The 1,153,433-nt window shown below is 40.4% G+C and overlaps 9 protein-coding genes, 1 long non-coding RNA gene, 1 other non-coding gene and 1 pseudogene across 45 annotated transcripts; 6 read left to right on the top strand and 6 right to left on the bottom strand.

Moving 5' to 3' along the window:
* Positions 1-30,615: 30,615 nt before the first annotated feature.
* On the top strand, positions 30,616-249,563 carry SNTB1 (syntrophin beta 1). Its single transcript, XM_026495500.4, has 7 exons — positions 30,616-31,473; positions 126,407-126,623; positions 165,317-165,524; positions 220,350-220,489; positions 238,603-238,799; positions 243,137-243,327; positions 246,373-249,563. The coding sequence occupies exons 1-7, from the start codon at positions 30,918-30,920 to the stop codon at positions 246,463-246,465; spliced, it is 1,602 nt and encodes a 533-aa protein (XP_026351285.2). The 5' UTR covers positions 30,616-30,917; the 3' UTR covers positions 246,466-249,563.
* Positions 249,564-262,829: 13,266 nt separating this feature from the next.
* Positions 262,830-340,753, bottom strand: MTBP (MDM2 binding protein). Of its 2 annotated transcripts, none has more exons than XM_026495501.4 (22): positions 340,560-340,753; positions 339,616-339,696; positions 335,230-335,303; positions 334,986-335,134; positions 326,855-326,913; positions 324,811-324,955; positions 323,693-323,810; positions 321,016-321,150; positions 319,001-319,095; positions 318,131-318,203; positions 312,499-312,616; positions 297,961-298,134; positions 296,467-296,574; positions 288,471-288,632; positions 284,676-284,793; positions 280,232-280,387; positions 277,358-277,453; positions 270,408-270,674; positions 268,732-268,981; positions 268,033-268,146; positions 264,572-264,637; positions 262,830-264,002 (listed from the first exon to the last, which is right to left on the bottom strand). In XM_026495501.4, exons 1-22 carry the CDS (start codon positions 340,675-340,677, stop codon positions 263,964-263,966), a joined length of 2,715 nt encoding a protein of 904 aa, XP_026351286.1. In that variant the 5' UTR covers positions 340,678-340,753; the 3' UTR covers positions 262,830-263,963. The 2 variants fall into 2 exon arrangements, with proteins under 2 accessions (XP_026351286.1, XP_048068549.1); XM_048212592.2 differs by having other exon boundaries at positions 321,052-321,150.
* A 66-nt stretch (positions 340,754-340,819) lies between these two features.
* On the top strand, positions 340,820-387,159 carry MRPL13 (mitochondrial ribosomal protein L13). Its single transcript, XM_026495503.4, has 7 exons — positions 340,820-341,078; positions 344,408-344,531; positions 355,136-355,229; positions 361,385-361,445; positions 367,877-367,963; positions 373,561-373,682; positions 386,871-387,159. The coding sequence occupies exons 1-7, from the start codon at positions 341,052-341,054 to the stop codon at positions 386,890-386,892; spliced, it is 537 nt and encodes a 178-aa protein (XP_026351288.1). The 5' UTR covers positions 340,820-341,051; the 3' UTR covers positions 386,893-387,159.
* A 16,357-nt stretch (positions 387,160-403,516) lies between these two features.
* Positions 403,517-612,988, bottom strand: COL14A1 (collagen type XIV alpha 1 chain). Of its 12 annotated transcripts, none has more exons than XM_048212550.2 (48): positions 610,757-612,988; positions 595,747-595,872; positions 586,182-586,298; positions 578,440-578,583; positions 574,062-574,151; positions 551,673-551,828; positions 550,508-550,627; positions 548,532-548,696; positions 545,314-545,475; positions 540,109-540,260; positions 538,821-538,950; positions 537,909-538,054; positions 535,089-535,218; positions 533,155-533,294; positions 527,602-527,728; positions 525,650-525,789; positions 525,025-525,157; positions 523,633-523,692; positions 521,906-522,048; positions 516,558-516,687; positions 513,657-513,779; positions 510,738-510,887; positions 507,812-507,928; positions 499,668-499,814; positions 495,835-495,891; positions 494,313-494,452; positions 491,569-491,692; positions 491,221-491,364; positions 490,197-490,361; positions 489,586-489,624; positions 489,301-489,439; positions 485,102-485,244; positions 482,211-482,320; positions 478,707-478,865; positions 470,383-470,460; positions 467,175-467,261; positions 456,056-456,109; positions 452,569-452,664; positions 451,371-451,424; positions 450,764-450,817; positions 438,398-438,451; positions 437,882-437,953; positions 428,878-428,913; positions 427,784-427,850; positions 424,828-425,016; positions 407,892-407,969; positions 406,039-406,194; positions 403,517-405,211 (listed from the first exon to the last, which is right to left on the bottom strand). In XM_048212550.2, exons 2-48 carry the CDS (start codon positions 595,832-595,834, stop codon positions 405,180-405,182), a joined length of 5,337 nt encoding a protein of 1,778 aa, XP_048068507.1. In that variant the 5' UTR covers positions 595,835-595,872; positions 610,757-612,988; the 3' UTR covers positions 403,517-405,179. The 12 variants fall into 12 exon arrangements, with proteins under 12 accessions (XP_048068507.1, XP_048068506.1, XP_044238557.1 ...); XM_048212549.2 differs by having other exon boundaries at positions 521,897-522,048; positions 611,183-612,988; XM_044382622.3 differs by having other exon boundaries at positions 403,517-404,386; positions 521,897-522,048; positions 611,183-612,988.
* Positions 476,774-478,244, bottom strand: LOC125281057 (60S ribosomal protein L23a-like; annotated as a pseudogene).
* Positions 536,203-536,309, bottom strand: LOC113253084 (U6 spliceosomal RNA). Its single transcript, XR_003315225.1, has one exon. It is a non-coding gene; the product is annotated as a U6 spliceosomal RNA (small nuclear RNA).
* Positions 612,989-649,114: 36,126 nt separating the features above from the next.
* On the top strand, positions 649,115-675,353 carry LOC113252773 (uncharacterized). Of its 2 annotated transcripts, none has more exons than XR_003315013.4 (3): positions 649,115-650,050; positions 664,043-664,182; positions 673,552-675,353. It is a non-coding gene; the product is annotated as an uncharacterized LOC113252773 (long non-coding RNA). The 2 variants fall into 2 exon arrangements; XR_006409097.3 differs by having other exon boundaries at positions 649,116-649,978.
* Positions 651,874-787,937, bottom strand: DEPTOR (DEP domain containing MTOR interacting protein). Of its 4 annotated transcripts, none has more exons than XM_044382623.3 (9): positions 787,607-787,873; positions 740,418-740,596; positions 739,253-739,376; positions 716,741-716,919; positions 696,701-696,886; positions 694,337-694,471; positions 688,077-688,147; positions 685,941-686,045; positions 651,874-652,587 (listed from the first exon to the last, which is right to left on the bottom strand). In XM_044382623.3, exons 1-9 carry the CDS (start codon positions 787,726-787,728, stop codon positions 652,576-652,578), a joined length of 1,113 nt encoding a protein of 370 aa, XP_044238558.1. In that variant the 5' UTR covers positions 787,729-787,873; the 3' UTR covers positions 651,874-652,575. The 4 variants fall into 4 exon arrangements, 3 of the variants coding, with proteins under 3 accessions (XP_044238558.1, XP_026351293.1, XP_057163834.1); XM_026495508.4 differs by lacking the exon at positions 651,874-652,587 and adding an exon at positions 652,883-658,168 and having other exon boundaries at positions 787,607-787,937; XR_003315012.4 differs by lacking the exons at positions 651,874-652,587; positions 685,941-686,045 and adding an exon at positions 689,309-689,467 and having other exon boundaries at positions 787,607-787,872.
* Positions 787,938-800,495: 12,558 nt separating this feature from the next.
* DSCC1 (DNA replication and sister chromatid cohesion 1) lies at positions 800,496-817,094 on the top strand. 2 transcript variants are annotated; one of them, XM_026495515.4, is made up of 9 exons: positions 800,496-801,022; positions 803,011-803,179; positions 805,664-805,798; positions 808,207-808,297; positions 809,433-809,571; positions 810,053-810,105; positions 810,291-810,445; positions 812,966-813,114; positions 815,982-817,094. In XM_026495515.4, the coding sequence occupies exons 1-9, from the start codon at positions 800,844-800,846 to the stop codon at positions 816,088-816,090; spliced, it is 1,179 nt and encodes a 392-aa protein (XP_026351300.1). In that variant the 5' UTR covers positions 800,496-800,843; the 3' UTR covers positions 816,091-817,094. The 2 variants fall into 2 exon arrangements, with proteins under 2 accessions (XP_026351300.1, XP_044238559.1); XM_044382624.3 differs by lacking the exon at positions 812,966-813,114 and having other exon boundaries at positions 800,534-801,022.
* A 92-nt stretch (positions 817,095-817,186) lies between these two features.
* TAF2 (TATA-box binding protein associated factor 2) lies at positions 817,187-904,407 on the top strand. Of its 4 annotated transcripts, none has more exons than XM_057307848.1 (27): positions 817,187-817,838; positions 818,266-818,319; positions 826,785-826,945; positions 842,213-842,331; positions 843,617-843,758; positions 845,004-845,235; positions 847,354-847,538; positions 848,989-849,102; positions 850,231-850,330; positions 851,941-852,026; positions 854,402-854,537; positions 855,573-855,727; positions 856,408-856,522; positions 856,878-856,987; positions 858,757-858,822; positions 859,995-860,247; positions 861,638-861,778; positions 864,850-864,960; positions 869,351-869,544; positions 870,184-870,323; positions 873,100-873,169; positions 879,628-879,737; positions 888,319-888,548; positions 889,823-889,978; positions 890,464-890,569; positions 893,155-893,277; positions 902,938-904,407. In XM_057307848.1, the coding sequence occupies exons 1-27, from the start codon at positions 817,755-817,757 to the stop codon at positions 903,198-903,200; spliced, it is 3,756 nt and encodes a 1,251-aa protein (XP_057163831.1). In that variant the 5' UTR covers positions 817,187-817,754; the 3' UTR covers positions 903,201-904,407. The 4 variants fall into 4 exon arrangements, with proteins under 4 accessions (XP_057163831.1, XP_057163830.1, XP_057163832.1 ...); XM_057307847.1 differs by having other exon boundaries at positions 902,908-904,407; XM_057307849.1 differs by lacking the exon at positions 889,823-889,978 and having other exon boundaries at positions 902,908-904,407.
* Positions 904,408-947,416: 43,009 nt separating this feature from the next.
* Positions 947,417-1,054,802, top strand: ENPP2 (ectonucleotide pyrophosphatase/phosphodiesterase 2). Of its 15 annotated transcripts, none has more exons than XM_057307706.1 (27): positions 947,567-947,750; positions 976,477-976,579; positions 986,447-986,602; positions 990,194-990,319; positions 992,320-992,380; positions 994,336-994,433; positions 994,659-994,738; positions 995,752-995,871; positions 1,004,095-1,004,150; positions 1,009,163-1,009,228; positions 1,009,913-1,009,985; positions 1,014,438-1,014,593; positions 1,016,593-1,016,701; positions 1,019,740-1,019,865; positions 1,023,501-1,023,532; positions 1,024,224-1,024,351; positions 1,027,871-1,027,958; positions 1,028,125-1,028,212; positions 1,029,336-1,029,520; positions 1,031,920-1,031,971; positions 1,040,934-1,041,008; positions 1,042,312-1,042,460; positions 1,043,438-1,043,573; positions 1,044,308-1,044,385; positions 1,047,302-1,047,434; positions 1,049,511-1,049,667; positions 1,054,202-1,054,802. In XM_057307706.1, exons 1-27 carry the CDS (start codon positions 947,730-947,732, stop codon positions 1,054,370-1,054,372), a joined length of 2,823 nt encoding a protein of 940 aa, XP_057163689.1. In that variant the 5' UTR covers positions 947,567-947,729; the 3' UTR covers positions 1,054,373-1,054,802. The 15 variants fall into 15 exon arrangements, with proteins under 15 accessions (XP_048068406.1, XP_048068405.1, XP_057163693.1 ...); XM_057307707.1 differs by having other exon boundaries at positions 947,570-947,750; positions 1,042,312-1,042,448; XM_057307705.1 differs by lacking the exon at positions 947,567-947,750 and adding an exon at positions 976,047-976,261.
* Positions 1,054,803-1,125,406: 70,604 nt separating this feature from the next.
* On the bottom strand, positions 1,125,407-1,133,422 carry CCN3 (cellular communication network factor 3). Its single transcript, XM_026495522.4, has 5 exons — positions 1,132,869-1,133,422; positions 1,132,513-1,132,738; positions 1,131,166-1,131,417; positions 1,129,759-1,129,973; positions 1,125,407-1,126,919 (listed from the first exon to the last, which is right to left on the bottom strand). Exons 1-5 carry the CDS (start codon positions 1,132,938-1,132,940, stop codon positions 1,126,623-1,126,625), a joined length of 1,062 nt encoding a protein of 353 aa, XP_026351307.1. The 5' UTR covers positions 1,132,941-1,133,422; the 3' UTR covers positions 1,125,407-1,126,622.
* Between the last annotated feature and the right edge of the window lie 20,011 nt (positions 1,133,423-1,153,433).

Here is a 1,153,433-nt window from a genome sequence, read left to right as displayed (position 1 = left end):
AATTTGTTTTGCTTTCCAATCACATCTGGTAATTTTTTAAATTTTTTTTTAAAGATTTTATTTATTTATTTGAGAGAGCGAGAAAGAGCATGCGCATGAGCAGTGGAAGGGGCAAAGGGAGAGGGAGAAGCAGGCTCTGAACTGAGCCCAGAGCCCAGCTCAGGCTCAATCCCTGGACTCTAGGATCATGAGCAGAAGGCAGATGCTTAACCTACTGAGCTACCCAGTCACCCCTGGTAATTTTTTAGTTTCATTTTGTTTTTGTTTTCTAATTATATTGTGGTTACAGGAAGGAGTTAGTATACTACTACTAAACTCTGGTTTTTCACTGAGATGTGCTTTGGAGGTAAATAGATGATTAGCTTTGGCAAATGATCAATATATTTTTGCAACAAAAAAGTGCATTTGCTAATTGTGAAGTACAGAGTTTGTTATAAGTTCATTAGGTCAAGCTGGTTAGCTGTGTGTTTTTATTTATTCTGTATTTCTCCTCATTTTTATGTTGGCTTGATTCATTCATGCATGCATTCGTTTACTCAACAAATATTTATTTGATGACTACTCCTGGCTTGGCTAATGCCAATCACTACTTTAGAATCTTAAGATACAGTGAAAACAACAATAAAAAATCAAAGTTCCTGGCATTGTGAAGTTTCCTTTCCAATGAGAGAGAAGTAAGATATTTAATATCTTGATATTTTAGGGGAAAGGGAAGGTAAAAATGAAGTATATAGCATTTAGATATTGATAAGAATAATGGAAAAAGAAAGAACAGGGATACGGAGGGGTGCAAGGGTGGGAAAGGGAAGGAGGCTGGATTCTAAGTAGGATTGACAAGAAAGGCCTTACTGAGAGAAGCACATTTGAATAAAGACTCAAAGTGAGGGTGTGAGTTATGTGGATAACTGAAGTAAGAGAAATTAGCAAGTACAAAGTCCTAAAGTGGGAGATTCTGGGTATGATCAATGAACCCTAGGAGCCAGTGAAGCTATAGTGGAATAAGTAAGGGAGAAAGGAGGGGATGATGAGTTCAGCAGGAAAGGCACTGGGCTGGAAGTGGGAAGGAGATTATGTGGGGACTTTCAGCTATTTTCAGATCTTTGGCTTTTATGCTAAGTGAGATGGAAAGTTTTGGGGTTTTTTTGTTTTTGTTTTATTTTGAGATGGAAAATTATTGGAGAGATACAGAGTGATAAATATTAATATTATCATAACCAGGTCACTCAGATGCCTTTTTTTATTTTGTGGAGATAACGGGTGGGGGGCTATGGAAAGAGCAAAGGGCAGAACCAGGAAAAACAGTTGGAAGGTAATTGCAAAAAGTACTGTGGCCTGGGCCAGGAAGGTATCAGCGGAGGTGGTAAGATGAAGGTATTCTGTGTATGGCTTGAAGATGTGGCTGGCTAGACTTGCTAACAGATTAGACTTGGAGTATGAGAAGAGCAAAAAATGATTCCAAGGGAAGTTAATCTCTTCCCTCCCTGCATAACACCAAAGAGACTTTGAAAATTTTCACTTTTGCCATGCCTTTTCTTTTCATATGTTTGTTTTCCAGGATTTTACTTCCATCTTGCTTTACACCCTCCAAGTGAATCATTATTATCTTTATTGTTTTATATACGGCCACTGCCATTTAGATTTAACCACAATATTATCTGTTGGGTTTTGACTCATCTAACTTCTTGTATTATGCTCTTTCCTTCTTTCCTTCTGTATGCTACTTCCTTTTATCTGAAGTTTATTATGTCAGCTAACAATTTATTGCCTCTCAGATCCACCTTTTCCCTTCAATATTTGCTTTGTGATAACGGAAGAAATTCCGTTAAGTATTTCTTTACAGTTGAATGTGATTTTAAGCTTTTCAGTAGAGGCCTTGGAGGGGTATTATAGTAGAAAGGAGTTCTGCTGTTTCTGGATGCACTGTCAGTCAGTGACATGAATATGAGGACATTCACTGGTGATTTGTCCTAGCCACACACCCAGAACATATGGCCCCTTGGCAGTCTTGTAGTTGCAGCCTGGTCTGTGATCACTTTTCATGGTCCTTTCAACAGGGACACTGAATTCTGCCCACACTGGCACCCCAACTCCCTCTGTGTACCCTCCCGCACCCAGAGGTTTGTCTCTCATGACACTGTGGCCTGTGCCCCAGGCTTCCCACACATTCTGGCTTGCTCCTGCTCTGGAGGGCTTGTCTTTTGCAACCTTCCTGATGCTAACAGCCCTCCCGACAGGAATGACACACGATGTGCTTCAGACCTCTTCCCAACACCAGCGCCCCCATCTGCCCTGCAAATCTGCATGCCTGGCCACCTGCTGTAGCATGCCGTGGTTTGCCTCTGCACTCTGGTATGTTTAGAGGGTACTCTGTCATTTTCACTCTTCTAAATATTTCACTGCTTTTAAGATACTCTCTTCGTCTATGGTGTTTGGTAGTTTGACAGAGATGTATCTAACCCCTCTCCACCCTATTAGGTTCTTCTTGAACTTCCAAATATGAGAATCCATACCTTTCATCAAATCTAAAATATTTTCACCCATTTTCTCTTCAAACATTACTTCTTCCTAATTCTCCCTACCTTTTTCTCCTGTAATTTTATTTTATTATTATTTTTTAAAGATTTTATTTATTTATTTGACAGAGATAGAGACAGCCAGCGAGAGAGGGAACACAAGCAGGGGGAGTGGGAGACGAAGAAGCAGGCTCATAGCAAAAGAGCCTGATGTGGGGCTCGATCCCAGATCGCCGGGATCACACCCTGAGCCGAAGGCAGACGCTTAACAGCTATGCCACCCTGGCGCCCCTTCTCCTGTAATTTTATTAAACATATATTAAGCCTCTTCATTCTAACCTGCATCTCTTTAACCTCTCTTTCATATTATCTCTTTACCCCTCCATGCTGATAATTCCCTTAGATATACCTTCTACTTTCCCTAATTCTCTCTTCCAATGTATCTAATCTGGAATTTAATCCATCCATTGGGTTCCTAAATACATGACTGCAGTTTACATTTCCAGAACTTCTGTATGATTCATTTTCAATTTTTCCTATTCTTTTTTCAGTTTCTTATTCTTTTATCTTTTATTAAAGTCCTTTTGTAGTTCTGTGATCATTTTAATGCATGTAGGCTGCAGTTTCTGTACATCAGTTCTGTCATTTAAATTTCCTGCCATTTGTTGTGTCTGCTACTTCTCATGGTGAATTTTTTCCTCAATTGCTTTGTAATTTTTCATTTTAACTTTATCTTCAGAAAGGATTTCTCTGTAAAAATCCTGTGTCATAGTTGAGAATACATCCTTCAGAAGAAAAACTTGACCTTCTGAAAAATGTCAGAACCATTTTTATGTTAATTTTTCACCATGGAATTCTCAAACCATGCAGACAGTAAAAAGTACAGTCTCTTATCCAAGTGTAACAATGTCCATGGTTAAATTTATCAGAAGAAACTGTTCCCACTCAAAATCCAAGCTGATGGACAAGGTTCCTTGTCCTTGTTATCTCGCTGTGCCAATGGGCCTTTTGTGTCTAGTCTACACTTTCCCTAAAATGATAGCCCTTGAAGAGTTAGGCCTAACACAGCAGTCTCACGTACAATCCTTGTCTCAGGTGGGCTCATTTTTCTCTTGTCCCAGTGTACACACCTGACACTCTAGGTTACTAAAACTGACACCACTCACTCCAGGATGTTGACAGTTCCAACGCATCAACTCACTTTTTAATAGTTCTCTTGGTATCTTGTGTCTTCCCTTACCTATTGATAATCTAAGCAAACTATACCTTCAAAAGAATGTTGTCTGTATTTTAACCGGTATTTTGAAGTGTTTTTCCGTTCAGGTTATCAATTCTACCACACTTCCTGATATAAAAGTGTGACTATTATTTTAAAATATGGTTCCCATTGTAAAATGTAGGTTGTCCTCATTCTGACACAAGCAGTTGTAAAAAGCTGTAATACAACCAGGATTACAACTGGCAAAAGAGAAATGTAATTTTCCTATTGATCATTCTTTGTTTCCCAAAGTGCTAAAAGTTTAAGGACAGAGAACATGTTTTTATTTGAGTCTTCTGAATCATATTAATTAGTCAATGTTTTCAAAGTGCTTTTTGAGATGAAACCATTATTCATGAGGAAACCCAAGATTTTTGTTATCATGATGATGGCTCCTTTTAAAGATGCTAATTGGCCCACCTGCCATGAGAGAACAATTCCACCTTTGCATTAATGACTGAAAACAACATACCTAGGTATCCTACTTATGAATTCAGAAGTGAAGACTTCATAAGCAAAATATATATGATTTTACTGTTACCAGAGCAATGAAAATTCACTGCAACGAGAGAACATTTTGGCAATGCTGTACACCTCCTGAAAATAGAATGTTGCTTGTGTGAGAGCCACAAGAGAAAACCCATTATTCTCATTGTTTCCATATCATTGTTTCTATATATATGAGAAATATTTCCATATTTGTCAGCAGACTAGACCTTATTGAAGTTGTCCATTCTTAACACCTGCTCTATGAATATTGTTTTATGTTATTTCTATTCTGCTTCTATAGAGGAGAAAGAACTATTAAATGATATTTTCAGCATTTAAATGAAAATAACAGTAACGAATAACTAAACAGTAACATGAAAACGAAAAGGCTTTCTCAGATTCTTTTCTAACATGCAAAGAGAGAATGTTATGCTCTATATGTTATCCAAATATTCTTTAGCATTTTTTTCAAAATTATATTTTTAGCCACACTGTATTTCATTGGATATCAAATGTTTGATATGGCATTTGAACTGACTTAATTTTTTTCCCAAGGGCTAAAATGATTTTTTTAAACCTTCTCTACAGAAACGAAACTATTTGGAAGGCAACATTAATAGCCCTCTCATCTGAGAAAAGTGAGAGGGCTATAAAAATCTAGCATACAGAGCCAAGTAACACTGCAGCTCTTGTAAACCTTAAATCTAAAAATAAACTTTTTCATGACACTTGTTTGAAAAAAGAGTTGTTCTAAGAGAATATTCTAGAAATAAATTTAATCCAAATGTCTCATTTTTTAAAAATTAGTTTTGAAGTCTTTGTTCCATAATAAAACAGCCTGGTATATGAGCAATTCACTAGTTGTCAAGTAGGCATTTGGGGATCGTAGGTTAACTCTTTCTTGGACTCAGGTGGCCTGGAATGGAATGATGTACTCATTTACTAAAATAGCACCCCAAGATCAGTAGAGCTAAGGGAACACCTAAATCACTGTCAGCAACCAGATTCTATCCCAAGGTAATCTATCCGGTTCATATATAAAATGAATCCAACTGAATATTTTGAAAATCTGATATATAATGTTGATAACCTAGCTTTTAAACAAAAATCTTTTTTCTTAATTTCAAAAATTGATCCGATTGGCTTATGAGTTTTCATACTACAGAAGCGACACTGAATTTTAAGTAGCTGGGCAAAGAAACTCTCAACCATCAAAGAAGTTAATTAGATACATTTGGGGGAGCTTCAAGTATGTCTGTAATTTAAGATTTGAATGTTTACCATAACATTTTGTTTTGGGTGTTGGGTACATAAGAGGTGAGTATACATAGCCTCTGCTATCAATAATCCCAAGTCGAGCGGGAAGGCAGACATCTAAATCTGCAGTTGTAAATAATGTAATAAATAGAATGCCAAAACATGCTTCAAAATACCTTGATGGCAGAAAGGAGTGATCATTTCTACTTGGGAAGCTCAGAGAGGTCTTCCATAGGAGGTATTTGTACTACGATTGAACGCTAAGGAGGAGTTCTGTAGGTAGACAAGGGGAAAAAGGAGCATCCCAGCAGAGGTGTGAAATACGATGGTTGATTTGGAGAATTATTGATTTCAGTATGGTTGGAGCATTAAGTAAGCCCAGGAGAACAATGGGAATTGAAGTTCCAAAGACACATACCTACATATACTTACACTTTAGTATTTCAACCATTTTTTTTAAAGTGCCCAAAAATCAGATTATGTTAAGGAGGAGGATATACTTTGCAACAAATTACTACAAATTTAGTGGCTAAAACAACACACATTTATTATCTCACAGTTTGCATGGGTCAGGAGTGTAGGCATGGCATAGTGGGGTCCTCTGCTCAAGGTCTGCAAGGATACAGTCAAGATGTCTATTGGCTGTATTCTCACCTGGAGGCTTATGTGAGGAAAAATTCACTTCCAAGCTCTTTCAGGTTGTTGGAAGAACTAATTTCCCTGTGGCTTTAAGGGTGCCAGCTCTTTGTTGGCATAGCTAGGAGTCACCCTCACATCCTAGAGGCTGCCCGCAGTATGCAGCTCTCTCCTTCAGCAGTGTACAATATGGCCGTGTGCTTTTTTAAAGGTCAGTAAGACAGTGTCTCTCTCCAGCCTGCCGAAACAAAGTCTTACATAATGTAGTCTAATCAAGGTAGTGATAACCCATCACCGCTACCATATTCTATTGGTTGCAAGGAACCCATTAGTTCTTCCTACAATCAAGGGGAGGGAATGAATTCTAGAAGAGTGTGACTCATTGACAAGTCACTATAGGATGTATCCGACTCAGAGGGCTTGAAAGAAACTTTCAGTGGAATCAAATAGAAACTGAGTGTCCAAACTGTTTGATTATTATTTTCAATTCCTAATTTTCCAATGACTTGTATTATAAAATTGGAGGTAAATTCCTTTGGAAAATGACTGGTCCTAAAATATAACGTGACACATAGAAACATAGCAAATATTCTCAAATCAAAATAAAGAATGATGAACTAATAGTGCTCAAAATAGTTCCAAAAAATTCACACACTAGAAATAGCATCAATTCTGTGTTTGACATAACAAGCTAAATATCCAAAGGAAAGCAAAAATGACAATGTCACATTAGATTCCATCATCACAACCCCTCCCATGGTCCACAGTGGAGTATCCAGCACTTTGTAGAAACTATTTGGCTTCTGGAAATGATCAGCAGTAAGTGAGGTATGAAAGAAAGCAAGAGACGTAGCAATTCCAAATGCAACAGGTGACTATGTAGGGTGACTTTACTGAAAGTAGAGAGAAGAAAAATGTTTTAATTCCGTTTATTCACTCAGCAAATATCGAGCTTCTAACATGCCAGGCACTGAGGACATGATGCCAATCAAGGCAGACTTAGTCCATGTCCTCAAGGAGTTCATGCTCTGTCCTTACAATAGCCACTGACCACATGTGGTTATTGAGTACTTAACATGTGGAATTGAGATACAGGTATAAGATATTCACTAGAATTCACAGATTTGCTACCAAAAATATATAGGCTATTGTATCAGTAATTTGTATATTGATTATATTAAAATAATATTTTTGATGCATTGAATTAAATGAATATATAGAATATTATTCAAATTAATTTTATCTGTGTGGCTCACATTTGTGACTTCCATTATATTTTTATATCTTTGTATTGGACAGTCCTCTAGATTATGGGCTTCTCATTTCTGTACCTTTTGTGCCTAAGACGGTGCCTGTCACAAATTTATTCCATCCCCATCAAGAAGCAGAAAGGAAACAGAAAGGACACCTGGAACTGAGTAATATAGTAAAGGACAGTTGTTGTCAAACTATTTCTGTCTAAACACCGGTGTTCTTAGAACTAGAGAGTGGTGACCCACCAGATAAAATACAATAATGGTCTCTTCTCAGGTTTTGGGGTTGGAGGAAGTCAAATGAAATAATTTTCTTAAACTAGTATTTTTTTTGTTCATCCATTTTTCTGAAACCTTTGTTACCAGTTATTGCTTTTGTGCTGTAAAATAAATAAATAAGAAGTAGTATGATCAATGGAAAAACTGGAAACAGCCCCCATCTACCAAACAATGAGAGCTTCCCTGGAAAACAGTTTCCCTGGTCCCTCTGTGACCTTTCCAGACTTTTTCCATTTCAGTCCAGTTTGTGCTTGGTTTCTGACCTTTAGTCTCATGTCTTGTTTTGGATCCTCTCCTGCCCTTGTGGACAGAAGTCAATATTTGGTTTTGCTAGCTTTAATGTTTGATGCTATAGATGTTGATTCTGTTTTCCTCTTCTGGACTTGAGCAGGGGAATCATATTCCAGTTTCGGCCTCTTAGCCTTCCCAGCTAATTCTAAATTATACTCACAGAAACATAAGGTGTTAGACTAAGGAGACATTATTGCTTTTAGCTCTTTGCCTTAGGCAGTATGAATCATTCTGAAGCATCTAAGAAAAGAGTGTCTTCTCCCATAGTTCACTTGATACGACAGATGACATTGTCATACTCCCTTCAAGGAGAGAGAAAATTTTCTCCCCAGAAATCCATGGTGGTTAGGAGCTTTGGGAGTTATTGAGAATCTAATAAGTTACCTGTTCTTCAGATTACTTGTCAGGAGAGTGGGATGCTGAGAGATAAGATTTACATCATACAGAATGCATGAACTGAAACCTATAAGAAGTATTACTTCTCTTGTTTTCTTTAATTCAACTTAATTCTGATTCTCCTCCCAATCCTACCAGGCTGGCAGAATGGCCAATCTCAGGCATTATTGGGGTCCCCTCTCTGTCCCAGGTTTGTACCAGAATATGGGATATATAAGTAATATCTAAAATACACATACACACAGAGAGACAGAGAGAGACAGACAGACGAGGGGAGAGAGTGGGAGAGAGAGACAGAGGGAGAGAGAGAGAGGAGGTGTTTTAATCTCCAGTCTGTATGAGGACCACTGATGTCTCAGAGTCCAAGCCCATAGTAGCCCCTCTGGCGTCGGATGGTTGTTGACTTCTGTGTCACTAATGGGGTCTGGGAACTCCTCCTAAAGCTGAAAACTTTCACAATATAGGTCCCACCCTCCCTAGGCATTCATCATAGTTTTAACTTCTAAATTCGAGTCTCCTCTTAAGCGGAGGCCACAGAGCAGTATATAACATACAGATCCCTACTAGTCTGGGGACATGCAAATCCCTCCTCCTTTCCCCCTCCAGGAGAATCTCTCTCCATTTCCTTGACTTCAAAAGCCCTCACCTCTCATCTCTTCCTCTAGGATATGATCTTTTTAAATACCTACAGGATTTTTATAAAAGACAGAGTTATTGACTTCAGGTTGCTTTTACCAAGGCTCTGGCTTCTACCTGACATTGTGAAACCACAGATTTAGACAATGGCTTCTTTGTTTTTTAATATGTCTCTAGAAACGAGCATAGTACTTGGTTCAATAAACATAGATTATGTAAGAGAACGAATGAATGAATGCATGAAGAGTATTCAGTAAGATTTTTTTTAATATTTTATTTTATTTATTAGAGCACAAGCAGGGGGAGCAGCAGGCAGAGGGAGAGGGAAAAGCAGACTCCCCACTGAGCAGGGAGCCTGATGTAGGGCTCCATTCCAGGACCCTGGGATTGTGACCTGAGCCAAAGGCAGACGCTTAACCAACTGAGCCACCCAGGTGCCCCTATTTCAGTAAGATTGATATTGGCCCCGACTTTCCTAAGGTCTGCCAAATTTAAACTTTTTCGTCACTTTCTCAGGCTCCCTGCGTAAATTGGTATATCAATATGGCAACTATCCCTAAGGCAAAGAAACCGACCTTATAGTCATGGCCTGAACCTGCAATAGTGCACACACCAGACAAGCAGAATATAATCCGGGACATTTCAAACACTTTTTTTTTTTCCTAGCAAAGAGTCTGTGAGCCTATTTTCATTTCACTTCTGTATGAGGAAACTTGATGGCAAGACTGCCAAGTCCTCTACCAGTTCTGATGTAGAAAGAACCTACACATTACTTCTAGACCAATAGTCCCTGGAAAGTCAGCTTTGACTTAAAGACCAATAAGGATGAGACAAAGTGTGGGTTAGACTCTAGGGCCCTCAACATGTCTCCAGGTTCCCAGAGCTCTTTTTTTTTTTTTTTTTTTTGCTTCACCCACTAAAAAGATGATCTTTATCCATTACCATCCTTTTCTCCTTTGATCTTCCTCAGTATGAAAAATATGTTTCCCCTCTTTTTGAAGACAAGTGCCTCTGACTAGGTTTGGGATGGGTAGCAAGTGACTGCCTAGAAGGTGCCATTGGTTTACACACGGCGAGGATGAGAGAGCTCTGGAGCACAGTGAAGACAGTGAGATAACATAGAGCACTGTCACATGGGAGGCATTCATTTGGCTCTTATATACGAGCAGCTACTTGATAAGGGGCAACATTATTTACACTACTTCCTGTTTCCACAGATAGGTAGCCCCACTAGACTAATGCTCCTGGCCTCCTTCCCCACCCTCTTACTCACTCCTCTCCATGAGAGAGAAGTGATTTCTCTAACTGAGGAGTTTGGGAGAAGAGATGAGACAACCCCATTCCATAACAGCTATTGGGACAGCTCTGCTTTTGTGAGGGGTAAGAGGATGTCTTGGACCAACTGACCTTGTAATTGAATAGGTAGGTCTGCCTTATCCTAGAATTCAGTGTTAGGAAGTAACATCCTCCAACTCAACTGTGGGACCCCTTAAACTTCCAACACTACTATGTTGTGTTCATTGTGACAGCCATTGGAAATACAAATACCAATAAGTCATGGTCTCTTTACTCAAAAAATTCATGGGTCATAGTGGGGACCTGGCACATACACATAATTATAATATTATGTGGTAAGTAATGACTCAAATGAGGATTGGGTACTGTGAGAACACAGAAGAAAGATACCTAATCCAACCTGAGGGGTTCCAAGAAAGCTCAAGAAGAAAGCTGAGTCTTAAATAAGAATTAAAATTTAGCCATCAAGGAGCACCTGGGTGGCTCAGTCGTTAAGCGTCTGCCTTCGGCTCAGGTTTGAGCCGGGATTGAGCCTGGGATTGAGCCTGGGATTGAGCCCGGCATCAGGCTCCCTGCTCAGCAGGGAGTCTGCTTCTCCTTCTGCCCCTCAGCCTACTTGTGCTCTCTCTCTCATTCTGTCTCTCAAATCAACAAATAAAATCTTAAAAAGAAATTAGCCATCAAAACAATAAATAAAACAACTACCATTTATTAACAATGTGTCATGTTCTAGGTAAGTGCTTTACATGAACTATTTAATTTAATCCTCACAACAGTCTATGAAATATGTTGTTAATACTCTCATCTGAACAATGAGGATGTTGAGACTCAAAAAGCAAATTTTTTGAGCTCATACGATGCATAAGTGATGAGGATGGAGGCATGCATTTTTGGGTACTTTAAATCAGGATTCAGTGAACTTTTTCTATGAAGGCCAGATGTTACAACTACTCTCAACTCCCCTATAGAGCCGACTTAGAACATAGAGCATGCATAAATCAGTGGGTGTGGCTGTGTTCCTGTAAAACTTCATGGACACTGAAATTGAAATTTATATAATTTTCCTGTGTCTCTAAGTATTTTTCTTCTCCTAATTTTTTTTTCAACTGTTTAAAAAGGCAAAAGCCATTGTTAGCTATGTAAAAACAGGCCATATTCAAATGGATCCTGCCAGATTTGGCCCACAGGCCATGATTGCCAATCTCTGAGTTAAATCATTTTATACCCAAATTCTTCTCCGATTCTTGCTTGCAGTTTTCCCCTTTCTTTGTGATGGCTGGGACTTTAGTTGGTTTTATTTTGTCTTTATTGGTGTGAGTTATTGGATTTTCTTTGATGTTTTCTAAGGTGGAAAATAATTTTTTCGCCTTCCCAAAGTGCCAGTTAGCTGAAAGTAAGGAAGCTTGTGTGGGTGCCCGTTAGAAACCATTACAGTCTGTCTGCCCTGCTGTGACTCTGAAATATTTGGCAGAACTTTACTTCTTGTTCTTTCAGCCCATTTTGTTTTTTCCTTACTAACCTCTGGTACATCCCTCTGAGTTAAGTTCATTTCTTTATAAGTCCAGATAGGGAGGCTGATAATAAGCAGAGTGTCGACTTCAAAAAATGACCTGTCAGTTTTTGCTACATGGAGGTGTTGGGTGAGCCTTAGAACATTCCTTCTGTTTTCCAAAGATGAGGAGTTAAAGGCTCTCCTACACTGTGATTTGGAAGCCTTCTGGTAGGAAAGGCCCAAGTAACGTAAAATTGTCAAAGTTCAAGTCTGACTCTTATAAAAATTATGAAGGGATAGAACTTACTTTCTGAGCACTTCCATCCTTTCTTAGAATTTCTTATGCCTGCTCAGCATCTGCTTACCTACTTGCACTCTGAGATGCCCAGGACCCTCAAAATGTCCTTCGGTCCGCTACTTGGATCAGTCATAAGTAGAATGGTTTTTAGTCTTTTGAAACTGTTGGATGAGAACTCTTTCAGACACCCAAGAATGGATCATTTTTGGCAGAACTACTACTTGCCTCTGTAATATCCATTGTGCCTTTCTTCCTTAGTAATAGCACCCCAGATTGTTACCCAGACAAATGACTGTCTAGAAATAAAGACTAATTTTCGTAGCTTCTTTATAGCCAGGTGTGAACAAATGGATATATTTCAAACAATGATACGTACAGGAAATTGACCTTCAGCAGCTTTCGTGAAGCACACTTAGGTCTCTGGTATGCACCACTGCCATCTCTTCTTTTTGTCCCTTTGTCCTTGAAATAAGGATGCTGTGGCTGACGCTCCAATAGCCACTTTGACCATGAGTATGAAGGCCCCTACAAGGGATGGTGGGTGAAGAGCTGAAAGAAGGATTCCTGGCCCCTAATTTCCTACAGCCACCAAATTGGTTCTGGATGACCTCTGGATTTCTTGCATATGGGGGAAAGTAAGTCTTTATATTATTTAAATAATCACTTTCTTGGGTTCTTATCATTCAAAGTTCCCCTAACTTTAACTGACACAATTATCAAGTTAGCCAAACTCCTGTGGGTAGAAATATTGTCTCTCTGGCTTTTTGAGGCAGTTCAGCTCATATATCACCAGGTACCCAGTGGCTGGAAAAGGTGATCAGGGACACCTCCATGACTGTTACAGCAATTTCCTGGCTCCTACTTGTCAGTTCCAGATCAGTCCTCAGCTCAGCTTTGAATTTGGATGTCTTCCATTTTACCTAGAGACACGGGGTGGGAGAGAGGCCAAGAGCAGAAACTCAAGACTTCTCTCGCCCATACCTGCCCAACCACTTACTCCCTGCTTGTTCTGGAGTAAGTTAACCTCTTTATGCCTCAGTTCCTCATCACTACAATCGTGGGATGAGTAGTAACTACTTCATAGGATTATAAGTGAGATAATGTATGTGATGTGCTGAAGACAGTGTCTAGCACAAAGGAGTGCTAAAAGTCTGTGTTTGTTACTGTTATTATTATCATTAGGGTATTTGATGCTTTTGACTTGATGTTGACAGCACTTTATCTTCCTTGTATTGAGTTACTGTTTTTTATTTTATTCCTTTATAAGTTCATTTAAAATATGTGTCCAAATCTGCCCATATCATCCCCTCTCCCTCTTCTTAGAACAAGGGCATTTGGAGCCAATTGGAGATATTGAGGCCCAGATGCCAACTGAGTGGATGGTGTCAGAAATCAGAGGGGATTGAATTACAATGGGGGTCCCTGTGTGAGGTGGCTCGGGTATAGAAAGCCAGAGTCCTTGAACAAATGGCAAGATTCAAATACTGGAAGGACATAAATAAAAGATATCCTATTAAAAAAAAAACAACAACAAATAACAGATGATAAATTTCCAGAAAGTTTCTCAGCCTCACTTGCAATATAAATTAAAACAATAAAAGATCATTTTTCATCTCTCAGGTTCACAAAGATTTAAGAAGTTTGATAATGCCCAATCTTGAAGACATTGTAGGGACATAGTGAATTTGAATTCTGTCTCCCCATGTGATCTTTAAGCACACAGAAACATATTGTAGGGAGAAAGAAGTATATGGATACACAGATCCTTTATTTGAAAAAAAAAACTATTTTATTATTTGCTGTTTTGACTTAGTATTATTGTTTCTAAATTGAGATATCACCGACATGTAACATTGTATTAGTTTTAGGCACATAGCCTAATGATTCGATATTTGTATATATTGTGAAAGGATCACCACACTAAATTCAGTTAACATCTGTTACCTCACGCGGGTGCAGTTTTTCTTCGTGTGATGAGAACTTTTAAGATCTACTCTCTTGGCAACTTTCAAATATCCAATGCAGTATAAACTGTAGTGTCACCGTGCTGTATGTTACATCCCAGGTCTTATTTATCTTATGACTGGAAGTCTGTACCTTTTGACTTAATATTATTTTGACATCTTCAAAAATATTTGTCTAGCATTCCCAATTCATAGACACCTCAAGTATTTCCACTTTTGTACTACTATAAAAAATGCTGCAGTGGACTTCCTCTCATGGTACCTTTGTGCACTTGTGTGAGGATAGATGTCAGAAAAATTCCCGAGAACAGAATTGTTGGGTCAAAGTGTATGTGCATCATAGTGCTGAAAAGCTCTCTCAAAAGTTTGTTTTATTGCCATTTCTTCGAGGATTCTGGCTTTCTGTGTCTGAGCCACCTCACACAGGGACCCCTGCTGTATTCCAGTCTTTCTTCTGATTTCTGACACCAGCCACTCAGTCGGTGTCTGGGCTTGAGTGTCCTGGCTTCAAATGCCCTTGTTCTGAGTGGATGGGGAGGGGATCAGATGGGCAGATTTGGACACACTCATCCCGGAGAGTTAGGTGACAGAATGAAAAACTGTAGATCTTCTTTTTCTAAGTCATGCCTCTTCCATGAGGAAGAGGGATAGGTCATATAAGCTCTAGGCATCTCCAAGCTGGTGTCAGTCTTCACCCAGCTCCAGAGTCTCCAACAGCACAATGTGGCGTCATGAGAAATCATTATTCTGTAGTGAGGATGAGGCAGGAAGCCCAAACAAGTTCTTCCATGCTGCTAGCATCCTATTCCAGAATTGAATCCCTTTGGGAATGTTGAGAGGAGAGGGTTCTCCAGGTAGTAAGATCTCCCCACGCTGGGGCCACTTAGAGCCCACAAAGTTAACTCTGGCTAATACATTTTCCAGAGCTCCTGGCATCCCCTCACAGCACCAATTGCAGCAGAGGAAATATTAGAGAAAGTAGAGTCCAGAAAACTATGTTCCAATTTTTCAAATAATACAGATCAAGTAAAATACATCTGTAGATCACAGTTTGGGTAGGTACAAACTTTGAATCACTTTTTCAAGAACTTGTGCAAAGCCCTGTGTTGTGAAATAGGTATGTATATAACAGCCTTCACAGGCCTCTTAAACCTGCTTCACCATCCCCTGAGAAAAGGCATGGTTCAATCCATCCTTCCTTACTTAGGGGAGTCTCTCTTATCCCACAGATATTGCACAATCTTGCTTTTCATCCACTCCAGGGAGTACCTGAACTCAGGAAGCTGGGGCACTTGGCAAAAGCAACAAATTCCCCTTCAGAACAAAGAGGCACAATGATAAACCCAGCTCTAAGAACACACTGTGCTAACCTATAGCTCTCTTGCCAGGTAAGCCGCCTGAGCTCTGAGAGTGACTGCATCACAAAACTTAACCAGTCACCCAGCCATGACTCCTGCTTCTCCAATCAACCTGTGCCCTCCTCGCCATCACCAGGTCTGCACCCATCCATACCCACCATGTCTTTCAAGTTCTAACTCAATACTCACTTCTCTGGCCCTGCCCTTCTCTGAGGATGCCCACCTTCCACATTTTCCTGGACACTAAAGTGTTTCATCCCCACCACAGTGGGTTCCTGTGTGTATTCAGAGAGTCAGAACGACACAATGAAACTTTCCAGGACTTTGACATCTGGCAGACGTGTCGTTGAATTCCAGCTTCCGCAATAGCCAGCTATGACCTTGGACAAGTTACTTAATAGTTTCCTCCACTGTCAGATGGATAATCACAATTGCCTTGGAGAGTTGTTTCAAGGATTAAATCAGATAATACATGTAAAGTACTCAGCTCTGTTCTTGACTCATGCTATCAGACCTATTATACTTAGTGTTACCTCTCTTTCTCTAATGTCTAATGTCACATATTTAGTTTTTTAATTCAAATTGTCCATTCCTTGAAACAGAAACCAAGTCCTGTGTTTTTTAATCCTATAAAAGCATCTAACACAGGTTATTTATGGATTAATAATTGTTGCTGAACTTATTGGAATATTTACATAATATTGAGGTCAAAGGTGAGAGGGGCATGTGAATCAGGTTTAAAAGTTGATGGCCTCAAAAATTAAAAAAAGAAAAAGAAAAGTTGATGATCTCAACAGAATTAGCACAGTATCGGGGCGCCTGGGTGGCTCAGTCGTTAAGCATCTGCCTTCAGTTAAGGGTGTGATTCCCAGGGTCCTGGGATCGAGCCCCGCATCGGGCTCCTCCACTGGGAGCCTGCTTCTTCCTCTTCCACTCCCCCTGCTTGTGTTCCCTCTCTCACTGGCTGTCTCTCTCTGTCAAATGAATAAATAAATAAAATCTTAAAAAAAGAAAAAAGAATTAGCACAGTATTATATAGAGACTGAAGAAAAATGCTCAAGCTTAACTCAGAAAACCTGAGTTGTAGTAACCTTCATAAAGTCTCACAACCATGCTAAGCTTTTGTGTCCTCACCAGAAATTATGCTTAACAATATCTGACCTGCCTACCTTTCCAGGCATTTTGAGGATCCGTTGCCATCATCTTTGTGAAAACATTGTCAAACAGTAATATAATATAAAAATGAAAGACTTGAGAATGGTTGGGTAAATTCGACTTACTATGATGATCTAGGAAGAAATAGGCAGGCTGTTTCTCCTGGAAACTGTCAGACCTCTGAGCATTGTTAGAATTTGTAGCCTTGAAATGTGTGCCTCCTCTGGATAATGGAAGTTCAGACTGTACTGCCCAAGACTGCTCAGAACCAGATCTGCTTGCTCCTTAAACTCTGCCCTTGCACCTGGATTAGGCCTGTGGTGTGGCTAAAGCTAATTTCTAAAATATTAGGGGCATTTAAAGGCAACAAAGTCCAGAAATGTTCTCTGGGTTGACTACATTTACTGAGAATAGAAAGTGCAGGGAATTCTGGAACTCCTACAGATTCAAATAAACCCAAACTTCACCTCTATACAAGTCCACCCCTTTTTTTTTAATTATGTTATGTTAGTCACCATACAGTACTTAATTAGTTCCCGATGTAGTGCTCCATGTTTCATTATTTGCGCACGAGTCCCATTTTTAACACTCCTTGGTTCATGTTGTTTGGGTTTCCTTTTATTTGTTTTTGCTGCAAGTGTTTGGAATTGTTAGCTTCTTGACAACTGGGGGTTTGAAAGGAGGTAGAAAATTACTATCAGATAGCTGTTCCATGCGTTTTTTGGTAAGAACCTAATATAAAGGCATCTGGTCTGGTGTTGAACCACAGAGTAGAAAACAAAACATCTGCCATCTTATTTCTGTCAATAGTTTGGGTGTGGGTATAGGTTGAAGGAGCACATCATGAAGCAGGAGGAAGGTCAGCTGGCTAGCTTTACATTTAGTGTATGAGCAGGGATTTTTAGACCTTGAAGCTCAGAGATTTGATTCTATGAGAACATGAGATTGTATTGGAGTACTGAGGATAGAATTGCCGTATGCAAACTTCCCAGAGGCACATATAGAAGTCCAGACCTTCACTTCAGTTCCTTTCATTGGGAGATACAAAGGCATGATCTAAAGATCAAAACCAGACTGTATATGTCTTTGGTTTGCTTGTCTTTTTTCATTTGTGGGGCCAAACTACATGCAACACAATTTTAAGCCCAATTTTTTCCAGCTTAATTGAGATAAGATTGACATATAAGATTGCGTATGTTTAAGGTATGCAACATGATGATCTGATATACATCTATACTGTGAAATGATTAAGTAACCTTAGGATTACTTAACATACAGTCACTCATATAGTTGTGAGTTATCATATAGTTGCCTTAGCAACTTTCAGGTATACAATCGTGTATTGGTAACTATAGTCACCATGCTGTACATTACATCCCCAGAACTCGTTCATCGTATAACGGAAAGTTTTAACCCTTTGACCACCTTCACCCATTTTCCTCAGTGCCCCCTACACCAATGTACTCTCTGTTCCTATGAGTTCATTCTTTTAGATTTCACATATAGGAGAGATCATACAGTACTTGTCTCTCTCTGTCTGACATATTTTACTTATCATAATGCTCTCAAATTTCATCCGTGTTGTCACAAATGACATGAGTGCCTTCTTTTTTTTGGCTGCATAATATTCTACTGTATTCATATGTACCCCATATTCTTTATCCTTTCATCCCCTGACACTAAGGTTGTTTCCATATTTGGCTATTGGGAATAATGCTACAATGATCATGGGAATACAGATTATCTCTTCAAGATAGTGATCTTATTCCCTTCAAATATATACCCAGAAGTGGGATTGCTGGGTGATATGATTGTTCTATTGTTAATTTCTTGAAGAATCTCCAGACTGTATTCCATACTACGTGTACCATTTTAAACATTCCCACCGACAGGGCATGGGGGTTTCCTTTTCTCCACATCCTCACCAGCCTTTGTTAGCTCTTGTCTTCTCAATAGTAGCCATTCTAATTGGTTGAGCCAGATTTTGAGAATCATTTAAAAGTAGATTTCTTGAATGTCTTGGGAAATCAGAAGACCTGGCCCATCTGCTTTCACAGATGGCAACAGTCCCTGGATGTTGCTAAGCAGTGGTGCCCTTTCCAGGAAGTGTGTGCCCTCTAGGTTTGCACATCTGTTACCACTGATTATTACCCAACACCAGGGCCATTTATCACAGCACTTGCATGGTTTTCTTGAAATAGAGAAATATGTCTTCTATACTTACGTCTCTATCAAAATTTGGAAAATGGAATAGAAAATTAGAAGGTAGGGTATTTTAAGAAACTTGAAAAAGACCATACTTCCTTTTGGAGGTGAAGAATAACATAAGCAAGAATAAACAGAATAATATAACATAATAATGTAAATATATATAATATGTGTAAAATAATACATATATTATTTGTACTGGCACAAACTTCTCCATTCCCAACATAAAATTGCAATAACTTCAGCCTTGAAAGGATTTTAGACCTCATTGGTTACACTGGAGTTTTTGTGATAGAATCTAAGTTCACTCTAAGTAGATTCTGTTGGAAAAAAAAACAAAAAGAAGGAAGGAAGGAAGGAAGGAAGGAAGGAAGGAAGGAAGGCAAGGAAGAGGGAGGGAGCGAGGGAGGGAGGGAAGAAGGAATCTCCAATAATCCCCAAACAAATTTTTCAGCTGGTAGACTTTCTGGAAAAAAGAAAATGGCAATAAAGTTGTTTTTGCATTTGTGCAAAAATAGGACATCCTTGCTCTGATTGTAATCTAAGGCTGCTTTTACTTGGGGCATTGATGTTGGTGACACCAAGAGGAACAACCACAGTTTTTTTAACCTTTCAGAAAGCCTGTGGGACAGAGTTTAAAACACAGCAATGTTAAGGGTGCCAAAGACTCACTCTTTGGAAGAGAGGTTGATCGTTTGGAGGGCTTCCCTTTAAAAATGATTTAAAGACCTTCACTCAGAGGACTACAGATGTAAAATCAGAGATTCAGTCAAGTGAAGCCTAAAACGTGGCAAAGGGAGCAGGGTAACCTAGCGGAAGGGAGGCATGATATGGAATTTGTCAAACTTCAGTCTGAATTCCAATCCTTCCACCCCCAACTGATGTAACCTTGAGTGAGTTTCTATAGAGCTGATGTGAATATCACATGACAAAACATAAACTGGCCTTTTGTAAGTACTTTCAAATGCTGGTTCTGATTCTCTTCCGTGTTTCCTTGATATATAATAATGGCAGCTATCATGGACTGACATGCCAACTGTTTGCCAGACCAGTGATCCTTCACCTGAGTTCCAGGTTTCCTTGCTTTTAAAGTGGCTTCAGACCTTTTTTCAGCATTTTAATGCACTAGAGCAGGGGGCATTCCCTTTCTGTAAAGGGGCAGCTTAGAAATATTTTTATGTTTGTGACTATCTCTACAGTCAAAGGGCTCAGGGTCAGAGGGCTCTACATTTTCTGTCACTATTACTCAACTCTGCCTGCCACTGAGTGTGAAAGCAGCCAGAGACAATATGTGCACAAACAGGCATGGCTATATTCCAATAAAACTTAACTTACAAAAACAATCAGATGGACCAGGGGCCATAGTTTGCCAACCCTTGTACTTGACTATAAATCTTTGCATCCCATACACATTTCTTGCTGTCTGAATGCATAGTTTAAAATTTTCAGTGTGTTTTAGGAATGAGGGAGGGAGGCAAAGAGGAAGGGACAGAAGAAATAGCAAGAGACCTCAAAGTGAATTTCTATATACAATAAAAAATGGATTATCCATCTAGACCTTATTGGATTCTTGGAAAGATTGCAACAGTGAAAGTGTCTGAAAGTATTTGGGTCAGAATCAGGGAGCATTAAATCAGTTCTTTTTTCTTTCTCTACCTGCCGTTCACAATTACTAAATATTTATTGAGTACCCACTATTTCTTCAGGTTTGACTGATCTAAAACCACTGAATCCTAGGAGAAGGGAAATTTGGTTCTGGCTTTGCCTCCAAGGATGTGTGACTTTATGGATTCTCTGGCCTTAGGTTTCCACATCTGTAAAATGACACATATCTCCTCAACCTTTTTAAGAATGCTATCATATTTGCATCAGAAACCCCTTGGGAAAAAATGTACATTTCTAGATTCTACCCAAGATATCGGAATCACTTGGGATGGAGCTTAGTTTTCCTCATTATTATCCCCAACTCTATTTTGGGGGGAAAAAAAGGCAAAACAAAACAGTATTAAACCTACAAAAAAGTTGAAAGAATCATACAGTGAACCCCCATTTACCTTTCACTAGATCCACTTATTGTCATTTTCACCATATCTGCTTCATAGATCATTCTTTTGTTCTTCCTCTCTTTTTCTGTTTCTATATTTGGAATTCAGTTGATAGTTTGCCACATTTTCTTGGTAATTCCTCTCTCTCCCCATTTGAAAGTCAGTTATAGATATCATTTCACACCTAAACACATCAGTGCATATCTTCTAAGAATGAAGACATTCTGTAATGATAATGCCGTTATTGCATCCAAGGAATTCAATTAACATTGATGTGCAAATATATAGTCTATATTTAAGTGTCTTTGATTGCCACCAAAAAATGTCCTTGTATTTTTTCTTTGATGATCTAGTCCAAGATCCTTCATTTTATTTGGTTTTCATGTCTCTTTAGCTTCCTTTCATTTAGAAAATTCCATCTTACTTTTTGTCTCCCATGATTTGACATTTTGAAGAAATCCAGGCCACTCACTTTGTAGAATGCACCCCCTCTTCTGATTCTGCCTGTTTTCCCATATCTAGATATTTAGATGGAAAATTGGATCAAACATCTATATGGTACTTTGTGCACCTTTATTGGAATATATTCTAAAGACAAAGCGAATTGCAAAGAAATTTTGAACTTACTAGGTAGGTTTGTTGTTGGTATTGCTATTGGAATAGTGATAGTAACTCTGAAACAATTTCTTTCTATATTGCAGGACACAGCAAGATGAATAAATACGTTGACATTTTTGGAAACCGGATCACATGAATTGGAAGACAGAAATATGGAATAAGAAAAAGTAAGAAAGTACCTTATGGTGTTGGATTCGAATTGGAGATAAGAATACAAACTCAATTTACCTACCACCATAGTAGAGATAAGCACATCTAGTCTCCAGATCTTTGTTTTTAAAGAATATTTCATAGTAAAAGGAACCAGGGCCCCTTGAGGAATGGGTGATCCCAGGGCTAGGCAGATAAAATCCAAGTTAATCCTGGAATAGCTTGTTACGCCAGAGAACAAAAAGAAAAAAATATATATGTTTAAAGACAATGGGGATCTATCAAAAGTACATGGGAGTCAGCTTGAGGAGGCTTATCCTGGCCAAATTTGGTATATCTAAGCAGAAAACAGAATAATAATAGTAATGGAATATAGCACATTAGATAAGAATCCATCAGAGTGAAATTAAAAAACAGCAACCACAAAAAAGGCTGTGTATAGAAGAAAGATCCTCATTTCAGACGGATGTCTGCTAATAAATGTAGAAGGAATTACTGAATTCAATATCTGCTTTTTTAACATGCTCCCCAGGTGCTTCTCATTTCCTCCCAAGTTTGGGAACAAATGCTAGATATTTCCTTGAAGCTCTTTAATTCTACAACTGCTATAAAATCTTAAGCTCAGCCCCTGCCTTGGAAAAACTAATACTTAATAGAAATGTAGGAAAAATAGAAATTCTAGTCAGCCTGTTGACAATTTGTTTCCTCTAAAGTACTCCTGAAAGCATTTTCCCCACTGTTTAAAATGCCAGTCATCCGGGCTACTCCTGACACTTGCCATGCTAATCTAGCATGGTCCTAGGAGAACTACATCCTGCTTATTTCCACCACAAACCCCTTCCCCAGCAGTACAAAACATTGATACCCATGGAAACAGAAAAAGGAGGCAGCTGCCTGGGATTGTCTCCAGGCTCTGCCTTTTGCTTGCTGTAGTTTTCTTTTCCCCTTCACCAGGCAGACGAGAGCTTTCAGGCAGCAGGGCATCCTTGGAATTTAGTCCAGTGGACCCTCTATGTAAATTCAGTGCCTTGTGATACCTCAGAGGGGTTTAATTTCCATTCCAAAAGTAGGTCAGTAGCCCTTTGCTTTTGAATGTGTCTTCTGCCTCTGGGCTTCCAAGTTTTGTAATTAATTGGGGCCATTTATTTTATAGTTCTAGTATAATCATGCAGAGAAGCAATTCAAAAGTGAGCAAATAGTTATGAATTTTCTGCCCATAATCAATCTTTTCCTTTGCTCCCCACATCCAAATCGATGGCCAGATTCTAATAATTCTGCTTTCAACATTTTTCAGGCATCATCCTTTGACCTTCCATTTTCTTGCTTTCATTATCAAAGAGCCATGGCTGTTTTCTCCTTAAAATTTCTCCCTTGATCACGTTAGACTGTAGTCAAAGCAAATGACACCAAAATACCTTATCCAGGCCCTTGACTTCAGTGCCTTTAAGACACTACTTGTTGTTTGCTCTACCTTTCCTTCGAACTCAACAAATCTAAAAGGAACCCATACCACCTCTTGACCAGTTCTGCCACCGCCTTCCTGGCCACCTAAGCTTCTACTTAGTATATTATAACAGTTAAAAAGCATGAGTTTGAAATCAAACAGAACAATTAGAATGAGGCTTAAATCCCAACTTGTAAGCAGTGTGACCTTGTCGAGCTAAACATTCTCATCTGTAATATGGGGATAACATGACATATGTCAAATGGTTGCTGCCTGGAATCATGTACATGTTTTGTATGTACAGGGCCTAACATAGTGTAAAGATTTAATGAAAACTAATTATTTCATTGGCTTCTCCTCCTCTTTCTAGTTCTCTATATGGTAAATTAGTACGGTCTGTTCAATATTTCTTTAAACTATCTCTTTCATTCCCACACGAGTACAGCTTGTTATCCCTGCTTAGGTTACTGAATAATCTTTCCAAGTTGTTTTCCTGTCTTCAGTAGTCCCAAAGACTTGTGTTCTTTATGTGTGTAAGGAATCTTGCTAAGGCACTTCAGTCTTTCAACTAACCCATTCCTCATTCTGTCAACAGATTAATCTGTCCTGGGATCTGTTTTCATTGTACCTCTCCCTTGATTAGGAAGAATCAGTGGCTTCCCAGGACCTTTAGGATAAATTCCACCTATAAGGTAAATAGGCTCCAACTTATCTGTAGTGGAGAATTATAATTTGGTCTGGCGCAGTCCTCTTTTCTGCCTTATTCTAGTAAATATATCTCTTTATTTTGGTGAATTGCTTATCGTCTCCATTCCGGCCACGGGGCTTCATTGGGAGCTGTCAATCATGGTGTCTATCTTCAGCCACCAGAGTAGATTTGTGATCCAAGCTGAACCATCTTTCTCCTTTTGGGTACTTTTCTAATTGAGATGAGGGGAAAAGAGACCTTTCCTTCTTGGAAGCTGAGCTGGGTACTCTCAACCTTGGCACTGCCAGTGGCCATGGCTTGGCCTTGTGCAATCTGAAAGAATGAGGTGCGCTAGTATCAGTTCCAGCTGTACTCAAGGCTAGCCTTTCTCTTGCCCTTAGCAAATTGGCTAGTGAGCTCATGCATTTCCCATTTGGTGTTTAGTGTCGGCTGAGATTCTATCATTTGGAGCCAAGCATTCTGCCTAGTAATACTATCTTCTCACCAGATCTTGGTCTTACTTCTTTCTCAAACCCATCTAAACTGATCAACCCATGCTCAGGGAAGATAATCTATTCATGGTTTTCTTCCTGCCTTTGACCACGTTGTTCCCCCTGTTAGGAATGTTTGTTCTCTCTTATCTCATTCTCCAAAGCCTGTGCTTCCCTAAGACTCAGCTCAAAGCCTTTGCCTTTCCTGAAGCTCAGTGTGTCCTCCGTGAGGGCCAAGGAGTATTCCCTTAGCTTAACATCTGAGCTTCAGATTCCAAACCCTAAAAGTCATCCGATATTTAGTTACTAATTGGGTCATTAGTCCTTGCTATTTCCTACGTTTCCACCAAATTAGAATAAAAATTCGAAGCTCAACCAAGGTCTAGAAGTGAAGGAACTAGTTCCAAATCACAAACCCTATTTGGGGCAGAATACATTGAAGTTTCCTTAAAAATACTCATGTCTGACTGATGATAGTGGAGGAATGATTTTTAAAAGGGAAAACATGAAGCAGGAGCTTAAATTATCCAAAAATGTCTAGATTGCTAGGGGCTTGGGGGGGAAAGACAACATAATTTAAAGTAAGTGCTAGAATTTATTAAATGATGAAAAACAGAAGTCCGTAAACATTCCTTGATCTGGAGGTATTACTAAGCATCAAATATGTTGGTGTAATGTTTGAGAGCCTTCCAGAGCAGTCAACGGAGATGAGGCTCTTGACAGAGAAGGCAGTAGGGTGGGAGAGACAGTATTTGGGAACTAGCCCAAGTTTCAATTACAGTTTCAGTTAGAATAGAAGGAATGGGTGAGAAATCTGTGTAGGATAAAAGAGGATCTGTGCATAGCCATGCCGGTGGACTAAGAGTTCAGAGTAATGAGTTAACGGGGAGATTATCTAGGGAAGCACTGCTATAGTAGGAGGGAATAAATTGGGTGAGGAACAAAAATGGGCTATCAGGTTGTGAGGTAGAGTATAAGAGGAAGTTTCTCATGGGGTCAAGAGGGAATTCAGGGGGATGACTCCATAAAGGGAGTGGCGACATCATGGAAAAAAGTGAGTTCCCCTCATATACAGACCTCTGATTCCAAAGGTTCTGAAAGTAATTTAATAACTAACCTCTTTTGGAGTCTAAGGAGCAGCTTAGCAAGATCCTGAAATAGTTACTTGAACTTTCATGTCTATTTCATTTCATTATTTGAAAGATGGGTATGGAAGAAACTTTGATTTCTTATTCCTTTTGACCTTCAGACCAGGACATGCTTTATGCCTACTTAGGCCAATCGCTAAGTTCCTCGTGTGGAGGGTTCTCTTGCCTACTGGGATTTCAAAGAGCCATTTTGTTCAACGTGTCTTTAATATAAGATCTGACCTACCACACACAGTTTTTAAAAGGATCAAATGTATAATCCCTTAGGAAAAGTGCCTTAAATTTACATCATAGGTATTGAAAGACTGGTGTAAGGTTTGTTTCCGCAGTAGGTTGTTAGGGAAGGGAAGTAAAGGGGTGGAGCTCAGGAGGGGAAGCTAGAAGATAAACATCTAAGTACTTGCAGTTCTGCCCTGGGCTAGCCCCAGAAAACCCCGTGTGGCATTCCTACCACAGAGGGAGAGAGCGCAGAACTCTCACCTGACTGCCTGGCCGGCTGCGAGTCTGGGTGGTGGTCAATGTAGTTTACCAAGGACCCACCCAGAAAAGCCAGGAGCATGCAATAGAGGGTGTTTGCCAACCCTCTTCAAATTGATGATGGACCTGTTCGCCAACTGGGGCGTACCAGAGAAGAAGGAACCTGCTCAGCCTTCTTTCTGCTTGGCGCCATCCCCCAGTCTCGGTGCTTCGCCTCTCAAGTGAGAATCTCTAAGCCAGGGTTTGATTGAGCTGCTTCCAGTGGCTCTACACTCAGCACTGCAGCCGGCTCCTTCTCCCTGTGTACTCCGTGTTCATGTGTGTCTTTCTGTCTGAATGATCTTTGCATCCTAGGGTGGGCTTCCTGCTGCTTCCTCATACTTCGCAAGCATTTCACCAATCGTACTGACATCACTAGGTCTCACCTTAGGAGTTTTGCATTTCGAGTACCCCTCCTGCAAACTCACCCCCCCCCTTCTCACTCTTTCTCTTTCTCTCTCACTCTTGTTCTGCTCTCTAATTCTGCCCCCCCCATACCAAGAAGCTCTTTGTTTCTTCTTCTTCACTATTCACCGTGTACCCACTGTCCATCCTGCATATTGAACAAACCTCCCTAAAGATGCCCCACGTACTCTTTAGGAAGCAGTGCCAAAAATACAGTGATGATACTTTTCAAACCCAAATGTTGGATCATGTAAACACATGATCCAGTAGAAGATTACTCAGGAGATAATAGTAACCTTTGAAATCAAGACTGACGCTGACAATCCAAAATGTTTGGCTGTTAAAGCTCAAAGGGGACAAGGAGGAAGGTCTGTGTTGCAATCCTGGTCCAGCTTCCCTCTCTGATCTTGTGCCTACCTCTCTCTTCCTCCCACAGGCTGTCCAGCCACACTGAGCTCCTTCTGGTCCCATGAACCAGACAAGCTGGGTTCTGTCTCAGGTGCATTGCGCTGGCACGTCCTTTTCCTGGGACCTTATTCCCTAAATCTTTGCAAGACTCCCCTCTTCTTATCATCAACGGCTCACTCCGAAGTCACCTCCTCCCAAAGGCTTTCCTTAACATCGTCACCCCCGGTCTCCCTGTAGTCGCTTGCCCTGGTTACTCTTGACTCTATCACACTGCTGTAGTTTCTCTCCAGCATTTACTTCTGCAAGAAAATATCTTTATGTTTGTAGTCTTTCTCTATGTCCACTCTACCACCCATGACAATGTAAGCTCCATAAGGCACGCCTTTGCCACATTCTCTGCTCGCAGGTCACAGCCCCTAGAAGGCTGTCTGGGATACAGTAGGTGCACAACCAAACTCTGTGGGATGATTGGATGAACACACACCACTGCTTGCGCGTGTGCCCTTGGTGCTGTGGAGCTGAGGATTCTGTGACCTGCTCTTGCAAGTCCACATTCACACAAACCTCTGGAGGAAAATGCACGTCCCGCAGGAAAGGAACCCACAGAGGAGGATCCCAGTTCTGACTAGGTGGGAAATGAAAATCAAAAGTTTAGGCCAGAGGAGGAAACAGAACAGGAGACAGAGCTAAGCAAAAGAAATCTGGTTTAGGAAAAAAGGGGTCGGGGCGCCTGGGTGGCTCAGTCATTAAGCGTCTGCCTTGGGCTCAGGGCATGATCCCGGTGTTCTGGGATCGAGGCCCACATCAGGCTCCTCCACTGGGAGCCTGCTTCTTCCTCTCCCACTCCCTCTGCTTGTGTTCCCTCTCTCACTGGCTGTCTCTATCTCTGTCAAATAAATAAATAAAATCTTTAAAAAAAGAAAAAGGGGTCGGGGAACTTCAGGTATAATTTCGGGAATACGGAGTTGGACTGGTAGTCATGAGAGCCCAGTTGCAGCTTTGCCACAAACCCACTCTGTGGCCTTGGGTCCATCGTTGCTCCACTCCGAGCTTCAATGCCACACTTATAAAACGAGGAAGGGGCACCTGGGTGGCTCAGTCGGTCAGGCGTCTGCCTTCAGCTCAGGTCATGATCCCAGGGTTCTGGAATCGAGCCGCACATTGGGCTCCCTGATCAGTGGGGAGTCTGCTTCTCCCTCTCCCTCTGCCCCCACTCGTTCTCTCAATCTCTATCTCTCAAATAAATAAAATCTTTTAAAAAAATAAAATGAGGAAGCTGGAAGTCTTTTCAGTACTTTCCAGTGATCATTCTTTTTTTTTTTTTTTTTTTTAAAAAGAGACCTAGGAAGGGATAATCTAACTGCAAGTGTTAAGGAACTACAGGGCACTAGTCTCAGGTCCTGCAAAGAGCTAAGAAATGAGGTAAATAAGGTTTACCCTTGAGAATCCACGTTGCCAATGAGAGGCCAGAGATGCAGAGCTATCTGAGGAATGAGATAGGACTTCTAGGCCTGTAAGAGCACAACAGTCACTAGTTTCAATATATTAGCATGTCTACAATTTTTTAAATAAGTATCAGTGAGGCAAGGGCAGAGTGTTCTCTAACCTTGGAAAGAGGGAGAGGCTGGAGGCAGGGACGGGCGCTACCCGTTTACACTCAGGGTGCCTAGGTGCCCCCTCCCTGCAGAATGCACCCTGTAGCTAATAGGGTCCGAGTCTTGAGGAGAGTGTGTAGGACAGTGGTTCAGAGCCCAGAATCTTCATAGCTGCCTTCAGATCCCGATTGCTATCGACTCGCTGCAGGCCCCAGGCCAGTTATTAAACCTGTATCTCTATTTGTTCACCTATGAAATGGGAATGATGTTAGTGGTAAGGATCCCCAAGAATCTCTGGGAGGATTAAATTAATGTACGTAAAGCATGCAGAATAGGGGTTGTTCGTGTAATTCCACTGACAAAGCCACCTCCAGCTAATAAGCACGCCTCCGGCCTAATGATATTCAGTATTTGTCTCCCCTCCTTCTGATGCCATTTTCAACAAGCTACTTATGTCTTCCCATGTAGGTTTGCTTATACAGGAAAAAATGTGTTGATCACAGAGATTCTGAGAAATTACCATTCCAAAGCCTGTGATATGGCATATCAATAAGTTACTTGGAGTTGTGTCTGGGCCTCCCACGTTGCTTGATCACAGAGGTAAGATGCAGGCATGATGGAAATGGAGGATATCAGTTCTGATTTCTGAATCATCACACTGGGGTTCTGGTGCCTAGCTCCTCCTTAATGTTTCGGGTTGTTACATAGACACTCAGGCTCTGATTTCCCTAAAGAGTGAGAGATTCACTCCTGTGAATCCTCAGCCTCTAAAGCAGATTGCAGTCCCAACTTGTTTTCCCACCGCCCTGGGGCAGACCTCTGTGGGCTCCCTATGATCCTGTGGCTGCTGTCCCTGCAGCTGTGGGTACGTTTACATGAAAGAACATAGATCTTGAAGAAAACTGGTGGATTAAAAATGTAGAAAAGGTGGGAGCTGCAAATAGAAGCATTAATCTGGGTCTCTGCTCACCTGCATCCAGTGACTTCTCCTCAAAAGAAGTCCCAATGTTTTCATTGTCATGCCTGGAACTCCAGCTACCCTTTAGGGATTCATCTGAGTTTTGAAGCGTTGTCAAAAGTGTGGGTCATTCTGGAAGGGTTAGAGGATGTTTGGTAATGTCAATGATGATACATATCAGTGGGAATGTGTTTGATAAGATTTCTTTCCTCCGGACACCTTGCTAGGTTGGGTCTACCTTTAGGAATGAGCAGATTTGTGAGTTTTGTTTTGTTTTGATTTTGGACAGAGGGGAGAGGGGTGTACAGAGGCAGGAGATACATGAGAGACTTAAAACTCTTGGGGAGGCCCATGGCATCTGATTATGGTGGAGGGAGAACCTGAGGGGTTCAAGGACCAGGAGGACTCTGGGAGTTTCACCTGTGACACGGGTTATGTTGGCATTTCTGGATTGGCCTAGTAAAGTAACCAACAATTATCATACTGTTCCCCTGAAAAAATGCAGCCTGAGATCCAAATAAGTAACTAGTAAAGGAACTTTTCAGATACAATCAATCCATTGACACTGAGTTCTCAAATGGTGAATTTCCTATATTGGATCTTGGGAAGAAAGCGAAAGTCCCAGGAAACATTTGGTATGGCAATGGGGGGGGGGGGGATAGGTCAGAAGCATTGAGCATATTCGCTGTTAAAGCTGTAAAGACATCAGTTCCTGGGGTCTGGGGCAGACAGTGACCTGCTGAAAACCCCCACCAGCACAGACACCTCTCCAGGGATCCGGCAGAAAGATGTCCTGCATTTAAAGAGAGGAAGTTTCGGGCACTCGGGTTATGCTGACGTTTCATGCGGAGTTCTCAGGACAGCCTTCCCTTCTTGACTCTCCGAGAACCCAAGGCCTCCGTCTGAATCTACCTGAGAATCCTCGCGCAAAGGAGAGACAGGTAAGACCTCAGTAGAAGCCAAGCCTCGGTTTGAGGAAGCCAGCGTGAGGAGACCTGGATATAGATACAGCTGGGGGTTAGGACGGAGGGGCAATCCAGCGGGGGGTGTGGAAGGGAAGGGGTCAGGAGCGTAGAGTGAGGGGACCTGGGCCGGACGAGCGGTCCCAACGGAGGAGCGCTGTGGGCGCCCGCGGGGAGGCGAGGCTCTCGAGGAGAGGGCCGGGTGGGGAGGAGAGCTGGCGCGAGGAAGCTGCCCTGCGGCGCCGTGGGCTTCGGCAGCGCGGCGGCGGGGGTCTGAGCCGGCGAGAGGGAGAGAGCGCCGGAGCTGCGGCGGCTGGAACAGGTGAGCGGCCGCGGGGCGGCGACTCCCCGCCCCTCCCCGCGGGCGTGTCTCCTCCTACCCACCCTCCCGGCGCGGAGCTGCTCCGCGGCTCCCCTCGGTTTGGGCTTTTGCAACTGGCAGCTGGCTTTTTTTTTTCCCCTCCCGTGTCTGTCTCTCCTTCTTTTAGGTCGTTCCACCCCGCCCAGGATCAGGCGAGGGGGAACGGGCTGGGCTGCGGCTGCCAACTCGCGCGGAGCGCGTGTGCGAACTCCCGGAGCGGCGTCCCGCGCCCTGCCTCCTCCCTGCGGGGCGCGCGCTCCTCGCTCCCCGGGCCCGCGGCCTCCCCCGCAGCCCTTCCCCACTTTTCCCCCCTTTGGCAATCACATGGCATTTTAAGAATGCCGGAAAGATGGCGGTAGCGGCGGCGGCGGCAGCGGCGGCGGCGGGGCCGGGCGGCGGGGGAGGCGGCCGGGCGCAGCAGAGCGGGCTGCTGGAAGTTTTGGTGCGGGATCGCTGGCACAAAGTTCTGGTGAACTTGAGCGAGGACGCCCTGGTTTTGAGCTGCGAGGAGGGCGCCGCGGCGTACAACGGCATCGGGACCGCCACCAATGGCTCGTTCTGCAGGGGCGCCGGCGGCGCGCAGCCCCCGGACTCGCCCGCGGGGGTCCGCACCGCCTTCACCGACCTGCCCGAGCAGGTGCCCGAGGCCATCTCCAACCAGAAGCGCGGCGTGAAGGTGCTGAAGCAGGAGCTGGGCGGGTTGGGCATCAGCATCAAGGGGGGCAAGGAGAACAAGATGCCCATCCTCATCAGCAAGATCTTCAAGGGGCTGGCGGCGGATCAGACCCAAGCCCTGTACGTGGGCGACGCCATCCTGTCGGTGAACGGGGCAGACCTGCGGGACGCCACCCACGACGAGGCGGTGCAGGCGCTGAAGCGCGCCGGCAAGGAGGTGCTGCTGGAAGGTAAGGGGTTAACGCCGCGCGGGCCGCGCACACACCTCCTCACCCTCTCACCGCACCCTCACACTCACCCACTAGCCGGCACAGCCTAGGGCCCCGGCGTGGGGGGTGGTGGTGGCGGGGAGTTTGGACAACTTTAACCCAACTGGGGGCAACTTGTCCCTACCCGAGAGTCGCTGCAGGCTTGGACCCAGCGGGGGTGTGTGCAAAGGCTGGGCGAGCAGGGTTTCTTGAGCTACGTGGCAGATGGTTAGGGCACCGTGTCTCATTTTTACCCGCGGATAATCCGACGGTAGTGTCGGGGCCCGGGAAGTGGGACTGGAAATGAAAGGCAGCGGTCCATGCTACGGTGAGAGCTCACTGAATAATCGCAACTCTCATGGTTTTCTGCTTTGGCACCATGTTCTCCTCAGAAGCCTGGGCAATCCATTTAAAAGGGTTCAGTCCTCAAGAAGACAGGGAGGAGTGGCAGTGTTTGAACGCGAAAACCCCATCATCCTTCTGGACTTCCCTCCTCTCAGATTGGAACCCGGGCTTAAGCTGGGGAGTTGTGCCAAGGGCTGGGAAGTATGTGGCAGCTTTATGCAGAAGTTCCCTTCTGGTGCCAGGTGTTCGGCCGGTCAGTCTGGATTCCAGGCTGCTCTGGGGGGAGGGCTGGTGAGGCAGTTTTTCTGCCTGCCTTTTCCCGGGATTTTTTCTGAGTGGGGTGGAAACAGTTTTGCATTTTAAACAGTTTCCCTTGAGTGTGAAGCTTCTTGGAAAGGACTTTCTTGAGATCCTATGTGCCCAATCCCCTCATTTTTCAAGTGAATAGAATAGGTAGCCACGTTATAGTACGCTTTTGCAATTATGTGTAGAAAGGCAGTAGGGTATTAAGTGGATAATCACTCTCCTTTCCCACTACATCTGTATTTCTTACTTGGTAACTGCCTCTCTGCCCCATTGCTTGCTTTGTACATGCCTGAGTTAGAACAAATATCATGTAATTATTTATGTCTATTTACTCAGCTTTTCCCACACTGTAGATGGAGTTGCCTGGGGTCTTTTATTTAGTTATGGGTCATTTCCCTTGAGTTTAGGTGCTTAGTGATATGCATCCTGAGTGAATAAATCAATGAACCCCTAGCCACGAAAACGGAGTGTTTCAACCCAGATCTTGTAAACTGGTGGTTGATTTAAATCCTCAGTTAAGGACTTAAGTCAATTTCCTGCTCACCAGATGTGGTGCTGGTGTGTGAAACTGAGAAAGTTCAAAGTTGGGAAACTGGCTTCGTTACATGTGACAGCTGATGCAACGCTCTGGTACATCTACCTCCTGCCTAGAATACAGAGGGCTCCCCCCCACCCTGCCTTTATTTATCTAGAGGATTTGCGATGTTCTTCATATTTAATTGCTACCCTGGATCCAGAAACTGGAAGGCTATTTGCTTTGGCTTGATGATTAACATAAGTAAATAGAAAAAAGTTTTCCTGACTCAAGTGTGTGTTGGTTTGTGTGACAAGGGGCCAGTGGGATCTGGGGCAAGTGTAGTTTGGACTATAAACTGCTGGGCACCTGCTCAGCTTGCACTATTTACTATAAACTCTCCGGGGGGACAAAAGGCAGGTCATTTCTGTTTCAAGGCACTGCCCTTAATTATGTCTTTTCTTCTCCTTGGTTTCAATTTAATGAATAATGACTTAGCAAAGAGATAAAAAATATCTCTCACCCAAAAAGAGGAAGGAAAGGTGACTCCCTGCAGTTGAAAATACACTTAAAGAATCGGTTATGTGACTGTGTGAATGCAGCAACTGAAGAGTGAGTTTTGTAAAAACCTCTAATGTGACATTCTTGCTACACGTCGTCCTGTGTTGTAGGCAGGACCTCTGGGGGAAGGCCTGTGGGCCTCCTAGACATGAACCACCTGGGCTTGGGGCAGCAGTCTTATTCCCAGCCTGAGTTTTCAGATTGGCTGCAATCAAGAGAAGCAAGTAGAGGCCCCCTTCAGAACAATGGCTCTTGTTCTGAGTTGAGGTGTTGATTCTAAGTGCCGTAGGGGACATCATACACCATTAAAGCAAATATCACACATTTCCTCTTTTGTAGTTTGGAGTGGTAGATGGATTCCCAACTGAAGGGGCATATCAGAACCACCGGAAGGGCCTTTTAAAATCGCATACCTACTTGCCTGTATCCTGACTTGCAGTCTTGATTGCTGAATTTCTACAAAGGAATGGCTTTGTAGATGTAATCAGCTGGGACGAGAGGCTTAGGGAGATGTTTTAAAGATATGTTTATATGGAAAATACACGGTTGTTTTTTTGTTTTTGTTTTTTGGGTTTTTTTTTTTTTTTTTAACTTAGATTGCTTTTTTTGTTGGGGGGGGGGGGTTTGTTGGGTTTTTTTTGGTTTGTTTTTTGAGCCAGCCCCATCGCTCAAGGACAGCCAATACACACACCATTACGTGACATGCGCCCCCTGGTGGAGAATCAATACTGCTTCTGGTGGAACGCACTGAAATGAAAAGCTGAAAGGTAAGTTTCAAAGCCTGCGTTCTCATTACAGAGCCTGTCACAGACTTCTCTTCACCTCTTTGAGCCTCAGTGTCTTCTGAAAAATGGGAATAAGGGAACTTGGCTGAACATTTTTACTCTACAGGGTTGCTGTATGGAAGAGAATCTGAGAGTAAAAGAAAAAAAAAGGACATGTATCAAATAGCTACTGTGATTAGTTATGTTAGAATTACATGAAATGAAGCTGAAATTGCCCTTCCCAAGGGATAGTCCATTCCTCATACCACTAGGGTTCATATTTCTTATTTTTAGTCTACTTTTTATTATTAGTATTATGTAACGGTAATGTTACATTACATACATCTGAGGGAAGGGAATCATGACAACAGCTAACATTTCTTGAGCGGTTATATGTGCCAGGCTTTATTTGCATTTGTTCCTTACACTTTCAGTAACTGTGAGGCTAGTACTGTTGTTCCTTTTACTGATGAGGAAACAAGGTTATAGACAGTGGGTTATTTGCTTAAAGTAACACAGGGAGGAGGCTTCCAGGTCTATCTGACTTCAGAGCTCAGCCTTGTAACTTCTGGGTGAAACTGATAATCCCAGCTTCTCCTTCAACTGTGTATTTAAGCCAGTTGAAGCTTCTTCAGTTCTTGGGCTCAAGATGTCCTGCCCCACTTCTCAAATATGCAGAGTGCTTGGGTCAGCGTGGAGCAGGAAAAGCAGTTGCGTGGGTCACTCAAAAGGGAAGGACAGGAAAGCGGATTGAGTCTAAAAACCTTAATGCGCCAAGTGTCTGCCTATCAAAAGGGAGCTGCTGCCATAGTGACCCGACTTCACAATGAGGCAGGGTCTCTATCATTGAATACCTGGCCAGCAAGGAGGTTACATGGTAGTTTAAGCTGAAAATAAAGCGTTAATACACTGTGCCAATTAAGTCAGTGTTTAACCAGATATTCATTAAAGTTAAGATCAGACGTCTTCACGTTATGAACTCGTTTCCCATTTGGGGGAGTAGGAGCAGGGACCCTGCATTCAGCCATGGAGATAGTGAACCCCAGAACTCTAGGGGACACCACATACACAGAGTACAGAGTGAATGGCACACTGCGGAGCTGAGCTGGGCACAGCTGCATAAATATCCCTGGTAGTTGTGGGTCAGGGATAGGATAAGTTTGGTTGCCCTTAGATTGATAGCAGAGTAGTAATTTGGAATCTGTCAACCTTTTTGTAACTGAAACTACAATAAAATTAGTTTCTCCATAACTTTATCTAGATTGAATAGTGCAGAATGTTCTGGAAGACTCATATTGGGGTATGGAAGGTGGGGGTGGGATGGGTGGTGAACAGAATCCTATCCGGGTCCAAAAGGTATCCTGTGGAGCTGGACCAGAGGAAGTGGAAATTCAAAGGAGAAGGTCAGAGACTGTTGTTGACTGAACCCTGTCCATCAAAGCTGCTCCTCAGCACCGCTCCCAGGAATGCTTGCCTGTTGAGATCATCTAAAATGTCACTTACACAATCACTTCCTTTAGTGGTAGAAATAGGGATTGCAGGACAGGGAGATGGGGTACAAGGCAGAGGCAGTGGTTTTGTTGGCGTGAAAGCTCAGGATTGGACAACAATTTGTTTTAGAGAATCTTACATTATTTAGGATATACAAAATCTTTTTAAAAATTTTATTTATTTTTTGAGAGAGAGCACGAGTGGTGGAGAGAGGGAAAAGCAGGCTCCCCGCTGAGCAGGGAGCCCAACGTGGGCCTCGATTCCAGGACCCTGGGATCATGACCTGAGCTGAAGGCAGATGCTTAACCAGCTGAGCCACCCAGGCACCCCCCAACACACTTTTAATAACAAATCTTTCTCACACCCCTTTTATTTGTATAAAACAAATGTCACAAATAATATACCTAATAAATAAACTACCTAACTGTAGTTTAAATTTAAAAATCAACATAATGTCCTATTATTATATTATTATTAACATTAATAAAATGGAGAAATGAGTAAATTATTTTTAAAAAATTTCAACTGATAAACACATAGTACAACTACACCAGAGGACATAATGAAGGAGATAGATGCTAGTCCCTGTGCGTAAAATCACCAGCAATGAATAGCTACAACTGAAGATGGGTGGGGGTGTGGGATCTTTTGGAATCTGGAAAAATCTTGCACTATGAAAGGCTGCCTCAGATGTTTCAAGATGTCCAGCATCTCTGGCTCCTATCACTAAATGCTAGGGATATGCCCCTGCCACTCCCCTTGACCTCTAAAACGCCTCCATAAATATCTGAACTGCTACTGAGAAGGGCCATATTGACCCTCCACCCTCTTGATGAACCAGTATTCTATAAGAACGCTGATTCTGGGGGCGCCTGGGTGGTGCAGTGGGTTAAGCGTCAAACTCTTGGTTTCAGCTCAGGTTGTGATCTCAGGGTCATGACATTGAGCCCTGTGTCAGGCTCTGAGCTCAGCATGGAGTCTTCTTCAGATTCTCTCTCCCTCTCCCTCTGCCCCTCCCGCTTGTGCTCTCTTTCTCTCAAATAAAAAAATAGATCTTTTTTTTTTTTAAGATTTTATTTATTTATTTGAGAGAGAGAGTGAAAGCGAGAGTGAGAGAGAGCACAAGCAGGGAGGAGAGGGAGAAGCAGTCTCTCTGCGGGGCTGGATCCCAGGAACCTGAGATCATGACCTGAGCCGAATGCAGCCACTTAACAGCCTGGGGCACCCAGGCTCCCCAGTAAGTAGATCTTAAATGAAAAGAGTACCAGGGTTCCTGGGTGGCTCAGTCGGTTAAGCAACTGCCTTCAGCTCAGGTCATGATCCTGGAGTCCTGAGATCGAGTCCCACCTTGGGCTCCCTGCTCAGCAGGGAGTCTGCTTCTCCCTCTGAGCTTGCCCTCCTTGTGCTATCTCTCTCTCTCTCATTCTTTCTCTCTCAAATAAATAAATAATTAAAAAAACCCAAAACAACAATACTGATTCTGCTTTACCACTTTATACTGTAGTCCCCCTTATCTGGGGTTCTGCTTTCCACAGCTTCAGTTTACCATGGTTTCAGTTTCCCGAGGTTCACCACAGCCTGGAAGCAGATGATCCTTCTCTGACAAATCATCAGAAGGTCATAGTAGCCTAATGACAGCGCCCGCATTGTCCCTCTTCCTTCATCTCATCTCATAGGCATGTTATCATCTGCCATCATCACAGGAAGGGGGAGTCCAGGACTATAAGATATTTTGAGAGAGAGAAAGGCCACATTCACGGAACCTTTATGACAGTGTATTGTTATAATTGCTCTATTTTATTATTAGTTATTGTGGATGATAACTAATTTATTATTGGTGCCCAATTTATAAATTAAACCTTATCATAGGTATGTATGTATAGGAAAAAACCGTAGCATACATAGGGTTCAGTACTGCCTGTGGTTTCAGGCAGGCATCCACTGGGGGTCTTGGAAGGTATCCCCTGCCGGACCCGTTGGTGCCGAACCTTTTGCAGACTCTTTACATATGTCATAAAAGCTAACATTTATATAATACTTGCATCACTCCAGATGCTGTTCTAAGCACTTAACATGGACTAAATCACTGGATTCTCACAATAACCCAAAACTATTTACAGATGAGAAGACTAAGGCACAGATCATTGGAGTCACTTGCCAAAGAAACACAGTGAAGAAGTTCTGATGGTGGGATCCAAACACAGACCTGATTGCTTTGGATCCTCTTGAACAGCCTTATACCAGAAGCAGATTAAGGATGCATATCCCCAGTGTGTTGATTAGGAGACTGAAGCTCCAGTAGGACTGATTTGTCCTACTTAGGTGTTTTCTGCTTTCTTGTCTAGTATATTAGTTTTCTACTGCTGCTCTAACAAATTACCCAAAACCTTAGTAAATTAAAACACAAATTTGTTACCTTACAGTTTATTTTTTTTTATTTTTTATTTTTTTTTAAAGATTTTATTTATTTATTTGAAAGAGAGAGAGACAGCTAGAGAGAGAGGGAACACAAGCAGGGGGAGTGGGAGAGGAAGAAGCAGGCTTCTAGCGGAGGAGCCTGATGCGGGGCTCGATCCCAGAACGCTGGCATCACGCCCTGAGTCTAAGGCAGATGCTTAACGACTGAGCTACCCAGGCGCCCCAGCCTTACAGTTTTTTAAAGTCAGAAGTCTGATGCAGATCTCATTGAGCTAACATCAAGGTGTCCACAGTGCTGCATTCCTTTCTGGAGGCCCTAAAAGAGAATCTGTCCCCTTGCTTTTTCCAGAAGCTTCTAGAGACACTCAAATGCTTTGGCTCATGGCTCCCTTACATTTTTAAGCCTGTGGTGGCAACTTGACTGTTTCTCACATCAAAACACTCCAACCTCTATTCTGCCTCCTTCTTGTGTTTTTAAGGACTAGTGATTGCTTCAGTCATATTTAGATAATGCAGGATAATTTCCCTTTTCAAAATATATTTTAAATTATAACTTCCCTGCTTAGCAACCTTAATTCACTTTGCAACCCTCATTCCTCTTTGCCATGTGAGGTAACCTATGGTTGGGATCTGGAGACTGGGAGGTGTGCATCTTAAGGGTGACGGTAGGGACATTTTTCTGCATATTACGTTTGCTTTGCTGAAGCGGTAATGGTACAGAGTTTCCAGGTAGCTCTTCAAGAATATCTTCAACCATGGTAAACAATCCTGTCCTGTCACGTGGCAAAGGAGTTCCTCATTCATTTATTTATTTACTTGTCTAACAGGTAACTTACTGAGTGTCCTCTATGCGCCATAAACCACTGGGGCATTGCCCTTGAGAAACAATATTGCAGTGACAGACGCAGATAAGCACCATGCAGGCAGCTACAGGATGGAGTAGAAAGTGCTACATCAAGGGCATTATGGGATGCTGTGGGAGCCTCAGGCAAGGGCATCCAGCCCCTTCTTGGACAGGGCTGTGGAAGGCAAAGGTCTCAAGGCAGCCCAACCAAGAGCTTGACTATCAGCCTTAGTTCAGTGTGGCTGGGTGGGAGGAATGTGGCCTTCAGGCCTTGCTAAGGGGCAAGAATGAAAAAAAAAAAAGACCAGAGAATTGAGCAGTAACCAAAGCTTCTAGGCCTTGTTACAGAGTTAGATAGATTTCCTTCTCAGGGTGAAGGGTGATAAGCAGGGAAATGTCATGCAGAGTTTCACATGTCAAGGAGCGTGAGGTGGGCAAGGCTCTGGTGAGGTCACCAGCTTCACGTGCCCAGCCAGCAGCACCGGTGTTCAGACACTCGACCCTGAGTTATGCTTAGGCGCACCTTCCGCAGTGAGGGTTGGGTTTGTAAAAGTGGCTTCACTCACACTATGATTTTGTCACCAGGCCAACCCTCCGTGGGTGACTGGACTGGTGTAATGTAGGAAATGGAAGTGCCAGAGATGCGGTGACTGGTCCGAGGTTACCTTGTAAACGAGGGAGCTGGACATCCGATTATCTAACACCCATCAAGCTCTAACTACTGCGTACTACACGAGACATTGTGTCAAGACATTATACAGTGGACAAAAGGAAGCCTAAGAGGTATAAGGCATGGCCTCCAATTTCAGGAAGTCGACAGTTATTAAGGAAATGGGGCGTTTGAGGCTGATGGTAAAGTTCTTGACATGAGTCATACGAATGGCATGATTTTTACCTCAGCCTCTGTGGCATAGTACCCACACATGTTAGGCTCATTTTAAAATGTCTTAGGAAGGAAAAAAATAGAAGGACAGAAGGGAGGAAGAAGGAAAGGAGAGAGTGAGTGGGGGAGTAAGGGAGGGAGAAGGGAAGGAAATACAGCAAGGAAGGAAGGAAGGGAAGAGGGAAAGCAATTTGGAGACTTGGTGACATTTTCTTTTTTTTTTTTTTTTTTAAGATTTTATTTATTTATTTGACAGAGAGGCGGCCAGCGAGAGAGGGAACACAAGCAGGGGGAGTGGGAGAGGAAGAAGCAGGCTCATAGCAGAGGAGCCTGACGTGGGGCTCGATCCCAGAACGCTGGGATCACGCCCTGAGCCGAAGGCAGACGCTTAACCGCTGTGCCACCCAGGCGCCCCGGTGACCTTTTCTGATGACTCCCATCGTCCAGCACTCATGCCATTGGACTGTGGTAAAGATACACATTTCGCATCCATAATGAAAACTCTATCTGGGGCTGTAGCGAAGAATACAGAAGTCACTTCATAGACCTGGGAAGAACTTAACTTCACATAGACCAGGCTTGAAAGGCAAAAGAGGAGCCAGACATGATTTTAAAAGTTATTGGAAAATGTAATTATCCTTTTAATGTTATATTTATAACCACCTTTCCTTTGCCCCCCTGTGGCTCAGAGACCTACAAGTCTGAATATGTAAGAACACTTTCTACCTGGGGAGATGAAAACTGTCTGCTTAGATATTTTAATTGTTTCTTTTTTAAAGCTTATGTATCATCCTGAAAATTCAGACCACATTCCTTACGTGAAGGGGATCAGGACTGTCCTTCAGTGTCGTATTTCTGCCGTGGTGGGAAATGCTTTTCACGTTCCGTGGTGCGTCGCAGCACTCACCCCATGGAGTGTGTATTAAAAATAGCTCACTGCACACAGCTCCGCACTTGCGAAAGGCATCTAGCCGAAGCTACCACGGGTCTGTTTGGTGAAGGGAAATTATTCTCTGGCAGCTAGTGGCCTACTAAGAATTCTATTTCAAATGATGCATTTCAAAGCAGTTAATGTTAAAGAAAAGCCAGAATTTCCCCTGCATTTATACCAAGTGTTTTATATACCAAACCTCATTACCCACTTCACTGGCTTTGATCTGTAATAATAGCTTGCCTTTAGCTCCGGCCTGCAGATTGCTACTTCAGAGGAAATATGTAACTCACAGCACGAAGTAAATATCCTAACAGACCCAGGCAGATGAGGCCTGCTCCCAAAGTGGGATAGACAAGAGGGAGAGGTTCAGGCTCAGTAGTCATTATTACGGAAATTAAGGTGATGACCCATCCTGTGGCTCAGTGCTCTTTAAAACTACTTACTACTCCTTCCTGTGATTTGAAACATCATTCGTAGCTTGTTGATCAATGTGGGAAGAAGCTCCATCTCGAATTTGATGACTCGTGGCTAAGTTGACATACCCTGTTCCTGGCCTTGCTCTTCAAACCGGTCTTTTCCTTACAATTTTTTTCTCACAGCAGTAGCGTGCTGTGGTTTAGAGGGTGGGTCTTGGATTTGCTCAATCTGGGTTTACATTCTTGTTCTGTCTCTTTCTAGCTGTGTGAGCTTGAGCAAGTGACCTACCTACAAGCCTCAGTTTCTTAATCAGTAGGTTCATGTGAGGAGGAGAGTAATTATGGTTGGAAAGCGGTTAGCTCATTGCCTGGAACATAGTAAGCACTACATATTTCCCAACTATAAAATATGTCGTGTCACGTGCTTAGCTAAGTACTATCTACAGATAGAGGGTTCAAGCATAGAAGTGAAATGATGGGGTCAAACATATGTGATACAAAATCTTTTGGGGGACACAAAGGAGAATTTGGGATTTGCCATGTTTGGGAACTGAAGGATTCAGCTGATGGCCTGGGAGAGCTGGTTTGCCTTGTAGAGGTGAATTAGGATCCCACAAGGGTGTATGTCATTGATGATTTTTAGTAGCATCAGATGTTTTCCATCAACCCAATCACAGTGTAGGCTGCTGTGGTTGCTGGTGGGCAAATGCGAACTTTGTCTTAAAATGCTGATCTGCAGGAACATGCAGAAAAGTGTTTTGTAAAGGGAAAGTGGGCAAGTACAGATTTAACCTACACAGCAAAATTCAAAATTCTTTGAAAAATTGTCTAGTACTTACAGGAACGTGGGGTCCTTATTAGCCAAAAGAAGCCCAAATGTTTCTTTTGTTAAAAATGTGAAATGTTTATATAACTGTTACTAAGCCAGCATTATACTTTGGTTTTGAATTTTTTTATTTAATACTGTACTTCATGGAATCCAAGAGACAGCCCAGTGCAAGATAGATCATTGTTTATGTGCCCTTGAAAAAGAAAAGATACTGTTTAAGATGAGGGGGGGTGTCTAATAGGATACGGCTTAGAATTGTGATGTCAGGGGCTATCCCTTCGATACAGGCATAAGTGAAAAATAAATCCATCACACAGAAAGGGACAACAAGGGAACTCACACATCTCAGATTTGGTTTTGGAAGAAGGAAGAAAAAACTATATCTACTAAGATTTTGAATTGCAAGTTGGTTGTAATAAATACTGAGGTCTGAATGTACAGTGTCAGTGTAAGTTAAAAAAAAAATACGTAGGCAGATGATGTAAAGTGGTTTCGGATTGGGAGGGCCCCTGATGGATGATAGGAGTAGTTGTAAATTCTGTCTGCAAGAAGTCAGCTTCCATCTGGGCCTTCAGCGACGTTAAGGCACATTCCTCAAATCAGAAATGATAAAATGTGAAAAAAAAAAAAGACAGTTTGGATTGATGACATATGCTGTATAATAGTTACACAACTAGTTATTAAAATAATTTCTCTTGTAATGTTAGTAAGGTGGCACCTTGTCAGGAGATTGAAGGAAGGATCTGCAGGGGGATGAGATGAAATTCTTCTGAAATTGAACATTCCAGAGGGAGACAGGTGTGGAGTAATAAATCACATTTATATAAATAACAATAATTTATAAGTGATGTAAATGCTGTAGCAGAACTTAGGGAGTATCTGGAGCTGCTAAGGATAGCTGGCATGCAAAGGAATGCCTTACAAAAGAGGTGACTTGTACAGTAGGGTTACATAAGCAAAGTGAAATTTGAAGTATATGTAATTACTTGGCTCTTTGGGACCCTGCATTTCAAATACTTTCATCTGAAAGCTTTTCATCTGCAATAAAAATCAAGGTTAATGATTTTTCTTTTTTGGTTGCAGTATCCACATACTATCCTCTGTTCTCTACTTCATGTTTAGAATTTGTCTAAATCAAAATAATATATGCTTATAACATTCCTTTGCCTACCCTTGCCCAATACATTCTCTGTTGTCCCCCACAATGTTAGAATTTATGTTTTAATGAATAACTTAATTTAGTAATTTTTATTAAAATATATATTCCAAATATAATATGTCTGTGTACTGCTACTTCATGTATCAGTGTCAGCCATTATTGACTAAATCAGTCTGTTTTTATAAAATTGTGATACATGTCAACATTGTTCCCTTTTCCAGCCATGCAATGTTCTATGATCAGGTTTCTTGCAGTTACTAATAGCTTCTCTGTTTTTCCATTTGCTTCATTTTCATATACCTATCTAATTTTCCCCCCAAAAGCAGCACTACATTTATCAAATTTCCAGGAATAATTCTCTTCCAAATGCTCTTGTATGTCAGATCACACACCCATTCTGCTGATTTCCCCGCCCTGCCGCTTTGGACTGCTTGTCTCTTGGTCTGGGGTATGGCCACCTTCCTCAGGCTGTCCTGGGCTTTCTTCTCTGTTTTCTTGGATCTTCTGCCACCTTTACTTGTGGTTTACTCCCTAGTTTTGCTGGAGCACATTGATCAGTAGCTTCCTGAGAAAGAATGTGTGGGAGGTAAATAGGTGAAAATATCTTTAATCCGTTCTCTCGCTGGACTGATCCTTTGAGTGTAAGTCTGAATGAGCATTTTCCCTCAGCGGTTTTCAGAGTTTCTGTGAGAAGTCTTTCTACGATGAAACGTCTCATTCTCTTTCTTTTACGTGTGGCCAACTTTTTTTTTTCTGGAAATTTTTAATTCTTCTTTTTAGCACTAATATTCTGAGTTGTATCTAGTGATTGGCCTCAGTGTGGGATTTTTGTTCATCAATTTTCTAAGCCCTTGATGGGCACAGATAGGCTAAAGCTGTGGTTCCCAAACTGTGTGCCAAGGTACCGTAGGGGTGCCCCAGTGAACTCACAAGGGGACCATGGAATATTTTAAAATTTTGAGGAAAATAGCAACATCTGTTGGACACTAGGCAAACCATTAACTGGAGACTCGATAGTAGATTGCTACATTCCTTCCATGATGTCAGTATCTATGCAAAAGTGGTTTTTTGCAGTTGCTGTGATTTCAGAACAAACAAACAAAAACAAGTGCCACACAAAACAAAAAGTAGTGTTCAAAGAAATGAGGGTGGCAGTATCCAATATGATTCCAAGGTTTGAGAGGTTGTATAATGCCCAGCAGGTACTAGTTTTTAGGACGTGAAGATGTACTACATTGTTCGGATTTAACTACTTAAAACACTGAATTGGAAGATATCTCTGGGCCTAGGGGTGTCATAAAAACAGTAACTGAGACATTAGAGGTGCCATTTAATGAGTGGACTGGGACCTGTAGTCTGAATACTCTTACACTTCGGTTCTGAAACATTTTCTTGTTTTATTTCTTTGACAATTCCTCTCCTCCCTTTTCTTTGCTCTCTGTGCATGGAAATTCTCTTGGTTGGTTGTTGAACTCTCCAAATTGATACTGAGCTGAAAAATAAGCAGATTTTTGTCGTTGTCTTGTTTTTTCTCCAGTTGTCCTTCTGTGTTTATTTTTGTTCTTTTGCATGGAGAATTACTAGATTTTTATCTGCAACTCTTGTATCGATTTTTTTTATATTTCATCTGTCATATCACTAAGTTCCAAGAACCTTTTCTTATTTTCATTGTTCATTTTTTTAATAGCGTCCTCTTGTTGTTTTGTGGATGCGGCATCTTTGCTGATCTCTCTGAGCGTATTAATAGTTTTTTGAAGATTTTTTTCCACCAGTATTGACTCGGATGTCTCCAAGTTCCTTTCTCTCTGCTTTACTTTTCAGTGTGTTGTGCATATCTAATAGTTCCATCTATTTTGAGCTTTGTTCCATTTTTATATTCCCCTAGAGGCAGAAACTGAGATGAGGATCTCAGGGTAAGAAGTTTATTTGGGATATAATCCCAGGAAGTACTGGTGGTAGAGTGGGGACGGGAGATAGTAAAGGGAATGAGCCCATCAAGGCCATCAAAGCCCCACAGTAGGCCACTTGGTCACTCTGGTGCTTAGCATTTTTTCCCCCGAGGTGCAACGAAACAGATAAAACTCACCGACACTCCACTCATCATTTTGTAAGGGCTACTTTTGGGGGCATTACCTCTCTGGTACTTCTGTTTGGCATCTCTTTGAGGTCCTGAGTACTCCCCTGCCAACAAGATGCCCCCAGGCAGAGAACTGCAGGCATTGCCTGTAAGCAGCTTGCTGTGTGTAGACCAGACTGCAGAGGAGAAGTGTGTGAACGGGCTCCAGCAGCACCACATTGCCTAATTTAAAAGTGTTCAGAGGAAATCCTAGTGGAAGATGGACTGCACTCAGATCCAGACACGTTTCCATCCCAAGTCTTTCATAAAGGCTAGTTCGGGCACGATCAAGATGGAGTAAAGGTTTGCAAAGCAGAACTCTGGCTACCTGTGCCTGGTTTTTAATTTCTTTAAATGTGTGGTTAGTAGAGAGGCTTGCAGATTCAGTTAGTTGATTGCAGTTCCTATAAGTAGATTTTGCGTAAGTTAGATTAATTGAGCCGAAGGGGAGAATTGTGTTTCTCAACCTCAGTCCTATTGACATGTTTAGATAAGGACTGGGCATAAACAAAGTGGACAAACTAGGTATGTGACCTTGGCAATAGCCCTACCTGCCTAGAACTCAGTTTTCTCATGGATCACAGGGGGATGACAATGACAATAGTACTTTCTTTATAGGACTGATGTGGGAATTAAAAGAGTTAATATAGAACTCAGTACAGTATCTAGCACAAAGAGTTCAAAGTGTGTTGGCTGTGTTTGTTCTGTGTCTATTTGTCTTTCCCCACTAGACTGTGTGATTCTAAGAGAAGGGATCAGGTCTTTTCCATCTTAGAACTTTATAGAATTGAAGAGAATTGACACATTGGCAATTGTGTTGGTCATTAGCCATGTCCCTAACTTGGCAGGATTTGAGCAAAAGCAAGAAACAAACAGCTTTGGTTGGTGAGACCTATTGACTGTACAATAATGTACATGGTATTGGGTCAGCAACTGCTCAAGAATGTCTTCAGGCCATAGGCCTTTAGTATTTCAATCCCCGATCCCCGGTTGAAAGAGGGCCTAAGTTAACAAAGCCAGGTGATCCTTTCCTTTACAACTTGGAAAAGAGAATTTTGCAATGGATTTACTAGTTTTCAAGTATTTTAAAGACTAAAAATTTTTTATGTGGGTACATTTTATTTTGAGTTATAACTTATGTCACAGAATCATTATTTCTCATTCTGCCAGAAAATGTACTCTCCACAAATTTGCCTCAATAATAATGAAGTAACTAGAGACCGTGTGTTCCTGGTATGGTATGTGTATCAATCTATATCTAGCAAGGAAAAATAATTAATGTAATTTTATAACCGCTCCAAGAACTCACTTAAGTGTGTCTTCTTTGAAAAGGCCCATAAAGCCTGGAAGAATGATCTGAAAGAAGAAACTTTTTTTAAAAGATTTTATTTATTTATGAGAGAGAGAGAGCGCATAAGCGGGGGGGTGGGGAGAGGCAGGCAGAAGGAGAGGGAGAAGCAGACTCCCCTCTGAGCAGGGAGCTTGACACAGGGCTCTATCCCAGTACGCCAAGATCATGACCTGATCCGAAGGCAGACGCTTAACCAACTGAGCCACCCAGGCGTCCCAAGAAGAAACTTTTTAAAGACGGAATCTCAGACACTGATTCGTAAAATTCCATTCTCAGCTAGTTTATTTTTTTAGGCGTGTTCATATTTGTATATTTGTCTGCATCTAATGTAAAACATGCATGCAGAATACACTTCGGGACAATCAGAAGGTTCCCTGATATAGTTGTAGAGACAGAATGTACGTAAGGAAACGCATATAACAGTTTTGCCAGAGGCATGTTACAGATAGTAAATGCTAAATGTATCATGAGGGAGGGATACTGAAAGTGGGGGACAGTAGGGAAGGATTCTGCAAAGCCAGGGCAGGGCCTGAACCGGACCCAGAATAAGTTATCCTTGTCTACCACTGCCTCCTTCCAGGCTGTGCGAAGACAGTATCCTTGCCATGCAGAACAGCTTTCCTCTGTCCACTCACCAGCCCCTTCCCACCTGCGTGGAATGGAAGACCAGGCCCTGGGAGCCTCCCCCTTCCCACACCCTGCCTATCGGTTTTCCCATACAGACATGTTTTGTTGGGTTTTGGCTTCTCTCTCCTGTCTTCCTGACACTTGTACAGATCTACCCCCATTTCAGGTTGAATGTGTCCCCTCCAGATTCATACACTGAAGTGCATACCCCTAGTATCTCAGAATGTGGCATCTGGAAATAGGGTTACTGCAGATCTGATTGGTCAAGATGAGGTCACACTGGAGTAGGGGGAGCCCCCAGTCCAGTATGACTTCTGTCCTTATAACAAGGGGAAGTTTGGACACAGACACGACACACAGAGAATAGCGTAGGAACGTGAAGGCGGAGATTAGGGTGATGCCTCCATAAGCCAAGAAACTCTAAAGATTGCCAGGGAACCATCAGACGTTGGAGGAGGCCTGGAACAGACTCACTCTCCCAGAAGGAACCAACTCTGCCAACACTTTGTTTTTTTTTTGTTTTTTTTTTTTAAAGATTTTATTTATTTATTTGACAGAGATAGAGACAGCCGGCGAGAGAGGGAACACAAGCAGGAGGAGTGGGAGAGGAAGAAGCAGGCTCATAGCGGAGGAGCCTGATGTGGGGCTCGATCCCGGAACGCCAGGATCACGCCCTGAGCCGAAGGCAGGTGCCTAACCGCTGTGCCACCCAGGTGCCCCAACTCTGCCAACACGTTGACTTCAGAACTGGGAGAAAATGCTTCTGTGCCATAAGCTACCCAGTTGGTGGCACTTTGCTATAGCAGCCCTAGCAAAAAAAAAAAAAAAAAAAAAAAAAAAAAAAAAAATTACACCTCCACGGGAAGCTTTGGAATATATTTCATAAAAATTTGGCAGGGAGTTTAGGGAGTGAGCAAATAGTAATTGAGATCTAGCACAATTTTTTCTCTTTGTCAAATGTCTAATGAGACCATCTGTCTTTACTAAGTGTTCAAATAAATTTCTCTAGGTGCGTGAGTCAGCACTGAAGGGCTAGGCATTGGCAGAGGTTGTTACAGGTTGTTGCGATACATACGGTGCTGCTAAATTTTGCTCTCATGCATGTTAGCCTCGCCATAGTACTGTTACTTGGGAGCCGTTTCTCTACCTTTTGTGTGAGTAAGAACTTGATACCCATGCTCCTGAAATCATTAATCTAGTTCCCAAAGACTTCGCATGCTGGGTTACTGGGTAAAACATAGTTATTGGATACAAATCATTTTTCTAAGTAGAAATATGTCCCAAATATTGCATGGGAAATACATAGGCTAAAAAATATTTGTTGTTTAGCTGCAGGTCCAATTGAACTGGGCATCTTATGTTTCTATAAGCAAGAGCTGGCTGCCTTATTTACACAGCTTTCAAAATTGTGGCCTTGCAGCCAGCCAGGACAAAACCATGAGTCAGTGGAGAGAGACTGATTGGCCGGTGGATCATTGAAAATGGTTTTGTAAAGATAAAAGTAAACTGAGAAGCTTCTCAGAAGGCACGGCTGTGGCCTCATTCTCAGGCCCTTCTCAGAGGACAGGAGCAGCAGGATGAGGGTGTGATTCCTTCTCCAAAGACTGTGCTTCATCCCCAGGTTTAGAAGGACCAGAGTTGGAAGCAGCTGCTAAGAAATGGGGGCAAGGGGCAAGGAATAAGATGACCATAAATCCAGAATCAGCGTGGACCGAATTACTGATTAAAAACTGACAGTACCAGCATGACCTGAAGTAGTTATCATCTGAGAATTGAAGAATTGGCATCTTGATGTTTTAGCTACAAAACTAACTGTTAATAACAACTAATTGTTATTACCACCCCCCCTTTATATTTTTACCCTGCTTTCTTTCTAACACCTCAAAGTGTGTGTGTGTGTGTGTATACACACACACACACACACACACACACACGTAAGCTGCACTATATGTTGTTTGTTGGTTTCTTTTCTGTCTCCCCTGCTCACAGCTATATTCCCAATGCTTAGAGGATTGCATGGAACTCAGTGTTGCCCTCAGTAAATACTGGTTGAATGGATGAACCAACCAATAGCTTTCTTTAACCTATGGTTTTCCAGAGGACCTCCAGTTATTTTGAAAGAAGGGGTTTACCCTGTGAGCTTTCTATGGGAAAGCCTGAGAACTTTCTTCTGCTGTGAATTAACTTGGGCTTGGTGGAGCCTGAGAGCCATGGTGAGAGAAGCTAGAAGAGCAAGATCCTCTTGTCCAAAATTTCCAGCATTCCATTGGAAGTTAGTGCGTTTTATCCGGCTTCGGGACGTTGTACAGTCTAAGGGACTTCTTGTAGTTGCTCCAGCTTCTTGCTAACTGGTGCTGAAGTTGCCCTTCTTCATAGTGAACCCACCAGCTGTTTGCTCATTCTTCCAGTTTGATTCACGAAGGGAAAAGGAGACACGTGGGAAGATTTCATTTCCCGGCTCTTACCCTATTATTGTCACAAATAAACCCAGTTGCAGAATTTTTTTCTTTCCACACCCTAAAAAATTTTTTTTATCATGCTTGATCTATATTAAAAATAAGTTGAGGGGCGCCTGGGTGGCACAGCGGTTAAGCATCTGCCTTCGGCTCAGGGCATGATCCCAGCGTTCTGGGATCAAGCCCCACATCAGGCCTCTCCGCTATGAGCCTGCTTCTTCCTCTCCCACTCCCCCTGCTTGTGTTCTCTCTCTCGCTGGCTGTCTCTATCTCTGTCAAATAAATAAATAAAATCTTTAAAAAAAAAAAGTTGAAGCATGTATTTATCATTGAGAAAGACACTGTGAGGTAGTCACTGTTACAAAGGTTCTTTGAGGGGTGCCTGGTGGCTCAGTCGGTTAAGCATTTGCCTTAGGCTCAGGTCATGATCTCAGGGTCCTGGGATCGAGCTCCCCACCCCCTGCATCGAGCTCCCGGCTTAGCTGGGAGCCTGCTTCTCCCTCTCCCCTTGCCCCTCCCCCTGCTTTCTCTCTCTCTCAAATAAATACATAAAATCTTTTTTTTTTTTAAGTTCTTTCATGTGCTTCAGATAACAAATATATGAAGATGACAAAACAACTCCAGTTTTTTTCGTTGTTGTTCTTTGGCAGCAGCATTAAAATTCAGATTAAATCTTTGATTGTTAATGTGTTCTAGAATCTTGTAAATAGGATTTTTTTAAATCACCTTAGAAAAATCAGTATTTGACTAGTTAAAACAATGCAGGGTTTGAAGTTAAATAGCTGATTTGCACAACAACTTGGACTGCCCAGATCTTTATAATTCTAATTGTCAGAAGCCCAGGACTGGTGGGAAAAAAAAAAAAAAATAGAAGTTCTTGAATCAGAGTTGGTTCCTGGAGTGGAACACTTGATAGATTATGTGCTGATAGATTGTATTTGGGGACAGCGTTTTTTCACGGGCAGCCTGTGTCCTCCCTCTCAGACCCCAGCCTGCCTTAATCTTTTTAGCAGCATGATTAGAAGTGGTTGCTGCAATTGCTATGGAAAAATCCACCAGGAGGTTATCATATTTAATGTTTCGGAAAACTTCCTTTTGAAGGCGATAACAGTATTTCTTAATCAGGGTGCCGTGGGCAAGCACAGGTGTGTTGCATACCGTTAAATCACTCTGTCCTGAGGACATAGTGTTGTTCTTTGAAAGTATTTGGCTCTCCTTCTACCTTTTTCCTCCAACCCCCTCTTTATGCCAAAGAAAGCGCATTTCCCAGACTTACTCTCCACACCCAGCAAGGTATTCTTTCAGAAATCCTGAGTGGTGGTTTTTTTGTCGTTTTTTTTTTTTTTTTTAAACTCCTTCCACCCCAGTTGCTTCTCCAAGCTCACGCTGTATGTTTCTTACTCAGTTTTGGTCTGCACATACTGACTGAGGATCTCCTACATTCCAAGCATTATAGCAGATTACAGAGCTAGAAGCTTCTTAACAAAGCACCTCCCATCAAGGTGCTTACGATCCCCTGGGGGAGGAGCCCATAGAGAGACCATATTCTTCTCTTTTCTTCCATTGGAGTTTGCCTTGCGCTGAATCCGAGAGAACCATGGTATGAGAGATAGTTCAATCCTAGTAATAAAAAAGGTGGGTTGGAATTGTATTTCAGTCCATTTTGGATGGACATTCAAGATACATTCAAGATACGAGTCATAAAAGGCAGGTAATGGACAAGCAGAACCAGTTACATTTTGTAATGCCAGCTTCTTCTTCATTGTAACTGCAACATAAAACCCAAAGCTTTGGTCTGCCATCTGAACCTATTACAGTTTTAGCCTCAACCTACTTTTCTAGCTTTCCAGGTAAACATGATGCTTTAGCTAAATTCTTCTACTTCTTACCTCCTGAAAACACTGTACCATATAGGACCTGCCTCAGTACTTGGCTAGCCTCAGGCAATTAGTAAGTATTCGGAGGATGAATGAATGAGTATGAGTGTAGGTGTTTCCTTGGCCATGCTGTTTTTTCACATCATTTTGCATTTTGTGCCCAGAGAGTATTGCAATTCCAAATTCCTGCTGGAGGGGGACTCTGACTGGTGTGACCTGAGTCAGGTGTCTCTCCTTTGTCCAGAGAGCTGTGTCCAGAAAAGCAGGCCACATGGCCAAGTGCTCACTCAGCAGGGATTCTAAGCACATTCTCCAGAAAGGGTGTCATGAGTATGACTTGCCACACCCATGAATAGCTTAAGGGGCAGAGTTCACTGAGAGATTGTAGGGGTTCAAGTATGTGGAAGGGACAGTGGGGAACGAGGAGTTTGCTGATTTTTCTTCTTTGCCCTTGAAGGTGGACAGAAGTCAAAGAAATGGTGCAGAACTGGAAAGAGTTACAAAGGAAGTGGTATTTTCAAGGGAACGCCAGGCTTCCGTCAGGGCAAGTAGAAGGAAGAGGAGGAAGTGCTTGAAAAAGGATTAAAGATAAGGAGAAAGAACTTTTTTTTTAATGACAAAGCTTAATTCATTTTATTTTAGGCTTAATTACAAGTATTGACACATTTTTTTCTCATCTCATTATGATTACTTAGGCCTTTATTGAATATGCAAGACCAAGTCTAATGTATAATATTGCTTTTATTTTAAACAATGCCTTCCAGTTCTAAACAGTAATATAAATTTGAGGAAAGCAACCCCCTTTTAGGTTAGGATTTGCCAGTAATTGTTGAATGACTCAGTGAAAAGTGAGGGAATGAATGAATGAGTTAGCAAAAATAAACTAAGAGTGAGAAGTAGGTGTATTTGGAAAATTATCAGCTTTATATAATTTACTCTCATGAGAAATATTTGCTATTCTCTATGAGTTTTCTGCCGGCACTTGTTTTCAAAATTCACCCAGAAGAATTGTCCCAAGTTAGATACGTTTGCAAGAGCTCTTTAAGCTAATAAACAATTGCTTATTTCAGGAGAACTATTGATTAGACAGACTGAATAAGAGGAAATTTTTCCCCTTTTAAGTTTCCTGTGATGTGCCCTTGCTGCAAAGACCTGTAGTAGAAGATTTGACTAGAAATCAGAAGGAAACCTGTTGTCCTTGTTTTTCTTTCTGTGTGAAAAGCAAAAGGTAAATATCATGGTCAAATGAAAAAGCAAATTGGATTTTAAATTTTTATGTGTGTTTCCCCAGGTTAAGGTGCTCTGACTTCATTCAGCTGTATGGTTATAATTGACAAGACCCCCTAAACTGTGACATATCCACCTGAGGGTTGAATCTTTTAATGTAGTTAGTTATTAGGTGAATGCTTTTACGTTGTTGGATGATGACTTCATTGTATAACATCTGTTACATTTTAGCATTTTGTGTGTGTGCATAAATGTATACATACTTATTTATAATTTAAATTATTATTACTTCCTTTGATCCCAAAGCATCCTAGAGTATATATTCACTTAGACGCCATAATATTATGGTTAGCATTCTCCATTTTATTTAGTGGAGGGTTCAAAACTAGGTAATAAAAAATGAATTTCTAGCCAGTAAATCTTGTTTTCCAATTGATTTTAACTTTTAATGGGATATATTTTTAAAAAAGAATCTTTAGTAAACTCTATAAATATTTAGGGAAAAGCCTCAAGGATTTGGTCATCTCCTAGTGTTTTGGGTTGAATTATGCTCCCCCCCATTCATATGTTGAAGTCCTAACCTGCCCCTCTCCCCATACCTCAAAAGTTGACCTTATTTGGAAACTGAATTGTTACAGATGCAATTAGTTAAGAGAGGGCACACTGGAGTGGGGTGAGCCCATAATAATTATAAAATTCTTATAAGAAGGGAAATTTGGACAGATAGCCATCCCCAGAAAGAAGACCATGTGAAGGGACACAGGGAGAAGTTGGTTATCTCCCAGCCATTGAGGGAGCCCCAGAACACAGCCCTCAAAGGGAGCCAATCCTTCTGACACCTTGATTTTGGACTTCTGGTCTCCAGGATTGGGAGACAATAAATTTCTGTTGCTTCAGCTGCCCAGTTGTGATACTTCGTTAGAGCAGCTGCGACAGATTGATAGACCTGGTGACTTAGAGGTGATCATACCGGGTGCCAATGTTCCTCCTTCCCTAGATGCTGACTTTTTGGAAACCAATAACATATCCCAGCCTCTGGTACTTCTTCTCTGTAAGATACGTTTGTTTGTTTGTTTGTTTATTATTTTATTTCTTTATTTGCGAGAGAGAGAGAGAGAGAGAGTGAGAGAGCACGAGTGGGGGGAAGAGACAGACAGAGGGAGGGAGAAGCAGACTCCCCACTGAGCAGGGAGCCCGACACAGGGCTCCATCCACGACCTTGAGATCATGACCTGAGCCAAAGGCAGACGCTTAACCCACTGAGCCACCCAGGTGCCCCTTCTCTGTAACATTTGATGTCTAATAAGGCTGAGCCGTGGGGCACCTGGGTGGCACAGCGGTTAAACCGCTGCCTTTGGCTCAGGGCGTGATCCCGGTGTTGTGGGATTGAGCCCCACAACAGGCTCCTCTGCTGAGAGCCTGCTTCTTCCTCTCCCACTCCCCCTGCTTGTGTTCCCTCTCTCGCTGGCTGTCTCCCCTCTCTCGCTGGCTGTCTCTATCTCTGTCAAATAAATAAATAAAATCTTAAAAAAAAAAAAAAATAAGGCTGAGCCGTGATAGAATAATTCTCCAAGAGGGCCTATAGTATAGTCTGAAACTTCCTGAATAAGAATAAATCCATTTCCTGTTTTGGGAAATTCCTCAAAAAAGGCAGTTTGGGAGTCCATGGATAAAATACAGACCTACTAGAGTGGCTGGATTCTTGCTTTGGCTGTACTGTTTATGGCCTTAGGTACTGCACTTAACTGACCTGGGTCTCAGTCTTTTTATTAAAGGCTATTTATTAAAGTAGAAGATAATCTCTATCTTTTTGCTTTATGGTTATAAATCCAAAAATCTATATCACACAAGATGAAGTAAACGTACATGCAATAGTAACATTTAAGTGCTTTTTCTCACTTTCATATTATCCAAATAAAATGCCATTGGTTAAAAAAAGTTGCAAAGTACAGAACGTCTTGTAATGAAAAGCACAGTCTCCTTCCCCAGCCATCCCCACACTCCCCAGGTCCCAGCCCACTTCCCAGAGGAGACCACTTTTAACAGTTTCCATATTTAGCTCTTTCAGTGGTTACCACCCTAACTTAATAATATGCTTATGCTATATTTCCTTGATGATCAACTCTAGACATTATCTCTTTACTCCCCAGCACTTACTAGTTTTAAAGTTAAGAATCGCTGATTCAGCAGACATTCCTGATAGCCTGTAGGTCAGTGGGCCTCTTCAGGGCTCTTATTCTCTATGGATCTAATTTGAGAAAAGAGCTTTAGCTTCAGTCAAAGGAAAACCAGGGATGAGATGATCTCCACAGGGCGTGACACAAGATGACAAGAGTTTGGTTTAATTACTCAAGCTCAAATTGGGCCCAAGTTGTTATGTTTTTGCTCTTTTATGTTTTTCTGTCTGCATATATTTATTTTAAATGAAATAAAATAAAACACAAACTGAACTTAGAATATTCTGTTACTTTTATAAAAGGAAAAGTGTCTATCCTAAAAGCTTGAAAAGATGACAAGATGTTTAACAGATAAGATGCTTTTTCTTCAGACTTAAGTACCAACCAAACTGCTGTGAGAATATCAGTTGATGTTCATTTGTGGTATAGCTTGATTTGGTTTTGTACCTTGCCCCTTCCAGAAAATTGCAGTTAGTTATCCAAAGAGTAAGACAGGGAGCCGAGGAAACCATTACTGTTTCTTGGAAACACAGCATTTCTGTAATTCAGATTTTTCTGGAAATGCTTTAAGCAAATGACTTTGACTTGTAATTTAGAAAAACTCTTTGTTATCCACCAGGACAGTAAGATACACTTTACAAGGGTTTTCATGTTCACCCCTTGGGGTTCCTTTGAGCCCATTCAAATTTCAGCCCTTGATCCTTTTGGATGTCTACCAGCACTGGTGTTAATGGGGTCTTGGACTCAACTATTACAATTACTAGAGCCACAGATTAGTATTCAGGCATTGCCTGAAAAGGAGATGTTAAAGGATGTGTCTGCAAATGGGACACACAAATTTGGTGGGTGGAGGGTGGTGAAAAGAATGTGTTTCAGTGCTTTTTGCTACTTACCAGCCCTCTTTCTGGAAGTTCTCTTGCCTTGTTGACTTCACAATAGCAGCCTTTCCTAGTTCTTCTGTTCTGTCGCTTATCATTTTTCACTTGGTCATCCTCCCCCATTTGTCTCTAATGGGCTTTGGTAAGATTCCATCTGTAGCTGGTTCTTTTCTACTTCCATTGTTTCACCTGTCACTTATCTGCACACAGCACTCAAATCCCTTTCTCTAGCTGCTGCCTCTATCCTGAACTTGACGAAGGCCCACTGGACATTCTTGCGTGAATGACCCAGAAGTTTCTCAAACGTGGTGCCCCTAGCTCGTCCTCTTCACTTTCCTGCTCGAAATTACCTTCAGCTGGGTAACAGACTCACACTTTTCCCACTGATCCAAATCAGGAAACCGAGCGAGCCTCAGGCACTCTGTACGTGCCCATCTCTCAAACCTTTGTTCATTGTCCCCCCGCGGTTTGCAAATCCTTACACTTCCCTCTGTGCCCACTGCCCTTGTCCTAGTTGGGTCTTACATCCTATTTCTCCACTGTAGCAATGTCTTCATGGCTGTGCTATCACTCATCAGCCTCTCTAATTCTCCATTTTCAAATTTTATTTTTGGCCAGAACTATTTTACTTGATGGAAGTTGTGATCATGTCTCTGGCAGCTCAGAAATCCTTGGCGGGATCCCTAGTGACATCAGGATATAAGTGAAACTTCACAGCCTGACCTCCACCACTTTTTCATCTGTCCCCACCGGGCTTCATTCAGTATAACATGTCCAGGGCCCCAGGTGGAGCCTGGCGCACAGTAGAGGCCTGAGGAACACATAAATAATGAATAGAGGAATGATTGAATGAACACATGAATGAATGACTCAATAGGTAATAAGTACTGAGCTTGACAAACTTATGCATGTCTGATGCTGCCAGGAAAGCTACTTCCCTCCTTCTAAAGTGAAAGAAATTCTATTCAGTATGTCATTTTCTGAAGTTTTTCATGACTGTCCAGTCTCAGTGTCCTCCCAATTTGTGATTTGGGGGCATTTTATTCATGCCATAGTCATAGCAGTTAAGAGATGTCATGGTGATTTATTCTTTTTTAATTTATTTTTAAAAGATTTTATTTATTTATTTGTCAGAGAGAGAGGGCACAAGCAGGGGGAGCAGGAGGCAGAGGGAAAACAGGCTCCCCGCTGAGCAAGGTGCCCGTTGCAGTACTCGATCCCAGGATCCTGGGATCATGACCTGAGCCGAAGGCAGACACTTAACCAACTGAGCCACCCAGGCATCCCTGTCATGGTGATTTATGTGTGTGCTGGGTGCTCACAAAGACTGGGACCCCTTTATGGTAACAAAGACTCAGCCTCTAACACAAAGCCTGACACACATAGGAAATCAGTCCACGTTTGAATTCCCACCACCACCAGTTTCTTTCAGAGTCTCATTATGTTTCTCCTGACGTTCCGCGATAGCTTCTTGAGTGCTTTCCCCACCTCCATTCTCTCATCCTGAAATCTACTCTTCATGGCCCTGTTAGATTAATTTTTTTGTCCTGAAAATGGAAAAGTGTGCAAAAATGCTGGAGCACTGATGAAAATAGGGGTTGGGACTCCTGATTTGGAGGTTGTTGCCTTCTCAGAAGGAACTGGTATTTTCCCTTTTTGGATGACTCTGATCATATCTAGCAAGATAAATAGAATAAATAAATAGAATATGATTTTGCAGGAGTACCGAAGATCCTTCAATATATTTTAGCTGCTTAACCATTTCACAGAATTTGTGGTTTGAGAGTAAACAGAGTTAGTTAGGAGGCAATGTTCCAGGAAGGAGACGTATTTAAGCCTAAAATGAACTTAATAACTCTGTATTTTCCCTGCTACCGGGAGTCTTGGAAATCACCTGAGTTGTATCAAATAAATCCAGTTACTGCGGTTTGACTAGATTGTGTTCATGTGCACATAAAGTCTGGATGTGGCCAAAGCAAATGACCGTGCACTGTTCCCAGAGCTGTAGTTTGCAAAACAGCTAAATAAGTTGTCGACTTGGGAAAGGACAGCGTTCAGGGAAACATCAGTCTCACCAAAGTGTTTCTGCTACTGCTGCAAATGCCCCTGTTAATTAGAATTGCTTATTACTTCAGTTACTTGCAATAGTGCTTTGGGGGATACTGTTGCCCTTCGTATTGGGTAAATCTGTCCCTGCCACCAGTGACTGGACATCCTGGGGCATTTTTACAGGCAGCCTATTACCTGAGACCAGGCATCCCATTTTCCTGTATCCAAAGGAGATTTTTCTCCTGGGATTTTACCTTCTGTTCAAAGCCTAAACCGTTTGGGGAGGAAAAAGGTGGTCCTTAATAATGTTTGCCAGTCACCTGTGGCTTGCAAAGTACTTAATGCTTATTAACTCATTAATCCTTTCCATGAGCTCTGTGAGGAAGGTACATGTCAGGTCGTGCTTGCTTCCTTCCGAGGGCTATGAATTTGAAGCACAGATTTGCACAGGTGGGGTGGACACATCCATGGACAATACTGAGAACTGACCCTACCATTTTGAAGTGTCCGAAACCAACATTTGGCAGCTGATTCTTTTTTTTTTTTTTTCCCCTGTATCTCCAAGGAATGGCTCTCCACTCCATAGCCACCAATCAGAAATCCTCACTGGGAAAATCTAGCAGGAGACATTGGCTGGAAAATAAAACTTTGAGAGCAATAGCTACGGTTTGGGTGGAGACTAGATAACTTGTAACATTAAGACCATGCAGCATGATCTTGGGGTTTTCCCAAATCCAACATTTTTGTTGGTCTTTGAATGTCCTGTTTATCCATGGGGTAAGGGGTTGCTTAAACATCTGTTTTCTCCTAATGCAATCCTAAAGAAACATTTATGAATAAAACCCTGGCAGGTGCTCTTTCAGGGGACCTAGTCTCTGGCTTTGGGAGAGTTCTGTCCTTCCTCATCGTAAATCTGAATGGTAGAAATGTATCCCAGTTGAGGATTGGTATTGGAGGCTTATTTTTTTTTTAAAGATTTTATTTATTTATTTGACAGAGAGAGACAGCCAGCGAGAGAGGGAACAGAAGAACGGGGAGTGGGAGAGGAAGAAGCAGGCTCCTAGCGGCGAAGCCTGATGTGGGGCTCGATCCCAGAGCACCGGCATCACGCCCTGAGCCGAAAGCAGACGCTTAACGACTGCGCCACCCAGGCGCCCCGGTATTGGAGGCTTATAGCTAAAACTGAGATAGTATTTCTACTTTGTAAAAGAGTCTTATTTCTGCCCCTTAGATCTATAGATTAAAGGTGATTTCTGAGTATCTACCCAGTTATAGGGCCTGACTATAATCAACATGCTTCTCAGATAACCATATTGTCATCTTATTATTTTCCTAGTGAAGTATGCAGAGCCCAAGGACATGCAAACTGTTTATTCATCCATGTGTGCATTTTTCATTTAGCAAGTACTTCTTTATTATCCACCATGTGACAGCGATGTGCTAAGCTCCTGGTGGTACTGAAATGACCAGATTTATGAGAGAAGAGCAGGTGGGCCATTTTGCCATAGGCCTCAGATTCATAAAAGGTCTCAAACTGAGACTTTTGACATTGTTCCCAAATGAAGTTTTATTGTGGTTGTAAGTAAGAGTCATTTGTGAAATACAAGCACTTGCGAATATATGAGAGTTTGTTATTCCTGTTTTGATGTTTCTTAATTTCATAGCATATTGGGAGTTTCAGAAGTGGAAGTGACCTGGGCCCCTTACCACCTCTGAGAGTTTTCAGAAATGGATCAGCACCTTCCCTGTGTCTCATTACCCCTAGGAGAGACCAGGCGTCCTTCCCAGCCAGAGAGAAAGAAGGTAGTATGCCAGGATAAAAGAGCATCTCTTGGGAGCAGTCATGAAATATAAATGTGGGACGGCTAGAAGGGACTGGAGACAGCCTCTGGTTAATAGCCTGAAAAGGGGCAGGGCGTCCTAATGCCCCATGGGCAGTTGATGGCAAAATGAGACTAGAATGAAGGTTTCCTGATCCGATGTGCTCTTCTCTTTCCTCCATGAAAGGGAATCTCAACAGAAGATACTGTGCCTTAATCTTGCTTATGGATCACTCCCTGGGACTGACTTTAGTTTCTTTATTTCTTCTCTTTCCTTCCTTCTTTCTCTCTCTTCGCTCTCTCTCTTTTAATCGAGTACATTCTGGTTTACACTTATAGCTAGGGTCCTCTTGCTACACCACTCCATTGTTCCTACCAACAATAGAGGTTAGCCGGCATCAAAAGCAGAACGTTTGGTTTTCGTCAGAACGATATTTATGTTGCATGCTTTGATCTTGACTCTCCTGCCCGAGGCCAGAGCAGGACTTCACCACAACAGTGAACTTGAGGCCGCATGTTCTCTCTGGAGCTGGGATACGGTTAGCCTGTTGCGGAATTAATATCCCTTGGATCAAAAGCCTGCAACTGGTTTTTCTCAGTAGATCCCAGTTACATGAGGAAGAGGGGGAGGAAGAAACCCCACACAAACAAGCAACCCCATCCTCCCGGGAAAACACACGGGACAAACCAGGCCCAAGTAACTTTCTACCTGCCTCATCCTGTTCATACTAACAACTCCTTTTCTTTGGGTGTTAGACACATGCAATATGACAAAAGTTTAACTCCATGGCTTTTATCAAGTCTTCCCTGGAGTTTCATAATTATCTTGAGCTGCCTCATGGGAGCCCCACTCGATGTGCCAAAGGCTTTTCAAACTCAGCATGCCAAGACCGCACGGGCCACTTTCCCTAGAAACCTACTCTGCTTCCTCAGTTTTGTGATCTGCCACCCGGCTCCGACTAGAAACTTTGGATTCATCCTACACTGCTTTCTGTCACTCACCATGTTCTGTCAATTTAACCACCCAAATGTCTGCAAATCCAATTACTGTATCCTAGCCGCTCCGTACGCCACACGGCTGCCAGGGAGATCTGTCTAAAATGCAAATCTGATCGTGCCTTTCTCCTTAAAAAGGTCTGAGGATCCCCCAGACTCCGAGAATCACAGCCATACCCTTAAGCATGGGCTAGCCCAATGGTCCTGCACAGCCGGGCTCAGCTGACTGACGCTACCTGTTAGAACCCCCTCTGCAGCCATGCAGAATGTCTGCCCAGCCTCTCATGGCGTGTGTTCATGAATGCTTCTGCGTCTTTGCTCCTGTCAGTCACACCACCTCGAATGTTCTTTTAGAACCCGTCGCACCCGGCTCTTCCAAGACTCATCTCAACTCTCATCTCCTCGTTGGTTGGTGACTTTATCCTTTTCCCCAGACTGTGATTTACTAGGAGGAACATGGGCTTTGGAGTTAGACCAAACAGATCTTGCTGAATCTCGGTTGTCTCATCCATAACTTAGACACCGTGCCAGTGTCATAGAGCCATTGATAGGAGTGAACACAATAGCACCTGCGTCCAATAATTATTTGTTTCCTTCCCACAGCAAACTGTACAGAGCATAGTAGTTAAGAGAATATGGCCTCGAATCCAGAACATGTGGCTTTAAAGCCCGCCCCCCCCCCCCCCCCCCACTGACTGATATCGGTGACCTTGAGCAGTTACATTTGCTTGAGCAAATGACTCCTTTCAGTGTCTTCATCTGGATGGTCACAGTCCCTGCTTTGTAGAGTGTTTGGGAATATTAAATGGGATCAGTGTAAAGTTAACCGTGTTTGGTAGTAACACAGATTACAGGCAGTAATCACATAGTGGATGTTGGACGTTGTCATTTTTTCCCTGCCCTTGCCATACTGGATCATGATTCTTTCTTTATGTGGTTCTCTCCCTGTTAACTTGAGGATTCCTGAGGGAACCCGACCATCTCTTACTTATGCTTGTATCCTTAACTATTACCAAGAAACACGGAATAGGCATTCAGAAGTTGTTTCTTCAAATGGATAAAGTCAGGAGCATTTCATCTGAAGTTTTAGTTCTATCCTGTGGTTAACAACACAATCTGGGCTTCTTGTAGGCCACAGGTGCCTTCTCATATCCCTGCAAATCACCCTTTAATACTCGTTCAACAGAGGCTCCTCCAAGAAGCTTTCTCCCTATATTACCCCAAGTGCATTCAGATCTCTCCTTTAGATCGCAGTTTCTTTTGTTTTCATAGTTTTTAAAGAAAGTATTACTATTTTGCATGTGTGTCTTCTGTGGGATTGTAGACTTGTAAGTGGCGGACACTGCCTTCTTCCTTGGGCTGTGAGTGATGTGGTACCACCAACCATGGCACCCTTGTGGCTGCTTTTAATGAAAGTTGTTACTTGTCAGGTTGCCTCTATGGCAGCCCCCCCCCCCCCATCCACTTCTTTTCTTTTCTTCCCATTCCCTCCAGGGACCCCTCCAGCCTTGAATGACTATTGTTCCCTGCAGTAACCTAGAGGACTTCCATTCTTGCTCTAGAACCCAGAGTCCATCAGTTTAAGGCTTGTTTTCTCCTCTGTCCTTTCTGTGGCAGGTGCACACCAGTTTGGGTGTTCCCCACCCTTCTCATTTCAGTTCAGTTGACTCCAATGGTATTGAATGCAGGGAGAGATTTACCTGCCTCCTTTATTATAATATATATTTTAAAAAAGTGTGTCCCTAACCTCATATCTAGGCAGTCCAGAGGGTTCTTGACAGCACAAATAGAGGACAGAGATAAAACAAGTATTGAAACATTGTTACCCAACAGAATTCCCGAGAGTAGCATATTTTGAAAGATCTCTGTTAGTAGGGCAAAATTCTGTTATAAAGATGCTTAGAAAACTTGATTAAAGCTCTATGTTTGGGGTTAAGTTTCAAAGAAAAGAGGGCATGGTTTTATTTTGTTTTAAGCATGTTTTTCCATTGTTTTCAAGTCAGACCCTTGAGCTGAAAATGAGTCTTGACTGGGAAGAAGGCAGAAACCAATAAAAGTCTTCTCCAGTCCAAACCGATTGACTACTAGAAAAAAACCAAAACATAAGCATTTACATAATCTTAGTTGTATTCACTTCTTAGCGAAGAAATTTAAACACTTGTAATCTAATGGAACAGAAATTACTTCTACATTTTCCCCTAAATCCTTTTCTTTATATTTGTATGGAAACAACTTTTTCAGATACTTTTTCCTGAAGAACAATTGTTTCTCTCCTCTTCAGATAACAGAAATAATAGAGACTAGAAGAGAATACCACCCAGGGTTTCCATAAATTTTAATTCTATAAATTCTGATCTTCTTTTATCTCATTCTCTAGATTCTGAGATTCTAATTTTTGACTGGGTCTCTGGACCTTTCTCTTTTCCCAAAACCTTGTTCACCTCCCTCTGGGACAGAGCAGTTTCCTGGGGATATGGGGCTGCTGGCTCCATCCTCTTCCAGCCACAAATCCGGTGATACCATCGCTGTCAGATCTGCCCAACCTCCCCCCAGCATACCTTCTCTCAGCCTTCCACTGAGGGAACAGTCTGGAGATAGACAACGTACCGTGCCTCTTCCTGCTAGAATTCCAGGACCACAGTGCCTCCATACCTCCGCTGTCTTTCCCATCCCCCAGCCAAATGAAAACAGAGGTAACGATTGGTACCAGAAATACACTGCTTAAGAAAATAAGCCTAGTCCATTTAGACTAAACGATTCTATCGTTAAGAGTCTGTATTTTAAAGAGGAACGTCTTGCATGCAAGATTTATATGCTCCTATTTAATATTGAAGGCTAAATTGTTTTAAGGCCCGATGTTTTTCGGTAAGCACTTGACTTCAGGCAAGGAATGCCCAGTTATTAGGTACGGCTCATATCATGAAGGCCGAGATGGGTATAGGGAATGAGGTGAGGAAAGTTTAAGGAAAAGATCCAGCCATGCTGACCTCGCTTTTGGCAAAGTGAACGGTGCTTGTTTTCCTTGTTCCTTTGTGTCAGTCCCTCCATGAGGATCAGTGTTTTCTGGGAAGAAAAGCCACCAGGCCATGTGGGACTAACAGGAGAGAGTATCCCAAGAGTGATTATTGTAGAGTCAGGTGTCCACATAGTTAGAGACATTAACTGGGAGGAAGAGCTGTATCTCATGATAGAAAAGACAACCTAGGATGCCTAGAAATGTTTCCCACAAAATACAGTGGCTGATTATCACCAACCACTGATGAGCAAGAACAGCTATTGGAGGAGGGGTGCATGCCTGTCGATGTTCTAGGCCCTGCCCACCAGCAAATTGGCTATGTGAGTGGGTAAATCACATAAGACTAATAGCATCATAGATTAGGACTACATAGAGCATTCTGATAGGCGTTTTATGTGCGCTGGCTATTTGTTGTTTGTTGCTCAGGGAGACCGACTCCTGGGGTGGCTGCTGGGATCCAAGAGATGAGAGGGGGTCGCTGCCAGTCTTTTCGGTCTGGACCCAGAAACTGGCACAACAGGTCATTTCAGCCGTGTACCGAGTAAGTCACAGCAGTCCCAGAGCTCATCCACTTGAAGGAGGAAGAGAAGTCAAGCACACCTGTCAGCGGGAAAGTCAGACAGCTGCGGGCTGCCCTGCGTCAGCTGGAGGGTACCAGCACGTGGCCACTGTTCCACTGGCCCTTAAGCAGCACGACGACTGCGTCTCCCCCAGGAGACTGTGGTGCGAATGTGTGCAAGTGGGGTAACCTCAGTCCCAGGCGAGCCGTTGCTGGCTTTGCTGCTGTCGTCTATGCTGAGTTTCACACACAGGAACCACTGCCTTTCTTTCCAGCGGAGCACTTAGGTCATCAAAATGATTGTCTGGCTCTGGGGACGATCAGCAAACCAACTGAATGCGGCTGCAGTGACATAATCCAGGCCCCATCAAGATCCCGAGGCTTGGCTGGGCGGTGACCCCCTTCCCTTGAGGGATTCCAGCGGGACTCTTGGCGGTGGGACAGAGAGGCAGTATTTCTCCTTTCATTCTTCAAGACCTCATTTCCCACCTCCCAGGAAGGAGACAGGCTAGTGTCGGAAAGGACAGAAAGGTCAGCTGCAGTTACAACTGTGTTAATAATCCGGCCACTGTGCTGAAGAAGCAACAAAGCCGCTAAAAGCCTAGTACAAGCAGACAGGACTTTTAGTGAGGCATCTTGTAGGGGCTCTAGGTGTTTCATCACACCGAAGGCCCAGAATGACCCTCCGAGGAACTATGATCCCCATTTCACCGAGGCCGAGGCACAGAGATGCTCCATGATTTGCCCAAGGTCACGCAGTATTAAGTGTATGAGCCCAGGTCTGAACCAAAATAGTCTAGCTCTAGGGCCTGTTCTTAACGCCACCGCTAGAGCCTTCCAGTACCTTGTTTGTGATTGTTAGCATTTTCAAGGTCTAAATTAAACCAGGTACTACATTTAAACAGGAAGCTCTTTGTATTGTTGAGATCTATAAGCCTGGGGTGCGTCTGAACACTTTTTATACATTGTATACAGCTATAAAGTACGTTGGGGTGGGAAGGGGTTTTAGAAGCAGTTTATTCCAGCTTCCCACCCACTGCAGGGATCCCCAGAGGATCCTCATTCAGCATTGCTTGAACTTTAAGGTCAGGCGAATAAAATACTAATGGCCAGCATAAGAACTGATGCTAATAATTGCTGTAACTATGGAAACAAGCTAGATACAAAGGACAAAAAGGTTTTTGAAAGAGAAACGCACGCGCGCGCGCACACACACACACACACACACACACACACGAGTGCACATGCACAAGGTAATGACTAGCTTTGGGAACCCAAATAAATTAATTAAGGCTGGATAATGGAGGGGAGTGCATTTCTGGTAATCTATAAAACACGGTCTAACACTTTCTTGTTATTTGTTTTGATTAGATATTTACGATTTTTTTTTGTGTTTGTGAAAAAAATCTCTGTGATAACCATTCTTATAATTGAAAATAGGATGCTTGTCTTCTAAGTGGATTTAGGATAAAAAACATAGGTTATGCAGGAAAAAAATAGTGGAAAAGAAAAAGGCAGGAAACAAAAGAACACCAGCAATAAACCCCAAAGTGTATGCATTATGGTTAATACATAGGTTTACATTTTTCTCTTAAAACATAAAATATTTCGAAGTGGATTAAAAAGCAATAGGCAGTAATTTGCATTCATTGTCAATTGAATAAAAATTGTCTAGTCCATTATTGCATTGTACACTGTTTTATTAGTTAATATCTTCTTCAATTACCTTGAAGACAAACTTTATTCACTTTGGTATTGCCAGTGGATAGTTGGTATATCCTTGGTACTCAAATACGTGTGAAATGATTTAATAATAAAAAAGATAATAAGTGGGTAACAATGAAAAAACTGGCATTGAATCAGAAAGTGTTATATACAATGGTTTCACGTTGATAAATGGTACAATCAATGGTGAAGATATAATAGATTCAAAACTTTATGTGCCAAAGAGCATCGCTATAAAATATATGGAGCAAAAACTGTCAGCAATACAGAGATAAATGGGTGGTAAGAGGCTGGGCTTTGTAACCAGTCATACCTGGATTTGAATCACTGCTCTGCTGTTTATCAGCTTAGACCAATTATTTATCTTTTCTGAACCTCATTTTCATCAGTTACAAAAATAGAAGTAACCTCATTGTTGTGAGGATTAAGTAAGGGAATGTAGGTAAAATATTGGCCCATGGTAGTCAGTCTTTCCTCCCCACCAGGTCCTTTACTTTTGAAAGAGGAAGGAAGGAGGGAAGGAAGGAAGGAAGAGAGGGAGGGAGGGAAGGGGGAGGAGGGACATGTTCCCATTTTTATATTAGCCCATTACATTGTGTTATCAAACTTTTTGATCTTTGCTTGTCTAATCAGTAGGAAAAAATCAGCAAGGTTTGATTTGCATTTCACTTACTTTGAGTGAGGTTGAGTATCTTGTAGATTTAAGAGCCTTTAAATATCTTTTCCTGTTTATATTCTTTGCCCTTTTGTTTTTTTTGTTACATTGATTAACTCTGGTAGGTGTTCTTTATAGTTTAAGGAAATTAACCTCTCATTAGTTGCAAACATGTTTCCCATCTGTTTTTGGACTTTGTTTAGTGGTATTTTTTTCATTCAGTAATTTAAAATTTTTTATGTAGTCAAATTTACTAATCTCTTTTTAAATGGCATTCTGGTTTTATGTCATGTGGAAAGGGCTATCTCAGCTTAAGATAATTTTAGAAGGTCATTTTTCTCCTAATATTTGTGTGGTTCCTTTATTTAAGTTTATATCTGATCCATCTGTGATTTTATTTTGTTGAAGGTATATTGTTTTAAAATGCCCTATAAATTTTATGTACTAAAAACAAGCTGTTCTCTTTATTAATACCATACCATTTGGTGTCTAAAATAAATGTAAGGGGGGTGCCTGGGTGGCTCAGTCGGTGAAGTGTCTGACTTCTGCTCAGGTCTTGATCTCAGGGTCCTGGGATGGAGCCCTGTGTTGGGCTCCAGCCCTGTGTTGGGCTCCCTGCTCAGTGGGGAGCCTGCTTGTCCCTCTGTCTCTGTCTCTTTCTCTCTCTCTCAAATAAATAAATAAAATATTTTAAAAAATAATAAAATAAATGCAGGGAGACCAGACAGTGGGCTCCAGATATTCACCAGGTGGCTGTGGAAAAGCAGGAGTATGTGAGTTCCTTTAGGACAAAGATTCACATAACTGTGAGTTACAGGGAGGCGGAGTTCAGGTCCTCCAGGAAGAGAGAACATTTTAACAATTACAGAGTCCAACAATAGAATCTGCTTCTTTCATTGAAGATTTCTTTATGGTGGAGTAAGCTAACCATTTTTCTGAGTATTCCAGGAGCCTGCATTTCTTATGTCTACAGTCCTCTGTCTGATTTTTCAAGAAGAGCTTTTCATTTTACAATGAGCATCATTAGCAAGCAGTTCTTGGGAAATAAGTGCATATAGGAATGAGAGGTGTAAGACTCCTCATGTCTAAATATCAAAAGAAATTTTGTGGGAATCATGTACATGCTGGAGGTAGAAGTTTCTGAAATCATTCAATGTGGTGCTACGAGACTGAGCTTCAGTCCCAGCTCAGTGCCTGGCCATGTCTCTCTGAGTCTCAGTGGCCTCATCTAAAAAATAGGGTTGTTAATCTTAATTGCCACAGGGGGTTGTTGTCAGGCACTCTTGAAAGGCTAAATGCTCAGTACCTATTAGCTATTTTTATGTTTATCTTATTTAGGCAAAATTCCATTGCCTAGATCTTTTTTTTTTTTTTTTAGCAAGCATTTATTGAGTACCCGTTGTGTACTAAACAGTGTATTGGGGGGGGGGGGAGGCTGGGTGGCTCAGGTGGTTAAGCATCTGCCTTCGGCTCAGGTTATGATCTCAGGGTCCTGGGATCAAGCCCCACATCGGGGCTCCCTGCTCAGCAGGGAGTCTGCTTCTCCCTCTGCCCCTCCGCCCTACTCATGCTCTTTCTCTCTCTCAAATAAATAAATAAAATCTTTAAAAAAAAAACAAAAAAACCAACAATGTATTGGATTCTGGGGCATCAAGAAAGAAGATTAAACAAGGAATGTCCCCAAAGACCACAGTCTTAGGTTGTACAGAGGTAGGGACAAAATGTTTATAAAATTCACTATTAGATCAATAAGGCCAAAGGCACTGTACAGTCCAGTCTAAACTAGAGAAGGAATGGTGTGTATGGCAGAGTAACTTATGTTGGCAGCAAGCCTGTGAATAGATAGCAGCTGGATTGGAAAATCACCCCACCCTCCAAACCCAAACAATCCCCTTCTTTCATGCAGGTAACAAGAGATGACAGCACAGGGATCAGACCCTAATGCACAGCCTTTCATGAACCCCGTCCCTCTTTTCATCCTGATTAGGGGATAAAGGAAATGGGTTTCCTGGCTGGTCTCATCCTGGTAAACGTTTTTGCCTGCTTTGCAGAACCACTATCCTAGTTAAGTGCAATTTGCCGGACCTGCAGTGGGTTGAAAACAGCAGGGTCTTTGTCAATATAAAAGAGCCGTGGTGACAGAGAGGACATTTATAAAAACGCTGGCGTGTCTCACGTTCCCTGCCAGCTGGTGCCATTGGTGCTCTTTTATGTGACTCTTGAAATTCCCAATACTCAGCCCTTAAGGTCCAGCCAGGACATAATGAGTAATCAGATTCAGTTCAAAACGTGGTTATTGTCCCACTGAAGCTGGAAAACTTCTGAGAAGTTGAGAAAAACAGGTTGTTCTCGAAGAGATATCTGAGATATTTTTGTAAAGAATTGTTTGCGTTCTTTTCTAGCGGTTTTATTTTTATTGGGGACCAGCAGTCTGGGAGTTGAAGGTCACGTGTCTTAGTCCATTCCAGCTACTAGAACAAAATACCACAGACTAAGGTACCTTATGAATAATAGAAATTTATTTCTCACAGATCTGGAGGTTGGAAATCTAAGATCAGGCTGTCCGCTGGGTCGGTGAGGGCCCTCTTCCGGCTTTCAGGCTTCTTGTGGATCCTCACACAGTGGAAGGAGGGGCAAGTGTTCCTTCTGGGGTCTCTTTTTAAGGCACCCTCATGACCTAAGTACCTGCCAAAGGCCCCCTCTCCTATGGCCATCACCAGGGGCATTAGGATCTCAACATATGAATTTGGGAGGTCACAGTCTCACCATTGCAACATGGATAGCTGGATCCCAGCCTTTATGTGAATCCTGCATCACAGTCCGAGTTATGCTCTTGATAAAAACAAACCCTTCCACTAGGGTTTGGCTCCATGGGATGCCCTATACCTGTTCAAAATTATAAGTATAAAGATTGTACAGCAGTTTGGAAAATGTCTGCAAAGTGATGATTTTGAAAAGCCAGCTCCAGCTGCAGCTACCTTACTGTCACCACTATATAAATGGAGAAGGTCTAGGAGAGATCTCTTCAGTTAAAAATATTAGGTATGTCTAGGTAATGGAATGTGTTCAAAGATTTCTTTTCCGTTTAAAATTTTATGTGCTGTAAAAAATAATTTAAAAAATGACTTAAAATAGAAGAACTGTGGGTAAGTCTGTAGGCCGCCATTCATCCTCCCTAATGGGCATGGCCTAGGCCAGTTTTCACATATGGGCCTGAGCTTGCTATTTGCTACTATAGAGAGTGGCATGGACTGCGAGGATTTTCTTAGACTATAGCATAGGGGTGGGATAACTGTGGCCTACGGGCCAGTTCTGGACTACCACCTCTTTTTTTGTTTATCTGCCTGGGAGTTAGGCTGTGTTTACTGATTGCCATAGCTATCGGTGCCAGAGGCTAAATTTCCTCCACTGTCCTTCTTTTTGTCTTCTCTGTTATCTCAGGTTTCCCTAGAGACTCCTTTGTAAGTAGGATCTTAGCCTTGCATTTCTTTTCAGTTAACCCCTCTAGGAACCGCATTGATGGTGGTGTTAAGACATGGGTCGAGGGAAGCACTCTGTTATCTCATGATTAGGTCTTAGTCCTCAGTGAGTTTTTTATCACTGCAGACTTAAGAGTCTTAATTTCTTTTCCTGTTTATATGTTTTGCCCATTTTTTCTGTTGTGTTGATTACCTTTTGTAGGCGTTCTTTATAGTTTTAGGAAATTAGCCTCCAATTAGTTGCAAATATGTTTCCCATTTGTCTTTTGGCTTTGTTTATGGTCTTTTTTTTTTCCATGCAGAGAATGAAAAAAAGATTAATAAATTTGACTATATAAAATTCTTCACAAGTGCTTCTCACTAGTTTTTTTCACACCATGGGTGAGACAGGAAGCCAGAAGGGGCTCAAGTTGGGTATTTCCCTTCTCTCACGTCAGTTAGGCTCTGTTAAAACCCCAGTGAGTGGTTTAGGCTCTGGTAAAATAGTTTCCATTGAGGGCAGGTCCTGTTAAGGAGAATAGAACAGTCTGGGTGTATTTCAAAATGGCTTCTTTTCCTTCTGTCTGCTGGAAGCATGAGGAGAATTTTCACCAGTCTTTACAGTGAGAAACTTTGTAGGCTTCCTTGAGATAAAACCCAGGCAATTGTGGGGGCCCCTCAAGGCTTGGCTTCAGGAGTTTTTAATGTCTCAGCATTAGTAATTAATAATTAAAGAATAGTTAGCCAGTTTCCTGTTAAATATTCTTACCTAGTGCTGGCTCCGGCAGAGTTTCTGTTCCAGGTAAGAAGTGATTCTCTGTATCTGCCCATTTCTCCAGGTTTGAGGGTGTTGATTTGCTCTATGATCTCAGTTCTCTAAGGGACCTAAGAAGAGTTGTTGATTTTTCAGTTTTTCAGCTTTTTTCTTGCCATGAGGATGGGAGGGATGAGTTCTGAACTCTTTCCATGTCAAATCAGAAACTTAAATTTGTTATCCTTTTTTTGTACAGCCTATACTAAGAATGGTTTCTGTATTATTAAATGGTTGAAAAAAATTAAAAAATATTTTGTGACATGTAAAAATTATGTCAAATTCACATTTCAGTATCCAGAAATAAAATTCTACTGGGACATGGGCACTCTTAGTAGTTGTAACACAGACTGTATGGCCAGCAAAGCCTAAAATATTTACCATCTGACCCTTTACAGGAGAATCTTGCTGAGCCCTCGCTTAGCCCAGCCCACTCTGGTCACAAAACCTGGGTAATTTCAAATACTATGGCACTGTGCTTGAGTTGAAAATCAACAGTTACTGAGCACCTATGAAGTGTGGAGAGGATTGTGACATTCAGAGATGAGTGAAGACATAGGCCTGCCCCCAAAGAGCTTATAGGCTGGGGTACACCAGAGGGCCAACCAAATAAGCATTTATTGGACTAGTTCAGAATGAAAGATATTGGAGTTAGTCTCGGACAAGAGAGAGTCTGTGGAACCCAGCCTATTTGGTAGAATGGAAGTACCTGAGGACGGGCCAAGGGCTGCATCTTCTTAGGATAAGGTCACTGCTGCAGTTTCTGACAGAGCAATGATTGTTAGCGGCTATGGACACCCAGTGTTGGCTGTGGTCCCCTCATTATTGTAACGCCACTTGCAAATACACGCAACTATGTTCAGTGTGATTTTCAATTCTTAAAGTTACCAAGAAGTAACTCCCACTTGGGGGAGGACGTGGGCTCATTTGTGAAAAAAGGATTCAAAGTGGACCGCCAATCTAATCTCAAGAAGCAATCACCAATGGCCAAGGAGAATCTCTTAAGCATTTATAAGTAGGTAGACATGCTTGACTATTTTTAGGTTGCTCTTAACTCTGTTGGTAGTGTTTCCACTCATTCTGTCCTCTTAAGCCTACTTTGGGTTTCATGTAGAAAAGAAGCTCAGCCTCAAACTGTTGAGCTCGGGTAGACCCTCTAATACAGGGTGGGTTTATTAAGATCTCCATAGAGAATAGGAACTTTAGAACTCTTGGCCACAACCTGTTGTAAACTCCTTTGCCCTTATTGTTCTGTACAACAGCTGTAAGACATCAGAAACACTTCCTCATCTTAAGTGGGTTGATGCTGAGGAAGGTCTGTGCTGGGCTTAAAGAATAAAATGAATACAGGCAGCAACTAGATACACAATCTGGATTTCCTATTCATTAAAGACAACTTCCCTGAGGAAAGTGAGGTGACCACACTAGCCTCTTGAGCCCCCTTTGGCAACCATAGCATTAAGGTTCATGATCGAGTAATAGCTTTGAGTCTTTCTGGCTAGTTCCTCAAACTGTAACCCTTAGCACACTGAGCCATGGTTTGGTATGGAAACAAAGGTAAATTCTCTTGCCTCCCTCTTATATATATATATTTTTAATCAGAGTGATTGTGAAATCTCCCCAGGAGGTCTTGTAAGTGTGCCACTGCCAGATGATATCAGATGTTAATGGGGTTGGAGATAATGAAGCAAATGACCCCTGCAGAAGTGACAGAGGCACAGAAGAAGAGCATGCTGTTGACCATCGTGCAGCTGTCCTTGAATTTAGACTTAAGAGGACCTCCAAATCAGCTGCAAAGATCATCTGAATGAGAACTGTGTCTTATATTCTTACTTGATTATGTCCAGAGGTGGGGAACTCATGCCCTCACCTCAACCCGTGTGCATTGGGCTTCACTAATGACTATGCTAGGGTTCTTGTGGTTGAAGTGACAGAATCCAACTCAAACTAGTCTGAAAAAAAATCAACATTTTTTAGCTCTCTTCACAAAACTTGGGAAGGGTAGGTTTCAGGGGTGAGTAGAATCTAGGTTTGAATACTATAAATCAATTAATTTCAGTTTCTCCATCCCTTTCTCTGCCTGCCTTGCAATCCTCCTTTCCTCTTTCCATCTCGGATTTTCTCTGCTCTTCTTCATTCTGTCAGATTGGCTTTCTCCACATAGTGGAACACTCAGCCATCTAAGTTAACTTCCCAAGCTCACATGCACATCCTGCTTCACAATTATAGAGAGTTTGGTGTTTGTTCCTTCTGTTTCCCTTGTTCCCCATGCGGGGGAGAGATCTGGCTAAGTTCACTTCCCTTTAGTGTCTATACCTTTGCGCTCACAGTGGCCAGGAAGGAGGGACACCCCCTCATTATGGTTGGAATACAGGAAAGTTTTTCACAGAAGAAGGGAAGAGTGGTAGGCCAAGGAAACTAGAAATGGACATTAGAAACATCTTGGGTGTTTCGGAATGCTTTCATGAATGTTATACTTCCTAATTTTTCCTTCTCTTGAAACGCAAAATGAATGAGTTCTTTATTCTTTGTGACCTTTCAAATACTTGAATACGGTTGCCACATCTGGCCACTTGACCTGTACGGCAGTCTCCTGGCCCAGGTATCCTGTCTCTGAGTTCCTGTTCAGTCTTCCTTTCAGCTCCAGCAGGATCCTTGTGGACTCCTTCTTGCTTACTCTTTTTCTTCACCCTCCTTAATCACCCTGCCATCGGACCTCACCCCCCCCCCCCCCCCCCCCCCCCCCCCCCGTCCCCAGAATTCCTCTTAATCCTTGCTCACTGGCCTTGGCAGCTGAGGACCTATTACCCAGTATCATGTAGGAATGCAGTCCTTTCAGTAGAAAACAGGTTTGGGAACCTGATAGATCTGTTTGGATTCCATCTTTCCCACTGAGTAAAAGTGTGACCTTGAGAAATGGAAAATCAGCATTTTGCAATGTTGTTATAGGATTATGGACGAATTAATATCTACCACTTCGTCCCCAGCCCAAAACCAGGCATATGAGCAAGCACCAATAAACTGCGGCCATGGCTACTCTCAATTCTGAGATCTCCTAGGAAAGGGACACGTAGTTAGAGCCCTTGTATTCCATTCTATGCCACGGAGAAAAAGCTGGGATTCCTTCTAGCTTAAAAAAGACAACTTGAAGATGTGACCTGACTGCATAGGCTGCAAAAATTAGAACTTGGGACTTAAATTTCTTTCTCCCGCAGGCCTTAGATTTTAATCTTGGAGCAACGGGGAATGCAGCAGTTGATTTCCTCTTCTTTTCTATCTGAGGTCCTGAGCTAATTGTCTTGAGGAAAATAAAAGCTCCATTACCCCAAGCTAGGGAATTGGACAGAACGTGATTGCCATCTAGGTCAGCTACTGTAGACCCTAAAAGTGGAGGTGGTTCCTCCCTGGGCCTTGGCTGTGAATGCCAGCTCAGCCAGCTCAATGGAGGAAAGATGGCTTTCATGTTATTACTTTTGCCAAGTGTCTTGGCATTTGAGGCTCTCCATATGTTGGCTCCAGCCTACTTCTCCAGCTTTAACTCCCTTTACCCTCTCATAATCACCTTCTACCCATTCAGATAAGGTTCCCAAAGGCTGCCTTGTGAATATAAGCCCCCGCCCCCTGAAATTTTCCCACATCACCACCCACATGGGTGTCCTGCACCAAAATAAATCCATGCCCTTATGCATGCATGCATCCGTCCATAGCCATCTGCCCATCCATTGAATAAATTAATGTTTGTTCTAGCCTATTACTGTTGTTCTCTTCCAGTACTAGAGATGCAGAAATGAGTAACATCAAGTTCCTGGCCTCATGGAATTTACATTCTAGTGAAAGAAACAGAAAACAAACATACAAATAGATTCTTTGATGCCAGGTGTGTTCAGTATAATGTTGAAAACTAAAGCAAAGTAAGAAATAAAAGATGATATTGGGGTTGGGGAGAGGGAGGGAATGACTATTTCAGATAAGCTCATCATGGATTCTAGAATCTTAATGATTTGGAGGATTGGGAAGTGGAAGGTCATCTAGTCCAGAATACCTCCTAATTTAGGGATCTCTTTGACAACATCTCTGAAATATGACAAGCCATAGAGGTAATACACTGTTGCTCTTAAAAGCATAGGTCTTGGAGTTAGATCAACCTGGGTCTGAATTCCTCAATCACTTGTTACAACTTGCTTCCATCTCAGAGATGTGATTTTTAAATTATATATATATATATATATATAATTTAAATATATGTATATATATGATTTAATATATATCATTTATATAAACATAAACATATAGATGATATATAAATCAATATATAGCATTTAAAATTATTTAAAATTGTATATTTAAAAATATATAGAATTATATGTATATATGACATTAATTATATACTTTATATTTATGTAAAATTATTTACAATACATATATACATTTGTGTTTGTTTGCTTTCTGCTAACGCCAGTGTTTCTGGGAGCTTTTAACTTAACCAGGTGGCCTGGCCTGAGATCAAATTGAATTTTTGATTACCTTTTTGTCTAATGAACCAAGTAAACCTGCCCTTCTACTAGGCTTGGCTTTTGTTAATTATCTCTTTAAATTTGATGTTCTTTTTTTTTTCTTCTTACTTTGCATGTTGTTTTTAATGAGACAAATACGCGAGGCAGTGTTTCGGGGAGGTTTTATAGGCAAGAGAAAACAAGCCTGTCACCAACAGCAGGTAGCAGGTTATAATGCCAACATTCCCTGAAACATTTTAAGTGACGTGGTAAGCAGTGTGCTGAGTTGCACGGTTTGGCTAACTGCTTTAAGCTAGAACAAGATGAATAAGGAATGGGTCGGCAGCGGTTCCTGACTGTAGTGGCTGACATTTCTTGGGCACCCATTGTGTGCAGACACTGTACTCGACCCTTACCCAATATTTCTTTTAATCCTCATACTCTTATTATGCGCATGTTACAGAAAAAGGAATGGAAGCTTACAGAATTTGAGTAGGTAGCCTAGGATGATCTAACTAAGAACTGATGGAACTGCTTGGTTGAGAGCTTGTTATTTGTAATAAAATATTCCATTGGCATACAAGGGAATAAAGCTTTAATCATGAGCCAAATGCATAAGGGAAAAGGAAAAATGGGCCAGCTGTAAGACCAGACATTTTCTTTCAGGGCCAACAATAATTGTGTCACCTTTGCAGGGAGAGACACAGTCGTGGGGACAGACCTCTTGCAAAACCTAGCTTTCAAGAGATACTTTGGATGGATATCTGAAAGGGTTGTATAAAGAAGAAGCGGAAATAAACACATATAAGGAGTCACTTGAGGGGCTTCATCAAACCCTCCTGTCGCAAATTACTTCTTCTGCCAGTGTGTCACGTCTGAAATTCTTTTGTTAGTGATAATATGCTCGCATAGTTTTTCTAGGTGTCCTGTTAAAGTGGGCAATACATTCAAAGCCTATCAGATTTCATGAAAATTCAGTTTGTCTTTTCACATTTACGCCCCGCTGTTTCCTACCCTGAGATAACTTCGGTCCTCACCTGACCTTTTGCTTACACACTCTCACTTCTTTGTCCCCTCCAGCAGTCCATTCTGTGACTCTGTCCCTCACTCTTTTGTTCTCTAAAGCTGCAGTGGGTGATCACGGGTTTGTCATTAGATGGAATCCCTTAGCCATAGATGATGATTCCTCTCCTTAGAAAACGCTGTTGTAACATTGAAGGACCTGGCTGATTCTGTGTGTTTGCCGTGTTTGAAACGTAGTATATTGGGTTGGAGGGATGGGTGAAGGGAGGGGGCAAGGTTCTTTTAAATTCACCAGAAGCCTTTCCACATTCTTAAATCACAGTTCCCTTTGCTTATGCATCAAGCTGGTTCTGCTTGTAAAATAGAAGCCAGCCCTGTGTTTTCCACCTGACACCTCATGACAGATGGAAATGTCCCTCCTGCTTCTCATCCTTATCTCTCAGCAGCCTTCTTCTCTGAACAAATGAGCATTCGTGACCCTCGGTGAGTCAATTCCGTTAAACAGAAGGCCAGATACACCCCGGTGTATTCAATTATTCTATAATCAATTCCCTTTTCTGCAGCATTTTTCTTCTAAGGGTCAGAGAGCACTTTACAAACTGTATTGGCAACATTATCAAAAGTCAGAACACAGTGACTGGCATCTGAGCATGGTGATTTAGGAGAGAGGGAACATGAAAAGATGGATTTGACTTTGGTCAAGGAATGATAAGCCCTTTGTGGGTTACCTGCAGAAGGTGACACCAAAAGAAACCGGATCCACAAATAAATCACGAATGAAAGAGTGTCAGGCAACCCAGTTGGTGCTGGGGGCAGCTGAGAGCCCAGCAAGCCATTTCTTGCTGTGGACACTTAGCAAATCTCTATGGATTGATTAACTGTATGAATGCATTAAATCACAATATTCGTTCAGCTCCTGTGATATGCCAGACACAAGGTTTGTCCAGCCCTGGGCCTATGGAGGCTTGGGATGCTGTTGTAGGAAGCCGTCGTGAACGAATACGAACACTGCTTGCCTTCAAGAAGCTTATGTGAAGACCCATGAGATGAATAAACATGATAAAGATGATTAGGAGAGATGAGCAAAAGAAGCAAAAAGAAGAAGAAAGCTCAAGAGCAGAGGTTACAAACTGGTGTATTTATAATGGGCTACTCAGGGTTATAAAAAGTTAATGTTCTTTTAAGTCGATATTGAAAAATTGAGAGATTACACACACACACACACACACACACACCCTCAGATTTTGAGCTTCTTTTGAAGAGCTTAAATCTGCTAATGTTAGCCCAAATTTCCATTGTAACGACTAGTTAAAGCTGAGTAGCATTTTAGATAGGGCAGTCTGTCTCTGCTCAGCCACAGCTTCCCCATCCCCTCCCCATGCACAATGCAGACATGTTCATTTATGCACAAGTGACCCTCTTTTGCAAATACACCGCCTTGCCAGTCTAGCATTTAAGTTGAAAGTTTGCTGCTTTGAGGTGCAGTAGGGAATGAAGAAGGAAGGTGTCAGTCCTATTTTGAGAGGTGTCAGAGAGGAAGTGACTGTCGAGTGTTGTTAAAAGCTGAAATGTTAATTAGGTGGAAAATGGTGGATGGACTTTCCCAAACAGAGGGGATTTGGAAAGGAAAGGCAAGCAAATGCATGGGAACTGTGAGATTTTGTGTGAAGCATAGTGTTGGGAAAGGGATGGGAGGGAGAAGGAAAGGTCAGACTGCTGGGGGGCTTTGCTGGGCAAACTAAGGAATCGTACACATGGCACTGTCTTTCTTTCTGCAACCCCCTCTTTCCAAAGACACTAATACAATGAATTAAAATTCTAAAAATGAGTTCAAGAATAAAACCACTTAGTTACTAAGGCCAGAATCCTGAGGCATTACTTGGTCCTTCGGTCTCTGTCCTTTCATGAATTTATTTATCAAGGTCTGCCACTTCAACCGTGACTGTTGACTGCGTTCCTTCCAAGGCTCTCTGCAGTTCCCAGATGTGCTGCTTCTCACCTCAGAGCTGCCTGTGTGCTGCCTCCCTGCCGAGATCTTCATTTCCCTTCGACAAGCTTTTGCCCACCCTTTAGCTTCCAGCTTAGTTGTCCCTAACTCGGGGTACCTTGCCCTGACCTGTCCCGATTCTCTACTTTTTTCTTCACAACGTTAGGTTTCCCTCTATATGTTCCCGAAACATCCTCATGCATCTCCACCTTGGAGCGTGTAACAATTTTATTGCTTGTGTAATCATCTGCTCCATGGTTCTCACCATCTTTCAACTGTAAGCTCTGAGAGAACAAGGGTAAGTTGTATCTGGCCTACCCATTGCATCACCTGCCCCAACCCCAAGCAGGTCTTGCAGCAACTGCCACATTGTATCAGTGGCATTATCACCGTGGAGTTACAGTTACAAAATAATGATCAAAAACAATGCTTGGAGTGGTAGTAATACTGTGGTATAGTAATACTTGCTGCCGTGTTATTACTGAGGAGTAATGGCCGTGTGGCTGTATGAGCAAAGAGACCTTATTTATTTTTTCATTCAAACAGTATATAATGAGGCTCATTATGTGCTCAATTTTGTTTTAGGAGCTAGGGATAGAGCAGGCTGTGACTTTGTGGGGTGCATTTTGATGAATACATGAATGACAGAGGCAGGAAGGGGTGGATGGATGGAAGGATGGATGGATGGAGGGAAGGGAAGGGAAGGGAGGAAGGAAGGGAGGAAGGAAGGAAGGAAGGAAGGAAGGAAGGAAGGAAGGAAGGAAGGAAGGAAGGAAGGATTATTACCCTAAGTAATGGAATTATTTATCTCTAGTAGAGAAGACTGGCCTTGAAAGATCACATGATATTATTAATACCTCTTAATAGTGCAAATCATCCTGTATATGATTGATTGATTTGAATCACTGGACGTGGAAGTTTCTGTTCACATCCTCTGTTTGCTAGAGCTTTATAAAGTAAAAACTTTAAAACTTGGAAGGAACCATTGAACGGCTTTGATACAAAGACTTGGACAGTCTGTACATCCAAAGAGGAAACAGAACCTAGACGAATGAGGAGTTAAGTGAGTTCACAAATAGGCACTTAGCAGACGGGGATCCAAGGCCAGCACAGACCTTTCCGTACTGTTTCAAGCCAACACAAGTGTTGCAGCTGCTGCTTTCAGTGGAAATGTAAAGAAAAGAGAGATATTTGGTTCCTAACTTCCCCTAAGTGCGTTTCAGTTTTTTTCTTTGCAAACCTTTATCAACATATTTTCATAAGACTTTCAGAATAACCAAAACACTCAGCCGTCAACCACAAGAGAGGGCCTCTTCACAGCTCACAGACAACCACAAGATACCACCAGAGAAGTAGAATAAAATGTACTTGGTAGATACATAGAGGGACTGTAGTGGTTTCTGCAGAGTATATTGATCCAACTCTTGACATGGAAAGATCAATAAATTTAAGTAGTCTTAAAAAAAAAAAAAAGGATTTGGCTTCTCACTTAGCAGTCTGGTCAACTAATAGCATAAGATGAAAGGAATAATTTAAGACTTAGCCTCTGTTGCACCTAGATTCTGCAGCCATGCACAGAAGAAAGAAAAATGCTTATCCTTTCTCTTTTACTTCCTCCAGCAACCATGGGGCTGTTGAAGGTTTGCCCGAACAGTTCATTTAAAAAGTTGGGGAAAGCAGATCACTGGAAGAACGAGCTAGAAATAGGCTCTGACCCAGACCTCCTGGACTAATTCCTGGAAGGCTGTCCTCTGAATTTTTTTCAGGCATTCCCCTGATTCAGAGTTTGAAAAAATCAGGCAAACTAGAAGACTATATTATAACCAGTGTTAGAAATAATCATATTTTTATTACTTATATATATTTAATTAGTAAAGTAGCGAACCTTTACCATTTTCCTTTTGGGTGCCAGATACAATGAGACCCACCACATATATAATTACTAACAATGACAAAATCAGTAAAAGGTCGGGAGTAGCATTTCTATATTTTTCAGAAAAAGAAATTGAAGCCCAGACAGATAAAGGCACATGCCTCACTCAGCAACTGTGAAGTGACATGGTGTGGCTCTCCAACCTGGACTGTTGTCACCACACCAGGCTCACTGAAACCGGAAGCCTGCCCTTTGCAGTGTGACAAGCATACCTCATCAGTGCCATTCTAGTCTATTGCTGGGCACAGAAGTAGTAGCAACATGACTCCTAGAAGAAATTCTCATATTTTAGTTTTCTTTGGAATTCTCTGCCTCGAAGTGACACAGCAAATTTAAGAAACTTAACATGTCTTCCCTTCTCTGGGCAGTTCCAGAGAGGTCCTGTGGCCTCCTGATGCAGAAATTCGGCTTTTCCCAGACAGCAAATCACTTCACCATCCCCCTTCCTCCCTAGTCTTCATGATCCCTGCATGTGCCAGATGCTTCAGAAAACAAATCCTTTGTGTTGAATTTCCAGACCACAATTCCCAGACCACGGAAGGATGAGGACCAAATTTTTTTGTATTCCGTCATCTTTATTTTTGTGCATATATTTTTAGAGCAAGTTAAAAAGGAGGGGGAAGAAAAACCCACTCCCAAACAACTTCCTGATCTAAATACAGAGAATTTCAGGAGTCTTCACGTTCAGGAGAATGGGACAGGATGTCAGCTGTTGCTACAACAGAGCTTGTTTGAATAGACTCAGAGAGTAACTTATCTGAGAGAACGCCCAATTGCCAAGGAGAAAGGGGAGTGCAAGGTTTGGGTGACTTAGGGAAGCCAACAGGCATTCTTTCACAAGTGTTGAATAGTTAAAACTCTGGCAAACAAGTCCCTTCAACATCTCATTCAACAGAAAATGCCTAGTAATGTGTGAAATGTATTTCTTGTGGGGAAAAAAATAGGAGAAAAAGGAAAAAATAATCACTTTTTATCTCTCCACCCAGGGACAACTATATTTTAAAAATTGGTATGTTGTTCTAGATTATTTTGTTTGTATAAGTACATAGGGAGCATGGGTATGCTTATATATTTTTATAAACAGAAATAGGGCCATACTATATATTTTGTATTTTCATCTGCCTTTTTTACTTTTTTTTTTTTTTTTTAAGATTTTATTTATTTATTTGATGGAGAGAGAGACAGCCAGTGAGAGAGGGAACACAGGCAGGGGTAGTGGGAGAGGAAGAAGCAGGCTCCCAGTGGAGGAGCCTGATGTGGGGCATGATCCCAGGACCCCAGAATCATGCCCTGAGCTGAAGGCAGACGCTTAACGACTGAGCCACCCAGGAGCCCCAGCCCCATGCCTTTTTTACTTTAAAATACACCATGGACATCTTTATTGGGGAAAAAAAAAATAAAAGAAAGAAAGAAAGAAAGAAAGAAAGAAAGAAAGGGAAAGGAAAGGAAGAAGGAAAGGAAAGGAAAGGAAAAAAAGAAAAGAAAAAAGAAAAGAAAAAGCCGGGGGTAGAGGAGGGCAGGGCAGAGGGAGAGAAGAGAAAAGAAAAAAGGCAAAAAGTACATGATTATTCTTCATTGCTTTAGAGTATTCCTCCAATGAATATACAATAGTTATTGGCTATAGATGTTGCTTTCTACTTACCTATTACAAGGTATCCATGTTGACATACTAAATCTTTATTCAATACGTACTAATTTTCTTAGGGTAAATTAATAAAAGTGGCATTAATGGGTTAAAAGCTCTGCACATATCCAGGGTTAAACTGCCTTACTCCCTTGTTTTGGTTTCAGGAGACTGAAATATACCCCCAAATTAATCCATGTGTAACATCTATTCAGAGTTTCTTTTGAGAAACTCGACCAACATTGAAAAAAATTAGTAGTAAGATATTAAAATAAAAGAAAAAATTTATGCCCATTGAGTCCGCTGCAATTATAGCAATACATATTTGCTGGTACACAATGGAATTAATGCCATAGCAAACATAGGAAGAGTTACTGAAAAGTTTAGTTTTGTATCTGAATGAATGAGATGGTCCTTCTTCAGACGAGTCAGCCTGAGGGGGCTGGTTGAAGGACCACGATAAGTGACAGTTCATAATCATCTTCTTGTGTAGCTCCAGGAACCTGTACATCTTTCTAGTTCAGGGAATTGCATTAACATTGATCCTTGCTTAAATGGATCTGTTTGCTTTTAGAGGAAATGAGAAGTACTAGTTAATTTTTAGTGTGAGAGAAGTAGACGCACCTTCTTTCAAGGCTGATTGAATCAGCTTCTCTTCCTAATAAAACTGGAAATCAATGGAGGCAAAGACATGAATTTCCCTAGCACATTAGCTTTTTGTAGGAGGGATTTTCTGATAAAAAAAAAACCAAAACAAACCCTGATGTTTCTTTCATTGGGCGCTATGGTATAACACCCACAGGGCCCTGTGCTCTAGTCTGAGACACATAAGGAGAAGATTTCAGCTATTTCAGTACCACCTGCCAACATAGTAATGATGACACCCACAAAACCCAGGAAGTCCTGCCCCTCTCAATGTGCCTCAGTCCCTCTACTACTTGCTGTTCCTTTAATGTTGTATTCAGAGATTACAAGAGGGTCTCGGTTTATCAAGAGCTGGAGAATTGCTACTTGTACCTTTCCTGCAAATCAGACTCCTTTAGATGTTTGACTTCCTTCCCTGATGCTCAGCCTGGTCAACACAGACCCATGTGTGACCCTTCACTCAGCTTTCCATTAATATGGTCTGGTTACTCCTGCTTGCATTCACAGCCATCAGTTAACTAGAGTGATGCTGGCCAGGTATCAGGAACATCGATCAAGAAGCCAAGGAAAGGGTGTCAAATGTGCTTTCGTAATTACCTCTGTGTTATTTGCAGTTTACAGTCTGTGATAATGAAACACAGTCAGAGGCTCGGTGTCATTTTAAGATCTGTGTCCTTTTGAAGATGAAACTTCATTGGAATTGCCCTCACATACTCTGTTCCTACAAATCAGAGGTTTCCTTGCAGTGCAACTGAATAGATAGATCCAGAAAGAAGAATTTCTGCTTCCATAGTGCAGTCATTGCCTGGGAACCCAAAGGTGCCAGGTCGGGTTGCCAACTCCACACCTTCCTTAACAGTCATAAGAGAAAAGCAAGTCTATTAAGTTGTATTTTGGGTTATGGTAATGGAACGACCAGAAACCCAACAAGCAAGTAAGAACATTTTAGACTGTACCTGTCTTCGGCAAACAGCTAGAGTTTTGATAGTTATCCTTAAAGGAAGAATGCTCTATTGTCCAAACATCTGGCTTGTAGAACTTTTTGACCTTTTCTTTCAGAGTTCTGTTGTTCTAAGGACTTGAAAGTGCACAAGAGTTACGTTAGAAGTTCGCGCACACAATGCCGCATAGAGAACAGTGAGAAATTTCTCATCCTTCAGGACTTTTGCCTTGAATTTGAGAACTAATGCCAGCCCCCACCATTGGCATGCAGTGAGCTTTCACTCTTGTTCAAGCAGTGATTCTGTCACATGCTCAAGCCTACACCTAAAGGTCTCCAATATCCTGATCAGTAACTATTGACTGTTCTCTCGGTCTGTTTAGGCTGCTATACCTATACACTGGGTGGCTTATAAACAATAAATGTTTATTTCTTACAGTAGCTAGGAAATCCGAGATCAAAATGCTGGCACATTCTAATGTCTGGTGAGAGCCCACATCCTGGTTCATACCCAGCTGTGTTTTCACTGTGTCCTCACACGGCAAAAGGGACAAAGGAGCTTTTCTGGGCCTCTTTTATTTTTATTTTTTATTTTCTATTTTGTTATTCTAAAAAACATTAATTCCAGTATAGTTAACATACAGTGTTATGTTAGTTTCAGGTGTATAATATAGTGATTTAACAGTTCTATATCTTGGGCCCCTTTTATTAGAGCCCACTAATCTCATGGATGAAGAAGGAGAGGCCCCACCTCCTAACCCACCTCCTAACATCATCACCCCGGGGATGAAGAGTTCAACATATGAATTTTGGGGGGACACAAATATTCAGTCCACAGCGATTGTAAAAGCAAACATACAAAAGGCTTTTTAGTCATTTCATTTTAAACCACTTACGGTATTTTCTGATCATAACACAGAAAAGGTATAATGTCGATGGGGGACAAAAAGAACAAAACAGACTATTTACAATGCAGAATTTTTTGCGGACCTTAGATGCTGTCTTTAGGATACAGCGTCCTTGCTCCCTCCAGATTCCCTGTGACCAAAAGGGTGGTTCGGCATCCTTTTTCTGTAGGTGTCATCTTTTCCTAAATGCATTGGGTGACCCTCTGCAGGGCCTCAAGAGAGCTTCCTGTGGTTTACGTCCCCCTCACTTTATATTTCTTTGGAATGTCTTATTTTGGCACACTTGGAAACCTTTATACTTTCTCTCTTCCCAATCATTATTAAAAATCTGAATCGAGACTTGGTGTAGGTCTGATCGCTGGGGTCACTGTTGGTTTTACTTGTCCCCACACCCCCTGCAAGACTTGAGTCGATCTGTCTTCCTCCCTCCCTTTTGCAAGAGCCACAGGAGAGCCCTGGCTTAGTTTTGAGAAATGCATGCTGTGTTTGGGGCCTTCTGTGATGTTAGTGTGGCGTTCCCCATCCAAAAAAAAAAAAAAAAAAACCAATAAACAAAAAACCTATTAGTCTGATGATTTCCAGAAGAAGGAAGGAAATTTCTTATTCTAAGAGGCAGATCCATGATTCCAGTCTATCTGTGATCGTTTATAGCTCCTGAATGGCACAACCTAATGAAATACCACCCATATGCCTTGAAATAGCTAATGTCCAAAAGGGGGAGAGCTTGTACCCAAACTGTAAGAGGAAGTTCCTACAGCTGGGACAGGATGCTTAGGGGCCATCCCATCAAAGACTCCCTCTGCCTTCTGTAGGAAAATAAATGGCCTCCGATGAATGTGATACTTTCAGTTGAAAACATCCTCCAGAACAGGTGAGCCTGTTACTTCTTTCAGTAATTTATCCCTTACTCAATAATCCTGCACTGGTACACTTTTCCTTTTAGCTCGTGAAAATCCTTTTTATTGCTTTCTTTCTTTTTTTTTTTTTTTTGTTTAAAGATTTTATTTATTTCTTTGAAAAAGAGAGAGAAAGACAGCACAAGCTTGGAGGACAGGGAGAAGCAGGCTCTCTGCTCAGCAGGGAGCCCCATGTCGGCTAGATCCCAGGACCCTGAGATCATGACCTGAGCCGAAGGCAGCCACTTAACTGACTGAGCCACCCAGGTGCCCCCTGGAAAATGTTTTTAAAGGCACAGTTTTTAATCGCAAAATGTTTTCCTTAAGCCATTGACCATCAATCGTCAGGCAGTGTTTTGCTTGAGTGGCAAAGGGCTTGCTTTTTTTCTTTTTTCCTTTCGTTTTTGAAAATTCGAACATCCTTGATTTTGTCCTCTTGTTTGCAAAGACTTGTCATTTTCTGTTGTTTTTTTATTCAGCCCATTCATGTGTATATTCTAATTGCCCAGCCCCTATGGATATTTGGGTTTGTGACTCTTAATTTAAATTCTTACTTTCTCAACATTTTTTTTTAATAAAAGGTGGTCTTTATATATATTTCCTACACATACCTGACTTTAATCCTGACCTTAGGATAGTTTTGGAGAATGAGGAGTTAGTATGATGTGTTTTTCTCCCATATGGTTAGGTGAAACGTAGCAACGTTTGCCAATTCCTATGGTGTAAATACTCCCACCATGGCTGATCCCAGGTACCAAGACAAAGTCATCGAATGCTGACTTGGGAAGATGTGCACATGATCCGTTATGCAAGCCAGTTCCAGCACACCACTCGTTATTGCCACCATCATCCCTATGATCTCTTTTTTATTTATTTCCTCAGATATGGGCTCATAAGATAAGGAGGACATTTGATTATGGCAGTGGACAAAAACAAAATGCCTAGAGAAAAGGGGAAATACATTTCTCTAGCAAACTTTAGAAATTATCTAAAATATGAGATCAGTAATTTTTTTTTTCTATGCAGGGCCAAAGAGTAAAATTGTAGGCTTTGTAGGTCACATAGGCTCTTTAATACACATTTGTCCTTCTTCCTCCCCTTTTCTTCTTCTTCTCTTTCTTCCCCTCCTCCTTCTTCTCTTCTTCCTTCTGTTCTATTTTACAACTTTAAAAACATAAAGAAAACTATTCTTAGCATGCAGGCCATACAAATGCAAGCCAAGAGCCAGACTGGCCCATGAGCTATAGCTTGTAGACCCTTGATATAGAAAAGTGAAAATGGGGAAGATGCTCAGATTCATATTTTTAAAAATCAGGAGGGGGTAAAATACCATATTATATGGTTAAAATTTTAACCAGGTATATGTGAGTACCAATGCAGAGAGCATGAATCAAAGTGACCTAGAGATTTTTAACTCAAACAACTAAAACCATTGAATAGTTGCCATCAAGACTTGGTAGACTTGGACATACATCTGGAATACCATCCTGTAAAGAGAATGCCTCATCTCAAAGCAAAAGAGCTATAAGGAGTGGACGTGGATACACTGAACACCAAGAAAATGCATCCTTGTGTGCAAACTTGTGGTCTGACCTAAGGGTATGGACAGAAGGCTGATAGAATGTTACTGTGCCTAAGGGAATAAGAGCTTGAGCTGTGGATTCAAGTCCTTGCTTTGCCGCTGACAGCTGCGGTGTACCCACTCTTACAAATCACTTGGGCTTGTGTAGTGCTTCCTAATTCTTAAATTTTTGCCTTCCTCACAGAGAGGGGAGTGTTGCTATCACTCCTCTATTTTATGGGTGAGGAAGTGGGGGCGGGGGTTATAAATGCCAAGTGACTTAGTCAAAATGGCAGTTAATGGAAGAGTTGGGGCTGGCGTAAGGGGAAAATGCGCAGGGCCTCCATTTCCACATCTGTACAATGGAAATAATAATTGTAACCATCTCATTATGTTGCTGTGAAGATTGAGTAAGTAGATTTCATGTGCTGATGATGTGTCTGGCACTTACAAGTGCTCTATAACTATTAATTATTATTATCTTTTGATGGCAAAATCCAGTAAAGGAAACGGATGATGCCTTCTTGAGGGATCACTCCATAGAAGAAAGAGGTGGAAGTGATGGAGAATCTGAACTCGGATGCTTTATTGTGTAGAATATAAAATAGAGCATGTGCCACATTCTTGACATGACAGCTTCATGGCTCAGCACGTAGGGAGCTCGATCAGGGCAGTGGCTGGGTGAGCTTCCCCTTGTCTTCAGCCATATTTGTAAGTAGCACATCACTTCCCTTCTCTTCCAGCTCTTCTCATGCCACTAAAATTAAAGAATCAAAAAAAAAAAAAAATTGGGAGGGGGGAGGAATCCAATGTCTTGCCTATTGCAAACACATATCCTAGATTTTTTTTTTTTTTTTAATAGAAAGGAAGCAGGCAGTTGCTCTCCTGTTGAATTTCTTTTAGCCCATTAGCTGATTTCTCCTGGGTCTGGACTGGTTACTCTGGGTATATGGGTTCCTGCCTGACTGCATCATTTTCCCTCAAGCCAGCCCCAACTCTTCCATTAACTTTGCTATCTTGAATAAGTCACTTGGCATTTATGACCCCCTCCCCCACTTCCTCCCCAATAAAACAGGAGTAATGGCAACACTCCTTTCTCTGTGAGGAAGGCAAAAATTTGAGGAAGAATTAGGAAGCTCTACACAAGCCCAAGTGATTTGTAAATATTTAATACCTAGTAGTTGAGGTAAATGTCAGAGGAGTGTGGAAATCAACATTCATCTTTTTGTTGCGAAAGCCCTTGAGGTATGTTTAATTCCCCAATCCAAACACTGGGGACCCTGAACTTCTCTGACCCTTTCTTCTTTTCCTTCTTTCACGATGCCCAAGTATTTCCTATCCAACATCAAATTAACAGTTCATTCTAATTCCTCTGCAAAAGGTAATTTTAGTTCATTGGGACCCCCAGTGTCCTGCTCTCCATCTTGAGTCCCTAAATGCTTGCACAGGAACACTTGGGCTTCCTTGGGAAATTCCCTTTTTTTTTGACAGAAGTCCCCTTTGTGTTTGAACCCAGACTGAATGCCTTTATCCCAGAATAACAGCCACTGTTGGAATTCCTCTCTGCTAATTTCCTCGGATAGGCTGGAGCAATTTCCCTTCAACTTCACAACCCTGCTGGGTTCTGGTATCTACTGAGACCCTGCATCTGCTATTGCCAGCAAGTCTTTCTGATTGAGGATACAAGGGGTGTAGGTAAATTGGGGAGGGAGAGGGATTCTTTTAAAAATAATTTCAATAATGCATGGAGCTGTCTCCAGATTAACTCTGTTCTTCCTCTTGAAATTACAAGAGCTTTTCAGTAAACACTGTTCCAGACACAGATTTACAGGGGAGATTTGCCCCACTCTGAGGATGGCTTTGGCTTCTGTTGTTCACTCTTGTGCCCATGTCACACCCACCTCGGCTGCCAGACAGAGGAACAATTCTTATGAACAATGATATGCTTTGCAATTTTAGCTTATTCCTAAATTGCAGAAATGGTTGATGAGTGAAGTCTTCCGGTTACTTTTTATTGGAAGAGAATGGAGCACAGATTCGGGAATTCTTGGAGCTGCCCTGCTTGGTGAAGAAGGAAAAAAAAAAAAAAAACAATAAAAACTTTGTCATTTTTGTTTAAAAAACCAAAAATGAAAAACTCATGATGATGTATACAGTTATGTGAAGCCAGATAGCTTTTATTTGTATTGAGTTTTGCAATGTACATAGGGCTTTTAGGTACCTGATGTTCTCAGCTTGAAAGTGTTGTTTTTGAGGCTTTTGGTTGATGATATTCAGTGACAGCTTTTGAGGACAGAGCTAGGATGAATGGGGAATTGTAGGGAGGAATGTTTGTGTTACATTTAAAAAGGAAGGAAGAAGTGTATTGAGGAAGGGCAGGAGGGAAGAAATCAGTCACGTAGCCTCTCCAAGACTTGCTTTCCTTATTTGAAAAAAAAAAAAAATTTTTTTTTTTCTTTTAAGAGAGAGAGAAAGAGCACGAGCGGGCAGGAAGGGGCAGAGGAAGATGGAGAGAGAGAATCCCAAGCAGGCTCCATGCCCAATGTGGAGGCTGATGCAGGGCTTGATCTCACGACCGTGATCATGACCTGAGCCAAAATCAAGAGTCAGATGCTTAACCAACTGAGCCACCCAGGCACCCCCAAAATAATAATCTTTTTTTTTTTTTTAAAGATTTTATTTATTTATTTGACAGAGATAGAGACAGCCAGAGAGAGAGGGAACACAGTCAGGGGGAGTGGGAGAGGAAGAAGCAGGCTCATAGCGGAGGAGCCTGATGTGGGGCTCGAACCCAGAACGCCGGGATCACGCCCTGAGCCAAAGGCAGATGCTTAACCGCTGTGCCACCCAGGCGCCCCCCAAAATAATAATCTTTATCCTATTTTTTGCATAAGATTTTGGATCATCTGCAGTAGACTCTATGTGAAAGTCTTACTTTATCCAAAACATGCTTTACAAGTTTGGGTGAATGTCACTGCTTATATTAAGATGATTCATGACAAGTAGGCCTACCTAAAATTCTTCATTCACTCGTCTACCACACTGTCAGGTTCCCACTTTGGATGGTAACACGGTCACTCCTTAGCACTCATCAACACTTCAACCGGATTGGTTTAGCCACTTATATGTTGTCTTCTGGGGGAACTACTAGGGATGAAAAATGGGATTATACGTTATGACAAATGACAGAGGGTTGAGAAAAGTTCTGAATGGAGAATCACAAGGAGCCAATGAGGACTGCATTACAAGGGTAGGTGGAGAGCATGCCGAAGCAAGATTTCATGAAGCTAGACCTTGGCACGGTTGGCCCTGGATATGCCCTCAGCCATAAAAGTGTCAGCAGCTGCCTGTTCCTCTAAGTGACTTTGGAACTCCACTGTGTCCCCCAATTGCTGGATAGTGTTTATAATTAGGTTTATCTGAGCTTGTTTTTGTTTTCATTTCTTTATCAAAAATTGCTAGTCTAAAAAAAATTGCTAGTTTATAGGAGATGATGTTAGGTTTGGATATAAATTACCTTTCCTCCCCGTCTTAGAAAGCACCAATAGGAACACCCACTATACAAATCATGAGATTTGTTTAAACAGAACAGACTGATAGCTAACTAACATTTCTTTGATGCCTTGTAGTCAGCAAAGTATTTTTCTCATGTTATATAGTCTATTTAGAATATTAACTCTAGGGGCGCCTGGGTGGCACAGCGGTTAAGTGTCTGCCTTCGGCTCAGAGCGTGATCCCGGCGTTATGGGATCGAGCCCCACATCAGGCTCCTCCGCTATGAGCCTGCTTCTTCCTCTCCCACTTCCCCTGCTTGTGTTCCCTCTCTCGCTGGCTGTCTCTCTCTCTGTCGAATAAATAAATAAAATCTTAAAAAAAAAAAAAAAAGAATATTAACTCTGTGGAATAGGTATCCCGAATATTTTTGGGAAAATGAAGGTAATAATACGTAGTCGTCTCATGAGATTGAGAGGATTAAATGAAACAACATTTGTAAAGAACTTTCCATAGCCCCATGGCATATAGAAAACACTTATTTCTAATGCTTCTATTTCATGGATAAAAAACCAAATTCAGAGAGATTATGTGATATGTTCAAGGTCACAGAAGAAGTTGAAGGTGGATCCATCCCCTAGGTGACCACTCCACCATGTTAGCATGTCCGTGAACAAGCAAACCATTTGATCTTTAAGTTTGGCTTCCATGTTGCAAACTGTTGAGAAGGAGAGAGAGAGGAGAAAGGGGGAAGAAAGAGACATGTGGATACATCAATAGAAGAGAGCAGAGAGAGGGTGCTATTGTCTGAATGTTTGTGTGCCCCCAAAATTCATATGTTGAGAACCTAATGCCTGATGTGATGGTATTAGGAAGTAGGGCCTTGGGGAGGTGCTTAGCTCTTGAGGATGGATTCTTCATGAATGGGGTTAGCACCTTTATAAAAGAGACCCCACACAGCTCCCTAGTCCCTTCCACCATGTGAGCTGCAATGAAAACTCTGGGACCCGGAAGGGAGTCCTCCCCGGACCTGCTGGTACCCATATCTCAGACGTCCAACCTCCAGAGCTGTAAGAAATAATTTCCTGTTGTTCCCAAGCCACCCAGTTTTGTGTATTTTGTTGTAGCAGCCCAACAGACTAAGACAGAGAGAATTGAAAATGTTAACGTGTTACGACACAGGTGAGAGCTAATGAGTACTTCACCCAGGTGTGATTGAGGAGAAAAACATGTGCGCCTGTGGCTTCCGTATGGTAATGTAATCAGAGGGCTTATGGGAATGAAGTGCGTTTAATTTTCCTCCAGCTTCTGGCTTTCAGGGCTTCCATGCTTTTCACCCTGCCACATCAGCCCTTGCATATTAATGGACGGTTGGCATGGCAATCCCTGGGGGGCCCAGGGTGAAGGAGATGCCCTCTGATCAAATCCAACCTGGTTCACTTGAAGATGTTTGTGAAGCCTTGTTGTATATACTTTGCTTCTTGACCTCCCTCCCCCCACATCATGGAAATGTTATTTCCAGCCACAGAAGTTTGGGTCTCAAGAGAAAGTAGCCCTTGATAGAATTTTGAGGTAAGCAGATTCATGTTCATTGGCTTGCAGCTTTTTTCTTTTCTTTCCTATTCTTTTTAAGATTTATTTATTTATGAGAGAGAGAGAGAGAGAGAACGAGAACATGAGCAGGAGGGGCAGAGGGAGAAAGAGAGAAGCAGACGCCCTTCTGAGCATCAAGCCTGACACGGGGCTCGATCTCACAAGCCTGAAACCATGACCTGAGCCAAACTCAAGTCAGAAGCTTAACCCAATGAGCCACCCAGACGCCCCTCACAGTTTTTCTTTATTATGTACCTGCCTACCACCACCATACTTTCAGCCAACATCCGCCTGCTGCAAAGCCTTATACTTACGTAAGGTATCTTCACATTATCCCGAGCCTTAGCTCTTACATCTCTAATTCCCCATGATCCACTAGTTTAAGGGTTGCCTTCAAAAGAGCATAGTTAACAATAAAAATGCTTGGGGGAATAATTGAGAACCGACTTTGAATCTGCTTGTCCTTCCTCCTCCCATTTCTTCCTCCTTCCTAAGAGGATCCCTGACTGACTCCTGTTTCCCTCTGTGTAGGGGTGTGCTGGGGGCTGCCATAACAATATGCCACAGATTGGTAAATCCTACTGTGAACCCTAGAGTTGCCATCTGCTCGTCTGATAACTGAAGGAGTATTATTTCCCGCAGGTCTCAGCATCTTCATCTATAAAGTGGTCTTAACGTTGTTGGCAGGCATTAGAGGAGGTAGCGTAGGGCCCGGCCCATCGTAAGCCCTCAGTAAATATTAGCTTTCATGACTGTTGTGCAAATAAAACTTAGAACCAGTCTTGAATTTCTCAAGTTATAATCTGCCTTCTTCCTCTTCGTGTGTCTCTATTATTTTTATTCAACAAAATATTTATTGAACATCTGATATATTTTAAGCACGGTGCTGAGGTCTTTCCATTCATTGATCTTATTTGATTCTTCATGATAAGTCTTCAGGTTGGTATGATTACTAACAGAACTTTATAATCCTGGGGTGACAGCCTTGAACAAGACAGATATTGTACCCTCCTGCGGTCTAGTGGGAAGGTCTGGTGTTAACTAGTTTAAACTAGTAATTGCAACAAAGTCATCACAGCAGCTACTCCTCCTTGAGGCATTACCTACTTCTCCATAGTGATTACTGGGTCCTGAAGTTTAAATAGAGTTTGCCTGACTATTGCTAAGTGCTGGGTATTGTGAAATTTATCACCAACCTCTTGCATCCCTCAGGGATCTTACCAGTGAAAGCTTACAGATGGTGGGGATCGAAAAGATGTAGTTGTTTGTACGTGGAGCTTAGAGCTAATTATTCCTCATTACCTAGTAAACAAGAGACACAGATCTGCGTTCCATTCCTTCTTTCCGAAGGGACCCAAGAGCTTGGAATTCCCAGCCAGCATCCTTAGGGAAGGCATTCGAAGACAGAGAAAGGTTACGTGGTTGGCTAAGTAGGAGTTTCAGACAGACTTATTGCTTGGAGATCTAGAGTCACTGAGCCTGGACCCTGCAACTCCACGAGCAATATATTGACCAAAGAGCCAATTTTTTAAGAAAAAAGTGAAACCGACACCTCTGCCTGTACCACCAGTGGCCAGCCCTGGCTACTCTTCCCACCCCTCAATTTAGAACCACAGCCAGATTTTTAACACGGATAGACATTCTAATCCATGCAAAGCAGTCCTTAGGCACGATGATTCATTCCAGGAAAAGGAAAGGAACAGGCCACCAAATGATTCCAAAATAAATTATTACGTGTGTGTTTTTAACCACTTTGTGAGTACCTCTGAGAGACGACGTTTGCCTACCTCATACTGCGCATGCACGTAATTTTACTCCAGCCTGGGCCTGTTAGGTAAAGTTTTCTCTGTCACTTCTCTGTGTTGTTTGTCCCCTGGACCAGCATTCCTGATAATTACTAATAGCTATGGTTCGAATTGCGCCTTGAAAGGAACGTGTTTTACCACAATGGACAAACTCCCGAAAGCGAAAGCAGATGAAGTCGACTTATGCCCATTATGTAAGCAGCCATGCCCTTTCAATCTGGCAGCCTGCAAGCGTCTCAAAGAAGTGTTCGTTGTGTGTACTCTCTATTCATAGAATATTCCTTCGTTTCAAAATAAAAATGATCAACTCTGAACTAAAGTACATGGTGTAATGACTGGAAAGCAAAAGAAAAACTTCACATTCAAGAACCCAGAACCCACATCCTCAGAGTGAGATTTCTACTTTTCTGGTTAAACACATGAGGAGTCACCAAAAAAGTCTCCTTTAAATGTGAGCTCTGCTGGAGATGGCAAACATCATTTTGGATGTCTTCACTTTTTTTTTTTTTTTAATCATAAACTATAATGCTGTCTTTCCCTCAGTGGCTCAAGGTTGCAGAAATGAGTAAACATACAAATTGTAGGAAGCTATCTGATAACCAGAGGGGACTTGAAAAAGTAGCTGATTTACCACCAAGTCATAGGAGCCCTTGGAAGAAAAGAACACAGCCACCATATCCTATTGAAAGCGTCAGTAGTAAAACTCTTTACAAAGGTTTTGAGCTTTCCAACTTTTAATTTTCATCCCCTCACGGAGAGATAAGCATCTTGAAAAGAGCCAAATTGCTTCATGCGGCTGTCAGAGAAAACTCCAGTTTTGGATTACCGCTCACTGCTTATACAGTCCCCCCATTTTCATGAAATAAAATCATCATACTAGTTGCCTTTGCAGAAATTATACGGCATTTGGGAATGCAGAGTGTTTTCGGTCGAAGTTTGTTTCAGGGGGAAGTTAAAAATTTAACAAGTCATAATCATTTCTCAGGATTAAACACATGGTATCTTGTAGCAGCTGGGGTGCGGAACGACAGAGAAGAGGGTTCTGTGGCGGGCGCCTGCAGCTTTGGCTTCTGTTTCTGGGTTTGGCACTTGCTCTCTGAGTGATTCAGGGCAAGTGTCCTCTCTGTGGGCCCCAGTTTCCTCCCTCGTGACCGAGCCTGACGTCCGCATGCTCACCCGGGTCCTTTTCTGCACTGACATCCTATGACTCCTGGAAAGGCCAAGGAGCTAAGCTTTTCTGATGAAGCAGTAAAGAGTCAAGAAAGTCTCAGAAGTCAACTCTTGCAAATCTGGCCCATTGGGGATCTCCAAAGCCGGCCAGTGAGAGGATATCGGTCCTATTGATTCATTCCCAATACCCTGCCATTGACCATCTTTCATTCTTTCTGGATCTGGAAGGAAGGAGCTGCTACCTTATTTTATGCAACCGTGTAGTTCTTAATAATTGTGGTCATGTAGTTTCCTTATTCTAACTAGTGAAAAGAAACAAAACAAAACATGAGAGAGCTAAGCATTCTTTCCTCCATTCTTCAGCAAACTAAAATAGACAAGGTATAATTTAACTTAGATTTATAAAACTGCAGTTTATTCGTTTAACTGAAAACACCTGTACTTTTTCTTCATAGCTCTATTTATTAAGCCAAGCCACCCCACAGCGGGCTAAGCTAAGCTAAGCTCTCTTTAGATATACACTCTTTAAAATCTTTAAATCACCGTGAGAGATAGATGCCACTATTCCCACTTCATAGAAGATGAAACTGAAGGGCAAAGATATTAAGTAACTTGCCCAGGGTGACTCAGTTTGTGGTGGAACTGAGATTCCAACTCAACCCAGTGACCCTAACTGCAGGATACTGTACATATTGATGATGTATGTGTGTGTAAAACATACTGAAGAGGGGTAAGTGAGGGTAACACTACCATTTACAAAACAGTTTGTGGCAAAATGAAACTCATTTTGAGGTCCCTTTTAAGCGAATTCATTAGAACAGTCCCTGGCAGGTAGCAGGTTCTCAGTTTGATTGAGTGGATCCTTGGAATTTTTTGTATGGGACATCACTCTGGGGTTGGTGATAGAGTTGGCAGCGCATCTGTTGTATGCTGAGTTGAGATGATCGTTTTTACAGTCTTCATGTTTACAATTTGACCTGGTACAACGGTCATTGGCATAGTGGCCGGGGGACAGCAGCAATTGTATTCAGGGTTCTGGGACATCACCCCACACTGTCTGCTTAAAAATATGTAGGTAGAGGGGCACCTGGCTGGCTCCGTTGGTTAAACATCTGACTTTGGCTCAGGTCATGATCTCAGGGTCCTGGGATCAAGCCCCACATTGGGCTCCATGTTTGGTGGGGAGTCTGTTTCTCCCTCTTCCTCTGCCCTTCCCCCTGCTCATGCTCTCTCTCTCTCTCTCTCAAAAAAAAAAAAATGTGGGTGGAAATATTGGCTCAAACAAATGGAATTTCACATCAGACATGCTTTCCAGTGGCACTGTTATTTTGTGAGGTTGATGATAAGTTAAGCATGGCTCCTGCCCTCCTTCAGTCTGCTCCAAAAGTGACAGGACTTTGATTGTGGGTACCTTTGATAAGCATAAGAACATATGGGCAGAGCATGGAGCTATTAATAATAACCAATAATAATTATATTTATAGCTCCATAGGGAAACATTATTTAAAAAATAATTTTAAATAATGATCGCAAGCTTGGAGTGCATAATTCAACAAGAATCAAAAGTTTCACCTGCCATCCTCTGTCTCATTCACCGAATTCCCCTCCCAGAAGCAACCACAATTACCAGTCTCTTCCAGAATATTCCAGAACTATTCAAGACATATTCAAATACTTCTGCATGTATGTATTCCTTTTCCACAAAGTAGAACACACTTTACACAGTTCTGTATCCTGGTTAGGAAATAGGATTTTCTTTAAAAAAAAAAAAAACGGGGGTCCAGCACATAGGGGTCAGTTAATAAATATTTTGTTTAACAAATAATTCACAAAGGTAACAGGCAAGAGAGGGAGGGGATGGAGAAAGGATATTTGCATTGTAATACCATCCCACAGTAAAGCCCAGAAAGATTTGCCCAGGAAGCTGGCTTCTAACCTATGAGATGTAAGCTAGAAGGTGTACCTAAAAGACCACAGGCTTGGAATCACACGCACGCAGAATTTTTAGCCATTTATTCACCCAGTGATCAGCAAACTGAGAATTCGCATAGGAAACCACCCAGCCCAATGCTAGGCACTTGGTGGATTTTACACAGGGATGATAGAAACTTCCATTCTGTCATGGATCTCCTCTCCGGCATTTTGTCTCTACTTCAACCTGAGTCTTGTAATAGTCTACATACTGTGAGAAGAAAATCTGGCATTAGTTTTCCTTATCTCTGAAAGCAGTGGCCATGAGTATCACTCACTCATGGGGTAGTACTCTGTACTAGGAGCCATACAAAGCACTTTGCATACAAGACCACGTTGAAGGCTCACAGCAACCCTACGAGGTAGTTATGGTTATTACCATTCTTCTTCAGACTGGAAACTGAGCAGAAAAATAAAATATTTTTCTCACAGTCACCCCTCAGGTAAACGGCAGCTACAGAACTTGAACCCTGATCTGCCTGCTCGTAACGCCACTCGCCTGCCCCTTCTCTGGATTAGATTGTTTCACCCTCTGTAGACACAGCCCTTGGATGCCAAAGGGAAGAAATGAACTTTCTACCTCAGCCTAGTTCCCAACACACATCCCTGAAGTTATAGGCAGATTTCTGGAGCTTTTTAAGTTATTGCAAATGCAAATAACAAGATGAGGCACCCTTTGCCCCCACATGTCAGAGATCCCATACTGCTCTTTCCTGCGTTGGTCAGCAGGGGAGGGCTTTTTTTGAGATGCATTTTCTGATCTCTCCTACTCCCGCCTTGCAGCCCCCTATTCGGAAGAACCCTGGTGCCTCTTCATCTCTTGATCACAGCGGGAGCCATACAATTCCTGAAGCTCGATGCAAAAAGGGAGGGAGACAAGTGTTGACTGAGAATTCTGGCAAACATTATTTAAGCTGAAGAGGAGCACTGCAGACCGACTACTAGACCATTAGTGCTAGCAATGCCAGGATGCTTTCTTGTCAGCATTCCAGTTTCAGATGTTTATGACTGTTTAATTACCTCCACCATTCCACAGCGCCAGGATGTGCGTCTTCAAAACACCACTGGAAGTTCATTGTCAATTACAACCAGCAACACGCACTCTCTACATTGTGGATTTGAATAGCTTTTTTCATTCCGAGGACTGTCACAAATAGTCCAGATAACGGCTCTAATTTTCCCTTTCAGAACTCAGGTTTTTTTTTTCTATTTGTACCATGAAAAGAAAAAAAAATCTGGTGGAACTCTTTTCTTTCTGCTGAAGGTGTGATTTTCCCTGTAATGATTATTGAAATAGGACTCTATTTCAGAATGTCCATCCTCATCTTTTACGCTGTCTGAAATTTATTCGTAAACTTATTTAACCATTTGAATAATTCTGGGAATTACATATTTGATATCAATGTTGAAAGAGAAATTTAATCCATAGAGGGTGATTTTATCAAGAAAATAGCTTTGCTATGAAAATATATGGATCTTTTCTTTCACAGAGCAACAAAATGAATTCTTATCCAATAAAATTTATACCAATGATACAAAATTTATATCCATGTCTCTGAAAACATCTAAGAAGCTAGAGGAGAGAGTCTGAGAGCTAAAATGATATTCAGGTTGTTAAGTGATACCTAATGATTTTTTTTTAAAATGTAAGTGTTGAAAAATAGGTTTTCAAAACTGAATGAGCACAGATTTTTAAATAAGAGTGAGCAAAATGGTTTTGCTTATGCTGCACCAGTGAAAACAGAAGCCCTTATTGAGGTGGGAAAGGAGGTCATACTTCCAGTATAATGAGCCCTGAACTCCACATGGTCATCAGTCAGCTTGATCGGATTGTTAACAGTAATATCTTTATTAGTTAACAGTAATATCTTTTTTTCAGGCTTTTGGTACTCGTGGTCTAATTCATGATCAGTGAATCATAATGATAACTCTTAATTTCATAGTTTGTGAATGACATTGAGGAATTTTCCCATTGCAACTTTTACGAAAGGCTCTCCTGTCTGGGATGATGAAATAGCTGCTTTAAGGTAAGAAGACAGACGTAGATAGTGTCTTAAGATTCCATTCAGCCCAGTGTCACTGTGATTAACATTGTGTGTTGTAGGACCTACACGGACGTAACATATGCTCTTTCTCCCTTGTGGCCACTGCCACCACCAGCTTCCTTCCTTCAAACCTCTTTTAGTTTGGGGTCCCCTGGAAGCAGAGTCTGAGACAAGGACTGAGGTGCAGGTCATCGGGAGGTGACCTCCAGAAGTCGCATTGAGGGCAGAGAGACTGATCAAGGGAAGAGTGGGAAGTCCATGAAGAGTGCAATATTGAAATATTGAGCTGGTTACCACTTTGGGCAACTGGGGCTGGATCTCATTGGCGACCCTTTGAGGAAGTGTTCCAAGTGCACCTAGAATAACTCGCTCCCCCTCTCCCACCACCGTAGGTTTGAAGGCTGGAGCGTTATCCACCAACTGCTCACCCTACCCTTGTTCCCTCTCCTTACCTCCCGCTTCCCAGCCTCACATTAAATCCTCCACACTTGAGGCTGAGTGGGTTCTGCAGCTTTGGAGGAAGTTCTGAAGCAGAGGAGCTGGGAAGCTTCAAGATGGGAGGCTCTCAGCAAACTGAGGGCTGCCAGAAGTGAGGGGGGTGGGGGATGGGTAAAATGGGTGAAGGGGAGTAGGAGATACGGGCTTCCAGTTATGGAGTGAATGAGTCACGGGAATAAAAGGCACAGGATAAGGAATATAGTCAAAGATATTGTAATAACGTCCTATGGTGACAGATGGTGAGCATAGCATAATGTATAAACTTGAGGAATCACTATGTTATACATGTGAAACTAATGTAACAGCGTGTGTCAACTATACTTAAAAAAAAGGACAAAGGACGGGGAGGGGAGAGGGGAGGATGTTCTCAGTGTCTAAAGGAATGGCCCTGCACAGCTGGAGCTGAAATCAGATGTGGTTCAAGTCAGAAGCGGCTGAAGGGATGTGGCATGGAACCCCATCAGCAGCCGCCATGATATTCTAACTCCTGTCCCTGACCGCCTTCTCCACCTCTGCCTGTTTCCCTACCATTCATCTCCGCCTTGTACATTTCCTCCCACCACCGTCAGTGCTCCCTGTCCACCTTTCCCTGCTTCCCCCCCTCACCCCCATCTCCACCCTCCTGCTGAATATTCCTATCTCAGCTGTGCAGTTCTGCCACTCCTGCCTTTCTCCCTCTCTAGCTGATGTCATCCCTATTTGGGGGCCCTTTTTCTCTTATCTGCTATTTCATCAAAACAATAAAAGACCAAAAAAAAAAAGTGGTTTTTAAAGCTCCAATCTTACATTGGGTTAGAGATCGTACAAGATATTGTGAGCTAATTTGCAGCTGTATCTTTAAAATCTAGTGCTTCCTTGCCATCAAATTATTCAAAACCCTTCCCTACTCCATGTTCCTTAGAAGGGACTTGCTACTGAAAATAGCTTTCAGAGTCTGAAAGCTGGAATATGGTGTGGGTTGAGGAGTTCAGCTTGTTGGGGAGAGAACTTTATTCTGAGAGTTGCTGGAGACACACACCCCTGCGTAGCAGGTGCCACACGATGATGGGACTCCGTGTTCTATAGCAGCAGCGAAGAAAGTAAGCCAACTTGAACCAGTGAAAGTAGGCAGGACTGGGCCCACAGCTGTCATTCTGGGCCCAGCCTTGCCAGGGTGTCCAAGAGCTTTGACAGCCATAGTACCACGCACATGTTGTTCACTGCCCCTGAAACAGGGCACCTTTGCCAGGTACCTAGGCTGAAGGGCTGACAAACATCCAAGGGCCTTCTGCTCTTTGCTGTTTCTCCTGGGTTTCTAATTTCGGGGACCCAAAAGATTTGGCAGAGCCCAAAATAATCTCTTTCCTTCATGGTGAATGAGCAAGAAGTTCAGTCGCCTTCCCCACTAGACTGGAAGCACCTTGTGGCAGGAAACACATCCTAGGACTAGTAATTGGTGCCATTTGTTGGACCTTCACTACGAGCTAGGCATGGTACTAAGTCTGTAAGCATGTTTTGCTTTTTTTTTTTTTTTACAATACTCCTACTAGGTAGGTATCCCTTTCTTCATTTTGTAGAGTAGGAAACTTGAGTCTGAAAGTGGTCAAGTGTGACTGAGGATATACAGCTTTTCAGGACAGAATTAGAACCTGGACCTAGTTGCCTGTATGTCTAAGCCAGTGCACACGCCACTGCTCTGTGTGGCCTCACTGCTTCTGTCCGTGTGTCTCTTTGCCAAGCAACCAACTGGGAGCGAGTGAAGAAATACACAGAGTGTACTTAGCAAACCCCAGGCTGATCTCACACATTTATTTGCTTGCTGTATTTGAAAGTACATGCCAATCACGCCTATCCTTCTACATTAAGAAATGTCATGTTTCGTTGCTTTCATTTCTAAAAATAATTCTAATTGGCTTTTTGTATGATGTATAACATTGGCGTATACCCTTTATGTCTTTTCTAAACACATATAATATGTAGTGTACATGTGCGTGTGTGTGTATTATGTGCTGTATAGGACTCATTGGAACCTCCTTTGTTCATTTAACAACAACATACCACCGTGAATATTCTTTCATATTGAAATTTCATTTCTCTGATGTGGTTGGAACAAGTGATGGGATAAAATAATCAGATCAGAAGGGACTCTTTGACGTTACTACCCACCTTTATCTGAACCAATGGTCTCAAACTAATTTTTCACCATGACTTATTCCTTTTCCAAATAAACAGCGAAATAAAAATTTCCCCAAAGACAGAGCATAAATAAAAATGGTGGTAGGGTTGTGTTTGTATGAATTTATTTTATAAGTGCAGCTTTTCACATTTCCTTATTGAGGAGCCAGCCAATTAGAGTAATAAGGCTGTTTCAGTTAGCCACTCTTTGTAATGGGGAGTTGGGGATGCCAGCTACAGTTTTCTGTGTGTCTCAGCATCTTATTTTGATTGTGAACTGATGGGAAGACCATGGCGGCACAGGTAAGTATTAGGAAGTGGTCCTCGTTATGTAACAGATACCACTGCAATTAGTCGAGGACGTGCTGCAGGAGAAGCCTGATGTCAGGGTTTATACAAAAGTGACTTAGCCCCATAGCAGCAGTCCAGACCTTGTGTGCTCCAACGTGTCAGAGTTCCACGTAAGACATATTTGAATACACGAGCACTCCTTTTTAGTACCACTTTTTAAATAGTCAAAAGTAAATTTTTATTAAAAAGCAAAATCTTAACCAAATATCCTTGTAACCCCTTTAATCATGTTTTATAGAAATGAGAGATTTCATGACACCCTAGAGGTTTCTGGAATTCAGCTAAGAAACCACTGATTTAGCATCCCCCAAAAGTCTCACAAACTTAAAAGCTGGAAAACAGGGAGGCTACCCAAGACCGCCTCATAAACCAACCCAAATATTTAAATCCCCTAATTAGGGTCAGAAAATCATTCCTCATGCCTGACTCGAGTCCTTTCACCTGCTGCCTAAGCTTACTGTATAGAAGCTCCTGGAAAATACTTGACTGCTAGTAGACTGAGGTGTCTCTGGAGGGGTGAGGTCATCGTTCACCCTCCTTCTCACCAGGTAACTATGAGATGTTCTCCTGCTTCCTGCCTTGGCACTGATTACCCACGATTAGGGAGCATTACTTTCTTTTTTATTTTTTAAGTTTCATTTTATTTATTTTTTAAATTTATTTATTTTTTCTATTATGATATGTTAGTCACCATGCTGCATTACTTTCTGATTAGCTCCATGTCCTGCCAAAGCAGTAATGACTTCTGTAAGTCACTTCTGTATGGAAGACACTTGATCCACTGTATTTTCAGACTGTGGGTTTGTAAAGATCCTGGCCAAAGCCCTTGCAGCATTCATGTGTGTCTCTCTGTTCACCTTGTCACAACTCACTCTGGGATCGCGGTCATCGCAGTGGGTCAGGTAGAAAGGGGAAAGCCAGTAATGTGATCTGGCCACTTGAGTCAAGTAGTTGTTTGGGAAGTTGGATTCACGCACAGCAGGGAAGGACAGGAGGTCGTAGGCAGATCTGATGAATAAGGAATAAGGAAAAGACCCAGTTGTCAGAATGAGGTCTCAAGGTCAGAGAGTCCAAGGCACTTGACATCTGCTGACTGTGTGTTGTACAGAAGGCAGGAAATCTATCCTTTCTGGCTCTTGTTAGGCTTGTGTGCGGGAGCCTCAGACAGGGACAAAGTGGGAAGCCAGGGGAGAGGAGAGCTTCAGAGGTTGGGTGCAGGCAAGGTCTAATATGCTTAGCATCGGGCTACCGCAAAAGGCATACGGGGATTTGCCCCTGCAGTCTTATGGTATAGGTGGGGCTTTTCTGGACCTGGCGCGCGAGGAAGTGATCTAAATTATTTCATGAGCTCTTGCTTCTCTTGCTGCCAGCCCTTTTGCCCTCACCCATATAGTTACTATATGACCCATCACCAGGTGTGGTGGTAGCCCAGACTTCGAAGAGAATTTGCAGATATGTTCTAGTCCTGGCAGTGAGTATACAATTTTTTAAAAAATACGGATAGTTTGAAATTGTTTTCCACACAGGAGGACAAGACCTTTTGGCGCTCTGCGCATTTGCCACTACTCCTATAATTGGATCCCTGCATGAGAGAGGGAAAATAAGAAAGGTCAGGCACATCCCACGGTAGCAAAGGTGAAAGCTAAGCGTAGGCCCAGCACACCATATTGCCTTTTCTCCCTTCCCTGTCTTTCTCTCCCCACATCCCCATTTGTGCTTCTTGGAATCACCCCCTAAATAAGCCACTGGCACCCAAGTCCTTGTTTTGGGCTCTGCTTTTGGGAAGGGTTGGGGGGAAGCCAAAGCAAGACAGTGAGTTCGACACTGAGACCATCTTCTCCCACTGGAGCTGCCACGGCTTGGGGGGAACGTTGTATAGAGCAAAGCCAGGGCAGGAACATCAGCCCGTGGGCCCTCTCAACCTGCGCGAACCAGAGAGAGACCTGGCTCACAGTTGTCTGTGTGTCCACAAAGTGGGGGTGAGCCTGGAGTGGGAATTTGTGCAGGGTGCAGTGAGCGAGGCGGGGGATGGTCGCTTGGAACCAGCTGTGGAAAACTTGGATTCCTGTGTGTGTGTGTGTGTTGCTCTTCTGTTGAATCTCTCCAGTGTGACACAAGCCTTTTTTCACCCTGCTGTTTGTCAAGGCAGAAGAAAGTGTGCTTCCTTTCTTACACAGGATTGACACCTTTTGCCTCAGCGCTTGTAACATCTGGAGTTAGAAATGCAGGGGAAGAAGGTGCTCTATTTTGATTTCTTCCTGGCAATTTTAATTTTCCTTAACTTTTCCATTGGTTCGAGGAGCTCTGTAGCACTTCCCACCTGCCCCCTCACACCCTCACTTCCCACCTCCCAAATAGTGTTTAGTCTTTCTTTCCCTTTCCCTCCCAGAAGCTGTTAGTGGTCAGGCGAGGGGCAGGGTGGGCATTAGGACCAGACCCTAAGCTCTGGCCGTGAGTACAAATGGAGGTTCATATACTATTTTAATACTATCAATCAAACTTATGAACTTATAAACGTTAGATGCGATCTATCTGGCCACCTCTAGTGCTGGGCTATACTGAGAATCTCAGATATCCTGGAGTTGTACTCCAGGGAGTAGTGGAGGGAAAGCTGGTGGGGGGCCAGGGGAGCAGTGGGCCTGGCCTGAAGCCTGCATCCTCTCTCTTCCACCCTGGCTCCGTAGGTGTCACAAAGCTCTTGATTCACATGTGTGGAACCCCCAGCCCGCACAGGCTCTGTCCACACCTTGCCCCTGCAAGCATGTGTCACTTTTGCCCCTCTTGAACCTAGAGGGGTGGCATCCTGTGGCTCAGTGAGCCTCAGGACAGACCAGTAGGAGAGCTGCCTACATGCCCTGGAGCCAGCTTGGGGCCATTTGGATGGGAAATTTCAGGGTCCTGAAGGGGGACACAGTCTCCAAGTGGGTGCATCCCCTTGGCCTGGAGGACTCCTCACGCCTTGGGAAGGAGTGTGGCTGCAGAAGGACCAGAGCAGAGCCCTCTAGGAATAGAGCTCAGGAGAGTGGCCTCTCTTGCCTGGTTCAGAGGGCAGGACTGCTCTGGGCTGATGGACAGACATATCCAGCCCTCTTGTCTTCTACCTTGAGCCTGTCCTCAGGCACCATCGAAGTGCTTGCTTCTTTGAGCCACTTGAGGACAGAGGGTTCTGTTTCCCGTTCATTTTTGTTTTGTCTAAAATGCACTGAAGAGCTCTCTCTAAAAGTGTGGCAATTGGGTAAGCAGCTTCTGACCCTGACGCTATTCCTGTTTCAAGCAAAAACTGTAGACAGTCTGCCTTGACCCTCCCCAGCTCTCTTCCACCTGCACGTTGTCGTCCTTGGCCCTTGACCATCTGGGCGGCAGGAAAGACCCGTGTGACAGTGCAAGCCAACTGTGTAGACTCCTGTCCAGCCTCTGCAGCAAAGCTGGAAACTTCCTCGTGTTGGAGAAGGCAAGCCTCAGTGTGCCAGAGTCTTAGCATTATCTGCTAGCTGAGAATCTCTATTAGTAAAACCGAAAGCAGAGAGAACATGTGGTGGCAAAGTTGGAACCAAAACAAAAACAGCTGATGAGCAGGGGTTTTAGTCACATTCCCTGGGCCATTGGAGTCATCCAAGAATTCCTTTGGCTTGGGCTGCCTTTCTGCGAGGGCTCAGTGTCTTAGCTCCCGACTCTTGTGGTGGGAGAACAGTCTTAATAGAGAGCGGACCCTTCTGAGTGGGGTTCAGTGGGCTGCGTCTCGGGCTCTGAGATAGCAGGTGATATTTCATATCGTCTAGGCAGAACTGAAAGGAACATTAAACTGCATTCCATTATCGCTGAGGTCCTTAGTGGCCCGAGGATCAGTCTGCCTCCTGTTTTTCTGTGCAGTCTCCTACAGGCCTGAGATTAGTTTGCAAGGAAGGCCGGAGCCCCTTCCACAGGGGAAAAAGCGCTCGACAGGAAAGCGTGAAGAGCGTTGAGCCAGGGGAAGATGCAGTGACACGTTGGAGGGCCTTGTACTATGAACAAAAGGGTCATTTCTGGGGAAACCTAAGGATTTCTGCAGAGAGGACTGGCTCCCTTGGCTACAATATTAAAGTTCATGAAGACTCCCGAGAGAAGATCGATAAGGACGTTGCCGTTCAGAGAAGCCCAGGTTTGAGCCCCCTTGGTCTTTGCCCTCGTGTAGTCCCTAAAACTACTTCCCAGGAATAGCAGAAACTTCTGTTCGCAGTGCTAAATCGTGAAATTTTAGGATTTCGGGCTGAGGAGAAGGTCAGGGGCATCTAAAGTGAAATGTGGTGTTGGGTTCCTCTCCACGGTGCTGCTAAGCACACCTCCAGCCTCTGCCAGAAACCTCCAATGGGAGGGGACTCTCTGCATGTAGCTGTGGCCATTTCTCCTTGTTAAAAGTTCTTCTTATTTTCCTCTTATTACCCGTTAAAATCCTGAACATCACCTGTTCAGAACCAGGGACCTATATCTTCACTTTTAGCACCCTCCCCAAGGGAGGGAGGACATGCAAAGTATTGACTTTCACAGGATAGGATGGTTTGCCTAGAATGTTGGCTAAGGAATCATTTCTTTTCTGTGTGAATGTGTGAAGAAAATAACAGTATATTATGTGAGTAGCTTAAGTAAGGATACAAATTTAAGGTTACTAATATCTGCAAACACTTTGAAGTATATTTTGAGTGAAAATAGTCAATAACAATTACGGAATTCTGCACAGAGTGTATTCTCTATCCTCAGGTAGTCCGTCTATGTCAGATGTGCTTGAGGTTGGAAAATTTATTCTCGTATTCACTCATTCATTTATTCATACATTCATCAAACATTTATTAGGCACCAACTATGAGCTCAGCCCTAAAACAACAGGGATGAAAGATCTGAGTTTTTTCCCTTATGAAGGAGCCCAGAATCCAGCGGAAGAGATGATTTAAACCATTCATTTTAACTCCCCAAGAAGAAGATTCCCAGGGTTCTAGGAGGACTGAGGGGTTGTGTCTAGATTAAATTAGAAGGAATTTCCCAAGATAAAATAGGACCAGCACAGTTTGTTACAAGCTGGTTCTTTTCATTGCTTTCTCAAGAAACCCTAGTTCCTTGATGAGTTCGAGACCAGGTTTTTGATTAGTTCAGACTCTTGATTAGTTTCTCAAAATATTTCCCCCCCTGCTTTGCAAGCAGGACAGGATCATGAACGCAGGGAGTGCTTCAGAGGTATGAGATGGGGAGGAGGAGAAGACAATGGAGAAGCAGTGCCCCCTCCCTTCCTTGTCCTTTCAGCCTCCAGTAATGGGACCCTCGGGTCTGTGCCAAGTAACGGTGTCTCAGTGCTTGACATCACATGAAATCTTGCATAGAAATTTAATCAAGTCCTAGCTGCGTTCTTTGTTTTTCATACATTCCAGGCATCTTTTGTTTATTACTCTTTTAAAGGGGACGTCCTTAAATCATAAAACCCAAGTCTTGTTTTTTTTCTTTTTTAACCACTTTTTTCCCCCAGATGCACAACTCATATGATGCAGACTCATTTGTTGATGTTTTCTGGGCTCCGTTGAGTAACTGCCAGCCTCACATTTTGATGAGAATCTGGACACTGGCGCATTGGATAAAAATAAAATGTAAACCCCCACTTAAATATAAGCAATTTATCCTTCACTAACAGTTAGGATAATGAACCAAATTCCCTGTTTCTCCCAGGGGGATGTTGTGAGCTTAATGAGAACAAAACACATGCTTCGACTTTTCCTGCATTTAATCTAAACCTGTTTTGGAGAAGTGAATGGGTTAAGTCACGACTGAATGACCTTGGATGTACCTTATTAAAAGAAACGGAGCTACGCATGTATAAGAAAATGAAGAGAACGTTATAACGGTTGGATGTCTCTTCTACAACTTCTACAGTTGTGTATTGAAAGAGAATTCGATTGTGATGGGGATTTATGTCTTTGGGTACATGAAATTTCTCCATTTTGTGCTATTATGTAGCTCATCTTTTCACAGAAATCCGACTGCTGACAGATCAAGAGGTTTAACATTTCAGATGCTTTCAGCATTCAGCCAATGCAATAAATATCAGAGGTGGCTTGGGTTGAATGTAAGAACAGATGTTGCTTCTGCAGGAAGCAGGGGAGAAACTTACACCCACAGGCTTGCAGGAACTTTGAGGAGATTTCTTCTATACCTTGCTCTAAGTGGGACTTGATATTTTGATAAATTTTGTGTACTTTCATGTTTCCCCTGTAGGGCATCCTTCTTGCTTGAGTTACCAGCTGAACAAGAGGTCATTTCCAAAACTCAGCTGGTTTCTGAACTTTTTGCTTGGAAGTTTGGAATTGGAGTTGGAATATTTCTATCTCACCCTCTACGACTGATAGTTGGGAAGAACCCTTTGGGAAAGATATTTGCTTCCCCTTTATACCATGCTTTTAGTGAAGAATGCCTCTGCCAGGAAGAAAGGACTTAAGATATTCATCTCAATGATTCTGTTTCCTTCTAGAGCGTGAATTTATTTATTGTGGCCAAATCGCCTTCTGTGAAATGCAGTATTGGTTTCATGCTTGTGAGGGCCAGGCTGCTGCTCCCTTGGAAAAATTGAATTACACAGCTGGCCAGAATTGACAGCATAAACTTTGGCTTCTGCTGCAGGCTCGCGTTAATGCATGGCTTTGCACCTGCTGGCCTCTCAAATGTAATCTTCTGACGTAGGTGGACTTCCATCTCTGTAGAGGGCAAAAGGGGGATGTTTCAGAAATACAGTGGGAAGGTATGCTATCAAAGTTGTCTCTGCATGGCAGAAAATTAATCTGTGGTCTGGTAGGCTAAATTCAATCTACTTTCACCCAAAATGTCAAGTGTAAGTGATTCTGCCATTGATGCCCTTAAACATATAAAAAGTGTGATATGAGAGCCACTAATAGTGAACCCCTTTCTCCAAATATATTGCAGCCTGTGATAGATTTAGATATTCCTTCCCTTCTGTTCCTGGGTTTCTTCTTTTGAATAATAACTATTTTGGGGGAGAGGCTTTAATTGGTAATAATGTACATTATCTCTTTTAATGCTCATGTCATATTGTTATTATTGGGAATGGACAATTATTACACACTACAGCATGGGTGAATCTCAAAAACATTATGCCAAGTGGAAGAAGGCATAGACCCACAAATAACTACATACTGTATAATTCCATTATAGAAAATTCTAGAGTAAGCAAATCACGTTGCTTTTCAGTGGGATGGCGTGACAGCTCTATATCTTAATACGCATTCATCCAAACTCACTGAATGATACACTTAAGATCTGAGCACTTCACTCTGTGTAACTCATGCCTAAATTTTAAAAATTACGATTTCTGTTGGTATACATAGATGAGGAGGCTGAGCTTTAGGAGGATGAAACGTGTTGTCCATCCTCATGCAGCTGAAGGAGAGAGCTGTGCCTCAACCCAGGGATCCTAACTCTCAAGTCCAAGGTTTTCCACTCTAGTGCAATGTCCGAGAATAATGATATTGATATTATATTATGCACTCTGCGGTCAGTGCATTTTCAGATGCTTTTCATCCTGGGCGTGGAGATGGGTTTCTGAAAGCACATGCTGGGTGCTGGAAAGAGCCAAGAGAAGGGGACCGGCATCTCAGATATGCAGCATGTATAATGATTAATGGCTAGAACCACAGTCTAAAATGGGTTCAGATTCCCACTCTGCAACTTACCTGTGCAGGTGATGGTGGGTCAGCAAGGCTGTGTGAGCGTCAGCTTCTTCCTCTGTACCGTGCGTTGTCGTGAGGCATGCGTGTGGTCGTTCATAGGCAGTTCATAAGTATCTATGAATTCGCAATGAATGTTTCCTATTTTTCGCAGTTTTGGTTAAAGGAGGAAAAAATGACCCTGTGGTATTAATGGGTTTATCATTATGATATGTCTTACAGTGTGAAATCTTTGTGCTGTACCTTTCCAAGTGGCCACATAATTAATTTTTCGTTGTATTAGAGAAATGCGTATATAGCTAAGATTTAGTAGTTCCAGTGCTTCTCTCCCTACCTCTTTGTTTTGGCAATAGGCGTTGCTGAATAACTTAGAATTGGATGTACTTCATTCACTGTATGAATAATGCCATGTATTTCTAAGTTCTGGTAGAAAATCCATTCCAAGTATAATGCTGTTATAAATCTACGATTCCGTGAACTCTGGGTATGATTCACTGAAATATGCCTTAGTGTTTGTAAATGATTGTTGAACTAGAAAGAACTATTTCTGGGAAGTAATTAGTATAGTATATACTTTAATGTGGGTGGATTTTTTTCAAGCAGAATATCCATTTAAGAAATATTTTGGGGGCATTACCCAAGAATAGAAGAGAAAGGAAGTCTTTTTTTTTTTTTTTTTTTTTTTGGATACTTGACAAAACAATGCTGTGATGGTATAAGTTTATTTTGGGGGGTTTTGCATCTGTTATTATAGACAGCATCTTAGACTATAAGTATTTGGTTATTTTATATTGGTCCTCTTTGTCCTGCTCAGGTCACAAATCCTGTGTGACTTGTAAGCTTATCCTAAAAGCATTATCTGTTGAACAAAAAAGAAAAGGGAGTAAAAAGTTTGGAGCCTAATAGAAAGTAAAGCACTTAAATTTTTCCATGCAGAAATACTCTGAACTCTCTGGTCCAAGATATCTGGCTCCATCTGCAGCTGTTTCCACGGCGTGTTTGTACGGAGGGAACCCTGGATAGCCAGGTCAATGAACAGTGAGAGTGTTCAGTCTGTAATTCATAGCCAGGATTTCCCGTTTCACAATGCTAATCTCGTGGGGTTACTGGGTGTATTAAACCAGGTAATATATTTATAGCTTCTTATAAAAAAATATTGTACCATAAATGGTATCTCCCTTTCTCGTTTCCAACCTAGGCAGACCTTCTAGCAACAGACAAAGAGAGCAAGGACAGAGGGAACTGGCAGATATCTAACACCCTAGAATCACTGTAGGGGTAGCAACTTTAGTGATTTTTTCCCGTATTCCAATTTATCCATATCTCCACCATCTTCCCCTCACCCCACATACTGTGCAGACAGCCGAGGGCCAAGCAAAGGGCAGAATGAAGCTCAAAGCTCAAAAGGGAAGTAGTCGTTGAACTGAACAGATGACTTAAACCCTTCCTCCTGTTCTAAAACACTGTCTCTGTTCTGAGATCTAATCTAGGAGCAGGAAAGACGAGGGAGGAGGTTGTGGGTGCTGTGAACGGAAAGCTCAAACTAAACAGGAAGCTTATTGGGTTATTCGAGAACCAGTATAGTTTAGCTAAAGGATTACAGGCTTCGAGTTAGACCAGTCTGGTGTGTGCTTCTGACTCCTCCAAAAATGGCTACACGGAACATTTCCTGACCTCCCTAAGCCTCAGTATCTGCAACTGTTAAATGGGGCTAATGACACATAACTCATATATTTGCTATAAATATTCAACTGGATAATATTTAGCAAATATTCAGAAATGTTCTAAAAGGCAACTTCACCTGAGTATCAGTATGAACCTCAAACTAATCGCCAGAAAATATTTTAAGGCATAGCCACCTGCCCTTAGAGAAGAATCTAAACCAGAAATCTTTTTAGCTTGTGCGAGGGACAAACCATTGTTTGTGGTAGAACATTGGAACCCAGATATTCATTGGCAGAGACTAAACCCACAGTTCTAACAAGCCTGGGGCAAGCAGCCTGAAAAATATCTCAGGTCAATTTTGTGATTCATGATATTGCTTATAGATAAGTGCTAATGTGGTGATATGATTTGCTTATTCTAGGTATTAAATTCAATGGTATTCTGTAGGATGAAAGAGTACTTGAAATACAGAAATGTAAATAAGTCCTTTAATTTGCATAATTTGAAAAAATTATTAAAATTTTTTATATACTTTAAATTTTGTTGGCCTAAGACAAAGTCTATCAAAAATGCCTCTGCGACAATGTCTCCCAGGTCCCCTAGACCAAAGCTGTACTGTCTTCTTTATATATTGTTGGACTTCATTTGCTAATATTTTGTTTAGAATTTTGCACTTATATTTATGAATGAAATGAGTTTGCAGTTTTCCTTTCTGTAATTTTCTCTGTCTGGTTTCGTTATTAACAGTATATTATAAGCTTCACAGATGGAATTGGGGGAGATTTTGTCTTTGTTTTCTCAAACAGTTTGAGTAAGATTTGAGTGAACTGTCTTTGAAAATTTGGTAGAATTCACTGATAACATCTGGTTCTGGTGTTTTCTTTGTGGGAAGAATATTAACCAGTGTTTCCATTTCAAGTGTTATAGGACTAGCCACACTTCTTGTTTCTACTTAGGTCAGTTTTTAGTAAGTTTATTTTTTTCCTGGGAATTTGTACATTTCATCTAAGTCTTTGAATTTATTATAAATCTGTCAGAAGTGTTATTTTATTATCTTTTTAATCTCTTTTGTATCTGTTATTTTCTCTTCTATTTAGAATACTGATCTTTCTGGGGCATCAGGGTGGCTCAGTCGGTTAAGCATCTGACTCTTGATTTCGGCTCAGGTCATGATCTCAGGGTCATGAGATCAAGCCCGTGTAGGGCTCCATGTTGGGCATGGAGCCTGCTTAAGATTCTCTCTCTCGCTCTCCCTCTGCCCCTCCCCCCTCAAAAAGAAAAGAATACTGATTTTCTGTCACATTTTTTTTATTTCATCAAATACTCCAGGGGGTTGTCTATTTTTTTTGTTTTTCCTATGCTACCTTTAGATTTTTCCCTTATGACAGATGTGGAATATTTTGATAATTTGAATTCTGATATGACCATTAGAGAATGTTTATTAGTTTAACCCCCTCCTATCCATAGATTTTTCCCAGTTTTCATAGCAATTCATTACTCATTAGCTACAGTCATTTAGCCTATGTTGTCTCCATGACACTGAACCAGTTGTATTGTCACAGCTATGGTTATTAGATTTACTAGATGAGATATTAGATTTAGAATATGAGGGACCCAATTCCAGGGCTACTCCTTCCTGGAGTAAGATATTTAAACTCTCTGAAGCTCAATTTTCCCACCTCTTTTATTGTTTAATTTTCCTAGGGGTCTATTTATTATAAAAAGTTGTATCTCTTCTCTGATGCTTACCATCATCCCCTCCAGACTTCTTTAAAAAGCAAAGCAAACAAACAAGCCCTTCTATCTTGAGTGTTCAGAGTCCAGTGAAGGTTCTGGAGGTTATAGGAGAAACGTGTAAGGTTTTATTCTCCTGGCTCTGACAGGCAGATCCAAGAGCTTCCTTGTTAGGCCTCTCATCTGCCATCTGGGTCGACTTCTTATGGGTCTTGGCAATTACTCTCCCCAAAGAGTTACAAACAAGGCCAAGCTACACTTGGCCTTTAGGAGAAAATCCAGTACATCAGGTGGGTTCTGTAGGCATCGTTCTTTTGAGCAAGATATATCTGGGTATGCATAGTATGTGTGCTTGGCAGGAGGTAGAATTCGGTGGGGAAAGTTGCTAGCTCTTACCTCCTGAGCCCCGGAAGTCTCAAGCAGATAAACGCATAGTCAGATTTTTACAAGACTTTTCGTTCATGCATAGTTCTGTGGAGATGACAGTAAGGAGGAAATGAAATTGTGCACGTGGAAGTGTTTTAAACTGTCACACAGTTTTAAAATAGCAGGTGTTCATAACATTTGTCTCGTTTGGGAGACCCTGATGTTTCAAAGTCCCTTCCTGCCATCTCTCTTTCCTCCATACGCCTGTATGATTGCTTTGGGTCTGCAGCATATCTGGGCTAGGGGGAAAAAAAAAACTCAGACCTGGCCTGAGTCTGCCCTTGGTAATGATATTTTGTTGACTTAATGTGGTTTCCTTTGGAAAAGCTTTATGAGTCTGGGCTTCTGCCACTGAAAAGTAGCTGCAAATTTACTGAGCCTGAGTTTGATTTGCAGGATGTTTTCACCAAGCTACACCTGGAATAATAGAGGTTTATTTTCCAGAGATGCCTGTAAGGAGGGAGTGAGAGCAGCGCTTCCTGCCTTTTGACGTAAAGTCCTATTCACATAGGATCTTCTGTATAAGAAAGAGTAAAAACAACATTAGGGCTTGAGTATCAGACATCCTTTCTACCCGTTACTCACTTCCTGTCTTCAGATGTCAGGGGATAGCTGTTAAAATAGTTACTGTATTTTCCCAAGGAGGAAAAATTATGATTATTTGTGATGGTGAAGAGCCTGCAGCATATTATTGAGAGATCAGGTTTGTAGACATCAGAATCCATGTCCTCTCAGCACTTGCCACTATCTGACGAATACACTTTAGGCTATTTGTGTGTGTGCTGAATTATATTCAATAGCAATTCCCAGGTTTTCTGTTCGTGCCTTTCTTGATCATGATCATAAAATTCTCAGAAGCAGGAACTTGTAAGTCTAACTGATTATCCATCTTGCTGAGTCTAGTCCCACTGAGCGAAGAGTAAGGGCTTAATTTATGTGCAGTGAATAAATAATGAAATGATATTTTCAAGCATTGATGATTTTGATAGCTCGTATAGTTAGAAAAGAGATCGGTGTCCCCACAATGCATTTTCTCATTCAAATCTCAGAAGAGCAGCAACAACATAATAGTAATAACAGTTAAATGTGAGCGCCAAGTATGTGCTGGGCGCTGTTCTAAGAGCTTTGCATACATTTTTTAAAAAGATTTATTTATTTATTTTAGAGAGAGCAAGCAAGCAGTGGGAGGGACAGAGGGAGAGTAAGAGGGGAAAGAGACTCCACGCTGAGCGGGGAGCTCGATGCAGGGCCCTGTCTCCTGATGAGGAGATCATGACTTGAGCCGAAACCAAGAGTTGCATGCTCAACTGACTGAGCCACTCAGGTGGCCCTATATACATTTTTTAAAAATTATTTAATCCTCCTAACAATTCTTTGAGATAGGTCCTGTTATTATCAGGTGAGGAAACTGAGAGACAGAGAGATTGTATACCTTGCTCAAAGAAGCCCAGCTTGGAAGTACAAGATTTGGGATTTAAACCCAGATCTTTGGACTCTGGAGCTCATTTATTAAAGTACTACATTGTATGGCCTCTCTAAGGAATGCATTGTATTCCTTATTTTACAGGTGAGGATTCTAAGACTCAACAAATGGTCCCAGTGTCATATAACTAATACGTAGCTAATAAGCACATAAGAATAAAGAAATGGATGGCATGATTTTATGTGGTATACAACCATGACCCGTTCTCACTGTATTGGAGTCTTTGGAGTAGACATCTTAATCAGATTCCAGAAGGGACATAGAACACGATAACTTGAGGGGATTTTAGAAACAATCTGTCCTTCCACAGAAGAGACAAATCCTTTCTGCAACATGGGACATATCTCCTCTGGTTTCTGCTTGAATGTCACTAGCAATAGGGAACTCTCTACCTCACAGTCTTTTCTTACATTGAGCCGAATTTTGCCCCTATAATTTGTATTCATGAACTGTGGCTCTACCCTGCAGAGAGACACAGAGTGAGTGTAGCCCAACCCACCACTTTTTAGGTCCCATCAATCTCTTTCCTAGGCTCACTCCTGATAATGGTAACTGACCCTTATGGTGTTTACTTTACCAAGTTCCTTGTACATTTTTTAACTTTATTAAGTCACTTCATCCTCACAACAATTCTCTGCAATAGGTGAAAGAATTAATACATGGGGAAACTAAGTAATCTGTTTAAGGCCAAAGAGCTCAGCAATAGGAGAGCTAGGAATTGGACCCCAGCAATCAGACTCCAGACTCCTTCCTTCTGTGCTCTAAGGTCTCTCATTTAATTTATGTTTTCTTTGTTTCTTGAACCTTTCAACAACGTGGTCATCCTTCTTACCCTCATGTAAACGTTGTTCAACCTAGGGGACCTGGGTGGTATAATCGGTTGGGCATCCCATTCTTGGTTTCAGCTCAGGTCCGATCTCGGAATTGTGAGATCAAGCCCCACGTCTGGCTCTGTGCTCCGCGCGGAGTCTGCTTGAGTCTCTTTCTCCTCTCCCGCTGCCCCTCCCTGCTGCCTCCCTCCCTGTGTGCACATTCTCTCTCTCTCTCTCAAATAAAAATAAATAAATCTTAAACATTGTCCAACCTATTAGGGTTTCAGGTATGGACCAATCAGGGTGATAAAGAAGGGAAACGTCCTCTCCTTTTGTGATCACCATACTTCTATTTGTGGAGCCTAATGTCTCATTTATTATGGCAGCCATAGTCAGGGAAATCCCTAGAACTTTCCTTCACATTAACTATAATACATTTCTTTCTATCCTACATGCTACAGTGATGCTTATTTTGAACACACAATGACAGAATGTTCCATCTTATCCTATTTTATATATATATATATTTTTTTTTCTTTAATTTGAGGCCTGTGTGAAACTCTTAAAATCTTAGTTTTGTCATCTAAGGCATCAGGTGCCTCTTCCAGCTTTATCTACGGGCCTGAAGTAGTAAAAGCAACATCTGTCATGCCTGTCACACATTAAGTTCATCCATTACCACCTTTAGGCTCTGAGAGAATGTAAACCAGGAACCCTATAACATCTGGATGCCAGATGAGTAAGGGACCAGTCATTCCAGTCTCCTTGTAATCTGGCTTATCTTTTTCTTTATAGAAAGCCAAACACTTATTAGTTTACACGACACTCAAGATGCTTTGTGTATCTCTGCAGAGTAGAGCCATGACCAGTGAATCCAAATTACAGGAGTAAGATTTGGGTTCAATATGAGAAAAGGAATCTATGGAAGACATTTCAGACAAAATGGTGTTTGAAAAAGCACGATTTCTAAAATGTCCATGGTTGGACAAACAGGACTCAGGCAGGAGCATTTGTCTACATGTGGAGGCAGTGTAGAGAGTGCGAGGAAAGAGCTCGTTTGCTTTCTAGTGATCAGGACTGGACGCTTTGGAGCTGGACTGCATCAGTCCAGATCCCAGCTCTGCCAATTGCCGTGCTGAGACCTTGCGCAAGTCTCTCCAGTCTCCATGTCACACTCGCCTTGCTTGTAAGGTAGGCATAATAATAAACCTACTTCGTAGAATTGCTTTTAAGTAAGCTAGTAGACCTCAGACATTTTAAGTGGGGCCCGATGCATGGGAAGTAGTCAATAATTGCTACTTATTGCTACTTTTCTAAAGCTCCCGGGTTGAATCGGGCCCACTGCCTGTTTTTGTAAAGAAAATGTCAAATTGCCAGACTCGTTTGTTTGCATGTAGTCTGTGGCTCTTTCCTGCTAGAATGGGATAGTTGTGACAGAGACTCGAAGGTCCACAGAGCCCGCCAAATTTTCTATCTTGCCTTTTACAGTAAAAGCTTGCCAACCCCCATTCTACAGGATAGAGGAAATGGACTTCTGACCTTCATCTGTTGCTTCTTTGTCTTGAAACCTTGGACAAGTGACAGATAATTCTCTGGCCTCTGCTGCTCGGTTATAAGACTCCTCCTCAAGAACACATCTGTGAAAAATTCCGTCTTGGAGATCCTATTAACATTGGCATTCATTGGCTCAACAGTTCCATGTTTGACAAGCTGGACATAGTGTTAACTGCTTGGATATAGATGTGAATACCAAGTTTTCCCTTTTTCTAAAGCTACTGAGCACTTACCACGTGCTAGACACAGTTCTGAGCCCTCTGTGTGGTTTAGGTCATTCGATCCCCCAGCAACTCTGGGAGGCCGGCACTCCTGTTTATCCCCATTTTACAGATGGACAAATGGATGCTTTGAAAGATTACGGAAAGGTAACCTCCCAGTTAACTGCCTGCCATAGGCGGCAGAGACAGGATTTGAAACTATGTAGTGTGGCTCCAGAGTCTAGAGTTTTAACTTCTACTGTAAAGTATTCACTCAACTTTGAGGACCTCATGCTTCCACCAGAGAGACCTGTGTACAGATAAAGAACTGTGATGTGTAAGTGCTCAAACTTGTGTAAGATCATGAGCACAGTGCCTTGCATGGCATAAGCCATCCTCATAATGTTTATGTCCTGATGCTGCTGATATCAGGGGAGGTCACAAGGCCTGGTTGGAGCTTAAGGCAGGCACATCGGGAAGACTTAAGTAGGAGGTTTTACCTGAACTGAGGCTTGCAGAGTGTAGAGAGGAAGATTTTTCCAGAAAGGTGTCCATGCAGAAGAAACCACATGTGCAAAGAACAAAGGCAGGAGAGAGCAAGCGTGGCATGTTCAGAGAATGAAAGAGAATTTCTTTATGGCTGTGTGTGAACTGTGAAGACTGAGAGGTAATCAGTCAGCTGAGATGACAACCAGAGGTGGACAGGAGCCAGCTTGTAAGTGGCTCTGTGTGAACTGGGGACAGACCCCAGTCCTCCAGTGTGTGTCTCATTCAGAGCAGTGCCCTGTATTTATCTATTGGTCTGATGTCACCACCCCACCCCCAACACACACTTGTACACCTCAGTGCGAGCCCCTCAAGGGCGGGCACCCAGTCTGCCTTGTTGACTGGGACACCTCCAACACTCAGACCCTGCCCATAGCAGGAGCTCACGGAATGTTTCTTGTGTGAATGGATGACCAAACCAGTCAGTGTGTTTCTGAGTGGTGGTAGGACTCATGGGATAGGATACTCTCCTTGGGTCTCTGGAGGCATCTCTGGGGGCAATAATCTTACTTCATTGAAGAATCAGGCAGATTACATTGAATAACTGTACTATTTAAATAGGGTAATTTTGAGATAGATTTTTAATAGGAGGCCAACAATTACTTAGCAAATTCATAGCCAGTTTATCTTACTCCTGATGCCACATATTAAAACTCTGTACCCTCTCCCAGAATGTCCTTATGACTTCAAGAGAGCCTTTGGGTCATCCTTCAAATGTCTCTTAAAATCCTACCTGGAAGGGCCCCTTTCCCCTGGCAGAATGGAAGAGAATTAAATATTGGTAAGTGAATGAGAATAATGATTCTTCTAGGTAACTCTGCCAAACCAAAGAAAAAGTAACTTGAGTACATAATCTCAACATAGACTTACTGTCATATTTGACAGATGCCCATAGAGGTAAAAAGTCACAAGATACGTCTACCTAAGACTAAGAATGTGCCATACATTTTAATAGAGCAGTTTATTGGTGAAGATGCAAACAGCAAGATGAGGTAAGAAAAAGCCTTTTTTTTTTTTTTTAATACTGTCAGAAGAGGCAGCTTCCCAAGAAATTATAGAATGTTTGAAGGATAGGGACTTTATTTCCCTCCCTTGACAGGTAAGGAAAATGAGGTCTGGGAGGGGCAGTGACTTGCCTGGGGCTGGAGAGCTAGTTAGTGGCAGAGCTGAAACCGTAACCCTGGTCCCCGACTCCCACGGCCAATTCTCTTTCCACTTCATGACTCCGCCTCCCGAGAGGTTAGCTATACCCTCCAAGAAGCTTGCATTCCTTCTTTCATCATTTCTTGGCCTTTTTGGAAATACTGATGATCTCCTTCCGCTCTTTTCCTCCCTGAGATGGCCTAGGAAAATGCCATGAAGGGAAAGTCTTACATGGCATTTTGTCAGCAAATCCCATTGTCGCCAACGTGTCCCCAACTTGAAGGGTTCACCCGAGGTCCGGATGCCCAGATTTCTTGCCTCCAGCTGGTCCCCTCTCGCCTTAATCGCATTAGAAAATGCCCATTTTGTGTTCAGCTCCCCCAGGGTAATGAAATATTTCTTTTCCTTCCTGTAATCTGGAAATCCTTTTTTCTGTTGTTGTTTTTGTTGTTATTTTTAAGAAGAAGACTTGCACGTGTCAGGGACTTGCTGGCTTCTCAGAGCCTGGTTGGAGAGCTGATTGGATTTGCCTCAAGCATTTCCTCATTAGTAGCCTGTGTGTGCTTTTCCTTTCAAATGTCATCTGGCCTCCTCAACAAAGATTGAATTGTGGCAACTTGGGGCCTTTGCAAACTTGGGCTCTGCTGAAGCTTCTTTTGAAAGCTTCACGAGGGCTCGCGCTTGAGATGACAAACCAGAAACATATTGAAAGTGGCTTGGTGGATTATCGGTTTGAAGACCACTCCTTACAGCTGTCCTCGTTGGCGGGTTTTGTTTTTTTTTTCTGTTGTTGTTGTTTTTTTTGCAAGTGAAGATTGGAATTTTAATTGCTCAACCACAGTTTTTAATTCATGATGCCCAGAAAGGGCATGGTTTATTAATTAGTTCTGATTATGAGCACCCTGAACTGGGGCCTGGCTGCTGCTTGATCAGTTTCAACAGCTCTTTGCCTGAAATTACTGTCTGCAAGCACATGGAGGTGTAATTTTGCAAACACTAGCTGCTCAGTTCTGCCAGGTTGAACCCTCTATTATGCATACATATTACAATGTCTTAAAAGGCATTTATTGAAATGCCATAGTTTAATAGTTTAGGCTTACAAAATCAAGCTCTCTTATGTTCAGGCAATAGCCACTTAATTGGATGTTTTCTCCCAGTGCATAAAAATGTTGGCTTAGATACACACACATACACACACACATTCAATTAATTTTTTTAAAAAAGTGTGAGAAACAGTATTATTTCGTCGTTAAAAGCAAGAACTGTGGAGCCAGGCTGCCTGGATTTGACTCTCACCTCAGCCTTTTCTAGCACTATAATCTGGGGCCATGACTTAACCCTTTCCTGTCACTGCGTCCCTGGTAAAATGAGGATGATTGCAGTGTTTGCATCCTAGGATTGTTGTGAAGTTCTAATGAGTTAGTACACAAAAAACACTTAGCAAAGTTCATGGAATCTAGTCATTGTGTTGTTTACTGATCTCTCCAATGCATTTATTTGTACTTATGTGTTATAAAATCTAGCTGTGGTGGGCTTGACAGAATTGGGGGTATCTTTGTGTGGTAGAAACCGAGAGTTGTCCCCTAATATCTATTCTCTTCTTCTTCACAATAATAGTATTCCTTTCCCACCAGTTTTTAGCTGGATTGGCACCAGGTTGTCCAGAGTTAAGAGTAAAATTTCTTTTCCCTTTAGAAATGGCCCTGTGGCTAAATTCTGGTCGATGGTTTGTAAGCAGATATAGTGTGTCAGCTTCTGAAAAGTGTTCTTAAGGGAGGAAGCATGGTGTGTCCTTTACTTCTTCCTCCTTCCTGCTGATGGGAATTTGGTCATAATGGCTGGAACTCAAGCAGCCATCTTGGGTTATCAGATGGCAGGCTAGAGATGCAGAGCAGGAAGGGTGCAGAGGGCTGAGCCCCTGACAACTTCAGGGAGCAAAGCTGTCCTGGCAGCCCTTTTCATTTGCTCTAGACTATTAGTAAACGAAAAATAAACCTATCTAACATTTAATACACTGTAATTTGGGACACCTATTGCAGTCAAATCGGTCTTTGTGTAACACTTTACCCTCTCTGAATTAGACCATCCTCTCAGTATTTTGATTGCAAGGTATAGAAATCTCAAGAGGTTAAGGCACAAAGAACCAAGACAAGGTTTCACCCATGTTTTCTTTTAGAGGCACTGCTTTACCACACGCAGGTGTGGCCACACTGTTCTCACTCTCTGCTTGAGGGGAGAAGGGACTTAACCTCAGGCCTCAGTTGGTGATTTGAGAGGGACAGCTCAACAGTAGAATTATGTTCATAACTGATGACCCAGCCTTGTAGCAAGAAGGGATATTCTGACAATTTTATTACTTCCTCCGGACCAGAAATTGTGGGCCCCTGGAGAAATCCAATGGCAATTTTCTGTTGCTTTCTTTGTTATACACAAAAACAAATTTCTCCATTTTCTTTTTTCTATACATATCAACAAAAAGCAAGACTCCTGAACAAAGGGGCTTTACACAGGGATGTGTTGACGTTACCTGTTCTTCCTCAAGACTGATGTGGAAACGGTTCAGTGATTTCAGCATATCTTGTTCAGGAACAGTGATGATAATCTCTTTGTTTCCTTGTTGTTGTTGTTTTTTCCCCTTGAAACTGCAAACTTGTTTTCTGGTAGTGCCAGAAATCCCTGGACTCATTTGGAGATTTGGCTGAATCTTCCTCAAAAAGCTAGTGAGAGGGGGAAGTGATATCTGAAGTTCTCAGAAGAAACATGGATTCTAAGGAGAGGCTTAGCCTACCTGCAGTTGAAAACAGGCTGACCTTTTATTTCTCTTTGTCTGGATGGGGAAGAGCACAGGTATTATTTATCAAAGTTTAGTCAGGTTTCTTGAAGTCGTTAGTTGTTGTCTTTCCCTCAGGAAAATCCTTAGCCTCTGCCACATTCTGTCTTTCCTTCTGGGGCTCCAGTTAGACATACATTACACCTTCTCACTTCATCCTCCACATCTCTATTCCCTGTTTTCCATTTTTTAAATATTTTTGTGCTACATTCTGTAAAATTTCTTCTGAGCTACAGTTAACTCACTATTTTCTTCTTTGATATGTCTACCTATTGAAGTTTTAATTCTGGTTTATTTATTATAATTATATATTATGTAGCAATAATTATTATTACGGCTACTACTACTACTAGATATTCCATTTGGTTATTTTACCAATCTGTTAGGTCACTTTTAAGAAAGTATTCTTTGGAAGGGCACCTGGGTGGCTTAGTCATTTGAGCATCTGACTCTTGATTTGGGCTCAGGCCATGATCTCAGGGTCGTGAGATCGAGCCCCACATCAGGCTCCATGCTCAGTGGGGAGTCTGTTTGAGATTCTCACTTTGCCTCTCCCTTTGCCCATCCCCCCCCCACTTGCTCTCTCTCTCTCTCTCTCTCAAATAAATAAATAAAATCTTTAAAAAAATATTCTCTGGAGGATTCTTTCAGACTTTCATTTGTTTCTTTATACATGATAAATTTTATTGGTTGCTTTGTAGTTTGTGTTGGGACTGTCACTGCTCTCAGTTATGTTTACTAGTTCTTGCTCATGCTACCTCGTTCTATGTAAGCAACATTTTCTTAGATTTTATGCTGTTCATTGACCTTGAAAGTGATTCACAGGGACTCTTTGAAGTCTAGGATGAAACTGCCTTCCTCCAGAAGGGATTTGCATTTGATTTTGCCAGTCCCCTAGAGACTCCTCTGGCTTGGGACCTCCTTAAACTAGGTGTAAAATTAACTCAAGACTCACATAACCTATTCACTTCCCTTCCGCCTTTTCCAGGCTTCCATTTTTTTTCAAACGGGACAATTTTTTTTTTTTTTATCATTACTCATGGACATCACAGTCCTTAGCACATGATGAATGACTGATGGATTTTGGATGAATGAATAAATCTTTAAATGATCATCCCTACCTTGTTAACTTATTTTCTCTGTCTTTATTTTCAGTTGGTCAGTTAAAAGGATTACTGTTTTGAATATCATTTCCAGTCCTTTCTTCCAAGGCATTGCTACATCTTCTCTCCTTCATAAATTCCCCAAGTTCTGTGTTGCACAGGAAATGGTTACTTGATAAATATTGCTTCTGGGCTAGGACTTGCCATACTCCCCATGCTTCTGCCCATGAGGGGATCAAACCACACATTTCTGGGACTCCTCACTCTTTCCATGGGTATTTTGGGTACAGCTCAGGGTACCTCTGGCAGTAACTCCCTATGGCTCTGTAATTAGTGGATCTACCTTTGATACCTTTTCTCTTTAGTACACCTGATTTCACTTCGCCAGAGTTCTCTCTAAGGTGACCTCTGATTCTGTCATTCCGTCACTCATAGACCAAGACCACCATGGCTATCGCTGCTGCCTATGGAATAAAGTCCAAACCTATTAGCTTGTCATTTTGCCTCCCTTAGCTGGGTGGGGTAGCCAGGTTTCATGAAAGAATGTGATCTCTGGGAAGTCAAACTCCAGCTCCCCTGCTTACCAGCCACATAAACGAAACTTCTGTGCATTATTGTGCTGATGTGTAAAATACTACTAGTCTTGCAAAGGATAATATATGTAAAACTCCTAGTGCCCATCAGAATAAGAATAGCCCTCCAAGACATTTCTTTTTAGCAGAGTCTGAAAGGAATAGCAATTTATTCTTTTATTGGTTGTGCGTACGTGGATACTCAAAAAGTGATAGATCCCTTACCCATTTTTTTTCCTCTGGACCTTAGTTGTCTTATAAACTAAGACAACTTGAAAGGTCATTTTGAAGCTTAAATGTGGGAAGATCTGTAAAGCACCTGGTTCCATACATCGTTAGGTATATAATAAATATCCATTCTTTATTCCCCTTCAAATCAAGGTCCAACTTTCCTTCCTTATGGGACTGCAATATGATTTGTAAATCAGAGTGTATTATATAAGAGAAGGACTGTTATTCCTATCTCTACTTTTTAAAGTCCTGTCTACCCTTTAAGGCCAAGTTCAAATGACACCTACTTCATGACACATCTCTGGATTCTCACTTCCACCACAGTCGTCCCCTACTCCATCTGGAAGAATAATACAACCAAAGGAGAACCTTCCAACCATCTCACCTGATACTTGAATTTCCTGCATATAATAAGTACAAGTCTATAATGTACAAAGCTAAGCAGTGTTCCAGCTTCTACTAAAACATTTTTAGAGATAAAAAAATTCAGGGTCTTCAAAACAGGTCTATTTACTCCAGCTTTAGACAGCTTCAATCTGTCCCCCTAAATTTTCTGCATTTGTTCTCAGGTATGTTTGTGTTCCTCTGTAAATATATTGCCCACAAATAAACAATATTCCTTAAAATACACTGTCCATGAATGCCCTTTCTTCTGTAATAGCAGCTTGTGCTAACAGGTTTGTGGCAACCGTGGGGCTGTTTTCTCCTAATTGCACTTAAACTCAGTGAAAACCCTGAAATCTTCTTTTCAAATATGTGTTGGAACTAAATGACATCTTGAAGTAGGCTGTTTTTGATACCTTGGTCAAGCTCCCTAATATCTGTCCATATTGCATATGCATCTTGCTGTGTTTGGCTTTATGAAATTGCTGTGAACCTAACTTGTCACTCATTCTCCTAGATTCAGTTTCCTTGTGAGTTCTTCCAACATACTTTGTTCCCATCATAACACTCAGCTCGTTCTGCTTTGTGCCATAGTTTATGTATTTGTATGACGTCGCTGTCTTCGGTGGGGTTCCCGAGACGCAGAGTCTCTGTCTGGGGGATCAAGCAGCAGCCCTGTAGCTTCCCAGACTTGCTGGCTTCTGTTGGCTCAACAGCTGTTTTCTGGAACAGGTGGGCAGCTGAGAGTTCTTCTCAGCCAACACACAGCATGTAGGAAATAGGTGCTCAGGCTGGTGGAAAGGATCAGAGGAGACCCAGCAGCATCCACTATAGTCATCCATGGTTTTGAATTCTTGAGTATGGAAGCTACCTGTTGTTTATTTTTGTAGTCTCTGTAAACCTGGCCCCATGTCTTGTGTGGTAAAGGTGTTAGTTTGTGGACTTGAATCATCCGAGACCTAGAGTAAACGTCCTACAGTTTGTACCCATTCCAGTCCACTGCCATTTGTGATAACAGATACCAGTAAGGAACTTAGCCAGATCTCCTCCCCCAAAGCAGTACAGAACCAAACTGTGAGTGACAGAGAGAAGGATATGGAGGTTTATGTTGCACGTTCCAAGAATCTAGTTGCCTTGTCAGTACAAAAGCTGTAAAGGCAGAAGAGGCAAATAACTTCTTAAGACCAACAAACACATCAAAGAGCAGACTTTCGGTCTGCTCCACTCAGGTCTGGAACTATTTTTGTTTTTTAAAAATTTTATTAAAGTAATAGGCGCATATTGGCTAAACATTAAAATGGTATAAAAGGGTAATTGAATAGTATAGTCTGTCTCTCCATCAGCTTGACTTTTATTTCCAATCCCCAGAGCTAACTGCTGTTAACATTTTCTTATGTTCCTATCCAGAAATAGTTGTATACATGCAAGCCTTTGTATTTATGATTTAGATACAAAAGAATGCAGTATGTGTACTTCTACCATTTTTTTAAACTAAAAATAGATCTTGTAGGTCTTTCTACATCAACACACCTGTATCTATCTCGTTTTAAAAAATGACTGTAGAGATGTCTTACAGTTTATTATTTTTCTGACAGACATTTAGGTTGGTCCTAGTTTTCAGCTCTTACAGAAGGTATTTTTGCTCCTACAAATTTTTTCCATTGCAAAATAAGTATCCTTTTATGTGAGGGTTTGTTTTTTGGTTTTTGAGGTTTTTTTGAGTATATGTTCTTAGTACTATTAGCTTGAAATTCCTGTTCTGCTTCTGAATAGGGACATGGTTATGGAAGGTGGCCGCCAGATTCCATACTTCTGTATTGAACAGTTATGTGCCTTTAAGCCTAAGTCATGCTTTCTCCTTCTCTGCCCATTTGTTTTTCAGCCTCTTCGCTAGAATGCAACTTAAAATCAGAAAAGATAAAAGTTGTCATCGTTGAAAAAAGCTGAAAGTAATTCTCAAGTTCAGGTCATCGTAATAGCAAGTTCTAAATACCACTTCGGTATAGAATTTAAATAACAGGAAAACTGTTTTGAGAGGAACAGAAATTGTGACTGTTGTTCAGAATTTAAGAGGTTCGGTATTTAAGAGCTCATCTCATGCAGGTTTCAAAAATGCCATCGGACTTTCCAGAAATTCAGCCGCGATGTACTTTAAGAGCACTGTTGTTGTCTTCTTCGTTGCAGTGAAGTACATGCGAGAAGCCACACCCTATGTGAAGAAAGGCTCCCCAGTGTCAGAGATCGGCTGGGAAACGCCTCCGCCCGAATCCCCTCGGCTGGGGGCCGGGTCCTCAGACGCCCTGTCATCACAGCCCTGCTCCTTCCACAGAGACCGGAAGTACATCCCCCTCAAGATGTGCTACGTCACCCGGAGTCTGGCCTCTGCTGACCCTGAGAACAGGTAAAGAGGGCCAGGGGTCTCCACATCTCAGCCACGTGTTGGCCGCTGAGTTGCGAGGGCTGTGCTTGTGTTCTCCAAACACTCAGCAGTTTCCAGAGAAAAGCCTGAAAGGGCCCAGCTGAGATAATGTGTTCAAGCCCGGCCGGCCTCCCTCCCTCTCTTCCTCCATGCTTCTTCCTTTCTTTTATCCTCATGACTAATCTGTGTGCTGAGCTTTGGTTCTGGGAAGAGCTGAAGAATTGGAGTCAAGATCCTAAGTGTCTTCCCAGGGTCTGCCATTGCTAGTGTACCTGACTTTGGGCAAGTTTTCTCAAACCGATAAACCTCGGTTTTGTCGTCTGTAAAATGGGAATAATTGAAATAGCTATCTTGTTGAGCTGGACATCCACGTGAAGTGCTTAGTACAGGAAAACCTTCAGGAATATAAGGTACAATAATATTTATTATTAATATTAGGTGGTAGTAAGCACATCAGCCCCCCCCCCCCCGAACCTTGGTGCCCTCAATTGTGTACTTGGAAGATTCCACGAGAGGATCCTTATGCAGTTTTCTTCTCTAAGCCTCTTTTTATGCTCAAGAGAGAAAAAGGAGTGGCTTTGATCCAGCCCTGGAGTGCTATTTCTCAAAGTCCATGCATGATTTCTCACGCCATGGGAGAGATATATCACCCAGTCCATGGTGATTACAAAGAGCTTAGCAAGACAAGCAAATATTTGGGGTCTCTGTTCCCCCAGATATCTTACTTTAACTCATCTGAACAGAAGACATCTATTTGGAAGGAAAATAAGAGATGTGGAGGAGAGGGAGAGGAATTGAGCCAGCAAATGGGGAATCTTGGTGATCTTGGCATCCGCATTCAAATGCTAAAAATAGGGACAGCTCTACTGGCCCTTATTTGTAACATGTGTGGGACAGCTGCAACCCACCCGAGTAGGATGTATTTGGCTACGTTCTGAGTTGCTGATGGGGAAAAGCCAAAGGGAATAGGGACAGGGAGGAAGCTGCGTCCTTGGCTCAGAGCTCAAAGCTTTTATTCATTCTCTTCCTAATAAGCTCGCTCTAAGGAAGCCGCTAGCCTTTCTGACTCCAGCAGCTGCAGGATCTAGCCTGCTCCCCTCCCATACCAGTTATGTCTGCCCAGGGATCAGAGCTGCAATTGCAGGAGAGAGAGCGGGGAGTATCGGCCAAAGAGGAGGCAGAGCGGGCGGACTGGAAAGGAGGCAGAATTCTGCCATGAGCCCCTCCAAACTCGATTTCTGCTGATTTCCTGGGCCTACAGTTAATATTCTGGTTATGCTGGGCTTGATCTTTCCTGCTCTCTAGGCTACCCAACCAGACAAGTCCTTTCTTCCAAGAGTCTGATGTCTGAGGTGTTAGATCTGGTGAATTCATAATTTATCGAGTGCCTATCTCGTGCTGGACATTATGCCCATTAATTCAGACCCGAGACTGCCAAGTGGCAGCCGACAGGTATACCCAGCCCACAGATATGGTCTGTCTGATGTTGTAAAGAAATTTGAATTGCACTGAATCATTGGGAAATTTCACATTAGAAAGCCAGATTTCTGCTTTTCTAGAACAATGGAAAGATCTGGTGAGATTATTAGGCCCATGTTGCTGCAGGCAGGTTTCCAATCTGTACGAGTCCAGGAGAGGCTTCTCCTTGTACAGGGGAATGGACTCTCCACGTCACTCCTATTGCTGAACACTTGGGGGGGGTTCTATTAGCTACCTGCCTGGTCCTTCACATTTCCTGCCTAGTCCTTGAATCTATAACCCTGCTTTGTCCTCTCAACAGCCCTCTGAGTTTCACTTTGTCCCCATTCTGTAGATAAAAAATGGAGGCTCAGGTCTTATATAAGTTCCAAACATCATAGAGCTAATATATGGTTTTGCTGGGTTTCAAATGCAGGCGTATAGTGTGGGTAACAGTGTCAATTTGTCAATACCAGAAAAATGCAGAGACTAGAAAATATGGAATATTGTAGAAGAGATTCATGCCTGGGGAGAGCGTTTAAGTCGATGATTTCTAGGCTGTGGACTACATGCTATAACTTCCTCCTAATCACCAAATTCTGTTTTAAAGAATATTTTAGAAGACATCAGGTCTTAGTTCAAACATTGAAGACTTCATCTGTCAAGCCAGAAGAGGGAATGCATTTTGAAACTTTTATATCCGTGGTCTTCAAGTCCACCATTGATGAGGAGGTGCAAAAGAGCCTGTCCTGCCAAGGTGTGAGGACCACAGGGCAGGACTGAAAATGGGCATCCAGCTAAGCCAGAGGGTCTGGAGGGGACTTAAGTCCAGACAGACCCAGAACTGTGGATAATGAGATTGACCTTTGACAATGTACATGTGTATTAAATCACTATGCTATACACTTTAAAGATCTTAAAATTTTGTTAATTATACCTCAGTAAAGCTGGGGGGAAAAAAAAGATCATGGTTTTAGGTGACTCTTCACCCTGGTGGAGAAAGAGAAGAAAAGGAAAAAGGAAACAAATATTTTACGGAACTCTGGTTACGTGCTGGGAAGAGTACAATGTACCAGTCAGAAAGGTGGACTCCACGAAACCCAGCTGGGTCCTGAACCCAAGACACACCTAACGCAAAGTGATTGTAAAAGGCAAAAAGAGATGGGAAAATCATATAATGCAAATGCAAACTAATAGCACTAACAAAAGGTACCAATTTTGATCTTGATATGCGATGATGAGGTAAAATGCAGACTGAAAGCACAAAACAGGACAAAGGACTGGTTGCTGCTGAAGGCCAGAGTGCACGAGGAGCATTCATCACTTGTGGGTGTGCACCAAATAATGCAGCAGTGGCCCTTATAGTGGAAACTGTAGAAGATACAAGACAAAATAGAAATGTAGTAATAGTAGGTAATTCAACGTACTCTCCGTCCAAATGGACAAAAGATCAGTAAAGATATAAAAGACCCAAACAACATAACTTACAAGGAAGATCTGGATACATCACAGACTTTGTACACTGATAATAAGGAATACATTTCCCTTTCAAATCCAGGCAGAAGATGGACAAAATTAACTATAGATTAGCTCACCAGAAAAATGCAATAAATTTCCCGAGGTAGGAATACCATAAACAGCATTCTCTGATGGAATCAAAGTAGAAAATTATTTGCAAAAATGAAGCACAGAAAGCCTTTCTTCTTGGATTTTTAAAGGCTGTCTGTGAAATATCTCTTGGGTCAAAGGGGAGATAGAAACTGAAATTGCAGCATTTCTTAAAAGAAGAAAATAATGCATATGTTAATCATGAAAGAGAAAGAAGGAGAAAGGGAGAGTTGACTCTGCAGTCAACTAGATCAACGATGGAATCTGGGTTCTGCCACTTATGCGTGAACTTAAGCAAGTATCTCATTCGATCTAAATAACGACCCTTGGTCGTAGGTACTCTAATCTCTCTTTTATAGACAATGAAATTTAGTTCAGAAATGAGAGTTGAAACAAACGGTAGACCTGGGGTTCTAATAGGAAGCCCAGTTTCTTAATCATGATACCCTAGCTCCTTGTGACTTTAGCACCTGGCAGAACAGCTCCCCTGAACTGTAAGTACAATGGCCAGTACTTCATGGGCTCCTGGATGCTAAAACCTGAGCACCAAAGACAAATGCCATAGCATCTCGGGGCTTATCCCCTCGGTTGGTTACACACAGCTACTTAGAGTTTGCATTAAAAACTCAAATGTTCAGTTTCTCAAATAGAAAGAGGCATAGAACAGCAGGCAGGCTTGCTGCTCTTTCTGTGGAAAAGGTCACCCAGCAGGCACTGAATCTACAAGAATATGTCACTGCTAGTGGTTGTCGATGATTACAACACTTTTTAAAAAACTCTACTTCATAAACATCTCGGTGTTCATATTCAGCTCTTCGCCACCCTGGTCCAGGGCTATATCCCCCATTCTCTAGACTCTTTGGACATATTCCCTACCAGGTGCTTCGTCTCTAGCTTGACCCTTCCCCATCTTCTACCATCTGCCCTAGACCCAGCTAGCCAAGGGAGTGTGAAACACTCAAGATTTATCCATTTGCTCAGGATTCCTCCCTGTCCCTTCACTAATCTCAAAACTCCCCAGGAGTACATAAAAACCTTATGAGGTTCTGGATCTTTCCCAAGTGTCCAGTTCTTCCCCATCTCATCATTTATGCCCCAGCCACCCTTAAATAATTCACTTGCCTGACAATTTCCTAATCACCTTTTAAAATTCAGCATAGGTGAAGCACTGGTCCCACGATACCTTGTGTGTAGATCCATCCATGATGGCACCCTTTATAATGACTTGAGATTTTCTTCTTATGTGCCTACCTAGTTCTTAAAGTCATTAAGACCCTTGAGGTCTGGAACACCCATGTTATCATTTTAAAATCCCAGCTTTCTAGAACAGTGCTTGATACAAAGCAGGCATTCAAAAATATATAATATGTTAATGATAAATGGCATATTCATCTATCTGTTTTTGGTATTCTTACCTTTTCAAACTTTAAAAGAAAAAAAAACTTCCACTAAGTAGCCTTGGGAGTAAAAGAACAAATAAAAATGCAGTTCTATTCTGCCAGGCTCAGCAAACTTAAATAAACCAGAACAACCCATTAGTGAATTTTGTTCAAGTAACAAAACCAATATGGACTTACAGGGCAGCTTAAGCAATGCATTCTCTCCATGTGAGAAATTAAATTTTCACCAAGGTTATCAATACAAGAGATGAGAACAGACCTTAAGCAGTATATTTTAGACAAGGAATCTGGAAGCCACTCCTTCTGGGATCAGGGGAGCCTTGCCAAGGTGGCCATAATGGTAATCACTACTTTGCTGAGACTCCCATCTCCTCTGGGCTGTACCTAAATGGGCAGGGCTCCCCCAAGTAGATGCCCCTCTCCCCTTCTGTTCACCCAGTCTTATTTCTGATGGGGATGAGAACATCAGACTTAGTTTTTGCTCATCAAATTAAATCACTTTCTAGTCTTGGCTCCCCAACATTGCTCCCATATCACTTAGTTCTGAGTTTTAGATGTCCCAGGTACTCTAGTTACACGTTTGTAAACATGTTCATTTGGCGACCACCAGAAAGAGAGTAATCATTTTACTAGGTTAGCCTTATTTCCTCCTTTTCGCAGTGTTTGGGGGCACACTAATGTCTCCCTCACCCAAAACTTATGTAGAATTTTCAACCATAATCTTTAAACTTGGAATACTATTGAAAGGGCCCCTCCATTAGTCCATCCGGAATGAAGATTCACGCAGTTCTTCTCTCCATCTTCGCTCCACAGTAAATCTTTGCTCGTGAAAAGTGCTTCTCCTCTTAAGAGTCTCGTGAAATGTGTTCTTTCTTGGTTCTGTTTTCTTCAATCTTGGTTGGACACACCTCATAACTGAAAGTATTGCTGGCACATCATGATTGACATTGCATTTTGGAAACAAAGGGAAAATGTAAAATCAATTTACAGTGGCACTGCAGTAAGTGGACACAGTTTCAGTGTCCAAAACAGAGGCCCAAATTAACCGCCTGCTAATACCAGTGAGTAAAACTCTGGAGTTGAGGTTAGAAGATAAGAGTTTGAATCCCAGTTCTGTCATTTCGTCTCTTTCACTTTAGATAAATTACCAAATCTCTGTGATTCCCAGCTTCCTATCTATACAGTGTGCTTGCTATCCCTGACCACGTTTAACAGTTGTGATGATTTGGTGCCAGTGTAGATATCCCCTAATTCCTGGCAGCATAATGGTGCCATAAATGCAACTTTCACTCAAAATACCCTCAGTCCCGGGTACAAGGGGAGGGAGGAGGTTTTTTTGTTTTTGTTTTTTTTGACCCAGCAGAAAGAAGTTTCCAGGTCATCTCCCCAAGCAGTTGAGCAGAGATTATTTTGTAAGACGTTCTTTCACAGAGGTTTTTATCCTTTTGGGATTTCTGACTCTGCAGCAAACTCGTTCCAGTTTCCCAAGTCATGGACTCACAGAGCCTTAACGATCATGTATGTATTGAAATCCAAGTCCTCAGACCCCCCCCCCCCCCCACTACTGACCCACTACCTGCCATGACCCCACTCCACTCCGCTTTCCAGGGCTGCTTTACAATCAGCTCGAATAATACTCACCACCCTTGTTTTCAATGCCTTCCCACCCTCCCCACCCGTCCCCCCTTTATTTGGCACCTGGGAGTTTCCTTTTCTTTTTTGCAAGCTCAGTAGTACCTTAACGCCCAAACAAGCAAACTTTTCTGATTACATCTTATCTAGTATATCCAGATGTTCATAGCAGAAGGGTTTCTGAATTTGTAGACCACCATAGACTTGGAAACCTCCTCACGTAGCGAGGTTAAACTTTTACAATCACGTGTAAAACTATAATCAAACAAACAAAAAAACTGTGAGTATTATCTTTTGGATGATCTACCACTTTTATTAGAAAGTTCGAACTTCCCTCTACCACCAGGAGCACCATTTTGGTCATGCTTATTCATCTGTCTGTATCTGTCTGTCTGTTACCTCTGTCCCTTTATCTGCCTATTACCTCTATGTACTATAGCCTCTATCATCAATCTCTTCTTGCTTCTTACCTAGACAACCCCTACTGAAATATTTTTATTACTCTAGAAGTATACACATAAAAAGAGAGATGACCTTGGTGTTTGATTCAACAGCGCTCACATTCTGCTTTTGAGAAATACAGGAAGTGAAATACCTAGTAACAAGTTCAACAATTTGTTTAAACGCAGCTAGGAAGGGAAAGTTCAGAGAGGTTGGGCTAAATTAGTCAAAAATCTGAAAAAGGAAATAAAGTCCTAAATAATTGTGTTCTTCTTTTAAGTGTACATAGTTAGGCAAAGTAAGGGGGCATGGCTTTAGCATTCGTAACAGAGCTAAGAAAATAGATAAGACACTCCTCTTCAGAAGTTATTTTAAAAGAAAGTTTAAGTGTTATTAAAACAATAAAGACAGGTTAAAAATCAAATAGATCTAAAAGATTAAAAAAAAATAGTGGGTGTTGATCATTCAGTTTGTAGCCTATTTGTAAACTAATTGAGAGACTCATATCTGAGATCTGGGAAATTTTCTCATATTATGTATTTGGCAACGTCCTCCTCTGTTTTCTTTTTCTTTTTTTTTTTTTAAATTTGAACTAGGAAGATGGGGATGAATGAGAGAGACATGGTTGAGAAAGAATTTTTTTCTTTTAAGATTTTATTAATTTGAAAGAGAGAGAGCGAGAGCGCACACAAACAGGGGGAGAGGTAGAAGGAGAGAGAGAAGCAGACTCCCTGCTGAGCAGGCAGCCCCATGTGGGGCTCCATCCCAGGACCCTGGGATCATGACCAGAGCTGAAGGCAGACGCTTAACCGACTGAGCCACCCAGGCGCCCCCCTCCTCTGTTTTCTTTGTTCTCTCTTTGTCTCTGCATCCCCTGTTGGAAAGATGACCTCCTGGATTGATTTTTCTAAGTCTGTTTCTTTCTCTCTCACTTCTGTCACTTTTTTTTTTTTTACTGTATTCTTGTGACCCTTCTCATGAACATAGTGTGTTTAAATTTTAGCTATTATATTTCAGCTCTTTTCGTTCTCTGAATGTTCCTTTTTAATGGAATTTTGTTCTTGTTTTATGGATACTGTATTTTCCTCTTAATTCTTGGAGACTATTAATTAGTTTTGTTTTCTTCGTGCTCTTTGTCTCTCCTGTTATTATTTTTTTGTCTGTCTGGATCTTCACCTAACTTGCTGGAATTTTCCTCAAATGTTTGGTGATCCTTTGCTATCTCCTCGGTTTTTACACTGAGGGAGGAAGAGCCTATTGGAACCCTCGTGGGGGGAGGGGGGTTATCAGTCGGTGGGAATTCATATACAGTTACTGTTTGTCAAGTCAGCCTTACCAAGACATCTTTTCCAATTCTGCAAAATGTTGGTGTTTGGAACTTTTGTCTGGGTCCATTGAATTACTTAGGAGAATTATCCAGTCTTTGGGTGTGGTTGGTAGGAGAACACCTGGTTGAAAGCCTTCTGAGAGTCCCACCACTCAGCTTACAGACCTTACATAGGACCCTGTTTCCAGCCCTGCATCACCCTTAACTCTCTCTCAGGAGGTTCTAAGCCCCTGCAGATTGTACAGAGCCAAGGAGCTCCCACTTCTCTGGGATTCTCTCTGTAGCCCTTCAGGTTGTAATGTTCTTGGCTCCTTCTTTACTCTGCAGTCAGTCACTGGGCTGTCTGTCCTCCAGACACATACTGAGTGCTCATTCTCTGGTGGGCTTATGCGTATTTTACTGGGATCTTTTAAAGGAGAGGAGATGAACACAAATGGCCAAGCCACTATGTTTTCCCCCCAAAAGAACCCTAGCATGATTTGCATTTTTGTATACAACAGAGTGCACAAAAGGTTCATTTTAATGAGCTTAAAAACATTTTCATAGCCTTGTTATTTTTAAGAAAATCTGTTCCCTCCATAGATAAACTTGAGTATTCATCCTAATTATCATACATTTTTAATCAGTGGGAGATGAATTAGTAAGGTTTCCCTGGCAATGGTAAGCTAGTGAAAAGGTGAATTTTAACTATCTTTGGATAGCCCTGCGAAGAGGAGTTGAGGAGAGTGCTCACCAAGCATGGTTCTGTGATTTCATCAATACCCAATAAGATGAGTTCATTTTAGTTCATTCCCGTGCCTCTAAGCACCATTCCAGGAAAATCTCAGTTTCGCCTCTTCTAAGAGCATCTCAAGAGGTTGAACTTGACCATCCGGGTGCTGAGAGACTTTTGCTAATGTTGACTCTCAGCATTTAGGTCTTGATTCTTTGCTCTCAGTACATTAACTGAACTCCATTTGGTTTGCAAAAAGCTGCCCCAGGATTTTCCAGCTGAGATAATGAAGCCTCTGAAAATAACCCAATGCTATAATGCCGGCATCCTCTATTGAAGCAGGTATCACCTGCTGTGGGATGGGTAGAAGGGGGAGAGAGGGGGACCCACAGATCAGGCCCTGCTCTCCTTTCTCAACTCATGCGTGGAATTTTACTTGCCTCAGGGTGGATGGTTTGGGATACAGAGAGCCACAGATACATTTAGACAATGCCTCCTTAGGCATACAGGTCCTGTGTCTGTTGACAGATACCTTCTTTGTTCCTAAACAATATTAGGATAGGAATTTTCACATTGCTGGTCCATCCAACCTGGTTGAGATTTCTTTCATTTCTTAAATTTTAACATTTTGATGGACAGTCTTGACCCTTTGGGTTTTTGGCTAGTTCCTGAGCCACAGCAGTGGCAGAGTTCTTGCCCCGACCCAGCTCACTGTCAGGGAGGGGATGTGGGCAGGCAAGCCGGCAGTTACAGAACAGTACTCTAAAAGGCAATGCAGGAGGAAAGGATGTTCTGGAAGCTCCTTCATGGGAGCACTACCTAATCCAAAGTTCTGTTTCTGGAGGAGGATGGGGGGTGGCAATGGGGAATGATTCTCAGCGGAAGTGATGTCTGTGCCAAGATGCAAATAATGAAATAGAAGTTAGCTGGGTCCAAGGTTAGGGAAGGCAGACAGAGAGGGTATTCTTGGCAACACTGATAGTATAGGTCTAGGCACCGAGAGGAGAGAACACAGAGGTCTGTTAAAGAACTGGAAGAAGTTCCATCTCTTTGGAGCACTCCATGAGAAGAGTGTGTCAAGAGTCTGCAGAGATGGTCACGATCAAGAGCTAAGCCACGTCATGTTTGGACTTTATCCGAGGTGGGGTCTGCAGCGAGGCAATGACATCACCAAGATCCCTCTGGCTTCACGGTCAGGTGTGGACTGCAGGGGCCAGACTGGAGGATGGGGGAGCAGTCGGGGGGTTATTGCAGAAATGGAGGTAAGAAATCATCCCAGCCTCTCCTAGAGTAGAACAGGAACGCTAAAGAGAAGTTGGATGAATTAGAGAGATTTTAAGGGCCAGAATCTGCAGGATTCCTGATAAAAATGGGCTTGGAGGCATGAGGCAAAAGAAGGAGTCCGGAACTAGTCTTGCTCTGTCATCCATGGACGTAGAGCCACAGTCTAGTCATCCCTGAGCCCTGTTGCTAGATGCTTACGCTGGTGCTCAGTGAATGGGACCGAAGACAGGCACATTTTGGTGGAGGGTGGAGGTCACTAGAAACACAGGACAAGTTTCGTTCGGCCTTTGGAGATACTGCTTTGATTGAGAGTCAGAGCGTGACTGTCCTTTGACAGTCTTATGTCCCTACCTGGATTCTCGAGTTTGGTGAGAGGAGCCGCAAGTCCTGCATTTCTTTTGTATTCGCCCTCATTCTTCAAATAGCATGTAGAAATCACTGAGTAATACGAATGGCAATTGCAGTGATGTTGGTTAGGGTTGCTGGTGTCACTCCTGAAGGGTCAACTGAAGAGTGTTTAATGAAGGGACCCTTTCCAGAAGGGCAGGTTGTGTTAGCGGAACCAAAGACAGATGGATCAGCACCCAGAGATCAGCCACCGTGGGTAGCTGCTCCCACCCCGGGGACGGAGGAGCAAAGAGAGAAAGTTACTGCAGCCTGGTGAGGACTGGAGCCCTGGGAGATACCCCCTGGCCCAGGGAGGGCTGGGGGTATGGCAGTATCCCTAACCTTCCTCCCTCCTGCCGTAGGATCTCCTGTTGGTGCTTCCGATTGGCTGCACACAACCGGACCCCAGAGTCTAGGAAGCCTGAGTGACATGCATAGTAGAGTTTCACTCTTAGAGCACAGAGCAAGGCAAAGAAGGGCAGAGAACAAATCTGGAGAAGGCAAAAACAGAAACAATAAAAGTGTATTTACATTCTGTCTTTTTGTTTTTGTTTTTGTTTTTTTTAAAGATTTGATTTTATTTATTCGACAGAGATAGAGACAGCCAGCGAGAGAGGGAAACAAGCAGGGGGAGTGGGAGAGGAAGAAGCAGGCTCATAGCGGAGGAGCCTGATGTGGGGCTCGATCCCATAACGCCGGGATCACGCCCTGAGCCGAAGGCAAACGCTTAACCGCTGTGCCACCCAAGCACCCCTACATTCTGTCTTTTTGAAAATAGCTCTGATGTATATGCAAAAAGTGATAACTAATGCGAAAAAGGTGGTTAACTCGAACACTTCATTTCCTGACCTTGTTGGATAAAAACATCTTGGACAGTCCCAAATCCATATTTACAAGGTCCTGCTTCATAAAAGGTGTTATGCCCCTTCTAGAGTTTTGATCAAGATTTCTTTTTTCTTTTCTTTCTTTCTTTCTTTCTTTTTTTTTTTTTTTTTTTTTGGTAAGATATTATTTAATTTTGAGAGAGAAAAAGGGAGAGCACACCAGCAAGGGGGTGGATTAGGGCAGAGGGAGAGGGAGAAACAGGCTCTCTGCTGAGCAGGGAGCCCAACTTGGGGCTCAATCCCTGGATCCTAGAATCATGACCTGAGCCAAAGGCAGACACTTAACCAACTGAGCCACCCAGGTGCCCCAATCAGGATTTCTTTTAGCCTCAGCGATGTTCAGAGGAAAAGGCAAGTTGATTTCACTCCAGCTGGGAGCTGCAGACGGGCCCTGTGGCAGGGAGTGGTCAGGGCACCTTAGCTGAGAAATGGCTTTCGTGATGGATGGTGGTCCTCTCCTCGGAAAGCAGACGTCCAGAGAGAGTGTCCTCTTCCATTAGGACAAAGCTGGGGAAGCCAGGTAGGAGTGCTGCTGTCACTGCACCAAGCTGGTTTTAACAGTGACACTGCCGTAGCCAGGCAGAGATGACAGGAGAGGAAGGGGTCCACCTGAGCAGTAACTGTCAATCAGTGGCATCAAAACTGCAAAAGCCTTTTAATGTTAATTTTCTCTCATCTAAAATGCCAAATCATTGACCCTGAACAGACATGCTTGCCATTGGAATGTGGTGCCTTTTCTTTCCCTTAGAATAAAACCCTCTCCTCCACTTCTGTTGCAAAACACACAGTAAAGGCCAAGTAGTGCCATTTGTTTTCGTTTCCTGTGCTGTTAAATATTCGGGCAATCAGAGGATGTTTCCTCATGTTACCTGGAAACAAAACACTAGATCCAGAAGTTCGAGTTCTTGGAGCTGGTTTCTCAAGCTCTCTGGCAGTACTTTTTGTGGGACGTGTTACGCAATCTTGAAAATGATTGACTTCAGGCCAGGCCAATACGAGTTTCACTGCTAGCTTTTCTACTAATTGTCTGCGTGACTTTTGTCAATTTACATTTCTTCTGTGAATTGTTTAAATATATAAAATTAAGGTGATACCGTTTCTATGTATGTCCTGTTGTAAGGGTTAAGTAAGTTGGTACTTGCCTCATGTCTTACACCGAAGTAGGCGCTCAGCAAATGCAACCTCTTCCCGTTTACCTCTTTTTTTCTGTTCTAGAAATATCCGTTCCTCGGGAGATCACCGAAGGATTCTTTCAGTGGCATGAAGAGGCATTAAGAATTTTTTTTAGGTAGGGGCGTCTGGGTGGCACAGCGGTTAGGCGTCTGCCTCCGGCTCAGGGCGTGATCCCGGCGTTACGGGATCGAGCCCCACATCAGGCTCCTCCGCTATGAGCCTGCTTCTTCCTCTCCCACTCCCCCTGCTTGTGTTCCCTCTCTCGCTGGCTGTCTCTATCTCTGTCAAATAAATAAATAAAATCTTTTAAAAAAAAAAAAAGAATTTTTTTAGGTAGTTTTATTAAGTGCTGGGAAAGCCCTGGGTACAATACTGAGTTGGAAAGTATACGACAGCTGTTTGGACAGATGAAAACCACACCGTGGCTTTATGCGTTTCTGTCTGATGCTGCCGCTGTAGGAGCTGGCGGTTTGAAGAAGTGGGTCAATTTGCAAATAGCATCTTTAGATTAATTTCTCCAGGAAAGACAGAGACAGGGCTTGAATCACTAAGAAGGGGTGGAATTTTACCACGGCCACGCAGTTTTATAGAAAGATTCCAGTAAGCCTTGATGGCAGAATTTGCCAGGCTGCTGTCAGATATGCAGAGAAGGAGAGTGACAGAGAAAACGGCAGGCGTGAGCCAGGGGGGAATTTGAAGCAACATATTTCTGCCGATGCCATAGTCCTCCCAGGATGATAGTGACTTCAGCTGATACTAGGCTGCCAGGCTTCACAAGTCTAGCATCACTAGTTATGTGCACAGTCCTAACAGTGCTGTTCATGGGTGACCAGCAATGGAAAACATGGGTTTCAGTCATTTTTTTCCCTAGTTCTACAGATCTTTTTACTGTGTTCCATCCATCTCTTCTTTCTTAATCCTTCATAAAATGAGAAGTACACCGTTTTGAGGCAGATGCTTACAGCTTTTGAGGTCTTGGAGGAGAGAGAACTAGCTAGTAATACCAGCATTGAGCTAAGTGAACTAACCAAACCTCTAAACCAGTGTTTAGAGCGGCTGAGAACTAACGAACAGTAGCTCTCTTAGAAGTCTGTGTGTTGTAGTGGAAAGAGCTCGTGGCTTTGAAAATCGACAGACCTAGGATTAAGTCCTAGCTCTTTGTGATCTTAGACACTTAATTTAACCCCTCTAAGCCCCAGTTAATACATCTGTAAATAATAAAATAATGAAAGCATAATGGGAGCCACTTTTCAGCATTTTTACACAGATTAAATGCCTCTCAAGGTGAGGGGTGTGTACCGTCTTGGGTAAAGTTGGTTATATCGAGGAATATATAAAGCCACTGAGTGAAAAGGTATACTTCCAGGAATGTGAATTCTGCTGTGAATTTTGGGAGAATAGAATTTATTATAGAGGTTGTTCACACGCATTTTAAAGCTATAACATGAAATTTAAAACCAATTTATGCTTGCCGTTATTTTCGCTCAAACCTAGATTCCCTAAAAGTACAAGTTCGCTCATTTCAACAATTAAGAGTTCTCAGAGAATTGTTAGAGCACCTAACAACTTTTATTATGTATATAATAGTATGTGGTAAATGTTATCAGTCAGGTCACAGTGAAAGAAACAGAGACCAGTCTAGGTAACTTAAGCAGAAAGGTGTTAAGGAATTAGTTGCTTACAAAAAAATGGGAAGGCCTTAGGTCTCCAATTGGGTCTCCATTAATGACCCTCAGGAGTCTATAAAACTGATACAGTCATGAAAGTAGAGAACCAGGAGGTTGCCACTGGAACTCTCAAAATGATGCAGGACCGGGGGAGTGATCCAGGAATCAGGGAACTGGGATGAGGGAATTGGCATCTTGTAATCACCTCTCGACACCCAGGAGGCTGGTGATCGGACGCTAGCACTCCCAGCCAGCTGCCATTGCTCCTTGCTTTTGACCCTGACATCCTTGCTCACCGGCAGTGGCAGTCAAAGCTTCCACCTTCCCAATATCATGGGAATACCTAAAATATGTATTTGGCAGAACCTAATATATTTACAAAACCTTACCTTATAAGGGACTCTAGGAAGATGGATTATTTAGTTAGTTAGTTTCGAATTCTGCGTTGTAAAGAGGGTACAACGAGGTTGAGTTAGCCAACTCACAGTATCCGTTGCACAGTGTTGGTTACGTGGTAGGAGCTCAAGAACTGCTAATTCTCTTCCCTTCCCCTGTCAAGACTCAAAATAAGAGCTTAAAGGAAACTTTGCAGCTTCGTGTGCTTGGAGGAATGGTGGCAACGATAGTACGTCTCCTACTGCATCAGTTTGTTGAGTTGTGGAGATAAGTTGTAGTGGCAGAGACACTCACCAAACAGTCCTTTTGTTCCCCTGAATTTCCAAGTCTTCTTATAGTTGTGTTGGGCCTCATGACTAATCCTGGCTAATGAAATATGAGCAGAAATGACTCACGTGCTTTTGAACTGAGGCCCTGACGGGCACATGTGTTCTTGGAGGTGCAGCTTTGAAATGCCAGAATTTCCTTATGCTTGGCGTCCTGAGTGCCCTGGTGGAGCAGATCCCCACCCTACCCACGTCAGACCCTTTTGGGAATAGAACATGTTCTTTTCATAAACTTTGGTTATGTGAGATGACTGAGATTTGAGGACAGTTTGACATCACAGCATAAACCGATTGTGACCAACTTGATCATCGTGGAGATGTCCTAATAATGAGCCAAGCTGATTAATACTTCCTGGGAGATAGCGTAATTCTCATGGAGCTAGGTGTCTTTAGTAAATGAAATTTTCCTCTATCTTTCCTGCTTCATATAGTTCGCCCCCCCCCCAACTTTATGTAGTTTTAAATGTAGAGTCTGAAAGCAACCATATGACTTCTTTTTTAGTTGACATTTTCTAAGTGAGTGAGCATGACCTAAAGGTCCCAGATAAAGGACCATTGGACCTTTTCACGCTAAGAACATGTGAAAAGCATGCTTTGTTATTGCAGTTACAGGTGTTGCTTTGGGAACTGTTATTTGTGGCTAATGTTCTTTCCCTGTGGGTCTAGAGCATACCTTTGTCTGAAAGGCAGTCTTGCCTCTGTTTGTTTCAGCAAAAGTAATTGTAGCTAGAGTATAACCAGATTCTGCCCCCAACTAAAATGCTAGAATTTCTGTGTATGTGTGTAGCCTTTCTTCTGCCTTTCTAGATTATAATTACTTACATTTGAAGACAAGACCACAAATTTTTGGCAAAGGAAGAACAGAGACTTGAAAAGAGTCTACTCTCTTATCTACCCTCACCTTTATGGGTCTCTCTCATTTTCGTGCAAATTAGCTTCCACTGCAACAATTCTCCACCTTCGTTTTTAATTCTTATCATTGCAGCATGGATATGAAAATAAAATGATATAATGTACGTTAAAGTATTTCAAAAGTATTTCAAGCTATGAAGCTAGAGAATGTAAGAGAAAAGCATGCCTCACTGCAGAATTCTACACCTCATCACCTCTTCACTGGAGCCCGTGGGAAACCCAGAGCTTCCCCAGCTTGAGTCTCCATGTGTCACCCTTTGTAGCTCTTACCATGTGGTGGTTTTACATTTATTTGTGTCTTGATGGGACTAACTTCTGACTCTCTCACTAACTCCATGAGTACAGCGGTCTGGTTGGCCTTTGCTTGTCATGCTGTCCCCAGCGCCCAGCCCAGTCAGTGACTGGCTCCAGGCAGAAGCGTGTGCCAGTGAAGGGACTGGTGAGCAGATGAGGGAAGGGAACGCAAGGAAGACCCAGGAGATAGGGCAGAGCCTCTCAGCTTCCCCACTCAGCATTCCTGTGGTCTGCAGGTTACCACTGACAGGGCCAAACAGATGTTTAGAATTCCTACTGCTATGATCTTTGTGGGGCCTTGGAAGTTCCCAAGATACTCCTGGTCCCCAGATGGAAAAATCCTTCTTTACGATGATTGCCTCAGTCAGCATATTAGGTTGCAAAAGCCGTGAGGCACTATTTCTGAGAGGAAAATCACCCTGCACCCCGTGCAGCATTCGTGCTTTTCAAGGAACCAGGGCTGTGACCTCTGTGAGCTTCTCTGTAAGGGTTGGGGGGCTTTCATACTGTGATGAGCTGCAAGGGGCCTCCCGGCTTCTGCGTGACCGGCGTTCTGATTGCAATGGCAGGCCTGCCGCTTAGAGATGCTTGTGAACTCAGGCCCAGAGGGGCTGGTGGGGAGGAGGGGGTGGCCTTGGGGGCGGCCTCGGGAAGGTCAGCATCTGTCCCCTGGGTTTTAGGCCCCAGCCCTGAAGCTAAGCCGTCATAACGGGCCTAGAGAGCCCCAGCTGCAGGCATTTGTGGGAATCCGGCAGCGTCTGTGCTACTCCGGGTTGTCTGGCTGTCCCCGCATTGACCCGCGTAGCCCAAGCAGAGAGGATGGCTGACGGCCACAGGAAATCCAAATCCAGCCTGCAGAAGCATTTCAGTCAGCGTCCACCCAGGAAAACAGATTACTCTAGGCATTTTTTTTTTAATTTTTATTTTTTTGGGGGGGGCGCATTTTAAACAGAGGGAATGGAATGCAGTAAATTGGTTATAATGGTGAAAAATGAGCTGAGACACCAGCTCAGGTTTTCCCTCCCTCTTGCCCTCCAGTCCGCCCCCAGTGTCTCCTATGGGCAGAAGCCACGTGACACAGAGGCCTCAAGTAATCATCCCCTCATGATATTGAGCAAAGTCAGGGAACGTGCAAGAAATGGATTTGAGGGCCACAGTCCCAGGACAGGCCCAGGAAGGCATCTGATGTGTCTCGATATTTCTAGTGGTTGACACATAATAAGTAAGTGGCCCAATATATATGACGTTCAACAGAATGCATGACCAGCACGTGGCTCTGCTGCTCAACTCCGTGTGTGACATGAAGCACGTCGTTTTCTCTTTGAGTCTATTCTTGAACGTAAAGGGGAGACAACGTGGCTTCCCCATTTTCATCCTAACAAGTAGACGATTCTGATCTTCCATGTCTTGCCAGAGCTCTGGGTCACCTTCAAGAGCCTCTGTTCTCATTGTACGAGACTCTTCGTACAATATTATCCCCCTGACCCCCAACACTGACTCTGGAAGTCACTTTTTTGAATGAGCCCTTCATGTCAAATGGCTTTAAAAGGATTTCTTTCTTTGGTGGAGTGCAAGAAACCAATACACTTCATGGCTCTGGTCCCAAATATGTTGTTTTAGGATATCACTACGCACAAAAGGACATGCAGAGAAAAATAAGTCCCCCTTTAATTCCTCTGTCCAAGCCGCCTGGTTCTCTTCCCCAGAAGCAGCCACTGTTACCAGATTTCCATGTCAAAATGTCAGTTTAAGACAGTTATTTCCCTGAAATTTCCAGAAGGCAAATGTATTTGTTTCCGAGGCCTGTAATAACAAGTTAATAAAAACTGAAAGGCTTAAAACAACAGAAATTTATTCTCTCAGAGTTCTGGAGAGATTTAGTCTGGTCTTCCCAGAGGATCTAGGGAAGAATCCTTCCTTGCTTTTTACGTTTCTGGTGGCTCCCAGCAATCCTTGGCATTCCTTGGCTTGTAGCTAGTTGCAACGCTCCAATCTCTGTATGTCTTTACTGGCCTTCTCTCCGTGTGTGCATCTCTGTATCCTCCTCCTCCTCCTCCTCCTCCTCCTCCTCCTCCTCCTCCTCCTCCTCCTCCTCCTCCTCCTCTTCCTCCTCCTCCTCCTTCTTCTTCTTCTTCTTCTTCTTCTTCTTCTTCTTCTTCTTCTTCTTCTTTTTAAGAGAGAGGGAGCGAGAGAGAAAGAACACACGTGCATAAATGGGGAGGGAGGGGCATACGGAGAGGGAGAGAGAGAATCTTAAGCAGGGTCCACACCCAGCATGGAGCCTGACACAAGGCGCAATCTCACCACCCTGGGATCGTGACCTGAGCCAAAATCAAGAGTGAGATGCTTAACCGACTGAGCAACCCAGGCACCCCTGTGTCCTCTTCTTATAAGAATATTAGTCATTGGATTTAGGGCCACCCTAATCCACGATGACCTCATTTTAACTAATTACATCTGTCAGGACCCAGTTTCAAGTAAGGGGTTGCCTTGAGGTCCTAGGTAGACATGAATTTTGGGGAGACATTATTCAACCCACTATAAGAGGTAATGATGCTTTCCAATTTCCCCCAAATTTATATAGTGGCAGGGATGGGGTAGAGGCAGTCAGTGATTAAAAACACAGAATCCTGGCCCCATCTCAGACCCACAGAATTGGAACCTCCATAGAAAGAGCTTAGAAATCTACAGTTTTAACAAATATTCTCATTGTGTCTAATCATTAGGTGAAGTATGGAAAATCATCTTTTAAAATAATCAAAAGGAAAAATCCCAAAGCATAAAACTTGATCTGATAGACTTGAGGTCAAATACTGGCTCAGTCCGTATTTCCTAGTTAATAACCTTGGGCATTTTATCTAATCCTTTTGGGGCTCAGTCTTCCCATATAGAGAATGGCAGTAATGATAATGGTAGCCGCATTGTAGAGTTGATAGAAATGGAAAGGTCACAGGTACACGGATGCCACATGTTGCAGAACTAACTGCTAGGAGGCAGATCTGGGACTTGAACCCAGGACTTCCGAGTCCGTGACCATTGTGCACTTGCCACTGAAACCTGTCTTGCTTTTGACTTCACAGAGGAATTGTACATAAGACTCCTTTAAAGAGCTAGTTTCTCCCAAGGAATCTTAAATTTGATTATGTTCACAAGGCCATAATATGTGCACACATACCATAAAGTACTTAGTGACTAGAGTACTGTGTAATTTGACACCTTGGTGACACCTTCTACTTAGAATCATCTACTTACCTCACTACCCGCTAACCCTTAACAGATCTATTTCTCGAGCTACCAGTCATCACACAGATATTACCTGCTCTGGGCAGCCTTTCCTGTCTCCCTCCCTCCAGATAGAATCATTGCTATTATTATTCCGAGAAACACCAACCATCATTTTTTGGCACTTGCTATACTAAGACCAAGGCAGTGAAGTGACAGGACTGGGCTTTGAGCCTATCCCTTTCTGAATCCAAAGCTCACGCAGCATAGAACTATCACTGTACTCTCTCTCTGTCTTCAAACCCCTCCCAACATTATCCTATCCATTCTGTATGCGGTGAGGCAAAGACAAGCCTGTTTCCTCCACTGAACTGTGTCTCCTTCTGGTCATCTAATCCAAAGCAAAAACCCTGTTTCATTCGTTGGTGTGGCTTGAAGTCTAGAACGGTGTTTCTCATAGTATGATCCCAGACCGGAAACATCAGCATCGCCTGGAAATTTGTTAGAAATACAAATTCTTATAGGTCGATGGGTGGGACCCAGTGATCTGTAGTTCAACAAGCCTACAGGTGATTCTGATGCACACTTGAGTCTGAGAGCCACTGTAGGATGACAGCCCTTCCCACCTGCTTTCCAAAACACAGTTAGACTCTCAGACGTCTATGTACTCTTAACAACCGACCGTTGCTGAAGCAACTTGGTAGCGTGCGAGGCATCACATGATCAGTGCTTGCTTCTCTCTCTGAATTGATGTCTTAGTGCAGGGGTTTGATCTAGTGCATCCTTAATTAGCCAGGACCTTATTCAGTGCCTGACACATAGTAGGTGCTCAGTGCACGTCTGCCAATAGAATGCGTGACTTCACAAGTCCAGAGAAGCTAGACCTGTACTTTCCGGGAACACTATACATTTTGAGGATCTGGAAGGGACCTTAGAGAACAGTTTATATCAGAGTAAACTGAAGCTCAGTTGGAAAGGTTCCTAGGTTACGACAATGACTTAGTGGAAAAATGAAACATGAATGAGGTTTCAGTATCTGCCAGCTCCTTGCAACTCGAAGTGTGCTACGGAGACAACCAGAGGCAATGCGTCACCTGAGGGCTTGTGAGAAATACTGAATCTCAGGCCCCACTCCAGGCCTGTTGAACCAGAATCTGCATTTTAATATGATTCATCTCATTACAGTTTGAGAGGCACTTTCATTTTGATTCGATCACTCGGCTTTCCCCAAACTAAGCTCTCCTCCTTTAGTTGAATGTCTTTTTTTTTTGGTTTGTTTTCTAGAGCTGAAATTCAATTTCCTAGTGAATCCACAGGTGTGAGGATTTTATTAAGGAGGGGATGGTGATGGGAAAATTAATTAAATTCACACAGTGCCTTGGAAATAAAGCTTTAACAAATGATCAGGAAAGTTCCTTCAGTGCAGATGGGATAACTGATTTCTCGTTTAGAATAGCGCCCACCCTGGCTCTGATCCAGGCAAAATGTCAGCTGCTCCAACTCATGAAAGGTCAACATATTGCTTCGAATGACTTTTATGAAATGCTCATCTCAAAATTGGAAGCACTGTGGAGATGGTTATATGTAATCCAGCTCCTTGATGTCATCAACCTTGTACCTTACCTCAGCCTGTTTTGTTCCCTCAGATTCTTGGAGCGGGGGACATTTAGGGCTTTATCTCCTCCTATCTGAAGTAGAGCCAGCTTTCTATCCTGGTTATGAGAGCAGAGTAATAGCATGAGCTAGAGAAGTCAACAGCTCATCAGCATAAACCACTTCCCTATACAGTTTCAACTTCTGCCCCTAAGTCTAAGCCTAAGGGCTGCTTAAAATTAGCAAAATCCTGTGACTCGAGGTTCTTAGTTCCTCCAGCTGTCCTTTATGCATAATTAGTGATGGTGTTGGCAGGCGCCATTCAAAAAGAGGGAATGTTAAAAGCAAGGATAATATACAAGCCCTATAATCGGTTCCTTTCACACTTGTTTGCTGTATCTGGAAACCAGGAAGGCAGAGCCCCCGTTGGGTGGGTTCATCTTTATAATCACAGTAGCTACCTTATTGCCTTTGAAGTGACATGAAGTGAATACAGTCTAAGCTGTCACTTAATACATCAGTGGTGGTACATGCCATAATGCCTTCATTATGAAGACTATCATGCTGAAAAGACCTTATCTTAAAGACTTCTACTGATGGGCAAGGTACAAGACTTCTGCTCTGAGCAAGATGGAGTAACAGGAACTAGATTTATCCTCCCTCGTACCTGAAACAACCAGAGCGCAGGTGAAAGATGTGCTCAAGACCTTGGATTTCAGGCAGTGGTTCCTGAGAGATGGGAAACAAGACAGTCCCTGAGATTGCCCTCACTTTCTGCCTTGAGAGAGTTTTCAGGCAATGGCACAGGGACAGAGCACCCCAGTGGAGCCTGAAAGGCCCCCTCAGTTGGGAGGACAGGGAGGAGATCTTGAGTCTGGCAAGACCAGTACAGCTATTACCTACAGGGCAGGTAGTAGAGAGGAGAACTGCACAGAGAGAATTCTGGAGATTTTTTTTTGGGGGGGGGGTATCTCCTCAAGGTGAGTGGAGTACTTGATCAGTGTGCCTATGAGCAAACTGTGTAAGACCAAGGGAAAAAACTACCCCGAAGGATTAGAGGTAACATTGCTCAGCACTCCCATAAGGCCAGGCATAATGCCTGTCCTGAGGTGGGACTGGAAAATGTCGTGATTCACAGAGTGCACAAAGGAACAGACTTCATCCTAGATGGAACACCATCCCAGTTCTATCTAACAACCCTAAAACAATACCTAAAAAGATCAAATGGTTTCCAAGTAACTTAACTGTGTCCTGGAAAAAAACCAAAACAAACGAACAAAAAACGCTCAAGAATATTTTTAGGACTATAAACCTATCCAGCACTCAACAAATTAAGATTCGCAATGTCTGGCATCTACTAAAACATTAGCAGGCATGCAAAGTAGTAGGGAAAATATGTTTCCTGATGCAGAGGAGAGCCAGTCAATTGAAATGGACCCCAAAATTACCCAGATATTAGAATTAGCCTACAAGGACATTAAAACAGTTCATGCAGCTGTGCTCTATACATTCAAAAAGCTAGCGAAAGACATGGAAGATACAAAAAAGATCCAAATCAAGCTCCTGGGATGAAAACTACATTGTGCGAAATGAAAATCACATTGGCTAATACTAATAACAGAAGAGACCCAGTAGTAAAAACTGTCCATAGGGAAACAGAGAGAAAGGATAATTTTTTAAAAACATGAACATAGAATCATTGAGCTATGGTACCAATTCAAGCAGCCTAATATACCTATAGTTCGGTCCTCAAAGGGGGCAGAGGAAGAAAAGCTTTCAAAGAAAAACTGGCTGAAAACGGTCCCATTTTGATAAAAACTATAAACCCACTAATCCATAGAAGCTCAATATACTCTAGATATAAGAAACATGCAGAAGGTGACACCAAGTCACATTATTATCAAATTGCTCAACACCAGTGATGAAAAGCTTAAAATTAGCTGCCAAAGAAAAAAGACACATTACCTTGAAAGCAACAAAGAAAAGGCAACTGGTGTAGATGAATATTTTTTTGTCCCCACCCCCCAAATTCATATGTTGAAACCTAGTCCTCAGTGTGATGGTGTTAGCAGACGGAGCCTCGGAGCCTCGGGGAGCTGTTCAGGTCATGAGGGTGGAGCCCTCATGATGGGGTTACCGACCTTTTAAAGAGATCCTGGAAATTCCCAGTCCCTTCCACCATATGAGTAAAAAGAGAAGGTGACTCTGTATGAATCAGAAGCACCTCCTCACCAGACACGGAATGTGCTGGAGCCTTGACCTTGGACCTCCCAAGATGCAGAACTGTGAGCAATAAATTTGCATTTATAAGCCGCCCAGTCCGTGGTATTCTGTGATAGCAGCCTGAGTAAACCAAGACAGCAACTGATTTCTCCTTAGAAGCAATGCAAATGAGAAAGTCAAGCAGGATCTTTCCACGTACTGAAAGAAAAACACAAGTGTCAAGTTAGAATTCTATATCTAGTGAAAATACCTTTCAGAAATTACGGTGAAATAAAGCCTTCTTCTGACATACAAAGGCTGAAAGATCTTGTTACCCCAGGCCTGTGCAAGAGGTGCTAAAGAAAGTCCTTCAAGCAGAAAGAAAATGATGTCAAGTAGAAAGACGGGAATACAGAAAAGAATGGCTCTGTCTTGTTAAGATGACAACTCTCCCCTCACTGATCTGTAGGTGTATCGCCATACTCATCAAAATCGCAATGGGTCTTTCTACAGAAATGGGAGAATGGATTAAAAAATTCATATGGAAACATAATAGAGTCTGCATATAGAAATAGCCAAACAGCTCTGAAGAAAACAAAGTTGGATGGTTCACACCATATCATTCAGGAGTTTTTATAAAGTTTACAGTCATCAAAAAGTGAGATACTGACATCAAGATAGATAATCGGCTAATGGAACATAATACGGAGTCCAGGAAAAGACTCCTGTGTAGGTGCACAACTGATTTTTCAAGAGAAGTACAAAGGCAGTTCAGTAGAAAAAGAATAGTCTTTATTGTGAGTGGTACGGTAAAAATGGGATACTCAAATGCAAAAAAAAAAAAGAGTTCCAATCCATGCCTTACATACAAAAACTAGTTGAAATGTGTCATCAGCTTAAATGTAAAACCTAAAGCTATAAAACTTCTAGAGGACATAGGAGAAAGCTTTTGTGGAGTTGGTTCAGTCGGAGGTTCTATATGTGGCCCCAAAATCACAATCCATAAAGAAAAATTGATAGATTGGATTTCATTAAAATTAAAACTAATTCTTAAGAGAATGAAAACACAAGTCACAGACTGGGAGAAAATATTTGCAAAGCATGTCTCTGATAAAGGACATATATCCAGACATATATATATATGAAAAGCTCTCTAAATTAAATAAGAAAAAAACAATAATACATTTTTAAAACAAAACAGCAGAAATGTATACAAAGACTTCACTGTAGAAGGTAGATGGATAGAAAATAAGCACAAGAGAAGATGCACATCATTGGTCATTATAGACACGTAAAGTAAAACCAGTGTGATACCACGACACGGTTTAATTTGGCTGAAATTAAAAACACTGATCATATCAAGTGTTGACAAGGATGTGGAAGAATTAGAACCTCCATCCACTGCCGAATGGGAATGAAAAATGGTGCAACCACTTTTTTCAAAAAGATTTTATTCATTTCGTCATTTGAGAGAAGAAGAGTGAGAGCATGAGTGGGGGAGGGGCAGAGGACGAGGGAAAGAATCTCAAGTGGACTCCATCTGAGCCCGGACACCGACATGAGGCTGGATCCCATGACCATGAGACCATGACCTGAGAGGAAATCAAGAGTCGGCCACTTAACTGACTGAGCCACCCAGGCGCCCTGTTACAACCACTTTGATACACAGTTTGGGAATTCCTTAAAATGTTAAACACACACCTACCTAACCTATGAATCAGCAATTCTCCTAGCTATTTACCCAAGAGAAATGAAAGCATGTATCTATAAAAAAAACCACAGATGTTCCTAGCACCATTATTTGTAATAACCAAAAACTGGAAAGAACCCACATGCCTATCAAGAGCACATGGATAAATAAACAGGGGTGTGTCCTACAATGGTTACTACTTGGTCATAAAAGGGAATGAACTACTGACACGTACTACAACATGTATGACTCTCAAAATAATGATACTATATGGAAAAAAGGAATATATGCTAGATGATTCCATTTATTAAAATTCTAGATAATGCAAACTAAGGTATAAAAAGAGAAATGGAGGGAAGAAGAGCCATCATGGTGGGTATACATACGTCTAAACTTACTCGTTACTGAATGTACAGTTAATTGTATGTCAGTTTTATCTCAGCAACACTGTTAAAAAAATCAATGCAGTTATAGAAATAGTTTTCCAGAAAAACTGGACTATTTGCTATTCTTAAACACCCTTAGCATCTCTGTCCCTGGTCATGGATGGTCCCCACGAACTGGAATGCCCGCCCTTCATTCCCCACCTGTCAAAATCCTCGTATTCCATGAGGCCCATCTCAAATGCCTTTCCCTTCCTGAACTATTTCCTGATCCTTACCCTCCAACATGCCTCCCTTGGATACTCTGTGCTTCTTTAATGGCACACCTGTTGTGCCCTCTATTATAATTATTTTGGTACCATCCCCTTCACTAGGCTATAAATGGCTTGGACTACATCCGACTTCTCTTTGTATCCCACTCCTCCTCCCATGCCTAGTGGACTCCTGCATGCATGCATGGGCATTTTTGAATTCAATATTTGGAGGACACATTTTCCCGAAGATACAAGTATTAATTCGTAAATCAGATGGTCACAATAGAACGCTCTTCTTACTCTGCTGTAGTTTAACCTTTAATATCTAATGTGGTCTTTCCTTTGCCTTTCTACTGCTGCCACCCTGTCACTGCAGAGATGTCCTAGCAGGTCTCTGTGCCTCCAGTCTCTGTCCCCCCACAATCCCATCTTCCCAGTGTTATCTCACTAAAATACACCTCCATCACATCACTTGCTTAAATGAAATTCTGGCAGTGTGTCTTCATTGGACTCTCCTGTTTGTGTTCCCACTTCCTCGCCTGCCTCTTCCCTAAACTTTGTCTAAGCCATTAAAGAACTGTATGCAGTTTCCACAATGTGCAATGCAATTTTCCCCTTCTGTGCTTTGCTCAGGCTGCCCGTCTCCCTTGGATATTCCCCTTGGCTACTCCTCCTCCTTTTTGATTTAGCCAACTTATCCTCTCCCTTCAAAAGGAAGGAAAAATAAAACAAGGTAAAAACAGAGAGGGAGGCAAACCATAAGAGACTCTTAACTCTAGAAAACAAACTGTGGGTTGCTGGAGGGGAGGTGGGTAGGGGAATGGGGTAACTGGCAGATGGGCATTAAGGAGAGCATTTGATGTAATGAGCACTGGGTGTTATAGGCAACTGATGAATCACTAAATTCTACCCCTGAAACTAATAATACACTATATGTTAACTAAATTGAACTTAAATAAAAAATATTTAAAATAATTAAGCTTTAGGATCATCATTGTTCCAGGGGTTATATTTGTTATAACTCAGCCCACTCCTCTTTGTAGATAAAGAAACTAGGATGCAGAGAGGTTGAGTTTTTCACTCAAGGATGCTCAGCTCATAGCCACTGCACAGACCAAGGCTGACTGACTCCATTAACGACTTTTTAACCACTGTACTACGTGACCACTCCCGGAGGGCAATCATCAGGTTCTTGTCTGCCAGCACCTCCCTTAGCCCCATGGACAACAAGCTCCTTGAAGGCCATGGCCATGTTGTTGGACTCAGTGACCCTAGCACCTAGCAGACTGCCCGGCAGAGAGTAAGCATTCAATAAATATTTTTGAATGAATAACTCAGATGTGATTAAGCTTATCTGTACTTGCCCCATATAAGTATCTGGTTTCTTTTGGTTTTTGTTTGTTGTTTGTTTGGTTGGCTGGTTGATTTTTTTATTTATTTTGAGGGATATCTCTAATCTTGGTAAACGCACTCCAGTGTAATTGATAAGCAGCCCTCATGCAGATTGCCCAAGGGTACGAAGCTGAAAATAGCAAGTTCAATCAATTGACTTGCACATCTGGAGGGAGCACATGTTTGGAATGCTATAGGCAGAGGCAGGCATCTGACCAGCCCAGGAGCTCAGCTCTTCCCTGTAGCAACCACAGACTCAGGGCATTCTCCTTTCCCGTCCCATGGCCTACCCTCCTCCCCATTCTTCCTCCCCATATACCTCCATGTCAAGAAGTACAAAGCTTTAAGTAAATTTCCTTCATGAGTAACAACTTTTCCATTCTACTATTTTAACACGTATTTTCTTTAAGGAAAAAAAACTAATAAAGTCAAAACAAAATTAAACAAATCTAACCCACAGCTTTGCTCCTTCACAGAGAGATTGACTCTCTTCCCAACTTGTTTGGCACCTTGGCATTTACTGTAAGAATGAAGAAGATTGAATTTCATGTAGTGTGACCTTTTGAAACTTGGGATGATCATTAGCATTATTCTGATTTTCACCCTCTCTTGCAACCAGTACAGAATTGCATGACAATTTAAAACTTGTCTAGATAGTTCAGACATAGATTTTTTAAAAATAGCAATTTTGTGGGTAGCTGATTTGTTTGTGCTTGTTTAAACCCTTCAAGTAATGAAATGATTATTGCTATCTACAAAAGAGGTGAACATGTCTTTGAGCAAAGGCTTCACAGAGAAAATAATTATGAAGCTGTCATTTCCATAAATACTTTGACAGTGAAATATCTACATAGTATTACAGTGACTGTTTCAAATGCAGAAAGAGGTATTGGCCCCAAATTCAGGACCAGCCCTCTGGAAAATTGTAAAGAAAGGTAAGTTGGCCTCCAGCGTGTGAGCTCTCTGTGCCCGAACTTGGATAAACATCCTTGTTAGGAATTCTGGATTCTAGGTTCAGTAGTACTGCTACCTACAGGTGTGACCTTGGATAAATAAATCACTTCTCCTCCCTAGAGATTTTTCACCTTTGAAATGAGTGGTTGGGTTAAATGGCCTCTAAATTCTTTCTGGATTGCTAATTCTGTCTTTGATCATTCATTTGTTCATCCATTTAACTAGGATCATTTTGGTTTCTACTTCTCTTCGTCTAGTGCTCCCATGCTAACTAAAATTGCCTATGTTTTTTTCCACTTTTCTGAACCCCAGTTCCACGGCTATTCTAGTCCCTTCATGTGGTGGCCTCTTTAAATCCTTCTCATCTCATCCAAATTTTCCCTCGTCTTTACCATTCTCATGGGCCCCTCTTCTCTGCTGGGTGGTGACTACTAATAATCCTTGTTGAAGGATCTTTCTCTATATAGGGGCACTGGAGATACAATGCTTTTGTCCTTCTCCCCTTCTCCTCCCTCCTTAAAAAGAAAGACTTAGTAGAAATTAAAACAGAACAGATGAGCGTGATTTTGGCTTCGGTGAAGTACTATTATATGTAGAAGGAGCTGCAGACTTCACGGTGGTGAATTACTGCTTAGTTTATTAAGAACTGAATAAAAGATTGTTCCTAAAACAGATACAAATTATTCTCTCATGGTAGGAATTTTTCATGTTATTTGAAAACTTAAGAACGTGTGTACTTGTCCAAGATTGCTAGACTGTAATCTCAGGGATTGCAGAAATCATATCTATGTTAAGTTCCCTTCCCCTCGTGTGCCTCATGCCATGTCTAGGTAGGTACCAGGCACTCAAAAATTATTGGTTAATCAATGAATGACAAGCCGTCTTGTAATTTTGTCCATGAGTCAGACAGAAATGTGTTCAGTGGCATCCACTTCTGTTCTTACCTCTCAGATAGAGGTATTCTTTGTTACTTTGATTTCGTGTCATCTTTTGACCCTAATTTATACACATTTGCAAGTCTGTCTGCTTTTACATCCAACCTGGATAAGGCTGGCAAGATCACAAATTAGCCTAAGAAAATTATGTATGACAAATTGTCTGATAAACAAGATAATATGATATTAACTAAACACTTCAGAATTGACTACTATTATACATCATCCATGGAAACTATCCTTCTGGGACATTAAAACATGTTTGACTTTATTTATTTAAATTAAATAAGTATTATGATTTAGAACCGAAGCACTTTGTACCATAGAATTAAATTTCATTATTCAAGACTGAAAGGGTTAACGTGTAGTAAGGGAAAACCACAATGTAAAGGGAGGGAGTTCTAGAACTTTGACAAGATGTTAGAAAGGGAGCCACCATCGAGTCTGGACAAACTGTTAGTGATAGAGCCATCCATTCACTTAGCCCAGGAGAAACTTACAGGCTATGCCCCTCTGTGTGTCAGGCAGTAGGGGGATATTAACATAATATATATCATACCTTCAGGGAATTTACAATCTAGAGGGAGAGATAAACTATTAAGGGATAAGCCTTGAAAGAGAAATTATTGGGTGACAGAAAGCCATGACTCTCTCCAAGCTTGGGGCAATCAGGAGCTACATGTGAGAGCTACATTTCAAAATGCTTTCTAGAAATATCAAATAGAAAACATGAGTGCTGCCAGTCCCCACTCCCATGTCCATGGCAGATGTCAATATATGATGATGCTACTTTTACTCATTGAGTCTAGCATGAGACCTCAGGCTCTTTTTAATATCATTTCAGGCAACGGTTACCATTTGATGAAAGTTGGCCTACAAAGTAAAACTTACATCCCATCCTAGACAAGTGCTTACCCTAGCTCCACTGAGAAAACTTGCTAATGTATAGCCTGGCTATCTCTTCTGAAAGGGAGATACCACCAAGGTAATAGTGATAAAACTTGGAGACTGAATGGATACTGGGAGGAGAGGACAGGAGACATCAAGAACGATTGGGTCATCCAACATGGATTATCGGGAAGAAGTTAATTCCATGAAAATAATCATAGATGAGACAGACTCTTGGGGTGTAGCTGGTCTAGATATACATTACAAGTTTGAGGTTATTACAAGATACCTAAGTGAAGATAGAGACATTTACCCACCTCGTGTTTCTTGCCAAATCTGAACCATTTTCAATTTTTTATCTTAGTAACAGACACTGTCATTCATTCAGCTGTCTAAGCCAGAAAACTCCGTGACACTTCCCTCTTCCCCATCCCTCAGAACTAATCCATCATGAAGTCCTATCGGTTTTATTTTCTATATCCTTTCCATGTATTTTATACCATTTCTTCCGTTAGGTATTATGCAAGACGTACTCAACACTAACAACTGTTCATTGTTTATTTGAAATTCACATTTCACTGGGCATCCTATATTTTTATTTGCTAACTCCAGCCCAAAATAATCTAATTCAAAAGAAGCAAAAATAGATGTTCAGACTGCAAATGCTATGCTCTGGACTGGACTCTGGGATGGACTGTTATGCTGTCAGTGTAGGATGTTAAGAATCTGGAGACGAATGTAAATTTATTTGACCTGCATAGCACATGTATATTTAAATGGCTTAAAAAGAAAATCAGTTGAGTAAGGTCAAATCACAGAGTATTCTGTGAGGTACAGATGAAGTTCGTAGTGGAAAAACAAAATGTTTTCTCTAGTTTGACATTAGCTGACTCGTCTTCTAAAACTTTGATAATGATATCATTCCCCTAGGAAAGTCGAAGTGCTGAAATTCTTCACATATTTTGTAAATTTATGTGTTACTGAAAAACTGAAAGCTAGCCAACATGAGAGATATCGTCAGGTTCCCTCAGAGCCTAGCAGAATACTATATCATGCGTGACCTGTTTTTGAAATGGGATTTTGTGAAAAACAGCAGAACACCTTTTCTGGCTCCTTTTCTGTTCACTGCTCACACTTGACATATTCCTTAGGTGATCTCATTAGCTCCCATCATGGCAACTAGATTCCAAAATCTGCATTCTTAGCAGGGGATTGTGGTTTCAGGCAATAGAATCAACTCTGGCTGAGGATATGAGAATGCTCACATATTTCCCAAAGAGTTCGGAGAGGCAGGCTAAGCTCAACACCCATTCACGTTGAGAATGCTGTTCTAGAAGAAATCCCACTGTTGCTGAGCCACTTAACAACCATGCCACCGTGCGCCCAACTGCCTCAGCTCAGCTTGCCCCAGTAACAACTCGGGACTGGCCAAGATCTGCCACCACTGCCAGTAAGAGCTGGATGCCTCCACCACCATACTCGCCAAAAGATGGATTCCATACACAACTACTTTCTCACGGTGCATCCTTGCCATTTTGAGTGAGTGGCTATGAGCCCTAGCAGCAAGAAAGACGGGGAACTTGAATTCTGGGTACTATCACAGGGAAGCTCCACTCCTAACGTGGAAAACTTTCCAAATACACAGGAAGGGGGTCTGAAGGACAGTGAGCAGCAACCAAGATGAAAAACATCCTCTACTCTTGGAAGCAACAAACCACATTTTACAAACATTCTACTCAATGGAACATAATGATTAAGACACAGGCAGTGTAGTCAGACGCGATAGGGATCCAGTTCCAGCTTTGCCTCTTACTGACCGGAAGATTGAACATACTAGCCCCTCCAAGGTGCCATCTTCTCATCTGTAAAGTCGACACCTTAATACCATTCCCCTCATAGGCTGGCGGAAGGGACAAAATGAGGAAAGTGAATACCTTTGGTGGTGGCGTTTTCATCCCCACAGGACAAGTTCTCCTCATTATGAATACTGTAAATACGGGCCTCTTATCTCTTCCTTTTGAAGTCTTTTAGCTACAACCAATTTGAGGATTTAAAAAAAGACTCTTATTTTTTTTCTCCTTTATTCTGTAGTGTTTTCTTGTTCACATAAAGATATTTTTCCTAGTGAAAAGGTAGGCGAACATTCCCTTTCTTAAAGAAACTTTTTCCCTAATATTTGTCTGACTTCATTGCAAAAGATTTAGAAATTAAAGAAAAGCAGAAAGGTAGAAATAAAAAAAACCCTCAAAATTCAACTGTCTAGAGATAGCCACTATTAATGGTGTGCCATCTATGTGTCTGTGAGGGAATATTTTGTATCAGCCTTGGGAATCAGAGATTCATGGAACTGGAAGCAACCGTAATGACCGAGAACCACGTGGTTTGAATGAATTCCCCTCCATTCCCAGTGGTTGCTACAAGCCCAGAGGGCTTCTCCTCCTGACTACCTTTACCTGTGTTTTCTCCAGCCTCGCATTAGAGGGGAAAGGTCGCGTGAAACCTTTGTTGCCAGGTTGCAGGTTTTATTTATTAATTTTGTGTTAAGAGGCTTCAAGTTTTATGTGGCAGCCTCGTGTTTCTAAACAGGGGGAGTAGAGAATTCTGGGAAATATTATTTGTCTCAGCAGGAGTCTTTAAAAGAGTAAGAGGGTAAGAAAATTACTCTTTTATTGCAAGGTTTGCCAAATGATCTCTGAGAAGCTGTGATATCATTCATAGGCTGTGCCAAGCTGGATCGAAACTGCTCATCTTGGCAGACATCTAGTGAGCGTGTAATTCCTCGGGGTTGGTATGGGCCTTTATCAGAAATAGTTCCATAGGCAGTATTTACATAACTGTGGTGGAGTGTGAGAATAAACACAGCTGTGGCATTGCCCTAAATATTTCTATTCAGCAGGGAATTAAAAGAGAACTTTATCGCTGAACTACAGATAAACACAATTCATCAAGCAGTGGTCAGTTCAACTGGGGAACAAAATAGGAGTTATAAAAGACTGGCCTGCTGAAAATAGCTCCAATCAGCCGTCCTGACTTTATTGCTCCTTTATTTGCTCCCTCCCTCCTCTTTCCCGGTTCCAGAAATGTAGGACTCATCAGCTAGCAAGGAGGTTGTCTAGATTTTTTTTTTTTTTTAATTCCAGGAGGGAAGTAGAAGGCACTCTGATTTACTGAGCAAGGCCTACTATGGGCCTGCGTGCTTCCTACTGCTTTATCTGTGTCCCTCATTTCAGGAGGGTTTCCTTTCTCTTTCTGGTTATAGAATTGAATGCTGGTGGGGTAAGGGTTTTTTGTTTGTTTTTGCCAAGGAGAAGACTGTTTAACTCCAAGGTGTGTCGACGTGGAAGCATGATTGCCATCGTTCTAAGTGATCTGTATCTTAGGAGTACTTCAGCTTCTGTGTATTTTACACATTCATGCAGTTCCCCTTCAACTACGTGCAAGAAGATAGTTACACGGTATATTAGTTTTCTAGGACTGCCGTAACAAAGTGGGCACAAATGGGGAAGCTTAAAACAACAGAAATTAATTCCCTCTCAGTTTTGGAGGCCAGAAGTGTGAAATCAAGGAGTTGGCAGGGCTGTTTCCTTCCAGAAGCTCTGAGGGAGAAACCATCCCATGCCTCTGTCCTAGCTTCCAGTGCTTCCCAATCTTGGGCAATTTTTGACTGGGATGTATCACTCCAATCCCTATGTCCATCTTCCCACTGCCTTCTTCTCTGTGTCTCCGTGTCTTCTCTGTCTCTTACAATGACACCTCCTTGGATATAGGACCCACTCTAATTCAGTGGGTAGATGAATGGAATAAGGATCTCATCACCATCCTTACTTTAATTACATCTGCAAAGGTTCTATTTCTAAATCAGTCACATTCTGAGGTTCTGGGTAGACATGAATTTGGAATGATGCTATTCATTCTACCATATACATGGTGAGCTTCCCAGGGACAGCGACACCCAACACATGCTAAACACCTGTGAGTTTTCTTGAAAACTGAAATGTAGGCACAGCATATCTTTGTGTACATGGATTAAGAAATCACTGCATGTTTCTGACTCCATTTTGTAACTCGAGATTTACTAGGATTTTGTTTCAATATGCATGCCTCGTCTCTCTATTAATGGTGTAGTTAGGAAAGAACTAACTTGCTTATATGTGCTCATATGTGCAGACAATTCAAAAGCATTGTATTCACTAATACAGTGCCTTTTCCCTGTTACTGAGCCAACAGAAGAGTCTTAAAATGCTGAAAGCATAAATGGCACCTGCTAATATCAGGATTTACAAGTCACAAAGCACTTTCACAATTATTATCTCATTTGATGCTCTAGTAACCCCGTGAAGATTTTATTTTACCACTTCCATTATAATCATCATTATCACTTCATCATCATTATCATCACCACCACCCCTATTGTACAGGGGATAAAGAAACTCGAGGCTCATAGAAATTATGTGACCTATTTGTGGTCAGTGAGTCAGGACTTCTAGTTGTATCTCACAACCCAATTCAAATTGATTTAAGCAAAAAGGGGAACATAGGAGAAAAGTACAGGATATGCTGTGTGTCAGGTATGGCTGGATCCAGCACTCTCAACTCTGTTTTCCTCAGTGTTGGCTTCATTTGCAGGCAGACCCTCCCTTCTTGATGGCAAGATGGCCTTCAGTAGATCCATGATTTTATCTGACCCCTCAGTAGATGTGATAAGGAAAAAAATCTCCTTAACAATTACTCCTGTAGAAATCCTGGGTCTAGATCTCCATGACCCAAATCACATCACACCTACAACACTCAAACCATTGAGTCCCCAAACCACTGAGGCTGAGAATGGGGGTAAAGCTTGTTGCCAGAAAGAGGGAATGGAAACTGGGCAGACAGAATCACAGATGGTCATAAGAGAGTAGAGTTCATAAAGTGACAGAGCTTGGATTTGAGACAAGCCCGATCCACCTGCTCTTCCTCCTCCTCCTTCTCTACCATCCAGTACAGTGAATACACAATGGATACAGGGAACAAAATCCAGAAGGTAGAATGTGAGACAGTGAAGTCTCCTTTCTAATCTTGTCCTTGTGTTGCTCAATTTCCCTCCTCGTTGAACCCACCTGGATACATTTCCCAGAATAGTCTCCACAGTTACAAACATTTATAAAAATCACTTTGACATCAGTGGTATGACACTGCTTCGCCCGTGCTTTTTTCTTAAGATATTATTTATTATTATAATTTATTTTATTTATTTTATTTTATTTTATTTTATTTTATTTTATTTTATTTTATTTTATTTTTAGAGACAGAGAGGGACAGAGAGAAGGGGAGGGGGGAACAGAGAGCATCTTAAGCCGGCTTCACGCCCAGCACAGAGCCCCACGTGGAGCTCTCGATCTCACAACCCAGAGATCATGACTTTAGCTAAAACCAAGAGTTGGTCACCCATCCAACTGAGCTCCCCAGGTGCCCCTGCCCGGGGGTGCTTTTTTTTACTTCCAGTGTGTCATGCATTTGTGATTCCCTGACCTTAATGACTTCAGCTACCCAGCCACAGTAGCATTTCCACCCTGGAGTTTTTATTTCCCTTTTCCTCCTCTCCCCCTCCTCCCCTCCCCTATTTCTACTTCATTTCTTCATCTTTATCTCCTTCCATGCATTTACCAATTGATGAAGTACTTACTGGAGTTGAAATTGCTTTTAAAAAATGGGTTACGTGAAATATATGAAAATGTTTTTTTTTGTGGTATGTTATCAGCAAAGTATTTCAGAAAGGTAAAACAGTTCCCCATCTCCTTTCGCCCTCACAGTTGCTGGTTAGTTTTGGCACTGAGAAAACTAAGGGGCCTTAGCAGATGTTTGTAGCTCTAGTGATGGCCCCCATTCCTATCGACATCCTGCACGTGGGCCTCATGGAGCTCTTTTAGGTGGAACAGAGGTAGAGGGGATTCTGAAGAACACTTTTGATTGAGAACTTCTGCCTTTTTTTTTTTTTTTTTTTTTTTTGACTATAAAAAACCACAGGCCTCTCTGCTGTGTCCTGTGTGTTCTTTCTTTGGCACTTTAAGACTGATTGGAGGAGCTTGATCCACCTTTTGGCCACTGGAAACCCTGGCAACCAACCAAGCTCAGGGATTCTTATGAACCCATAGAGCAACCTTCCTCAAACTCCAGTTGTATCAGATTTACCTGGTGGGTGATTCCTGGGCCCCACCCCCAGAATTCCTAATTCAGTGTCTTCAGAGTGAGATCTGAGAATTTACTTTTCTAGTAAGTTCCCCAGGTGGTGCTGCTGCTGCCGGTTGGCTGCCCTTTGAGAACCACCACTAAAAGCATAGGACCCTCTAGTTTGCCCCAGAAATAGCCCAAGATCCTCTCTGTACTTCAGGCAACCACAGCCAATGAAAACAAAAACTCATGCATTTTGGCTGATATCAAAGTAATCCGTGGTGACAGAAATCCGAGTAGTGGTGATTTGGTGCAGGGAGTAGCGGAGAGGGGTGTAATAACTGGAAAGGGGGCCTGAAGGGGACTTCTGGGACACGTGTAATGTTCTGTTCCTTGATCTGAGTGGCAGTTCCGCAAATGTGTTCCCTTTGCAAAAGTACATTTGTGCACTGCGATTTGTACACTCTTCTGTCTGTAGGTTATACTTAAAAAGTTTACTTAAAAATTAATGATGCTAAATGCTGTTAGGACCTGGGAGAAACAGGCCTCTTATCATTAGCCTGTACCTTTGTTTACAAGTCAGCTTTCCTCTGGGGGCAGGCTGGCAATCCAACAAAGGAGATGTTCTTTGTTTCCTTTCTTTCTTGCAGGCATCATTTGTGTATGTGTGTGTGATACCTGGGGAGTGGCGGCTTCCCAGACCGTCATTTGTTTAAAAACAAATCCGGGTCTTCAAAAGAAAATATTGTAAATGAAATAGTTGCAGGTTTTAAATTTCTGGAATAACAGATCATGTTAGAATAATTTGAAAAGCACACCGAGGGGCGCCTGGCTGGCTCAGTCAGTAGAGCAGGCAACTCCTGATCTTGGGGGTTGTGGGTTTGAGCCCCACGTGGGGATAGAGATAACTTTAAAATCCTGGGGCACCTGGGTGGCTCAGTCGGTGAGGCGTCCCAACTCTTGATCTCACCTCAAGTCTTGATCTCAGTGTCGTGAGTTCTTGATCTCAGTGTCGTGGTTTCGAGCCCCACGTTGGGTTCTATGCTGGGCATGGAGCCTACTTAAAAAAAAGAGAGAAGTAAAAATCTTTAAAATAAGAAAAAATGAAAAAGAAAAGCACATTAAGCCCTCATTAATGCTTTTTGAGAACCGTGGTTGGTATTTAGCTATGTAACTTTACTAAAAAGTAACAACTGTGGTTAAGAATTACCTCCCATTTCTTTGAAAAGTGCGCAAGAGGCATGAGATTTTTTTTTTTTTCTTCTGAGGACAGATGTCACCTAAAGAATTCCCTGTTTTATCACAAAAAACCTTTGGAGTCTTAGGAGTCTTGTTTTGCAAATTTTTGACCAAAGTGCTAATTTTTGCTAAAACTTCCCCCGGGACATTCCACTTTCTAAATCATTCCTTTTCCACAATTTAAGTTTATGAGTAAAAAGGTTTACTCACTGTAAAAGTTTGGTTTTGAATGTTAACGAGGCCAAGTTGCATTGGGACTTCTGATTTTCAGGTGATCTGCAAAATTGTTATTTTGAAACTCAGGAGCTAAAGATACTTTTGAGCATGAGAATGAGACTTCAGACAGCTGTGGAAGAAAATGAGCGCCCTCCCCCGCCCATGGGATGTTGTCCCACCTAAAGGAGAGACACTGTAATAAAGTACCTAAATTCATGGGATTTTGAGCCTAATGAACATAGGTTTGAATCCTAGCATCACTGTGTGATCTTGGGTAAATTATCTCTCCCTCCGAACTTTAGTTTTTTCTTCTGTTAAATAGGATTAATAATATCAGTCTTAGGGATATTATGAGAAATACATATATAAATAGTAAATATTCAATGCATGGTAGCATAATAATTAAGGGGTGAAATAACAAACGGATCATTTTTATTCAGTTTTGAATCTTCCCAATTCCTATATCTTTCTGATGCAAACATGAATGTAAAAATATTTATTTGCATGTATACATGAATGAATAAACGTGGGGTTTTTCTCTCCCTGCAATAAAAATTAGCTGTCTAAAAAGTATAGATGTGAAGGACAGGTTAATAGTTGTGAGGGATTTGGGATGACAGTGGAGAGGGGAGCATTGTGACTATCGGGGTAGCTAGAGGGAGGGCTTTGTGGGGATGGAATAGTCCTGTATTCTGAGTGCTGTGATTCACAGGGGATAAAATGGCATAGAACCACACACCTACATTGCACCAATGTCAGTTTCCTGGCTTCGATACTGTATTCCATAACCATAGGGAAAGACTGGGGGAAGGGTATAAAGGACAGAGAGGTCCATTATACTGTCCAAATATATACTATTTTTGCAATGTCATGTTAATCTAGGAGTACTTCAAAAAAAAAAAATCTATCTAGAACTTCGTTCTTTTACCACAATGACAGTATGCAGATCTCACTCTGTATCTCAGGTGGTCCATATGGAGTTCTGGGGTAAGCTTTGGTGTTTGACTTTTGCCTTCTTTTCTTTCTTTTCTTTCTTACTTGACTTTAAAGAGAGCTCTTAGTGCGCCTCTCTCCCCACTGTGACTGCTTCCTAGGCCGAGTCACTTCTTCATTACACAGGATTAAATGGTAGGGAAGTATGCCACAGACAGGATTCCTGAGGAATGCAAAGTTTGGTCATCTTTGGTTCTTAAATACTCACAATTAACACTGAGCAGTAGGATTAAGCGTGGGGCTAGATATTTCAGTCTACTTCCTACAGTAGCAGCAAGCATGTGCGTACATTATTAAAAACCTCTGTGGATTGAGAGGTAAAGCAAGTTAGTATCAGGTCACAGTTTGGAAGTCTTGATATGATGCTATTGATAAGCCAGTCAGCTGAATAACAGGATAACCAGAACTTCTTCATTCAGATGACTTGGTGGTTGAATAACTATGTCCCCAATATCTAGACCAATACCTAGGCATTCAGTGGATGTTTGTGGATGAACAAATGTATTAATGAATGGATGGATGAGGGGAGCATTAAGATAAACCATGCAAAGCTGACAAAGTCCAAAAATCAGAGTACAGAATTAATTGACCTTTGTGGCCCAGGACTTGACAAAGCATGACCTACCAGGAAACTTTCTAACCCTTCTCTCTCTGTTTCTCCAGGCAGCTTGAAATCCACTCTCCAGATGCTAAGCACACGGTGATCCTAAGGAGCAAGGACTCAGCCACTGCCCAGGCCTGGTTCAGTACCATCCATTCCAATGTTAGTGACCTGCTGACCCAAGTGATTGCTGAGGTCAGAGAGCAGCTGGGGAAAACAGGCATTGCTGGGAGCCGAGAGATCAGGCATCTTGGCTGGCTTGCAGATAAGGTAAGGAGAATGCTCCCCCAGGAGTAGACATTTCCCCCCCGGGTTCTCCCAGCACCTGTTGCAACCGTGAAGTCAGTTACCTCGCTGCACAGGCTGGATCTCTCATTCACAGGCTCTTTGGACTTCCTGTCCATCTCCAGCAGGCTTGTGTCATACATGGGGGGCTGTGTCCTAATCCGCTTTGAATCCCCCAGAGAGTCCAATACGTTGCAAATTGCAGGTGGTCACAGAGTCTTTGTCGAATGGATGAATGAGTGAGTAGATGTGTAGTTTGTCACACATATGAAGGTCAGGGAAAATAACTTGAAGGCACAATGGAGCTTTTTTGCCTTGTGAGGTAAGGAAGTGGAACAGGTTGCTTAACGAGGGAGTTTCTGTGAGTTTTCATGAACCTGCATATTAATAATGTGGATACATTCATTTACAAATAATAACAATAACAGCAAAGAGTCCTTAGCAACTACCAGGTGTGAACTCTTTTGATATATTATCTTGTATTTTATCTGTGTTCTTAAGCCAGCAGGCCCTGAAGGTCATCATTTGTGAGCACCTATTTTGTGCAAGGCACGGTACTAGGCAGAAGTGAAGTGTATAAGGATGAGTGAAGATTTAATCTTTGTTCTCAGGGAAGACAGCTACTGTGGAAAAGGACCTGGGTCATGTTAACACTGTCACTCTGATTTCTTTTCCCAAGCTACATGATACGTTGAAGATAGTAAAACTCACTTTGCAGGAGTCTGCTGGGAGTTAACCCTTCTCTTCATTTCAAAGGATTGAACCTTTGCCATTATCCCTATACCTGATTGCTGTCCCTTGAACTCGACCTGGAGTGCTCAGGAACACGGGGCTTTTGGAACAGTCTGACCTCCCAGTGACTCACATTGTAATAGGCGGTAAACGGGAATAATGATTGTCGCAATAAACAGCTTTCCTGCCAGTGAACCATGTCATCTGAGCAGGCCCAGTCAAACAGCACTTGAAAGTAATACTTGAACAGAGCATTAGGCTGTTTTCCACCATTGTTCTTTGTTTGCACCAGTTCATGCCTGGGTCTCAGCCACAGAGTTCAACACAGAGTGGGCTGTTTGATTTGGTGTTGTCCCATCTGTCACAGATTTCAAAGGATGAAAGGAACAATGCAGGTGGTGGTAGCACCCAGAGTGTAATAAACAAAAGCCACAGGTAGCCTCTCGTGACCTATGTGCTGGGGTTCTCAATGAAAACAATACTGCAGATCAGGATGACAGCATTTTAGAAGTCAACAGTCTCTAATACTCTCTACTTTTTACTCCCTCCAAATGTGTGGGGGATCGTTCCATTGCATATGACAGAAAGCTCAACTCAGCTTGAGCAAAAAAGGGATGTATCACTTTTGAGAACAGTGAACAGTGCCCAAGAATCAGCTGCAGGCATGGTGGGATCCAGGGATCCAAATAACGATACTAGTCCTGCTTCCCGTCTTTTTGCACCCTGCCCACTTCATTGGTGTACATGTAGGCAAGCCCTCATCCTTGGCCCAACAGTTCCAGGCTTGTGTTTTCCATTACAGCCACCTGTCTGCCTGAATAAAAGCCTTTTTGCCCTTATTGTTCCAACAGAAGTCCTTAGATTAAGCCTGACTGAACTGACTTAGATCAGATGTTCACCCTGGGTTGTGCTGGGATCAGCCTCACCCAAACCTTGTGCCCTGAGAGATGAGGAGAGGTGGTTCTCCAATGGCAAGTTTGGCTGCTATGCAAGGAACAGACTGAATGGATTCTGGGGAAGTCAAAGCAGCAGACATTATCTGCTATAGGAGGAGGAGAGGTTTGGGATAAAAAGATGTCCTCACTTGCTTAGGGCCCTGAGTAAATTGGCAGATGTCCTGGAAATCTCAGGGTCCTGGCAGGAAGTGGATGGCAAACTCAAAAGTGATGATTGGAAGGAATTTAATGAAGGGATGATTTGTAAGGTGTGGCCAAGGTAAGGAAAACCAAGAAGAGATGGATAAGCACTCCACTGCCACCCCTTAATCTGAAATAGCAAGGACAAGGAGCAGTTACCTGAAACTAGCAAGACTCATAGCTACAGAAAAGGGCCACCACTAAGAGCTATGGTCTTTGGGAGGGAAGTATAACCCCTGCGACCCCGAGCACTGATCTCCTGCTGGTGCCTCCCATTGGCTGAGGTTGCCCGGAAGCCAGTGGCAAGGGAGCCCACTTGATGCGTTCTGATAAGCTCCTTCTCCAAAGGCAGGAGCAGAGTAGAAAAGGGTAGAGACTGGACCTGGAGGGTCAAAGGGAGCTGTCCAGCACACATATCTACCTCCAAGTGACTGAGATGCTCTCAACTCCTGGAGGTTCTTTCTTTTTTTCCATCTCTTTTAACACAAACTTCATTACTGTTTGGAAATGTTGGAAAATACAATTGTGTCATTATTAATGATGTTGACATTTTTTCCAAAGTTTCCATTTTCTCGCTTATACGTTGTCTGCTTGTCCCATATTATCAGTAGACACATTATTAGGCATTTCCATGGAACAGTAATAAAAGCTCATAAAAAGCTCTTTTTGGTTTTAGAATAGTATTGTTCTTATAAATTCAGGTAACCATTACAGATGTTTCTTCAACTTGTATTATACATTGTATTCCTAAGAGCAGTAATGATTTACCATAGACAATTATCAGAAGCAAGAATGTCTTTTATTGCCTTCAGCTTCAGAACTTCTCAAAAGATTACCATAGATCAAGTCCTAAGGAAAAAAATCCAGGCTGGAATCTTTTTTGATTAAATATTTAATACTGAATCCTAGTGTGGAGGCATACACATGGTTTTCAGCAAAATGTTACAATGAATGGCAAATCCTTAATACTGTAGCCTTCTTATATTATCACAAATATCAGAGAATTTGCTTGGTATTTGTAAAGATGGAAAGTGTGAGCCTATATATATTCAGCTGTAATTTACCTTAAATTGATGTCCTTTGTCTTTTCCTATGCTGTTAATCTTTGGTTTTGTGATTAATAACAGCAGCTCTGGGACATGGTTTGAACACATTAAATTTAATTTCAGATTTTTAGAACTGGCATTTACATGAACAAAAACAATATGAAACAACAACAACAACTTCCCTTTTAAAATCCTGTCTGTGCTAATCCTAAAACCTCTATACTCCACAGGAGGAAGACTTAATATTAATGCCATTCTTCCCTGTGAGATGGTTGAGGGCTGGAAGAATGGCTCCCCAAAATGGCTAGTCCTTGAGGTAATGAAGAGAGTTCAGTGCACTCCAAGAGAGGAGAATGAACATAGAAAAAAGTGGAGGTAATGGATTAATACAGCTTGTAGTGAAGGCAAGCTAGAGACTGATCTAAAGGGAGGTGAGGGTTCATCAAACACATCTGGCACCTTGGATGGCATCCAATTATGATATCGAAAGCTGGACAGATGATTTGAATTTGATGGTGGGCAATAGGGAAGCTTCATATATAATATAGGAGAGAAGGGACTCAGAGGTAATTGCTAGGGAATGAACATTCCTGTCCCCCCAAATCCATATATTGAAGCCCTTATCCTCAAGGTGATGGTACTTGAGGGTTGGACCTTTGGAAGGTAATGAGGCTTGGATGAGGTCATGAGCGTAGAGTGCCCACGATGGGATTGGTGCCTTTCTTAGGGATGAAGAGACCAGAGCACTCTCTCCACCATGTGAGGGTATAGCCCAGGACAAGGGCCCTCACCAGAACCCCATGTTGGCACCCTGATCTTGCACTTTCAGCCTCCAGAACTATGAGAAATAAGTGTTTGCGGTTAAGCCACCCAGTCTATGGTGTTCTGTGATAACAGCCTGAACTACCACAGTGATCTAAACCGACCTCTTCTTTGTACAGATGAGGAATCTGGGACCCAGAGAATGGAAGGTGTTTGATCTAAAGTCACACTCTAAATTAAGATACGGGAATAATTAGAGAGTGGAACAATGTGATGATAATCATGATTTCTTTAATTTTTAGAAGAATCCACTGCAGCTTATGCATTGCACCTGATTTTAGTCTTTCCTTGATTGAACTCTCCTAGCCAGTCTCTGGACTCCCTACAATGTCAAGGTCAGCACTGGGCCAACAGCCTTTGAGCTGGAGCCTTTTTTTTTTTTTTTTTTTTTTTGGTCTCCTTCACTTCCTGGTCCTCTGAACTATGGCAGTAACAGTCCAGGCCCTGTGCTGCTTTCCCTGTGAGTACCCTTACCTGTAGATGGGTCAGGTGTACCAATGTGGTCTTTCCTTGGTTTTTCTTGGTCTTAAAACTTTTACCTCCTTACAAGCCCCAACCTACCCCAAAAGGGCCTATAGGTGCTAATCTTCACCCGGAACTGTAAAATATAATATGCCCCAAACACAGTGTTTCAGTCATTGTTCTTTAATCTTTTTGCAGCTATTATTACTGAGGTGTTTTCAATGGTCCAATTTCAGACAAGAGAAAAATAAACTAGGCTCTGACTCTCTTGCTCCTTAGAAAAACACTAATCAACAGGGACATGGCAAAATTGTTGGGTTCTGTTTTCATCAGGTGTTGCCTTTGCTTTACCTTGTTATCTTAGTTTGCAAACTATTTCTTGTCAGATGAAAAACACAAAAACACAACACAAGGAAACAACAACAAAAAAAAACCCAGTCGGGAGCTCTGAGATGCAAATTCAATTCTCAGCTTTCCTCATTTCCACTTCAGATTTTAAAAATGGGAACATTTCTATAGCTGTGCCTCCCCAGGGTGTTACTGGAGGAAGGGAAGTTGGTAATTAGTATTTATTGTGTGCCTAGTCTGTCGCAGGCAGTGTGCTTTAAATAATTCCTATCCTGTGAGGCAAGCTTGCAGAAGTTGAGTAACTTCACTCCTCCAGCAAGTGGCAGGGACAGTGTGAGCCCTTCTTTCTAATCCTCAAGTCCAGAATTTTCCACTAAGCTGAGCTCACAGAGGGACCCAGAGAACATGTGTCCATGTGCGTGAGACCACCAGAATCCAGAGTCAGAGCAGTTCCACATACCAAAAGCATTGTTTCATAACTAAGAGGCATATCAAAAGAATTCCAATCTTTTATGTGTTTTTATGAAAGTAAAGAGAGGCTTCATCCATTCAGGCTGCTGAAACAGTGTGGTAGACTGGGTAGTTTATACACAGAAATTTGTTTCTCAGAGTTCTGGAGGCTGGAAGTCTGAGATCAGGATGCCAGCAGAGTTGAGTACTGGTGAAGCCCTCGTTCTGATTTATAGATTCTTGTTGTTTCCTCACTAGGCAGAAGGAGAGGAATGGTAGCTCTCTTCTTTTCAAAAGGACACTAATCCTGTCATGTGGGCTCCACCCTCGTGACCTAATTACCTCCCAGAAGGCCCCACTGCAAATACCATCACATGAGGGCTTCAACACATGAATTTGGAAGGGAAGGTATTCAGTCCATAGCAGGGGGCACTCACATATCAGGACAGTGCAACCGTTACTAAATTCTTTTCCTCCTATCTGCTTCCATCCTAATATTGAACTACTTTCATTTCTTCCATGAGCCTAAAAGAAAAAATCCAAGAAGAGATTCCCTCTTCTCTGTTCTTCCTGTCCATTCTTGACTATGTCATTCAATTACATCTGTCTGGCTGGTCCTAGTCTTTATAGTCCACACAATAATCCTCTGCCCTTCTCTTCTTTCTTCCCGATTTGTACTACAGAAGTCCAATGAACAGGTCCAACAAAGACTGAAATTGTCTTTAATATGACAGGTTAGGGGAAGACTAGAATACACACACACACACACACACACACACAGAGAGAGAGAGAGAGAGAGAGAGAGTTGGGCTTGGTTTGACTGTTTCCAGTATCTATGAATTCAGTTATCATGGTTCAAGTCGATATCCCCAGTCTCTCAACAACACAGTTCAAATTCCAGTTACTGTGGTCTATTAACTGCAAGTAATTTTATAAAGTACAAACTTTCCTGCCAGCTTTTCATTCAGAAAATCACTATGTAAATAGCTGGTGTGCCTCACATTGTGACCAATTCCGTGACTTGTCTCACAGTTGTCTGTGATCGGTCATCACATGTCTGTTCATTCACACACAGACTGTGGAGTGGGTAGTGGTGTTTCCTCCTTGTTTCCTGGTGATAAAGTTATGACATTTTATACGAACGAATAATAGAAAGGGGGAGTTGTCCAAAAAAGATGAAACTACAGTAAAATGAAAAGTGCTAATTGTGGAAGTGAGCTTCAAATCAAACGTAAATGGAATTATAGAAGAACTAGTTGACCATGGGGGCGTAGATGCCGGTGCTATTCAAGAGACTCTTGATATGAAGCCAGAAGTCAGTGAAGAAAGGATGAAGATGCCCCAGAAGAAATGAGAAGCTTCACAGCGTGGGAACTCTCAGAGACATTTCACATCACTGAAAGTAGAAAGGATAAAATGTTGCTGGCTGATCCAGACTTAGAAGGGAGTAGGATGGCTTGTCAAGGCGTGGAAAAGACGCTCGCTCAGAATCCTAAGTTATGTGATGAGGAGAAGGCAACAAGCACTGTTCACACCACTCTCACATTTTGGACAAAGAAAACACATTAATTCTCGATCTTTCTAATGGTTTAAGGGAGAGATTACTAAGTAAATAGGTTTTATTATTTTTTTTCATTTCCCTATATATTTACAACTGACAATAAGACAATTTTTAATGTTCTAGTAAAAAATTTTGAATGTCCAGAGAACAATACTAATTTTTACAAGTGATTGAGATCACTTGGTGTAGTTTCAGCTTGCACATTTTATTGTGCAAAGGCAGAACTGTCTCTCTCCATCTATCCAACTCGCCCCATATCTGTTTCTCCATCCATATCCATCTCTATCTCACTCTCATCCCTCTCTCCATCCACCTAGCTCTCTGTCCCTTTCATCCACCTCTATCTATCCATCTCCCATCTGTCAACATATTTTCTCTATATTGTCATATATTTCACTAGACCGTCATTAATTTTCAGTTCCAACAATAGCAATTTATTCATCCCCCCAAATTCCACGTGACTGTCACCACCCAGGTAATTTCATCCTGTAGCTGTGTTGCCCAGCTATCTTAGGGGAATCTCAAATGCAAATATAAAATAGCCTTGGCCTGAGTGAAACAGGCTGCCGGTAATCAAGATCTTGACAGTGTAATTAAGGGAACGATATTTCTGGAGCCTCTAAATATATCAGCTCCACCATCTGCCTAAAAATCACCTACGTAGGAATTTCCCACCACTTCTTCCAGGGAGAAAATAGTCTCTGACCTGAGGGAACTCCCATCTGATAAATAGAAATAGAACTACTGTCCAGGCTACTCCTGACTTGCACCATCCCTAAATCAAGACTGTTTGTTATGCTAGGAAACACAGACTGTTAATGCAATTAAGTGCTAATGGGCCAGTTGTGCTGCTTTAAAAGGCAGTCATCAAGTTCCTGCGTGAATCACCTCTGAGACAGAGCAAGACTGAGGAAAACCGGCAACAGCTTGGTTATCTTCCTGTGAGTCTTTCACTACGAGTGCTGGCGCGTGAATGCAAATTGCCCCCATCTTCCATTCTCTGAAAAATCAGGGATCTCAAATTGGGGCGGGTGGGTGGCAGAGAGGCAGCTATCACGGAAGGATGGAAATAGGCCCACTTTTCTGCGTGACTTCACAGTGCAGTTTAGTAATGGGAGTCATTGTCAACCAGGGTGGACGTATCAGCACTGCCCATCTTGTTCCTGTAGGGCTGATTCCCACAAATTCATATGAGCCCTACTCGATCTCTTGGGAGAGGTGTGTAGAACTCAAGATTGAGAGCTCCTATGCTGGTTGTATGGCCAGCACTCTCTGCTAACCTGTATCTTATTGGTCATTACAGATCACCCTGCCTTTATGAAATAGATCTTTTCCAGAAAACCTCTCTCTCTTCAGTAAAGAAAAAAAGATTTTCCTATTGATTTCCAGTACTTGATTATTCTGATCACCTTCTATTCACCCCCTTGGTGAAGGAGAGACCCCACCATAATAAATAGCTGGAGATGGCCGAACCCATGACACCAAACACTGGATAGAGGAGCCTGGCAGCAGCTCCCTAGTTACATTTACTCAGAGCCTGGGGAGGATGCTGCAAGCCTTGCCAACCACACAGGGCTTACTAGGGGGCAGAGGGAAGCAGCAGGGACCGTGAGACAGGCTTTGTAGTAACAAGTGGGTGAGGTGCTCTCTGGTTCCCATGGGAATATGGGAGTGGCTTGTTTGAATCATTTTGCAGGCTGTGGGAGAAGTAAAACCCATTAGGGTAAGGACTGGGGGGAGTACAGGGAACTAGGGGGGTGGGCATATCCCATGAGAGCAGGAGCCCTGGGAGGCTCAAAGAGGTCAAGGCAGCACCTGAAATTTTAGGCCTTATGATACATTGATTAATATCTTAGGATTCTTTAGAAGCCAAGTTGGAGATGGCAATTCTTGGGGAGGGATTTACTGAGACAGGACACTCAGGAGAAATCTGTAAGGCAATGGTTGAAGCAAGAGAGGCAGGGGAGGAAGCTAAGCAAAGATGTGGTATCAGCTAGAGTCTAGCCTCATCCCAATCCCACAGGGTGCTCCGGCGCAGGAAGGGCAGCATAGAGCCCCCCACCTTACGTGGGACCGTTGGGATTTTACATCCCTGTGTGAGTCAGCCCCTGGCTGTGGGCTACTTTGCAGGTAAAGAGAGGCCGCTCCTGTCTGCCAGGGGCAGCTCTCTAGAGGAAGAGAAGGCTTCGACTGTGGGCAGTCACGATTCACATCATGTGAAGGCTGAATGCTCCAACCTAGAGCAGGGACTTTTGGCAGACGACCAACAATATCTACTGTAATCCCTGGTGTGTTCACGTAGGGAAGAACATTCCAGCCCACGTACACAGGGTCTTCAGGGGGCAGAGAAATACCGATAGTAGCCACTTCTGGGACATGCAGGTGGCTCTAGCCACCACCTAGAAGTTTCCTTTTATTTACAACTATATTCAGATCCTAGGCATTTACTCATGACTTTCTCCCCCACACCATGGAAGAATTATTTTTTAATGCTTTGAAATTCCCAGTGTCATTTTCAGAGTCCCTTTGCAGTCTTATATTTTTCGCTTGGGATTTTTATTACTTCTAATAGGACTAGACAGCAATATTACAAATGCAATGCAAATTAACAGGTTTCATTTTTCATCCTGAAACTCTTTTGAGTTGGTATTTTCAGGTTTTGTAAGCTGAATCCAAGTGATTAAGTTTGAAGTTCTTTATTGATTTTATATACAATTAGGAGTAGAAATACAGATGTATCTAGAATTCTGGGATATGATTTAAGAACATCCACATTGACATAGGGCCTGAATCAAGATGAAAATGAGGGTCTTTACGGAGTCTCAGAGGTCAAGCAGGATTCTCAGAATTACTCTTACTCATTTCCCTTTCATAAGGATTCAAGGAGAGACCCTAAAATATTCCTCGATCTGATTCGGCCCTGCAGATACAACCTTGCAGAGAAAAGAGGCATTTTCTTATTTAGGTTTCAGTGCCTAGACAGTGTCTGTGTTGTCAAATGAGTGAGTCAGTGAACTAGTGGTAGGAGCCAGAAATGTATTCCCTGTTACCAGTAGACACTGCAATAGATTTCTCTGAGAACAAAGTACAATCTCATTTGTATATTCCACATGGCTTTGTTGGAAGACGAGAGGAGCAGCCCCAGGCACCTGACCCTCATTTCTGTGTTTTAAAAAATCATCTTTCCCCATGAGACTTCTCGAACCATAAACTCGGTGTAACTTAAGGGATTCCCTTATTTGAAAATGTCAAGCTTCTCAATTTTGAGTGAGATGCAGGAGTGATGGTCTTTGAGTGGCTGTTACGTTTTATGAATTTATCATCCTTCCTAATGAGGGCACTAGATTAAAAGTCAGAAAAGGAGGGTTCTAGACTCAGGTGACTAGTTGCACTGTTACCCCTGGTAAATAACACATGCCTTACTTAGTCCGTGGATTCTAAGAATCGGCTTCTTAACAGAGCTTTAGAGCTAGGAGGGGCAGAAAAAATAACAATATGAATTGGCAATTTGAAGTGACTTGACCATTATCACGTAGCTAGTTTGCATGAAGTATGAAACTAAAATTCATGTCTCCCTGATTTTCAGCCTAGGGCAGAATTTGCTCCACCCTGTACACCTCACCATCCATGTAAAGTGTCCTAGAACAATTCAGAATTCTGCAAATGTGCAATCCTTTTATTGCTGCTTTGCCATCGGGGAGTGCGAGGCCCTGCTGGTCTGGAACTTTGGTGAGATGGGGGGTCGGGATAGAGATTGAGAGTACCTTCTAGAGAAGATCAAAGGGTGGGTGAGAGCTCTGGGAAAATAAGAGAATTGAAAGAGTGAAAGCTTGGGGAGCTTTCAGGAAGAGAAGACTAGAGGAGAGTTGGTTTCTGGTCATGATGACCCATTGGCCAAGGCCTTTCTTGCCCTAATTAGAATGGACACTTTCCTCTTGGCCTGAAAGACTTCTAGAGTAGCATGAGCAATGCTAATTACACTTGTCTGTCAAGATACTTTATTTTGGCTCATAAAATATGTGACTGTGTTGTTCGTCTACCTCTCCGGCCTCCCTCTCCTATCCCCCACCTCGCCACTCCTCTTTGTTCCACGCACAAACGGACTAAATCTTGTGTGAACCATACTCTGATTCTTCTCACTTGCAGCTTCCCTAGACTCCTCACTAAACCTCCTTTTCCCTGGTTAGCCATCTGTCTTCGGGCTGCTTTCTGCCCATTAGCACAAATGGGTTTGAAAGGGAGAAATGCAAATCAACCCAATCTTTACCAGAGGCAATGGGGAAAAAAAATATGTCAGGGGCCTCCACCAGTGAAGAAGGACCATGTGGGCATGTCTGTGTTTCACAAAAACTTCAGATGAACATTGTTTTGTGTACCCAGATCTCCCAACACAGACACACGACAACCCGAAGTCAATAGTGTCAGTGCTCGGAACACGTGAAATGTCCTTGGTGTGTTTGTGTGTGTGAACACAGTGGACACTGTAATCGTCTCTGTCTTCGCTGTTGAATTCAGGAACCAAGCGTTTAGGCTAAGGTGAATTTAGGGAACCTAGAAATAAAGGTTGGAGTCAAATAAATCCAATAAGAACTAACTGAATGATTGTGTAGGAGGCAGGGAAGACTGGTGGGGGGTGTGATGAAGCAGGATATAGAAGGGAGAGCAGGGCTTGGGACCTACCTGCATGTTAATCCCCGCTTTGCTACTTACTGGTTGAGTGACTTCCGGCAAGTTTTTGGTTTTTTTTAAGTCTTTGATCCTTTGTGTCTATAAAAAAGACATTAATACTTACCTCAAAAGAGAATTTATATGGTTTAAATGAAATAGTTTATGTCTCTGCCTGGCACAGGGCCTGCGCATAGCAAGCAGTAAATTGAAAGCAGGATAAGAAGGCAGGTAGCTCTCTCTTCTAAGCAGTAGTTTCGAAGTGTGGCGTATATAGAGGCCTTTAGAAGTCCCCAAATCTGCGAATGCTACTAAAATATATGTATATATTTTCTCTTATTAAATGTGGTAGAAAGGATTTGCCCTGGTCCTGTCACCAAATTTCTGACTTCACTGTGTGACTCAGAACTACCAAATCAGTATTCTATCGTTTAATTTATCTCTAACTTCTGTTTGCTGGCAGAAAACCATCACTTTCATAGTCAGTACCGTCATTTGCCTTTTTAGGCCGTTTTCCGAAAAGAAATGGAGTAGAGTGTACATGTATGGTGTGTGGGTCTTGAATGACGTCAAGCAGGAGAAAGCAGAGCCAAACTGATGGGTGTGGGGAGGGCAGTCAGGCCTCACCTTCAGAACTGGCCCCTAGCAAACTTGCAAGTGACTGCCAGTCATCAGCTTTCAGGGTCACACACAGTAACAACTGTATTAAATCCACGAAGGCCAAAGGTCTACTATCTGGTAGACTGAAAACTGAGTGAAAATATATACCCAACAACAGTGCTGCGAAAATTAGGAAGGGAGGAAGAGCAGTATAAATTGTGGTTTCTAGGAAAAGCTTGATAGGAAAAATCAGACTTGAGTTGGTCCTCAAAAAGTGAGAAGATTTGTAGTTAGCCTGTTTTTTAATTTCACAAAGAAAGTCCTTAAATAAAGGAGCTTATTACATGACGCCTGGAAAAGAGGTCATAAGGCATAAGCACAATTGATTGATTGTAAATCAGTCTCAATTTCCTCATAAACAGAATGTAAAATCCATATATATGTGTATAATTTTAACTGAGACCCTATTATCAAGCTTGTAGAGGTAATTCCATATTTAACCAACTCTAAATTATAAAAACACCTTTCTAAAGTTTATATAAATTTGATTAAATAAAGCAATAAATAATAAATCATTCTAAAGTTTAAATAAGTGAACGTATAAAAATGAATTTCAAGCAAAGGCATTAAATAATGTATTCATAATTCCTGTTTCTTCTTTTCCCTAGAAGAGATCAGAAGCTGAAGGAACAAGTATTTGTTCAAAGTTTAGGTTCTAATACATAAAGTTGTATTTTGTTGTTTTCTCCATTTTATATTTAAGCTTTTTTTTTTTTTTTTTTTTTTTTTAGAGAGAGAGCAGAGGTGGTGGGGAAAGGGCAGAGGGAGAGGGAGAGAATCTTAAGCAGACTCCACAGCCTGATACGGGGCTCAGTCTCACAATCCTGAGATCATGACCTGAGCCAAAATCAAGAGTTGGACGCTTAACCAACTGAGCCACCCAGGTGTCCCTATATTTAAACTTTCTTTGTAGCAAACAAGAACCTTAAAAATAATTGCTGGTTATTCAGGTTTCTGGGAACCTCACCCTGTCCCCCTATATTATACTGAGAAAGAAGACTTTAGAATTGTAAAAGCCAACTTTTTTTTTCAAAGGTTTTACTTATTTATTTGAGAGAGAGAAAGAGAGAGAGAGTGAGCACAAGCTGGGGGACTAACATAACATAATAAAAAATTAAAAAGAAAAGGAAAGAAAGAAAGAAAACAATCCAGATACGAGCGCTCTAAAGGGAATGGGGAACATGAAGGTAAGGGGCTAGGGGAGCTATTCTAGATAATTGTTTATAATGGGCAAGGCAGTGGATTGGAAATACCAAGATGTTCTCCAGGAACTCACCAGACAAATGAGCAAGATAGACATGGAAACTAGGAATTTCAAATATACATGCTCTAAATTTCTGTGTGGAATCTGCCAGGGCTCGTAGGAAGGAATCTGCTAATTGCACCTAGGAGCATAAGAAAGGTGTTAAGTGGAATCTTAAGGATCGGGAAGAGAAAGACTGTCTTGGTAGCAGGAATTGCATGTGCAGAAGCTTCAAGGTGCATGATGCATGGCCTCATTTAAGAATAGCCATTAATCTTGGGGGGCTGGAGCACTGAATATATATATTCAGGTTATGCTGCCTTTCTTAGCAACACCCTTAGGCGGTTGTACCTTCACTCATATGCTGCTGTATTGTATTTTTAGAATTATTCTTTAGAATTGCCGTTAAAGACAATTTCTTAGCAATGTATGAAAATTGACTCTAGAGTCACATGGGCATCCCTCTTGGTCTAAATGCGTTCTCTCTCTTTTTTGCTTTCGCCCTGCTTGGCTCAGCTCAGCACCCTCCATCCCTTTAGACCCTGGTTCCTGCCTCTCAGAACTAGGTACCTGAAGGTGAGTCTTGAGCCTTGGAATATAGGTGGGCACGGTGTTGTGCCAGCTGAGGCTGACCACCGGGGACACCACACCCAAAATGCATGAGGAAGCCGAATGGCATAAATTCTGAAGGAAAATAATTCAGCATTTGTGAGTGCCTACCGCTGGGCCAGGTGCTCTGTTCTATTTGGCGTTAGTTCTAGTGAGATTTACTTATTAATTCCATCTTCACCCAGTAACGTAAATCTGCAAGCTCACGACTATCCTTCTTTTAAAAAGTTAGAGGACTGTAGCATAGTGCTTCTTATGAAATACAGCCTGGGGCCTTATGTATTGTACCCAAATAAATTTAGAAGTGAACACTTCGGTGTCTCTCCCACAACAGTGTTCTTCCTTGGTAACTTGGAAATACAGAAGTTGTAATAAACGATTGTCTTGATCTGTTTGGGCTGCTATCTATAATAAAATACCGTATCACAGACTGGGTAGCTTATAAATAACAGCAATGTATTTCTCACAGTTCTGGAGACTGGAAGCCCAAGATCAGAGTGCCAGCATGGGCAGACAAGGGCTGGCTTCCAGACTGTAGTCTTCTCGTCGCGTCCTCACGGGGGAAAGGGGGCAAGGGGTGAGGGAGCTCTGTGGAGTCTCTTGTATAAGGGCACTAATTCCATTCACATGGGTCCCACCTTCCCGACCTAATCACTTCCCAGACGATGTCACCTTGGGCATTAGGTTTTTAACATATGAATCTGGAGAAGACGCAAACATTCAGATCATAGCAACAGTGAAATATTTGCATTAGGCCTTTATGAGGTGATTTCATGTCTGTTTGCCTTAGTACACCTGAGAACTCACTGATTCCATAGCACGTGACTACCAGAGCACAGGTGAGTTCTGTTGTCTTGATGAGTGAGCCCCTGCCCGTGTGCAGGTGCGCTCAGGTTAGAGGTGTGGGCCACCTGGCTGTGCAGGAACCACATTCCCTTTCAGGAAGGACACAGACGCCATCCGAGATGTTGTGCCTGCCTCATGGTTGTCATGGTGCAAAGTGCTTATTGGGATTCTGCCAAGAAAGGTGTGATCATGGAGAATAAAAGCTCCTCTAAAGCTCCTCTTTGAATCATGCTGACAAGAAAGCTGATTCTCGGTGTTAGAGTGATTAGTTTGACCTTTCATTTTTAAGTGGTTTTATGAAAATGTGAGCCCTGCATGCTCTGTAATTTTAAACATGGAGGCTTTTTTGTTTTGTTTCTTCTTTTTCAAACCAGGCCTACAAAATCCGAGCTAATCTTAAACACCCATGTTGGATCGGGTCATCATCTCCAAAATCACCAGCTGCCAGTGGTGTCTACTCATTGTGCCATCCTTAACGAAAAGCAAAGTGTTAGTAAAAGCATGAGAGTCCTACCCAAAATGTCCTGTTAAATCATTACTTAGAAACATGACAGGCATAGAGATCTGAGGAGGCCTTTCTTTCCTAATATAATTTTCCTGTTCCTACTAAAATTTGTTGTCCTCCAGGAGGGGTGATAGGAAGAGTGCGAGCAGGATTTATGTGCCAAATGATGCATGGCAGGGGGTGATTTGAGAGGTCCCACTCTGGGGAGAATAGTTTTTTGTCTTTTTTTCTTAAAGATTTATTTATTAGAGAGAGAGTGTGTGCACGTGCACGTGAGCGAGTGAGCTGGGGGAAGGTCATAGGGAGAGAGAGAATCCTGACGCAGACTTTCTGCTGGGCAAGGGCTGGGGAGCTGGATGCAGGGCTTGATCCCAGGACCCTGAGGTCATGACCTGAGCCCAAACCAAGAGTCTGCTGCTTAACTGACTGAGCCACCCAGGTGCCCCAGAATGGTCAGTTTTTTAAGGAGCTATTTATTACTAACTTTAGAAAGAGCTAAAGGAAGAAATTGGTAGGAAGGAAAGAAGAACAGAGAAAGAAAAGGGAGGGAGGGAGGAAGGAAGGAAGGAAGGAAGGAAGGAAGGAAGGAAGAAGGAAGGAAGGAAGGAAGGAAAAAGGAAATAGAAAGGAGAAACACATGCTGTAATCATTTTACCTCCATTGGATTTAAACCAGTTTATGTCATTCAAAGATAGAAACAGCATTTGGATTTAGAGACCTGCTCTAACTATTTTCACCCTGACCTTGGAGCTGCTTGCTTGGATCCCTGATGAATGATATTTGATTCCTGGAAATACGATAATGCCACTTGTTTCCTCATTTTGGGTGATAAACCCAATACATTCTTCGTGTGAGCAGAAAGGCACGTCGATAACTGCGAAGACCCACGGGTCCTGTAAAGGATTTCTCCTCCCCTCAGTTTTTAATGAGGTCCTGTAATTGTCGTCTTCCCCAGTGGCTACTTTGAGCACAGTGTGGTAGGCATGTGCTCCAGAGCCAATGCCAAGCTGCTGACCCCTGCATTTGATGAGGCCTCAGCTGAGACTCTGACCCAAGCTCCAACATAGTGTCGGACCCATCATGTTGATTCTTGGTTCTGGTGCTAACATGCAGCTCCTGAGTTGCATGGTGTCCATATGAACCCGGGCTCCTGCAGTGCTTATGCCGGACGCATGAGGAGATGAAGTTGGGAGGAGGACAGCAAGACGCCCTGTGCCCTGGCATCTCAGCCGTGAGCAGGGAGAATAGCTGTGTTGTGGAATCACCATTTTGTAGCTTATGGGAAGTCATAAGCCATCAGGAGGTGGAAAAAAACATGCTGTCTTCTATCTCCTCTTAAGTAAAAAAAAAATCCCTCCACATCAGAGAGGTGCTTTATGAACTGAAATGGGGAGGAAAGTTGAAATGTTTAAAGAGTCAGGTAATAGTTTTTATTATCCAAGGGAAGCTGACTTCCAGCCCTGCTGTTGAGTAACACTAGATTTAAGAGCCTCGGGCTTGGCCATGGGGACTGACCACAAACAAGGATACTGGTGATATTTCAAGGCAGTGCTGTGTTGTCTAGTTTTTTGTTTGTTTGTTTGCTTGCTTGTTTGTTTGTTTATTTGTTTTCAGGAGATGGCAGGCCAGAGCCAGGGCACAAAAGGGCATGCTACTCTGGCCTGGGAAGCAATTCTTCAAAAGGCAGTTGCACACAACATTTCTACCAGCACATTCTGTGAGACATAATCCTGTGTCAGAGAAAGAGTTGTGCCACTTTTATTCCTGGCACGGCAACGGTCTCCTAGTTCAGGACAGATCTGTTGGACTCACTGAGGAGCTATGAATATTGGTTGGAAGAGCCATGCTACTAACCATAGCTATTTGACTTCGGGCCAGGTACTGCTCTTAAATTTGTTTCAGATGCCTCATTTCCCAGATGAGAAAACTGAGGCAGAGAAAAAGTTAATAGCTTTGCGTGATATTGCTCGGCTTCCCCTCAGCACTAAGGTTATATGGGAAGGAAGTGTGCCGGCCCGGCGCCCCCAGTAAACAGTGGACACCGAGCCCGGGGACCCAGTTCGGATGCTCAGACTGCGTTTGGGAGCTCTTTCTTCTCAGGTGAACTCTCTCTCGTCTCTCTGAGCTTCTGCATCCACGCCTGGAAATGGTAGTGGTAGTCATGCTTGCGAAGGCACTTTGTAAACTGCAGAGCCCTGTGTAAATGTGTTATTAATTTTCAAGACACTGTTCTCCAAACTCTGTTGTTACAGGGTTTTTTGAAAAGGGGTCACATAAGAGTAAAGGAAGGAATGGAATCCATGACCAAATGACTTTGAAGCAGGGGCGCTTGGGTCGTTCAGTCGGTTGAGCTTCTGACTTTTGGTTTCTGCTCAGATCATCATCTCCTGGTTGTGGGATTGAGCCCCATGTCAGGCTCCACACTCAGCACGGAGTCTGCTTCAGATTCTCTCTCCCTCCCTCTTCGCTTCTCCCCCTGCTCATGCGCACGCTCTCTCTCTAAAATAAAGAAATAAGTAAAATCTTTAAAGGAAAGGACTTTGAAGGAAATGCTGCATTTTGCCATTAATATTTTGCTTGTATCCAAGGCTCTGAGAAGCCCTGATATAAAGAAATTCATTTTAATGTGTTTTTGTTCTGTTTTAAAGATTGATTTATTTATCAGAAAGAGAGAGAGAGCACATGAGCCAGGCCGCTGGGGGTGGGGGGCGGGAGGTGGGGGCAGAGGGAGAGGGAGAGAGAAATTTTAGCAGACTCTGCACTGAGCATAGAGCCCAACGTAGGGCTCAATCCCAGGACCCTGAGATCATGACCTGAGCCGAAACGAAGAGTCAGCCACTTAACCGACTGAGCCACCCACGTGCCCCCATTTGAATGTGTTTAACGCCATGGTTCTTGAATGAATCTCAACCATTATAATTTTCCTCTTTACCCATGTAGAGTCAGACGTGAAGAATGTCACCTGCTTATTTTGTATGCATGTTTATAAATGTTATATTCATTCATTCACCATCATGGATGGAGCCTCTAGTGAACAAGCAGCAGACTGTGGTGTTTCTCGAAAGTGTTGTAGGAGCTGCATCAGAATTGCCCGGATAGGGAATGGTGCTAGTTAAAGTGCTAGTTAAAGTGGTAAAAACCCACCAACCCCACTAATACACAGAAGGAAAAGCCATCCTAAGAGTTCTTCCACCAAACATGAAGGAACATCACCATCTCTCCGGCCTTGCCTTTTTTGGTAACTCTGGGGGTTGGCTTCCCATCCCTTCGTGTCTCAGAGGTGATTATTCTTTCTCTGATTTAATTTTCTTCACAGATTGTCATAGGGAACACTTTTTTCTTAAAAAAAAAAAAAAACTCTGCCAATATTCAGAAATAATTTAAAATAATAGTTCTAGTTTTTTTGTTGACTCCCCCCACCCCCCAGAGCTTCTAACTGCTATTTGATAACTTTTGATTTTGCTGCTTCTCTCTTTTTTCCACTCTTTGTTCTCTTGCTAATAGGTGGCTAAAAGTGACCATTGAAGAAAGATCTAATTAATTCCAAGCTGAGTGGTGGATAGGACTAATAACAACTGGCATTAATTTCATAAGTGTTCTGTTCAGCATTATTAGGAAAATTCAGCCAATTTTAGTTGATTGCTTGCTATAGGATTTGTCTTGCTCAAGGGTGTTCGTAGGCTATAAGTGCAAGACATAGTCCCTGTCCTTAAGGAGCTGATTAATGAAGGAAATGGCAAAGTGAGAAGTTTCAAAGTCGAGTAGTGATCCACAGAGACACTGTGCAAGGCAGAGCACAATCCTATTCGATTAAACAACTGTATCAGTCTTTCTGTGATTAATTAAGAGGTCAGGTGGGCGAAGTACATTGGTCCAGCCCCATGGAATATTCCAAAATAAAAGATTTGGGAGGAAAATACGAGTTTAGTAAGTCTCACTTCTGGTACCCTGAGGGATGCATGTTTTCTCATGGGGCAGCAGGTCTGTGCTATGATTCCAGACCATATGGAGCCAATTTTTCAAGTATTTTCTACAAAGCTTGACAAACATCAGGCAGAGCAGTGGCCCAGCATTGCTGGAATGTCCATGCACACAGACAAGTAATACGACATAAACTGAGACACATCTCTTCCCTCCCCCCAACCCCAAGCAGAAAAGGAGGAAGAGTAAATGAGAGGATTGATTTGGTTTGGTTTTTAGCCATTTGGGTAATTTTTTTCAAACAAATTTTCTTTTTAAAAATTCATGTGTGCTCATTGTGAACACTATTTTCCATTCATTTTTCAGTGTGATTATGGACATTGCATGAGTGCCTCCCATGGGGATGGGAGGCAGGATGGACTGGAACTGCTAACCTTCGCAGCAGCACAGTGTTCTGTGGCTCAGGGCGTCCGGCTCCAGCTGGATGCCTGGTGGCGGGACTCTGGCTCGCAGGTGGTCGCTTGATCACCCTCACCCGTCTTTGGTGAGAGAAATGCTCTAGCACAGAGCTGTATACGCGGTCTACCCCATCATCTCCCTCAGCCTAAGGAACACGCAGCATGAACTACACAAGAAGGAAGCAGGCAGTTCAACACTGAGTTCTTCCTATATTATGATCTTTGCTTTTTCTGGGCTTTTTTTCCTTGCCCACTTCTTATTTATTTTGTTCTACCTCTTATTTTTCCTTTCTACTTATTTTGGAAATTATATAGTCTTTATATGTTCTTTTAGTAGCTACCCTGTAATTTTTTATATGGGCGTATGATTTAAAATCCAAGCAGAATTGATATCTCTAACCCCTTCAACTACAAGGATCTTAGAAAGCTTTCACGCCACTCCTGTCTTCCAGGTTATTTTGTCCAGGGTCTTGTTTACCACCTCCTTTAACACTCCCCAGACCGATTGTCTCTTTTGTTATCCAGCGGTGGTACTGGCTTGGGTTTGCCCGTGAGTTGACTGGTTTCTTTGCTCCCTGTTGTTCTCTAATCCCACTCCTTCCTTTGGGATTCAGTTTTTGTTTTGCTTTTTTCCAGAAGCACTTCTTTAGTGCTTGTTTGGTTTTCAGCAAGAGTCCTTGTCTATTCTATGTGTATGGCTTCTAATACCTTACACAGACTTCTACTACACATCTGTGCTTTCTTGTATTATAGTGCATTGGATTTGTTGACCGGGGCCGCCATAACAAAGTACCGCAGCCTGAGCGGCTGAATCAACGGGAACTTACTTTCTCGCACTTCCGGAGGTTAGAAGTTGGACACAGGTGTCAGCTGTGTTAGTGTCTTCTGAGACCACTCTTTGGCTTGTGGGTGGCCATCTTCTCCCTGTGTCCTCACATGTTCTTCTGCTTGTGTGTGTCTGTCTCCTAATCTGCTCTTCTGACAAGGACAACACTCAGTGGATTAAGCCCATCTCAAATGACTTCATTTTACCTTAATTGCATCTTCAAAGAAATCTTGTCTCCAAATACAATCACGTTCTTAGATACTAGGGGTTAGGACGTCAGCATATGGATTTAGGGACCAGCGGAGATGAAATTTAGCCCATACCCTAAGTTCTTAATGGTCCAAGAACCCCATGTGCTGTGTCTGTTAACGCATTCTCATGGAGGATTTTCATCACATGTGCTTTGAAATTTTGGACTATGAGCTCATCTCCACTGGGTGTTTGTGGGAATACCATGTGCGTGGGTTAAAGGTGTGTCCCTACGGAGCAGCTTTATCCAGAAGGATCTACCAGGTGCTGCCAGTTTCAGTGGCTCAGGCCAATGTTTATGATAATTACCCAGCTTGGGGTTTCCCAGATCATGTAGGCTATAGAAATATCAACCCCAGACCCTCATGAGTCTTCTCAGCCTGTGGTTATAAAGCTTCAGAGGAGAACTTTTATCCTATTCAAATTACAGGACGCTGTGAAGACAGTTTTTTTTCTATCTACTCTTTCACTAGCTGTGAAGCCCTTAAAAGATTCAGATTTATGCAGAGACGTCAATTACAACCTCTCACCTTGTAAGCATTGCCACCCACAGAGTTGCCCAGTAGCTAATCCTATGTGATGCTAAAACCTGTTTTGGGTTATGGAGACCAATTACCTCTCCTTCATTCTATCCCAGCTTGCTCATAGCATCAACTCATTGCTTCACATCACTTCCCTCTTTTTTTCTTGCACCCGAGGCTTTCAGATATTCATGTCTGATTTTACCCAGCATGTTGAGGTGTTTGTAACACAAGAATTTTCAAGACATCTAGTCTTCCATTACCAGAGTAAAAAGTTAGGATTAATTGAGGGAGGAGTGACGTCCTTATGATAATAGTATTCCCTTCCAAGAACTGGATATTTGTTTGGATTTTCTTGGTGTCCCTCCATTGGGTTTTTAAATTTTTCTTTGTGTGGTTTTGTACTTCTTTCTCAGTTTTCTTTAGCTATTACACTTAGCTTAGTAGATGACTAGCTGATCTTAGGATCTTTTTTATTTCAACTCTTACTGACTTTGCATGTATGAAGGCTATGATCTCCATATGTCAATCTCGTTCCTAGCTAACCAACTCTTCTGTTGTTTCTGTCGGTTTTCCAGTTGCCTCTCTTGGGTTTTTTGGGTATGCAATCATCTCAGCCCTAAAATATGACACTTTTACCTCTGTCCTCCAATTTTTTATGCCTCTATTTTATTTCTTTTGCTAGATTGATAGTACTTTTGTAACAGTGTTATATAATAGTGAGACTAGAGAGCATTCTTTTTTTTTAAGATTTTATTTATTTATTTTAGACAGTGAGAGAGTGTGTGCGTGTGGGGGGGGAGGAGCAAAGGGAGAGGAAGAGAGAGAATCTCGAGCAGACTTCGAGCTGAGCGTGGAGCCTGAGGCAGGCCTCAATCTCTCACGACCCTGAGATCTTGACTTGAGCCAAAACCAAGAATTGGACGCTCAACTGACTGAGCCACCCTGGCGCCGCAAGATAGAGAGCATTCTTATATTTTCCCTAATTTAAACAGGAATGCTGCTGTTGGCTTCTTATTATGCTTGGCTCTGGCTAACTTGGGGATTAAAGTGACTGACATTTATGTAAGTCTCCAGAATTTTTTTTTTTAAAGATTTTATTTATTTATTTGACAGAGATAGAGACAGCCAGCGAGAGAGGGAACACAAGCAGGGGGAGTGGGAGAGGAAGAAGCAGGCTCATAGCAGAGGAGCCTGATGTGGGGCTCGATCCCATAACGCCGGGATCACACCCTGAGCAGAAGGCAGACGCTTAACCGCTGTGCCACCCAGGCGCCCCAGTCTCCAGAATTTAAAAGCACTTTCTTGCACGTTGTCATGTTGAACTCTTACCACCTGGTTTTATGAGACACAGAAAATATTCAGTTTGATCAATTTTCTTTTAAAGACAACTTATGAAAAATTTTCCCTGAGTGGCCAGTGACCTTCAATTATCTGAGCAGGTGGGTTTTATCCGCTTTTGGTTACCAGAGGTAGTGATAAGACCCACCTAGTCACAAACATCCTATTGTCTGTTTTCTTTTCTTTTCTTTTCTTTCTTTTTTTTAAAGATCTTAGCTGTTGTTGTTGTTTTTTTTTTAAGATTTTATTTATTGGAGAGATAGAGTGAGCGAGAGAGAGAGCACACATGAGCAGGGGCAGAGGGAGAGGGAGAAGCAGGCTCCCCTGCTGAGCAAGGAGCCCGATGCGGGCCTCCATCCCAGGACCCTGGGATCATGACCTGAGCCAAAGGCAGACACTTAACTGACTGAGCCACTCAGGCGCCCCTATTGTCTGTTTTCTTGTTGAAAACCCAAATCTGTCTTCTTCTCTTCAACGAAAAAGGAACTAAGAAAAATAAAAAAGCAGTGTAATGTTTTGGACTGAAATATATATGTCTCAGTATAAACTTTTAGAGTAGTTACTATTGCTTTAAAGTGTATAAAAAGCACTGCAAAGTCCCAGTCTGGTCTGTTTGTCTTTATGCAGTTGGCCTTCACTGAGCTGCTGTGTAAGGCTCCTTTGTAAGTTTTGTGCACTCCTCAAATGTGCCCAGCAGTGGGGGCTAGTGAGGGAAAAATCCAAAAAAAAATCCGACTGACGTTCTACTTGCCAAGCTTCCTGTTGTGGATGGTGGCTGGAGCCTGACCCCACCAGAGGAAAGGGCTCTGTTTCTTCAACGCAAAGGCTTTCTGTAGCTAAGTGGTGTACCTGCAGGGCTGCGTCTTCCCAGAAGAGGGCGCCTTTCCCAAGTCTCTCAAAGCGTCCATAAGGCTGATACCACAACCCCTGGGTTAAACTCAACCCCCTAAAGCATAATTCCACACACCATCATGTAGTCTCACCTTAGAGCTGTACCAGGTTTTTGTCATTCGTCAGACTTTGTTTAAGAAATATGAGAGAATCTTTATAGAAGGTTCCCTTTTATAACTCTAAGTTCTGAAACATGATGCCATCTTCATCACCATCAGCTAGGCATCTACTAAGCAGGGATCCCTCGTAAGCACTGGATAGGAAAGGAGCTGACCGCACAGCTTAGCATGGCTACTTAACAAGCACTAGCCAAGCTTACATTACATCGTGAATGCACGTTACGCTTAGCTGAAGGGAAATTTCTGAGCACACACGAGCAGGGGCAGGGGGAGACGCGGTGAGGGGCCCTGGGAACTACGTATTCCCATCTCTTAGTCTTGTAGCTATTTCCTGGGAGTTTGGCAAGCCTTGTGGAAGACGGAGTAGGTAAAATCTCCTTCCAGAGCCACTCATGAAGAATGCGGAGCACACTGACTCCTGAAGGCAGGTGGAGGTCCTGTGCCTCCGTCCACTGCAGAGGACTCAGCCCGGCTCTTGCGGCTCTTCCACAGTTCGGAGAAAGGGAACTCCCGAGTCAGCACTGAGGCGTCTAATAAATACAGAGGTGGAAGGAATTTTATACATCTCCCACTCTGCACTCCTCAAATATGAGGAATGTCCGTTCAGGAATGTTCTGTCCCACCCCAGGAGCACAAGCTTGTCAGTGGGAAAGTAGAGACAAAAATGCAGTATGGGGGTGCCCGGGTGGCTCAGTCGGTTAAGCATCTGACTCTTGATTTCAGCTCAGGTCATGATCTCAGGGTCGTAAGATCGAGCCCCACATCTGGCTCTACGCTGGGCCTGGAGCCTGCTTAGGATTCTCTCTCTCCCTCTGCCCAGCCTGCCCCCACACCCCCCTCTCTCACCCTCTCTGAGAAAAAAAATGCAGTATGGACCTCATCTTTGGGATTCAAGAATGTCACTGCTTGTGAGGTTTCAAGCACTTTCACTCCTTCAGTAACAACTTAACGACATACATACTGGGTGTATTCATAGTCTCTGGAATAGTGACGGCTTGACTAAAGAAGCACATCTTACTGGAAAAAAGTGCCTGGCTTTGAATCCTGAATTCTGTCTGTCTTACCCAGAAATCGTTACTGTTGTTCAGTCTTTAGAGCGGATGCTTCTATTTGTGGAATCGTTGGATGTATGAATATAAGACACAAAAGTTGTAAGCTTTCATAGGCTAATCAGTGGTCTGTGGCAGGACCACATGAGAAGAGAAGAGGTGATATTTGGGGAGACGGGAGAATGGGCCACTTAGCAGTGGAGGCCTAACTGACAGGTGATGGAGAATCAGGCACCGAGATCTCCTCCATGAGCCATGAGAAAGCAAGGGACGCCATATGCAAAGACGGTGAATGGACAGATGCAGAAGTACTTCTGCTGCCTTGCCCCTTTTCAGAAGAGCTGGCTTAGCTTCCCTCATAGTCTTTGGGTTCCACGAATCCTCTGCATCCTCACCTTCTACTCTCTTTGGGCCCATATGGATCATTTTTCCTTTTTCACAGTCAGAGTGTCTGTACCTAAGCAACCTGCCCCTTGCAGACTCTTGGACATGGAACCTCCAGGGGGAATGGGATTCCTTTTCCCCAAAGCCCTAGCCTGGCAATGCTCTCAATCCCCCTAGAGAAGGGCAGCAGTAACTCTTCTTCATCATCCATAGTCAAAACCCACCACTGGGGAGGTAGGAACTTCGCACAAACACTTCCTAATTCTGTTAGAATGAGCTGTTCCTGCAAACAATTAGTGACTTGCTCACCAAACTGAATTTTAGGTCTGAACATTTGAGGTGATTTCTGAATGAAACTTGAGTCCCATAGAACCTCTGGGTATTGTGGCACTCAGCAGATGCCCCTTCTCACCCTGTGAGCAGAGAGCTCCCCTCCTTTCAGGTCATGTTCTACAGGGCAGTGGTTCTCAAACTTCCTCCTGCGTCAGAATCACATGGAATGTTTCTTGAACACCTACATGGCTGGGCCCTACCCCAACAGTTTCTGGTTCAGGAGTTCTAGGTTGGGGGCGTCCAAGAATTTGATTTTTAACAAGTTCACAGCCAATGCTAATGATGCTGGTTCTGAATCACACTTTGAGAAACACTGCTTTAGAAGGGCGCCTTTCAGAAAACAAATGATAACTAGAGAATGACTAAGAAAGCATCCAGGGGTCCTTCTGAGGATAATAGAAATATTCTAAAATTAGATTACGGGGATGGTCATACAATGCTATACATACAATGAGATTCACTGACCCCTGTGCTTTAAACGGGTGAAGGCTGTGGTTTGTCAGTCACATGATAATAAATCTGGTTTTTAAAAGTCATTATTTAGAGTAAATTGCAAACAACATTTTTCTTTCAATTAATTAGAATGAAATGGGAAATACCCTGTGTTTTGCATAGTGTATGAGGATTCTCCAGAGAAACAGAACTCATAGGATACACACACACACACACACACACATACAGAATGAGAGAGGCCAAAATCTGCAGGGTAGGCGGGCAAGCTGGCCATTCTGGCAGGAATTACAGCTGCATTCTTGAGTCTGAAGGCAGCCTACAAACAGAATCCTTCCTCTTTGGGGGCCCTCAGCTGATTGGATGAGCCCCTCCCACATGATGCAGGATAATCCCCTTTACTCAACGTGCACTGATTTAAATGTTAATCACATCTAAAAAAAATACTTTCAAGGCAACACCTAGACTGTTGGATCAAACAACCCTGCGCCAGAGCCTAACCAGACTGACATATAAAATTCACCATCACACACAGTAAAAATACTGTTTTGTGAAACTGTTGTTTCCATTTTCTCTCACACACACACACACACACACACACACACACAGGCAGGCATCTGGGTGAACTGGCTCCTGGTTTAAAATGTCTTCATTACTGTGAGTCACCCATGAAAAGATACCGAAGCCTCTGCTTTAGGACATATCTTCATAAAGTGGACAAAACGAGCCAGGAACAAAAAGATCTGCCTTAATACTTTTGGTAAAAGCACACTAAATGGAATTCAATGAAATCTTTTTATGCCTTGAGCTTAAAGACCCAGTGGAAAGAAAGTAGTCCCCAGACTCTGGGAGCCTTCTCTGGCTATCACCTTTATTACTCCAGACAGCCATATGCTTGTGACTGTCTGAGGGCTTGTAATGCCAAGCCGGGGATGATTGAACCGAGTGGAAAACACGTGTAGGCTGGCAGGCACATCCTGTAGACAGATCAGGATGATTAAGCAGAGCTTCCCTCTGCCATTAACATGGGACCAGAGCAGTTTATTTGGAGGAGGCTGTTTTGCTGTGGCAGCTTTAAAACATAATAACACTGTGCTTTCTTAACCAGTTCTGTGCCTAGCTGGTGATCCTGAGCTCCCCCTGCATCCTGAGGCAGGGCTCGAGACACGAGTGGTGGATGGCGTGGGTGGTGTGAGACACAGGAAGTGGACGAAGTTGTTCGTGATATACTTTACTTTGTATTTTTTGTTTTTTAAAGGGCTGTACAATGAGAGTCTTTGTTTTTTAGCATGAGGGATATGATGAGGCTGGAGATGGGGTCAGGCTCTGCATCATGTAAGGATGTCTATGAGGTATTTTTGGTAACACACTTAAAATTTACATTTTTTATAATAATTTTTTATTATGTTATGTTAGTCACCATACAGTACATCCCCAGTTTTTGATGCAATATTCCATGATTCATTATTTGTGCATAACACCCAGTGCATCATGCAATACGTGCCCTCCTTAATACCCATCACCGGCCTATCGCAATCCCCCACCCCCCTCCCCTCTGAAGCCCTCAGTTTGTTTCCCAGAGTCCATAGTCTCTCGTGGTTCATTCCCCCTTCTCTTTACCCCCCCTTCATTCTTTCCTTCCTTCTCCTACCAATCTTCCTGTTTCTTATGTTCCATAAATGAGTAAAACCATATGATAATCGTCTTTCTCTGCTTGACTTACTTCACTTAGCATAATCTCCTCCAGTCCCATCCATGTTGCAGCAAATGTTGAGAACTCGTTCTTTCTGATAGCTGAGTAATATTCCATTGTATATATGGACCACATCTTCTTAATCCAGTCATCTGTTGAATGGCATCTCGGCTCCTTCCACAATTTGGCTATTATGAACAATGCTGCTATGAACATTGGGGTGCATATGGCCCTTCTGTTCACTACGTCTGTATCTTCGGGGTAAAAACCCAGTAGTGCAATTGCTGGATTATAGGGTAGCTCTATTTTTAACTTTTTAAGGGACCTCCACACTGTTTTCCAAAGTGGCTGTACGAACTTGCATTCCCACCAACAGTGTAAGAGAGATCCCCTTTCTCCACATCCTCTCCAACGTATGTTGTTTCCTGCCTTGTCAATTTTTGCCATTCTAACTGGCATAAGGTGGTATCTCAATGTGGTTTTGATTTGAATTTCCCTGATGGCTAATGATTTTGAACATTTTTTCGTGTGTCTGTTAGCCATTTGTATGTCTTCATTGGAAAAGTGTCTGTTCATATCTTCTGCCCATTTTTTTATTTGATTATTTGTTTCCCATCTATTGAGTTTGAGAAGTTCTTTGTAGATCTTGCATACTAGTCTTTTATTTGTAGTGTTTCATTTGCAGATATCTTCTCCCATTCCATGGGTTGCCTCTTAGTTTTTTTGACTGTTTCCTTGGCTGTGCAGAAGCTTTTTATCTTGATGAAGTCCCACATGGAAGAAACATCCAGTGGAAAAAAGACAGTCTCTTCAATAAATGGTGCTGGGAAAATTGGACAGCTATATGCAAAAGAATGAAACTTGACCACTTTCTCACACCATACACAAAGATAAACTCCAAATGGATGAAAGACCTCGATGCGAGACAGGAATCCATCAAAATCCTAGAGGAGAATATAGGCTGCAACCTCTTCGATTATCGGCCACAGCAACTTTTTTCATGACACATCTCCAAAGGCAAGAGAAACAAAAGAAAAAATGAACTTGTGGGACTTCATCAAGATAAAATTTACATTTTTAAAGGTAAGTTCAGATTGTTTCATCCAAGTAAGTTATCTTCAAATATCAGATATTTTCATCCTCATGTGACTAGTGAAATCTAAATTCTAACATCTAAGTTCGCCATTGTATGTAATGAGCCTGCATTACATGTAATGTATCATTACATCCACCTGCATCCTGCCTAACCCGTCCCACCTTGAGATCACTCTAATGATGACAGCAAGAGCTGGCCACATTCTTTGCTGAGGTTCGCATTATTCCCCAGAGCGAGAGGGCAGGACTGGGAGACAGCACCCAGCCTAACTGCTATGCCCCTCGTCCTTCGTCTGAGACCTTCGGGCACCAACTCTTTTACCCGCTTGAATGTGGGGACGTGGTAGCATGTTTTCTCCTCCACCTGAACCATTTGCTTTTCCTTTCAGCTTCAGTCTAACCAATTCCTTTTTCTCAAGCTGAACCAGACTGGGTATGACTGTGCTGGGTTCTCATTCTGTCTTCCTCTCTAGTCAGATTTCCCAAGATGGCCCTGCTCTGTGGCTTCTATTTTTGCCTCCTTCGCTCCACAGGCTTGCAGCTGTGGTCCATCCCATGTCTGAGGACCAAGCATAGTTTTCCTCCCTCTCATGGCCAGCCCAAAACTGTAGTGACACTACACCAGGCTGACCAAAACAGTCTGTTGGTGAATTAAATGATCAAGTTATAAATAGAATAAGAGACAAGTGGAGAATTTCAGCTATCTATTGCTCAGTAATATCTATACCTATTGAATGCTTTTTCAATTGGGGTAGTGGCTTAAAACAACCATTTTATTATCTTTCACAATTTTGTGGGCTGACTGGATTTAGCTGAAAACTACTTCTGCTCCATGTGCTATCAGCTGGGGCAGCAGTCATCTGGAAACCTGACTGAGTTACCCCATCCAAGATGGCACATGCGTATGGCAGGCAGTTGGTACTATTGTCGGCTGGGACCCCGGCTGGGATTGTCAACTGGAGCACGTTGGTTCTCCATGTGCTTTCTCCATATGATCTGGACTCCCTGCAGCATGGCAGCTGGATCCCAGGAGCGAGCATTCCAAGTGTACAAAAGCAGAAGTTGCAGACCTCTAAAACCCAGCCTCTGCAGTCACACAACATCATGTCTGCTGCACCGTGGTAGTCAAACTAGTCGCAGGGCCAGGCTGCAGAAGGGAAATAGGTTCCACCTCTTGATGGGTTGGTCTTTATCACATCTTTAATCTACCGCACTGATACAGAGAAACGGATAAACAGTAGGTGAATTAAAACATTCCAGCTAAAATTTTCAGGAAATAATGGTGGTTTTTATGTACTTCTTGTGGTTTTACTGAATTTTCTGATTGTTCTAGCAATAAATGAATTGCTGTTTTTTAATGTGGATAAGTATCACACATACATAAATGTGCATGTGTTATCAGTACCACTAGATGAATGTTAACAGGCTGAACATGCTCTTGTAACTTGCATCCAGATCAGGGAAGAGAACATTATCAGCATCCCAGAGACCTTCAATAGCTGTTACATTTACTGAGACAAAAACAGCATTTAATATTTAAAGAGAAGCATCTATTATAAGAAAAACAACAACTCTTACCAATCATCTATTCTTTACAAGTAAAACACATCCTTGACATTTGCAAAATAACCACAAATCCTTAACAATTCTTTAAATTACAGATTTCAAGGCTCAATTGGCTAATATCCAATAATTTGCAACAAATGAATAGAAGAAGTAGATTTTCCCGACAGTTGAATGGCTAGTCTGAACATGTAGTGAATTGACCAGTGGCCTGTATCCTTATCAAAGCTTTTATCATTGTCAAACGGTTATTTAATTCTTCAAACTTGTTTTGAAGTGAGGCATAAATAAATCTAAAATCAGGGTTTTTAGCAAAAGCATCAACCAGCAATTAGCTTCAGAAACATACAAAAAACAAATCCTCATGTGCACTAGCGTCATTTTTGTTCATCTTACCATTTCAGGAGGCATTAAGCTAGATTCTCATGAGATAGAAATGACACAATTTTACAGCTCACCATTATTCAAATTATTTACATAGAATTTTGATTAACTTTTAATGCACATTCTGTTTTGAGATGGGCACTGATGAAGAATCAAGGACCAAGACTTGTTCTCATTCTTTAACTCTCGACTTAACATTCCCTCACGGCATTCACCTTCCCCGGCCACCTCATTTAGAGGCACATCCTTTCTTCCCATCCTGATCATTTTCTGCAGAGCCCCTGTGATAAGCTCAGTAATGGCCTCCAGGTATATCTGTCCTAAGCCCTCGAACCTGTGAATGGAAAAAGGGTCTTTGAATATGTGACTAAGTTAAGGATCTTGTGATGAGTAATCCTGGATTATCCTGGTGGGCCCACCATGTAATCACAATCCCTCTTGTCTTTATGAGAGGGAGGCAGAGAGAGACTTGATGCAGAAGCAGAGAGAAGCGTTCAGGGAGAGAAGACGCTGTGTTCTCTGACTTTGAAGATGGTGGAAGGGGCCCTTGAGCCAAGGACTGCAAAAAATGCAGCTGTAGATACTAGAAAGGCAAAGAAAAAAATTCTCCTCTAGGGCCTCTGGAATGGGCTCAGATCTGTAGACAACCTTGACTTTAGCTCAATGTCCCTAGTTTCAGACTTCTAGCCTCCACAACTATAAGAGAATGGATTTCTGTGGGTTTTTTTTTTTTCAGATTTTATTTATTTATTTGAGAGAGAGTGAGAGAGAACATGAGCAGGGGAGGGACAGAGGAAGAGGGAGAAGCAGATTCTGCATTGAGCAGGGAGCCTGACACGCGGCTCAACCCCAGGATCCCGGGATTATGACCTGAGTCAAAGGCAGATGCTTAACCGACTGAGCCACCCAGGTGCCCCTGGATTTCTGTTGTTTTAAGCCACACAGTAGTGGTAACCACAGGAAACTAATGTAGTATCTGTCACAATTTGAATTATTTGTTGACTTACCTTTTTTTTATTATTCTCTCCCTCGCTGGACGCTAAGCTCCTGGAGGTAGGGACCTGGTTTGTTTTCACTGCTGTATCCACTGTCCCCAGTTGGGAGCTTAGCATAGAGTACATGTATGCCAAGTGGTTCTGCAGCTAATGACAAGTTGGAGAGGTGCATGGACATTAAGGGATGAGTAAAGTTGGTGTGGTAAGAAGTGGGGGAGAGCGTTCCAGATGGGGGTTCTGTTGTGAGCAAACATGAAAATGTGAAGATGGAGAATTAACATGGGTGGTTTGAAAACCCATGAAAAAAATGGCCAGATAAGCTTGGGGAATCAGAGAGACTCCCCCCTGGAAGGATAACATGAGGCCAGATTAAGGACTTCGTGAGCAACAAGGAGCAGAGAGGAGTAGAGAAGAATGTGGTCAAAGCTGATGGTTTGGGACTGTGTGTGCAGGTGGCTTACTGGGAAGTTATAAGCACCGGCAAAGTGCTGCTCTCCACAGAAGAGAAAGGTTGAGCTTTGAGGAACGAATGAAGAACTTGACAGCTGGAAAATCTACCAAGAGGCTTTTTTTCTTCAGCTTACAATATATGTTCTGTTTTGAAGTGAAGTCTTGATTTTAGTTTGAACTATGTGTAAGTAAGCAGAACCACAACCTTTTTTAGGACTTCAGGCCTCTGCAGATCTTAGGCCTTCGAGACCACAGGAGGGGAGCATCCTTGGTGGGAGGCCGGTCCCGTCGCTGTGAGTGTGGCACAAGGGTAGTGGACGGTTCCCCGTCTGCAGACATCAGCAAGTAAGCTGCCTCTGCTTCCTTCTTGGTGGTGCTCCCGAACCCTTGCTTTGCAAAATTAGCTGATGACTTACGTCCTCATTAAGAGCCTACCAGTCAGAATGGTGATCAATTAGCAAATTCATTCATTAGGATCTTTCTTTGTGGTTCTGTTGTGAAGGGTACTCATTTTTTTCACTGGTACTCCCGAAAACTCCAGCCTGTAAAAAAAAAAAAAGGAAAAAAAAGCCAATTTAGCAAGAACTCTGGCTATTAAACAGGTGTGTGCAAATCACACGTGCTTGTAAAAATCCTTCATGCTGCTTGTGGGAGGCAGGTTAATGCCCCGTCCCAGCTGTTGTGCTACTTTCTGAGGTAACAAATCACCACAAAGTTTAAGGTTTGAAATAAGACAGAAATACCAAAATCAGCTGAGGTTTATACATGAAGACATGAGCCCTTTAGAAGAGACCCCCCCCCACACACACTTTGTGAGTGACAGAAGTAATAAAGGCTCATTTAAAACTCACACAGTACAGAGCTGAGTAAAATAGTGAAAGCCCTTCCTCCCTTTCCTGCCTGATCCTGAGAAAGAGCTCCTTGAATAGTTCTGTATTTCCCCCCTTCTAGAAAAGGACTTTTTTGTATTTGTGAATCCGGACCAGCTTCACAAATAGGCCCCCCGGATGGTTTCCTAGATGAGGTGATTTATGGGATTAGGAAAAACCCCTATCCAAGGTGCCATCTCTCCAAATAATTTTCTAATTATGCCATTTTATGGCTGAAATCCCATCATTAACGATTCATTTCTTTGGCTTAGTGGCTTGTCCCTTCTCAAGATGCAGATACCTCATACAAGACTAACCCTGTAAGCCCTAACAATCCTTGTAAGAACGAGTTTATTTAGATGAAGTCATTCCCTGTCTCTGCTCCCTTATCTCATCATCTGCTTTGTTCGTGATCACCATTCGCAATCCTTTGTGTCCCCTTTTTCTTCTATCACCACCACTGACTCAAGTCCCACGACGACAGGGACGGCTTGTGTCTCCCCCCCCCCCCCCCACTCCGCGGGCCACGATGACACAGGATGTGCTCCATCAATATTTGATTGGATGGCAGACCTTGGACTGCTGGACTCGGGCATGGGTGCTGGAACATGACGGAAGGTCAGAGAAGTGCCATATGAGCCGGTGAGGCTGCCTCCCAGGCCAGCTCCGAGGCTGGTGCTCACTGCTTGGGACCCAGGGCTTGCTTCCCGTGGCTCACCCTTTGATTGGTGGCTGTGCTGTTGTTTGTTTGGATGTCACTCCTAGTGCCACAACGAAACTTTGCTGACTTCGCTGTCCTCGCTGTCATCCACCCTCTGAACCAAAACCCTCTGGTACTGATTTTTTAGTCTGAGAAGGTAGAAAATCAAAGCATGAGAGGAATATCTGTTTTGGTTGGATTTTGTGTTTTGTTTTCTTTGTTGAGTGAGTCCCAAAAGCTGTTTCTTCCCCCTTTTTTTTTAACAGCTGTATAAACATTTGCCAAAAAAAAACCATGGGAACAGAGTATGGGTGAAGGATCATATTTGTAGGAATCTGCTGTTTGCAAAAATATGTCCAGAAAGCCGGCGACACCCCTGTACCCTTTATTCCAGGTGTGCACATCGAATTCCCTGACCTTGTTAACACTTGCCTTTAACGGCAGTCAGTGCAGAGGGAATGTCAGGATGGAGAAGGGCAAAGCTTCGTACGTGTGAAACTGACATAACATGGCATCAACGTTCTTCAATAAAAATTAGAACAAAACAGAACAAGCAAGAGACTAGCACGGCTTCCAGAGTAGGAGAAAGCGGACTTGACTCCGTAGAACTCCTACATAAGCCTCGCAAGGGGCAGCAGTTAGCACCGTGTATAATTGTGTTTTATTGTTTGTTTGATGGCTTATGTAACATCTGTCGCCCCGTCCAGCCTAGACGCTCCGTCTGGGGAGTGCTGTCTGGTTCTGCTTGTCACGACGTGCCCAGTTGCTAGCACAATGCTTGGCGGACAGCGTGTGCCTGGGAATATTTGTCCCGTGAATGAATACATATCACCTCATGTAGTTGGAATGGCCTGTTCCAATGTGAATGGATTTTTAAAAACTGCTCAGCTTCTTAGTTTGACATAGGACTATTTATGTTTTTTCTAGGTAGCTTTCAAGCAAAGCTTTCAGCCTTTTTTTCACACTTAAAAAAAAGATCTATGTTTACAGATAACTTTCCTCATGAATGGGGTCAACTGTAGATAATTAGTGACTGTTAGAATGGAAGCAGGAGGAAGAGATTATTCCCTAATGCTGTCTTAATGAGCAAGTAGTAAAACTAAAGTGGTCTGTTGTTTGTGGGGTTTTTTGTTACTTGTATCATGATCGTCGTCGTCGTCATCGTCGTCAACTGAACAATCCTTTTTTCAATTTAATTTAATGAGAATGGATCTTTGCAGCCACTGAGACCAAAATGGTTGCTTATTAAGGAAACCACTTCCTTTAACCTAAGTTACACTTTGTACACAATGCAGATGAAAGAGAACTGAGTTCTTAAGGAGGCGGGGGAGAACGGGGTGCAGACAGGACTGCGTAGGACACTCAGGAGGATGAGGCTGGATAGGACTCTAGAATTTGTTGGAGGTGAGGCTTGTATGAGGCAAAAGAGGTCAGAAGGAGTGTATTTACAGACTGATGAAACAGTGGTTGATACCAGCTGCATTTCATCAGCAACCCATCATGTTGTCATTGGTCAATGTGTTTTCTACCCGAAACCTTACACTCCCCGCATTGTGAGTATAAAGCCAGAGTTATTCACAGCTCCTCCTTCCTGGCGGAGAGCGAGGAGGTCCCAGAGTTGCCTGCGTCTCCGGCCAATCTGTCTAGAGTAGCTTGTGTGCCTTTTGATCCTCAGGTCTTAAGATGGCTCGAGGGAACAAGTGAGGATAATGAAAAAGGTCACCAATTCTCTAAGGTAGAGATGAAGCAAACTAAATCCTGCAGAGTTTGGTAAATGAAAAGCACATACGAAGATGCTGTAGGGAGAAATAAACTGTTGGAAGCAAAAGATGAAAAGACAGGAAGTGTGTTCTTGAGTTTGAAATGGCTACTTTTCAGAACCTACAGATGATCCAAGGACCCAGGAAAATCCAGGACAGACAGGTGTTTGAGACTCCATGATGCTGAGTGCCAGGCTGCTTATGGTCTAGGTTTTATGTGTTACCCTTCCCTACAGAGGCTTCCTTTAGGGAAGTAGAATGCCTTGCAGACAACCCATTCCGGGGAATCAGAAAGGCTATCATTCAAACACACGATTAGTACAGGGGTAGCAGGGATCAGACTTGGTTAGGGATGTGCTGATATGACAGTGACGTCATTTCATACCTGATGAGCACTGCGAGGCCAGCAGAGGAACCATTGTTGGTAACAGTGTACACTTGACCACATATACTCCTATTAATACTCTATGTGATACTTTACCATGCTTGCTCCTTTTCATATGATACTTCATTTGATTCTCCATTATCCTGAGAAGTAGATACCATTATCTACTGAAATTAGGCCAGGGTGAGGCACAGGTAGAAATTGGAGGGCAGGAGCATGGAGAAGCCAAGGAATTTCTTCCCTCTCTCTGCTTTGAGGACCATCTCCTGGAGTGGTTATACCTCATCTGGTTCTAGCTCCTACGAGACAGTCCCTTCTTCCATGGGCCGAGCTCCGCATTGTCCCACCATGGTTCTGTTTCCTGTTCTTGTCCTTAGAAGCTCGCCACTCCTGAGCTCTACTGTCATCACTACCCTCTCTCAGTCCTGTTAGCTCTACAATGGGAAGAGCTTCAAGCCTTTGCTGGCCCAGGGTTGATTCTTCATTCCCACTTTGACTTTTCTACTGTTCCAAAGTCTTCGTAACTAGCTCCATATATTCAGTCCTCCGGACTACCAGGCAGTGTTCTGTTTTCTTGACTGGACCCTGAGTGATACATAGTAAACTGATTTTTATTATGTTCAAGGTAGATGCTATTTTCCAGATGACTTGGGAAGGAGTGTCAGGGAGAACAGGTGTTTACCTATATTTCTGAAGCCAGAGGAAGGGAGAGACAGAGAGAAAGATTGATTTAGTTCAAGGAATTGGCTTATGTGATTGTGGAGGCTGGCAAGTCTGAAATCAACAGGGTAGGCCATTGAGAAGGACAGGCTGGACACTGAGAGACTTACAGGCGGACCCGAAGCTGTACTCCACCGGTGGGTCTCTTTTTCCTCAAAGAAACTTCAGTTTTGCTGAAGGCCTTTCAGCGGATTGGATGGGTTTTTTATCCAGGATAATCACCTTTTTTTTTTTTATCCATCATGGGGAACGCTCATGGGCCAGGGCCTGGTCCAAGTGGGTGTAGTTTGGTGTTTCTCAGGAAAGGAAGCAGGGCGTGCTGGAGCCCTCAGTGTGTGCTTTGTGGTTCTGGGTGTGTTGGAGAGACTAAGTTCAGGTCCAGATGGAGGGTCAGGCAGAAGATGCCCTCGAATGTTCTGAGCATCAGAGGCAGCTCAGAGGACAGTGGAATATAATGTAATCAATTGATTATAGATTAGACCATATCTACAAATACGTTCACAGCAACACCTTGATTAGTGTTTAATTGAGTAAGTGGATAGCATAACCTAGTCACGTTGACACATAAAACTATCCATCATACTGGATAAGAGGAAGAAATGGAACAGAGAGCAAACAGACAAACGAGTGATTCGCTGTCTGTTTGAAGACACACACTGGTACAAAAAACAGTATGAGCACAAGTATACTCATAGTGGTGATGGGAGTTTCAACCACCTGGTAGAGTCCTAACCGTGTCTGCGAAGTCTGCAGGTATCTACCTCTTAGGTCACTCCCTTTGAGGCCAATGCCCCATTGTCTAGTAATCTTAGTAATAGCCGAGGGCTCTTGTCTGGTTTCCTGAGCATTCTAGACTCTGCCACCTTCTATCCAATTTGAACTTCCTGCAAAAATTTAGAGTCCCTTGAGTAAGTCATTGGCTTCTGCTTCAAGCTATTCTTTCATTAAACCAAACACAGACACACACACACACACAAATACACACAGTAGCTCCCCCCACTTATCCACATGGGAGCATCTGTCCCATGACCCCCACTAGATGTCTGAAACTACAGATAGTACCAAGCCCTATATAAACTACGTTTTTTCCTATAAATATATGTGGTAACATTTAATTTAAAAATTAGTCACAGTAAGAGATTAACAACAACAACTAATAATAAAATAGAACAATTATAACAATATACAGTAATAAAAGTTCTGTGAATGTGGTGTCTCTCTCTTAAAATATCTTATGGCCCTGTACTCTTATCATATGACACTGTATCCCTCTTCTTCTGATGTGAGATGATAAAACACCCATGTGATGAGATGAAGGGAGGGGAATGGTGCAGGCATTGTGACATATGTTAGGCTATTATTTGACCTTCTGATGATACTTCAGAAGGAGGGCCATCTGCTTCTGCACTGCAATTGACCACAGGTCACTGAAACCACAAATAAGGAAGAACTACTGTATACACACACACACACACACAGCACCTGCTCTATACCAACCTCGTCCTGGGTGTTGGGGATATAACAGTAAACAAGATAGACATTGTGTTTATGGAGCTTACAGAGTAGTTCGGACTGGCTACATAATCTCTGAGATCTCCTGCAAAGTAAAAATGTGGGCCCCTTGTTTAAAAAGTATTAAGAATTTCAAGACAGCAATAGAAAGCATTAAACCGAGTGTGAGGCGCTTCTAAACATAGGCCTCTTGCCTCTGAAGCTGGCCTAGATTCCGGTGATCTGGCCTTGACCAACTGCCCAACAGAAATAGGCATTTCTGGTCCTCGACTTCCAATGGGGGTAAAATATGGAGGGAAGCTATTCTGTAACGTGGTCCTCTTCCTCAGGGAGGGGCTTTCCTACTAGGACATATTACCACCTGGTCTTTCATAGACCATACTGAGCATCTGTTCTATGCTAGGCACTGGCTAAGTGTTGGGGATGCATCGTCCTTTGTGTATCCATCAATAATAAACAATAGAATATCGTGGCATAATGAACAATAAAGTAGAGTTGTGTAAACTGGGTATGGGACTCAAGATCTCTGAACAATAGCTTGCCTAATTTTATAATGAGGATAGTAATGGCATACCTCACAGGATTGTTCTAAGGTTAAATGAGATATGCTTATAAAGTAATGCCTGATGTTTGGTAAATACTAAAAAAATGTGTTATTATATAGCAACTTAAATAGACTGAAATTATAAGGAACTATAGCATCAGTTGCATAAATACATACTCAGGTACGAGCATGGAGATAGTTTACCATATGTTTAAATGATAACTCAAATAAATTTTTAACAAAGAAAACTCTATCTCAGTGCTGGAATGCTCATTCAATAAAATGGGGGTGTTACCACAGAATGAAGTTGGGGCTGAAGGACAAGAGTTAAATGAAAACATGCAGCTCATTCTGGTAGGAATAAGCAGAGTCAGGCATGAGGGTTTCATTTGAGGGTCAGTGTAGGGCCAGTCTATAATAAAAAAAAAATTTTTACGATGTCAAGAAAAGCAAAAGGGAATAAGTTGCAAGGTTGGGGTACACGCAGAGGTCCAGGGTGTTGCCCCAGTGGGAAGCCCTGGCTAAGCTCTGGAAGCATCACCTGAACAGCAGCTAATGGGATAGAGCTAGCATCATGAGCTCTGCCTTGGAAAGGTGTTGTAAGGAATTCCTGCTGCAAGTTGAGAAAGGCACACCGAGAGAGTGGAGCATGCGGGATGGGTCGGGAGAGAAGTGGATACAATGTAGATCAGATTCTTGCTGCAGGGCCGGCGCCTCTGCCAGCATCACAGCCAATCACGTGGCTAGCCAGATGCCTTCCGTGCCTTTCTTCTGCCAATCTTCTGCTTCAGCCACCTCACGTGGCCAGAAAAAATCAAGGGCTCAGATGGTGTCATGGCGCCCAAGCCTGTAGAGGCATGAATTCACGGCTGTGTTACGAGAAACAGGATGGTTCCTAGACACACGTGCAGTATAACCAGAGCCTGGAATCTAAACTCGTTGGTAATGGAGCTACAGAAAGACTTCTGATGAGGGCCGTTCCACTGTGCAGGGTCACAGGGGTCCCTGGTTCAGCTGTTGGTCTGGTCTTTGAGCTCCAGGCACAGGAGAGACAACTCTCACCAAAACTCTTCCGAGGACCTACTTACTGCAAGACTGCCTGGCTTAAAAACCAAGAGTATGTTGTAAGCACAGAACATGTGGGTTTCAGGAAGTTAAGTCATGTTTTGTAAAAAATGGTTAGTGGTTTTATAACACCTCAGATCGCTGCTGTCTTTCCTGTGTTGTCTCTTTTCCTCTTCAACCAACACTCCTGCCGATAGAACTGGCGACCATTCTCTGGATGCATTATTTCTCTTCCTAAGCTTTGCCTGCGTTACTGCTTTACTCTGGTACCTTCCTCCTCCTCTTCTGTGACCAGGAGAGTCCCAGCTGTCGCTTCAGGACGGATGACATCTCCTCCATAGCTCTCATCTTATGATGCAGGATCAGTGTCTTTCTCCTTGGAACACACAGGACATTTCCTCTTCCAGCCTTACAGTCTCCTACTGCTTATGTTCCTCAGATGATGAATCCCTCAGATGTAAGGGTGAAGTCTTATTCATTTTTTAGTCCCTGAAGCCTGGCCCAGGGCTTGGCTTGTGGTAGGAATTTGGTAAGGACTCCTATGTCATTGAATGAATGGATGGATAACCATCCTGTATTAAAATAGTTACCATAATATTTTGTAGATTCCATGTCTTAAAAATTTTCGTCAACTTCAAACTTGCTGAGTAAATATTCTTAGAGACTGTAGATTATTAAATCAAAGTTAATATAGCCCTTTTATATATGTTTATCCCTATTTTAGAAACATTAAGTAAATGCTTAGTACTTTTGCAAGTGGCACCAATATATGATTAATATCGTGGAAGCCAAAATTTAGATTTAAAAAAAAATTCTCCACAGAGTTAGAGCATTGAATTGTCAGAAGACAGCAATTGAACTGTTCCTAAGTGAAAATTTGTATTACACTTTATAGCATATTTAAATCATATTAGCCTATTCTGTTTCTTGTAACACTTGCCAAGGTTACTGTTTTTATATTTGCTGCTTATTTACTCTTCCTTTCCTGACTTACCTATTTGCCTCCTGCCACGATTCAGTGGCAGTGAGGCACTGAGCAGAGGAACCAGCACATAATTTATGCTATAGAAATGTTTACTGAGGGGCGCCTGGGTGGCTCATTCGGTTGAACGTCTGCCTTCAGCTCAGGCCATGATCCCAGGATCCTGGGATCGAGTCCCACATCAGTCTCCTTGCTCAGTGGGGAGCCTGCTTCTCCTCTGCCTGCTGCTCTCCCTGCTGTGCGCGCTCTCTCTCTCTCACAAATAAATAAAAGCTTTAGAAAAAAGAAAGAAATGTTTACCGAATGAATGTGTTCGGAAAGCCGGACAGGAAAAAAAAAAAGACGGGAAAGATTTCTTTTTTTCAGAAAGCCCATTTTTTTAGGTTCTTAATAGTGTACTACATTTACAGTTTTATAAGTCTGAAGTTGGATCTCCTATTTAATTAGTATAAAGGTAATTTTATATGAAGCCTGTAATTAAATGCCTTTGCAAAGGTCCAAGGTCATCCAGAAAATGTTCATACCTGGAACGATTTCCACACTGGCATCGTACTACATTCAAATCACTGCTTTCCTATGTCTCGTTTACTGCTGCTGGGCTTTCATAGACTGTTCGAATGCCCTTGGAATTTTCCTTGTGGTTCTTTTACTCCAGGAAGGAACACATCAGCAACAAATAGATGGTGAATTGCAAAGAGGAAATCCGAGTGGAGAACGTAAATCTAGAAAGAGGAGGGAAAACATGTCACCCTGTTTTCACAGTTACTTTTCTGCTCAGAAATAACATTTATATTGTGTCTTGTCGGACGGCTACAAAGGGCATGCCAGCAGACATTCAAGAGCCTTCTCCTCGGTGCGGGATATATGTGTACGTGTGATCCAACCAAATGAGTATCAAGTTGGATATGTAAACAAGCCTACTGGGTGAAGGCAGAAGATACGTCTGTGTTGGGATCGTTGGGTGGCAGCACAGGAAGGACAATTGGGATATGAGAAATAGAATTTTATAACTGAACTTATTGTCACTCCTAATAATTTTGGAGTCCTTTTACTTAAAAGGAGAGAATAGATATTGGATGAGTGGCTAGCAGTGAATCCCATAATGGTAAAAAGTGAAATCAACAAAAATCATGAAAATGGTACATGAATGACTAGGGTTGGAACAACTATGCAGGAATCAATTGTTCATCGATGTCACATTAGGAAGAAATGGGGGGTATCCCTTAGCAGAGGCCAGCATAGCTCAGAGGTGGACTTGGGCAGACACACCTTTATTCAGGTCAGCTGATTTTAACAACAAACATTTATCATAGCATCATCGACAGTGGCTAAATGGTTAAAAAATAAAGGGCTATGAGCCAGTATCAGAATGAGTTATGTGGGCCAGGGAATCCCAAAGCAGACTGCATCGGAGTCTCCAGAGAAGTTGCAAAAATAGAGATGCGTAGTCTCTCAATCCCTAGATGCCAGGATTCAGTGGGTTTGGGATTCAAGAATTGGTATTTTCACCACGTACCCCAGTGATACTAAGGCAGGAAATCCAAGGGGACTGGTCTTTGGAAAATGAGCTCTATAGACATTATAATCATGGTAACGCTAATTAACACTCATTGTAGATGTTCTTGAACAATCGTACACGCCAGACTTATCCAGGGCCTTTGCTAAAGTGCAGGTTCCTGGTACCACCTCTAGCACTTCCCCCCGACCCTTCTTTTTTCAATCCCTAGCACTTTTGAATAATTGGGTCTTAGAAGGGGCAGACATCAGAATTTGTACCTCGCAGCCTAGCTGATTCTGATGCAAGTTATCTGCAGACCAAATTTTGAGAAACACTCATTTTTGAAAACTTGATCTTTGCTGGGCACTGTACTATAAGCCATTTATACACAGTATCTGATTCCATCTTCCTAATGGTCTTACGGGAGAGGGACTTTTATTACCCCCATTTTGCAGATGAGGAAATTGAAGTGTGGAGAAGATAAGTAACTCGTTCAAGATCACACTGCGAATAGCTGAGCTGACTTGCAGACCAGAACTGTCTGACAGCAAGATTTATGATCTTAATACTACATTGCCTCTTTGCTTCCAGGAGGTCAGAGGGAAAAAAAAAAAATGAATCTTCCTAGTTGGGGCAAGTTTTATGAAGGCATTTAAACTAAAGTAGGATAAGTAGACTTTGGAATTTGTTACTGGGGTCCTTGGTCACATGACTGTTAAGCTATCTCTAAAATGAATTATTTTTTGCTTTTGTTTGTTTAGTTTTGAAAATCTGATAAATCCAACTGAAAGCGAACGTGTTGATATTTCTTTCATACAGTAAATAGTGTTACGGTGTCTGACGTTATTGAAGAGCTGTAAGACCAGGGCGTGACTTTAGAAAATGCTGACATGGTGTTGAGACACTCCCTACGTTTTAATAGTCTTCCTCCTTCAAAGCACCCTTCCTTTCTCCTTTGAAGGAGAAATAAAATGAGAAAATCTCCAAGAAAACCCACAGACACACCCAGTGAGAACAAAACAGAAGATGCCGAAGCAGAGACATTTTTTTTAAGAACTCACTCCTTTTGGATTTAATGATAATGTCAACCTCCTTTCAAAAGATAACTTTTTACCAAGTTACGAATTTCTGCTGCACATCAGCATCCCTGTAAAGGGCATGTTTCCTGGGTGTTCGAGAAGGAAAGGCTGTTAGTCAAAGATAACTTGTTTACCAAACAGGGACTGTAATTGAAAAGGCCCTTTGGAGTTAATGAAAATATAAAATAGCTTTCCCCGCCAGACTGAGAAGAGTCTAATTTAATTATCTGTGAGTGTCACAGATTAGAAGCAGCCTTTCATCCATTTCTGGAAGCTGAGTCTGGACAGCTCACTCCTTGTGAAAGGAACAGGAAGTTGGAGCCCCGGGTGGGTGAAGAAAGTCCATGAGAGACACAGAGATCACGGGTGTCTGGGCTCTTTAAACAGTGCTGGATGGTGACAGTTTACCGTGTTTATCTGGGTATGACTTCCGTCGTGCAGAGTTCAGCCGGAGTCTGTGGAAACCCTCTGGACCCCAAGCATTATGCAGGTACCATGGATACCCCATGAGGACAGTCATCCCTCACAAGATGAGAATTTCCAGAGGCTGCATTTTCAAAAGTCAGAAGGAAAAAGTAAGGGGCAGAAATAGGTACCATGTTAGGGGCAAAGGAGTATGATGGAGACCTTTGTCATTTGTGAGAGCTGCGTTTCAGAAACTCGGAGAATCCCCAGATCTTGCAGCCACCGTATAGAAATTTCTCCAATAAACTCCACTTTTCCAACAAAGATCACTAACTTACATCGTTCCCTGACCCTTCACTCGATCCCCTGTACTAGATGTCCGCTTTTTTGGTATCCACCTTTCATGTAGAGACAAAGGTGATATTTTTTCAAGAGAGCCACCAGCTCGGCCACAGTGAACACACACATACACACACACACACACACACACACACATACACATTTTGAGGATAGAGGCTGCTCTTAGCCAGTCTGTCTCAACAGCTAATACCCCCTGTCATACCTCAGCCTTCAGCTAATTCAGGTCACACTTACACTTCAGCGGAATGTTGGGGCCCTTGAGGAGCACGAGGCCCTCGGGGAAACCCTGCCTGTGAGTTCTGCGAATCCACTTGCCGGGATCATGTCCTTGTGCATTGTGTTTTTCTCAACAAATGGGTGTCATTATTTGACAGCAAGTTGGCGGTCTGTGGGCCATGCCTGGCTTCCGTGGAGGTGTATTTTCTCGGTCCCCATTTTTATGATTGTCTATATTAGTCTATCTTGTTTTCTCTATTTACCCATTTTGGGGGTGTGGTGGGGGAAGAGGACATGCTGGAGATTTTTAAAGAAGTGCCAGACTTCACATCACTTCACTTCATATTATTGTTTTTCTGACTTGAATTAGTTGCCAACTGAGGTAAGCAGAATAATGCTCTCCCAAAGATGTTTGAATCCTAACCCTCAGAGCCTATAGATATATTGTCTTACACGGGAAGAAGGACTTTGCAGTTGTAATTAAGGATCTCGAGGTGGTGAAATTACCTTGAATTATGTGTGGGGGGGGGCGATTTAATCACCTGGGTCCTTATAAGAGGAGGCAGGAAGGTCAGAGTCAAGAGTAGCTGATGCTGCGACAGAAACAGAGGGTAAAAAGGCAATTTGATGTGGAGTCGTGAGCTAAAGGAATTAGGGAAGCTTCTAGAGACTGGAAAAGGCAAGGAAAATGGATTGTTCCCTAGAGTCTCCAGAAGGCAGCAGACCTGCCAACACCTTGATTTTAGGACTTCTGATTCCCAGAACTGTAAGAGAATAAATACCGCTGTTTTTGTGGTGATTTCTTAGAGCAGCGATAGGAAACCAGTACACGAACTTCTAAAAATAGGGAGAATTCACATTTAAAAAATTCAGATGGGTTCTTTTGAAATACTTCCTTTGGCAATGCTGTGCCTATTATCTTTCCTGGTGATGAATGATTAGCTAATGCTAAAATGAAACTCCCCCATGAATGAGATGTGGGTTTGGTTTTTTTTTTTTAATCTGGCCCTCTGTAGTCTCTAAATTTGTGACTCCTTGTCTAGAAGATTCTATGGTTAATACAGGCACTGTAACATTGCTGGAAGCATGTGCTTTGAATCTGGTGTTTTCTCAGCCATGAGCTAGAACGGCTTAACTTCCCAGTGGCTCAAATATCTAGGAAAGTATGGGAGTTACAGATATCCCAATTTCATAGCCTACTGTACTCTGTTATATGTTGCTGAACATAGAATACATGGTTGATTGAGAACTGCACAGCCCATTAAGTTGGTCTTGGAACTGGCAGACATTTGTACTGGAGTGAGCACCACCAGCCAAGACTAGGGTTTACTAAAATAACAAAAACATGCAAATTAAATTTATAGTATGATGGACTATTTCACTGCCTTTAGAAAACAGACCATGTTTCATTTTACTAGCCCTTCAATTGTGCAATGAAGAATAAACATAAGAGACTAATTTTGTCCCAGCTACTCTTTATAAATAGAAATATCCCTCAGTGGAAAGACATATTAAGGGTTATGAGTCATTTACAACTTAGTCTTGAATTACTTTAATCAGATGTGAGACTTAGGGAATAAAGAGCTTTGATTACTCAGAGGAACTTGCACTGAGCTGATGTCTGGCCTGAGTGGAGCCCCGTGTGCCAGGAGGTGGGAAAGAAGGGTGAGGAGTACGTTGCCGAGTTGCACAGAGCTAGACCCCGTGCACCCCAGTCCCCGGAAGAAACTACAGCTGAGTCCCCAGCTGTCTTCCCTCCTGCCTTCCCCATCACGTCCCCACATAGCCCCCCTTTTCGTTTCTTCTGAGAGGCAGCTTTGTGATCTGAAAATATCACAGCTTTGAGGTCAGGAAGGCACATAAGTGGCTTTGTAACTATCATTATGTAACCTTGGCTAGTGCATGACCTCTCTGAGCCACATTTCCTTCTTCTGTAAAACATAGATAATAAGAAACGCCTCCAGGTGTTGAATGGATTAAGGTTGGGGAAGCGTAGCCCCGTGCTGGTATTATTTCCTAAGGCTGCCTTAACGAACTACAACAATTGGACAACAGCAGTGGGGTGTCTCATGGTTCCAGATGCCAGAAACTCACGAGTCAGGCATCAGCAAGGTTCCTTGCTCCTGAGGGCTATGAGAGAGCATCTGCTCCATGCTTCTCTTCCCACTTCTGCTGCTTCAGCAGCCTGGGGCTTGTAAATACATCACTCCTATCTTCGTGTTCACGTGACATTCTCCCCGTTCACATGACATTCTCCCCGTGTCCACATTCCCCTCTTATAAGCACACCAGTCATATCGGTTTCAGGTCTGTTATGTTCCAGTACAACTTCGCCTTCACTGACTACATCTGCCGTGACCATCTTTCCCAAATGGTCACGTTCTGTGTTATTGGGGCTTCGGACATCAGCATCTGAATTTGGAGGAGCGGGGAGACACCATGTAAGCCACAACCCTGCTCATCACACAGTAGGCTCTTAATACACATTTACTCCTGCAGCCTGTCCTCCCTTAATAAAAGAATTCGTTTCCCATAATGTAAGTTTTTCAACCATCAGATTGAAATGACTCAAAATCTAACATGTCACGTTCTCTCTAAACCTTTCTCTCCTAAGAGCCCCTTCTAACTTATTGCTATTTTTGAGGTCTGAAGATAGAGCAAATCCCAAACAGTTCCGAACTTACTCAATTATAATTTTGTATAATTTAAGCAGGGCACGGCGTTGAAATTTACTTTTGGACTTTCCTCAGAAAAGGTTGAACTGAGCATACAAGTAAACAAGAAGAAAGGGAATGTTTACAGGTTTAAAAGAACAAACCCATGTGAAGCAGTGTAGGGAATTCATTTTCATAGAAACAGCAGTTCCCCACTTCAAACAGCTGGTGTTGGGACATGTCCAAAGGAAGTCGCCATGTCCTGGGGGGAATCTCAGGTTGTTCTAAGTTGAGTCCAGGCACCGAGCAGGGAGGCAGATAAATCTTCTGACTCTAAATGGAATGGTTGGTGAGATAGGCTTCTAGGAGATGGGGCTCCCTAATGAGAGAAGGAATTGAGAGTTTGGGCAAGTCTAGATCCAAGAAGCTGGGTGAAGGAGGTGAAAGCAGCTGATGGTCATGGAGCCAGGGTGTCTGGAAGGAAGGAGAGAATAAACGGTCTAGTAGTAAAAACTAATGTGGACAGGGGGAAAAAAACAAAAACAGGCAGAATTATTCAAAATGGGCATGACAAGGGGACACACAGCAGAATCCAATTTGGGGGTCCAAGTTCATGGCCAGGTTTTCTTCCAGAATGCTGAGTATTGGGTGGTTCAGAGTAGGATTTGGATAGTGTAACTACACACTCCTTCTCCTTTCTGGGGTTCCCAACCGAGAATGCCAAACTCAGATAAATGCCGCATCATATAGAACATGGCCAAAGTGATGTGTCTTACCTCCCGTGGCGTCTTTTGAAGCTAGGATGCTTGTGTATTGAAATGAGTCAATGGTGTGGAGCAAAACGGCCAGTCTGCTCTAGGACCAGTCCAGCATACATGTTCCCGTCATGCAAATATGGTGATTTGCAATGAGGGGGTAGTGACCACAGACACCCACTTGTGATGAATATGACAATGCCTCCTATTAAAAAAGACCCAGTGACAGCTCTAGATCTGAACAATTAGAGTCACAGCACCTCTTTCCTTGGAGGGGGAGTTAATGAGATTGAGATAGACAATGGGCAGAAAGCTGGGGAGGCGCTCTTCCTGCAGTTGTGTTCTCCAGTAAGGTTGTTATTCTGCTTTTCAGAAGGCAGAGAAGAGTGTAGGGTAGAAAATCATCCCCAACTTAACAAGACACAGGCTTGGGTGGCTGGATCTTGTTCTCCCAATTTGTTAGTCCAAAATGATTGCATGTAGCCTGACCTGGAAATGACACAGAGATACAGAGTAATCCAAGCAGAATCCAACAGTCTTTATGAAGCAAGAAGAGACGTGGGAATCACTTCCTGGAACGTATCTTAGAATGTGGTCATTCTGAAGAGCTGTCTCATTAGCAGTAAGCAAAGTGAGGCAACGCACTCGAAAGGCCAGGTTCATGTGGTTGAAATGCTCTGTGCCTCAATGGGGACTAGACCTTCCTGTGCCTTCTGTCTCCCCTTTCCATGATGCTCTATGACAAAAGAAGATTTAAAACCCTGGCTCTGCACTTATCTCCTTGGACATGTGTCATCTGCCCTAAGGTTGGCTTCATTATGAAATCCTGAGGACCAAAGCATTACTTTCAGTAGAGCCATCAAAGGCTTCTGTTAGAGCACATTAGCATCTGACCTTCTGCATACTCAGTAAATAAGGTATCTTTCAAAAAACATACTCCGTGTCTGCAAATGTTCAAAGGGAGAAAAAGAAAACTGGAAAACTGTCTGAAAATATAGTGGGTTCTTGCCATTTTTCTTAAGATGAATTTCTTGGCTTTACCCGCCCCTTCCCAATTCATGTCCACTCGGGACCTTAGAATGTGACCTGATTTGGAAATAGGGCCTTTGCAGATGTAGTTGAGTTCATACTGGAATCAGAGGGGACTCTAAATCCAGCAGCAGGTATCTCGATGAGAAGGCCACGTGAAGACACGCAGAAAGTCCGTTGACAATGGAAACAGAGATGGGACTGACGCAGCTTCAGAGGACACTGGTGGCTACCAGAAGCTGGAAGAGGCGAGGAAGAATTCTTTCCTAGAGCCTTGAGAGGGAGCGTGGTCCTGCCCCCCCCCCCCAGGTGATTTATCCAGAACACAAGGACCAGAGTCGTGCTACACCAACTTGTAGGTTGACTCTAGTGAGAGTTCTACTTATGAACCCTGAATCTGGGGCTTTATTGTATATGGCTTATAGAATTCCAGAGCCAGCTTCAGAATTTGGCAGGAGGGGACATATTTGAAACTGGGGACTCCTGCTATTGGGAACATTGGCATGTAAAAATTATACCCTCCCTAAATGTCCCGCAGTCAAACCATATTTCTCTTTCCTTATCTTCATTCTGCTTTCTCTAACATTTCTCAGCATTGTCTTGACATCTACCAAACCAACTGGATTCATTCTGTCTGTTCCCCGCTGTAAGCCACCCTTGAATTCACCATGTGATCCGGGTGCCAGCAATTTGGGGGTGGTGTGAGAGGAGAGAAGCTAATCCAACAGCGAATCCAGGGGAGCTGAGGCTCCCACCGAGCCCTGTTACTCTTGCTGGCTAGTCCCCTCTCCCATTCTCCTCTGCCTTCTCTTCCTTTCCATTCTGCTCTGCGTCCAGGTGTGGATGTCCCACCTGGCTCCCGCCCACTGGGTCCCGGGGTTGTGCGGGACCAGCTGGAAGAGGGCTGCAGACTGCGACTTGTTAGTGTGTTCCCTGTGTTCCCGTGGCCACATTGAAACTTGTTCTTCTCCTTTTGGTGAAGTGGAGGGGATCTTTATCTGCCTCTCTGAGGGTTGTGCAGGGATTAATTATCTCATGTTTGTAAAGCATTTGGAAGTTGATAACTGCTAATTATTATTACCCTGGTATCTTGTCCTTTGTTCTAAATTCCTAGCAATCTGAAGTGAAAGGACTTAAATTAAAAAGTTGCCGAGATAGCTATGATCTCCCAAACAAAAGTTGCGATTGACCTTCTTTCTCCGGGAACTTTTTTTCTTCTGCTATTAGTCACTCGCCTCACATCCAGACCTTCCTCGCTGAGCTGGGTAGCTGCAAGCAGGCATGTGCAGGACGTGTGTGATGGGGAGAGTTTAACATTTCCAGTGTCTGCCATATGGGAAGTGCTTTATATACATTGTCTCATTTAATCCTCATAAAATATGCATAGGGGGCCATTATCGGCATGTTACACATCAGTGAACAAGTGCTTACAGCAGTTAAGAAATCTGTTCAAATCCCTCAGCTGAGAAGTGGCAAAGCCAGATTTCGAAGACGTTGCCGTTTGGCTCTGAAGCCTCTGAGCGGTCCCTGCCACCCAGTGCTCCAGGAGAAGATAGAAAATAACCATGTTAGGAAGAGCGAGTTGGGGGCGCCTGAGTGGCTTAGTCGTTAAGCGTCTGCCTTCAGCTCAGGGCGTGATCCCGGCGTTCTGGGATCGAGCCCCACATCAGGCTCCTCCGCTGAGAGCCTGCTTCTTCCTCTCCCACTCCCTCTGCCTGTGTTCCCTCTCTCGCTGGCTGTCTCTCTCTCTCTGTCAAATAAATAAATAAAATCTTTAAAAAAAAAAGGAAGAGCGAGTTGGCATGAGCGGAGATCCATACATTGGGTTTTTTTGCCCTATGAACAGAGTCCACAGAACACAGAAGAGGTAAGAAAGCAAGAGACCTAGTAGCTATAGCAGTCCCAGCCTGGTAGCATGGAATTTTCACCTGAAAAATATGGTCTGATTTTCAAATCAGAAGGCCGTTGGCAATAACTTTGTCTTACACCATTCTTTTTTATTTTAAGGTTTATTTATCGATTTTAGAGAGATAAGAGAGTGGGGAAGAGGGGTAGAAGGAGAGAGAGTCTTAAGCAGACTCCGTGCTGAGCATGGAGCCCGACGGGGAGGGGCTCAATCTCAGGACTGTGAGATCAGGACGCTGTGAAATCACTACCTGAGTCGAAACCAGGAGTCAGACAATTAACTGACTGCCCCACTCAGCTGCCCCTATCTTACCCCATTCTTTGGCCAGGGAGGACATTAGACCCAAAAAGGCAACTAATTCTTGCCCAAGTTTACTCAGCTCTTTTGTTTGATATACACTTATTCCTACTTTGATGTGGTAATTAGAATATCTACCATTTTTTTAATTAATGTATAGTCGACATACAATACCATATTAGTTTCAGATGTGCAACATAGTGATTGAACAATTATGTATATTATGAAATTATCACCACAGTAAGTTTCGTTACTATCGGTCACCATACAAAGAATGTATTAATTAATTTCATCATTACAATTTTGCCTAGTATTCTTTTTTTTTTGGAAATATCTACAAAAAAGGTACTGAGAGGTTTGGGTACAACTGTCTCTTTGAGAATAATCTGCAGATTCTAGGTATTTTAGAGAAAACAAAGTCAACAGTTTTCAAACTGTATCCCAGTGGTTGCTAGGAACCTAGCACACCTAAGAGGTGTGGCTGGCGGTAGGACAAAGACATAAAGTCTGGGGTCGCAACCAGGCCGTAACCCCACACAGAGCCTCTTTCAATTGTTCTGTATTTTGTTCTTTGACCTGTGATTTAATCTGATCAGAATGATCAAAGAATTTTAAAAGTTTGAAAGCTGCTGACGTAGATAACTTATGAGCCCTGTCTCAAATAGAGGATTTAATGACTCTACTTCCCTCAGTTTTTTTTTTTTTTTGATCGAAATAGAATCAACATATAACATTTTGTAAGTTTAAGAGATACAATGTGTGGATTTCCTACATTTATTTCTGCTTCCCTCAGTTGTTACCAGTGACTTCTTTCCACTCTCTCAAATTCTTCTTGTCATTTCGTAAACCTTTTCTCTCACGCTCTGCCGAAGTGACTAAGGGGACAGGATTCAGCTCATACCAGTTGTGCGTCAGGGTCATTACAGAATTGTGTGTCTGTTTCTGTGTCTCCCCTTCGCCGCCTTCATGAGAAACATGATCAGTTTCTGAGACGCCACTGTGGCATTTGATGGCAGGAAGCTGGGATCGAGATGGGAGTTGTCACATCTGTTTCAGGAGCCTCGTTCTAATAAAATGTAGACACATCCCAGAATGGTTGCATTCATGCCAGAGAATCTTTGGGTGCCAGAAAATTTGAATTTGTAATGGAAGTTGTCACTGAACAACAGCACAAATACTCCAGCCTTAAAAACAGTGTTCTTGAAAGGCTTTGCAGTGTCAGCTCACGTGGCATAAAGAATGGTTTTAAAAACCTGTTTTCAACGTAATATTTTTCTCCTTGGAAAGTTGGTTGTCCTCATGGGCAAATCTCTAGCTCCAAGCGTTCACATAGTATTAAAATGAAACCTTTGCACACAGAAACTGTGGGAGATGCCCACGGAGTATTCTCACAGCACAGTTAACAAAGCCATGAAGCATTCTTTGATAAACCACGAAGTGTATTAGGGCTTTAGAATTACTCATACCTCTGTATACTCTCTGACACATGGGTGCGCTGGTGATTCTACTGTTACACAGGTCTGCATTCTACTTTTGGCATTCACTGTTAAGGTTTATTTTGGAAACTTAATACTGTTTTTGAAGAAGGATGCTTAGCTGTGTTCATATTTAAATGATCCCAGTCAGAGTTAATGGATCAGATCTGACTAGGTAAGTAAGATAGGCACTTTGGGAGGATCATTTGTAGCTTTTCCAGTCTGATTTAATGAACTGGAAAAGTAATTTACTAAGTGTAATGTAGAAGCTGGAAAAAATTTATTCCAAACCCCCCAAACACTATGTCTTGAGACCATAGCTTGGTTACCTTGTGGGGTCTGGTACATTGCTTTCTGTAACAATTCATTTTGATCTCTTAAGGATGCTCTTGTTCTGTTGGAAAAAGCAATAGGCTAAAACTGGATTTTCTTTTATATGTATCAAGTGCATAATGGGAGAAATAAGTCAGGTAGTCATTCATATTCTAGTATAAATAGCTTTACAGTGGTTTCTTCGTTCTAGAAAGGGAGGGCTTTTTTTTTTTAAGATTGTATTTATTTGAGAGAGGGAACGAGAGAGAGCATAACTGGGGGGGGGGGGAAGCAGAGGGACAGGGAGAGACAGACTTCCCGATGAGCAGGGAGCCTGACATGGGGCTTGATCCTAGGACCCCGGGATCATGACTTGAGCTAAAGGCAGACACTTAACCGACTGAGCCACCCAGACACCCCAAAAGGGAGTTTTTATTTGGAATTGTTGAAAGGGGTGCATGATCATTGTGTAATGGCCTCTTCCTGGCAGAACGTTGGGATGGATGGGAAAAGAATGAGTTGAAATTGTTAGCACCAAAGATATTCTTGGTTTTCCTTATATTTCTTATTCCCCAGGAAAGTCCGTACTTTGTCATATTGTTGCCATTTCCAAAGAATTCCTTTTGACAAGTTTAGAAACCAGTGAGTCCGCTATAATTTTCCCACCCTATGGTTCACTGAGGGCCTTACCATCTGCCAGATATTATGCTAAGCACACTACATACATTGTCTCCATTTTGTTAGTTAGTTAGTTAGTCAAAGTAGGCTCTTCACCCAACTTGGGGCTTAAATTTACCACCCTGAGATTAAAAGTCACATGCTCTACTGACTGAGCCAGCCAGGCGCCCCCGGGTACCATCTCATTTAATCTCCACTCTAGCATTATGAGGCACATGCTACTTAACGGGCTCTAAATGGTGCTTATTCTGCCCTGTCATAAGCACTTTAGACATTTTAACTCAACCTTCACCATAATCCTCTGGTATAGGTACTATTATTTCCCTATTTTACAGGTAGAGAAACTGACATACAAAGAGATGAGCTGACTTGGCTGAAATCCCGCAGCTAGTACATTGAGTAGCTATGATTCGTGTTTAGGCATTCTGGCTCCAGAGACAACACTCTTAACCGCTGTTGTATGTGATATTATCCTTATCGGTGAGGAAATAGAAGGACGGAGAATAATAACTCTCCCAAAGTCACCCGGGCAATAAATAATGGAGCAGGGACTTTGATTCAGGAAGCACATAAAACTACATAACCTGCGAGGCTCACCCCTTCCGCCGTCCTGCACATCTTCTCTGCTTTGATCATTCAGTCTTAGAGCCACTTCAATACAGATGTCACTGTGGCACTTAGGAAAGTAATGATAAGACTAGAAATGGAAGAAATTAGCTTTATCATTTATTCAGCTTACTGCCTAGCTTAATTTTGAATAGATTTTGGATTGTGGTTTGTCATGAAAGGGTTGAATCTTCACTGAATTGCCAGAGTCAAAGGCGACCTTGACCTCATCTAATGCAGTGGTTCTTAATCTTTAATGAGCCACCAGAGATCTTGCTAAAATGCAGATTTTGATTCAGTAGGTCTAGGACGGGCCTGAGATTCTGCATTCCTACCAGGCCCCCATGTGATGCTGGTGCTCCTGGAACATGATCCATGCTTTAAGCAGCGAGGCGAACACACTGAGTGTTTCCACACTGAGCATAAAGATTTATTGCGGGGCCCAGAGTTCACCTTGGAAGGAGGGAATTTTCATAACTGGTAGAACACATATAGACTTTGGGGTGATCAACACCAGGCCGAGGCGGGGGTGGCTCATGAGATAAGCCCTGAGCTGCCTGACTCCCAGGATTGGAAGGGACCTCAAGGGTCACCTGCTCCAAACATCCAACTTGATGTTTGAATCCTCTCACATCCCTGCCACGCCATTTCACTCCCAGAGTTAGGGAATTTTCCGTGCCGAGTGGAACTAAGAGAATTTAAGATGGTGCCCGGGTCGCAGAGACAGTATAAATGAAGGGCTATGATGTCTCCTCCCTCTCTAGACGGACAGTTGCCTCCATAGCACATTTTCAGAGCCTTTGAGTATTTCTTCAGAAGCTTTCAAACCTTACCGTTTCATGATAAAAACAATGTTCTCTACCAGAGAACCATCTGGGAGTGCGTGTTCCCCCGAGCATCTGTATCCCCTCTGAAATAATGATTGCAGTGCTGACTGGCAGGTGAGAAACAGTGACAGACGTTTGGCAGCTGGGCTGCTTCTTGGCTGTGTTGACGATCCACGCCAGGGCCCTTGAGAAAACATATTTTCCAGAATCAAGGATCCTGCAACCATGAATGGTTTCTTCTCATTTTGAATTCATGACCTGAACCCAAGGCTTCTATTGTCACGTCTTCTGATTGGGGGGTAACGCCAGCTTCTCCTTTCCAGTGCCTCCTCCAGGCTGTGACTTGACAGCGTCCTGCTTTCTGTTGCAGGTGCCTGGGGAGAGCGAGAAGCAGTGGAAGCCAGCGCTGGTCGTACTGACCGAGAAGGACCTTTTAATCTACGACAGCATGCCGCGGAGGAAGGAAGCCTGGTTCAGCCCAGTTCACACATACCCTCTTCTTGCCACCAGGTAGCCTTGGCCTTGTGTTTGAGTGTGACGTATTCGCCATTTGAAACTGTTCTGGTCAATTACAAGTATTTCAGCATGTTATATTTCTGCTTCCTGTTGTGTCAGGAACTGAGAGCTCCTCCAGAATATAGCCACACGTTTCCATCCAGGTAGATGAATTAGCATTTGTGGCCCAGCATGGGGCAACACGCTGAGAACAAACTGCTTCTCCATCATGAAGGAACGGTGACATGTGGGAGATGGTCCGCGCCCCGTCACCTTCCCGGGTCTCCACTCCAGTTCCTTCGAGAGGAATTATGCCCATGTGTTTACAATCTTGGAATTCAGGTAGAATCGTCAAGCAAGGGTCTTCACCTGTGGCACAGAGATTGTCATCTGTGTACTATTACTGTGCTTTATACAGTTTGCTCAGCACAAGAGACCCCATAACAAGTTCTTCCTCAGTTGTGTGGTGCTTCCTGTGGAAATGGGGCTGCCAGGGTCTGTTTCTTAGGACCTTCAGTCCATGTTTATTGTTCATGTGACATATTATCTTAATGCATCGTGTGCTTATCCTCTTTGTGAAGGTCTGTATTCTGAGCACAAAAGTGCATCAGACCTGAGTCTTGATCCGAGTAGTTGACAGCTGCCAGACGAGGCTCCTGTTGCCAGCTCTTTGTGTATGTGCTTTATGATAATGGACACAGTTTTCATTACTCCTCTACCCCTCTTTCTTTACCTAGAAGGTCAGCATGCTAACGCAATGTTTATGGCCTCCCTGGCATCGTGCTTGACGATATGGGGCCCTAAAATGTCTGTGGAATGAGTCACTGAAGTGTGGGACAAACTCTGGAGGAGTTTGGTCCAACAGACAGGGAGCGTAGTGGACAGAGGTTTGGGGGCATCTGTCCCGAGAAAGAGATAGAAACAAGATGGGTTCTCCATTCTGAAGGAACTGAGGTGCCAGACAGGTTATAGCCACGGCTTAGGTGCTGGGAAGAGAATGAGACCCAGGAGCAGAGCAAGAGGAGACATGAGATTGAAGTGGCAATGGTGTGTGGAGCTGAAACTCCTTTCAAAGCCCTCTTACTTCCACTTGTGGTGATTATGGAGAACAGCAAGGGTGACCTGAAGAAGGCAATTATTGGCCCCAAAGGGAAATAGAGGAGGCCTTCAGGGGTCAGGGACCACACCTAGATCATTTAGATATTAATAAAATAAAATAAATAAAATAAAACCGTAATTTAATTTTTGAGTATCCCAAGCCTGAAAATCTTTGGCAGGATAGCTATGAAAGCACTATTGATGTTTACAATAAAATCTCTCTAATCAGAATCCAAACATCCTAATACGTTCACGTGGAGCTTCAGTCTGTGTCTTGGGATCCATTCGGATTCAGCCCAACCTCCATCACGTTCCACGGCCCTCACCCGCGGGCACTGATGTGCAAATTCTGAGACATTCTCACAACTGGAACCAAAGAAAGATCAGACCATAATCACTGTCTTCCAGGTACTAAGAGAAATTGGACTCATGCCTCTTAGAGTGATTTTCAGGAACAAAAGTCTACGTAAGGTAAAGTTTCTAGGTAACTCTCAGGCCACTTGAGAACAAAACTTACCTTCATGCACAACTTTCTCCTCTTAGTTTCTGAGCATTCAGACGTGGAGGCCACCTTTTTATTCATGCATGCATGCATTCAGGATTTTTAAAAATTCAGCGCCTCGGTCTACACTAGCCACATTTCAGGTACTCAGTAGTTGTAATTAGTGGCTATCAAGTTGGACGACACAGGTCTAGAACATACCCATCATCACAGAAAGTTCTGTTAGACAGTACCACCCTCGAGCATAAAGGACTAGCTCCGAATTTGTCCTGATTCGGGCAAGTGACTGGACCGATATGCTCCAACAGCAGTTTGTCCAAAGCTCAGGCTGCCTGGATGGGAGGTCCTCTTGCAGGCTCTTCAGGCCGTCTACATAGCAGGTCATCAGTGGCTCCGGGGGAGGGGTGCCCAGGAGCAGCAAATGGCATCTGAGTAGGTTTGGTAGGGCACCAAAAGTAACTGTGACAGGCTCAGGGGCACTCTGTCCAGCCGCTCTGGGCTGTGAGCAGAGCACGCGAGCAGCCAGAAACCACGAGCCTGCATCTGCTATGGAAATAAAAACGGAAACCCTTTCAGTGCGAACCAAGCTTATTTAGAACAAGGTGCATCATAAGAAATCGGCGCCGACCGTCTAAACCTAAAGGAGATGCAGTGGCGGTACTTGACCTCCCAGCTTACTGCCTCTTTCCCACATCGCCCAGCCTCACCACTGGCCTGCAGAATAAGCAGGTGGTGGATGTGTTTATGAGCCCTATGAGCAGTGGTAAACTGAGGCTCATTCATGCCCCTGATCCCCCACTGCGAGCCCGGGAGGACGTCCAAGGTGTTCCAGCAGCCCTGGCTGTTCCTTCTTACTTCGTCCCCTCGAGCTGGTAGCTAACTTGCCGCCAGCTGCTGAGCCCCAGGATGGAAATGTGGGAGCTGGACTTTCCCTCTTAGTTTTCCTCCCGCCAGAAGAGTGCTTCCCCGGGCTAATCACTCCGCCTCCCTCTTTAGGGGCCCTCATCCGTAGGATGCAGCGGTGAAATGCTGCTGTCGCTCCAAAGCCCAGTGCAGATCAACTTTGGGGAAAGAGTTTTCTAACTGACCCTTTGGCTTGTGCAGTGTGGTCATCTTCCGTCCACCGCCCCGTAGATGTGCCTAAGACAGAGATTTTGGGAAAGCAAAGAGAAAACGAGGGAAGCGACCCCTCCCTTCGCCAGAATCCCATAATTAGACAGGGGAGACACAGTCCTTGTGTGGCTCCAGGGTATGGAGCTGGGTTCCTTCCCTGCAGTTGAAGACAGAGGCCATTCTATCCTGGCAGACAAAGCTGGCTGTTTGAGATGGGAGGCTGGGCTGAGCTGCTCGCTTCCGGCAGAGAACGCATGGACAGAGGTGGTAGAAGTCAGAGGGAAACTCTGGATCCTTCCATTACCCAAGTTACCGCAGGCTTCCACTGGCTGCTTCCCCGGCCACGTGTTTAAGTTCATCAGGTGACTTGTTTCCTTGCTCCGTGTTCCGTACGGTCACATACGGCAGTGTGTCCTGCCTGTGTGAGCACTTAAGCACATAGCCAATCGAGTAGCAGGATTTGTCTTTGAGTGCATTTTTCTAAAGAAGGGGACTCATGACTTGTAAAATTTCTTTTTAAAACCTTTTGTTAAAGTATGATTTATAGGGGTACCTGGGTGGCTCAGAGGGTTAAGCGTCCAACTTTGGTTTCGGCTCAGGTCATGATCTCAGGGTCGTGGGATGAAGCCCTACGTCCAGTCCCACGTTGAGCCCAGCATTGAGCCCCTTGTTTGGCTCCAAGCTCAGCGCAGAGTTTGCTGGAGATGATTTCCCTCTCCCTCCCCCCGATCCTCCCCCTACTTATGTGGTCTCTCTCGCTCTCTAAAATAAAATCTTTTTTAAAAAAAGTGTGATTTATAAATAATAATATACACAGATCTAAAATGTACAGTTCAACTGATTTTTATTTGTGGCTATAGAGGCCACATCGTCTGAAATTTTATTACAGGTGTCTACTGATTAATCATGCCGAGTGACATTATCAAGAAGGCCGTGGTGGTACTGTTTGCAAATAGGCCCAGGTGCTAATCAACCAGTAGCTGACCTTCGTGGAGGGAGCCTAGATCCAGGCCTGCGGCTTTACATGCGTTCTATCCGATTTTGCAAAACATGCCCTATTTAAGAATCACCTGGCTGTTTACTAAAGAGGCTGGTTCTGAGGACCCTACCCTGGAGATTCTGGCTCAGTGGGCCCGGTTCTGGAGTCAGGAGTTGTGTTCTCCACAAGCATCAGGCAGATGTCGTCCTCAGGGTGACCACATTTAGCCCCCACAACCCTGTAAGGTATAGGTTTTATTCCTGTTTCACAGATAAGTAAACTGAGGAAGTAAGAGGATAAGTCATAAGCTAGTAAGAGATAGACCTGAGATTCTGAGTGCACCTATTTTTTTTTTAAGATGTTATTTATTCATTTGACAGAGAGAGAGAGAAGGAGCAGGGGGAGGGGCAGAGGGAGAAGCCGGCTCCCCGATGAGCAGGGAGCCTGACGTGGGGCTTGATCCCAGGACTCTGGGATCATGACATGAGCTGAAGGCAGACACTTAAACCACTGAGCCACCCAGATGTCCCGAGCTGAATGTACCTTTTTTCACCACTGTTCTCTGCAGCCTCCTGAAAGAACATGTTCTTATTCCCCGGAGTTTTAGTGACTCTTCCAATTTGTTGAGTAGAGCATATAGATCTTTCCTTTGCTCTCCTGACAACTTAATCATACAGTAGGTAGCCACCCAGATCACACCACGGAGTGAGGACAGGGCTGTGGGTGCCATCAGAGACCTAGACTTTCTACCCATGGCTGTGACCAGGCGTTCTCACAATGGGCACGAGCACTACCTGGGAACGGTTAGGCGTGCCGACGCTCCACCCCGTAGACCAGTGGAATCAGGCACTGGAGGTGGCCCCAGCCTCTCTGGGTTTACAAGCCCTCCAGGTGTTTCTGATCCAGGCTACAGTTAGAGACCCTCTGGTTTGGGAGACTCTGCTCTGCGGCCCCTCACACTCCCAGGGTTCACGGTCAGAGGGACACGTCACAGGAGGACTTGGGTCGTGCTTCCCTGTGGTCCTTCAGAAGCACTGTTTTACCTCATGTTGTGACGACCGCCGATGAAGTCATTCAAAGGCTGTCCTGGATCCAGTGCTCACGGAGTCATCAGAAGCTCCTAAAATGTGCTGTTTGGTTGCCCTGCTTTTTCACTTAACATGATCTTACAGGAATTTTCCGCTGATACTATGTACACTACCGCAGCTTTATTTTACTGCCTGCATGGCGTTCCATTGCATGGATGCTCCGGGGCACAGATTCTGGAAGCTTACAGCATGGCTCCAAATCCCAGCTACTTACCAGCTTTGGAAACTGGGCCAAATTTTGTAATCTCTTACTGCCTCGTGTCCCTCGTCTGTAATGGGCATAACATTTGGACCTACCTGATAAGGTGGTTATAAGGTCACATTAGATAACGTAAAGTGTGTAGGGGAGTCCTTGGCGTGGTAAGTGCTAAATAAATTTAGTTATTATCACTCTTATTTTTTAACCTTTTCTGTATTTTGGGGTTTAATAGTCATTGGCCACATTTGAAAAACAACTTCATCACACTGGAAACTTGGGAGCAACTGAAATGCACAGGTTATCACTAGAGCACCTTGGGAGAAATCTTTTAAAGCCCATCTTGTCAGCAAAAAAATAAAAATAATTAAGCAAACAGAAAGCCTGAAAAACCATCTCCTTAAAAAATAAAAACAACAGCTTTATTTGCTGGTGGAGAGGAAAGATCACAGTATTGGATTTGACAGCCCAAGGTTCACATTCCAGGTTTGCCCAGTCAAGCCCCATAGTTTGCAGGCTGTGTGACCTTGAGCAAATCATGTCACCTCTCGGATCGTCTTTCCTCACCTGGAAACTAGGATCAAAATGTCCACTGCAGAGTGAGGATGAAAATGACAGAATGACGACTGTGTCAGTCAGCTCAGAGTAGCTGAAGCAACAGATAATTCTTCTCTCACAGTTTCGGAGGCTAATGAGTCTAAGACCATAGTGCCAAGGGTGCTGGTTTCTGGTGAGAGCCTTCTTCTTGGGTTGTAGGTGGCTGCCATCTTGCTGTGTGCTTGCTTGTATGGCTTCTTTGTGTATGTGTGCAGGGAGGGAGAGCCCTGGAGCTGGGCTGCGCCCTTACGACCTCATTTAACCTTCAGGACCACCTCACTGGCCCTCTCTCTAAATATAGACACATCCAGGGTTAGGCCCTCAACCTGTGAACCGACGGGGTGACCGTGGGGCAGGATTCGGTGTGTAGCCGTGACAGAAGGACAGCCTTATTTAGCATCACGAGTGGCACACAGCAGGTTTGGGCAACGACCAGTCCCCTTCCCTTCACCTTAGCAGGGCTGGGCAGCATCTCGCAGAATGTCAGACACAGTCTTTTCTCTTGCACAAGAACTGGCAGGGCCAGAGCCAGTAGGAAACAGGGTTCTTCGAAAATCGAGTTACTCCCTCAGACAGTTCATAGTTGATTTGTTTAGGTTTGGGTTTTTTTTTTTTTTTTTTGGTAGTCCCAGGCACATCTAATTTTATATTTTTCTGGAAGATGAAAATTTGATTGTGTTTCATAGCAGTGGCACCAGCAATGTTTGCAACGTGTTCCTGGGGTCCGGCCCCACGCGGAGAAGTTTCCGAGCCGTCGCCTCTCCCCCGGACAAGCATGGATGGCGTCTGTGTGCATCAGTGGCCCAATTTATAGCAGTGCGCTCGGGGAGTTTTCAAACACGTAATTTTAGCTATTCTCATCCCTCAGCTTTAGTGAGTCCTTGGGAAAACATCTTTTTGCTTAGCCAAAGCTTATTTGATGTTGCTGAACATTTAAAAAAAAAAAAAGGTACTCTTGCCCATATGGAGGAAGGGTGTTGTTTTTTGTCACCATCGTCATAATTGGCGAGTGAGATAGGCCTACGGAGAGTGAGGATTAAGGTCGCGGTATTTCTGAAATTCTAGGGGAGGTTTAACCTGGAAATTCTGCACGCCCGGTGCCAGCGGTCGGCGAAAGACTGGGAAGCACGGAGCTTGCAAAGGGAGGGACGCTGCCCTGAGCGCGGTTCTCCCACCCGTGGGCCCGGGGGAGGGGTTGGGGTCGCTGGAGACCAGGAACTGATGAATGTGCCCTTCCCGCTTTTGAGTCCACAGGGGAGCCAAGACGCTGGCATTTCGGTTAAACGTGTTGGGTCATCTCTGGTGCCTGAGGAACTGACCTGTTTCTAAGTGCTCAACGTAGCTGCGGCCTCAGGCCAGCCTCGGAAATCTTAGGAACGCTTTCCACTGGGGAAGTTTGGCCAGTTGTGTGTGTCAGACACTAAATGACAGTCAGCTCGTGGTTTTCATGCCAGGCCTGGGAGGCCTCTCTTCACGGTTAGGGAATGTGAGCGTGCGCCAAGGGCAGCGGGAGTGGATCTCCAGGCCCGTGGGTCCACACTCCGTCACCAAGGAGGGCGGTCTGCCTTTCACATCCGTCCATCCTGTGTGCCCCATGGTCACACTAACTGCTGGCCTCCCGCCCTCCTTCCTCTTAATCCAGCAGCTCCTTAGAGTCGGGTGGGAGAGGAGCAGGGGAGAGGGGTGGAGAGGTGAGCGGTGAGACTGGAACCCCTCAGCTCACACCAGAGGGGGTCCACGGACTTTGGAAGCAGACAAACCAGGAGCTGGATCCTGAGACCTAGCCTTGCAGTGTGATCTTGGGCAAAATACCAATTTCCCTGAATCCGAGTCTTCTCATCTCTATGAAGGGCAGTGGTTTCTTCTGCTTCATACAGTTACCGATAAGACTGATGGAGACACTACATGTAAATGCTCCGCATGGGGCTGAGACCTAGTAAGTGATTAATAAATGTTAGCAATTGTTAAGATTGGGCGAATGATTGAAATTAATGTATGAATAACTGATAAGTCATCAGACAAATTTGATCCCGCATGTAATACCGCATTTATCAGGGACTGGTGGCGTCCTAAATCAAAGTCGTTGAGATACAAGGACTGGGCTAAGGAAGAATGTGTGGCTTTGTTTGTAAGGGGAGGGAAGCGGGGAGATTGGAACCTCTCAGCTCCCCGTGGAAAGCTGGCTCTGAATGATACTGGTAAGGACACTGCGGGCCTGTTGATGGCTTCTTCCTCGGAGCAGGGGTGTGCAGTGCAATTTAAGAAATGTTGACAGTCTCCTGTGCGGAGCCAGCATTGTACCAAGTGCTGACGGTAGGGGGTTTTAAAAGTGCAAAATGTGAGAGCTAAAAGCCAAGTGTTTAAAGGTTAATTGTTCAGGTTATTCACTCGTGGTTTCATTTTCCAGTAAAAGAGTACAGGTGTGGTCATTACCTTCCGTGGAGAAGTTCTTGAAGATCTTTTTATAATACATATGCTATACTCATGCTGATATATGTTGAACTAATTAAAACATGGATGGGATAAGGGAATATGGAAGAGATAAGCAGAAAACTCAAGGAATATATTTAAATTTTAAAGTTTAAGATCGTAGGACACCTGCATGGCTCCGTTGGTTAAGCATCTGCCTTCGGCTCAGGTCATGATCTCAGGGTCCTGGGATCGAGTCCCGCATCCAGCTCCTTGCTCAGCGGGGAGCCTGCTTCTCCCTCTCCCTCTGCCTTCTGCTCCCCCTGCTTACGCTCTCTCTCTCTCTGTCATATAAATAAATAAAATCTTTAAAAAAAAAAGTTCTAAGATCACTAAGTGATAAAAAGACTATTAACTTAAAAGGAAAACTTTCCAATACGTTGGACTGTCATGATGTGAGATTATCCATCAGACAGTAAGCCTTGTTCATCTCTAGACATGGCAAGTGTGTGGGTGTGGGGGTGAATTAAATCCGTGGGTGACCTGAAGAGCTCATATTCTCTCTCACTATAATTTCCTTTCTACCTGTAGTTGACAAGCTGGAGTGTGGCCCCTTTTCCTGGTAAAGTGGGCTTGTTAGTGACTTTCCCCTCACTTGCCTAGACAACCTGTTAGACTGCTGGGCCCCATGAGGCTGGCCAGGGGGCGAAAGTATTCAAGAGCACCTGAACCATTTAAGGGATCCAACCAGTTGTTTTCCTTTCTTTCTTTCTTTCTTTTTCTTTTTCTTTTCTTTTCTTTTCTTTTCTTTTTTTTTTTTTTTTTTTTGGTGGCTGGCTTTGTGGCATCTGCTGGGAGATGCTAATTACAGCAATTAAGCAAAATGAGAATGCAATATTGCTTAGCAACCCAGTTACCTAATATGTAATTTTACTAATTTGGCGGAATCTGTGTGCTGCAACTGTTTTTGTTTTAATTAAGGATATTAATAATAATGTTTTCGTATGGAACATTTTATGCAACATTCTCTAACACCTATCCAGAATCAAATTAGTGCATGAGCGTCCTTGGTGAGACAGGTTTTTTGTTTTTGTTTTTCTCAACACCAGGCAGGCAGAGGGGCACAGCTGAGGACGCAGAAACTGTGTGCAGCCTGGTACCTCGGTTCTTGGTAGAGACACATTTTGCCTGGCCTCCTGAGGGAATGAGGGGATTTCTTACTGCCAAGTTCACCCAAGTCTCAAACAAAGAATTTGACCGGCGAGTGGGCTCATCCCACAGCCACGCTGAGCCTGGTGGAACCCACCTTGTGAGCCACTTTGGACAGTTGAAGTAATTTAAAAACATTTCACTCTTTCTTTTTATCTGAGTGAGGGACCCATTTATATACAATTCATTAAATGTGAGTAGCCTGGATCCATGCTGGCCATGAGTGTGAAGTCATAATGACTCACTTTTTTGACAAAATGGTCACCTTCTACTCCCAGACCAAAAACAAGGTAACTCTGACCCCCTAAACGACCAAGTCACTGCTGAAAACACTAGTTGCTAAAGATGGATTTGAAGGAAGAAACAGGAAATGGACATTAGGCTGATCCCAGAGAACATTTCATCCCAATTACCTTTCCAGATCACTTTTTGCCAGGATTGAATTAATCTGGAAATGAACATTTCGTGGATCTAAACCCAAGTTCTTTGATTCTAGCGTTAGCTACTGTTTCATGGGGACGGAAGACCGGGATGGGAGAGAAGTCTCAGTATCTCATAGCAGTCATTAATCACAATCTTCTTGGAAAAGAGCCCTTCTTGTATTCTGGCTATTCATTCAATCATTCATTTCACAAATATTTACTGAGTGCTTGCCACGTGCCTAGAATTGTTCTAAGTTGTACATATACAGCAGGAAACAATCAAAAAGTCCTGCCCTGATTGAACTAATGATAACAGTTGCTCGTCCTATATATTCCGTTCCAGGTGCTTTTCCATACAGTCTTCACATAACTCATTTCATCCTTAGCAACAGCACAATGAGGTAGGCATATGACTATGCCCAGTTTGCATTTGAGGAATCCAAGGCATGGAGGGTGTAGGTAACTTGCCAAGGTCATCCAGTTGGTAGAGAGCCGAGCTGGGCTCTCTGACTCTGCTCTGTCCCCTCAAATCCAAGGCTTTATTCTCTCCTGCCCCACTCATGCTTTATGGGCCTTTCAGTGGTTCACTTGCTCATATTCCCAGATAATAGGAAATGTAGAGTCTTGCTGGAATTTTTGGCTTTGCTTCCAACCATGGGAATATGTGTTTGAATTCTATAACCGGGGAACAAAGCATGTTCTTGGGCTTCTCATGCAGTTTCAGTTAAAACTTAGAAACTGGGTGTGAATTGCAGCTTGTAAGGCTGTCCCAGGGTGCCGGTATTTTCTTCCGACTGGGTAAGAAAGTCATCTTCTCTTGGGAGACACCATTCTCTTGGTTGCTGCCACTTGGTCCCTGCCACAGATGAGACAGATGGTCATATTTTTAAGACTACACAAATAGCTTAAAATATACAATAATTGAAACATAAATAATAGCTATTTCAGAGTGCCCCTTGAGACTGCAGATCAGAAAAGATCTTTGGGAAGAATCTTGGGAGGAACGTCAAAAGGCTGTTCCTGGCAGAATGGGACAAACTCTGGCAGACACAGTCTCTCCTAACGCCCTACCTTTCTCAATGTGCACATGATGGCTTTAAAAAATCTTAATGTCCAGAGGCGCCTGGGTGGCACAGTCGTTAAGCATCTGCCTTCGGCTCAGGGCATGATCCCGGCATTCTGGGATCGAGCCCCACATCAGGCTCCTCTGCTAGGAGCCTTCTTCTTCCTCTCCCACTCCACCTGCTTGTGTTCCCTCTCTTGCTGGCTGTCTCTGTCAAATAAATAAATAAAAATCTTTTAAAAAAAATCTTAATGTCCAGCTGACATTCACCGACTACTTAGTGTCCAGAATCCAGCTACGGGGGGCGCCTGGGTAGCGCAGTCATTAAGCATCTGCCTTCGGCTCAGGGCGTGATCCCGGCGTTCTGGGATCGAGTCCCACATCGGGCTCCTCTGCTGGGAGCCTGCTTCTTCTTCTCCCACTCCCTTGCTGTGTTCCCTCTCTCACTGGCTGTCTCTGTCACATAAATAAATAAAATCTTTAAAAAAAAAAAAAAAAAAGAATCCAGCTACGGTGATGTGTTCCCAAATATGGTCTGCAAATGAAGAGCCCATGAGGGGGCCTTTTCCCTGCCCCACGTTTCATAGCATTTCAGAATAGGTCAGGGGTGTGTGTGTGTGTGTGTGTGTGTGTGTACTTTCCATTGCAAAATTGAACTCATATTTTTATTTTTTTAATTTTTTTAAAGATTTTATTTATTTGGGAGAGAGGGAGTATGAGCTGGGGGAGAGGCAGATGGAGAGGGAGAGGCAGATTTCCCCGCTGAGTAGGGAGCCTGATCTGGGGCTCAATCCCAGGACCCTGGGATCATGACCTGGCGAAAGGCAGACACTTAACTGACTGGAGCCACTCATGTGCCCCTGAACTCATATTTTTAAAACATTTTGGAAAACTTGTATCTGTGCTGTTGTTCAGCCAACATGTACTGAACCCTTAGCATGTGTCAGGTAGAATGCTAGACGCCACCGAAATCAGTGAGAGACGCAACAAGTCTCCTCCCCTGAAGAACACCAGGGTCTAGTAAGGGAGATGAAGTGGAAATCCTAAATGCTGTGTGGGAGTTCGGAGAAGGGGCGCCTGCCTCAAGGAGATCCTGCTTGGTCTTGAGCTCCAGCAGATGGTGTGCTGCCAGTGCTCCCAGGAACGCTTCCTGGCCGCCATTGTAGGGAGCCTCAGCCTTGCTGGAAGAGCTCCTCCCTCACCTCAGATCCCCGGAAGCAAATCATCTGCTTCAAACGGAGTTCTTCCTAGATGGGCCAAGGTTCAGGGATGGCTTTGACCAAACCGTAGACTTTCAAGGTGAGAACTTTCTCTACAGTCCCCAAAGAGTCACTGCCCAGCCTATGCTTGAGCGCTTCCCACACATGGGGGGCGTTTATGGCTGCCCCTCTCCCCTGCCATTCCTCACACAATGTCTTCTCTTTTCCAGACCCAATATCTCCAAGCGACGTTTTTTCTGAAGCAGTTTTGGGTACTTCACTGTTTTGATCATTGTCTTCTAGCATCACGATACTTGTATGGAACTGTATTTCAGTATCACTGGTTTCCTTTGAAATTCTCTTTCCTTTATAATTTATACACATTATTCAGAATTAGGGTCCACAGGCTTCATTACACTGCTGAACGGAAGACGACACGGAAGGATGAAAAAGCCCTCTCCTAAAGCTTGGTGCCTAGGACCCAGTGCTGTGCTTTAGGCGTAGTCTAAGCAGTACAGGGCAACAAAGGACCAGCACCTGCTCTCATTCCATTAATTCATCTTAAATTCGCATTAGTGCTCTTGGTAGCTCTGAGTCGAGTCAGCCGTCAGCTAGTTTCCAATGGGCTTCCACACCGAGTCTCCCCATTCTAACTTTGTTGGTGTTGTTTGGGGCTCTAACTGCAGTGCTTAGTAATCTAACGTCTTGATTTTGTATTTCTTCTTCTTAACAGTTTTGGGTCATCCATTGATTTGATGTCTGTGTCCTCTACAACTTGAGACAAGTCACTGATAAAAGTCGTCAAAGCACAGGTCTGAGGCCAGAGCTCTGCCTCCATTCCTAGTCCAATTGACTCTTCGTGGCTCTGGCCACTTAACAAAGGGCCACATCTGTTCTCCTCACGCCATGCCTAGCCTTGGGTTTGCACAGAGTAGGTGCTCTTATTGGTTGTCTAGGGCTGCCGTAACAAAATACTACAAAGCAGGTGGCATACGCAACAGAAATTTATTTTCTTACAGTTCTGGAGACTAGAAGTCCCAAGATCAAGGTGCCATCAGGGTTGGTTTCTGGTGAGGGTTTCCTTCCTGGCTTATAGACTGCTGCCTCTTTGCTCTGTCCTCGCCTGGCCTTTCCACTGTGTGCATGTGGAGGGAGAGACATCTCTGGCATGTCTTTCTTTTCTCATAAGGCACCTACCTATTGGTTGAGACCCCACCCTTATGCCTTCACTTAACCTTTATTAGCTCATTATAGGCCCTATTTCCAAATACAGTCAACACTGGGGGTCAGGGCTTCAACCTGTGAGTTTTAGTGGGACACAGTCAGTCTTTAACATTCCACAAATGTTTGTAGGATATAACAGTTGGCGAATGGCAAAATCTTTATTGATTGATTGAAATTAGTGACTTTTTTGGTGGTCACTTGGAGAGAAAAGACTTGAACAGGGCAAGAAGCTCCTCTAAGGTCCCCCAGAGCACCCCTGAATCCAAAAACATTCTGTAACTTCAACTGGCAGGTCTCAGCCTGTCTTCTGTCCCCTTTGCTGGAGGCCAGTTGGTTCATGTAAGGGGTTAATGAGGCCACGGGTGTAGGTTTCATCCCGCACGGCTCAGCTTCACGGTGAGACAGGCTGTTCCACTGCAGGTGTTGAGTCTGAAGAGCTGGATGAGGACAATTCGGAATGACCCAGACATAAGCACATGCAAGGGGACACAGAGGAGCTCACCCGGTGTTCCAACCCTGACTTGACACTAATGCCTGAAACAAACGACAGGCAAAACGTGTATGACACTCTGAGTCAGAATGTATGTATTTTTCAGAGGAATGGAAATTTTCAGTGGAATGGAAAATTTTAAGATAAAAAAAATTAGAAGAAATGAAATCACCCATAAAATTACTCGACACTTTAATGGATTTGTTTCCAAGTTTTTCCTCTTACATAGTTGCATACCTGGAGATTTTCAATAGATCTATGTACATTTCCCCACATTTGCCATGTGTGTTTATAAAATAATTTTCAAGGTCTGTGTAATATTCCACCCAGAGGGGTGTACCCATATGCATCGTGTGGATATTGGGTGTAGTTCACTTGATTTTTTTTTTTAAAGATTTATTTATTTATTTGAGTGGTAGTAGGGAGGGGCAGAGGGAGAAGGAGAGACAAGCCCAAGCAGACTCCATGCCGAGTGCAAAGCTGGACCGGGGGCTTGATCCCAGGACCCTGAGATCAGGACCTGAGCTGAAACCAAGAGTCTGATGCTTAACCAACTGCACCGCCCAGGTGGCCCTGTAGGCCCCTCGATTTTAATCTGGAAAAGTATCTTTTTGTTACCACTGTGCACATTAGGTAACGGAAAGGACAGTTTGCTTCATCTGATTGTTTACAACAGCTCTGCACGTTTCATTAACCAATACCGGTGTATTCAAACGAACGGATTATTCAGCATGTCTGCTATTCAGATAGCAAATCAACTTGTTCTTTAATACAGATATTCGATAATTTATGCTTGATGGAAAAATCAATTTCTCCTCTTCCCTTTTCTTTTCAACGAATGAAATTTGGTGATGAGACGAATAACAAAGTACAGCAGTGGTCCTCCTTCCAAAGGCTCTTTTCTCATCGTTATTTCCTGGAACACCCCGAGTTTCCCCATCAAGGACTCCCTGTGCCCTGTATCCATCAGTTAGATCCAGGCCTTTCTCATAGCTTGTTACACTTGGTTAATAATTTCATTCCCTAGACCCAGATCTGCCAACTGCAAATTTTCCAACAAATTGCATTTTCCAGTTATTATTGGCTTCAGTTTTATAGTCTCTCTGGAGAAAAATTAATATTGGTAGGAAATTCACAAACAAGTGACATTCTTCACAAGGACGGTACGTCTTTTTTCTCCCTCCGCTTGTGCCTCCGTGTTACATTTCCGCTGGCCCTGGATTGTGACAGAGTTGATGTCCCCTCGGTGGAAATTTAGGGATGGAAAGTGAGAACATGTCAGGCTAGGGAAGGCATAAGGGAACTAATGCTTACGGAATGCTTCTTATGATCACTAAACACTGGATGAAGTGCTTTATGTATCTTATTATACCGAATCCCAAGCATGGGAGGCAGGAATTGCATTTTTAAAATAAAGAATCTGAGGGTAGAGGCACTAGGGGTGTGGAAGGGGTATGGGAATAATACTTAGTACAAACTGTACGCTAGGTCTGTGCTGAACGTGGACAGTTCACAATATCGTTATTTCATAGATATCATAGATTATTTCAGTTGACCTTCAAAACACTACCTCACAAGAGGTAGTTAAGCGTTAGAACGCTTAACAAATGGCAGAATGGGGGTTCCGTGCGGGCTTTTTTGTCCCCCAAACCTGTATCTCTTTTCAGTTTACCCTGAAGCTGGGCAGGTGCTCCCAACCAACACAGATTTTGTTTTATTTATTTAAGTGATCTCTACACCCCACGTGGGGCTGGGGCTCGATCTCCCCACCCTGAGATCAAGAGTGGCTTGCTCTTCCGACTGAGCCAGCCAGGCGCCCCCAACCGCTACAGATTATAAGGTTTGAAAAAGGAAGAGCTAGGGGCGCCTGGGTGGCACAGCGGTTAAGCGTCTGCCTTCGGCTCAGGGCGTGATCCCGGCGTTCTGGGATCAAGCCCCACATCAGGCTCCTCTGCTATGAGCCTGCTTCTTCCTCTCCCACTCGCCCTGCTTGTGTTCCCTCTCTCGCTGGCTGTCTCTATCTCTGTCAAATAAATAAGTAAAATCTTTAAAAAAAAAAAAAAAAGAAAAAGGAAGTGCTAGATGTATTTCCTGAAGCAACTAAAACGTGAACACCTTCGAGTATAAAAACACTTTTGAGCAACTAAGAAAACAGTACAAACTCTTGTTTTTTTTATATGTACCTTTTCTTAATGATTTTTTTTGCCAGACCCTCAATCCCTTTAAAACCTATGGCAGGCTTTTGAGAATGCTTTATTTTTCCTCTAACCTCACCTAGATTTTGAAATTCATGTCAGCACACTGTCCCAGATTCTTCTCTCAATGAGATTCATGGAGCTTCTCTTTTATTATTATTTTTTATTGAGGTATAATTGGTAAAATTTAAAACGCACAATATAATAATTTCATATACATATGTATCATGAAATGATTACCACAATTAAGTTAATTAAAGCACCTATCACCTCACCTAGTTACTTCATGGGCGTGTGGAGGGGGGGGTGTTTAAGATCGACTCTCTTAGCAAACTTCGAGTACACAACACAGTATTACTAAGTATAGTCACCTTGCTGTGCATTAGATCCTCAGGACTTACTGATCTTATAACTAAAAGTTTGTACCCTTTGACCAACATCTCCCCATTTCTCCCACCTTCTAGCCCTTGGCAGCCATCATTCTGCTCTGTTTCTATGAGTTTGACTTTTTTCAGATTCGACATATGAATGATACCACCCACTACTGTCTTTCTCTGTCTGGCTTTTCTTGCTTAGCCATAATGCCTTCCAGGCTCCTTCATGCTGTTGCAAATGGCAGGACTTCCTTCCTTTTTAAGGCTGAATAATATTCCTCTGTGTGTGTGTGTGTGTGTGTGTGTGTGTGTGTGTGTGTGTGTGTGTTTGTGTGTATGTATGTGTGCCATTTTCTTTATCCATTTATCCATCAATGGACATGTAGGTTGTTTCTGTATCTTGGCTTTTGTGAATAGTGCTGCAACGAACATGGAGTTGTAGATATGTCTTTGAGAAACTGATTTTGCTTCCTTCAGACATATTCCCAGATGTGGAATTGGTGGATCTGATAGTTCTAATTTTAATTTTTTTTTTTTTTGCAGAACCTCCATACTGTTTTCCAGAATGGCTGCGCCAATTTGCATTCCCACCAACAGTGTGCTGGAGGTTCCCTTTTCTCCACACTCTTGCCAACATTCATTATCTCTTGGAAACTTCTCTATCTTCAATGAATTTTAGAACCAAAAAGCTTTTCAACGAACCTTTTTCTTCCAGCAGGCATTGCAAAACACCCCTCCCCCCAATACCAGCTTTGTGGGTAAAAGAGAGCTCCTCAGAGTTATGCAATAAGCCCGTTGCTAAAATTCAACAGCGGGCGATGTTTTATTTCACCAATAATTTTGCTCTACAATATTTAAGCTTAAGAGGGAAAATAAGCTTTTGGATTTCCTTTTGTGCAATTTTTAATCTGGAGGGAATAAGGCCTTTGCCTAAGAAAGTACCTCTCCTGTGCGCCAACTGAAGAGACACCTGGAATTTCTCTAGCAAATGGTAGTGTTTCTTTCTGTATTAAAAGATAGGCTGGAAATGCCAATATCCTGGGGAGAAGTAACATTTACTAAATTATACTCGCCCTATCCTGCAAATTATTGATAGGAGCATTTCTTCCCAAAGGAGGTTGAGGTATCGAGGAGCAGGAGGGAGCAGGAGAGATCGGGGGGCTTCAAGGGGACACGTGAGAAGTAGGAGCCAGCGCCTGCTGGAAGGTAGCACTCGGAATCTGAGAGTCTTCATTTTTTCCGCCTGGCCTTTTGGGAAATATCTACTATGGGAGTCACGTTTTCTGCTGAGCGTGTGTTGTAAAGTCAGTGTGAAAATCGTGTGGTAAAAATCACTGTCTGAAATCCCTGCAATCTCCCATAAAATGCAGTTCTCTTCCAGTTCCCAGGAAGCCCCGCATTGCTGCTTCTTCCAGAGCCTTAACACGAGTGCACGGATTGCTGCTTCTTCAGCTCAGTCCCTGGTGCTTTGCTTGCCCTTGGAGGCTGTGTGCTTGACGGATGCGGACCCAGAAGGACAAACTACAAGAAACACTGGGGAATGGAACCGCACGCAGAAACGGGTGTGATGCTCGCCCTGGGACATGCACGTGCCCAGGAGCGGGATGGAGAGGAAGGGATTGACACACTGTGTGAATCGTTCTCTTCTGCGTTGTCTTAATTCTCATTTTGGCCGAGTGAGCATAGTTGAATTTGTCTCATTAAAGGCATGGCCTGCAACGCTGCCCGTGTCACCAGACACAGTCCCTAGGCACCTTCAAGTCTCACTCTAGCCCCGCAACAAATTGGCTGAGCAGAAGGCAGAAAAACCACGGCGAACGCTGGTGCTGGGGTGGACCCTTTGGTTCTAGGGCGGAAAGCTGAGAGCAGATCACCGGTTTGGGAGCTTTTTGCCAGGTGACAAGTCCACGAAACAGACTGGTTTCCAGTTTGATGATTTTCTGTCTCTCTCTGTCTCTCTCTCTTAACAGGCTGGTCCATTCAGGTCCGGGCAAAGGATCGCCCCAGGCTGGTGTGGATCTGTCCTTCGCGACACGAACGGGCACCAGGCAGGGGATTGAAACCCACCTGTTCAGGGCCGAGACCAGCAGGGACCTCTCCCACTGGACCAGGAGCATCGTGCAGGGCTGCCACAACTCGGCAGAACTGGTCACCGAAGTCACCACAGGTGAGCACGCTGGCTCTCAGGGCACCCACGCGCCCTCTACTCCACCCCCGTCTCAACATCGTTTCCAGTATTGGCCTTCTGGGCTCTTTGGAATTCCAGAAGTGAACTTCAGTTCTTCCAAATTAGGCCACTCTATGCCCTACTCAAATGTAAACCTTTTCCCATCTCCATTCAAGAAAAGTTGGTAATGGGGGGAGTCAGATGTCATTTTCCTACCTGTGACCCGTGGGTGGCTCCCTGCAGGCACGAGCTTCCAGGGACCAACTAGCAGGGTTCTTGTTACAAACAGCGGAGAGTGACTCAGTAATTTATCACAGAATAAAATTCTTGGAAATAATAATGTTGGTAGCTCACGGAATTGATCAGAAAACTGGGGCACCAGTTTGTGAAAAAGAGCAGGAAACAGAGGCATGAGGGGGTGGGGGGGTGGGTGTTCAATAGCAAAGGGCAGAGCCTTGGGAAGATGGGAGGAGCCACCAGTGACCCTGGTCTGAATGTTGGAGCCAAGACAGAATGGAGGGAGCACACGGTGAGCACAGCCGCGTTCATGCAGAGCTCTAAGGAAGGGCTAGTGAGTGGGGGGAGTGCGATTTACATGGATGACATGTGTGTAGAAGGGAGGAACCCTTCTGCACTGTCCTATTTATTGAGTCTACTCACAACGTGCCAGGCATTTCATATACTGTCTCTCAGTGTTTTCCACACTGGGAGAAACAACCCTGTTATGGGTCCAGAAGTCAATGAGTTGAGGCAAGACCAACATTTAAAAAATTAAATTAAATGGAATACACACAACGGTCACTTGTAACGAGGGCACGTATGACAGAGTAGCTGGTATCCTCAACCACAGTCTTCCAGTAAATCCACCTCTGAGTCCCACTGGTTGCTTCTTAGAATACTCTCTGTTCACCCTCTTCTATCATGTTTTCTTGCCTGTTCTTTCATTTCTGTCTGTCTCTGAGGAACCAGCACTAGGTAAGAGCCACAGTGTGGGATTTAAGTCAGAAAGGTCTAGATTCAAATTCCAGCCCTATTTCTTTCTTAATCTCTTTCTTACTCTTACTTGCATCTCTAGTTTTCTTCATCTGTAAAAAGAAGGAAATAATAGTACCCACCTCACAGAGTTGTTGTCAAGAATGAAGAGACATAATCCAGGTAAAGCTCACAGCACGGTGCTTGGCCATGAGTAACGCTCACTACGTGTTATGATTCGTTGTTACTCTTGTCATTATGTCCCCAGACCTGCGCTGTCCAGGATGCTAGCTTCTGGTCATGTGTGGCTATTTAAATGTAATGTAATTAAATGAATTCCTCAGTCACACGAGCCACGTTTCCAGGGCTCAGTCACCACCTGTGCCTACCTAATGGCTACCATGTTGGATGGTACAAATCTAGAACACTTCCATCATGGCGCAGAGACCTATTGTACCTCTCTGCTCTAGAGGAAGAGATTTCCCACAAGACATCTCAGGTACAGCATTGCCAAACTTTAGCCACGCTGAAAACAACAATAGAAATACAGTTCTTTTTGTTTTACTCCTAAAAGCCTCAGATTGCTGACCTCCACCCCCAGAGATTGTGGTTCAGCCATTTGGGGTTGGGGCCCAAGAATATGTACCTGATAACATCCCGGCTGGTGCGGATGCTGCTGGGCCGTGGAGCCTTCTGGGAGCAGCACCACGCAGGGAGCAACCTCCCCCAGGAGCAACTCCCTCTCAGGAGTAGTCGAAAAGATGGGACGGAGGTCAGTGTGTGGTAGGGCTTCTCCACATTTCCTCTACTCGTGCAAACATGAAAAGGCAGATGTTTTGTAGAATGCTCAGCAACTCCAGGAAAATCCGTGTCTTTTTGTAATTGTCCTGAAACTGATTGGTGCCCCCACTCTTTCCCATCATGGCTGGAAACCTTTTGAGAGTGTCGCCGAAGCTCTTATTTTTAGGCTGAATCTGTATGGCAAGAAAAACTGGAGTTTTAGACCTGAGAGTTGGAAAACCAGAAAACTAGACTTCGTGAACTGATAGGTGTAAATGCCAGAGAAGTGCACGCTCCTTGCAAGAAATTCAGGAGTGTTCTAGAAAAGAATGGAGAAGGCCAAGGGGATTTGGTTTAGTTTACATTCCACAGATTTTGTAAAATCTTTCTTTCTCAATAAGCTGAACTCTGCTCGGACAGGAAAGCCATGCGGCCGTTGGTACGCCAGCCGAAGGAAACAACAAAGCACCGTGCACACTGAGCTAGCCGGGTGGGGGGGGAAGGGATTCCACAATGACCACAGGTGCAACCCAGTCACAGATTGAACGATGCCTTCAGGGAGTTGCGGAGCGGGCTTACGTTTTAATCAGAGCTTCAATTAACTTGCTAATGTGTTCGATTTGTTCTGTGTGGATTGAGAACATCTTCAGATAATCAGTTCCATTATAAAAAGGCCGGAACACCAGCTGAGGTCAACTAGAATTCAAAGTAACCGCAATCAGTTGATTCTGAATATCTGAGGGCATAGCTTTAAAGTTCAAATACAGAGGAAGAAAGTAGAGAAACATGTTTAGAGCTCATTTGCTCACTTATTCTACAGGTAATGGAAGTAGAGAGTGTCAAAAACGAGGATTCAAGGTGGGAAGCCGTACCTACACCCGCGCCACTGTCGTTGGCCAGCCTAGGACTGCGGGGACGCAGGGGTCTCCGGACCTTCTGAGAAGATGAGATTTAAGGAGGGGCTGAGCTCAGAAGGACTCAGAAATCTATTAGAGAGTGTAGTGCGTCTTTGGGAAATATCAACCCTTAGTTACAAATTGAAAGATGCCTGTGGGAAGTCGGAGGAAGGGGTACATTTTTAACCAGAGTTTCAATCTGCTCACCTCATTCTGTGAGCAGGTAGGGTCCCCTATTTCTTCCCCCCAAACCCTGAAGGCCCCCCACCCTCCTCCAGTTATTACTATGACACTTTGCTAAAGTCCCTCTTCACATCCCTCTATATGCTGACTGCCAGAGTATGAGAAAGATACACGGCATGGAGTGGAAAGAACTGGAAGTTTGAATTCTGAGCCACCTCAATTGTGACACATTTCACCTGTCTGAACTTTGTGGGGGGTTTTTGTTTTGTTTTGTTTTGTTTTTGTTTTTTCACCTGTAATATTAAGCTACGGTCCTGCTTCAGAAGTCTGCGGTAAGGTGAAGTTCAGTTTGGTTTATAAAACCGAGCTGAGCTAAGGATGCAACAGAGCAGTCCTAACGCCCTCTTTCTCCTCCCAAGCCCCATCCCCAGCCAGGAAAATGTCCTGCTTTCCCTAAAGAGCTTTCAGATATATATGAAGGTCTGAGCCAATTTACTTGCCGGGGTCTGTTAAATGTGGTGTTCTGTGAGGCAAAAAATCCAATCTGATACCTAATAACCTTTTTCAGAACTCTTTGATCAAAGGTTTAAACCTTCACAAGTCCTCCTAAATAGGAACTAGGATTCTGGGGCAGTCCCCCGTCCAGCTCATAAGCTTCCAGAACTATCTTTTCCTAAACGCAGTGAGGACCACACATAAAAGCCAGTGCCTGTTCTGATCAAGAGGTTTTAGTTTTGTTCCTTTGGATCAGAGGGTCCCTTGTGACCAGCCCCGGAGAGGTCTCTGAGTGTCACACGGGGCAGAGACAGGAAGCAGCCTTCTCCATGGAAGGAGCCACGTCTGATATCTCTCTGCAGCCCAGCTTCCCCAGGACCCACGATCATCAGATCGCCAGGGAAAGTTTTAAAACACTCGTTTCTATTTATAAAATGAGCTTCGTTTGACTTCTTAAAAGTTACAAATGGGATTATTTTTAAGCTCCCCACTCCCGACTTCTCAGGTGTGTTAACATGTGTTAACACTGGTAGTGGAACGGAGGAAGGCTCACTTCTTTCACCAGGTGGTGGGCATGGCAATGGGTGCGCACACGTGTGTGTGTGTGTGTGTGTGTGTGTGTGTGTGATGATGACGGCTCAGAGCTAGCTTACCCTCAGTCAAATGTCAGGTGTTTTTTTTTTCCCCGACCCCCGAGACAAGGCCAGTGGAAGGCAAGTCCACCTGTCTACCTATGTGCTGTCAGAGGGTTGGATAAAGGCTAGAGCCCAGATAAAATTCAGTAAATCCCAGCAAAAAGAATTCTTTCAGCTTATTTCCCTTGGTTTCATGGGACAAGTTAAATTACAGTATCAAAATCAGTCCAAGGAGAATATTTTTGCGAGCAATGACTAATTTTCAACTTGAGAAGAAATGTATGGCTGGCCCTGGGACTGAGGAGCCTTGCAAGGTAAGTGCCTGGGAGAATGGACGGACCTCGCTTCACACCGTGCTCTCTCCTCTCCCCTTCAGCTTGCACCTACAAAAACCAGGAGTGCCGCCTGACTGTACATTACGAGAACGGATTTTCTATTACCACTGAACCACAGGAGGGTGCCTTTCCCAAGACAATCATACAGTCTCCCTATGAAAAGCTGAAAATGTCTTCAGATGATGGAATCAGGATGCTGTATTTAGATTTTGGAGGCAAAGATGGCGAGATTGTAAGTGTATTTCTGTACACGGCGTGATTTCATATATTTTTCATTGGGCAACACATCTGTGAGGGCTCGCAGACATAACACGGCCTTAGTGTTTATCTAGCCATTGACTATTTACAAAGTACTTGTAGGTTCATGTCTTATTTGATCCTTGAAAAACTATGATTAGATCCAATTATTCCGAAGTTCCTCATTTTCCACTAGCATACCAACTAAATATTTGAATCAAGTAATCTTTTAGAAAGTCAGCATTAAATTCTTATCAAATAGGGTCCAACCAGCTTCAAAATGCACCATTCATTTTTTTAAAAAGGTTTATTTATTTTATGTGAGAGACAGAGAGCACATGGAGGGAGTGAGAAGCAGCTCCCCGTTGATTAGAGAACCCAACGTGAGGCTCGATCCCAGGACCCTGGGATCGTGACCTGAGCCGAAGGCAGACGCTTAACCGACTGAGCCACCCAGGCACCCCTGCATCTCATCTAACCTCGGCATTGTGCTGGTGTCGGGGGTGCAAGGATGTAAGCCGAGCAGGGAGAGCCAGGTGGGAGGTCTCCGAGGAGCACAGCATGTGGGGAACACAGAGGTGGAGGGTTGGGACCAGGGGCAGAGTAGAAGGGGCAGCAGGAAACAAAGAGAAACTTGGTTAGCAATACCCACGTGGAGAGAAGGCCAGACAAGAGCTCAGAAGTTTCAGGCTAATGGCAAATAATGTCTAACAAAATTAGCAAATTTGTCAAAGTAACTTTTATATTTCTATCAATAATATGCAAATAGCCAGTGTGTTTAAATTCATGATTTCCTGCGATCATTACTGCCTATTACAATAAAAAAGTGTATTTCTTTAGTTCCATGGAAGGGTGAGAGTCGCCTGTTCTTTCCAGCAAGCGTAGCTACTGATCCTCTCAGAAAGACACAGCATCTCACGGAAGCGTCAAATGCGGGACTTTCAAGAGGACCTTGATTCTGTCATAACTAGGCTCTGTTTAGGTCCCTCCTAGCCACTAGGTTAGTCAACAAATACTCTTTGACGTCCGCTTGATAACGGGGATAGGGAATAGAGAAAATGCAGAAGTAAACCTCCAATTTAAAGCTCCAGCGACTTCAGTTAAACTTCTGGCCTTCCACAATCCCTCCCTCTGCCTCCAGGCCCGTCAGTGACTTCTCCTGTGGGACTGGGCTGCTACTTCTCTGGAAACCACTGGGGGGACCCAGCAGAGGCTGACTGAAGGGGAGGGCCCAGACCACCCTTGAGAGCCGAGGGCCTTCATTTCACAGTCGCAGCGCGGCTGTTGTGGTCAGTGCGAGCTGCGCTTCCCCCACGGGGGCCACGGGCGGTCGGGAGGAGGGCGACAGCCTGTGCCCGACCCCCGATCGGAACTCACGTTCAGAGAACCGTTTCCAGCCAGTCATTTTCCCAGCATTTAAAGTGGCTCCGCAGGATTTTACGGGATTTTGTCGTCGTTTGTGTGTTTCATTGACTAAATTCAGCCTGAAGCACCTGTTGGGAAATAAAAGAGTGGTTTGAAAGTCCGTTTTACTAAGACTTGTTCGGTTACTGCTCTAGCCATCATTTCTGCTCTTTCCTAAAGGTGACTGCTCCCTGGCAAAAACCCCAAAACCCAAAAAACAAAAGGCTCTCAAGCCAAGGCTATTTTTGCCTGTGAGGAAAATCACTTACGTCTAAAGTTCAGCCTTTCTGAAGCCTGTAATCACAACCCGACTTGGAAGAATGAGGCAGGACTGAGTTTTTGCGGCCAGTCGGTTTGGCTGAGAAGTGCAAGTTCACGCACAGCGTCCCCAGGCCTTGTTCCGCAAGCCCAGAGGCGGGCATCGCCAGGCCTTTCCCCACCCCTTCTGCGGAAGGGGGCGGACGCGGGCTGTAGGAAATGGAATAAATTGAGGGTCAAGAGACCCGTGTTCTGTTTCTGCGTCTGTAACTGACTCACCAGTTGTCTCGGGCAAGTCCTTCTATGTCTTTATGTAAAATGTAGTGACTGAAGTAGGTTCCTTCCCGAAGTAGCATTCTGTGTCAGAGAGACACAGTCCTGTGATGCCATCCGGACTCTGACGTCACGGGCCCCGCATCTGCATCCACACTTACTCTCCCCTGTAAGATGCGAGATCTCAGGAAGTTTTAGAACTTCTTCAAATACAACATGCAGATAATGGCAATAAGCACACGGGGGTTTTGTGAGAATTCAGTAAGACAGCGTAGAGGAAATATTTAGCACAGGGCCCGGTTCGTGGTCACTATAACCCTAACGTTGCTGGATGATGTTACACATCCAGGTGGTTGTTCCCCAACAGTGTCATCAGCAGACAAGAATTGGGGACAGCTCCTGCAGGTTTGCTGACTTGGGTCAGGTGATAAAAATTCCACCTGACTCTTCTCCTCTGGTCATGTGCTGGGCCACACGTAGGAAGCGCTGAGAAGGGTAAGACTTGAGCAGGGGCCGTAACAGGCGACGCACATGCTTGCAACAATCCAAGGGGACAGGACACTGGGGACACAGCTGCGTAGCAGCCTGGCTTCCCTATTCTGAGTTCTCACACACAGCGTCTCGTTCAATGCTGTCGTTACCCTGTGAATTAGGTAGGATTGAGGAACATTTTAAGTGACTTGTCCAAGATTATATACCTCTAAAGTGTTGGGGTTTTTTTAAGTGTTAAAACCGGGACTCAAACTGAATCTTTAAATGTGAAATTTAGTACTGCTTCAAGCTGGGCCTGACCCGACATAAATCACCTCACTGTTGTGATGCCAGAAACAAATGGTTTCAACAGTCAAGAAAGGCAACATCAATATTTATGCTATTGGTAGATATAAATTTCACAGAACCTATTCCGGAAACAAAGACAGATGTAAGAAATTAGTTCAAAGAGTTGTTTTTTTAAATCCCATGGGGGGGCGGGCAAGGATTTCAAACCATAATTGCTCTAGTTAACACAAAAGCAGGACGTGCACGGATCTTTTGATGTGCAAATCGCTCTTCTGCATCAAGCCTCTATTTAAACCGCTCATGCCCTCTTCTCTTGAAATTTCAGCAACTGGACCTTCATTCCTGCCCCAAGCCGATTGTTTTCATCATTCACTCCTTCCTGTCCGCGAAGATCACAAGACTGGGCTTGGTGGCCTGAACAGAGGGCTGACCTGCCCTTGAGAAAAGGAGGGCTGCTGGGCCACTGGAGGGTGACATCGGACACCACGAGGGGCGCACCAGACGTGGCATGCCACGGTCAGCTTTAGATCCCCGAGTCCTCCGAACTGCCCCAGACTTCTCTGTCAGCTGCACCAACGGCAAGGGGGGGCCCCAAGAAAGCACCACGAGGACTCTCAGAAGAAAACTGGCTTTTTAGAACAGTAGAAGGGTAAAGAGGTGAGGGCGATTGGAAATAAATACACAGCCTAGCTTTGAAATAATGACAATCAAGGACAGCATGAACATGAGAACAGTGCGTGCAGATCTTAATCAGACCAGTTTCTAGGCAACTGGCTCACCCAGGTAAGCAAGAGCTGAAGAGATGAGGAATGGACACGTTCACCTCTCTCGCCCCCAGTAACCGCGACCCCTTGTTTCATTGTGATTTATTTTCTGCTTGTAACTGAGTTGACTTTTGCTGGTAAGGAAAGAGAAGTGCTTCAAATGGAAACCCACCTTTTATTTAAGTATGAAGCAGCTGTAATTCTTAGTGAGTTATCTTTCAATGAGGTAGAATGATTCTGAAGCATTCTCATGAGCATATGCTGAGCAGGGATTAAAGAAAGCATCGGACACTGGTCTGAGCTGTGAGCTGGTAGAATCTGAGCCATAGCAGAGTGTTTCTGTTGCAAAGCTTTGCGGTGAGGACAGTAAGTGTGCTTGAGAGATGATTGACCGGGCTGTGGTGCCCGGGAGCCGCGACTGACAGCTTTACTTACAGAAAGCAAATTATGGATATTTTTTTAAAAGATTGTCATTTGAGATATATATATATATATATATATAACATATATCTCATATATATAAATATATATATAAACAACTCACATGAGGTTAATTATCCCCATTTCGTGGTTTTCAGTGGAAGTACTGAGCAATGTATTGACCCTTGTTGCTGCCTGTGCGTGTCTGCATGCATTTTCAAACCAGTCCTCGAGCAGCCTCATGTAATTCCAGCGTCCACAGCTCCTAGAATTCCAGGGAAGTCATATAATGACCTGATATTTTTCTACAAGAATATTTTCAGACAACATAGAGCATATTACCAATTTAATGCTTTTATTTTTACCTTTCGATACAAATTTACCAAAAAGACACCTATTTTATTTGATTTTGGAGTCATCTTCTTCGAACCTTTTAGCTCTAGAGTGTCTGTAAGCATTTGTAACCCTTCTTTCCCCTACAAATGCTCTGGATTCAATCTGTGTGCTTGTTCAGAATTGTCTTTCAGCAAATACCTATGCAAAGAGCTTTTAAAAGTGCAACTGTTTTAAAGGAATGTAACTTTGCCCGCGGAGACACATATGTTTATTGAGTTACAAAGCAGCGTCCAAAGTATGTATCATGTGACACTAGTTCCAAAGGGCATTGACTGAGAGGTGTTTTGTTGGGGGGGGGGGCGGTGAGAATAAGAGGTTTGATGATCAAAAATGTGTTAAATATCGAGGTAAGAAACAACAAACAGATTTCATGATTGTGGGCCTCCTCAAAGACTTCAGTGTACACATTGTGATTCTTCCACGGGAGATCCCGTGTACCATTCCTACACTTACTCACGGAGCTCCTTTCTGACAGAGCATTTTATGAAGCAAGTGTTTTAAAAAAGAACAAAAACAGGGTCGCCTGGCTGGCTTGGTCCGTAGAGCATGCAGCTCTTGATCTCGGGGTCTTGAGTTCAAGCCCCATGTTGGGTGTAGAGATTACTTAAATAAAATAAAATAAAAAACAAAAAATACTTTGGGAAACACAGTTTTAGGTCACTGATTTTTTTTTTTCGGTTTCCCATTTTAAAATGCTGAAGAGTGAATTCCCACCCTGAATATTACAGGAAAGCTTTGATGCATTTGTAAATTATACTGCACTCTTTCATTACATATTTTCGAAGTCACTGGAATGTTGTTATACAAGAGAATTATGCATTGTAAATAACATTAAAATACATGTATTAATGTCAATAGTTAAGTTCAACAATATGTAATCTAAGGTGCTCAGTACTACATGAAGTATGAGTTAATTACTCAATTAAATTGCAAAGATCCTATTCTATATTTATAGACAAATTAAAATGATCATAATTACAAATATTTCTTCATCACTTAAGTTTTAGACTGATTAATATCTGGGTGGGGGTCAACAAATTACATTCTCTGCATTTATAAAAACTTAATTTAAATATTTATATTTTAGAAAAATACATTTCAATAAATTAAAGCATTTTCTGAATTAAAATGTATTAGCAAGAAGTAGACAACTTTACTAAGAGAATTGTGTGGATGACTCCTTGTTTTTTCCTTCAAAGTTAAGTGTATCATATTGGAGAGGCGATGATGAATCAATTTCAAGTCCTCATTTTTCCTTATTCTGGACTGAGGAAATTACAATGATTTTACACTGTAGATTTTAATCTTGTCTTGTGTGTTAAGAATGTTGTGAATGACACACAGTCAGATGTCTGGATCATGCCGGGGTACAGTCAGCGAATCAACTGATTCATTTTGGGCAATTTGTTTTTGTCCAGTCGGCTCTGTGCTTAATCCATTTCTTATTTGAATCAATGAATTATTAAATTCACGTTTGTCCCTTTAAGGGCAAATCAATACATATGACTGATGTTTTAACTGTACTGAGTGGGAAGCCACCCATTTGCTGGTAAATGTGGTTAGGCAAGCCCTCAGCGTTCCAGGGATTTAAAGAAAGCCAATGGGAATATAGTTAGCAATCTCTTTTCTGACTTGAACGAAGTAGAAGAAAAACACCATAAACCTCTCACAAACACCCAGGTAGAGGCGTTTAATTAATTCTTTCAATTGATGTAATTAAAATGCTGAAAAATGCATTTGCCTGAAATTAATGAGTAGAGCCTTTCTGGCCTTTCTTTTACAAATACTAGATATTCCAATTTGGGATTGGAGTGGACTGGGGTGAGGGAGTAATTTTTGAATGTACGTTGAGGTAAAAAAAAATGTGCCTATGTTTATAGCACCACGGATATCATGTAAAATTTATATATGAATTAAATAAATATTCACCTCTGAATATGGTGGATTGGCTGGTGGTTTCATGACAGCCACAGAGGGAGTGTGAAGACCCAACTTGCTAGTCTCTTCCGCCAGGACTGGCTCTAGAAGCTGCCAATGGGTACAGGGGATGCCACTAGAAAATATGGTGTGTGTGGGTTTTTGTGTATAATTTCAGGATGGGTCTGCGCCTGGGGCTTAGGGATCTTGGCTCTCATTTTAACTAAATTTTCATGGGATTTGGCTTGTACACCGAGCTCCAAATACTCAAAATCTCTGAAGTACTACAACTTGGTTGGTGTTTAAATTGCTTATAACTAATGTTAGTCTAAGGCTGTGAAGTCCTTTTACCATTTGAAAATTTAGTACTATTGAGATTACATTTAAAACTGTAGAATCTCACTATTGAAGAGACTTCAGAGGTCATCAAGCTCAGTAGTGCCCAACGTTTGTTTATAATTATCACAATACTGCCTTAGAATCTTAGGGTATCTGACTTGCTAGTAATGTAGCGATGCAGTATATACATATAAAAATGAATATACACCAATTACATTTTTTAAAAAGTCTGTACCACCTAGAGTCATCCCACACACCCTGCTGGTCCAAGTACTGCATTTGGAGAAATGGTGACCTTGTATATATTTCCACTAAACTCAGCATCCCTTACCGTTGTTCATTCTGCCTGAAATTGAAAGTTTTCAGCTATAGGATGGGAGCTCCGTCTCTCCCGAGGCAGGTCCTTCCACTGCTGGATGGTGAGCGTTGTTGCAAAGTTCTTATATTCTTAGAGCCAAAACTTAGGGTCTGCCTTTCAGTCATGACCCTGTTCTACCCTAGAAAACACTGGAAGTCCGATCTCTTTTCCACATGAATGTCCTATAGAATAAAAAGACATATCAAGGCAGGGGGCTACTAGGAAATAGAAAATGATATGGAAATGGCTTTAAATAGAACACCTAATATTCCTTGTTTTTATCGTTAAAGAACCGATTGGCCAAGATTAAAACTCTACATAATACCTACTGGTGGAAGAGTGATGGGAAAACTGGCATTTATTTATACAGCCATTAGTAGATATACATTTGGCAATAATTTGGAGGGTAATCTGGCAATATCTATAAAAATTTTAAAACACATGTACCAGGGGCACCTGAGTGGCTCAGTCGGTTAGTCTGCCTTAGGCTCAGGTCATGACCCTGGAGTCCAGGGATCCAGCACTGCGTCGGGCTGCCTGCTCAGCAGGGAGTCTGCTTCTCCCTCTGCCCCTCACCTGCTCCTCACTTCTCTCCCTCTCCCTCTCCAATAAATAAATAAAATATTTAAAAAATAAAATACACATACCTTTTGACTCTAAGGGCTTATTGTAGAGATGTAAGTACACAGAGTAACATACAAGGACCATCTTTGCGGCATTAGCTGTAACAAGAAGCTAAAAAGTCCATAGGACCATCACTAGCTAAAGCGATCCCAGCACAGGGACGCACGAGACTCCGCAGTGCTGCAGTGATCCATCTGGAGGTACTACTGTGGACAACGTTTCTAAATGCAGCGTCTGCAAAATGCAGATAAACACACAAAGAGATATGTATTCCATGTGTTGTTTAAAAAGTGATTCTTAGGAAGAGCGGCACCTGCCATATTTTGGAAATCTGTGCTAGTGCTCTTCTGTCGTCACTATGCTGGGGGCCGGGAAGGGGGGACACTTAGTATTTGCTGAACAAGAGCCAACAGCGGGTAGACTTCCTGCAATGGGAGGACAGTCCCCACATCCCGTGGCACCGTTACCCACACAACTGTTCTGTCCTCTGAGTTGTTCGCGTAGGTGAAACACATAATTATCTGAGCCTAGACCCTGACTACATTTTACGTATGAAAACATTTTTTGACTGATTCAATATATTCTGAATTTTCTAGGTATGCAACTACCATGTACGTGTTTTTGCGTTGTTCAGGGCATTTTATAGAACATTTTATCAACACGAGTCACCCGTAGCTGGTGTCACAAGGTACTTGAGTCGTGGGTAGGGAGCACCGGACTACTTCTATACACGCCTCATTCACATGGCATCTGAGTACAAATATTTGACTGCTTTACCTTTTAGCGTGGCGGTAGCCAGCATCTCCATATGGGGGGCATATTATTTTATTATCCTTACTTCCCTTTTTTAGAACTTCTTCACCTTACAGTTAGGGAACAGCAATTTAAAAACTCCGGGGTGCACGCAGCCTGCCCCCGCTGGGCGCGTCCGATCCCTCAATGCCACGGTCTAGTGTCCGAGAGGCTCAGCCGCTGTCCCAGCCCGAGGCCCCGCCACAGCCGGCCCTGCTCGACCTGTTTCTGCACTGACAGCCAGCCCCGCGCTCGCTGGGAAACGCGGCCCCTCCAGCCCCCTGCCCCCCACTGCTGCCAGGCAGCGGGCTGAGGACGTGCACACTTGAGTCTCTGGGTTTGCCGTCAATTCCAGACTTGCATGAAAAGCCGCACACCGTAGGCATAAGACCTCGTGTCCCGAGCAGCCACGAATGACCTGAGCAGTCCAGAATTGTCCAGGATTTAAATTAGCTCTACGGGGCCAAATAGGAGAAAGTAATAGGCATGAGCCAAGAGGGAAAATAATCCTCTTCTTCCTTCTTGTCGTGTACTTCCCTGAGACATGGTTTCTTTTTTTTTTTTTTTTTAAGATTTTATTTATTTATTCGACAGAGATAGAGACAGCCAGCGAGAGAGGGAACACAAGCAGGGGCGGGTGGGAGAGGAAGAAGCAGGCTCATAGCAGAGGAGCCTGATGTGGGGCTCGATCCCATAACGCCGGGATCACGCCCTGAGCCGAAGGCAGACGCTTAACGACTGTGCCACCCAGGCGCCCCAGACATGGTTTCTGCATGCACACTCCCTGTGACTGAGACACTCCCTGTGACTGAGAGCACACGCGTGGGGACTGGCTGTGTTCCTTTGCCTCACGAGGCAGTGGCCAGTGAGCAACGTACCACCTGCTTTGCTTGCCTGCCTTCCCCACCTCTTCTCACTTTCCTTCTTCACTCTTGGGGCCCTGGAATTGACATCCAAATACAGCATCAGCACCTAATCACGCCCGACACAAAAATTCACTCCACATGGATCACAGACCTAAATATAAGAGAGAAAACTATAACGTGAAAACATAACCTACAGAACGGGAGAAAATACCCATAAGTCCTATATCTGATAAGGGACTAGAGTCCAGAATATAGAAAGACCTCTGACCATTCAACGACAAAAAGACAAATAATCCAACTAAAAATGGTCAAAGGAATTGAGTGGACAGTTCTCCAAAGACACGCAGATGGCTAACAGGCACGTGAAAAGATGCTCACCATTAGCAGTTATGCAGAAAATGCAAATCAAAACCACAATGAGATTCCACCTCACACTTTAAATCATTGGTCAGAAAGAGAATTACAAATACTAGAAAGGATATTGAGAATTTGGAACCTCATACATTAATGGCCAGTGGAAATGTCAGATAGTACAGATGCTTTGGAAAACAGTGAAAACAAGACGTTTAAACGTGGAGTTTACCATCTAGTCCAGCAATTCTATTCCTAGGCATATACCCAAGATAATGGAAAACCTACATCCACGCAAAACACTGGTACACAGATGCGCAGAGCAGCGTTATTCGTAATGGCCACAAGGTGCAGCAGCCCAGACGCCCATCAGTGGGTGAGGAACAGAGCGCGGCTGATTCACACAATGGAAGGTGGAGGCCCTGCCACACGCTGCCATACGGATGAGCCTTGAAAACCTCACGCTAAGAAAAAGAAGCCAGACACACAAGGCCATAAATCGTATGAGTCAGCTTACATGAAATGTCCAGGAGAGGCAAATCTGTAGAGACATAAAGTAGATGAGTGTTTGCCGGGGGCTGAGAGAAGGGAGAATACGAACTGACTGCTTGTAGATAGGGCATGTCTGTTGGGGGATGAAAATGTTCTGGAAGTAGCGATGATGGTTGCTCAACTTTGTGAGTGTATTAAATCCACTGAATTATCCTCTTTACAGGGTGAGTTTTATGATGTGTGAATTACATCTCAAAAATACACGTTGTAGGCTTTTTATGTATCACGTTCTAGTCTAGTCCTTTAGATGAGTGCCACACCCACAGTTCTTTTTCAGGGCACGTCTCTCTTCACTTTGGGTGTCAGAGTGCAACACCCTTAGGATTCTTAAAAGCCCTTTTGTCTAGCCAAGAGGGTCTACTTTTAAATCACTAACTGTAAATATTTCTAAGGTCTTAATAAAGGATTATATAAGCACACCTTAGGTTTGATTTTTTTCCTTTAAGAAACTTTTGCCATTGGAGATGCTGGAAGTGGGAAACCATTTTATTTTCGGATTCACAATGTCTTCAGCCCTCAGGATCTCCTCTAAATGCTGGAAAGCCACACAGTTCCTTCTTTGGCTCATCTATTTTTTCCTGCATCTTGCCGTCTTCAGCTAAATTAACAAACAAATGGCCCACTGACACTTTTTTTTTTTTTTTAAACATTCTGCCTAGAAACAACCTGAATCATCCATGAATTCATTAGATAGAACTTGTTTTCCAGCTTCTGTAGGAAACACTGTTGCCATCTCTGCACAGCACAGCTCAGTTGATTGGGGCCAGTGGCTCCCCGTTTCCTTCCTGCAGGGGCCTCCTTGTAAACTTCTCATTTAATGAGTGTGAGCTCTCAGCAGTTCCCAGCACCGGTAAACACGCCCCAGCAGAGCTGATGTCTAAGCTCAGTCTGCACTCTTTCCCCTCTCCCCTGGAAGGTCCCTGTGATGCTGACCGTCTGTAAAGATGGAGCAACTCTCGGCGGGGTTCCTCGCAGGAAGCAGAGCCCGACTCCAGCCCCGCCGGCTCTTCTTCCAGGAGCTTAGCTTATCCTAAGTGCTAATAGTCGCAAGTTCCTGCCTCAAAACTCTGGCAGGGTCAAAAATTGACCTAAGAGGGCGCATGGGTGGCACAGCGGTTAAGCGTCTGCTTTCAGCTCAGGGCGTGATCCCGGCGTTATGGGATCGAGCCCCACATCAGGCTCCTCTGCTATGAGCCTGCTTCTTCCTCTCCCACTCCCCCTGCTTGTGTTCCCTCTCTCGCTGGCTGTCTCTATCTCTGTTGAATAAATAAATAATCTTTAAAAAAAAAATTGACCTAAGTTTCTGGACCTTTTAGGTCTCTTCCTTGTGCCTGCTTTCAGATTTATCTGAAATATCTTTAACCACTTTTTACTTGGGAATTCAGGCCCTGAGGTGGACAGTGTGGAGATGATGCCTGTGAGGCATCTAAAAATTTAGGAACCAATTTCTCTGCCCAGCTGAAATGACCAAAAAAGTTTTCCAAGTCACAATGACTGGTTCGCTCTGGGGAGGTAACTTCCACAAAACGACGTCTCCCGAACACGGATGGAGTTACTGCGCTTGCTTGGCAAGGATCCATCTGGTCTCCCGTGCCTCTCTCCACACGGCTTCACCTCCGCCCCTCGCCGCCGCTCACCTCCCAAGGCTCACCGGCCTCGGGCAGCCAACAAAGCGGCCGCGAAGGTGGGCGCTCTTGGAAACTGTATTCGATGACTCTTTTGAGGGCAAAAATGGTTGGGGATCAGCCTAATACGACAGAATACACAAATTGAATCGCATAGATTGGATCTGGGGTTCCTCTACTGCTCCTTATCTGGGAATACGAACAGACTGGCGACAGGACGACGAAGGCAGAGTGAGTTTACGAAGTATCTCGGAGAACACTCTAGTATCCATGGTACGCGGCCTGCAACGATTGCAGGTACACGGCCCGAGGAGCTTCGACAAATGTGTATCCGGTACAGCCGCCATCACAAGCACAATAGAGAACACTTACATCACACGGTTTCCTTGTGCCGCTTTCCAGTCACTCCGACATCTGGCCCCAGGAAACCATATTTGCTTTCTGTGACTATTTCACTTTTCTAGAATTTCGTGTATCTGGCATTTTCTTCTCAGCATATTTTGAGAGTCATCCACGTGGCTGCCTATTTTAGTTTGACCCATTACACTGATAAGTAGTATTCCATTATATACGTCTTATAATTTGTTTATCTGTTCACGTATTGATGTAGCTTTGGGTTGTTTGCGCTTCAGTGCTATTAGGAACTAAGCTGGTGAGCGCGACTGATGAATCATAGAACACTACATCAAAAACTAATGATGTACTACTGTATGTTGGCTAATTGAACTTAATAAAAATTTTGAAAAAGAAGCTGGTGAGGAGGAGCTAAGATGGTGGAGGAGTAGGGAGCCCTGAGTTCGTCTGGGCCTCCAGTACAGCCGGATGGTTATCTATCTGTTCATTCTGAACACCTGAGAAATCAATCGGAGATCTGAGACAAGACATGCTGCAATTCTACAAGTAGAAAAGCGACTACTTTTTGGAAGGTAGGAGGGGCAGAGACTTGGGTCCCATGTGACATAGCAAAGGACACGGTGGCAAGGAGGGAGCCTGCTGAAGGAGGCTACCGCAAAGTATAAGCAGCAGAGCACAAAATCGGAACTTCTAGAAGTCTGCTGCAGTGGGGGCGTCCTTGGCCGAAAGGTGCTCAGGTGGCGAAGTGGGGCGGAATCCCAGGTGGGACAGCATTGTCTCAGGATCCCAGGGTGGGGATGGGGGTCACAAGATCAGGGGTGCCTGAGTGTGGCAGTTTGCAGGCATAGGCGCAGGGAAGCCTGCGGAAAACAGTGAATCTAGGCACCTGCACTCTGCTCTGTGTTGCCATAAACCATGAGCAGCTCCACGATCGGACAACCGCTCTCCTGGTAGGGGCCTAGCAAGAGGCAGAAGCACAGTGAGACCTCGCCCCCTCCCCGGGAGGAACAGCATGGGTGTGTGCCCTAAGAGTCCATCAACTTTGCAGTTTTGAAACTCAGTCGCAAAAACTCTCAGTTATAGGCTGGGTAAACAGAGTCCTGACGGAAATCAAGGAGACCACAGTGATTGACTGCTTTTCTGTGAGGGCTCACTGAAGTGTAGGGGGGTGTGAACTTTCAGCCCTGGGGCTAAAGAGCTGGGCGCCACCATATTCATCCCCCGCCTCCCATCAGTGCTGAAAGCTTTCAGGGAGCAAAACAGCGCCACCTAGTGGAGTCCGGAGCCCATTACACTGGTCTCTGCCTCCCTACGCACTGGAGGCGCATTTGCACCAGGGCAAGTCCACCAATGTCCCTCCGCCAGAAGACCAGCATGACAACTGGCTCGCACCAAGTTTACCTATGGTAGAAGGCTGCAAAGAGTTAACTCCTGATGAAAACAGTAGATAGAATTCTTTGTACTTTTGTTCTTTAGTCTTTCAGTATTTTTTCAGTTATTTTCTTATTTTTTCAGTTCATTTTTATATTTTAGTTTTGATTTTTATATATGCTACAGGTATTTTTGTTTCCCTTCACTGTATTAGTTTATAATTATGTAATATAAAATGTGTATTAATACTTAATATATATTATTTTATTAAATAAATATTATACATATATAAGTATTTCTTTCTTTTTTATTTTGAGATCTAGCTTCTTTTAACAAGCAGACCAAAACACACCCAAGATGTAGTTTTTTGTTTTGTTTTTTGCTGTTGTTATTTTTGTTTTTTCTCTTTCTTCTTTTCTTTTCTGGACATAATGATGAGACAGAGAAACTCACCCCAAAAGAAAGAACATGACGTAGTACTCACTGCCAGAGACTTAACCAACATGGATATAAGTAAGATGTTGGAACTAGAATTTGAAACAATGATTATAAAGATACTAGTTGGGCTTAAAGAAGCATCAAACACACTAGACAACCCCTTACTATAGAAATAAAAGAACTAAAATCCAGTCAGAGCTAAATTAAAAATGCTATTACTGACATGCAGTCCCAAGTAAAGGCTATAATAAAATGAGGATGAACAAAGCAGAAGAGCAAATCAGTGATACAGAAGATAAAATGATGGAAAATAAGGAAGTTGAAGAAAGAAAACTATTAGATTCCTAAAGGAGGCTGAGAGAACACAGCGATTCCATAAAGTGAAATAATGTCTGTATAATAGGGGTCCCAAAAGATGAGGAGTGGGAGGAAGGGGCAGAAGGTTTACTTGAACAAATAATAGCTCAGAACATCCCTAATTTGGGGAAGGAAAAAGGCATTCAAGTCCAGGAGGCACACAGAACTCCCCTAAAATCAATAAAAATAGGTAAACACTTTGACATATAATAGTGAATCTTGCAAATTTCAAAGACAAAGAAAAAATACTGAAACCAGCTTGGGACAAGAGGTCCTTAACCTACAAGAGTAGACACATGTCCACAGAGAGCTGGCAGGCTGGAAAGAACTGCAGGATATATTTGACGTGCTAAATGGGAAAAATATGCAACCAAGAATACTTCATACAGCAAGGCTGTCATTCAGAATAGAAGGAGAGTAAAGAGTTTTTAGGAAAAAGAAAAACTAAAGGAATTTGTGAACATTAAACCAACCCTGCAAGAAATATTACAGGGGATCTTTGAGTGGAAAGAGAGCCCAGAAGTAACAAAGACGAAAAAGGAACAAAGACAATCTACAAGAACAGTGACTTTACAGGCAACTCAATGGCACTAAATTTGTATCTGTTGATACTTACTCTGAATGTAAATGGACTACATGCTCAAATCAAAAGGCACAGGGTATCAGAATGGATAAAAAAAAAAACAAGACCCATCAATATGCTGCTTACAAGAGACTCATTTTAGACCTAAAGAAACCTCCAGATTGAAAGTGAGGGAGTGGAGAACCATTTATCACGCTAATGGACATCAAAAGAAAGCTGGAGTAGTCAACCTTATATCAGACAAACTAGATTTTAAACCAAAGACTGTAATAAGAGATGAAAGACACTATATCATAATAAAAGGCTGTATACAACAAGATCTAACAATTGCAACTATTTATGCCCCTAATTTGGGAGCAGCCAAATATATACACCAATTAACAACAAAATTAAAGAAACTCATTGATAATAATACAATAATAGTAGGGGACTTAACACCCACTTACAGCAATGGACAGATCACCTAAGTAGAATATTAACAAAGAAACAATGGCTTTGAATGACACACTGGACCAGATGGACTTCACAGATATATTCAGAGCATTTCATCCTAAAGCAGCAGAATACACATTCTTCTTGAGTGCATGTGGTACATTTTCTAGAATAGATTACATACTGGGTCACAAATCAGGTCTCAACTGGTACAAAAAGATTACTCAATCACAACAGAAAATTTGGAAGGAACCCAAATACATGGAGGTTAAAAAACATCTTACTAAAGAATGAATGGGTCAACTAGGAAATTAAAGAAGAATTTTAAAACTACATGGTAGCAAATGAAAATGAAAACACGACAACCCAAAATATTTGGGATGCAGCAAAAGTGGTCCTAAGAGGGAAGTATATAGCAATATGGGCCTTCCTCAAGAAACAAGAAAAGTCTCAAATACACAACCTAACCTTACACTTAAAGAAGCTGGAAAAAGAACAACAAATAAAGCCTAAATTCAGCAGAAGAGAAATAATAAAGATTAGAGCACAAATCAATGATTTAGAAATAAAAAAACCCACAGTAGAACAGATCAAAGAAATCAGGATCTAGTTCTTTGAAAAGCATTAATAAGATTGATAAACCCCTAGCCAGACTTATCAAAAAAAAAAAAAGAGAGAGAGAGAGAGAGAGAGAAGACCCGAGTAAACAAAATCATGAATGAAAGAGGAGAGATCACAACCAACACCAAAGAAATATAAACAATTCTAAGAGAATATTATGAGCAATTATATGCCAACAAATTAGGTAATCTGGAAGAAATAGGTACATTCTTAGAAACATATGAACTATCAAAACAGAAACAGAAAGAAATAGAAAATCTGAACAGACCCATAACCAGCAAAGAAATTGAATCAGTAATCAAGAATCTCCCAACAAACGAGTCCAGGGCTGGATGACTTCCCAGGGGAATTCTACCAAACATTCAAAAAAGAATTAACACTTATTCTTCTGAAACTGTTCCAAAAAGTAGAAATGGAAGGAAAACCTCCAAACTCATTCTATGAGGCTAGCATTATCTTGATCCCAAAACCCCACTATAGATAAAGACCCCACTAAAAAGGATAATTATAGACCAATATCCCTGATAAACATGGATGCAAAAATTCTCACCAAGATACTAGCCAATAGGATCCAACAGTACATTAAAGGATTATTCACTATGACCAAGTGGGATTTATTCCTGGGCTGCAGGGGTGGTTCAACATCTGCAAATTAATCAGTGTGATACACCACATTAATAAAAGAAAGGACAAAACCATAAGATCCTTTCAATAGATGCAGAAAAAGCATTTGACAAAATACAGCATCCTTTTTAAATAAAAACTCTCCACTGTGTAGAAACAGAGGGAAAATACCTCAATATCATAAAGACCATGTATGAAAGACCCACAGCAAATATCATCCTCAATGGGGAAAAACTGAGAGCTTTTCCCCTAAGGTCAGGAACATGACAGGGATGTCCACACTCACCACTGTTGTTCAACATAGTACTAGAAGTTCTAGCCTCAGCAATCAGACAACAAAAAGAAATAAAATGCATCCAAATTGGCAAAGAAGAAATCAAAATTTCACTCTTTGCAGATAACATGATACTCTATGTAGAACACCCAAAAGATTCCCACTAAGAAATTGCTAGCATTGATACAGGAATTCAGCAAAGTTGCAGGATATAAAATCAATGCACAGATGTCAGTTGCATTTCTATACACTAACAATGAAGCAGAAGAAAGAGAAATAGAAAACTCGATCCCCTTTACAATTGCACCAAAAATCATAAGATACCTAGGAATAAACCTAACCAAAGAGGTAAAGGATCTGTACTCTGAAAACCATAGAACAATTATGAAAAAAACTGAAGAAGACACAAAGAAATGGAAAATCATTCCATCCTCATGGATTGGAAGAACAAATATTGTTAAAATGTCTATGCTGCCCAAAGCAATACACATTCAATGCAATCCCTATCAAAATAACATCAGCATTTTTCACAGAACTGGAACATACATGCATATGTATAGAACCAGAAAAAACCCTGAATAGCTAAAGGAATGTTGAAAAAGAAAACCAAAGTTGGAGGCATCACAATTCTGGACTTCAAGTTATATTACAAAGCTGTAATCATAAACACAGTATGGTACTGGCACAAAAACAGACACACAGATCAATGGAACAAAATAGAAAACCCAGAAATGGACCCTCAACTCTATGTTCAACTAATCTTCAACAAAGCAGGAAAGAATATCCAATGGAAAAAAGTCTCTTCAACAAATGGTACTGGGAAAATTGGACAGTCACATTCACAAGAATGAAACTGGATGACTTTCTTGCACCATACAAAAAAGTAAACTCAAAATGGAGGAAAGACCTAAATGTGAGACAGGAATTCATCAAAATCCTAGGGAAGAATGCAGGCAGCAACCTGCTTGACCTCGGCTGCAACAACTTGTTAGACACATCTCCAAAGGCAAGGGAAACAAAAGCAAAAATGAACTATTGGGACTTCATCAGGATAAAAAGCTTTTGCACAACAAAGAAAACAGTCGACAAAACTAAAAGGCAACCTACAGAATGAGAGAAGATATTTGCAAATGACTTATCAGATAAAGGGCTAGTGTCCAAACTCTATAAAGAACTTATCAAACTCAGCACCCAAAAAGCCAAAATCCAGTCAAGAAATGGGCAGAAGACATGAACAGACATTTCTCCAAAGACATACAAATGGCCAACAGGCATATGAAAAAATGCTCAACATCACTTGGCATCAGAGAAATATAAATCAAGACCACAATGAGATACCACCTCACACTGGTCAGAATGGCTAAAATTAACAAGTCAGGAATCAACAGGTCTTGGTGATGATGTGGAGAAAGGAGAGCTCTCTTACACTGCTGGTGGGAATGCAAACTGGTGTAGCCACTGTTGAAAACAGTATGGAAGTTCCTCAAAAAGTTAAAAATAAAGCTACCCTATGACCCAAAAATCACACTAGGTGTTTACCTAAAGGATACAAACATAGTGATTCAAAGTGGCACATGCACCCCAGTGTTTATAGCAGCAATGTCCACATTAGTCAAAATATGGGAAGAGCCCAGAGGTCCACTAACAGATGAATGGATAAAGAAGATGTAGTACATACATATATACAATGGAATATTACCCAGCCATCAAAAAGAACAAAATCTTGCCATTTGCAAGGACTTGGATAGAACTAAAGGGTATTACGCTAAACAAAACAAGTCAGTCAGAGAAAAACAAACATCACATCATTTCACTCATATGTGGAATTTAAGAAACAAAACAGATGAACATAGGTGAAGGGAAGGAAAAATAAAATAAGATGAAAACAGAGAGGGAGGCAAACCATAAGAGACTCTTAACTATAGGAAAAAATCTGAGGGTTACTGGAGGGGAGGTGGGTATTGGGATGGGGTAATTGGCTGATGGGCATTAAGGAGGGTACTTGATATAATGAGTACTGGGTGTTATATGCAACTAATGAATTGCTAAATTCTACCCCTGAAACTAACAGTGTATGTTAGCTAAATTAAATTTAAATGACAAATTTAAAAAATTAAGCTGGTATGAGTATTTAGTTCAATTTTTTGTATGACATAGGTTTTAATTTACCTTGGGTAAACAGGGGAATGGCTGAGTCATATGCTAAGTGTAAGCTGAATTTTATAAGAAAGTCAAATATTGTCCAAAATGATCATAGCATTATCCTTTTCCCCCAGCAATGCATGAGATTTCCGAATGTTCCACATAGTCACCAAGACATGGTATCATCAGTTTTAAAATTGTATCCATTCTAGTGGGTGTTTAGAGGCATCTCATTATGGTTTTAATTTGCCTTCCCTTAATGATTGATAATACTGAACTTCTTTTCATGTGTTTATTGCCATTCCTGTATCTTCTTTTGTGAAATATTTTTTTCAACTCCTTGCCTATTAAAAAAAAAAAAAACTTTAGGTAATGTCTTATTATTAAACTGTGAAGGTTCTTTATATATTCTAACTAAAATTCTCATCATCCTATTTTCAGTCATCAAAAAAGTAAACAGGGACTCTGCTGGTTGGTGTCCAAACTAATTTCTCAGAAAGACAGTCTGGAAATATTAAGATCAATCTTAAGACCCATGAATTCCACTCCTAAAAAATTATACTAAGGAAATAATCAGTGATGTATTAGGAAGATTCATTACAGTTTTATTTATAATAGGGAAAAAGTGAGGCTATACATCCAATAATGGGGATTGATTAAACAACTTGTGATTCCTTGGTATTATGCAGTAATTAAAATGATACATGATATAAAATTCATGATACATTGTTAAGTGAAAAGCAGGGTATAAAGTAATACATATATGCATTAAAAATACATACACACATATGGATGACCCCACTTAAAAATATTTTTAACATAATTACATATATATTTTTAAAATATCAACAGTGGTGGGGTGTGTGGGTGGCTCAGTTGGCTAAGCATCCGTCTTCGGCTCAGGTCATGATCTCAGGGTCTTGGGATCCAGCCCAAATCGGACTCCCTGCTCAGCAGGGAGTCTACTTCTCCCTCTCCTTCCCTACCCCCAACTCATGCTTACTCTCTCTCTCTCTCAAATAAATGAATAAAATGTTTTTAAAAAATATTAACAGTGGTTACATACAGATAGGCAATGTTGGAATTTTTTTTTTAACTCTGTTTTGTATTTTCTGCATTTCCCAGATTTTCTACCATGGGAAAATATCTTGTTTTCTGGCAGTCTCTACTTAGTCATTTTTACTATATCTTATTTTCACAATTTCTGCCCTGCTCCAACAGCAGTGGCTCTGGGGCGGGGGCAAGGGAAGATGGCTACCTGTGCGGATTTTTTACCAATATTTTCTACACCAGGAATCATCCAATTAAGTTATGCTGTTGGGTCACATGAGAAAAGCCACTGGCAATATCTTACTTGAAATTCAGTAATTTAAATAGGCCTAACAACAAAGACATTTACCAAGAAGAAAAGAAATAACATTTTCAATTTATTAAAAATTAAATAACCAAGAGTAAAAATTTAAAAACATATATAAAAATATTAACCTTAAAAATTAAAATAGAGTGAAACTATAAAATAAGTATACAATTAAAAAACACATTAACTGAGCATCCTCAAAACTAAATAAATATTGGATATTTATGAAATTCTTTAGAGATGGAATATCTATTCTTTGAATAAAGTTTGAAATTGGTTTATAATTTTCAAACTAAGGAAGGAAGTAGCAAATAATAGCTCTGCCCAATTTATAATTGTCCAAAGAGAAAGATTCTGTGTTATTTCTTGCTTGTCTTTTCTAACACCCATTCAATCACCTAGAAGGAGAAAAAATATGATATGGTTTACTTCTACTGAAAACACAAGGGACAGAAAAAGATACAATTAAAACTTTAACAGTATGGTAGAAAATTTAAAATAGAAAGTAACACGTCAAAATCCTAAAACACATTTTATCTTAAAAACACATTTTATTTTCTAACTGAAGAAAAGAAAACTGAAGCCGGATTTCTAGTGCGGGGTACAATAGCTGTCCTCACTGGACACAATAAAGCTTCTGCTCTGTTTTCTCACCTTTTTTTGCAATTGTTTTCGAAGGGTCAATAGAAAGAAATTAAACCAAACTTTGAAAACAACTAATCACAATGGATTAATTTTTCCAGCTCTTTGGATTATTTAAAAGAAGTTTCTCTTTCTTAACATCATCTTTAGAAACCCTTTTGTTAACAGAGCAGCTTATTAAGTACTCCTAAATGCTCTGTTTGCATTAGTCTATTATTAAGTATTTTAAAGAGAGTTCTTACACAGCATATATAATGGCATCGTGGCTACCCTGAAATAAAATAGCAATTTAATTGAATGTCGTTTCCTGCGAGTAATTATTTACCTGTACAGCATTGTTGTTTGCTGCTTTCTTCATTTCTTCAAATAGACCCCTTGAAGTTTTAAGATCCTAAAAATAACAAAATAAAGTTTTTCACAAGTTGTACGTTAAATTACAGAGAACAAGTCATTATTAAATAAACTTGAGATTATCCTAAATCATTCTACAAGTGTCCATGTGACTCAGGAAATACTACGAAAAAAATCAAAGTATTATAATTTAGCTCTACCCCCAAATATCAAGATACTCTAACAACAAAACACACATATGAATATCTGTCATTCCTTTTTTTTTAAAAAAAGATTTTATTTATTTATTTGAGAGAGAGAGAGGAAGAGAGTGTACAAGCAGGGGGATTGGCAGAGGGAGAGGGAGAACCAGGTTCCCTGCATAACAGGGCGTCTGACACGGGGCTCGATCCCAGGACCCTGGGATCATGACCTAAGCCGAAGGCAGATGCTTAACCGCTGAGCCACCCAGATGCTCCAAAACTTCTGTCATTCTAGCCTCATATTCCCAGCAGCACTGACCAAATCTAAGTCCCATCCTTGATTATGAGTATCCACTACTGCTTTGGTACACAGGAAATGAATATACAGTATTTGTATTATGTTTCGGATAAAATATCTTTTCTCTCTCCTCTTTTTTGGTTACTTTACTCTGCAACAAAAGGAATGACATAGGAAAGGAAAACTGAAATCTCTGCGTTTTAAAAAATATGATTATATCAAATTAGATTACAAAGTAAATTAAAAAAATCTAATCACATTTTAAAAAAGCAGTCCTCTGCCGTCCCTCTAAGTTATGCTTCCCAAGGAGAGAGAACCACTTTCAGTTCTTTCAGCTGTTTCCCTTATTTATACCTTCATGTTTCTAAATAACACGCTTATGCTGCTTTTTGATTTAGCAATTTTAGACAATGATCATTGTTAATCAGTTACAAAGGTATGGACTCAGGTCTCTGAACCCGGCCACCTCCCTCTTCTTCCTCTCAGTAACTGTTGCACCAGTTTTGATCAGTGAATAGTCAGTGTCTGCATTACTATACCTACGTAAATACAGGTCAGTCCTGAGCTAAGTAATGTTATTATAATTATCTTCTCATATTTTGTTTAACCTGTAGGTAAATTATATTTGCTTTAGTTTGCCATGTATCTAATTCTGGGTCCCCCCTGCCGAATGCTGTGATCAACTGTAGCAAACTTGTTTCAAATACTCAAATACACTGGATAATCTCTCAGTTCAGTTTTTCAAAAAATCTGATTTTCATTATTATTCTTATTTTTTCCTGTGGCGATCTTTCTCCCACAGCCTGCTCCGATTTGGTCTAACTGCTCCCTGGATTAGTTCTTATTTCTTGCCTCAGTCCCTGTTCTGCTATCTTCATCCTCTTGCAGATGCTTCCAAAGGGTATACGAATGACAGATTTTTTTCGACTTTTCACTTCTGAAATATCTCTAACGAATCCTCATACCTGATTGAATTTGTGACCGGGTATAACATACTAGGTAAATCAGTTTCCCTCAGATTGGAAGGTACTTTTCCACTGTCTTCTAGCATACAATATAACTTAATGTGGAGAAGTCCAATGCCATTCTGATTCTCAGTTCTTTATATGTAAACTTTCTTTCCTGAGAAGCTTTTGAGAGGTGTTCTCTCATTTCAGGAGGTATGGAATTCAACAATGAGGTAGCTTGTAGAACTGTCATTCACTGGGATCGACAAGCTATGTGCCCTTTCAATCATGGCACTTGTGTTCTTCAGTTCTGGAAAACTGTTAGATTTTTGATATTTTGCTCTCCTTTATTCTCTATTTTTAAAACTTCAATTAGCATATTAGATCTTCTGGATTAGTCCTCCCATTTCCTGATCCTATGTTTCATGTTTTTTGTCATCTGATTCTAATTTCTGGTAACTTTCTTAATCTCAACTATTCAGCCTATTAGATTGATTTTATCGTATTTTTAATTTCAAGGAGCTTTCATGTTTTGTATAGTTTCTGGAAACAGCATCCTGTTCCACCTTTATGGATGCAATTATCTTCTGAGAGAATTATAGTTTTTATGAAGTCTTCTATAGCTTCCTGCCCCTAAGAGATGCCTTCAGTCCTTTACATTTTGGCATCTCTTTTTTGCAAAAGTCTCAAAAGTCTGATGATCCTTGGCAGTCCAATCATACATAAAAATGAAAAATAGATCTTAGTGGAAGCTCTGTCTGGTGACTTTACAAGGCAGGGTTATTAGGAGGCCAATGGGTTTTTCCCCTGTGGCCTTTAATTCTTTTTTCTCCAGAGACCACTTCCTGTACTGTCACAGAGCTGGGGGAAGAGAAGCACAGGCAGTAGACCTCATAGTTACCCCTGTGGGAGAAGGACTTGCAGAGGAATTGCGGGCTCCCTACTTTACTTTGTAGATTTTTATTCAATTCCCCATCTTCCACCTGACACCACACCCCTGCTTTCCATGACACCCGGTGTCTTCAAATCTTAAGCACCTCAGAGACTGTGTCACTTGAAGTGGCTTGATTCTCACTGGCACCCCACTGGGCAGGCATTGAGGTTTGAACTTCTTTAACGCTGTGATACCACACTTCTGTGGGCTTTGTCTTGTTCAACAAGGGACTTAAACATTTTTTTCTCTCTTCTTCTCTTTGTTTTTGTACTTTTTTAAAATTTAATTTTTTTATTTTTTATTTTTTTAAAGATTTTATTTATTTATTTGACAGAGAGAGAGAGACAACCAGCGAGAGAGGGAACACAAGCAGGGGGAGTGGGAGAGGAAGAAGCAGGCTCCTAGCGGAGCAGGGAGCCCGATGTGGGGCTCAATCCCAGGACCCTAGGATCACGCCCTGAGCCGAAGGCAGATGCTTAACGACTGAGCCACTCAGGCGCCCTGTTTTTGTACTTTAATACCATCTTTCTTGAGAGATTTTAGAAAGAAGGCGAATTGAATGCATGTGGTCAATCTGTAGGTTTACCAGGAACCCACACAAAACTGTGATTAGAGTCAAAAACTCTTAACTGGAGATAATCTAAAACCATCTAAGTTTTATAGAAGCATCATCTGAGGGGCTGATCTGTCCAGTGTGTCACAACTAGCCGATAATGGACCCAAAATTATAAATGGGGTATTCTGATACCCATTCCAGTTGCCTTTTTACTATATACTAAAATTACTAATTAAACATGGTTTGAAGCTTATTATCAACTTAAGTCAAAGACTTGTTAGGGAAATAATAAGGATACCAGTTAAAATGCAGTTTTCTGTATGGGAAGACAAAAAAATCAAACAAGTCAGATATAAAATATTTTGACTCCAATTTTTCTAACTACATGTAAAAAAAAAATATCTGGAAACAAGTTATAAGCTATCATTGTAAAAAACACTCACTAAACATTACTTTATGTCAAAGAGGAACGTCAGAACATGACTTCAATTTTGCTGTTAGTAGAGAAGACACCGTACCTTCAGATACAACTTGGAGATCTCAAAGAGACGGTGGCTGCATGCAGTGAAACACCCATGAGCCTCAGTAATGCTGTGTTTCTTCAGGGTTTCCGTAACTACCTCTTTCAGTATCTTGAATAGAACACAACATATGACTAATATTTCTTGGAAAAGGTACAAACATATTATTTCATCTTTAGAGTTCAGTTGTGTGAATTACATAAGCATGTAACTATGTGAAAGATAAGTTCATTAGGACAAAACAACTGAAAAAAAAAAAAGAGATCTGGAACAGTTACATGGTCATACATGTCACCAGATATCTGTTAGGAAGAAATGACTGGAATATCTTAAGAGGAATTCGAATCATGAGTTCTGAATCAAAATCTGGGTGTAAAAGCTACACGTTAGGGATATACATGGGGGTGTACTTATTTTTTACTATGGAAAATTTCAAACACTGGGAAGCAGAACATTTTATAACAAATCCCTATTTTGATAGATCAACCAGTTTCAATGAGGATCAATTTATAGCTAATTTTGTTTCATTTACACCTCTGCCCACTTACCCATTACCCTTCTTATACTGGATTGTTTTAAAGCACATTATAGATACCATTTCATTTCACTCATAAAATTTTAGACATACAGTTTAAATGAAACAAATAAAGGAATTTCTTCCCATGTAGAACTAAGAGACAGGAAATAAATCTTTACCCGTGTGTGTTTCTGTGATCTTGATTCCTTAATTTGCCTTGACGTTTTTGATCCATGCACACTTTTTTGACCTGAACTGGCCTTTGTAGTGACTTTTGGAGTTTCATAGCTTAGAACTGGAAGTGACGGACAAGCCAGAGAGAACGATCGCTCTGCTCGGGGTTTTCTGGATGTCACTGCATCAGGATGATGATTAGTATTGCCACTTGTTTGAGAAAGAAGAGAATCTGAACTTTCAGATTTCACAAGTCTATTGTGGAGAAATATATCAAAAACACAGATTAAGTGAATCAACCATGAGTACATTTTTCTGTCCTAAATGTGACCACTACATCCACTGAAACATAAATCCATGAAAAGCAAACAAAATTTCTTGCTACTACTGCTTTAAATAAGTAATGTCACATCATACTATAAAGTTGCTCTCTTCTTCATGAGTGACTAAAACATACAAAGCAAGGAATAACTAGAATTCTAGCAACAAGAGGTATCGCTGTCGCCCTCCCCAACAATTTGTAATTCCTCACATCAATCAGCTCTGGCACTCCAGGTGGTGAAGTCTGTACATTTAATAATCATCTGTTAAATACTTATACTTTTCTATGAAGATAATTTTGACAAAGACACCGCAACCTATACTTACTATACCTATGCAATTACCTGGGCAAAATAAATAAGTGTTAAATACAATAAAACTATAAAATTGGCTCATATTTCAATCTTTCTAAAATGTTATTTTTCCTTTTATAAGATCGGGTCTCATATCCTTCAATTCTGCTAACCCACAGCCCACAGTGTACTTTCTCTTCTGGAACACATGCCTTTTTATTAGTCACAAGTCACAAATAAGAAATATTGTTACAAAATACAGTATCAGAAACCTTAACGGATTTGCTGTTTAGTATTATCACGTATAAAAAGTACCATGAATTTGCAAAGTTGCATAAAAACAATTTAGTTATTCCATATCAGGGAAATAGTATTCTAATATTTTTAACTGCTCAAAAAAAAAAAGATTTAAAAACCTCATTCTAACAATATTTTAAACTTTTTGAAAGATTTACATACATAAGAATTTAAGAGTTGCTTTAGATGCTAAAGACCTAAATTTGACAAAGGTCCTAAAGATATATAAATTCAACGGAAATGAGGGTGTTTACGAAAACTTCTGTTCCAGTATATGGACATTTCACTTAGCTAGCAAGAAAAGGATCTGGAAAAGTTTCATATAATATTGTGTAGTGTTTAAAGCTATATCTCACAGAAACAATGCTTAAGAGGCCAAGGCAGGCAGAAAGCAGTGCAAGAAGGCAGGAAGAGCCAGCAGGAAAGCTGTCATCCCCAAACACCCTCTTCAATAAAGCAGCTCCGCTACTTAATCTATCGGATCAGATCTCGGGTGTTCCACGGCTTCACAACTTGACAACCCATCGTGCTAATGGACTGTGTATTAGTAAAGAAAGTAAGAAATTGTGTTTTTTCCAAGTCATTTCTTTTTATAACTTATAAGCGTAATCATAACTGCTCAAATAAAAACAAAATTCCTGATATGAAGGAATTAATCTATGATTTATGCAGGAAGCTACTTAAAAACAGGAAAGACTAATTTGAAAAAAAAGATTAGGGACTAACACACTTTCTGTCAAGAGACTATTTTTATGCACTTAATAGATCACCTTTTTTGCGGATAAAGGCCGTTCAGATCTTTTGATCTTCTTTTCAATCGGGATACTTCAGTTCGGAGTTCGCTTTGTAACGCTTCTCCATCAGGGACACTTCCAGGCTCTGACAAGACGGCAGGTGATGGAAGAGGGCTCAACACCGTGGGGACCGGAAAACTTTCTCTGGTGCAGGTGGTTTGGGTTTCATAACGGATAAGACGAGACTGAAGTTCAGAAAATCCCCCATCTCTTTCTAATGCTTTTCGGTCATCCAAGCAATATCTAAACAAGAGAAAGACCTTAAAATCACAGGCTCCACAACAGCCACAGGCTTTTCCCTGCCAAGGAAAGAGCAAAACATTTACTCGAAAACCTCTTACTTAACTTTCTAATAATGGTTGGAGGGTTGAGTGAATGGCCAACTTCTCTCACAAGTTCAGTTTTTCTAGCCTGCTAGATGACACGGCAAAAGAATTAAAAATTTGAAGTACGATCTGATTCCTCTTTGACTATTTCTGGGCAACAGATTAAGTTAATCCTCTGGCTTATTTTCAAAATAACAGAGTTTCTGTTTTAATACTCTTTAAATCTCTACCAACCTCCGATCCCTCAGCATGGCTGATGTGTAACAACATGAAATGCTGACTTCTCTTAGAAAGGGCAAGTTTATTTTCAACAAAAAGATGAAAAGGGTATAAAGGTATTCTAACTGGCTCACCAAAAACCGCTCAGAACATTTTGAATTTTTCTTTGAAACTCACTTCCCCCTTACTGCTGATTGACAGATTTTTCTTCAAACACTTCAGCCGTCCCTGTGCATCTGGTTTCTAGCTAAATCTGATTCAAGGAATCAAGGAGATGTTAGCTCAGGGAATGCTTCTGGACTTAAATCCCATGTTGTCAAGTACAACAAATAAGCATATCAGGAAAATCGCCTATGAGATACGTGAACTTGGACAACTCTGCACTTTCTCCTCTGCTACAGCTGCATTAGGGAAACACAAACAGCTTCACAGATGTGATGGGAGGACGAGTAAAATCAAAACCTTTCTCTGTTATCTGTCCTCTTGACTTGTAAAATTCTAAGAGGCTCCCTAAAATCGGAACTTTGGGTCCATAAGCTTTTGGCTCAACTCCCAAGGAGTATATCATTACCCTAATATCTGATTGCCTGGTAGAAGTTTTAGGGACTTTTTCTTTCCCTTGTGACACTTTCATATTTGATTTCTAAGAGCTGGAATCCCTCGATTTAAATTTGGCTCCACCACTGGTGAGCTGTTTGAACTTAGCCAAATCATTTAATTTTATCCGTGCTTCTGCTGGCCTCCTCTGCAAAATGAGATTTATAGCAGTCAGCCCCAAGAGCTACTGTGAGGGTTCCTTACATGTTCCTTGCGGACATGTAGGCAGCGCCCGGAATAGAGGTAAGCAAAGCAGTCAATAAATGTATGCTGCTGTTGCTCTTATTATTATTATTATTAGCAGGTTTATATCCTACCAAAGCAAATCTTATAGTGTGCATATTATTTAAAAAGCTGTCCAGGTGGGTTCTAAAGCATAACTAGGACTGAAAAATTATCGATCTAACCCAGCAGTTTAATTTAACAGGGGAGAACACTGAGCTCCTAAGTCAGAATGGGAAGTGGTGACAGAACCCAGGTCTCTCAGTTCTGTAACATTCTTGCTCTAGTCTGTTATTTAATAAAACACATTTCATTAAAAACCAGCAGTAACTGTAAGGATTACTGATGAGTCCTATTTCTCTCCTGGGCAACTGACAGAATCAAAAGTAAAATCAAGAACCATGAGTGTCAAGAAAGGTTCTAGGCAAGAGGCAATGTAATGCCTGATGAGCCTATAGAAAATTTTTGAGAAAAAATGATACAGTCTGACTCCAAATGAGTATTTTTTTCTACTCTGAGATTTTGAATCTAACATGCAGATATTTTCCTTCCAGTTTTAACATCTCTTGATCACAGTTGCTCATAATGTCATTCCTTCAACTGAATTATGTGCACTGTGCCTATTGACTTTGCTATTTAAAATGTCTTCAAATGATTATACTATGATCTGGCACTGAAACAAAAAGTACTTTGTAAATAATAAAAGAACCGAAACAGAGAGGCAGGGTGCATATTTGATATTAGTGAAGTAAATATCCATAGTTGGATGAATGACTACACTTCTATATTTTCTTGCAAAACAATAACCAAATGCTTTACGCATCCAAAGAAAGAAAAATACCTTCAAGAAGATGAAGTTATTTTTGTTTGGTAACTACATAATAGGCAAGATATTTCTTAGCACACACCAATGTCAACGAAGGCAGGAGAAACTGCCAGATCTCTTGGAATAGATGAAAGAAATTGGAAACCAACAGGAGGCTGGTGTGGCCACCCATCACAGTTTGACAGCAGAGTTTAATTTGCTGTTAAAGAAAACAGTGAATCTCACAATCAATGGTATCTAACACTCCAGGATAAAATAGATGGAAAAACAAAAAGTCAACAGTGGAGCTATTTCATTTTGCCTTAAGAAAACATTGATTTGCACTTGAATAGTTTATATATTTTTTCCAAATATGCTTTATGTCTGGGTATAGGAAGAGCTCAAGGATTCCAAAGGCTTATAGCAACATGAAGAAGAGAGAACTCTCCTTTCAGCTTCGTAATTACTTTGACATGTCCCAATAGAATTTTGTTTCAAGTAGATTCATTATCTATGTTGAACATAAATAAGACCCCTTTCCCCCTCTCCCACTATATGCTCAAACCTTCTTGAAAAAAGCGTGTTCCTGGATTCACTGAGCTCACCTCCTATAACCTCCTCAGTTTGATCTCAATGTCCCCAGGTTAAGGAGCACAAATTTAGAGTAAAGAAAACGGAGTCACTGAAAGATTTGTTTATAGGGGTAGGTAGTTCCTACTGCTTATCTTAAAGTCTTCAAAGTCTTACTTCAATTGTTTTTCCACACAGACAGAAGTGTAATGTCATTGTGTGTATCGACATGCTGTTCCTTGTTACCGCTGAGGAGTATTGCTTTGTGTACATATGCCAGTTTATCTATTCTGTTGATGTACACCTAGGCTGTTTCCAGTTTGGGGCGATTACAGATAAAACTATGATCTTGTTCAAGACTTCTCGTGGAGTTGTGTTTTCATTTCTCTTAGGAAAATGCCTAGTATTGGAACTTCTGAACTGTACGATCTGAGTATATTTAGTTTCATGAGAAACTTCCAGATCCTTTTCTGGAGTAGAGATATCACTTTATACTCCCGCAAGCAATGTACTACAGTTCTAACTGTTCCATGTACTCGTCACTATTCGCCAGTCTTCAATTAGAGCCATTTTGGTGACTGTACAGAATTTTATGGATGTATTATAATGTATTTATCCAAGCCCCTATAGTTAAGACATTTCCACTGTTTCCTATTTTAAATAACATCATGGAAAATACCCTTGCATAATAACTTTCAGTGTATACCACTTTTTTTTCCATTAAGCTAAATTAATCAATCTGATGTTATAAACATTTGCATGGGTTTTGGTAAATTACTGAACAGCTCTCCAGACAGGTTGCTGCAATTTATACTCTATGAGCTGGCTTACTCATTTATGTTCCTTCACCACTAACATGATTTCATAAGTGAAAAGCATCCTCACTCTTGTTTCAATTTACATTAAGAATGTAAATTAAAAAGCAAATTTTAAAAAGTTGATAAAAACAACTTGTCATGTGTATCAGTCATTTGTATTTCCTCTTTGGTAAACAATGGTTCAAGATTTTGCCAGCTTTTCCCTTGGAGCACTTATTTTACTTTCTTATTTATTTGTAAGCAATCTTTTTTTTTTAAAGATTTTATTTAGTTATTTGTTTGAGAGAGAGAGAAAGCAAGCGAGCGAGGAGGGGGAGGAACAGAGGGCGATCTCAAGTGGACTCCAGTGCTGACTGTGGAGCTGACTCGGGGCTCAATCCATGACCCTGAGACCACATCCTGAGCTGAAATCAAGTCAGACGCTTAGCTGACTGAGCCACCCAGGCGCCCCAGCTTTCTTTAATTATAAAACAAAATACCTTCTCATTTATGTTAAAAAATATTTTCCTCAGCTTAATCCTTAGTTTAAGGATTTCTTTTGTTTCTGTTGATTATTGACATTGCTGTTTTAAAATTAGGACAAATCTATCATTCTTTTCGTTTTTGGTTTCTTCCTCTGTTAGAATAAATTAAAAAAGTCTTCCCTACACTTAGAACAGATTTTCCCCTACATTTTATGCTAGTTCTTTTCTTTCACAGTTTGTCACTTTTAACTCTGAATACATCTGCAATGTATTTTGATATTTGGTGTGAACTGAGAATCATCTTTAATTAATTTATTTTATTTGCATATTTAATCATACTCTCACTACTATCTACTGAATATTTCCTCTTTTGCCCGCTGATTGAAATATTTCCTCTATTAGATCATATTCTTATGTATACTTGCTTTTTTCCTTGGATTTCCTATTTAGTTCCTGTAATTATAATAGTTTTATAATAAAATTTTCTGGTTATATGATAAAATTAATCTCATTCTTTAAGTAAAAGGAAGGAGGCTTCTTACCAGATAAATTATAGAATTATTTCACCCAAAGGCTCAGAGTTGTTAAGAATTATATTAAATATTTACATTTAAAATTAAATGTAAAAATGTAAAAAAATGTAAAAAAAAACTAATTCCTTCAGAATATGGAATCTGTGCATAGGGAAACAAAGCATGTTTCCCCTAAGTAATCAACGTTGCTTTTATGTCCCCTAATATAGGTTATTTGCATTTTTTTCCATTCTACATTTCTTGCAAAAATACTTCTAATATTTATGGTTTTATTGCTATTTTAAATGAGATCTTTTCTCGGAGTGTTTACAATTGGAAATGGCTGGTTTAGAGGTAAACTAGGCTTTTTAATATGTATTTTATCACTGGTCACTTTTCAAATTTACTACTTCTAATAATTTGTGAAGTCTCTTCTCTGAGAAATGAAAAATAAAAACAAAAAAATACTTCTTATGGTCTCCTTTTCAATACTCTTTTAAAAAGTTTCTAACTCTTTTAAACTCTCTAGTTTTCCTTATTTTAACTAACCAAAATGACGATTAAAACAAACATTCAGCACAATGGGTGAAAAAGAAAAAAGCAGTGATAGCAGGTATCTTTTTCTTACATCTGACTTTAGTGGGGAATTTAATTCTGATGCTTGAAAATAAAATAACTGAATATTTTGCCTCTAGTGTCAAACTAACATACAAACTCTTTAAATGACATAAATCTTATTTAAACATAGCAAGGAAACTAAACATTCTTAGACTGACTTGTTGGGTGGCCTTCCATACCTTCCATATTTTCTCCATTGTACCATCATCGTTCCAATGTGCCCAAGCTAGAATCCCTAAAGAAAATCTTGCCATCTTCTTTCTCATCCCCAACTTCTAAATGGTCTAAAGTTCTTTGGATAGCTACAAGTTTGTATTCTCTTTCCTGTTTTCACTGCCTGATAGCATTTTAGTCCTTCAACATCTCCTGCTTGAAATAATTCAACTCAATTTATCAAAAGCCAATGAGATTTCTTTCAATGGCACAAACCCAAGCATATAATCTCATGCTTTAAAAATAAAGGTCTTTTACTTCTCAAAAATAAAGATCATCTCCCTTCCATGTCACTAGTGACCTTCACGACTTCATGATCTGGTCTTATTATAGTATAATATGTTTCTCACTCTTATTCAAAAATAAAAATCTAGGGGCATCTGGGTGGTTCGGTGGGTTAAACAGCTGCCTTCGGCTCAGGTTGGACTCTGGGATCAAGTCCACCATCGGGCTCCCTGCTCAGTGGGGAGTCTGCTTCTCCCTCTGCCCCTTCCCCCTGCTCATGCAAGCTCTCTCTCTCTCTCTCTCTCTCTCTCAAATAAATAAAATCTTTAAAAAATAAAAATAAATAAAAATAAAAAATGAAAAATAAAGGTAAAAATGTAGTTTATCTTCCTAGAATCTGTAACTCTGTACTATGTTCCTCCCCCAGACATTGCCTTTTCTGCCAGGTACACTCCTCTTCATTCTTTCAAACTTAGTTCAGATTTCCTCTTTGAAACACTCTCAAATAGTTCCTGGCATTTCATTCTTCCATCCACTGGGCAGACATCTGTATTTTAACACTATTTATATTCTACTAAAATCATGTGTTTTCTTCTTTCTCCCCTATAGAGTATATGCTTCTTAAGGGCAGCAATAATTGTCCTTTGTATCTTTAGCCTCTGAGTGAATGATTATCAGTATTTTTAAAGTTTATATGAAATAAAGATTAAGTTTACAAGCCAATCAAAATAGAATGTTTCAGGCAAAATATTTGACAAAATGAATCACCAAGGTCTTGAAAATTTATTATAAAATAGTTTATCACCATCATTGAATTTCTTGTCCTTGTGAAAATGGTAGATGTGCACGTAACCCCGGAACTGCTAATCCCTTTATGTAAGTGAATTCTTTGAAATTTTATTCAAACTGGTCAATTAAAATTCTAGAAAAATTTACACATAATTAATATATTACAAATGGGAACACATTTCATCTAATAGTTTCTGAGTAGTTACAATGTAATTAGTGACCAGGGAATATTAATGTGATCAGCAGTACAAATACACATATATAACATAAGGATGAAAATAATTTTGATTAAAATATCTGGCAATTAGTAACAGAATATTTAAATGCTGTAAAACTGATCGATCATCAAATAACTTTTTTTTTTTTTTCTTTTACAGTAGAAGACAAATTCTTATTTGTGCACACACTGCTTTGTTTTCTGAGATTTTTTGATATACTTTCTCTTTGGCTTTGTCTCTTTATCATTTTATTACAGATACTCTTCACACTCACATAAGAAAAGCTTCACCAGCAACACCCAGAAGAGTAAAGTGTAAATAAAAACTTACTCAATCCCATGATAATGACACACTGAGGCTTTTTCAAAAGGTAAACCCTGAAGCTTCCGAGGACTAAGTTCCGGTGTCAGAACAAAAGTCTTTTCCCTAAAACAAAAAGATTTTCATTTGTAGTTAAAGTTTATTTAGTGAAAAATAGAAACTTCAAGAAAGTATCTAAAAAATGAAATCTGACTTCCTTCTCTATAAGTGAATCTTATATGGGATAAAAATTATGTAACACCCGAAAAGCATAAGAAGGAAAACAAACAAGGTTAAGCCTAAGTGGGTTCTGTCACTTACATTTTCTGTGCCTCAAGTTTCTGAAGTTATAATGTTATTTATTTCTTAAAACTATTCTGAGAAATGGATAAATCAAGAATGAAAAATGATTTGTAGTAGAAATTCAAGAAGCAGCATTATTCCTGAAGGATTGTTTTTTTCTTGGTGTAGTGAACTAATGTTTACGCATTTAATTAAGTTCTTTTTTGCAGGGGAATAATTAAATTCAATTCAAATCTTTTGGTAACAAAAGTATTTACTTCCTACTATAACACATGAAGGAACCAGATTTTTCTTTGCCTGGGAATGTAGTCATCTTGACACCTACTTTAAGAGTTAGCAACTTGTTAAATATCAAAGGATATGGAGACTGCTGACTTCAGTTATGCTTTTGAAGTAGGTTTCCAATCAGCAGGTATGTGAGAACTAATCATATGGTGAGCTTACATAAAATATTCATGCTCAACCCCTTCCACACCCAGACCTGCAGGGGTGTATCAAAATCTCAGGAAGAGAAAGGTCACTGCAATTAGGTTAAGCTCTCCTGGTTATTCTGAGAGGTGCCCACTCCCTCCAACTCCCACCTTTCACTTCCTGAGTGGAGAGGCTCTGTTCCAATGCACTGGATCATGTTCCTGAAGCTCAGAACAGGTTACATGGGAATGGGAGAATAATGCAATGGTGCTTTTACATAGTTAATAGAATGAAATACCAGGGGCCTGAATTCAGAAGACTTGGAAACAGTATACAGAAAGGCAAGCAGATAGTATAGTTCCATGCAGAAGTGTGCTCTCACATTTCTCACCCTATAGGTTTAATAATGAAAACTGAAAATCATTGAGGGTACTATACTAAGCATTTGAAATTAGTACATTAAAGTGTAAGGCATATGCTAAGTATGAACCTTAAAAAAGAGAATTTATATTCTAGTACATCCATTTAAAGTGTTCCACAAAAAATAACACTAATTAATTGCAATGACCCCAGTATTTTGAGGACTCACTATTAAAATGAATAATTTCCTGATACAAAACGATTTAGGCACCTAGCATTTCACTTCTCTCCCTTACCAAGGTGTCTTCCATTTCTTATTTCAACACTCTCAGCAGCTTCATGTATTTTTCCTTAGATTTACTCACAACCTATTCTTGCTAAGGGAAACATTTTAATAGATATGTACTTTGTCAATGTTTAATTTATCTTTGGTATACACACAGGAGTCATGCCTGCACTCTGTTTAACATTTCAACAGCTCATGACATAGGTAGACATTTTAATAAGGGCCTGCAGGTTCTTGATCCATTGTTAGGAAAGCTCATTCTTCAACTTCAATGTTAATAGAAGATTACTGGATAATGATGTCATTCTTTACTAACATGAAGGAACTGTATCAAATTTCCCTAAACAAAATACCTATAAATTAGAGAAAAAATAGCATCTCCCCTACAAATATATCCTCTAACATTTCATCTAGAAAGACTTGTTCAAAAAGAGTACAATCTACATAATTCAGTTTTGGCCAATCTGTTCAACTTTGTCAGTTCACACTTAATGATCTGGAAGGACAATACTCCAATAGCTAAATAGATGAAAAATGTGTATATACTTCTTCACTCTCTTGAGTCCCATAAAAAAGATTATCAATCTCTTAAAGCTACGAGAGAGAAAAATTACACTTTTATGTCATTAAGATCATTAAGTCATTAAAACCCATAATTATTAAGATCCTCAAGTTTTCAAAGTTGCTCCTTCTCTCTCTCTCTCTAGTGAACATTCACATGAAGGCAATATGCTTCAGGATTATTTCTGAGATATAACTACCTTCAAATAAATCCCTTCCAAAGTGTACCTTTAAAATCAATATTTGCCAAAACAAGTTTTGTAGAAGTGATTAAAATGATCTATAATTTTTACAGTTCTCTGGGAGATCTTTAAAATAATGGATTAACAATTAAGATGGGATAGTGAACAAATGATTCAAATTTCCAAAGTAACTAACATCACAATTTTATCTGTAATTAAGTCAACTTTAGCAACGTCTGATATTTATTAACGAGTAACTTAGTGGAAGTTGTCTTGGAAGTCAAATTAGCAGTAAACTATTCATATAGACACTGAGTACTCAGTAATATTATAGTTCCAAAAGCATTTTTATTGTACTTTTCCATTCTTTTCAGTTGAAAGGCTGCTTTTTGCTAATATTAGGCATGACATGAAAATGTCATGACAGGTAATGGCAAAATCAAAAGTAGAGAATAATGTAGAAAAAAGAATTTTAAAAATTTGCAAGTCAAATTATAATTTTTTCTTAAATAGCATTGTCCTTTGTATACAAAGTAGAAGCTACCGACTTCTATAGGGAATAAACTGAGGTTGCTTTTGTTTTTATTATCCTTGGTTTCCTCACATTCAATAACACAATATAACAGGACATTTGGCTAAGGTACAATGTGAGGATCAAGTCCAACTGATAAACACTGGGATCAAACATGTGAATTTTGCCCAAGCAGCATAGTGCATTGATTAACTAAGGAAATGAGGTGCAATGTGTTTAAAAAATGACTTTTTAAAAAATTAATCGGCAATTTTAAGTTTATAACTTACCCCTTTTGGATCTGTAAAGGCTGAAGATCTCCAATTGGTAATCCATCTGAGGTAAAGAATTTTAGTAATTCCTTAGCATCCAATAATGTGATCGAGTCCCGTGGACCCTCTCTGTGACCCAGTAACTGTTCAGATGAACGAGGTAATGAACCAGTTCTGAGAAAATAATGTTATGTAAATTATTAAAAGTGGATTAGAATTCACCAGAGTCAGGAAAAGGTGATATGAGCAGAAACCAGAACAACAAAGAAAACTACAGAACTATATATTTAGGAAAGAAAATAAAGTAAAATCTTTGTGAATCATTTAGTATAAAAGTATATTTTTAAAAATCTGTAGGTCACAGTGAAACGTGTAGTTAACCATGTCAATAATGCTACTATTTAACTAAAATAAACATAATTATATTTTTTATAAATGATGCATGAGCGCCTGGGTGGCTCAGTCCATGGAGCATCTGACTCTTGATTTAGGCTCAGGTCATGATTTCAGGGTCATGGCATCTACATTGGGCTCTGCACTGATTGGGGAGTCTGCTTGAGATTCTCTCTCTACCTCTCTCTCTCCCCCTTACTCTTGCTCTCTCTCCAAAATAAATCTTTAAAAAAAGTAAATGATGGCATGATTATTTAGTACTGTGAAGTTATCAATTCTATAAAATTTAATCTAAACGCTTTTATACGTTCTGAAACCCCACAATCTCATAAATTGTGACGGTAGAGACTGAATGTTCCAATTTTCTATGAACTTGAAAGATTACCTGAAGCATAACCATGAAATGAGACAGTAATCAGAACTCTCTCCCAAGGTCTCTCCTAGCCATGAATATAACATTATGAATAAGCACTGAACCATTATTATACCTGAAATATATACAGGAGTTTATACTTCTCAAACTACTTTAGATACAATATGTTCTTAATCCTCACAAATTTCCTTGACAAAGAACAGGTGTCTACGGCCATACCACCCTGAACGCGTCCGATCTCATCTGATCTCGGAAGCTAAGCAGGGTCAGGCCTGGTTAGTACTTGATGGGAGAACAGGTCTTATCTCAAAATGAACACCTGAAAATAAGTAGTTTCTAAAGTGAAAGTCAGCATACCAAACCTAGAAAAGAATCATTATGACTAATTTTCTGATAAAGATACTATCACACATTAGTTTGCATTACAAGCCCAGGGTGACACAGCCATTTAAAATGACAGAACCAGAATGACTCTGAATTAGGTACTATTTCTATCTACACTCTCACTCTGTAAACCCAAAAAGCTCACAGGAAGTTAAAAACCAGAAAAAGGAAAATGCTTTAGTTTCAGAGAATGGTAACGGTTTTATCAAGCACTGGGTCACAGACCATGCTATATAGCTCTGTCACCAAAGCATAAATAAAATCTTTCAATACCTGCACAGAAAATTAATTTCATGACTTTATATTAATACAACTGTTTCCTCATTATTTAATCACTCCAATCAAGTACATTTATTGGTGATTATATGATTAAAATGTTGACATTATGGTTTTAGACTTCTATTTCTTTTTTTTTTTTTTTTTAAGATTTTATTTATTTATCTGACAGAGAGAGACAGCCAGCGAGAGAGGGAACACAAGCAGGGGGAGTGGGAGAGGAAGAAGCAGGCTCTTAGTGGAGGAGCCTGATGTGGAGCTCGAACCCAGAACGCCAGGATCACGCCCTGAGCGGAAGGCAGACGCCTAACCACTGCGCCACCCAGGCGCCCCTAGACTTCTATTTCTATACATTAAAGATCAATAATGTACCAACAGCGCACCCCTTTCCCTCTCCTATCTCCTTTATTTTAAAATTGAAAATATAAATCTAATAAAAACAGTCAAACAAGAAAATACTCAAATGTTTTCTCTCAACTTCATACTCCAAGAGGGTAGGAACTATAATACGAGTTCAATTTAATTTCTACACAGCTATTCTCTAATTGTGATTCACAAAGGTTTCTTAATGAATATTACTCCCAATCATTTTATAGGCTAGATTCATTGGGGACATGTATAATTTGCATTTATATAGGATCCTGGACACAAAGATATCAAAGCAATTTAAAAGCCCAGTTTGTGATAAATTACACCACCAAGATATGTCTTAGGTTAAAATCAATCAATCAAATATAGCAGTTTACTTTGTCCAGTGTTTGCAAGGTTACAAAGTATTTTTTCATACATGATCTTGTTAAACATTGACAACTTTGAAGTAGAACTGGGATTGTTATCCCCATCTTATGGATGAGGCAACAAAGTCACACAACAGGTGAGTTTGTCCAAATCCAAATTCTTACGACTTCTGAATTTCACTATCTAAAGCGTCCTTAATTCTCCAGTTAAGCCTATTTTAACACAATACCAATTCTGAAAAAATGCAAAGTAACTTCTGTTCCCAACCAAGAATTCAATGATATCTCCCCGCATTGTGATGCACTCACGAGTATTTGAGCACTGACTCTGTAAATATCATTGGAAGATATTAAAAAGAGTTCACTGATGATAGTGTATAGACTCATAGTCATTGTACACAACTTAGTAATATAGGTATGACTTGAGTAGGAGAAAGGAGGTAAGGACGGTGAAAGGAGATAGATATACCAATGCAGAATGAGGTAAAAAAGGTGCAATAAAATAAGCTTCATGAAAGAAGTAATGATATAGTCCTTGGGTGCTTAATGAAGAAAGAGAACACTGAGTTGCAACATTTATAAAAGGCTTAAGAGAAAGGTGATATTTGATCTAGACCTTCAATGACAAACAATCTAGTTCCAGATGATGGTGCATTAAACATACACATTAACCTCTCCACTCAAACAAATGGGAATCACAATGATGAAGTACCAGATACTAAATTCATAAAAAGGTTGAGAAATGAAGGATGAAAAAATGGTGGAACAAACAAAAAGGATAAACTAGAGGAAGCATATGAGCTAGAGAAAGAAACTTACAAAAAAATGTGAAACCTGTCTTCTTGCCGCCCCACAATGCCACAGTGAGACTCTACACACGGGCTGATTGGCAATGGGCAGAAATCAGGCAATGTATTTTAAGAACCCGACTAGAACAGTTGTTCAAGTATCACCCTCCCACACCTTCCCTTATCCCTGTGATTTTATCTCCAAGTGAAAAACAGAGAATCTGCTCTCTGAAGATCCAGAACTAGGTGCCTGTCCCAGTCTCAGTGCTGATGCCCCCAGAATAAAGTCCTGTTATTTCAGTCTTGAGTGAGGACCAAAAGCCTACCTTCTGATACCCCCATCGTGCCCCAAAGTGAAGTCTAATAGGTATGCTCCACCCTGCATCTCCCTGCCCATGACATTCAGATGAGAACAGATGGAAAACAGGACTACACATATAGAGAGAAAATAAACACCAACTACCTATATAAAGCAGCTTCGTACTAAATTCCAACCTAGTAACAATCAAGGACCATCAGACATTGGAGGAAAGCTACACATAAGAAAAAACAGCAGAGGAACAAACAGAACAGATCCAAGGATAATGAGATCATCTAAGGAACAGAGAAAACAAGCTAAAAGAAGATTCCAATTAATATCCTTTTAGAATCTTCTGAATTCTCATTATTAATAAAAGAAGAGGTTGCTAATGAAGAAACAGAGTTGAGAACAAAAAAAATTATTAGGGATTTAAAATATGACTATCAAACAACTGAAAAGATGAAAGCCCAGATGTAGGAGTGCTGACAATACTTTGGCCCTCCATCTCGTTCATGCAATGACCTCTCTTGTGACTACATGTTCTAGGCCCCGTGGAGGTTAATGTATGCCCTGACCAGGATGTGAAGATCAGAACTTCCCTAAAATCGTTTAGGTAACTAGTAGAGATAGCCTAGTTTCTTCTTTCTCATCTCTGGCACACGGATGGCTCTACCAGATTTGTTAAACCCTTTGACCTCACTACAATGACCTTTGCCCATCCCTCTATAAAATCTGTGGATTAGGGTCCGGACTTTGTGGAGAATAGCTCCACAGTGCTGGACTGTCATCTGCTTGAAACCCCGTCAGTAAGTTACTATAGATAAAACTCTGTGTAGAAGGTATGGAAGGGTTTGCTTCATTTTTCCATCTCCAAGTGCCTTCTCAGTTTGGAAGATACTTAATTGTCTCTCCTCCACCTTCTAACACCCAGAACACAAAGCAGTAAAGATGGTCTGGAAAGAGATCCACTAAAATGTTAACTATGATTATGTGCACACAGAAAGTGCAAGTAGAGGTGAGGAAGAACAGCACCGTCTCAACATCCTACTCTGTAATGCTCTATCTACCTATCTGCTCACAGTATGCATATATTCCTTTAATAAAGGAAATATTTCCTATTAAAACTAGAAAATACTTCTATTTCATAAACACAATGTAAGGATTAAGAAAAAAATGCCCATTTAAAAATACTGAGCTATTTAAATATTACCTCATTTTTTGTTTAGCTTTTTCAAAACTTTCCAAATTTTGAAGAACATGCCTTTCTGGCCATTCCAGAGGGTTGGTTTCCATTAGATTTGAGGAAGTGGGTTCCACTGAACTGGTGTCTAAAGCAAAAGAAACCTACGTAAGTACTGAAAATTATTAACATATTGAAGTTTGCTATATGAAAACATATACACGGAGATGTATCCATCCATCCATGTGCACATATGTACATGTGTATATAAAGCCGTGTTGGATTAACTGTGCAATACTTACCTCAGGCATTTATTAAGGATAACCCTGATGGCCCAAACCGTGCAAAATGCCATGAAAAGTTTTTTGGAAATGAAAAAAAAGATCACTGTTAAGCTTTGTTTATATTACTGTCTCCTCACAATACAAGTTATGAGCTAGAATTCAGAAAATGAATTAGCACTCTGAGGACTCCTGTGGAATAAAAGCATAACTTGCCGTGTGTGTGTGTGTGTGTGTGTGTGTGTGTGTGTGTGTGAAATTAGTACTAAATGAAAAGGAGGCAACTCTATCAAGAATATATTGGATATAATATGTGATTTTCCTAACAGGAATTAGCAGCATTATCCAGAAAAGTTCACATTTTTAAAAGAGATTACTTCATTCTCAAAAGTACAATAATATAATAAATAACATAGGATGTTCTCAAATAAAGGTTACCTTAGAAAGAATTTTCACTTATCCATTAATGTAAGATGGCTTCATATATACATCTTCAAGTAAATCACTAACATTATATGTTATTTTACCACTAATAAAAGATTTTATATAGCTAGTATGCTGCAACAAACTGGGATTGCTAATAACACTGCGATCCATATTAAAAACAGAAAGGGACAGGTTCCATTTGCATTATAAATTATTAGTACATCCAAACTATTTTAACAGTGTCAAAATTACTAGCTGTACTACTTTTTGGATTCCCAAACTATCTGGTTTTTAATATTGTTTTGAACTATCACACACTGTTCTAATAAATTAACAGAAAATTACTGAACATTAGTTGTTTGACCATCAATTCTGACAAATAACCCATTTTATACTTTGAAGTCTTACAAAATGACAATTTGGTAAGGGAATTTTTATGCAAAAAGAAAAAACTTAAACATAAATGAAAACCGAAGCCAACTGTATGTTATTTTCCCTTTATTCGTTAAACTATTTAACCTTGAACATTTTGAAATATCTTTAATGACTACACTAGATTGCCCCCACCAAACACCATCCAAATATACCACTTCCCATTTCATAATAAGGGTAGTGAAATACTATTTTATACAGCAATAAACTTTATAATGAAATAATCTATTTTTTAATGTTGACATGGCTTTCCACTAAAAGTATAGAGCAAATATCATTAGCAGATCTGAACAGTTACATGCTGAGAACTCAGAAGGACCCAAGTCATGTTAAATAAAAGTAAACACTAATTGTTCTAAATATTACAATATAATTAATTATTAACATTGACTATACAATTTAGATAAATATAAATGACATACGCTAAATAGTAAGGAATGGATGGACAAACATTCACATGTCCTTTTGGGGAATAATTTAATACAATTCTTACAGTAAAGTAAGACACAATATTTTATTTATGAGGCAATCTGGACACTAGGACACGCTGACAGCCAAAAAGCACAAAAAGGTCCTCTGAGAAACCAAGTAGACACACTCCTTATTCTCAGAACATACGGTTCACAGTGAAGACAAAGTTAATAATTATATCTATAGCATATAATTTATGAAAAATAACTTAAAGAAAGATATAGAAGATGAGTACCACCAGAAATAATTTAAAGTGGGAAAGGTCTGGGAAAGCCTCTTTGAGGAGTAACATTTAAGTCAAGATCTGAAGAATGACTGTCAGTTTATCAGGTAAAGACTGGGAGAACAGTATTCCGGAAAGAGGATACCATGCATGTAAAGTTCCTGAGGTGGTAAGGAAGGTGATGTGCTCAAGGAATGGAAAGATGGTGGCACTAAGGAAACAGAAATGTGACACTAGGGGAAGCCAGAATCAGTATGAGGGCAGACATCATTTAGGGTTTTTGTAAGCCATATTAAGGATGACACATTCTACGTACGATGGAAAGCAATGACAAAGGTTTGAGCAAAGGAGTGATATAATCTGATTTACATTTTAAGATGAGCACCCCTGTTAATAGTTCATAGTGTTAATAGTGTTCTAGGACTTGACTTCGTATGGTAACTATAAGATACATTTTCATACTTACAGAAAAACCCATGCAATGATTTTAGCCCTTCCTACCTTCTGTTCATCTCCCGCACAAATCCTGAGTAAGCCAATTTCTCTCTGGATCTCAGCCTGCCCTCTCTTACCTCCGTGACTCTGGGCATGCAGCTTCTTCTCCCTGGAAAAATCCTATCTTCTCCACTTTACCCAGATCCTACGCATCACTCAACCTACATCCAAGTCCCTTCTCTCCTAATGAAATATTCTGTGACTATCCTACCCTAGTTATATTCCTCTCCTCTAAATTCACATTCATTTATTTAAAAACAAATATACATCAGTTCACATCAGGCAACTTTCTAAGCAATTTATAAATAATTCCTTTAATCCTCATAATAACCTATGTCATCTCTAATTAAAAGATTAAAAAAATAAGATAAAAAAAACCCTGAAGCTCACAGAGGTTAGAAAACTTGCTCAAAGTCATGCAACAGAGCCACATCCAACCTTGTGAGTCTGGCTCCAGAGCTCATGCTGCAACCAAGAAGCTGTGTCTCTCATTTACTGACAAGTAACCTTACACTGTCTCCAACACCGGTCAGATTACTCTGCACTCATCTAATCCTCACAATAACCCTAGTTCGTGGGTAATGTTATTAAGCCCATTTTAAACACGAGGAGGCAGGGGCAAGGAGAGGTGGAATGACTGCCCAACGACATTCAGCGAACAAGCAACAAAACTCAGATTTGAGCCCTGCCACCAGAGCTCCAGAGCCTGGACTCTTGAAATGGCACTGTGTGCTGTATTTATATTTTGCTTTTGAAACAGATCATAACCTATTGGAAGTCAAGGATCTAAATTTTTACTTCTTTGTATATCTTTATGGTGTCAAACATAGAAAGGCATCCAACAAACATTACTGTTAACTTGAGTCTTTGGTCATTTTTTTCATTAACCTATGGAATAAAAATGATCCTCATGGAATAAAAACAAAAAATTACCCTGTACGTTTAAAATGCCAGGCAATCATCAAATGCTTTCTTGTTAGATCTTGTAAAGTTTCACTGTATTCAAATACATCACAAGAATAGGAACCAGAAAAATAGAAAGAGCGGTAAGTTATATAGAAGTGATTTCCTGCTCTTCAGGGAAGTCTGGTGACTGCTCCTGCTACAATGAATGGCAAACGTGGAGCATCTTATTGTAGGCAGTTTTAACTACAGTAAACTTACTTCTCAGCTTATGAAAAGGCAGCTTAATGGAAATCTACCCATTCTAGCAGTTTAGTAAAATTAGTATGAGGAATCACCTTAAAAATGCTTCTCCCTCTGCTCAAAAACAATTAAACATGCTTAATGAAAGAAGTGATAGAAAGTTTTTAATGTTTAAATGATGAGAAATAGTTCATCACATACACACACATACTTGTATACACAAATATATATCACGATTTAAATTTATAAGATACGTTTTGATTTGATCACCATTTTATTAGTTTTAATAATAAATGTCATAAATGTCACATATACGAAAAGAACTAATATTTAAACCAACAAAAAACTTACCATTTAACATATTGGAGGTTTTAATTTTGTCTGTCTTTATTGGAATTGTTTTAGGAATAAGAGCATCAAAATGATCTAAAAAGCGTTCTCTTGTGAGTATTAATAGACTTTTGAGTTCATCAGCAGAAACTACTTCAGGCTGCTTTGCCAACTTTCTCCTCTCTGTAAGACAACAAAACAGTATGATCAACCACATAACTATTATTTTAAAAACTCTCAAGAAGTGCATCTACTACTCTTTTATGATAAATATTTTCAAAAGGAAAAGAGTTGAATTTCTCAACATTCTTATGTAGGCCTGTTTTCATCTTAACCCCATTTGTAGGTAATGATAGAATTTCCAGTTACGTGAGATAAACAAAAATAGAGTAATCTGTTCACATCACGAGGTGGTTAATGGTAAAGGCAAGTTTGCAAGTTTTCAGAACATACCGCAGAGCATTAAGAAGGTTGGTGTTTATGTGAAAATAAAACCTGTAAGACTTTGAGTTAAATGTGGTAGCTTGGTCACTTCCATCTGTTTCTTCTCCTTCCCCAAACCTAAACTTACAGCAAAGGAATTTTAAAAAGGACCACAGAAGCAGAAACAATAAATAATGGCAGTTTTGGACATTTTGGAAGATAAGATGATGGTGGAGTGGTACCTGAGCTGGTACAGCAGAGGAGGGGTCAACTGGGTGCCTACAGAGGCACTACTACGAGGTATTAGGAAGATGATGGTGAGGTCCAGGCTAAAATAGGGCTGCATGCACGGATGCTTAGGGAAGGAGCAGTTAGAACGAAAGGTCTTTACCCCACTCTCCAGCCCTCACAGCCAGGAGACTGTAGTAGAAGCTGAAAAGGAGTCCCAGCCCATGGAGCATCAGGCACACAGAAAAGTAGCACTGAAACTGGGGTTAAAACTGGGGGACTACACAGAAGTGTATATACTGAAAGGCCTGACTCCACTCCAATCCCTATAGCCGGAAAGCTAGCAGCCACAAATGCTCCACTAGAAAGATTAAAGGATGCCCCTGGAGAAAGAGCTTGATCCTGATATTGAAGTAGAGGTAGGGATAGGAGCTCACAACCAAAAGGATGACTTGTCACTCTACCACTCCACAGTGCAGCTTGTCAGATAGTATATCAGAGCGAGGTATGTAAAACTTCCCATTTAAAACAGTACAGACAGAAAAGAATCACCAGATTTAAGAAACATGGTGATTTGGGCGCCTGGGTGGCTCAGTTGGTTAAACATCTGCCTTCGGCTCAGGTCACGATCCCACGGTGCTGGGACTGAGTCCCGTGTCAGGCTCCCTGCTCAGCGGCAAGCCTGCTTCTCCCTCTGCCTGCTGCTCCCCCTGCTTGTGCTCTCTCTCTCTGACAAATAAATAAATAAAATCTTAAAAAAAAAAAAAAAGGAACATAGTGATTCGAAAGAGCCCATGCATCCCAATGTTTATAGCAGCAATGTCCACAACAGCCAAACTATGGAAAGAGCCCAGATGTCCATCAACAAATGAATGGATAAAGAAGATGTGGTATGTGTATATATATACATATATGTATGTATATATATGGGAATATTACTTGGCCATCAAAAAGAATGAAATCTTGCCATTTGCAATGACATGAATGGAATTAGAGGGCATTATGCTAAGTGAAATAAGTCAGAGAAAGACAAATACCAAATGATTTCATTCATATGTGGAATTTAAGAAACAAAACGGATGAACATAGCAGAAGGGGAGGAAAAATAAAATAAGATGAAAATAGAGAGGGAGGCAAACCATAAGAGATGCTAAACTCTAGGAAACAAACTGAAGGTTGCTGGAGGGGAGGTGGGTGGGGAGAAGGGGTAACTGGGTGATGGGCATTAAGGAGGGCACTTGATGTAATGAGCACTGGGTGTTATATGCAACTGATCAATCACTAAATTCTTCCCTGGAAACTAGTAATACACTATATGTTAAGAATTTTTTTTAAAAAAGAAAAGGTGTTGAGGAAAGAGGGGACTCTGCATTTCCATGGTCTTATGTTTACTCATATAAGGGAGGACTTTGATCTGGTAATATTTCTACCTCCCCTTCTGTCACTCACTGATCTAGTCTGGAGAAGAAACAAGGCATTCTCTGATCAGATCCTTCTCTCCAACTTCCCTCTGAGCTAGCAAGTCCTCGGGATGCATGCTCTCTATAATGTGGTAAGGGCCCTGCCCCCAAAGGGTTGATCTTCATATGCCTAGTTCTTCATTCAAGGCGGGGGTCTAGGCGGGGGGAATTCAATTCTGGGTGTATCAGGAAACTCACCTGGCTATACATGTAAAAAGTCATATCCTTCAATCCAGCTTTTATCTGTTATTTATCTTCATCAGTGTGTTTCTTAGGTTTATTTTTCAATTGGTTCCAACTTTGGGAGAGTAAGGGGGTTTATTCATTGGGACCCTCAAAGTAGAAAAAGTCCAAGATGAAAAAGAGAAACTAAAGCAAGCAAAAAGGAAAAAGGAGCCCAGCAGAAACAAAAACACTGCAGGGAACAAAAGAAAGCTTGCTATAATTAATATTCTTATAGAACTAAGAGAAGATACTACACCCCATGAAACAAGTACAGGATTCTTTAATAAAGGAACAGTTGATGAACAAGAAAAGACTTTTTAAAATTAAGCGCATGAGAGCTCAAATTTTATTTTACTTTTTAAAAAAGATTTTATTTATTTATTTGATATAGAGAGAGCGAGAGCACCAGTGGGGTGAGGCTGCAGAGGCAGAGGGAGAAGCAGGCTACCTGCTGATCAGGGAGCCCAATGTGGGGCTCGGTCCCAGGACCCTGGGATCATGACCTGAGCTGGAGGCAGACGCTTAACGGACTGAGCCACCCAGGCGCCCCAAGGGCTCAAATTTTAAACATTCCATAAAAGGGCTTAAAATAAAATGCAAGATATTCCCTAGAAACTAGAACAAAAAGAAAACAATATGGAAATAGGAAAGAAAATTAGGTATTCTGTCCAGAAAATAAGGTATTCTGTCCAGATATTTTTAATATAACTAATAAATGTTCTAGGAAAAAAAACAGAAAAGGAAAGAAAAATTATTAAAGATAAAAGTTTTCAGATTTAAGAATATGAATCTTCTATTGAAATGGCTCATCAAATACACAGCTTAATAAACTGAGGGGAGAAGGAGAGGACAGAATACACACACACCATGATTCAGAGTAAAGCTTCCAGGGACAAAGCTTTTGCAGATAAACATTCCAGAAAGGGGTAAAAACAAATAAACCAAAAATAAAACACTACAAAGAATAATAGTATTAGGTTTCTCAATAGGAACATAGTCACACAGAAGATAATAAAGTAATGTTTTCAAAATTCTGAAGGTAGGTGATTTTCAACCTAGGATTCTTTATGACTTACCAGTCAAGTAAAGATATCTTCAGTTATGCAAGAGCTTAACAAAATTTACGCTCCACTAAGTTCTTCTTTTTTTTTTTGACAGAGATAGACACCCAGCAAGAGAAGGAACACAAGCAAGGGGAGTGGGAGAGGAAGAAGCAGGCTCCCAGTGGAGGAGCCTGATGTGGGACTCGATCCCACAATGCCAGGATCACGCCCTGAGCCGAAGGCAGACGCCCAACGACTGCGCTACCCAGGTGCCCCCGCTCCACTAAGTTCTTTCTACTCAAAGTAGTTACTGAAAGATACGTTCCAACCAAACAAGGGAGTAATCCAAGAAGAAGGACAAGTGGTCTAGAAAAAAGCAGACGCCAAAAGAAGAGAAGAAGAAAGAGAAGTCTCTAAGATGTTCTGTTATCAGAACAAAATATTAAACACGCTGGAAAAAAAAGAGAAATAAAAAGGAACTGCTGTGTTTGAACATACAATGAATTTAATGATGAGTGTGTAGAAAAATGTTGGAGCCTCTGGAAAAACATAACAATATTTTGCTTGTACAGAGGAATGGGCGAGTTAAAAATGATCATCAACCATAAGAAAAACAAAGACAATACAAAAGAGGTGATCATGTATTACATGACTCGGTGGTAAACTTATGTATATAGTGATAATAAGGTTAAAACTAAGCACTGATTTAACCAAAATTCATGACTTCACTGTAAAGGGTGGAAAGAGAAAGTGAAGATGATATGAGAAAGTGAAGTCTTTATCTTCCATAGTCAGATGCTAAGATAATGTCTGAAACTGGCAAATTAAGAAACAGCAGCATACACATACTATTAACAAAACTGGAGGAAATGTTAGGAAAACCAGCTGGAACAGCTGCAGGTCACTGCCTACAGACAGACTGAAAGATGGAGAGCAGACAGTAGGGTACTGTTGGTTTCCACATTAAGTTTTTCATTACAATTTGCATCTTAAACTAGACCCATGTATTACTTTTATAAAAATACTAAACTTCTAAAACACTTCTAGACTAATAACATTTTCTTCTACAATAAAATAGTAAATTGTAAAAGCATAAAGAATTCAACATTTATTATGTACTGTCTACAAAGCACGGTGCTGTGCCCTTAGACATAGAGGATTAGAACCTGTTACTACATGAGGTCGATACATAAATTATGCAAGAGAGTAAGTAGGCTGAGGAGGAAGTAGCCAGCCTAGAGGCTCTATTTTAGAACATCAGCTCTAGGACGACACCTCTGCAAAATCCCACCTGAGCAATGTGGATACTGGTAGGGTCATTCTAGTTGTGATCCAAGGTAAGTGACAGACAGTTCCTGCACTCAAGAACATTAGTAATCATAAAGTAAGATTGTAAAATATGCTGCTGTTATTACATCTTCTTAGTGAGAAAATAAAAAGCAATGAAGCTTTTTATTTTCTGTACAATCTGCCGGGAGCCATTCTAAACAAAAGTTATCAATGGTTTGTTTTCATCTGAAAGATGCACAATAGGTAATGTGCTTCAGAATGTAGCTCTACATTTTTATTAATGTTAAAAATAAACTTAAATCATGAACCGGACCCATGCTTATTAAAATAGTCAATTACATTACAACATTGGGCTATCTGGAGAGCAGGGTAAGACTTCCTCCTGACCTTGATGACAGAAAAAGAAAGAGGAAATAGGTGAAGTTTAACAGGGTTATGAGCAGAATAATTTACCTAGGCAAAAACTATTCTCTACACAAATGAGTTTGCACACGAGTGGCAAAATTTTGGAAGAAAAATATTGGGCTAAAGTCTTAAAAACGAATCAGCAAAAGAATGCTATTCCTAGAAAAGCTAGCAGCAACTTAGGATCTATTAAAGAAAAAGACAGAGTAGAATATCCAGAAGTACCAGAGACTGAGTGTCAATCAGGTTTGTGCTAGGTCCATAAATTTAAAAAAGATGCGGGGAACTCAGAGTAGTGACCGCAATACTGGAGCAAAATGACAACACTGTTGTTGTTTTTGGTATTTGTCTTGCATCATACCGAATAGTCTTTTACTGAAAAATTGTCTAGCATCCTTAAACTTTTTCTTTAAAAACCAGTGAAACAAGATATTTAATATTTCTAAACACACAAAGTTATAAACTACCAAAAAAATCAAGTAAAAAAACTTATAAAATTATACATTATAAATATCATTCTAATATAATAGTATTAAATATAATTTTTAAAAATAAAACTACTGGAAGTAATTATTCTAAAAAATTTAACCATAACATAAATTTTATTTGATTTTTGTGTTGTTTTAAACAACAAAGGGTCTCAGTAATGTATGAACATTTTCATGCAAAATTTCTAGTTGCTCTTTCTGATTCAGTACTGGTCAGAGAAATAATGGGGAGACAGTAAGTCTACTGCATATCTTTTGATAATTTTGAAAAAAAAAATCTTGAAAAACTGCCTGTTTTACAGCAAAGGGTATCATCTTTGTATTGATTCTGAATTGTTGATTTTTTTTTCCAAAGAAAGCTGTTCCTAGTACATTAGTTTTCACCATGTGTAAATTAATTAACTATACCACTTTCAGTACTTTCATATTTATATTTAACTTCTTTGAAAGTCACTGAAATACACTCGGACATTCTTACATTAGAAACTTCATTTTGCTGTCATTTTCTCGTCTTTTGAGATACAGGAATTCTGAACAGGTACAACTTTACCTCAAATTTTTAATCCAGTGTTGACTCTGGGTAGAGAAGAGACTGGTTCAGCAAGTATTTCCCTCATAAACTGATTAACCGGATCACTAATGTTCATCAGGATTTAATGCTTGGGATTGCAAACTGGTCATTTCATGGATATGGCCAGAGCTGTGTCTCTAGCAGCTACCAGCTGTAAGGTTTCCCTCAACTTCAGGCCCCCACTGGTCCTTGCACCTTGCCCAGAGCTGTGGCCTCCTTACGGCTGTGCTACAGCACAGCTGCTGGTGCTTCCACAGCTTCAGCATTTATTTAGCACCTCCGTCTCCCCCTCCCACAGGAGAGCCTCCAATCACACCTGCAGGCAGCAGTCTAGTTAGAGCTGTCAGTATTCCCCTTCCCACCGAAACAGGAGCATTAACTCTTCCTACCCAAAGGAGACATGCGTCAGCTTCAGAGAGCAGCCTATTCCTCCACTCTGGCACATCTTCTGGTTGGAAAGGTAAGGAAGAGAGGTGAAGTTGAAGGAGAGAGGACATACTGAGGGAACTGAGTTACAAAGAGCTGCAAAAGGCTGACGGCAAGGGAGGGCCTGACGAGGAGTTTAGCAGGGACAGAACAAAGTCAAGAGGTGAATGAATAATACTGCAGGTTGATATTTGAAATAAGGGTTTTCCAACCACAAGAATACTATTCCAGTATTTATTCTTTTTCTTGGTTTTAACATGTACTACTTCTTATTGAAACTGATTTGCCTTTCTAACTATATTTTCCTTGAGCTAATATCATTGATACAATTTTAAAAAATCAGTGGTTGGAGGAGTTCAAGACTACACAATTACCCTGATTTGTACGACTGAAAAGGTAGGTAATTCTTAAAGAATAACTGAGACCAAGTATTCTGAAATTATTTTCCATTGAATAAAACAGGCTACTGAATTCAAGATATTTTTAAAATGCTTTTAAAGAAAAGAATGATAGTTTTTATTTTAATGTATCTATTTAATTCTAATATCACTTTTTTTCTATATGCAACTAAAGAGGCCTCACAATTTGAATCAATTTCTTAAAAATTCTGTATCAGTTACCTTAAAATAAGTTCATATTAGGTACTAATGAATGATTATTTATTTAAAAATGTTATGACTGAACCAACTAAACATTGAGTAATAGAGGTAAAACCTTAAACTATAGCTCTTGGAAAAAGTGTTAATTTCCTGAATAAGGAAAAATCCATAATGCTAACTTCACACTGCACATATGTGAAATGTATTATTATTAATAGTCATGGTTAAAGTCTAAGAATCAATGCTCAACTTAGCACATTAATTTCTCTGTAGTTGTATTTCCTTCTATTTGTAGTCTTTATCCTTCTGATACAACCAAAAATACAAAGTGAGAAATTTTATAAAAAACCTATATTAATCAGAATTTAAAAACCACAGCTACCTTTTCCAGTACACAGTTAAAAAGAACGGAATACAAAATAATCCTAAAGAAATATTTTTATAGGGGCACCTGGGTGGCGCAGTCAGTTGAGCATCTGACTCTTGATTTCGGCTCAGGTTGTGATCTCAGGGTTGTGAGATCGAGCTCGGCATCAGGCTCCACACTCAGTGAGGAGTCTGCTTGAGACTCTCTCTCCCTCGCCTTCTGCCCCTCCCCCCCACTCTTTCTCTTTATCTCAAATAAATAAGTCTTTAAAAAATATATTTTTATAAATGTTAACAGAGATGTATGAAAATAGAAAGATTCTGAATCTGGTGGAAAAAGGCTGCAGACCTCTTCTACTCTGCATCACCTGTATCAAGAATAGTTCTACAAATGAGCATATACCTAAAAGACAAAGTACGACAGTAACAATGCATTATGTCTGAACAAGTCAACATTCTTACAGTAGAATGAAATGTACAAATCATTACTTACTCAGACATTCTTTCAAAGCCAAAGCTTGAACATTAGCTAACTGTTTCTCTCTCTGTATAAGTTGCTCGCCAGAAAAATGTGGAAGTGACAAGAAGTCAAAAGGAAAGCCTGAGAAATAGAAAAAAGTCAGTATTAAGGATGTTCTATGACAATAATATTCAGTTCCCAGAAAATGTGTTATTACGTAATTTTAAAAAATAAAAGCCAGTTACTCATCTCTCTTGCTCTTGCTTATTTCAAAGTAATAATAAAGATGCAGAAATTAAGCATACTAAATTATTTTGCATTTTAAACTCTGACCTGCCTCTTAAATTGAGGGAATTTAGGTAAGAGAGCAGAATTTCCTCCATGACATTTTCTTTTACAGGCTCAGCTACTGAAACTCCTACACAAAGCACAAAGGGAGTTGGCAGCTAGTCTCTAAAGATGCTCTCCAATCAGCCATACTTACTATTCACCCACCGTGTAGTCCTTCCACAGTGAATCTAGGCTACCTCTATGAAACCAATAAGGTATCACAGTATGAGTCAAAAAACCTAGAGGCTTCATAGAACAATGCTCTAAGACAAGTTAGCAACCAAGTAAGAAACCAGACCACCCCAAGACTATAGTGTTGTAAGGAAGCCCGAGTTGGCTATGAGAAAGAGCCTGTGAAGAGAACATAAGCTTGCATCTGTTCCAGCCATCCTAACCCAGGAGCCAAACAGGTGGGTGAAGAAGTCATCTTACACAACAAGCTCCGTTAAGTCTTTAAGTGAAGGGAGCCCCGGCTTTACGTAGCTGCAAACGTAAAATGGGACTTCAAAATAGAACCACCCAGCTGAGCCCGGTCAACCCATAGGACTATGAAAAATAATAATACAGTCATTTTTTAAGCTAAATTTGGCGTAGTTCGTCATACACTGATGGATAACCAAAACTTGGAACTTGGAGAGAAAAAAAAAGATGGGCAATAAAATGGAACAAGATGCTTGAGAGGAAGTAAAAATGAGAGAGAAATTATAGAAAAACAATGTGTTTAAGTGGAAAATACAAACAGGGCGCCTGGGTGGTTCAGTCGGTTAAGTATCTGCCTTCAGCTCAGGTCATGATCCCAGAGTCCTGGGATTGAGCTGCTTCTCAGGCTCCCTCCCTCCGCAGTGGAGAGTCTGCTTCTCCCTCTGCCCCACCCCCTCATGCTTTCGTGCGTGAGCTATCTCTCTCTCTCTCTGAAATTAAAAAATAAAATATTTAAAAATTAATAAAGTGGAAAATACTAAAAATTTCCTATTTGGAATCAAAGGTTGACCTACTAAATTTTACTAAGTATAATGAAAAAGGGATTAATTATCTGTATTCTAAATTGTTCATATACGCTATAGTATGTTTGAAATAAATGGTAAATTGAAAGTGAAATGGAGTTTGGGGAAAATAATAAAATTATTAAAAACCACACAAGTTAACTGCATATACAAACAAATACACAAATGTTTTCCACCTACAATTAACACTTACTCAGATCAGCTTCTTCTGTCCTTGCTGTCATCTTTCCATGAATTAAACTGAGTGCAAATGAGCCATTGATCTGGTTGGCTGAGTGAATCAATGTGGCTTTACATTTTCTATTGCCATTACCTTGTAACAGGAGATAATAACTAGAACACTCTCCTTTCACTTCAACATCTGGAACTAAACAAAAACAATTATCTTGTTAAGTATGTGAAAATTCAGCATGTAACATGCCAGAATCATATATTTGACCCATCGGATATAAAGACTTTCTATGTTATTTGAAAACAAGCTGTTATGCAACCTTTTTTGGGTAGCACTTGCACATTTAACTCAGAAAACTGAAAGCAGAGAATCATAACAAAAATGATACAGAGCATAAACATTTTACTTTAAAATGTGTCCTTGTTCATTAACTTTTGATATGGCTCACTAGAGTTCCATGCTATCATTCTTATACGACCACACCCATAATGTAGGAACTACTCTTTCCAGCATCTATTTCTTTAAAGTGGAATAAACTGACCCCTGTGAGCACACGCAAAATTCCACTGGTGGAGCAGGAGTGTACAGATACACTCCAGGGTAGCTTTTCAGTCCCTGCAGTGGGCATCCATAATGTATTTTACAGAGGAAATGGGAAGCATTCATTAATCTGGCATGCCAGTTACAAGAAGGTCACTTAAGACAGCTTCTTGTGTATTTTAAAAACAAATCAAGTGAGGGTTATAGTGAAGGTCAAAGAAAAACTGAAGCCTTTGAGATTAAAAATGGAAGTAGAGTCCCTTTTTGTTGAAGATGGTAAATTAGACATAAGCATTCATTTGCACTATCTTCTAAAATTCCACAAAAGGAGAATAAAGAGATTTTTAAAATAGCACAAATCTACAGGGACTAATATCTGACAGAAGACACAAGAGAAACTAATTTTGAAAGCAGGAGAGCAAATGAATAACTGGTAACAGACTACTAAGGAAGCTGAGAAAAACAGTGGACAAGGCTTGGAAGCAACATAATTTATACTACAACCCCTGATAAGACTGTGCGGTGATGGTCCCAGACGGTACTGGAAGCATCGTGAAGGTGAAATAGGAAAATAGGTTGAAGTCTGTGAGAAGCAGTTTGGCATCCTGATCAATCCTTATTCCATTGAGGCACATGATTGTCCTTTCCCCTGTACAGAAGATTAGTGGTTTATTCTCTGCAGAAAGTAAAACCAGGTGTCTCTGGCCTGAGAGTTACCAGACAGAGAGTACGGTTAGAGTTAATTAACAGTAGATTAAGTGTGTACTTGTATATTGAATATTGAGACCCTTTACCCTCCTTCACCTACATAACTTCTAGAATTTTGGAAGCTAGATAACAGAATTGAGCTTTCTTTTGGAAATGTGGTCAGTCCTAGAGGAATCCCAACATTGGGGTCAGCTAAGGTCCCAGTGAAATCACCCTAAAATGAAGATCACAGTCAACAAGCTATACTCGTGCACCCACATTTTCCTGTTAGCTTTCTGGTACTATACCTTAAATGTGAGCAGGTAGGCAAATGTTATGAGATCTCAAGTAAAGTTGCTAATATGAAAACTAGATGTCAAAATAACAGAAAAAAGTGACTCGCAAAGAAACTAAAGAATACGCAGTAAAAAGAAATTACACACACAAAACAAACCAATCAGATCACTAAAATCCTCAGAGAAGATACTGTATCCATTAAATAAGAACGGGAGATTATAAGAACATTAATAAGAAAGAGTTCATGGAAATGAAAATTAAGAAAGCATAAACATTATATTTCACCTAAACGGGTAGAAGAAAAAGTTCAGTGAATCTACAGAACGTAGAGTAAAAAGACAAAGAAATGGAAAATAGTAGAGGAGGATCAAGAGAGACAGGCAAACAACCCAGAAGGAACAACATCTACACAGGAGTAACAGCAGTGAGAACATAAAAAAGAGGGAAGGAAATTACCAACAAAATAATTATAAGAACACTTTCCCCAATAAAAAGACAAGCTTCCAGACATGCTGAGAGCCCAATACAAGAATAAAAGTAGACCCACCAAGGTGCATGATCATGAAAATTCAGAAGGCTAAGAACAAGTAGAAGATTCTACAAAATTCCAGAGAAAATATAGGTTTCCTATAAAAAAACAAAAAACGAAAAACAAGAATGAGAACAGCGCTAGAATTCTAAACAACAGCACTAAAGCTGGAAGACAATGGGGCAATACCTTCAAAATTTCGGGAAGATTTTAGCGAATCTGTTCCACCTAAACAGGGACTAAAGGGAAACAAGAAGATCAAAGGCACCAACAAAGAAAGGGCAAAACAAATTTCCATGATGATGAAAAAATTGTCTTTTAAATCCAAAGCTATGGAACAAAGCTAGAGAAATCAGCTGGAATTAGGTCATAAAGATCTGGAAGAGACTTCTTACATATACATGATTGATAGAATACTTTAGTGCTTGAAGGTACTGAAAGGAGTTTCACCACTGGGGGAAGGCTTTGTGGCTAGATATAAAAAAAGATGCACTGACTCTAGCTAAAACAGAATACTGTACAGGAAAGGTAAATAAAATATATCACATGGCTCAACTGTGAAGAGCGATTACATAATCATACTAATTAAAACAACTAATATTAATTTAACATTACTGTAGGAGAGGGAAATGAGAAGAATTTGATTGTGTGATGAGAGTGAAGGAGCTTGGAGGATCCACACTTCCCTGTTTGAAAACTTACTATAAAACTACTGTAATCAAGACATTGAGGCACTGGTGTCACAACAGACATACAGAGTAAGAGAACTGAGAATCCGTAAGTAAACCAACACATTTATAGTCAAATGATTTTCAACAAAGGTACCAAGACAATTTGATAGAAGGAATAGTCTTTTCAACAAATGGTCTTCAAACAACTGAACATCCAATATGCAACAGAATGAAGTTGGACTCCTACCTATCTACCTCACGTATTAATTTAAAATTCATCATAGACATAAATTTAAGAGTTAAACTTTAAAGCTCTTAGAATAAAACAAAGGCATAAATCTTCATGAGCTTGGGATTAGGCAACAGTTTGTTAAGTAAGAGACCCAAACCACAATGAACAAAAGAAAAAAAAAAAGAGAAAACTGAATTTCACCAAAATTAAGAACTTTTGTGCTTAAAAGTACACCATCAAAAGAACGAAAAGTCAACCCACTATGGAGCTGGGGTAAAAATGATATGTCAAGGCAAGCTTATCAATTTTAACAAACGTACCACTGGGGTGGACTGTTGGTAACAGGGGAGGTTACATGTGTGTGAGGACATGGGCTATATGGAAACTGTATTTTCTGCTCAGTTTTGCTGAGTACCTAAAACTGCTCTAAAAAAATAAAGATTATTAATTTTAAAAAGAAATATCCATATGACAAGGCTGCTCTGAGAAATAAATATGAGATGCTGTAGGGAAGGTGCTTATATCAATGCCTGACACATACTAATTATTCAGTAACTATTACCAATTAATAAAAAAAAGTCAACCTACGGAACAGAGGAAAATTTCTGTAAATAGTATATCTTATAAGGGATTTGTATCTAGAATATATAAATAGCTACACAACTCCTATGGTAATAAAAAAACAATTAAAAACTGAGAAAAAGGGGCGCCTGGGTGGCACAGCGGTTAAGCATCTGCCTTCGGTTCAGGGTGTGATCCCAGCATTCTGGGATCGAGCCCCACATCAGGCTCTTCTGCTATGAGCCTGCTTCTTCCTCTCCCACTCCCCCTGCTTGTGTTCCCTCTCTCGCTGGCTGTCTCTATCTCTGTCAAATAAATAAATAACATCTTTAAAAAAAATAAAAATAAAAACTGAGAAAAGGATCTAAATAGACATTCTTCCAAAGACATATACAAATGGCCAATAAGCACACGTAAAGATGCTCATCATAGCCAAAAAGGCCATGTAAATCAAAACCACAAAGAGATAGCACTTCACCTCCCTTGGATGAATATAACAAAAATTATAGACAATAACAGGTACCGATAAAGATGTAGAGAAAATAGAACCCTTATAAATTGCTGTTGTGAGTATAAAATGGTACAGCTACTGTTTGGCAATTCCTCAAAAAAGTTAAACATATAATTAACAAATACTCAGAAATGCCACTCCCAGATTTATATCTAAAATAATTTTAAATATATGTTCACACAAAAACATGTACATAAATATTTATGGCAGCATTATTTACAATAGCCCAAAAGGGTCAACAGCTAAAGTGTCCATCAACTGACGTGTGAATAAATATTAAGTGCTGCATTCAAATGACAGAGTTGTATTCAGCAATAAAAAGAATGAAGTACCAGTACGTTGTACAACAAAGATGAACCTTAAAAACATGCTATGTGTGGAAGAAGCCAGACATTAAAGATGACATATTTCTTGTATGATTACATTTATATGAAATATCCAGCACAGGCAAATCTATACAGAAAGAAAGAGATTAGTGATTGCCTAAGGGCTGGGGGGAGGAGCAGGCGAGGGGAATGGGGAGGGACTGCTAAAGGGTTTGGAGTTGCTTTCTGGAGACATGAAAATGTCCTAAAATTGACTGTGGTGATGGTTACACAAACCATCCTGTGATTAGACTAAAAACCATGGAATTGTAAAATTTAAATGATTGAATTATATAGTGTGTGAACTACATCTCAACAAAGCTTTTTGTTTTAATTTATAATTATCTTAGGAATGTAAGGTTCTGCTCACAAACAAAGTTCTTAGCATTTTGGAATTTATATGCACATGATACATATATATATATGTACATTTATATGTATATATGTATGTGTATACAGACGCATACACATACACTAAGAAAACTACTGCAATTGTATTAAAAGTTTATTTCACAGATGAACATACTGTGACTTAAAGCTTATCCCCCCAAACAACCATGAAGTACAAAAGTAAATTTATGCAATAGAGACATTAATACTGTTCATAAACATCAATCTTAAAAAAGGAATTTAAATAAAGGCTTTAGGAAGGAAAAACACTTGTTACCAGTTGCACTGGAAACTAAGGTTTGCTAAGAGTTATAGTGACTTTAATTCATTTACCAACTTAACACTTGGCCAATTCAAGGGTGTCCCTTCAATCCATGGCATCCTTTCCACATTTATTTTAAATTCCATCACCTTTGTTAGCATTGTAATCATGGAAGCCTGTAATTACAACAATCTTTTTTTCCTCAAAAGAAAAATATTTATTTTAAAGAACTCCCCTAACCATAATGACTAGGCAGTCATTTAAAAAATGTTCCAGGTTTGGCAGGTGTTAATTGAAGACTTACAAATTTTTATGTAAATACCACAGAGAGTAATTGATTTACAATTAGAATTGTTATTCAATTCTCATAGCTCTTCCTAAAGAAATAAGGGGAAATGATTACAACAGAAAATTTCTACTTTCTTTTTGTTAAGATTTATTTGAGAGAGAGAGAGAGAGACAGCACACACCAGGAGGAGCGGCAGAAGGAGAGAGCGAGAATCTCAAGTGGACCCCCGCTGAGTGAGGAGCTCCATCTCATGACCCTGAGATCATGATCAAAGTAGAAATCAAGAGTCAGACACTTAACAGACTTGAGGCACCCAGGTGCCCCTACATATTTTCCTCAGTTATTTTTACACTATCAACTTTTAAGAGATTGATTGGTTTGCATGCCCTCTCTCCACCAAACCAAACATCTATTTTGGATCTTTTATACAGGTAAAATGAGAGAGGAAGAAACTACAATTGCCCTTCAATTGTATCAAATATTATAAATAATACATAAACTATAACAAAGAGATAGATCATTATTAGTTTCATTAGCAAACAAAATTCTGGTAAAATAAAAATAAAGTCATATTTCATACCAGTAAGTTTTCAGTGGTTCTTAAAATCCTGTAACACCCCCTCTTTTTAAAACAGTTTAACAATATAAAATACAAGATAATATTAATATAAAGAGGCAATAATATTCCATATGCTATAATGAAAAATATCTCAGGATGATGAGGGTAGTAAGATATTCTGGTTAAGTAGATCTTCTGACTTACTGACAAATATTATATATATATATATGTGTGTGTGTGTGTCTTAAGAAACAACAAAATAATATATACAATTATTTTGATAATCATGCTAAAAATGAAACAAAATAAAATCTAGTTTTCAATGTAAGCATTTTAGGAGGCTACACACTTCGAACAATATCATTGTTCAAACAATTCTAGACCCAACTTTTTGAAATGGTCCTTAGGGTCAGCTGGGGAATCATAAGGGAAAAAAAAAAAAAGTCTAGTTATATTCACCAAGCATTTTCAAAAAATGTATTGCCTAGCTTGATTTCCTACTTTATTCATCAGACTAAGCTTTGAGTGATTCAGCATAAAACTTAGCTTCATTGAGACTAGCCAAGGAAATGCCCTGGCTCAACTCTAAAAATAATCTGAAATGGTTTAAGAAATGATAGTATTGTCGAATGCTGTATGACACCTCCTACTGTGAAGATTCCAAAAATGCAGAAAAATTTATAAATTGCACCATGACTATTTTAAACAAGAAACATTAGGATCATAAACTGTATATATTTCTCTTTAGTTACAACACAGTAAAATAGACAATTTGAAAGCCACAATGAATAGAGAAACTTCAGAAGATATTTCAAGATCTTATTATAAAGAACAATGATTTCTTTATTGTTCCACAGACAGAAATTCTTTAAGACTGGACAGAATAACAAAAAGGTCTGCAGAGTTTACAAAATGTCTACCTTCATCACCAACTGTGATTCAAACAAGTTTGCGAGATACACTAAATAAGTATTACTATCCTGATTTTCTAGCCGAGGAATTAAAAGCCTAAAATAGCGATTCTTCTTTTTCTTTTCTTTTTTCTCTTTCTTTCTTTTTTTCTTTCTTTCTCTCTCTTTCTCTCTCTCTCTCTCGTGCTTTTTTGCCTCAGAGCATCTGAAGGTCTTTCTCTTCTGTAACAGTGGCTCTCTAGCCTAGGGTTGAAAAGAGCACATATAGGGCAGAAGTTCTTAATACTGGATGCACTTGAAACACTGGGGCCTGGTTTCCTCCCCAGAGATTTGTATTTACCTGTTCTCAGGTAGGGCCCTGTTGGACGTTCTCCCTTTTTGATTTTCCTTCCTTCCTGCCTTCCCTCCCTGCCTGTCTCCTTCCTTCCTTCTCTTTCTCTCTCTCACAAAAAGTTTTAATGAGATATAATTTATACAGATGTATACACATATGTCAAAGTATAAATGTGATTAATTTAAGGCAATTATATAATTATGCGTCCATCACTATAATCCAGTTTTGGAAAACATCCATTATCTCTCTTCAGTCAATCTCCCCTCCTATTCCTGGCCTCAAGCAACCACTGATCTGCTTTCTGGTCCTTTAGCTTTTTATAGAAATTCCATATGAAGTTAACCATATTTAGGTACACCCAAAACTTTTCATGCCTCAATATGTTGAGCAATATTCCACTGTATGGACAAAACAAACTGTGTTTATCTATTCACCAGCTGATGGATGTTTGCATAGTTTCCAATTCTTAGCTACTATAAATATGGCTTTTATTAACAGTTTCTTGCAAGTGTTTATGTGAACATATGTTCTCATTTCTCCTGGATAAATAGCTAGGAATGGAAATACTGGGTTGCATAGTTAAGTGTAAACTTAACTGCCACACTGTTTTCCAGAGTATCTATGCCATTTTACACCATCCCCAGCAATGTGTGAGATTTGCAGTTTCTTCACATCCTCATCAGCATTTGATAGTCACTGTTTTTAATAACAGCCATCCTGGTAAGTGTATTATAGAATCGCATTGTGGTTCTAATTTGCATTTCCCAAAAGACTAATGATGTTGAGCATCTTTCATGCGCTTTATTAGCTATTCATGTATCTTTAATGAAATATCTATTCAAGTCTCTTACCTACTATTAATTGGGTTGTCTCCTTACTATTGAGTTGTAAGAATTTTTTTTAATGTATCTGTCTACTGTCGGACATGACTGGAAATGTTTTCTCTTAGTAACCTTTAAAAATTTTTTTCTAGAGCTTCTGGGTGGCTCTGTAGGTTAAGCGTCCAATCTTGATTTCAGCTCAGATCATGATCTCAGGGTCCTGGGATCAAGCCCCACATCAGGCTCCACGCTCAGCAAGGAGTCTGCTTGTCCCCTTCTCTCTGCCCCTCCCCCTGCTCGTGCACACATGAGCTCTCTCTAAAATAAACAAATCTTAAAAAAAATAAAATTAAAAAAATTGGTAATTTTTCTTAGTGTTTTTCAAAAATTAGACATTTTTAGTTTTGGTGAATTTGTAGATTTTTTTTTCTTTTTATAGATCCTTTCGGTAAATTTATTTTCTTTCAGAAGTTTTATAGTTTTAATGCTTACATTTACTTATATAATCCATTTAGAGTTAATTTTTATATAAAAATCTTATGTATATATTTTACATATGGATATCCAGTTCTTTCAGCATTGTGTTAAAGAGACTCTCTTTTTTCCATTGGCATCTTTATTTCTATTTTGTTCCACTGATGCATGTATATTCTTAACTCAATACCACACTGTCTTGAATACTGTGGCTTTATAGTTGAGAAGTTGTGAATCAGGTAGTGTAAGTTCCCAAAAGTTGTTCTTCCTTTTCAAAACTGGCCATTCCAGGTCCTTTGCAATTCCATATAAACCTAGTATCAGTTCGTCAATTTCTACGAAAAGTCCTCTTGGGATTTTGTTAGAGATTGAATTAAACCTATGGGTGGATTTGGAGGGAAGTACCATCTTAATAATATTGAGTTTTCCAAATCACAAACATGCTGTCTCCCCATTTACTTATATCTTCTTTAATTATCTCAGTAAGTTTTATAATTTTCAGTGTACATATCTTGCACTTCTTTTGTTAGATGTAGTCCTCAGTATTTTATGCATTAACTTCTGATCTAATTCCTTCCTTCTACTTAACTTGGAATTACTCTTCTAGCTTCTTGAGGTTGATGTTTGGATTACTGATTTTAGATCTTTCTTCCATGATAAGCATTTATGATCTTCTTAGTACTGCCTTAGATGTTTTCCATAATTTGACATGTTTTGGTTTTATTGTCAGTTAAAAACATTTTCTAATTTCCCCTTTGGTTTCTTCTTTGACCTACAGGTTATTTAGAAGTGTGTTATTTAATTTCCAAATATTTAAAGTATTCCTCACATTTGTGTTGCTGATTTCTAATTTAATTCTACTGTAATTGAAGAACACACTGGGCATTATTTCTACCCTTTTAAATTTATTAGCCTCATTTAATGGCCTAACATATATATGGTCTATCCTGAGGAATGTTTCATATGTGCTTGAAGAGAACGAGGATGCTGTTGAATGGTGTATCCAATAAAAGTTAGTACAGTAAAGTTGGTTGATAATGTTCATTACTGAATTCCTACTACCTAGAAGAATGCCCTGAACCCAGTAGGCAAACAAAAAATATTTGCTGATTAAAAGATTACTTTGTCTTGGCCACTGAAGTCTCTTTCAAAATCTTTATCTGAGTCCTTTACCTTTCTCAAGGTTGAATTTATAGATCAGTTACACAGTGTCATTTTAACCTTATTAGTTTTAGCTCACTATTTGAAACCTTGTTATCACACTGATTTGAGAATAAAGCACATGCTTCATCAATTCAAAACATTTCATTAGCCCTTATTAATCTAGTCTCTTGAAAACTATTTTTATTAGAAGACTTGTCAACAAAACAGTAACTTTTTTCAAGAGTACCTTTAAAACATTTCCTTTCAAAAGAATTCCAATTTAAAAAATGAGGCAACAATAGGACTCAAGATTGTAAAATTATCATGGATAGTTTGTAGATGCATTCGGACTTGGGGTGAAAATTCTGACTTCACCCTCTGATATTAGAGAAGTTTGTTGATTTCTCTATACTTTAGCTTATTCATTTGTAATATACAGTTAGGCAATGATCAACATCCAATTTTCTGACAATTCTGTAAAACTTCTTTGTGAACATATGGTAAGCCAGGCACTTTTCATTATACAACTGGCTTTTCAGTACAAGTTTTAAATATAGAAGTCTTTCTTCAGAGTAATTGGGTTTAGCTCAGTTGCATTTGTTCACATAGTTCTTTTGCATTTTTCCTAGTATTATAATACTTTCCGGGTATTTCACTGAAAATCACTGTTAAAAATCATTCTTCAGCTATGCTTAATTTAATCATAATTCAAATGGGACATTGTTTTTCTATTTTAGGTCAAACCATATGAAACTGCTGATACTTAATTTTTGATATACAAATAAGCAATACCATATGGTCCAAACTAATACATATGTATATATTTTATTTCTTCAGCGATGATTTGTTAAACCTAAGGAAGTGATAAAAACTGGGGCACAAATTTTGATTCACACTGCACAGATGGAATCCATTCAAAATCTTTTTACTTTTCCAGACAACAGTTATTACTACCTGGAAATATATATTTCATGTATTACTTAACAACTATTTCTGAGTACCTACTAAGTATCTGGTACTGTTCCAGGCACTGAAAATAAAGAAATGAATAAAAGTAAAAAATTCTATCTTGTCTCTTCTCCGAGTGAGAGAAAAAGACACACACTTGGTATATTAGATAGTTATAAGTACTAAAGAGAAAAAACAAAGCTGGGGAAAAGGATATAATGTCAGGAGAAGAGTCTATTTGCAATTTTAGATGGAATGGCAAATTAGGTCCTGAATGAGAAAATGACTGGAGTAAAGGCCCGTCAAAACTGAGAGACCTAACCATATGGGTTTCTGGGGTAAAATCTAAACCCATTATCTTCACTGTCACGTAAGCTTTCTCAGGACATGGACTGTGTTCTACTTACTGCTAGTCCAGCATGTGTAACGGTGCCTACTGTACTGTAGATAACATAAAAATATCTGCTGAAAAACTGAATAATTAATGCAAAACTTATATTTATATAAATATGTACAAGTGCTTACACGCACACCCCAAATTGTTGTTTTTACCACAAATCTTAGCATAATAGTCTTTCCACTTCTAACTTTCTTCAAGATGCTATATCTTGTGGATTTATAGTCAGTTGCTTCTGAAAACAATGTTATAATTAAGACTTATAATGACTTCTCAATATCTACTTTCTATTACAGTTCAAATTCCAGGAAAGGAGGAGCCAAGTCTAATTGCTAATCTCCAGATTATCGTACCTTGCCTGATACACAATATCTACTCAATCCCTCCCCAAAAAATGAATGGAAGGAATGACTGACTGAAGGAATGAATGAATGAATAACAAGGTCATAAAGGATTAAAATCAGAGAACAGTTTAAGGAAATGGTATAAAGTTTAGCTTGGAGGACAGGGGACAAGGAGGGCCAATAAAGGAGCACAGCTGGACATAATGCAGTAGTTATGGGAAATAGAATGTTGATTTAAGAGGCTGATCTGACAGTTGATACCTTATCTGGAATAGTGAGAGAGGCTACTGGTAGTGGCACTATGACTGGGATATGATGTTTTCCTAAGTAAGAGCTATTAAGACTTTATACTAGCTAAAACTTGGCTCCTCTTTTACAAAAGGAGTTCTGTCAAATGAGATAAAGAATTTCCCCTACAGAGAGGGCTATGGGTAGAATAGAACGTAATAATCAACTGTTCAATTAGATTGTTTCTACTTCTAAGATAAAAAAAAAATTCTACAAATTGTCAGCTTAATCAGCACTTAATGATACAGCCTAATCAGTAATCAACAATCTGGCTTTGAAGATTGTCATGTGACGTATGTCTTATTATTCAGAAGTTACCAATATTAATCTCCAAGTTTCAAGAGGTGATAATTTAAAGAAATCAAATCAAGCCACATACTAAGGTATTTTCTTAAAGTTGCAATAAAAATCATGAAAAAAAAAAAACCCACTTAAGAATAAATTCTAAATCAATAAATTACCTTAGAAAAAGTTACAAAGGAAAAATTAGTATACTCACCAGAATATACTCAAATTTAGTTAGGAGATATTAATATTCAACTCATATTAATAAGCCTTAAACATGTGTAATGTTGAGAAATGGATAAATATTATCCTATGATTTCATGTAAAGTAAGTGAAATTGACTCTACTTCTTTCTAATAAATCTATTTGATTTTGTTTTAGCATTTGCCAAAATCACCATGTATACATCTATTCCCGGGGAGGAGCTGAGAAGGGTCAAAGCTGCACTTCTTTATGCACTAATACAGTGCAACAAGCTATTTTAACAATATCTGTTTCTCCAGGAAGCTGTTCTGAATTCTTGGGACTATGTTAGGTCATACACTCTAGAAGTATCCTCCACTTCACCTTCACACTGTCAACTGAAGAGATTTATAGTGATTTTTCAAAGTGCCTTCATCACTGGACTATAAATTTCACAAAGAAAAGGACTGTGCAACTACTTTCTCAAGTGTAAGGACCCAGTTTGACTCCCCTTTATTTCCCACACTGTATCATGTAATAAATGATATTTTGATGTTGATGTTAATGATTATAGCTCTCTAGGGTCTTCCAACTACTATTTATTAAATCATTTCCTAACTTTTCTTCCACTTTTACCTTAAATTCAGGCATTTCTGAAGATCCTAGCCTTGGCTCTCTTCTCATGTTGTCTCTATGGTTTTGTTCAATCACACCTAAGGCTTCAACTATTACTTAAAGACGTCATGGCCGGCTTTTACATTGGTGGCTTCTCAGTATTCACACCCTTGTCTAATCACCTCCCCTTTGAATCTGGGCCATTCTTGCGAGTAGCTTTCAATAAAAGAATATGGCAGAAGTGACACTGGGTCAGTTCTGGGACTAAGTCTTAAAAGTCGTGGCAGCTTTGACTTTCGTACGTTTTGGAGTCTTAGGCCACCATGTAAAAATTTCAGCTAACCTGTTAGAGATCACATGAAGAAACCATGGGGCAAGGGAAAAGGCTCTGAGACTTCATGGAGAAAGAAAAATAGCTGTCCCTGCATCTCAAGCTGAGCCCAACTTCTGAACAATCCACAAGCTCAGTGCAGGCGGCTCAATGACCACTGGTGAGAATGGCAGAAGAATCGCCCAGCTGTACCCAGGCCAAATTGCAAAACTGTGAGCAAATAAAAGGATCTGCTCTTTGAAGCCACCTAGTCTTAGGCTGATTGGTTATAAAATAGATGAAACAGCTGGTAAACTCAAAATCTAAACCTCTAACCCTGACAATTCTCTGGGGATAACAGACCTAATTTCAAACTCTAAATTTAAATTTCCATATAGATAACATCTCCATTTCAAATTCAACATTTGCTAAAATGGATTTCAGTATCTCACCTATATAATACTGTGTAAGCTGCTGATTTTAAATTTGTATTCCTCAGGATTCTATGGCTCTGGAGTATTTCTAGAGATTTCTTCTAGAACAATCCAGGTGGACATGTTTCAATTCCAGTTCTTAGTCCCATCATATCATGGGTCACGAAAACTAACTACAAGCTCAAAAATAATTTAAACAAATTACTGTCCAATTAAAAAAACACTTATATATAAGCAAAGTATGAAGAAACACTCTTTAGCTATATGACTTTGGGCAAGTAACTAACATTTTGAGCTGTAATTACCTCATTAAATACTGAAGTTTGGATATAAATGATCTGTTTTTATAACAGAAATTAAGCTTTCATTTTTATAATGACATTTTGAATGTAATAAATTATTAGAGGCAATAGTTAAGAGCATAGAGCCTGGGTTCAAATCCTTGGAGAAGTTACAGAGCTATTAACTGTTAGAGCCAGGATTTTAACCAAGATTCTGCCAATTAATAGTTCTGTAACTTCTCCAAGCCCCAATTTCCTAGTCTGTTAAATGGATATAAAAATAAGTTTAAAGAGTTATTATAAGAAATAAATGAGCCAATATTTCTAAAGTACGTAGAATACTGCATAATATATAATTGTTAAATAACTTCTAATTTAATCACAAGTGTGTTTTTTTAGGTACCTACCATATAATAAATTAACCACTTTTTTTTTTTTTAAGATTTTATTTATTTATTTGTCAGAGAGAGAGCACGCACACGAGCAGGGGCAGAGGCAGAGGGAGAAGCAGACTCTGCGCAGAGCAGGAAGCCTAACTCGGGACTTGATCCTAGGACACTGGGATCATGACCTGAGCCGAAGGCAGACTCTTAACCAACTGAGACACCCAGGCACCCCTAACCACTTTATTTGCATAAATTTCATTCTTGAAATGTCTCGAAGAAACCCATGTTCAATATAATTAGCTATCTACTTAACCAAATCTTCTGCCTTTAGAACACTGATTTTTTAATGAATAAGGTAGCATACATTTTGTTGTTACTAACAGTAGCTTATTAAGAGATAATAAAAAATCTTAAAATGGTGTGGGTTCATTTTAATCAGTAGTAATAAACATTATTTTCTCACCAAGAATGTCATCTCCTTTCATAAAACAACTTAAAGATTTACTACTTACCACTGATTGTCTTAGGCTTTTTAGCTATGTATTCTCTCCATTTTTTTGAACTGAGCTGGCTGGGAGGTGGAATAAGTATGTTACTAATAGTACACGGCAATACGAAAAGAGCACCAACCTGGATAAAACAGAACATATTTTTAGTGACTGCACACTGAGATTAATTCTTAAATAGTGTTACCTGACAATTTTCCACTTGCATTCACCTATATAACATGTACTTTGTAATGCTCTCTCAGAAGCCCACTGGAAAAACAAAAACAATGCCCAAACTGTCAGGAAAAAAAAGTCAAAAACCAGAAAAAGGTAGTCAAACAGAGGCTCCCTTTTCCACTAAGTTATAGATCTCCGAAAACCTTGTTATTCACAGTATTTGCTTCAAGTCCAGGTTGTAGTGTCATTTCTTCATATACCTGCAAACCAGTGAGAGACTGGGAACAGCATCATCAAAAGATTTGTCATACTTAGCCATAATTTTATAACCTTTTGACTAGATGGATTATTGTTCTGGTTTCAAAATTACAGTACATCTGTAGGTAATTTCAAAACTTCTGTTCCTAGAAATCAGAGATTTAATCCTAATAAGGTATAAAATGCAAAGAAACCATGAATTATATGCCAGAAAATATACAGCAGCTTCTGACTGATTTATGAGAAAACTCAGCTTATTCACCTTTGCCTTCCCCAGGCTGGGCATACAGATGTTTATTAAGTATTTGTTCTCCCAAAGCCAGCATATTATATTTAGGCAAATCTCAATTTGATTAGGTACTGAATAAAACAAACTCTACTCTGTAAGCTACATTTTGCCTGTTATTTTAGAAATATAAGCTATAACAATCAGCAAATCCCAATAAATATCATTTTTTTTAACTCTGAGGAAATTAAACTAAGATATCTTATAGATCTCAAATCTAATGAAAAATCACTTTTAATCATCCTTTGTAGATGGATGAGTCTCAACGACATATATGATACTAAGTGAATACTTTAATGTATTCGTTTTACTGCTATTTATTATCTTATGTATTCTTAGATATACAAATAAGTATATTAGGAGCAAAAAAGGGAGAATTAAATGTTTATTTGTATTATTATAGCCATGACTTTTTAAAATTCTAAGTCAAATATATTTCACATAATTATTAGACACTAAAAATAAAAAATATTAGCAATAGAAAATAATCACTAACTATAAAAAGATCTATATTTAACTTTGAAACAGGAAATCCTAGTTCTTCATACTTGCATAAATAAGGCTTTGTAGCGCAAAATGCATAACAAAAGTGTTTAGTCCAAAGGATAGACAAAGCTGTGAGTATGCTAGATCAGGGCCCATTTATAACTTAATTACATAATTATTATATTAAAGCTTAACAAATTAGAGATGCTAAATGCGTTCAATGCCCAACTTAAAGCCTGATATTATAAATATGTCCTATCCAGGCAAAGAAGTAGCCAAATGTTTGAGACAACTTATTCTTGAATAAACATTTAGAACAAATATGAAAATAAACATTTCTAAATCCTTTAAGCTACAATTTCCTACAAAATACATTTATGTCAATTGTTTGTAATTGTTCATAACAAACTTGGATTCTGATACCTTGTTCTCACTCATGCACTAATCATAAGATACATTCTGAGACTTGAGGATGGTGCTTCTAGGTTATCACTCTATTTCCAGAATTTAAAAACCAAATACCATTTCAAAACCTTGATTCGTTCTTTTCAGTAGGCACCACCAGAACAAACAGGTGCTAAGGCAACCACAATTCTAACCTTGCAAATTCTCTTCTAAAAAAAATATTTCCTGGGGTGCTTGGATGACTCGGTCGGTTAAACAGCCGACTCTTGATTTTGCTCGGGTCATGATCTTAAGGTTGTGAGACCGAGCCCTGTACCAGGCTCCATGCTGGGTGTGGAGCCTGCTTAAGAATCTCTCTCTCCCTCTCCCTCTGCCTCTCCTACCAGTACCACCCCCACCCCTGCTCCTCTCTCAAAAGATTTAAAAATAAATAAATAAAACAAAATAAAAAATATTTCCTGGTCATACGATTAGTAGATATCATGATTCCTTAACAATCCTCTTATTTTTTACTAATTTAATAAAATAAGCTTCAACTATAAAAGGTTTTTATTTTTATTCTGGGGCTAATCAAACTTGTTTTTTTAAAGTCAGAAGTTGACTTAAGAGCATATAAATCACTAAAATTTAAGTACTATAAAAGCTTCCTAAGAAGGGGCCTTGTCCATTTTATTCTCTCCAGTATCTGAAACAAGCCCCTAGCACAAGCAGGCAGTCTCTGTCCCGGCCCGCCACACAAAATTGCTGAATAAATAAATGAAAACCAAGTTACAAAGCATTAGAATTATTTCAAAGAATGAGCATGCATACCAAAAGTACTTTTTTCAAAAATGTAAAAGACTAATTATGACCCAGTATAAAAGGAAAATACAGTGCTTCACATTCAGAGATATGTTAGCTAAATTTTGTTTCCAAAAATTGTCCCTTTTGCTGCATTAAAGTAGGAACATCTATACAAAGTCCCATCATTTATTTGTCCCTTACTGATAAAGAACTAATGTATTTTTAAAGATTTTATTTATTTATTTTAGAGAGAAAGAGATAGGGAGAGAGCACGAAAGCAGTGGTAGGATGCAGAGGGAAAGGGAGAAAGAGAATCCCAAGCAGACTCTGTGCTGAGCATAGAACCCAACGCGGGACTTGATCTCACGACCCTGAAAACATGATCTGAGCTGAAATCAAGAGTCGGACACTCAACCGATGAGTCACCCAGGTACAAGAATACTCTAATATTTTATAGTCGTTGTCCAAGAAGCAATAAAAATGACAATCTAATATACCAAATTTAAAACAAAATAACTGAAAATATGATATAAATATCAATAGTTTAGTTTGCTTCTAGTATTAGTGTTGCTTATCTTCAATAATGAGCTGCATTAAGGATTATTTTATACCTGTATTAAACAAATTACAGGTATGTGTCTGATTTTTACTTGAAAAATAACCTATAAAATTAATTCCTAAAAATTTCATCTTATCTTCAAAATATCTAGAGGATATTTATAGCTTTACACCTCTCAGAAAAATATTTCACATATGCGTGTCTATCATTTGGGCCAGATAAACTTCAAAGACATTAAAACTAGTTACCAACCATCGTTTATATCATACTTCACAGTTTATAAAATATATTCCAATTTGGTTTTCATTGCAACTTTTGAAACAGGCAAAAGAGGGATCATTACTTACAGTTTACAATTTAAAAAGCTATAAGCCAGTGAGTGGTAGAGCGAGGACTTAAATCCAATTTTCTAAAGTACATATACTCTTACTTGAGACTTTCTATTCTGCCATACTCCTCCCTTCCCCTATTTGAAAACATTGGTTAAATGATTAATAATAAATGACATTCTCATTTTTTAGAATGAAGAGGCCCCCCAAAATTAGGTGAACTAGATAAGGTAATACAGAGAACTATTTAGTTACTTGGGTTAAAATAGAAACAAAATTTTTTTTAAATTCTTCGTGATTTTTTTCTTTTTGTCTTTTTTCTTTTTTTTGTTTATTATACAACTTTGCAAGATTTCTATGTGCATATTTTTATAGAGATGCATGATCTTATTAATTTGTTTAAAGTAGGTCTACCTTATTACTCTATTGCTTGTTTTCTTCATAGTTCTTTTTTTTGCAGGGGTGGCGGTGAGAGAGAGGGAGTGTGAGGGGTGGGGGTGAGGGAGAGGGAAAGAGAATTTTAAGGAGTTTCCACACTCAGTGTAGAGCCCCACAGGGGGGCTGGATCTTATGATCCTGAGATCACGACATGAGCCAAAATCAAGAGCCGGCTACCTAATTGACTGAGCCACCCAGGCTCCCCTCTTCAAATGTAAGTTTTCCCACCTTTTCCTTTTCCCACCAAAATGTAAGTTCCATGAAGATAGTCTTCATCTGTGCAATCCATCACTGGATCCCTAACATCTAGCACAGTGTCTAGCACATAACATGATACATGTTGGATAAATAAGAAAAGATAAATTTTTTCAGTTGCGTATTAAGTATTCTTTAGAGGATGAAAACACAGGCTAATATTATACTTCAGGCTGTTCCTTCAAAGGCTACTTCATCAAATAAACACTTAAGCACAATATTCAAAAATTAATTTTATGGAAAAAGAGGCTGAAAGTCAAAATTTTAAGATTTATTTATTTGAGACAGAGAGAGAGAACACTCAAGTGGGGGAGGGGCAGAGGGATGGGGGAAAGAGAATCTTAAGCCCCAGAGTGGAGTCCAATGTGGGGCTCCATCTCACCACCCTGAGATCATGACCTGAGCCAAAACTGAGATGCAGATGCATAACCCTGAAAGTCGAAATTTTAAATTATCTATAGTCAAGTATCTTACGGCCAAAATCACATTTCTTTTACTGTATCAATTTTCTAAGGGAATTGTTATAACCAGTATTTGACTATAGTGCCATGGGGAAACTATAACTATCATAATCATTTTCCACTCTATAGAATTGTTTGATACAGTTTATTTGTTGTTAAAACAGTAACATGTTAAGTAAATACTGCCAATAAATATTCTGTATAATTAAAAATTGTTTTCATAGAAACACAGTAGTTAAATAACCAGAAAGAAAAGCAAACTTTCAGTTTCTCCTATTAAAAACTATACTTGAGGGGCGCCTGGGTGGCACAGTCGTTAAGCGTCTGCCTTCGGCTCAGGGCGTGGTCCCAGCATTCTGGGATCGAGCCCCACATAAGGCTCCTCTGCTAGGAGCCTGCTTCTTCCTCTCCCACTCCCCCTGCTTGTGTTCCCTCACTCGCTGGCTGTCTCTGTGAAATAAATAAATAAAATCTTTAAAAAAAAAAAAATAAAAAATAAAAAAATAAAAACTATACTTGACTTTAAATAGATGACTTGAATATATAAAACTACTGAAATAGCCACAAATCTCATAAACATCACCAGAATTAAGACAGAAAAACTGAGGGATGCCTGGGTGGCTCAGTCGGATGCCTTCCACTCAGGTTATCATCCCAGGGTCCTGAGATGGAGTCCCCCATCAGGCTCCTTGCTCAGCGGGGAGCCTGCTTCTCCCTCTGCTTGCCACTCCCCCTGCTTGTGCTCTCTCATTCTCTCTCTCTCTGACAAATCTTAAAAGAAGAGAAAAACTGAAAACTTAGAAATGATAATACAGTGAGGCTTTAGATGTTTTTCTCACTTCCACCCACCTGTCCTACCATGAAAAAGATAATGCAAGCATACGAGTATCTTCTCACATAACTGAAATCAGATGTTGAAGGAGATTAACAATAAGAATCTAACATGTTTTCAAATTTTAAAACTAACAAAATTACCAGTCATAAAGCTTATTTTTGAAAATCTCTTCTAAAAACTTAACATCATTTCATGTCTGCAGAGGACTTTGGTGTTATTATGGGAAGTTCAAAGTATCTTAATACCAATTAGGACCAAAATCCTTTGTTATATTAAAGAAGCAAAATAATTATGCAAAAACAGATTAACAAACTGTATTTCCTTTCCTCACCCACCCTTAAATGTTAAGTTATAAACAAAACAAAACAAAACAAAAACCTATACCTTGCCATTCAGAGAAGAAATCTGCTCCAACAACAACATGGAATTTTGTTTGGTATTGTTTTTTGTCAACCCTCTGCACTCAGGAGTTAAAGAAATGATGGGATGGTAACCGTGAAACAATACTACTCCCTAAAACAAGTTTGGTCCACTAACTCACAAGGTGCTTAGATTAATTCATTAAAAATTTTAACTGTAGGAACTCACAATTGCTCCTTTCCTTAAGGATAATTATTTTGCTAATGCTGAAAATATACCAAGAAAAAAGTGCTTCTATGAAGAGCATCCCTATAAATTATCAGAAAAAAAGATTTGTAAAAACTATAGTTTCTACACAAAAATTTAAGAACAACATGCTAGTGTTCCATTTCCAGGCAACAATTTCTTTTTATACAAAATGTTCTGTTCTTAGGTATATTTCTAAAAATCCTTTTCTTAAAAGAGTCTAAAATATGTTGAATACCTGCAGATATACGACAGCACTTGCATTGACTTAAGTATGTAAAAAGATACAGTGGACTGTGCTTACATATCCATCTTGCCCATGGCAAGAGAAACACCTGCACGTCAGGAGTACATAAATTACTCTCTTTTTCTCCACATATTCCTAACATTTCTTCATCCTCCCTACCCGTTAGCTATGAGTAGCAATACCAGAAAGTCTTCTGCCTATTGTAGAAGCATATAGTACTTGATGGAGGATTTTTTCCTTTTGAAAGTTGTAGAACTTGTCTTAAAGCCATGGCAATGAAAAATATACTGAATATTATTAAAGAAAAAAACCCCAGCATGGCCAAATATCTAAATGTGAAGGAAACATTCTACCTGACATAGAAAATGTAATCTAAAATGAACATGTAAAAAAAAGGATACAACTCAAATTCAATGTCCGACATATAGCAGGAGGGTAGATCTGATAATTTTATCATTTGCACAAATTCTAAAGCAGGGCCATAATAATGGAAAACCTAGAAAAGAAATAAGATTATAGAATACTTTAAATTCTGTAAATAAAAGTGAACAAATTAGTGATTAGAGTTTAAAACTTTAAAATGGATCTTTATTTTTTAATTTTTTTAAATAATTTTTATTTTGTAACATTAGTCACCATACAGTACATCCCCAGTTTTTGATGCAATGTTCCATGATTCATTATTTGCGTATAACACCCAGTGCACCATGCAATATGGATATTTAAAAGCAGGTGTTTACACATTATGTAAGCCGAACATTTAATCCTATATAGCCGACAAGAATTTCTTCCATTTTAATTCTACCTTTCAGATTAGAGACAGACATAGAGATTTCTTAGTAACTGAAAAGAGTTTGAACAGAGGGAAAATGAGTCTGGAAAGAGGCAAGCAAAGGAAGACAATAGTTCTCAACTTTTCATGTTTATTTTCAGCAAGACAGACAAGTGACCCAAGAGGCTAGGATATTGAAGAAACAAACTTAGAGGGTTTGCAAGACTGAGAGAGAGAGAAGATTCTCCAGGATGAACTTAGATTGAGTGGTATGCTGAGATTTAAAAAAAGAAAAAAAAAAATCCTTGAAAGAAATGCTGAAGAAGTTAAGAGAGGTAGTGAAGCCAAGAGTCCTAATTAACAAAGACAGCTCCACTCAGAGAAATAAAATTGCAGTATTTCTTTGGGCAGAGTCTAAAACTAAGCTAACAGTAAGCTAGTGAAGGAGGACAGATATTTTAGAAGTTGAGGCTACAATACTTCACAAGAAGGGCGAAGAAAAGCAAACACATCTTGAGAGGACTACCCAAAGTTTTAAACTTGCAGAAAGCTGAGTAATTTCACCGTATATAATTATGTGTATATGTACACATAAATACACACATTTATAAAGTATATGTATATACGGAGAGAGAGAGAGAGAGAGAGAGAGAGAGACTGTACCCTAAGATTCCTGTCAACCGCAGCAAAATTTAAATACATTATTCATACTTGAACGGTGTACTACGAAAGAAGAGACATTGAGGTCATCAATCTTATAATCTTTAGAAAAGAATATGATATTCCTGTGAAAGATGGCCACAATAGGTTACTTAAAAGTAAGTAATTCTGAACAACTACTGGGAAATGTGTTCACATCAGAAATATGCCCTTTCTTGTACTATCCTTTGATCAGAAAATATCACCCATCGATCTGACATCCTTGTAACTTCAATGACTATTGTTTGGCACATTCTTGAATTGGGTCTTTTAAAGTGAATTTCTAAAGGACTTTTATATATATATACCTCTTCTTATGTTATTTTTTCCAATGTAAAAAAAAAAGGCAACTAACTAAGCCCTTTTAAATTGTTATATTTCATAAATATTTGCATTTTAAGAATGAATCTATGGAGATATGCGACACGAAATAATACTTCTTAAACTGTGAATGAAGCAAATATCAGGTACTCTAATCCCTTTCCTCATTTAACCTTCGTAATAACTTTGTAAGGTAAGTGTGTTACTGTCTTCATTTCACAAATGAGTTAATCAATCTACCCAGGTTCAACACCTTATAGGTGCAGAGCCAGGTTTCAAACCCAGGGTCTACCTAACATCAAAGCCTGTTCTCTTTCCAGTGTATCATACGCCTTCCAAACCAAGTCTCAGAAAGGTCCCATAGCAAAGTCCTCACCAAAGGAAGTTTCAGGTCTATACTGACCTAAAGCTAGGATCATTCCATTTTAAAAATAATGATAGTTTTGCCAACATTCAATGCTGATAACATAGTATAATTAAAGCACTTAATTATTACAAAAATTATGTCAGTGACCACATTTAAGCACATATATTAGAAACGTTAATTTCAAGATTCAAACATATCTTGTAAGAACAAATATATGCATGAATGGATGATTGCAAAATGGATTAAACATAGATTACCTTTGGTAAAATATTCTTATCCTTTGATGATATTACCTTTTTGGCAAGAAGGCAAGGATTTAAATTAGATGTACTAAAATTCTTAGGTGTGACTCCCTTTAAACAAAATTCAGGAAAACTAATTTCAAATCCAAACTGAAAAGAAAAGAACACAGTTATAAATACCATGAATAAACTTACAAAGACCAACACATCTTATTGCAATGTAAAAGTTGCAAAGAAAACCACATGGAAATATATTTTTGATTCCTCAACTCAAAATGTGGTTCTTGCATTATACACACGTCCTTCCTGTTTTAACTTACATATGGATCTTTTCATGAAAAGCTCTCCTTGGCCCTATACCAGCCCACAAGAGTGTATGAAGCCCATTCCCTGCAACCACAGAGCCAAACAATCTCCTTTACATATACTTGTTCAATATCTGGCTTCCTATCAGTCTGCAAGTTCTGCAAAAACAGAGCTTGTCTGTGTTATTTAAACAAATTCTTAGGACAGGGCCTCACACATAGTTTGCTTTCAAAATAAGTTGTTGATGAAAAGATCAATTCCTGTAGAAGCAGTAATAGTAGGGGTATTAATAGTAATGTTAATGATACTAACATTTAATTAGTAGTTACTTTGTGCTTTACATAATTTAACCTTCATAAAAATCTATAAGATAGGAAATATTATTAATGACACCTATCTTACAGATGAAGATAACTGTGGCACCAAAAGGCTATTACCCAATGTGTCACACAAAACTAGCAAGAAATAGAGTAGGGATTTGAATGCGGACAATCCAACTCCACAATCTATGTCTTTAATCACTATAATGCCTCTATGCTAAAGGCTATTCTCCACCAAAACAAGTGGAGTTTTAAATTCATGTTTTAAATTCATGTTATGGAGATATGAACATTTAATTTCCTATTCATAAAAGAATAAAGGAATCACATGAAAAGAACTCTGCCATTATTTGTGTGTATGGAAACATGCAGCTTTAAAAAATGTATACAAAAACAATTCTCCTAGCTAATTCTATCCTACACGCTTCCAGCTGGCTGTGCGGTTTGTTTACGTTAAAGCCACTCGCAGAGAAGGTTTACCTGCAGATTGAACTTTCCCAGGGTAAGAATGAGGCAGCATGTAAATCAGCAAGAAGGACCCAATCACATTAATTCCTATAGTCTTATTAGAATTTTTATTAAGCCGTAGTTAAAGGTGAATTGAAAAGGAAAAAAAAAATCTAGTAATTAGTGCAATAAATTTTTATAGAAATATTAGACCCAAATCACATTCCCATGCCACCCTGAAAAAAACATTAAGAAACTTCATTGTTGGGGCGCCTGGGTGGCACAGCGGTTAAGCATCTGCCTTCGGCTCAGGGCGTGATCCCGGCGTTATGGGATCAAGCCCCACGTCAGGCTCCTCAGCTGTGAGCCTGCTTCTTCCTCTCCCACTCCCCCTGCTTGTGTTCCCTCTCTCGCTGGCTGTCTCTATCTCTTTCAAATAAATAAATAAAATCTTTAAAAAAAAAAAAAAAGAAACTTCATTTTTTTTTGGTATATTTTTTAAGATTTTATTTATTTATTTGTTTGTCAGAGAGAGAGGGAGAGCACAAGCAGGGGGAGTGGCAGGCAGAGGGAGAAGCAGGCTCCCTGCTGAGCAAGGAGTCCGATGTGGGACTCGATCCCAGGGCCCCAGGATTATGACCTGAGTCGAAGGCAGATGCTTAACCAACTGAGCCACCCAGGTGTCCCAAGAAATTTTGCTGTTTTAGTTTTGCCTATATTCAAAAATATATAAAATACTAGGTACTTACTTTCACATGCATACAAATAAGCCACTAAACATACTCATTCATCATAAAAGATGCAAAAATAGAATTGGAGCCTCACAGAAATTTAAGATTAGAGAAGTTGAACTAATCTAATATTTTCATCTTATAGTGGAGAAATCTGGGATCTCGTGAGGTTAAAAACAATTGCTCAAAATCAGAGAGCTGATCAGTAGAGAGTAGTGATCACTTAAAGTGGTATTACAGGGCATCTGGGTGGCTCAGTCAGTTAAGCATCTGACTCTTGATTTTGGCTCAGGTCATGATCTCAGTGTTGTAAGACTTAGCCCAGTACTGGGCTCTGTGCTCAGTGAGGAGTCTGCTTGAGATTTCTCTCCCTCTCCCTCTGTCCCACCTGCTGCTCCCACTCTCTCTCACCTTAAAAATAAATAAATAAATCTTGAAAAAAATTAAAGTGGTATTATAGTTAAGAGAAGATGTTCTAAGCAGCTTTCCAGTAGTTTATACATGCAATGAAATAAAACATTTGGATAAACAACATGTACCCAACTAATGTCAAATTCTATATTTTTAAAAGACTGTTAGATTCTAGAGCTGCAGCGTCCAAAAGATAACCATGGCGACTATTTAATTAAAATAAAGTTAAAAATTCTATTTTTTTTGGTTGAAATAATCATATAAGGAATCACATATAAAGTGCTCAGTAGCAATATAAGGCCAGTGGCTACTGTATTAGCACAGGCAGAACATTCTATTATCGCGGAAAATTCTTGGCGCTATTCTAGAACATCTTCATAAGGTACATTTTCAGTCAAATTCATTTAAACTATCTGTGCCATAAATAAAGTTGAAAAGCCTGCTTTGCAAACTGTGATAACTGAGGAATCCACTTACCTTTCTTTCCCATATCTGAATCTTTCCCCTCCATAATTCCTTTGAGTCAATAGCATTTTTGAGATCTTCTAAAGATACAACATTAGCAGAGAGGTATTCTGCAATTTTCTGACAATTTCTATAAATAAAAGATTATGATGGTTAAATACAGGGTTTTATATCTTCCTTAGATTTAATGGTTATAGTTAACTACAATCCTAATAGGTACAAATGCAAAATTTCTATCGCTGCTTTTATCTACTAATGTTATAGAACATTCCTTTAGTCTCTGAGGGAGTCACTATAACATGTCCTTTGAATCTCAATATCCCTGTTAAGAGGAATTACCCTTAACACTACAGATGAAGGAACAGATTTTCCTATTACTATTAGCTTAAATGTGTCGGGTATACACATACATACACAGACTTAATATCAGTCCTTTATCTTCAAAGGGAGAACTGCTTTCCCAAATTTTTCTCATATAGCTTTGTATGGAATTCCATAATAGTCCTTATCACATACAATCATGAATATTAGCATTCCTATATCTCCTATATTTCAATGAACAAGATCAAATCTCACTTTCTTAACTCATCAGCATCTATTGCTGTGCTTGGCATAAAGTCAGTGCTCAATAAACATTTGTTGAATGAAGAAAATCATGAAGTTAATAAATCCAATTGAATATTTCTTTAAGGATACAACTGGTCCTTACTAAAATATCATAAAACACAATAGTATATACTTGTTTCTACATTGCACATAAAACAAAAAAACAAATATGACATTATAAATCCAGTGTATCCATGTATCCATGGTATTCATCATGGTGCTCAATGGACAATACATATCTATTTAAAAGCACACAGTGTGTTTAGATAATTAATGCTCAATAATGGTTATAAAACAGCATTAATGATATTTACTGAAAACTTAAATATCTCAGGAATATAAAGTATGAAACAAGAAAAATCTAGATTCTTCTCAATAGATAAACCTCTAATAACAGTATGACATAAAACTATCTTGTCACATTAAAAAAAAATCTTCAAATCGTTAAGTCTATTAAAAACAGGGTACCATGCTAATTGTAAAAACAGATAACACTGAGAGCAAGTATGAACAAAGCAGCTTACATTTCACAGTGACTTCCTGCTATAGTAATCTTTGCTGAATACCATTCCTTCAAATGTTTCAGTGCTCCTATGGCAGGTAGACAGTCTTTCAATTTAGGAGGATCTTTGTCAGAAGGCAACAGTATTATATCTATCATTGCTCTACCTAGAAAGAGAATAAGGCATTTTTGTAAGTTTTTAGAAATCAGAATTGTCCCAAAATAGTATCCTAAACAACTAAATTTTACGTTTATTTAGAAGACAAAGAAGGATTTTTAACTTTAATCTCTGAAATTCTTCAAAACAATACACGTCTTTAGAAGTTCAAAATTTCTAAATGTTCATCATTTGATTTAAAGCCATGTTATCTTGAAATAGCTAGCATACTCCAGGAGACAATGGAGTCTATCATAATTACTTGCCAATTATGCACCAGTGCTTAATTATATATATTGCTCTTGAGATCATCAATGCTATTGTTGTACTGAACAGAGAAAAAAAAACCTGGGCAATTTCAGTGTATTTTTCTATACTTAATTTATATAAAAGGGAATGAATTAATATAAAATTGTAATGTTCAAATAAATTATTTCTTTTTATAGGACAATGAAACACTCGGAAAACTCAATTATACTGACAACATCATTAGTTCCTAAAAAAAAAAGTATAACTTCATGAAACTTCACATTTTATAAAATTATAAATTTACCAAAAGACCAAGAAAATGTAAATGAAACAGAAACCAAATAGAAATTTGGTAATGAAAGCATTCTAACTTGCCAAAACACCAACTATATATTTCAATGCATATTTTGAATTTGACACATTTCATTCAAAAACTTGATGTTTATTTATGTATGTATTTAGTTATTTTCCATGTGGGACCTTTACACATAAAATATCATAAAATATGATCTTAAATATAAGGATTAGACGATGAGCTATCAAGTCCTTCCTGGTAAGTACATATGCTTTACTCATCACATATACTCAGCTCCTACTACAAAACATGACATAAAATAGACACAACAAATATCTGCTTAACAAATGACCTTCAATGATGACAATATTCAAGTAAGCTCTTCAAAATTATTTATAGAGGCCAAATTGTACTGAGCTTTAGCTGCCAGCTACTTGACTGACACAAAGAAAGATAAATTTAAGACAATACAGTTTTAAGAATAGTATGATGTAATATTTCATAAGATATGCTTTCCATTAGAGTAAAACAAAAGATAGGGGTTTAAAAAAAAAATGCTGAGTAGGGGCACCTGGGTGGCTCAGTCAATTAAGCACTGCCTTTGGCTCAGGTCATGATCCCTGGGTCCTGGGATCAAGCGCCGCATCAGGCTCCCTGCTCAATGGGCAGCCTGCTTCTCCCTCTCCACTGCTTGGTCCCTCTCTCTCTCTCTTTCAAATAAATAAATAAAATATTTTTAAAAAATGCTGAATCAAGGGCTTCATTTACTGTATAACTTTCTATTTGATAACGTATACAGTGACCTCACACCTTCTAAGAATGTCATCCAAATGATCTAGGTTAAATAACTTCTTTCTCCTAGAGGTGTTCATAGGACTAGTGTTCTATAGAACATACTGTGGAAAACAATGGTATGTAGTGGAAACATTCTTCAGTAATAACTACATAAGGAAATGGAGATCGGTATTTAATTTTCTAAGTTCTAATTTTTGTCTAAATAAAAACAATTAAGAGAACTGTAATGTCTCAGTAATATACTTTATTAAAGTAGTGGATTGTGTTTTGTATCAACTTCAATCAAAAAATTATTTTTCAGGGCGCCTGGGTGGCTCAGTTGGTTGAGCATCTGACTCTTGAATTCAGCTCAGGTCATGATCTTAGGGTCCTAAGTTGGAGCCCCCCCATCAGGATCCGCACTGGGAGTGCGGCCTGCTTAAGATTCTCTCTCTCCTCTCCCTCTAAATTTTTTTTTTTCATTTTGTATTGCAACATTAGAAGTGAGAACACTAGCATAAAGACTGAATTCATCACACACTCATAGAAAGCATAAGATATAACTTATTGAAAACAGTCATAAAATATTACCGGGAGCTGGAAGTTTATCGGACAGCTGTTGCAAATTTTCTGCAGATTCTTCATAGAGGCTAAAATAAAAGGGTAAGTTAGAAAAACACACCACACCTTACATATAATCATAATAGGTAATATTAATTAAATGGACCTATGTGCTAGACACTATTAAGTATGTTAAATGCATTATCTTATTTGATCTTCATGACAATTTATGAGGCACTACTATTATTATTATCCTCACTTTAAATAATTTGCCTCAGTCATATAACTACTAGGTGTATAAGCTAGGATTCAAACACTGAGTCCAAGTTTTTAGCCACACCATCAAAAACAAACAATACTAACAGAAGAGGGAGAAAAAACTATAATTATATCTAGTATAGTAAACATAAATCATAACTAATAGACCAAACATTTTTCTGAACCAAAAAAGTAAGTATTGCTAAGGGTTTAATAAAGAAGGATCCTGCTTTTCTTTGAATGGCACAAAACAGCCCTAGCTGGAAAATATGATGATGTCCTCCAATTCTTCAAAATCTTTTCGTTTTATCCTAATGATGATTTTTTTTCCTCAAAAGTTTATTATGTAACATAAAGTTACTTAAATCCTTCATTATAAACCTGTCATTGTTTAGAAAACTTAAGGTGTCTTATGATAAAGTATAGTTTTCAAGCTCCCTCTTGTGGAAATAATTATTAAATCACTTACTAGAAATAATTACCTTTACAATCGACATCTTATTTAATAATGGTGGGAAAACATGGCATAAGAACTCTAAGGCTGGAAAGCACCTTAGAAATCATCTGAAAGAATCTCAACACTTTATGGACAAGAAAATAAAGGACCAGAGAAATGGAGTGACTAACCCACAATCATGTAACTAGAAACCACCTCTAATGACCCCTGGTTCAATAACCTTTGCTCAGTTCTACAATGTCTTTGATAAATTGTACAAACAAATATAATTTGAAAACAGGAAAACAGAATTTTTAAAGTCTCCAGTAATTTACAGAAATATTAAATGAATCCTGCAATAAACAAAAGTGGGATTTTGTAATAAAATACTATGGAAGACTAAAATGAAAGGTATTAACTATGTCAAAGATAGGATATTTCGGAGGAAGAGTTAAGATGGCAGAGGAGTAGGGGACCCCTTTTTCAGCCGGTCCCCTGAGTCGAGTTGGATAGGTACCAGACCAGCCTGAACATCCATGGAATCAGCCTGAGACGCAGGAAGATACATCTGGATCTCTACAAATGAACATCTCCAGCGCTGAGTATTAAGGTACGAAGCGGGGAGCTGTGAAACCATGCACAGATATCGGAAGATAAACAGAAGGGGGAGGGAGCCGCCACGTTTGGGCCTGGGAAGGGGTAGCCACCTGCATGGGGGAGCAGGCGGACTCGTGGACTGGCACCCGCGAGAGAGCAGACTGAGACTGTGAGCCGGGGAATGCACGCCACCAGTCTGAAAACCGGAGCTCCGGTGCGCTCACTGGAACCAGACTGAGACCGGGAGCTCCGGGAGCATGCGGGGGCGGCTGGAGGGTGGTGGTGTTAGAAACACAAAGGACAGAGACGCGCTGGCCCTGGAAGTGAGGGCTGGGACGCCAGGTGTGGGGCGCACATCCCGGGATGCTGCAGGGTTGAGCAGCACCAACAGAAACAGTTAAAGTGGCCAGAACATCAGTGGAGAACGGTCCACGATCCCTCTGTTCTGAGACAGAGGCTGAGATTCGGCCACTGCTGCTCTGACTCTCAGAAGAGGCACAGCAACCTGCCAGGGAAAGCCACCAGAGAACAAAAGCCTGGAAAGACCGGCTCACAGTGTGTCCATCCCCATCCCCCCTTACAGGGGACACGGACACTCTACCCAAACAGGGTTGCCTGAGTATCGGCGCGGCAGGCCCCTCCCCCAGAAGGCATGCTGAAAAGTCAAGAAGCCCACATCCCTAAGATCCCTATAAAACAAGACGCATGGCCTGGGTCCCGGTCAATAATTTGGGCTCTGGACAACCCCGCAACCTCTCCTCATCAGAATGACGAGAAGGAGAAATCCCCCCCAGCAAAGAAAATACAGTGAGTCTGTGGCCTCTGCCACAGAACTAATGGATATGGATATAACTAAATTATCAGAAATGGAATTCAGAGTAACAAGGGTCAAGATGATGTGTAGACTTGAAAAAAGTATTAACGAAAATGTTAATGAGAATATAGAATCTCTAAGGGTGGAAATGAGAGCAAATCTGGCAGAAATTAAAAATTCTATGAGCCAAATGCAGTCAAAACTAGAGGCTCTGGGGCGCCTGGGTGGCACAGCGGTTAGGCATCTGCCTTCGGCTCAGGGCGTGATCCTGGAGTTATGGGATGGAGCCCCACATCACGCTCCTCTATGAGCCTGCTTCTTCCTCTCCCACTCCCCCTGCTTGTGTTCCCTCTCTCGCTGGCTGTCTCTATCTCTGTCGAATAAATAAATAACATCTTTAAAAAAAAAAAACAAAAAACTAGAGGCTCTGATGGCCAGGGTGAATGAGGCAGAAGAACATATCAGCGAAAGGATGGGTTAGTAGAAGAGAAAGCTAAAATAGAATCTGGACTCAAAAAAATCCATGCTCAGGAATGTAGGTTACGGGAGATTACTGACTCAGTGAAATGTTCCAATGTCAGAATCATCGGCATCCCTGAGGGGGTGGAGAAAAACAGAGGTCTAGAAGAGATATTTGAACAAACTGTAGCTGAAAACTTCCCTAATCTAGCAAGGGAAACAAACATTCGTGTCCAAGAGGCAGAGAGGACCCCTCCCAAACTCAACCACGACAAACCTACACCGCGTCACGTCATAGTGCAAGCTGCGAATATTAGATCCAAGGATACAGTATTGAAAGCGGCCAGGGCAAAGAAATTTCTCACGTACCAAGGCAAAGGTATCAGAATTACGTCAGACCTGTCTACACACACTTGGAATGAGAGAAAGGGTTGGGGGGGGGGGGCATTTTTAAAGCTCTTTCAGAGAAAAACATGCAGCCAAGGATCCTTTATCCAGCAAGGCTGTCATTCAGAATTGATGGAGAAATAAAGACCTTCCAGAATCGCCAGTCATTGACCAATTTCGTAACCATGAAACCAGCCCTACAGGAGATATTAAGGGGGTTCTATAAAAGTAAAAAGGCCCCAAGAGTGATACAGAACAGAAAGTCACAATCTATAGAAACAAAGACTTTACTGGCAACATGGCATCATTAAAATCATATTTCTCAATAATCAGTCTCAATGTAAATGGCCTAAATGCTCCCATAAATGCCACAGGGTTGCAGATTGGATAAAAAGACATGACCCATCCATTTGCTGTCTACAAGAGATTCATTTTGAACCTACAGATACATTCAGACTGAAAGTAAAGGGATGGAATACCATCTTTCACGCCAATGGACCTCAAAAGAAAGCTGGGGTAGCAATTCTAATATCAGACGGATTGGATTTTAAACTAAAGACTATAGTTAGAGACACAGAAGGGCACTATATTATTCTTAAAGGATGTATCCAACAAGTGGAAATGACAATTATAAATCTATATGCCCCCAACAGGGGAGCAGCAAGATACACAAGCCAACTCTTAACCAGAATAAGGAGACATATAGATAAAAATACACTAATAGTAGGAGACCTCAACACTCCACTATCAGCAATAGACAGATCACCTAAGCAAGAAATCAGCAAAGAAACAAGAGCTTTGAATGCCATACTCGACGAGTTGGAACTCATAGATATATATAGAACACTACACCCCAGAACCAAAGAATACTCATTCTATTCTAATGCCCATGGAACATTCTCAAGAATAGACCATGTTCTGGGTCACAAAACAGGTCTCAACCGATACCAAAAGACTGAAATTATTCCCTGCATATTCTCAGACCACAACGTTCTGAAATTGGAACTTAACCACAAGGAAAAATTTGGAAGAAACTCAAACACTTGGAGACTAAGAACCATCCTGCTCAGGAATGACTCGATAAACCAGGAAATCAAAAATCAATTTAAACAGTTTACGGAGACCAACGAGAATGAAAACACAACGGTCCAAAACCTATGGAATACTGCAAAGGCAGTCCTAAGGGGGAAATACATAGCCATCCAAGCCTCACTCAAAAGAATAGAAAAATCTAAAATGCAGTTTTTATATTCTCACCTCAAGAAGCTGGAACAGCAACAGAGGGACAGGCCTAATCCACGCACGAGGAAGCAGCTGACCAAGATTAGAGCAGAAATCAATGAATTAGAAACCAGGAGTACAGTACAGCAGATCAACAGAACTAGAAGCTGGTTCTTTGAGAGAATCAATAAAATTGACAGACCGCTGGCAAGACTTATCCAAAAGAATAGAGAAAGGACCCAAATTAATAAAATTATGAATGAAAAAGGAGAGGTCACAACCAACACCAATGAAATTGGAAGGATTATTAGAAACTTTTATCAACAGCTATATGCCAATAAATTAAGCAATCTGGAAGAGAAGGAGGCCTTCCTGGAAACCTATAAACTACCAAGACCAAAACAGGAAGAAATTGATTTTTTAAACAGGCCAATTAATTATGAAGAGATTGAGTCAGTGATAAACAACCTTCTAAAAAACAAAACTCCAGGCCCGGACGGTTTTCCTGGGGAATTCTACCAAACATTCAAAGAAGAAATAATACCTATTCTCCTAAAGCTATTTCAAAAAAAAGAAACAGAAGGAAAGCTACCAAACTCATTCTATGAGGCCAATATTACCTTGATCCCCAAACCAGGCAAAGACCCCATCAAAAAGGAGAATTACAGACCAATTTTCCTAATGAATATGGACGCAAAAATCCTCAACAAGATCCTGGCTAATAGAATCCAACAGTACATTAAAAGGATTATCCATCATGACCAAGTGGGATTCATCCCTAGGATGCAAGCGTGGTTCAACATTCGCAAACCGATCAGCATGATACATCATATCAGCAGAAAAGACTCAGGAACCATATGATCCTCTCAACTGATGCAGAAAAAGCATTTGATAAAATACAGCGTCCTTTCCTGATTAAAACCCTTCAGAGTGTAGGGATAGAGGGTACATTCCTCAATCTCATAAAAACCATCTATGAAAAGCCTACAGCAAATATCATTCTCAATGGGGAAAAGCTGGAAGCCTTTCCCTTAAGATCAGGAACACAACAGGATGCCCACTCTCGCCACTATTATTCAACATAGTACTAGAAGTCCTTGCAACAGCAATCAGACAACAAAAAGGGATAAAAGGTATCCAAATCGGCAAAGAAGTCAAAATGTCTCTCTTCGCAGATGACATGATAGGAAAACCCAAAAGAATCCACGCCCAAACTATTAGAAGTTATAGAGCAATTCAGTAATGTGGCGGGATACAAAATCAATGCTCAGAAATCAGTTACATTTCTATACACGAATAATGAGACTGAAGAAAAAGAAATTAGTGAATCCATCCCATTTACAATAGCACCAAAACCCATACGTTACCTTGGAATTAACCAGAGACGTAAAGGACCTATATTCTAGAAACTATAAATCACTCTTGAAAGACATTGAGGAAGACACAAAAAGATGAAAAAATATTCCATGCTCATGGATCGGAAGAATTAACATAGTTAAAATGTCCATGCTACCCAGAGCAATCTACACTTTCAATGCTATCCCGATCAAAATACCGAGGACATTTTTCAAAGAACTGGAACAAATAGTCCTTAAATTTGTATGGAACCAGAAAAGGCCCTGAATCACCAAGGAACTGTTGAAAAGGAAAAACAAAGCTGGGGGCATCACAATGCCGGATTTCAAGCTGTACTACAAAGCTGTGATCACAAAGACAGCATGGTACTGGCACAAAAACAGACACATACACCAATGGAACAGAATAGAGAGCCCCGAAATGGACCCTCGGCTCTTTGGGCAACTAATCTTTGATAAAGCAGGAACAAACATCCGGTGGAAAAAAGACAGTCTCTTTAATAAATGGTGCTGGCAAAATTGGACAGCTACATGCAAAAGAATGAAACTTGACCACTCTCTCACACCATACACAAAGATAAACTCCAAATGGACGAAAGACCTCGATGTGAGACAGGAATCCATCAAAATTCTAGAGGAGAACATAGGCAGCAACCTCTACGACATCGGCCAAAGCAACCTTTTTCATGACACATCTCCAAAGGCAAGAGAAACAAAAGACAAAATGAACTTATGGGACTTCATCAAGATAAAAAGCTTCTGCACAGCCAAGGAAACAGTCAAGAAAAGTTAGAGGCAGCCCACGGAATGGGAGAATATATTTGCAAATGATGCTGCAGATAAAAGACTGGTATCCATGGGGCGCCTGGGTAGCGCAGTCGTTAAAGCGTCTGCCTTCGGCTCAGGGCGTGATCCCGGCGTACCGGGATCGAGTCCCACATCGGGCTCCTCCACTGTGAGCCTGCTTCTTCCTCTCCCACTCCCCCTGCTGTGTTCCCTCTCTCGCTGGCTGTCTCTGTCACATAAATAAATAAAATCTTTAAAAAAAAAAAAAAAAAAGACTGGTATCCAAGATCTACAAAGAACTTCTCAAACTCAATATGTGAGAAACAAATAAACAAATCATAAAATGGGCAGAAGATATGAACAGGCACTTTTCCAACGATGACATACAAATGGCTAACAGACACATGAAAAAAATGTTCAAAATCATTAGCCATCAGGGAAATTCAAATCAAAACCACACTAAGATACTACCTTACGCCAGTTAGAATGGCAAAAATTGACAAGGCAAGAAACAACAATTGCTGGAGAGGATGTGGAGAAAGGGGATCCCTCCTACATTGTTGGTGGGAATGCAAGTTGGTACAGCCACTCTGGAAAACAGTGTGGCGGTCCCTTAAAAAGTTAAAAATTGAGCTACCCTATGACCCAGCCATTGCACTACTGGGTGTTTACCCCAAAGATACAGACGTAGTGAAGAGAAGGGCCATATGCACCCCAATGTTCATAGCAGCATTGTCCACAATAGCCAAATCATGGAAGGAGCCGAGATGCCCTTTAACTGATGGCTGGATTAAGAAGTTGTGGTCCATATATACAATGGAATATTACTCAGCTATCAGAAAGAACGAATTCTCAACATTTGCTGCAACATGGACGGGATTGGAGGAGATAATGCTAAGTGAAATAAGTCAAGCAGAGAAAGACAATTATCATATGATTTCTCTCATCTATGGAACATAAGAACTAGGAAGATCAGTAGGGGAAGAAAGGGATAAAGAAAGGGGGGTAATCAGAAGGGGGAATGAAGCATGAGAGAGTATGGACTCTGAGAAACAAACTGAGGGCTTCAGAGGGGAGGGGGTGGGAGAATGGGATAGACTGGTGATGGATAGTAAGGAGGGCACGTATTGCATGGTGCACCGGGTGTTATACGCAACTAATGAATCATCGAACTTTACATCAGAAACCAGGGATGGACTGTATGGTGGCTAACGTAATATAATAAAAAAACATTAAAAAAAAAAAGATAGGATATTTCACGAAGAAAAAAGTAATCACAACTTACATCACCTGGACCAACTCGTATATTGTACCACAATTCAAAAAATCTGAAAGTGAACCCAGTCATCTATATAATCCTCAGAAACTATGCAGTTTAAAGGTGTCTAAATGTTCAAGATATATATAAATTGAAGAAATCATATATTTCAACCTCAAATAGCAAAATGAAAACCATAATTTTAGAATTTGAGTTTGAATGCCAGTTATTAATCTTAAATAAAGTTTCTATTCAAGTTCTTAAAATTCATAATCAGGCAGAATTTATCTTTTAAAAAGTGACATATTAATTAGAGTATCACTTTTTATGATTCCTGCAATTTTGTAAGCTTAAGAAGCTAAACATTTTCAGATGCCATTTTTCCATTTTAAATAGTTTTATTCAAATAAAAGGCCCAAATTGCCTATCTTCCAAGATAAAGAGTTGAAAATTTCAATTAAGTAAAATTCCCTTCTGATAGCTGCTAAAACATTTAACCTTCACTCTTGTGGCTAAAATATTGTCTAATGTTAAGTATTTTAAAGATATTATAGAAAGATACTATAGAAAGTAAGATATTATAAGCATACTCAGCCAAGGATAATGATTCTCTGCTATTACTATCTTCTTCCTCAAAACACTCAGCACTCAAACATTCTTCGATATTTGTTTGAAGAACATCTTCGATTTCATCTTTTTCTGTACCAAAATGTATCTCTTCCCAGTCAGAACTGCAAAACTAATACATGAAAAGATTGCATTAAATGATGGGTTCCTGAAATTATTTATATTAACAAAGACATTTACTAATGCCTATTTTTTCATTTCTGTTACCTGATAAAATCCACATATTGCCTGCACTGCAAAGAACCACTTCTTGGAACCAGGTATACCGCCTACCGAACACGCTTGAAAAGAAAACCATGGTTATTAGAAGAAAGGCATACCACAAATAAGCAGATGTTATGGTATATATACTTAGAGAATTATATAATTTTTGATACATATTATATAGTTCTTTAAGGTATGTGTGTGTATATATGCATATACATATATACAACGCGGATCTTTTTAAAATCCCTAAAAATTAAAACAGAACAATCTGCCTAAAGAGCAAAATTATTCACCGACAATGAATACTTTTGTCAAAATCAAAATCCATACTATTTTATTCATCATTTTAAACACGAAAGTCTACCAAAAAAATACATCCATTCAATTACCATTGAGTCACACCAAACCGTGTTAAGTCATTTTAGGAAAAACGATTCCCTCTTCAAAGACCATGAAGGTCTGGTTCATCCTGGCTAGAGAGAGAAGAGATAAAACTACAGCCTAAATGTAGGGAAGATTCTCTTCGTGGAGACCGGAATGTTACATGAGGATATGAAGTTAAGGGTCATCACCGGGGTGCATGTCAGTTTAGAGCCACAAAGAATGTAGAACTCTGTAAAGAAACTGGATTCACAGGAGGGAGGAGAAATGTGGTAACTGAATCTTAACTCATGGGAACAAGGTAACATGGTGAGTGCTTACTACTGCTTTCTCCCAACAGACTCAGCAGAAGACTTACCTCCGACTTCCTTAAGAAAACAGAAAACATTATTAGGTAATGACTCCCAAACATCATGTCAGCAAACATAGGACACTACTCGCATTCCCATTAGTCCTTCCTCATTCCTTTCTGTGAGTACACGAGGGGCACTGCCCTTTCAACTCAAAGTTATCCCTCAAACTTTCAGTGGGACTCCAAGCCCCTGATTAGACGATCTTTCTTGCACCTTCAAGTTCTCCTCCTCTGTCAGTTCCTTCCCATTTGGATTTAAATTTGCACAGATATTCCTCAAATTAGAGGGGGAAAAAAGATCTCCTTTAAATCACCTCCCTTTGCCAGACACTACTACTTCTTTACTCTTCTTCAAGGATAAACTGAAAGTATTGTCTACACTTGACTGTCCCTATTTCCTCATCACATTTTCTACTCCCCTCTAAATCCATTTCAATCTGTTTTTCTGTCTCCAACATGCCACTGTAACTGCACTCCCTAAAGGCAACAATAACTAGCATGTTACTGAATGTAACAGCTCTTACTGCTGTTGTTACTTGACTTCTCAACATAAGAGTAAGAAAGGAATCAAAGATGACACAGTTGTCCTCTTTCTCCTTAAAACACTTGGGTTCTGTGGAACCTATCTTTCCAGCTGCTCCTCATGCCTTTAAAAACCAGTGCTCAGTTCCTTTAAATACTGGGATTCAGTTCAAAATTTTCTGTTCTTTTCACTGTCCATAAACAATCCCATCCTTTCTCATGGCTTGAACTGATGTCTATATGATGATTCTATAATCTTTTTTTATCTCCAGGCTTTTGAGTTCTGGACACATGTATCCAACTTTTACAAAACATTTTCACTTTGACATCTTACAGGCAATTGTTTAGAGTGTTTACATGTTCTAAACCGGACATGTCATGGTCCTTCAAAACCTAATTCTCTTACCTCACTAAATGCCACCATCTACACTATAGCCAAGCCAGAAATCTAATGTCACTCTTGATTGCTTTCTCCCTCTCCCCTTCTCCTAAATCACACCAGTGCAACACTCAGTCAGGTGGATTCTACCTCTATAATTTCCTTCAGATCTACCTATTTTCCTCTACCCTGATTGCCTCTCTTATTTCTCAGCTGGTCTTCTGCAGTAGCCCCTTTATAACCACATTTTCCTCAAATTTGTCTACTTTACCGTAAGCCAGAATACTTCACTAACACAGATGGTACCAAACCTCTTCCGTCATTAAAGCCTTTAATGGCTAATCATTACTATGAAAAAAATCCGAATACCCCGACATGATTTACAAAGACTTCCACATAGCTACGCCTACCTCTCCAGCCTTAGCTCAATTACCATCATATCGCACTTCCAGTTTCTCACACTTGCCATATTACCGCAAGCAATAATGCTCCCAGGATAAGAAATTCAACACGAGCAGTTCTTTCTTTGCATGGTTCCGATATGCAGACTTCAGTTACCATACTTTCAATAACTCCTGGTCCCCCAAACCATGGTTCAAACTCCAGTTACCAAGGTTTATTAATTATCTGTAATCACATAAAGTAAAACCTCACTGCTAGCTTCTCGGATCACAAATCACTACTTAAATCAAAGATGTGTATCATGATCAGTGACCAATTACATCTCTACTTTCCAAGTTTGCTGACTGATCACTGCACATCTGTTATTCAGTTCATACGAACAGAGGACGAATATGTAATTGTGTTTCCTTCTTGCCTCCCAGTGATAAATCCACGCTATTTTATAAAAATAGATAATACGAAGAGGAAATGGGCAAAAGGAAAAAAAAATGAAAGCGAAACAAAAAAAAAAAACCCAAAAAGTGATAACACTGAAAGTGATATTCAAATCTCAGGTCAACGGATTCTAGAAATAGCTGCTGTGATAAAAACACTGTGACAAAAAGGATGAAGACGTCTCAGAGAAAATGACACTGGCAAATACCTTTGCATTAAAGGAACTCCTTGACATTAAAAGTGCAAAGGATAAAACAATGGAAGCCAACACAAACTTAGGAGTACAGCAATTCACCAAAACATAGAAGAGATGCTCACTCTATATCCTAAGTTATACAATGACCGAAAGTGACAAGCACTGTTCAAACTACTCTTGATAAAGTTTTCACAAAAAAAAAAAGCAAAGAAAAAAGTTTAATTTTCAATGCTTTTATTTTTATTTATTTATTTATTATTTATTTATTAAAGATTTTATTTATTTATTTGACAGAGAGAGAGACAGCCAGCAAGAGAGGGAACACAAGCAGGGGGAGTGGGAGAGGAAGAAGCAGCCTCCCGGCTGAGGACCCTGATATGGGGCTCGATCCCAGGACTCTGGGATCACGCCCTGAGCCGAAGGCAGACGCTTAACGACTGAGCCACCCAGGCGCCCCATAATTCTCAATGCTTTTAATGCTTCAATTACAGCCTATGAAATAACTATTAGTTTTACCATTTTGGTTTTTTTCCCCATTTCCTCTACATGTATAACCAACAGTGAGAAAGTGTTCAACGTTTTGACAAAAAAAATGTCATGAAACAATTGTGATTTATTCCCACTGATTTTATATTAGGATTGCTTTGCATGGCCTCAGCGTGCAGTCATTTACATAGTCCCAGGTTAATTGGCAAAAAAAGGACTGCCTGGATAAGAAATGTTTATCCACCCAAACAGGAAGTGAAAGTTATCACGAGAATTCCTAGAATGCTCCCAAAGCTCTTTGATGTATACTTTCAAGGAACAAGTGAAAAATCTTTCTTGCAGTAATAGTAGTACTGACATAAATTATACCAACTTGAAAAATTAATGAGTAGTACTGCAACTGGGCAAACAGACCAGTGCAGCACAAACACATTAGAAATAACTTCCCAAGGGTGACAGTTTAAACCTGACAGACAAGAGGTTCTCCAATGAAAGAAGAGAGAAAGGAACAGATGGTACAGTCATGAGAATTACATTACCAAAATGAGCATCCTATCCCTGCCATCTCCAGAAGCTTCCTTCAGTTTTTAGGCCTTGGCCTGTTTTGGTTATCTCTTTCTCTGAACCTCTGAAAGACACTCTCAGAGGCCAAGAAGAGGAAGTAAAAGAGAAGATAACGACCAAAAAAATAAGTAGATGGATTTGTATACTGTCAATAGAAACCACAGGAGAAAAAGATTTTTACAAAGCAAAGGGTGGTCAAAGAAGTCAAATACTTAGAAAAAGTTAAAACAGTTAAGGATGGAGAAAAGATCACTGTGTTTAACAATTATGAAGTGCTTTTAAGAGAATCAGTAAGAGGTAACGGTGGGAAAAAAATGGTAAGAAATGGGTCTAAGAGCATTAATAATGTATTTGTACTCAGGACAAAATTGTAAATCCTTCTTATAATGCCACTTACCCTATTTTATGTGGAGCCAAAGACGGGCAAGAAAATCATAAAGGGAACAAAACAGAGAGAACCTAAAATAATTTTCATACAATTTAATCACATTCAAGCAGCAAGAAGAGAGGGATGTCAGCCTTTTCAGTTTTGTATTTCCTTACTACCCTATCCCAGTGGCTTATGCACAGTCAACAAATATCTCTTATACCTTTACGTGATCAAATGAATTAAATTTACTTCCAATACAAATGCAGTGTCAGAGCAATAGGAGTTTGTGTTATACTTACCTGGAAAAGTACTATCTTCTGGATTCACTGAAGCACTAATGCTTCTTTTCAGGAGATGATAAACATTTGCTGCTGTTAAGTCTGAAAAAGAAAAGACAAACTAACTCAATGGGCTTAAGAGTTAAGTCATCCAGGCCTATTCCAATTTCACCATCAGAGACTCTCAAGAACATTATGTTGTACGTGAACTACACACTATTATCGTTTCAGTATAATAAATCAAATGCAGAGAAAACAGGCAAGGCGCCCAGTTTGTACATGCTAGCCAGTTAATACAAATCCAAAAATCCCCCTGAAGAAGAATTTTAAGGGGAAAAGGGAAACTGTCACAATACTCCGTACACAACCACATACATTTTCTCCTCAAAATGCTTACCCAACCAAAACAAATAAAGTGCAATACGGATTACAGCCAGAAAAACCGAAAAGGAGTACAATCTCAAACGGTTACAATTGTTTTAAGTTTTATATATATATATATATATATATATATATATATATATATATATATATATATATATTTAAGCTTAGTTTATGTGTGGGATGTCTCTTCCCATTAGGATGTAAACTCTAGGAGAGTAAGACCCTTTCCCATCTTCTTCCTTTCTGTATTACCTGCATTTGGAACACACAGGAGGCGGGAACCCTACTGAATGCATTTATTTCCAAAAAGCAGACATTCCATTTCTAAGGCACAGAGAATTGTTCAGTTAAATTTTTACTGTGCCAAGAACTTCTGAGCGCTGGAATTTTGCATCCACAAATTTGTCTCTATTTTTCCATGAAGATAACGACATTTGTCAGCCGTTATGGGGCCGATCCCAGAGAGAAACAAATCCCCGGGAAAACTCGAGATAGGTCCCTCCCCTGCAGAACTTGATTTCAAACTTCATTTTCTTCCCTCTCCTTAAGCCGTTCCCGCCCTTTCTCAGCCCCGCGCTTACCGGGCAGCTTCTCGGTACCCTCAGCGGACGACTCCGCAGGCCCATGCTCCGTCTCCTCAGCCGCTGCGGACGGAACTTTTCCTTCCCCCCAAATCACAAGAAGCAGGTACCGATCCATCCCCTTAGAGCTGAACTACTGTTGCAAGTCCCGGTTTCCACATCCAAACAGTCGCGCGCTACTGATGCACTTCCGGTTCCCCTCCACTTTAGGTCGGCTGGAAATTGTGTGCCCTCCGTCTGTTTGCTGCAGCTTTTCCGGCCTGTGGGTTCTTTTGGGGAGTTATCCTCTCAACAACGGCATTATTTCCTCTTTTCGTGACGAAACTGCTACCATGGGAGGGCTGGAGGAGACCCAGGAAAAGCAGAGAAGCTGACGAGAGCTGGCTAGCCTAGGAACTGTCATGCTTGGTTTTATACGTTTCCCGCCGGGGCAGTGATGCTGAGGTCTGGCCTTGGATCCTGGGAAAAGGACGGTCCTGCTAGTGGGGAAATATGTCGAGTTTCTCTAAGGCACCCCAGGTGAGCTCGAATTCTTGTACATCGATGGAATTCATTACACCGGCAGGAGGAAGTCAGTGGCTCGGGTGGATTTAGTGATGCTGAGTCGGCAGGAAAGCCGAATCTGGGCCAGGATGGCTCGGGAAAGCACATACGAGGGTCGTGATTGTGGCCATTGCTTGGTTTTTCTCTTGGCACGTATCTTCTCCTCTTTTCAGCCAGCCCTTTCATGTCTTTTTTTTTCCCCTCCAGAAAGGGTATTCAGAGAGAAAGTCAGAGATAATAAGGTGGATCAGATAGAGCATTGTAGATCATTGTAAGAGTTTGTTCATTACTGAGTAGAATGAGGATCTATTGAAAGGTTTGGAGCCGGGAAGTAACGTGATGTCACTTAGGTGTTAAAAGGAGCACTCTGGCCGCTGAGTTCATACTGTTCAGAGATGGGGATTGGTGGAAGATAGAAGCAAAGAATCGGTTTGGAGACCAACTACAGTAATCCAGGCTGAACATGATCATGGCACAAACCAAACTAGTAACGGTATGGTGTTGAAAGGTGGTCAGGTTCTGTTTGAAGGTGGAGGCAGAAGGATTTCCTGAAGGATTGAATGAGCTGACAGCAAAAGAAGAAACAAGGGTTACTCCAAGGTTTTTTTGTTTCCATAACTGGAAGGGTGTGCCATCAGCTGAGACAGGGGAGACTGAAACTGAAGCAGGTTTCAGGTGGAAGAGCAGGAGCTCAGTTTTGGGTAGGTTGGTCTGAGATGCTTCTTAGCCCAGTTCTGCTCCAAGTGTGATTCCTTTCTTGAACTATTTGTTACCTCGCCTGGATGAGGCAAATACAGGAAATAAACTTAAACATTTAAAAACTTTTATAGCAATTTGATGATATGGTATTATTTTATTTTTTAAACAGTTTTTTAATCAAAATAATTGATCTACAATGGAATGGGGAAAAACTAGTCTTGGCTGCATATGGTTTAAAAGCACTGTAGCGCAGGTGCCAAGTGGACAGTTGGATACAAGTGTAGAGTTCAGTTTAAAGGTCCAGGCTAGAGATGTAAATTTCTACATTTGAGAGTCCTAAGCATGAGAATAGCATTTCAGTATATGAGTCTGGATATAGTCTTTGAGGAAGTATGTATTGAGAAGAGAGAAGGACCAAGAACTGAATTCTGGGATATTTCAACATGTCACAGGCAAGAGGTGAGAGAACAAGCAAAGTAGGGGAAAAAAACCAACAGAGGTTGGTGCCCTGGAAATCAAGTGAAGAAAGAATACCCAGGAGAAGGAAATGATCACCTGTACTGAAGGCTTAGAATTGAACAATATAGTGACATGAAGGTCCTGGTAACTTTGGCAGACAGTAGAGTGAGGGAGATGGGTGTGGGAGGCAAAAGCCAGATTGGAGCAGGTTGAAGAGAGACAAGTTGGGAGTAAAGACAACCTCTTTGGAAGAATTTTACCACAAGGGAGAGGAAAGAAATGAAGCAGGGGATAAGTGAGGTCAGTAGGGTTTGTTGTTGTTGTTGTCATTTAACTTTATTATGGAGAATTTCAATCACATGTAAAAGGAGGTATCACCCAGTTTCAAAAACCTCATAGCCGGTATTATTTCCTCTGTACCCCCATTCATTTCTTTCCCTTCCTTATGAATTTCAGGTGAATCTCAGACTCCTATTATTTCATAAGTAAATATTTCAATATCTTCTCTATAAGATAAGGATTCTTTTTAAAAATGTAATCCCAATGCCATTTATCAAAGACAAAAAAGTTAATTATAATTCCTTAATATCAAATGATTACTGTATGTTCAGTTTTCCAATTTTCTCATATATGTTATAGAAATACATAATATTTGGGGGTGCCTGGGTAGCTCAGTTGGTTAAGCGTCTGCCTTCAGCTCAGGTCATGATCCCAGGATCCTGGGATCAAGCCCCACACTGGGCTCCCTGCTCAGCAGGGAGCCTGCTTCTCCCTCCCTCTCTCCCGCCTGCTCTTGCTCTCTTACTCTGTCTCTGTCAAATAAATAAATAAATACAATCTTTAAAAAAAAAAACAAAACCGGAAATACATAATATTTTTACTGTTCCTTTGGTTTAGGATCCAGAAGGTAATAATTTCCTGTTTTTTAATTCTCTCTTAATAAATAGGTTCTTTTTCCTATTTTTTTTCCTTTGCAATTTCTGAAGACAAAAAATTGTCCTATACAGTTCCCACTGTTTGAATTTTTCGTAGTTAGTCCTAGGCTTAGAGTAGTAGGAAAAGGGTATGGGCTAGAAGCTGTCTTTATTTGTGAAGAACGTGATTATTTATGTAAAAAATCAGATGGAATCTAAGAAAAGCTACTAGATCTGATAAATAGGTTTAACAGGATTGCAGGTTACAAGACCAACATGCAAAAAATGAAGTGTATTTCTATATACTAGCAACAATCAGTAAAATTTAAATTAAAAATACAATACCATTTACAGTGGCATCAAAATATATGAAATACTTAAGAGATAAATCTGATAGAGGATGTGCGGAGAGAACAACGTAGAAACTAGAAAAGTGAGAGAGGAGAAAAACAGAAATGCTGAGCAGTTTAGAAGCTGATTTGAAGTTTGTAATAATAACATTTAAAATAAAACCAGTTAGCCTGGTTGTATTTTTTTCCAGCATTGTTCAGCAACTTATGTATATGCATAGAGAAAACATCTGGTTGAGATCTTTCTGGGCTGGAATTTTCCTAGAGTTTGAAGTTACTGATGGGTACTGCAAAGATAATGGTTTATGCCTGAGGCAGCCTAAAAATGTCTAAAGCAGCTATTTAAAATTGAAGTTTATTCAACATCATCCACCTGTACTTGTCCAGCTATATTCTGTTACTGTATTCTCCCGCGGAATTGAACTTCTGAAGAGTTCAGTTCCCAATTGGTCACTCATCTTTCAATTTAATATATCTGTTAATCTCAAAATATTTTTGAAGACCTTTATAACAGTTTGTGCTTTCATAAGAGTTTCTCGTTATCATTCTAGATTCTATTTTATGTGATACAAAGCCATAATATGAAGAAAAATATATCTTTGAAATGTTTTAAATAAAGCATCATCCACTTTGCAGATAGAAAAGCAGTCAGAAAAAATTACTGTTAAACTTTGTAGAATGAAAAAAGACCCTCCTTTTCCAGAAATAGAAATGAAAACAGAACCAAAAAAAATTATTTAGTGAAGGATCTTTTTGATTGATCTGTTATTGATATTAACTGTAGAATACCACATGATGGTATAGAATAATAAACATGATTATTTCCATTTTAATTAGAATTTTGGTTTTTTTCTCTCTCTCTCTCCCTTTTTTTTTTCCCTAGCAATGGGCCACTTTTGCTCGGGTTTGGTATCTCTTAGATGGGAAAATGCAGCCCCCTGGCAAACTGGCTGCTATGGCATCGATTAAACTTCAAGGATTGCATAAACCTATATACCATCAACTGAGTGAGTATCATTTTAGATCTGTCATGCGTAACCATAATTTTCCCACCAGAATAGAATCTTGAGGGGCGCCTGGGTGGCTCAGTCGTTAAGCATCTGCCTTCGGCTCAGGGCATGATCCCACGATCCTCGGATCGAGCCCCGCGTCGGGCTCCCTGCTCTGCTGGGAGCCTGCTTCTTCCTCTCCCACTCCCCCTCTTGCGCTGACTGCCTCTCTATCAAATAAATAAATAAAATCTTTAAAAAAAAAAGAAAAGAATCTTGAAGAAGTCGGACTGAACTACTTCTAAGAACCTCTTTTGTTCCTGGGATCCCTTGTTCCGTTCTTGCAAAAAAACCTACTGAGGCACTACAGTGAATTTGGTTTATTCATAGGAAAACTGTACAGACCAGTTTGCCTGAGACAACCCTATTTTATGCCATTACAACAGCAAAATTATAAGTAGCCCTCCTTACATTCTCAGATGTCCTGATTGGGACTATAAATTTAGATGTTCACTCTTATCATGTCTGTTTACATGGTAATGTGCATTTGAATAGAGTTTTTTTGAAAATGAAGAACTAAGTTTGCCCTCTCTTCCAAAAACCTTTTCCCCCCAAAAAGATGGATAGAGCTAGTTGGACATGGAAAGTTTACTCTTTACTGTTTTCAATTGATAGATTTGATTTTCTGTAACCTTTTTCCAAAACAAAGGAAAAAATTTGTTTTGATACTAAAAGACTTCTGCTTATTACACATAGTTTTGATTGACTTCACTTAACCTGGCACTCCAGGGACCACCCAGCAAGATCTAGGTGTCAGCTCTTAAACTCTTCGTCTTGTTTGACCTGTCAGCATTTTTTGCAGTTGATCATAGTTTTAACTTTCTGAAACATGAAGTTATCTATATATAGTATGTATATGTAGATAAGTTCATGTTTAAATATAGTCAATATTTTAAAGAAAATTAACAGTTATAATGATGATAAAATAAATACCCATACTCTCAACATTTGGGTTATTTCCAATTTTTTTTGCCATTACAAACAATATTACTGTCAGTATTCTTTTTTCCAGTGCATATGTGGAAGAGTTTCTCTGAGGTCTGTCTACAGGACAGAAGTTACTGGGTTCAAAGGTATATGGGAAACTAGTTAGTCTTTATGCTGATGTCCTACCAGAGTTTGTATTATCCCTCATCTTCAGTAACACTTGATATTTTCATTTTCTTTAAGTTTGGCTACTCTGGTAGATGTGAAATACACTTTCTTGATGGTTTTTCATTGTCTTGATTGGAAATGGTGCTACGTGTCTTTTTCTATTTATTGGCCTTTTATCATTTCTTCTTCTGTCAAATGTCTTTATGGGTCTTTTGCCCATATTTCCACTGAGTTATTTGTCCTTAAAATGTTTATAACTTTTATTGTGAAAGTTTTCACATTTTCGGGAAAGCTCAAAGAATAGTACAGTGAATTTATACCTTCCGCCTAGATTACACAGTCATTAACGTTTTAACATAAAATTTTAACATATAATTTAACATATAATTTTTTAATCGTTGGAAAATAAGTTGCAGATGTCATAGTAAATCCCCTGTATACTTCAGTATTCAGTATTCAGCGTCTCCTAAGAATAAGAATACTCCCCTATGTAACCAAAATGCCATTATCACACATAACAAAAGAAATGTAATTTAATTGTATAGTTTAATGTCTGGTTCATATTCAAATTTCTTTAGTAGTTCCAAGAATGTTCTTATAGCTATTACTTTTTTTTAGACCAGGATCCAACCAAGGTTTCTGTATTGCCTTCAATTGTTATTTTTCTTTAGTCTTTTTAATATAGAATAATCCTTCCCTTATTTTCTTCTTGCAGTTAACCTTTTGGGGATTCCAGGCTAGTTTTCATGTAAAGCACTTTCTTCTTAAACATTCTTCATTTGTTTTTAGATACATCCTCTTGCTAACTTCTCCTTCCCAGTTCCCTTTGTTCTTTTCAACTTTCTAATTTCTCAGTCTTCTCTCATTAAAAATAAGGAGTGCCCCAGAACCTGGTCCTTGGACCCCTTCACATTCCTTAAGCAACCACATTCAGTTTCATATATCAATATCTTCTATTATGCTTATAGCTCCCAATTTTATATCTTCATTTTTTACCTTTTCCCTGTATTTCAGACTCACATGACCACATTTCGACTCAGCAAATCTTCTTAGGTGTCTAGTAGACATCTCCAGCATGTTAATGTGTGTTTAACTTGGCAATATCGTACTTCCTGATTTCCTCCACCCAAACCAACCTGTTACTTCTAGTTTTCCCATCTCAATTAACAGCTTCTTTAGTTTTTTTCTTACTCCAGTCAGAAGTCTTTGCTTCGTTTGTGACTCCTCTTTGTTCAACTCCCTGTAAAATATATATGAGAAAAAATATATATACCTGGAAAAATATATATATCTGAAATCTGACCACTTCTCAACTCTCTCTCCTGTAGTTTTAAACCACTGTACTCTCTATTCTGGGTTATTCCAAAAGCCTCCTCACTGATCTCCCTGCTTCTACTCTTGCCCCAATAAGGTCTTTTCTCCACAGAGCAGTTACAGTTATCTTTTCCAAATGAGAGTCAGAGTAAAAGCCTAAGTTCTGTCAGTGCCCTACAAGGACCTACATGGTGTAGTCCGTGTTATCTCCCTGAATTTATTTCCTACCTCCCTTGAGTAATCCACTAAGACTTACTACTGTTTCATTCATATACCTGACAACACATTTTGCCTTAGGGCCTTTTCACATTTGGTTCCCTCTTCCTGCATGGGATATTCCAGATTTATGGCTTTTCCAGATTTATGGCTTACTCCTTCACATCTTTCCGATTTCTGCTCCTTTTATTCTGAGAGAGGCCTTCCCCAAGTCCACTTATTATACTCTACCTTGCCTTTTAAAAAAATTAGCATTCACTGATCACACATATTATATAAATGTGCATTATCCCCCTACCTTTACTAGATGAATTTCTAAGAGGACAGGAACTTTGCCTGAATTTTTCACAGCTATATATATATGCCCAGTGCCTAGAATAGTATTTGACACATGGTTGGGCTGCATAAAATGTTTTTTGAGTGTATATATGCATTTATGAATACCAGTTTGAGAATGAAGAAATTACTTCTAATCAGGGCTCTGGCATTTCAGCTAAGTTAGACTTTGGATCTGTGGAGCTAGGGGGAAGAGACCTGTAGATGGTCTGATTTGGTTAAGAGCAAGAACTTACGAGTTCCCTCCTTTCTCATACTTGCTGCTCTAATCTTTTTCTTCACTTACTGAAAATTTCGAAGTAAGCCTGCAACCTGTGAAATCTTTAAGGACGGAATTTGAATGTAAGGATTCTGTCATGTCGATGTTTGTTCTTCAGGCACTTAGTGCAGTGTCTGGTCCTTCAGAGATGCCTGACAGAAACATTTTGTGGAATGACACTTTGGAGAAAATGTTTTACGAGCACAGTCAGTTCTCATTATTCGCTGTAGTCCCGTTCTTTAAAGTCTCCACGAATGCTGAATGAGAGTGAACACCAAACCATTGCTTCTAGGGGAGACACAGAGTTAGGTGCCTGTGAGCCTCTGGTCACATCATTTTTTGTCAGCCAATCAGTACATAGTCTTGTTTGTTTCATGTGTTTCTGTTTAAAGACACCTTATTTAATATACATATTGTTGAACTCATGGCCAACCACAGATTAGCTCATGGCTGAGCAGTGCTTATCTAACACACGTTTTCTTTGTAAGACACACTGCAGCCTCCTTGCACTGAGGAACAGTACACAGCACTTCAGCATCAGACTTGAGGGGTATTTAAAAAGTAAAGTCACTTTAAAAAGCACAAAAATACCAAACAGTTAGCACTAAATGGATCACAAAGGGACATTTGTTTATAGTAAAAGAGTTGAAACAAGAAACCGTATTACGTTATTTGACCTCAGTTGGAAACGAGTGTATTAAGCCACTCAAATTTTGCACTGATGTGCACATGTCTGCAAATGACTGGGAAAGCACTGCAGGTATTGAGATTATAAATAAATTTTGAGAGAATAGGCAAATTTAAATGTGGAATCCACAAACAACGAGGAGCACCTGTACTTCCAGAGTAAAATGGTAGAATTAGTAGTAATCTGACTTCCTTCTTAAAGTGTAGCACTTACCTGTTCACTGAATTAAAGTTCTGCTTTCCTATAAGCAGGTCATTATTGCAAAAGTATTCCTTAGGTACCTAATGAGAATATTCTGCTATAACACCAGACAAGCTTTTGTGGCTGCCTATCCAGTCATCCTTTTCTAGTAAAGGAGAATAGCTTTTCTATTAAATTAAAAATTTACATTTTAAAGACAGTTATTTTTGTTTCACTATATAATTTAATATGTAACATATCAACAAAACTTTTTATATCCACAAGATGTCACTAAAATCAAGACTTAAATCGCAAGCAATTTTCAACTTACAAACATTTCATGTTGTAAGTTTATTTCTAACATTCATTGGTTTAATAAGCATTTATTAAGCATGAATATATGCTTACAATCACTGTAAACATGTTTTTTTGAAAATTGACGTAGAATTTCCCAGAAAAATGATACTATAAATGATGGTCGTATATCCGTATTTATTATTAAATTATTTTGAATAAAAAATAAAAGTTTGCCAATAATTTATCTAAACATGATGTATACGATATTTGAACTACTTTATAGGTCCTGTGGACTTTGCCAAGTGTTGTAGAAAACTGACTTTCCACCTACAAGATTATTTTTTATGGAAAATGTGGTCGGGGTCAAGCTGGAAATGATGGAAAGTAGGAAAAGCATTCCCTCCTCTTTCTAATTAGAGCTGCCCTTCTGAATTCGGGACCTAAGAGGTTTTTGAGCATGTTTCTTTGTCACTGATGAATGAAAAGAAAGGGCACATGGTAATTTTTGGATTATGACTTACTCTTAATGAGGATTCCACTCTTTTTGCTGCTCACAGATTAAAAAATTGAGGAGGACTATTTGAACATTTAAAAGAAGCAGAGAGGGGCACCTGGGTGGCTCAGTCAGTTAAACGTCTGCCTTCAGCTCAAGTCATGATCCCAGGGTCCTGGGATCGAGCCCTGCATCAGGCTCCTTGCTCAGTGGGGAGTCTGTTTCTCCCTCTGCCCATCCCTTTGCCCCCTCCCTGCTCGTGCTTTCTCTCTCTCTGTCTCAAATAAATAAATAAATAAATAAATAAATAAATAAATAAAATCTTTAAAAAATAAATAAATAAAAAATAAAAAAAGAAGCAGAGAGAAACTTTTCTTTAGCATTTTCTAAAGTTATTATTAGATTATTCTAAAATACTCCTGATCTACATGAAATGAAACAAAATAAAAGTTGCACACAGTTCTTAACATTATAAATGCTGGCACCAGACAGTTAACAAAGATTAGATTAGATCTAGTGTAATCTCTAGCATTTCTGCCTTGTAAGACTTGTTAGAAAAGAAAGTTTAGGATGCTGTTTTTAAAGTTACCAAGCTAACATATTTTTCTCTCTTACTATTGAATTCAGTATCAGTTTATTTCAAATGTCAGTTACTGCATCATTTTAATTTTGCAATCTTAATTATGCATTTCTTCTTCCGCTTCTAGAATATCATCGTACAAAGCAGTGAAGGAGAGTTTTGCTCCAGGTTACATCCAAAATACTTCTTTGGAAGTGAATATTTAGATACTATCAATTAATTTGAACAACACACCTTATTCCTATCACAGTGTCTTTACACTCAGTAGATTTTGTGGTAACCTACATGGTCATCTGTCATACTGGCTATGCACAAGTTCAGGGATGCCAAAAATAACATTGAACTAGGCATTTGGACATTTGTCTTTCAAGATTGGAAACAAAACGTAATGGCCAAAGCCAATTTTGTTATTTATCACTAAATCAAAATAGCTGTTTTTCAAACATTTCTCAAACTGAATCTTTTACAGAGACCCAATATATAAAAACAGTGCTGCACTGGGGTGCCTGTGTGGCCCAGTTTGTTAAGCGTCCGGCTCTTGGTTTCAACTCAGGTCATGATCTCAGGGTCATGAAATAGAGTCCCATGTCAGGCTCCAAGATCAGCACAGGGTCTGCTTGACACTCTCTCTCCCTCTCCCTCGGCCCCTGCCCCCCACGCGCACTCTGTATCTCTCTCAAATAAATAAATCTTTAAAAAAAAAACAAAATAAAGCAGTGCTGTGCTGGCTGAAGGAGGGAGAAGATACTAGACCCTTGCTCCTTTGAGTCACCGTCTCAGAACCTGACATCTCTATCAAATACAGTTTTAAAACCACTAAGCTAATTTTTATTTTTTTTTTAAAGATTTTATTTATTTATTAGAGTGTGCACAAGCAGGGGGAGCAGCAGAGGGAGAGGGAGAAGCAGGATCCCAACTGAGCAGGGAGCCTATCCTAGGATTCTAGTTCTATCCTAGGACTCTGGGATCATGAGCTGAGCTGAAGGCAGATAGTTAACCGACTGAGCCACTCAGGCATCCCTAAACCAAAGAATTTTTAAAGAAGGATTTGATGCTGTGAAGGGGATGAAAAGACAAGCTACAGACTGAAGGGAAGTATTTGCAAACCACACAGCCAACAAGAAACAAACACATAATTAGAAAATGAGCAAAATACATGACCAGTTGGCAAATAAACACATAAAAAGATTCAACATTATTAGTCATTAGGGAGATACAGATTAAAACCACAATGAGATATCACTGCACATCTGTCACAATAGCTAAAATAAAAAATAGTGGCAACAACAAATGTTAGTGATGATGCAAAGAAACTGGATTACTTACACATCACTGGAAGAAATGTAAAATGCTACAGCCAGTCTGGAAAAGAATATGGCAGTTTCTTATAAAACTAAACATGAGTTTACAGTACATCGGTTGCACTTTCGGACCTTTGTCCCAGGGAAATTAGAACACAAAAACCTATACCAATTAATAATACTTCTACTGCATTACTCTTTATCCCCCTATATTTATCAGCTCCTGGCATATTGTGTGTTTACTTATTTGTTTGTTTATTGTCTAGATCGTTCCACTAGAATGTAAGATTTATTATGAACGAGGATTTCAGTTGCATTCATGGCTATATTCCCAACATCAAGAGTGGTAACCTGGCATTAGTAAGTAGTAAGAGGATTAATCAATCAAGCAGTGGAAAAGGAGTATAAAGCAGATTTTGGAAAAGAACCCTACCAAACTTACGTATATCTCCATCTGAATCTACCCTAGTATGGAGTCTGAGTAGCTCAGACAATTTTGAATGGTCTGATTTCTAAGGTAAGAACTAGGAGTATCTCCCATGAAATCTAAGAAAAGAATTGAATGGGATCCAGACATGATAGAACAAGCCCTATTTACATTAAAGTGAACACCAGGAATTTTTTTTAACACTTATTGTGACCGGTAACTCCCATTATATAAGAGTCTACATTAAGAGTCTTCAGAGGGAAGCTTATAACGTAGTTTGAGGGAATAAAATTGTGCAAACGGTAGGACAAGATAGAATTAAATCAGTATCATAAGAGAAATTCAGGCATCTTTGTGGAATCAAAGGAAGTTGGTTTTGGCATTAGGAAAGGCTTTATGGAAGGACTAGTATTTATTTTGGAACTTGATATTTATGTGGAACTTAAATTTTATGGATAAAATTTAGCAAGTGGAAATAAATCAGAGTATTTCTAATGGAAAGAACAAAGGAAAGATTATTGGATCTGTGTATACATTCATGTGTGTGTGTGTGTTTTGAATAGAAATAATGGAATAAATGCTTCAGGGACTAGCAAGCATAGCAAGTAAGATGGCTTACCTGGTACATAGTTTGGTGTGGGAAAGAACTAGTAAATAAGGCTAGAAAATTCAAGCCTATACTGTAGGTATCCTTGAATACCTTACCTGAAGAATTGGTACATGGTGAAGTACAAAGGTGACGAATAACTCCAACCTAGGAGCAGTATGTTGAGAAGGATTTCTGAGCTGTCCTCAGAACTTAGTAGAAAGGTGTGCATGATCGGTTCATGACTGATATTATTGCCTCCAGTTGACGGTATACCTGCCACTTTTTTGCCATCCTGGTGTAGTAAAGAGGATAAAATTTGTCTCTGAAGTTACTAGAATTGTATTTGAATCTTAATTCACCACTTAATCAGCCATGCAGTCATAGCAGAGTTGTTTAACCTCTGATCTGTTTTCTCATTAAAAAATAAACTGGTGGGAGGGAGAAGGTGGATAAAGCCCACTTGAGATGATTGTGAGACTTACAATGCTAGAGAGTGAATGTAAGATGCCTTGCTCAGACCCTTGCATGTGGACGGTACTTCTTTTCCTCTCAGGCAGTTTTGAGGAAAAAATGTGAGTTTTGGCTTAGGGGAGAAAAAGAGCCAAAACACTGTAGCTGTAGGACTGAGAAGTACCCCTGAGAGTATAACTCATCATGAGACCTTCAATCCCTGACTGGAAGCTTTTGAGTTTCCACTTTGATGGATTTTGTCTGAATTTATGTGGCATCTAATTTATTTATTTATTTATTTGTTTATTTCATTTATTTAGTTTAGCACTGAATATTATAAAAAGTAGTCAAATAAGGTTACACATCTAAAGTGAGAATTTTTACAAATAAACTCACAATTCCTATTCTAAAAATTACTTACTGAATCTTTCTCTAATTTTTTTTAATCTGAAAGGAATTAATTTCTCTTGGGACATCTCTTCATCAGGCAATGGAGTTCCAATTTATATACATCTGGTGCATATTATAAAGCATAATTTTTTAGTTAAAGAAATTTAGACAGAAATAATTGTACTGTATTCAGGATTTCAGCCTTTAATGATATTGGCTTTTGTTTTAATATGTGATGCAATAAAAAAACCCAATATTTAATTGCTGGTTAGTTCTATTTAGAGTGAGAGAAGTGCTTCTAAGAATATATTTAATAGCGATCTGGCATAAGTTATTGAGGGAGAATAACTTTTCCCAGGTTAGATGTTCATACCTTAGAGATGAAAGAACATGATTTTCATCTGCTCTGTGGTATTCTTTCTAACGTCCTTTGAATGATCCCTTTTTGGTCTCTACAAAAGAGAGTAGCTTTGTTTGAAGTAGCTCAGGGTGCTTTTTGCATATTTAAGGCTTAAGTAACATTTTCAAAATGAACTCAGCTTTCCTGTAAAGTTAACGATTCCATTTTTCCTCCACCCAAGTGTCATGGAAAGAGCCAGAACAGGGTGTTAAATAACTTGGCGTGTGAGCTTTGGCAGATCACGTAATCTTAGCAGGCCTTAGCTTCTTTAGCTGTAAATGTCTGCTTGAAACTAAGGTAACTTCAGCATTCTCTGAAATGATGTAGCTCTCTTCTTACCCTCTTTATTTGTTCTTCTGGTTCATTTGCCCAATTGCCTTAGTAGCCCACTGTGGGTCACTTTTAGGAACTTTAGGCAATTCACTAAACATAAGCTATCTTTTCAACCCACTCACAGCAAGCTTCCTGGGTCTTCCCTTTACATTCCTAGATTCCCTTTCTCTGGGGTAAAGAAAGCCTACCTGCTTTATCCTCTTTCCTTTACCCTTGTTCCACATAGACTATGTACTTCTCTCTGGAAATGCTATCATTCAAATTCAAAGCTCGGCATAGACTCGTATAATACAATCGTTAGTTTTCATATATGGTATTTATTTATACTTATGTTTTCAGTCTTTTTTTAATAAATTAGCTTTCAGAATCTTTTTAAGTTTCCCTATTAGTAGTAAAATAGGCATTTAAAAAATGTTTCTGATTATTTGATTTTGTGATATATAGTGACGTCTGTGAAAACTACATGTTGACTTTTTAGCGTTTTTTTGTTTTTGTTTTTTTTAGATGAACAGCCAAATTTAGGGCAATACTTTCACTGGAAAATTAATCTAATACATATATTTTAATTTTCAGGTCATCTGTCATATCAGATATGCCTGTTGTCATAGTTGAGAGTGGCAGTTTAAATGTAGCTAGTTAAAATGTGGGTGGAAAAAGCCTTGGGTTAGTAGTTAAGCATAAGATCATAGTACTGTATTGTTCTCTGAATTTGAGAAGAATAATCAGTTGTGATGTTTTCCATTTGTTTTCAATTTGCCTATTGGTAAAACATATCTTTTTACTTCTATATGCATATTGTTTTCATTTTGTCTTCTATTTTTAAGGGAAAGTTTGTATTAGATATTTAAAGGTATGTTAATGTAAACATTTTAGCAAAGAGTGATTATTAATGAGAAAAGACAATAGGAATAACAATAGTTTGCCTTTCAAAGAGGTATTGCTGTTATTGGCATCTTTATTATATTCTCTTTTACCTTCCAGCGTTGAGATTTTTCCAAATGTCTGGCCAACTCTTTCTATACTTAGATGTTATGTAAAAGAGGAACAGAACAGCAAAATCCTGTTCAAGGATTTTGGTGTTGCACTAGGACTTGCTTTATATTTTTTAATGTGTTGTTTAGACTTTGAAAAGCTTTATAAATAACCAAGATCATTTTTGCTTTAAGTTATGGCTTTCATCTAAAATCTTTTTTTCTTTGTTCTTTCTAATCTAGGTGACTGTGGGGATCATGTTGTCATAATGAACACAAGGCACATTGCATTTTCTGGAAATAAATGGGAACAGAAAGTATACTCCTCACATACTGGGTAAGATAAAGCCATTGTCCAACAGACATGTGAATAGACATGTGGAAAGATGCTTAGCATCACTAACCATCAGGGAAATGCCAATCAAAACCACAATGAGATACTACTTCATACTGGTTAGCATGGCCAGAATCAAAATGACAATAAATAACAAATATTGGTGAGGATGTGGAGAAAAAGGAACCTTCATGCACTATGGTAGGATTGCAAACTGGTGCAGCCACTGTGGAAAACAGTATGGAGGTTCCTCAAAAAATGAAAAATAGAACTACCATATGATCCAGTAGTTCCATTACTAGGTATTTACCCAAAGAAAATGAAAACACTAATTTGTAAAGATATGTGTACTGCTATGTGTATTGCAGCATTATTTATAATAGGCAAGATAGAAAAACAGGGGCGCCTGGGTGGCACAGCGGTTAAGCGTCTGCCTTCGGCTCGGGGCGTGATCCCGGCGTTATGGGATCGAGCCCTACATCAGGCTCCTCCGCTATGAGCCTGCTTCTTCCTTTCCCACTCCCCCTGCTTGTGTTCCCTCTCTCGCCGGCTGTCTCTGTCTCTGTCAAATAAATAAATAAAATCTTAAAAAAAAAAATAATAGGCAAGATAGAAAAACAATGCAAGTGTCCATTGATAAGTGAATGGGTAATGATATACACATGTGCACAGGCACTGGAATATTAGCCACAAAAAAAGGATGCAGTCTTGCCATTTGCAACAACATGAATGTATAATGTTAAGAGTCAGAGAAAGACAAATACCATGTGATTTCACTTATATGTGGAATCTAAAAAACCAATGAATGAACAAAATGCAGAATCAGAGCTATAAAAACAGAGAGCAAATTGATGGTTGCCAGAGGGGATGAGAGTATAGGGGATGGGCAGAATGGGTGAAAGGGAGTGGGAGATACAGGCTTCCAGTTATGGAATGGTGAAGTCACAGGGATAAAAAGTACAGAATGGGAATACAGTCAGTGGTATTATAATAACATTGTATGGTAACAGAGGGTAGCTACACTTGCGGTGAGCATAGCATAACATACAGAGTTGTTGAATCACTAAGTTGTATACCTGAAACTAATGTACATCATGTGTCAACTATACTCAAAATAATAATAATAATAATAATAATAATAATAATAACAACATTGTCAAGGAAGATAAATAGTTGAAATATATTACTTTAAAAATACTATTGGTCTTACTAGGGGTTCCTGGCTGGCTCAGTGGGAAGAGCATATGACTCTTCATCTCAGGGTTATGAGTGTGTGAGCTCCATATTGGGTGTAGAGATTATTAAAAATAAATAAATAAATAAACAAACAAACCCATCCCTTAAAAAAAAGAGTACTATAGATCTCAGTTAAAAAGCTATTTTCAAAAGTTGGCATTTAAGAAAATACTAATTTTGCATATGCTACATATATAATTTACTCAATCAAAAAAACCCCAGAACTATACCAAATACTAGTTATTACTGACAGTATTTGTTTTTCCTAGAAGCGTTTCACATAACCTCTCTAATTTAGATTATTCTCATTTTTTAGTCAATCTTCTCAATATTTTCTTTCTGTTTATTATAATTCATATTACTGCTATTTCCTGAACCATCTTGAATATCTGAAAATACATGAGATGTTTAAGGAATGGTGAATAAAATCCCAAGTTTGGAAGATACCTAAAATCCCCACAACATACGTTTCAAGATCCAGGTCTCTCTCTCAGTGTTTGAATCATAGCCATCTCGTGGCCTGTAAGGCAGCCCATTCATACACCTTTAAAATGGTTTAAATTTTAGAAAGAGCTGTATGCTATTGAATCATAATCTGTTTTTTCTCTAGCTTTCATACTGGTCTTAGTTCTCTTTGGACAGTATAAAATAGTATATCTCTTCCACAGGACATTCTTCAAATAATTTTGAGACAGGGATCAGTAAGAGCCCATTGATTTGTCTTTTCCAGGTTAAACATCTATAGTTCCTTCAGAGTTCTTCATATGGCTTCCCTTCAGCTATCACTTTTATATCTTAGTCACTATGTAGATACAGTCATTTCTTGTCAGTGTCTTTCTTAACTAAATATACTCAACCAGCTATGTTCTGATGGTTTCCTAGTATCATGGGAGTCCTCCATCTTTCAGTTGCAATCCTCTATTGCAACAAAACTTTTCTTTAAGACCATATCACTGGGTAGTATACTGAGTTCATGATCAGCTAAAACTCCCAAGTCTTTCTTAAACATGCTGCTGTTCAACCATGTATCTTCCTTCTTGTATGTTTTAGTTGCATTTTAACCCAACTGCAATACCTTAAGTTAAATATTATCTCCAGCCTTTTAAAATCTTTTGAGATCTTGATTGTGTGTCATGTAATATGTTAGTTAACTCCCTGCTTCAGGTCATATATAAATTTAATTAAGTGTACCTTCTGTACTATCATGCAAGATATGGTTAGAAATGTTGACCTTTCAGGGGTGCCTGGGTGGCTCAGTCAGTTAAGCGGCTGACTCTTTTTTTTTTTTTTCAAGGATTTTATTTATTTGACAGAGAGAAAGCACGAGAGGGAACACAAGCAGGGGAGTGGGAGAGGGAGAAGCAGGCTTCCCGCTGAGCAGGGAGCCTGATGGTGGGGCTCAATCCCAGGACCCTAGGATCATGACCAGAGCTGAAGGCAAACGCTTAATGACTGAGCCACCCAGGCGCCCCAAGCGGCTGACTCTTGATTTCAGCTCAGGTCATGATCTCAGGGTCCTGGAATCAAGCCCCGTGCATAGGGCTGCATGCTCAATGGGGAGCCTACTTGAGATTCTCTCTCTCTCTCCTTCCACTGCTCCCCCACTTACATTCTGTCTCTCTAAAATAAATAAATATTAAAAAAAAAAAGAAATGTTGACTTTTCATTCTTGATTAAAATTATTATTTTATTTCCAATTTCACCTTCATCTTAGACAAGCAGACTTTATCTGCTTCATCTCTTGCCTAAGTAGCTCTTAAATGCTGGGAATAACTTTTTTGCTTCCATTAGCCATCCTTTGTCCATTCTTCTTAAACTTATTGTGAAATTGCTATTTAACATAACTGAAATAAATTCACATCCAGCTTTAGTAATTTCTACTATTAGGAAGTCTCCACAGATAAACCAAGTTCTATAAAATTTACAGATAATGGAGGAAGGAAACACGAAAAGTCAGGATAACATAATGTGATAAAAGCATACCGGGGAAGTATTGACACAGAATGCTATAGTAATTACTGTAGCAATAATATCTGTAGTAATACTGTAAGTGAAGGAAAATGCTAGCATTGCCAGTAGTGAGCGGTTGGTGTAATGTACCCTCTTCTGGTGGTGTCCTCTTCAGTGAAGCTCTCTCATCTGTGGATGAAAATCTAAACTGTTGTAAATTATCAGTACCCAATTACCACGACTGCTTCAGAATCCTTCCTTCTAGCCAACATATTGCTATTTCTTGCCTCTGCCTTTGCATGTGTTATTCTCCATTAAACAGTCCTATTTATCCATTAAAACCTGACTCAGATGTCACCTCTTCTGGAAGGCCTTCCCAGTTTCCTCATCCCCCATAGGGTTAGTCACTTTTCATTTGTTTCTCAGTAACAAAGTGACTCTTCACTTTGTTACTTCACTTCACTGGAGGTACCACTCTTAGTATGCCCATAACACTGTTACATTATGTAGTCAAAATTTAACTCTAATTGTAAAAATGTTAATATATGATAAGTTTAGAAAATGCAGAAAAATTTAAAGAAAGAACTAAAAATCATTTTTCATCCTGTGGACTAAACATTTTAATACATATACAAGTTTATATCCTTTTTCACTTTATATAAAATTCCCAGAAAGCTGTTTTATAAATATCATTGTTAGTCACTGTGTAGGAGTACACAATACAGCATATATAATGATTGTTGTATTTTTTAAAATTAAAATTTTTAGTTTCATAAAGAGCTGAAAAACATCTTTATCCATTAGGCTTTCTCAATGTGTAGGGTAATCTAAAATAAAACTAGAAGTGTAATGAATTTCAAGATCAAAGGGATGATAATAGGTCTTGTAAGAGGTATTTCCAAACATGACTTGAATATTGCACTAGGAGTGCATAAGAATGCCTGTTGTAAAACTGCTGACACAGTACTGTCATTAAAAATGATTTCATAATAAGATTCTGCTACTTTGATGGGCATCTGATTGTTTACATTTACATTATAATAAGATATCAACGCTTTCCTTAGCACTTTCTCTACACATTTTATCTATTAAGAATATTAATTCACTATTAGTTTACTTTACACGAATTTTTTTATGATGTTCTTTGTTGTATGGATATTTAACTTTTATATAATTAAATTTCCTTTTTCCCTTGTATTTTCTTCTATGTTTTCCAGTCTCAGAAAATCTTTTCTCATCTAAATATTTCATAAACATTCTCTTCTCATGGTTTTGGAGGTCAAGCGAGATGTGTATGTGTGAACCTTGAACTTTGACATCTAACTGTCCAGTTGTCTAACGTGTGTTGGTATGAGTTAGAAATACAGCCTACTGTTAGATACCTCAATAGAATTGACTTAGTCATTTTTTCTGTGGACAAGGTACTTTCATATTTGTTGTATTTCCCCAGCACGCACAATAGGCATTCAGTATTTATTGAATTAATTTGAATTGAAGAAAATTTGACTAATATTTAAAACAGTTTCTTCTCTTCCATTCAGGCTATCCCTGGAGGAAAAAGTGTAATTACTTTTTCACCAGTAAAAATCAACTGAGTATTTATTACATTATTCAGGTCATTCGTCTACTCGGAATTTTATGCTCTCTCTCCAGAATCTCCTGAAAGAAAATGTAAATGGTATTGTGCTTTAGAATTTGGCATCCCAGTGTTAAAAACAGAAAGGTGATCTTTAGCATAGAAGTTGTCAAGTACTTTTTTCCATGGAGAGAATGAATACAGGAATTGAAGTCTAGACAGGTATTTCTTTTTCTGAAACGGAAATTCCTTGAAACAAATGCAAGAGTATCACTTTGAAAATTACCCATCTTTCTCGGCAAACTTCTAAATCTGCTTTCTTAAATTTTGTTCCTGAAATGTGGTTCTTTCAAATGTTTTCAAGTCTTTTTGAAAGAAACTTATGAAAGGAATCATATTTAGGTAATCTTTAACTTCTTTTGCAGAGTGCACTGAGTTTATGTTTTCTTTTCCCCTTCCTCAGAAATCATTTAGGCTTTATTTATCCGTTCAGCATAATGAAACCTTACATCTGCATATTGTTTTTGTTTTAAATTTCTTAAGCACTTTCACAAACATTTTCTCATTTTACTCTTGTAAAAATCTTGAGAGGTAGATGGAGCAGATAGTATCATTTTCTTATGTGAATAAACTCTTATATAAAAAGGTAAAATGAGTTAACTAATATGATACAGTAGCCACTGGTAAACCTAGATTCTAAACTGGGATATGGGATATCCAAGTTACTAAGCTGCCACCAATACTATCCCAAATATATATATATATGTATATATGTGTGTGTGTATGTATGTATATATAGTTTTTAACCTCTAATTTATCCATTTTATATATATTTTTATATGAATTCAGTGAAATATTTTATTACTTAGGACCAGTGTATAACTCTTAGTGGTCTTTTACCAACTGTTAATAGGAAACAGGATCATTCCCTGTTCAGAGTATGAACTGGACCTTAGAACCAAAGTGGTCTATCACTGTTTTCCCCAAACTTGACCCTAGGTTTTACAGATATTCTGACTTGGCAGGAAATGTGAAGCATATGGGCTCACTGCTTTTTCTTTCTTAATTCAAGCATGATAAACTACCCCATAATGAATGAATGAGTGAATGAATGAATGAATGAATGAAAATTTTAATTCCCTAGAAAGATAATTATGCCAAGAATTTTCCAAGATGTGGAACTTCTGTGAAATAATGATAGTTGACCACTTAAAAAGAACAGCATTTCAAATAGCATAGATTACTACTTAATTTTTTAAGACACTAATGAACAGCCTAGTTTCCCAAAACAAGAATAATTTCATAAAAAATAGTTTTCATATTATAAAACAATATTCATTTCAAGAATACTATATCATAGCCTACTCCCAGTTAATGTCTTTGCTTCTTTTCACAGCTATCCAGGTGGATTTAAACAAGTAACAGCTGCTCAACTTCACCAGAAGGATCCAGTAGCAGTAAGTTTATTGTATTTTTTTATTATTTATCATCTGTGGAAAGACTGGTTCAGAAACTGTTTTTCCAGTCCTGCTTCTCTTCTAATGTAGCTAGCATGCAAGGCTATAAATTCTGTACTTTAACTGTATCTCACAAGTTTTAATAAGTATTAACCCATTATTATTCAATTCTATATATTTTCTAATTAGTATTCATACTATGTTTTGCATGTAGCCAAACAGTTTTGTTGCTTTTCTTTTTAATTGCTTGATACCAGCCTGATTACCTAGAATATGATAATATTCATTTGAAAACATCTCGGAGAGAGAGCATTGTTTGTATCTATGTATGTTTATATATCCATTATATCAGATATGCAGAGTATGTTGTTCCAATCAAAAGTCTTAACCTTTTTTTGTTCATTTGATTTATTGATTACCTGAAAGAGTTATGTTACAATCTCAATTGTGAGTTTATTTTTTCCCTGTAGTTCTATCAGGTTTTGCTTTGTATGTTTTGAAGATTTAGTGTTAGATGAATTTAAGTTTGGAATTATACTATTCCTAAGAATTAATCAGCGTATGTACTGGCCCTTTGTATCTCCAATAATGCTTTTTAACTCCAGTTGTATTTTTTTTTATATTTTAATAAGCTGTATCAGCCTTCTTCTGCTATTGTTTGCCTGATATGCCATTTTACTTTACATTTAAATTGAACTAGATTTTATTTTATTTTTTCCTCTCTTTCTTTCTTGCCTTTTTTGGATTGAGTTTATTTATTATTATTAAGATTAATCTATATCTTTACTTTCCTCCAGATCAAATCAAGGTCGTTAGAAGATTTTTAATACCTACTTTCCCTCACGATTCTCTCTATTCAACAATTTTTAAAACCCTTCCGATTTCAGCATTCTTGTTATTCTTGTTACTGTTTTACATAGTTACTGATTTTTTATGAATCTCTTTGCTTATAAATCCTTTCACATAACAGCCATCCTTTGGGATTAATTTCCTTCTAGAAATACTTCTTTTGACATTCCTATCATAACATTCTTTTAATAGTAAACACATTTTTGTCTGAAACTGTATCTTTGCCTTCTTTCCTGGAAGTTAGTTTTGCTTATTCAGTAATGTGATTCTAAGATAACTATTTTTCCCTGTCACCTGTTTGAAGCTATTGTTCAAACAGATTATAGCTTCTGTTACTGCTATTGATAAGTTACATGTCAGTTTAACTAGTTTCTTTGTATGTATTTTGTCTTCTTTTTGGATAGTTTTGAGATCTTTCCTTTGGTTTTCCTGTTTCTGTTCAAGTTTTGTTTTGCTTGAGGACTGGTATCTTCAGTTCTGAAAATTTGTCAGCTCTCATGTCTTTTAAATATTGGTCCCTTTATTTTTTTTTTTAATTATGTTAGTCACCATACAGTACATCGTTAGTTTTTGATGTTGTGTTCCATGATTCATGTTTGCGTATAACACCATGCAATATGTGCCCTCCTTAATACCCACCACCGGGCCAGCCCATCCCCCCACTCCCCTCCCCTCTGAAACCCTTTATCTTTTATCTGTTCTTTCCCATTGAAAATCTGATTATACTTACAGTAGATTGTCTCATTTCATTGTACGTGATTCATTAGCTCTCTTTCAAATTTTATGTCTCCCCATCTGTACTGCATTGTCAATAATTTCTTTATGTCTATGTTCTAGTTCTCTATCTTTTTACCTATATCTCATCTGATCAATACTTTTATTGAGTTCCTACTTTGAATTATTATATTTTTTTCTTGAAGATTTACTATTTGTCTTTTTTTCAAGTTTGCTGGTCAGTTTTGATAGTTTTTCTGTTTCTTTGGCATACTTTGGTTCCTTCTTATATTTTTTAAGCATAGTAAACATAATTCTTAGTGTTTATATCTGATTCTAATATTTGTGATCTTTGTGGATCTGTAATACATTGTTTCTGCTCAGGATACTTGATAAGCTCATGTACCTTGAAACTTCAACACTGAGAGTTCTTTGAGACCTATATCTTTTTTTTTTTTTTTAAGATTTTATTTATTTATTTGACAGAGATAGAGACAGCCAGCGAGAGAGGGAACACAAGCAGGGGGAGTGGGAGAGGAAGTAGCAGGCTCATAGCGGAAGAGCCTGATGTGGGACTCGATCCCATAACGCCAGGATCACGCCCTGAGCCAAAGACAGACGCTTAACTGCTGTGCCACCCAGGCGCCCCTTGAGACCTATATCTTCAACGTGGATTTCTTCATAAAAATTTGCTTAGCGGGGGCACCTGGGTGGCTTAGTCAGTTAAGTGCCTGACTCTTGGTTTCCATTCATTTTTGTGATCTCAGAGTTTTGAGATTGAGCCCCATGTCAGGCTTTGCCTTCAGTGAGAGTCTGCTTGAGATTCTCTCTCCCTCTGCCTTCCGCCCCCCCCCCCCCCGACACATGCTCTCTCTCTATTTCTCTAAAATAAATAAGTAAATTAAAAAAAAAAAAAAAAGGTTGGCCTAGCTTCTGACAGGTACATGGGGCTGTACCAACCTAAGACCTCTTTAAGCTATACTTTATAGACTTCTGGGTTTTGATCTCCATTTTAAAAAGGGTGAATTTGGGGCCTTGAGGGCTTGTGCAGTCAGGCTCATAGTTCAATGTTTCCTATCAGGAAAGATTTTTATTTTTTAATTTCCCCACTCTATACCCTGGATATTGACTTCTATTGAAAATCTAGGTTTATGGGAAGTCTTTGATCCTACTTCCTGACCAAAAAAAGGGGTAGTCCTTTGAAATCTAAGCCCTGCAATAAGGTGATGCCCTCTGGGCAAATGCCAGCCTTAGGACTCTTTTTTGTACTACTTTCTCCTACTTCTGGCCTCTACTTGCTTCCATGCTTTAGAAGAGATTTTTTAAACAATATTATTAATTTCATTAATATTTATCATTTGAGCTATGTATTAGAAGTTTCTAATCTAAATGTTAGCTGTCAGTATTGCTAAAAACAGTCTCCTGTTGCCATTTCACAATTTTATTTTTCCTTCCTTAATTCTTTATAACTCAGTCTTTGAGCTATACTCATAGAATAGATAACATTTTCCCCATTAGGAACTATTTTAGCTTAATACCTAAATACATTCATAAATGAACAAAGTGTTATGCTGTGAAGACATTCTTTTTTATTTCCCTACAATGGTGAATAAAAATAGCTATCCATTGTCAGGATACAATCATTTGTTTTTGGTGTAATACTACCTAAAACTTTCTTGGAGGTGAAGGAAGGGACATATTTTATTAAAGTAAGACCTAACATAAATTTGGAAGTTCCATGCTTTCCTATTTATTTTTACATCTTATCATGTATAGGTGTTTTACAAAAATTTGCTCAGAGGTTGCTTAAGAAATATTTAACGTTCTGTTTCAAAACATGTTTTTAGGGGTGCCTGAGTGGCGCAGTCGTGAAGCGTCTGCCTTTGGCTCAGGGCGTGATCCCTGCGTTCTGGGATCGAGCCCCGCATCAGGCTCCTCCACTGGGAGCCTGTTTCTTCCTCTCCCACTCCCCCTGCTTGTGTTCCCTCTCTTGCTGGCTGTCTCTCTCTGTCAAATAAATAAAATCTTTAAAAACAAAACAAAACAAAAAACCCCCAAGTTTTTAGACTATTACAGGTCAAATAAAATATCCCATTTGACTATTCAGATGGATTGCATCAAATGGTATTAAAAAGTTGTAACAACAAATTGTAGTTTCAATATTTGATAAGTATTTTAAAATTTTAAATTTCTATGTTATTCAGGCATACTCACTATACACTAGGAGGCAGTATAGTCCCAACTTTTTTATAAGAATTTGGCAGTAGATAACATTTGTAGAAATTGTTTCAAGTTATGTTTTATAAACAAATACTAAAATGTATTACAGAATGTTTAATGAAGGCCTAGAAAATAATTCAAAATTAAATCCAATTGAATTATTACCTCATTTAAATAATGTGATTCTTTTTTTAATTCTTAATTTTGACTTTGTATTTTGAAAAAGAATGGCTTGTTAAGGAAGAGGTCAGTTATTTTACTTCCAAATCAAATACTTAAGTGTTTGTCTGGAACAGTAGGTCTTCTGCCAGCACATAATCTGCTAATCAGTACTTGGTGTATGGGCTTGTAAGAGAACTTGTTTCATAATGCATCGTTCTGATTATTAGTACAGTCCTGGAATATTCTTTGTAAAATACATTAATACATTTAAATTGTTATAAGTTATTAAATATTTCAAAATATTTTTATAATTACACAGATCATTATTTGTAAACTCAAATAAATATGTTGATTCAGCCTTTCCTTATCCCTCTATTATATATTTTAGTTTCATTAATAGCTTCTTTGTCCTTCTTTTTTCTTTTCTTTTTTTAAGTTTTTATTTTATTTAAATACTCTCTACACCCAATGTGGGGCCTGAACTCACAACCCCAAGATCAAGAGTTACATGCATTTCTGACTAGGCAACCAGATGCCCCACCTCTTCGTCCTTATATTTTTTCCTCACATGGTTCTTTTCTTATATTCCCCCCCACCATAGTTAATAAAGTTATTTTGTGTGAAACAAATGGTACATGCCCTGGTTTACAGATGCAGAAGTTCTTTAATATTTATTAACCTCGCTTTATTCTGTCTCTCTTTCTGAATTCCTTGGAACTTATGCTTAAGCCTATAATTACTTGAGCTATAATTGCTTGATTGCATGCACACGTTGTGTTCTATTATTTGGGGTGTATATTGTTTGTATTTTTGCCTTTTTCTCTACCCTGTTGACTTAAAACCTTTTTACAGTTCCTAGCTTTCTCTGATTTGACTGTTATGTTTGCATTTTTTAATAGGGCAAGTTTTAAAAAACCAACTTGTTAATTCAAGTGACTACAACATTTTTTTAAGAACATGAACCCTAAATGCCATATAACCCTACCACAACAATAAAATTGCTATTGGGATATTCAGAGGATATAATGACTAGCTTATCCAGAAAAGATGCTCAGTAGTCTTAACAATGTCAGTTTCTACTTAAGACTTTTACAAATTAAAAATGTTGAAGACGAGTATCTAGATCAGTGCTGTCCAATAGAAATTTCTGTCATGATGTTCTATGTCTGCACCGTCAAACGTGATAGCCACTAGCCACCTGTGGCAATTGGCCACTTGAAATGTGGCTTGTGTGACTAACTGAATTTTTAATCCTTAATTTCTTTTCACAAATAGAAATCTCTATTAAAATCTCCAGGACATAGAGTATTAATAGCACTAAACTGGAAAATATATATGGGATGCCATTAGCTTTTGTATATAGTAAGGTTTTGTAGTCTGATTTGATGAGAAAATTAAAGAAATAGGAAATCCTCTTATAATGCAACACTGTTCTAATATATATGGTTTTAATGGGTTTAACTTTAATATATGTCAAGTCGTATTCTTGGATTATGTGTACAGATGGTAAAAATTGATGCAGCCCTCCACATGTCCCTATCAGCAGCTTTATGGAGACCTCACAGTCTATTTGTATATACTAAGTACCAGCAGGCCCCCAGGAGATCATGGAACAAAGGGTGACACTGTGTGACATTCTCTTGGCAAAGGATATATCAAATCACATTCAGACCAACAAAGAGGATAATCTTAAAAAGGAAAAAGTAAATCACGGCAAGGTTAGTTTGCTATCTTGGGATTGCATATGGTAGAGAGATGGGACTTTTTGTCTTCTTGAGAAGTTACAGAGAGAAACACATTATAGGTGTGATTGCGTGTACTATGTGTCTGTTCTGGTTTGAATTCCAGCACCACCACTTATTAGATTTATGAAATTGGTTCTTTAACCTCACTAAATTTGTTTTCTCATGTGTGAAATGAGACTCAGCGTCATAAACAAGACAACAAACATGATGTCGCTGACCACTGTACACACAGTAAGTTTCCAGTGAATGTTAACTGTTACCATTGCTGTAGATTTGTGACCTACGGAGTCATTCTCAAAACTGTATAGTCACGCTTACTTTATGAATTTGAAACCTCCTGATCTACCTGGAGGAAAGAGGATTTAAGGCCTCCCTGGGTTCTGCGCTATTCAGTACGTGACCGATTATTTGAGCCATAGGTTCTTGTACAAGCTTAGAGAATTTCTTCTTATTCTAGCTAACATCAGCACATATGTAGATTATTTGTAATCTCTTCCTATTGTCCTTTTCTTTAAAACTAAATTAAACCAAATAGAGCCTAAAGAAAATAGTAGTAATGCACAAAACAATGACAATTCCTTTGCTGTTGCTGCCACATACCTAAATTGGTCCTAATTTCTTTCCTTTCATTTCTGCTGTGTCTTAGCCCACTTGTTTTTGTCACTATCTCTAAATGTGATTGCCTTCTTAAATGCCAAATCAGATTTTTCTGGTTGAGTCCTACATATATCTGTTTTTCAGATTGTGAAACTAGCTATTTATGGCATGCTGCCAAAAAACCTTCACAGAAGAACTATGATGCAGAGATTGCATCTTTTTCCGGATGAGGTAAGTCAGTGATCGTTGGTAATGATGCTGCAACAAGGAACATGGCCAGAGCCCCTCTTAAATTGAGGGTATTCATTGCTAATTTCATCAGCTATAAAAAGCACGAATTTCGTTTACATTTTATGTGACTAGTAGCAAACCTTGTATGATCGTGGATTAATAACTTAGTTTTGATTGCTAATTATTTTCCTTGATTTAATTTTAGAATACTTGTTCCTAACTCAGAATTTACTCAGCTAAAAAAGTACTTAAAAATAGTTTTATGTATTACTATTAAACTATTTTAAGTCCTTAGTTTTTCTCTTTAGTATAATATAACGAAACAGTAGAGGTTCTATAATTAAATAGTTGAGTCCAGGCTCAGGAATCAGACTGTCTGGATTAGAATTCATGCTCCACCATTTACTGACTTTATGGCCATGGGTGGTTACTTATTATGTATGTTTCTCATCTGTAAAATGGAAGTAATTAAATGAGATTGTGGTAAGGGTTAAATGAGGTAACATTTGTAGAGATTGTGGTAAGGGTTAAATGTGGTAACATTTGTAGAGACTGTGGTAAGGGTTAAATGTGGTAACATTTGTAGAGATTGTGGTAAGGGTTAAATGTGGTAACATTTGTAGAGGGCTTAGAACAGGCCTGACACAGTAAGTGCCAGTTACTATCATACTGTGGTTGGGACTGTTGTCCTTATAGTTCTTACTAAAGGAATAATGTAGGAATAATTCCAGAACACCAAGTTATATCAACTATTTAAGCCCCTGTGTGCTCTATTTAGTTAGCTTAATGCATGAGTAAATTATCCATGCTTTTATCAAAACGGTTAATGTATTACCTTTGCTTTGCAAAGGTAATTTTCCGTTCACTTTACTTCTGAGATAACAAGTATGGAAGTTATGTCGTCATCTAAGAATAAATGACCTTCATGAAATCACAGTATTAAAACTTCTAGTTCTGATTGTACTGTCCCATTTTTTTTTTAGGATCTGTAATTTCTAAAAGACACACATGTGTATATATAGATAGATAATCTTAGTTATAAGGCAGTCATGTTTGAATGTGGATGTTGTAAGTATTCATGGTAGTTCAGTTGAACAGCAAATTACTTAAGTAATTTCAGACTATAAAATTAATGGGCCCATTTCCCCAAAAATTGATTGTCAAATATTCAAAAGCTTCATAGCACATTTTGCTGTCCAGGCCATAGGGAAGTAGACACTCATAGATTGCTGGTAGGAGTACAAAATGGTGCAACCCATAAGGAATCTGAGAATTTGGTAACATTGTATATAATACAATACGTACATAAGGAGATTCATGCTCGGTGCAGCAATCTGTTTACTCTGAAGATGCACAAGATTATTGTTTCCACATTATTTATAATAATATAATAGAAATAAGAGTTTATTCATAGGTAATTAGATAAACTATATTATATCCATTCAGTTGAGTACTGTGTAATTATAAAAAGAGAATGCCAAATATTCTTGTGAATTGATGATTTTTTCTAAGACATATTGGTAAGTTTATAAAAGTAAGGTGAGAAAATACAGAGAGCATACTACCTTCTGTATGCATGTATATGTATATATGTTTACACACAAATACATACTATATGTGCTTCTTTTTGCATAAAGAAACTCAGGGAGAATAAATGAGAAGATGAAGTTGGCTACTTATGGAAGCATGGGCACAAACAGATGGAAGGAATAGGGAAAAGAATAAGGTTTTTGGAGAATGCCTTTTAGATTATTTTTTTACCTTAACTTTCCTATGTTAAATTTTCATTCAGGGGGTGCCCTGGGTGGCTTAGTCGGTTGAGCCTTGATTTCAGCTCAGGTCATGATCTCAGGGTTGTGAGATCGAGCCCCACCTTTGGCTGCGTGCTCAGCTTGGAGTCTGTTTAGAATTCTCTCCCTCTCCTTCTGCCCTCCCCCTGCTCGCTCTCTGTCTTTCCCTCTCTCAAAATAAATAAATAAAATCTTTTTAAGATTTTATTTATTTATTTGACAGAGAGAGACAGCCCCCAAGAGAGGGAACACAAGCAGGGGGAGTGAGAGAGGAAGAAGCAAGCTCCCAGCAGAGGAGCCTGATGTGGGGCTCGATCCCAGAATGCCGGGATCACGCTGTGAGCCGAAGGCAGACGCTTAATGACTGAGCCACCCAGGCACCCCAATAAATAAAATCTTTTAAAAAAACAAATAAAAATTATATGACAGCACTAGTAGAAATAAGCACAACTAGTGCCCAGATCTTGTTTTCTAAGTGCTATTCCTTATTAAAAGGAACCTGGTTCTCATTGGAGAAATGGTTTATTCTAGATCTGGAGCAGGGAAAGAACAAAGTTACTATGGAGTATACACGTACACATAATTATTATTTCTGCATTGTTCATACTGGTAAAATAATAAGTAACAGGATGTAAGGCAGTGCTCAAAAATGGATAGAGAAATGTAAGAGAACACGGGAGGCATGTTGAATTGGTGTCCACTGACCAAATACGGAACTGCATGAGCCTCAAAATGAATGGTAATAATAATGAATTACGTTAAGTAGAAGACAAAAATCTGTGAGCCCATGATGATAGTCCAAAAATTATTTTTAACTTGTTATAATTTCCCTTTCCTTTCTGGAGAAGCAAAAGCTTTTCCTTAGAGAAGAATGTCATCTAAAAAATTTAGAAAAGTCACCATTATCAGCATATTCTATAGTCACTGGGTAAAAGATTATCGTAGAACAAGATACACAATTTTAAAACATCATGTCACAGAGTACTTACTATTTGAAAGAAGAAAAGATACTTTTCAATGTTAAAGACATCTTGTGGACACCAACATAACCAAGAGATCAAACATCATTAGTATGGGACAGACTGGCATCACGTGCCTCCTGCTATGAATAAAGCACTGAAGACCCAACATAAACTATATATTGCGTCCCATCAAAAATGTTTAACCTGACTTTAAAGAAGAAACAATCCTATAAATCCAAATAAAGGGGCATTCTACCACATAACTGGCCTGGACTCTTCAAAACTGTTAATTTCATGAATGACAAAAAGCAGGGCAAGGCTTTGTGTTAAAGAGACTAGACTGTAGAACTTACTATGTATGCGAAACAACATAGTAACAGCATAATAACTAAATGTAGCATGTGACCCTTGACTGGATCTTAGACTGAAAAAAGATATATAAGACAATATTTTATCAGTTTGGGAAATTTTCCTAAGCATGAATTTGTAATGTGGTGACATAGGAGACAATCCTTATATTTAGGAGATACACACTGAAATACCTAGGGATGAAATGTTTACAAATTACTCTCAAATTGTTCAGCCAAAATGAAAGTTTGTGTATGTGTGTTTGTTTATAGGTGAAAAGAAGGAAAGCAAACATGACCTATTTTGACAGTTGGTGAATTTAGGTGAAAGAGGAGTGTTCACTGTATTCTCACAATTTTTCTGTAGATTTGAAATTTCTTTGGAAATTGATAAAAGTAATAACTGATCACCTGCCCCCTGTTTATTCCACTCATTCTTTTCCTTATTCCCCCCATTTAGGTTAATAATTCCCTCTGTGCAGAGGGAATGATTAGATCTCTTAAGTCTCTGTGAACACATTCGGTTAGCGTGTTTGGGTTACTTCTCTGTGGGCAGATTAAAGGAGGTGCTTCCCCTCTTCCTGGTTTCATGCATAATGCCTAATCAACAACTTTCATTCCTCATTTTGCAGTGTTTTAATCCATTCTTTCAGTAAATTGCTCTAATAGTGGGGAAAATTTGGAAGCTCATTTCAGTCAGAATTCTCTTCAATTCGGCAAACATTTACTAACCCACTATGTTCCACACCCTCTGCTGTGTAAGCACTTGGCAACTTTTAAAATTGTCTTTGTGAATGATAGAGGGACTTTTTTTTAATGGCTTCCCAAAGGAGTGTGAAATATTCATAAACTTTTACAAATACCAAACTGGCAAGTAGACTTTTTCAGGAAGTAAAAAATTAGAGCAACTTAATATTTATATGTCCAGGCATCCTCTCCTTGTTCCAGTGCTGTGTAATTAAACTTAACAGATTTGAATACATCAGGGAAGGGATGTTAAATATTTTTAAAATGCTTCTCAGTGAAGAAACACATTGTCAGTAGTATTTTTTTTTTATTTTGTATATATTGGCAGTGACTCACCCTATACAAACCATAATTTTAAAAAGCCAACCTAAGTTTTTTAAAATATTAAAATCTTGTCATATTAGATTTTAGAACAAGTTTATCATGCCGTAGAGCTCTGATTCTTTAAAGCTATTTTAAAATTGTATTTTGATTCTTAAGACATTGAATAGAAAACAATGATTGTTTTGATCCCGTGTCCTTTCCCAGATATTTGATTACCAATTATGATATGCTCTTTTCAGAGAATTGTAATTTACTCTGTAATAACCTTTTTTTAATGGTAAGGAACATACTGTTATGAAAAGAGGGAAATATATCTACTATCCCTGTAGAAATACTCAGAGGATACTTTCATATTGATATCCAACCATTATTTCAGTAGAGTCTCCAAAATTAACTTACAATCCAGACTCACAAGACAATTCCCTTTCCCTATATCTGTATCATGAGCAAGTATAAATGTAAATTCTCTTGGTTACTCAAGTTCTTCACTTTTTTCATTTCCTTTACTTTGTTCAATTTCTGTTCTTTTAAAATATCTCTCAAATACAGGCTTTAGTCTTTAGTTTGCTCTTCATTACCCAAATTCAGACTTTTTTTTTTTTTTTTTTGCATTTTACTTTTCCCTTCATTTTTCAGAATACTTGAATATATTAACCAGGGGAAAATCCTTATGGGCAGAGGGAATACCATTAATAAAGACACCAGGTTTTCAGTGTGGAACAATGCATGAAAGGCAAGGAGGCTGATAACTCAGACGCCGTGGACGGGTGTGTGTGAAGAGGTGATGTCGCAGAGGTGGCCTAGGAGTGAGGACACTGGTTTGAGAAGTGACATTTTTAAACTTATAGGCCTTTAGAGTCCATCATCTTTTTATTTCCTTTTATATTCTGAGCACCTAGCACAATTTCTGGTTCATAGAAGGAGTTCAGTTAATGTTTGTTGGCTAAATGCCTCAAAGATCCAGCAGGTTTTCATTGTCCAGTTTTTTTCTGGCAACAACATGGAGTATGAATTGAAAGGTTGTGTCTCTGGAAGCCATAGACCCGGTACATCCACTCAGTCATATGAAAAATCATGAGAATCGGCCAAGGCAGTGGTGCCTTTCTGCAGTTGAAAGGCCGGGGATAAATTAAACAGTTTAGAAAAAATAGATAGAGCTTACTGACTCGATAGTCCTCAGAATTGAAGATGTCAGATTTATCATGAGAAATATGTTTGTCAAGATTAAAATATAAGGTTAATATTATAACGAGATTACTTTTATCATTAATATACTTCCAGGGATTTTCATGGATTTGTAAAAATTATATTGTTTACCTCACTGTATAAATATTCTTTTGTTATTTTTTAATATTTACTAAGTATTACTAATTTATTAGTAAGGGACATATTTTAAGAAAACTAAACCTAAATTTTATTTAACCTAGGACATACCAGAAGATATTCGTAAGAATTTAGTGGAAGAGCTTCCTCAACCACGAAAAGTACCCAGACGTCTAGATGAATATACACAGGAAGAAATAGAGGCTTTCCCAAGAGTGTGGTCTCCGTAAGTCTTTTCTCTTTCCTGTCTTTTTTTTTTTTTTCCTGTTTTCTGTTTTTTTAAGCTCAGTTTAGTATCCCCTGTTTCCTTTATCAAATGACAAGATCCTTGAGGGTGTGAAGAGTGAACTTTTTTTTTCTCCCTTGGATACTCTTTCCATCTTCCACCTGCAAATAAATTCTAGATGTTGGTATAAGAACCAAAAAATCTCTAAGTCTTAAAACCTTGCTGTGTATGTGGAAGGGTGTTCATAGGTGCCTATAGTGGTCAGATACTTTGTTTGGGATGACATTACTTGGATTGATTGTGGTCTCTTGGAATGATAAATAGATAGTCATTACCTAAAACAGAGTGATTCTCCATTTTCCAGATTGCTTCACTAAGCTTGAGAGTATCATCTAATGAGAAGTCATCAATTCTGGATAATTAATAGTCTTAATCCAAATAGAAAAACAAAATAACAAACACTTTTTGCTATCCTCTACACAATTTCCTCTGTCTGAGGTCCAGAAAGCTGCTAAGTGTTGACGTACTGTCTCCCAGGTTTGCTTATCTGGCCTACCACCATCTCCGTGACCTGGCTCTGCTCTGTCTCTGAAGCTTAAGTTGTCCCCACTTCACTGGTCTAACAATAGCAGCCTGTTTAATATTGTCACCTTTTTACACAATTTAATTCTTCCTTGTCTTTGTTTTGTGGTTACTTTGCCTAAAACAACACATGGCTCCCCCATGCTCTGAAATAACTCTAACTCATTCTTTAGACCTTAGTTCAAATACCACCACCTTTTTAAGAAGCCTTGCATAAACATCAAGACCAGACTTAGTGCACAGCCATCTTCCGCCATAGCACCCGCTGTGTAACTGTGTCATTACCACATTTAGCTTGTCGGGTGCAAGGGCTACATCTTGTTCTCACTGCATCCTCAGCGCATAGAACAGTACTTCATCGAATGGGGACTCGGGAACATTTACAGAATCATACAGTAGATCTAAAGGAGAACCACACATCCTTTTGCTGGATCTAGACAAGACAGCTCCTCTTCCCACAAATGCTACCCTCTGTGCTCTGGAAATTCATATCTCTTTATTGGCTCTTTGGCCACATAGGTTTGTGAAAATATAAGCCTTCTCAGGCTTGTCTGTATGTCCAGCATTCTAATCCTTGACTCTCTCATTATTGCATGTATATAATCTTCAGATTCTTTCCACATAGAAGTCTGTAGGGTATTCTGTTTGAATCCTTTTGACTTCACTGACCTGTATCAAGGTTCTCCTTTACTAAATCTGCAGATGAACAAAATAATATAATTACTAGTGACCATTTATTATAGTGACTATTTATTGGATACTTTCCAATTGCCCAACACTGTGCTAGGGAGTTTTCATGTATTGTGTTTAATTCTCTCCACAGGCCTCTGAGATAGATCTGTTATTCCTATTTTGAAGAGTAAGGCAAGGGTCATCTGGTTTGTAATATAGCCTGCATTTGAACCTGACTGATTCCAAAGCCTGTGTTCTTTCCACAGAAGCAAACTGCCTCATTAATTTATTTTTTTAACAAATACATTTTAGCTGCCTCTTCTATACAAGCCACTGTCATAGGCACTGAGATGCACATTGGAGAAAATCCATTAAAACCACTATGTAATTCAGCTGCACAAACTTTTATTGAGTTTGTACTATGTGCTAGACATTTGGATAGATGTCTAGGATATACAGATGGTGAAGCATTTAAATGTAACTTCCTCCAGAAGTCCTTCCTATAATCTGTGAACTGGGTTAAGCCCCCTTTATAGGGTCTTATTGTACACTTTCCTTTTCATTCACTGCATTTATTCTAACATAATTAAGTATCTGTGTGATTTTTTTGTTTAATGTCTTTCTCTGACTAGATTCCATGAGGGAACTCCGTGTTGTCTTATTTGCCTGAGTATAGCATCTGGCACATTAATAAGCATTCAGCAACTATTTCTTGAATGAATAAATGAAGAAAGTAAATATCCATGTATCAGCTTTTATAAATGACGTTAGGGAAGAATCTCTAAAAGATATGAAGTGAAGGTAGTAAAATGCTCCAATTTAATACTTGTTCTTCATGCTGGAACCAATGAAATTGACTAGCTTTAAAAACACTTTATTACCTTTGTTTCTGTTCACTGTGTCATCTGAGTTATCAATTTTCAGTTGATAGTAAACGAGTGATTAACAAACTCTATGTGAAAAATTGAAATAACTGATTATGTGGTATCTGATATTAATTCCAGCTAGTTATCATGATACATCCTCATGATAGTATTTTTCTCTAACATAAAGGACATTTTCCATCACTCCTTAGGTTCTGGTTTTCATTGCTTGATGATGACCAGAAACTATACATTATGTGACGTGATCTGATTCTAACAACTGAGTTTAGTGTGGGGTGATTGTCTCTCTTCTTTTGCCCTCCTTAGATGCCTATTTAATAGTTAGCCTTCTTGTCAAAACCCAAGAGTCTATTTTAATTCTTTTTAAATTCATTTTTTTCATGTAGATTATATAGTGGTTTATTTAGATAAATCAGTAGTTTCTGAAAATAAAAGGTTTTACAGTCTGTTTTATATGGTGTGATCTTTACAGTTCTCCCCCCCCCCTTTGGTGTCTGAGAGATGAGACTTTTGTACTTAGATAAATTTTATACTTTTGGAAAAATAATTTTAATTTAACATATTCTTGGAAACTTACATGGTGATTTATTCCAGACATATTCAATGTGCCTTTTCCTACTTAAACTGCATAGAACTTATATTTATCTTTACAACTGAACCCACATATACAGAACATTTTTCTAGGAAGATGTAAACATTTTTTGAAATTCTTTTAAAGAGATGTTCAATTTGCGACAAATTGAAATTAATCTCTAATCTCTGAAAAACATTTACTAGCTTTAATTTACCACCGTGGAATCTTTAATTTGCTAACAATTCACATAATAGAGACTTTAAACTCAAGCATGCAATTAAACACTTTCACTTTTAGGGAGTTAAAAAATATTAAATGGGAGTTAAAAAAAAAAAAAAAAAGCCTGGGTGGCTCAGTCAGTTGGGCGTCTGCCGTTGGATCAGGTCATGATCTCAGGGTCCTGGGATCGAGCCTCGCATCCAGCACCCTGCTCTGCAGGGAGCCTGCTTTTCCCTCTCCCTTTGCCCCTTCCCCTGCTTGTGCTGTCTTTCTCAAATAGATAAAATCTTTTAAAAAATAAATAATAAATAAAATGTATTAAATGTTTGGGGCGCCTGGGTGGCTCAGTCGATTAGGTGTCCGACTCTTGATTTCCGCTTAGGTCATGATCTCAAGGTCATGAGATTGAGCCCCACATCGGGCCCTGTGCTCCGCAGGGACTCTACTTAAGATTTTCCCTCTCCCTTTGCCCCCTACCCCTGCTTGCGCTCTCTCTTGCTAAAATAAAAAATAAATCTTTCTAAACAAAGTGTTAAATGTTCATTGTAGAAACTATGAATGAGGTACAAACTTAAGTAAATAATCTCACAATAGTTAACATTTTGGTGTGTTAGCTTCCACTGTTTCTTTGTGTTTGCGTTGTGTGCCTATGTCTTGTATTTTTTATCCCCATTTTTTCGTAAAAAAAGAAATGTGGGCACAGAAAGAAAATAATTTGACTAAGATCACACAATTGTTAAGTGGTGGATTAGGGATTCAAGCCCAAGGTCATGGTCCTGGGTCATGGTCCTAACCACTCTGCCTGAGTGCCTCTTGTAGCATCTTATGTAAGTATACTTAAGTCATGTGTAGTTTTCAAATAGTTTGCTTTCAAAAGTTATATCCTAAAAAAGTATTTTAAGTAGTCTTTGGGTTTTGGTAGGTTACCATGCTATATGAAGTTCTGGAAGTGTAAGAATCTGATTTTTTATAGAAACACCATTATAAATGAATCTATATCCCTAACCAAGAGGGATATATGGTACTTCTTTTTTTTTTTAACTAGAAATACCAAAGGTGCTGTTTAATCAAATATGTGACTAAACAGATTATGCATTTGGAGTTGTATATCATGAATGAAGAGTACTGATTAAACTGCTCATTAAACTGATTCCTGGCTCATTTAAAACAAATTAGAAGATGACTGAGTGCCTTTATTATATTAATGGAATTAGGAAGGGCTTTTCTTTAATTATTTTTAAGGAGACTTTTAGAGAAACTTAGAGTAACTTGATGCATTTTTTTAGTTACTACTCTGGAGATATGTTTCCCTGCCCTTTCTTTTCATTCCAGATTTCCCTCTGACAGGAATATGCACTAAGGCACCAGCCTTTCCTTTATGCTTTATTAAAGTATGATCTTTCCTTATAAGTAGCCGTTCAACTTGTGTGAATTGATGTTCCCAGATAATAATGTGGATATATACTTACACATTACAATTGAAGGATATCTCATGATACAGGTGTACTAGTTATTTAACAAAATCAATCAGCGTTTTATTCTTGCTGCACATTAGAGCTGACATCAAGTCCAGTTTTTATTACCATGGAACGCATAGAACCAGTAAAAAATAGGCATTTTTGGATTAACCAAAAGCTTATTGTCTGAGAAATAGATGATCTTTTGGTTCAGGGCTGTCTAATAGAACTTTCCACATGATGAAAAAACTCTATATCTGAGCTATCTAATACAGGAGCTCCTGGCCACATGTGGGTCTTGAGTACTTACACTGTAGCTAGTGTGACTGAGGAACTGAACTTTTATGTTAAATAATTTTAATTAAGTTTCAGTAGCCCTCTGTGACTAGTGACCACTTTAATGAACTTGCCATTTTAGTTGTTTGCCATTTCATAAAGTTCTAGTATTAAATCTTGTAGACATTAGAGTAAAACTTAAAATATGTAACACACTATGCAGTGCAATCCATTGAAAATGGGATTTCTCATTACTGGTAGATTTGCTTTCATGAGAAAAAATTTTTTTCTCCTTTTGGAGAAGGACGCTGCTTAAAATATGCTCTCGTTCCACCCAAAATAGCTAAGCCAACAATATAATCTTCCTTTGGAATGTAGTAATTGGAATTTAGTCAAGATAGTTCTGATGGTGAATGTTCAGAGACTTGACTGAAACAGATGTACCTGGATTGTACCTAAATCAATAGACACAAAAATAGCTTGCTTTGGTTTTTGTTTCCCTAGTAATAAAATTTAAAATATGTTCATAATATAGAAATGTACATTTTTTAATTGGAACTATGATTAGCTTTCAGCCAAATGGCAGCTTATTAGCTTTTCTAGTGGAGACTTAAGCTTTTGAGCAACAAACAGTAACAATAGTCACAACTAAGCTTTGAACCCAGTAGGTCTTGCACAGAATTGTTTTAATCTTAATTAAAAGCTCCATTGTTGGGATTTCATTTAAATTATTTTAAATCATTTACACAAGTTATGTTCTCTCAGGCCTGATTTCAGTTCATGCAGATTTTCTTATGCTAGTTGTATAGTCATTTTTAAAACAATATTAGACAAGAAGGAAAGAAACTGATATTTATCAGAAAACTGAACTTTGTTTAATAACTGAAAGTCATTTTCTTATATAAGAAGTATGGCCTATAAACCTCACTTCTTAAATTTGTGGATGTACTGGGTGTATTAATATTTTTTAGAGCTCATGCATACATAGATTGTGTTAGAATATGTTTGGAAGTTATATTTTGTTTCTTGATGGTACAAAATAAATGTGTGGTTGCCATGTGCAAGTGGTGATTGGAGGGTATGCACTGAGAATTTGTTTGTCAAAGAAACAAAGAAAAAGCATTAGTGCTATTTTTTTCTTCACAATTCATTTGCCTGGATTGTAGTTTTCAAAGGGTCAACTTATTTTAATGCTGTCAATAATTATTTCCATAATCATTGTAGTTTTGCCAACACATTACAAAACCACAGTAATCATAGAAATTATAATGCTATCACTGTAATGGAAACTTTTCATTAGTGTAAAAATAAAACTTGGATCACTTTAAACTTTTTTTATTTTCATTTTTACAAAATTCTGTAGGAGGGCTTTTCTTAGGAAAAACAAGGTATGTGGAAAATCTCAACCTGAGTTGCTTTGCATAGTCCACAGAGTGACGAAACAGTACCAAAAAAGAAATAGATCTTTGTATTCCTCACTCATTAAGTCCGTAATGCTTTGTTTTAAGCAAAAACCTCACCTTTGTATAGAAACTAAGTGTGGAAAGTTCAGCATCAGTACATCTTGAAAAGAGACGTTTATAATGAAAACCCACGTCCCCGGCGGTTAATGCCCTCTACAGAGTGTGCTATTAGAAGTGTGCCTGCGAAGAAGAGAGTGGCAAGGATGGAAGTGGGGAGATACCAGGACAGTCATGATTGGCCCTGAATTGTCTTTGCCGAGCAGGATTCGGGTTAGAGTGTTTTCTGGGTGATGCCTCCCCAGCTGTAAAAGGAACACAGGTACAGGAACACAGGTATGTGGACATTAGCCCTGGCCAAGGGCCATGGGGAGCATCCTGTGTAGTCTAGTCTGTAGCTCTAGAAGAGAGCAATGATTTAAAGTTACACATGCCCTCTGTGAAATCTGTGAACTCTAAAAATCTACAGATTTTCAGTTGTATTTAAATTAATACCCAGAAAACAATATTTTTACCTATGCCTCTTTTATAAAAGTGCTTCACATCTGAGGCTTAATTTATTTGAAGACCGTGAAGAAGGATTTTTACCTTTTCAAAACCCGTAAGGAATTGGGATCTAGACATCCTCAAGATTTTCCATAATTTTATGCTAGTCTGGTCATATGGCATTTTCCTACAATATTTAACTTAATTTGCTGCTCTTCACAGACAGAAGTTATTAGCTGGACTTCAGGAGCAGGGTTACATTCCAATTTTCCCATTTTTCAACCAGCTCAGCATTGGCAAAAACTATAGACCTCAGTATTTCCAGTGCTGAATTTTGCTCAAATTAGACATTCTAAACTTTACTGTTCTTTTGGATGAACAGATTAGGACTGGTTGTTAAAATTAAAAACAATCTCTACTTGAGCAACCAAACCAAATCATTCCGAGCCAATAGAGCTCATGACTTAAAGGTGATAATCGAACGTAACAGCAATTCCTATTTATTTTAACTGAAAAAAGCAATAAGTTGATTTAAAAAATATTTTTAACAATCCTTTTAGTTTTTTGTTTGTTTGTTTGTTTGTTTTTTAAAGCACTATGGAACTTTTTCTAACCAGGTTTTGGTACATGGTACAGTGCCTAGAGAAATGAGTATTGAGGCACCATTCTTCTGCCTCACGATTTCCTGTACGGCTGGCATCTTTAGTTCAAAGAATTTTAGTTCAAGGAGTATGCAATGTCACCAGACTTCCTGTGATTGTTTATTCTAATTAGTTTCATCAGTACAATGACTTAAAACTCAATCAAACTGACCTTTTATTGTTAAGATTACTCCACTGTCCAAATTTTATTCTCGTTTAAATATTTTGTTGGAATAAGCATTATACCAATGAATACTATTTATGAGTGAAAAGATGTAAGACCTAAGGGAGAATAAAATATTTTGGGGATTTATTACACTTGTTATATACAATTTCATGGATTCACAGCTGAAATTCAAATGCTTTTTTCTTCTGGAAAATAAATTATCTTAGTGGGATAAATAATTATTAAGTGTCTAACTGACCCATCACATAAACTATGTGTTTTATAGCTTTATATTTCATCTTACTCACAAACCAAATGGGTTTGTCCCCTCATTTTACAATAAAACTAAATCTCCCTAAAGATTTTTCCTCAAGTCAAAAGATAAATTCTTTATAGAAATGTCCCCATAATTTAAATGTGTTGGCCTCTGTCATTTTTTTGTCCTGAATTTGAATCTCTGAATTTCTGAGATGTACTTGTTTCATTTTAATGAGTGGCAGTATTTTGCCTGTTTTATTTAGTGAGTGGCAACATTTTGCATAGGGATGTCAGTGGCAAAGGATTTGCTGTAGAAAATTGAGAATTTTGTGAGATGTGATATGATTTTAACTTTCAAGTTTCTGAGCAATTACAAGTACCATAGAATACTTCCTAAAGCTCAGATAGCCCTTTTTTAAGTTCTATTTCCTCATTCAAAAAAGTGATTTTTTTTAAAGCTGTAGTTTAGTTTGAAAGCAGTTTTTTGCTAGTGACAAATATTAAGTGCAAAATGAATTATTGCTATAGATATTTAGTAGGTGTGTAATTTTAGCATAGTTTAGAAAAAGTATTAAGGAAAGTCTTATGTGGGCTAATTCTTCCCAAATTACCCTAAGTATATATATGAAAGCTTAACACTTTCAGCTTTCCCCTCAGAGGTCAAAGTGTCCGTATGTGTGTGTATGTCTGTGTGTGCAGCCCCCTCTATGAGAAAACGCACTGTCTAAAGACAGACCTTTGTCTTGCTTGCTGCTGTGTTCCCAGTGCCCACAGCTAGACCTGACACTCAGTAATCTTTGTTGAATGAATGAATGAATGAATGAGTGGAATCTTATCTCCCCAAAGAGGAATTGACTTTTAATTCACAAAGTATGGTAAATTCATATTTTGGTCTTTTCTCCCTTCTTAAAGCTTGCTTAATAGTTATAGCTAAAATAGAAACTGTTCTTAACACTCCGTGCTTTAGTGTAACTCTGATATATTTAATTTTGCATACTTTGTATTACATATAAGAAGAAAAGGTTATGGTAATTTTGTTAAACTATAACTTATTTTTGTCAAGGAAAACACTTCCATAAAAATTAATAGAGATTAGCTTACTGTAACAGCATTTGAAATGATTCTTCAGAGATTTCCTGAGATTTTAGAATACTGTTACTTACAAAAATATTAACCTTATATAAGATTATCTTTTATTTTATTTTTTTTTAAAGATTTTATTTATTTATTTGACAGAGATAGAGACAGCCAGCGAGAGAGGGAACACAAGCAGGGGGAGTGGGAGAGGAAGAAGCAGGCTTATAGCGGAGGAGCCTGATATGGGGCTCGATCCCACAACGCCGGGATCACGCCCTGAGCCGAAGGCAGACGCTTAACCGCTGTGCCACCCAGGCGCCCCAAGATTATCTTTTATTTTAAAATTTCAGGTTTTTTTATTTGCACTGAAACAGTGACAAAGAATGAAGGCAAACATAGAATATAAATATACTCATCATCCTTCTAGCAAAGGATTAAGCCATTTCCTTTAAGTTCATTAAAGTTTAAAACAACGTTTAAGCATCCATACGATGAAAAGCAATATACTAGGTGCTAGGTGTCTTGCTTTTACAAATTATTTAATCTAGTAACTACATTTTAATCTTTAGTCTTCCTTTGATGATAGATACCAGAGGAATTCCAGTGGCCTCAGTACATGTTATCGTAATTTAAAATTATTTTTTATTGTATCAGAAAAGCCTAAAACTGCCTGTTAATAAAGTCCTCTCGTGGGTAAAGAGCTTCAAAGGATACTGTATAGCAAATGGAATCACCTCGAGCTGAAGGAAGAAGTATGTGACCTTCTCTTAGGCACAGCGAGTTTGAGAAATTTACTTCGTTTGCTTCTTCAGCATCTTCAGATAGTGCTCCCCTCGGTCTTAGGAGTAGCGCTGTGGGAGGTCTCAGGTGAACCCGTGCCAAGTCACTCTGGTCTGTGGGCCAGCACTCAGCACATGGGAGCTTGTTGGGAATGTAGAATCGTGAGCCCCTTTGCAGGTTCACCGAATCTGAATCTGCATTTTCACAAGAGCCCAGGCGATGTGTATACCCACTGAAGCTGGAGAAGCACTTGGGTAAATAGACCTCCCTCCCCTTTCTTATCTGGCTTTTCTTTCAGTGGAAGAAGGTAAGCAGTGTAAATGCCTTGTATGTGTATCTGCTCTCGTGTGTGCGTGCGTGCAGAGAAATAAAACCGTATTTACTGTGAAAACCATTTTTCCCTGCAAGGGCACCCCCTGAACGCCATCTAATATCATTAATTGCCTTCAGTATAAGTTGATGTTTCTGGCTGTGCCAACATCTAAAATACCTAGTCCCTTGGCCACGATACTGTTTTCCCCTCCTGGAAGCAAATTAACTATCCATAAGAGATCCTGATTCCTTTCCATAAGAAAAGGAAAGGATGAGTTTATATAACCAAGTGGCATTTTCAAGGCAGTGACTGTACTGCAATGACAGATATCTTACAGGAATCCACCATATGCCAGGCCCTGTGCTCATTGCTAGAAGCATAAGCTCAGTTATATGGGGACCCCGCCTTCAAAGGAACCAACAGCCTACTGGAGATCACAGGATAAAACGGCGCATGCAAGCACTTGCAGTCAGGAGGTCTGCACTAGGTCCCTGCCATCCACCTCCTAGCTGTGCAGCCTTAGGCTAATTATCCAGCTTCTCTGGGCCTCAGTATTGTCAACTGTAAAATGGGATTGATAAAAGTGTCCTTCTCACAATGTAGTTATGAGAATAAAATGAGATAATGCATGTGAAGTAGTTAGTACACTTCACGGCATCTAATAAGCATTCAGCCCATCTTACATAAATAACAGCATTTATTTACATAAATAAAGGCAAGTATAATTTGAGAAACACTGTAACAGAAGTATGCATGATATTCTCTGGCAGTCTCACGAAGAGGAGCCCTAAGTTAGAAAGGAAGGTCGTGGAGGGCCACCCAGATGATGTGATTTTTGACGTGGATTTTGAAGGATTAGTCAAGTCTACCAGGCAGAAAAAAGCTCAAGAACTCAAGTGGAGAGATGTGGCAGTTCTTATCTGGGCAGTAGCAAGTAGTATAGCGGGACCAGAATGTAAAGAAATGGGGTGTAGAAAGAATAACTCAGAAATGTTGGCTGAGGCCGTGTCGTGGAGGGTTATATATTGACTTCCAGGGTGTTTGGATTTTGACAAAGCAGTGGAGGACTACTGAAGATTTTTTAGGCAGGGCCACTGGATATGCAGAAGTGGGATGGAAAAGAAGGAATCTGTGGTAGAGACTCTGACATGACATGTCTTTCCCTTTGCCCCCTTTCTCTTAAACTCCACATCCTAATTGATAGCTGCCTGTCGTGTCCAAATTTTATCATATCATATTCAAAACCAAGATCCTTCCCTTCCAATCTGTTCCTCTGCCTGTATTCTCTAGCCTGGAAAGAGCAGCAGCCTTGCCATTCACGGAGGTCTTCAAGCTGAAAATCAGGAATCATCCCCAAATCCTCATTTTCTAGTAGCTCTTCTTCCTCCACCTCCCTGGCCCCATCCCCCTTCCCTGTCCTTTCCCACCCTCTCCCCACCAACATGGTGCTTTTCTGCCTCTTAAATCCTGAACCTGTCCTTTCTTCTCAGTTATCACTGCCACAGCTCTGACACAGCCCTCTTCTTCATCCTCCTCACTTCCTGCCAGAAAATCGTCTTGAAACAGATTTGGGCCTTATTAGCCCCCTAAAGCTTTCAGGTCACTACCTACTACATACCTTACATCACAGATCACACCCTTCACACACATTTCCAAGTTTACTTGTAAATCCCACTAAAAGGTGCTTTTGTCATCTCATTGCTATTTAATAAATTAACCTTTGGTGTGGAAAGAGCTAGACTGTGACTAAGCACGTTTAGTTTTATTGAGTGGAGTTGCAGAGACTTTTTGTTAGGACCTTAGCTTGGAAGATTCCTTTCTGATGGCATCACCACCCTAGAGTCATTGATTACATGAACCAGCTCGACAAAAGAAGTGGTTTCTTGAAATGTGCTGGTGTCTCTTGACTGGGAACGGCTTCCACTGAATTGAGCCACATGCCAAAGATTAAAAGGATGCACTTTGGAGCCACGTTCAGCTCTCAGACCACACGGTCGTTTCCCAGACTTTGGATGCAGTTTTTACATTTGGGAAGAGATTTCAGAAACAGTGACAAAGTTCTGCAGTTTCTCCTCCAGTTGTTATAGAGCAGCTGATACGGTGAAGCATGTTTGGCTGGTTTCCCAGATCAGAGCCTGTGTTCCTCGGAGTCAAATAATAACTTTAAATTGTAATGTAGCTTGTTTACTCAGCCACCAGACTGTTGGTCTTCATAGCTGAGCTATCTGGTATCTTGTGAGTATTCTGTTTAAGAAAACATGCTGTGAGTGTAGAAAGGGACTAGATAAGTTATTTCGGGGCAAACAGAGTTCATCTACTTTTTAAAGGAACTCAAAGTTTATCAAATATTTTTACAGCTGTTTCAAAAATATCGATTTCATTTACTGATTACAAACTTCCTTCTGAAAATTCCATGTGAGCTCAACACCTACAAATACACCTGTGGAAAAGATAAAAGGACACTCTAACATTTTTTGCATTTTTAAATTTCCTGTTTCTTCATTTTCTCCACTGTTACGATTTAACATTTCCCTTTAAAAAAGTGCTTTTTGTTTTAATTTACTACTGGTAATTTACTACTGAAGTAACTTTCAGGTATGATTAATCCTGTAAATGCATGAATGAGGAAAAGACCAGTTATATGTATATAATTAAAATATCAAAGGCCTGGTGTTTACATTTAATTTACATATGTATCATAATGAAAAAGAATTTAGCATGATAATATAAATAGGGAAATTACTCATTCAAAAATTGCCTTGATTAGGTAAATCCATATGCTTACATGGATTTTTAAAGATCATAGCAATCCTTTCCATGAAAAAGTCTTTAAAAAAGTATATTTAAAAATAGAACAGAAATCAGGGGTGCATGGGTGGCACAGCGGTTAAGCGTCTGCCTGCAGCTCAGGGCGTGATCCCGGCGTTCTGGGATCGAGCCCCACGTGGGGCTCCTCCGCTATGAGCCTGCTTCTTCCTCTCCCACTCCCCCTGCTTCTGTTCCCTCTCTCGTTGGCTGTCTCTATCTCTTCAAATAAAAATAAAAAATAGAATCTTTAAAATATATATATATATATAGAACAGAAATCAAATATAAGTTTTTAAGTTACTACTTTGATGCATAGGCACAAGGCAGCCTATATTTATAGTCTCGAAAGAGCTTGGGAATTGTCGCTTCATGATGATTTGGCTTTAGTGTTTTTCACCAAAAATCTACTGTTTGTAGATAATTTCTCAATGAACAGTTACTTTCATTTTAAATTGAAAAATATATCTTCCTTCATCAGGCAGGAGAAAATGATATGATGATTCATAAAGAAATAAATGTTGATTTTGTCTTTCAGACCTGAAGATTATCGACTCTAGGAAAATGAAAATTGCAGGAAAGAGCCGTGCGGTGACTGAAGCTCCTTCTGATGAGTCTCTCCCAAGCTACAGGCTGAGTGAGACAGCCGCTGCATTTTGACAAGGAACTTGTCGTGGGTGCTGAAAGCTTGTGGAGAAAGGTCAGGAGGTTATACTCCTTCAATAGGAAATTGCAATAAAATACATTATTTTATAGAATTCTTTTATGATGTAGTCCAATTCGAATGTTGTAAGTGATGATAAGAATAAAATTGCTTACTTGTTTAACTGTCCAATTTTTCATTTAACAAAAACACAAACCCTAGGTAGCACTGCAGGTAAAGTTGCCGACAAGTGCCCGGCGGTGCGGATTCTCTCAAGTTCTGCCATCACTGTTCTGCTCCCGCCCCGGGGAAAACAAGCCCCACCATCACGTTTCCTTTCAGTGATTGTTTTATCTAACCTTCCACAGTACATTCATCCTTCCAGCTCAGAAGGGTAAGGTTTGCGCTGAGGTATTTACAAAGTGCAGTCATCTTTTTCCCATGTAGCCTCTTGGTCTCCATGACACCAAAATAAACCATTGCCTGTCTGCTCCCTGGAAGTCTCCCTGCCTTGCCTGTGGTGCCATTCGCAGACCCCTGCGCGATGTCTCTGTATCTTCTCCTGTTGGCTCCAGTCACTTTTGTGCTGGGCACTTAGATTGGACTGCTGAGATAAATATCCCTAGCAGAATCTCTTCTTTAGAAATTAAGGTGCTGAGCCATTGTATTTAGGCATTTTTGTGGGAGATTGTTTTTGTTTTTGTTTTTGTTTTTCTTCTCTTGCCCTCGTCAGTCAAGGAGTGAGTTTCAGACCACCTTTCCCATTCACTCAGCAAACAGGTATTTGCCAGGCACAGTGCTAGGTGTTGGGAAAACAGAAATCACACGTCTCCCCCCAGCACCTCTTGCCCCACCGAAGAGCATATACAGCCTTCTGCAGAGTGGAACGGAGCTATAGATCGACTTGTAAATAAGTGCACCTGGTATCACAGGTGCAGATATCAACTCTGTATGTGCTGTGATGTAAGTATGTGTATGGGAAACCAGTAACTAAAAGAGGAAGTGTTGCTAGTAAGCATCTGCCAACGTCCCGAACACAATAGCTTTATATAAATTCATGGGATCCATATGGCAGCCCTATAATGTACATACTGTAATCCTCCCCATTTAAAAACAGAGATGCTGAAGTAGCAACAAGTAACTTGGCCAAGGTCACAGAAGTGAACTGCTGAGTGGCCGTCAGAATTTGAGTCCAGACAGTCTGGTTCAAAAGCCCATGGACTTAGCCACTTGGAGCTGAGAAGAAGTGAGTGTTTATGTCTACATATCACAAATTCTGTAATAAAGCAAGCACAACCTGGTACAGGTCAACAGCCACCATTCGCAAGGAAGTAGTAGTTCTATTTTAAACTGTTGGACCAAAAAAGAAGCTCCCCCCCCCCCTTCCCTGCGATGTGGTAACTGTAGGTGTGAGTCAAGATGAAATAAGCCTCCAGCCCCTGATGCAGTAGCTCTAATAGAGAGGAAATTAGTCTGGTGTAGCCTGAACACCTAAGACAATGCCTGGCACGTATTTCTTCATTGAGAAAGGCTCACTAAAGAAAGCCCTGGTTTCTAACAAAACTGCAGGATTTGAAGAGCTGAGAGCATAGCAACGTGCCGTACAAGAACACTGAGCCCAGTCATCATCATATTCAGTAAGAGTAGGGACACTGATCACCATAAACCTCACTCTCGCTGTGGGAGAGTCCCTTTGGGAGGGAGGGGCCATCTGACCCTGTAGAACCTTCTAGACCCAAACAAAGGCTATATTGGTGGACCGAGTTGCTCCTCCTCACTGTTAGTCGCTAACTCCACTTTGCATATGGAGAGAACCAGAGCAGGGAGGCTTCTACACCCCGTAAATGGCCCTCCGAAGCGGACTCTGTTAGACCTTCCACAGCCTGCCCTTTTGCCATTGCTCGAGAGTTTAACAGCCTGGCCCATACGTGTCCTAAGAGAGCACAACCCCAAGTAGCCAAACAGAAATCACAACTCGCTGTAGGGGACCCAGTAACCTCAGGGAGGAAGCCAGGCCAGACCACTGGAATCGTGGCTCCTATTGAAGTCATGACTGAAATGAATAGAAGAAACAAAAGAGAACTTTAAAAAATAAGATCTTACAGAAAAAGAAGGAAACTAATTATTTCAAGAATCCTGTGGGAAGGAATTATATATGTATATAACATATATATAATAAATAATATAACATATATATAATGGCTATGTGTAATGTGCAAATTGATGCAGATAAATAAGGAATCAAATCACTAAAACCAAAATTGTATTTGTTCATATGCAGTTTCGCACTATTAGCCAACACCAGGCAAACGTGAAAACCACCACCCAGCTGCACATACGAGTGAGTGGTAGAGTAAGAGAAAACACCTCTCTCTGTTTTCCCCGAGTGCCTTGCCTACCGTATTTTCAACCCAGGGGAGTGTCCTGACTCCGGACTGCAAAGCCCTGAGCCGAGCGGGTGCTATTGCAGCCGGCACTCAGCCTTCAGTAAGCACACCGATGAACACGGGAGACAGCACCGAAAACACACGAGCAAGAGTGTGATCTTCACTTCCCAAGAAGCACCTGTGTTCCGGGCGACGGAAAACTGTAAAGCACTCATTTGCTGTGGGTTGAAGATAACCCCAAATCTGACGCAGCGTGAGCGCACGTTGCGTCATCTCATCTCTTGGGGGCGCACCCGAACAGCTCCTTTATGAGGGGGGGAGACTAACAAAACAGGAAAAGTTGGACTTCTGTGGGAAGCTAATACAGAGGAACGAAAACCAGGACAGTCCGCCGCAGCCATCCCCCTCCGGTACCCACTTTCCACAGCCCCTCACTCTAAACACCTCCATAAGCCCACTTCGTGTCCTGTCAAAACAACATCCCGTATTTACTATAATGTTTATTAGGAACTTATGTTTAAAATTATGGTCGTTTTCTTGCATCCCGAGACGTACAAGGTGTGAGCTTCCTGCCCCAACTCCCTTTTTCCCATAAGCCCTGTCATCTTTGGAGTGCACAATTCCGCCTTCCAGGAATTATTTTCTTAGGAACGCACCTGCCATGTCGCCGGGCACACGGCCGTACTCACTGCAGTCGCGGGTTTGGCCGCTCCTTCTGTCAGGCTGACTCTTGCAGGGTCCTGAGAGGTCACACTCCCCCAACCCTGGCAGATACTGTGCTCAAGCCCGGTGCCATCGCCCCGTGGAGTCTGAGCCCCAGAGGGGAAGGCCTCCTTCGTAGGCGCCGCGGTGCTGGTGCGACAGCCTGCGCTCATCTCGGGGCGGGGCCATCTCCGGGATTCGAGCAGCTCCTCGCAGGTGGGCCAAGATAGAGCTAGGCGCTCCAGCAGGCCTTTTAAAGGCATCATGACCCAGAATGCAGTCCTTTTCTTTCCCAATTCCTACTCCAAATTCACAAAGTGAATACAAAGAACTAGGACCGGTGAGACTGATAACGTCCCTCGGTTGGGACAGACCGGGCCATGCGCTGAGCCAGAGGCGAGGGTTGTGATAAGGAAGCAAGGCTGCCATCTTTAAAAGTGGTTGCAAAGCAGAATTTCGTTTTACTGTAAGGTTTAATTTAGATGAAGGAGGTTAAAAAAAAAAAAAAAAGTGCATGCAAACTGCCGTGATCGGAACTGTCGCTGTGCTTGTGCCCCATCTTTTTTTCTCTGTGCTGCATGATTTGTTTTCTGACCTTCTGGAGAAGGGGGTTAGTAACCCATGTAGCCAAGAACAACATTAAATGTCCACGTCCCTCCTTGGCTGAAAACTTCCCGGCGGAACAGGTAGCAGGTTTCGAGTCTGCAAAGCCTTCGAGCCCCAGGAGGGATTCTGCTGCCAAGCGCCACAATGCTGAGTTTGAATTGGATAGAACCCTATTTAAGAAGGTACGATCTTTCCAAGACAGACATGAAGGCTACATTTCAACTTAAATACAGGCCCTTACAGAGAAATGGTATTTCTCTCTCTTCCCAAAAATCTGAAATAAGAGAATTGAGTAGTTTTGCAGCATCACGACCGCTCGGGGCTTCACCTTAGAAGAATGTAAATCTGAGATCAGCTACTGGTAAAACAGACGGGTGCCCCGCCCGCGCCCCAACTTCTAGTAGGCTGGCCGCCAAGAAGGTTTAGGATACATTTCCACACGAAGACAGCATAAACAGGACCTCAGAAGGAAACACACATTTGTATCCATGCCATTTGGTCCATGAGAAACTCTTTGATTTCAAACAGATCTGTATTTCAAGGCTTAACTTTGCTTTTACTGCCCTCACTTCTCAATTCCAAAGCTAATACTCATTAAAGCCTTGCAAACAGGCCGGTAGAAGACCCTACTGTTTCAAGTGCAAACCTGTGCTTTACAGTTTGCTGTGTGGGGCTCCAGCTGGTCAGACTGTATTAAATCGTTTAGAATCAATGCTCTGAAATGATGATACCATCAGACATCTTCCTTTGCCATCACAAAGCTAAAAAAGGTCTTGGTATTTAGAGAAAATGTCGAGTATAATATAAGCAACTGTCTTCGACTTTTTGGCAAATTCACAAAATCCAAATAAAATATTTTTACAACTTGTGAGAAAAATATTACCAGTTATTTCATTATTATGCACCGTTACCAGCACCGTGTATATGGAGAGCCAGTAAATCATGGAGAAATGTGAATATGTGTATCCTTTCAGAAAATTGGACCCGAAGTCAAAACCTTGGAGGCGGTGATTAATCAGCCAGCTCTCCAGTCTATATTAACCGAGGATCAGCTGCTGTATTTCATTCAGCCATTCAACCAATATTTATGTTCCAGAAACTCTTCTAGGTGCTTGAAATAGATATGGGAATAAGTTTCCTGCTATCATGGTATGCTCTTGTGATTTATAACAAGAAATGTATATATTTGTGGACTTCATCCTGTTTCTGGCACAGAGCTAAAACTCTTGGAATTTCCTAAGTGATGAGAGTGGTAACGATGTATTTTGTTATATTAATGAGATGATTTTGGGATTGCACCTAAGGATGGGGACTGGTTGCCAGGAGAACCAATCACATGATACAGGCTTGGAGCCGTCAATCCCACTCTGCCCTCCAGGGAAGAGAGAGGGACTGGAGGTTGAGAGAGTAGCCAATGAGTTAATCAATCAAGCCTCTGTGATAAAGCCTCCGTAAAACCCCAAAAGGTCAGGGTTCTGAGAGCTTTCAGGTTGGTGAACCAAAATACATCCACACATTGACATGCCAGGCCCCAAACTCCATGGAGACAGAAGCTCTTGCGTTCAGGCCCTCACCCTATGTGTCATTTCATCTAGCTGTTGATTCGTATCTTTTTTTTTTTAATTTTTTTTAAGATTTTATTTATTTGTTCGACAGAGATAGAGGCAGCCAGAGAGAGAGGGAACACAAGCAGGGGGAGTGGGAGAGGAAGAAGCAGGCTCACAGCGGAGGAGCCTGATGTGGGGCTCGATTCCAGAACGCTGGGACCACGCCCTGAGCCGAAGGCAGACGCTTAACCGCTGTGCCACCCAGGTGCCCCTGATTCGTATCCTCTTAATACCCTTTGTAATAAGCTGATGATCTAGAGATTCAATGGGCTGAGTTTTGTGAGTCGCTTTAGCAAATTAATCAAACCCAAGGAGGGTGGCATGCAAACCTCTGATTTATAGCCGGTCAGGAGGCAGAGGGGACAACCTAGATGTGTCATTAGTATTGAGCTGGGGACTGAGCCCTTAGCCTGTAGGCTCTGTCTCCAAGTAAATAGTGCCAGAATTGAGTTGAATCTGTGGGACACTGATCAGTGTCCCACAAAGAAAAAGCACATGTGGGAATTGGTGTCAGTTGCACACGGGAGTCTACATTCTGGTGAAGGGATGCAGACAGCAGACAGCAGACAGAATACGTTACCTAGAGAGAGGTTATATAGAAGTTATATTTGTAGGCGTGAAGTACGAGATCTGTCAGCTATTGCCACAATCCTCTTGCAGAGCACCACTCCAAAGCGATCATCTGTTTTTTCCCCTCTCCTGCGTGTGCAAGTTGGCTGGAGTTCAGCCACTGGAACTGGCCTTGCCTTCAAGCCACAGTTGGGTCCGGGTCTATTCCACATGTCTCTGGCCGTCCTTGGGCCGGTGGCTACCCGAGGCCCATTCTCATGGTGAAAGGCAGAAAGAAAGCAAGCTTAACCAGGCAAGCAAATTTCAAACCTCTGCTTGTGTGAGGTGTGGGGGCACCCAGTGCACGTCACGCTTGTGTGTCCTGCGGACTGATGCCTTCCATGGAAAAGTCAAGGGATTGGGAGGTATTTTGCTACCTTGGACATAAAGGAAGTTGGCGTGGAAGTGCATATTTCTATAATTATATTTTTATACTTATATTTTATATATAATTTACCCAAAGTGCAAAAGGAAGAAGAGGTTGGATTCTGTGTTTTTTTAAGCCAGAAGCAGCAGAAATTTTGACAGATTGAACAGAGTGAGAAAGAAAGAGGTGATGCACTTTGATCCTTTAACCAAACCTCTGGGCACTCACCTGAGGCTTCCCTCCCCCCAGTATGCCAAGACAGTGAAACTAGAAGAAAAAGGAAACAAATGTGAGTCTTCTTAAGGGAGTAAAAAAAATTTTTTTTTTCTTGACCCCACTTTTTGCACCACACACTCCCCTATTTCTTTGCTCCTTTTTGCAATAAGACTCATCCAAAGAGTGGAATATACTTGCTATCTCCATTTTTTTAGCCCCTCCTTTTCTCTCCAATTCTCTCAAGCTTTTGCCTTTGCCATTCTACCAAAATTGCTTCTTGAAGGTTTCAAATGACCTCCACACTTTCCATTTATCTCAGAATAGAAGCCAACATTTATACCATGGCCCATAGGCCAATCCAGCCCCCAGCGACCACTCTAATCTCATCTCCTGCAATTCTTCTTCTGCTCCTTCTGCTTGGCCATGCTAACTTCCTTACTGCTTCTAGAATACCTCAGGCACCTTCCCACCAAGGGCTTATGCTCTCGCCATTCCCACTGCTGGGAAGGCTCTTCCCCCAGATATATCCCTGTGGCTTACTCCTTCGGGTCTTTGCTCAAATGTCACTACTCATACAGCCTACTCTGGCCACCTTATTTAAAACTATAGCCCCCTCCCATCTCACCCTCAGCGCCTTCAATCCTCCTACCTTTACTTTTCCATAACACATTCTTCCTATGTGTGTGTGTGTCATTTATGTACTTATCAGGTTTATTATTTATTTTCTGTCATTTTCACTAGAATACAAGCTCAAATGAGAGAGCAATCTTTGCGTGTCAATCTTGCTGATGTATTCCATGTACCTGAAATATGCCAGGGGTGTATAGTTGCTGTGCCATAAACACATTCCCACAGTTCAAATGTACCTAATAACTTGGGCAAATCACAATGGTTCCTAACTAGTCTCCTGGATTCACATCTCTACCCTCATATTACATATCCCTTCTGCTCACCTGTGGCTTAGACAGAGTTATGGTGGCTAGTTCTGCGAGTTCAGACTCAACCTTGCTGGCAGTGTCTTATCTCATGCATATGCTAGGAACTTCTTTCTGTTTCAATACTGTCGTCCAAAGACAGTCCCTGAAGTTAGAACTTAATACCTCAAAAACCAAGCCTTAACCAGTGGGAGACAGGGAGTCAGAGGAGGAAAGCTTCAGCCTCTCACTCTCTGGAGAGAGTTCTAGGAAATAGTCTCTCACTCGTCAAAGGGCATGAAGGCACTGAATCCCCACAGCCTACAGCAGTGACCCTGATTATATATCTTTATATTGGCTTTCCCTTGCTCCCTGTCTCATTTGCCCTGTTCTTCATTGCTATTTCTTTGGATCACCTCTCAAATAAACTACTGCCCTGAAATCCTTGTTTCATCCAAAAGAACCCGAGCAAACACATACCAAAATCCAACCTTACACTGAGCCTGAAGAGATACTTCTAACACAGAGGTTTCTTCGTATCACTCCCAAAACAAAATACCTAGGTGATTTCCCATCACCTGGCCTAAAATCTAGACCTTAGTAAGGCTTATAAGACTCTGTGAGATTTTTGTAAGCCCACCTCTCCATTCTCATCTCCATCTACTTCTATTGTAGGACTTTACTGTTCAGTCCTTCTTAACCATTGGTAATTGCCAAACAAGCATGTCCTCATCCCTCTATGTCATGGAATAAACCCTCTTCAATTATCCTCTACCAATCCCATTTCCACCAATTCTCATATATCTCTTCTTTCCAGGCATTTCTTCTCCCTTGTTATCTCTGTCCCATGTAATACACCCAATATAACCATTGTCTTATTGTGTTATAATTGCTTATTGCTCCATTGAGGAGTCGAGCTTATTAAAGGCAGAGAATGTCTTTTCTTTTGTGTATCCCAGCACCTAACACAGTGTGTGGCTCATGGAAACCTCTAAAAGAGTGTCTGGCACATAATAGACCCATAGTCTATAATAAATATTTGTTGCATGAGTAACGGCAGCTATATTCGCTACGGCAATGCTAGCTAATATAATACACACACATATTTCTGGGCTGTTGTTACTCTATAAAAGTTTATTTCTTGGTCATGAAACAATGTAATGCAGATGTTCCTAATCAGTCACTGGCCTTTTGCAAAGTCATTCTGGAACCCAAACACCTTCCATCGTATGACTCCAGCCTCCTAAAAGACCTTGGCATCCTCTGCATTCAGGTAGCAAATGGGAAAAAAGCAAGTAGACAACATACACACACACACACACACACACACACACACATCTTAACTCTCTTGACTCAGAAGTCACATGCATATTTCATCGGTTGACAACATGTGATATAGCCATACTGAGGGGGTCTGAGCAATAAAAATCTACTTCGTACTCAAGAAGAAGAGAATACAGTTTTGGCAGCGGCCAGCCAGTCTCGAACACAGAAGCCAATAGGAAATTATTGGTACACTAGATGTAAGTGTGTCTTTGGTGATACTGGAGTCAGGAAGGTAAGAAATCTAGACTTTAATCAGTTAAGGAAAGAAAGAGGGACAAGAAGTCCAAGATAATATAATCCCTATCAATTAACAAAGCAGGTGCTTGCTTCCAAACACACTTGCCTTTGCTGTAGTCAGTGCCTGCTGTGATAGGAATAAAAATTCAAAAACCAAGTGAATGTCAAGATCCAAAAATGGTGTCCAAGCCACGGTCTTCCTGGTAACCATAAGCATCATTGTTCAGCTGTCTACAAATATGACAACAGAAGCCATCAGCCTATTTCCACACTGCCAATCTACTGGGTTCATGGTCCCTTTGGTCACTTCCCATCCTTGAACGCTATCTTTAGCTGTGCAGGTATATTTCCAATTCCTTTAGAAAACACACAGATACGGAACGGTAGGTATTTCAGGAGAAGAAAAGTAATCATCCCCAAAGCTGTAGAATGTGGACAGTTAATGCTCCCTGCACAGTCAGCTCTTGAGTTGTATCCATTTTTCCCAGCTTTTCCGTTGCTCTCAGTCACGAGAGCTGGCTCTGTCCTGGTTTGATAAACCATGCTCACACTTGATGGTGGCATCAGAGATAGAAGCCGTTGGCAGTGTTCCAAGGACATGAGCAGGCAGCCAGCGGACAATGGAGGTTTAGTTAGTGGCCCTCTACTTGGAGAGCTGGAAAGTATAAAAAGAACTCAATTTGTGAAGTCTAATCCTGTCGACCTCCAAACTTGCCAGTTCACAGGCATAATGTGAGCAGGACATGAGAAAGGACAGGTAAAGGGAAAACACGTGAATTTTCCAATAACTGACTTCTCTTCAATACATCTAGTAACACATTCAAATAGAAATGATTCCACACAGTGAAAGCTGAGCTAGTTAATGATTTTGTGACATGGTTTTTAGTGCATAACAGGAATATAATTTCATCAGGATTCACTGATTTGGGCCAGATGACAGGAGAATGAAAAATGGAGATAAATGTCTTCACTAATTACGCTTCTCTTTTCTGTCGCTCTCACTTAGTTTTGCTTTGTTACTATATAACATTCATTTTAGATGTGGAAAAAAAAAGGTATGTTTACTTCTCTGGATTTCATTATAAAACTTCTTTTAGCTTAAGTTAATGAAGCTGAATTTCACCACGTGGGTCATGGATCTCTTCTAATCAGTGAGATAAAATGCGATTAAACAAAGAAACAAACAACAAAATATGGTAAGTCATGCCAGCATATGTTTTTTATTAGTTAGCAAGATACAGAGAAAAAATAAATCATTACCAATGTTTATGCGTTTCCAAATGCTACCAAAATAAGCAAATCATTCCACCGCTCCTAGTAAGGCATTTAGTCTCCTGCCCCTTTTATTCTGCTTTTAAAATTATCATTGTCTACGATCTTTCTAAATATTCCAAAATGACTCATTTTTCATTTGTTCCAAGTCATTAGTTATGATAAGGATATTAAGAAGGTAGTTTTTATAAAGCAGAATTTTATTTTAAAATCTTCTGTGATTTTCCTGTAAAGTCTTAAGCTTCTAAGAGCACGTTTGTTGCACAATATTTTCATGCAATACAGAAATGTCAAAAATCAGCGTTTCAGTGAAATTAATACTTTAAAAAACTGAAAGTTCCCTGCAATTCTGTACACAGGAAGATAACCATGGTTAAGTGTCCAGAGTTTATTCACCCCAATCTTTCATTATGGATAGATGAGCAGAATAATAAATAAATATCACATATACTGTTCAGCAATTTGCTTTTTTCATTTAACAACACAGTTGAATATCTCATGTCAGCCACATGTATAATCAAATTACTCAGTCTGATACATAATGTAAAACTATTGCAAGTTTATTCATGTAGTTAAATTTTCTTGGTGACAGAGTAATTCCAAAGAGTCTAGAAGAACCAGGACCTTGTAGTAAAGGAATTCTCTGAACTCTGAGCTTGTCTAGCACAAATGAACCTTTTGTGTCAGTGTTTCCAAGGTCACATCAAATCAGAAGAAGAAGTTATGATTTTTTTAAAACTAAATATTTTGGTTCACACCTTGGAAACCTCCACTCTGCATCTGAACAGCCCTTCTGTTGGGGACGGCCCAAAGAGATTAAGTCCTGCCCGGCTGTTGTAGCTTAAATTAGTCATCCCAAATGATCCCACCCTGTTTTGTTCTTCTTAAATCCCTGTTGTCTGTTCATATTGTACTTACTCTGGAAAAAGCAGAAAACCCTCAAAAACCAATGTGCCATGTTAAAGTTATTCTCTCTTCCTCCTCAAGTTTCTATTGCACTTAGTGAAATTACCATTTTCTCCATCTGCCAAACTTGAAATCTTGAGGCCATTCTTACTTTCCGCCTGTGACCCTCCCCCATTATCCCATCCATCATCAAGTTCTGCTCATCAGACTTCCTCATCAGGTCTCAAGGCCGGCCCCTCCTCCCATCCCCTACTGCACGCCCTCTGATCCACACCAACAGGCAGCACGGTATACACAGGGCAGGGGCCAAGAGCTACGGCAGCAACCAGAATTAGAATCCCTACTTTGCCTTTTCTATGCATGCGTGTGACATTGGACGTGTTACTTACCTTATGTGTTTGATCCTTTGTAAAAAGGGAATACTTAGGGTAACTTGTGAAAATCAACTTGATATAAGGTATCCAGAACAGAAGCTAGCAGATGGGGAGTCTTCATTAGATGTCTTCTTCCTTCCTTAATCGTCCCCGACACGACTGTCACGCACACTGTATCAAAATCGTGACTCCTAGTAATATGCGCCCCCAGATCGCTCATTTGCTTAGGCACCCACTGGCTTCCTACTGCTGTCGGGCAGAAATCTGAACATTTTAGCCTGGGATAGATCTTCCACAATCTGGTACAAATGACCTTACCCGTTTCCAATTCCAGCAGGAAGTGAGGAAACTCCTACGACTCTGACATCTTTTCTTCTCCACCACCCCAACCCAGGGCTGAACCCATGGCAGCTACTAATGACAAATCTGATGGGTGGATGGATGCATGCACGGAGAGACGGATGAGTACATGAGCCCACGAATGACTAAATGTATAGGAAGATAGGACTTAAATGCCTCTTCCTCACAGTCTGAAATACTTAATAGATCTCAATTCGCAAGTCCCTATAGAAGCTGATCATTTGTTCCTAGGCATTATTCCTGTCTCCCAAGTGTTACGGTTTATAGAGAAAACTCTTCCTACTGCTGACAGGTTATAGATGAAGCTGTGCCAGGATGAAATGATTCTACAAACATTTACTGAGCAGCTGTCAAGTGCTAAGCACACCGTGGGCAGCTAGAGAACCCCTAAAGAATTCTCACAAATGATATGGAGGCACAGAGGTTAAAGAAATAACTAGAAAAGGGGACTATGGTGTCATGGTTGTCAAGGTTGTCCAGGTAGTCGTGATGGGCTTCAGGGAAGGCTTCATGTAAGAAGAAAAACCTAAGGGCACCTGGGTGGCTCAGTCATTAAGCATCTGCCTTTGGCCCAGGGCGTGATCCCAGAGTCCTGGGATCGAGCCCTGCATCAGGCTCCCTGCCCCGCTGGGAGCCTGCTTCTTCCTCTCCCACTCCACCTGCTTGTGTTCCCTCTCTCGCTGGCTGTCTCTCTCTCTGTCGAATAAATAAATAAAGTCTTAAAAAAAAAAAAAAGAACCACCACCTAGGTGAATTTTGGAGGTTGAGTATAAATATAAGTAGGTCATTTAAACTGAGGTGGGGCAGAAAAGGGCTTTCCAAGTGGGGGGGAAAAAGGCAAGCAGGTCAAAGATAGAAAAACAAGAGAGAACACGCATCAGGGATTTCGCAACTAGTTCATTGTAGCTGTAGTTTGGAGACTACTTGGCTGAAAGATACACTTCAAAATAGAACAGGGAAAAAAACAGGTTGAAGAATCTGTGGAAACAAAAATGAAAGAGGGAGAGAAGGAAGCTGAAAATTCTCCAGGGGATCTTGCTCATTCCTATGGCCTTTAAATGCTTCCTACATATACACGACTCTTGGGTATATGTCTCTGACCTGGATTACTTTCCGAAGCTCCAAATCACCTACTCAGCACCTCACACTCAGTTTATCTCCTAAACTGAACTTCTCCACCTCCCTTCCCCAAATCTGTGATTCTCAGAAGGATAGATGTGTTTCCATCACCCTGTCGCTTATGCCAGACACCTGCGTTAGCCTAGTTACGTTTTTCTCCTCGTCTCCATTTGTAATGAGTCCTGTCAATTCCACCACCTTGGCTCAGTCCGCCACAAGCTTTCATCAGAGCATGACAGTGGTGTTACTAATGTTCCCTGTGTCTACTGTGAGCTCCTCCAAACAATCCATTCTCCACTGTGCAACCAGAATTATCTCAAAATAGTGTTTCTCAAACTATAGTTCACGGAGTGCTTGGTTAAAAAAAAAAAATGCAGAGTTTCCAACCCAGACAACTGAAGCACAATTTTTGGGAATTCCTCAGGGTCCAGGAATCCAAATAAGCTCTATCTCCATCCCTTTTTTGCCATGAAAATTTAAGAATTATCAATATGTGAGGCAGAGTAACCTAGAGATGAAGAGTGGATGCTCTCAGGCAGAAGGTCAACATTTGAGTTCTAGCTGTGTGTTCTCAGGCAGATAACTTAACTTTTCTGTGCTGCTGTCTCTTCACCAGGACAATCAAGACAATAGTGAACTAGTTCTTCAGTTGCAGTGATGATCGAATGAATTAAAACCTAAGGAGTAGCTTTTATTGCTTCTCACCAATATTTCTGGTTCTTGCTGGCTTCCTAGCATGTGGAAAATTATACTTCTTCACCCCTATGAAGTTCTATGAACTCATGTGATGTACATAGACCAATAATATGTGAGTGGAAGTAACGTGTCACTTCTGGAGGAAGGTGGGGGAGATGATTCTCCATGGCCTCTCTTCTCCTCTCATGGCAATCATGGACGTAAACGTTGATATGGAAGTGTCAACGAAATTATTGTTACCACAGCATAGTATAACCCAACCTCACTGGTTCAACCTTAAAGCCCTTGGATTAGGCCCGGCCTAGAGTGACTGCTCAATGACAGCTTCAGAAGAGAAGTTCAGCAATGTGGCTCTTCCAGTTCCTAATGTCTCGAGAGCTTAACACAATATGCATCTATTTCTTGGTCACACAAGAGAGCAGGGAAACTGTCCTCCAGGTCTTGGCTCATGGCTCCATACTGCTTCTGTCTGAGACAAGATAAGGCTGGAGACCAAAGCAATGGAGGCAGTGTGCCAGTTAGTGATTGAGCTTTTAAGTTCCATGAGAAACAATTGATGCGTTTCTGCAGAGGAATGACATAATCAGGTGTATGTTTTAAATTAGTGATGGGCTCAAAATCCAAATCACTAACTGGCCCGTTGCCTACATTGCTGAGGTCTTCAGCCTGACCTTGTTCACTCTCCTGCCACACTGGCCTTTCAGCTCCTTGAACATGAACAAGCACCCTCCTGACAAAGGGCCTTTGTATCTGACAAGATCTGGGCTTGAGCTCTCCTCCCATGCCTTTTCTTATGTCTCAACTTAAACATCAGCCCCTCACAGAGGCCGTCTCCGTTCACCCAGATGGAAGCAGATGAGCGTTTATAGCCTCTTCGTACTCCTTTCTCGGCACTTTTCGTGTGTCTTTCCTACTATCCGTCACAACTGGCGATTAACTGTGCTTGCTCATTCACTCATTTCCCGTCTTTCTCAAGCACTGGAGACAAAGCTCCATGAGGATAAGCTCACATTTCTCTTATTCATGTTTTTATCCTAAGAACGAAAATAGTTCCTAGTACACAGCAAGATTAGTTATGGGAGGATGGAGAGGGGCAGAGGACATGGGAAAGAAAGAGGGAGGGCTGTCCTGCAATTAAATTGAGGTTTTCCTGAGAATAAGATACTACCCTAAAATGACTATTCCCCAAAGACATTGAGAGTTTCTAAGAGAAGTGATGAGAATTCTGAAAAGTAATGTTTTTCTCTACATGAGATGATGCATTCTTACTTTCAGAAATGGGATAAACTGTAAATTAAGTTACAAAGTATATTCCTGCCAAAATAGGTAAGTCAATAAAAATGCAATTCAAAATCAGCTTTTCACAAGGCAATTTATTGTAACCACAAAAGTCCTGAATCTGAGTTACACCTTTTATTTTGAACATTTCACTCAATAGAAATCTGAAATACTGGGTCCAAGTGATGACACATTCCAAACTAATGGAACCTTCCTGTAGCTTAAATAAACAGATTTAGATCATCAAATAAAATCAAAGCCAAGTGTATCTGCACAACTCAAGAATGATATGAATGGATTAGAACTTCCGGTGGTTCATAGTTCACCATTTATTACAGACTTGGAGAGTCCTCTTAGTAGCACAATATTAGACTATGCGTTTCCAAGAGCCAAGCACACAGAACATTCTCTCTACTCACCTGTTAAAAGACTAAGAAATCTGATACAAAGGTATGAAGTGACTAATGACATACCCTAGTCATTTACAGAGGAGTTCTCTTAGGTGACTCTGGGTCAAGTCATCCTGATCAACCTTGTGCAAGCTTTCTTTCTCAGCAGTCCTGCTTCCTACCTGTGGAATGATTTGCCATAACTAAATGGGAACAGCTGTTGGTTATCTGCTTACGGTCTTCTTTCATTTCCTGCAAAGGCACCAAAAAACTCTTTGCCTGGATCCCCAAAGGCACATATGTACACCTTACTGTTTGAATCCTTTGGCTGGAAAGGTCTTAAATCAGATCTGTTTGGTGAAGGAAACCAAAGACGGTCAGAAGACCTTACTGATCCAGGAAGAATCCAACTTCTGGTTATAAATGACCCCATCTCTACTTTTTAAAATAAGCTATTACTAGGGAAATGCTACGGGAAAAGGAGCATACGCTAAGTTTATGACTCTCTTCCATTTTATTCTCAACAAGCAAATAATAGAACTGAAATCTTCCTCAAACATCTAGATTTTTCCTTTGTGAGCGAAAGATATATTATAGTTCGGGTATTAGAGTCAGTTGGGTTCAATCTCATTTCCTTTCTTCCTTTCTAGAGTTTTTCAGACTCTTCTTAATACCAGAAGAAAGATGGCTCTTCAGTCAACTGTTGGTAAACTATTGGAGAACATTTATTTAGCACCAGTCTTGCATTTTCTTGTGGGTTATAAATGAGTGATAAAATTCTACCAGGCTTGGGACGCCTGGGTGGCTCAGTCAATTAAGCATTTGCATTCAGCTTGGGTCATGATCCTGGAGTCCCGGAATCGAGTCCCACATCGGGCTCCCCGCTCAGCAGGGAGTCTGCTTCTTCTTCTGCCTCTGCCTCTGCCCCTTCCCCTGCTCCTTCTCTCTCTCTCATAAATAAAATAAAATCTTAAAAAAATTCTACCAGTCTCTTAGGCCCAAATCAACTGCTTCTTCTGTTAAGCTTCTTACTGCACTCAGAATGAATGAGTAAGTGAATGAATGAATGAAAATTTGAATGCCCGTCTATTCTGTTGTTTTTCTGGTTAAAACTCAACTAAGACTATAGAAGTCTAAGGTGACATTTAGAAATGTAGTAAAAAGAATCCACATATGTTGTTTTAAATTTTTATTTGCTTATAAAAGAGAATGGAAATGGGTTTGCAAAAAACTTATCTGCATGTACAAAGTCATCCATGTAGATAAGGAGGGCAAGCCTTGGAATACTGCTGGAAAAGTTGTTCATCAAAATTAGATCTCCTTGCACCAGAACTCGTGGAAAGTCATTATTTTATATGTCAACCCAAATCTATTTTTAAAATCACCAAATTCAGAAAGGTTATAATCTGATATATATTCTTAGACACCAGTGAAACGAGGTACCAAGTGATCTCAGAGCTGGACAGATCAGTTAATCAAGAGGTAGTTTCTCCAATAATATCCCCTTTTCTTTTCAGCAAGGCCAGAGGAGACAGCGATAAATGGCATAATCTTTAAATCTCTTTAAATTCTTATTCTGCGAGGGCCCCATTTCCTTTGAATACAATCAGAGTTGTCTTGATGCATTTTAGGACTTGAGATCATCTAACACAGAAGAGATTCCAGAATTCAATTTTTTTTTTTGCCAATTTTCCTTTGAGCAATCTTCTCTGGAAAAACAAATAGTCTGGCACGCCATTAAAATAACAAAGAGAAATAAATCCTATGGTGTCATAGATTAAGGGGATTTTTTAAAAATATACTTTTTTTTTGCTAATGATACCAGTATTAACAATGTCCAAGGAGGAGATTGAGGCTGGTGAGACAAGCCCCCCAAAGGTAGCATACAAACCACATAATGACATTCTTCTTGAATAAGTTTCTCTAAGAGTTCTTGCGGTTGGTTTTCAAATTTGTCCTGAGGCGATCAGATCCCCGAGCCCCACAATTCCATGGCTTCTAGCTCGTCTTGGACAGGAGTGAATTCCGGTTGATCAGGATGGGGAGCTAGAGAGGAAGAGTGGGGTGGGGACTTGATAGGACCCAGGAACCATAAACTGATATTCTCCCCTCACACGGGTCCGTAAGAGACACAGATTTGGTCAATAAACGGGAGGGAAAGCCTGCTTGGGTGGAAAGCGGTAGCTCCCTTTACCCACCACGCTGCTTGCGCCTTCCGGTGAGGTTTCAGATGGTTAGCAAAGGAAGGGACAGACCCGTTACAGAAATGGTTAGAAAAGTAGAATCACAGCCAACTGCTTAAATAGTATGTGTTTTATTTACAAAAGGAACCCTGAATCTCAGCAGAATTATAACAGAAAAATACATTTTAAAAACTGATCTCATGTTAGAAACCCATCACCGGGGACAGTCGGGAAGGGAGGGAATCACAGGAGGATGGAGAGGAGGATGGTCAGGGAAAAAGCTGCCCATCAATCTTGTGTGGGGACAGGAAAGAGGAGAAGGCACACTTAAACAGCTATCACCGAGCCTTCACACAGAAATGTTGGGGGTAAATTCTTGGTACGTAGTCATATACTGACAACCAGGCTGATACAGAGCAGTCAGTTTCTATTACAACGGACACTTGTGACCTGGTTAAGTTCCAGTATTATCAGTGTATGTGTCTGGAGCAGGGAGGGCAAGAGACGTAACAGTGGACAGGTAGGGAAGCAGGTGAGGCAGGGAAGCGGCGTGCCCATGGTTAGGGGCAGGGGCTAGGCGGGGGGTGGGGGGGGTGGGGGTCAACAGGACAGTTCTGGATCCGTAGCCAATGGAATCAGAGTGGAGGAGTTCCACCTCAGTGCTGGTAATCATTGTAAGGGATCAGATCTTAATAAGGGACAGGGAGATTTGAGAGAACAGGGAGGGAAGAGATGAACAGAGAAAAACACATCAGCAAAACTCTGACCAGTTCCTCTGGCAAATAAGGTTAAATTTCTCCTAAAGCAGAACACTTAAATTCTTTGACTAAGAAGTTTATTGCCCCAAAGCGGTCTCTGAACATCTCTCTTGATGCTTCCAAGAGTGACTATGTCAGAAAATGTCCCGTTGCACAACTCGCCAACATGCAGGCTGCAGATGTTTTTAGGAAGCATTATCTTTCACAATCTCAGGCCAGGAGTTAGTAATGAGGCAGGGACAGGCATGGTCACTCTTGTTTCTTCTTAAGACTATCTTGGGTCACCGAAAATGGTGGGCATGTGGTGGGCAGAAGGTCACCCAAAAGAATCTAGAGGGCCCTCCTCATTAGGGGGAAGTTGTGAGTTTGAGGCTTTTCCAAAACAAGAGTAAACTGTGACAGGCATCACGACCACACCACAGCAGTAACCCAGAATTAAGGACCCCCCATAGAAAGTCCAAACATGTCCCCCAATGACTAAAGATGAGGTTGAAGGCCAAGTTAGTGTGGACTGCCATTTTGTAAACAAGGAAGATTTAGTTGTGTTGTTATTTCCATTTTTCTCTTAAAGTTTTTGAAGGGGTAACCTTGATAGTAATTTGCACTTTATAGAAGATGTCTCTGGGTAATTTAAGGTAATGAGACATTCAAGTTCGGCTTCCCTCCCATGACTGGTCTACTGTTCATTGCACCCTCATCATTATAGTTCTAATCGTAGCGAAACATTGCTCAAAGCCCACGAGGGGCTGGCACTTACCTCCTACCCCGTAGGCAGAACATGAAGAGGGGTCGCAGTATCCAGGCTGGCCAGAAGGACCTTGTGGTCCAGGCACCCCCAGGTGACCAGGGGGACCCCTGGGTCCAGGAGAGCCAGGGGGCCCGGGGCTTCCTGGCCGACTCTCCCCTGAAGGTCCTAAAAAGCACCAACAAAGGAAAACAGTTGGTCTTTGACCATCACGGAGTGAGTTTTGAGACTACCAAGAAGGAAACTAACTCTTAAAAGAAGCCACCTCACACATCTTAACAATTAGGATAAGATGCCTCTCTCTGCTCATTGAGTTTTTATTCCTAAACTGGATTTGCTGGACACAGGATCATACTGTAATCACACAATCTCCTGGAGGATATTTCCAGTCAGCTCAGGAAACTGGGAAGAAAATGTATTTTTTTCTGTCACCTCTTGGATATTAAAGGGAAAAGAACATACAACTGTCAACCTGGCTTTTTTATAGAGCTTCTGTTTCCCAGTGTCATTCCTTATGAATGCAGCGTACGGGCATGCATGCTCACGTACACACACACACACACACACACACACACAAACACACTCAGTCTCAGCGTCATAATGTGTACTGCTTTATGGCCCCAGGTAATTGAAATACAGTAGCTTGCGTGTGAAAGAAATTATCCTGCAGGAGAAAAAGGAAGTCTGAAATTGATCTAAAATACTAACCAAAATTTCTTTAGGCTACGTTATATCAATTGAGAACTTAGATTGAGTGAAAATAGGAGGGAGATGAAAATTTTTCTGATTTTAGGAAGTATATCAGGCTGGGTGTTTTTATGTTTGCTTTTAGGCCTAGATTCCAATAGTGTTTAAAAGGCATTCTTCAACTAAAAATGAGATTCTTCAACTCTAGCTGAAATGAACTCTTCAACTCTAGCTCTAAATGAAAACAAGGAACAAGTATCACCTTATATTTGAAAAGTGTTGCGGCTCTGAGTAGGTTCAGTCCATTCAGTCAACGCTCACCAACCATCCTTTCTGTGTAACACGCGATGCTAGATCAGCCTCTCACACAAGCTCTAATGATAGGAGCACTTATGCTCAAAGGGAATCTTTTCCATTAGGAATCCCTCCTAGGAAAAGTGCTTTCCAAAACCACTATTAGGTTGGAAAGAAAAAAATTATAAAGTATTCGATTCAATGTGGCTAAAACCAGATTATAAATGTCTAATAGACTGCAAACTTAGAATTCTAATAACGAGGATGGTAATCTGGAGACTACCGTAAAAGCACACAGTAATACACATAAAACTCAAAACTGACGCACACTCATCCAGTAAGACAGCCATGGTGGCAGAAACTATGAGTGTTTATCAAACATCCCTGTGTTCCTCTCTATTGGGAGGCTCCCATGTGGTTCCACGGAGACAGTGTGGCTAGTTCCAGCCAGTGAAATATGCATCACTGTGATGGTGTCATTGTCCATTTAGGAAGGTGAAGGCTGATGTGCCTCCTTTATCTTTCTCCTGGAGGCCTTTTGCTCCAACATGGGGGAAAGCCACATAAAACTTTGGGGGGCTATAAAATAAACCTTTATTGCATCAATCTACTAAGCATTTGGATTGATTTGTTACTGCAGCACAGCCTAGCATAGCCTAACTCATGAAGCCAATAGGATCCCAGAATATTCTATAAGCCTTTGAGGCTTCTGTACTGGGAGGATCATCACTTAACAAACTGGCCTTCCAATAAAATGAGTGAGAAATACAGCGATTCCACAGATACGAGAGGTAACATGGCCATTTTCCTCACCGATGATGTCAAGTGAATATAAAGCATTACGATTTCCATCTTGCCGTTTTCTGTTCGGTAGGAAGATTTACCTGCTGGTCCGGGGGGGCCTCTTGGACCTTGGGTTCCAATGCCTGGATTTCCTTTTTCTCCCTTGACGCCAGTTAGACCTGAAGAAGAAGAAGAAGAAGGAGAAGGAGAAGGAGAAGGAGAAGGAGAAGGAGAGGAAGAGGAAGAGGAAGAGGAAGAAGAAGAAGAAGAAGAGAAGGAGGAAGAGGAGGAGGAGGAGGAGAAGGAAAAGGAGAAGAAGAGGAGGAGGAGGAGGTGGGGGAGGAGGAGGAGGTGGGGGAGGAGGAGGAAGTGGGGGAGGAGGAGGAGGGAGAAGAAGAAGAAGAAGAGAAAGAAAGAAAAAAAGAAAAAGTCTTAAAAAGAAAAAGTCTTCAAAAGAAAATCTAGGTAAAATCTTTCAAAAGCACTGCTCTGAGAAAGATAATGATGTGGGCTGGTTTGGGGTTATGGTTCCCAGGGGACTTTTAAGTTAAATTCTGACACTGTGAATTATGTACAACCACAGATAGACATATAGAAGGCGGGTTCTGTAGCTGAGCATGCTGTCCGTATCTGCAATACTGTAAGTCTATCCACCTTCCTACTGAAGGGGTCCAGCCTGCCAGGACCCGGCCCGTGTCTTTCCACGCACCAGGCCACTCGACGTATGCAGTTGGCACTCCACAGCCACACAATAGAAATCACAAGTGAACATGTCTAACATTTTCCTTTTGGTCCACCCTGTAATGTATCTGCAAAAGGCATGAATTATAATTAGGCAGCAAAGTTCTGAAGAGCGTGAGTTTCCATTAAAAACTTGGAAGGTTCAGGAAAGCCTGTGTTTGATTTGGCTGATTCAGCCCCATAAAAATCTAAACCTATTCATGTTTCTTTTCCACTGAGCAGACTCCTTACTCCAAATAATTTACAGTGCTATTAACAAACTATACATTTTCATAGGCAAAAAAAAAAAAACAAAAACCCACCAAAACCCAAAGAAACATACACTCTGCCACGTCATCATCCAAATGGCTGCTATCACAAGACTGCAGGACAGGTGAGAACATGCCCCACTGAGGCCCACCCATCCCAGAGAGAGTTGCATCAGCTGGGGTTACCCAGGCTCACATCACAGAAGGTCTCTGGTGCCTGTTTTTCATGTACAACAATGCTTTGAAGTAGCAGAAAGCAGCATTGCATCTGTATGTAATTACACTTACAAAGAAATTATGTGTGCGTTGGCAAAGCCTGGAAGGAAACATAAATAAATGACAATAACCAATTTGAGAGGTGGCAGGCATGCCAGTGATTTTAAAAATGTTTAAAATTACAAATAACTTTCCCTTTTCCTAAAGGCGGTGCGTATTCACTACAGACAAATGGAGAGACACAACAAGCAAGGACTCTGGCCCTTGAATTTCACGTCTTGGTTTATAACTTCCAGAAACAAAGGCGTTCATGTAGTATTTGCTTTGGGAATAGTTGGGGGAAAAAAATAAAATAGATTGGTGAGCAACGGGCACTTTTTTCTACACTGCACACATAACCACTGTCCCTTGATATGAACGTTGGTGTCTGCTGTGTTCCTTGGGACCACCTTTTGGGGTCAAGGTATATCTGGCACCTTTAAAAAGGTCCTCCTTCTTGGTTAGTGGTCCTCAGGGCTGCTCCACCCCCTGCTACGTTTCCCCAACACCCACGCCTGCTGCACATGGCCTCACTGGTATTTTCTGAGCTCCTAAGAGACTAGTACTTTAGGGAGAGAGCAGGGCACTGACCACTTAGCCTGTGATGACCTCCTGTTTCGGGTCTGACTCTTGTCTTAGGAACCCATAAGGAAGATAGTAATTTCTCAAGAGTAAAAATACAATTTCATCTGAGTTTAAAAAGCACGTAACAGACTCAGACTAGTCAACATGTAATGCTCAATTGCTCATCAACTTGTTCAGACAGAAGAGCACCCTGGGTACATCTACCGGATATTACCCAGTCAGCTACTAGTTTAGCTATTAGCTTAGTAGCTAATTGGAATAAGTACTTTTCAGCTGGTAGGTGTTCTCTCAGTTGCAAATGTACACTACCATGCATCTGGGAATTTAGCAGAAACGGTCTCTTCTTCTGTTTGAATGAGAGTCACTTTCCCCACAGGGAACCACTAATTTTTAAAGAATTAGAACACAATAAAATACACAGATGACTAACGGCAGGCTGCTCGTGATTAAGTGTGTGGTGACTCAGAGGCCTCCCAAGACCTTACGGTACTCAGGGATTGAAATTACCAACATGGCTTCTCAATGGTCCTCCAAAGTCGAAGATGCAGTTGATGAGGCTGAACAGGACATGCAGGAAATATTCTTAGGAATAACTCTCTGATAAGAGTTTCTTGACTTATCCGTTGCTTCTTCATTAAGAAAGCAAAAGGTGGGGAAGATTGGGGAGTAGGAAATCTGGTCGTCTTAATTTTCTAGTTATGTAGAGAAAAACAAGTGGCATTTGATATTACCCATACTACAAACCAAGGTAAGAGGAAGAGTCTCACAAAAATATTGCAGCCTCTCAAAATGTCTTGAAGAAATTCCAGGATATAATTATATAAACAGAGAAACTTAGATTTTTATTGTCCTTGAAATGAAGACCTGTTCTCACTACACATTGGCTAATAGATTAATATTTGTCCACGTGTTCACTTATGGTTCTGAGACTGAAGGAATATTCATGTCCATGACAACTGAATTTGGTTATAAGTCTTTTCCTTGGAATGAAAAAATCATGTTAAAAATCAATAATTAAGGACCTAAGATGAGGACTGAAATTAAAGGCTAACCTCAGCTCTCTAAAAATAGTTCTGCATGTATTTTTGATAAGCCTGTAAGCCATGATTAAAAGGAAAGAAATCAAATGTCCTAAAATGTCAGCCCATCTATGAGATGTCAGTGGGCAACGGAATCTGGGCATAGTCCTTTACAGACAAAGTACCAGCATCACCCATACTAAGGGCTTCCCTCATCAATCTCTTCGTGAGGGTGAAGGTGGAGCCATTTGGTGTTGAGATGGGAGTGCCCAGAGCCAATTGCCAGCATCCTCTCCACAAAGGCACTGGGACTCCTGAGTGCACAGGATACTCCTCTTTCTGAAACACCCATTTCACATTGACTGTCTCCATAAATACTTCTCATTCTTCAAGACCCAGCTCAAGGCTTTTCTGCAACCATAATGAGCAGAAGCCCACTGGATTCAAGAGGACAGGGATTATCGATCTGGTCCATGGCAGTTATCTCTGACACGGCTAGGGTGTCTTCCACATTGTATGAAACTTACCGATACTGAATGAATGAATGAATGAATGAATGAATGAATGAATTCTCGGATTCCATATTGTCCGTGCCTCCTCTTGGCACTTACCCCATTGCATTGCTTGTCCTCATGTTCACCTAGTCTCAGACTACGAGCCTGCTGATGACAGGGATCACGACTTCTTTATTGTTAGTGTCGGATCCAAGCCAAACCTTACACATAGTAGACGGCCCAATAAGTTCTAGAAGCCTAACTGAATGACTACATGTCTACACCAACATGCAGCCGACTGTTAAAAGCAAGCCTGACCTGATCAACAAACAAAATTCCTTACACTGGAGCTTTGCTTTGTACTTACACATGCCTGGCTTGCAGGAACACTGCTTTTTCTAACAAGTTCCTCGTGTGGCAGTTTCAGCTGCTAGTGTTTCCTAGAGTTGAATATAACTGCTCACAATTAATAAAAACTGGGCAAAGCTCTTATAAATGAAGATCTAACTTTCCAAAAATATGATTTTAGATAAGATTAAAATATCTTTAGGTTTTTTTTGAGTTATCAAAAATATTTAGGATAATCGGAGAGATTATTATCCATCCATTCATCTGTTCTTTCTTTTAAAAATATTTTAATAAATTTATTTTTTTGCGAGGGGTTTTAGGTTCACAGCAATAGAGTGGAAAGTACAGAGATTTCCCATGTACCTTCCGCCCCTACACATGCATCATCAACATCCCCCACCAGAGAGGAACCTTTGTCATAGTCATTCTTTTTTAAGAGTCTCATTAGAAAAAACCATCAGGGCTACCTAATTCTCCTTTACCACGAACCTAACACTGACCCTCCAATATTTTTTTATTGGTCTACAGAGGCAGAGACCTGTTCGTTTCAGTTTTTCGTTATATTCCCAGTTCCAGGCACAAACTAAGGCACTCAAGAAAGATGTGTCAAACAGATGAATGAATAAATGAAATACCAAGTTCAACTGCAGACTTTGACAAACGAAGAATGAGGCCAGTTTATCAGCTAAGCCTATAAATGACCTCGGTAGATTCTGAATGCTAGATGCTTGACATGTGTGAGCTCATTTTGGCTTCACAAGAACCAAGAGGGCGGGCACTACTATTAACCCCAAAGGAGGCTGTGATACCTGCTTTTAGCTAGGAAGTAACAGAGCCGAGATCTCAACCCAGGCAGCCTGGTGCCAAAGCCCAGACGCTGAACCACTGCCCTCCCTGCGTTTTCATCCCAAGTGGGCAGGCTGCATTTCTGGTCTTGTTCTTTGCAGTCGAGGCTTCCTGAGCCGCCTGCCGAGTCAGTCTGCACATCTGCTCTGGGCCCATGCTCAGCAATCAGCCCTGTGGTTATCACATTTCCTCAGCTTACTTCCCTTAGTTGGCATTCTTGCCCTCTGCTCTGAGCAAGATTCAGGGTTGGTGTTCAGTGGCTCTCTCCGGCTCACGCTGACTACACGTCTACGATCTGGCACTTGGTTGTCCGTTTCCTATTTTCTTTGGCCTGTTGGTCTTTGAATAGAGAAGTTTTACTCATTTCTCTGCCCTCTGACCACACCAAGCACTCCACACGGAAGCCTCGTCCTATTCCGTGGACCACAGTTAGTCTCTTGATCCCAGACATTTTGAGTAACTCCCAGGATTTATGCCCAGGCAGATATGCAAAGGCTGGGCAATGCTTTCATTGTAACTGTACCAAAAAGTCACAGAAACAGTGAGACAGAGCTTCAGCTATGTTATTATATTGTCTGTTACCTAGGAAATGCTGACAGTGAATGGCAAGCACAGTCTGCTTTCCATTCAAAGTATGTTTGAACGCCTACTAGAAGCAAAGTACTGGACAGGTACCTAGCTACAAGGTAGCAGATTAATTGGACATAATTCACTAAAGACTTTGTGCAATTTCCAGAGTCTGCTATTTCTACGTTTTTGGCCTGTAGCATTAGTACCAGAATGTGGGACTTCAAGTTTTGGCTAAGGTCTCGGCTAAGGGGACAAAGATTGGAAATTACATGATTGTTTTAAATGTAAAGAAACTTTCCAAGCTATTGCCACGAGTTTCTCTTCTTATTGTCTTTTTTATAAAATAACCTTCCATGCACTATGACAGTGTAATTCAGGACTCAGTCAGGGAAAGATAAAGCACTCTAGATTATTCGGGCAAAGAGAATATAATCCAGGGACTTGTTTACCTGCATGACGGAATGACTGAGAAGCCTATTAAAGATGATGGGGCAACTGATAAATTAGCAAGAGCAGGAAGTCACTCTCATCTTTAGGAGCATAGGGACAATGGGAAGAAATCATGTGACTAGAGCCCAGAGCCTAGAACCTTCTGGTAGGATCTGGAAGCAGAGGGAGAGATTTCCGGTGGAAGCAGGAGCCACGTAAGTATTGTCACCACATCTAGAATTGCAGGGGATGCAGGGGTTGGAGTGAGGGGAGAAATATCCTGACTTTTCCCCTCTTCGAACCCTCTAATCCTGCTTAAAGCCTCCCATTGGCTGAACCTTCCCAGGAGTAAGGGGGCAAGGGAACCCGGAAAGGCAGTGATGCCCAGCTAAAGGAGGGAGAAGGGCAGACTGAAAGTGCATGTACAGAGGCCCGCAGATGAAAGAGAACTGGGCATGCTGGGGAACTCCAAGCAGTTTGGCAGGACTTGGGCAGCAGCAGGTTGGGGAGTGGTAGACTAGGAAGCCAGTCTGGGTCAGGTCATGACACATGAAGGAGTTTGGATACGGCCCCTCGTGTGCATAGGACCTCTCCAATACCACCTACCTAATTTTTTGTTTGTAACTTCACCCTCTTTTTTCAAAGAGGAACTCCAAACTGCTGAAGCCTCAGGCCCCTTAAAACATGGGTTCGCCCCTGCTGGGTGCTACAAAGCGATACAATTAGTAAAGTGGACTGAAAAATCTCACAGAGCTCAACTCCACCAATAAACACTGAGCTAGTCCCACAGAAAAGCCAGGGGAAAACATGTGGAACCATTAGGTAGGGCTGTCTGGTGGTCAAAGGAACCACTACCAGATCAAGACCAAGACAATAGGATATTCTGCACTTCAGGTTTTTCTACCAGTTAGACACATGGTAATATTGGCAGGAGGTCCTTTGGTCTTTTGACCACACACATCTAAATTAGACACACTGACCTCTGGGCAGCGAGAGAGGGGAAGGAAGTGCAGCGGGGAGGAGGGAGGTGAAAGGGGCAGCATGGAGGCTGTAAAGGGAGGAGGGAGAAGCAAGGATGAGGAGGAGTGTCCCTCATCAGTGCACGCCAACCCCATGTAGGCACCTGCAGGCTGCTCACACCAGCAGGTGCATGGCAAAAAAAGAACAGGGATTACATTTGGCACTAGGAAGCCTAGACTTTTGTCCAGATAGTTTTGCAAACTGATATTCTGATCTTACGGGCACATAATAAGAGTATCAGACCAAATGCCCATCAACCAGTTTCAGCTCCAAAGCTTTGACTGATCCCCCTTCAATGCCATTATATTATTTCCAGCATGGACTATTAGGGAAATCATTAATAATTCAAAGTTAAGAAAAAAAATGAGCCAATTTCTATAGCTCCAAAAATGAACATCTCAGGTTTGGCATGAATATTCAACAAGTTGATGATATTTAAATTAGAGTTTGGTCTAGTTTTCATTCCCTGAAGAAATGAAAAGTGATATGATGCTCTCGACTCTTGGAAAGAAGAGAGTGGTGTCAGGGCACTGGAATGAGGCCGGAGTCTGCGGAGTTTAAAAGAAAATGCATTATGACCAACAGCCCTTCATTATAAGCATGAAGAATCCGCTATTAAGATAAATACATCTTATATCTAGTTAATCCTGGAAACAATGAAAACGAAAAAAGTTAATGAATATATCTTTTCTATGTATGTTTTTCCCTCAGCTATACAAATGCATTTTGGTATATTTATTTATTGTATTTATCGATTTAAAAGCCATGTCAAAAAATTCACTGAAAATGGTTTACTAAAGCTAATATAAACAGCTTTAGTTTTATCATCTAAATTAGTACATGTTAGATTTCCATTTTACTTGTTTATGTTCAAGGCCAGAAATTTAGAAAATGGCTAAGTACATTCCTACATTCAAAAGAAAGTGTCTCTCTGTCTCTGCCTCTCTGTCTGCCTCTCTCTATCAATATTTATGTATAGATATAGTAAACACACACACACACACACACACACACACACACACACACATTGTAAGCAGGAGGTCCCTTGATCTTCTGACCACAGACATCTAAATTAGACACACTAAAATTTGGGCACTGAAATGTCCAATGTCTTTGCTATTTTATATATATTTCCTACCCGGTTGAAAAATCCTTCCTATTTAAAAATCTCACCCTGTTTTCCTGGCTAAATTTACACAATAATGACTTGAAGAAAATGCTGACATTGTCAAGTTGGCAGTAACTGGCTATTAACAGGATGTCTTAGGACTGATGTCCTATAGCCACATGGATTTCTGTTTTTTTCATGGCTCTAGAGTGAAGGACAAATGGCAGCCAAAAAACTAGCCAAGGAGTAATCAACACCATAAATCACTTATGATTCACTTATGACTATTGCACTTCAGGTATAATGAAAAATAAAAGGAAAATCGACATTAAGTTTGGTCTTTGGGGATCACGCAGCCTTATTGGTGAGACAGGATTAACAGAAGTGAAATCATTAAAAGGCAATTCAAGAAAGTATATTCTACCTGGGTGCTAAACGATCTGTTTCACACACTAGAAAGGTAGCCATCTATTCGTGGATCCAGGTCTTGTTCAGGCTTCTTGGTGGGGTTGGTGGTGGGGTGGGGATGTAAAGATGAAAGGCACAGCCCCATTCAAGGAACTCACAGTCCAGCGGGAAGACAAACAAGCACACCAACAATGACAGTATAATGAGAAACTGCTGTGGTGGACGCATGTGCTCGGGGAGAGCTTACTCAGCCTAGTTCAGCTGGCGTAGAGCAGGGTAGCAACAACCAACACACGGGCCAAACAAACCACGGGGAGAACAGTGGTCTGGCAGAGGTGACACTTGAGATGAGTTTTGAAGTTGGAGTAGGAATGAGCCAGAAGAAGAAAGAGGATTCTAGGGAGTGGAAACAGCAGGTGAAAATCCATGAACTAGTTCAAGAACAGGACACAGCGGGAATCAGCAATGAGGGCAGAAGGGAAGGAAAAGACCCGTATGAAGAACGGGATAAACTGAACGAGTGTCCTCTCTTCCTCATCACTCTACGGAAGACTTACACACCCATTCTCTTGGCTTAGGGCCCGTGTACTTCCTTACCTCTTGGAGTTGGGCGTGGCCACGGCCATGTGACCTGCTTTGACCAATGAGATGTTAGAGGCAACAACATGGGCAGAGACTTGAAATAGGATTGGATGGTTGGGTTGCCCTGTTTTGTTTTCTGCCACTGCCATGAGGATTACATACTCTAGGAAACTCAGCCCTTCCAGCCAGGGTGCCAGCAGAGCAGAACTGCCCCTGTATCCCACAGATATGTGGTGAAAAAAATAGTATTTATCGTTGTATCCTACTGAGATGTTTGTGGTTTGTTATGCAGCAAAAGCTGACTAGTACAGAGAGCACAGAGCAGTTCAGTTTGGCTAGAGCAAAAAGTACATACTTGAAGTGAAGCAGAAAATATGAAGCAGGACCATACAAAGATATCTTGCTGAGATGGCATTAACTTTGAGTGGTATTTCTAGCACGATACCATTACCCCAGACAGGGACTGAAATCCAACACAAGAATCTGATCAGATCTACTACACAGACCCTCCAGTTAAGGGTTTCAAAATATTTTAAGCTACAGGAACAATTATATTAGCTTTCATGGCAAAAAAAGAAGACAAAAATGGACTGTAGCCCTTGCTGACATCTTGACTCAGTGTCGTGGAGGACCCTGAGTCAGAATCACCCAGCTAGACTACTCCTGAATCCCTGACCCAGGAAAACCATGATCATACATGTTTTGTTGTTTTAAGTTGTTAAGTTTTAGGGTAACTTGTTATATAGTAATAAGTCATTAACACATAGAGCTTCTCTCTGCAGCCATGTTGAATGTAAAGAGTCAGTTTGTAATAGAGGGACCAAAAAAAAAAAAAAAAAAACCCTTACAAAATAAAAGATGATACAACTTAAAAAGAAAAAGCATTCCTTTTCAATGCGATCAGGTTACTATACATTAGGAAAAAACAGTGCATCAAACCTTCAGAGAAAAATCTCGTTCCAAAGCACAAATTGGACTTTACCACATAGCAATTGGGTGAGAAAAGAGAAAGCTACCTCTATTTCTCTGGAGTTCATCTCTCAGGAGATGAGAGGCAGGGGATGAGGAAAGAAACATACATGTCGGCAGATTTTTAACAGCGATGAAAAGACTATGCCACGTGTAACTGAATATCAGAGATAATACCACATCACAAGGAAGACTTGTAAATATTTAAGCCTCAACCAGCCAATTATTACAAGAGCCCTGCCAACCCTCTATCTTTAATCAAGTTGATCTGTCCCATAAAGATAATTTTTCCAGGAATAAGCCAGGATAAAAGGGCCATTAAGAAGTTCCACAGATGCTTACCATCGAGGCCTCCCTGTCTGGCAACTGCTGTGCGTTTATTCGGCATTGGTGACCGAAGTTTTCAGCCAAATGTATCTTCGGTGCCAACAGCTCTTTTCAACCACAGAAATATCAAATGCAAGAACCCCACTTCTCTCTCCCAGCTTTGAATGGACTTGAGACCCAAGCTTCTCTCTAGCCTTCTCAGGCTTGTTGATTCACAGGTAAGGGGCATGAGGCTCAGGGACTCAGATTTAGCTTTGGGGGGGAATGCAGCCCTTCTCGGCTCTGACTGCCATTTCCCTATCTCCTAAGGGGGTTGTCACTGACTTCTGGCAACCAGAGTGTAGCTGAGTCCTTTTCTACCTGTGTCTGCTTTGGCGGGGGGGGGGGGGGGGGCAGGGGGGGAGCTTGGTTGTGTGGCACCTTCTCATCCTTCTCACATCCCCCCTTTCTCATTTTCTGAAACAAAGTCCATCTTTTTCAAATTAATCACAGAACCTTAGGACTGATATAAGAATTGATCCTTAAATCTTGTCTTTCTTTACATTCACTCTTTAGAAATTTGGTCTTCTGTGTCAGGGAAAGCTCAAGGGGAAAAATTTTCCAACTTCAAAAAGTCGTTCAGGGATTATATTCTCAAAGAACAATAAAAAATTAATCTGGGCAACACACAGAGTGGGGAAACTGCTCTCGCATCAAGCTCTTAAACAAAAACATGAAATTTTCTTGTGATTAAAGATGACATTCCAACACTGTTATTTTTTTTTAAGCCTCAGTAATAATATTGCATCCCAAGTATTTGATCCCACTGAGTCGGTATAAAGTGCTAATGACATTTGTAGAAACCAGTGGGTTCCAATGGGGAAAATCTTTGGAAGGATACCTCCCAGTCATTTCCACTCAACTTTTTCCAGGCACTAGCATGGGTAAAGACATCGCCACTGTCGATGGGTGGGAGGAGATAGTCAGTTGTATAAGGCTTCTCTGGAGAGAGCCCCAGTAGGAAAAAGAAATATAGTGGAAAGCAGAGAGATCTGTTAACCAAGGAACAGGTGTCTGAAAATGCAGAAGATAATTTACAGTTATGTGCATAATGCTGATGACGTATGTGCTCTTACGCTCTTCACTGTGAACACAATAGACACAAACGCAGAAAGACGTGTTATTGGTGGAGCTCAGCTACATCAGCCTGAACTTGCGGCTGCTGCATTCTCAGTAATTATGTAATATAAATACCGTTTGACTGCTTCATTATGTGTCCAGTGTAGTCATGCTGAGAATTTGCATATTGGAATAAACAATTTAACCAGACATTACTTTAGTTTTACTTCTTTACATTACACTAGATGGCAGTCTAGTTTTTTTTAATTATGTGTGAAGGCAGGTTATATGTATTATCTATGAATTTCATTTTAGAATAGTAAGAGAGATGTACATTATTTGTTGAAAAGGAGACAATATGTTGACTACTATTGAGAATCATGGCTTTAGAGCTTTAAGCCCTTTCCCACCTCAGGACCTTTGCACACATTACCGCTGTCTGCCTTGAATGCTCTCCTCTGACTCTTTTATTGATAGGCCAAAGTTCTAAACTTTCAGGTCTCAGCTAAAACATCACTGACTTGCCAGAGTAAGTCAGAGCCCCCTGTTCTACATTTGCATAGCATCGTGCATTTTTTCGTGGCACTTAAAACTAATGTAACTAAAGGAAAATGTTCATGTAGTTTTTGTGTCCATGCTAGGTACAGGAAAGGTGGGAAATGTATGCCCTGTTTACCGCTATGTCATGAACACTCAGAACCATGCCTGACATGTAGTAGATGCTTAATAAGTGCTGGTTAGATGAATGAATGAAGATACAGAAAGATTAACTTGTACAATTAAGCAGCCAAGATTACACAGCTAGTAAGTGGCCAAGTTCGGATCCTGACTCATATATGATTGATGCCTCCAACAACATCCGGTCCTGCTAGTCAGGTAAGCAGCATCACAAACAGCAAAGTGAAATCGGTTTCTCTTCTAAAACATCACAAGTAAAACAAGATTGAATTGCCTTGTTCCAGGTTTCTCCTCTATTTCCCCTAGGGGTAGATGTTATACCAGAAGTATAATTCTATAGGTGAACCCCAAGTTGCCAGATCCATGGCCAGCTTACCCCCAGGTAGTTCCCCTATTTCAACTCTTCTATAGCTTGGGCACATGTTAAAATTCTAGAAAAACTTTTAAATGCCAAAATGTATAATCATGGAAAATCTTTTTATCACATTCATATTTATCCAACAAATCACCTCAAAGGTGGTCATTTGCTGGGTCAAGGATGCCCCAAGCCTCTCCAAAAACAGAACAGACTGTGCAGGGAGCTTGTGAGTAGTACAGCCATGACCCACTGTGACATTCTAGTCAGTTTAACTGTTCACTTATTTGTGTGAACTGAGCCATGGTTAGTAGGAGCCATAATGAAATGAGGTCCACCAGACCCTGCACAGTTCTGGCCTCTCCCATGGGAGCCCCCACTACGCAATGAATTCCAAGGTGACAAAAGGACAGAGTGGAGCTGGCACAGACATTCTGGAATCATGCAGATGTGGACTTGAGTTCTGGTCCTCTATGGTCCAGTGGTGTGACCTTGGACAACTAACAAACTAGCTAAGCCTCAGTTTCCTCACTTAAAAATGGAGCTGGGGTCACCTGGGTGGCTCAGTCGGTTAAGCATCTGACTCTTGGTTTCGGCTCAGGTCATGATCTTGGGGATCCTGGAATCGAGCCCCATGTCTTGCTCTGCACTCAGCGGGGACTCTGCTTGAGATTCTCTCTCCCTCTGCCTCTGCCCCCCTCTCATGCTCATGCACACGCTCTCTCACAAATAAATAAATAAATAAATAAATAAATAAATAAATAAATAAAGTAAAATCCTTTTAAAAAAATGGAGCTAATACTGACCTCATAAGATTTTTATAAGCATTAATAATGTGCCAAGCAACTAACAGTAGCTTAACAACACTAGTCGCTTAATAAGTGCTGGTACCTCTTCTTTTCAAAGGCCGCAGTGATGTCTTCCTCTAAATTCTGACGGCATTTACTTTCTACACAACTCACTTTGCGTTTACTCTCCCAACTTGCACATTCAGTAATGTTTCACATTCCTTCCTTATCCAAACCATGTCTTCTGTTTTATCCAAATGAAAGAGTGTGTATATAGGACTGAACATAATATTGGCAGATACATTTAGTGCCTAATAAGTGAAAGCCATAAATAAATAGTATTATCTCACACACTGTCAACGCAAAAGCCTTATATGAATGCTGCATTCAATAAATATTTACTGGTTTATTGTACAAAATAAATCAGATATAAATTCCAGCTTTGTGGGTGTACAATTTGAACATGAAAATCTTCAGTTCGTTGGCTCCTGTGATCCAATATTTTTTGGAGAATGCTGGAAACCAAAGGAGTTGCATAAAGACTGAAATCAGGAAACAGTCCCAGTTCTTTTCAAGTAAATAAAGGAACTCAATTTGGCCAACTATAGACCAACCAACTTATTTTTGACTGGGTTAATAGAGGGTTCAAGACACCAGTGTGGAATATGAATGTTTCAATAAATGGAATAAGAAAACAGGAGATTAGTCATCCAGGAATGATTACACAAAGATCAGAATTAGAAATGGAGTTCTCTTCTGGGGTCTAGTTAGAATCACACAAGGCTGTGACTGGAGAGTGAGTTCTGGTCAAAAAAGTCAGGACTCAGTTGTTTCAAGTCAGGGAACAAAAGAGGAACTTTAGAGGTTTTGTGAACTTTGGAAGCCAGGATACAGAGCCATTTACCTGAAGACAGTGCAGTGTTTAATGGGGACAGGCAACAAACCCGTAGCCCATGGAAGAACAGCTTTTCTTTGCTGTCCATGAGCCATGTAGTATAAGTGTCAAGAAGAAAAAGCAGGTGAGAAATTGGGCTGCATAACATCTTGCTTATGCTATGCAGATGGAACCTCTTTCCTCCTGGGTGCTAATAATCAGACCAGTCCAAGTTGGAGTGCAAACCTTAGATAAACAGCATGAGCAACAGGAGTCCTTCAAATCCTTAAATTCTAAGGATCCTGTATATATTGCGATCCATGTGAGAACATAGCTAAATGACTCTTCCCGACGAACTTATGAAAAATACTTTGTTTAAGTTAAAGGAGACAAAGGGCTAATGAGAAGGAGGTACCTAATCTGATGGAGGCCAAATTCAGTCTCTGTTGGGTGATAAGGAAAGTCTCTACTTCACACTGCTGATGTGTGTGTGGGGGTATTTCTAATTCCTCTTCTGTTCTCCTTAAATGCATAGTCTACGGCTAGTTTAATGATAATGGTTGGGTAAATCAAAGATTTTGTACTAGAACAGTGTATTTTGAACTGAGGACGTAAAATACAAGGTTGCCCCCCTCAGCCTTTTAATAGAGGAAAACAGGAAGCGATAGTAAGGACCAGTAGTATTTCTTTTTGCCTCAGTTATACAAGTTTGCACACATACGTATGCATGTGCATACTAAATTGTGATGCAAAATGTATTTCCTACTGTATATCCTCTGTAAAAAAGTTCAAAAAACTTTTGAAAAATTAGGGGCACCTGGCTGGCTCAGGCAGTGGAACATGCAATCCTTGATCTCAGGGTCGTGAGTTCAAGCCCTATAGGCAGAGAGCTTACTTAAGAATTTTTGAAAAATTATAATAGGGAAACCAGATGGAACCCTTCTAATGAAAAGTTAGCCAAGTCAATGGAGGGTGAATAATCATATTTTATATAGCAAAAACAACAACAACTCCACAATCTCTGGTTTTTATTTCTTGTCCTAGTATTGGCTGATTTCAAGCCTCTTTGGGCCTCAGTATCTTCATCTGTTCTCCTTTACACAAAGTGAGGGTGAGGAGAAGAGACGGCTGCAGGGTCTTCAGTTTTAAAATTCTATTGTTTTGATTTAGTGGAAAAGACATTTCTCTCTCTCAATACTTTCTGGGGATTTGGACCACAAGATCAAACAAACAAACAAAAATCATTGTCTTCTTTGTAGCCACAAATCCCAACTGCAACAGGACTGAAATACTTTGCTAGGAATGAAAAGCCCCTTGGGCCTTGACCTATAAATCCTGACCTTAAACGCAAAACCATTACCATCCATTGGTGATCATCTAAAAATCACTTTCCCTCATGCTCAAAGGGCATGTCTCACTCTGTGTCACACTGTCATCCTCCACGGATTTGCAGGACAGGATTTTGCCTTGTCTACTACACTCTCTAGGAATACATGTATATCAATACGGAAGTCAGAAAATTATATCACGGAAATTCATATTTCAAAGGCTGTCTGGGCCTCTGTTGGAGAATTCCTGGAAGATTTTCCTCTGGTCTCGGCATTCAAGTCCTCTTGCAGAGCAGGAAAGACTCAGACTGGCAAGAACAAGAATAGGACTTCCAAAAAGAACAAACACAACTTGTGACTTGCTCAGAGTGACTCAGGTGCTGGCTCGGCCCCCTGCATCACAGGTGATCCATCACCGACACCATCAGAGGCTGCCCGGCTGCCAGAGGTGGCCACCTTCCTGGCTGCCAGATCTTCCGTGCGCCATGAGGGAACTCTGCCCTTCTCATACTACTACAGTCTCCTGCTCTACCAACTGAGCTAGCCGAGGCTCTGCTATGCCCTTCTCCACATCTGCTGATTTCGTATCCTGGCACAGGAAAAACCTTCAGAAAGGAAAACCAGGACTGGGTTGCCATGAGAGCCAACAACTACTGAGTGAGGACCTATCATGTGCAATGCAGTTCAGAGCTGATCCTGCTCCTGGCAATCGAGCTGTTCACCTCCCCCCAATGAGTGCTGAAATGGGTGGGAAAGACAGTGCATCAGGGGTCCTGGGGGTGGAGGCACTTTGTGGTCTGGGGCAATCTATGAAAATGTCATTCCCGAAACAGCAGTTCAGCTGAGCCTTGTACTAAGACTAAGAACACACATGGGAAAGCAAAGGACGTTTCCAAAGCAGGGAACAAGGCATATGAAAGCACAGAGGCAGAAATGCACGCGGCCTGTTGGCACAGATCAAGAATGAACATAAAGTACTAACTTTGGAATCTGCATTTCACATCTCCAATGTGATAAAAGGAACATATCCTACCCAGCTCACAAAAGTTAACAGGATTCACATGGCAAATAGATAATAGTTAGCTTTTCCCCAGATCTACATTCTAGAAAATGGTGTCTTACAAAAAAATACTTTTAATCAGTTGTCTTATTTCCCATCACTTTCTTTGTGGTTCATATGTAACCCCAACTTCCCACATCTCTTTAATCTGCTTCTGGAGTGGGAGATCTAGGTCGGTTATGGAGCTGGGTGAAATTCAATCATAGTCTTATTATTATAAAACACTGCTAAGTCCTGTAGGGGAAAACAGAAAAGGCTAAGAGGATTTCTATTTTCATGAAACTTTGGTAGGAAAGACAAAACATTGGCCCACGAAACTATTAAATAAAATGCTGTCTTATATTATAGGAAGATGAACCATAAACAATACTTTCATTTGAAGTTTATAGCTGGCACGGTCTACACAGGCATACGTAGATCATATGTCGATGTGACTCATGACTCACCTGAGGGCTGCCACCAACTGTTGCCCACTATGGGCACTGGATAAAAAAAGCATTGGACCTAGGAAGTGAGCTCTCGGCTTACCAGGAAATATGTGTGATGCCACATTTGTCCAGAGGAGGGCATCGTTTTCTAATGCTTCCATCTGGAAAGGGCACCTGTTCTTAGTTCCTCCATCTAGAGGGGACGTCTTTCTCTCATTAGCTCAAAAGCCCCTGAGAGGTGAGCTGGGGGTCCTGACCCTCCTTTCTCATATGGGTAGATATGGCTCTTGATGAAACACTTTGTAGATTACTCCACTTACTCAATCTTGGGGATAAAAAAATAAGCTAGAGAATAGATAGGGTGGCGTTAATGAACATTCATTATTTTGGACGTCATCATCAAATAAGCACCACCGTTACACCGTGAGTCACTGTACACACCTCAGTGGCATTCCAATGAGAGAGGTGGCTCAGCTTACCTCGTTCTCCTGGGGTCCCTGGCACGCCTGCATTTCCTGGGAAGCCTGGGGTCCCTGGGGGTCCTTGTTCGCCAGGGGTTCCAGGGGACCCTGGTCTGCCAGGCTCCCCAGGAGGCCCTTGGATGGTCCGAACTGATGAGGATTGGCTGGGAATATGGTTGAGGATGGCCGTGTACCTGGCCATGTGACCTGAGACACAAAGGGCAGAGACATCCTTCAACGAACTATCACACGCAGAAAGGGAAGACCGGCGGTATTATCTGTCAAGGCTCCGAAACATTCTGTTAGACAACCACAAGAGGAAAAGCACACCCCTCTGAAATATGTTGATTTCCAACTTAAAAATTATGACATTTTACTTTGGATGATATGAACAGCTGGATTGTATTCAAGGCGCATCTCAAGTGTTTGGAATTCCACAGCTCACATCAGCATCTCGGTAAACATCATGGGCAGAAGTCATAAATTTGATCTTCACCCCCAACATTTATCTGACCCCTAAACCCTCACCCAGCTGCCCCTTTTCTCTAGTAACACCCACCCCCCCCCAACTTATTTGTCTTTTTTCCAACCCACAAAGCCTGCTCCACCCTCTTGCTCACAAATCCCCAGACAAGTGTTTTGTTTCAATTCGACTCTTCGTCGCCAAACCTTTTTGCAGGAACCTTTACTTGGGTCCCAGCTGCAGAAACTCCCACTAGCTTTATTTTTTTTTTAAATCTGGCTCCCTCCTCCCCCTAACTCAGTTGTGCCTGGTAGAATAAATTTTAATAATCAGAAGTATAGATTGGTAAAGTGCTTGATACCATAACACCTCAGTTTTCCAGCAACTTCAGAAGATTTTCCCACGAGTGAGTTTTCTAGATGAAAACTTATCCCTTTTCAAACATTCAGATCTAAATAAAGAATAGTAACCATTTCTAGAGGGACTATTTCTAAAATAAATTCAATGCCTTCTTAAACACAAGACCATGACCGCAACTGATGACTCGGGGGCCATCTGTAGGCATGTCCACGATTGTCTGAGTGGGGTTGACATTTCCACATCTGCTTTTCCAGGTTCTCCCCTTAACAAGAGGCCCTCCTTTGTCACTTCTGTAGCTGTCATCACTTTGGTCTCACACAGTTTCCCACGTCACCTTTCCTAGGGTAATTCTTCTGATCAGCTCTGGACTAAAAACCAGACAACTGAGCATGTGAAGAATTATATGCTACCTGATGAATCAAGTTCTGAGGAGAAACCTAAGCAATGGAATAAGGAACCCAGAGGAACCCGAAGTAGCACGTGGGAAGAAGGTTGAGGTGCCAGCAACAGCCCCTGGGCAGGTTGGGTCTAGCTCAGCTGCGTGCAATCTTTTCTATTTCTTCTCTCCCAACTGCATCCACAGACAGGGCCTCCCTATTCTACAGGCTTCTTTCCGCTTCCTTGCGTCACTGCCTGCTGGCTTCCATTTCCTCGAAGTCATTCACAAGAATCTGAGAATTCCCAAGGGGAAAAAATGCAATTTCGAACTCTCAGTTTTTAGGGCATGTCTTAAATGATCATATATTTATATAAGATTTTTATTCTACAGTGGGATATGACAGCAACTATTGTGAAATCTGCCACATACTGTGGTCAGTGAGTCCTATCTGGATTTAACCCCTAGGATTCCTTAAAATAAGTCCCTGCTCATTAACACTGTATACTTGAAATGAGAAACCTACAAAATAATTCAAGGTACAGGTTAGCTTTGGATGTATTCCACTCAACGTTCAATTTAGATTTTATAATTTATTGTGTTTTTTAATATCCTGTTTTGGCATTAATCTCGAAGTTTCATTTAAAACTGGTCAATTCTCTCAGATACACACATTTAATTTGGGCAATATAATATAAATGAAATAAAGTTAAAATACAGGGAGCATTACTGTTCTGTCTGAAGATGACAGCTTTGTACATGGTTTGCACAAGTTATGTTTTAATGAAAACTCTCCCAAGGTGATATGCACCTTCACTCGATGCCCTCCCAAAGATGAGATCTGGGTTTATCTACTACAGATGGGATTTGGGAACTAGCCAATACACCTTCTTGGGACACTTATGGTTCTCCCAAACATTCCTAGGTTAAAAAAACGTAACCCTCCAAAGCTAGGGCAGTCACTCAGGTAATGAAGGTAGAGCAGTGTGCTCTCAGAGTAGGAGGCTTGACTGCAGAGCTAGGCCAGGAATGGCTGGGTTTGAATATTTCATCTCTACCCGGCCTTAGATCTTTCTGGAATTGAACAAATTACTGGCAAAGGGAAGAGCCCACACTAGTAACCCTCTGGTTAGATTACTGGGACAAAATGTCAATGGGCCTGGGGGAAACGCAAAATGGGTGGGTACGGAAGTGAATGAACACAAACCAGTAACTGAAATACTGTGCTGTTGGAAAGTTCAAGTTTAAAACGAAGTCATGGGGCATCACATCTGAAACTAATGATGTACTATGTGTTGGCTAATTGAATTTAAATTAAAAAAAGAAGAATGAAGCAAAGGACCTTGTCCTAACTGAAAGAAAGGGATTTTTTTTTTTAAAGCAGGTATTGATTTAAATCTAGTGAATTGATAGAAGTCAACACCATGAATCATCTGTTTGAAAGCAGCTTCTGATTCCTCAGTCTGACAACATTTAAGTGCTGAGTACTTGAGGGAAAAAAATCTATCCATTTGAAGACAGGGAAAGAATAAAAGAGCTGATTTGGGCAGTCGACTTAAATCTATATGGGCCCAAGGAAAGCTCTTGGACAGACGCCACAGAGGGTGGTCTGTAAGGACTTCTTACCTGGGCTAGTTATGGCCATCTGTGAGCCTACCTATCTGCACCAAGACAAAGCTTTCGTGATGTTTTCCCGAGTCACTAACTTCTGGGCATGGCAGATCCCCGTTTGGACAAGGAACAGAGAAGGACATCGGAAACAGTAATGCACTTACTCTGGATGAGCTGTTCGCACACCTGACGTGCCACCGCTCGCACCATGGCTTGAGACTGCAGATCCCCCTGCGTGACAAGAAAGCATCTTCTGACTCTCGGCCATAAGCCCCGCCCCGTGGCAGGACTTCCGGCAGGCAGAGCGGACTCAACCCACTGCTCCCACCTCATTGGCTCCCACAGCAGATAGGACCGCCCCCCACAGTGCAGAGAAGGAGGAAGCAATTCGACACTCCACTCGTGGTGCAAGGTACCTGGGAACCTTTATTAAATGACACATAAGTATTTCTGGTCCCAGAGTCTAAAAAAATTTCGCAATTTTGACACAATCCCATATATATTGGATACCTCATTTATGGCTCTTTAGAACTTATAAAACGTAGCATTTTCTCAGGCAGTGGCTTATTTCATATTAGCAACAACCCCAAGGAAAGACGTTAAACCCATTTTATAGATGAAGAGAGTTAAACACGTTGCCCAAGGGTTCGCAGAGGTGACTGGATGAGCCCAAAGTCACTGTTGTTTCTACTATAGGTGACAGCACAATTATACGAGCAGCTGCACAATTTCTCAAGAGACAGAAGCTCCCAAAAATAAACTGATTTAAGTTCCCCCAGCCAGTTCCTTGACTCTGCGTCTGTCATCGGCTGCCGATATCGGCCCATCAGGGAAAACACAAGCCCCTTTTTACTACTTGGCATTTGTATAGAGCTTTTATTTTTATGAAGCTTTTTTATGTCTGTTATATAATTTTGTCATCAAATCCACTTTGGGGTTAGCGGAGTTTGATTCTCTCCATTTTATCCTTAAAGAAAGGGGCCTGAGGTCATCTAGCTGAACGGTAGCAGAGATGCAACTAGGAACCAGCTCTCCTGACTTCTAGCCCATGGGGGCGGGGGGGGGTGGTGGTGGCGTTTCCACCTGACAACGTGCCTACAGTCCAGTGGTTTGAGGAGAGAAGGAACCGAATTAGAGCAATGAACAGTCACAACAGTAATCAAGAGTCACGACAGTAAATGGTCATCCAGTATCAGGCTTATGCAAGGAAAGGTGTGCAGCCAGCTGGGCCTGGTACACAGAGCCAGAGGATACTCACTCTTTCTCCTCGCTCTCCCTTGGCTCCAGGGATACCCTGTAAAAAATTTAAATCGTCAAGTTACTTAGGACTCTGCCTTCGCTGGCCATAATGAGAGCGCGTCTTTTCTTATTTTATTAAGATGTTGTTCCTAGCTCTAGCAATTCTGCAGCAAAAATCCATACACAACAGGAATAAACGTACAGCAACCTGTAACCCCAGCAAACAGAAGGAGCTCTTTTAAACCTTTTACTCCCCCAGCCTTTTAATACGTAGACACAGTATGTTTTCACACAAAATTGAGATCATGCAGCAATGCTGCTTTGTGACATCATTTCACCGAATAGCTCATTCACATCTTTCCGCCCTAAACACCACTCCATGAATTGTACTCTACCGATGCTTCAGGATTTATTTTACAAGCCTCTGCTGAATAGCTAAATTGTTTCCATTTTTTTTTTTTTAGATTTTATTCGACAGAGATAGAGACAGCCAGCGAGAGAGGGAACACAAACAGGGGGAGTGGGAGAGGAAGAAGCAGGCTCCCAGCGGAGGAGCCTGATGTGGGGCTCGATCCCATAACGCCGGGATCACGCCCTGAGTCGAAGGCAGACGCCTAACCGCTGTGCCACCCAGGCGCCCCAAATTGTTTCTATTTTTAAAAGACTATCTCTCAAAGGAAGTAAATGATCTTCCATCCTGAGGGTTCAGGTAAGAGATGAGATTTGTGGGAATCCCATAACCCGACTCTGCTTTCTGTCGGCATCACAGCACACAGTTCTTCTCTCCGATTTCTCCCTGATAACAGAAACTCATATTGATATGAATTCTCAGCTGAATTATTCTTTTGTTTTGTGGCTTAGCTACTCTTTGACCCATAAGAAACTGTATTAATTCCGTAAAAATTTCTACTGAAAAAAATAATGGAGATTTCAAGTGTTTCTGTAATGAAATTGCACTAATAAGCAAAACATGTGTCTTCAGAGCATTTCATTTTTTGGTTTCAACTCTGAAGCAATGTAATAGATTCATGGAACAACATTTTTACAGCCTTTACCAGAAGGATAGCAAATAGCCTTTACAGATGGCATTTACCCACACCGTCAGACTGTTACCTGTTGTTACAATAAACTCAACAGGTCCCAACCAAGTATCTTCTCTAGAACCTCTGTTCAATTAACAGTCACCCAAATTCAAAATTCTGGTTTCACACCATTAGTGTGCAGGTAAATTGGCTTTCTGGAAAAATAAGATGCTCTGACTGGCAGTGTTAGCTGCTATTGGAGGTGTAAATCCATCTACTATGGTTGATTTCAAGCTACTAATGAGCTGTCACTGAAGATAGAGTTGAGAAAGGAAGAGAACACAAAACCTACTCTCCTGAGCAGGTGCAAACAGCTTGAACCCACCACTGGTTCTGTCTTTTCTCCTCCCTTCCCTTGTATCTTGTATATCTATTACACACACACACACACATTCTTGCACTGCAGTCTCTCACAGCCATTCCTTCTGTTCCATGACCCAAGTGCTACCCTCACTGTCTCACATCAGGGCATTTGCAACTTTGTTCTAACTGACTTCCCTAACTAAAGGCCTCCCTTCCAGTTCATTCCTCACATAACCACAAGTCCTTCCTCAGATACCAACAGCATACAACTTAGAAAGCTCAGTGACTACTGAGTGAAGTGACAGTGGCTCTTCCTCTATTCAGAACCACTCAGAGATTCTTAAGACATCCACGTGACAAAGTTGGTTCTTCAGTTCAAAGTCTTTTGTTATTTCACTTCAGCCTCCCTATCTTCTACTTCTCAAAATTACACTTTTACTTTGCCATAGACCTGATCTACTCAGTGTATGAAATATTTGAAATGTGAGAAAAATATTAAAGTATTTATAAACATAAATCTTATAAATTAAGTATCAACAGTAGGAATATCCTAGTGCAGTACTTAGTTCAAATATCAGTTATATGACACTGTATTTTTTTATTGTCCAATGTACTTAGCGGCAGGTCAACTCATAGATGTCTCTTCTCTCTGTGTGGATGGTAATATCTCTGAAACTGGAAACCATAACTTATATTACTTCATATTTCTAAAACCACCTAGCCTGTTTCCCACATAAAAGATTTACTCAAACGTTCAACTAAGTCCAATATTAAATTGAAATAGTCATTATAAATCTAGGGCTGTTGTCTACTTCCTCTGACCTTGAGCTTCCTTTTGTTCTGATAATAAAGTGAGAAGAAAAATATTAACTGACTTCAACTAGAAGAATAAATCCACCCTTTAGTGTACCATAAGATAATTTTTCAAGATTACAAATGAGATCAATAATCAACAAAGCCCAAGAGAATGTTGTTGAAAAATAAACACACACTCATACACATAATAGTGGAAACTTAATACTGGGTATATAGATGTTCACTCTAAATTCTTCAAATTTTGTTCAATATTTTTCATACTGATATTTTGGGGAAAAATAGACGACATAGAATCTGTAAGCCACTTAAACTCTCTCAGCTTCTTTGTAAGATCAGGCCATTAAGTTAAATGGTCTCCGGGGTTCCTTACAAGGATAACGTATTAGCATCTCATAATGTCATCATTATCTGGAACGAGGTAGCCCCTGGAACAGAATTTATGAAAAATACAAAGCTGGACTGGCCAGGGGAGAATTTCCAACTCTACAAAGAAAGCATACCCTCTCTATAACTACTCTCAGCATGTAAGTTCCATAGGCAGTCTATGCCTAGCTCACAAACTACTGTCTCCCCAGTTCCTAGGACTGTGCTTAGGCCAGAGTTGGTGTTCAAAGATACATTAACTGAATGAATGAATGGCTGAATTTTACTGCAAGTCTGGATGGCAGCTTCATTTTAACTGCCTTGACTGAAAAAAAATAAAGATATTTAAGACATTCTCAGGTCTTCTAGAGGATTAGAAAAAGAGTTGATGCTGTTAAAAGTGTCTAAGAGTTGATGCTGTTAAAAACTATCCAATTACCTCTACAAAAAGAGTTTGCAAAAGTAAGATTTACAAGGCATCCTTCCCTCCTAATTCTTTTGAGATATAGATGCACTGGTGTCTCCTCCTTGTGTCTTAAACTCCAGAAGTGGCCAAATCCCTAAAGATGCAGTAATGTCCCCTTGTAGGTCTAACTGCAGAAAAGAGCTACTTACGTTACCATGAAATAAATCTTTAGTGGAACCAGCTTTTCAAGCATTAGATGCAAAACAAAATCCAAAAATCAGCAAACAAAAATAAGAAAATATTCCACATTTTAAATATATTCAGAAACTATCTGTAAATACTAGCAGTTTAACTCTGAAGCTGCTTTTACCATGTTCCAAGCATTGTTCTCAGTGTACTAACCCATTTAACACTATCACAGCCCTATCAGATTAACTCATTTATTTAATCCTTATAAGACTCCTATAAAATAATCTAATTCATTCTTTGTAACAACCCTACAAGATGTTATTTCCACCTTACACATAAGAAAAGTGATTCACGAAGAGGTTAAATAACTCGCTCCCCATCACACAGTGAGAAAATAGAAATTTGGGATCAGAACCCAATTAGCTGGGCTCCAGAGCCCATGCTCTCCCCAACAAAGTGTGCTTTTAGCAAAGTGAACGAGAACACTCTTCAACAATTCTGCCAGCCAATATCTTCAAATCCATTTCCTAGCTAAACAATAATAAAAAAGCACTCATGAGTCCCTCCACTCTAACCCTAGCAACTCAGAACTCGGTGTTAACCTGAGTCATTTCTTAAAAACCATTTGATCTTGAATATTTTTTTTTCTGAACAAATACACTATTTGATGTCGCCATTGCTAGCTATCATTTATTAAATTGGCTTCCTTGAAATGTTTCAAACTTAGAAAAAGAAATTAGAGGGTGAGCCCAAGAGATAAGGAAAAACGCACAGCATCAGCCCCTTCTGGGATATAAGAATGGATGGATTTAATCCGGCCTGAAATTCCTCAAACTCAGCCCCACGACGCTGGTTGTTAAGTAGCCATAGGACACAGCTAGGTGGTCTCAGTGAAAGATCCGCTTAGTAGAATATCTGTACAGCAAGAAGTTATTTTTTTTATTCCAACATCTCTGACATCTTTCCTTTGATTTTTGCAAAGTAAAACAAAAACAAAATAAAAATTCCTGAGCGAGGGAAGGGCCATAACTCCACCAGAGTGTGCTTTGAGGGAAAACAGATTCCCTGTAGATGTGGGCAAGAAAAATGGCACATTTTCCTATAATTTTAGGAACCCTTGAAATGTAAAGAAAAGAAACTACAGTAGCTACATTCATAGATTCACAGAATTTTAATGCTGAGGAAGAGGAACAATCTCATCATGGTCCAAGTCCCACTTATTAAAGATGCCTGTTAACACAAATCAAAACATCCTAGCTCAGCTGTAAAGGTCTCCCATGTTAGACCATGGAGAGATGATCTTCTAAGAGTAATCTTCTAGTGCTCCCCTGCACATCAGCCTAACTAGAATGCAAGCATACCTTTACTCTTTCTTTCTTTTAACAAAGACCTATTAAAAGCCCTCTATGAAATGGAGCTGGGGTCTAGGAACAAAAACATGTGAGTACATGAGTATGATGTCATTTCTGCCCTTGAGGAATGGCTCATATCAATGGAGAGCTGGACGTGGTCTCAGCCTGAGGAGGTGAGGGGAGCCTCAAGCAGGAATTGAACAGCTTTAAAGAGAGACTAACTAGAAGCTCACCGGGTGAAGAAAGGAGGAGAAAAGAGCTCAGACCAATGGAAGGATGTCCTGAAGGCTAAACAAGTGTGGAACAGTATGGCATGTGCTGGGGGAGTGCTACATAATTTTAGGTGACTCAACTCCAAATGAAGGGACGGTGGGAGGCCAGTTGGAAGGGAAAGGAAGGGACCATCATGAAGGGTCATGTACACCTGGCTGAATATTTGGGACCCATCCTCTGGTTACAGGGATCCAGTGAGGACATTCAAGCCAGGGAATGACACATCAAAGATGTAGTAGGAGGATCACTCAACAGCTGGGGAATGGACAAGACCAGGGTGACAGCAGAGGCAAGGAGGCCAGTTAGGGCTTCCTGTGATAAACTCTGTGAGAAACGAAGAGGGGTCAGAATAAAATTGTGGCAGTGTCATGAAGTAGGAGAAAGAGTTGAAAAATACTAAAATGTATAAAAGATGGGGTGACTTGTGTTTGCTTTATGTCTTACCACGAGCCCTATCAATGCCACCTTCCTGTCTTTGTGGGTGGAAATCACATCCCCCTTTCACGATCTGAGTGAAATGCTGCCTCGTTCAGGTGCTATTTTCCCCATCCCATCAGCTCAGGGGCTATCTCCCTCTCCGTCCCTCTGTCTGTCTGTCCCTCTCTGTCTCTCTGTCTGTCTGTCCCTCTCTGTCTCTCAGTGGGGCTTTCATGGCAACTTCATTGTCTTTCCCTTAAGGCATTTCTCACTTTCCTGACTTTTATTATACCTACTTACAGAAAAAACATTATTCTCTCTAGATTTTCCATGGATATGGAAAAATACCTTGGTCATCTTTTGTACCCCTAGGAACCCCATTCCTCCATGTTGCTGGTCCATATCATGGCTACCCAGTACATGTTTTTAAATGAATGAATTGGGAAACTGATGTCCTGAGAGCCTAGATAAATTGCTTAAGTGATGCAAGTGGCACAGCTAGGTAAGGTGACAGCAGGGCCACATCTAGAACCCAGGCATCCCGACTTCTAATGCAGTGCTCTTTAAATGCTGGAGTGGACCCATCTACTTGTGTTGATTTCAAGCTAAACGCATGGCCGCTTCGTCACCATCTGCTCCACTGCAGAGATGCACTGCATTTCAACCTAGTCTCAAACCTCAGGTAGGAATGACGACTGCAGCAGCGGCAATGCACCTTCCACCCTGGGAAGTCGGTGGCTGACGGCAGAGTGCATGAAAGCACACGTTCCTGGCACTGCCCCAGGAAACACGTTGCTATTTTCAGTGGGGCAGTCTGTCTTTCTTGGTCTCTTTCCCTCCTGCCTTCCTAGACAGACATCCATGGGAAATCAATCAAGGCCTTAACACCAGGACACCGAGCCTGCTTTACCGGTCACGCCAGACTGGCGGCCAGCAGGCATCTGGCTGCTCACGTCCCAGAGCGCTAGGAAACATCTGGGCTGGACAGTTTGTAGAAAAACTGGCTTTTGAGAGGATACCCAAAGCCTACAACTGGGGAAACCCCACCCAGGGGCTATACACTAAATGGCTTCTGTCTCTGATAAAAATGCCAGTGGCACAGGGCCCCCTCATGCCACCAGCAAGGGCCCTTTTCTGTTGATTTACAATCATTGAAGATAATATTATTAGTAAGCGCTTTATTTCTGGGAAAAAGTTTATCGGCATTTCGGTGTGCCCCATATTTAGAGTCTATTTGAGAGCTACAGGAGGCCAGGTGGATGAGCAGGGTGGGGTTCTACTTACCTAATGTGTTCTCCACCCCTCGTGCACCCCGTTTTCTTCCCCATAGGACCTCCCAGCCAGCTCTTTTTTCCCATTCCCTTCCTCATGGCTCAGGATCAGCCCAGCTCGGGGTAAGGGAAACTGGTTCCAGGAGGTGTCCGCAAGAGTGCCAAGGAATGAAAAGGGCGCTGGGGCACATCATTGTCTAGTCAAGTTAAAGCTTTCGTTTTTTCTTATTCCACCTCAGGAGGCCTCAAAGCTTCTGATGTCCTAAAATCTCTCATGGCTTTCTTTCTTTCTTTCTTTTTTTTTTTTTTAAAGATTTTATTTATTTATTTGACAGAGATAGAGACAGCCAGTGAGAGAGGGAACACAAGCAGGGGGAGTGGGAGAGGAAGAAGCAGGCTCATAGCGGAGGAGCCTGATGTGGGGCTCGATCCCATAACACCGGGATCACGCCCTGAGCCGAAGGCAGACGCTTAACCGCTGTGCCACCCAGGCACCCCTCTCACGGCTTTCTGAGAAACAGGTTTTATATTCATGGTCTCTGATACTGCTTGAATGAGAAGCCCTTGCTCTCTGAGCCCTGTTGAAATATTCTGGAACTCTTGCTCCCAAAAGCACATTTTGGGAAATTGACTGAAGCCCGGTAGCAGAGATAATGTTTTCAAATCTCTTTTCTGGTGAGAAATAGCCTAGAGCCAGATGAATAGGAAAATTTGCAGTGAAAGAATGGTAAAGACGGGGTTAGCGTGTGTGTGTGTGTGTGTGTGTGTGTATGTGCGTGTACATGCATGAGTGCTTACATATGATCACATGTGTGAGTGTAGAGCATGTCTCCATGTGCATGACCATTCTCAGTAATATCGTTGTGTATTAAAAAAAAAGATGTGTGAAGATTAAGCAATAAAATCTTTTTCTGTGACCCATTATCAGCTGGATTTAAAAAGAGGAGATATAAAAGTGTTTTCAACAAGGACATCGTACTTGGAGTGAGTATACCACTTTGCAAAGTGACTACTGAGGACAGCATTCATTTGGGTGTGCAAATAGGGACGTGCTGGATAAAATCTGGAGGCATTGCCTATGTTCATATCTTAGGAAAGGACTCTGAGGATGAAATTTTATTGAAATGAGTTTTGAGAAGAAAAAGTAATATGGCTCTCTGGGTGGCAAGAGGGAGAGAGATGTCTTTCCAAACGAGAACCAATATTTCTGTTATGTTTTGTTCACTGTGATAGGCAGAAAACGCATTCCCTAGAGAGTGTCCATGCCCTCATCCCCAGAACCTGTGAATATAGCACCTTAAGTGGCAAAAGGGACTTTGCAAATGTGACTTAGTCAAGCATCTTGAGGTTATCTAGGGACACTATCGAGGATTACCCAGTGACCCAGATACAATCATATAGGTCCTTGAGCAAAGAACCTTTCTGGACTGTGTTCAGAGGGAAATGTGATTATGGAAGAATGGTCATAGAGATGAAACACTGCTGGCTTTGAAGATGGAAGTGGGCCATGAGCCAAGGAACATGGGAAGTCTTTGGATGCTAGAGAAGACAGGGAAATAGATTCTCTCCTCCTAGAAGCTCCAGAAAGGCAATTGCCAACACCTTGATTTTAACCCAGTGAGATCACGTCAGACTTCCGATCTGCGGAACTTAAGTTAATACATTTGTGTAGTTTTAAGCCACTGAGATTGCAGCAACGTGTTATGGCAGCCATAGAAATTTCACTCATTAACCTCTTCTACCCTCACCCTTCAAATTTCACTCTTCCACAAATTCTTCACTTGTTCGCAGTCATACAGACATTCTCCAGTTACCCTAGTGTATGGATACAGGCTCAGTATATCACAGATAATGTCAGAATGCTGACTGATACCTACACCTTGAAGAAACAACTTGAAAGTCACAGAAGACAAGAGATGTGGCTTTGGAGGCCATTTAATGCAACCACCTCAACTTATAGATGAGGAGACTGACCCAGATATGCTCATTTCTTTCTTCCCCATCCTATCTCTACCCCTCTCATTGATCACACTTAAATACCCAAAGAGATGAAAAGCACAAAAATGGGAGGTAATTGGTTCCATCCACTGGCTTTCACTTACATTTATTTGCTTATGTGCGAGTGTGTGTTTGATGGGAAATCCCATTATTCTCATAGAACTTAGAAAGAAAAATCTATTACCATTCTTACTCATACTTGAATTTCTCAACTTTATATTTTTTTACCCAGGAGACAGACCTAATTAACACATAGCTATCATGCCCAATCCCTGTAAAGATGACATTGAATATACTTAGACAAATACAGAATAGAAAACAATGGAAATATACATAAACAGAAGCTTAGCTGATTATTCCCTGTTGGGGCCATCTGTCTCTAGCCATGCCATATGCACAGTCTGATCTCAATCTTTCCCCTAGGAGCTTCTCTGGTTTCCATTATGGATGCCACCGAGTCCAGTACTGAATAAACATTTTTGTCCAACAGAGATGCTGGTAAATTTAAACACATAAACAAGCCAAGGATGCCTGGCTACTGCTGCATACTCACAGGTGGCCCCAGGGCACCTTGAGGTCCCATGCTTCCTGTGATCCCTGGGACTCCAGGGGCTCCAGGAATGCCCTAAATAGAGAGATAGGAAAATGGAGCAAAGGTGAGTACTCACACATTCTCATCGAAGACAACCAGCTCTCAAGAAGGAGTAACAAACACACACAGTGATAGCTTCCCTCCCTCTCAACACCAAGACTTCAGGATCCATTGCTCATTCCTGTTGCCAACTACCAACAAAATAGGGGAAACATTTTTTAGAAGTCACGCTATCAGGCAGGTGTAGTTCTTTCAAACCCAAACCTTACTTATGTTCAATAAAAACTAGATCAGTGCAGGGGATGCTATGGACGAAGTGGCTCTGGTAGAATGAGGGAAAGCTCTGCACCAAAGAGTGAGTCATTACCCTACTGTCAAGACGGCTGCCCAGGTGAAACGTTGAGGAAAAGAAAATTTCTCAAAGAAATGAAATGCTTTAAAGCAGAGCACATCCTGGTAGTTTGTGGAAATACTTACAATTGGCCCTGGTGGTCCTGGAGGGCCAGAGGACCCGTCCTTTCCAGGAAAGCCCTGGAGAAAAGAAACACAATGTGTCAACTATGCAGTTGCTTTGTATGGTTTTCCAAATAGAGGCGCCTAATATTTGGGGGGCAAGTCCTGTTGCTTGCTCTGGATTTCTAACGATTCACTGCTTTTAAATCCTTCATGAGAATTGTTCCTGGCAAGACTTTTGTGTCTGTTGGCTCTATGAAATTATCCAGCACAAGAATTTTAGGTCTAAGACATGCCACTTATAAACTAAACAGGAACTTGTTTCCAGAAAGTGTTGTGTTGTTTTTTTTTTTTTATTTCATTAAACCAAGCATAACAAATGAAAAAGGAGATGAAGTCTTGGTAATTAATCAGACAAAAAGACAAAAAGATGAGTTAGTGTCTTTCATGACCTAGAGTCAGTGAGAGTTTGGGGCAAGGAGTACTTATCAAAGAAACCTACCTTACAAATTACTACAAGATCTGAAAGTGCCACTCTTCAGAAGCGGCCTGTAGAAGACTATGGGGGATTTCCTGTTGCAATGATACAGTTTTGACTGCTGGGCAAGCTTGTTCAATGTATGTCATCGCCGGCTTACAAATGAGTAGATGTTGGTTTCCCGTTAGGCACAAATTATGTTCTTTCTAAAAATATCTTCCTAAATTATTATTATTATTTTTAAAGATTGTATTTATTTATTCGACAGAGATAGAGACAGCCAGAGAGAGAGGGAACACAAGCAGGGGGAGTGGGAGAGGAAGAAGCAGGCTCACAACGGAGGAGCCTGATGTGGGGCTCGATCCCATAACGCCGGGATCACGCCCAGAGCCGAAGGCAGACGCTTAACTGCTGCACCACCCAGGCGCCCCAATCTTCCTAAATTATTGAATGTGGGTATGTGTGTGTTAGTTTTATGTGAAAAATATGAGGGCCACAATGAGTTACTCTTATATGGTTATAGTTCTTAATTGTGGATGCTGGTCTTTCCAATGCAGTTAAAAACATGAAAGAGGTTCTTCAATTAGAATTTATAATAGGTTAATAAAATGTTGATCAAAACATCATCTTCTACTACATGGAGAAGTGAACTTTTTGTCTTGATATATGTCTCTTTTTGGAATAATCAATCCATTTCCATCTCAAACCAACTCAAACCAAGTCAAACCAACCCCTCTTTGCTCACTGCCTCTCCCAATTCCCTTTCTGAAATTCGTGCTGCTTTTCCAGTGAGCTGGTTTTCCCCACTTGTTCATGAAAATCATCTTCTTATGGCTCCCCATCCATATTCACATTATCTCTCTCTACCTCAAGGTGTCAAATAAAAGAGTAAAGATGAGGCTGGAAGAAAGGAAATGGTGTGTGAATGGGGAGAAAGGAACATAAGGGGCGCATGAAGAGACACTGGGATAAGTGTGTAGGAATAGTAGTGGGCAGCAAGGCCCTCTCACACTTGCTCAAACTCCAATACTGGTAAGTCTGAAACCCAGATAAGGCTGACAGTTCTAGAGCTCACCAATATTCATGATTTTCCTTTTCTCCCGGGCACAGTGTGAGGCAAAGTTCCCAGCCTCCTGTTCCAGCAATCATGTTGGAGCCACAGGGCTGAACTCTGGCTAATGGAAAGGGGCCAGTTCTGGCTTATGAAAATTTCCTGTGGGTAATCCTCCACTTTCTTTTCCCCTTTTGTAGCAACTCCAGAGCCCATGTGTTGAAGATTAAATTCTCCCAAGATGGAGAGACCCCGAGTTCCTCAATGACCATATAAAGCAGAGATCCGACCTCCCCATTCCTCTCTCTATCCTGTTGACAGCATTGGGTTGTGAACCAACAATGGACTTTATTTTATTTCACTGCATTAAACCATTGAGATTTTAGGATTGCTTGTTACAGCAGTTATCCTTTGCTATTATACAAGCTAGTTTTTTGGGTTTTGATTTATTTTGTTTTTTTACTACCACTTCTGTTTTTTCATTTCAGATATTCAGTCAAAAACATTAAGTCAGGGGACACCTGACTGTCTCAGTCAGGAGAGTATGTGACTCATTGAGTTCAAGCCCCACTTTGGGCTTAGAGCTTACTTAAAAAAAAAAAAAGTCAGAAGGCTGCAGTAATAGACCCTGATACGATTAAGTTACACACACACACACACACACACACACACACATTTTTTTGGATTTGTTAACTAAACAACAAAAATTAATGCTGACATAGTCTGAAAGAAATTATTTTGCATGTTGTTTAGATGTAGCACGTTCAGGAAGAGGGCATCAAAAATCAATACGTGAGAGATGAACAGGACCTGGGAACTCCTCCAGTTCAATTCCTTCATGTTATAAGTGAGGAAACTTGGGGCCAAAAGAGGTTAGGAGACCTTACCATTAAAAAAAAAAAAGGGAATTAAAAAATTTTCTTAAAAAGGAATTTAAAAATCTATTATTTCCTCAAAGTTCACATAAGAAAAAATGGATTCTGGGCACATAGTTAATAGTTTAATAAGATGTTTAAAAAAAGACATTTTTTGGCTTCCTGCCCTCAAACTCTTCCAGCAGTGGACGGGAAGCACACACGCACCCACGTGTGACCCCCACACGACACATGGCCAACATGACATCCGGAAATCAACACTGAGGCACGAAGACTGCCCCAAAACACAGGGGCGATTTGGTTCACAGGGGGAGGCAAGCCATGGCATATTTTCTTAAAAGAATCCTGCATTATTCCAGGGAAGACCTGCAGGAAAGAACACATGTACGCTTCCTCCCAATCACGTGGAGGGAGCTGAAAAAGCTGTGAGCTGTCAGGGCTCCCTTCCATGGGACGCTAAAGGATGTTCTTGTGAACTGCCCAGCCTTCCCCTGATTTCTAGACCCCATGTGTGAGTCATCTGGAAGGGAAGACAGAGAAGTGTTCTTATAGAATAAGAGCTAAATTTGGCACAGGGGCTAGCACTTTAGGGTGATCAAAAGAGGATACCAGACAAGGTGTTTGTTCACTTCGTGTTCCTCTACCTACCAGAAGCTGAGAGGGCAGAAATTACGTTTTGTTCCTTGTTCCATTCCTAATATTTTCCTAGCACATTGCTGGCACAAAATAGGTACTAACAAAATGTTTAATTTGAACAAAATTGAGGCTCCTGGAAGAAGTGTTCTGATTATCATGTCGACTAAATAAGTATTGGTCTCGGGCATCATTAGTCTGGAAATATATAAGGCAGGGAGGCAATGCCACGTCATCTGTCCTTGCTCCTGAGCTCTCCACGAGTACAGAGCAAAGGCGTCAGGAGTCATGTACCCTCAGAAGCTGAAATTTCATTTCAGTGAGTATTTTAGGGGTAGTTTCCTAGAAGCAGACGGGATGTTATGTCTTTGATTTACAGAGAGTCTGTTTTTGGGAGAAACCAGCCAGGTAGTGAAGGAGGCAGGAGAGGGCAGGGGAAGAGGCGTGGGAATTGGCTTTCTCTGAAGTCTGGCCATCAGCTTATCCCATGGGGAGAGTGGGAGTGTGTTACATCCCAGAGTTGACCCATGGTAAGGTTTTATTCATTCATATCAGTTAGGCATGGAAGGGGGCTAACGTGGCATTTCCAAGGCAAGTCTCTGTGGAAGGGCCAATTCTGAATCATTAGCAGTCAGCATCCATAGCTTTTTCTGGATGCAATACACCTGCCAGGAAAGGAGGATCGGACTGGGGCGCCAACAGTGTCCACACCGGTGCATTTTACTCTAGCACCTTCTTTCATGGATTCTCATGAACAACTGTGCATTTTTAGACACAACAGTTCAAGAATAAAGGCATTAGGTTGCTGGAGGGGAGGGGGGCCGGGGGATGGGGTTAAGAAAGGCACGTGATGTGATGAGCTCTGGCTATTATAGGCAACTGATAAATTATTGAACAATACATCTGAAACTAATGATGCACTATGTGTTGGCTAATTGAATTTAAATTAAACAAAATAATAAAGGCATGCTTAAGGTTACTGTGAGTTACCCGTTTCCCTGATTGCAAATTAAAATGTACTCGTTCCATGTTGTTGTAACTAAAAGGATGTTATTCTTACTACCATTGTAGAAACATCATCAAACCCATTTTCTCCAAAGTTTCTTCCTAACCCCAGAAAATAAAAACTTCACATTTTCCATCATGTAAATAGTTTTACATTTTAACTTTTTAATCACACGAGTAAATTTACCTTTGAAAGATTTTTAGTTGTAAGCCACACATTTGTCACATTAGAAAAGTATTTGCAAAGCTACTCTGTGCTGTGCGTTCTGGTAGGATCTGGATAGCTGATGATGAACGAGACAGTCTTTCCAAGGAGTTTATAGTTTTGAGCAAAGCCAACAATCGAAAGAAAATGACAGAGCGCTATGATGATGGATGAGAGAGTTCCATGGGAATATGTAGAAAGAACAGCTCATCCCAGCATGGGAAGGGAGAGAGGGCTTCACTGGAAAGATGTTTAAATCAAGGAACCTGGGAAGACTGGGCCATTGCAAGAGTCTCCCTGCTCATGAGCCACTGTGGCCCCATGTTACAGCCCATCCTTGCAAGTCAGGCAATGCTTAGCCAGGACTCAGGTCCCTCTTCTCACCTCTTCATCTCAGGGTGAGGATCGAGGGCAGCAGTTTTCTATATAAAAGCAATAAACATGGTGAAAAGAAAAACTCTGTAAGATGTCTGCATGTTACAAGGCAACGTAAATGGCAAATTCTAGCTTTGTGATTCAGCTTAATTTTAATCAAAGCTCACTGAATGAATGGTCTTCAACCCTTATCAGCTAAAAATGGGTTTGCATTTCCAAGAACATTTCTATATCTATAAATTTTCCATTTCATATTAGCTAGCCAATCTGAGAAGATGTGTGTTTGTGGATTAAGCACCCTCATAAAAAGCGGAAACCCCAAGTAAGCAATGAAGAATGAACGGCAGGGAATAGAAGATTAAGTGAAAAGCATAATGTAGAAATTCACTTAAGCCGACAAATATATTTTTCAAGTGCTTGAAGTCAGCCACCCGCAAACAGACATGTTTTATAATATGAACAGCTCCAGGCATTTTTGTTTCTGGGATTCCCACCTCAAAATATTAATATGCACCCACAACCCACATTACAAATAAGTTTTGCTCTAAAAACTTGAAAGAATTTTTATAATTTGTTTTTGAAAAGAGGTGGCTATGAGCAAGTTATTAAGTTATGGTTGGCTATGATTTATCAGCAAAGGGAAATCAACCCTAATATGTGCTTTCAAACCTCACTGATACTTGAATGAATACTAAATTTACCTATGGCTGAAATCGGCAAAATGTTCTGTTTTATAGACATTCAATTAACCATTCTTTAATGTCCATTTTGCAGTTTCCCTTGTCCCGCCCTGGAACATACATGTATGTATGTATTGAGGTGGCAGGCATCTACTGTAGGGTCTTAAAAAGTTTGTCGTTTCTAAGTTCTGTGTCTATGGCATTTAAAGGCTGAAACCGACGTGCCCACAAAAAGTGTTGCAATTAAAATTGAAATCAGAAGCTAGGATATTTATGTTTATGTAGCTATCACATAGCACTCAGAACTCGTGACTCAATCATGATACCACCACCCATGACTTTTTTGAAGCCTGGAATGGTGAGTCACAGATTATGAACCCTAAGATTTTAGAGCATACCAATTGTTAAGGTCCTCTGACTTACACTACACTCTCAGGTAGAGTGGGATCTGTAAACGACTGGCATCCGCTGAGTTTGTTTAGAGGAAGCAAACCAAGCAGTGAGGGTTAGAGAAACACTTGAAAAAACTCCTGCTGTGTGATTTCCAGCCTGTGGCATGGCTCTGGACTGCTGTGAGCACCAGCAGACCAACCAGCATGGCAGTCAGCCATAAGAAATAAGGCTGCTGCTTGCAGCAAAGGATTAAGACCAACCACCAGATTAAGAGGCCAAGCACCAAAAAGCCACAGACTCTGTAAATACTGGCCCAGCCGAGATACCCAAGATCAGTCCTTATGTATGGTACCATGTTGAGCCACCCTGGGGCATTTTCAGACACACACACAGTATCTATGTGTGCATATAAATGTATATAGAAGCATGTGTACATATTTACATATACATGCACAATATACTTCTTAATATGTATACTTCTTAATATGTATATATTAACATATATAATTTAAATGTATATATAGAGAGAAATACAAGCATATTTTTAGTAACCTGAAGCAATGACTTGGGTGAATTGAAACAGCAGCAAAATTCTGTGCAGGGAAGTCCTCAGACATACAATAGGCCTAACCCACTGTACTACCCAGTGATTCCAACACTTAGCTGATTATCAGAAGCATGAAGCTTTTTAAAACGATAAATTCCAAAGTCACACCCAAGACCTTGCGTATCTGAATCTCTGAGGTCGAAGCCCGGAAATCGGTGTGTTTAAAAACAAAGGAAACCTTGAAACAACAAGTTTTGACCCCTTAAGTTGAGGAACAGCTGGTTTGCAAATACAAAGCATCTGGCCTGACCCTGAAGGATGGCCCTGGAACCAGAGAGCATGGCAGGTATTGTCTGCACCCTATGCTCCAACAGCAGTATCTGCAAAGCAGTGATAACATATAACAAATTCCCCCAAAGAACTGTTCTCAGAGGGGCTCAGATGGGCCATCCTCCGCATAAATGTGCAAAGTCATAGAAACACATGCCTATGTGGGAACTACCAACTTCTACTTCACCAAGAAAGTAGCCCAAACTGGCTTCTCCCAGCCCCCAAATTCTAGGCGAGGTATCTTCCATCCTGTTTATTAAATATCTCAAATGGAAGACTTTCCTGCATGAACAAAATCCCCCAGTGACCTTTATGAAACAGAATTTTGTGGAAAGAAAGAGCTCAGTGTTGGAGCCAAAGAGAAGGGTTATACTCCTGGCTCCACCACTCCTTAGCTGCAGGGCATTGTCCAAGTCCTTCCATTTTTTTAAGCTCCAGATTCTTCATCTGTAAAATGGATTAACAGTGCCTGGCATTTGTGGTTATTCTGAGGATTACAGAACATAACATGGTAAAGCATGTGCACTTAGTCGATAATTAGTAATAGTGATGCCTGCTATTTTCATTCAAATAAGCCGCCATGTTCCAGTTGCATAAACTATCATCACTGTGGTTGATTTATATATAAAAACCATCTAGGCTCACCAAAATGAAAATCAAATCATCCTCTCCACTAGCTTTGTGATGGGTTTTTTACATTTCCTCTTCTGAAAGAGGAAGATACTCAAGGGGGATATTATCTTGAATCTTCGTATTTAACAAAATGTTCCTTAGATGAATCTCTCATCGCTGCTTAACATTTATAACAGGAGTTGAATCCAGATAATTGACTCAAGTTCCATTTCTCAAGGATATTTAAGTCCAACTCACTTTGATGAAATGAGACAGTTCATCACAAGAATGGCCTTTGTATACATCGGACCCACATCAAAAGGAAGCATGTTCCAAGTGTCCTTTCAACGTGGAATCCAAGAAAGTTAAACAACAGCAACAAACCACTTGCTTTTTCTTCAGACTCTTTTTTTATGGTTCTATAAAATCTTCTAAGGCATCTTAATACGTCAAGCACAGGCATTATAAAATATTATACTGCCCTGACTTATTAGGTTTACATTGAAAATAGTGAATACTAAGATTAGCTAAAATTAAATTTTCATATAGAAATTCTTTATATGAATTAATTTCCACAGTAACTCTGGGGAGTCAAATATTTTTTTCTACTTCACAGATTAGTAAGGTGAGGCTTGGAAATAGTAAGTAACTGGTCCAATGTCATTATGGTAAGGGTTCAAACTCAGGCCTGGCTAACAGCCCAAATCTATCATATTTACCACTGGTCCATCCTGCTTCTCATAACCTCACAAGTTCAGCAGAATTCATATGCAGAAGATTTTTTTTTTTATTTCATCTTTTACAGCTGAGAAAGGGAGGCTGTGGTTATGGCATGAAAATGCAGGGAACAGTGACCTGGGGCAAAGGACGCATTCCAAATTCAGTTCACTTGAATTTAAAAACGAATACCCTCTGTACAATGGAGGAATTACTATCTTTCAGTTGCCATAAAAGTTCTATCTCCTTGTCGTTTTTATTTCCTATCTCTCTGCCTCTTTTATATAACCGTATCAAGAATTGAAAAATAAAAATAATTTTTACAGTTTCTATTTGGAGAGTTTGACAGAAAGCTCATGGTCTTGGACTTCAGTGAATCTCAGAACTGGAAAAGAGGTCGTGTTTCCTGTTTTCTTCCCTTTTCAGTTCTTTCTCTCACTTCTATTCATCATCCATGTCTTGCCTGTTCTTCCTAGTTTCGCTAAGGACCACCTGAGCCCCCACCCTTCATCAGAGGAACTCAAAGATCACAGGAGGGCCCTGGGGTCACAGACACCAAGGAAAGAAGAGGGAAGAACAAGAGGGAGGTGGCAAGACATGGGGGGCAAGGAGCCCCGAATGCTTTTGGCAGGAATGGCTGGGAATGAAGGTGACTGCCCTCAACTATTGAATCTGGACTGGTGCTGTTGCTTTCTACTTATATTTACCTTCTTAAATTTGTTTTTAATTTTTTGAATATTCAATTTCTTCTCAGCTTTATTAAGACATATTGGCATATGACCCTGTATAAGTTTAAGGTACCAACATGCTGATTTGATACATTTATATACTGCAAAATGATGGCTACCCTAACCTCGGCTACCACCTCCATCCCATCCCATGACCACCATTTCTTGTTTGTGGCATGAACATTTGAGACCTCCTCTCTTAGCCATTGTTGCCTTTTAAAAAGTGGTCCAGCACTGTGCTCTGTCACTTGCCAGCAAGAGGCCGAGACTTGTTCAGTGAAGAAGTCCAACTTTTGCTGGACGTGCTTATGGCCCCAGGCCCAGCTCTGAGTATGAGTTGCCTCTAAGAGTCAAAGATTCCCCATGGGAAAAGCCAGAAAAAGCCAGAAACATTAGAAAACATGTTCCCTGTTTAAAGAGGAGATGTTTAATCTTCTCCTTTTTATTTTTGCTAAGCTCTCTCTCCTTCCAGGCCAAATTAAGGGGTCACATTGACTTCGGCTCCAGGAAAGAGATGCTAACCTTTCCCTAAGCCGATAGTCAAGGTGAAGGGGCTACCTCTGGGCTGGGAGTTCTTACCTGTCAACAAGAGAAGACAAAGATGAAAAAGAAAGATGGACGAGCGGGAGGGAGTAATTGACCGCTCTTACAGCCCGCCTCACGCTCTCACCCCCGGAAAGATTCCAAGGACTGAGAAACACTGGCCGGACACCATCACACAGATTTATTCCAGCCGCTCCCTCCTCTGTCTAGAGTGGGCTTTCTTCACTCAGGATCAGGGGCAATGAAGGTACAGCAACAAGAAGTGATTTCAGGGGGTGGTGAGACGAAAAGATAAAATAGCTCTGCCTTCCCAATTCTCTGGACAGTCAAGCCTAAATGGGCAGTTTTCTGGAAGTGGCTTTTCAGGCATTTCAGCGGGAAGTCTCATCATCCAGAGTCCGTTATATACCATGGCAGTTACTGTCATTTCTTTTATTTTTTTCTTTGCCTTTTAAGATGGCCTAAGGCAGAGGAGGAATTATCATGAAGTTTTGTTCCTGGTACTCTCAGCGACACTTCTCTCCCACTGCAAATCATGGACACCTGCTGTCCCAGAAAGACCTGGCCCTCCATCAAGGTGCTCCGTGTCTTGGATCTGCTATGACCCCCATAAATATTGGCTCTGGACCTCCTACTTTATAATCCTGCTAAGCAACTATCTCATTATTTTAGACTTTTACTTTCCTTAAGCCCCCACATATTTGACTAAAAAGATCAGAACCACCTAAATGACTCCATTTTCATCCACTTTTCCTTCCTTCTCTGCTGTCTCTGAGGAAGACCCATTTGTTTTCCTGGCCCAGGTTAAGAGTCACATTCCTGACACCACCATACCCTTCCATGTCCTTCACGTAGATGGTCTAGGAATTGACTCCTTTAGCTATTGAAAATCTCTCCTCTTCTGGCTCCTTCCCCTCTGGAGGCAGCAATGGACAACTGTCTCCAGGCTGAGCACAGCACACGGCACACAGAATGTGCTCAATTAAAGATAAGTGCTCAATGAATATCTTATTAAATAAGATCTATGCAGTCGCTCCCTCAAGCAAGGCCACCACGTTACACAGTTCTAGAGGGCACCATTATACTTTATTCTGTGTGGATGGCACTCCCTAAAGCTCTACCGTGGAGTACCATTGTCCTTCTCTAAAACAATTGTCACAGAATTTGCACAATACTTTTTAAACATGACCCTGCAAAGAATGAGCATCTTCTGAAAGCCAGTTTTTAAAAGTAAGTCCATTTCCATCCAAGAATTTTTCAAAATAGGAACTGAACACATTCTGAAAGTTTTTCTGCCTCCAAACTGAGGGAGAGAGCACAATAAAATCTACTTTATTACAGCTCTAAGACGGTTCATTTTCTAGAAGAAAACGTGTTTGAAGGAATAGCACAATAATTATAAAAAGTCTATGCTGGTATATTGGTTTTTAAAGGGAAAAAAAAGGATTTTTTAAAAAGAAAGTATTCTAAATCCAAATGATCCAAACACCAGCTCAATATGTTTGATTTGGGAGTTCTTTGCCAAGACTTGTCTCCACGCATCGATAAATCAAGTCAATTCATTGAACCAAACCTTCAGAATTGCCATTTTCAGAGCTCCAGGAATCATGGAAGAATCTAGGTGTGTAACCAAACAGGATCTTGGTCTAAGCCCTTTGCCAAAACAAATAAATACTTCTAGACACTCCTTCCACATATACAAGAAGCCTACATAAATCTAACTTTTAGAGAATGCCTCCTTTAGATATAGTTATGTGGACATGATTTACGGACTGAGTAGTTCCATTTAATGGGCAAAGACTAAACAGATTTTAAGCAAATGAAAGTTTGGTGAAAAAAAAAAAAAAGAACATGGAAGGAATTTAAGGCTCCACACCTACACTTCTATAGAAAAACAATCTCCTTATTCTTTTTTTTTTATAATGATTTTTTATTATATTATGTTAGTCACCATACAGTACATCCCCGGTTTTCGATGTAAGCCTCGAACAATCTCCTTATTCTTGAGCCATATAGCCACCCCGAGCTAACGGTGGGTCTTGTTTGAGTAGAGAAGTGAGTCTTCCAGCCAATCATTTGCTAACCCAGTGGGCAAGTTGTACCAAAAATAACCAGTGCATGACAAATGTGCTGTCCTTCATTGGATTGGATCTAAGCGGTTGCCACTCCATATAATTCAGTCTTGAGGGAAACTGTGGAGCCACCCACATCCTAAATCAGTGACAGTTTAAGGGGGGGGGATTTACTTGAATTTGTGTTTACCTGTCCAGCTTCATTTCTTGACAGTCTTTCCAAATCTAAGTGTGTGCACATGTGTGTACACAAGATACGCACACACACGTGCACACACGGCACCCTACTCTCCAGCCACACTGAATTCTGTGCAGTAGTGGAAATTGCCCACCTCCTCTTCTTCTCCATGCCTTCATAGGTTCTGTTCTCTGCATGTAATCACTTTCCTATCCTCATGCACCTGGCTAATTTTTGTCTCTTGTTGGAAACTCAGCCTCGATGGTGCCTCACCCAGGAAGCTTTCCCCACCCCTCTGAGTCTGGCTTAGTTATCTATTCTTTATACATACCCTCATAGGGCTCTGCAAATACCCCATCATAGCACGCATTACAGTTTCTTCTTTGGCTCTGGTATTCTCCCACTAAGCTACAAACTCTTTGAGTATAAGAACTTTAAATCCGGCTTAGTGAAAACGTGTTGACAAACACTGGATGTTAGCTCACTCCTGTCCTGACCATCCTTATAATTTCTTTCCCTGCTGTCCACATGAACAGGTTAAAAGACTAGACAACTGACATATATCAAATAAATGAAGAACACTGTGGATAGTCCTAATACTTAAAATTCACTCCTAGGATCCTTGATTTCCTTTAGGTTTGTGCCTAGAAAATGGAAAAAACTGGAAATTCTGCTAAACCAATGCACGCAATTCAGTGCAAATTGCATTCTGGTTATGGGAACATTCAGAAAGAGGTGTTGCCAATTTGGGAAGGTTTGATGAAAGGCCTCGGGTTTTGATGAAACTAATGGACGTAGAAGATGTCCGTGAAGGGAAATAGACACAGGATAGGCAGAATGTAGACAGGCAGGAGAAATAAGAAGGGAAAAAACCACCTAGTTTGACTTCCTTGCATAGAAAAGTATCAGAAACAAAGAATGTCTTGGTAAGGAATCTATTGTGCTAACAACCTTGGGCAGGTCCTTACCCTCTGGCCTGGAGAGCCATCACGTCCTGGTGAACCAATGCCTCCTGGGACACCCTAGGTAGAGCAAGGACAAAAAAAAAAAGTCAGAGTCATGGAAACCGGAAATCAAGTGCCTTTCTACCCAGCTTCTCTGAAATAGATCAAGGCCTCTAAACAAACCTAATAGCATGAAGGTGAATTCAGAATCCAGAACTTATTTGTATGCAAGAAATGTCCCCCACCAATGCTCGCCCTCAGGAGCATCAGTATGACTCTCAGAAGCGACTCAAGTGAATGAACACAGGCTAACAGTCTTTAATAGAGAAACCCCTTACTGCTAAAATCACAGCTGACTTTAGAAGGTATAGCCTTCCCCTCCCCCCCCCCACCTTGGCAAGGCTCTTGAGCTAAGAGGATTTGGGGGAGGGGCAGAGGGAGAAAGAGACAGAGAATCTTAAGCAGACTCCATGTGGAGCCTGGAGCCTGATGTGGGGCTCGATCCCACAACCCTGAGATCATGACCTGAGCGGAAATTAAGACTCGGACGCTTAACTGACTGAGCCACCCAGGCACCCCAAGCTAAAAGCATTTTTTTATTTTTTAGCAGACTAAAAAGTAAAACTCATACCTGTGGGCCAGGAAGGCCAGTCTCTCCTTTTTCTCCTTTAGCACCCGTCATACCCTGAACAGCCAAAGGCATTCGGGGTTAAGTTCACATAGGGTTAATTCTTCGTCTTTTCTTTCTCTCCACTGACTGTTCTAACATTTTCAACAGTAACTGGCTTTCACACTAACATCCAAATACAGCATGTTTCACTTCTCACATATGCTACCCCCCGTGTGTAAGCATTCCTACGGAGCTGAACGTTTATACGGCAGAGCAGTTTAAACACAGAACACAGAGTCTGATACGGCCGAGGCCATACTGTACATCTGCGGAGGAGAGATTCAACAGTTTGATACTATTGATAGTTTAGATTTTTAAAGTTCATATCTACCTCGAGTTTTGGTTTTGTTTTAGCTAGAAAGATATGCGAATGGAATCTAGCAGGTAAGGCTACCAAAGGCTTAGTAGTAGTAGTAGCAATTGTATAACTGGAATGCTAATGCTTTCTAAACTGTGAAAATAACCCTGGAACAGAAAACTTCTCAGCAAGGGAGATATAATCATATGCACAGAAAGATGGCTAAAAATGTGCTTAAAAGGCTTATTTGTTTCAAATATTAATTTTGATTAACAGAAATTGGTTTTACTCTTGAAATTTTGATCCCTAGAGGAAGATCAATGAAAATCAGTGAGTGGCATTAAATTTGCTTTCTGTGATACAAATAGAGTGGCTGTATCAAAGTACACTGTCTATAATCTGAAACTCCAACGAAGTGCACTGGCCTTTGATGCCCACGAGATAAAAATCAGAAATAAATGGCTTCCATGAATCTATATCCATGAATACTACAAATAGATAATGAACAACTGGAATTTGTTACTTTTTAGACTTTATTACATCTATGAAGGATTTGATCCAACAAGAAAAAGGACAATAAATGTCATAGCCCTTTTCTTTCCTTAGACAACTTGCTTATGGACAAACCTACCCTGTGTGGATGTATCTATTTGTAAAATACCCTCATCACTTAACAAAAAATTCACTAATGAATGAACTCATGAACTTTCAGTTACTACTTTCATTTCTCAAATCTTATCTTTAGGGGTTGGAAGGGACTGAGGTTCATTGTAAAGGGCACAGAAGACAAAAGTTCACTCTTTATAATTCATGAAAAAGTGAACACAATAAAGTCCACCCAAATGTTTACATGCTACTCACAGGCATTCCTTGAATGGACAGACCACTTGGTCCTTGGGGTCCAGGGGGACCCTGAGGTCCTGGAGGGCCTGTGTCACCCCGAGGGCCCTCTGGTCCCTGGAACACAAGAGAAGAAAATCATTTCAGAGGTAAGTTAGAATCTCAGTACTCAAAAGATATTTCTGCTTAGAGCACTTATAATTTATTTCCTTACAGAAATGTTCCTAAGACACAAAACGCTGATAGGATAGCGAGACAAAATGCCTCAGATGGTGCGCCTTCCAGACAAGATGTCATCAGTAAACCAAAGCAGTAAACACATGGGGGTTGTTCAACTATAATTTTTTTTCTTCCGTAAATAAGAAGGCTATGCCAACTATGTGAGTAACTAGACCCCCCACGCTCCGTAACAAATCCAAGAGACAGAAGTACTTCAAGACCACCCTCCTGGCCTGTGGCATGTAGGTTCATACCTTCCAGCTGAACTACATTCTCTCCACCTCCACCCCTGTCTGTTACCCATCTTGGGGGCACCCCTGCATTACTAAGACTTTGCCCCCAGTCCCTGTTTGCTTCTTCATCTTGATCCTACCATCCTTCTGTGCCTCTTTAATGTCTGCCTAATGACCTGCCCTTGGTGCAATATTCCTTGATTTTCTTTCTCCTCAGGATCAGGCAGTCCTATCACATTAGCAACTCTTATTTCCATAGTTTGGACCTTGTGGTTTAGCTAAAGCTCTATCTCCTCCGTAATCTTAGATCCAAAAAACTGTATCCTCAACCCCTTCTTTCCTTTCTTTCATCCTGGGACTCCAGTGAAAACTAGTATAAGCTAAGACTTCCAACACCTGGATATCATGTTAAATTGGAGGTTGACAAATCCACTACTTGGGGCAAGCAATACAGAAGATGATAATGAGCATAGTCAGCTAAGGTTTAGTTTCATGGGAGTAACCATGTGGACGTGTCCAATGGTCTGGGGATCAAGGGATGTCTGAGCTGGCATGGATTTTGGAGTAGCTGAAGATGTGTTTTTGGGTAAGGTTCTTAAGGAGCCTGTTGAGACAGTAACAGAGGAAACTGATAAAGATGTGATGAAAAGCTGGTAGAAGGGAGAGAAAGAGAAACCTGAGCAGTGTAGGGAAGGCCAAAGGGGGGGAAATTTCTAATAGAAAGGTCTCCAACCATATCAAATGCTGTAGAGATCTCAAGTAAGATAGGAATTAAACCATAGCCTGTGGATTTGATAACAAGGAGGTAATCAGTGATCTTAATAAGAAGAATTTTACAGGATTCTTATAGGAATAGAAGTCATATGCAGGTTAAGTATGATTCTGGTTATATATAAATGGAATTATATACTATGAACTTCATCGGTTCATGCTTCTTTTATGTGTCAGAGTGGTGTTGGGGTTCATACTTTTGTTGCATGTTTCCATAGTATGTTCCTTTCAATTGCTGAATGGTACTCCATTGCATAGATACACAGAAAATTGTTCATTCACCTATTAATGAACATTTGAATCATTTCCTGATTTTGCTATTGTGAATAAAGGTGCTATGAACACTTATGTACCGCCCCCATAAAAACTATTTTGGAAGTGAGGATGCAGAAAACAAATGAAAACTATTCTTACAAGAGACATAGTGTAAGAGGAGGAAAGATAGAGGTAGCTAGATCTAAAAAAATATGATGGAAGAGACAAGCCAGGAATTGACAAATATTAGTTAATGCTTATAATCATTTAATCATCTATCACTTCAGTATTATTGAGGAACTGAGAATGGAGCAGAAGGGCAGAAAGTATATGGTCTCATTTTATTCTATACAGTATGAGACAAAAATGACTAGGAGAGCCCAGCAGCAGGGTTGCTTTAAGCTTCTAAATTCTCATTGTTTGCTACAACTAAAAGATGGACCCACAAAATGGAAAATAATACAGCATAGGGCTTTCCATATGGAAGGTATCCTTTATCTGTTCCTACACTATGGCATTGGTGGACATGTGGGCATTCTTTGTCTAACAAGACATTTTCCTAAAACCACTTCGTACTGATATCTGTGATTTATCAAAATCATCATGTAAAAATAACCCCATCAGCAGTGGTCCTGTGGAAATGGATTATCAGAGGTAAGGGGTCAATGTTGGGATCATCAAACATCTTTGAACTCCTAACAAGTCTTCATGATCAGAATCATCATCCGGTGAGAATGTGGGAAAACCATGGGATCATGCCGGGAACCCAATGGGAGGAGGAATGCAGAATCAACAGGAGCTCCTGGGCACTGTGCTGAGGTGGAACTGAGGAAGACCCAGTGTATTGCTGTCTGAAAAGAGGCTTTCAAATCACTGGCCTTCCTTGTAGGACCATAAGAGAGAGAGAGCCAGGTAAGAAACATCAAGTCTGTGCCTAAGATATGTGTTACAATCTCAGAAAATCAAACAAACAACAAAGAAGATATCTCATGAGTTTTGAGTTGGCTAGTGACTCATTAGCTTCAGTCTTCTTTCATTTACTTCCTTCCTCCCCATATAAGCTCCTACCTTGCTTCACTTGTTTCCAGTTTTATAGTAAAATTTTTTGCAATGTTCTCTTCCCCATGCAAAAATACCATGCAAATTGAGTAAGTGACCATATTGAAGCAGTAAGTCAAGACTGCAAGGTGGGTGGAGAGGAGATCATGGGGCAACAGGTGCAAATGAAACAGGGGGTCAAATTATAGAGGGCCTTGAATGCCACGCCAAGGAAGGTGAATTGCCTTCTCAGGACAATAGCATATGACTACAGATTTAAAAGTATGATATGGCCCAGCATAACTTTAAAGAAATAAATCTGGGGGCAGATGTGAAGAATCCATCAGAAAATCAAAAGCACTGGAGCCAGGAGACCAGTTAGAAGATTTGCCAAAAGCCAGATAGAAGATGGTGAGACCTGAATTCAATTAGTGGCTGGGTTTCTGCCCATCCGTTAGGGCGCCTTTGTGCAAACTAGGAAAACGTGTGCCTGGACATGGTTTGGCAAGGCTTGGTCGTCTCAGCTGGTGCCTTTGTGGCCTACCCCAGCACACATGGTGGCCCTGGGCAGTGAGAAAGGAAAACAGAGCTGTGTGTTTGATTATACATTGTGGGGAGGGAGTAGGACTCTAAAACTTGAGAAATTACATGGAAAGGAGTGCTGCCTAGTTGTGATTCAGTTTTCTCTCTACTTTGTTGTAGGTAGACAATGAGAAGAATATACACGAAAGAACACTACCTTGGAAACTAAACCACTCAGAACACTGACATTCTATTTTTGACCTGGAAACCAACCTTTCTTTCACTGAGTTCTTAAGTATTTTTATGAAAAAACAGAAGTCTTTAAGAATAAAGGAAAAGACTTAGACACAACTTTCCACAAAAACATAAGGGGTTCCGGACTGCAAAGGGTAAACAGTACTGAACTCCAAAATTATATTATTGCTAGATATGAGACAGACAGAGATACAGAGAGACAGAGAGAAAATTACCTTTGGACCCTGTTCACCTCGTTGGCCCTTTGGTCCTCGGAGTCCTGGACCACCCTGGCAAACAGATGTTAAGTATTAGCACAAAGACAAGTCTTAAACAGCATGTTTCATCCATTTTCTTCAAAAATATGGATTATGTAAGTCTTATTTTGAATAAAGTCCAACTCATTGTGTAATGGTACATACTCATTATGATCCTTCACTGGAAATCTGCCACCTAGACTCACCTCTTCCTGCTGATGATTTCATAGTTTGAGAAAGCTTTCTAGGCCAAATGCTTTCAAATTAAAAAAAGCTTCAGTATTTTGAAATTTAGTGTGTAAGACAACTACTATTAATGGACACAAATAAAATACACTGCTAATCTAAAATTGTGTCTTATACCACAACTTTGAGATTATTTAATTAAATTGTAAAAAGCATCTAAAAATAGTAACAATTTAATTTTATTTACACCATAAAAGGCTAATCAGTGTTACTGAAACTTCAGTTTTTTGTATTTTCCCTAATATTTTTGCCCTATTAACGCGCCATCTGCACAATTACTTAATATCATTTTCTTTATCTAGATATATATGTATGTGTATATGTATTCTTGCAAACATATTCTTTGTATATATGTGCATAAATATATACGTGTATACACTGAATATTTTTCAATTGACTCACTATTTCACTTAAATCTAATCTTAAAAGCAAATAGTATAGCACTATAGTTAATGGAAAAATGCGTTACTTATTAAGAATAGAATGTAACCTTGAAAATATACTATAAATAATGTTATTAAATTTAGCTAGATTTTGTTCCTATTGAAGTCTGTGAGCCATGGGCTTGTTCTTTGTTAAAAAGGGAGACAAGTAAGTATTAGTGTGCACCAGACTGAGAATATCTCTTTCACCTGAGCAGAAGGATTAAAAGCTCATTGAAAATGGAATAGCTCTCTCAGTGTGTGATTTCGATTTATTTCCTGCTACACACGTGACTCCTGGAAAACATTTTGTGTACCGTCAGCAAAACACTTGCATCACTTGGGAAAAGATTGGATTGGGTGAGCTTTAAGGTTTCTTCCAGCTTCTTTTAACCACTTAAATTCAATCCCCTCCCCAATAACACCTGGTTGCTTATCTTCCAGACTTCTTTTTTTTTTTTTCAAGATTTTATTTATTGGAGGCGCACCTGGGTGGCTCAGTCGTTAAGCATCTGCCTTTGGCTCAGGGTGTGATCCCAGGGTCCTGGGATCAAGCCCCATGTCAGGCTCCCTGCTCTGCTGGGAGCCTGCTTCTTCCTCTCCCACTCCCCCTGCTTGTGTACCCTCTCTCGCTGGCTGTCTCTCTGTCAAATAAATAAATAAAATCTTTAAAAAAAAAGATTTTATTTATTGGAGAGAGAGCTCACGAGAGAGCACAAGCAGGGGGAAGGGCAGAGGGAGAGGGACAAGCAAACTCTCCCACTGAGCAGTGAACCCCATGTGGGCTGATCCCAGGACCCCGAGATCATGACCTGAGCTGAAGGCAGATGCTTAACCCACTGAGCCACCTGGGCGCCCCTCTTCCAGACTTTTAAAATACAATTATAAAATTGCATATATGTATGTACCTATAGAAAATATTACCTATAGTATTTTTGTGCTATTATATGATATATTATAAATTACATATGTGACATCACACTGTTTACATACTTCTAAGTTTTTTAACAATGTGTTTTAGAGATTCTTTTCCATGACATAACATATGATTTAACTTATTCTGAATGAGTTGTGTAGTTTTCCAAACCTTGGATTATATAATTGTTTGTTTAACCATTCTTCATTATTGGAAACATAGGGTTTTCTCACACTTTTTTTTTTCCTGTTTAAACACTTCTGCAATTAACATCCTTATACAGCCCTTAAGTACAAACTTTAATATTTAAGTACAAATATTAATATTTAGGATATCAACAAGTAGAATTATAAATGAAATTTGATGGGTAGGTAGATATAATATCAAACTGTGCTCCAAAAAGCTGTGTCAGTTTACTCATCTACCAAGAGTTTAAGAGGGTTCCTCCTTCTCTAAACCTTAGTCACCACTCAATATTGAAGGGGAGCAGAATTTGTCACCTCACAGTGTGCCTCTCAGGCACAAGGATTATTTAAGAAACTGCAGACACAGGAGAAGCCCTGAAAACCAAAAACCAAGTAAAAGTTTTATGAGACATTTATATTTATAAGAGAAGTCTCCATTTGTAACAGTGTCTCCCTCTTTGTACCAGGAAGGAAGGGAGGACTCTAAATCTCTAGAAACTTACTTATGAAGAAGACAGAGACTGGGATCTGCATAATAGCCTCACCCTTGTTTGCTATGCCTTTCCTGGTAACCTCCCCAAACATACCCCCTATCCCCAATGCCCCCCTCCCCCCCCCCATCGTCTTTAGCTGAAGATGATATTTAAAGTGATGGCTTCAACCATTTTGGGGAGTTACTTAGTTTTCCTGGGTATCTTCCATGTATACAGGAGGTATGCATGTTATTAAACTCTAGATTGTTTCTCTTCTGCTAATCTGTCTTTTTATTAAAGGGGTGTCTTAGCCAGGAACCCAGAAGAGTAGAGGGAAAATTATTTTTCCTCCCCCACAATGCTGTCAAACTTTACATTGTGATCAAACTAATTGGTAAAAATAACATTTTACTCTTATTTTAATTTTCATTTCCCTAAACACTACTCTAATGGGGCATCTTTTCATAACATTTTCCATTTGCATTTCATCTCAATGCAACTACCTATTTCTGTACTTTACTCAGTTTTCTAATGGGTTACATGTCTCCTTCTCTTTAATGTGTAGAAATTCTTCATATATTTGGATACCACACCTTTCACTGTTACATGGGATGCAAATATTTTTTCCCAGAGTGGCAGACACTTTTGGTTGGTTACCAAACAGTCTTTCCTGACTCCCTTCTCCATTTTATTTCTCCTACTACAAGACTAAAAAAGATGGATTTGCTTGCCCAGTCCCCTTTGCAACCAGGAATGGGCACATTAACCACTTTGGGCTAATGTGATCAACAGGCCACAAGCCTATAGAAAGGAAAGTGGGAAACTGGGACAAGCTTAGGTCCTTGGGATCATCCACCTCTAAATCTTTTGTTGAGCAAACAATAAATATTTAAACATCTGTTTATACTACTGTATCAGTCAAATGTTCTGTTCCTTGAAGCAAGTGCAATTCATCCCAATTAATATATCATTCTGGCCCGAACTCTTTAATTTTTTCTGTGCATCTTTAATGATTGGTTTTTAACTGCAGGTTTTGTTGAAATATGATAATTTGTCTCACAGCTATTCATGTCAGAGGCACCGTGTCTAAAAGCCTCAAAACTTTTATATTTGTAACTTATTTTGCACCTTATCCTTAACCGTCAACACTGAGCACATGACAAGAATTCAATACATTTTTGTGGATGTTAACTTCCATCCTTTTTTTTTTTTTTTAACTTCCATCCTTTTACTAAGAAAGGGTTAGTCTAATCGGCCAAAGCAACCTTTTTCATGACACATCTCCAAAGGCAAGAGAAACAAAAGATAAAATGAACTTATGGGACTTCATCAAGATAAAAAGCTTCTGCACAGCCAAGGAAACAGTCAGAAAAACTAAGAGGCAGCCCACGGAATGGGAGAATATATTTGCAAATGACACTACAGATAAAGGACTGGTATCCAAGATCTACAAAGAACTTCTCAAACTTAATACACGAGAAACAAATAAACAAATCAAAAAATGGGCAGAAGATATGAACAGACACTTTTCCAATTAAGACATACAAATGGCTAACAGACACATGAAAAAATGTTCAAAATCATTAGCCATCAGGGAAATTCAAATCAAAACCACACTGAGATACCACCTTATGCCAGTTAGAATGGCAAAAATAGACAAGGCAAGGAACAACAATTGTTGGAGAGGATGTGGAGAAAGGGGATCCCTCCTACATTGTTGGTGGGAATGCAAGTTGGTACAGCCACTCTGGAAAACAGTGTGGCGGTCCCTTAAAAAGTTAAAAATTGAGCTACCCTATGATCCAGCAATTGCACTACTGGGTGTTTACCCCAAAGATACAGACGTAGTGAAGAGAAGGGCCATATGCACCCCAATGTTCATAGCAGCAATGTCCACAATAGCTAAATTGTGGAAGGAGCCGAGATGCCCTTCAACAGATGACTGGATTAAGAAGTTGTGGTCCATATATACAATGGAATATTACTCAGCTATCAGAAAGAACGAATTCTCAACATTTGCTGCAACATGGACGGCACTGGAGGAGATAATGCTAAGTGAAATAAGTCAAGCAGAGAAAGACAACTATCATATGATTTCTCTCATCTATGGAACATAAGAACTAGGATGATCGGTAGGGGAAGAAAGGGATAAAGAAAGGGGGGGTAATCAGAAGGAGGAATGAAACATGAGAGACTATGGACTATGAGAAACAAACTGAGGGCCTCAGAGGGGAGGGGGGTGGGGCAATGGGATAGACCGGTGATAGGTAGTAAGGAGGGCACGTATTGCATGGTGCACTGGGTGTTATATGCAACTAATGAATCATCGAACTTTACGTCGGAAACCGGGGATGTACTGTATGGTGACTAACATAATATAATAAAAATCATTAAATAAAATAAATAAATAAATAAAAAATAACCCACAAAAATAAAAAAATTAAAAAAAAGGAAGAAAGGGTTAGTCTAGGCAAAGGGAATATGGTTCATTCACCCAGGCCTTCCTACGGCTCTTCCGTAGCTTTATTGGCACCAAACACCACTGTGTGAATTCTTGAATTTGAAAATAATCACAACTATATTAAATCATTAGACAGGGTTTATTGCATATTGTTTGGGATACCATTTCTTGAATAGTTTATTATACTTTAAATATTTGAAAATTTCAATAGCGTTTCTCCTCTTTTACATCTTTCTAAGTCAGAACTCAAGTCTTCTCTTTCACTTCTCTGCTGCTTTTTTCTCATTACAAAGTTTGACTCTTAGGTCATATGTGAATATTTTATAACTTGTCCCAGCAGTATTGCAGATGAAAAAACTTGAAAACCCTCCAGCTAAAAAAGCTTATTAATGCTGCTTAAAATAAAATAAACATCATTGTAATTAAAAACTGAACGCATAAATGCCAGGCAGGAAGAAGAAACAAAAACCAGAGAAGCAAGTGTGTGCTCAGAGACTGCCCTGGGGAAGGATGGGGAAAATGGTTCAGGGTTGCTGCAAAGTTTGTATTTTATAGCCTACACAGAGCAAGGAAATATGAACTTGAGCCTGTGATAGGTGGGGGCAGGGTGGAAAATGAAATGTTCTTTAAAGCTGAGGAACTTGAAAGTCTTCCCTGTGAATCAGATAGGAAAAAAAAAAAACAAACAATAAAAAATAGCAGGTGGATGACTAAGATGTTGTTTCCAATGTAGCTATGGGAGGAGTAGGAAATGTCTTTGCTAAGAAATATTACCCAGAAGCTGATTCTCATACAATCTAGGGATCAGAATTCATACACTCAGGAGCAAACAAAACTCCAAAGTCAAATGTCTAAGGTGGATTTCAGTTGGTTGTCTACCCAGGAGCTTAGCAGAAGCAAGCACAGATATTCTCTGGAGGAATACAGCTCAAAACTGGCTCAAAATATCCCCCAAGATAAAATTTCAAGTAATACAAACTCAAATATACACCAAAAAAATTCACAAAATACATGTGGAAACAAGATAGCATGAGTAACATCAGCAGAAAAAAAATGGCAGACTCAGAACCACGCACAATGCAGATATTGACATGATCAGATAAAAAATAAACTGTATTTAAAATATTGAAAGAAAAAATAGTTTTGAAGTGTTACAAGAGAAGAAAGACTATAGAAATGCCTGGAAGGTTTGAAAAGGAACCAAATATAACTTCTAGCTGTGCTAAATATAGTCATCAAAATCAGAAATACAATGGATAGGTTAAGTAGCATATTAAACATAGCTAAAGACAGAATACACTAGAAACTAAATTTGAAGAAATTACATAGAAGAAGCCTGGAGATACAAGCAGAAATAAATAAAAAAGGTTAAGAGACATGAGAGTAAGAAAGTACATCAGTTGAGCTTCAGAAAAACGTAATCGAGATGATAGGAGAGAGGCAATTATCGAAGAGATAGTGACTAAGAAAACTCCAAATTTAACGAGAAACATTGCCATTCAAACTCATGAAGTCATAAGTTTTCCAAAATGGCAGATTGTCTTCATCAAAAACCCCGCACCAGAGCAGAGCGTGGCGAAACTTCTGATCACTAAAGACAAAGGGATCTTGAAAATAAGATCCTCCCGTTTATTAGTTTGGAAAGTTGTCTCACTGCTTTAATTAAGGCCAATATTAAAAAATTTTTAAGCAAGACAGGAGGCTTATTATTCTCTTATATTAAAACCCGAGCTGATAACTGGTTCGTTGTAGTAGAGTAGCTTTACCACACAAGGCAGCCTGCAAGCTCGGGTGCTTTAATTCTATTGCTCTGCACTGCTTGCTAAAGTGAACCATTACCACGTGTTCCCAGAGTAGCATGTTGAGAGAGGTGAGAATGGATAAGGAAGTTATTTTGTTTTCACTTAAGAACAACTTCTAGGTTGATTGCATATCCCTTTTCTCTTACTGGCCAGAACTTGGTCATAAGGTGATATCTACTTGTACAGATGTTAAGAAATCAAGTCTCTAGCTGAATGGCCGTGTGCTTAGCTAGAACTCGGGGAATTCTGCTACGAAAAAGAAGCAGTGGCAATGAGGGTACAATCAACGATCTCTGTAACAACCATCAAAACTATCTTTTGATAATATGGGAAATAAAAGCATTTGGTGATGAAAAAAAATTAAAAATTGACTATCAATAGTCTCTCATCAAAGGAACATCTTGGGGCACCTGGGTGGCACAGTGGGTTAAGTGTCCGACTCTTTGTTTTGGCTCTGGTCATGACCTTGTGGTCCTGAGATGGAGCCATGTGGAGGGCTCTACGCTCAGTGGGAAGTCTGCTTGAGATTCTTTCTCTCCCCCTCTCTCTGTCCTTTCTCCTGCATGATTGCACTCTCTCTCTCTCTTATAAATGAATGAATGAATGAATGAATGAATGAATGAATAAATAAATAAATAAATAAATAAATGGAACATCCAAAGTGTGTATCCAGGAGAAATAAAAATGATACTGGAAGATACCATGAGCAAAGAAATAGCAAGTATGGAGACAAGTCTTAATACATAGTAATTTATAACAAGTACTAATAAAATGTCTAGTTTGTGATGTTAAAAAAAGTATCAAAATACCTGATAGCAACAGTGCATAAATTATAAAAAGGATGATCCAAGAGAAAAAAATTCCAAGAGTATCATATCTGTTGAAATAAGGATGAAAATCTTGATTCTTTTGAGACTTTGTCAAGCTAAATATGTTTGTTAAAATCTCTTGGTTGACTACTAAAAGAACAGCTATAGAGAGCAAAATTTCCAGGTGAGTGGAGGGGAGAAGAAAAGAATAACAACGAAAAGCCAAAAAGTGTAAATAAGTAGACAAAACCTCAACCAACCAAGAAAACCACATATATATCACGTGGGATGAATAGAAAGCAAAAACTAAGGGGACAGATAATGGGATATTTGCCCAAAGAGGTTAATTATCACAAATAATAGAGTGAATGGACTAAACTCTAAAAAAACCTGCAAAACCAGACTGAAAATAAAACCTAGCCATATACTATTTAAACAGAACACATCTCAAACATCAAGACAACAGAAAGGCTGAAACTAAAAGGATGAAGAAAATGGGCCTTAAGGAGGGTATGTGATGTGATGAGCACTGGGTGTTATATGCAACTGATGAATTCATTGAACTCTGCATCTGAAACTAATGACATACTCTATGTTGGCTGATTGAATTTAAATTAAAAAAATATACATATATACCACAAAAATAATCCAAAAGAGAAAAGTCACTAGCAAGATGATCGTTCTCGATTTTTGTACACTGTAACACAATCTCAGGATGTACACACGATGCAGAATTACAAACAAAATTTGACAGATTGAAGTGGAAGTAGAAGATTTTAAACATCTATCTCAGCAATTGAAAGATAAAGAATTAATGCAGATAAAGAAGATTCTAACCACACAACTGACAGTTTGACTTACTGGATATTTGTATTTAAAATTCTGAACTCCACAATTAGAAAACACACATTCTTCTAAAGCATACATGGAACAGCCGTAAAACTTGACAAAAGGCCACAAAGCAAATGTCAAAGAACCAACAAATGTCCAAAAGCTGGTACTATGCAGACTATCTTCCATAAAAACATGCAATAAAATTAATATAAAAGATATATAAACTGCACATATGATCGGAAATTTAAAGAGACACATCTAAGAGAAACATGGCTAAAAAGGAGTAAAGAAAAACATAAAAAATAATAGCTCACAGAAATATTAAATTTAACTACACTGGCCTTAAAATTTCTAGACAATAAAAAGGTCCCGTGAACAACAACAAGCAAGCCACAGACCAGGAAATGATATTTACAAACCATATCATTAATAAAGGATAAGTGTCCAGAATACATAAAACCACTTAGAAACTAATAAGCAAAACAAATGCACAACAAAATCCCAGAAAAGTTTATAAACAGGTATTTACATAGAAAGGGATCCAAATGACTCAGAGACAAATGAAAAACTGCTCCATCTTACTAGCACAAAGGGAAAGTCATTTAAAATGTCAACCACAAGGGCGCCTGGGGGGCTCAGGTGGTTGACTCTTGATTTCAGCTCAGGTCATGATCTCAGGGTCTTGAGATCAAGCCCCAAGTTGCGCCCCGTGCTGGGCGTGGAGTCTGCTTATGATTCTCTCTCTCCCTCTGCCCTTTCCTGCTTATTTTCTCTCTCTCTCTCAAGAAAAATAAATAAACGAATAAAATAAAACAAAGACCACAGGGTTTTACACTCATCAGATAAGCGATAGCTCTTGAATCTGGCAACATCACTGTGCTCGTGAGATGCAGGGAAACCAGACCTCTTCTAGAGTTTGTGGGAGAAGATATTGGGACAACCATCTGGAAAGGCAATTAGTGGTTTCTTCATGAAGTTGGAGATACACCCTCCTTATTCTCCAACAAATCTGATCCTGCGGGTTATTGTAAGGGCCCTCAACTCATGTTTGCAGAGACATACAAAGGATGTTCACTGTAATAATAGAGTAGTAGGGAAATACTCCAGAGTTATGGGTCAATAAACTCTAGTTTATATAATGGAACAATGTGCATTACCTTTGATAAGGTTCAAAGACATAACTTTTTAAAAAATATTTATCTATTTATTAGAGAGAGCAAGAATGCAGAGGGGACCACACAGGGCTTGATCTCACAATTCTGAGGTCATGAGATGAGCCGAAACCAAGAGTCAGATGCTTAATTGCTCCACGCAGATGCTCCTCAAAGACATACTTTTGGGTTAAAAAAAAAAAAAAAAGCAAGCTATACACAGTTGAAAATAAATCTGTGTTTCCAATTCCAAGATTAAACTGAGGACAAACCCTTACATTTGATTGAAGTTTCATAATGCACGAATACTTATATACATATTATCTTGTATATTCTCAGAATGTCAGAGAGGTGGGTGCTAGTTTATATATGAGGAAAGGGAGGCTCACAGTGGTTCAGAGACTTGCCTAGTCTTATGATTTAAATTTAATGCTTTTACCATCATTCCACATTGGCTTCTTTGGAATAAAGAGTTTTCTGTTCAAAAAAAAAAAAAAAAAAAAGACTTGGGTTCTACATCTGCACTTGAAAGAATGTTCTATGTGCCAAAGGTAAGGGAGAAGCTGCTGGGATGTATTTCAGATACATTCAGTAGGTTCTCTTCCTTTTTGTTCAGCTCAGGAAATGTGGTACACAGATGAGGGAAAATTCTGGTGGGCGGCCCAAGCTGGAGTGAACCCTCACGCTGCCTGTGTGATCTGCTGCATGCATGTTGGCAGGCCCGCCTGCCTCCCGTCAGCCAGCGTGCAAGGGCTGGTGAGACATCAGAATATTCCTCCTACAAGGTCTGGATTTGTTTATTTGCTTGTGCTTCTCCTCCCTGTTTTTTCTGTCTTTCTGCCTCAATCCATTTACCAATTCCTAACCACAGACCAACTCTATCACCTTAAGGAAACACCCATAACCCCAGGTTAACAGGTCAGACAGAAAATGAGCACTTAAACCCATGAAATGGAAAGATTCATCACGTAAATTCAAAGAGCCAGGTAGTGCGTTTATATACATTTTTATATTTTACAAAAAATGTTTTCTTTCTCTCTCCCTCCTTCCCTCCTCCTCCTTCTCCCTCACCGCCCCCCCCCACCCCCAATCAGGCCAATCTCCCTCTCTCTCCATTTTTGCAGGAAGTTTCCAACAGCAGTGGAGAACTTCATGTTCGGATAGGGTGAGTTCAAAATCCTCCCTTTACGTTTCAACTTTAGCACATACTAGTGAAGGGAGGTACGTAAACCTTAGAGGGGAAGTAGAGGGCCAACGTTTGAGACATTCACATTGAACATCAACCACAGGGGGTTAAAGGGAAGATTTCGAAATACGTAACAATTTGAAAGACAGTATGCCCTGAGGTTCCAGAGCATCATATACAGGAGTCAGAGAGACGGGGATTTGAAGAGAAGCTGTGTTCTTTAGGCAAGTTGCTTTTTTTTTTTCTTTTAAGATTTTATTTATTTATTTGACAGAGAGATAGAGAAAGCCAGACAGCACAAGTGGGGTGGGGGGGGGGTGCAGAGGGAGAGGGAGAAGCAGATTCCCTGGGGAGCAGGGAGCCCGATGTGGGGCTCGATGTGGGGCTCGATCCCAGGACCCTGGGTTCATGACCTGAGCCAAAGGCAGATGCTTAACTAACTGAGCCACCCAGGCGCCCCTCTTTAGGCAAGTTTCTTAACATCTGTGGGCTTCAGTTTGCTATAGGATTAAGTATGTGTGTAGTACAGTGGCAAGCGCATATTAGACACACAACAAATGACAGCTATGAATATTATTAAAGAACATTGAAATCTGAATGAGGCAAGACTTACTGGTGGGCCTGCTGGTCCCAGAGTCCCGGCATTGACTTCAGAACAGGAGCAGGAATGTGGTAGCTCTGGGCAGGTCTCCTCATCCCTCTGAAGAGGGGAAAAAATAGCGTAACTGTTAACAAGACAATCTGTATAAATGGCTTTATGGACTCAAAGAAAACACTTTGATTTAAGACACTTAAAAAAAAAAAACCTTTCAAGTGAACGTTGGTGTGGAAAGGCAAAGAATACTCTCTCCTGCCCACAAAATATTTTCCTTAAAGAAAAATGAATGAGTGTCTAGTGAGTCATTGAAAATCATCATCACCAAAGGACGCTGATAAAATGAGCTTGGGGATGCAGGTGAAGAAAGAAAGGCAGAAGTGGGTGTAAACGAGGTTCTGGCTCCTAATTCATTTGGTTCGAGTAGGAGTACTTTATGAACTAAAGGTCTTGAAAACTTTCTTCTTTCTAAAAAAAAAAACCACTTCGGAACAGAACAACTGTATCTACACTAAAACACACAAAACAAAATCAAAACAGTGCTTAAACGCATCATCAAGTCCCTGCAACAACCTTCGTTATGACTCACGTTCTGTGGTTGAACACAAGGAGGCAACACAGCATCCATCTAGAGCTTTGGGATAGGAGCTCATTTTCCTTTTCTTGCACAATTTTGTTGCCACATGACATTACAAGATAGATTATGAACATCAGGCTGAACATCTCTGCACGAGTCCCTGGGGGACGAAGACCCACTAACAGCTACCACAGAGTTTGTGACGATCCCATTTGAAGTACCGGCCAAAAAGAAGTCTGCACCGGGATTAGAAATTGCAGAACTCCATAGGGTTCACCAATCTCATTGGACAGGGAGAAAATAAGCTTCACTATTTAAGACTCGGGGGGAAAGTGAAGCTGGAACTGAATGGAGCACGGATGATAATTAAACGATCAAGTGGAAAATAATCTCAGTCTCTGAAATGTTCACAATGGAAAAATGTTGAGCAAAGGGCCCATGTCTACTGTATATACTTTTCTTTAAATGTTGGACAATAGTCAAAGCTTTCAGCTCATTATAGGAAACCCCCCTGTTAACACATCTGGCCTGATACCTGGGCAGCTAGAGTGGAATACAAACTTGAGTATCTGGAAAGAGCCTCCGAATAAGGCTGATATCAGGCCTCCTGTGACCAGAGGCTCAATAACGGTTTTACCATTGCTGCCAACTGTATCTCCATCCAGGTCTTCCTACCATGGAATGGACATATCTTCAGTGATAAAAATAAGAAGACAAGCTCTCAGCAGGCCTGGGTCCTTCCTAGGAAAAGTGGTGATCACATTTTGCTCGATAGAGCGTGGGCTTCTGAATGTTTCTGCTTCCACATTCCAATCCATCTGGGCTTAAGCATAACACCACAGTGTCTCTGATTTAATTCTTTTTTTTTTTTTTAAGATTTTATTTATTTATTTGACAGACAGAGACAGCCAGCGAGAGAGGGAACACAAGCAGGGGGAGTGGGAGAGGAAGAAGCAGGCTCCCAGCAGAGGAGCCTGATGTGGGGCTCGATCCCAGAACGCCAGGATCACGCCCTAAGCGGAAGGCAGACGCTTAACGACTGAGCCACCCAGGCGCCCCTCTGATTTAATTCTTCATCAGAGTTTACTTGGAAATTAATTTTGATGAAGAAAGAGTAAGTTACAGTTAACTCTTGAACAACTTGGACTGTACTGGTCAGCTTACATGTGGACTTTTTTTTCCAATAAATGCAATCTAGCACTATAAATGTATTTTCTCTTCCTTATGATTTTCTTAACAAATCTTCTTTTCTTTAGACTTCTTTACCGTAAGAATATAGTATATAACACGTATTACATACGAAATATGTGTTAATCAACTGTTTATGTTATCAGTGAGGCTTCCTGTCAACAGTAGGTAAGTTTTGGGGGAGTCAAAAGTCATACACAGATTTTTGACTGAGTGGGAGGGAGGCTGGTGCCTCTAACTCCCACGTCGTTCAAGGGCCAACTGTATATCCTTCTCAAACAGAGTCACCATGTATTGAATGCCTGCAATAGATGATGTGATCTGGTGTAAGGTTAAAAAGGCAAATCTCTGAGCCTTTATGAAGGCTGCTCTGTGCCCATTCTCCAAGTTTAATTATTAAGACATGACTACTGTCCAACCATAACACGGTCATCCAATTCAGCTCACTGTCCCTAAGAATGATAAGATATGAATCTGTTTTTATATATACAGGTATGACCCCATGAATTATACTTGGTATTAATAATGATAAAAAGATCGATTTTCTCTGGGGATGCACTGTATGGTGACTAATATAACAAAATAAAAATTATTTTTAAAAAAAGATCGATTTTCTGGTAACATCACATAGTTTATACAGATTATGACTACAATTTCAGAACTGTGTGCCAAGATGCCCTGAGGCACCTCAACAAACTTATAAGGGCACCATGAATGTTTTAAAAACTCAAGAGAAATAGCAGTATTTGACACCCATTGGACTTCGTATGAACAACTAGTTCAAGGTAGCTCACAATCTTAACACTAGATATTGAAATACTTTTTTGATGATGTCATATACTTGCAAATTTGGGGTTCTGGCAGTTGCTATGACAGAAAGAAGCAAGTAACATGGAAAAAATCAATGTGGAAAAAGAAGTGAGGTGGTGACGTCCAATCAGATTCCAAGGTATGAAAATTATGTACTCCGCAATAGGCCCATCCATCCCATTCGTAAGTAATCTTGGTTATTTAGGAATAAAATAACAATCCCATTTTCTTCTTTCCATTCATGTGTATTATTTTTTCATATGGCTACTGCGTTTTTAGAGCATAAACACTTAAGATTTTTGGACCTAATGGATTCATATACGGAATTGTTTGGCATTTCTTTTGACCTAAGGGTACCATGAAAAAAATTATTGCAACACCAAAGGTTTCCTGAACCAGGAAGTTTGAGAACCTCTGGACTCTGTGTAGACGGCACCCCTTGGAGGTGTGCAGGTCCCGCCATGCACGTCAGTGTGTCTTGCTGATGTCAGACCCGCCTCCTTCTTAACCTCTTCTGATTTTCATTATCATCACAATGAATTAGCTTGTTATGAGTTTTATGAAATAGCATTTAATTTTCAGAGAAAATTAAATACAACTTTAGAACATTTCAATAAAGAACAGACCTACTAATAAAAGAAGAATTCTTACCAGGCCTGGAAGTTCACAGCATTTGTCGCTATTGGCCCAGGATGTGGAACAGATAATATCAAACATCTGTAACTGGAACTGCAATTTAAAACAAAATTGTCATTCAATAAAAAATAGATACACTCTGCCTATAATTATGATTTCATATCCTGTATCACATAATAGAACACTGATACATTTGTAACATAACTTTACCGTAAATAAATAGTCATTCTAACAATATCAAATTAATTTTGTTCCTCAGACACACAGTGATCTAAGATTTTGTCTAGTTACTCCATCCCGCCTCCAAATTCCTGGATTTATCCCAACTTTCCCTCTCATCTCTGCCTAAAGGCACTTAGCACCTCTGTTGAAACTCGCCTCGTTCTGCAGTCGTGGTCATGACCAGTGTCTCCGTCACCCCACAACACCCCATGTATCTCTTTTCTGGCACATCTCCCACCGTACAGTGTGATTATTTATATTAGCTCCTCCATAGACTGTGAGCTCTTCAAGGGACAGAGAACCACTTCTTCATCTTTGTGTCCCCATCGTATGTGGGAGGTAGTAGGGATTCACAAAGTCTTGTCAAATTAATTCTGACTTCAATTGCTTGTGCATATATTCAACAAATTTTTCTTTAGTGTACAATGCAAGCGAGATACTACATTGACTTTTAAAATGTGAAAATGAACAAAACCAAAATCCTGCCTTCAGAGATCTTACCAGGAGTGAGAGGTAGGCACACGAATGTTGTTTACAACACTATAAGGGTCGTGACAAATTCACATATAGTATTGTGAGAATCCATGCTGAGTGTGTTTTCATCTAAGCCATTGATCATGCCATAAATATTTAGTCTTGTTCTACTCAGGTATGTTGGCAAAACTCAATGTACATCTTTAAATATACAGAAACATCATTATAATATTACTAAGGGCTAACATTACCTTCAAGACCCAACCATTTCTAATACTATATTTCTTCCAATATTATTTTCAAGTATTACAAGTGTCACCAATTACAGAGCTGCGAGAAGGAGAAGGAGGGAATCTTTTCTTTTTAAATCTACAACCTTCCTTCAGCAAGTGGTGTTTTTGGCAAGTGCTAGAAACTCTCTGGGTGCCTTATTTTCTCCCAAGAAATACTGTTCATCCCTGTGAGGGGTTCCGTGGATGAAAATGAGAATGCCCAAGTAGAAAGCATTACAAAATAGTTACTCACAATGCTGCAGCATCACAGATCCCTACTTTAAATGACAGTAAAGAGAATAAAATCAGGCTTCCCCTTTAATATGTAAGAACTGTGCTTTGCTGCAAACATCCTTCCCCAAGGAGTTTTGCAAGATTAATAAAGTAAAGCTTAAATTTTGAAAGCAGATCCATGAATCAAGCCATCACGGTTTTTTTGTTGGCTTTTTTCTATATACAACTATTGAGATGTTTGAAGAAATAATGTACATGGCTCGCTGCTCTTTTTTCCTCCAGATTAAAGAAAAAATTCTCGATGGGTAGGATATCGGAGTCTGTGGAGGGCAACCATACAACAGAATAATGATCATTAAAAAAATTCAGTTTTTAAGGTTTTTGGACCAAGAAAAAATAGGTTTTTTCAAATTAAAACATTTTTAAGGAACGCAGATGCTGATTTTAATGAACACTAACAACAAAAGTATTTCAAGGACCATAGGTGTGAGGAGGCTATGGACCTAGACTGCCTGGGTGTAAGCCTCGAATCCTCCACTCACAAACTAAGTCAAGTCCAAGTTTTCTTCATCTGTAAAATTAGTATAATAACAGTAGCTAGCTCTTTAATAATAGCTATTCATTGGTGTAATAATAGGAGCTATAACAATAAAATGAATTAACGTACGGAAATACACATAAAAGTGCCTAGAATATAGTTATTATAAATAGTAAGTATTATTATTTAAAGATTTTATTTATTTATTCATTTGAGAGAGAGGGAGTGAGCGGGGAGAGGAGCAGAGGGAAAGGGACAAGGAGACTCCATGCGGAGCATAGAACCCAACATGGGGCTCAATCTCACGACCCTGAGATCATGACCTGAGCCAAATCACGAGTTGGATGCTTCGCCAACTGAGCTACCCACGTGCCCCTAAATATTATTTTAATGGAGCATGTACAGCCCTGTCATTATTGAATTCTTTAAGATGCAGAAGAACATACTACAAGAGTAGAATCTAAATAAAAGTGATGTGTACTGAGGGCAGAAATATAACAGTAGTTTGTTTCCACAACAACCATATCTGTTTAATACTTTGGTTGAGAAAAATCTAAGCAAATAATAACAAGAGCAGTGGGCATTTGTTGAAAAACTACTATGTACCAGGCACTATCTTAAGGACTTTGCCTATACCATATAATCTTTAGATCACCACTAGGAGGTAGAGTAAGTAAGGCCAACCCCATTCTGCAGATCGGGACCTGGGAAGAAAGAGCCTAAGAAATGTAAGCACATGCTGAAAGTGGAGTTCTAGTTGGGATCTGAACAGCACATTTCATTTTCTTGTGGTTCATTTAGTAGTGAAAGGATCTTTGGTCTAATGTTTAAAATGCAGATACCCCAGCCTAAGTAACTTTACAATGCCATTTGTCTGGGGGCATTTATTAAATGGGGCCCATTATGACAGTATTAGATAGATTCAGTTCAATCTAAGTCATTCATCCATTAAGAAATTCCCCATTTCTGAATAGAGCCCTCAGTGTAAAAGCATTTTATTGAATGGAAAGATGTATGTAAAGGAAAGGACTTTCATTAGCCTCAGTAAGGACCAGGCTTTCTTGAAGTTTTTCAAATAAACTCTCACCACCTAATCACTGTAACACTGTGATGTCTACATACACACCTTTGGCTAAACTTCTGTCCCATTGAGTTATTGGGATCCTTATGAGTTCATTTTATTTACTCAGGGGGTTGAACGCCTACTAAGTGCTGAATGAAGCCAATACTATCATTTGAGGAATGCTTGTGGGCTGTCTTTTCTTTTTCAAGTTTGATGAAGTCAGCAGGCTTTTGTGTGAGTGTATGTGAGTACAACAAATTTATTCATAATTGTTTTGCATTCGTAATAGCTTAGATTCCTCAGCCTTTAATTAGGGACTTCTTTCTGAGGATTGATTAAAAATCCCGCTGGCTTTTATTCCAAAAACAATGACATACATATTTGTAGAGAAATTATGTAGGAAACAGTACAGACACGTCAAAAGACTTTATATTTGAGTGCCTGAAAATGCAAGATGATGCAGTTCAAAATGAACAAGAGTCAGCCTCTTTTTAATTTTTGTAACTTCTTTCCTTTCTAACTAACTGAACATTATAAAAAATATATGTGCAAAAAGAGAACAAGAGAAAAAGAGATGCGTAAGCTCCTATTTTCACCTTTTATAATACCTTCCAAGGGAATGCTTAACCAATTACAAAGGCTTGTTTTTCATTATTGGACATTTTGGTCTGGGTGTAACACAAAAGGCAAGTCATTTGGGGTGAAATGTTAGCATGAAAATAAGATTAAAATGTTTCTCATCAGTTGAGTCACTGTGATCTGTGAATGGGAATACAAATGTAGCCTGGCTCAACTTTCCACTCATTACCACATTCTAGTTTGTGATTTTTCTCCAGCATAGCATAAACTAAGCTTGTAATTTGAAGTCAAGCTATACCTAAAATTATACAAATATTTAGAGAGATTTACATTACACAGGAATACTGGAGTAAGACCACTGAGGACATTGGCCACCTTCTTCTTTAATTTGATATTTAACTTTTACTGACTCCATCTCAAAGCTAAGATTTATTAAGCATCTTACCCCGTTTACTTGCTCTCAATTTATTGAATTTAAGGGAAAGCATAATGGCACTCAATTCAATGAGGAGATGAAAATTAACAGCTGTTGTAACTATTGGTAGTCATTGAAATGTTTAGGTGTAGGCATACTTTGTGGGGAACACTTTGCATTTACTTTCAAGGTCAGAACTGAAATAATGGTGAGTCTCTGAACATGTCAGTGAACAGACAGGGCATATGCGCAGACCAAACTCCCTCCTCTGCTTTAAGTTCCTTAATGATCAGCTTGACCCAGTGGAAGAAAAGTTAGCATGGTAGGCAGGTATCCTTGTGCAAGTCAGATTCAGTCTCATATCTTACTTTCCACACTTTTTGAAAGGGGCACCTTCTCTAACTTCCTCAAGTCTCAGTTTCTGAATCTATAAAGTGGGGATAATCTAAGTATCTTTTCCCTTTGGTTATTAGAGGATTAAACAAGATAATCTCAGAAAAGCACACACTGCCTGGTCCATCGTAGACATGCAATAAATATTAGCTACTTCTTTTCATTTTAAGGATTAAAATTTATAAATCATATGGAAACATGATCATTTTCTTATAGTTTAAAAACATTTGTTTCTACACTGTCATTGACTAGTCTGCTGTTGATTTCTACATAAAAGCTTTAACTCAGTAAATTATGTTATAAAAAACTCCGTAACATAACTTGTATTTGTCTTTATTTACATAGCAGAGGACTAAACAAAAGTCAATTGGATAATCATAAAAGTGTTAGATTTGAAAAGGGGGAAGAAAGACACTAAGAATATGATCACACGCCAGAAGCTCTAAATATTTCTAGGATCGTCTCTGGCAGCATTATAATTTCATCAGAAATCAGAAAAGAAAGAAGAAACTTCTTAGGAGACAGAAGAACAGAAAGGAGAAGCGCAGTCAGTTAAGTTTCTTCCCATGTGTGTTTTGACGGCTAAATTAAGCCAACTTCTTCGCTTAGTCCCACTAGGGACTTTCATTGTCTATAAAATCTCGCATTACTGAACACGAGTTGTTTTTATTACAAATGTGAACAATTTCAATATAGTAGTTACTGTATCCCCAAATCCATTAATCTCTCCTCCACTCAACTTTGGTTTAAAACGAATTTATTTTTTTAAGGACTGAATATTTAGAGTTTTCCCCTCATCTAGCATTTTTTGAACCATTGCTGAATTTGCCAGGGAATGCTGACCTATAAACTACGAATCTTTCTTATATGATAATTACTCCTCCTGGAAGAATCCAAAACTTGCACATTACATGTTCCCTTTTGCTGGGTATTGGGGTACAGATGTAAATTAAGATTATGTTACCAGTTTGTGCCTTCTAATTGAAAACTGAAGACTGAAGCTTCTCTCTTGCTTTGCACTGAAACAATTCATAACCCAAAAGAGCAAGTGAGGTTCCAATCACATTCTTGAGATCTAATCTAATATTATCCATTTCAACGTAATCAAATTCTTCAATAAGTGGGAAGACTGAAAATCTATTTAGCAATCCTTTGTAGACTTCTAGATTCTAACAAAAGCCACAACTTTTTTCTTAGTAGCCTTACAAAGAACTCTTTAATTATTGACTTCTATAAATTCCCCTTTGTCTACTACTGGCTGGAAGTTACCACAGAGTGTGCTCTGTTTAATTGCTTTTCTTTCATGCCTCAAAGTAAAGATTTATTACCGGTAGAATGAAAGCCTACGGGCACTTTTGCTTTCAAGAATAAATTCCATGATATTTAATTGGTCATATATTTGGAGTACCATTATTACATGGAGTATACTTTGAAATATAATTAATATAATTATAATTATAAAACTAATTTTAAAATACAAATTATAATTAGGAGAAGGTAGGATATATATATAACTTGTCTATTATCAGTGCCACATATGGAATATAATATATACAAAACATTTTAAGAAAAGACATGATAAAATTCAAGTAGATGACATTCCATTTAATTTCTATCAAGTGTTTCTTGAGAACTTGACCTGTCCATCTGAATTTATTAGATACTGTGATGTGGGGTAGAAGGAGGTAGTTGTAAATGAAGACCATGACCTGGTTTCTATTTTAAGGGATTTATACTCTGGCGAGAGAGGGAAAGTGTAGATATATGGAAGAACAAGAAAATAATAGATGGCTACAAATAATCAGGCGTTAAGCATTAGAGGTTTAGAAAAAGCGAGACGGAGAAGGTAATATTGACATCCTTCAGTAACAGCTGCTGTTCATTGAATGCTACTGTCAGGGATTTTATATGCATTATTTCTAAAAATAAAAAAAAAATAATACTAAGTGATTTGGGCCCAGAATCTCAAACACCTAGAATTGTTTCCCTTTATTAAATTGGAGACTATTCATTCATCCATCCAAGCATCTATCTACATACATCCATTTATCCCTACAAGCTAATCCCTAGTTTGCTAATTATGGAGCCTTATAAATTCTGGAGTGTGCTATCATAAAAGTCTTTTCTGTGAAGCAGAAGATGGTGTGTTTCTTAATCAGCATAAAATACAAAACATTAAGATTGACAACTCCTCAATATAATATAAATATTCTTTTTTATGGTGGAAAAAATTTATGTTTAGATTTAGCCACTGGACTCAGTTTAGTGATCCCAATTTCATCGGCAACATTCTAAGCACAATAGTCAGGAGCCAGTCAAACATATGCCTTCTTCTCTCCACTGGGCTTGATCAAGGCGCTGACCTTGGCCACGACCATGTCATAGAGCTTCTTCACAGCCTCTTTAATCTAGTACTTGTGGCCTTGACCCCTACAGTGAAGACAAGTGTGCTGTCTTCTATGTTCCTTATGGCTGACCTGGTAGTCAGAGGGAACTTGATGATGGCATAACAGTCAAGCTTGTTTCTCCTTGGGGCGCTCTTTCAAAGATATTTGGGCTACCTGAAGAAATGCAGCGCCTTGGGCCCTCAGAAGGTAGGTGACATGTGGATCTTTGGTGTGTGTGTGTCTGCATGTGTGTGGATGCCTTTCAGCACCACTTTCTTGGCCTTCAAAGCTTTTGCTTTGGCTTTGGCTTTGGAAGAAGCAGGGGCTTCCTACTTCGCTTTTGGCACCATCCTCATGAAAGGGTTATAATGTAAACATTCTTAAAAGTCCCTTACCATAACTGAAAACAAGAGAGCCTTCCATAGCTTTTATATTCTCTCTTTCCGAACATCTAATCCATGGTTCTCCAAAGGTAAGTAGAAACAAAAGTACTTTTAAAAAATACATCAAAGCTAAATATTAAACTAATTAGCATATATCTATCAAGGTCTGAAAGCTTGAATGTTCCCCTATGTACACAAAGACTTCCCTTGTATTGTTACCACAAAAGGAAATGCCACTAAATACTGAAATGTCCCAAAGTAATTCATTTTACCATTCTGGGACTGTTTGCGGGTATATAAAGTGAATGGGTCATACTAGAATAGCGGAGTTAGAACTGTGCTTCTTGAAGTTCCCTTAGAACCTTTGGAGGGTGGGGTGACCTGCTACTCCATGTCCTCTCTCCCATTCAGTTAGCAAGGGTCTGTTTTAATCTTATTTATTTATTTGACATATACTAGAAGATTTCATTTGTACAAAGTGATCTTCAGCTTAAAAAGTCTCAGAACCACCAGGGCATTCTCCAGTTCCATATAGCTGGCTAGTTCTACAGATCTAGAAAGTGCAAGACAGTAATAGTGACTCATAATTAACCTGATGATTCTGTTACATAGAAATGTTCATTAAAATAGTTGGAATTATTTACAAGAATAAAATGCCCTTCAGGCTAATTGGTTCTAATTATGGAATGACTCAAATTAGAGAACATTGCTAATTAGCTGTGAACACATGGTGTTAAAACAAAAGCTTGTGTACACTATTCTTTTTTTGTGGGTAGTGAGAGAAAAGAATGCGATTTCTTTGCCAATTGGAAGTCCCCTAGTCTTAAATTCTATGTTATATGATGAAAAATACATTATCTTAGAATGATTTGTTACTTAAATAACTTATGATTAAAGGGTAGACTTCACATTAGCAATAACAAAAACCTAGTTTAAAAATGCCCAAATCTAACCCAAATGAGAAACTTACATAAATGTCCTGTGTATACTATGTATAATAGTCACATAGTTTGCATGAATTTATATTTGCTTATTTAGAGTTCTGATTTACAGTTTTGATTCTCATTAACAAACCTTTTATGCCATAAACCATTTGATAAGTATTTTACTATTTGCATTTTTAAATGCCTTTAGAAAACAAACTAGCCTAATTCCCAGAGCGTTCTTATTACAATATAGCAGAAATATACTGCCAAGAACTTTGAATGTGTATTTTATTTCATTTAAAGAGGCTGTTATTTATCCATTTATCCAGCCAGCCAGCCAGTCTCATCCAACCATTCACCCATCTCTCCATCCATTCCCTTACTAAATTTTTCCCCTGGAAAACCCTCTTTTTCCTATAATAACAGCACAGCTTCTCTTGTTTATTCACTTACTGGTGCAGAGTTTCCATTTGGTCCCCTTGATCTGACCATTCTCCCCAGGACTTCAACACCATCCGACGTGATATTAGCTGAGGCATTTACTGCCTTCTCGGCCACGTGCTTGCAGTCAATAATCACTTGGACCAAAGTCTTGCTGACAACAATGTGCATCTGGGTAATAGTAAAGATGTTGAGATGTTTTAGGAGGTAGGAAGTAGGAAGAACTATCAAACTTCTGTAATTGTATGACTCATCACTAAAAAGCAGGAAAGAGAAGGAATTCTGTCACTAAGCATTTTCCTAGAAGAGACAGGCTCTGCGTTCACCACTCCCATGATTGTCTCCCATTCAGGTTGCACTTCTTTTTTTACTTAATTAATACTTTCTTTAAAACGACTTTGAAAGGAGTCAAAATCCAGCCTTCATCTAAAGCAGCAACATCCTGAAATGCCAGGGTTCGTGTACTGCTTATGTCTTTTTGGAGTGCACATGAAGATGAACATGAAAATATTAAAATAAAAAACGCTAATTGATTTACCAGCAAAAGTTTTCTATGGTACTACCAGTTGTCGGCAAACTATGTTTTGATAATACTTAATTTAAGATGAAGAGAGGAGATCTAGAATCTGAAAGGGATGGAGGAACGCCTTCTGGTGACTCCAGGAGCGAAAGAAATAAAGCTCTTTGGCTTCATGTGTGGTACAGTTTTCTCAAAATGAAATTTCTAGAATCTGCATGTCTATGGTAATATATTCAGGAGTCTATACATTCTTTGTGAGGGTTTGTAAAAATGTGTGTTATCCTGGAGGTGAGAGTCAAAGGTAAGTGTATTCTAAATGAATCCCATTGTAAGCAAGTTCGGCCATGAAATTTCAGTGCTTATAATACATTTCAATTTATGATGGTGTTTGCCTCATGAGTATTTCTTATTTGTGGAAGGCTACTTTTTTAGTGAGCTTAAAGAGTGGAATTAATAGGCAAATAATGACTTCACATTAAGTGAAAGCCAAAAAGAGTTACAAATAGCTACGTAAGGGAAGGTATGCTAGTTCAAAGAAAAAAAAGTACGAGGCAATAATTATGGGAGTTAGAGCAGCTAGTACTGTATTTGTATTGCGAGCAGAGGTCGAGTATCGATGAAACGTCATCTTTCATATTAAAATAGTGTTACTTTTAACTTTATTGTTTTTTTAAGATTTATTTATTTTAGAGAAAGAGAGAGTGCATGAGCAGGGGGAGGGGCAGAGGGAGAGAGAGTGGGATAGCAGACTCCCCGCTGAGCAGGGAGCTGGCTGTGGGGCTGGACCTGAGATCATGACCTGAGCTGAAACCAAGAGTCAGATGCTTAACCGAATGAGCCACCCAGGTGCCCCATTAACTTTATTGGTTTTATTCAACCTTTATTTTTGTTTCATAGTTGCATAGGAACTGAAAGCATAAGGATGTATATCAATTTTTATTTAATCTTTTATTTACGTTAAATCATGATAAAAATAATTTAAGTCAATGGTAGAAGCTCTTGAGAAACCTTTTTCCTGCGAAGAGGAGTTAAACCGCTATTCAACTGGAGAAACACCACTGGAGTAAATCCCCACATTACTTCCTTCCTACTAACATCTCTCTTAGGATCATTTAGAAGCATTTAATTTGACTCTTGTATGTTTTTGAAACTTGGAATACTTTCCATTATTACAAATTACAGAAATATTCATGCTGGGTGCTAGACAACCTCCTATATAATATTCATGCTTTAAGAACCATTAACTTGTGGGAAGATTATTCAGTTTTTTTTTAAACAACTTTTGCTTTACAACAGGAGACACTGAAAACTTTTCAAAAATATTTTGCTTCTTTAATTGCATTTAAGGATCTGTTTATGTAATTACCAACTTTTTGAAAGAACTTGAGGCCACACTTCATATCCAAAGTGTAGATATTAAAGCCAATTGAAAAACAAGAAATTAAGGTATTCAATTAAATACAATTCTATGAGCAAATCAAATTTGATCTCAACATATTGAATTTGCATCAAGATTTTCGATTCATAGATCTATTAATGGAGTAGTTGACTACATGATAAGCCTTTTCTTTTTGGTTTGTTTGGCTGTTTGGCTTTATTAACAATACTGAAAAGAGTAGAGGAAGGCTTTTTTTAAGTAACTTTAAAAAACTGGAGGTTTTCTTTATAAATTTAAAACCAGTTTTTTAATTACCCTGACTTATAAGGTCTGTAAGATCTTCTCATAAGGTGAGTAAAGGTTAACATTCACCTAAGACTCATAAATGATTCTTTGGAATGAGAATTACAAGTTCATGTTATGATGGCAATGTGTTTTTAACACTTATGAAATCTCACATCTGCCTCATAATTTTTCTTGACTACTTTGCAATAGACTCTGCTTAACCAAGAAAGAATTGTTTCAAGACAAGAGGAATTTGGTGAGTAAATGACAATATCTCCACAAAGAGATGCTAAAAGGACTATTTTGAACCATGAACTAATAAATCTCTGAGTGGATCTTGTGGTTTTAAGATAATATACTTCTGGTTGTACAGTCCTATTAAACAACAACAAAATTTTGTATGTAAATTTTCTTGCGCAAAAAGGACTAAGAATCTTGGTATATAGTTGTTCTTATGCAGGTAGGGTATTCAAAACCCCAGAAAGTAACAACCATGTGTAAATTAGATGGACTTGACTATGTTCTAGGTCAGGAGGCAGGAGCAGAGATGAAGACTGCTCTGCAACATCCCTTCCTTCACTCAACACTCGGATGGGAGGGTGAAGAGGCAAGGTTACTTGCAGCACCATGTATAAATGCTCTGCTCTACCTGCAGCCTTGGCAGGTTGCATCCTTAACAGCCCAGAGATCAACAGGATCATTTGCAAAACACAAAGGAAATAAGAAGAAATGTTGGAAGAAAGCATGGCTACTTGAGTGATCACAAAAATTGTTTCAGAGATTATGAAGTCATAAGGAACAGAGTTCTATCACATAAAAACCACAGTCAGATTTTACAAAATTCCTCCTCAGAATAACTTTTATAATGGTAGTGATGGGTTGTCTGTATATATATAAATATATCAGTACAAACTATCTTCTACAAACTAACATGAATTGGCTGATTGTGCTTTCATGTGCAGTGGTGGCTGGGTAGACCAGCAATCCTTTCCACATCACACATAATGTAGCCAATTAGCAACTGTCCTCTTAGTAATGCAGTATCATCTATTACACTGTTACTCAAAGTGTGAACCTGGACCACTTCTATCAACATCTCTTAGGATACCTGGTAAAAATGCACACTTCACTGTTGCATTTAGAACTACCAAATTGGAAGAAGCCCACACATAATTCTTACTCCAATTGAAATATGAAATCCAAAGCTCTATGGGATTTATTTTACACTTCTCTGTTGCTTGGCCCATAGCAAATAGAATAAAGAATGTATGTCTCTGTTGCTTTGCATATAGCAAATAGAGTAAAGAATATATGTAGATAAGGCATTACTCACCTTGTGAAAGCTACCATGGAAAATTTTCCTAATTTCTGGTCCTTCAAAAGTAACCGTTTGAAAATCCCCACTGTAGTCATAGTTGAAATATGTTAAGGTTTTACCACCATCTAATCAAAGAAAAATAGAAACAGTTTAGTATTATAATGGGTAAATAATCTTTATGAAATTCAATTGAAGACAGAATAATGCATCCTTTGTTTTGAGGCTGTGTTTAGAACAAAATGATGAGTAAGTAAGGAAATGATCTATAGTCCTTGGGTTGCCCCAGGCTTTCAGCTGGCCAATTAACTGACTTAACCATGTAGTGATGATAGTGAAGTAAGGACCCCTACATATACTTCCTCTGTACTTGCTTGCCTATACTCTCATCCCCAACGCCCTCCTTGGAGATGGTTGTCTAAAGTTGGGAGTAAAAGCAGAAAAAAAAAAAAAAGGGAGAATAAAGTTAATCATATCTTAAGACCTAGAAACCAAACCTTTGCTTTTTTAACCCCCTGGAGCAACCAGCTTTTCCAGGACATGCAATTATACCACCCCCAAAGTGATATTCCAATACGTCTTTTATTATAAACAAACTAAATCCACAAACAAACTAAATCTTCCTAATCTTCAGGACAAGGAATTACAAAAAAGAAAAAAAGGAATATTTTTTCACTAACTAATTCCTAGGTTACAATTTAATTATTCACTGTGATTTCAAAGGGAATAAGTTAGTCCTTTCTTAAAAAAAGATTTTATTTATTTATTCATTTTAGACAGAGAGAGAGAGAGAACGCGTGAGAGTGTGATGGGGGGAGGGGCAGAGGGAGAGACAAAGAAGCAGACTCCTTGCTGAGCATGGAGCCTGATGTGGGGCTCCATCCCAGGACCCCGAGATCATGACCTAAGCCAAAACCAAGAGTCAGATGCTTAACCAACTGAGCCACCCAGGTGCTCTGGGAACAAGCTAGTCTTAATCATTTTCTTTGTTTTCAAGTCCCATGTGAATATAGAGTTAATTATTTATACCCTTTTAATCTACAGCTTTCCCTTAGTTTCAGTATGTATACAAAACGCTTTCACGATATCATATTTAGTTATTGTTTCATTTCCATGTATTGAAAAATCCTTTTACAAATACTAGTTGGAGATAAGCTTAAACTCATTCCTTATCCAAATATGTGAGTTAGCACCTAACAAAAGCCACCAGATTTTGGTTCCTAGCTTGATTGGAATCCTAAACAAAGAAGATATATAGAAAAGTCAGTGACATTAACTGAAAACTTGATGATCCTCTTAAATGATCATCATGTGTGACATCCAAGAGCATGTGATTGAGAAGCTTCCTTCACTGGTTCCCTCATCTTTCCAACCTCCAAACAATGGAATGTCCTCCTCGGACCTATTTTCTTCTCTTTCCAGATTCAATCCCTAGATGATCTCACACAGTATCATGGCTTATATACCACACATATACAACTTGCAAATTTATATCCCCATCCCAGAATTCTTCCCAAAATATGCTGCTGCAAATCTGGCATTTTTTCTGGGATATGAAATAGGCATTGTGATATTGCAATTTATAAGAAATATATATTTGGCCATTCAAATATATATGAAACATATGTATTTGGTCCTGGTCCATGGTTCCTGGCTCACAGCTCCAAAAACCTTTGGAATTTTCTGTGATAAGAGCTATAAAGATGTTTTTTTGTTATGTTAATAAGGTAACTTTCAGAAAGCTCTTATGTAACCTAAGGATGGAGGGCTGGTTGCCAAGGGAACCAACCCTGTGATTAGGGGGTTGGAACTTTCAATCCCACTTCTTCCCCCCACCTCTAGGGAGTGGAGAGTAGCTAGAGATTGAGTTCAGTTGCCAATGGCCAATAATTTAATGAATCATGCCTATTTAATGAAGCCTCAATAAAAAGTCAAAGGATGGGGTTCAGAGAGCTTTTGGGTTGCTGAATACATGGAGACAAGGGAGGGTGGCTTGCCTGGAGAGGCATGGACCCTCTATGCCTCTTCCCACATACCTTGCCTTATGCATCTCTTTTAGCTGGCGACTCCTGTTATATCCTTTTATAATAAAGCAGTAATCTAGTGAGCAAAATGTTTCTCTAAGTTCTGTGAGCCAACTCTCTCCCCTCCTCATATTCCCCAACACACACATTGGAATTGGGTCAAGGACCTCAAAAGACAAATCTTATACTTATCATATCCATGTGCAAAAAATGATTCTGGTTCCTGCCCTCCCAGTGACCCTCCAGACTCCTCCTGTCATCAACTTTGCTCTTCCTGAAATCTTTACTACCCCAGTAATTGTCTCTTTCTGCCTTGCCCACTGTGGAATCCCAGGTCCTAGTGCTGGCACACAGTAGAAACTCAGCAAATATGTGCTGAAGAATGAGTGGAAGAATGAATGAAACAACTGTTACATCATTTATTGCTAGTATTTACTCATGGCTTAAGATAAATGAGTTACTCTACAATATATAGTTGACCCTTGAACAATGCGGGGATTAAGGGCACGAACACCCCAAGTAGTTGAAAATCCACATGTAACTTCTGACTCCCAAAATCTTTATTAATAACCTATTGTTGACCAGAAGCCTTACTTATAACATAAGCAGTTGATCAACATATATTCTGTATATTGTATATATTACGTATTATATTCCTACAATAAAGTAGGCTAGAGAAAATAAAATGTTATTAAGAAAATTATAAGGAAAATACATTTACAATATTTTACCACATTTATCAAAAAAATATCCTTGTAGAAGTGGACTCATGCATATCAAACCCATGCTGTTCAAGGGTCTAGTGTACACAAGCCAGGCAAGATAGCATCCGTACATATACTTACTCATACATGTGTGTGCAAATATATAAGTAAATATACTTACTATCTAAAATGACTCCAACTAATGGGTCAGAATTTTTATTTAAAATCTCCCAAAGAGCAAATGGCTCCTCTGGAGTGTCAGGAAGAATCCGGAATAGAAAACTCATTGTGTAGTCAGAGGGCAATCCTTCTGGATGCAAATATCTGAAAAATGGAAAAAAAATGGAACGAAAATAATATTTCATTGCATCCCTTTCAAAATGTTATTTATCTCATTATAAAAGCAAATACACTTTAATTACAAAATTTGAAAAACAGAAAAAAAAAATAACAGGACTATCCCATCCAGAGCTGACCACTGTTTTGATGTGGTACATTTCCCTCCAGTTTTTAAAGAATGTCTTTAAGTATTTCTCCAATTTATATAATGCTGCCCCTTTTCTTAGCACTATTTACTACACAGTTTATATTTCCTCAAATATTTTTTAAAAGTATTATATTTAATGTTTGCATGATCTTTTCTTATCTGGCTACTGCATAGTTTGTCTAACCAGTCACTTCTTCTCAAACATTTAAGCCATTTCACAAGTTTTGGTATTATAAATAATGTTTCTCTAAAGTCTTTTTATAAAACTTAAGACATTGTCACTTTCTACTATAGGTTGTAGTTAGTTGCATTCCTGTCCATGCTTCATGCTGGGATGCACCATCTAGACCTTCAAGAGTTAAGAATATATTACTCCTGCTGCTGGGAGTGAGGTCTGTAGACAGCTCACAAATCCCAACTCCCTTCAGAGACCACCTCAGCAGAAGGAAGGGCTCTCCCAAAGTCATGCCAACTTTTTTATGGCACCCGTTTTCAATGACTGGTCTTTGAGGGCATATGAGGACAGAGCCTCTCATTCCAGTGGAGGTAGCACCATTTTCAGAACTCCTGTATGTGGGCCACCTGAGACTTTCAGTGAGATTGTCTCATGGCTTGATTCTTCTCTTTCATCTCATCTCAACTCCTTCTGTTCCCTTCCATGAGAGCACATCCACATCGGTTTCCTTGAACACTCATCTCCACCTCCGGATCTGCCTCTGGGGAACCGAGCCTGCTATACCAACTTATCTCTCTCTAACAATTAAGTGGATCACTTATGTACTTTTAAATTGTTCCCCGAAGCAACAAATATAGTCCTTTACATATATAGGAGCCCTATAATAGTTATTAAGTGGATAAATTTGTGAACATGGCAATTTAGTATGAATTTGAAAATGAAAGTTTGATTTGCATAGATAAAAATATTTCATTCATTTTGTTTATATATTAGTTCATTCATTCATTTGTTCATTCAACAAATATTTATTGTGTGCCTACTATGTGCCAGACATTGTACCAGGCACTTAAGATACATCAATGAATAAAACCAACAATGTTCCTATCCTTGTAGAAGCACTTAAATTCTAGCAGGGTGAATTATATAGTGTATTAGAAGGTAAACATGCCATAAAAAAAACCCACAAGAAAAATAGAGCAGTTTAATGGGGATTGGGAATGCTAGAATGTATTGTTTTGCAGTGTTAATTGAAGTCATCACCACTGGCTTCACTTAGAAGTCTCCTTGAGAAGGTTACATTTGAGCAAAGGTTCATTGAGAAGGTTACATTCGAAGAAAACCTCAAAAGAGACAAAGCCATCCAGCTCGTACAAAGACACCAAAATGGAGTGCGCCTGGTATGTCTGGAGAATGGACTGAAGGAGACAAAAGATGAAGTCAAAGGGGTAATAGGTACCCAGATAATGTAGAGCCTATGGGCCATTCAAGAGTTTTGACTTTTAATGCAAGGGGAATGGAGAATCATTGTCAGATTTTGGAGTGACATGATTTACATTTTAAAAGAATCATCTAACTGTAACTTGGAGAATAGACTCTGGGAAGGCAAGGGTCTGAGCAGGAAAACCAATTAGAAGCCTGCTGCAATGAGCTTGGGAAGAGATGACAGCGCCCCATATGGGGTTAAGGCAGTGGAGATGGTGAGAAGGCACAGACAACTGTACTCCTTGGTAGAATGGATGTGGGACATGAAAGAAAGAACCCAATTTTTTTGCCTGAGAAACTAGTTAGATGTAGTTGTCAGTAAGATGGAAAAGGTTGTAAGTGAAGCTGGTTCTGGAGCGAAGGTCAGCATGGTCTTGAACATGCAAAGTTTCAAATGCCCATTTAGATATCCAAGCAAGATGTCTAGTATGCAATTAGATATGCTAGTCTAAATATGGGGAAATGGGTCTGGACTGGAAATATAAATTTAGGAGTCATTGGCTTATAGACAATGCTGAATACTATTCAAATGATCACCAAGGAGTAGATATAGACAGGGAAGACAAGAATATCAAGGCTCCAGGCCTAATCCCTTTTGCATGAAGAAGTAGAGATGAGAAGAAGAGGGAACACTGAAAAGGAACAGCTGGTAATGTAGGCAGACGCTCAAAAGAGTGTGTGTCCCAGAAGCCCAGTGAGGAGAGTGAATCCAGGAGGAGGAAGTGAGCAACTGCATTACGATGAGTGCTGGGAGCCAGTGAATGGATTTTGCAAGGTGGACAGCGTTGTTCACTGGATAAGCCATTTCAGTGGGGTAGGGAGGATTTTCCCTTTGGCAATTCTCATTTTTGGCTAGGACTCAATGGAGGGTTTTTCAACTAGAAGTCCTAGCAACAGCAATCAGACAACAAAAAGAAATAAAAAGTACTCAAATTGGCAAAGAAGAAGTCAAATTCTCTCTCTTCGCAGATGACATGATACTTTATGTGGAAAACCCAAAAGACTCCACCTCCAAATTCCTAGAATTCATACAGCAATTCAGTAATGTGGCAGGATACAAAGTCAATGCACAGAAATCAGTTGCATTTCTATACACTAATAATGAGACTGAAGAAAGAGAAATTAGGGAATTGATTCAATTTCACCAAAAACCGTAAGATATCTCGGAATAAACCTAACCAAAGGGGTAAAGGATCTATATTCTAGAAACTACAGAACACTGATGAAAGACATTGAAGAAGACACAAAAAGATGGAAAAACATTCCAGACTCATGGATCAGAAGAATAAACATAGTTAAAATGTCTATGCTACCCAGAGCAATCTATACTTTCAACGCCATCTTGATCAAAATACCAATGCCATTTTTCAAAGTGCTGGAACAAACGATCGAACTCCCATCTTAATATTCATCCCTAGACTGTGTAAAAAGAAAACCTGCTAAAAGATAACACCAGATATTGGCTTTACCTAAAAGCACATACATACTATAAGTCAAAGGCATTTATAATAATTTTCTAGGAAATGAAGCTACACTTATAATGGCAAATACTTTACATTATTAATAGAGGTCTACTTATTTCAAATACTATCCTCCCAAATGAAGCACAATAAAATAATTTGGATAGTACTATAATAGGCTAGAATTTAATAAATAATATTTTGAAGAAGCTAGCAAAGCAACTTGTGTGCACATTAGATAGATGAGTTTAATACTCTAATACAATCTCTCCCATTGGTCCGTGCACATGTGCGTACTACATCAACATCTGGATACTGAAAATGTTTCATGTTGGAATGTAAAATAACATAACATCTTGAGAGATGATCCCTTGAACCAGGAATTTGCTGTAAGCGGGCCCAAGAATCCCATGTGCATTACGAACTATAAAGCAAGTAGATAATGTGCTTTGTACATACACCCAATAGTACTCTTCCACTACATGGAGTTCCTGTTGTGACTTCTCGAAGATTAAAAATGAGCTGAGCTGATGGCATGAAATGGTTCAGGGTGTGGGCTCCGGGGCCTGATTGCCAGATGCAAATCTCAGCATTTTCACTAAACGAACCATGTGATCTCACTCAAGTCATTTAGCTTCTTTGTGCTTTAGTTTCATTATTTCTAGAACTGAGATAATAAGTGGATCTAATGCATAGAGCTGTTTGGAGCTTTGAGTGAGTTAATGTACATAAGCACTTAGAACAATGCCTGGTGTATAGTAGCACTGGGTAAGGATCAACTATCCTTATATATTTTCTCAGACTAACAGATATTAAAGTTCAACCAGCATTATGTGTGAGTCTGATGTTTTTAAACAAAGAAATCTAATCATTTGCTCTTATCATCATGGAAAATCCTACTGGGAACTATTATAGTGTATTTCAAGTTGACATCATTTTCACATTGAGATACAATAACAAACGACTGGCTTTAATGTCTTGCAAGGGAAACATACTTGGTTGGCTGGGAAACCAGGGCATCTTTATGAATTCGGTAACAGGGATACACATTGAAGGTACCAGGCTCCATGGAAACCCCTTCCACAGATGAAAAATCCTTTTCAACCAAACCAAACATTTCCATCATCTTAAATCCTAAAAAGAGAGAGAGACAGAGAGAGAAAACAGGCATTTTAGGATTTTAAATTTCAAAATTAGTCTTTGAAAGATAAAAAAAAAAAAAAAACGCGGACTGTTTTGTATTTCCCAAATGTATTCGGAAAAATGGAGGTAACGCATACCTGCAAGATCGACGCCATCCTTGTACACCAGCGGGCAGGCTAGGAAACAAAACAAACAATATAAAACCCTAATTCAGAGATTTTCCAAACATATTCTTTCCCTGTCCTGAAAACAGGAAGCTAACATAATCTTTGCGGAAGTCAGTTGTGAAGGGAATCCAAACCAGATGTAGCTATGGTTTTCTGTGGATTCCTGAAGACTGAAATGCTCTCCCTTGGCCTATTACAACTGAAAGGACATGGCTTCCTTCTCCTCTCGTGGGTCTATTAAAATCTATGGTGGTCTCTCGAGAGCATGTGTTGGGCGAAGTCTCACTGCTAATGTGTTACCCTGATGAGCAGTCTTATGCTACAGCTGTTTAGGCGAGTTGCTTTCAGACATAGACTCTCATCTCATTAGGGAAAGTTTTTATCCACCTAAAACCCTAAACGGGGGAGAGCGGAGGTTTATTTCCAAAGGCTCAAAACCACACAACTTAATGTCTGCATAATAAACAGCTCTGCAAGTCCATCTTATTTTCTCAGATCAAGATGGGACTCATTATTTAACTGGTATGAAATAGTTCAGCCATTAAGCAACATGAGTTAAGTACAAATTCCAAAGAACTAACTTGCTGATGCGGTTTCGCAGACAAAAGTAATCAACTCATCTTCAATTTTCTTAAAGGCGTCAAAGTCATCCACAAAGAAGACGTGCCGAGAACTGGGCTTGCTGCCAATGCTAACCAGCTCTGAGTAATCTGCATCAGCCACACCAATGGCAAAGATGCTGTAGCCTGTGGCAGGAGGGGAAGAGATTTCTGATTATTTTAAACTGCACAAAATACAAATAATGCAATGTAAGACATGTCCCAGTGTTTAACGTGTGTTTATGAAGGAGGCCTGGTGGGGGTGGATAATTCATTTTTTACAGTCCACCAGAATTCTACACAGGCACATGCCGCTATATGATAATTATTCCATCATCCCCTAAGCAATTTTCCATCTTAAAGAAAACTCAAGGCGGCCAATGCCCCTATTAGTGCTTGAGACGAAATAGCTGCCGTCGGAGGAACATCTTTGTGCTATATACGTCTAATAATTATTTTAAGGTTTATGGGGTGAAATGTAGTTGAGACAGAGAAACGTTATCTCGGGTGTTTTTTTTTTATTTACATGTAAACCCTGAGATATTAATAGGCTGGCAGCTTGAGGGGGGTCATGGTTCCATGCTTGGCAAATAAATATTAAACGAGTGTTTGCCAGGCATGTCTGAAAAAATGTAATCTTCACGATAATCCTGTGAGAATCTCCATTTTATAGACGAGGAGGCTGAGGAGCTTTTGTGTTCCCTCCCTGGCCCTTCATAATGATCCTTTTCAGAGGATTGCACGTAGTTGCTACAATTTCTTACACAGGGCGCCCTATATGTAACGCAAGTGTTAGAGAAAATACGGCAAAATATTAAATTTGAACCTTGGAACTTTTTTTAAAATCACATTGTCTAGTTAATATTAAGAAAGATTTAAATTAAATATTAAGAAAGACTTAGAACACTTAGGTCATTCCAATGTGGCCTATAAATTTGTATTCAGAAAACAATGGCAACATTACTATCCATGGCTTACTATTTGATTGCATCTGTGTGAAACTTACCATTTGATTGCATCTCCCCGGAGATTTTGTTCACATCATCTTGTGACCTGCCATCAGTTATAACCACGATGACCTTTGGGATGCCTCTTCTGGTCCCTGACTCTGCAGTGAACAAACTATCTCGGACATGCTTGATTGCTTTTCCTGAAACAAAGGAAGGCCAACTGTTCAATTTCATTCCTCCCCTTGTTTGTTTCACTGGGGAGGGAAGGGTGAAAGTTCTTAGGTCAATGAAAAATCTTTTCAAAAAATCTATATTCCTATGCCTCCAAAAAAGGCATTTCAGTAATTACTAATAATGAACTACTCTGGGTCTTTGCTGAGTTTTGTTCTTGCTGTTGTTCTTACCTGTTTTTGTATTTCCTCCTTTGTATGAAATATGTTTAATTGCATCAAGAAGAGTCTCTTTGGTGTTGTAGGCATTTAGTTTAAATTCTGTTCTGGGGTCATCAGTGAACTGAACCATTGCAACCTGGAGAGAGAGAATGTATTTGTTTTCATGTATAGAAAGACTTCCTCCAGAGAGCACACACAATGGCATGATTACACCTACAATTTTAATTTCTTTTTTAACCCAAACCACAGCTTAAAATTTCACACAAGTTGCATACCAAACCTGACAACACATTAAACAGCATTTTTTTATTCCCTAAGTATTTTTCAGGAAGCAGTTTATTTTTTAAATTTTCTCTCAGTCTCATAATAATCGCTTTCAAAAAGTATGTAGGCCTTTTGCTACCTTGTTTGACAGATGGAAAAAAAAAAGGCAGCCTTGTAATTTGACAAAGGTCAGAGAATTGGAGGTGGTTTCTTTACAAGGATGTCCTCATGAAACAAACCTGTTGAGAAATTACTACTCTTCCATCCTTCTAACACATGAGAAGACATAGGCACTCAAAGTCACGTGCCTTGCACAAAATCCCAAGAGCGGCCACTGGCAGAACCCACAGTTGAAGCCAAGTAAATCCTACTTCAAAATCTATGTTCTTTATTTTTAAGATTTTATTTATTTATTTATTTATTTAGAGACTGAGCGAGGGGAGAGGCAGAGGGAGAAAGAGTCTCAAGCAGACTCCCCACTGAGCACGGAGCCCACACAAAGCTCCATCTCAAGACCCTGAGACCAGGACCTGAGCTGAAATCAAGAGTCAGACACTCAACCGACTGAGCCACCCAGGCAACCCCAAAATCTGTGTTTTTAACCACTACAATAAAATCCATCCTGGCTTCATTTCCTATAGTTTGCTTTTCTTCCAGTAGAATTTAGGGGCCATCTTTAATTTATTGGGTTTTTTGGTTTCACTTTCAGAACAATCATAGGAGGGAATAAATAAAGTATCTTCAAAGTGCTTTCTTTGATTGTGTGAGCCTTCAGCTGCTACCAGCTTATCAAGGGCCACTGCTGTACATGTCACCATCTCTAGGGAACCACATCTGACCCCTCTATCCAAAACAAATTTCTCCTCTTCCCCCGAAATGCCTCAGCACTTTCTCTATTTTTCTCCTACGGTTCCCCTTACATCCAAATTTTCTCAGCCATTTCTCCATGATACATTCCGAAACTGTTCCTACCCATGCATCTCCTTGCTACACCCACACCCAGGCCTCCAACTCATCTCTGCATTAGACTATGGTCTCTCTGCATCCACTCTTACCCGTGTTACTATTCACGCTCCACAAAGCAGTCAGAATGACCTTTTTAAAAAAAAAAATCAGATCTTCTCTCCTTAAAACTTTCCAGTGGTGGGGGTGCCTGGGTGGCTCAGTCAGTTGAGCATCTGACTCTTGGTTTCGGCTCAGGTCATGATGTCAGGGTTGTTCTATCAAGCCCTGTGTGGGCTCTGCGCTCAGCAGGGAGTCTACTTGGGAGTCTCTCCATCTGCCCCTCCCCCCATCTCATGTGCATGCACTCTCTCTCTCTCTCAAATAAATAAATCTTATAAACAAAACTTTCCAGTGGCTTCCCACTGCATTTATGATAACATTAACTCCTTCAGTGGTTCACAAGAGTCAAGATGATCTGGCTTTCTCTTTTTCTTCCACATCTTTTCCTACACCCTCCCCACCCCACCACGCTCATTCACTATGTTCTAGCCACAAGGTTTAGCATCTGAAGACTCAAAACTCATTTTCAGCTTGGTCTCTTTGCACTTGCGATCTTCCCTTCCTGAAAATTCTACTCGCAGCATTCTCCACATCATTCACATCTCAGTTCAAAGGCCACCTTCTCAAAGGGGTCTTTGCTGACCACACAATTTAAAATAACCCCCACACACAATTTAAAATAACCTTCAGTGAATTTAAAATCACATAACTGTTTTCTTAGTTTGCATCCCTACCTTGTGAATTTATTTGATGTCTATTTTACATCTGTCTCTCGTCCTCATCCTCTCCCAACCTTTAAAATTCTGAGCACTCTGAAACTGGGGACATTGTTATAAGTATTATGACAGTACTCTACCTGACCAGAATAAATTCTCAATAAATATTTATTTGACTGAATGGATAAATTAGATTTATGTTTTATGTGCTACTTGATCTATAAGAATTTATGGGCATAATCTTTCTCTTTTAAGATTTTAATGTCCTTGAGGACAAGGAAAATATTGGGTGTATCCTTAAAGGAGTTACTCTGCTGTTGTACATAAAAGAAACAACTACTCATGTGGCCATTCTAATTTTTCTTAGTTTGCTGAACTCAATAGCTTTCAAGGATCGGCATCTTCTCAAACTCTATCAGGCATCAGTAAGCTGTTTCCAAACCCAGACTTGTCTATTCTCTCATTTAGGGTCATATCTGATCACTGTATTACCCATATCAACTGACAAGTAGCCATAACAATAGCTTGGGATAATTTTTTTTAAGATTTTATTTATTTCTTTGAAAGAGAGAGAATGAGAGAGAGCAAGCATGAGGGGGAGAGGGCCAGAGGGAGAAACAGACTCCCCGCTGAGCAGGGAGCATGATGTGGGACTCCAAGATCATGACCTGAGCCGAAGGCAGATGCTTAACCAACTGAGACACCCAGGCGCCCACTTGGGATAATTTTTTAATACATAGAATGAATTAAAGAGTGTTCAGTTAGCCTTACTTGAGTTCCATCTGTGCCGATCTTATTCAGAGCGCCAACAGTGCTATAGAGAAAGTTAATGATCTTATTGAAATTTTCATCTCCAATACTCCAGGATCCATCCACCATAAACACCAGGTCAGCCTTGGCAGCTCTGCATACTGAAGACCAGGAATGATTTTGAGTTAGCGATAAGGGGAAAAGAAAGTAGTTATTACAACCAGCAAAGCAGATGATGGTTTCTTTCTGGTAACTACAGCTCCTTCCCAAAGGAAAGGTATAAATCACATTCCAAGCTCTTGCTCATTATACTTCCTGACAATCATTTCTTTCCTGTAGTCAAGGAGAAGCTTGACTTCATGACTGAGAAGGTTTTATCAAACATGTGGAATTACGGAGGAAAAAAAGTCCACCAATCTCAGTCCTCCAAAATAGAAAATGAAAGAATAGAAAAATGAGGAACTAAAGTGATTTAGAAATAGAAGTAGCAACAAATACTCTCAAATACCCACTTATTAGAAGAAAGTCCAAGTTATTACTCTAGGTACCCTATCCTCTGCTTATTGAGCCCGTAACTTCAGAGAGATTCAAATCCAGAAGGAAGGCACAGGACATAATGGAAGCAGATGAATCTACAACTTGATATGCATTTGGGCTAAGGCTGTAAGCCAACTTCCAGCCTTGCTCTTAAATTCTGTCTATGTCTTTCTTCCAACCATTGGTACTTGTTAAGAAATGTACGCTAATGCCAACCCGGGAGACTATTATCAGTAGTTATTACTGATACCAACATAACAAGCAAGAAACACACCAACAGAAACCCACTCTACTATAAGCAGTTTTCAGTAGTCCTTTGTTGGTGTCCCTGTGCTGTTTCAGATTCTCTATGCCTGTCTTCCCCTTATTAGTGTGGATCATTGTGGTTGACTCTGTCTTATAATGAAACAATTTACTCTTCAATAATCTGAATCTTTTAATCTTAGGCCAGTTGCACACAAATATTCTATGAGATAATGTGCCTTTCTCCTTTCTTTAGGAAAAAAAAAACGCGCTTGGTTTTTATTTTATTAAGTGCAACTTTATTCCCTTAAAGCTATTTATAATACAGAATAAACCATCTCCAGGTGTGGTAATATTCCAGGGACAATAAGGATCTGGTAAGCTTGTTCTTCTAAGTTCTAAGATTCATAAAATTTTACAAATTTATGGTTTGAATTTAGAGCTGAAAAGATTCACGAGATCTGTTAATTATAAGCTTATTAAAGAAAATCTGGTCCTCTGTTACCAAGGAAAAATGAAATCAAGATTGGATTTCAACTTTGAAATGCGAGCAAAATCTATATGAAAATATACTCAAAATGAAAATTTTTCCTTAATAAATCAGAGAAAAAAATACATCAAAATGCATGAAGTAATTACCTCTGGGATATGAAACTGTGTTCTTAATTTTCTTCTTTGTACTCTTTTCTAAGTTTTAATGTTTAAGAAACAAAAGCAACAGAAACCCTGAACCTAAAATCACAGCATTATCATATTCTTTTACCTTCCTTTGCTGGTGGAATTGTCGGAGGAAAAGTCGGTGGCTGAGTAGGAGGTGACTCTGTAAAGTAGAGGGAAAAGGGACATTGATTAGCCACCACATCTGCGGAGAAGAGAGGGAGGTCATGGAGTAATAATTCTTCAGGGAAGTCAATGATTTTCACCATTGTCTTCTTGGAGAATTTAGTAAAGTTAGCGACTACTATAAATCAGCCACAGACTGTGAAAACTGGCTCCATCCATCCCCTAAAACTCAGACTGAAAGCCTGAGACACCATTTTGCCACAATTCAGTTTACCCAGCAGGAGTCAATGCAATCAAACTGTCAACTACAAAGTAGTTTTAATGCTGATTTAAGGCAAGACTCTTGCCAACCCATTTCAGATTAATCTCTGGCTGCTTTCACACATATAATAAACTTCATTTCCATTCTCCCTGACTAAGGACTGACCATCAATCCTTGTTCAATAGCACTTTCCCCCCTTCTCACCCTGCTTCCCCAGGATGTGGTCCCCAGTGGAATCTAATTTGTTCTCTGTTCTGCTCAGGCTCTATCTGGAAAACTTTCACTGCTGTGGATGTGTATCCAGATCAATTCAACCTGGATGATGAGGGATGAGAAGTTCATGTAATATGCAAAGTGTGCTTGGCTAAAGGAACAGGGGATAGTTACATGAGAGAGGTGACTTTCACAGCAGTTCATGCGGCAAAGAGCAAGGAAATTATGGCATCATTAGGTAAACATCCTCAATGTTACTATATTCTTTTCTTGTTCTTATTTGGCACTAAAAATTTAAGAAAAACTGAGAAAATTCTTTTTATTATCTCTGATTGATATGAGGGAAAACTCTTGACTAATCATAGCCATTCACTCTGGAGACAGGTGAGCATCAAATAGCTGGAAAGATCTGAGTTTAGGCAGACTGATTACATGGTCAGGAATGTTGTAAAGGGAATTCCTTCACTGGCAGGAAGGTTGGAAGAGATGAATTTTAATTTTAAGGTCTCTTCCAATTCTAAGAGGCAACAAAATAAAATTATTTGAGTAAAATAATTCAACATTTTAAAAAATCAGATAATTTTATTACCAATATGGAAAATGTTTGAAATTAATTAGTATGTGAAATGACTCAAGTCACAGAATACCATGGTATGATCTTATTTGTGAAACAAAAAAAAACCTATCAGATATATATGCATCTGATATATAAAATATATATTTCCATATCTCTATATAGATATAGATTAGATAGATTAATAGACAGGTAGGTAGGTAGGTAGGTAGGTAGATAGATAAAGGGAGAATTTCTTGAAGGAGACCAAGCTGGTACAAATGGGCACTTATGGGAAGGAAGAATGGGGGAAGAGGGAAGTCAACAAAACACTTTTTACCTTCTGTTCCATTATTATGGATATATATCACTTTTATCTTTTAAAGGCAATTTTTGAAGCTGAAAAGTGTCAAAAGTAAAGTAAAAACTGAGAAATATTAATACCAAAACTAGGACAGTAAAACTGTCTTGAAAGCACCATAAAATACTTCTAAAGCCAGATGTATTTATCTTTCTGTGGAAGTAGTGGGTCATATTTATAATTGCCCATCTTCCTTAATGTGAAAATTGAGGCCTATCCTAAGTTCTAAATCCTAAGAACCAAATCAATGAGAAGCAATGGCAGACAGATCAATATGTTTGGGCAGAACATCTGGCCAAAGACTCTTTTGGGTAGGAAGAACCACAATGAACTCGTGACACATGTTTATATCCTCTATGTGGCATTCAGATGGTCCCTGTCTTTAATATGTGAGGGGTTGTCACATAGAAGAGGGAGCAGTCTTCATCTGCATTGATTCAGAAGATTGAACTACAGCCAGTGGGTAGAATCTTACAAGAAGACAGATATCCCCAACATAAGGGAAACACATCAAAGAGAGCTACCCAAATCAACCCTGGGTTGGTAGTTATCACTTGCGGAGTTAAGGTTAGGGGATGGGAGGTTGAAGTAGACCAGGGATCGCAAACTCAAATATTTTTAAAGGTCAAGCAAGTAATGAAAATGAGCAAAGAACTAGCCCAGACATTAACAAGGAGCAAACTTGAGCGCACATATACTATGTAAAAGAGACAGCAGTTGGTTTCAGCAGATTGGCACCCTGATATGTGTGTCCTGTGTTGCCAAATCTTTTAAACTTTCAACAAATTCTTTAAAGCCTGGGGAAAAAATGTATGGCTCAGAGAAAACCTATTTCATGGTGATATCTAACCCATGGCCATCACTTTGTGACTTCTAAGAAGATAGCCATGGTGATACCCAATATTTGTTCAGTAAGATACAGATAGAAAATTTCCTCAAAGATTCTCTTGGATGTTTACCACCACCACATGGGATAAGAAAGCAAGTATTAAATTTTACTGCTAAGTGAAAAGAAGCTCAGAGATGTGGAACTGCCCACAGCCACAATGTTAGAAAGGGTCCCAACCAAGTCTGTTTGACTTTAAATCTTGTGCACTACCAGGCCCCTAGTAACTTCAAAATTATATGATCCTCTATCCATAAAACAGAATTCTAATCAGCAATAAAAAGAAACATACTATTGATACAGCCTACAAGATAAATAAACCTCAAAAACATATGCTAGGTGAAAGATGCCAGGTGCATCTTTGAAATGTCCACAAAAAGCAAATGTATAAGAAAAGAAAGCAAATAGCCTGGGACTGAAGATGGGACAAAGAATTGTGAATGAATGAGTATGAAAGATCTCTTTGGGTTGATGGAAATGTTCTAAAATTGGATTGTGGTAATGACTATACAACTCTTTAAATGTATGAAAAATCATTTAACTATACACTTAAAATTGGTGAATTTTATGATATATAGTTTATACCTCAAAACTATATATGCAATATAAGATGTGGAATATTTTAGTGTTACGAAATAAAATCTTCATATTAGAAAAAAAATTGGATGATTCCATTTATTATGCCTTCACTGTTTTTGAAGGTCACACATTGCTGATGCTTTCTTCCTGCCTGTGCCAGACCAACTGAAAGACCTATACATCGACAGAACTTTCCAAATGTCAGATATATGAGAGAGGGGCCAACCAAGAAAACCCATCACTCACCACCTATTCAGATACAAATCCTCAGGGACTTTGCATCTAAGTTCAAGATACTGAGTTAAGTACACAAACTTCCCCAGAATTCACTACAATTAAAACCATTTTCATGTTTGTGGCCCTTACGTCAGGAATCCTTGATTAAAAGCCATTCCAAGAAGTTGACACTCTCCTTGGTCTTTAGAACATGTCAAAAGTGCTTTGTTTTAATTTTATACTTTGCCTTTCCTTTCAGTACATCAGATCTGCAGCCAACTTGGAAAAAGTGCAAGGGCCTCTTAAGTAGGCAATAACTTGAGGGTCAGCCATTTGGAACATCTTGGCTCCATTCCCACCTCAGAGCTGTGGTAATATGCCATTGTTTGAATGTCAGAACCCGGTCCTTAAACTTCATTTCACACTCTGCATACCACAAAAGTTCCTTATGGATATAGATCACAATAAAGGTCATTGTTTCAAGTACTCTGCTATCATATGGCCTTATGGTCCCTTGTGAAACATATGGAGGATGAAAAAAAACCCATGCAGATGACATCAGTGGGCCACATGCAGTGAATTATGGGACTGGAGAAGAGGAAGAGAACTTGTATTACAGATATTCCTGGGCAGCAATAGCTAACATTTTTCTAACTGGAATAAATTTTTTGAACCAAAACAGGATGCCTGAAATACTATTTGTCCATGGAGACGGGGATCAGGAGAGGACACACTTGACTTACGTGTTTTTTCCATTATGCTCACACTGGGTCCCTCGATCTCCTGAAGCTTTGTGTAAACACTGATCTTATATTCTGAATCAGGCTGAAGTCCATAGAAGCAATGCCTGGTTGTCCCTCCACCCACAGTGGATTCTTGCTTTTTTGTGTCTATAATAAAACAAAACATACACACATGAATTTTTAAAAACAGCCATCAGTAGATGATTTGCTTCTAAAATGCTTAATATGCGTGGCCTAATCAGAGAACTCCAGGATGGATTTTACTTGTTTAGGTACTGTACCTTTTTCTAAAGAGTTAATACATCCACTGATTTTTTTTTTATAATTGAAAATCACATTTTCATATGGTCAAAAATGAGAATAAAAGACTTCTGAGATCAACACTTCAATGGAAAATTATTAGTGTATATAATTGTGTGTACATGTCATAATTGATCTTTTGGACAGGTGTGGAGATGAACGTATTTACTTTTTAAAAATTAGAATATTTGTTTATCAATATGGATCTCCAGAACACAGTCAACCAATTACAAATTGACAAAAAGACACATCCTTTTGGCCCCATACAACTTACTACCATGTGACGAGATGCCCTTCCTGGCAGTGGCCTAAAAACATAGGTATGCTGGGACGCCTGGCTGGCTCAGGCAGGAGAACATGCGTCTCTTAATCCTAGGGCGGTGAGTTCAAACCCCACACTGGGTGTGGAGCCTACTTAAAAAAATAAAATAAAAATATAGGTACAGAGTTAGGGATTATAGAATTCCAGGCAGTCTTACACCTGTGGATGAAACCTCCACTTCCTGGGTCTCAGAAACTTCATCCACGGGTCCAGATGATTTTCAAAACTGCCACAAAGGCAGGCAAGAGTTTGGAGTGGCACTGAGACAGCCAGGAAGTCCCCAGAATGCCCAATTTCCAGCCTTCATTTTTTTTCTCTTTTCTTATAATAATGTTTTTTTATTATATTATGTTAGTCACCATACAGTACATCCCTGGTTTCTGATGTAAAGTTCGATGATTCATTAGTTGCGTATAACACCCGGTGCACCATGCAATACGTGCCCTCCTTACTACCCATTACCAGCCTATCCCATTCCCCCACCCCCCTCCCCTCTGAAGCCCTCAGTTTGTTTCTCTGAGTGCATAGTCTCTCGTGCTTCAGACACATGAAAAAATGTTCAAAATCATTAGCCATCAGGGAAATTCAAATCAAAACCATACTAAGATACCACCTTACGCCAGTTAGAATGGCAAAAATTGACAAGGCAAGAAACAACAATTGTTGGAGAGGATGTGGAGAAAGGGGATCCCTCCTACATTGTTGGTGGGAATGCAAGTTGGTACAGCCACTCTGGAAAACAGTGTGGAGGTAACCTTAAAAAGTTAATAATTGAGCTACCCTATGATCCAGCCATTGCACTACTGGGTATTTACCCCAAAGTTACAGACGTAGTGAAGAGAATGGCCATATGCATCCCAGTGTTCATAGCAGCATTGTCCACAATAGCTAAATCGTGGAAGGAGCAGAGATGCCCTTCAACAGATGACTGGATTAAGAAGATGTGGTCCATATATACAATGGAATATTACTCAGCTATCAAAAAGAATGATTTCTCAACATTTGCTGCAACATGGACGGCACTGGAGGAGATAATGTTAAGTGAAATAAGTCATCCACCCCTCATTTCTGACACTCATGATTTATTTAATGGCAATGAAGACTCCTAGGAAGTTCCAAGGAGGCTTGATCCACTCTGAGAATCATTTTCTATTCTTTCAAAATCATAACTGAGTAAGCACATTCTGTAGAACTGTTTCCCAACTCCTGGTTCCAAAGTTCTTTTCCTACCAAAGAGACAGCCATATACAGCCCTCTCCACAAAGGACCTTCTCTTTCTTGTCTCCACCATGGCAGAAGCACAAAGAACCTAGTAGACCCAGTTTAACTGTTGGCTACTTTCTTCATTCCCATATTCACAGCAAAATGGCTTTGCCTTCCTGGAGAAATTAGTGCTGGCTTTTGGGTCTGGAGTCTAGGGTGGTTGGATTAATGATATTCATCATTTTCTGAGAGCTTACTGTGTGCCAGGTTCTGTGCTTTGTATTTCATGAAACAACAGCAAGAACGATAATAATAGCCAATATTTAATGAGCATTATCAAGTGCCAGGCACTATTCTAAAGATTTTATGTGTATCGACTCATTTGATCCTTACGATATGTATAATTATCCCCAATCTAAGGACAAGAAACTGAAGGCCAGAAAAGTTAGTCACTTAATCAAGTCCATATGCTAAGTAGCAGAACTGAAATTAAATTCAGAGCTCTAACTCAGTCTCAGAGGACACTGCTTTAATTTCCATTAATATTTCATAAAATAGTGGAAGCTGCATGTATGGTGTTTCTAAATAAAGCAGTTTGAGAACTGCGGAATGCATATGAAATAAGCAAATGTGATAGCTGGCAGAGATCCGATGAGGATCCCTTATGATTCAGTGCTTTATCTCTCCACTGGATAAAGCTGCCTCCTTTGTCAGCTTTAATTACTGAAGGGTTTCAAGTGGGATTTCTTCATTGGCATAGAGTGTTTCTTTTTCTTTTTTTTTTGTAACCACATGGATAATTGGTTACCAGGAAGAATCAGTGCCACCACAAAAAGAACAATTACTTAAAAAGATCTAAATTGAGCTTTATTTCACCCATAAGTTGTATCTTCTACAGCTTTACTTCTAAGAATTTAAAAGCCTGTGTTTAAAACTACATTGATTGATCCATTACATATATTATTTAGTGGTTAAAAAGAACTCCTTCAAAGTGTTAGTTGCACTTTATTAACTATAAACCAAATATAGAACACTTAAAAACAGAATGGTACAAAATACAAAAAATGTCAAGTAGTAACTTTTCTATTTTGAATGTATAATACCTATTAAATTTCAATCTATATTTTAATATGTATTGGAACAAAACATACATCTATTACAACACACATATATCGGAACAAACATGACATATGTCATTTAAAATTTGCCTGGACAAAATCCTTTTTTAAAATATATAAATAAGATTTTTAAAATATAAATAAATTAAAGCCACTTGTTAAACGGAATTTGAATTTTTTTTTTGTTTTTATGATTGAGAATATAAAGGAGTTTCAAAAGTGAACTTCATAATATAATCTTTAGTAATATATTTGTTCAGAATGAATTAAGGTTTACTTCAAAAATTTTCTTATCATATATATTACCAAATGATGAAATAAAAAAAAGTTGTTCAGGTGTTTGTGAAATTACATCTCATTGTGACAGGAATTTGATAGTAAGAAAATGTTTATAAACACTGCACTCTCCTTTGCTCATGTCCAAGTTCAGTCTGTGGTTCCCATGCTCAGGACCCCACATGAACTGCTTCTTTCTAAACTTTACCCGCAATTTTGGAGCCTCTTGCAAGCTTTTGTGAGTCACCTATTAAACAAACATTCTATGGCATGGATATTAATCCATCTCCATAAAAGCTTCCAGGAACTCCCAGGAATCAATTCTAGAAAGTGCTTTTCTGTCATCTCTATTTCTCGTGATACTCATTCACTTTATAGACCCTCAACAATTGAATATAAATGGATTTTACTGCTAAAACAAAAAAAAAAAACCCTCAAAACATTGGAAAACTGGAATAAGCACTATAAAATTATTGGGAAACAGCATTGCTTTAATTCCCAATAATAACAAAGAGGGGTTACATGAATGGGGATGTATCCATGTTGCTTTTGGCGTGTGTGATTTAGGCCTAATGGCTTTGCCTTAAAGGAAAACATTTAAACTGATCAAATGATGACTAATTTCCTCAACCCCTTGTGCCAAAAGCAGGGAGTTAAATTATTTTTTTGGAAAAGAAGAAATTCTGTCTTTGTGCCTTCATTCTTATGAAGCAAGGCTAAATACATCGTCTGGGTTATTATTCTGTTGATAACGATGCCACCAGCTTGACTCACCAAAATGTCCTATGAGTAGTTACTGAGATCCACAGGCAAATACTTTCCAAGATCCAGAATATTCTGCTGGAATTTTATGATATAAATACGTCCAATCCCCAGGTCTCTCAAATACCCTGGCCCGCACTCATAATGTCACTGCTCCAAGAAGTTTAATCTTGAGAAGATGTTTTGTGTCATATGATATTTTGCTTTGGATCTGGTGTCTGGTAAGGTAGGCTCTCCACTATGCTGTCGTTTTGTTTGTCAATGATACTGCGAAACTGGCATTTCAACACCCAAAGACAGAAGACAAGTTGAGCATCCATTGAAACCTTCCTTAAGCTCTCTAGAAAGAAATTCACCAAGTTATGGAGACTAAGAAGGGAATAAAGTATTTGGGACTATGTGGAATTTAAATACGTGAACTTAAAAGTAAATACCGTACCCAACGTTGGGTGCCAAGTCAACTCAACAACAGCTGGAGAGAGAGACAGAATCCCAGAGCATCCGCAGAACTAATGGAGGCTCTCACGGGGTTCTGAGCCACCCAAGACCAACCAAAAGTCGCTGACTTTGGTCTGTCCTACCATTAACCAAAAGCCTACAATTTAATTTGGCAAGTGGGTGAGTGACTCAAACACAGATTTATTTCTGTCTCTCCCGAGAGGACCTCATCCTTCTGGTAATCTTTCTTTCTTTTTTTTTTCTTCTTGGCTATAAAAAAAAGTCATAATATTTATATGAGTAGAGGACATCTGTTGTTTCTGCCTGTTTTGCATCTATTCCCTCTTTCTTTGAATCTGTTTTCCCCACTCTTGGTCTATGATTTGGGAAGAACTGAATAACAACCCTCCTCTCCTCCAGATACAGAGATGGGAGGCAACCAAGTCTGACCAGTCCGTTTATTTCATGCCCTTGAACTCAATGACAGATTTAGGGGCATGTGACCCAAGCCAAGCCAATATGACTCAGTTCCTGGACTTTCGTTGGAATTATTGAGAAAGAGAAGCTCTCTTTTCACTCAGACTGGTTAAGCTGTAAGCTGGGAGGATGTCATTCTGGATCTGACTGGAGCCAACTCAGAGAATCTGGCGGAGCATGAGCACAGAGCAGAAGAGAGCAAGACTTCGTCTTGATGGCATTGTTTAAACACTTAGATCCAGATGTGCCTGGTGCTAGACACTTCCAAACTTCCCAGTATATTAGTCAATTAATTGACTATTCACTTAAGTCCCTTTTATCTGCATTTCTACCATTTACAAACAAACCTGAACGCTACAGCCTACTTTAGTCACAAAAACCTTGGATATTTGTAGGTATCGCCTCAGATAAAACCCTCAAAAAAAGTAATTTTAGAGGAACTGAAGCCCAGAGAAGTTGACCAGCAATTATGGTTAAAACAGAGGCCTCTCCACTGACTTCATCTCAGAATACAAATGCACATGACCAGACCATGGGGACTACATTTAAAAAGAGAGAGAGAAAAACAACTGGAAAAAATTACCTGTCAAACAGGAGGAATTTGTCAGAAGCATTCAAAAATAGGTCACTCTGGGACAAAGCTTATCTCTATCACATGGAGGAATTAGATCCCATTCCTCTCTAGTATCTCCTCAGGGGTGGATAGGACTAAAATTTCTGCACAGGCAACGTATGTAGCCTATGGGAGCTATTACCAAGTTAAAACAAAGAGGGCTCTGAAACGCATCTGCCTATGGAAGATTCTACATCTGACCAGAAGTCCTTCAAAGGCACCAATCTGAATAACGGTTGCATTTCTTTGGAAAGTAACGGAACTCCACCTAAAATCAAGCTCATAGATACAGAGAGTAGATTCCTGGTTGCCAGAGGCAGGAGTTGGGCTTGGGGGCAGGGCGGGGGGAAGGGGAGGGGTCATAGGAGAAATCAGTGAAGGAGGTCAAAATGTTAACAAAAGAAAGAAAAGAAACACAACCTAATTCTTCCCGACTCTAGGGTAGGAAGACTATTCCTTGATCGAAACTATATATTAAAATATTTAAACATACTCCCTACAGCTATCCCCACGCTTCCTCCCCACCCCTAACACTCCTCTTTGAGGCTGTGAATTAGAAACTGTTGTTGTCCGTTAATTAATATTATTCAGTTAGACAACTGGGTGAATGAGATGTAAGCTAATTGGACTCATAAATCTCCCAGCTATAAATGCTGACGAAAAATCAATTGAGCAACACTTTGTTCATTCTTGTTTAATTGAGGCTATCAAGACTCAGTTGAAGAGGTTTTTGACAGCCTGGAAATAATACTGAGGGAGTACAAGTTAACTTCACTTGAAGATAAGAAGGAAATGTGGACTCATATTTTTTTTTTTTCTAACAAAGGTCTTGGCTTCAGAAAGAGCTTTTTGAGGTTTTAGACTACCAGATCAATGTTATCAGACATATCCATCATATCCTCTGATAAAAATCCCAATGCTAGTTTGCAAATATGCTAAAGACATTTAATTTAAAAAAGACTTATGGAGCTCCCTAATTCTATTGATAAAGCCAGTTTTGATATATCTTTTTGTCAGTCTATATAATTTTTATGAAAGACAATGAATATCCATAGGAGCCTATGTCCCTTCGTCTCAACTTCTTAAATGATATTCTTGGATTGAATCTCTGGAAAAGTAAGTAATTTAATCATCTGAATTAAAAAATAAATAAATAAAAGGTTAAAAAAATTGTGGGGTAGTTTGGGAGTGTGACTTTTATCCTTAGTATTTTTTAAAAAGCCTAACCAATACCACTAAATGTCAGCCCTTCTATATGAAAATGTGACTTAAGTGGTTTTCTAACAATAGATGAAACATAACTCCTCAAGATTTTATACTTGTTTCTTCAACAATTGCATGGCTTTTATGTGCTTTTGCTTAAACATCCCATAAATCATTAAATGCAACCACAAAATCCATATGACTTCTCCTGACTTTTCCTTACTCAGTGTTTATTCCAGAATAAGGCCACTCCCGTATGTTTAGTCATGCCAGCCTGAAGAGATCCTTATAGGTTCACACAGGGAATCAAGGAGTTCGTGGCTTAGCACTTCTATTGAGACAATGCCTTGGCTGGGTTTGGCAGGAGTCTCTTCTCGTGTTGCTTATGTCCTATTCTGACAGTCTCCATGTATTTCCAAATGCTCTCACCGCTCTACTAATCTGTGCTTTCCCCTCTCTGGATTAGACCAAAAGTGAGACTTCTGCACTTTGGATGTAGTTATAGCCCAAGATATGGGCTACTAAGCCCAGTCCCATTCAGACCCCCCAAGTTAGCTCCTTCTGCTCTTTTAAATGAGGAAACCACAATCACTTGTCCAGAAAAAAAATTTTTATGAATTTTATTACCAAATTTGAAAGATTAGAAGAATCACCTGGGATTCTCCAGTGTCTCCTAGAGTCTCCCCCAAATAACAAGACACATCTTTTCTACTGATAATACAAATCAGATCAAAGTAATCTTCATTATTTGATCTCATCTTCTGAATACTATCCAAGCTGCTCATGTGTTATCAGGATTAACAGTCCTTAGAAACTCACTTTTTGGGAATCAGCCTTTTGTTGTTGTTCTTGAAACTTTTAATTGAAATTAGCAGACATTTTTAGTGTTTCAACTTTGAAACTGAGTCCCAAATTGTAGCTGGACTTGAGAATGGTAATACTGGAAAACCTGCCCACAATGGCATAGATACATTAAACTGTAAACGAGTTTGTTGTTCCCCAACTATCCCCCCAAATAAAAAGAAAAACATTAAAGGCAAATTGAGCTCCCCATGGAGTATATACCAAAATAATAGCACCGTATAATTCTACTGTGTGTTGTCTTGGCTGTTTGTCTCCTACTACCAAGAGCAACTAGCATTTCTCTGGAGCTTAACATGTGCAAAGCACCATTGCAAGAATCTCACGTGGGTTTATCTCAGCGTAAGCCTCAGAGAATGCCACAAGATTGGCATGGTTATACCCATTAAACAGATGAGAAAAGGATCATTTAGAGAGATTAAAGAATTGGTTAACTAGCCATTCTGACTCCATATTCTGTATGATCCATAATATAAACGTGAGGGCTCTGGTCTAATGTTACCTACATATTGTCCACAGAGATTGGCACAGAGCCAAGTACGAGTGTCTGACAAAGTCAGGTTGTACTTACCCTGGAGTGATTCTATAACCACCCTATAGGCAGTGGCATGACGATGTACTTGCCACCGAGCACACAGGCTGGTCATCTGAATCTGGTCTGCTTGAAGATTGGTCACACCCAAAAACACTAGAAGGAAATGGAAACATACCTATGTCACGCTACAGACAATGGCACAAATGTCCCCAAGTCTGAAGTGAACTTTAACACAACACAACTCTAATTCAAAGTTCCCATAGCCAATGAAGGGAAATCCATCAACTCAAATAGTCAGGGCACAAAAGATAGCTATTTTATTACTGGAAAGAGCAGTTGCAAAACATTATGGATATTATGGCCTGTCTGATATTTGTACACAAAAAAGGAACTATCTATTCACATGGAAAAGACCAGATGTAATGGATGGTGAAGTTCTGAGTGATTTTTAATCTTCGCTCTTTATTTATTTGTGTTTTCTAAATATTCCACAACTAATATATAATGCTTTTATAACTAAAAATTAAATACAATATACACTTATCAACCCCTGAAGGATGGCCTTGGCTTAAATAAAAGAGACAAAAAAATTGACAAAAGGGAAGTATTACTCAAACAGGTGCAATTTCACAAGGACGGGCCTTCAAAATGTGATTGAAGGAGATGAACACATTTTTGAAAATGTAAAAACGAAAGATTTAATACATAAAAAATTATAAAAAGCAAATACACAGAGTCCTATTCACCGTAGAACACTGTGATACACAAAAATGAGTCACAGAAGTGTTCTTTGGGGAAGCAATAAAAATGGTGTTTCTCCAATACCAGAAAGGAGTATCTGGTATTTATCATTCAGACTCAAGCAGAAAAAGTAGAAAATTAATATTTATTTTCTCTGATGATGTCTGATTTTTATCCACATCATTTTCTCTTACTTTTCCCTCTCTCTTAGCTCTCTCATATGATAAAAATGGTTTAAAATTCTTTTTCAGGATGGTAAAAATAATCTTGTCTAATCAAAATGTACATCTTTACATTGTTCCTTTCTGTTAGATGAGAGAGACCTCTTTTCCTCAGGCCAAAAAAATGAGCCCTTCTGTTCCATAAAAAAAAAAAAAAAAAAAAAGGAAATTGTTGATGATTAATGTCACCGCACTAAATTTAAAAAACACTTTAATTTATTTGCATTGTATGGGCTTTTACTTTGCTTGGAAGAAAAAGAAAATAAATTAGAAGCCCATCTAATTTTTACTTTAAGGACAGAATATAAAAAAATTCAATACTCTCTTTTAAGATATATTTGGAATACCCAATGTATTTATTGAAGGAGAGAAGAGGGATGGGACAGGAGGAGAGAAGCAGAGAAAAGAGGATAGAAAGAGACAGGACAGAGCAGAGAGAACAGAGGTCAATAAAAAAATCATAGAGACAGAAAAAGTGGCCCAGAGAGAAAACCCAGTGATCTAGAGAAGAAAATGAAGATAAGCCAGTGAAGGGAAGAGAGGGGGTGGGAAAATGAGCAGGGGCATCTAGGGTGCTCCTAAGGAAGGACGGTGGGATTGCTAAAATAGATCCCATGGAGGTTACCCTAGCACCTAGAATGGCATTACTTCACCAGCCAAGTACAAGATCAGAACCACAGGCCAAAGTCTTTCTAGATCTGCTGAAGACAGACTATTTCTTTTGAGATTAAATTGATTCCATAATCCAGCCTTTAAAGTCTTAAAATAATCCATGAAAAAAAAATTCAAGAAGCCTCCTCTAATGAAAAGCCTGGCCCTATCTAAAATGTTGGTGGCCAAATATAGGTGGCTTGGGGTCTGGTTTAATATATGCCCCATTCTTGCATCATTCCATTCATCAAATAAATTATTTGATAGGGATGAGAGTAATTTATAGGCCAACGGTATAAAGCACAATTATCACAATAATAATAATGGTTATTCACTAGTGCTTGCCATAGGGTAGACACTTTGACCCATTATTTCTGCGAGCCTCAGAATCAGCCTGTTATCTTCGTTTTAGAGTTGAGAAAACTTGAGCTCAGAGAAGTGAAGTCCTTTGCTCAAGGTCACAGCTAATAAGTGGCAGCTTTAAGGCTTTTACTTTTGACCACCCTTCTCAAGTGTGGGGCACGCACAGCTGAGCACTCAGCATGACTTTAATGAGCACACAGCCACGCCATGTTTATTTTCATTATGCATGTATTATCTTGAATGTGTATTAAAATACTGGTCTTCTGTTTAGGATAATGATGCGGGTTTTGAAAAGTATTTAAGTTAAAAAAAATCCAAGTCGATTTAAAGAAATCTATTAAACAGATGGTGTGGAAGGATAACAAACATGAGGAATATGGAACATACATGCTGGAGTTTGGAAAACATTGCATTTTACCACGGGTGTCTGCAAGTGGTATATGCCAATGAGAAGTCCCAGATGGTGTGCAGACAGCATGAAAACCCTTAAAAGGTACAGAAGAAAGTCCTTTTTGTATCTTTCGTGGATGGCAAGTGCGTGTGTGCGTACGTGTGTGTATGTACACACGCATGTGCATGTTCACGTAAGGGGGGAGGGGCAGAGACTTCGAGAAAAGGCAAACTTCCCCCACCCCCAACCCCCTCCGGCCCAACTTTGACTGGCGTTGGCCATGTCAGGCTACAGGCTGGTTGGAAAATTCCACTTAATGTGAAAAATGCCAACAAAGACTTTCCAGAAGGAAATCCTACCCGCCACCATCAAGTATATTTGAATGCCAGGTTCTGACATTCAGTCTGCCAACCAGGACGCTGAACTACAGCCCTGAGTGAGGAGCACACCTTTCTTTCCATGAAACACCATCCAGAAAGGGCAATGCTGAGGAAAATAAGAACCAACTGCCAAGTTGAAGCAGGGGTTGAGTTACAGTGAAAACAAAGCAGCAAAACCACATGCAGGGGCTGAGGCAACGGGACATCAGTCTTACGTGTTTTCACCACGCCTGTCAGAGCATCGCCGAAGCCCGAGGCCTGGGAGGCAAATATTTTCACATTGTAGTCCATTCCGCTGAGGAGGTTTGTGATAAGAATGGTATTAATGCCAGCTCCCACAAAAGTTTCCAGGGTTGGGCCAGCAACTAAGGGAGAAAGAGTGATTTCAGTTACACCGGAAAACGGAAAAATGGAAACACTCCTGACGGGAATTGTACTGATTCGACTGTGTTTCAGTTGCCCAGAATTACATAGAAGAGAAACAGCAGAGCTGGATTTGAACCCCGTCTGGCTCTGAGGCTTAAATACCTGACTACCATGCTAGGGCTCTTTTTAGGGATCGAGCCCTTTTTCTCAAATACAGTTCTTTCCCTAGCGCTAACTCAGAGAAGCTGGTCCACCTCACGATCCACTAGTTGCCATTTTGTAAGGCCTTCACAGTGAAACTACTACATTGCCATAGGCTTTGGGGCACTTGCCAAACTGAAGAAGTCATTCTCAATTGTTCCTTCTCAGACACCCAGCCTTGTCCCCAGCAGACATGCAAGAGGCAGTAGCAGCAAATTTTATCATGGACACTATGCTATACCTTGCCACATGGGGGTCTAGCATAAATGTTACCACTATTAGTTCTAGCCCCTCCTCTTAGCATTTTTAAGAACAGACAGATGACACTATTATTCCAAGGCCTTTGACCAGTTGGCTTCTTCGGGTCTTTACATTTTCACCTCTTTTTCAGCTCAATGGACTATTTGATTTAGCATTAAAAACATGACTTGCTAAGTCCTATCCAAACTTATTTACCTCCTGTGTTTTCCCATCTGTGCTCATTCTTTAAGAGTTTTGAGTTACTAACGAGTTCCTAAAATACTCCTTACTTTACTTCAGAACCCCCTTCCCACAATGTATTTATATACTTCTGCATGTACATGTTAGCTCAGTAGTGATTTTCTCATGCACCAAAATCTCAATTCAAATGACCACATACAATTCTTCCACTTAACTCAGAGCAAGATTTCTCAAACTCAGTGCTATGGGTATTTTGGGCTGGATAATTCCTTTTTTTTTTTTAAGATTTTATTTATTTATTTATTTGACAGAGATAGAGACAGCCAGCGAGAGAGGGAACACAAGCAGGGGGCGTGGGAGAGGAAGAAGCAGGTTCCCAGCAGAAGAGCCTGATGTGGGGCTCGATCCCATAACGCTGGGATCACGCCCTGGGCCGAGGGCAGACGCTTAACCGCTGTGCCACCCAGGTGCCCCTGGACTGGGTAATTCTTAATTCTGGGGTGGTGGGAGGCAGGTACTGTGATGTGTCAGATGCCTAACAGTACCTGTCAGATGCCAATAGCAACCCCCCACCCTCCCAAGTTGTAGCAATCAAAAATCTCTCTGTTGGGCAGCGAAACTGCATCAATCGACTACCACTGGCCTAAATCAAAACTATTTTCCCTCAGAAAATCTGATAAATATTTACAAAATGGTCCAAAGAACGACTCTAGCAAGGCCATTTCACGAATTAACACATGCCTCAGGCCTAAAGAAAAGCAACCAAAAAATTGATGATGGATCGTAAAGAATCAGTCTTGAGCAGGCCAGTGCATCTGTGGTATAGTCTCGCTATTTTATTTCAGTTCATAGAGGTGTTTGTCTGGAGAAATTGGAGGTGGGGGTATTTTACTTGTATGGACCTGGATAACAGGACACAACAGAAAAAGCTGGGAAGTGTTCCAGAGGCAAGAGCAACACCTCAGAGGACACATTGAGCCTAATGTGCTCTTTGAGGGCAGAAAAAGTTTTTGAATGGCCCAAAGAACGTTCTTTAAATTTTCTTGCCAAATCGGTAAACACAATGAGAACCCCTTTCTTATGAATAATCAGAGTTGAAGGCCCAGGTCCAGAAAATGGACAAGACCACTTTAATATCTATTTTTAGTTTCCCGTTTAAACTTCACAGAATTACTGAATGTCAGGAGTTGATTGTGTAACAGGTGCCTCATCTCTCCAGACATACGGACCAAGGCCACGACCGCCCCTTTTGGCGCCATTCTCTTGCTTTCAGGATGGAAAGATGTGGCAGGTAAGGAGAGACAGATCTCACCAAGGTGGTTAAAAGGCTGATGGAAAAGGCTTTTACTACCACAACCTTAGGGCTTTGATGAATTTTATACAGTTTCCAAATTTTATAATTTCCAATATACTTTTGAAAATGAAGAAACGAAGAAGTTGGTAAGTCAACTTTTTCCTACTAATCCAAAAAGTAAGTCAACTTCTTCCTACTAACCCAAGAAGTAAGAGGTAGAAGAGGAATTAGAAATTAGAAATTCCAGGGGTGCCTGGGTGGCACAGCGGTTAAGCGTCTGCCTTCGGCTCAGGGCGTGATCCCGGCGTTATGGGATCGAGTCCCACATCAGGCTCCTCCGCTATGAGCCTGCTTCTTCCTCTCCCCCGCCCCCTGCTTGTGTTCCCTCTCTCACTGGCTGTCTCTCTGTCAAATAAATAAATAAAATCTTTTTTTTTTTTTAAAGAAATTAGAAATTCTGAATAGTTAAGGCTTATATATCCACTGAGCCATAGAAGCTTCCTATTCCTACCGAGTCAAGGCTTCCTTCGGCCGTCTCCCTGTCTCGGGTGCGCCTAGGTTAGATGTATAACAGGTATGTTTTCTGCCCATAAACATGCCCAGTCATTTTTTAGGTGGGATCATAGCTTCATTGTTCTGATAATATCTACCCTAACACTGACCATACAAGGAAAAAACATCTTTTTTTCAAAAAAGGTAAGACCCTTCCCACTTCTCAAAACTAAAGATAAAAGCAAAGACAGATAGAAAATCAAAACAAAAACAACTTATCTTAAAAACCATTTCAGATGCCTAATCATGGTAACAACATTTTTTACTAAGCATTACTTACCACTAACAGGTTTGTAGACAATCCTATAGCCCTTTACGGGGGAAGGTGGGGGATCCCAAGTAATGCGCAACCTGTTATACCATTCTTCTGACACTCGGAAGTTTTGGGGACCCGAGGGTGGCACTGAGCAGAGAAAAGGAAAAACCGTGTTTTAGTGTGGTTTCCATCTTTACAAAATACACTGTTAACAAAATCTAAGCTAGCTTCCCATGTTAAAAATATTTACAAGTAAAAATGTATTAAAACACACGGTGAGATTTTGAGAGTCTGTGGTTGTTCCAAAAATTAAATATATAGAAAATAAGTTCTTGTGGTGGAACACCTTCATGTGAAGATCAGTAGTTCACTCAAGGCCATTCTCGTTCCTATTTCTTCAGTTTATTTTGAGTAAAACCGAACTGAATAGTGTTTATTAAACATTTCTGTCTCTACACCACTGTGTTCCACTCTCAAAGTATGTTTGTACAGCGATATCAAGGGTGCTCGCACCGTGGTAATGATGGTGATTCTAGGAGGGAAGATTCTGGTGATTTTTTTTTTTTTGCTTTCATCTTCATATTGCCTATATCATTGGAATTATATATTATCATTTACCAATTTTTTATCAAAACATTAAGCCGTTTATGTGGAGAACCTTTGTAAACCATTGTGCATATTGACAGATACTATCATCATCATTTTGGTTACTGTTGATGGAACGTAGTTGTGTTGACCACTGCTTAGAATAAGAAGATCATCTGCTAACACCTGGAAATAATTTTACTCTATAGATATTGTTACATGTGGTGGTATTTCTGCAATAAGATTTAAGTCATAGTTCCATAGTAAAAGTCTTTAAATGGTTCTTATTTGTGTGAGTGCATATATTTGCTCTTCATGGAAGCCTTTTACATAGTATGCTCATTTTTTACATATGAAAGTTAAAACCAGATCTTTGAGCCCAGGTCAGAAGCAGCTAGATGGAGCCCCTTTGACTTCCCATAGCCTCCCTCCCCTCCCTTTTCCTCCTCTTCCTACAGTGGCAGGCTTTATGGTGACTTTATGGAACATTAAAGTGTTAAAAATAATCCAAAACCGACTTAGAACTGCAGAATCCACTAGGCTTATCTTAAACCAGCAGCAACAGAATTTTAATGACTTGTTCACTTACTTGAAAAATCCACATTTAAGTGCCCAAATACAGAATTGAGGCCTTGCCATCATTCTGCACCTAGTCATACGTATTTGTTTGGTAACTGCGGTGGATTAAAGATGGGTGCAGGATTTTTAACCCTCCTTCCACTGAGTGGCGGAGGCTAAGGCCCTCCTTTCGAATTTGGGTAGGTTTTATGAACACCTCGCCCAACAGACTACAGCAGAAGTGACCCTGTACCAGCACCAAACATAGCCCTAAACTGTCCTGACAGTTTCCACTCTCTACCTCTTGGACTCTTGCTCTTAGAGTCCTGAGTCATCACATAAGAACTATGACTCTCCTGCTGGAAACAGCACATGGAGAGGCTCGGAGACCACATGGAAAGAGAGAGGCTCAGCTGGGGCCAGCCTTCCAAGCATCCCCACCAACATGTGGGGTAGGCCAGACACGTGGGTAAAGTTGTGTTGGATGTTCTAGACCGACCCAACCACAGGTGACCTTCATACCGTGTGGAGCAGAATTTCCAGCAAGCCCGGCCTAGTTTCCTGACCTATAAAATCAAGCACTAGAAGAAAATCGTTCCTATTTTAAGCCACTGGGTTCTGGGGTAGTTTATGCAAGTACAGACAGCCACACTGTAATGCAGACGGCTAAGACTTTGCAGTGCCTTTAACCAACGGTGTGCTCCTTGGTGCACGCTCCTCGCTTGACCGTCACGGCCAATTCACCCAAAACAGACACTTAGTGGTGCCCCCCCTGTGCCACCCAGCGCTGCAGAAGCTTTGCATGAAGAGGCAAACAGTATGGATGAGGTCCTGGCCTTTTACGATGTTGCTCTCCGAGGAAGGGAGACAGACAATGGACTCAGAAACACATGAGTAAATAAGAAAATATCAGACAGTCATTAGTGCCATAACATGATAAAACAACAACAACAAAGCAACAACTACAAAAACAGGCTGATAGCTCAGAGAGTGGGCGCTACGTTGCCGGGAGTGGTCAGAAAAGTCTGAGGAGGTGACTTTGAGCTGGAACCAAAATGACAAGAAAAAGCCCCAAATGCAAACATCTGGGGAAGGATTTTCTGTACGGGAGGAATGGTTAGTACATTGGTCCTAAGGCAGGAGCAAGCTGAAGATGTCCAGGGAAGAGCAGGAAAGGAGGTATGGCTGGGGCATTTGTTAGGAGGTGAGATTAAGGAAATTGGCAGGCTCCAGGTCTCAGAGCACCTTGTAAGGCCGCAGGAAGGACGTTGGATTGTATCCTGAGTACAATGGGAGGCCATTGGAAGGCTTGACACAGAGGTCTGACATGAGATAATTTGTATTTCGAGAAGCTTCTTGGGCTTCCGGGAGGAGAACGAAGGATCCAAGAGTAGAAACACTCATTTTAGTGACAAGAGAGTGAGGCGTGGATCAGGGCGGAGCCTACAGATGAGATGAGACACGAGGACTGGCCCGCAGAACACATCTTGGAGAATCAACAGGACTTGCGATGAATTAGATGTTGGAAGAGGAAGACGTAGTTTGCTAAGTCTTAGCTTTTACACATGAGGAAACCGAAGCCCAGAGTGCTTGCTCCCCTTGCCCAGAGCCATACAGCTTGCCTGGGTGGAGGGAGGATTCAAACAGATTTTTCTGTCTTCCCATCACTTTTGCTCTTTTCACCACACCACACCACACCATGGCTTTCGGGGCACATTGCAGGGGCGGGGCATTTTCGATTAATTAGTCAGCGAGTAGGCACAGGGAGAAGGCTTCACTCACAGGTTTTTCCAGGGGCAGAGACACTGACACCTTCTCCATCATCGTAGATGGGAGTCACTGTGACTTTGTACTCGGTGTCAGGAAGCAGAGTTTTCAGAAGGAGATTGTTCTGACTTCCGGGCACCATAACCTGAAGAGAAAAGCAAAAGACCATGGTCTTAGTTAAGACCTTTGTTCCTGTTGGTGTACTAATGGAGCAGGACTATGGGGACTTGGAAATAATCAGAAGCAAGGCAATGTGCTTGGGCAGAGATGAGAAAAATAGGCATCCATGCAAAAGCTTCCTCTCTGGAATTCCCCTCACAGCAGCCCTCAGCTTAAAATCTCGAAAGCAGACTTAAATTTGAAGAAATTAGGCTCTGAGGAATAGTCTTCTCTCAACATCTTTTCAGCATTTGTAAAGTACCCAGAGTGAGAATAATCATCTATTTTGGAAAGCAGGTGTTTATAGCTTAGGAGGGTTCACTCTATAACCCAGCCTGCTTATCATTTTTTATTCTACTTAAGTATCCTCTTGAAAATTCAGCCTCCCAATCGCAGCACTTTAGAAAAGAATGGAAGCTAGCCAAGAGCAACAGAACCACACATTAAATCTGCCTTTTCCAGAGCAAAACATATTTACCAGTAATACTAAAAACTGTGGCAGATTTTTTATTTCTAAAAGGAGATGTCTTCCTCAATCTGAAATCACCATCACTCTACCTCTCAAGGCTGCAAAAACTGAAATGCAGTGGTGAGGTCCGCACCTCACCATCGGTGTAACACGCCATGTGGCTCCGGAGTGCAAATTCTGGTATCCCCCAAAAGAGCATAGGGACCGGAAAAGCCACATGTTCTCAATGTTAAAACCACAAGACTTTCGGCCTCTGCTTCGGCAGTCAGATGCTGGCACACCTCTGGGCCATTTGAGGAACTTAATCATGGCTGGAAAAATGCTAAGACCTAAGAACTGACCCAAACGTGTTTAAAGGAGTCACAAGACTGGGACAGCTGGAGATGCTTTTTGATTCAAGGGCTGGGTAAAATGCCAGCAGGGAAAGGGCTGTGTTATCTACTTCTGGATGAGGGACGAGACCTATAAATCATGGACTAAGCCCTAGGCAGCCTCGAGTTGAACCCAGAAGCAGCTGTTGCTAAGATACTGCTAAGCTGTAAAAGCAATTTTCTAAAATATACTGTTAAAAGGGAAGTCTGAATTAGGTGATTTTATATCGAATTAGTCTGATTTTGCTCCTTGGAAAAAAGGGACATTGAAATATACTATACTATTGTGTTGATGTGGACCCGGGAGGGAGGTTTTTTTTTAAAAGAGCTCTGCTTTATTCTGGACTGAGTTAGGTACGTCTGGCACTAAGGACAGGTAAAGGAAGAACAGTGGTTGCCCTGACTTGCATTACCCTGTGAATGTCGCTTCCTTCGGGGCACTGCTTTTAAATAGAACTCCTCCGAAGCACAGAGCCTGGGCATTCTGTCCAAGCTGTCTGTTTAGCAAACCACCCATGTTGCTACTCCTTCAATAAGGTCATCTCTCAAAATGAGAAATGCATGGGCTTGGAACCAATCACATTCAGACTGTGGAATTCTGAAAAGCAGCAGAGCCATTTTGGAGGAATCACTGAGCTTGGTAGGAAGTAGTTGCTGTGGTTTACAATAATAGTCATCTTTTACCCAGCAATTATTATGTGCCAGGTGCTACCCTAATTATTTTAATATAGCAATTCATTTACTCTTCACCCCAACCCTTTGAGGTAAGGAGTAACTTTACATTAATTTTACATATGGGGAAACTGAGGCCTGCACAGCTTTTGAGTAAAGAAGCCATCCTGAAATCCTGGCTATCTAGCCTGAGCCTTGCTTTAACTACTATGCTCTGCTCCATGTGGCCACACCGCTTGACCCTTTTTACCCTAATGATATTCACTTCCAAGAATAAAATGTAAATCTCCTCTTGGGAATGCAAAGTTCCTTCTGCTTGGCCTGTGCTTGTTTGCACAAAGCAGGGTAAAGATGGGCTCTTACCAAAAACAGATGCTGTAGATCACAGCAGATGGTGATTCTGTTTATAAAACAATTCTATAAAAGACGCTTAGGGTTACATGAGATGCAAATCTAACCAGTGAACTTTCGCATTTTTAAATTTTCTTCTAGAAATGGAACTTCATGTCTGGGTCCATTATTGCCCAAAGCTGTTCGGAGCAGCCTGGATCCCATCGGTAGAAATAGGGTTCCCTGCGTCTCGCTGTGTTCCCATCTTATAAAACTGTGTCTAGACAGTGAGTCCGATGCTATCTGTGGCAAGGGGCTGGGTAGCGTTGGCTCTGCCGTTTTAATTTCAATCTATTGAAGACGAATATTTTTAAAAAGTACAATGAAACAAAATTTCTGGAAAAAATGTTCATGTCCTCGGGATGTTGTAGCAATGTCAAATCGCTATAAATGTTTCTAAAAGCTTAATCTTAATATCTGAACTTATTTTGCAGGAGACAGAGCCGCACACTGAGTATACGTGTTCTGGAACATTTCTTGCAAATCAGAATTCGGGCCATGGTTATGGATGTTGACATCTAGACTCTAGGAAATTCTGAACTCCTGATCAGCCTTTCACAAATAAAGAAGTGTGAGACCTCCATACCCTGACAACAAATTCAGAGCAAAGTCATTGCCGGTCAAGTACCTTTACTTTCTAAAAGTTCAAAAGCTTTTTACTGGAAATATTTGGTATATTTGATTAGGTTTAGAAAATATATGAATACTTCACTTACTCAATTGGAAAAGGAAATGGAATTCTCCTTGTTTTCCATATACTGAAGTTTTACTTTGGTTTACTAATGTTCTAGACATATACCATTCTCTCACTCGATCATTTCCTCAAGCAAATCTAATTGACTTTTTTAGTTAAGGAAAATTTGGTAAGATGCTAAGAGCCATTTCTCTTATCTGGACATATCTCCTTTCTCATTTTTATAATGTGCTTTAGCTCTCTGCCTTTCTCTGTCATACATTATTACTTAAAGATATTCATTTGGTGTTGGGAGTTCAAGGCCTTTGGATTTTGATACAGATCTGTCACTGCCTGCCCTATTTTTGTTTTATAATCTAAATCTAGATGCAACCACTTTCCGTCTCTAATAATAATAATACACTTATGTAGAAGTAACATTTCCTAAACACTGAGAGATAAATTCTCAATTAATCCTCAGTTGGGTCCCTGAAAATATGCCTATAAATTAAGTGTGCACAAATCCAATGCAAGTGGAATTTGGTAGAGGAGCTTGATATTTAAAGAATTCTACAGTACTTTCTTCGGTTTAGCAAAAACACTTCAGCACAGTAAATAATCACCACCAAACTTATCAATATTTTTCATTTTTATGAAGGGTTTGCTTAACTGGGGCACATGTGTGTTTCAGACTTTTGATCTTTTTTTTCCCCTTCATGTAGGTGTCCAAGTGTTTCAAAATAAACAGTGTGAAATGAAAGAAACTAGCAAAGGGAATATTATCTAGAGACAACCCAAAGTAAATATTATTATTATTTTACCTTGCATAGCTTACAAGTGCATGCATGAGATTAAATTGTTAGTCTTTCCAAATTAGCAAGAATAATTTAGCAAGAAGTTTAATATGTTTCTTGGAAAGAGTAGAAACAAAAAGCAAAGAACAAAACTCTTACTCTGGGAAGTTTTTATGGGTCTCACTTTTAGGAACTAAATCAAAATATGAGACAATAACAGGGAAAATTAAACATTCAAATTATGTCCCTAGTTACCATTCCTAGGTACAATTTTATTTTGAATTTTTCGATCATGGGTCATTTGAAATATATGATCTGAGTGAATTTATAACTCAATTTATTTTGTTCAAGTGTCCATTAACTTTCTAAAAGTATTCCCAGACCAATTTCACGGACCTTCTGGTTATTCACCGGGGACGTGACTATTCCCAAGGCTATCATGGTGCTCTGTAACAAATCTTCTATCAGCCTGAAGTTAAGTACTTTTCTGAGACGATTTTGGGCTCAAATAATTGCTTACGTAAGCACATAAATAAAAATAATTTCCATCAAAGGCTTTATATGTAAGGAGGAGGAACAAAGGATAATGATGTAATTCTTGAGCAACAATGAACTTGGAGATGTCTCTCCTAGAGTGTCTCAAAATAATGCAGCAGGGAGCAAGAAATGCAAGTAATGAGGTTAAATAAGGCATAGTCCACAACTAAAAAGGAAAATTTCCTTTAGATGCAAACGGGGGGTTATCTGCTCTGATGGGAAGCATGCCGAGGAAACAATGTTCAGGTTCTAGAATAAAAGGAACGATATGGGGTAAATTAAGAAAACACAGGAAGGCCATGACTCAAAGTGTACCCAGGTTTCTAATAGAGAAAAACTAATCAGATGAAACAAAGAAAACTCAGCATATAAAAATCCAAATCCCCTTAGGGAAACAGTCATATTTAAGAATCAGTTAGAAATGACTATAGAACCGCTCGAAACGGGTTGATGTCAGTGAAAAACATAACTATGTATTAATGGATGTTATCTTATTAGGAACACTTCAACTACGTAAAGACAACCTTTCATGCATGCTTTGCATAGAAACTTGTAATCATATTCCCAAGGGCAAAGAAGTTTAGTATATGTGCGTATATTAAAAGTTTATATGTTAGAAGTTTATATATGTGTGTGGTTGATCCTTGAACAACACAGGATTTAGGGCTGCTGAGCCCCTGCACAGTCCAAATCCATATATAACTTAAAACTTAACTGCCAATAGGCTTCTGTTGACCAAAAGACTTACTGATTTGTGTAAATAGTTGAGTAACATATTTTTGTATGTTACATGTATTAAATAGTGTATTCTTACTATCATGTCAGCTAGAAAAAAAAATGTTATCAGGAAAATCACAAGGAAGAGAAAATACATACACAGGACTGTACTGTATTTATCGAAAAAAATCCATATAAGTGGACCCGTGCCATTCAAACCTCTGTTGTCCAAGGGTCAACTGTATACACACACAGCGACAGTGCACAGTGTACTACGTATGACCCCACTTTGGTGCTCTAACGAATTGTCAAGGCAGCAGAAGCAGGATGGGAGATGACGTTCAGAAGCTTTATCAATTTGAAGCAAGTCATATGTGGAGCAAGTTTTGGAGAGAGGAAGGTCATCAAGAAACCAGTAGTGAAGTTTAGATGAACAGAAAACATTAGTTTCCAGAGAGGGTAGAGTCACCCAGAAATCAGCAGCCAAGCTTGCACGGATCTCTGGAGACAGCCTCGTTAGGTCTGTTAGTCAGGGAACTGCGTGGTTTCTAGGCAGTTGTACTTATACAGACCGTTCCTACCACTTCTTCCGCATGGTCCCCTTGAGCAGTCAGGTAGGTCACCCTGAACTGCTGCACGCTGCTGTCTGAAATGTCCCATTTTACCCGCAGGCTAGAAGTGGTTTCGTCATCTACAACCAGGTTTCTGATTCCTGTTCGGAGAACTGGAATAAGGACAACCAAGGATTAAAGAACTTTTAACCCATCATATTCCAAAATGAGCTCTAGAGACCATCTGTGGACATGATGACAACGATCACTTAACGTATCTCTCTAATGTGGAACCATAAGAAGCACAGGTCAGCTTTAGTGGCTCATGGCAGGGGTGGGGGTGGGCATCATACCTACTGGTAGCAAGTAGAAATGAGATAAGAGATGGACCATGACCCCTCAAAACTATCAGCCCTGTCTGTCTATCTATCTATCTATCTATCTATCTATCTATCTATCTATCTATCTACATCAGTAAGGGGAATTGGGGAGAAGCCCTTGGACCGGGGGAGCCTCCAGGGGAGCATGCCCACGAACACCCCCACCAGTCCTCTGCTGGAGAAGTAAAAATGAGGGGCAGCCTCCGTCTGCAATCCAGCATCCAACATACATCCTTTTCACCTGCTCCCTCATTTCTCCTACAGCACTCATTACTCAAAGCACGCATCTCTCACCATGGCTACCTCTATCCATTCATCCCACATGGACATTCTCCCTTCTCTGATATCTGTATGAACTCTTTCACCCATGCTCTCTGACACATTCCTTCTCCTCTCCTGAGAGGCCAGCTCCTCTTTTATCCCATCTGACTTCCTTTCATTCTCTCCGTCTCCACTGACTCTCCTCTTCATTCATCCATTCATTCAGCAAACATTCACTGAGTGTTTCCTTTATGCCAGACCGTGTTAGACCTTTAAGATATACAGGGATGAACACTCGACAAAAATACTAAAAGTGTCACAGAGGAGGCAGGAGAGTGACATTTAGCAGGCAAAATTGGGAGACGGTACCAGGCAATGGGAATGGGAGGCAATGTCTCACCTTCAGGGCTAGGAGTTTCAGATGACAGGAGGAAATGAGACAGCTTGAAAACTATGATTGAGTCCAAGAAGAAAAGCAGAAAGATCTTGGATTTTAATGATAAAGAGATTTGGGGGCACTATGCTAAAGAAGGCCTCGATAAAAGATTAACTGGAGAATGAATGAATCAGTGAATGAATGACTGGGTGACGGAGAGCCATGGAAGGGTTTTAGGTAGGAAAATAAATGGTACAATCAAACTTGTGTTTCACCTAATTGACTCTGACAGCTGGTTGGAAGGTGTATCATAATGGGGGGGGGGTTAAGTTGAAAGAGAAAATAGCTGAGGTGGGAAGCCTATTAGACCAGCCAGGTCTCGGCTACCCACAGAAACGCAAGGACACCATGATGTGAGTAATTCTCAACAGATAGCAATAGAAGTCACCACCATCAAGAGAAGGGATAGACTCCTGGTGTGTGCTATGTGAACATCCTCTGAAAGACTAAGTAGGAACCCAAAACAAAGATGGCACAGGTAGAGATGTCACAGTGAGGTCCAAAGACTCACTGGCATTTAGAGCTAAGAAGAGGTTGAGAGGTTCTAAGAAGAGTAAACTTTGAATTGAAAGGCTCCATTCCTAAATAACAATATAAAATAAATAAAACTGGGATAACATAACTTGTTTAAATCAAACTTTTCTTACAGGGAAATGGGGACAAATTCTATTTGTCCTTACCTGACGTCACAGGTCTGGTGGGGGCTATGGTCGTAGATGGTTCAGGCCAAAAACTGTCAACTAAAAAAATACCCATTACTTTAAAATTCTACAATGTGTGTAACTACACATTTGCCTATAGCATTTTATAGTTTTCAAAGAAAATTTCACCTATATTATCTCAACTTGCTCCTCCCAACCACCTGGACTATGGTTGCAAGAATGAAGAAACGAGCTATAAATAAACCAGACGTGATATCTATTCCGCTGATAAGGAAACTGAAACCCAAGGAAGAGAATGTTTCTAATCACAGATACCAGCCTTCACGTAAACGTTTGTATTACACATATAACTTTGTGAAACCTCCCGGTTACTGTGAAATGGGGCATAACCATGGTAATTAAAGGAAAATAAACAGTGCTGTAGACCACGCTGTGAAAGGGCTGCCAAACGAGACCACCAAGGAAGAGAACAAGCATCTTTTCTAGGTCGTGTGCTCATCCTGGGCATCCAGCACGCTGGAGCAGTTGTGTGGCTCTCTGCCCAGAGCCCCTCTTCGGGGTCAACACACTCATCACCAGCTTCTGGAATACTGGCTGCCAATGGCTCAGAGCTCTGGGAACTGTCTCTGCCTGAGGTCACAGACTCTGTCAGGGGATGGCCCACCTCCAATGACTGGGGGTGCAGGGATACAAAGGGTTCAGCCCCATTGACTCAGTTTGGGACAACCGTGGAGGGTCATCCCAGGTCCAGGACTCTTCATGGAATTAGCCAAAGGCTTAGTTGTAGCTTCTCCCTACGCCTCATTCTGCCATCCTTACTTCCTTACAGATGTATCTCTCAACCACAGTCTTAAATTAACCTTCTGGATGCAATTTTCTGTCTCAGAATCTGATTCCAGGGAACCTCATCAAAGAAAACTGAATATGTGGTTAATACCTCATATTTTAAAAATGAAGGGATGAATGAATCAGCGAGTGAATTTTATACAAGATTCTTGGAACCAAGATTGACTTGGGAAATTCCAAAAGCTCTTGGACATGCTTGCCCTCAGCTTGTTTGTTCGCTCATTTATTCACTTATAAATTATTTTACCCATCCATCCTTCCATTCAACAAGTATTTATTGCACAGCTAAAATATAACAAGCACTGTGCTAGGTGCTGGGGATATAATGGTGAACAAGACAGACATGGTCTCTGCCTTTATGGTGATAATAGCCTAGGAGTCTCATATGCTCCACATAGCGGTTTCATTAAAGGTAAGGGCACATGAAGATTTCTGGGGGACATAGAGAAATTGAAGCCTCTGTAGGCAGGAATAAGGTGGATGGGCAGGGAACCAGGTGAGCAGAAGGGTATCAGAATGGATGGTGGCTGCTGGCGAAGTCCCCTCAGCCAGACTGGTACTTACGCGTGGTCCCCACAGCAGTCACCACCTCACTCTCGCTCCCATCATCCAGTACAGCCAAGAGTGAAACTTCGTATTCAGTGCCGGGCTCCAGGCCTTCAATAACATGTGAGTCTTGGTCTTCTTTAAGGAGAACCTGAAAAGCATTCGGTGCTTAGTAACCGGGTTTACTTGAATAGCGGTGAAAGTTAAGAAAAAATAATTAACAAGGAAAAAAAGGTTATCCTGAGCATAAGCAAGCAACAACTCAGCAGAAAGAATTCCAGGGCCATTGAACTCAATTTTAAAGTCAAAGCAGAGACTTCATTCCTTTCAATTCCCTCAAAAAATAAGCTATTAATATTGCAAAAGTACCAGTTGAAGTTTTATTTTGTGTCATTTATGAAAGTCAAAGGATCTGAAAATATATTAAATATATGATGAGTGCCCTAGCAAAAAAAGAATGCCATTTTAATCTTAGGAAAAACATATGATCTGACATTTATAAAACTCCATGCCAGGCAAAATATTAATTACTTCTGGGATTCTCAATCTCTTTTAAAGTGAAGACCAACTCAAATGTGCAGTGGGTATTCACTTCCAGAGAAAATGCTCCCGATGACTTTTCAGTCTGTTTCAGACAACTCACTTCTTCGGTGTTCCCACCATAGACTGGAATCCACATCAACTTGTATTGCCCTTCATCAGCTGAAAGGGGATGCCAGGTCACTCTGAAACTGTCTGTCGTCACCTCATCGATTTCCAAGTATTGCTGGGCTGGAACCTCCTCTGTGAGCCAAGGAAAGAGACTTTGTCAGAGAATGGAGAAGGCAAGGAAGCCAAACTCAAGCAGCTCCCGGGGCCGCGGGAAGAAGGCTCTCCGAGGGACCTCTGGCTTTGCGAAAGCACATGGAAGCCGAGAAAGGCGTGCCCATCAGCCCAGTGAGACCTTAAGTTTCTGCTGCCAGCATTTACCCATGGGATAAATCAGGAAGACCATGGACACAGCACATTTTTTAAAGCCTTCCAGTAATTTCCAGAACTTTCAGATTCTCTATTTGGCTCTTTTCGCAAACTATAAAAAGTAAGAGTGTCCTCTTCATTAGTTCACAAAGATATTATTTTCTCATTATGTTGGGGAAATTAACAAATTGGTGCCCTCGAGGTCCGGGAAATGTCCCTCTTTGTTTTATTTGTTTTTGTGCCTAAATCACCCCCTCATGATTGAAGTTAAAGAAGAACCTGACACCCTTTGAATCTTGTACATCTGGGTGCCATTGCAGGTGAAATATGATTCATCAGCCCTTCCTCAGTTTCATACTTGAGGGGGTCCAACAACCAGCTGTATGTCAGTCTTTGTAAGCCACTGATCTTTATTACTCGAAATTAGCGATTTGTTAAAAATGTATTTGAGAGAGAGAGAGGAGAAAGCATGAACAGGGGGAAAGGGGCAGAGGGAGAGGGAGACGCGGACTCCTTGCTGAGCCGGGACCCCGATGTGGGGCTCCATCCCAGGACCCTGAGATCATGACCCGGTTAAGGCAGATGCTTAACCGACTGAGCCACCCAAGCACCCCAAAATTAGAGATTTTAAAACTCTTTCACAGGACACCAGCAGAATCCCAACTAGAGTGATCCGTCAGGAAATTTTGTGGAATGACTGGACTTCTTCCTGTGAACATTATTTCTTAATGGAACATATTTCTCATCTCTCCAAAATAGCTTCTCATCGCCTCGGTATAGTGCTCAATTGTTTTCCAAGTGCAATCAATGTTAAGTTCAGAAAGTAAACAATAGAAGTGTTGCCACCAAGAGGCAAAAAATTTTTACATTTATTGACTACAGGGTATACATAGAAAAGGAAAATCATGCCGGCACGCCTTATGTTTTTTTACTGCAGTATTTGGAAGATTCCATATTGTTGTATTAATATTTCAGGCTGCATGAATCCATTACTGGCTACAGACTAATGTCTTAGGTTAAATAGTATGAAACTGTCATTCTTGCAGTTCAAAAAATTGTTGGGTAGCAGCAATTTTGGAAGTTCAACTTAACATACATGCATATGAAAACAGAAGAAAGCTGTGAACTTTTTAGACCCATAGAACAAAAGAAATGGTGTAAGATTAGGAACAGAGCAGTACACCTATTTACTTAACTGGGACCTTTTGAATTTAGATGACCTTTCCTCTCTTTCTCTTGCTTTGATAGAAAATAACTAGGCAGTACACATTCCAGTCACCTAATTGTTCAGTTGTTAATACAACGGAGGGGCACCTGGGTGTCTCAGTCGGCTAAGGGTCCAACTCTTGGTTTTGGCTCAGGTCGTGATCTCAAGGTCATGAGACGAGCCCCGCCTCAGGCTCAGTGCTCAGTAGGGAGTCTGTTTGAGATGCTCTCTCTCCCTCTTCCCCTGCCGCTCCCCCCACACATGCACACGCACTCTCTCTTTCTCTCTCATAAATAAATCTTTAAAATGATAATGCAACCTAAACAAAGGTCAAAATGCAATCTCTTCAAAATCACAGTTGAAGAAGCTGCTCCAGTTTCTGGTTTCTATACAGTTACTCTTGGAAACTTCCAAACCATAATAAGGCTTACCTGTGGTAAAAATTCCAGTCAGAGGCTCCGACTGCCCCTCTTCATAGATAGAGGTAATGGCCACAGTGTACTCCGTGAGCGGCGTCAAGCCCTTCAGAGGGAAGGTAGTAACAGGATCGACTTCAACCTGCAAAACAAAGAAGTCGTACGAGCTACATCTGATATTCTCCAGACACAGGAAACAGAAGGCATTTTATTATTGTCTGTAGTTTACTTGGCTAGGCGGCAGGCTATAAAGACTTAAACTGTATTACTGAATTATAAAACCAGTCAGCTTCTGTATTACACATTTCTAATCTTCACCTTTAAATAGATGGCCTCTCAGTTAATTCTCGGGACATCTTTGCAACCAATATTATTTCCACTCAATAAAGATATAGAAAGGAAAGTGCACACGATTTCCAATGCTACTAGAAATAAATACAATGTTTCCAGCCTGATCTGCTCGGAGCAGCCAGTTTTTGGCTTCACTGCCTGGGCTCTGCTGACCCATGACTAAATATCACACAATAAATCCTATAAGAGCTGCATAGGTGAGCGACCATGCAGGGGAAGATTCAGGGGATATTCATCCCAAAGATCACAGTAAATATTTGAAATATTCCTTTATCTCCCATGGAGAGATTTATTCAGGAAAAATATACACCAATCTCTTTACAGTACATAAGGGATGGAGTGCAAAGGGTAAGGACCCACGGAATAGGAAGGATTAGAAAAGGAACAGCAAAGAATGAAAAAAGAAACCATAGGGTAAGAAGAAATGGAAGCAGGATCTAGAACACAGAGTCCTGAGCAAAGCCATCCTTGACAAAGAGAAAAAACAGACACAGCTTTACCACTGCAAGGTTGGGTCTTGGGCCTCTGAGCTACATAGCACTGGGGGCATATTACAGACCAAGTAAACAGTGCATTTTCTGTACATTGTCTCAATTAACCCTTCCAAACCCCCTGTAGGGGAGGCGCTTAATAATAAGACACTCTAGCTATAAAGATACCCTGAGGAATTGAAGAAATGAACCTATTTACCTGATAGCAGACTCTGCCAAAAAAAAAAAAAAACATTTAAAATGTTTTCAAGAGACATTTAGAGCAATATCAAGATCTGTTATTTACAATACTATCAATGACTAAACTTGATAGCACCTGAGGTTAAGGGGAAGGTGACTAAGCTTACGTTACGGACTTGCTCACAGCAGTCAACGTGACCTTTACCAAAATATAAAAGGTGTCATGTCCCACTTAAAATCTTCCTTGGCTATCTCTATTGCCTTCCAAATCAAAACCAAGCATCCTGTGATGACCCCTTGGTCTTGCATAATCTGGAGCAGTGCTCCTTTTTCCTGCCATAATTTGAATCACCCGCTGGGCTCCAGCCACACTGACCCATCAGGTCCATGTCTTTCCCACCCCAGGGCCTTTGCACATGCAATTCATTCTCTTTGGGATCCTAGCTCTTTTCAAAACTAGAACTTTGCCATCTGCCAGGACTGTGTTTAACTTTCACTTCCTGACAGGGGGTTTCTCTCGTCACCTATCTTAGTAGGGCTATCCCCTAACACTGCTCTCATTTGTTTCCTCCCAGCACCAACCACAGCCTACAGTTATTTTATATCCTATGTACTTATTTATTTTCTCCTGCATGGAGTGTAAGCCCTTCCAGGGCAGGACCTTGTTTAGCTTCTTCAGTGCTGCATGTTGAATCATATTTGTTTTTGAGGGAATAGAGGAGGCACCAAAGATCATTTTTAAGAGAGATAATAAAGGGCTCATCTGAACTCAGAGCCAATCCAGAAATCATATACATCGCTAAGAAATCAACTGCAGGTCAAAAAAGACAGTGTGAGTCCTGGAGGGGAGGAGCTTCCGTTTTCACCCTTTTGGAACCCTGAGCCACTCTGCTAGAGAGGGCCAACCAACCTCAGTCCTCTCTGCCACCCCGGCTGAGATACCAGAAGCAGGAGTGAAGTCATCTTGGAAGTTCTGGCTCAGTCAAGTTCCCACATGAATGCAAGAGTCACCTCAGCTGACACCACATGGAACAGCAGAGCCAAGCTGTCCTTGCTGAGCTCTGCCCAGGTTGCGTAATCATGGGTTATTATTTTAAGCCCGGGTGTTAGTTACACAGCAGGAGTGAACTGAACATATGGATTATCTTTTTCCGAATCGGGGTCTGATAATATTATAGGCCATTCTTAGCATTTAATGTTTACTTTGGTTTGGGTATTGCCTGCATGCTTCCTGTGTTCCTTCAATCAGTCGTCCACAACCTTGTAGAGTAGCTAATTATTACCCTTAATTTGGAGACGGTAAAAATGAGACTCTGAAAAGTTAAGGAACTTGCCCAATGGAAAACGAGCTAGGACTCAGTGCGTCAACACAAGTATTTTGGACTCAAAATCCTATGCACAGTATGGCTTCATTAAACTCACAGAAAAGACAAATCCATATTTAAAATAGGCACTCAAGACATGTTCTTCTAAATGATATTTACATGTTGCTTCTGTTGTTTTGGATTATAATAGCTGAGTTTACTGAGCACTTACAACATGTCAAGGACTTCATATTCATTGTCATGTTTAGCCCCCTTCCCCCCCCCCACCAAACCCTGGGTATTTATAATAGCTATTTTACAAACAAGGAATGGGAGGCCCAAAGACCTGAACTAACTTCCTGGACATAAAACTTTTAGCTGGAATCGATAGTCATGCCTTGACCTCTACATCTCAAATCTGTGATAAATAGGAATTTCGTGAGGGTATCAAACACACACAAGCAGTTAAAAATCAAACTTTCTTAGGTACACCAAGAGACAAAAAAGGGAAAGTGTGTATACACACAGTTTTCCCATCTTACATATGTATATATATACACATGTATATAAGTATATATCTTTTCAGCATAAATATGTTGAAACATATATATACATCTGTTGAAAAGATCTATTTTATTTAATAAAGCATTTATTTGATTCTGAACAGACTATATTTTGTGCATTAACTACTGATTATTTTATTCCATCAAATGAAAACTTTAAGGTGTCATCTATTTTTATTAGTTATATTATGTTTTAGACTGAATTCTGGAACTGATTTCTTGGTAGTACTTTTAAGATGTAGGAGAAGAATTTGAGAAAATGATAACAAATGACCATGATCTCATGGTTATATAACTATTTTGAAAATTTTTCAAACAGTCTGGCCTAAAAGTTTAATTTCAGCCTAGTTCTGGGAGGGATAAAGAAAGAGTCCTTGATGAGGAACAAAGGACTGGGCTCCACTCTGGGCCCTCTTGTTGAGTCATAGCTGTCGGGAACTGGACTTGCGTCTGAGTCTAAAAACTGGCCTTTCATTTATAAAACTCAAATGGCAGCACTTTAGTTTTCCATCCTGCTTGCATATTTCCCCAAATCCTCTCCCAGAACATGCTCTCTGAGATGGCCCTGTCCTCAGCTGACAAGTCATGTTTTCAGCATGTTTTCTCTAAGGATAACATGAGGGGCTCTCTGTAAACTCTCAGAACAGTCGCTGGTTCAAGGTAAGCACTCAACACGTGTTAGCTGCCATCGTCATCATCATCATCATCATCTTCATCATCATCTTCATCACCATTGACATTTGGGTGTCCTGTTTCATTTTTCTTCCTTGGTCCCCAAGCAGTTGGAGAGAGGGATAATACAGAAAGGAGAATAGGGAGGAAGAGGAAGTGAAGGAGAAGAGATGGGAAGAACAGGAAGTAAAGCAGAGAAATGTAAATTGAGTCAAAGGCAAAAGCTTATGATCAATTGCATGTTACATATTAAGTAGATTTTGGTTGGGACATTTTAAAGTTCATTCCAGAATGTTTTAGAAGTTTCCTAAAAACCCAATGGTAGCATTACCTACAAATAAAATTTAATTAATAAAATTAAAGCAAAATATAGTAGGAATACTCACCCTTAAAATCATATATTCCCAAATTAGGAAAAGTGATATTACACTTAAACAAAAGACATCTGTCTAGCAACATTTAGTCTCAATTGCACGGTTAAGAATTAAGAAATAAGAACACACACACACACACAAGTCAAATTGGAAATGCTACAAAACCACATATTGTTATGCATTTTACTCAAAATTTTCTCAGATTTTCATTCTTAGACCATTTTTTCATGTTTTAAATTCAGTTTTACCAAATATAGTCTTCTAATTTCCCAGAACAATACAAATTAGAAATAGCAGGTTCCAAAGGCATCTCCAAGATTGAAAAACACTACAAAAAACCACATGTAGTTCTCAACAAATGTATTAGTCTGGGATCATTCTTTATAATGGCAAATAACCTAAAATACCATAAGAGGCCACAACTGCTATAATTTTTTAAATGGATGTCAAGTACATTTCTTGCGCTGATCATTTCACAATATATACAAATATCAAATATTAGCAAATGCACAGTATTGTGCATTCATTGCCCAATGTCCCACGTGAGGGGGCATTCTGCAAAATACTGCTTGGATTTAATTGTAGGAAACAGTTTGTCTCTGCAAATGAAAATAGTTTCTTCATCTGGTCAGAAAATAGAAGTGATGTAATCCAACATAGTTCCCTCTTGGTCTTAACTTCTTGGATCAAGTTGAGGAAATATAATAATAACTTTGCTATCTATCCTGCTAAAATATATTCCCAAGGAAAGAATTTGTGAAGATTATTAGTGACTGCGTATAAGATACTGTCTCTTCGTGAATTCTTACGTTCTGCTATGTGAAAGTATCTTCCTACACAAAATTTGAATTATTCAGTTTTGTATTTAACTCACCTAACTAGCATCTTTCAGATGTTAGTTTAGTCAAAAACAGAGGGATAAAATGAATTATACTGACATTATTTCTAGTTTAAACATCTAGGAAGATACCTACTTCCCCACCTCCTTGCACTGGGGCAGACTGTATATTCCAAAGATGGCCACATCAATATATCTGCCCTCCAACCTGCCTCCCATCATTAGTGGGACCTGTGTTCCTCCTCAAATTGAATTCATGTGGGGACTTGTGATATCTCCTACCAGTGACATGTGGCAGAGGTGGTATTCTGTGACTTCTCTGAGTAACTGAAGGTGACACAGCTTTCGCCTAGTGCTCTCTACTTCTCTCTTTTTCTCTGTTTCTTTGGACACATGTCTGGGATTCCTGAGCCAGCATGTAAAAAGTCTAGCTCCCCTAAGACTGTCATGCTGGAGGGATCATGTGAAGAGTCTAGTTAGTGACGAGAGCTGCTCTGGCTCCCAGCTGATCCAGTCTTCCCAGACCCGGCACCAGACATTTGAATGAAGACGCCATTGTAATGACATCAGGACCAGCCACTGTCTGGCTATGATCTATCTCATGAGTGACCCCAAGCCAGAAGTATAGATTCAAGTAGTTGACACACTAATTCCTGACAGAAACTGTGAGAGAAAATAAAGAATTTATATTGTTTTAAGCCACTACAGTTCTGGGATGATTAGTTACGCAGCCATAAAAAGCTAATATACACCCACCAGAAAAAAAAAAAAAAGACATTGTGATCCACAGCTTACCTCATTAATTTCAGTGCCATCTTCATTGTTATATACAATTCGATAACCACTGATCTTTCTTGATGTCGGGTCCCAGGCTAACCGAGCACTGTTAGAGCCAACATTGGAGATTCTCAGGTTTCTTGGTGGACTTAAAGGCACTTTGCAGTAAGCGGAATAGAAAATAATTAAAATGTTAAATAACATACACCTAAAAAAGCCAAAAAAAAAAAAAAAAAACCCCGAGCATCTTTGATTTCTAAACAACTTACATGTGAAAAATTTCACCCAGATGAAAATGTACAGCAAAGAAAATTAACATATTAACAAAGAAAAAACATATTAACAAAACCAAAAAAAAGGAATGAATAGCATTAATAAGTTACACATGCTTAGAAATAAACAAGATTTAGGTACATTTTCTGTGTCCTTCTTCTCCAATCAATGCTATTATTACAGCCTGCTATAAATAAGAAACCTAATGGATCAAAAACCAGGGCACCTGAAATTAAATATTAGCTATTCACCTGTCATTTGGTGCTGGCGAAGTCACCCTCCCGCTCTTCTCCACAATTTCCCATGTGTAAAGCCTCTGTCCTCTCTACTTGGGTATCTACTAGGCATTTCCAACTTAACCTGTCCCAAACCAAACTACTGACTCCTACCACCTCCTCCAATCTTCTCTCTCAGTCTCTCCCTCTGAGCAAATGGAAACTCCATTCTTCCTATTGCTCAGGCCCAAAACCTTTGAATCATCCAAGATTCAGGTTTCTGAACATATGTCACCTTCCCACTGAGGTTCTCCAGGATCACCGTACATGAAATAATGCTTCCACCCCAATGCTACCGAACTCCCATCCCTGGTTTATTTCTTATATTGTGCTTTGATTGATCGACTGTCTCTCTCCCTCCATATATTGTAACTTCAGAGGCAGAGGGATTAATTTTGTTCCCAGCTTTATCCCCAATAAAGCAAGTTCTCAATATATGTATTTGTTGACTCCGTGAGTAGGAGTCCTGCCCTGGATAAATCCCACTGGCTTTGTGGGATGCTTGACTATCAATTCCACAGCTTTCTGTGCTTCTTCAAAGGGCCCTCTTCTGATTCAACAGATTAAAATTTGTCAACGATTTTTGAGATTTTCCTGAGCTTTTACAGGCTTAGAAATCCTTAAGGCTTATCCCATGCTCTATGAGTCTGAGATGCTCTGGAACTGATCAGTATAACTCATGTATCTCATTAAACCCTTACAATAGACTGCAAGGAGATTTTAATATCCCCATTATATAGGTCATAAAATTGAGGTAACTTGGCCAAGGTCACAGTTAGGAGGAACAGAGGAGTAGTTAGAGTTTAACTCGGGTAATCAATCAATCGATTCGTGAGCCTGTGATATAGTACTGCTAGAGCCAGCAAAGCAAAAACCTAGAAGACAAATAATGACAGTTGTCAGCCCCAGCCACAAAGTATGATGCTTCCTCACCCAATTAGGAAAAAGTGAAAATTAGTGAAAAGACCAATTCTTTTCACTCATCCAATACAGATTAACTATTTGGCAATAAAGAGCCTATAGAGTTTAGTGACGCTCTTAATACTTAAAGGGCTCGAGAGAAAGCACAGGAGAGAGAAAAGCAATATCATTATTTTAAGTGCTGCGTACACTTGTTCCACATTTTTCTGGAGTTCAGCAGTAGGGTGGAATAACGTCTAGTTTCCTTACTGCACAAAAATGCCAGTCCTAGGAACAGGTACCCAGAGACATCATTTTTTTTTAGGACCATTTCTCTCCTTTTTTGAACCAACTAGTATATTTCCTGCCACTAAATAAAATACACATTTTCTTAAGTTACAATTAGCTCTGAAGAGGTTTCAACCCAAGCCAGTATTTCCAATTTAGAATCCCAACATTTCTTTGGGCTTTTATTCCAGCATTTCCTCTGAATGAGCTGCTCACGTGTGGTTTCTTGGCCTGTAACAGGATCGCTGGCCTCTTCTCCAAACATGGCATAAACTGTAACTGTATATTCCGTATTGGGCAATAATCCACTCAATTCAATATCTGTGTGGGTGTCTCCAATTTTCATCTGAAAAGAACACACGTTATCAGATCGTTTGCCAATGTCTGTACCACTCATGTTGATCGGAGTGCAACTGAGTGAAGGTGAGACTTCATGGAATAAGATTTTGTCTCCTCACAACCCCTTATTCGAATGCTTCAGCCATCATTTTTCATTGTCTTGTGTCATTTTATATGAGGACCAGATGCCATGGAGCCACACAAAAGTGAACCTACCCATGCGTGCTGTTTTAGGATAACTCTTTACATCTGGACAAGTGGTAATCTCAGCCAGAATAACAGCGTCAAAAAGTTAGTCCTCGGAAGAGTGTGGATGGAACTGAGTCAGAGATGTTGTCTAGAAAGAGTATAAGCTCTGGTCCAGCAAGCTGGGGACAGAGCCAAGTGGGCATCTCTCATCACTGGCTAATTCTAACCAGTCCCTTGGCTGGGTGCCCAGTTTTCACTTCAAGCCTGATTGAGCTCGACCAGTTTTGTTGCCCCACTCAACAAAGGGGCCCAAGCACTTGGATTGCAAGTTCTTTCCAGGATGCAGAAGAGATCAATCCACCTTGACATCCAATGTGGCAATTTGCTTTTTGATTCCGAGGTGACTTTTCTGAACCTTGGAGTCAAATACACTAGCCAACATTTTCGGTTCTGTGACAACTGCATGACAGCATGGTTTTACTTTTGTTTTGGAAGGAAGAAAAATATCTCCATAGTCAGTCTCCAATCACACTACTGCCAATGCTATTGTCAAATCAGAAATTTTAATTTTGAAATATTTCCACATCCATAAAATAAATGTGGAGAAAAGAATGTGATTCACCCTGATGCACCCACCACTCAAATTTAATAAATAGGAACATTTTGTCGTATTGACTTCCAATCTTATTTTTAAAAGAGCTAATATGTTCAGATAAAACAGAAGTTCTTTCTTTTTCTTTCTGTTCACTGTCTCTACCCTAATGTTGAGGTATACCTTACTGATCCAGTTTTTTTTTTTTTTTTAAATACGGAACGCTTCACGAATTTGCGTGTCATCCTTGCGCAGGGGCCATGCTCATCTTCTCTGTATCGTTCCAATTTTAGTATATGTGCTGCCGAAGCAAGCACCTGACCCAGTTTTTTACTTCTACTATGTATATAGTTCTGTATGTTTAACAATGTACATAAATGGAATCATATCAACATAATTTTTTGCAACTTTTTATCTGTCAATATTATATTTCAAGGTTTATCCATGTTGATGCGCAGGGATAAAGATGACATTATTAATTCCTTTCTGGTATTCTTTTGCATAAATATTCTGCTATTTTCCATCCCTCTATTGATCAACATGTCAATCATTTGCAATATTGTGTTTTGAACAAATGCTTGCATCCCAAAAAGTCTTGCAGGAGGTTTCCTTATGATGTATTCTTAAAAATTATACATATCTTTCACTTGATGACATATTTCAAATTATTCTCCAAGGCAGCTGTACCAATTTACACGTCAATTTACATACCAATTTACATGAATGATTCTGTTTCCCATATGCTCACTAACATGCAATTATTACTAAACTTTAAAAAATGTTTGCTAATCTACTGGGTGTGAACTGGTATTCCTTTCTTTCTTATTTTTCTCCTTCTTGGTGAAGCTGACCATCTTTCTAGCATCACTTTTTAAGTCTCCCTTCTGTCAAAATAATGCGGATCAACATTAAATCCAAATGAACTAAAGCTGTCTAAACCTTAGGAAAAAAAAAAAAAACATGTCACCAAAGCTTTCTCCCTGTCACTCAGGTTCACCATACTTTTGCCCCTAAATATTTCTGTCACCAAAAGCAATGTTAAAGACAATGTTTAGGCAATAGCAAAGATTTGAGTTTTGAACTCCCTCTTGACCACTCTATCTGCCTAGTCAAACACTCCCAAGTGTTACAGACATTTCCTAGTCATTGCTTGAATATCTATATTATAGTACAATCATTCCTTATAAATTAAAAACAAAGGCTAAAATAAAACAAGTCATTTGAAAGTCAAAAATTCATTATTTAAAATGAAATGAATGCAAAAAGAATCCATGCTGATACATTTTTCTACTTCTCAAATTAGGAAAAAAGTTTCTAAGTCAGTGTACATATGGGGAAACAGCCATTTGTGAATTGCATACAGCAATATAAATCATAACAAATTTCTCTAGAATCATTTGCTAATACTTAGTATGAGCCTTAATAATTTGCATGCCCTTTGAAAAAAGAAATTCCATGTCCAGGAATTTATCCTAAGGAAGTAATCTAACAACCTTGCTAAGTTATATGTTAAGAATGATCACAAAAGCATATTTATCCAACACACGATCTAAATGCCCAATCACATGAAATAAATTAAACATGGCCTGATGCAAAACAACACTGTAACACTATAGCACCATTTAAACAACCATATAAAATATTAGTTAATGGTATGAAAAGATATTCATAATAAATAAAATGAAAACAGAAGACTATAAAACCATTCCCATTTGTTATGCTTTAAAAATGCATTAAAAAGGACTTAAGTAAATGTTAACAATAGCTATTTCTAGGTGGGGCGGTTACAAGTGATTTTCCCCCTTTTACTAATGTGAATTTTTAAGTTTTATACATTACATTTTTAGAATTAAAAAAAAAAATCCATTCTCAGGAAGTCAAAGATTCTAGAACTCTAGTAGGCAGCAGGTGGTTACCTCTTTTTCATCCCCAGCCAGACCCTCTGTGAGAGGAGCATAGAGAATCAGGTATCCTGAGGCTCCAGGCACTGCATTCCATTTTGCCCTCAGACTGTTCTCAGTTACATCGTACAGTTCAAGGTCGGAAACCATGGGTAAAGCAACTGCAAGAGATTTTTTTTTTTTAATGTTCAGCCATTTATCAGTATGCTTGTCTATTTCTAGGTATTGTCTAGTATCTAGGTATTACTACCTACTAAGTAAACATAGCTTATTTGCAGATAATATTCATCTTAAATATGTTCACACAGTCATGCCAACCCCTTCTGGGAGGGTAAACATAGTGAATGTTTAAAAGCAGGAACAACATCTTCTAGTTTCTTACATCCCAACGCAGTGATGGGCACATTTCTCTGGGAGCCAGTAGAGAGCAAGGAGACTGTTCTGACCATTGTTTTCTGCCCATTGCCAAGCATAGTGTCTGCTGTGAAGCAGCTATTAAAAACAGTCACTGCGTCACTTAGTAAATGACAGAATGGGTGGCTGGATGAACAAATACATGAATGAATATATACCTATCCACGCAATCACAGACAGTGAGGAGACATGAGTGAGTCAGTAGTTAAATTAGTTCATAATACACATTCACTAAATACTTGTTGATTAAGTGAATACATGTATTTCGCACGCTTCACCACCAAGGTTGCTCTCTCCCTAATCAAAGCAGAGATTTATAATATCCCTCTCGATATGTAGCACCTGCAAACCGTAACTACAGCATGGACCCGTACCGCATAGAACACCACAACCACTGCCTATGAATTTGATTCAGGACGGCCATCAATCCAACCTGAGCAGAATTCCAACTTAAGAAGGGCCACCTAAGCAATGCTGTACAAGGTCAGACGTGGGGTAGAATTCAATACATACGTGTGGTTTCGGTTCCCCGGAGGCCTTCACTGGCCGTGTGAGCATATATTGCGAAGACTGCTATCTGATATTCAGTTAAAGACATTAGGCCTTTCAACATCGTGGAAGACACACTTCCATCCACCACCACCTGATTAAAGAACAGTTTGAGGAATGAGAGTATGGAATATCTGACACGCAGAATTGAAACCAAAGAGCAAAATATCTCTAGCAAGAACATGTCATTCAATATTTTCTTATTTGTGCCACATCGTCTTTTCCACTGTGGCGGTCAATTCTCCTTGAATTTCTCCAGGAAGTGATGTGCCTTTTATGGAGTATATCCAAAAGTCCCTTATTAAGTCATATCTAATGGAGAGTGTCTTCCCCAGGCTAACTGTTATCCTAACCACCTCCACTTAAAATAGTTGACATGTGGTATTTTTCCATGGAGTTTTGGGAAGCATTTAACAGACTTATTAGTCATGAAAAAGGTAGAAGTATTGGAAGTACTCTGACTTCTTTTTCAGTCCAGATGATTTAAAAATCTCCCTGATCTACTTCTCGAACACTTAAAAAATTTTTTAAATCTTGCCATAATACAGAAGAATATTGTGAAACACGCTGAGGTCAACCAAAGGTTAGAACCACAAAAGGTTTGTACTTCAAAAAAAAAGGGGGGGGGGAGATTTCATCACATTTTAACATATTCCCTGTGATTGCTGTGTCAAAGGTAGGAAATGGGAAAGATCCAATCAATCACCTGGCAATAGGTGTTCTCTCCTGTGATGGCCAAACCATGAAAAAAGCCAGTGCAGATGCTTTATTAAATGGCTTGTCAATTGCACTAATCTCCACAAATGTCCAGGAAATCCTAATCCTTGGAGGACTATATGACCACATAATTTGGAAACCACAGACTTCATTAAGGCAGACAATTCGGACCACTCCCAAAGTAGAAAGGCTACATGAATAGCAAAAAGGGGCTCTGGCCACATAATGAACTACTGATTCATTCTGCTTTAGAACTTGCTAATTTAAAAAAGGAAGAAGTCAAAATAAGTTGTTAGAAATGAACACATGACTCGTTCTGAGGGTTACTGGATAGAGGTAGGAGGAGAAAGTAAGAATGCCATAACCAGAGAGATGGGAGAACAACGTAGATGCTTGGAAATGTATTTCAGTCCAATGAATTTTAACATTGGACAGAACAATCTCATTATATATATGCATTTCTGTCTTGTCCTCACTACTGTGGAAGACTTGAAAGAATGAAAATAATGGTTTGAAAATATCGTCTCCTTATTACCTCGTCTGGTTTTCCACCCCTGGCAGGATAATACACGACTCTGTATTTTTCCACTTTTCCTGGGGCATGAGTCCAGTTAACCATAAAGCTTCTGGCAGTGACTTCAGAAGTAATCAGCTCTGTCGGCGGCCCAATGGTGGCAAGAGCTGAGGCTAAAGTATAGAAATACATAACGTGAACCTCTTTCCTAAAATTACTTCTCATAAGCCTAGGAAACTCCATTAGTGAGAAATGACTATTGGTTTTGTGCTACCTCTAAGATTTCATCTCTAGACAAATTGATTCAATTATTCATTTCTGCATTTGTTCATTGAAACATTTAAGTGCCTATTACGTACCAATCACTATGCTAGATTCTGAGGATACAAACTTAAATAAGATAGTCTTTGACTCTAAGAAACTTTCTTAAAGATATTGCTATAGAATAATTAAAAAAACAGAAACAGAAACATAACATCGATTGAGCACAGGTGTATCTAAAGGTGCTCTCCTGAGCTCTTTAGAAGTATTATTTTCTTCAATTATCAGTAGTTACTATTACTGTTCCCATTTTGTAGGTGAGAAACCAAGGCACAAGGAAATTAAATAACTTGACCAAGTCTCACAACGAGTAAGTATCAGAGCTGAGATTGATACTTGAGTTTTTGATATAAAAGCCTGTGTTTTTAAGCACTGGGGGTACAGTTTCTTTACGGAAAACTTCAATTCAACAAATGGCCAGTATCTAAAAGTAAAAAGAGAAGAAAAGGCAACTAACGTATACTGAATGTTCACTATAAGCTAGATACTATGTAAGCACTTTGTGTATGTTATCCACACATTAAAGCAAATGACTCTGTAAAAGATTTGGGACATGTAAAGTTCAAAGTTCTTGAGCTTTAGGATTTCTTATCCTCTGCGGAATTATGCAAAGCAACCTTAATAACCATATTAATGAGAAAAAAAAAACATAGTTACTGAACACTTAATTATGACCAGGAACTATATTATATGCTCTATCAACAACCACAGGTAGAGTTTTTGTGGGAAAAATTGGTCCCTAAAGTAGTCTTATTAAGTTGCTCAGAGAAATGTATTCAAGAAACTACTACTTGGCTGTCCAACCTAGTCCCAAGAGAGCTGGTCCAGAGAAGGAGGAATGATGGAAGAGATGTAGCCAAATAAAATCATTCCACACCCTGGATACAATGAAGGCAGGAAATAAAATCAAGTTCTCAAAGGAAGATCTGGATATTACCCTCTTCTGGGATCACAACCTTGTAAACCAGATATAACATGCAGACCAATGATATCATGAGGGACAAAGGTTAAAAAAATACATGATGGCTGTCCTTCCAGGAAGACAGAATTGATGTACTTTTCCCTATTATTTCCACTAAGTACAACTAAAAATTCTGGAAATTATGTAATAAGACAAGCTTAAGAAGACACTGAAAGAGAGAAGAAAGTATATGGGTGAGGGATTACAGGACCAGAAGAATGATACAGTGATTCATCCCCTGAGTTTTCTTTTCACCTCATACGTCCTAGACATGGAGCTAAAGAATCCAGAATCTATTGACAAGAAGACTGGACAGAAAAATTAGCAAGGATATAGAACTCAACAAAACCATCAACCAAAGGGATCCAGTCAAACTTATAGAACATTGCACATGACAATAGCAGAATACACAACCCTTTCAAGCACCCACTGAGAATGTAACAAGATAACCATATCCTAGGCCAGAAAACAAACCTCAGAAAATTTAAAACAATAAAAATAACACGGAGTGTGTTCTCTAATGACAGTGAAATCAAACTTAGAAACCAATCACAGAAAGGTAGCATAAAAACACTCAAACACTTTGAAATTATAAACAACCACTTCTAAATAATCAATGGGTCAAAGAGGACAGGTCAAAGAAGATAAAAAAATATTTTGAAATGAATAAAAATGAAAATACAACATATCAAAATTTGTAAAGCACAGCTAAAGCAGTGCTGAGAAAGAAAATTATAGCATTGAAGTAATTACATTAGAAAAAGAGGAAACATTGAAGATCAGTAATCCAAGTTCTCATCTCAACAATCCAGAAAAGTATGACCAAGATAAACCAAAACCAGTAAAAGAAAGAAAATAAGAAAAATAAGAGCAGAAATCAATGAAATTAAAAACAGAGGAAAAGTAGAGAAAATAAATGAAACCAAGAGCCAATTCTTTGAAAAGATTTTGTTTCAAGAACAAACCTCTAGCAAGTTTGAGAAATGAAAAAAAAGAGAGAAAGAGAAGACAATAATTACCAATATCAAGGGGAAAAAAAACCACAGACTATCACTACAGACCCTACAGACATCAAATGAAGAATAATAAGGGAATACTATGAACAACTTTCCACACATATATTCTACAAATTCTATGGAATGAACCAATTCCTTGAGAAGCAGAAAGTCTCCCCCTAAGATGGGGAATAAGTCAAGGATGTTCAGTCTCATCACTCTTGTTCAACACAGTATGGGAAATTTCAGCCAGGGAAACAAGGCAAGAAAATAAGAAGCACAGTGATCAAAAGCAAAGAAATAAAACTATCCCTATTTGCAAAGGATACGATTTATTGTCTACATAGAAAAATCTCTGAAAATTTAGAGAAAAAAAATCCTATAATTAGCAAATTCAAGTAATAAGGTCATAGGACACAAAATAAACATACAAAAATATAATTGTATCCGTGTATACTCACAATGAACATGTGGACACCAAAATAAAAATAAAATATAACTAAAATTCCTCAAAATAAAATTAAATACAGAGATATAAACAGAACAAAACCTGTATAGAACTTATATCCTGGAAACTACGAAATGCAGATGAAGAAATCAAAGGATATCAAAACCAATGGAGGAATTTACCATGTTTGAGGACTGGAAGAATCCACACAGTAATGATGTCCGTTCTTCTGATGTTAATATTTGATAATTGAGAATTGATTTAATGCAATTCTTGACAAAATCCCAACAAGATTTTTTGTAGAATAAAGATTTCTCTAATATTTATATGGAAAGGTAAAGAAAGTAAAATAGTGAAAGCAATTTTCAAACAGAATAATCAAGTGGGAGAATTCAGTCCATCCAATCTCAAGACTTATATAGCTACAGGAAATCAAGATTGTAGGATGTTGGAAGAGGGTTAGACTCATAGACCCAATAGAACAGAATAGAGAATCCAGATATAACCCCACACAAATGTGCCCAACTGATCCTTGACGAAGGTACAAAGCAATTCAATGGCAGAAATAGAGCATTTTGAGGAAGCAGTGCTGGAGTAATAGTATGTCGATAGGTGAAAAAACCAAAAAGCCTTGAACTAAACTTCAAATCTTTTACAAAAATTTAACCTGGGTCATGGACTTATATGTAAAACATAGAACTTTTAGAATAAAAATACACAAGAAAATTTTTAGCATTTACGGCCAAAGAGTCCTTAGTTAAACTTGATACCAAAAGGAATAAGCATAAAATGCAAAATTGATAAATTGGACTTAATCACAACTTAAAACTTGTGCTCTGCAAAAGACCTTGTTAAAAGGATGAAAAGACAAGCTACAGGTTGGGGGAAAATAGTAACAAACCACATATCTAATAAAGGATCAGTATCTAGAAAATAAATGAAGAATTGTCAAAACTCAACTGTTAAAAATTAAACATGCACACGCACACACACATTCATCTAATTAGAAAGTGGGCAAAAGATATGAACAGCCTTAGAGCAAATACAGATGTAAAATAAGCATGCAAAAAAAGATGTCCCATTTCATTAGCCAACAAGGAAATGCACATTAAAACCACAGTGAGATACCAGTACATACTTATCAGAATGCCTAGAATAAAATATAGTAACAACAAATATGGGTGACAATGCACAGAAACAGAACCACTCATCTATTGCCAGTGGGAATGCAGACTGCTGCAGCTTCCCTGGAAAATAACGTGGCGGTTTCCTAACACTCAGCTAAACATGTTGCTACAATATGATGCACCATTGTGCAGTCCGGGCATCCTCCCAGCGAAATGAAAACTTATGTTCACACAAGAACCTATATGGGAACATTCATAGCAGATTTGTTTGTAAAAGCCAAAAATGAAAACAATTCAGATGTCTTCCTTCCCTTTTTAAAAATAATTTTATTTTATTTTAATCCAATTAATTAACATATACTGTATTATTAGTTTCAGAGGAAGAATTTAGGGATTCATCAGTTGCATGTAACACCCAGTGCTCATTCCATCACATGTCCTCCTTAATGCCCATCACCCAGTTACCCCATCCCCCCACCTCCCCACCCCTCCAGCAACCCTCAGTTTGTTTCCTATGGTTAAGTGTCTCTCATGCTTTGTCTCCCTCTCTGATTTCATCTGATTTTATTTTTCCCTCCCCTCTTCTATGTTCCTCTGTTTTGTTTCTTAAATTCCAATATGAGTGAAATCATATGATAGCTGTCTTTCTCTGATTGACTTTCAATGTGTTTGTGGTTAAACAGACTGTGGTTCGTCCATATCACGGACTATGACAGAGCAGTAAAAAGGGAAGAGCTACTGATATATGCAACAAGGAGGGCGAACCGCCAGGAAATTATCCTGAATTTAACAAGGCAGTCCCTAAAGAGGACATACCACATAATTCCATTTATATCATGTTTTCAAAATGAAAAATATTTAGAGATGTGGTTGTGCAGGGTGAGGGAGAGGTTGTGGGGAGGGTAAGTGAATGGGGCCATCAGAGGACAACAGGGATGATCCCCATGGTGATGGAAGTGTTCTGTACTTCGGCTCTCAATTCCAGTATCCTGCCTGCGATACTGTACTGGAGTTTTGGAATATGTCACCATTAAGGGGAACTGGTAAAGTATACACAATCTGTCTCGACTATTTCTTACAACTTTATATGAATGTGCAATTACCTCAAAATCCAAAGTTGAGTTAAAAACAAACACACATGATGGTCTAATGCAACACCATGGAGAAAATGATCTCGTGGTGAAACTATTCCTCCCTCAGTGGGATGTCAGTATATTCCCTTTCTACTCTGATGATTCACGTCTTAGGGGAATAAAAGGCTCTATTTAGAAAGTCAACATGAAAAATGAGAAGAATTTTCATAATCCATGACAGACTTTTGGGCAGAGTAATATCCACATGCACAGAGTGACCGCCTTCTGTTCCTTGCTTTACCTTTGATCTCCCTGTCCTGTTCTTCCACCCGGGAGCAGACAGTCCTCGTCAGGCTTTCCACAACTGTGTGCATCAGGTCAAACTCGGCGACATTGTACACGTGAGTGCTGTCTGGTTCAGAGGCGATCTCCCGCAGTTCGTTCTCATCTGCGTTTTTCACCCCTGGTATTGAGGCCAACAGGGAGGATCGTGAAATTCATGCCCCATTTGAAAAACCAACCTCCGTGAGCCTGTCCTGAGCCCATCGGTACCCCCTGCAACAGAAGCATCTGCTACTTTAAAGAGGTGCATCTCATGTCAGATTGTTTTGTAAAAATCACCTTCAGCGTCATTTTTAGATGATTACATCCTAATTTTGTTCAGTGTATCTTAATAGGAAGATGCATTAATGAAACTAACTTCTGTCTTGCATGAATAGTGCAGAAGCAATAGTAATTAAACCAGCATTCTAAACTAGCAAAACCCTAGGCTTAAATTTCTATAAAATAAGTTTAAATTAAGAACTACTGTTAAAATAAAAATTTTATATATATATATATATATATATACACATATATATACTATGTATATACTAGTACACTATATACTATATATACTATACTATGTATAGTATTATTAGATAACATTAAGGAAAAACTTGGGGGAAAAGTTTTTAACATATTCAAATACAACCACTGCAATTTTGCTAATGCAAATAGGGAAGCTCTACTTCTCCCACATTATTTGTGGAATTCCATTGCTACAAGTCAAGCACAATGCTGGGTGTTTGGAATACAGCAAGGAACAGAGTAAGACAGAAAATCCTCAGCTCCCATGCAACTTTCCCAGTCTATCTGAGCAGTGGATGCTAACACTTAGAGTGCACCTGCTATGCCCCAGGAACTGCAGTGTTTTACATATATGGACACATTTAATCCTCACAACCAACCCTATCGGTTTGGCACTATTGTTTCCCCCACTGTGTGAATCAGTAAACTGCTGCACAGAGAGGTTAATTAACTTGTTCAAGGAAACACATCAGTAAGTGTATAGCTGGGATTCCCACCGGGTAGATCCAAAGTCATATGCTCTTAACTACTATATCATGTCACCTCTCAGAAGACCGAAAATTGAAATGAGTAAGAGAAATTCTGTATAGAAAAGGAAGGCACAGGGTTGGGTTTTATGAGTGTGGAGGTAGATTTCTCTTCCCCAGGCTTCAGCAAACAAGGAGCCTTTCTTTATAAATCTGTCATTGCAATCATCTAAGGGCATTTTTTTTTTTTTAAGAAAGGTACTATGGAAGCAGGGAAGAGAGATTACCTAGGGCAACATGAATGACTTCTCAGATGCCTGGCTGTGCCATTTAATTTATCTTCCAACTTCAACATATTAAGTGACAAAGTGTTAGTCGTCTCTGAACAATGTGCTTTAGGGGGTTATAAGATAATAAATACTAATGATTTCCAGGTAATTTCCAGAGGAAAAAGTCCAAATTACATCTGTGAGCTCACTTAAAGTTTTGTTTAAAAACTCATCCATTCATTAGCAACAAGACCACAGAATGGAAATGAGACACATAAATTAACCCCATTAGTTTGTTGTCTAAAAAGATTTCCTCTGTTGGACAAAAGGATAGTAAAATAAAAATAAAATTAGGTACATTTCTCTGATGTTTCTTGCCTGAAGGACTTCAACAAAAGCTTCTAAAATGTACGCTTGGATCTGTGTCCACGGGAACAAAACACCGAGCACATTAAGAGACAATGAACTTAATGTCAATAATGTTTTTGATGGCTTTTAGGTAAAACCAACAAATTTGTATTCATGTAAGAATATTCTAGAAAAAAAAAAAACCCTAACAACAACAACAACAAAAAGTATATTCTAGGGAAGACAACCCCAAATCTCTACTATCTCTCTCTCACCTTTCCAAAGAAAATAGTTTGCAGCAAACAGCTTAGGAAAAAAAAAGAAAAGGTCATTGTGACTTGGAAGGAATTTGTTCTGTAAGGATTTTGCCTTGCTCATCTCTGTGTCCCAGCACCCACCCCAATGCCTGGCACAATGCATGTAAGCACAAACTTCTTGAATGGGACACTTTATAAACCACATTTCCAGTAGAAAATCTAGGAACAGGTCAGATGAATTGTTTCTTGTTTGGGGATTTTGTTTTGATTTGTTCTGTTTTGTTTTGGTTGGTCTCTACTAAGTAAAAGACCTTCCTGCTGCCAAAGAAACTGTACATATTTTAATGGAGAGGAAAGTTGCATCATCTAAATGCTTTGCAGTTCTTCTGAATGTGTGACACATGTATCCTTTTCCACCAGAATGATACCTTATAAAGAGTTCATCTTAAAGAAATAATACTGCATATCTAGAACTTTATGCTTTCTAAATAGCTGCAGGACCTGAATTCCTTGAAAACGATAAACTGGTTTCTCCTTTACCATCAAAGAAGAGTTTGCTATAAAGCGATACTAAAGAGACAGTCCTGGGGGCGCCTGGGTGGCACAGCGGTTGGGCATCTGCCTTCGGCTCAGGGCATGATCCCGGCGTTATGGGATCGAGCCCCACATCAGGCTCCTCCGCTATGAGCCTGCTTCTTCCTCTCCCACTCCCCCTGCTTGTGTTCCCTCTCTCGCTGGCTGTCTCTCTCTCTCTGTCGAATAAATAAATAAAAAATCTTTAAAAAAAAAAAAAAAAAGAGGCCTGGGGCGCCTGGGTGGCTCAGTGGGTTAAGCATCTGACTCTTGGTTTCAGCTCAGGTCATGATCTCAGGGTCATGATCTCAGGGTTGTGAGATCAAGACCTGAGTCAGGCTCTGTGCTCAGTGGGGAGTCTGCTTGAGATCCTCTCCCTCTCTCTTTCTCTGTCCCTCCCCCCTCTCCTCTCTCTCTCAAATAAATAAATAAATCTTTACAAAAAAGAGAGAGAGAGAGAAAGTCCTAAGCTAACAGACATGTACCTAACCTTTACGTGCTACTTTATGCTTTCACATTCTATGGACAGCATCTCATGCAGAGATCCTCTCACTAAAGGGTACATGAAAGTTACCACCACTTCCATCTTAAATGTAATGAAGTTGGGCTCAGATCACAAGACTGGCTAGACTAGAGTCAGGACTAGAAACTGTCCAGGTCTCCTGGCTTTCAATGAAGTGTACTTTCATTATATATTGTTTTAAGTAGTTGTGTGTCTGTGCCCATTATTGAAATAAGACCGTGAATAGCACATACCTATGGCAAACAGTTCCACCCCAGATTCACGGAGGTTTCTAGATGGTGGAATAATATCATCTTGGGACTTTCCATCTGTGATTAAAATGCCAATTTTGGACACTCCAGCCCTTGCTCCTGCTTCTGGTTTAAAGCTATTTTCAAAAATGTAGTTCAAAGCAAGACCTGGGAGAAAACAAGAAAAAATAAACACAAACCAATCACCTCTAATAAAAAGCCTTCCAATTCTGCAAAATGTAACCACGACATGAGTAACTTGTTGAGCTAAAAGTTTTTTTATTAGATAGGAATTTTTTTATTATGTTAGTCACCATACAGTACTTCATTAGTTTTTGATGTAGTGTTCCATGCTTCATTCTTTGAGTATAACACCCAGTGCTCCATGCAATACATGCCCTCCTTAATACCCATCACCGTGCTAACCCACCTCCACATCCTCCTCCCCTCTGAAACCCTCAGTTTGTTTCCTGGAGTCCACAGTCTCTCATAGTTCGTCTCCCCTCCTGATTCCCCCCCTTTCATTTTTCCCTTCCTTCTCCTGATGTCCTCCATGCTATTCCTTATGTTCCACATAGAAGTGAAACCATGTGATAATTGTCTTTTTCTGCTTGACTTATTTCACTTAGCAGAGATATGAATTTTCATCTTCATTTTTACAGTGACCTTTTTTCGATGGATCTGATGAAAACCTAAAATCCTTCGGAATAGAGGTAATATGAATAACTGAATAGTCCATCATTTCAGAAACTAGCATTTGTAAATAACATTAAATTTATAGCCAATCGATGTTGACAGATCTGTGTACAAGAAAATGTAAACTTTTATAATTTAGGATGAAGCAAGAATACCCACACAGAAGCAACAACCCCAAATATTATCAAAAATTTGTTTACGATAGTCCAAAGAGCCAAAGATTCTCCCTCTCTCTCTCTCTCTTTTTAGGGATAGTGGAGGCAGATCCAAAATGATCACTGAATTCTTGCCTTTTGAGCGTGACACTTTTCATCCAGGAAAAAAATAAGAAATGCTGCAATATTGTTATAAAATTTGCATTTAATGGAGTTTTTTATTCTATTAACAAAAAATTATGCCTCAAACTGGCAAAGCAATTATCGAGATTTCAACGGTTTACTTAAAAGTCAATGATAACATCACTACTGTTTAAAATGAGCATCTGCATTGCTCACCTATAGAAGAAAATAGCAGGTACTAAAGTTAAAACCTGTGACAACCTCTTGTGGCTGGAATAGTTATAATCTAAATATTCTTACATTCCTTGTTTACCAAAATACTGGTAAGACAAAGATCCATAAATATTTTTATGATAACTACCGATTACAGAATAAAGCCAAAGAAAACACCTTCCTTGAAAATATATAAGGTAGAAATTTATTTTCATTTAAATGATGGGTGGCTAGGAGCCCCTGGGTGACTCAGTGGGTTGAGTGTCCAACTCTTAATTTCAGCTCAGGTCATGATCTCTGGGTCCTAGGATAGAGCCCCAAGTCAGGCTCCACGCTCAGTGCCGAGTCTGCTTGGGATTCTCTCTCACTCTCTTTGCCCCTCCCCCCACTCAAGCATGCTCTCTCTCTAAAATAAATAAATAAAATATTTTAAAATAATAATTAAAAAAATAAATGATGGGGTGGCTAGAGGAGAAACCAGGTGAAAAGTGGAAGGAAAATGAACTGGCAAAAGCTAAGACAGCCCCCGACAGACTGTCAGCCTCGGCATTGTTCCATCTCCTCCTGGCCCAGCCAAGCCCTTCTGGGGACATTACATTCATGTAGCGAAAGGAATGGTGTGTCTGGGTTTTAATTCTTAAGGCTGAGTTTGAGAAAAGAGTCATCTAAGAATTTCAGATTTTAGTTTGGTTTAAAAACACTATGCCAAGTCTTACAAAGTGATAGGATGAAGAAATGAAACAAATCTTTGGCAAGATACGTTGCTAAAAACATGAACTAAATGAAACATACCTGTTAGTGTGTTTCCTCCCTTATAGGGTAGATTCCGGACCGCTTCAATGACCTCATCTTTTGTGTTAAAGGCATTCAAGTGCCATTCTATTCGGGGGTCACCACTATACTGTGCAAGACCTGGTAAAAAAGATGAGACAGCCCACCCAGAAATGATGGGTTACTCAAAGATCTAGTGGACTATTTGTGAAACCAGAATAATAAAGGGCCTGGTCTTTAAACAATTCTTTCTTTGCTTCACTATGTATTTTCAAAAAGAATTCTTGGCATCAATTTAAGGAATTAGTTTGGACATATCTTGGAGCAGGAGGAATGTACATATTTTCTAGCCATTTAGAAGTGAGCACCTAATTAGGTACTCGGTATTTAAAAAGCAAATCTGATTGTATTTGTAGATAAAAGGTATAAATTTACTGGTGCATTTTTATTCTCAAAGGAATGATTTTCCTTAATGGCTATATAAAAGTGAAACTATGAAACTCTATATGACGAAGTGGATATATTGCTCAAAGTTTTATAACTTTTTTTTTCATCTTGGCTAGAATTAACTTGGCAAAGACTATTTTGTACTACAAAACTATTTCCAATTTCCAATTTTCTTAGTTCAAAATTCCACTGGATTTTGCTGCTTCTTTTAAATAAAAAGAAAACTTCTACCTGAAAAATTCTTAAAACACTTGCAACTTTAAAAGTTATTATTAGGGGCGTCTGGGTGGCTCAGTGGGTTAAGCCTCCACCTTTGGCTCAGGTCATGATCCCAGAGTTGGAGTCCAGGGATCAAGCCCCACATTGGGCTCCCTGTTCAGCGGAGAGTCTGCTTCTCCCTCTGACCCTCCCCCATCTCATGCTCTCTCTCTCCCCCCTCTCAAATAAATAAAATCTTTTAAAAAATAATAAAAATAAAAGTTATTATCATTCTTAGGCAGAGAAGATTTTGACTTTTTAGAAAATTAAAATGTGCTCAACAATTAAACGAATGACAGTATCATTCAGCATAAATTAGTAGAAATAAATATTTATTGATCCAAATTTGTGCTCTTAGGAATATCACGATAGTTGATCCTATAATTCTGAAAGCTGCTCTGTAAAGTTTTTGAAATCTCTTATGAAGCTTCCCAGAATATTTACACTGACGGCTGACTTCCACTAATAACGGAACATGTACCAATTCGTGTCTTCTCTGAGCCCACGTTGAAGGCTGTCACCAGGTTTTCCAAGAAAAGCCGAACCAGTCTGAAGTTGAATCTTCCAATACTCCATGAACCATCAACCAGGATCACAATATCAGCAATGGCTGGAATTTCACAGAAAAACTTCACTTCTGCAAAGCACAAGCCAGAAAAATATCTTTATCACTGGGGGAACTTAAAAAAAAAAAAAAAGGCGATTCTATTTTATATCTTTCCGATAACTTTGTGCTAATGATACAAGAAAGTTCGTATTAAAGCAACCATGTTTTTACAACCCTTCCCTTAAATGCATTCTTACTAGGAAAAAATTGTGGTAACAGCTGGCAGCAGAGTCAGTGTTCTGGAAATAGTTAGCAAAACACTGGCAGGTTCACACCGTTCTGGCAACTCAAGCCTTCTGTGTATTTTAGAGAGTAGTGTCTGTGAAAAATCATCCAGCTTTGGGTTTTAGCCTGTAGATTCTTTCCAGGAAAGGTCTTAGCAACCAGTGTGAGAGAGTCAGCAGAGATGGGACGATGGCCAGAAAGCAGAGAGGCGGTTCTCCTGTTCTGATAAGTATATGCTGGCGGAAGTGATAGAAAAGAAATAGGGGCTTCCTGAATCCAAGGAAAAGTCACAGCCATGCATTTAATCTAAGAAGGGTACACAGTGTGATGTGATGAGCCCTGGGTGTTATATGCAACTGATGAATTACTGGACTCTACATCTGAAACTAATGATATACTATAGGTTGGCTAATTGAATGTAAATAAAAAAAAAAAAAGAAAGGTACACAGAACTTTGCTAAAGTAGGAAGGGTTTGTGGAAGAAAAAAATTGGAAAAGGGCCCAGGAGTTTCCCCATATTCAAATTCTTTTGCATACTGTATCCATGTGACAATAAGATTTTGTCCCTAAAGATCATTTAGTAATTGATTTTTTTAAATGGCTCAATTAGGCTTTAGAATAATGAGCTAGAAAAGGATGCCCGGAAGCCAGAATGATACTACCCTAAGCTTTACCCTTAGAGAAAGTCTCAGTTGGAGTGATCTTTGCAACCAAGGAAGAGGCTGTCTGATGAAGGGGAGGTCTGTGCTTGACTAGGTGTCACCTACAGCCAAGATACTAAAATATGCTTAGTGTATTTCAGAACCTTTAGTGTTCTGCAGTATTGTTAGTACCTTTAGTAGCCTTGCTTCATACTCTAGCTTGTGCTTCCAAATGGGTTACTTAACTTTGCTCAATGTTCGTATTAGGGCTGTGATCATGAATAGTGTGTGTGCGTTTCTTTGTGTCCATGTCAACTTCTTGAAATTGTCCAGCTAATCCCTATCTCGTTTGTTTTCTAACATTAAAAAGACAATAAAACCATATTTGAAATACAATACAGTTTATGTAATGAAAACCAAAACACAGAAGTGTTTACGAATAAACTGAATAAATTTTTTCCCAAGGGAAAAATAATTAACCTACTATGGTTGGAGTAGGCAATTCAATAGATGCTCCTGAAACTACCAGGCCATATTATTCTAAAAAAAAATCTTGTTCCCCCCCACACACACATAAATATGCATGGAATACCTAGATCCTTTTACCAGAAGAGAAAAAATGTACTTGCCAATGAAATAATCAGATATTCATTATGGAAGCTAAACAGTACAGCTCAATAAATCCAAAGTTTATATATCACATTTTTGGGCACCAAATCTCCCTTCTTTAATAATCAAATACAAAGCCACCACACTGAAGTATTTTAAAACAGAATTATTGCAAGAAGTCATGGGATAAAAATTAATTTGGTTTTTGGAAATAATCAGGGAAAATTGAAGTCTTTTGAAGATTTAAGAATCTATTTCTCTCAGTTTTTGTCGGGAAACTTACTTCAAATGGAGAATTCTTTTCTTTCTTTTCCAAAACCATTGGGGGGATACTGTTTCACTTTTTAATAAATTGTTTAGGTGTATTATACATAGGGCCTAAGAAAGGGAACAATTTCTCCCTGCATATTTTGAAGAGGACTACAAGAACTGATATTTTATGTAAGAGGAGAAACAAATGAGCTACATTGAAATGCAATAATCTGGATGAATCTTAGCAACATATTTGGTAGGTAGCAATATTTGGGGGGGGGAGTGAATCCCAAAGGATTGCTATTAGCATGACATCTTTTTATAAAGGTTAAAATAACTAATACAAAAATACTCACTTTTTAGAAATATATATGGATGCTGCAGATCTATGTTTAAACGGGGGAGGGGTTAGGTGATGAAGACAGAGTCCAAGATGGTAATTGTCTTGGATGAGGAGAATTAAGGAATGGGGGTGACATTAGCACCCTCTGGTTATACGTGGGTTGTGGGCAAAGTCTTAGCTTTTCTGGGGGAGAGACGGGTTTTAGTGATTATTATGCCATTAAAAAATAACAAATTAAGTAACCAATCAAAAATAATCCTACCTAGACTGCGGAAAATATTGACTAGAAAAATAATTTCAGTGTTTATATCACATAACTTAAACACCAAACCTTAAAGATAAGGTACAATTCCACACACGTCATTTGAAATTAAAGCCTCTGTATGCCCTGTTTTCTAACTGAAGACCAATATCTGTTACATCAGCGGAAAGATACTGTTTTTAAGATGTTATTGGATTTCAGAAGTCAAAATATAGCATTGGTTTTGCATTTCAAAGTATGATTTTTCCTCAAGATTAGTGCACACACACTTGGGAACAGTGGAAACAATTTTTTTATTTTTTAATGCTCTAAACCTTGATTATTAGCTCCAAGATCTATCCAAGCACAGTGATGCTAAGGGCTGTTTCCCACTGTAGCAGGCACAAACACAGCATGTCCCACTCCACTAAGTGTAGGCAGAGCAAATTCTATATATAGTGTGTGCCGGGCATGCCCTGCCACGTGTGTTTGTGCCAGAGGCAGACAAATGTTCAAATACTTGGGGCAAGAGGTAGTTTTATAGTTGCCACGTTCACGTTCAATAATCACACATCTCAAACATGACTTCTGCTGCTCTAATGAATCTTTAAAAATATATATTCAAATTTTATTAAATTTTGAGTGTATTCAGGGTGCCCGATGGCTCAGTCGGTTAAGTGTCTGCCTTTGGCTCAGGTAGTGATCTCAGGGCCCTGGGATCAAGCCCTGCATTGGGCTCCCTGCCCAGGGGGGAGCCTGCTTCTCCCTCTCCTCCCCGGCTCGTGCTCTCTGTCACTATTCCTGTCTCTCTCTCAAAAAAATAAATAAAATTTAAAAAAATAAGAATTTTTGAGTATATTCAAACCTTATTAAAAATAAGAGCCCAGATGCAGCACTGATGACAAATGATATCTCCTTCCACTGGAAAATATGTTACCCATGTCAGTGTTCCAAATGGAGAGAGACCAGTCAGAAAACAAAAAAGAAACAAAAAAACATTAAGCATCTTAAAATGTGCTAAGGAATTAGTGGTAGAAAACCAGACACACCTGGGAGCCCAGATAAATGTCATGTAAAACCCTGTAGCCAAATGTAATTTTAAAATGCATCTCAAAGGGACAAGTAGATGTCCACAAGAGCCAAACTACGGGAAGAGCCCAGGTGTCCATCTACAGATGAATGGATAAAGAAGATGTGGGATATATATATGCCACATGGAATACTACTCAGCCACTAAAAAAAATGGAATCTTGTCATTTACAATGATGTGGATGGAACTAGAGGGTATTATGCTGAGTGAAACAAGTCAATCAGAGAAAGACAAACATCATATGATTTCACCCATATGTAGAATTGAAGAAACAAAACAGATTAACACAGGGGAAGGGAAGGGAAGGAAAAATAAAATAAGACCAAATTAGAGAGGCAGACAAGCCATAGGAGACTCTTAACTACAGGAAACAAACTGAGGGTTGCTGGAGGGGAGGTGGGTGGAGGATGGGGTAATTGGGTGATGGGCATTAGGAGGGCACTTGATGTAATGAGCACTGGGTGTTATATGTCACTGATGAATCTCTAAATTCTACCTTCGAAACTGATAATACAGTATATGTTAAGTAAATTGAGTTTAAATAAAAAGACCACCCCTTCAAGAAAAACCAAGAAATCCTACAGTTTTGCTAGTTATCAAGCTGCAAATCAGCTTAGCAGTCAAACATGACTGTGAATTCTTAAAATCAAATTATAAAGAGTTTATTGGTAAAATAAAAATAAACGAACAGATAAATAAAAGGGATATGTACATATCCTTTCATTGTTAAAACACTATTCTGTAATTAATTATTTTAATAAAATAAATCCTTTTGGCTCTCCATATTGTATTTAATGTTAACACAAAGGAACAGGGAAAATAAATTCTTGAACTGTGTTTTAATTCAGCTCTTGGCTTAACATGGACTTCATCTGAAATGCAATTCTGAAAATGCAAGGAGTGCAAAAACAACAATAACAAGAACAACAAAAAACTAAGCGGTTTTTTGCTTGATGGCAAGCAAAGGAAAGCACCCAATCTACGGGTTAGATCACAAGTGTAACACTGATGTCACAGATGGCATCAGAAGGAGCGCCCTCTATGCTCACCTATGGATCGAGTCCTCACAACAGATTAATGACACAGATACCATTTTTAATGGTCCACTTCTGGCTGAAAAGTATGATATACATGGGCTGAGGGATTTGCCCAAGGGGTCACACAGTGAAGAAGTGGCAAAGCTGGGGTTTGGACCCCAGTATCATGTCTTTAAACATCTAAGCTTTAGGGACGCCTGGGTGGCTCAGTCATTAAGCGACTGACTCTTGGTTTCAGCCTAGCTCATGATCTCACGGTCTTGGGAGATCGAGCCCTACATCGGGCTCTGCACTCAGCGGGGAGTCTCCATGAGATTCTCTCTCTCCTTCTCCTTCTGCCCCTCCCCTCCATGCTCTCTCGCTCAAAAATAAATAAAAACCTTAAAAAAATAAAATCTAAGCTTACAGTCAAAGGCTGTATAGACTTCTTAGGGAAAACATTTTATTTATTTATTTATTTATTTATTTATTTATTTGAGAGAGAGAGAGAGAGCACAAGTGGGGTGAGAGGCAGAGGGAGAAGGAATTTCAAGCAGACTCCCTGCTGAGCGTGGAGCCCAATGTGGGGCTCAATCCCAGGATCCAGAGATCATGCCCTGAGCCGAAATCAAGAATCAGAGGCTTAACCCACCAAGCCACCCATGCACCCAATGGACTACATAGACTTCTGTAAGGCACTCTACATCATACAAATTTAGAAAGCAGAGGAAAACGTCTCCAATATGAAGGGGTGTCCCCACAGAATTGGCCCCCGCTATGACTGCCATAGCTAGTACATGCCATTTGCAAGCATTTCCAATTTTCTGTGTAAAACTTTTTCCCTTCCAAATGTAATGCACTTAGTACTTAAATAGCCCATGCGAAAAGCATCTCCTTAACAGTCATTTTATACCAATTTTACTGTGCTACTGACATCCTGAAAGAATTTAGTGTTGAAAATACAAGTTAAGGGACATCTGGGCCACTCAGTCGGTGAAGTGTCTGCCTTCAGCTCAGGTCATGATCTCAGGGTCCTGGGATCAAGCCCGGCATCGGGCACCTTACTCAGCAGGGAGCCTACTTCTCCCTTTTCCTCTGCCTGCTGCTCCCTTTGTGCTCCCTCTCTCTCTGTCAAATAAATAAATAAAATCTTTTAAAATATAAATAAAAAATAAAAGAAAATACAAGTTAATTTAAGCACAGGGGCTGTGCTTCAGGCCAATTTCTCCAGAACCAAGCAGCAGAACTGAACCCTCCCCCACCACCCACTATCCCAGGTTTTAAAGAAAAGTTTTTCAGTGGATCACAAAACAAAAAAACCCCACCCTGAATTAGTATAAATCAGTCTACTCTAAACTTGTTTATTAGTTTGATATTATGAGACTAATTTTCTGGATAAAATTTATTTATTAAATATGTATTCAATATTTACTATAAACCAAGCACCGTTCTGGGCAATCAGGAACACAACAAAGTTCTTGCCTTCCAGCTGCTTAAATTCTTAGGAAGAGGAAACACACCATCAAAACAACATAAGTTCAGATTTTTTAAAGTGCCTTATAAAAATAAACATAACGATGTAAGAGTAATTGTGTATGGGAGGGAGGTGTTACTCTGCTGAGAATGACATGAAATTACCAAATTAAAAGTCTTCGTTTTACACCATATTATTCTTTTTGTTCTAAAAGCATTTAAATTAATGACCTAATTATGGCTTCTATAGAAATATTTACAATGTATTTATGGATAAAAGTGTTCACCAACATAAAAACAGAAAAGAGAGAACTGACAAAAGCGGCCTTTTTCTGCCAGGCAAACTCCTATTCATCCTTCAAAACCCAGGTCACAGTTCCCAACTCCATGCAGCTTTTCCAACAGTCCTCAGATGGGACTCATTATCTGCCCCTCTTTACTGCCTCTGCATTGGTACATGGTTTGCTGTATTCATAATACTGGGCTATTATGATTTGTTTCCATTTCTAGCTCCTTGATTTGACTGAACTCATTGAGAGAAGAGAAATTTGCATCTTCTCTTTTTATCTCCTTTGGCTCAGCTTTTGGCATGAAGCACATCAATGAATGTGAACTACATTGAATTGTGTTGTTAAAAGGGAATTCCTCTTTTCACATAATTTATACGTCCAGGAAGGCACTAGAAAAATAAACCATGACGGCTCAATTAAACGATGTCTCTCCCACCCTGGCGCACTACCACACGGGGAAAGTGGATTACAGATATTTACGGATCAGCGACATTGTATCAGATTTGCCTGTCTTCCTTGCTATTTATCCAATGTGGAGACGAAGCTGATCGAAAGGAGAGCATGTACTATTTTTACTCACATTACCTCAATATGCACGCAGAAAATCTCACAATGATTTTCACCACAACTGGCAAGATTCATTTAGTGGCTTCAACTTATTTTTTCTATGTCACTAGCAAAATACCTAGCTAGACCATTCATTACCCAAGACATCTGCAGGAAAACTGTGGTCACGGAACAATTTTTCACTTAAGTCTCTCATGAGGTTCAGTTCCGATTTCCAAACCAAAAGCTCACTTCCAATACTGGCTTCAGCTACATCACTGACGATTTTTTTTTAAAGAGTTAACACTATTTTACCAACGGTTCTAAAAAGGGCGTTTCAATTCATTGGCACATTCTGATTCTTTCAACGTTCTTGGGGGTGCCATTATTGTCATTTTTTAGAAAGGAAATTGAGGTTCAGAGAGACACGTGAATGAATCAGTGGTTACTCCACAGTCAGGACTGGATGCCAGGTCTTCTAAAGGTTTGGTCCAACATGGCTTTTTCATCAGACCATGTACCGCCACCATAGAAAATGTCCTCACTTAATGCGACATGGATGGTCACTAGCTACCTGTCATATTAACGTTACAAGCTGTCCATCTAGCCAGTGGGGAGTAGGAGGCTCATCTTAGCTGAGTCTGTTCCCAGGAATCAGAGTGAGCTCAGCACTCGTTTAGTCTAGTCTTAGCGGAGACCTACCTTTCAGAGCATCCCCGACCGGTGACTGCCCTACCTAAAAGAGCACCCCTCCGTCACTCTCTTCTTTTATTCCGTTTTTATTTTTCTGCAGCACTTCTTACTTTCTAAAAATAGGATACGTAGTAGAATGGTTAATTTTACGTGTCAACTTGACTGGTCCACAGGGTGCCCATCCATTTGGTTGAATGTCATTGTGGGTGTGTCTGTGAGGGTTGTTTCAGGATGACATTAGCACTTGAGTCTATAGACTGAATAAAACACGGAGCCCTGCCTAAAGCGGGTGGTCCTCATCCAGTTGCTGAAAACCTGAAGACAGCAAAAGACTGAGGAAAAGGGAGCTGCTCCTGCCTAACTGCCTTGAGCTGGGACGGTGGACTGGATCTGAAGCACTGGCTCTTCTTGGACCTCGAGCCTGCCAGTTTTCAGGCTGAAACTTACACCATCAGCTCTGCTGTGTCTCCAGCTTTCAGACTGCCGACCTAGGGACTTCTTAGCCTCCATAATCATGTGAGCCAATTCCTTATAACAAATCTCTTTATCGCTAGCTAGCTAGAGAGAGAGATATTGATAGGTATAGATAGGTATAGATATAGATAGGTATTGATATAGATAGGTATTGATATAGATATACAGTTATAAAGTTATTATAGTTACATAGTTACATATATATGTGTGTGTATATATATATATATATATGTATATATATATATATATATGTAGTCATTTATTTATTGACTGCAGCAAACAGTTTTCATTGCTTCCTTTTTTTACAATAATAAAAAGACCTGCCATTTAGTGACTGCTTTCCCCAGATATGTTGTAAGTATCTTTTCCATTTAAGCCTGATATTAATCCTACAAGGTAGGTGTACTTCTCACTCCACTGAGAAAGAAAGGTTAGTAACTTAGAAGGTTAAGTAACTTGCCCACCATCACACACTGAGCAGGTGGAAAAGCTGAAATTCAAATCCAGGACTGACGCCAAAGCCTGAACCACTTAGATATTGTACTTCTTTCACAGAAGTATTTGCGAGGAAGGAAGGGAGAAGGGAAGGGAGGAATAAGGAAGGGAAGAAAGGAAGGAGAGAAGGAAGGAAGGAAGGAAGGAAGGAAGGAAGGAAGGAAGGAAGGAGGGAGGGAGGGAGGGAGGGAGGGAGGGAGGGAAGGAAGGAAGGAAGGAAGGAAGGAAGGAAGGAAGGTAGGAAGGAAGGAAGGAAGGAAGATAGAAGGGAAAGGAAAGGAAAGGAAAGGAAAGGAAAGGAAAGGAAAGGAAGGGTGGGAGGGAGGGGGCCATTAAAAAGAGCATGAAATCAAAGTTTTACCCACTTGCCCTCTATCCAACCTGAGATGAATAATACCATGACAACTTGTAGGGATAGGAAGCCCAATCCCCGAACCACAGCCAAAAGAACATCTCAGCTGTCACTCAGAGCCTTGCATCTTAACAGTAACTGACAGGCCCATAAACACCACATTCATTACATTTCTTCTCTGCTCAAAAGCCATAAGGGACCAGGAGAAGACACTACAGCTGTCTTCAAATATTTAAAGGACTGTCATACAAAGGATGGATTAGTAGTGTTCTGTATGTCCACAAGGAGACAGGTTTCAACTCAACTCAAGAATGAACTAACAGTCAAGATTTCCATAGATCACTGCCTTGGGAAACAGCGAGATCTCTGTCAATGAAAGCAGATGCAGGTCAACCCTCAAGGGCATGACCGAGGCATCTCAACCATCCTCTCAACTGAAGGAACTACATGATTCTCCAAGCACCTTCCCATTCGAAAATTTAAGATGATTTCTTCCCTCCCCCACCTACCAAATTAAACCTAAACTATTCATGGTGCTCTTAAAAGCTTTCCATAATTCAAATCCACTTGACCTGGCCCTATGTATTTCACACTTCATTCCAATAAAATTACCCTCCTTTCCCCCAAAAACGGTCCCATCTCTGAGACTTCTGACTCAATTTTTATCTCCCCTGTTGCCCCCCACCATTTCTTCCCACCTATCCTCTCCAAACTTTACTTACCTCTATGCAAAATACTTAAAAACAGATTTTATTTCCTTGGAAAATATATGGTCCTTTTAAAATACTTTTATATAGAGTTTGCTCAAAAATTTATCTGTACAATTACCTGGTTATTTCCTGATTTTTCTAAGACAATACAGACTCAAGAGAGGCTATTTCACCTGAACATCTTTATTTAAAAACAAAACTTGCTCGACTTCAGAAGCCAGCGTATTGCAGTCACACTTATTTTCATATCTGTATATAGTACTACATGATTTGGGTATATGTTCACTTTGGTTGTTACGTAATTTTCTGAAAAATGCAACCACTCAATCATCTCTGTTATTCCATTTCATCCATAACAAACAGATTCTGATGTTTTGCAATTTCTAAGGCTGAGACACCAACAGTCTGGCCTGCTCAATCTACACCAACAGTCAGGCCTGCAGGTATAGAAACAAGATGTTAATACAAAATTCTTAGACAAGAAGGAAGGTATCAATCAGACAAGGCCAAGCATTCCTACAGGGGACAGACTCCACCAAAATCTATAGTGGCGCTCAGAGCCATAAGGTATCTGATTTTAAAAAAACCAAACCCATGTATTACGAGTTCTTTTAAGACTGAGGACACTTGAGGGTCTCCTGGGTGGCTCAGTCAGTTAAGCCTCTGCCTTTGGCTCAGGTCATAATCTTAGGGTCCTGGGATCGAGCCCCTTGGTCCGGCTCCTTGCTCTCCCTCTCCCTCTGTCCCCCTCTGCCATTTGTGCGTGCTCTCTTGCTCTCTCTCTCAAATAATTTAATAAAATCTTTTAGATCTTTTTAAAAAATGAGCACATTCGAAACTTATTTAAGGAAGAACTAGATCTCTTACCACCAGAGAAGTCACAAGGTAAGAATGGTAAAATTTGCTGAAGGCCCACAGACAAGGTGTCAAAATCCTTCCATAATGTCTTATCAAGCGTGGAGGAGAGGAGGACTAAGAAAACTGGAAGTCTATTGCTAGGAGAATCCCCTTCCCTTGCCCTCAGGAAATCTTGTCATTTTATATACACAGGTATGACATCCTCTGCAGGTGTTCAATGATTATTTTCTGAATGACTGATCCTGCCTCGTGTCTCTTTGAATTCCTGAAAAAAATCAACTGCAATGCTTCACATCAAGGAAAAAAAAAAACCCAGAAATCAACTTTCTGCTTTTTTATGATAAAAACATTCTTTCTGTTAACACGGTCTTCCTGAACCTTCTCCACAGGATTGTGACTCCTTGAGTCTAAAACAAGCCGCATCCAAATATTCAATAAATAGCTGTTGGTAATGTAAGACACTCTGTTGCATTCTGTATGTTATTTTCTCTCTGAAATGAAGACATTAAGGAAACAGGAAATGGAAAAATGGGTTGGAAACTGACAGTCCTTAGGTGTCTGAGATGTCCCGGGCATGTCATCCAGGGGCCAGCCATTCATCTTCACATGCCCGCATGCTTATTGTGACTATTATGCTGCTTTAGCCAGTGAAGAAACTAGGGCTTAGAGAGGTTAAAGCAGCAGTCCTCCCTTACCCATGATCCTCCCTTATTCCGTGGTCATCGTGGTCTAGAAGCAGACCATCCTCCCTCTGAGGTATCATCAGGTCAATAGTAGCCTAACACTTCATCGAGGTGCCGACATCATTCACCTCACTTCGTCTCATCACACCAGCATTTTATTACCTCACATCACCACAAGGAGAAGAAGGTGAGTACAGGACGATAAGGTAATTTTGAGAGAAAAAGACCACATCGATGAAACTTTTATGACCGTATATTGTTATAATTGTTCTATTTTATTAGTAGTTATTGTTGTTAATCTCTCATTGTGCCTAACTGACAAATTAAACTTTATCGTAGATATACACATATAGGGAAAAGCATCATACAGAGAGCACTCGGTACCATCCGTGGTTTCAGGCACCCACTGAGGGTCTTGGAAGGCACCTCCCACAGATAAGAGGGGGCTGTTGAATGCCCAAGGGCATGGCTAGGTAGCAAGGGAGGGAAGAGTTCACTCCAAGAGATGTTTGACCACAAGACCTGATTGCAGTATTCTAAGCCACAAGGGGGAAAAAGAAAGTTCAGGATGGGAAGGAAAAAGTATTCTGATGAAAATGTTTTTATTTATTCTCTTAAACCTCAGGCTGGAAAGCAATTCATATCATCTTCTGATGTCTCCTTTGAACATGTTTACCCAGACTCAGGGACCTACGATGTGTCTGATGCCTTAAACCTGATAGACTGTTCTTTGCTTGCTCTGTGCTTCTATGAAATGTTATGGAACACTTGGAGGGAAGAAGTGAGGGGAAACAGGACCATAATTATATCACAGCTTTTCTGTCACACACTTGTAACAGATCTGAATTTCTGAACCTTTTTTTTATTAATAAATTCTTTTCTTCCTCAAACACATCACCTGTTTATTGAGCAAGCTGACCTTGTTGAACTTCTCAACTTTTTTCTTAATAAATTAATAAATTAAATTACTTAACATCACTTTTTTAAAACAGTGGGGTTTTTTAATGGGAGAGGGGCAGAGGGAGACCGAGAATCTCAAGCAGGCTCCACACCGAGGGCAGAGCCCGACACAGGGCTCCATCCGACAACCCTGAGATCATGACCTGAGCTGAAATCAAGAGTCAGACGCTTAACCAACTGAGCCACCCAGGCGCCCCTAAAGAAAGGGATTTTATTTAATACACCAAAAAACTGAAGACCATACAACAGCACATAGCTAGATTTCTGTCATTTAAAAATGGCTTCACCCAGTCCTTCTACTCCTCCTCATTCTCATTTTGTCTTTGGAAGTCTTAATTTGGCTCTGGTGTTCTACATTTTCCCCAACAAGGACTCAGGGTGTGGCTATCTATTTATGCTCTTCAGAACTCTTTATGTTCTATTTGATCCCTTCTCAAATCCACAGATTCTCTTTTCCATAGTCTCTCAATCTCTTCTTCTCTTGTTTTGAATATTTCTATGACTTTAATAATATTGTTTATTTGGGGTGCCTAGGTGGCTCAGTCGGTTAAGCGTCTGCCTTCGGCTCAGGTCATGATCCCAAGGTCCTGGGATCAAGTCCCACATTGGGCTCCTTGCTCAGCAGGGAGCCTGCTTCTCCCTCTGCCTGTCCCTCTTCCTGCTTGTGCTCTCTCTCTCAAATAAATACATAAAATCTTTAAAAAATAAGTATTGTTTTTTTTAGTTTTTTATGTAATCATTCCATAATTGAAATCCATGGGATTCTGAGACCATCCTTTTTGTGTCTTCTTTTTTTTTTTTTTTTAAGATTTTATTTATTTATTCGACAGAGATAGAGACAGCCAGCGAGAGAGGGAACACAAGCAGGGGGAGTGGGAGAGGAAGAAGCAGGCTCATAGCGGAGGAGCCTGATGTGGGGCTCGATCCCATAATGCCGGGATCACGCCCTGAGCCGAAGGCAGACGCTTAACCGCTGTGCCACCCAGGTGCCCCGTGTGTCTTCTGATTCTTACTCATGGCACATGGTTTACTTTCATGTTTCAAAAGTTTGGATTCTGAGCTCTTTCTTGGCATTACTTTATCTGTGGCTGTCTTTAGAATTTGAGCTACACGTACATGTCTGAAATGTGATTTTGTGTTTGCATCTGCCACGCACCCTACTTTTACCAACTCTGAGCAGTTTTATAGTAATCTCTTGAATGGAAGGATCTTGAACGGGAGAGTGAAACTTTGAAAGCTTAATTTGAATGTAATCTAGGCCCAGGGTTACGAATTCTCAAGGTGTTTTCCCTCATGAGCAGAAATATTTTAATCCACCCTGGTGCTGCTGCTGGTACACTATATCGGCTGTCTAGATAATAGTAATTTAAACAATAAAGAAAAAAAGGAAGAGAAGGAAGGGAATAGTGAAGCAGAAGAAGAAGGAAAAGGAGGAGAAGGAACATCTACCCAGGATGCTCTAGGAGCCAGGCACCTTCTACACACTTCAATGCATGAATTCCAGCCACAACCTAACTCCAATGTCCGGTTTATGAATGAACCCAATCCCTCCGCTCTCACCTCTAAGAGTCAAGATTTAGCCAGCATGAATCTTCAAGCTCCACCCGTTCCCCTTTGTTGTCTCTGATCTTCTGACTCCTGCCTTACCCAAATTCAGATCTCCAACAATCCCATTTTTGTCAAACTAAACTCATAGCCTTGAGCTTGGTGGATCTAGGACTCAGAATAACTGGTGCAAAAGGTGGCAAAACTTCAAATTTATCTCTTAACTGTGAGCCAAGAAACCATAAAACTATTAACGGGAAATAAACAATCCTAGTAAGTAAAAATACACCTTCAGCCAGTGTCCTGGCTGTTTTCAACCATAATGACGACACATAATGGAGAACTGACTCTTCTCTAAGACTGCTGAGTCCCTGCCAGACTATGTTAGTCGAGTGAGGGTAGAATCATGCCTACTTTGATCACCAGTTAATTCCCAGTGCCTAACACAGTGCTCAGCACTAAAGGGTAATCACCAAAACTCCTCAATGCATTTATTGTTAAATCAATAACATAAAAGTTTGGTCTATGATTATATTAACTCATGAAAACTATACACTGTAATATCAATAGCCAATACTAATGTAGTACTTACTATGTTCTAGGCACTTGAAACATCTTAACTAATTTAATCCTTACAACCAATTTTTGGGAGTTGTCATGTTTCGGATTTTTAAAAAAGTCAAACGGGATAGTATGAGAAGTAGGATCCACTGAGGTTTGTACAGGAGAGCACAACCTATGCAATCCTTATTGGAAATACCAACATAGACCAGCTGTTCTCAGAAATAAATGACTCAGTTCATCAAATGACTCTGTTCCAGCACATTCAAAAGCAAGGAACAGCAATCTTTTTCTGAAAAGGGCAGGAAAGAGAATGTTTTAGTCTTTGCAGGTCATAGGACACCTGTTGCATCTGCTCAGCTCGGGTTTTGGGGGAAAGCAGCAACAGACAATATGTAAAGGATGGAACGTAGCAAGCATAGCTCTGTTCCAATAAAACTTTATGTAAGAAAATAAGACTGCGCATGGCCTGTGAGCCATAGTTTGCCAATCCTCAAAAGAATAACTTGTGCTCGTTTCATTTTTTTCTTAGAAAAAAAAAAGACCCTCTTCTCATTGTAGAAAACTAAAAAAAAAGAAAAAATTTTCATTAAACAAAAGCAAAGTGGGTCAGAGATCTTAATTGAAAAACCACAAAGAGGGGGGGAAAAAACTCTATGCAACTTTTCCTATCTGTTTCATAATCTTTTTCAATCTGGTTCTGCATTCTTGTGCAAAACACCAAAAATAACTGAAGAAAGCTGTTTGGACAACAAAGGAGAAATAGCCGTTGAGGCAAACATGCCAGTATTGTGCTCAAAGGCAAATACCACTTTTGTTTGCGAATTTGTTTTGGATTATTGAAGAAACATGTATAGTCGGTTGAAAGCAAGTAACTCTTTAACTGCACGGGTAACTTCTGTTAAGGACCTTAGCTCTTTACATTTAAACGAAAATTCTAAACTGTGTGAATATGTCTGATCGTATTGGACCAAAAACTGTTGACTGTAAACAACACAAGGAGCAGCAATGAGAATCACGGGACGAACACATTTGGAAGAGGGGATGTGGCAAGTGGTACATCACAACTCGGGTGGGGAAGGCCTTCTTGTTGCCTGCGGGACCAGGAACATTCTTCCCCAATCTCCCGGGAGCCCTAACTTTTGCCTGGATTGTTGCCACTGTTGAAAACTCACTTTTGGTGACAACTTACTTTTTAAGACAATTCTCCCCCACAACCAGTGTCCGCATCCTCACTGGCCCTGCACACACCTCACAGGAGCTCTTGCCGAAAACAGGAAGCCACCTTTTCTTCCACAAAACTGCTGACAGTCTTAGCACAGGTCCTGATCACTGCAATAAACACTTCGAAACAGCTCCTGCCTGACAGTGGGCTCACAGAAGTCCCCTCCATAATCGTATTTATTTTTTTTTAAAGATTTTATTTATTTATTTGACACAGAGAGAGAGAGAGAGAGAGCATAATAAGCAGGGGTAGCCGCAAAAGGAAAGAGAGAGAAGCAGGCTCCCCGCTGAGCAGAGAGCCTGACATGGGGCTCGATCCCAGGACTGCTGGGATCATGACGTGAGCTGAAGGCAGATGCTTAACCAACTGAGCCACCCAGGTGCCCCTATAATTGTGTTTAGTGAGTAAAGCAAGTGTACTGCTGAAGTAATGGTCCTCTGGGTGTTCATTCGCAGTTATCAAAGCATGTGTCCATGTGACTCTTAATTTTCATTGTCCATTTTCTTGTATTTAATTTACTTTGTCCGATCTTTCATTTTAGAAGGGTACAAGAAAGGGGAAAAAAATGAAGAACTTAGGACATTTAGGAATATCAAGCTATAGCTAAATTCTGAGGCCAACTCTAATCCATGGGTAGAAGATAGATTTCACCTTGAGTGTCATTCTTTAAGCACCACATGGTGAAGAATGCTAAGCCAAAACTCAGCTGAGAATTTATGTGTAAAATCCTCCAGAAAAATATTCACAAATCTTTTTTTTTCCAAAAGAAAGAGGAAAGATAAATCAAAAACTAATGAGTTTGGTTATTTAGAAGGGCTGAGTAAAACTAGGTAGATGAAACAAGGAAAGTGATACTTCTTTTGAGTATTACCCTTTTGTATACTTTTTTGCTCTTGGAACCACATTAATGTTTATGCATTCATAAATTAACCCAGCTGTTTTAAAACTGAATGACAAAACCACAATGAATAGGGAAGAAAAGAACTAACCCAAGATCCTTTTGAACACAGATGTTTTATTATATACCCACACTAAAGGCAAACACTGAACTCTAATTGATAGATATTTTTACCGTGTGTATAGATTAGAAATTCTAAAACTACTTTTATGATTGAGCATGTAAGCAGATATATTTAAGATATTGGGAGACATGTTTCCCAACTTTCTTGCAAAAGATTTATAAATAAGGAAAGGGGGGGCTAGAATGAACCTGAGAAATGGGTCTAAGGTAGATGTAAGATATGATAAATAGATGACAGATAGATGATGGACAGATAGAGGTGTGTGTGTGTGTGTATGTGTGTGTCTGTGGTGCGTGCGTACTCTCAGCTAAGAGGACCTAGAAGCAATGACATTCTAGATGCAATAAGCACATCTAGTGGTCGTGTCTTGGTTTCTAAATACCATTTTCCATGAGAAGAAACCAGGACTTCTTGAAGAACTGATTGATTTCTGAGCAGGGCAGAAAAAACACAAGACTCTGAAATGTAACATTTATGCCAGAAAGTAGGAAAAGCTTAAAGAATGATAGACATAGGGGAGAGCTGGAAATAGCTCCCACTGAACAAATCTGGAAGAGTTTGAGCATTGAAATAAATAATGATAGCAATGGATTATATTCCATCCTGTAAAATAAATATCCGTGAGTCCATATTAATACAAATAGACAAACAAACGTGGGACAAGGGAAAGAGCTCCCTTACAGTAGAAAACCAGCTAATACCTGCAGAGTAAACAATGGAGTTGGGAAAATTACCATTTTATAAATAGCATAGTAGCAACTGATTGGGGCAAGAATCTTCAATGAATGTTAAAACAAGTAGGTAAAATTTTAACGGGAAAAACAGTATTTTCATAGCCTTAAAATATCTCCTCACAAATTATTTATTGTAAGGGGAAATAGACTTCATATTAACCAGGAGTTTACAAGTCAAGAAGTTCCGCTTTAATGATCATATAAGAACAAGAGACAAGATATTGAATGCGTTCAGTGTGGGAAGTTGGAACTGATACTTCTCAAGCAGCACCCCTAAAGGCTATACGCTTACTGAAATTATGGGCTAGAAAAATACCTGCTTTCCAGCAAGGAAGATAACAAAGAGTTTATATTGGCCTAAGCTCTGTGTGGAAGAAAACTGTCTCTCCTATGAATAAACTCAGAGTGTCCCAAGACAAGAAATAAACATAAATCATTACTACAAAAGAGAACCTCACTGGAGAGGCACAGTCCTAAACCATGTCGTGAAAAATTCCCACAAATGAGCTCACAAACCAATGTGACACATCAAACAAGAAAACAAGCACCACCAAAGAAAACCAGTTTGAAAAAAGAAGAGAAGAATTTAGTCCCAAAATACTTTAGATAATGTAATTATTGGGCTCAGAATATAAAATAAATATGATGGACCTATTGTAATAATTTTTTTTAAAAATCACTAAAATGGAACAAAGTACCATAAAAATTATAGCAAAATTATTAAAGAATTAAATGTAATTCCTAGAAATAAAAGATTTACTCATTGAAAAGTAAGATAAAAAGCAGATTTGAAAAAGGAAAAGAGATAATTAGTGTGCTAATAGAAAGGTAAAGGAAATTACCCAAAATGTCATTGATAAAATTAGGTAAAAAATATGAAAATGAAGAGACATGGATCATTGGAGGAGACTATCTATGAGAAATCTAATTTAAATACAGAGAAAGAGAGGAGAGAAAAAGGAATAGATAATTGAGGAAAAAAATATTTGAAGAGCTAAACATTGAGAACTTTCCAGAACTGGTGAAAGACAGAACTCTTTATTCTGGGAACACAAAGAAATCTGCAACTAGGCTATTGTAGTGAAACAACAGAACTCTCAAGAGAAAGGAAAGAAAGTCTGAAAGGCATCTAGAGAGAAAAGAGAAATCACCTAAAACAAACAACATTTAGACTGACAACAGGCTTGTCAAAAACAGGAACCAGAAGATAGTGACACATCTTCTAAATGTTTGCAGACAACAACTCTCAACCTGGTACCCAGCTAATCTTTCAACATCAAGGGGGAGGTGAAGATATTTGGGGTATGAATAAAGTTGAGTTTATCAACACAGATCTTCTCTAAAGGAAACTGAACATGTAGAGAAGGTCTGACATACAAGATGGAACGCTGAGCAAATAAATTCATAAACATGGGAAAACCTAGACAAACCCTAGCTGTCAAAATAATAATTATTATAAGTATAATAACTTCATGAGGCAAAAAATAAACTAAATGTATTTGCCATGAATTGTGTTAAATACAGGAGATGGATAATTGAAGTTAATGTATTACAAAATCTTGTGTTGGTTAGGAAATGGCACACATATGGATTAGCTTTAGACTTTGATTTTATATGCATGTTAAAATTTTAATTATAACCATACAAAAAATACAAAAGGAACAAATACCTTTTAGTTCAGTGGGGGGGAGGCTGCGTTTAAAAAAAAAATTGACCAATTCTAAATAAATAAGGCATACAGGAGGGAAAACATAGAGGGAAATATACAGTAATAGAAAGCACAAAATAAGTGGCAAATCCAAACTTTTCAGCAACTTCAACAAATCTAAGTAGACTAAAGTCACCATCAAAAAACAGAGATCCTAAGAGATACTATTACAAATCTAACTGAATGCTCTTCACAAGATTACTCACCTTAAACCTGAGGACATGAATAGGGGGAAAGTTAAAGGACAGAGAATCAATGTATTATGTGACTGCTAAAGAAAATTAAGCTAGTATTGCTACATATTAATATTAAACAAAACTCTCATTGAGTCAAATATTGAATTACTAAAACTAAGAGAAACATTACAAAAGAAAAAGAAAAAATCACTGGGAAAATACAACTTTTGTTTACATGTACCTAGGCCATTATTTAATGGAAAACTACCAGGGTTACAAAGAGAAATGGACGAATCATACATTAGAGAAAGAGATTAAATTTTTCTCATTGCCCACATTTAAACAATAAGTCTCCACAAATTTTTAAAAAATATTCCAATCACAATGCAATTTGCTAAACACCAAAAACAAAGAAATATCTTTTTAAAACTCTCCATAAGTTAGAAATTAAATAATACAATCCTGGGGCACCTGGGTGGCTCAGTCACGTGAGCGTCCAACTCTTGATTTTGGCTCAGGTCATGATCTCAGGGTCGTGGGATTGAGCCCCGTGTCAGGCTCCACACTCAGTGCAGAGTCTGCTTGATATTCTCTCTCCCTCTCCTTCTACCCCTCCCTCTCTACCCCTCCTGCACTCTCTAAATAAATAAACAAACAAATAAATAAATAAATAAATAAAATCTTTAAAAGAAATTGAATAATACATTTGTAAGTAACATACAACAAAGAAGATGAATAAATTGCCTCTACATAAGTTAACATGAATAACTCAAAAAAATCTAATATTGTGTTATAAAAAGGTGAGTTGCAAAAAGTTATATATATTATAATAAAATGTATATAACATTTAAGATATAAATGCATAATTAGAATATGGTTTCAGGATTCACATATATGTAATAAAATGATAAAGACACACATTAGAATGATAAACACTGAATTTGGAATAACGGTAACCTCTTAAGAAGAGGGGAAGGGAATATATAGGGAATATATATATCTATACATAGATAGCTCCAACTATATTTTAATACATTTATTTTCTTAACTGGACAAAGTCATTTATTACATTATTTTTATATGTGCTGTATATCTGATATATTTAACAATAAATTATAATAATATAGCTAAATATAAATATAAAATTATAAATTATTAGACAAATAAGAAAATGTTTCATAATCCAAGAAAATCAGAAAGCCAAGACATCCATAAAAGTTAAGAATAGTATAACTGTCATGAATTTTTAAAAACTGCATTAAAAATTTTCAAAAAGCATGAATAAAGTTGCAAGGTAAATAATACACCAAGAGAAGATATTTGCAAAAATATGAAAATATAAAAGAAAAAGTTTTAGTATCCCAAATGTATAGAAAACTTCTATGTATTCTTTAGAAAAAAACAAAAAACACAAAGCAAAAATAGACCAAAGATGGGCAAAAATACCAATGACCACGGAAGATATGAAAAACAAAAGGGCTTAACCTTACTAGTAATCAAAGAAATATAAATTAAAGCAGTGAAACAATATTGGGAAAAGACTAAGTATTAAGAATTTCAAATGTTGGAAAGAATATTTATGTTTTAAAAATAAATTATTGAAAAAAGTATCAACTTGATAGGCCCTATCGAAAATTTTAAATTTGCATATCCTTTAACCCTGAAATTCCGTTTTTATTTTTTATTTTTTTTAAGAGTTTATTTATTTTAGAAAGAGAGAGAGCAAGCACGAGCAGGGAGAGCGGCAGAGGGAGAGGGAGACAGAAATCCAAGCAGACTTCATACTGAGTGCAGAGCCTGATGCAGGGCTTGATCTCACAACCCTGGGATCATAACCAGAACCGAAACCAAGAGTCGGATGTTCAACCAACTGAGCCACACAGGCGCCCTTCCACTTGCAGAAGTATGTTTTCCCAGCACGGTTGCAATCGTGAAAACAATGAAGTATCTAAATGCTCAGCAGTATGGAAAATAGCTAATATATTATCTGGCACTTAAAAGGAATGAGGTACACGAATAATGACAGCTAACATTACTTACTGGTAGGCACTATTCCAAGTATTTGACACTTGTCAACACTGTCAATCCCTAAGAAGTCTATGAAATAAATTCTACAGATGAAGAAACAGAGACATAGAAATCAGGATAACCAATATAAATCATCCAAGGTTAAGGCAAAGGCAGGCTTTGAATTCAGGCAGGTACATAGCACGTTGATGCAATTTACCACTAGGTTATCGTGCGTCCTGTATGCAGTAACACGGAAAGTTCTCAAAGTGAAAAAAGCAATGCACAGAACAACGAATGCAATACGGCAAGCTGTGCACATATGTCTGTATACTCACAGAAAAGTGACTGAAAAGTCACATGCCAGAGCATGAAAATAAACACTGGGGGAGGTTTTTGGGTGACAATTTTTTTAGCTATTAGTATTTTACGTTTTTCATAGACCCTTGCATTTAGTTGTCTTTGCATTCAGTGAAGATTTACTTAGACACCTGTTACGTACCAGAAATTACTAGCTACTGAGGAGTCAGTAAGGAGCAGAAAGAGACACAATCATTGTTCTCTTGGGTCGTACAGTCTAGGGGAAAAGCCCAACATTCAGATTATAAGTAAATGTAAAATTATAACTATGGCAAATGCTTTGAGGGAAAATCAGTTGTCGTATGAGGGCCTGTAAAGGAGGACAGTAGTCCGGGAAGGTTTCAAAGAAAGTGATGACTGAAACGAGCTTTGCAGGAAAAAGAGGAGGCATTTATGCAGAGAGGTGATGGGGGAGAGTGTCTCATGGAGACAATGCCGCAGAGAGAGACCAGATCTTTAAAGGATCTGAAAGAGCCAGCAAGACTAGAAAGGAGTGAGCTGTTTGATGAGGAAGGAGAGGAAGGGACGGGTAGTTTCCAAGGGTAGGCAGGGCTTGGAGGGCCAAGAGCAGTGGGAAGCTATTGAATGGGTTCTAAGGTGTGCAAGGTCAGATTTGTTTTGAAAAGATTCCTCAAACTTCGCAGTAAAAATAAATTGAGATTTTGCTATCTAATCCTGTACATCAGAAAAAGAAATGGCAGCTTCGCTGAATATCGGCAATAGACATGGAAAGAAATGAGCAGATTCTGTCCAGTATTTCAATAGAAAATAAATCCTGGGTGAGGTACTGAAGTTGGAGAGGAAGGGAGAGAAAAGTACTGACAGTTAGCAGATGTAAGGAGGGAAGAGTGACATGCGGCTGAGGGAAATTTCCATAACAGATCTGCATTCTTCCAACGTTATTAAAACAACCCCCAAAATGAGCAAATCCAAAAAAAAAAAACAAAAAAAAAAAAACCACAAAAAAATCTCACCTTCTTCTGGTGGAGTTGGTTTGTTCCCATTTCCTTTATCCACAACCTTGATTCTGGGTTTTGGTTCCTTTCTTTTTTCCAAATCTTTAACTGGAAGAAAAGGAGAAACACAGCAACATGTCATGTTAAAGTCTAAAAGAAAATATTCAATGAATTTTACTAAAACCCTTGCAAGTTTCAAGAGTATTAGGTAGAAACTAGCTCCGTGGTAGAATTCCATTCCCAAAGATTGGAAATGCTATTTTATTTCAACCTTGTCTTTGGAAAGTGTGGAAACACTGAAGGAATTGCTTTGGTCGAGTACTCACAACGGGTAGATGTCGCAAATACATTCGACCTTTCGTAACTGCTATAAAATCAGCATGATTATCCCCATTTCATACATGAGGGAAGGAAAGACCAGGAGGCTAAGTATTTAAAGCATATTTCATAAAACCAGAAAGTTTTGGACCAGGATTCAAGCCAGATCTTCTAGTCTCTGAACAATGCCTATGAGTTGGCCCCTGTTCTAGATAGATCTTGGCCATGAATATCCTCATTTGGCCTTGGTCTGTCTGCCAAAGAAGGTAGAGAATCCAAAATAATTTCCTTTCATACTTAAAGGGAAAAAAAGCTTCCCTCCTAATAAGTAGTAGTATTTCTTTGTCAGTCATTATGAAATATTCAGGGGCCCAGAATTAACATATCCATACCAATCTACTCCCCCATCCCTTCACTTGCCACTGCTTAAAACTCCACAGCAGTTTCCTGCTATTGCTTGGCACCTCAACTTGTTTGCGTCAGCTCAGACCACCGCCAATGGCAATGGTTTCTGCACAGATAAAACACCCATGAAAAGGCAGAAGGGATCCTCTGGTGAGATACTTCATGTAATTGTTGCATTCACTTCACGGTTATCAGCAGATTTATTTCAGGGCGGGCTATGTAAGGGAAGGATGATTTCCTCTGAACCATCCTTCCTGCCTTCTCTAGGACGTTAGTCCATTAACCCTGTCTCTATCCGCGCCCCCCCCCCCCTTTCTACGGCTTTCCATCCCTTTGCTGAAAGGGTTTGAGACTTGCCAGTTGCCAAGGTCATGTTGCTCTAGTTCTGTTATTTGTTTCCTTAGAAACCATCCTTGGCTTTCTGGTACCTAGAGGTTAAATCCCAAGATTCAAAAATAATAAGACGCCTTGATCCTACTATTCCCACTGACCCTCTAACTTTCTAAGTCCATTTTTTCAGACCTCACTCTCTGACTTCTTTATAAGCCTTGACCCCTTTGGAACACCCTCTTCTTTAAATTCTTTTCTTTGTCAGTTTTACAAAGGCATTATTCTGGATTTTCTTGTGTTCCTCTGACCCCTCCTTTAGATTCTCATTTTTTGGATCCTTTTTCGGCTTCCATTCCTGAAACATGATCATATACTAAATTTGCCCGCACACCCCGCCTATAATTTTATCACCCCACAATTTTAATGCTCACCCTTCTGTGGATAATTTCCAAATCTATATCTTCAACCCCACCCACCCATAGGCCATGGCCTCAAATTGAAGAAATCTGCAATTTTCATATGAGAACAATTATGCTGAGCGGTCATAGAAGCAGAAGCAGAAATAGATCTGGCAAAGAATAATTCCAGAGGTGGAGACGCAGGGAAACTTCACAGGAAAGGTGACATTGGAGCCAGACTTTGAAAGATGAGCATGATTTTGCAGGCAGAGATTAGCAAAATGTCATTCCAAAGAGGAAAATGGTGGCCAAAGAGAAATTTTGCCAAAATTTGCCAAAATAAGGCCATAAACCATTCTGCTATATGATATATATCTATTTATATCTATATCTATATCTATATCTATATCTATATCTATATCTATATCTATATGTATATATATATATAGAGAGAGTGTCACTTTCAGTTGTGTCCCTAGGTTACATATAAGATGCAACATATATGTCACACCAAGCTGCTGTCTTCCTCATGCAGGAGGCAAACTAAATTGGAAAACAGACTGTCATAAGCGAAGTGGCATTAATCATGACAACAGCAACCATGCCCCTACTATGTGCTGAAGTGAGCTAATCCACACAGTAATAGGCATATAACATTACCCCCACTTGCAGATGAGAAAACTTGAGGCCGTGCTTGATTTGCTCGGCCAAATCCACACACCAGATCAGAGATGCCTTTCTATCTTCAAGATCCAATAGCACTATTTCTCATGCTTCCCTATGTATCAGAAGATGGACTCATGAGGACTTCAGATCTCTACACTTACTGTAATCCTATATGTACAGCATTTGCCTGGATCGTCATTTTCCGGGACCCAACCATGGAAGTTTTCCAGGGAGGGGACACCAGGCTTTAACTCCATTTCACATGGAGCAAAATGAAAAAGAAAACCGTCCAAAGTTATTTTAATATCATTGTTGCAAACTTTTATTTGGAAGAACTAATGCCTGACAACCATAATGATGTAGCTAAATATATATATATGCTTACATGTAAGTTACCCAACTTTCCAATTATATGGTCTCAATAAGATTATTTCAGCAGAGTTAAGCAAGCTGAAAACAACTGAATTTCCTTTGTGTTGTTTTGAATAAATTGCTATTGGTAAAGCTTTTTCAGGTTCCCTGTTTCTTAGGCTGCTCAGTCAATGGACCATTTGGAATAACCAATTGCAATGCATTCAGTCTAAAGTAAAATGTCTCCGTGTCCTTCCACTGCTTCTCATAAACTTTAAGAAGAGTTATTTCGCTTACTCATGTCGGAATGTCAGTGGCCAGAAACAGAAGTGCAGTGCCAATAAAGGCAGACAGAGGCTGATTTATATTGGAAATAACATAAAAACGTTTTCCAGAGCTTCCAGATAATGTGAATCTCAAAAGAGTGTCATGTTTACAACATCTGCACGTCCTACTGACAGGTGGATTTATCAAATGTCTTTGTGTTCAGAAGTTTCAAGAGGTAGCAGGTTAACAAAGTTGGTGCTTTTTTTTTTTAGGTTAAAAAACTCACAAAATTTATTCATAAAACATTACTTAGAAGAGGAAGGGAAAAAAAGGAGAGAGGGGCAGAAAATCCAGCTAGAACCCTGCTGCACACACAGTTCTAGATTCCTGGATAAATCCCAGAGCCTCCCAGATGTGTGGATTAATCTAATGGTAGGATTTGAAAAACTATTGTTATTTGAAATGATGTCCAGAATTTGCTTCAAAATTAGGGCAGAGTGGTGGTGGTGGGGGGATAGTATATAAAACAAGACTGGCCATGAATGGCTAATTGTTGGGTGACTGATGGATACTTAGGGGTTTATTACATTATCCTGCTGATTTTTTGTAATATGTTTAAAATTATCCTTTAATAAATTGGAATTTTTAAAGAGTCTATATTCACAATGAAGTAACACAGGAAGTTAACCAGGACAGGCCTCTTCTGTTTGCACTCACAATACACAAAACTTTGCTGTCCACATATGAATGGCCACTCCCAGGAAGAGGGAGTTGCTGGGGTTTCTGCTCATGAGAATATAAGGTCCACAGGGGCAGTGATCTATCATGTGCCCAGTGCCTAAAATAAGGCCGACACTTAGTAGCCATGCAATATGTAGTTGTTAAATGGGAAAAAAAGAATAAATGAATGAATGAATATCTATCTCCTGAAAGGCAGAAGAATCACAACCCGCAAGAACAACTTTTAAACTCAATATAAGGAAAGGCTTTCTAATGACACGGATTGGGCTATTCTTCCCTTCTTAGAATATCTCTGCATGCCCTGCCTTTCCCTGTCTGCCCAATTTACTATTTGAGAATTGGTTCAAATATGAAGCCATACCCCATCCATTCTTATCCCAGCCCATTATTGGGACAGAGAGAGCGCCTCCCTTCACAGAGCCCTGAATGTATCTCTCTCCCTAATACGTACCATGTTCACAGAGCTGTTTGTCATGGGACCTGGCACATAACAGGCCAACAATAAAAGTCAACTATTAATTATAAGAAAGAATTAAATTCCTTGTTGTATAGATTGTTTAGGTAGAGGCTAGGGCTACTATGGCGCAGGTGTAGGCCCCTGAGTCACTTGGTAAGTATTCACTGAGCACCTATTAGGTACCAGGTAGACGAGATGTCTGGTTAAGGTTCCGAGGACAGTGTGAAGGAGAGCATTTAAAAAGTAAAACTTAGAGGATTTAAGTAGGCATGCAGTGAAACAGGATAAGGGAGGGGCAGAAATGTATTAGTGATGGAAGGAACTCATGGAAGATTTCACTAAATATCTTTCAAGATGTCTTCATTTAAACAATCCAATTTTAACCTATTATATTTACCACAGACTCAAACTCAGAGCTGGAACAGAGTCCCATGGTAGCACTTTAAGGACTGTAAATACGTACTTCTGAATTGACCTTGGACTGGTTTGCTTTCTTTGTCTTTATTGTATGCAATAATTTGAACTGTGTAATTCTGGTCTGGCATAAGACCTTGAATAATTGCTTTAGTTGCAGTGTTCTGGAGATTCAACTGATTGGTTTTGCCACCTATAATAAAACAAAAAGATAAATCAGTACTAAGAAACAGGTTAACTGGATACATTAAGAAAATTTATTAATCAGCAATCAAGATTTTAAAAGGTGAAAACATTTAAAAATATATATAATGGTGCACATGCACATAGTACTTAATTTTAATATATTGTTCTTTCTCATTCTTAGTTGTACTCTTTGCATTAGATAACTTGTCTCATTTAGACAAAACACATCCACAAAAATCTTTCATCATAATGCATTATTGCTTTTATACACTAAGGAAAGCCATAGTACAGGATTAGAAGACAGTAAGCCCTCAACAACAGACGCAGTGTTCAGGAAAAGAATTCCACTTAAAAGTGAAGGGAAAGATACAGGCAAACTGAATGCCATTATCTATGCTGGAATCTATGCTGCTTTGGTCTCTCTAAACTGAGTCAAAACATCCCTAAAGCATTAGCAATTTAATTATCTTAAATCTGAGCATAACTGGCTCAGGATATTGGCGGAATGAATCATTGCCCCACTACTTAAAAGTTAGCTTGGTTCCTGAAAAGATTTCAAACCTCCATTATCTCTCCATCAAATTAGACTGACATCTAAGGCTTTCCTGGAAATGCTGTTGATTAAATATTCAACTTTTACGCAAAATTCCAAATATGCTTTTCTTTTCTAATTTCTGGCAGCAGTTACTAAGTCTGAGAAGAGAAATTTAAAACTTCCGCCCCCACTCACACTAACAGCGAAAAGGATCTGAAATTTGCTGAATGAATTAAACATAACTAAGATTACAATATATTTTAATCATATTTTCATAAAATTAATGATGTTGTGTCTGAAATTTGATGCTGCTATCATCCGTGCTGCCTGCTACTAGAAGGCAGAACTGAGCCTCTTTCTTGACAAAAGCATTTATGTCCAAGATGTTAAACCTGGTTTCGCAAACGTCTATTATTTAAAACTTATCTACTACAAAGTGCACCAAATAATCTTTCTTAACGTGAGTTTCCCTTAAAAAAAAAAGTTTCTTCGAATACTCAGTATTAGAATCTCTCTCTGAGAGGCATAGGTGTATAATTTTACTAAAGGTTTTGAGAATTTTGCAATAAAAAAGCTTTAAACTCTTTAAAATAGGACTTCTTAAATTTCTTTGACCATTAAACCATTTGGTTGTATAACAGCTATTAGCATCTTGCAGATTACCATGGACCTCGCTTTGGGAAAGAATGGTATAAACTGTATTTGAAACATGGGCTAAAATGTCTACATTTTGTGTCTGGATGCATTTATTGCTCTTTTTATTTACTCTACTTATTTTATGCTCGATCAAGTAGATAACAGAGTGTCAACACTGTCTTATTGGTTTGGGTCACTGTAGTAAGGACACTGGGTCCCTGGAAAAAAATTATAACCAGTATTCATGAAGAAATAATTTGCTTTAACTCTCAATTTTTATTTTGTCTCTGGAGGTGTTTAAGTAAGAGTTGGAGGTTTGCTTCGTGGGTGTGCTACAGCAGGGGGGATTGAAGGGTCTGGCTGAGATTTGGTTCGAATCAGTCTTTGAATAAACACCTCATCGTGCAATTGATGGGCCATAGGGTATTTCTATTTTTAACTTTTTGAGGAACCTCCATACTGTTTTCCAGAGTGTCTGCTTTTCATTCCCACCAGTTTTCATTCCCACCAACAGTGTAAGAGGGTTCCCTTTCCTCTGCATCTTTGCCAACATGTTATTTCCTGAGTACTTAATTTTAGCCATTCTGATAGGTATGAGGGGGTATCTCATTGTGGGGTATTTCCTTGATGCGGAGTAATGTTGAACATTTTTTCATGTGTTCGTTGGCCATCTGTATGTCTTCTTTGGAGAAATGTCTGTTAATGTCTTCTGCCCATTTCTTGACTGGTTTATTCATTTTTTGCCTGTTGAGTTTGATAAGTTATTTAGATTTTGGATACTAGTCCTCTATCTGATATGTAATTTGCAAATATCTTCTCCCATTCCTTAGTTTGCCTTTTAGTTTTGTTGATTGTTTCATTCACTGTGTAGAGGCTTTTTATCTTGATGAAGTCCCAGTTCATTTTTGCTTTTGTTTCCCTTGCCTCTGAAGATGTGTCTGCGTATCTAGCAAGAAGTTGCTGCAGCCGAGGTCAAAGAGGTTGCTGCCTGTGTTCTCCTCTAGGATTTTGATGGTTTCCTGTCTCACATTTAGGTCTTTCATCCATTTTAAATTTATTTTTCTGTATGGTGTAAGAAAGTGGTCTAGTTTCATTCTTCTGCATGTCGCTGTCCAGTTTTCCCAACACCATTTGTTGAAGAGACTGTCTTTTTTCCACTGCATGTTCTTTCCTGCTTTGTCAAAGATTAGTTGACCATAGAGTTGTGGGTCCATTTCTGGGTTTTCTATTTTGTTCCATTGAACTATGTGTCTGTTTTTGTGCCAGTACCATACTGTCTTGATGATTACATCTTTGTAATATAGCTTGAAGTCCAGAATTGTGATACCCCCAGCTTTGGTTTTCTTTTTCAACATTCCTTTGGCTATTTGGGGTCTTTTCTGGTTCCATACAAATTTTAGAATTGTTTGTTCTAGCTCTGTGAAAAATGCTGATGTTATTTTGATAGGGATTGCATTGAATGTGTAGACTGCTTTGGGTAGTATAGACATTTTAACAATATTTGTTCTTCCAATCCATAAGCAAGAGATGATTTTCCATTTCTTTGTGTCTTCTTCAATTTCTTTCATAAGTGTTCTATAGTTTTCAATATAAATCTTTTAACTATTTGGTTAGGTTTATTCCAAGGTATCTTATGGTTTTTGGTGCACTTGTAAATGGGATCAATTCCTTGATTTCTCTTTCTGCTGCTTCATTATTGGTGTATAGAAATGCAACAGATTTTTGTACATTGATTTTATATCCTGTGACTGCTGAATTCATGTATCAGTTGAAGCAATTTTTTTGGTGGAGACTTATGGGTTTTCTCGATTGAGCATCATGTTGTCTGTGAAGAATGAAAGTTTGAGTTATTCCTTGCCAATTTGGATGCCTTTTATTTCTTTTTGTTGTCTGATTGCTGAGGTTAAGACTTCCAGTAATATGTTGAACAACAGTGGTGAGAGTGGACATCCCTGTCGTGTTCCTTACCTTACAGGAAAAGCTCTCAGTTCTTCCCCATTGAGGATGATATTTGCTGTGGGTCTTTCATATATAGCCTTTTTGATATTGAGGTATGTTCCTTCTATCCCTACTTTCTTGAGGATTTTTATCAAGAAAGGATGCTGTATTTTGTCAAATGCTTTTTCTGCATCTATTGAGAAGATCATATGGTTCTTGTTCTTTTATTAATGTGGTGTATCACATTGATTGATTTGCAGATACTGAGCCACTCTTGCAGTCCAGGAATAAATCCCACTTGATCTTGATGAATAATCCTTTTAATGTACTGCTGGATTTGATTAGCTAGTATCTTGCTGAGAATTTTTACATCCATGTTCATCAGGGATATTGTTCTGTAATTCTCCCTTTTGGTGGGGCCTTTGGTTGTGGAGTCAAAATAATGATGGCTTCATAGAATGAATTTGGAAATTTTCCTTCCATTTCTATTTTTTGGAACAGTTTCAGAAGAATAGGTATTACTTCTTTAAATGGTAGAATTCCCCTGGGAAGCTATCTGGCCCTGGACTCATTTGTTGGGAGATTTTTGATTACTGATTCAATTTCTTTGCTGGTTATGGGTCTGTTGAAATTTTCTATTTCTTTCTGTTTCAGTTTTGGTAGTTTATATGTTTCTAGGAATTTATCTATTTCTTCCAGATTGCCCAATTTGTTGGCAGATAATTGCTCATAATAGTCTTATAATTGTTTGTATTTCTGTGGTGTTGGTTGTGATCTCTTCTCTTTCATTCATGATTTTATTTATTTGGGTCCTTCCTCTTTTCTTTTTGATAAGTCTGGCTAGGAGCTTATCAAAATTGTTAATTCTTTCAAAGATTCAGCTGCTCATTGTGTTAATCTGTTTTACTGGGTTTTTAAATTTTCTATATCATTCATTTCTGCTCTAATCTTTATTATTGCTCTTCTTCTGCTGGTTTTAGGCTTTACTTGCTGTTCTTTTTCCAGCTTCTTTAGGTATAAAGTAACATTGTATATTTGAGACTTTTCTTGCTTCTTGCGGAAGGCCTGTATTGCTACATACTGCCCTCTATGACTGCCTTTGCTGCATCCCCAACGTTTGGACTGTTGTATTTTCATTTTCATTTGCTACCATGTATTTTTTAGTTTCTTCTTTAATTTTCTGGTTAACCCATTCATTCTGTAGTAGGATGCTCTTTAACCTCCATTTGTGATCTTTCCAAATTTTTTCTTATGGTTGACTTCAAGTTTAATAGCATTGTGATCTGAAAATATGCATGGTATGATCTCCATCTTTTTGTATGAGTTGAGGCCCAATTTGTGACCCAGTATATTATCTATTCTGGAGAATGTGCCATGTGCACGTGTGAAGAATGTGTATTCTGCTGCTTTAGGATGAAATGCTCTGAATATATCTGTTAAGTTCATCTGCTCCAGGGTGTTATTCGAAGCCATTGTTTCCTTGTTGATCTTCTGCTTAGGTGGTCTGTCCATTGCTGTGAGTGGGGTATTAAGGTCCCCTACTATTATTGCATTATTATCAATGAGTCTCTTTAAGTTTGTTATTAATTGATTTAATATTTGGCTGCTCCAAGTTGGGGGCATAAGTATTTGCAATTGTTAGATCTTCTTGTTGGATAGACCCCTTTATTATGATACAGTGCCCTTCTTCATCTCTTATTACAGTCTTTGGTTTAAAATCTAGTTTGCCTGATATAAGGATGGCTACTCTTTCTTTCGATGTCCGTTAGCATGATAAATTGTTCTCCACCCCCTCACACTTTCAATCTGTGTTTTTGGGTCTATAAGTCTTGGATAAGCAGCATATCGATGGGTTTTGTTTTTTTATCCACTCTCATACCCTGTGTCTTTTGATTGGGGTTTTTAGTCCATTTATAGTCAGAGTAATTATTGATAGAAATTAATTTGGTGCCATGGTATTACCTGTGAAATTGCCATTCCTGTAGATTATCTCTGTTCTTTTCTAGTCTTTGTTGCTTTTGGTTTCTCTTTCCTGCTCAAAGGGTCCCCTTTAATATTTCTTGCAGAGTTGGTTTGGTGTTCCTGAACTCCTTTAGTTTTTGCTTGCCTTGGAAACTTTTTATCTCTCCTTCTATTCTGAATGACAGCCTTGCTGGATATAGTATTCTTGGCTGCATTTTTCTTCCCATTCAGCACATTGAATATATCATGTCACTCTCTTCTGGCCTGCCAAGTTTCTGTGGACAGATCTGCTGCTAACCTTATGTTTACCCTTATAGGTTAAGGACTTTTGTCCCTCACTGTTTTCAGAATTCTCTCTTTATCTTTGTATTTTGCAAGTTTCACTATGATATTTCTTGGTGTTGACCTTTTGGGTTTTGTATAAACAGCTCCAGCCTCCACTCTCTCCTCCTCTCTCCCTCTCTCTCTGTCTTCTCTCTGCAAAAAGGGCTTCCTTCCCTCCGTGGCACCACAGCTTTTCTCTCCCCCAATTCACATCTCTGAACTCACATCTGTCATGTTCTCTCCCTCTAATTGTGTAGATTGTTTTCTTAATCCTCAGATTGATTTCCTGGTTGTTCAAAATGATTTGCTTTTTGATCTAGCTGTGTTCAAGGGATGAGGTAAGTTCAGGGTCCCCCTACTACTCTGCCATCTTAACTCTCTCCCTAGGAATCTCTTAAACTTGAAAGAGTTTTCCTATGATGGCTTATTTCAGAACACAAACTGCATTTTCAGAAGTCAAAGTTATTTCAAAATTGGGCCATACTTCAAAAAGAAAATTCTGAACCAGGCTTGAGAACGAAATATTGCTTTCTGCAAGAGCATCATTTCTGTGAGCCAACATGAGTAAAGTTGGCATCAGTATCACTGAACCATTCTAAGGAGTCTGTTGGTAATATCTGTTAATAATCTTCTGGAAGTTTCCTTTTCCATGGCCAAGCAAGAAGCCAGGTGTTTCAGCTGCTTGCTTTGTTTGAGATTTTAAATCGACCACTGGGTAAGATGTCCACAATTATAAACAACGGGGCATCTGTCAGTCTTACTAAATGAGTTGGGAAAAGGACTTCAACAGCAAGGAGCCCGGGTCCATATAACCATCTTTATCACCAATAAAGAGGAAAAATTATTATAAGTATATAAATATATATATATGTGTGTTATACAAATATATGCTATTATTAAATATTTCTTACAGACTATGTGAAAATAGATCCTAGGAAAGGAAATGAGATCTGAGAGACATACTCAAATCATCTTTATATCAATCACGGGTAATATTATTAAGCCCTGACTATCTGGCAGTCACTGTTCTAAGTGCTTTACCTTTATAAATTCATTTAGTCCTCACAAGAAGTGCTTCCCAAATTTAACATGCGTAGGAGTCATCTGGGGATCTTTGTAAAGATCAGATGCTGATTCAGCAGATGGGAGGTGGGGACCAATATTCTGCATTTGCTCTCAGCTAATACTTGTGCTGATTCTCAGATCACATTTTGAGTTCCAAGCCTTACAACTCCATGAGGTGGGGACTAGTGCTGTTTGTGCATTTGACATAAGAAGAAACTGGAGAACGGAGAGGTTATATAACTCGCCCAAACGACATTTCTTATACACCACAGAACCAGGTGTGGAGCTCAAGCAGTTCATGTTGTTGACCCTCTCTTTGTCTCCATGACCCTGTGTAAAGTGGCAATTCCTCTCAATGCTTTGTATTGTTTTATTGATCATATTTGTATAATAAAAATATAAAATAGAAGAAAGAAAAAAATTCAACCAAAATTTAATTTTTTTTAAAGATTTTATTTATTTATTTGACAGAGAAAGAGACAACCAGCGAGAGGAACACAAGAAGGGGGTAGTGGGAGAGGAAGAAGCAGGCTCCTAGCAGAGGAGCCTGATGTGGGGCTCGATCCCAGAATGCCGGGATCACGCCCTGAGCCGAAGGCAGACACTTAACGACTGCGCCACCCAGGCGCCCCTCAACCAAAATTTAATTTAAAAAATTTTGCGTAACTACTTTATCTTCATGATCACTAAATCCAACTTTTACTTTTCTTGTTTTATCACTTATTTTCACAATGTCTACTTAATTTTATCATTTTAATATATAATTGCTGAATAATATACTATCAAGCTAATAAATCATAATTTACTCAGCTGGTCACAAGCGTTGGCCTTCCAGTTGTTCTGTATTCTTTTTAAGTGTCAACAGACAAAAAGTATTCATACTATGTTGAAACAGAGGTAGTGAAGATTTTAATAGTCTGGAGATTTCTCCTGAGGAGAATTATGGTGAGCCCAAGAGTGACTCTTTAGACTTTAGGAACATTATTTCCTTGATTAGAGGGTAAGATTTCAAGTCCAAATATTAAATTTAAAAAAACAAACAAACTTTCAAATGCTTTTAAAGCAACACTCAATACTTCACATATTTAGTTATCTATGTGTAGAAAGTTGCTAATACTCTAGAAAATACAATCAACTGTTTTTACCTGAAGCTGGAGTCACGAGAAGTTTGTATCCACCAAATTTCCCCCGTGGAGCCTTCCATGAAATCTGTATACTGTCATGAGATAATACATTATATCTTAACCGTGTGGGTGGAGCCACTGCAAAGGAGACAAACATTGTTTAAATGTTGAAACATTTAAGCTGCCATTAAACTGAAGCATCAACGTCATGAAACAAAAACACATGACATCATCAGTCTCAACATATGCTCTTTCTATAACCCCATTAATGAATTAATCAGTTTGCACAGTGATACAAACCCAAGAGCATCTGTTTCTTACTCAAGAGATAAGCATTTATCAAATAGTACTGACCTTGTGACAAAGACCTATGACTTAGAGTTAAAATTTAAAACTCTAGTTGAGTTTAAATTGAAGCCAATCTTGTAAAATGTGTTCATTATGTTACAAGGATGATTTTTTTCCAACTTGGAACATGTAAGCTTTTATAATCTACTCTACTAGGACCTGTTTTGTGCCTTTAGGGTTTTTTCACTTTAGTAATCCAATATTTTTAATGATAAGGTCATTAAAGAAGGCTATTATGGATGTATTATAGTAATAAGATCTTCATTTAAAAACATTTGAGAAAGAGATTATAAAGGACCAAAATAAAAAGGACCAAATAAAAGATAATTATGTTTTATAAAGTATGATCCATTCTTGAAGTGTAGCTGATTTATATCTTTCAGAAAGATACACAGCATATGGTCATAAGTCATGCCAGTACCTTTAATATTTTCTGATAGTCCAAAAATGGGGAGGTCTATATTACTTCTTGTCTATGTCATTCAAATTTCATGTTTTTTCATTTCAAAAACATGTTTTTGGAAACCTACATCAGTGTTCCAGAATTTCAAAAGAAATACTTTAAGAAGATTTTAATTACTGAAATTAGTTTGTCAAAAATGCAAAGCTTACATGTAGCAGAAAAGCTAGCATTTACTACCCACCCTTATCCCTGCCTTTCTTTCTCACTTTAGGAAACAGAAAGAGGGGGAGGAAACGAACATTCTCCTTCATAGGTATGTAACACAATATGGGGTTTGGGCATTAATTTGATTTCAGTTCTGTCACTTATCAGATAAAGAAACTTGAGTGATTATTTTTTCCAAAACGTGATTTTTAGAAAAAGTGGTCTGTAAATGTTTGCTCCTCTTGCCTTTACTCCATCTAAGGGGTGATCTCAAAAGCTCATTTAATTCTTACAAAAATACAGTGCCATCCTGATTTTATATTTAAGGGAACCAAAGAGAAGCTAGTGACTTGTCCAAGTTCACATACTAGTGAATGACAATCCGTGATCCCAAGTGAAATGCTCTGTTTCTTCGGCAGAAAAGCCATATTAAAAAGGTACCCTTCATTGAGATAGATGAATGAGTAACTTAACTCCTTTACAAATTATCCACTCATTCAAAATCGATAAGCAGTGAAGATCACAATCTTAAGAGTAGGTATTCTCTTTCTGTTGCCCTTTGCTACCTTTTAGTAGAGAATGCTAGTCACGCCAAAAAAAAAAAAAAAAAAATTAGCTCCCCATTCTCAATTTGACATGAATGGAAGAAAGAGTTGACATTTCTCTCATTATGGGAAAAGATGGTTTATCATAAGAATAACTATTTTGAAATTCAAGAGGAAGAAGAACTTAACATTGGATGAACAGCAAAACTATTACTATTTTGCTTAGTCTAGAACTTGGTGAGAATAACCTATTTATAGGTAGGCTCTTTTTTTATATATTTTTTATTCATTTATTTGACAGAGAGAGAGAGCACAAGCAGGGGGAGCAGCAGGCAGAGAGAGGGGGAGAAGTAAGCTCCCTGCTGAGCAGGGAGCCTGACTTGGGGCTTGATCCCAGGACCCTGGGATCATGACCTGAGCTGATGGCAGATGCTTAACTGACTAAGCAACCCAGGTGCCTGTATAGCTAAGCTCTTATTACTTATGGAAGAACATTTAAAATAAGAATTCAGCCATTTTAAACAATATATGCAGTTTCTCTCCTAAATCTTGCCAGTGGTATTGTAGGTATCATTGGCCAAACTTATTACGAAGTTCTGCATGACTGTCCCGGTGAAAGACAGCTGACATGCCTGGGAACCATCAAGTGGAAAAGTACAACAAACAGGATGGAGGATGCAGTCTAGACTGTTGCAAGAGGATCAACCCATTCTGTCAGTACCCCAGGTGTGGTGACTTCTCAAGGAGGACAAATAAGTCAACAACATTCAGAATTCCTAAGTTAAAGATTAGAAATCGTTACAACATTTTCTACCCAGGCTACTCTTCTTTAAGGATTTTATTTATTTCTTTGAGAGATAGAGAGAGACAGAGAACGAGCAGGGGGGATGGTCAGTGGGAGAGGGAGAAGCAGACTCGCCACTGAACAGGGAGCCCAACTCCGGACTCGATCCCAGGACCCCGGGATCATAACCTGAGCTGAAGGCAGACGCTTAACCAACTGGGCCACCCAGGCGCCCCACCAGGCTACTGTTCTTTAAATGTGGTCTGAGTTTACAGCCCTGCCACATTTCTTTAGTCAATAGCCATAGCCATCTGAAGCCCCAAGAGAAAGTGATGAGGATAACAATGAGCATGCTCCAATGCCACGGATCATGCCCAGACAATACAGATGGTGCTCCAGACCCAGAACGGCATTGACTTCCATTGAACTACTCATGGAAACACAGTGTCAAGCAAATGCAACCACTAAATCCATCAGTGTTCAGCTTTTTAAACGATTTACAAATGATGCATATGACTACAGTCCCATCACGACTGCTAGCAAAAAGCAATACCACCGTTCTCTTCTATCAACAGACTACATCTATTGACAACATAAGCAAAAATACTCCCACAATCCATAAAAGAAAATCTTGGTTAGACACAAAGTTCCCATTTCCTTTCGTTTTTTGCCTTTAGGGGAAAAAGAGTGAACAGAAAAAATGCTAGTCAAGAAAGAAGGAGGCATGAGGTCAATAGTTTCGAACTTCCAAGTTAGCTCCTTTTTCTCTGTATGGAAAAAAGACATTGGGACTTGTGTCAGAGCAAAGGGTAGCCAAGATTGACAGAAATGCTATAAATGCAGTGCAGAAATCACTGCTCTTATCTCATGAAACAAAAAGTTGGGTATATTTGATGCCAGACCCCTGATTTTTCTTCTTGCAAAAGCACAAAGGAGGTGCTTCTACACATACACTTAACTTCCAGGAATAATTACAAATGCTGATGTGAATCCGACTCAGAATTTAATTCAGATTAGTTAAAATCCTAAGCTTTTTAAGAAGACAAAAAGAAGTGTAAAGTTTGATTTCTAGCCCACACCAAGAACCCAGAGCAAGCCAACCAACTCATTCCTTGCGTGCTGAAGCCAGGCTTCCTGTGTGGGATTGGGCCAAATACATTTGTGAATATGTGTGTTTCATCACGAAGGGGAATTGAGGAGGAAGAAGAGTGTCCATTCCTTATTTTCCTCTCTACTGCAGGGTTAGGCTTGTTACTGAAAGTATAGGGCTGTTTTTGTTTTGTTTTGTTGTGGGTGGGGTTTGTTTTTTTTTTTTTTTTTTGAGAGAAGTTTTTTAAACCCCAGAATTTCACTACAATTATTCTCACAGAAATCAAATCTTGCAGGCAGAAAATGAATGTTTACATGATTTAATGAAGCCTCACTGTTATCAGTAGGCATTTGGGAAATTTTATTTCATAATGTGACTATTAAGGGTTAATTTTCCATCCTTCACTCCCTCCCTTCCCCGCCTCCTTCTCTTTCTTTTTTGCTTTTCTTCCTTTCTTTCACTTCAACTAAACAACTGAAAACTTGCTGTTTTGACATTTGACAACCTATGCAAAGATTTTTTTTTTTTAGAAAGTCTGTGCATATGTGTTGGTGGGGAGGGGAAGGAAGGGCAGAGGGAAAGGCAGAAGGAGAAGGAGAGACAGAATCTTAAGCAGGCTCCACGGCCAATGTGGAGCTCAACTTGGGGCTCGGTCTCACCACACCAAGACCATGACCTGAGCTGAAATCAAGAGTCAGTCACTCAACCGACTGAACCAGCCAGGTGCCCCCCAAAGACTTATTTCAAATAAAATATTTTCATTAATTTCCTGAAACACTACCCTTTATACAGGAATACGGAAATGAAGATCTGTTCTTCACTACCCATGATCACCTTCTGTCTGCCTCTTCTAGTACCACTCTGGTTTCTTCCCTGGGACAATGCTCCTTCTGCACTGCATGGGGCCTCAGCTGTGCTATCAGCCATATTCCCCTGGGTAAGAAAATAACTCAAACTGGGCCTGGAAGACTCTCCCAAGAATCTGAAACTTGTGTCCAGCAGTGGAAGGAAGGAAAATAGGCCATTATTTCATTGCAATGACATGCCCTAAAAAAAATGGTCACTGATTCCTAGAAGTATTATCCAGGGTGTTCCTAGGATCCCATCTTTTTCAAAGCTTTATTATTTAACTTTTACTTTAATGATATGAGCCACTTCGTTACCTGCCAGTAAGTGTGTATATGTATATACATATATATATATATGCTTCAATTGGCCAGAAAAAGTTTCTTTTATTTGCAACCAAAAACCTCTAACTGATCAAGATGGAGTAGTATGGGCAGTGAGAACACGTTCTCTTTCAAGACGTGGTTTTGGGTGCAGTATCAATAGAACAACCTCTTATATTTATTAAGTAAATGACCTTTAAGCAGCAGAGAAGTATTTGGGTTATTTTCCCAAGGAATCTAAAAACACCCAAACAAACAACAAAAACCTTGGCTTTTTATCTCATTTTTCAATTAAATGCACTGTCCCGGGGCGCCTGGGTGGCTCAACTGGTTAAGGGTTGACTCCCAATTTTGACTCAGGTCATGATCTCAGGGTCCTGGGACTAAACCCAGCATCAGGCTCTGCGCTCAGCGGGGAGTCTGTTTGAGGATTTCTCTCCCTCTGCTCCTCCCCTCTCTCATTCTCTCTCAAATAAATAAATGAATCTTAAAAAAAAATGCATTGCCCAATGTTCTATAAATAGGAGAACTTAAAATATGAGAGAAATTTACTGTGGGATATACTGGGGGGTTCTTTTTATCTTGCTTAAAACCTACTATGTTTCATTTCATGACCCATTATAAAGATGCTGAAAAGAGCAGTGAAGAAAATATTTTCAACTGTCCAAATATGTTGACTACTACTAACAACAAAAAATATGTGTAAATTTCTTAACACAGAGATCTTTATAAAGTTAAATCTAGCTCTGATGCAAAGTCTCCAATTTTATATGCTTTGAGGTTTTTAAATGACAGTTACTTTACCTTCAGTGGTTTCTGCTTATAACCATCCAAAACAAATATGGCTGTAACCCAGTGCAGATTTACTATGAAATACTGAAAAGTTTTAGCCCTACCATTCTGTCATGTAATACACATTTTTTTTCCTTACAGCCAACACAACAATATGTTTTCGGTGTTCCAGTTCATTTAACAACTTGTCTTGAAAAGAAGATGCTGGAATAATCTAGGTATAAACAGCAATTTTTGAGCCAAAGTGGGTTCATGTTCTCTGGAGAGGGAAAGTTCTTCAGCAAGAATTACTTGGAGAGACTAAGTGGTGGCATATTTTGTTGTTTAAGCAGTTTAAGAGGGGAAAGTTAATTTCCTGTATGCCTTTTAATACTGACTGTATTAGTGGCTTACAACAACAGAAATGTATTATCTTACAGGTCTGAGGGTCAGAAGCCTGAAATGGATCTCACTGGGCTAAATCAAAGTGTAGGTAGGTAGGGTTGCAGTCCCTTTTGGAGGCTCTCAGAGACAATCCATTTTCTTGCCTTTTCCAGCTTCTAGGGGATTCCGACATTCCTTGACTTGACTCCCCTTTCCATCTTCAAAGCCGTCAATAGCTGGCCAAGCCTTTCTTACATGACTTCACTCTGATGTTCGTTCCTCAGCCTCCCTCTTCCATATTTAAGACCCCTGTGACTGGGTCCAAATTGGACTCACCTAGGTAATCCAGGATAATCTACCTGTCTTAAAGACAGCTGATTAACAACTTTCAGCTCATCAGCAATCTTAAGTTCCCCTTTGCCATATAATATGGTGTATTTACAGGTTCTGGAAATTAAGATGTGTGCGTCTTTGTGAGCACATTATTCTGCCTACCACACAACCTTTTCTTTTCATTTCGTGAATACATGTGACTCCACAATGTTTGTAAGAATATAAAGTTTGGGAGTAATTTGTGTCGGCTAGCAAGTCAACACACCTGCCATTAGCAAAGTACTGTATTGAATGTCAAACACATTCACATGTGGCTTTGCAAATTAGTGTCAAAATTGGCCAAGCCGTAAGAACTCACTACTATGTCTGCTTTAAAAGTAGAAAATCAAGGGCACCTGACTAGCTCAGTCAGGAGAGCATGTGACTCTTGATCTTGGGGTTGTGAGTTTGAGCCCCATGTTGGGTGCAGAGATTACTCAAAAATAAATAAATTTGAAAAAAATTAAAAGTAGAAAATCAATCAGGGGCACCTGGCTGGCTAAGTCGGTAGAGTAATAGACTTTTGACCTCGGGGTTTTAAGTTCGAGCTCCACGTTGGGTATAGAGACTACTTAAAAATTTTAAAAATCTCTAAAAAAGTAAAAGCAGAAAAGTAATCAAATAAAGCAATTCACATTCTTTATTCTCTGCTCAAAATCAGTACATAAACGGTGTCATGGTAGATAGAAATAAGATTCAGTTTCTCAAATGTCTTACATACTTTCCTAAAAGCCAAAGAAGTTCATGACATCTGAAGCCTTTTCTTACTAGGATTTCCTCCCCATGTGCCCACCATCTTCCTTTTTGAAAGTTTCTCTGGTCTTCACTTCTAGGCCACTACATTCCCCTGACCCTCTTTACAATTGCTTTTTTGACAATTCCAATCATCCTTTTTCTCCTTTAACTTCTTAACTGTTGATATCCGCCATATTTCATCCTCACTTCTCTCCATCGGGCCATGCCTTTTTGGTTCACCTCTGAGACCTCAAAGGTCCCTATCAGCTAACCTCCAAGCACAAAACAATTCAGATATATTCCATGCCCTCATCTCTTTCACCTAAGCTCCAGACCACCCACTACCCACCAGCCATCTTGTCTTGAATGTTCCACAAGCACTCGAAGTTTCCATATATGTGTCTAAGACTGACCTCATCATTTTCAGCTTAAACTTGCTTCATTGCTTATTCTTTTATTTTTTTTAAAGATTTCTTTATTTGAGAGAGAGAGAGAGAAAGAGAGAGCTTGCACATGCACAAGCAAGGGGAGGGGCAGAGGGAGAGGGAGAGAATCTCAAGCAGACACATGATCTCATGACCCCAAGATCATGGTCTGAGCTGAAAGCAAGAGTCGGACACTTAACTAAGCCACCCAGGTGCCCTGTTTATTCTTAATCTCTTCAACAAATGTATACTGAGGCATTGTTCTGTATCAGAGATACAGACACTAAGAAGAGAACTACCGTTTTAATGAGCGTAGGTAGACAAACAACCACGACACAAAGATACAAAAGCAACAATAACACAGGGGTCAGAATTAAAGGCCCCATCTACTCAGTTCTCAAGCAAAAAGCCTTCGAGTCATCTTCGACATTTCCCTTTCACAACTCCCTCCACATCTAATCAGAAAACAACATCTATCCCTTCTACCTCTGAAATGTTTCTTGGATTCATTCCCTTCTCTCTATTCTCCTACCTGCTCAGGCCCACAACAGCTATTTTACAGAGAAGCCAGTATAGTCTTCTGATGGTCTCTCTTACTTTACTTACTCCTGTTCCCCAAGCCCCTTTGGTCCCAAATACGAGTATCAGCAATATTGCTCTCAGAGTCTCTTTAAGAAACAGAGCTGTTTAAAATCCTCCACAGCCTGGCTTCAGTATGCCTTTCCGTCTTTGTCTTTCACTACACCCCCCAGCCCGCCAAAACTTGTATGGTGATTTATCAGCCTACACGTCTGTCTCCTAAGCTGCTCGAAGACAAACAGTGAAATTTGACTCATTTTGTATCGTGAACCTGACACACAGGGCGTGCCCCATAAATATTCATTTAAAATGGAATTTGGTCAATGGCATCCCCAAAAGTATCCCAGAAGCGCTCTCTGTATGATCAGTTACTCTACAAATAGCCATTTCTGAATTAAGTTACACTAAGATGGCAGCTCTGAAGGGCTTCGTGACTTGCCTGCCCTTTGTTCCAAAGGATATGTGTCTTGTATCCCACAGTTTAGATAGTAAGTTATCTGGGATTTCTAGTCTCACTTCCAAAAGCTTTCTTGTATTAATGTAAACAGGGGAAGCAGAATTTGTCTGTCCAACTGTTTCCTGTGTGTTGCATGAAGCAGTTGGAAATATGGCTTTAACACTATTTGAACATGCAAAGGGTCAAGTTCCATGCTTTTCCAAACAAGCATGCCTCACTTTAAGGAAGCAGGGTGTGGTGGTTCTTAACATTTGACTTTTCTATAACCGTAAATTCCAAGCCTCAGACGTGAATACTCCTACAATAACTTTCTTTATCACATGTACATACATTTCCTTGCTAAATGGATGAATGACTATTTCAGCACCAACATTTCTGTGCCTGCAAGCTTATCGTGTTTACCTAGTAATGGAGTTTTGCCTACTTACACGTGTCGTGCACTTACTTCAGAGGTTAGCACGCCTTTTTGCAAAAGGCCAGATAATAAATATTTCAGGCTCTGTGGGCTAGACAGTGTCTGTCACAACTACTCGACTTTGCAATGTGAAAGCAGGCATAGACATATGTAAACAAATATCTGCATTCCAATAAAACTCTAATGACAAAAACAAGCAGTGGGTCAGATTTGGCCCATAAATGGTAGTTCACCAATCCTACCATATTTTATAAAAATGAGTGGGAATTGAGAATAAAAATGCAGATTCCAGTAATACAGAGAGTAGATTTCAAAAACGAAGCTCAATGAAAACAAAGCTAGAAATCATTGGAAATGCTTACAATGGCATATCAGCGGCCTCTGTCAGGCTTTTAGTAACCTTTACACTATGTGCTAGTTCTTAAAGAAAGGAACAAAATAATAAAGACCAGGAATGAAGTGGTAGGAATATTTTGTAGACACTCTATTTAAGAGATAAGGCGTGACTGGGGTACATACACACACCCATTATAGCTCCTCATTAATGGAACAGACTTTGCAGCATGCAAATTTGACTTTTCCTAATTAAATCTGCACAGGCTCTTCAGAAGCATGTGAAGAATGAGTTGCTTAACAAACCACCACAAAATTACTATGCTCAGCCACTGGTGAGGACTTAACCCTCAGCAAAGTTGCGGCATATTTCAACAAGATAAACAGCCAGTAAACTGAGTATAAGCCAACATATGACCCTGCCTAGAAATACAGTAGAACCAATGAAACACTAGTAGGGTAAATAAAATAAAATAAAATAAAATAAAATAAAATAAAATAAAATAAAAATAATCAGAACCAATGTAGCTTGAATCCCAGACCCTAAGGATTATCTTAAAGTTTTACGTTACCTTGACCCTGGACAATGGTGCAAAAATAAGCAATTGCCAGCAGAGCTGGAAACAGCCAGGATTGCATGTTGCACTGAAAAATCTTCATTTTATCCTCTGCTTTTCACATGGGACGCAGCAGCAGTCCTGGAAATCGAGAGCACAGGAAGGTTTTGAGAAGCGTGAAAATGAAGTATATGTAGTCATCTAGGACAGACGAACAAGCCAGCATGGATTAGTAATGTCAGGAAGCAATTCATTCCCTAGGGCACCATATATTTCACTCTGAAATATAAACTGACAAAGAAAATTTCTTGAGAAGATGCTGCAAATGGAGAGAATGATCTGAAATATTCAGGAAAATAACTTCAGAAAGTTCTCTGTGACTCTTTGTAAGGCATACATTGCACAATGAATTTTCCAAATGGATAAATTCCAAAGGTTTTCCTGAAATGACCATTGTCATCAGACAATCACAATTTCCTTGACAGTAATGTGCTCCTCCAGTATTTTTCACATAAAGTCAAAAGTCCTACTATTGTCTTCTATTGCCTACAAAGTAGTTGATATATGGGACGTTTCCTCTGGTAATCAAAAAGAATTTGAAAAGCCGCTTTGTGCTAATATGAAATCACTATTCTGCTTCTATTTCACTGGGTTGAGAAATCCACAATCCTTTCATCTTTTCTTATAACCTTTTTTTTCTCTTATGTGTGAATTTAAAAACAAGTCCAAGGTTTTCTTTTTCATGAGGAGATCAATGAAAGAAAAACTATAAGAAAAAGAGAGAGAGATGAAAAGGGAAAAAAGGTAGGAGAGGAAGAAAAGGGAGGGAGGAAAAGAAGAAGCACAGAGAGAGAGGAAGCAAGGGTGACTGGCTGGTATTAATTGATGAGTCCAGTCTACAAATTGGTGACCACAACTCTATTATAAGCCATTACCGAGGAGAAATTCTGAGTCCTTTCACAGAGAGTAAAAAAAACATCTCAAAACTTTTCTTCTACCCAGGCCATTTTTTCATACATTCATACATTCATTCATTCATTCATTCATTCATTCATTCTCCATTATTGTTTCACAAAGGATCTGAGGCAAATTTCAGATAAATAGCAAATAATGTCTTTAGTACGTCCACTAACTATTTGGGCTATATTTAATTACAAAATTTATTAGTACAGAGTTGTGTGATCTCTCAACTTAGAACATATCTTTCTTGGTTATAGCTCTATTATCAGTATTAAAGTGCTGTGTTTCTGACTTCTTCTCTCCCTCCAGAATGGAGAATCTATGTATTTGTCCACTCTGCAGTTTTTTTGAGAACAAGTTTTTTTTTTTACTAGTCAAAATTATGTTTCGTTTTTTTTTATTTATTTCTACACCTATCATAAGGAATTGCTTCTTTTCGCTTTTCTGCTTTTATTGTTTTATTTGCTTTTTATCATTCTTGGTAATTTTTTTTGTTGAATCTTTAATTAATGTAATATTATTCTTTATTTCAGGCTGGTAACTTTCCTCTGATTATGCTTTGGCCACATCATATAAGCTTTAATTTCTTTTTTAACTGAAGAGTTATCTCAGTGAATGTAGCAAAGTGTAAGTCTGTGAACTCTCAAAGCAATATGACTGAAGCACTTAAACCTCTGAGATCCTGGTGTTATTCCAGAGTAATACAGTGTCTCCAGAGGAATAAATAATTGTATTTCCTTCAAGCAATCATTCAAAAAAAAATTGGGGGCAAGTACTTTTTTTTAGTACCTAATGACAGTCTTGTGTGCGACTCTGTTGCAAGGCCAGTAAAAGGGAGGTCTGTAAGCTTTGATAGTCATATAAATAATCAAGTTAAGAGTCTATCACAAAAATTAAAGAAGGTACTCAATTGTATCTAGAGACCCCAAAAATATATTCCTCTATCATCTTACCATAGTTACAAAACGCTAATCACAAAAAAATATCTCCTTAGATTAAGACACTCACATACTGGCAACTCCTTAAAATTCCTAACCGAATAGGCAATACATTGAGTGCCTATCCTACAAGAATAAGCAATACATTAAGGGATTAACATATGTGTTTATTTTATATATATTGAGCCTGTTAGCTTGGGTTGATTCACTGCAGATTAGTAAACCAACCATTTGTCACAACACACAGGAAGTTGGGCAAATGGTGAATAAATTTTGATGAATTAGAGGAAAGACCCTAAGGCATATATAGAACCCTCCCTCTACAGAGGCAAAAAGAACAAGATTAGGTGGATTATCCAGAGGGATGTGAGTAGCAGTTATGTAGACAGGAGGCATGAATACAGAGGATTTGAAAAGATACAGGAGTGGACTTCAACCCTATTGCAACCAAGAGATCAACAAACCTGCCAGTCACCCAGAGAGCTGACCACTACACCCCCAAAAAAAACCATACCAGCAGAAGCACTCTCTCACCTCAAATAAATATTCTAAGATTTTGTACCCCAACACTATAACCATAGGTTTCAACCAGAACAAGACAAAGAAAAGAAGTAAGGAAACAGGCCACATTTGTGTTTCCGGCATACACTTCAATCAGGGTACTTCTATCAGATACCACGTGATAGTATTTTAATATAGGAGAAACCACAATCCCAAAAGCCTTTCTCTGTTCTCTTCAAAATACTACAATTCCTGGGTCCAGGTGTATTGAAGCAATAAATAACATAACACATTGGAAGTTAATCTGCATCTCATAAAATTTAATTTTAATTAATTAACTATTTCTACCCTACTCTTGGTAATTTTTTTAAAAAAACAGTATTATTTACATGGAAAAAATTATAGCCATAGCTTATCTTTAAATCTTCCTTTTTATTGTTTACTTTAAATTAGGATGAGTAATACCATATTGAGAGAAGTGGAATTTTCGTTTTCCCAAGGTTTTCTGCCAAGTCTCCAAATTTTTGGACAGTAAAATAGGGGCAAGAAAAATCCCAATTCCTATTAAAGTGCCATGAGATACTTTAACATTTACCAAAATGTCAAAGCCTAATTTGTTGAAACTTTGCCCAAAATCCTGCCCAAGACAAATAACTCTGCCTTAATTTTTTAGTTGTTGTTTAAAAACATATTAAAAATGGTTACTTAGTTCTAAGTTCACAAGGTATAAACCCAATTTGGGGAAAGTGGATAATGTTTAGTACAAGTTTTCTCAAAACACTGCCATAATGTCGTAGTCAGTAGTTTGAAACTATCCTTGTTAGGAGTAATTTGCCCTTCTTCTACTTCTTGTGTTTGTTTTATTTAATGTCATTTGTATAGTTGAGTTTAATAAGGAGCACAGGTCCTGGGTACAGCCAGTTTTATCAAAATCCCTTAAAACATTTATTCTGAAGTTCTTGTAAACCACTCGTACATATACGCAAACACTTGCACAAACTTACACACACATATACATTCAAATCTTGGATAATGTTCTATTCAATGAGTGCTGACTTACAAACACAAAAACAAAAAGAACTATGAACCTAAACAAAATTGTTGCTAGCCATCTGTCAAATGGCCTTGAGAGAATGTGTTATTCGTAGTATTAGAAACCAAAGCTCTCTACTTGGTACTAAGGAAAATACAAAACTTCATACTATATAATCCCTGCCCTCAGGGATCTCACTATTTTATTGAAAAGAAAGATCACAAGCAAATACATTGCAACACTACATAAAATAAGTGTGAAATAGAACAAAGAGTTAGCACGAAGTGGTGGTGTAAATAGAAAACTGGGAGTTTAGGAAGTCAACCTGCCAATAATTTGTTAGGGGTCCTTGGCTCACTGGTTTAACCACTCTGACTTGGTTTCTTTACACAAAATGTGCAAATTAACATCTACCTTATCCAGTGATTGAGGTAATGCAGATCATGTACTTAGAACACAGGTAGCTCTCAAAAAGTTCCAACTCATTCCATGTTAACAACGGGTTGAGGGAACACGAAGGATAAGGGGATGATAACAATCAATAAACTTGCTACTTGAGTAGATGCTAACGGAGGAAGGAAATGCAAGAAGTCTTTATCTACCCCATCATATTAAGGTGGTGGAACTAACTTGGTAAAACGGTTAGGCAAAAACTGAAGACTCAGATAATGAGAGAGACACAATTATTTGCATGGGTGAACTGCTTTAAACTTTTCAAAAATACATTCCTACCCATATTTTATCATTTTCCAGAAGACAGATCTATATAGATTCAAAATAATCAACCATATGAGGACATAGAAGATTTGACTTAAGAGCAACTCATAGACTTAAAAAAAAAAAAAAAAAGACTTAGCAGTTCTAGTTGACAAGTTGATGCAAAGAAGATTTAAAAGAATTGGGGATGTTTAAGCATGTTTTAAGCCCAGGAAAAATAAGATTCAGAGGCACATGATGAATGTCTTCAAATATTTGAAGAGCTTTCATGTGGAAAATAAACCAAGATATTTCGTGCAGCTTCTGCAAGTCAACCTTGAATCATTGGACTGACCCACAGAGATGTGGATTTGGATATAAAAATTCTCCACACTTAGAACCGGTTCTTTTCTCTTACTAGAAGTTCAGAGGAAGTAGCAGGTTACGTTTTGCCCATAACAGATGTTATAGAAGGGAAGGGGAACTGGACAATATGACCCCTAAGATGCTTTCCCCAATCCTCCTTTGTTTATACTTTAATGTTCACTCTAAAAAAGGAGACTTTTATAGTCAATCGGTGATCTAGGTCATACAGATCTATAGATTACAAAGCAAAGACTAAAAACAGGTCTAATGTATTACCCAGCGTGTTGACGTTGTTTGGCATTCCTTATTTCTTCTCTCCAATGAAAATACCACCCTCCTGACATCCAGAATAATCAAAGAAGTTTCCAGGATTGGCTAACGAGGTCTACTTAAAAACAAGTCCCAGAGGAAATTAGTGTCATTTACTCTTATCTGTTAGCACCATGACAAAGTAGAAAACAATTCTAAGTTAGGAATAAAGAAAACCTAGCTATTAGCTTGGTGATTAGCCTCTTTCTCCCTGAGCGAACTCCCCACTGGGCTTGGCATTGTGACTAGAAATCAAGTGGAAAGCCAGTCTCATTTGCATAAAGTATCAAAGAGCAGAGGAGTTCAGGAACTCCAGAGACTGGAAATTGAGAAGGGACATGTCAGAAAAGTGTGAGCCATTATAAGGAGAATAAAATCAGGATAAAAACTCTCCTCAAATCCTGGATAATTCAGAATGATAAAGAGTCAAGAATCCAAAAAACTTAGCCATCATAAACGTGTGTGCATTTAATAATAGAGCTTCAAAATACATGAAGCAAAAACTGATATGGAATGGAATGGAAGCATGGAATAATAAGCAAACCTAGAGATGTTAACACTCCTCTCAGAAACTGACTGAAAAACTAAACAAACAATCAGGAAGAACACAGATGTTAGTAACTCTATCAACAAATTAATATTTGTTGAGCATTACATCCACCAACTGCAGAATGTACTGTTTTTTAAGTGTAAGTAGAAAGTTTTATAAAACAGCCCATATTCTGGGCCATAAAATAAGACTTTAAAAATTTCAAAAGTTTGAAAGTTTACAGAGTTTTCTGACAGAGACAGAATTAAATTAGAAATCAACAATATTAAAATATCTTTACAAGTTCAAAAACTGGAGATTAAACAACATGTTTCTAATTAATCCATAGGTCAAAGAAGAAATCACAATAGAAATTAAGAAAAATATTTGGAAGGGAACAAAAATACAAAGATAACACATGAACATCTGTGGAATGCAGCTGAGGGATTAGAGAGAAATTTCTAGGTTAATATATTTACATAAAAAGAAGAAAGATTTAAAATCAATGATCTCATGTTCCACCTAAAGAAGCCAGAAAAAGAAGAGCAAATTAAATCCAAATTAGATTGAAGAAAGGGATTAATAAAGATAAGAGTAAAAACCACAGAACTATAAAACTAATATTAGTGAAAATTAGCAAAGCCAAAATTTGCTTCTCTGAAATATTAATAAAATTGAAAAATTTTAAGGAAGAATAACCAAGAAACAAAGATAGGAAACACAACTAACAATACAAGGGAAAAAAATTATATCACTACATATTTCACATACCAATGACTGGAAAAGGAAAAATACTAATAACTTTATGCCAATAAGTCCAACAATTTAGCTTAATTGGAAAAAACTCTTGAAACACTCAACTTGTTAAAACAGATGCATGAAAAAAAATAGAAAATCCAAACAGCCCTCTATCTATTATAGAGATTGAATTTGTTATTAAAAATATTCACAAAACTAATGGTTGCCAGAGGGAAGGGAGATATGGGTTGAATAAAATGGATTAAGGGGAGTGGGAGCTACAGGCTTCTAGTTATGGAATGAATAAGTCATGGGAATAAAAGGCACAGGATAAAGAATATGTCAATGACATTGTAATAGCAATGTATCAGGACAGATGGTAGTTACACTTGTGGTGAACATAACTATGTATAAACTTGTTGAATCATTCACTGTCTTGTACACCATGAAACTCATGTACCATTGTGTGTCAATTATACTCAAATAAATATTTAATACATTTTTTTTTCCTAAAAAGAAAAATGCAACCCTAGATGCTTTCACTAGTAAAATCTTTCAAATATTTAAGGGAGATAAAATATCAATCCCACACAAACCCCTTCAGAAAACAGAGGTGAGCTAGCATAATCCTTTTGTCAAAATCAGATGAAATTACAAAAAATAAAAATTATAGAATATCCCTCATGAACATAGAAACAAAAATCCATTCATGTATATACATATAAAAATAATAAAAACACTACCAAGTGGGGTATATTCTATAAATGTTATGACTAGTTTAATATTTTAAAATCAATATCATTCAGCATGTTAGGCCAATATATAAATATACATGTAATCTCAATAGAAGTATGGAAAGCAGTTGAAAATATTCACTACCCATTCATGATTTCAAAGAAACTCAGCAAACCAGGAATAGAGGGGAACTTTTATCAATCTGATAAAGGACATCTATTGAAAAATCATATTTAATGGAGAAATATTGAATGCTTCTCTCCTAAGATCAAGAATAGGACACGGGGGGCGCCTGGGTGGCACAGTTGGTAAGCGTCTGCCTTCGGCTCAGGGCGTGATCCCGGCGTTATGGGACTGAGCCCCACATCAGGCTCCACAGCTGGGAGCCTGCTTCTTCCTCTCCCACTCCCCCTGCTTGTGTTCCCTCTCTTGCTGGCTGTCTCTGTCAAATAAATAAATGAAATCTTTAAAAAAAAAAAAAAAGAATAGGACATGGATGTCAACACTGTAACATTTTTACCATTTCATTCGGCATTGTACTAGAGGTCCTAGCCAGTGCAATAAGGTAGAAAGAAAAAGAAAGAAAGAAAGAAAGAAAGAAAGAAAGAAAGAAAGAAAGAAAGAAAGAAAGAGGGAAGAGGCAGAGAGAAAAGGCAGAAAGAATAGGAAGAAAGAAGGAAAATTGTCTTTATTTAAAATCAACATGATTTTCTGCACAGAAAATCCTAAAGAACATACGAAAGGAAAAAAATCTACTTAAACTAATAAGTAAATTTAGGAAGGCTGCAAGACACAGATCATGAGCAAAAATTAATCATATTCTTATAGCAGCAAACAAATGGACAATAAAATAGTTTTTAAAATTCCATATACAATAGTATCAAAAAACACAAAATACTTAGAAATCAGTAAGACATGGTATGTTCTACAGTCTTTGGTGTAAAAACTAAAAAAAATACAAAACTGAATTCCTGAGAGAAACTTAAAAATGCCTAAATACATACAGCAGTATACCATGTTCATGGATTGAAAAATCCAATTGTTAGGATGTCTTCAAATTAATCTATAGATTCAAAGCAATCTTATCAAAATCTCAAGTCGTTTTTTTTGTAGAAATTAACTAATTGATTCTAAAAACTTGCAGGAAAATGCAAAGGACTTAAAGTCTTTTTTTTTTTTAAGATTTTATTTATTTATTTGACAGAGAGAGAAAGCACAGCAGGGGGAGCTGCTGGTAGAGGAAGAGAGAGAAGCGAACTCCCCACTGAGCAGGAAGCCTGATGACTCGATCTCAGGACCCCGGGATCATGACCTGAGCTGAAGGCAGACACTTAACTGTCTGAGCCACCCAGGCACCCTGAAAATGCAAAGGACTTAGAAAAACTAAAACAATCTTTTCAAAAAGAAGAATAAAGTCAGAGGAGTCATAATTCCTGATAACAAGCCTTACTATAAAATCAACTGTAATGACAATAGAGAGACATATTATTCTTTTATGTGTTACTGGGTTCTGTTCACTAATACACATTAATTCATATTAATAAGTGCACTGATATTAATAAGTGAGATGAGTCCACAGCTTTCTTTTTTATGCTGCATCAAATATGTATATCAACATTATTTTTCCAATTTCATAAAAATATGAAGTTTTACTTCTTTCTGTAAACGGTCCTTTGGAATAGTTATAATAGTATTGGTATTAACTAATTTTTTTGTACATTTTTGTTAGCATTTATTTGCAAAACCATGGAAGTGTGGCATTTGGGAAAGGCCACTTTTTAACTACTTTTCAAAATCTTTATGCCTATTGTCTTATTTATAATTTCTGTAAACCTAGAGTATTTTAGTAATTTTTATTTGTTTAAAAATAATCCATTTCGTGGGGCGCCTGGGTGGCACAGTGGTTGGGCGTCTGCCTTCGGCTCAGGGCGTGATCCCGGCGTTATGGGATCGAGCCCCACACCAGGCTCTTCCGCTGTGAGCCTGCTTCTTCCTCTCCCACTCCCCCTGCTTGTGTTCCCTCTCTCGCTGGCTGTCTCTATCTCTGTCGAATAAATAAATAAAATCTTTAAAAAAAAAAAGGAAACTAATCCGAGACAGCCAGCGAGAGAGGGAACACAAGCAGGGGGAGTGGGAGAGGAAGAAGCAGGCTCACAGCGGAAGAGCCTGGTGTGGGGCTCGATCCCATAACGCCGGGATCACGCCCTGAGCCGAAGGCAGACGCCCAACCACTGTGCCACCCAGGCACCCCAATTTCATCTTAGTTTTCTAATGTATCGACATACAATAATTGAAATTACTATTCTAGTCTTGTGAATTCCTTTAATTCTGTGATTGTTTTCTATTTTCATTTCTTATCTTATGTATTTGGGCTCCTCTCATTTTGCTTTTTAAAATACAAAAAAAAAAAAAACTGAATTAAATTCACAACACCAAAATGGAAGGGAACGAAATAATAAGCTAGAAATAAGGAAACAGAGGAGAGGAAAAATTATAAAGACAAAGATGAGAAGTCAGTGAAAGAAAGAAAGAAAGAAAGAAAGAAAGAAAGAAAGAAAGAAAGAAAGAAAGAAAGAAAGAGAGGAAGACAGTAAATAGTATAAAAACAGAAAGGATCTAAGATCACCTCCCTGTCCAGATATGGGCCAGTGTTTCCTAGATTGGTACTCCTCAAAACTGCCAGTCTGTGAACTGTTTGTTATTGGTCCACGACGAGATAAGGAAATTACACCACAATGTAAATCAACGCATTGTCTTGCTCCTTCTTCAGGAAAGCTTTGCTATGAAGAACATATTTCAGCTGAACTAACAGTGTGCTTAGTGAAGTATTTGATCTACATATTTGTGCTTAGTGGCATATTTGATCCTGGTATAGTTTTATCTCAGCAGGGAGAAGTAACAGTGTGTGGAAGGCACCAATCGGCAGGCCATAATTTGTGTAGCACCCACCTACATCCCTCACTGCACACCTCGGGTGGATTGCATTTCCCCCTTATCCCCCTGCATCATTTCAGCTAACTGCAGGGCCTCGGTAACTATTTTTACCTTCTGGATTTGGGGTACTAGAAGCTATCTATACGGCAGTTTAACCCATAATCAAAAAGGTCCAAAGTGCATAATAGGTCATGAGTAAACATTGATTGAATAATCAATGATTGAATGATCATTGGGTGTTGATGCACTACACGATTTGCATTTGACCAAGAGCAAGTGATGCCTGAAATGGGCAGACACTCTCCAATCTGAGTTGTATGCAAAGCTGGGTTATTCAGAGGAGAAGGCATTATTTTCTCCTTCCGATGGCATGGCTATGCTCCGAGAGACCACCTTTCTCTAATTCATACAAAGACCCTATGTAGATTAACTGCAAGGGACTTGACTGCAAATTGGCCTCAGAAATGCAGCTGCTCCATCTTAAACTAGGTGCTGTAAATTCTACAGGCCAGAAAGCACAGCCATCCCCAAAGCATGGCAAATTAGAGTGACAGCTCCTTGATTCAGGAATGATCCATTACCTGGCTTATTCTTTGTTCTCTTTCTTTTTTTAAGGACTGACATAGCTCCTTGGTCAAAGAGATGGGGCATTGTTTTTAACTAAACTCTATATTATAAGCAGTCTAAAGAGTAGCTGGCCATCTCAGCATAGCTATCCCATCCCTTAGGAAGTCTTCCCTGATCTTCCAAGTCTGGACCAGCTGCTCCCCCTGTAGTTACTATGGTAGTAATCTTTCTATTCCATTGTATAGCACGTGGCACTGTACTGTAATTGGCTATTTGCATTTCTATCTGCCAAAGTATATTGTTCCCCACTGTATTTTGAATGCTTAGCACAGTTTTGGGACATGGCAGGAGGCAGGTCGGGGAGCTAGAGGAAGAATAGATGAATAGAAAACCTACAGTGAAACACCATTTTTAGATTTCAATTCATTTCAGTGTAGATGCCAGTCTGTGTATAAAACCAGATAGAAAGCCATCCAGGAACAGGTACTTATCCTAGAAGGCATCCCCTGAGTGCTCCCAGTTATAGACACAGCCTAAGACACTTGATGAACTCAGCAAAGCCCAGTCTCCCTCTGGATCAATTTTCATAAACAATCCAGGTAATTTCTGCAAGGAAAGAGACCAAGCACTGCTCCCTAAAATTGAAAGTTCAAGACACCTGCCAGGGTAGCTCCAACAAAGGCCTGTTGCAGGAAAAGTTTGTCAAGAACATAAATTTAAAAATCACCTTGCGGGGGGTGGGGGTGGTGAGCTGGGTGGCTTGGTGGCTCAGCTGGTTAAGCGTCTACCTTCCCCTCAGGTCATGATTCTGAATCCCAGGTTTGAGCCCAGCATCAGGCTCCTTGCTCAGTGGGGAGTCTGCTTCTCCTGCCCCTCACCCTACTTGTGCTCTCTCTCTCTCTCAAATAAATAAAATATTTTTTAAAAATCACCTCGAAGAAACGGGAAGTCTAGCCTCTAAGTCCTGATGTAGACACTCTGCTCTCAGAACTGCCCATAGCCATTTCTAGTCACTCTTAACCCTTCAGAGTGGCTACTGTTATCCTGTTCTCTAGATGAGCAAACTAAAGCTCAAAGAGGTTAAGAAACATGGACAGGGGCACAAAAGGAGCAAGTTTAGATTTCACCCATATCTTCGTGTTTTTCACCCCGTTTCAGCTAGCTACTAGATTCTAGGGCCTCAGCTGACAGCATCCATGTTGGTCCCACACCCCTCCCCCACTCCCATCAAAGAAGCTGATGGAGAATGTACCCAGTGGGATTCAAATCTTATACAGACTTTTCTTAATCGTGTATCTGTCACAGGCTGGTTTTGTGACCCCAGGCAAGTAGTTTATATCCCAGAAGCTCAGTGATCTGATCTCTAAAGGAAGAAAAATATTTACTTCTCCAAGTATTCAAGGGACCTAAATGTGTTTCTGAAAGAGAAAAAGGCAGGTATTCAATAGGTACTCGAGAAAAAAAAAAAATGCCAGCACTTCTCACACACACACACACACACACACACACACACACACACACACGCTCTCACCACCCCCACCATAACAGGATGAGGTTGGTCTTCACCCAAGGCTTACTGTACATAGAAGAGTAACTGGATCCCTGCCACTTTGTGTTTGTTTCTAGAAGGCGCAGGACGAGACAGTTTTCCTGACATCCAACCCTATCAAGGGCAAATCTGCCATGGAGGAAGTTTGTTTTTGTCATTTTCCTTTAAGCTTTCCTGTTCTCCACCCCCCACCCTTGCTGTCTCCTCTGCTCCCCCAGGGACCATCCAGTGTGTCACTTGCCAACGACCTTGTTCTATACAAACTGTCATAATCCCAGATAATGTGTTAGCTCAGTGGGCCTCAAACAATACCACCTCGGACTGCTGTAATTCAGGAAGGCCCTTGTCCTTGAAAGGAATCTTAGGTTATACTCGGCAGGCCAGGAAAACAGCAGTCATTTGGCTGACTTTGGATAAAAATGACAGCAAATGTGGCTCTGGAGTCACATAACTGCTAAAATTTCAGCTTAAAACAGGCAAAGGCTCTCTGTGTTTTACTTGGTGATATTAGGAAGTATTTAAGAGCCAAAGGGCACACACCCCAAGGAGGCTTTTTGTAGGCTAGGGCTTGACCCAGTGCCCCTTAAGTCACACCACTTTGCTCAGCCCCCTCTTTTTTTTTATTCCTAAGATTTTATTTATTTATTAGAAAGGGAGAGCACGAGTGGTTGGGGGTAGAGCAGAGGGAGAGGGAGAAGCACACTCCCCACTGAGCAGGGAACCAGACAAGGGGGCTTGATCCCAGGACCCTGAGCTCATGACCTGAGCCAAAGGGAGAAGCTTCATCGAATGAGCCACCCAGGCACCCCTGTTCAGCCCATTCTTAAGACAGCCCTGGCTGATTCAGAAAGTCAAGAGCCGCATGGAAGGCCCCACGAGTTCTCTGAAATCCTCAGCTGGACCGTTAGCAGCAGGAAAAGGGCCAAAGGGCTCCTCCCATCAATCCTGAAGCCTGGGACCTGACCAAAATTGTTTCAGGAATTCTGATGTGTTCCAAGAAATCCTTCCCAGGGAATTACTGAGAGGCCTCACCAGTGTGCCTCCTGTCCTTTCAAAGGGACCCCCAGGAGGCCAGGGCTGCAGTGGAGATTCAGGTCTGTCCTGGCACCAGGCTCTCCAGGCAGAAGGAGGAGATGCGTAGTGTTTAGTGACTGAGTATCTTGTACACCATGGACAAACCTTGAGAACATTTGGCTGGGTGAAAGAAGCCCCTCACACAGGACCACACACATATTGGACGCCTCCATTTATACGAAATGTCAACAAAATATAGATTAGTGGTTGCCAGGAGAGGAGGTGGGGTGGGAGGTCAGATTGGGGAGAAATGGGAAGTTTCTGCTAATTAAGTATGGAATTTCTTTTTGGAATGATAAAAATGTTCTAAAATTGCTCGTACTATGACTACACAACTTTGTGAATATAGTCTATGAATATAAAAACAAGTATTGTATTCTTGAATAGTATATGAATTATACCTCAATAAAGCTGTTAAAAAAAAAAATCCTGAAGTCTACTTATAGTAACCAAGCCGTTAGGGCCAGATTCAGAGGAAATCCATCCAAGTTGCTCTTTCGGAACAAGCAAAAACCCAAATGCTCTTCTTACATTCACTCACTTATTCATTTACTCCTTCCAAATTTCCCCATGGGTTCTCTGTGTGCAGGACTGGACCACCTTATCAGAAACAGAACACCAATTTTCCAATTGCACCCAGCTTAAGCCTGTGTGCTTAAGGATTTGAACACAGACCTCTTTATCAAGTGCCCTCCTAGGCCCTTTGTCTGCAAGAAGCCCCTAAGTCTTTAGAGGGGAATTTCAGGAAAAGTTTGCATTTCTGCTCCCTACAGAGCCACCAAAGTCTCATCTCATATTTCTTTGTTCCTCCCCCTCCCATCCCCTTCAGCTGCTACCCAGCAGACTTTCCAAAACTTCCAAAAAGGAGTCCAAACCTTCCAGAGGAAATGGGCCTTCGGTGGCAGCTCTAGAAGCAATTTTGGGGGGGGGGGGGCGGGGAATCTTAGCCCCTGTGAGAGCTGCACACAATCTCCGTTTGGGTATTTCCCCTAAAGACAAGTCCTAAGCCTGTACCTAAGCAGAAGGGATGACCTCTAGTCAACCCTGAGCTCGAGTGCCACAGGGCAGGCTTTACGCAGAGGCCCCAAGAACCCAGTGCCAACATTGGAGTGCCCGTGGTTCAGGACTCGCAGGCGGCGTCCTGGCGCTCGCCGAGGACATAGGCCACTCCTGGGCTCCACGCCGGTTTCTCTCGGCCCTTCCCTAACCCTGTCTTTCCTGTGCGCACTGCATGCCAAAGCCCAGCTCCACGGGCAGCATCTGTGCTCAGGCGCTGCGTGCCTAACAGGAGGCTTGAAGCAGGCATGGGGTGCAAAAGAATAAAACTGGAAGAGATTAGGGGTGGAAAAGCCAGGGCGGAGAGGACCCTCCAAAACCACAGCCCGCTGGTGCATCTCAAAACCGCAACCTCCTGCGTCCAGAAACCAAAGCAAAACGCGTGAAGCATCGGGTTTCTGGAGCAGAGACACAGAAGGGCTGCTACCGCCAACGTCCTCCATCAACGAGCTCTGTCTGGTTGCTCCTCTTTGCGTCTAGCGCCTGACCCCAGCGCTGATCTGTGGCCGCACCAAGGGGTGGCTGGGTGAAATTTGTCTCCCATGACCGCCATCGACTGCTCTTCCAAACGCCCCCAAATACAATCTAAATAAAAATAGCGTGCTATTTATATACAGCCCTCCAAGACAAATTCCTGAGCCCCTTTCTCACCAGATTGTCTCCTTTACTAAGCCCCTTCTACTTGGAAATGCTGGAATTGCCACAGTCTCGAAGCCAAACCCTCTTCTTCCCGCCGCGCGCTCACAGCACCCAAGTACAGGGCAAAGTTCCCGGGAGCAACACAAGGCATTGTCGCTGTCTTTGCATTCTCATCACGTAATACCTCCAAACTCCCTGCCCAGCGACCCCCGCGAGGAGGCATCTGGGTGCACCGTCCCATCCCACCCCGGAGGTCCCCGGGCCATCCTGGGCGCGCGCGTAGAGAAGGTCCACAGAATTGCATTGCGTCTGCAGGTGGCTCGCCCTCTCCACTTTTCCTTCCTCACGAATAGATTTTTCAAAGCCGACCCGAAGTAGGGCAGATAAAGACTGGAACCCACCTGTGCAGGGGAAAGTTCTAGCCCAAGATGGGGACCTCTCGATGCCTAGGTAGGTTGCAAGTTCGTCGCGAGTTGGTTCTTGGCGGCGCACGGCTGTCGCTCGCTTCCCGCGCTGTGCCCCTTTTAATTAGCCTCTCCTCTCCCTCTCCTTCTCACACTCCAGCTCCCACTGTGTGCAGCCTGGAGCTGCCTCCTCCCCAGCGCTTCCCTCCTGCCAGGCGCCCAGGATCAGATAAGAGGAAAGGAAGGCCAGCCGGGGGCCAATTATAGAGCAGAAGGTGGCCGCGGAGGCGGAGGTTGGGGAGGTGGGAGGCAGGCCTAAGTCTCAAACGCCCCCCCCTTATCTCCTCCTCCTCTCCCCACCCCCGCCGCGCAAGAGGTCCTGCGAGGAGCCCGCCCCCGCGCCGCCCCCGCGCGTCCCCAGACCTGGCGGTCACCCCAGGTGCGCGCCGCAGTCGGCTGTCTTGAGTCCAGAAAGAGCCGCCTTTGCCCCGTCGCTCCGCCCGCGGCTCGTGTGGGGCCGCTGAGTCCGGCCCTGCGGTCGTTTTGCGACGTCTGGCGCCCTCCAGGACTCAGGTACTAGGTGCCCACTTCCCCGTTCCCAAGACTCGACTTGCCTTCCCGCGTCAAGGACCTCGCGCTTGGGAGCGCGCACGCCCGGCGAAGGGGTACGCTTCCTCCCCTCTTCTCGCTTCCTTGTCCGAACGAGCGCTGCGAAACGCCAAAGCGGCGATGCTCAAATTTTAATGTGCAGGAGAACCATTTGAGGGTGTTGAAATGGATATTTTTGTGGGCTTAAAAGAACGAATGCTGGCAGTGGCCAGGGGTTGGACTTCCTGAACTGCAGATTTCCCACTCGCAAAAATCCTGTTTCAACAGGTCTGGGCTGAGGCCAAGGACTCTGCATTTATCAAACACCCTGGTGGTTCTGACCCATGCCGGCCACCTAACCGAGAGTCTCTACCCTGAGATGTGAAGCCCACGAGATGCGCCAGACCTCGCGCCAGGTCTCGAGGAACGAGGGCTGCGCTGTCACCCTCTGGGCCCCCTTAGAAAGTCATCGTCGTTAACCCCTTTTTGAACCGGGCACGAATCCTCGGCGGCGTTCTTTGCAATCCAGCTTTTGTGAGCACGAATGTTGGGGAGGGGTTACAGAAACGACAGAAATTTAGCAACAACTCATTTTTGCAAGAAAATGATTTCTCACGTTGGAAAACCGCTAAAGGGGGGTGATGGACCGAAGAGAAAGGGCAAGTGGTCCTCTTAACCTGCTTCCCACATGCCCAGCTGAGAATACAGAAAGAAGGGCTTTTGAAATCTTTAAAGGGGGTCCATTGGACGTTCTAACCGTCCCAACCATTGTTAGCCACCAACTCCGCTTTCCCCGATGTTGCGTGCGGATTCATCTACTTGGAAACGCTCTGAACGTCCCTGCTGTTGGAGTGCAAAGGGCCCGCTCCAGCCCCCACCGAGGCTCTGCCTCCACTGGTCCCTTTTCAAATTGGCCTCAGCTCTGCCACAGGGCGGGGACCAAGCTCGGCGCCCTTTTGCAATTGCTTTTCACAGAACAAAATTTTCTGGGGTCGGGCAGCCAGCACGATTTTTAAGGAGACAGGCTTAGTCCAAGCCCTCCGCGAAGACTACTGCAAGGGTGCGAGCGCCACCTGGTGGCCTCGCCTGGAGGTCTGAGAGAGGGCGGGAACTGGAAAGAGACCCCTCTACCTAGATTGAAGGGCAGAGACCAGAATTCCTGAAATGCAGTATTTATTCTTTGAAATAACCACCACTTTGGTTGTTCCTCTGCCCCACCTCCCCCTGCAAGTGCCTACATACTTCCATCATACCCTGTTCCCCCTTTTCACTAACAAATCTCTTTTTAAAATTTAAGTAGAAATGACACACAGTGTTACGTCAGTTTCAGGTGTACAACATAGTGATTTGACAACCCTGTATGTCTGCTGTGCTCACCATGAGTGTAGCTACCACCGGTCACCATGCAGCACTATTACAGTACCACTGACTATAGTCCCTATGCTGGACCTCTTATCCCCTGGACTTATTCATTCCCTAACTGGAAGCCGGTACCTCCTATTCCCCTTCACCCATTTTGCCCATCCCTCCTCCCTCTCCCTTGTGGCAATCACCAACTTGTTCTCTGTATTTGCGGGTCTGTTTCTGCTTTGTTTGTTTTATTTTTATTTCCACATATAAGTGAAATCATGACATTTGTCTTTCTCTGTCTGACTTATTTCATTTAGCATAATATCCTCTAGTTCCAACCATATTGTCACAATAGCAAGATCTCATTCTTTTTGTGGTAATATTCCGGTGTGTGTGTGTGTGTGGGTGTGTGTGTGTGTGTGTGCCACACCTCCTTTATCCATTCATGTACTGATGGACACTTAGTTTGCTTCCATATCTTGCCTATTGTAAATAATGCTGCAATACTCATAGGGGTGCATATATCTTTTTGAATTCATATTTTTCTTTTCCTTGAGTAAATACCCAGTGGTGGAATTACTGGATTGCATGGTATTTCTATTTAAAAAAAAAAAACTACTCAGTCTTTCATTTTTACCAAGATTTGGGTGACTAGTATAAGCTCAGCTTTTCCTGTAATTCCTCTGCAGAAGGTAGTGGCATATTAGCTCAAAGTTTTAGGTGGGGGGGGAGGCAGTATTTATGATGAAACTATAGAAAATTAGAAATGAGGAACTCCCAGGTGATTTTTAAATGTGAAATATGTGCACAAAAATCCATATACAGCAAATAGAGAAGCATACTATTTGCTAAAAACCCTATACAATAATGTATATTGATTTTGTAACCGCACAGAATGTTATTTCTTAAAATTCTAGCTCATCCTGCCTTCATCTTTTTAACTTTTGACTTCTGGCATTGCACTTTCGATGTAAATAAACTTCAGTTAACGTTGAATCGGAATGGCTGGTTTTAATCAGTTGTCCATTATGTTACAGTTGTGTGTAAATTCCCAGCCCCTTCAAGGGAGTGTTTATTCAACATTTATCTTGAGGTCAGCCCTTAGAGTCTGGGAGAGTACTGAGAACTGAATCATAGAAATGACTGGAAGACTCCATTAATGGTCTCCGCCCCCCACATCTAGAAAAAAAATTGTATCAGAATGAACGTGTGAACATCTGGGACCTTCTCAAAGATACCCAAAAATGTCAGCTTCCCACAGTCAGTGATTTCAGGACTCAGCCACTCTTCTTAGACTCTCATCCTGAGTTCGACATGACTGTGATCTTGTTTGTCTTGAAGGACCTCCCCCCCACACACCCTGCTTCCCTTCTCCAGTCAATCCCCTGGAACCTTACAAGGTTGGACTCCAACTTGAATTGAAGGCACTCTGTTTCTTTCTTGTGTCACTTTGGTGAAGTTAGTTTGCTTCTCTGAGCCTAACTCCTTGTGTGTAAGAAGGGAGTTGTTAGTATCTCAGGGGATGGTCTTGTGCATTAAATGACAGATGTGTTTATGGACCTAATCCATCATGATGATAAATGGTACCTATATCACCCAAACTAGGACTGTCCCTTTTCTGCCCATTGCATATGGTTGTACTCTCTTTAGCAGCCCCTTCCAGAGAATTCTCCTTGCAATGTTTCTCAACAGAGGTGCTATTGGCATTTCGGATAGGACAGCATGACTGACCCAGACATTGTGGGACATCTATTATTTCTGACTCCATCACCAGTTTCCAGGAGCACTCTCCCCTTCTCCTAGTCACTGTGAAAACCAAAAATACCACTGTCCATTTCCTCATGCACTGTGTAGAAAACCAGTTTCCAGCTTCACGAGTTATTTGCAGTTCTTCTCCAACCCCCCTGGCAACAGCCAGCTATGATTTTTCCTCAGCCTAGCATCCATTCCCCACTTCTTTTGTTGACACAGTGTTCAGACTCAGCCAGTAGACAGGCGCTAGTGCCATACCTGTGAGCCATAACCATGGCCCGAGCCCCTGCTTCCATGTTCCCCCTTTCCATGCTGACATCCCATCCCTGCTCCTGAGACTCTCAGTGTTTGTCATGATCTTGCACAGCTGGTAACCAAGGGTTAACCCCCAGCACAGCAGGGAAACTTCAGGGCCCTGCCCCATAGTCAAGGGCTGATGTACCTTCTAATTGACGGATTCCCTGCCATACCAGCTGTTAAATACTTTGTATCTCACCCTGGAGTAACTGAGCTCTGAGTTGTTTTTGGGAAATTGCTTCTACTCCATTGGATGTAGTTGCAGTGAGCTGTCGCTCGGAGTTCTCCCTTCTCCCCTAGCTAAGCATGGGCATAAACCCTGAACTAGGCCAACTAGATACTCTATCCCTCAAATGTGAGTATAAAGTGGTGGGACTCAAAGGCAGAAAAGAAGTGTTTACTAAATTTTTATCTCAAATCATCCCAGCAACGAGGCCTGAAGTGACAATCAATAGACCTAGACATAGTTCTAACATCCTGCAGAAACTCACCAATACAGCTGTACCTGTTGTTGAAATACTGAAATATTTCCATAGCATGAGGTCAATAACCATCTCCCCACACGCCTGAATGTCCTCTTCACCACCCCCTTCCTGGGACCACTATCCCAGATCTCCCTTTGATCCCACAACTGTAGAATTAACCCTCATGCTATGTCTTCCCAAAATTCATATGTTGAAATCCTAGCCCCCAAAGGTAGTGGTATTAGGAGATGGGGCCTTTAAAAGTTGCTTAAATCATGAGGCCAGAACCCTCAGGAAGGGGATTTGTGCTCTTATAAAAGATGCTCTAGAGAGATCCCTAGCCTATTCCACCAGGTCAGGACACAATAAGAAGTCGGATCAGAAAGAGGGTCCCCACCCGACCATGCTGGCACCCTTAGCTCAGACTTCCAGCCTCCAGAATTGTGACAAATAGATTTCTGTTGCTTATAAACTGCCCAGTCTATGGCATTTTGTTACAGCAGCCCAAGAGGAATGGAGTAAGACAGCCTACATCAGCGGAGGGCTGCTAGGTCCCTACTCAAGTGTGGCTAATGGCAGCCCTTCAGATTGGGTTGTGCTTCCGCCATATTGTTGTTCCATTTTTTGCGTATCGCCACAGAACTCCAGAACATCTCTGGCTTCTGTACTTCCCAAAGCTTTTGTCTCGGTTCTGTGTGAGCTACCCCCTTTTTTCTAAATTTGTTTTCTTTTTCTGCTAACCAAAGAACTCCAACTGAGTCAATCTTCATCTGACCAACCCTGAAGCTGAGACGAAGGACATGAGAGAGGTTGTCCAACCTTCCCTAGAGGATTAATAGCAAAGTCAACAGTAGAAGTCAATGCCTTAACTCCTAGACCAGAGCTTTTTCCTGAGTGCATTGATCCTTTTCCAAATAATACTGGGGATCCCTCCTGCGCTCACACAGGGTTTTCACTTTACGGTGTACATGCAGGAACATCATCCTGTTTAATACAATGGCTCTGCAAGGCAAGAATCATCCCAGAGGTTAAAATCATACTGTCTTATTCCGTCCTTTGTGGGGCGGGAGTCCCCCCATCTCCTCACCGTTGCCTTTCATGTACCCGAACCAGTGATTAAGACATTCCTCATCTTCTCGGCTCAGATCAAAGTCAGGACTTTAAAAGCAGCCAAGGTTCTCATGGGTGACAGCACCCTGTCAGTGTATGCGTGTTGCATAAAAGGTTCTATTCATGGCATAACAGGGTTGGTGCAGGCCAAGGGCTTATACATGTGTGCTAACCCTCCTCTTTACAAATGAAGAAACTGAGGTCCGCTGAATCAAATCGCCTGTCCAAATCCCCACAAAGAGTCAGTGGCCGATATTACTAGATAAAGTATCAGCGGACAATGAGCCAAGACTCTTTCCAATAATAATTATACCCTAATAATAAGAAAAGCCTTTATTGAGAGTCTTTCGGATACCAAACATTTGAGAAAACTCAAATGGACAATTTTAATTTTTTAAAATTATCTTATTAAAGTAATTCATACATGTATCTTAAAAATGCAAATAATACTAATAGTTTATTTTAAAATACAGTCTTGTTCTCCAGAAGAACAAGCCACTTTTGACTTATTTAGGTTTTTTCTGACAATTTCAAATCTTTCTGTTTCTAAATGAAATGCATGTACTGCTATCTATATATTAATTAATTTTAAACATCACCTATAGGTTTTCTTTTATGGCAGAAGAGGATGTAGTCTTTTCGGCTTCTATCCTCTCTTCTCTTCTATCTTCCCAGTATGATTAGATTACGGTTTTTCTTCACTGTTTCCATGCATATGCTTTGCAAATATTATTCATATAAAAGCATCATAATGCATTGTTATTTTCCCTTTTTACTTTTAGTTTTTTCTGGAGTTAATAATTACCTTGTTTATTCATCTGCTTCATTTTCTTTTTGCTGATCTTTCCAACCACTTCCAATAACGTCTGAGTCCAGTGTTCTGTAAAGCCTTACATTTGGTAAAAAATAAAATAAAATAAAAAATTAAACATTCCTCCTTCTCCGGGCAGATTTCTCTTTAGACCAGTCTCAGCGTCATCCTGGCCTTTGCTTTGCTACTTGGAATTCCCTCTGTCTTTCTCCAAGATTGGCTTCCCTATTTCCTGGAAATCATGTCTTCCTCTTTCTTAGTATACTATTTTCTTGTTTTGGTGGACTACATCCTCCAGGAGTTTTCTCTGGTTGAGAAGACGTTCCAACCGCAGCAGGCATGGTGATGCCAGCTTGTCTCTTGAGTCATGCTACTCTAATCTGAATGGCTGCCCTCTCCACCGGAACCACAGTTATTATTCTGGGGGTTCTTGTTCTTTCTCTCCTGTGCTGGATATCCTTGTTTTCAATTTTGCACATCTTCCTAGATCTAATTTCACTCCATTGTTTTAAAGAGGGACATTCTCTAGTGGCATCATAAGATAGGTGCATGGAGGGGAGATACATTTTTGAGACTTTGTATGTATTTACTTTCAAATTTCATTACGAGTTTGGTTATGCATAGCATTTTCACTTAGGAGGAAATTTCCTTCAAAATTTTGAAGACACTGCTCCCTAATTTCTTGCTTTTAGCATTGCTGTTGCAATGAAGAAGCCATTTCTGGCTTTTAGTCAACTCCACCCCAGGCAGAACTCACCTTTCCCTCCTTTGAACTCTTACAGTAATTATTGTCTACTTTTGAAAAAAAAAAAAATCCTGTATTACTTTGAGAGAGCTTGTCTACGGCTGTCCACTCTGGTTGGTATGTAACATACTTCTTTCTTACCTGCCCAGGCAGAAGGTGTGCTTCTGGGAGGCAATAAAATAGAGCAATATCAAAGAGCATGGATTGTGGCAGAGTTCTGGCATCGCTAGTAACCTTGCATAAGTTACTGAACCTCTTCATTCCCATTTCCTAATTTGTAAAATGGGAACAGTAAGCGTACCTAACTCATGGATATATTGTGACTATTAAATGAATTAATCCATCCAATCTAATTAAGTCATTAAAGCCGTAAGCAGTGTCAGGCACCCAGTCAGTTCCCCACCGTTACTGATATTAACTGCCCCAGATACCGCTTCGCATCTTCTACTTGTTATTCCAGCCTTTTGTACAATGAGATCTTAATATACATGTGTGCATTTAAAATTTACTCTTAGGGAATTATATAGCTAGAATACACCAGGGATAACCTATGTAAGTATTTGCAACAAAAATTCGTCATACATGCTCAGACATTAAGGAGAAAAATATACTTTGTTACTAATTTGTAATATGTACTTTTTGTCATTGGTCATATGTGCTTTTGTCTTGGTCACAAATGCACATCAATGACCAGTGTGGGAGCAGGACTCTAATAGCTTTAATATTTGTACTGCTCTCAGTGTAATACAGTTCTGCAAAAGTCTAGAATCTTAAGCTGTGGTGCTGGGCCAAATTCTTTTTCCTGAGTATTAGATTTGCCATTATTTGAACCTCAGAGACTAATGCCACTGTGAAACACATCAGTGGGAGAATCAACAGCTTAGCGCCTTGCTTATAGTAGGGATTCAAAAAAGGCTTGTCAGTGTAAGTTTATTTCAACAGGAATCAGAAGCAGGGTCCCAACTGGTTGAGGAAGTCTTTCTGCTTTGGTTCTTCCTGCGTAAAAACTATCAATTACAAGGCTTCTACAGAGAAGCAGATGTGCTAATATCAACTCCAACATAGGGCCTTCCTCATAATTGGGGCTTGATAAGTATTTGTAACATTGAATTGAATGAAATTCATCAATTATGCCTCCTCAATTCTTCGCATATGACTGTCATCCGTTTGAAACCACCTAAATCCATATGTACAGCACATGGTGACAGTCTGACTAAGAGGGCAGGTGACCAAAGCCTCAGGAACCATCCACTGATTTATGTATCCATTCAATCAGTAAATACTTATTCATCACTTGTGACCCTCCGGGCAATATTCTAGGTACTGGGGATACACAGGAAAGAAAAGAAGTTCCTGCTTCTCAGAACTTACTCATGATGGGGAGAGACAGAAAACACATAAACCAATGAATATATAACATAATGTCATTGGTAAGTCCTAGGAAGAATAAGATGGGGATGGAAATGGACAAAATCTGCTCTTTTAGATGGAGAGGTCACAGATGAGTCCCAGGAGAGGGCATCTGAGCAGGGAGCCAGTGGTGCCACTAGCTGGAGGCAGGTAGAGAGAACCTACACTGCAAAGCCTCAGAGAATGGAGGAACTGCCAGGAGGCCTCTGAGGTCGAAGAGGAGTAAGCAAGATGGGCGTGGCTGAGAGAGGAGATCAGAGAGGTCACTGGGTTCACATAGTATAAAGCCCACAGGCAAAGACTTTGGATTTTTACTCTGCGTGAGAAGGGCAATTCTAAACACAAGAGTGATAGGGTCGGGTTTAACTACCAAGATCATTCAAGCATCTAGATCTGTCTTTCTCATTTTCTTCCCTTATCTGAAAAATCTTGTTTTTGACAATGATAAGAAGAAGAATTTTATGGGATAGTCGTTTTGCTTTCAAATCTTCTCGAAATAAACAGTTACTCATGATCCTCGCCACAAAGCTATTGTTATAGAAAGAGCACATAGTATCATCCACATGGAAAAATTCATGGAGGCATAAAAAAATTAAATAGGAAAGAGGTTTCTTATAGGCCATGGCAGATTCCCAGAAAGAACTACCTCTCCAGGATGGGGTTCAACTCACTGCATAATTAATTGGCTTGAATTCTCAAACACCACAAAACACTTCCGTTTAGAAACCCAGAGAAGAATCCGAGACCATAAAGGGTTACATATATTCCTTGCCTAGGGGACATATCTGGCACAGAGACCCGATCTTAAACTGGGGAGAGAAATACTCACAAACCTTCAGCTCATTCTAAACCTCCTGTGAAGGGAACTTGCCAAGTCTGATCTGTCAACGCTTGTGATAATGGAGTAATTTTTGACTGCCTGTGATGATAGAACTGAACAAGATTTCAAAATATGTTCTTACTACACAGGGCAAAAATGCATCCTCATCTAAGAGGTTTCAAATCAATGACCACAATAAATGTATCCGTCTAACCTTTGAAATAAGTAGATGTAGCAGGGTCGATTTGCTCCTGGGGTACAATTTATATTCATTTGTAACACTGCGAGAGCTGTAGTAATTAAACCCAGCCACATCTAGAGGAAGCAAAAATTCTGTAAATGAAGGTGTGAAATTCCAGTAAACATGAAGCAGGTCTCAGAAAAGTAGTTCCCTTTAAAAATTCTGAATATACTTCATATGTTTGAACTTCATAATCAATGTGACTGTTGGTCATCACCACGTCTGCGGGGCTGAACTGAAAGACAAAAATTGACTTGGATGGCCTTACACAGTCTTTCCCTTTTTTTCTAATTATATGATGCATGCAAGTGGAATTTTCCTGGAGTCTCAAGTGTATTCCTTTTTTTCCCCCCAAACTTTTTCATTGTATTACAGCAGCTGCTTTTATGCAAAGTTGATCTTGTTGGAGTGGCATTTTCTTGCATATTTGCCTAGAAAAGGGCCCTTTACAGTGTCTTTGGAGCTGATGACCTACTGATTTCCATAATAAATTTCTGTCTATATACTTTCAAATCAATTCTAGAAAGATCCATTAACAATACAGACCCTAAAAGAGTTGAAAGATGTAAGGTTCTTCATCTGGAATTAGTTAAATGAGGTAGTGGGGGGGAAAATGAGAAATCATTTCAGCCAGGGAACACTCATACAAAATAAAAGAATCATCTGCTGGAAAGCATTTGGGGGATTATCTCCTCTATGTTCTGCTTTCAGGGAAGACATCATCTAAGTCATTTCAACTCTTCAAACTACCCTCAAACTTTGGCAAGATTCCAGTGAAGACAAACCACCCTCACCTCCTCCCTTTGTACTGATAGCCTCATTTTGGGGAAAGTCTATTGCTCCTAGATACCAATATCTCTCCAAATAGCACCTAGATACCAAATAGCTACACCCAAAGGATTTTGCCCAGAGGGGTGAAAACCAGCATAAACACAAGTGTATATCTGATAAATTGTAAAAAACTCAAATGGCTATGGAAAAAAACTTAACACCATTCCTGTTTAGTATCGAAATGTTTCAGTTCAGATTTATGTAAAATTTAAATAGTTTTTTTAATATTTTTAGCCAAATAATTCATGGTCCTTATGGAAAACTATAAAAAAAGAAGAGAGAAAAGAATCTCCTAAAATTCAACCTGCTTGAAATAGCTACCATTAAGAGCCACTACTTAAAACTTTTTCCCCTGGGGGCAGCCCAGTCCGTTCAGCATCTGCTTTTGGCTCAGGTCATAACCTCAGGGCTTTGGGATTGAGTCCCATATTGGGCTCCCTGTTCAGTGGGGAGTCTGTTTCTCCCTCTCGCTCTGCCTGCTGCTTGTGCTCTCTCTGTCAAATGAGTAAATAAATTCTTAAAAAAAAAAAAAAAAACAACTCTTTCCTCTGTATCTAAGAATATCTGAGAATATTTTAAGATGAGCTCATACTTTTTACAATTTTGTAACTCTTTCTTTTCACTGATGGTAACATTACTATCTTTCCATGTTTATAAATAGATACCTACATCTTAATTAACTTAAAATGTATTTGATGTTTTAAAAAATCACCTTAGACCTCCAAGTCTGGTGGAGGTAGGACAGCCTGGGTACTCTTAACAACTTTTCCATTGAAAAAAACAAAAGATCTATATTTAAATAAGATCTATTAAAATACATTTTTAAGCTAGCAAGAAAGTTAAAAAAAAAAAAAATCCTTAGAAGCCAAAAATTAAAAGGCAAGAATCCAGAGGTGAACAAGCACTTAAGTATGCTTTTGTCCCAGGGCATCTACCAACCCCTGGAGACTAATCTATTTTTATAGCCTCTCAAGCTCAAGACCAGGGTCCCCCAAGGGGGAATTCTAGGTGACTCCCACATACAGCTGGGAATCTAAATGGCGGCACCATCAATGAAAGGGAGATTCCGAAGTAAACCTACTCTGAGAAGCAGATAGTAAAGTGTGTTTTTTGTTTTTTAAACCTTGGAACTGAGTGAATGGGTGGGGAAAGAGATTCTCTGAGAAACTATAGCCCAAAGATAGTCATCCAGGTTTGTGCCCTGAATTCACACTGTCCAAGGAATTAAAAAGCCTCAAGGCTAAGAATTATTTTGAATTGGTCACTTGTTGATATTATCCCTAAACATCTAGCAGAAACAAACTTGAGCCTCTCTGGAGGAACTCACTTTAAACACAGGCCTCAAATAATTCCATAGATCAAGTTCCAAAGAATATGAATGCGTAATTTTAAAAAATCTCATGATACATAAGGAAAATAAGAGACCATGAGCAACAGGTAGTAGAAAAGAAACAAACAGACAATAGAACCAGATCTGCAAAGACTTTAGGCAGTGAAATTAATAAGAACACAGTAAGTTATGTTTAAGAAAATAAAAAGATGAGGGGGCGCCTCGGTGGCTCAGTTGGTTAAGAGTCTGACTCTTGATTTTGGCTCAGATCATGATCTCAGGGTGGTGAGATCGAGCCCCAAGGGGCACCAGGCTCTGTGCTTATCGGGAGTGTGCTTGTTCTTTACCCTTTGCTCCTCCCCGCTCTCTCATGCACTCTCGCTCTCTCTCTGAAATAAATAAATAAAATCTTTAAAAAAAATAAAAAGAATAAAGCCTCCCTTTTCTTGTCAAATCCACTTAGCCATTTTAATAATCTTTCTTGCTCTTATTCTCAATTTCATCATTTATTTTCTTTTTTAAAAAAATATTTTATTTCTTTATTTGACAGAGTGAGCAAGAGAGAGAGAGAGAGAAGGAGCAGGGGGAGTGGCAGAGGGAGAGGGAGAAGCAGACTCCCCACTGAGCAGGGACCCTGACTTGGGGCTCAATCCAGAGACTCTGGGATCATGGACTCTGGGATCATGACCTGAGCTGAAGGCCACTTAACTGACTGAGCCATCCAGGTGCCCTGAAAAGGGAGCCTTTAGAAAAGAAAATCCTAATCCTTAAAAAATTAAAAACTCAGTGCCTCTAGAGAATCAACATGAAAACACCTACAATGTTAAAAATCTGAAAGATAGCAAGATATAAAATTAACATATAAATCAATGTCCTTCATATACGCAAAAATAATAGAAGAGGGAATTCCAATTACAATAGCAATAAAAAAAGAGAAAACATTTAGAAAGAAACTTACATGAAATGTGCAAAATCTACATGAGAAAAATGTCAAAATACTTTTAAAAGACTTATGAACTTCATCAAATGGACAGACATCCCTTGTTCTTGAATAGTATGCCTCAATATTATAAAGATGTCAAATTTCCATAAGTTAATCATAAAGCCTCCATAAAAAAAAAAAACAAAGAGATTTAATCTTAAAATGAGATAAGTTCCTATGAAAAGTCACATGAAAAAATAAGCCTGAAAAAAATAGCCAGGGAAACACTGAACAAGAGGAGCCATTTAAGGAATGAGGGAGGCAGAAATCTCTACCAGAGAGTCAAATATATCAGAAAGCTATTATAAGTACAAAAGTGTTGCACTGGCTCGTGAATAGACACATCAGTCGACGGAACAGACTAGGAAGTACAAGTACATATGGAAATGTGATGTAAGATAAAGTTCCATCTCCAGGCACTGGGACCAAAGTTATGTTGGGACAACTAGACAACTCCTCAGAAAGAAAGAGATAGCACTGTATCCCTAACTCCACCTACGCACAGAGAGAATACAGAAAAGAACAAATGGACGAGAAACCTAATTACAAGAAAGAACCTAATTATTAAATAGAAGCCACGCAAGTACTAAAAGAAAACTAAAAGTAGGTAGATTTTTTTTAACCTGTAAGGAAATGCTTTCTAAATATGTCTAAAAATTCAGATAAAATAAAAGGAAAGAATCATGAATTCAACTAGATAAAAACAAAAGCAAAATTAAAGGAAGTTGCATGGTACAAAGCTCTATAAGCAAAGTCGAAAGACAAATTACAAAATGGAAGACACGGTATTTGCAGCATCTATTGCAGATTAAGAACTCACATCGCTAATAGGTACAGAACTCTTTTTTTTTTTTTTAAAGATTTTATTTATTTATTTGACAGAGATAGAGACAGCCAGTGAGAGAGAGAACACAAGCAGGGGGAGTGGGAGAGGAAGAAGCAGGCTCACAGCGGAGGAGCCTGGTGTGGGGCTCGATCCCATAACGCCGGGATCACGCCCTGAGCCGAAGGCAGACACTTAACGACTGCGCCACCCAGGCGCCCCAGGTACAGAACTCTTAGACATCAAATGAAAAGTGACCGAAACCCGTGGGCAAAACCCATGTAGCAGAAAATAGCCCCCCCAAAAGATACAAAACATCCCTACACTATAGAAAGAACTTCAACCTCACCAAAATGAAATTCAAATTAATTTTTTACTTCTCGGAGTGGTAAAAGTTACTTGGAATGATGATATATTCTGCTGGCAAAGCGGTAGGGGCACCAGTACTCTCACATGTTGCTGACACGCGTGCAAAATGGCACTGTCTGTCTAGACGGTGGTATCACGAAGCCTGTTTAATCAGCTCTTCCGGGCATGTTCACTTCTTCATCCACCCTGACCGATCCAGAGGTTCCAGTGACAGAAGTGACAGTGAACCTCCAAGTATAATGAGTTGGGTTTGTCATGTAAAATTTGTTAAGTATTAATGTGCAAATCAATCGCATCTCCTATCTTGTAACTTTCTCTCTCTCTCTCTCTCTCTCTCTTTTCTGTTATACTGCTTTTTAGGGATACCTCTTGGAAGACAAACTCCCCCGTCTCTCTTTCACCATTGGTCACGTCGCATGCGGTAAAAAGCTAACTCCTCTGTGCTTCCTGGTTACACTTACACTCTAAACACGTGTACCCATGAACTTCAGTTCACAGTATTTATATCTAAGATTTATCAAGGTTGTCCTTTGAACTCATTTTAATGATATAATGAGTGGATAAAAATATTTGTGTTTGAAGGTCTAGGGGAGGAAAAAATTCTTTTTCCTCTACCTATCTTAGGTTCTTCAGCTGGGGCTCTATCAAATAGTCTAACAATAGACAAATTAAGAAGAGAAACACAGGGGCGCCTGGGTAGCGCAGTCGTTAAAGCGTCTGCCTTCGGCTCAGGGCGTGATCCCGGCGTGTCGGGATCGAGTCCCACATCGGGCTCCTCCACTGTGAGCCTGCTTCTTCCTCTCCCGCTCCCCCTGCTGTGTTCCCTCTCTCGCTGGCTGTCTCTCTGTCACATAAATAAATAAAATCTTAAAAAAAAAAAAAAGAAGAGAAACACAAACAGAAATTTATTAACATATACATTGTGCATACACATGGGACTACCCAGTGATGAGGAACTCAAAGGGGTGGTTTGAACTTGGGCTTACACAGCACCTTTACGAAAGAACAATAAATTTTTAGAGCTGGCAAGCCAAAGAAAAAGGACTTCGAGCTTCTAGGGCCATCAAATCATGGCAAGGCAAATGTATGGGAAACTAATAGTAGATAAGAGCTAGTTTTAGCAAGATTTGTTAGGTAGATTCCTCTGCTGACATCTTCAGGCTGATAGAGGTCTAGAATTGTCTCTGGTGATTAACATCTGTCCTTCCTGAAAGACAGAGATGTATGTGTGGGGGGGAGGAAACTTTATCAAGTAATGTTCTGTTTTAGACAAACTGGGGGAAGACAGAGAGTTTTTCTTATATCTACTTCTCAATAGCTTTTAGTTCAAAATAATCCTCACACCAAAGAGGCATACTTTGGGGGTGGCATATTCTGATATCCTTCACAGGAATAACCAGACACTGTATTTTAGCAAATAATTCCTCAGCAAAAGGGAATATTATGGACCATAGCAGAACAACAACAGTGCTGTGAATGTCAACATATGTCCAGGTTGCAATGGAAGGTTACAGTGCAGAGACGGGATTGGAAATGTGTATGAAAACTGCTTCTGAAACAGAAGACCTTCAAACTATGTGTACTGTTTGACTTAGGAAATGCAGTAATTGCACTTGTAGAAATTATCTTAAGGAATTATCATGGCTCTGTGTGAAGTTTCAATGACAAGGATAATCAGAAAACAAACAAACAACTGTGTCATCTAGGGGTAAAGAAGATCTGGAAGAATATATACCAAGGTACAAACCAAGGTTTTCCATGAGTCATGAGATACTAGATAACATAAATTTTCTTTTTGTGGCTCTCTATTGCTAATGTTCTTGATAATAATTATGCTTTGCTTTTATGATTTTTACAGAGGTTATTTTGATTTTTTAAAAATCGTGTGTACGTTTTCTGACTTTGAAAACATGTAATGATGTTCTCTACTCCAGGAGTTGAATTCTAGGGAAGAAGAATCTAGTTGCAAAGGGGAGAGTTGGGGAAACATCAAGAAGTTGAGTCCCCTCCCCTCTCTCAGAGTATCTGTTCTGATACTGAGCCAGGTCTTCTCCAGCCCACACTTCTGCCATGAAATGACTCCCACTGTGTCATGTAAACACCTGCAAGGGGCGGAGTGAATCTATGTTTGGGCTGGGAGCCTGGAAAAATGGAGGGTACTTGCCAAAAGGGAGTTCAAATTCTTTTGGAGTGTAATCATTTTCTGTTTCTCCATAACTAGATGACCTCCTGGTCTTCTCCTTCCCAAGAATCTCCCTAAAGCTTGGGCACTGAGTCAGGTCTCAGGTATAAACCATCTGGTAAGAAATTATTCTGATAATAAATCTTTCCTATACCAAAGGTATGTCGACTCTTTGAGTCAAGTGTTAGCCTTGGCCCTTCAACAATTTTTGGATTCTCCCAGGTGTGGAGAGAGTGAGAAAGATGCCATGATGGATGATATGTGAGAAGCACTCGTGCAAAGGTCTGCGGGGTCCAGTCCATCATATTCAGAAGTATGTTTGGAGCAGAGCCCCCAAGAAATGCATTTCACAATGTTTTATAAGCGGTAAGAGGGATGGGCTTCCTTATGAAAATACAGGAGACTCTCCAAACCTTTTCAACAAGGCTCTCCCATTGGAGAGCAGCAAGTGAGCAAGCAGCCTAGACTTAGGTTCTCACAAAAATTATAGTTGGGCAACTATTTGAACCTTGATGTCTCTGACTCCAAAAACATGGTTTCCTTTGTTTTGTTTTATAAACCATGCAATACTGTCACCAAATATCTTAGTATTTTGAAAACCTTTTTCACTACAATGAGAAAACTTACATTCTAATCCCTTACACACATATATACTCTAACACACACACTTACAAACAAAAGCCTCATGAAACAATACACCCTTTTTACTATGTACAAATAGATAATTTATAGTCTATCCTATTGCTCCATTTTTCAATGCTGGTTTCAACCTCCTCCATGTATTTCACAACCCAATAAGGGGTTTATATATTTATATATATATACACACACACCTATATCATGGACATAAGCTGCTTCAAGCAATTTTTTTTTCTGATACTAACTCTTAAATTTTCATGGGTTCATTTTCCATACAAAATTGTCTTTTGCCAATATTCCCCAATAGGGCACCCTCACTACAAAAAGGGGAGAGAGTTTGTTCTGTGGTTTTCCACATTTTTAATAACCTCCTCATTCAGATAGGATCTTTTCAACCTTTTGCAGTTAAGTACTTTGCTTTAACTGCTTGTTAAAGCGAAGACATTGGTAGTCAATCTCTGCTTTCCTTGTTACTTGCGCAGACGACACTGCTCCCCAAATGCCACCCCTCCTGGCACTTCCATGAGGGCCTCTCCGGGGCTGGATGCTGTCCTGGGATGTGGGAGCAAGTGACTCAGCCATCAGCTGACTTAATCTGAATTCCTGCTCTACTACATAACTGTGTGACCTTAGAGAAATAACGTCATCCTTTGAACTCCAGTTCCATTGCCTATTAAATAGGCAAAATGGTAGCCTTTCATTGACAGCATTGTTATGAGAAGGAACTAAGATAAATCGGGTGACGCATAGTAAGTCTTCCTAGGAAGATCAGCTACCTCTTTTTCTTATTCCTGTGTATATCCGTCATGTCATGTTATACTGTACTTCTCATGGCCGCCCGGGGGTGCCAGTATATGATGGGGAATCTGTGCACACATGCCTTCGATCCCAAGTTCTGACACTTAGCAAATTATGTAGCCTCTCTCAGATGTCTCATTACTAAATGGATAGCCGAACACCTAACTAGATGGAGTCAATGTGAAGGTAAATGAGATAGGGCGTGCAAAGTGCCTGACACATAGCAGGTGTTCACCAGGGTCTTTTTCTGTCCAAGCTGCTGCTTTTCCTACTTTACCCTTTTCCCTGCTTTACATGCACCATTCTCTCCCTCTCTCTCTCCCTCTCTCTCTCTCTCTCTCACCCACACCTGTACATCCTTCCTGCCATCCTATTTACCCGGCCATACATAACCAGAGTGTTTCTAGCTCCAACAATGATGTCTAAGCCCACCGTACCCTGCTACGTGTCAGAGAAATCAGTACAGGGGAGCAAGGTGCAGCTAGCAGTCTATCAGGGCCGCTGAGCCAGCCTTCAAGGCAGTAAAGATGTCTCTTGAATGTCTAAGCTCTCAAGATAGAGACAGCATTACTTACTGCATTCCAGGAGGTGAGTAGTCTGAGTCTGACCTGACACAGCCACTCCTTGAGAGAACGAGACCTGGGGACGGGGTCACATTTTCTTAGTTCTGCTTCCAGTTGGAATTGAAACAGATGAAGGAGAAATAACACATAAACGGGATTCTGGGTGGGATCCTGGAATAGAAAAAGGACAATAGCTGAAAACGGATGAAAACTGGAATAACGTCTGCATTTTAGTTAATAGCATAGTACCAATTATAATTTCTTGGTTGTGATCATTGTGCTGTGGTTTCGTAAGGTGTTAACATAAAAGAAAGGTTTCTGGGGTCAGCTCTACCACTGAGAACAACTAGAAAAGCTAGGATAGATTACTGAGTGTAATCTGCATGGAGCAAAATGTATAACTCTTAAGTATGGAGCTCAATGTATTTTTCTGTGCTTAATATAAAAAATGTGACCTGCCCCACCATACCCAACCCAGATCAAGATACAGAATGCTTGCCCCTTGCCTTCGCCTCACGAATCTGTATCAGCAGTCAAGAGAATGGTTAGCTCTGGGGAGAAAGAATTGAGTAGTGATTATGAAGGGGGCCTGGGGAGACTTCTGGGGCCCTGGTATTATTATTCTCCTCCCTCAGGTGTTGGCTATAGAATTGGGTTCATTTTTGATAACTGACTGAGCCACGCACTTACGGTTTCTGCATTTGTCTTTATGTACATTATATTTCTATTAAAATAGTCATTTAAAAACTATGATTCACACTGCGCCTCAGTGAGAAAAACTGAGATCGTTTTAAATTCCTTAAATGCTCCTAGGAACTGGAATTTGTGTTTGGACCTGTTCATTCCAAATCAAAGGATGACCTAAGACGCCTAAGGGCGCCTGGGTGATTCAGTTGGTTGAGCGCGTCCAACTCTTGGTTAAAGCTCAGACCATGATCTCAGGGTCTTGAGATGGAGCCCCCAGTGTGGCTCTGTGCTCAGCGGGGAGTCGGCTTGAGCTTCTCTCTCTCCCTCTGCCCTCCTCTGCTTGCATTCTCTCTCTCTCTCTCTCTCTCACACGCGCTTTCTAATAAATAAATAAATCTTAGAAAAAGAAAGAAAGAAAGGATGACCACCTTAACGGAAAGGGGTTGACATTTAGAAGGGGACTTTATTATTTTTTTTAACCAAGTATCAGTAATATTTGGTACAATGGGAGCTGAGCGTAACAGGTCAATTTTCAAATTAAGAATTTTTAAGCCGTTTTCATCCATTTAAAATTAAGAATTTATTTTTAAAAATTGTAACTAGATGAGCCCTGAGAAACACAAGAGGGCAGCATTTCATAACATTTTATAAAATTGCTGACTGAGTGTTTTTAGTTGGAGAATGGAGCCTGTTGAGAACATTTTATCGAATGAGGAAACTGAAGTCCGAAAAGGTTATTAGGTGAGTCACCTTAAATTTCTTTGTATCACAGAGGTCAAGAGTTGCAAAACAAGGACCACTGCTTATGTTTCTCAAGGGTGGACTGCTTTTCCAAACCCTGCATTGTTGTTCTTTCTGGCTTCGAGATCACTTTCAGCTATGTGCTGAAAATGGTTGACTTCTCACCAAAAGATCCATGGAGAAGGTCTCTATGGGTTGTGGACACAGATTAGGGCATAGCTGCCTGGCACCTGAAAATGAGTAATGAGTAGCTCAGTTTGAACAAAACATGAATCAACTTCCGGAGCAGAAAGAGGCTCCCAATTTAAGTCTGTGCTAATCTTCAACAGAAAGAGACCTTGAGGGAATGGTTCAACTGTGATCGTTTCTAAAATATGGCTTGTGAACGCTAAAGATGTGCATTTTACTTACACCCTCAAGTCTTGTTTTATTGCATGCTCGGACTTCTTTGGAGAAGCTATTATTAAACCTTGGGTGGTAGATATAATGTGCTTGTTCTCTTTATAAAGGCGGTAAAATCTTTGTGGGGAGAGAAAATGAGAGTTTGCTGTAGCTTTTAGTGGTAGAGCTCATTATTATATCAAGGTTAGGCCTGGTGGACTAATTCACAGACTTCCTCATAGGACAGAAAAGCCATCCTTTCTGGACACCTGGGTGGCTCAGTCGATTAAGCCTCTGCCTTTGGCTTGGGTCATGATCTCAGGGTCCTGGGATGGAGTCTCACCTCGGGCTCCCTGCTCAGTGGGGAGTCTGCTTCTCCCTCTACCCCTCCCCCCTGCTCATGACCTGTCTCTCACACTCACTCTCTCTCTCTCTCAAATAAATAAAATCTTTAAAAAAAAAGCCATCCTTTCTTCTCATGACAACCAGGACATGACGCTTGCTGTTCCAGGTTAAAGGTGACTACAATGTCAGGAAAAGTAAGACTAAAGCTCACTTCTAACAGAAGGGACTGTGGGATGGAGAAGGTGAATAGAAAGATAGAAGGATGAAGTGCTCTGAGGCTGTGTCCAACTTCCCCTCTTGGGGATAAAGCCTAAAACCTGGAGAAGAAAACCAATAGGAGTTATTTCTATCTCCTCCTCAGTTAAGGCTCTGGAAAGGGACTGCCACTTCCCAGGCTGCCCGGTTTGGCAATAGCCACGTCCAAGTAAGTCTGGTGGTCCATGGTGGTTAGTGGAGGGAAGACTTGACTTTGAGCTTCTCCAAGCAGTTCCCTGTCCAATGGTCCAGGAGTTCCTGAAGCTCCAGGAAACCTTGGAAGGCAGCAGAGCAGGGAGCCTGCAGACCTACCACATGCCCACACTGGCAAAGGGTGAGATTGCTCTGAGGCAGAGCCTGATGGTAGATGGGCAGAGCCAGAGCTCCAGGCAGAAGACATGGCCCAAACTCAGGTGATTTAGAGGGCCAGAAAAAGCCACTTAGTCTCTTAGTGAGACTAAGACAGGTAAGGAGGAACCTGGGCACAGCCAGGCAGAGAGAAAGCAGATGACAGATTACTGCAGCTACAGCCTGTTAAAGGCTGAAGATATGAAAATGGCCTCCCACTTGGGCCAAATTCCTTCATTAAGTCATATGCAAGACAGCTTTTTTCCCTGCTTTTCCTCGGGGTGCATGTTAGCCCAGCTTTCCTTTGCTATTTGATTAATGAAAAATCCCTTCATCTCCCTATTTCTCTAGGGAACTTAGACCATGTCTATGGTGTTGAAGCAGAAAACAACTTGAGGGGCGCCTGGGTGGCACAGCGGTTAATCGTCTGCCTTCAGCTCAGGGCGTGATCCCGGAGTTCCGGGATCAAGTCCCACATCAGGCTCTTCCGCTATGAGCCTGCTTCTTCCTCTCCCACTCCCCCTGCTTGTGTTCCCTCTCTCACTGGCTGTCTCTCTCTGTCGAATAAATAAATAAAATCTTTAAAAAAAAAAAAAAGAAAACAACTTGAATGGCATTGAACTTGAAAACTTCTCTCTTTGTTAATCCCCAGCAAGTGTCCCAAGCTTCTGTATTACCCCCAAACACTTTTACTCTTCAGGGGGCCTGCCTTCTGTATCTGGCATGGTGCCTGGGAGGTCAAAAGGAAACCACTGGTCTCCCCAGTTTGGGGAGAGTTAGCCCTGGGGATCAGACATCAGTCCTAACTCATGCACCTAGAATGCATCAAGCTTTCATGCTAATAGGATTCTTGATTGTTGGTCTGTGCATAACCTGAACATTCGTCTTACACGTTCCAACTGGCCATAAATATGCAGCTAGCCTCTGAGGCCCTCACCATTGTTCGGAGGAATTTCAACAAAGATAATGGTGTTTCAATCAGAAACAGAATTCAAGAGGCTGCAAAGAACAGCCCTCGTGAATCTCTCTTCGTGCCAGGCAGTGGGAGTGGGATGGCTGCAGGTCTAAGGCTCTGGGATGACTCCCTCCACTAGTCTGGCAAAAATTCAAAAGAATTGGTGGAGTGCAAAGAGGGGCAAGAGATTTAATGTTGGTTACTTACTTGGATTTTTGGATGGTGACCTGACCACACCCTCTGGCTTCAAATCCCATCTCTGCCACTAACGGTGCGGCTTTGGGGAAGTCCCTTAATCTCCCTGTAACTCACCATTCTCCCCTGAAAAATGAGGGTAATAACAACACCCACCTTAGAGAGGTCTTGCAAGCATTTAATGATTCAGAATGAGATAATCTGAGTCTACGGTGTCTGACTCATAGGAAGACAATAAATGTTACCTGTTATTTATTATTGGTTTAATGGTTTTGCTTGCTAGAAGAGACAAAGTTGAAATACTCCAGAAATCAACACATTTTTATACCCAGATTGTACTGATCAGTACAAAATCATCTTTAATTTATACTGGCTGATTCTAAACCCTAACCCACTAAATAGCCACACCAGGATATACTGAGTATGATTCACTCTACCTTTGTTTCCAGGAAGAATGATCACCAGGTCCTTGGGCGAACTGCCTGAGTGAGACTGTACTTGGAGCGAGACTGAAGTGGCCCATGAAAGGAACATTGAACGGGCAGAACTGTGACCTTCAGAAAACATGGAGGCACAGCTCTTGCCAGCGTCTGACCCCTTCGATCAGGGACTACACGCATGTGGGTTGAGGGGAGCACGGGGTCTACAGAGGTGTTGTTTTTCTAGGGCAGTGGATTTGTTCTATTTTGTGTTAAAACAAACAGCACCAGGGGTTGAAGGCTTTGGGAGGAGCGCACGTTCTGTACCAACCACAGCCCCACGGCTCACCTTGTCTTAGTCCGTCTCCCCACACCTGGCCACTATCCACCTGTCATTCAGGTATTTGAGCACCTCTCCTCACTGCAGAAAGAGCATCTCTCCTCACGGTCATGCATCTTCCCTCACAAACGCAGAATCCACACACAGCAGCACACAGACTCGGCTCCACTCTGGGGCTGCCTGTCCCTCTCTCCTTCTATACCGTTCTTTCCCCTCCCAACTGCATGAAGGGTGCATTGAACAGAACAGGGGAGGCTCCTTTAACCTTCTCGATGTTTCTCACTTTTCTAATAGGCAAGACAAATTACTTGCTTCTTTTCACAGTTTTTCAACAGTGTGACTCTTGACTCTGATTTCTCCTTGGTTAACAACAAGGCAGCAGGCAGACCCCAGCCTGTAGGTATCTCCTGACTCAGTGTGGAAGCTGTAAGTGCAAAGACAACTCCAAGCTTCAGGCTGGGTAGGAGAAGCTTCCAGATTTTAGGACTCCTTTTCTTGCTTCCATGTTTCTTCATATCGAGCAGGAGCTCTTGACGACACCGGTTTTATTTCCCGTGCTCACGTGCATTGTAAGTTAGGTCAAGTTCCCGGAAACTGACCTGTTTGTTTCATTCACTGGGAGTTTAGACACTTCTTCTATCTCTATATACCTATGCTCAGCCATATATTCCTAGTTTAAGAATTCCAGTTATTGTATTATCTCAAAGATTGCCATTTGTTTTTTTTTGTTGTTGTTTTTTGTTTTTTGCTCTTCAATCAGGAGTGAAATATCTTCGAGGAGCAGACAGAAGAGCACTGGCATAATTATGTAACGCCTCTGTCTCTTTTCAGCTGTGACACTTTGGTGGCGCTCCCCATTACGACTTCCCAAAGCCTCATTTTCTTTCATATGGAGATAGAATCAAGCAATATTTTTTAATCCATCACTTTGTGCTAAGAGCTTTGCTTACCTGGTAGAGCCAAAGGGAAAATGCCCTACAAGGCACAGTCTGTATGGGAGATGGCTTACCTGGCCAACGCCACCATGTTGCACAACTCCAGGAGGCACCAACCCTCGAAGTTTGTGTCAATGTGACTCCCGTTGTGCAGGAAGCAGCCAGCATGGCCTGTATATGCATTGACCCCACAAAACGTGGTTTTACCCATTTTGTACCTGAATATATCTACTTTCAATAGATAAAGTCTGTCCATTCCATGCAGCTATTTATAATAATTCCTACTGAATTTAACTTGGGACTTTATAAAATGACAATAGAATTTGTTGGAACAGACTTACTCAAACTAATGATTTTCAGCAGTTCCTTGGTGAGGAGTAATTGGTATCCTCTGGTGGAAGACCATTGTTCAATAACTGGATTTTGAGCTGTAAAATTATGGAATGTTAATTGTGTAGTTAGGTATAAATAATTCTCATTCTAGAGTGTGGTTTCAGTCTGTCCCCATGGATTCTATTATTGTTTCATAAATTTTGAGGCACTGGGGATTTCCTAATAATTCAAGCCATAACACCCATTATCCTAAGGATGGCATTTCTATGTTGGCTAAATATTGCATCCTGACTCTGGACCTGTGCTCGGTTCAATCACCTGGGGTTGGCACCTGTTCTTCCGGATCAATAATCTGCTCCTGCCGTGTCAGTGAACGTGATTAGAGTCTGATTCCTTTGATGAGAAGAGAGCCTTGTTGATTGTGCTAAACAAAGCAGTGTTCTGTTTGGTTTTCTCTTCCCTTTGAGCAGAACATATATTATAACGTTTCTTGTATAAAACCAGTAAAAGAATCTCTGGCTAAAATTAGGGCCTTCTCCTAACTTTTTCACTTTTAATTAGCTATAAACCAGTCTTTTTTAAGTTTATGACTGTCATCAAGTTTGAAATAGATTTATTGGATAGTAACTAGCATTTTTAAAAAATGAAATAGAATAGGGTCAGATAGGATAGAACTCGATTAAATTGAAAAATAGAACAACAGAACACATCCAACATAGTATGGGTATATATATTAGTCAGGGGTCTCCAGAGTAACAGTGAACAAGGATGTAGATATAATATAATATAATATAATATAATATAATATAATATAATATAGTATAATAATTAGTAGATATAGAATATATGGTTATTTTAAAGATATATAAGATATAAGATCTACACTTGTATCAGAATATATAGTATATATGTAGAATTCATATATTAATATATTATGTATAGTATATATGATATATAGAGAATATATATAATACATATTCTATATATATATATATAATATATATGTATAAAGAGAATTATTTTAAGGAATCAGCTTATATGGAGGTTAGCAAGTCCAAAATCTGCAGAATGGGTCAGGAGCCTAGAGACTCAGGAAGAGCCAATGTTGCATTTCAGATCCAAAGGCTGTCTCTTGGCAGAATCCCCTCTTGTTCAAGGGATGGTCACTATTTGGTTCTACTCAAACCTTCAACTCATTGGATGAGGACCATCTACATTACGGATGGCAACCTACTTTACTTAAGGTCCACTAATTTAAATGTAAATCTCATTCAAAAACACCCTCACAGAAACATCCAGAATAGTGTTTGACCAAATATCCAAGCCCCATGGCCCAGCCAAGTTGACACATAAAGTTGATCATCACAGTACATTTTGTGGTGGGCATTCATGCTGTTCAGCAGATATTTTTGGTACTTTCCCAGGCACATGTGGAATTACAATTCCCCACCCCCTGCGTATGGCCAGGAGACTTGGCCAAAGAAATGTGATCAGAAGTGATATGTGCCTCTCCAGGTGGAAATTTGGAGTGCTGGTGTGGGAGCTGCCATGTTCTCTTTCCCTCTGCTACTGAGACCGGCAACTTTGGGAAGGAGGCTGCTCCATCAGCCTGAGTCCTGGGATGAGGACAAAGTGGAGCTGGAACCCCAGCTGCCTCTCGATGCACATAACATAAGCCGGGACAAAATCTTTGTTGCCTTATTTGGAGATTTTTCATTTCTGTGGTATAACCTATTGGATCTAACCACTTCAGTGTGCTCCATAAAACTTATATTTCAGTTACATGTGCGTGTGTGTGCGCGCGCACGCACTGAGCCATTTTGCAAAATGAATCTCTTGCTGTATGTTATGAATAAGACATTTGATAGCCAATGAAATAGAGGGTAGTTTGACCTTATATCATTTATTAGCAAAAAAAAGTTTCGAACTGTAAGGGGCAAAGAAATCAACTAGTTCAATGCACACTTTTTCAAGATGAGAATACTGAAGCCAAAAGGGGTCAAGTCATTTATCTGAGGTCACAGAGTAAGTGAGGACTAGGATTCAAACAGCATAAGACTTCAAGCCAGCACTTTACCATAAGCCCATGCTTTAGGGAAAATCTGGTACAAGTGCCTTGAAAACTACAAAACGTCATAAAACTGCAGAGTAATGACATCACAAGAGACGGGTAGAATGTGGTGGTTAAGGGCTTAGCCTTTGTAAACCTGGTTTCAGTGCTAGCTCTGCCACTTATGAGCTGCGTGACCTTGAGGACACCATTTGATCTCTTTGAACCTCTGTTTCCTTATTTATAAAATGAGAATAATCTTACTTATCTCATATTTTCCTGATGAGTAAATGAGATAATGTAAAGTTCTTAGCACAAGTGTTTAGTCGTTAGCACGATGCCTGGCTCATAATAAATGCTAATAATTCATTTGTAGTAGGTACAATACCATAAAAAAAAAGTAGAAGAAAGCCACTCCTGGGCTTAGAAAGAGCCAGAATTTGGAGCAGAAATAGCACTATTTCTCAACTGTGGCACTATTGAAATTTGGGGCCAGATAATTCTTTGTTATGGGAGGTTGCCCTAGGCACGGTAGGAGGCTTAGGAAAGATACTGAAGTATTAGCCAGACAGTATGAATCAGTTTCTAAACCTTGGCATTATTGACATTTGGGGCTGGATAGTTCTTTGTTGTAGAGGGTTGTCCTGTATAGTGTAGGGTGTTTAGAAGCATCCCTGGTCTCTACACACTAGATATGAGGAGCACCCAGTCGGGTTAACCAAATATGTTCTCAGACATTGCTAAATGTCCCCTGGGGGCGAAAGCAGCCCCGTTGAAAATGACTATTGCACAATTTTTCAATTACTTCCCAGTAGACAGCTAAAACGTAAAAGAAGGTTAATCTCTCTAAGAAAAGGCATCGGGGCTTCCTAGTCTTATACTTTATTGGCATTATCTGCTTCATGTCTATCTGACAGACTGGAGTAAGCACTCCATGAAGGCCCTGTGTCTGTCTTGTTTTCTCCTCTGTCTCCAGGGTGTGTATCACCAAACACATAGCAGGTGCACAATAAAAACGTCACCGAATTAAAGAAATGAGAGTATTTTTTTCTGCATTCCCTATCTACTAACGATACAAACAAGATTCCTACAGGATCAATAGGGTAGACTAAGTTGGTAGAAAGAATCTCCTTTCTCCAGCTTTGCCCCATCTCTAAAATAAAGATTGCCTCAAGAGAGCATATGCTTGGCTATTGTGGACATTGCTGCTACTAACATTGGGGTGCATGTGCCCCTTTTTTTCACTACATCTGTATCTCAGGGGTAAACGCCCAGTAGTGCAATTGCTGGGTCATGGGGTAGCCCTATTTTTAACTTTTTGAGGAACCTCCATACTGTTTTCCAAAGTGGCCGCACCAGCTTGCTTTCCCACCAACAGTGTAAGAGGGTTCCCCTTTCTCCACATTCTCTCAACATCTGTTGTTTCCTGCCTTGTTAATTTTGGCCATTCTAACTGGTATGAGGTGGTATCTCAATGTGGTTTTGATTTGAATTTCCCTGATGGCTAATGATGTTTAACATTTTTTCATGTGTCTGTTCGCCATTTGTATGTCTTCTTTGGAGAAGTGTCTGTTCATGTCCTCTGCCCATTTTTTGAGGGTTTTGGAGGGGATGGGGGGGGATGGGCTAGCCCGGGGATGGGTATTAAAGAGGGCACACACTGCAATGAGCACTGGAAGTTATACACAAATAATGAATCATGGAACACTACATCAAAAACTAATGAAGAACTGTATGGTGACTAATATAACAACAATTAAAAAAAAAAAGAGCCTATTCTTAACAAAACAATAAGATCTTCAAGGCACATGTCTTCAGACAGGGTAAAAGGGTAAAACAGGGTCCCAGTTTTTACAGTCAGCCCTGGACACTCAAGAGCCAACACAATGACCCCCTTATAGATCAAATTCACAAAAAGGCAGGATGTAGAGTGGCCTCAAAATAGCCTGCAGTAAGGGAAAGGACAGGTCTAGTGCTGGAGCTGGGGTGTTGGGGGGGGGTTGATTCCAGAGACGCACAGGAAGAGATGGCAAAGTCACAATAGATCTGACTTCCGTCCCCTCCTGCTATTTGAGGTTGTGGGCTGCTCCCCGGAAGCAGAGTTACTTAGGTAATGATATTTTTTTGTGTTCTAGGTCACTCTGTCCTTGTTCTTTCTCACTTGTGGTTATTGGGTGAACCTGAAAAAAGTGTGCCTCCCCTCTTCTGCTCTAAATCCATGCTAGCCACTTGATGATCTTGAGATTGTGCCTGGACACACAAGACTGACAATAACAATAACCATTATGTTTCATCCTAACCTCTTTCTGGAAACACAGCCTTTTCTGACTTTTCTGGCAATCATACATAATATTTCTCATCTATCAATTGAGTGGATTCTTGTGGTTCTTGCTGGCACCCATTCAAGCCACCACTTTGGCTTTCCTGCATCCAACAGCTGGACCCCATCTGTGTCCATGGCTTCCTTGACCCCCCCCCCCCCCGGTTTACTCTTCTCCACACGAGTCTATGGCTTTGTTGCCATGGATGAATCTCATTCCCAGGAGCTTTGCAGCCCATGTTTATCATCTCTTACATACTCCCTTGCATGCTTTATTCATCTGTCTCTTACTTTGTCCTTGAACAAAACACCATTCCTCCTTCCCTCTCTACCAAAGATGGTCTCTGTAAGGGTCTCCCAACAGTCAACAGTAAAGAGAGAGTTATCTCCATGACCCAACAGAAAATAGGCAAAGACTTGAAAAGACATTCTTAAAGGAGAATATCCAAATGGCCAAAAAAACATAGGAAAATGCTTTACTGGCCTCCACGGAAATACAAATTAAAACCACGATATACTACCATCACACACTCACCATAGTGACTAAGGATGGAAAACACCAAGGTTGGTCTTCAAGCTCCTGCACTGCAAGTGGCAATATACCTTGGTACAACCACTTTGGAATATTGAATCCACTAAAACTAAATATATGCAATCCCCTACAGCAATGACTGTTTATGCTCCTCCAAAGACATATTCTAGAATGTTCATTTGGGTACTATTCTTAATTGCCTCAAACTGGAACTATCCAAATGCCCATAAGCCAAAGAGTAGAAAAATAAACTGCACTATAATCTCACAATAGAAAACCACTGGGAACGAATTACATACAACCTTATGCAACAGCATGAACGAATCACACAAAATGTTGAACAGTAGACACCAGACGTGAAAGGAGTATATTGCTTATGCCAGCATTCAGGCAAAGCACTGAAACAGACTAAACAAATGTTATGCTGTTAGAAGTGATAATGGTTACCTTTAGTGATGGGAGGAGAGCATGTGGGATGTCTCTTGATTTGGGTGCTGGTTATATGGGTGTGTTCTCTTTGTAAGTACTCATGAAGCTGTGCAATTATGATCACTGCACTTTTGTGTGTTTATGTTATATGTTATCAGGAGTCAGATTATCCAGAAGCAGACTCCAAGATGAAGATTTATATAGAGTAAGTTTTTGGGGTGGGTGCTTTCATGAACAGTATGTGAGAGTCAAGGCATGAAGGAGCAGAGGGAGCCAATGACAGGGAAGCAGTGTAAACAAGGTCCAGCAGGGAGCTCAGGAATCTCATGACCCTTCAGAGTCACCCCAAGTTGGAGTGAGAGGTCAGGCCTTTTATGCCGAAACTGAGCACATATTCTCTTGTAGGAAGTGTCCTTTTTAGTGTTTGTGTGTCTTCTGTTTAGCAAGTTCATTCTTTCATCAAAGACATGGACTGTCCCTGGGGGAAGGGGGCATGACCTAGGATGAGGCAACTCTCTCTCTCTCTCTCTCTCTCTTTTTTTCTTACCTCCCCACCCCCTTTACGGTGAGAATATTTAAGTTTCTACTCTTGTAGCAAATTTCAGTTAGAGTCACTGTGTTATATATTAGATACTCAGACTGTAGTCATCTTAGAGCTGAAAATCTGTACCCTTGACCAATCTCTCCCTATTATCCCAGCCCCAGCCCCTGATAACCATTTTTCCACTCCCTGTTTCTAGAAGTTCAACTTTCTTTTTTAGATTGCATATGTAAGTGATACCATGCACTACTTGTCTCTCTTGGTCCGACTTACTTTCCTTAGCATAACATCCTCCAGGTTCACTCACGTTGTCACAAAGGACAGGATGAATAATATTCCATGGTATATAGATACCCTATTTTCTTGATCCATTCATCCAGCGGAAGGCACTTAGGTTGTTTTTGTACCTTGGCTATTGTGAGTAATGCAGGGCAGAGGGCTTGGATGGGAGGAGGCTCAGCCAAGGCAGCAGCCAGGCAGATAAATAGCACTCAGTCTGGAACAGGACCGCAGCAACCACTACATACTTGAATAAAAAGTTAAAAAGGAAACACTCTGTTTTGGACAATGAGAGAAGAGAGAAGAAATACTTGAAAGAAATTAACGGAATGGGACAGGCAGTATGCACACTGACCAAAGACCAGCGCTGCAATGATCATATCGACTTCCAGTAATTTGCTTCATGTTCCTGAACTGAGCCAAGGTGAACTATGACACGTTTCATTAGCTACTTATCCTGGACCAGATGCTAGAGCAGTTTGTTTATTCACATAGTGCTTAGTTCTAAGAAGAATTTCCTGTGCGTTGCCCAGATACTTGCAGCCCAGCAAGAGAGGATTTACCTATGAATAGCCTGTTGTGGAATCTCCCATTTATTATGTGGGTTCCGAAGAATGGTTACAGCTGGGGCGCCTGGGTGGCTCAGTCGTTAAGCGTCTGCCTTCGGCTCAGGGCGTGATCCTGGCGTTATGGGGTCGAGCCCACATCAGGCTCCTCTGCTGGGAGCCTGCTTCTTCCTCTCCCACTCCCCCTGCTTGTGTTCCCTCTCTCGCTGGCTGTCTCTCTGTCAAATAAATAAATAAAATCTTAAAAAAAAAAAAAGAATGGTTACAGCTTCCAGCATGTTCAACCTCGCTGGCTGTTTCCAAAGGGCAGGGCTTACAGGTGACATTCCTGCTGATCAGCACTGTGGTAAGGACAGTCCTACCCACTCCAACAGGGCTTGGCTTGAGCTGGTTGGTTATTTATTAGAGTAAAAGCTGCAGTTTTCTGGAAGGCACAACTTTGAGGTTGAAGAGCTCTCTCCAATAAACACTGTGCTCTCTTTAGCGGCAAGGGGCCCATTGTGAAATCGAATTCCTCTGGACCAACTCTCTACCCTGTCCTTTGGCTGAATTGCTTCTTTGGATGGGAGCCCATAGTCACCCAGTCAGCCTTCCACACATTTATCCACTTTTTTCTCCCTGGGAAGGGCTGGGCTGGGGACAAGAGGACTGCTGGTGAGCTTTAGCCACCAAGAGATCCACTGCAAAGTGGGTAGAAGGTGATGTCTCTCTGTTCCAAGTTTCATCGTAAATGGCTGTGCCTTCCAACAATGGGGCTGAAGCAGGAGCCAGCAGCAGCAGAACTGGGAGGTTGGACAAGCTGGGATGGAAGGGATGTCCACCCCTAACATTTTCCTTCTCCCCCTTTTCTATGGAATCCTCATTTTCCTTTCGGTTCCCTCAATCCCCATTTTAAACTTGAGGTGCTCAGCGACCTTAAGGGCTCTGTCAATGGCTTTTTGGAGTAGGCTCACTTCACTTGAGCGGTGCTAGAGGCTCATAGGAACCTTGAGTCCTGGGGCCTTACATGTCACCGATGGACTATTAGACACTAGATTATAAAGGCATAGAGCAATCCAGCAGATTCCAGGGTTGCAGAGTTCATGATTTAACACTCTTCCCAGATAGTTGCAGCGTCCTCCAGCTGTGTTTTATATAGCATGTGTTTTATCTAACAGCTGTGTTTTGTGTTTTCATACTGCCAGTGGATTCGGCAACAAGCACTCTATAAAAGGCCATCACAGTGGGTATGTACAGTTTGTCTCCAAAAAGAGGTGTTCTCTTTGGAAAAAATGCTCTTCAAGCTATTGGGACTGTTGGTTCATAGTGGTCCTATGTTTTCGACACAGGAAGAGCATAGGACGCAAGGTGAACCAATAGTTGGAATCCATCCTTTTGTTCACTAAAATTGGTCCAGGGTTGGTCATGTGACACAGGCCAGATGACTTGGAGCTCTGGGGCAGGACATTTCATACTGAAGCCAATGGAAAAGCATCCTTTCCTCGCTGATTGGTAAGCTGTAAGAATTTGAGCCTGGCAGCTGTGCCCACTGTGACATAAGCTTATGTGAATAAAACCCACACAGGAGAAGGAGAAAGTAGAGAAAAGTAACAGCTACACAGAGTGAGATCCCTGGCAGCTTTTTAGGTTTTACTCACTCTGATTTCCTAACAGTCGCTGAGTTATGCCAGTTCCCAGTTTCCCTAAGCAGTTCCAGTTTACACCTGTTGCCCCAGCTTAATCATTAATACCTCCCTCTTACATTCTAGAAGTGTCCCAGGTGAACTATAAATCATATCATCGTTGTTCCTACTGCAACGTGTTTAAATAAAGCAATAAAGTCTTTTTTTCTCCTGTAACTTAGTTTAAGCTGGTTTTCTGTCACTTGCAACCAAAAAAAAACATCCTGACCGATCTATCACTCTTTTCTAAATTAATCAGGAAAACTTTTCACAGTACAACTCCTAACTCTGATCATTTCCACTTGCTTGAATTCTTTGGCAGATACTCGATTCTCTATCTGCTTCTTGGTGTCTATTTGTTCTGTGGAATTGACACCTTGTGCTCTTCCAAGCATACCCAACACTGATCGTGGGTCCCTTTACTCCACACTTCACCACCAAAGACCAGCATGACCCTAAGTGATAATGGGCTAGTCTTTATATATTGTGCTTCTCCATATTCCATAGTCATCGGCCCAGTTTGGGCTGGTATTTGTAGGAGATCTGGGGGAGGGTTCCTGTTGTACCCCTTCCCTTGCCTCAAGTCCATCCTGCTGGGTCCTGTCCATCGGGGCTGTTCCTTTTGCCGACATCACATCAAAGCCAGTTTCCAACACCCTCCAGCTTGATTCAGGCTCCAGCCTGAGCCTTTCTTCCTGATTTCATCACTCTACACTTCTGCCCATTCCCTTCTCTTGGCTTCTGGTTTTGTGACACATTTTTTCCTGCTCATGGCACATCCCACTATTCCAAACTTTCAGCAGTGTTTCTTTAGCTTTACATTTTGGTTCTTTCTTTTTCCACCATCCTTTCTACTACCTATCAAAGGCTTTGGCTGATACATCATTCATTCCAGTTTGGTTCAATCTACCACTGAGATCTGGTACCTTATCATTAACTTGCAGGAAGCACTTCAAACTGATGAAGGATGCAGTTAAAAAATAAAAAGGTACTGGTCCTAGTCAGACACACCTGATTCACATCCCAGCTCTGCCATTATTGTCAGTGTGCCAACCCGGGCCTTACCCCCTAGCAGAATGACATGTTATAGCTTTCCAAAAACTCCTCACAGATCTATTTCATGTGTGAATCTGTTTTTCTGCTTTATTTGGTAATTAGTTATTTGTTCTCAAATAACTAATTTAAAACATATTAGTTTTCCTTTTCTTCAATACCACTGTATTAGAGTAAGGTCATTTATGCTACAATAACAAACCCCCAAATCTCAGCATCTTCAACAATACGAATTTGTTTCCTGCTCACATCGTAGCCTGATCTGAGTCAGGATGCTTTCTTTCACAGACAACTCAGGGATCCAGGCTCTTTCCATTGTGTGGCTCCTCTATACCAGAATCCTTCTCTTCTGGACCCATGGAAGAGAGAGAGAGGGAGTGTAAGATTTCACAGGATATTTTTATAGCCAGCCCCAGAAGTGGTGTATATAACTTCTACCCACATCCCGTTGGCCAGAACTGAGTCATGCTGTCCTACCCAAATGCAAGGTGAGCTGGAAAATGTAGACTTCTCAGGAAGAGGAAGCAGGATTGGCAAGTAAGCATCTAGTCAGTCTACCACAGTCACAGTTCCTAACTGGTGTGTGCTGAAAATGAAACTGCATGATGATATTATTTATATAATAAGTATAATGATGTTAAGCACTTAAATGACACGCATATTATAAGCTCTTCACAGGGGTTACCTCATTTAATTTAATGCTCACAACAACTTTATGAGGTTCCAAATGGCTGGTGTAGAAATAGCTGGCTGAAATGTGGTGGTAATGCCTGGTGCTGGTAATTATTCATTCCATTTCTGTGTGTCTTTTACATTCCCCAGGGCAACTGCCTAAGTTAGGATGTTAAAATAGTGCCCTGGTACCATCTCTAATGCATATGTCTGAAGATGAGTCATTTCGTTATGGAGTCACATGCTAGAGATTGTGGAGCACATGGAGATGAGTGGACTAGGGTCTTCAATGTTAAGACAAGACAACTGCATAAATACAGTTAATATGAAGAGGACAATTATAAGGGCATTAAGAGAAGTCTACTTGAATTCTCTGATTTCGTTGAACTGGGGTTGATTCACAAAGACATCACCTGGCTGATACAGACTAGAAGGAAAAGGTGGAAGATGTTGCTCATGACAAAAGATCTAGAACGCTCTTTCTTGCTTTAGTTTTCCCTCCCTCCTAATGCATTTTTGCTTTGTCTAGATGATGACTCTCGGCTCTATCCCCTATTTCAGATCCTATAACAGCAATAGATCTTTCTGTTGCCTAGGTGCTGATTGTTCGCTCTACTCCTGTGTGTCATCCTACGTGGACCCACCAACAGACAGAACCTCTCCACGTAGATTCTCTAGTGCTTCTTCCATCCAGTGGGCTTTGCACCCACTCTCATGTTTATGCCTGCCCCACCCCCGCCAGGTCTCCCATAGATAGAGTTCCACATTCAGTACGTGCTAGCAGAGGCTGCTAGAACCTGATAAGGAGAATTAACAGGTTTTAAGTCAAAATGGGGAAGAAAAGACTAGGAGAGAGGGAAAGTCCGTTGGTGGTTAAGGGAACAAAAGGCCAGGAGGATTAAAAGGAAATGCCTTGCACTCTTAACTCACGGTCAGCAGAAATTTTTAAAAAGGGAAGCTTTACTTGAATTCAGGGTCTAGACACTAACTGCAAAGGAAGTTGTCACCAAGAAAGGAGAGTATTAAGTGAGAAGCTGTATGTGCACTATTTTTATTCTTTACAGAATTCTCTTTGAGATACCAGGGGAAGATTCCAATTGTCAAATGAGAGCCAGTCTCTGTTCACGCAAGGGGTGGTCTCAGCCCGCATAGAACCCTCCAGTTGTCTGACCCCACCAGACTTGCCAAACAACCAATGCGTGCTTTGTTTCTGGACTTGCTCTTTTTCATATTAAGAGGTTGACATCATCCAAAAGCATCCACAATCTGGTTGATGGGAACAGAAGGCATTTCCAAAGAGTAAGAAAGAGGTACTTCATCCCGTGGTTGAACATGGCTGAAGGGGGATGTGTGCATTGTGCTGCTGCTTTACGGGGCTGGGAGCTGAAGTCAGGAAGCCCCCTCACAGTTGTATGCATTGTGTTAAGCAACCCTGAAAATGCATAGCTGTTGAGCTTTTCTCGTTCTGGGCACTAATGATCTTGGACTGTTAACAGCCACTTTCTCTCCTAATAAAACTCTGCCATCGTCAGTAACTTAGCTAGGATACCGAGGTAGCCTTCAAAAGCGGGATGACAGGTTCATATTTCTAAAGAAAAACTTGAACCACTTTTCTTGACCTCTAATTCGCATGAGAAAAGCACAACACATCTAAGAATGAAGAATTTCTCAGGAATTAAAAGACAGCAGCAGCTCTTACAGACCGCATTCAAATGCAGACTTCTTGTCCTTCAAATGTGTGTGTGTGCCTGTGTGTGTGCGTGTGTGTGTGTGCGCACGTGCATGAGTACAGAGTCCAGTCCTGGCCTTATAACCTAGTTCTTCCGCGTGGTGGAGGTTGTGGAAGGAAGGTAGAAGATCAAAAGTTGAATGGAGCTGATTGTGAGATGGACCGTCCGTAGAGCCGTTACTTGGGACAATGTGCATAAAGTCAATCCAACACTTAATAATGGACATCAAACACTTAGCATGTGCGTGGCATATAAAAGACATTCAATTTCTCAATCATTGAGAAATTCTTTCTAGAAGTCTGGAATCACAGGGATTTTGTCTTGATTCCTTTTATGGTGGGTCTGCGACCTTAAATGTCTCTCCCTCTATAAGAAGGAGGGCTCCTTGCCTCTCCTTGGTCCTTGCTGTGAGCCCACTTTCTCTCACTAAGCTCCAAGATGCCAGATTGAAGGTCTCCTGTGCTCCAGCAGATGTCAGTGTGGCCTCACTTGGAGGACCAAGGGAAACCAGGATACACCGGGTCTACCTGAAGGAATGAATGAAGAGGAGGGTCCGGTGTGTTTCACAGGTCATCTAAGAAAGGAGACCGGGAAGAGGAAGCATCAAGAGGATATCTAGGCCAATTCCCATTTTTGAAGGTACGCTATCAATTTGAAGAGATTTCTACAAACACATACTTTTTTAAACAAACATTTATTAAGAGATTACTGTGTGCTGGGTACATTACTAGGTCCTGGAGATACAGGATTCATTGTAGCTCCTTCCTATCCTCTGGAGCTCCCAAGTTACTTTTTGGCTGCCCACCTGTAGTGATTAGCACTTGACCTCGATAGCATAGGAGGCATATATTATTATGTGTTGAATGAATGAAATGAAATGCGTGCATGAAACAACAGTGTCCGGGTGTTTGTGTCCCAAAAAATATCTAAGAAGGGAGCTGGAAAAATGGCCACTACACCGCCAGTTTTGGAGCAAAGGAAACCCTAGGAATGAACCAGATGATAGGTAGTGATGTTGAGAAGAAAGAGGAGAGGAGGGGGAGTCCCTGAAGTGTGCAAGAGGATCGCAAGCTGTAAGGGCAGCAACCAGGCAAGAGGGATGAGCCCTGGATCATCACTGCTTGGGAGGGCGCCAGCTGTGGTCCCCCACAGCAACATCCAGAGAGTGGAGTGCTCTCAAGGGGCAAAGTCTGGCTCTAGATGGTTCTCTTGCCACTGCATGATGTGCCCTCTTGTGCTCTTGGACAAACTGGGTAGCCGCGGGAGGCAGGTACCATCAGCAGTCAGAATGACTGCTTTCCAGTCCTGGCCTCACCACTTGGCCGGTATGTGACCTCATGCCACCGACTTCACCTCCCTAGAGAGCTGGATTCCTTGTCTATAAAACGAGGATTTTACTAGAACCTACCTCATGGAGTCATGTGAGGATCAAATGAGATCATCCATAAAAAAAAAAATGATCAGAATAGCTGGTATATATTTAGAGTGAAATAAATATTAGCTATTATTATTATTAGTTTCTCTAAGACTGTCTCTCCATCCATAAAATGACAGAGTAAACCAGCAAAATTTACAAGGCCTCTTACAGATCCAAAAAAAAAAAAAAAAGATTCTTTAAAAAAAAAAAAAAGATTTATTTATTTGAGAGAGAGAGAGAGAGAGAAAGCACAAGTGAGCACAAGCAGGGGAAGGGGCAGAGGGAGAAGCAGACTCCCCACTGAGCAGGGAGCCCAATGCGGGGCTAGATCGCAGGACCCTGAGATCATGACCTGAGCCGAAAGCAGACCCTTAACCGAATGAGCCACCCAGGAGCGCCCCCACAAAGATTCTGATTTCTGATTTCATACTTTTAATCCCATTTATGTATTAAGATGGAAGTGTGTAGGCCACATACAGGTGAGCCGGTTTTCTTAAGAAGGAAGAAAGCAAGGAAGGTGGACGGGTAAGCAGAGATGTGAGTGGTGGATTACTGTGCGCTTGCAGTAAGAAACACCACGTACTTCACAAGTAAGATGGTATAAGGCCTCCTCCCATTCCATTTCAAGCACAAACAGCTCTAGAAACAGTTTTTCACTTTTTTTTTTTTTTTTTTGAGAAACAGCAAATGCATAGGTGGGTGTGGAGGGTAGGGAAGGGGGGAGATGGAGAGAGAGAGAATATGAAGTAGGCTTCATGCCCAGTGCAGAGCCCAACCCGGGGCTCCATCTCATGACCCTGAGATCATGACCTGAGCCGAAATCAAGAGTCTGACGCTTAACCGATGGAGCCAGCCTGGCACCCCTCTCAGATCTTATGTAGTTCAGACTGGCAGAAAGAAAATCTGAAAACAAAACAAAACAAAACAGGGGTTCTTTGTCTAACAGACTCACTGGGCTGACGTTCGCAGACGCCAATCTTAGAGCCCACGGCACTTGTTTCCTCCGTTTCTGGTGTTCAGCTCCACACCTGGGAGCCTTCCCACTTAATAATTAACTAACCTTCATGTTCCCACGTCACATGCTCCAAGGTTTCCCCAGGTTCGGGAGTAAGGGCTCTCTATTCTCCTTCTTCACCTTTCATAGCGGCAGGAACATCCAGATCTTTCAAACTCTGGGCTCCTCTCACGGTTTTGGTACACACACATACACATCTTCAAAGTTGAGGTGACAGATCAAATGTTCTTCTTTCTTCCTTTCTCTTCCTCCTCGCTGTCCGACCCAGCCCGAGTCTCATCCACTCTGGTTGGACCTCAAGAGGTGTCCTCAGCCCCCTTCATACAGTTTGTATCATCCATCAGCCTTTGTGGACTCAGGCATTTCAGACTTCAGGGAGAAACAAGTTTAATATTTAATCCCAAGGGAGCAAGGGGAATGTAGAATAAGATATGGAGTCCCAGGAGGCAAAGAAAGAAGGTCACATCGGTTGAATGACAGGCAAAGGGAAAGGGAGCTGTCAAATCCTGGATGTAAGCACACGGGACACTTTGCCAAGTTCTTCACAGAGCGCTCCTTTCTTCTGCTCCAGGACATTCGTCAGACGTACAAGGCAAGCAGCAGCCTGTGCCTGCACGCCGTGCCTGCCCAGAGCCTGTGCTAACAGAAGCACGCTGGGGGGGCGCGTGGGGGTTCGCTTACATAATTCCCGCATGAATCTCCGAAGCCTCTAGACTTAGGAAGCTGCCCGCAAAAGACAAATGGAGGGATATCTCCATTAACGTTTGCTCAGGAAACCTTCGTAACTTCTTGATACTCACGAATGAGCTGCCGGTGTACCCTGAGAAAGAGCGTTTGCCTGGGAAGGAAGGCACGACGGCTGATTACTTTCACTGTTTCCTTAACAGGCTGTCAAACTGCCGGGGACCCGATCAGGTAGGAAATGGAGAATATGCAGTGTGGTGAAATTACTCTATATGAGATCTGGAGTTTCAAAGATCATGTTTGGTAAGTTATTTGTAATTTTTGGTTTCAAATTGAGGTAGCTATATAACCAAAGCAGAATGATTTTTACTCTCTCCCAACATACAGCCATAAATTCCTACCCAAGCTGCGCATGTCCTTGTTGCTCACTACCACAGGAGTATGGCCAAGGTGACAGGGTGGGTGACTTAATGTTCTCAACCGAATATAGCGATGATCATATGTATTGCTCTAACCCTTCTGTTAGCTAGTCTATGGCAAAAACTAAAATGTCTATGGTTGGTGATGAAGATATATATATATAGACAATCTTGTGAATTAGCATGTGTCAACATGACTGATAATTAGCATATAGTAATAATAATAGCATCAGTAGTTATTTTTAAAGTACTATGTGCCAGCCACTGTACTAAGACCTTCAAATGTATTAACTAATCTTCATACTAGCCTCCTGAGATGATTCTATCATTTAAAAATGAGAAAACCAGACACAGGAAGATGTACTGAGAAGAGCATCGACTAACATTCTGGGACCCAGGCTCCAGTCCCACGTATCCATTAGCTGGCATGAGTTTGGGGCACATCATAACTTCTCCAGAGTTTTCTTTTCTGTTTTGTGGGCATAAAAACAAGAGAAGCATCCAGTTACTGATTATTTATTATGGATCAAGCACAAGGATGGATGTTTTACTCATGTTATCTCATTTACTCCTCACTACTGTGAGGACGGGGTCAGTGCTGTAGTCCCCATTTTACAGATAAGGAAACTGATACCTAGAGAGGTCGAGTAACTGAATGTGCTCTTGAGCATGAGAATTGGAATCTGAATCTAAGTCTCTATGTCTCAGATTCCATGCTCTTAACCCCTATGACCTTTCCAGCCTTAGTACATTTGGACTTGCTGCTTCCTCTGCCTGCAATACTCTCCTGGATTTCTCTAAAGCAGGCTTAATCCCATTCTCTAGATACTAAAGCCAACAATCAGGTTTGCAAAGAGGCTTTTGCTCCGAGCTGTTGCACTGCATAACTCCAGGGGGTACTGATCACATGTACCGTAATGAGAATGGTGTCTCGCTGGAATTGAGGAACATGGTTTTTACTGACCACCCTGTTGAAATCCTGGTCATTCGCCATCACTCCATCTGGTTTCATTTACTTCTTAGCACTTACCCCTATCTAAAATGAACTATTTTATTTATATAACTTATTTATTATCTGTGGCTCCCAAGAATATGGAAGTTTCATATAGACAGGGACCTATCTTATCTACTGTTGTTTGCCAAAGATTTAGTAAAAGACCCATAGTAGGTGCTTAATAATTATTTGTTGGATGTCCTTAAATATGTCATACTGACTTCCAATAATCCTTGCCTCATTGGAGTCACAGAGTTGTTATAGGATAAAAAGTTTCAAGACATCCTGGGCATCATGAAGATATTGATGTAGTGAGTTAGAATTACAAATTACCAATTATATTTCTATGCTATAAATTTATCAGCAAATTAGGACTCTCAGTATCATTGATCAAATAGACATTTGACAAAAATAAGTCTCAGAATATCAAGGGTCGAAGGAGATAATGACAACATATATCACTTTCATATTTTGGATGGGAGTGTACAGTGACCCACCACTTTGGAAACTCATTAGATATGTCCTTGTTAAGTTAGTACTCACGTTTGCCATGACTCAGCAGTTCTTCTCCCAAGTAAATACCTAAGATAAATTCCTTTGCTTATTCCCAGGAGATGGTAGAAGAGCTCATAACAACCCCAGGATTGATGATGACAACAACAGTGGAAACAACCCAAATGCCCATGACAAGAAAATAACTTGGGCTCTAGAAATTTTTTTTAAAGATTATTTATTTATTTATTTGACACAGAGAGAGAGACAGGCAGCGAGAGAGGGAACACAAGCAGGGGGGAGTGGGAGAGGAACAAGCAGGCTCCCAGCGGAGGAGCCTGATGTGGGGCTCGATCCCAGAATGCCGGGATCACGCCCTGAGCCGAAGGCAGACGCTTAACCGCTGTGCCACCCAGGCGCCCCTGGGCTCTAGAAATTTATGTAGCTGTGAGAAATGAATGAGTTACGACTACACGCAAAAATCTAGAAGAATCCTAGTCATATAATCCTGAACGAAAACATGCAAGTCTCAGAAGATTATATAAAACTTGATGCTCTCTCAAAAAAGTACATTTTTAAAAAAACTTAACAATTATGAAAACAAGAGAATGGTAAAGTCAACACTCACAGCTGTGGTTACTTTGGGTAAGGGAAGGTGGAGGACACGGTTGTGAAGGAAGACACGGTTAAACGTAAGTTGCTGTCAGTGTTCTGGTTCTTGGGTTACATGGTAGTTTCTTGCATTAAACCACCTGCTTCAACACCACGATTTCATATCCCACCCCACCCCCACCCCTTCAGTGAAGAGAACACTTCTAGGAGGCAGGCCCAAAGGTGACTCAAAGGATGAGCTGGGTCCAGGGTCGTATCTACTGAGTTTTGTATTCCCAGGGCCTATATACACTGTTGATCAAGACATAGTCTCAGCAAGGTTTCTGGAAGGAAGGAAGGAAGGAAGGAAGGAAGGAAGGAAGGAAGGAAGGAAGGAAGGGGGAGAAAAATGTAAAGATTTTTGGTTAATATTGAGTGTAATCTAATCACTTACCCCTATACTTTACCCTGCTCCCACACATACTGAATTATGTAATCAATTTCCTAATTAGTTGAAAATAAAAAAGAACTAACATTCTCCCAGAGTAGTAAACAACGACATAACATTTTTCCATATGGACTATTCCATAATACTCATCAATACGGGGCTATGTAGGGAGAAAATGATTCCATATGAAATACAGTACAGAAAAAGCTTTTTAATGGACTTTTTTTTTTCCAGGCAAAAAAGCGTCAGAAAACATCCATCATTAAGTAGTGTTACAAATGGCACTTTCGGCTACATTAGAGAATTACATATGAGTCCCACGTGTTTTCTTGGATAGGTTAGTAGTAGAGCAACTTTATAATGCAACTCTTTCTTAGGATAAAAAACAGCTAATTTGTCCTACAAGACAGGAAGAGCTGTAAACCCAAAGTCACCGTTTTAAAAATTTAACATTTATTTCCTACTATACAATCTATTTTCATGTTATAATTTTAAGTATTATGCTACAGTTCTTAAAAGGGAAAACATAAATTTCAACCTAATTTAAAAATAAACATATATATTAAGTACATATATTAATGCATTTGATAATATCCTATGCTAACTTTGATGACGAACCTCATTTTGGTATGCTGCAGATTTGTCCTTTTGGTGTTGAACTGAGGAAAAGCATATTACACCTGAAATTCTGCCTTCAATGAGTAAAACAATGCTCAGTGGTATCAACGGATTCTAACCATTTGGCAAGACTCAAATGTTCCATCCAGAGTTATTCTGCTGAAACCGAAACAGGATTAATACTCAACAGGAGAGAGTAGTTAATGTCACTTTAAAATAGGTCTTGAAAGTTGACTATTGTCACAAATACCTGAAGAGTATTTGGAAATGTGACATTCCATTTTGAACGGAAAGCAATGATTTTTCAATTGTTAATTGCCACCACCCCAATGCACTCACCTTTTATAAGATAGCATGAAGGTGACTGCATCTAATCTACTCAAATGTGGATATCTTCTTCCTGTTACCCAACAGTTCACATTTAATCCCCTTACCAATTTATGCAACTATTTATCAGAGATTAATAGTAAAACATCACACAATTAGGACCAACCCAAAAGGCAACTGCTTTTTTTCTCTCTACAACAGAAATAACAAACATGGCTTTCAAATTTCACCGATAACACATTTTACACTAATGAAGAAACCAAAGATTTCCACCTCCATCACAAAAACATAGACACACGACAGAAACACTTGAAAAATCAAAAGTATTTTCTCTGGGAACAAAGCCATTTCAGGGTTTCTAAGTTAGTGAAACCACACACACAATACACTGAACCCCCCCCCCCCACACACACGAAAGAAAAGCTCTTAGGAATATTGCTTACTGTTAATTTAGAATAATTCTTGATGTTACATTTAGAAATGGAGTTCCTAAATTTTAAAACAATTCACCTCTTAAAATATCACACAAAATACTTATTTTTTAATGATATAATTTCACAATCCACGGCCTGAGTCCATTAAAATGTATCCCTTCACCTTCACAGGCAGACAGCACTACTTGGTTTTATGAACACCCCAGAGCTAAAGGCCTATCTTCACCACATTTGGGTCCACTACAGAAAGCTATCTTGTAAAGGACATATGATTAGAAGGCAGAAGACTGGTGTCTAACCCAGGCTCTCGCCCTAGCAAGCCTCACAAGCAGGGGTGAGCCACCCGAACATTCCACACCGCAGTGTGCTCATCAGGAAAATGAGGACGTGAAACTGTGCTCTCCATGGCTCCATATGGCCCCATTAGTTTTGTGTTTTCCAATTTTGAAGTTTTCTTTAGGCACTGGGCTTTAGGCACAACTTAATATCAAACTTCTACCCAGTGTGTGGTCAGTAATTTGCATCTGGAAAGCTGAGCCTTTCAATAACTAGGTAGCTCCTTGGTCCTTTATCCCATGAATGGTGAGTACCTACTTTTGGTGGGTTAACTGTAGCCACACATTCTTCGCAGCTCCTCCTATCAAAGGTAGAGTCCCTTCCCCACCTCTTGATTCTGAGCTCGTTTAGTGACTTGCTTGGACCGACAACACGCTACGGAAGTATCACTGGGTGACTCTCCGGGCAAGTCCACAAAAGGTCCTTGCAGTTTCCATTCTTACCTTCTTTGATCTTGTAAGGCCTAATGAGGACTCCTGGGAGCTCTGGGGAAAGGCCACATGGGATGGAATGGAGGCACCTCAGCCAACAGCGCAGGCCATCTGTGAGACACAGGCGCAGAGCCCTCCTAGACCACAAATGTTCGTGGGAACCCACCCAGCACCACCTGGACCAGTGGCTGGCCATGCCAGCAGAGCTCTGCCCAAACTGCCAACGTACAGGATCATGAGCACATAGAATGGGAGGAGCCATGTTTGGAGTGGTGTGCTAGGCAGCCATGGATAGCTGATACACTACTGTGTCACAAATGGTGCCAGGTGAAGGGAACACCTGGGTAACAAGACACAGTCCCATTCGGCCAATGCTCAGAGTGTAGTTAGGGAGACAGACATGTGAGGGACAACCCCAAAGTAATTATCATCTGTGCTGTAATCATAGGGGGTTGATTCATAAGGGCCCATGGGAATTTAGAGAAGAGGGGTCAAGCCCGGAATGAGGGAGCTGGCAATGGTTTCTCAGAGAAGACTATATCTAAGGGGAATTAATTGGACAGATTTCTCCAGGCAAAGAAGGAGAAATCATATTCCAGAGAGGAGAAGCTACATGTGGAAAAGCTGGAGGGAGCTAAATAGTGCCAGATGGGAATGGGAGCACTCACTTTAATTACCATGTAAGGAAGTTGGGGGGCAGTTGCTGAGGAGTAGCTAAGGTGAAGCTCTCTTGACCTTAAGTAGAATTCTCAAGCATTTGGCCTTTAAACTGAGGGTGCTGAGAGCCAAAGGAAGAAATAGTTCCTCCCTCTTTGCTTTCCTTCTTTCTTTCCTTTTCTTCCCTTAGTATTCATTTGACCAAAGATATCAATAACATTCTCTGAATCAAAGAAATTCCACAGGCAGGAAGCTGAATGGAGTAAAGAAAGACAGACGCTTCTCTGGAGCTTACATTGATAAAGGGAAGTGATATTATGCCAGGGCCCAAGATGATGGGCATTGGGACATGAGTACAAAGTACAGACGGCCGGCAAGAAGATGCCATCGTCAAAGCTGGTCCTCCTTCTTTTGTCACTTAATGAACACCTGAGCACAGGCAGCCTTTAAGACTCATCTTTTAAAGATGTCATAAAAACTTTTCGAGCTGAATCATAAGGTCTCCCTCTCACTAGTTGTGTGGCCTCAGGCACATGACTAACCTCTTGATGAATCAGCTTCCTCGGCTGTAAGATGGAGATAATAGCGATATTGACCTCACAGGTCAGTAGGAATAAGTGATGTATAGTTTTAGCACAGCACTGGGTACAGAATAAGCCCTAAACAGTAGGTCCCTAAATGGGGAAAGGCTGGGGGAGGGGTGGTAACATGGGCTCTAGCATTAAACAAACCCATGTTCGAATCCTAGCAGATCTCACAGCTGTGTGAACATGGAAGTTGAAGTTTGCTCAGACTTAGTTTCCACATCTGAGAAATGAGGATGATAATACCCTTCTTGGAGGGTTGGGGTTTTTTTTTAAGATTTTATTTATTTATTTGAGAGAGACAGTATGCGCACAAACATGGGGGAGGGCAGAGCGAGAGGGAGAAGCAGGCTCCTCCACTGAGCAAGAAGCCAGATGCGGCTGGATCCCAGGACCCGGGGATCATAACCTGAGCCAAAGGCAGACACTTCACCAACTGAGCCACCCGGGTGTCCTTGGAGGGTTTTGATGAATATTTAAAGAGATCACATACGTTAAGTGCCGCAGCACAAAGCCTGGCATACAGTATAAACACACATACACACAGACTGCTACTAGTTCCCAAATGTAGATCCACGGTTCTAATGTTAGACATTCTATATTACTTCAAAATCCTATTCTCTGACTAAAGCTAAGATCAGAAAAGTTGGATTACTAGAAACATATATATGTAACATCTTTAGCACGGTATGTCCATTTCATCAGTACCAATACATTATGATAACCTATCACAAAGAGAATGGCTGAGGTACAACATTCATATTTCACTTTGTTAATACGCGATAAGAAGGTAACCTGGTTGTTCAGAATGCATTATATGGAATAAAGAATCTGGCATTCCCTGACTACCTAATTTGGCACTTCGAGGAATTTCCTCTATACACCAAGCCCCCAAATGCATTCTTTTCTAAGCCAAAAAAAGGAACATGCATATATACAGTGAGCTGAAAAATGACAACACAAGACGATGTTTTGGTGAAAAATAATCCCGCCAAATAAGCAGGACATGTCATTCCTTAGAATATGTTACACGAGAAAGCTAGTAAAAATTCAGGCCAACAAGGCAATTTAATTTCAAGTTTTATCACATATGGGCAAAGCTCTAGATTACTTCACTTAAAAAGGAACAACTTCAAAGTGAAATCTTGCCAGAGGCTTGATATGTGTATAAACAAATTCCTCTGTTTTGACATTCAACATACTCTGGATTAATTCTAGAAAGCTTCTGTAGCTGATTGATAAGACAAAATTATTTAGGCTCGGAAAGAGAAAATAATCATAAGTAGTATCTCCCTACTTATCCCAACTATATTCATCACAAGTTTTTTTGTTTTCTAACAAATATCATAATCAAAAACATATGTTAGAAGTTGATACTAAAGGCAGGCATTAAGAAAAAGTCATTTCTAAATGGCTTTTAAGCACTTGAATGCTTTAGAACCTTCTTCAACATGCTAGTTAACAGGTACTATTCCTTTGGATGTTGCTTTAACTTGAAGCTTGGTGAAATACAGATCCTTTCATAAACAGTTCCATGTCCATTCTGGTAAAAGAACAATTTAAAATCTGTAATAACTACTCTATTGACTCCCATGAGGGGATTTTAGCATGTTGCTGTTTTGGCCAGAGAAGCATTTCAACAACTTTCTGCGAACTAAGATAAAAAACAATGGCTGAGAACTACAAAGAGAAATCGAGTAAGGCAATTCTACTATGTCAGGAAATTCCATTTCTCAATTTTTTTCTACACTGACGTAAATTGGTTTTTTTAAAAAGATGATCTACCCGGTTCTTCCACATTCAAACAGTGTATGAAACTCAAATCAAGATGTGTATGTATGGAGAAAAGATTTGTGCGTCCAAAACCATCCATGTGTATGGAAGTCTTGTCATTGCATTGCTTTGTGTTGTGCTGGCTTTGGTCATCCTCAGGCCACTGAAGGGCCAGGATGTCCACCTGCTCAGCACTCTAACTCCTCCATGACTTCCATGACGATCGTCCGAGGGCCCGTCAGAATCAGATTGCTCACGGTCCGGTAGTCGACATGCAGCACATTGAGCCCATTTACAGAAACAACAAACTGACAGACCTAAAGGAAAAACAAAGAAAAAGTAGTTATTACTGCTCCTGCTTTTCCATAGACCTCTAATGAAGTCATTATGTATTTCTAACATCTAACATTTCTTAAAATACCCAGCTGCACCCAGCTGATGACAACGATTTCCAAGAATCTACACTTTTTCTGGAAGGCGATATAATAGAAAAAGCATTTGGCTTAGTGTTTCACAAAATTAGGATTAAATCCTAATTTAGCAATTTACAAGCTTAAACTAGATATTTAAATTTCTGAGCTTCATTTCCCTCAACTCTAAACTAGGAATTAATAATAATAATAATAATAATAATAATAATAATAATAATACCTACCTTATAAGATGTTTTAAGAATTAAATGAAGTGAAGTACATCAAGCTTCTACTGCCGTGCTCCGAACCAGTGGAGTACTCAATCCATTTTGACAGTCAGTGTTTATGGCTGTTATTCATTTGGACTCAATATTTAGGCAGACCCTATGGCCCACTGTTCCCAAGATAGTCCTCTTTTCCACCTACTGTTTTTGAATGATTATTAATAGTGCTTCCTTTCACTTGCCGAGGTGTCCCCATTGAGATGCTCAATTCCACACATTTCCCTATTTCCCAGCCTTGTGAAAGTGGATGAAGCCAACAAAGGGCAGCTTTTACACTAAGTATTAGTTAACCTGTGGTAGGAGAGAGAGTTACGATTTAAAAAAAAAAAAAAGCACCACTCAGTATTGAGAGACCACAGCGAGCTTCATAGTGATCCACAGCTCCTGCCTCAAAGGGAGGTACTTCGCTTGAGGTTAGTGGTGGCATCAGACGCTGGGTACTTTCTTATTTAGCTGACACAAATTAACAGATGGTACATCTGTTGTGTGTCTGAAGAGGCGGACATTGGATATATGAGTAATTTATGTACCTCCAATAGAAAAATGGAGAGACACACAGATCTCCAGATGTCAGTGATAAGTATAGCTAATTAGCAAAACAGAATCAAACAGAATATGTCTTTACAGCGTCTGGCACAGAGTAGATACAATATCCCCAACCCCCAACGATATCGATGTCCTAATCCCTGGAACCTCTGAATATTTAGTTTACATGGCAATGGGGAGCTAGGGTTACAGATGGAATGGGTTGCTAATCAGCTGATTTTAACATCAGGAGACTACCCTGAGTCATCTAGGTGGGCCTAATGTAACTGCAAGCGTCCTTATGAGAGGGAGACTCGAAAGCCGAAGGCAGAAGTAGATGTCACAACAGAAGCAAGAAATTGGAGAGAGAAGAGAAAGGGGCCAGGAGCCAAGGGATGCAAGTGGCCTCTATTAGCTGGAAAAGGCGAGGCAGTGGATTCTCCCCTCTGAAAGCCCAGAAGGAATGCGGACCTGCTGACACCTTTAGACTCCTGACTCCAGAACTAAGGCAATACATTTTCTTTGTTTCAAGCTGCCAAGTTTGTGTCAATTTGTAACAGCAACAATAGGAAACCAATGTAGTAACTCAATAAATATGCATCGTTGAATGAATTGAATGTATCAATGCATCAAGCAAAAAAAGCACAACTTTGATTGAGCCTGAAGGGTTTCTTGCTTCTTATAAATTATCCCCTCACTGAATAGGAAAATAAGAAAATAAAAAGGAGGAAAGAAAAGAATACAAAAGGGAAGAAGGGAGAGAAGATCGAGAGATGGAAGGGAAAGGAGACTGTCTGATTGAGATTGATTTAATGTCTCCCATATCTGTTGTTATCATCATGTTTCTTTACAATGCCTCGGTTATTAATATGCACACCCGATTGTTAATTAATTACTTTAGTGTTGATGACTCAAAGAATGGAAAATATGAAAATAGTTTGAAAATCACCATTTCCTTTTCTTATATTCTGAGTAGGTAATAACAGTATCAGCTCAAACACTATTGATATAATATAAATAATATGAATTATAAGTTTTTAAAACAAAATATATTTTAAATATGAAAATAAAATAAAATATATAAAGTAAATATGATAAAACACTGTATTATTAAGTGTAAAAATACCTATACCTATTCCTCAAACCAAAATTGGAAAGTATTAGAAGGGCAGCTATGGATGGAAAAGATGTGGGATTTGGAAAAGATATGGGATTTGGAATTCAATGATAAGGATTTAAGTCTTTGGCTCCTTTGTTTGATGACCTTCATCAAGTCATGTCTTCTCTACCATGTCTCAATTTATAAAAGAGGCTTAGGTAAACATGCTTATCTGCACGGGCTCAAATTAGATAATGAATTTAAAACCTCTTTGCACATGTCAAGCACTAGACTGCTGGTTTCTATGAACTCCATTCTCTTTAAAAATACCCACTTCCTCTGCGGTCACATGCAAAACAAAATGGCAAGTGGACTGTGGTAAGCAAAGTGGTTATTTACATAATGAACACTTGCTGTTGTCATGAACCTCAATATTTTCCACTCCCAACCTATATTGCCATGGCATCTTTGTCTATAAGGAGACCACACCATCACTGTTTCTCCTTGACCATTTCCATAAATCTGTCCTCAGGGCACATCTTGTACAGAATCAGCAGTTCTCAACCATGACTGAAGTCGTGGTCATAATCAAAGTCATACTAGCAGGTTACAGTCCATCCTGAATGAGCCACAGGTAATTTGCAGGAGGGCAACTGAGCACTAATTTACAGTAGACATTCGTGCTGCTTTGTTTTTTCTGCTCCAGCATACTCATGAGCCAAAGAATAAGAGAAATTCCACTCCCCCCTGCTGCAGAGTGCTAACTTTAGACCTGGGTCTTTCTTTCCTCCAAAGGGATGAATAAGTAGCCTTTTTTCAGTTGCCAAATGAGAAGGCAGTAGCTGCCAGGTGAGCCCACGCTCCGGCTAACCCTTCACGGGCTCCCTAAGGTGAGATGTGTCTCTGCATCACCAGGGATTACTTTTAGCATTTAGTCTCAACCGACATTGTATTCTGTCTCTCTCACATATTGGTTGTTTGTTTTCATTGACCAACACTTAAAAAGTAGGACATTTCCACATAAAAATCCAGGATCTGGCCTCTCTGGAACAATCTAAGGCTCTAATAACACCGGGTCATAATGGCCACTTGTCAATGGCTAAGTAGGGGCTACCTCTAGTAGATGTTCTCTCATTTGCCATGGTCCACACCAGTTCCTGTTTTCCTGCCACCTAGTGAACGGACATTGGAGTCTATAACCCCTTGATCTGGGGCCACCAGAGGGAAAGAGCTGAAGGGAGGGAGACTTGGTGCTTCAAGAACTAAAGGATGCCAAATGTCTGTCAGCTGATGAAAAGAGAAATAAAATTTGGTACATTCATATCATGGAATATCATTCAGCAATAAAAGGGAACCAACTACATGCTACAACATGGATGAACCTTGAAAACATTATGCTAAGTGAAAGAAGTCAGTCACAACAAATAAGTCCATTTACATTAAAAGTCCAGAATGGACAAACCCAGGGAGACAGAAAGTAGATTAGTGGTTGCCTAAGGCTGGGGCACAGGGAGGTATGGTAGTAACTGCTCATAAGTATAGGGTTTCTAGCCCACTCAAATAGTAACCAACTTGCAATCCTCAAAAATATTTGTTTTATTAAGAAAAAAAGTATAGGGTTTCTTTCAGGGGTGGCAAAATATTCTAAAATTGATTGTGGGGATAGTTGCATAACTGTGAATATACCAAAAATAAGTGAGATATACACTACATGGTATATGAATTCAATCTCAACAAAGTTGTTATTAAAAAGAACTGGAGGGAAACGGGAGCTGATGCAAACAGTGCATAGATTTCTGTAGACTGGAGAGGGTGGTTGCAGGATTGGCTCAAAGATGGGCTCTTACAGACCTCCCGATGATTACAGGGGCTCTTGCAGGCTACAGAATTGGAATGGTAAGGGCTGTGATTGGAGGATGGGCATTCAGTGGCTGCTGTTCAGGACCTATGCCCCGGAGTTCAGGGGTGGAAAAGGGGCAGCCTTCAGGGCCAGCTGGACAAGGAGCACGGGCAGCACAGTGGTCAAAGTCCATGTTATTGGGCTGCCTAAACCACAGGATGGGGCTGGGGGACCTATAATCCCAAAGGGGAAGAGCATGGGCAATGGGACACAAAATAATATTATACTGGACTTGTCATCAACCCTGGTGAGTGGTGACTTGGACTGCACTTAATTTTAGAAAAAGGTGATTTTGGGGCCACCTGGGTGGCTCAGTCAGTTAAGTGTCCAATTCCTGATTTTGTGTTTTTGGTTTTTTTTGTTTTTTTTTAATAATAATATTTTTTATTATATTATGGTGGTGAATTGGACTGCACTTAATTTTAGAAAAAGGTGATTTTGGGGCCAACTGGGTGGCTCAGTCAGTTAAGTGTCCAATTCCTGATTTTGTGTTTTTGGTTTTTTTTGTTTTTTTTATAATAATATTTTTTATTATATTATGTTAGTCACCATACAGTACATCCCTGGTTTCTGATGTAAAGTTCGATGATCCATTAGTTGCGTATAACACCCAGTGCACTATGCAATACGTGCCCTCCTTACTACCCATCACCAGTCTATCCCATTCCCCCACCCCCCTCCCCTCTGAAGCCCTCAGTTTGTTTCTCAGAGTCCATAGTCTCTCTGAGATCACTATCTCAGGATTGTGAGATGGAGCCTCACATCGGGCTCTGTGCTCAGCGGGCTGTCTGCTGTGGATTCTCTCTCTCCCTCTGACCCTCCCACTTATACTCTCTTTCTCTCTAAAATAAATAAATCTTTAAAAGAGAGAGAGAGAGAGAATCTCAAGCAGACTCCACACTGAGCACAGAAACCAACATGGGGCTCAATCCTAGGACCCTGAGATCATGCCCTGAGCTGAAACCAAGAGTTGGACCTTAACTGACTGTGTCACCCAGGTGCCCCCGTAAATAAATGTTTAAAATTTTTTTCTTTTATGGTAGCTGGTTTCTATCACTGGCCACCCATGATCACCAGTATAATGCTTATGAACAAACGGAGTCTCGAAGAGGTTATTTGCTCAAGGTCACACAACGAAGTGCCACATTTGGAATTTGAACTCCATATGACTCCACAGCCCCCACATAAATACACGTTTATAAGGTACAATGTATATATGCAAGTTTGAGGAATGCAGAGAATAGTAGAAGACACATGTTTTTTCTCTTTGCTTAACCATTAATTAAACAGTCTAGGTCCACTCAGATACTTGTGACACTGATGTTCAGGGTCTTCCAGCTTCATAAGAAGGTTTTTACTCAGTTAATATTGGATTGCTTTTGTGCCATTTAAAATCCTGAACTTAGATATTTATTTCAGTTTTTTTTCTTGCATGATAAGGAAAAAAAAGCATTCCAAACATTTATCATGCTTGTATTCAAGGTAGTATCTTTGGAGTCAGGCTGTTTGTAAAAACGTCATCTCTCCCTAAGTGAGTCCTCACAACTGCTGTGGTTCCTGCAGTTCCAATGTCCTGTTACTAAAAATGTGCAAAATGATCTGGACAACGCAGGTAGCATCGTGCAACATCTTCAGTTACAATGGACTTGGAATTAGCATCTATGGTACGCTATGTTCTACAAATAAACACACGTTACAAGTAACCACAGGAAGCACACCGCCTGGGAAAGATTTTTTTTTCTCTTCTATATTAAAAAGCACACACATACACAGAACATGTTGACAACCTCTGAGTAGATCTATCCTAGGTACATATTACCTCCTACCTAGGGTCAGGGAACTTAGATGCTACCCGCAGGCGGAAATGAGAATTTAAGTGAGGGTGTGATGCTTTTCTTCTGCTTATAATTATCTGTATCAGATCTGTTTTCAAAGCTTTTATGGCAATTCTCTCATTTCCCGGTTCACAGAAAAGAGATCAATCATGAGCTCCTGGAGCTGCTCTAAACTCATTTCCTCCAAGAACGGTAGTACCTTGACTTTATAAAGAAGGGATATGGAGGACGTCATCCTTAATGAGAAGGAAGAAGCACACCTTCCTAAGTCATACGTAAGTGATTTCTGAGCAAGGAGGCAGTGGAGAAAAGTCCTAAAAAACCACTGTAGGTCTGGTAAGAGTTAAAGGGAAGACAGGAGTAGGACTCAGCACATTTCAGGGTGTGATCAGGTTGGGATGAATACCTAGGCTGAACTCCAGCTTCCCTCCTGATAAGGAGCCAAACCAACGAAATAATCTTGCCTCTTAATTCCTCTCCTGTGCCGGTCCTGGCAGATGCCGGATAACCCTACAGATGGATTGAGTGCCCGTGGGATTGCACAATTGCACATTCGTCCTTGTATGGCTAGGGTTCCATCACAATCATTCAATTGTTATCCAAAGTGGGAGTGAGGTTGGAAAGAAACACTACACCTATGGTTACGTAAGTGTCTTCTTACTGCCATGGAAATCTGCATTCATCAAGACACTCGCATCCCTGAAATGACTGCACTCGTGTGAAAGCTACTCTGGCTTTTTTCTCTTTTTTCTTTGTGTTCTTGAAGGAGGAAGGATTGGAGGGTAAGCCTGCTTCGGGCTTTCCCTCAAAATAACAAACCTTTTAGCAAGACAGAGACCGAGAGATAAAGTTTCAATACTATGATTATAATATTAATTGATACAAATTTCAAAAGTAGGCAACTAACCTGTGATCTTAGAATTCTTGGGTAATAGTTTCACTAGTAGCTCATTTTGTAATAAATTGAGATGTGCCTAAATTGTACATTTCTATATAGTGCAATAAAATTGTTTTGACTCTTACCTTTATAATGCACTAGTAATGGGACTTTGGACAACTTACAAATTCCCTGAGTTGTACTTTACTCATCTGTAAAATGGGGATCAAGTTTATTATGAGGATCAAATCTGATTAAGTACTAAGCCCAGTGTTTAATACCAATGAGACATTAAATAAATACTGGTTTTTCTCTTCTATCTCTCTTCCCACACAATCTCTCCCCCCAAATAGCCCCGTGAATGCAGATTGTTGAAAGGAAGACATACCAACCATTGCATGGTGTACACCCAGGAAAGCCACTTTGGGTTCTGGTTTGGGAGATGGAAATTGATCCTGAATTAGTTTTATTTATTGAGATCAAATACTAAAAATAAAAATAAAAATCAATACAGGGGGATAAGAGAGATTTTTTTCCTTAAGCTAAGAGAATCCCACAAGGATAAAGAATGCAGAAACCACTGTAAACAATCAGCATAATTTTAAAGGCAATCGAGTATGGAATTCCTGAAGGAATCACTGGTCCTGTCTGTAGGATACTCACTTTAACAAAGTTGCTACAGAACTAAATTAAGCTGAGTCAAGATGTGCTAGTTACTTCTATAGAATGAATTCCTTACATCTATCGAAAGCTTTACGTATATGAAAATATTCACATTCAGCAAGGATAAAACTTAGGAGTTTTAGACACTGCTGTTGTAAATAAGTTGTGTCTGTATTTAGTGCATAATAGCCTTGACAGCAGAACATTGTTCTTGGGAGGAAAAAAAAAAGAAAAGAAAAGATTTGCAGCTGTATGTTTAGTCCCATAAATCGCTCCACCAAATATGCAACTGGCTGGAGAGTGAGTGGTGTGGGAGGAGGCAGAGATCCAGTTTTTGGACAAACACAGGATTCTCTCTCCAGAGAATTAGTGTTCCTCTAAGTTCTGCATTTACCAGCCTGCTATATGGCTCTGTGACGTCCGCAAACAACAGACTGTGCAACCAGCCTTGAAGGAAAGTCAAGGATGTGGAAGAATGACTTTCCCAATAAAACAACAAAAAGCAACACTAAAGAACTTTTGTTTCAAATTGAGAAATTCCAAGTGCCTGCTGGTTTCAAACAGAATCTGCCCCCTTCCAGCCCAAATCGACCAAAGGTCTGCTTCAGACCCAGGCTCACTCTTAGTCCACTTTACTCAGCTTGGGGGGGAGGGGCGGCAATCAAGGGAGACCGTGGTGTACTTCAAGGAGTGGGAGATACGGGGTCCACTGGACTAAGATTTCCAAAGTTAGGATGAAAATTTGCCTTCCAGGGGGTTCTCTCTGGAGATGGGGCTGAGGATGGCTGGAAGATTTGTGGCCTGCCCTGGGGGTTCATGTCACTTTCCCACACACTGCTCTTGATTGCACTGGGACCACCTCCAAGATCTGCTTGTGCTGAGGACAGGCAGCACGCTCTTGACCTGGTGGTTCCCAAGGTTGTAAGAAGTGCTCAGGCAACGAAGAGAAGCCATGTACGCACATTATAACCACAAGATTCCTTGGACTTCCTCTGCTACTGAAGGAAAGGGATCTGTCATCTGGGAGCCTTTGTACCACAGGGTATATGCAAATTATCACTCCTACCTGCCCCCCCTTACAAAGTTGGCTTATACTGTGGATACAGAAAGTTCCTTAGAATTCCCTGAAATTGCAACCTGGGGCTGCCAGCAGCAGGAGACACATACTCTCAACGCATGTATTAACTCCCAAGGGAGCTCACAGCTAAAATAGGGAAGAGGCTCCCGAAGGTCAGACTTCCTCTCTGACCCCAAATTCTTTCCTCCACAGAAACCTTTTATCCAATTAGCTGTTTGCCCTTAGAATGCTTTTTATTATTAGGCACTTAACACCCAGAAATTATTTTTTTTCTGGATTATGCTAAAAAGCAAAATGACTATATTAAAAATTTGAAAAGACAGATTACTAAACAAGATGCAGTACACATTAAGGTTATTCATCAGGTAAATAATTACTTTATAACTTTGTTTCCACAAATGCAGTGCATTTTTCATATATTATTTCACTCATAAGGGGTGACCTATAGTGTGCTGGTGATTTCATCCAACCTTTAAGAGCGAACAAAGTCTCATTCTTTTTATTCTACCCCCCAGGTGGTGCCGCTGTGATTACAGCTAAGAATAAAACGGGGTGTGCGTGCATGCGTGCATGCGTGCGTGTGCGTGTACATGTGCGCGTGTGTGTACTTTGCAGAGATAGCACAGGTTACCAGGTACTTGGTAGTATTTTGGTGGGAAAAGTGAAAGAGTTATAAATAGGTCTAAGGGGGAGCGTGCTCTTTTTGAGCGTTTCATCTGGACTAAGTAACCTTAGACACTCTTTGTCATGGCTAATCAGAGCTGAGCACCCCTAGGGGAGGGAACTAGGCCTCCGGTTTCTGCTCTAGAAACTTTTTTTTTTTTTTAACCAGTCCCTGGGGCTATATTTGGGACCAAACAATCTGTGGGGCAAGGACACGGCCGCCGATCAGCCTACTCAGGACCGTCTCAGTTAAGGAACTTGCGCTGAAGGACCTAGGGAGGTTCCATGCTGACTTGGCTAAAGATTGGGAGTAAACCCCACCCACCCCCGCCTCCCACGGTCTAGCAATAAACAGTAGGCGTGGCCTGCACGTTATGTTCTGGATCATAACATCTTTAGCAGCCTTGCACACCAGTCCCAGAGAACCGTATGGATTTGAAGATTGGGGTTCTGTCCAATATCTCCATTCCTAGAGAAACACCTAATTCCTGGCAGAGTTGGTAACAGACTTTGCCGGGATTAGCCAGGTGGAGAAATTGAGGACCAGAAACGTAAAATAATTGAAATTGAGGACCAGAAATGTAAAATAATTGCCACACATTTGAAGGGCACCATGATATAATAGAAAGACCAAGAGTTCTGGAACCAGACAGACCTGGGCTAGTTTGGCTTCTGGCTCTGCCATGTACTTGCACAACCAGAGGCTATGACTCAATCTCTGTCAGTCTCAACTATAAAATAAATATAATATCCAGGTTATAGGGTTGTGACAAAGATTAGAGAGATGATCCATATTGAGCAACTGTCACTGTGCTCAGCATGACGCCCAATGAAAATGGGTTCCTTCTTGTTATCCCTAAAGAACATACCAGACATGACACTACATTAAGTTGTCTACCCTCTTAGGCCAGCTCCCACACCTGTGCATGTTTACTCGAATGCTAAACCACTGGATTCTGAGCCAGGTCTAAACACCCTTGCTAAGTCTTTATGCAAGAAAGTGATTAATTTATAGGTTAACCCTGGAAAATGGACCTCCATTCTGGGCATTCAAAAATGATCCAGGAAAGTGGCCCAGATGGCCACAGTCAGGTTGGTCATGTTGCTTCCATCTTTCATGAAGTACCTGAAATGAGTCATGCTGTGTACAAAACTCGAGTTTGCTAGAAGGAGGTGTTTTTGTTTTTGTTTGTTTGTTTGTTTTTTAAGCTCAGAGAGAAAAAACCAAACATGGGACTCCTATTTTAAATAGTTCATCTGTCTTGGGCCCTTACCCTAAGGAGCCAGAGGGAAAAAAGAGATAGCTTTTGCTTGCAGAGACAATGGCAGAAGCACCCTCACTCTAGATGTATAGAATACAATCCCTTGTACAGTAGCAGGTACTGGGTACAACTCCTTGAGGGCGTCCTCCCCACCCCCACCCCTCCTTTACTGGATGGCTCTCATATTCAATGTCCCCACCCCTTCCTCATACTTGTACTGAGGATAGTTAGTGGGCCTGATTTTAGGAAGAGCATGAATATAACAAACAAGAGGTGGAGCTCTGTGTAGTCAACTTGGCCAAACCAGAACTACATTTCCCAGATTTCCTTTCCAGTGTACGTCAGGTTTAAGGGGCCACAAGGAGAAATTTGCATAATATCTGGGAAACAGAAGTAAGGCAGTGAACATCACTCATGGCTGCCATGGTTAAATACAGTGAGAGGCTGTGGAGGAGTTCCAGCCTGTCCGTTCTGTGCTGCTCCACTTTCAGTTCTTCTCCCTGACTGATGGCCTTCTGACCAACCGTGGTGCCAAGCCTCCCACCTCCCAATGAGGTCATGGCCGTCCAGAGATTTCTTCACCAGCTTCCCTTACAGTCCCATTCCACAACCTTTAGAAATGAAATTTCGGGTCACCCAACCAGAAATACAGGTTTGGGAACCATAAAAAACTGAGGGGTGTGCTAAGGAAATAAATATGAAAAAAAAAAATTTTTTTTAAGCTATTTCTCTGTATATATCCTATCCCCACAAGATCAGAAGCTCCTGACAAGAATGCCTTCAGACTCTCCACAGAGTGTGAGACACTTAAGTTCCACATATAGGCCTGTAGCCCAGGATTCCAGTGTAGAGAGACATGGGGACCCCTTGGTACTCGGCCTCCTCTGATTTAGCGAAGGCAGAAGACAGTCATGCCACCGCTGGGCCTACCAAGATATGGTGTGTGCCTGCTCCTGATTACTCTGGCTCTGTGAAGTGGAACTGGACCTCGTCAACCCCAGCTGTGGGTACATGCAGGTGGCTACCCTGCCTGGAACACAGCTCAGTTAGGGTACCATGGTCCCACTGTGGTAACACAGGGGGTCACACGTAGCCATGACAAAGGCAGCTTTTTCCTTTGAGGTGCCGAGGGGCTCTGTGGGCCCTCCCTATGCAGATCTCTGGCTTTCCCCAGCCCAGCAAGAGAGCCCCAGGTAACACCTTCCCTCATGAACTTTTCATCAGTTAGCACAAACTTCTGCCAAATCTGGGCGGCCATACACACCTAGGTATGAAGAGAGAGGGAAAAGGTCAACGTTTCCTCAGCAGAGAAACATCCATCTTTTAAAACGAAAGACCCAATGTATATTTGAATTGAAAAGCAACTGACCTCCACCAGCCTTAAAACTTTCCTTGGGACGGTATGCAATCTCTTTTCCTTTTCTTCTAAAAAGCCTCTGCTGCTCGAAAAGAACAAGACCCAGTGCAATCTTCCCAGGGTACAAGGCCACAGCTGTTAACTGGCATCATCCCCATCAAATGGGGCTGAAACCCCATCCTGAAACTCCATCCCGAGGTACGGGACATGCAACAAGAGCTGTGTTTTACGCCAGCGGTTGGGGGAAGCTGGGTTTCTTGACCCACACGCGGTACCACTGTCATCACTGACAGCAGCCAAGAAGTCAGCATGAGGAAGGGCTCGCAAACGGTGTTATTGAGGTTTACGGGCTGCTTCTTGGCTTGCTTCGCTTTGGGCAAATTCTGGTATCAAAGTGGAGCTAATGCATTTCCAAATGTGCTTGTCACTGATACACCGCAAGGCAATCCCTCACGACCCCAAATACACCCTCCAAAGGCCTTCGCAGCGCGTTTCAAAAATAAACTCTGGAACGCTGTCTTGCCTTTGAATTTCAGGCATGAAAATCCGGGCAGCCCCTTGTCCAGCCACATGACGGGATTCTGCAGTATTATATCCATCTTTCGTGGAGTCCGGATGATAGTTCTCACTTTTGGCTGCTACACATTTAAGTCATGTGGGAGTTTCCAAACAGCACCCTTATCTGGCCCTCACCCCAGACCAACTGCGTCCATACCCTTGGATATGTTTGAGGAGTTTCCCCGGTGATTCTGATGCACTGGGAGGCTCGAGAAACACTGGTCTGGGCCTTAATTCAAGGAGCTTTATGCTCTTGCTTATGCTTGTTCTAAACAAGAGGATTATCTGCAAACCCAGTTCCCCAAAATGGGAATTCATGGCACATGAAGAGCTACAATTCACTTCTCGCTTGGCCCTGAACAACTTGGTTGGGTCTTGATTTTCTTACATGTAAAATGGAGTTTATAGTACGTACTCACTTCTATTCCGGGGAGTTGTGAGAATACAATGAGAAATGTGAGTCTCAGCACATGTGTTACAAAAGCAAGGCACTATTATTATAATAATTATTATCAAAAATAGTTGACCATAATAAAAACTCAAATAGCCCCAATCATATTAGTTACTAAAATGACTATGAGGATAGGGGTGCGGTGCAGGAGGGATGGAAATAGTCTAAATTGGGTGTCCGCGGGCCAAGCATCGAAGTAGATCCATCACTACTTATCAGCACGACCGGATCCTAGTTCGGGTTTTCTCACTTAACCGTGGGCGAGTCACTTCATTTAGGTGGGCCTTACTTTCCTTACTTATAACATGGGAAGGTTAGAATGGGAGATTCTTATCCTGGGGTCCATGGATAAGGTTTGGACAATCCGTGAACAACACTAAACTGTGTGCAAACGCCTCTCTCTCTGTGTCTTTGTTCCTCTTTCTCTCTCTCTCTCTCTCTCACACACATACACATACACCTTTTTTTTTTTTCCTGAGAAGGGGTTCCATAGCTGTCACTGAACTCTCAAAGAGGCATATGACCCCAAGAATCAGCAGAATCAGCAGAATCTTTCTAGCTTTAAGTTTCTGATTATTGACAGAGAAAATAATATCTACCATGGCTGTACCATGGAAATTTAACAGACATTTCTACAATGTTGAATTTCAAACACATTTCATCTAGAAAGATACTCAATGAAAATCCTGCATAAGAGCCAAGAAGAAAAGGTGAATCAACAATTATTAATCACATAATTACAATGGCTTTTGTCACCTCCCAAAAGTCAGACTAGTTTGAAGATGATATCAAGTCCCATACGACCTGCACTGGCCTAGAGAGGTCCTGGGGCCAGCGCATCCTCGGGTCTCTGCCAGCCCAGAGGTTGGGCTCCACCATGGGACTGGTGGAAGGAATATGAATTTGCATGGGGGCTGGAGGATAGATGGGGCAAGAAATAACGTCCTAGGGCAGACAGAGATGACTCTAAAATATGGGACTCAGCCAGAATAAGGACTTGAACGAGTGCCAGACAAAACACAGAAGAAGGAAAAACCAGATACTAAAGCCCTGAGTGGAACAAGGTGTCTGATGAGGTTTGGTACAGACTTTGCTTAAGGCTATCTACGATCACATCATCGAGATCCATACTTGCTCTCATGAGACACCAGGGTTCATGCTTCTGGGCTTCCAGCCAACGGAACACATTCATTCAGAAGCCCAGCTCAAATGTTGGGTATCATACTAACATCTTAAAGATCAATAGATTTGATCTGCTCAGATCCTTGGGATACAGAAAGTTCAGAGAGAAGGCTTTATTTTTTCTATTTCCCAACACTTAGCCCTTTCACTTTTAAGCATTTTAGTGATTTCATTTCTTACTTTGCAAGAACGCCATCTGTCAGTATCATGGTACTGGAGGACACAGCTATGCGATAAGAGCCAACGCAGAAGGGCCCCAAATGCAGTATTATGCTTCTGTCCCAGGATCATCTAAACCCCTGTGTTGTTAAGGGTATTTCTGGCTTCTATCTTCTCTTGATATAACCAGTTCCACACTTAAACAAAAATGACTCCAGAGAATATGATCTAGATCCGGGCATATCTGAATGCACAAAGAAGTCTTAACCTTAGGCAAAATTCTTAACCCCTACAAACCTCATTTTTTTCCACTTGTAAAAATGGAGACAATACTTTGTCCCAGGACAGAGGCGATTATAAATGAAAGAACAAACTGAGGGCTTCAGAGGGGAGGGGGGTGGGGGAATGGGATAGACTGGTGATAGGTAGTAAGGAGGGCACGTATTGCATGGTGCACTGGGTGTTATACGCAAGTAATGAATCATGGAAATTTACATCAAAAACTAGGGATGTACTGTATGGTGACTAACATAACATAATAAAAAATATTAAAAAAAAAAAAGAAAGAACAGAGATAATGCACCTGGCACAGTGCCAGCATGTAATGCCACTCAACAAATACTACTTCAATTTATCTTAGGACTGCTTTCACTTGTTCTCCACTAAATCTATTAAAAGGGTGGGACATGAGCCCCCAAACGGAAAATCTATCTTCTTATGCAAATATTTTCAGTACTGTCTGCCTTTGTAGCTGACTGAAATAATGTATTGTCTAGACATTGCCTGACATGCTCAAATCCTTTTAAAAAATAAAAATGAGTACCTGATTTGTACCAGGCAAGATGCTAGGGATTTTCAGATGAATTATCTTGTTCCTGCTAGTCTGTAGTACATATCTTATTTGTCCTTCTACCTAAGAATATAATGACAGGGCTTTGGAAATCAACCTCCAAGGATTTATTTAATATCTCCGAAATAGTAAGACTTGAATAAATGGAATCCAATTTACTGAGGTTTCTAAAAACCTTTTTGAGCACCTGTTAAGGTGTGGCAAGTGCTAGAATGAAATCCCACTGGCTACCTGCCATTCTAACAAGCCTTTTTATCCTAGTAAAGCAGAGATAGTGTCTAGATTAGAGTTTCCATCATCCCTGGCCACAGAAATTAATTTATGACTCAACAAATATTTATTGGGAATGTAGTAGAAAAAGAATTAGATGCTATCCCTGTGTTCACAGAGCACATATCCTAGAGGAGGGTTAGAAGAAGACAAATACCTATCTGTGAAGAAAATAAGTAGGGAGGGAGAAAAGAGAAAAATGAGGGGCTTGGGCAGATACTGCAGGCTTCATCCACCCTACCTCAGCCCAACCTCTCTTTCTCTTGCCCTATAGAAGCTGGAGAATGAAATACTCAAATCCTCCGCACGCCCAGAAATGACCACACAACACAATTCCAGCCAATGAGATGTGGGTGTGAAAATGCTATGAAGACTTTCCATCCTCCCTAAAGAGGAGGAGACATGTAGGGTGAGGTGTAAAAGATAAGGAGTGTCCCGTGACAAGCCATGAGAAGAGAATTCTAGGAGGAAGGAACGACAAGCACAAAAGGCCCGTGGAGAGAAAACAATCACTGATTTGAAGAACCAAAAGGTGATAATGGAGGGGAGCACGGAGGAGAGTGTCCAGGAGGTAAGATTTGAAAGACAGGTGGGGGTCAGATCATGTGGGACTGCATAGGCCACAGTAAGGCTTGTAGATTTCATGCTAAAAGCAATGCGGATGCCATGAAGGATCTCAACAAGAGAGTGGCAGAACCAGATTTCCTTTGGTTGCTAGATGGCTGCAAGAACACATGTAAAGAGAGCAGTTAGGGCCACAGTAGTCCTGGTGAGAGATGACAGGGGCTTGGAGTTGGGGAGATGAAGACAAACAGGTGCATTCGAGCTACATTTTGGAAATGTCTTGAATTGGAGGAAGAAGAGAAAAACAAGCATGACTTCTAGGTTTCCGACCCAAGCAGTTGGGTGGATGGTAATGATATTTACTAAGATGGAAGAGACTGGAGGAGGAAGAGGAATGTATAAAACAGAGCATTCAATCAACTCAATATCCATAATTCCTGCTTCCGTGATATGACCCTCTGCCAAACGGATGTTTTCCCGTTTTGTTCTCCATCATTTTACTTTCTCTCACAGGCTCTCCCTTGAGAACCATAAGCTGTAACTGTAACACCAACAACATCTGATTTCATCTGGCAGAAGAAAAGTAGTGGGTGGAATTAAGAGACTCTGACTCTAAAGGCAAACTGGCAGACTTAGCAATGACTTCACAGGGTTCATCATGGAGTTCTGAAAATGAATGAAATGTGCAAACCTACAAAAATTTGTATCTGAGACTCCAAGTCTTGCATCCAGTAATATTCCTACCAAACACACACATCACAGTTTATAATTAAATATTTGTGTGAATAATTAATATCTCCCTTGTCACTAGACTGAAAACTCCATGAGGGCAGGGACCTCACTGGATTCCCACAGGGTACCGTATGCAGTAGGTGCTCAATAAATATTTTTTGAAGGACGTTTGTACAGCTTTTTATGGTCAGCAAGAGAAACTATGGGTTGTCCCCCAGTACCCATTGTCTTCTCCCTCTTTATTAATAGAACCTCCATTTTTTCCTGGACACATGGCATCTGCATTAATTTCTTAGAGCTACCATAGCAAATACCAAGAACGGGATGGCTTAAAACAACAGAAATTCATTGTCTCATAGTTCTGGAGTCAAGAAGTATGAAATTAAGGTATCAGCAAAGCCACGTTCTCTCTGATGGCTCCAGGGGAAATCCTTCTTTGCATCTTCTAGCTTCTGGTGGTTGCTGACAATCATTGGCATTCACTGGCTTATAAATGCATCATCCAGTCCCATGGACATCTTCTCCATGTGTGTCTTCAGCTGCTTTTCTTCTGTGCATATCAGTCCCTATTTCCAAATTTCTCCTTTGTGTAAGGACACCAATCATGGACTAGCGCCCAACCTAATGACTTCATCTTAACTTGATTACCTCTGTCAAGACTCTGTTTCCTTAAGGTCACATTCTCAGGTACTGGGGATTAGGACTTCAGTGTATCTTTTGGTGGGGGGACGTAATTCAACCCATAATTGTCACTCAGAATAAACATTTCCTTCTATCTAAGTGCGGCCATGTGTGGTTATATTCTGACCAATGGGATGTAAACAGAAGTAATGGGTGCAGCTTCCAGGGAGTAACAGTGCCCTTCTCCTTCCTTCTTCCTTTATGGATGCCCAGAAGGCAAACCTCATAGTTTGAGTTCCAGCGGCCATCCTAGACCTTCAAGTGACCTTGGCAATGGAAACTGACAAAAGTGAAAATACAAAATAGGAATCAGAGACCACAGAGACACATCTCAGCCTTGGACTGACTTCTTTCCAGCTTTACATGACAAAGAAATACTAGTCTTAGCCACTGTGTGGAAGGATTTTAATGTCACTTATAAAGGAACCTAGTTGTCACTGCTCTACAGCCCCAAACTGTGGAATCTTCTGTAAGTCACACACCAGTGGAGACAGTAAAGACAGTATCACATTTACCTTTACTTTTCCAGATTTTTGGATTTGTCATTGATAAATTCAGGACATGGCTCTGGAAAGAGATTTCCAGCCTTGGTTGGGGTAGTTTTCAATTTCTTCCAGGTATAGGTGAGTCTTGGTCGGCGGGGGGGGGGGGGGGTTGCTGACTTTATACCTGGAGGCAGTCTTAGGGTTATCTGCTATTGAGGAATCCTTCAGAAGGTTGACAGGATTTGGCCTTACGTAACTATTCAGGTATGATGCAGAAAATAGGGTGACCACCTAATCTACTGAGGTCCAAGGTGCCTCAAGGTTTTTACTTCTCAGTACCTGCCCTTCCTCCTGTCTTCATGGATCTGGCACAAGGAAAGCCAGTATTAGAGCCCACAGATCAGTGTAGGAATGGCTCAGGATTATATCAAGGTATGGCTAAAACTTGACTCTTTGCTTTCGTAAAAGATCACTTTTTCAACAGCTGTGAATAAAAAGTGTTTATTTTCAACTCAGTGTTAACCAACAGTTTAGCAGCAAGCAAAAACAAACCCACTGCTAGGAGCATAGGAATCGGTGGGGCTGGGACGACGTACCGCCAGTAACTGCTGACTCTAAAACGCACAACTCTGAAATCGGGTTGCATCTATGACCAATGCACCTGGTATCTGGTGACATAGGAGATGATCTCCACCGAAGGGCTACTCCGCAGCTCTGGCCTTGATACTTCATGCACATTTTCTTATCTGCCCTCACACTTATGCCATGAAGCGATGAGAAATGGAGGTTGGGCCTTCCTAAGAAAGTGAGCAAATTGCAATGGCGTGCTGCAACATGGCGGGGACATAGGATCACATAGCCCATGCTCCCCACGATACCCACTTCAGCTACTGTTTTGCTACTCTGCACTGCATGTTTGTAAATATAAACTTATTTAAGCAAAGATGAGCCAGATAGACTGAGAGTAACACAATAACCGGAACAAGCAATGTAATAACCAACACCTACAAACATTTATGGAGTGTTTATTATGGCCAGCTACTGTGCTAGGACACATTTCATTTTCTTTGACTTGTGAGTGACTATTATAAGTGTCATTGTAAAGGTGATAAACTTGAGGCTTAGATTAGAGTTTGAGTCATTACCCTGGGTCCTACAGAAGGGGTGAAGGTGGGACTCAAACACCTACTGTCTGATATCTAAGTCTGGCTCTTCGTCATATGACCCAGCACCAGGCACAAACGGGAAACTTAAGCCCTTGGCAACATGGGATGGGCCACAAGGTAAAGAATGAGGGAGATGGGCCAGATGAAAGGAAGGAGAATGACTGGCCAAGATCAGTCAGATATAGTTCTGGGAGATTCTAACAGTGGGGGAACTAGAGGTGCTTGTAACAGGGTCACTGGATGAAGCCAGTGGGAAAGGACCTGTGTCCTCAGTATGGCGGCACAGGGGCAGAAACATCTGGGAAACGAGAGGAGCAGGCAGGTTTCATGGATCACAAGGCAAAGGGCAACGCAGACTGGCAAGGCCAGAGCTCAGGGAACCGGAAGCATTTCCAGGCCTGAAGTAATCCTCAGGCTTATGCTAGAAGCCTGATCCTGCTGGACGCCTCTTAGAGGTGCCCACATATTCATACTGTGGGGAAGGGGGAGGGACAGCATGCCTCCCTCACCAACCCTGTGAGGAAGACTCCTCATCTTTCCTCATTTACAAGATGAGGAAAAGGCCCAGAGAAATGAAATAATTTGCCAAATATCGCAGAGACATGAGGCATGCAGCTAGGCTTCTGTCTGACTCTAAAAACTTAAACTAATTTCTGGTGACAGAAATCATAACACTGGTTGCCTCTGGTGGGAGGGGATTGACTGGAAAAAGGCATGAAGGAACTTTCTGGAGTGCTGGAAATGTTTTGTGTTCTGAAGGTAGTTACACAGGTGTGTACATTTGACAAAGTTTATCAAACTATACACTTAAAAACTGTATATTCGGTTGTATGACCATTATGATTCAATTTAACACAATTTTTTATAAAGCTCTTGAGCTTCCTTCCCTAACTCACACATTCTCATTAGGGGTGACTTAGCCCCCAAAGGGGAGTGTGAAAAAATCTTCCTCCTTTTATGTATAAAGCATACATACACGCACACACACAAAGAGTCTATAAACAGGAGTACAGTGTATCTGTGTTATCCAAAATTCATGGGACGGATGTTTAGGGGAAAATACGGGCTCCTTAAGAGAAAGATAATAACAAATAAGCTAAGAAACACTCTGCCCTAACTCACTGCTACGCCTCCTTCCAAAATTCTCTTCACACTGCAGTCTGGTCATGGCTTCCATTCTTGTCTTCCAAGGAACCATGGCTCTTTTCTGGGTTTCTTCTATATGGAATAAACCCTGTGTGTGTGTGTGTGTGTGTGTGTGTGTGTGTGTGTGTGTGTCTACACACGTGAACACACATGTGTGTAGAATGCACACACACATACACAAAGTAAACAGACACACTCAGGCTCAGTTGACTTCTATCCATTCTTTAGATCTCGGCTCAAGCATTTTTCCTGGGGGAAGAGTTCCCTGTCATTCTTCCCACCCTCCTACAAAAATTAGAAACTCCAGTCCTTTTCTTCATAGCTCTCATCTGTTTATAATTATATATTTAAGAGTGGAATTACTTGATTAATGTCTCTGTTCTCTAGATTGAAAATCCCATGAGGGCCTGACATAGTGTGTGGTGCACGGTAGGCGGTTAATACCGACTGAACAAACAACTGTGCAGAGTTGCCCTGTCTTCTGGAAGGCTGTCAGACCCGGACATGAAGACCACTCCCTGCTAAGGAAGGGCACAGAGCAGCTAAGGGGTCTGAGCTGAGCCCTAAGAAGTGGCCTCTTGTGCAGGCAGGGACCCCCAGGCAAAGTGGTCATTTCTCACCCCACCCTAGCCATGCCTAATGATGAGCAAAGGGACACTCACCCTACTGCTACCTGTCAACAAAGGGACAACAGGGCAGAGGCATAATATGGTACATAAGACATCACCTTTTATTCCCACACATGAGTTTCCCGAACTCAACTGGAAAAGAACTACCTTTAATACAGTCAACAGAATGTCTTTTTTTCATCTTTGCTGTCCATTATCCCACAACTTGCTACTTGAATGTCCAAACTATCTTGGCTAAATTAATTAGGAACTTCAGATGGTTTGCCCAACCTGGACTCTCTTGGTTCAGAAGGAAAAGTCCATGAGATAAACAGGTTTGCTGCTATAAGGAAGAAAGTCCAAAAAGCAGGATTTTTACTTTTTTCCTCCATATAAGAAATAGAAATTTTTGAAAAGCGTAAAAAAAAGAACACAATGACCATGGATGCCTTACTCTGACTCAGATAGTTCTGTTTCTATATAAACATGTGAAGAAACAAACAAAGAGAAAAGAGGCCCCATAAGTCCACATCCATCAATTCATCACAGCAGGAAACAAGAGAAGAAGCCAGGAGTCTTGAAATCCCTCCCGAGTGTTGGCACGGCTTGCATTAAAACCTGAATACTGTTTCTCACAGGATTTAATTATTCCCACCAGAGAAAAAGAAACTTTCCAGAAAAAAGGAAGGGTATCTTTTGTTCCTTATTTGTAAACATGGCTGAAATTTCCTCACAGTGTGAAGGCTGAATGGTTTACCCTAACAAGCATGTGATTAAACTAACACAAGTGAATATTCTGCATCTCACTCGGGTGACCCTGTAAGATCTAGCACTGACCCAAGTGAGAGGCTGGTGCCAAGAATGAAAATTATTCATTTGATCTTCAAGCCAACACAGGTGAACATGTGACTGCCCTAACAATTCATTTTGAATTAAATACAAATTCTTCTCACAAGAGACATCAAAGGTCATGCATCCATGAGCAATTTGTAGGAATTCAAGGTTTATTGGGATATATCATCTATTGGACTCTGCCTCGTGGGTTTGCATTTTATGTAATAAGGCAGTAGGAAGCATTAGTAGGGCTTTGGGGCAGAGGGACCAGGTTTGAATCTAGTTCTGACATTTACAGACTGGGGTGACTTTGGGAAAGAGATGAACTGGGTCTCAGTTTCCTTATTCACAAAGGCGGAAGAACGCTTCCCTCCCACCTTCAAAAAGTTGTAAGAACAATAAAAGAGAGAATGCATATGACATGTGTGGGGACACAATGCAGGTGCTCAATGGGTGAACTCCTCAGCGTTTCTATGGAATCACAGATTCATTAGATCATTGAACAAAATTGTTTCCAGCACTTACTAAATGCCACGAATTGTGCTAAGTACTGGGAATATAGTAGTTAAGACAGACAAGGGCCACATTTATGGAGCTATTGGAGACAGATAGATAGTAAACATAAAAATACTATTATCAGATTCTGATAAATACTATGTCCTGAAAACCTGAGACAGGGCAATAATGATAAAGAGTAACTGGAGGAAGATAGGGAGTATTTAAGGTAGCCTCCTCGGAAAACTGATCTTTAATCTGAGAGTTGAATGACAATAGTAGAGCCAGTCATCCAGCCTTAGGCAGAAAAACTTGGTATTCGGGAGGGATAGACGCAAGGCCAATGAAGCCTTATAGAAGCAAAACAGAGTAGGAGATAATGTTATTCTCAGCAGGGTCCAGATCACGGACACTGTAATCCACGGGAAGGCGTCTGGCCCTTATTCTCATTGTAATCGGAAGCCATTAGAGGATTTTAAGTGCCCGAGTCACTTGATTAGATCTATTTAAGGGCAGACATAGATACAAGCAGGACGTATTTGTGAAATGTAAAATTTCCGCCCTGTCTAGAGTGGAGGACAGCTACTAGGGGATCATGTAAAAAAAAAGTTATGATACACAATATAGTCCGGAAATGGGTTTCAACCTGATGTGATTTAAAAAAAAAAAAAAGGATGTCATTCAAGGTTGTGACGTGAAGCCATGTTTAAGTGATGGTCATTAGATGGTCGCCTGCAGTCTTGCGGAATAAACTTTATTTCTTTTCAAAGTAGAAGAAAAGAGGTAAGGAATAGAATTATTCCTCCTGGAACAGTTTCTTTCTCCAGGATTTCAGTATTCAGATGCTGGTATTAAATGGCCTTATGTACAGAAAGGGCCTAGCATGATGTAGGGTGAGACACACAGAAGACACTCAATCAATTAGAGTTCCTTCTCTTCTTTCCTCCTTCCCCCTCTTTTGCCTTGAAACAAACCATAGTCTACTGCTATGGAATTCCTAAAGGATGAGTGAAGAGTTCCCAAAGAGAAAATGTAGCAAACGACCTCTTCTAGTTGAAAACGCACTGAACACTGAATGGTTGACTAAGCTTTTGAGGATTCCCATATTTCGGGCTCCATTCTAGAGTTGTAATGCCCGGTGAAAGGCCCTCTAAGTCAGAGGTTTACAGGTTTCATTTTTTAAGCAAAAGAACCGTTAAAAAAAAACCAAAACAGCTCCTAATTCAAAGATGCTAGATCAAATAAGAATTTTAATGACTCTGCAGCTGCTGTTGTAGGAACGGGAGCAAGGAGAGGAGTCGTATGAGACAAAACAGCAAACTTCTTAGAAAAGATGCAACTAATTGTTCTCTTTTTTTATGAGAGTCTTGATTCAGACAAAACTAAAAATAAGGTTATAGTTTGGGGCCTCTTGCAACATCCGTTTCCTTTTAGGTCTCTGGGAACAAACATTTTCCTACTGCTTGCAGAGCAAGTAATCAGAAGGGAAGAGGAGGAACAGACTAAAGACAAACTTCACAAACAAGCTTGAGATCACAGAAAGGTCTAATAACTGACCAAAACATCTAAAACTCAATTGCATTTACAACTGAGGTCAGGCTGGAACCTCCCCTGCTCTACACATTTACACGCTCCCGGCCCTGCCTCTCAGGAATCCCACCCTGCAGTCCCGTCGCCTGATCCAGCCCCACCTGCCTCAGTCAGCTGTGCAGGGAGGCAGGCATGAGAGCTGTGGGGCCATGGGGCTAGGTGGCCATGGCACAAAGGTCTCAGATGTCTCGACTCCAATCTAGAATTGGGGTAGACCTTATCACTCTCCCGAAGAATACATGTTCTCTGAAGTTCTTCCAGACATTCTACAGAAGTAAATTTTAATACAAATACGAAGGTCTCCTCTCATGATGGATTAAGGATGCCATTTAAACCAGGCAAGGAGCTCTCCTTTGGGTCTGGGAAGGTCTAGAAGTGTTAACAGTGGAAAATGGCCCTTAGTTTCTTCAGTCTGGGGCCTGTCCTGTCCACATGCTGGTGGCCCACATCTTAAAACATTCCCATCCCCACATAAAGGTGAAATAAGAGAGAGAAATGTTACACGAGAAACTTAGCTACAAAATGATGTCTGTTTTGGCAAGTTAAGTGGTGAAATTCAGCAGCCACAGTCAGAAAGGCTCAGGTACAAGGCTTTGTCCACATCAGAAAGCAGGGGAAAACCAGGACCGTGACTTGAGGGGTGAGCCTGGTGTTCCACAGAGACAGTGACACTGAAGACAAAGTGAGGCACTTTATACCCTCCTAGCTCAGCTCCTGCCAGTCAGAGGTGCTAAAGGAGGCTTCTGGCCAGAATTTTGGATCATTTCTACCACCCCGACCAAGCATGTCAATCATTGCCCAGGTCAGCGTGTAAGCTCCCACAGGGTAGTGTCCCTGCCCCCACCCTCCCCGAGCACCGGACAACCAGGCACACTGCCCTGCAGTTTTCCTGGACAAGGCCAAAGGGCAACAGCAATGTGACAGGTCACTGGAAACAAGCCTCTAGGATTGGATTATACAAATGGATTTTTATGTAAGTGGAGTCATTCCAGGGCAAGTAAATACGGTAAAATAGGAAACAATTCAGGGTTTTCTGCGAGATAATAATGTGCTAAGTAATTTAAATGATATACGCAGTTAGCTTATATGGAAGGGGAAAATATACTCTATATATTCATCCCAGTACAGAGTTTGACCAAAGGCAGCTTCTTCGAACAGTTTTTTGTTTGTTTGTTTTTTTAAGAGAGACAGAAAGCAGGGAGAGAGGGGAAGACAGAGCCTGCCGTGGGGCTCAATCTCAGGACCTGAGCCGAAATCAAGGGTTGGAGGCTTAACTGATTGAGCCATCCAGGTGCCCCTTTTTGAACAGTTTTAATGCTATATCTTAACCATCATAAGATTTCATTTGAGTGTTTCTATTAAATGATAAAATGTTGTGTTAGACAATTTAAACAGGTTTTTTGCCTGCTGGACTTATCAGAATTTTTAATATGCTAATGTGCTTTGTGAATTTCCAAAAGGGCGCTAAAGTGCGCCCCAGCTTGAAATAGTTTTGATTACAGGGGCTCCTGGGTGGCTCGGTCCGTTAAGCATCCAGCTCTTGATTTCAGCTCAGCTCATGCATGATCTCAGGCTTGTTGAAATGGAGCCTCTGTGCTGGGCGTGGAGCCTGCTTAAGAGTCTCTCTCTCTCTCCCTCTGCCCTGCTCCCCATGGCTCATGGACACACAAGCACACTCTCTCTCTTTAAATAAATAAATAAATAATTTATTTAAAAAAGAGTTTTGATCACAGAACCTCAGGTCAGGACATTTTGTTGGACCAGAGAGCTGTATAATACAACTTTGGAAATGCTGCCCTAATAAATTCTGTACTGCTCTGAAACACACAAAAACCACTGTACACCCCTTGAGAAACTGAGAATATAAACCATGTGAAGTAGTAGCTTATGAAATTGAAAAAAATATATCAGGTTACCCACTTACCAGGGTTTATACACTAAGGAGTTAATTAACTGATCGATTGACAGTGCCTAGAACAGTGTTTCATGTTAATCGATAAAGATAGACTAAAATCAATTACATGGCCAAGCACAACAAGTGTAAATCCATTGCTTTCCCCAAAGCAAATATGCTTTAAGTCAAAGCCCCATGCGAGTGAGTGCACGCTCAGCACTGAAGCATTCTGCCAAAAATAATTTATACTAGGTGCTTTACTGTGGAAATAAAATACAAAACTCTTGCCCCAGCCAAGAGTTCCATTAGAAGATGACAAATTCAGCCTCGGCACAGATACAAATGCTCGCCCTTTATGCTCCCGGCCAACTTTCCTGCTCCAAGTTTCTTTGGTGCTGTGCCCACTGCGGACCGAGGAGGTAGGAAGGGCCTGTCACACAGAAGAACCTGGCCAACAAGACTTCTGCAACTTGTCCAGAGCACAGGACCTGGTGAGCCCATGCCTCCCCGCATGAATGAGGTGTTCAAATCAGGCCGCAGGGTCAACCCGTAATCCTACGGCATCGATTACCCAGACTGGCTGTAATCTGTGTTCTGCGCACCCCTGAGCTGGTCTCCGCTGCCCACCTTTCTTTTCCAGGGGGTACATCAGCGTCAGAGGGTAAGTGCTGGAAATCAGAGCTGTGAAGATCCAAGTCAATGCCTATTGCTTTACTGGCTTACTGGTCCAGGAAAAGGACCGATGGGAGAGGATGAGAGTGTTGAAGAAATGAGCAGAGGAATGATCTGTAGCTTTCAAGGCCTCTGCACCCTCCCAGGGGCCCAGATAACCAAGACATAAGTGTCCTCTGTGAAATGTTTTACAGATGACAGAACAAAACTGGGTTAGGTAAAGGTGGGGTTTTTAAAAAAGATTTTATTTATTTGAGAGAGAGTGAAGGAGAGGGAGAGAGAATCTGAAGCAGTCTCTGTACTGAGCACAGAGCCTGATGTGGGGCTCGATCCCACAACAAGATCATGACCTGATCTGAAACCAAGAGTTGGACGCTTAACTGACCTAGACACCCAGGTGCCCCAGCTAAAGGAGTTTTGAAGCATAAAACCAATGCTCTCAACACCCTCTTATGTGGTATTTCTGTATAAATAAAAACAATGTGACAGACGGTGACTACCCTTACCCTGGTGAGCACTGAGTAAGCTACAGAATTGTCAAATCAATATGCTGTCCACCTGGAACTAACATAACATTGTATGTTAATTATACTTCAATTCAAAAAGCTTAAAAAAAAACAATGTATAGATATATATACACATACATATATATGTGTATATATATATATATATATCTCCAGTGTATACATAATATAAGAAGTCTGGAAGAATATAAATCAAAATGTGAACAGGACTATGCTTTGTTGTATGTCAATCATACCCCAATAAAGCTGCTTAAAGTTAACATTAATAATGGTTATCTTTGAGTTACGAAAGATTACAGGCAATTATATATTTTTTTCTGCTGGTCTGTATTTTCTACATTTTCTTCCCCTATATGCATTACCTTAGTACCAAAAAATTTCTAAAAGTAATTTTCATCAACTTGTTTGATGTTGGTGTCATTCTTTGCACGTTATAAAGTGTTTCCACATACTTAATCCATAAAACAGAAGGAAATATTATTACTTGAGAGAGGACGAAACGGGTTCTGAGATAGTTACAGGACTCGTTCAAAGTCAAAGAGCTAGAAATTAGCAGAACCAAAATGGAATCCAGATCTTCTCTTCCAAATCCCATGACTTCTGTTTTCTTTTGCTCACTGCTTGCTGTCTCACATGGTCTAAGCGTGCCCCACTGGCTGCATAAATTCCCCCAGAATATACTTCGTATAGAACCAAAGCTGTAGAGTTATCATATAAGACTTGAGCAAAAAAGTGGGGTGCCGGGGTGGCTCAGTCAGTTAAGCAGCTGCCTTTGGCTCAGGTCATGGTCTCAAGATGCTGGGATCGTGCCCCTCAGTGGGCTCCTTGCTTAGCAGGGAGCCTGCTTCTCCCTCTCTCTTTGCCTGCCAGTCCCCCTGCTTGTGCTCTCTCTCTGGGTCAAATAAATAAATAAAATCTTTTAAAAAACAAGACTTGAGCAAAAAAGCAACCATTTTATGTTCAAACTCAGTACTGGTTGAGGGGAGGGATGAGAAAAACCAAGCGAGGGCTGGAGACCAATGAGACCCCATCAGAGTGTTAGGAAACCTTTTCCTCCTGGTCACCACAACACACACTCTTGGCTTCACTTAACCTTCTTCAGAAAGGGAAAAGGCTGGTGACTAACATAACATAATAAAAAATTAAAAAAAAAAAAAGGGGGAAAGGAAACTTGACCAAAACGGGACCAAAACACTCAGGGTGAGAAACACAGATGGCCGCAAACAGTGACACAAGGCTACAGGTATTCAGACATGGCTCGGTTGGAGGTACCTTCATTCCCGCCGCTGCTGCCGGGCCACTGGGGTCCACAGCCTGGATGTGGCATGGCTTACTTCCTCGCACCACAAAGCCCCAACCAACGGCGTCACCGACAATCTGGAGAGGAAACCACAATTAGCAATCAGCAGGCAGTCTCTGGCAATTTGCCTGTCCTTCCAAGAGAAAGAAAACCAGCCCAAGATTAAGTGCGTGCCCTCACATCTCTCTTCTCTGTGCCATCTGAACCTTGCCAGGAGAGCAAAACACTTTGCTTCTACCCCAAGCACAGGCGTATCGCTGCAGGAAAGGGGGTCAAGAGATACCTGTTTGGCAGAAAGAAGCTTCTTCTGTGAGGGCGCTACCCAGTGCATAACTGGCAGATTGCCTCTTTCTTAGGCCGCTATGTAATTCAATATCAGACTCAAATGGAAAATTTAGAAGATCGTGAAAACATGGTTGAAATTTCTCTCCAGACCCAATTTCTGTTCCAAGTTTATACTTTTCCCCTGGATCTAAATGATACTTTTTGGTGACCTTGCTACATCCTTGAAGTCCAAAGGAAAAATTTAAATTACTAATGGTGGGAAATATGAAGAGTTTTGGTTTTCTTGAAACACGGTTTTTTCTACTAAGAAAAGTAAGTGAATGAGTACATAAAGTTCACAATTATGAGTAGGTGCTGTTCCAAAAGTGGTTTGAAACTGGAGGGTGCCTTTCCCTACAGAGTCGTTAGAACTGGCAGTTACATTCCCTGGGCAGCTCCCTGACACGTCTTCAATGCGCACCCCAACCGAAATGCAGAAGACACACATTCACAACTACTAGCAATGCTGGCATTTACATTTAAAACCAAAAAGAAATACTTACAAATACAATCAACTGTCTCTTGAATGCTTGAGACTGAGGCAAGGCAGGAAAGCAAATGCAATTTTTGAGAACATTCTCTAAATGATGTTTAGGTCCTTCATTGACTTTAGGTTTTGCTGGTATTACCAGTTCCTTATACCTAATTTCACTTCAAAAAGTACAGTTTACCTTTTCCCCTGATACAGATATATTTCCAGTGTTTTTTTCATATTGACTGGCTATGACTGGGCCCGTCTTATTTTAACTCCTCAGTGCCCAGATGTGCAGCAGTCCTTGACAAATATTTGCAGCCTGACTGGGTGTGGAAAGATTTTTTTTTTTTTTGTCCCTGAGGTAATAAAACAAAAGTCAGAAGATTTTTTTAAAAGATTTTATTTATTTATTTGGGAGAGCGAGCGAGCAGGGGGGGAGGCAGAGGGAGAGGGAAAGGGAGAAGCAGACTCTCTGCTGAGTAGGGAGCCCAATGCAGAGCTTCATTCCAGGCCCCCGGGATCAAGAGCTGAGCTGAAGGCAGACACTTAACCAACTGAACCACCCAGGCACCCCCAAAAGTTAGAAGATTGAAGGAAGAGAAGTGCTTTCAAGAGCACGTCGATGTGGTTTTGTGCAAAGACTGAGAGAAAGAGGTGAGGGATGGAGAGTGGGTGAGGTGCTGTCAAGCAGAGCACTTGGATTCTGTGTAAAGAAAGCCAGTGGGGCCAGTAGTTCCAGAAGGGAGGCTGGAAGACTTCCACGGAGGGGCAGGTGGCCAGGTGCTCACAGGTGAGCAGTGCTCCAAAATCCAGTGCTTGTGTAACTCAAGACAGGCTCAGCATTGTCAAAAGCACCATTCCTTATGGTAGAACAGATGATCCCATAGTTTTGTTTTCTCCCCCTAAAGACTCTTCTAATGTCTTAAATGATTTTGGGGATTAACTATAACACAGAAGGAATTATTGGCATTATTTGCACTGCCATTTGCCTTAAAGTCTGTAATTATATCAGACTACATATGTAATGGAAATCTTTTCTTTGTAATTATATCAGACTACATATGTAATGGAAATCTTTTCTTAAGGGCACATCAAAAGGAGTTTAAAATACTATATTAATCATAAATCATGTCAAGTCCTAACGTATTTTAATGCCCAAGGGTCAAGAAAATCTACTATTAGAATAATGTCAAAAACAAAAGTAAAATTAGAAGGTTTTCAATTCTATCCCTAAGCTACACACTGATACACTGACATGTTGACACGGTACAGAAAATAGGCATGAGAGATACCCAAATGACGAGCTTACCGTGAATGTCTTCCTTGCGTACGGAGCCCCGGGAGTCAGGAGTTCCTCAGAAGTTACAGGTCTCTTCAACACTGTAAGAAAGACACAAGATCAAGGTGTAAACCCTTCTGGCCGTTTGTTCATTCATGTAGCGAATATTTACTGAATGCCTCATATGTGACAGTCCGCGAACAAGCATGGCGAAGATCCTTGCCTCACAGTGTATACTCCAGCCAAACGGAGACAGAAAACGTAAGCAGCCATGATTAACCCTAAGCCTGACTTACAGAGCCATGGAAAGAAGAAATGGCACAGGAGTGGGTTGACATTTTTCTGTCAAGAAGAAGTTTTCTAGTGCTCACCCTTCTTTCTTTTGAATCCTGATTATGTATTCAACAGGGCAAGGTTAAGAGAGAGACTTGACTCTAGCGGTCCGATAGCCATGTTTCAAGAGCTAACCCCCACAACATACCGCACACATCCCACTCTTGGAAGCTTTACTTATTTCCTGATCAATACCCTGGACTGCATGGACACACTCACGGCCTTTTGCCCCAAGGAATGATGCTAGAGAAATGTTAGGCGTACTCGGCATGTGCTAGGCGCTATGCTAAGTGCTCCGAATATATTATCTCATTTACTCACCACAAAAACTATTTAGCTAGGTTCCTCATTGTGGCTATTTTATGAGTGAGAAACCAGAGGTTTAGAAAAGTTAAATAGCTTTGTCCAGGGTCTCAGCCCTCACGGGTAGCAGAATCAGGATTCAAATTCAGGCATTGAGTGCCAGTGCCCATCAGCCACTGCGACATGGCTCCTCCCATGCTCTGCCGTCTCTGTGAGCAGAAGAATGGGCTCAAAATCTCCAGAAGGCAGTGGTGAGTTGTCCTCCTACGACATCTGTTCTTATCAGCTCACTGCTGTTGCCCACCAAGATGGCAAAGACAGCAGCCAATCCCCGACTTGCCGGGTGCCAAAAACCTGCCAATAGTGTGGTCCCTCCTTATCCGTAGGGGATACATTCCACGACCCCCAGTGGGTGCCTGAAGCCTCAAATAGTACTGAGCCCTATAGATACTATGTTTTTTCCTATGTGTACATATCTATGATCAAGTTTAATGTAGAAATGAGTCACAGTAAGAGATTAACACCGTTCACTAATAATAAAATAGAACAACTATAACAATATGCTGTAATAAAAGTTATATGAAGTGGTCTCTCTCTCTCAAAATATCTTATTGTCCTGGACTCACCCTTCTTGTGATGATGTGAGATGATAACATGCCTCCAGGATGAGACAAGGTGAGGTGAATGACGCAGGCTCTATGACAGAGCCCTCGGCTACCACTGACCTTCTGATGCTATGCTGGAAGGAGGATCATCTGCTCCCAGGCTGCGGTTGACCTGGGTAACTGACATCACAGAAAGGGAAAAGGAGGACCACTGTAATGAACTTCTCCATCCATCCTGTGCTCACTAAGAACTAGAGAGGGGACTGCTACGGCCATCCAGAGAAGCCAGCGAATGGGGAGCCAGGGAGCCTCCTAACCCAGTCAGATAGAGATCATGAACTTGGGTATCACAAAGAAACGTGAGGGGCCAAGGCCAGGCCCCTAACCTGGCAAAGTGCCAGCCTTCAATTCCCTTTGCTGGCAGCATTCAGAGGTCAGAGGCCAGTTCTGGTACAAGGGTGAAGCAGAGAAAGAAAAGGCAGCATGGGGTAAGACCTCGATGACCCACCAGGTAACTTGGCCCTAACAGACCCCCTCTCTGTTAAAGGCAATGAAGTGCTTCTCGTTGAGATGACAAGTGGCTGGGATGATGACTTCTGCTTTCAGAAAGCTCATAAAAGGGAACATGAATTTATGTTTCCCCCAAAAGAAGGAGTAGATGGAATATCAATCAAGAAAAGAACCTCTCAGATGAACAGGGGGTAAGAGAAGAGGTACATGGTTGAGGACTGAGCCCTTTTAATTCCCTATCAGACAATTCCTTCCCTCCTCCCCATAACTGCTTCTGGGTGTATGAATTTGGATATAGAAAGCACATTGTACTGTAATATTTAACAATGATACTGACCACTTCTTTTAATACACATTCTCTTTCTTTTTATTGGGATACAATTGACATACAAAATTATATTAGTGTCAGGCTACAGCATAATGGTTCTATATATATATATATATTGGCAAATGATCACCACAATAAGTCCAGTTAACACCCTATTAACTCACATAGTTACAACTTTTTTTTTCTTGTGATAAGACCTTTTAAGATTTATTTTCTTGGGGCGCCTGGGTGGCACAGCGGTTAAGCGTCTGCCTTTGGCTCAAGGCGTGATTCCGACATTATGGGATCGAGCCCCACATCAGGCTCCTCTGCTAGGAGCCTGCTTCTTCCTCTCCCACTCCCCCTGCTTGTGTTCCCTCTCTGGCTGTCTCTGTCAAATAAATAAATAAAAGTCTTAAAAAAAAAAAGATTTATTTTCTTAGCAACTTCGAAATACACAATACGTGAGCACTGGGTAGTATACTGAACTGATCAGTCATTGAACATTATATCAAAAACCAATGATGTACTCTACCTTGGCTAATTGGATTTAAATAAATAAATAAATAAGGTATAACACCAAAATAAATAAACAAATCTTAAAGAAATATACAATACAGTATTATAACTACAGTGACCATGCGGTATATAACACTGTCGGGACTTATTTATTTAATAATGGGAAATTTGTACTGTTTGACCTCTTCACCCATTCCTCTGACACCAACCAATCTGATCCCTGTATATATGAGTTTGGGTTTTCATTCCCTTTTCATTCCACATATAAGTGAGACCCCATATTTGTCTTTCTGTTTGAATTACTTCACATGGCATAATGCCCTCAAAATCCATCCATGTTGTTGCAAATGGAAGGATTTCCTTTTTTTTTTTAATGGCTGAATGATATTCTGTTGTGTATATATACCTCATCTTCTTTATCCATTCATCTATCCATGGACCCTTAGGTTGTTTCCAAGTCTTGGCTATTGTAAAGAATGCTGACCAACATGGGGGTGTGGAGAACAATTCAAGCTTGTGTTTTCCTCCCTTTGCATAAATACCCAGAAGTGGAATTGCTGGATTATATGAGAGTTCTATTTTCAGTTTTTCGAGGACCCCCCCACACACCATTTTCCACAGTGGCTACACCAATTTACACTCCCACCAACAGTGCACCGGGGATCCCTTTCCTCCCCAACCTTGCCAACACTTATTATTTTTGGTCTTTTTGACAATAGCCATTCTAACAGGTGTAAGATGATAGCTCCTCATGGTTTTGAATCACACCGTACAGTAATATTTGACCACCATGCTAATAAAATAAAATAAATTATAAATTAAAATATTTATTTTAATACATGTTCTCTTTGTTCTGTTGAAAAATATAGAAATCTTGAATCCCATGGAATTATCCTTTAGCTCTCTCTTTTTTTGTCTTTCAGAAGGTATTAACTCATCACAAGGACACCAATCATGGTAATATCTGGTAGCTTTTTTTTTTTCCCCTGGTCTGGCTTAGGGCATTTATACACAGTACTAAAAAAAAAAAAAAAAAATACATGCATATGTAAATCTAATGATTAATTTTAAATACCTTACTGTGAAGGCCTACTTATCTGCTTGAGAAAAAAAAAATCACACCCTGGGAACCCTCCCAAGAGTGAGGGAGAAGCTTGTCAGAATACGGGTAAGATGTAGGACTTACGAACCACGATTCAGACAACCACAATTGAGACCCAAAAAAGGCAACCTGACCTTCCTTTGCTGCCTGCTTATCAGCAAACTTTTCCCTTTGAGCTAAGGGGCAAGGAGAAAGAGGAAGCAATGCAAACCCACCTCAGGAACGGCGGATGTGCAGTTCATTTAAGAAATTAACACTTTGTTCTCACTCTCCCATTGTATGCAATCGAAAGCAAGAAAAATGGCTTTAGCATGGCTGACCCCTTCCTGAAACCGAACTCTTCTGTTTCTTTTTTTTTTTAATATTTTTTTATTATATTATGTTAGTCACCATACAGTACATCCCTGGTTTTTGAGGTAAAGTTCAATGATTCATTAATTGCGTATAACACCCAGTGTACCATGCAATACGTGCCCTCCTTACTACCCATCACAAGCCTATTCCATTCCCCCATCCCCCTCCCCTCTGAAGCCCGCGGTTTGTTTCTCAGAGTCCATAGTCTCTCATGCTTCATTCCCCCTTCTGATGACCCCCCCTTTCTTTATCCCTTTCTCCTCCTACCCATTTTCCTAGTTCTTATGTTCCATAGATGAGAGAAACCATATGATAATTGTCTTTCTCTGCTTGACTTATTTCACTCAGCGTTATCTCCTCCAGTGCCGTCCATGTTGCAGCAAATGTTGAGAAATCGTTCTTTTTGATGGATGAGTAATATTCCATTGTATATATGGACCACAACTTCTTAATCCAGTCATCTGTTGAAGGGCATCTCGGTTCCTTCCATGATTTAGCTATTGTGGACAATGCTGCTATGAACATTGGGGTGCATATGGCCCTTCTCTGCACTACGTCTGTATCTTTGGGGTAAATACCCAGTAGTGCAATGGTTGGATCATAGGGTAGCTCAATTTTTAACTTTTTAAGGGACCTCCACACTGATTTCCACAGTGGCTGTACCAACTTGCATTCCCACCAACAATGTAGGAGGGATCCCCTTTCTCCACATCCTCTCCAACAATTGTTTCTTGCCTTGTCAATTTTTGCCATTCTAACTGGCGTAAGGTGGTATCTTAGTGTGGTTTTGATTTGAATTTCCCTGATGGCTAATGATTTTGAACATTTTTTCATGTGTCTGTTAGCCATTTGTATGTCTTCATTGGAAAAGTGTCTGTTCACATCTTCTGAACTCTTCTGTTTCTAACTTCAGGTCAACCTGTCAGATTTCGACCAGGGGCTTCAAAAAGCCTATTTCTAAGAATACAGTTCTTCTTTCTCATTCTACCTTATCAGCAGTGTTCCATTAATTGAAAAGCCTGGTTCCAAATGGGGGCTCAACGATTTTCCAGACAGAATGAGTGTGGAAGCCAGTTTCTTCATTCACGTGCTGCAGGTTAAGATTTTATTCTTCCAGCTAAGCCTCCAGAAGGTAGCAAAAAAATTGTCAGATTAAGTAAAATATCCTCTCGCCTAGATAACAGCTTCAGATAACAGTTTTCTCCTGAAGCCCTTTGAACAACATCTATTTGTCCTTAGTCTCACTAACATGTGTTTCCCCCCGGCAGAGAGATGATATGTTCACTGAGGGAAGGGGTCATGACCTTCCATCTTCGTATCCCCAAATGTGGTGATGAGCCTAACGAACACAGTCCCTTCCCTGAAGGTGACATACTGGACTAAGGGTGGACAGGGCATGAAACAGAGGGAGTTGAAGGTGTTTTCAAGGCAGTGATTATCAGCATGATGGACCACCGATTTAATCCTGGGAGAGAGGTGGGTAAGGGGCAGCTAGAAGCAGGTGGTATCCGTGCATTACAGGATCCTGTGGGCTGACGAGCTGATTGGGTCAAGGAAGAACTGTTTCTAACCACAAACTCATCAACAGTCTTTGTGCCTAGACTTCTTCTTCTGGAATATAAAGACTATGGAGGCCGATGAGTAGGATTTGAAACTGCTAGGCACCAAGAGTCATTTTCAGAGAGAGCTGGGTTTGCACAGATCCGTGCCTCTTCTTTGGGGGTGCTGGGACCCAAAAGACCTTTGCATCTGCTCAAATCCTCTTTAGGACTGTGGGGCTTCTCCCAGCTGCCGGGACTGCTGATATCTTCAACTGTCTTTGGAACCACCTCTGAAAAGAGCTGCCTTGCCCAAAGTCATGACCTCCTCCCAGGGACAGCCAGCATCTAATGACTGGTCACCATGAGGGCTGAAAGGCCTCACCCCAAGCCGGGACAACTCTGAAGCCGGGGCAACTCTGAAGGGCCATCCCAACTCCAGAGCTCCCCTAGGAGTCCCCAAGCCGGGACAACTCTGAAGGGCCATCCCAACTCCAGAGCTCCCCTAGGAGTCCATGGGGCAGCCTGATTCTCCCTCTGTGCAAACCTACACGCTTCCCTTCCATTGGACGTGCGTTGGCCCCAAGAGCACGCTGTAACGAGATTCCCACACAGGAGTCTCCCCATCCGAGAATGTGCGGCCCTGGGGACCCCGCCTGCACCTCTGCCCCGCCCCCCACCGTCACCACCAGAAAGGGGGCTGCCTTTCGGCCACTCACCGGACTTGGGATTGCAGAGCACCGGGGGGCTGCTGCTGAGCGTGGGGCTGCTGCTGAAGTAGCCGCTGCTGCCGCAGCTGCTCATGCTGCTCCTCCGCACGGCGGACACGATCTTGATCTCCTTGCTGGGGCTGACTGCGCGGGCCGGAAACACACGGTCGTGAGCGCGCCGGCCGCAGGTCCCTAGAGCACGCGGGCTCGCGGCCGCCAGATGCAGCCGGGCGAGTAACGCAGGCCAGGAACGGGCACCCTGGCCTGGGAGTCAGAAACGCCAGAATCTGGGCACCTGGGCGGCTCAGTCACTGAAGCGTCTGCCTTTAGCTCGGGTCATGATCCCAGAGTCCTGGGATCGAGTCCCGCATGGGGCTCCCTGCTCAGCGGGGAGTCGGCTTCTCCCTCTACCCTTGCCCTCTGCTCATGATATCGCTCACACTCTCTCTCAGATAAATAAAAAAAACCTAAAAGAAAGAACGAAAGAACGAAAGAAAGAAAAAGAAAAGCAAGAATTTGAAGTGTACCCTGACACTCACTGGTAGCATAACCTGGGGCCACTTGTTTTGGTTCTCAGAGCCTCAACTTCCCCAGCTGTGAAGTGGGAATAATGCAATCTCACAAAACTGGCACAAGGAGGGGACTTTCTAGAGGAATAACCATGAAAGACTGTAGGCCAGCAGCAAGGATGACATGCTGTGAGAATAATCCTATAAGAATTGTAGGAGAGCCCAAGGAGAATCTGCATCCCAGACATGTACTCAGGCACATAAAATGTTATTTCAAGAACGACTGAGCCCATGCTGAGCAGTCCCTGGAAGGATGTAAATTAACTGCTGGCTAGACACAAAATGGATTGACAGTAATAATAAACACCTCCTGATTTAATCAACCAGAGCCGTGGAAGGAGATTAAAACACAATACCACATGTTTAGCTCTGAAAGCGTATGTGCGGCAGCAGTTTAGGCTCTGATCTGGTTCTCTTTGCCATAGAGTGAGTGGCTCTCCACCAGGGAGAGGAGAGAGGAAGGTGTATGGTCAAATGACAGGAGCCGTGGAGAGTCCCTGCTCAGTGCCTGGAACATGGGAAGCACAGCATTTGCTGGCTTTTATGGTGACCACAGCCCCTCTGTCCTCCTTCCCATCATTGTCACTTTTCGGGTCTACCGGGCTCACAAGAAACAGGCAAACCTTAGTGCTAGGAAGAAGGGGAACAGTTACCCTGCGTTTACAGAAGGCTGCAGCCCGAGGGGACACATGACTGGGGTGCGTCTGAGCACAGACTGGGCTCCCAAAGGGCTGCTAGTGCTCACTTTTCCTGAGGGGCTCTTGCTTCTCATTCTTTCTTCCATCCTAGCCCTCTCTGCAGAGGCTGGGAGAGAGTGATTGGGGCGGAGACGGCATAACAGAAGCACTAGAGTTAACACAGAACTGGTGTGAGATCCAGCTCCGTCCACCCCTTTCTGGCTGTGTAACCTTGGGGGATCCCCTCCACTGGTCCATGCCTCAGCTTGTCCACCCATAAAATGGGGACAAGAAAAGTCCTTCATTTTAGGATATAGTGAGAATTCAAGAGGAAAACTCATGCAAGCAAGCTTAGCTCAGGGCCAGGGGCACAGAGGGGTCTCAATGTAGCTGCAAGTGTCCTCACCGCCACCTGCCGGAAATAACCAAGACACACATTTTCACTGTGCCGAGTTGCAGGTGAAGCCCAGACTGTCTAAACCTTAGGCCAACCAGTTTCTTGGGTCAATCCATGCCAAGTTTTCAGAGGGTTTGAAGATACGCCTTTAAGCACCTCTGCTTCTTCCGTGGAAGAGCACATCAAGTTAAATTTTCTGGATGAGCTGGGTTATCTTTGTGGACACCTGTCGGCATCATTTCTGGCAGGCGTCACTGTAAATATAGGACTGTTTGACCTTCCGTGAGACATCCTAGGCTTTATGAGCTCCTCTGCTTGCTTTTCACTGTTTTGTTTTGTTCTGCGTCACACCTTTGTGACGGATTGACAATCAGTTGCCTTTTACTTGAATATGCCCTCAAAAGTCTTTATTCACCATTAAAACATACAGCTTTTTGGTGCTGTGATTTGGAACACTGGGTCATTAATGATATGTAAGAATCATTTATAAATGAAAAGTAAATAAGGTAGAGTGAGAGCTTAAGAAGCCTTCTATCACACAAATACGTAATTTAATAAAACAGTCTTCACGACATCGAAATGGACTTTGGTTTTTTTTTTTTTTTCATACTTCTCGATTATGAACAAATAAAAAGCTGCTGGAGAACAGCATTCCCAAAGGGGAGTTACTACTATACTAGTTCTCAAAAGACAAATGCACGTGGTCGCATGCACAATGAAACTGACATACCGGACATAAAACTGGTAGATTTCCGATTGTCATGGCTCTGCTTCCTCAGGCAGAAGGGGCTGTCGTGAGTTTCCTGAGAGGAGGGCGATTTTTCATTGAGCAGCTCCATCAGTCTGCGCCTCCGCCGGAAGTTCATTCTGAACTGGTAGAGAAGGTTGCTGTCCACGAACGGGTGCTTGTTGGACACTGGGAAGGAGAAACAACAGACCAGTATGCCTGGTGTCCTGGCCACGGCGCACCGCAGCCAGAAGACTCCATCCAACAGGGGCAAAAGTCTTCGGAAAGAGTGTAATTCTCTAGATGCCACATGACCTTGTAGTCCACACACCGTCCCAAATTCTTTCCACGTGCCATGCACTTTAAAAATTTGCTAACCAATTCCTCTGGGGGAGCTTGGCCTGACCTCACCTCTGATCTAAAGTCATACTCTTCCTCGTGTTGTCCGAGCCCTATGCAACCTCCCGCTGAGCACTTACCACACTGTGCCCACATTGCCCGTTCAATTCTCAGCCTTGTCCACTCAACTCTAGGCTCTCTGGGACAGTGATCACGGCTTCATGTAGTCATGTGTCCCAGTGCCCAGCAAAGTGCTAGTCTCATATCCATACCTCCATTCATTTTTAAACTTCTGATTTTGAAATAAATATAGACTCACAGAGAGCTGAAAAAATAATACAGAGACCACATATCATGTGTTTGTTTGTTTGTTTGTTTGTTTTGGTGGGGGGAGGGAGCCCATCTCTTTCTTCCAACCAAGTCACTCTGCTTGAGGGCCCAGACTGTGTCTTAATCATTCTGGCAACCTGAAATCCTAGACTACCATGTGTTTGGCTCAGAGTATGTGCTCAGTAAAAGACTGGCAGTGAATAGCCTATCATGGGTAGTCAGATAAGCAACATGTCCAGAAGACAGCTAACTTCAAACTATTTAGTGGCTAGTCTATACAACAGTTCTCCCTAAACCAGGGTGTGGGTTTGTGGTATGTCATGAAGAGGTTAGTGGGCCACGGGAAATTGGAACATTAAGGACAATGCATTTGTCTTTCCTAAAACTAAATGTGTTCCATTTAAAGCCTTTCCTTTATTCTGAAATGATACCATCACAACTTTCTTGTCCATTCATCCATCCATTTATTCAACTCACATTTATTGACTTAGGTTGACTACATGCTGTGTACATTTTTTTGTCCTACAATTTATGAAATGATGGTAAAAAGAGATAAAAGGGTTTTAAGTACTCATTCTTGGCAATTTTTTTTGAAATGTGAAATTTAAAATTCTGTAAATCACTAGGAAAATAAACTAACACAACCCACTGAGAATCATATTAACTCATTTATCAGTAATGGTAACCAGTACAGCAGCCTCTCTAGGTATTTCGCAAATAGCATCACATCCGCGCTGGCTCAACACTGACAAATGCAATCTAGGGTTATAGCTGTATTTATCATGCACATTTGCTGTGAGTAATTCTGGTTACATGACTATTCAAGTCTCAGAAAGGTGGGTCCCTATTAAGAGGGTCCCCCTGCCAACTTTTAACTTAACGATTCATATGGGTGTTTCACTGTCTTTAAATGGTGACAAACTAGCCACTTTAGCTAAATGAATGATGTTGGCCACAAAGACAAATATACTTCATTCAGTGGTAGTTCTGCAACGTTCTTAGTAAATAAAGCATTCTTGGATTCAGGAGATGCTGAATGCATCCTGGACCAAGAGATGAGCCAATTATACTTTAATACGATATCTACAAATAGTGGTTCTTTTGAGGATAGTCAAATTTTTATATAAATTTACTATATCACTACATTCAATAATACTATAATAAAATTTTGTAGAGAAGTTATTTATTTCTGGCAAACTTATCTGAGTTTATTGAAATTTTTAAATCTTCAAGTTGAATCTTAAATTGCAACCTGAAAATATACAGTTCTGTATACATTTATTAATATCTACTGCTTTCTATTTGGACTGTGAATTATACAAAACATTGGCTCTGGTATAAATAAATCCAGAAAAACACTCTAAATTCAAACAAATTCCAGATTGGCTAAAAATACTTTAAAAAGTATTTTTAATTGAAGCGGAAATTTGACTACCAATTTAATCTCCTCAGGCTTTAAATACCAAGACCTAGAGTGGAAGTCATACCCATGCTCCAGTCTCCACCTCCCCAGCTCTCCGCCACCTACAGCTCAGAGGGTAAATTTGGCATCTGAGATAAGATGAAGGGGTTAAATTCAAATAGTCCTTATTCGTCATATTCCCTCTCCAATAGGGCAAATGACCTTAAATGTGACCGAAGCAGGGAAAACAAAAACTGGATGAGATAGAAGACCACACCTGATGAGCATAATGCCAAGTGGATTGTAAGAACTCGAAAAATTACACCTTTATTATTTTACAACCGCGGTGGTTATGTTTACAATTACCATCACGTACTGATGATGATGCCGTTTGGCTCATGGGAATCCAATCTTATGACACACTATATTTAATGCTCCACTTCAATGTTCAAGGGCTTATTTGGATTTTAGTGCCTCAGGAGCAGCCGCACTCTGTGAAAACGAATGTCTCCACGTGATCATCCCCCAGCTGTGCGGCTGGAACAGATGGAGTCCAATTCTCCCCTCAGAATAGAAAAGTGACAATTGCATGTGTCACCTGCATTGTTTTCAACGAATTATTTTGCCTTTAAAGGGTTCTGTTTTCTCTCTCTCCCATGAAAAGGTTAATGACACGAACACTGAGTTTCATGCATTTGCTTTGTCTGCGAGCACAGCCTCAGGTGTAACACAGATAACTGCAGGCACAAAAGCTTCAAGAGTGCGGATAGACAGCGTATCATAGCATCAATCAGTCACTCACAGCATCTATTCATTTATCCAACAATGTGAGCACCTACTAAGCGTCGCACGCCAGCCCAGCTGTCTATCTTAGCATGGTGACTGGAATATGACACCTCCTCTGCTCTTCCTTTCAAACTCATCGAGACCAAAGTCTGCTAAAAGAGACATTGCTTCAGAGAAGAACAAAACAATTAAGTTGGGACTTCATTAAACACTCTCGTAGGCTCAATAACTTTTAGAAACTAGTATTACTCAATAAAAAGCAAAGGTACTAGAGTTAGCTGACCTCAGTTTTGATGCCAGTTCTGCCCACCTGACTAGCAGAGTGCTTTGGGCAACTTACTCAACTTTTACCTTTGCACGGCTTTGCTGTGAAGGAGAAATAGGATAATGGACGTGAGGGATTTGGAATGTCATCCGAAATGGAGTGGTTTAAGTCTTCTTGCTCTTAGACTCCTAAAGACTGACCTGAGCCTCGGTCATTGAAGTTCCTGCACAGAACCTATCTCTTCTGTCTCTTCTGCCCTTCTTTCAAAGAATATTTGGCATCTACCACACACAGTTCTGCCACGTTTTCATTCATGAAAAATATGAAATCTTAACCAGATATCCAGGTCAAGTTTGGCAAGTGTCCCAGTGGAAGACAGCTAAACCTCAGGAGTCTGAGGAGAGCAAGAAATAAAGGAGTCAGTTAAGACACAGGATGTTTAAGGAAGTAACTAGATTAAGAAAGCCATTTTTATAGCCATAAATTACACATGTAGAGTCCTAAGAAATAAGCAATGGCTAAATGACATATAGTTTTTATTCCAGATAAGGAGTTGATTCTTCCTACACTTTTAAGACATTCACTATATTAAATACAAAAGCCATTCACCACATAGGCGACTTACTCTTTGGTAAACACAGAAGAAATAACCTAAACTCTGGGGGGGGGGTGGAAATTAAAGAGAAGGAAGGAAAAATCTTTTGGGGGATGGTGATTATGGCTCTAAATCTTGAGGTTTTTCCAATTCTTTACTTCTCAGATCCCAACACTATACAGAACTTTTATTTAAAGTAAATGTTGTGACATAAACAATTTGACAAATTTCATTCTTAGCTCCTTGAGAATATGAACCTCTAACCAGGAAAAAATAAGAGAATATGCAAAGCTGACATTCAATATCTGGTTTGCTAGTTTTCTAGTTTCAATTACAGCTGTCATTGAAAAGTGATAATTAGGGGCGCCTGGGTGGCACAGCGGTTAAGCGTCTGCCTTCGGCTCAGGGCGTGATCCTGGCGTTCTGGGATCGAGCCCCACATCAGGCTTCTCTGCTAGGAGCCTGCTTCTTCCTCTCCCACTCCCCCTGCTTGTGTTCCCTCTCTCGCTGGCTGTCTCTCTGTCAAACAAATAAATCAAATCTTTTTAAAAAAAAGTGATAATTATTTATCCATTCAATTTATAATTTCTGGGACTTATGAAGACTTCCTTTTCAGATGGGTGGCAGTCCCAAGGGACTTGACTTGGCTTGGTATTAAATCAGACATAAAATAAGAGGAAAAGCAGACACAGCCAGAAAGCTGAAGCCATATAAATACAAGAGGATCTAGTTGCTTAGGAAAGTGGGGGTTCTAGAAGCACTAGGCTCACAATGTTGTTGATACTTGGTAAAAGAAAAGAGATCCTAATTCACTGCATGCCTTTACTTTTCAGAAAGCATGAGAGAAATGTCATGTAGTCTACCAAAATAATAAAGTGACATTCATATATTCTTCTTTTTGTGGACAATGTGGCTACATTTTTCTCTTATAAGTTATTAGGATGGCTTTAGCAACAGAAAGAGACCTTACAAAGTGATTATCTATAAGGGGAAATTGGCTTCTACGCCACTGACACATGTAATCTAAAGATGAATATAAGAATCTATCATCTTGAAACCTACAAATTCAGCTGAATATAAAAAACATTTTAAGCTACTTATCTAGTTGGAGGGAGGAAGGTCACATACTTTTGTTCATCCTTGAAATGTTTGCTGGCAAATGGCATAACACAAGAGCCATCGTGAAGTAAGCCAACTGAATCCAGCAGTGTGATAAGGGGGGGTGGGAGGGAGTTGGGGGGAGAGCATGTGCAGTCACCAACTGCTCTCTGGGTGGCATCTCATCAGATCTTTTAATTTTTTATTTATTTTTTAATTTTTTAAAGATTTATTTATTTTTTTGATAGAGTTCGGGTGGGGGAGGAGGGGAAGCAGAGGGAGGGAGAGAGAGAATCTCAAGCAGACTCCCCGCTGAGCACAGAGCCCCCCAATTGGGGCAGGGGGCTTGATCCCAGGACCCCGAGATCATGACTGAGCCCATATCAAGAGTCAGCCACTTAACCGACAGAGCCACCCAGATGCCCCCATCAAACTTTGTTAAAGGACGGTCTTGGATCTGGGATCAAATACGTAACTTAGCAGAGTGAAAGACGGGGGCAAGAGGGAGGATAATGGCTATTACAGTGAAGAAGAACGATCAGCAAGGATGAGGTGGGGGGGCACCATACTACACATGCAAACTGGGGCCAAAGCTAAAATGTCTTCCAGGTCACCTTTAAGAGAGGACACCCTCGCTGGCTGTCATGATTAGCACCCTCTTCATCACCGTCCTCCGCAACAGAGGTGGGTGTGGCTCACTGCTTCCCCCAGGGCGCCAGGGTGGGTGAAGGATCATTCTGGGCCATCAAGGCTGTCACTCCACCCTACTTCTCACTCCATTTCCTCTCCCTTGCTTTCTCATCTACTAATCCCTGTACCTCCTCATAAAAGGACACTTAGCACCTGCAGACTTTGCCTAAGAGTACTGACAAGCCTCAAGGCGAAACAGGTGGCAGATCTAGTCCTTAGACTTCGGGTTTCTAAAAGGCAAATAAATTCTGCATAGGAAAATGCTGCACCTTCTCTGCCAATAAGTCCAAAGCTTTCTGTGGTCTCACACGTCCAGCAAAGGCTCTGCACTCTGGCCTCCCTGCTCCTGCTGTCACCGTCCTTCAGAGTCCAAGCAACTCATGTCACTTAGTAGGCTGCAGATTTAAAAAACTGTCAAGGCTAAAAAATATTCATTCATATCATGCTTTTTAATCATGTGTTTGGTGGAAAACATGCATTGAGAACTAACTACAACAGAAGATTAAAGCTGTTTTTTTTTCAATCTGAGCTATACTTAAGGCCATAATTACCCATCTCAAACCATCCTAAAGGAATGCAGAAGTTGAAAGAGTGCTGTTTCCTAAAGCAGCAAAAGTCCTTGATTCAAGAACATTGAGCAATTGTGTTTAAGTGCTATGCCAGGTAAGGACAGAGCTAGGTGCTTGGGATACAAAACTCTTCAAACAGCAATAACAACAGTGAGTCAGAGAACTGAAATAATTACATCCTGAGCACTGACAACATTAAGAAGAGGATATGAAAACGGAAATTGGTTTTAGGGTATAAAGTCCTATTAACTGATATTACTAAAACAAAACACTTCACATTCGCAAAGTTAGAACCCAATTACGCTAACTTAACTGATTGGAGGAGAGAAGATGGGAGAGAGACAAGGAAGAAAGATGAAAGTAATCTGGTAAAGACAGCAGAAAAGAAGAAAATCAAAACATGAAATCGTGATTGTGTAGGTCTCTGCAGCTTCTGTGTCTTATTGCCAGAAATGTAAAGGGAATAAACAGACGGTACGTAGGTCAAATGATGTTTTCTTCTTCTCTATGCATCATTAAATAATAGCTGGGCGAGTTCCAAAGACTGGAACCTTCATTGCTAGAGATAAAACTCAAAACAAAGGGTATGTTTTTCAGAGACTAAATCATACCATACGCACAAAGGTCTAAGAAAAAATTTATTTTGTCCAGGAAATGGAATACTTCACATACACAATGCAACGAACAAATTTTGAGACTCTGTTCTAGATCTTTTGGAATTGTTGGCATAATTAAAAGGCCTAATTAAAACCCCTCAGTGTGGATTTATTTAACATGGATACATTCAGCGCACAGTATGGATAAGATACTGTGTAAGACCAGCATGCATGAGGCCATCGAATTTATATTGAGCTCTACCCACCAAGGCATCTGATGCTGAGAATGTTGATGATAACAATAATGAAAGTAACAATGGCTAACATTTATTGAGCGATACTCGGTGCCAGGCAGGCCCTCTGCCGAGCACAGGCATGATTATATCATTGAGTTCTCATAGGAGCACTAAGAGACAGCCAGTAGAATTATTCCCATTTTACAGACGAGAAAACAGGATTATACAAAGTAAACTTGCCCAAGGTCCCATAGTTATTCACTGGAAGGACGAAGCCAGAAACACTGACAGATTAACTCTGGAACCACATCCCTTAATCTCCTCTCCAGACTTTCTCCCATCCAGAAATGTAATAATGCCAATGAGGAGGTAAATGAGCTTACAAACACCAAAAAACCCAGCTTATCCCTCTTGTATTCTTATCTCTAGTTTACAGAAGGCAGTTGGATGGGCACATTTTCCACAAAACTCTTCACCAGGCCAGAATGTTTATTACCTTGGAACTGCTCATCGAAAGGACAGAATGATGACGTAGAAAACATTGGTCTGGTCTCAGATGGCCCTGGGCTGAACGCCAGCTTCACTCTTTTTTTTTTTTTAAATGATGAACTGCATTGTATTTGTCCAAATAATACAGACAATTTTTTCCACTATCCATTACACTCAGCCTGAGAAAATACTGCCAGAATCTTCAAAGATGATTCATCTTTGATACTCATGTTTTGTCCCATGCTGGATGCCTGGTCTTTACTAAGTTACTTAACTGCCCTGAGCTCCAGTTGTATTCATCTGGAAAATGAGCTGAAGAAACAACAGAATGACATAGATAAAAGGCCTGTTACAGTTTCTGGGCCAGGGACACCCCACTGATGTTGTCCATGTGTGGGTTTCCTTGAGGGCCCAGGCTGTCAGTGCCTGAAAGATACCTTTCCAAGGTACAAGCCTCTGCAGACTTCGCCTACGTAGGGGAAGCATCTGGAAGCAACTCTAGGTAGTCTGGAAGACAAAGGGGCAACCAGCCTAAGCCAGATCAAATCAGCAAGGCCAACAACACAGAGAAAAGCATCCAGTGGGATGTTGAAGGTACCAGAATAAAACCCTATCCAAGAAACATGGGGTGTGAACACCCACCAAAGCCTTATTCCCCGATGGCATTTTCTAACTCTTTCCAGAAAGGTTACCACAGAATCTGCTGGTCCTTTACTGTCGAGTAATGTATCAGGTGTTCCTTATGAGACTGAGAGTGTGGAACCGCAGAAGTAGGAAGAAGTGGATGTTCAAAAAGTAAGAAATTGGTGGTGAGATTTAGCAGTTTAAAAAAAAAACGGTCTTCATCTATTTTCTGTATCATTTATATCTGTACTCACCTTTTCTTTAAAAAGGAAGACAGATACAGGAAAAATCTTGCCTACTTTTTAAAAAAGAAGCTTTATATTTTGAAATCATTTTAGATTTACAGAAAAGCAGTAAAGATAGTACAGACAGCATCTGTCTACCCCAGCACCCCCTAATGTTAAGATAACCATGGTGCAGTGGTTAAAACTAAGACATTGACATCAGTACCCCCAGCTATTTCAAATCTCACTTAGAGCTACAAGGACCTCCGTGCGTGGACACAAGAAGAAAACTATCCCTTGGAAGCCCGGTTTCACGGGTAGTTCCCATAGTTACTTAATGATAAAGACATTTGTCCTTGTGGATGACAATGCTACCTGCTTGTTCAAAACCCACTGTCTCTTTCTTCCTCCTTTATTATTTGCCCAGGGAAGAAGTGTACCTGGCTAAAAGCATTCGATACACTGATCGCCTTCTGCCAAGGGGTGACCACGTGACATAGTTCTGACCCACGTGATGTAGGTGTAACTCTCAGGAAGAGGCAACCTTTCCTAAATAAAAAGCGAAGTCTTGCTAGGTGACACCTCTCTGCCTTTCCATCTTCTTCCCACCCACAGTGCAGACACGAGGCCTGGAGAACTCTAGGAATAGCCGAGCAGAAATAGACGGGGCCTTATCCACTCTTAGCAGCTGGGGATTCCCCCCGACACCCACACCCCCAACTGCCGGCCGAACAGCTCCCTGCCCGAGGCAGAGGGACCTCTTTGTTCCAGCCATCATTACTACATTTTCTGTTATTTGTACCAAAACACAATCCTGATATTGTTCCAAATGCAGGTCTGGAGACATGAAATCAAAAGCTTAAAAAACAAATGCTTTCTGTGTATTTGTAGCCCACACCTTGCAACAAACTGCTTGACTGGAAGTCAAGAGGGATTAGACATAAAGTCATGCAGGCAGAAGATATGCCTCCTAGCCACTCGGCTCTGATGCCCCTGGGACGGAACTGGACAGTCCTTGGGCCTCAATTTTTACATCTGCGGAGAAGAAATGACAATAACCTCCTCTTTTATCCAGTGCAAGTGAAATTAACAAACAGAGGGTTCCACAGATATCTGAAAGATACGTCACAATAATGGCAATGCACCGTTAGTAATATTGTCCTGCTGCCAGCAAAAATCCAAAGGAGGCCACAATGAAGAGCAGAAGTTTAAGAAAGTGCTCCTGAACTTTGGGTTAGATACTGGATAAGCCCTTTCTGAGCAAAGAGGAAACCACTAAGGTCAAAACCAGCCTAAGTGATGGCATTCCACAATTTCTGACTCGTGGAAATATTTAAAAATCAAAGGGAATATTTAAAAAACAGAGGAGAAAGAAAATACGATTGTGAAATCAGTGTGCTGGGGAAGAGAGAATTATTGTCGCCATTCCAGAAACTTGTGTGGCTGGCAACCAGCTCTATGGGGTTGTCCAAACAGGCACTGCAAAATATAGATAACAAGGTGCTTCTTTGACACAAACATTTGGGAATTTAACCACCAAGATGTCTGAGATGAGGGGCTGAAAAATGACATACACACTCACCAGGATTCCACCCTACCCTGTGCTGGATTCAAAAAGGTCTAGAGCTCAGCTTCTAGAACGGCAGCCACAGGACACATGGGGCTGCCAAGCACTTAAAATGTGTCAGAGTCCGAACTGAGATGAGCTCTGGGTTTTAATTAATTAATTAATTAATTTATTTATTTATTTATCTATCTATCTATTTATTTTTATTTATTTATTTGACAGAGATAGAGACAGCCAGCGAGAGAGGGAACACAAGCAGGGGGAGTGGGAGAGGAAGAAGCAGGCTCACAGCGGAGGAGCCTGATGTGGGGCTCGATCCCAGAACGCTGGGATCACGCCCTGAGCTGAAGGCAGACGCTTAACCGCTGTGCCACCCAGGTGCCCCTATTATTATTTTTTTTTAAAGTAGGCTCCACGCTGGGCATGGATCCCAATAGGGGGCTTGAACTCATGACCCTGAGATCAACACCTGAGCTGAGATCAAGAGTTGGATGCCTAATCGGCTGAGTCACCCAGGAGTCCCTGCACTGAACTTTAAAAGATTGAGTAAGAAAAATAAGAACATAAAATAGCTGATTGGTATCTGTCATGTGGACTATATTCTGAAATGATATTTTGGAGATGGTGAGTTAGAATGTATTATTGAGATTAACTTCACCTGCTTCTACTGTTTTTATTGTGTCTCTTAGAAATTTTAAAAGTACATCAATGGATTGCATTTGTGGCTCACATCATGTTTCTATGGGAAATGGTACCAGTCTAGAGTAGAGATTGATATCCCATAGGAACAGACCAGCTAACCACCAAACAAGTTCAGAAAAGCACTCTTATCCCAAGCTTCTGACAGCTGCGTGATCGAGGGTCTTATTACTGTAGTCCCTTTTCCCGCCCCCCATGCTATGTCGCCCATCCTATTTTCCTCATTTTGAGGTGGAAGCATATTATGTTCCCACTTGATAGGAATCCCTGCTTGAGATTATGCTCTCAGCAACTGTCGAAGAAGACTTTAGAGATATAAGAACGAGCCAGTGGGCAACACCAACACCTACCCCTTCTCCCTGGGCGTGGTGGCTTTGGTAATTTCCAATCAGACTGAAACCCGTGCGGGAGCCAAAGGTGTGGTTACAATAAAATGGAGAGAATATAGACCCCAATATGCAGGCCTTCCTTGGACAGAAAGAGAGAGGAGGGGGGTGGGCTTCTCACTGGGTCCAATGTTATCACTGGGACAGAGAAGAAAGTGAAAGGGAGCTTTTTAGAAAAAAGCTAAAGTGTTAGAGCCTTTAAAATTTTATGTCAGTTTCAAAATAACTTAAATGCATAATTGTACAAAAACATTACTCTCCAAATTAGATTAAGTTTGGTTATGAACATTAATAAACACATTTTTTCAATTGTAATCTGGATGTGTGTGTGTGTGTGCATGTGTGTGTGAGTGTGTATTTCTTTCTTAAGTTTTAACTTAATACCATTGCATAGTCACACTGATCAGAGTTGACATATGGGCAGTTTCACACCTGGCAATCACTCCCAATACAAATATGCTTTAGCTTGTTTAGCAATTCATGGCAGAAGAAGGGAGAAGGGGGCTGGAGGAGGAGCTGGAGGCCCAAACACAAAAAGACAATCCAGACATACCGTCTGAGAGGGGAGTGTCAGCGAAGAGAAACTGACTTACCGTGAGCATGAGTGGTTAAGGATCTCAAGCCAGGAGTGGCTAGTTGGGGATTTTCTAGAGGAATAACCATGAAAAACTGCAGGACAGCAGCAAGGATGACATGCTGTGAGAATAATCCTATAAGAATTAGAGGAGAGCCCAAGGAGAATTTGGGTCCCAGACATGAACCCTTGCACAAACATCCCAGTCTCCCAGCTACGAGGGAATGACACAAGAAACTCACTCAAGATTGACACAGAGGCAGGGGCGCCTGGGTGGCACAGCAGTTAAGCGTCTGCCTTCGGCTCAGGGCGTGATCCCGGCGTTATGGGATCGAGCCCCACATCAGGCTCCTCCTCTATGAGCCTGCTTCTTCCTCTCCCACTCCCCCTGCTTGTGTTCCCTCTCTCGCTGGCTGTCTCTGTCGAATAAAAAAAAAAAAAAAAAAAAAAAGATTGACACAGAGGCAGAGCTAGAAAAATGGACTGCAATGGAAAAGAGAATGGAGGCATTTTATTCCTGAAAGGAAAGCCTCTTAACTTTTTGTCCCACCCCTTCTCCACTCTGCCTTGAGAGCCACGGTCAAGCTCATGACCATCGGTAGCCAGGACTTCACACCACAGTTCTTCCTGACCTCCTCCTGAGGGGAGGAGCATATCATGACCAGAATCCTAAACTGTCCATTCCACCCTGATATGTGTTTCTAATAGTGTTGCTAATAAACCTGCAGCCCTGGCCTACACATCCCACTAAAAATGACCACTGAAACCCAGAGAAGTCCTTAAATTACCGCATTAACACCTAGCTGAGTAGTACTGAATACAAGATTGCATAATTTCCATATGTGTTGTTGTACTTTAAGGCTTCCTCATTCTATTAGAAAAATGTTGCACCTGGGTAAACTGAGGACTATGTAAGGCCGGGATACCAGACAACGAGCTATCAGGAGCGAGGTAGGAGTTGGTAGGACGACAGGCTTCAAAGCCAAACACTGTCTGTAGCTAGTGGACCTGACAAGGACCTGAAAAGTTATACTAATGTCAACTAAAGACAGAAATATTTGCAGTTACGACACTGTTCACAAAAGCTCTCTGTTCCTTATGCATTGCACTCTTTTGGAAGATTACATGAGATAAGGTATCTCTCATTCCCTTCATACTTTCTAATAGTTAAGTCTCGGCTTGGTGACACACCTGTTTTCCTTTAACCAAAATCAACACTGTAATGTGTGCCAATGCATTAGCCCTTGACTTTACCAAGCAACCTTGCTCCTTCATGTTTGCATTGCAACAACATTCTGGCTGTGTACATTTTTCTTGCTTTGGATTCAGCTATAATAGAAAGTAAAACAGAGTTAAAGCATATCAGAAGGCACAGTGGGATAATTACCCCAAATTCCAAATTGAGAAAGCAAAACAATTTTATTAGATTGTGGCTGTTGATAAAGATGACCCTTGAAATAACTATTGAAAGTAGATTGAGAAAATATTCTCCCCGAGTATTATTATTATTTTTTTCTGTTCAGAGTTTGTTATTTAGGAGCAAATGTTTATACTAGCTGCAAATGCTGAAACACTGTCATCTAAAACAACAGGGACAACAATACCAAGTGCATTGATTTGGGGAGGAAGGAGTAAATGAACTAACAGCGGTAAACAGCCTGTCTAGCACTTTTGCCTGCCTTAGCACTCATTTCCCTGTGGTAACAGAACTTTCAACTTTTTTTTTTTTTTTTTTTTTTTTTTGGGTGAACAGTGGCCCTCCCCTACCTGGTGAGTCTGTCAGTCAAAAGGGTCTGTCCATCTTGGGTGGGCATATGACCTAGGTTCAGCCAATCAGAATCTCTCTAGAGTTGAGCACTGAGCAGACTCCCTGGCTGTACGTGTCTGGAAGGCATGGCCCCTTTAGTCACAGGTTCCTGGCACCTGGATCCCCAGGAACTGCTCTAGTTCTTCAGGCATCTGGTTTTTCAATGTTTCCTTTAATTGTCGGCTAGCTCTGCCATATGTTTAAAGCAAATGATGACCGGGGCTGCTTATATTCAAAGAACTCTAGCTGGTACAAACGCTCAGCCTTGGGCCTGGCAAATGGCAAGGCCTCAATATGTGGTCATTACTGTCATCCATTCATTGAACACATTTTTTACTGAACAGTTAATATACAAATGCCAAGCCACTGGGGATACAGAGAGAGAGAGAAAACAAATTCTCTGCCCTCAAAGCACTTACATTCTAGTTAAGGGTAAAGAAAGATGAAGATATTGATGGGTACCATCTGTAATAGAAAAATCTTCATTTGTTGGTGGCAAGAAGTTACCAAAAGAAAAAAGTAACAGAACGTGAGTAGGACAGTCTTGGTGGACAGGAAAGGAGGGTAGGCCGGCAAGGGTAGGTTGCCACTGAAAGACACTGTCTCCTTGTTCTGACTTTATAGCCAGGTTCCCCTGAACCCTCTTTTTGATTAGGCCTGAACTTGGCCCCCCACCCTGTCTTTGGCTTGCTCAGCTAGCCCAGTCTTAGCAAAGAATCCTGCCAAGTCAGTTTAGTGAGAACTGCCCCCAACTCCATACCCAATTACCCTTAATATTTGACCAAGTTTCTCATCCTCCGTCTTTGATGTATAAGTCCTTGGCCTACCTTTCAAAAGAATTCTCTTACATTGGTTTAGCAGGAATTCCCCTACCCTTGGTGCCTCTTATTAATACATTTCTATCCCCTGACCCCCTCACCCTGTTCCATGGCTACAAATCCCCACGTGTCCTTGTTGTATTCAGAGTTGAGCTCCATCTCCCTCCCCTTACTGCAATAGTCTTAGGGCAAGTCTTCCTTACTGTTTTAACAACTGTCAGAATACTTTCTTTTCTGCAGTATCCCTCAGTCTTGGGCAAGTCATAATCTTGCCTCCAGCCTCAATCATCAGGGCTGTTTTTCTTCCTTTCTTCTTTCCTCCCATCTCTCTCTCTCTCTCTCTCTCTCATTCATTCTTTGGCCAGACTATTCCAGGCTTAGGATGAACCCTCTCAGTGATTTTAATTACTGGAAAGATGGGGTTAATTCCTGTCTTGATCTGGCATCTAGCTTCCTGTGGCGGATCCCAAGTTCTCTCTTCATGGCTGTCAGAGCGAATGTCCCAGCTACCGTCTTGCACTGGAGAAGGGGATAATCTCAACTATCCCCCAAGCAGCTGGGAGGATTAAAAAGATAATATACATAAAACCGCTTTGGGACTTGCAAAATGTTATATAAATATATGCTTAAAACAAAAGAAAAAGAAAGAAGGCTTGATGAAGTGTTGAAATTGTTGGAGTGCACTGACTAAATCTTTAAAAGAGGAAATTATACGCCTGGACAGAGCAGCGGTAGCCTAATTATCCAGGGTCAGCTGCTGCAGCTGTGAGCAATTTACCCACGTGATTATCTGGTTTCTGTCTCCCTCCATGTAAGGAAAAGATAGCTGGAGAGCAGCTAGAGCGGTGGAGGGAGATACTTTATATGAGTAAAGAAATGTGTTCACCGCATTTGCACAGGTTACACAAAATCTCAAGATGCCTGGTCATTTTTTGGGGACAGGGACTCGTATATGTTATCAGCCACCCATTTTTATGGTTACAGCATCTGCCAGGTGGTATGAGCTGATGCAATAAAAGTTGGGGAATTTTTTTCTAATCTTATGGAGCTTATAATTAGGGCCCAGTCGTCTTTAGTGGTAAGAGCCAGATTGCCTGGATTTGAATCTTGAATTCATCATTTACCAACTCTTGTCTTCAGCAAGTTATTTAATCTCATCTTTAAGATGGGAATAATCATGATACCTAACAGGGCTATGGAGAGGAATAAATGACTCAATAAGTAGAGTGACTAGAACAGAGGCTGGCACATGGTAGGGGCTCTGTAAATTTTAACTGTTATTTATGGTTGATCAGATCACGTACAATAGTTGGCATGGGGGCCATGAGAAGTAGGTGCTGTTTGGAAAGCTTTGCCAGCTGCTATAATTGAATTCTCACGGCACCTCTGTGCAGGGGTTACCACGGCAACTTTGATCCGGAAGGGCTCACTGGTGGGCGTGACCTGTGGCTCACATCTGGGAACTTGGCTTTTGGAAGGTTCCCTAAGTTACTGACTGATAAGGGACTTTACCCACCTGGAGCACTGCATGCTGCTATACCAGCCTGCCTAGATTGTTTGTACAAACGCTGTGATTAATGGCGAACACGTGCTTTCCTTCTGAGAGTCTGGGATTCGGGTAGTTGTGCCTGGCCAAGCAGGCAGAGCGCACCTCCATGGGCAGCCCCCAACAAAAACCTTGTACTTGAGTCTCAAGTGGGCTCCCCTCCCTCCCCCCGTAAGGGCAGGGGCATTGCACATGTGTTATCGCATGTTCCTGCTGGACGAAGGAGCCAGATCTGCGCAGCTGTGGGAGGGAGGACAGAGGAAACGTGTACCTGGATTTCTCCAGACAACACCTAGGGAATCTTTTCCCCTGATGATCCTTCTCTGTGTCCTTTCACCATAATAAATCTTAGCCATGAGTCCAACTTTATGTTGAGTCCTTCTGGTACATGTGGGAGGTCATATGATCTCCCCCACAGAGTGAGTAAATAACTCTCAAAGGTGTATAATGAAACTCTAATTTCATAAATCTAAAAACCTAAGGAATGGAAGAATTGAGACATCGACATGGTCACTCAGAAGGTGGAGGAGCTGGGACCCAATTCCTGTCTGTCTCCCTCCCAAGACAGCATTCATTCCACTGTGTCAGGTGGCCACACCCAGTTACATACAGCCTGCACCAAGCAAAACGTCTGTCTAAGGCACAACACCTAGTAGCTACTGGTTAGCTAGGCAATCTTGGGAAAAGATCTTAAAGGCTTTGCATTTCTGAATTCTTCACTGTAAAACTGTAATAATAACAATAATACCAATGTCACAGAATTGCTATGAAAATTTAATAAGACTTTAATAAACACAGAAAACATTAAAAAAATTTTTAATAAGATTTTATATGTGTCATATATGTGAATCATATACACATTAAATATACCATATATTAAAATCTATAAAGTATTTAGCCTAGCACCTGGTATACAGTAAACCTTAATAAATGAAAAAGCTGCATAAATATGTACATATGTGGTCAGCATACATACATTTGTATCAATATATACATATACGCCTGCATGTATATGCGTGCGCACACACACACGCACACACGCATAGGTTTGTAAGTTAATGACTCATCTAACAAGTTCTGCCTTCATTACAGAACATCATTCACCATTCACAAATGAAGCTAGTTAGGATTTCATAGCGGGCTTGATTTTTATGTCTACTGGTTTCAACCTAGGGAAACACCTTTATCCAGAAACCTTCGGCTCAAAGCCTAATGTCTTTGTTCAAACCGTGAAGTTAATTATTAGCTAAAGAATTCAGAGCTCTGCTTAAGACACTAACTGGTATTGATCATTAGCTCTAACATACACACATGTGGTGGCCATATTTTCATTACTCACACGTAGACCTGTAATCTAGCAATGAATTGCTGGACGGGGAAACTGGGACTCCCTTGGAAACTCTGACGTATACATGTAGAGAATATTCAATCCTCCTGAAACTATAGAAAGCAAACTTCTGGGGTTAACATTTGCTCTCAGTAATGCCTTATTTTATCCTTTACATTGCAACTTTATGGCCTTTTTTGTTGACAGCATTACAAAATTACAATGTAGTGGAAGTCTAATTACTAGCTCTTGGGGAATCATTTGGAAACAACTCCTGGCACCCTCTCTCTTCTCTCTGAAGATGTTACCGTATCAGTCAATAAACTGTAGTATAAGAGGCTGATTTTCTCTGGAACTTGGTATCACCAAGTTTTCTGTCTGTAGCAAAGATGACAGAACTCTAACCCAAACACACCATTTTTCACTGTGGAAAGCCCCACACTCCATCCAACTCTGAGTTCACACTTATTAGCAAATATCCATTTGGATGTAACTACCCAAGTGGCTTCAGATGAAATCTTTAGCCTACTGGTGCCTTGGTTTCCTTTTCTGTAAAATGATGAGAATAAGAACACCTGCCCTATGGTCAACAATACTATATTGGACACTTAAAAGTTTGTTGAGAAGATTGACCTCATGGTAGGTGTTCTTACCACAATAGAATAAATTTGACAATAATAACAAAAAGAATATCTGCCTCCAAGAGTTTAAGACGTTTAAATAAGTTAGTATTTGTAAAATCATTAGAATGGTGCCTGCCACAGAATGTAAAATACAAAAAAATAAATAAAATATACAGTACTTCCTCTGTTCGCTAATTGCTTCTATATCCATATTCGAGTCCCAACAACACTCGAGGATGTCTAAGGCCAGAGACCACACTGGCATTCTACTTTCTACCCAGCTTCCTGCCCTCTGTGAGCTTAGGAAAGCAGCAGACATATGAGGCCATCACTAACAGTCGTGAGTGCTGTCGTGGTAGGGTCGTGTAGGAGAAACCACCCTGGAATATACCGAGTGTCTCACGTGCCTCTCTGACCAGTGCCTCTAGGTCAGTGGGTTTCAAAATACCTGACGCCAGCACACAGGAACAATGTGTATGTGGCAAACCAATACACACATGATGTTTACTATCATATGTTTACTATCATTATCTCACCGAAATCAAAGTTTTACAAAACAATACCTAACCTTACTACATAAACTATGCTCTGATATTTTCTATCCTGGTTAAATCCAGTCTAGTGCTTCTCCAACTTTAATGTGCATTCAAACCACTTGGGGGTCATGCTAAAATGTGGATTAAATTCAGTAGGACTTGGCAGGATCAGAGATTCTGTGTTTCTATCATGCTCCCATGATGACACTGTATAGTCCCTAGACCGTACTTTGTGTAGTAGTCAAGCTGGGAATGGCTTTCTAAATTGATTTCACAGCCCACTAAAGGGTTGCAACCTGCGGCCGTAAAACCCTGCTCCAAATAATTTGCAAAGTGTCTTTCATCTCTATAATTCCATTATTATCTTCCTAACCTTGGAAGAGAAATTCGGCCTGTGTGGAAGTAGGGGTAGGGGAGTTCACAGCAAGAATGACTCAAGTATTACCCTTCCTATTGACTTTTAGGCTGATATGCTTCCCTGGTTCCCAGCCCTGTCCTCACTGTTCAGAGTCTGCACCTTGCAGCTCTGTTAATAAATTGATTGAGCACTTATTAAGATCAGGGCATTGAACTGAATGCTTTGTATCTCCCACATTTACTCCTACAACCACCTGTGTAGATATTCCCATTTGATAGATGAGAGAAGGCAAGTAGCTATATAACTGGTGGAGTTGGGATTCCAGAGCCTATGTTCTTACGACAGCCAGCCTATGGGGTGGCTCCAGTGATCCTTGCCTCCTGGTATTCACACCCTCGTATAGTCCTCTTTCACACCGAACAGGGCTGAGCTGGGCACCTGTAGAGTATTGAGGAAATGGCAGTGTGGGATTTTCAGGACTTGCTTAGAAGATATTGTGGTTTCTGTCTTGCATTCTCTTAGATTCTCCCTCTGCAAGAAGCCAGGCTGCCATGTCATAAGAACTCTCAAGCAGCCCTATGAAGAAGTCCAGACAGCAATGGACGGAAGCTTTCAGCCAACATCCAGCACCAACTTGCTAGGTATACACGCGAGCCACTGTGAGGCCAATCCTATAGCTTGTCAGGCCTTCAGACCACGGTAGTCCTCCACCGACATCTTGACTGCAATCTCACAAGAGACCCCACCCCAGAACCACCCAGCTAAGCCTCTCCCAACTGTCTGACCCACAGAAACTGTGTGAGGTAATTAACATTTATTATTGTTTTACGCCTTTAAGGTCTGGGGTAATTTCTGATGCAGCAATAGATAACGACTATGTTCTTAACCAATAGGTTATGCCATCACGATTGTAAGTCAGCCCTAAAAGGAGAGTCAGACTGAGCTCTTCAGTGCGGCAGCTTGCACCAAGCTTCAGCAAATGTTCGTCCTCCACTTACAACCAACTTTGTGAGAAGCATCTGCTTCCCATCTGGACTGGACCAGGTGACTTGTTGTAGCCAATTGGATACAGGTGTTAAGGATGTTAAATCACATCTGAACAGAAGTTTCTGGAGACACTATAAGGATCCGCCTGCCCTCATTAGCTTCTTCTTTTTTTTTTTTTTTAAAAGATTTTATTTATTTATTTGAGAGAGAGAGAGAGGCAGAGGGAGAAGCAGATTCCCTGCTGAGCAGGGAGCCTGATGTGGGACTTGATCCCAGGACCCTGGGATCATGACCCGAGCCAAAGCCAGACGCTTAGCCGACTGAGCCACCCAGGTGCCCCTGCCCTCATTAGCTTCTGCCCCCATCTATAAAAACAATATATCCCAGAGAGTAGATGTTCCTTTAGCCAAGCCTGAGTACAGTCTGGAAACAGGCCAAGCTGAGCCCAAGCCCATGCAGAGGCACGAGTGACCTCCAGGCTCATTCATGAGTGAGAAAGAAATGCTTGCTGTCATACGCCACAAGATTTTGGGGCTGTTTGTTACCTCAGCAGAGGCGGACCACACACTCACCGTGCTGTATGATGCCATGCTCCATCAGCCGGTGGCAAAGCTGCTCTGCCTCTTTCCGCGAGGTGGCCTCGCCTTCCTGGACCAGCCAGTCCAGGAACTCAGACGCCATGAAGGTGCGCTCATACTTGACCCCTTCCTCTTCCCTGGGTTGCAGCAGTGTGTTTTCAGGGCTCATCAGCCTGGGAGGAAGGAAGGGAAGAAAAATAAACCTACACAGAGGGAAAATAGCTCCTTTGAAATCCTACATCCTTGGTTTCTGCAAAGTATCACAGCAAAGTTGTTAGACAGATGTGGCTGTCATGTGCTGTTACAAATGTAATTTCTAACAGAAGGACCTGCTTCAGGAGTGTACAAGATGCATTTTCTCCTGGTAATTAAGGAAGAAAAAAAAAAAAAAAAAACGGGTGGGGTGCCTGGCTGGCTCAGTCGATAGAGCATGTAACTCTCGATCTCGGGGCTGTAAATTCAAGCCCCACGCTGGTGTACAGATTACTTAAAAAAAGAAAAAAAGAGAGAGAGAGAAGAGGAAAAAAGAAAAAAACCAAAAAAAAAAAACACAAAAAACCCAAACCCTGGAAATGTAATCCAAAACCCACCTTAGCAGACTGCATTCAGTTTAGCCACCTTGAAAAGAGCAATTTATCGACCAAGCCCCACGCCACCTATCTAAAAAGGTCAGTGTTTCTTTCCTAAAGGAGTTACTCAGTTTCCCAAACCACTGGGCTAACAAGAGGACTGCTATGGATTGAACGCATGTGTCCCTGAAAAATCGGTATATTGAAATGCTAATGCCCGCTGGGATGGTATTGGGAGCTGAGACCTTTGGGAGGTGATTATTTCATGAGGGTGGAGCGCCTATGATGGGATTACTGCCCTTGCAAGAAGAGACAGGGATCTTGCCTCCCCCTTCTTTCTTGATGAGGATATAAGGAGAAGAGTGCAAACCAAGGCGAGGGCTCTCACTAGATACCCCATCTGTGTGGCACCTTGATCTTGGACTTTCCTGTCTCCCAGCTGTGAGAAATGAGAGTTTGTTGTTGAAGCCACCCAGCCTGTGGCATTTGTAACAGCAGCCTGGACTGACATGAGCCACTCCTTCACAACACCCTGTCCCACAGAGCTTGTTTCTCACACCTCCTTCTCCAGCGTTCTCCAACTGCCCTCGCTTCTGTCTTCACATCTCCAAAGAAACTCCCACTGGGGCTGCAGTAGTCTCTTTGCATCCATATATGATGGGCATTTGTAGATCCCCATTCTGGTGGATGTTAATAGCACTAGAGGCTACTGACCATTTCCCTCATCCAGAGGGGCACTACCCTGTCCAGGGCACCCTCCTGTCCCTCTGTTTCTACCTCTTTCTCAGTTACCTTTGTGTTGGCTCCTCCTCATCTCCCTGGACCTTAAAGGCTGGAATCTCTTGAGATTCGGTTTCCCAGATACCTCTTTTCTCATTGCTTAGTCTCTCAGGGAAGTTCTCTCACCTCCCTGGCTTCAACTGCCATCCATGCCCCCAAAAGCCCCAAATTTATGTCCCTGGATCAGACTCATATTCCCAACTCTGGACCTTTGTATCCATACAGACATCTCAGAGACACCTCGAAATCAACAAACCCAGAACTGAACTCAGGTTGTTCCCCCAAATCTGGACCTGTGCCAGTGAGTGCTCCCATCATCCCGCCAGAAAACAAGGCAGCATTCTCTATGCCTCCATGTTCCTCATCCCCCCAACCAGGCAGTCATACGAATTGTGAATTTGATGTCCCAATCATACTCATATATGACATACTCATGTATGTCTAGGACTTCCCATCTCCAATGCTGCCACTATCTTAGTCCACAGTACCAACACCTTTAACCCACTTACAACGGTTCCTTCATTAGACTTTACGATGTACCCACTCTCATTCTCAACCCAACCTCAAGCATCGAAGTCCAGACACAGCAATTAAATTCATCTTTTTGAAACTCAAACCTGATAATGTCCTACTCCTGTTGAAAATACACTTCGGGAATTTCTGATTGCTTTTAGGCTAAGGATCGAAATCCTTTATATGGCCTCTAATGCATGCATGATCTTTCCCTTTACCCCTTTAGGACCTTTTTCACCTCTGACCTCGTTGTGCATCAGAGATGGTCTTCTTACAGCTCTTTAAGTATATCATACATCATCTGCCACATCTGCCTCTGAATAGGTCATTCCTGCATCTGAATGGTCTCCCCCACCTTTCTACTCTTCTACTCCTTAAACCTACTTGACTCCTTATCCTTTGTTATCTCAACTATCCTCAGATCTCCATTAGGCCATCTCATTGCTCCCTGTACAGTCTACAATTATCAGATTAAAGACTACCTCCTCTACTCAATCATAAGCTCCAATAGGGTAGGGCCCATGTTTGCCCACAAAACTTTGTTCAGTGGAAAATGGAACTCCATAAAATGCCAAAATCATTGTGTCATCTTCCTCTTTTAAAACGATTCCTGAAAAGTTCCTGTCTTCTTCATGAAAGTTTCTTTCCTTTAAAAACCCTCATTTCTTTTTCAAACTAACAATAATATGCACCCCAAGTTGTACCATTTCATTCTAGAGCAGGAAAAAACCTTAGAGATCACTGTAATCCAAGCCCCTCTTCATCCACATGAGAAAAATGTCACTCTCTACCACAACGTTATATGTCAATATTTATATCTGAATTTCCAAAATGTAATTCTCATCCATATGAGAAAAAATTGAATGGTAGCATTCAATGTTGCAGATAGGAAACTTGCTCAAGGTTATACAAAGAAGCACATTATACTTATTTATAAATCATTTCATTTGGAGTAATTGAGCCTCCATACCTGAATGTCCATTCACAGGATGTGCATTTTCAGTGCTTCCAGACTGAGAGCCCAGTTCTGCTGTGGAAAGGACACTGGGCTAGGAATTTGAAGACTTAAGTTTATTTGGAATAGATCACTTCGCTGTAAGATATAAAACAAGCCACTTTTCTTTGTTTCAGCCTCCTTTTTCTCAAGAGTATAATGCTATTTTCACCCATGATTGCGAAAATCACATATGAGTGTGAATGAAACAGCTTCACAGTACAAAAGACGAGGAATATACAAAGTGTTACACTACTGAATAAATCATGGCGTCTATCCCAGGGCAGGATGGATTTGTGCCCAACAGCTATGAAACGACAAGGGAAACTCTTCTGCACTCCCTCCAGTCTTCCCAGCAGAGTCTTCAGAGTCCTATTATAAGAAAGTCATGGCTGGGCACAGGATTGGGAATCTAGAATTCCTGTCCTATTGATACTCTCCTTTTAAGACACAGATGGACCCACCTGGCTTTTGGCTCTCTTTAGAACACTCTGTCCCTTCTAGCTCAGCGATTTTCCTTTTGGGTGTAGGGAGGACAAGTGGATAGGGTTTATTTGTGTCACTTCTTGTAACCAGAAACATGACCTGCCAGACCTCTAGAGCTCCTGCTAAGTCGCTGGTGGCCTCTGGACGAGTGGCTGGTTAGCCGCTCTCGCCAATGTGAGCGTTAGGAAAGAGACCAGTTGGCAGGCCTGCCTGCACTGATTCAACTGGCCATTTAAAACCTGCCCCTCCAGCCTTAGCTCTTCCTCATTTCATTTCTTCTCAAAATCAAATAATGTCCCTATACAGGTTCTTAAGATAACGACTTCCGCGGGATTTGATTTTGGTCCTAATATGTGGCCATAGTGTTAAGGCAACACTTACTACTTGTTCTAATTATGTTTTGCTGGGTAGCAAGCTATCCTCAAAGTTGGTGGCTTTTAAACAACCATCATTTCATTACATCTAAGTATTCTGTGGGTTGTCTGGGGCTCCACTGGGCAGTTTCTCTATCACTCTTGCTAAGGGGCCCTCATGAATTTGTAGGCAGACGGTGGCTAGGACCAGGTGTCTGATGCTGCCGTGCTCCTGAGTCAACATAGCCTCTCTGCCCAGTGAGGCAGGCTGGATGTTGAGATGCAGGGCTCAAGAGGGAGGAGGCAGATGTTACCAGAACTTGTTTATGGTTTTATTGAAACCTAATCTACTTACCATACAATTAACCCATTAAACATGTATGATTCAACAGTATCTATACACAGAGTGCACAACCATCACTATAATCCATGTTAGAACATTTCCATCACCCCAAAAGGAAACGCCATTACAATCACTCCCCACTGCCCCACTGCCCCATCCCTAGGCAACACAAATCTATGTTCTGCAGCTACAAATTTGCCTGCTCTAGACAGTTCATATAAATAGGATCATATAATATGTGGCCCTTTGTGACTGGTTTCTTTCATTTAGTATACTGTTTTCAGAGTTCATCCATGCTGGAGCATGTGTTAGTATTCTCTTCCTTCCATAGTTAGAATGGCCAAATCATATTCCATTGTATGGATAGACTGCATCTTATCCATTCATCAGCTGATGGATATTTGGGTTGTTTCCATTTTTGGTTATTATGAATAATGCTGCTATGAATATTCATATACAATTTTTGTGTAGACAAATGTTTTCGTATGCTTCTAAGAGTAGAATTGCTAGATCACATGGTAACTCTGTTTAACCTTCTGGGAAAGTGCCGGACTGTTTTCATAGTGGCTGCACCATTTTCGTTCCCACCAGCAGAGTGTGAACATTCCAATTTCTCCACATCTTCGCCAGCAGTCGCTACCATCCATTTGTTTTTCTTAGCACCAGCCTAGCAGGTGTGAAGTGGCATCTCACCGTGGTTTTGATTTGCATTTCCCTGATGATGAATAATATTAAGCATATTTTTATGTGATTATTGTCCATTTGTATATATTCTTTGGAAGAATGTCTATTCAGGTCCTTTGTTCATTTTTAAAGTTAGGTTACTTGTCTTTATATTTTTGAATTTTAAATGCCTTTTATGTATGCAGGATGCAAGTCCATTATCAGACATATGATTTACCAATATTTTCTCCCATTCTGTGGGTTGTCTTTCATTTTCTTCACGATACTGTTTGTAACCCAAAAGTTTTAAATTTTGAAGTGGTCCAAATTCTCCATTTTCCTCTTTTTGTCCCCTGTGCGTTTGGTGTCACAGCTAAGAAACCACTGCCTAGCCCCAGCACAGGAAAATATATTTGCTCCTAAATCTTCTAAGTGTTTTATAGTTTTAGTCCTTACATCTAGTTCCATAATCCATTTTGAGTTAACTTTTCTGTAAGGCATGGGGCTGGGGCCCACCTTCATTCTTTTGCACGCGGCTATCCAGTTGTTCCGTCACATTTGCTGAAAAATTATTCAAGCCCCGTTGAATTATCTTAGCACTCATCAAAAACCAATCCACCCAGCCAGGCCTTCTTAATTGCTAGGCTCTGAAGTCACAGAATGTCAATTGCTCTGAATTGTATTTATTAAAGCCATCAGACTCAGGCCAGACTCAACGGGAGGGGATACATGCACCACCTGTTTGTGGAAAGGGCAACATGCATGTGTAGGAAGAGGTGGGAATATTTGGAACCATCTTGGAGAGTAGGTACCATGCTGATTTATTTTATATTAATCAACTGAAAGGCAATTTCCATAGTTACAGCTCATTTACAGTTGTGTGTTTTCCCTTCCACATTTATTTAATATTTTTTACTTTACTTGAAGTATAGGGGTAGTTTCTAAAAGCATCAGATTCAAGACAAAACCAGCTTTAAATCCTAACTCTGCATATGTGTTAACTGCATGACCCTGCTTCCCTAAATGTACACTGGGGGTTATAAGGGTGACTCTTTGGGGAGCTCTGCAGTGTGAGTGGGATAATGCATGAAAAGCTTCACTCACAGTGCCAGCTGCCCCCAGAAACACTGACTATATTTTAGCCATGATGATGATGACGATGATGATGATGATAAAAGTTTTCTAGAGGGAGCCATTATTTGATCAAATCAAAACCTTTTGTGGAAAATGAATTAAGATTCTGTGCGTGCTTCTCCAGACAAGAATAACAACTCTATTTTAATTAGTAATCAGAAATGTATACAATGCTCAGAAACGCTTATATTTTATAGAACGAATTCATTTTTAGTCAAAATTGTCCTGTTCTGGCCTATAATCATGACATAAAGCCACATACCAAATATGGAGCTGGCATTAACAATCCTTGGCTCCTGCAAGCATGTACGTAACAGATTTTGATTGTGAATGTGAGTTGATTTCAAGCTTTCCTGGATATATATCTGAGTCAGATTTCCCAGACTCACTTTAACCCAGGGGGAAGGCAGCATTACAATAGAAGGAACTGCTACATTTAGGGGCCAGTACAGAAATAGAAGTAAGCTGATAGCAATCTCCTTGTGCACTGAAAAAAAAAAATTCAAAATAGTTGAGAAGGCCCTATATAACATGAGAACATAGGTAAATGGTACTCAAGGGCACAAGCTGGGGAGAGTCACAATGACCCATCGGCTATGTGGCCCAAAAGGTGCTTCAGGATTTAGAAGGATAGCTTTTTAAAAAGCCCTGTGTTAACATAATGATAAATTATTTTGAAAGGCAAAATACATGATTTTATATACACGATGACCATTAAAAATTAAGAATTCATTCACCCAAATATAAGAAGAGTTTCTTACTCCTGGGGGTAGTTTGTGAATGATTTTTCTTTTCTTCTTAATGGAATACTCTATTACTCAAATTATTCCCCAGAGAGAATGTACTGTTTTTGTAACTGGGGGAAAATGTTATCAATAAAGAAGTTATATTAAGGTTAAGTTTTGTTTTCTTGCTTTTTTCTTGTTGTTTTAGAGAGAGAGAGAGAGCATGCATGCACACATGCACAGGGGAAGGGGGCGGGGGGAGGGACAGAGGGAGAGGGAGAGAATCTTAAGCAGGCTCAAGCTCAGTGGAGAGCCCCATGCGGGGCTCGATCTCACAACCCTGAGATCATGACCTGAGCCGAGATCAAGAGTCGGATGCTCAACCAACTGAGCCACCCAGATGCCCCAAGGTTAAGTTCATATTTAACTGGATGACTTGTTCCTGACAAAAAAGTACCTCCCAATGCATAAATTATATATTTACATGTATGCTCCCAAAATACAGTTTGAATGTATAAGATTGACTTCTGTGATTAGAAAGAAGGTATTAATTAGGTAGAAATGCTTACATGAGCATTGGTATTTTTAAGTACTATGCTATTATCTATAGAACAGATATTATACAGATAAACTGACATAATTTTCATAATTAGACTTGGAACTAGTAAGCAGAAAACTATTCCGTTAATATTTATGAGTAAAAATAATACATACTGGAAAGGTTGAAGGAAAGAAAGGAAAAACAGCATTTTACATTCTTTGCCAACAAATATCTTTTACCTGCTTTCACTCCTGTTTTTGTCTTCATACTATACACTGAATTGAACATCCTCATTTTCATCTTCATTCCTTACTCATGCTGTTCCCTCACATCTCCTCTCCTTTCTTTCTTGAAGAAATCCAAACTATTCTTCAAAAGGGGGTGGGGGGCTCACTGTACAGTGATTCAGGTTGTTCACTGTACAAGGAAACCTGGCTTCAGGTAAAAAAGAGGGCTAAAGTCCAGCCCTAATTCCTCATGAGCAGTCCTGTGTGGAAATGACTGTACTAGCTGAGGGGAAGGGCAAAAAGTTACCTGGTTCTCATTTGCACTAGGTGCGAAATGACGCAGTGGGCCTCTACTTTAAAGGGCTGGATTAAGTACTAACTCCTCCTTGAAACTATCCCTCTGTTTCTATTTTTTGAAACAGCTTCAGGAGAATAGGTATTATTTCTTCTTTGAATGTTTGGTAGAATTCCCCGGGGAATCCGTCAGGCCCTGGACTCTTGTTTTTGGGGAGGTTTTTGATCACTGCTTCAATCTCTTCATAATCGGTCTGTTTAAATAATTACTTTCTTCCTGTTTCAGTCTTGGTAGTTTATAGGTTTCCAGGAAGGCATCCATTTCTTCCAGGTTGTTTAATTTATTGGCATAAAGCTGTTGATAAAAGTTGCTAATGATCCTTCCTATTTCATTGGTGTTGGTTGTGACCTCTCCCCTTTCATTCATAATTTTATTAATTTGGGTCCTTTCTCTATTTTTTTGAATAAGTCTGGCCAGTGGCTTATCGATCTTATTTATTTTTTCAAAGAATCAGCTTCTAGTTCTGTTGATCTGCTCTACTGTGCTCCTGGTTTCTAATTCATTGATCTCTGCTCTAATCTTGATCACCTGCCTTCTCGTGCGTGGGTGAGGCCTGTTCTTCTGTTCCAGCTCCAGCTTCTTGAGGTGAGAATATAAAAACTGCATTTTAGATTTTTCTGTTCTTTTGAGTGAGGCTTAGATGGCTATGTATTTTCCACTTAGGACCACCTTTGCAGTGTCCCATAGGTTTTGGACCGTTGTGCTTTCATTCTCGTTGGTCTCCATAAATTGTTTAAATTGATTTTTGATTTCCTGGTTTATCCAATCATTCTTGAGCAGGATGGTTCTTAGTCTCCAAGTGTTTGAGTTTCTTCCGAATTTTTCCTTGTGACTGAGTTCCAATTTCAAAGCGTTGTGGTCTGAGAATATGCAGGGAATAATTTCAGTCTTTTGGTATCGGTTGAGACTGTTTTGTGACCCAGTATATGGTCTATTCTGGAGAACGTTCCACGTGCATTTGAAAAGAATGATTATTCTGTATCCCAACTAAAGTGCAGTCCAGACAGCTCTCTTTCTGTTTTTAACTTAAAATCAGTGCCATGACTTATCTATCCTTTCAATTTTTAATGAACTCCAACTAAGCTAGAAGCTTCTGAAAGATAGAACACCATGCCTTAAATGTATTTATTTCTTAAAAAAAAAAAAAAAACTGAGCCTAGGGAAGGCGTATACATTAAACTCAACAAATACTTGTTAATCAACCAAGGAAAAACTAAAATTATCACAAGCAACAGTAATAGGGTGATTTGTCTTTGAAGGGTGAGATCCCTTCCTCCGTGCTTGTTATTTTAAATCTGCTAGAAGAAGAACTGAAGTTTTTAGTGCTGGTTTTATGCTCTGAAGAGACTGATATTTTGGAACCTAAGCTGTAATTTTCACATTGCCCGTGGTTTTTAGTGTTGTTGTAGTAAACATTTTCAGAACTTGAATCAGCTTTAGACAGAAGCCGAGGGCAACGGCAAGGCCACAGCTGCCCTAAAAGGCCACATTCGGCTATTAGTTTCATAACTGTAAAATTACACAAGAAGAGGACAAGCGGAGCATTTTTACAATGTCTTCAAAACAAGTCCAACCTTTTGTAACCTTTTCCAACAGCTGTCCAGGGAAGCTGGGTTCTAAAATATATTATAAAGTCTCCTCTTAAAGGAATGGTTATTATTTATGTTGAATGTTTCCATAATTATCAGAAAATAGAAGCATTTGAGACCAAAAACAAAGAAAGAAAAGGGGTAAAGAAAGAAGCTTAGGAGAGGTAAGATGAAACCATGAAGACAAATTGAGGACAATACCAACTAGGGAAAATAAATATACTCTAAAAAGGTAAGAAAGTGATTAAAAAAACTGAACACAATGACATGTAGGTACTACTTTTGTGCAGGCTCGTGGGATAGGTGGCAGGAGGACCACTTTGTACTGCCCTTTTGTGGAAGTGGTGTGAAAGAGGAAGGGAAACAGAATTGTTTTTTACATCAAATTGTGCGGAGATGGGGGCGCCTGGGTGGCACAGCAGTTAAGCGTCTGCCTTCGGCTCAGGGCGTGATCCCGGCGTTATGGGATCAAGCCCCACATCAGGCTCTTCTGCTATGAGCCTGCTTCTTCCTCTCCCACTCCCCCTGCTTGTGTTCCCTCTCGCTGGCTGTCTCTATCTCTGCCAAATAAATAAAATCTTAAAAAAAAAAATTGTGCGGAGATGATTAGAGAGCCACATGCAAAAAAAAAAAAAAAAAATTTGAAGTTGGACCCTTACCTCACACCCTATACAAAGAAATTACTCAAAATATATTAAAGACCTAAGCGTAAGAGCTAAAACCAAAGAATTTTTACAAGAAAACATAAGGGTAAATTTTCAAGACTTTGGACTGGGCAAAGGATTCTTAGATAGGACACCAAAAGCACCAGTAACAAAAGACAAAAATAAATAAATTGGACTGCATCAACATTTACAACTCTTACACTTCAAAGACACCAGTTAGAATGTGAAAAGACAACTCACAGAATGGGAGAAAATATTTGCAAAACATATATCTGACAATGCATTTGCATCCAGAATACATAAAGAACACTGAAAGCTCAATAATAAAAAGACAAATAACCCAATTTCAAAGTGGACTAATGATCTCAATAGGCCAAGAAGATTACAAATGGTCAATAAGCACATAGAAAGATGGTAGGCATCATTGGTCATCAGGAACTGCAAATCAAAACCACAAAGAGCTATTACTTTACATCCCCTAGTTGGCTAGAATCAAAAAATCAGATAATAACAAGTTGTTTGCAAGGATGTGGGGAAACTGGATGCCTCATATGCTGTTGGTGGGAATGTAAAATGGTGCAGCCACTTCAGAAAATAATCTCTCAGTTCCTCAAACCACTACACAATCCAGCCATTCTACTCCTCGCTATATGTCCAGGAGAAATGAAAACGTATGTCCACAGAAAAACTTGCACAACTGTTCATAGCAGCACGATTCGTTATTGACAAAAAGTATAACAACCCAAATACCCACCCACTGATGAAACTGAAAATGTTATCTATCCATACAATGGAATAGTATTTGGCTGTAAAAAGGAATGAAGTACTGATATAAGCTACAAATGGGTGAAAATTGAATACATAATAAATGAAAGAAGCCAGTCACAAAGACTATGTATTGTATCATTCCATTCATATGAGATGTTCAAAATAGAAAAAGCTATAGGGACAGAAAGTAAATTAGTGGTTGCTTAGGGATAGATGAAAGGATGGGGAAGTGACAGATAAGAGTTAAAGGAGTTTCTTTTTGAGGTGATAAAAATGTTCTACAATTGTAGTAATGATTGCACATATCTGTGAATATACTAAAAACCATTAAATTGTATACTTTAATGGGTCAATTAGATAGCATGTGAATTACATCTCAATAAAGCTGTTAAAAATCTTAGTCATTAATTCAATAAATATTTATTGAGCATCTTCTATGTCCCAGGAGATGCAGAAATGAAAAGACATGGCCCTTGACCTTAAACAGCTTACAATCCAGTGGGAAAGCAAACATTAAAAATCTATGAGCAAGACAGATAAATGCCGTAACAGATTCAGAAGTATCCAGATAATGAAAGGGAAGCAAGGAATCTAGGAATGATCTGGTTGATTACCTTCTCTGCTCTTGCCTATTAGCACAAACAGTTCCAGAGAGAGGGGCAATGAGAAGCAGACCTGGGTTTGAATCTCTGTATTGTGATTTCCGAGATCTGATTGGGCTCTATGATCCCGAATTTCTTCTTGTAGGTGATAAAAATAATAATGCTTACCTCGATGGGGTTGTAAAAATTATAGCTAATCTAGAAAAGCGTCTAGAATATCACCTGGCACAAAGTAGCAGCGAACAAATGATACACACAGGTACATGCACCCCTGAGAGTAGACCCTTGTCAGCACTTGTCAATCCTCCTCAGGCTGTACAACAGTTCAAACTAACCAGAAGAACCAATTCCAGGCATCCGGGGAGAGGGGGTGGCGTTCAGGTGACAGATGAAACACGTAAAAGCTGAAGAAGTTTAATTACTTTAAAAGATATTTTACATTCTAATGAATGCTAACACTGACGCTAAAGTCAATTTTGTTTAGAATATTAAATTATGGTCGACTACAGAGGACAATTTAAAAAAAAATACTATTTGGGTGATGGTGGTTTCATAAGGGTATAAAGTTTGTGAAAATGTATTGAGCTGTGCACTTAGGATATGTGTACTTTATGTATATAATAGTTCAATAAATTGAAATTTGTAGTTAAACTTTAAATACAAATTTAAATTTGATAAAGTTAAAAATCTGGATTGCCTTTCATTCTGGTCTGAAAGACTCTTTTGCTAGAGGCTTTGAAATTAATAAGTGCTTTCAGTCAATTTGGTGCTTTTTTTTCATTTGGTGGAACAGTGTCTTTGCTTATACTCCCCAGCTCTGTGTGAAGAGACTGTCATTAAGTAGGGATGTTTTCATTTAGCAAATAAGGCAAGATAAACAACATAGCAACTATACCTCTTGGATTCATCTTGACATTGAAAGACAAAGCCACCTCCTCCCCCTCCCCCAGCTTCCATACAAAGCCTCTACTGTAAGAATACTCTCCTTCCGTAAAAACTCCCAGCCACGCCTTCCCCTGGTATCACTCCTAAAACATCCACTTCTACTTTGCTCCAAAATGTGCCTCTGCTCTCAGAAGGTCCCGCCCCCTCTTCTACTCTGTGTGTGTTCTTTTTCCCCTTTGCAGCAGACCCTCTGGCACAGCCTCATCATGCCCATCCCCCTTGATCCATTCACTCTAGAACTTCAACATTTAAAAACAAATAATCTATTTCCTCTAAAAGGGACTCTGAGTTCTTGATCTCTTCCAGATGTAAGCGAGGGTCATTGCATTCAAACCATTTTAGAGGTGATATTTAATTTCTACAGATTCACTCAAATTTAAATTTTTAATTTTTAATGCCAGTTGCAGGAAAGTGAAGAGCGCTATAAGCAACTTTTGCAGGATCACTCTTTAGGAACTGGAGGTTTATTTTATTTTTTTAAAAGATTTTATTTATTTATTTGACAGAGAGAGACAGCCAGCGAAAGAGGGAACACAAGCAGGGGGAGTGGGAGAGGAAGAAGCAGGCTCCCAGCGGAGGAGCCTGATGTGGGGCTCAATCCCAGAGCACCGGGATCACACCCTGAGCCACAGGCAGACGCTTAATAACTGCACCACCCAGGCGCCCCTTAGGAACTCAAGGTTTAAAGCATGTTCCTTGGTCCATCTCAAATTCACTTGCCCGACCTGTAAATTAATGGTGAAAATCTCTCCCTTTTAGAGGTGTAGGAAGAATTAAGTGAAATAATGTGTGAAAAATACTTGGGGGGCAGTTGCCTAGAGCAGGAAGTGCTCAGTAAATGATGGCTGTGTTTACTATCCTTTTTCTTTGAATGTCTACACTAAGACCCTACAGTGAGTAAATCCAAATAGAGTGATCTTAGATGATCAAATATGTACTACTGGTTTTACTCACATTTGAACATGCCACAGGGTTAGGAAAAAGAGAAAGGGGCCGACCATTCACTTCTTCCCTAAATAAGAATGACCAAGGTCCATGACCTCAAAGGGCTTCTGGTCCAGCTAGAGAGAATGAGACCCAGTCACACTGGAGAGATGGCTCCTGTAGATGTTGGGCTAGAACCCAGGGTGAAACAGGAGCAGAAAGGAAGGCAAAATAATCCACTTCGACCCATCCACACTCCATACTTGCACAACGGTGGTGACTGAGAGAACCCTGAGCCAATTCCAACCATCACATAACGCACGGGCACATGCTCAGAGCCACGAGAAAGAACAAGTGAATTTTCTACAGACGGAGTGTGGGCAATTCTGCTTGCCTGTCCACTCAAGGGGCTACATGATAACGCATTTCAGTGCCCGGATGGGTCTCACTGGCTTTATCAATCAGGGTCCCCGCAGGAAACTACGTGGATGTGCAAATGAGCTACTAAAAGGTAGTTCATAATAAAGAACTCTACGGGCAGGGTTAAAGGCAAAGACAAAGTAAAACTCCCAGACTAGCAGAATACAGTGATCATTAACAGCTCTAGGCCTGAGGATTCTGGAGGGGAGGGAAGTTTCCAAAGCCTAAAAGAGATGCGGGGAAGGAGAGGGCTGCCTGACAGGAGCTGAGGCCTTCAATAGCAGGGAGGCAACAGAGAAATAATATCCTGACCTCACTGTCCTCCCTCCCACTCACTTCCTTCTTATGCCTCCCAGGGACCAAGGCAATGGCCATGGAGCCTGGTGATGACCTCAGTCCACGTAGGTCAGCCTCCTGGGGCACACAGAGGGCTGGGAACAGAGAATGGATCTGGAGAACAGAAATGTCCCGCATCCAGGCTGGAAGGCTCACTAGGATGAATATATAAATCTAGTGTAGAAAGGCACATGGTTTTTTATGCAATCCAGGTAACACAAGGATACTTCTGCCTATATGCATTTTTCCTTACGTGTTAGAAATATAACACATTCTGCATTCGGTGAGGCTCTGCTGAGCTTTACCTCAGTCCTCACAACAAATCTGTGAAATATACATATTCTTCCAAATTTATAGGCAAAAAAACAGGGTCAGAAAGGTTGAACCTTTCAATAAGAGGCAGACAAAGAACTCTGACACATGCTTCCCCAACTCCAGAAATCTTAAATGGCTTTTTCATTTTACCAAGTTGAAAAGTAGCAACAGAGATTGATTGGCAAAGTGACGGTTACAGAGTCTTGGTCCACAGCCCTGCAATTACATGGGATCAGGGAAACATCACAGAAATAACCAGCTCGGCCAACCTCCACCATCAGTGAATCTAGTGAATTCACCGTTAATGCAGCAATGCGTCCACCTTTAAATTATTTCTAAATAACACCAAGAGCTAGAAATCTGTAGATGATAAGCTAGGGCTGATGGCTTCTCGCAAGCACAGCTGGCCTGCAGCTGTTCTGCACGTTACCAAAGCTTGCCTATTACTGCCATACATTACAGGGGGATGGCATTGCCAAGGAACAGTAAGGAGAATACGATTTCCCAAACCAGACCCAAAGACTTTCTTCACATCCACTTAAAAATCTGTTAAGCTGCATATGGTTTACTATCATTTAGTGGTCTTCGCTCCTGCTACCACCTTGGCTCAAAGCTACAGAAACTATAGAACGTGCAAACTAAAAAGCAGTTAAGATCATAGGCTCTGGAGCTGGAAACCAGGGTTGGAAACGGTCCTCACGCTTTCTGGCTGTGCAGCCAAGCAACTTAGTTCACCTCTCTAGCCTGGATCTCCTTATTTGCCAAAGGGAGACTAACAGTATTTATCTCATTAGTTTAGAAGGAGGCTTTAATGAGACAACACATGTGGAGATCTTAGCATACACTAGGCATCAGTAATGCCCTATGTTTGCTGCTTTCATCATTCTCATCAACATCTACAGGCTTACTTCACTGTCTCTTCAATTCCTCTGATCAACACCTGGCCCTAACAGTATGGATATCAGCTTGCTTTGTCTTTCTCATGCTTGCTGGTACTCTAAGATAACCCTGACTAATTCCTGCCCACCTCTCACTCGCCTTTTTTATTTCCTAGTGATTTTTAAAATTTTAATTTATTATATCTATTTTTAACTGTGGTCAATAAACATAAATTTTTACCATTTTAGCTAGTCTCTGGCAATCTACTCCTTGTCTTTATGAAGTTGAGTCCTCTAGGGACCTCACATAGGTGGAATCATACATTTGTCCATTTGTGACTGATGATACTTAACTAGCATAATGCTGTCATCCGTGTTATTGCACATGTCAGAATGTTCTTCCTTTTTAAAGCTAAATAATATTCTATTGTATGTAAATACCACATTTTGTTTATCCATTCATCCATCAATGGACATTGCTACTTTGACCTTTTGTTTATTGTAAATAATGCTGCTATGAATATGGGTGTACAAATACCTGTTTAAATCCCTGATTTCAATTCCTTTGGGTACATATCCAGAAGTGGAATTGCTGGATCATATGGTAATTATATGTTTATTTTTTTGAGGACCCCCCCCATACCATTTTTCACACTACCTACACCATTCCCACCAGCAATATACAAGAGTTCCAGTTTCTCCACATCCTCACCAACACTGTGATATATTATTTGTTTGTTCGTTTCTTTGTTTGTTTTGGTGGTCACCACCCTGATGATGTGAAGTGGCTGCACCACCACTTTTTGGGTTTCCAACAGCTCTGGGTTCCCAGATGCATTTTACCACCCCTACCTCCCAGTGTCTGGGCATAACCAAATGTGCACACACTGGCTAGTTCTATTCGCAGAGAACAGGCCTGAGCTCAGCTACCTGGACAAAACTAGCCATGAGGTTGGCTCCTAGTTGGCCCTTCCTTGGTAGGCTGAAGCTGCAGCTCTTAAAAATAAGAAAACCAGGGGCGCCTGGGTGGCTCAGTCGCCTTCGGCTCAGGGAGTGATCTTGGCGTTCTGGGATGGAGCCCCACATCAGGCTCCTCCGCTGGGAGCCTACTTCTTCCTCTCCCACTCCCCCTGCTTGTGTTCCCTCTCTCGCTGGCTGTCTCTCTCTGCCAAATAAATAAATAAAATCTTAAAAAAAAAAAAAAGAAAACCAACAAAATTAGGTGAACCAGGTCTGGTTGATTTCAACGTGCACACACATTCTCTTCCATATTTTAAACTACACTTAGAATGTGTAAGGCGGTGTTTAGATAAAGAAATTATTTGAAAATAACTGCAGTATAAAATTTTTGTTGACATTGAAAATGATAAAACAGTGATTTTGCTTTACATGGTCTCTCCCTGACAAATTATTAAACATTTTGATAACCCATCAGGTGAAACACACAATTTTGCCTGACCTGCTAAAAGAAACTCTTTAAAAAGAAAAGAAACAGAGGAGAGACGGTTAGGAGCACCCAACAAGGAAGCCGTTCTAGGGCAGAAGTTTCCCATGACTCTGCATAGAGCTGCACACATAATGAAACCACTTACAGTTTTGTTCTAAAATTGTTGTTAAACACCCTGTGAGAAGAGATGAAGGCCCTTTAAAATAGCACCATTTTAAAACTTTTGAAACAACGAATCTCTTTTTTCAAATAAAATTTCACAGAAAACCCCATTTTTTAAAAATTTCATGCTTATAATACAACATTTACTTATAAAAGTTAAACAGTGAAACCTGTAAGGTAGTTTTGATAAACACACAAAATACAGAAGAGGACCAGTGAGGATATTTGCTGCTCCCTCAATAATCAGCTACAAAATCCAATTAATTTGTGCATTTTGTTTTAGTTGCCAGGAGAGAATTCTCCATGGATCTCGCACATCTCTTAATATTTTGCAAGTAGAAGCACTGACAGCTTATGTTCTAAACTATCTTTTCAAGAATGTTTGTATAGTGAACAGACTTGGAAGGTTATAGTGTCTGCTTCTGAAGCAAAAGGGCAGATTGGCTTACTGTCCCATATAAGAAAGATAATGTCTCGCTCCGTGCTAAAGAGAAGCTTGCTTAATGAATATTACAAAAAACTCAGGTTCCTCAAGCTTGGGATCCTCTTCCGTAACCCAACCCTGGCAGGTGACATCTGGCCTCCATTGTGCTATTCTATGGGAACTAAGGCTTGGGGAACCAGTTCCAGAAAATGATGATACTCTGGTTATTACTATTGCTGAGAGTAACAAACTGTCCTTTGTCTCTGACCCAGGGGTCTCCTGTCTTCTGCCAGCACCCAGGAAACGGGGGCAGGCAAACTTGTCAGCTTGCAAGTAGGGTAAAATCTCAAGATTTTTAACAGTTCTTGACGTCAGTTACACAGCATCGAAATCATCCCTTGCCACTCAGACAAGCCATTGCAAAAAGGAACAACTTTTAACCCACTTACAATGCAATCCTAGGATACTCTTCAAATAAAACAAGAAGAACAGGAAACGTTTATTCCAAGATTCTATGAATCACTGTTAAACTGCGCAGCACAAGTAAACTGTGACAGTTCTGTACCTAGCCTATTAGAAAGCATTTTTATGAAAGTTTGCAAAATAATTAAAACATATTTTGAACACAAAATTTGAATCAGTTCATAGAATTCAGTATGTCAGTTTGAAAAGCACTTCTATCCCAGAAACGGAACACGATAGAGTTAAAAGCTTGGAGACTTTTTTTTTTTTTTCTCCAGCTCCATGCTTTAGAGTTGTATCAGTCATTAAACCTCTCTCTAGCTCATGTTCCCCATCTCTACAGTGGGATTGATTGTGCCTACAGGGTTTAACCCCCAGAGTTGTACAGGGGCTCAAACATGTTAACGCATACGATGCTTTGTAAACTCTAAGGAGGCAAGACAAGGTAAATCTCTGGCTACTGTTGTTTGCCATTAAAAGCAAGTTCTCTGTAGCTCTTTCATGGAACAGGCTCAGCAGCTCACAGCAATCACAGCACGCAGAGGCCTTTGTTCATTCAACAAATATTTATTGTGCCAGGCACTGGGAGGGAACAGGAAAAAGATCCCAAGGGCACATGGTAGAGAAACCTCTGATAAGATAAAAACACACAAAAGGGCTTTTCCCCTTTGGATATAGTTTCTCCCTTATATTTCCCTTCAGTGCAATGGAGGAGAGAATATAAAGGAAGCAGTGGGAACGCAAGGGAGATCTAATGGCATAGAGGCCGTTTAAAGCAATGCTTCAACCAGGCTCACATTCACTGCTAAGCAAACTAAATAGACTATGAGTGGCTGGAGAGAGAAACTCTTGCTGCTGAGAAAACCAAAGGCCCTTTAGGTGAAAAACTAAACCAATGTCTGTATGAACCAGACCTAGAAGAGAGCTACCTCCATGTTAAGACTGAGGTTAAATTAGAACTGAGAAGTCTCCTCCAGGTCTCACGATGAAATCAAGGCTAGTTTAAAATGTGCATTTCAACTATTAGCTTTAGTAAGGAAAGTCCAAATTGTACCTCCAACTCATTTTCTCTTTAAGAGCTACCTCTGTTTATCAGTATATAGAGCACTCGATAATCCTGAGTTCCACTTGGTTTAAAGATATCTATTTTGCTAACTGCTGAATGAGAATCAAATTTTATAGTTTGGAATATGCACCTGAAATATCTTTGACCACAGGACGGCAGCGAACACAAATTCAACGTTGTTCTTTTAGGTTATGGATATGTATCCTGCTCCCGCAGGTCTCACTTGAAAAGCAAAAATTGTACCGTTTGGGAGAATGTGAGTTATGTTCATGCGCTGTGTGTCTGTGGTATTTGGATCCAGGCAAAATTAAGTGAGAAATGGTCAGCCCCTCCCAGAGAGATGGCGTGCCTTATTCTAGGCACCTCCAGGCCATCATGAGGGTTTGATGAAAGCTTGTTGATGAAAGTGCATTGTGCCTTGAATGTGCTCAGATGAATGGCTCAAAATGACGAAGTCCGGGCACGGATCCAGGGGCACACACCCTCCTTCTCACGCTCCCCTCCAGGTAGCAGCAGGAGACGAGCAACAGGACCCACTCATGCTCTGAGGTGGGCCCCGTCGCGTGTGCCTTATACATCCTGTTAGCACACTTAAGCCCCACAAGAAGTCTGAAGGGTCAATACCATCAATATGTCCATCTACCAGGAGGGCAACTGCAGGCACAGAGAGGCAAAGCCACTTGCCAGGGAGGCACAGCGCCAGGAGTCAGAGTCAGGCAGCCTGCTCCTGGGCTCTCAGCTTCTGTGCTGGGCTAAATAATAACAGGGATCATTTATTTATATTATGATTTACTACTCTACGAGCAGCAGCTAACATTTCTTGGGTGCTCACTCTGGGCACGTGCTGCGCTTAGCAATGTGCAGACTGTCAAATCCTCCCAACAGCCTTTCCAAGGGAGATCGGCCTTCCCTCCATTTATGACTATAGATCAGTGAGGTTCAGCGGCTGACTCAAGGTCGCGGAGCAAGCCAGTTGGAAGGCTGCGATTGGAGAGCAGGGCTGTGTGACTCTGAAAACCACACCCCTGTCACTCACTGTGCGGAGGACTCCTGTCACCAGCTCTCCCATAACCTTCCTCATGGTGGGACACCCTGAACGGGCCAGTTTTTACCCCTTAACCAGTATTCGTTTCAGTACCTCTGAATTAAATTACCAGGAGCAACGTGGATCCTAAGAGGTGGAAGAGTCACTGAATTTTAGTGTTGAAATACAGCTTTGTCCACAACCTAGCAGACTGAGAAATGCCTCTACAGGTTAGAAAGCCAGGTGCCCCCAAATCAGCCTGGTTCAGCAAAACCCCAGACAGAAACCACCTGGTTTCACAAAGTTCTATTAATAACACAGAACAAACAAGCAAGAGGAGAGCGCAAAGGATATATTGACAATCCAGCCAGCCCCCTCGAGCGGGTGGCGGGGTGTGGGCAGCAGCAGCTTACACACCTGCTACCCTCTCATGCTGTATCGCCATCACACAGAAATGACCTCAGGTCCCAGATGCTCCTTCTGAGAAGCAGGGTGGTAATGTCCTATCCCATCTATTTTATATTGTATTTTATATTGTTATTTACTACACTATTATTTAATTATTTACTAGTCTTAGTCTACTGAGAGAATTCAGATAAAATTATCTAGTGGAAGTGCTTTGAGGAGCTTAATTTACAAATAAAAGATACTGTTGTTATCACATTTTACATAATACCATATAGATTTATCTCTCTTTTTTTTTGTTACAATATCATTGATTATGTTCCCTATGTCCTTTAGTCCCTAAATCCATGGGTAGATTCATCTTGAAGAAAAATCACTTTACTCTCCTTCTCCAATGTCTACCTGGAATATTTTCAGTCAATTTTACAGGAAACTCCATACCAGGATATTTACAATCTCCGTGTCACATTTTAAGATACACTACATTTTGAAGAAAACATTGATTTCATTACTGTAATCTATTATATAATATATATAATTGTATATATATATATATATATATATATTAAACAATGCTGGTTCAAGTAGGTAAACTGAGCCATCATTCCAAAGGCCCTGAAGTTTGTTCCAAGGATGTTCCAGCAACCAAGTGTAGGGGCCAAGACTGCGATGTGGCAGCTAGTTCATGCAAGGTTAAGTACCAATTAAATTACTTTTCCTAGTACTAATTTCACAAGCAGTTTGGAGAAATAAGTTTACTTGGAAATTGAGATACTGAACACTAATGACTGGAAAGCCAACTGCACCCAGAAAAAAGACAGCAATATCGATCCATGGAAATGACATGCATGTTTTTGACAACATAGAATCTTATTGTTTGAAAGGACTGTCTTGGTGATCTAAATATCTAACACCTGCTAGAATGTTCCAGAAGGAGCTAAGAAAGTAAAAGAAAACAACAGCAACAGTAGACTTTTAATCATAGGAAACAAACTGAGGGTTGCTGGGGGGGAAGGGGGAAAGGGGATGGGGGAACTGGGGGTTGGGCATTAAGGAGGGCACATGCTGTTATATAAGACTGATGAATCACTGACATCTACTTTTGAAACTTATAAGACATTATATATTAATTAATTGAATTTAAATAAAAATAAATAAATATAAAAAGAAAAAAGAAAGAAAATAGCAACAAAACATACACACACACTCAGATATACAAAAGGAGGTGTTGATGGATCCCCTCCATTCAAATCCATGTGAGTCTGGGAGATGAGGGATTTTCTACACTTCAGTTTAGAAAGCAACAGATGGGAGAAGTAGCACATACGGGGCATTAAGTGGTTGGACAATACCAGCTCCAGGTGGTCATCACTATCAGACTAATACCTGAAATGGCTATCATCTCTGGGGTCTGACAACATACCACAGTCACTAAGCTAAATATTTAAGTACTTGACACCTTTATTCTCTTAATTCCCACAACAGCACTAAACACCTAGGAGGTAGTACCATCACCATTGCTAGGTCATAAAAGAGGACACTGAGGTTGACAGAGGTGAGGTGACAGGGTTAGAATCAAACTTACCCGGCTCTTAACCACCACGTTCCTTAATCTGACCCCCGAGACCCACCTCCCCATGCACCAACCCACTCATCACAGAGTAGGCTCTTTTGTGTGATGAATACCTATTTTCAACTCCCTCGAGCCTTGAAAGGAAGCCAGAGTTAAGGATAGCGTGTTTGCCCCTGCACTCCTTTCCCTAAGGGCTGCCCTGGAAAAAAAGAACGAGAGAGGTGGGATGGGAAAGAGAGGATAGGAACAGCCGATCAGCTCAGAGACAGACCACTGGGGAGATCTGAGACCCAGCAACAGAATACTCCTGGGCTACGATGCATTTCTCTCTCCAAAGAACGGAGACATTATTCCACTTAGACCCTCCTGCTATCTGAAGTTCTCTCACTACTCATCTCTTGACCCGAACTTGAACTTCCCCTGTACTTGAACTGTCTCTCCGGCCACTCACAAGACTAAACCTCCAATTTATACAATAGTATTCAAAAGAGAAAATAGGCAACTGCCTTACTTGAGGGCAAACATCAAGCTCCAACCTTTTTTGTTTATATTTCTGGAGTTCTGTTAAATCGACTCCAATATAGAAAAAAAATATTGAAATATTTTCTATTTAAATAAATACTTTATTATGAAATCAACTTGATTTCTGGCAAACAGAAAAGCAAATGAGTGATCGAGTTTTCCCCTATTAAAAGGAACACTTATGTAACCATCCCACATGGAAGAGCCGGGCTGAAGTCAGAATGATAAAAGACTGAAATAGCCCTGCTTCTCTCCACAAGTTAAGATCACAGTGGGGAATTTCATGCACGACATACTTCTCATACAGCCTCTGTCCCCTCATGAAGGCCTTCACTTCATTGTCCAGCGGGAAGGTGCCGTCATCTTTTCTAAAGCGATAGAAGAGTTTGACGTCCTTGAACTCCTTATGCTCGTCACACACTGAAACAATATACACAGAGAGGCAAATAAGAAAAAAAAAAACAATCTTATTTAATTCCTCAAATGATGTGAGAGGCTAATTAAGACTTGTTTTATTACCTAATTTCTGAAGCACGCTATTCTATGCTTTAGTACATGTATTTAGCATAGTACCAGGAATAGAGCAAGTGCTCAGTGATATTAGCTACTATCATCACCATCACCATCATTATCTAGTAAAAGGGTCACCCAATTCAATGCATCATGCATGCCACAAATTCTTCTTGAGCATACTGGGGCAGGCATCAGCCTCAAAGAATGTGACGTCTAGTGAGATAAAGAGAAATGTCAACATGTAATTAACATATGGTACGAGGGGGCAACGAAAGAGGTGAGGGGATGCCGCAGTGCGAGACCAAAGAAGGAGTAACAAGTAACCCCAGTTAGCTAGCTGCAGGGAACGGACATTTCTCTGAAGAGCTTGCATGTAGGCAGAGACCTGAAGAATGGCTGGAAAATGGGCTAGAGTGAAGAGAAAGGACATTCCAGCCCAAAAGGACAACAGCATGTGGAAGGTCTTGGTCAGGGTGAGAGATTTCAAGGAGATGTGTTCATGGAACCATCGAGAGTAACAGAAAAACTTCGAAACCTCTTAAATGCCCATCAGCAGGAGAATGGGTAAACGTACCACGGCGTAATTTTATGTGGCATGCATAGCAGTGGAAATGAGCAAACAAGAGATACGCCATCAACACGGATGAATCTCACCGTGTGTTGATCAAGTTGTAAAAGAATAAACATGCAGTTTTATAGTGGTGTAAAGCACTGACAGCAATATGATACCTTGCTATGAGATGCCTATATAGAAAGGAGAAAGTATGAAGAAGCAAATGGAAATAAACCCAAATGCCTCTTGGAGGAAGGAGGGGAATATCACTGGGAGAGACGCACAGGAGACCAAGCGTTTTCTTTCTTAAATGGGTGGGTTCACAGCTAGAATAGAAGACATGGTCCTTCGTTTCCTCTCAAGTCCCCTCGACTGCCGGTGGCCGCCTCGCTCACCGTGATGAATGATGCCCCGGTCTGCCAACTTCTGCATCAGTTTGACTGCTGTCTCTCGGTCGGAAGCCTCTTTGTGCTCAATCAGCCAGTCAATCAGCTCTTTTGCGACAAAGCAGTTTGGGTAGGTTTTGAGATGATGTCGCCTATCTTTAATAACCTTTTCTTCATGCAGCCTGAGCCTGGAAAGAAAATTTGGCAATCGCTTTAGGAATTTTAATGACAACACAAATCATCAAGCCAATCCCAGAGCTCAGGACGAAGTGCAGTGCTCTGAATGTATCAGAGTGCCATTCACATGCCTGCAGGTCAGTAGGGGCTTGCCACATGCTCAGAGCCCAGAGGCCCCAGAAAACAATTCTACCCTCAGATCCAAAGATGATACATGTCAATGGGAGGGGAAAACAACCCTGGATAAGCTAGAGCCCTCCTGCCACTTGGGAGACTGAGAAAAGCTTTCTCGCCCCTGCTCTGGGGAATGCCTTCACTTGATCCCTCCATCGGTAGGCTTATGGCTTCACCCGAACAACAAGCAAAAACTCTTAAAAACTTGCCGACTCCAGGAACTTCCTCTTCCTCACAGATTACTCAGGGTCCACCACATCGGCATTGTGCATTTATGTAACAGATATGAATGAGTGTCTACCACCTGTCTGTTAGGTATTTCCAGGCATTAGAGACCTACGTCAGAAAACAGCACAAAGATCCTGGCCTTTGCCCGTCCTGCTTTCTAAGGGGCAACAGCTAATCCTTCGGTGAGACTTACTAGGTTCCAAGTGCTGATCGGAGCACATTCCATAGATGTTCACAACAGCCTCATCAAAAGCTATTATTACCATCTAGACTTTTTCTTTTTTTACAGCAGAGAGAACCTCAAAGAGCTTAAGTGACTTGCCACAGAGCTAACAAGTGATGAAAATTAAATTTGCACCTGATGGTCTCACCTCAGAGTCTGACTTCCCAACTGCCACATCGGGCTGCCTCTAGCCAGGGAGGGAGAAGTAAAATATCTGGGAGAGAGAGATTAAAGCTGTGGGACAAGCACAATTTATTTACAGGCTGTTGGATTAGCGTGGAGAAAAGTGGTTGACAGAGAGCTTTCCCTTACTCCTTTCGGGACTCGGTGACTTTTTTCCAAAGGAGTCTTAAACCTGTCTTTAAAAAAAATTTTTTTTTCCCATTTGGTTTCCCTTCTTTTATCAGCCTGCATGTACTTTTTAATTCTCAAGGGTTTGAATTGGGTGAAACACGAGGTCAGCTTTCTTCCTGCTTTGCCCACATGGTCCTACGCTCCTAACCTCATATTCTCAACATTGTTCGGAAATGAGAGTGCCATACGAGTAAATCACACAGTAACTGTGTGTGCGAGGCCAGAGGCTTACTGTTTATTTTTTCCTCTGTAAAATGGAGGCAATTATGCTCACCCAGTCCGTGGCCATGTTGAGACTGGGCGACATAATGTCTATTAAGCATTGGCACCCAGCACAGTGCCTGGCACAACACAGGTCCCAGCCTCCTTTCTTCTACTTCCTAAGGAAGGAACTAGACTATACTCTTGCCTGCTTTTTGAACAGAATTCACTTGATGAAATTTAAGGGGTTTTGATATCCCAGGGGTTGTGAGTATAAGTTGGGAGCATACTGGGCTGGGGCTCTGAAGCTTAGAGCTCTTTCTTGCTAGACTGCTGTTATAGGCTGAAGCGTGTTCCCCTCAAATTCATATGTTGAGGCCCTAACCCCTGGTACTTCAGAATGTGACTGTATTTGGAGATAGGGTCTTTTAAAGGGTAATTATATTAAATTGAGGTCGTGAGGGTGGCCCTAATCCAATATGACTAGTGTCCTTATAAGGAGTGGAGATTAGGACACACTCCTGTACAGAGAAAAGACCATGAAGACACATGTAAATGGTGGCCACCTACAAGCCTAGGAACTAGGCCTCGGACAAACCAACCCTGCCAACAGCTTGATCTCAGATTTCTAGCCCCCCAGAACTGTGGGAAAGTAAATTTCTGTTGTTCAAGCCACTCCGTCTGTGATACTTTGTAATGGCGGCCTGAGCTGACCAAGACAACCAGGAAGTGCTAAGGCCTGGAGGCACCTAAGTAGTCTGCAGACAAAATGCTCAGCTGGGACGTCAGCAGGGAGAAGGGAGAGGAGGAGAGAAATGAAAATCCTAACACCTGTAAACTGCATAGAAAGGAAAAAACCACGTTCATTGCATTCCTACTCTATGCCCAGTATTATACTAAGCACTTTCACCTCTGCTGACTTAATGTCTATGGCCTGAATGTTGCATTCCCTCCTCCAAGTTCATGTATCAAAATGCTAAACCCTAAAATGTCCGTTATGAGGGCAATCGGGAACACAAGACTAGGAATAAGAACACTTGGCCCTCGTCCTGACACTGCCAGTAATTCCAGACGATCAAACTTCTGAGCGCCAGAATCCTCCCTGATAAAATGGGGATAATTATACCCATGGTGATGACCTCATCACATGGTCACAAAGTTCACTAATAAAGATAAAGCGAGCATTTTGAGCCCTTACTATGTGCTAGGCACTCTTTTCACGGCTTTATTGATATCAATCCTCATGGCCGCTCCCTGACGCAGGTAATGTTAAAACCACAAGGCCAATGTAGAGTTGTAATTATTAATAAAAAATAAACAAAGCCTAATAAAAAAACACGTTCACACAGGCGTGCTAAACTCTCACATGAATCCTTCTAATTAATTCAGTGACAATGACACTGAGTAATTTGTTTAACATGCTCAAAGTGGCAGAATGCGAAACATTAATTCTTAGACGTGATGTCTGTCAGCAATCCAAGAATAATGAAGACCAATTTATTTAGAAATTGAAACATGGAACAAGCTACCATATAATTTGGTGGAGGAGGAATATGTTATGAGCCAAAAGAGGAGTTTCAGCTCCTATAAACTTTCCAACTTAAAAAAAATTATTAGGTAATGTTTATCTTTAAATACTACAGAATAGAACCTTTCAGTTACTATCCTTTCATGAACCCAAGTGTGGTGCTATTTCTTGAACATTCTTGATTCCCACCGATTCCCACCCTACACGGAGGGGAGAAGACTCTTCCTTCAGCCCCACCAGGGCCTGGTATATTTCCATGTTTAGAAAACTGAGCAGTCATCTGATGGAGGGGAAAGAACTCTGGTTCCAGGATTTACTGATCATTTTAGACACATTACTGCAATTAAAAATGTTCAATAATGGTGATAGCATCTTTCTTTATTTCATAGTTAGAAATAGATTTCTAAAAATGACCATTAAAATTGTGCATCCTTGGGGGCACCTGGGTGGCTCAGTGGGTTAGGTGTCTGCCTTCAGCTCAGGTCATGATATCAGGCTCCTGGGATCGAGCCCCACATTGGGCTTCCTGCTCAGAAGGGAGTCTGCTTTTCTCTCTCTCTCTCTCCTTCTGCTCCGCCCCACCACTCCTTCTCTCTTTCAAATAAATAAATAAATCTTTAAAAAAAATTTTTTTAATTGTACAACCCCGAAAACCTATCCCAATAAAAAGATAAAATTCTTCACACTGCAAACACATAACCAAGTGTTTCTGCGTAGCACTGTGGTCACTTAATATTTGCTGAACAAATGAATGTCCAAGGACACTAAGAAATGATGCCATTTTCAAAAGGGTAAGGAGGCTTCTCACTAACCTAATAGGAATCCACATCCCACAACTTAGTAACCATCTATTACGGTGGAATTTATTTAAGTCTTTTTATAAAACTATTTATGCTTTCCATTCCAGGGTAATCAATTTCAAAGTTTTAATCCCTGTTGCATGTGCATGGGTGTTTTTTTTTTTTTAAAAAAATTTCCTTTTACTTGAACTAAACTTACCCCTTATAGGTTTTCATTAATATGCCAATATGCATGGAGCTTTCCACAAAGGGAATAGAGATAGGAATATTTCAATGTCTTAGGGAAAAATGGACATTTTGAGTAGCTAAGCCCCTCATGGAATAGAAAGACTCTACAAAATGCTGAGCAAGGGGCTAGAAGCCACACTTCAAACGTGGCATGCTGCCAGGACAGGTCAGTCACATTGTCTGCCATGGCCAACATCTCCTTCGATTTAAAACTGCCTTTCACACCTTACCCAACCCTGGCAGGGTTCACAACCCTGGGCCTGTTTTCTTTCTGTGTGGGGCAGAGCCTGGCTGAAAGAGCCCTTGACTTATGGCAGCCCCTGCACATACATGCCTATAGGCTATTCAGTGAGATCAGAGGCACGAGATCTTACCCAACTCAAGTGACATAATCAGTGAAAGCCAAGCAGAATGGCTCCCTCCAAGATTTAAACTAGAGCTGAAGTTTTCAAACTCGATTTGTGACACGGAATACTTTGTTCAAATGGAACTCACCTCAATGTCAATGTGTAAAACAGAGCAATGTGGGCTGTTCTGGCTAAAAGGCTGCCAAGTCTGGGGTATTTCCTGGTTCTCCCATTCGGTTCTCCCACGTACACCCTCCGTATTTCCAAGACTATTTCCATGGAATTCCTAGACCAAAGGTGAACAATCCCCAACACTAGAAGACGCTGAGGCAACTGGCCGACCAGGAACGAGAGGGGAGTGGGGAGGCCAGCACAGCGAAGCTGGGAGGTGAGGAGAAAGAGGTGGCAAATGAGGGACAGCAAGAGAGGACTGTCCCTGGAGTGCCTTGGTTCCTCAGGTTTTCCAGTTCTTCTCCCACGCGATGCCCGTCTTAATAATAACAGAACAGTACCAATCCCTTCAGGGGCCTGAAGAAGCCTCGATTCTCTGAATCCAAAAGAAGCACACCTACTCGGGCTCTAAGGAGGCCTTCCAAACTTCCTCACCTGTGTCTCATCTCCCAACCACAGACGCACCCGCCTCGAAGTCTGGACGCACTGGACTCTTCCCATGCCCTGCGCGTGCCATCACCTCCCATGCCTCTGCTCAAGACAGAGACCCTCCTTCTGCCTTAAATAACTCAAAACATCGTCTCTGCTCTTCAGCGTAAAAGGCACCTCCTCTGTGAATGTTCCCCCAGCCTTCGAAAGCCAGAGCACCTTCTTTCCTCTCTCCTGTGCTGCTTTAGCGCCATGAGTGAAACATTCATCCCACTGTGGGACAGTTAGATGAGGAACAGGATACTTAGGGAGAGTTGCTTCTTTGTTGGTGTAATTCTAGTGCCTAGCACATAGTAGGGGACAGGTTCTCATTGGTGTGAAAAATCAATTAGTTCATACAATGCACTCAGTACCAAGAAGGCATAGGGCAGAACAGTCTACTGACTAACAGTCCAAATCGATCCACACTGAACCACTGGGGAAAATAACCATTTCTATTTTAGCTGCATTTTCAATACCACTGGCTAAGGAATTTAAATACGAAAACCACCTTCCCGTCCTTCATCTCAGACAGTTGGTTCACAGGCTTTAGATTCAAGGTGATTTTGTCATATTCTATTCCTGTCCAGCTAACCAGCTGCTGGGCTTACATCAGACAATTTCCTCTTCTAGCCCTAGGAGAACAAACATTACTGAGAGCAGGGTGTTAATAATCCCTGCAAAATTACCCTCCATCTGATAAGAAATGCAGAAATTGTTTTTCGAAAAATAGCTTGCAGAGAACTGCACAGGTTGTGGGGCCCAGGGAACAAAGGGGGGACAGAAAGCACATATTCTCATTTAAAAACAGCGTCATAAATCTCAGCCAAAGTAAACAGTTTAATTAAAAAACACAGCAAGCCAAACAGTAGGGCTGACAGTGTGAGCCTCGTGATTTGGGCAACAGCACTGACATGGATGTGCTGTCAACCAAGCTGTTGTCTTTCCCAGATGTTCAGTCAATATCTGTCCTCGGGGATCAGAGAACTCAGAGAGATGACTCTTGATCACCTACCCCTGAAAGGACCTGAGTCTAAAAGGGGTGAGAAAAAAAGACAGGAATAAATGAAATCTAACCTACTGCATTTTCTTTTAGTGTTGAATTGACTTTACGATTAAAATTTTATTTTTTTATTATAATAATATTTTTTATTATATTATGTTAGTCACCATACAGTACATCCCTGGTTTCTGATGTAAAGTTCGATGACTCATTAGTTGCGTATAACACCCAGTGCACCATGCAATACGTGCCCTCCTCACTACCCATCACCAGCCTATCCCATTCCCCCACCCCCCTCCCCTCTGAAGCCCTCAGTTTGTTTAAATGATGCAAATAATACGTGCTCGTGGTAGATAAAAAGAAACTCAAATAGGTCTAACACGAAGCTGGGTACAGATCATGAATTGGTAACTGTCGAAGCCAGAAGACAGCTGCATGGGGGTTACGCCTATATTTACTTTGGGGTATATTCAAAATTTTCCTTGACCCCCACTTTTCGAAAGAAGCCAATGTTAGTAGTTGCTTATGTATTCTTGCAAAAATCTCCTATATACACATGCATGGCTATGTTTATGTACATTTCTATGTGAAATAGGATCATAATACACATTTCAGGTACTTTTGCTTCAGGAAGATGCTTGAATTCTCCCAACCTGATCATAACAACAGAAAAAATACACACAGTGATAGGAAGGAAAGAGCATAAAACAGGTTAATGCCAATAGAGTACACGTGATTCTGGAGAGCCAGAAGGAGTTGGTGTCAGATCACACACACACACACACACACACACACACTGCATGCACACTATGCAGAAAGGTGCAGTGACCACCTTCAATGACAGTGATGGCAAATGTTCCACCAGCAAGACCCCTTTGCAAGGCTCTGAGAATCAGGAACAAAGGGAGAGCCATCAGTTCTACCCAGAGCCCTTCCAGGCCACATGTCAGGTCAGTGCAAGCACAGTCCTCTAAGCTGTGTGTCTTGTCACCACACAACTGAGATGGGAAGCACACCCATGAGGGAAGCATGTTTGATTCCAAGTCCTACATATCATGCACTATATTTGAGATCTTGACGATGGCGTATTAGCAGAAACAATAACAGTTATTTCACATTTGAACAGAGCCATACCCTATCAGAGCTGAGCCTAATGATAGTCCTGTGATTAGGAAGGCACTGTCATATTCATTTGACAGATAAGGAAGCAAGTTCAGAAAAATTAAAGGGACATGCTCAAGTCACAATTTGATCAGGAGCAGTCAGAATTGAACCCAGATCTTCTGATTTCTACGTTTAGAAAGCGTTCCATGACACCACATTTTAAATGCCAGAAGCATCTGTCTTCTGCCTATTTTATGCTCATGTAGACTAAGGAAGAGAAAACGCCAAGTGTCATGGAAAGGTGAAAACTTACGCAATTTATATATCCTACGGATACTGCTACCAATATAAATACAAATGGGGCTCACAGAAGTGCCCACAAGAGAAGTCATCACACTGTCTTCATGTCTGTATTGAGCCAATGTTGTATAATTAAGATGCCACTCCTGGGGTGCTGGGGGGGCAGGAAATGGAGCTGGTGATTTACACCATCCCAGAGAGTAGGCATCAGTTCATAGGGGACCTACAACAAACCCTTTTAATGACATGTGCCTAAGAGCTCACGAGGCCCTTTTATTTTATTTTATTTTATTTTTTTAATGATTTTTTATTATATTATGTTAGTCACCATACAGTACATCCCCGGTTTCCGATGTAAGGCTCGATGATTCATTAGTTGTGTATAACACCCAGTGCACCATGCAATACGTGCCCTCCTTACTACCCATCACCGGTCTATCCCATTCCCCCACCCCCCTCCCCTCTGAAGTCCTCAGTTTGTTTCTCATAGTCCATAGTCTCTCATGTTTCATTCCCCCTTCCGATTACCCCCCCTTTCTTTATCCCTTTCTTCCCCTACCGATCATCCTAGTTCTTATGTTCCATAGATGAGAGAAATCATATGATAGTTGTCTTTCTCTGCTTGACTTATTTCACTTAGCATTATCTCCTCCTGTGCTGTCCATGTTGTAGCAAATGTTGAGAACTCGTTCTTTCTGATAGCTGAGTAATATTCCATCGTACATATGGACCACAACTTCTTAATCCAGTCATCTGTTGAAGGGCATCTCGGCTCCTTCCACAATTTAGCTATTGTGGACATTGCTGCTATGAACATTGGGGTACATATGGCCCTTCTCTTCACTACGTCTGTATCTTTGGGGTAAATACCCAGTAGTGCAATACGAGGCCCTTTTAAATCTTTCATCTCATCTGGGAGATAAGAGGTAAATACAGGGTCAAGACGGGAAGGTCCCTATGTCAGCCTTCCTTACCTCATTAGACCTGAGATTTTCACTGAGTTCTTCCTCCTAGGCTTTTTCCTATGAGGTCTCCTGTTCTAAAGGAACAAAGAGCAATTGCATCAACATCCCCAGCTCTGATCTCTTTCTCTGATAAGTCAGAAGTTCTTCCTGCCTGCAAAGCGCCTTTCCAAGAAGCTCCAAGACTTTTTTTTTCAAATAGGTCATTATTTGTTTACACCACACCCAGGCGTATCAGGCCTCTAACTGCCATTTTACATGTGAAGAAACAAGCCCAGAATGGTCCATGGAACTCACTGAGCACACAGAGTGACTCACAGGACCGGTACTGGTTACTGAGTCCACGGAATAGGTAGCAGCGTGTGGGGGATAAGAAAGTATAGCTTTCAGGTAGGAATAGGGACTCTGGTGCATTAGTCAGCAAATGAACTTCCTGCTCTCCTCGTTCATGATTTGTCCTTCATTCAGAGCAGAGCTGTGGAGCCAGACAGACTGGGGTTCAAATCCAAGCTCCATCCATTATTCGCTGTGTAACTTTGGACAAAGCATTCAACTTCTCAGTACCTCAACTTTCTCATCTATAAAATGGGCATAATAATGCATGTCTCATACTGTGAGGATTAAATGAGAAAACTCTATGTAAAGTGCTTAATAAGCTCTCAGTAAACGCCAATCCTTATTGCTGTTATTATTACTATTATGTGATATATTTCATCATCAGATTTCACCAAAAGCACCCTCAAGAAGCCACTAAGTATGTATTTCAGTTACTTTTTAGAACAAATCCAGGCAGTCCTCAAGTTGCTGACCATTGTTTTCCAGTATGGGTGCAGGCTTTTGCTTTACATTTGCTTAATATCTCTGGGAGTGAATCAGGGAACAACTGGGGTGAATTAGCGATTTTATCTAAGTCTAGTTAAGCTAGACTTAACTGTTCTTCTTCGTTCAAGGACGAGAAAAAGCTCCGCATGTGGGGTGGCAGGTAAACACAGAGGAAACCAAACGTGAAAGAGCGCTCAGTCGCTCCCTAAAAACACACGGAGGCCTCCCTTCCCGCGAGGTCTACTAGAACTAATCTCACCCCTTCTGTGGCCTCAACCAAACTGATAACTAACTGACTTGTTTTAACAGGAAACAACCTTCGGGCTATCCAGTCCAAGCCCTCCCTGACATCACTGTTGGGCAGATGGGAAAGCTGATGCTTAGAAGTTAGGTGACTTGCCCACGTTCAACCCACTGGAATGTCAACTTTGGCCTCCTGACTTGAACCAGACTCTGCTGAACTCCACTGTGGGACGGCCTGGAAACAGTGACTGATGCCACTCTAGCCCTTTCCTGAGGAGTGGTCCACTGATGGGCGAGCTGGCCTAGACTCTGTCTGTGACAGCCTCTCAAGTCACCTGTTGTCACACCCAGCCTGTATGCCCTCTTGAGAAAGACACTGCATTCCAACAGCACATTTAGTGTTGGAAACTGAAAACTTCTCAGAGAAGAAACTGTCTCAGGGCCTATTTTATACATACACACAGAGACAGACAGAGAGAGAGAGAGAGAGAGAGAGAGAGATGAAGTACAAAGATCATGAAATAATAACTAAATATTGTTCACTGGACCCCCGAGTGGAATCGACAGAATACCAGCCAGGTGCTCTGTGGACTGGGGGCGGGGGCAGATAACAGAGATTGAGAGATTCAGGTTAGAGAAGGTGAGGGTAGTGGTGCTCAAAGAAAGCCTTCACTGACATCACCGGAGGGCTTGGTAACCACAGAGCGCTGGCCCCCACCTGCTAAGTTTGTAATTCAGTAGGTCTGGAGGTGGGCCCAAGAATCTGCATTTTTTCAGGTTTTTTTATTTACTCATTTGAGAGACAGAGAGTGAGAGCATGAGCAGGGGGGAGGGTGAGAGGGAGAGGATGCAGCAGACTCCCCGCTGAGCAGGGAGCCCAATGTGGGGCTGGATCCCAGGACCCCTGGATCATGACCTGAGCCGAAGGCAGACACTTCACTGACTGAGCCACCCAGGCGCCCCAAGAATCTGCGTTTCTAACAAAGGTCCAGGTGACGCTAATGCTGTTCTTCAGGGAGCACACTTTGCAAACCACCTGGGGTGGAGTGAAATAGAGCCAACATTGTGTTGCGGAATCCAAAGAAGAGAGTAAGGGGAGGAGGCAGGGGGAGAGTGACCGTGAGGTGAGCCCTGAGCCAGCAGCCTTCCAGGGCCCCGTGTGGGCCAGGTGGGACATACTCGCAGGGAGTCTGTTTCCAGGCACTGGAGTGTCCCCCCCAGGGAATCGGGAACCCATGAGTCTACAGCCCACATCTTGCCAAAAACCCATAAAAGGCTGAGAAGTGAACTAGCTCCCAGTTCAACCTATGGTGTGATTCTTAGGGCCCCTTCTTCCTTTAAATGTCTCCCCTCCTGCTCACTGATGCTCCTTCCTCCCTAACGAGGAGCACAGCTGTTCATCCAATACAAAGGCATAAAAGCCTTTTTCTTTTTTTAAGACAGGTCTTTGGCTGAGGAACAGGTGACAAGCTGACTCATATTAAAAGGAACCGGTTAAGCAGCCAGTCTCAATGGTGGCATGGTATCTCTTCCCATTTTGATTGAGAGGAAGTGTAAGTAGGAAGCTGCATGACGACTTTGAAGGAAGAAGAGGAAAGAACTGGTCTGGCTGGTGGGAAGGATGCTCAAAGCGGAAGCCAGACTCAGGAAGCAGACCTCACAGTCCTCACAGGCTGGGGGGAGGAACAGATGCCAAGTACTGTGCTGGCCCGGGGAGGAGTCAGGCCACCTGTAGCGTGTGCCGTTTCTGTCCAGGTAATGTGGCCCCGGCGGGGAGGACTCTTAACCGAATTAGGATCTGAGCTTCCTAATCAGAAACGTGAGGAAACCAATGAGATGATTTCTAAAAATCTCTTTCAACTCTAACTTCTCTGTTTTTTATGGACACCCTGAAGAGCCCCCAGGGTAAATCCTCACTCGCAACATCAAAATAGAACAGGCCGTTCGGGGCACATTTTGTACTAAAAAGAGTTACCGCAAACCACACGGCCCGGGAGCACAGAACAGCAATTTCATTTCCTCTGAGCTTCCAAACAAGGGTGAACATATCAAAGTGAATCTTGTGCTAAGCGGGCTCTACACACAGCGTCTAGGGTCACAGTCACCTATATTCAGCTCACGGGACAGACGCCGAAGCTGTCGGAGTGCCAGAGGCTTTGGGCGTGCAGGTCTAGGACATGAGAATACAACATTTCTCTGGGTTTCAAAGTACTTCGAGTGCCTCAAAAGTGTTATCAGGGGAGGGGGTGCCTGGGGGGGCTCTGTCAGTTAAGCGTCCGATGCTTGATTTCAGCTAAGGTCATGATCTCAGGGTAGTGAGACTGAGCCCTGCATCGGGCTCTGCGCTGAGCGGGGAGTCTGCTTAAGATGCTCTCTCTCTCAGGGCGCCTGGGTGGCTCAGTCGTTAAGCGTCCACTTTTGGCTCAGGTCATGATCCCAGGGTCCTGGGATGGAGTCCCGCGTTGGGATCCCTGCTCAGGGGGGAGCCTGCTTTTCCCTCTCTCTCTCTGCCCTTCTCCCTTGCTCCTGCTCTCTCTGCCTCTCTCTCTCAAATAAATAACTAGAATCTTAAAAAAAAAAATAGATGCTCTCTCTCCCCCTCCGCCCCTCCCCCCACTCACACGTGCTCGCTCACTCTCACGAATAAATAAATCTTTTTTTAAAAAGTGTTATCAGGGATATCTGCAGCTATTGTGAAGGCTGCTTTCAGCTAAGGGGCTTCTAAAAGATTTCTCATCCAATATACATTTATTGAGCCCCAACTGCATACCAGGCATAGCTGGAACAATTGCTCAGGGTAAACTAGTTTTTGTAGTTCAAGACCATGTAACTGAAACCAGCGTCATCTCTTCAAAATGAAAATGTTGTATTCTATGTATGTAGGGTGCGCGCGTGTGCGCGCGCGCACACACACACACACACACACCAACGTCTCCATAATATGTTAAAGCTGCATCTATCCAATTATTTTCCTCTCCCTTTATTTCCTCTGTTTTAGCCCACATGTATCACCTTCATTTCTGCCTCTGTCCCTATATGTATCCTATTTCTTTTGCAGAATATGCTCCGTCGTTTTTCCTATCCATCCAGTAAAGTCTAGCTCAACTCCACCTTCCTCCATGATGTCTTCTCTCATCTAACCAGATCTGATCTCATTTCCCTGACTCCACTATGATCTATTTTCTACAGGCTCCTGTTTATCCATATATTATTATTTTCTTCTTATTTGCATTAATGCTCTTCAACTACACTACAAATTCTATGCTTATAGAACTATTTCATCTCTCTTGCATATGTCCCAGAGCATCTGGGACAGGGCTAATGGTAAATGATACTCCGTATAAGGGTCTGGGTTCCCATCTTTGTTTTCAGCTAGACAGAAAGACACATCAGCACAGTACAGAATGCAAAACTTGCATCTCTAGTCTTGGGCCCTTTAGTGGCTATGTAGCCATCCAGGTTGCAAATACTCAGCAGTACTTCAAAGCATTTCTGCTATTTCCTTTCTATTAATATGAAAGAATATTTGGACCACATATGTGTGTGTTTGGTTTCCCCCAGATAAGTAACGTTCAGTGACTCTTCCTTCAGAAACAGCCCACACCCGGGCGCCTGGGTGGCTCAGTTGACTAAGCATCCGACTCTTGATCTCAGCTCAGGTCTTGATCTCAGGGTCATGAGTAGCTGGGTGTGGAGCCTACTTAGAAAAAAAAAAGAGGGGCCCAATAGCTGCCTACTACAACCTCCTTGTACTTTTTGAAAGCTGTAGCGTATATATTGATCTCTCAAAAAAGAAATCAATTAAAAAATCAGAATTACAGTCTGGGAGTTAAGATGGCGGAGGAGTAGGGGACCCCTTTTTCAGCCGGTCCCCTGAGTCGAGCTGGATAGGTACCAGACCAGCCTGAACATCCACGGAATCAGCCTGAGACGCAGGAAGATACATCTGGATCTCTACAAATGAACATCTCCAGCGCTGAGTATTGAGGTACGAAGTGGGGAGCCGTGAAACCGCACACAGATATCGGAAGATAAACGGAAGGGGGAGGGAGCCGCTGCATTCGGGCGCCCGGAAGCGGTAGCCACCTGCACGGGGGAGCGGGCGGACTCGTGGACCGGCACCCGCGAGAGCAGACTGAGACCTTGAGCCGGGAACGCACGCCACCAGACTGAAACGGAGCTCCGGTGTGCTCACTGGATCCAGACTGAGACCGGGAGCTCCAGAGCGCGCGGGGGCGGCTGGCGGCTGGTGGTGTTAGAAACACAGACAGAGACACGCCGGCCCTGGAAGTGAGGGCTGGGACGCAGGGTGTGGGGCGCACATCCCAGGATGCTGCAGGGTTAAGCAGCACCAACAGTAACAGAGTTAAAGTGGCCAGAACATCAGTGGAGAACGGTCCACGATCCCTCTGTTCTGAGACACAGGCTGAGATTCGACCGCTGCTGCTCTGACTCTCAGAAGAGGCACAGCAAACCGCCAGAGAACAAAAGCCTGGAAATACCGGCTCACAGTGTGCCCATCCCCATACCCGCTTGCAGGGGACACAGAGACTCTACCCAAACAGGGTTGCCTGAGTATCGGCGCGGCAGGCCCCTCCCCCAGAAGGCAGGCTGAAAAATCAAGAAGCCCACATCCCTAAGATCCCTATAAAACAAGGGCGCACGGCCTGGGTCCCGGTCAATAATTTGGGCTCTGGACAACCCCGCAACCTCTCCTCATCAGAATGACAAGAAGGAGAAATCCCCCCCAGCAAAGAAAAGAAATGTTCTGCCACAGAACTAATGGATATGGATATAACCAAATTATCAGAAATGGAATTCAGAGTAACAATGGTCAAGATGATGTGTAGACTTGAAAAAAGTATTAACGAAAATGTTAATGAGAATATCGAATCTCTAAGGGCAGAAATGAGAGTGAATCTGGCAGAAATTAAAAATTCTATGAGCCAAATGCAGTCAAAACTAAAGGCTCTGACGGCCAGGGTGAATGAGGCAGAAGAACATATCAGCGAAGTGGAGGATGGGTTAGTAGAAGAGAAAGCTAAAATAGAATCTGGACTCAAAGAAATCCATTCTCATGAATGTAGGTTACAGGAGATTACTGACTCAATGAAACGTTCCAATGTCAGAATCATCGGCATCCCCGAGGGGGTGGAGAAAAACAGAGGTCTAGAAGAGATACTTGAACAAATTGTAGCTGACAACTTCCCTAATCTAGCAAAGGAAACAAACATTCGTGTCCAAGAGGCAGAGAGGACCCCTCCCAGGCTCTACCACAACAAACCTACATCACGTCACGTCGTAGTGCATTCGCAAATATTAGATCCAAGGATACAGTATTGAAAGCGGCCAGGGCAAAGAAATTTCTCACGTAGCAAGGCAAAGGTATCAGAATTACATCAGACCTGTCTACACAGACCTGGAATGAGAGAAAGGGTTGGGAGGGCATTTTTAAAGCTCTTTCAGAGAAAAACATGCAGCCAAGGATCCTTTACCCAGCAAGGCTGTCATTCAGAATTGATGGAGAAATAAAGACCTTCCAGAATCGCCAGTCATTGACCAATTTCGTAACCACGAAACCAGTCCTACAGGAGATATTAAGGGGGGTTCTATAAAAGTAAAAAGGCCCCAAGAGTGATACAGAACAGAAAGTCACAATCTATAGAAACAAAGACTTTACTGGCAACATGGCATCATTAAAATCATATCTCTCAATAATCAGTCTCAATGTAAATGGCCTAAATGCTCCCATAAATGACACAGGGTTGCAGATTGGATAAAAAGACATGACCCATCCATTTGCTGTCTACAAGAGACTCATTTTGAACCTAAAGACACATTCAGACTGAAAGTAAAGGGATGGAATACCATCTTTCACGCCAATGGACCTCAAAAGAAAGCTGGGGTAGCAATTCTCATAGCAGACAGATTGGATTTTAAACTAAAGACTATAGTTAGAGACACAGAAGGGCACTATATTATTCTTAAAGGATGTATCCAACAAGTGGCTATGACAATTATAAATATATATGCCCCCAACAGGGGAGCAGCAAGATACACAAGCCAACTCTTAACCAGAATAAAGAGACATATAGATAAAAATACGTTAATAGTAGGGGACCTCAACACTCCACTATCAGAAATAGACAGAGCACCCATGCAGAAAATTGACAAAGAAACAAGGGCGTTGAATGCCATACTTGATGAGTTGGACCTCATAGATATATATATATATATAGAACACTACACCCCAGAAACAAAGAATACTCATTCTATTCTAATGCCCGTGGAACATTCTCAAGAACAGACTATGTTCTGGGACACAAAACAGGTCTCAACCAATACCAAAAGACTGAAATTATTCCCTGCATATTCTCAGACCACAACGCTTTGAAATTGGAACTCAACCACAAGGAAAAATTTGGAAGAAACTCAAACACTTGGAGACTAAGAACCATCCTTCTCAGGGATGATTCGATAAACAAGGAAATCAAAAATCAATTTAAACAATTTATGGAGACCAACGAGAATGAAAACACAATGGTCCAAAACCTATGGGATACTGCAAAGGCAGAACTAAGGGGGAAATACATAGCCATCCAAGCCTCACTCAAAAGAACAGAAACATCTAAAATGCAGTTTTTATATTCTCACCTCAAGAAGCTGGAACAGCAACAGAGGGACAGGCCTAATCCACTCACTAGGAAGTGGTTGACCAAGATTAGAGCAGAAATCAATGAATTCGAAACCAGGAGTACAGTAGAGCAGATCAACAGAACTAGAAGCTGGTTCTTTGAATGAATAAATAAGATCAATAAGCCACTGGCAAGACTTATCCAAAAGAATAGAGAAAGGACCCAAATTAATAAAATTATGAATGAAAAAGGAGAGGTCACAACCAACACCAATGAAATTGTAAGGATTATTAGAAACTTTTATCAACAGCTTTATGCCAATAAATTAAGCAATCTGGAAGAGATGGAGGCCTTCCTGGAAACCTATAAACTACCAAGACTGAAACAGGAAGAAATTGATTTTTTAAACAGGCCAATTAATTATGAAGAGATTGAAACAGTGATAAACAACCTTCCAAAAAACAAAACTCGAGGCCCAGACAGTTTTCCTGGGGAATTCTACCAAACATTCAAAGAAGAAATAATACCTATTCTTCTAAAGCTATTTCAAAAAATAGAAACAGAAGGAAAGCTACCAAACTCATTCTATGAGGCCAATATTACCTTAATCTCCAAACCAGGCAAAGACCCCATCAAAAAGGAGAATTACAGACCAATTTCCCTAATGAATATGGAAGCCAAAATCCTCAACAAGATCCTGGCTAATAGAATCCAACAATACATTAAAAGGATTATCCATCATGACCAAGTGGGATTCATCCCTGGGATGCAAGGGTGGTTCAACTTTGCATATCAATCAGTGTCATAGGTTTTATCCAGAAAGAAAAATTCAAAAATCATATGATTCTCTCAATAGATGCAGAAAAAGCATTTGACAAAATACAGCATCCTTTCCTGATTAAAACCTTTCAGAGAGTAGGGATAGAGGGTACATTCCTCAGTCTCATAAAAACCATCTATGAACAGCCTACAGCAAATATCATTCTCAATGGGGAAAAGCTGGAAGCCTTTCCCTTAAGATCAGGAACTCGACAAGGATGCCCATTCTCGCCACTATTATTCAACATAGTACTAGAAGTCCTTGCAACAGCAATCAGACAACAAAAAGGGATAAAAGGTATCCAAATCGGCAAAGAAGAAGTCAAAATGTCTCTCTTTGCAGATGACATGATACTCTATACGGAAAACCCAAAAGAATCCACTCCCAAACTATTAGAAGTTATAGAGCAATTCAGTAATGCGGCGGGATACAAAATCAATGCTCAGAAATCAGTTGCATTTCTATACACGAACAATGAGACTGAAGAAAGAGAAATTAGTGAATCCATCCCATTTACAATAGCACCAAAAACCATACGTTACCTTGGAATTAACTTTACCAGAGACGTAAAGGATCTATATTCAAAAACTATAAATCACTCTTGAAAGACATTGAGGAAGACACAAAAAGATGGAAAAATATTCCATGCTCATGGATCGGAAGAATTAACATAGTTAAAATGTCCATGCTACCCAGAGCAATCTACACTTTCAATGCTATCCCGATCAAAATACCAATGACATTTTTCAAAGAACTGGAACAAATAGTCCTTAAATTTGTATGGAACCAGAAAAGGCCCTGAATCGCCAAGGAACTGTTGAAAAGGAAAAATAAAGCTGGGTTGCATCACAATGCCGGATTTCGAGCTGTACTACAAAGCTGTGACCACAAAGACAGCATGGTACTGGCGCAAAAATAGACACACAGACCAACGGAACAGAATAGACAACCCAGAAATGGACCCTCGGCTCTTTGGGCAACTAATCTTTGATAAAGCAGGAAAAAACATCCAGTGGAAAAAAGACAGTGTCTTCAATAAATGGTGCTGGGAAAATTGGACAGCTACATGCAAAAGAATGAAACTTGACCACTCTCTCACACCATACACAAAAATAAACTCCAAATGAATGAAAGACCTCGATGTGAGACAGGAATCCATAAAAATCCTAGAGGAGAACATAGGCAGCAACCTCTACGACATCGGCCACAGCAACCTTTTTCATGACACATCTCCAAAGGCAAGAGAAACAAAAGATAAAATGAACTTGTGGGACTTCATCAAGATAAAAAGCTTCTGCACAGCCAAGGAAACAGTCAAAAAAGCTAAGAGGCAGCCCACGGAATGGGAGAATATATTTGCAAATGATACTAGAGATCAAAGACTGGTATCCAAGATCTACAAAGAACTTCTCAAACTCAATACACGAGAAACAAATAAATAAATCATAAAATTGGCAGAAGATATGAACAGACACTTTTCCAATGAAGACATACAAATGGCTAACAGACACATGAAAAAATGTTCAAAATCATCAGCCATCAGGGAAATTCAAATCAAAACCACACTAAGATACCACCTTACGCCAGTTAGAATGGCAAAAATTGACAAGGCAAGAAAGAACAATTGCTGGAGTGGATGTGGAGAAAGGGGATCCCTCCTACATTGTTGGTGGGAATGCAAGTTGGTACAGCCACTCTGGAAATCAGTGTGGAGGTCCCTTAAAAAGTTAAAAATTGAGCTACCCTATGACCCAGCCATTGCACTACTGGGTATTTACCCCAAAGATACAGACGTAGTGAAGAGAAGGGCCATATGTACCCCAATGTTCCTAGCAGCATTGTCCACAATAGCTAAATCATGGAAGGAACCGAGATGCCCTTCAACAGATGACTGGATTAAGAAGATGTGGTCCATATATACAATGGAATATTACTCAGCTATCAGAAAGAACGAGTTCTCAATATTTGCTGCAACATGGACGGCACTGAAGGAGATAATGCTAAGTGAAAAAAGTCAAGCAGAGAAAGACAATTATTATATGATTTCTCTCATCTATGGAACATAAGAACTAGGATGATCGGTAGGGGAAGAAAGGGATAAAGAAAGGGGGGTAATCAGAAGGGGGAATGAAGCATGAGAGACTATGGACTCTGAGAAACAAACTGAGGGCTTCAGAGGGGAGGGTGATAAGGGAATGGGATAAGCTGGTGATGGGTAGTAAGGAGGGCACGTATTGCATGGTGCACTGGGTGTTATACGCAACGAATCAGCGAACTTTACATCAAAAACCAGGGATGTACTGTATGGTGACTAACATAATATAATAAAAAAAAATTTAATAAAAAATTTTTAAAAATCAGAATTAAAAAAGAAAAAGAAAAAGAAAAAAAAAGAGCCCACACTGTTCTTCACAGACTGTGTATTGAGCAGGTGTCTGCCTTTAGCTCCAGCTCTGTCAAGGTCCAGGCAGGTCTGGACAGATGTGGCTCAGGCTGGTGGCCAGGGCTCTCCAGGAATCCACTGACAGCTGGGCAAAGGAGCCAGACCTCCAGAGAGGAGGGAAGTTGGGAGAAGGCTATGGTACCTGGTCAGCCCCAAAGACACGGAGCTGAGTTTGAAGGTGCTGTGTTCACTAAAGTTTTGTGAAGTGACGGGCCAGAGGCAGCCGTGCTGTGGTGAAAGGGTGACAAAGCACACATGAAAAGAGAATACTGAGAGTCTCAGGAGCAGTGATACAGACAAAAATACACACACAAACACTGGGAAACAAGAAAGGTCACAAGAAGGGCTGTTGAGAAACATCCAAATGACTCCAAAATAAGCACTTTCAGGGGTTAGTAGTCGCTTTTAGGTACTCAACACACTTACAACCAAATGTTTAGGCCACCTTTCATACCTGGGTATAGTGTAGACACCACATCCACTGGTATTGTGATTTCGTTTGTGACTAACAGAATGCAAGTAAAATGAAACTCTGGGAGAATGGATAAGTCATAGGGATAAAGGCACAGCATAGGGAATATAACCAATGATATTCTAACAGTGCTGCACGGTGACAGATGGTTACTACACTTGTGGTGAGCACTGCATAACGTGTTAACTTGTGGAATCACTAAGTGGGACACCTGAAACTACTGTCACACCGTGTGTCAGCTAGGCTCAAAAAAGAAAAAAAAAGTGAAACCCCGGGGGAAACTCAACCTAAAAATCTACATTTCACTTACAACAACGTAGAAAACAAAAAACACTTCTCAGGGCCACGTAAGAAAATTAGTATTTCACATACCTAATATCCCCCTCGGGAAAATCTTCACAGACCTGTCAGAGACCCAGCTAGTGAGAAGAAACTACTAGCAATCTAGTTATTGCCTTATTCCAGGTTTACATTTGCCCTTTCTTACCATCGCTCCTGTGACCCTTGCAGGAAATCAACACACTTAGAGCTACATTTTCCAGACTACGTAGGTACCCATGTGGTCCCTGAAGACACCTGACGTCTGCTTGTTCCTACTTCAGGAGGCTTTGGTGCATATAACCTCCTAGATGGAGACCCACACTTGCCTGGATTCCAGGTCACTCAGACTGGGGAGCAGAGAGAAGCAGAGGGACCGAAGCAGAAGCAAAAAGCCATGAGTAACAGCCAAGAAGGAATTACACCAAGTGCGAAAGAAAGACTCAAGGGGGTAACTCTGGAACCTCCAGGTTTCTATATATCTGAGTCCCACTGAGGTTCTGCATAGTAATAACGTCACATTGCATGTCCTTGGCACATTGTGGCTTATAAATCACTTCCATACACTCATTGCATTTGATTTTTACAAACAACCATGTGAGGTACTTGGGGGAGACATGAGTAACCCCTGCCCACAGATGACAAGAAGGAGCTTTACCATGATGACTGGAATTACCACTAATAGTTTACAAGTGGCAGAGCCATACGTAGCATCTAGAACTTCAGATTTCTCACTTATCCAGACTCCACAGTTGAAAGAGTATATCCAACCTCATTAATAAGAGTATTTCTCTATGGTTATAACTGGTGATACCAATGGTTGTTCCTGTAGTATTATTTGCATATTTATGTTTCTCATGGGTCTTCTGTTATTTTGATAAGCACCCCCAAGCCCTCCATTTTCTCTATAACTCCCTATTTTGTTATGGTGGATGGGTAGGCATCTAAATCATGCTGATGTTTATATAAAGAATCTGAAAACTTAACCAATCTCTATTTAAAGTCCCAGAGACCCAGCATGGTTCCAAACACCTGTGACTTCTTACGAACTATAGCACTCTTTAAACCCAAGACTGTATTTTCTAAAGATAGCTAGATAACTGAAGATCTTGTCAGCTCTCAGCCACCTTCTCCTAACAGCTGTCACTTGAATGGTAGTGGCACTTGGCAACAGCTAAAAAGTCACACTCTCTTAATTAGGCTACCAGAGGCAGGGTAGAGAAGGTGAAAGTGGACTCTTTGGAAATCGTTAAGATTCTAGACCACCTCTGAAAGACTTCTCTCAATTTAATGTCACCATGCGCCTGCACCTGTCTCCAATATCTTTCCCAGCATTTGTTTTCTTGTGTGCAAGATGCTAGGAAGCAAAGCAAACATGACAAACCCGCACTCTAGGTTTCAAAAAGTCAATGATACTGGTGTTCTGTGAATTGGTGGGTTCTCTCTCCTGGTTTTTAAATAAGGCCCTGGCAACTGTGTAAGCCCGAGGTCTGTTCCGAGGGGACTCTGACAATTACAACTACCCTGGGGTAGCTGCCGAGCTAACTGTCTGGTTAGTTTCTTGAGAACCCTTAAAATGCCCTGCAAATCAGTCTCCATTTATCAGACTTGTAACTTTCCCACTGATTACACAATGAAGGAACAAATATTTGCTTTGATTTGATCTGATTGCTATTTGCTTCAAAAGCAATGCAAGTTCTCAACCTCTTTGTTTTAAGGGAGCAGCTGCAGACAGAAAGTGGAACCAGCCCAGAATAAGGTGTTCAGATAAAAACAGTGATGAAATCTGCATTTTAATAAAAGGACAGAAACCAATGAATAGAGATTTGCGTTAGCTTGATCATAGAAAAACAATGGCCTGAATGTCATCAATATCATTAGTGGGTGAACATAAGCTATTGAATAGATATAATTAAACATGTTTATGTTCAGAGAATCACAATAATTTACAGCTCTTCCTAGATTATTATGGCTATTTCTAAAATGTTTTTCCATAAAAAAGAATCATCTTTCTTCCTCCTGTTTCTGTTCTTTTTAAATTTATTTTTAATTTATTTCCTTTCATTTGCAGCAATAATGTGCTGCAATTAAGTTCCTTAAGTCTTCTCCAAGCATTTAACCTGAAGGATGGTGAAGTTCTTACCCAAACCACTCAACCAATGATTCACATACCAATAACTAAGTTCAGGTACCATGCTGGAGGTATGATTAGTTCTATTAAATGTGCTTGTGCCGTGACTATCATGGCCTGAGAATAAATCCCATTTGTTTTTGCAATACCTCACCGTATGTGAGTTCTATATTACAGCAGATCTGTTGAACTCTTCCTTAAATGTTTATTCTGCATTTCTTGACTACATGAGCTAAAGATCAGGAGGTAACCATTAGAATTAAAAGAAAGGTCTTAAATTAAGAAATCGGTTGTGAAAAATTCATGGGGCGCCTGGGTGGCTCAGTGGTTGGGTGTCTGCCTTCGGCTCAGGGCGTGATCCCGACGTTCTGGGATCAAGCCCCATATCAGGCTCCTCTGCTGGGAGCCTGCTTCCTCCTCTCCCACTCCCCCTGCTTGTGTTCCCTCTCTCACTGGCTGTCTCTCTCTCTGTCAAATAAATAAATAAAATCTTTAAAAAAAAATCAGTAGTGAAAAATTCAAACCCAGGTATTAAAGCATTATTTGGACTTGAAGATATGCATGTTTTCTTCTTCATATTCTTTAACATGATTTTATTCTCCATGGTACTTTCAAACTTCTTTTTAGTGTCATTATCATTGATTCCATAGCAAACATCCACGCTTCTGATTCTTCTCTTGACCCAGGGAGCAGCATGAGGATGGGCATTTCCATCCATGGCATTCATGGTTGTAGCGCCAGAGCCCTATCTCCGCCCCCCAAACTCAACATACACAAAACATGGCCGACACAAATCCGTCATCATTTAAGTGTGTCCCTACCCTACCTCCACCCATAAACACACACATTCTCTTATCATTCTTCCCTAGTAAACTAGTTCTTCTTCCCAAACATCTGATTTCTAGGAACGCGTCCCCAAATAGCCTAGCCACCCAGGCAATACTCCTAGCTACCTTGGACTAAGAGTTCTTCCAAGGGCAGAAATTAGGACTTCATCCTTTTTTGTATTCCCAGCACTCAGTGTGGTGTTGATAGGAGCCCCAAAAATGTTTCTTGTACTCCAATCTTTCATCCCCTATGTCTAACCTGTCACCACGTTCTATTGTTGACAACCTGGAAATATCCCTTGATGTGTCTTTAAGTCATAACTACTTTTCTAGTCCAGAGTCTCCTCGTTTAGTCTCTGGAACTCCATTCTTCCAGGACATACTTACTGCCTGACTGATGGCTACAGAAGGACATTCAGAGGCTCCCTTTTACTTTTGATATGCCACAGGTCCTGAGTCCTCTGTGTAGTAATAGAAGCTTTCTGTGAACTTCCTCACTCGGCCTCTCCCCTTTATCAACCCTTTATCCCCTGTTCTCAACCATAGGGTCCCGCCCAATCAAGCAGGCACACACCCTACGTCTATCCCATTGGCGTGTCTCTGCCCATGGTATTCCTACCGCTAGGAATTCTGTCCTTCCCTCCAACTGTACAAAACCTACTCATCTTTCCTCATGTCGCACTCACTGGGAGGCCATCTCCTCTTTTTGTGGGCCACAAGGATTTCTTTTTTCTAAAACAGTTACTTTAATTCTCTAGCGTCCTTTGCAATATTTTGTTCAACTGCCCTCCAATTATTCATGGATTCTTATTCTGTTTCTCTACCTAAAAAGTCATCTTCCTGAGAGCAGGAATCATACTGTTTATGTCTTGATATCTTGTGATACAAACAGAAGCTTGTTTCAGAGGCTCCCAATAAATATTTGTAGGCTGAGGACCTAGAGATAAAATACTGTCCGCAGGCATACATATAAGAAAATGATTCTGGGAGGAAAAGATGAATAAGGATATGTCCAGGTTTCTCCAAAATTTGCTGAAGAAATCTGTGCTCTTTATCCACCTAAAAGTATATATAATCTTAACTAATTTCTAATAAAATGTTAGCTGCACTTTAAAAAAAAGAGCTCACACACACTGCCTTAAATCTTATTCAAACCTATCCATGAATTACAAGGCGCTGGGACAGACTTTATGTTCTGTTTGTTGCCGTGTGAAAAAGAGCTCTGTTACTACAACATCAGAGACTCCTGGATTCAAAAGTCAAACAGAAAAATATGCTTTTGATGTTGTTATCGCTAGCAGTAAGAGCAGCAGGAGGAAGAATGGCCCTCATTCTGTCCGCCTGTTTACACAAGTGCCTTTTACCATTTTGATAAGCTTTTCCTCAGTGCCACGTGCTTCACAATATCACTTTTATTAGTCACTCGCCACAAGGGCCATGTGATGTGCGGGAATATTATTGCCCCCGCTGAATAGCGCGAATGCCCTCATAAGACACGGGAAAGTTATGTGAGGGCCTTGCCTGCCCTAAGATAAACAGTGAGAGTCAGAGATTGCACTCAAAGCGCTAGTGTCCTGCCTGGAGCTCTGGGGAAATCTACCAAGTCGTCCTTCAGTAAAGCCGAGAAGCATCTGTCCCCAGCTCCCTACATTAGGCTAACTCTGGCAATACTAAAAATCAACTTAATCCAACAAATATTTATTGGTGCCTAGCAATGCTAGAAATGGTGCCAGACACAGGGATACAGCAATGAATCAGACACCCTTGTAGACTGACTTACAAAGGAGGGGTCTAAGACCATCCTTCGGGTGCAACCAAAACAAAAATATATGAGAATATCTTCATTTATTTTATCTCAACTTTAAAAGAATTTCAATTTCTATTTTTGTGTATGCTTATGATACACGTAATGCATTGGTACAGTAGGACATGTGTAAAGCTGTTAAATTAATATGCTTACGTGGGGGGATCTATGATCAAAACATTTTTGTTGTTTTGTTTTTAAAGACTTATTTATTTTTTTGAGAGAAAGAGGGAGGGAGAGAACAAGTAGGGGGGCAGACAGAGAGGAGAGAGAGAGAATCTCAAGCAGACTCCCCCCTGAGTGCAGAGCCCAACTTGGGGCTCGATCCCACGACCATGAGATTGTGACCTGAGCTGAAATCAAGAGCCTAACCCACTGAGCCACTCAGGTGCCCCTATGATCAAAACATTTTTACAGATCAGGATCGACAAGCAGAAACACTTGAAAACCAATGGACTACAGGACTCGTTAGACTTCCCTGAACATGCCAAGACATTTCTTGTCTTCAGGTCTTTCCACTTCCTATTTTCTCTGCCTTAGATGAACTTCCTCTCTCTCACCATACCCTGAGTAAACTGCAAATCCCAGCTCAGCTGGTACCTGCTCAAGGAAATCATTATCCCCCCTCACCAGGCAGGGCCGGTCCCTTCCACCCGCTGCTCCCATTGCACCTTGTACACCCTTCCATCGTGGAAATTCTCATGCTGCACGGGAATCATCCGCATTTCCATCTCTGGCACTAGCTGGCTGGAGTTACTGCTTGTGAGCTCCTTGAGGACTGGGCTGGGATGCTTAACCTATCTTCCTCAAGAGCTAGCACGATGTCTGGCATGTAAGAGACACTCCCAGTTTACGTGAAAAATGTATTCATTTTTTTTTTAAGATTTTATTTATTTATTCGACAGAGATAGAGACAGCCAGTGAGAGAGGGAACACAAGCAGGGGGAGTGGGAGAGGAAGAAGCAGGCTCATAGTGGAGGAGCCTGATGTGGGGCTCGATCCCATAACGCCGGGATCACGCCCTGAGCCGAAGGCAGATGCTTAACCGCTGTGCCACCCAGGCGCCCCGAAAAATGTATTCATTTAGGGGAATAATCTTTTCACAATGTTTTTTCCAATTGCAATTGACTTGAAGAAGACAGAATTTCATGTGGGCAATCAGAGTGCATTGTACTTCCTCCTTCCTCCCCTTGCGGGGGGGGGGGGCAGAGGGGATTTGAGGGTGGAGAAAGGTGGTCATGCTCAAGACATCAGATGACCACTAATACTAGAAAAGGTGGAGCTGAGATGTGAGAAACTTAGACATTTAAAATTCCCCAGTGAGGGCTGGCCAGTTTCAGTCTTAAGTTAAAAATGGAGACCAAAGACTTCGAAGTCTGAGACAAATCAGAAACACAGAGGCATGCTTTGTTCAGGTGGACCGTTCCCATGAACATGCCTGTGGGGCAGAGGAAAGGTGCTCAGGACTGAGTGGGAGCCTCATGGCCTGGAGCAGCTCTCCATACACTAACTACCTTGGGGCCTCTTGGTCTCCAGAGGAGATTGTCTTGACTCCTCACGCAGGCTTTCGGGGTTGGCATGAGGAAGTAGAGAATGGGGAGGAACCAAGACTGTCAGTTCCATTCTTGCTCTGGCCCAAAGTCAAATGGCGGAGCAAGAGTCATTTACGAAGGCTAGATTCTCACCAAGGTCCCTCCAGTCTGAGGTTCAACAACTTGATTAAGTTGATGACCTGAAGATGCAGTGTTGACCAACCATGGTATGATCACCCTTTTAGAGAGACCTTGACTTGCAGCAACTACTTTAGTTTTCTGGACATCACCTGGTCAACAAATATTCAATTGAACACCTAGGATGCATTGGGCACTGCGGCAGGCACTGGACACATGGTAAACAAGCCAACGTTGATCCTGCCCTTAGGAAGGATGCAGTTCAGTACACTTCACTTCCCTCGTCTTCAAAATGTAAAGGTAATTCCTTGTCTAAAAACCCTGAAATGTGATAATTCACTGTGAAATCCAAAATGGAATGGCCCTCAAGAGTTCCTCTGCAATTTCATATTTTTTAAAATTCCCTTTGAACACAGCAGAACCACAGAACTAATTTTAGCTGGAAAATAATCCCTTATTCAAATTAAGAGGTCTGCATTTTAATATTTCAAATAGATTTCTTTATCTTAGCTCTTATCACTGAAAATTACTTCAGTGGCTCTTGTGGAGGTCTTAGCATTACAAAGACGAGAATAGGATTTGGAATAAAAAGCCCTAAATCTGAGCTCTGCCTCCATCACTTATTAAATGTGTGTCCCATGGCCGAGTCACTTAATATCTCTCTAAGCTGCATTTATTTTGCCACTTAGCAAATTTTTTACTCTGTGTTTTCTACTATGGACATATGTGCTTAACACTATGGACACAGCAATGAACAAGAAAGTCTGACAGAACTTCGAGTAAACCTTCTCACTTCTAAATTGGAATCAAAATAAATAAAATCTTTAAAAAAATTTTAGATATATAAATAAAAATAAAACTTATATAAATATATTTATATAAATATAAGATTTAATTGTACCTGTTTAAATGTTAGCTGGCGTTCATAATTTGTATCATAAAAACTTTTCACAAGGGATAAAGGAAAATCATTTTAGAAATAATAGAATTTTTTAAAGGTTTTATTTTTATTCCAGTTATCATACAGTGTAATATTAGTTTCATTTGTACAGATTAGTGATTCCACACTTCCATACAACACCCAGTGCTAAACACGTAAGTGTACTCCTTAATCCCCATCACCTATTTAACCCACACCCCCCATCCCCCCAATGGTAACTGTTTGTTCTCTATACTTAACAGTTTGTTTTATGGTTTGCTTCTCTCTCTCTTTTGGTTTCAAGTTTTTATTTAAATTCTAGTTAGTTAGCACATAGTGTAATATTGGTTTCAGGAGTAGAAATCAGTGATTCATCACTTTCATAGAACACCCAGTGCTGATCACAAGTGCCCTCCTCAACACCCATCCCATTTAGCCCATCCCCTGCCCACCTCTCCTCCAGCAACCCTCAGGTTGTTCTCTATAGTTAAGAATCTTTTATGGTTTGCCTCCCTCTCGCTTTCTTTCCCCCTTCCATATGTACATCTGTTTTGTTTCTTAAATTCCACATGAGTGAAATCATATGGTATTTGTCTGTCTCTGATTGACTTATTTCTCTTAGAGTAATACACTCTAGCTCAGTCCACATCATTGCAAATGGTAAGATTTCATTCTTTTGGATGGCCAAGTAATATTCCATTGTGTGTGTGTATATGGATGCATGTGTGTGTGTGTGTGTGTGTGTGTGGACACACACACACACACACACCACATCTTCTTTATCCATTCATCAGTTGATGGATATTTGGGCTTTTTCCATAATTTGGGTATTGTTGATAATGCTGCTATAAATATCAGCGTGCATGTGCCCCTTCAAATCAGTATTTTTGTATTTTGTATCAGTATTAGGTAAATACCTAATAGTGCAATTGCTGGGTTGTAGGGTAGCTCTATTTTTAACTTTTTGAGGATCCTCCATACTGTTTTCCAGAGCGGCTGCACCAGTTTGCATTCCCACCAACCGCGTAAGAGGGCTCCCCTTTCTCCACATCCTCGTCAACATCTGTTGTTTCCTGTCTTGTTAATCTTAGCCATTCTGACAGGTGTGAGGTGGTATCTCATCGTGGTTTTGATTTGCATTTCCCTGATGATGAGCGACGTTGAGCATCATTTCATGTGTCTGTTAGCCATCTGGATGTCTTCTTTGGAAAAATGTCTATTCATGTCTTCTGCCCATTTCTTAACTGGATTATTTGTTTTTGGGGTATTAAGTTTGATACATGCTCTATACATTCTGGATATTAACCCTTTATCAGATACATCATTTGCAAATATCTCTTCCCATTCCTTAGGTTGCTTTTTAGTTTCATTGATTGTTTCCTTTGCTGCGCAGAAGTTTTTTATCTCGATGAAGTCTCAGTAGTTCATTTTTGCTTTTGTTTCCCTTGCCTCTGGAGATGTGTCTAATAAGTTGTTACGGCTGATGTCGCAGATGTTGCTGTCTATGTTCTGTTCTAGGATTTAGATGGTTTCCTGTCTCACATTTAGATCTTTCATCTATTTCTTTATATATTTATCTCACCCAGCAAGTGTTCTGTGTGATTCTACAGACTGAAGGCTCACAGCGTGACCTACTCCCATTTTTTCTGAAGGCATCTGACCATCAATATCTGCTATAAATTCATAAGACCAAGATTATCACATCTTTCTAATAGCATCATTGAAAGCTAAAAATATTAATATGTTTCTGTGTCATCTTACCTTCAAGTGCATAATCAGCTGACTCCAAAGTGGAGTTTCATGTGTGTACCTAAATATTTATCAATTTTAATAGCGCAATGAAGGGACAGACTAAATATAAAAAGGCCAAAAAAATGTTAACTGGCTCACAAATAGTATTGCGTAAGTGTCCTTGTCCATGAGAACATCTAAAATTGAAAACAACCAAATGAAATCAATTAAATAAAACACTCTCTGCTTCTTACTCCCAATGTAAACTCCGAAGCGTAGAGAAGCCCAATACCTAAAACCTCAGAGTTTTCCAGGGCACCTGGGTGGCTCAATCAGTTAAACATCTGACTCTTGATTTCAGCTCAGGTCATGACCTCAGGGTCTTGAGATTAAGCCCCACATTGGGCTCCATGCTGAGCAGAGCCTGCTTTAAGATTCTCTCTCTCCCTTTGCCCCCACCCCCAGTTTGCTCTCTTTCTCTCTCTCTAAAATAAGTAAAATAAAGACCCTCAGAATTTTCCTTCAACAGACAAATGGATTAAGAAGATGTGGTCCATGTATACAATGGAATATTACTCAGCCATCAGGAAGAACGATTACACAACATTTGTAGCAACGTGGATGGGACTGGAGGAGATAATGCTAAATGAAATAAGTCAAGCAGAGAAAGACAATTATCATATGGTTTCACTCATCTATGGAACATAAGAAGTAGGAAGATGGGTAGGAGAAGAAAGGGATAAAGAAAGGGGGGGCAATCAGAAGGGGGAATGAAGCATGATAGACTATGGACTCTGAGAAACAAACTGAGGGCTTCAGAGGGGAGGGGGGTGGGGGACTGGGATAGACCAGTGATGGGTATTAAGGAGGGCACACATTGCATGGTGCACTGAGTGTTATACGCAAATAATGAATCACGGAACACTACATCAAAAACTAAGGATGTACTGTATGGTGACTAACATAACATAATAAAAAATTATTATTAAAAAATTAATAAAAAATAAAGTAAAAATGGGGAGAATGAAATCTCATTACTTGGAAACTAAAAGCATTTTCACTCTTTAGAAGGGATCAATCAATAAGCCTTTATTTTATTTCCTCCCTATTCCTAGAACGGTGGAGGTACCATGAGAACAATCAAAACAGAGTAACAAACGGCCACCTATATAACAAATGTCATCAGAAATCCAACATACTTTTAGGTAGTAAAGCTCAAACCAATGTAAGCAAATAATTAGATGGCTGTTTTGATCATAAGAGGATTTTCTATACGAAGCACTATAAACCTTTGTTTATATTCTGCAACAAGCAATACTTTCATATTAGTATCCCCAGCTCTGTGCTTTTAGGGGGAAAGAAAGAGTATAATAAATACCTATAATTTTTGTCACATAGTATTTATAGACCTCATTCCTGGTGTTAATTTCTGTGTCAATAAGGGTTGTAAGAGACAGAAAATAATTGTGGGTAATTTAGGAAAAAGGGGATTTCACTGAAAGGATATAGAGGCTCTTTTAAATTCAAGAGAAGGTTGAAGAAGCTTAGAAAACACAGGAACTGTGTACCTCTGGGAATCTGCTCTAGAGTCCCATTGAGGAATCAGGAGACCGACAGAAGCATTTCAAATTAGATAGGCAGGAGATTCCCAGAGACTTCCAAGAATTTACAGATGATGAAGACTGCAAGCTCTTGAAACAGGCTAGCGAGTTTCTCGGAGCCATATACTGATTCACTGCATACAAATTATGGTTGTTTCGTAACAGATTTGTGATTTATTTTAAAAAAAAAAAGGTCTTACAAAGCAAAAGCCATTCCAATTGCCAATGACCAAATATGCATTGAACCGAAATTCTCAACTAACAGTTTGAACACATACAGAACCGTGCACAGACTTAAAGCATTAACTGCTACGGGGCTATGTGAAGTGTTTGAATGGGTCATGTGGTGTTCCTTGTCCATCTGATAAACAACTTCTCTCATTGGAAGAAGACATGGAAATGAATGAAAAGAGTAGGTCACTCCTTCTTCGGGCCTCATTCAGTTCCTAGATGAGGTCCTGAGAGCAAGAGCAAGAATTAACAGAGGTGGGAAGAGACTTCCAGGGAAGTGGCTAGAGTGCCACTCAGCTAAGTAATAACAGATTTCTGATGACATGAACAAGGCTGAAGGCACAAACACAAACAAGGAGCTACTCAACGTGTGATAAAGTGAAGAAAGCATTATATCGCAGGATAAGGAGGAATTAAAGAATAATAGGACTTTATACCTACAATGCTATTTGGAAATTTATAGTATCTGACAGAGGGCGGGGTGAAGATTAAAAAAAAAGAAAAAAGAGGGGAGAAAATAAAGCCAGCATTTCACATTTGGTTAAAATAGCAACACGTACTCTTGAAATGGCTTTTAGCAGAAGGAATATGGGCTTCTAGCAAAACTGCACAGAGAACAACCATTAGTCTACAGCTGCATCATGTTGTAATGTCATATTCTGCGTCAGGGCAACAGGTGTGAGGCGTCCATGATGGGACAAAATAATTAGAAAACAAATAGTTTAGGACCCTTTATGGCTAATCAAGTCTTTATCCCTGATCAAAATACCAGAATGTTTCTAAACTTAGTTTCCTACTATAAAATATAAGTCTATTAAAATGTAAACAAAAGTAATAAACACCAAAGCTCCTTAAAATCAATTTACAAATTTGCAAAATACTCATCTCTCATTTGGAAGAACGTCATCCACTTCTGGTAGGTGTCCCTTAATACAACCATGCACAACACACACACACACACACACACACACACACACACACACGCATACACACGTAGACATACACATTTTTCTCTCTTCGATTTATATTAAGGGTTAGCAAACTTGTTCTATAAAGACCAGATAACGAAGATTTTTGGCTTTGGAGACCATACGGTCTCATTTGTAATTATTTAACTCTGTTGTTGTGGCACCAAAGTAGCCATAGACAATACATAAATGAAAGGACATGGCTATGGTCCAAAAACAGGCACTGGGCCAGATACGGCCCACCAGCCATAGTTTTGCTTATTCCCAATATACATGATTGATTATAATACATCATTTAAAAATTCATGTTTTCAACATCATGAAAAAATGTGTACACTCCTATTTCATAATCAAAGAAAATGTGCTTCCAGAATGTTGACTCTGAGCCATGCTGATGTGGTTACTATTACTCACAGCAATAACAACTACCAATGATTGTTCCTTACGTGCTGGGCCTTATTCTAAGAACTCTACATGCATGTTACCTAAGGGACCCTATTTTTCTTTTTTTGAAGATTTATTTATTTATCTATCTACCTACCTATTTTTCAGAGAGAGAGACAGAGAGAGAGCACACAAGCAGGGGGAACGGCAGGCAGAGCGAGAAGCAGATTCCCTGCTGAGCAAGGAGCCCAAGATGGGACTGGATCCCAGGACCCTGGAATCATGACCTGAGCTGAATGCAGACGCTTAACCGACTGAGCCACTCAGGCATCTCAGACCCTATTTTTCTTCCCATTTTATAAAAAAGGAAACAGAACTTTAAATTGATTTAGTCAATAAGAGTGCTTACTTAAAGCTCAGGATCTCCTGAGATAGTCCATTTATCCAAGAACCCAGGTCAGGACTGCATAACCCCCTTTAAATATTCCTTATCCCCTCTTCAGCTAAAGCAAGTCTTGTCTCAGGTTACTTGAAAACTCTAGCATTATGCCTGCATATCCCCTGATATCATAGAAAATCTTTATACTTATTGTCTTGAGTCCAAGATTGCCCAACCCTTAGAGTTCTACTTCCTTCTAATTCGAAAAATAACACCTAAACTACGGGACCCATTTTCCACCAAATCTCAAGGTCTAGTATGAAAAGATCAGTTACACTCATAAAATTATTGTCTTATCCATTCCTACAAATGAAGCAAGGGGGCCTGGACTAAATGTCCAGGGTTTTTTGTTGCTGTTGTTGTTTTTGCTATTTCAACTTTCGCTCTGAAAACAATGACTCAAAGGCTCTATATTAGGGTCTAAAGTAAGGATCTATAGTTAACTAAGTAAAAATTAATTTTAGCTCTAAGCAGAAATTGAGCAATACCTTGAAAAGCTCTTAATCTACAAAGTACCAAATAATATTTGGAACATTTAAAAATGTTTCTTGCATGAGATTCCAGTGACTAATCTATTCCTTATGTGTAAAACATAAGCTTGGGGATGCACATTTTCCTAGAGTTTCATGCCACAGAAAAGTAGCAATAAATAAGTTTCCTTCTACAGCCTAAAATATGACCAGCTGAATTCATATTCCAGAACTTCTATCTCTGGTTAATAAACAATCCATAGGTGAAGCATCTTTACTATTATCTTAGGATAAAACACACAAAAGTCAACCCGACATATTTCCTCAGTATGCTTCTGGTAATTAGGCACACGGTGTAGAGTAAATTAGCTAATTATTCACAGAACTAAGTCAGGCTTTTTGTACCTTTAAATATTCCTTCATTAATTTTTAAAGGTACTAACGTTGCTATTCATCATTTTCATGTCTGTAGTTGATATAATTCTTATTATGTATGAAAATTTAATTTTTACTCAATACAGACACAAATATTCCGAGGCAAGTCAAATTTCAAAGGTCCAGGTTCCACAGCCACAACAGCTGGGGCATTCTCTGCCTCTGACTTCCAGGCTCCAATGGATTAGGGCTGAGGCTAGCTGGGTCCTCCACCTGTAAACTCTAGGAGCATGGCTTTCGATGGAGCACTGGGGTGTTGTAAAGCCCAGTTCTTCCATTTGGCTGGTCTTGTGACCCTGGACAAGTTTCTTACTTTTCCTAAGCCTTTGTGCCTCCATCTCTAACATGGGACTAATGACACCTACTCAAGGATTAAATGATACAATTCATAAAAAAAGCTTACCACACTATTTGGCACACAGTAGGGTTCAATAAAGACTGGTTATTATTGTAATTACTGTTATTATTTATTGAGAAGGCTAAAAGAAAATCAGAATAACACCAAACCAATGAATATCATTGTAATATCAAGTAATAAAACTTAGACTCTACTGTCCAGGGATGATTTATCCATCTACCTTGGCAGAAGGAAAACAGGTGGAAGCTCAGGGCTGAGCAATTAAAAAGAGTCAGAGGTTAGAAGATGTAACCTAGTTTCACCTTTGAACTGAACACCCTAAACCTTTACCTTATAAAATAAAGTTAACATTTAAAGTCCTGGTTTTCAAACTTCAGAGTAAGTCAAAATGCCCTTGTAGCATTAAAACATGCTATGCCTCTTCCTGGACTTTAGCCATCGAAGCTCTGGACCTAAGAATAAATAAGGCCCCGTACCTCACCGCGAAGAGTGCAGATCTGTCACCCGTGGAGGGATACGCAAGATGTATGGATGTGACCTCAGAGGCCCAGGTTGATTTGCCAGGCAGTGAGCGGGCTGAGACTGGGAGCCTGGTCTTTCCCCAGCAGGAGTGGGTGTACCCAAACCCAGCTTCCTCTAGGATTGGTGGCCTCCCTTCTTGGCTGCAACTTCAAACAAGCCCCCCAAGGTCTCCAGGTGCTGTGCACCTGCTGTTTCCCAGCTTGGACTTATTGGTGCCTGAGTTCACAATATAGGAAAGTCAAGGAGCACGGGGATAGGGTCCATCCTATGGCATAGAAACACACTGCGCGTCAGGCAGCTTCTTGCTCATGCCCAACTTTTGGTAGGATAACGAGGAATGGAGGACCATGTCCTTTCCTGCTGACCCTTTCCATTTATGGGTCCCCAGTAAAAGTGTTCCTTAATCCGCACCATGAAACATGGTATTCACCTTCACCCCCCTCACATAAGAGGGACAAAACCAGAAAGGCCTTGATGGAAGTCTGTAAGATACGCACGGGAAGACTCAAAGCAAGAGGGGCAGCCATGCTCTTACGTCACTGGAAGAAGTCTGGCAATGACAGTTGGACTTTCCCTCTAGAAGGTATCATTTTTTGCTGACACCTCCCATTCCTAAAAGTCTGAAGGGGAAGGGAAGACAGGCCTGCAATCAATCACTCTGACCTCTTCTTCAGGAGAATTATCAAACTTGGACACGGGGACTCTTGGAAAAGAAAACACCTGCTCCTATGAGAAACACATCCTTCTGCCATGGGAGGCATGCGAGGTCATATAGATAAGATAGAATGGTCAAGGTCTCAGGACCTAATACTATAAAATGTCTGCCTTCCTGCATATGTGGTTTTAAGTGACTAACTGAATTTGTTTTTAAGATTTATTTATTTCAGGGGGAGGAGGGGCAGAGGGAGAGGGAGATAAGCAGGCTCACCACTGAGCAGGGAGTCCAACATGGGGCTCGATCCCAGGACCCTGAGATCATGATCTGAGACAAAATCTAGAATGGGATGCTTAACCAACCAGCTTAACCATGCTGACCTACCCAGGGGGCCCTACCTAAATTTTTCAACATAACCTTGAATAAGTGTCTGAACAGACTACAGTATAATTTTATATAAGTGTTCTCTTTGCTACATGTTGTACTATAATCCCCATGAAGGCCCAGATCCCAGGGCTCCCCAGACAATGCAACTAAATAACTGTTGCTATGCTCAATCATGAATAGCATTTTTTACTACAAAGTAAAACAAATTGTCACATTATAGGTGGATATTCCTTTAAGGACTGCTAGGCTAAATTTTGTGCTGAAATGTCCTTTCACATAAGCCACCACCAAAGATTGCAATGATCTCCCCAAGTGTATGTAGTCTTAGACTCCATAAGTACGATTGCTGTGCTGATGGTAGTCTCCCTCCCACCCACCTGCCCCCATCCACACATTTAGGAGCTCATGAAGAACACACTGAGTCTCGGCTACTACAAGTTTTCTCTGGCATCGGCAAGAGGGTCAACAGAGGAGCACCAACAAAGTAGACGAGTCATAGGTTGTGGAAGATGTTCTCAATCGCAAGAATTGGGGGGAAAGAAGACCCTAAAGAGGTCACTCCCACTCTTCCAAGAACCCTCTGGAGGCCTGGCTTCAGCCAGAAAATCTTATTATATAGATGGTGGAGGTACAAAAAACAACCAGAAATGTCCAGACAAGCCCCCAAATTCTCAGTTTTCAGGCTCCTCCCTGAGTAAACATTCTTCCACAACTGCTGACAAATAGCCAAACCAACTTCCTCTCCTCAGTGTTCCCCTTTTGGAAATGAGATTATCTTGCAACAAAATAACCACCCAAAATGGAGCTAACAGGAAGACAATTGAAGAGATTCCCTCTGGTTAATTAACCATGTAAATGATGAAATCATTCTGTCCCATAATAAACAAAACGGCTCAACAAATCCTGGTGCGTCAGAATAGTGGTTTGTAAGGAATTCCTGCCCCTAACTGCTACACTTTTGCTTGAAAGAGGTAATCGCAAGTTATAATGAAGTCCTGAGTAATCAGACTCTGGCCCTTCTTGGCTTAACGCCCTCATTAGTGCAAAGTCAGCAAACGGCGAACATGTAGACAAATGCGTTGGCTCCAAGCCCAGCTTCTTAGATTGCATGGATGCTTCTCAATGGGTTCAACTGGAGCTGCTCTCTTTTGTAGTCCACACAGGCATAAGAAAAATCACAATTTGATATCACAGTTCTTTATCTGTACTTGAGTACAGAGGTTTGCTACATTTGTGCACATGCCAACCATTCTGAAGAATAAAAGGCTACGTTCATATTATATTATCTGAGAATAAAACCACTTTTATTTGGATTTGTTCCTATTAATTATCTTTACAGTAAGATGCAGCAGGAAATCAATGCCAAAGTCACTATTGTAAGGTCAACATGATGTACACCGAAATACAAGCTTAAACCATACAAACAGTGCAGAAGAACCTGCCTTCTTGATAATCAAAGGTAGCTCCCATCTCCAATTTATGCAGAACAGAGGGGGAAAATCGACAAAATATATTGAACATGTGACATGAAAGATTTTTAGTTGAGTCACATAAGTTAAAAATGTTTTGTGCCTTTTCCAAGAAGTCTGCATCTTCATCATCCCTAGAACGACTTTGTTTAAATGAAGAGATGGCTTTTATACAGCTTTGGCTTTCTCTGGTTGGAGGTGTTCCTTGGAAAGTCATCAAAATCCACGGGATACAGAAATCATTCTTTACAATTTGACCCTGAACCACTTGCATTTCAGTGGTATGTTGAGAGTTCCATTTTACTTCTATTACCAAGAAAATCCTGAACACCAGACATATATTGCAAATCAGAGGTGATGAGGGGTAGGAGATGAGGGAGAAAGTATCTAGATGCTGACCATCATGATGGGGAGGTTTACAGGGGAAATTATGTTGAAAGCCATAGAGTCCAAGACGTAGACCAATGTCTCTTAATCTTTCCTATGGTGTGTCTTTCTTGTGGCTTTTCTGTGGATACTTTCTGCTTCTCTGTATAAGCTCCCCGCTCTGAACTCTATGTCTGTTCTCTGAAAATTTTGGTTTAATCACATTGTACTCTGCTCAAAAATGTTTCACTGATTTCTCATCATTGAGCCCAGGATATTGCTCTTATTATCCCCTCAACACTCAGTGAACCCTTCTCCAAAGTACAACAGCTGTGATCCCCCCTTTCGCAAGGGGACCCAAGGCAGGCAGGAGAATACCATCTTCCTTTCCACAGTATTACAGATAGCTAAGCCCAAGACCACCAGTGAAGAGCTTTGCTTTGCTGTAATATCTTGTGAGTCTGTGAATTAAGATGGTCCCAAAACATCAAAGCTCAAGGCTTCTGCTGATGGTTGATGGCAGCCAACTATTTCTCTCTCTTCAGCCTTCATTTGCTCAGAAAACGAATAGTGAATATTAGAAAATCACACGTTAAAAGTTTTAGGGGAAGTGTACTGTTGTCTGCAACTTACTCCAAAGTACCCAAGAATAATAAGTTGGATAGAAGAAGGGATAGAAAGATAATTATGTGATAGGGGCGCCTGGGTGGCGCAGTCGTTAAGCGTCTGCCTTCGGCTCGGGCGTGATCCCGGCGTTATGGAATCGAGCCCCGCATCAGGCTCCTCCACTGGGAGCCTGCTTCTTCCTCTCCCACTCCCCCTGCTTGTGTTCCCTCTCTCGCTGGCTGTCTCTCTCTGTCAAATAAATAAATAAAATGTTTAAAAAAAAAAAGAAAGATAATTATGTGATAAAGCAAACATGGTAAAATGTTAATTGTGGAATCTTAAGTGGTAGATGTAAGGGTATTCACTGTAAAATTCTTTAAACTTTTCTGTATGTTTGTAGTTTTCATGATGAACTGTTGGAGGAAAAAGCTCTTGTTCTTTACATGTGGGTGTCCTTAAAATACTTTGCGATATCTTTTAGCTCTTGTAAGTACAGCAGCAGGTTAAGTGCTCTTCATCAGGGCAACCGAGGTCTGTTCATACTCTCTCATAATGGCTTAGGTTCCATGCGCTGTTATGTTTGACGACCAGAGTCTACAATCCAGGCGTTAGCAAAATAAATTCTAACAAATGCGAAGGAAAATGAATCATGGTTATGCATTAGGTCATACTGCCTTAAAACCTCATCTCTAAAACTGCTTTTTGTTGTCAGTTCTTAAGAAGAAAATAGCACAATAAGTAGGAGCTTTGGTAAAGCCTTGTTTTATCGACCTTATCCCAGTTTAACTGAACATAAAATAAGGGGCACTCCATGCCTCAATGCAAAACACAGTCATATCACCACGGGGACTAACCTCTTGCTTTTTGTCGTGAATATATTCTGTGAAAGTCACTTTCATTCATGGAAAAGTTAGAGAGTAACAAAGTAAATAGAATTTTAAAAACAACTCAATGAAAAGAAGAGCCAAATTGATTCCATTCTCTTTTCCTCGTAGGGAAGAGGAAAGGAAGCAGGAACTACTTTTACAATCCAAGTAATTCATACTTTGCTGCAGTCAATGTGTGAGCCTGAAAATAGTGGGCAAAGCTTATAAGAGGATCACGCTGTAAATAGCAAACTAGCCCAGGATCCACAAAAGAAATATGTGCTAAACTCCTCTTGAATGTGAAAAAAAACAATCCTTTCTTAACATACTTGCTTGGTAAATTTGCACTTTCATATATTCCTCTATGAAGACTAAGATAATGGTTGCTCTTAGACCCGCACATAATTATGTATCTCTACACTACCCCCTTCCCCATTCTCCTTGCTCTGTCAAGCCACCACTCACAGCGTATTCTTCCCAAATTTCACAGCTTGTTAGAAAATGGCCAAGCTTCACACATAATAAAATGCAGTGACTAACCCAACCCTAATGAAAACAGGATAGCATGAAAGGAGGCTTTCCCTCTTATTGACAGTGTTCATCAGAATGCTCAGCAGTTTCTCCCACCTTAAGTCAAGATCAGAGGAGCTGCTGTGCTAGGACTGGTCCTCTGACTCCTGCCTGATGTACCCACAATGCCCCCGGCTCAGCTCTCTACAGCAGTAACAGTTTCATCACCCAAAGCAGGGCCCCTCAGAGCTGGATGACCTACATCAGGCCAAGACCTAGGTGGGTGCTGGGCCACAGCTTGCCTCAGTAAAAGCAATGTCTGGGCAAATATCAGAATCAGAAATGAGTAGGAACAAGTATCACAGAGAGACTGTGTTATCATCATTAAAACAAATGAGCAAACTACCACCACCACCACCAGGACCATAACTAGCAGCCGAGGGGTAAGGGTGGACAGATTGGAAACTTTCTCTGATGACACTAGCTGCTAACTACCTCCTCCTCCCTCCTCTGCAGCTGCCACGGGCTTGCCTGAGCTGGAGGCCCTGGCATTTGTCCCCTCTTGCCACACCCTAGCCACAGCTGTTCGTCTGCTAACTGCAGATACGCAATAACATCTTGTCCCACACTCCTGGATGCGTTTTCCCTCACTTCATCTCATCTCTCCTATCCAACCTCAAAATTATTGTAAAAGCTACAGAAATGTGATTCTTTATGCAGACCCAAATAAGTCAGTGTTCTCTCTGAACTCTTCCAGGATGGAGACATCCCAGCCAACCCTGATGAAAATAGATCCCACAGCCCCTGCTGGCACTGCCACCAGGAACAGCTGCTTGCAAGCACGCCGTCTGGCCGGCTAAGCCCTGTGCCCCCACGCTGTCTCCACTGTTGTCCCTCAAGTCTATAATAATGACAAAAACCAGTCACTGACATGAGCTTCCAAGTATGGTTAAGCCTGATAAATATTGGAATAAGGATCTCAGTTCTAGAATCCACCTCTCCTTGGTGGACGAGAGGAGCATAGAGAAGTGTGATGACTTACTACATAGTAAGAGGGTTGATCATTGTTTCCTCCGCCTTTTCCTAATCACTGAGCTCAGAGGAACTGACCATTTAAGAGCCACCACTTAATAAAGGCAAGTGAGTTCCTAATACAAATTATATTGGAAACAACAGGAGAGGAGAACAATCTTCCTTCCCCTTATATTTTCTTTTGATAGGTATTTATCTTATTTTCAAGTTTATTGATTCTGAGAGATGGAAGCCATAACTTAACTGTCAGCACTGGCCTTTGAGAAAACATAAATATATTATTCACTTACAACTAACACTTTCAGAAAAAGATTTACATGAGAGCAAGCCCGTACGGGTATAAAATAATTCCACGGTCATTTATGGAGTGCTTACTAAACGTCTTCTATTGGCATGATGTTTTTTGCAAGTGACAAAGTGCCTCCGAAGCTCTCTGCTGGTAAGAAATGAGTCATTACCAAGGGTCTGCTCTGTACCAGGGTTCTGCCCCCTGCTCTCCCATCCCATTTGCGAAGCAGAAAAGATGTTCCCAGGAACAGAGTCTGTATGTTGGAAGAGCCTCTGATTCAAAAGCGATTCAGCACTCTACACTAGGCTTTTCTGCGTTGACTCCAAATGCAGTGGCTCTATCTCCTACAGAAACACCCCCTTTTCTTTATCCAAATAGGTGGTAATTTCCTGACTCCAGGATAGCTCTGCTGTTTAGAAGAATAAAAGTGTTCTCCTTCTGTTTGGATCTCTAGATTTCAGTAGTAGCTTCTGGGTGGGGGTTTCCTGCTATTCCCTTCAGTCAGAATGTCTAGTAGAGCTAAGCTTCCATATTAACGGCTTCCAATAGGGGCTACCCCCTAAGACAATTTCCATGTCAAATGGAAAATTCCTTAAGTTCAAAATGCAGTGAAATGGACTATTTCTCCTTTTTCTCTTCTGCATGCTCTAAATTCCTTATCTCATACTTACTTTACTGTAGCTTGGTTTTTGGTTCCATAAGCTGATTCTTACCTTTTACCTGCATACTGCATTACCATTTGCAAAGCAAATTCAAGAAAGCAATTCAATATTTATTGAACGTGCTTTTATGAAAAAAGCAATAGCAAGTCTGTAAGAGTCTGGAAAGGCAGTCTGTTATAGCAGAAAGGCAAATACATCAAACAAGTTGAAAGAACTACAATTTCCTACAATTTGGCTAAAACTCATTGCCTAGTAAATTGCTTGTTGGGAACCTGCTTTAGTGATTGGACGAGATTCTTGTAATTAGCATATTTATTCTAGGTAGATGAGCATAACTGGAAGGCTTAGAACGTTTTCTCTCTTAATTAAGCATTCCTCATTACCTTCTTAATTCTCCTCCCCACTCCACTTCCATCCCCACAGCTGGCAAAACTGTGAACTGCAATTTCTCTTCCTATTAAAATGATTACAAATTCAGAACGAGTGGAGTCCAAATTAAGTTTTCAAAACCACATGGCAAGCAAGACCCCATTTAACAGTTAGTAGAGGAAGTGACCATTCTATCTTGTCAAAACATAAACACTTCCAGAAATAAATTGGATTTTTTCCCAACAAAATGGAAAAAAATCATTTGTCTACTATTTGTTTGCAAAAAGATGTCACACTAGAATGTGGTAAGTCTTGTATAAGGATTCCATTTTACATTTGTCTTATCATCACATTTTGTGTCCCTCTAAATTGCTTAGTTGATGACACCATTAAATTGTCGTCTAGTATCCTTCCTAAGCACAGGGACTTTGAGCTCTACCACTTTATGGCTGGATAACCTATGGCCAGTTAGTCTAAATGTCTGTTCCTCGGTTTTCTCATCTGTAAAATGAGGGTGATAAGCATATCTTTTACAAGGAGTTGCTCTACAGATTAAAGGTATATATACATATAGGTACATATATTAAAGGCATGTATATGTATACACATGTATATACACTCATGCATACATCTCCTTGGCAGGTAATAAATGCCATATAAGTGAGCCTTATTGTTGTTATTACCATGTCTACCATCAACACAAAGAGAACAGTGATATTATTGGCTTCATTACTTCAACACTCTATCACTAACCACTTTCTTGGTAAGTATCTCTGGGATTATCCTAGGGAGGAAACATAACGTGGATTCGGGGTGTCTTAATTAGAGTGTCATAGTTACGACTGCACGGCAAATTTCAAGATAAAAGACATACATAGAACACATAAAAATAACAAATGATTTGAAAATTCATAATATGAAACTCCATTCATTATTGATTTATATATGGTTAATTGCCTTCAAATTAGGAATGTTCTGAGATTTTTCTCAACTATTCATGGCACCTTTTCTGTTCCGTATCAAGAATAATACTATAAAAATATATATGTAAAATATCAGTTCCATTTGGTGTGGTAATAAATTGTTATTGAGTTAGTGATAAATATCACTGCATTCTTAGGCCAATCAAAAAGGCAAAAGTTTATTTAAAAACTTCCAATATTTTGTCTTCTATCTCTCTAATAAAATGTGTCATCCAAATCCATTTTTGTAATGGTTTTGTTGAGATGTAAGTCACATACCACATAATTCAACCATTTAATGAATATAATGTGATGATTTTAAGTATATCCCCAGAGTTATGAAATCATAACCACAAACAAGCTTATAATGCTTTCATCATCCCCAAAAGAAACTCTATACCCATTAGCACTCACCCCCCATTCTCCCTCCTGCTGCTGGCAGCCACTTTCTGTCTCGATACATTTGCCTATTCTGGTCATCTCCTATAAATGGAGTTATATGATATGTGGCCTTTTGTGTCCGCTGTCACTCAGCATATTTTCAAGGTTCATCCATGTTGTAGCGTGCATCGGTACTGTATTCCTTTTTACGCCAAATAATATTCCATTGCATGGATGCACCCCACATTGTTTACCCATCCATCAGCAGATGGACACTTGAGTTGCTTTTAGCTATTATGAATAATGCTGCTGTGAACATTTGTGTATAAATTTTCATGTGAACATATATTTTCATTTCTTTTGACAATATACCTAGGAGTAAAACTGCTGGCTCATATGTTAACTCTATGCTTTATCTTTGAGGAAATGCCAGACTGTTGTCCAAAGTGGCTGCATCATTTCACCTGTCCACCAGCTGTATATAAAGGTTCCAACTTCTCCACATCTTTGTCAACACTTGTTACTATCTATCTCTTCTATTACAGCCATCGTGTCGGTTTAAAGTGGTATCCGATCGCTTTTTTAAGATGCAAAACCATAAAGATACATTGGGCAAGGAAGTAAAATCTCTTATGAAAAAGAGAAAGAATGAAGAGGTTAGGAAAAGGACCCCGCAGTCAGGCTGGAAAAGAAAGAGGAGATGTTTCTAAGTTTGCTAGTTAATTTCATGTCCTTATGCAACTAACTGCCCTTCTAAGTGTCAGGATTGTGGAGCCAGCCCTCAATATCACAGCTGGAGCTTATAATAATAATCATAGCAACAATAACTAATCTTGGTTTATGGTTTATTTAACAAAGTTCCCTCCCATATTCTAGTCCATTTGATCCAACATCACAAATCTTATGTGGAAGGATATTATTAATTCCCATTCTGCAGGTAAGAGTACTGAGGCCGAGTGGTTGACCTGACCAAGGGAATATGGTTAAAAATACATACATACATATGTACGTATGTGTGTTTCATTAATAGTATATGTTATTATATTTAATATATAGCATTAAATAAATATATTTATATAAACATACATTATTTGTTATATAATTTTTATATATGGCATATGCATTATATATATAGCATATATGCTTATATATAACATATATAAACATATATATATATACAGCATGAAATAAATAAAATGCACAGGGCTGGTCCTGGAAGCCAAATTTTTAATTTCAAATCCCAATCCTTGGTGCCCCAGTTCCTTATCACTTTCATTTGCCTTATCTCTGATGACCAATAAAGCAGTAGGAAAGCAAGCGAGGACAAAGGGAGTTGTATGTGAAGCAGTCAGAGGCAGGAGGCCTGCACATCTCAAAGCCCCCCCCCCCCCCATCAGACTGGGGGAAAGCAGTTAAGGATGTAAGGACGCATCGTGACAGGGACATCAAGGATGGTTGCATTCCCACCCCTTCATGAGAGGTTCCTCCAGTAATTAAGAAGCCACTGAAATCCCTAAGCTCCGAATATTTCATCTATACTGGAGTATATTTAATCACGTCCCTCGTCATTCAAACACTCATTGAGTAATAACTATGTGCTAGACACAGTGCTAACATGGTTGAGATTTTAAAAAGCAATGGTTACAATTTTCCAAAGTAAAATTAAATAGTGAACATTTTCTAAGCCCATCACGTGGAGCATCTCATTTAATTCTCACAACATTCTTGCAAGAGATGTGGAAACAGGCCCAGAGAGTGAAGTAAATTGACCCCGAAGTCACAGAACTATTAAATGGTGAGGCAGAATAAGAACCCAGGCAGCCTGATTCTATACCCTGTGTTCTTAACCACCACCCAATCCTTCCTGCCAGATCTCTCTTGGCTGGAAGTCACACGTGGTGACGCACAAAGACCAATAATACTGATTAATTCCAGCAACCATTGTTGAATGCTCATTAATACAGAAACTCAAGGGCAAATTCCCACAACAACCCTATGAAGTACTTATCTTCATTTCCATTTTACAGATGAGGAAACAAAGGCTCAGAGAAGTGAATTAACTTGTCCAAGATCACAGAGCTATAATAGCTAATGCTGACACAGTGCTTACTATATACCAGCCATTGTTCTAAGCACTAATTTATCTAATCCTCCTAACGACACTATGAGATCGGTTCCATTATTGCCCAGCATTCTTAGTTAAGTAACTTGTTCAAGGTCCCAGGCTAGTAAGTAGCAAACCCAACATTCACGCTGAGGAAAAGTCAGTCTTGAAAACAACTTAATGGTGACTATCGGCTACAAAGTGGCTAAGCAGAAATCCAAACCCAGGTCTGACTCTTGAGTGAAAGAGAGCCTTCTCTCTTCTTACCAACAAGCTAAGCATGGCCCTCAAACCTACTTTACTACATAGGGGTGTTAGGGAAGAAGGGGGGTAACAAGTGCTCTGGAAATCCCCAAGGAAAGGCCATTTAAGCTACCGCCTGAAGGAGAAAATGCTTCCTGTACAAGGATAGGCACCATCCAATTTGTTGTTTTAAAAGAAATGAGGGGCACCTGAGTGGTGCAGTTGGTTAATTGTCTGACTCTTGGTTTTGGCTCAGGTCGTGATCTCGGGGTGGTGAGAGCAAACCCCTCCTCCAGAGAGGAGTCTGTTTAAGTTTCTCTCCCTCTCCCTCTCCCTCTTCCCTTCACCCCCTTTAAAATAAATAAATAAATCTTTTAAAAAAATTAAAAGTACCGGAGTGAGGGCTTCGAAAAAGATGATACAGTAACGAGGAGCAAATAAATTAAAAAGCAAATGCTTCCGATTGAATCAGAAGAGCTTTTAATTTTTATTCAATTAGAAAATACTCCTGATGAAGGAAAAATGAGCTTTTATTCCCTTTAATTTTGACTACACATTTAAAAATCACCGAGGGATTGAAGTGTGCAATTTGCCTTTTTAAAGTTAAACTCAACAGACTCTGACTTCCAATATTTACTTCCTCAATCTAACTACTGCAAGCCGGGTGGTTACTAAACATTCAGGGATCTTTGCAAAGATTCTCTCTCCTTCAGGTCCTGAAACACAGCATTTAAAAACCAAAATGAGCCTGGAGATTCAGGCCAAGCATTAGAAGGAACAGGCGCGCGCCTCATGCCAGCTGGGCCAGGGACCAGCACGCAAGTTGTGGCTCAAACACTTCAGACCCAGGGTTATTTTTTCCCCCCCTGGCAAACTGATTTATGACCACACGACGGGCAGCTGCAGAACCGGTCAGACCATAAAAGTACATTACTCAAACATGAATCCAAGAAGGACCAGGATGGGATGCGAATGGTAGGGGGCGGGCGCGGATCTGGGGTTCACTGCCTGTCCCAGGTGCGGTGAGACCCGTCAATTCCTATTTCTTGCAGCAGCCCAGGGCGGATGGACTCTTGCTCTCCAAAATGTGCGCGCTAGGGAAGTTGGCACAGCAGCACGGCATCCGGACAAGGTGCCTCCACGCCCCCTCGCGGACGCGACTGATGATTGACGAGGACGTGCCAATTTAGCGATAGGTACTTTTTCAGAACCTGGGGTTTAGCCCCCACAACACCCCGTCAAGGGAGTCCCGGCGTGTCAGCCTCATTTTACAGATGAAAACGCTAAGGGTCAGAGGAGTGAAGCAGGACTTGCCAGTAAAAAGAAAAACCTCAAGTCAATCGTGGGGTTGGCCCTTTCATCTAGAAGTCAAGAAGCTGGGGCTGGAGGCGGCATAGGGCTGCACACCCACCCTCTCGCTCTCTGGACGCATTAGGGGTCGCCTGGCAGCCAGCAGGCCTGGCAGCGCACGGTGCCCGGAAGAGGGAGCGCGCGGCGGGTGGCGGCGCGTCTGCGGGGCGCAGGGCTGCAGCGGCGGGGCCGGGGCGCAGCGCGCACCACCGGCTTGCGCGCGTCCGCCTCGGAGCCCCGCGCCAGTGCGGAGTCGCAGGGTGGTCAGCAGCAGCCGCTAGGCAGAGGCGCCACGCCGACCGTCCACACGCCCGCAGCGGTCCCGGAGCCCCGCGCGAGTCTCAAAGCACGAGCCACGCGCGTGTGCGCGCGGGGCTGCTGCGGGCACAAGCTGGCAGTGCCACCGTGCGCCCACCGGCACTGCCCCACGCCTTACCGTAGCTGCTCCCCGGTGACCAGGACCTCAGCCATGCGCTCCAGCTCCCTTTGCTGCGCCCCACCACTCCCGCTGGTGCTGCTGTCGCTGCCACCGCTGCCACCGCTGCCGCCCTCCTCCATGGTCGGGCCGCGCCGCGCCGCTACCACTGTCTTCCCTAGCCGCCGTGGGTTTGGGTGTTAAATCAGCCTGCCCCCACGGAGGCCTCCCCCGCCATCTTTGTTAGGGGCAGTCCCGTTGCTCAGACGCGATTGGCTGGAGAGGGAATCCCTGTGGGTAGGCTGAGGCGCTAGGCAAGTCCGCTCCAGGAACTCCAGCTTGGGGCGGCGGCTGGAGCCCCGCGTGGTCGGGGGGCGGGGCCAGGGGAGGAAAATATAAACATCTGGGCGGGGCGCCGGCTCTGCGGTGTGCACGCTGGTGGAGGTTAGGTAGGTGACCTCTCTCGTCGTTACCCACAGAGCTCATGCTGTGGGACCTTGAGGACAGGCCAGGAGGTTACTAGAGAAGTGTGAAGGTATTTTTATTATACTGTCTATGCTCCAAATTGCCAGAGTAAAAATAATAACAGAATACCTAAATAGTGAACAATGAAGGATGTAGGGATGACACGTCACTGCGGGGGTTGATGAAATTAGGCTTTTTTCTCGTCCCAATCCCCTTCACCAAAGACAGCTTACTTACCTTATAGTGTAATCAATAAAGAACGCTGGTCTGGGAATCAGACCTTAGATCCAGCTCCCACCTATAATTTCTTACCAAAATGTGCTGAATCCTCAGTTTCTTCCTTTACAAAATAAAAATAACCGGGGCTACCACTTGTTGACATCTGCATTAAATGCTTCAGGTAGTTACCTTCTTTATTGCAACAAATCATAAAATGGGTATTGCCCTCCTTTTACATCAGGAAGCAGGCTCAGACAGATGGGTTAACTTGTCCAAGGCAAGCGCGTAATAAATGCAAGAAGAATCAAACCCAGGACATTCTGGCTTCAGAGTTGTGTTCTTAAAAGACTGCTTCTTAAAACGGGGATATAATGGTATTGTCGACTTAACCAGGACGATGGGAGGAACTTTCACTAATAGCAAATAAATGTTCTGTTATTGTCTCATCCAGGGTCGGAGTCTGGTCTACAGGAAAACAAAGTAATGCTAATAGCAGAGGTCATTATAGTAAAGGGATATCTGTGTTGACGTTTTATGCAACGTCATTTTATGACTTTTTTACAATTTTTGCGTATATACAAGTCTCTGCACCTTTACAAGTAAATGTGAAATTTTTTTTAGTGAATACTATATGGAAAGACAATCTTTCAATTGCAGATTTGTCGTAAGTGTACAGAATAAAAATGAAAATGAGAGGGCTATTGAAAAGCAAATTATCTTCTTTGTATGTTTTATGTCAATTCTGCTATTCAAAAGTCTTTATACCCACTATCCTTCAGGTTTATTGTATTTTATTCTGTTTTCTTGTCATTTATTTTAAAAGAGATCACTGTAGCCTTTTCCAACATTCTACAAGATCATTAAATAACTTAAAATTGAAAATAATTCATTGAGCATTTATTCTGTGCTTTCCATTGTGCTAAGCACTTTGTTTATATTATTTACCCTCACAAAAACCCTGAGAGTTGGGTATTGTTCTCAACTTACAAGTGGAAAAGCTTAAGCATGGAAAGATGAAGTGATTTGCCTAAATTTCACACCTGGAAGGTCAGTTAAGCAGCCCTGGGACCCTGGATCTGTAGACTCTCAAGGTTATGCTCAACCATACTCCAGAAAGAGAACAATTGTCCAACTCCCTTGTGAATTCAACCGTAGATACTAGGCAATTTCTTCACCAAAAGAAATTATCTAACTTTCTTAACTTTTAAAATAAACCTATGGCAAAAATGTAGAGCAAGGGAGACATAGTGCCAAGTGAATGTGATCCTAAGAGCTTCGTTCTGCATAAAGTATAAAAATAATTGAACAGAAGTAGAGGTCTTAGAATTAATGAGTTTAACAGCTGGCTGTCACTCATGTTTTAATCCTGTAACATAGAATATCAAGAGTTTACATGGGCTTCACACTCAAACATGGAGTTTCTATCCTGATTCTGTCATTTACTAACTTGGCAACTTTATGCTAGTGACTCATCTTCTCTGGGCCTCAATTTCCTGATAGGAATAATAATTCCTACCTTTTAGGGGATGTTGTGTGGCTTAATAACATTACATAGTTTTCATGTATATGATGTGTTCAAAAGCTGTTCTCTTTAATATCTTTACTGCTTTTAATAAGACTTAGAGGAGGAAGAGGAGGAAGGAAGAGAGGAAAGAGAAGAAATTCTTGTCAGATACTTTCCAGAAGTTTTTGTTGCAAGGCAAAACACCTTTTCTCAAGTTATCTCTAATTGGTTTTTTAATTGTTAGTAGGCCTTGGAAATGAAGGAAGGAGAAGTGCAAACCTGGCCCCCCCAAATCTGTCTTTTATTTAATTATTTTAAGCTTTTTGAAAGTGCAGAATGAAAAAAATTAAGTTATTACACATTTCTAACTATCCATTGTTCAACCCTGTTTTATCCAAAAGTTGTGGCTACATATTGTAAATCATCACTATTGATTGTGTTTTACTTTTTCTTCTTTTAAATCTAGTTGTGTTTTCATTTACATTTAGGCAACTTTATCCGAAAAGTAAAAATTACAAGAATTTATTTTTTGCAAAATACTTTCTTGTTTAATAGCTTATGATTAAAAATTATAATAAAAACTTTTATCATGAAAGTTTATGATTTAAAAAAGCACCTTGACATAAGGGGAAAAAAAAATTCAAGTCAGGAAAACACCTTGTACTGCTCCAGTGAGAAAGAGTAGAATTTATTTCTCCTGCTCAATGAGGAAGGTTTTCCATGTGTGTCCATGGGAATGGGAAGTGGGAACTGGTTTGCTATCTTTGCTGTCATCATTTCAACCTTTCTTTTGACATACGAGACACACCATGCTCCACTGGGTTAGAAGACAGATCCTTTTTCCGAATTTAGGGACAGATAGGTCTGACTTCAGAGGACATGTGAGCACTCACGCTGAGTCTGTGAGCTTGAGAGCAACCCTCCCAGAATAATCTGTGATCTATAGGTGTTGCTGGAAGAAGGCTGGCCACTGACATCGTGATTAAACCACGTGTGAAGATCTGAGAAGGGCTGAAAATTCCAACAGACCCCGGTTTGATTCCCGGTTCCATTGGGGCAGGTTCATTATCCTCTCTAATTTTTGCCCTCTTCTGTAAAGTCAAGATCATACTACTAATCCCATTGGGGTTTGGGGAGAACTAAATAAAATTTAATGAGCACACTTGTTACAGGTGGGAACTATTAAATTTAGCCGTTTCTTCCAGCTTGCCCTGCTCACCTGCTTCATGCTCTCTGGCTGTTTCGGTGCTTGGAGCCAGCGCTTCTCAAACTTTTAGTAGATGAGGACCAGGTGTGTTTGTGCATGCGGGTGCGTGCATGTGCACGTGTGTGTTTTCAATCCGTTGAAGTTTGACATTTTGGTAAAATACAATAGAAATAAAATTTTTAAATGTACAAAACACAGCTGAATTTGTTGTTGTTGTCAACAGACAGCAGATCGGCCAAGTGTTATACGCATTTCTCTCAATGTCTCAATGTCTCTCAATACAGGAAGAGGTCACCAGTTGGCAGACAGCATTTTTAGTACTGGTTAAGGGTAAGCAACAATGTGAGAAGATGAACTTGAATAAAATGTGTCAAAGAATATTGTCAACTCTGAAGCTTAATAACAGGTAGCTATGGGTGTTGCTGTTGCTTCTTCGTCTACACCATTATCGTTTCCACCTGCTCTTAAAGATGAATTCAAACCCTGCCTTCTCTGTGCTGTCCTCTTGCACTCCCTCAAGGGCTGTGGTTTTGTTTCCTGTGCGTCTCGTGATATCAGAAGGTTTACGTTGCTTTTAACCATTAATGGAAGTCTCTATTCCTCAGCTGCCACGATTTTGAGTCTCTTTCTGTGAATAGAAGCAAATGGATGGGTTGGTATTAGCCTGTCTAGATATTTCTGTTGATAGATCCTTTAAGAAGGGAAAAATAGATACAAAGAGGGAAAAATAAAATGTTCATGTGTCATCATTCACATCCATTTTAAATATTTTTGTCGTGTTTGACACGTGTTCATCTTTTTTTGTAATGACAGAAATCAAACATTACAGATAAATGTGAAGTCCAGTCCTGCTCACCTCCCAAGAACAATGCAGTTAAGGGCGTCAAAAACACTCAATACTTTGGTATATACTGCCACCTAGTGGTTGATTTTGAAATAACCCTAAATGATAGTGGGTCTCCTACAGGAGTACCACCCCCAAGAAGGCGTTTTTTGGAAAATTTAGGTGGGGGTTGTGGTTTGTCACCCTATTAGGAGTGCTGCTGGCTTTTAGTGAGCAGGCCTAGGGATGCTAGATATTCTCATTTTCCTGGGACAGCGACCTCATAAAGAATTGTCCTAAATCCTGAATGTCTTTCCTAGGTCCTGTGGGATATTCTTGCAGATGAAAAACCTGTTTGCTGTTATCTGAGCTTAGAACCCAATTTGGTTTTACATAGAAACACAAGATATTTTTTGCACAATTTTAATAGAATTCTGACTTGTCCAGGAATTCAAGTATTATGTACATTGAGAAAAAAATTGTACTTTGCTCAGAACTTTACCAAGAAAGTTTCATCATTAGATAGAATTGTTTCATTTGTCATTTGTGTAGTAAACACTCTATGAGTACAGCACACCTTTTGTAGTCTGCACTCGTTAGTGATTGCATGTGTGGTGGTTCTATGTGTGTTTGTATAGAAATATATTATTTAGCCAAATTTTAGAATGCCAAATATAAAAAAGAAAAGATAGCAAAATTAGATAAACTGTTATCTTCTGTTATTCTAAAATTATTCATCTCGGGGCACCTGAGTGGCTCAGTCTGTTAAACATCTGCCTTTGGCTCAGGTCATGTTCCCGGGGTCCTGGGATGGAGCCCCCAGTTGGGCTCCCTGCTCAGCAGAGGGCCTGCTTCTCCCTCTCACCCCTGCTTGTGCTCTCTCGCTCACTCTCTCTCTCAAAGTCTTTTTTTTTTTTTTTAAGATTTTATTTATTTATTTGACAGAGATAGAGACAGCCAGCAAGAGAGGGAACACAAGCAGGGGGAGTGGGAGAGGAAGAAGCAGGCTCCCAGCAGAGGAGTCTGATGTGGGGCTCGATCCCATAACACCAGGATCATGCCCTGAGCCGAAGGCAGACGCTTAACCGCTGTGCCACCTAGGCGCCCCTCAAAGTCTTTTAAAACATTTTTTAATTTAAAAGTTATTCATTATAAATAGTTGTAAACATCTGACCATCTCACTAGACCTTGTATAGTCGCTTAAATATTAAAATACATTTTATTTTGTTACAGATGATTTTCTTTTTCTTCCTTACACTCCAATGTAAGGGCATTTTTTTATATGCGCACTGAAAGCTTATATTGAGAACATTGGTGGATTTTGAACAGAGGAATGCCATGATCTGACTCACATTATTACAAAAATGGCTTTAGATAACATAGGATACTCAGTCCTGCGCTTGATGCAGTAAATACGTTAATGGGTATTCCCTTCTCTTCTATGGCAGTGAGTGAACACGGCAAAACAGGCCACTCTGTGAAACATGACACAATACCACCATCTAGTGGAAAAAATCCTAATTGTTTTATAAGCAAAGCTTCAAAAAAGTTTGCTTAACAAAGAAGGTGCAGTTAAAATTTAAACTACTGTAGAATTAAATACATCTTGGTGTAAATCAGAAATTCCTTATCTGAAGTGATTTTTAAGCAAAAACAAAGTAATATAGTTTCCAAGACACTACTTGATTCCATTTCTCCTATCACATGAAATTATTTCCCTGAGGAAGTATTTCTTCCTTTCTTTCCTTTTGTAAGCTCCATGCCCAGCATGGGGCTTGAACTCAGAAACCTGAGATTAAGAGTCTCATGGCTCTACTGACTGAGCCAGCCAGGCACCCCAAGGAGGTATTTCTTTCAAGGCTTACACTTCAAATGTTGGTGAGGCTTTATTTTTTAGCTGAGTTTTTAAAGTCACTGATGGAGTTCAGGCAGGGTACCCCAAAATATGCCATTTCGGCACACTGATTATTTCAAATTAAAGTTATCCTAAGAAACAGCTGGTTCAAGAAGGCCTCTCTGACCCTCCTTTGTCTCCTTGAAAGCAGGAAATAGATCTCCCTTGTGAAAGGTATCCTCCCTGCACCAGGGAGTAGAGAGATCCCCTTATCACCAGAGAGAGAATTTAGGGCCGAGAATGTTGTATAAATAAACCCTATCAATTCTTCACTAATTCACTACCCCAAGCCCAACGTGATCATGTCAATTGTCTTGTCTAAAAGGTATAAAAAGCTGCCTGCTCTAGTCACTTCTTTGAGTCTCATATTTCCATGAGCTCCCATACGTATGAATTAAGTTTGTTTTTCTCCTGTTAATCTGTCTTATGCCAATTTAATTATTAGACAAGCCAAAGAACCTAGAAGGGAAGAAAGGAAAACTTTTCCTTCCCTACATCACACTCTCCCTGGGTCATCTCATTTATGGGCACTCTTGTAATCACCATATATGTGTATTTAAAAGCTTTATCTTTTAGCTCCTAGCCAGACCTTTATTCAAACTCCAAGTTCTAAATCCAGCTTCAAAGCATGTCCTTCCTTGTATATTCTCATAGCACCTCCATCACCACGAATCAAAAGCAGGACTCATTAGATCTCATCTCAAATCTGTTCCTACCCTTCCTACAATATGTTGTAAGTGAGAGGAAATGCAGTTGCTCACCCAGGAACCTAGAATTCATCTTTGATCCTTTCCCCTCTTCTTATTCCTCATGTCTAATCAAGTAGCTACTATTATCCATTGTACCTCAAAAATTACTTCTTAAACCCAGCCACCTTCATCACTCACCTGGGCTCTTATTTTTAGAGACAAAAAAAAAAAAAAAAAAAGCAGAAAGACATGAAGTAATCACACAAATAAATGGAAAATTACAACTTACTTAAAATCTAGAAATGGGAGGTAACTGCTGTCATGACCGTATATATTAGAGAGGCTTTGCCTGATCAGGGAGGTCAGAGAAAGATTTTTGAGACATGGTTATCGACCTAGAGCCCAGTGGTTCAAGATCATACCCCCTAGCCTCATGTGACTATCTAAATTTAAAATCACTAAAATGAAATTTAAAATTTGATTCCTCACTTGCATTATCCATATTTCAAGCACTCAAAAGCCACGTGTGGCTGGTAGCTAACAATTTGGACCATGCAAATATAGAACATTGTCAGCATCTCAGGAAGTTCTATGGGACAGTGTTCAGTACGAGGATGACTAGGTGTTGGGGAGGCAAAGAAGGAAGAGAAGAAAGAATACGCCAGCCAAACAGATCCCCACATAGCAGGAAGCATCAAGGAGAGAGTGAAGACCTCACGGAGAGCCAGTGCGCCCAGTGCTACAAGGAGGCACTGAAGAAGAGGAAAAACAGTAGCAGAGGAGGGAGGATAGGATTCATCTCCTGAGGTGCTGGAGAAAAAAAAAAAAAAACAATAAACAAAATCAATTCAAACAAAATCAATCCGATGAAAGACGGCAAAAGAAAATAAGAAAGAACAAAAAGACTCAGTAAGTAGAGAGAAAGAAGAAAAAAAAAAAACGATGGTAGAGATGAATATATTAGATCTAAATTTGGCTCCTGGGTACCAGAGGCTGCTTTAATCTGCTCAAGGAAATATGCTACATTCAGTCCAGCAAATGCAGGGACCAGACAAGTGAATTCAATGGGCAAATGAGGGGAACCATCCTTGCACCCTTAAGTCTTTGAAGGTCTCATTGATTTCTGCCATTACCCCAGGTGTATGATACAGTTTTTTAATTTCTGTGATACTAATTTTAGTTTCTGTGACAGTTTCAGGGCTTTGTTTTGCTTCTACTTCAGTAATTCTGACACCATGAGCAAAGGAGCTCATTTGAGAGGCTGAAGCCAAGTAGATCATTAAAAATGAGAATGACATTTGGGAAACAGGGAAATGATCTTTGACCTCTGGTGGACCATTATCTATGAATTATCTCTCACCTCTCTGAAAATATGAATTCTATGTGTCATAAAGTCTTGGGATTTTGGCTCCATTACCTGTTTCCTTTGGTCTTAACTCTTTTTTATCTGGTGACTTTTTAGATCTCTTTCTTATGTCGTTGGTCATACATGAATGATTTTTTTTTTTTACTTTATTTGTATAAATGGTGATTCTTGGTGGTCTCTCTTCAGCTTTGTGCTTTTGAGAATCTGTGTTCCCAAATCGGTCACCATCTGTTTGGCATGACCTACTTCCAAAGATCTGGGGGAAGGAGAAAGACCATTTTTGAGCTTGAGTAGGGAGTTCCACTGCTGGTCTGTCTTCTGGGAGTCGTTGCTCCCCACTCCTAGAATTCATTAGCCACCAGGCATTTCCCTGCCTTTCCATGACCATTTCGCACACTGCTTCAGCCCGTGGACGGAGCTGCGGTTAGGTCAGTATGGATGGACACAAGGAAGCTACCAGCTTGGATAATCAATCACCCCAATACATACCCTAGAGTCACCTCTCACTTCTTGTATCCAGGCTTGATGCTCCCCTAAGCCTTTATACACTTGACTCAGACTCATTGATGCTTAACATTTTGCCCCACTTCTACCATTTTCTTTGTCAATGTATCTAATGTATATTCTTTTTTGAAGTCCTTGAGAATAAGATGCAGACATCATGCTCATTTGCTCCTAAATATTTCCATGTGTATTTCCTAAAAAAAAGGACATTCCATTATATAACCACAGCCCAATTATCAAAAGCAGGAAATTTAGCATTGATTAAAAAAAACTCTTACCTAACCCATAGTCCATATTCAGGTTTCACTACTTATCTCAACAATGTATTTTATAGCAGTAATTTTTCCTAGTCCAGAATCTAACCTAGGATTTCGTATTGTATTTAATTATCATGTCTCTTTACTTTCCTATAATCTCAGAGTTCCTCAGTTTTTCTCATCCTTCATGACCCTGCAATTTTTGAAAGGTATAGGCCAGGTTTTTGTTTTGTTTTGTTTTGCTTTTATAGAATGTCCCTCAACTTGAGTTGCCTGAGATTTTCCTTATATTTAGGTTCAGGTTATGCATTTTTGGCAGGATTCACTCAGTATATCATATCCGAACCACGTGATGTTCATCTCAGTATTGGTGACGTTTGCCTTGATCACTTCATTGAGGTAATATGTTCTGTTGGTTTGCACACTGGCCCCCATCCACGGAGGGCAAGGCAAGACCAAAGAAAGAGGCAAGCCACTCCAGGTTGGTAGGTGGCAGTTTTTAATAAGGAAGGAAACTTTCTTACGAGGTCTGTCTTAGGCAGCAGCAAGACAAAGAAATGTCTGCACCCGTACACCAGAATCTTAAAAGTTTATTATACAGAGGCCTTAACTAGGTTCAGTTACATATACCATCCAGATGGTTTCAACACCTCACTGTCTCAAGGCTATGTCCTTGGAACAGCTCCCGCTATGGGAATGGTGGGCCGAACTTACATTCCAAGGACAAGGGAGGGGTGAGGAGGCTCCAGTCCAGCTGGAGGGTCAAATGATGGCCATGTCTTCTCAGTGACCTCCTCCAACATGCTCCAAGTTTACCATGGTGAAGTGACTATTTTTTCTTTTGTAATTATCAAGTTTTTTTAGGTAGATACTTTGCAATTATGTAATTATCCTGTTTCTCATCAAATTGAGACCTGTTAGTTTTAGTAAATAGTCTTTCAAAAGTCTAAATCTGATCAAGTTACTCCCCTGCTTCAAATAATCCAATGATGTCCCCGTGTACTTTCATGTCTTTTAGGGAACTAACACCTTCCCCATTGCCCAGGTCCTACTTCTGAGAGTCTTTCTCAACTCCTCTCCCTTTCTCACTGACCTCAGTGTCCACAAGGTCCACCCATTATACTTTTTGAATATTTGTTATTTCTCCTTCTGTTTGTCCTGATGCCACAGAATCAGTTCAAGTTCTTACCAAATAGTTCTGCCCTTATCTATTTAAATTTTCTGTCTGCTCTTGCCAGTTTAAGCCTCGATTCCTAAACTATTCTCTGAACTGCTACCTGAAAGATCTTTCTAAAGCCAAACATCTATTCTTGATATTTTCATGTATATATAAGAAAGTCCAGCTAATAAGTTTCAAAAATATAGAACAAAAAATGTGGGGGCACAGGCGGGGGGATGTTATCAAGAAAATCATGTAAGAACATTTCCCAGAAATGAAGAATATGAATTTCCAGACTGAAAGGGCCTAGCACAGGCTTGGATAGAACTCTGTAGAAGCCAAGAGCTCCAGCTCACTGTTGCTATGCAGGAATAGGAGTCCCATGTTGCCACGTGTCCCGATTTTTTAAAAGAAGAAAAATCACAGCGTTAGTGGGAACTCTACTGATTTTTAAATTATGCCTGAAATTTAAAAAAATACACGTACAACACCCACAAACATGAAACTAGGAGAGGACAGGGGCATCCGTGGATTAGACTGTAGCATACATGAAAAGCACTTGGGGTTATAGTCTGGGAAAGCAAGACGGACCCAGCGTGAAGAGTCTTGGAAGCCAGCAGAAGGAGTATGAGCTTTTTTTTGAGGGTGAGGGAGATGTTGATGATCTGTGAGCAGGGGGTAATGCTATTAGAGGACTTAATGTTTAGAAAATTTACTGACTGTGGTATGGAGATAGCTGGGCAGTGGGAAGGGGGATGGAAGTTAGGAAAACCTAGGCCTTAGGAGGCCGCAGTAATCAGAAATGAGAGCCCAAACCAAGGTCATGGTTATGAAACATTTTAAGTTTTTGGAAAGCCTGGAAGCCACTGTGCTCTTCATTAAATTAAAAAAAAAAATGATGAGGGGCGCCTGAAGAAACAAATTTTTTTCTTTTTTTTTTTTAGATTTTATTTATTTGTCAGAGAGAGAGAGAGAGAGAGTGCATGAGCAGGGGGAGAGGCAGAGGCAGAGGGAGAGGGAGAGGGAGAGGGAGAGGGAGAGGGAGAGGGAGAAGCAGGCTTCCCGCTGAGCAGGGAGCCCCATGGGCAACTGGATCCCAGGACCCTGAGATCATGACCTGAGCCAAAGGCAGACACTTAAACGACTGAGCCACCCAGGCGTCCCTAAATAAAATCTTTAAAAAGGTAAATAAATAGGGGCGCCTGGGTGGCTCAGTCGTTAAGCGTCTGCCTTTGGCTCAGGGCGTGATCCCCGCGTTATGGGATCGAGCCCCACATCAGGCTCCTCCGCTATGAGCCTGCTTCTTCCTCTCCCACTCCCCCTGCTTGTGTTCCCTCTCTCGCTGGCTGTCTCTATCTCTGTCGAATAAATAAATCTTAAAAAAAAAAAAAAAGAATGCATTAATAAAGCCTATCATTCTATTTTAAGAGAGGAGCCAAGGTTCTGCTCCCTGTCAGAATAACAAAATCGGATAGCATTTATTGGTTATAAGTGATATGAATAAAATTACTTAAAAACAAATAATTTATTAATAACTAATCAATAACAATAACAAATAGCTGCCATTTAAAAACATATCCTTTGCTTTCCAGGCATTTTAGAACGTAGGTGTTATTATCTTTGTTTTACAGATAAGGAAGTTGGAATGAGAGAAATGAGGTAAAATACTCTAGGTCACAAACTAGTGAAAGCAGAATTCAGATTCCAAGCCAGGCGCCTCTGATGTAAATGCCAGCATTCTTCCTACATTACGCTGCTCCCAGTTGATAGTGCACCTGTAATGGTTGATTCTCTTCCAATTCATAAATTTCTCACCAGACAACCGCCTACATAGTCAACATTTTTCTCCATCATAGCCCTTGCATTCAGGTGTATTAAAAGAGGTTAATGAAGAAGGTCATAAGAACCAACCTCTCTATCACCAACTAAAGCACCACCCGTGTCCCTGGGATGCTCTACTCTGTAGTTGCATATAATTTCACCCAGAAGTTGAAAGAAAATGCCTGCTCATTTCCTTTGAATTCAACCCCTCACCCACCCACCCACCCACCCACCTCCTTTTACTTAACCAAGGTCTGATTTCCATCACTAGTGGAACATTCCTCCCAGGCTGCATCAGCTCTCAGGGGCAGCAAGTGTCCCAAACTGAGGCTGCAGGATCCCTGGGAAAGTTCACATTATGCTCTTCCAAGGTGTTAATGCATGTGCGTATACAGATGAGCTTTTCTCTTAAAACGTTGTGTTCATTCGGGGCACTGTACAATTTGGACTGGAAGACACCACAGAGAAAGCTGAGTGACAGTTTACACACCCTGCAGTGGCGACTGTGTGTCTTCCCAGGAGACTGTAGGCCCTTCCCAGCCCCAGAAAGGTTGTTTTCCTCTGGGCAGGGGGGGCTCGGCCGCTCTCCTGATACCCAGTTCAGACTGGGTACTCAATGAATGGATGGATCTAGTCCAAGCCATTGTCTCTCGGATTTGACGGTCCCCAGACCCAAAGAAGTGAGAGTCCCTGTCCAATTCTACCAGGGCCTCACTCCCAATCCAAAGTGTTTGCAGGAAACCCGGCTGCCGGTTTTTAGAGCCACAACAGAGCCGGCTGGAATCAGACTTTCCTACCTCGTGCTGTGCCCCCTCCCGCCAGGAGCTGCCTCATTTGCAAAATGGGAGGAACGGGGACCACCTTAAAGGGTTGTGGTGAGGGATTTATAAAATGATGCAGGCAGAGTGTTTAGCATAAGACCCGCCCCTGGCGGAGAATGAGACAATTTTGAAGCCGAGGAAATGGGGGCGCCGGCGGGAAACGGGAGGTGGGGCAGCGGAAGGGGAGGGCGAGGGTTCCGCGCGGCGCCCGGCGGGGGGACAGCGCAGCTCCCACGAGGTTCCGGAAAGGTCGCCCCTCGGCAGCGTGGCTTTCCTCCCGCAGCGCTGGCTGTGCGTGGGGTGACCCGCCGCCGCGGGGCCCACGCAGCGAGGACCTTCGGACCCCTGTCCCGCGGCACGCTCCGCCCCGGAAACACGCCCCCGGCCGCCTTGGCGCTCTCTTGAAAGTCTCTTCCCCTTTTCTCCTGTCCTCTTCGCAGGGTCAGGGTTGCTCGCGGAGCTCGGTTCTCTCTCATCAGCCCTGCGCCCCCCTCTCCTCCGGGGCGCGGCGGGCCCCCCGGCCGCAGCGATGAAGCGGACCCGCGAGGAGGTGGATGCGACGCTCCAGATCGCCAAGCTGAACGCGGCCGAGCTGCTGCCGGTTGTGCACTGCCTGGGCTTCGGTCCCGGGGCCGGCGCCGCTGCCGGCGACTTCTGCCTGCTGGAGCTGGAGCCCGCGCTGTGCCAGCAGCTGGAGGCCGGGCACAGGTGATTGCCCCGCGGGGAAACGCAGGACGGGGAAACTGGGCCAGAAACGCGCCTGGATTTGAGCAGAGGGCTCGCAGCTGCCCGGGGGCCTCATCTCCAGCGCGCTGCCCTTTTTTCCGAGGAGTCCACGCCACTGCTGGTCCGTCCACTTAGCTGGACTCAGGTGATACCGAGGACTGGTCCAGCTGAACTGGGGGAGGCCTGTGGCGAAAACAAATCAGGAAATAGAACCTCAGTGAAGTTTTGGAGACTTTAACAGTGATGCCAGGAACTGCACTGAACACTTCGCCATCCTAGCTTAAAACCCAGTGCTTCTATCTAATGTTTATAGAGTTCTCCTTGCCTTCTACTTAGAGTCTACTGAGACAATAGGTCGGACTGTAGGGAATAAGTTGAAAGCCGTTCTACAGAGTTGGTCATTGTGGGAAACCCTCAAAACACAGACTTGCTTGGGGTCATTTAATGGAAATCTGAAGCTGTTTTTAATTTTGGGTCCGCTCCACATTTGCTGCAAAACGATGGATTAAAAAACAGGAGAAGTCTAGAGAATCATTCAACTTTGTACACTCCCAGCTTCTGGAAATAGGAGTTAGGGGCTCTGTTCTGCTTCTCTTCTGCACCGCCCTTCCCCCAACACCTGTATCTTATTAGGTAGTTTGTTCTCTTGTAGATTTCTTTAACGTGAACCCTTCAGGCTTTCAGTTTTCATATTTACTCGTCTGACACTGTTATAATTAACTGGCCAGTCTGCAGATGCTAGCCACAAAGGATCTTTTTAAGGAAGTGCAAGGGGAGCCTCATTCATTGGTTTTCATTCCAGCTGAGTTGAGGGGGCGGAGTTTAAGAAAGGACTTCAGGTGTGTGCGGACTCTCTTTTTATCCAGTTACTATTCATCCACCTGGCAATCCAGAAGGATCTAGAAATGCCAGGGGACGGGTAGTTGCTTTGAACAAAATATTGTAGCATGGATAGTGCAATGTGGAAATGTAGAAGAGTGGGTACTTGGGACTGTTAAGTGTTATTAGTACTGGGAAACTAAAAAAAACCAACACTTAATTTCACTTAAACTAAGTCTTAATTTTAAAAAGCATTTACACATTCTATTTCAGGTTTTATTTTTATTATTTCTTTAAAAGAATGAAGAGTGTACAGGAGGGTTAAACGTTTTATAGACGAAACTGCGAGAGCCTATGCCCTTGTTGTCAACACCATTATCTTTGTCTTTAGTCTTTCTTATTCCTCACGTCTGTCCTTCCCCTCTTCTTTCTTCTTGCTCTTTTGCACCGGTGAGCCTTGGTCAGAGATTATGTACTGCAGTTCGTAAAAACACGTTTTTCCTATTTTTTCATTCAGCATTGCAGTTCTCTTTATAAAGTCACAATTTCTTTGCAACAGAGCTGATGGGTGGGCTAGGAGATTCGTCTTTGATTGTTAGGGGATATTAAGAACAAAACAAGAAGGACCACTCTTATGGGTACCAGGACCAACAGCATGATGATCATCTGGGAGCCTGTTAGAAATTCAGAAACCTGGGTTCCATCCCACACTTGCAGGTTGGGATTCAGTTTTTTAACAAGATTCTCTGTGGTACCTATGCATACATGTGAGAACCATTGCTTTAACGTGGCTTAGGAAATTGACATCTTGACCGAAGCTACTGGATGCTTTGTCTTATGCTCTTCCAAGCAGTTTGCATGAAGATGCCACATGGTGATAGTTGACCTCTTGGCCTCCTTGGATCTTTCTTGCCCATGTCAAATTACTTTTCCTTAGTGAGGCCACCTGGTGCCCCTCTGTCTCTCAGTTGGCCCTGCCCTTGCTCTGTGAGCCCAACACGTGTGCGAGGGTGATGAAAACAGAGGCCAGACACAGCCTCAAGACTTAATGTTAAATTCTACAAGCCTAGAGGATTTTGGAACTGTTTATAATGAAGATGTCCATTGATGTCTCAATAAACCATGTATTTTCTCTTCCCATTTTCCTGCAGTCTCGTGATTCGGGGTGATAAACATGAGCAGGCTGTCCTATGCAGTAAAGACAAAACCTATGACTTGAAAATAGCAGACACTTCCAATATGTTGCTTTTCATTCCTGGTTGTAAAACTCCAGACCAGCTGAAGATGGAGGAAACACATTGTAACGTTATTCACACTGAGGTACTGTTCTCTGCCTTCTAATTTATATGAGAATCACAACACATGTGCTAATACTGCCTTTAATTAAAATCTTTAGGTGTGGGGGGCACCTGGGTGGCTCAGTCAGTGAAGCATCTGACTCTTGGCTTTTGACTCAGGTCATGATCTCTTTCTCCCCCTCCTCTAAAATAGTAAATCTTAAAAAAAAAAAAAAATCTTTAGGTATGAAATATATAATCACAAGGGATCTGAAAAGTTCTCTTAATGAAATTTAAAATTTCTCAGCATTGTTCATTTGGAGTCTTGTGAAGTTGTCTTATTTTCCCTATTTGATTTTTAAGTCCTAGACAAGATGACCATTTTCTGCAACATGGAAAGTTTGTTATTAGGCAACGTATTCTAAAAGTTTTACCTATTTTTAGTGAGTCTTGCCGTAGCTATGTTTTGAAAGGAGACAGCCTCAAACCACGACTCATGCCTTAAGTAATGTTTATGAGGTGGAGAAATGAAGAAATCTGAGTTTTCGAGGAAGGTGTGTTTCTCACCTTTGAAGTTGGTTTAGCTCATTACTGCCTCTAGCCATGCATAATAAAGTCTTAATTATTATGGAGACGACTGATGACAGATACCAAAAAGAAGTCTCCATCCTGGCTAGATTATTACACAGGTCATGATCAAAACACAGCCCTTAATTCTCTCGGAATGACTTTAGGCCAACTACTGCCTTCGAATTAGAATTGAAACAAGGGAAAATACTGGGAAATGTCAGTGACCCATGATGTTTCTAGCACAGAAGAACTTCCAGTAAATTTTCTATTTTGTTTTTTTTTTAGGGTTCTGTGTTTTAATTGTAATTAACTAGAAATAGGGGTAGTTCAGTCTCTTGTAAAAGATGTTATTTTTTCATCTTGTATCTGTTTTGTAGGTGTTTCTGCAGGGGTGTAACTATGAGAGTACCTCTGACTCTCCTTATGGGAATTCTGTGCACTGAGACTGGGTGAAGTGTAACAAAGATCTACCAACTAAAGTTTTTTTGTTTTGTTATTCTTGTTTTTATTTGAGAGAGAGAAAGCACAAGCGGGGGGTGGGGCGGGGAAGGGCAGAGGGAGGGGGAGAAGAAGACTCTCCACTGAGCAGGGAGCCTATTGCAGGGCTCGATCCCAGGAGCCTGGGATCATGACCTGAGCTGAAGGCAGATGCTTAACTGACTGAGCCACCCAGATTCCCCAAAGATCTACCAGCTGAAGTTTTAATCTGGGTTGCACTTCCGATGCCTGGAAGAGCTAGGTGAGGAATGCTCACGGGCAGAGCAGACTGCTGCTGATAAAATGGTAGTGGATACCAGTCTCTGGAGTAATAGAGAATGGTGGGATCTGTGGCAAATTGAAGAGCACCAGCCCCATGTAGGTGGGCGGCCACAGCTTGGCCTTGTGGGAAAGCAGGCCCAGAGCTGCCAAATCTTCTGACTTCTTGTTTTCAAGTCAACCTTGACATTTAGATCTTGGGACAAAATTTCCTCTAATAGTTCCACGTCGGCAACTAATTTCAACTCTATTCTTACTATCCCTTCCGCACAACACAAAGCACACACCAACATCTGTGCTTTGAATATTGCCTGCCGGCTGTCAGTTTGTGAACTGTGGATGAAATCAGTCTTTTTGGTTTGGTCCTTAAGCTCCTCTTTTTGGAATCCTTGGATTCAACAGCATCACCATCAGTTCTGGGGCTTGTCTTGTCATTCAAGCCTTGTACTAGCTTGAAAGTAGAAGCATCCCCTGACCCTGCATTTTAGAGCTGGAAGGCACCCTGCATATAATCCAGTTCAGCCTTTTTTCCTTATTTATGTGAACCACTTACTGGGCACCTACCAAGTGCTAGACACTGGCAAGTCTCAGAGGTTGGGGGGATAATGGATATTCACCCATCAAGTAGCCGCCGTCAACTGGGTTGCTTTGAGTGATGAGTCCCTCATTCTTTCACAGTAAGGAATTAGCTGCAACTCTAAATTGTAGGAAGTTCTTGCATTGAAGAGAAGTCTCTCTTCCTCAACTAGATTTTGACACCATAAGCAACATAGAACAAGGATACTCCCTCTCTCCTTTAACATCCCTTCATTATTTGAAGACTGTGATCATGACTCTTCTTTATTTTTTGTTTTTCAGCCGAAAAATATTCATTTTCTATTGTTTCCATCAGGTTTGCAGAATGCTCACCATCCTGATGGTTCTTTTTCTGGGCATACCCTAGGTTCCAGAGTTCACTTGAGATATGAGCTCAATGACTGGCTCTCACTACGTTGGCAGTGTCTTCTTCATTAGGGTTTGAAAAGATCTTTCTGTAGATACCCATCCATTTGCTTGAGATGGCTGAAGGGTGCCTTCTCAATAGAAAGCAGATTACCTGGCTCTCTTTCCTTCTTATTGGGAGCAGAGGAATCGGTTGAGATTTTGTATGAAATTTTATTTTAGAATGGCCCCTAAAAGATTATGTATTTTTATTTTCTAGATCTTTGGTTTTTCTAATAATTATTGGGAATTAAGAAGATGCAGACCTAAATTAAAGAAGCTAAAGAAACTTTTGATGGAAAATACCTACGAAGGACCCGACAGTCAAAAAGAGAAGGATTCAAATCATTCCAAAGTAAGACTTATTTTCGTTTGAAATTTTAAAAATGGAACTGTAATTAGAGGCACTTGATGGTGACATTCTTACTTTTAGCGTTTATATTATGAAAATTTCAAATATACCCCAAAGCGGAAAGACCCCCATATATTCATCACTCGGTTGAACATTTATCAATATTTTGTCAGTCTCGTTTCTTCTGTCCCCCTGCTGCTTCCCACTTTTTTCTCTTCTTTTTCAGGAGTACTTTAAAGCAAATCCTGGATATCATGGTGTCATTAATAGCTAAAAGCTTCACATGTTCCTAACTATGGAATACATTTTTTAGAAGATAAATTAATTTTTGTTTAATTAAAAATTATAACTAGGGGCTCTTCAGAAAAGACATTATGGAAATGGAAAGTATTCTTATTCTCATGTGAAAATTAACAGATTCCTGGAAGTACGGAAAAATATTTACAAGCCAAGTAAAAAACATTCTCAAGTTTTTAATGTAGTTTGGAATTATAGACCCGCACGGGCATTCTGAAGACCATATTTATGTTCTCTTTTTCTCCATTGACTGATTTTTTTTTCTTTTTCTTGTTCTTTTTCTGGTAACCACTTTACTGAGATACAATTTTGTATATCAGACAGTTCACTCATTTTGAAGCGACTTTAATTCAGTGGTTTTAGGACATCCACAGAGTTGGGTGGTCAGTCACCACGATGATGTTCAGAACACGTTCATTACCCCAAGGAAAACCTGTACCTTCTGATTTTAACTGTTACCTTCTAATCTTATCTTTCCCTGCTTCCCTCTCCCACTCAGCCCTAGGCAACCTCTAATCTACTTTCAATCTCTTGATTTGCCCTCGATTTGCCCCTTCTGGGCATTTTATATGAATAAAATCATATGATATGTGACCTTTTCTGACGGGCTTTTTTTTTTTTTTAAAGATTTTATTTATTTATTCGACAGAGATAGAGACAGCCAGCGAGAGAGGGAACACAAGCAGGGGGAGTGGGAGAGGAAGAAGCAGGCTCATAGCGGAAGAGCCTGATGTGGGGCTCGATCGCATAACGCCAGGATCACGCCCTGAGCCGAAGGCAGACGCTTAACCACTGTGCCACCCAGGCACCCCAATGACGGGCTTTTTTGACTTGGCGTGATGTTTTCAAGGTTCATTCATGTCGTAGCATATATCAGTAGTTTATTTCTCTTTATTGCTATAAATACTCCATTTTATGGATATACCATATTTTATTCATTCATCAGTTGAGAGACATGGGTGGTTTTCCACATTTTGATTATGATGAAGGACACTCCTGTGAACATTCACATACAGGTTTCTAGTGGACCTGTGTTTTTATTTCTTTTGGGTATGTGTATAAGAGTGGAATTGATGGGTCATATGGGAACTCTTAATAACTTTTTGAGGAACTGCCAGACTGTTTCCGAAGTGGCTGCACCATTTTACATTCCCGTTATATGAGGACTCCAACAGCTCCACTCCCTGCCAACACTTGTTATCGCCTGTCTTCTTTATATCAATACCAGTGGATTTGAAGTGGTATCATTGTGGTTTTCATGTGCATTTCCCTGACGACTGATGATGTTGACATCTTTTTACGTGCTTCTTGACTATTTATATGTCATTGAAAATTGTCGAATCTGGGACTCCTCTGTCCAGTTGTTCAGTTATTTGTCATTGTATTACTGAGTTGTGGGAGTGTTCTTTATGTAGTGTAAATACAAGTTGCTTATCAGGTATATCATAGGCTTCTATTTTCTCCCATTTTTGTAGGTTGTGTTTTCACTTTCTTGATTTAAAAAAAAATTGTGATAAATGTACATCACATAAAATTTACCATTTTGACCATTTTTATGTGTATGGTTCTGTGGCATTAAGTACATTCACACTAGTATGCAACCACGACCACCATGCGTCCATTGAAATCTTTCATCTTCCCCAAGCCGAAACTATATACCCATTAAACACCAACTCCCCAGTCTCCCCTGCTCCTGTCCTTTGGCAATCACTCTTCTACTGTTCACCTCTGTGTATTTCACTATTCTAAATATCCCATACAAGTGGAATCATACAATATTTGTCTTTCTGCATTGACGATATTTCGATGAAGTTCAAAAGTTTTTCATTTTGATAAAGTCCAATTTATCTGTTTTCTTCTTTTGTTGCTTGTGTTTTTGGCATCCTATCTACGAAACTCTGGCTAAATCGGACATCACAAAGATTTACCCCTATGTTTTCTTCTTAGATTTCGTGTAGTAATTATTACCTGTTATCAAAAGAAATTGAGTTATAGTATAAATATTGCCTTAACCTGTTCTATGTATCTATTCTCCCAAATTCAATAGGTCTAAAAAAATATTCTTCAAAGGCCTTAAAATGTGATGTGTTTTTTTTTTTTTTTTCTTGTTTCAGTATACAACTGAAGATTTGCTTGATCAAATTCAGGCAAGCGAGGAAGAAATAATGGCTCAGTTACAAGTTCTAAATGCCTGTGAGATTGAAGGTAGTATTACTTACCATAATTATTAATGATGGAATTAAGCATCATGTGAGAAGGAAATTTACGGACATCTTCATCCCATTGCATACTCTCTCTTTAATCTTCTTTTGGGCTTAAAGCTGATGATATTTATATTTTTGGGTGTGGGATAGAGACTGTAAGTGATCCTCACATGAAGAGGTCCAACTGTGACCGGTGACTCCAACCACTCCTTACAGGGCTTTTTCTTGAGGCACACTGGATCCTAAGTGTTGGAAATAAAGTTTTAAATTATGGATGCCTGCTGTTAATTGCTATGGTATATGGGTACCATGAATGTTGAAGTTAGAAAACAATGGATTTTAATGCAACCTTCTGCGTTTTCACTTCTTGCCTGGGGATGGACAAAATTTTGGTATGTGTCGAGGAGTACCTAGTTTATTCCTGGTGTTTTCCCAGATTGACATCACACACTGCCTTTATGTTGCCTTTATTTTTTCAGAATAACAATAGTAACATTCTCCCTTGGAAATGGTGGATTTGTAATTGATCTGTTTCTCCAGGGGTGGTGGTAGTGCCTTCAACGATCAGTTGGCATTTTGTGATCTTTCTCCAGAATAGGGAAGGGTATCTTGATGCCCAGCCTTTATCTTGCCATTGGTTCATATCATACTTCTGAGTCTGTTGACTCTTGAGTGACCTAGGCTTCTTCATGAGCACAAGAACACCTCTGTAAGACCACTAGATAAGAGTTATAACCATGGCAGTGCCCTAGCGTGAAGATCACCGTGGGGGATATCCAACCTACAGCCTTCACCTCATTTGGACAATGTCCTAATGAAATCACTGTACCAGCTACACGTTTCCACATTTCCATTTAGATTGACAAGATTATTCTGAAGTAATTATTAAAGCACTTGAAAGAAATCAGTGTGAGTCCTAGGTAAGGTACTATTTAAAAACCACTTGGTTTCTCTCAAGACACAATTTGTAATGATTAGGAGAAAAGCATAAAAAGAAGTGTTGCTTATAAAGAAAGCTAAGACTTCTAGTGTCTCTTTTTTTGTACTGGGCAAGAGCACATTGCTTCCTTATCAATCTATTCACCAATTAATTTGCTTACAATGGCCTGTGTAACTATGACTTTGGGAATTTGTAGGTTATTGGAGGATTCTTGAATTTGATTATGAGATGAAACTTCTGAATCACGTAACTCAGCTTGTGGATTCTGAATCTTGGTCTTTTGATAAAGTCCCTCTGAATACATGCCTTCAGGAGCTTGGACCATTGGAACCAGAGTAAGTATTTTAATCACTGTCCCTCCAAACTTCCTTAAAGGAAAGAAAATTATTCCCCAGGGTGGAACTAAACATAGGGCATAGACTATTTATATTTTGATACCTTATAGAAACTTTTAAAATAACATAACCAGGAAGGACTAGGAGTTTGGGTCTCTGGACTGAATAAATGTGCATCACCTCTGTTTTTTTTACCTTAAAAAAAAAAATCTAAAGAAATACTGATGCGTAAGCTGTCTTATGATGATAAATGTATGCTCACAGAATTCATGAAAAAAATATTTAGCGTGGTCCTGGCACGTAGTAGCTTCCCAGCATATTTTAGTTAGTTCCTACTGTGAAATTTTACGTGGCAACCAAAATCACTTAGTATTTCAAATCTTGGATGTATACCTTACATTTTTAGTTAGCAGTGGGGTTTAAGATATAATGCATAAAAATGTATTGATAACGTCTCAAAGGAGTGTGTTAAATTTTTCAGGGAAATGATTGAGCACTGTCTTAAATGTTATGGAACGAAATACATAGAGGAAGGTAAGATTTGGAACGTATTTTAACTTGTATGTGTTAAAACTGGTATGCCTTTCTGACGCACGTGCCTGTGCAAACCAAGAGCTCCATGGGCTGGTGGGAGGTGAGTCGTGTGTAATGTTTTCCGAGAAATTGCACTGGGGAGTGTTGAGTCGTCAGAAGACAATATGAAACTCCCTTCTTCTCAGGTGAGGTTTATTTCGCATTGAGTGCTGATAAAATATGCAGAGTGACAGCGCAGATGCTACTTCAGAATGCGGTGAAGTTTAACCTTGCTGAGTTTCAAGAAGTGTGGCAGCAGAGCGTTCCTGAGGGAATGGTAACTAGGCTTGATCAGCTTAAGGTAAGGGGAGCGATGGCCGTTGCCACCATAACTCAACGGGGTCACGTTGGTTACTGGGTGACCCGAGCTCTGTATTGCCACTGAATTTGGAGCCACTTTATTTTCCTAGCCACCGTTTCCATCAGGAGCAGACTGTACCGTCAGTCCGCCACTAGTTTTGGAACGTTTCTGTCACCTCAGTGAGATCCCTTGGGTCCATGACAGTGAATCCTGCCGCCCGCGTGGTGTCTTGCACCTTGTTGCGTTTCTGTTTCCACCAGCACTGTTGTAGCCCAAAGCGCCCTGTTCGTCTGGCTGTGATGAGCAGTGGTGTCCCTCGGCGGGCCCTCCGCACGTGTGATTTCGCCCACCTCCAGTCCATTCTCTGCGTGCTGCTGGAATGACCTCTGAAAAATGCCTATCAGATTAAATGAATGTCGTGCTTAATGAATTAATGGTTGCCCATAGCATTTAAGATAGAAAATCCAGGAGGGCATCTGGGTGGCTCAGTCAATGAAGCGTCTGCCTTTGGCTCAGGTCATGATCCCCAGGTCCTGCGATCGAGCCCTGCCTTGGGCTCCCTGCTCAGTGGGCAGTCTGCTTCTCCTTCTCCCTCTGCCCCTACCACCTGCTTGTGCGAGCTCGTGCTCTCTCTTTCTCTCTCTCTCAAATAAATAAATAAAATCTTTAAAAAAGAAAAGAAAATCCAGGATTCGTATCTCGACCTGCAGAACCCTTCATCATCTCCCCTGTAGCTCCATCTCTTCCTCCTCCTCTCCTGCTCACTGCATACCAGCCTTCTTTCAGGTTTTCAAGATCATCAAGCTCTCTCCTACCTTAGGACCTTCACACAAGGCTTTTTGTTCTAGAATGATCTTCTTTGTAATTTCGCCTTGCCACTTCCTGTTCAACTTTGAATCACTTCCTCAAGGAGGCTTTTCTTTTCTCTAAAAAATACCTCCTGTTTTACTTTGCCGGAGCACCCTGTATTTTTCCTTCATGGCACTCACCGCTTAGCTCTGGAGAAATGTTTAATTATGTGGGTTTCCCACTCTCCACTGTGACAGAATTTTGTTCACTCTTGCTTGCCAATGTACAGCATTCTGCCTGGTGTGTGGGTATGCTCAGTCAGTATTTGTTACATTGTGAAAGGATTTGCTCAATATTTAGAGTTCCTTTTATGTCTAGGCACCATGCTAGATGCTGAGGAGAAAACATCACACCACATGCTGTCAGGGTCCTCAGCCTGGGCTGTGGTGATGGGGGGTGCACATGACATGTATAAATCCTTTCTTATAACGTAGAGTGATCTGTGTCATGGAAAGGGCATGTGCAAGATGTTATGGGAGCAAAGAAAAAGGACTTATTAATCTGGTCGATCGGTGATAATTTTCTAAAGGCGTGGCTGTTTGAGCTGCCGAGTTTGAAAGGATGAACTATGAACTCTCTAGACGGAAGGATAGAGGTGAGAATTCAGGAGAGCGTTTCCCAAGGCGTGGAGGGATATAAATTGGGGCAGTGTTAGTAGGGATGCATGACTAGAGTAAAAGGTGCTTCGTGAGTCAGTGAGGGACACTGTGGTCTGTGCTAAGGAATTTCATTCCTATTTAGAAAGCTTTAGGGTCCTTTTAGTGACATTGGAAGAGCTACCTGACAAATTTTGCCTTATGGAAAGAACACTATGACATTGAGCATGGTTGGATGGAAGGTTGGCTAGATGATGAAAAAAGGAGAAATCTCCAGGCTCTCTACAGTTACGTACTCCTAAGAAAGTACTAGCCAAAGAATTAGGTGATAGAGAATGGATAAGGGAAATGTTGAGGCCTCACAGTCCATAGGATTAAGTGACCACCTAGGTATGGGATTTGAATAATGGAATCGAGGATAATGCCCAGGTTTCGTGATTTCCTAGGATAATAGGACTAGAGCAGTTCTGGGTGACAAACACAATGGGTTCATAGATAGGTTTGGATATAGAGTTCTTGTGCTCGGAAGAGTAATTTGAGTTGACGATGCATGTATTACTGTCACTAGCAAGTAAGTAGTGTTTGTAGTCCTAGGTTTAGTCAAGGTGAATCGAGCCACTCAGGACAGTGACAGTGATACAAATCGAGGGATCAGGATTGGAACCCATGGAACTGCAACATTGAGTTAGGAGGAAAATAATGACAGGGTGACGTCAGCGATGGAGATTCAAAGAGGGAGGAAGCAACATTAAGAAAGAGAACAGGGTTAGCAAATCCGAGGAAAGGTCCGCCTAGATTTGGCGATCACAGGTCATTGGTGACTTCGAACTAGAGCTGTCCTGATAAATTGAACAGCGGAAGCCAGAGTGTAGAAGGGAGAAGGAGAATTCACTGTTTAATGGAGCTCTTTTTATGAAAAAGGCTATTGAGGGTCTCTGGGTAGTTTGTGTAAGTTTCACGTAGCTGACATGTTAAGCGGCTTGGGCTTAGCCAAACCTAAAGGTAAAATAATGAGTTGTATTTAGACACTAGACCATTATTTTAACTGCCCTTTTTCATTTCATTTTTTTAATAGGGTTTAGCCTTGGTGGATAGACACTCGAGACCAGAAATTATATTTTTGCTAAAAGTAGATGATTTGCCTGAGGATAATCAAGAACGTTTTAATAGTCTATTCTCCCTAAGGGAAAAGTGGACAGAAGAAGACATTGCTCCGTATATTCAGTAAGTAATTTACTAAAGTGGATTTTGAGGGTTCTTTTTAGAAAGAGTAGCATAGCGGTTTTAAATTTATTTTTAGGATTTTTTTTTTTTTTTCCTTGAGTATTCCCTGAGGACATGTCTTCCTTTGAAACTTTTTCAAGTGGTGGTTATCTTCTCTGTCATTCTTCACAACTTCTTTTTTTTTTTTTTTTAAAGATTTTATTTATTTATTCGACAGAGATAGAGACAGCCAGTGAGAGAGGGAACACAAGCAGGGGGAGTGGGAGAGGAAGAAGCAGGCTCACAACAGAGGAGCCTGATGTGGGGCTCGATCCCATAACGCCAGGATCACGCCCTGAGCCGAAGGCAGACGCTTAACCGCTGTACCACCCAGGCTCCCCCATTCTTCACAACTTCTGATCCGGGAGGTGGGGAATGTGTTCTCTTTCTTCCTCATGCTGCCTCTAAAACCACTTCTCTGTCCTCCTCCCTGCAAAACTGCAGCTCTTCGAGGCCCAGTCAGCCAGCATACCCCACTATGGCTCTAAAGCAAGCCCTCTCTCTGACCGTCACCTCCTCTCTTTCCTGCTGCCTTGCTTTAACGTTTTGGTAGATGCCAGATTGCAGAAGAATGACCTAGCTCGTTAGCCACTGTTTACAGGACCTCAGATGTACCAATGCTGCCACCTTTTCACTGTGTCTTAGCGCTCATGTCCTTTCCTCCCTTTACCCAGGTTGGATTTCTTGCTCAGGGTCTCCAGCTTTTACTGTGCATGCATTGCTCCTATGGTCCTTTCTCCCCGTTGTCACACCTCACTGGCAAAAAAAAAAAAAAATCACAAAGATAAAAACCCAACTTTTCTGTTTACTCTATGCCTACACGTGGGCAGGTGCCATTTCCTGAAGAAAAGGCACAATGGAACTTGCCAGTCTACTTCAGAGCTTGAGTGGTACTTTGCAGGGTCTTTGGCAAAGCACCGTTTCCTTATGAAACTTTCTACCCTTGGAGCTCACTTTTCATGTTTTTGCTTTTCATGTCATCAATACCTCCTTTTTTCTCGTTTCCTGAGAAAATGGAAACAGATGAGAAGAGACAAGGACAACTTCTTTCCTACCGTTAAATCTTCCAGCCTCCTCGTATCACGTCCGCACACACTCCCTTTGCAGTCCTTCCTCTATAATGCAGGAAGCATCCCTGCTCCTAAGGCCAATCTTTCTGCACTAGTTCCATCCCTCTGGCCTTATTAAAGACCCACATCCTCTAGTTATCCCTCTCTCCCTTGTGTCATTGATGTCTCCCTACCTGCTGGATTATTCCCATCAATATATGGTATTCGGTAGTATTGCTCATTTCAGAAAACAACAACCTACGGGACCCCATAAGACCCCATAGGACCCCATACTCTCTGCTCTCCTTCACAAGAAATTCCTTTTAAAAGTTTGTGTACTCATTTACTCTTCTTTGTCTCCCATTGTTTCCTTAACCTGTTGGCATCCATCTTGCTACATTCTGTGGTCAACTGTCTGTCCTTGTTTACTTGGCCTCTTAGAACTGTTGGACACTGTGGACCACATGCTACTTGAAACACACCGTTTTTGTCCCTTCTCTCCCAGGGTAGCTCCTTTTCTGTCTCTTGCTCATGTCTCCCTGTTCTTTCCAATCTTTAAATGTTGGTGTGCTCTAGGACTATTCTTGACCATCTGCTTTTCCATTTATATATTTTCCCTTGGTTCCCTAGGCCTGGATTTAAACTTAATAACTTCCTAATTTTATCTTCATATTCGCTCATTTCCCTGAGTTTCAATTTCTCTTATCTAGCTGCCTAATGAACATTTCCACTTGGATATCTAAGACGAATTTCAAACCTGACATGCTCACGACTGAACTGTGGTTCTGCCTTGTCCTAACCCATCTTCCTCCTCTCAGTAACATCACCACCATCAGTCCAGTTACTCAACCAAAAAGTCTGGGATTCGTACTTGTCTCTTTCTTCTCTCACTCCCTGGTTCAAACTATGAGCAAATCCTAATGGATCATCTAGTACCTGCCTCTGAATTGGTCTCCCTACTTATATTTTTTCCTCCTCTCCTATTCCACTTTTCAAACTTCTTATTTTGGAAAATTTTAAACATTCAAAAGTGACAATATAACATAATGAACCTGCCATGTACTCACCACTTAACTTCCATAATGATCAACTCATTGCCTCCATTATTTAAAACTTAGATCACATTCTGCTTTTCCATTAATTAAAACCCTCCTAGTCACTTCCCTGTATACTTAGAATTAAATCACAACTCATCTCCACGTTCTTGAAGGCCATGTATGACCTTGGCCTTGCTCCCTTCTCCGGCTCATGTCCTTTCATTCTTCCTTCACCTCATATGTTCCATTCATAGTCTTTCTCCTCTTTGGGGGTACAGAAGACGAAGCTAAAGTTCAGGGAGGGTGGTTCACATAAATAAGCACACACACGTAGCCTAGGATCCAGGGTCTCTGTGTCTAGAACTTTCTATAACACCTGGCTTGTATTTCTAATTTGGAGGCTGTGTGATATAATGGGAAAAAAAAATTGAACTTAGATTTTTTTGTCCATGCAGACCTGACAGCAGAGTTTGGTTCCATCCTTGACTACCTGAGCCCCATATCTACTGTGGCATTAAATAATACATTACTTTTACTCTTTCTGTGGTTAAATGAGGAAATACATGTAAGGTACCTAGTTTAATTAAGGCTTAGTAACCACTCCCTACCCTGTCTTTCCCACAAACACATCCTTATGCTTTGTGGAAAGATGGATTTAGGCAAGAGAGATCTAAATAACTAGCACTGTGAATATTATGTTCTCTAACAAATTCATGCTATTTTTTTTTTATTGTTCCCACAGAGATTTATGTGGAGAGAAGCAAACCGTAGGTGCATTACTCACTAAATATTCTCGCTCTTCAATACAAAATGGTGTTAAAGTTTACAATTCAAGAAGACCCATTTCTTAAAAGAACAACAGTCTGTTCTTTGGGACTAAAGTTGCTTCATAAAGTTGATGGTTATAAGAAAAAGATTCTTGCATATATTTGTATTCCAGATTTTAAAAAACAGCCTGCTTTGAAGCATTTTTCTCCTAACCCTAAGCATTTTGAAACTACTACTCTTTTTCCCTTAAATGTAATAGGATATTTCTGTATCTTTCAAGCTATTTTTTCACTATGCATACAGTGTAAACAAGGACAAAAGAAAGTATCATTTCCTATATTTAATATCTTGAGTCTATATGTTTTATTTATAGAAGTGTTGCCTTTTTTATATTTAAAATTGCATTCCTTTAATTAAGATTTGACATTCTAATCATTAACAAATTTAAAGGCTGTTTCAGAGAACTAAATAGTAATAGTTTCCTAGAAGAGAAAGTATTTATTCACTTAAATGTCATTTCTCAAGCGATTTCCCCTCTATTTTCAACATTCTACCAAAACGAGGAGTCACTAGATCCTCTCTGTTATATAAATTAGTCGTTTGCATTGATGAAATTGTCTTGATAATAGCTTCTGTGTTGCCATCTGATGTCCCAGTGCACTTTGGGATGAAATGGATTTGATCCTCCATCTTACGTGAAGAATACTAATAGAGCAATTTATAATCCCGTAAGGGAGAAAACTGACATGGGTAATACTGGAAAACTACAAGTAATGTCTAATGGGTTTTGGAATGCTTGATAAAGTTCCTTTATAGCTTTATTTTCCTGATTTGTATTCATTTAGACCAAAGTTCAAATTAATTTTAACTTAGCCAATAAACTTGTCACCAGGACAGTTTGAGGGGTTAGGCCAAAGATAAATCTGATCCAAGGTTTAAAAAAGTGTTAATAGGTAATCTACAATTACCTAACCAATATTTAACTGTTATTGAAATTTACAACTGTTTTATTCTTATACATGAACTGCAAATGTCAATGGCTTCAAAATAATTGTCTTTTTAATAAATGTTTTGTATGTATGTGAAATTATTTTTTAAAAAACCAAAAAACTGAGGCAGCAGTACCTAGTGAGGACTCTGAAGTTTGAGTTAGACCCTCTGGGGTCTAATTACATGTTTCACGGCTTCAATCATTGGTGCCCAGTGAGTTCATGCTGTCCGTTCACACAGCAAACCAGCGGAACCCCCCTTCTCCTGGTTTCACGTATCCCTGGTTACTAAGACCGCCACTAACTCCCCGCCCCGCTCTTCGCAAACCACTATGTATTTCCTAAATTTTAACAGCTGTCTGTCTCCCAGTACACGCGAATGGAAAAGCAAAGGCAAAACCCCCAATGTTATCGTGCAAGCCCCACCCACTGGCAAAACTTCCGGCTCCCGCCCTCGCCGCCGTCCCACTTCCGCCGACGTCGGAGGTCAGAGGTGACAGGAAAGATGTCCGCTGTCTGTGGCTTTGGGCGGTTGAGGAGAGGAGCATCTTCGTGACAAGCTCGCCGGAGACGGCTAAAAGGAGCCGAATCGCGGGAACAAGTTTGAGGCCCTGGCGGGGTGTGGGCGCCGAGGGAGCCCTGGCCGCGGGGCATGACTGTTGGGAGCGTGGGGGAGCGGGTAGTGGGAGGTGCCGGAGGCTGGTAATACCCCGCAGCCCCCCGGGAAACCGGGAAGCCAAGCTCGGTGGGAGCGCTTCATGCCGCCAACTGGTTTAGAGCCCGCCAGAATGAACAGGAAGAAAGGAGACAAGGGCTTTGAAAGCCCAAGGCCATATAAATTATAAGTATTTTTTCGTATTCCTTTCCTTTTCTAGCTTTTGGTTTTATTAATTGTATTTTGTGATTGCTTGAAGCTGCCTTGGTGAGCCTGGGAAATCTAGTGGGAAACTAGAGCCCACTCACTGTGATGGAAATGCCGTTTGTAGGACAGTATGTATGGTTTTGAATGGCAGTATTATTCGACAGATGTAATGTCCCTTGCGGGTGAATAAGTGTTTTTCTTAAAGTACCTAGCCGTATTTTTATACAAAGAAATCTGTTTTCGTGGCTGTTACTTAATTTAAAACATGCAATTACCTTAATTAAGAGGACTGTAAAATAAAAGATAAAGTATGATTGTTAGCTGCCTAGAACTACTTCTTTGTACTTTGATAGAATTATGTTTTTATTTAATAATAGCAGTATTTCCTTTTTCTTTTTTAATATACAACCCATCAGGTCGTCTGCATCAACAACATAAACTTCCAGAGAAAATCTGTTGTGGTAAGTGTATTATCAACAATTATAAGCAGTAACAAGTTCAAACACCCTTTACAGTATTTAGAAACTTTCCCTTCCAGATGACTACGTTTCAAGAATAGGTAAGATTTAGAATTCAGATCTGTGTGACTCCAAGGTGCATAGCCTTGCTGGTATACTGACTGCCTCAAGTCTCCCTTCTTTCTCTCTCAGTCTCTCTCTGTCTCTCTTTTTTTTTGTTTGTTTGTTTGGTTGGTTTCTGGATTAACATTTTAGTCTCTTTAATCTGTTGTGGAATATGAAAGTCTGTATTACCAAACATTTTAGAATTGAGCACGAAACAAGAATAAGCCTACGGTGAAATTTCTTCTGTGAAAAAAATTAAAGTTAGTGCTCTCACTGACTTAACTTGGCTGCTAAGAGGCCAATTTTGTTTTCCAATTCTTGGCTGACCTGGTTTAGGAGCATTGCTTTGTAAAGGTTTAGGTAGGGTGTTTGAAATCTAATAAACACCACTCCTTCCCTTTGATATGTATAGATTGCATATGTAATCCATTCTGGGACAGTCCTTGGCTGCGAGTACTTAATTTGGGGGGACCTGTATTAAAGAGACAAAATCTTAGCTGTCTTTATTTTTGTTTTGTTTTTTTTTGTTGTTGTTTTTTGCGGAGTGGCAGGGGTGCTGATGGCATGAACTTCCCTCTGGAACTGTTACCCCTGTGTGCACATGTTGACTCAAGATGAGCTGTATAAAAAACAAATAAAATAAAAAAGTAAATAAATAAAATAAATAAAATTTAAAAATGTAAACCTATTATAGGAACCTTAGAATCCTTGAACAAGGTTCACTAAGTCCCATCTCCTTATTAAGGAATTTCTCTATCAACATTCCCTGCATATGATTATGGCTGACCCTTGAACAATGTAGGCTAGGGGTCCCGACTCCCTGCACAGTCAAAAATATGGGTATAACTTTTGATTTCCCAAAAACTTAACTGCTAATATCCTACACTTGACCAGAAGTGTTACCAGTAACGTGAACAATCAATTAATGCGTATTTTGCATGTTTATTGTATGCTGTATTCTTGTAATACAGTAAGGTAGGGAAAGAATGTGTTACTAAGAAAATCATAAGGAAGAGAAAATACATTTATAGTACTGCCCTGTATTAGGAAAAAATCCACATATAAGTGGGCCCGTGCATTTCAAACCTATGTTGTTCAAGGGTCAACTGTATTTACCTTGTACTTCATGGAAGGATATTTTAGATGTGTTATGTTGTATTAATTGGGTAGGGAAGATATGAGAATTAGGGAGTTTAGTTAAGAAGCTATTGTAATAATCTTGGGGGAGAAATGATGAAGCCCTGAATGAAGATAACATTAATGAAAGTGATATAGAAATAGAGTTGACATGAATGACTGAATTACAGTGAATGTTTATTGATTATATTCTATGTATGAGACATTTCTAAGGTTTTATGTGTGTTACCTCACTTAGTCACAATAACCCCATGAAGTAGACACTATTTTCATCCTAATTTTTAAAATTAAAGCAGCTAAAAGACTGGCGACTAAGTACCTTTCTTCAGGGCATAAAGCTAGCAAGTGATGGAGCCATTTTTTAATCAAGGATGACCCTAGAGTCACCTGCAGCTCCTTTCTGTCTGTTTTTCCCCCTCTCTACCTCCTCTGCCCCTGACGAAATAATAGATGGGAAGGAATTACAGATGATTCTTACTAAGAATGTTAGGAAGGAGTTGTGAATGATTGGGGATTTCCCACTTAAAAAAAATTGGTTTAATGTTGAATGGATTAGGGTCCTAGAAGGAAATAAGCAGCGTATTCATACAGGTTAATTGAGGGAAAGTTATAAAAGGACTATTTAGAACAAACAGGGTTAAGAGAAACCAAGAGATGGTGGGGCACACTAGGTTAGCAACAAGGAACAGTTAACACTTCTAAATGTGAAAGAGGAAAGGCAGAGTTTACTACAGTATAATAGACTATAGTAGCTGTGGGAAAGAGTCACCTTATAGGAGGTGTGGCTTTTGGTGGAAAAATGAAGCTACTGCCTCCCTCAGCTGGGCAGCAGGGAACATGAAAGCATAGATGTAATGAGCTCACTTTCCTTCTGCTCCGGTTTTCTCCTCATGTTTCCCATTTGACCACCCCAACCGGAAGCTAAAGGCCTAGTGGCCAGTTAATGTAACTCCTGGGGTATAGAATGGAGAGTGCATTAGGAGGGTCAAAAGGAGACTATCTAGAATAGTTTACCCAGTTGCCCCCAAACCATTCTTTCTTGTTTTTTGTTGAGATGAAAAGTTAGCGTTCCCAACACAGGAAACCGAATGAAGTCTTATCCACTGTTGCAGAGGTTGACCATGGCTGACTACCTATTTTCGTAACAAGTTTTATTGCAGTACATCCACACCTGCTTATTTATATATTGTCTAAAGTGCTTTGGAGCTATGCTGAAAGAGTTGAGTACCTGTGACGGAGGCTGTGTGGCCCACAAAGCCAATTTACTGCCTGACCCTTTAGGAAGTTTGCCAGTCCCTCACCCCATGAGTTCACGTAGGGATATGGCAGCTCAGCTCTACTCCCACCTAAAGTATTAGCTACCACCAGTATCTTTCATCCGAAATAGTGAAAAGAAAAATGATAAGAGAATGTGAAGCTTAATTGCTGCAGCCCCTGCTTTCTTTAGCTGGTGTCAAGGCCAAAGTTGATAAACACAGCTTCCTTATTCTTCCTCCCATTCCATTTTTCCTTTTCCTTCTGGCATTTCGTTGGTTTGACCTAGACCTTCATTCCTGTAGGAACTGCATCCTTGCTTGTCCTGTCTTTGTTGGGTTGTGCACTTTTCCATTGATTAGGACTATTGGTCAGGTGAGCCTAAGAGGCATTCCGTGAATCCCTTTGGACTGCAGATATAATTGTTGTCCTTACTGTATAGCAGAACCTGAGTTTCTGTTTGATAATTGGGATTAGTCATTCCAGTCAGTATAGTGACCTCTTACTCTGCCTGATGGTTTAGTGGCATGAGGAACCCGAAGTGGTCAAGGGACAGTCTCAGCTTCCAGTGTAATGGAACCATGACTATGTGCCCTGGTGGATGCATTTTTCTACTGGCCAGTCATACTGAACACAAGGTCACAAAGACAGCAAGGATTCCTTCAGTGGTTTTTTTTGGTATAATAGTGAGAACAGTCACTCCAACTTTTATCTTTTGGTTTGCAGATCTATTTTGGCTATGGAAAGATGACCCTATATATTGTCCACTAGTTAAAATAGCATCCTGTTGGAGGTCTCTCAATTGATGCAGTAACTGAGCCTTCAGCAGTCAATCATGCCAGTGCTTGAACAAGATAAAACCAGTAAATTTTGTGTGTAAGAGCCCATCACCACACTTCCCTGTAAAATTAGTTAGAGGCATGTAGAGATATTACAATGATATATAAGGTTTTCTATAAATATGTTATGGTTTGGGAGGGAAAATCTAGAATATGTCTGCTCTTGTAGGGACAAATATGTTCTTGATGTGAGCTGTCTCAGGGTCATTATCCTACCAAGTGACTGGTCCTCCCAATACCTTATTGGATGCTTAGTATGATCCTGTGCTATTAGTAGTGGGCACTCAGCAGTGGGTAGCCAGATCATCCTTGGTGGGGGGAGGTCTATATTGTTGGGCTCATGAGCTTCCATTCTGTCACTATGACCACTTTGTACATTGGGTAGGGTGACTAGGGAAAGAGTCTGCAATATCTACTGTATCTTGCTAGTTGGTTTTGGGTGGTCCTTTCTGCTGTGGATACCCCCTAATGGTCATTGATGTGATAACAACATGGATATTTTTACATTGTACCCGTTCTGAGAAATCCATCCATACACTTCTCCTACCATCTTCCTGTTTTCAATCTTTTAGTTTTGTTCTTACCAAGGTCCTGACCAAACCATTAGCAATTGCCCATGGATCAGTGTAGTTGTATACTTCAGGATATCTCTACTTCTACAAAGAGTGTATAGCCAGAACTATTTCCCAGTGTTCTGCTGGCTGTAGAACTTCTTCCACTCCTGATGGCTTTTCCTTTCCACTTCCAGCTGGTAGTAGCATCCTCTGTGCTTACTCCTAATTCAAGCTTGTGCTTTATCCTGTTAGCTGAGCATAGGGAACTCTCCATGAGACCATAAGTGTAGATTGAGGGAGAGGTAGAGAAGCAGTGGGAGGAAGTCTTATTGGATTCTGAGCACTGCTGATGCTGTTGCCTGTACTTTATGAACCTGCTTGGGCCTGGCTCAGATGTGTTGTCTCCATTTAAAAGTGGAAAACTGCTGCACATGCCCAGTTTTATTTTTCAGAGCCTTATAGCACTCTCTATTTCATCACGGTCATTTCAGGTAACAGTCTTTGGGAGTCCCATGGTCATGTGTTGAGTTTCTACTGAAGGGTCTAGTAGCAAACCAGTAGTTGCTTTGCAAATGGAATGTAGTTGGTGACAGAAGAGTCTGTGGCCTTCCTCTCAAACTTCAGGAATTTGCACTTTCACTCTACTGGAAAAAGCCAGAGTCTATAGAGTACTTCTGTCTGCCATGGACATTTCCAATGCCATTGGATTTGCTGAGTCATAAGGCCCAAGTGTCGGGGCAGCTTGAACCACAGCCTGGACGTGCTGCAGGAGCTTTTCTTGGTCTGGACGCCTCTCAAAGGTGACAACTTAATAGGTTGCCTAGTAAGCAGTATGCCCAGATGTATATATTGCCTCCAGAATTCAAAGAAGCCCACTACGTTTTGTGTCCCTTCTTCCTCCCCTTCCCCACCTTGGTGGGCAGTACAAAATGAAGCAACTTATCTTTCTTTGGAAAGGAGTATTTTCATATGCCTCAGAATACTGGGACCTTAGAAGCTTTATTAATGTGATAGGCCCCTGAACTTTGATGCGATTTAACCTGCATTCTCTGCCATCCATATGTTTTTTATTAAAGCATTTGGAGAACTTCCTCTTCCCTTCTTGCCAGGTCCAGTTAGCATAATGTTATTAATATAATATACTAGTACAATTCTTTATGGGCTATCTTGGAATCAAGGGACTTTTGGACTATGTTTTGATTGAACAGGAGAATTGGTATAGCTTTTAGTTATTAGGTGACAGTGAAGGGGTTCTGCTGTTTTGAAGAAAACCTGTGTCTGATTTTTTTTTTTTTTTCTGATAAGAATTGGGGCGGGGGGGAGCATTTGTTTGATAAATCCTTTCAATACTAGTTACCAAGAGCTATGCTGATTTGCTGCAGTAAAAATACTACATCTGAAACTGGTTGTGATTGTCAGGTTTGTGATAATTCAACATCATTCTCCAAAACCTACTCTACTTCTGTATTGGCCAAATAATTGAGTTAAATGAAGATGTAGTAGGCATCTTTCAAATATCTGATGGCATGAATCTCTGCAGTTCTCCAAGGGATATCTAGTTGCTTTGATTTACTGTCTTAGCCCTTCCATAATAGTCCTCACTGTGCTGGTTAGAGAACAAGTATGGGGATTTGTCAATTACTAAAATATATACTACTATGTTCAGGGACTGGGGAGATGAGCATGAGTCCTACTCTGAAAAAGCCTTGGGCTGTTACCCCCTTTAGTACTTGACCTCCAAAGACTTTCAGTATGACTAGTAGACTGGTGAGGTTTTGGGACTCTTGGAATTGTCATTTCAGAATCAAGATATGATACCTCCAGGTAAAGGGCAAAAATTAGTTCATTTGAGTGTGACATAGATCTCAAGATTTTAAGGAATGATGTGTGAGACTTGTACATGTTTGCAGGCACAGGAAAAAATCCTGTAAGGGGGGATTGTACTTATAGGAGAGGGTAGTTATAGAACTACTGTAGAGTATGGCCTCCAGTGGACCAATGGAAGGATCACTCTTGAACAGTAGGGAAAGATAGCTATATGCAGCAGGAAGGCAAGAGAATTGGTAGTTGGCAGAAGAGTGGTTGAAATTAAGTATATTGAATAAATGGAGAAGGATTGTGTAAGAAACTGAAGGAGGTCAAGGAAGAGGAGGACTTCATGCGGTTGACCAGGAAGACTGGGAGAGAACTAAGAAGAGGGGCAGAAGGATAAGCATTGTGGGCACTCAAGTTTAAAGTGTCACCATGGGAGTAATTATGAGCAGTGATGATGTATCTTTTGGAGTGTTGTCTTGATTGTTGTCCTGTAATAGAAGTGAAGATTGTAGGAATTAAGGTCAAGAAACTTTGAAGCAGTGTTACTGCATGGATCAGGTATATCTACATTCACATCATGTAGAGTCATGGCAGAGGTGGGTTAGAAATGGAGAGTATGAGCCTTCAGTGAATGTTGAGGAATTTGGGAGATATGAATGAAGAGGAATAGAGGGTGGTGCACCTGTATGGCATGAACATATGGGAAAAGAAGTAGAAAAGAATAATTAAAAACATTTCTTAGGCATTTATTAGATGTCTACTATGATTTTACATGCTTTCCATTGTATTAAATTGCCCAGTTGTCAGACCACCAAAAGGCAGGTAGTGTCCTTATTCCTGTTTTACAGATGAGGAAAAGACAGAGCTAGAATAACTAACCCAAGATCATACACTCATTAAGTGGTAGAGCTTGGATTTGAATGCAGGCAGGCTACCTTCAGAAAACTTATACATTTAATGATGACATGATACTGCCCTTGCTTTTATAGCATATGCTATATAAAATCCTACAAGTGGTCTATAGTAGCATTTGAAACCAAGAAGTCTCCTGTTTTCTCCTCTCATAATTTATAGTGGATGAAAGAATAAGTAACTTCTTGTCAAAGGGATTTCAAGAGACATTTTATCTAAAGGTAGAAGGTATAGAAGGAGTTTTTGAAAAAGTTGAATGGCATGAGAGAGATTATTTAGAACAGGATAGGAGGATGGTCAGCTGTGAAGTGGTTGGGAGGGAACAAGGAGCAAGAGGGAGAAGAGACCAAGTGAGAGCTTAGGTGACCAGGGGGGCTTGCAATAATGCCAGTGGTCAAAGATGATAGGGATTGGAGGCTTGTGGAAGTTAATGGATCTGAATGTTGCAGACAAATACAGGTTAGGGCTCTAGGTGGTGTCAGAGACCTGATGATACAAGGAGACTGGGCTTTCCCTATCTTCATGAAATACATTCCATTCACTGTTCTGTCATTGTTAACCTTAGTCTAGAAAGCCAAATCCTATTCTTATGTCCCAGCCATATAGCTAACTATTGACTTAAAGCACTTTTCATAATCTTTTCTATTATAGTTCACTTTTGCTGTTGTCTTGATTCTGCTTGCTGTCTTTGAGCTGATCCAAGCTTGTTTATATAGATTGGTCATTGGATTGCTGATAGGTTAAGAGAATTTTGGTCTTTTCCCCTCCAATTGCTAATAGTTTACACCTTTAAACACAGCTTTCGTCAACAGTATTTTGGCTTCTGTTCTTTCTGTTCTCATTTGCTACCACATAGCTCTGTGTAGATAGTATAATTTAAGGATGTATGGCTCTCTTCTTATTTGGGAATTAGAGGGAATGAGGCTGCAGAATCTCTAGACTTTTGAGCAGTTGTGCTGAATGTTATAAAAAATTTCTTGCATAATATTTAAAACCTTGTAAGAGAAACACAGCATAGTAGGACTCCATTGGAATCATTTAGATGTGGATTTGAATGTCCGTACTCCACTTACTAATTATATGATTTTCTTAACTTTATTAACTTATCTGTGAAAAGTGTAAAGTAGTACTTTTTTTCAGTTAGTGGGGTTAGAGAGAATATAATGAAAGCATCTAGTGTAATGTCTGGCATATAGTACTGCTTACTAAATAGTAGCCATTATGATTGTTATACTTTAGTCCTCTATGGTTGCTGCCTCATTTCATCTTAGCTCTTCCCGTTGCAGCTTTTGAAATTTTCCTGTTCACTGTGCAGCCCCTGAAATGCTACTGTTTCATGCCGTCCCGTATTTCACATTTGAGTACATCAGTTTTTTTTACCCATGATAGTAAAGTCACTGGACATAGATGCCATGTTCTAGTGGCTCATCTTTCCCACTTGATTCCCCTTTTGGAGAGCCATGTTCTTTCAATCACCAACCTGGTTTTGGTTCTCTTTCTGTTGTCATTCCCCCCCCCCTTCTTCCCTGTTTGAGTTCCAGTCTGTCTGGAAATTCTTGAATTTGAGAGTAGTGAGTCCTTTTACTTTTCTTCTAGCAGAAGGTCTAAATTTCACTGATAATGAGAAGTATTTATAATTCACACCTGATCATTCATTAGGACAATAATGTTTGAAATGAAGATAGATGGAGAGCTTTTGTATGTATATAGCTACTTGAGATTCTCTTTCTGAAGTGTAGTATAAATAGTAGAAATAAAAGTATAAGTAAATGTAAGTAGTAGAAATCAAAAAAATATATTCTAAAACCTACCAGTCTTAATTATAATGAAGTTATTATTCTTTTCTTTGCAGGGGTTTGTGGAACTGACTATATTTCCCACAGTTGCAAACTTGAATAGAATCAAGTTGAACAGCAAGCAGTGTAGAATATATCGAGTAAGGATAAATGATTTAGAAGCTGCTTTTATTTATAATGACCCAACCTTGGAAGTCTGTCACAATGAATCAAAACAGTAAGTTTTGTACTTTAAAAGTTGATATTTCTAACAGCTATATTTTTCCCATGTTATTGGATTAATTTTTTCAACAGATTTTTCTTAGATTAATCCGTTTTTTTCCTAATTATAATTTCTCTTTTACCACTGCACATTTGGTTCAAGAAATTTTACTAGCTCTGCCCAATATAGTAAGTTACTGTTTCCTTTCTTCAAACTAGTTTTAAAGAGGTATCATCTGAGAATTCTAAATAAATTTTAACCATTTTCCTACTTTTAATGTTGTTTTAAAAATACTTCATAAATATTAAATGTAATCTTAGTATGTTAGGTGGTTGCTATAATCCTTAGACCAGAGACTGCTTTAGACTGTTGTAGAGTATCGTATAAAAATATAGTGTTTTAAATACCTCTTTCCTTCACTTTAAATAAATACTGCGTCTACTGAGGTTACCTTAGTTTTTTATCAGTAAACATGTTGTGATCAGTTTTGTGTTTACTTTTTTCATTTAAGTACTTTGTCTCCACTTTCCCACATATGATATGCTTCACTTTCTGTCATTTTTATGGTCAGGTAATACTCCATTTACTCAGTATTCTATAGTTTGCATGATTGTTTTCTAGTTGTTCAGCATTTGTACAATTTCCAGCTTTTGAGATCATAAATAATGTTGAGTGAATATTTTGGCACAGATAAGTTTATTTTCCTTTGAATTATTTCCTTAGACAAATAGGATTACTTATTATTATTACTTATCATTGTAAAAGGCTTTTAGTATTTTACTTCATTGTGCCCAGTAACATTTATATTAAGTATTGTCAATTACATTTGAGGGCACTTTTTTTTTCAAAGTTCAGATAGCATTGGATTGTATCATGATTCTCTGTTTTGGGGTAGGGTGCCAAAACTTTATTATAACTTTATTTTAGTCAAGATGGTATTTTAGCTCCTCTAGATGTATAACATTGCCTTAAGGCAGCAATTCTCAAAGTGTGTTTTCCTGACAGGCAGCATCAACATCACCTGGAAACTTGTTAGAAAAAAATAAGATAATAACAGGAAGGCAAACCATCATAGACTCTGAACAATAGAGAACAAACTGAGGGTTGCTGTAGGGGAGGTGGTGGGGGGATGGGGTAAATGGGTAATGGATGTTAAGGAGGGCACTTGTTGTAATGAGCGCTGGGTGTTCTATGCAAGTGATGAATCACTAAATTCTACGCCTGAAATTAATACTATGCTGTATGTTAACTAACTAGAATTTAAATAAAATCTTGAAAGAAAGAAAAAAAAGAAATTCAAATTCCCATGCATTGGCTTAGATCTACTGAATCCGAAACTGGGGATATAGTCCTGCAGTTTGTGTTTTAACTAGTGTGCCAGGTGATTCTGACCAGGCTAACGCCTAAGAACCAGTGCTTTAAGGGATTAGAAGGGTTGAGAAAGGAGGCTTATCTTTAGACATATTTTTGGTTCCAATTATCATTGGTTCAGAATCTTTCCAACTCAGGAAAGAGAAAAGGAAATGCTTTTGGAAGAATTTAGGGAATCTCTGAATTGCTTCTATAACTTCCCATTGCACAAGATGAGTAGTTGGTGAAATTACATTGCTTTTTCAGCCACACTATTGTAGAACTCATATAAAAACACTTATTATAAAATGATTTGCATCCTCTTTCCCCCCAGAAAAAAAAAAGACCTGTCTTTGGAGTAGTAAGTATACACCACTCAGGAATGGAAAAGGCACCTGTAAAAGAGCTGGTAGGGAAGCCATTGCCTTTCTAGAGTCCAGAATAGCTACCCAGCTGACACTAGAACGCTGCATTTGATGACAGGGTAAGAAGCATCTCCATCTGCCAGTCACAAAACAGTATTTACAACATCTGTTTTACCTGTTGTTGCTGCTCAGGTCTCAGAGAATATAATCAGTGACAGTGCGATGACAGGAACAGTGCACTCCACAGCTGCTGAGGGAGCAAGCTGTACTTTTGCCATGTTTGTTTTGAGGCAATCATATCCCCTAAAATTTTTCTCTAGTGATAGGAAAGATGCTTTATCACTTATAGCATTATAAAGAAAGAAAAGAAGTTATAAAGGGAAATCTTTTCAAAGGTTAGTTTAGGAAATTGGGGTAGATAGAATATACTTTAATTACTTTAATCTTTTCAGTTAGAACCGGAGCTCTGTTAGCCATGGTCACTTAGCAAGTACTTGCTCACTACCCCTGCTTTTCTGTCAAGCACTAAATCTTGATTACTTTATAAGAGAGAGGATGTTAGTTATTTTTTGCTGGTTTTTATTATCTGATTTGTTTAAAAAAGGATTTGAAATTGGTTTTAGAATTTTATTAGTCAACAGTTTTGAAAAGTAACTAATGAAATTAGCATGAAGAGTGAAAAAGCAAAGGATAGTGAGCATGCACTATTAAGTTACTGCAGTTACTATGGGAAAACTGTAGATTTGGGTTTGGTATTTCTGGTTGTCTTACCAAAGAGGGAAACACTATTGTTCATACTATTGATAAGACACAAGATAGAAGCATACCAGTTATTCAGAAGAAATACTGCTTTCCTTAGAAGTTAGATGTGGAAAATATCGCTTCTGGATTACGTTATTTTTAGAGAACTTTGGGAAAGGCAGATAGGTAAGGTCTTTAGGGTGGTCCCTGGATACTTCGGTTACCTAGAAACTTTCTTTCATAAACCAATAAAATTTACACTAAAGCTGAAACAAAAATTAAATATAGCAGTTTTGAAATTGAAAATTTAAATTTAATTCTGTGATAAAATTTCATCTTTAATACATATAAGAATGCCTTAACATTCAAAGAAGTAATATACTACTTCATCACATTTTCTTATTTGTTTTAAAGTTAAGGTGCCAGACCCTCCTATTTTTAATGGAAAGGGTGTGCTTAACTTGGTTGAGATTCAGTACCTTTGAGCTGCAGGGGGAATGTAAGGAAGGGAAACATTTAGATAAGAGACTAAAAGACATTTCTACTTCTACCTATTTTACCCAACTAAATGTTAGCTGAGTTGTTAAGTTACCTGTACTAGCAATTAAAAACCCTCTTTGTTATGTTACATGGGTAAGGTAGATGCTCACTTGATCTCTCTTTCTCTCTCTCACTCTTTTTTTTTTTTTTTGACTTATTGTCTGCCAATAAAATAATTTCAGCACTTTCTCTAAGTATATTTTGTGTTTGAATCTTATATATGGTTGATAAATTATACTTTGCTCTATAAGGGCTGTGGCTTTTTGGTTCTCTCTTTTTCCTTTTTTTTCCCCTATATTTTTCTTCTCTTAGAATAAATTAAATATAGACTTTTGTCAGGGAAGCTGTTTCTGTGGGTAGCCTACAGTGGCTGACATCTCTTTCTTTTGTTTCTTTTCCTTGCCTGGATAGGCTTTGCCACTTTGAGAAGATCTTTTTTATTTTTCTTGAAAAGCTTCAGTGTTCCAAAGTTCCAAGCATCAGTTTAATTCCTGTCTCCTGTGTTCATTTTTGCTAGAGAATGGCAGTAGAAATGACCAATCTTGTGATATAAATGAAGGTAGCTGTTGAGTGATTAGAAGGATTTTAGAGTAATTGGAGTTGATTTTTTTTAATTGCTATTTTTTAATTTTAGTTTTTGCTACTTTTTCAAAAAGATTTTGTAGATCCTTTATTTTAATATAGACTTCTACTATCTAGAGGTTTTAATGTTATTTTACTGATATATAGAAGTAGCTGATTCCCTTACTGATTATGGTTAAGTAAGTTTTATATTAAGAAAGTTTTACATTTTAACTGCCAGTTGTTTTAGTAGTATTGCTTGGGATTAAGTTGTCATAGTTGGAGTAACATTAAAGTTCATTTAGTTAAAACATCAGCAGGAATTTTTCCTATGCTATTTCTCATTCTGCTTGAATGCTTCTAGTTCTGGAGAACTCACTGTATTTTAAAGCACCCCTTTCATTATTTCTGAATGCTAGAAAGTTCTTTATTACACCAAACTACAGTTCGTTTTGCTGTAATATTCACAAACTTATCCATTTAAATATTGTTTTATCCTAATTAAATATTGTTTTCCCCTTTCCAGTCTACAGAATCTCAATACTTTCAACCCTTCCTCATCTCTATCTCTTTCCAAATTTGTTACCATTCTCACCCTTTGAATATTCTCTGATTTGGCATTGTTTTTTTTCCCTAAGTGTTGTAACCCCGGGACTAGATATAGCCCTTCCTGTTTGAATTAGTTGATAGATGCATGGCAGTAGAGCCATTTTGTCCTTTTTTGTATTCAGTATTTCTATAGCTTGAAATATGTTAGCCTTTCACAAATGGCTACTTTGGTTTTGTTTTGTTTTGATTTTTTTCTTCCAAATTTTTATTTAAATTCTAGTTAGTTCACATACAGTGCAATATTGATTTCAGAAGAATTCAGTGATTTATCACTTACATACAACACCCAATGCTCATTACAGTTACCCTTCTTAATATCCATCATCCATTTAGCCCATTCCCCACACACCTCCCTCTGTCAGTTTGTTCTCTATTGTTAAGCATCTCTTATGGTTTGCTTCCCTCTTTCTCTCTCTCTTTTTTTTCTCCTTCCCATATATTCATCTGTTTTAAGGTTTCCTAAATTCTCTATATGAATGAAATCGTATGGTATTTGTCTTTCTCTGACTTATTTTGCTTAGCCTAATACACTCTAGTTCCATCCATGTTGTTGCAAATGGCAAGATTTTATTCTTTTTCACTATATATATATATATATATACACACCACATCTTCTTTATCCATTCATCATCAGTTGATAGACACTTGGGCTCTTTGCATAATTTGACTATTGTTGATAACGCTGCTATAAATATTGGGGTGCATGTACCCCTTTGAATCTAGTAGTGCAGTTGCTGGATCATAGGGTAGTTCTATTTTTAACTTTTTGAGGCACCTCGATACTGTTTTCCAGAGTGGCTGCACCAGTTTGCATTCCCACCAACTGTGTAAGAGGGTTCGCCTTTCTCTGCATCTCACCAACATTTGTTGTTTCCTCTGTTGTTAATTTTAAACAAATGGTTATTTTGAGTATTTCATTCAAGTTTGAGCTGAAGGGAAATCCCCTAGATTTTTTCGTAGAAAAACCTGTTCAGGTACATTTTTCTCCAAGCAACCTTATTTCACAGTATCATATCAAATATTGTTTTGCTTATTTTTAAAAAGTCATCTTATTAATTTGGGTATTGGTTTCTCTTTTGGAAAATGGATTTTCCTGCTGGCTGGCTTATTTATTTATTTTTTCTGTGTGTGTGCAAACTGCCGAAACCAAAGAGAGAAGAGAAACCAAGAGATGAATGTAGAGTAACTAGAACTTTCAAATACTGCTAATAGAAATGTAAATTGAGTTTGAATATACACATACTCTATGATTAGCGTAGGTCTTACTCCTTGGTATATACCCAGTAGAAATGTGTTCATATCTTCACCAAAAAATGTGTACAGAAATGTTCAGAGCAGCATTTGTAATTGTCAAAACTGGAAATTACCTGAAGACTCATCAGTGGTAGAAGGTAGATTGAGGTACATTCTCACACCATTGGAACTCTAAACAGTAACAAGAATGAATGACCACCAGCTGTATGCTGTAGTATGTCTGGATCTCACAGACTTGACACTGAATAAAAAAAGTCTGACACAAGAGAATGTCTATTAAGTTGTTAATTTATCACATTAGGTGTCAGAATAATGGGTAACCCTTAGTGGTGGGAAGTGGGGCTTGGCTAGTGATTACAGGAGTGCTTCTGAGAGGCTGGTAAAGTCTGTTCTTGCTCTGCATGCTGGCTGCTATTGTTCTGTGAAAATTTGTTGAGCTGTCTATTTAGGCTATGTATGCTTTTCTGATTGTAACTGAATCTTAAGTTTTTCAAAATCTGTAGCGATAGTTTTAAGAGGTATATATTATTGACAAATAATTAACGGATTATTTTAACATGAATGTTTATAATAGATTCTTGGAGAAAACTCTTTTGATTACCTTAATTTACTAGTTTTTTAGTATTTCCTACAGCATTACTTGTCTCTTTAAGCTTTGTTTCCTTGAGGAGGGAATGGAGGTTGGGAACTGGAGGTTGAGGATGGTGGTGGTTATACAGCAAGGATGTATTAATATTTTGCAGTCACTATTATTCTGAAAATTGAAAACATTTATTATAATCTTGCCTTGTGATTTTTGGCTTTAATGAGGTTATTATGAAAAGAAACATATTTGATTCATATTATGAAAGGAAACACTGAAATCCAAACCATGAGAAGATTGTTCCTCATAACTGACTTTCCAATAGATTCCACTTACAATGACTCACCATTTTATTTGGACCACTTTACCTTTTCTCAGGAAATGAGGAGATTAAGTGAGAATAATTTCCCATAAAAAAAAAGTGAATAGTCTAATATGTAATGTTTAAATTTGGCTTTTTATGTAATGATTGCTTTTTATTTTTGAATTTCACAGATAACTGGGGGAAATTACAGGTTTCTTCAATAATCTTTCATATTTAATGTTTTTGAAATTTTATTGAAAAGAAATTGCAATCTTTAGATATACAAAGTAGCCATTAAAATTAGATGGTATGTTAACTAAGTGCTGGCAAGAATGTGAAGCAACTGGTAGTTTTATATATTGCTGGTGGGAATGTGGAATGGTATAGACATTCTGGAAAACAGTTTGGCATACTCTTACAAAGCTAAACATATTTTACCATCTGACTCAGCAGTCCCACTCTTGGGTATTTGTACTATAAAAATGAAAATTAAATTCACATGAAAAATAATATATAGTTCATAGCTGTTTTATTTGTGATAGCCAAAAGCTGGAAGCAACCCACATGTTCTTCAGTGGCTGAATGAATAAACAATAAATAATCTGTGGTCCAGTCTATATCGTGAAATGCTATTCAGTATAGAAAGGAACAAACTATTGATCCATGTAATGCCTGAGGTGAATTTCAAAGACATACTGAGTGAGGCAAGCCAGTCTCACAAGGTTGCTTTCTGTATGACTCCATTTATTTGACACAAGGCATAGCACAAGGTACTCTTTGGGATGATGGGCCTGTTCTATATCCTGATTGTGGTGGTGGCACATATGTGTAAGAATTTACAGGATTATATACCAAAGGAAAAAAGAGTTGTTTTTGCTGTATGTTAATTAAAAAAAAATAGATGGTATGTGAAAACACAGATTTATTCATTTTTATTGTGGTCTTATAGTTTTTACACATTTTACATATCTATCTGACAGGAAGAAATAGTTAAAGTTATTATTTTTTTAAGATTTTATTTATTTGTCAGAGGGGGCGAGCGAGCACACAAGCAGGGGGGAGCAGCAGGCAGAGGGAGAAGCAGGCTTGCTCCGTAGCAAGGATCCTGATGTGGGACTCGATCCTAGGACCCTGGGATCATGACCTGAGCCAAAGGCAGATGATTAACCAACTGAGGCACCCAGGTGTCCTGAAATAGTTAAAATTAGTGAGAAATCTGTTTAAGTGCTTCCAGAACGTTTGCTGTGTAGTTGTTAAAAGCTAAAGTGAATACATCCTTCCTAGTTAGTAGAGAGATGGAAATGGAGAGGAATGGCTTCTGTCAGGTTCAGAGTGTATAACTTTAATGTTTTCTTTAATGGTTATTCCCATTTTATTTTTCCTATAATCAGTCTGTACAGTATGTGAATCCTGTCTTTTAAAATTTTATTAGGCTAGTGAAATGTAACTAACTTTACTTTGTGGATTCACCTAGTGGCAAAATGATAAACCTAAAGGTGCATATGGCTCATGGGGTTGTCTTTCATCTCATTTTCTGGTTCTGTCATTCCTTGTGTTTTTTCTTTTATCCATTTTGTCAGTTTTCCTTTAACTGATTTCAATGAGGAAATGTAATATGTGTTTAGATATTCCCCAACTTAGGACTGTTTAACTTAGCAATTTTTCAACTTTATGATGGTGCAAAGGTGGTGATACACATTTAGTAGAAACCATACTTTGAATTTTGATTACTTTCCCGAGTTAGCAATATGTGGTACCTGTGTGGAGCTGTGTGGTGAGCCACAGCTCCCAGTCAGCCATGTGATCACAAGGCTAAACAATCTGTATACGTAGAACCATTCTGTATCCATACGGTCATTCTATTTTTCGCTTTCAGTATAGTACTCAATAAATTTCCTGAGATGTTCAACACTTTATTATAAGATAGGCTTTGTGTTAGATGATTTTGCCCAGTGGTAGGCTAATGTAAGTGTACTAAACACGTTTATGGTAGGCTAGGCTAAGCTGTGATATTTTGGTAGGTTAGGTGTATTAAATGCATTTCAACCTAGAATATTTCAATTTATGATGGGTTTATTGGGACATAACCCCATTGTAAATGGAGGGAGATCTGTGTGTATGTATATATGTATGTGTACATATATACACATGTGTGAATTGTTTTTAGTGAAATAAAATTAGAAAATTGGATGGGAACAAAGTTTTAATATTTCCATGACTTCTCTGTGTTGTTTTCATCTAATGGGAAATAAGGTCAAGTAACTATTGAACAGATACTGATTGAGTAGCCCCCTGGCATACAGGAGATGTAACAGTGAAGCAGCCAAAAGTTGCCCTCCTTCCTTAAGCTTATATTGTCAGGCCTGGGGAGTGAAGGTAAGCAGTATTACATTTTGAGGACTCGGTACCCATCCTAACTCGTTTTAAACATCTTAATTTCTTTTTTTTTATATTAATTTTTTATTATGTTATGTCACCATACAGAACATCCCTAGTTTTTGATGTAATGTTCCATGATTCATTACTTGCGTATAACACCCAGTGCACCATGCAATACGTGCCCTCCTTAATACCCATCACCGGCTTATCCCAATCCCCCACCCTCCTCCCCTCTGAAGCCCTTAGTTTGTTTCCCAGAGTCCATAGTCTCTCGTGGTTCATTCCCTCTTCTGTTTACCCCCCCTTCATTCTTCCCTTTCTTCTCCTACTGATCTTCCTAGTTCTTATGATCCATAAATGAGTGAAACCATATGATAATTGTCTTTCTCTGCTTGACTTATTTCACTTAGCATTATCTCCTCCAGTCCCATCCATGTTGCTGCAAATGTTGTGAAATCGCTCTTTTTCATGGCTGAGTAATATTCCATTGTATATATGGACCACATCTTCTTAATCCAGTCATCTGTTGAAGGGCATCTCAGCTCCTTCCACAATTTAGCTATTGTGGACATTGCTGCTATGAACATTGGGGTGCATATGGCCCTTCTCTTCACTACGTCTGTATCTTTGGGGTAAATACCCAGTAGTGCAATGGCTGGATCATAGGGTAGCTCAGTTTTTAACTTTTTAAGGGACCTCCACACTGTTTTCCAAAGTGGCTGTACCAACTTGCATTCCCACCAGCAGTGTAAGAGGGATGCCCTTTCTCCACATCCTCTCCAACATTTGTTGTTTCTTGCCTTGTCAATTTTTGCCATTCTAACTGGCGTAAGGTGGTATCTTGGTGTGGTTTTGATTTGAATTTCCCTGATGGCTAATGATTTTGAACATTTTTTCATGTGTCTGTTAGCCATTTGTATGTCTTCACTGGAAGAGTGTCTGTTCATATCTACTGCCCATTTTTTGATTTGATTATTTGTTTCTAGTGTATTGAGTTTGAGAAGTTCTTTGTAGATCTTGGATACTAATTTTTTATCTGTAGTGTCATTTGCAAATATCTTCTCCCATTCTGTGGGCTGCCTCTTAGTTTTTTTGACTGTTTCCTTGGCTGTGCAGGAGCTTTTCATCTTGATGAAGTCCCAGAAGTTCATTTTATCTTTTGTTTCTCTTGCCTTTGGAGATGTGTCATGAAAAAAGTTGCTGTGGCTGATGTCAAAGAGGTTGCAGCCTATGTTCTCCTCTAGGATTTTAATGGATTCCTGTCTCACATCAAGGTCTTTCATCCATTTGGAGTTTATCTTTGTGTATGGTGTGAGAGAGTGGTCAAGTTTCATTCTTTTGCATGTACTGTCCAATTTTCCCAGCACCATTTATTGAAGAGACTGTCTTTTTTCCACTGGATGTTTTTTCCTGCTTTATCAAAGATTAGTTGCCCAAAGAGCCGAGGGTCCATTTCTGGGTTCTCTATTCTGTTCCATTGGTCTATGTGTCTGTTTTTGTGCCAGTACCATGCTGTCTTTGTGATCACAGCTTTGTAGGATAGCTTGAAATCCGGCAAAGTGATGCCCCCAGCTTTGTTTTTCCTTTTCAGCAATTCCTTGGCGATTCAGGGCCTTTTCTGGTCCCACACAAATTTAAGGGCTGTTTGTTCCAGTTCTTTGAAAAATGTCATTGGTATTTTGACCTGGATGGCATTGAAAGTGTAGATTGCCTTGTGTAGCATAGACATTTTAACTATGTTTATTCTTCCGACCCATGAGCATGGAATATTTTTCCATCTTTTTGTGTCTTCCTCAATGTCTTTCAAGAGTGATTTATAGTTTCTAGGATATAGATCCTTTACGTCTCTGGTTAAGTTAATTCCAAGATAACGTATGTTTTTTCGTGCTATTGTAAATGGAATGGATTCCCTAATTTCTCTTTCTTCAGTCTCATTGTTCGTGTATAGAAATGCAACTGATTTCTGAGCATTGATTTTGTATACCCCACATTACTGAATTGCTCTATACGTTCTAGTAATTTGGGGGTGGAGTCTTTTGGGTTTTCCATATAGAGTATCATGTCATCTGCTACAAGAGACAGGTTGACTTCTTTGCCGATTTGGATACCTTTTATCCTTTTTTGTTGTTTGATTGCTGTTGCAAGGACTTCTAGTACTATGTTGAATAATCATGGCGAGAGTGGGCATCCTTGTCGTATTCCTAATCTTAAGGGAAAGGCTTCCAGCTTTTCCCCGTTGAGAACGATATTTGCTCTAGGCTTTTCATAGATGGTTTATATGAAATTGAGGAATGTACCCTCTATCCCTACACTCTGAAGGGTTTTAATCAGGAAAGGATGCTGTATTCTGTCAAATGCTTTTTCTGCATCAATTGAGAGGATCATATGGTTCTTGATTCTTTTCTTGTTGATATGATCTATCACACTGATAGATTTGCGAATGTTGAACCACCCTTGCATCCCAGGGATGAATCCCACTTGGTCATCATGGATAATCCTTTTAATGTACTGTTGGATCCTATTAGCTAGGATCTTGTTGAGAATTTTGGTGTCCATATTCATTAGGGTTAGTAATTCTTCTTTTTGATGGGGTCTTTGCCTGGTTTGGGGAGCAAGGTAATACTGGCCTCATAGAATGAGTTTGGTAGTTTTCCTTCTGTTTCTATTTTTTGAAACAGCTTCAGGAGAATAGGTATTATTTCTTCTTTGAATGTTTCATAGAATTCCCCGGGGAATCTGTCAGGCCCTGGACTCTTGTTTTTGGGGAGGTTTTTGATCACTGCTTCAATCTCTTCATAATTAATCGGTCTGTTTAATCACTTTCTTCCTGTTTCAGTCTTGGTAGTTTATAGGTTTCCAGGAAGGCATCCATTTCTTCCAGGTTGTTTAATTTATTGGCATAAAGCTGTTGATAAAAGTTGCTAATGCTCCTTCCTATTTCATTGGTGTTGGTTGTGACCTCTTCCCTTTCATTCATAATTTTATTAATTTGGGTCCTTTCTCTATTCTTTTGAATACGTCTGGCCAGTGGCTTATTGATCTTATTTATTCTTTCAAAGAATCAGCTTCTAGTTCTGTTGATCTGCTCTACTGTGCTCCTGGTTTCCAATTCATTGATCTCTGCTCTAATCTTGATTAGCTGCTTTCTCGTGAGTGGGTTAGGCCTGTTCTTCTGTTCCTGTTCCAGCTTCTTGAGGTGAGAATATAAAAACTGGAATTTGGATTTTTCTGTTCTTTTGAGTGAGGCTTGGATGGCTATGTATTTTCCCCTTAGGACTGCCTTTGCAGTGTCCCATAGGTTTTGGACCAATGTGCTTTCATTCTTGTTGGTCTCCATAAATTATTTAAATTGATTTTTAATTTTCTGGTTTACCCAATCATTCTTGAGCAGGATGGTTCTTAGTTTCCAAGTGTTTGAGTTTCTTCCAAATTTTTCCTTGTGATTGAGTTCCAATTTCAAAGCATTGTGGTCTGAGAATATGCAGGGAATAATTTCAGTCTTTTGGTATCGGTTGAGGCCTGTTTTGTGACCCAGTATATGGTCTATTCTGGAGAAAGTTCCATGTGCATTCAAAAAGAATGAGTATTCTGTTGTTCTGGGGTGTAGTGTTCTGTATATATCTATAAGGTCCATCTGGTCCAGTATGTCATTCAAAGCTCGTTTCTTTGTTGATTTTCTGCTTAGGTGATCTGTCTGTTGCTGACAGCGGAGTGTTGAGGTCCCCTACTATTAACGTATTATTATGTATATGTCTCTTTATTCTGGTTAAGAGTTGGCTTGTGTATCTAGTTGCTCCCCTATCGGGGGCATAGATATTTATAATTGTCATATCCACTTGTTGGATACATCCTATAAGAATAATATAGTGTCTTTCTGTATCTCTAAGTACAGTCTTTAGTTTAAAATCTTATCTGTCTGATATGAGAAATGCTATCCCAGCTTTCTTCTCAGGTCTATTGGCATGAAAAATGGTTTTCCATCCCTTTACTTTCAGTCTGGATGTATCTTTAGGTTCAAGATGAGTCTCTTGTGGACAGGAAATGGATGGGTCATGTCTTATTATCCAATCTGCAACCCTGTGGCATTTATGGGAGCATTTAGGCCCTTCACATTGAGAGTGATTATTGAGAGAGATGAATTTAATGATGTCATGTTGCCTGTGAAGTCTTTGTTTCTATAGATTGTAAATTTCTGTTCTGTATCACTCTTGGGGCCTTTTTACTTTTATAGAACCCCCCTTAATATCTCCTGTAGGGCTGATTTGGTGGTTACGAATTCGGTCAGTTTCTGCCGATCCTGCAAGGTCCTTATCTCTCCATCAATTCGGAGTGACAGCCTTGCTGGATGAAGAATCCTTGGCTGCATGTTCTTCTTGGATAGAGCTTTGAAAATACCCTGCCAACCCTTCCTATCTTGCCAGGTCTGTGTAGACAGGTCTGACGTTATTCTGATATTTTTACCTCCGTACGTAAGGAATCTCTTCACCCTGGCCACTTTCAATACTGTATCCTTGGATCTAATATTTGCAAATTGCACTATGACATGACATGGAGTAGGTTTGCTGTGATTCTCCTTGGGAGGGGTCCTCTCTGCCTCTTGGACACGAATGCTTGTTTCCTTTGCCAGATTAGGGAAGTTTTCAGCTACAATTTGTTCAAATATCTCTTCTAGACCTCTCTCTTTCTCCACCCCCTTGGGGATGCTGATGATTCTGACATTGGAACGTTTCATTGAGTCAGTAATCTCCCGTAATCTACATTCTTGAGATTGGATTTTTTTGAGCCAAGTTTGTGTTTTAACTTTCTCTTCTACCATCCCATCCTCCAATTCACTAATTCGTTCTGCCTCATTTACCCTGGCCGTCAGAGCATCTAGTTTAGACTGCCTTTGATTCATAGCATTTTAATTTCTGCCAGATTCGCTCTCATTTCCACCCTTAGAGATTCTATATTCTCATTAATATTTTTGTTAATATTTTTTTCAAGTATACACATCATCTTGACCATTGTTACTCTGAACTCCATTTCTGACAATTTGGTTATATCCATATCCATCATTTCTGTGGCAGAGGCCACAGTCTCTGTCTCCTTTCTTTGCTGAGGGTTTCTCCTCCTCATAATTCTGATGAGGAGAGGTTGCGGGGATGCCCTGAGCACAAATTATTGACCAGGACCCAGGCAGTGTGCACTTGTTTTATAGGGACCTTAGGGATGTGGGCTTCTTGATTTTTCAGCCTGCCTTCTGGGTGGAGGGGCCTGCTGCGTTGATACTCAGGCAACCCTATTTGGGTAGAGTTGCCCTGTCCCCTGTGAGGGGGAATGGGGATGGGCACAATGTGAGCCGGTATTTTCAGGCTTTTGTTCTCTGGCGGCTTTCCCTGGCGGTGTTCTGTGACTCTTCTTAGAGTCAGAGCAGCAGTGGCCAAATCCTAGCCTCTGTCTCAGAACAGAGAGATCGCAGTCCGCTCTCCACTGAGCTCTCTTGGCCACTTTAACTCTGTTTCTGTCGGTGCTGCCAAAAACCCTGCAGTGTACCAGGTTTTGCGCCCCACAGCCAATGTCTCAGCCCTCACTTCCAGGGCCGGCATGTCTTGTCCTTTGTGCTTCTAACACTGCCAGCCGACCCCAGTTCCCGCACATGCTCCCGAGCTCCTGGTTTCAGTCCGGTTCCAGTGAGCGCTCCGGAGCTCCGGTTTTCAGTCTGGTTGTGCGAGTGCTCCCGAGCTCCTGGTTTCAGTCTAGTTTGAGTGTGCGCTCTGGAGCTCCGGTTTTGTTTGGACGCGCGTGCGCTCCTGAGCTCCTGGTTTTAGTCCGGTTCCAGTGAGCGTTCCAGAGCTCCGGTTTTCGGGTTTCAGGTCGCACGCATGTTCCCAGGCTCACAGTGTCCGTCTCAGTCTGCTTTCTCGCGGGTGTTGGTCCGGGAATCCGGCCCCCTCCCTGGTGCAGGTGGCTACTGCTTCCCAGTGCCCGAGCATGGCGGCTCCCTCCCCCTTCCATTTATCTTCCGATATCTGTGCGTGGATTCATGGTTCCCCACTTCATACCTCAATATTCAGCACTGGAGATGTTCTTTTGTAGAGATCCAGATGTATCTTCCTGCGTCTCAGGCTGATTCCGTGGGTTTTCAGGATGGTCTGGTACATATCCAGCTCGACTTGGGACCAGCTGAAAAAGGGGTCCCATATTCCTCTGCCATCTTTTCTCCTGGTCTAAACATCTTAATTTCTGTCAGATCATAGAGCTTGTGAATCCATTGAAATTTTTGCCGGATTGATATAGAATAATTATTTCTTCAATTCTACATATATTCTTTCACTTCCATCAGGAAAGTGTAGTGGCTTTGGCATTCCAAAATTAATGAAGGATATGATAATCATAATATCATGGCATTGGCGAGTAGACTGTGTATGACATTGCATCTGTTATTTAATAGGTTTCGTCATGATGGGTAGAGTAATAGTTACTTGCCTAAAAAATAGTCTCATAGATTACACAAAATTATATAATACATAACAAATGCTACCAAATATTTAAGAAAATACTTTGTGAAATGTTTGACTTATTATTAAAACAGGCTGTTTTTTTGTTTTTTCCAGGAGAAATCTAAATTATTTTTCCAATGCTTACGCAGCTGCAGTTAGTGCTGTGGATCCTGATGCAGGAAATGGAGAACTTTGCATTAAGGTTCCATCAGAGTTGTGGAAACACGTTGATGGTAAAGTACCAAAAATATATTGACTGGACAGTAAAATCATGTTAGACTCAGTGACTGAACACTTTTACATGAAAATTAATGATGTCATAATTGTAAATTAATAAGTTGAAATATACAGAAGTTGGAAGCTCTTTTTTTTCATAAGGATCACTGGTTAATAGGAAAATAGCAATTAAGGGCTGTGACAAAACAACTCATTCACTGTTTTTTTTAAAGTGAGAGTTATAAAAAAAAATTGGATCATTGGAATAATTTTGTCAAGAGTTAAGAACCCATGCAGTGTCAAAGCAGTTTAGAATTATAGCATTTCATAGCAAGAAGAATCCTAAAAAAAATCACCTGGTTCAATTCCTTCCTTTTACAGAAGAGTAATCTGAAGTCCAGACAGTGAGTGACCTATTGAAGGTCACTAATTAGTAGTTGAGTCAGTGCTAGAACATAGGGTTCTGTGTTTTGCACTTTTGAGCACACTCTGTCCTATTATTTCTAAATTTTCATTTTCCCTTGTATAAAGCCACAGCCATTATAATTACTATATATAACTTGTCTACCTTTATTTAGCCAATAACGAAGATAAAGAAGTAAGAAACTTTTTGTTTTGCTTTTACCTTTTTTTTTTTTTTTAAATAGTTTATGTGTTTGGGGGCGATTTTTCTTGAGAAGAGTTGCCCAATTTAGGAGACAGGCATAGAAGGCTATCATTTCATGTTCAGGGATTGGAGACAGTCCATATGGTTGTAGTGTTTTGAGGGAAATGAAAAGAAACCTCTTTTAATCTTATGAAATCAACATGTACTTGTTATGTAGAAATTAAAGATAATATAATAAATAATGCATTATGTAAATTCTCAGCTTTTCCCACTCACCCCTCACTCCTATTCCCCAAAGTCAACTAGGGTTAACAATCTGGGGGTCATTTTAAGTCCTTATTTTTCAGGTTTTGCATTGAATCTAGTTTTGAACTTTTTTCTTTATGCAGTGTATCATTGTCAGAAATGTTGGGAGAAGGATATGGCATGACCTGAGCCATATTTTGGGAGAGCACAGCTAGCAGTGATTAGAATTGACTGGAAGTAAGGACATCAAGGGAGGCAGGCTATTGAGTTTAGTATAGATAGAGAGAACGTGAGAGCCTAAACAAGGGTAAGTAGTGTAGGTTTTCATTTAAAATTGAACTTTGATTCCCATTTTATGTTTAGTGTAAGCCTTTGCCCTTTTTATATAGATCACTGTTACTTAATTATATATTTGTATGTCAATGGATGTATATATTTATTTGTTGCAGAATTAAAGGTCCTAAAGATACACATCAATTTTTCTTTGGATCAGCCAAAAGGAGGTCTTCATTTTGTGGTACCCAGTGTTGAGGGAAGTATGGCAGAGAGAGGTGCTCATGTTTTCTCTTGTGGGTATCAAAATTCCACAAGGTAGATTATTCTTATATATTTCAATTAATTTCATTTTTCAGTTGCATTTTTTCTGTGTATATGCAGTACATGTGTTTAGTGTAAAATGAGAAGTGTGAGCTTGATCCTCAAATTTACCTCTTCTGAATCTTGTTCCACTAGTCATTCCTTCTCAGTCCTGTCTTGCCTTTTCTCTTTCCTTCTCAAAAAAGAGACTTCTAAAATCATCTCAATTCTTTATTTTTTAACTTTATACTGAAGTAAAATAGCATACAGAAAATTACACAAATTGTAAGTAAAAGTTCAGTGAATTTTCACAAGGGAACAAACCTATGTAATTCCACCCACATCAAGAAAAAGTTCATCACCAGCATTGTAGAATCCCCCCTCGTACCCATTTCCATTCACTACTTGCTCACCTAATGTCCTCCTTCCCAAGGTTAACCACTATTCTGATTTCTAAAATACCGCAGCTTAATTACACCTGCTTTTGAACTTTATGTAAATGGAAGTTATGCATATAGCTCTTTATATCCAGCTCTTTTTGTTCAACACTATGGTAGTGAGATTTACCTTCATTGTTGTATATAATTGTAGTTCATTCCCAGGCTCAATAGCTCACTATATGTTATTGAAATGTTATAGTATGCATAGTCTCTTCAGATTGTTATTAATAATCTTCAGATTATTAACTCCTTCAAGTCGGATGATGTCTTACACTTCTTTGTTTTGCAGTATCAGGTACATACCCTGGCAGGTAGTAAAACCTGACCTTGATAGAAGGTGGTATAGAAATGTTATGTCTGGCTTTATTAGCACTATTTGAATTAATACAGTGCATCATGTTCTCCAAAACAATTCTCTGACTTATGGATCAGATTCTGAATATTGTTTTTTTAAACTTAATTATGAGCTTTTTTAGTTTCTGGAAACGAATACTACATAAAAACTGACCATTGTGAATGTGCAAGTGAAAATAACTTTTAAGTTAAAAATTCAAAGCTAAGAATTGCTTATCTCTTTTTTAAGGTTTTGAACTGACAGTATCATATGATATATTTTCTTGATATTGCCAAATAATATTTGGCAAAAACTTTCTATCTTTAATCAGATTCTTTCAAGTTATACAGTAAAAAGTTTCAATAGGCAAATAGCTGAAGTTTCTTTTTGCACATATTCTGTAAATGTTAGAATAACTTATAAGTGGGGGAAACAATGTAGGTTACACTTTCACTGTTTTTTTATGCTGTTGATATTTTTTTCTAGATTTTGGTTCCCATGTGTTGATTCGTACTCTGAATTATGTACATGGAAATTAGAATTTACAGTAGATGCCGCAATGGTGGCTGTTTCCAATGGAGATTTGGTGGAGACAGTGTATACCCATGATATGAGGAAGAAGACCTTCCATTACATGCTTACCATCCCAACAGCTGCATCAAATATCTCTTTGGCCATTGGACCTTTTGAAATACTTGTAGATCCATATATGCACGAGGTAAGTCATAGCTCCTTGTTCCAGCCTTTCACCCCTGATAAAAGGAAGGATAGTAATGAAATACTGGGTTTTTCCTAACTCTTTCAATTATCCAGAATATCACTAGAGAGGAAAGGATTCTTTATCTGATATATTTAATGATGTGAATTCATGAATGAATTCCTTTCAAAATGTTACATTAAAGTTTTAGTTTTTTTTTTACAACAGAGAGCTTGGAGTTCCAAAGGAGTTTCAAGTGTACCTTGATTAGAATATGAGTTGATTTATGTAACTACTCTGTATTAGTGCCATCTTATTGTTTGACATATTTATGAATGTTACAGTCCCATCTCTGGAATCTGAAATATTACAATTTCAAAATTAAAGAACAAGATTTGTTCTCACTTCAGCATATACAGAGAAAGAAAGATAAGGCTGAAGCCGAGTTTAGAATTCTAGTCAGCACACTTGTGAAGGCTTCTTGCAGTTTTCTTCTGTCCCATATCTTGCCATAAATCGTATGTTGATTGGCAGACCAATTAATGCTTTTAGGCCTCCCTAAGGATGAGACTTCTGGCGTTTAGGAAGTGATGTTTTGGTTATTGACCTCTCTACTTTTGTACCTGTTTAAGGTAACATTTGAATGAATCTCTTTTTATTTACTCTTGGTCCCTAACATTTTCAATTTTAGATTTTTATTTCTTAGTATAAAACTAATATATACATGTGACCATGTATGTCTCAATGGTGTTTCTTTCTGTTATGCGAGCAAAAAATTGAGAGCAGTTAGGTTTAGACTGTCAGGAAGCTCCTCAGTCTGTTCTTGCATTTGCTTTCCTGAAATTCACAAGATTTATAAAGTCACTTGTGGAAAATATTCAAGATATTTTATGAATGGTTTTGCTTTTGCTGGCTTGACAGTGACTCTTAAAAGTATATTCGCTGATAAGATTGGCAGAGAATTTTATTATCTTTGGTAAGTGGTTAGCTGTAAAATCAGCATTTGATTAGTACCTACTTTGTATTTTGGAAGAATTTTTTTTCCCCACTCAAGCCATTGGATGGGAGAAAGGTAAATGATAGTTAAGAAGTATTTTTCTTGAATACTTAGAGCCTACTTTGTCCTTCTCTGTCTCAGATAGTTTTTATTGCATTATCAGATTTGCTATCATGTAGGTTTTTCTAAAAATCAATCTTTTTTTGATTAATAGTATTTTGGGTTTTGTTTGTGTACCAAGAAGAGTGCTAATTATGATGCACTTTGGGCCCTTGACCGTTAATCATACATAGATCCTCATCACTCATGTATGTTAGTCTATAATCTGTTCCAACACTGTTAGAAGAATAATTTTTTTCATACATTAAAAACTTTCCTTGCCTCCACAGTCCTGCAACAATCAGAACTCTTTAGTATGACTTTCAGAATCTTCTAGAATTTGGCCCTAATTTTCCTTTCTACCTTTTTTCTCCATTACTTTCCTGTTTGTTATATTTGATATAATTACTTAGATTTTTCTGACCATACCATATTTCTATCTTTGACTTTGTTTGGGATGTCCTCTTTACCTCTTCATTCCTATCAAACGTTTGTCCAATTCAAAAGGTTAGCTCAGATTTAATCTCCAACATGAAACCTTACGAGGTTCTTCTAAACGGAGTGATTTCTGTCATTGTTGATGCCATTCATTTGGCACAGAGTCATAATATGGGATGAGATGGTATTTTATATTTGAGTGGTCATGTCCAAGGTGGGATGCATAGGACTATGACAAGTACAGTGTTCTCTAGGTGAGATATTTGTGAATCAAAGGTGGATTTGCAATAAGCCTTGGAAATTTAAATCTTTCTTGTTTTATGTACTTATGCAGAAGGCATTTTAATTTGGAACCAAAGTTGTATTTTCATTGGATCTAAGCTTTTTACAGATTTACAGTCCATCATGAATTTAATTTCCAAGTACAGTGAATATTTTGTAAACATGGTCAGTAAAAGTAATCACACTAGCATTTTCCCTCATTGCCATGAATTTGTTAGAAGGATTTATATGAAGTTTTCCTTATAATTGAGACATTTAGGAAATTTAAAATACTAAAGGTAACATTTAGTAACATGATCTTCTTCCCTGCTTTTTATTTTCAGGTTACTCATTTTTGTTTACCTCAACTTCTTCCATTGCTTAAACATACTACATCCTATCTTCATGAAGTTTTTGAATTTTATGAAGAAATTCTTACATGTCGATACCCATACTCCTGTTTTAAGACTGTATTCATTGATGAGGCTTATGTTGAAGTGGCTGCTTATGCTTCCATGAGTATTTTTAGGTTGGTATTTAAGATTTGAAATGCCCAAATGAAGGTAATGATATGAGGTTATTTTGTGATCAATTTTAAGATATGTTTCAAACTTTTTTCCTTTAATTTAAATATAGTTGATTTTATAGAACATCTAATGTTTTTAAAATACAAAATGTAGAAAAGAGTAAAAAATAAAATTTCCAAGTGACCCAAAACACTTCTATTACTTTTTTCCAGATATAACTGATAGTGATGTTTTACAGATTTTTAGTCTCTTCCCTTTATGTATTTAAAAAAAATCATACAAGTTATATAATAGATGTCTAATGCATTTTTTTCCTAGCATCATTTAAAAATTTACTGATGTTGTCAGAAATTTCTTTGCCAGTTATAAAAGAAAACTTCATTTTTTTCCTTTCTCTTCCTGCTAATTACCGTCTTTATTTCCTTGGAAAGTTCAAGATTTATAAATTTTATGCCTTAGCTTCAATCATTTTATCCTATCTGGGCCTAAATTTTCTCATCTGTAAAAGGGGAATGATAATATTGCCCCTGTAGTCTCCAGAATATGTTAGAAAGATCTCATGGGTTGGTGTATTTGAAAGTAAACAATGGACTCAGTTGATAGATTATGTGACTCTTGAGGTTGTGAGTTCAAGCCCTACATTGGGTGTAGAGCTTACTTAAAAAAAAAAAAAAATTGGGGGGCGCCTGGGTGGCTCAGTCAGTTAAGCGTCTGTCTTTGACTCAGGTCGTGATCCCAGGGTCTTGGAATTGAGCCCCACATCGGGCTCCCTGCTCAGCAGGGGAGTCTGCTTTTTCTTCAGTCTCTGCCCCTGCTTGTGCTCTCTCTCTCTCTCATTCACTCTCTTTCTCAAATAAATAAAATCTTTTTAAAAAATTAATAGTTATTGGGGCGCCTGGGTGGCACAGCGGTTAAGCGTCTGCCTTCGGCTCAGGGCGTGATCCCGGCGTTATGGGATCGAGTCCCACATCAGGCTCCTCTGCTATGAGCCTGCTTCTTCCTCTCCCACTCCCCCTGCTTGTGTTCCCTCTCTCGCTGGCTGTCTCTGTCTCTGTCTCTGTCGAATAAATAAATAAAATCTTTAAAAAAAATTAATAGTTATTATTGGGAAAAGGTTTTTTAAATTAGAACTAGAGCCCTTCATAGGAGGATCAGTTTCTGATGAGCGTATCTGTTTCAGGCTAATGATAATTTCCTTTTCCCCCACAAAAAGATACTTACATTTTTCATGGAAATCAATGGGAAACATTACAGTCCTTGCTTTAGGCAAAAGTTAGTTAAGATTACAGATTTCACCTAAATTTTGAAAAGATGTGAAAGCTTTTGGAAGAATGTTCTGTTTTTATTCTTTTATGTTGAACTTGAATTCCCTTATTTTTAAAAGTGATTATTTTATTTTGATTGAATCATTGTTTATTTCTCGGTTATAATTAGCTATCTCTTAAATTCCAGCACAAATCTGTTACATAGTGCCATGATTATAGATGAGACACCTCTGACTAGAAGGTGTTTAGCCCAGTCCTTGGCACAGCAGTTTTTTGGATGTTTCATATCCAGAATGTCTTGGTGAGTAATTTCATAGTTTATAACCACTGAGATAAAGAATTGGGAAAGTTTGTTTTTGTTTTCTTTTCCTGTATTTTCTTTTCTCTTTGTATATTTAGAGAAAAATAATGAGTATAAGTTTCATCCCAAATTTTTGTCTATCAATTCACTGTAGTTCTATAGCTTTTAAAAGAATTTTGTTAGCAGCAATTTCTTAGAAAACTGAATGAATACTGTAGGTACAAGGCCTTGAATGTGCAAAAAAATGTAGTTAGAATTCTAGTGTCAATGTTCAATGTAACTAGTAATGTTCAAGATCACGTATAAGGCAAAATAACAGTCTTCTACAATAGTAATAATGATGTAGGGATTTTCCTTTGTGTTTAACTTTGTACTAATATACTTGAAAGAAGTAAGAGATAAGAACACTTAATTTTTTTATTAACTTGAGATGAATTTGAAGAAATACATGAAACACCCTTAAGGTTATAATTTATTTTTGTGACCATTCTGTGCTGTATGTAGTACATGAATATTGGTTGGTTTCTTTTTCTTTTTTGTTGGCAGAGGGTAAGTCCCTCTTGATTTGTAATTTTTCCACAGTCATATAGTTTCACTGAAGAATAGTGCCTGGACCATTGTAGGCAAAATGTTTGAATAAATAAATGAATGAATGGATAAGTATATGAATGAATAGATGAATGAATGGTGTTAATAACCCTTTCTTTTTGAAAAACCAAAAATAAGTAAACTTTAGATCTTGGAATCCCATTGATAATTATGCATGGGATTGGCAAATATGAACTTTAAAAATTGAGCAGTACAGTCTTGGCTTTGGGCAAGTATTTCCTTGGAGGCAGATAATATGGACAGAGTTGGCCAGAAGGGAAACATAGGGACATTACTTGAAATAAGATGGAAAGCACATGTGAGGAAGGTGTAATGAATGGGTAAGTAGAACTCATTGGGAGGAAGTGGTTAAAGCAAATATTTTGTTAATACTTCATAAAAAATTATTTTCATTTTTTAAATTATGCATAAAAGTACACACTATAACATGTTCTGTTATCCTCTTTGGCCTTAACTGAAAATTTTTATGATGAAGAGAATTTTTATGATTAAAAGAATATATTTTGACTTTTTGTATAGGTCTGATGAATGGGTACTGAAGGGAATTTCTGGCTATATTTATGGACTTTGGATGAAAAAAACTTTTGGTGTTAATGAATACCGCCATTGGATTAAAGAGGTAAAAACAGCCAGATCCATTACCCATTTAGAAGTCAACAAGACATGTTAGTCTTCCTGATTCACAAGTCACTTGTTCTTTACTTTTCATAATTGTAAAATACCGTCATTTGTAAGTGCCTAATTTTTTGCAGTAAGATGAAAATCACTTTACTGAGAAAGACTAATGGTCTGTTTTATCTAGTTCCATTGTCAGTGTTAACTTCCAAAGACTTTTTTGCTAATAAGCAAGAGAGTATTTAAGCTCTTTCACCATCAGATTAGTCGTTAGATATATCCAAGCTCTTTGTAGTAGTCATTCATAATATAACTCTGTGCTTCCTAAATTTGTTTAGACTTAGAGCCCAGCTTCTGGAGTCAGATTGCTTTTCAGTCTGCCTCATACATTTACAAGCTTTGTGACTTGGGCTAATCTTTCTAAGTCTCATCTTTATAAGGAGAGTAGATGGGGATTATGAGACATCATACATGTAATGTGCATAGTGCCTTGTACATGGTAAGTGCTTCTTATATGCTGGCTAGTCCTTCAGTGCATTTATGTTCTCTGTCATTGTCATGTCTTTTTCCTATTATTTAAGGATTTGTCCAAAAGGAAAAAAATCAACTGTATTTTGCCTAGTCCTTTCTGTTCATGTACATATACATTTTACTCATCTTGTGCTTAACTCCTTCCTTCTCAAGTGGAAAAATTTTGACCTTTAATATCTTTATGAAATAGACCCCTCCATCTTCCCCGTTTCTCATTTTACGTATCTTCATCATCCAAACCTAAACTCAGGTGAGCCAAAAGGTAATTGTAAAGAATTTCAAACATCTAGAACCATACAAGAATTTATACATCTAAACTGGAAGAGTCTATTCTTCATTTCAAAAATTATTAATGAAGAGAAAAAATAACATATAGCACTTAACAATGTTTCAGGAACTACTATAAACATTTTACAGATATTAACTATATTAATCTTCCTAACTACCCTGTTATTACCCCCCATTTTACAGATGAGGAAACTGAGGCATAGAGATGTTTAATTATTTGGCCAAAGTTACACAGCTAGTAAATAGTAGAGCCAGGATTCAAACCTGGTTTTTAACTACTTCACTATGATTTTTACCACTTCTGTATATTGCTTATATATTATTTAAACTAGTCATGAGTTTCTAACATAGTTCTGTTGTCTTTTTTTCACTTTTTTTCCCCACTTTGATCTATATCATATTAGAGAAAACTGAGGAAGCATTAAAATGGTAGATTCCTGACATGTTATCTCCATTTCTTTTTACTTGCCTCAGTCCTCCATCAGAAACAAAATACAGAGAAGGAACAAATGAACTTGGAACACAGGTCAGAGAAGGTTGGGAAGAGCCATTAGGAAAAATTGGCAGGCTGCTGGCCAGCCCTGAAGTCACAAAGGAGAGAAGGCTTTTTGGCTCTATTATTGAGCCAGCTGTGTAGTCTGCTTTGTTTATAAGAACATAAGCTACTTTATTAATATATTTAATTTATTTTAAGAAACTTACATTTTGATTCCAGGAAATGAGAAATCAGGGTTCAGTTCTAAAATTTGATAACGTAAAGAAATTTTCACTGACTCCTATTTTTATCTTTTTTAGGAGCTAGACAAAATAGTGGCATATGAATTAAAAACTGGTGGAGTTTTACTGCATCCCATGTTTGGTGGAGGAAAAGAGAAGGATAAGTATGTTCGTTATTCAGAGGTGGTATTATAAACCTTGTATTATGGGTTCAGTCTTTCAGGATTACTTGGGGTGTGTATTGAGGCCCACACAGGCCAAAATAATAGTATGTAATAATATTGAAGCCACAAATACTGGTAATACTCTCGTTACTCCTTTCCCTACTTTACTATTTTTACTGCATGTGATAGCTACAAATGGATCTAAACATTAAAGGAAGACTCTCAAAAAATATAAAGCTTTACTCTTTTCCATGTTAATTTCCAGATGCTAGTATATTGTACTGTTCTTAGGAAAGTTTAAAAATAATGGAAACAAGTATTTTGCTTATGGACCACCAATTATTTTTTTTAAGTCTAAGTGGATAATTTCAACTTCAGGACATCCTACCTATACCTGTATATCTGAATGGCCACCTACCTAGACACTTATTTATTTACTCTTTGGCTTTTTCCCTTCTTTCCTTCTACTTCCCTCTCTCTCTACCTTCCATCTCTTCTTTCTTTCCCTTTCTGTTGTGTAGCAAGTCCCTGTAAAGGAGACAACCACTTAGAGCAAAACAATGATATTAGTAGGCAGTGTTGTTTATTCTAGTGTCCGTGGATTCCCTAAAGGAATATGGATTGAAATGGACAGGAAAGTTTTTCTGTATTTTCACTAATTGTTAGCTGACATTTTATATTTTCCTTAACTATGAATGTAGGCAACAGACAATGCTGTGACTTTGTCAACAGTAGAAATCATAGATCTTTTCCTATCACATTATAATTGTTAGCAGATATTTTGAAACACTCTGCACTTAATCACCACTTCAGTATTACTGTAATAGACCACTGCCAGATCTTGTTATTTAATGCATTAATAAACTAGCACATATATTGGTATATCATAATTTTTAAATATTTTTATAACTGCATTTCATTATAATTGGTTTTCTCTGTAATTCTATATATTTTATTTTGTGCATATGAAAGCAGTTTCTCAAAAGAGGACCCATAGGATTAACCAGGCTGCCCAAGTGTCTAAAAGCACCACAGAAATTAAGAAATTTGAAGTTGTTTAACCAGTAGCCTTTTCTTTGTTGTAGTGTAGAAATTTGGAGTTAGACAAACTTGGATTTTTGTCATTATTTTTGTGATCTGAGAAAATCACATAACCTTTCTGTGTGTGTTTTAATGTGTAAAATGACAGTGATAGTCCTTAACCAGGTTGGTTGTGAGGATTTCTTGAGATCAAGTTTCATAAATACTAGTTCCTTTCACTTTCTTCTCCTTACTGCCTGGTGTATGACAGTTTCCCAGCATATAATTAGAGCATTACCATGGTGTGTAAATATTATTTACACTAAATGCTTTTACTTTGGTTCTGCCCATTTATTTTGCTCTTGTATGTTTAATTTTTAAAGACAAAAAAAGGTCTAGAAGCAATATACCTCCTTTCCACCAATTCCTCTTGGAGATAGCCATGACCTTTTTTTTTGTATGGCATTACCAAATGTAGTTCAATCATATACATATTACTGTGTAACTGTCAAATTGACAAATACTTTAAATTTTGATATGCCATATTTTAAGGAAGTGTAAGGACTACCTTTACACATTAATTGTGAGAGTGTAATTTGTTACGGTGATTTTGAAGGGTAATTTGTTGGTACCAATCAAACGTTTAAAATAGATGATTTTCAGATTCAGTAGTTGTATTTCTAGCTATGTTGTTATATAGAAATTCTACTTCTAGACATTTGCCATATGGAAATACTTGCACATGTGTAAAAAGACATTCACTACAGCATTATTAAAATAGTGAAAAATTTTAAGTTTCTTTAATGTTCATATATGTCATAATTTTTTTTTACTGGACTGTACCTTTCTTTTAATTTACTGATGATCTCTTTCATCATTTCGGAATTTAAAATTTTTTCATAGTCAGTCTGGTCTTTGTCCCCTGGATTTTATTTATTTTTTTATTTTAGGAAGATTTTTCCCACCCTAGAATTAGGAAAAGAAATTTTTTTCTTTCTTCTAGTACTTTTATAATTGTTCTTGATATGTAATGCACCTGGAATGTTTTTTTGTGTGTATGGTTTAACCTTGGGATATTGGTTAGAATTACATTATTTTTAATGATGAATTTGGAGAGCACTGAAATATTGGCTCTGTTCCTATCTAGGAGCTTGGCATGTGTTTTTATTAAAATCTTTCTTTATGTTTTTTCATGAAACTTCATAATTTTCTTTCAGTTAAGTTTATTTTTAGAAGTTTCCTAGCTTAGAATTTCCTAAGAAATTACTGAGTTATATTATCATGATGTGGCCATGAAGCTTACTGTTTACTTAATACCAATTTGTTTTATTAAGTACAGCTGTTTATGTTTTTAGTCCAGCATCTCATCTACACTTTTCAATAAAGCATCCGCATACGCTTTCTTGGGAATACTACACTATGTTTCAGTGTAAAGCTCACCTCGTGATGAGATTGATTGAAAATAGGATCAGCATGGAATTCATGCTACAAGTAAGTATTAAAGTTAAGGACTTAACAGTTGTAAAGAAAGATATGTTCTGTATATATAAGCTGAATGCTATTCTGTAGAATAGGAGTCAGGGCAGCTGGGGTTATAGCAGGAATTCTGTTACTTATGAGCTGTTTCCTCACTAAGTAACCTGTGCTTTTTGTTTGTGTTTCCTCAGATGTAGAATGGGTATCAGTACTTTACCCATTTAATGTTGGATTGTCATGGATATAAAATTAGAATGTGAGGATGAAAGTAAGACCTAGTTGTACATATGATTTTGTATTCAGCATTATTTAAATATTAAGGATGAACTGCCACTTAGAGTGTTTTCAATAGAAAAAAAAAACCTATCTGAAAGATGTTTATTTTTGCTACTATTAAATTCTGCCATATATTTTAAGCAAGTTTTGGTATAAATAGTTGAGATATAGTGATGGAGGTAGTAGAAACAAGATGTATTGTAAATGTTCAGCTAATTTTTTCCCCACTGTTAACATTCTTACAGGTGAGTGAAAAATAACTTTTTAGTAATTTTTTGAAAGTATTTTATGTTTGCCTTAAAATTAAGTTTCTTTAATCTTTCCGTCCTTTACCTTTAGAGTGGAGAAATACTAATGAGAGATGGTCCATAAAGAAACTTTTTAGAGCTGTATAAGTCTTCATGAGTGTTCTCAACTTGCTAAATTTTTAGTTTCTTTTTAAAGCTCATGATACTATAAATTATAGGTATTATATATTATTGTTATTATAATCCTTAAAAACAGTGTTTTTGTTTTTTAATTGTTTGGCCAGGACATTATTAAACTTGAATTATGTTTTGAAGAAGAGTAATTTTATAGTCCAGCTGTTTAAATTTCTGCGTACTTTTATTGCTAATAGTCCTTGACTAGATCCACCTATATAGTAAGATGTGAAATTATTATCTTTGGAATTGACTGTAGTAAAGTCATAATGCAAAGTGAGTATAGTACAGAATTGAAAACAATGTATATTATGTTATACAAAGTTACTAAATGACACTTTCATTATTACAGGTTTTCAATAAACTGTTAAGTTTGGCTAGTACTGCTTCATCACAGAAGTTCCAGTCACATATGTGGAGTCAGATGTTGGTTTCCACATCTGGGTTTTTGAAATCCATCTCAAATGTTTCTGGTAAAGACATCCAGCCTTTAATAAAGCAGTGGGTGTATCCTTTTCGGGAGCAGCTCAACAAGGAGGAGAAGGAAATAAGGTTATATGTGTCAGGGGAAGGAGGAAAAAGAAAGATTTGGGAGACCAAAGGAGAAGAACTATTTAAGTCACTAAATAGTAGTAGGAATAACTAGGAACCATAAATCATTCCTGCTAAGGTACCTATTAATCTTTTGAGATGCACACACACATGTTTATGCTTGCAAAATTTGGCATATTTTGAATTACTTTTTAGTGTGTGAGTATAGCAATAGGTTTGATGGTGGTGGAGGTAAAATAATCCACCAGACTGGCCTGCAGGATTACTTGTAAGATGCAGTAGTCTGCTTGCTTTTAGATGTGGTAAGGGGTTGGCACAACTTAAGTGGTATCTGGGAACTTTTCAATTTTTACATTTTTTCATATCAAAGCACTATTATATTAATAACCCAATAGAGTGGTTTTGCTTCTTTCAAAACACAAATTTGTTAATGTTTCAGAAATTTTGTTTAAGTCTGGGGAAACATTTTTCACAAAAATTTTGAATACTTTGCCACCTGGTTTACCCTGAAGTGTGCTCTCAGGCCTTGAACTGGTGAGAATGCGTTTGAAAGTTATCACCTACGATAATGAGTCGTTTATTTTGTTTAGTACGTATTCATTTCAATATGCAGAAATTCCTTTACAATTCTTCAGAGACCAAAGTGGAGTGGTAAAATTTTATGGAAGTTTTGCATTTAATAGAAAGCGAAATGTTTTGGAATTAGAAATAAAGCAAGATTATACATCCCCTGGAACTCAGAAATATGTGGTAAGATTTTTTTCCAAAATGGCCTTTTGTACTGCTTTCTTCCCATTTTCAATATAGGAAGGGTTGATGGGTGGAGAGCTGGTTAGAAGTTTCATAATGAGATTTTGTTTCCAAAGGTTGAAATTGAGAAAACACCAAGTGTCAATGATGGGTCACTGAAGAGGTTATGATGGAGATTTCAGGGGACACAGATTATCCCAGTTCTCCCCTCCCTTGGCACCAACTACCTTTCTGTGTCTCCAGATACACGTCTACTATAGTACTATTTTATTTCTTAAAATATATATCTGTACACATAAGAATACATATGTGGTATTTTTCTAGCATTATCTTTGAACACTGTTTCTTTTTAAAGGGACCCCTTAAAGTGACAGTGCAGGAGTTAGATGGATCCTTCAATCATACGTTGCAAATTGAAGAAAACAGCCTTAAGCATGATATTCCCTGTCATTCCAAAAGCAGAAGGTAGGCGTTGAATCATAACTTTAAACTGAAGTTGGTAATTAAACTATAAGTCTCATAGATTAAAATGCCAAAATAGAAATCCTAATATATACCTAAGTTTCAAGTAGAGAGCATGTTATCTGGTACCTTTTTTTCTTCCTTCTATTTCAAGTTGATATTACCACATATTCTTTATTTGCTTTCTGTTCTTGACAGCATTTTTATTCTTTGAATTAATTAATTTAAAAATTTAGGTTTCAGAATCTTTATTTTGTAGGCTCAGGGGGAGGTAGAATAGAAGTTTGATTTTTTTGCAGCCACGAAAAATTCAAGGCAAAGTGCATAGGTTTGTTGTTATTAGTCTCATTGGATTAATATCTGTAGTAAATATTGGAGAAATGATCATTGAATTTAAAGGAAGGAGCTGAATACGTATGTCATAAAAAGCTTCTGCATTTTCTTTACTGTGTCTTTCTCCTTTTCTCTGTATCACCATTCCTTTACAGAGCATTTTTTTTTTAAATTTTAAGTAATCACTATACCCAACATAGGGCTCGAACTCAGAATCCTGAGATCAAGAGTCACATGCTCCTCCAGCTGAGCCAGCCAGGCGCCCCTTTATTTATTTATGTTAAGTAATCCTATACCCAACATGGAGCTCGAACTCACAATCCTGAGATCAAGAGTTTCATGCTCTTCCAACTGAGCCAGCCAGGCGCCCCTTAAAAACATTCTCGTTGTCTTTCCAAAGGACACATTGTCATTTTCCTTAAAAAATGTTCAACTGTTCATCTTCTATGTAATATGTTTTTTCTTTACCGCTGTTGTTTAACTTAGCCATTATAATGCATGTATTCTGAATAGTGAAAGATGGGAACATTTTTGTGCTTTGCTGGATTGTGTAGTAATATCAAAACTTCAGGAACAGAAGTTTTACACTCATGACTACATTGAGGTCGTGTCAGACAGATGAGGATGTCATTTGATTTTGATGGCCTTCAGAAACTTGATTCTGAAATTTCCTTGAAACCATTTTTTCTCTGCAAAAATTCTCAGTTCAGGCTGAAATTTCCCTTTCCTTTTGTTCTGTCTACCTTGGAAATTGGGAACCTCCGATTGCTACTCTTTTCATAATGTTTCCTCAGGGTTTTTTCTCTGTGGTAACAGTATGTTCTTTGGTGTTGACTGTTCTCTGTTCCTATTTTAACTTGTAGTCACCCAAGTTTTTAGTGTATATTTAGTAGATTTTATGATTCAAGAGCAATTTGCATGGAAGCAATTGCTTTTGAGGGGGGGATTATCCTAAATCTTTTTCATATAATTAGTTGTACATGTTAATTAATACTATTAAGATGTTTTATAGTTAATCACATACTTCATTTCATATGGGAAAGCTCCTTGCACATAGAGCACATGTTCAAAATTATTCATGTCTCATTTCAGTTATTTTTTCAGCATGGTTATTTTTTCAATTTTTTTATAAGGGATTTGTTTGTCGATAGATCAATCTTTTCTGCATAAAATTGCAGCTTACCAGTTCTTGGAAGTACAACTATGTTTTAACCTTCATTTAGTTACATAATTTTGCTTTTTGTTAAGCTTTGATCAGGAAGACATTTCAGTATCATTGACTTCATTCCCTTTAAATTCTGTTACATTGACTGTCCCTTCTTCCTCAAGCTGTCTTACAACGTTGCCTGAAATTTTTATTTTGAACTTCAGCTGTTCTTTATCTCCTTTCAGAATTGGAAATGTCACACTTCGTAAACTTAACTTTTCCCTAAATGTAGGAATAAGAAGAAAAAAATTCCACTGATGAATGGAGAAGAAGTTGACATGGATCTTTCTGCGATGGAGTAAGTCAGTTACTTGAGTTTAGAGATAGAATATTATATATTCTCATTTGTCTTGTTATGTACATCTAAAAGTATGTAAATGTGTTGAAACTGCTGCTTTTAAAACTTTGAAAGTCCAGAAAAATGCAGTGTTTCTCAACTATAATGTGCATGTCAGTCACTTGCAGATCTTAAAATGCAGTTTCTGATCTCGTACTTCACTAGGGGTCCTGATAGTCTATTTCTAGGGAGCTCAGATGATAGAGATTCTTCTTGGACAAGACTTTGAGGCTCCCTGTGCTTTCAAAATACAGTTTAAATATCACTGTTCTAAATTTTATGTGGTAATATTCTGATTGGCAGTGTTTTATTTCTAAAAATACTGTAGCTCAGACTTCATTTTGCTCATCCATATTGTGCCTGTGTATTTTTTTTTTATAAAACATCTGTAATTTTTTACTAGTTTGTTTGCCAAATATTACTGATATTTATATACCGTTTATATACTTTTTCCGTATCAAGTGCCTTGCCTTTAGTAAGCACCCACTAGTATTTGGTGAATTATAGTAGTATTTCAGGTAGTGTTCTTTTGACGGTATTGACACAGACTAGATGTTTTAAACTGTGTGAGTTACTTTGACAAGTATGAGAGGATAAATTCATGATATGCCTCTGAACTATGATTTCAGAACTTGCTATTTGAAAAAGATGATCATGAATCAACATTTAATAAAACAGTATTAAAAATCAGTTAAACGATTTAATTTAGTTAAATAAATTCATTTCTTAGTCCCAGATTGATTCCAAGAAATGATGGCATTTATAGCCATAGTCAGTTAGGCTATAGGCCATGAAATGAAGAAATTTGATCTCATTCTTTTTACTCATATCACATAATCACACATCAAAATCCCCAAATTAATATTTTCAGATGAAATTTCTTTGTGACAACTGTCTTCTTAGGGATCTTTTAAGCAAGATTAATAAAGATTAGCTATTGTGGGAAAGTTGAAATACATTAAACATAATGAGAATGTTGTCAGTGTGATTAAAAGAATGAATATATATAGTAAAAGTTCAGGCAGTCTTGAATATTACATAGAGAAGAGAGTCTGTTTAATAAATGCTTTGTTTTTATTTTATAAATATATAAAATTGAAACAAATTAAAAAGAAAATTTTGTTTTCTTTCAGTGCTGATTCCCCCTTGCTGTGGATAAGGATAGACCCAGATATGTCAGTGCTGAGGAAGGTGGAGTTTGAGCAAGCTGATTTCATGTGGCAGTATCAGCTCCGCTATGAGAGAGACGTTGTTGCACAACAGGAGTCCATTCTGGCCTTGGAGAAGTTCCCTACGCCAGCATCTCGCCTTGCACTCACTGACATACTAGAACAGGAGCAGTGTTTCTACCGAGTAAGAATGTCCGCTTGCTTCTGCCTCGCAAAGGTGAGATGATGCATAGTAGAAAGAAAACACAACTAGTGCATATTAAAAAAAAAAGAAAAGAAAAACCAAAAAAAACTCTGAAAATGAATTAACATTTACCATAGTCTTTCATTTTAGTTGGTAGCTGGTCTCTTGAAAGCTTTTTTCCAAATGTGTTTAGTAAGACTGATTCGAAAGAAAAATGTTTTGATCTGAAAATAGATAATGCGTTAAAAGTTTATAATTGTCAAACCAAAAGTCATATTTTAAATTCAAAGAGGATTGTTCACCATTTTATTGAATTGCCAAACCATACTGTTAAAGCACAGAATGTATTTGGCGAGAAATTCCTTAGTTTGAGTGCTGTTTTACGTTATAGTATAGGAAATCAGTTCATCTTAACTATCCTGCTGTGGTGATTGTTTCAATTTGGTTTGGGTTTAGTAATCAGTATTCGTGATATATAACTGAAAATGATAGGTTCTATAATTTCATATGCTAGAAAAGTTAATTTATTAAGAAAACTAAATATTTTTCTTTAGATGCAAAAAAACTGAAGGTAGAAAAAATGAAAACCAGAAAAACGCAGACAAAAATTTGGCCAGAAATACTGGGTTCCAGGTATTTAAAAAACATCTTGATAATAGGTTCATTCCCATTTGGTGACTCCCCGACCCTCCTCACTGCTAAAATCTATTTGCCCAACATCTCCAAAGATTGTAATCGTTTAGATTGGTTTTGTCTTTAATGGTCACTATTGAGTAGTTGCATTCCTACATCCTACTCAGATATGTGAGGGACAACATGGTATTCTCTGATAGATGATCTGCTAAGGATGTGATTTCATTGCTCCTATAAAGATCTTTGTGATTCTTGCATGCAAAATTCTTAGCAGGTCCATGAAATTATAGACTATTATTTAAAATTGTAAATTCATTCTTTTCAGGCATAATTTCTGTATATGCTAAAAATTTCAGTAGCAAGATATGGTTTTTTTTCTAAAGCATTCTTGCAGACTTAGACGTTAGCACTGTACTTGGCTTATTTTTCAATTAGGGTAGATTTTAAAACCTTATTTAAAATCCATGGTGCTGATTCTATTTGATAATTTAAAGTGTTAGAATTATATTTTCCTAAATATTTAGAAGGCTTTTGCAAACATGTTTTCTTAAAACATAAAAGAATGCTCCAACTTAGAAATTATAGAAAATAATTATAAGTATACATAAGAATTTGGGGGGGTGAGTTAATTTTTTTTGGAAATGGTAGTAAAAGGCTAAAATGTTTTAAATTTCTGAGAATTAAAATTGTTGAAAACAAATCTAATCGTATTAATACATTTTAAGAAGCTGTTTATTTAAAAATATGTTTTCAGTGGTGATGGAAATTACTTAATTCTAATTATTTGCAGATTGCAAATTCAATGGTGAGCACATGGACAGGACCACCAGCCATGAAGTCACTCTTTACTAGAATGTTTTGTTGCAAAACTTGTCCAAACATTGTGAAAACAAACAACTTTATGAGCTTTCAAAGCTATTTTCTACAGAAGGTACAGTTTACTTTCTACTTTGTTACAGTTGTTTTATGCCATTATCTGTGTATCTCAGTTTAACTTGGGGACTACTTAAATAACAGGTATGTTTACTTTTTTATAAACGGTTTGCCTTTTTCTGTTTTTGGTTCTTCAGAATGTTCCCCGGGGGTGCCTGGTGGTTTAGTTGGTTGGGTGTCTGACTTCGGCTCAGGTCATGATCCCACAGTCCTGGGATCCAGCCCCAAATCAGGCTCCGTGCTCAGCGGGGAGTCTGCTTCTTCCTCTGCCCCTCACCTCGCTAGTGCTCTCTCTCCCTCTCTCCCTCTCTCTCTCTCTCTCAAATAAATCTTAAAATAAAAATGTTCCCCAAATTTTAATTGATTGTTCATTGAGCTTATGAGCTATATGTAAGTAACTCTCTACCAACATTTATTCTAAAGTAAACAGAAATGGATAATTTGACTTTTTGGTTGGTTACATGTGGATTGGAGGTATGGATGAGTCCTTCTGATAGCAGTCCTTCTAGAATGTGGACAGCCCTTCTGAGACAGACAAGTACAGTACCCACCTCTGGTTTCAGTCCTAGCTCTGCTCTCACTAGCAGTTTGTATGAGGACAAGTTTCTTAATACTGTAAGCCTCAGTTTACTCAGTTGTAAAATTTATCTTTTTTAAAATCAAATAGATAAGTATGTGAAGTGTTTTTATACTATATTTATCATATAGTAAATTTTTTATAAATGATAATATAGAAGTCACAGTGGTGTGATGGTGTCACTGTTTTAAGGGATGTAGGAATGGCAGGATTTTCAGCATTTGGGCAATTTGCAAATCACTTGTAAAATGTTCTGAGTAATATAATAATAATAATAACAACAACAACAACGACAGGGGTGCCTGGGTGGCTCAGTCGGTTAAGCATCCACCTCTTGGTTTTGGTTCAGCTTGTGATCTCAGGGTCATGAAATTGAGCCCTGCGTCAGACTTTGCGCTGGGCGTGGAGCCTACTTAAGATTCTCTCTCTCTCCCTCTCCCTCTGTTCCTCCTCCCTACTCTCTCTCTCTCTATATATATATATCTCTCTCTAAAAAAAATAAAATATGTAATGAAGGCAGAGATCAGATTAAGTAGATCAAACTAGAAAGAAGAGTGATGTTGAAAAAACTAACAAAGACTATTTAATGATTTTGGTGTTGAAGAGTATGAGAAAGACATGTCGAGGATAAAGCAGTGCTAAGAAAGGGACATTCTCAGTTTGTTTTGTATAAAGGAAGAAGAAACTTGAAGCATGTTTGGCACAGAGAAAGCAATCTGTGGACAGCGAGCGATGAAAAATTCAAGTAAGAGCAAGTAAATATAAAAAAAGAGAAGAGAGTAAATTCTGAAGATATTAGGTGTGGGTGGGACGTAGTTGGGAGGTTAATTTTAGTAAAGATAAGAACATTCCTTTTTCTGAGGCAGGTGGAAAGTGAATTGGAAGTGGGTGAAATGATAGATGTTGAGGGGGATGTTAGGTAAGGTGAGATTTATATATGATAGAGGAAGAAGTAAAAGATTACCCAGCAACACTGAGACACCTGCTGAGAGTAGAAGTCGTGATATGAGTATAGTGAATTTCATCAGCAGAACAGATTTAGGATGAGCCACATTTGGGGAAAGCCAATATTGGTGTAATCAAAGAAGTCTAGGTGGCATGCTGTCATTTTAAAGAACTGAACATTCTCTAGTACTTGTTGCTCAGCTCTCTGTTGCCATTTCACTAATTCATGGTATGGAAACAAGTTAATTTCTGTGTTGTCTACCCAGTATGTCCCCTTCATTGTGCCATTGTGTGTCTGTATACCTTAGATTGTGTTTCGTATTGGGAGCTGTGTCCCATTAGTGAGGGGAATGAAATCAGTTTGTAAGTTTTGGTTTGTTTGTTTTTTAAATAAAACAGTAGGCAGTATCGGAATGCAACACATCTTATAAGGGTAGGTATAAAGTGTTCGTGGTTTTATTTTTTAATTAGTATACATGACATTTGTGTGTGTGTAGATTGGGATGTAAATATATTTCTTACCATGGGTTGCGGTCAAAAAAGTTGGAAAACTAATGTTTGTAGACCAGCTTCTTTCATGTAATACTTTAGTGCCAGAAAAGAGAGAAAAGATGACTCTCTAAGTCAAACTTGAGTTCCAAAAGGGCAGAACAGGCATAGGACAGGTTATTTCTGTGGAAAAGAGCCTTTCCTTCAGTTTTTAGAGCAGTAACACTGTCTCTTGTTGCACTGTTGTAACATTGACTGCCCTATTGCTCTGCTCCTTCATGTGAGCAAAGGAGCTACCCTCCTCTTTGTCCTCCAGTTTAGAAGATACTGTTATTTTGAATCAGATGAGAGCATAGTCCAAATCTCCCTGGGTACTGAGGATTGTGATGACTTCATCTGTGGTTCTTTCTTGAGTTTAAATAGCTTGGTTTTGCTGGTAAAGGTTACCACTGCGTGAGTCAGGTTTCCACTTCTTTAGGAAAGTTGCCTGTGAAAATCTGGAAAGGGGAAAGTTAGGCTGGATTTTAGATAATTTACCATTTTTCTTTAGGTTGAGAGTGGGGTGGTACTGCAGAATCAGTGTCTCTCAGACTGATGATTGATCTCTTTCCTGTGTGTCACATGGTTCTAGCCACTGTATCATTTAATCCTAAAAATGACTGTGAGGAAACAAGGCTCTTAAGTAAGCAGCTAGCTAAAATACTCATCTTGGTGGTAGAGTAGGAGAATAGTCTATCTAGTGTTAAAACCCATTCCTTTTCTACTGTAAGACACAGAACTGGATTTATATAATTTATGTGACATATACTTTACTCCACCAAATGAAGACAAAGGCACACAAGGCTACAAACTGCTCTCTTCTTGGTTTGCTACTCTGCTCTTCTGTTACAATGTTTCACATGTTCCCAGTGAGAAGGGGTGGGAATTAGAGGGGTTAAGCTCCATCCAGATACCTAGATCAGTCCCTGAGTAACCCTTTTCTGCAGATACTAAAATGAATTGTAGTAACGAAAGAGGTTATTATATGCTTAAAGTTTTTTGTTTTTTTGTTTTTGTAGACTATGCCAGTTGCAATGGCTTTATTGAGAGATGTTCACAACCTTTGTCCCAAAGAAGTCTTAACATTCATTTTAGACTTAATCAAGTACAATGACAACAGAAAAAATAAGGTAAGATACTCTAACGAATATGATAAAACTACCTAGTGATATTTTGTTTTTAAAGAAATATTTAGACTGTGAAATCATTGTTGAGTCCATGGTACTCAAAATTTCTAGAGATAGAAATATATAAATATGATTTATTATAGTAACCAGTGGAAAATAACCCAAGATTAGTTGTTTTGTTTTTTAAAATTAGTTGTTTTTTAAATGTTCCTCGTACGTGTTGTACTGTGGAAATAGTAGTACATCAGATTTCAGGGAGCCAGCTAAAACTTGTTTTGGTGAAGTCCGACAGCCCAATTGTTTTAATTCCTTTTTTCTTTTACCATGTGATGTACAGAAACCAGTTCCCTCTTGGAGAATTTGTTCATTAATGACTTTAACTTTTTTTGTTTGTTTTTTACTGCAATGTGCGTTTATTAATGTATTTAGCAAATAGCTATTGAGTGCTATGCTTCAAAAATCATTTCATCTTGTGATTCTAACAATCAGCAAATGTTTTTGAGAATATATGCTATGCTAGGTGGTGTTCTGTGTTAAACAGAAAGAAGAGTTGGTAGATGGCATCCACAATTTCATTTACTCATTAAACATCTATTGAACAACTGCTGTATATCACAGTTTGATTCTGGACCCTCACAGATTCAACCTAATGGGGAAATCAGACAAGTAAACAGTTAACAGTCATCCATAGTGGAAATATGTATACAGAGTTTTCTAGGGGAATTAAGAGAAACTAGTGCCTTCCAAAGGGTATAGAGAGAAAAACTCAGTGAAGTTTCGTATACAAGTGGTGACTTTCAAACTGAGTCATAAAGATGAATAGGATTTTGCCAGTGTTATTCCAGGAAGAAGGAACAGAACATATAAAGACACATGTATCTGGTATGGAGGATGAGTCAAATTCACGAACAGTTAATGAAGCATCGCAACAGTAAAGAAAAAGTGACAAGTATGTTTGTTAAAAAATGGTGATTAATAATGAAAATCAGGAAGACCAATTTTTCAAGTCAGTAGAATAACATTCAAATGACTTAAGCTAAAAAGAGCCCTTAAAAAATCAGTGCTTTAAAAGTACATCATAGTTGATAGACTTTTTCGTTCCATTTTTGAATACTGTTAAAAAATTTTTATAAGATTCTTTCCTTCTAGTCTACTGGTTTGTTTTGACTTTCTTTTAATAGTGTTCCTTTCTTCCCCTACACATGAATTTCTTTTATTTGAAGATAAACGTTTAGGATTTCAGATGATATCAAATCAAGATTACATTCAGTTGGAATGGGGAAATACTTTGTACATATGTGTTTATGTCAGTTTTCTTGTTTTGGGGGGGGGGTACTTATATAATTTAAATCATGGTAGCCCCAGTATAGTACTTCTACTTTGCAAAGTGATTTCACGTACCTTAATTTCTTTAAACCTTACTTATTCTATAGTTGATAAATGGAAGCAAAACACAGAGGTTGAGAGTCTAAAATTACATGGGAAGTGTAATCTGGGAATTGTGCTGTGAGCTGTCACCACCCATCTATGTGGTGATCTTTTTAGTACACCATGCTACTTTATATGATGCTGTCGTCCATGTCATCATTTATGATTTTGTAAGGTGCATACTGACAGATTATTAAATTTTACACTTCATTATTTTTGCAGAACGTTAGACTCAATTTTTTGTAATTTTGAGAAGAAGGCTAATCAGTTGTTATAGTTAGTGGCTATAAGATTAGCATACTAATCTTGGAAGATATTAAGGATAGAATAAATACAAATAATAATAACAGTAATAATAATAATAATAATAATAATAAAAGCTATTTTTTGTGTGTTCCATGGCCTATACCAAAACATGAATAATCTAATATGATTCTCATCAGATGTATGAGATAGATACTATTATCTCAATTTCCATTTGAAGACGTAGAAGCTAATAAAGATTTACTTTAGGGTAATAGGTCACATGTGTAGAACTGCCAAAAAGAAGTTGGGAGTCAGGAGCACCTGGGTGGCTCAGATGGTTAAGCGTCTGCCTTTGGCTCAGGTCATGATCCCAGGGTCCTGGGACTGAGCCCTGCATGGAGCTCCCTGCTCGGCAGGGAGCCTGCTTCTCCTCTCCTTGTACTGCTCCCCCTGCTTGTGCTCTCTCGCTCTCTCTGTCAGATAAATAAATAAAATCTTAAAAAAAAAAATGTTGGGAGTCAGTGGGAAATATTTAAAAATTTTTTAACATCTCATTAATTGGGCAGAGCATGAAATTCAGTACTCTGGATAAGTTAGTTTTCAAGAAGTCTAAAATTTAATCCCCTTTAAGCCTAGTTATTAGCCATTTTATATGATTTTTATACATATATATGTATTTCTAATCGTGTTTATGAAATTTCTGTTTTGTTAATTACAGTACACAGAACATGGTTAACTATCCCTGATTCCAAAGGATCATTGTTAAAAACATCAGTCAGGCTTTGCTGTAGTACACTGATATTGATGGCTTCAGGTTTTTTTGTTTTGATTTTTGTAGGAATTTTCGCTATACTGAATACCCCACTACTTTACATGTGTTCTGCAAATTATTTCTTTTTACTTGTCTCTTATAACCTTGAGGTGATCAGACAGTCTAGCTTGTTCAGTTAGGATTATAGTAGCTGTGAAAATTGGATGTGGTCTGAGGAATAAATGTTAAATCTTTTGGTTTTCCTACTTCATCCACCCCCTCATCTCATTCTTAATTGCTAAATTCATTCTGTGATCTGAATATTTAGGTCAGAAATAGCAGTTAAGGTAAATGGACTCTTGCTTTGTTGGCAAAGTAGTTATCAGAAGTAACAAAATGAAGCAATCAGAATATTTGAAGAAAACCTATTAACATAATTTGAATAATCTCTGAATGGAAAAGGTCTTTCTAAATTGGAAACAAGGCTTAGAACCTGGAAAAGAAAGGGTTGATAAATGCCACAATATTAAAACAAAATTAGCCTGACAAAAATCCGTGATTGTTTTCTCTGGCTTCAGAGTGAAGGATTAGGACTTAGACACTAATGTTTTAGTGATTAATTTTGCAATCATGAAAACGATTTGAAAACAAAACTTGGTCCATAGTGAACATGTGTGGAGTATTTTTTCTTTGATTTTGTTATTGTGTGCCTTATTTTTTTCTGCCCATTACCTGAACATAGGCATGCGTGGGGATTCTGTCATTGTAACTGTCAGTGTGAGGTTCTACCTCCACCATGGAAGTCACAGGGGGCAGGTGCTCCCCCTCCGTCCCCTGACAGTGTGTGTTGCCATACCATATTCCCATCACTGGTGATAAAATAAATTGCTCCATGTTCAAATTCCCAGGCTTGAGGATCTGATTTGCTGAGTTTACATCAAGTCACCCTCGATTGCCTTTCAATGGATTGCTTCTCTGAGAATTGACTGGGATATGGATTTAGAAATTGTTTTGAATGGTTGTCCCCTCTCTTTTCTCGGCTCCTCTTGCTAGATCTCTTATTTGTATGTTATGTCTTCTACACCAGCTCTCTAGTTTCCTTTTTTTACTTTATATCTTCCTTTTTGCTTAGAATTTCAGGAACTTTTTTCAATTTTATATTCCAATTTAATTTTGATTCTGAATCTCTGTATATTTTTTCTTTTAAAATATGTTATGCAATTGGAAGGCATACCTTTGGTTATTTCTCAGACTATGTTCATGATAGTTTTTGGATTTTTTTCCCCCTTACCAGTTTTCTTTTCCCTGCAAACTCTATTGACAGGTTGCTTTTTTTCCTTTTGTTTGTTCTGGTCTTCCTTTTTTATGTTGATGCTTTCCTCAAATATCTGGTGATCCTTGGTTATAAATTTATATGTGAGAATAGAGCTATATAGCTGATTTCAAGCTCTGTGTTACCAGCAGGATTTGTGGCCTTCCTTTAAGAGGAATCTAGCTAGGTTACTCTTTTTTTTTTTTTTATTTTTTTTTATTTTTTTATTTTTTTTTTAAAGATTTTATTTATTTATTTGACAGAGACAGAGACAGCCAGCGAGAGAGGGAACACAAGCAGGGGGAGTGGGAGAGGAAGAAGCAGGCTCATAGCGGAGGAGCCTGATGTGGGGCTCGATCCCACAACGCAGGGATCACGCCCTGAGCCGAAGGCAGACGCTTAACCGCTGTGCCACCCAGGCGCCCCTAGCTAGGTTACTCTTACATGCAGTAAATACTAGTTGAGTAAGCTAATGTATTACTGATTAGTGAGTCACTCTTTTTCCCAATGTACAACTACACAAAAGACATAGTTAAATAATTATCAGAGAACTTGCTTATGTTTTCAGATAAATTATGTTTTGAAGTTATAAATATTTTATTTTATTAATTTTTGAACACAAGTGTGAGTTTTGTTTCTTATTATTTTTGGCTTAGTTTTCAGATAACTATTATCGTGCTGAAATGATTGATGCCCTTGCCAACTCTGTTACGCCTGCAGTCAGTGTGAATAATGAAGTTCGAACTTTGGACAACTTAAATCCAGATGTGCGACTCATTCTTGAAGAAATCACCAGGTTTTTGAATATGGAAAAACTTCTTCCAAGTTACAGACACACCATCACTGTCAGGTCTGATGAAAGTTACTTGCTTTTATAATTATAAGAGAAATTATTGTAATTATAGAAAATCAGGAAATATACTAAAGTAAAAAGACAAAATTAAAATCCTATATCATTGTACTATCGACAGATGTATTTTTACTATTTTGGAGAATGGCCTTCTAAACTCTTCCTCTTTTAACTAAATATATTTTTAATTGTGTGATATATATCATATATGTAAATTTTTGTATTCTGCTTATATCATAAACACTTTCTCATGTCATCAGAAGTTCTTCATGAACATTATTTTTGATGTCGGCAAAATGTTTCTTATCCCATTTGATATAGTATAAACATCTCTGCATTGTTAAGCTTCTTATTTAGATGACTTCTATCAACTTGTTTGTATATGGCTGTCAAAAACTTCTGTTTCTTTAGGAGTTTGCTAAAAAAAAGTTGATCCAGTGGTTCAAATATCTTTAGTTTTCACTTTCCATCCATATTGTTGACTAAATCATTGTAAAAAATTAATGTTACAAAATTAAAAGATTCAAATCACATCAAGTTTTCAGTTTGCTGTTACATATTGATTCCTAATGCCTGGGAAACAAGTTTGATTCAAAGAATTTTTATAGAAATATTTAACTGTAAATACTCTTTTCTTAGTTGTTTGAGAGCAATACGAGTGCTTCAGAAGAATGGACATGTGCCAAGTGACCCAGCTCTTTTTAAATCTTATGCAGAGTATGGCCACTTTGTGGACATTAGGATAGCAGCTTTGGAAGCAGTCGTTGATTATACTAAAGGTAATGCTTATATCATTTTAGAAGAAAGTGTTTACTAAATATTTAAGCCATCTTAGTTATTGGGGTTTCCTATTGCAAACAAAATAGATATTTAAATTTTAAATTCTTTGGAAAGAATTTTTGGTAAATGTAGAACTTGTATAAGAATGAGTAAGGAAAAAGAATAAAATTAGAGATATCTTCGGTCTTTCTAAGAAGTCAGTGTATTACTCCATAGCTTTAATTACATGTTATTAAAACTAGAAGAAGATTTTTGGGAAATTTCTAACTGAGGACTCAAGAAAACATCTTGTACCTTTCAAAAATTTTTTATCTGTGAAAGTAGAGTGAGGTACGTACACAGGAGCCTCAGTAGGGGGGATTAGAAAAGGCTTCATGAAGTTGAAAAAAACATAAAACCAAAAAAATGGCTACGAGAATATTACATATTCAAAACATTTAAAGAAATACAGGGCAGAAAAATAAGGAGTGAAAATATTAAGACTCAGTCAAGAAGAATAGAGCAGGTAGAAGAAAAGCAGTAATCCAAAAAATAATAGAATGCTTTGGAAGAGTAAAATGAAACTTCTTAAGCTAGAGTATGATAAAATTTAAAACGTTAAGTTTAAGGAAAAAATATGTAAGTTCCTAGGAATATCAGAATTCAGTTATTGTACAGGATAAAAGAATAATGTGGTCTGTGGCCTGTGACTTCTTCAGAATATGAAGAGTTCAAAAGACAGTGAACAAACGGCTAATGTAATGTTTAGGGAAAACTGCGATCCTTTATTCTTCTCTTTTTTGCCAGGTTGTCACTCATGTAGCCCTAAAGATTTAGAAGTACGTCCCCTGTGTAACATTCTTTAAAACAAAATTCCCAAACAATTTTCAGCTGACCTGGAAGTGAATGAAATAATAACTCAAGATTGATGAAAGTGTGAAGTGAAAGACCTAGTGATGAGTGACTGTGCCTGTAAAGAAAAAAGAACTAACCTTAAATATTTGTTAATAACATTGTTATAAAATTTAATGCAAATTTCAAAAATAATTCTTCTTTTAAAAAAGATTTGAGAGAGAGAGGGAGCATGCATGCCTGGAGGTGGGGGTGCGGGCAGAGGAAGAGAGCATCTTAAGCAGAGTCCACACTGAGCAGACTCCACACTGGGCAGGAGCCCCATGCAGGCTTGTTCTCCTGACCCTGAGACCATGACCTGAGCCAAAACCAAGAGTTGGAGGCATAACTGACTGCACCACTCAAGCACCCCTCAAAACTAATTCTTTATAATATGCAGGGGTACCTGGGTGGCTCAGTCAGTTGAGCATCTGACTTCAGCTCAAGTTGTGATCTCAGGTTGGGATCAAGGCCCAAGTCAGGCTCCTTGCTCAGCAGGGAGTCTGCTTCCACTCTCCTTCCCCCATTGTCCCTCCCCTGCTCATGCTCTGTCTCTCTTTCTCAAATAAATAAAACCTTTAAAAAATAATATGCAAATATAAGAAATATATAATTTAATTTACATATAGAATTTCAGATTATCGTGCTAAAATATGGGAAGAGCAAAGAAGTTAAGAGTATACTTCTGAGTATGGAAAGAGGAATGAGTGAGGGAAGTTCTTTAATAGATGCTAGTTGATTTTTACATATTAGAGGAAATCTACTCAAATCTTTTATCATTTTTTTGGGTAAATTTCAATTGAAGTATGTGTGTGTAGTCAGAAATTATAAAAGGGTAAGAACAAAATAGTGTGTATATTATGTATCTTGGACTAAGTTCAGAAAGGACCGTCATTTGTTCTTTTTATTGAGGTGACAATAATTCTTTCAAGAAATGGTGAAAATAGTGATTTTCCTTTTTTTATAATAGATTTTTTGTCAAGTGAAAAAAGTAATCTGTCAGACTCCTGTTTTGTTCTGACATTTTACCAATTTGTGACATCTAGATGTCCTTGATTTACCAAATATGCCAGTATTCCCAATCTTCTTTCCCAAGATACATGAATGATGGTTACTGTCACATAAATAGGAAGATTTCATGAATTAGTTTACCTGAAATGAAATAGAATGCTAATATTATGATTTTCAAAAGAATGCTAAGTTAAGTATAACTGAGAGGTGCTTCAGTATTATCCTTATATCTGGATCATTAGAAAGTGAAAAAATGGAATATATCAGAAATAAAATTCTGATAATAAAGCTTTTCAAATCATAAAAGCATAACGTGTTGAAAAGGTGAGTGGAAATTGCTAATGAGTGATTTTATCCAGGTCATTTATACTTATAGCACTGTGTTATGTTACGTTGAAAAGTTAAGACTGCTTTTTAGTCTTAAGTGAAACAAACCAGTTGGGTAAAAACAGTATTTCATATTGTATATGGTAATACAGTTGAGATACCAATAGTTGAGATAACCAATGGGTATCATATTTTCCTATTAATTTGATTTAAACATCTAGAAACACAATTTATTTAAATATAGTTTGTCCATTTAGAGTTACTCATCTTTAATTTAGGGCTTTTTATAAATTATAATTTGCTTTATGTTGTATTTGTCATTGATTTGAGCGTTAGTGAAAAATAGGCACTTGGCCCTGTTTTATGTTTTGGCTATATGTAGCACAATACCAGTGAAGTTTTTAAAGTGGCCTAGTCCATAAAAAATGTAAGTTGCCAACAGCCTTCAACTCTGATTTGAAATAGAGCTAAGGCATAGCCCTAAATATTAAGTGTAAATCTCTCCTTGTCACTCATTATTTCATTTGTTATAGTTAAAAACATTAATTTCTTTATTTTTATTTTCAGTGGACAGGAGTTATGAAGAACTGCAGTGGCTACTTAATATGATTCAGAATGACCCTGTACCCTATGTAAGGTTAGTTTTTGTGCTGTGATTTGATTTTGCAAGTCCTAAAGTAAACTGAATAATTTTGGAAGATTATACATGGAACAAGTTTTTATTTTTAAAAATAGAGGAATATGTTATACATTTATTAATGTCCTTTTTAAGATGCTTTTTAAAAAATTGAGTATGCTGGGGCACCTGGGTAGCTCAGTCAGTTAAGCGTCTGCCTTGGGCTGAGGTGATGATCTCAAGGTCCTGGGATCGAGCCCCACTCATCACACTCCCTGCTCAGTGGGGAGTCTGCTTCTCCCTTTCCCTCTGCCCTACCCCCAGCTCGTGCATTCGTGCATGCACTCTCTCTTTCTTTTTCTCTCTCTAATAAATAAATCTTTTAAAAAATTGTGTATGCCTTTGGAAAGACATTTTAAAAACTACATTGTTAATAAGCAAAGTTTATTCCCTGCAATTTTATGTACAACTTCTGTTGTAATTTAAAGAAAAGCTTATATAACAATTTGTAGTGTACATGGGACATCCCTTATATATCCAAATTTCTAATATCTGTATTGATTGATTCAGTCTATTTTAAAAGTCATGGAGAGAAGTGTCTTGGTGTATCCCATTTATTCCTTTCTATCTCCTAAAAAAAGATCTCAATTTTTAATCCATAAACTTAGGATTTAAAAAGTGTAATGTAAGATTTAAAATTTAGAAAGTAAAGAAAAATTGAAGAAAGTCCCAGTCCTGACTTAGTTTTCATTTTTGTATTTCTTCTAGTGTTCATTTCCTTCTTCACTTCTGTTGCTTCCTTTTGCGAAGTAGGATGTTTGTAGTGTATTTGAATAAGTTTAAATTTTTGACCTTTAACTGTCTTCCTTTCTTTGTATATATGAGACACTTAAAGTTTTGTTCATTTGTTTTAAGATTATGACTTTGTAAAATAAAATTTGAATTGTGAGAAGTAACTTCTAGTCATGCCCACTAGAAACAAGAACATAAACCTAGAGACATTAATTGTCTTACTCAACTTTACACATAAGTTGGTGGATAGTTGTTTTCTTCTAAAAAGGCATACAGGCAGACTGCTTTCCAACCTTGCTGAAATGCATCTAGGCATGAGGAGTCCACATTAAGAGATTACAGTTCCCTAATAGAGACATTGTCTTTGACCACCGGTAGTTTCTCAGGCTGGTTGTAGCCGTGAGTTCTTGGTGAAGTGACCTTATTTTTTCAGTGTTTTATGTCTGTCTGTCTGTCTTTCAGCTCTAACCATTTCAGTGTTTTTTTTAATCTTTATTTTTTTTTTTAAAGATTTTATTTATTAGAGAGAGGGCAGAGCGAGAGAGAGAGAGCATGAGTAGGGTGAGAGGCAGAGAGAGAAGGACAAGCAGACATCCCACTGAGCAGGGAGCCTAATGCGGGGCTCGATCACAGGACCCTGAGATCATGACCTGAGCCAAACGTAGGCAGTTAACCAACTGAGCCACCCAGGTGCCCCCATTTCAGTGTTTTAAATGATGCCTATTATAAGCATATCTTTGTACAAAGTTTTGCTGTTAATATTTCATAGTTCTTGATTTGTGATCTAAATTGTATTTTAAATAATTTTTCTTTGTGATTGATGTGTACTAAAGGTGAGGTTGACATGGACGAAAATCTCATAATCATCCATTCTAAGGTACATATTCAGATAAAAGAGGCAGGAAACCAGCTTCATCTCTTACCTGACAAAGTTCATGAATTTGAAAGTTTATAAGATCCTACTGGTAGCAAGTAGGAACAGAAATTATAAATACAGTATAAACAAAGTGTATCATGTATTCATTTATGTTTTCAGTTCACAACATCAGAACTAACATTAAGTCGTGTATTTCTGAGACATGGAACTGTGTTTTGAAGACCATTTTAGAAGATTATACTACTATATAATATCTGAAGTTTCTATATTTTTAAATTATATACTATACAGTCTAAATTGTTTTTGAAATTCTGTTGTGGAACTGTTAATGACATTCAAATTTCAAGAGCACTGTTATTTATAATCGGAACTGAAAATCTATTTAATGATATAGTTCATGATTATATTTGACACTTTTCTTCTTAATTGATGTGATTCATTTATATCATCAGTAGGGAACCTCTTCTTCTGTACTTAATAACATCTAACCCATAGTTCTATTCATCTTCAAAAATCTTTAATGTTAATCATCAGAGGATAGAAGTGTTACTACATAACAGTTAATGTATGTGTGTATTTCTTAGTATCTTGGCACATCTGTCCATATTTTTGTGTTTCTTCTTTGTTTTTAATACTTTGAATAGGAACTCTGTCCTTTTCTCTTTGTTCCCATCATTACTCTTTCTCCCTTTTTCTTTTCTTTCTTTCTTTTAGGTATAATTGACATATAACATTATGTTTTAGGTGTACAACACAATGGTTCAGTATTAGTATATATTGGGAAATTGTCGCCGTGAAAAGTTCAGTTAAAATCCATCACCATACATAGTTGCAAACTTTTTTTCTTATGATGAGAACTTTTAAGATCTACTCTCTTAATAACTTTCAGATATGCAACACAGTATTATTAACTATTGTCACCATGTTGTACATCACATCCCTATGACTTGTAATTGTAGTTTTGTACTCTTTGACCTGCCTCACCGATTTTGCCCCCCTTTGCCCTACAAACACCAATTTTTTCTATTACTTTTTCTTTAACTCATTAAGTAACTACAATACAGATCTGCCATATTCTGCTTTATTGATTGGATAGAATTCTTAGTCTTAAAGATGGTAAACGTTGGTATCTGTCTTAAAATCAGTGGCATTACTCTCCTACCCCAAACACAAGCATTTTATTTTTATGGCCCTTGGTTAATTTTTAAACTCCTAATGATAAAATGGTCTTCAGTAAGAACTGAATTTTTTTTAAGATATATTTATATATTTGAGAGAGAGAGAGACAGAGAGGGAGTTGGGGGAGGGTCGGGGGAAGAGAATCACCAAGCAGATTCCCCGCTGAGTGTGGAGACTGATGCAGGGCTCATTCTCAGGACCCATGAGGTCATGACCTGAGCTGAAACCAAGAGTTGGACGCTCAACCGACTAAGCCACCCAGGCGCCCCAGTAAGACTTAAATTTTAAAAATATATGTTGATTTTCTCTTTCTGTGTTTATTATTATATATATCGGAATTATTGATTTTGGTAGAGTTAGATAAAGTTCTGAAGAATTTTAGGGTGAAACCTTAAAGTTTGGAGGAAAAAAAACCCCAAATTACCTGCACTTATTCCTTGATGCTTTACAGTTAAACTTGAAAATTGTTTCTGCAGGATGCTTCCTTGATTCCCTGTACTAGATCCCTGAAGTCATAGTTGCCCATAAAAATCCTACAATTGTTCCTATACTTACATAAGGAAATACCTCCTATATATAAGTATTAATTTTATAGCTGAAACTATTTGATTATCTTTGTCTCCCCCATGGGAATGTAAGTTCCAAAAAGACAGGGACTGTGTTTCCCATTGTCACTGTACGTCTGAACATAGCATGGTGCCTTATATATAGTTGGTTCAATACATGTGAAATGAGTGATTGGATGCAGTTGTTTTTCTTTTTCTTCTGATCATATGCACAGCTTTTTTCCTAATCATATGTATGTTTAACTTCCTTCATATGTTAAAGAGAAGTGATTTTACCTCTATGTTGACAACTGTATACAGAAAAAAGCTTTAAGGTGTTTATTTTGAAATGTTGGGGAAGTTCTCATTTTTCATGTTAGCTTGATGTTTTAAATATAGTAATAGGGTTGTCCACTTTATTTGTATAGTTTTCTCTCAATAGCAGATTTTCATATTATAGATTAGTTTTTCATTAAGGTATCTTGAGAATTTAAAGAACATAAATGCACTTTAGTTAACCTGTATAATCACCTGACCGATTACTAACACTTTTTTTCATAAAGTTTGCTGTTCATTTTACATGTCTGATAAGATAGAGAAATAATCTAAAAAAGGAAAAAAAAAATCTAGGTGCATAGTTTTTAAATAAGTAATTAAATCTAGGTGTCTTATTTTTTAACTAAAATGAAATTTACGTTTTTGAAAATTAAAGTTTCCTTTTAGTAAGCATAACTTTTTTCTTTTTCTTTTTTTCAAGATTTTATTTAAATTCAAGTTAGTTAACATATAATATAGTATTGGTTTCAGGAGTAGAATTTAGTGATTCATCCCTGGGCATGACTTTTTTTAATACTCATGTAAATTTGGAAAAATGAAAAATCACATTAAGAAGAAAACTTAAAATAGCCTATAATTATTTTAACCAGACACATTGAATATTTTTATTGCTTTCCAGTCATTTTTATCCATGAATATACTTTTTATATTGATAGGAAGAACTATTAATTATATTCTTTAAAATAGGATTGTTTTAAAGATGACATGGAATTATATTCTGGTTTTGGAAGGAAGCATACATATGATTACAGTGTTTCAGTCCCTCAAGAGACACACATACATCCTGTGCTTTTTCTCATGAGAGATTTTGAGCATGTTTCTGGTTTTGATTTGAATTTCGTATTGATAGTGATTGGCAATACGTTGGACTGGCATACCAAGAAAATTCTCAGCTGTTTAGGGAAATAATATGATGTTTTCCCTGCTGTGAACAGCAGCAAACCTATAAACCTATGACTTTCTTAGGATTTGCTTTAGGTCTGTTCCAGTTGTCTGAAGCATATGCTTATTCTGAATTTTTATGTTTAATCTCTGTAAAATTAAGCATGAGCTTCTCATTGTTTTCTCTTAAACTTTATGTCCTCCAAGTATCACTTTGGGTGTTTAGTCATTTGTAAGTATTTCTTTGTAAAATCCTTTCTTCTATCATCTGAACTTTAGAGAAAAACTAAATTTTTGAAGAAATGTTTAATTTGATAATAGTAATACATGTACTGATCATTATTGCTCTTTTAGTGATCATTTCAAAGATATCCTCTGTTCACTCTTTACAGTTCATTAGCACAGTTCTAAAGAGTTTGTAATGATCTGAGTAAATACCATAAAGTTTTATTAGTTGGGCCCTACCACTTCGGTATTTGGGGTAACTGGGAAAGCAGCCAAATAGAAACTTAAATTTTCTTCTTAATGCAAACTAAAAGTATAAGAACATTAACATGCTCTAAAGAACAAACTTATCCATATTTTTAAAGATTGTTTACCTGTAATAGTGATCTGTGCTTACAAATAGATTTTGAGGTCCTTAAGGACAGGAATTGTGTTTATTTATAAGGGTACGAAAATATGCATATGAAATATCCATGAAGATCTGTATCCCCTTTCATAGTCCCTATCTGTAAATTGCATCCATAACTCCATTTCACTTTTTCTTCTCATAGCTTTTCAGTAGTCTTTTATACAGTCTTAAAATATCAAAGCACAAGAGGATATTAAAGTGAGAGTCCACGTCTTTCACTTTCACAGACATAAAATTGAAGCCAAAAGGGGTTAAATATCTTAATCTGCAACTTAGTAGTTCCACTTTCCTCCCATCTCTTTTTCAAGTACAAATCCAGTTTGCTGCCTTACCACCAACAATTAAATATAAAAACTGCCTTGGGTTCACCTTTAAGGTTTTGCTAATCTCATTTGTAATTACAACCTAAGTTTCTTCTCCATATCCAAGCATTCCATTACTCTGTGGTCTTGAATCTCTTAGGCCTGGGCTTGGTTCTTATCCCTACACTAAATGTTAGACTACTGCCATAGCTTCCTTGTTTTTCCTTTTGTTTCTCTGTCCTCTTTCTCTGGTGTCTCCTACTCATAGCATTGGACATTTTCAGATTTTGTTTTGGTGACATTGTCCTATTTTTAGAAGACTCCAGAAGTGTTAAGGTAGCCTCTCACAGGAGATAACTCCCAGTAGCAGACTTTAACTGTTACCCAACATGAGGATACATTTACTAATTAACTCCTCTAAACTTCAGCTCATTTTGAGGAAACTTTTTTTTTTTTTTGGTCTCCATATTTTAAATGCTTCTGCACATTTCCATGCTTTACAAATATACTATAATAATGAAGTTTGTATTCATTTTACCTCAGTGTAGATTTCTTCTTGGTCCATATGTAATTTTTTTTTCCCCATTTTAAGATTTTTGTATTTACTGACCAGTCTTTCTTTAAAAATTTTTCCAAGGAGAATAAAATATTCATTTTAGAAATATAATGGGAAGGGTTGGTTAGGAATACATAGAGTCAGGTTTTAAAGGACCTCCTCATACACTATGGTAATTTTAGAAAGAACAAACCCACCAGAATCTTTCTAGTGAAAAAACAATAGTAAATATTTAAGATGTGTGAAATAATGTCTTTTGAAGTTAAACACAAAGATAAATCTAAGAAAAGTTAAAATAGGAAGGAGATACTACAGATCATTTTCAAATGTTTTTATTTCATGGTCAGCAAAAGTTTGATTTTTCTTTATCTGTCAGACATAAGATTCTAAACATGTTGACGAAGAACCCACCATTTACTAAGAACATGGAGTCTCCGTTATGCAATGAAGCCTTGGTAGATCAACTTTGGAAACTTATGAATTCTGGTAAGAATTAAAAAAAAATTTTTATTATTGGAGCATTTTCATTTTACAACAAGTTTTCAGTACTTAGAGAACTATGGTTAATTTTTTTATCATTTTTTTTAAAGAAGGATATTTAATCACATCTGCCTTCACAGTGGTGAGCGTGGTGACATTGACTAAGGATATATTCACTCCCTTTGCCTCACAAAGTGGTTGAGGAAACAAAAATGTTAATTTATGTGGAAGTATCCCACATGTCTAAGGAGCTATAAATATAGACCTGCAAAGTATTAACTGTTGTTATTTTTATTTCAGAAGATTACAAAGAGTTGAAAAATGTCTTCTCATCTGTTTTCCCTCACTACCTAGTGGCCTTTCCTAGGAGTGACCAGTTTCCTGTGAATCCTTTCAGGAGCAGTGTATGTTATTGTTCTGCACAGTGGATACCATGGTATCTCATCACAGTTTGCATTCACTGTATTCGGAGGAGGTCAAGAGGCAGGATAGCCTAGTGCTCCTACTATAGGCTCCGGAACCAGTTGGATGAGGGTCAGGTCCCAGCTGAATGATTTATGAGGTGTGACTTGTCTAAGCCTGTGTATCTCCTTTATGAAATGGAGATGACGATGCTGCCTGCCTCTGCAAACTGAAAATTTAGTGAGTTACCATCTGTAAAGCACAGTATCTAGTTCATATTAAATGCCCAAAATGTTAAACTAACAGACTAATGATATCATTATGCTTCTAACCTCTCTGAGCTGTTTGTAGTTCCTTTTTTGTAGGTCGTTTATTTTTATTTAATTGAATTTTTGGTCTTTTCCAGTTGTATATGTTTAAAGAAAATTTACCTTATGGCTCTGATGTGTTGAAATGTAATGCTGGTTTTGGTTTAAAATTCAATTAAAAGGTAAATTTATTTTACTTAAAGATAAACTGTGCCAGGCAGATGGTGAGAGAGCAGTTGTTATTCATTCCAATATGCATGTTACTTTATCTGCTCTCTAGGATATTAGAAAATAACTTATCCTGCTTGTTTCATTGGTGGCCGCTTCACTAAATCATAACTAAATACCAAGTTTTGATTCTTTTAAAAAAATTATTTTATTTACTGGCATTGTGATGTTAAGTAATTGTATAACTCTGTCCCTCAATTTCATAATCACAGTGCAACACCCCAAGTAAAAGCACCATAGCAGGTATTAAGTTGAAATATAGTAGTATGGCCCTTGTCCTCAAAGTACTCAGAAAACAACACATAAACCAGTTTCTACTGATAAAGCTTAAATTATTTTTCTAATGGTTTCCCTAATCCCTAGAAGAATGTTTGCTGCTGTTTACATAATGTTTTATATTTTGCTACTTGTGGTACCTTGAAGGATGTTACGATTACTGTCATTTAGATCCGGGGGATAAATACACAAGTTCAGGAACTTGTAAAGTTTCATTTAATAGTTAAAATGTGATACAAACTATCCTGTGTTGACTATATTCTTAACAAGAATGCATGATTCCATGACTGGGATGGATTATAACTTTGAATAAGCATAATGAAATACAAAAAATCTCATCACTCCTAGGGAAGATTACTTGAACAGAATAAATATGTGTTTAAGTTTAATGGAACAATTCCTGTAAGACATTTGAAACCCATTGGAAAGTTGTGGTTGTATAAATTCAAGCTCTGATTGATGTTTTAGTATTTAATTTTGATAGTGTTCAGTATAAAGTACAGTTGTTGCTTTGATTTGGAATTCTCTATGGCAGTTCTCTAAACAAAACAGATCTGTAGTTGTAAACAATTTATTGCTCAGCTCTTCAGAGTTATAAATAAATGGAAGCAGTATGAACAGTGGGAGTGGCATGAATAGTTGGGAATAGTGTCTTGTTTTGTTTTTTAACGTTATCAGAGGACATTGGACATTAGGGGAGATTGGTTGGAGGATTGCTCATTTCCCTTCCACTCCTGAACCTTTGGGATACATGAATGAATCAGATCTAAGAAATCCTTTTTTTGTTGTTGTTCAATTTTTTTTTTTTTTTGTTTTATAGGTTTTATTTTTAAGTAATCTCTATACCCAATGCAAGGCTCAAACTCACATTCCCAAGATGAAGGATCCTGTGCTCCAACAACTGAGCCAGCCAGGCTCCCCATAATTTTTAAAGTTTCTTTTTTAAAAATGATGTTAATATAATCATGTTACAGAGTTTTATCTGAACCAAAACAGAAAATATATAATTTTATTATTTGTATTTGGCCTGTATTTGGCCTTTAGGGGGAAAAATTGTATGTACATAGTTGTAGTTGTAGTTGAAATGAAGGTATTAAAACAGCATTTATCATGATAATTTTTCACATTGCTATATATCTTCTTACTTGTGATTGTTTTGAAGAAATGGTAGTGAGAATTGGCTTATAACAAAAGGAGCTAGAACATCATCTAAGTCCCTAGATCCTACTGAACTCTGCCCTGCACTCCCCATTGGGATTCCTTGGTCATCTGGTCATTTGAGATAAACATTGTCTTGATTTACATATGCAGAACAAATAAACTGTAGACAGTAGGGATTTAATTATATTAATTTATTTCCATCCTATTCCAAAGTGGATTTGAGATGTGTTGAGTTTGCCTAGTTATAAAATTTGTTGAACCCATTTGAAATAGTATAGAGAGACAGTATCATAGCAATTAAGAAAAGATCATCTTAGGTGGTCATCAGGTGCTTTTGAAGAATCAAAGTTTGCTTAGTTGGTTTCAGAAACTTCTCAATAAGAGAGTAATTGTGGTAGGATGCATAGCGTTAGGATTTCAAAAATTGAAATTAGTTTGAGAGTAAGACAAATGAACTAATTATGAAATTATATTCATGTTCTTTTAAAATTAATATATCATTAATGAATATTAAGAATAGTCTTTTTAGAAAAATACTAAGTGTATTTAGAGCTGAGAGGTAAAGAAACTAGCAGCTCTTGGAAACTGAGTCATCCTAATGGCCATATACCAGAAGGAAAGTTCCCAGATTTCTACCGTTGAGATCCCAGGACTGCCTGGTCTCTTCTCTCTGCCTGGTGTGTTAGGTTAGCTCCACTCAACCTTAAGTTCTGGGTTGCTACTCTGCTACTCATGCCAACAGTTTTTGTTTTGAAAACACACATATACACAGCTATCTATGTACATATCCATACAGACATTAGATATCTTACCCCGTTCCTTAGTTTAATTTTCCCACATAACTTTTTCTTCCCAACATTTTGTTTTTAAAATTTTCAAAGCTTAGAAAAATTTTAAGAACAATGCAGTGAAAGACCATGTATTTTCATCTTGGTTCCCTAGTTGTTAACTTGTTACCATATTTCTTTCTTTTCCCTCTCTTTCTTTGTGTATACATACCTCTTTCTTTTTTCCTGAATTGTTTGAAAGTAAGTTACATCATGATACTCTCCCAAAGTACCTTAGTATGTATTCGTAAGAATAAGGACATCCTCCTACATATCCTCAATATCACCATGCCGTACTCCAGTATATAGCTCATACCCACATTTCCTCGGTTGTCCGCCAGAATGTTGCTGTAGTTCCCATATAGCTTTTAAAGAATAATGCTCCTCAGAAGGAATAAACATCTTTAAAGAGAAACCTCTTTCACATTATATGGTCTTTGTCCCTAGTTGCTGAAGAATCTGAAATAAATGGGTTTATTTTTAATTAGAAGTATCACATTGTTTATGGGCAGTTCTTTTTAAAGCTTCAACTATTTATTTATTCACCATTTACTTCTTGAGCACCTCCAGTATGCCACTATACTCTGTTTTGTGTGTATAAGAATTTAATACAAATAGATAGTTGCTGAAACAAAGAGAAGAGCAAAGTACTTTAGCAACCTGAAGAATAGAACCACGAACCCTGCCTGGAATGGCAGAATGTTTGTCGGGTGGTGACATTTGAGCTAGCTCTTAAGGAATGGAAGTGTTTGCCACAGGAGAAAGACATTTTAGGTAAGAGGATTATATAAGAAAGCCTCAGGGGCTTTCTTATATAATCAAAACACCTCTGAAAGGGTGTTTGACAAATACTGTTATCTGGAAAAATAGTTTAGGATGCAAAAGTGAAAGTCCTTCAGGAGTTTGCATTTTATCCTATATACAATGGGGAACCCGTGGAGTTATGACCTGGCTCTCTTCTGTTAGCTGTGTATGTATATTTTTTCCACAGTGAAAGAAATGATTTTCCTTTCCCAAAGAAAAATGTCTTAAAATTCAGAACAGACGAGAATCCTACCTTTTATGGCTTTATGTAAGATACTGGATTATAGACCAACGTGACAATAATTTTTAAAAATACATTTAAAAATTAAGAACTTTGGACTTGGAGTTTTTTATTGGTGCTTTGCATTTTATTTAAAATGTAAGTACTTTCTCAAGTCTTACCTGATTAACAGTGTTTTTTCATTTCTCGGGATAGAGGCCTACATTGACAAGATTGTATATCATTATGAAAGAAATCTTAGCATTACTCCCAAGTTGCTCTTCAGTGTTTGGCACATTACTGTAAGGATGACGTGCAAGCATTTATGAAATTGCTCAGGACATTGATGGCTGTTTGTGTCATACTTTATAGTGTTTAGCCTAACTCTAGGGGGTAGAATGAAAGACAACTTCTAATTCAGTTTGGTGGAATTTGCCACATTTCAGAGTAAGAAAATAGACAATTTTGATATTAACGTCAGAAAATTTCAAAGTTCTTGCCTTCTGGTTTTCTCCTCCCAAAAACTCTTTTTAGGAAGAAGAATGGTCAAGAAAATGAAAACATATTAATACAGTTTTTGTAGGAAATTACATATGTGTACACACACACGGATATGAGTGAAATGTTTGTACTTAGTGTAATATGCATAGAGAGATCAGGACAGAACTGCTCTGTGGCAGTTGTTATTTGCCTGACAAGACTCTGTTCAGATTTCCAAGCTTCTGTCATCAATAAGAAATGCTGGGTTTATTGAAAAATGTCCTGGAAACAGTGGCTTTCAAAATGAGCTCTATTCTTAGCAGTTTTTTGGCTTGATGAGCTTTACTAGCAATTACTTCAAAAAATGAAGAGATGATCTTTTTAGTATCAGATTTGCTATTTTGGGGGTTTGTCTTTAGGTACTTTGTGACTTGAGTAGAGAACATCAATACTGGGTTTCCTGCTTTCTTCATGAGAGTTCTGTTTCAAGTAAGCAAGGTGGGAAACAAAGTATAACTGCTAGTGAGGACAGGATGGACAACATTGACCTGAGAGGAGAGAATAATGCCTGTTGTTTTCATATAAGCATTCCTTGCCTCTTAAGTGATTGGGGCCATTTAAGCTAGAAATGCTGTAACTGAGGGTAGAAATCAGAAGATGTTTCAGGGCCTCTCAGTGATGGATTGATTGATTTGAAATCATAGAATTTTTGACCTGAGGGGATCTGAAGCATCATCTCAGATCCGTGTTCTCATTTTAGGGCCCAGGCACCTGACTTGCCCAAGATCACAGAGCAGACTGGTAATTTAGCAGAAGTGTTTTCCCCACTATGCCATTCAACTTAATTGCACTGTAAATAATACGACCATTTAAAGACTTTGTTCCAGGATTTTGAAATGTAATTTGATTTTTTTTCTTTTGTAATTTTATAGGAAGTACTTCTCTTCATTTTTTAGCTCCTTCTTATCAGCCCTACATTTTAATACTTAAAAATCAGTTTTTTGAGGGAAGAAACACTATCAGTAGTTTCCCTCAGGAACAAAACAATATTCATTCCTCCATCCAAATTGAAGATCTACCAAAATCTTCAATAAACAAAACAAAACAAACCATGGGACACCTGGGTGGCTCAGTCAGCTAAGTGTCAGCCTTTGGCTCAGGTCATGATCTTAGGGTCCTGGGATCAAGCCCCACATCAGCTCCCTGCTCAGTGGGGACTCTCCCTTTCCCTCTAGCCTCCCCCCCCAGTCTTGTGCCCATGCACATGCTCTCCCTCCCTCTCTCTCTGTCTGAAATAGATAAAATCTTAAAACAAAAACAAAACAAACCAAAAAGCCCACATAGAAATAAAAAGTATCGGAATTCTTTTTCTAGGTGTTCAGTGTATTTAGCAGCCTTCACTGTGCTGCCTAATTATCTTTAAGCTGACTTTTAAGAAAACAAAACACCCTAGTTCATCAAAATGTGCGTTTTCCATTTGCTAATAGTTTTTTTAAAAACCTTGAGGAATCCACAGTCAATTGCCTGACTGGTTTTGATGTCATCTGCAACATAGTTCAGGATGGTTATTTGCGGCAGACGTAATTAGGTGATATCGATCTTCAAGGCCAAGTTTTCTTCCAGTGTAAATGTACCCTAAACTGTTCCAGTTTTCTTTACTGATAAAATAAACGCCTGAGGTTCACTCCTTTTCTTGCAACGCCCCTGAGCAGATAGAGCTGGCTGCCCTGACAGGATTCCTTCCCTTCCCTCAGAGGTTTGAGCCCATCCAGCCTTTGTAATAAAAGGCTCAGGAATCTGTAACTTGTCCTTTGTGGAACCTACCTGTGTAAAATGCTTCGAGGAGGAGAATAAGGGATGCCTACAAAAAATTAAGCAATGTTGGGCCCTGGAAGTGTCCAGATCTGCATATTCCAGAGAAGGAAATGGATTTCCAGCATAAAATCCTTACTTTTCAGGCTGTATTGTTCTTTCCATGTCTAGTTTCTCTGTAGTTTTTATGACAAAAACCTCATCCTCCTTAGGAGCTTGCCTTTCTTTTGCTTTTAGCAGTGCTGTGTATCTGTTACCGTATCACACAGTAGCAAAGTTGAAGATGTCTCAAATAGCATTGACAATAGCGGTTTCATGGCATAAAAGGTGCCTAGTACAGTGTAGTATATCGTCTGAACTCTGTGAAATTATAATTGTTCCCATATGAATTTCCTTTGCATGAAATTCATATCATATTTACTTACCTGTTGGGGTAAGTCTCATCAGAATCACTACTTGATTGATGGCACTTTATTTACTCCTTCTAGTATTTGTTGAAAACCACAAAGCTTAATATTTATGCTGTCTAAAATTTGCTGTAGCAACTTCTTTCCCTTTTGTTTCTCCTTTTTCAACATTATGGTCCTCTTTTGAAATCACAGTTCTTGAACAAAATTAAGTATTTGTAGGACTTTTCTTACCCAGAAGAATTTACATGTTACTTTTCATTTATTGTAAATTCTACCTAGAAACCATTGCAATTCTCTAACCCTAGATGACAGATTTCGTCCTGTCAGTCTATTCCATTTGATGTCAGTATCTACCTGGTGTGCACTGTTGGGGAAAAAGGGAAAGTAAGAAAGAACTCTGGTATTGATTTGCTCTCTGATCTGCTATTGATATGGGATAAGGTATAATCTAAGATCAAGACCCTTATTTTGGAGATAAAAAAAAGACTTGGGATTCATCAGAGAAACTGAAAGAACTTGCCTTTAGTCTCTCAACTACTTTAAACCAAATTTCTACACAGTCTTCTTCTGGTCAGTATGTGTTTTACCAGCTGTTGCTATCTTTGGGGTTTGCTTTTTCCTTTATTTTTTATTTTTTAAACAAATACCTAGTAGAGCAACACAAATATAAAGGCGTTTAGCAACACATTTTCCTCCTCCTCAGTAAAAGTTTTGAATCATGTTATTTTAGGTAGTTGTAGGGTTTCTTACCATATTTAAAACCTGAAAGTAATAAATTTGGCAGGAGAATTTGTTTCAAGTGGTAGAGTTCATAAGGGCTCATGGAGTGCTATTCAAGAAGAAAATCAGGGAAGATGAACAAAGAATGAATGACTGTGGAGTAGTTTCCAAGAAGGAATTAAAAGGAAGATATAGGGCCAGAAAAAATACTGTTTTGGGAATAATAAATTTTTAGTAGATGTCTAATATTCGTTTGCCAAGAAGAACAGTGTAATGGGGGTACCTGGGTGGCTCAGTTGGTTAAGCATCTTACTCTTGCTTTCAGCTCAGGTCAGGACTCAGGGTCCAGAGATGGAGCCCCTGATCAGGTTCCACACTCAGTAGGGGGTCCGCTTCTCTCCCTCTGCCCCTCACGCACTCACTAGCACTCTCTCTTCCTCTCTAAAATAAATCTTAAAAAAAAAAAGAATGGTATAATGATAATATTTTTTCTAATTGCAAAACTTGTTAGTTCATTCACTGACATTTACTGCTTCCAGGGGTGCCTTGGCCGTTCAGTTGGTTAAGCCTCCGACTCTTGATTTCAGCTCAGGTTGTGATCTTAGGGTCGTGAGATCAAACCCCACATGGGCTCTGCACTCAGCTGGAGGTGCTGTCTCTCCCTCTCCCCCCTCACCCCCCTACATACATGTGCATGCTCTCTCTCTCATATAAATAAATAAATAATTTTTTTTAAAGAAAGCATTTACTGCTTCCATTACAATTTCTAAATATCTATATCAAGATACATCTTTAGAGTAGAGGGTTTGCCAGTGGAGCCTGGGTCATTAGATGGCCCCTTGACATCATAAACCTTTCCCTCTGCATAGGTTCTGGAGCAGTTAAAAATTTATGGATAAATGTACATACTGACTTATTTCTTTATTATTTACTTCTTAGGAACTTCACATGACTGGAGGTTACGGTGTGGTGCTGTGGACTTGTACTTCACACTTTTTGGCCTCAGTAGACCTTCCTGCTTGCCCTTACCAGAGCTTGGGTTGGTTCTTAATCTAAAAGAGAAAAAAGCTGTCTTGAATCCGACCATAATTCCAGAGGCCATAGCAGGCAACCAAGAAGCTGCGATTAATCCAAGTAGTCACGCACAGCTAGTTGGATTTCAGAACCCTGTAAGAATCATATGCATTACAGAAGATGTAGTTTTATTATATAGAGCTATCTAGAGAAGAGAATTGCTTTTTTTGACTGGTGAATTTTAAAGCCACTAAGAGTTTCATGTGCCACTTAAAAAACCCGGCTAGCTGACGGTAGTTTAGCACTTTACAGTTTAGAAAGTGCTCCTGACAAACTGTATAGCTGCACGTGACAGATGATGTGCTGCCAGTCCATTTACCCCTTGTGTCCTGACATGGTGTTTTTGTGCTTGAGTGTTGAATTTCTTCCTTGAGTGGTCGAAAATTAAAATGAAGAATTTAATCTTGTCTGTATATGCTGTTGGCAAACTGTTTGAACACAGGGGCCCTGACTTTTTTTCCCCCCCTACTGTGTCATACCTAGCACAATTCTAAGCATATGATAAGTGCCTGGCAAATGCTTGTCGAATTAAATAAATAACAGTGAATGGTCAGGTAAATGAGTAAGCTGCTGATGTGGGAGGAGATGATGCATTATAGTTTTATTTATGTATGTTTGTCTGTGTTTGCCTTTTAAAAGCTTTTATTTCTAGCTATGCGTTAGAAAATTACCAGACTTTTTGTAGAAAGACCTTTAGGATACATAACAATCATTTTACTGTAATTCAAAGAAAGTTTTCCAGAATTGATTTTCATATCAATAACAAAATGTCCCCAATAATTCATGCTTCATTTTTCGCCAATATTTAGACCAGATTACTTGCCTGGCAATTCCCTACTGGTGTTTTGACACTTGAAAACTGAGATTCTCTTTATGCTAGTTAGTGATAATTATTTTAAATTTGTTTATTCACCTAGATTTTCTGGAATATAGCTGTACTTATTTGTGGTAAATTTGAAATGTATCCTAGAGTTTGGATTATGAAGAAGTAAGATGATCTTTCCATAGGAAGAGTAGAGTCTCATTAATGTGCTCTTTCAAATCTGAATATTTACAAACTTGTAGAAATAAATATGTTTCTAATTCTTGCCCATATATGTTAACTTACATTCATTCTTGGAGTCTTCAGGAGAAGAAAAAATGATACCAAAAGATACATTCTTTTGGGAAAGCTCTAGAAGTTCCTCCTACCTCCCCCAAAAAAGACCAGCAGACAGGAAAAGGTGAAGTTTATTTTAAGCCCATTGCTGATAATTTTTAGGCACTGGGCATGTTCTAATCTGCATGGTTGCTGTAGCTAGTAGTGTTCAGCTATAATATGAGCTACTTGTCTTCAGAAATCTAATTTTGATCTTGAATATTGCCGCAGGAAGATGATCACCTTGCCAAGGAAGCCTCATGTAATATGTCAGCTCATCAGCAGGGAGTGAAGAGGAAGGCTGATACACCACTGGGGTCCCCACTAGAACCTGGTCAAATACTGGAGAAGAATGAGGATAGCAGTAAAGTCAAACTCAAAATCAGAGTAAGAAATACAGGTTAAACCTGTATTAATAGTGTAGGATATTCACCTTCTTGTAAATCTTTTTGATACTTCCAATGGTTTTTCCTTAGCAGGAACAGATGGGGCAGACTGAATCATAAAAGAACCCAAATGTCCATTTAAGATCTTCCATCTGATTATTTAACTTCTATTATCACATACTTCTTCTCTGTTTGGGGGAGGAACTATGTGTGTGTAGTCTACTACGGCTCACTCCCTCTCCCCACAACACAGGAGTAGATTTTAGTTGCTATTTCATTTCCAGTAATATCCATTCAGCTTCTTTTGGAGGCTGAACCATTTAATCTTTTCTTACTCTTAGTACTTTTTGAGAAAAAGACTACTTTTCTTTTTAAGATGTGGGGGTATGTTCTGTGGCCTCTCTGCTACCTTTCCTAAGAGCTAAGATCCAAACGTAAAGCGATGTAATTGCTCTTTTTCTCCTTTGTTTTGTGTATGTGTTTTAGTTTTCAAATTCTCAAGATGAGGAGGAAATTGACATGGACACTGTTCATGATAGCCAGGCGTTTATTTCCCATCATTTGAACATGCTTGAAAGGCCATCGACTCCAGGTAGGATTAGTATACAGCAGTCAGGAGGTGATGAAGAGAGTTCTCTCATGGTACTGCTGTTCTGTTGCTTTATTTCCAAGTGAACAACTATAAAGTTTATAAGTAGCTAGTATAAAATACTAGATTGTATCAGATTATAATGCATATTAGCAAAGGAATAAAATGTTTTAAAGGATTTTTTAAAATTGTGTTTTATTTTGGTCCTTTTTAAGTATTTGGCATACTTCTGGGTTTGTTTGTTTTTTTAATTCATTCAACAGATTCCTACCAGTAGCTTTAAGGGTTTTTGTTTGTTTGTTTGTTTTCCTTTTTTTTTTTGTGGTGGACTTAACCTCAAAATAAAATACTAGATCTGTTTTCATGGGACTCGATCCCAGGACCCCGGGATCATGACCCAAGCTGAAGGCAGACGCTCAATCGATTGAGCCACCCAGGTGCCCCCTGGGTCTGTTTTCTATTTAATAATGTAACCATAATTTTAAACTTTGACTGAAGTTAATGCCTCCCACAACACCACTTTCTCTTTTTGCCTGCCTGTTTCACATAGTATTATATCATAGATTTTTGCAAGCATCTGTCAAACATATCATAATCTTTCCTTTTGCAAATAGTACCTGAGACAGTATTGAGTTGATATGCTGTAATATACCTTATTTTTTCTTGTTGGTAGGTATTTAGGTTGTTTCAAGTATTTTTTTTTTTTTAATTACAGGTAATTCTGCACTGAATATCTTCATACAAAAGCTTTTGTTTCTTTTTTGTCAAATTATATTCTTAGGCTAAATTTCCCAAAATATATTATTGGTGAAAAGATTAATTTTAACTGTATTATGAGATACTTACCTTCAGAAGATTTTCACAGTTCTTGATATAGTGTGCCATAATATGCTTTTAAAGAGTTAATATCTAGTTTATGTCACCACCATTTTATAATTTTCAGGAATAAAGCATTGATGTAACTTGCATGTAAGGTGTGAAATATAATAATAAAATAAATATCAGTGAACCTGCTCTCCACTCTAACTTGTGTCTTAGGCTCCATGCCAGGGCCATTCCCTCTGTGCCTCTTCCTGGTTCTATTCACCTGCTTTTGCACTACAAGTAAATACTATCTGCAGTTTCCTTTTTTACTTTTTCTTAATCATTCTGTTGCTTTTCTTCATAGTGTACCACATAAATACAGGATTTCCTTGCACTTTTTTTTAAATTTTATGAAAATGGTATGATACCAATATGACTTTTTTCAGTCAATGTTATGCTTCTAAAGTTCATTCCTGTTGATATGTAAGGTGTAATTTATTAATTTTCATTTATCCTTTATCATTTTTATTGCATAGTACTGTTTTGTAACCAGTGTGATAACTTAGAAGATACTTATTATTTATAAATGATAAATCAAGTTTAGTTTTTTTAAAGTTATCTCTATGCCCAGCGTGGGCTTGAACTCATGATACCAAGATCAAGAGTCACATGCTTTACTGACTGAGCCAGCCAGGCACCCTCAAGTTCACCTTATAATGCATTTTTTATTGGGAATATGACTGTTTTTCTTTTCTTCTCTTTTTTTTCCCCCTGGGTATTGTTCTTGTTTTCTTTTTATTAGAAAAAAAGAGAGTATTTATTTATACCCCATACTGGTTGTGTTTTTGAATATTTTTTTTTCTTTTTTCCTTTCTTTTAAACTTGTTATATCTGTGCAAAGTCCCCCTTACCCACCTTGGTCTGCTTTTTATTAAATTCTGGTTTTGAGACCTAAATTATTTGTCACTATTTAGTAATCTAGGATAAGCTAGTAGAATTTGAGAACTGGCTTCAGGTAGACTATGAGCCTAAAATACATTTGAAAACTGAAAGGTCATGAATTCTTTGGCTTTTCTAATCGTAAGAGATCTTAACAATTATTTATCTGTTCAGTCCATTTTACAGATAAATAAACTTAAGAGAGAGAGATTAGATCCCTTGCCCTAAATGACGCACTCAAGTAATAGCTAACTCAGGGCTAGACTGACCTTAGAACTTTTCCATGTGACAAATGAAGGAATTGAGACACAATGAGTTAAATGTCTCACCTGAATTATCTAATTTGTTGATGATTTGGAATCAGAACCTAGGTCTCCTGATAGCTCCTATAATGCTGTTCGCTTTATGCCATTAAATTCCTGTTTGAAATATCTTCTGTAACCCCTACGTTGTTTTGACCTATTTGTTGAGTAAGTATTATAATGGAATTTATTAACAAATTTTCAGGGGAGCAGGGGAACTTACTATATGCAAAATTCCACATACATAATATAAAATATGGTTTCTACCTCAAATGTAGAATCCAGTTTATATATTAGCAGGCCAGTCACACGTCACTGTCTTTCTTGAAGGTGTGTTGTTCTTAGACTTAAGCATATAGGAACCATGACAAAGGATTAAAATCAAATGGGCTCTTTAGTAGTTAGTAGTATTCTTTTTATTATTAGAATTCTATTGAACTGCTTCTGGTTTTAAGGTTAACTTATAAAAACATGTCAGGCTTTTTTCTTCTTTTGGTAAACCAAGGAATAAAAACCTCTTTTCCCTCTTCTTTGGCATTTTAGGGCTCTCTAAATATCGGCCAGCTAGCTCCCGATCTGCTTTAATACCCCAGCACTCATCGGTCTGCGATGGCACACCGACCACAAAACCCCAGTGGAGTATGGAACTCGCACGGAAAGGAACAGGTGAAATTATTATTAATATTATTATATTTTGCTCAAGAACAAATCTGCAAACTTTGTAAAGTTTATTGACTTAAAAAAATACATGAAAAATATAGATATAGGGACTTGCTTTTCTTGCAACACATTGACTTTGTATTATCTAACATAAAGAATATTTTATTTATTTAGTTTTAAGTAGGCTGTGCACCCAGCATGGAGCCCAACGTGGGGCTTGAACTCACGACCTTGAGATCAAGATCTAAGCTGAGTTGGTCATTTAACCGACTGAGCCACCCAGGCGCCCCTAAGAATATTTTAAACTAGACTTTTTACTATTTGAAAATAGTGCATTCCTATTTTATGAAACTTGGAAATGAGAAAAGAGTAGAAAGGGGGAGAAAACCATCCCTCAATATGCCATTTAAAAATACCCATTGTTCTTTTCTTGCAGTGATTTTTCTTAGAATATTATAACATTAAAAATGCCAACTTCAGTAGACACCGTCAAATCTGTACCTTTCGTACTTTTACAAAATGCAAAAGTCAACCACTTCTCCTTCCCCTCTCCCCCTGAAAGTTTTACGATTGGTCATCCACGGTCAATCCTGAAGACTAGATACCATACTAGAAAACTAAGATGTTCTGTCTTTTCAGTTATTAAATACTAATTGGGCTTAAGTTTTTGAAGAATAGTTCAGATGTATTTGTTACCTATTCCATTTTACGTTGTCTTCTGCTTACTCCGTTCTTAGGTGCTTACAAAAAAAAAGATTGTAATCTAATTAACGAGTAAGCATTCAGTGCTGTTGAGCAAAGATTCAGTCCTCAAGTTTTGGAGGAACAGGGAGTGAAAAACAAGATACATAAGCAAAATCATTTTTAAGGAATAGTTTTTCCAGAAATCATTAGTCAGATTTTAAGATTCCAACAGATCGATTTTGCTTATATAAACCATGTTTTTATAATACAAACAAAAGTGTTTGTTTATAGATTTGAAGAGCTTAAGGATCAACTGTGATTAATTCAAACCAAAGCAGCATCTCAGAATATTTTGGTATTGAGACCCCAGACTGTTGCTTTCTTATATCTCTCCGTGCGCTGCTCTATGCATTTACTCTGATAGATTCGTAGAGAATTTATTTCAGAAAGAAATCAGCTGGAGACCTTATTACTTACTTTGAAAAATGAATTTTCACATTTCTTGGCCTTGCCAGTTTTGTATTCTCTTGGTTTCATTTTTTATTTTGGTGTAATTTTGTTTTATTACCATTAAACTTATTAAAATTTTACTAGACATGAAAAATTTCCCACATTTTTAAAAACGATGAAGCTCAGAGTATTTCAGACCTCTTGATATAGTTTGAGAGTGGTGTTTCTGCCTATTGAATGAATTCCTATGCCGGAAAAGAATCTGAATTTTTTTTTTTTTTTTTTGGTATTGTGGCACACTAACCTACAGAGTTAACACCTATTTGTGCCCACTAATATGCCTGTGTCATAGTACGATATTGCTTTAAAAAACCCATCTACTTTTTTGTGGAATCTCTCTTTACAGTCTTGAAGTTCTCACGACATCATGTGGGGAGACTGGGGAGGAGATACAGGGCTAATGAGGTGGGGAATAAGAAAGTATTAAAATTTTAGCTTTGGTTTCTAGGATCTTTTTATGTCATGAGGCAAATGTATACCAGTATATTATTTGGACTGATCTGTAAAACTTAATTGTGAATATATTTTTAATGTGCCTTCGTAATTTTCTTTAAATGTGTTTATGCTATTCGGTACCCTGTGTCCAGTGAGCAAGTCTTCAAATTCAATAGTGATATTATTAGAATTTAGAAAACCTTCATTTTACAAATGATAGTGTTCCAGAAGATGATTTGTATATGTATTTATTTTGGGATTCTAAACGTGGTTTTCCCATAAACACATCATTACATTTGATAGGTAACTCAAACTAGCCAACAAAGTTAAAATCCCTTTTAATTTATACCATACATGAAGAATAAAAGTATCAAATCTAGCCGTTGTGTGTAACAATGTTTTTGAGAGAAGGGGCACTCAGAGCTCCATCTTTTGGAATGTCAGAAGCACAACTTCAGCTTAACTCAAAGTTCACAGTAAAACAGGCACTTCCTCTCTTCCTGCCTCCCAGAAGGAGCCAGGGTCTCTTGCGGTGGTGGCTAGCCTGGCCTGAGGTTGTGAGTGGAGGGCTGAGGAGAGGAGGCATAGAACCAGTGTGAGGTTAATTCTCTAGGGGATTCTAGATTAGAGTTCACAAATGAGCCTTGTTTGGAGCCTTATTCAGCACATCCAACTGAGCCATCTTTTACTTGGTCTATAGAAGTCTTGCAAAAATTTTTGAAGTAGTTTACTAAAAAGAAATTACACATAAAAATCTGGATTTCCAGCTTCTCTTGAAAAAGAGTTAACTGAGAGGTCCTCTTAGGCAGGGATATGCCTTCCATTTTGTGGTATGCTTGGAATTGTGCTTATTCATTTATGCTATCTCGTTCGGTCCAAGGCTTTTGAGATTGGAAGCCCTGCTTCCTTTCTTTGAGGCGAGGTGAATTCTGAGATGGCTCCCTTAGAACCAACAAACCAGATGATAATTGAGAACTGTAATGTATTGCAGATATCATCTGTTTGGGGGGGAGTGGATAGAAAACGAATGGGTGTATAGGTAAAATAAGAAGTGGAAACTGTTAAGTAGTGGACAGGTCATAGTTTCCTTTTTGTTCTTTTTTCCCTCCAGTTTTCTCTTTCCTTGCGTATGATAGAAGAATATTTTAGGGATGATATGTGCGGTAGGTTAAGCCATTTGGGGAAAGGCCCTACAGCCTCCCATGTCCTGTCCACCACTGCAGCTGCCCAGCTGCCTGATGCGGCCTGTCTATCTCCCAAGTTGCTACAAGGCTTGTGGTGATGAAGCACAGAGGAGGAGTGACAGGCACAGGGGCAGAGGGAAATCCCTAGTGGTTTCTGTGGGGAAGAAAAGAAGGAGAGTTCCTGCAGTTTTGCTTAGCTAGGGCTGCTGTGTTATGTAACACCTTCTTGCATAAGTCAGAAAAGCACTGTTCTAGTGCATGAAGTCTTTCCCACTATATATATAATCTTGAGAGTACTAGTTCTTTCTTTTGAAACTCTAATATGAAAAACAGACTTTGATTTTTTTTACTTAAATTTTAATGATATAATTTTACCCTTTATTTCTTATAGTGATCTAAAGAATCCAAAGACCAGACTTCACACTTTTCCTAATAAAAACTGCAGGTTTTGTGTTAAGTTTAAACATTTACCTAATGTGAATGAATTTAAGAGAATTAGCGGGTTATTGACTGTTACTAACACTTTAATCAGATGGGCTGAGAAGCTTCCACATTAGCCTTATATTAAGTACCTCTTTGGTTTATTTTGCATTTGTTAAATTGACTGCAGCTAAAATCCTTATCCGTAGTGTATTTTACTAGACCTCTAGGAAAGCTTTTATGTTGGATAGAACAACAAAACGGAGCATTTGTTTTGTTCTTCTCATGTAACATGAAATAGGAAAATATAGTATTCTGAATTATATATATCTTTTTTTGATATTATGTGCTATCTATCCTAGAGACCTATATTTCAGGTCACTAAAAGGGCTTTCTTTAGCTTTAAAATGAGTGGTGCCTTACCTTGGGTGGGCCTCAAGTTCCCAGGAATCTGTAGACCCCTGAAATGATATGTGAAATTATATGTGTAAATGTGCCATGGGGATGGTAATGCATGCATTTTTCTCAGTAGAGATTCTAAACCTGACCTCATGCTAGTGTGAAAGTTAACTCCTGTGTGTCCCAAATCTGACTGTTAATACAATTCCACATGGGAAGGAAAGTGTACTTTCTTATCACCTTGGCTTAGACCTGGTAAAAGTATCCAGGAAGGAGAGAGATTAGGCAAACAAAAAAATGTATTTTGTCTGGGGCCTGGGTGGCTCAGTGGGTTAAGCGTCTGACTCTTGATTTTGCTTCAGGTCATGATCTCAGAGTTGCGAGGTTGAGCCCTGCGTTGTCTGGCTCAGCGGGGAATCTGCTTGAGATTCTCTCTCCCATTCCCTCTGCCCCCCCAACGTGCACATGTTCTTTCTCTCAAATAATCTCAGAAATATATATTGTCTATAGTAAGTGAAAACTTAAGAGCTAAAGGGTGCTGCTGGTGGTGATAGAGTAACATTTTATCAGATGTTCTGTTACAAACACTATTCTGGTGAATATTTTTGTATATGCGTCTTTGCACATATGCATGAACACATTTGTGGGATAGATTTCTAGAAACGAATGTTCTAAATCACAGAATATGGGCATTTAATATTTTCATGGATAGTGTCAAACTGCCTTAACTTCTCCTTTTTGAAAAACACTTTATTATGGAAAACTGTGAAGGAGTCAGACCTTATACTATAAGGAACTGCCGTGTATCCATTACTCAGCTTCTGCAGTGATCAGCTCATGGTCAGTCTTGTGTAATCTATATCCTTAACCGTTTCCACCCTTAGGAACTATTTTGAAACAAATCCCACGTATCATCACTTTATTCATGAACTACTCAGTATATATCTCTAAAAGATGAGGACTTTAAAAAGTCATAACCACAGTAACATTCTTATACTTTAAAAATTAATTTTTTTCATATTTTTAAATTTCCAGTCACTGTTTAAGTTTCATTTGACTTATGCCATTATTCTAATATGTATTTTTAGCACTTTATTTTTTGAATCATTATCCACATAAGGTCTACACATTGCAGTTGGCTGATATGTCCTTTACTTCTTTTTAAGTTTAAGTTTCAAGTTTACCTTTTTCTCTCCTTCCTTTTATAATGTATTTGTTAAAGAAACCAGGGTTTTGATCTGTAGTTTTCAAGTCTGTGTTTTGCTGATTCTACACCATGGTATAATTAACGTGTTAGAGTCCTCTTTATTTCTTGTAAACTTGTAGTTGGATATAGAAGCTTAATTGTATTCAGGTTTATAGCTGGAGTTGTGTTCTTCCATCTGGAAACATACAATGTCTGGTTGACTCTTTTTTTTTTTTTTTTTAGTTTTTAGTTTTGTTAAATAGTGGAAGTTAGATTTGATTTATTTTTAATTATTTTCAATTTTTTTATTTAAATTCAATTAATTAACATATATTATTAGTTCAGATGTAGAGTTCAGTGATTCATGAGTCTTATATAATATCCAGGGCCCATTATATCACGTGCCATCCTTAATGCCTATCACCCAGTTACCCCGTCCCTCCACCCACCTTCCCTCCAGCACCCCTCAGTTTGTTTCCTATGATTAAGAGTTGACTCTTTTATGAGATTAGCCACTAAGAAGTTTCAGGCCTAGATCCATTATTTCACTGAGGGTTGCACGATGGTGATATTCTTTTTTTTTTTTTTTTTTAAGATTTTATTTATTTATTTATTTATTTAGAGAGGGTGTGTGCACCTGTGAGCAGGCGGAGGGAGGGACAGAAGGAGAGATAGAAAATCTCAAACAGACTCCCTGCTGATCGTGGAACCTGATGTGAGGCTCGATCTCACAACCCTGAGATCATGATCTGAGCCAAAATCAAGAGTCAGACATTCAATGAACTGAGCCACCCAGGTGTCCTGCAAGATGGTGATATTCTAATTCATCTTTCTATTTTTATAAACTGGCTTATTTCTATAAAGAAAGTCCCTCTCATCTATTATAACCCAGTGGTATAAATTATACAGGAGGAGAAAGATAATGGCTCCTCTTTTTATTTAGTAATTTCCCAAATAATGAGTTGGCTAACTAGCATCCTCCAATGGTGACTAATTAGTTCCAGTCCATTAGTTATTGTTCTTGTCATTATTCAAATTGTCCCATCTTTGGACCATGAGAACCTCTTAGAAGTTGACTCTTGGGTCTGTTGAGAAGAATTTAACTTCCTTGCAATTATACCAGATATTTCAGGTTCATCTTGTAAATATTCTGCCCAGCTCAAAATCAGTCATTTGTCCTAGGAGCCCTGTTCCTAGAACCTTTATCTTTGGATCTAGCTAATCCATCTTATTAATAGACTGAATACAAATCAAGAGACATGCAAGATTTATAATCAGTGTATCTTTAATGCTAAGTATAAGGCCACTAGACAAGAGATTGGATTTTGAAGTGGTTATAAGTATTCTTTGGAAAAGAGTGTACCCAAGTACACTTGGTTGTCCATTTGGCAGTTGCCTCTGGTAGGAAGTACAGTTTCCAATGTAATTATTGGTTTTTCTGCAATCCAAGTAGCTTGGCAGGTGTTTAGGATGATGAAACTTCTCTCAGTGCAGAAGAGCACCTCAGACTCTTAATAGTGCAGACAGCCAGTTGGAAAGCTCACAGTCTGTTGTTGTACACTGACTAAATCATGAGGTAGGATCTGAAGGGATTTGTTCATGAGACTTTAAAGTTTCTTATCACTTCTCCTTATCACCTGGCTCTGTATCCTTTTAGGTGTATGGACCTATTTTCTCATATTTGTAGAATTGGGAACATACTCACGTAATTTATTTAAAATCTAAATTAAAATCTTAACAGTGGCGTATTTGGCCGATACTCTAATTCAGATACCTCTCAAAATTTTTCCAAATACTGTCTTGGTACCAATTATTGCAAAAGATACAGAGCCCTAAACTTGCTCTGTATGTAAATAATCTCTGTAATTAGCTAATGCATCATCATTAGTGTTATCTTTACCAAAATATCATGAATATAAAACTATAATTCTGTAGTGAATAATGAATAATCTGTGAGGACAAGAATTTAGATTTATTCATTTGTCCTGAAATATTGGAACAGTGCCTGACACAAAAGAAGTACAGTAGCCAGTCAGTACTAGTTGAATGAATGGTCTATAATAGTTTCTGTGCTTATCCCACTCGCTTCAAAATTTGTGACCTTCAGATTGCATTTAGTTGGACTAAATTCACCGGACATCCTCTCCAAAAGAAACAGAACGAGATATTTCTGTTGTATGAATTCATTCATTCGTTTAGCAAGCTTCGGCAGGGGTAGGGAGGTGAGATGGACAGGGTGCTAGATACCGGGTGACACACTGGGACACAAAGATGAAAGAGACGAGCTCCCTGTTGTCAAGATGCTCCAAGTGGAATGAAAGAGACTCACAGACAAAAAGCTGTGCTGCAGGGTGCGCTGGGCTGCGTGCGGCTGGGCGGAGTGGTTAGGAGCACAGACGCTGGACGCAGGCTTCTTGGGTTTGTAGCTCAGACCTGCCGGTGCCACCTTGGGCAAGTCACTTAAGTTCTCTGTGCTGTAATTTTCTTTCTGTATTATGTTGTGGGAACATGAAAGAATGAATTCTTCTTGGGCAGTTTGGGGAACACTTCTTAAAGAAATGACATTTGAGCTGAGTTTTAAATTATTAAAGAGTCTAAAATGTTTTTTCCTTCCCTTTTGTGTGCTCTAGGTTACCGTTTAAACATTACTTCCTTGCAGAAGTTTGCCTCTCATCCCTCCACAACTAATTTAAGTCTCCTATTGTGCTTCTGGTTCACTCTGGGGTTTGTCTTTTTATTACTTGCTTGTACTTATTCAGATCCTTTCTTCTCAGCTAGTTTGTAAATGGCAGGAGGACTGAGATCTGTCCAGTTCATCACTATTGTCCTCAGTTCCCATATAGTTCCTGTTACTTGTTAAGTGAATTTGTGAGTCAGACAAATAAGGGAAGGGCATTTCAAGCATAGGAAGAAGCATTTACAAATTCACAGTTAATGACGGGCTACCCTTGAGTGCATAGAAGGTGATAGGGGAACACAAGACCGGAATGGTTGGTTCAGGACAGATTGTAAACTGTCAATGAAATCACTGCTGAAACTGATTTTTAGAGAACTTCTGTGGTGATGTCTGTTTTGGTAAGAAGCATGGTTTGGGGCTAGTTTGGATCAAAATTAGTGCTGAGAATTTACTTTAAAAGTCCATTTTAGTGGAAAGCTTGTTTTTTTAGCTAGTTTGCATAAAACCTGTATTTTCAGAAACTGCTGCATTTAAGTCCAAGAAGTTTGGCTTTTATTCTGTTGGTAGAACCAACTGAGTGGTTTTTTGTTGTTGTTGTTTTTGTTGTTTTTAGAACCAGCTGAGTTTTTAAGCAGATGATTACGGGTAGCTTTGTTTTTAGGACGATCACTATGCAGCAAGGTCTTCCAGCCTAAACACTGTTAACATTGTGGGCATGAGAATTTTTTGTAGGAGCTGTCCTTTGCATGGTGTGGTGTCTGTGCATCCCTAGGCTCTACCCTTGGGAGGCCCATATCTCTTCTTCCTCCAGTCCTACCCCAGGTGTGACAACAAAGATGTCTTCAGATATTGCCAGATGACCCGCGTGGGGCAAAATCAGCTTCTGGGCAGCCGTGTAAAATATGGATTTGAGTATAAGACAGTTGATGCCTAGGAACCAGTTCACGGAAGACTAGTACACTGTTCAGATGAGGTGAGGTGCTCTGAATTCATAGGGGCAGATAAAAGAGAGATTTGTGCGTGAGAACCAACGAGATTTGGTAACCACCCAGATTTAGAAAGGTGGATATCTAACGTGATCCTCGGGCTTTCTTTCTTAGCTGGCTGCATGTATAGCAGTACCATCAGTCCAGAGTCCTACCGAGAGATGTCTTCCTTGGGGTGTGGCCCAAGGATTGCAGCATCAGGAGGAAGCAAGAAATTGTTGTATACTAGAGTCTGAGGACTACTGCTGTAGGTTCCCGAACTGATAGAAGGTTAAGTGGAAAGAACTTTCTGAAACATTCGATTTTTTTTTTTTTTAGGTGAGATAAAAAGAAAGAAAATGCATGCTGAAGATTAACAGCAGAATCTGTTCAAGAGCACAGATCTCCTATTTCTTTCTTTCTTTCTCTCTTTCTTTCTTTCTTTCTTTCTTTTCTTTCTTTCTTTTTCTTCCTTTCTTTCTTTCTTTCTCTTTCTTTCTTTCTTTCTTTCTTTCTCTTCTCTTCTCTTCTCTTCTCTTCTCTTTTCTTTTCTTTTTTCACTACTCTTGTCTTTAAGTAGAGATGTTCCCTTTATAGACTCACTGCCTTTTCTGGTTTTCTTAAGTGCACTGAATCTACTTCAAGAGTTCACTTTTGCATATCTATTCCTAAGAAATTACCTTGAGGAACTATTGAAATGTGATTTTTGCTACGCTGTCATTATCAGTAACTAGCATATAACATGCTTCTGTGTGTGTAAGTGGTTCTTCGGGTGGCAAAGATAAAGTACTGCCATTGCCCTGCCCAGTACCTTAGGGTCAAGCTGTAGATGAAGGAGCTGCAGTTGAAGGATGAATGTGGATCTTAACTTATACACATGTAATCATTATTATCATTTCATAGTACTTTAAAACATAAATGCTAACTTTTAAAATATGGTTTGGTAACACACTGATATATGTCGTAATTGGTATAAACTGTAAGAATTGAAATATTCCATTTCCTGGTCACAATGCTGAACTCTTCATCTGTGTGTGACTAATGGAATGTCTTATTTAGATACTTCTCCCATACCTAATTATTTCCATGGACGTGTTAAATACTTACGAGTCCCTCTTTTCTATACTGTCAGTCAACTCCCTCTTACTTTCATTTCACTTTCCTTGTTATCAACAGGAATTCATTTGGGTGTTTTTAATCTTGAAGGTAAAGAACAATCACCTTTGGAGATGAGTATGCATCCAGTTGCAACAGCTCCACTCTCAGTGTTTACTAAGGAATCTGCATCCTCCAAACACAGCGACCACCATCACCACCATCACCATGAGCACAAGAAGAAGAAAAAGAAGCACAAACATAAGCATAAGCACAAGCACAAGCATGATAGTAAAGAGAAGGACAAAGAGCCTTTCACTTTCTCCAGCCCTGCCAGCGGCAGGTCTATTCGTTCTCCTTCTCTTTCAGACTGAGAAGGGGACAAAGGAGACTTTGCCTCAGTGTCCAGAAGAATATATATAACTAAAGCTTTGTCCTCTGTAAAGAATGATAAAAGGAAACAGACAAAAAAATAGTTGCCTTTCTCATAGAAATTCAGAATCCATGTAAGTTCTAAACATTTGATTTATGTTATTTATGCAATTGAGATTTAATTAGAAAAATGTTTTATAGTTCTGAATAAACCATTTCATCCCATTTCCTTCTTAGAACACACACACACACACACACTCACTCACACACACACACACACTCACACCAAACTTCATAAAGGCCCTCGTATCCACTGGCAATTCCCATTCACATCATGGTCTTCATGTGTACTGCCAAAATCAATTATGTTTTAAAGTCTTTGATGGATGTTATGGGGCAAAGTTATGTTTTAAACAAGCTACTGCCAGATTTGTGGTGAAACTACTATTTCCAGTGAAATATTATATAACACTATTTGGAACTACTGAGAAAAGACCGAGGCTTTTCTATAGGAATCTTCTGTATTACACAGTATTGTTTGTGTTAACCGTAGAGGCTAAACATCAGAATTTGTGAACAGGAATACATGGTATTTTCTTTTGCCCTGAAATACTGAAATTTCCAGAAGCAGCTCTTTTTTAAAAAAATTTTTTTTGGATAGCATTTTTGATAGTGCATTTGGGGATTATGATGTTGGAATTTATTAGAACTCTCAAAGCCACAGTTCTCAAATCAAGATGCTTAAATTATAAGTTCTTTTTTTCATTAAGTATAAGTGAATATGTTCATATATAGAATATGTTTGCTAAATTGGGCAGTTTACACACCCAACACATAATCTAAAATTATTTCTGTATAACACAAAGTCTGATCCCTAAAAAGGTGTTTATATGGTGTTTACTAACTCAGACATAGACAAGTCAGCCCTCATGTGAGTATACCAGAAACATTTAAAAATATATGAAACATTTTGGTTTCACCTAAATCGTTTGTGTGTTTTTGTTTTTATTTCTGAGTTTGCCATGTGCTTTATTGTTTGTTTGTTTAAAATGTTTTTTATACCTGTTCTATTTTTATCGTTTCTCTTACCATTAGTTTGACAAAGTATTTCTTCCGGAATAGATGATTCAAAGGGATCCAATAATGTTGGACTTTTAAATATACTTTTAATTGTGTTTAACTTGTTTAATAAATAACTTTTTAAATTGACCATTCTACCTTTGTATCTTTTTATATCTTTGTTCCCCTTCTCTTCCTGTGTGTATATAAGGTACCTGTCCACAGAGCTCTCTGCACGCCTTGTGGATAGGCGGGGTTTGAGCTGGCCTTGCTAGGGAGAACGATTTCAGTAGAGATGGGGAAAGTTCTCTCAGTAGAAGCAGCGGTGTCAAAAGTATGGAGGAAAGCAAGGGGATGTTCACGAGTTGTAAAGCAGTGCAGTTGACTTGGAGTCTAAGTGCAAGAGGGAATGTGATCAGATGTTGAAGGGCCTAAACAGCAGTTATTTCAAGATTCCAATAAATTCAGTGTTGGCCCACTGAAGTTATTTTTGGAAAATGGATTATTTTGTGTTACAGTGTGTAGTGTGATACCATATATAGAATTCCCAACTTTGAAAATAGTAAGGATATATTTCAAAATAACTATTAGTGTTGTAGGAAGATGGTGACAAATAATAGCTACCTATATAACTTAAGGACGACTTGTATATCCAGGATTGTACGAGGAACTGTATCTTACGTATGTCATTTCTAAATTGAATATTTATATTGGATGTTTCTTGGGAGGCACGTTTTTTTTGTGACAAGCTTTCAGTGTTTTCAGCTGATGGTTAGGAGCAGACAACACAAGTATTATTCATATTTTTGAAATATGTAATTACACCCAAACAACACAGAGTTCTAGTGTAAGTCTCCCCAGTATCCTTCCCCCGAAGCAGTCACTGTTGACAGTATTACGTGTGTCTTTCCAGAGCTAGTCTGTACATGCATCTATACAGTAGGGACATTTTTTTTTAACAAATGATAATTTGTAGAAATTTTTAATTTTGATAGAGTTTACCTTTTATGACTACACATTTTGTGTCATACTAACAAAGGTCTTTCTTATTCCATGATTATAAAAGAATTCTCTCATGTTTTTTTTTATTGGTTTTAAACTTTTGTGTTTCAGGTTTCTGTCTAACTAGAATCCATCTGGAATTTATTTTGATAGAATATAGGAGGTAGAGACCCAGCCTTTTTTTTTCCCCCCTTCTAGAAAGCTACCCAACAGTATGTATTTAAAACTCCGTCTTTTTGGGGTGTCTGACTGGTTTATTCGTTCGAGCAAGTGACTCTTGGTCTTGGGGTTGTGAGTTTGAGCCCCACGTTGGATGTAGAGTTTACTAAAAAAAAACAAGTTAAAAGAAAATAAAGCTCCCGTCTTTTCTCTCTGGATTTCAAGTGTTGTATACTAAATTCCCTTATCGTTGGGGTCCGTTTCTGGACTTGGCGGCTGGTTTCATGGATCTGTCTGCTCATCTGCCAGTGCTATGCTGATGAGATCATTGCAGCACCATGCTGTGTTTTGATATGGTAGAGCTGGTCTCCCTTCATCACTTTTCATAATCTTTTTGCTGTTCCTGTAGGTTATTTTCTTTTTCTCATTGACTTACTAATTTACATACAGTAAACCTCACTTCTTACGTACATTTTTATGGGTTCGACAAATGCTTGGGCTTGTATCTCCAACCACCAATTTCATCACTGCAGAATTCACTGCCCCTCTGTAGTCAGCTCCACCACCCAATCCCTGCCCTCCACTGGCAGATTTTCCATCCCTGTAATTTTGCCTTTTTGTAGATTTCTTTTTCTACATAAATACTAGAATCAGGCTTTTTAGTCTCTCCATGAAATTGTTTTCGTAGTTGGTATTGTTTGTGTGTTAAGAGTTAACTTAGAATTGGTATCTTGATGTTGATGATTTGTATTAGTGATGCCAATAGTCCTATCTATTAGAACAGTATTTCTTTTTAACTTCATTATAAGGTAGTTTATGTTTGGTATTCTATGAATGATGTCTTCTCATTATAAGGTTATTTTATGCTGATTTTGTGCTTACCTACTGCATTAATCAGGGTTCTCGAGAAATATATGTGTGTTTCTTATAAGGTATTGACAGTTTTGGAGGCTGAGAAGTTCGACGTTCTGCTGTCAGCATGCTAGAGACCCAGCAAAGCTAGTGGTGTAGTCCAAAGGCCTGAGAGCAAGAGAGGCTACAGTATAGATTCCAGTCTGGATCTGAAGTCCTGAGAACCAAGACATAAGGGCAGTAGATCCCTGTCCCCGCTCTCTGTCAGACAGAGAGGGGACTCAGCCTTCCTCTATCTGTTGTTCTGTTGAGGCCCATCCACATTGCCGAGGGACTGTCTGCTTTACTCCTTCCACCAATTCAAATGCTAATCTCTTCCTGAAATACCCTTACAGACACACCCAAAAATAATGTTTAACCAGCTATGTGGGCATCCCTTGGCCCAGTCATGTTGAAAAGCATCCATATCTGTAAATGATGATAATTTTATTACCTCTTGTCTCATGGTTTGTAAATTCAGTTTTCTAATTTATTTTTTTGTCTAACTTCATGCTGAATTGGCCTTAGAGCTGCTGGAATGGCAACTGTCTTTGATCATCTTGCATCGTGCTTCGCACCCTCTGCCTCATAGGGTATGAATTTGTGTTTCACATTTCTTCACCTTCTTTGAAGTTGAAGTTTACAATATTTATTTCTTGTCTCCTTATTTCTTTTGGGTGATTATGAAGGAGAGAATGGAGAAGCTACCTTACTACCAAAGTCTTACAAAGTCCTGAAAAAGACATTTTGATCAAAGTATCATCCTTCCATCGAAATCCTTGTCTGATAAATAGCTGGAAAGCTACTTAGTTCCCCCATGCTCCTCTTCTAATACATCTCTTTATGTTTCCAAACTTTTACTCTAAATAAATGAAATTTCTTCACATCCAGTGTGCTCCAGCCCAAGTGGGACTGTCCTTCTTTCAAAGGTCTCGACTTCTGGCATCCTGCCTTTGAGTGTAAGCTGGACTTTGTGACTCACTTCCAAAGGATAGAGTATGGAAGGGGAAAATAGGAACTTTCCAGTTAAAGCTGACAAATGCCTCATTAACCAAGTGACCATGGTAAACAGCACTAGTGGTAAGTATGTTAATATGCCCTCATTAGTATGATGTGATGAGAAAGGCACCTCTGTGGGTATAAAACCCCACAATGCCAGTCTATCTGGATAATCATGAGAAAAACATCAGACAAACCCAACTGCGGGACACTATAAAATTCCTACGGTTACTCCTCAAAGCCATTAAATTTATGAAAAACAAATGACAGACTCCCACCAGAGGAGATGAGGGAGACATGACAACAATGCAGTGAGTTTTCCTGGATCAGATACTGCAACAGAAGAAGAACATTAGTGAAAAAGCTAGTGAAATTCAAGTACATTCTGGAGTTTCATTAATGCACCGGTGTCAGTTTCTTAGTTTGGTGATGTTCAACCTTAATGGGAAACTGGGAGAAGGGTATGTGCGAATACTTGCGATGAACGAAGAGGTGCTCTTAGAATTGTAATCCTTCTCGGCTATGAGTGTGTAATTTTGATCATTTTTATAACCTAAATTATTTACTTTTTGAAGAGATAAAAATTCATTTTCCTCACCTCAGGATTTTAGAAGAAAATGTACACACTTTTAACAGAGGAATATTTGGAGAAAGGTCAAAGGGAGCAATGATAAAGACCCAAAGGGTGACAACTGTAAAGTTTAGGAGCAGAAATATAAAAGAAGTTCTTAGAAGAAGAGAAGCGCAGGCTGAGGGGCTAGCCTTAAAAAAGGAAATTTTTTTTCTCTAATTGGATATTGTAAAAAAAAAAAAAAAAGGATTTTACGATTGGAGATGATTGAGAAACTGCATATTCCCTCTTAGAGTTTCACTTAACCATCGGAGGCCTCTCACAAGTTCGAAGAATTTCTGTAGTAAAGAAACCTGTTAAACACCATATTTTTCCAAACTACCTGACTGTGGAACTTTCTTCTGTCACATCTATGAAAATCTAAGGAACACCTACTATAATTTTGGAAAATGCTATTTTTATGTGTGATTTTTAACGTTACCCTGGTATTTATACTATTTGGACTATTTGATCACTGAAATAGAGGTTTCTCAACCAATTATTCTAGAGAATTTATTGTCCCTTACAGGTCAGACCTTACTTAAGAATATCCGTACCGTTTAATAAAACAAAATGTAATTATTGAGAACCTCCTCTGTTCATCAGAGTATTGTGGCTTTTAAAGTTTCTTGGCAAACAGTGGTCCTTAAAAACATTTTTTTTAACTCTACCAACATGACTTAAACATAGTAACTGAATGGTGATACACCCAGCACTGTTTTTGTTTGTTTGTTTTTGCTAAAATAAACATTTCTCTTGGGTTAGCCCAGTAATCTCTAAACACTTTTGGTTGTTTACTTCATTAGTTAAAAAAAAAAAAAGAGTGCACATATCTCGTGTGTATATTTATAAAGTATGTATTAATACATAACAGTTTGGTCTTGGGTGGTAGTTTTTAAATCTGTGCTGACAATCTTTGTCTTTTCATTGGTGTATTTAATGTCATTCACATTTACAGTAATTACATAGTTTATATAGTTGGATTAATAGCTACCATATTCATCATAAAATTTTATAAGGAAGGATAAAGATGAAATAAATTATTTGTAAATGTCCTAAAGTTTGTGATACCTTCATACTAACTAATATCTTAAAACCCAATATAAACTTTATTCAAGGTTCATTAGTAATAAGCATTTGTCAATTTGTATTTCAAATTAATAATTTCTTTTTCTCTTCTCCAATCTGATTAGGGGCTAATAAAAATGTCCTGTATATTGTGCAATATTCTAGGTACTTCTTATGCATTAACTAACTTAATCTTAACAACAGCTATATGACATAGGCAGTATGATTATGATGAAGAAATTGAAGCATGGAAAAGTTAAGGTAAAGGTCACACAGCTTGTAAGTGGCAGCATTTGGATTCAAACCTAAGAACTTGGCTCTATTTGTTACCTCTTAGACTTGTACTGTCCAGGATAGTAGCCACTAGCCACATGTGGCAATTTAAATTTAAATTAAGTTTAAAAAATAAAAATTTAGTGTCTCAGTGTCACTAGCTACATTTCGAGTTTAATAACTTTATTTGGGTGGTGGCTGCCATGTTGGACAGCACCACTCTAGGACATTTTCATCAGTCCTATTGGACAGCACTGACTCAGGCAACTGGTCATCGTGTTTCTGTCTTGTGGTGTGGCTTTGGTAGAGCTCATGCTATGAAGCAAGCATTAGCTTAGCTCTTTTCAGTTGTTTGCATGTGCTTGCATGATTGGTATTGTCTTCAATCCAGTGTGTTTTGTAGAAATCTTTGAAAGACCATTGTCTACTTTGTGGTGTCTGGTTTAGTTAAAATCGGGTAATATAACCCATAAGTCCATTTAACTGGACACATATAAACTGCAATATGTCAAGATAGAGGAATGAGTGAAGATGCCACTGTCCCCAGTTCCTTGATGCTATGAAATACCTCACAATATTGTCTGACACAGGATCAGGAGACGATCTCAATGTTCATTTGTATGTAGATAGATAAATGTAAGTAGAGGCTCTAGTACAGTCTTCTATCTCTTGTATGCTCTTTGGCGTACACAAGCCCTCTACTTGGAAGGTCCCTAGTCTAGATCTTTGACCTTACGCTTTTGAGCTCTTTGTCCCTCTTCTGTGCCTTGCTCTTTTATCATTGTTCCTCTGTCTTCCTCTTTGCAAAGGAATAAGCAAAACTTAGGCTTGAGACTGGCAAGATTGTTGCTCAGCAGGGGAACTAAAATCTTAATGGGACACAGATGTTCTCTATGTGGAATACAGGGCCAGAAGGAGACAATACATGGAAGGAGGGAAATAAGAGTTCTTCAAAGTGGCTTTCTTTCACTCTCTTAAGAAAAGTCTTGGTTGCTTCTTTGACAAGATAAAAATCCTTAATGTCTTTTGCAAACACGTTTTCTGCTTTTAGTGCCATGTATTTTGTTTGATTGACTATTTCATGAGAACTTCTTTCCTCCGTGCAGTCATAAAAAATAATTACAACATTTTAACTGAATTTATCTTATACTGTGATAGAACCTGATATTTCTTTGTGTACATGTGAAATAATATAATAGGGATAAGTGTAATTTCACTTGCAAATACTTTTCATAAAGTTGTATACATAGTGTTTTAAAGCGAAAGATGGCAGGAAACAGGTAGACTTCATTACCTCTCAAGATTACACTGTGCTTCTCAGTAGGAGCATGATGGGGTGGCTGGGGTATTTTGTGTAGGACTGTCCCACAAGTTACTGAACATCTGACATTCTGGTCCCAGGGCACTAACCAGGCCCAGTCATTGGGACAATCAAACTCCTGGCCTATCTTCAGTGCTCCCCTGGGAGTGGGTACTATGGGATTTGAGAATTCTCGGACTAACTGTTCGCTACAGACTCTCATTACAAATCTCTAATTAAAATTAGATGAAAATTCCCATTCAAGAAAAAGCCTTATTGTTTCTAGTCACAGTTCCTCATTACGCATCTCCCATGAGCCTGGCACAGTGTTACATACCACAGGTGCATTTTCTTGTTTCATACTCATTGCACCATGTGAAATGATTGGCAGTATCCTTTTTTTACAGATGAGGAAACTCTTTAAGTGCATAGTATGATTAAAATTTATCATCCACTATTTTGTAGGTACCTTCTATGTGCTAGGCACGGAGATAAATTCATGAACAAGAGGGACACAATATTTGCCCTCACTGAGCCTGCTTTTAGTTTATGCAGCTAAGTAAGTGGAAGCAACAAAGTTTTAACCCAGATCTGTCATTTCTTGAACTGCCTCTTATTTCTACCACCACCCCTACCCAAATTATCTTCTTGAAGAATTTAGTGAGCCAAGCTAATCCTAATTGACGAGCTATAAATATATTTAGCAGACATCCAGCAAGATGCAATACACTTTAGGGTCTTTTTCCTCCTAGGGGTGGCTGGAGTGCATGAGTAGGAGTAGGACAGTGGGCAGCCTGCATGGCTGTAGATAAGCAAGACCCTACCTTTTCCTGCCTGGAATGCTTTCCCCTTTTCTACAGAGTTTTTCCTGCCTAAGGAAGTTGTATCTGTTGAGACTCCACTAAAATACTTCCTCTGATACTTGGATTTTTCAGGTTCTAATCAACCAACCTCTATCTGTCCATCCTTCCATCCCTCCCATCCTTCTTTTTTTTTTTTTAAGATTTTATTTATTTATTTGACAGAGATAGAGACAGCCAGCGAGAGAGGGAACACAAGCAGGGGGAGTGGGAGAGGAAGAAGCAGGCTCATAGAGGAGGAGCCTGATGTGGGGCTCGATCCCATAATGCCGGGATCACGCCCTGAGCCAAAGGCAGACGCTCAACCGCTGTGCCACCCAGGCGTCCCCCCCCCATCTTTCTTTTCTTTCACTCGTGCATACGATATTTTCGAATGCCCATTATTTTTCCATGTTCTAGGACTATGATAATAGAATCAACAAGACAGTCCCTGTCCTCAAAGATCACACCACTCAGAATTACTTCTTTCACTCCTTTCTCATTGCATGAGTAACTCATAGAGTGCTCATATAATTGTTTAGGTTCAGTTGTATCCTTCAGTACTTTTGCTATGATGGTATTTGTTTGGATCATTGATTAGGGTAACACTGATGTGTATTCTTAATTTGATTGGTGTTACAGTTATAAGTTTTGGATGCCAGGGTATAGATTGATATACAGAGTTTTGTAAAAAGAATTGCATAAAGAATGTTATTTCATTCCTACTTTAAAACACTGAGAAGTAAACACGAGAGGACTTTCTTTTCAACAGGCATATCTAGTTACCTATACCAGAGATTCTGTGTAACATGCACATGTTAAATATTAGGAATATAGTAGGAAAGAGGAAAGGACTCAGCAAATTGTGTGGGTTGAAAAATTCAAAAATTTTATTATTTCTTTAGATAAACTTTTACCCCAAAAACATGTTACTTGGGTGTGTGAAGTCCTTCCCGTTTGATTATGACTCACCGAGGGCGGAGGTCATGTCATTATCCTGTTTATGACGCTTATTGTCCCTTAACTATCTAATGCCACTGCGAGTCACTCTTGGCACTAACCATGGGCTGTTTTTATTGAATTGAAAATGAAAGCAGAAGGTGTTTTTATCAGCCAGAGAGTCAGTAATACTGTGGAGAGATCATGGTTCTGGAAAACAGGAAACCTGAGTTTTATGTCCCAACTTCATGAGTGTCTCTTGTGATGGCCTCAAATAAATCACCCAACCTCAATGGGGTCAGTCAGTTTCCTTGAAAAACGAGAAGACTGGATAAGACTGTCTCAAAGTTTCCTGCCTGCTGCCAATCTCCTGTGATTATTCCATTACCATTATACCATAAATATCTAGACAAGGTCACATGGGTATAAGGAAGTCTAGGTTATAAAGTCCTTATTTCAATTTTTAAATATGGATAACCTTGATTTGTTTTATTTGAATTTTCTAGAGACAACTTATATTTCAGCCTCAGACCATCTGCGTATGCTCAGCCTTATGCATGAGATGTCATGTAGTTAGGTATGTGAACATGAAAGTTTTCAGTTGACAGTAAACAGTTTTCTCTTTTCTTAGCTCTTTGGACAGACCCAACTTTTCCCCCAGACCAGCTCACGGTGATGTTCCATCAGCCACTATGATGGGCTTTTAGAACTTTTACAGAATACACAATCATCAAGCTCACCCCAAGTCAGAAGATATCATTGGATGTACGTAAGTCCCCTGCCTTCAAGGTATCTAGGTTCTAGTAATGGAGTTAAAATAAATATGTCAGGTACTTGACCCTGGAGTCTAAACAAACCATTGAGGTACTTTAAGGCAGACCATGAGGCACATGGGGGAAGCCTTGCCAAATTCTCTGCTCCAATTACAGATAAACACTGTAAAAATTTCCTAGTACAGATTTTTAATTGCTTGCATCCTGAAACTCCTGGGCCCTGCGTGTAATCCTACACCAGATTGTCCTTGAAACCCAGTGTCCAGAAAGTCCATCCGAGAAAACAATGCCGGGATGGACTCTGTGACCTAAATGTTAAGTTGTGCATGTCAAACAAGAAAAATTTGGAGGAGGCGGTAAGACTTTCGTAAAACTCATTCCATAGAAAGTACTGACTTTTGCTTTGAGAATAAGTATGTCCATCCTAGTAGCGTGGTGTTTAAAACGTCCTTTTATGAAATGATGAAGGCAGTGGTAAGTGGTTTGTTGTGTGGGTGGTTGATTGTTGCTATGACTGTCAGTGTCACGTTCCTACTTGGCAAGGTCAAAGTTGATCATCCTTGCATTCCTCAAGAACAACGTGCATTGCCATGGGTGCTCTGTGGACGTAGATTGTGTCTTCACGAAACTTATCTTCTGCTCTTTCACCCTATGGGAAGCAGTAAAGTCAGCAATACTCCGCTCATTTTATGGTTAAGCACACAGACTTGGAACCATGTGTTCTACATTTTCTATTAATGCAATACAGGCTTTTCCTGGCATTGATTAAAAATCTGCTCTCCACACACCTCTGTACACAGTAATTATATGTGTGGAGTTATTATATATGAGGTCACCAGACCTCACGTTTTCCTTACACCTTACAAATATGGAACCAAGTCTTTAATGCGGTAGGGGAGGCATCACCTTCAATATCATGGTTTTAATTCGTAATGGTAAGTTTTTGTGACTGAAAAGTAGAGATGTCTATTTTCCTGGCTAAGGCTTCTAACGTCTTTTGAATATCTTGCTTTGAGGGGACACTTTACACATCAGGTTTTGATTCTCATGCAGTTGTTTTCCATTCTGAGAGGAGCCAACTATTATCCTAAAAGGTCAGTATTTGGCTTCCATGCTTAATCAAACAATCGAGCTTCATGGCAATTTTTCAATTAAATTCAAGAGTTTCTTGTTAAATGCAGATGTCTTTCTGCAGCATCTTAGGTAGCTGCCTGGTGATTCAGAAGACTTAACCCAAGAGCTGGCTACTTCACTTCTTTTTCCACTAATTACTGCAGGGGCTCCAGCTGAGGCATACCTTAGCGTATCTATGGAGGAAAAAACCTTGAATATTAAGTAGAGCACAAAAAGGAGTTCAGGAGGAAAAGAACCCTTTAAATGCCTCTACCCAGTTGCCCTAATGACTTTATTTTAAATTGAAATGTAATTACCATACAGTGTTATATTAGCTTCAGGCATACAATATAATGATTCAACAGTTCTATACATTTCTCAGTGCTCATCGCGATAAATGCACCATTGATCCCCTTTATCTATTTGTTACTGCATCGGCTTTGGAGTCCACAAAGCTGCCTTTATATCTTGTCTCTCTTGTATAGAAACTATGATTTGAAGTAAGCTGTTTAACTTCTTCATTCGCAAGTAAAATAGCTAACATCTATTGGCCGTAGATGAGGACCCAAGACTGTGTTAAGTTTGCAGCATAAATTCTCTCAATTCTCCCACCTGTGAAGTAGTAGTGTGCAGACCCTTGTTTAGGTGCTCATCCCATAATACTCATTCTCCCCTCCCTTGCTTATAGAACCCCGATTTTGTGTGGGTGAGAATGTGTCTCCTACATATTTGCTTTTCAAACTTCACTTGTAGCTCGAGTGACCATATAGGACAGGTTTCTGGCCATAGATAAGCAGAAATCTGCTGGTTCTGCCTTAGTTTTACAGATCAAAGAGAACCCTTGTGGCTGGCCCCCTCTTCTGTTCTCTTTCTGCCCTAAATACTGACACAATGTCTGGAACTGCAGGAGCTAGCTTGTGCTCCTAAAGAAAAGGCTGAAAGCATCACATGCCAGCCCTGACATTGTGGAAATGCTAAAACATCTGCAGTCTCTTGTTTTCAGGCTTTCAGTAATGTGGAAGAATAGACCCCAATTTGTTTAAGCTACTGTTACCAGATATTTCTTTACCTGCAGTTGAATACATTCCTACCTGCTACAAAGTATTATTATCTTCAGTCTCCAGATAAGAAAACTGAGGCCCAGATATGTTAAATAATACATCTGATTTACACAGCTAGTCTCTGATGGAAGTGGAATTCAGACCCTACAAGGCTGACTTACAGCCTGAGCTCTTAACTACTTGTGGTTTTTGGAGGAAGGACACGAAATTACTTACATAAAGCATTTTAGCTTAACATGGTGCCTGGCTTGTAGTACATGCTCATTAAAATCTTAAGACTTTTCCCATAATCACAGCTGTTGCTTAACAGTGTGACTCTTGGGTTTTGATTCTCATGAAGTTATTTTCCATTCTGAGAGGAGTCAACTTTTATCCTAAAACGTTGGTATTTAGTTTCCGTGCTTAATTGAACAATCCAGCTTCATAGCTATAATACATGCTGAGAGAGTTTGTTGAATATGTGAATGAATAATTCCCTTAGAGAAATTTTCCTAAGCACCACTCTTCAGAGGTTACTATCTGCCTCTTTGGTAATGAAACGAAATAAGTATTGGTATAGTACAAAGTTTCAGTAGAGTTCTAGAAACTAGTCTGCCGTGGTTCAAATCTAGCCTCACCACCGATTGATAAACTGTGTGATATTAGGCAAGTACCTTAACCTCTGTGTGCCTTAGTTGCTTCATCTATAAGATGGGGACAGTAATAATCCAAATTGCCTCATAGTAATGTTATTAGAATTAATTGGAATAATAAATTTAAAACAGTTGTTAAAGGGTTTGGCATAAGCACTCAACAAATGTTAGCTTTTATGACAATAACAATTTTATTAATTCACATGTACCTTACTAAAAGTGGTTCCAGTTAATGAGGCCATGTTGAAAACAAGATTCTCATGGAGTAGATGCAGCAATTCATATGTGGATTCCCAGTGACTTACCCATATTAAAATATAGTAGGATCAGAATAAAAAATAAATAAAAAAATAAAAATTGGTAGCCGGTACCTACATGCTTGATTTCCTTCATAACTATAAATTCACTTTAGTCTTGGTGTTTGCCTTTTAAAACTAAAAAGAAAAAACATTGTATACTTTTAGTGACAAATTATAAAATGTTGTTCCCACTTGCTTCCCTTTTCCCACTTCTGTTTTCAGATTTGCATGTAAGTTAGTTTATTTGAGAGGAATCAAGTCGACTTGATCAGGAAAAAAATAGCATCTCTCTACCTTACTAGCAATTATTATTACAACTTAAAAATCAAAATCAGCAATGACAACAAAAGCTAGCAATTATAATGTTAGCTTATGGAATTCTATTTTTTAAAAAGGGGCTAAAACTTCTAGAAAGGTGTGAAGAGATTGGCAGGCCTATTTTCCAGTGAAACAAACATAACTAGGGAAAGTGATTTAAAAAAATAAATAAAACACAACTATTTAAAGTCTCTGGAAATGGTCGTAAGAGTGTACAGCAAACAGAGACATATTTATTCAGCAAAATCCACTAAATATGTAAGATCAGTGAAAATCAGTAAGTGGCACTTGAATCATCACCTCTCCCTCCCTATCTTCTCCTTGCTAGCTGAGCTTGATAGAAGCTCCATTCTAGGCAGGTGTGGCCAAAAAGACAGAGCTGCCATTCCCCTCAGTTCCCAATCAAGGGACACAGTATTTTATCAGGAGCAACAGACCAACATGTCTAATCATGTACAACTTCAAGTTACAGAGACTAAGTTCTCAGTGAGTGCATCCATGAGGTTGGGTACTCCTCTCCTCCATCCAGCCCCCACTCATAGGGTGGAGGCTTTACTCCAAGCATGGTAGTCTGAGAATAATGGGTCCCTGATTATCCTCACCCCAGCTAACTCATAGGGTGAAGATTCCATGCCAGGAGAGGCAAACTGAGAAGGACAGAGGCTACTACCTCTCCCCAGGTCTCTGCTTATAAAGCAGAGGTGGCACTCCAAGAGAAGGAGGCCCCCATCACTGGCCAGCACCTGGATCAGTGGCTCAGAGATTTTGCCCAGCAGGGTGTGATGCAACCAGAAAGAATAGAGAGCTCTGAAGCTCACCCCCAAAGGAACTGACTTTATTTGAAACAGAATAAGGGGAAGTTCAAACCTAAGGGCATTCTCTAAAACAATGAAGATTTGGTAGAAAGAAATTAAGAGGGTCTGGTAGTTCTGAGCATCAAGCTAAACCGTAGGCCAGCTAGTTTACTAGAAAGAATCAGGAAAACATATAGCTTCTAAGAGCCCCCCTGCTGATGTGAGACAAAAGTTTCAAAGACTAGCCCCCAACTACCCCCTGCCTGCATTTAATTAGATCAAACTGAGGAGCAATTTATGTCCCAGGACATTGTCAAAAAGAAGAGAAAGATCACATGCAATTAATGAAGTCTAACAGCTGAGTGTGATACAAAAAAGAGACAGACAACAGAGAAGTCGGGGAAAGAGAAGGTCAAAGAAACCCCTGCTAAAACCAGTCATTCCAGGATGACTGGCTGTATGGTGAGGCTTCATACTGTCAGAAACAGAAGGGAATTACATTTCATTAGAATAGTTTATGCAAATGACTAAACAAATAAATAAGTGTGCATGCTCACACAAAAGCCCAGAAAGAGAGGAGAGAAATCATTACCCAGAATTGCTGCTGTACTTTACCTAAAATGTCCCATTAAAAGAAAAAAAGAGACATGGAAAGAAACAGGAAAGTGTGACTCATACATAGAAGAAAAGCAGGCAACAGAAACTATGAGGGGGGCTAGTTGTCAAATTCAGTGGACAAAGATTTCAAAGCAGCTGTTATAAATACGTTCAAAGAGCTAAAGAACCCATAGTTAAAGAAGTAAAGGAAGCTCTGATGACACTATCTCAGCAAACAAAGAATATCAATAAAGAAATTATTTTAAAAATAACCAGATGGAAACTCTGGAGTTGGAAAGTATAATTGAAATGAAAAATTCGCTAGAGGAATCAACAAATTTGGAAGAATTAGTGAAGTGGAAGTTAGATTGATAGAAACTTGGCAAACCAAGGGACAGAAAACGAAAAGAATGAAGAAAAATGAACAGAACCTCAGAGCAATTTGGAACACTGTTATGTATATCAATATCCATGTAATGGGAGTACCAGAAGAAGAAAAGAGAGGCAGAAAGGAGCAGAAAGTGATGTGCCCCCCTTCAAAAAAAAAAAAAAAAAAGATTGAAAACATTTCAAGTTTGATGAAAATCCATATACCCATCTGAAAAACTCAGTGAATTGCAAACAGGATAAACACAAAGAGATCTTCTAAGGGACACATCACAGTAAAAATATTGAAATACAAAGGCAAAGAGAAAAATTTGAAGGCAGCAGGAGAAAAGGAGCTCATCATATATAAATGAATACTGCTAAGACCCATATCTGACTTCTCAGAAACAATGAAGGATAGAACGCAGTGGAACGACATATTTGCAGTATTGAAGGGGAAAAAAAACACCAATCAAGAATATTATGTCTTGCAAACCTATCCTTCATAAATGAAAGCCAAATACAGACATTTCCAGGTAAAACCTGAGAGAATTTGTTGCTAGCAGGCCCACCTTACTAAAAATAATAAAGGAGATTCTTTAGGATAAAGGCATATGACTGCAGATGGTAATATGAACCCTTGAGAAAAAACAGCACTGGGAATGGTAATTATATAATTATAAAAGGCAATATAAAGGTATATTTCTCTTCCTTTCTCCTCCCTGTTTTAAAAATCAGTGGTATAAAACAATATGTATATAATTATACTGTTGGGCCTGAAACATATAGAAGTGTGATATATCTTACGTAAGCACAGTGGAAGCGGATGAGAACAAAGGTGTATTGAAGTAAGGAAATGACACCAGATGATAAAAAGAAAGGTGAGGAGTGGGAGGGGGCATAATGGATGTTAAGGATGTGAGGAAATTCAAAATAGTCCCCTACAGTCCCTGCAAATGCTTGCACTTACAATACAATGTTTTAAATTGCATGTTTTCCTCTTTTGTAAACTGGAAAAATTCATAGTTGATTTAATATCTACTTGTGTCCCAAAAGGCACACTTATTTTTTGACACTGAAATGCGGCCAATTGGAATAATTGGTTGCTTGGGCTCTGTGATTGCATCAGACCTTGCTTTTCACCTCAAGGAGAGAAACTACTGGAAATTTACTGACCTCAAACCATTTTTATGCAAAAATGAATCAGAATTTTTTTAAAAATCCTTTAATGCATTATGAATTTCACAATTATAAATCAAGCTTTATCTGTGAAAGTATATTCCAATGATTTGATCCTTGTTGAGATTTATTTAAAATTAAAGGCATTGGTCTGCTGTTTTAGGGTGGTTTTGCTTAGAAACCTTTCAGCAATTCCATTTTTGAAAATTTTATTCTCACTGAGTCAGCTAAACAGTGATTGTGATATAATTTATTACTTTAGTTTTGTATTTTCCACTCTCAAGGTGACTTGATTTATTTGACTTATACATTCCAAAGGAAATGGAAGAGTAATTTAGACCCTCTACCACAAGGTTGTGATAGTAAGTTGTGGGTACATATTTGCAGCAGTAGGTTTAATATAAGCATTACTATATGCCCAGTAGTGAGGTAAGTTCTGGGGAAATGAAGATATGAAGGTGAAAAAGATAGGATAGTCCCTTGTCATCAAGGAAATGGTCATCTCAAGGGACAGTTTGTGCTGGAAACAAGTAATTTTAATGCAGTGTGGTATTGTGTTAGATGGAAGCCAGATGCTATGTGACAAAGAAGAGAGCATCAGACAGGCAGGGGTGGGCAGGGAAAATGGAAAGGAAAGCTTGTTCAGGGGGAGTTTTCAAAGGAGGCAACCCAGACTTCAAAAATATGTGTTTGAGGCAGAAACATACACACTCTCTCTCCATTTCACATCAGAAATCAGTCATTATTAAATAGTAAATAACATTTTAGAATAATTTTAAAGAAATCATGCCAATAACACACATTTCAGTCAGGAATTTCAAATGAAAGGGACAGATATCCAACAAAAACCAACTTAAGAAGGAACTGAGATACCAGGCTTCAGGCACACTTGGATCAAAGAACTCAAATGATGCCATCTCTCTACCCTATGGATCTGCTGGCTTTTGTGTATTGGCTTCATTTCCTCCTATTACAGATATGAAATTATATGTAGCTGAGGTGAAGTGGATGTCAGTAGCCCCTGATTCACTAATTCCCAGGTTAGGAATCCCAGGGCAAAAAAAGCTTTTCTCTTCCACCATTTATGTATACATCTTAAAGTTCTAACTGGCCATTCTGCCCATCCCAGACCTTGCTGGGGTCATGTGCTCATCTCTTGACCTATCAATGAGCTGAGGATACACTGTGATGGCTCATCCAGCCTGAGTTACATTCCCACATCTGATAGAGGAAGTACTGTATGGGCCATATTACCAGGGCCACAAGAAATGGCATAGGGTGAGGAAGTTTCTTAATAAAAAAGGAGTTCCTTTACCAGAAGAAGAAGGCTGGTTAAAACAGTGGCTACCTGTAGCAGAAACTGCTAATGGTCCCTCAATATCTATTCCTCTCTTTCTCTTTAAGTAACCACCCCCAATGTTAGCTATGTATGTGTCCACCTAGAATAAAGGCATATTTCTTAGGCTCACTTGCAACCAGATGTAGCCATTTGATGAAATCTGGCAAATGAATGTATGTAGGATTGCTGTTAACAGCTTCTGGAAATCTTTCTTTAAAAATAGTTATGCACACTTTGCTTAACTTTTTTCCTTCCTGTCTTTTGGAATTAAGATATGATGGCTAGCTCTCTACCTGCCAGATTGGACCAAGAAGAAAGGTCCATGCCATAGAATCTCTGAGGACTTTGAAAAGCAGAGCTGCCAAACGTTCACTGAACTGCCTATTTCCAAACTTTTAGGTGAAAGAGAAATAATTATCTCCCTTGCTTAAAGCACCATATTTGGTACAAACACATCACAGTTCACATCAGGGCAATTCAATACTTCCTCCCTAATAACTGTGCTTCCTCAAACCTTAATTATGATCTTTTTAAAAAAAGAATTTATTTATTTATTTGTCAGAGAGAGAGAGAGAGCACAAGCAGGGGTAGTGGCAGGCAGAGGGAGAAGCAGGCTCTCCGCTGAGCAAGGAGGCTGATGCAGGACTCTATCCCAGGACCCTGAGATCATGACCTGAGCCGAAGGCAGACACTTAACCGACTGAGCCACCCAGGCATCCCAACCTTACTTACGATCTTTTTTTTTTTTTTTTTTTTTTCTTACTTACGATCTTAAGTCTATACAGATAGTGTGATGTAGTTATTCATCTAGTCAACAAATATTTATTGAGACCTACTGTGTGCCAGTTCTAGGCACTGGGGATGCAACAGGGAATCAAACTGTTCAATAGACTAAGAAGCTTACATTGTAGTTGGAGAAGGAGAAATAAAAGAATAAGTATATAATTTATAAATGGTAAAACAGGCTAAGAAAACATGAAGAAGCATGGTTAAAGAGATAGAAGGGATATTGGAGTGCTAATATTATTTTACATAGGGCAGTATAGAGGGACCACTCTCTGATAAAATAATATTTGAGTAGTGACCCAAATTAAAAGAAGGTGTGATGGTTAATTTTATGTGTCAACTGGATTGGGCTAGATGCCCAGGTATTTGGTTAAACATTATGTCTGCATGTGTCTGTGGGGGTGTTTCTGATTGAGATTGACTATTGACTTTTTTTTTTTTTTAAAGATTTTATTTATTTATTCGACAGAGAGAGAGACAGCCAGCGAGAGAGGGAACACAAGCAGGGGGAGTGGGAGAGGAAGAAGCAGGCTCATAGCGGAGGAGCCTGATGTGGGGCTCGATCCCAGAACGCCAGGATCACGCCCTGAGCCGAAGGCAGATGCTTAACCGCTGTGCCACCCAGGCGCCCCGACTATTGACATTTGAATCAGTAGACTGAGTGTCTACTGTCAATCAAGCAGACTGTCCTCCCTAATGTGGGTGGGCCTCGTCCAATCTGTTGAAGACCTGAATAAAGTAAGAAAGAACTCTTTTTGCCTGGCTGTCTTCTAGCTGGGACATCAGTTTTCTCTTGCCTCTAGTCTCAGACTAGAACATACCCCATCATCTCTCCTGGGTCTCCAGCTTGCTGTCCTCAAGATATTGAACTTGGAATTTACATGAGCCAATTCCTTAGAGTAAATCTCTTTTTGGCACAGGAAGGAACAGTGGGAAGTCCAGTGAGTTTAGAGTAGTTGTTCTCAAACTTTTTGGTCTCAGGACCCCATTGCATTCCTAAAAATTAATGAGGACCCTTGAGAGCTTTGATTACATGGATTCTATCTATATTTGACATATTAGAAGTTAAAACAGAAAATTTAAAAATATTCATTGATTCATTTAAAATTACAATAATAAACCTATCACATGCTGATATAAATAATAATTTTATGAAAAATAACTATTTTCCAAAACAAAAAATAATGAGAAGGGTAACATTGTTTTGCATTTTTGCTAATCTCTTCAATGTCTGGCTTGCTAGAGGACAGCTGGATTCTCATAGCTGCTTCTGCATCCAATCTCTTGTAGTATGTTGTTTTGATTTTAGTGTATGAAGAAAATCTGGCCTCACACAGATACATGGTTGGAAAATGGAAGTATTTTAGTAACCTTTTAGATATTTGCAATTATTCTTCTTTGATACTATGCTTGACCCTTGAACAACACTGTGTGGGTCCACTTATACATGGATTTTTTTCCCAATAAATACAGTACAGTGCTGTAAATGTATTTTCTCCTCCTTATAATTTTCCTTTCTTTAAATTTTTATGTTTATTTATTTATTTTTTTAGTAAACTCTATGCCCAACATGCGACTCGAACTCACGACCCTGAGATCTAGAGTCACATGCTCTTCTAACTGAGCCAGCCAGGCACTCCTTTTTTTTTTTTTTTTAAAGTTTACTTATTTATTTGTTTTAGTAACTCCTTATAATTTCCTTAACAACATTTTCTTTTCTCTAGCATACTTTATTGTAAGAATATAGTACATTAATGCATATAACATAGAAAATATGTGTTGATTGACTATTTATGGGTAAGACTTCTAGTCAACAGTAGGCTATTAGTAGTTATGTTTTGGGGGGAGTCGAAGTTATACACAGGGGTCAGTGCCCCTAACCCATGTATTGTTCTAGGGTTAACTGTACATCAAAACTCAACAAGTGGTAGTCTTTTATAGGGTAGTTACAATGTGGAATCTGAAACTATATCAAGAAAGTATTTGCTCCGTGTATGCCTGTGACAAAATAGGCATGAAAACAACATCTTAGTATTAGAATAAAAATAAGTGTGACCTCCAGACCCCTGAAAGGGTGTCAGGAACTACACTTTAAGAACTGTTGCTCTAAGAGCAGAGTAAGTGAGGAAAAATGAGTGAAGATGCCATCAGGGAGTACATGTAGGAGCTTGTAGCTTGTGATAAGCACTTGGAAATTTGTTCTCAGTCAAAGGTGAAGCCACTGCAAAGTGCTGGGTGGTGAAGTGAGTTACATTTAGAAGGCCCATTCCCTGTGTATATGGAGAAGAGACTGTGGGAGCCCCGCATGAACAGAGAGGCCTCTAGGACACAGGTGTAGTACGTCCAGGTGAGATAATGACAGCTTGGACTGCACAGGTGGTCTGGCTCACCACATAGACATTTGTGGAACAGTGGAAATGGAAACCTGTCTTTGCCTGAGGTCGTTTTGGCACTCTATTAAAGATGATTCAGTGAATTTAAGCTAAAGCCTCTATTTTTCTTTGTGGATGCTTCTGAGTTTCTACAAAAGCTCTGGGTGTCTCAGGGAATCAAAGTAAGAGCATAAAAGAACTCTGGAGAACATTTTCGTCAATAATTTTTAAATTATTCTCTAAGGAGCCGCAGGATCTCTATGAAAGTAGTAGGTCAGTAATTATAGGAATTAAAGGAAACCAGTAGCATGTGCTTCAGGCTCCCCATCTCTGCTCGGGATCTGAGCAATTCCACTTTTATCTTTGTATTAATGGAGTCTTTAAAAGCTTTCGTTCAAAGAAAGTGTTCTGTGGCTAAATAACAATTTATGAATGAATCTTGGCACTGTGCTGAGCCAGGGTGCAGCCTCAGAGTCCTCGACACAGTATTCCACTCACGTTCTAAAAACAGATCAGAACTGGCCCTTCCCGTGAATAGTGTTTGCCATTCCTCATGGAAGCCCAAACTCCATATCTCATCACATAGCCCTCAGTTAATTTTCTGTGCCTCTCGAACTGTACTGGTTTCTACATCACACCCACCTTGCTTCCATGGCTGGATACGGTCAGCCATGTAGAGATCATACAATGGTCAAGCTAAGGAAATTTTTACAGACTCTTCAGAGATTGAAAACTCACATGCCTTCAGAAGACAAGTGGGTAGCAGGCCAAGAGTGGGACCTAAAGTGGGAAGACAGGAACGATGACATTCTGACTGAAGGCATTCAGATTCAAAATTTAGAAAAATTCTGGCAATGACAAAGCAAAGAAACAAATAACCTCCCACCATGGACGTTATGGACTCTGTTTCAGCCCTCGACAATCTCAAATTGGTTTAACTTGCCCATTTTTCACATGAGGCTCGCTCATAGAGGGGCTGTGGTTTGGGAGGTTGTAGAGATTGGGGACGTAGAGCTTGGATTTTGACGTCAGATTCACGTAGCTTGTACCATGGGACCACCGTTTGCTAGATGCATGATCTTGGAAATCACCACTTCTGTAAGCCATCATTACCTCAACTACACCCCCACAGGAAGCTCTTGGCGCAGGGGACCTGCCACGTTGAGTACTCAATAAACATCGCTGTTCGTGTTGCTCTCGGATAGGGTCCCACACAGCTAACTTGGTGCAAAGCGAGAAGGTTCCCCATCATCCTGAGATTTGCTATTGAGGAAATCTGCCACCGGGACTTCTGGTCCCTTTGGTACACCTGTGAGGACATTGCAGCTAAGACATCACAAAGAAGAGGATTGGAAAAAGAGGGGGAGCTGGATAAGGAGATGAATCAAGGCATAGTCTGTGGCAGGACTTGAGCTTCCCATGAGCCTGACGTTGTTTCTCAGGAGCAGCTGTTTTGCCTTAAGCATGGGGTCCCCTTAGGGAACGTTGTTAATGGAAGCTGATCTTTTCCTCAGGTTTCCCCAGCTCTGCCATGGGTTTCGGCAAAGGCCAGTGGCAGTCAGATTGTGTGCAGGCCACTCTGCCCCCTGGGAGCACCAGTTTACCGAGAGTGAGCCCGGACTGCTGAAGGGCTGTCAGGAGGAACAATTTTCCGTCAGTTCAAATCTAGAACAGATTTGAACTAACGCCATGGAATTAAAAACCAGCCTGTCTCTGGCTGAATAGAGAATGAAGTTTGCAAATGCAATTTTAAGCTTGTTGCTTGGATAGGTTTTATGTTGCAGTCTACGCTTCTCTGGAGTGTTAAACACTTTACGAATGTCTGTTGGCTGTTTGGGTACAGTATGGTTTTGATTAAATTACATTCACAATTCTGGGGAAATGTTGTGCCTAACATATCCGCATAGTGTGGGTTTGCGGGACTTCAAGGAACATGCTTTTATAGAGTGCCCACTCCATGAATTCAGGACATTGGTACTTGCAAGGAATCACTTTTAATTAAAGAATTTTCAGTGTGCTTAAGAGTATGAAGTCAGAAGCACAAATCCCAGCTGTCTGCTTTCCGGGTGTGAGGCTTCATCAAGTCACTTAAATCTCTCTGAACTTTTCTTTCTTCGTCTGTTAAATGGGCATAATAACATCTCCCACTCAGAACAGGGCAGTTAGGAAATTTAGACTGCATCGTGGGTGTTGCATACTTAGCCCAGGGTCTGGGAATTCATCAGCGGGTGCTCTGAGCACCAGAATCGCCATGCCTTACTCTCTTAATGGCCTCGATTAGCAAAAATAATGAATCACATTTGGACATCCTGCATCAGCAACGCATGCACTAGGTGTCTCCAGTTCAGGAGGAGCAATCCAGTCATTTTCTTACCATGTGGCAAGTGCTGGGAGGCAAGTGCCACAAAGAATTGAGGATATCATCTTCACTTTCCAGGGCTTTCTAGAGATCAGTCACATTCTGCACTGGAAAAGTGCAAAATAAAATACAACGGCAAAAGAAATTGGTAACTGGTGATCCCAAACAAAGCAGGTGTGACTCAGGACTCTGGTGGGTAGAACGTAGAGTGGGAGTCAGCTGCGGTGTGGCCTTAGGTCTCCTGAGAAACTATGAGAATGAAGAAAGAGAAATTTCACATTCAGGGATAGATAGGTGGAAATGCCAAAGGGCCAAGCACAGTGGCTCACTCGGGGTTATGGTGGACCAGACTGCCCGGTAGGATCACCAGCCCTGGGCTCACCGGACAGAGCTGGACATGGGCTTTCTGGGTTCTTCTGTTCTGCTAGACAGGGCTGCATCTGCAGTGACTTATGAGCAGGTACCCCCCTGACTACTCAGCTCAGCCCCAAACTGTCCCCTTCCTTCACCTGCCGAAATGCTCCTAATTGCCTTGGGTGTCCAACTTTCCTTTATGTGAAGGTGGTTCTTTTTTTTTTTTTTTTTTTTTAAACCAACCGACCTCTCTCCCTCAGTAAAATAGATAACATTTCTGGGAGAGGATTTTTCCAGCTATTATGCCCTTTTCTGTGTCAGGCTGCTGATTTCCAATAAGACAACAAGTTGAGAGTGGGGATGAGGACTTGGGGCTCATGAGTTTTGACAGAGGAGGACATGGTGCCTAACAGACTATCCTGGGAAGTCTTTCAATAAGTACGTTCTGAGCACCTATATCACAATTCCACCTGGCCTACTTATTAAGAATTCAGATTTCTTTTTTTTTCTTAAGATTTTATTTATTTACTTGAGAGTGATAGAGAGCATGAGTGGGGAAGGGTAAGAGGGAGAGGGAGCAGCAAGCTCCCCACTGAGCAGGGAGCCTGATGCCAGGCTTGATACCAGGACCCCAGAATCATGACCTGAGCCAAATGCAGACACTTAACCGACTGAGCCACCCAGGCGCCCCAAGAATTTGGATTTTTTTTGGCCCACCAAATCAGTATCCAGGAGCAAGATCTGGGCATCTGTGTGTTTAGCAAACCCTTAGGGTAATTTTATCATAGTTTTGTTTGAGTCCTGCCTTGGTGGAGAGTCCCTGGGAGCGAACCACGTGAAGTTTTAAGCAGCCAAATATATGATAGATTTGCTTACGTGATTGCTCCTGAAGACGAAATTCATCTGTACCCCACCACGTTGCTGGGGCACATCCTGCTGTAAGTCTCTAACACGTGGGGGTGCGTGCACTAACTGGTGGAAATGGAAAGGCGGGAACAGAGGGGAGGATGCCCTTTCTTGTCCCCTCTACAGCCACTCCTTATTCTACATTAACTCCCAGGTAGAAATACACATGTCCTTTGATCCCCATTGTGTTCAGTAGACTACCACTGTGAGCGTATCTGGATTGTTTTGTTTGGACTTTCAAGGAGGAGAGAAAAGGCATTTAGCAGCTTCTTACAAGATCCTCAGCACATGGCAAAAAGGTCTCCAGTGAGCTTTGCCACAATCTGCTCTAACTCAGAAACTCACTCAATCCCTTTCCTGGTATATGTATTCCTTAAGTTCTGTGGCAACACTTTGCTTTGTTTTGTTTTATTTTGGCAGAGCTGAAGGAAAACTGTAATGGGGGTTATTTTCCATACTTTTACCATAAATTTTTATTTACCCATCAGGAAAGAAAAAGAGCAGTAAATTGAATGTTCTACTCTTAAGAAGGACACGTGCCAGGGAGGAAGGAAACTCACAAGGCTCTTAATGACATCATTTACAAAAGAAAGTCCTTAGAAACCTCTGGTACTGCCAGTCAGACTTGACTAGTTGATGTCTGAAGGAAATTAATTGATTCCTGTTTTTGTATTGAGTGGGAAGGGCATTAAACACAACGAATAATGGCTTTCACCTTAAATGCCTGTCCTCCAATCTTGCAAACACAAACAAATGCCTTCCCTGAAGAATTTTCTGAGAGAACTAGTTTAACTAAGTGAAGGGGCATCTCTAGTGGTCTTCGTTTCTGGTTGGAAAGGCAGGATTTTTGAATCTTTAAAAAAATTTTTTTTTAGAAAAGTAGTACTATATGAATGCTGAGGTTCGAGTTGTGTAACTGCGTACAAAGAGTTTACATGATGACTTTACACGTCGTGAACTTTATCATTTTTATCTCTACTTGTTATGTTCATCAAGTCAAGATCCCATCAAAAGCTCTGCATCTAATTTCGTAACAGTTGTAAAGAGTGTGGCCTTTGTCCCAAGCATACCAATGCTTTAGAAGTCCGATCTTGTTAAGAGGTCAAAAGAGGTAGCTGCTCTAATTTTTATTTTATAGATAGAAAACTGAGGCTTGGAGATGTCCAAAGTTAACAAGAACAACAAAAAGCGGTTGAAAATATGTGATAGGAACCCAGACCGTCTGATTCCAAAGTCTGTGGAGTTGACACAACCCTAAGCTTGTAGCTACAGCATTTTGCTTTGTGCCCACACCGAAGGATGATAATTAGGGACAAAATATCCCTGTATTTCATTTTATAAGGACCAGGTTCAAGAGAGAGAGGATAGTAGAGGAAGGAAACAAAAACCTCCAAAATATATTGGCCCTTGGAAAAAATAGGTCAGGACTGTCAGCCTCCTAATAACCATTTCAAATCATTTTGGCTTTGCCTTTTAGTTTTGTTCTTTTACTAACTCTGTATGTTCCTATGGGCAATTGTCAGTGTCCTTGACTCTGGGTTTTCTCACCTGGAAAAGATGGAGTTGGAGCCAATAACCATTAAGTTCATTGAGTTTCTAACATTCTATGAGTATACATGGTGCCTGTTTCAGGAAGCTCGCAGTCTCTAAGCAGGTGTAAAAAACACAAGCAATGCATGGTGCAAAGTTGAAGTTCAAGTGAATAAGCGAAATATCCCCTTTAGGTGGTCTTGGAGTCAGTGCTGAATCAATGATAAAGACTATAAGGAAGACAGAGGGATAACATAATCCTGGTGTCATCAAGGATTTCCCCAAGGGGATAAAACTTAAGCTGGGCTTTTTAAAAGTTCAGACAATTGGACTTATGAACATTTGTAAGATGAATCCATGCTCTCTGTAACGAGTCAAATACCACGGGAGTAATGAAGCTGAAGGACAGCTGGGATAGGTAGGGAGGAGGAGGGGAGCCCTTGCCCTTGTATTGTCTGGTTTTTCATTTTGCTGCATTCCCATTAACACTGCACACACATTGCAGCTCACTTCACATCATATCAGTGCCTTTCACTTAATGGCACTTTCATGTGGTCTGGAGTTCCTCGATGACACTTCTAGATCACTGTATCTGGCACAGTGCCAGCACTAATGATTCACTTAATAGATAATTGGTTGAATGAGTGGTTGACATATTTTGGAGATGTTCATTCATATAAACAACCACAACAACAGCAACTCTATTGGTCCCTTTTGGGGCCAGGCACTCCATGCAAAGACTAAAGTGATACGCTGCTTTCACACACCTCCATAGTCCCGTAGAGGCATGTTCATAAGTAGCCGAAATGCAAAGTGGGAAGGGAAGAATGCCTCAAAAGAAATGTTGTAATGGAGGCCCTCCCCATTTGGGTGGACCAGAAGGAAGAGTGCAAGTAAATTTTCAACTCCATAAAACCTAAAGAGAAGACATAGAATGAGCAAATATGGCCCCAGGTAGCTAGGTGATTTTCCCTCTCAGCCCCTCAACTCTCAGAGTGGATCAGTTTCAGTTTCCTTAGGCCTTGAATGCTGGCCCTTCAATTCCCTTCACCCTGCCAGCATCTTGTCAGCTCAGGAGGCTCAGATCACATCCTGACTTTTGGGTAGCAGTGTATCTAGCCGGCGGAACCCCAAACACGAATGAAAGCAATAGAAGAAGACGGTTGGCTCTCATCACAGACAGAAGAACTCAAGTGCAGGAGCTGGCCAGAGATTGAGGGGAAGGGAGAGGAGGATGAAAGCAGAAACAGCCGGTCTTTTCATTGCCACGTATCACCTCACAGAGAACGAAGCATGGAAGGTCTAGGTGAGTGGTGATTCCACTTTAAAATGAATTAGTTAATTTGTTTGACAAACAAGTGGAGTGTCTGTGATGTCCAAGGCAATGTACCAAGCTCTGAGAGACCCTAGAGTCTCACCGTTTGTGTAATAAAATCTGAGATAGAAAATGCAAAGTGTATTAGTTTGTTAGGACGGCCATTACAAAGTACCACAGACCAGGTGGCTTAAACCACAGAAATTTATTTTCGCACAGTTCTAGAGGCTAATAGTCCAAGATCAAGGTGTCAAACAGTGTTGTTTTCTTTCTAAAACTCTCCCTTTGGCTTGCAAATGGCCCCCTTCTCCTTCTGGCTTCGTAGCTTCCTGTGTGTTGCCTGTGCCCTAATCTCTTCTTATAAGAACACCAATCAGATTGGACTAGGGCTCACCCTCATGACCTCATTTTACCTTTGTTATCTCTTTAAAAGTCCTGTTTCCAAACACAGTCACCTTCTGAGGCACTAGGGGTTAGGCTTCAATGTACGAATTTTGAGAAGACACAGTTCAGCCCATTAACATGGAGCTTCAAAACCTCAGCCTCGACACAGGAAGGGGAGAAGCTTGGGAGTGTTTATTTTATTAAAGTTTACCTTTAATAGGTAAGTAAATCTATGTTCCTCAACAAAATGAAAACCAGCTTGAAAAATCCAAAGCGTTAAAGTTTTCCATTTACTCAGGATTTTATTGTTTGATGAAGATAGTAATTTTTCAATTTTTTTGGCACTAAGCTATGTTAACCAGCCCTGTTTTGTTTACTAAGTCCTTAGTTACAGCCTCGAGTTGACGTAGAATGTCTTGCTCCGGCAGTGTGTGCACAATGTACAAGTTCTAAAAGAGGAAAAAACAGACTTTGCTGGCCTTAGGCTGAAATTTACTATAAAGGAGGATTTCAAGGGTGTTAAAAGAAGGGATAAATGATGCTGCATAATTTTCTTCCAGTGGACATAGACACATTTTTTGGACTTGGATAAGAGGAAACATTTTGACTTGGGATCAAGGGGAACAACATGACATTAAGATCGTTCGTTATGCTTATCAACAGGAACCTCTATGCTTGCTAAAGGCACTTCTGTTCCCATAGAGGACATTTTCATTTCTGACCTTAGTCATAACCTTTAAGTGCCTGTGTGAAATGATGAAAGATACTGCAAAATTCCATCCCTGAGCCAATTTTGTTATTATCATAGTGTGGTAACTTAAAAAAAAATCTTTATTTTGTGCATGGAACAGTTTGGGGTTATTTTGAATAGTGCCACCTATTGATTTTACATTTAATAATGTTGCTAATTTGTTTTTTTCCATGAAGAAAACAATTTTGCATAAAGAATTCACAGAATAGTTGAACTTGAGGAGATATTATAAAACATCTATCTTGTTCATCTTCCGTAACTTATAGGGAAGAACCTGAGGTTAGCAGATTTTGCCTCTTTCTCTCTCTCAAAGTTATCCTGTGAGTTAGTGGAAGAGTCAGAATTCAACCCAACTGAATTCAACGTTCCCCATCTCCCTACTTAGGTCTTGTTCTAGCCGTAGAGTCACAGAGCATTTGTGCTAAATGAGACCTTGGAGACCATTGAGTCAACCCCTCTTGTTACCATTAATTAATTTATTATTATTAATTAAGGACCTTGTGGCCCAGAAAGGTGAAACAATCTGTTGAGGTCACAGGGAATTGAATCTAGGAACTGGAACCAACCTACATCTTTATTCTCCAATTTCTGAGAACACTCCTCTAGGATTTCTCCCAGAACATCCTGAGTGTATCCTCTGCGCAAAGCTAGTGAAAGGGGCCCCAAGTCCTTATCTTCAGTAAGGAAAGGAAGCATGGGGTTTGGGACTCCTTCTTATAATCTTTATCTTCCTTTTGTACAGAAGGAGGATGATAGTACAGGGTTAGAGATTCCAACATGGAAATGGACAAAGTTCCAGGTTTATTTAAGTGCAGTGGATCCTTTGAAGAATGTATTTTTCAATTGGTCAAACTATTGACTACCTGCTAGTAAGCAAGAACCAAAAACAAAACAAAACAGAAAAAATTATTTTGTGCTCTCTTCCTTGTCAATGTGGGGAAACTAGGTATAAACACTTCAAAACATACCTAAAAATACATTACACATAGAACTAACTCACATACCAGGTATTCCTTTTATTGTAGTCTCATGGACATGTCTCCTCTTCCCATTCACAAATTGAAACCTTCTTGAAGCAAGACTGTATCTTAATCACTTTTATCTATAATACTTAGCATGCCCAATACCAGTTTAACTTAATGAACTTACATTCAACAAAATGAAAGATATCATAATGAATGGGGCACCTGGGTGGCGTGGTCATTAAGCGTCTGCCTTTGGCTCAGGGCGTGATCCCAGCGTTCTGGGATCGAGCCCCACATCAGGCTCCTAGTGGAGCCTTCCTCTCCCACTCCCCCTGCTTGTGTTCCCTCTCTCGCTGGCTGTCTCTGTCAAATAAATAAATAAAATCTTAAAAAAAAAAGATATCATAATGAACAAGATATCGTAAGACTCCTACATTGGTTGGACTTAGACCCAACTGTGAGAAACAGGAAATAAAGGCAGTAGCTTAAGTAGAAATGTATTTCTACCCCACATTCAAAATGTCTGTAGTCAGTAGCCAGCGCTCCATGGTGCAAGTGATCAAGACACAATTCTTTCTTATAAACTGTGGAGTATGGCTTCCATTCCAAAATGGCTGTGAAAAATCTAGTGATTACATGTAAATTCTAGCTAATAGGAAGGAGGGAAGTGAAGAATGATGTGCCCTCTCCCTTTAAGAATACTTCCAAGAAATTACATACACCACTTCTGCTTATATCACAATAGCCAAAATTCAGTCCTGGCCAGAGCTAGCTGCAAAGGAGTCTGGGAAATGTAGTCGTTTTCTCCTGGGGGCCACAGGCCCGCCTGTATAGGGATTCCAGTACTAAAGAGAGAAGATCAGGAAGAGAATTGGTAAGATCTGACACAACTCCAACCTATTGAAAGGAAAGTTTCACTGTGATATTTCAGGTTTTTGTTTCTTTGTTTGTTTGCTTTTTTTTTTTTTTTTTTTGATGGGGGCCAGTAGTCTTTAGTCTCATGATAAAGATTATAGATTTAGTAAGAAACAGATTTGATTGAACCCTGGCTCTGCCAATTACTACATATGTGTGACTTTGGTTAAGAAACTTAACTCATAGGATTGTTGGAAGAATGAAGCCACAGTCCTGGCACATGTGCAACATGCAATAAATGATGTGTTTATTGTCATTTTTTCTTATTAATTTCCCCTTTGAGAAAATGTATACCCAAAACCACATCTAGTAAAAGATGTGAGGATTTCATCATTCTCCTGTCAGCTGGAAGATGCATGCATTACAAAGTCAGTCACCGAAGGGCCAAAACAAGGAGTTGTTCTTGCCTTCTGATGACGTTGGCATGCGGAATTGTTTCTGTGAATATTCTGTATATATGGGTCCTGACCCTGTGGCCCCATGGGAAATGCCATTCCTTGTAGCGTTCTGTGTGTTTAGGGGCTAGTTGCTCTGGATAGAAATGGCATAGAGGAATTCCAGAATCCTTAAATATGTTCCCATTATGAAGTCTGTCCATTAAACATCATTTTCCCATATGGAGGAAAACTATAAAGTTGCTGGAACCCCTTCCAGCCAACTTCTTTTGTTGATTGGTTGTGAATTAGTTGAGCAATGAAGTTGAGCACCAATTATGTTCTCCAGCCTTGATGTCTTTATACTTTTTTTAAGACACGCAAGTGGGTTATAGAACCACCTGCAGTGACCTCAGGTTGAAACAAAAACAAAAACAAAAAAAAACAAAAAAACAACCCTCAGGAGAACAAACATTCATTGAACATGGCTATGTGTCAGGCACTGCATTAAGCACCAAAGAGCACTGTAGGAGAGACAGAGTCCAAGACAGATGATACCCTGAGAAAGAAGAATTACAACATAAGCTCGCAGGTCAAGGAAGTTTGTGTATTCATCATTCTATGACATAGTTGGAAATTCTACAAAACTCAGGATGGAGAAATTTCTGCTAAAGAATGGGCAGGGAAAACATAAGGATATTTGCCTTGTTGCCTTTCTTTAGACACTAATTTTGTGACCTCTATTAGCTTGTTAACATTTTCTGGACTCTCACCGTTGCCAGGAATGAAGCCAGTGCAGTCTGGCTGATCTGCAGGGAGCCCGGTACTCTAGCTAGCATCGTACCAACACAGTCCTGAGCGCCTTTTGCATGACAGCCAGAATTTGTAAAAGGAATCCAGCAATAATTTTCTAATAGAAATCACTAGGAAACGATGCTCTGAAACACATCACATTTTTTTAGGCTACAGGCATTTATTAATTTTCCATAATCTGACTTGAAATTTAACATAGTGGAAACAGGATCGTGCTTTGACTGCAGGATTTGGGTGTAAATCAAGCTGCCTCCTTGGCTTCTTCTTGATGGTGCAAGAGTTACTTAATGTTTGTTAGCTTCTGTTTCCTCTTCTGGGGGATTTTTGCAGAGATTAACTGGAATGACATATGCAAAACACCAGTGGATTGCCTGCTAAGTATTAGGTACTTAATATTAGTTTACCATCTTCCCTTCCACTTGCTTTCCTTGCCCCCCAAATTGCTCTCACCAATAACCAAATTCACTGGGCAATTTTTAGTGCTTGTCTCCTAACCCTCCTCAACATGTGACACTGCTGAGCATACCTCCTTTCTCGGCACTCTCCTTCATTGTTTTGCACAATGCCATCATCTCTTGTTTTCTTCTTACTTCTATCCAATTCTATCCTTGGCCGGCACAGCATTCTGCACCAGCCCCTGAAAGACTGGTGTTCTCCAGTGTCTATCTTCACCCTCTTACTTCATCCTGTCTTTCTCGGCAAGTTAATCTATTTCATGGCTCCAGCCACCACAGCTTTTAATCTACTGGAGACGTCTAAATCCACACCCACCACCCTCTTTCCCAAACCTTGGTTTCCAACAGCCTGCTTTGTATTTTCCTCTGAATGTCCCAGCAGCTTCAACATATGCAAGCATGAACTCTTCCCTCTGCTAGATTTCCTCTATCAGCGAATGCATGGCCATCTACCAAGTTACCTTTCTTTAACTGTCCTTTTTAATCAGCTACAAAGTCCTGTTGATTGGCCTGTAGGATTTCTCCCAGACTTTCTTCCTCCTCATGCCACCCTAGTCCAGAGTAGCTTTACCTCTTCCATTGTCAATGATCATGCTAGCTTTCTAACCTGTTTCCCTGCCTCCCTTCTCTTCCCTGCTCTAGTCTGTCTGTCAAAATCATAATTAGTTTTATATCAATATATTCTCTCCTGCTTAATTATCTTCACTGGAGAAATTCTGCCTAAAACAGGGCAATAAAGCTGTTACTACCCCAACTCTGTCTTCTAAAACCAACTGAAAAAAAGAAAAGAAAGTTTTGTCTTCAAGTAAGTTAGAAAATACCTACAAGCCCAAGCTCTGAAAAATAATTGCTGAACACAGTAACAGTTGGATCTAACTGAGGGAAGACACTTAGAGTAAATCCACTTTTCCACAGTGGTCTCCAGAAAGAGGCAGCACATTGTTGAAGAGCCAGTTGTGCCTGCAACAACATTTTGTGGGGTTGTGGGTAGCCTAGGAAAGTGTCCAAATCCCTGCTCTGCACTGGGAAGTGTCATGAGAAGCAGAGCCAAGAGAGAATCCTGCAGACGTGCCATCTTTACAAGAATTCTCAGAGGAGAGGGTGCAGTAGAGATGGTAGATGGCAATCCCATCAGAGCCATCTGCTGTATATAACCAGACACACATACACAACACTTCTCACATATGTGAGGCTTCATATGTGTGCCAGGCGGACCTCCTTGTTCTTTCATCCCATAGTTCTCCAGAAAGAAAAAGGAAAAAAAGAAAAGCAGATATATCAAAGAAGATAAAAACAGACCATGTAGTAAAAATTAGAAAACAAAGGAAGCATTAAAAATAGAAAACATAACTAAGCGAAGGGAACTAAGAACAAGCACGTCTATTGCCAATAAATTTAAATGGAGGTAAAATCATCTATTAAAAGAAAGACACAGAGGACGGATAACAAAATGAAGTCCATATCCGATACCTTGTAGCAAAATGAACTCTTTATTGATCAAAATTGTAAACATAAAATGGAAGTCATAAAAGTATGAAAGAAAATGTGGGTGGATTTTAAAATAATATTGGAGTGGAAGAGACACTTCTAAGAACTGGATAGAGCCCAGAAGCCATAAACAAAATCATGGTCAATTTGCCTGTTTTCCTAATATATAAAGAGCTCTTATAAATCAGCAAGGAAAAGGCCACAAACTAATAGAAAAATTGGCTAGGAAAAGAAAAACCCATTCCCAGAGAAAGAAGTACAAATGGTTTATGAACACACGAGCAGTTGCTCATCTTCACTCAGTGAAAGAATTATAAGTCAAAACAGGAAATTTAAAAAGGTTAACTTACTAGAGTGGCCAAGATTTAAAAGTTTGATAATGGAGTAATGTCAAGGATATGTGGAAACAGACACAGTCATACTCTGGTGATGGGAGTCTAAATAGGTACTTTCTCTAATGGGCAAGCTGAAAACAGCTCTCAGATTTTGAAAGCACATACATTTTGACCCAGCGATTCTGCTTTTAGTGGTTTTTTTTTTTTTTTTCCTACAGGAATATTCTCACATACTTCCAAAGATATGAGGGTGGATTGCAGCCTTGTTGGTAATAATAAACAGTTGGGAACAGCTAAAATATCCACCAGCTGAGGATCAGTTAAATAAAAGATATGCACAAACTAAAGTGGGGAATATCTGCTGTTATTTTTAAAAATGAGGTGAGGAGCGTCTGGGTGGCTCAGTCCCCCAGGTTTAGCATCCGACTCTTGATTTTGGCTTAGGTATGATCTCAGGGTCAACCCCAGCACCAGGCTCCAGGCTCAGCACAGAGTCTGCTTGAGATTCTCGCCCTCTCCCTCTGCCCCTCCCCTGCTTGTGCTCCCTCTCTACATACATACATACGTACGTACGTATGTACATACATACAATCTTTAAAAAAATAGGAGGTAAAATTATATATGCTGAACCATAAAGATCTCCACAATACATTGCAAAACAGGAAAGAAGTACATACAATGCGGTGTGTAAGTATTTGCTCACAGGCAAATTTATAAGAGTATTTATATGGAAAGAGAAAGTATTTATATGTATTTATATGAAAGGAAAGAGAATAAGGAGTAGACACAGTAGTGTGGGATGAAGACAGAGATTCATTTTTTATTATATTGTTTTGTACTGTTTGAATACTTTTTAGTGTATGTTTGGTTTTCATAGTGAGAATAGAAAAACGCTAAAACCAAAATACAATAAGACGCAAAAGAGAAATTTTCAGATCTCTTTAACGTGTCTGCATTATTTATAGGATTCATTCCAGAAGCTCCGCCCATCATGGTAAAAACACTTAACAAACTAACCCAGTTGAACTTGCCCATCTCATCTCCCAGCATTTCTTTCCTTTTCCTCTCCTCTAGCCATAGCTAACGAGTTATTGTTTCTTGAGCACATCATGACCTGAAGTGTCTTTATTCATTTACCACTTTTGTATGAAGTCTCTGGGTCTATCCCAGGAAATGTTACTCATCCATTAAAGCCCAATTCAAATGACGCCTCATCTCTGAGGTCTGACCTGACCGTTGAGACCCCACGTGAGCTTGTCTGTCCTCCTTGCTCTCATAGGACTTTCATCGGAGGGAGGCCAGATTTGTTGTCCTCTCACCTGCTCTGTGAGTCCCAGGAGGACTAGATGAAACTGATCTTCTGCACAGCATCTCAATAAGGTCTCCAGTTGCTGTGTAAACTGGAACCATTCCTCTGAGACTCCCGTGAGTGGGATGTATGTTCAAGGACAGTTTGGGCTTCACATTTGCTTGGGCAGGTCATCATACAGAAGGAAGGGGCAGGAAGGCTCCAAATACATGTTTGCTGATATCACATCCATGTCTGTGTTTTACATAAATTACCTTGTTTGGTCTCCACCCTTCGAAGTAGGTCTTATTAGCCTTGTTTTGCAAATGAAGAAATCTGAGGCTCAAAGAGGTTGGGTAAATCAACCAAAGTAAATGGTGGAGTTTGGTTTCAAATTTGGGACTTTCTGGCTCCCAAGCCTGTGCCTGTTCCATTCTGGAATCTGTGTGCTGGGGAGGAAGGGGGATTCAGGATGAAGTAACAGTGTTCTCACTGAGAGTCTCTATCCCCAAGTCTCTCTTCCTTCGTCATATGGAGGTGTGGACTGGGCTGAGGGCAGGGGTGTGGAGGGTAAGGTATGGAGTACTGTTGAGGCAGATGGAGAAAGTTCAGCATGGCATTTATTTGCTAATTCTTTCTCTCTGCACGTCCCAGATTTGTGGATGTTCTCCTGACCCAGGTCCTGTCCTTCCAAAAGGCCAGCTGGAGTGATTCTGTTTTCTGGAATAACACAGGGAGGATGATGATTAATACTTGGCCAACTTCAGAGTAGGAAATATGAACCACGTGCCTGTTTGGTGTTCCTTCACATGTTTCTAATCAACCAACCAGATTTCACTCGAATCTTTTATGGTTTCTCTGAAATTTGTAGTGAAATTGCAAGCCAAGAGTAGCCCGGGACCTATCTGTGGTTGCTATAATATCCCCTTTCCTGACTCCTTCCACCACTTTGTGAAAATTATTATTGCAGTAAAATCTCTTAGTCATACTTTCCAGGGGGTTGAAATTTCTGAGCTTGTCATATGGATGCATGTTATATTCTGTTAATATAGAGCAGTATGGTTAGATGGGTCTTTGCTTGGAATTTGACAGAACACACAGTTGAAGTTAGATATTGAGAATTCTGTGTGTAGAATGTATTGCACCTTCAATTCAATCCAAGAAACGTTTTGAGTACCTACCATGTATAAGATATGCGGGAAACTGGGTATACAGAGATGGTTTCTACCTTGGTTTCGTATGAAGGTCCATAGTTTAAACCAAACACATCTTAAAGTGAACTCACTATCTTCACAGTACCAAGTTCAGATCATGGCACCAGCAGCAACCCAGTTACTGAAGCTCAAAACGCTGGAATCATCCATGATTCTTCTCCCTCATTTACAACCATAATTAATCAAATCCAAGAGATATTTTTTCTCCTAAAGATTTCTTGATTTTGCATCCTCCTGTCCATTGCCATGATCCCTTCTCTGGTTCAGGACTTCATCTCTTGCCTTGACTGTTCTAGTAGCTTTCTCTCTCAGCTCCCTGCTCAAGCAGTTACTGAAAACACAAATATGATATGTCACTCCCCTGCTTAAAACACTTCATGAACTCACTGTCACCCACAGGATGAATGCCAATATTTTCAAGGCCTTCCAAGGCCTTCTACTCCATTGCCTTGGGTGCCAAGGTAGGGGAGGGTAGGCAGAACTCATAAGTGAAGACACTGTATAAAGACCATCTTTTCATTTGGAAACATCCAAAGCTCTGTAAAATGGGGAAGCTGTGGTTTTGGATGAACTAAAATGAATTCCCAATTCCTAGAGATCCATCCTTTCAAGTGCATTCTGTGAAGGCAGAAAAAAATAGATTGAAGACAAAGTAATAAGTTTTGGAACTCTTTCAGTCAAAATGTGATGTTTATTGGAAACATGAGTTCAAGGGTTTTTTTTTTTGTAACATATTTATGCATCCATCCTTTTATTCATTCACTTCTTTGATCAACAGATAACTATTGAATACCTAGACAAGGAGGTTACAGAATACTATGATACAGTCTCTGCTCTCAAGGAAAGGCAGATAAACAGGCAATTATAAGACTGTAGAATGAGTGCTCTGTTATGAAATAACACAGGGTGTTTTGAGAACATGTATTAAGAGCACTTAACACAGTCCAAGGAGGGTCAGGGAAGGTGATGTTGAAGTGGAGAGCAGAAAGGAAATGTGACTTATCTAGACAAAAAGAAGAATGAAGAGAAGTTAAAGTGTGGAAAACATGGACAAAGGGTCAGAAGCAAGACAGAGGGAAATTTTGAGATGCTAATATGGTGGGATTATAGTGCCCGAGGTTAGAATAGAAGCAGATGTGGGGATGATTAGATACGAGTCTACAGCAGGAAGTAATAGGCCCTCCAGGGGCACCTCTAATCCTTCCTGGGTCTTAGGAGGAGGTGGGACAGTGCCAGGGCTCATGGCTTAGCATGTGGAACACGGACTGGGCTCCAGCTCAGTCAACTCCTTAGCTATGGGCAGCACTTTTGTCTATAGACAGCACTTTGACCAGATTATTGCTAAATTATATTAAGGAGCTGACCCTTTATCTTCACAATGGGAAACCCTGCAGGGTATTCAGCAGAGGAATTAGGTGGTCAGGTTAGAATTTTCAGGCCCTCACTCTGGCTGTAGCATGGGAGATAAGTTAGAAGACTTCAAACTGGGAGTCAAGGAGACTTCCTCAATGATCCAGCTAAGAGATGATGGTGGCCTAACCTAAAGTCGTGGCATTCACTGGAATTAGTACCATCATGAGTCATTAAGAGAAACTCAGCAGCAGCCTTCAAGAAGCTAGGTGGGAATCATAGTCTTGCTCCTTCTTACCAAAAGTCTGCCTTTCTGAGAGACACAGAATGCTGGGCTTGCTGGACCATGATTTCAACTTCATGAAATAATAGTTTCTTTAAAAAAAGAAAAAACTCTATTGAGTTTATATCAGCTTATAACTGATATAAAAAACCTGTACATATCTAATGGATATGATTTGGTGAGTTTAGACATATGCATACACCAGTCAAAGTAAAAAACCTACCCATCACCTCCAAAAGGATTCTTAGCATAGAAATTCAACAAAGAAGTAGGAAGAGAAACAGAACAAGATTCTGTTTGTCTCCCAAGCTGGCCCCAAATCAGTGCCCCCTACGTCTTTTAATAGTATAATAACCTCACCGGAGCCTGACAGGGACATTTATGTTTGTGACAACTTGTTCTGTATTTCCTCCCACTGGAAACATTTTCACGAGGCAATTAAAGAATCTCATTCATTACCTCAAAAAGCAATTTGGGCTTTCACGGTTGTGCAATCACATCAAGTTAAATTTTTACAGGCCCGTGGCTGGCCTGGCGTGGGTGAGATGTGAGCTAGCAGGGCGGGGGTGTGAGAAGCACAGAGTCAGACCTTAGTGACATTAGCTATACTGCAGATTTGGGTTGATCTGTGTTCATATCCTCAGTCACCAACTCAGGGGTGCTTTCAGGGCTAGTTCTCGAATTCAAAAAACCATTAATGAACAAAATAATCATTCATATTTTCTCCTAGTTTTCTAAACACACTAAAAATCTGTTATTTTAACTAAAGGGGGGGAAAACTATCATAAAAGAGCAAGGTGTTGAGAGAGTTGAATACTAGCTCCAAAATTTTCCCTACTCAGGCACTGGCACACTTAGTAAGACACGACCTTTTCCAGGCCTCCTTGTCTCAAGATTCCTTTCAGGGTGAACATCCCAAGCTTCTATGTATACTGGCATTTTGAAGTATCAGCACCCAGTAGGCTCTCGATATATATCTTTCAAATAAGAGGAATGTCCGTTGTGTGCTTGGCCCAGGGCTATTCATGGGGAACACAAAGATAAATGAAAAATGTCCTTGTGCTTTAGCTGTTCACAGTCATCTATCCAGGTGATAACCGGAGCTAGAGAGCCATCCCACAGGCACGTCCAGGGGACTGTGAGATCACAGAGGGGAGGAAGGCAAGAAAGAGACAGTTGAGTAGAATCCGAATGGAGTTTGGCCAGATGTGCAGGGAAGACCATTCAAAGCAGTGGATCAGACGAGGGTCTACCAAGACGCTTGATGCTTACAGCTGCCCTGGGAGCTGGAAGGATAAGTGTCAGACCAGCTGGTAGCAAAATCGGTAAAGCCTGTGGCTACTTGCTACTGATGATTGTGTCTGATCATGAGATAGCCCACCAAGGGTCAGCCACCAGGTGCTGATATGAGATTTACCGAAGAGACACCCCGGGAGGGCTTAGCAGAGGCTGCCACAGGCAGGTCTGTATGTAAGAACAGTAGAAGGAAAAGAAAGAAAGAAATGGGTGCGGACTTCAGGTCCATGGAGCCTATAACCCCCGCTTGCTAGCGGAACCAGTGTACATTTGGTGGGAAGAACGAGGTTATTTCCGTCAGCTTCTTATGCCAGAAATGGACCTAACCCACTACCTCCCCCACTTCCCATGAATAATTCCTCTTCAGCTTCAGCTAAATCTTGCCATTGTCCCCCACTCTCATCAAGCAGGGTGCAGATGACCATCTGGCAGTGGGTATGTGCATGGTGTATGAAATTTTCTTAGAATAGTGGCTTGCATTATGTTTTAAAGCACCAGAGCCCTCTTTCCACATTAAATTTTACTTAGAAGAATGATATATAAACCGTTATGGCCAAATTTCAAGAGCTACAGCAGCATAAATATTTATCAGGCATTGATAATGTCTCAGGTGCAGTGCTATGCACTTGATATGCATCCCCTCATTTCCTCCGATAACAATACCATGATGTGGTGCTTATAAGACAAGAATCATTTTTATCCTCCTTTTTAAGAGATGAGGAGGCAGGGAATGAAGAGTTTTAGCTAATGCCTGGCAAAGCTCAAGTCTGACCTAGGCCATTTGCCCTCAAGATGGAGTCGTTATGGCACAGAAGGTCCTGCCCCAATGGGGCAGTTCAGACAGGGCTGGTGAGGCACAGCTGAGCCATCCTGGGATCTGTCCCCTTTCCTTTTCTTCTGTGGTAGCAGGTGTAGCTTAGCTTCTCTATCTCCTTTCTCCCAGCTCAGGAATTGGGACAATTTACCAGATTGCTGTGTAATAGGGTCCAAGAAATACTGCCTTGGTTTGTCCTCCAAGATGTCTTCCAGAGTCTGTATTCTGTCATATCAACTCAATGTGAAAGGGATGCTTGTGGCCAAAAAGGTCTTCAAAAGTGGAAGTAGATGCCAATCACACACACACACACACCCCAAAAGTTCTTAGGTGATTACATTTATATGAAGTGTCCAGAGTAGGCAAATCTATAGAGACAGAAAATAGGTTACTGGTTACCTAGGGTTGGGAAGCTGGGGAGACAACCGGGGTTGGGGTGGTGACTGTTAATGGATATGAGGTTTCATCCTGGAGTAATAGCAATATTCCAGAAATATCAATTCTAGAATAATTCTGTGAATATCTGGAAAACCATTAAGTCATACGATTTAAATTGAGGAATTGTGTGTTATGTGATTTATAACTCAATACAGCTCTTAAATAACAAAAATCAAAAACAAAAACCAGAAAATAAACATAGGGTTATCTCTTTAAAAATTCATCCATGTGTTGATCTGTTGATCTGTGAATTCATTCCACAGTATCTGTGGAGTGCCATCTCTGGATGGGAGTCTGCTACACATGAGGGAGACAAGAAGCCTCCCCACCGTCTCTCGCCAAGAAGAGTCCTGACACAACAGCAAGCCTTCTCTCACAGATATAAATGCAAGGAGAGAGGAGGCTCAGAGCTCTGTGGGCACACTGGGGTGACCTGGGAGAGGGTGTGGTATTGAGCCCAAACCTAGGCCTTACCAGGGAAACCAGTGACAGATAGCCAAGATGGCGTAGGGGAGGTGGTCTAGGAAGAAATAGCAGCATGCAAAAGCTTGGAGAAATGAAAGCACAGGTGAGTGTCTTTTGGTTTGTGTGCCTGGATAACAGCCCATTGTGTGGAAAGACCAGGAAGAAGAGGATTGCAAGATAAGCAGGAGCTGGGTGACACCATTTTTTGAATCATTCATTCATCCATTCATTTCCTTATGGAGCCTCACCTATGTATAAGGCAGAAGTTAGGTCAGTGGTATCAGGGTTGGCTTTTAGAATTGATTGGAAAGCTTACAAGAATTGATAGCTGGGTCTCGCCCCAGAGTAACTGGTCTTAGGGTGCTTTGGGGATCAGAATTTTTCAAAGCTCCTCAGGGAATTCTATTTGCAGTCAGCTCTGGAAACCAGTAGGCTGTATAATGGAGATGAAAAAAAAAAAAGAAAAGATTAGAGCAAAGATGGTCCTGGCACTTGGGAGTTTATATTCAACAAAGGTTTTCTGAGAACCTACTAGGTACACCCTGGACACTGGGAATAAGGCAGTGAATAAAAGAGTCCCAAACCTCATAGGCATTCAGACTAGTGGAAGGAACAGAAAATAGACAAGCAAGCAAACAGAGGAGTCTCTCATTAAAATGTGAAATAAATAATATGAAGTAACTAAAGATGAACAGCCAACAGTGAGGGAGAGGATGGTTCTTTAGATTGGCCAGTCAAGGATGGTCTCTTTGAGGTGACTTTAAACTGGGTTCTGAAGGGAAAAACTGGCCTTCGAAGATTCATGAGAAGTATGTTCCAGGCAGGTGGCGGGTTGTTTGTGTGTGTGTATGTGTATGTGTGTGTGTTTATTGTTGTTGTCATTATAGGGAACAGGCACATATTCCAGCCACGTTAGGAAAAAGGAGTTCATTGTATGGAAGAGACTTGAACGTGTTTATAGCTTATGGTGTTTTATTTATCCTTTTATGCCCAGAATCAAAGGTGCTGACTGCATGTTATAGTTGTTTTTATAAATGTTTATCAAATAAATGAACTAATGAAATCAGTAGAGAAGAAACTGAAAGATAGGGTGATGGTTGATCAAAGAATGTTCCAGAGGAAATGGGAAGAGGGGGATTCCAAAGCACACAGAAGGAGGGGCACCTCTGAGGTGGGAGGGAAGGAGCTGGGGCAGGAAATACGATTTCTAGTGCAGAGACAGGAAGTAGTGTTCCCTCCTGATCTCTACAGTGTTCTGTCAGGGGAGAAGAGGTTGTTTGCTCAAAGGGAGCCAGGTGGCAGTGAGCTCAGAGTTCTGAGGAGGTGGGAAGGGTGACTCTGTGTAATTGGAGAGATAGGATGGTCAGGGACATTTGGAAAGATCACAAGTGTGGGTGTGGGCGCCCAGGCGAGGCTGCGGAGCACGCGTAAATGGTGGTACCAGTGGACATGGCTGTGTGGTGACGTGTAGCGCTAGCAGATAACTACATCTCAGGGGGGTTGCAGATAGATGGGTATGGCAGTGGTTTAGGACAAGGAAACGAACAAACTCCGAGTTCGGAAGGAGCGAGAGATTGAAACTGATATTAAAGTCTAGACTGGGTCATTAAGGAAGTCACGTCGAAGAGCTGAGAGATAACAAGGGGAGAGAACAAAGCACAAACCTTCATGAGTCAAAGATCAAGAGTGTGGTGGAGAGAAGGGATGAGAGAACTGGAAGGGACGGAGCTCCTCGTTTTGTCCTTGTTTCCTCATTTCTCCGTGGTAGGCACTGCGCACATCCAAGTACTTTAATAGAACAAGAGCGACCTTTTATTGAATGCTACTGTGTCTTAGAAGAAAAGCGAAAGGTTTTACCTACATAATTTTATTTTATCCTCCTAGCAGATACCATAACCCCCATTTTACTAATGAGAAAACTGAGGCTCACTGAGGTCAAATAGCTCGCTTCTGTTTTTGTAGCGAGGAGGAAGAACCGCACGTGTCTGAGGAAGCTAATGTCCATCGTCCAAGCTAGGTTGGTCGATCTTTTTTTCTTGTGGGACAACATATGACTCTTGTATCCTTTTCATGAGCGCTGATAACCCAGACCAGCTGTATTAACCCATTCAGCACTGCAGGATGATGTCCAGGTTCTCTAGAGTGATACAGGAGGCTGGTCAGAGTCCAAACCCACGCCCTCCTCTCCAGGCTCAGCCTCCCACACTGAGCTCCTCTGCCTGCAGGAATTATTTTCAGTTGCCCAGGGCACCGGGTCGGCTTTTGTAGGTGGTATTTGGCTCAAGGGATGTCCTTCCTCCTCTTCTTCTCCTGGCTGACTTCTTATAGTCCTTCCAGAATGAGTGTGAGTATCACCCCCTCTCCCCTTCCCTAAGCTGAAGAAAAAATGAGAGCGATACCACCCGACACACCAGATGTCTCCAGGGCAGCTCTATAGACCATCATTGCTCTTCTCCGCACAATAAAATTGTGGGATACTGACTCCTTGTTCAGGGCTTTGCTGACAATCCCACACCCCTGTCCCCTTTCATCATCTGGAAGGAAGGACCCAGAAAAGAGAGGGGAACAGGCCCTGACCATCACTGGTGATGGACTGTTGTAGCAGCCTAAGGAACCCATGGTCTGTGCCCCTAACTCAGAGTGGCCAGGCTGGTTCCCATAGCCTCCTTTTAGCAGCGGCTAAAGGGAAAAATCAGGCAATTAAAATGTACTCAATAGATTTGAGACATCTGTGGATATCATGAACCAAAACAGCTATTATATTATAGCAATTTCTAACACTTCCGTAATTCAAAAATTAAATAGTTGCGGCCACTACTACTATAGTACATGTTATAATTATGTGTTACAGTGTGTATGTTTTATAATTGACTTTGAGCTGTGGGTCACCCAGCAGGGAGGTGGGTACTTTGTGGAAGTGGCCAAGCTGCCAATTTAGAGGACTGAGATTTCACTTTCTGGTGGGATGATTGGGCAAATACCCTACTTTTCTGGAGCTTCTGTTTCTTTCTATGTAAGATGGTAGTAATCGGCGAGGCTCCCCGGCATTGTTTGAGAGGCCAAATGACAGCAGGATTGTGAAAAGCGCTTTGTAAACTGTAGCATGCTCTAACGGAGGGGGGAAATGGTGGTATTATTCCCAAAAATGTTAGAGGAACTTATCCAGTATATCTCTGTCCAGGTTTAACCTGGAGGGGCTAATTCAGGGAACTCAGCAGCAGCAGGGCAGGAAACTGGTGCAGCAAAACCCTTTTGGAAGCAGGGGAAGAATCCTATGGAATGAAGGAGAATGGCAAATCAAACCTCATGGAAACTCCTTGAAAGATTACGGGATGAAAAATTAACTTGGCACTGTTGGGGGTGGGAATGTGGACGGCTGCCCTGGATGCCCCCATCTTCAGCCTCCGGACACTTTCCTTCCCCAAAGCCATTTTAGTCAAAGGTCATGTGTGAGTCTTGTCAAAGGCCAGCTTCCAATGGAATCATTGTCCCCCGGGACAGCGGCCCCCTGACTACATCTGCATTGGAGAAATCCCAAAAGCAAACGGCCCAGTGCAAACAAGAGCAGCCCGGGGCAGCCGTCCCGGGGCAGAGCTCACAGGTCCGCCGGCCCGCAGCAGAGGCCGTGTCCGCAGCGCCGGGGCCGGACCAGACGCCCAGACGCCCGCAGCATGACCCGCCGCGCCGATCGGGTACGGTAGACGCCTCTTGCTCTCTCTCTCTCTCCGTCCTCCATTGCTGGGGCTCCCGAGTCCAAGCTGCTGTGCCGTCCGCCCGGGAAACCTTGCAAAGGGCCTCCGGATTTGCCGGAAAACGGTCCCTGTTGGGTTCCGTTCCCGTGCACTCAGCTGGAGCAATTTCCAGGCGCGCAAGATGCAGAGCTGAACTCGTTTCGAGTTTTCGTTGCCAGGGAAATGGGTGGGTTTGTAAATACCGTGTATCTCGTCTCTGGAAAACGAGCCGGTGGGACTTGCGGAGAGGGGTCGTGGACGAGTCTCCGTTCGCCCAAGGGCCTGAACGAGTGCCCAGCGGGAGCTCCCCCGGGCACTGGCAGGCTCAGGGTGCTGTGAGCCGTCTCCTCCCCGGGCCGCGGGCGGCTCCGCGTTTTGTTTATTACCTGTTGCACAAGGGCTTTGCAGGAAGGATGGGGATTTTTAAAGCCATCTGTTTCAGTCATGTTCTCTAGGATCCTACACTTGTGTCCAAAGGAAAGAGAATCATCTCGCAGATGGAGGGAGCCCCTTCCGCACGGCCGGGACCCCTCCCGTGCTCCACAAAGGAAAGATTTGATTGGCGTGCACACAGCGGGCAAGCCAGTCTCTCCCGGCCCTTTGTACTTAACTATTTGAACAAGTCTTTCAAATGGATCTGGCTAATTTTGGATAAGCGTTGAGGGAGTCCGGGGTCTCCACTGAGTAGGGGTGCTTTCGATCTGGACTTGGAAATCTCCCAGGGCAAACAGAGCAGGTGGGGAGGATGGGAAGGGGCAGTGGGCACAGCCGGTGGGTCAAAGGGTTTCCACTGCTGCCCTGCCACACTCTGGTTTCATTTTAACAGGTTAAGCCCAGAGCCATTTCTCACTGATAAAGGGAGTGAAAACAAAAGCCTTTCTAGCGCTCAGCAGGACGGAGAGGGAAGCCGGCGGTGGTATTTGTTGATGTATTTATCTCATGCTCAGATCCATGGAGGATAGGAGGTTCTCCACACTCCAGCTGGTTAGATGTTAACGGAGCTTCCGCTCTTCCCCATCTCCATTTTGTCCTCCACCTTCCCACCAAACTTTTTGAGAGTGGGTGACGCTGGCTGTCTCCACTCCCTCAGGACCCAGGGACTGCTTCACACCCCTTTGGGTGGCATCTACCCTGGCTTCTGCAGGCAGAGCTTGGTCAGGGCCACCAGAGACCTCTCTGAACCCGAGAGCAAGTTCAGCTTTCTCTGGCTTCTCTGTGTCGTTTTGAACCCTTGGTCGTCCCCTCCCCCACCCCCTCTTTATCTCCTGACTCTGTCCTGGATTCCCTCTGAATTTCTCAGTGACGATTTAAGGCCTTTAAAGGTCTCCCCTTCAGCAGAGAATCCTCGATTCGCTTCCCTTTTCGTCCCCTGGGAAATCTCATCTGCTCCCAAGGCTGCAACCATTACATACAAATCTGCCACTTATTCTGATCTTTCTCCTAAATACCAACATTTTATATGAAACATCTCCACTTTGATGTCCTGGGGAGCACCTTTAGATCAACGTGTTCTAAACTGAACTTGTCTTCTCCCTCCTCCTCCTAGGCCTGCTCCTCTTCTTCCAGTCGCCACGACTCAAATGGCATGCCCCAGGTCCAAGCCAGACACTGCAGCATCGTTCTAAGTAACTTCCTCTCTTTCATTCACCCCTAATCAGTCCCCGAGTCTCTACTGCACCAAGTCTCTCTTCTACCCGCTTCATACAGTTCACACACATCCCTGCGTCTCCATCTTACCTGCCGTTGTCTTAGTTGAAGTCAGTACCTCTCCACATTCCATTCGAGTCACAGTTTCCCACTCGTGGGCCAGTCCTACCCATCCCACGCCCTCTATCTTGTCACCCAACACACTATGTCCAATGATCTTTCTAAAATGTAAATCTCATACAGATCTTTTCTAAAAAGCCTTCAGTAGATTCCTCTTTTTTTTCCATGTTGTGCCAGTGTGCACAGCTTCTCCACAACGGGCCTTTTACCCTGCCCTGCAATCTCATCTCTTATCCTTTCCTTCCTCTCCACATATTATGCACATTGTTTGCAAATTTAGGCATATTAAGCTATTTATGAAACATGACTTTTCTCCTTGCCCTTCTCTTGGGTCTGTGTCTCTATTTTTCCTTGAAGACTCAGCTGAGAGCTACTTTCTCTTGGAAACTACCCAGACCATCTGCTCCCTATCCTCCGGAATGGGTTAGGTGGCCCTCCCATATTCTTCCAGAGCTTACTTTATTCCTTCTGTCAGAGCATTTGCCATTCCTTCTTGCACATATCTATTTATTTGTCTGTCTCCTACTGGCCCGGGAACGCCTCAAGGGCAGGGATCAGCCCTTTTTGTCTTAACATCCTTAGAGCCTATTACCTGGACCCAACTGGGATGCTCAGTGACTTTGTGTGAATTCTTGTGCCATTCTTGTCAATGGCTATTATGTTCAGGCATTGAATAGGACAAGAGAGATACAATCTATAAATACGGTATGGTAAAGGATGAAGAGCGAAGGTCAACCATGACTATCAGGAAAAGGCATGGTCTTCACCTTTTCAACAAAGGAATGGTTTAGACTTTCCCCCAAGTCTCCCAGCTCACTCTCCAGTCCACATCTCAACTCATGAGTTTCTCTGATTACTCCCTGCACCTACCTAACCTTGTTCAAGACCCGGAACAGCTGCAGGAAGAGCGATTTGCAGGTTTGCTTTGGGTTTGTGAAGGCGAAGGAATCCTTTGCTGCTGGAAGCCAGCAGGGGAAGAGGGCCATAGGGAAGATAGGTGGGCTTCTAGGAGAGTCTTTTGATTAAGCTGCTACCAAAGACACAAGCTGGTATCATCTGATACCAGGTCTGCAAGACCTTGGAAGGGACCAGCAGAGGAGATCTCTAAGGGTGGCTCAAGTGTGGGAGAGGTTTTGGGAGACTAGAGAGGAGAAAATGCAGCTTTGGTTTTCCAAAAGGGAAGTATGTGAGTCTGAAACTCTAGACGGAGGTGAGTGATGATTACGTTCGATAGAGAGTTATCGAAATTGCAAGTTGTTCTTGTTTGGAGCCGTGGTTCTTTCAAGATCTGGATGGACATTACTCTTCTCAGTAAAAATGGACAAGATGCAGCACAGGGCACTTTCTGTAAACTTTCAGGAAGTTCATACAAGTCCACTCTTGGATTCCTTTGAGTTGACATGAACCTCAGGTTAAGAATCTCTAGTCAAAGGTTAAAAAAAAAAAAAAAAAAAGAATCTCTAGTCAAAGGATTAATTCATTCGGCAGATATTTGGGAGGGTAGGTGGTGATTAGTAGGAGCCAGCATACATCCAATTAAGCATATTTTCTCTTTTGAGAGGATCCCAGTGTAATGTGTGGTATTGAACCTGGAGTCACAGGACCTGGGCTCACATTCCTGCTCTGGCGCTCACTAGTGTGTGACTTTTTCTCTGAATCACAGTTGTATTATCTATTAAAAAGGAATAATGGGTGTTGGGAATTTTAACTAAAATAAAGCACCTGGAATAGGGTTATACCTAATTATCACCAATCAGTTCAAAACCTTGACTTCAGGAAGGGCCCAGATCTTAGGATATTCTTGGATTAGAAGGATGCATGTGGGCTAAATTACTACCTGGTTAAATGTGTTTGTTAAAGGCTATTGGATTAACAGGTGGATGTCTTTGGTGGTATGTTCTGGGCTCTGTTCTTATCCCTCTTTTATTCAATATCATTGACATCCATGAAGGCATGATACATTGATCATACTTACTTAGAAAAAGGCGTAAGGATTAGGAGCGCAAAAACTATTAATCAGTTATAGTCTATTTTGGCTTTTTGCATTGTGGGAAGGTATGCAGAAATAGATATAAAATGTATTGTGCATAGGTCATAAAAGTCAATTGCAAAGCATTGGGTGTATCTGTGTGGGGAAGTGAGAAGTAGAGAGAGGAAAAGGGAGAAAGAGAGGGGAAGGGAGGAGGGGCAGAGAGGCAGGGGCAGGAAGTGACAGAGGGAAAGTTTAAGATAAAAGTCATGACTTCATACAATTAAACTGACAGTAAATCAATAGTGAGTGGTATCCTCTAAAATAATGTTAGGTTTTATTTTAAAAGGTATAGAATATAGATCATGGAAGGTGACAGTCATTCTTCTCTGTATTGTGCAGACCATATCAATTATATCTAGTTCTGGGTGATACATGTTAACCCATTAGCATTTTTAAAGCATTTATTATGTACCAATCATTGTGCCAGATGCTAATGATAACGGTGCTAAAAAAGTTAGACTTGCTTTCATGGAGTTCACAATACAGCAAAGGTATTAGAAGAATAAGCAGCTGATCTAAATTCAATGTTATACTAGCTTTAATAGGGGAAGCTTATGTCCCTGTGGAACTACTTAACAAGGAATATTTAATGCAGACTTAGTGGGACCAGGGTAAACGTCTTAGAGGAAGTGATATTTAAACTGAGACCGAAAGGCTGAGTTAGGATTCTCAAGGTGCAGGTGGTGGAGGGAAGAGAGTTCCAAACGTAGGTGACAGTGCCTTTAGTAGGCTGAACTGAAACAGGGAGGGGGGGGAGCAGAGAGATGAGGGGATGAGAAAGAAGAGAGAGAGTGGTGGTAGGGCCCGGACCTTCATGTGGCGGAGCTGTAATTGATCCCTAGGAGAGATTCATTAAGGGAATCATTAAGGTTATGAGCAGGGCAGGGTCCCAACCAGTTTTAAGTTTTGGAAAGATCATTCTGGCTGCAGAATGGACACTGGGCTGGAGGGATGGTTGGTGAGGGGAGGTGTTGTGAAATAAACAAAAGAGGATGGTGACCCCAACCCCCATGGTAGAGGGAAGAGGACAAGAGTAGAACAATTAAGCTTACTAGGAGATACAAAGCAAATAGAGACCCCCTGTGGGAATGCTGTAGGAAGGTGGCTGCAGGACCTCTCCCTGCCAAGGGGAAGACCTAGAGGGCTCTGATGTCTGTCTTCCCATCTTTCACTCTCATGTGGAAGGGAGATTAGCATTGTGCTTGTCTCTCTGAGGTGACAGAGCTGGGCCAAAGGGGTGGGAGATACAGGGAGATAAATTTCACTTTAATACAAGAAGGAGTTTTCTAACAGAGCTCTTCCAAGCAATGAGCATTTTGTCACAGTGATATTTGAACAAAAACAAACACCTGGTAACTATTCTTGGAAGAGTTGGAGAAGCAGGAAGAGAGGAGGCCAGGCTGGGTGGGCATTAACATTTCCTTCCAACTCTGAGATTCCAGGATTCTGCGTGTAAAGTTCCAGTATCTCAGCCTGGCATTTAAGGGCCGGTGTGATCCGGGCCTTTGTAGGGTGCCCATAGGTCCTGGTTTTCCTGAGCCTGCTGTCTCCTGGTAGCTCTTGAGCATTCCCACTTTCACTGCTGAAGGGTCTTGGTTTGAACAATAAATTTTCTGACCATTCATCCCCCTAACTAATATTCCTGCCTGGTCCCCTGGCATCCTGTTAGAAATCCTAGGCATGAAGCATACTGAACCATTTGTTAGTTTCAGAGGAGACTCGGCCTGTTGCTGCATGTTTGTTTACTTTTGCCCTTTCCTATGTCAAGAACACCCCTCCTCTGTCCAACCTATTTACCTCATTGAGAAGATACTTTGTCATCAAGGCCTGACCTAAATCAAATGCTGAGTCCTTCATCAGGGCTTCCTTTAATGTCCTAGACTGCATTATAGTGTCGAGTACATAATTATTTTTATACTTATTTTCTCCTTCTATTATCCCCTAGAAGTCCAGTACCAACATCTATGAAACATACAGTAACCCTATGGTATGAATGGTGCTAGGTCTAAGGCAAGAACCTTTCAGAAGGAAATTTCCATTTATTAAAAAAAGTCATATTTTCATTTTATAAGGGGTACACGCATTTTGCAGGAAAAAGTTAAATAAGGAAAGTACCCAAAAGAAACAAAAAATTGTCTACAATCTCAGTACCTGGAGATAAAAGCATATTAACACATGGGTGAATATCTGCCTATACTTTTATGCGCAAGTAGTCTTAAAATCAGAATCATGCGAACCCTTCTGTAACCCATTTTTCACTTAACAACATACCAAGAGTATTACCCCATGACATTATATATTTTTCAAAAACGTGATTTTCAACGCATGCATTGTGTTCCATTCTGCTGTCTCATGATTTAACAAACTCCTCTTGGTGCACATCAGGCTGTTTCTACTTTTTTGATGGTACAAATAATGTACCCCCTGAGACAGATGCCCATGCACCCATATATCTGTTCTATGTGGAACATTTATAATTTCTAAAATGACAAGACAGTTTATAACAAAAATAAGGATACTGAGTTGCTAAGAAGGTAAGAATTTTAAAAAAAGTTTAATTTTACTTTTATTTTTTAATTTTTAAAATTTTTAAAAAGATTTGCTTATTTACTTTAGAGAGAGAGAGAGAGAGAAAGCACGAATGTGGGGCAGGGGCAGGAGAGGGAGAGAAAGAATCTCCAGTTGACTCCCCACTGAGTGTGGAGCCTGGCATGGGACTTGATCTCATGAACCTGAGATCATGACCTTGAGATCACGACCTGAGCCAAAATCAAGTCAAACACTTGACCAATAGCGCCATCCAGGTGCCCCTAATTTTACTTTTAAAAACTTCATTCCTATTCCATGTTATATAGATGTATAATATATAAGATTTTTTATTTATATGTGTGTATATACTTACTAGCTTTTTTAAATTTAATGAAAGCCTCTGATTTGGAAATGTGTCAACAGTCGGTAAGCTTGATGCAGAAGTGAGTGATAGCCAATAAATATGTTTCTTAAAGAATTGAGTTTGAAATCTAAAAACTTCCACATCTCTGTATCAGTGTGACAAATTTTTATTCCCAAGCTAAATATAAGGAAAAATGATGACATGTATGTTACAGGATAAAGGTAATTCTATAAAAAGAATATAGGTACCTAATGTTTTGCTGTCTAGAGAAGGTATGTAGCCATGGCTTTAGATCCTTATCCTGAAGTAAATAATTTATCATCTTAGACACTCAGCAAATAGGTAGGTCTCCATTGTAGAATGAAATGTTTTCATCTGAGAAGCAGGCCTTGATTAGGAAACACCGTGAATCAGTTTGCTGACTTCTTAACAAAATTAATGAAAGATGTCATCATGCATTAAATTGTGTCTCTCCCTCGCCTCCCAGTTGAAGTCCTAACCCCAAGTACCTCAGAGTGTGACCTTATTTGGAGGTAAGAATTGGCTTACATGATTATGGAGGCCAAGAGATCCCAAGATCTGTTGTCTGCAAGCTGGAGAATCAGGAAAACTGGTGGTGTAGTTTAGTTTGAGTCCAAAGAATGGGAGGCTGATAGTGTAAGTCCCGGTCTAAGTCCAAAGGTGTGAGAATCAGGAGCATAGATCTATGAGGGCAGAAGAAGATGGATGTCCCAGCTTAAGCAAAAAGAGCAAATTTGTCCTTCCTCCACCTTTTTGTTCTATTCAGGACCTCAGTGGATTGCATGATGCATTGGTGAGGGTGATCTTTACTCAACTGATTCAAATGCTAATCCCTTCCAGAAACACCCTCATAGACATACCCAGAAATGTTTAACCAACTACTCGGTCATCCCTTAGCCCAATCAAACAGGCACATAAAACTAACCATCACAGGGTCTTCACAGAGCTAATCAAAGTGATGTAAGGTCATCAGGGTGGGTCCTAATCCAATAGGACTGGTGTCCTTATATAAAAGGGAAATTTGACACAGAGATACACACAGAGGTAAGAGGATGGGGAGAAACACAGGGAGAATTTGGCCATCTACAAAGCCAAGAAGAGAGCCTTGGAACAGATCCCTCCCTCACAGCCCTTAGAGGGAACCAACCCTGCCAACACCTTGATTTTGGACTTCCAGCCTCCAGCACTGTAAGTCAATAAATTTCTGTTACTTAAGCCATTTAGTATGTGATACTTTGTATGGCTTAATACAAACTTAAATTAATACAGATTTCAGGAGCACTTAATTCCCCGGCATGATTTCACCTGGTAACACTAAAGACATTTTTTCCTCTTCAGTCATCAGAGATTCTACTGTTATTCATAGGAATGGCAGATGACAGTGTATTGCTGTTCCCAGCTAGCAAAGCATTTCCATATTCACAATCTCCTTTGACCCTGACCAAAGCATAAGAGATGATAATTCTTATATCTCTGTTTTAGGGATAGGAATCGGGGGTTCTGAGAGATTCCAGGTTGCACAGGTTAGAAGTGGTAGAGCTGAAACTCAAACATAGACCTTTTGATACTAAATACTAATACTTCATTACTTTCACCTTCATGGGCATGTCTTTAATGTCTGAAAACATATGGGTTGTGGCATGCTGAGCCACATTTCTCTTTCTCTCTCTCTCTCTCTCTCTTTTTTTACTAAATCCCCTGAGAAAGATTTTATAATCCTACTTGTTGGAGGATATCTGATGCCTGAAGGCACCTACTCCTCCCACATCTTCATTATCAAATATTTATCAGGAATTTAGGCGCCCGTGTTTATGTGTAAAGAATACTTCTTCTCCACTCAGAAGCTTTGTTTACTGACAAACTGGGCTTGCGGTACACAGTTTGATTGCTGACAAATCCAATTGCAAAACTTTGGACGTGTTGGATATAATTGGGTTTTTCCATCATTAATACTGCTCAGATATTAATTCAACAGAGTGACGTGAGGGGTGCTCACGGTTTCCAGAAGCTGCTTGACTTTAATCAGCAGTAACAAATGCAAGATTATTGCACTTTTTCCTTGGGTGACCTAAGCTTGTTCTTGGCACCCGTGAGCGCAGAGCTCTGGTTGTCTCATAGTGTTTCAGTGGCTTCTACCCAGGGGACTTATTAGTTTTGAACCTTGGGGATAATTCCATAAGAATGTAATTCTTTTCCTCCCTGAAGGAACAGAATGTTGCTTGTGTTGGGTTATTCCTGTTGTGGGACAAAACCAGTGGCTTCCAAATTGTGGAATCATAGAGGTCCATAGGTAAGTTTGTCAGATTTAGGAAGAAACAGACAAGCAAAACAAAACAGGCCACAATAACACCAGGAAACCCCATGATTCCCCAGTTAAATACCAACTTCATAATCAATGAATACCTCTTTAGTGTAAGTGTGTCCTCAATATTGAAAATACTAAAAGACGATTGTCTCTAGCAGCCCTATATCTATAGAGTAATACTAGGGGTAGAGTGTTGATAATTTTTCAGTATTTCCAAAAAGCCTATGAAAGTTATACGTTTACCCAAGTAAGGCTTCAGAGGTTCCTGACAATGTTAAATCTGCTTGATTTCGGTTGGGATTTTTTTGACCTGACTTGAAAGCCCTGGTCATCTCATGCTGAAACCATAATTATACTATCTTTTTTGATGACTTGTTGTATGCTAGGGATCATGCAAAGCACATACATTATCTCGTGTAATCTTCAAAACCAGAGTTTGGCAAATTATAGCCTGTAGGCCAAATCTGGTTGCTGCCTGTTTTGTAAATAAACTTTTTCTGGAACCCAGCCAACCCCCTTTGTTTCTGTAGAGTCTGTGTGTGCTTTCACGCTACAATAGCAAGTTGAGTAGTTATGATAGGGATCACTGCATGGTGTGCAAGACCTAAGATATTTATGATCTGGCCCTTTACAGAAAAAGTTTACCTGCACCTGTCAAAACCACCTTTGAAGGAGTTACTGTTATTCTCATCTTCTTTAGAATGAGAAAAAGTGAAGGCTAAATAACTCAGCAAGGTCTCACAGCTCTTAGGAGGCCAGTGCCTTAGGCGTGAAGCGACTGGGGCTTCTCACAGCTCTTAGAATTCAAACCAAGTTCTGTTGAATTCCAAAACTTCTGCTCTTTCTACAGCTAATTTGAAGGCTGATTGTAGATTACATTTGTCCTAAGTGGGCTTAACCATGGGGAAACTGATTTATGATTTCTTATTAAATGCCATCCCTCTCCAAGACAAGGCAGATGGGATGCATAGTGGTTCAGTGCTCAGGCTCTGTTTAAACCCCATCTCTACCGCTTCAGTCCTCTGTACCTCTGTTTCTGCCCTCATAAATTACAGATGAGAGTACTACCTATAGATGTGATTGTTACTCAGGTTAAATGAGATGATGTCTAAGAAGAAATTAGAAGAGAACAGGACATGTAGTCCACATGACATTTGTTATTTTTAGCACAAATCACTATTATTTCAAACTAGGGGTTAGAAAAGAGTTTGGGAAAGTTGGGGACATCTGCCATGGCTGGTAGACAGAACACCGCAACCAGGAAGCCTACAGAGCACGGCGGGCCCTGCTTGTTGGATGACAGCTAGGAAAGATGCTCTTCCAGCCTCTCTGTGACAGATGTCTTTGGCCTGAGCATGTCTGTTCGTCCTTGGCTGGCCACGTTGCCTTGGGAAGGCATGTTGTGAGATGTTACAGGATGTTCATCCAGGGCTCGCTGGATCCTAAACCCCTTATTACTATTACCCCTGATTATTTATAGTCTTCACATCCACTCCCAGTGGCTCTAAATTGACTAAAAATGTAGTCAGCCTGCCAGAGAATGACCTTCCTAAATAACACAAGACAAGCAATTTTCCTAAGAAACACCTCAATCTATAATTTGATCCTTAGGCAAAAACAAGAAAGAAAAAAAAAACCCAGTTTTTACCAGTATTCTCACCCTCCAAAGTGAATTTTTCTGTATGGAATCACTAGGAATAAAATTTATATGTAAAACATGTGAAGCATATTAGAATAGCCTTGGTCTTTTGAGGAGATAGGGGATAAAGTTGTTCCCTGAGAGGGATGAGAGTGGCAGGCTTGAAAAGCCTGGAAAAATTTTCGACGTTGTATACAAACGCTTGAGTGGCTAGTCAATGTGAACTGACTAAAGACACGGCCGAGGCCCCGGAGGCTTTGTTCAAGGGAGGTGGTGTGTGTGGACGTCAGCAGCAGGGGTTTGCAATTTCCCCAGCATGTCTTGGGTGTGTGGGGACAGGGACAAGAAAGTGGCATTGTTTTTCTAAGGTTGAGGCTTTGCGCTCTGCTAGAATCTAGAGAATTCTTGCGAACTCTGGCCTTGGGAGCCAGGCTGGGGAAGGACAGAAGGCGAAGGCCCCAGCCAGCCCTGCTGCCATTTCACAGACAGTACAGCTGCAGGACACGTGCCTGATCTGTTTTCTCCTGTCTGAACCCTCCACACTCAGGTTACCATTTCCTTCCTCTTTCTCCACCATCCTCTTCCTTTGTTAATTTATTCAACCAATATTAATTAAATGTCTCTGTGTGCCAGGCACCATGCTAGGCTCTGGAGATAACAGGGAAGGGGCATAGACTCGCTAATACTCTGGAGCTTACAGTCCAGTGGGAGAGACACACATGCCAGGAGTTAGGGTAAGTATTGCAAGACAAAAAGGTGAGGGGAGACCAGGGAGCAAGCAACACGGTCAAGGGCTCTCTGAGCTGAGAACTGAAGGCTCACGAGAGCGGACGAGTCTGATGTGTTAGTTTCCACATTCATCCAGGTAGAAAGTGGCAGCACTGAAGTTCGAACCTAGGTTCAAGCCTGACTCTAAGAACTGTCCACTTTTCCCTAAATCTTAACCAGAAAAGAATCATACTTACTCTCAAAATGTTTCCATTTAGCCGTGTTGTATTCCCATGAAGCAACTTGAACCGCACGAAGGAAAATCACTCATTCATTCACCCGGTCTGATCATCGACGAGGGGTCAGCCACAATGTGCGTGTGAGTGCGAAGCACAGCTGTGAGCAGCACTGCTGCGAGTGCTGAGGCAAGCATTGTTAGGCTGGAGTTGACGTGATGCAGAGAGTCGGCATACCCTTCAAATTCATCACAATGCCTCCTTGAGTCCATAGGATCGGCCTTCATTAAAATGCAGGCCATGAGCATCCCACTTGTTTATTCCTTTCATTCCTAAACAAACAGCAGCCTAAGAAAGAGGCCAACGAGGCAATGCAGGACACAAGTCCGCCTGGGAATGCAGCTATTTCCAAGAGGTTGGGCTGATGCCAGCAGGTTGCCACTGCACCGTAAACTCTGCTGTCACTTGGCACTCTGGGGCTCAAGGGTAATATTGCCTACCGTGCTAATTACACACCGGGACCCGCTGCCAAGCAAGGCTGAGACGGTCTGAATATTAGAGGGGGCAGCCATCTTTCTGTCTGTCTGGGAATTCGGCTGGTCCAGATGCAGAAGGTTCGACACTTTCTATACCAGATGCTGGAGAACTTTCAGGAATGGTGGAGAGGTAGTCCCTGTCCTCAGAAACTTTCAGTTCAGTGACAATTTCGGACAGAACAAACACAACAGACGGGGCAAGGTGTGGCAGAACGATCAGGGACTTTGAGCCATTCAGACTGGGTGTAAATCCTTTCCCCACCACTTCCTGTGTAGCTGTGAGCTAATTATTTCATCTCTCTGAGTCTTGGTTCTTGACTCATAAAATAGGATTCTTTACTTCATGTGATTACATAAGGTCACTACATATTACCTTCATAGATGGTAATTATTATAACCGTTGTTATAGCTATTATTGTCATTATCAGAATATGGCAGATTCTTGTTTTAACACTGGATGACTTTTGGCAAATTATTCAAACTCTTTATCTGTAAAGTAGGATAATCCTAATGGCTTTATTTGTGTGGTTCAAGGGCTAACTACGGTTCTCAACGTTCCCACCACCCTGTTTTATTCTTTACTCATACCTCTTATCACTAATTGACATATTTGCATATTTTACATCTTTTCCCTCCAACAAAATGTAAGCTCCATGAGCAGGCATTTGGGTTCTTTTGTTCATTGCTGTGTCTTTTCTGCCTGAAACAGTATTTGCTGCGTAAAAGGATGACTGAGTGAATGTGTGCTAAACCCTATGTTAAATGTTTGGCCCGTGGTTGACTCCCGGTAGGGGTTACTGTGCTCAGTGCCATTATTATGATCAGAATGTGTTGTGCAGTGAGAGGAACCCATACAGAAAGTTTGCCCCCAGCTCCGTCAGGCGGCGATCTTTGTCCTTAGCACTGACATCTCATCAACTGTGTTGTCGTTGGGCAAAACAACTGGGTCATTGTCAATAGTAAGGTCACATGAGATTAACTGCAAAAAGAAGAGTTAGAGAATTTTTGTCAATTCTCAGGAAGAAGGGGAAACAGCAGCAGAAAGGGAGAGAAGACTGGGAAAAGGAGAAAATAGCATCTTTTGCAAAGTGCTCTATTACATGAGGCCAGCGGCTACAAGGCTGTGACTGAGCTCAGCCAGCTCCAAACCTTGAAGGCGTGCAGAACCAGCTGCTCGGTGAGGGGACACAAAAAGAATGCACTGGTAGAATGGCTCCAACCTGCAGTTGGGGCCAAAATGAGAAACTGTTCTTTACAGAGTCAGTTCTGTGTCTGAACTCTTTTCTTTTTTTTAAAGATTTGTTTATTTATTTGAGAGAGAGGGAGTGGGGGGGAGGGTCAGAGGGAGAGGGAGAGAGAGAATCTCAAGCAGACTCCATGATGAGCACGGAGCCCAACACGGGGCTCCATCCCAAGACCCTGAGATAGGACCTGAGCCGAAATCAAGAGCCCGATGCTTAACTGACCGAGCCAGCCAGGTGCCCCTGTATCTGAACTCTGAAAGGCACTAAGAGAAAAACTCCTCACCTGCCCTCTACATGTGAGATTGGATGACTTTTTTTTTTTTAAAAAGTAATAAACTAAATGAATCATAACATAGTGGACTATAACAGAAGTCCTCAGAAGCTAGACTCTGGTTAGGCAGCCCAGAGTTTGAATGAATTTGCATGAACTTGGGCAAATTACTTAAACTTCTGTGAGCCTTCTCTTCTCAAGAAGAGAAACCAATATGTACTTTGCAAGACTGTTGAGAGAATCTCTGTGCAATGTCTGGCGTATTCTATGTGCTCAATAGATGGTAGCTGTTATTATTATTGCATGAACTTGGGCAAATTACTTAAACTTCTGTGAGCCTTCTCTTCTCAAGAAGAGAAACCAATATGTACTTTGCAAGACTGTTGAGAGAATCTCTGTGCAATGTCTGGCGTATTCTATGTGCTCAGTAGATGGTAGCTGTTATTATTAACAATTAATACCACAAGGACCTTTTTACTTAATCCCCATAACAACTCTGTGAGGGAGGTGTTGGTAACACTCCCGTTTTACATATTTGGAAGCAGAGGTCTAGCGAGGTTTCTTAACTCAGGCCACACAGCTAGTGAGCATCTGAGCTATGACTCTAACTAAGCCCGACAGCCGAGGATTTCAGTAATTAACAAGTTGTATAACATCTCTCATTAGAGCCACAGAAGTTTAGTGGGACGTTGTAAGGTCCAGAACGTCTGCATTCTCTTGCATAATACTCTAGTGGCAAGCTGAGGTCATTGTATTTCAACTTTGCAGTGGCTCTCTGTTTACAAAGGCTTATAAGAGACCTATAAGGCTAGGAGAGCGGTATAAGGTCAGCTCATTTTATGCCTGTCTTTTAGAGCTACCCAGAGTAGATTGCTTCATCTCTTGCTTAAGTCCATCAAATGGTTTTGTGAAAGGTGTTTCTCCTTTGTTTAGCCTAGCCCTGACCAGTGTTCTCTTTCATTGACATAAATTAAATTGTGCATGCCAATTATATGCCTATTACTATATGTACATTTCCTTCAGGAGATGAAATAGTAAGAACAAAGTACGTATAAGGATTCTTACCTTTCCTTTTGATTTATCCAGAAAAAATAGAAGTGAATTCTGGTTATTTAATTTAATTTGAGTAGTTATTTTCTGCTCATTACAGAGAGAACACTCAGCTCCCTAAGAGTTTATTTTTTTAAAGATTTGTTTGTTTGTTTATTTACTTGTTTATTTGAGGGGGAGAGGGGCAGAGGGAGAAGGAAGAGAGAATCTCTAGGAGACTCCCCACTGAGCAAAGAGCCCGAAGTGGGGCTCGATCCCACAATCCTGAGATCATGACCTGAGCTGAAATCAAGAGTCGGATGTTACCCAGGAGCCCCACCCTAAGAGAGTTTGAAGAAGAGAGGAAGATAATAGAAGCCTAGGGTTGGAGGATGTAAAATGTTGTGTAGCCCATCTTCCTCTGAATTTCAATACTTTACCATAATTCCTTAACAGCCTTAACAGCCTGTTCATGAGTAATGCCTGTGAGTTCATTTTTTGTAAGAGAGCTCTGGCAGCACTGATTGCTAGAAAGTGCCTCTTATGAGATGAAACTTGCTTCTCTGTAACTTCTAGTTACAGAGAAGCACTGAGGAAGTACACAAAATAAAACTCATATGTCTTGTATTGCCCTTAGAGTATTTGAGAGAGACAACCACACCCAGCTTCTTCTGTCATTTGTGCAAGGCACCCAGGCTGCATAGGCTCTTCAACTATTGGCCGTCGGGGAGCTCATGAAATATCCATTCTCTAAAGACCAGTTGGATGAGCCTTTTGAAACAAATCAGATCATGTCACTGCCTGATTGAAATGCCTCCCCACCAGTAGCTTCTCATCACACCCAAAATGAAACACAAATGCTCCACTGCGACCTGTGAGGTCTTGCATAAACGAGTACCCAGTAGCCTCTTTGAGATCATCTGGGATTGTTCCTCCCGCTCCACTCCCCCCAATACTGGCCTTCCTGAATGGACTGGGCTGCTGCTACCTTAGGTCCTCCCCACTTGCTATTCCTTCCAAGACACACCTGGTTCTTCCCTCACTTTAGATTTTTGTTCAGATGTCATCTCTGCAGAGAGACCTTCATTACCATTCAACTGAAAATAGCTGCTCCCTTTACTCTCTGTTCTCTTGCTCGGCTTTGTTTTCCTTATCACTTATCAATTACCTGGCATTATAATACATTTCTTCTCTCACTAGAGTGTGGGATCTTGAGGCAGAGGCTTTGTTCTGTTCATCCTGAATGCCTGATGCATACTAGGTACTCAATAAAAGTTTGGTGAATAAGTAAACGAATGAGTGAATTAATGAGTGGGTTGGGTAACATGGGCTCCTCATCATCCTAGTCATGCCTTTCTCAAGTGGTGACTTACTAAAACTTTTTTTAAAAAGATTTTATTTATTTGAGAGAGAGGGAATGAGAGAGAGCATGAGAGGGGGGAGGGTCAGAGGGAGAAACAGACTCTCTGCCGAGCAGGGAGCCTGATGTGGGACTTGATCTCAGGACTCCAGGATCATGACCTGAGCCAAAGGCAGTTGCTTAACCAACTGAGCCACCCAGGCAGCCCATGTAGACCCATTAAAACGAGACATCCAAAGTGAACCCAATCCAGATGGGAGTCCAGGCTGTGCCAGGCTCAGCTGAGCTTTTTGCTCCTGGATTGGGCAGTAATTGTCTACTAAAGGAACCCAGGATATAATGAGGTCATTGAGAGCTGTGGCCAAGTATGGACTTCTATAGAACCTGCAGGTAACAAAAACTCCCAGCTCTCTTTTGCAAAAATTGCTATCAGAGAAACACCTCAAGGGGCAGGAAGATGGATCTTGATTCCATTCTGCTATTCAAATATCCTGTGCAGAAAGATAATCTCAGGAGTATAACTGGCAGAATATATAAATTATATCTATAAGGCATCCAATAAAAAATCTGCAAGACAAGAGGGCTCTCTGGTAGTAGAGTGGAACAGAGCTTGAGTGAGCCAATTCTCAGCATCCCCCCCACATACCCATTGCATACCTCTATGACAAAACTCACCAGAGCATGCTTAACAAACTGTTGACTTCCACATTTCCCAGTTAAAACATGCCTTTTCTCTCAATACCTCTGATAGTCCTGGGACAGAGTATGCTTTTGATAACCATTAGCCTATGTTGTAGTGAGTGCTCATGAACTCTGCCTTGAATCAATATTATATGAATTTGTAAAACTTTGGTTTCTCAAAGTTGAGGGCAATCACCTGACAATGACCGGCCTTCTCTCTGATCTCCTAGGAGCCTTGAAATGACATGGCGATGATGCCCATGGTTCTGGTCAGTCACTTCCTCATTACCAATGGATTCTTTTTTTTGGGTGAGAATTACATCAGCATAGAATAGAAGTTAACCTTTGGTTTCTGATATATTCTGAATTAGGAGGCATTATCAAGTATTAAGACTTACAAACATTTATCAGATTCTCTACTCTTAATAGACTCACATTTCTCCCAGCAAATAGTTAACATTCCCATTCCTTTTAGATCTGGCCAGTTTTATAATCCTCATTAGGAAATCATGGAGGAAAGAGGACTCCCCCACTTAATAGGTCCTTGAACATGGGAAGGTTGCCTGGTATATTTGAGCTTGTTTTCTCATATATTGACAACGATAATACTGTGAAAGTTTTAAAGAGGGTTAAATAAAGCAATACATGTGTATGTAGATGCCTCTAGTATGTTGTCTGGCAAAGGGCAGGCACTAGGAAATTATTAGCTACCACTTATGGAGTGTCTGGTCCATGCCAGGTGTGGTACCATTCATGCATTCTTGTTTTCCCTTTCCCTCCACCCTGTCTGAGCTGTCATGATCTCTCCCAGTCACAGGTACATTAGCTCTGTGACCTTGCCTATGAGCGCCCTTTCAGTTCTCCTGAGCACAGAGTACGAAAAGTGAGTGAGGCTTGGTTCTTCTCACAGGGCTTTTTTTTTTTTTTTCTTTTTAAAGAAGTGTTTTTCAAATGCAAGGCATTTTTTAAAATCGAAGTGTAATTGACATATAACATTATATAGTTTCAGGTGTCCAACAGAATGATTCTATATTGGTATGTATTGCAAAATGATCACCACAGTAAGTTTAGTTAATATCTGTCAGCAAACATGGCTACAGAATTCTTTTTCTTGAGAACTTTTATGATCTTCTCTTTTAGTGACTTTCAAACATACAATACAGTATTATTAATTAGAGTCACCATGTTGTACATTACATCCCCATGACTATTTTATATCTAGAAGTTTGTAACCTTTTGATCTCCTTCACCCATTTTGCCCACTCCTCGTCCCCCGCCTCTGGGTCTATGAGCTTTTTTTAGCTTCCACCCATTAAGTAAGTTCATTCCGTGTTTGTCTTTTCTGTCTGACTTATTTTACTGAGCATAATGTCCTCAAGGCCCATCCATGTTGTTCCAAGGCATTGTTCTTGAATTTCCACAACTGTCCCACAAATTCTGATTACAGTTTGTTGCCATTAAGATTCAAGCCCCTTGAGATCTGTAGGCGAGAACTGGGTTTTCATTTTATTTTAAAGTAAAAAGGAAATAGGAAACTTGATTAAAGTACTACGGCAGAGGCCCCAAAGTACTCTGAAAGAGATCCTCCTATTTTTAGGAATGTAAGGGGTTTCATCACACACAGGGGCTGGTTAAAATTGGTCCACACCACGACTCAAATGCTTCAGTCCCTGTTAATTGAAAGGTTTGGAGGGTAACTGAGGTGACTCTGTACACAGCTTGGAAGGCACTGACCTGAGAGCTGAAGGTCAGGGTTAATGTTCCTTTCCTGTGGGTCCAGATGCTTTGGAATTTGCTTCACTGCAGGGATAATCTCACTAGCTCTCTCTTTTTTTTAAGCAGCATTTTTTGAGATATAATTCATAAACCATACAAATCTACCCTTTTAAACTGTACATTTCAGTGGCTTTTATTACTCTTGTGGAGATGTGCAAACATCACCTCTATGTAATTTTAGAATATTTTCATCACCCCCAAACAAAACTTCATACCCAAGGCAGTCACTCCCACATCACCTTACAGCCGCTAATCTACTTTCTTTCTTTATGGATTTGTCTATTGTAGATGTTTCGTATAAATGAAATAATACAATATGTGGCCTTTGTGTTTGGCTTTTTTCACTTGATTTTTTCAAAGTTCATTCATGTTATAACATGTATTGGGACTTCATTCCCTTCTATTGATGAATAATATTTAATTGTACTGATATATTTAATTTAGTTTATCCATTCATCAGTTGATAATTCTGCTGCGAACATTTGTGTACAAGGTTTTATGTGGTCATATGTTTTCATTTCTTTAGGGTATACCTAGGAGTGGAATTGCTGGGTCATATGGTAACTCTACGTTTAACATTTTGAGGAACTGCCAAACTGTTTTCCAAACTGTTTTCCAAACGTATCAATAATATATAATAATATATCAATAATATGATATAAATATATCAATTTTTTTTCATACCCTTTCCAACACTTGTTATTGTATGTTTTTAGTTTTAGCCATCCTAGTGGATGTGAAGTGGTATTTTATTGTCTTGATTTGTATTTGACTAATGACTAATGCTGTTGAGCATCTTTTCATGTGCTTATTGTCCATTTATTTATCTTCTTTCTAGAAATGTCTATTCCAACCCATTAAAAAATGTAGGTTATGTGTTTTCTTTACTGCTGAGTTGCAAGAGTTCTTTATATATTTTGGGTGCTAGGCCCTTATTAGATGTATGATTTGCAAATATTTTCTCCCATGCTGTGGACCACCTGTTCCACCTCCTTGCCATCTTGACAATAATATCTTCCAATCTATGAACATGAATGTTCATAGATTTATTTAGGTCTTCCATAATGTATTACAATGACACTCTCTAGTTTTCAGTGTACAAATCCAATACTTCTTTTGTTAAAATGATTCATAGTAGTTTATACTTTTTTTTTTTTAAAGATTTTATTTATTTGACAGAGATAGAGACAGCCAGCGAGAGAGGGAACACAAGCAGGGGGAGTGGGAGAGGAAGAAGCAGGCTCACAACGGAGGAGCCTGATGTGGGGCTCGATCCCATAACGCCGGGATCACGCCCTGAGCCGAAGGCAGACGCTTAACTGCTGTGCCACCCAGGTGCCCCCATAGTAGTTTATACTTTTTGATACTATTGTAAGTGCTATTGTTTTCTTAATTTCATTTTAGATTGTCCATTGCTAGTGTACAGAAACACAACTGACTTTTAAAAATATTTAGCTTGTATTGTGCAACCTTCCAGAATTTATTTATTCTAATAGTTATTAAAATAGATTCATTAAGATTTCCATATACAAGTTTGTGTTGTCTGTGATTGGAGATAGCTGTATTTGTTCCTTTCCAATTGGAATGCCTTTTGTTTTGTTTTCTTGCCCAATTGCTCTGGCTAGAAGTGCAGTGTTGAACAGAAGTGGTGAGAGAAGACGTCCTTGTCTTGTTCTGGATCTTAGGGAGAAAGCATTCAGTCTTTCACCATTAAGTATGATGTTTGCTGTAAATTTTTCATAGAAGTCTTTTCTCGGGCAGAGGAAATTCCCTTCTGTTCCTAGTTTGTTGGATGTCACTAGCTCTTGTTTGCTTGCAAGGGGAATCACAGAAATAGCAGTTTTGCTTCCTCTCCAAGAGGGTCCCATTGCGCTGCTAAGCCTGTGATGATGCCGTTCCAGTAGCAAGCATAAACTTCCTTTGAGGTTTGTGTTCAAACAAATTTCTTGAGTAGAAGCTCAAATTCTTGGGGCTTTCCAATCCAAATGGAGGGTCTTTGTCATCGTAGTTCAAACTCATGCCTTCAAGGTTGTCCCCAGAATCACCTCACCCTTTGCCAAATAAATGCTGCTCATTTTCTCTTGAGGTTGCAGAGAATGTGACAAGGGTGGTTTGTAACATTTCCAACTTTAATCTACTTATAATCTAAAAGTCAAGGAATTTTCCTAGGACCTATGTCACCACTAAGCACCTATTATGTGCTCAGCTCTTTGCTGAATGCTGAGAACATGATAACAGATGTAGTCTTTAGCCTCCTGTACATAATAATGGCTAATATTTGTACGTTTTCTATGTTTCAAGCAATGAGCTACTTGCTTAACATGCATTTTGTCAGTTGCTCTTCATATCAACCCTGTGTTATAAGAACTCATATTATTTTTGTTAATAATCCATAGCCTTGGAAAAGGCTATGAGTTGACTAAGATTTGGATGAGCCCCATGGAAAGAAGAGGACTTCAGAACCAAGGAATAGCATGAGGAGATGTGTGGAAATTAGCTTGGACTTGGAGAAGGAGAGGTGACTGGGGGGACAGTATCCTGCCCCCCCCCCCCGGCCGCCCGCTTTAAAGTAGAGCTGCTCCAAATTTAGATGTTGGTATTCATTTTGAGATTTTACTTGAAAATAAGGTTTTAATGCTTAAAAAAGGTTAGAAATCACCAAATTCACCCAATAATCCTGCTTTACAGATGCAGAAACATGGGCCTGAAGTGACCCAGCTAGTATAGCAAGAGAGCAAGAATTGAAGTTCAACTGAAGTTCCAATTTAAATTTTTTTTTTAAAGATTTTATTTATTTATTTGACAGAGATAGAGACAGCCAGCAAGAGAGGGAACACAAGCAGGGGGAGTGGGAGAGGAAGAAGCAGGCTCATAGCGGACGAGCCTGACGTGGGGCTCGATCCCATAACGCTGGGATCACGCCCTGAGCCGAAGGCAGATGCTTAACCGCTGTGCCACCCAGGCGCCCCCCAATTTAAATTTCTTAATACCAAGTACTTCCTTCAACAAACATTTATTGTCTGCCTATTATATCCCAGGAAAGATGCAAAGCTCTGTGGAGTGCAAGGATGACGGGTCCCTGAATTCAAAGAGATCACAAGGGAGAGGCCTAAAAAGGGATTGATAGACAATAACGGAGCAGAGCGGAGGCGTCCATTGCTCTGTGTAGAAGAGGCAAAATCAGGGAGGGTTTCACAGAGGAGTGGCACCTGACCTGAATTTCTGAATATGTTGGAGTTTACCAGGGAGATTTGGTGGAGAAGGGCATTCTAGACCAAAACAACAACATATATTAAAGAATAGATGTGTGAGAGGGCATAACTTAATCAAGGCACAGCAAATATTTCTTTAATTAAAAAATTTACCATTTACTAAACATTCTTCTGTGGCGGGCATTGAGCTAGGCAATTCACACAGATTACTCCATGTAATACTCTTAAGAATCCTATGATCTGGATACAGATGAGAAAACGGAGTCTTAGGGTGGAGAAGCAGTTGGCCGAAGGGTAATGTAAGGTCTCACAGGTAAACAGTAGTACAGCTGGGCTCTGAATCCAGGGAACTTACTTTTGGATTTAGAATCCCATTTGCCTTGCCAAGGAGTTTGGATTTTATGCTTTAGGTCAGTGGTTCTCAAACTTGCAACAGAGTCACCCAGTGGGCTTGTTAACATAGATTCTGGGCTCTACTCACCCCGCCCCCTGAGTTTCTGATTGGGTAGATCTAAGGTAGGACCTAAGAATTTGCATTTGTATCAAGTTCCTAGGTGATTCTGACTCTGCTGGCCCAGGGATCATACTTGGAGAACTGCCGTGATAGGGAGCCACTGAAGGTTTTGAGATTGGGAAGAAAATCATCAGATTTGCATTTTATGCTGGGCTCTCTGGGCAATGAATGGGAATGAATTAAGAGGCCTCGGGGCTCCGGGGGAGGGGGGCGCAGTTGGTTAAGTGGCTGACTCTTGGTTTCAGCTCACATGGTGATCTCAGGGTCATGAGACTGAGCCTCTGCATCGGGCTCTGCGCTCAGCGTGGAGTCTGCTTGAGATTCTCTCTCCCTCTCCCTCTGCTCCTCCTGCTCATGTTCTCACTCTCTCTCAAATAAATAAATAAATCTTATGTTAAAAAAGGAGAGGTCTTGGGGCGCCTGGGTGGCACAGAGGTTAAGCGTCTGCCTTCGGCTCAGGGCGTGATCCCGGCATTATGGGATCGAGCCCCACATCAGGCTCCTCCACTGTGAGCCTGCTTCTTCCTCTCCCACTCCCCCTGCTTGTGTTCCCTCTCTCGCTGGCTGTTTCTATCTCTGTCGAATAAATAATAAATAAAATCTTAAAAAAAAAAAAAAGAGGTCTCAAAGAAAGGGTGTTTGAAGGGGGTGGAGGGTGTAAACAGCTAGAGCCATTGGTTGTGAGAAAAACTGCCCACGTGTGTCCCAAAGAATGAAGATGAGGGGAGAATCTAAAATATTCACATCGGATGTCAATTTAGATATTAGTGACTGCTCAGCCAGCTCTGAGAAAGGATGTAGCAGGAATCAGTAACTAGACATGGTGTCTGATAAGAAAGAAGAGACCGAAGGATTGCAGCAGGTTTTCACGAGAAGGAGTGAAGTTGGAAGGTGCGTTGGTTGTCTGGGCAGCTGCGTTCTTCTGCACGTGTCGACTCGAGGCCCTCGTGTGGTGTAACAGAGGGACGTCATACTAGAGTGGGAAGGGGACAAAGCTGGCTTAGGAGACCTCGTTCCTGGACCTGGCTTGGAGATGTCACTTATTCTGGGAGCTTCCGTTTCTTCATCTGCAAGTGGAATGGCCAGTAGCTTCGCAGCCTGCAGGGGTGAGAGATGGGAAGGCAAAGGGTGAGCCTTCAGCTCTGTGGTAGAGGGCTCTTCTGCAGTCACCTACGCAGCCATCCGTGCCGTGCATTCCTCCGCGCTCCGTACAAAGCAGACGCGCGCATGAAAACTCGCACGAGCTCTCGCACGCGCGGGGAGCCATCTAGCAACTGTTAACGACTTTGTCAACGTGCCTGGAAATTGAGCAGGCAGCTTTCAGAGGAGCTAAAGTGATTTTTAAATCACTTAGGTGATTTTTAAAACTACTGACAAATGTGTTAAAGCTATTAGCCATATCCCTTAATTTGAACTAATTCTAGAGTGTTAGCAAGTGGGTACATACCTCCACGTCTGTTTTATAATCCAATTAAAATGGAAGGAGTGACTTTACTGAGTATGTATTTGGTCATCACAATCCAATTCCAAATTCATTAGCTCAGGAGTCATACTTCACACCTTCCTGCCCCTCACTCCTTACCCAGTTCATTAATGGGTCTTTCCTCTGACTCTCCCAGTCTTCCCTGTCCACCACTATGGCCTGCTTGGTGCCAGGCGTCACCAGCTTCCGGCTGGATGACGCCATCATCTCCCAGCTGATTCACCGTATCCGTTCTTGACTCCCTCCACTTCATATACACTACAGGGATTCATCCTTCAAAATCCGAGTAAACTGTCACATGCTTAAGCCCTTTTAAGGCTTTCCATCGCTTGTAGGGCAAAGACATTAGCACCCCGCGTGACAGATGAAGCCCCACCTGAGCTGGCGCCTACTAATCCCTCAGCTCATTTCATACCACGCTCACTTTTGCTCTTGCTACTCTAGTCGGACCAGCTGTCTTTTCATACGTTGGGTGTGCTTCCCCTCCACCCTGCACAGAACCTTTGCACGTCCTCTTCGCTCTGTCTAGAATCTTCTCCTCTCTTAACCTCGTTACTCCCACCTGCCTTGCACATCTCAGCTCCACTGACAGTCCACGAAGTCTTCCGTGACCCTCCTGACGAGATCAATCCGGAATTATACGTTCTCATAGCGACATTTATCTCTACATTTCTACACTATACCAGTTGCAATTTTACTTTTATTTCTGTGTCTATTTGATTGATATGGAGGGCAGGGGGCTACACTTGGTTTAGCTCCGCATACAGTACTAGGGCCCAGAACAGTGCTTGGCACACAGTGGGACCTAATGAATATTTGTGCAATGAATGAATATTCTTAGAGGATAGAGATTGTTCTGGTGCAGCGGTGGGGCGCGTACACTTAGATTCCACTGGGAATAAATGTTGTGCATGCATAGAAGTTTACTATATAAATTGCAGTCATTGAAAGATGTGCCAGTGTTGATTTCAGCTGTCAATTGTGTAATAACTAATAACACAAGTCTTGTTTGCATTTGAATAGATGTATGCTATTTCTCCACCAGAGAACCTCCTGGGGCCATAGATTACCCATAAAACCTTGCATCTGTGGTTTAGAATCTTAAGTGGTGTCTACTTTACATACATCTGCAGTCCTGACTTGCGGGAGCAATTGAGCCAGCTTGCTCCTCCATTAGCCACCATAATTTCTTGCTCAATTTAGATTGGTAAACCCCTTTTGCAAAGACTGCTGTCCTGTTCTTCTCCTGAATTTTCTAATAGCCTGCAACCACAGCACAATTTAAAAACAAGACTCAGCTCAAAGAGTTTTAAAATAAACTAGGGAGAATAGAATACATGTGGGTGCTCTTTTCTTTCTTAGTGTATGTGCTGTATTTACTGCTGAGTGATACCACTGAAAAATCAGGTGATCAGTAATTGCGTAACACCAGCGTCTCAGAAGTATTCTGGGAATAGTGTTAAGTCGAGTCAAGACACCATTGTGCAGTTAATCCTGCACCACGAGCAACTGGATATAGATAAAGTTTGAATTGGTTCATGAAAATTTCGTAATTACCGCAGGGGACAAGAATGACAACCTTCAATTATGTATCTTTCCAATCTCACTGCGAACCTCAAGCCCTCTTACCTTAATCAGGGCTTGGGAACAAGGATTCACAGAACTATTTCATGAAAGATAGACTGTGCATTAGTTAGTATAAATGCAACTACTGTATCGCAATCAGGCAACACACACACTGCTGCTTTGTGCCACCAGCAAAGTAAAAAAAGTGCTGTTCTGCTGCTTCCAGTTTGGAGATGATTCCCATGGAGGAACTGCCATGGTGTGTCACTAAGAGATCTCGACTTCCATGTCCAATTAATAGTGAATGCTCTTAATAATATATTAAAATTACATTATGAATTAGACCAAGCAATTCAACATGCAGGACATAAATTCACTCAGGGTAATTTATTCCAACGCTCTGTTTCTCTCAATGTGCTCCTTACGTTACTTGTATTAGAATAACCTATTGTGAAATTCTTGTCTGGCCTCTAGAATCCTCCTTTCTTTGCCCTGCCCCCTAGACCTGTTGAATCCAAATCTTGGGGAGTAGGCCACAAGCATCCACATTTTAAACAAGCTCCTGGGGTGATGCTTACGCCCAATAAAGCTTGAAAACCACAGAATGATTTCTAAGGCCCGAGGCTGTTGCAAGATTTGTTACAGTTCTGGGTTTTCTTCTGCCAGGGGGCAGTATTCTCTGACATGTGGCTGGATTAATAAGCCATTCTGGAAGTTAATTTTAGTCTTTCTCATACCCTTTCTTGTTTACTGACCCAACCATGGGTGACATTATTCCAAAATCTTAAACTCCAGATCAGGTAGACTTTCTTGATTGGGTTGTGTTTACAGAAGGTTTGGGACCACATTCCAGTCACTTAGTTGAGTTTCTAGACCTATGGTACGCATTTCCAGATTTTTTTAGTTTTCTCAGTTTTAGATAATGGAAGGTAATTGTGTTTTGTAGGGACTTCAGTCATCCCTCTGAGACGTAATTCATCATGATGTCTTGTAATAAAATTCTGTTTAACTATGGTTAGATGGGGTGTGTGTGTGTGTGTGTGTGTGTGTTTGTGTGTATGCGTGCACATGTGTGTGCACGTGTGCACTCGTGAATATGTGTGTTTTAATGAGTTCCATGTGCACAATGACCTGGAGACAAAGCTCCTTGACAGAACAGTTGACGGAAATAATGCCTGAGCTCAATCCTCTTAGATAATTGGTAGCAAGTGCCGTACAGAAGCCAATTATGGAGCGACTATTACACTTACGGCTTTTCCCCCTGCACAGCTCTGCTGAATGTCAAAAAAAATTAATGGATGATGTTCAGCTTCTGAGTCTATTTTTTTTCCCCCAAGGGGAGCCTTCATTATCCTCAAGCTGGGTTTCTACAATCAAATGTCAGACAGAATCTAAAGTTGTTGGCAAGGGCCAGGGAGGGTAGAGAGAAGGGGAAGCAGGGTTTTGGGGAACATGGGGAACAGTGTTGCCATACAATGCAAGGCAATCCCAGGTTGGCCTTGAACTTTTCCTTTTCGGTGGATTGTTTTCTGCTGTGAAAGCAATGCTGCATCTTGAAATCGAACATAAAGAGTAGAAGACTCTTACATGGGGTTAACATCTTTCATAAGCCTTGCGAAATACCCAACGCCAAATCATTTCAGTGCGGCACAGAAGCTAGAGCAAGGGACTTCTGTAGAAAAATCCATAAGCCTGCCATCTCTGCAAGAGTACAAAGCTGAAAGGATTCAAGAAAGGCGACTTAAAGTTTGGCAGTGGGTTTTCTTTTTCTCCATTAGCTGTTACTGAATTCTAGAATATATAATGAAACCCAGGCCTACTGTGCAATCAGCTATAAACAAGGTCTTGCTTTTGTGCTATCATGTTTGATTTGAGCCGAGCCATTGCCCCGTTAGTAATTTGTTGCATGTAAGTGCTGTTTTGTTTACGCACACACATATGCTCAGCGCGAGATGGATGGTCCCTGGGCCTGGTGCAAGGGAAACCAAAGGCAAGCCTTCTTCCCTCCTTTGAATCCTAAAAGCAGACGATATTTAAATAACTTTCAGATTTAGAGACCTTGATTTCTTTTAGAAGCCTCCTGGTTGCCAAATGCTTTGTTAAGAAACTTTGAACATTTACAACAGCCTTAAAGGACAGCATTTGGGGGCTAGAGGACAATGCAACTGGGAAATAATCAGGGAAAACAATTTTTAAAAGCTAACTTCTTGCTGCCGTTGAGATTTCCTTCCTAAATTCAATCACTAATAAAGCGTCCCCATCCAGCCCCTCCCCCCATCCGTCTCTCCCCCCCTCCCCCCCCCCAATAAAAACCAAGCTGACAGTTTTTTTTTTTCAGGAAGAAGAGACAGGCTGAAGTTATTTTGTCCTTCCTCACAGGGCAGAAGGACTCTCTGCTGCTTAGCTGGCATTCCCAGTATTTTGATAAAAGTTACTTCTCTAAACGCTAACAACAACACGAGGAAAAATAATGCTATCTCTTGTGTTAGTTACAATCTTGGGAGATTTTATCGTGAGAAATATTTGAGTAGTCGGGAGTAGCTGAGAATGTGGCAGTAGGGACAGGGTCATTTAAACTGCCAGAAAAAATAAATAAATGGGAAAGACAGGGAAAGTTGTTAGGTTTATAAATTATAAACCTTTCCTTGTTTAAAAAAAATAAAGTTGTGAGGTTGACTACATTGAATAACTACATTGTAAACCTTAAAAGCTTAAAGCTGGTGGAAACCCTTTTTCAGCTCTGTTTCATTTTTATCGGATCAAGTATACTTGGTTTCTTTTTTAAAAACCCTGTTTTTGTGAGGGAAGGAAAATGAACATGCACTGTTATTGGCCACAGCAACATAAGAAACCCTCATGTTACCAGAGGAAACCACATGAAAGTGTGCGTGTGTGTGTGTGTGTGTGTGTGTGTGTGTGTGTTAGGGGCGGGACCGATAAGGGGGTGGAGAGAAGGAGAGGGATGTTTCAAGCCTCTTAGGCTCAGAGTTGCCATTTGTGAACCCATCGTGATGAAATCAAGCTCCGGACAAATCAGAGGAGGCTGTCAACCTCCCAGGTGGGATTACTTGTAGTTAATAGACTGAACTCAGAGCCCCAAAAAGCGGTGCATTCAGTGTAGGCAAAAGAGAGCACACAGCAAAAGGCTTTCTAAGAACCCTCTGCCATGGCCAGGAGAAGCCGGTTCCGGTCCTATCAGGTAGGAGAGATGATGGCATCGCAGCGAGGGGGAAGGACTTGATGTTCAGAAACAGTTCCTGATTTTGGATTTTTCTTTTTGTTTTAAAAATGAAGATAGCTCTTTCCGGTGCATTTTGGAAGTTGTAGGATGGGGTGGTGATGTTGAAGTCCTTTGAATTGCCTTCATGTCATCTGACTAATTGGCTTGACACCTCCATCTCTTTATTCCCTTAGGTAATATCCCTGTTCACTTTCGCTGTTGGAGTCAATATCTGCTTAGGATTCACAGCAAATCGAATTAAGAGGGCAGAAGGATGGGATGAAGGCCCTCCTACAGGTAAGTGTAGTGACTGTTTGCACTGTCAGTCCTTTTAAACTCTTAGGCACTTGATCATCAATATAAGCCCCTAAAGAAATGCACCTAAAGATAGTCTTGCAGGATAACTAGAGGAGTCCTAGATTTCCTCGGAGTAAAAATAGCTCTGTGTATAATTCAGGTGAGAGAATGTGGTTTTAATTATGAGAACATGTATGCTCACTCCGTGAGAAAGGCTATTTCAGTCTTTGTGCTCTGGAACTTATAAATGTAAAGATAAAATTAAAACTCTTGTTAACAGACAAGGCTAAGAGAGAAGTGGTAGGAACAGGTGCTGATTTAATATTGGAGACATATGAATTTGATTTACTGTCCCGTAATACAAGAGGTAGTATTTGTCTCCAGAAATTTCTGATATACACACACACACACACACACACACACAAAAAAAGAAAAGAAAAAAAATAGGAGTGACAGTGAAAAAAAGCAGTGAACTGTCTTTCTGAAACTTCAGAATTTAGGACTATGAGATGAGATTAAGATTTACCTAAAATTGGAAAAATATAAAAGAGAGGAGGTGCTTTGAAGAGCTTACATACAGGATTAACTTACACCCAGTTTTCTCTTTTGGCCTAAGGAAAGGTAAGTTTTAATAGTGTACCTTGACTTAACTAATAGAACCAAAGTGAAAGAGTTTCCTTTTACAATACACTGCACCATAAGCAGTGTGGGAATTCTTATAAAGGAGCTCCTTGTGCACACCGAGGGGGCTTAACTGACCAGGTCTTAAGTAATGAGTTGGTTAATTTCCTGGAAATTGGAGCTGCTGATGGTTTTATAAATAAAAATTACATATTAAGTAATGGGTACTCTAGGGGGCAATATTTTCTTGACTTTCTCTGACATCTCAGCATGTTTGTCTGCCTTCCTGCGGATTTTGAATTTCTCTGTATTTTTTGACCCGTCTGATCTAAAAGTCAATCACCTGTCTCTGCTGAGCCAGCATGAACTTTTATTAACCAAGTCATGATACATATATTGATGGAGTACTAGGTCTTCCACGCATCAAGTAAGTTGCTTTTGAGTCATGCCAGAAGGTTGAAAGAATCATATTAGAAGTAGTTTAGTGAGTCAAAGTGGGGTGTGGTTGGGGTGAAAAGTGAGAAAATACATCATAAAAATTGCACCCCCAGGGAGCCAAATGGACAAAGTGAGTTGTCTTCTGTTGTCGAGGGAGAGGAGAGGAGATCACTGGGCTGGAGAATCCTGTGTTTATTGGTAACAAATGCTCTCTTCAAAGATCTCTTTTTTTTTGTTCTAGACAAGTATAATTCCCATTAGCACTGACTGTAACTGCCCAGACTGGAAGGGGGATCGGATCCTTAGTATCGTCATGTGGGCAAGCTAGCAGCTTGTGAGCCCACTCCTGGTTCTTCCCAATGCATCCTAGAAGGAATTTCTTTTCTGTTTCATAGTCATATATTACCTCAGCCAAAACTGATTCTTTTCTTAATGAATGTGTAAAATCAAGTCACTCATTATTTTCAAAGTTGGCTCTTTTTGGGAAACATGAGGGTTCTGGACTGACAACCGGGATCCATAGAATTTTGCTGTGTGGCCTTGGGCAAGTCATTTGTGACGTCTGCGTCCTTAGCTATATAATGAGAAGCAGGCCTAGATGATGTCTAATTTTCCTTCTGGATTAAAAAAAAAATCTCATGATTCCGTCTATTCTGTTCACTCTTGAATTTGTGTGCACTCTACTGAAGAACTTGAAAAGCATAGGACAGATTTGTTAATCCTTAAATATATTTTGTGTATAATTTTCTCCATATGCTGTAAGAAACAGCTATAAGAGCTATGAGTCTATGTGACTTCTGTAAAAATAATACAATCTATATTATAATGTATATGTCTAAGTGATCTTAAATATAGTACAGAATATTTGCTTCTTGAATTTTTTAATTAAATCATTGATTATTTTAGGCCTTTATGGTATCTCCTAAAATGATTTTTTAAGTGGAAATTCTACCTTTTTGAAGCTTAGTTGGGATGCAATGCCCTTTAAGTCTCAGTTTTAGGATTTAGGTATGCCCAAACACTTTTTATTTGTAATTTTTCTATTGCTGTAGTTTGCCAGGTTTTTAGGTACCAATGGTTGATTTCTCCTGAATAAAGACCAGAGACATACTTTGGAAACTGGATGAGAGCAGAGTGCAGAGAGTTTAGTCATGTTCATCTTTTTAAATGTTCCATGTGCCTAGAAAGGGCCTCCCTCAAACAATGCACATCTGTCAGCAAGGCCTTCGCATCAGAAAACATCGGCTGAACTTTTATATATGTATTAGGACAAGATACTAAAAGGAAAGGCAGCCATACGAACTTTCAACAATGCTTCCGTGTCCCAAAGAAATCCTGGGAAGCTCAGTGCTTCCAGACTGTTTGACCAACGGGAACACAAAGGGTATTAATACATGGCTAGCTTCAGGCTGACCAGAGCAAGATCTCCCATTCAAAAGCATGCACTTTCTCGCTTAGTAAACGTAGTTCCTTAGAGTCCTCAGCAATAGGTGAGAATGTTCTACGCACGGGGCAGACCCTCCCTGCTGTACTATGGACTGGGGTGTGAGTTTCAAGGCTGTGGCAGTGCAAACAGACTGTTATAATTAACTAACGAGCACACTTGTTCGCTGGATTTATTGTTAGGACCTAGTGATCTATTGGAAGTAATGGTAGAATAGGATTTCTTCTGCCAGATGAGAAGAGATCTATGGATTTATTAGGAGATATGAAATGAGCAGAGCTCATTATGGTTCTATTGGGTAAATATAATGGGCAATCATGTGCATGGGATGACTAGAATACATTTTTCAAAGAAAAGGTAAGTAAAAAGTGGCATGAGTGTGACATCTTTGTTGCACACAACTGGTGTAGCCAGCTTGATTTCCCTTTAAGATTGCAAGTGAATTTATGTGTATACAGGTGTGTGTGCATGCACTTGTGTATATGCGTGTATGTGTACATTTGTGGTGTGAGAGTGGAGGCGATTTTACTGAAGTCTGTGATAGATTCCCTTTCAGTCTCCAGATGGAAATGGGATATCCCTTGAAATATAAGCAGCATAATACTTGGAAGACACAGGGAAGTTTGTGAGCTTGTGAATAACCGGTTAATAGAGACTCGAAAGCCCCAAACCAACCCGTCATCATTTTTAGTGGCTCCAAAGCTTAAAAGGGTGTGAATGTGAATGAAATTCGTGGGTAAATATAAAAGGTCTCTCACAGCTTTATGAGTAAAGTGAGTCTTTGTGAATCGCAGAGAAAACAACAGTGGTAAGAGGCATGAGAAGGTTGGTGTTCATCCGATAAATTTGAGAATCTCATTCTGCAATAAAAAACTGTCTCGATGATGGAAGAGTAGCATGTAGGAAACTGCAAAGCTGACAAATACAACAGCCATGATTCTGGAAGGAAAACTGTCATGACTAAGATCACATTATGGGACTTGATGTTAAATATAATGTAGAGTTAGGGATGTTTGTTTCTTTCTTTATTTATTGAGAGAGAGAGACAAGGAGGGGGGTCAGAGGGAGAGGGAGAATCTTAAGCAGGCTCCACACCAGGGATGGAGCCCAACACGGGACTTGATCTCACAACGCTGAGATTATGACCTGAACTGAAATCAAGAGTTGGATGCTTAACTGACTGAGCTACTCAGGTGCCCTGAGTCAGCGGGTGTTTTAAGTAAATGGAACAAAAGTGTCTGAAGTAGAATCTGAGGAGGGCACAGGTCTTTCAGGGCTTTGTTAAATGGAGCTCTGGAGTAGGGATTTTTCATTCATCTTAAAACTGTACAGAATCCTCTATCTCATCTCCAGAACCAGAAATCTCAGTCCTCAGTAGATATCCACATAGATTCTCAAACTAAAAAACCTTTCCAAATCATGTCTTCATCAAATTCATAGCCTATGTACAGAATTTGAAAAATCCTTTGTGAACAAAAACAGTACTGTAGTTATATTCAGATGATCTAAAATTTTAGCCAGGCCCTTGCTAGCTCAGATTAGCCTGAGGGTTCTGATTTTCCAACCAGGAAAACAGGGATAATGTTGCTTTTTTATCGGAAAAGGTTTTTGAAAACAAAATGCCATATTAGGGTTGATGAGAATATAAGGTGTTAAGTATATGATGATACATCTAATTTATCTTCACTTATGTTCAAAAGCCAGTGTCTAAATTTTTACCTTTTCAAGTTGCCGATACCTGTGATTTCGATGACAACATTTCGTTGTTTGGGAGCAGATTTGCAAACCATTCAGACATACTGTACTGACTACCATCATAAATGCTGCTTGAGGGGTTTAAAAGTTGAATTAATGGGGTGCCTGGGTGGCTCAGTTGTTAAGTATTTGTCTTCCTCCCAGGGCGTGATCCCAGGGTTCTGGGATCGAGCCCCGCATCGGGCTCCCTGCCCTGCTGGGAGCCTGCTTCTTCCTCTCCCACTCCCCCTGCTTGTGTTCCCTCTCTCGCTGGCTGTGTCCCTCTGTGTCAAATAAATAACTAAAATCTTTTTTTAAAAAAATTGAATTAAAGTTAATCTATCTTATTTACGTCGCATAGAAATCTGTGTTTTGTTTTTTTCTAGTTTACGAGATCTTTCCACATGAGAATGTTGTGTTTATAAATGCTTTAAAAGTGCAGGTGTCTGAAAAGTTCCCAGGTACAGGAAAAGTTGTCCACGAGAGCTGGTCCAGAATCTGACGGAGAGGAGAGAACAGCGGTGCCAACGCAGTGGGTATTTATAGGAACTGATGTCTTTAGGAAGTGGAGATACTGACATGGAGGCTGTATGTAAGCGGTGCTCACTATGGGATGAGGTCAATAGCATCAAGAACACATGGCAACTGCAGTACAAGAAAGTATGACCAGAAAGGATGAATCATATACCCCAAAAGAGGCATAAGACGGCATTAAATGCGAGAGTTGGTCAGCATCTTGAATGTCGTCCATATTGACCGCCTCCTTTCCCTGTGGTTTCTACTTCAGACAGGGCAGGCAGACAGAGCAGAACCAGTTCTGTGTCAGTGCTCTTAAACAGGAGGCGGGGTAACCACAGCCCACAACCCATTGCAAGGCTTTCCTCTCACTTTCAGGAAGCACTCGGGCTAAGGACCACAGAGAATGGGAGGGACAGATAGGGCGCCATATCTCAAACCCTGCACCCAGGGCCACCACACAAAGTGGAGAAGAGAGAGTCTTCCAGCTTTAGGAAGCTAAAGGTTTTCAAACTTAAGTACTGCTTCCCTCATGGATCATCATCCAAATCCGAAAATTTCCATTTTGCAGAGGGATTTAGAGGAAAATAGGATTGGGAGTCCAGGATGAACTCATGTTTAGGTCACAACTCTTGTCATGAATTACGTTCTTTCCGATGGCCTATTAAATTATCGGTAGTTTCCCCCATATAAATGGCACCAGAATTCTATGATACCGCTTCTGTATGTGTGGTAAGATGGAATTTTTTTTTTATTTTATCTTTTTAGAAAGATTTTATTTATTTATTTATTTAGAGAGTGGGTGGAGGGGAGGGGCAGAGGAAGAGGGAAAGAGAGAATCTCAAACAGATTCTGCACTGAACATGGAGCCCAATGTGGAACTTGATCTCATGACCCCAAGATCATGACCCGAGTTGAAATCAAGGGTCAGATGTTCAACCGAGTCACCCAGGCACCCCGATGGAATGTTTTAGAAATAAGATTTTACTTAATTAAGGGAAATAATTTCACTTATTTCTATCAGGATCATGAATTTGAGTGTAATAAATCATGTTTTTATGTTGGTGTTTTTTAGATCATGAAATGCTTCTGTGAAAAGTAAGAAATTTATAGTACTTTCTTATGCCTATCATATATGTACATTTATACATGTTTTAAAATTTGAAGTTCCTATTTTAAGAGAATGTGTCTATATAGACTCTAAGAGTTTTTAAATATTCTGGAATGGAGTTGCGTCTTTAAGCAAAATAACATTTAAATATGTAATTAAGAAGGCAGCAATAGAATTTGAATTTCATAAAAGTACTGGCAAATGCCTTGTATGAAATTCTAAACCTCCATACTTATCACACATTTTCGATCCTTTTGAGGTGTTTGTTTTTGTCTTTTGTCTTCCTTGTTGGTTCGAGCTTTTATGGGAGTCTCAGTAATTATGAGACACCGCAAGTTCACTGATCCTGCAGTTTTCATCACACCGTTGAATAAATTATAGACCCCCAGGGGTCAGATTGATGTTCTCCTGATTTAGGTCAGGTAAAGGAAAGCTTTTCAGATTTTAGAATTTAGACATATAAGTCAGAGAATCTATCTATATGGAACCAGGTTAAAATTTTCCAATAAAAATTGAAGACCTAAAATCTGTCCTCAGGCTGGTGTGGGGGGAAGGACATGAGACATGGGCATGGAATGAAAGAGCCAGATGTGGCGGATGATTGCAGGGCTATGAAAGTGTGGGGATTAGAGCTTATTATGAAAGATGGCGGGGGTGGGATAGGCCCTGGAAAGGCAAAGGGAATGTGGTTCGACTCTTTCACCTGATTTGATTAAAAGAGGTGCCGAAGTTCAAATTCTTAAGATTATTGGATTGGAAGAACTACAAGGATCAATTCATCTTCCCTTTTCTCTCACTGCCATTGTCAGCTGAGTCCAAGCCAGCCAAGAATGAATTTGACATATGTGTCCCTAGTCCATATTTCAGAATTTACTCTTACTTGGTAAACCTTGAGTCCAACACTTTTTATGATCTGTGTGTTTGCAACTCTTCCTTAACGAAGCTGTCTTCCGTTTAAGGTTTGGCAAAGAAGATTTTCATTAGGGGGAAATCTATTGAGTGATATTCAATTATTTTCAAAAACAAAGTAGGGGATACAGTCAGAGAATAATCAATGCTGTAAGAATATCGTAAAAATCACGTAACTAGCATGGATGAAGAAAGGTTTAAAATGGCTAAAAATCCACACAGATATTTTGAAACTAAAGAGAGAAATAGGGAAGAGATTGTGATGAAGGAAAAGCAAAGGGCATGATTGGAGGAATATTTCAAATGCAGGCTGGACACCATAAAGAAGAGAAGACAGGACAAGTCAATTACTGCGAACAATGTGCCTTTGGACCTGTTAGCATTATCTCAGCGATAAGCATAGCTGAGCATATTTATGTATGCAGCTCATGGGAATGAATTCTGCTCAGGATTTATTAGATGGCTACTGTCTAAGTGGTACCCTAAAAAAAGGAATAATTCAATTATAAGCATTTTTCTTATCTTTTTTTTTTTTACTATAGGGCTTTCTCTATTTTTACTTTTTGCACATCTCAACCCCTCCTCCCCCCACAGTTTCTTATGGCCCAGCATGACTGTTCGTAGGTTGGCCAAAGTCAATAGAAAAATGTGGTTTTTGAACCAGAGGTAAGGCACTGCATTGGAAACCTGACATTATTTCCTAAACTGAGCTGGTGCGGTTTGTATGTATTTCAACATCCCAGAATCAACCATGCACAAGCGTTTCACATCTCATGGTCTAGTGAATCTGTTTGCTTTACTTGAACTGATCCGATGCCATAAAGCCTGGGATTGGGTGACTCTGACTTTTAAAAGGACAAAGGACTGAGGGATGAACGGGATGTTCAGATAAATGGCTTCAGTGAACCTGGAAATGTTATTTAACTTCTGTTCCCCACCTGCGTCTTATGTTTGCTTGTTTTTAAAAGTAATGCATGCCAATTGAAAGAAAATGAGAAATTCATAAACATAAATAAGGAAATAAGATTATACATAGCATGTCATCAATAACATTTGTAAAGCTATTTATATATAATATATTATTATATATATAATAATACATACACACAGATGTGTGTGTGTATATATATGTATATATATATATGTATATATATATATGTGTATATGAGAGAGAGAGAGATGTAAGGAAACAAGACATTTATAAAATTGTGGAAATTTCAAACTATAGATAGAAAGGTAAAAAAAATCCCCCTGCTTCTCTCTTTCTCAGTCATTTTACTCCAGTATAATTCCTGTAAAGAGTTTCCTGTGGGGAGGGGGGAGGAAGGTTATTGATACCTGTACGTTTTCTCAATGCCTCTGCCCCCTCTCTTTCTTCTCTGGCTCTGTTTTTATTTTTACATTTATTTATATCCTTATTGCTCTCTTTACCTCTATTTTTGACACAAAATATAATACATAATAGTTAATACCATCAGACTGTTCTGTCACTTTGCTCTCTAAAAAAATATATATGTTAATATATTTTATGGATCTTTCCATATTAGCCTACATCCAGATCGGAGTCCTTCTTTTTAAGGGCTGGGCAATATTCCATTTAAGGATACGGTGATTCTTGTACATATTTCTTGGCAAACTTTTGCAAATATACACAAGAGGGGAATTCCCAGTAATGGCATTTCTGGGTGAAGGATTCATATGCATTTCCAAGTTGTGTTCTATTTTACAAAAATTTTCATTCCTAGCAACAGGTAGGACACTGCTTACACTTTCCATTCTTCAGAAATTAATAATTTTGTAAGCTAGGATGAGGATACAGCTTAAATTTTTCCAGTCAGCCAGTTCTTCCAGCACTACCTACTAATTAATCTTTCCTTCACCCCCTGTTTAATCCTTCTTTCTTTCTCCGATTGCTTTCATTATAAATAAATTCTCATATATTTGGCTCTATTTCCCATCCCTACCTCCAGCACTGATCTACTTATTTCCTGGTACAAACTGTTTTAATTATTTAACTTGAGAATATACTTTACCATCTAGTCTTCACCAAATTACTCTTCCTTTCCAGTGTTTTTCATTTCGTATATTCATTTTTTATAAACTTTTAATATCCTCTCCAGTTTAAAAAAATTCCTCTTTATGTTTTTATTGTGGTTGCATTGAATCTTTAAGTTTATTGAGGAAGAACTGATATTTTTATAATATTAATTATCTTTATCTCCAAGATGGTGTATCTTTCCGTTTAATAAAATCTTTCAAAACATCTTTGGTAGAGTTTTAATGTGTTCTTCAGGGAGGCCCTACACAAGTCTTATGGAATTTATACCTAGATATCGTATCTTTGAGGCACTATGATGAATGGGACTTCCATTGAATTTTGAACTTAATTGCTTATATCATACAAATATGTAGAATTTTTGTCTCACTGGTTTTTCCCCCAAATTTTTAGTTGATTCTTGAGATTTCTAGATATACGGACGTATCATAGAAACTAAAGAGGATTTGTTTTTTACAAGCTGAGATTGTGGTGTTTGTGTTTGTGTAACTCTGTTTTGGGTGTAGATCGAACGGCTGGAAGAGATCTTGCAAGTCTTCCCTTTCAGTCCCTATGTTCAGACTGTTCTCAGAACATTTAGGTTCAAATCTCCTTACAAAAAGTTATGGGTTTTCAAAGAGGGAAACGAACTCTTGTTTGTAAGTGTATACGTCAACGTTCTCTTCTCTATTGGCAGAGACACTCACCCTCCCAGATTTGTAGTAATAATACTTGTAAACAGTAAAATAAAACCGACAGCCAACATTCATCGCACTTTCTGTGTCTGGCAGACTGCTGAGTGTTCTGCATGGATTGTTTCCTTGAATTCTCGTTATAATCTCCAGTTACTTTCATTAATCCCCCCACTTTACAGATGAGGAAACTGGCACAGAAGGTTTAGCGACCTGCCCAGGGTCCATAGCCAGCAGGTGAGGGTGCTAGGCTGCTCAGCTTGAGCCTGACCGCGTCACCACTCTCTGCTCCCCCCGCCCAGCCCCCTCTCCATGATGACATGACCCATCTCCCAATCCCATTGCCGTTGCTTCTTGTATCTTGCAGTGTTATCGGACTCCCCCTGGACCAACACCTCTGGATCATGCAAGGGCAGATGCTTTGAACTTCAAGAGGTTGGACCCCCTGAGTGTCGTTGTGATAATCTATGCAAGAGCTACAGCAGTTGCTGCCATGATTTTGACGAGCTTTGTTTGAAGACAGGTGGGTAAATTTGAGTCCTCTGGAGACTTGATTGGATGGCTGAAAGGCCCTCACTGTTACTCTGCCGGCATTGCCACCCTGCTTGGTCCAAACCAAACTCTGTGGGTTAGTTTTGTTTCTTGAATGATTATCGATTATATTATGAGTATACCCCATGTGACTGTTGTTTGCATACCAGGCCTACCCAAAGAAGGTTCTTCGTGACTGCAGTCAGTATTTACTGGTTTCGGAAGTAGTTATGGCCTGGGTTTTTTTTTTTTTGTTTTTTTTTGTTTTTTTTCATCTTCATCATCTGTCTCTTGCGGTCAATTCCCACGTTCGCTGCTAAGGCACATGGGCTAAAACTGTGAACGTTCTTAATTTTAGTTTTCTCTTTCAATTTTAATTTCTTTTTATTTTTGCTTGCCTGCTCAGTGTACAGCATTTGTGTTATTTCATCTTATCATATAGTAACTATTGGCCTACTCTGATGTAATTCCCCATTCTCTGTGCAGGTAGAAAGTTGTTATGGAATTCTACTTGGGGTCACATGCTCAGGGTAGCTCTAAAATATTCCTCTCAGTCATCCTGGCCTTTCTTTCCATGTCTTCTATACTGGAACCATCAATAGAATATACAGACTTCAGAATGAATACACTTGAGTTGAGAAGAGGCACCTTTGTAGACATTTGCCACCCCACCTGCTCTGTTTCCAAAGCCCGATGCTTTAGACAGGACTCTGGAAATACCTTGTAAGCTATCCAGCATGCTTCTGGGCAACATCGTATGCAAACTCTGAGAAAGATGCCCGTCAACCCTGTTACGATCACTAAATGCAGCGATTCGACAGCTTCCTTGCCAAGTTATTACTTGCTTTTGGACTTGTATGGTTTAGATGATTCTTTTAAAAATCTGACTCTCATTATCATTGATATGAGCCTTATCTTTCTAATGATATCATTAGAAACAGAGACATTATTCTCCTTTACTAAAGAAATGACCCTTGATTCATATGAAAACCGACGCCCCCTCCCTTACTGGTTCTGGTTTGTTTGCTTACCGTCACTCCCCACCCCCTGAACAAGAAAAGTTTTATTAGGCTGTTTTCTGTATAATACATTTTCCAAACATGTAGCCATTTTTTTTTCTTGTTACTTTCTTTTGGAACTTCTCCCAGGTTCCTTAGTTGTTGGTCTGCAAACTTAAATGCTGAGAACCTTGTAAACTGAACATATGGATGGAACAGATGTTCTAGTAGAGTTCTCTGGCTCTAAAGCAGTATTTCAAACCAGCAGCCTGTGACTGCTTGGCACCGGGGACCTAACCGGTGCTCGTTTCCTCTGCGCCGAGAGCATCTGGCCTCTGACATGTCATCTCAGCGGGTCCGGATTCCTGATCTTAGAGCTCCTTGCAAAGTTTAGTGGGTGTCTTCACTCCAGCTTAGCTCACTCTGAATGTCGTTCATGCCTCTCTTTCCAGGTGTAATAAATATGGACGGTAATAACAGTTTTGAAGTAGTTTATTTTCCTGAGTACCAAGCTAATGTATGCCAAATGCAGAAGAATCAAATATCAGATAATAACAAAAGGTTGAAGGAGAAAACAAAAGTCTCTGAGATCCTACTGTGATAGTACAAGCCACTTTCTGGAGATAAACACAATGTTTCAGTGTAGACCCTAACTACTACGTGTGTGTGTGTGTGTGTGTGTGTATTTATACGAGCGTGTATGTGTGTGTGTGTATATATATATATATATATATATATATATATATATATATATATGCCTGGGAGAGGGTGTATATATATATCTCTTTACACACCATCCTTTTGAACGCCTACATTGTATGCCATTGAACAGGTGGGACCTGCTTCATTGGATAACTGATCATCATATAGATTTTCCCCAGTGGTTGCTATTATGAACAATGTATCAATGAATGTGGTTCATGCATATTCATATTTTTGTCTGTTTTCCTTAAGAAATTCCTAGGAGTGGGATTTTGAATCAAAGTGTACATTTTTAAAATTTAAATATATGTTACAAAATTAACACTTCTCAAAGTTTATATTCCTCTCGAAGGGCTCAAGAGCTTTCACCACTCCCTTTTCAACATATTCTCACTTTTAAAATATATAGTCTCATTTAAAAAAATCTCTTTATCTGATCTGATAGCTAACTCTCTTATTATTCCATAAAGTTAAATATTGTTTTTTCTTTCTGCTTATTTCTGTGTTTGCTTTCAAAATTATACAGCTGACTGACTCCTACCTTGCTTGTAGTTCACTCTGAACCCTGGCTTTTTAAAATTCCATTCTTATGTGAAGCCAGTAGTTCCTCGATAAATTTAGCTTCTTAATAGTGATGCTTTTTTGTAAACACTGTCTTCCACTTACGACGTATTTTAAGAAATGAAGACCTCAAGTGTCCTTAGCCCAGAGAGGGCTTTCTTGACCATTCTGTATCAAATAGCATCCCCGTTCCACCTGTCACTCCCTGTCAGTACCATCCTGTTATTTCTTTCATAGCACTTAGCACGAGCTGAAATTATCTTTTTCTACTGGTCTACTTGCTTGTGGTCTGTCTTGCCCAATTGGAATATAAGCTCCATGAAGATGTCCTATCTTGTCTTTCCTGTTCTTCGTGACCTCCCCAGCACCTAGAACATGGAAAACATAATGGAAATATTTATTGGATAATTGAATTAATTATGAAGTTTCTCAGTACATCAATCCTGAATGTTAAGAGCCATATTTTATTTTCATGGTAATTTGCAAGTAGATTGAACGAATGTTCATGCAACATCTAGCATGTGCCAGGCACAGTCTCAGGCACTGGAGACATAATGGTGAAAAGAAAGATGTGATTTTTTTTCCTGCTATGGAGCTTACAGTCTAGTGGATGAAAAGGCAAGCAAAAAAAGATAGCACTCTCTTTTAAATGAAAATATTAATTTTCTAAATATTTCCTGTTGATAGAGTTAAACCATGAGCTCTCAATCAAGTATGCTCAGACAGAAATCTGTAACCCATCTCCTGGCCTCCTGCAGAGGAGGGGCTCTGACCTCTCATTATAGACAGGGCCGCATTTTTGGTCAATAGTTGGACCTGTGAGTGTTTTTCATATCTCTTTAAACTCTACCTATCTGTGTAGGACTTGACCCTTCAGTTGCAACTTCTGGCAGGTCAAGGATTTGGTTGCAGTATCATTTTTATTTAAATTAAGCTAATTAAAGTCAGGTAAATCTACTTTGGGAAATAAAAGAGCCCAGCTGTGGTGACTATGCCTGTGATGGTAGAAACTCCTATCACAAACCTTACATACCATACATTTTTTTTTTTTTTTTTAGTACAGTGTACAAATGGTAAGGGTTCCATTTTTCCAAAGGAGCCCAATTATGTTTGGCTTCGTACTCTGATTTGAAAAATTAGGAATTCAACCTATTTGTAAGTCCTCCAAATATCATCTAGGCCTCAGGCCAACTCTAATTTCACAAGCAGATTAAATGATGTGGGATTTTAGCTCTTTTTGTTGGCAACGCTTGTAAGCAATTGTGGCCTCTTTCATTTGGTTTGTGAGAAGCAGTGAAAGTGTTTTATTGTGCCGATTTCAGCTGGCGGCTGGGAGTGTACTAAGGACAGATGCGGAGAAGTAAGAAATGAAGACAATGCTTGTCACTGCTCGGAGGACTGCTTGGCCAGGGGAGACTGCTGTACCAATTACCAAGTGGTTTGCAAAGGTACATGTTTCCGCGGGTTGGCTAGAGCTTCAAAAGAATAAAAACTGGAGGTGCTCCAAGGAATCTTGGATGTTGTGGCTGTAACACCTTGGATATGGGTTGGGAGGAGGGAAGGAGTTGTGTTTTTTAATTTCTCATGCTTCTTTCTTAGTTTTGCTTCCCTGCCTTTCACTGATCTGAAATAACAACGAAATCACCCCAAATTCCAGAATGGGTAGAATCATAATAATGAAGAGATTTCTAAAGTTCCTGTCTTGGTCTTAGATCAGGTTTTCTAAAAGCAGAGCCTGAGACAGAATTGCATACACGGAATGTATTGAGGGAACGCTCTGTAGGAAAACCATGTAAGGGAGCAAGGGAGGCCGGGGCAGGGGGGCGGCCAGCAGGGACGTGGTTTTAGGGGAAGTCTCACCTTGGCCTGTTTTACTGGAAGGTAAATTGCAGCATTCTTACCCCTGAGACAGGGGGGCATGGCTTTTGTACCCACTGGATGTAAGCTGTAAACTAGGGCACTAGCAGCTGCCTGAAGATGGGTTTACTAGCTGGTAAAGAGGATCTGGGCACCTGTCGCTCCTATTATACCCCAAAGCTATACCTGCATATCTGTTCACTTTGTATGGTCGATTGCAGAATATGATGGTTTTATTCTAAGAGTAAATACTCTAAGACTAACGGTGGACTAACGAAAATATAAAAGATGACGTTTCTGTCTTTAAGGCGTTGAAGGTACCATAGCACCCTCTTGTAGAGGTTAATGGAAAGATCCACGACTCTTTATGTGAACTTTGCAAGTCACTTTATTGTCAAAATTAAGTCCTTCTTCCGAGCTGTGACATGGAACGTTTAAGAAGCGTTTCCATTAAAAGATTTCGGGGAATAGGCAAATCCGTTCTGAAATGTGTTTAATGTTCAGTGTGTGGCAGGAAGGCATTGCATTAATCCTGAATTTGGAAAATTTCCCCTGCCCAAACAATTATTGTAACATTTGATAAAGTATACAATGGATTGAGAATTTTGTTCCTTTTCCTCTTTATTTCCCCATGTAGTAAATGTAACAATAAGCCACAGAGGCTATTAGAAGAGAAAATACAGGAAAAGTCCGAGGTGTCCCTTGTTGTTGAACCATTCAACACTGGCTTTTCCTGGTGAAAAATTCTAGTTGCAGTACTTCTGTGAGGCCCATGGGTGAGCCCTGGGTTGCTAGATATGTGGTCAAGCTTCCCCCACTTTAAGGAGCATGTTGCTAACCTACCCCGTTGTCAGCAGTCAGATCTTGTTGACAAGGGAGGGTTCCAATACAGTCAACACACGTGATGTTGATTTTCCTAAGGACCATGTAAAGCAAATGCTTTTTGATAATTCTCATTTTCTCCTAAGAAGCCTCGTTTTTGTGTTTCTTTGTTTTTAAACCTGAGCTCTTTTCTGTTCTCCATTCTTGTTGGGGTAGCTCAGGGAAGCTTTTGGACCTTGGAGGAAGATAAAAGTGAAAGCATTGGTTTTTATTCCTAAATCCACAGGCTGTACACAGATCCACTGGCAAATCATCTCTCTCTTGCAGTCTTCCATCTATCACCCCTGAGTATTCTAAGCCTTTCCCCTCCACTAAAGGGAAGTTGTGCCATACTTTCTATGGCTTTGAGATGTTCGGTGGTGGAGAAAAGAATGTTCCATCTAATGACCAAACAGTTTATTTCTGGAGGGAAACAAACATGAAATTTTGTTCACTGACGCCACTGGTGTTTTTATCTACAAACCATTTAGGCTCAGAAGGCTCGCATAAACACCACTTGGGGCTATTAAATATTAGCTTTCCCATTATGTATGGGTGTACTTTCGTAAGCCAAACCAACACTAGACTTTATTTCAGAGTTTCTGTTTAGATGGTGTCCCATAAGCAACAAGTATCCAACAAGACACGGGACCTGGGGTTGCCGTCTTTGGGGCTCTGGCTGCCATTGACGATTAGATTCACAAGTGAATTTACCCACTTTCCCTCCTAGGAGAGACACACTGGGTAGATGACAACTGTGAGGAAATAAAGACCCCAGAATGCCCTGCAGGGTAAGTGCATTTTATAAATATGAAGTTTACATGGTAGTCAATAAAGTGTCCCAGGATCTGGATGGGTAAATGGGGACAAACAGGGTAAAGCTGAGACCCTTTTATACAGGTAAACTTATACTCAACTACTTGTAAGTGATTAATCCGTCGAAAGCTAGAATGCATATCTTGAAGTAGTGAGTTTTTATTTTTTATTTTTTAAGATTTCATTTATTTATTTGAGAGAGAGGGGAGGGGCGGAGGAAGAGGGAGAAGCAGACTCCTTGCTGAGCAAGGAGCCTGACGAGGGCCTCGATCCCAGGACCCCGGGATCATGACCTGAGCTGAAGGCCGACACTTAACCGACCGAGCCACCCAGGCGCCCCGAAGTAGTGAGTTTTTAAAACCTTTTCTCTTATTGTCTCTGCACATATTGAAGACTGAATATCCTCTATACTTCACCGTAGCTGAAGATTTTACAAAGTGTATCTAAATATCGCCGGAGAAGGAAAGAAACATTTCTGGCATTGATCTTTTTTTTTCAGCCTTTTTTCCTGAAAGGCTGCTTTTGCCTCTTTTGGGGGTGGGGGGAGGAGGACTATAGAACTTCTCAAAAAACACCATCCAAGCTGGTAACTCCTACCAGATGCTGCAGGAACTTGACAAACTACTGAACGCTGCTTTGCTGGGGTGCAGCCAGACCTGGGTGACACCCTGTGGCTCAAGTGTGACCAGCATAAGGCACTCATTACGCCTTCCAGGAAACTGTTGAAAATTCATGGACCCTTAAAATGCCTGGCAGAAAATAAATTTTCAACAAGTGTGTTTTCATTCATGTATTCGTTCAAGTGGACTTTTGTTTTTAGGCAGCACAGCCTGCGACGCAAAATCCAAGTATTTCGATATTGTCTTTATTTTCATATCCTTTTTTGGCTTTAATGAACGACTTGAACGTCTTTGGACTTTCTGAATGAAATAGCCATAGTTTCTGACTGTTTAAAATGTGTTCGGTTATTTTTGTGGAAAAAGCAGTCTAGCAGTAGATGCCCCGATAAGTGGTAATGGTCATGACAATGAAGAACTCTTCTATGGTATTCTTCTAAGTGCTTTATCTGTGACTCATCTGAAATATGCCTTATTTATTATGTGGCTTCAAATAAACTCAAGCCTGTGCTTGCTGCATTATCAGAAAAAAATTTTTGCACACAGTTGAGTATTCTTGAGTCTGACCGGCCAATTCTATCCTTAGACTATAACAAAGGACCTATTTCATCGGATCCTGTCCTAGTTAAATGGATCTTCATCAATTTTAATTATTTTTAAAGTTATTTTATGATTTAAACTTGAAAAGAATTCTTTTATAAGTTTTAGGGACAGGAGTGCCACTGCTATAAATTTCATACTCATTTACTTTGTTCACCCATTCATTCATGTATTTGCTAGGCATTTATTGAAGCCCTACTATAGGTCCACAAAATAGAAAGATGAATAAGTTGTAAACTGTGCATCGAAATAATGTAATATGTATGTGAATGACAGAAAAGGTATGATTAATATCTTAAAGGAATTCAGAAGTGTGAGCAGCTAACATTACACAAGAGGAAACCCTGAGGTGGGTTTTTAGGAATGAATAGGAGTTTTCCAGGGAGCAAATGGGAGAGCACCTATTCCAGGCAAATATAACAACTTTATACTCTGGGAAGAACCTTGTTTGCAGTGTGAGAGGTGGCAGTGGATAAAGTACATTAGGGGAAAACTGGAGTCCAGTCCCTTCCCTGGCCATTTTATGACCTTGGTCATTTAACTCTGGACTTCGGTCGTCACGAATGCTACGTGGCTGGCAGCCCAGGCTTGTACCGATATCCTCACTTGAAGTTTCATCTTGGAAATTCCTGGTTCCAGTTGTGAGAATGACTAGGCACAATGGAAACTTTGTGGCAGTACGTTTTCTAAAGCTTACTATGTTACTGTTTAAGGTTTGTTCGCCCTCCATTAATCATCTTTTCTGTGGATGGTTTCCGTGCATCATACATGAAGAAAGGCAGCAAGGTCATGCCTAACATTGAAAAGCTAAGTAAGTCCTTTTCATACTGTATTCTCATCAGTATCCATGATCTGCACAGTACACGCTTAGTTATGGGCTTTGAGAGCTATGGACACGTGGCTTTAAATGTATTCTATTACTTGAAATACAGAAGTGTCAGTAACACAAGTCTGTGATAGTTTATAAAGTGAATTCCTATACGTGAAGGGACTCCTGTTGGTTCTCTTGCTCTAATGTCTGCAATTCTGTTCCTAGGGTCGTGCGGCACACACTCTCCCTACATGAGGCCCGTGTACCCAACAAAAACTTTCCCTAACTTATACACTTTGGCCACTGTAAGTATTTTTCTTTTTTTTAAAGATTTTATTTATTCATTTGAGAGAGAGAGAGGGAGCATGAGTGGGGCGGGGAGGGGCAGAGGGAGAGGGAGAAGCAGGCTCCCCACTGAGCATTGAACCCGACATGGGACTTGATCCCAGGACGCTGAGATCATGACATGAGCCAAGGCAGATGTTTAACTGACTGAGCCACCCAGGAGCCCCTGGAAGTATTTTTTCAAATGATGTAGATTCAAAGGGTATGGATGTAGATTTCATCCTGAAATGACTTAAAGGGAGATTTTAAAAAACATGTTTTTCAGTGTTCAAAGAAAATCTGTCTGTTTTCTATCTTGTCTGCGTGAGCTGTTCGCAGTGTCTTTTACGACTCTGGGGGGGACTGAACGTCACTGTAACTTCAAAACTGGAAACTTTTTTTCAGGTGAAGTTCTGTTTGAACACATATATTAAACTTTTAAACTTCTCTCAGATACCACAGGGTCTGTTGTTTATTTTCTGAATTTTCAAATAAAAATATTGACTTCAGGGTTGCTTTGTTTTAGTTTTTAGATATTCCCAATTCCACCTTGCTTTCTTCTTTAAAAACGTAATTTGTTTAATTATTTTATTATTATTATGAATTTGAGGGGCCCTGGGGTAGAAGTAGAACTCAGGGAAAAGGAAAAGTGTATTTATAAATGGAAGCTTCTTTGGAAGCACATAAGTAAATTTCAATCTCCAGATTAATTTATCGTAATAAAAATTATTGTCATCTTAGTAAATTGCAACAGTTAAAAAACCCCAAATATTAAATTTCTTATCATCATGTTAAGTCTCTCGGATAGCTTATGATTAATCCATAGATAATATTCATGTTTGCTCAGACACACATAACGTCTATACATATCTTATATAAATTTGGAAATTAAATATTGCTATAAAACCTCCTATGATAAGAGAGTTTCTGATAGAACTAATATGTACAGATCATCATATTTGTATTTTAACAATAAATTTGCTTTTACACAAAGGGGCTGTATCCAGAATCACATGGAATTATTGGCAATTCAATGTATGATCCTGTGTTTGATGCCACTTTTCATCTTCGAGGGCGAGAGAAATTTAATCATAGGTGGTGGGGAGGTCAACCGGTAAGTTTTGCATTTTTTGTGTATGTGTGTCTGCACACTGCAACATTTCATCCCCAATTTTTACCTGCAAAATAGATGCATGTAATTTCCTCATACTTGGCAATGTTTCTGTCCTTTAGTGGTGTGTGTGTGTGTGTGTGTGTGTGTGTGTATACATCTGTACACATAATATCTATGTATATGTGTAAATAATATGTATATGTTTGCATGTTCATATGTTTGTATATGTATATATATGTGTGTGTATGTGTAGGTGAGGTTATGGTTATAAACGTGTGAGATGATGAATGTGTTCATTAGACGGTGGTGACAGAGGGTGAATGCCAGAAACATTCTGAGGAAAGAACATACAGTCAGATCATACTGGTTTAGTAGACTTAGGGGTACAATGAAAAAGAGAAGTGAATGACTAGGACTACCCCCAAGTTTTGGCCCCAGTACCATATGAACAGAGACAGGGAAACTTGCTGATAAAAGGGGCTCAACGAAACCCACGGGAAATCCATGAATTCCTTTGTTAAATCCATTCTTTGAAATTTCTGGAAGTTACATGTAAGAGGAACCCTACCTTCATTTCGGACCAGCAAATTAATACTTTGCAAGAACTCATCCTGTTTACTTCAGATCTAATGGATGGGCAGAAAGTAAAAAAAGGATGTAGGTGGCTTTCTACATCCTATTTTTCCTATGACTGTGTGCAGGGTTAAGCAACTTGATTTGGTCATTCATGAGCATAACGGTAACGTGAAACCATGGTTGTCGAATGTGCAGATTGAACCAAGGGCACACCCCCCTGGGTAGAAGGGCCAGGATCCCTGCAGGAGCACAGCCCAGTATACACAGCTGATGAAAAGCATGTAGAGGACAGACGGCAAATGGTCCCACCTTATGTCAGCTCTGACTGGGGGCCGTGGCTCCCTGGAGTACTGGTTCGGGTGGAGGGCTGAGACCTCTGTGCAGCTGCCGTGACAGTGTCTGCGCCCGTCCACGAATCTGCCGTCCCCGAACGATCCCATACCTGGAAAGGTTTGCTCCAATCTGTGGGCAAGCTAGAGAATATCAAGTCAGAAAAAAATACTATTGCTCTTCGATAAAGGGTCATTTGTGATTACAAAAATATGTTCATGCCTAACAAATCAGGATGCAGAGTTAAACACGGGCTTCTCATTTTTTAAAAAAATAAATAGTGGAAGACGTCTTGTATGTCCGTCGAAGTGTTTCTTTATAGTAGAAGTTCTGACTCTACCGTCTTTATTCAGGCTGGACTCCCAGAAGTCTGTGATGACCTAAGTTGTGAGCATAGTGAAATTTGTTTACAGGGTGGATTTCACAAACTGTATGATAGAGGGACATTTTATGTGTAAATAAAATGACTGAAATGAGGGTCCTGTCAAGCCGTTGCTGGTTGGTTCTTTGTATTAATTTTGTCATGGACGCAAACCCGCCTGAAGAACCACAAAGGAGATAGAGATAAATAGTAATTTTATCAAATTGGATCACCTTACCCCAAGTGTTGACATTAGTTTCCCTCTGGGTTGGCATGACTCAGAAGATGAGTCCACACAGTCATTAACTTCTACAGAAACAGCAGAGGGAATGCTGCCCAGTGCAGTGAAGTCTTTCTCAATTCTGCTTGCTTATTTCCCGACTAACTCGCAACGTGGACAGATTTGACCAAGTTTAGTATTTTCCTAGTGTTGATGAAGATTTACAGTGTAACTGATTGGTACTTCTATCTTCTTGAATAGGGGACACCGTAAAAATTTCAAGGGCCATAGTAGCTATAATTTTAAAACATACTTATTATTGAAATTCGGTGTATCGGAAGAACACACGGACAGAAACTGTAAGGATTTAAGAGTGAGAATATAAGCAACTATAAATATTATGAGAAAAGATGAGCCTTAATAAATTATCTCAAGCATTTATCCCATCCTCTGAAAGGCTTATACATTTTACAAAATCACCAGTGAAAAAAATAATCGGGATAGAGAAAATATTTATAAAAATCTTAGGTAATGAAATTAAACTCACCTTATTTTTACTGAATGATGAAACCATGCAAGACATTTGGCTAAATAAAAAAGGAGTCAGAGTAAATGGTAAATAAGAACCACTCGAATCCTCCTTTAAAATTTAATAGATGGGATGAGGCATTTGTATATCATCCATCTGAAAATTTGAATCTCACCGTTAGGCTTCCAAAAATAATTTCTATTATTTTTTTTCTCCCTTTGGTAACATGGATATAGCCATCTTAGCAAACTCGGGGCTGCTTTTAATTTGTTCTTCTTACAATGTGCTATTAAAAGTTGTCATTCACTTTATGATGCTGCATTTCTCATGCCTATTTTAATGGGATTCCTTTTGTTGTTGTTGCTTTGAAATTATACTTAATTTGTTCTCATTACAACAGTATGTTCCGTACTTTTACTGAAGTTTCTTAAGCATGTTTGTTTCTTTGAAAAATCTCTCTGCTATAATCCTGCAATTTCTGATAGTAAGATATCTCAGGGGGAAATTCCCTGATCGGTTTAAATCTGGACTCAGTGAAGTGGAGAGTGAATGTGACTCCAAAGGGCCCACGAAACACAGGGATTGGAGAAGGAAGTCCATCACCCACCACGATGCAAGTCCTCTAAAGCCAGTTTCCAGAGCAAGACGTTAATTGGAGGAGCAAGTATGTTCTTCTCACTCAAGAGGCTTGGTCCGCACCTGTTTCTGCCAGTAGTGGGGACGCAGTGAGTTGGTCCTGAGACCATCCTCGTAAATTACCATAGTGTGAAAATGCAAGAACGATGGCATGTTCGAGAAAGAGGCGGCAAAGAGAAGAAGGATGACGTTAGAACAAGAGTGAAATCCCTGGCGAAAAGGATTGGCTTGATGGAAAGTGCAAGTCACTGCTTTCTTCTCTTCCTGCCTATGTTATTATCCTGCCGGTGGGAGGTTTTGCTTTCTTGTCAGGAAAATTTTACTTTTTATTTATTCTGTTGTTTCTTTTCCATAGATCGCTATAAATCTCGGGTTTTTCCTCCCTCTTTTTACTGCATCTTAATGTCCTTCAGATGGACTCTGCCCTGCACTTAGGGTGCTATAAATGCTCACCTGGCCGCTTTGCTGCTAGACTCTTATTTATCTTTCAAATTTCAGTTGAAGAATCTGTCACCAGGTCGTCACTAAGCTCCACCAGCCCTGGCTAAGCTCAGGGACTCACCTTTGGGTTTTGCTAGTATTTCTGTCATAAATTTGACCATATATTTTTGAAATTATTCACATACCCGCTTCAGACTGTGGGCCCGATGGGGGTAGAATCTCTTTATTCTCAGGCTGTAATCCACAGCCTGACGCCTCGAGCTGTCCCACTCCTGTGTCTTGGATTGAACTGTTCTGCACCGCATCTGAGATGTGTTCACCCGTACTTCTTCCCTGTACTTTATCAGTTACTTTCTTCAGGCCCTCACCACCTGCAAAGAGCCACACCGGTCCACAGTCTATTCTGCAGCAACCCCAATCCTCATTTCTTAGCTTGAATCTCAGTAAGTGATATCCTGCAGCTAATGCGACAGCCCCACCCCTCCCTCTGGTCTCCCAGAATTCTATTTATCCTCGCTCTGTGCTTTTGAATGCAAAGGAATAATTTCCCTGCAAAGAACTGCTAGAAAGACTACAATAGTAGCTCATGTTTTTGAAAAATGTTTTCTGGCTTATTTTCTTTTTCAAAACCTCTCCCCTTCTCCCTCAGCAGCCTACTTTATTTAATGTGAGAAAGGGTTGGATTTCACATTTAAATCCTTCTGATTCCAGTGAGAAAGCTTTTTTTTAAAAATTCCTGATAACGTATCAAATAGGTACAATAATTTCCCCCCCTTTTCCCTCTTCCCAATGTAGTATCTAAGACATAAATGTTGAAATCTGCCTCTAGATAAAGCAGATTAATGGAGAAATATTGGCATTAAAGGTGGGGAAACCAAATCCAGTGTCTTGTCAGGTTATTTTTGTTGTGCTGTTTCACCAATCTTTGAGGAAATTTATATTACATTCAAATTCAGAGAAATACAGATTCCCATTTCTCTGAATTAACAAGGAACTAGAAACCTCTCTCTCTCTTTCTAATAACCCCAGAAGCTTGTTTTCACTTTTCTTTTCTTTTCTTTCTTTCTTTCTTTCTTTCTTTCTTTCTTTCTTTCTTTCTTTCTTTCTTCTTTCTTTCTTTTTTTTTTTTTTTTTGTTTTTGGACCAATGTTTTCGTGACTTTTTTCTCTGTAATTACTAGATTTAACTTCTGAGTTCAGAAATATAATATATACATATGACCTGCAAGGAACTTTCAGGGCTACTTATGATCTGATTTAACTTAAGAACGTCATGCTTCAACCTCCTACCATTTGCTAAACCTTGATAGAATGGCTCCTTACTGCTAGGATTCTTTTATTTGAGATTTTTAAAGGTTTTTAATTTTTTTTTTTAAAGATTTTGTTTATTTATTTGACAGAGAGAGAGACAGCCAGTGAGAGAGGGAACACAGGCAGGGGGAGTAGGAGAGGAAGAAGCAGGCTCCTAGCGGAGGAACCTGACATGGGGCTCGATACCAGGACTCTGGGATCACACCCTGAGCCGAAGGCAGACGCTTAACGACTGAGCCGCCCAGGCGCTCCTAAATGTTTTTAATTTTAAAGATTCTCTCATTTGTTCACTTTTTGCACTTTTCTGACCATGCTCCCACTTTTCTTTTAGAAAATATGGTCAATATGACTTGTACCAAAAAGCAGGAACAATGTTTTTGCTTCTTTTTTTTTTTTTGAGAAGAGTAAATTTTTTAAAAAGATTCATTTATTTATTTGAGAGAGAGAGAGAGGGTTGGAGGGGTGAGGAAAGGAACAGAGGGGGAGGGAGAAAGAATCCTCAAGCAGACTCCCTGCTGATTGCAGAGCCTGCAACGGGGCTGGATCTCAGGACCCTGAGATCATGACCTGAGCCAAAATCAAGGGTCAGGTGCTCAACTGACTGAGCCACCAAGGTGCTCCAGAAATGACTTTTTTTTTAAATTTTTTTTTTTTTACCACCTCTTAATTGTCCTCATGGTTCGGTTGCGTTTTACAGTTGGCTAACTTTTTTCTGATTACAAAGATGTTTATTGTCACTGTAAAAATCTGGGGAAGTACAGCAAAGAATAAAGAGCACATGACCCTGACTTCACCATTGGCTACCCTCTCTCCCCGTGCCCTTTCCTTATACCATTGCAAAGACCCCCTCTGGTGATCTTTTCCTGTAAACATTACTGAGCTAAAAGTTACCCATAGGGCTTCCTGTTGCCCAGATAGTGCCAACATCAGCATAATTCCACAACATAACTTTTGAAAGTGCAGGCTCATCATTTGACAAAATTGCATTAAAAATTTTCCATTAGAAAAACCCCAGATTAATCTTACATTTCATAACTGCCAAATATTGCCTAGTACAACTTCTTTGTAAACATCAAGGCACTAGATTTTGTATGACATTGTTTGGCTACAAATACACTAAGTTTGAGTCTCTGAAATTAAAATAAGTATGGAAATAGATCACTTAATATAAGAAACGGTTGGGGCGCCTGGGTGACTCAGTCCATTAAGCATCTGACTTGTGATTTAGCTCAGGTCATGATCTCAGGGTTGTGGGATCCAGCAGGCAGGTGTGGGCTCCAAGCTCAGGGGGGAGTCTGCTTGAGATTCTCTCTGTCCCTCTGCTCCCCTCTTCTCTCTCTCTATAATAAATAACTCAATCTTAAATACATATACATGTATAGAAGAAACTGGTCCCTCGGGGATCCGATGTGGTTTTGAGTCAGCTGTGGGATGCCCAGCACTTAGTTTTGGGTCCATCTTCTCGACAGTGGGGGTGCTGCAACAAGAAAGGACACCCCCAGGCCTGGACACGCCCTTGCCTGATAGGCCCAGCCTACCCCTCCCCTTGAAGATCTGCCCCAGTTTCAAATGACCAATGCAAACTCTGCAATGAGATTTCTTTCTGCTTCCCCGGCATTGCATTTTCACGTTTCCAGGGGCAGTTGGGGTGGGTGGAGGGTGGGCTCGCGTTCTCTCCGGAGAAGCGGGATAGAGTGCAGGGTTTGAGACTTGGCAGACCACGTGGACCAGCAACAAACTACCAACGCTCTAGAAGAGTCCCTGGATCTCATCAGGCTCAGCCTGGATGAGCCAATTGATTTGAAAATGACAAATGATAAGAGTTTCGAGCCAGATTACATGCTTATGATCAGCATTTAAATATGATACTGGAAGATGTGGAACCAACTGTGACTACTACAGAAATCAATGAGGAAACATAAGAAGAGATATATAAATCAATGAAACAGAATATTCCCAATGCTCTTTGTCTGGGGAGATGGTGGTGTACTAGTTGCCCTCCATTAAGAGTTGGCTGAAACAACGCATGTATCGTGTATGCAATATAGGAGACTTGCATGATTGCAAGATGCATGATTGCATCTTCAAATGTAGAAGACCTTCAAAAGAGAAACCTGCATAAATTGTGATATTAAGAAATGACCAAGGATTCTTCCACTCCCAAAATGAATTGATTTGCAGTTAACTCAACAATTCATAAACTAAAGGGCATTTTTTTCTAACCCTTTCAAACATGTGATCACCAAGGAAAAGAAAAATGAATGAATGGACACATTTTGGATCCTGGTTGGCCTGGGGACTCCCAGCATGGCAGAGTTTGTCCGTAAAACAGAAGGATACTCTGAACCAAACTCTGGAAGGGCGCTTAGAGCAATCTGAGATCCTTATCTCTACGACCCATCCCTATGGGACAAGGGCACCCCCCCCCCCCATGCTGACAGTCACTAGGCAGCTCATACCTCCTCCAATCTCAGAGGGCTCTCCATGCTTTCCGGTCCATCTCTTACTTGCCAGCTGCAACAGCTATGATTTCGAGAGGCTGGAGATCTTTAGTCCCTCCACAGGGGTTTGGGACTCCGCAGAATTCTCCCAGTCCGGATGTCCCAGACCCTTCTGAAAACATGGCCAGCCTCATGGAGGGCCCACACCTCCCAATTTCCCCTTTCCTCAAAAACCAGAGGTTTTCACTGGAGTCTGTAAGACACTCTGAAAGTCTGGATACAATGAAACCAGAAAAGGGGCTGGCTGCAATTCCTAGACCACTTATGCTTGGGTCTTATAACAAAAGAGCCACATTTCTTCCTGTTTGCCTCCTGAGGGGTGGGGGGAAGTTCTTCTTACAGATTTATGTTCAGTGGGACACTGGCCATCCTAAGCTGTTTTTAATGTTCCTAGAATAACTGGATTATATTTATTTCCATTGCATAATAATTAAGATTAAAATTGATCCAGTGTTCACCAAATGCTAAGACATTGCTTTAAGGACTTTAAATGTCTTAACTCATTAAAGCTTAGAATAATCCCATGTGCTAGGTAATATTATCTACATTTTAAAGGAAACCGAAGCCCAGAGAGCTTAAGGAACTTACTGGAGGACTGCACAGTTGGTGAGTGACAGAGGCAAGGCTTAAAACCCAGCTATCCCATTGCAGAGCTCAGGTTCTTAACCACTGTATCTTCTGCCTTCCAACAGCATGCGCTGTAAAGAGTATTTTAAAAGCCTCAATGAAATGCTTGGTTCACCTAATTTATCCCAGGAGCTTATTCCTAAAATTTCATTTACTGAAAGGCTAAATAAAAGATGCATGGGAAAATGCAGAATAAAAAATAGCTTTTTTTCCCCCTGCCCTTTTCATTCACCTAGTTTAAAACAAAACAAGACAAAGCTCGGTTCCAAGATTCTGGCATCTGTGTGCCAAATTGGGGTTCTCCTCTGTAGGCTTGCAATAGTACAGGAAACATATGGTCCAGCCCTGGGTCCTTTGATGAGCAGAATTCTGTCATATAAGGGAAATGTTCAAAACAATGATCAGAAGCGACAGGTACAGAACAGACTTTTGAGATGAAACAAGAGTTAAAAATGCCACTAGAATCCTAGCAGAGCTTTTGAAAGCTTTTGCAGAGAATGTATTGAATGACATTTATGGAAATAATGATTCTGACTTCCAGATGTGAAAAGAGAATGATTGCAAATAATGTGAAATTTATGGTGGGATGTGGGTAAAGTATAAGATATCTGATCTAATACATTTTTAAAAACTTTTTCTTCTTTGACCAAAACTCAGAACACATTATAAGCCTCTTATATTTTCCTCATTAGCTATGGATTACAGCCACCAAGCAAGGGGTGAAAGCTGGGACATTCTTCTGGTCGGTGTAAGTTATCTTTATTTTGTCAATGTTTGTAAAATTGCAATTATGATTTAGCTTATGAAACATGAACTCAATTTGATTTTTACTTCAGTTAAATATAAAAGAACTTGAGCTTTTGAATATTTGAAGATTGAAAATAATCTTCCAAGTATTTTTTTTTTTTAGAGGTCTTCTCTTTTTCCTCCATCTTTTCTTAAAAGAAATGTAAAGAAGATTTTCTCTTCTTCTTGTCATCCTTAAGATTTTTCTGTCCCTGGTTTTGGTAACTTACCACCTAGGGAATGTATATTACTCTTAGCCTATTTATTGCTGTGGTTTGCATTATCATTTTTCTGTAAATATATTATAACATGCTGTATTTATTTTGGTTCACAACATTAAAAGTCTAGTGTGGTCTCAGGCAGCTGATGTAGTGGTCTAGAGATTGGAAATTCCAGACAGGAGACAAGGGGAAGCCTCTGTTTCCACTCCATTTCCCACTGAACTCTAGGATTTCCCGAGTAAGAAAAATGGAACTACTTCTCTTCCCCACAGAGGTAATGGGGAGATTCGTAGTTAATGTTCATAAAATAGTCTTAAGGTGAAACTTACCTAATAAAAGTGTCAACATGTTGATTATTTTTAAGGCTCCTTAGTAAGAAAAGGAATCTGTTTCAGCTTTCATGGGGATTTTGTTCCCACTGAGATGTTCTTTCCATCTTTTTTTTTTTTTTTAACCACCTAAAGCTGTTTCCATATTTGCCTCTTATGCCTTAACAAAAATCTGACTATTCTATAATAGTAGTGTGCTGAGAGCAATCACAGGTTCAGATTAATCCAGAATGGGACCGTCTATATTCTCCAAATTCGGGAATAAAAGTGGCTTTTTCAGATTTGAAGGACTAAATTGAAATTGGGTTTGGTGATTTGAAGGGAAGACAGAGTGACCCTGTAAAAGCCTCCTTTTCCCGCCTTTTTTTTTTAAAAAGCGGTTTTCTGAGTTGAGAATTAAGCGTGGGTATGTTAGAAATGACACGTCAATGCCATGTTGATCTACCAATTTAATCTGAGGCATAACATTTTTGTAACCCTTGACTGTCATGGATGCTTACAGAAATGATTTTCTCTGCCCCACGACATATTTGCTTGGCAAAATGGACATAATTAATGGCCAATGACATAATTAATACTTAGTCCCCACCCTTACCCCCCGAAACTGCTGCCAAGCTTCATTGAAAAGGCCCAGTGTTCTGGTTTTGAATGGCAATTTTCTCCACCCAGTTCAAGCTACTTACACGAAGGTAGCTTTTGTGTGCTCTGAAGATGTCCTCAGTTTTGGTTTGCTTCTCAGGCTGTTGTTCTTTTATCTCTATATTCTGGGAGTGACTTGGATTTAGCTTTTCTCTCTCTCTCTCTTTTTTAATCTTTTTATAACTAAACAAATAAGCAAAACAAACCAGGGTCATACTTCCAGTTCTTTAATGGAATACACATCAGGGGAATCGACCCATGGTACATTCTGAAAATCCTTAAATTTAAAACCAGATTTGGACCGCAGCCTTAGACTTTGAAGGCCACCTTTTTATCGTGGCTCTGTACTGCAACCTAGAATTATTCTTGCTTTTTAAATGATAGTATTTTATTCCAAAGTAATCCTCAGCTGACGCCCCATTACATTTTTGTGTGTGTCAATTTATGTTCAAAGGTGGTAATTCCCTATAGGTCTAAGTGTGTAGATTGATTCGAATCCCAGCCCTGCCACTCCATAGATTGCTGACTCTGGACAAGGGATTAAATCTCTCAATACGATGTCCTCATCTTTAAATGGCAGTGACAGCATCTTTATCATAGGGTGCTGTGAAGATAGCATGGGCTAATTTCTTTAAAGAGCATAGGAGGGTGCTTAGTACATAGAAAGTAACAGATGAATAGTATTTGTTTTCTAATTTAATTTGCTTTCTAATTTTTAAATTTCTAATCGTCTCTTTCAACATTGACCATACAATGACGATATTTGTTCCCCTTTAACATTAAATACCTCATCTAATCCTCATTTTCCATTCCTCCTTTTTTTTTCTTCCTTTTCTTTTTCTGACCATATCTGACTGACTTGGTCTCACAACAAGTTCTCTATCGAGCAGTGAAGGTGAAGACAGCAGCATGAGCGGCATTGCCCTTTCTGTTCGGACACACTCTCTTCTGTGGCCACGTCTGTTTGTGCTGTCTCTGCGTCGTATTTTAAACACTAATGGCTAGGGGCCATGTCCTTTTGGTTCCTGGGTTAATTTCATAAAGATAAGCTAGAACTCCTAGGAAAGTTAGAGACCACTTTGTTCAACTCCTCATTGGCAAGATTGGAACACGTGGCTGAGAGAGGTGAAGTGTTGTGTCCAGGGTCACACTTAGGAAGGATACTCAGGCCTCTACAGTTCCCCTCTCTGGTTCTTACCACACACACACATTCAGCCCCTGCCCAGAAAGTGACAGTCACCTGCTTATCGTTCTAAGCAGAGAATGGTGACTTGTCTGTAAGGGTCTTTTTAGTAGAAGTATTTTGTATCTTCATTTACGTTCACACAAAAGCCTCGAAAGTAATATATGTTTAACAAATATTTCATGAATGAGTGTGTCGTCTCTGTGGAGCTGTGAATCCAGTGCCTAATGACAACAGCAAACATTTCTCTAAACTCCAAGTGCCGGGCACTATCCGAAGTGCTTTACGTGTATTCTCTCTTTTAATCCTTACAATGACCTTACGAGATAGGAAGTATTATTATCCTCATTTTATAGAGGCAGTTAAAGGTTAGGTAACCTGGCAGTCTCATCACCCACACATGTTGGAGTCAGGATTCAACCCCAAGCCTTCTGGCCTCGGAGAGGATGCTTTTATTTCCCGCCCACTACTAGACAAGCACCGCGTCCAACAGAGGTGTTAGAAGATGTGTGTTCTAAGCTCGACACAAATTCTGTTAGCTTCTGTTTTTCCATTGGCATCAAGCAAGTCCATCGGAGTCCATTGTGTGACTTAACACCAATTACATAATATAATGCAGCTTGTAGGTAGGTAATGAAGTGAGGAAAAATGGAAAGGTGACAGCATTTGCTTTTTTCTAAGTTAGGAAAGAATTCTAAATGTGTAATTATTTTGTTCAGATACAGGGGATTTCTGAGGCTGATGAATTAAATACCTGAAGTGATTAACTTGGCTTTGCTATGCCTATTTCTAATTCAGTTAGGATATAATAAACAGGGTCCCATGTATTCAAGAGCATTGGATTTTGCTCCAATTAGGACTCATTGTATAGTAAATATGATTATCTGGGCCAGTTGGATAGCTCTAGATTGAGAGGGGGCCAGAGGAATGACAAATCTCCAATCTATGAGAGTTGGTGGGGGTGGCTGGCGGGGGTGGGGCATGGGGGAAGAGCTCCTTGATTAGAGCTCCTGCCAACTCTAGGCTTCTCCCATGGCTCTGAAGATTCGTCTTTCTCCTGGCTTGCCCTGGTTCACATCCACCGAGAGTAAAAGTTTAAATGGCCCACCAGCATCCCATAGTAAGTTTTCAATGGAGTTTATTTTTTAGAGCAGTTTAAGGTTCACAGCAATTTGAGTGGTTGGCACAGAGAATCCTCATGTACCCCCTGTCCACACACATGCACAGCCTCCCCGTTATCAGTGTCCCCCACCAGAGTGGTACGTGTGTCACCACTGGTGAACCTACGCTGACACATCGTTATCACCCAGGGGACGTAATTTATACTAGGGTTCACTCTTGGCCACAGTAATTTCTACCAACCACAGTTAAACTTGGGCTTTAGTTCGAGTTCATCATAAACAAGCTCTAAGGCCTGGTCTCAGACGGGGGAGCAAAAAAGCATGGTGTGCTCCTCGTTAGGCAAGAATAAGCAAACCTCCCCATAAATAAAAGCGTCGCTCTGCTTGTGAGCATCTTAACAAAACTCAGCCCGGGCTACAGTACGATCATGTTAGCTGAGAGCTCTTAAAGCTGGTGCCAGATTTCGGGTAATTATATTTCAACAGAGGAATGAGACTTAAACACAAAAGTCATTGTGGATGAAGATTATACCCTTTTTGTCAGTCTCATAATTACATGTGCCTATTCTTGATAGATTTTTATAGAGCTAGAAGAGAATTTCAAGACTACCTTTCCTAACCCCTTATTTTATAGAGGAAGAATGTAAAGTTTCAGATTAAATAACATTTCTAAAGTCATATAGGTCTTTAGAGATAGAATGATAACTCGTGATCATTAATAAAAAAAAAAAGGTTTTTTTGGAATATACTATGTGCTAGGCACTGTACATGCCCTTTGCCTGTGTTGTCTTATTTTTTTAAAAAAGATTTTATTTACTTACTTGAGAAAGAGGGAGAAAGCACATGAGAGGGGGGAGGAGAAGAAGGAGAGGGAGAAGCAGACTCCCTGATGAGCAGGGAGCCCAATATGGGGCTCGATCCCAAGACCCTGAGATCACAGACCTGAGCTGAAGGCAGACACTTAACCGACCGAGCCACCAGGTGCCCCTTGTCTTGTCTCATTTTATCCTCATAATCAAGCTGTGTACAGTGTGTTTTGCTATTATCTTACTTTTGCTGATAAGTAAACTGAGGCCCAGAGAGGTCAAAGTGGCATGGAGGTCAAGAGAGGTCACACCACCAGCAAGATGCAGATGGGGGATATAAGTCCTGGTCCCCCTGTGGCCACAGCTAATGGCTTTACTCACTAAATGGCGGTGCCTCTGAGCCCAGGGTCCTTTCTGCCTGGAGCAGAGTCTCTGATCAACAGGGCAGGTTCCTCATTTGACTGTGAATCAGAGTTTCCAGTCTCATCTTCTGCAGCAGAGGTTGAGCAATACGACATGTTGTAAATGGAGTGGAAGTTTAAACTCTAATTCGAAAGAGGGCCTTGTACGACAACGACGTGAAAACAGATGGCGGTAAATAGAGAGCCCTTGGGCTGGGCTGGAGTTTGTGGAACTGCAACCTCACGTCATGCTTTGCCTGCTACATCCCCACAGGGTCATCCCTCATGAGCGGAGAATATTAACCATCCTGCAATGGCTCACCCTGCCAGACGACGAAAGGTATTTGTTTCCATGCCCCCGGCTTTCCCTCTTCTTTCTTCAGTATGTTTCCAGCCTAGGTTAGAACTGGGTGAAGACTCGATGGGCCCGGTCAAGGTGTGGTATTACTAAGTTTTGTGCTTCTCAGCCTTAGCGTTACTTCCCTAAGAAGGACACGAGGGACATAGGTCACAGGGCCCCACTTAGTGCCAGGGATTAGTACAGTTGTTCATCCTGGCTGCTACCGCGGAGCTCCAGCGAGTTCCTGGCCTGGATAAGCGAACCAGCAGCAGCACCCCAAGGACTGCGGAAGCAGTCAGACTGACTTCTCACTCTAATGGAGATGTTCTTTCAGGCTACAGACCGCATGGTCCGTGTGACTTTTCACTGGGCTCTATTATCTCGAGGATCAAAGACCTGAGTATGTGTTCAGATAATCCTTTGTGACGTTTGCTCCCTGAAGGGGGTACCAGGCAGTTAGCACAGTGGGGGTAGTGTGGGGGGGGTGGATGTGGAAAGAATAGAATCCGCCCTCCCCCCACCCCCGAAAAACAAGAAAGAGATATTTTCCATGTTAAGACGAACAGTGGTTGGGAAATTACTTAACTTGATTTGAGAGGAGTTTTTCTCAATGTGTAGGGTTACTTGATATTCTTTGTTATGTGTGGTTTGAGGGAGATTCTGAACCTTCCAATTTTCCCGTAGGCCTTCGGTCTATGCCTTCTATTCCGAACAACCTGATTTCTCTGGACACAAGTATGGCCCTTTTGGCCCTGAGGTTAGTAGCTTATCATCTGCCTGAGGAGAACCTGTGCCCGGGGCTACTGAATGCATTCAGGATTTGTACAAAGTCTCTTGGGTATTTGCATCTGCAAGGTTTATACATAGCCAAACAATTGCAAGACTAAAAATCTTAAACATACCTGTTTCTCTTGCAGGTTTAGATTGAGTTGCTATTCAAACCTACCCTAACCTTGGTGTTCATAGGATGGGTATATGCCCTGAAGGCATCAGTCAGAAGGCACAGGATCAGAAAGGGCTGGCGTTTGCCATCCCTGGGATAGGAATGGAAAGGCATCTGGGGCTGAAACCTGCAATACAAAATGCTCCACCTGAATTTCAGCTCACTTAAAATGATCATGCAGTTCCGAGAGGGTGGGTCAGCTAAGTGGCTCTAACAGCCTTAGCAGAGACAGTCAACCTGGCATATGTTCTAGCGCTGAACACTTTTTTACTTGATAAATTTTGACATAGGTATATATACCTGTGAAACCATCACCACAGTGAAGACTGTGAACATATCCATCACTCCCAAAAAGGAAATTAATTCCTAATTAAGAGAAATGCACGACTGAATGAATGTATTTAGCAGAGCGATGTAATGGCCTTTTATCAAACAGTGAGGAATGTTGGTTGAAAACCATCTGTTTGTTCGACGATATCCAGTATAATTTCAAATTCAGAGGTGGGAAAAGGATGATTGTATTTTATGATGTTCCTCAGTCATCTGGAGATAGAAATCTTCCCAGTACTGCAGCATAGATCACTTTAAAACAGAATGGGATTTACAAATCTAAAATGTTTTCCATCTCTCATTCTAACTAGAGTGGTGAGGTCTACATCAACATACTCTAACTTGATCTGGGAGGAGAAATCATTTCAAAACCTCTGCTGTTGGAAACTTCCTCCCATTCTCTAACAGGCTGACAGCACCGTTGGTGGTAATGAAGTTCATTGTGTTCAGCATACGACTGAGTAGGAAATACAGAGAAGTGTGTCTTGGTTTAAATATTTTTGAGCAAAACGCAGCATATCTAGCCAAAGGCAGTAAATACCAAATACACGAAAAATACCTAAGTATTTTTTAATGTTTTAATATCAATTCCGTGGTGATTTTTTCAAACACCGGAAAGTAATGGCTTTGTGAAAGCATTCTTAGTTTGCCTTAAATCATTGCAGTTATATAAGTCTGATGCTCTTTTTCCTATCCCTTTGATGTTTAACGAGTGTCGCATGATTATGAAACACAAATGATAAAATGAGATAAACATCTGCATGAAACACAAATCTTACTCTTGCCAGCGCAAGCATGGCTGTTTTATCTTTAGGATGACTTTCTTTGAGATTAATCTAAAGTGAACCAAAGGAACCACATTTTATTAAAATGTTAAAAAAAAATTCTAAGCAGTTCCATGTGCCTTATTTCAAAGTTGTACTTCACTTGGATAATAATATCCCCTAAAAGACTCTATGGCATAGGCAAGCCAGAGGTTGGTATAGCCATTTTTTTTAAAAGCCGGAGGCTGGTGCCTAAACAGGTGTGGGGTGGCTCAGGTCACCTGGCGGTTAAGTGGACTTGGAGGCTAGAATCTAAGAGCTCCCGGGCCAGGGTTTTCCCATGGAACCCTTTAAACTTCCAGGAGATATGCAGAGTGATTAGGTAAATGACTGTGTTCAATTCAGACAGAAGATTTTTTTTTATGTCAAAAGTTGGGTTTTTACAATATAAATAGGAGGAACTCGCACGACCCTCAGTTCTTTAAAAGTTATACAGCGCAGCCATAATGCTTCTTGATCCACAAACATCTCTGGATTTCTAATACGTGTAGTTCAATTGTAATTACATACTTGAAAGTGTGTGTGCCTTTTAATCAAGAAAAAAATGGAGAGTTTATTTTTTTTAAGTACTGAGCCGTGATAAATGGAACATAACATAGGATGCTTGAATTTGTTGTAATGATGGTGCTGTGCTCAGGGTTGCTCGGAAATATAGAGCTTTTTTTTTCCCTCTAGAATTTTTGAATTAAGACTTGGAAGTATTCATGCTATGTTCTCTCTAGTATTAATACTTCTCGTAAACTGGGATAGTCTCATGTATCCACTGGGTAAAACACTCTTAATTAGATATCTTGGAATGTTTCTTCAGTTATGATAACCTGATAACCTGGCCACTTTCTTCCAGTAAGGTGAGGAATATTTTCAGATTTCAACTATTTTTCGTTTGGTTCTAGGAATCTTATTTTTACTGAATGAAAAGCAAAACTGTTTACTCTTAAAAAAAAAGGGAAACCAAAACAAGTCAGCAAAATCTCTCTTCTGTAGTCAACTAATTGGTTTCTATCAATATATACATGTGGTATGTGTATAAAGGCTTTACGAGCCGAAATATTATTTATAAAATCAGTAACATGTCATCATTTACATCTAATGAGAAATACCTTGCATTTGAAGTTTAATTGAAAAAATTCGCTCTGGCAGAATGTTACGAGCTACAACGCAGTTGAACTGTGTGTTTTATTTGCTTAATACCCGAGTATACTTTTTTCAGGACGATTCTCAAAGGCTATTAAATGAGATGACCAAACATTGGGCTAATAGCTTCAAGAAATGGTGTATTGCTCCTGGTTTCATCGTGTAATGGTGAATGTTCGGAAACATGCTTGCTTTTGATCATTGGCACAATCTTTTTCTCTTTGACCTTCTACGCTTTCTCTGTGATTCCTTGGTCGGCTGCTGTTCCAGGCCTAGAGGCAGAGCTTTGGCTGGCTAGTGACTACCTTCAGATGGCAAAGTATCCTTCTGAAAAGCAGGGAAATTTGCCCCTCTACCTCCCATCCTCCTAATAACCTCAGGCTAAGTCTTCTAAAGTCAGACTAAAGTATGGCTGGTCAGTGAAAACTTAGCTTTCGTCTACCTCTAACATTCGAAGAAGGAACTACATGCGATGTAATCCCTGGATGAAAACTCATCTTGACTAAATTCTGTCCCTCCCGCTGCTCCTCTAACCCGCTGCAACCAGCAGGGCCCGCTTGTGGAGTCTTCTGAATGTTGAGGTCTCTTGCGAATGGCCGGGTGTGTGATGGGCCGACGAGCGCTAGCTGAAATGTGTTCCGTGACCATGAACTGGGAAACCCTCTTTTTCTTTTGCTTCTCTTCTCATGGAGAACTGCCTGAAACTAGACGCATTTAAGAAACCAAACCAAACCGGAGTCCGTGGGGCTGGGTCTTTCCATCGCTCTGCTGGAGAGCGAGGATGAGGTAGAAATGGCAGTGTCTATGCAGTCGCTTGCTTTGGAAACAGTGACCTGGCATGGCAGATGGCCTCCTTTTGGGATTCACTAACATTGTTCCTCCTCCCGCCCCTTCCTGCATCTGAATGATTCTCGGAGCAGTCCCACTGAGAGAGACTCAGCTAGGGAGACGGCAGGGCTTGCTGATTTAATTCACCTTTGCACCATCGGCAAATCAGGGGCCCGGTTTTCTCTAGCATTTGGAAGTCCCAAAAGGTTATCTTCCTTATTCAGCTTCTGTGTCAGCCTTTACTGCTCTCTAGATTTTCAAAACAGGATGCATAGTGCTGGCAGTCCGTCCCCCCAAGAAGGGGGTTATCTGATAGGAAGAGTATAAGCACGTAGATTCTTTCTTCATATGCAGACCAAGATGAAGAGATCTTGATGACTTTTTGTATTTTAACTAATTTTACAGGTAATTTTTTTAAAAGACAGTTTTATTTATGGTTATCTCTTGGCTTAAAGTTCCTCTGTACTGAAAACCTAAATTATCAGTGAGAAGTTCTCTCTCCTGCTGGAAGCCCCATTTTGTATAAGTACTAAGGAGGTACTTACTTTTCATGACCAAGGTGGATTGCTTATTATTTATGTTTCACTCCATCCTTGGTTTAAATTTTTTTTCCCCTAATTCTCGCCAATCAAGGTGACTCTTGCTTCGATATACATTGATGGTGTGAACAGATATCCAGCAGATTCTGCATTGGAGCCCCCTGCATGAGCCCCGTTGTCACCTTGAAATGACCAAATGGCTAGTGTTCTATTTGGTTTTCTTCTAGTACTTTAAAAATGGAGAGCTCTTCGTAACCAGGGACCAGTCTCTCCCTAATGCAGGAGTTGTGGGACGTAGGACTGTGTGTCACCTTCAGGTGTAACCCCCAGCAGGTTCCTCAGCCCAAGAGACACCCACATGACTAGATTCTCTTAAACTATATTCTTGCTCTCGGTGAAGAAACTGTGATGGCAGCATCAAAACGGATTTAGGAGGCTTCTCTCTGTAGAGTCCCCTGAATCATTCCTCATACCTACTTTTTCTCACATGAAGAGCCTTCATTTTTCTAACTAAGGCTCTGCTGACCCCAGATGGCAAAGTGTGAGCTTTATGATCTGACCCAGAGGGACAGACGACTTCTGAGTCCAGACATCTCTATCCGCCAGTACAGGAGAGTAGTTATGGCTCACCTCTTACTCCGGCTAAGAGACCTAAGAGGAAGGTTACCCCTAAGAGGAGACAGGAAAGACCAGTTGCTCCTCCAAAGAAAAGAAGAAGAAAATTACATAGGATGGATCATTATGCTGCGGAAACTCGTCAGGACAAAGTAAGTTTATCTATTGTTCCAAAGCTTTGCGGCGGGCAGGTCTGAGTCGAAGGTTTCCTTCAGTGCTTTGCTTTGAAAATCAGCTGAATAAGTTTCAGAAGAACTCTGGTTGTGTCATCCTTGGCTTTGAGTCCAGAAGAATCTGGTACTTCAGAGGTTAATGTTAATGTGGAGACCTCCTGAACTTTCAGCAAGACAGGAAAAAAGAACCTTCTACTTTCTTTAGAGTTAGCTGCCCTACAACTAGTATTAATGTTTAGGCTTGAATGAATGTGAGGACGGCTGTTGGATTTGCTTGCCCTCATTCATGGAATCTGTTACAGTGCTTTGTAGCCTTGGTTCTTGAGAACAATCTAGAAAAGCAGTGAGGGGATTCTTCAAAGACAATGTAAACGAGAACCCAACAGAAAATTGGCTTATATTAGGAGCCTGTACCTTCAGAGTTCAGAAAAGGTCTTAGGTTATAGACAAGAAAGAAAGAGAAAGCAATGGATAGTTGGAAATGTGGTTATTTTCTCATAGAGAGATGAGCGACGTTTACTCTTTTCAGTATATTCAGAACAGGCTGTAGGTTGTCACTTCTCTTAAAACCTTCAGATACCTCTAAGGCGCTTTCTTGCTTATGGCTATCTAAACTAATCACTGAAAAGAAGGTCTTGGATATCAGCTGAGTTGGCTGGTGAAAATAAGTCATTGCCAAGGATTGACATATATTGCGCATTTGGTATTTTTTTGTCGAGGCGAAGGTCTTAGAGGAGAGCCTGCTTTTCTCAGAAGCAAATACCTGTTAGTGCCACACGTGTTAGCCCTTCAGATGCTGTTTGCATTTATCATTCCGAGACTTCCCCTTGTGACTTACTCCTTGGGACAGAGTTTGAAATACTGACTCCTGTCAGGAAGAAAAACAAGCTTACACCTGATTTTACTGAGGACATGATATGAAGAAAGGTCTTGAGGCATCTGAGAAGATGCTAATGGAAGATAATATTATATGCCTGAAATCTAAAACATGAGATGCAAGACCCTGCTGTTCTTACCAGCCTTCTTGAGTGTACGTGTGTGGCTGCAGCTAAGTCGTAACATTCATGCGAAGTACTGTCAAGTGTTTGTGTGATGAGATGTTTCTTGGAAACCTTTCCATTGTGCAGAGATGACAGTGAGAGGGGAAGACTCTAGTGTGTGGGAGCGTTCGTGCTACTAGAAGCTTCCACTGGAAGCAAGAACATGAGAGACGGATTATGTTTCTTCATCTTTGGAAATGTTTTTCAGAGACCTGAGTTTTTGTGTTTCCTTAGGCTGGGTAAGAAATCTAGAACAAGCCCAATGGTTCACTTCTTGTGAAGTTAGGACTCTCGTAGATTCTTTTTTTACTCAAAATCAGCTTGAAGGGATTAAATTGAGAAGCAGTAGCTTTTTTCTTAGAAGAGATTCTTCTATCAAGAATCTATTGTTCTCAGACATTGACAGTTAAGTTCTTCAAAACATTAGATGGATTCCATTGTATTAATGATGTTCCGGTTTAGCATCCAGTGGAAGTGTACCATTTTACCTCAGAACTTCTTTTGATTCACTTAGCCTCCACCTTCTCACCATGGTTCAAAACCTGATGTGATTTTACCTAGTGAACAAGAGGCTTAAACTATCCATCTGACTTTCCGTTCACTCTCAAAATTCTTGGATTTAAATAACATTGTTACATTTTTGAAAGGTCATTTTATCTCTAAAAAAGAAAAGAATTGCCCTTAATATTTCTGATATTTTTGTATCACAGAATTTTGAAAGGATTGGATGAGGAGAGGTCTTATGTTCCTGAAATAATACAAATAAAAGTGCTCAGAACAGATTTCCATTGAGAGTGGCAGGCAAATCTCCCTAGACAAAGCTCTGCCTCTGGGCCTGAAGTTTTCTTTCCAGAATGTTCTAGGGATAGAAGATCTTTGAGAAACTGAAAGGAAAAAAAAAAAAATACCTGCAGGGACTAATTTGCTCCTTTTTCCAGATGACAAATCCTCTGAGGGAAATTGACAAAACAGTGGGGCAATTAATGGATGGACTGAAACAGCTGAAGCTGCATCGCTGTGTCAATGTCATCTTTGTTGGAGACCATGGTAAAGCTTTGTTTTCTCTTTGCTAATAGGACAGCTACATAGATCATGTTTCTGATCGTGTTGGGGGAGGAACCCATGCCCTCAGAACCCCAGATTGTGTTCTTCACCTCCTTCCCTCTTTCTTCAGGGTAGGGAAAGAAATCAGGGCATGACTCAGAAGTATGAGATGACCTGAAATGACCCCAGACCATTTTGATCAAAACCAGGGACTTTCTGTGTCTTCCTTTTCTTTGCAAGAAAGAAAGTCTTTCTACAAAATTCTGTCTCTTACTAAAGTGTGGCAGACAATTTGCCTGTGGTATTAATTACTTCCTCCAAGAATGTGACATATCAGGTCCTACTATCTCGTCTCTGTTAGTCACATCTCCCCTAAAGGAGGCTATAGAGTTTATGTGGCTAAAAAAATAAATCTAAATATGATAAGGAGGATAGGATTCTTATCAAAGAAGAGATGTATAAGTAAAATGATATCCCTGTATGCACTGAGGGAATTTGAGACCCAAACCAGGAGGGCCCTGCTTCGGTTACAGAAATGGTTAAAGAGAGGAAGAAGCTGAGTTTTTCTTAAGCACCGTATGAAGTAGAAAAATTCATAACCACTTTTTTGAACATCATAAGCATTAGATATTGGAGAGCTGGAAGGGGGTCCTCAGAGGGCATTCTTATTTCCTAGCTGTGCTCCCTGATTTCTAGACAGTGCCTCCTCCATTCTAGAACTATCAGATTGAAAGAGTGACCCTGGAATGCAGTCTTACATTCCCTTCTAGGAGAGGGTTTGGGGGGAAAAAATTGGTAGACTCTTTGGTAGCTCTGTTAAGAAAGGCAGGCAAGGGGCACCTGGGTGGCACAGCGGTTAAAGCGTCTGCCTTCGGCTCAGGGCGTGATCCCGGCGTTACGGGATCGAGCCCCACGTCAGGCTCCTCCACTATGAGCCTGCTTCTTCCTCTCCCACTCCCCCTGCTTGTGTTCCCTCTCTCGCTGGCTGTCTCTATCTCTGTCGAATAAAATAAAATAAAATCTTTAAAAAAAAAAAAAAAAAAAAGAAAGGCAGGCAAGTCTCCCTAGTCAAAAGTCTGCTTTGGGCCTGTAGTTTTTTTTTTCCAGAATGTTCTAGGAAATCTAGGAGAAATTAAAAAAAAAAATAGTTGTGGGACTAACCTGCTGTTTGGCAGGGGCTAAGTGTGACCCTCTGCAAAATCATGCTCCATGGGTTTGACTTGGTGGAGAGCTACAGATAAGACAGAGATTCTGGAGCATGGGACACAGCTGATTCAATTTAAGTTGCCCAGATGTGTCAAGAGCATTTGCTCATGGGCTGGAGTCTGGTGTCTAAGAAGTGGATCAGTCCCAGGGAGTCATATGCTAGAGCAGTGTAAAGGTTTTAGATATATTAAAACTTTGTCTTACCAGGTGCAGGCTACTGAGATGAGTAGATTGCTTTGGCTTTGGGAAGCCATAGCATCCCTTTCTCGAAAGGTAGTATGGTCTAGCGTTTCAGAACCTGGGCTTTGGAGTAAGAATGTATTTCAGTGGAGTTCAAATTGCACTGTGCCACTTATGAGCTGTGGGATCCAACCTCCTCATATGTAGAATGAGAACACTAACACCATCTACAGAGAGTTGGTCTGGAGGATGAGAGGTGATGATGCTTGAGAAGCACTTCACATATGGTCTTTGAAAGCAAGAGAGATGGTCTATCCCTGGGGCAGCAGAAGTGACTTCCTAGACATGTAACCAATGGGGGGTCCTTCTAGTCTTCCACTAATACAGATTTGGAGACTTCCTCTTCCTGAGTTAACAGTGTGCTAAAACATAGTAGTTGTTCATTGTTTGACTTGTTCTTTCTGAGAGTTTAAAGGTTAAAAGACAAGTTATATACCCTTTGTGCTATGTTGGGATATGTTTTTGTCTTTCTTCATTCCAATTTGTATTGAAAAAGAGATGGGGCGTCTTGATCTGGGAATCCCAGAAGGGAATATAATTTGGATTTTATCAGGTCTGTGCCACCCTGGGTTATATTTCTTTATTCCAAAACCTTAGGACGTCCTTTACAGAATCCCTTATTCTCCCCCCCCGCCCGCCCTTAGAGAATATCTATCTATTGGATTGTGCAAAGCTGCATATTAAACCTTCACAGTTTCATGCCATCTCAGAAATTTCAAAATGACCAGCCTCCATAGTCTGTTATTCCGAGATCTGAGTTTGTATTGTTTATTTATTTATCTATTTATTTATTTATAACATTGATCAAGACTTTTTTTTTTTTTGATAGGGGCAGGAAACGAATCTTGCATGGGGGAGGAATACTTGTTGGTTAAAAAAATTCCCTATCTAGACCCTTTTTGTGTTCTAGTCGCTAGCCTTCAGTTTTGACTGATTACATTGTTTACAACTTGTTTTCAGCAATATTTTGTTTTCCAGTTTGGGTGGTCATTGGGGCTGACATTTTTTTTTTCTTTCTCATCTCTTGTTGCCAGTATTGTTTTGTCAGTAACATCCAAGGCCACCAGTGGAGACAGAGTGAGGACTGGTGATTATGTACTCAAGTCCGGAGATATATTAGAGAGAGAGAGAATTGGAAAATGACATTTTATAAAAGAGACAGAGAACTATATATTCCAGTTATTTACACCACCCCCAGCTGGGAAGAGTTTGAAGCAATCTAGAATTCTTTTTTATTTTTATATTTTTAGGGTAGATCTTTTTCATAATGACTATGTAAATAGCTTAAAAAGAAAGATCATAGGAACTTCCTTTGTCTTGCTGTTCTTGCTGAATGACTTAAGATGATCGTTGAGATGATGCATTTCAGTCTTCTAGCGCTGCGAAATGACGTGACTAAATCAAAACCCGGTGAAAAGGTGATATAAAAGAAGCATTAAATAATTTAAAGTCAAGTTAAGACATCTCAAAGGAGAGGAATCCTCGCATTAAGTTGTTACAAAAGAATTAAGGAGATGCCTGCATGTTATCTTTAGTGTCTGTGTTAAGATTTTAAGTTTACAATTGCCTGAAAACACTTCTTTTTCTCCCCTCAGGGATGGAAGATGTCACATGCGACAGAACGGAGTTCTTGAGCAATTACCTGACTAACGTGGATGACATTACATTAGTGCCTGGAACTCTAGGAAGAATTCGGTCCAAATTTAGCAATAATGCTAAATGTAAGTTGATTCTTAAAATACTAAATTGTCAGAATGGTAGTATAGTAGAGTATGTAAGGGCCTTTCCTCTGAAGCTGGAACACTTGGGTAAAAATCCTAATTTTGCTACTTCTTAGCTGAGTGGCCTTGAACACATCATGTAAACTCTAAGCCTCAATGTTTTTCATCTGAAAAATGGGATGATAATAGTGGCTACGGCTTCGTGTTGTGAAAATAAATCTGTGTACATCCCTTAGAGTGGGTCCTGGCACGTGGTAGCATTATGTAAATATTTGCCCTTGTTTTCTTTATGTGGAAAATATACTTAATTTGAGACATGCGTATAACCATAAGCTTCTTTTACAAGAGAGGAATGTTTCAAGAAGAGGTTCAGGCTTACTCTTTAGTTGAAGCTGGGGAGTCTAGGACAGGGCTGGCAGAAACACTCAGACCCTGAATGTCCCTAGGAGCCCGGCTGAAGGGGACTCTTCACCTTTATGAATGTGATTGACAGAACACAGGAGAACTATTACACCCTTGGGAAATGGCGGCCGTTCTGGAAGATTAGATATGAATAGGACAATCTTATCACTTACGTTGTACACATTCAGGTTATGATATGCTACTGACAAGAGCCTTTATTTATGGACTAAGATGTTTTAAGAGGTGTCCACCTAGCTTTTGAGAAATCCACAGTTTTGTTGGAGACATGCTGCAATTTGGGGAGAAGAAAATCTTTTAGAGGTTTTAGCCTTGGGAATAAGAAACCATTGGCACAAGTGTAAAGCTTTGGAAAATTAAGTTTTTCCCAAACTGCGTTCCTGAGTCAACACGAACGGGAACTGTTCCAAGGTCAGCTCCAGGCAACGTTGTAAAATAAACAAATGATCAGTGTTTCTGCTGCTTCTCCTCCTACCCTTTCAGTCCTTTGTGTCCTGCCCGCTCCTCTGCTCACTTGAGACAGGCAGGCCCTGGCCAGAGAGGGGGCACAAGTCACCAGGGTACTTCTTGATTTAGTATTTGCATTTTAGGGCTTAGGCAAGAAAGGTTTTGTCTATTTTGAAAGGTCCTTCAGACATCAGTAAATGTAATGGGGAGGCTGTTTTAGGGGAAAAGGAAAACTTTCTCGGGACCAATGAAATAATAACTACCAATAATTAAATATTTCATACCTTACAAACACTTGCAGACACGTGATTTCCTTTGGTGAGAGTCAGTGGAAGGGGTGGTGAGCAACATAGACAATGGTGGCAGGGTGTCTGGGTTCAAATCCCAGCTCTGCCAGGTGGTCCCTCTATGACCTTGGGCAAGCTACTTAAACGCTCCATGCCTTGGTTTCCTCATCTATAAAGTAAGGATTGTTGGAAAGATTAATGAGGGATTATCTGCATCTCACATCGATTAGTGTTTAGCACGTAGTCAGAGTTGTATAAATGTTAGCTACGGCGATGACGTTGTTCATATCACTGTTTCAGCTAAATATGCACACGGTCTTCTTTAATCCTTCTAATAACTCTGTATGCCAAGTGTTACTATCCCCTTTGTAGACAGTGGAAATCAAGGCCCAGAGAGAGGTGAAGTCACTGACTAGGAGGATGAGAGCTAGGAAGTGGCAGAGCTGGGATGTGAACCCAGATTCACCAGTTCTTAAGCGCCAGCCTGTGCTGGGGACCTCTGCCCCTCCTACAAAGTGGGAGCTGTCAGCAGGAGAGGTCTGAGAACTTCAGAACTGAAGGGTTGGTGTCATAAGCATGGACTTGGGCATTTGTTATTTTCCAGTCGTTATCTGGGATTTATCTGAGCACAAGATTGGCCCGTGCTATTTATTTTTCTTCATTAGCAAAGAACATGAACTTCCCCTGTGGGGTCCCTTTGAGGACTGTTGTTTATGAGTCCACGGAGTGTAGAGTTTTGAAGCATGGCATGCTCAGTGAGATTGCTAGAGTCCCAGTGGGCAAGCTCCCCTCTTCTAAATGCCCATTGGCTTAGTGAAGATTCGAATAGCACCTGCCTCTCAGAGTAGTTGTGAAGGACCAGAGAGAAAGTGTCTCGCACATGATAGGGACACAATTTGGGTTGACCATTGTTGCTACCATTGTGACTCACTTGCTTTCCTTTAAAAGATTCAACTGAGGGGCACCCGGGTGGCTCAGTCAGTTAAGTGTCTGCCTTCATCTCAGATCATGATCCCAGGGTCCTGGGATCGAGCCCTACCTGCATCAGGCTCCCTGCTCAGTGGGGAGCCTGCTTCTTCCTTTCCCTCTGCTCACGCCCCACCCCTTGCTTGTACTCTCTCTCTCAAATAAATAAATACAATCTTAAAAAAAAAAGATGCATCTAAAATTTAGCCCCAATTTAAGTTAAATGGGATCCACATTTTAGCTTTGGATTGCATTGTTTTAGAACCAAGATTCTGAAAACTGTCTTTGTTGAGTGTGTACTATAAGGTAAGCTTAGTCGTGCATTTTCAACAAATAAGAACAAACATTTATTTGTATTTATTAACAAATACTTATTGAGCGCCTGGTATGAACGAGGCCCTGGGGATACAGCAGGAAATGACATAGACATGACCTACTCCTCTGACATTTCAGTTTCAGGGAGGACTGCTTCACGAGGGTTGCTATCTCTTCTGTACGCTGCTTTCCTTTTCTGCTGATTCCATAATGACACACTAAAGCAAATTTTTTGAAAACAAAACAAAATCCAACCAACCTACAATCTGCTGTTTCTCTCCACCCCCCCCCCCAAAAGGGGGCCTTCAGATAATATAATCCTGTCCACAGTTTATGCACAGCCATCATTTACATAGTTTTGCTTTTAGCTCCTCCAGGGCACTGACTGAAATATCTTTTGTTCGCTTGTAGTGAAAATAAAGGAGGCTCATCTGTGTGTGTGTCTGTGGCTGGGGAGGGGCAGCTACCTGTGGAATTAGACCTGTGGTGTTCCTGAGAAAACAAAACTCCCCGTAGAAAAAAAGAACTCAATGGACTAGAAGTTTCATCTTAAAGTGGATGATAACTTGTTTCCAAGATCTGCAGATAAATAGGAAGTTATGCTAAAAGCTCCAAGTGTCCAGTTTGGTTCCTGATGTCAAATTGCAAACAAACTAAAGCCAAGATCCAGAGGGACAGTTTAGGGGAACTTAAAGATGTTTATCTAGCATTATCCTTGTGCCCTGGGAGGAGGAATTCCCTTCCAGAAGAGGACGACCAGATCTAGCAGGGAACTTTACCACAGGAGTATTTCCACTTGCGTAGCTCCAATTCACTGACCAAAATATTAAACACTCACATGCAATCTTTTTAAAGATTTATTTATTTATTTATTTATTTGAGAGAGAGAGAGTGCGAGAGAGAGCAGGGGGAGGGAGAGGGAGACAAGCAGACTCCCCGCTGAGTGGGGAGCCTGACGCAGGTCTTGATCCCAGGACCCTGAGATCATGACCTGAGCCAAAACCAAGAGTCACATTCTTAACTGACTGAGTCACCCAGGTGCCCCAATTTTACATATATTTTAAACAAAGCCTAAAGTGATAGCTCTTGGGGGGGGGGGAGGGGAGGAGAGAAAGAATTGAGTCTTTTGCTGTAAAAATTATTTCTCTCGGTGATTATAGCCATCTCTTTTGAAATTGTTCTCCCTCTCTCTTTGAACAGATGACCCTAAGGCCATTATTGCTAATCTCACAGTAAGTATTGCAGGTCACCCGGCCTCTGCCCTCAGACTAGCTTCCACACACTCGCTTGCTGGGTTCCCCTTCCCTGTGCGGCGGGAGGGACATTTTCCTTACTGCCCTGCAATCCCATATATTTGTTTCTCTAAGAATTTTCAAAACTTCAAAACTGTGGACAGCTGCAGGCTCCCTAATGGTCTTGGCAGTGATACAAACTGAGAATATTTGATCTTTCCATTAGAACTGAAAAGTACTCATTCATGAGTAAACAAATCCTTACGCTCTCTGAACCAGATCTGCCCATCACCCTGTTTCATCGTCCCCCCCATGCAGGATGTAATCACCCAGGCCCAAGTGTGCGTCCTCCTCCCTTCCCGCCCCACCTCCCATCCCCTGACTTGAAGTAGTTGGAAAAGGCTTGAGAGTTTGAGTTGCTCTTAGTGATAGTCTCACAAGTCAGGAATGTATCCTGAAAATTCCTAACTACCCTCTGATAACCTTCCATGTCATCTACCAAGTTATCAAATCCCCTTTGAACCTAGTCGTTTTCAGCTTGTATTATTTGGTAGGGGATAACAAATTCTATTTATTCACTAACCAGCCTTTTGTTTGGCTTAAAACTGCCTTTGACTTTCTAGAGAGAGAGTATCTAGGGCTTTTTCTAGAAAATAGTCCATATAAAGTCCAATTTCCATTTCTATTTCAGTGTAAAAAACCAGATCAGCACTTTAAGCCTTACATGAAACAACACCTTCCCAAACGCTTGCACTACGCCAACAACAGAAGAATTGAGGACATCCACTTACTGGTGGACCGCAGATGGCACGTCGCAAGGTGACTTGGGGGTTGGCAGGGACTGTTTTTGATCTTCATAACCACCTCTTTGGCAACTGGAGTGCTATAAGGGAAAAAAAGGAATAAAAAAGGAAATCTCAGTTGGAAATCCCACCATTTGCAAAGACTCTTTAGGCTAGATAAACAATTAGTGCTGAGCCGACACATCTCTGTTTTCTGGATCCCAGCTTCTTGGTGTCTCTTTGAAGTCTCTCAATGCATCTCTGTGTGGTCTTTCTCTCTTTTTCTCTCTCTTTTTCTCTCTCCTTTCATTTTTTAAACTTACATCTTAGCCTCTATTCTTATTACTTGAGTAGGTTAAAAGTACGCCTGGGACATTGACTTACCACAACTGGACTGATTTGGTCTGGGTTGACAAGACTTACCCTGTAACAACGTTTGTAGAGGAGTTTAGAAAATGTTGTTAATCTTAACACTTCTGTTACTGGGGGCACGTTTTATACTGCCTTAAATATTTCAGATGTTTGCCTTCTTTTGAACTATAAAGGACTTTCCAATATTTAAGAGGCTGTTTCTTGCTCTTGAATCTGGTGTAGAATGTGTCCAGAAATTCTAAGCACTTTCAAAGAATTAAGCATTAAAAGTTTATCCATTCTCAAACAGACCTGGCAGAAGCCCTTTTCCGTTCACTCTTGCTCTGACTTTCTCCTTAAGAAAAGCTTCGTGAGTTGGTTTGTGGTAATAATTGAACTACCGTATAGTAGTTGGGTATTTCAATGAGTTTACAAGGGAGCAAAGATGACGAGAAGATGGCAGTCCTCTAGAAACTCACATCGGTATGAAGCACCTGGTGAGACACATGTGACAAATACATAAATATCCTACTGTAATTGTTAGGGTGCTACACAGAGTTAAATATGTAGGATTATGAAGAGAGATGTATGAAGACTAGAAATTATTGAAATCATTTAGAACGGACATAGGGTGTCTTCATGGAATAGTTACAAAGATGTGAACGACTTGGGCTTGGCTGACTGTGTCCTCTGGAGGGCCTTTTACATATGGGGTGGCTTGGAAGAGAGCAAATTCGGCACAGCTGGTAGGTTGATATGAAGGAAAACTGGGAGCTTAGTAGAAGCGAGAGATGGTGACAGTTGACCAAATTAGCGGAGACCAAAGCCAGGTATTTTTTTTTTATTATATTATGTTAGTCATCATACAGTACATCCCTGGTTTCCAATGTAAAGTTCAATGATTCATTAGTTGCGTATAACACCCAGTGAACCATGCAATACGTGCCCTCCTTACTACCCATCACCAGTCTATCCCATTTCCCCACCCCCCTCCCCTCTTAGGCCCTCAGTTTATTTCTCAGAGTCCATAGTCTCTCATGCTTCATTCCCCCTTCTGATTATCCCCCCTTTCTTTATCCCTTTCGTCCCCTACCGATCTTCCTAGTTCTTATGTTCCATAGATGAGAAATCATATGATAATTGTCTTTCTCTGCTTGACTTTTTTCACTTAGCATTATCTCCTCCAGTGCTGTCCATGTTGCAGCAAATGTTGAGAATTCGTTCTTTCTGATAGCTGAGTAATATTCCATTGTATATATGGACCACAACTTCTTAATCCAGTCATCTATTGAAGGGCATCTCGGTTCCTTCCACGCTTTGGCTATTGTGGACAATGCTGCTATGAACATTGGGGTGCATATGGCCCTTCTCTTCACTACGTCTGTATCTTTGGGGTAAATACCCAATAGTGCAATGGCTGGGTCATAGGGTAGCTCAATTTTTAACTTTTTAAGGGACCTCCACACTGTCTTCCGGAGTGGCTGTACCAACTTGCATTCCCACCAACAGTGTAGGAGGGATCCCCTTTCTCCACATCCTCTCCAACAATTGTTGTTTCTTGCCTTGTCAATTTTTGTCATTCTAACTGGCGTAAGGTGGTATCTCAGTGTGGTTTTGATTTGAATTTCCCTGATGGCTAATGATTTTGAACATTTTTTCATGTGTCTGTTAGCCATTTGTATGTCTTCATTGGAAAAGTGCCTGTTCATATCTTCTGCCCATTTTTTGATTTGTTTATTTGTTTCTCGTGTATTGAGTTTGAGAAGTTCTTTGTAGATCTTGGATACCAGTCTTTTATCTGTAGTGTCATTTGCAAATATATTCTCCCATTCCGTGGGCTGCCTCTTAGTTTTTTTGACTGTTTCCTTGGCTGTGCAGAAGCTTTTTGTCTTGATGAAGTCCCACAGGTTCATTTTATCTTTTGTTTCTCTTGCCTTTGGAGATGTGTCATGAAAAAGGTTGCTTTGGCCGATGTCGTAGAGGTTGCTGCTTATGTTCTCCTCTAGGATTTTGATGGATTCTTGTCTCACATCGAGGTCTTTCATCCATTTGGAGTTTATTTTTGTGTATGGTGTGAGAGAGTGGTCAAGTTTCATTCTTCTGCATGTAGCTGTCCAATTTTCCCAGCACCATTTATTGAAGAGACTGTCTTTTTTCCACTGGATGTTTTTTCCTGCTTTATCAAAGATTAGTTGCCCAAAGAGCCGAAGGTCCATTTCTGGGTTCTCTATTCTGTTCCATTGGTCTATGTGTCTGTTTTTGTGCCAGTACCATGCTGTCTTTGTGATCCAAAGCCAGGTATTTTAATCATCAGTAAATCTTTTAATCTTTTTAATTGCATTGTTGAGTTATCATATGCACAGATCTTATTATCCCAAGCAGAAAGTACTTTTCTTAAGAGAGGGGCCCCAAATGTTTAATTTGTTTTGCACCAAGCACTTTAGTTCAGGGCAGTAGACCCTGTAAGTGCTTATAAGGATCCATAGAAAGGGGACCCATGGGAAAATTTGTATTAATAAATGTGAAAGTGTTTTTGGCAAAGTGCTATGTGACACTTAAGCAAAAGGCATCTTCCTGTCACAGCAGGAAGGTCAAGTGGTTTTGATGCCTAGAGAGCAATGTTTTCACTTTTGATTTCTAAATAGAGATGTTGTCTAGGTGAGTCTGGGCTTTTGTGAAATATGTCACTATTATATGTTAGGTTTACCACTCAGTTATACTCTCCAGCTGTATCCTACTGATAGGTAAATTTGTGTGCATTTTTATAAAATACAGATCTCCATTCATTGATGAAGAATCCCATGTTTAAAAAGCGCCTAGTATGTGCTTGGCATTGTTCACTCCTATATCCCAAACAAACATGGCCCCAGAGTGGAGAATCCTACAGTTTTGGAGCTAGTGAAGCACACAGGAGACAGAACATTACCTGTGACAAATGCTTTGCTCAGTGCAAGCATGAGATACGAGGAAGGTACCTGACTTCTGTTCAGAGGTCCCCTTTTGTCCTGGGCCAATTGTCAAAATAAAGCCACTTGGGGAAAATGAATAGTATCATCTTTTCAACACTGCAGCAATGACACAATTGAAATAGAGACAAATATGCTTGTACTATCCACTTCTTAGAGAGATTTTCTATGCCCAAATTGGCTTTTTATGAGGGATTTCATGAGAAATCCTGACTAATCCTACAATTATTTCAATGTAGGAAACCTTTGGATGTATATAAGAAACCATCAGGAAAATGTTTTTTCCAGGGAGACCATGGATTTGATAACAAAGTCAACAGCATGCAGGTATGACCAGAGACCTGTGAGTGGAAAATGTATTTTAGTGATTCTCGGAAGCGCCAGAGAAGAGGGGCGTGAGTGAAGCTGTACAGTATTCGTAAACACGGGAAGGGTTGCTACTGGATATTAGCAATGTCTAATTGTTTTTGTTTATTTTCTTTTCTTTTGAAAGACTGTTTTTGTAGGTTATGGCCCAACGTTTAAGTACAAGACTAAAGTGCCTCCATTTGAAAACATTGAACTTTACAATGTGATGTGTGGTAAGTCTCTTATTTAATTAAAGCCAATGGAGCAATCTGAGTTATCATATGAACTTCCTCAGGGTCAGAGAAAGAACTGAGGTGCCTGTTTTCTAGGACACTTCACCTCTCTGCAAAAAAAAAAAAAAAAAAAAAAAAAAATGGTGGTAACGTGCCCATTGGTTTGAAGGACAGAATGTCATCCCCTTCTAAGGCTTCTTTGTCTTCCTTTAACAGTTGACTAATGGGGCGTTTTCATAGTGTTGCTGTTGGCAGCCTCTGGCTGATCTCACATCACATTACAGTTTGACACCACTGGTCAGAGACCCGGTGAAGCAAGAAGAGTTCTCACAGAGCTTTCTCCCACCTCCATCTCTCGTGTTGCAGCCCAGTTAAAATGTTGCCAGCTTGCATCCTGGCCAGCTATTTATGTGCTCCTAATTATTTTTCTTCCTTAAGCTTCTAGTTGCTGAATGAGGACAACTTTTCCTATTTAGTAAGGGAGTGCCAGTCTGGTGGTTAGAGGGGGAGTCTGAAAGTCGGGTCTCCTGGGTTCTTTTCCCATCTTGGCTGCTAGCTCTCTCCTGTCCTGCCTCTCAGCTTAGGCGAGTCACTGTGTGCCCGCTTGGCAACCGTTCACTTGCTATGAAATCAGCCTGTTCATTTCACAGCAGCCTTTCAAGGCACCGGGCCAAGCCCCCTCTTCTCCCCATACTTTTGTGGAGTGCATTAGAGGGCAGGCAAGAGGTTATTTATTGATTATAAGTCTCATTTCAAAAGGTGGGATAAAAAGTCTCACCTCCGTAGAAAGGCATTGACTCTGACGCTGGTAGTCCCTGTAGCGGTCACAGACATAAGAAGTAGCTAGGCAGGGCCCCATTCATTCCCTCTTTCTTTTAGGGAATGTCTTTCTCTACGGTTGGGCAACGACCGTGGCTATTTCAGAAAGCTGTGGCAAGTCATGGTCGGGCTAGCATGGTTCAGGAACAAAGAAAGGAGTGCCTACAACTAATTTTGGCTTTGTCCAATTGGGATTTGTGTTCAGAGTTTTCAGACCCTTGGAACATCAATGGTTTTGACTCTTACTGTACCTCATCAAAAAATATTTATAAAGCACCTGGCTTCGTTTCTTTCTTCTCACCAGATCTCCTGGGCTTGAAGCCAGCTCCTAATAACGGGACCCATGGAAGTTTGAATCATCTCCTGCGCACTAATACCTTCAGGCCAACCATGCCAGAGGAAGTTACCAGACCTAACTATCCAGGGATTATGTACCTTCAGTCTGACTTTGACCTGGGCTGTAACTGTGATGAAAAAGTAGAACCGAAGGTAGACATAATCTTTATGTTTATCATGGAGGAGCTTGTTGGGTGCCGAGCAGTGCTGTCCAGTAGAACTTTCCGTGATGATGTGAATGGTCTATATCGGTGCTGGCCACTGGCCAGATATGGTCTTTAAGCACTTGAAATGAAAATTTAAATTTTGTTTAATTACTTTAAATCGAAAGAGCGCTATATGGCCGTGGCTACCATTTTGGGTAGCATAGACATAGAGAACAAGGCGCAAAAAGGGAGAATTCATGATGCCGCTCTGGAGAGTCACAATTCCCAGCCAAAGGCTTTTCCTTTTTTTCAGCCTGGATCATGTGTCTATCTGTCATGGTCCCAATAGGAAACAGATGGCCTATGTGCAAAAGATTTTAAAGAGAGTTGAAAGGGATTATGTGAATCATGTTTACTGAGAGGGCTCTTTACACAGGCTGGGCAGGGTAGAGGCAAGGCAGTGAGGGATGGTATGGCACCTGGGGGCTAGCAGGGTGTCAGTCCTAGGCCCGAACAATAAAGGGACTACAACATAGCGAGAGAACTGTACAGGGAGGAATTCTGGGACTTGGTAGGTGGGTGCAGCTAGTACGCTGCACCTGGTGGGAGGAACCTGGGGGAGTGAATACCCTCTGTTGTCTCTCCTCTAATTCCCGCTGGTGCCTTGCATTGGTGGAGGCCAGCAGGGAGCTGGAGGGCAAGCTGGCTCTTTGGTACAGTCCCTAGAGGTCAGTCTCCCAGGGTGCAGAGCAGGGGAGAGGAGGGCGCAGCATGGATGGGGAGGAGGGTGGTGCTAATAGAACACCACCCAGCACGCTGGGTTTGGACAATTGTTGAACACCAAACTGCAAGTGTTAAGCAATAATTTGCTTATTGAATTTTATATTGATCGAAGACCTTTATAGTTACCAATCAGTGCTCTGACAGCAAGAAATAATCAGTGTTCCCACACCGAGTTGATGTTATTCCAACACAAAGCAAAGAAAAATCTGTCATTTTTGCATGTGTGGTTTTATTATGGGTAAATGGGTGAACCTTCGATTAGACCTTGAAAAAATGGCACATAGTTCTCCTGCCTGCCCTGTCCCCTTCTACTATTTGCTACCTTCCAGGATTCCTAGGGGCCTGGGAGCCACAGGAATGGAAAAGCTCACCACCGGAGGAATTCAGTTTGCTCTTCTTCCCCCAACCCCTTTTATTTCTCCTTCCTCCTCTTGCTCCTGACAAGAGCCAACAAAGCTAATTACTCTCAGGCAGGTAATTTCTCAGACCTCAGCTGGAGGCGTGCATTGCCAAGGTCAACAGGAAGTGGCCTTTGAGGTAGATTCCAAATATAACTTTAGAGGAATCTTGTAGTTGTATCTTGCTTTCTGAGTTACCTTTCTTCTGGAAAACAAGAAATATTTTGGATTTGTTATCTGAAACCATTTTAGACAAATTCTGGATTATCTTTATTTTGTCTATGGGCTTCTCCAAAGGCTGCATTCTTTTTCTTTAAAAAAAAAAAATCCAGACATCCTGAGAAGGTATACAGATTAATAAAATAAATACCACAATACACACATCACGAGGCAAAAATGTTACAGATTCAGCGGAAGCTCTATGCGTACACTCTCCCTGCCAATCCCACTTCATTCCTACCCCAAAGGTAATTAAGTATCTTGAATTTAGTGTAGGTAATTGCCAGACAGGTCGCTGTACTTTTGCTCCATACATATATATCTCTTACATAATATATTAGTTAATCTTTAAAATAGTTCTCTAAAATAACCTATGGTATGGTTTTGCATATTATACATTTATATGTCAATACCGTTGCACTATATGTATCCTGCAGTTATTTTGGTCATCGTATTTTTGAGATTTGTCTAGTGGTTAGCTCCTCCGAACAATGCTGCGGTAGACATTATGGCCGGTGTTCACGTGCACAGAGGCTAGAGTGTCTGTAGGACATACAGTAAAGGAGAGAGTTGCCGAGCCATTACTTCCCAACCTTGGAAAAAGTGGTTTCACTAATTAGTTTGGGAATCACTTTAGCGTACCTAGGATTAATCTGAAATATTGAGGTAGTATTCTAATTAGTTTACGGATCTATGTGCCCAAATAACCATTCTTACCAGCTAGTTTGGAACTTGCTTCTGTGATTATCCACAGTTTTAGGGAAAGGAAACAAAGTCCTGGAGAGATTAAAGAAGGGGCTCGTGACCATAGATGTCCTAGCAGGTGGAGCCTGGAATGTCAATTTGAGATCAAATAGTAATTCCTCTGCAGAACTTAGGGAATTTAGGATCCTGTTTTGAATTTACAAGATGCCAAGTAGAAAGAAGCTTGCAGGAAAGACAGGACATTTCTGATTTGCTTTTTTTTTTTTTTTCTCCTTTCCTTTTCTGGTTTTCACACATGAAGAACAAATTGGATGAACTCAACAGACGCCTTCATATAAAAGGGTCTACAGAAGGTGAGGAGTTGATGGGGAAAAAACAATCAGATAAGTTATTGTTTTTAGTTTTCAGAGATTGAAGAGACTTCTGGTTTACTTCATAGTGTAAGCACAATATTTTTTAAAATGAAGATTTGGGTTGTGACGTGATTTTCATATCCATCTGGCAAAGGGTATTGGTTTATTTTAGGCTATGCAAGATGCCAGCTTTTAATAGCCAGAAAAATTCCATTAGCTTTTTTGTTTCTCAGTAGCTTTTAGGCTCTTTGAAAAAAAAAGGCATACCACTGTGATCTGATGGGGACTTCTATGAAGGGACTGGAAGTCACAGTTATAAATAGTAGCAGCCGGTACCTGTGAGGAAGCTTACGTACCTGGAGAGGCAATGGATATATTGTGGGGAGAGATACACAGAAGGAACCAAATTGGAACTTCCTCTTTACATAAGGATCATCTTGAGCCCTCTATCTTATTCTCCTCTTATTGTATGTACACAAATACAATGTGCAATGATAATATGCGTGTGTTCGTCAACTTTTGCAAGCTTGTGACTAAAGAAGAGAGTCTCAGTGGTTTGTACCAAGAAAGCTGCATTTCTTGCTCGCGTTTCGGTATTGACCATAGGCCAAGTGTGGCTGTAGGTTCTCTTTATTCTGGGATGCAGGCTGAAGGAACAGCCCCTCGCTGGGGCATGCCCTTCTGCTGGCAGAGGGGAGAGAGGAACAGCAGGACCATGCAGTGGCTCTCAGTGCTTCTGCTTTTATGAGGCATTTGTCATCACCATTCCCGGTTGACTGATTTCAGAGCACTTGAAACCAATGGAGTAGGGAAGTCTCCTTTCCACAGGGATGCTGTCCTGCAAGACACATGCCAATGGGTATTACTCCTTTACGGAAGGGCAGTCAGGAAGAAGGAACAATAATGCAGTCTACCTCACAAGCTCTTCCTTCTGGTTTTGAAATTCCAGAAAATGAGAAGAAAATAGAAGGCGAGGGAGATGGGCTAGCATCTTGCTGCAGCAAAGGAATAACGAGAAGTATATTAGAAAGCAGACAGAACTCAAACACAGCGGCTCCAAGTCAGGCAGCAAAGATGCACGTTGTCAGATTCCGCCGAGAGCATTATTTGAGTTATCAGCTTGTTGTAGGGCCCCGTTCACCATATGTGTTGTTTTCAGCCTGGTTAAGTAAAGGACAAGGAGACCAGTAGATTTTATTTAGTTGACTTATTTTCCTTTTTTTTTTTTTTTTTCAGAGAGAGTGTGAGAGCTTGGGGGAGGGGCAGAAGGAGGGAGAGAATCTTAAGTGGACTCCATGCCCAGCACAGAGCCTCACTCTGGGCTTGATCTCAGAACCCAGAGATCATGACCTGAGCAAAAATGAAGAGTCGGAAGCTAAACCGACTGAGCCACCCAGAAGCCCCTTATTTTCCCTTTTTTTTTTTTTTAATATTTTATTTATTTATTTGAGAGAGAGAGAGACAGAGACACAGAGCACGAGCAGGGAGGGGGCACTAATAAAATAGTTAATTATGATAACTTCTAACGGACTCTTGTGTTTTTGCTGGTTCAGGCTCTGGCTATTCATGATACTAAGGCATTTCCATTTTGGGAAAAAATCCTGCATTTGACTTGATGGCAGTGCGCTCATGTGACAAACCCAGTCGCACGGCTCAGCACAAACAGTAGTCTCAAACTTCGGAGCGTGAAAATAAGAAGTATCTTGTAGGCGAAGCACCGACTTTCAGGGCTGGAAGGAGCTGTAGTTAGTGACTGTTCCTCCCCATTGCTCTGCTCACAGGTGAACGGAAGTGTCTTATTTCAGGATGATTTCACATCACTGAGGCTTAACGTTGATATGTTTTCACGGAACTAGACCTTCACAGGTGTGAGTTGAGTGCCTACTCTGCACCGGGCACTGGTTTCTCTGAGACATCATTTGCTTCCGTCAGCTGTGTCGCTGATAGTTTCCTGCATATGGGCATCACAATGGTGACAGAAAATATTAGGGGAGGATCACGGTAGCCCGTCTTTTTGGTCTGCTCCTGACCTAGTGGGAGAGTCTTTAATGGTGCAAGAGAGACTTTAGAACTCTTACACGGAATAAAAATAATTATGTACCGTTGTCTTATTATGTGCAAAGCATTTCATTGTGTAGATTCTGGGTAATGTGTAAGCCTCTGGATTCCCTTCCCTGTCTTCCTGTATCTCCGTCTCTTGGTCATTGGCTATCTCCTTAAGGGTCCTATCTCAGTCATTTATGAAGTCACCAAGTGACATTTTCTTGGTCAGAGTTATCTCCGGTCTTTGTGGTGTTTCCTGGGTCATAAATTTCATCTCCCACTTGAAATACTGCGTGTCTGCTCCACTGGAGCAGAGCGGCATGAATTTGCGTCACTGTGCGTGTAAGCGCAAGCACAGGCTATGTTCAGAAGATGACTTCTCCCTTCTGGATATCTTTGAATATATATTGAGCCTTTTAAGGCATTTTGTAGACCTAAAATTCTATACAAATGTAAAATTGTATTATTTTTATTCCTAGTTTTTTTTTTAATCCCTAGTTTGTTTGTTTTTAAAACACCTATCGGTAGCTGATTTTTTTCATAAGAAACCACGTGCTGGGCACATTCCATTTGTTACCCTCGTGTGTGGCTATGTCAATGTCATATGCCACACACCCCTGCACACAGAATCTGTACAAGTTGTACATCACAGTAGTGAAACAACCCAGGGGATACTTGATGTCTAGTAAATTAATCTTGGGCAGTATTTTGCTATAAATATTCAAACTGTTATAGGATCGAGTCTTTCACTAAAATGAGGAGGAAAAAAATACATGACCTTCAAAATTGGTATCTCAACTGCTTGCTTAAGCCTTACTATTTCTAGATTTGTGGTGAATTCTGGATTTTAATTGCATGACTGTTGTTGTTTCCAAATCACATATATTTCACGTCTTAGCAAATTTGCTGTGCAATGAAAACTTATTTCTTTGAGCCATTGAGTCAATATATGAATGAATGAACAAATGGAAAATTTTAAATATCTCATAGCAAGCGATTTGGGCACCATAGCCAGGTATAATTTTCACTTTAAGAATGGTTATACTATTTATTTTTTACCTTAGTCTTTCCTCTATTTACATGGGTATAAAAATGTTTTATATTTTGCTAGGTTAACATTCACTATCATCTTCATGAAGAAAGGAATTAAAAATCATTTTAACACCGAATATATTGGACTCTTTATCACATACAATAAGAAGTTAATTTGGATAGAAAAATGACTGAAACACTAATAACTCTTGTGAAGTTTAAAGCAGAAAGGGACTACACTAGCAGGGAATCTTCTATGTAGCTCTTTTCAATGCTGAGATCTTTCTAATTTTTGTTATTTCTGGAGATGTTAGCTATGCTAGAGAAAGAAGGAGATATGCTTGTGTTTCTCTGTGTGTATCCTTATGTGTGTGTTGAGGAAGATTTTGAAAAAATCAATAAATAGTATAATTCTTTATGATATATTAAGATTCAAGATGAATTAGATGCAACAGTCACTGAATTTTAATATTCCTGGTGAAGTAGGGCATATGCCTTTTACAAAATCACTGCAGTTAAACTACAACCACTTTGGGTCAAGACTGAGCTGGGTGCTTTACCTATTTTGTCTCTAACCAGTGCAATGTGCCAGTGAGATATGAAGCTTTGGGAGATTAAGTTACAGAATCACAGAACTTTCAAAAGCTGAGATGAGATTTGACTCCAGTTCTATGTGGCACTAAAGCCCTTGTGCTTTTCTTTGTAAATGCTTCTTATTCTAAGGGTTGATATGAAGAGAAAATATCAAGAGAATCTCCATGCTTATCAGGGTTTAGAAGTTGTTTCTGAAGTACTAGATGCTTTGATACAAATTGCGATTCTTTCTTTAAAAATTAATTGGTTTATTTCAATTTGTTTAAATTCCAGTTAATTAACATACAGTGTAATATTCGTTTCAGGTGTACACTTTAGTAATTCAATACTTCCATACAACACCTGGTGCTTATCACAAGTGTTCTCCTTAATCCCCATCACCTATTCAACACATCTCCCCACCCACCTCCCCTCTGGTAACCATCATTTGTTTTCTATAGTTAAGAGTCTGTTTCTTGCTTTGTCTCTCTTTTTGCCCTGTGATCGTTTGTTTTGTTCCTTAAATTCCACATATGAGTGAAACCATATGGCATTTATCTTTCTCTGAATGACTTTTTTATTCAGCATAATACTCTCTAGCTCTATCTGTGTTGTTGCAAATGGCTAGATTTCATTACTTTTGGTGGGTGAGTAATGTTTGATTTCATACACACACACACACACACACACACTATCTTTTTTATCCATTCATCAGTCAATGGACATTTGGGCTCTTTCCATAATTTGGCTATTGTAGGTAATGCTGCTATAAACATTGGGGTGCGTGTATCCCTTTGAATTAGTATTTTTGTATTCTTTGGGTAAATACATAGTAGTGCAATTGCTGGGTCTTGGGGTAGTTCTATTTTTAACTTTCTGAGTAAACTCAATACTGTTTTCTGGAGTGGCTGCACCAGTGTGTATTCCCACCAACAGTGCGTGAGGGTTCCTTTTTCTCTACATCCTCACCAACACCTGTTTCTTGTGTTGTTGATTTTAGCCACTCTGATAGGTATGAGGTGATATCTCATTGTAGTTTTGATTTGCATTTCCCTGATGACCAGTGACATTGAGCATCTTTTCATGTGTCTCTTGTCCATCTGTGTGTCTTCTTTGGAAAAATATCTATTCATGTATTCTTCCCATTTTTAATTGAATTATTTGTTTTTTGGGTGTTGAGTTGTGTAAGTTCTTTATATATTTTGGATACTAGCCCTTTATCGGATATGTCATTTGCAGATATCTTCTCCCATTCCTTAGGTTGCCTTTCAGTTTTGTTGATTGTTTCCTTTGTTGTGCAGAAGCTTTTTATTTTGATGAAGTCCCAATATTTTGTTTTTGCTTTTGTTTTCCTTGCCTCAGGAGACATATCTAGAAAAGTGTGCAACAGGTGATGTCAAAGAGGTTACTGCCTGTGTTCTCCTCGAGGATTTTAATGGTTTCCTGTCTCACACTTAGATCTTTAATCCATTTTGAATTTATTTTTGTGTATGGTGACAGAAAGTGGTCCAGTTTCATTCTTTTGTAAGTTGCTGTCTAGTTTTCCCAGCACCATTTGTTAAAGAGACTGTCTTTTTCCATTGGATACTCTTTCCTGCTTTGTTGAAGATTAATTGACCATGTAGTTGTGGGTTCATTTCTGGGTTTTCTGCTCTGTTCCATTGATCTGTGTGTCTATTTTTGTGCCAGTACCATACTATTTTAATGACCACAGCTTTGAGTATAACTTGAAGTCCAGAACTGTGATGCCTCCAGCTTTGCTTTTCTTTTTCAAGACACATGGCTGTTCCTACTAGCTTCTTGCCAAGCATGACTCAGGCAGAACTCATGCCTGGGAGTAGTTGGATCTTCATTCCAGTATGCCCTCCCTTAGATAACCCAGCAGTTAGCATGCACTTGGAGACCGCCCAAAATGCTAAAGAAGAATGATGGACCAGGAGGACAGAGGCCTAGATTCTGGGTACCGCTCTGTAGCTGAATTATCTTGTACAAATCATGAACCTCCAGCTGCTTCATTAGTAAAATGAAGATGATATTGATCAGGCTAGTGTATCTCTTGGGGTTGTATCAGGCCGGTCATATGTAGAAAGTCAGTTCTTGAGAGTCATAAAGAGCAGTATTTTAAAAAACTAATACAATCATCCATTTATTCAACAAGTATTTACCAAGTAGATATTATGCATTTGGTATTGTTAGAGGTAGAGATACAGTGATGAACAAAACAGAGAAAATCTCTATCCTTATTAAATTATTATTTTATCATGAGATTTAGCTGGTTGATGAATTACAGCATAGTGTCTCAAGGGTTAAGATAAGAGATAACAGGACATTAGCAGGCATTGAATCAAATCTCAGAGGAGGTTGACATGGCAATAAATGATATCAAGCACTTGCAAGGGAAAGGAGGAGAAAGGATGAAGGAAAAGGAAAGACCTTGGATAGAGATTATGTGGTAAAATTCAACGGCATATTATGTGGGAGTGAATGGTTTAAAAAAAGACCAAAAAAGAGAGATTTTCATGTGGCTCTCAAGTCAGCCAGCTAATCTGTGGGAATATGAATCAGGAAGCTGAAGAGGGGAAAGAAATACAAACTCAACGTCTGGATGACCAAATTTTGGAAGACAAAAGAATGAGTCTTGAGAAGTCCATGCCACTTAAAAAGATTTGCCTCACAGTATTTTGCCAAATGTGGTATCTGGAGGAGAACCTTGGCATGTACCCAAAATGCCAGAGACTACTGTAAACAGGGAACTGGGGTATGGAATGAAGACTGTGTCTGGAATCCCATGGAGCAGGAACCCAGCCTGAGAAGACATGAGGAACACTTGGACCCATATCAAGAAATCATGAGGAACATATTTCAAAAGTAGAGGTTTGCAGGCTCATCTCTGGGGTGGCTGGTCTCAAAAGGAAGAGCTTATGTGTCCAGAACCTGAGATTCAAGTACACTTTTATGGCTCAAGCAAAAACTCTTTGCTAAACAGAAATGCAATGGATGGTTTGCCCAAGATGTCACACAAAGTAGCAGAGTCAGGCAGACCAAGAATCAGTGGTTCTTTGATACTCTGACAAACTGAAAAAGGAAAATCTAAAGTTTGATTCTGGACCGTTAAATTTGTGTTTCTTACTGCAAAGATTATTTCAAATCTTTCTTAGATGAAACAATTATGCTTCAGGAAGTCCCGGGTAAATTCTTTGGGTTAATTGGGGAAATTGGTTGGATTTTAGGAAACTGTCAAAACCCCTGTATTGTTTTTTCTTCGTGCCATATATGCCCAGTTAACAGTTAAGAAAAAGTCACATAATGATATATTTGTACTTCGGCTATGTGTCCCAAACAGCAGTTGTGCTTAGCTTGGGAGCTACGATGAAGTGCATATTTCTGAAGAGCTATGAAGTGCACATTTCTTTTTTTAAAGATTTTATTTAATTATTTGAGAGAGAGAGAGAGAGCAAGCTCGATGCATGCACAAGTGGGGAGAGGGGCAGAGGGAGAGGGAGAAGACGACTCCCTGCTGAGCAGGGGGCCAGATGCAGGGCTCCAGCCCAGGACCCTGAGATCATGACCTGAGCCAGAGGCAGACCATTAACCAAAGGAGCCTCCCAGGTGCCCCTGAAGTGCACATGTCTATGCATTCAGAGCAGAAGAGTGGATAGAGATGGAGAAGCTTAACTGGGGAAATCTTTCAGAAGAAAGTGAATCTTAAGATGTCTCTTTCCCTTTTGTCCCTGTCTCCTTCATTTCTTTTCCACGGGGGGCTGGACTCTGTGAGCATCTGTCATCCACATTTGAGTGTGGAAAGGGGCACTGTTAACAATTATGCCAGGGCGGCAGGCATAAATGAGGCTGGGGTCCACCTGGCTTGGCTTCCTGCATTTTGTAGGGACTGTACTGACGCCACCTCGTCCCCATCCGTGGCATTCATCATGGTCTGTGTTCCCATTGCACTCTGCAGGTATCTCTGATATCGTGCCTACCATATTGCACTTGAGTTATTTGTGCCGTGTTGATCTCTCCCATTGAACTGTGAGCTTTTCGAAGGTAATGATGTGGGAAACAAGGCAAAAGAAAAATTAAATTTCCTTATTACTTATAGCCCATTGACAAGTCCTTGAAACAGGCAGAGTGACATTCCTCTAGGAACTCAGCTGCTTCCAAGTTAATACTTTGCTAAAGGCAAAAGGCAATCTTAGCCTGACCCCCAGGATCCTGTAAGTCCACTTTAACATATAAAAATTCCTTTGGAAACTTCCTTTATCTCTGCTCCCCCAAGATACATGTTGGCCATCATCCCCCAAGCATATGACCCACTGATATACATCTGAAGGGTCTCATGACTCAGGTTTTATTAGGTAAATGACCTTTTCCTAACAACAGTTAGCCCCCTCAAGGTCCTGGAAACCTTGCTTCCAAATTCCTTAGAGATTTATGCTATCCCTAACCGCCTCCCAACTTGAAAGTATATAATTGGGGCCACTCTTCATGATCCCAGGACAGCTCTTTCTTCCTACGGATCCTGCCCCCGTGCTTTAATAAAACCACCTTTTTGCACCAAAGATGTCTCAAGAATTCTTTTTTGGCCTTCGGCTCTGAACCCTAACATCTTTGCTACATCAGTAAGAACTCTCGCATAAATATCTTTCCCGGTATCTCTCTACTATAGCCCAAGGCCTTGGGGCCCCTGAGTGGCACAGTCGTTAAGCGTCTGCCTTCAGCTCAGGGCGTGATCCCAGCGTTCTGGGATCGAGCCCCACATCAGGCTCCTCCGCTGGGAGCCTGCTTCTTCCTCTCCCACTCCCCCTGCTAGTGTTCCCTCTCTTGCTGGCTGTCTCTGTCAAATAAATAAATAAAATCTTTAAAAACAAAACAAAACAAAACTATAGCCCAAAGCCTGGCACAAAAAAGGTACTCAGTAAATGTTGGATGAGGGAGAATACGCTCATGAAAAATTTGAAGGGAGATGGGTGACAGGACTGTTGGAGAAGCCATTCCTGGTAGAAGGAAAGGAGTCAGCATGGAGTTGCTCAGGATGATAATGAGCGAGTGTTCTAAATAAACCCGCCTTCGCAGAAGTCAATGAGGACTGGAGAGATTTGGTGGAATCTTTAGGTTGCCCAAGGCTATTGTTGGTGGCTGCTTTTAGGAGGGATGTTGCAAGGAGAAACGTGGCTGCTGTTTTGTTGTCTCTTAATAGAATAGATTGGATGCTAGGTTTGCATTTGAATTTGGAGGAATGTGTTTGGTAAGCATTAAAACTTGAATGATAAAAAGAGAATAGCTTCTCAAAGAATTTTGATACTTCTGCTTCCAGCTGAAACCAGGAAATTCAGAGGCAACAAAAGTGAAAACAAGGAAAACGTTAATGGAAATTTTGAACCTAGAAAAGGTTTGGTTTGAGTTTTGAAGGAAAGTCTGACTTGGTTAACTGCCCCCCAAGTACTACTGTTATGATTTGCTGGCTTTTTATTTGTTGATTATATTTCATTTATATAAGGTTATCATATTATGTTCTAATTCTTAGGGTGGGTCCCCAAATTTGGCAGCTTAAACAAGGCTTCTCTATTTACTGCAGTGCTGAAGAAGCCAAATGACCCAGAAGAGGCTTTTGTGATAGCAGTGTGGGTCACTTTGCCTCAAATCAGCAGTTCTACTTGGGAAAGTCTTGCAAAATATTCTACAAGGGTTTTCTCTGTTACTTGCATAGAATGGTAATACTTTAATTAAAGCAACATGTATACATAATTTAATAAGTGATTGCCAGAACTGATTTTTCTCTAATAAAAATAATCATAAAATTTTTTTTGACTATCACTTAGGGAATTGTGAATTGCCTAAACCTCAATCTCTAAATATTTTGGTCTGTAGGACCCCAATTTCCAAGAATCTATGCAAGTTCTGACTTTAGCCTGTCCAAAGCGGGCAGCTCAAGCTCCAGACATTTATTGTGGGTGTGGAATGAAGGTTTGCACACTAAACTCACATCTCTTCTTCTTAAAAGAGTAAGGCTTCAGACCTTTTCTTCCCCCGCTTAAGAGGAGAGTTTTCTCTTGGAGGTCCACATTCTCGGGTCTTCACTGAGTTCTTCAGTATCTGATGATGCCCCCTCTTCTGTATTTAAAGGACCCTCTCGAATGCCCACTTATTTTATCTATACATGTTCCTTTAAGTTCTTACCTAAAGAGTTTTCCTCCATGTGACAAAGCTGCTTCCTTTAAATGCTCATTACTACTCACTGTTTATGCTGAATAATGCATTATTTGAGTTGCAGTTTGCAAATAATGATCAAAGAGTGCCTTCCTCTTAATTAAATCATTGGTTAATTTGATGAGCCTTTTCAGGGGTCAAATGAATGAATTCTATGAAAATCAATCCTATCGACTTGCCATTCAACTGAATCATTTCAATATTTATGTGTTTCCTTCCTATACAGATTAAAATTTTTTACAACTAAAGCGTTAAAACGAATACGGCATTTACATTATACTTTCTTATAAACTTTGGCCCATGCTTAGGTGGTCAGATAAACCACAAAGTGTTAGGAAAACTAACTTGATTAAATTAAGAAGAAGGAACTACACTATTAATAAGTAAGCAAGCAAATTTTGGACAACTTGACTCTTCCAATATTTCTTTCACATTTGTTGTAAAGTTTAATGTGTGTTTAACACAGTTTATGTTCTCTTTCCTAGAGAGACATCTCCTCTATGGACGGCCCGCGGTACTTTATCGGACTCGATATGATATCTTATATCACACTGACTTTGAAAGTGGTTATAGTGAAATATTCCTAATGCCACTCTGGACATCATACACTATTTCCAAACAGGTCATTGAAAAAGTTGGGTTTTATATTCTTCATGCGATTGCATTCCTTGCTGTAATGTCGTGATTGCTTGCTTAACAGAAATTTGTCTTAGAAAAGATTTTAATTTTTCTTGATGAAAGAAATCTTACATTGAATCGATTGCAAGATATTTTGAACTAGACTCTATTCAATGTTCTAATAACTTCATGGGAATATGTTAAATTATTCACATAGCAAAGGGGGTTTACTAATGCTTTTTCTCTGCTTGCCATGGCCCAATAGTTCCTGAAGCTACCCAGATTTGGCTGTTTGTTTTAGTAGACTTTATTTTTTGAGGAAAGTTTTAGGTTCACAGCAAAATTGAGTAGGGCCAGAGAGCTCCCATATACCGCCCCCGCCCCACCCCTGCACAGCCTCCCTGACTGTCCACATCCTGTTTTTTAATAAAGATTTTACGCTGGGGTTTCAATTTTGGTGAAGATGAGATAGGTACATTTATATCTGGAATAAGAAAAATGTGTTTGGCAGTTGAGGCATGTTTTTGATTTCCGATTACAAGTGAATACCTCCAGGGCTGCAAACCCAGCTTCCTGTCCGGTTGTCCCGTGTGCGCGTGCGCACGCCCTGGTACACAGCTGTATGTGCAGTCTCTCTTTTTATAGACGATACGTCTAAATTATTTCTTAGTGTTATTTTTTAAGCTGTCTTCCATGGAATCCTATCCATTATTTCAACAGTGCAATTTCTGCTTTTTATATCGTTGTTTTCCTTAAGACTTTGATAAAAGTGTTCTGCCACTAAAAAATACAGGACTTGGAAAATTCCTGGCTTACTGTATTTAAAACTGAGGCTTTGTTTTTGGAGTCAGGATATCAGTATGAGCTATAGTAAAAGCTAGAGGGGTTTGGGCTCTGGCTGGTCATCACAGAGCAGCCTGGCTTCCGTATTGCCCCGTTGCGTTAGCATGGTCTTTGTGACAGCATTCCTAACTACCTCTGACTCACATGCAGGCCGAGGTCTCCAGCGTCCCTGAGTACCTGACCAACTGCGTCCGGCCTGATGTCCGTGTGTCTCCGAGTTTCAGTCAAAGCTGTTTGGCCTACAAAAATGATAAACAGATGTCCTATGGATTCCTCTTCCCTCCTTGTAAGTTACAGAATGTCGGGATCTGACCATTCTAGAGGGATGTTATTTTCTGGAATCTGGACTGAAATCCACTAGGATTTCAGTGGTCTTCAGGTTTTCTTCAAGAGACGCACTCAAGAGATTGAAGAGGTGAACTTCTGTGGGATCCTTCCCAAAAATCAGTCAGAAGAGAGATCACTTTTCACAAATCCTGTTCTCTAGGAGAATTCTGAAGTACAAGGGAATATACAGTGTGCCCTCTTACATCATTAAATGGGAATCTGAAAGTGAAAAGTGTATCATTAAGACATTAATGTTTTAAATACTATACAGGTGATTGCTTAAGAATATGGGAAGCTCTTTTATTATTTCTCAGTAGCTTGATGAACTATACAGGTGATTGCTTAAGAATATGGGAAGCTCTTTTATTATTTCTCAGTAGCTTGATGACATTTTTAAAGTCCAAATTATGCTAGTAAAATCGAGGAATTCTTGTACATAATACTTAGTTGACCCAAGACTAGGTAGGAAGAAAAAGCATTGTAAAAATTTGGGGGAGAGAGCTCTTGGTGAAGAAAGGGGGTTGGGTAGGAGGGGAAGGAGGAAATGCTAAATCAAGTAGGGAACGAGTAGAAATGAAGGAGTAGATCCATTCACCATGCACTTCATGCTGTTTGGACCATCTTAGAAGATTGATTTTTCATTGATGTAGATTTTGGTAAGTAATGGACACTATTTGTTTGCCTAATGTTTAGATCTGAGCTCTTCACCGGAAGCTAAATATGATGCATTCCTTGTAACCAATATGGTTCCAATGTACCCTGCTTTCAAACGTAAGTCTGATATTTACCGATGAACTATTCCTTATGAACAGAAATATTTCTAAATTTACCACTTACCTCTTCTACCTCTATATTAATTTTGATAATAATAGTATCTTTCACGTGTTTAGCTTTTATATTTTTTTAAGAACTTTCTTTTTTTAAGATTTTATTTATTTATTTGAGAGAGAGAGAGCATGTGAGCTCACAAGTCAGGGGGAGGGGCAGAGGGGAGAGGAAGAAGCAGACTCCCTGCTGAGCAGGGGGCCAGATGCAGGCTTAATCCCAGGACCCTGAGATCATAACCTGAGCTAAAGGCATACACCCAAGCGCCCAACTGAGCCACCCAAGTGCCCCAATTTTTGAAGAACTTTCATGTAAATTCTCTACCGTTAATCCAAAATATGAATCTGTGAGGGAGGTTGATAGGTTGTTTGTCCCTTGCTTATAAGTGAAAAATGAAAGTTGCAAGAAATGACCCAATTCATAAATGACAGAAACTGTACTAAACCAATTTTGTATTTTGCTTCTAAACTGGCGTTCCTTCTGTTTCAGCGTTCATTGTGTTGGTGTAAGAAGGGTCTTCTTTGTGCTTTGGAGGCCACCTGACATTTAACAATACCTGTATCTACTTATTGAATGTTAAATTAAAAGCCACTAGCCCTTCTCTCCTTTAGGGTAGATGGTGATGATGTATTCTAAATGTTGACCTTGAAACCCGGAAAGAGCTTAAAGGGTTTTCTGAATCAGGAGAGTATTAAATTCAGATGGTCTTAGGGCTTTGCAAATTATTTTAGTTTCTTTGAACACCCATAATTTCTTCGTATATGACATAAATATTTTTGGATAATAGTGATGCTATGAATGGTATAGGCCCAGTGAGCCCTGCCCCCAAAACTGAGTTCTAGTCCCCAGAGTATGACCACTAGTTATGTAATCATAAAAATGTCATTTAACCTCTCATTTATAAAATTATGAGATTTGATTGCATGACTTCTTTGGCTTATATGGATTTATGACTTATCGTCCAATGGCCAGAATAATCCATTTTCTATTTCTGACTACAAAGAACTCAGTCATTTGCCCATCCATCCATCCATCCATCCATCCATCCATCCATCCATCCATGTATTCAAAGATAGAGAAAGCATTCTGGAATAACTTTTACCTCCCTTTACAGTGAAGAGACTTATATGCTTATAGGAAAGGTAGGAAAAGGAAGCATCTTGACCTACTTCCACTTGGCAAAGGAGTGCTGGCTGTGTTACAGGACTCTTGGGGCTGAAATAAAGTCTCAGAATCCGAACATGTGATTGTGGAGTGTCATCAACAGTGGCAAGCTTCCCCAGCTTGACATCGGTGAAATGACCAACATGGTTTAGAGGGAAAAAAAAAAGTGTTTATTTGATGTCCTAGTTAGTAAATGAAGGTTTATTCGAAGGTAGAATCCCTTGCTTATGAGTAAAAATTAAAGTAAGCTTTTAAAAGGAGATTTCCTGGTTTTTTTCTTAGGCCCGATTGAGAAATGTTTCAGATTCCCATATAAATACATTTGTCGTAATATTACATGGAATGCATCTTCATTTAATTTCCACAAATCAAAGTTTCCTGGATTTCTTTATTCTGTACTAACGCTTTTTTGACCAAGCAGTAATAAAGGAGACACACGGTACCACCCCGAGGCTGGCATGGCAAGAGGCCTTTCACAGAGGGCCCGCTGTTCTTCCCTAGGGGAATGGTGTTTTCACATGCCACATGTCTGTGGGTTTGGCCTTTTGACTGTTCTCATTGTTATTTCTTTCCCTCTCTGCCTTTCCAATTTATATGCTTCACATTTAAACTTCTCTCCCACTGTCCTTCTTTCTCTCCTACAAATATCTGTGGCATTTTGGCTCTGGTAGGCTGCTCTGTCTTTCTCGTTCAGAATAGAGTATCAGAAGGTATAAAGAACAGTAGAAGCACCGTGAGAAAAACAGCCAAGTGCTTTTTAATAAGGGGAGATAAGAAGTGATAACAGCCTGAACCTCACAACCCCATGTAGAGTAGAGTGTAGTTAAGTTAAACCTTAATGGGCTGTGGCGAAGTAAGAGTTTCTCACTGGGACCTGGGAAGTAGTCTTCTGCGGTAGTTCCTTGTGCAGAAGATAGTAGCTGAGACAGGATGGATGCCGTGAAGACGGTGAGAGGTGGTCAGATTTGGCTGGTGGGAGAGGATGAGGGAGGTAACCCTGGCAGGGCTTGTTCACGTGAATATGAAAGAAGGAGCCACATCAGGAATGACTCCTAGGATTTGGACCTGAACATGTGAGTGAGTGAGTGCCATTAACCGACAGAGAAGCTGGGAGTTAGAGCAGGGTTGGGAACGAAGACCAAGGATTCTCTTGGGATAATTTTTTGCTAGCCATGATTATTAGGTATTCAAGAGGACCATGAAATGCCTGGTTGGAAAACATGTCTGGAGCTCCTTGGTAGGGTCAGGGCTAGAGACACAAACTTGGAAATAAGCATGTCTATGAAATCATGAAGGAAGAAAAGGTAGACTAAGACCTTTCTTCAGTTTCTCACAAACACTGTACTTCCTCCTGTGCACACATGGCTCCCCTTGCCTGTTGTGTTTCCGTCCCTTTGCCTAGAAAACACCCACTTATCCTTCAGATCTCAGCTCAGGAGCCATGTCAGTGAGGAACCCTTCCCTGACTTATTGGACTAGGTGAGCTAAACTCCCCCACCAGTGTCTCCGAACTTTTTCTTTGCTGGTTCATAAACGACACACACACAGCTTGTACTTCAGGGCGAATTCTTTTCAAGAATTGCAACAGCTCTACTGTCTCTTGGCTTGGGACATTTGGCTCATAGAATGCATCCTAATGAGAATTTGACCACTGCAAGGAGTTTTTGTTCACGAAGAATGGATTTTTCCCCCCCACAGGAATCTGGAATTATTTCCAAAGGGTATTGGTGAAGAAATATGCTTCAGAAAGAAATGGAGTTAATGTGATAAGTGGACCAATTTTTGACTATGACTATGATGGCTTACATGACACACAGGACAAAATCAAACAGTAAGTTTGTCATTTCAGTGTGCGCTTTTAAATTCTCAGAGCTCACTCAGGGCTCTTTTTCAAATATTTACGCGCTCGAGAAGAGCCGATACCCCTGAAATCTTTCGCTCTTTGAATCTCCTTGTGATTTCTTCAGTGCTTTTGGACCTTTGATTAAACGTGGTAATGGCGGTTGGAATGGAATGGAGTTTTGTGGTAAATAAATGCACTTTTTCATTCCATGAGAGAAATGTACCAAAAAAATTTTTTTTTAAATTTGTCATTTATTCTTTAACAGTTCTTCAGTGGAAAGACGATAATTTTCCCTCATCTCCATTTTTTTTAGGGGGGGTACTTTTGGAATCACTTAGATTTTCTGGGTCAGTATATCTTTTTTTTTTTTTTTTAAGACTTTATTTGAGAAAGAGAAAGCAAGAGACAGAGCACAAACAGAGGGGGAGGGGTGAAGGGAGAGGGAGAACCAGGCTCCGCACTAAGCAGGGAGCCCGACACAGGGTTTGATCCCAGGACCCTGAGATCATGACCTGAGCTAAACGCAGATGCTTAACCAACTGAGCCACTCAGGTGCCCGGGGGTCAGTATATCTTAATAGGAAATTCCATATAGACTTGGTCAAATCTAGTTGTTTCTATCCTTCTTCGTGATACTGTTGCAGAGATAAAAAGGATAAGGCATACTTGCTCAGAAGGAACCTAAAGTTTGGTGGGGAAAGCAAGAAGATACAAATACAACAAATTCGTAAGAAGTCATTTTTTTTTTTTAAGATTTATTTATTTATTAGAGAGAAAGAGCACATGAAGGGGGGAGCAGAGGGAGAGAGAAAATCCTGAAGCAGGCTCCCCACTGATCAGGGAGCCCACCATGGGGCTTGATCTCAGGACCCTGAGGTCATGACCTGAGCTGAAATCAAAAGTCGATTGCTTAACCAACAGAGCCAGCTGCTCATTAGAAGTCATTTAATTTTATACGTGCATGAGACAGAGAGTGGAACAAAATATGAGAAGGTTTAATTGTGCTTTATAGATAAGTAGGAATAAAAAGCTATCTTTTTCATATATACAATTAATAAAATAGGGGTTGTCTTACTCCTTTTTTGTCATCCATAAGAGACATTTCATCTTAATTGTACATTTATTTTATTGCTGATCATTATTATATTTTTTAGCCAAAATTAAGTTATCATTTCATTTGTATATTTTGAAAAATGATTAAAATTAAGATAATAGAAAACCAGGTAAGGAATTATGAGTTTCTGTACTTCAATTTGCTGGAAAAGATTTTTTTTTTTTTAATTTCTAAGTTCGTCACTAACTCATCAGCCCTTAGTATTTCCTTGAGTAAATGCCTCCGTACCAAGTCCCCATCTCATTGTGGTTTGAAAGGGCTTATTATTCCCCTAGCTCCAGGTCTCTCCCTCAGGTCCACTTCACACAATTCTGTGCAAGCTATCTTCCTGAAACGTGGGATCTCATGATGACTCTTCCTCGCACAGAAACTTTCGATGAGGTCTTACTCCCTAAACAATAATGCCCAAGTCCCACAACTTGGCCCTCAGAAGCCGCCAAATTATGGCTTTTTTTAAAAAAAAAAAGATTTTATTTATTTATTTGAGAGAGAGAGAGGGAGAGAGAGAAAGCATAAGCGGGGAGGAGAGGCAGGGCAGGGAGCTCCAGATGGGGCTCGATCCCACGACACTGGGATCATGACCTGAGCCGAAGGCAGACGCTTAATGGACTGAGCCCCCGCCAGGCGCTCCAAATTATGGATTTTTATTGACTCTTCGAGCCTTACTTTCTGCTATCTTGATCGCTTCATCATGTCCCGCCTCTAAGTCTTGGTTCAAGCTGTGCTCATTACCTGGAATATCATTTTCACTCCTTCAGGTCAAGAGAAAGAGGCGATTTCAGGCAGAAAAGCATTATGTTCAAAATACAGAAGTAGGCTAGTGCTTAGACGTGGAAAATGATTCAGTTGAATGGGAATTAATTTTAGTGACTTGGGTGATACTCATCGGTCACCATTTGCAAAAGAAAGCTGCTACCTCAGCGGTCATTCTACTTTTCCCTCCCGCTGCAGGTACGTGGAGGGCAGTTCTGTTCCCGTGCCCACCCACTACTACAGCATCGTCACCAGCTGCCTGGATTTCACCCAGCCCGCCGACAAGTGTGACGGCCCCCTCTCCGTCTCCTCCTTTATCCTGCCTCACAGACCGGACAATGAGGAGAGCTGCAACGTGAGTTCAAGGACAGAGTCCTTTAACACGAGTCATCTTTGTTTTGCAATTTAAATTCCCACTGGTAAACTCTTACATTTGGACTATACGGTGTAGCCAAGTAGAAAGAAGAAAAGACCCAAAAAACTTTGCTTATCACCTGGGAACTTTGTGTTTGAATGGCTTTTTAATTTTCAGTGTAAGGGTGTGGGGAGGAGGAGCATGGGTGTGTGTGTGTGTGTGTGTGTGTGTATGTGTGTGTGTGTGTGTGTATTTATTTATTGTAGTTCTCATTATGTGTTCGATTTTGTCAAATGATCAAAGTGCCCAAATGTTTTTGGTTTTGCAAGAGATATACTTGGTAAAGGAAAAAAGGAGCAACATTGTGATAATTGTTGAAACTAGGTAAGAATTCACAGGAGTTCTTTATATTAGGCTCGACTTTTGTGGATGTTTGAAAATGTCTATAATAAAAACGTTTTTTAAAGATACACACACACAGGCATATATACTTTATAAATCATAGTTTTCACCTGCTACAAGTTATGAGGGCAGTTGTGACAGGTCACCCCATTCTCAAATAGCACAGATGACTTGTCTGTGGAGCAGGAAGGCGTCACGAGAAAGCCCTGGGCGGGGGTGGGAGCCAGGCACTGGGCTCCTGGCCCTGTACGCATTTTGCCTACACAGATCACATCACTTCCCCAGATCTCTTCAATGTGAAAGAAAAGCTGTGCTCCAAGATTGGTTTTGGAAGTAATAGTCCCCATGGTTTTGCTTTATAGAATAGAAGGGGCAGGGATGTATATAGTCTACCAAAGAGGGTTTTACTCACAAGTCCTACCCAGTTCCTAAATTGTGTAAGGCACTCTGGGAGAAAGAGCAGTCTGTTAAACATACTTCCTACTCTAGGGATCTGCCGTGGGCTCCAGCGAATCCAACAGGTGCAGAAACTGCTACAAAAGGCAAAGAGCCATAAGAATGAACACTGGGTGTTATACTCAACTAATGATTCATTGAATGCTACGTCAAAAACTAATGATGTACTATACGTTGGCTTAATTGAATTAAAAAAAATCGCTTCGCTGGAGATTATTGGCTTCATGGGCAAGGTAGCTATTGGACTGTGGCTTCAGCCGTGGGTGAATACAGGAAAGTAATATGGGGGAAAAAATGGAAATTTGAAATATGGCCACGAAAGCTAATGAAGCTTGACCAGAATGTTGGGAATGAGGGTAACAGTGGGACATAAGGTTTAAAAGATTCAAAATAAAAGTCATAGTAATAGTAGCCATAGTGGCAGAGGTAATAATTGCCACTATTTTCTGAGTCCGTGTTGCCTGCCCAGAACCGTGCAGGTCCTGCATACAGATTATTTCTAACCATCGCTTTACTCTACCAGGCAGGCACGTATGTCCTTTCCCCTACTCCTGTTTCATTAACTGTTTTGAAAACTATAGGTAATAAAGGAAAAGTATGATACATTGTTACCCAGTTAGTTAGTAGGAGAGCAGAACTTTAGATTCAAGGCTTCTGACTTCAAAAGCCCATCCTCTTTAAAGTTTATCAGATTTCCGTAGCAGAACCTTGGGACCTTAGAAACTTTTCCAATCGCACAGGCATTAGGTAGCCATGGAAAATGCTGACTCATAAGAGCAGCATTTGGGGCTCTGCTTTAGGGAGATAAATTTAAGCTGGAAGGGGTCAAGCATGGCGCTCAAAGTGCTTTGGCAAGATTCACAGGATTGAGGTCACAGAACCGGAAATGAGGTGATAGTCTTGGAAATTTAAAAAAAGAGGGTAGGAGGCAGCAGTATTATACTGAAGGATCAATAAGATCTTGTCAATAATTTGATGGGAGGTGGAGAAGCAGGGGAACTGCAAGTGAAAGGCAGGCTGTCGTCAACTTATTGGCTTGTCCTTCTCCATTTTGATTATTCACAACCATGAGAGTAGCCAGTGGTGTAGCCGGGAGACGTAATGCCTCTGTAAAGCATGATATACTTTTTTTTGGACTTCAGTTTTACTAAAGACTTATGGGGAGGTGAAAATTTTTGCAAAAATCTTAACCCATATGTTATGGAGTGAAATTCTAAATTGCCACGCATTTTTAAGACAGAAGACTACAAAGACATTCCAGACTGGTAGTAGGCCACTTAAGGTGCACCTAGATTCCTGGGGAGTATATGTTCAAGTTTCTCTGTCATTAGGGGAATTTGGTGCTGGGACAGTCAGTTCAAAGGCATTCTTCAGTCATCCCAGATTGTAGAACTGACAAAGGAAATCCACAGACGTCCTCACAGGTCTTCCTCCCCTCCCTGGCTCCTGACTCTGCTTAGAACTTAGAGGTATTTCTTGTAGGGTTCATGGTGAGCATGTGTCTTCTTCTGCCTACACAGACACCTGTCCTTGCTTTGAAGGTCACCTTATAACTACTGGGGCTTGAATTCACAAACTTAGGAGAAAGTCAGGAGGAAAAGACCGTTGAAAAGTAAATGTCCGTAGCAAGAAAGACAATAAGCAGGTTGTTGGGTGGGCTTTTTTGTTTGCATTCATCTTCTAAATTATTTATTTTTGAAGTGTTTCCTTCCCTTCCCTTGGTGAGCGTGAACTTGTATTTGCATGTTATTAGTTTTGCGTTTCACACCAGAGTCTCCCCCAGCAAAGACTTTGTGGATTGCCAGCTCGCGTCAGGCAGAAGATATTTTCGTCCCGTGTTGCGTGGCCAGTATTTCCTAATGACTAGTGGCAGGCGAGATTCTCGCATGTGAGAACCAGAAGAAAATGTCCTTCAAATGAAATTGGCAAATTACTTCCCAAGGAAAGAAATAGCAAAAGACAATTTTTTTTTCTTTGAATTCTTATAATCCCAGCTGGCCACTATTTAAAATTTAACCCCTTTGTCTATACGTTCAAATGACTGCATTGACAAAAGAAAAATTAGACCCCTAAAAGATCAAAGAGTTGAATATGAAAATTCTCCCAAAATATAGCTTTGTGCTTACTCTGAGGGGGTCCCGATCCATTTGGAGACCTCCTACTTCGTTAATTATATGGTCACAGTGAGGATTGGTCAGCACCGTTGTGGGCAAAGTTATATTTAGGTCTGTCTCTTCCTGTGAATCGCGGAGAACTTGGTTAGCTTGGGTTAGGAGGGTGGGGCATGGAGGGTTAAAATCCTTACTTCCCCAGCCGGCAAAGCAATTTCTTCCTATTTCTTCATTTTGCCCGGGATGGCCAGGCATCAGTTTCCTGAGCCAACACCCTCGTGGTACATATTTAGCACCGGCAGAAGCTGCTGTAGCTCCCTGTCCAGGTCTGTGTGGGTTGGAGCTTTCCGAGAAAACCCTCTGCAGGTTCTCAGGCTTTGGTGGGGAGTTCATTGAGACCACGAGCGGTGAAGGAGCTGGGCGAGGGCATTTCTGAACATACTCAGCCCTCAGACACACAGCCACCCTTCAACTTGTAGAATGGCTCTTGGGAGCCATGCCAATTCTGGGGGCGTTTGGGAATGAAATTATTTGCAAAGGCCCTCCTGCCTCAGGTCTGCTAATGAAGGTAGGCATTTCCCCCAGAATTCTCAGGGCTCTCAGATCTCATTCTTTCTCTCGACTTCCTACAAAAGTGAAAAAAGATATTTTTAAAATGTAAAGGACTACTCCTCTTGAATTATTTTTAGTTTCATACTTAGATACACATAAGACATCTGGATGTCTTTCATTGGAATTTGTGCCAATGAGGCCATCGTGGCAAGTAGCTAAGACAGAAAGAAATTTCCTTTCTCTTTTCCATGACTTTGTTTCATTATCTTTTGTCCCCCCTTTTTCTCTTCTCTTTTTCTTTCTACTGTCTGGGGAGCTGCTGAAGTAAGCATTATTTTCCTTGTGAACCAATGGAGAAAGCCTAGAGAGGTTAAGTAGCTTGGCCAAGGTCTCCTATCCAGAAAGTCATAAAGCCGCAATCCCAGCCCCTTGGGCTCCAAAATGCCAGTGTAGCTACTGAGCTGCTTTCAGTTGAACTCATTATTCAAATTTCAATTCATTACAATTTGATAGACGACGTACTTGATATTGCGGGTTCTTCCAAAAGGCTGGGAACACATGCATGACATTTTATGCATTGGGCATGAGCTCTTCACTTTCCTTAGGAGCCAGAAGAACATTCCAAATGACTTGTGCTCTGTGCTCCCCTGTGCAGTTTGACAACAGCGGGTAAAGAAACACATTGCTGAGTTCTCCAGGGCCTTTGGTTTTTGTAGTTTTGATTTATGCTCTGAAAACCTATTGAGTCAAATGCCCTTTCACACCACATGTCTCATTTATTTGGTACAGCTAATTGCTGTTGAAAACGTTTACAGCCGAGGGCAGGTATTCGTGGCACGTTCCCAACAGGAATGTGGTAGAGCGGCCGGGGAGGCCAGGAAGGAATCAGACACACTGGCTCTGGGTGCAGGGGTATGGAGGGCTGGCTCATTTGCGGACTTGAAGCAAACTGACCGTTTGGAGAACCTCCTCTGGAAAAGTCTGGCTCTGATTGTATCCTGTTTCCACTGCAGAGCTCAGAGGACGAGTCACAGTGGGTGGAAGAACTCATAAAGATGCACACAGCTCGCGTGCGGGACATCGAACAGCTCACCAGTCTGGATTTCTTCCGGAAGACGAGCCGCAGCTATCCAGAAATTCTGACACTAAAGACATACCTGCATACATATGAGAGTGAGATCTAACTCCCTCATCGTCTGCAGCGCAGTCTTATCAACTGGTGTATATTTTTATATTGTTTTTGTATTTATTAATTTGAAACCTGGACATTAAAAAAAATGTTAGTATTTTAATCCTGTACCAAATCTGACATAGTACTCCTGAATGACTCCACTGTTTGCCTCTAATGCTTGATTTAGGTAGTCTTGTGTTTTGAGTAGAGCTTGTAATAAATACTGCAGCTTGCATTTTTAGTGGACGCTTCTAAATGGTGCTGCAAATTTGGTATTTGCATTGAGGAAATATTAATTTTCCAATGCACAGTTGCCACATTTAGTCCTGTACTGTATCGAAATGCTGATTTTGTAAAGTTGCACCCATTTACTGTTAATTATGACGGACATATTTAAGCCTTATAGACCAATCCTAAGTATAATAAATCACACATTCAGTTTTCTTCTGGTTTATTTGGCCTTCGTTTCACTTACAAATGTATTTGCTTCTGGTATATTCATGCATGAAAGGTACGCTTTTTTTTTTTTTTTTTTGTATTGAGCCCTCTTCCTCGCTGAATAGAATGCATATAGTCAAAGGAACATCCATGATATTCAACCACAGTGGCCTGGATGAAATAGTTTAGGTACACATCTCTGGGAAATCGGGAGGGCAGAGGACCAGAGGAACAAGACCTCCTGAATACCCTCTCTCACCAATCTCTTTTAGAAATATTTTGACTTTATGGGGCGCCTGGGTGGCACAGCGGTTAAGCGTCTGCCTTCGGCTCAGGGCGTGATCCTGGCGTTATGGGATCGAGCCCCACATCAGGCTCCTCCGCTATGAGCCTGCTTCTTCCTCTCCCACTCCCCCTGCTTGTGTTCCCTCTCTCGCTGGCTGTCTCTATCTCTGTCGAATAAATAAATAAAATCTTAAAAAAAAAATATTTGACTTTTGGAGGAGTAGGTTCTTTTGATAAGTTGGTTCAAAGCCCTAAGTATTAAACTCAACTGAGACTGTCTTAAGCATATATTCCGTATAAGGTCAACCTAAGAACTATGGAGGGTAGAAAGAGAAATAAGACAGTGGGATGGGGTTTAGCTGCAAAAGTGTAATTAACCCATTCAGGTAGAAAATAATAAATGCCAAGTGAAAAGTGTTAGTAATAATACAGTATGACAGGGGTCTGAATGGTAGGTGGGTGATGGTAGATGGACACAGTTTTAAGTAATGAAGCACAGAATGAGAAAGTCATTCAGAGATTTTCAGCTCTTCTGATTGTGTCTTAGAAAAAGGATCACATTAGTGTCCTCGTATCTCTAATAGTTGCTAATCCCCCTTTAAAAAAAAAAAAAAGGCCAGCATATTGCTTTGTTTTCATTACGTTAATTTTTACAGTTGCCTCTTTTATGGCCAGTGAAATGGGTGTTTAATTTCTATAAAGTTCCCTTTAAAAATAAATTTGTTTAAGAAAGAAGACACTGTGTCAAATAAAAAACACATTACAACAGAAGTAGGAGAGATTTTCCTGGGATGTGGGAAACATCACAAAGGCGGTAAGAGAAAAAAGTGATGATTGGAAACCAGCTGTTGGAATCCCTGGGAAGAAGTGAACACGACTCTAAAGACTGTTGGATTTACTGAGCACCCACTATGTTCCAGGCACGTCTCTGGCCCTTCATATGCCTTGTGTCTAAACACTGAAAAATGAGGAGCTCAGGGAAGATTTTATGGAAAAGAGAAAAATGAGGATGGCAATGGGGAAGAATGTGTGCATTGGGCCTTGTAGTTTGGGCTAGTATGAAACTATGGTAGAAATGAACTGGAATATGACTCATTTTTCATTTTTTAAAAAAGATTTTATTTATTTATTTATTTATTTGACAGAGACAGCCAGCCAGTGAGAGAGGGAACACAAGCAGGGGGAGTGGGAGAGGAAGATGTAGGCTCCCAGCAGAGCAGGGGCTCGAGGTGGGGCTCGATCCTAGGACCCTGGGATCACGCCCTGGGCTGAAGGTAGACGCTTAACAACTGAGCCACCCAGGTGCCCCTCATTATTCGTTTAATAGTCAATAATGATGTATTGATTACTTGCTACATGCCGGTACATTTACTTGCTATTGGGGATAACACTGTAAAAAGATAGATGTGGTCTCAGATGTCATGGGTGTGTATGTGCTGTGAAGGAATTAGGTGCAGAGGGACAAGGGGCTAGAAAGAGAAGAGCCTTGTAGATGACATTACAACCGAGACTTGGAGGATGAGAGGCACAGGGACTGAGAGAAGAGCAGGGCCAAGGACTGGGGGTGGGAAAGGTCTTGAAACGTGTGAGGATCTGAAAGGAGACAGGTGTATCTGAGCACAGCAGCAAGGTTGATAAGGACAAGGCGAGTAGATCCTTAGAGGCCCACTGAGGCATTTGGATTCGGTTCTAAGTGCAGTGGGAAATAAGTGTCAGGCAGAAGTGTGATAGAATCTGATTTACGATTTCAGTAGGTTGGCATAGATATGCAACAATTACATAGTGTGCTCTAACCGGAATTCCGCAGAAAATACACCTGATACCTCGTAAGGTCCCTAATGCTGTTTCCCAACAGTAACATTATAAGAGAAAGGTCAATTCTGGCTTTTGTTAATAGTGGCAATAGTTGCAATCTCCTTGCTTAGCTAGATTTCTAGATCACCTCAAATTGAACTCTTCTCAAAATAGGTTATGCTCAAGGCTTTTAGGGTGAGCAATTGCAAATTTAGTTGAGTACTGCTGCTCTATTTTTATCCTTAGGTCAAATCTTTCTTTCTCATAAATAAACTTCATCCCCAGAGAGAACATCAGCCACTCTGTATTTCAGGTGAGTGGCTTTGCCGATAAACACATGTCATTAATTGTGGGGTTATTTACAAAAGTCCCTGAATGGACAGGGGCTCTATTAAAATGAGGCCTGAAAGACTATTTTAAGTTGGGTATTTGTTATTTTTTATATTGAGCCCTTAGTCCATTCATGCTTTCATTGAGCAAGTTGCCAACGGCTCGCTAGCATGGTGGTCCTGTGTTAGCGGATGGATTCAGAAATTGCCTCTCTAAAATGAGCTCATTGTAAATAGTGTAAACCAGGAAAGCAGCCACATAGTTTCCCAAGAGCAAAAACATTCGGAATTGTTTTTGGGAGAGTTGACTTAAAAAAAAAAAAAAATCTCTGAACAAAAGTAATGTTTGGGGCCAGTTGGGTTTGTATACTGCCCACGAGCCACAGCCCCCCAATCCAGTGCCCATTATTCCTTGTGGCAGTTGGGAAGAGGGTGGCTATGGTGAAGTCCAGATGATTCCTCCTATTTGGATTTCTCTCACTTCAACTGTCTCTCACTATGTCTTTGCTGAGTCAGGACCGGGCTGCCTTGTGGGTGGGAAGTGGTAAAGGCAATGGGAATTCTCCCATGGCTCTGAGCGGAGGGACTGGATGGGACAGTGAGGAACCAGATTTAGATGTTTGAGTTTGTAGGCTGGGGTAAATAGAGCACTGCTGGAGGCCCCACCGAGAGTGGCGGGAGTTCCTGTTTGGGCTGCATTTCTAGGAAGCACGTGTTCTTGCCCCCTCTTGGCAGGGATATTCAGTTTTGGCTGGAATATAAAAATGGAAATGATGCCCCTGCCCTATGAAATTTTGCACTCTGGCTATTGGGAGCAGGCAAAACTCCAGTACTTGTGTGACACTGGGCCCCGCTCTCTTGAATTCCTTCAGGTGGCTCCTTCCCTGCCTTGGGTAGTTCCTCCCACAAAGGCTCAAGTGCTGATCAGTGTTCCATTGAGCAATTGAATCCTCGAGACCTTCTGAAGCATTCTGGAAAAGGAAGACCACCAGCATTTCAGGCTGGAGGCAAGGGGACAGGCCATATCAGGCCATGGTTCAAAGCTGGAGATTTGCCAGGGTGCCTGGGCGGTGCAGTCGATTTCGGCTCAGGTCATGATCTTGATTTCGGCTCAGGTCATGATCTCAGGGTCGAGATGGCGAGCCCCAAGTGGGATCTCTGCGCTGACTGGGGAGTCCGCTTGAGATTTTCTCCTTCTCCCTCTGCCCTTTCCCCCACTTGCACTCTCTCTCTCAAATAAATAATACAACCATTTTTTCTTTTTAAAGCTGGAGATTTGCACTTACATGGTATTGGGCAACATAAACTCTAAATGTTTTCATCTGTAAAACAGTGATAATTACACCTATTTCTCAGAATTGATGTAAGAATCATGGCAGGAAATCTCGCTGAAACATAATTTGGTAAATTTTTCCCTTCATTTTTATGTCCATTTCCCACCAAGGTAGACATACCCTTTTAAAGTATTTTCTTGGCTTTGGGTCTTTTTGCAGAGTAGGGTTGGGAAGCAGAAGCAGTCTGAAATTAATGGATTTCATGTCTTTTGTGAAAGAGGAATCCACTGAAGAAGTGAAAAGATATAGCCTTTACAGTGCCAAGGCGGGGGGGATCCTTTCCTCAGATTCAGAATTGGAGAGAAGTCTGTGGGTCTGAGCATGTGGTTACACTCCAGGATGTGCTATGTGATCCTTTTGGGGAGCTGGGACCCTAGGCCCTGGGGGTCCTGGCCGGAACTTAGAAACAGGAGATCAGCAAACCTCAAAGGCCCTAGACACATGCACAGTGAAGACATGCATGCCAATTGAGCTTCTCATATCATTTTTCACTTATTAGATTCTGGTATGACCCTGGGGGGGATGATGGGAACCTCAAGAAAGACTGAATGAAAACATGACTAAGCCATGTAAGCTGGATACACAAATTAGAAATGAAATTTATTTTAGGGAAGTAAAGTTTTACTTCTTGAGCAGTGAGATATATGGCAGCTACATTTGGGAAACGCTTAGCACCATGCTTGCTACGTGCCAGGTGTTGAACAAAATCAAGCTAGGAAAAAAGAAAACATGGAAAGAGCAGCGTGAGAAGTAGGAAACAGTGGGTATTATGAAACCCAAGGAGAAAGACACTTTCAAAATGAAGAGAGTGGTCAGTGACATCAAATGCCAGAGAGCAGTTATATGGGAATTTGAAAACATCCATTGAATTTTGAAAGAAGGTGGTCATCTGTGACCTTCCTGGAAGCACATTCAATGAAGTGGCCTGAAAAACCACCGAATGCACTGGGTTGAGGAGAGAATGGAAGAGTATACTGCAGGCAGCGAGGAGAGACTACTCTTTGAAGAAATAAGAAATAGGATAAATAGACAGTAGTGCAGTCTGGGGTAGAGTTGAGGGAGGATTTGATTCTATTTGGAATGGGAAAAAACTTTATGGGCTGTTGAGAAGATTTGATAATCCTGGAAAGGCACTAGTGGGTAAAGGAGTTGCAAGGCAAACAAATTTGAAATTGAAAGTAATTGATAGAGTCAGGGGTAGTAGATTTGCCTTCAAATTAAGGAACTACTAGAAGTACCTCTTGGGGTAAGTGTTAGCATGGAACACATTATGTACTTCACACTTTGCAAAATGGTAGCCTGAAGGCTGCACGCAAAGCACAGATTGCTTCGTTGTATCCATGGGATATTTTAAAAAAATGAGTTAGATGCCAAATTTGAAAATCAATAAATTTCACATAAAAATCCAGCTTTTTGACTTCTCTTAAAATGTTAAGAATTTTTTAGTTAGTCCTTGTAAACTATTGTTTCTGTCAACAATCAGTGGAAGCCTATTTGGCTGCCCTTAGGGCAATCATTCTCTAGAACAGGGGTTGGCAAATAAATATTTTCCATAAAAGGTTTTGCCATCCAGTCTCTAATTACTCATTTCTGCCATCGTAGTGTAAAAGGAGCCATGGGCACTACATCAGTGAAAGACCTTTGGTTTGTTCCACTAAATTTTATTGTGGACACTGAAATTTGAATTTCATTTCATTTTCATGCATCAAGAAATATTGTTCTTTGGGTTTTTTCCCAACCATGAAAAATTTTCACTGTTCTTAGTTTTTTGGCCAGATAGAAACAGGTGACTGGCTGGATAGTTCCTAACTGTTGCTTTGGATCACCACCCTTCCCATTGTTCTTTCCATTCTAGGTGGAGTACAAGTTCCATTTTTTTATTGTGTTTGTACATTTGTTTTTCTCCAACTTGCCTTATTACATTAATTTGCTTTGCTTGTCTTTAGGCATTTGACTTTGACCCTCCCCCCCCCCCCCATGTAGGGTGACCAGATGTCTTGGATTGAAGGACTGTCAGTACTAAAACCAGGAAAGTCTTGGGCAAACCATGAGGAGCTGGTTTACATTATTTTACATTTCTGTTATAGTTTGCCTTTGGAAAAGCATTGCCATTTTAAATAACTCATTTAATAATCTTCAATAATCTTTCATCTCTTTCCTTCCATAGGGCTTTTTTTGCCATTGCGGTAGTAACTTCAACCAGTGTTGTACTGTAATCTCTTTATCTCCCGCATCTCCAAAGTGGCTGTCTCGTTATCTATTCAGAGCACTTTGCATAGTACCTAGCACTGGTCTCATTATCATCAAGTGATAGATGAGTGACTCATGAACCTTATTCTCTTTTCACGGTTTGAGATAATCTCATTATGGGTGAAAAACTGGGCTGAGATGAAGATCCAATGGTAATCTAGAGGCCGGCAATTTACTCACGACTTCTGGCGTCCTGAAATGAGAGCTGTTTCTTTTCTGTGTTGATAACATCCACTCTGGGCCATGAAAACACCCCAGCCATTTCTGTTTTTTTGTTTTGTTTTGTTTTGGTTTGGTTTTTTCTTTTTTTTTTTTCTGTCCTGTTCCCCTACTTCACTGAAACTCAGTTGCCCACTTGGTCAAATGAGTCCAGCCTCTCCGCTGTCCCCTTTCCCATAAATAGCTTGAAACGGCATCATGAGGAAAGACTGTATGGCTTTGAAATCAGATGTGGGTTCAGGTCTGGACTCCACCATGTGCTGGTTCTCTGACATGTTTCTCACATTGTGGCCACCTCATTTGTAACATAGGGATGGTCATAGGTACCTCTTTGAATATCGTGAAAACTAGAGATAATGAATATACAGCACCTAGTATTATGTCTGATTCAATGAATCAGGAGCAAGATAAGTCCCAGGTTAAATCACAAATTTGGAAACCAGGGTTCTCATCTGATGCTGCCACTAATGTTTGGACTTACGTGCCTTGTCTCAAACGTAAAAGGAAAGCAAATTGGAGGCTCTCTCTAGCCTAACTCAATGATTAGAATTTTATAATCTTGAGTTTCTAAACTCTACATCCCACTCCACCTCTAATCTCTGGATCTTTGTCTACTTAATTTGAGTGTTTTTAAATTTTTTTGGCTACTCAATTTAAATATAGAATTTTTTATATAACCTTTACCAATAGTTTGTTCCAAAGTCAAGATTATATATTCCCATCTTTGTGTTTCCATCACAATCTATCCAAGTAAGAGATGACATTTATCTTGTCACTTTTTATTGAGTTGTTTGCCACTGGTTTCTCTCTGGCTGGGGCTATTTGGATCATAATCTCCATTACTAGTGATGTTCTGTAGGCTGGCTAGTTGAATTTAAATTTAAAAATCTCCATTATGTATTGATGTATTCCTACTGTCCACTAAGAACTTGATAAATGTCCCAGGATGAATGAATGCCTAAGAACAAGGAGTTTTAAATGATTTTCATAGGGATAGAAGAACATAAAATTACCTTACTTTTTTTTTTTTAAGATTTTTATCCATTTACTTGACAGAGACAGACAGCCAGCGAGAGAGAGAGCACAAGCAGGGGGAGTGGGAGAGGAAGAAGCAGGCTCCTAGCGGAGGAGCCGGATGTGGGGCTCGATCCGAGAATGCTGGGATCACGCCATGAGCCGAAGGCAGACATTTAACAACTGCGCCACCCAGGTGCCCCTCAAATTACCTTACTTAACCAAATATGTATAACATAAATTGCTTTTAGATTTTTGCTGCCCATGGCCGTTGCCAATGATGGGCATTTCAATATTCATCTCTCCTTACACTTCCCTTTTGACCTCTATTCCTTTTGTATTTCTTCTTCCCTGGTTGGCTGTTTGGAGAGACTTCACTCACCCAGCAAGATGGACTAAATTCTAGAACCCAGTGACATTTTGACAAAATAAATACAAGGGATTCTTAGCAGTGAGCTGGGCACCATAGCTCTTAACATGTGATTTTAAATTGTATAGATTCTTTTACACATTTTCCCTGCCTGACTATAGGCAAGACATTTTGTCCTCCAGGGATTTTCTCTTAAGAATCTCTAAAGAGAAAGCGCTGGGCCAGATTTTATGATTTTTAACTTTCAAGCATGATCTCTAGCTTAGGTTGGCTTGGTTGAGAATATTGACTCGTCCACTTATTAGCAATGAGAACTTGCAACAGTCACTTAACTCCACCAAACCTCACTTTCCTATCTGTAAAATTGGGTTAATGAAGCACCCACCTCAAGGGATTGTTATAAGAATTCTATTAGATAATGGAGATAAAGCTGGCATGAAGGTTAGCAATGTCTACTGTAAACACACACACACACACACACACAAAATCCAAACAATTTAAACTGTCACATAAACCAGACTATCTAATTGACTCTTATTTTGTTGATCTTTGAAGCTATCAGAATATAGAGATTATCACAAAGACTCAGTAACCTGTGAGGAACATTTGCAGTGTTTTTGGCTGCTGGGATCCACCCCTACCCCTTTGGGTAGCAGCACTGCAATCTCCTTCTAAGATACCACTTTTGTTTATCCCTCTCTGAGTTCATGCAATTTGAGTGATAAGGATCCACTCCAGTTTTATGGTCATGTTACTCAGATCTGACCAATTTTGATTTGTTTTTTCCTGGGCACAGTGTGGTTCTGAGTGGCATGTGACCTAATCAAGACCAATGAGACCCAGTGGGACTTTGGCTGGAATGTCCAGAAAGGAGATTCTCTTTCCTACTAGACTTGAACCCTGGAGGATGCAAAGCTGGATCGGGATATTCTTTTTCCCTGGAGAGAAGACTAGTCCAGGTATGGTGTGTTATAGTAGACACAGAGCGAGGTAAAGAGAAACAGCCTGGGTCCCTGCCTAAGCCAAGCATGTTAGGCAGGCATTACAACTACCCTTTTCAGTAACATGGGCCAACAAACATCTTTTTTACTTCGGCTAGTTTGGGCTTGAATTTGACACATAATTGAAAGAGTTCAGACTCACATAGGAGCTGGTTGTTTTGTCCTTCTCCGGATTAAGGTATATGAATCAATCCCAGACTCAGAAAACAGTCTTAGTGACATAGCCTCCTTCCACCTCTACCATCATTCGCTGCTTCATCTCAAAGCTCTTGTTTCAACTTCTTTTCGCCACACTTCCAACTCCATTAATTCATCTCATCTATTTCCGGTTCACAGTCATACTCTCCGACTAACTCCCTCCCAGTGCCTGGCTCCCTCATCAGTGCCTACTGGCCTTTGACTGACTCTAACCTGGTCTCCTACACCCTTCAAGTGCAGCAATGAACAAACACATAACCCACACTAATCTAGCAATTGGTTCAATCATATTCCTTCTGAGATTTCTCAGTTATAAGGATAAACTTGAGTATCCAGGTCCTGTGTGAGGCTGGTGAGAGAACTAGCTCATTTCTTTTTTGTAAGCCCACAGACCAGCTCATTCAGCTGAATTAGATGAGAGGAGCTCCAGAGGCTCTGACTGTGAAGCTTGTAGATTCCTCACTTGTAGAGGCTGGAGAAGAAGGGAAGGCAAAGGAGAGCGAGACTGTGGTATGATCACAGTATAATTTTCCTCCCGCTGGGAGCAGTTCAAGCGTATTCTACAAATGTCAGGGAACCAATGACTCATCAAATAGTCAAGTGTTGGTTTTGGAAAAGGGAGAGGAAGTCACTGCTTTGGAGCTCAGTGATGGATTTGCACTAAGGTGAGATCTCATCACACCAGTGGGACTGAAATATTGGCAGTAATCCCTTGTTCTTTTCTGAGCCCGGGAGAGGTGCCATGTCCCCTAGATCCAGGAGTGGGGTGACGTACTAGCAGTCAGAAAATATTGAGCATAAGTCTTCCAAAGGTAACACCTCCTGTGCCTCCAAGGACCAAGTTGCTATCTGTGAAGTGAAGCTTCAATTCCCTTAAGACAAAAAGGGGACCAGCGTCACCTTCTGTCCCACCACACTGGCAAAGGGGGAGGTGGGGAGAGCATTCGTCACTTGGTTAATCTGGGCAAATGTGAGCTGCAGATGAAAAGCAGCTGTAAGAGAGAATCTTGCTAGACATTTCCACCCCTTGGCCCATATCTCTGCTCCACTTGCTGAGTTTGGGAAGGAAGAAAACACAATTATTGACTCAGAAGCATGAGAGAGGGACACAAGCCCAAGAAAGGGAAAAACAACAATGGATGGGGCTATTCAACAAAGCACACAGTTCCTTATGCAACACTTGTTGCATGTGAACTCATGCTACCTGCATGTTACAGGTCACAGGTATGGCTGATGTAACTGATGTGTTGAAGTGGAGCTAACTCATGGGGGAGGGGGGAAGTCACCTTCTATGACTCTCTCTCTCTCTTTTTTTTTTTTAATGTTCTTGAGCAAAGACCATAACTTCTTGACCACTTCTGCATCCTCCAGAAAGTGTACACCTCATCTGTTCATTCTTTTCTTTTTAAGAATGATGAGGTGTGTGTAGATGTTTGTGTATGTTTGGTGGTAGTGATGGGTGTTAGGAACGAAGTCCCATGGTCTTAGGGTCTGTTCTATCTCTCTTAGTAAGTCCTGGTGGTAGAGGTAGGGAAAGGGAGGGAGACAAGAGCCTGGTCCCAGTTGTTGGCAGCCAGTGGTAGACACTCCCTTTAGAATGTGGCTTACAAGTGGTAATTGGGGCCTCAGCTTTTGGCCTTCATTGCAACTCTGGGATACCGGGAAAAGGGCCTGTAACACCTACATGTAAAAAGAGAGCTTCAGTGGCAGTCCTCAGACTCACTCCTCTCCCCTTCCTACTTTCTTGATCACCTGCCATTGTCTCACATTGATATGGCAAAATCCTAACCTTACCTTCTGCTTTTCCAGATCTATGTCTGAGCAGTGTGGTGATCCTGGAGAAAGCCACATGACAGGGACACAGTGGAGTCACAACATTCATGATCATCCCTCATATAGGCCCTCCATCTGGCCCATCAACTCTCTTAACGACCTTCTACAATGACCACCATCACTCTGCCCCAACATTTGAGCATGTTTCAAGCCCCTTTGCTCTGAGCTTTTGATTCCTTCTCTTACTTTCAGTGGCAATTGAAACCATCAGATTGGAATATCTTTAAACTCAGATTAGCAAGTCTGTACCTGCCCAAGAGCAGAACCCAACTTTACTTCCAGTTACATTATTGGGGTGTCCCTCCTCCTAAGGTCAAACCCTCCCCTTGTGCTTTAGATTCTGCATTCTTCTGTCTTCACAGAGACTTTACACTATCAAAGAGTCCCCACAGTGAGATCTTTTCATAAATAGTTAAACATGCTTAACTCTCATCAACATGCAAAAAAAATTAAATTAAATTAAAATTCCTTTTATATTATACATGTCTTCTCTTACAGCTTCTTCTTACTATTTTTCTTCCAATGGTCTAATCCTTTCCAATTTTCAGAGCCAAACTTCTCGAAAACAAAACAAAACAAAACAAAACAAAACAAAACAAAACAAAACCTGTCTACACTTGGGGCCTCCGTTTCCTCTGTACCCTGCACCTGGCTTCTGTCCTCTCACTCCTCGGACATAGCTCGCTAAGTCCACTAATGGTCTTTATGCTACTCAATCCAATGGCCACTTTTTAGTTCACATTTTCTTGACCCCTCAGCAGTATTTGATACCATGGCCTGTCTCCTTCACCGTCACTCTGAAATGCCACACCTGCTTGGACTGCCTCCTTCATCTTTGGCTGAGTCTTCTTTCTCTTTGTAGTATGTTGCCTTTTTTTTTTTTTTTTTAAAGATTTTACTTATTTATTTGAGAGAGAGAGAGAGAGCATGAGTGGGTGGGGAAGGGCAAAGAGAGAGGGAGAAGCAGACTCCCTGCTCAGCAGGGAGCCTGACACAGGGCTCCATCCCAGGACTCTGAGATCATGATCTGAGCCAAAGGCAGATGCTTAATCAACTGAGTCACCCAGGTGCCCTGCATGTTGCTTTTCTAACCTGCCATTAAATATTAAAGTTTCTCAAGACTTGATCTGAAGAACCCCCTCTTCTTTTTTCTTCTTCTTTATCTTTTCTTTGAGGAATCTCATTGATTATGTGGCTTCCTTTAGCATGTAACCAAGGACAGCCTCCCACTTAGGCTCTAGTCCAGCTCCTACCTCAGAGCCTTTCACTTGTATATCAAAATTTCTCTTTAAAAATAGATTTTATTTACTTATTTATTTGAGAGATAGAGCACAAGCTGGGGTGGGAGGGGTGGAGGGAGAGGGAGAAGCAGACTCCCTGCTAAGCATGATCATGACCTGAGCTGAAGGCAGATGCTTAACCAATAGAGCCACCCAGACACCCCTATATCCAAATTTCTATTCAATATCACCACCCACGTGTTTCAAGGCCACCTTAGACTCAGGATACCCAAGACAATGTATAAAATTTCCCTAAACCCACTTTTTTGGTAGTGTTTGATATTTCAAAGAATGGCAGAAAGTTGAGTCAATTTTGCCATTATCTTTGATCTACTCCACTATCACTAAGCCTGTCAATTTTACCCCTCTTTCTTTTTCCTTCTGGCACTTTGTCTGCCTTCATCCCATGCTTGTTTAACCCTTGCTGCTTCCCAGAGTTACAGTAAGATCTTCCTATTTGGTCTCCCTGCATGTGTTGTGGTCCTCTTCTAACCCATAATTCATGCAACAACAGGAGTGACCTTTCCAAACACAAATCTAATTATGGGTACCAGTCTTCTCCTTCCTCTTCCCTGTGTCAGCTATCTACTTAAAAGTCTTTATTTTTTTTTAAAGATTTTATTTATTTATTCGACAGAGATAGAGACAGCCAGCGAGAGAGGGAACACAAGCAGGGGGAGTGGGAGAGGAAGAAGCAGGCTCATAGCGGAGGAGCCTGATGTGGGGCTCGATCCCATAACGCCAGGATCATGCCCTGAGCCGAAGGCAGACGCCCAACCGCTGTGCCACCCAGGCGCCCCTAAAAGTCTTTAATATTACATTGTTCTTTGCCAAAAAACAGAGACCTTTAATATGACCAACAGAGTCTTTTTTTTTTTTTTTTTTTTGGTACTGGTCCCTGCCACCCTCTCCAGCTCCATTACCTACCATTTCCTTCCTCACTTTGTGTGCTTCTGTCACATGGGCCTTTCTTGTGTTTCTTGATTAGGTTGTGTTCCACATAGACACAGGGCTTTTGCACATGCTATTCCCTGTTCCTGGAAAAAACTTCCTTTCCTCTTCTATCTAGTTCGTTTGCATTTACTCTTAAGCTCACAAGATAAACATCACATCCTTAAGCCTTTCACGACCTCACAATATAGATCAGAGTCTTGTCTTATGTGGTAGCGTAGTATCGCAGCATTCGTGTGGCTTGGGATAGCACGTTCATTTGGGCTTCACATCTGTCTGTCTGACTAGACTGTAATGGAACACGGCGGATTGCTCAGCATTGTATCCCCAGTATCCAGCACACTATCTCAAACTTGTTAAGCACACAACAAGTATTTGTAGAATGAATGAACCAGAAGTCCTATTAGGCCCCATTGTCTTCATTGTGAGGCTTACAGAATAAGTGATACAATTGTGTACACTAACATGGGTGTATCTGACTCTAGAACCCGGGAAATACCTGGTATACAATAGCTTGTGCAGTTACTAGGGAAACAGCTTTATTCAAAGCACCCTGTGTGTGCATGTGTGTGTGCGTGTGTGTGTGTGTATTGTTATCATTGTTTTAAAATAGGGAACCAGAACACAAAATAACTTTTTAAAGGCTCAAATCATCTTAATTATCCCATGGGCTGTCATTAGGAGAAAAACCTAGATAATATAGAGCTTTTTGTTAAACAGGGACCATAAAATTTTGCCATAGCTGAAGGAGGCTCGGATGCAGGTTGACCATAGGTCCTGTTTTACGCTTGTTGTCTGAGTGTGATTATTAACAGTGTGATTGTTCATCATGCCTTCTTTAACTCTCAGAAGTGTTCCACACTGAACTACACATCATTTGGAAATCCTGTTTGTAGGCAAGGCAACAGGGCCAGTATAAAAACGTCTAGAGTTAGGAGCCTTCGATATTAGTTCCATTTCTGCCTTTAGATTTGATTGTGGCAATTTACTTCAGTAAGTTTGAAAGAAGAGGTTCTTACTAGCCTGTGCTTGGTGATTTTTGTGGGATCTTCAAGCTAAATTATTAAAGGTAGGTTGGGGTTTCAACATGGGTAGAAAGGCCCACTAAGATTAAGGGACATATGAGCAAGGCCATAGAGACATCAAACATGCATAAATTATTTAGGATCACAGGGAATTTGGTAGGAGAGGGCAGAAATAGATTGGAGAATGCAAATTAGACCATATCTTTTTACTGTCTAATTGGGAGAGAATATTTAATGAATGAAGTAAGATGGTTGAAACACGTACTTTCGATAATTCTGTAGGACAGACATGAATCTGAGGTATGTAAGAAGAGTATATGAGAAATGTACTTGGAATAGATACAGTAAAAGGTGACAGAGGGCCAAAGTTGGTCGCCGACAGCAGTAAAGAAAAGGGACTTGGGAAGCAGAACCACCATGAGGTAGAAATGAATGTTTTGTGACTGGGGAATAATTGGATTGGAGAGTGATTTATTCAACAAATATATTTTTTAAAGATTTTATTTATTTATTTGACAGAGAGAGACAGCGAGAGAGGGAACAGAAGCAAGAGGAATGTGAGAGGGAGAAGCAGGCTTCCCGCTGAGCAGGGAGTCTGATTCAGGGCTCAATCCCAGGACCCTGGGATCATGACCTGAGCCGAGGGCAGACGCTTAACGGCTGAGCCACCCAGGTGCCCCTCAACAAATATTTTTAATACCTATTTTGTGCCAGATATTATGTGGTGTCTCATGGTACAAAGATGGAAAGACTTGATTATTGATTTCAAGGAACTATGTAAATTAACAATTGTAGTGAATACAACATATATATTGGAATGGGCTTATGTTCAAAGAGCATTTAAATCATAAAGAAGGAAATTTTAAGTCTTTCTGGGTGACTTAAGCATTAAGATAAGCATCATTGAGGAGGTATTTGACCTGGAGACTTAAAGAATGAGTGTGGGAGTTGGCTGGAATGAGAGCAGATCAATGCCAAGGCTTATCTCTTAATCACCTGTATATTCCTAGAACCCTTATGGTGCCTAGAAAATGCTGGGCTCTGGCAGGAGGTAGCTACAAAGGGAAGTAGAAGATGAGGCAGCAATGAAGGAGAGGAAGGAAATGATGACAATTTGAGGGTTGAACTTAAAGAAGTTCAGGATGTGGTATCTTCCACATCCTGAATGGCACCATGCTAGCTCGGAAGAGCTGTCACTGCATTTGAAGTTTGCTAGCCTGCGATTAGGAGAGCTTAGCCATCAGGCGACTCTGACTCAATAAGCTGAACTGCAAATTTCTGTTCTAATTACGTTCAGAAACCTTAAAAGATTTGATTATTATTTTGGTCTAAGGGATAGGCCACAGATTTAAAGGAGTCAGAGGTCTTGATATTTTCTGGAATCTTTCTGCTCATCTTTAATTGAAAGGATATTTACTTTTAAACTCAGTTTTCAGGTCAATCCAATTATGCTTCTCCGTAACACATGGTCTCATTTCACCTTGGCAGATTGGTTTCATTAGAAATAATCCACGGTGGGGGTAATGTTAACATAACATTGCTTCTAAACTAGGCACAGTTTGATGAAAGATTTGGATGTACTTGGTGGGTTGCCGTTCCAATTTCAGACTTTTTGCTGGCATTCCCTGAAAGTCTGCCAAGAGCAGGGATGACAGCTAAATGGGCTTTTCATACTCTGAGCGTGGTGGTGGAGGGTTAGCCTGTGACTCTTTCTAAAAGCCTTGGGGAACTGATGATCAAGAGGCCCCAAACTCCTCTGAGAAATATTATTTCAAATGAGTACTTGCCAATTCCAAAATCACCAGTTAAAATTTGAGGATGAATTAGGTCGTCTCTCACATTTATACATTGTTTAATCCAATTTGCAATGTAATGTCACATGCATTATCCCATTTGATCTTCATAGTAACCCTGGGTTGTAGTCAAGAATGGCCTTGCCTTTTCCGTTTTATGAGTTTTACAGATGAGGACTAGGTTTAAAGAGAGTAACTTGTTTGTCCATATTTGCACAGATAATTAAATGTTTATGAGCTCTGGGAATCAACTTGGTCTCCTCATTCCCAGCTTAGTGCTTATTATACTTAACCATGAGGACTCACATGGTGAAACTTTAAAATATACTCATCGAACAAATGACAATTCAGTCTTTGCAGCAGATAATGTCCATATGACAGATTTAGGCCAGCAGTCATAATGTGGGTAGAAAGGCACAAAAGACAATGACTTTGCTCTTCGAGGTTTGAACTTTGGTGTATCTGCCTGTCAGCACAGTGGTGGCCTTACCGATCCGCTAGTCCAAATATGTATCACCTTATCGTACACATGCCAGGCATCTCCTCCCAAGACAGAAGGGCTCTATGAAGAATAAGAAGTGACTGTGAGGGAAATCTTTTATGGGCAGAAGTTTCATTTAACAAAGATGATCTGCCTTAGCAGCTTAATGGTATAAATGAAGCTCCTTCTTTAATTTTTTTTGATATTCAAATTAGTTGCATCTCAAGTTGCTTTAGCAGAATGGCCTTGCTGGTCAGACTCCCGTACCTGTCACAATGAATTTTCCAAGAGAGAACAATCTGAACCTCCATTGTTATCTGCTGCTAAAGAATTTACAATTGTTATAGCTCTTTGGTTTATTCTCGTGGGAAGACTCTATTTTCACAGTTCTCATAATGGCTCTTGGATCAGGAAGAATTCGACATCAGCAAAAATCGGTGCTCTTCCTATGAGCAGTAGACCTTGGCTTTGAACCTAAATGTTAAGTCCAGGCTCCATCTTTCTTCATTGTGGGCCCCCTTTTGAAGGCTTTGGTGGACTTAGGTTGACATCATTGTAATCTATCAAAGAGGGTTTAACGTTGAATATCAGAATGGAAGTCGACGAAACCTCTACCACCTGTGTATCTAAAAGTTCCTTAAGCTCTGTGCAAACCTTCTAACCTAATCACAGCAATGCCTTTGATATAACAGAGTATCAGGAGGGAAAGTGTTTTGGCAAATATCCTCAAATTATTCCATTTAATAGTGTCTAATCACCTTACCTTTTTATATCCTAGAGAGGCATTTTAAATGATTCTTCCTGGAATCAAGAAGTAGGAAGATACGTCCTCAATTTTTTTACATAGCAAAAACTAAGAATGAAGTAATGTTGGCCTGCCAAGGTAACTTGATATAACAGTGTCGCACACTATTGAAAAAGTTGGAAGCCTTAGTGTGACACAAATATTTGAATAAGCCTTTTGTATGAGAACAGACATTTATTCTGACATGTGAATACTGAATGGATCTAAAAAAGAAATCTAAATAATTAGATAGGAATAATGAATTTATGAACACCTGATTTACAAATACCTACTCAGGCTATATTTCACTCTATTGCCAGAGAAAGAGAATAGAATAAATTGTCTTATGTTAGAATGCCTTAAAGGAAAAGAAATGAACAAAAATGAGGTGACAGGAAAGGCAACGGAGCTCTGAGTCCAAGAAGGGTACCAGGGTTGATCTGTGGCTGATGTGAAAATGTTGGGGCCAATGGACTAGTGAAAGAACTGCCATGAAGTTACAGGTTATTGGGACGGCTGCAGTGGAGTTGAGTTGTCAATGGCAGAAGGGTTCAAGTCCAGGGGTATTGGTGCCACCTATGATGACAATGAGCATGGCAGTGGCATCAGGGGTAGAGGTGATGGTGTTCTGATTGTTTTGTCTCATTTTATTTTCTTTGGAACATCATTTTCCAGTTTTCCTGTCAATTCTGTGTCAGTTTTCTTCCAGTAAATTACTATTTTTGCTTAAGTTATTCAGTGTTACCTTCTGTCATTTATAAACAAGAATCCTGACGAGTGCAGATACTGGTATGAGTACATGCAGGTGTATCTTAGGAAAGTGTGACAAATATGGGGCAATCTGAATCAATTAGAATTAAAAGCAGTCAAAGTTCAGTTCGAATTCAGGGATGATAATCTGGAAGTTCAGGGCACACAGTTGGGAATCTGCCAATTAAGTTGCTATCCCTGGTGATCTGGAATGAAACGTACATCAAGGGCAAGAATTTGGTAGACTGGGTAGTTTGATGTCCTAGAATGGAAAAAAGGCCCACAGGAATTTGAGAACTATGGGTTGGGGTGTGTATCATCTGGGATCTCAGCAGGAAAGAGATGGTACACTCAAGTGGGATTTTTGAGGAGAGTTTAACAGAGGGCTTATTTACAATATTGTGGGCAGGGCTAAGAAAAATCAACAAGAATCTTAGGGATTTGAACTACAAGATCCCTTACTGCCCCCTATGCCTGAAAGAGCAACGTGCAATTACTAGAACCTAGAGAGAAGGATGGTTGGAGCTGGAGCTGTAAGGTTTTCTGATAGGAACTATGGACTTTGGTAGAAGAATCCAGCCACTGCTAACTCAGAGTCTGGCAGGTTGGGGGTCGGGAAATAAACTGCCCCATGTCTTCATCTGATTTTCCCCTTCATGCATTTCATTGTCCAGACCCAACCTGAAGCGGTAAAGTTAAGGTCACCTCATTGATAAAGTACACGATCATTTTTCTGTGTCAAAGAGCAAAGAGGGAAAAAAATGAAGTGTAGATCAGATGGGCAAATGGGGACTAAACATCACGGGATGACTAATTCTAATGACACTAGATAGCTTTGAAGAGATTGACCAATTCAAGTACCTACATTCTTGGCTTGACGAACAACCTGAAAGAGAGGAATTTTCTATGACTGTGAATAAAGAATACCTTATCTCTTGGAGGCTTAGGACTGGAATGGTCAAAACCAATTTCATTCTGTGGTTTGACAAATTACAATCAATTCAATTCGAAATTTTATTAGACTTCTCCTAAAACTGGGACAATGAAATAAAAAGAGACTCCTATATTAGAATGGAAATATGTTGGAGAATTTGGTATAATTGAAGTGAGCCTTCATGTTCACTTGAAACAGTGCCTCCCTTTCCACGCTTGCTGGAAGCCTTTGTGACTAACTCCCTAACTCTTGCAAGGGAAAGCCAACTCTCCCTTTGTCCTCTCTCTACCATCCTCATTGAATTTTGTCTGTAAGGTTTGCTCCTAGAAAGCATGGGATAGAAAAGTAAATTTAAAAAAATTAAATCTTGATGAACATTAGTCATTTTGGCTGCTTGGAATCTAAGAATGTCCTTCTTATTTTGGGGGAAAGTCCTGAGAGAGGAGGGGGGTGATTCTCTCTACAGAACTGAAAGGGGTGGACCATCCTCTCCTTAGCTCAGAGCCGGGGCAGTGACCTGTGACCCATGTGTAGCCAACGAGATTCTCTAGCGTCAAGCTTTAAATGTTGAGGGAATGATGCAAGAGCATGGTCAGTTAACAATAGTTTCTGCAGACTGTGGCAAACTCACAAATCCAGTGTCATTATAGCAAGAATTTGGAGGCTAAGGAACATTCCACCTAGAAGGGTGGTGTTCCAGGCAGATTATCTCTAGGCAGGACCCTGGGCACTCGTAAGTCCTAGGAGTACAGTTACCTAATGGGGTTGAGTAGTTCAGGCACTTGAACTCTAAGGAGGATCAGTGCAAGGCAGCCGGAGATAGAAGGGAATGAGCACTTCTGCACTACTGAGACCCTCGTATGAAAACACTTCCCTGCTCTTTGCCCTAAGAAGCCTGGGCTTTGCAGTGAAGGAAGTGCCTCAGTGATAGGCCAGCAAATATAAATGACAGAAACTCTGTTCCTTGTAGTCTTTATTCTCTGTTTCCCCTGTTTACGTGTGACACTGGGACATTTTGTGTTGGCAGGAATACATCTCAGATACCCCCACTCCCTAAAAATGAATGAAACCTGATTTTGTTTACAAGTGATTACCGGTGAATCGAAGAGCAGCTGTATCATAGACTAGGACTGGTCACCAAGTGAGGGGCCCAGGGCCATCTTTCCATTTCTGCCACAGCTATACAACTGGCAGACACAAAGAAATGTGTTGGATACTCCAGTCAGGAAGCTGAGAGCCGTTGACTTTCTCATCAAAGCAATCCCCTAATTCACTCTCTTAGATGCATTCTCAAATTTATAGGTCAGATTTTTGAAAACCATAGCAATGGCAAGAAAAGAGGTTGCTTGGCAGACCCCATCAGGCTGCCAAGGCAACTACAAACTCTCACACATTTCTTCTTAACTCTTACCACATCCTCATTGTGACAGGTGAATAATACATCTCCTCTTATATAAATGGCAGATGATGTTAGAGAGTGTTATGTTTGTTTCAGTTAATCCATAAAAGGGGCAAGTTAATTCATAGCACCTGAAAGGTCCTGGATAGTTAATCCCTCAGGATCCAGGAAGGGGCTGAGAAAGGAAGTCTGAGCTGTAAAGACCATCCTAGGAACCAAAAATGAACAGAACAGAGTTTCCTTTGTAGTTTAAAATTGGGACACTTTCAGCAAAACACTAATATTCCCTTCTGCTATGGACTGAATGTTTGTGTCCCCCACCCCCCCGCACCCCAAATTCAAATGTTCAAGCCCTAACTTCTGGTGGTATTTGGAGGTGGGACCTTTGGGAGGTCACTAGGTCATAAGGGTGAAGCCCTCATGAATGAGATTAGTGCCCTTTTATTTTTTATTTTTTTTATTTTTATTTTTATTTTTTTTTAAAGATTTTATTTATTTGACAGAGATAGAGACAGCCAGTGAGAGAGGGAACACAAGCAGGGGGAGTGGGAGAGGAAGAAGCAGGCTCACAGCAGAAGAGCCTGATGTGGGGCTCGATCCCAGATCGCTGGGATCACGCCCTGAGCCGAAGGCAGACGCCTAACCGCTGTGCCACCCAGGCGCCCCTAGATTAGTGCCCTTTTAACAAGAGACGTGAGAGAGCTCTCTCTCTCTCCACCGCGTGGGACACAGCCAGAGGACGGCCATCTGCACACCAGGGAAGGGCCCTCACCAGGAAACAAGCTAGCCAGCCAGCACCTCGATCTTGGACTTTCTCACCTCTAGAACTATGAGAAATAAATAACTGTCGATTCAGCTACCCAGTGCACGATATTCTGCTAGAGCAGCCTAAGTAGACGAAGACTCAGGCAGCTTCCGACTAAGAAGGCAGCAGGCTTCTCTGGGTGAGGTGAGAAGCCATTCATCAAAGGCACGTAATTATAGTAACGGCTTGGATCGCATCTGCAACTCAACTACCAGGAACTGAGAAAACCTACAGTCTGAGGAGAGTCATAGACAGAACAGCCATCACTTGACTTGTCCAAATTCCCTGGGCCCCGGCTCTATGCCGGTGACTGCACTCGACGTTGTATGTACCTCTTCTCATTTCATTCTCTCAGCCGTGCTCTCGGGTCGGTTTAACTTGTGTTCATGTCACAGATGAGGCTCAGAGAAGTCCCTCATCAAAGTCTCTTTTTCTGTGTGACAGGGCACGTCAGAACCCAGTTGTGTCTGATGCTACAACCCGGGCTGTTTTCACTAGAAACGGAGCCAAACATCCATGAAACTTCCATCTTGTCGCCCACAAGATAGGCATGTTGGTCTGCTCAGAGCTCATCCCTGCCCTTTTGAGGTTAACAACAACCAGTGTGTGTGTGTGTGTGTGTGTGTGTGTGTGTGTGTGTGTTTTCCCTTTTCACCACATGTCCCTGGGTACCACTGTCAGATTCAGAACCCCAGGCTGCCCTGAAATTTGATCTTACCCAGTGTGGGATCTTTCATATTCTTCTGTTCTTTGGCCTCACGGTTTACATAAAGCACAACATCAATCCAGTTTACCCTGGAATGAGTTCTGAAAGAAAGCACATTACTTTACATGCACGGGGAAGAGAAGATCAGGGAGTTAGGTTTGAAACAAGCTCTGTTTGTGAGAGCGCTTTGTTTTGTCACAGGGGCCTTTGTCACGTGTACCTTAAAAGAACCCAAACAACCAAACCACTGAGATGAAGAGTGGTTTTAAAGACATACGGTTTGAATCACCCCTGTTCCATAGAGTCACAGAAACAGAGCTGAAAATGACCTGCTTGGCCATCTTGCCCTTCCGGACCCAGTACAGATGGCTCCCTGTGGATGAGGCTGCCTTAGCTCCAAGGAGTTCGATGAGCCAAGTGTTGGGGGACCCCTCGTTTCCCTCCTCCATGAGTCGGCCACTGAACAGTTCTTACTACTTGGAAATTTTCCCAACCCCAAGCCAAAGTTTTCCTTTGCTCCATTTCATTTAATTATTCTTCCTTTATGCTGCTGGGCCTCTGACTCACTCTTTTGTCTCTAGCAGTTTCCACTCTTCCCAAAGGCTGGCGGCCTGGGGAGTTTCCCCAGCGCCCCCGGCTGTTTTGAATGTTCATCAGAGAACCACCTTCTTTCAGCTAGGGAACCTCCAGCATGAAGCCCCTAGACTGACACACAGGAGGGCTCAGGAGGTGGTGGCAAGCCTAACTGAGTTTTCCCCAGGTCTTCTCTTCATTACTAGCATTTCTCAGAAGTTGCTATTAATATATCCAAAATGACAGAGAGGAGCAAACACGTATCAGACGGATCTGCAGGTTGTCCAAGGTAGCTTGAGATTTCTGTGACATCACCTATTTCGTCTTCAATATTTATATATTTCAAAAAGATTTTATTTATTTGAGAGAAAGAGAGCATGAGTGGGGGGAAGGGCAGAGGAAGAGGAAGAGGAAGAGGAAGAAGCAGACTCCCCTCTGAGCAGGGAGCCCAATGTGGAGCTTGATCCCAGGAGTCCAGATCATGACATAAGCCAAAAGCAGACCCTTAACCAATTGAGCCACCCAGGCGCCCCTTAAATATTTATATCTTAAATGCACTGTGTTTGTTTAAGTGAGAAAATATTTTAAACATTAGCCAATTAAACTACTCAACCTTCCACCATCCCCCAGCCTGCTACCCCAGCCCTGCAAAATCCTCAAGTAAAATTGTCGTTGTAGAAATGTGCTTTATGCTAAGTCTGTGACCTAAAAAAAACCTTAAACATTATAAGAGTATAAATTCCAGTTTGAGAAGCATGACTCTAAGAAGGACGAAGTGCCGTCAGAGTCACGTGAGGAATGAAGGCTCTGGAATAAAGGAAGGGATGAGAGAGGGTTTAACTGATAGGAAAGGAACATGCGCTGTCTTTGGGTAGACTAGATTTGCACCCTGAATCTGTAAGAGTCAGGACAGTTATTTAACACTTATGACATTCGGCTCCTGCATTGGGGAAAACGAGGATCACAGGCTTCTCTGCGAGATTTTAAAGGAGAATATTTGCAAAAATACTTAGCACGGGTTTAGCATCGTTGGCAGTAAAGAAACGTTGCTTGCTTTTTATTTGGGGGAGGGCTCTGAAGGAGATGGAGATAAAGAGAAAAAGCTATTCAAGGCTCTTCCTGGGTCATTTATCTTCCTACTGTCGCCTTCTCCAGCCCCACTCATTTGCTGGAACAGAAAACTTTCAACTCAGAGACAGAGCCCCTACTTGGTCTTGGCCAAATGTGACTGTATTTTAAGGGTCCACCCCTTACTGTTGAAAAGAACTTGGAATTAGGGTTGTTGCCAGTGTTGCACTGGGGTAGGGGTTGTGGGCCATGGGGGTTGGCCCACTCTCTGAGCTTTAGTTCTCCTCTCCACTCTCCACCTTCTTCCTGGGCCTCGACCTTGCTTTTCTGAGTGCATTTCCATTACTTGGTTGAGAGTGAAGTCTTCTGTCAGCACCCCGTCTGTGCAGCTGGGCCCGCCATCTGCATAAATCTCATTAACTCCTTGTCACCAAGAGATGGTCTGGTGTGTAGGGTTTCTGTCTCTGTTCTGTTTTGCTTTATCAGCCCGTTATCTGTCTCCATTTCATATGTGGATAGACCCTGACATCTGCATGACTCATTTACCACTTCTCACAAGTGGGGAGCCAAGGTGATAGTCAGGTCTTTGTTCTTTGCATATTTTTTTCAAATCAGTTCAATATCTGATCCTCTTGATTTTGACGATATTCCTTCTCATAAGTTGAGGTGGGAGGTAGAACCTCACCTCCTGCTAAGGAGGTGAGGTGCCAGATGTTTCCGCATCCTCAGCCCTGGCAGCTAGAAGGTGGACACCTACTACCCTTGGTCAAGCAGTTGCTTCTGCCTGGGTCTCTGAATTTGGAGCCAGTGATTCAGAGTGGCAGGGAACAGGTCAGAATCTATTGCAGAGGCAGAAGTGGTGGCCCAGATTGTGCACTGGCATCAGAAGTGGCCCCCAATTCCAGGCTACTTCTGTGGCAGAAATGTGGTGGAGATCCTCTCTTTGCTATTTCTGCCCATATTTTTTTTAAAAAGATTTTATTTATTTATTTGACAGAGAGAGTGAGTGCACAAGCAGGGGGAGGCTCAGGCAGAGGGACAAAGAGGCTTGCCACTGGGAAAGGAGCCCAGTGCGGGACTTGATCCCAGGACCCTGGGATCATGACCTGAGCCAAAGGTGGACGCTTAACTGACTGAGCCACCCAGCTGTCCCAATATTCCTGCCCATTTTTGAGCTTGTTTCTTGGGGAGTCCCATCAATTTTCTGAATGAATTCATGCCCTTCCATAAATCCTTTTATGCTTTAGGTAACCAGAGTCCATTTCGGTCCTTTGGATCCAAGAACCCTGACCCAACAAAATCTTTTAATCAAGGCTGGCCAACCATAGTCATAATGCTGCCATCTGCTGGACCAGTTGTTTCCCTTCTGTACTTCCAGGGAGACCATGAACTCTAGGAGGCAGAAAACTGTACTCTTCGTGGGGTGAGCATTGTGATGTGTCTCCCCCAATTTTCCATCAATGAAGGATTTGTTCCCTGAGATGGTGGGAGTGCTGTTGATGGATGACCTTCAGCTGTCAGCCCTTTTAGTGATGGCCTCATTGGTAGAGAGCCACCTTGCCAAGTCCACATCCTTGGGTGGTTCCCATCCAAGGACTGGTGGATGTGGCTATCTCAGCCCTGCTGGGGACAAGTCTGAAGGGCCATTCTAACTCCAGGGCTCCCTGTGAGGTTTGATGAGGCTGTCACTGGCCATGCATTGCAGCTTGACCTCTGTCTCTGTCCAACCCTGCTTCTCCCAACCTTCTCCCTTTATCAGGTGTTGATCTTAAACTCCTTAAAAAGCCTCCTGCATGCAGATCTCCATCTCAGAGTCTATTTCCTGGGAAACACTGTCTTTTGATAACTGAATTGAAGAACTGGGCTAGGTTAGAGTAAGTGCTAATACATACGTGCTGAAAAATGGAGTGATTCCTTTTATAAACAGAGAGGCTACCATTCTCTTACGTAAGATGGATGGCCACTCCTGTTCTGGATCCCATCTCTTCCCACCAACTTTTGCTTCTCTGCAGATGTCTCTTCACCCTCTTCCTCAAGTTTCTTGCATATCTCAAATCCTTAAATGGGGGAGTACCTTGAGGCTTTGTCCTGGGCCATCTTTTCTAGATGGTGTCGACCACCAACATGAGTCGGCTTCACGGTCAGTTAACAAGTTTCTGTGTTATATCCCTAACATCTGTAACAGTGCTTGGCACTTAGTAGCCGCTCAATAAATACTAATTTTATTGACTGCAAGTTCATATCCTTTACATTTCTCTGTTGGGGAAAAGAGAGCTAACCTAGTAGCTTCATGGTAAAGTTTTGAAGAGAAGAAGGTGTATGTTAAGCTTCCAAAGCACTTGGATTTTTTTTGTTTTTGTTTTGTTTTTTTTTGTTTTGTTTTTTAAGATTTTATGTTTGTATGTATTTATTTGAGAGAGAGAAAGAGAAAAAAGAAGAGTACATGCGCACACGCGCGAGCAGGGGGAGAGGCAGAAGGGAAGGGAGAGGGAGGGGGAAAGAATCTAAAGCAGAGCCCAATGTGAGGCTCTATCTCACAACCCTGAGATCATGACCTGAACTGAAACCAAGAGTCTGCCGCTTAAACAACTGAACCACCCAGGCGCCCCCTTTTCTGCTTTCTTGGTGTAGTCTTACATTTTTGTATCTTAGAGTCCTTCTTCAGTCACCTCTTCACCCCTTACTTTGATTCTTCATTCACGTTACAGTGCACATAATTAGTGTGGATAAAGTGCTATTCTCAAAGGGAAAATGCTAGAAATTGGAAGTGTACCGAGTAATAATCATGACCATCTCAATGTTAGCTGTGCTTATTTTGTTTGGTTTTGCAACGGAGAATGACCTCCCCTCTCTCATTTGATGTCTACTATGCTATGAGGCCATTCTTATGATTTCTATTTCATAGTTGATGAAACTGACAGTCAGAGAACGTAACCTTTCCAACCCAAATTACGCAGCCAGCAAACGGAGAATCAGGAGTCAAATTCTTGTGTTTCATTTTAAATTGAGTGCTGTACTTTTTAAATATTATGTTGTTGAAGCAAAAACCTAGGACTGGAGGCACCTTTGGGTTGCCAGGTAGGGGAGGACTGGTCAGGTTCTAGCATAAATCACTACTCAGTAAGATCTGTCCTGTATACCAAATCTGAAACCTAGTTCCTTTCTGTGATGCCTCTTGGAAGACTAAGCCTTCTCAGTCCTACTGTCTAGCTGTCTAGCTTTTTCTGAAAAAACTCCTGGATGAACTAGAAGCCTATCTTCATGTGGAGGGTACATCCAGTTCCTAGGATTTTGGGGACAGCATTTGTCACGGGAATCAAAGTCTTAACTAAGGCAGAAAAAGCAAAACTAAGTAACAGGGCATAGATGTGCCATCTTTATTGATTCAAGTTTGACAATTTTACCCAACTCCCATGGGAGCAAAAGCACCATAATGAAGCTAGTCCTTTAAAATTGAGGAAGGAGAGAAGAGTGAGTCCTCCTTGAGAGAAGAACCAAGTAGCACCCTGATAGTGATCTGGCCCCAGGCTCAAAACCGATTTATGTCTCCCCAGGGTATGGTCTCACCCACAGAGCTCTTCATGCCAGAGTACCAGCTGTGACTGTGCTGTACTTTTCATTTGGAAACAAATCTTCCTTTCCAGTTTTCCAAGCCTTTCTGTCTAACCATATTCTTGGCACACTATTTGATCACAGCTCAGAGATTTTAACCTGCCTGAAAAATACCGTAGATGGATTTTCCAGGAATGCTAACCTAGACTTGAAAACAATGTTTGATCTTAAGTAATAGTTTCTTTTTCCTCTTTACTCACTGTCATGCACAAAATATACCTCAATAAACTGCTGACTCTGTGTGTGTGCATATGCGTGCGTGTGTGCGTGCGTGCGTGCGTGTGTGTGTTTGGGCACTGGAAAAGCAATTTCAACTTATTGATGGAGGAGGGAAGTTCCTGAAAGGTTTTGCCCTGGTCTGATTGTTCACATATGGGATAGGCAAATTCATTATTGATAATGTGGAAGAATTGGCAAACGATGAGGCAAGAAAATGTCAGTAGAGACTTCTGATGAGGAGGTCTGGGTAATACTTCTTAAACATCTGTACTCCCTATTTTTTTGTTACTCATCTGAAAGTCACCCTTACCCAGATTATTAACCATTTCAGTGGATCTGGAGATTTCTATTATTATTTCCACTTCCCTACTTTAAAAAAAAAAGTTAATTAATTTATTTGAGAGAGAGAGAGAGAGCATGTGCGCATGTGCACTTGAGCCGGGGGTGGGGTAAGACAGAGGGAGAGAGGGTCCTAAGCAGATTTCCCACTGAGCATGGAGCCTAGTGGGGCTCTCACCGCCCTGAGGTCATGACCTGAGCCGAAACCGAGAGTGTGATGCTTAACTGACTGCACTACCCAGGCGCCCCTCCCCCAATTTTTATAGCCAATATTTCTTGAGTGCTCACCACCTGCTAGGCACCGTGTTAAGAAATGTAGGGAGATCACTTTGCCAAAGCCATACAACCCCAGGAGGTGGGTATTAATTATCATCTCCACCTACAGATGAGGGTGTGAAGTACTCATGGGTTAAGAAATGTGTCCACGGCCCCAGAACTAGTAAAAAGCAAAGGCTGTATTCAAACCCAGGAGTGTCTGACTCCAGAGACTCCACTCATCGCATTAAGCCAAACTGTCTCCACCTAGAAGCCGCTGAAGGTGCTCGCTTGCTGAGAAGCTGCCAAACCGTCTCCAGGTTCCAGCCTTCCCGCCAGCCGTGGCCTCGAAGCCTTCTGGGCGAGCTTGGTAGGTGTCTGTGTGCTTTTCAGACCAAACGTGGGATGAAACTTAGTAACCTGGGAAGCCAAAGGGAAGATGAGTTTAACAAACACAGACTTTCCCTCACACAGAACGGTGTTGCTGGCTGAGGGCTGTGATGCTTATTAGCAGTGGAGACAAGGACCTGCCCTGCTGAGGAGTTTTACGACATACCAAGAACTCTGTCTGTGGCCTTTCCTACTTCTGAGAAAAGCAGATGCCAGGAAACAGGGTCTGAGTGAGTAAAATATAAAACCGGCATAGAGCACATCCCAGCTGTTGTAATGCCCTCTGACGATGTCAGCCTAAGAAAAACCATCATCGTCTTTATGGTCCAGGTTTTGGCTCTTTTTCACTTCCTTCTTCAGGTCAGATTTTGTTTCTTCATTGCTTCCCCTGAGTGGGACACGTTCTTTAAGGTACTTTAGAAAATGCCAGATTTTCTCAACATTACGTGGGGGGGGGGGGGGGGCAAGGAATACAACTTTGATGTTTTTAAAAGATCTGGCCCATACAGATGGTATGTGTGTATAGGAGGTACTTTTTAGGATGTTTTTGGTTGCACATAGCAGAAAAATAAACTCAAGTTGTTGTAAACATAAAGAAAATGTATTAATTTAAGTAACTTTTGTAAAGTCCAGCGTTAGCATATACTTCAGTCTGGGTTTGATTCAGTGCTCAATGATGGAGCCAAGGCATCGGTTTCTTTTCTTTCTTTTTTTTTTAAAGATTTTATTTATTTATTTGACAGAGATAGAGACAGCCAGCGAGAGAGGGAACACAAGCAGGGGGAGTGGGAGAGGAAGAAGCAGGCTCATAGCAGAGGAGCCTGATGTGGGGCTCGATCCCATAAGGCCAGGATCACGCCCTGAGCCAAAGGCAGACGCTTAACCGCTGTGCCACCCAGGCGCCCCTCGGTTTCTTTTTCTTGTTCCGTTTTGCCTTCCAAGGATTTAACATCATTATAAAATCCTCTCATGGTTTAAACTGGCTGGCAGCAATTCAAGCCAAATCTTTCTTGTTTACATCTGGGAAAGAAAAAGGGAATCTTCTCTCCATCATCTAACCGAAGTCCTTTGCTTAACTATGATCAGTTTAGACATGAGTACATCCATGATTCAACCATGGTTGCCACGTGAACTGGAAGAGGTTGACCCTACCAGCTCCAGGAGTGGGTCCAGACTGGCTTAAGTAGGTGGATATAATTCCATCTCTCTTTCTGTAGTAGTTGGTTCCAGATTGGAGGCATAGTTGGTTCCGGATTGGATGTGTAGCTGGTGCCTTAGCCATGCTGGAAATGGCGTTCTTTGGTGATAGTGGTGGTTTCGTAGTAAAGGGGGGCAGGTCCAATGGAGGCTAAGCACGCCTCTGCACTTCAGGAGGCAGGAGCAAGACACAATCAACCAGTCAGCACTATTTGATTTTTTGGTCATTGAGAGAAATACTTACATATAAGAAAATTAGTTACACTATTTTAAACAACTTTAATCCTATTTGCATGCCGATTCTGCCTTTACTTAACTGAATAGATTTGAAATTCTTAGTTCACCTTCCAGGCAGCACTGAGGCAGATAATGTAAGCTGGTAGAATGGGAGGAGTGGGAGCCAACACTGGAACCCGGAGAAGGGGCTATAGCTGGAGGAGAAGGCTGACTGTCTAGAACAGTGAAGTGGCTTCAACAGAGGAACCTGGCTCCTACCTACCCATGGCCTGCCAGGAAAGAGTTCTAGGGGGATAACTGTCCTAACCTCATTCTTTTCCTGTCATTTCCTCTCCTGCTGCTGCTTCCCATTGGCCGATACTAACTGAAGAGAAAGGAAACTCAAAGATACTGTTGACAATGGTCAGCCTTTTTGGCCTCTGAGCAAGATGGAACAACATAGAACATATAGCATATGGTAGCATATAGTGCAACTCTTAGAATTCAGGAATTGAGTGAAAAAGGTAAATGTTACTTTTAGGTATAATATCATACACGTGGAAATAGAGTAGTTTCCAAAGCTGTTTTTTTGGGGCGCCATTTTTTTTTTTTTAGCTCTTTATTTATTTATTTATTTTTAAAAGATTTTATTTATTTATTTGACAGAGATAGAGACAGCCAGTGAGAGAGGGAACACAAGCAGGGGAAGTGGGAGAGGAAGAAGCAGGCTCATAGCGGAGGAGCCTGATGTGGGGCTCGATCCCAGAACGCCGGGATCACGCCCTGAGCAGAAGGCAGACGCTTAACCGCTGTGCCACCCAGGCGCCCCTTTAGCTCTTTATTTTTACCATCAACATTTGCAATAAGAACAAATAAAAATACTACAAACTCTTCAGTACGGGGTCATATCTGTGCTCCACAGTGACTTGCAAAGGGATGACTGGTTGCTTGCTTCCGGAATTCCTTTCTTATTAGGAGCATTATACCCAGATGGCCTAGAAAACAAGTCATCCCAGAAAAGAATTTCATCCTAGCTTGGTGGGACTGATGATGAGTGACATTATATGATTCAATTAGTGACAGGATTTGTACCAGACACCAGTAAGAATATAAAGAGGAATTAGACATGGGAGGTCATGGTCTCCTGGAAGAGAGAGGCAGGTAAAGAGATGTTTGCATTGTACTGTGTAAATTAAGTGCCAGAGCCATGCATAGTCAGTAGAGTGTGGGGATTTTGTGCTTGTGTCTGAAGTAGGGTCCATCACCTACCATGTCTGTGGCCTTTAGCAAGTCATTTAACTTCATATGTATAATAATAACTGTAGCAGATTATAGTTTCTCAAAACGGCACAACAAGTCCCATCCCACATGCAACATGACCTTGCAATCTAAGCCCCCCAACAAAGGGTGGAGTTAAGTTTTCTGCCCCGTTGAATCTGAGAGTGTCCTGCGACTGCTTTGACCAAGAGAATATGGTAGGAGTAACACTGCCAGTTCTAGACATGGCCCACTTTCATCTGGTTTGGCAAATTTCATGTCTAGCCTTTTGGAACACTGTGTGATTGCAGTCAGTGATGAACATGGAGTTCATGTTAACCATCTGGCTAACCTCAGTAGAGTCTAGATCTATTAAAAACCTAAGTTGGACAAGGTTGATAATAGAATGCAAAAATATAGGCGTGTAAGAACAGAAGGATTTAGGGGTTTGACAGTTAGAGATAGTTACTTCTGCTGTAATACCTTCCAGAGCAGCAGACAAAGGTGCTGCCTTCTAAAAACCTAGTGGAAAAAGCAAAGAAAGTCTGCACTTCTGCTCAGACTCTGAGATAGATAGACAATCAAGGTCGTTGCACTTTTCAATGGATTTTTTGCTACTATTGCTAATTGACATTCCCACTATTTGTTACTTTTGAAAACTCAGTCTCTCTGGGCTTTAGTTTCTTCATTGATAAAATGGGGATAATGTTAGAACCTATCTCATAGGATGACTGTGAAAATTAATGAAACACTGTGTGTGGTGGCTTAGCATAATGCTTCACTGATAGAAATCAGTCAACAAAGCTTTGCCAATTGCTATAGACTGAACATTTGTGTCCCCTCAATATTCAGGTGTTGAAACCTAATCCCCAATGTATTTGGAGTGGGGCCTTTGGGAGGTAATTAAGTTATGAGGGTGGAGAGCTTATGAATGGGATTAATGTCCTTATAAAAGAGGCCACAGAGAGCTTCCTAGGTCCTTCTACCATGTGAGGACATAGCAAGAAGGATGTCTATGAACCAGGAAGCAGATTCCCAGTGGATACTGAATCTGCCAGTGCCTTGATCTTGGACTTCCCAGCTTCCAGAATTGTGAGAAAGAAATTTCTGTTGTTTATAAGTTACCCAGTCCATAGTATTTTGTTATGACAGCCTGAATGGACTCAGAAACCTGTTGAGGGCATTAATATAATTATTATTGATAGGCATGAAATCAGTGCTCAACCCCAGGGGAAGTCAGACTAATTTTGTAAACTTCCAATTTAAAAGATTTCAGCATCAAAATATTCATTCAGTAGAGTTCCAACCTATTTGTGGGACTGTGGCATTCCCATCTCTTTAATGTAGGAGGTTTCAGTTACCTCTGAGATGTGAATTAGGAAAAAAATGACTCCTAAAGGATATTTTCATCTTTGTCTATTCAGAGGTCTGCCAATGGCTGAGTTGGGGCTTAAAATCTAGAGAGGAGATTGATTCTGGAACTCTCTAGAAGGTCAGTTCAGCTACTGCAACCACTTTAATAATCTTAGACTATTTACCTAACTCTTCTGAACTTCAGTTTACTTATTTGTTGAATGAGGCTATAATAGGTTTGGGAAGATTGCAGACTGACAGAAGCTGGGTCCAGACACATTAGTTCCTGTTCTCCTTGTTCTCATTCCCAGCTACTGTGAGTATGCACTGTAAACATCTCACAACTGCCTGCCCCCTTCCCAGACAAGGAAAGCCACCTAGACCAGAAGGGTACATACCACTGGAGCCAATGACTGATGGATATGGGAGTACAAAAGATTGACCTTGGCTTTCATGGGGGATTACTCTCTGAGATACAATTTATGTTCTAGGGGGCCACTGTGGGTAAGGCCAAGACTAGACCTTATCTCAACATTCTTTCTTCTTCCCTTGCTTCCTTAGAGGTTCTTCCTGAAGAGTGTTCCTCCTATAAATCACATTTATTGGCCACCTCAACTCTTGCTTCTAGAGATCCAGACCTTAGATACTTAACAAAGGGCCCAAGATATAATTACCCTTAAAATCATTTGACAATTCTTGCAGAAACTGTCTAAATGGCTTTTTCTATCTTGAGTCATTTCAGAATTCCTCCATTCTGCCACAGCCCCAGGGAATGTGCTTGATTACCAGCCACCTTTCACCCAAAGGAAATCAGTCTCTTATTTGTTTAAAGGAATGACCTCTGCAGGGTTGATACCTCTGTGCGTCTCTGTGAATGCCATTTTACTTCTACCCATCTACAGTTTGTTAGGAGAGTAGAGAATGTGTGCGATTTCTTGATGTGGATGAGCCTGTTTTTGAAATTGGTAGGCTTCTAGAAGCAAATACTTTCAGACTAAACAGGTTGACATATTTGCATAGATTTTTCTTTCTTTTTTCTTTGGTTTCTCATAAGGCAAATTCTGGAGGCTGGTAACTTGAAGAGGAATGAAGACATTCGTGGGAAAACTTTGGGTTTAAAAACTGTTCCATGTGGTTCAAAATATTTTTTAGACATTCAGTAGGAAAAAAGTGTGGACTTAATCACAATAATGTGATTTGGAAGAAGTTTCTATCAGCAGAAAACCCAGTGTACAGCTGGGGATTCTGAAGCACAACCTCAAATGTTGATGTGCAAAGATTCTTCTCACCTTCAGAGGAGAGAATAGGTTAGCTAAAAGAGGGTTGATGGTCGTGGGGAAATGGCATAGGATGGGGGGATATATAAAAGGGTTGAAACAGTCGCTATGGACATTTAATAAGGAATTGGTTATCAATAAGTACAAATACTCCCATCGATCAGGCAACATCTAGTACAGGTCTGCTGGTAGGAATTTTAGTAGAGTCAAATTCATTCATCCCATCACGTATGTGTTCAACGCTATTAAGTGCCTTCTATGTATGGTTACACAAAGACAAATAAGACTTCTCCATGAAATTTCTGCACTCAAACTCCAGCTATAAGAATGGAACCTAGCTTATTCCACTTACCAAAATGTTCTCAATGTTCATCCATGTTATTGCATGTAGCAGGACTTCCTTCTTTTTTATGGTTGAATAAACCCATCCCTACCCCCCCACACATTTTCTTTATCCATTCATCTGTCAATGGATTTAGGTTGTTTCAAATTATGTGAGGTATCTAAAAATAGTCGAACTCATAGAAACAGAAAGGGGAATGGTGGTTGCCATGGGCCGGAGGCAGGGGGACATGGGGAGTTTTTGTTTAACAGGTAAAAGTTTCAGTAATGCAAGATGAATAAGTTGTAGAAATCTGCTATCTGTACATCATTGTGTTTATGGATAACAATATTGTACTATGCACTTAAACATTTAAGAGGGTAGATCTCATATTATGTGTTCTTACCACAATTTTCTAAAAAAAAAAAAAAAGAATGGAGCCCAGGAGCATCTTGATCTTGGATTTAACAAGAAAGAGAAATGAAAACTTGAAGGAATAAGGATTCTAAGGTTCTAGGGAGAGGGCAGGTTAGGAGACCAGTGAAGCCAGGAGAAGGTTAAAATATGGGAAAATAGGAAGAAGTGAGTGCCTGTGGTCACAGTGAGCACAGAGCAAGAAGAGCTGTCAAGATGTGACACTAGGGACAGAGAGGGCAATTTCACAGTTTGCTACCTTTAAAATGGATAATTAAAGTTTAGGAAGTCCCTCCCTTAGGGCATATATATATTTCTCCAACTTTTTCTTTCTCCACCCCATACATCCAAAATTTTGTATGAGCTCATCAATTCTACCCCTTCCCCTGCCCAGTGGGGATTGTTTTATCCTGGGCGATCTGGTTCTTTTTTTTTTTTTTTTAAAAGCATACTTAAGAAAATAAGAAGAGACAGAGACAGGCCTGGAGGGGTGGAAGGAAATGGAAAAGAGTAATTCTTCAAACTCTCCCTTGTTGTGGAGAATCTGAGGGATAGGTCAGGCAGCTAGTGAAACTCAAAAGAAAATATCAGTGAAGCTAGGCCAAAGTGCATTTTAAAGAGCTAAGAGCAACATGGGAAGGAGAAAAAAAATCTGGCAAAATGGCAGGAGGGAGGGAGAAAAAGGGAGGGAGAGACATTTTTTTTGAAATAGTTATAGGTTGGGAGAATAAAAAAGAGGAAAATTTGCCTTGCATTGTTAACTAAATTTTCTCTAAGAGATGAATATAATCCACTGAATCTTATTAGTAATGGTTTTTATAATTGGACTGTTGCTTTGATTACTTCGTTTAGTTGAGACTGGACCATACTGAGATTCATTCAAGATACAGAAAGTCTATCACTGAATATAAGTTCAAACTGATCCATTAAGGATCAAATATTAATTATAATCATCTCCCAATTTGCATGGGCAAACTGGGGATAACAATTATTAACTGATTTGCCCATGTCATAATATTGGTAAGTGGTAGACTCAAGGATTGAACTCAGACTTGTTGACTCCATAGGCTCTGAGTTTTCCGCCATTTAAAAATGGAACGATTCCAAAAGAGAATTTATTTCAAGAAATAGTAGCCTTGAATGTGCATGACTACAGTGGAGGAGCATGCCGTCACCAAAGTTGGAAGAAACGGGCAAGGGGCAGGTCTGCATATGTGTAGATGATGATATCTTGGCAGACAATGGGATAACAAAGAAATCATAAGCCAGATTCAGAGAACATTACCCAACTCTCATCACACTATCACCACATAATAAATATGTATCCCTTAATAAAAATGAGTTAAAATTTTGGGGTTGATAGATGCCCAAAAGGACGAGAATGGTTCATGAAGATGGCATGAATTTACCCATGGAGGATTGTTAGATAGTGGCGGGGGAGTAGCAGAACAGTCTTCTGCTCTATGAAATAAATGGGGTGGATGAGATGTCAGCGAGAGAAAACATTTTTTTTTTTTAACAGTAAGGGACTTGAGATAATTTCTCTGAATTTTCCAGACTTTCTGTAATGATGTTATATTATATTATTTTTTTACTTTTATGCTTTAATTTTTATTCCTTTAGAGAGAGAGAATCTTAAGCAGGTTCCATGTCCAGCCCTGGACACTGGCACTGGGCTGGAGCTCACAACCCTAAGATCATGACCTGAGCTGAAATGAAGAGTCAGATTCTTAAAGGACTGAGCCATCCAGGCGTCCGTATTGTTTGACTTTTAAAACTATCTTTAAGATGAAAGCTCTCACATGGGTTCCAGAAGCCAAATCTTAATTCTGTTATTTCTTAAGTGTCTGACTCTTGACGAGTTACCTAACTATTGGCAGTTTGGGTTTCTTGATCTGTAATATAAAATTGATGATGGTATCCCCCTATTAAGATCAGTATGGGGTATTATTTATTACCTCATTTAGATAAACTATGTGTAAAGGACTTTGTAAATTAAAAAACGTTCTATGAACGCTAGTTTTACTAATAATGAGAGAACTTTTGTGGTCATAAAGTATTATAAATACTTTTCCCATTTCGTAATTCTCACACTTTTCTGTCTAATGTGCAATATTCTACCAAACTGACGTATCATATGTAATTTAGGATGTGAAATTCAGTGACGAGAATTAGGTCACCCAGGAAGTGTTGCCACCAAGATATGAACATGGTTCTCTCTGACCTCAAAACTCATGCCATTAATACAACATTGCCTAAAAGAGGAAATAACTGTGCTGTAGTTACCCCAAATCTCTATCTCTGAACCATAAGGAAAACAAAGAAGGAGAGGCAGCTCTGCAAGGATAGGGCATAAATCTGGAACTGCCAATGTTCTCAGCTAGGGAAAGAAAGAATGTGCTTGTGTGTGTTGGGTGTGATAAAGAAGAAGAAGTGTAAAATAAGTTTCACCTGGCCCAGCTGACCGAGGGACAAGGGACAAAGAGCGTCCTCATTTTGGAATTAAGGCTTCGATGCATTTGCAGCTCAAGGTTGAGCGAGCCGCCCCCTAGACAAATAGGGGGCTACTGCTGACTCGTTCACGCAGGGGCTGCCGTAGAGAACCACACACTCACCTGGGCTGCACGGTCGGTGATGTGGAACACCTGTGTAATCACATCTGCTCCCCTTCAACTGTTACTCTGTTATTCTTAGGAATTGGGGTTTTTTTTTTTCCCTCCCAGAAAGCCACAGCCTGGAGTCTTACTCTTCAATAATACAGACTAACTTGGCAATGGAATAAGACGGATTGCTGTTACAGATTCAGTATGAAACAGTTACTAAAAAAACAAACAAACAAAAACCAAACAACCAAAACTTCAGCTCTTTGAGAAAACTGATCGTCGAACTTGGTCTGTTCTCCAAAGAGAGAAAAATGTCATCTCCTCAGAGAGTTAGATTTGTTTTCCTTTGACAGATTGTGTTTAGAAGCTGGGGGCCAACTTTTCATTCACCAAACACCCAGTGTTCCTGGAGTGGGACGCCCAGAGCCACAGTAGCAGGAATGTGTTTGCTGCTGTCTTTCTTTCTTCCGGTCCTCCACCATGGCCCCAGCTCCACCCTCTCGCCCCCTTGGCCAGCACGTTTGGAGGCCCAGGCCCAGACATCTTGGTCACTTCCATGGGGCGGTGGTTTGAGCGAGCAGCAGCATTTAGTTAGTGCCCACTGAATGCCAAGGGCTCTGTTGGGCCCCCCGTGGTAAGTGGGAGCAAACCGAGGAAGATTATTAAGTTGCACTAAGGATAGAAAAATACATAAAATGCCATCCCTGTTCTTAGGGAGCACACAGGCTGTTGGGGAGATTACATGGTCCAATGCCTACACAGAGCCCAGGCAGGTAGGGTCAGTGAGGGAAGAAAGTCATGTGGAGGCTATGGGATTTGGGAGAGCAATTCCTCTATGTGAAGGGGCATCCGCAACTCAACTACGGAAAATTGTTGCTGTTCAGGAGGATGGAACAGTCTGGCCGGATGTTTTAAGAAATACTAAAAATCCAATTTTTAAAAAATAGTATGGAAAATCTCCGGATTTTTAATGTTGTCAACTCATCTAGTGTTCTTTTAAAGCATTGTTTGGTCAAAAATAAAACACATATATAAGTTGGGTACAGTGTGAGAGAAATCATTTTGTGACCTCCAAGGGGAGACAGATAAGAAGGATAGTGGTCCTTTGCTGTCCTGCCTGCTGCTCCCTTGCAGTGTATTCAATAAACTTTTTATCTTAAAAAAAAAAGAATAGTGGTCCTACCCCAGTTTGATGGGTGTTATGGTAGGGAAGGTCCAGATGCTGTGTGAGCAGAGGCAGGCACTAATCCCGATACAGGAAGTCAAGAGAGGCTTTCCAGAGGAGGTGGCGGGGTGTGAACTGTCTGCACAGCCCTGGCTGGTGAGAAGGAGAGGAAGTGGATCGTGAGGTCTTGGCTAAGCAGACTGCACGTCCAAAGTCAGGGGCGTGCATGGGGCAGGATTTGCTGGCGGATTTGGACGTATTTAGAGGAAAGGATGGCTGCATACAAGTTAGGGGGTACTGAGGAATGAAGCTTGAGAACTAAGTCGGTGTCAGATCACAAAGGGCCTTGAACATCCTGCTAAGGATTTTGCCCTTTATTTCGAACAAGTTTAAGCAGAGGATTCACAGAATCAGATTTGTGGTTTAGAAAGACTATGCTGATGGAAAAAAGGCAAAAGTGGGTAAGTTCGGTGTTTCGGTGTTAGAGGCTCTTTCAGGGATTTGAGAGAGACGTAATGAATGATACCAGTGGCAACAGAAATCCAGAAGAGAGATCCACATGACATTTAGCAGGTCACCTCAGTGGGGCTTGATGAGAAAGGGGAGGGAGAGGGATGACTTTGGCAAGATTCCCAGGTTCCTGGCTTGGGGGACCCAGTCGATGGTGCCCTGAAAGAAGAGAAGAGGTACCAGAGAGGTCATGCTGTGTTTGAAGCCCAGGGGTGCAGTTTCGGACAGGCTGAGTTTGAGGCGAACAGGCAGAGATTCGCACTGGCAGTGTTTTCTGGAGGACGGGGCCGGAGGAGCGAGCCCCAGGCAGCAGGTGTGGATCTGGCTTCATACAGGCAGGGGAGGGAAGACCTGCGGTCACAGAGAGGATGGAGGCCGGCACCTGGTGAACACAGCAGCTGGGGATGGTAGGTCAAAGCGGAGGCATCGAAAGGAAGCAGCCATCGAGGTAGTAGGACCAGGGCTGGCGATGCTCTGCTAACCCCCTGCGGAAAGACTGAAGGAGGAGGCGCTACGCGGAGCTAAATGCTGTTGAAGGCTAACCTGTGGAGAATGATAACTATTTGCCTATTGGATTTAGCCTCAGGGTGGTCAGAGTTGATCTTGGCAATGGCAACTTTGGGGGTGGTGGGGGAAGAAGCTGGCCGAACATTGAGGAGAGTGAATGGAGGTGAGGAAGTGGCACGAGGAGTCCGAATACCCTTTTAAAGATAGTTTGGCTGTAAAGTGGATAAGAGATAAAGACTGATAATGGAAGGACTATACCTGGTGAAGGGAGGGATTTTTAACCTTGGAAGAGGCTAGAAATGTTGGTGTGTTGGCAAAATGCTCATAGGGATGAGGGGCTCAGCTACCGAGGAGAGGGGGAAGACTGGCCCAGTGAGCCGCACAGGTGGGTGACCCGATGGTCCTGCAATGTGTGTCATCCACTGTCTGTTGTCCGCCCCCCCATTCCCACGCACCCCCACCTCGGGCTTTGGTCATTTTGCTTTGTGCATTCCTCTCAGCTCTGCTGCTTGCCCGCTTTGTTCTTGTGACATATTTGCTGGCATCTTTAGACACTTCTCTAGTTGTGGGGTGTCTAGGAGCATCTTACCAATGACCAGGGGCAGACAGACACCCCTCTTTCATTTCCATACACAGGACTGTTACTTAGGAAATACAGCAAACAGGGCCCATACAGAGTTGATCTGGGGGGCTTCCAGGGGACTCAGTTGATTAAGCATCCCACTCGTGATTTTGGCTCAGGTCATGATCTCAGGGTGGTGGGATGGAGCCCCATGTTGGGCTCTGCGCTGAGGATGGGGCCTGCTTGAGATTCTCTCTCTCCCTCTTCTGCCCCTCCCCCACTTACACTCTCTCTCTAAAAAAAAGTTGATTTTGTATGCCTTTTAATAAAAGAATACTAATAAATAAGCCATAAGGATGAAAAGTACAGCTTAGGGAATATAGTCAATAATATTGTGATAATGTTGTACAGTGACTGACAGCTACTACACTTAGTGTGCTGAGCACTGTGTAATGTATGGAATTGCTGAATCACTATATTGTACAACGGAAACTAATATAACATTGCATGTCAACTATATTTCAATAATAATAAAAAAAAGAGTACTAAGAATTTCTATTTGTCACGGAAGCAGAAAGTCAATACGTGTAGTGGGTGGTCTGGTCTTAGGCCACTGATAAAACCTGGCAAGGGTAGCAGGAAATGTGTTCCTTGGCTGCTATTATTACTTTAATTGAATTGCAAATTGAAATGTAAATTTCGTGTCCCATTTTTCTAAGTGACCAGTGTTCCCTAAAGGAAGAAAGAAGCAGAGAAGCCCATGATTTGGTCCAGGATTGAGAGCGGAATCAGCAATATCCATCATGAATTTTTATAGCTGGTGTTCACATAGCTCAGGAGCTCTGTTCGGGTTGATTTCATGCTAAAAATGTCAACTGTTACAAATGCCAAAACCCCTCTCATCCCCCACCCCTACCCTCCACCTCCAACCTAACTCAGGCTGGATACTGAAATCTTAATGAAACTTATCAAAGTGTGGCCCAAAAGCATCCATGCAGAGAGATAGTGTTGTAGTCTGATTGGGTGGAGGAGTCTATCCATGCATGGGGCAGAATAAGAAGGACATCCCAAGGTGGAGTGACCTATGGGGACTCCAAGTGATGGGGCAACATCTGAGGGAGGGGTTGCTGAGAAGATGGAAAATTTGTTACATAAAATGGGATTAATCATGTCAATAAATATAATGGGAGCAAGAATTTTCTCTGTCAGAAAAAGGAGTTACAAATATGGAAAGGAAGACTGTCCAAATTAACTTGATGGTGTTGAACTCGACTTGAAGTATAATTGTGAACTTGTGGCATTCAATATATAAGTATACAGAAATACAATGCGTGTGCGTGTGTGTGTGTGTGTGTGTGTGTGTGTGTGTGTGTGTGTGTCCATTCTCCATTTCTGTTCATTCAGAAAGCCTGGGAATAGGGACATCCCTATAGCAGGAAGCATACCTAGCACCTAGATCTTGGCTTCTAAATTTTGTTCTCCACCAAAAAGAACCAGGACCTCTCAGAGAAATGGCTGATTCCAAGCCTGGAGCAGGGTTTTAAAATGCAACGTGAGCCTAGAACTAGAAAATCTTTTGTAAGGAAGCAAGGAGATGCTGAAGCAGGGATGGAGGCTCCTCAAAGAAAGGAGCAGCCAGTCTGAAGTGCTTCCTGCTGGGAGCACATGGATCCATAAGAAGTCGAGTTTGGGCGCGCCCAGGGGGCTCAGCTGATTAAGTGACCGACTCTTGATTTTGGCTTAGTTCATGATCTCAGAGTGGTGGGATCAAGATGGTAATGAGTGGTAATCTATATACTTGCATAAATAGGTGGTAATGGCTGAATTCAAGTAAAATAAGGAGCTAGATTCCATATAAATACATATACATAAATATATATAAATAAATACATGAATGAATTGAAGGTTTGCTGAGGAATGGGACATTTACATAGTTTTCAAACCACCTTCCCTCTAAACATCTATTATTTTCAAAGGAAAAGAATTACTTAACAGCAGAAAAGCCTGGAAGACACCATTCCAAGTAAGGGATAAGGGGAGCACCATCACTAGGAGGACAAAAGGAAATCATGTGCTACTTGATTAGATGCAAGGAAAAAATCTCAACATCACATTTGTGATATCCCTGCCTAAGGTGGGTAACTTGAATCTAATCATGAGGATCCATTATTAGACAGACCCAAATTGAGGGATATTATACAAAGTAATTTGCCTGTAATCTTCAAAAGAAAAGCAAGGTTATGAAAGCCAAGAGAAAAAACCGAGAAGTTGAGGTCAAGAAGAAAAGCAGAGAAGGGTAAAATTGAAGGAGTCTCAAAGAGACTTGATAACTAATGAAAGAAGTAATTCCTTTCAGCAGAGACGATCTTATTGGGACAAACAGGAAAGGTTAAATGAGGCCAGAAGAGTGATGGTAGGAAGGTGTCAGGCCCTCTTGATTTTGATGGTTGCCCTGGGGTCATATAGACGTCCCTGTTTGTAGACTATGGCCCCTTGGCAGGGCGGAGCATCATACTTGCAACTGAATCTTAAATGGTTCATTAAAAAAGTTCTTTGTACTATATTTGCCGTTTTTCTGTAAGTTTGTGATTATTCCAAAATAAAAAAAAAACATATATATATGTTTATATGTATATATAAAACTTTATTTTTTTAGAGCATTTTTAGGTTTACAGTAAAATTGAGGAGAGGTACAGAGATTTCCCATACACCCCTGCCCTACATACACACAATTTTCCCCATTACACTCCCCACCAGATGACGACTTTTGTTACAATCGATGAACCTGGTGCCTTCCATTCCCTGAGTTTGGAAAAGCCATCATTGTGGTTTCATGCAGAGTACTTTCATTGCCCTAAAAATCCTCTGTGTTCTGGGCCATTCATCTCTCTTCCCATTCCAATCTCTGGCAACACTTAATAGTTTTACTGTCTCCACAGTTTTGTCTTTTCCAGAATGTCGTATAGTTGGAATCATACAGTATTTAGCCTTTTCAGATTGGATTCCCTCACTTAGATTATACATTTAAGTTTTCCCCATGTATTTTCACGGCTTTATAACCCATTTCTTTTTTTTTTTTTTTTTAAGATTTTATTTATTTTAGAGAGAGAGAGAGAGAGAGGAAAGAGCATAAGCTGCGAGGGAGAGGCAGAGGGAGAGCAAGAATCTCAAGCCGACTCCTCACTGAGCTGACCAGGGGCTCCACATCGTGACTCTGAGATCATGACCTGAGCTGAAATCAAGGGTTGGAAGCTTAACTGACTGAGCCACCCAGGTGCCCCAGCTGAATACCAGCCCTAAATAAGAGTCCCTTGTCTGGATGTACCACAGTTGTTCACTTTATCCATTTGCAAACCGAAGGACATCTTGGTTGCTTCGGAGTTTTGGCAATTATGAATAAAATGTCATAAACATGCCTGTGCGGGTCTGTGTGTGTATCAATTAGAGACAGATGTACAGATCAAACTCATTTAAATCAAATCATTGGATTAGGAGGCATGAGAACCCTAGCCTAGATTCATTGTACTCCATAGACTCCAGGCAGGGCTACTAACATAATGTGGGTTCACCTTATGACATACATAGGCTCATTTTTTTTTTCAGATGAGGAAACTAAATCCTGGACAGTTTAAATAATGGTGTTTTCCAGGGGCCCCTGGGTTGCTCCGTCCGTTAAACGTTGGCCTATAGCTCAGGTCATGATCTCAGGATCCTGGGATCCACCTGCATCATGCAGCTCCCTGCTCAGCAGGGGGTCTGCTTCTCCCTCTCCCTCTGCCCTTCCCCCACTGCTTGTGCTCTCTCTCTCTCTCTCTCTCTCTTAAATAAATAAATAAATAAATAAATAAATAAATAAAATCTTTTAAAAAAATTATGTGTTTTCTAGTTTTTGGCCATTCTGACACCTAAACCCTGGATCCTTTCTCCATGTCAGATTCATCTCTTCCCCTTTCTATACCTACGATACTAATGGCCCAAGCAAAAGCTCTCAACGCCAACTTTTTCCATGTCTTCTCTTCGTAGTTTTCTCAGCTAGATTTTTCCCTGTCCGTGGCTTCCTGGACTTGGCAGCTCCCTGGGGGTTCCTTGTTTGGGGTTGGAGGTGTGGATGATGGCCATACCGGGGTGTGCTTGGATTAACTCTTTGAATGTACTGCCCAGTCTCATTTCAGGACAGTTTCACAGATTCTGGATAACACAGCAGTATTTGGCCTCGGGTGCTTCCAAACAAAGACAGGAAATGGCACACACTTCAAAGTTAGCTCCTGCTTGGTGCCAGTGCCATGAGCACTGATCATTTATCTGAGCAAATGGATCATTTATCTTAGCTGTAAATTACTCTCAGATATACATGGAGGCCAGCACTAGCTGGAGGTGTGGGAACAGACTGCTTTTACCCTTGCTTCCTGAAAATTTAGAACATTTTCCATTCTCAGTGTTTAGAAGTTTAGGGTCAATTTGAAAGTTATAGCTATTTTCAAACCTTTAAACAGACCTGAGCTTATTCTTGGATCTTTTCCTTGGTCAGGTTAATGTTATTTTATTTACGTCCCATATAGTTTATCAGTATTTCTTTGTTACTCATTTTCCATCCTATAATCTTTTTTTAGAAGCAACTTTATTGAGGTATAATTTATATACAATAAATGCACCTTTGAAAATACAGTTTGATGAGATTTTACATATGTAAACACCCATATAAACATCACTCCAGTTAAGATAATGGATATTTCCACTAGCCCAGAAAGTTCCCTCTTATCCTTTCACGGTCATTTTCACTCAGTCTAGGGGCAATTGCTAATGAGATTTCTATCACCATTACTTTTGCCCATTCTTGAAGTTCATATAGCTGGAGTCGTACAGTGTGTCCTTTTAGGTCCAGCTTCTTTTGCTCAGGACAAATTTTTGGAAATTCACCCTTTATCTTTGCATCTATCAGTATTTCATTATTATTCTTTTTCATTGTTAATATAACATTTAATTGTAAGTCTTTTTAAAGTTTTATTTATTTATTTTAGAGAGAGAGAGAGAAAGAAGGAGAGTGTGTGGGGAGGGGCAGAGGCAGAGGGAGGGAATCTCAAGTGGACTCCCCGCTGAGCATGGAGCCCCACATGGGGCTCCATCTCATGACCCTGAGATCATGACTTGAGCCAAAATCAAAAGTCAGATGCCAAACCGACTGAGCCACCCAGGCGCCCCACATTTAATTGTAAATTTGGGTAACTTATTCTTTAAATTTTTTTTTTTAAATAATCTAGGCTTACAGAAAAGTGGCAATAAGATTACAAAGAGTTCCTATAAACCCTATCAACATCCAGGAAATACATGTGTTTCTACTAACCCATGTATACACTTATATCTGTATTTATTTTTGTGTCTATCTATCTGTATGTACTTAGTACAGGTGACTATACGGACCTTTATATAAGCACACATATCAGAACAAACATGAGGTCACGCTGTATGTCTGACCCCAATCCAGCGGCATTCCAACAGTGAGAAACCAGGCTCTCATTAGCTACAACTTATTCAAGAAATTGTTCATTCCTAGCATACATGTAAAGTACTTTTACAATGGTTGTCCATAGTCCCATGAAAAACAAATTCTCCAACTAGAGTAAAATGTTTGCATACAGTTTTTGTCTTTAACCTTATAGCATATAGTCAAAACACTTTTTTTTTTCTTTTTTTTAACAGATGCGTCCTTTCAGCCCCAAATGCTTTTTTACAAAGTTATTTAGGTCAGCTTGTTTCTTCCCCATCCGCTCCAGTTGGGTGATGTCCTTCATCTGTAGTAAAGTTAGATTTATGTGTTACACTCTGCATTTCATCTTGGTTTCTCTTCATTATCCTGGTTGAGTTTTTAAATTTTGTGTATGGTAAAATTCAGTTTTTGTGAGGTATAGTTTTATGAGTTTTTAAAAACACATAAAATCATGTATCTACTACCAAGAACTTGTAGAACAGTTCCATTATTTCTTAGTAGCATCCCATTGAATAAATAGTTCATTATTTTTTTTTTTTTAAGATTTTATTTATTTATTTGACAGAGATAGAGACAGCCAGCGAGAGAGGGAACACAAGCAGGGGGGGTGGGAGAGGAAGAAGCAGGCTCATAGCGGAGGAGCCTGATGTGGGGCTCGATCCCATAACGCCGGGATCACGCCCTGAGCTGAAGGCAGATGCTTAACCGCTGTGCCACCCAGGCGCCCCAAATAGTTCATTATTTTTAGTAGTATGTATAAAGCTTCTATGAACACGTGTGTGCAGGTTTTCATGTGAATATGTTTTCACATCTTTGGGATAAATGAGCAGAAGTGCAGTTATAGGTGGTATGATTATTACGTATTTAGTATTTAAAATAAATTTCCACACGATTTTCCAGATTGACTGCTTCCACTCAGCAATGTCTGAGTGATCCAGTTTCTCCGCATCGCCAGCATTTGGTGTTGTCACTACTTTTTATGAGTCATTCTGAAAGGAGTGTAGCAAGATCCCTCTGTGGTTTTAATTTACATTTCCCTTATGGCTAATGTTGAACAGCTGCTTCTTTTCCAACTGTATGCTCTCTTTGGCAAAATGTCTTTTCATGTCTTTGGCCTAACTCCTAATTGAATTGCTTGCTTTTTAATGTTAAGTTTTTTGAGTTTCCTTATATATTCTAGATAATACTTCTGGGTCAGATTTGTGGTTTGCAAATATTTTATCTCACTATATAGCTTGTCTTTTCATCCTCTTGTCAGGATCTTTTGCAAAGCAAATGTTTTTAATTTGGAAAAAACCCAGTTTATCAGTTTCTCTTTTTATGGGTCATGCTTTTAGTGTCAAGTCCAGCTTTTGATCTTGAAGGTTTTCTGGTACAGTTTTCTAAAAGTTTCATCGTTTTACATTAACATCTAAGTTTGTGATCCATTTTGTGTTAATTTCTTTTTTAAAGTGTGAGGTTTAGGCCAAGGTTTATCTTTTTGTCTGTTAATGTCCACTTGGCCCAGCGCCATTAGTAAAAAGGCTATCTTTCCTCCATTTAATTGCTTTGCACTCTTGTAAAAAATTAGTTCTATATACTTACTCCTCTGCCAGTACCACCTAGTCTTGATTACCGGAGCTTTATAGCAAATACTATTTTTGGTTTCCAAAATTGTTTTAGCTATTCTATTTCCTTTGCCTTACTATATAACTTTTTGAGTAATCCTGTTTATAGCTATAAAAAAAGTCTTGCACAGATTTTGATAGCAATTACATTAAAACTTTCTATCAATGTGGTGATAATCGACATCTGTACTATGTTGAGTCTTTCAATTTGTATGTCTTTCCATTCATTGTATGGTTTTCAGCATACAGATTCAGACATGTTTTATTGGATTCACACCGAACTTTAATTTATTTAAACAGTTTATATCTAAGCTATTCTATATACTAGGCCTGATAGTTCTGCGCTCCAAAGTCTTAGGAGATCTAAACTGTTAGTTATCGTTGGTAGCTTTCATTCATGGTGGCTAATCTGTGCTTGGCGACCTTTGATTATCATATCATATAGGGGCTGCTTTGAATTTGTGGAAATGAAGGGTGCTACCTTCCAGAGATGATTTATATTTGCTTCTGCTCGACTGCAAAAGTCAATTCCCATTTGGGATCTTCCATGTTCATTGGTAAGTAGGGTCTAAAGTTTATCTCCATCCTTGGAACCCTCCTGCTGCAAAACTAGTTTTCTGATTTGCATTGCAAATATATCCTTAAGGCAACCTTAGCTTTTGTCTTTACTTATCTGTCCCTCAACTAGTTCGAAGCTATTCTACATTCCTCTGTTATTATTCTTTAACGGCAATCTTGGAAATTTCCTTTTCTTCATTCATTTTGAAAGCACATTTTTGTGCAGAATTAATTTTTTTTTTAAATTGGCCTTAAATAGTAGAAATTCATGCCTGTCCTTTTAAATTCTAAACTGGCTTTCCCCTCCCCTAAGCTTGGCCAACTCCAATGGATTCAACACAGTTCTTTGTTGCTTTTTTTGCATATATATTCTTCTATTATATTACTCACCTCTTTAAGATGTAAGCAGCTGTTTATCTTTTATCTTTTTTGTTGAATGTAGATATGTACTGCCTCTTACTTTTTTTGTACCTTTACACTCCAATACAGGGGCTTGCCTCTAATAAATGCTGGTTGAAATTTTTCTACCTTCCATATTTTCTATTAAAATAACCTGCATATAGTTGGAGATTTGGAGATGTTTATTTGATGAAGAGTTTGCTAGAGTTGGAGAAAAATGGGGATTTGAATTTTCTTCGTTGGAAATATTCCAAATATGACTGTTTGTGGAAAGATTTCTGAGTGGCATGAAGAATGGAGGTAAGGGTTAGGAAGTTTACATGCTGATTTTCTTAGAAAAATCACAAATAGCTAAACAAATTGGGACCTAAAAGAAGTTTTCATTATCAAAACTGATTTTTGCCCTAAAGTAAATCACTTGAAATTGTACAAAGTATATGTAACTATAATGCTCCCTGCTGGCCATTTTCTGCCAGAGCAAAGAAAAGAATTATAGTCAACAGATGTGTTGGGTATTCTGAAATGCAAAGACTATAATATTTTCTTTCATGTTTCAAGTTTTTAGTTAAATTCTAGTTAGTTAACAGATAGCTTTAATATTTTAAGTCAAAACTGCCTATGCAGAAATCTAAAAAAGTCTTCCTTTCTCTATAAAACATTCCAATTGCCGAAGAAATAAAAACTATCCCCCTTTAAAAAACAAGTTTACATGCTAAAATCTTTCTTTCCCCACCAACATATGGACTTTTGCTCTTTGACAGCCGGCAAGTTGAATTACTCATGATCCCTGCTTCCAAAAAGACCAGAATATTATGAGGATACAGACATAAATAAAAGCTCTTACTCACTGAGACAAATTCAATTATATGGGTTTGCACAAAATCCAAAGAGAGGAAACAGAGTAGATTGAGGATGGTCTAAAGAGGAATTGATCTTTGATTTATGCTTTGAAGGGTAGGTATGCCTCTCTTCAATGAAGCAGTAGGAGAAGGGCATTCCAGGCAGGTGAATGGCATGGTACAAAAGCTTGGAGAGGCAAAAAGTACCGCCTTCTCAGGCACTTTCTGGTAGTGGCTTGCACATGGGCTACATGTGAGGCTCTGGCAGAAAGTATTGGAAGGAGATGAGTACAGGAGTCAAATAATGCAAAAACATGTGTAGCATGTGACGGAATTTGGGTGTATGTGTTAGAAATGGAAGATCACAGATAGATTTTAATCTGGACAGTGATCAGATTTTGGTTTTAGTGAAAGATCTCTGGTATTAGTGTGGAGGAGGGATCGGAGGGGCATTAGTAGTACAAATCTGTTGTAACAATCCAGTAAAGAAATTATAAGGTTTCTATCCAGAACATTGGTAGAATTGAGTAGTGATGGAGAGCAGGACAGTAATTCCAGAGAGAATTTGTTATACACTTGGACAGAGTTGGTGACCAACTGAATGTAGGAGGTGAGAAGAACAGTGGAAGACATTACCTGTCTGCACGGATAAAATATTATTAACCCAGAGGAAAAAATATAAAGAGAGAAGCAGACTTGGGCAGAGGTCAATGATAACAAGGACGGTGAATTTATTTGGGAATAGGTTCAGTATGAGACATCTACAATACATGTTGAGAGAGCTTTTACCAGGCATTTGGAAATATGAGTCTGGAGCTCAAGAGAGAGAGGTCTAGAGTGGGGTTATATCTATGAGGGAATTCCCCACGCTTTGAGTGTGGTTGATTTAGGAATCACATCTAATGAGTGGAAAAGAATGGAATTAATAGTGTCTTCAAAGACTAGGTTATAAAAGGCACTGTGGATTCCTGCTTGCTTTCTTCCTTGGATCACTTGTTCCAGGGGAAGCCAGTTGCCATGTTATGAGGACACTCACTTGTAAAGAAATCCACATGGCAAAGAAGTAAATTCTCTGGCCATCAGATAGCAAGGAAGTGAGGCTTTCTGCCAACAGTCCCAATCAAACCTTCAGATGGCTGCAGCCCTGTCCAAGATTTGGACTGCATGAAATGCAGTCATGAAATACCCTGCAGCTCAATTGCTCCTGAATTCCAGATCCACAGAAACTTGGCAAAAATAAAAAATATGCATGATTTTAAGCCACTAGATTTGAGGATAATTTGCTATGCTTCATTAGATGACTAACACATAAAGCCACGTGCAGGTACAAGGGGCACTATCCCTGGTTAGGTAGCTGCATCTCTTCTACAACTCTATTACTGTAGAAGAGAACAGATTCCGTAGATAGCAAGCTGAATTGTCTTCTCCACCCTATGGTAATTAATTTGGATTATATTTAAAATATAATGGTAAACTGTTAGATGGACAGAGGAGTTGGACAATTCACATGCTTTGTTATGAAATAAGAGAGCAGGGTTAGAGAAGAAATGGGAAGATGTGTCAGAAACCCTTTGGATAGTTCAGGCAAGAGTTGCTTCTGCTATGAGCCAGGCTGGAGGCAATGCGGACACAGGTGACAACTCAAACTGTATTTTGAAAGTAGTAAAGATGAGAGGACTAAGGAAAGGATTAAAGTTTTTCACCGTTCCTCGAAAGCATCCAGACAAAGGAAAGAGGCCAAAGTATGAAGCCAAACAAGATGGAGACCTTCTGAAGCCAGTGTGTGAAATGAATGGAAAGGACACCGGGCCAGAGTAACTCTCAAATCTACTTATAGACCTCTGTGATTGGCTTTGGTCTGGCTCATGAGTGTGCATGTTGGGTATATTTAAGACAGCCCAATGCAGCAGATATGTAATGTAGATTGCACCCCAGAACTATCTAATGTCAGGAGCATAGGTGAGGATGAAAGCTGCTCTATTTTGTTCATGGTCCCAACATTACATATATTATCACATATAATTCTCTTAATAAACCTAGGAGAGAGGTCTATTAAATTTTCATTTTGCAGAAAAATAAACTGAGGATCAGAGAGAATAAGGGACTTGACCAAGCTTACAAAGCTAGAGTAGGATTTGAACACAGGTATGTTTGACACCAAAGTCCTTACTCTTAACCACTAAGTCCATTTCCCATCCCCTCTCAGAACCCAGCACCTCTCTGACACTTCCAACATGACCAGTTTCAGAGCTTCCAGAGACAGCTCCCTTGGCTATTATATTCATATTCTCAGGATGGTTGTTGACAACGACAATGGAAAACCTAGTTCAAGCAATTTTATGGACAAGTATTGACTCAAGGAAATCAGAGCCAGGTAGAAAGAATATTGAGGGTTTTCAAATGGTGTCAGTAGCTAACAGATTGAAAGTGGGGATACACAAACATTTATTTTGGAGAATTCTCAAAATGCTTGAGGGAAAAATCTGTGTGTGTGTGTGTGTGTGTGTGTGTGTGTGTGTGTGTGTGAGTGAAGGATTCTGCAAATGTAGTTCAAGGTCAAGAACAGAAACTTTGATTATGGACGGAAAGGTCACTTCATTTGTATCTGCAGACAAGAAGGATCTGGTGACTTTGAGTTACGGCGGTGCTTGATCCAGGGAGTAATTTGTGCAGAACTGATAAGCCATCGATTTGAATAAACCTGAGTAGACTTGAATATAGAAGCTTAGAGTTAGAAGGACTCTTAGAGGTCATAGACTTTAGCCCTCTTTTTTAAATTTGAACACTTTTCTTGGTAGGAAAGGCAATCATCTCTCTCATCCTGGCCTCAGAATGATAAAAAAAAATTATATTCTATATTTTCTTCAAAATGTAGCCTTCTTACAGAATGCAAATATTTTATGAACATTTCTCACACATTTCTCTGACATTAACTGGAAAGTGAGATAAAAAAGCTCAGGTTATAGACCATGGCCTAATATTTTGGAGGCATAATAATAATGATAATACAGTATCATAACTATTATCATAGCATAATTTCATAATTTGACTATGAATTAATCATAATACTGTTTTCCATAGCTTCTGAATTTAAAACATCACCTATTCTGTTGCTTTATAATAATGATGATGATAGTAATTGTTATTGTCATTATAAAGCAACAGAATTAAGCAATCCTCCAAATTCAAAATACCTTATGAAAAGAATGGTATTTGACGTTTGTACATACAGCTATCTCATTCACTGGTGAGGTAGATATGATGATCTCATACAAAGGCCCAAAGAGTTTAAGGAACTTGTTCAAACTTAACATAGATAATCAATGGAGGAGCTAGGACCTGAACGTATGGCCTATTAAGCTTGTCTTGCTAACATTCATTCACCTTTATTGAGTATTACTTCAGTCCAGTTGTTCCTGGGAAATCAGTGCTTTCCCACATATAGTTCATGGATTGCCTTGAATTGGGTCGACCATACCCCCAGTGCAATGGATGGTGCCTTATCGAATCCAACCAGTCTTAGCTGGAGAGCCACCACTCATCCTGTTGTATTACTGTGCTCCACCACCCTACACCCATCTCATCCTTCTTATTGGCCTCTCCTCACTTTCACCAGGGTGGGAAATTTTAGGCAATGAGAGAAGTTCAAAAAATTCTCACCACACTATCTATCCATCTGCTTTAATTTGTGCTTACTTTCTCTGCCTTGCCTCACGTTTTATGGATAAAATGTCTATATATGTATCTAAGGCCAGTTCTTCTGCTTGTTTCTTAGATGCCATAGCTTTAGCAATTCTCTTCTCTCCAACCCCTGATTAAGGGAATTTTTTCCCTCTTTCTCTAGTTCATTACCATCAGCACACAGAAATTCTATAATGCCTTCCATATTAAACAAAACAAAACAAAATAAACTCTTTACCCAATATCATTCTCTTTATTTCATTTTTTTTTGCTAGCTTCCTGAAATGTTATCTGGAATCACTATCTCTGATTTATCTCCACCCATTCTCTATTGAACCCAATCCATTCAGGCAATCACCCCATCACACCCATCACACCCATGAAACTGCTCTTGTCAATATTTCCATGACTAGGGTGACTCACGACTCAGTTTGTACAGACAGTCCTGGCCTCTGCCTGTTCTCCAGGAATAATTTTTCACTCTCAAAGTGCCTTGATTTGGATGATAAATTATATGTTCATCGTATTTGTGACCTCCACACTGATAAATCCAGCTGAACACAGCACTTCTCAATGCTCATTGTACTTAAACTAATAGCATTTCACACATCTTATCACATCTTTCTTTCTTCATCTGTCTTCCAGGACCTCACATGGTTCTCTTCTTGTCTTTCTTGTCTCTTCTTATCTTTCTAGTAGCCTCTTCTTCGCGTCCTTAACTGGTTCCTCTTCATCTCCCCAGTTAGCGTTGCGGTGCCCTAGGGATCAATCCTTTGACCTCTCTTCTTCTCTACCCATCTATACTTACCCTCTTGTTAATCTCATCTGGTCTCTTGGCTTTAAACACCACTTATGTATTACCTATACCTACATTTAGATCTTTATCTAGAATTTTCCCCTGAGCTTCAGACTCATATATCTATTTAACCGATAGCATCTCAATCATAACATGTCCAGAAGTGAACTTTTGACATACTCCCACACAAAAAAATTGTTCTCACCCAATGTTCCGCATTATAAGTACCAACTACAGTTTGCAGGAAACGAACACTTTGATCTAATCTTTGAGCTTCATCTTCTCTCATCAACCAATACATCGTCAGATCCTGTTCTAACAGCAAACCCTCCACTCCTCCCCTCCTCCACTGCTTCCGCCATGTATCTCTCACCAGGATAACTGTGGTATCCTCGTAATAGGCCTTTGCTTCCATAGGATATACTCTCAACAGAACATCCAAAGCAATCTTTTCCACAAATGAGTCATAGCATATGTCACTCTTCTGTTCAAAATTCTAAAAAAAAAAATTCTCTAATATCATTATCTCAGCATAAAACCCAAACTCCATGCAGTGACCTACAGACCTGCTATTATTTTCTTCCTTTACTCCTCTGATGTGACTGCCTCCTTTTCTCCTCATTGCTCACTCTGCCCACAAGGGCACAAGGGCATCCTTGTGTTCTCAGGGCCTTCATACTGCTATTTCCTCTGTTTGGGTTCCCATCACACAGTTATCCTTGTGTCACTCCTTCGTCTTCTCACTGAAGCTTTTCCTTACCACCCTTTTTCCAATGGCGATTCCCTTCCTTCCTGTTTGGGTTTCTTAGGGCTACTGTACTAAAGTATCACAGACTGTGTGGCTTAAAACAACGGAAATGTATTCTTTCAAAGTTTTGGAGGCTAGGTGTGTCATATGAGGTTGTCATGAGGGTCTTGCTCCTTTGGAGACTCCGGGTAGAATCCTTTCCTGTCTGTTCCTAGCTCAGGTGGTGGCAGGCAAGCCATGGTATGCCTTGGCTGGCAGCTGCATCACTCCAGTATCTGCCTCTGTCATCACTGGTGGTCCTCCCGGTGTGTCTCTGTCTTCACATGGCATTTTCTCTCCTTATAAGGTCACCTGTCATATTGGATGGGGGCCCACCCTAGTGACCTCATCTTAACTTGCTTTCATTTGAGATGAACCTATTTCCAAATAAGATCACATTTACAGGTACCAGAGGTTAGGACTTCAGTCAATGTCTCTGGGGGACACAAATCATCCTATAACACTCCCTCCACACAGTATTTCTTACCTGATTTCCCTTTGAAAAGTTCTATGTAGCACTTCCGATCATTTCCCATACAAGACATTCTATTTTATACATTATATTACTGACGTAAATGTAGGCTCCACAATGACAGGGATTTTTGACTGTCTTGCTGTTACCCTGGTATTTAGAACAGTGACCAGAACATAGTACACATATAATAAATAGTTGTCCAATGTTACTGATTAAATGTTGATGTTGTTTCTTTTTGTAGTGATTCTTTCAAGTGTCTTGAAGTTTAGGGGGTGGGTGGAGGTGACAGTTGCTTGTGCAGATTGAGAGAGGATAGAAATGCTATCTTCCTTTGCAGGGTTGGTAAACTATTGCTTTTGGGCCAAGTCTGGTCTGCTGCCTGCTTTTGTAAATAAAATTGTAGTGTAATACAGATATGCTTATTTGTTTATATGTTGTCTAAGGCTGCTTTTGTGCTACAATGGCAGAGCTGAGTAATTGCAACAGAGACCACATCACCCACAAAGCCTACAATATTTACTGTTTCATCCTTTATAGAAAAAGCAAGTGTTTCAACCTCTGTTCTTCTATTGTTTCCACAAGTTTAACTGTGGGGATTGTTGATCATTAAAAGAGGATCAGATTTAAGAAGTAATAAACGTCTCTCAAGTGAAAAGAAAATGAAGCAGGAGATGATTTTCAGCAGCTCGGTTAATTTAGACCACTGGGTGTCTCTCTTCCCTAAACTTTACAAGTAAATGTGGAACCAGACATCAGCCAACTGGGACTGTGACATACCAGACAAATATTGACAGTTGCTAAGGCAACTGGGATAAAGTATTGGCCAAAGGATAATATAGGCGCCAATTGTGCGTGCCATGTTTCTCACATAGGGAGAGACGGAGAGAAAATGAATGAAAACTATATTTCAAGATCCCTCTTTGACTGTGACTTAAGAACAACTCACAGCTGATGTTTATCTTAACTCCTTTTTCAGTTTTTCTGGAAATTAACACTTTGGGGACTTGGGGGTCCTTAAGTCAGCTAGCATATGTCACAAGGGGGAAATCTGTTTGGGTATCAATTCTCTTTTCCAGTTATCCCTGGAATGTACTGTTTTACACTGTGTTCTCATGGCCAACTGTAAGGCCACATGTATTTTTTGGCTTGCTTGCTCTTTTCACAGAAGTGGTTTCTGCAACACCTCCTTTCAGAGATTTCTTATTAGTCGATGTTGGAATAATTAGCCTGCCTTTTTCTTTGCCTCCTGCACCATGGTCTGGGGGAGTTTTTAACCTGTGGTTGAATTTGTGCTTTGTCATTGATTAAACTCAAGCTTTTGTCATTATGCTAGTGCAAGGCTTTCTAACAGCGGTGTCATTGACATTTTTGGGTGGAAATTCCTTGTTGTGTGGGCTGTCTTGTGCATTGCAGGGTGCTGAGAAGTATCGTTGGCCTCTATCCACTAGATGCCAGTAGCAGCACCCCAGTTATTAGGATCAAAAATGTCTTCAGATATTACCAAACATCTCCTGGGGAGCAAAATTATCCTCAGTTGAAAACATTGTGCTAGTCAATGCTTAACCATATATACATATTTTTCAGATTATTCTTACAGCATTCTCAAGCAGAGCTCGAGTTTCAAAACACTAATGGGAGAAATTTTGGAGATTCTAGATTGTTCACATCGCAAAAGAGAACGTCAGTTTTTCACAAAGTTAAGAAATTCGGAGATTACAACATTGATGATAAGCCCAGAGAGATCACGAAACAGGAACTGCTTTCATTCAGTGAGAAACAAGAGAAGATCTCCCATAGGAAATTTTAAGGTCTCTTTCTGCATGGAGTATTTAGAAGTCAGGCTCTTGAGATCTCTTGTTTAGTGAGAAGTCATTCAGGATGGTCTCAGAACATGCCCCTGCTTTGCTATCCCCAAAGGTTTTCAAATGACTGAGTGTGGCTGGCTGAGTTTGGAGCAGCTGGGACTGATAATGGCATGGCATCTAGGAAACTTGTACATCTGATATTTGTCTTCTGGAAAACCATCTGCCTGTCCACAGCCCCTGTGAACTGCCCAGTCTTTGAGTCCCTCCTTGAAGGCTGAGTAATCCCATTTCCCCACTGGACAGGAGGGGCTGGCTGAGGTCATTATGACGATTCATTAGCAGCATGTTGGGCTGTAACTCCCAACGGAGCTTGAAATATTGATTTAATGTATGTCATACTAAAGATTGTGCAGTTGTAATCCTACTTCGTATATTACTTCTTGCAGATTTAAAACAAGATGGCTTTGCCACCAGTGTAGCTGACATGCTCTAATTAATTTGTGTGGAAAGAGTTTGACATGTTTAAATGAGCTCATCCAAATAGCATTGGTTATCCTTCTCCGATATTGAGGATAAATTGGAACGAAGCATGATTCAGGGAGAATAGAAATCTCACCCTTACTTCTTTCTTTTTCTTGGCTAGATCTGTCATCTGCAAAATGAGTTATGATTTATAAAGTCTGTAAGAGTAGTGTCGTAGAACATATTTTGCTATGCCTTGCAATATAGAGAAATAGGCATATTCACAGTCAGCCTATGTATGACTATGGGGTAACATCCATTTAATGAAGATTGTCTTCTCCAAGTTCTCTAATGGATACTGTTTAAGAGCTTTCCAGAAAAGGCCATAAGCCACAAAACCAGCAAGATTCTTTATTATTCCTTTGGAAAAGTTAGGCAATTAAAAGCTTACCTCATTTGTGGGAAACATGACTGATGGTTCAAATGAACTTATTATAAGTTATTTCTTCTGCGCTTACACACTGCATATTTTTCTCTCAAATGCCAGCATCATTAACTAAAATGTGAGAACACTAGAACTCCAAGGGATCTTAACAAGTAAAATGGGCAGAAAAATCAGTACCTCAGTGAGTAGTTACGAGAATTGAATGAGATAATGTGTGTAAGGATAATTTGGAATGAGAACCAATCTAATTAAAGTTGGAGCTATCTCATTAGGATGGAGGAGCATATATCAGACCTAAGAACCCAAGGCTCCTCCCTCAATAATTCCACGGTCATTGTTTCCACAAAGGGTGAGGTCAAAGTCATGCTGAAAGAAAATATATCGGTTTTCATGTATCACAATAGATTTTTTTTTTTCCTTTTGGTTTGAGCTTGTTTTGTTTTTGAGGAAAAACCAATCCTTGCCCTGAGATACTCTCCCTTCTTAGGTTAACTCCTGAGGATATCAGTTGAATCTCTTGAGGATGAAAGGAGAAACTCAGAACATTCATTTTTTGCCTCATTCGCAGGACTCTGATCCAGCTCGACACTCATAACTCGAACAGGTCGAGTGGGTAGGACTTTATCAGCCTCAGGCTAATTCCTCAGGCACTTGAGTTTGTAAAAGTAGCCCTAAAGGGACTTTATTGGGAAGGGGTGGAGTTATCTGAGAAAACATATTGGACTTTGGAGTAGAGGGCTTGAGAGAATGTTATGTGAAAAAAATAAGGAATATTAAGGAAATATAAATAATTCATTTGGAGCACCTTTCAAAGATTTCCTTTGCTAGTGAGGCACAAAGGAATGCCTAAACTGGACAAAATTAACCTCTCCTTTATTACCCTGTACTCTTCTTTTGAGATCTACTCTACCTATCCCTTTATATGTTTCCATCATAGCCTAGTAAATATTTGGTGTAAGGAAGAAAGGTAAGGTGGCTTTCAGGGAAGAGAAGGTATTAGTTTCCCACTCATCCTGTGGACACTTGTGGTAATTTAATTGGGAGAACACATTTCCCCTATCTTATCCCTCACTCTACCCTAGATTACCAAATGAAGCTTTTATGAGTGTTGGCGTAATGGCAGCAGGTCAGAGGCCCAGAATTTGGTAATAACAGCAGGAAAGTTCCTTCCAGGCTGGAGAGAAAATAAAACTGAATTCTTTGAGTACCCTACATAGGTTAGCAATGAGTATCTTCTGCAACAGAGAAAGAGGTTCTTGCTGTGTTTGAGTCTCACATGTGCTCAGTAAATGTTAGGTTAATTAATTCTCACATAATGATATAACATGTCTTCATGGAATTAAATTTGGGCATTCCAAACATCAAAATCATAGGGCATTTTGCATATCACCTTCATGAGAATGACCTTACCTACACCGATTGCTTAGTAAATATTGTCTTGTTAAACTGAATCAAGATAGAGAGGTATTATTGGTGACACCTCATCTTCTCACCACCATAAAGAATCCTTGTAACAGGTGTTACACTCTAACACATTTGATATGATCTTTCACAAAGCACAGAAACATAACCAAAACCAAGATAATTGTCTTATCTGCTAGTGGTCATTGATTCTTTTAGCTGAATGACTCGCATTGCTTGACCATTTTTGCATATGGTCAAAAATTTTGAAGCTTAGCTGTAATATTTCCTTTTCTGTTTGCAGCACAGTTAAGGTACTTAAACTTTGTAGGGAAAATGTCTACAAGATGACAAACATTGACTTTTCCTCCTTATTGCTCCATTAATCATCCAGAGGGTTGGGGATAGAATGCCAAATGGGCTTTTTCAAATTTCAAGCATCTGGATGATGAAAAATTTGAATTTATATTCAAATGTCTTAGAGTTGTATAGACAGTTAATGACCCCTAATAATAACTTACACCAAATGGGAATTTAGAATTTACAGATTACTTTTACAGACATTTCCCCCCTAGAGTTGAAGAAAGTGGTACCTTCTTTAAGCCACTATGGCCTTAGTCCTGATAAAAATTAGGTGTCTGGTGGCCAAGAAGGACCTTTAAAACACAATGGTGTTAGAGCCTTTTGTTTTTCAGACAAGGACAAAGGAAATCAATAATATCATTTAAGACTGTGCTGGTGTTAAGTCTAATGGTTTAAGTAAACTATCCAATTCCTATGTCTTGCCTTGATGGATAGGTTGGGGGATAGCAGGCCAACATTGCTGGCCAGGCTCAAAGAGACAGAAAAGGCAAATTTAGGGAGAGCATGTTTGGAGGACATACATCAGAAATTGGGCCAGGTTAAGGCTAGGGACAAGAATCAACAGGAACAGTCCAAACTAAGGCATATAACTAAAAGGAGCTTTGCTGTGAACTAGGAAGGGGAGCATGGAGCAGTAGGTGTGGCAGGTGTAAACCTTGGACAGATTCCTGAGATCATCACTGATGCGACTTTCCAGAATTTTAGCATCAATTTTATAAAGGTAAATTGTTTTTATTTCAAGGGTCAGGGATTGACAGTCATAAGGTTTCAGTTCTATTTGTTTGCTTATCTACTTGTTTGCTCATCAATTAATAACTTTATCCGTTCATCTAATCTCTCTAATGATCCTTCCATCCTCTCATCAATTTTTTCTTTTTTTATCCAACATTTATTGAGTACCCATCTTGTGCAGAATTATTGCTTGATATTTCATAGAGGAGTGAAGAGGGTTAAATACAGCCCATAAAATGTTATCTATGACCCATAATCATGGCTATGAAAATTTCAGATTGAGCATGAGGTGGCTCAGTGGACTCTATTACGGATGGATAAAGGCTTTTTCTTAGTGTGCTTACGTAGAGATTTATCCTGTGTTTGCTTTCCACCTCTTAAGTTTAGGGATGATGCCAAAGATAGTTTCCTAAACTCAATAAAGGCAATTTGATGGTTTAGCCTAGAAAAGAGGTCATCAGTGGGCACACAGAGCAGATGTTACTACTCACTGTCGTCCCAGTGCACCAATGGACTAAGGAGTGCTTGTACTTTCCAAAAATCTTTTGAAGAAAATAAGGCAAGAAACTGGTAAGTTGGAGAGAGAGAGAAGAGAGGGAGGCAAACATAAAAGCTTGGAAACAAATCAGCACGCTTTTACTACTCCTCTAGGAGTTTCCTCATGAGTTGTGATGTATCAACTCTCCCTTAAAAGCAAATCATGCAACTAGCAGAGGAGTCTGAAATGGCAAAGAACAGCTAAATAGGCTTTTATTCTATAGAAGTCACAATTCATAAGTAGTTTAAAATTTGGCCAAGTGCCTACAAGAGCTCTATATAATCAATAAGAGCACATTTGCCCCCGGGTTTACTGCCCCCGTACAACACGCTACATACACCTAGCCAGCCAGGGTGGGGGTGAGGGCTCATAGCAGAAGTCAGGGGGTCTTGGCTGTTACTATATATTTCAGAGTGAGACTGCAGAGTTCAGGGGACACCCAAGTCAAATAATGTCACTCCCGCCATCAGAATACAATAAAATATATTCTCTGGACATTTTCTAAGCTATTCACTCATCAAAGAAGAGAAAGGCACAAAACTAAAAGAAAATAATGGTGTGCAGCTTATGAAATTTGAGGCCCTTGTAAACCCACAGTTAATTTATATAGGATTGAAGAAATGTGTAAATCCATAGAAAATCTTGGAAGAAAAAGGTGCCCACTAAACAGCAGAGCTTTAGGAAATAGTACTCGTACTTTACTTTTGTTCCAAGTCTGAGAAATCTGTATTGCATGAAACCTCCTGGTGTGGTTTGAAGTTCAGCTTTTCTGTTAAAGAATCTGTGTCCAACATTGTAAGAATGTATCTGTGATGAACAATCCAATATGACAAGAGGTATATAGTCAGACCTTAGACAATCCCAAGCTTCAGTTAAACAAAAGTATTAACTAATTAATGCATTTTTCTTGGATATATAGTATAGATTGATTTAAAAATGTCAGTGAATGGGTCTAGTGATGGGTAGTAAGGAGGGCACGTATTGCATGGTGCACTGGGTGTTATACGCAAGTAATGAATCATGGAACTTTACATCAAAAACGAGGGATGTACTGTATGGTGACTAACATAACATAATAAAAAATTATTATAATAAAAATGTCAGTGAAGGCCTACCAAACGGATGAATTGTTTTCAATATATTGAAAGCGTGTTAACTAGTGAGTAACTTGGGTTGCAAATTGTTTGAATGAAATCATTCATTTCAAAAAATCATCGAATTTGATGATTCTGCCTATGCAGCTTTGTATTTTATAGATGCACCTTGATACTTTGAGCGGCCTGACAAAGCAAGCGGTCCCCTTAAAAAAACAAGTCAAATTCATTGATTGGTTGGTATAGTTTCTTTTTACAGCTATTTATAAAAAAATAAAAACTGGTTTTTTAATTGAAGTATAATTAATGTACAATGTTCTATTAGTTTCAGGTGTACATGTCTTTTTTTTTCAAGATTTTATTTATTTGTTCGACAGAGATAGAGGCAGCCAGCGAGAGAGGGAACACAAGCAGGGGGAGTGGGAGAGGAAGAAGCAGGCTCATAGCGGAGGAGCCTGATGTGGGGCTCGATCCCAGAACGCCAGGATCACGCCCTGAGCCGCAGGCAGACGCTTAACCGCTGTGCCACCCAGGCGCCCCTAGGTGTACACGTCTAGATTCAACAATTGTAACATTACTCAGTGCTCATCATGATATAGTCACCGTCCGTCACCATACAACATTATTACCATAGTATTGACTGTATTCCCTGTGTTGTGCTTTATATCTCCATGACATTTATTTTATTATTTGTCGTTTGTACTTCTTAATCCCTTTTATCTATTTCACTCACCCCCCCCACCTTCCCTCTGGCAATCTCGTTTTTCTCTGCATTTAACAGAGAGTACAGTTTGTTCTTTGTTTATTTGTTGTATTTTTTAGATTCCACATGTAAGTGAAATCATATGCTATTTGTCTTTCTCTGTCTGACTTATTTCACTTAGCATAATACCCTCTAAGTCCATCCATGCTGTTGCAAATGGCAAGATCTCATTATTTTTTATGACTGAGTAATACTCCATTGTACATATATGTATCACATCTTCTTTATTCATTCATTTTCAGTGGACACTTGGGTTGCTTTTGTATCTTGGCTATTACAAATAATGCTGCAATAAACACAGGGGTGCATATATCTTTTCAGATTAGTGTTTTTGTTTTCTTTGGGTAAATACCCAGTAGTGGAATTACTGGATTATATGGTAATTCTATTTCTCAATTTTTTGAGGAACCCTCATACTATTTTCCACAGTGGTTGTATCAGTGTGCATCACCAACAGTGCACAAGGTTTCCTTTTTCTCTGCATCCTGGCCAACACTTGTTATCTCTTGTCTTTTTGATTCTAGTCATTCTGACAGCTGTAAGGTGCTATCTCATTTTGGCTCTGATTTGCTTTTCTCTGATGATGAGTGATGTCGAGCGTCCTTTCATGTGTGTGTTGGCCATCTTTGTCTTTCTTGGAAAAAAGATTATTCAGGTCTTCTACCCATTTTTTAAATTGGATAATTTGTGGGGTTTTTGGTGTTGAGTTGTATAAATTCTTTATAAATTTTGGATATTAACGCTTTATCAGGCATGTCATTTGTAAACATCTTTTCCCATTCAGTAGGTTGCCTTTTCATTTTGTTGATGGTTTCCTTCACTGTGTAGAAGCTTTTCATTTTGGTGGAGTCCCAATAGTTTATTTTTGGTTTTGTTTCCTTTGCCTGAGGAGACATATCTAGGAAAATGTTGCTAAGGCCAATATCAAAGAGCTTACTGCTTCTGTTTTCTTCTAGGAGTTTCAGGTCTCCCATTTAGGTCTTTAATTCATTTTGAATTTATTTTTGTGTATGGTGTAAAGAAGTGGTCCAGTTTCATTCTTTTGCATGTAGTTGTCCGGTTTTTCCAACACCATTTATTAAAAAGATTGTTTTTTCTCCATTGTATATCCTTGTCTTCACCATTGTAGATTAATTGTCCATATAAGCGCTGTTTTATTTCTGGGCTTTCTATTCTGTTCCGTTGATCTATGTGCCTGTTTTTGTGCCAATACCATACTCTTTTGACTATATAGCTTTGCAGTATATCTTGAAATCTGGGTTTGTGATACCTCCAGCTTTGTTCCTCTTGCTCAAGTTTACTTTGGCTATCAGGTTGGTAGGATGTAGCTTTATAGCTGGTTTCTTGGTTGACTTCTTCATATCTCTATCACTTTGAGGGATGTTGTATAAATACAGTTTTAATTAATATTTGCATTGCTCATTTCATTACCACAGTGCCTACAGAAACCAGGATAAACCTGAAGGCTATGGTTGTTATTTTCTAATCCAGAAACCAGAAGTGCTTTTATTGTAATGAGTTCAGCCTTCAGAACGCCTGTTATGATAAAAGAGAAAAGAAGGAGGAAGGGCATTTCAAGCTCCTTGGGACTGGCGGTAAGTCATTCTGCAGGCAGTCTAGCCTCCACAGCCGGGTGCCCCTGGGTTGGAGTCCTTACCCGTCTCATCTATAAAATAGAGCAACAGTACTCAGCTTGGAGCACTGTTATGAAGAAATAGTAGGTTGTAAAGATGATATATGTAAGTGCATGGCACACAGTAGGTGCTCTGTAAGTCAGTATGGGTGGGGCCACAGAAGTTGGGGAATTCAATATCCTTGTTTTGTGGACATAGAAGTCCAGAAGCCACGCAAGTAGAACAGGGTTTTTTCCAAGTTCGGTGTTTTCCAATATGTTCTGCTTCTATGTTTTTGCCTTGGCTGAAAAGGAATGCGGTAAGGGAGGCCTGAAGAGAAATTGGGAAAAATTTAGTGGATAGCATTTTGTTATGGGCCTTTAATAATAGATTAGATTTCAAAAGGTGAAGCTAATAAAAGAAGGATATCCAGGTAGATGACATATCAACAAGAAGAGTCTGGACACAATAAAACTTGAGCCCTTCCTCCAAGGGAAAAAAGATCATATGATCCCTCTGAACAAACTATTAGACATAGGCTTGGAGGATAGGTAGTTCTCTTAATGAATTAGGGCTTACAGGGAGACCTCTGAAACTCTTATCTCTCTGTGTCATGAAATCTTCCAGGTATGTAGTTAGTAGGCACGAGAGACTCTCTTCTAAACAGGCTTCAGATGAGGAACTGGCTTATATAAGAACAGGGGTCTGGAGTGCTTCAGACTCAGTTTTGGGACATTACTTTCTCTGAATCCTTTCTGGAATTTGCGGGGCACCCAATATGGGACTGAGCTCTAGGGAGCCCATGGTCATGAAATTAGTCAAAATGGCAAGCAGAAGAGGAAAGGCTAGAAAGACTTGATAATTTAATATGAAAAACTGAGGTCTGAGGAAAAACTAACACAACCCCTGAAAGAGTATAAGCTTCCTGAGGGCAAGCACTGTTTTTGCCTTGTTCTCTGCTTTATTCCCAGTTCCAAGACATTACTTGGAAAGTGGTAGATGATGAATCCATACTTGTTGAATTGATTAATTACTTAATTTATTAACACATAAAAGAAGAAACTCTTGCCTTCATTCCAGTGGTTGGTGAAAAGCTCAGGACCACATTCCCGACAGTTCTTGGTCTCAGAATTGTTACCCAAATTCAGTGGGGTTTTTTCACCAAGAGCAGTATATGTCCCCCATTTCCTTCTGTCAGGGAAGTTCCTTAGGGTGACCAGTATCCAGAGCACAGATTCTCAGAGCTTAGTAATAGCTCTTCATCCATTTGACTCTTTTGAACATGGACTACCTACTTCCTCAACTGGACCATATGTAACTCCCAGAGGATAGACAATAACACAGAGGGATTAAATGTGTAAATTCTGGATGCTGAATGTGAGGGTTTATTTATTTTTTTTATTTATTTATTTTTTAAAGATTTTATTTATTTATTCAACAGAGATAGAGACAGCCAGCGAGAGAGGGAACACAAGCAGGGGGAGTGGGAGAGGAAGAGGCAGGCTCATAGCGGAGGAGCCTGATGTGGGGCTCGATCCCATAACACTGGGATCACGCCCTGAGCCGAAGGCAGACGCTTAACCGCTGTGCCACCCAGGCGCCCCTGAATGTGAGGGTTTAGATCCAGGTTTTGTCACATAATAGATTTATGATCCTGTGTAAGCTATTTATCTCCCCAAAGCTTTGTTTTCCTCATCTGTAATTTTGAGATGTAACAGTACTCAACTCATAGGATTTTTATAAGGACTAAAGTAAATGTGCTAATTTATGTAAAGCACTTTGCTTATTGCCTGGTACTTAATAATCTTGTAAATATTATTTCTCTTTTTCCTCTACTTTGTCCCTTACTAAAAAATCTTCTTTTTAAATTGTATATAATCTACAATAGACATTTAACATGTTTCATATTTATGAAAGTGAGATAAATCAATCTCACAATTGATGGTGTGTCTAAGTGAATTGGCATAATTTTTATTTCTTTTTGCTACACGAATTAATAATACATCTTATAATTGATGGCATCCAAAATGAGATAAAATTGGAAATTATTGTTGTTACTGCTAATTTGACTACGTGAAGTACGCAAGGAGATATGGAACTTCAGTGTAGACATTGTACATCATTCTGGGGCATCAATTTTACTTGAAGATTTGGATTGGAAAAGTTGAATGCACTACCCAATTAAAAATTTTAAATGCTATTTTTTTATATTTAACAAACATGAATATAGTAAAGAGAAGTCAAGATTTACCTGAAATTTTTTTGACTTTTATTTTTTAATTTTTTTTAATAATAATTTTTTATTATATTATGTTAGTCACCATACAGTACATCCCTAGTTTTTGATGTAAAGTTCCATGATTCATTACTTGTGTATAACATACCTGAATTTTTAATTGAAAAATGTAGCATGCCACAGAAACTTTGGCCTGAAATGCTGGATTTCTATTGTAGGTGTTCGTTATGCTTAGCTGCTTGGAGTAATGTGACGGAAAAGTGTGAGAAGCACAGTGAGAAGCAGTGGTGAGAAAACCAGACAAGGTCTCTGCCCTCATAGAGCTTAGAGTCTAGTGGAGGACAGACTTGAAAACTAATAACAGAGGTGGGGTGTTTTAGCTGCTGTGATAGCAATTGTTACAAGAAGCAGGTGAGCACAAAGGAGGACTTGGTTAGTTCTGGTGGTGGAAAAAGGGTGCCAGTGAAGAAGTCTTCTCAGAGAAGATGAACTTAAAGTAGATTCTTCTTTTTTTTTTAACATTTTATTTATTTATTCGACAGAGATAGAGACAGCCAGCTAGAGAGGGAACACAAGCAGGGGGAGTGGGAGAGGAAGAAGCAGGCTCATAACGGAGGAGCCTGATGTGGGGCTCGATCCCAGAACGCCAGGATCATGCTCTGAGCCCAAGGCAGACGTTCAACTGCTGTGCCACCCAGGCACCCCTTAAAGTAGATTCTCGAACAAGGATATGGAGCTTGGGGAGCTGACAGGGCCTACCCAACAGGACACTTGTAGTCTTTGTCCTTTTTTTTCTGGGGCCTGAGATACTCTGCAAAGTATCAGGGAAGATTCTCACTGCTGAGATTTAGACATTTTTAGAGGAACTAGAATTTGCATTTAGTGGCCAAGGTCCTCCAAGGATTTGGTGGGTGGCCTTGCTTCAGCAGGACAAGTCTGGGTCCGTTTGGAGCAGACTGACCCTTATTTAACCCACACAAAGAACTTTGTAACCTCTTCCAGGCTTCTGAACCTCTGCTACAAGCAAAGCCTGCTTCTCAGATTTTGCTAATAAAATATAAGTCCAAGCAACATCCTCTTCTTGGGTCATAAAACATTTATTTCCAGGCTCCTTCCAGTAGAGCCGGTGGTCAGTTCATTCTGTGAAATTCTGCCATTTGAACGGAACTATGTCTTCTTTTGTAGAGCTCCCCGGGCTGAAATTCAGACTTTCAATTTCTTGTCCTAAGGAGAGATACACATCCTTTAGGAAGAATGGTACAACAGTGACATCCTTACCTTTGCACCTCCTCATTATCCCCAGAACAGCTGGCTTAATGTAACAGTAATTCACAGTCCTCAGCTGGATGGCTACAGAGAATTCGTCGTTATGCAGAGTTCAGCAAGTGCCAGTAGTGTTATTGAAGTGGTAATTGAATTCGGTGAACCCTCTGTGGTCCAGACAGCATAGCACTGCCGGCGAGAACCATGCAGTGTGGTTAAGATGAATACGTTTCCAACCATAATGAATCTTCAAACTGAGCTCGATAGCACACAGCCAGAAGGACATACTGCTTTGATAATTTGATTTATGATATTGAGCATTTTGGATTGAAACCCGTCATGCAGAAGCCTGACAATGTGTACCTACAGGAAGATCCTAGAAGAAAATCCAGTCGAAAGTTCTATTGATAATCTCATCAAGCACAGATATGAATGTGACAAATTATTTCCTTGTGTAAAGGCGTCCTTGCCACATTCTTGAACTGAATCCTTGTGAAGTGGAAGAAGAAGTCCCAAATAATTTTCAATGGAGTGTGCCTTATCACTAAAAAGCAATTAAGTGCTTTCAAAATTTCACATTCACAGAATGATCTCAACAATCTCACTACTTTGCAATGCTGTTTCTAAAAGAGAACATTTATAGTTTGGGAAAATAGCACAAAAATGAAAACTGTTGGAATTGTTTTGGTTGCTGAAAATATCCTTGGCCTCATGGCTGTGGCTCTGAGGAAAGGAAAGAGCTTTGGCTCTGAGCTCAGGCAGACCCTGAGTTTGAACCCCAGCTCCTTCATTTACTGTGTCCTTAATAGGCAATTAGCTTCCTTTATACTCTCCATATTTCCCTGTAAAAATGAGGTCAGTAATGTCTACCTTTGAACACGACAAGCAGAGAATAAGGGGCAGAGCTCGGCTCTACTGGATACTTATTATAATAGCTGTCATTTGCTGGCCTACTATGTGTCTGGCACAGTCAAGTGCTTATGAACACATATTATCTTACAACAATGTGTGGTTGATACTTAAGGCAACCAATTCGGCCCCGTTTTCCTGGGACTGTCCGATCTTACTGAAAGTCCCGAGTCCCAGAAATCTTCCCAGTTCCGGACAAACGAAGGTGGTTGGTCACTCTATCAACATTATGGTCTCCTCTTATAGGTGTGGAAACTAAGGCTCAGAGAGTATGTACAAATTGCTCAATATCCCACAGCTGGGAAAGAGTAGGCCTGGTATTCAAATCTGGGCTTGAATAACTCCCAAACCTGCACACTTTCTGCAGCCCTCAGCCCTGCTCAGTAAATGTTGCTTTCCTTGCCAGAACATTCTAGACCTAACAGATATTTATAGATCAGATCACATTTTTTCAAATGTCTTTAGTTATCATTTCAGGACTGCATGCATGCATGTGTGTGTTTGTGTGGGTCTGAGAGTGGGGGAATTGCTCTCCAAGTGACAGTGATAACGAAAATGATAGTTTAAAAGCCTAACATTTATTTCAAAGAACGTTCTATCTGTTGTCCATTCATTCATTTTATCCATTCATTTGTTTATTCATTCATTCATTCATTCATTCATTCAACAGGTATATAGTGAAGTCTTACTGTGTGCCAGATACTGGGGCAGATACAAAGAAGATTAAGATGTTGGCCTCAAGATGCTTAATGTAATGGAATTTGAAGTATGGGTTGTAAAGTACTGTGGGGCAAGCCCTCCGTCATCCCCACCTCCCCTTTCACACTCAAGCCATGCAGATCTTCTCTAATGAAGTTCCAAGCTTATTCCTGACACTAGGTTTTTTGCATTAGCTGTTACTTCTGCCCGGAAGATTCTTTCTCCTAATCCTGGTCATTCAGATCTAAGATGAAATGTGACCTCTTCAGAAAGAGCTTCCTTGACCACCTCCAGCTCAGTTGGCCACCAAGAAATTCTCTATTAGATTGCCCTGTTTAATGATCCTCATACGGTTTATTTATCACTATTCAATATTCTTCTTCATTGATCATTTACTTGCTTTTTGCCTGCTAATGCCAACAGAGAGAGTATAAATTCCAGGAAGGAGAGGTGACTTGTTTATTTTATTGCTTGTTTTATTTTCTCAGAATTTAAAACAATGCTAGACACCCAGAAGCGGTCAGTAAGTGTTTTTTGAATGAACAAAATGAATGAATTAGCAAGTGTTTCGGAGGCTGGAAGGCGCAGCCAACTCAACATGAATGAGCAGAGGTATGAGGGCAACTTTGCTCCAAGTGCTACTTGAATTGAGCCTTACCCTTTTATCCCCCTGCTTTATAGGTAGTATGTTCTCAGTTAAAAAGAAAAGAATAGAAAAGAAAAAGGTAAAGAAATCACAAACAACAACAAAAAGGCCCAACTTGGCATAACACTATAATATTTTAGTGTGTATTGTCTCCTAGTTCTCTTTACATTTGTGTTCACAGATACTTTTGAACAAAGACAAATCATTTTTTTTTTCACAGTTCTATACTTTTCGTGGGAGGTAAGTATTTTCTTACATTTTCATTCTAAAGATCGCTTTGCTCTTCATCATAATGGCTGTACTGGGATTTATCTAGCCAAATATACATCATTGGACCTTTGGATGTTCCCGCTTTGCCATTGTGGACAATATTGGACTGAACAGCCTCACAGAGAGATTATCTTTGCATGGATTCACGTGATAGCCTAAATTAGAAACAAAAGGACTTTGAGTCCTAGATCCACTGGTTTCTTTTAACCACTTCAAAATTTTTAAGTTTCCACATGTGTAAAATGGGGAGGAGTGCTTACTTCACAGGGCCATTGGGCAAATTAAATGCTGTTAATGAGGGTAACGTGCTCAGCACAAAAAAGTGTGCAACAAATGTTAGCTGTCCTTAACAATGTCCTTTGATTAAACTCTAGAAATCAAATTGGCTTTCCAATTAATCTTAAGGGACAAATAGAAACTTGCTAAATACATGGGCTGGGCAGGAGGCTGCACGTAGGGGAAATGAAGTTGGAGATAAGATTTTTTTTAAACTATGGAAGAACTATAGACCCACTGCATCAGTCAGAAACTTTAACATAAAGATTATATTAACTTTGACCCTCACACTGCCCATATGGCAGCCCTGTTCACTGCTGGGCTCTGCATTGACAGAAATATGCTTTTCTAGGCACATAGTAAAAGTAGGTTGATCAAGATAATGTTGGTGGTTTAAGCTGGATAATTGGGAGGATGGAGAGCAATTTGAAGCCTGGGAGGCACGTTTTGCTTGGCCCACATTCAGTTTTTAATACATAGATGTGTCTAGCTGGTTGTCCAGGAAAACATATCAGGGCTCGAGATGTTGGCTTGAGTAAACAGTGTGGAGACTATCTGAGACCTTGGCAATAGAGATCACCTAACTCAGAACTGTCTTTGTTTCTCTTCTGATAAGAAATTGTAAGCTCATCTAAAAATATCTGCTTTGCTTTCAATAGATGCTGTTGCTTGGTGTCTGATTTAATTTGTATATTTTAATTTTATTTCTATTTTCCTTTTTATATGGAAGTATAAACAACATATAGTGGTATATTAGTTTCAGGTGTACTATATAATGAGACAGCAATTCTGTACATTACTCAGTGCTCATCAAGAGAAGTGTACTCTTACTTGCCTCTCTCTATTTCACCCACTCCCTGCTCACCTCCCCACTGAAAACCACCAGTTTGTTCTCTGTATTTAAGAGTCTGCTTTCTTTCATTTGTCCTTTTTTCTTCATTTTGTTTCTTAAATTCCACATATGAGTGAAACCATATGGCATTTGTCTTTCCCTGTCTGACTTCTTTCACTTAGCATTATACCCTCTAGATCCATCCATTATTTATATTTTCAGTAAGCAACTCATAAGCACATAAGTAATGGCAGTCACACATTGATAAAATCATGTTTATTTAGTGATGTCTGACAAGTACAGAAAGTAAAAAGAATATTTTAAAAAATGTATAACTTATATATAAATACTTTAAAGGAGAAAAGCTGAACACATGTGGTGACATTAAAAGAATGTATACATTTAAGTTTGCAGCCTATGTTATAGCCTGACAAATTAGATACACATATGTATACACATATATCTTGTTCATGAGTTTGCATAATTAGGGCCCAAGGATAAGTTTTGGGCATGTCTACAATAATTCTGAACTCCCATAAAATTTGTGCTTTTTTACCACCACAGTCATGTTGATTTTGTTCTTCTTTCTCAAAATCTATGACCAGCACACTTGAAAGTCATTAAAGGTTGTAATCAGGTGCTTTGGGCCCCAGTTTACTCATCAGTAAGATGAAGAAAATCTCTGCTGATATGTTCTGCTTCTTCTGGATGAAAAAGCGGTGAGCCCCCAAAGCCTCCAGCATATAAAAATGTATGGCTAGAGGCCTAGTCATCTCTATGTTAGGGGGGAGTTTTCTGTTTAGCTTCTTTCTTTGGAAAGGAGTCAACTTGTCTGCAATAGAGCAAGTTTATCACACCAGTTCACTTAACTAACAAACGTTCCCTTTCTGTAGATACAGCTTGTTTCCTAGTGTGCAACGCAACGGAAGACTAATAGTTTCTGGATTTCAAACTGACGGGCTACACATTTCCTCACATCTTGAACTTGGGAGTTCAGAGTTGAGCCATTCAAAAAGAGAGGTCAACAGAGACTCAAGTCAAGCCTCACTATATGGCAAAATATTTGTATGACAATATGTTCAGTATGATATTGAACTTCACTGTGACATTCCTGACAGTGACGTTTTCTTGATATTGCAGTAGTGTATAACAAAATAAGATGAGTGTAACGTGATAGTCTGCACAGTAAAACATGTAGCCGATTTCTCAAATTTATACAGATTTTCATTTGTAGTCAATACCACAGAAAAGTAAGTCATCCCTAAGTACTATCCTGAGCTTACCTTGATTTCAAGTTTACAGTTAATCATATCTTTCATTTTAAAAAAAAAAAGACAGATATAACTGACCTCATATGACCACAGAAAATACATAGGACTCAGGGGTAAAATAATAATTCTTCCTAATTTTTCTTATATTCACTCGATGGTGGGTAGCTACAGTTTTCTCTGTAGGTATGCCTCTCAAGGATTACATGTTACATTTCCCCTCTGCTGGTGTTTGGTTTTAACTCTTGGAGGAAGGTCTCATGGTTATGAGGACAGTTGCTGTGACAGGTGCAGGTCCCGATGACCATCACTGGTTTCTTGATGATCTGCCCTGGGGAGCACTGGAACTCCACCTGGATGGTTTTGGTGTTGTGGGGGGTGCAGCAGCGGCCATCACTACAGACGCCACAGAACCTCGGCTTGTAGGTGTGCAGGCTGGTGCAGTTCTTGAACTGCAAGTGGATGGCTTTCAGTGACTTTGTGGTGCGGAGACACTTCTTTCCTTTCTAAGAAAGGAGAAAATGAGAGATTCATGGAATGGCTACCATTCCTCTGAGGGACCGTTTTAGGGATATGGAATAAATTGCTAGCTGCCTACCCCCTATCCATTGTTCTTTCTTCTTTGCTAACATGACATTATTGCATTTGGGCAATTTGGTCAGCTACTAGTATTTGCTTCTCCAGAATATCTGGGAGCTTGGAATGGCTTTGTGATCAAATTCTGGCCAATGATACATAGACCAAGGGATTCTGGGAAACCCTTTGCTCTTCAGACAGGTACAGCTCTTTATTGCTTCCTGCATTCATTGTCTTTCCTGCCTAGAATGTGGAAACCATGCCTAATGGTACACAACTGTCTTTAGACCTTGTGGCGATAAGCATGAGGTTGAAAGTGTATATAAAGAAAGTTATTTTTTCAAGGCACTGGAACAATGCATTCTTAGGCATTATAAAGAGGAAGGGAATATAGCTGGTAACATTGCACACCTCCTAATGTTTCAAATACTTTTCAAACATTAACTCATTTAACATTATTAACAACATTCACTCCTGCAAGGATCAATTATTCATGGAAGGAACAACTGTGCAAGTTTTACAGATGAGTAAATGGAGTCTCAAAGGCCTAAAGTCACCAGAAACTTCTAGTTATGGAATGTCTGACACAGGCCCATGCCTTCTATTATACTATAACATCAGGAATATCTAAGACAATAGGATTCAAGGTTATTTTCCACGAAGGCAGGGTAAATGGAGAATTTATTCAATATGCCATTAGTAATGGTTGATGAGGGACCCTCACATTGATAATTCAGCTCAACACTGACTCTATGTTTATTTCCCACTTAGATTTCTTCACCTAATAATTTGCCATAATTCTCCTCTGCTTTTCACTTTCCTAGGTACAGCCCAGAGCTGTGGAGTGATAAGGCTTGGGATTCTCTTAAATTAGTGGCTTTCAAACTTTACATCAGAATCTTCTAGAAAGTCTGCCAAAACACAGATTGTTGGGCCTTACACCCAGAGTTTCTGATTCAGTAGGTCTGATGTGGGCCCCAATAATTTGCATTTCTAACAGGTTCTTAGATGATGCTGTTGGTCTGGGGAGCCACACTTTGAGAAGCACTGGCTCATATTTAAGCATCTCTTGGTGTTAGGAAGTAATGATTATTATGCTAGTATTTCCCTAGATTCCAAATAAATTTTGGAATCCTTATGAAATGTATGTATCTTAAATAAAAATCCCCATAAAAAACTGGGTGCAAGTTACACAAACGAATATAAAAATTCTGGCAAAAGAAACAATAGAAAAGGCAAAATTTTGGAGGCATGACATGGAAAAGCCTTCTTTAATAAAGAAGTAGGTGTGTCCTTGACAATATTAAAGGCCCCTTGTTTCTTCCTTCTTCATATTTAATGTGTAGCCGATATTCTTGCCAATGTCCACAAAAAGGTACAAGGTCAGCAACATCTGTGTGTGTGAGACACAGAGAGAGAAAGAGAGAGAAGCAGAGAAAAACAGACAGGCGATGGGAACAGAGACATAGGGAAAGAGAGACAGAGAGAGGTGGCTTTGCGGGTGAACCCACATAACTATGCCACATGTATGCTGGAATTCCCCCAAGTGTGGGAAGGTGCAGCTTCTAGCACATAATTTTGGGGATGTTTCTATGTGTTCTTTCAAAATTGGTGGAAGAAACATAAATTAGGACGGACGCCCAAAAGTCATAAAGCCATGGAGCCATATAACTAATATGACTACTGGAGACGTATTTTCGCAACAAATAGAAACGATGCGTAATGCTGAGAGAGTCATCTCTGCCCAGCCACTTTGTGAATTCATTCTATTTAATCCACAGGACAACTTGGAGGTACGTACTGTCAATGGCCTCATTGTATGGGGTAAGGGATTGAGGCTGAGGTTAAGAAAATCCATCCAGATCCCACAGCTAGTTGGTGTGGTACACCAGGAATTCGGTTGTCTGGCTCCAGAGTCACACCCTTAAGCCTTAGGTGCTATTGCCTCAGGGGGGAGATATGTAAATCTTCCATTGTTAAACATGATCTTGGCCTTAGGTTTGTACAAATTTCCATACAATGGTTCAATTTGCGTATTGCATTTATCTGATCTAGGGCTCCGGTAACAAGGCCTGTGATGTCATCAGGAACCAATCAGAGCTTCTGATCTGCAAGCCTTATAGTCAGTGTTGACACACTGAGTTGATTCACATCCAGCGAAAAAGGAAAGAAATGTGCTATTTTATTTGGCACGTATCGCCTTATGCTGGCAAATGTAATGGTCCCACTAGACTCTTTTAAATCGTGAAAATAATTCCCAGACAACCATTCATTTATTCATCAACAATTGTTTATCAAGCGCACAATAGGGACTGGGTAGGATGTTGGGGACCGAGGGTTGAGTGAGGAAGATACAACTTCTACCCTGTGCTTCCTACAGATCGAGCCTAAAACTGAGGTCAGAAGTGACCTCTTTAAAATGAACTGCGCTTGGTGACTGAGCAGCCAGTGTTTTTCCAGGAATGGAATGAGGTTTGCCAGACTGGCTCAGCTGGGGACACTATTAGAGTGGCCAGCTCTTCCCTCTACCTGTGCACCTGCTGTGAGTTGCTTGGGATTTTTCAATACATGAGAGAGAGAAAGAGAGAGAGAGAAAAAAAAAGAAGGTAAACTCCCTCATCACAGGAACCTCCCTGCCTTTTCTCTGGGGTTCACTCCCAGCTAGAGCTGACCTCTGAGTCTGCGAGTGTCACAGTGATTTTTAGAGCCCGGACGCCCATGAGGCAAAGCTCCCTCCTCTGGGATGGGAGGCTGCCTCCAGGCTCCTACCTTATCTGCCGGCTGCTTGTGTTCTTGTTCACAGGGCCGCACCATGCAGAGCCGAGTCTGCTTCACCATTTCACACTGTGGATTCCTGTTGGTGACCCGGGTGGAAAAACCCATGCCACAGCTCTTGGAACACGCACTCCACTCTGTGGTCTGTTCAATGCAGTTGACGCTGGAGTCAGAGACTGCAACTCCTAGCGTGGCTTCTGTCCTGTAGGCTATGGGGTCGACCAAGAAAGGTGGCCAGATTGAGTAAGACGTGGGGTTGCCGAATGATCCTTTCAACCACCGTCGGAAAGAGGGTCTCATTCAATTCTGTACCTACTAAACTCAGGTGCTCTCGGGGCCAGAACTGGATCTCTGTATTTATAACACCTAAAAAGGTGGCATTTTGCTGGCACATTCTAGACCTTAAAGAAAGATTTGCGGAATGCCTGTCCACTTGTCCTGAAGATGTTTAGGAGAACCTGTCTTTAAGAAGCCTAGCAGTGTGAAGAACGTAGAACAGGATAGCATCAACAACTATTCCATAAGCAGTAGTGTTTTCAACGTATGATTTCATACAGAAAAAGGATCATGATGAAATTTTAATTGGATGAGCAATTAGAAGGTACTGACTCAAAATAGTGACGAAAGCTGACTTCATTCTAGAGAGTGAAACTGGTTGTTTGAATTATTGGGATATAGACACTTGGACTTTGCCTACAAAAATTTCTGTCTCGACACTTACTATGTACAGCTTGGGGCAGTTCTACATGGCAGTTTTCCTATCTGTAAGGCATGGCTGATAATTTCTGACCTCAGAAAAGCTGTAAAGCTCTGCGTACCGCCAGCATAAATAGTCCGGCTGATTCATGGCTTCTAAAATATTCTCTACTGGCTCTTGAATTTTTTTTTAAACTATCTCTTTTAGAAGACAAAACAAAAAGAAAAGCAAAACAAAGATCCTCGACCCTTCCTACAGCATCTGGAAAGGTGGCATTTCTCTGCGACACCTGCCCAGGGAAAAGCAGTGTTCTTTAGGAAGGCTGGTCTTGAGAGCACATAGGTAATACACAGAGTCTGGAAAAGAGTGATTTTTTTTTTTCCTTTTATCTCTGTGATGTTCGTAAGGGTCACGTGGGGGTGGACCAAAATAGAAACAGTAGTCCTGCAATAAGACAGAATCAGCCCCCTTGCTCCAAAGAACCACTGAATACAGCAGATGCTCTTTAGGAGAAACCGTGTGCATACCTCAGTAACTTGGCTAGGGTTTGCACATGCGGTGTGTTCGATCTCAGCGGGCCATCTGGAATCCACAACTGCATGGCCAGACACTGAGGCCACTTTTTCTCAGGGCAAATCCAAAAGAGCACACGTGCTTCCTGCCTGCATTTATTCTGAGGGGTGAGCGCTCTCAGAGTTTCTTACCTGGCAGGGCGAGGCCTCCCAAATCCCCCTTCTCATTTGAGTCACAGACCCACTTTTCACAGCACTCCCCGGGCACTTCAACTTTTCTCGGAGCTGGGCAGTCGGGCTGGGGCAGGAGCAGGTCCTCTCCGCAGCGGGGCACACAGCCAATCTGCCCATCTCTGCAGGCACACTGGTATTTGCAGCTTGGCTGGAAGGTCTCCCCGCTTTGGTAAATGACCCCGTCAAACACACAGTTGTCTCCTTCTACCGCTAGAGCATTGGGGAAGCAAGGCAGAGAGGGAAGGGCAGAGAGAAAAATCAAGAACAGAGTGTAGTGGAAAAGTTAAAGAGGCTACACGCAAACCCCAGGTCTTCCTTTTTCTCGTTGAAGTGATCTGTTTCTTCTCTCTCTCTGGCAGAGAGATTCCTCATGGAGGCCTCCCAGAGCAAGAAGAAAACTTGAAGACCATCCAATCCTGCCATTTATTTCACAGATGAGACAGGGGGCGCACCACCAAGAAGTGACACTCCCAAGGGGCCACGGCTGTTGCTCCCCAATGATAACGTCATTTTGCTAGAACCTCCTTAGATTCTCCTACTCCAGCAGCTTAGCATTAGAAAGGAAAAGGTGCACTTCATATTCTCCAAATAGGTTAACTGGTCAAATCGGGAAGGGTGCTAGGATTCCTTGGCATTCCAGCACAATAAATCATCACTAACTTAGAGAAGAAAGTAAAAGGCTATTGCAAGCCCTCTTATCAGGGGAGGCAGGGGCAGCCTCCAACTAAATGGCGCACCACGTGGAAAAATGATCCCCAATCAGTTTCACCAGCCTGAATTGGTTGGTTGCCTGCATTTTATTCTATTCACAGCCCAGACTGGGGTTACATAGTCGTCCCACGAAACCAAAAGCTGCTTTAGCTCAATAGGTCCATTACAGGTGTGAAAACAAACCTGTTGGGCGGCAAGTGGGGGAACTGTGAGCTTGTGATTAAGCCCAAGATTCCATCACCTCCAAGCATCCCCTTGGAAATGTCCAAAGGAAATGATTTCACTGGCCCTAAACTCTGCCCTGCTCCCTGGCAAGGCTATCTAGATTCCACTCTAAGGAGGCAAGTGATGAATGCTTCTCACCTTTTGCGGGCGGGTTTCCTCTGGCTTCTGGCGCTCCCCAAAGCTGCAAGCACCCCCCACCCCCACCCCTCCCCAAGACCATGCCTGGAGCACAGTAAGCGCTCCACAAACATCACCTGCTGCACCATTCCCGTTATTATTATTTGCATGTTACCCTCAGGGAAGGGGAGAAGGAGAGGAAAGGGGCAGCAGGCGGGAGCGGAGGACAGGCGACACAGGGGGCCGGATTACCCATGCAGATGCCGGTTCCCGCGCTGGGGTCCGCTCTGCGGTCGCAGAAGAGGCCGCGGCTCTCCTCGCACGGCTCCAGCAGGGAGCAGCTCTCGCCGCGCTGGCGGGCGCACACCAGACAGCAGGAACAGTCGTCCAGCACCGCTCGCACCCCGGGGGCGCAGGTTGGCGGCGTCTTGGGACACCGGGCCGGACACTGGGTGGGACAGCGCTGGGTGGCAGCGACCTGGCGCGGGCGGGACAAGAAAGACAAAGCTCTCAGCAGGGACGATCGAAGGCGGAGCGACCCGGGCCCCGAGCAAGGGCCGCCCTGGAGGGCAAAGTAACCAGAGGCACCGGAGGGGTGCGCCGCTCACCTGTCCCAGGACGTGGAGCAGCAGGAAGGCCAGGCCAATGCACCGCTTGGGCGGACTCTGCACACTCTGCATGATCAGGCTTTTCCCTCTCGCCTTCAGAAACAAGACTGGGCGCCGCAGATCCGCCCCGCTCGCCCTGCTGCAGGTCGGGCGCCCGCCTCTGTTCCCCGGCCGCACCGGCTTAGGTTTTATAGCGCGCTCGCGGGACGCGCTCAAGCCGGTTGGCTGCAGGGCAGGGAGGAAGTGGGGGGGACCGGCTGGGTGGGGAATGGAACGAACCCCGGGGTTGCCATGGCAATTGGCCGTGGGTGCCGCTCTCCTTAGGGCGCGGCCCTGGGGCCTGCGTGTGCCTGTGTGTGGCGACTGGCTTTTCCCGGAGCGCCGGGAGGGGCAGGGTGGAGTCGCGCGGCCGGGACCCAGGGCTCGCTCGAGCGCGTGGGAAGGAAACGCCCGTTTCCTCCTGGAAGCTGCTTTGCCTTCCCCCAGGACCGATACACCGGCGCTCCCCACCGCGCCGCGCGCTGGCCGCTCCAAGCGGGGCTGCGAACGTGGGGCTCTCCTCGAGGGGTGCCTGCAGTTTGGGGCCATCTGTGGGGGGTTGGCGAAAGGCCCAGGGGTTTAGTCATAAGGGAAGCACATGCAAGTTTGTCACCGTTTAGGGCACTCTTTGAATGTGTTGAGGGGAGGGGAGGGAGGGAAGCAGAAAGAGGAAAGAAAGAAAAGTGGAGGGAAAAAAGCAAGGAAAGAAAAGAGAAGACAAAAGCAAAGCATAGCATCGCAGCGTTAGGATGAAGGATGCTGTTGGCCAAATGGCAAAAAGTTCCTTTGATTCTAATCATTCCAAGCCCCCACTGATTCTTAAGCCCCCTCCTCCCGATTCCGCAGGCTTGAAAGAAAGAAAATTAAAACATAATAAAATAAAACATAAGAGCCTGAGGTAAATACAAGCTTTCTGCCTGATAGAAAAAAAAGCCTTGAAACACCTGTTGTATGACACCTCACGTAAATCAGCCCATGTCAAAATCCAAGAGTCTTTGAGACTTAGTGAGGCAGGTTAGCCACTGTCAGCCACTGTCCAAACCTCAGTGAATTAGGTACGGAGCGAGGACGCATTTGCTTTACTTGGCTGACCCCTCCAGAACAGCAAATCTCTCTCTCACCTGGCATCCATGTTTAAAAAATGGCCGCCTTGAAGCAATTGTCATCTTTCATGAGAATGAGAGCACTTTTACTGCTCCAGAGGTGATATTGCTTGATGGATTAAAAGAAAATTTCTCTCCTTCAACTTTGCTGCTGCCTCTGGGATAACTATGCCCAGCTCCTCTGAGGATAGGCTCAGTGGAAAGACACCTTATGAGAAAAAGTATACAGTCTTGTGATGTAACTCTAGACTTGAAAAAGAAACACATTTCCTCTACATCATCCGTCTCCAGCATGAAGGAAAGCAAAGGCAGCTTGTGGAAGGGGCCAGGGCTGCCCTTGCAATGCCTGTTCCCCAGGCTGAAGGCACCCAAGCCCCTTCAGGAGAGTTCTCTGAGCCTCTTGAAACTGCTATTCTGTATTCCCAAGGCGGCAATAATTCTGCTTTCTTTGGGGTAAACCAGACTCAGCAGTACTCACAGCTTGACAAGAAATGGAACAGCTAATCTGTGCCATGTCTGGGACCCTCACACACTCTTCAAGTTGACTAGCTTCTTGGGTCATCTGGCCCAGTGATGCTTCCACTAGATTGCACATCAGAATCAACCAGGGTGTATTTTTTTAAAAACACAGATTCTTCAGCCCCACCCCTCACCTACTCAGTTGGATTCTCTGGTGAGGGCTCTTGGAAGACAGCATTTTATTGTATTTTGAAATGGGGGCCGGCTTTGGGAAACCTACAGATACGGAACAACTAGAAGCATAGCTAATGGGGAAGCAAGAATCTTGGCCAGGTTTTCGAAGTATGAATAGCCAGAATAAGGAGAAATCGGCAGCATTGAGGCTGGGCTGACTCTTCCTGGGAAGAGGGAAGATGAGAGGAGAAATGTGAATTCAAAGTAAGGATGAAGATGTCAATAAGTCAGAGCTGGCATGAGCCTCTTGATTGCAAGCGATAGAAACCAGAGGAACTGGCTTCAGCAAGAGGTCTTCTGGAGGGATGCTGTGGGATTTCACAGATAACTGATGGGAAAGGTGGTACTAGGCCTCAGAGGCTACTAGCATCAGGGCCTGGGAGCTATCAAGAGTCCATCCCCCCATCTCTTTTCATTTCTCTTCTGGGTGTCAGCTTTACTCTGTCTTACCACAGACCAGCTTCTCCCATATAAGGGAAGTGTCAACCTTAAGGTCTCCCTAACCTCTTACATTGTGACCTTATCACTGCAGAAGGAATGTCCCTCTCCCTTGGCTCAATTTGGAAAGTTCCAGGAGTTAGATGAGCTCACCCTGGGTTAATTGAAGGAGGCAAGAAAGATGAGGAATGGGGATTAGCTAATGCCACACAGTTGGAATGGGGTGAATGAACAGTTCCCTGGGAACGAAGGGATGATTCTTTAAGAAGAAAGCATGTGTGACAGGCAAAACAGTACATACCCACTCTACTGTCTGCTTAAGTGCTCCTGGATGAGGAGCTCCACATTAAAACAATTGGAAACTGAAAGTGAAGGCATCTGATGATAATCAGGTCATGCTTTGCTGTCTCCAGGACATCTTCTGTCAAATCCTCCATGCTGGGATAGATTTTTGTCCTTTCTGTTGGCCTGGCACGGGTGCTGTTCCCGTCTATCTCTCTGAACTCATTGAATAACAATGATGTGACTGTATCTGTGCTTGTCTCCCTCTCCTGCCCAGGAGCCCTTGAGAAGAGGGAGCACGTCATAGTTTCCATAACGCCCCCAGGAATGGACAAGTGGTCAGTTGTTCTTGGACCTTTTGAGATACTGCAAACCTCCCTTTACGTTTTGTCCCTTGTTACTGCTCTGCACAAGTCAAGGAAAGAAGGAACTGGACGTGTTGTTCCTCAGCCACAGCTATCTGCCATCACCATCTGCGTCCGACATGCACCTTCCCTCAGTCTTTCTTGGTGCTATGAGCCTAAAGGACAGCATACAGGCTGGTGACTTCCTCCTGTTGGAAATAAGCCCTGTGTCAGTTGAGATGTCTGAGGAAGTCAAGGGACATCACATTAGAAACTCTTCATGAGTTGCTGCTCTTGGCTGCCAACCAAGGTGGCAGCTCCTCTTGGTTATGAGGCCCAAGTACTTTGGTGGATTCACCTCTTCATTTCATTTCATTTCATTTCATTTCATTTCATTTCATTTCATTTCATTATTTCATTTCATTTTATTTCATTTCATTTCATTTCTTTCTCTCTTCCCTTTCCCTCACTCCAGATGTGACACCAGAGACTCCTTGCTCCTTCTCTATCTCAGATAGGCTGTTAATTGATTCATATATATACATTTTAAAGATCTTATTTATTTTGAGAGAGAGAGAGAGCAAGCAGGGAGAGGGCTGGAGGGAGAGAGAGAGAGAATCTTAAGCAGTCTCCATGCTGAGCGCAGAGCCCCACGTGGGGCTCAAACTCACGACCCTGAGATCGTGACCTGAGCCGAAATCATGAGTTGGACACTTAACTGACTGAGCCACCAAGGTGTCCCTGATTTACATTCTTATTACTCATTAGTCAATACTCCTACCCAGAGTACATGTACAGAACTCCTTACATTTTATAACACTAAAATTTTATAGAAGTTTCCATTGTTGTTGTTTCATTTTCTTCAGTTTTAAAAAAGAGTGGGGAGGGCACGTATTGCATGGTGCACTGGGTGTTACACGCAACTAAAGAATCATCGAAGTTTACATCAAAAACCAGGGATGTACTGTATGGTGACTAACATCATATAATAAAAAAAATATTAAAAAAAAAATAAAAAAGATTTTAAAAATATATTGGCACTGATTTCTGTAGCAGGCAAGAGAAATATAAAGCACAGAACCCCATATTAAAAATGAAACAAAGAAAAAGTAGTGACTATGATGTTATCACCTCCAGGACAACTCTATCCCTCTTCTCTCCTCAGTGATTACATTCTCCATAAGCTCATAGACATTGATTGCCTCTTCACTCAGTCGTTATTTAGTGAAGCCACATATACTTAGCTCTGGGAATGTGCCTCATAGATCAGCCTCACAGCTTTTTAATGATTTGGTTGCTTTTTTCTACAGTTCCTTCATATGTCCCTTTCCTGGGGCCCCAGGGAGCCGGCAGAACACAAGGTCATTCCCACGATACGTTAGGCTAGCCAGCTCTTCCAGGTGTACAAGTCTATGGCTAATTTCAATCACACCCTCCTGCTTCTCTGACAGATCTCTTCTGTTCTTGCTTTTCTGGAAACGACGAGGGACAGAGACGAAGCAGCGACAGGAGGTGAAATATCAAATACATAATGTTTAGTGTTATCCCCTTTGGAAACATCTTCCTATCGCCCACATATTTAAAATTTATTTTTTAGTGCATTTCTTACACACAACAAAAATCCAGAAGATTAAGTAAAAAGAAATTGGAGCTAGAAATTGACTAAAAATGTGAGAAATAAGTTAATTTCCTCCACTGCTAAATGACCTCCTTACAGGGAAATGGGCTCTTTGAAACCGAAATAATTTCTTAAAAAAGTTTTTGAACTGGGGGGTGCCTACGTGGTTCAGTTGGTTAAGCATCCAGCTCTTGATCTCAGCTCAGGTCTTGATCTCAGGGTTGTGAGGTCGGGTCCTGCGTTGGGCTCCACGCTGGGCATGGAGCCTACTTGAGAAAAAAAGAAAGGTTTTGAACTGGAATGGAGTCTGTCAACCTTTAGGTACATGCCACAATACCAGCCCCCAGGCACCAGCATTACCCGTGCCTACCCCAGCTGAGGAAAGTGGCCCTGAGCAGTTTTTTCTATGTGACTTCTCTACGGCTTATAACAGCCAGGTAGGGTATAACCAGTTCTGCTCCATGGACCAGAATCCTTTGGACCAGGAATTTGTGTCAGAGACAAAGGCACACACATAACGACTGGACATCGAGTTACCCAAACGTCTCTCAGGAGTGTTCCATATTGGATGACAGTGGACCCAACTCATAAATGCTGGTGGCCAGGTGAGCACAGAGAAGGGAAATAATATCACTTGAATATAGGCAAAGTCCTAAATAACTTTAAATGATTGCTCCCGAAGGAAGAAAAGATTCTTTTTTTTTTTTTTTTTTTAAAGATTTTATTTATTTATTTGACAGAGATAGAAACAGCTAGCGAGAGAGGGAACACAAGCAGGGGGAGTGGGAGAGGAAGGAGCAGGCTCACAGCAGAGGAGCCTGATGTGGGGCTCGATCCCATAACGCCAGGATCACGCCCTGAGCCGAAGGCAGACGCTTAACTGCTGTGCCACCCAGGCGCCCCAGGAAGAAAAGATTCTTTTTTGGACAAGTCCCTATTCCCAAATAATATCTCAGAGTCCACAAAAGCTTGTACAGCCTCTCCTACCCAATTTATGAATTCCCAGCAGCAAATAATATAGACTTTTAGGAGAGGTGTGACCACAGAATTGTGTTGCACTTGACAGCGTGGATGTTCATAATGTCTAATTCATTAAGTGATGATTTTTTATACTTCATGGCATGAATCAAAAATGAGTAAGATGTTTTGTATTTCCAAGGATTTTATAACCTAGTAGGAAAATGAAGTAAAAAAATAACTCCCACATAAGGCAGAATGTGATCATTTCTGTCCATGAAGATAGGCAAAGTAACATGGGAGCATAAAGGAAGATGAAATTAGTTGCTGTGAGAACACGCGAGTAATGGAGGTTGGGGAGTGAGTGTTGGGAAGACGAATCATTCCACGTTCATTGTTTGTCTTTTCACTAAGCCACCTTGCCCTGAAGACTAAATAACACTAAGTTGGATAATGCATGGATGGGATTTTTGAAACCTGGAGATGTGGGTTGAACAGAGATAATGGAAGAAAAGCATAAGGATAGGAAAATTCAGGACTGGCTCAGGAAATGAGGAGTGGCTTAATTTATCTGGAACAGAGCAAGGTAATGGGAAATAAGGTTGGAAAAGTGGACCACAGCCACCAACCCTTGGCAGAATATAAATGCCAAACTGTAGAGTTTAATTGGTTTTTAAAAAAAATATCTATGAATATATCATCTATATGTATCTATCATCTATCATCTATTAACAAGGAACTGCATGATCAGGGCCATATTTAGGAACATTTTCTTCAAAAAGTTATGCTTGGTTACAGAAGAAGGTGACGGAGGATAAGTAATGTAGTTACGGTGTTTGCGTAGCAGCGCAGGGAGAGATAATGAGGTCTGGAACTAGCAGAGTGGCACTGGGCATGGAAAGAGGAGGTTGGAGATAAAAGATGATTTGCTTTCTTTGGAGCTCTGGATGGCTGTGGAAGGCTGGGGTAGTGATTATATAAGTATGATTCCAGTTTTTGACCCTAGATGACTATGTAGTTGTGACAGCATTTTGGTGCAAGCTGAATAGCTTCTGTGATAAAACACCTCTCCCAACAGACTACCTGGGCTGGAATTCTTAGATCTTAGATAATTTACCTGGCTGGTCTGTGCCTCAGTTTCTTTCTCTGTTTGTAAGATAGGAATGATAATAATTGTTCTTTCTTTCTAGGATTGTTGATAGTATAAATAAGGTGATAGCTGGAATCAATGGGGTTCTGTCAAAGAATTAAGCCCTAACACCATGAGACATTCCCTTTAAATGAAATGACTTTTCTGCATCTTGAACAGTGTTAGCATGTAACGCAAACTACGGGGAACCACAGGGCATCTTAGAAAGAAGTTAGGAGAGACTTATAATGACATTCAGACATGGGTTAGGCAATCTTGAGGACAATTCAAGGAACTTGAGTTCTGTTCTGGATTGGCTGCTGACAGGAAGTAGAAACAATTTCACAACTGGTTATCCTAATAATCTTTATTGCAAAGGCAGGATGAACAAAGCATGGACAGAATTATTTTGGAGGAAGAAATGATAGCTGCTCGGGTTAGCTGGATCAGAGGAAACCTGGTCATTTTTGTGGTCACACAGTGTCTTTATTTTAATTTCTGTCACACCTGATTATAGAGTGGTCTTGTCAAAGAGAGTCCTTATCAAATGTTGATAATTCACGACAGAGGAAACTCACAACTTAGTTGGTAAAAACAGTTATGAGTAGTCAGGGCTGCTCTTTTTTTTTTTTTTTCCTTATTGCTCCTTGTGAATAGCTTTGATTTTTTTCTTTGAAATTAGTAGAAGTAGAATGATCAAAGCAAAAGTTTGAGTAATTTATGGTTTTGGATACAGATATCCAATTTGCTTTCCAGGGTGTGTATCAATGTACTCTTTTGCTAGCAGTGTATGATAGTGGGCTAAATGTTGGGCAGTTTCCAGAAAGCCAGTCCCTTGGGTGGTTGGGGCGATTTGTTAGAATGACCCAAACCTTTGGGGCACCTGGGTGGCTCAGTCGGTTAAGTGTCCGACTCTTGATTTTGGCTCAGGTCATGATCTTGGGGTTATGAGATCAAGCCCCATGTCAGGCTCCATGCTCAGCGTGGAGTCAGCTTGAGAGTCTCTCTCCCTCTGCTTCTCTGCCTCCCTGCCCCCCAACTTGCACTCACTTCTCTCTCTCAAAATAAATAAATAAAATAATAAAACAACAACAACAACAACAAAGTGAGTGACCCAAACCTTCGATGCTTTTAATGGTTCTACCTACCTGGTTCTCTTTCATTAGGGTTTCTGCTGAATGTGCTGATCACATAAGGAAGAGTTATTCATATTCATTCCTTCCCACTCTTCTTCCCTTCTTCCTCCATTAGCAGACTCTTTTCTTCCTGTTGATTGAGATCAACAATACCAGCCAACTCTGGGAACCACTTTTTTCTTGTTACCCAATCCTGGGCATTTTGTCGTCCTCACGTCACTAATCGGGAATCGCTATTGTTCATTCCTTCAAGTCATGCTTCCTTCAGGTTAAATGGACAACAAGATGTCACTAATCAAAATTCTGTTTTCCATGGTCTTTCTGGACTTCCCAGTGTCCTGCTAGATACTGCTAGTCTTCTTTCAGAAGAATCTCCTCTTGCTGGTGCTAGGCTATGTGTGCCGGGTCACCTGCAAACCAACTCAAACAGTGGCTCTCAAGTATTTCTGACCATGCCACTCGGTGAGAAATATTGAAAAGTTATATCACGAACAAAAATGCATAAATCCATGTTCACATATACACATACCAGTTTATATAAATCATTTCACGTCCATAACTATATAATTAGAACAAAAGTTTCACACAAAAAAATAAGTCTTTACTACATGGCCTGTGTTTGGATATTTGCTATTCTAGTCTCTTCTATTTAAAGAAAAAGCTTGTCGTGACACTCTAAATTCATGCTTTAGCTTCTTACTGATAGAGGAGTGTCTCCTTGGTTAGCGAAGGTGAATGGTAACATAATAAATCTGTTCCTGCATTCTTATTTTCTCCATCTTAGAATTTCTTCCTTTTTCTTGGACCAAGAAATTTCAATTTGATTGGTACAGCTCAGCCACGATTCTGGGTATTCATTACTCACCCCAGCTACCTAAGCTAGAATATTGAATTCAGAATCTCTGGTAAATTCAACCATAACTGTAAATTCAGCCTGCTCTCAAATGATGCTTCCTTCCTCCTTAATTGGATATTATCAGCATCCATTTTCATGAATACAGTCCCATATTTCCCCCCAAAGCTTGGCAATTATTTTATCCTTGTTTTTGACACTTAAATGTTTTAATTTTAATTTAGTCAATGTAGCATTATTAAGTTACCAATATATGTATATCAGATGATAGTCAAAATTTGAATTCTCTGTATCAACGAGCAGTTCACTTGGTGATAATATTTAAAATATATGATCATGATACGAAATAATGGATTTATTCTCAAATGGAAGGGAGATGCCATTTTAAATGCTATTCCACATTATAACTCCAGTAGACAATGACAAGTATAATGGTCTAAGGGGATATTATCAAGGGATGGTATTTACATCGAAAATTTCCCTCTTGAATACCATCAGAAGAGGAATTTAATGTATGCTAGTCTTCCTACCCAATGCAAGAATATCCTCAAGAGAAAGATTATAGATCTTTTTTTAATGTCATGATAGTAACTACTGTGAAAGCATGCTTCTGTTTGAAATTAGTCACCCATTTGGCAATTATTTTATTAATTGTAAGCCTGTACCTCCTTCTTCTAGATTCTGAGGAATGGGAGGTTAGGACAGGAAGAGAGCTGGACCACGTGGGCAAGGCTAGAGTCTCAGGGAAAGAGGAGGCCTCCCTTTAAGGAAGAGAGAAAACATCTTTATTAGACAAGGAGGGAGGAGTTCCTTCAGTTGCTAAGCTATTCTTAGAGGGATCTGTAGCCCCTAAGCTCACAGGTCTTCCCATTTCAATTCCATTTATCAGCAACCAGCACTTTCCTTATCTCGAAGGATACTGCTAAGGCTCTGATATTGACTCCACTGACATTTCTCCACTGTGAAAAAAAATTGGGTTTGGTTTTGTTTATCTCAGTTGTGCAGCTAAAAGAGATGAGATTCTTTTAGCTTCGTTAAGAAGTTGCCCCTTCATCTTCTGCTATCCCTTCAGTACTACACAAAGTGGGAACTCTCCCCTAAAATGGATAGAAAAGTTCAATATTAAATAGATAAATACCAACAGTCCATGTACTATGAATAATTTTCTAGCTTGTCCTGTACTTTTAAATTTAATTTTCATGATTTTTGATGTACAGAGTTTTATAAATTTAAGTCAACAAATTCATAGATAATTCCCTTTGTGTGTTTTTCATTCAAGTAATTATTTTAAGTATTTTTTAAAAAAATTTCCATCTTTCAACTGAAAATCTTATGTCTTTTTAAAGTTAATTTTTATGAAACTTTTACTTAGTCTAAAAATGTCAGCAAGTGCTATATAATTGTAAGGGACAATCGTCTCCTGCCCTGCCCTTACATTAATTTTCACTCTTTATAGTCAAACATGAAAATCTTTTAGCCGTATTCATCTTCAAATATTTGCCTATGTATCCTCCCATACTGTATTTCCATATTAGCTTATACTGCTTTTTTTTTCCCTTTTCTTCGAATTTTCCTATCACCCACTGACTTTCTTCTTTGGAAGATGAGGGTTCAGCTTTCTTACATCAAAACCACAATATAGTCTGATGCTTTCTTCTCCGCCATAGATTCTCTGTCTTCATTTTTTCCAGTTGTCATAATTGTTGTTTAAATAAAACCTGTTTTAAAAATTTTTTATTTTTTAATTTTTTTTAAAAAATACTATTCATCTCACTCTTGTAATATGAGTTACAGGTGTAGCTGTAGCTACAGCTACATGTCCTTTTTTTTCTTTTAGAGAGTGTGTGAACGATGGGGTGGGGGAGGGGCAGAGGAAGAGGCGGAGACTCTTAAGCAGACTCCCTCTGAGCTGAGCAGGGAGCCCGACATGAGCTCGATCTTGACTCAGAAATCATGACTTGAGCCGAAATCAAGAGTCAGATGCTAACTGGCTGAGCCACCCAGGCTCCTGCTACGTTTACTTTCGTGTAAAACTCTTTGTTTCTCCTGAAGTTACTGTTTCATCCTTTTATTTGCTTTTCTTTGTACTCATTAGTAATTAAGCTTCAAATTCTATGATAAAATTATAAAATTCCTCAATACATGGCCAAGAACTTCAGATAAATTACCAGTTGCTTTCTCTTTTCTCTTGGCTACATCTTACCTGGGACTCTGCAACCCTTTATTTCAAATTGGAATGGTACTTTCCAAATCTGCTTATTAGTTGTTGTACTGAGACCTCCTTACATCTGGAAACTCCTTTCACTGCACTGCTGTGCTGAATCTTCTATTTTTTAAATCCCGGGCATTACCTTACATTTTGGATAATAACTTATATTTAGGTACACCTGCGTTGATAATTGTTAAGTAGTGGAAGGAAATGATCTACAAATACACTAGTCCCTTAGCCTGCAGGGGATAGGTTTCCAGACCCCCAGTGGATATCTGAAACGGCTAATAGTTCTGAACCCTATATATACACTGTGTTTTTCCTATATGTACATACCTATGCTGAAATTTAATTTATAAATAGGGCATACTAAGAGATTAATGACAACTAATAACAGAAGAGAACAACTGTAATGATACGCTGTAATAAAAGTTATGTAAATGTGGTCTCTCTCTCTCAAAATATCTTACTGCACTGTACTCACCCTTCTTCTGATGATGATGTGAGATGATAAAATGCCTATGTAATGAGATGAAGTGAGATGAATGATGTAAGCATTGTGACATAATGTTAGGCTACTGTTGACCTTCTGCTGCTACATCAGAAGGAGGGTCATCTGCTTCCATGGTGCTTGACTATGGATAACTGAAACCATGGAAAGTGAAACCACGGATAAGCAGGGGGGACTATTGTAATCCAACTTGTGAGTTGACTGGGTGGAACAAGAGGGTGTGTAGGTAGACCAGTTAGAAGACCATTGCAGTTGACCAGCTAAGAGATGCCGATGGCCTGGACCAGAGTCTGGCAGTAGAGATGGGGAGAAGAGAAAACATTTCAAACAATTACAAAGTAAATGCTGTGGATTTATGATTTTTAGCAGAAGTGACACAAACCAACCAAAACTAGAAGAACAAGCCTAATTATAAGATTATGGGGATGCCTCCAAGGAAATGAAGTACATAGCTGAGACTTAGAAAGTGCCTGGAACCAAGAAATGGAAAGTCTTAGGAAACTCATGCAGTAACTTGTTTTTATCTCTCATTCCTGTTTCTAAATTTTCATTGCCTTCTCTATCTATGCAAACTGGCTTAATCTACTCCATGTATATATGGTGGAAGATGGCCATAGCACATTGCCCACATTTCTACATCTCCTCTATTCAAAAGAAAGCAAGCAAAACCGTGTTTTTAATTTTTTAGTTTCAATTCTAATTTTTCAGGAGTGTGAACCAGTTTGGTCCACTTTGAATCTTTTTAAGTGGATTCGGGGAGAACCTTTATGGTAAAAGTAAAATTCTGAGCACCCACCATATTGAATGGGGCTAAGGTTAGGGTAATCTAATGATTTTGGAGGCACTTGGGTGACTCAGTTGGTTGAGCCTCTGACTCTTAGTTTCAGCTTGGGTCATGATCTCAGGGTTGTGGGGTTGGGCATAGAGTCTGCTTGAGATTCTCTCCCTTTCCCTCTACTTCCCCCTCTGCCTCTCTCTCTAAAATAAATAAAATAATTAAAATCCTGACAAAAAAATCTAATGATTTTTATTTCCTCTTGAAGAGGTAGATGAGATAATTGTTGGGAGTAAGAAAAAGGGGTAGAATCAAAGATTTCAGGAGACCAGTTAAGGTTTAAAATTGTAATTGCAGAAAGAGAGAGACTGAATAGAGAGCCTTGGTATGACCCTAGGTAACATTGAAAGTCCACCTGGGATGAACAAACTTCAATTTATGGTGGTACTAATCTGCAAATTGACAGAGGCACAAAGAGTTTAGGTATTAGACAGTGATGGACCATGCGTATTAAGGATGAGGAGATATGGGAAGAGAGGAGGTTTATGCGTGGAGAGAAAATAGAAAGGGCAGCATGTGTCAAGGCCCTGAGGCAGGAGAGATTTGGTGGGTTTGAGGCACCATGAGAAGTTTAGATTGGGACCGCTGTCTGCAGGCTGGGGTCACAAGTTGCCTTTTCTTCATCATTCAGTAGAATGACTCCAGTGTCCAAACCAGTACCTATTTGTAGTAGGTGCTCAATAAATATTTGTTGAATGAATCTAGACTTATCTCTATCCAGCAATTTTCCTTCAAATTTTCTGTCCTCTAGATGGCACCCTTCCATAATTTACAGAGGTAATTCAGGCTTTCATCTATTTTTGTATTGGAAAAATTACCTAAATATTTTGGGTCTTTCCTTCCTCATAGGATAATAACACCCGCCACTTCATAGGTAGTTGTGAGGTTTCAACTGAGTAAAACATATAAAGCACTTACATTTTAGTTTGGTAGTCAATCAATACTTATTACCTAATGTAATTAATATTTTTTATTGTTATGGGTATTATTTCAGCCTGTGAGATTGTTTATTTTCATGTCATTGTCTTGTACAAAAATCTTTCAATTTTTACTAGACATTTCTAAGTTGAAGGACACCAAACACACTTTCCCATCTTAATTGTATCCTGAGTTTTCCTTTGAGATACTAGTCCTTCCTCATTCTGAGTCCAAGTGTTGGGGTTTTTTGTTTGGTTTGGTGTTTTTTTTTTTTTTTTTTTGAGTCCAAGTGTTTTGAGTGAGATGTGTCCTCCCAGTTACAGGATAGCAGCCCTCGATGCTTAATGTCAATGCCTGTATTCTGTATTTCAGTCCCCCGATCATAGGGAGTCTAGGAGTCCAACCAGAGCCAATGAAATGTGCAATAATTTGGGACTTTTGTCTCTCTTCTGTGGAAACCCTGAGAAGAGACCATCACTTTTCCCCACAATAATAAGAGGTGAGGTCATGAGGTCAGTATCTATGAAACCATTGCAGCTAGAAGGATGGCTGAGAAGGTCCTCAAAGACAGCCTGAGGGTCAAGCTAAGAACAGAACAGAGAGAGAGGCTTAAGAACGAAGTTCTAGGTGATATTTTTTTGAGCCCCTGGATTCAATCCTGCCTGAAACTAGTTGTATTTCTGATCTTTTGAAACATGTGAGCTAATACATTTCATGTATTGTTTTAACTAATTTAAGTTGGGATTTTGTTACTTGCAACATATAACCTTAACTTATACATAATTTTTATTGAGAATGGGATCTGTCCACTTTATATCAAATATATACTGACAAAAATAGAATTTCTTTTAATAATCTTTATCTAAAAATTCCATTAGTATGATAATCAATGGATGTTATGCCACTAAGTAGTCCACACCTTAATTTTTTCCAGTATAAATCAAACTCTAGGACAATGTGGTCTTTCGAAAATTAGGGACTCTTTTAATAATCATCCTGTGACTATGAGAAACAAACTGAGGACTTCAGAGGGGAGGGGGGTGGGGGAATGGGATAGGCTGGTGATGGGTGGTAAGGAGGGCACGTATTGCATGGTGCACTGGGTGTTATACACAACTAATGAACCATCGAGCCTTACATCGGAAACCGGGGATGTACTGTATGGTGACTAACATAATATAATAAAAAATCATTAAAATAAAAAATAATAATAATAATAATCATCCTGTGGTTCTCAGGGGCTGTCACGGGGTAAAGACATTCCTACACACAAATTAGTTTTTATTTTATGGCTTATTTCACTTCTTAATGTAAATAGGAACATTACTGTCCACTTATTATAAAGCTGAATTCAGTTTTTTGCTATTTAAATCCATTATTTAATTTCTACATTTCCATTATGTCCAAATTTTGAGAGACCATGGTTTTTATTACTCACAGAGGGAACATTTGAAGTGGAAGGAATTTTGGACTCAGACAGAACTGGGTTCCAATCTCAGCTCCGCTTCTTGTTAGCTCAGTGAGCTTGAACTCGTTATTTAACTCTGAGCCTCCACTGTTTGTTTTTCAAATTGGGAGTGATAACAGAAACTTTCAGAGAGGAGATGTAGTGACGAATACTGAGACAGCACACGTAAAACTCCTAGTGTACATTGCGACGCCTAAAGGCTCATAACGAGTGTTATTGCCTTTTTTGTAATTAGGACATTTAGCTTTGTCTCCAGATATTTTAGTGAGAAGTCATGCCAAGCAGATATATTGTTCTGTGAATTAAAAGTATTAAATGTTTGTCTTTATTTACCAGTTTCTAAATCCTCAGTGAGAAACTAATGTGTATTTAGATTAGATCTTGTTCATTGCTAATTTGATGTCAGGTTTACAAATTACTTGAAGCAGTGTATCTATGGATGATGACAGGAGTACCCATATTTCTCTAGCACCGTATACATTTAGAATTATGGGGAGCTTAGAAAGCCATTAAATCCCTCTCTTATCATAATGTCCATACATCAGTTTTTCTGTATATGGTTCCAGTTGCACTGGAGAATTTTTGGCTTCATGTTTTTTCATTTATTTTTCAACTTTATATTATTTTGTGTTGCTAGCTGTGTAGCTCATAGTAAGGAAATTGGAAAAATATGTGTGCAATCATGCTACAAACTGTGACCCATCCATTTAATACGAGCTGGGAGAGAAGTGGCTCCCCCTTTGTTTTATTTGTATTATTGAAATACTCTCAACATTTGGATTTCAAGTCCAAAGGAAGAGTTTTGTTCTTCATAGTGTTTTTTGTACAAATGTCTTGAATGGTTTTCATGTGAAATAAATTTTGCTTTCCCCCTGGACCTCAGTTCTAACTCTGACAATCAGAAATCATTTTAAAATCTCCCAATTACATACCCTGCCCAATGGTCTAATGGCCATGATCTTTTCATGCCAATTGGATCTTTCCTCACTTCCCAGCTGGAGACTGAGCTGGAGTAGCTAAGGAACCTTCTTAAACAGAGGGGTAAACATATCCAAGTTTAAATTTGTCTGAATGCTAGTATAATTACACGAATGACTTAGCTATCCTCTTTTATTGTTCACGATGAATTCAGGAGGGAGAAATAAGCTTCTGAAAGTTAACGAAGACAGAAGTCAGAGAACAAGAAAGTATCGCCAGAGATGTCTCTTTATATGTAATGATACTTACAATTTACGACCAAGACGCAAGATGGTATGATTGTTAGAAGCAAGGGCTCTGGTGCTGCTGGGTGTGAACCCGGATGTGCCACTCACTAAGCGTGCAGTGTTGGGAAGGGAGCCTCCCCGTGTGCTTCTATGAAATGGAGACAAAAAACAGGACCTACAACATGGATTCTCAGGAGAAGAGGTAAAGGCAAATTAAAAAAATACACTTAGAACAGTACCTGGCATATTGTAAATGCTCAAAAAAATGTTACTTTTGGTTATTACTGTGTTTCTAGATATTTAACTTAGTAATACTCTATAGAAATTTCAATAAAGGAATAAATAAAATTATGCTGACTAAATAAAAATAAACATAATTTTAGGATTCCAGGAAATTCGATCATGTGGAAATCAGTGAGAAGGTATCTTATATTAATTTACATTAATTGAAATGATGACCACTGGCTCTCATGTAGATTTTACAGAAATCTTCAGAAATTTCTTCATATGCAAAAAAAGTAGCACTTTGCAAACAGACCCTTAAAGGAGTAAAAGGGATGAAAGCATTTTGACTTCCAAGCAGTGTTTCTGTTATTCTTCTGGAAACGGAATCCTATTCCCTCTTTGAGCTTTTCCAGTTCTCTCCTTACCTCCTTTCTTAACCAAAATTATTGAAAGAATCCTCTCTATTTGAGGTTGCAATTTATTACCTGCAGCTTTCTCCTGGCCCAAACTAACCTCACTTCACTGTTCTTCTGCAGCTGTCTTTTCGAAAACCATTGGAAAACCTGGAACTTCTAAAACTCAACAATCCTTCTCAGTATTTATTGATGGATGCTTCAAAGCATCAGGCCATGTTTGCTTTTCTTTCTTTCTCGAAACTCTTCTCTTCCCTTGGCTTTCTTATGCCTGTTTCCCTCCCCCATCTCTGTGCACTTCTTAATCTTCTCAGACTTATTTTTGTGGCATTTGTGTCAATTATTATATTCCTTATCCAAATCCTTAGGATTTGTATCTCAGAAATTTCACTCTTAGATTCTCCTTGGTTGATTTGACCCAAGCCAATAATTTCTGGTTACCACCCAAATTGTCCCAATTTATATTTCTCAATTTCTGTTTTAGTTGTTCGGATTTCTGTCTCTTAGGTACTGTGGTGCCCCATAAATATCTCAAGGTCACTGTGACCTCAACTAAAACTAAGTATTTTTCTTCCCACTCTGAAGTTGCTTCTACATTAGTCCTTGTTTAGAAGAATGATTCTACCATCAACATGCTTATCTATGTTAGAAACCTTGAAAGCAGACTAGATTGTTTCCTTCACATTTTCCGATATTTCCCATTGGTCCCTAAGGCAAATTGAATTTACCTTTGAAATTACTTGACCTCTCCTTTTCTTTATATCTACAGTCTTACTACTTAGTTTTGGTTTTCCTCATCTTTTGCTTACATTATTACAACAATGCCTACTTTGGAGGGCAAGGAAAGACCATAAGGGTAACTGAAGAATATTGAATTCTCAGAGAAAAAGAAATCTGGATAAGTAGTACCTTTAGTGTCAAGTGGAGAAAAGGTGTGGTTAGTTGGCATTTGATTGAGAAATTTTGCAACAAGTTGAAATCTTGAGCTGCTATCACTGAAATGTGTTATCCCAAAGGTCAGATAATAATTTAGGGGTGATAACAGTGTTTGAAGACTACTGAGGGATTGTCTACTCTGATGATCAGTCGTGCCAGTCAATTTAATTAATTTTAAAAGTATTTATCAGTTGTGTAATAAAAATTTGGCAAGCACAAATACAGAGCTAAACCTATGACCTTACCTCCAAATCATCCTTCTTTCTGTTTTCCCTCTCTTGGTAGGTGGTAGAAACTTCAAGAATTTCCCTGCTCGCCCATCCCAAGTACTCACCCTGATTCCCGACTTCCTATGGCTTAGTTCAAAGCTCACCATTCATTTTCTTGAGAGGTGTAGTTACTATCGTGCTATTTACTAGTTACTAAAGTAACTATTATAGTTACTTTAGCACTCTACTGAACATTGACTATTTTTAAATAAATGTTTATTGCTCTCATTTCAAAATCCTAGACATTGTATTCTATGATGTGGACTATTCCAATAACCTTCTAACTTGATTTTCTAACATTTTTTCCCAATTCAACTTATCCTCCATGTTGCCAGCACAGTTATCTGCCTAAAAATTGAACTCAAATTAGTCCTTTCTTCTTCTGGCTTTTAACGGCCTCAAGCAGAAACTCAACGCCTTCTAGTTGCCAGCCTAGGCCGTTTACCAGTTGACTCCACGTTCCTCCTATAGTCATATTCCTGCCATTTCCCTCCCCGCATCCTATGCCACTGTCACTTCTTGTGGTTCCTCAAATAAGCTAGACCTTCCTCCTTGTCTTTTCGCACATGTTGTTCCCTTTGCAAAGAAACCCATCTCCCTCTGTGGACACCCAGCCAATTTCTCTTGTGCTCACAGGTCACCCCGGCAGGTAGTCTTTCCTCCACCATCCTCTCCATCCTAACAATTCTCCATTATACCTTTTGGTATTTTAATAACTCATTCTTGTCTATTTACCCCACACTTTGTGAGCACCTAGAAGGCATGAATTTTGATTTAGATACCTCAGAATTCTCAGAGCTTCCTATGCAATGAGTCTTTAGTTGCCTCTGGTAAAGACTTTTTAAATGAATAATCAAATTCTGGGATGACATTCTATTTTCAGTTATGTACATATTTTAATATTTTACACACCATGCACAGGTGCATTTTTAAAGTCTTGTTCTAATCTTTGACCAGAGAGATATTTTTATGTATGTTCTATGGGAAAAAATATAGAGAACCATTATAATTATATAAGATTTCAATAGAAGTATTTAGTGGTCTAGTTAGTTAGGTAATCTAGGTTCTTGAAAGAAAGAGAAAGAGAGAGAGAGACAAAAGAAAGGAAAGAAGAAAGAAAGAAAGAAAGAAAGAAAGAAAGAAAGAAAGAAAGAAAAAGAAAAAGAAAGAAAGATTGATTAAACACAAATCTTAGAAAAATGATAGACTAGCATGAGCCTAAATGTGACCTGGCCTCAGTAAATGAGACCTTTTATCATGAAACTTCTGAGTTATCTCCCTGGCAGTCATTCCACAGGGGCCCAACCCACTTTTTCATCCATATCTTCAACTTCCTCCAACCAATCAGCATGATTAATTCATTACTGAGAATACGTCTTGGGTTTCCACTCTATTTTTTTACTCCACGTTTCCTTTGTCAGAATGTCTTTAATCCTCTATTCCTTCTCTTCTCTCAAGATCCTACCTAGTACCCGAGAGACTTCAAGATGCCACCTCTTCCAGGAAGATTTTTCTGATCCTTGCACTAAGTGGAAACTTTCTCCCTCTTAACTTCTTCAATACTTTGTACCTTTTCAATGGCACTTACCACAACCTGCTCTATACTCTGGTTATTTGTGTACTTGGTTCATCTTACCTATTAGAGTTTAAGCTTCTTAAGGTCAAGAGAGTTCTCTTATTTTTATCCTTCCACCTTCACTCAAGCAGTTTTGGTACAGTTTTGGTATTCAATTAGTGTTTGCAATACAAAATTGAAATGAGTTATGGGCCTGAATTTTGCCATTGTTAAGTTTCTTGGGGCCTGAGCTATCAGGTACATATATGTGTATGCCTCGATTTCTGTTGAATTGTATGGAATGTCCCTGTTTACTTATTTCCACTACTAGAAATCTCTATATTCAGAGCCATTACACAACAGACTGTTATAACAATAAGAATAACCATAAAGATCTTTAAGGTAGTAATCTCTAGACTTCTTAGCCCTGAAACAGCATCACGTTGAGGAGGGAATTAAGGCGTATTGTCAAGAGCACAGACTCTGCATCTAGAGTTGTTTAGGTCTGAATCCTGGCTCTGCCACTGACAAGCAGTGTGACCTGAGTAAGCTACTTAACCCATCTGTGCCCCACTTTGAGAAGCCATAAAACAGGTATCATAACAGTACCTACCTCATGGGGTTTGTGTGAGAGTAGAATGAGTTAATACATGTAAAGTGATTAGAAAAGTATCTGGCCCATGATAAGTGCCCAATTGGTATTAGTTTGTACTTTATTATTACTATTATGTGCACTTAGTGTATATGCCTGCCCTCCCCTTGAAAACATGAGCTTCTAAATGGTTGATAGTGTGTTTTCTTGGTCTTTGTATTTCAAGTGACCGGTACAGCACCTCATATAGAGTTAACACTGAAGGAGAAGAACCTGGAAGAAAATTCCTCCTTGCCCTAGAGGTGAACCTGAACTTGCTTGCTCCCTGTCATGGATATTCAAAGAACTTTCTTTTTATGCTCTCAGCAACCTCATATTTAACCCTGCTGGTTTTCATTTACTTTATAATTCAATCATAATGAATTTTAAAATCCATTCTAACTTCCAAAGATCTCTAGAGATTTGCTTCACCAGTCTGACATCACGTTCATTTACATTTCTTATTTTTTCATTTCCTTGTATGAGGTCTAAGAATTGTTCCAATAAAACACTTTTAAGATTGTATTACATATACTGTGTGCTATGTATTCCTGGCTACATGTTCAAATTAACAAGCACGAAATTGCTAATGCCCTGATCAACTATTACAAACTGTAATGCTAGATCTGTCATAATTGAAAAAAAAATTGGAACTGGACTATTCTTTTGTAACCATCTAAGCTAATAGTTTACGTGGAAAATATTTATACAAAAAACATAGCCAGTTGAAGTTCAGGGAGTTGTTAGAAGCCATCTAGCTTGGTCACTCTCCCAAGAGGGTAAGTTCCTCAGTAGCCC

The sequence above is a fragment of the Ursus arctos genome, unplaced genomic scaffold (genome assembly GCF_023065955.2).
Source record: "Ursus arctos isolate Adak ecotype North America unplaced genomic scaffold, UrsArc2.0 scaffold_6, whole genome shotgun sequence".
Taxonomy (NCBI): domain Eukaryota; kingdom Metazoa; phylum Chordata; class Mammalia; order Carnivora; family Ursidae; genus Ursus; species Ursus arctos.
This window is presented reverse-complemented; position numbering and strand designations above follow the sequence as displayed.

Excerpts from the sequence above, each read along its gene's own strand:
- SNTB1 (XM_026495500.4), top strand. The coding sequence starts at position 30,918 with ATGGCGGTAGCGGCGGCGGCGGCAGCGGCGGCGGCGGGGCCGGGCGGC. Across the intron at positions 165,525-220,349 it reads TTGGCTGGCTTGCAGATAAG|GTGCCTGGGGAGAGCGAGAA; the intron begins GTAAGGAGAATG and ends TTTCTGTTGCAG. Across the intron at positions 220,490-238,602 it reads TACCCTCTTCTTGCCACCAG|GCTGGTCCATTCAGGTCCGG; the intron begins GTAGCCTTGGCC and ends CTCTCTTAACAG.
- MTBP (XM_026495501.4), bottom strand. The coding sequence starts at position 340,677 with ATGGATCGGTACCTGCTTCTTGTGATTTGGGGGGAAGGAAAAGTTCCG. Across the intron at positions 296,575-297,960 it reads GACAGAAGAAGCTGATCTGA|GCTTTCCTTTTGACTTCTTG; the intron begins GTAAGTGTTAAT and ends TCTATTTCTCAG. Across the intron at positions 284,794-288,470 it reads AACCTCCAATATGTTAAATG|ACACCAGTTCAGTGGAACCC; the intron begins GTAAGTTTTTTG and ends CTTTTGCTTTAG.
- MRPL13 (XM_026495503.4), top strand. The coding sequence starts at position 341,052 with ATGTCGAGTTTCTCTAAGGCACCCCAG. Across the intron at positions 341,079-344,407 it reads GTTTCTCTAAGGCACCCCAG|CAATGGGCCACTTTTGCTCG; the intron begins GTGAGCTCGAAT and ends TTTTTTCCCTAG. Across the intron at positions 355,230-361,384 it reads GTATACTCCTCACATACTGG|CTATCCAGGTGGATTTAAAC; the intron begins GTAAGATAAAGC and ends TTCTTTTCACAG.
- COL14A1 (XM_044382622.3), bottom strand. The coding sequence starts at position 595,834 with ATGAAGATTTTTCAGTGCAACATGCAATCCTGGCTGTTTCCAGCTCTG. Across the intron at positions 489,440-489,585 it reads GGATGGCGTCGATCTTGCAG|GATTTAAGATGATGGAAATG; the intron begins GTATGCGTTACC and ends CTCTCTTTTTAG. Across the intron at positions 450,818-451,370 it reads CTGGCCTTCCTGGCCCACAG|GGTGTCCCAGGAGGCATTGG; the intron begins GTATGAGTTTTA and ends TGCTCTACCTAG.
- DEPTOR (XM_057307851.1), bottom strand. The coding sequence starts at position 787,728 with ATGGAGGAGGGCGGCAGCGGTGGCAGCGGTGGCAGCGACAGCAGCACC. Across the intron at positions 716,920-739,252 it reads GGACAGAGGCTGTATGAGAA|GCTGATGAGCCCTGAAAACA; the intron begins GTATGTCGTGCA and ends CCTTCCTCCCAG. Across the intron at positions 696,887-716,740 it reads GCATGGCATCATACAGCACG|TGTCCAACAAGCACCCGTTC; the intron begins GTGAGTGTGTGG and ends TCTCCTTCCCAG.
- DSCC1 (XM_026495515.4), top strand. The coding sequence starts at position 800,844 with ATGAAGCGGACCCGCGAGGAGGTGGATGCGACGCTCCAGATCGCCAAG. Across the intron at positions 805,799-808,206 it reads AGGATTCAAATCATTCCAAA|TATACAACTGAAGATTTGCT; the intron begins GTAAGACTTATT and ends TTCTTGTTTCAG. Across the intron at positions 810,106-810,290 it reads AACGAAATACATAGAGGAAG|GTGAGGTTTATTTCGCATTG; the intron begins GTAAGATTTGGA and ends CCTTCTTCTCAG.
- TAF2 (XM_057307847.1), top strand. The coding sequence starts at position 817,755 with ATGCCGCCAACTGGTTTAGAGCCCGCCAGAATGAACAGGAAGAAAGGA. Across the intron at positions 847,539-848,988 it reads GCTTCCATGAGTATTTTTAG|CACAAATCTGTTACATAGTG; the intron begins GTTGGTATTTAA and ends CTTAAATTCCAG. Across the intron at positions 870,324-873,099 it reads AGTCGTTGATTATACTAAAG|TGGACAGGAGTTATGAAGAA; the intron begins GTAATGCTTATA and ends TTTTATTTTCAG.
- ENPP2 (XM_057307705.1), top strand. The coding sequence starts at position 976,229 with ATGGCCAGGAGAAGCCGGTTCCGGTCCTATCAG. Across the intron at positions 990,320-992,319 it reads TTACCAAGTGGTTTGCAAAG|GAGAGACACACTGGGTAGAT; the intron begins GTACATGTTTCC and ends TTTCCCTCCTAG. Across the intron at positions 1,016,702-1,019,739 it reads CATCTTTGTTGGAGACCATG|GGATGGAAGATGTCACATGC; the intron begins GTAAAGCTTTGT and ends TTCTCCCCTCAG.
- CCN3 (XM_026495522.4), bottom strand. The coding sequence starts at position 1,132,940 with ATGCAGAGTGTGCAGAGTCCGCCCAAGCGGTGCATTGGCCTGGCCTTC. Across the intron at positions 1,132,739-1,132,868 it reads TGCTCCACGTCCTGGGACAG|GTCGCTGCCACCCAGCGCTG; the intron begins GTGAGCGGCGCA and ends CGCCCGCGCCAG. Across the intron at positions 1,126,920-1,129,758 it reads ACAAGCAGCCGGCAGATAAG|AAAGGAAAGAAGTGTCTCCG; the intron begins GTAGGAGCCTGG and ends CTCCTTTCTTAG.